The sequence below is a fragment of the Pelophylax lessonae genome, assembly GCF_965119305.1.
Source record: "Pelophylax lessonae genome assembly, chromosome: 5".
NCBI classification, from domain to species: domain Eukaryota; kingdom Metazoa; phylum Chordata; class Amphibia; order Anura; family Ranidae; genus Pelophylax; species Pelophylax lessonae.
In genome coordinates, this window is record NC_138772.1 from 279,941,769 (window position 1) to 281,095,201 (window position 1,153,433).

General features: G+C 40.6%; 1 protein-coding gene across 1 annotated transcript; it reads right to left on the reverse strand.

The window, feature by feature from the left end:
* Nucleotides 1-7,499: 7,499 nt before the first annotated feature.
* Nucleotides 7,500-880,793, reverse strand: GABBR2 (gamma-aminobutyric acid type B receptor subunit 2). The gene is made up of 19 exons (XM_082257550.1): nt 879,654-880,793; nt 676,551-676,688; nt 501,674-501,844; nt 438,284-438,385; nt 431,232-431,297; nt 401,323-401,511; nt 397,809-398,045; nt 318,702-318,762; nt 265,058-265,138; nt 260,284-260,434; nt 251,721-251,853; nt 225,301-225,408; nt 211,186-211,308; nt 77,388-77,498; nt 55,224-55,448; nt 46,087-46,269; nt 25,074-25,203; nt 14,029-14,146; nt 7,500-9,625 (listed from the first exon to the last, which is right to left on the reverse strand). The coding sequence occupies exons 1-19, from the start codon at nt 880,086-880,088 to the stop codon at nt 9,460-9,462; spliced, it is 2,928 nt and encodes a 975-aa protein (XP_082113676.1). The 5' UTR covers nt 880,089-880,793; the 3' UTR covers nt 7,500-9,459.
* Between the last annotated feature and the right edge of the window lie 272,640 nt (nt 880,794-1,153,433).

Genomic DNA, 1,153,433 nt, shown 5'->3' on the forward strand with positions numbered 1-1,153,433 from the left:
AGAAAAGTCTAAACGAGCCTTAGAACAGCAAGTAGAAGAGATGAAGATTCCGTTGCAGGAACTGGAAGAGGAATTCCAGGCAACAGAGGATCTGTCCCAAAGAGGGGATAGTGTGCCTGATGCAGTTTTTAAAAGGATCAGTGTTTTGGGGTCTGTCCTGAGTGAGCCTCAGAAATGTGATGACACGTGGCTTGAATCACCCCTTTGGAATAAACCGTTCCTTCAAAAACTTCAAGCATTGGAAAATGTATCATTAGAACTTCAGCAAATAAAGGAGTTGTGTAAGAAATGTGATGATTTCTCAGTTCAGGCTGAAAACCTAGTGGAGAAAACTAAAGCGGAGAAAACTAAAGCAAGTGATATAAATCTGGGAGGAAAAAGCAAACGCCACCTAGTGGAGAAAACTAAGGCTGTTGGTGAAAACGTGAAGCAAATGAATTTCAAGTGCCTTTCAGAGAATATTTCTAAAATGAAACTGGTAAAAGACGGGTGGCAGAAGTTTGATCGTGATCTTGAGATGCATTCCATGTGGAATTCAGATAGAGAAAAAGAACTAGGTGACCTTGAGCGGTCAAATAGTTCAGCAGAAAGTGCATTGAAGAAACCTGTAAAAGAATGTGTTGCAGTTCCATGCTTCTTCACTGATGCAGAGAGGAGGTCTATAATGGATACCACCCAGATCGCTGGGTTCAACTGTGTTGTTGCCTTTGACCCCTATGTTGGTGGAAGGAAAGTTGATGATGTTCTGGTTGGCTTCTTCTGTGAAGAGTTTGGCAAGAAATATAAACTCAATATCAAATCAAATAGTAGGCCTTTACTGCGACTCGCTCAGGAGGGCGAAAAGTTTAAGAAGTTGATGAGTGCAAATGCTTCAGATCTGCCTATGAATATGAAATGTTTGAATGATATTGATATCTCTGGGAAAAGGAACAGGGGTCACTTTGAAGAAATGTGTGACAGCCTGTTGTCTCAATTGGAAAATCCTCTGCACAGCATCTTAGAGCAAGCAAAGCTCAAGAAGGAAGATCATTCCCTTTTACAACAAAAAGTCAATGATTGTGTACAGCTGTATGGAGAGGCAACTCAAGTCACAGAGGGATGTCAAGAGTCCCTACTTGGAACAAAGCTTAGTGAAGCAAAGGTTCTCAAAGTTTTGTGGAAAACATTTATGGATTGCAGAGAGAGGCGTCTTAAGAATGTTGAAGACATTAAGACTAGCCCAATTGAGTTGCCTATGGATCACGGTCCTCCATGGTGGATTGGACAGACGGTTATGAGGGACAAGCTGTCTGACATTTATGAGAAAGCTGTCAATGAAGATGACAGAAACGAGAAGGAGCAAAATGATGCCAAAAATGCAGTTGAAGAATGTGTATATGAGATGAGAGACAAACTGTGTGGCATTTATGAGAAATCTGTCAATGAAGATGACAAAACAGTTTCATCCGGAAGCTTGAGGATAATAGGAGGCTTATCAGTGAGTCAGCAGTGCCTGACACATGCGTGCCTGGAAATATGTGTCCCAACCCTAGGGTTGAAACAAGAGGGGGGGGTATGTAACAGGAAGTCAGCTAAATCTGGGAATGTAGTCACAGGAAGGAGATACATTCCCACCTGCTTTGAAAGTTCACTGATACTATAGGGTGTTGGCTGCAGAGAGAGCCAGCAGGAAGTTGAAAACCATTCAGCTGTTCAGAATGAGGAGATCAAGGACTCTATAATTTGTCCAGAGAAAATCTATTGACTGCTGCCTCCAGAAGCTGCATCCTGAAGCCATGTGGGCTGGGAGCAGGAGGACAGTCAGCGTGTGCCTCCCGACAGGATGTGTGGGCCTGGGAGAAGACCCCCCGGAGTGATGTGTGCCCGGGACGGTAACCAAGAGTGAAGACGTCTCAAAGGTGAGAAGACGAAGTGTTGTTGATGTGAAAGAAAACAAAGGGACATGTTCAATGGACAATGTTTGTGCTGTGTGAAAAGCAAACAAATGGACATTTGAGTGTCTGCTGTAGGATCAGCAGTGTCGGCCCAACAGTAGGTTGGGAAGACTTCTTAGGTAGGTTCCAGCGTGAGAAGGTAGCCGCCCACAGAGGCAAGGATTTATTTTGTTTTATTTTATTTTGATGTTTTTGCTGCATGCACTTGTTTGAAGAATAAACCTGTTGTTTGCAAGCACTTTTGGGCTATTTCTCTGTGAAAACGCACCCCCCAAGGAGTCATCTACACCCGCCACCGAGCTAATCCCTCACAGTACAGTCTGGAGGAAAGAGGGGAAAATGGAAGCAGGATTTAAACCTTTAAATACATCAAGGGCATGAATAAGGTTCAGGAAGGCAGTTTTTTAAATATGAAACCAAAATTAAGAACACAGGGACATGACCTCAAACTAACTGGAGGAAAGTTCAAAACAAATATTAGAAAGTATTATTTTACTGAAACTTTCAGCAGAGATATTTAGACAGTCAACAGTAAATGGCTTCAAACATGCTTGGTACAAACACAGATCTATAGTCAGACAATAAAGTTAAAAAGAAGAACAAAGAGAAAAAAAAAAAATCAAGAAATGGGTAGACTCGATGGACTTTTCTGCCGCCACTTTTTATGTTTTTTTTCATTGTTGTGTTTCATTGGACTGCTGTGGAGAGCTCTATTAACTACGTTTAGCTTGGCTTAGCTGCATTTGCAGGTATATTTAATAAAGAGGGATTGGGCTCAGGGAGCAGGAAGCTGTCATCCTTTATCATCTGTTCAATTGATTGGTCCCTCAAATTTGGCAGCCACCCTAAGCTCTTCACCCAATATGATTGTAAACGTTGTTATAATTGAGTAATGATGGTGTTAACCATTTCCGGCCCGCGCTATAGCCGAAGTACGGCTACAGCGCGGACTCGGATTTCCGGGAGGCTGTCTTTAAACGGCCTCCCAGTAACCGGCTCCCCGCGCGCTCCCGCGAGCGCGCATCAGGGAAAATCTGTGTCGGCCGTGTCCCCTGGACACAGCCAATCACAGATCGTGGTGAATGGCCTATCACAGTGGCCATTTACCACGTGATCGGACCGTGCAATGAGAGATGATCTCATATGTAAACATATGAGATCATCTCTTATCGCCAGCTCTCCTTCCTCACACGGAGACTGCAGTGTGAGGAAGAGGAGAGCAGATCACCGGTAAGGGAACACAAAGGAATGTAATCAGGGCACTGATCACCAGTGCCCTGATTACAGAAGAGGGGAAAAAAATGCCACAACTGCCCACAGTGCCTGCCATCAGTGCCCACAGTCAGTGCCCATAGTGCTGCCAGTCAGTGCCCATCAGTGCCTGCTCATCTAGGCACTGATGGGCACTGACTAGCAGCACTATGGGCACTGATGGTGCTGCCCATCAGTGCCACCCGTCAGTATCCATCAGTGCCACCCATCAGTGTCCATCAGTGCCACTCATCAGTGCCCATCAGTGCTGCCTCTCAGTGCCCATCAGTGCCACCTCTCAGTGCCCATCAGTGCCGCCCGTCAGTGCCGCCTCTCAGTGCCCAGCAGTGCCACCTCTCAGTGCCCAGCAGTGCGACCTATCAGTGCTCATCAGTGCCACCTATCAGTGCTCATCAGTGCGGCATATTAGTACCTCCTCATCAGTGCCCATAAGTGCCACCTCATCAGTGCCCATCAGTGCAGCCTATCAGTGCCCATCAGTGCCGCCTCATCAGCGCACATCAGTGAAGGAGAAAATTTTATTTTTTTTCAAAATTTTCTGTATTTTTTCTTTTTTTTTGTAAGAAATAAAAAAGGCAGAGGTAATTAAATACCACCAAAAGAAAGTTTGTGTGAAAAAAATGATAAAAATTTCATATGGGTACAGTGTAGCATGACAGCGCAATTGTCATTCAAAGTGTGAGAGCGCTGAAAGCTGAAAATTGGCCTGGGCAGGAAGGAAGTATAAGTGCCCAGTAGGCAAGCGGTTAAACTAGGTTGAGAAGGTCCTTATCTCACACAGGAATATTGTTGCGCATTGAACTTGTTGTTGCTCAAGGGAAAGTCATTGACCACGTGTGCATTATCTCTGCCTGTTAGCTTAGTTTCAAGAAACATAGTTGCAGGTCCTGGTACATCCAAGAATATGCAATTTGGATACTTACAAGGCAAGTTGTCGGTTTCGGGTTGTAGATTACATTAGAATGCAGATACCAATATCAACATTGTGGCCAAAGTCTACATACACACACACACACACACACTTACACACCTGGTACTATCTCTGTTTATTTGTCTCAGGGTTTTATTAAGAAAAAAAATATAACACATTGAAAATAAATGAATGCATTCATTGAGACAAAAATAGAGCCGTAAAAATAAGTCAAAATCCACCACTATTTGTTTTGTGAACATAGAGTGTGCCTATAGTTGGCATCATTGAACAGAGCTCAAATAGCAAAGAGTTTATATAAATGTTTTTTTTCAAAGGCTTGCTAGTTTGAGCATTAGTTATGTTACATGTGCTTGCAATAAAGTTACAAATGTTATAGCATTCAAATATTTCTTGTACAGTGAATGCTCTTTTTAAAGGACCAGTAAACTTAAAATACAAGTCTATCACAAGATATTCAAGATATTATGAATGTCACAGAAATTCAGGTAGGCATACATGAAAATAAATTTAAGTGTCTAACATTATAACTTTTTCTCCATTGTTATACAGGTCCCTCTCAAAAAATTAGCATATTGTGATAAAGTTCATTATTTTCTGTAATGTACTGATAAACATTAGACTTTCATATATTTTAGATTCATTACACACAACTGAAGTAGTGCAAGTCTTTTATTGTTTTAATATTGATGATTTTGGCATACAGCTCATGAAAAACCAAAATTCCTATCTCAAAAAATTAGCATATTTCATCCGACCAATAAAAAAAAAAAGTGTTTTTAATACAAAAAAAGTCAACCTTCAAATAATTATGTTCAGTTATGCACTCAATACTTGGTCGGTAATCCTTTTGCAGAAATGACTGCTTCAATGCGGCGTGGCATGGAAGCAATCAGCCTGTGGCACTGCTGAGGTGTTATGGTGGCCCAGGATGCTTCGATAGCGGCCTTGAGCTCATCCAGAGTGTTGGGTCTTGCATCTCTCAACTTTCTCTTCACAACATCCCACAGATTCTCTATGGGAATCAGGTCAGGAGAGTTGGCAGGCCAATTGAGCACAGTAATAATACCATGGTCAGTAAACCATTTACCAGTGGTTTTGGCACTGTGAGCAGGTGCCAGGTCGTGCTGAAAAATGAAATCTTCATCTCCATAAAGCTTTTCAGCAGATGGAAGCATGAAGTGCTCCAAAATCTCCTGATAGCTAGCTGCATTGACCCTGCCCTTGATAAAACACAGTGGACCAACACCAGCAACTGACATGGCACCCCAGACCATCACTGGCTGTGGGTACTTGACACTGGACTTCAGGCATTTTGGCATTTCCCTCACCCCAGTCTTCCTCCAGACTCTGGCACCTTGATTTCCGAATGACATGCAAAATTTGTTTTCATCCGAAAAAAGTACTTTGGACCACTGAGCAACAGTCCAGTGCTGCTTCTCTGTAGCCCAAGTCAGGCACTTCTGCCGCTGTTTCTGATTCAAAAGTGGCTTGACCTGGGGAATGCGGCACCTGTAGCCCATTTCCTGCACACGCCTGTGGCTCTAGATGTTTCTACTCCAGTCTCAGTCCACTGCTTCCGCAGGTCCCCCAAGGTCTGGAATCGGTCCTTCTCCACAATCTTCCTCAGGGTCCGGTCACCTCTTCTCGTTGTGAAGCGTTTTCTGCCACACTTTTTCCTTCCCACAGACTTCCCACTGAGGTGCCTTGATACAGCACTCTGGGAACAGCCTATTCGTTCAGAAATTTCTTTCTGTGTCTTACCCTCTTGCTTGAGGGTGTCAATGATGGCCTTCTGGACAGCAGTCAGGTCGGCAGTCTTACCCATGATTGCGGTTTTGAGTAATGAACCAGGCTGGGAGTTTTTAAAAGCCTCAGGAATCTTTTGCAGGTGTTTAGAGTTAATTAGTTGATTCAGATGATTAGGTTAATAGCTCGTTTAGAGAACCTTTTCATGATATGCTAATTTTATGAGATAGGAATTTTGGTTTTTCATGAGCTGTATGCCAAAATCATCAATATTAAAACAATAAAAGGCTTGCACTACTTCAGTTGTGTGTAATGAATCTAAAATATATGAAAGTCTAATGTTTATCAGTACATTACAGAAAATAATGAACTTTATCACAATATGCTAATTTTTTGAGAGGGACCTGTAAATTAGTCATTATTCTTGTCTTAGCAGGGACATTATTCTTTAATGAGCAGTGTTTCCCAAACCAATCCTCAGAAAACATGGTGGTCCTGGAAAACATGGTGGTCCTTGAGGACTATAAACTGGGAAAACTGTTTTGTGGGAATGCTGAGTAGGAAGATAGCCATGTGTATAAAGATTTCTCCCACAAATCACCTCTCTCTCAAATGCATATTATTTTGATATTTTCTTTAAACTTTTACTTACCTTGGAAAATAGGACAATCTGTTTCCTATAAAGGATTTTGTAATTTACGTTTACCGGCTCTTTAAAATGTTACTATTATGCTATGCTTGACTATATTTGCAACAGTTTTAAAATACCAGTTAAATCAAAATCATCATGAATATTAGTTTAACTGATAAATGTTTGGACAGACTTGATGCCCATTTGTTGTAGGTGACACTTGAAAAGTTCTAGTTACAATGACCCAGTCTACATTACATATAGAACAAACGCAGTTATATTGGGAATTTTATCATTATTGCTGTAAGGACTGGTGAATTTTTCAAGACTGTACATAAGATGGCATAACTGTGCTGGGGAAAAAAAAAAACAACACCATTCTGAAGAAGATTTTTTTCTTTTTTTTTATCAAACAAGTAAAACTACAGATCTGAATACAGTTAAATGGCTGTTAATACATATAAATGAGTATCAAGACACTTAAACCATTTACTGAATGTCTATCTAAAACAATTCTCAGCACTGATATTAAAGTTACATTTTGGTATTTGTGAATTCTGTTGTATTTGATGATCTGATTATTGTGATGTGGGTAACAAAACACTGGTGAGTTTGACTTGTATTTGGGCATCTTCCAGAAAACATAAAATGTTCAATGTTCAAACATACTATATAGGAAGGACATTTTAAATAACATGGTGCGAATAGCACAAGAATGTTGAGTCCCACAGGCCTTAGACAATCGAATCAATGTCTAAAAACACAAGAATGGCTTGTTGCAGCTGGTAAAACTTCCCAATGTAGCAGTGTGAGCGAGTACAGGAAAAGTTTACGTTGCCTCTCTAAAGATTTCTACCTCAACCCCAAAGTTTATCCAGGCAATTGAAGACCGCTATTTACATGGACACTGGGCAGTGAGGTACAACTGGCAACCTAAATTGATATTTAATATCTAATCTTAATATTTCACATCTTAAAAAGTTTGTTCCACCCAAAAGCAAGGCTTTGGCTTTAGGAAGCTGTCCAGCGGCTGGGTCAGCCCCTGGTTTTTCATATGTGTTTTTTACTCAAGCACTGAGATCTTGCCCCGCTTCTCGTTCAGTTTCACACAAACGAATAGATGAATTAGTCTCACTGATACCCTTAAATAACTTCAGTATTCCAAGTGCAATTTTTTTTTCTGTTCAGAATTAGAGTACTGAGTACTTAAGAGTCTAGTGACCAGATAAGTCTGAGTGAGCAATAATATTACCTGGTTAATTCAGGCAGAACCTCCTATTATAGGGAACATAAAAGCTAGGACAACCATATGAAAATAACTTTGTTCAAAAACCTGCAATGCCGATCCAACATGGATTACTGAATCGAGATATGGATAGTGCTGGGATATGGATTTCCTGAAGCACAAACAGGGCCATCCTAGAAAAAAACAGGGAAGTGGGAGCTCTAACTAAGGATCACAGTATATATGTGCTATTCAACCATCATGTTAAAAAAAGTCTTCTATATTTATCTCACTGATATGAGATTTGAGATGCGAGATGTAAACTAACTTAAGACATTGATGCCTTATATAAATTTACTGATTAAGAAAACTGACATCCAAAGAGGATATGGTATCTTGTAGATATTTTACACAATGCGAATTTGATGTCTATTCCAATTTAACTGGATCCAGTATATATACATATAATGCAGTACAAATTTGTAATTTGCTATAATTCTGCCAGACATGTATCAAGACTTGTATTTCAGAAAATGGAGCGTTTTTCCATATAGCTCTTTGAAAATGACACAAAATACTTAGGGAATTGGCTGACTTCACAGATAAAGAAAACTTTAACACCATCCCGGCGCAACAGATGTTGTTAATAATGACTGGCATCAGTGTAAACCTGAATCCACTGCAACATTGGTTTTATTGTACTTTTTCTGTGGCACTGTATGAAACAAATCAAACACAAATTGTGACAAACCATCCATCTTGTGACATATAAGCTATTTACTAGGTCTCAAGCCTGCAAGTCACTCAGTTCTGTGCATTACAAAAAATACGGAAACCTTGATAAAACATAGTCCCAAATGGCGAGCGTAGGAACTGGGCCGTTCCTAAATTCTTTGAAGTGCTGTGCTGCAAATTGTTCTGGCTCAGTACAGTAAAACCTTGGTTTCCTACTGACTCCATACTGCTTCCATCAATATTGGATACCATTGTAAAAACAGCTTAGTTCAGTTACAGAGACAAAACCTTGGTAATACTGCATGTCTCGCTTTCACCTGAGGGATCATTTGTGAGTATGCTCTCAAATTTGATTTCCACTGTGTATTGTCTGCGATATGAAACATAAGCAGGGCTTATAATGGAATGCATTCAGCATTTCAGCAGAATTGTGCAAACCCGTGTATGTTTCTCTGCAAATATTTCCTAGCTGTGCTGTCTTCATTTTTTTTTTTTTTTTTGTCTTTTTTTTCATTACTATTATTTTTTTTTTTTCATTTTTACATGTATATAAAGTGTACTAACCAAAGTTCATAGCAGCCATATTCGTAGCATTGTGAGTTGGATTTAAAAAGTTTTCTGAATTTTTTTTTTTTTATTTTTTATCATTTTCCTCCTTTGTGCAAGATTGAGAACTCTATACTCTTGTTCTTTTGCTCATAGAGTTTTGGGAAGAATTTCTTTTATCTGAGTCCTCTGAGTAAAGAAACAAAAACTCCACAAATAAGGCTCCAGGTATGACTCTGTGCATCTCTCTAACGCTTTCTCTTCTAGCCCACGCTGGTTGAAATTGGCCTCCCAGGATTAGATCCATATAATTCCTCTGTCTCCATGTATTAAGAGCAAATGTTATAAGTGTAGCAAAGGTTCTATATCAGAATGTGCAGTTGAGTCTCTCTTGAGAAATTACAGGAATAGTCTAGGAAGCCTGTTTCATCCATTCCTACAGGCCAGAGACCATAACTTGGAAGGAAGGCTGCACATGTCTGTGCCGAGGGCTGGCACTAGGGCTTACACACGGACTGGCACAGCTTGCATCCACGCCACCTATTGATGGCAAGTAGGCATGGTGGAGGATGGGTAGTTGTAATGATAGCCGCCGCTGTATACTGTTAAGAAATAAAAGAAAAAGTTAACATTTTTATGGTCATTTTGAAAATAGGGTACATAAGTATTTCATCTATATATTCTTTATGCCCTTCTCACGAAATCTAGTAGTGTGCTCTAAAAGTGGTATTTCATAAAACTGGAGGTGTGTGGAAAATGTATTGTAATCACAGAAAAAATACACAATCTGTGCATAATATTCTATATCATGTTTTTTAAAACATTTGTAAGTTCTTAAAGAGGGACTAAACTCTGACAGGTGTGCCAAAAAAAAAAAAAAGACAGGCAAAAGACTAATCATCAGTATTGCTCATGTTTTTTCTGCGGGCTATTTTTTTTCCCTATTACTGATTTACAATCAGTTGGTAATAGGGATGAGATCTGGGTTTGTGACTAACATGGTTTTGAGGCGAACACAACCTATTCAAGGTTTGCAGACTGCAAGATTTCACTGCCATAGCAACCAGCTAACTATAATTTCCAACCTTTAAATTTAGGTTTGAAGGCTTACAAAGATAATAAATGATGTGTTTGTATAACCCAACCATAAAAAGATTTGGTTCTCAGCAGCCATATTGACAATTTGCTTTTTTATGGTAGAGAAAGCTTTAGAAGTGCTGCTGATAAAATTACACATAGGGTCAGGTTAGTGTAGGGCTTGGCACTAGTCACTTAAAGTAGATTTGCACCTTTTGCATTCAGCAATGTCTTGTAAATAGCAAATGTCATGTATTTTGGGGGAATTAGGGGGTGGAGGAGGGAAGGGCTTTTACACCTTAGTGTTGCAGATCTCCTGCATTTTTACAGTACAGCCCGTCTCTGCCTAGATGCAGTCACAACAGGCTTTCATTTCAATGACCACAGCAATGGAATATATCTATGAAATGTGCATCAACACAAAAGCTTACAGTTTCCTTTGGGAGAGCACGTGACAATATGATTTACAAGCAGGAGATTGTGGGAAATAGAGGAAGAGTGTTGTCTACCCATAACACAAAGTGCCCAAGAGTGTTGTCTACCCATAACACAAAGTGCCCAAGAGTGTTGTCTACCCATAACACAAAGTGCCCAAACAAGGAGTTTTTTTTAGTATTAAAGCCTGTATATACAAAAGTATATTCCTCGCGCCAGTGGAAGAACACTATAATTAGGGTAATATGTATAAATTGTAAATAGATGTTAAAAGAGACTAAAATCAATGATTAGCAGCTGCTGTATAAAAGGAGGTAGGTAAAATATCTAAGGTCTTAGTTAAGACCAAAATACAGCGCTTGCTTGTGACTATAAATACCTGTAGGGTTTACCCGATTGTTATTATTTTGTATGATACCAGCACATAATTTCTAAAATTGCTATATAAACGAATCATAAATATTAGTGCAAATATAGTGATACACAAACCAAAGTGTATAATTAATGAATATTACTTGGCTGATAAAAATTGGTAAATTATAAATGCATATAAAAAATATCTCAAAAATATATAAAAGTGACTCTGTGCTCAAAAACATATATAGTAAATACCGTGTCCTTAATAAATATAATGATATAAAGTGAGGAAAAATAGGGCATACCTGACAGGGGCTCTAACTCTTCAAATCTCTATTCAAAACAAAAAATAAAGAAAGGCCTTAGAGTCGGTTCACACTGGGGCGGCACGTGGGCGACTTGTGCATTCCCATGCACCACGACTTCGGAGCGACTTGCATGGACTTCACATAAAGGAAGTCTATGCAAGTCGCTCCGAGGTCGCCCCGAAGTAGTACAGGACCCTTTTTATAAGTTGGAGCGACTTGTGTCGCTCCTATTAGAACGGGTCCTGTAGCAGTCAATGGACTGCGAGGGAGCACGACTTGTCAGGCTGACAAGTTGCCTGACAAGTCGCGCTAGTGTGAATCGAGGCTTAGTGCAGTTACACTTTTTTGTACGACTCCCTGCCAGTCCTATACTGACCTCTCCGCAGTCTAGCACTTTGCATTCTTTGGAGGGCAGAAGTGTATACATTCTACATAGGATCACATGGAAATTACAGATTGCACATGAATGCCCAGTACAAATGTTTTTTTACAAATGTAGCAAGGTTTCCAGAGTACCGGTACTCTCTCCAGCCCATGTGAGCTGTGACCCTGAGTGTGACAACTGAAGTAGCGACAACTCCGGGAAGGTTTGTTTGTGGTTTTTATTTGGTTTAAAGGGGATGGGAGAAGGGAATGAGTGGGATACTCCTTGAGGCTTGAACTAATTACATGTGGGACTTTACTCCTGAAAAATGCACGTTGCTGCTTCCTTGACGCCAGCCGGTGCCAGCCAACGCTCTCAAACACTGTAAATATACTGTAAAGCACCTGACACTGTTGTGCTGTGGAAGTCACTGAATACTGTCCCCCCCCCCCCCCCCCCCCGCTTTGACTAGCTTGAGGTAGTATGAAGTAGAACTCTGTATAGCTGTACTTGCAACTGACACACTCTGTACAATTCAGGGTCCAACCACAGGTGCCCCCTTTCACTTGAACTCTTCAGGGTCCACTGACTATATACCCCCTCTGTAGCTTCAGGGTCCTCAACCTAGGTACCCCCTTTCCAACTAGCTGGCACTGTATCCTAGAACCTCTTCTGGAGTGGTCCCCTCTAACCTCAGGCAGACCCCCAGGAGAAAATCCTCAGTACTCACGACCTGTGTAGGCTTTCCTGGGACTGGACCCCTCTCTCTCTCTCCGCTGGCTCTCAGCACACCGGATCCCCTCAGCTCACTCAGCACGCTCTGGACACTATGACAACACCCCGAGACATCCACCTTCCTCAGATAGGAGGAGAGACAGCCGCACCCTCCTTCCTGGGACTCTGCTCCCGCCAAAGACATTGTGTCATGTGCCACCCCCAAACTCCCACTCCCAGAATCCATTGCGGCAGAAACGGCCTTCTGGGGTAGTTACAAGCCTGAATGGGCCCCTGATTGGGTTTCCTTCACTGTCCAATGAGAAGCTTCTCACATGGCCAGTGAGGAGACTCCCCTCACAGCAGACACACTTGGTAGCCATGCCAACCTACCTCACAAAAGAATACATGGCTCTGCTGTTAGGCAGACAAAGCCCACTATATTTTACCTAGCACCTACCCGTAGGGTACTACACAAGTGTCTGTGTGGCCTCTTTATAACCCCACTGGACTGGGGATAGATGAGTAAAAGTCTAGACATACACAATAGGATTTCTCTTGTTAGGCCCCGTGGTGTCACGTATGTGGGTGTTGACTTGCTGATATAAGCATAGGCATGATCCTACCTAAAAATGATTGCGTTCCCCAAGGTTCAAGACTAAGAGAAAGCTAACAGGTACTCATTGACACAGAAGTGGAGAGGTGTCCATAGTGCAGAAGAGGTGGTACCAGACTATAGCCAACTGAGCAGGAGAGAACTGTAGCAGATTGGTAAGGACTGTAGAAAACTGGTAGTGACTGCAACAGGCTGGTGAAAACTGAAACAGACTGGTAGAAACTGTAGCAAACTGGTAGCAACTGTAGCAGGCTTGTGAAGACTGAAGCAGACTGGTAGAGACTGCAGCAGATGGACAGGGCCTAAAGCAGACTGGCAAAGACTGTAGCAAACTGGTAAAGACTTTGGCAGACTGGGGGAGCTTGGGTGCCTTGAGGGCTGTCAGGCTCAGTGTTTGAGAAGGGACAGTGTCTCCAGCTCAAGAATAAATAGACTTGCTGGGCACATGGCAAGTCATGTGATTTACCCCATGACATGCGCAACACATTACGCATAATGTAAACGCGTCTATGACTGTGAAAATTGAAGGACACCAGGACTTAAGCGTAGAACGTAAGGGGTTGTGACAAATAGGCAGAACGAGAGAAATCAATAGATTCCCATATCCCACACTTCTCCATCGACCCCACAAAACAGGGTCGATGGAGAAATCTCCTCTGACAGCAATTGTTTTCTAAAAGCTGCTGCACCCATGGTTGTCCCAATACCTAAACAGTGTCTGCATCACACTGGCTACAGTCACTGCTCAGCTGAGAATTTTTTGCCTGACTCCTTCAATTTTTACATCGAAATTTGTCAAGCCAGTTGCTGCCAAAAGAGCCACCCTTGGCAGGAACTGGCTGATTCACAGGGATCTGCTGAAATTTAAACCATGTATGGTCAGCATAAGACTGGAATGAGGGCTGGAGGATGGAGGGTGGAGCTACATAGTAAATGTTGTAAATGCACTTTAAAAATGCTAGTAAGTTGAAACTTTTAGGTGCATTTCTGTAACCCACAATTTGTATTTTAATATATTTTAAAATGTGATTTTCTTCTGTAACCCACAATTTGTATTTTAATATATTTTAAAATGTGATTTTCTCCCATTCTTTGTATCTCCCAATTTTTAAGAATAGTAGATACAATACTTACTGTTCTGGTGAATTAATATCTTCTATGGAATCTTTGTTAGTTCTGGATGATTCTATAGTGTTCCACTGTGAGGGAGTATTTTGATCAAGATGATTTTTTAAAACAACCTTTTCACCATCTGTAAAAAAAAAAAAAATGTTTTTTTTTTTAGGTTATACATATGAATAGCATATTTCTATTCTTTTATTTTCCCTACACTGTTGCAGCACACCACTAGAGATCACAACCTTTTTTGTGATCTCATTGTGACAGAAAATTACAACAGCAGCAAGCTAAATGTTAAAAAAAAACATAAAACAAAAAAGTTTCAATAAACATCTATACAACGTCATCCCTACTTAATACAGAGTTTACCCTAAAAATGTCTAATGAACCTTTTCCTTCCCATTTATTTAAATCGTTTTGATGAAAAAAAAAAAAAAGACATTATCTTATTGAAAATGTACTTTTCTTTTTTATGTTTTATGGTAAAACTTTGATCTAAAACGATGCTTTAGAACAGCCTTTCTCAATCAGGTTGTCGCTGCGTTCTGGTTAAGAAAGGCTGTCACATTCGACCAAGGTTCCGCTTTGCTGAACGCACATCGGCATAGCAGGACCTCAGTCGGGATACTAAAGTGTAGAGAAGTGGAAAGATATTTGCCTCCCCCTACAGGGCAATAACTGGTATGAGTGCGAGGCTGTGTGTAGGACCACACTCCCTGCACTTGGCCAGCACCTCCTACAGCCTTGTGGACTGTAAGAGCAGAACAGTCCTACTCTGGGGATCTGAAGTGAGGGTTGGCTTTAGCAGACAGAGTGGGGTACAAATGCGTTTAAGGTGTGGAGGTGAGCAAGGAGGAAAGTTTGGGGGTACAGAGGTGAGCAGCAAAAAGGATTTTGGGGTACAGAGGTGAGCAGATAGGGGGGTTTGGGGAACAGAGGTGAGCAGAGAGGGGGGTTTGGGGTACAGAGGTTAGCCGTCTGAGAGTTTTATGTACAAAGGTGAGCAGAAAGGGAGTTTGGGGTACAGAGGTGATTAGACAGGGGGTTTGGGGTATAGAGGTGATCAAAGGGGGTTTGGGGTAAAGGGATGAGCAGAGACTGGGTACAGGGGTGAGCAGAGAGGAGGTGTGGGGAACGGGTGAGCAGACAGAGAGTTTGGGATACAGAGGTGAGTGGAGAGGGGGGTTTGGGGGACAGAAGTAAGCAAAGAGGGGGTTGGGGGGAACAGAGGTGAGAAGAGAGGGGGATCTGAAGGTGAGCAGAGAGGGGGTTCAGGATATGGAGGTAAGCAGAGAAAGGAGGCTTGGGTGTGAAGGTGACATCCCAAAGTGGAGGTTCACATCTATGCTGTTACGTGTAGGGCACTTCATTCATTTCAATGGGCTTCCCTACCTGCAGAAAAATAGGGAAAGAATTTATTGACCCTTTTCTTTTTAAATCGCACTGCAGCTAAAATGCACTGCATTTGCCAATGTGTGGGAGTGTGATTAGTAATTAATGACATCCCTGTGCTTCTGTTCAAAAACAGCGCATTTGTCTGCATGTCGGGAATGGGTACAAAATTCCCTGGCACTCAGTACTGTGAACCAAGCTCAACCAACCAAAGCTAGGGTGCCTCAAGATTGAAAATACTTTCAAGGGTGCCCTGACCGGAAAAATGTTGAGAAAAACACTGCTTTAGAAGACAATGAAATCGTAGGAAATCCTTGCCTTTTCCCTTGCATCATGAGAACTGATCTGGTATACGTGAACAATGTATTGTTACTGCAGTTGCTCAGTTCAAATTTATCATAGAAATCTTTTGTATTTTTGCCTAACTAAAAATTTGAACTACTAATATGTGTTTAAGCTCATTTTGCCACAAATATATTTATTGTAGGCTTTGTTCGGTTATAGTGCATTTCCACATTTTAATATTTTACTTATACTGTAATATTCAACATAAACAGCAACCTTTGAACTCCTTTGAAACGTGTTTAATTTAAATGACATAAGAATCTGAATAAAAATAAATATAGACTTTATATGTCTTTAAAAAACAAAACCTGCAAAATCATGGACCAATACCTCAATTGCAAATCAGTTTACTGAATTTTAAAAATACTTACAAAGGTCAGAAATAATAAGCGGGCAGAGCTAGCACATGACGTCATCATGCAGCTTGCTGAGCGGCTGTGTTGTTTTAATGCTTATTATTTCTGACTTTTGTGTGTATTTTTAAAAATCAATAGACTGATTTGCAATTGAGGTATTGGGCCATGGTTTTGCAGATTTGTTTTTATAGAAATATGAAGTCTATATTTAATTTTATTCAGATACCTTTGTCATGTGAGTGACTGGAGCCAAACCCAGGTGAAGATGTGTTTGATTCTGGAGGTCCAGGGGAGAGAGCCATAAACTGTGTACTAGACTGTTGCTGTGATTCCATGAGGACTGCTATCTGCTGTACCAACCTCTTATAATTTGGAGGTTGTAAATTTGGTAAGAGGCTCTTTTTGGGGGTGATGGTAGCACAGCGGTGGAATTTGAGTGGAATTTAGTTAAGAACCTATGAACTTTGATGGACATTTTACTATTTATTTAAATGAAAAGCACATGTGTAATATCACTTCATGTATAATATATGAATTGTTTGCACATAAGCACTTTGTATAGCCATTTTTGTATGAGATTTATGAATGAACTGTGAAAAGGTTGCGCATGAGCACTTCATATTTTTAAAGGGAAAGTACAGCTTTTGGTACACACTGCTTAAAACCTGACTGAGAGCATTTACACTCACCGGCCACTTTATTATTATTAGGTACACCTTGCTAGTATCAGATTGGACCCTCTTTTGCCATTAGAACTACCTTAATTTATTGTGGCATAGATTCAACAAGGTGTTGGAAACATTCCTCAGATATTTTGGTCCATATTGACATGATTGCATCACACAGTTGCTGCAGATTTGTCAGCTGCACATCCATGATGCAAATCTCCCTTTCCATCACATCCCAAAGGTGCTCTATTGGATTGAGATCTGGTGACTGTGGAGGCCATTGGAGTACAGTAAACTCATTGTCATCTTTAAGAAACCAGTGGTGAGATGATTTGAGCTTTGTGACATGGTGCATTATCCTAAAGAAAGTAGCCATCAGAAGATGGGTACACTGTAGTTATGAAGGAATGGACATGGTTGGCAACAATACTCAGGTAAGCTGTGGCATTTAAACAATGCTCAATTGGTACTAAGGGACCCAAAGTGTGCTAACAAATTATCCCCCACACCATTAGACCACCACCACTAGCCTGGACCGTTGATACAAGGCAAGATGGATCCATGTTTCATGTTGTTTATGCCAAATTCTGACCCTACTATCTGAATGTCGCAGCTGAAAACGAGACCAGGCAATATTTTTTCAATCTTCTATTGTCCAATTTTGGTGAACCTGTGCAAAGTATAGCCTGTGTTTCCTGTTCTTAGCTGACAGGAGTGGCATCCGGTGTGGTCTTCTGCTGCTATAGCCCATCTGCTTCAGGGTTCGATGTGTTGTGCGTTCAGAGATGATATTCTGCATACCTTGGTTGTAACGAGTGGTTATTTGAGTTACTGTTGCTTTTCTATCATCTGGAACCAGTTTTCCCATTCTCCTCTGACCTAAACAAGGCATTTCCCTCCACACAACTACCGCTTACTGGATATTTTCTCTTTTTCCAGCCATTCTCTGTAAACTCTAGAGATAGTTATGCATGAATAAATCCCAGTAGATCATCAATTTTTGAAATATTCAGACCAGCCCATCTGACACCAACAACCATGCCATGTTAAAAGTCACTTAAGTTCCCTTTCTTCCTCATTCTGAAGCTCGGTTTGAACTTCAGCAAGTCGTTTTCACCACAACTAGATGCCTAAAGGCATTGAGTTTCTGTCATTTTATTGGCTGATTAGCAATTTGTGTTACCAAGCAAATGAACAGGTGTACCTAATAAAGTGGAAAAGAAAAAATAAGCGCGCTTCCCCTAAGAAATAGTGCATATGACAAATATGACAATTGTGGAAATCTGCTAAATATAAAAGATTAATCAACCACATTGGCAACCTCCTGATTCCCAATCTTTAGTATGAGACCCTGAGCTCTTAGTGAGTGTCTGTGCTGTGCATTTGCTGGATTTACATCATACCAGTGGTATCGGTTGTGGAATAAAGGAGAGGACTGACCTTCCTAACTGTCCTTCTGGAGACCATATGGAGACTACTTCGCAGGCAATACACTAAACACGTTTTTGCGTTCAACACATGTTATCTCTGGTAAGGAGCCATTCACTTTACTTTCTTCACGAGCACAAGGTGTTTATGGAGAGGAGGGGAAGATACACTGTGAGGAATTAGGCCATAGAGTCAACTTGACCGCCTTTCATTATCAGTTATCTGGTAAGGAGCCACCCACAGTGCATGTCCCTCCCCATCCCTGGGTGAAGATATAAGTGTTTTGGATCTTTTTCACTTGTCACGGAAAATCACAAATTGTGAAGAAATCAGTGGACTTGTGCCCTATGGACTGTCTTTCCTATATTTGTGTCTACATTGTGGAAAGTCATCTTGCCATTTGTTCCTTCCAATTGCATCCTTATTACACCAAAAGTGGTGTTGTTACACAATTTTCATCACACTGGATTTCTGTTTGTATGTGGTTGATTCATCTTTTATATTTAGCAGATTTCCACAATTGTCATATTTGTCATACACACTATTTCTTAGGGGGAGCGCGCTTATTTTTTCTTTTCCAATTTGCACTCTTTAGTTCTTAGAGTTTAAGTGCTGCCTCCCTATTCACTGGTTAGCGCACTCCTATATATACACTATTTACCTAATAAAGTGGCTGGTGAGTGCAAATCCCCACACCTTTCTTACTTACTTACTGAAAATAGCAGATTGTTTGCAGATTTTTCCTTACTTCCTGTCTTTTAAAACATTGTTATCAGGACAGGGTATCAAGGTAAATCGCACTAGCCTAGTCCTGGATAGCATACAAAACCCTACATGAGTTTTAAACCTTCCTCACCCTATACAAAACTAAAACAGAAAGTTTAGCTGGACGTACACTTTAAATTCATGATGGCTACAAGTACACTTGGAAACTAGTCCATACCTTAAAATTGAAAGAACTTGCAGTTAAAAGTACTTTGCATGTGATCAGGGTAGTATGTTATTGGGAAGGGAAATTCTGGCCAAAGCAATAGTTCACCAACCTTCCACCCCGAAACCAGCTGCATACACTTAGATTCCCTTTGCTTCCCCGACACCCACTTTACTGAGCCCTGGCTTTTAATTTTAAAAAGGTATGTGTAATAATAGGTTTTTGGCATGTCTAGTTAGGCAATGCAGTTAGCAATTATGATCAACAACACACCATAGATGAAAACAAGGGGGTTCATTTTTCTGCAGACAGGTTAGTTAAACAGATTATTTCTGATATACTGATGTAGCACCCTCCTAGATAGGTGCTAGGAAAAAAGCATTTGTTTTGCTCCATTCTGCCTATCCGGGGAGCCTGATCTGTTATGTCATGTGTCCAGGTGTGAATCACTTGGTCTGAGGGAGTGTCCCCACTGCATCCAATAGGTGAGCCTGTTGGACAGTGGAGGAAACCTAGCCAGTGACACATGGGGTTTTGTGTCAGTCCCAGTGGGAGGGCACCACCGCAGTGCAGCCCTAGGATTGACCATAAAAACTGGGGACACATGTGACAGGGCATCTTTGGTGGGAAGCAGAGTCCCAGGAGGAGGGTGACGGCTGTCGCTCCTTCTGCAGTCTGAGGAAAGTGGTCACAGGCAGTTGGCCTAATGAGCCAGGTGTGGAGCTGAGCCTTGAAGATCCTGGAGAAGCTGACAGCAGAGCTGCAGACAGAACTACCTGGGAAAAACAGTGTGAGTACCAAGGGGCTTGTCAAGGGGTCTGCCCAGGAAGGAGGACCACTCCAGTGAGGTCAGTGGACAGAAGGTCAGCTCACACAGATATTAGTAAAGGGGGTGCCAGGTAGAACCCTGAAGAGTGTAAAGGGGGTGTCAAGTAGAACCCTGCAGAGTAATCTACCAAGTAGCTCACTTGTTTAATACTTCACTTAGGTGGCAAGGTGAAGCAGCGGACTTTCCGCATTCAACATAGATAGAAGTCATCAAGGTTGTGCATAGTTTGCTAAGTTGGAGTATCCCACTCATCCCTTCTCCCATCCCATCATAAAATAAAAACAACAAAAACCAAATCCCCTGGACTGTTTACTGACTGAGCCAAAAACCTAAAGTCTTAAGGATTCACAAGTTGTTGCTATGAGTAACCCAGGGGGACCCGTTTTCAGCAGCTCCCAAGGGAGTAGTGCTACACTAATAAAAGCTGCTGCACTTTGGTCATCACCGCTACTATTCTATTTGAATAATCCAGTTAGTATTATAACAGCTAAAAGATAGCAATACAGAGAATTGCAACCAATTAGATTCCAGCTGTTATAAAAATGTAAGCCTGTTTCATTCTTCCTTGAAGCTAAATATGTTTACTGTAGGGTTTGATCAGACTTACTAAGCATATGTCAGTTAATTTTCATCAGGACTGATCCTCAGAAAATCAGGATTTCATCTGAGAACAGGATCCCAAACCATTAACTGATGTTCCATTATGCTATTTATATAAAGGAATTCCTCTTTATCTTTTGAGTCTGGGTATTTTCCAGTTCATATGCTATTTAACCACTAAATAGAGATGATTACAAGATGACCATTGAGATCATTGTTGACTATGTGTTACTTACAACTGAATATTTCATGTTGTTTTTCTTTGAAAACAGTAAATGGAGGAAATTAATGTGTGTGTGTGTGTCAATGGGTTTTCATGTGCACACACTACCTGCTAAATCCCAAATGTAGCAATATTATACTGTAAGGACAAAATTTAAAGAAGTTGCATGTACATTACTCATAGCATAACTTCCAATCGTAAAAGGACTATCCTTGATTTGGAACAAAGTCCCTCTGTCCTGCTCATTTATCCCTCATTTGGTCTGATCTATATAGTTATATATAAAATGCACTGTTTATCTTTCAAAATGTTTTTCACAGTGCTAAACCTTTCATCCGACTTCTAAATTGCTTTATTTGTAAATTCCAAAAGCCAATATAAAGAAATAGTTGTGGTAAAAAAAAGCACTTGTGAGTTTATACATTTTTTTGTATAATTCTCCTTTATGGAGGTGTGACAGAAACATAGAAACATAGAATGTGTCGGCAGATAAGAACCATTTGGCCCATCTAGTCTGCCCAATATATCTGAATCCTATGAATAGTCCCTGGCCCTATCTTATATGAAGGATAGCCTTATGCCTATCCCATGCATGCTTAAACTCCTTCACTGTATTTGCAGCTACCACTTCTGCAGGAAGGTTATTCCATGCATCCACTACTCTCTCAGTAAAGTAATACTTCCTCATATTACTTTTAAACGTTTTCCCCTCTAGTTTAAAACAGTGTCCTCTTGTGGTAGTTTTTCTTCTTTTAAATATGCTCTCCTCCTTTACCGAGTTGATTCCCTTTATGTATTTAAAAGTTTCTATCATATCCCCTCTGTCTCTTCTTTCTTCCAAGCTGTACATGTTAAGGTCCTTTAACCTTTCCTGGTAAGTTTTTTCCTGCAATCCATGTACTAGTTTAGTAGCTCTTCTCTGAACTCTCTCTAGAGTATCTATATCCTTCTGGAGATATGGCCTCCAGTACTGCGCACAATACTCCAAGTGAGGTCTCACCAGTGTTCTGTACAGCGGCATAAGCACTTCTCTCTTTCTACTGCTTATACCTCTCCCTATACATCCAAGCATTCTGCTGGCATTTCGTGCTGCTCTATTACATTGTCCTCCCACCTTTAAGTCTTCTGAAATAATTACTCCTAAATCCCTTTCCTCAGATACTGAGGTCAGGACTGTGTCAAATATTCTATATTCTGCCCTTGGGTTTTTACACCCCAGGTGCATTATCTTGCACTTATCCACATTAAATTTCAGTTGCCAGAGTTCTGACCATTCTTCTAGTTTTCCTAAATCCTTTTCCATTTGGCGTTTCCCTCCAGGAACATCAACCCTGTTACATATCTTTGTGTCATCAGCAAAAAGACAAACCTTACCATCGAGGCCTTTTGCAATATCACTTATGAAGATATTAAACAAAATTGGTCCCCGTACAGATCCCTGAGGTACCCCACTGGTTACATGACCTTGTTCTGAATGTTCTCCATTGACTACGACCCTCTGTTGTCTGTCACTCAGCCACTGCCTAATCCACTCAACAATATGGGAGTCCATGCTCAATGACTGTAGTTTATTGATAAGTCTTCTATGTGGGACAGTGTCAAAAGCCTTACTAAAATCTAGATATGCAATGTCTACTGCACCTCCACCGTCTATTATTTTAGTCACCCAGTCAAAAAAATCTATAAGATTTGTTTGACATGATCTCCCTGAAGTAAACCCATGTTGTTTTTCATCTTGCAATCCATGGGATTTAAGATGTTCCACAATTCTATCCTTTAATAGGGTTTCCATTAATTTGCCTACTATTGATGTCAGACTCACTGGTCTATAGTTGCTCGATTCCTCCCTACTACCTTTCTTGTGAATGGGCACGACATTTGCCAATTGACAGGGGGGTGTGTCCTATGCCTACATACTTGTGCTAATAGGTGTCTCTCATTCCAATCTCAAAAAGTGGGGAGGTATGTCTTAGGCTTCATTCACAGGCAAGTCAAAAAAGTTTGCTTGTCATGTGTTTTCTACACTGGTCAGGGTTGAAAAGAGGATGTGTCGAACTTCTCAGGTCCATAAACACATTTGCAATTCCTAGGCACCACACTCTGTGGTCTCTAAATTGTTAAAAAAAAAAAAAAAAAAAAAAAACAATCAGGATTTCTTTATTGAAGGATAAAATAATAGAACAGACAGAAAGAAAAACTGAAACAACCAACTTGTCATGGTAGTACATAAGCACACGTTTTACATCTGTTGCAATAACTAAATAAAATAAAGTAAATTAAAGAGAAACAAAAAATACCATCCAGCAATTTTTAGGACGGGAAACCTGCTCCACCACAATCCCAAAGAACCGGATATTATATTTACATCAATAGGAAGGGCTACATATCCTCTGGGGGGGTCCTGGAAAGGGAAGGGAGGGGTAGGCACATAGTGGAAGGAATGGAGGAAAGAAAAGAGGTGATATCCAATTCTAGGAGGCATTGCAACAGTAAAAGTATAGAAAGCCTGCTCTTCTGGGAAGTCCACGGCTGCCACACCTTTTCAAGCTCTCTCAGTTGTTGCATACAACATTTGGAGCATAAGCCTTCATTACCTTCCCAATTTTTTAATATGAACCCAATTAAGGTTTAAAAATTAAAATTTGGGTGCTGGAAACTGTCCTGCATCTGCTACCCCCATGGACTTAACTTTATGAATTTTATATGAGATTAATGGTAATGGGCCCAAAAGAGATCATTATTCAAAGAAATGGTCCAGTAAAAATTGACACATAACTAAATTCTATTCTTGCCTAACTGTAGTCTGGCAAATACACAAAAAAACTGTCTGAATTGTCTAAAATGTCTTAGGAAGATACAATTAGCTTTTTTGCCTTTTATAGTTAAAAAGGTTTCTTTGTTTTTTTTTTTATAGTGAAAACTAAGAATGATTTAGTGATGTTGTTCTCTGCCGTGAATTTGATATACATAACTTTACAAGAATCACTGGTGTGTAACAAACCTCTCAGTGTACGTGGATTTTTCTGGCAGGAAATAATGTGAATATCTCATACAGAATGAGAATGTTATTTTTAAAGTGTTTAGCTGTGACAGTGCACTGAATCCCCTCAGGCAAATTACCATTTGGCAGTACCTTCTCTCATTTTTGAGAAATTCTTAATGTTGTCAAACTATTATCTTTGGTTTCCCTTATCATCGCCTTGTCTGCAATTAACTATACATTACAGGTAAAAGTATGAAATCTTTTATTCAGGAGCTTATTATCTACAAATTTCCAACAGGTGGGAGGACAAAATAGGAGACTATCCCTGCTTGGCCGCAGATGTTCATACATATGAACACCGTCACCACACATTTTTTTTTGTGGATGCATAAAGCACTGATGAGCTTATTGAATTTTGAAAAAGAAGGAAGTAAGCAGGTAGATCCAGGTCAATTTCTAGCACTGGTAGACTAGGTGATTACCCACAGTTTCACCATCTTGAAGGGGTGCCAGAGTGCAATAGGCAATAGCAATCTTAACTTTTGGGCCTAGCAATATTGTGTGATTCTCTACAGATAAGAGAGAGATCTCAATGGATATTCTCAGAAGAACCAAAATGGATACTTCAGTGATTCTGCTCACCACTTTTTTTTGCTACCTTAAAGAGGCACTTTTAGCAAGCACAAGAAAAAAATTCTACCTAGCTCTTTCTACCATATGTTAAACAACACTTTAGGAGCAATGTAAACAGCAAATCTGAAATGTATATTTTGGTGTAGCAATGCCAATAGAAAAAAAAAAAAAAAAAGAAAATGCCCCCCATATTTCCTAAATGTTTATATTATGCAACTACCTTAGGAATAGGGATGCACCGATCCGATATTCGGATCGGATATCGGCGCCGATATGGGCATTATAGCTGGATCGGGGGATCGGTAACATTGACCAATCCACTGGCCCATCCGGTTTTTTCTTAGTAACGGCTCAGCCATCACTTGGTGCAGTAGTAGTATGGGATGGGAGCTGCTACTTCCTGTATAGTCCCGGCTCACAGGTGGAGTGATATCAGATGCACTCCGTCTGTGAATGGAGGAGGCGTACACATGAAGCAGCGGCTCTGTACTGCAGCTGCTTGCTTTGTGTGTAGCTCCGGATCGGTTCTGGTATCGGTGATTTCACAACCCCAGATATAGGTATGGGTCCAAAAAAGTCAGATCGGTGCATCCCTACTTAGGAATAGACCCACATAATTGTTTAACAAAGCATTGTCATCTTTTGCCAAGAGTTTGTTTCTGTATATCTTACCTTTGCTGTCTGTAAAGTTTCGTATACTGAGAATATCATTCAGATCCTGATAGTGGTTCTGCTTGATATAAGTTGTTTTCTCAGGTGTATCTTGAAGTTGCATTGTTACTTCCTCAAGGTCTTTGTCCAGCTAAAAAATAACAGAATAATATTTTATTTTTATTTTTACATATGCATATATATAATAGCACACAAAACATCACAAACAGTATCAGAAATAAATTGTAAGCAAGCAACTTTGCAAACCATTTAGCCACAAAACTTCATAGAAATGTTCTGTAAAGATGTCCGTGGGTGTTGCAACATCCACGGTCCAAAACTAAAGCCCAAAATCTAAATTCCGCAAGATAGAATGCTCCCTCGTTATGTAAATTACTTCCTAAGAATGATTTACCTAAGGATAAAAACATGCATAATATAATAGAATCCTAAAGTGCCATGATCCACACTGTTTTTATGTGGAAATCTGAAACCATATCTGTCCATGTAGTTATAAACTACAATAATCTAGTCAATAATCTAATAATATACAAAAAAAAATAAAAAAAATCAATGCAGTTAGAACAAGTAGACCATGTCTTACAAATTTGGCAGCCATCAGTTCCATAAATGGGGTCTCCTGGCTTGCAGCACTCCTTCATTTTGTAGTATATCATCTTGTTGCTGCTCTTCATCTTAAAGTAGAACTAGGGGCAAAGCTTTATTTTTCATTTTGGATAGAGCAAGGGAGGGTTATTACCCCTGTCAGATTTTTTTTCATGTGTTCTAATCCCTCTCCACATTCTCCAAAACTAAAAAAAAAAATGTTGCCTTTAGTTATACTTTAAGCCTTTTGGCTAAGATCAAGTGTAGTATCTGTTCTTATCAGTGATCTAGTGGAGATTCTGTGCTGTCATTCTAGCCTGACAAAGGTCAGAGTGTCTGGCTATGAATCTCTGATAGAGTGATGGGGGGCTCGGAAGGTTAGTCCTGACTGAGACAGAAATCGGGGTGCCCACAGGCAGTTGGGGCACGGGAGTAATCCCCACGGGAAAGCTGGAAGAGCTCATTACCTCTTGATTTGAGCAATCTAACTTGTCTGGCCTAGGGCTGGGAGAGCAGAAGGTCTGCGGTGCCTGTGCCCCCTGGAAGGGTTGCCCTAGGGGTGCTCTTAGTAACACTTGGGTGTGGGACCCCACTGTATGAAAAGGCACATGGTCAAAGTCACCAAATGCTTTTCATTCTGCACTGCGCCTTTTAGGGCTGGGCCTTTTGGCTAAGTCTGGGGGCAATTTTTGCCTACAAGGCCTCAGGGCCCAGCCAGTGCAAAATGACACTTTTTTATTTACTATTTATTTTTCTCCCACTGTTTGTCACTGCTTTTACTTTATTGTGTGTTTTTTTACTGGATGAAGGGTCTCAGTACCCTGACGTCTAGGGGGAGGATGTGTGGCCCTTCCTCCCCTGCCCCTGGGGGTCTCTCTTCAGGAGAGCTCCTTGACCACGTATTTGAGGGTCAGCCTTTCGGCTAGGCAGACTCTTGCAATCCTTAGTCCCTGTCAGGAGCCTTGCGCCCCAGGGGATCAGGGTAGAGGTCCTACTCTTTCGGGGGGGGGGGGGGGGGGGGGTTCGGGGGGTTTGACTAAAAGCACGCCTTTAAGTGCACTTTTTAGTGTGTTACATATTTACATTGTTAGTCAGGTTGAAAAAAGACATCTTGCTCAACCAATAACAAAACAAAAAAAAAAAAAACAGTAAAGACAACCCAATCATATAATCCCATATACACAATCCTATACCCGCAGTTGATCCAGAGGAAGGTGAGAAAACCCCAGCAAAGCATGATCCAATTTGCTACAGCAGGGGAAAAATTCCTTCCTGATCCCCCAAGAGGCAATCGGATATCCCCTGGATCAACTTTACCTATAAATATTAGTACCCATTTATAATATGTACACCCAGGAAAGAATCCAGGCCTTTTTTAAAGCAATCTAGTGAGCTAGCCAGAACCACCTCTAGAGGGAGTCTACTCCTCATTTTCACAGCTCTTACGGTGAAGAAAGATTTCCGTATTTGGAGACTAAATCTGTTTTCCTCTAGTTGTAAAGAGTGCCCCCTTGTCCTCTGTGTTGACCTTAAAGTAAATAACTCAACACCAAGTTCACTATATGGACCCCTTTTGTATTTATACATATTGATCATATCCCCCCCCCCCCTTAATCTCCTCTTCTCAAGGGAGAATAAATTCAGTTCCTCTAATATTTTCTCATAGCTGAGCTCCTCCATGACTCTTTTCAGTTTGGTTGCCCTTCACTGCACTTTCTCCAGTTCCCCGATATCCTTTTTAAGAACTGGTGCTCAAAACTGAACTGCATATTCCAGATGAGGTCCTACTAATGATTTGTACATCTGGAGTCCATGCCTCTGTTAATACAAGAAAGGACTTTGCTTGCTTTGGAAACCACAGCTTGCCATTGCATGCTATTATTAAGCTTATGATCTATCAGAACACCCAGATCCTTCTCCGCTATGGATTCCCCCCAGTCCTACTCCCCCTAGTATGTATGATGAATGCATATTCTTAGCCCCCAAGTGCATAACTTTACACTTATCAACATTAAACCTCATTTGACACATAGTTGACCAATGCATTGAGGTCTGCTTGTAAGTTGGAGACATCCTGTAACGTGCACATGCACGTTTTTTGCTCAAATACAGGTTTAGGCCTGTAAAAAAATTATATTTTGACTGTGATTACTGGAACTTTTCCATATCTCTTATAATCATTCCATTATTGTTCCATCATACCTTTTAATATGTCCCTCATTTTGCAAATGTTTTTATTTTATTATAAAAATAATGTAAATTGCTTGAATAAATGTTGGGCAACATACAGCTAAACTTAAATCTTAGCTGACAATGCTGATATGGAAGAATCTTTACTTTCAGGCTGTACCGAATATGTATGTTTTTGCGTTTTATTTTGCCCTAACACACACTTTAACAAATTCGTAGATAGCTTTAATCCTTCAGACTTCAAACAATTAAGTGACTATAACAGCGGTTATTTTAATGATCAAGGCATCACAAAGCAGCCTTGTCTACGACTTTTGAAAATGGACTAGCCACTGATCTGATTTGTTTATTTATAGTATACGTAATAAACCCAGACTTTAAATCTAGTAAAGCCATTAATGGTAGAATATCATCTATCTTTGAAGGTTGTCTTACAGGATTTAGACGACTGAATTTCATGAGCCACCTAAGGTGTAAAGCTGCTGTCAGTGTTGGTCTCCAGACAGTCTGTAGCTGCAAAGACACTACCTATGTGAAGAATGGCAAAGTGCAGGGTTCCGGAGGGAAATATTAGTACTGTAGCACACTGACTGTGCTTATGGTTCATAACATTATCTGGGAGTCTTCACGTCACTGTTCATCGTCTAGATTTCTCTCATCACCAATTTGCTCATTGATCTTTCAGCAGAGGACCTAATTCACAACAGAACATTAGTGCCTGAAGCAAGTTATTTATACATAGGTTAGACTTCTTGAACACATCAGGGAATGACAATGCTGTTGGGTTTTTTATTATGGTATTGGATATAGGAATGACACTTTTCTCTTTTGATTTAACAGCATTCTGATCTCTAAGGATAAATGACTAGTATCCATGCTTTTCTTTTCCTTTGTTTTTAATAAATGTTCGAGTTAGTCGAGGCTCTGCATGGTCAGAAGGGAAGTAACTGCAGGGGAGTTAAGAATGGAATGGATGAATGAATGGCCTCAATGTCATTTCTGGCTCAGGTGTCTCCTCGGAAAAAGTACAAAACACTACTTGCCATTTCAAAAGATAATAGTGTACCTGCCATTTCTACATCTAATGCTGGGGCCTCAGCTGGCAGCATTAAAAAAGATGATACTGTAATTGTTAAGGGGATTAGGCAACATCCTCTGGTAAGTACTAACTCTCAGTTTTGGTATTATTCCTTCATTTTAGCATTGGAAGAATAATGACAAACTTAGACAATGAGGAATGGCCTATCATTGTTTGTTTTATTTAAGGCATCTATACTAGTCAAACGAGAACATTTATGTTACTATGCTTCAGTTTTTCTATAAATATATATCCCATAAATCAATGCAGAGTATTCTGCATCATTGGTCATCAGTGGTTTCTATCAAACCAGGTTCTGCATGATTACCTCGCAGCTAACATGCCAGCTGGATCAACTGAGCATGTTTTATACAGAAGACTTTATTGGTAAAACTACTCAAAATTTAACAGCTGACACAAAATAACTGGGTCTGCGAATCTCAGGATTAAAAAAAAAAAAACGCTCTGTGAGTCATAATTGAATCTGGAATTAACTTTGCATATAAGGCTAACGTTAGCAAATGTATTTTCTAAGAGCTGACAGCATAAAATGTGAGTATTTGTAATGGTGCCTGTATATTGACAGTCCCCATGTTAGCAGTTTGTTAAGACTGATTTACACTTTTTTTTTTCCAGGGATTACACTTAATATTAATTAAACAAAATACTCTACTCTAGACTATTTATAGCCAGATTCCAGCTAGTAGAGCAAATCACTGTCCAACATATGACCACATTCACAGCAGGCTACTCAGGGGCCTTGGTGTGAAGTGTATATATAGATAACATTTTTATTTTAGTTTCAGATAAAGTTTTGAAGGATTACCACCCCTCTCTGATTTTTATTGGTGTTTGTGTCCCCACTGAGTACATGTATCCTCTCTATTTATCCTGGCAACCAATAATCCCAAAAAATAAAAGTTATGGGAAAACCAACATTTTACAGTTGTCCCCATAGCAAGAAGTGAAGGGCTAATATTCCAAAGGGGCAGTTATTCTGCTGAAAAATGCCCAAGAGAGGATTTACCCTCACTTTGTAGAGATTTCCTAACTTCCTTTTGAATTTTCTAGATAGGAAGTAAAGAAACAGTTCACCAACAAGAGACAGAAAAAAAAAATAAACAGACAGGTGATTTAAACCTTTCATACTCCATCCAAAACTTTAAAAAAACGTTTTGGTTATACATAAACTTTAAGGCTATATTGTCATTATGTGGCATCTATAAAATAGTGATATGTTTTGAAAATGTGTGTGCTCATTATCTCTAGAAATGGATCATTAGGAGCCTCTGCAAGATTAGACCAATACAAGAACAGAACAATGCAAGTAAAGCTCTAGATCCTGTACTGTGGCCCAGTGTTGTCTGCAGCTTAGGTCTCAAAAAGCCTTATGGTACCAAAACAAGCTTCACTTTTAGTAGTTCCACCAGTTGCGTGTGTTTGGGCAGCAGATCAGGAGTAGGTTAACACTCTCTTTTAACTCCTACCTGAACAATATTTTTTATATACAGTATTTAGTTATATTTGGTTAATAGTAAATATAACTATGAAATGAGTGGTATAAAGCAACCCAAAAACTATGTATTTTTTTTAAAGCAGGGAGCGCAGAACACTTTATAAATTTATAGCTTTGCTATGTTGAATAATATATACAATAAGGACTAGCACATAGCAGGGTGTTAGGCATGTAGTGCTCATTTCCCCCACTAGATGCCACTACCTGTCTTTAGTTCCTTAATTGCAATTGTTTTGCAAAAGAAGTACTTCCCTTCGGTCTTCTAGGGAGAAGTCAGGCATGGTTACCAGTGTCCTGTGTCATGGATTCCAGGCCCCATTTTGGGGGATCCAGTGTCAGATTGGGCACTAACTTCTCAAGAGATTTTGAGGACCATCTCAGACTCAGAGAGGCTTTACAAAGCCCCTTTTGGGTCACTATGGATCTCTGCAGTGTGTGAGTCGGTAAGGGAGAGGAACCTATAAAGTGAAAAGTAAATTCTGGTGCGCTAGATGATGAGATGTCACTTTCAAATGTGTGATAAACAATAACAGGCTAGATCAAAAAAGTACAAATGATCTACAATAAATACCACATAAATATGTGTATATAGTGCCTTACAAAAATTTCCCACAACAATAACATGTGCAAAATAAACCAAAATGTGCAAAAATTTTAGGTGAAAATATCTACAGTCCAAAAGAAACACAGATAACAAATGTCCGTGAAAATTCAAATGATAAGTGTAGATAAATCAGAAATGGTGCTTCAGGTGACGGCCAGATGACAGATCTAATTGTCTGATGTCCCATCTGTACAGGTTTGCTTCTTACCAGCAGATAAGTAATCAGGGCGTAAAGACAGCCACCTCAAGAGTAGACTCCTCGTGTTAGAAAGAGAGGTATATATGTGTCTTCCCACACCTCCTAAAGGAGGAGGGTGGACCTCTTACCAGATAACGAAAAATTTTGGGCCTGTATATATTCCCTATACGGGATTCTCTCCTTCCTCCTCTCTGGGTTGCCTCTGGGGTGAATGTGCTGATGACCTCCTATGGTTTTACGCTATTCAGGTTCCCAGTATTCAGGCGGGATATGGCGGTCAGACACAGAGGAGAGAAGACCAAGGAGGGGAGGAAGGAAGTGTGAGCCCGTATCTGACCACCGTATACCGCCTAAATACTCTGAACCTGAATAGCGTAAAACCATAGGAGATCATCAGCACATTCACCCCAGAGGCAACCCGGAGAGGAGGAAGGAGAGAATCCCACATAGGGAATATATACAGGCCCAAGATTTTTCGTTATCTGGTAAGAGGTCCACCCACCTCCTTTAGGAGGTGTGGGAAAACACATATATACCTCTCTTTCTAACACTATTTCTTGCTACCCCCATAAACGACCAACAAAGAACAACCTAAAAAAAATTCTCCTGCTCCTGACAATCTCAGCAATAGCACATATGTGTATATTATTTATAGGGATGGGCCGAGCAAACCCCCGTTCGGTTCGCACCAGAACTTTTGAACATTGCGAAAGTTCGGAAACGAATTACAAATCCCAATGAAGTCTATGGACAAAAACTGTAACAATTAAAAGTGCCCATTTTTAAGGCTTATATGCAAATATTTTGGCATACAATGGTTATGGGGGTCAGGGTACTGCCCTGGGGGACATATATCAATAAAAAAACGTTTCTAAAATGTTTAAATGAGCAGTGATTTACTGATGCTAAAAGTAAAAGCATCAACATGAGAAATAGAAATAAAAATAAAAAATTCCTTTCAATATAGTGCCTGGGGGTCACCTTAGTTTAACTGTAAAGTGGTACATTTGTACTGTGTATAGAAGCTGCTGCAAAAACAAACAGGTCAAACGAGTCTTTGGGTGTTTGTGGTGCCTTCACACCTTAAGCCTATAGAGGTACTCTTGATGAAAGCAAGAATTGGCCTTGCTGTCAAAAATGAAAATGATATGCACCTGTCTAACTGGTGCAGAAAAATTGGTCTTTGGGTGTCTGTGGTGCCTTCACACCGTAACCCTATAGAGGTACTCTTAATGAAAGCAAGAATCGGCCTTGCTGTCAATAATTGAAATGATATGCACCTGTCAAATAGGTGTGGAAAAATTGGTCTTTGGGTGGTAATTGTGCCCATGAAACCTACACCAAAAAAATAGTTCCAGATAAAATCAACACTCACAACACTAGGTAGCCTAGAAGTCTTGCAGAGATTCCACATCCCAAAAACACTTAATCAGTGACATCGGCATTAGGGGCTTCATAGCTGCTGATAATCCAGGACTGATTCATTTTGATAAATATCAGACGGTCCATGGAGTCTGTGGAAAGATGCATTCTATTATCAGTAACAAAACCTCCAGCAGCACTGAATGCCCGTTCGGAAAGCACGATGGATGCAGAGCAGCATGCTGGGCAAGTATCAAGTGGTCTATTCTCATGACCCAGTAACTCAGTGGATCGTCAACTGGAAAGCTCTCCATCTCTGATTTCACTTCTAGATAATCGTCAGCCATATGATGCCAATGCTGCCAATGGGATGTGGAAGCTGAAAATCCTGGGCGGCCAGGACTAAAAAAAATTGTTAAATGCATCAGTTATGCAGCCCTCTTCTCCACTGCTTCTCTCTTGACCAATAAAAGCCTCAAAACTAAATTTTACATGACACTGTAACCTACCAGAGTGGGGAAAAGCATTAGATATATTCCTTTTTAACATTTCCTCAAGAGGTTTCATCTTCTGCACCCTCTGTGGGGGCGGGAAGAGTACTGAGACTTTCCCCTTGTAACCGTGGTTAAGGAGGGTTGCCGAACAATAGTGATCCTTCTCCTTGATGCCACATTTTCTAGGGTCCTTTAGCAGGCTTTGAAGTATTAAGGGGAGCCCATGCATCACAATTTCGCAGAGGCAGGAGAAGCAGACTCTTCTGGGTCACTGAGGATTACAGTATCTGGAACTGCCTCCTCCCAGCCAAGAACTACTCCCAGGGGTTCTGGGGATGGAAAATCATCTGTTGAGGGTTGGCGTATGTCTTCCTCTGCTTAAATGCCCCCAGAACTGCCAGAATCCTCCTCCTCCCTCTCCTCTTGTGCATTCTGTGGTTTAGGAAGAATGGTGTCTGCATAAAGCAGGCCTTGAGAGGAAAGGAAGCCTTTCTCTTCCTCTCACTGCTCTGCCTTGAGTGCCCTGGGAACCTGCCATTGTGGTACAGCACATTCTTCAAATTTGCAGAAGGGGCAGGATTCACCAGACGGAAATTCAGAAGTTGTAAAGCCAGCAGCTTTGACAAGCTTTTTTTTCACATGCTGGGCATGTGGGTGGTAGTGACTGTATTTTTTTTTACTGCAGCAGATGGGGCAGAGAAATTTGTTGGCTATAGTCTACAGTTGGTGGTGTGCAGCTGGCAGATGTGCTTCAAGGATCTGGGACACTCTGCGCTATTCCATTATCCCTGTCAGTGGAGGCTGTTGAGAGGTCTTAAGGTATAGTGGGGGTAGACTGAGGTAAGAAGGAGGAAGAACAGAATTATGTCCCTTTTGTGTGGCTTTCAGGTGCTCTTGCCAACAGGCTGAGTGGTGGAAGATTAAATGCCTTGTCAAGCATATGGTACCCAAATGGCTGGTGTTTTTGCCATGCTTGATGTGCTTGAGACAAAGTTTGCAAATTGCAACAGTGCGATCGGCTGAACATGTGCTAAAAAACCCAATCCCACGCAGCCTGAAAAATTACCTGAAAAACAGATGGAGAAACAAGCAAAGCTAACACTGGAGCAGGTAAATGCCCAACTCCTAAATGCTTTACAATCAAGTAACACTGCATTAACAGGAAAAATGGATGAGATTAGAGCCGATATTGGGTTAATGAGAAAGGACATGCAAAAGATGCAGGACCGTATAGGAGAGGCTGAAACCAGAATATCTACTCTAGAGGATACAGTGGCACCAATATCTAATAAAGTGGCAATATATACGAAATACAAGTTTTTAATGTGCCAACAAAAAGTGGATGATTTAGAAAATCGAATATGGCGCAATAATATTCAAATTGACAGTTTGCCTGAAAGGGTGGAAGGTCAGGATCCAGGGGGATTTGTAGAAAAATGGTAAAAATTCTGTTTCCAGGTACTGAGTTTTCTGCAGCATTTGCAATCAAGCAAGCACATAGAGTACACCCCCTAAGTCTGGCACACCTCCTAGACCGCTTTTGGCAAGAATGCTAAATTGTAAAGATCGGGATCCAATACTTCACAAGGCAAGACAAAAGGGGACAATTGAATATGAAAATGTCAAAGAATCTATAGTCCCAGATTTTTTCCTTGGAACTACAAAAACAGAGGGCAACCTTTAGAGAGGATAAGCGAAGACCTTGGAAAAAATAAATTATATATTCAATGGCATACCCTGCCCGTCTGAGGGTAGTGGATAAAGAAAAGGTTATGTTTTTCATTACCCCCAGCCAGGCACAGGAGTGTCTTAGGACATATAGCAAGTAATGATCAAGCAATAGGAGGTTAGAGAAACAACAATTCTATGAAGAGAGAACTATCTTTCTGTGACTTTGGAGAGAAAAGGGAGGAGAGAAAGGAAGGAAAGCAAAACAACGTTTTTTTTTAGCACTACAAGACTGGAAGAGACTCTAGTACAAATTGATATATATTGCAAATGAGTGTGAATCTTTTTTTTTTTTCTTACTTTTTCTTTACGTTCCTTTTCTTTCTTTCTTTTCTCCTCTCTTCTCTGCTTTTCTCTATTTTTTCTCTCTCTTTTTTTCCACATATACATAATAACGGCGGGATCAGGTGGGGGGCGAGGGGAATGTGGGAGCACATTGCATTGCCTGCGTATAGGATTTAAATACGCTGGTAATGCCCCAATTTAGATAAGGGATGTATATTTTTTTTGGGGGGGATACAGTTTACACTAAATGAAAATGGATTAAGAGAAATGTACACAGGTTGCAGCCACAATATATTGATTCATAGAAAATTAAAAAGGGATGGACAGAACACCATTTGGATTAGAAAAGTAAATAAACATATAAAGAATGAGTGATCAATGCATTTTCCTATCATGCAATGTTAGAGGCCTAGGAACAGTAATAAAACGTTCACAAGTCTTTTCTACAATGAACAAGACACAGGCCAAAGTAGTACAGTATGTCTACAAGAAACCTATTTAACTAGGGATCATTTTGGGTATTTAAAGAGAACCTGGGTTCAATGGGAAGCTCACTCATTCCATACTTCATGTACTAATACATCGATCCATTCAAAAAGTGACTCAGAAGGGAGATATATATTTGTATATGCTAGATTATATGCTCTGCCATTCGTGATTATAGGTATATATAATCCTCTTCTGGCAAGTTTACAAATATAGAAAGAGGCAATTTCATTTATGGCCCAATACCCAGAAGCATTTGTTGTGTGCATGGGAGATTTCGACATAAATCCGACTCTGGACAGACATGGCATGTCTGCCAAGACCCGGATAATGGGGACAGGCACATTAAAACAATTTGTTGAAGAGATAGGGTTAATAGATGTCTGGAGGATTATAAAACCCATGTACAGGAACTTATTCCTGGTCTGCGAATAAAAGAGGGTATTTATCACGCAAAGATCTTCTTCTGGGTAATGACAAAGTTTTGTCATTAAATAATAGATTAGAATATTTAGCATGTGGGATTTTGGATCATTCACCACTGTTGTATTTAGGAATACAAGTTACCCTTCAACCCAAGGAATATATAGTAGCCAATGTGAACCCTTAATAGAACTTATTAAGAAAAAGCTAAAGATATGGGAGAAACTGCCACTATCAGTCATGGTAAGAATTGGCTAATTAAGATGATCCTTCTACCAAAATGCATATATGCATTCTTGCATTCCTCAGTTATTATTCCTAAGCTTTTGTTTCAAAAGCTGCATGCTCAGTTTACAAGATTAATTTGGGCCAAAGGTAGATGTAAACTAAGATTAACAAAATTGCAAAGGCCGTAGATGGATGCTGGAATGGCGCTCCCAGACATGTATTTGTACTATTTAGCAGGGCAACTAAAATATTTAAGAACATGGGTGACATCAGAACAAAGAGTAGGGGGTGGAGAGTCACCTATTGGGAATATTGCAGGCCTATTGGGAATATCGCAGGTGGAGGACCTAATGATCGGACTAGAAGCTAAGGCTAAATATCTACCCAGAGTGAAGATACCCATTGTGACATTAGATAGAGCAGTATGGAGAGAGGGTAAGAAACTAATGGGCTTTAGAAATATCCCCTCAGAGACCCCAATGTGGAACAATCCATTATTGAAGATATCCCCTGATAGTGAGTTTTGGAAAGCAAGAGGGGTACTTACATTAAGTCAGATATATGACCATGGGACTTCGCAAACATTTGATTACTTAAGACAACAATATGATCTACCCCATAAGTTTTTTGTTTTTTTAAATATCTGCAGTTACGATATATGGCACATGCTCAGTTTGGAAGACAAGATCCAAACATATCTAAGTATCCATTAATAGGAATATTACGATCACAGGGGTCGAAAGGTTTAATATCTAAACTTTATTCCCAGTTATTGAGGGCTAGGATATGTGGTGTTCCATTAAAGATAAGAGAAAAGTGGCGAGATGCTCTCCTGGATATGACAGAGGAGAACTGGAGTAAAATCTGTACCTCACACCTAAGAGCTTCCCCTGTCATTAATAATAAGCTGGTTCAGCTATATATTATACATCAAACATATCAAACACTGTATAAAATTGGACGAATGACCTAATTGGAATGTGTAAGGTGTCATTTTATACATCTGATGTGGTCATGCCCTGAAATTATTAATTACTGGAAACAAGTAATAGGAATTTTATCTAAACTTACTGGTAGAGAAGTACCCTACACAGTGGGATTAATGGAGGTGGAGGAGTGGTCGGAGTATAATAAAATTATGTTACAAGAAACATTATTCCTGGCATGTCAACAAATATCACTAAGATGGATGCAACCACTAGTACCCACTAAAAATCAATGGCTTAAAGTGGTTAATCATATAATACCCTATGAGAAAATCTTGTTTGAACACAGATGGGTACCTAAAAGTATTATAAAATATGGGATATTTGGCGTAATTCCCCTTTGAGAGAACAGGAATAATAAATTGAATATTTAGAAGAAAATGGAAATTAAGGATAAATGGGACTCAATTTGTGGGAAGTTAAAATAGTGTGGTAACTGTATTAAGTTAAAGCAAAAAAGTATATCAGCGCAAGCAAGTGAAGAAAAATTACAAAGCAGCTGGCACCAAGGTAAAATACAGAAACCTCAATAGTACAACAAGAATAAAAGTGCAGCGTGCAATTAATTGTCCTCTACAGTGTAGCTACATTGTTAGCCGAAACGCGCAGGCTAATACCGGATGATCTCTGTGAACACAATTCCAAGCAAGTTAGCCTGGAAAAACAGAGCTCTTCATCCAAAAAAGTCACCTCATTTCACCAGTGTCACGGAAATCCTTTTTGCGAACTTACCTTTCCTCTACGCACTTTGGGTCTATAACCCAACACTTATGCACCATTATAACTGCCAGTTATAATCCTTTTTGAATATAGGTTTCTTTTAATGACCAATAAATTATTCATTTCCTTATTTATACAACTGTGTATTTTTAACTTGCCCTGAAAGTCCCACACCTTTGGTTTGAGGCACCATCACACACCCCCCATAGATATATAGGGACGGAGGCAGACCAAACTAAGCTCTCCAGAGATCAATCCTACCCCCTTACTGCCTATAGTTTAACAGCAACCTCTTTTCTCCTCTACCCTTCACCCTTTTCACAGGCAACAACATGTGCCTCCATGCTGATATTTTAAAATAGGGGACTGTCAATTCACTTAACTAATGCTGATTGGCTGTTGCAAATAATTCACATGTGAAAGCAATGTGGCACAAATCATGGTGGCACTGGTTATGAACTATCCACATTGTCCCTAAACAAAGTGGCCCAATTTACCTGAGGACTTGCAAGTTGTTGACTGGTTTGCTTATAAATACTTTTTATCACTGGAATCATTTGCTCCTTTTTCTTCCACTAAAAATCTGCATAGCTGCTGTAACTATATCTATTACCATTGTTCATAAAGAGAGGTCATTTTCTCTGCCAAATTAATTGTCCTCTGCAGGGATACGTGTGCCTCAAAGTAATGTCATCTTACAAGGATCCCTCTCTACCATATAAAGATGTTGACTACATTTGCTTAAATCTAACTTATTTTCCCAACATCATCATACTTAATGCCTTATACACACGGGTGTATTAAAATATTCCTACCTAGACTGGATTATTCTGCCATTTAAGGGAGTAAAGCATTTAGAAGTATATGCACATACACTAATTCTATTGGCTAGAATGTTTTCTATCCTGGCCACTGGAATTAATTCACACGTGCGCTTACATACATTTATGCCCGTATGTGATTGCAGGCTTGGGGCATATTTTGTGACCCTGAACACTGACTAAAATATTGGCCTAAACACCACAATATGCCTGAACACATTGGCTGAAATAGAGCTGCATTCAAAATTATAAAAAAAATGCCTTTAAAAGTGTTTTTTTGTTTGCTCATGTGCATCAGACCTCAGGCTGCATGGGCATGGGTATATTGAAATACACCTATAAATGCTGGCTCTTTCTGCCATAAGCTGGCAGAAAAATCCAGTGTAAAAATGCTAATTTTGGCACATATCTACATAGGTTTATGAGCATTTAGACACATATGGCATTTATAACCATATATTAATTTTTTCTTGACACTATAATGGATTTAAGCACATACAGTATCTCAGAAAAAGTGAGTACATGCCTCACATTTTTTGTAAATATATTTTATTATACCTTTTCATGTGGCAACACTGAAGAAATGAAACTTTGCTACAATGTAAAGTAGTTAGTGTACAGCATGTATAACAGTGTAAGTTTACTGCCCCCTCAAAATAACTCAAAACACAGCCATGAATGTCTTAACAGCTGGCAACAAAAGTGAGTACACCCCTAAGTAAAAATGTGCAAATTGGGCCCAATTGTCATGTGACTCATTAGTGTTACAGGTGTGTTAAATTTGGTATTATCATTCTTACTCTCTCATACTGGTCACTGGAAGTTCAACATGGCACCTCAGGGCAAAGAACTCTCTGAGGATCTGAAAAAAAGAATTGTTGCTCTACATAAAGATGGCCTAGGCTAAAGGAAGATTGCCAAAACCCTAAAACTGAGCTGCAACACGGTGGCCAAGACCATACAGCGGTTTAACAGGACAGGTTCCACTCAGAACAGGCCTCGCCATGGTCGACCAAAGATGTTGAGTGCACGTGCTCAGCATCATATCCAAAGGTTGTCTTTGGGAAATAGCCGTATGAGTGCTGCCAGCATTGCTGCAGAGTTTGAAGGGTGGGGGGGTAAGCCTGCCAGTGCTCAGACCATACGCTGCACACTGCATCAAATTGATCCGCATGGCTGTCGTCCCAGAAGGAAGCCTCTTCTAAAGATGATACACAAGAAATCCAGCAAACCATTTGCTGAAGACAAGCAGACAAAGGACATGGATTACTGGAGCTATGTTCTGTGGTCTGATGAGACCAAGATACATGTATTTGGATTAGATGGTGTCAAGTGTGGGCTGGCAACCAGGTGAGGAGTACAAAGACAAGTGTGTGTGTCTTGCCTACAGTCAAGCATGTTGGTGGGAGTGCCATGGTCTGGTGCTGCATGAGTGCTACCAGCACTGGGGAGCTACAGTTCATTGAGGTAACCATGAATGCCAACATGTACTGTGACATACTAAAGCAGAGCATGATCCCCTCCATATGGAGAATGGGCCCCGGAGCAGTAGTCAAACATGATAACGACCCCAAACACCCCTCCAAGACTACCACTGCCTTGTTAAAGAAGCTGAGGGTAAAGGTGATGGACTAGCTAAGCATGTCTCCAGACCTAAACCCTTTTGAGCATCTGTGGGGAATCCTCAAATGTAACGTGGAGGAGTGCAAGGTTTCGAACATTCACCAGCTCCGTGATGTCGTTATGGAGGAGTGCAAGAGGACTCCAGTGGCAACCTGTGAAGCTCTGGTGATCTCCATGCCCAAGAGGGTTAAGGCAGTGCTGGAAATAGTGGTGGCCACACAAAATATTGACACTTTGGGCTCAATTTGGACATTTTCACTTAGGGGTGTACTCACTTTTGTTGCCAGCAGTTTAGACATTAATGACTGCGTGTTGAGTTATTTTGAGGGGACAGCAAACTTCCACTGTTATACAAGCTGTACATTCACTACTTTACATTGTAGCAAAGTGTAATTTCTTCAGTGTTGTCACATGAAAATATATAATAAAATATTTACAAAAATGTGAGGGGTGTACTCACTTTTTTGAGATACCGTACATGTGCTTTTGTATGCATTTACATGCTTATTTCTGTAAATTTTGCCTCCTTTTTGAATAGAAGTTTGGGACATTTTTTCTCTAAAATATGAATCTAAATATGAATCTGGACACATTGGCTAATACAGAGCTGCTTTCAGAGGCATAAAAAAAGAAAAATTCCTCCAAAATCAGTGTTTGTCTTCTTCATGTGTGCATGAGGCCTAAAAGTGAAAACACTCAATGCTGGTGATTTATAATTTATTTTTTTCCACAGCAAATGTTACTGATTCTCAGTGACAGACATTGCAGACATTGTTATTCATTCTTGTTATTTAGACTCCACAGATCGACTGTAACATTTCCAATTATAAGAAGCTGACTACAATGGTAACATTAATTCCCAAGCTTTGTTAAAATGTGTTTACGCGTTGTAAATTCTCTGAAGAACGAATTCATCAATGGCTGATGTTTTCCCCAAGCGAGTTAAAGAACGCTAGATGTTATGGTAGCCTATAGCGCACATTCATCAAACAGCAAGATATTTTAGACTCTGATTAATGAGCCCCACATAACACTGTGATCCAGTGTTATTTTTTTTTCCTTTTTTAGTGAATTCACCTTTCAGCCGTTTGATCCAGTCATGCAATTTTAACCCCTCAGAGGCCATTTCCTATACCTCAGAGAATTGCTGACATTTTTGGACTGGGGACATGTTGATCTAATTAGTAAACCCCAAAAATATATTTAAAACATTCACATATAATTGTTTTGCATGAAAATAAAAAAAAAAAAACATAATGTTTTTCATATAAGTTGGTTGAAAATAAAATATGGTTTGGAAATAAAATGAAACATTTGTACATGTATGTATGCACATAGATTTATTTCCATTGTTTTGCTAGATCCTTTTTCTTAATGTTGTTGGAGCCTGTATGCTGCTGTATCATATGGTCATCACTGAAGCTATGAGTAATGATAGGAACGGTATCCTGGCGTCATGCAATCAAGGAAATGCCTGCTGATGCCACCACTGTTTTTCTCTGTCAGCATAAAGGCACAGCATATCATCCCCTGTAATATAGCTATATTTGGATTTAAATGAATATTTCACTTGTAGTTAGTTATATTTATCATATATATAATTCTCTAACCGTAGAAAAGACTGTAGAAAGGAATATTTTGCTTTCCTAAAAAAAAATTAAAGGGTTTGTGCCAGGAAAAAAAAAAAGTATCTTTTTCCCGATTATCCAATCGCAAACAAGCAAAAATCCTATTTTTTAACCACCTAAATAGCAGCACTTTACACCCTCTTTCTTTCCAGACCATTTTTTTAGTTTTCAATGTGTGATAGCTTGACTGACAATTATTCTGTTATCTAACACTACTGTATTTCTAAATTCCAGCCTGCTGTTGGCCAATGTCACAGAACTTATCCAGGCTCTGGAAGGATCCCAACTTTAACCTCTTATACTGCGGGTGGCCCTCATGCGCAAAATCACGTCAAAAGAAACACCCCACAATTTTCCTGTGTTTAAAGGTAGGCCCCAAAAAGGCTTTGCTCTAAGATCTCTGTCCAGGCTAATTGGGGTAGATGCCGCCTTGCTGCCCTCACAAGACTAAGGAAGTCTGAAATTCTGGAAACAAGAAACAGACAGAGGGTGCGCCAGCATTATCCTTAATAAAATTATTTTTATTAAGGATAGGGCCGGTGAATATTATCACCGGCCTTGTGATTTTTTATCACAAATGAGTGCTTGATACAGGCATATCGCATAAAATGGCTGTAGTGTCCACGGTATCACATCATGGATAAAAATGTCCACAGAAAAAGGCTGACATGTTTCGAGGTCCTGCCTCTTCTTCTGAGCCCAGTACCTGTATGTGATTTTGTGCACTGGGTTTTGGGCGCACGCATCAGCAGCAGCCCACTCCCGCTGTAATTGAACACAGTGGGAGACAATCAGTGGGGCCTGCGGAGAGGCAGAACGATGGTCTGCCTATGTAAACAAGGCAGACCGCCGTTCTGTGAGAGGGGAAGATGGAGATCTTGTGTTTCTTCTAAGCAGGAACATGGATCTTTGCCTTCCCCCAGTCAAAGCATCCCCCACACAGTTAGAAAGCACTCCCTAGGAGCACATTTACCATTTGATCGCCCCTGATGTTAACCCCTTCCCTGCCAGTGTCATTAGTACAGTTACAGTGGATATTTTTAGCACTGATCACTGCATTAGTGTCACTGGTCTCCAAAAAAGTGTCAAAGGTCTCCTTTAGTTTGCGATTTGTTCGCTGCAATGTCGCAGTCCCGCTAAAAATAGCTGATCACCCCCATTACTAGTAAAAAATAAAACAAATTCCATAAAATATCACATAGTTTGTAGACACTATAACTTTGCACAAACCAATCACTATACTGTTTTACAAAAAACATGTAGCAGAATACATATTGACCTAAATTGATGAAGAAATTTAATTTTTTCTATTTTTTTATTGGGTATGTTTTATAGCATAATGTAAAAAATATTGTTTTTTTTTCCAAAATTGTCAGTCTTTTTTTTGTTTATAGCGCAAAAAAAAATAAAAAGCGCAGAGGCGATTAAATACCACCAAAAGAAAGCTCTATTTGTGGGAAAAAATGACATCAATTTTATTTGGGTACAATGTCTCACGACTGCGCAACTATCAGTTAAGGGTTACAGTGGGTTAACCACTTTACCACCAGAGGATTTTCCTGCTTAACGTCCAGGCCACTTTTTGCAACTTGGCACTGCGCAACTTTAACTGACAATTGCACGGTCATGCAACCCTGTACCCAAACTAAATTTATGTCCTTTTTTTCCCACAAACAGAGCTTCCTTTTGGTGGTATTTTTTCACCTCTGTGCTTTTAATTTTTTGCGATATTAATAAAAAAAAAGCAACAATTTTGCGAAAAAATTGACATTTTCTACTTTGACAGTTAAAAAATATCCAATATATTACATTTTTGTCATATATTTAGGCCAAAATGTATTTAGCTACATGTCTTTGACAAAAAAATTCTCAATGAGCGTATTTTTAACCGTTTTAAGACCGGAAGATTTTACCCCATTCCTGACCAGGGTATATTTTGCGATTCGGCACTGCGTTAATTTAACGGACAATTGCGCGGTCGTGTGACGCTGTACCCAAATTCAATTTATGTCCTTTTTTTCCCCACAAATAGAGCTTTTTTTTGGTGGTATTTGATCACATGTGCGATTTTTAATTTTTGAAAAAAAGAGCGACAATAAAAAAAAAACAATATTTGTTACATTCTAATATATCATTCCCAAAAAAAATTTAAAAATCAAAATTTTTTAACATTTTAGGCCAATTTGTTTTCTGCTACATATTTTTGATAAAAAAAAAATCACAATAAGCGTATTTTGATTGGTTTGCGCAAAAGTTATCGCGTTTACTATCTACGGGAAAGATTTGTCATTTTTATTGTTTATTTTTTTTTACTAGTAATGGCGGCGATCTGTGATTTTTTTTTGCGGGACTGCGACATTGTGGCGGACAGATCGGACCCCTAACTGACATTTTTGACACTTACTACAGGAATCAGTGCTATAAATATGCACTGTTACTGTAATAATGACACTGGCAGGGAAGGGGTTAACTTTATTGGTGATCAAGGAGTTAAATGTATGCCTCATGCTTACTGACGTGTATGGGACGAGGGGGTTGTGTGACACAGACACAGATGGCAGGTTCAACTATGCTGAATCCTGTAAGCTGTCCCTGTCTGTCACATAGGAGATCTGCTCGCTTTGTTTACAAAAGCGGGTGGATTTCCTCACTCGATCCCCGACGATCGGGGAAGAGCGGTGGTGATCAACGCCTCTCCTCCCCTGGCCCGACTCCCACTGTTTCTGAATACAGCGGGAGCGAGCCGCCGAGAGACGGAGAGTCTGGTGACATAGGTCTACGTCGCCGGACGATAATGAGCCACTTTGCCGCAGTACCAGCTCAGTGAGCGGTCGGCAAGTGGTTAAGGGTTACAGCGAACCTACCACCCTATTGCGCTTGTACCAACTGATTGTGATAACTATGCATTGCCGTTATTCATTTTCTACACTGTAAGTTTTCTACTTTTAATAAATATACTTATCCATGCGTTATTACACCATGTGGAGGCTTTCTTTTGTTTTCTGAGTACCTGGGTCCTGGGTCTTGGGGAAAGGACGCATATCTGAGTGAATTGGTCTACCAGAGGAGAAGGTTATCGGTGATGGTCGTTTTCTACGAGACCTTTAAACTATTGCTTGCATGAATCTGTCCCAAAGGCATAAAGAGTCCACATGTTCCAATAAGCGGAGTCTATTGTGGTGGCAGCTACACTGGTGAAGATTTACCTGCTCTCTCACTTGGAATTACACTTGGTGTATTTGGTGGACTTGGTGGACATACACCAGGAGATCAAAATTCCCACTCTTTGTACACTTTTTCTTCACTGAGTGAACTTTACAATTGCACCTTAATATAAGTTTTTAATTTGTTTTGGTGGAATATCAAATTTATACTGTTTTTGTGTGAGCTGTCTTCAAATTGTGGAGGTGGTCAATACTCATTGAGAGGTACAGTGACCCCCACATTGGATAGGACATTGATACTCAGCTCCTTGATGACTTTGCACATTATTATTTTTTTTGCACATTATGCACTAAGCACTTTTCTATTCTGTTTACTAACCTATCATCTTTAAATGTAAAAGGGTGACTTCCGATTCAGGAATAGTATACGTTTTTGTGCATTGTGAGATCTACGTATGCTTCCTATTATGCAATGATACATATCACATTCCTTTGATGTTTACACTATATGCACTCAGCACTTTTTCAAGTGGTTACACTTTAATTGTTATATAAGTGGGGGAATCTGACTTTATACATTTTGAGCGCGGCACATATAAGGATTATCTAAAGTAAGGCAGTGCCATATTGCAAAAAATGGCCTGGTCATGACGGGGGATAAACTTTGTGGGGCTGAAGAGGTTAAGGTCTGCATCCACCACGATGCCTGACCGGCAGCTGGCATGGCTTCTTAGTGCCCGTTGGTGTGTACAAGTAAAAGTTTGCTCTTTAAAGACATGGATAGCTCTAAGGCAGAAGGCAGACCCTCTCATCAGGATGAAGATCAACTGATAATGAACAGAAAGATTGGAACACCAAAAATATCAGCGGCCTAAATAGCATGTGGAAAATACCTCTGTGATTTTCATCCGTAAACGATGATTCTCTGATTGCAGTCCTTCTAGTCGGGAAGTACTGGCTTGATTAACGCTGGTGACTGATGTTGATGTCTTTGAATCTTCTTTTTTTTGATTCTGCGTGAACTGAAACCTCCTGTTCTGAGTTGCTGCATCAGGATTTGTCCGTAATGTAATTAACTGTGAAAATTAGATAATAATTTAGAACTCTGCTAACAGATAATGCTGAGGCATAATTCAATACATACAAGCCCTTGTTAAAAAGTAAGTGCTATATTATGCAAGTAATTTGGGTCAATTGCTGCAGCCTGCAGTGAGTGCATGGCTGGTGTTCTCGATGGACATAAGCAACATCAAATATTTATGCAAATAAACATTTAAATTATGCATTAATAAATCTAGCAGGTTATTTTTTTTTTTTTAAATAATGGCAGTAAAATATTGATTTTTTTGCTTTCTCCTTTGAGTAAGCCCAACATATGAACAATCATCTAGAAACATTAATATGGTTTATTTCTACTCACATTGATCTCCTATTAGAGCGTAATTTGATATCAGAAAACATACATAAAGGCTTTGAAAAAATAATAAAGCTGACAACCTATAATTGGGGTGATTTTCTAAAACTGAGCAGTGCAAAATCTGGCGCAGTTTTACATAAAAACCAATCAGCTTCCAGTTTTATTTATTTATTTTTCTGTCAAGGTTTGAAGTTAGAAACTGATGATTGGCTATGATGCACAGCTGCACAAGATTTTGTACTCTCCAGTTTTAGTAAATCAACCCCAATTTTTTTATATACAGTTTTAAACACAGAGTTTAAAGATACTTCTTCTGGCACCAGGAAAAAAATATCTGCTTTTTTAAACTGAAATAGAATAGAGATTTACATAAGCACAGCATTATAGCAATGTTTAGCAAGAGCAGATACAGTTGTTTTATTTTATAAAATCAAGGTCAAAATTGTATTATTTATTATGAAATTAGGTGCATTCTGAACATAATTTTAAGAATGCAAGAAGTATATTTAAAGTAGATTTAAAGTGCCTGCTTACATACTCCATCAAGATATAAACTGAAGGTGTATGCTTGCACCCTCTGTCAAAAAGTATGTTGAATTTACCTGCTTATGTCCTTTGTCAAGAACTATATTGAATGTGCCTGCTTGCATCCTATATCAAGAAATATATTGAATGTGCCTGCTTGCATCTTTTTAACAAGAAGTATATTGAAGGTACCTGCTTGCATCCTTTATTAGTAAGACGATTGAAGGTGCCAAGTTGCATTGTCTACCAAGAAGTAGATTAAAGGTGCCTGCTTGTATTCTCTAACAAGAACTACATTGAAGGTGCCTGTTTACATCCTCTATCATGATATAGAATGAAGGTGCCTGTTTACATCCTCTATCATGATATAGAATGAAGGTGCCTGTTTGCATCCTCTGTCAAGAAGTACGGTATATTGAAAGCACATGCTTTCATCCTTTATCAAGAAGTGAATGGAAGGTGCCTGCTTGCATCCTCTACCAAGAAGTAGATTGAAGGTGCCTGCTTGCATCCTCTACCAAGAAGTAGATTGAAGGTGCCTGCTTGCATCCTATATCAAGAAGTCGATTGAAGGTGCCTGCTTGTATCCTCTATCAAGAGCTAGATTAAAGGCTCCCGTTTGCATCCTATATCAAGAAATGTAGCGAAGTTATCTGTTAGCATCCTTTATTAAGAAGTATATTGAAGGTGCCTGCTTGCATCCTTTATCAGTAAGAAGACTGAAGGTGCCAACTTGCATCCTCTACCAAGAAGTAGATTGAAGGTGCTTGCTTGCATCCTCTACCAAGAAGTATATTGAATGTGCCTGCTTGCATTCTTTAACAAGAACTAGATTGAATGTCCCTGTTTACATCATCTATCATGAAGTGGAATGAAGGTGCCAGATTGCATCCTTTATCAAGAGAAGAAGATTAAAGGTGCCTACTTGCATCCCCCTATCAAGAAGTATATTGAAGGTGCCTGCTTGCATCCTTAATCAAGAAGAAGATTGAAGGAGCCTGCTTGCATCCTCTATCAAGTAATATATTCAAGGTGTCTGCTTGCATCCTATATCAAGAGGTATATAGAAGTTGCCTGCTTGCAACCTTTAGCAAGTAGTAGACTGAAGGTGTCTGCTTGCCCCCTTTGTCAAGAAGTACAGTATGTTGACGGTGCCTGCTTGCATCCTTTACTAAGAAGTGGATTGAAGATGCCTGCTTATATCCTCTATCAAGAAGTAGATTGAAGGTGGCTGCTTGTATCTCCTATCAAGATATTTATATATATGGAAGGTACCTGCTTAAATCCTTTATCAAGATTGAGAGTACCTGCTTGAATCCTCTCTCCTTAAAGCACCTGCTCGTCACTGAACTGCAGGCACAGTACTATGTAATGATTAACCATAGCTTCTTTGCTAAATTCCTAACCCATATCCTTTCCTTTTAGCCATTATGACCACATATTCTATTTGTCATCCATAAGAAGCAGGATAGCTGGAGGAGAAAGAAAAGCCTAACTAAAGCTGTTCACAGGCCATGTATTCATACATCTAAATGCACATACAGGCATAGATGCTTTAGAACATACACTAATTTATGCACAGATATATAAATATACTCACACATATTCTGTACCTTCACAGGGTTTTAAGAATAGGGTAGTAAAATAGCTAACTGGCTGGCATCCTAGGGGGCTGCAACTGCCTGGCTGTGCTTGGGTTCTGGTATTGATTCACACTAGAGACACTACTTTTTTTTTCTTTTTGGATAGATTAAGGGAGGGCTGTAACCCCTGTCAGTTTTTTTTTTTGTCTGTGTACCATTCTGGAGACTTCCCTTCATTTCCTGTCCCATAGCTAAAACTGGAAGTGAGAGGACATTGTTCTAAAATGAGGAAATCCCTAGTTGTTACTAGAACTAGTGTACCCACTGGAAGATTTCCCCTCTATTCCTGTTCTGGGGAGAACCCTAAAGCGAGGATTAGCTTTCACTTTTACTCTCAATGATAGCGGTAAACAGGACAAATATAGAGGCTGAATCACCCTAATGGGAGCACAGACAGAAATAAATACCTGATAAGTGTTCTAATCCCTCTCCTCCATATCCAAAACAAAAAAAATCTTTAGTTGTACTTCAGGCCTGTTTTGCTTCTGACATTTTTTTTTTATTATTTAGAAGAAATCTGATAATAAATATGTTTAAAATGTCTATTGATTAGGATAGATTTATGCTGCTTACTCTTGGTATATAATTGGCTAATTGGGACATTTTCACTTAGGGGTATACTCACTTTTGTTGCCAGTGGTTTAGACATTAATGGCTGTGTGTTGAATTATTTTGAGGGGACAGCAAATTTACACTGTTAAGCTGTACATTCACTACTTTACATAGTAAAGTATTACATAATACTTAAGGTATTAAAAAGTACAAAAATGTGAGAGGTGTGCTCACTTTTGTGAGATAATGTATACATATATACTGTATATACAGTATCTCACAAAAGTGAGTACACCCCTCACATTTTTGTAAATATTTTATTATACATTTTCATGTGACAACACTGAAGAAATGACACTTTGCTACAATAATTGAGTGTACAGCTTGTATAACAGTGTAAATTTGCTGTCCTCTCAAAATAACTCAACACACAGCCATTAATGTCTAAACTGCTGGCAACAAAAGTGAGTACACTCCTAAGTGAACATGTCCAAATTGAGCCCAATTAGCCATTTTCCCTCCCCGGTGTCATGTGACTCATTAGTGTTACAAGGTGTGAATGGGGAGCAGGTGTGTTAAATTTGGTGTTATCGCTCTCACCCTCTCATACTGATCACTGGAAGTTCAACATGGCACTACATGACAAAGAACTCTCTGCAGATCTGAAAAAAAAGAATTGTTGCTCTAAAGATGGCCTAGGCTATAAGAAGATTGCCAAGACCCTGAAACTGAGCTGCAGCATGGGGGCCAAGACCATACAGCATTTTAACAGGACAGGTTACACTCAGAACAGGCCTCGCCATGGTCCACCAAAGAAGTTGAGTGCACATGCTCAGTGTCATATCCAGAGGTTGTTTTTGGGAAATAGATGTATGAGTGCTGCCAGCATGGCTGCGGAGGTTGAAGGGGTGGGGGTGGGTCAACCTGTCAGTGCTCAGACCATACGCCAAACACTGCATAAAATTTATCTGCATGGCTGTCTTCCCAGAAGGAAGCCTCTTCTAAAGATGATGCACAAGAAAGCCCGCAAAGAGTTTGCTGAAGACAAGCAGACCAAGGACATGGATTACTGGAACCATGTCCTGTGGTCTGATGAGACCAAGATAAACTTATTTGGTTCAGATGGTGTCAAGCATGTGTGGCGGCAACTAGGAGAGGAGTATATATAAATATATATTGTGACAGTGTAAGGCCCTGTCACTGTGAAAATGACATCAGAAGTAACACAGGGTTTGCACGTATGAAGAGTCTGTGGCTCCAGATTATTGGTTTAGAGTGTATAAAACAGATCTTTTAGTTTTGCTGGGTTTTGGTATTGACTGCTTGGGTGTGATGTGGAGATAGACACGATCAGCAACATGGCAGATGCTGTAACAGCGACAATAACCCTGCACCCAGCGATGTGGCTCCCAGGGTGAGAGTTCCCCCAGCTCAGCCTAGGCCGCAGTGCCCTCCAAATAGCAACCTGCAGCTCTGAATCCATTTATCTGCTCACCCAGAATTCTTTGGTTTCCTAGTACTGGATATTGTAGTTTTAAACAGTATGAGGTCTATTTTAAATCTAGGTGACCAGACTACATGTCCCACAATCCTCTGCCATCAGTAAGTGGCTTCTCCTTTGCAGCCAGGAAGTGATAGGATTATATATATATATATATATATATATATATATATATATATATATATATATATATATATATTGCATTTATTGTCTTTTTTTGTGAATAGAGTTCAGCTTTGAATAGTCACTGTTGTTTAACAGTTTTAGTTTAGCAGTAAAATAAGAAATAGAGAAAATTAATTTTTGCTTATCGAAATGTAGGCGAACATTTTGCGAAGCTTGTGGGGATTATGGCCTAAAGAATGTATCAGAATTTGCCCCTGTTCAATATTACTGTAGTGTATAATATGCTTTTGGCTGGTGGTGCCACTTTCTTTAAATAGCCAGTCTGCAAACTCAGGGACACGGGTGGGGACATTTAAAATAATTGTGGCTCGTTAGTCAGGCGCCAGTACCATCCTAAGGCTCGCAGCTGTGCTAGTTCACAATGTAAATTAGTGGAAGATTGATTTGGTTTTATTAGATTAGTGCTGCCTAATGAATAGGGAGTGTTGCTAATTAATCTTTACTGTTGTGGGCAGTAGTCATTCTTCCTTATGATAAAATAAGGCCAATATAACGAAAAATAGAAAGGTAATCTTTACTAGCCCCTTAAGAAGTATAGGCAGACTCATGTGCAGAAACAGCTGGCTGGGACATGTGTGTGTTTGCACATTACGCTCACTCAGTTTATGAAGCTACTATTAACTACAAAATCACATGATAATCCTCTTGCAAAATGTGTAATCAGCAAACAGCCTTGTTCTGGGAGGATGCAGAGAGAAAATAACAGATAAGGAGCTGAGAGAGGAATGGACTTTTCAAAGGCTGATAAAACCAAGATGATGGAGTGTATGTGCCTGTGTGTGTGAGCATACACATTTACAGTGAATACACAAGTTAGAGCTTCTTGGATTGGGTTGTAAGTAGGCAATTTATCTTTCATCGTGTTGTTACTGTGTTATGTGAACTAACTGTTCATGTTATTTGATTAGTATTCAATTTAACATTATGATAGTTTCCTTGTTCAAGATACTGTGCATACCCAGCAGTAATGGATAAACTATAAAGGTACTGCACAGTATAAACCAGACCTGGCAAAGTTATAGATATTAAAATGTTGAAGGTCAGTAAACCAGATGCTGTGTGCTACATGTGTTGGCAGTACAGAATAAACCATACATTGTGACACGCCATTCTGTTTAAAGAAGATCTATCATTATAATTTTTTAAAGTTCTGTCCCCTGTGTGCCAAAGTACACATAGTACTTTGTCCCAGGTTTCTAAGTGCTCTCTAACCCTAATTATGAGGTTCGACCTGCCCCACTTTCTCTCTTGCCATGGCCGATCTGACAACAGCTACGAAGGAGATGGCTGATTCATAGCTGCAGCTTGTTTTGGCTAAGATAACTTTCCTGAGACAAGAAACGGCAACAGAAATGAAAAGGGATGGGGGACGTGTCAGCCCCTGCATTCCTTTGGCTGTTATTTCTCTTGGGAAAGTGCTCACATTCAAGACAAGCTTATTTTTAAATCAGATGTATCTTTTAAAGCTGGTTTCAGATTGGCTGCAGCAGGGAGGGTGGGCAGGTTGAACCTAACGACTAGGGTCAGATAGCACTTAGAAATTTTGGAAAAATCTTACAAGTTTCCTCAAAGGAACAAATAATACATTTCATGACATACTGTATTGTCGCAATGGAAGGACTTCTTCTGATCTGAGGAATATGTCCTAAACCTGGCTGACTCCTCCAACTGCTCTTCGGGGAACCCTTAGCGTAGACTTATTCTATATCAGTCGTCGCCTATATCATTTATTTTTCCATATATATGGACCAATTTTCTCTCCTGGTTTGATCAGAGGACACTTTTCTCCTCCCCTACTCCTCCTTTTCCCTAATCTTCCCTCTTTTTTTTTTTGGCTTATTTTAAAATGTATTAATATTAAAACAGTATCAATATCCTACTTAAAAGTTATTTTTCCTGGTTATACATTGTATCACCTTATCATTTATTGTGTAACCAGTTGTTTTAACATTACATTTTCTTTACGTAACATTACTTTATCTTTACATTATCATTACATTTTCCTATCTTCTTGTTCATACCATGGAATGTTTTTATTTTATTTTATTGCTCATATATTCATTTATATTTTCCTGTTATTAGTTGTAAGTGCTTTTTGTATGTTTTCCTTTCATTGTAATATTTCATAAAAAAAAAGCAAAAAAATAAATATGAGAAAAGTACTATATGTACATTGTAAATAAAAAAGGTTTAGGATAGCACAATCTTTACAAAAAAAGCAGCAGTGGAATAAGGTGATCATGACCAGGTGCAAAAATTATTTACGCAATGTACATATAGTATGGGAAAAACTGTAAAACAGTAAATTGATAGATCTTTTTTAAAGGGGCACCTCAAAAGGGGCTACCCATTCACCAGAAAATTGTCAAACAGTAAGAAACAGTTTTTAACAAGTCCTTTATTAAAAAATAAAAATAAAATAAATAGTGTACCTCAATGTAAATCCATCATCAATCACGATGCCCGCTGGACCGGAAAAAAATGAAAAATAAAAAATGCTTCCGCCTCGGGAGGCCTCCTGCCGTCTGCCCGATCTGCGCTTTGATGGCTCTTATATAGGCAAGAGGCAGTTTTAATTTTTCGGGTCCAGTGGGTGTCATGATTGACGAGGGACACTATTTTTTTATTTTTGAGGACTTGTCAAAAACGTTTCTGTGGTTTGTACTTTTTGACACTTTTTTGTTGAAAGGGTAGGGGACCTATGCACCCAATACCCATTCACATAGGGGGGCTGCTATCTGGGGCCCCCTTGTTAAAGGGGACTTCCATATTCTCATAAGCCCCCCACCCCCAGACCCCCACAACCACAGCCCAGGGTTGTCGGGAAGAGGCCTTTGTCCTCATCAACATGGGAACAAGGTGCTTTAGGGGACACCCCAAAGCACCCTCCCCATGTTGAAGGTAAGCGGTCAGGTTCAAGGAGGGGAGGTTCTTGCTTCCCCCCCCCCTTTCCTGGCTCGCCAGGCTGCAAGACTTTGGATTGGATTTTAGGGGGGGGGGGAGTGTTTTTTTCTTAATTTTGGCGTGAAGTTCCCCTTAAAATCTATACCAGACCCAAAAATCCTGGTATAGATTTTGGCCCTTTTTTAAAAAAATATTGCCATAGGGTTCCCCTTAACCACTTACATTTCCAGCTTTACATGCTCATTTGCGTCTATGGGAAATCTTGGTCAGCTTGACATGGCACTGCTCCCAAGCCATAAGTGACAGGGGCACCAAACCTGGGGAGCACTGAGAGGGGACCCAGGACTACAACATATCTAATGGGATCAGCCAGCTTGCTTAGATAATCAGTTATACCTGTAAATGATTATTTCAATGTAGTACATGCATTGAGAAGTGAAAAATTGTATTACTTCACTTTCAATTTAAGTACATTTTCTTTTTACATGCATGCTCTGGTCCCATTGTGTACTAAAAGTGGAGTATGCCTGTACACTACGTTGACTGCACTAGACTGACTGAACACACTATTCACTAACTACCTGCCTAATCTCCATTGTCACACACTATACACGGCTGCTGTGTAAGCAGCAGCCTTATACAGTGTGGGGCGTGGACTTAGCCACTGAGCCACTGAGCCATGATTGGCCAAAGACACTCTGCCTTTGGCCAATCATGGCTCTCACAGTACATTGTGCTGTGATTGGCCAAGGCATACAGGTCAGGTGCATGCTTTGGCCAATAATCAGCAATCAATGCACTGCAAGAGCGCAACGCATTATGGGGTGCTCATCAGCGGCGAACTTCCACCGAGCGCCCCGCTTGTTTGTGGGTTCAGAAATTACACGAACAGCTGATGTTCCAGTCAAACTTACGTTTGACTCAAACACACAGCCCATTCCATCCTTAAACTATTAATAAGCTTGCATTCTGGGAAATTAACAGTACTAACTAAAAAAAGCAGTTGGCTTGAAACAGCAATATATTGTTCAAATTGCTTACATATAGAATGATTAAATAATGAATATACTGATTGGTATATATATCTCTATTGCCTAGATTGTCCCTGTTTTTTCAGCTGCATAGATGATAAACTTAAGAGGTTAATACACTTTTGTATGAATGGGAGATGAGCACTGCTGATCTTTAGCATGTCTTGTTAAATCTAGGTCACAACACGTTGCACATTGAAGGCTGTGAGTATAAAACTGATCGCATGGCAGAATGAATTAGTGTATAAAAATAGACCTGTAAATAACTTACCTTTGGCACAAAAACTAGACAGAGCGTAATCGTACTGCAGAATATGATGACTAGAGCCACAATACAGAACTGGACGTTTGGCTGGTCTTTGGTGAGGAAGGAGACAGCAGCTCCTATAATACACATTATGCCCACGTTGTATACACTCATTCCAATATACTTGCTGTCATTCAGTGCTGGTATGCTTACATTTCGCGTCTCCCATGCCAAGAAGCAACCAAATAACTGGAGGGAATAAAACAGACAGAAATCAATAGTTGTGTGAACATTTGAAATACTTGGATTTGGTTATAATCATAATATGTCCCGTAATACGCTTTACCTCTGTGCCAAAGAACAAAAGCTGTCCATGATAAGGGGCTAGACCATTGCTTTAACCACTTGCCCACTGGCCACTTCCACCCCCTTCCTGACCAGGCCAATTTTCAGCTTTCACCACTGTCGCACTTTGAATGACAATTGCACGGTCATGCAAAACTGTACCCAAACAAAATTTGATCATTTATTTTTTTTCCACACAAATAGAGCTTTCTTTTGGTGGTATTAAATCAATGCTGTGGTTTTTTTTTGCTAATATAACGAATAAAGAAAATGTTTCAAACAGGTAATTTTCCTCCTTCACTCATGTGCGCTGATGAGGTAGCATTGATGGGCACTAATAAGCTGCACTGATGGGCACTGATAGGCTGCACTGATGGGCACCTATAGGTGGCTGTGGTGGGCACTGATATGTGGCACTGATGGGCACTGATAGGCTGCACTGATGGGCACTGATAGGTGGCCGTGATGAGCACTGATAGGTGGCTGTGATGGGCACTGATATGTGGCACTGATGGGCTGCACTGATATGTGACGATGATAAGAGGACACTAGTGGGCACTGATTGGCAGCAGTGGTGGGCACTAACTGGCAGCAGCAGTGGGCACAGATTGGCAACACTTTTGCAAAAGACGATTATCGGCTCTTTTCTCCTCTCCTCCACCCACAGACAGTGTGAGAAGCAGTGAAGAGAGTCAGTAACCAGCTTCTGTTGACATCCTTACTATATTATTATTATTATAATATGTATATACTGCATTTAGTTTGGTAACTCTGACCTAAAATATTTACCAGGGAACGTATATCAAAACTGAATATTGTCAGCTAGTAATACAGCAACTAAACTACACAATCTAACACTCATAGCAATTTACTGCATATTGTCTATAATTTAGAACTTGGCATACACATCCAGTACTTCTGTTTTGTGGATAAAAGTGATATTAAATCCAAAAGCAAACATTTATTATATTGCAGCTTACCAATTCTTTGATGTGATGGCTGCATTTGTTTTCTTTTTTAGGCTTTCATTCTTCTATTTTCACCTGATGATCAGGCCAGTAAGTCTGTTGTTTTTCAAAAGAACAAGCTGTCTTGCAGTTACAGGGATGAGACAAACCGTTTACTATTGGCAGGGGTGATTTCATGATAAGCTTTCATTTATTTTTTTATATAAAACCTTCGACCCAGAAGGTAAAAAAAATACTTTCTGTAACTACTAATAAAGTGTTAACTGGAGCTTTGCTTCAATTTGTTAGTGTATTTAAATCTACTAGTCCATCTAACAATCCCCCCCCCTGCCCCAGACTGTCAATGCTGCTGTCCAAATGTGTCCCATGCTCATTTATCCAGAGTGAAGGTACTATAAAAGAGGAAGTGTGTTACTGGCCGGATCACCAGGTGAAAGCAGAGGGGGAAAAGCCTAAATCATCTAATTATTGGTAAGATGCAAAATATTAAATTTTTTGTTCTGGGCTTGATACCACTTTAAATTGTAGTTGTAAGCAATATCATCCCAACCGACTTGCCTTAAGCGTCGGTTCACACTACGTCGATCCGATTTAGGGGGCGACCTGTGAAGTCGCGTGAACCGCGACTTCGGCATGACTTGCATGGACTTCATAAAATGAATGTCTATGCAGGTCGCTCCAAGTCGCCCCGAAGTAGTACAGGACGCTTTTTCTAAGTTGGAGCGACTTGTGTCACTCCTATTAGAACCGGTCCTGTACTACACTATGGGATGCGACGGTGCATGACTTGTCAGCCTGACAAGTCGGACTAGTGTGAATGGACACTAAAGGTGGCATTGAGGAAAATCGGTAACTACAGTTTAACTATGTTTTTGTTATCAGGGATCTCTGCCAGACAGCACAGCCAGGCCAATGACCTTTCCTTGGCTTCTGATCCACCCCAGCCTACTCAATGGAAAATCAAGTATATATATATATATATATATATATATATAGTTGTAAAAAAAACACCCCCATCACCTGGTATACATACCTGAATGCAAACAACTACATAGGATGCACACATGTATGTAAGCGGCAATTGCGCCACACATGTGAGGTACCGCCTCAAATGTTGGAGTGAGAGTAATAATTCATGGTCAGCTCTAAACTGATAACCTGCACAAACTCTTAAAATGCCACTTATGGACAATTTATATTACCATAGTTTTTTTGCCATTTCACGAGTGTGCACGGTTTTAAGGATATTTTGCAAAAAAATTATTGTGTTTGTATGTTTGTGTGCACTAAAACTCATTTTGGTGTATCTTTTCCCAAATATATGCCTTTGATAAACAGTTGTACAAATATCATGCAACACAAAAAAATGTGCAACTGCCATCATTTTATTCTTCAGGGCACTGACGGACGGGCTTCACTGATGGGCAGCATAGATGAGCAGGCACTGATGGGCACTGACTGGCAGCACTGTGGGCACTGACTGAGGGCACTGTGGGCACTGATTGAGGGCACTGTGGGCATTGGTTGGTCTATCTGATGGGTGACTTATGGGCACTGTTTTTACTTTACTGTAATCAGGGCACTGATTAACAGTGCTCTGATTACCTGTCATAGACTCTTCCCTTTGAGGAGGAGCCGCTGATCGGACTCTTACAGCATGATGCGAGGACCACACAGCCGATCACATGGGTAAAGAGCCACATCATTGGCTTTTTTCCAAGATCAGGGTCGCGCCGTGTCCTAGGAAAACTGCACGGCCACAATCGCCGCGCTGTGCACCCCCACGGGCGCACGAGAGCAGCAGTTCTGGGGCGCTGTCATATGACGTCCTCCCAGAACGAGAGCCTCAACACTCGGCTGTCATTTGATGGTGGGCGGGCGGCAAGTGGTTAATGCAGTTGTATATTTTCTTCAGTCCCGGTTCACGCTGGTGCAATACGGGAACCTTGCGAATCCACTGCGGGTTCCCGCATCGCCCCTGACTCGTAGGCAGTTCACACTGCTATATGCGCACTGCTGGGAGTGTCAAAACAAAGTTAATAACACGCCCATATTAGTTCACATATTGCAGTGTGAACTGTCAATTCGGACAGGAATCGGATCGCATAGGTGTGAACACCCATGCGATCTGATTCTGGTGGGGACCAAAAAAAGGGTCCTGCACGACTTTGGTTCGAATGTGATGCAAATTCAGCCATACAATCTGTATGGCTGAATTTGCATCGCACAGACATCACATGTGGTTTGCAGAGCAGTGCAGTGCGAATCACATGCAATGTCTGACATCGCTATAGTGTGAACCGACACTAAAAAATAATTTAAACTGTCTTAGTATTAGCATCCTGTTATCCCCTGCACAGCTGTACTCGAACAGGAAGGGCAGCTAATTATTCTCTGTTCAATGCAAGTACTGCCAGGGAGCACACTCACAGATATAAACAGCAGAGTGAGCAGAGTGGTCAATTTTGTGTAATACTTGTGGAGTTTTCCTAATCTTATACCCATTTTCTTAGTAAGTATTTGCTGTTAAAGCTTATGTGTGAAGAGGAGTATCCGATCCGTTTAAAATTGTGTGAGCAATGTATGTAAGTCTTTCTCCCACTTCAGCAGAAAGGTAAGATATTGTATGTGGTACTAGAAATCAACATTACAAAAGACCAAAAAAAATCATATAGAGACTTATATAATCATAGTTTTTCAAAAGTTAGATTTAAGGTAGGAACTCAGTTGTTTGCATCTAATAAAATCAAAGTCAGCCTCATAGGAGGTTTTGGTGGTTGCTTCATTCATTGGTTTATTGAGATTACAGAAATGGATGGGTTGCTTTCTGATTAGGATACAAATTTAAGGATCAGTCACACTGTGAGGGAATTGAGATGAGCCCAATACAAGTAGCACAGGACTTGGGGTTGGAGATAGCTTTGTGGTCTTAAAAAGAGTCTTGGTCATTGCAATAGTGGCCCTTATAAGCAGATGAGCCAATATGGAGTGATATCTGCCCATGGTAAGCCTTCAGTAAGGTAAACAGATAGCCAGTACACAGCACCTTATTCTTTTGTGTGCACCAGTCTAGCAATCTGGCTATATGGACTGCCTTGTGATATTTTACTGGGTCTGGGAACCCAATACCTCTTCTATGCTTCGGCAACATCAAGGTAGGTCCCTTTACTCTCCATAGATAAGAGAGGAATCTGGCCCTCAAGTCCTTTACGAAGCTTGATGGAAGCATGTGTGGGAGCCTTTGTAGTGGTAATATGCTCATCTTTAGGACGCTATTGAGTCCAAACCAGGTGAAAGCTTCTTTAACCTATTTATTGAGCCTTGATTTTATTGCTTTTCCTAAGGGGTTAAAATTTAGATCAAAAACTTTCTTAAGGTTTAAGGGTATATTTGTCCCTAAATACCTTTTCTTTTTTTGAAAATTTCTGTTTATTACTTTTTTGCAAGCAAACAAAAACAGACACACACAACACAATGCCACGCAGGGCAAGTACAGAAAAAACAAGCGACAACAGGTCACCCCCACCCACCAACCACCCCAGGCTCCACCCAGCAGGTCCATTATTCAAAAACAGAGCCCCTCAAGGGGGCCAGAAAACCCATCAAGGCCATGCCATCACATCAGCGGCAAGTCTACAATGCAGAGATATAATTCAAGCAAAGCGAACAGTAACCAACAACCTCAGTTCCTAATTATAAAAATGAGAATCAATTGAAAAAGTAGATAACGATAGTTCAGCAATAGCAGGGTATTAGGCAAGTGACATCAGCCATCATCAACACACACCCCCAGCCACCCCAATCCAAAATACAGTAGGACCCCTAAGACTGCTCAGTGGAGGTCGAGGCCAGAGAATCTATCCACAGCTTCCATACTTTGTCAAACTTGCAAGGACACCCCCTGCTGAGATACGTAGCCTTATAGAGCGGAGTCACCTTATTAACCAGACCCTTCTAAAAGAGGATGGTGAGGGCCAACAGGCTCTTCCAGTGTAGGAGCAGGGCTTTACAGGCATAAAAGAGAAGCAGGCTGACCAGCGTGCGGAGTGCCCTTGCAGGGGCCAAGCCATCTACCAACCCCAGGAGACAGACCTCAACAGAATTGGGAATCGGAATCTTTACCACCTCCGCAATGCAAGCCAGTACGGACGTCCAATAATCCCAGACCACCGGGCACCGCCAGAAGACATGGCTAAAATCTGCCGGAGAATGCGAGCATTGCCAGCACTCCGCAGAGGATGTCGGATAAATACGCACCAGTCTCGCCGGCGTATAATAGATCCTATGTAGGAACTTAAAATGGATCAGACGGTCCCTTGCGGACACCAAATGAGCGGAAGGGGAACTCCACATATCATCCCAATCATTGCCATCTAAGTCCGGTACCTCCTCCACCCATTGTTCACTACACCTGCGCACCGCTAACGGAGTGGTAACAAATAGCTCCTTATACAACTCCAAGAGGGGCTTCCGCATATCCGCAGCCTGCACAACAGTCTCCAGTGCAGATGTCTTGATCTCCACATGGGAAGAACCAAACTGTGCCAGAAAGGCATGACGGAGCTGAAGATAGCAGAATAGATAATGATCCGGTAGATTAAATCGTGCCTTCAGGGCATCAAAGGGGCAAAGTTCTCCACCGGAGGTAACATCACCCAGCGTCTTCACCCCCCTAGACGCCCAGAGAGCAGGATCAGGGATCGAGGCAAAAGGAGGAAACTTAGGATTCCACCACAGGGGGGAGGCCGGGGACACACCAGTCGCTCCAGGCTCCATCAGCGCCCGCATATGTTCCCAGGCTTTGATGATGGAGTGCATCGTACCCGTCAGCCTTTGAACCTCGATGTAAAAGAAGATGAAGGCTCTCATAGGAACCCAAAACAGCCGCCTCCAGCACCGCGGCAGAATCCCCATCGTCCCCCGCGAAGCCATTGAACGCACAACCACTCCCTGCCCAGCCAGAAAATATTTGTAACGGTCAGGTAAGGCAAGACCCCCTGACCCCAGGGCTCCTGTAACACTTGAATACCAATCCTTGGAGGGGAGCTACCCCAGATAAAAGATCCAATCAGGCCATGGACCTGGCGGAAAAACGAGCGGGGGACCCATACCGGGGAGTTCCTGAGAAAATACAGAAAGACAGGGAGAAGCTTCATCTTCACTAGATTAATGCGCCCCAAAACCGACAAGGGCAGGCCTATCCACACCTCCACCTTGCGCTTAAAGACATCCAGCAGGGGCAACAAATTAAGAGTAAGATAATCCGCCTTGCTAGCCGACACCCTGACTCCCAGGTAGGTGAACTCAGTAACCCATTTTAATGGCAATGAACAATCAGTAGCAGCAAGAGCACCCAGATCTATTGGTAACAAGGTAGATTTATCCCAATTAACCCTAAGGCCAGAGAACTTGGCAAAGGTATCTAAAATATTGAAAACCACACGCAGGGAGCTATTGGGGTCTTTCAGGAACAGCAGCATATCATCCGCATTAAGAGCCAGACATTCCTTAATGGAGCCGACCTCCAACGCGCCCACCTCGTAAGACGCGCGCAGCGCTATGGCCAAGGGTTCTATCATCAGAGAGAACAGGAAGGGCTAAAGAGGACAACCCTGCCTGGTCCCCCGACCCACTGCAAAAAAAGGGGACAGGGACGACCCAATTTTCAATGCCATGCGAGGGGTAGAATACAAGAGGGAGATCCACTTACAGAACTTAGGACCAAACCCCATGCGTCGCAACACCAGCCCCATATACAACCAGTCCACAGTATCAAAGGCCTTGGGTATGTCCAGTGACACCACCACTCTAGTGCCTGCAGAAGCGTGCGACACCTGCAAATGTGTAAACAGGTGGCGCAGGTTGGTGTCCGTGGACCTACCCGATATAAAGCCCATCTGGTCAATATCCAACAAAGAGGGCAAGACCACAGCCAGTCTAGTAGCCAAGACCTCCGTGAGGATCTTAAGATCCACATTAAGCAGAGCAATAGGGCGGTATGAGGAGCAGAGGGTGTGGTCCTTACCTGGCTTAGGAAGGAGAACAACGTATGCCTCCAGCATGGAGCCCGGCAGAGCCCCTTCATCAAAACAAGCAGCATAAAAGGCTTGAAGCCGGGGAGCTAGGGAGTCCGAGTACTGCCGATACCATTCCACCGGGAAGCCATTCGGGCCCGGTGATTTATTGGGGGGGAAGGAAAGGATGGCCTTCTCAATTACCTGCAGGGTGATATCATTATCCAACCAAGCACTATCATCACCCTCCAAGATTGGCACCGGCAGGTCAGACAGGAGGCTCTCCAGCTCCTCCAGGTCATAAGCAGGCAAGGGTGAATAGGTGTCCGCATAATAATCCATAAAGACCTGAGAGATCTCCCCAGAGTCTCTAACCAATTCCCCAGTACCGGACCTAATACAGGGGACACTTACCGAAGTCCTCTGATCTGCCACCAGATAAGCGAGCAGTTTACCATTTTTGTCCCCCTTCTCAAAAAGTGACTCCGCTCTATGTTTCAAGTTGACATGTGCAAATTCAGTATCCAGCAAGGCCAGGCCCCGACTCAGCCGAGTATTCTGCCTCCAACCTACGTACCTCCAACAGAACAGCCTCTCTAGCAGCATTAGCTTCTTTACGGGATGCCTTAATCTCTGAGATGTAGTGACCCCGCATGACAGCCTTAAAAGCATCCCACAGGACAACCCCAGCCGTGGAGGAGGCATTGTCCTCCCAATACGCGGGCATATGGGGCTCCACCAGTTGCACCACCTTCTCCGTCTGCAGCCATCCGGGTGACAGCGCCATTCACCCCTCCCCCCCCCAGCCACCATCCTCAAGGTCAGCAGCAGCGGGTTATGATTAGACAGCCCTCCCGCTAAGTAGGTGGCATCTTGTACCAACGGAAGACAAGATATGTTGGCAAAGGCCATATCTATCCTGGATGCCATCCTGTGCACCCCAGACCAGTAGGAGTAGCCCCTCACCCTGGGATTTTTCCAGCGCCACAACTCAGTAAGTTGAGCCGCGGAAGCCCAGGACAGCAATTCAGGGGCAGGCGGCCTCCTCGGGTTAGAAGTGTCCAGTCCACCATCCAGGATAGCATTAAAATCCCCGGCCAGCAGAAGGGGAAGGTGCATGTAAGGAGCCAGGATCACCAGGAGGTCCACGAGGAGCTGAGAGTGAAATGGCGGAGGCAGGTAGACACTCACCAGTACTATCGTTTGTTGATGCAAATCTAAAAGAACAATTGCGTACCGTCCTCCAGGATCCGTAATCACTTTCTGAACCGAACAGGGTGCACTCTTACCAAGCAAAATAGATACCCCATACGCATACGTGGAATTAAAGATCCGTTGGATCCACAGCCGCTTTAAAGCGAGCACTTGCCCCCATCCAAATAAGTCTCCTGGAGGAGGATAACATGAGGTTGAACAGTTTTAATATAATTAAATACCGCTGTTCGCTTCACCTTATCATTAAGACCCCGCACATTCCAGGACATAATCTTAATCAACCCAGCCATAGAACGGTGGGGCATATAGAATGGATGAGCTGGAAGACCAGGAACAGCCCGAAGAACCGTCCCGATCTCCCAGGCCCAACCAAGCAGCGAGCAAAAACACATGCATGTAATCTAAAAAATTACCACTAGATGGAGCCTGGAGCCTAGGAAAAAAACACCCCTACTGTAATACCCAAAACCTGAAAAATAATAAACAGAACATGGTATTCAGCCTGATCCCAAAACGCAAAACAGTATTCAAAGGCATGGCTGCGTCATAGAACTGCAGCCGCCAATACCCACGTCCACAAAAGACAGCCCTAAAAGCTCCAAGCTCAGTCCAAGTTCACCTCCAGCTAGGAGGAAAAGTGCAACAACACCCCCCAAAAAAAGGGGGAAGAAAAATCAAGAATCAAAAATATGAATTAAAAAAAAAAAAAAAAAGTACTTAGAAGGGCAAGTTCAATGCCGTGTAGAAAACAGAGCTCCCATGTACTGAAGTCCACACCACGGCCCCATGAAAAGAGGCAGAAGGGGCACAACGCAGGATCCAGGGCAACCCAGGCAAATCCAGGCCATAGCGGAGGGTGAAGTAAAGAAAATACCCCCCTGTAACAAGATAATTGCCAAGGAAGTCACCAGGCAGGAACAGGAGCCAGGGGGCACAACAGGACACCTCACAACAGACCGTAGACCTCAATCATCCAGAGAACAAGCACAGGAGGAAAGGTCAAATAGATTCAAACCAGTCCACAGCCTCCCCCGCTGAATTGAAGAAAAGAACGGATCCCTTATAATCCACACGTAGGCGGCTCGGGTACATCATACCATATTTCAGGCCTTTAGCCTGCAGGCCTTTACGCACTTCAGTATACGACCTGTGTTTCTTCTGCGTCTCAACTGAAAAATCGGGAAACAACATAATCTTGCTGTTCTCAAACTGCAACTCCTCCCTTTTCCGGGCTTCAGAGAGAATACAGTCTCTGTCGCGAAAGTTCAGAAAGCGGACCAGAAACGGACGTGGGGGAGCCCCCGGCGGGTGAGCTCCGGTGGGCACCCTGTGGGCCCTCTCCACCACATACGTAGGAGGGGGGGCAGGCAGGTTGAGCAGATCACAAAATTATTTTTCAGCAAACTGTGTAGGATTGGATCCCTCTGCTTTCTCCGGCAATCCCACCACCCTGACATTGTTGCGGCGTTGCCAATTTTCAGCATCCCCCATCTTATCCGCCATAGCATTCACCTGGGCCTGCATAGCAATAAGTTGTGCTGAATGAGACGCAGTAACATCCTCCACCTCAGAAATGCAACTCTCAGTTTACGTCAGGCGCCCCCTTATCTTATCCAAATCATGCCGGATCAGGGTACATTCTGAAGCCAGGTTGTCTATCCTGAGCATCTTACAACCATCAATGGCAGCCAATATAGGGGCTGTGATATCCCCCCCTCCAGGAAACCCCCCAGCCTGCCCAGCAGTCCCCAGCAATGGTCCCGAGGTACCTGGCTCTGCTATCTGCTCCATAGGTGGGGTCCCAGCCACTGCAGACATCTTCCCCGACTGTGAGAAGGCCCGGGCGGCTGGAGAGGCTGAGGGAGAAGAGGAAGCCTGTGTAGGCAAGATGGTGGCGGCCGCACTCACGCCTCGTGGCTGAGCAGTCCTTTGCGGCCGCGGGGTAGGCACAGAAACCCCCGATTTTTTCGATGGCATCCATTCCCCACTAGTGCCCGAGGTGGATCAGGGCAAAACCGCCGCGATTCGGTGGCCAGGGACCGCGGATGGAGCTGTACAATGCAGGATGTTGTGGAGCTCTGCTAGGACACGTCCAGCGCCGTCTACATCCCGGCCACGCCCCCGTCCCTAAATATCTAATGTGTTCGTCAGACCATTTGTATGTAAAAGACTGTTTGACATTTTAGGAGGGAGCGGCCATATTGTTCATTGCTTCTGATTTATATATATTTATCTTGAAATTGGATAGTAGGTTATATCTTTTGAACTCCTTTAGGAGTGTTGGAATTGAAACGGTTGGGGAGGTAAGAAAAAAAATAAGATCATCTGCTAATGCAGCTACTTTGTGGGGACCGGAGGGGGTCAAGAGACCAGAAATATCCCACTGGGCTTTCACAATACGTAGAAAGAGTTCTAGAGAGATTATAACAATCAAGGAAGAGAGAAGGCATTCTTGATGTGTGCTGTCATGAATAGAAAAGGAAGCAGACACAGATTCATCGATTTTTCACTGATGCTGTAGGATTAGAATATAAGGCCCCTAAACCACTGTCGTATATTGTCAACTAGGTCTATATAGGCTCGAGTAGCATGAATGAAGTCCCAGCTAACTCTATTGAAAGCTTTTTCTGCATCCGTAGATACTAGAATGAATTCATCTTTGGGGATTACAGTAAAAAGTGCCTGTAAATTATCCCTAGTAAATGAATAAAATAGATGTTTTAATACATGTTCCACAATGCACAAAATTAAATGGGCCCTCAAGGAAAAATCGCATGGTAAAAAATTCAGTAGCTTCAGGTGAAGAGGCAGCTGTAATACATGAAGATCTTAACTTTTCATGTAAAACTTGAGCTTGGCTCGGCCCTCTCCCAAGGCTCTGTCTTGGTTCTATTTTAATTAATAGCATATGAACACAGATGGTTCAATCCTCAAACTAGTATGTTAAATTCAACACATTAGGCTTAATTCACAAAGCTTTAGCACAAGGATAAGGATCTATTTTTTTAACAATGAGACCATACTTCTCAAATCTCAGTGGACTCAACTGAAAATTACTGTCATTTTTTTTTTTTTAAATGAAGGATCCTTATCTTTGTGTTAGCTTTTCAAATTAAGCCTACATGTGTTGACAACATGCTCACCAAGAGCAGAGTGGGAAACAGTCCAGATCTCATAATTAAGAATGGAAAAAACAGCACATGGGATCCTCTTCTCTGTGGATAAATTAATTTGTGTATAAAGCCTTTTTATTTTACATTTATTAAAATAATTAAGGCATAAAGCACCAGGCAAGAAGTGTTTCAGAAAGAAACCCTTACTCTGCAGCTAAAGCTGAACAACTGACACAAAGCACAGGCAAAATCTTTTTTTCAACACTGTATAAACACTAATACAATTAATAACTAACAAGCATATTTATGTCTGGAGAGTGCAGCAGCTGCATACAACAAAAATCAACATACTACTGTATATTACAATTAAATAACCAGTGTAAAAGATGCAAATTCACTGCCATCTGATTGTATAAAACATGGTCTAACCTGATTACCATAGGTATAAAACTGAAGTGGCAAACAGTTTAATGCAAAGCTGAAATACATTATTGAGAGCTGTTTAACCTGCCAGAGAGTTTGTATCACTGTCTATTAACCACTTTACCGCTGCTCACTGAGCTGCTACTGCGGCAAAGTGGCTCGATAACGTCTGATGACGTATACCTACGTCGCCAGACATTCCCCTCTCTCGGCGGCGCGCGGGTGCCGCCAGAGGCTCGCTCCCGCTGTATTCAGTCACAGCGGGAGTCGGGCCAGGGGAGAAGCGGCGGTGATCACCGCTGCTCTTCCCCGATCATCCAGGAATCGAGTGTGGAGATCCGCCCGCTTGTGTAAACAAAGCGCCTGGATCTCCTAAGTGACAGGCAGGGTCAGATTGCAGGATTCAGCATAGCTCAACCTGCGATCTGTCCCTGTGTCACTCAGTCACCTCCCCCCACACACGTTAGTAAACACCAGGCATACATTAACCCCTTGATCACCAAAAAAAAATTAACCCCTTCCCTGCCAGTGTCATTTTTACAGTAACAGTGCATGTGTATAGCACTAATTACTGTAGTAATGTCACTGGTACCCAGTGTCAAAAATGTCAGTCAAGGGTCCGATCTGTCCACCGCAATGTCGCAGTCCCGCAAAAAAAAAAAAAAAAAAAAAATCGCAGATCGCCGCCATTACTCGTTAAAAAAAAAAACACCAAAAATGACAGAAATCTTTCCCTTAGTTAGTAAACGCAATAACTTTTGCGCAAACCAATCAAAATACACTTATTGCGATTTTTTTTACCAAAAATATGTAGCAGAAAACAAATTGGCCTAAAATGATAAAAAATTTAGATTTTTACATTTTTTTGGGGGGGGGGGGGAATTTCATATAAAAAAATGTGAAAAATATTGTTATTTTTTCAAATTTGTCGCTCTTTTTTTGTTTATATCGCAAAAAGTAAAAATCGCACAGGTGATCAAATAACACCAAAAGAAAGCTCTGTTTGTGGGGGAAAAAAGACGTAAATTTCGTTTGGGTATGGCTTTGCATGACTGCGCAATTGTCAGTTAAATTCGCACAGTGCCGAATCGCAAAAAGTGGCCCAGACGTAAGACAGCAAAATCCTCCGGTGGTAAAGTGGTTAATTCCTCAGATTTACAAAGACAGCACAGCCAGCCTGGAGACTTGAGTCTTCTCTACTGCAGTTGAGTGATACAACTAGGTCTTTTTCCTGGTCCCAGCCTATGAAAGAGCAGCAAAATAGAAACAGCAGACTCTAGAGCTCATCTCAAGAGTCTGTTCCATTTGCTCTCCTCCTATTAGCATGTCTCTTGTTAGCATATGAGCACAACTGACTGGCTCCAAGTGCTGCTTCTCCCGTTCCTAGTCTGTACAGGAGGTCATAAGAGGCTAATAAGAAGCCAAAATTCAAGTACTCACACTAGTGAACACATGCTTGCATGAAATAGTGTTTTTGGTGTTTGGTGTGAATATTCAATTTGTAGTTAAAGACATACACAATAGTTTTGGATCTCAACATTTTAACTTCATTAGATGAGAAAAAACCTAACTGATCCATTAAACAAAACCATTGAACTTAACTTTATAAACTGATAGAGGGACTCAATAACCTATACATTATTTTGAAGCCCTACTCAATTGACTCAATAACCTATACATTATTTTGAAGCCCTACTCAATTGACTCAATAACCTATACATTATTTTGAAGCCCTACTCAATTGACTCAATAACCTATACATTATTTTGAAGTCCTACTCAATTTCCACCTCTGCATTTTTTTTTTTATTTGTTGCAATTACTTAAATAATAAATGTTCCATGCATTTTATATATGATGCTAATATTCTCTATAGAGAAAGCACTTGCAGAAAATCATAGGTGTGAACTGAGCCTATTTTAACAAGTATAGAACCTGAGAATGCAGGTGAAAGATATAAAAAAAAGACCATATCTATTATATGGGAAAGTGACCATGGCTAAAGGTCATGACAAATACATTTTACCAAAGGTTCTGACTATCCAATAACTTTGGTTTGGCAAATTGACTGTTAGCTGATATTGCAGAGAAAATAAATGATTCTTGGAAAAATAATATGTGGTAACAGTTGCAGGAAAGGGTTAGCCTGACTTACCAATAGCACTGATTATTCAAAGCTCAAATATAATACAGTTTATGAGATTTTATATAGCAAAATTGTATGATCTGTTGAAATATGATGTGGCAGACATTGCAATGTGACATGGCTATCCAATTTCTTAACGATCTCTATTTAATATAAAAATGTAGTCTGCTTATAATGCACAATTTCATTGAGCTATACAATAGCTGGTAGTAGGTAACATGAATAATCCTCTGCTTGCAGAACAGTTACAGTAATTGATATTATTATGACTTAACATAGTTACTTTTTTTTGCACTAATGTTTTTTGGAATCCTTTTGGATGCACCCATCCTATCTTTTTACTTGTAAAATCTTGTGAAAAAAAGCATTTTGCAAGTTTATTTTTTTCTATAAATTCTTTTTTCATTAGAAAAAAATATGAAGAAATACAAATATACTCTATCATATAGTAATAACCTATTTGCATGACTAGGTATTAATTTGCATTGCAAAGTTTGTCACACTCCATATATATATTCGCAGTGGCAATGTTTTGTACATACTGTAGTTACGAATTAGTTTGCACTGTATGTCCAAATTCATAGTCAAAATTTTCACTATGGTATATTTATTTTCTATTTTTAATCTTAGACTTTTCATTTTTTTTAGTTAACATAAACTTTTGTTCCAAGTTGGAGATTTTAAAACTGAATGATACTTTCAAATGCCCTTTCTAGTTTACCTTAAAATAAAACTGGGGAAAAAGATTACTTTGGGGAAAAAATGCCATAATGGTCTACCTGCAAAAGAAGAGTAATTATTTACTGTACCTCTCCAGTTGTAAATGCTGACAAATTCTGCTCCATTCAAGAGAAATGTTATGAAAAGATTCATAACTTCCTCCTACTAACCCTTATGTCATTACTGTGTCCTCTAGCGTCAGGCATTGCATTAAGTCAGGAGGATACAGTTTGTGAAGCCCCCAGTGTGACACTGCCCACAATGGGGCCTACAGCAACACTGAGATCCCTCCTCCTGGCAATTGAAGTTTGCAGAGGCCTATGGTAATGTCAGATGAAGTAAACATTCTTTTGTTGGACCAAAGAAGTAGGCGTTTTACCTGTATTTTTTACAGTGCTATTGTAAATGGGGGATTATGAGGTAGAGGTGAAAGAAGGGACCATTCTTAGTAATGTGGGTAAAAGTTAAAAGTACATCATTCTAATACATTTATATTTCCCCAAGGTATCTAAAGGTCTCTAAAAAGAATGCAAGTACGAAAAGATACTTTTTGATCCAAAAAGAAATGCATTAAACACCTACCTTCTTGTAGTGAGCTAACAATGTTGCAACTGATGTATTCAAATTCCATGTGATAGAAAAATAGGGGAAGAAGCAGCCAGCAACTAATGAAGTGGTGTGAATATTGACACTTGGTCGAAGCAGGGGAGAGCTAAGGCAAGACTGACAACACTGCTAGTGATTTCAGTGCAGCAATGGTGGTGTAGCCTACTACAGAATCTGACTCCGTTTCTAACAGTTACCGTAACTAAATGTTTTTAAAGCCCAACTTTGGGTTGAGTGACGCTGGGTAAAGAGTCTTTTTTTTAGGGGACTCAAGGGGGACATGTAAAGGGAAATTAGTATAGCTCAGAGTTGGGCTTTAAAGAGTCAAAACACAAGGAAATGCGCATGTAGGAGTATTACACAGATTCCATTCGAGGTCTAAGCTCAGTAGTAGCTATGTTGTGAAAAAGAACTATTGAGGAATGGCCTGGTTTTTGTTTCAAGCTAGAGCAGATACAGGAACCTGCAGAAAAGGTGAACTTATATGCTGTGTGGCATAGCAAAGAAGACATTGGAACCTCCGTATGTTATCTTTTGAATGTACATCTTTATCTGTGGATGGCTTTTGTGGTACCCTGCAACTATCTTATGTGTTTGCTTGTTTGTTACCTCCATGTTATATACTGTAAGTTCTTTAAATGTTTCTTAAAGCAGTCTGCCTGTATAGCTACTGTCTCATTTCTAAAAAAATATTAATGAAGAATGGAATTTTGGTGAGCAGCTGAAGTTATCCCCTCAGCCAGTGTTATAATATACATAATAGAAACTGTAATGTTATCAGCAGGGTTCCTCTGGGGGACACCGAATAGTTTTGTTCCAAAACCATTATCATTGGGGTCTCTTTTTCTGAAATGGTAATTCTTCTTCTAGAAGATAATAAGGTAACTGGAGCTATTCAGAAGCACACTGTGCTGCTGAGTCTCTATGACTAAAATCAAGTGACTTTTTATTTGATATAATTGTTGCAGTTCTGAAAAAAAATCCTTTTCACACAAATACCCTGAAACTGTAAGGTGTTTCCATTTTAGCAGAAGGAATCAATTGCCAGATGAAGGTTATCTCACATAATATTGCTGAATTGAGCAGATTTTCAGTGGCCTGAAATTTTAGCAGCAGTTTGGAATCTTTATTAAGGAACCCGATTCTGGGTAAGGTGAGAGATGGAACCATGCAAAGCAGACTGCTTAGGAAACATAATTTACCATTTCCCATGCATGAGCCTGTGGGATTTCAACCATGAGCTCTAGCAATCCTATGGTAAACTCCATGAATCGAATAACTATAAAAAAAAGAAATTAAACAGTATGTCCAGCCAAAAAAAAATGTGCCTTTTTTTAATAGAGTGGGGAGGGGTTAGCTCCACTGTCGGTTTTTAACTCTTATCTGGGAAGATTTATTCTCATTTTCTGTCCTGTTTGCATGGGTTTACCAGATGAGAAATGTGAAGATCTTCCCCACAGCAACACAGTCAAAAATTAAAATTGATTTTACAATTTTATATGTAACTGGGACTTTTATAAGCACTAATTAACAGAAATAATATTTTACCAAATAAAATCACAAATTATTAAAATTTGTAATATGGCCAATTGAGCAGCATTGTTGTAATCCAACATCAACGATTTGCAATTCAATATACTGTGCCTACATAGGTACAGAATCTCTTGCTTCAAAGTAGCCAAGCCTATCTGGAGAGAACAAATGTGTTTCACACTTGTCTTATTCAGGGGTGTATATGGCATATTATATAATATAAGGACTGCAGATGACATTGACCATGTAGATTAAATCATGTGAACGGATGCCTTCATGTGATCCACATTGGAACACACCAATGCATTTTATATGACCTGGATACCTCTAGAACACTGAGGGACTGGAGACATATATTTTGAATCCAACCAGTGGCATTATCAATAACCCTTGTGACGATCTTCCTGGGTCCAGGGATTTTGTGTGTTCCAATGTGGAATATATGAAAGCGTCTGTTTACATCTTTCATTCTGCATGTCCAATGTCATCTGTGGTCCTTATATCATATAATATCTCATATACAGTATTCTCCTGAAGAAGGCAAGTGTTTGAAACACATTGGGTCTATCCATATGAGCTTGGCTACTTTGAAGCAAGAAATTATGTACCCATGTAAAGCAACCCCAGTTCCAACAAAGTTGGAACGCTGGGTAAAATCTACATAAAAACAGGATGCAATGATTTGTTAATTTCATAAACCTATATTTTTTTTCACAATAGAAAATATATCAAATGTTTAAACTGAGAAAATGTACCACTTTGAGGAAAAAATAGAGTAATTTTAAAACTGATGGCAGCAACATGTCTCAAAAAAGTTGGGACAGGGCAACAAAAAAGCTGGCGTAGTGAATGGTACTAACAAGGAAGAGCTAGAAGAATATTTTTCAACTTATTAGGTTAATTTGCAACAGGTCAGTAAGATGATTGGGTATAAAAAGAACATCTTAGAGAGTCAGGGTGTCTCAGAAGTAAAGATTGGTAGAGGATCACCAATCTGTAAAAAGCTGCAAATCAAAATTGTTAAACAATATTAGAATAATGCTTCTCAATGTAAAATTTCAAAGACTTTAAATATATTGTCATTAAGGATGGGCTGAATACCCCCTGTTTGGTTCGCACCAGAACATCTCGAACAGGGAATAGGTTCTAGCGAACATGCAAACTCTAATAAAGTCGATGAGACACGAACATGGAAAAATCAAAAGTTCTCATAATAAAGGCTGTAATGTAAGGTATCTCCATTAAAAGTGTATGGGGACCCGGGTACTGCCCTGGGAGACATGTATCAATCCAAAAAAATGTTTTTAAAAAAAAGTTTTTAAAGGAGCAGTCATTTTATTGATGCTTAAAGTGAAACAATAAAAATGAAAAACTCCTCTAAATATTGTGCCTGGGGGGTCCCTTTAATGTGCCTGTAATGTGTTGCATCTGTACGGTGTATAGAGCCTGCTGCAGCAATACTGACATTTCTAAAGGAAAAAATGTCATTTAAACTTGCTCGCGGCTGTAATATATTGCCAGGTCCTGGCAATACAGATAAAAAAAAATGAAAAAATGTCGCAGGGTTCTCCCCCCAGTCCATAGTAGGCCCTTTGGGTCTGGTATGGATTTTAAGGGGAACCCCCGGCCAAAATAAAAAAAATGGCGTGTGGTTCCCCAAAAATCCATTCCAGACAGGAAAAGGGGGGGATGAGCGATTGCCCCCCCTCCTTAAACATACCAGGTCACATGCCCTCAACATAGGGGGGTGGGTGCTTTGGGGCAGGGGGGCTGTGGTTTTAGGGGTCTGTGGGTGGGGGGTTACCAGGATCTGGAAGCCCCCTAGATTCTGGCCCCCAGATCCCGGCCCCCCCATGTGAATGAAAAATGTAAAAGAGTAAAAACCAGAGGAAACAGTTTTTGACAAGTCTTTTATTAAAAAGAAAAAGAAAATAGTGTCCCTTGATGTAAATCCATCGTCAATCACGACGCCCGCCGATCCGACAAATAGAAAAATTGCAAATAACGCTTCACCTCCTAAGAGGCCACCCGCCTCATTCCCGATTTTAATTTTTTTCTATTTTACGGGTCTGGTGGGCGTTGTGATTGACGATGGATTTACATTGTGGGACACAAACATTTTTTTTTTCTTTTTAATAAAGGACTTGTTAAAAATGTTTCTTTGGTTTTTACTTTTTTACACAGTTCAAAAGCCTGCATCTCTGATATTATTGGGGTGCATTAGTGCGTATAGAATAGGCAGCTTGCACATCTGGAAAGGCACAATCAATGCTGAAAGATTTATCCAGGTTTTAGAGTAGTATTTGATGTATTTTTCAGGGAAGGCCTAGCATAGTTCAGCAGAACAATGCTAAACCAATTACAGTTTCTATGACAATAGTATGGTAACAGAGTTCATGTGTTTAATTGGCCTGCTTGCAGTCCAGACCTTTCACCAGCTGAAAATATTTGGTGCATATTGAAACAAAAGCGTTTACAAATTAGGCCCCTGAATTTTATATCAGGCATACATGGGATAATATTCCTCTCCAAAAACTCAAGCAACTGGTCTGCTCAGTTCCCAGATGTTTACAGAGGGTTGTTAAAAGAAGTGGGGGATGCGACGCCATTGTAAAAATGGCCCATCCCAACTTTTGTGAGACATGTTATTGCCATCAGTTTCAAAATCACCTTTATTTTATTTTCATAAAACTGTACATTTTCTCAGTTTAAACATTTGATATGTTTTCTATTTTTTATTGGGAATAAAATGTGGGTTTATGAGATTTGCAAATCATTGCAATCAGTTTTTATGTAGATATTACACAGCGTTGGAATTTGGGCAACGAAATATTGACATTATGAATATATTTTAGTTAGAGTTTGATTAATGTGGGTATGCAATATGTCTTCTGATATGCCCATTTTTTTTTTTTTTTAAGAAAGATGGGAACTGTTTGATCTGATTTGAAGCTGTCAAGGGTAATATACTAATTATTACTACTGTATATTAGAAGGCTTGACAATATACTACTGTATATTAGAAGGCTTGACAATAGGCTTTCAGAGTTTTCTTTCAGATGATTCAGGGCCAGGTTAGTTTATCTAAAGAATGGAACCAACTCCAGACATCCACTTCAAAAGATCTCCTTGTTCAGATATTTTTTTAAGTGCATAAATCTTTTTTTGCAATGCGATAAATAGTATTGTCATGTGAGGTGCACTGATCTCTACTGTACTGTGCATTAAAGTGTTATTCACAATGAATGGCACTGCAGTGCACTGTTGTTGGCCATACACATTGATACATGTTGAGTTACTGCTTGTTTAAATATGTTTGGCCACACAAAGTCTATGTACCCTCAATGAAAAACGCATGTAACAATCAGTGGAATCAGATATATAGGCAGCTGTAATATATGCAGATCTTGACTTTTCCTGTAAAACCTATAGCTTTGATTGGCTACTTCCCAAAAGTCTACAGTCTTTGCTTTATTATAGGAAAAAGCATATGAACACAGATGGCTCAATTCCCAAACTAGCATGGTAAATTCCAATAATAGGCTCAATTTACAATGTCTTAACATTAAGATATGGGACTTTTTTTAGGCATGTGATTGTAATTTTCAAATCTTGCTTGGCCTTTTGTATTTTGGCCCCAGCAAGAGTGTAAATAATTTAATAACACCTTTATATCTTTGGTGGGATAGTCATAGTGAAATGGTAACACCCTCTATTTGTCTTTTCGTACTTAGACTGCAGATGCTAAAGCAACTAACATGTAAATAGAAAAGAAGGCAAGTCTACTTCTGGTCACTACAGCAGAATGAGGAAGGACAGAGAGAGAGGGTGCCAGAACCATCACACTTTATGGACAACACATGTGCCATTACACTTCAAGGCAGATACAGATGAAACATCTATTTGCTGCTGGGAAGGGGATATTGGTACAAATACTGCTAAGCGCCAGTCCCAATTTAGCCAGTAAGAATGAGTGGTTCTCTTTCCAGCCAATTGAGGTATCTTGGTAAAAGGGGAACTGTGTCAGAATGTCAGTGCTCACAAAAAACAATGAAAGCGAAATTCAACAACAAATATATGGCAGTTGGGGTGAATTGGAGTATCTTTAAAAAAAAAACAAACCAACAATTATTTTTATTAAACAAATTATCTTTTTCTAAATGTCATATAATATTGTTTTTAGGTTCATAATACTAGGGCCAATGGTTTGGTGAGTCTTTTTTTTTTTTGCTATGAGTATGTTACTGTAAGAAATATATGAACTGTAATGACTTTTGGTAAACCATTCATACTTTTGTTCTGTTTTAGGTTTTAAGTTTAGGTGTGGTAAACTATATTAGGTTGTTGTGGTTTATATGAAGCAAAAAGTGTTTCTTGGTTACTAGTGTTGGAGGCAGAATAAGCCTCGGTTCACACTAGGGCGACCTGTGAGGCGACCTGGTCGCCTCACAGGTCGCCGCAGGTCGCCTCCCATAGTGAAGCTGCGGACCCGTTCTAATAGGAGCGACACAAGTCGCTCCGACCTAGAAAAAGGGTCCGGAGCTTCTTTGGGGCGACCAGGAGGCGACCGCCATAGACTTCAATGTTATGAAGTCCATGGCGGCCGCTCCGAGGTCGCGGCGCGCTGCTCGGACCGCGACCTCGGAGGTCGCCCCGGGAAGTAGCGTCGCGGTAGTGTGAACCGGCGCTTAGTATATTGTACAGTTATTGTATTAATATTTTTGAAAAAATGTAGCTGAGCTCAGTTATGTGTAGGAACGCTCCTTGAGAAGAAATATCATTCACATCACAAATGTAGGAGTTAGGGAATTGTGTTTAACTGTGTCGATGACTGCATCTTGGCTCTCTTAATGTATCTATCACTATATCGTTTCATGCCAGTTCTACATATGTGATTTACATATACCACTAATAACTGAGGACTGTGTAATTGTAAAGATGTTTTTGCATGCTTTTGCCATGAAGCTGTATGCCATATAAACTGCCCTGCATTTGGTTAAATCTCTTTTTCTCATTCGGTAGGTGGGTTCAGCAATGAAAAAGTGATGAGTAGCTGGTTAATATTTTGCTGACTTTTGAGTGATTGCAGTAATTAACACCACTTACCATAAGAAGGCCTTTGTAGGCATAAACAATTCCAAGCCAGATTGTCATGTGAGTATTCTCACAGTGCTCCAAAAATGGAAGAATTGCAATGTCTCTCCCAGCAGGATCCGGCTGAAAAGATGAGAGAACAGAAAAAATCAGTCATAAACAACTCAGTTTAGATCATTGTACATACCCTGTATTATTCTATTTTATTATCCAAATTAGGTTCAGAGGAGGGTTTAAAAAAATAAATAGGCCCTCTTAGTTGTTGTTCGGCTTAGGCACATGGTCATATGGATCTTTCGACCTATCTCCCCCATTATGTTTTTTGTTCCACCAAAATAAACAAGGGATTTCAAGATTTAAAAAAAAATTGTGCCACATAGAATACTCAGTTTAAAAGCTAATGACACCTTTTTTTCCAGCTCCCAGCATTCCAGTTACCTATGTACCAGTATACCATTAATGTACCTCTGTTGCTGAAAAAAAAAACTCTCTTTAAATTTTTGGAACAAGGCCTTACCTTAGCTTCTGGTTTGCTCCATAGAGAGTTCATGGCTTCCTGGTATGTAGATTTGGGATGTAAAAACCAGTAAGACACAGAAAGTAGTCCACCAGCTGACCTCATTAGTACACACACCCTGCACCCATCATTTATATTTCCTCCAAGAGTGCACTTACCTGCCTTGTCAATGTAGGCTGCAGCAGCTGCTATGTTTGCACAGCATGCTCACATCCCTCCAGATGGGCCCAGGCTGCATGCTAAACTCTCTAGGGTTGCATGGACACCCCTGATGTGATGCAAGGGCCTGCCTGATTGGATACAGAGTGAATGGATAGACAGGTGGGTCCTCCCATTCCATATTTTTCTAAATCTAAAGGTAAATTGTACAGAGATTGTACAATCATATTATATAGTGTATGGCCACCTTTATACACCTAAAATTAACTTGTCGCGCTTTCAGTGCCATTAACTGTTAATGGCACCCCAAACATGGAACAACGCGCATTTGCCACATGAAAAAATGAGCATCAAAAGCAGCATAACACACAGTAAAAAACTAGCAAACCGCTACACGCCAAAATGTCCCATGAGCTACTTTGATGGATGTACAGCAGCCCATTGAAATAAAAAAAAGCCAAAAAACGCACGGTCCCACTACTTTAGGTGTGAATGGGGTCTAAAGTGAAATTGGTGTGCTTACACAAGAACAGTGAGGCTCCATTCACAACTGCGTGTTTCTGAACAAAAAATGTGCACTTTGTCTGCAAATGAACTGTGCTGCAAATGAACATTGTGCTTGCGTTATCATTAAATTTTAATGGCATTTTTTTAATGGAGGTAAAGAAACGCACCACGCTCCACTCAAAAAAGAGTTCTGGAGCTTCTTTAATGCGTAAGTCATGCATAGGGCAGCCCAATAAAGAGAATTGGCTGCCCTATACGTGATGATTAGAAAAGCTCCACATCACCCCCCCCCCCCCCCCCACAGAGATGTGAATGGAGCCTGACAGCTGAGTGTCTCCATCCACTCCCTCCTATGTCCATGTATAAAGGTTGCCATACACTATACAATCTGATTGCACAATCTCTGTACAACTTCCATATTTGTCAAAACTATGGAATAGGAGGACCCACCCATCTATCCATTCACTCTGTATCCAATTAGGAAGGCCCTTGCACTACATAAGGGGTGTTCATAGAATTTAGCATGCAGCCCGGGCAAACAAAGCAGCTGTGAGGAATGCTATAGATGCCGCACAAACATAGTTAATGGGTGTTGGGTGCTAATAAGGTCAGCTAGTGAACTGCTTCCTATGTCTTACTGGTTTTTACGTTGCTAATCTACAAACCCGGAAGTCAGGAACTTTCTATGGAACACACCAGGGCTAAGGTAAGGGCCTTGTCGTAAAAATAAAAAATAAAAAACATTTAATTTTTCTGCAACCGAGGTACACTTATGGTATATTGGTACATAGAGGAGCTGGAATTTGGAGAAAAAAAAGTAAAAACTGCTTTTAATGCAATGATGGATTTGCTGTGCACACTGCTGTTGGGCTGAAATGAAGAAAAAAAAAAACATCAAGGAGAATTAAAACACTGTTTGATGATTACCATTTTTCTGATTTCTCTGTTCTCCTTTAACAAGTTGCAGAGCATCCGCCGCAGTTTCACTGTGGCAAATTGGTTTGGCTGCGCGATCCGACATAAATGTACGTCGGTCGTGCGCTGGGCTAGGGGACATGAGCGTGCACCCGCCGTCTCCTCCATGTGCTAATTTGTGCTGATTGGGTTCAGAACTGATCAGTCATCGGGTCCAGGCCAATGATTTTTAGCCTGGACATGGTGATCGGTTCTGACCAATTGCAGAGCGTCCTGTGCCTGTGTAATGTAAATGTGAAATGTGTAATGTGAATCTTCTCTCCTGGTGCCTTTTTCGGTTCCAGCGTGAGAGAAGAGAGCATCAACTGTGAGTACACAAGCACTACACTGACACCAGTACACATAGACAAAGATTTAACCCCCTGATCACCCCCAGTTAACCCCTTTATTGCCATGTCACAGTGTCACTATTATAGTGTACAGATCTTTTTTCTTATGACTTTATTAGTGTCACAGGTGACATCAGTTAGCAATAATGTTAGTTAACATCAATCCAGGACAGTGTCAGGTTGCCCGCTGCATATTTAGTAATACATTTGAACCCTTTGATTGCCAGTGACACACACACACTAAACACCTCCATTACTAGTATAGTGTCTGAACGAATCAATATCTTTGTTCAGATCAGAACTATATTATCATCCCCAATAGTTTAGTATAGTGTTCCCAAAATGCAGCGTTAGCAGGATCAGCCCCGACACCTGCCAGAACCCGCATTTAGCCCCCCCCCCTCCAATTCTCCAAGAAGTGTAGTATCAGCAGATTACTGTCACTTCCAATACACAGCACACTAAACCGCAGCGTTAGTAGAGTCAGGTCTGATCTCTACTAGCACTAGCAGTTAAATGTTTTGGTAGTGGTTCAAACAGTCCTTGACAACTAGGTGCTTTTTTACCTGTGAGTCACACTAGGTACCTATAAATTTATTGGCTAAAATGTCCAAACAGAGGTACACTAGTGAAGATCAAGCTCAGTATTCAAGCCTGTAGAGAGCAGCGGCACCCTGACAGATAGCTCTAATGACAGAGTAGTGGTCCCTGCTGAGGTGCAACAATTGAAGGGTTCTCGTATGCAGCAGAGTGTTAATACTAGTGCCGCTCAACCTTTTGGTGAACTGGCAAGCACAAGTGGCCTAGTACATCCTGGTCGTAGTCAAACCAGCACTGCAGTAACACTTGGTGACGTGGCAAGTCCCATAAGCGCAGTTCAAGCTGGTGCAGTGGCTAGCACAAGTAGTGTCCTGCAGCCACCAATAATTCGAAGACAGCCCTGTAGAGCCCATGGTGTCCTTCCTGATATGCTTGCAAATCCTGATTGGAAGTCCACCACTTCTGCAGTGTCCGTACTTCCCCCATTCACTGGTCAACCCGAAATTCAGGTGGAAACAGCTGATTTTTCTAGCCTTGGTTTTTATGAGCTGTTTTTCACGGAAGATCTGTACAGATCTATTGTGGACTAAAGCAATTTATATGCCGATCAATTAATCACCGCAAATCCAAATTTGACCCTTGCCAGAGAATTTGCATAGAAACGTATCAATGTTTCCAAATTTAAAAGCTTTCTGGGCCTATCCCTTATTATGGGCATTACTTAAAAGAGGGAGTTCCAGTCATATAGTGGTCCACTGACCCAATTCATCATATGTCTATGTTCTCTGCTGCCATGGCCAGGACTAGATATGAGCAAATATTGCGGGTCATGCACTTCATTGAAAATTAACTCTGCTGTCCTCGGGGTGACCCTGTATATGACCGGCTCCACAAAATTTGCCCCCTTGTAAATCACTTCAAAATCACTCCAAATTGCAAAGGCGACTGCTGTTGTTGAGAAGCCCCTCTGTGTCCACAAATACAACCTTAACATGGGAGGGGTGGACTTCAACAACCAGATGATGACGCCGTGCTTAATTGCCCGTAAGGCAAGACACTGGTACAAGAAAGTGTATGCATACTTATTCCAAATGACTCTGGTGAACACCTATGTGCTATATAAAGCGTCAGGAAGAAGTGGATCCTTCCTTTTTCATTGTTAACCATAGATTGCTTTGCAGATACCACCATTCTACTGTACTGTATGCTATTATAAGGTAATGTTTTATTGTTGCTGTGTTTTTCATTGTTAACCATAGTTTTATTTGCAGATACCACCATTCTACTGTTTTACTGCACTGTATACTATTATATTGTAATGTTTTATTGTTACTGTGTTTTATTGTTAACCATTGTTTGCTCTGCATGTACGCACAATCAGCTGCAGCACTGATTGGTTTATTCTGACTGCAACAGCGTTTGCTCTCAGCATTTGCGAAAATCAATGATTGCAGCACTGTAGGAGGTGATTTCACCACTGCAGTTAAAAAAAAGAGCATATATGGTGAAGCATAGGGGATGGGGTGGACACAGAGGGCAAATCACCCTATGCTTTGCCATATATATATATTTTTTAACACTTTTCTTGGCAGAGATTTCTTCATCCACATCGATCGATGTGAATGGAGGAATCTGCTATGTTCTTTTTTTTCCTTCAGCCACAAATTACCCCTTTTAGGAAAGTAGACACCCCAAGGTATTTGCTAAGAGGCATTGTGAGCATTTGTTTTGGAAAATGAAGAAAGAAAAGGATTTTTTTTTTTTTCAAATTTCAAAACTTTGTGGCAAAAAGTAAGATCTGCAAAATACTCAACATGCCTCTCAGGAAATTCTTTGGGGTGTCTACTTTTTTAAAAGGGGTGATTTTGGGGGGGGGGGGGGTTGTACTGCCCTGCCATTTTAGTACTTCAAGAAATGAGATAGGCAGTCAGAAAGTAAAAGCTGCATAAATTCAAGTATATACACCATAGTTTGTAGAAGGTATAACTTTTGTGCAAACCAATAAATATACTCTTATTGAGATTTTTTGTTATCAACGACATGTAGCTAAATACATTTTGGCATAAATGAATAGAAAAAATTGAGTTTATTAGATATTTGTTATAAGAAAAGGTAAAAAATGTAATTTTTTCTCAAAATTGTTCAGTCTTTTTTCGTTTATATTACAAAAAATAAAAACCGCAGAGATTATCAAATATCACCAAAATAAAGCTCTATTTGTGGGAAAAAAAGACATAAATTTAGTTTGGGTACAACATTGCATGATTGTGCAATTACCAGTTAAAGTCACACAGTGCCAAATTGCAAAAAATGGCATGGTCATTAAGGGGGTAAAACCTTCCGGTCCAGAGATGGTTAATCATGAAAGCATCAAGACCTCAGAGGTTTTATACATATCTAGGTAGACTTTAGAAGGCATTAAATAAAACTGCATGTTTAAACATACACACATATGGGTAAACATTACTAAGTACACTTACTAATAATATCAATTAAACCAAAGCACTTCATCCCTAACTAGTAAGTTTCTATTTTTAATAGTGCTTTTGTTAATTGCATCCTGATTCTCATGAATACAACATACACTTATAAAATCATAGCACCTGCTATTTTAAAGCTGCTTCTGTCTTGTATATAAGCAATATAAACTAAATGCACTGCAAAAGTGTCAGATACAAACTACAGGCATATCATACATTTCCAGAGGATTTATAAGATAGCAAGCATTTCATTTCTGACAAGCTAATTCCAGTTACTTCTTGCTAATCTCTTTAGTGCTTAAGGGTCTGGCATCACACTTAAATGTTCTTCTGATCCTCAAGCCCTGAAAGGGCTTACACTTCCATTATACATGTCTATATTATGAATACTAGCAAACGTGTGCCCATGTGGGCACTAGACAGATCAAGGGGTGAACAAAATAGCTTTCAAAAAATTTGATAAACTGTATAAGTAAGGGAAATTAGCAAATGCATCACACAGTGCATATTTGAGTAGGGTGGCTAATTTAATGTACAACTCAGTGTATGTCAAAGTAGGATAGATTGATTATACTATATACAATGTAGTTTATATTGAAGCAGGGTAGCCTATATAGCGTAAATCATAGCGTATATCAGACCTTGTGAGATTCTTTAACATACAGCACACTGCATATTATAGTTTTATAATTTGTAAAAATAATTGTATAAAGAACAGCAGGGTCGTTTATATAAGCATAGTGTATATCAGAGCAAGGTAGATTTTATAATTTGGTACATGTAAATGCCTTTAAATCGGCCATCTATTTCAAAATGAATAAAAAAAACAGGAAGGGATGAGATTTCTCTCCAATAAGAACACACACAAAATCAAAATGCATTTTTAGTAGAATGAAGAAAGGTTAGAATTTTTGAAAATATTTTTGTTGCTGCTTGCGCCTTCCTGTCCTAGTGACAACTATACTCCCATTTCTTGTAAGAGTGTCATAGGGACAAGAAGTGAAGAGAAATCTCCCTAATGAGGTCAGCAACATAGGCACGACTGAAACTCAAATTCCTTCCCACACTATACAAACTCCTATCCCCCCCCCCCCCAACCCCCAAAAAGAAACATATTGACTAGAAAGTAGGGTTTAAAATGGAAGAAAACCTTAATCTGCATAGTGTTTTTCATAAAAACATATTAGTGACCACTTTATCACAATGCTCTTTGTTAAGATCCAGCAGCAGTTTTCAAAAAAGGCAAAAAGAAACAAAGAAAGGGCGCACCGACCTAACGCATTATCCTCAATAATAGGCTTTATTTATGCAACATATAAAATGGCTACTCACAAACACAGGTGTAAAATGATCATAACAAGCTCAGTTGCTCCAGTGTCAGGAATAGTCCATATGAAAGTCCATAATCCGATAAGATGATGGCTGACGCGTTTCGAGGCTCAGCCTCTTCCTCAGTGGCTCTGAGGAAGAGGCTGAGCCTTGAAACGCGTCAGCCGTCATCTTATCGGATTATGGACTTTCATATGGACTATACCTGACACTGGAGCAACTGAGCTTGTTATGATCATTTTACACCTGTGTTTGTGAGTAGCCATTTTATATGTTGGATAAATAAAGCCTATTATTGAGGATAATGCGCTAGGTCGGTGCACCCTTTCTTTGTTTCTTTTTGCCTTTAGTACCGTTGGACTACCCCAGTCCTTTTTGGGCAGCAAGACCTAGCCATCCAAGATGCCAGCTGTAAGTCCCGTGGGGAGTGTGGTCGGGGAGCTTGGATTCTGAGCGCAGGAGAAGGGTGGTATCACCTTATTGTTTTGCAGTTTTCAAAAAAGACAGGGGCTCTGGCTAGGTATCTGCTCTTGAGTTCCTGGAGGTGTATAGCTGCTGTGTTTATTATAAAAGGTTATAAGGTTAGTGAGAATTTCCAAAACTCCCATTTGGAAAGAAAGAGAGTCAGGAAGATTTGCTTTTGAAGTATCCAGTGCACTTAGGAAGCTTTCCCAGATCACCAAGCTTTATATAAAACACTAAACTAACCTTTTAAGAATACACCTTGGCATTTTTATAGAACAATGAACAGACTACAACAGTCATGGCCAAACCAGGTATTGTCATATTTCAAAACGCACAACAAACAGGTACGCAGGTTGAAGTCCAGACGTAATGACTACACGCTTGTTCCAAGCTTGTTCCAATTCTGCTGAATACATACCGGGGACATGGATACCTCTGTTCATCATTCAGACATTTGTGTATTGCACAAAAGCCACCACAGCTTTTAAAAATGCACTAGGTTTTCTAAGAACTTCAGTCACTAGAATATATTCAGTCTCACCTATTGTATACTACTTACATTTTCTCAGAGAGAGGATTGCACAGGTAGAATAAGATAACAAGAAACTAAGTCCACTCTAACAGCAGGGGTGATAAATCCCACTGAACCCAGTATGAGTTAAAATAAACAGAATATCTCACATTAGCAAACTTGCTATTTTCTGGATAGATTTAGCAGTCCACTGATGGAGTTTGCTTTTGGTCAGATGCAGCTGTTATGCATGGGCTTTTTGAACCAGATAATTGACTTGGGGAAAGTATTGTTTTGGACTACTGCCCCTCAACGGCATGAACTGTAAGTTCTGGTAAGCTTGGGAAGACCTAAGAAAAAAAATCAAGCAGTCAGTCACATTTCCATTTAGCCAGGCTTGTAAAGTGACCAGTAGCTCTTCGGTACTGTGCTTTATAAACACTTCCAAATTCCATTTTGAACTAACTTAAAAGTAAGCCATTCTACAAAAAGAACGAACAGATCTTTAGGAATACACGAAACATTGGGGTTTATTAGGGTAGAACAAAGACTTGTAGACAGCACTGTTTTAGCCAACTGGGTAATATATACACTGAACAAAATTATAAACGCAACACTTTTTCTATGTATACAAAAGGCCTATTTCTCTCAAATATTGTTCACAAATCTGTCTAAATCTGTGTTAGTGAGCACTTCTCCTTTGCCGTGATAATCTATCCTGGTGTGGCATATCAAGATGCTGATTAGACAGCATGATTATTGCATAGGTGTGCCTTAGGCTGGCCACAATAAAAGGTCACACTAAAATGTGCAGTTTTATCACAAAACACAATGCCACGGATGTTTTAGGTTTTGAGGGAGCGTGCAATTGGAATTCTGACTGCAGGAATGTCCTTCAGAGGTGTTGCCCGTGAATTGAATGTTTATTTCTCTACCATAATCGGTCTCCTAAGGGGTTTCAGAGAATTTGGCAGTACATCCAACCGGCCTAACAACCACAGACCACGTGTAACCACACCAGCCCTGGACCTCCACATCCAGCATCTTCACCTTCAAGATAGTCTGAGACCAGCCACCCAGACAACTGCTGCAAAAATCGGTTCGAATAACCAAATAATATTTGCACAAACTGTCAGAAACTATCTCAGGGAAGCTCATCTTCATGCTCGTCATCCTCATCGGGGTCAGGACCTGACTGAAGTTTGTCGTCATAACCGAATTGATTGGGCAAATGCTCACATTCAATGGCGTCTGGCACTTTGGAAAGTTGCTCTCTTCATGGATGAATCCTGGTTTTCTTGGATCTTTGAGTTCAATTCATGAAAAATGGGCAAAAACAAGTGTTGCATTTATAATTGTGTTCAGTATACATGGTAGTTCTGGTCTGCACATTGCTACATACTCTATGTTAAACATGAGCCCAGTAGCCTTAATTATTATGGGTTAATGAGATGGGAACTATTAACATTTTTATTGCCATTATTTGGGCAGCAACCCTAAACACCCTGACTGAATATAATTATAATCAGCTATACCCCTTGTGTAATAAAACACACTATCATAAGGAGCATAACTAGGATAAGAAAATTACCTTATTATTTGTCTCTAGTGTGAAAAATATGATAATAGGATGATAACTATAGCAGGTTTAATAAGATTGCACCTTACAAATTGTGTCTTGAGTTGCACTGAATATTGATGTAAGAATATTGCACACCATAACAATCATCTAGAGATAAAATGATTGCCTTTTGTAATGTAATTGTTGTAGGGAAGGATGTAATATTGTTTCATGAGCAGTTTTAGCTAATTCTCAAGGTGTGGGGGAAAAAGTAACCTGTCCTAATAGTTTTCTGAGAACTATTAATTACCTAGGTATTACATTTTCCAGAATGCAATTTAAAGGGAACCTGTGCTCATGAAAGCTGCCATTGCTAACATCTCCTTCTGAAAATATTAGCTGTTTAACTGCCATGTTGATCTAATTGTTTATATACATTACTATCCGATTCAATGACCTGGAAATTGTATGCAAATAAAGAGTTATGATTTTTCCAACTGCAATCTACAATGGCACTGAAAACCCACTTATTTCTCCTGATCCTTACCACTGAACTCCAGGATCAGGAAATATTGTAAATGTTGTACAATACTTTAATATTGGTGTTCTTTGTGTAATTCTTCTAGATCTGTGCAGTAATCCAGTGTGAAACTTTGCCTCTGTGTAAGACACTTCCTGTAGTAAAGACCAGTCGCTGCTGCTCAACTTGTGCAGGGTGATTGGATTTATATTATTTGTGGCTATAAAGGAATGTATTTAAAATGAATATTTTTGGGATTGAAATTTAGTATTATTTTCTGCATTTTTCCTTGGCCCATTCAGATAGGGGAGGGGGGTCAAAGGGGTCCTACACCCCCCCCCCACAAGCATCTATCCACAGTAAGCTAGTGTGGCCTTTTAGCTGTGGGAGTCTCACAACCACACACCATGCTGATCATAGGACAGTGCAGAGGGGGGAGGGAAAAACGTATTCACTGCTTGGACAGTCTGATTTGGCCCTGGACACTGGCAAAGAGAAAGTGTGAAAAGGGTAATTTGAGAAAGAAGAAGTATCCTATCTCATGGTGTCCTTAGAGGACACCCCATGCCTACATTTTTCTTATTATCTTATTGCTCCAAACGGAACATAGTTATTTTTTGATGATTATTTTTTTATTTAATTCTCCCTCCGGGCCACAGTTTGATCCCTTTTGAGGTGTCCTGGAGGAGACCATGACCTTGCTCCCTCTTTCCTTTACCCCAATTGAACTCCACCTTTGCAATATAGTTCTATACTTCAAACTTGATAGATATGTTTTGTTCCTGTTTGGACCCTGTGCTATGCAATTTTCATGAATTTTGGAAATTACTTCCATATCCTTATCTGTTTATTATATGCTCCTAAACGAATAAAATATTTTGAACGAGAAAGAAGAAGTAATTGATTGGACTCATGGAAATGCTGGTGGGAGCCGCTGGGACTGGGGAGCAAGCAATCTGCAGAGCAGGAGAGGTTGTGTGGGAAAAGAAAACCCCGGAGGACACTGCAGCAGAGAGTGCTGTTTATAAAACAGAGTGAGGCATGAGGAGTGTAAGCCAGAGAGAGCAGCTGTGCACGGAAAACACAAAGCACATGGAAACGCAAGAAGCAGAGCCTGGGGACACACAGAGGCAAAGCAGTACACAGCTGCAGTACACAGTCCACACACCCCAATTAGCCAGCAGCCTGCAGCTCAGCCCAAAATATAAAGAAGAGTCCCTCCTTTGAAAAACCTGACAGACCTCTTTAGAAACCAGACATTAAAGCCAAAATCCATGTGTACTGTGCCTTTAAATAACTGAGTCAAGCAGGCCCAAACAAATTTTCTGCTTTACTAACAGATGTGCCTGCTGGGAGCTCTGTATAAACTATATGTAGCATCAACCACATACACTATACAGTACTGTGTTCTGGCAGCAGGACAGCGACTTCCCATCCCGTTCCCAGAACAGAATTGAGTTGGGCTGAGTGCTGTTTAGCCAATCACAGGAAGCCATGTATTTTATCGACAAGTACAACAAATCTTCTAATTGGCTGAGGTGGGTGGATGAGGTCACAATCTCCACCTCAGCCAATCAGATAAAGCCTTTTATCCATTGATAAAATACAAGGCTTTCTGTGAATGGTTCAGCAGCGCTCAGCCCAAGTTGACTTTGCTCTGGCAGCAGACAGGAAGTCTCTGTCCCGCTGCTGGAACACAGTGCGGTAAATTGTACACAGCTGATGCTACATACAGTTTATACAGCACTGACAGCGAGTGCATCTATTAGTAATGGATTTGTTTGTTTGGACCTGCTTGACGTAAACAAAAGTCGTCATCATAAACATGGGGTTGGGCTTTCACCTCCATGCAGCCTACAGGATTGGCCTTCAGCAGATGGGCTGCTGAGCTAGAAGACCATGTGGATGCCAGGTTTGAGAGGGAGGTCCAGAGCATTGCTGGCTATCTCTCATCTGGTTAGGGCAGAGTATGTGAGATTGATTGCTGTCAGGAGGACATCCGCAGCATCAGTGTGGTGAGAGGCCTTGGGCCTCCTTTATTTGTTTTAGACTTTGCTGTCACAGGGGTTTTCTGCTGCCAGTAGAGTTCTGCCAATGACATACACTTGACCCCTTCACTATTTATGCTATATTGTACACTAGATGCTGGTTACTCAGTGGTAACTGTTAATTAAATTCTTCATTAAAGTAGGCAGTGTGTTGAAAAGCATATCATGTAATGGTAGAGTTGTATTTTTATTTTACAAGGGCTGAGGTTTGTACATGTCTGATAGACTCTTACTTGTAGCACAATAATTAAAGCATACTGTATGTTTTGGGTAAAAGGATTGTGGCATATCTTACTGTGGGCACAGTGAGTAGGTTCAAGTTTTAAGCCCCTCTCACGCAATTATGCCCCACCCTAAATTTGTCACAGTGTTCCAGGCGTGCTGCCTAATTATTCTCCTCTGGGTGAACCTCCTAAGGAAAAATAAACTATGTACAGCCCTGGGTCCACTGTTTGTCCTTGTCTGCCTTTGATTCTTTTTAACTCTTGTCCATCTCTCTTTGCTGCAAGCATTCCAGTTCACATACTTTTTTTCTGATTCCTGATCCTAGCACCCTAGCTTACCTGCAAATGGTAAGGGTTAAATATGCAGTAAGTCCTGAGATCTGTTGTAAATTTGTCTGGATTTGATCCTGTGATATCAATTTCTTTCTCTTATTTTCTTCTCATTATGTTGTTTGTACTTGTTCTGTGCTAGTCCATTTTATGTTTGTGTGGTCATTTTGTGTATGCATCTTTTCCTCACCTCTACCTGCAATCTTATACAGCACTGTGCGAATGTTTTAGGTAGGTGTAAATATATACTGTAGAGTAAGAATGCTTTCAAAAATATATATTTTAATTGTTTATTTGTTTTTCATAAATTTACAAAATGCTAAGTAAGCAAGCAGAAGAAAATTCTAAAACAAATCAATATTTGGTACGACTACCCTTTGGCTTCAAACCAGCATCATTTCTTCTAGGTACACTTGCATAAAGTTTTTAAAAGAACTCGGCAGGTAGGTTGTTCCAAACATCTTGGAGAACTAACCACATACTGTATCTTATGTTGATGTAGGCTGCCCTGAATCCTTCTGTCTCTTCATGTAATCCAAGACAGACTTGATGATGTTGAGATCAGGGTTCTGTTGGGGCCAAACCATCACTTCCAGAACTCCTTGTTCTTCTTTATGCTGAAGATAGTTCTTAATGACATTGACTGTATGTTTGCGGTCATTGTCCTGCTGCAGAATACATTTGGGGTCAATCAAACAGCCTCCCTGATGGTATGGCATAATGGATATGTATCTGCCTGTATTTCACAGCATTGAGGACACCATTGGTCGGGCAACATTGAGGACCACAGACGCAGTGGTCAGCCAAGAAAACTTAATGCAGCAGATGAACAACACATCATGCCTTCCCTTTGATATCAGAAGATGCCCAGCAATGCCATCTGCACGGAACTGGTGGAAAACCAGTGGGAACTAGGCTAAGCGACTCAACTATGCATGAAAACATAGGTACTGGGGCGCAGAAAAATGGCAGCAGGCGCTTTGGACTAATGAGTCAAAATTTAAAATATATAAATTCTGTTCACCAAAAGGCTGGAGAGCGGTACAATAATGAGTGTCTGCAGGCAACAGTGACACATAGTTGAAGTTCCTTTCAAATTAGGGGTTGCACATCCACAGATGATCTGGGGTTAGTTCTCCAAGATGTTTGGAACAACCTACCCGCCAAGTTCCTTCAAAAACTGTGTGCAAGTGTATCTAGAAGAATTGATGCTGTTTTGATGGCATAGGGTGGTAAAACCAAATATTGATTCAATTTTTAATTTCTCTTCTGTTCATTTAGATTCAATTTTATTATTTTAAAAAACAAACTATTACCACTTCTATTTCTGAAAGCATTCTTAATTTACAGCATTTTTTCGCACCTGCCTAAAACTTTTGCACAGTACTACAGAGTTAGTTAGACCTTCTAACTTTTTAAAATCTAGCCAGTGGTGGCTGGTGCATTGGGGGCGCCGGGGCGCCGCCCCCCCTATCCATGCGCCCGACCCCCTAATCTACATGCGGGGCGCCGGACGCATGGAGTTTCATGGGTTTTTTTTTTTAATCACCTGATTAGAGCCAGAGGCTCTAATAGGCTTCAGAAAAGGGTGGACAGGTAGTTATATAAATGGCAGATTCTCCATCTGAGCAAACAGATTGCAAAAGGACATTGTAGAGCTGCATAAATATCTTGAAAACAAAGAAAGCCTTGAGTCTAAAAGTGAAATGGGTTTAAATAAAGTTTGTGCGTTCACTTTAAAACACAACAGTGAATGAGCGCAATTACAACTTTGCAAAAGAAAATATTTGGGCAAAAGCTAATGCTTCTGTATAGACCAGTAAATACTGTACATTATTAGAAAGTCCACATGGGGTATAAATGTATAAACAAACATTAGAATGCAGACAGCGAACAGCAATGACATAATATGTCTTAACACATACCATCTTTTGATGCAATACAGGAATAATCACAAATACATGGACAAAGGTGGCTATACAGTCACAAAAAATGAAGTCCAAAATCTATGTTTCTAGGTATAGTATCTCTTTCTCCAAAAAGACATGTAGCATGTCATTGCCTCCTACCCTAAATACACTGCAGACTCCCATTTGTCATAACTGTGTACCTGTGACACCACGATGTGTCACTTCCAGTGCAACAGGGATTTCAGCTGGTGCCAATCTTGTGAGAAGGCAGATTGTGCACTAGAGCTGCCAACCCCATCTATGTGGATTGGCAAAGATGCACCAGACAGTTAACAGAAGTGCAGTAGTCATCTTCAGCATGGGAATCCCATTTGGGAGGCAGCAGTGAACACCATGGGGGGGTGGGGGGGGGGGGTGGTTTGGATGGTGCCACTAAAAGGGAGTAAAAATATACTTTGGCACAAACTAAATTTAGTAACAGAGTTAAACAGAGTTAAACCACTATACAAGCTGACAGAGGTTCTGTTCTATCCTTTGCACACTCAATCTAAAAGTTATGGGCCATACACACTATAAGATTTTCTGAAGACTTTTTCCTTTAGACTTACCAAAACCATATAGTATGAGGTCAAACCTAAACACTTTCAATTTGTATGCAATCTGGCAGGCCCTTGCACTACATAGAAAAGGTAAATCTGAAGGAAATCTACCAACAAAAGTTAGATAGTGTGTATCCAGCTTTAAAACTTAACTCCAGTGTTACCGTCAGTCTTGCACAGTTGTACAGGTGCCACTCCTGTGCTGAAATAGCTTCCTCTGATTTCACTACACAGTGGGGTTCATTTACTAAAACTGGAGAATGCAAATTCTAGCACACCTATCCCTGGTAGCCAATCAGTTTCAAAATTAAGCTTGTTCAATTAAGCTATGACAAAAAAAAAAAAAAAAAGCTGGATTGGTTTCTATGCAGAGCTGCACCCAATTTGCACTCTCCAGTTGTAGTAAATCAACCCCAATGGGAGCCTCATTTCCTGGCAAAGGACATCCAGCCTGTACAGCATCCTGCAGGCTCCTTCCACCACATAGAGAATTACAAAGACCTAGTGTTGTCAATCAGGGGTCTAAAATAGGGTGTGTAATAAAATGGAAAGAATTGGTGTAACATTTTCATTAGAGTGTTGATGATATAGGAACCAGGAAGGCAAAATATAGGCAGATTAAAATTCAAGGGATATTAAAGGCTAAACAATATTGCACAGAATTGCCCTCTTCTGGAAGTCCCCTGTCGGCACTGACCACTTCTCTCTGCTTAAGTGCCTCCTTAGCAAGCTGTGTGCTATGGGGATACCCATTTGTGCATGCTCCCAAGCCGTAGGAGCCTATCTTACTGCCCTCAGTGTCTGTGAGACCAGAAAGTGAGAGGAGGAGTGCTGCAGCCAAGACAGAGCTGGAGCAGTGAGAGGTGCCAGATGAGTGTTGGGGGGCACAGTTAGGCCCCTTTCACACGGGTGCACCGCCCGATGGAGTTTGTTCTGCTCAGCGGGGGATCAATCCGCTGATCCCCACTGAGCAGGCGGATGACATCTCCGCTCTGTGTGCAGAGGCGGAGCTGTCAGATCCCTGCTGTCCTCTATGGGGAGATCGGATGAGAACGGACCGCCTGTCCGTTCTCATCTGATCCCATCCGATCCGATCCTCCAGATGGATGGAAAATAGGGTTTCCATCCGTCCAGATTTCACGGACAGGATCGGATCAGATAGCAGTGGGTGTCAGCGGAGATGTCTCCGCTGACACCTGCTGCCCCATAGGGATGCATGGAGCATCCGATCAGGTCCGCCTGAAAAACTGACAGGCAAATCGGATAAGATCGCCTGTATTGAAAGGGTGTGAGTGGAGTTTTTTTTTTTTTTTTTTTTTTACTTAATTGCAGGGAATGCATTAAGGTAAAAACACTTTTAGCTTAAAAAAATATTAGTTGGAATATGACTTTAGGGCCAAATCTTGGAAAACAATTATAATTAGGGTTGCCACCTTATCTCTTGAAAACACACATGAATTACATAGGACCGTGGCGGATTACAGTGATAATTATATTCACTGTGCCTTACCTGCAGAGAACTAGCTTCAGGGCCCGTGTAATTCATATGTATTTGCTTTCAAAGGGATGAGGTGACAGCCTTAATTGCGTGCACACTTTACATATCTGTTTCAAATTTAAAACAGACTTCAGTGTTTTGATCTTGGAAATTAAACACAGAGGCATCTCAGATCTATCCAGGCCATACTGTGATCTATCCAACCATGCTCCAACCCAATTTTCCCAGTGGTAAATTGAGGCTGGCCTAGCAACCTAGAGATCTCCAGTACTTCTGTTAATTTAGCATAAAAAGCATGCACTAAAAGTTAAGAGCCAGAGAAAATGCACAGGGAAAAAAATCAGTGGCAAATGCTTGGGCAGACCCAAGGAAACAGGCACTCACGGGAGGCCTGCCTATGAACTGTAACAATTACTTCAAGCTAATAATGGTTGCTCACAGTGATCAGCTGGGGAAATAACCAGATTAACTTCAAAGCACTTTCCGTAAATAAAGTATTGCGTAGGAAGCCTCACTACTGCAATTGGTCTCTCTGCTCCACAGAAGTAATAATTAAAAAAGAATCACCATATATTCAAAAATAAAAAAAACATTTTTTTTTATATTCTTTGTAACATTAAACTGTTCTGTTTCCATTTCAGTCTTCTTCATCGTCAATTAATCAGCCTAGGGGAACTAGCGCTTAGTAGTTACAATTGCAACGCACCACTAGGTTTTTCAATGACTCAGTCTCTCAGTTATTTATTTTTTTTTCTCCTACATCCCTGTGTCTTTTTTCAATACATACAAAAATACATTTGATTAACATAGGTCATATGACCCTCAGTCTTCTTTTATGTATTTTTATTTATGGTAGTCTTTTACATTTTTCTTTTTTTTTACATTGTTATATAAATCTCTTTATGGCCCTGTAAATGGCATTAATGAGGAAACATTTAACTTCTACTAGAAAGGCCTAGATCGTAGAACATTTTGCTAGTTAATAGTCTGCTGCATTCATCGTCCTTATAGGCTGCTATAAATATTATTATGTGATTAGCGATGCAAACTCCTGCAGATGCTGTGTACACCTGCAGGAGACGAATGCTGAATTAATTCTTGGGGAGGCTATGGAGACTGTGATGAATTCACAAGGGGAGTTAATGAGCCCACTTCATTGCAACTCTGTTCAAAGCACAGCACAAACACTCTGTGGGGGATAATAAGACAATCATAGCCCTGGAGACGTACAGGTTTATTAAATAAGGAAGTGCAAAAAGCAAAGTGAAGTGCAAGGTGTAATAATCTATTACAACCAATCAGATTTCACTGAAGTGAAAAAGGTAAAGAATTTGCCATGGGTTGCTGCCCTTTGCTGAATAAGCCTGATTGTGGTCACAATATTATATATATATATATATATATATATATATATATATATATATATATATATGTATGTATAGACAAAATGTTTAGGTTTTAACACTAGGCATGCAATGGCATAGCGGAGGAAAGCACTGATCAGGAAGTGGACACAGCACTTTTAATGCCACAGTATCAGTTATTTCCAGGGCTTTTTTTTCAGCGGGAATGCAGGGGTACCTCCAGCACTGAATGTATGTAATTGCAAAGGGTGCTGGGGGGTGCTGCATGGTTTATTGATGCTGTCTACTAGAGGATCTATTGTTGCTGGCTACAGAGTAATCTGTTGTTGCTGCTGCAAGAAACATCAAAGAATAAAAATTATGTTGTAGAAGATAAACTATGTGACCATGATAGAAAGGATATCCAGAGGGTGGGCTTCATTGCCTCTGGATTTTTCATACCAGTTTGTAGGTAGAAAATGGGTAGCTGCTTGTATAGTTACTCTTAATTAATTTATTATTAGACATAGATTTAAACATGTTAGGGGTGGAGGCAAGGGGTTCCCTTACCTATCCCCTGAGAAAAAAAACCCTGGTTATTTCTTCGGTAAAATTGTGATTAATGTGGTTAAGGTAATGATGAAACTGTAGTGGCAGACTGGAGATTGGTTCTGATTCAGGGTGATAGGTGAGAAACATCAAAGAATAAAAATTATGTTGTACAAACCCAATTCCAAAAAAGTTGGGACACTGTAAAAATTGTGAGTAAAAAAGGAATAGACTAATTTACAAGTCTCATAAACTTATATTTTATTCACAATATAATATAGATAACATATCAAATGTTGAAAGTGAGACATTTTGAAATGTCATGCCAAATATTGGCTCATTTTGGATTTCATGAGAGCTACACATTCCAAAAAAGTTGGGACAGGTAGCAATAAGAGGCCGGAAAAGTTAAATGTACATATAAGGAACAGCTGGAGGACCAATTTGCAACTTATTAGGTCAATTGGCAACATGATTGGGTATAAAAAGAGCCTCTCAGAGTGGCAGTGTCTCTCAGAAGTCAAGATGGGCAGAGGATCACCAGTTCCCCCAATGCTGCGGCGAAAAATAATGGAGCAATTTCAGAAAGGAGTTTCTCATAGAAAAATTGCAAAGAGTTTGAAGTTATCATCATCTACAGTGCATAATATCATCCAAAGATGAGAATCTGGAACAATCTCTGTGCGTAAAGGTCAAGGCCGGAAAACCATACTGGATGCCTGTGATCTTCGGGCCCTTAAGCCCCGTACACACGTATGGATCGTCGTCATACAAACGTCGGCGGATGAAAGATCTGCCGATTGTACGTGTGTTAGTATGGTGCCTCCGACAGCTGTCTGCGCACAATCCGCGGACAAGAGTCTTTCTTGCAAACATGAAAATTTTTGTCTGCGGACACCAGAACGGACGATTGTTCGCCTGTCAGTACAGAAATCAGCCGACAGACCGCAGATTTGCAAGACTGGGCATGCTCAGAAAATAAAAAACACAGGGAAAGTTAACCATTACATGACATCACTTCTGCAGTCAGCTGAAGTCTGCGGACAAAATTCTTGTGCTGTCCTTGTGCTGTCTTTGCACTTTTCAACAGACACCGACATCCCGGGGAGAAAAGACGAACGTTTGTATGACGACGATCCGTACGTGTGTACGGGGCTTTAGATGGCACTGCATCACATACAGGAATGCTACTGTAATGGAAATCACAACATGGGCTCAGGAATACTTCCAGAAAACATTGTCGGTGAACACAATCCACCGTGCCATTCGCTGTTGCCGGCTAAAACTCTATAGGCCAAAAAAGAAGCCATATCTAAACAAGATTTAGAAGCGCAGGCATTTTCTCTGGACCAAGGCTCATTTAAAATGGTCTGTGGCAAAGTTGAAAACTGTTCTTTGGTCAGACGAATCAAAATTTGAATTTCTTTTTGGAAAACTGGGACGCCATGTCATTCGAACTAAAGAGGACAAGGACAACCCAAGTTGTTATCATCACTTAGTTCAGAAGCCTGCATCTCTGATGGTATGGGGTTGCATGAGTGCGTGTGGCATGGGCAGCTTACACATCTGAAAAGGTACCATCAATGCTGGAAGGTATATCCAAGTTCTAGAACAACATTTGCTCCCATCCAGATGTCGTCTCTTTCAGGGAAGACCTTGCATTTTCCAACATGACAATGCCAGACAACATACTGCATCAATTACAACATCATGGCTGCGTGGAAGAAGGATCCAGGTACTGAAATGGCCAGCCTGCAGTCCAGATCTTTCACTCATAGAAAACATTTGGCGCATCATAAAGAGGAAGATGCGATAAAGAAGACCTAAGACAGTTGAGCAACTAAAAACCTGTATTAGACAAGAATGGGACAACATTCCTATTCCTAAACTTGGGCAGCTTGTCTCCTCAGTCCCCAGACGTTTGCAGACTGTTGACTGTTATAAAAAGAAGAGGGGATGCCACACAGTGGTAAACGTGGCCTTGTCCCAACTTTTTTGAGATGTGTTGATGCCATGAAATTTAAAATCAATTTATTTTTCCCTTATAATTGCACATTTTCTCAGTTTAAACGTTTGAAGTGTCATCTATGTTGTATTCTGAATAAAATACTGAAACTTAAAACTTCCACATCATTATATTCAGTTTTTATTCACAATTTGTACAGTGTCCCAACTTTTTTGGAATCGGGTTTGTAGAAGATAAACTATATGACCATAAAAGAAACGATATCCAGAGGGCGGGCTTCCTTGCCCATGGACTTTTCATACCAGTCTGTAGGTAGAAAAAGGGTAGCTGCAGTTGTGCAGCTAATTTATTATTAAACATAGATTTAAACATGTTAGGTTTGTGCTTTGTGTTTTAGATTTAGTCAGTTACCCCTTCCACTGTGTACCTCCCAAGCTGTTTCTAAATTGATTGACCCATTTGCTTTTTTCTCCTTTTGCTCATTACAAATTGTGTTGCTCTGATGCCATTGATCCTAGGCCTCTTTCACACGGAGCGGACTGTATTGCGATCCGCTCCGGCACTTTTTTTCTTTTTTACGGACACGGATGACACTTGTGTCATCCGGTCCGTATGTCTGCATATCATCCCATCCGTTTGCGGATGATATACGGACATAATGTATGTCTATGGGGATTGCGGATGTCAGCGGATGACACCGCTGACATCCGATTTTGCGTCCTTTCTGTTTTTTAAACGGAAGAAAAATAGGGTTCTGTTCCCTTCCAAAAAACGGAACAGAACTGAAAGGACGCAAATCGGATGTCAGTGGATGGTCACCTGCTGACATCCGCAATCCTATTGACATGCATTATGTCCGTATGTCACCTGCAATCAAATGGGGTGATATATGGACATACGGAACGCCCTGTGAAAGAGGCCTTAGGCTCTTGCTTTCACAGTGTCATTCTTACCAATGGGGTTGTTTGAAAATATTTGGACTAGCAAATTTTCTCCAAATTGCAGACAACATATACCTAATGCAACCTTTGTAAGCAAATGTATGTTTGTTTACATACAGATATGAGAACACCTTTTACTACATACCATCACACTCTTAAATGATCACAAGCAAAGTCACGTTAGCCCAGTTCCTACTTACAAAAACAAACAGCACTTCGTCTTTATCTACTACCAATGATGTCTATTAGTTTTCTGGCATGATTCTCTGATGTCCTTTTCAGTGACTATAAAACAGGATGGCTAAGCAGTAGAAACCCCAAGATGAAATAAAAAAAAACTTGTCAGCTAAAATGCTAATTTTTCTCATATTCACATTGGCATGGGTATTCTCTTAATTTTCCTTTTCCTACTACCCTATGTGGATTAGTCAATAATCACTGAGCTGACAGGAAAACAAAAGGTGTAGGTGATGCACTCACTGTCCTATCAGCTGGTTCTAGTCTTGGTAGAAAAGTCTTGGTAGAAGACTCGAGCACTGAGCCCCAATGGAGGCCCCCAAACTGCCGCCAATACCTCTACCATGCTCTATTTTGCAGGCACATATCTTCAATTATGTGTTGTACTCCTAGATATGGAAGTAGTAAATATGACCTTGGGAATTTCAACTCTTTGATCTTGTCTGAAATTTGTGAAAGCCACACTGAATATGCACCACAGTGACAGAAACCATTAACAATGTTATGAACGGCAAAGTCAAGATTCAAGACCAAATGCATGTGCTTCTTCAGATCCTCCTTTTAGGGTAACAACAAAAACGCAGCCATTCACTGCATGTTCTCCTCCATAAAATATATGTATGGTGAAGTACTACAATAGCATGATGCATTTTACAATATTAGAAGCCTCATGAGGATATTTATACAAACTCCCTGCTTGGATTACTTGGCAGAATGTTGCTGCCATTCCTAAAAAAATCTAGAGTCTATAAAAGGCCTTCAGGCTACAGGAGTCTTCTTCCATCCTGCAATGCTAAAATTGCTCTTCTGATCCTGCAAACATAGAATTGTTTCTAATTTATAAAGGTAAATGCAACATTCCTACATGAGGATATTATACCCTGCATATGCCAAAGCACCTCTGTGCTGTTCCGAGCCCAGCCACTGACAGTTGATCTGGGAGACAAGTGGCTTGCTAAGATCCTTCTAAAAGGAGAGCAGCATGGTTATCTATATATTAGAGAATATTCCTACATTATACAGAAAGGCCCCCATGAGCCAGGGTTCACACTACTGTGGGTGTCAATACAAAGTAAATGACACCCCCAGATCGGTTCACAGATCGCAGTGCATGGGCTCCTGCACCTTTTTAGTGCGCAACCAATGTGAGTTCAGCCATACAACTGTATTCCTGAATTTGCATTGCACAGACATTGAATGTGATCTGCACAGCAATGCGGTGCAAATCACATGTGATGTCTGTGTTTGCAATAGTGTGAACCCAGGCTGAAGGAGGAGGATGAGAAAGTCAAAATTAGAAGTATTTTCAGAATCTGAGAAAAAGTAGACAATTTTGCTATTTCTCTGTTGTTGCCATTTATTGGCCATTTATTGGACTCCTCTAACATGGGCCTCAGTACAAAAGCTCAGTATCACTAAATGTATAAGAAAAGCCAAGGCACAATCAATTACCTATTAAGTATTTTTTTTAAAGAGGTTGTAAACCCATACAACTTTTTTTTTGGAACCTGTAAGAGAAACACATAATGAGCTAGTATGCATCGCATACTAGCTCATTATGAAATACTTACTTTAGAACGAGCCCCCGCCGTGCCGCCCGCTCCCCTGTATGACGGACGACATGTCCAGTCGCCCGTCTTCCGGGATCGCGGCATCCGGCCATCTGATTTGCCGGAGCCGCGGTGACGTCACTCCCACGCACGCGCGTGGGAGCCGACAGTCACGGCACGGGGCTCTGAAGAAACGGCACCAGCGGCCGTTTCCTTCAGAGCGCATGCGCCAGTGACGTCACTGGCTGCATGTAAGGTAAATATCTCCTAAACGGTGCATGTTTAGAAGATATTTACAGTACCTATAGGTAAGCCTTATCATAGGCTTACCTATAGGTAAAAGTGTCAGAGGAGGGTTTACTTCCTCTTTAAGTCTATCAGACCATCATACAAACATTAAAGAGCCCTAAGGGACTTTTCTTCTGACCCCTCTCTCATAAAGGTGCCAGTGGTGACCAATGCATGAAGATGAAGGTTATAAAGAATTTCAGAGTAAATAGAAGCTCACGGAAACTGTCAGATAAAGGCTGGCAGGGTAAAGTTAACATTAATACAAATAAACTAATCCTGGCTAAGTGAACATTATCACCTACTTTTCCCTGATAAAAAAAATAAATCTACCATCACTACAGCTAGTGCATTGAAGAAACTTTTACTCTGTAATATTCTATTTTAGACACAGTGGGGTTGATTTAGTAAAACTGGAGAGTGCAAAATCTGGTGCAATTTTCCATAGAAACCAAATCAGCTTCCAGGTTTTTTTGGTTTGTCAAAGCCCCCCCCCCCCCCCTTACATTTTAAAGCACTGAGTAAACTGTTGGCGCTATATAAATCCTGTACAATATTAATAATAATTATACAAGCCAAAGTTAGAAAATGAATTGCTACCATGCACAGCTGCACCAGATTTTGCACTCCCCAGTATTAGTAAAACAACCCCATTGTAGGCTTGCCACATACATTCAAAAAAGGAATGGAGTTCAATGGAACTCAATAAGGAGCATGTTTCTCTTATTTTCTGGAAACCTCATCCTTTCTCCTTTATAACCCTATATAAGGCCATATTGAAAATATATGTGAATCACGGTGGATATTGTCCTCCACAAACTAGACACCAAGGTAAAGCTTGAGCCTTTACAGGATTTGGCTATTCATTTCTGCATGTAAGTCATGTTTGAATATATGATAGACTGACAAAAATTTGCTGTATAGTAGTAGAAATACTTCTGGAATTTGGGATGCCTCTGCTCATTTGTCTTAATGATCTTTTAGTTTGTTACTGTAATGTAAGCTTCTTTTCAATTATTTTTCCACATTGCAGGAAATGGCCATGGTCAAAGATTTTGAGCATATAAGCATTTGATGCAGTAGTGTTAAAAACCGTGCCATGAGCTATAACGCCAATTCCTTGTAGCTTTAATTTATATATAATTATATATAATATATTCTCACAAACTCTGGAGAATTGACCAGGGAGAATGTAAGAATACAGATAGAGAGAACAATGTCAGGAGACCTGTTTGTTGAAGGAGGGAGTCATAACACAATCTTCATTTCTCCTGTGGCTGTTTAGGCCTGTCTTTTTTTTTCTTCTTTTTTTGCCGCTATGCAATAAATGCCAACATACTGTAGTTTCACGTTGCATACACTATATTATTGGGATATTGTCTGCCTTTACATGCACATAGCATCCCAGTCTGAGTCTGCAGGGTTCAATATTGAGTTGGCTCATCCTTTGCAGCTAGAACGGGTTCAACTCTTCTGGGAAGGCTGTCCACAAGGTTTAGGAGTGTGTCTATAGGAATGTTTGACCATTCTCCCAGAAGCGCATTTGTAAGGTCAGGCACTGATGTTGGAGAGAAGGCCTGGCTTGGAGTTTGCGTTCTAATTTATCCCAAATGTGTTGAGATCAGGACTCTGTGCAGGCCAGTCAAGTTGCTCCACCTCATACTCACTCATCCATGTCTTTATGGACCTTGTTTGTGCAATAGTGCGCAGTCATGTTGGAACAGGAAGGGGCCATCCCCAAACTGTTCACACAAAGTTGGGAGCACGAAAATGTCCAAAATGTCTTGGTATGCTGAGGCCCTAAGAGTTCTGTTCACTGGAACTAAGGAGCCAAGCCCAACCCTGAAAAACAACCCCACACCATAATCCCTGCTCCACCAAATGATTTGGACCGGTGCACAAAGCAAGGTCCATAAAGACATGGATGAGCAAGTTTGGGGTGGAGAAACTTAACTGGTCTGCACAGAGTTTTGACCGCAACCCGATAGAACACCTTTAGGGTGAATTAGAGTGGAGATTGAGGGCCAGACCTTCTAATCCAACATCAGTGCCTGAGCTCACAAATGCGCTTCTGGAAAAATGGTCAAACATTCCCATAGAAACACTCCTAAACCTTGTGAACAGCCTTCCCAGAAGAGTTGAGTTGTTATTGCTGCAAAAGGTTGGCCTACAGACTAAGACTGGGATTGGGATGCCAATAAAGTTCATGTGCGTGTAAAGGCAGGTGTTCCAATACTTTTACAATATAGTGTATATAAAACATATACTGTATATATATATATATATATATATATATATATATACAGATACACTGCACATCCACAAAGTCTTTGTAATATGATTATCATTTTTTTTTATTTTAGTCCACACATGTTGCTGTAGGCTGTTGCAAGACCCATTCAACTGACCAATTGAGAGGGGCAAAAAATAAAAACCAAAAAAACTGTTTGCACTAACAATTTTTTTAGCATACACCCTTCTACCTAAGACTTCCAATGGTAGATGAATGTCTTCTTTATTTAAAGTAAACTGGTCATAACAGAAGTATGAGAACCATTGTGAACTCCTTCTGGAAGTGCTAGCTTACTGACTGTCATGCTGATTCACTAGGTTTGATGCTTTTTCACTCTGTATGTAAGTCAAGAAAAGAAAAGTCATAATTCTTTATTTGCATGCCTCTTCCAGGTCAATGATTCAAATTTCATCAAGGAATATGATCAGCCAGGAAACTAGCATTTTCACAAACAGAGCTCAGCAGTGATAGACTCAAGCTTTCCCTTTGTAACAGGTTTCTTTCAAGGAAAAATAGAGACAAGCAAAGCAAATCATTAATACAGAATCAGCACAGCCCAGTGAAGAAAATTAAATTTTGCATATACTGTAAATGCCTTGAGTTAATTAGGTGTCATTAGCACAGTTTAAAACAGAATGAGCTCAATTCAAAAGTATACACACGCACATATACTGATCTCTGTTTTCAGTGCCATTTTTACATCTCTTTGGACTTAACTGAAAATAACTGTCACTTAAAAAAAAAAAACAGGTATTCTTATTTTGCTGTTTGCTCTGTTAATAACCCCTAATTCCTGCTTTGGTATATGATATACATGGTAAGATTTAAAACCAGGAATGATAAAGTATGGCGGGTTAGTGAGAAATGACCCCACACCCTGCCATTGTTTTTTCTAGTTCAAAAATATATATTTTCTGAGATATATTTAAACTCTAAATCATGACTGCAACAGATTCATGGAATTTATAAGCACAGTTGACAAAGTGGTGCAATTTAATTTAATAACCAACCATATTACATACATATACATACATCTCTAATAACCAGAGGACGCCATTCATGGGGAAACACGTCAACGTGAAGTCATTACGTGCCGGCGAGTTGGCTGACACCGTTGCTGGATTGTTTTACCATTGTTGCCTGTTTTTATCTGCTGTAGGTGGAATTCCTTTTTTAATAAAGTTGACTTGACTGTATTGTGCTATGAGGTCTCTCCCTGTTTGTACCTTTCATATGCCTATGCAGAGAGCGGCATTCCTAAAGGGTTTGTCTATGCATTCCATTGATGAAGCTGTACTATCAGAGGTCTTTGGCAAGGAGAGTGTCAATCTTGGAGATGTAGATGGAGATTGTGTGATTCTGATCTCTGTGATTCTAGGTCATTTCCATTTGGTAAGAAGCCCCTTATTCTCCAAAGAACACCTTTGAGCACTGGAGCATCTTGTAACCATCGACTGTATATGGATTTGTACTTTACTATATATTTGTATGGCTGTTTTTAACTTTAAATTGAGAATCAGTGTACATAGCATTCAATTTGGATATTTTTTTTTCACATTTGCACATTTTTTAGCATTGGACATTATTTCTTTCTTTGTGTGTGTGATTTAAAGTGTCAGCACATATTTATTGTTCTTTATATTTGCTAATTTGCCCTTATTCATGAATTTGTTATTTTATGCTTTTGATACTTAAAGGGACAGTGTACTTTTTAATTTTAGTATGGTTATACTTGATACTTGATACTTGAGTTGCAGCAGTACACATAATTTCCTTTTGCGTAAACGCAAGAATTTATTTCACTTATTTGTAACCATATTACATACTGGAAAAATGACATATAAAAGCAAAGGGTAGTGCGCTATTCAGATGTGTGATAAAGCTAAAAAAAATTTTTATGATAAACCAAGAAGTGTAATAAATTAAAAAACAATATGATACACCTCCACAATATAAATATATATATAGATGAAAAGCAAGTAAAAATCAAATGCTGAATAATTATAAAGCACAAATATATAAAATATTCCCAAATGTTTTATTTTTTTTTTATATTTGTGTTATATATTTTTAAATATTTGTGCTTTGGACACCTGCCTTTACACGCACATGAACTTTAATGGTATCTCAATGCAATTTAGCCCATTGACATACACTATATTACCAAAAGTATTGGGATGCTGTCTTAAAACGCACATGAACTTTATTGGCCCACCCTTTGCAGCTATGACAGCTTCAACTCTTCTGAGAAGGCTGTCCACAAGGTTTAGGAGTGTGTCTATGGGAATGTTTGACCATTTTTCCAGAAGCATATTTGTGAGGTCAGGCACTGATGTGGACGAGAAGACCCGGCTCTCATAGTTCATCCCAAAGGTGTTCTATCGGGTTGAGGTCTGGACTATGTGCAGGCCAATTAAGTTCCTCCACCCCAAACTCGCTCATTCATGTCTTTATGGACCTTGCTTTGTGCACTGGTCCAAATCATTTGGTGGAGGGCGATTATGGTGTGGGGTTGTTTTTCAGGGGCTGGCCCCTTAGTTCCAGTGAACAGAACTCTTAAGGCGCCCACATACCAAGACATTTTGGACAATTTCATGCTCCCAACTTTGTGGGAACAGTTTGGGGATGGCCCCTTCCTGTTCCAACATGACTGCACACCAGTGCACAAAAAAAGTCCATAAAGACATGGATGAGCGAGGGTGGGGTGGAGAACATGACTGGCCTGCACAAAGTCCTGACCTCTACCCAATAGAACACCTTTGGGATGAATTAGAATGCAGAGTGGGAGCCAGGCCTTCTCTCCAACATTAGTGCCTGACCTCACAAATGCGCTTCTGGAAGAATGGTCAAACATTCCCATAGACACACTCTTAAACCTTGCGGACAGCCTTCCCAGAAGAGTTGAAAGCTGTTATCGCTGCAAAGGGTGGACCAACTCAATATTAAACCCTACGGATTAGGACTGGGATGCCATTAAAGTTCATTTGCGTTTTAAGACAGCATCCCAATACTTTTTGTAATATAGTGTATGTCAATGGGCTAAATTGCATTGTAGCTGCAGGGAGGATGGGGAGGAGAGAAAGATGCAGGAATAAGGAGGTGCAGCAAAGGTAATACATAAGAAAAGAAAAAACATAGTAAAGGGGGAAAAGCTTGAGGGGAAACAGAGGGGCAACACGAAGATGAACTTGGAAGGGGAGCAGTACAGGGTAACCATAACACAAAGTGAAGTAGTAGAGAGAGGGTGTTTGCAGCTGATGTCTGTTTCAAGGTGGGAAACAGCTGGGATCTTTTCTGGTAAATACCTTGTATCCATTGGGGCCTCAGATGAACAATGATATATTGTTACAAGGCACTTTGTGTTTGGATATTTTCGGGGAGTGCCACCTTTAAGGGGAGTGGATCTCACGAGGTGTAGTGACAAGACCGGTGTGTCTAATCACTCACATCTGTTGTACGAGGATTAGATTGGTTGAATTCCTTCAAATAACATCACTCATGAATGGGACTTTATCTTGGATGCCTTTGGAAGCTCACAGTGTTTTATACACTGGATGAGCACTGCTAATGCTGTAATGACTGTATAGGATTTAAAGCAAAAGTTTATAATTAGTAGAGAGAGGGTGCTGGAAATAGAAATTATATTCAGTCCAAGGGTAACGCTGAAGGTGGAAAGGAGAAGCAGTAATGGAGGACGGATCCTGGAGGGGAAGGATTGGGCAGAAGGGGTGTAGATGCTGGAGAGTTGAGAGAGTAAAGGAGTAGTACAGGGGGACACAGAGGCAAGAGGAGAGTTGTAGTATAGGGAAGACACAGGAAGAAGAGGTAAACTGCAACAAAAAAGGGACCCTAGGGGGATAGGAAAGCTGATGGAGAAGGGAAGCAGGAAAGGCTGTAAGGCTAGCAGAAAAAAGTGTCAAGGGGTGTGTTTCACATCACCACCCCACCCATCCCTCCTATGCTTAAAGTGGTTGTAAAGGCTGAAGGTATTTATGCATGATTCTGTGTGCTGCTCCCCCTAATGCTCACCTGAGTCCCCTCTTGATCCAGTGTAGGGTATGGGAGCCTTGGCTGTCCTGGGTCTCTCTCTCCTCATTGCCTGAGACACAACATTGGAAACCATTGGCTCTTACTGCTGTCAATCACAGCCAGGGAGCCAATGAGGAGAGAGTGGAGGTAGAGCAAGCCTGAGCTTTATGTGTCTTATAGACGCATAGAGCATGGCTCTGCAGCGAGCATGCGCCAGTGCCCCCATAGCAAACGGCTTGCTATTATGGGCACTGGGGAAGAGCCAAGAACACCCACATAGGATCCCAGAAAAAGAGGATCGGGGGTGCTCTGTGCAAAACCATTGCACAAAGCAGGAAAGTATGACGTGTTTGTTATCTAAAAAAGCAAAAAAAAGAAAAAACATACCTTTAATATCACTTTAAACAGTCACACATTGCTAGCAATATTAAAGCGGAGTTCCACCCTAAATTTATACTTACCTCCATCTTCTCGCTCCGGGTCACCTGAAAAACAAATGGATAATCACAATTTTTTTTACTTACCTCGTATAGAAGAAAATATACTTACCTTACTTCCTTCTTCCTCCCCTCGGCGGCCACGGCGATTCGTCACTTCCTGGCTTTGCAATGATTCCTAGGAGCTGAACGTCATCACTCCCAGGAATCAATGCGCCTGCACTGGCCCCGCCGTCACTTCCGGTGCGCGCGCGTCATTCCCTTCTAAACAGCTTCTGGGCATGCCCAGAAGCTGTGGTGGGATGACGCGCGCGCACCGGAAGTGACGGCGGAGCCGGGACAGTGCATCGTGGGACCGAAGAAGACAGAAGAGGATGCAGAAGAGGATCGCGCTGGCTTCAAACTGCCCACACCTGAGATGGCAGCGCTGGACAATACATTTTCAAGGTGAGTATTTCTCCTAAAAGGTAAGTGCAATCCGGGAAAGATCAGAAGCTAGCCATTGTGGAATGTACTAGCTCTGACTGTCCCGGGGGTATTTTTATTAAAAAATGTATTCCCAGGGTGGAACTCCGCTTTAATATAGATTTGAATTATTATTCGGCAAGTTCAAAGAGAAGAGGTTAAAAAATAATAACTTCACTGAGGCTAGTTTAAATGACTCCCATAGCCCACAAATGGAGTATTTCATTGGTTCAGGGCCACAAGGAGAAAAGGCAAACTAAGTCCACCTACAGTGATTTTCCAGTGTCTGCTTTTCTAAATCTTTAAAATATTTGATGTAATGAAAACGTAATGAAAAAAGAAAATGAAACATAAAATATAAAAAAGGTCACAAGGCACTTTGTGAGTCTATAATATGCTTGATCATTGCTTTCGGTAAGGTCCACTTATGGAAAAAATCTGTGCTGGAAGGCTGTATTGTGCTAGATTTACATTAAATTCACAGGTTTTTCATTGCTGGAAATCATTATACTGGTCTTCAAGGTTTGTACTTTAAAAGATAAATCCTAATAATATTTGTAATAGCAGCTTTAGGCAAAAAAAGAACAGCTCCATTTTAAAACCTTAAAAACCATACTAAATGTGTTCAGATATAATAAAACATGAAACCTTACATTTTGATCAGTTTAATATTAATGAATAAATTCAGCACACTACATGATCATATGGAATCAGCTTGTTAGCACATGATGGCTGCAGAAGCATACTGTCTCTGATGTAACATGCCATCTGGAGTTTTAACTTCTATTCATTCATTTATTCAGGGTTTTTTGTGTTTTTCTACCTACAAAATATTAAAATATTTTATATTTTTAAATTTTGAGACATTAAATGTCTATCAAAATTGACAGCAAATTTACATCACGTCAGCTATTATGTATTTGGTATTTTTTTAATCACTATTTTTATTATTATGATTATTAATAACAGTAGCAGTAGTAATAGCAAAAGTGTTTTTGACCAGTTGTTTCCCAAGCCTGTTCTGACACTTCTCACATAAATGTAAAAATCTGTGTTTTTTGGTAGAAGATGACTTAGAATGTCCACACAATATATATCTTTTCAAGCAGAGGCCCTAGAGAATAAAATAGTGAGCGTTGCCATTTCTATGTCACCTGGTATTTGCGCTGTGTTTTTTTTCAAATGCATTTTTTTTTGGAACAAATACACTTTAATTAATTTTAATGGACAAAAACACAATTTACTGAAATAGGCAATGTTAATTCCTCCTGTGGCTGTTTATGCCATTTTTTTTGCCACTGTGCAATATTAAAAATAATAATTGTAAAATTTACATTAAATTCACAGGTTTTTCATTGCTGGAAATCATCATACTGGTCTTCAAGGTTTGTACTTTAAAAGGTAAATCCTTATAATAGTTGTAATTGCAGCTTAAGGCAAAAAAAGAACAGGAATGTTCCATGTGCATTTTCTGCACGGCTTTGAAAAGGAACTGCCTTTTTCATCTGCTGCGAGTGCCAATACATTGTTAACAGCACTTCAAACGCAAATTGCAAATGCAGTGCATTTGCTGGCATCAGAACGCATAGTACTGCAGTAGCATGTACTTGGCATGGCACATTTTTTCAAAAGAAGTACATGGACTACTTTTTTGTGCATTCCGGTGCAATTTTCAGCCCATTTACATGAACGGGCTGCAAAATCGCACTGCAGGGGAATGTGCAGGAATCACACAGGGAGATTGTGTTCCTGTGTGATTCTGGTGTCAACCAGCCCTAAAACACAGATTCAGTGCCACAAAAACACTTTTTCCCCTAAAAAGTAGACAATAAGGCACAGGTAAATAGCCATTCATATAGCATTTTTGTTACTAAACAGAGTGCTTAGAATTCCCCTTACTGTAAAGAACATTTGAACATTTGATAATTAGTTTGCCATTAACAAATGTGTTTGTCTTTAAAATCATAATTAGTAATGCACAGAAATGCTTACAATTAAAAAGAGTAAGTTTCATCCACTAAATATCAGATATACAAACACAGTTGGATGACAAAAATTTCTACAATCGATGAAGACATAATGGGGTGGATTTACTAAAACTGGAGGGTGCAAAATCTGATGCAGTTCTGCATAGGAACCAATCAGCCTCCAGGTTTTATTGTCAAAGTTTAATTAAACAAGCTGAAGTTAGAAGCTGATTGGCTACCATGCACAGCCACACCAGATTCTGTACTTTACAGTTTTAGTTAATAAACCCCAATGTTTGAACTTTTTAACCACTTTATGACCACCTGCCGCAGATCTATTGCAGCGGCTGGTCGTACATTTTCTTGCAGCAGGCTGGCTCATACAGGCAAGGTTCCGTACATGTACGGCGCTCGCCTGGGAGGAGCTGTGAGGGAGGGGAGAGGACAGAGGAGAGACAGGAAAGCTGCAGATGACGGAGGCACGTAAACTGACCACGGTGTCAGGGCTCAGCAGCCAAGATAAACCGTGGTCAGTTTACAGGGGGGAGGGCAAAAACTGTCAGGATCAGCCAGGTATTTACAGCTTCCAGAGGGACAGGTTAGACAACACAAGCACTGTGCTGTTTTATCTGCTATAAGGGAACAGGATATCTTTTTTTAGGGTTGCAAACCCTTTACATTTTACACAGACATATACAAATGTGCAGGTTTTATGTCAATAGGTGATTTTTTAAATTATTTATTCTCTTACTCGTTTTCTTTATAAATATTTTATTGATTTAAAAAAAAATTTTTTTATAAACACAGACAAACATATTACATGTTAAAAAGAAGGAGACCACGATCTGATCTACCATTGTGCATCCAGTAGCAATTTTCAATCATGCGATATTCCGTTTTATACCAGTATTACAAAAAAATATATATAATTTATTCTGATCTTTTACTGACTTTTGTCACTTCCATCTCCAGGCCGGGGGCAGAGCCCCCCAAACAGCATCCACCGGGTCATCATCGCAAAAGGGCACCTGAGAAGAATCCTCAGGCCACACCATCTTCCGGAGGCATCTGACGAGGACGAAGGGAATGCTCATTGTGGTCAATCCACGAGGAAGCTTCCGACGGATCCTCAAAGAAATGATGTTGACCCCCAGCAATAATACGGAGCTTCGCAGGATACAGCATGGCATAAGAGGCATGTAGTTTCTGCAGACGCTGTTTGACCGCGAAGAATTTCGCCCTGCTCCTCTGCACTTCAGCGGAGAAATCCGGGTAAAACGAGACCCTCACCCCATTGTACTGTATATCCCGCCGCTCTCTCGCCAGTCTCAGGATAGTCTCTTTGTCTCTATAATTAAGCAAGCGGGCAAGCATGGTCCTCGGCGGGCGGCCCGGTTGCAGGGGACGAGGGGGAACCCTGTGGGCCCTCTCAACGGCATAAAGAGGGGAGAATGCATCCCCACCAAAGGTTTCCTTGAGCCAAGAGTCCACAAAGTCCGTGGGGTCTCTCCCCTCCACTTTCTCAGGCAGACCCACAATGCGGACATTGTTCCGCCGAAGGCGGTTCTCAACATCCTCAGCCCGCTGTTCTAGGGCCCTGGTCATGCCAGCAGTATGGCGGGACTCCCTGGTCAGGGGGGGTAGCTGGTCCTCCAAGTCACTCACTCTCCCCTCCACAGCCGTGGTGCGCTCCCTGACCTTCTGGAGGTCTTGCCGAAGAAGGGACACCGCTTCTGTCAGGCCCCCAAATTGCTTTTTGAGGTGGTCTACATTGTTGTTGCATCTGTTTACTGCCCGCAGGATATCTGCAAGGGTGGGCTGCTCCTCCACTTCCCCGTCACCCTGCTCCATCTCCTCCTCACCCTCAACAGCACAGTCTTCCACTCCAGGGCCACCCACACCCGGGCTGACAGGGCCAGAAGCACCCGCACTGGTACTGGCATCTGGGGGTCTCCCTTTCCCCACCGAGCCAGGGGACTTCTGTGCATAGTAGCGCATATCGCGCTGCGGCTCTTTGGGTGGGTGTTTCGGGGGCTTGGTGGACTTACTGGAGGTGGCGGGCTTCTCGGATCCTCTCGTCCGCTGCGGCAGGCCGTGCGCGGCGCCATCTTGGGGCCCAGACATCCCGGAGTTCTCCCGCAATTTGCGGCGGAGCATCGCCCGAAGGCCAGCCGGAGGGAGCACAGGTGTGTGCCCGACGGTACAAGGATGTTGTCGGTACCCGGTGAGCAGCTTTGGAGACCGGGGAAAGGATTGGTGTTCGGATCAGAGCGGGAGCTCAGTGAGATGCGTCCTCTCACATGCCGTTCCTGGCCACGCCCCGACTTTTGTCACTAAACCCATAACTTATTTGTTTTTACATATCTACAACATACTATAGATATCAAAATTATTTCTGGGGCTGCTGAAGGCATGACATTTTTTAAATGTTCCTCCAGAGCAGAAAGTTTGCTGCTGTAGATATTCCACAGGTTTAGACAGGAAATGACAAAACCAGGTGCATACTTGAAATGTGGGCTTCCAGGACAAAGTCCCAGCCAAACGACTGACTGAAACATTTAAAACCAGCTTGAAGTTTTCCTTCACAGAGCTCAATTTAGGCATCTACTGCAATTGTAGAACCAGCCTAATCATGTATATGGTTGCAAACAATTGCGGTTATGTTTATTTGGTTAACAAAACACAGGGTTTTAGAACAAAACTTATGATTTTGTACAAAGTACACCTAAGAAGGTACGATTGTTTGCTATAATATGAAGATATACACTTGGTGTTACCACATATCTAAGATGATCCATCTAGAATATGTCTTTGCAGTCAGGAATATATATTATATCAGAAAAAAAGCAAAAATTAAAAATAGACACTACCCCCTAGAAAAAGAAAACACGGGCTGCTTTTACTAATTGTCTAATCAGCAAAAGCATAATGTAAGTGAAAATACAACTGGTCAATAGGGGCATTGTTTTTACTTTTTAAATACTTTCTTTATTTATATGATTTTAGAAGAAGACACAAGATTCAAATATAAAAACAATGGACTGAGAATAATGGTTTGAACCATCATAAATTACACTGCCGGTGTTTAAGGATTACCCAGCATACTATGTGCTTGTGCAATGCAAGTGTTTATGTTAAATACAAGTGACGATTCTGTCCATTTTGGAATGATTATCCCTCATACAGAAGCTATTCTTCTTTTTCTGTTTTCTTCTAAAATGGGATGTGTTCTTTCCTTAGTAACTTTAAGAAATTAAAAAGAGAACTGGTATTTAGTGTTAACTTAGCAGAAACAGAGACTGAAAATGCACACAACTTGTCGTGAGAAAAGTAATAAAAAGAAAAGTAAAGTATTTAGGCAAGGGAAGGGAGGGCAGTGGGAAAGGAATGCAAGATGTTTGATCAGTAGTTAAGCTGGCCATACATTAGCATATTTTCAAATGAACGTTTATGCGAAAATTCATAGTACATTAGATCAGTGTTTCTCAACCTTTTTGGTCAAGGTACCCTTTGAAATTATGAAACCCCATTCTAAAATGTGGAAAATGAAACCAACAGTTTTACATAACATAGCAACATCCACACCCAGGATACCCATTTCTACAGGTTACGTATTCTTTCAGAGCAAATACACACCTTTGCACACTGGTTCTGACTAATACTCACATGTTTCTTTTCTCCCTCAGTTTCTCTCCACTAATGTGATGCCAGTGCTGAGGGAGAGGGGCAGGGGAGGAGTAAACAAGGATGCTGTGCAGGTATTTGACGCCCTTTTTTTTATCTGATGACATCATTGGTTGTTAGGACACTGGCGGCTGGAAGGTTGTAATAATGCGCAATGAAAACCTGTAGCTTTGTGTAAGTAAAAAGCAGGCTTGATTCACCCACTGGCTTGTATACAATTTTGGGGCAGATTTTAGGCTTTTGCCAAGGGACCCCTAAAGAAACCTGAAGGGGCACCCTGGTTGAAAAAGGCTGCGTTAGATGACTCGATGAACGTCATTTGAAAGTACTGCAAAAAAGTTTGCTTTTAACATTTGCTTTTTAAATTAAATAGACTTTCCTGATTGAAAACGTAATCACTGGTAAAAATGTGTACATTTGAGAAAAATATTCCAACCTACTCCATTAAACTTTCTGTCACTACAGTGGAAAGCAAACATTGATTTGATCCCAGTAATGATTAGAAAACTGAACAAACATTCCTAAAACAAAAATGTATGAATAAAATTCTCCTGTATGCCCATCTTTAGGCTTTGTTCACACTAGTGCGATTTCAGATGCGACCTGCATGCAAGATGCGAGTTGCACAGAATTGCATGGCAAGGAAAATCACATTGTTTTCAATGGTGCTAGTTGACATCAATGTGACTCAGCATGGAGTGATTTTGGAAAAGGTTAATGTACTACTTTAGTAGAATTTCAGTGAGATTTTGGCTTCATAGATTATGCAAACCTTATCAAAGTTGATTTCAAGTACAGTGCCTTGAAAAGGTATTCACCCCCTTGACTTTTTACCTATTTTGTTACATTACAGCCTTAAGTTCAATGTTTTGTTAATCTGAATTTTATGTGATGGATCAGAACAAAATAGTCTAAGTTGGGGAAGTGAAATGAGAAAAATCTATACATAATATATATATACATTTTTTAGAAATAGAAAACAGAAAATTGGCATGTGTTTATGTATTCACCCCCTTTGTTATGAAGCCCATAAAAAGCTCTGGTGCAACCAATTACCTTCAGAAGTCACATAATTAGAGAAATGATGTCCACCTGTGCGCAATCTAAGTGTCACACGATCTGTCACACCTTTTTTGAAAGGCCACAGAGGCTGCCACATCTAAGCAAGAGGCACCACTAACCAAACACTGCCATGAAGACCAAGGAACTCTCCAAACAAGTAAGGGATAACATTGTTAAGAAGTACAAGTCAGGGTTAGGTTATAAAAAAGTATCCAAATCTTTGATGATCCCTGTGACGAGACCAATCTCGCCACATTGCATTGGGGGAGCCTGGTTGCCCGCCTGCTGCCTTTGGACTATGGACCAGACTTTAAAAGACTTATTTTCCCTACAGAAAAAGGCTTATTCGTGCCTTTTCTGTCGGGGTGTTCGGTAGATTTTATCTACCGAACAAACTAACGATTACATGACCACCTGGAAGCTAAACCTAATTATATCTTCCATTGTCTCCAGGATAGAGGTCGCTGTGAAAACTAGTTCTAGCTGCAGAGAGAGGGGGGGGATTGTTTCCAGCAGCCCCCTCCTGAGGAATGTCTACTGATTACCTGAGTGCTTTTGTCTAGAGTGGGGATGCTTTGCTTCTGTGAGTCTGTAATGTGATACATGTCTGTTTGTGTTACAGTCTTCCATTTGGTCCCCTAGGGGAGTGTCCACCAGGTGGGAGACCTGCATAAATACGGGGGCAGGTAGCCCTCAATAAAGAGACCACTGCTTGACCTTCCACGCGGAGCTTTGTCTCGTTCTTGGGGGGATTCACTGTATGCTGTTGGAGACTGATTGCTAGGAGTGTAAGCTGATGTATGCTTCTCCTGTTCGTCTGCTAGCAGCTATTCGTGAGGTTCCAGGTTGGAGTACTATTTTGTATCCAGTTCGGGAGTTTGGTGTTCTGCAGTAGCTGTGCCTGTCTCTCAGAAAGGGGCATATCGCCTAAACGGATTTTAACCCCTTGTCTGCTGAAACGGTCCGTTACAATTGGTGGCAAGCGACGGGATCGATCCTACAGCCAGAAGGACAGCTACAGGGGACACCATTGCTCTGGATTTTACAATTGAGGGCAACGCATGTCCCAGTACAGCGACCCTGACAGCACCAGCATGGAACCAGCAGTGGAGTTCGATGAGGGTGCCATGGATGACCGAGATGCAGTCCGTAAAGGCATATGGTACCAGGCACTGGGCATTGTGGAGTACCAGCAGGGTAAGAGACTCCCCAAGGAAGACCAGCGGTTGCAGAAGCGAGTAGCCCTGCAGATGCCCTTCCTGGGGGAGCAGCCCCGGGAGGAATGGGTAAAAGAATTAGAGCTCCGGGTATGGCAGGAGATGTGGCTGGAGGATGCCTACCAGGCGCTGTGGTGGTATGTTGCACAATACCTGCCCTGGACAGCCGAGCATGACAAGCCAGAGGGAGAGGAGTTTGATGGTCCTGGCTTGTTATGGGAGTCTTTTTCAGAGCTGGAATTTGGGAGCCCTACACAAGCCCGGTTCAGTGATCTCTTGGAGTGGAGGGAGAGCAGGTATGACTGGGACGACACTCACGAAATTGAGCAAGACCTGGTCCACCTGGTGACCCGGGAGATGGAGCTAGAACAGGGCTACCAGCTGCTGTTCCAATACTATGAGAAGGGTCAGCAGGAGAGCAGCAGGACAGACCCAGAGCCAGACCCATTCAGAGGGGACAAGATGGTAAAGTTTTACTGGGAAGAACCCCAGGTGGCCGGTAGAGATGGGACCGAGGTCTCTCCACCGGTCCTGCAGGGAATTGGGAGCCCAGTCTCCATTCCCCAGCGGCAGTGTAAAGTTCAGGGAGAGGAGAGCAGAGTCCTCCCTCCCCAGCAGCTGGCTGAGTTACAGGGGGCAGAGGTAGTTGTGCCTGCCCCCCAGCAGCAGAGTGATATGCCAGGAAGGCAGTGGGAAGTCCAGGGAGAGGAGAGCAGTGTCCTCCCTCCCCAGCGGCAGCGTGATTTTTGGGAATTGGGAGCCCAGTCTCCATTCCCCAGCGGCAGTGTGATGTGCCAGGAATTGGGAGCCCAGTCTCTAGTCCCCAGCGGCAGAGTATCCAGCAGGGAATAGAGAGCCCAGTCTCCTTTCCCCAGCAGCAGAACCCTGTATTGGGAGGAGAAACAGTCGGTCTCCCTCCGCAAAGACTGGAAGTATGTATGGGAGAGGAGATTGTTACCACCTCTCCCCAGCAGCGGATCATTAATGGGCAGAATGTTCTATCGGGAGAGGAGCTTGTTACCCCCTCTCCCCAGCGGAAGCTTAATGTACCAGGGGGAGACTGTAAGCCCCCCACCGGTGCAGATGGGACCATGGTCTCTGCACTTACCACACAGGGGGTAGGGATGGTCGGTCCTACCCCCCCACGACAGAGCTGTGTATCCAAGGGAGAGACAGTCAGTCTCCAGCCACCAGGCTCCAACCAGACTACTCCGGTGGTAGTGCTGGCACCAGGACAGAGTACCGCTGGTCTCTGCCCACTCAGCAACCCACCAAGGCAGCCTACCAGTCCCCTACACAGCCGTGGTGAGGCACCTGGACATGGACAAGCTTCTCCTGTACCCAGGTGTAGTTACCATTTATTGTGGGTGGGCTGTACTGTTTTTTCTGCTTTATGGGTGGGCTGCTGGACTAACAAGGGCACTGACCGGCAGGAGGTCAGGTACCCTGTTAGTCTTTTTGGAAAGGGGGAGAGATGTGACGAGACCAATCTCGCCACATTGCATTGGAGGAGCCTGGTTGCCCGCCTGCTGCCTTTGGACTATGGACCAGACTTTAAAAGACTTATTTTCCCTACAGAAAGGCTTATTCGTGCCTTTTCTGTCGGGGTGTTCGGTAGATTTTATCTACCGAACAAACTAACGATTACATGACCACCTGGAAGCTAAACCTAATTATATCTTCCATTGTCTCCAGGATAGAGGTCGCTGTGAAAACTAGTTCTAGCTGCAGAGAGAGGGGGGGATTGTTTCCAGCAGCCCCCTCCTGAGGAATGTCTACTGATTACCTGAGTGCTTTTGTCTAGAGTGGGGATGCTTTGCTTCTGTGAGTCTGTAATGTGATACATGTCTGTTTGTGTTACAGTCTTCCATTTGGTCCCCTAGGGGAGTGTGGACCAGGTGGGAGACCTGCATAAATACGGGGGCAGGTAGCCCTCAATAAAGAGACCACTGCTTGACCTTCCACACGGAGCTTTGTCTCGTTCTTGGGGGGATTCACTGTATGCTGTTGGAGACTGATTGCTAGGAGTGTAAGCTGATGTATGCTTCTCCTGTTCGTCTGCTAGCAGCTATTAGTGAGGTTCCAGGTTGGAGTGCTATTTTGTATCCAGTTCGGGAGTTTGGTGTTCTGCAGTAGCTGTGCCTGTCTCTCAGAAAGGGGCATATCGCCTAAACGGATTTTAACCCCTTGTCTGCTGAAACGGTCCGTTACAATCCCCGGGAGCACTATCAAATCTATCATAACCAAATGCAAAGAACATGGCACAACAGCAAACCTACCAAGAGACGGCCGCCCACCAAAACTCATGGACCGGGCAAGGAGGGCATTAATCAGAGGCAGCACAGAGGCCTAAGGTAACCCTGGAGGAGCTGCAGAGTTCCACAGCAGAGACTGGAGTATCTGTACATAGGACGACAATAAGTCATACACTCCATAGGGTTGGGCTTTATGGCAGAGTGGCCAGAACAAAGCTATTACTTTCAGCAAAAAACGAAATGGCACATTTTGAGTTTGCGAAAAGGCATGTGGGAGACTCCCAAAATGTATGGAGGAAGGTGCTCTGGTCTGATGAGACTAAAATTGAACTTTTCGGCCATCAAAGAAAACGCTATGTCTGGCGCAAACCCAACACATCACATCACCCAAAGAACACCATCCCCACAGTGAAACATGGTGGTGGCAGCATCATGCTGTGGGAATGTTTTTCAGCAGCCGAGACTGGGAAACTGGTCAGAGTTGAGGGAAAGATGAATGGTGCTAAATACAGGGATATTCTTGAGCAAAACCTGTACCACTCTGTGTGTGATTTGAGGCTAGGGTGGAGGTTCACCTTCCAGCAGGACAATGACCCCAAACACACTGCTAAAGCAACACTTGAGTGATTTAAGGGGAAACATGTACATGTGTTGGAATAGCCTAGTCAAAGCCCAGACCTCAATTCAATAGAAAATCTGTGGTCAGACTTAAAGATTGCTAATCACAAGCACAAACCATCCAACTTGAAGGAGCTGGAGCAGTTTTGCAAGGAGGAATGGGCAAAAATCCCAGTGGTAAGATGTGGCAAGCTCATAGAGACTTATCGAAAGCGACTTGGAGCTGTGATTGCCGCAAAAGGTGGCTCTACAAAGTATTGACTTTTAAAGGGTGCATAGTTATGTTTTATGTTATTTTGTCCTATTTGTTGTTTGCTTCACAATCAAAAAAAAAAAAAAAGATCTTCAAAGTTGTGGGCATGTTCTGTAAATTAGATGATGCAAATCCTCAAACTATCCATGTTAATTCCAGGTTGTGAGGCAACAAAACACGAAAAATGCCAAGGGGTGAATACTTTTGGAAGGCACTGTAGCACTAAATAATCGCATTGAAAGCCGGATCAAAATCGTATCGCAGCAGTGTGAGCTTAACCTTAGCTGTACTTCATGCCAGCAGGGCCATACCTTTCAAAAGATGTCATAGGTAGCTTTTAAGTTTTATATTAATGTTTTTTCCTCCCCCAGCTTTTAGGTATCGACCATAGGTCCGTTAAAGTCTAAGTTTAAAAACTAAAATGTATCACTGCGCAGTGAAAAATGAAATGAATTATAAATAGAGGCAGCCACACCTCACAAAATAGATGATGGGTATAACAATGTGCAGTGCTCTGTTGTAAAATGAACCATTCACATGAATATGTATCAAATCAATAATAAAAAATCATATGTGTGACACAACAATTATGTGCAACAGTCCCAAAGAAACAAAACCCACTTTTGTGTTAAATGTGAATAAGTGGCAGCAAAGTCCAAAATCCATCAAAACAGAATTTTTGTTTCTTTCTTCTTCAAAAAAGCAACCTTCATTTTATAAATATTAACAACCTCTACATGTGTGTGATAACTAAGCGCTTACCCTAATTTATTGACCTCTTAGGTTATAGTAGGTCATAAAGTACATTGCATGCTAGGGGTTGCAGTAACTTCTAATAATCCACTTTACTGGAAGGTCTCTTGTGTCACTCTTCCTCCAGGTCAAAGAACGCTCCAGTACACCTCATAACACTTTCTCAGGGAATTAAGCTGTATAAACTCATGAACACAAAAAGCAGATCATCTAATGCTCTCTGTCTTCACAGTATTTATTAAATAGAAAAGATTGCACTCACATATACTGTAAGTTGAGAAAAAACGCTTCCAAATCAACAATGTAGATAACTGGCATCCACCAGTTCGATAGTCAATGCCTGACTGAATGTGCCAGTTACGCCCCCAGCATGAAAATGTCAATAGGGCCACCTGCTTTACGCATTACGTCCTGATGGACTTTCTCAGAAGAAGAATGGAGGAGGCAAACCTTTCATTCATCCGTCAACTCGCTATTCATAAATTATTTTTCATTCATAGAAGCTATAGTACAGCTTTGAATGAAGGCGGGGGCAGAAAGGGCAGACATAGTTGGCATTCTTGAAGAGTGCCTGTGACAGGTCTTGTGGCCCTATTAACTCCTGCAGCACAGGAAGATTATTGCTGCAGGAGTGGATGGAGTTCAGAGGACTTTAATTTCCAGAGGACTGGATTTAAACTGAAGCAGCAGCTATCTCAATTTGATAGTAAGTACTGTCCTTTGTGCTGATATAAAAAAATGACTAAACTTAGGCTTTAAAATGGCCATTTTAAATCAAGCCATACCTTTATAATAAGTGGGAAGGCACAATAGTGGACACTGTAAAACGTGAACAAGTACACTCATACATGCTCATTTTTACAGATATAGTTTATTTTAAAAAAAATGTAGTATAGTTAAAGTGGTTGTAAAGCCTACATTTTTTTTACCTTAATGCATTTTTGCATTAAGGTAAAAAATGTTTAGGTGTCAGCATCCCCCCTCACCCCCCCCTTTACTTACCTGAGCCCTCATTGATCCAGCATTGTGCACGTCTGCAGCTCTTCTCATCCCTCACTTCCAGGTCTCGCTAGCTTTGCTAGGGCACCAGGAGCCATTCGCTCCCAGTATTATCAAGCACAGCCAGTGACGAGGGAGCGGGGGTGGGGCCAAGTCCCGCTGTCTGTGTCAATGATGGGTGCCCCATGGGAGCACTGGATGGGGGGGGCATGAGTGCAAGCGGGGGAACGGAAAAGAAGAGGTTCGCGGGTGATCTGTGCAATTTCATTGCACAGAGCAGGCAAGTATGGACATGTTTGGTATGTATTTATTTCTTTTTTTAATTTACCTCAACAATCACTTTAAAGCTTCCCTTTAATTGGAAAACTTCTCAGTCTGTTTCCATGAACTGTAAACTTAATAACTTAAACACTATTAAATAATCATCAGAATTTAGGCAGCTAAACAGTCTCAGTATTCAGTTAAACTCTTTATCACAAAGTTACAATGGGCATGGCTATTTGCCATGATGATTGCTATTTTTAGCCCTGTTACTGTTATCTTGCTTTCATTGCCTATCATTGGTAAAAATAATGATTGTTATGGGAAATAATGATCATTTAGTTTTAGTGAATTGAGCTTTTTATTAGTTTAGAGCTTTCTATTCTAGAATTTTAATTTTCTAGTATAATTATTATAAAATAATAAAAGTAAAATTGAGGCAACATTGGATAAAATTGAGCACTACATTAATCTTCTTTTGTTTACATTAAATAACCAATGTGAAACATTCAAGTTGACGGTATATGGAAGGCTACAGCTGGCATTTAATGGGTCTTAAATGGCAGAAGGAATGGGCAGATGGTTGGAAATATGCCGATGTTGTTTAGGAAAAAAGAGGGTACTTGTTGTTAAGGAATTACATGACTACCTTGTTTTAAAAGGAAAAGAAAAAAAAAACATAATTATTTCTTCATTGATTCATTAGGCAGAAAGGTTAATTAGGTGTTCTGGCCGCTACAGAATGAATTCTTAAGCCAGTCTTTTTTTTATTTTACAGTTCTTTTTTTTTCAGTTTTACTCTTATTTCTCTAGTACCGTTACAAATCAGCTAAAACATTTTTATGTTTAGGTGTATAGTATATGCCTATATGTTCCCTTCAAGGTTTTTTCACAGCAGCAGAAGCCAACAACATCAAAGGTTGCTGTATAGTCTAGGACAGTGATGGCAAACCTTGGCACCCCAAATGTTTTAGAACTACATTTCCCATGATGCTCATGCAGTGTAGTTGAGCATCATGGGAAATGTGCCATCACAGGTCTGGTCTAGGATATACAATAAACATTCTCACTTTCTATTGCTAGGACTTTTAGATATTCCTCTTCTCTCTACAGCTGCAGACCTGAATTTTCTGTACTTTATTCCAAAAAAAGGGTTTTACACCTTTGGGTCTGAAAAAGGAAATCCAAACCACTTGATGAGTGACTATGACCACACTTCATCAGGCTCATTATAAGCCCATTGCTTAATACAGTTCTGTAGTTTCTATGCCATATGTAACTGCTCAGCCTTTTCTTGCGAAGTACAGAGCTGTAGCAGTGGGCCTCTTGACTCACCATGCTAAGATGCAAGCACAGGCCCTTTGAATCCTGCTCCCCTAATCCCCCGAGTTCTAACAAGCATCTAGGCTCCTTGACATTCCTATGTATTATGAGTTTTTATTTTTTCCCACTATCTGCAGCTCAGAGAAACTGCTCCTGATGAAGCAGAGGTGGTTGGGCATGTGATCTGCAGCTAGGTATATGGTCCTTCATTATTATTCTTGGTATGGTTGGTGACAGCCAGGCAGGAACCCAATAGCATGCAAGTTCTACAGGTGGCCCAGCCACTGCAAAGACCACTTCTATAATTGCTTCAAGTATTACGCTTCAAGTGGTATTGCCCTGTGCCTCCAGCTTCCCACCTGTGACACCAGCCTTGGGGCTCCTCCAGCTGCTTGCCTGTGCTTCTAGACCAGAGAATCCCCAAGCTGTTTGCCACTGCACCCAGATTTATTCTAGAGCAAGAAGTTGTTTCTGTAATGTTGCAGTGAAAGTAATGTTTCTATAGTATATGTGGCTATAGTGCCTAAGTTCACCTTTTAAAAAATAATAAATGCTCATCTTTTTACAGGTAAAGAAAAATGTGCATTTATTTATTTATTTATTTATTTATTAGGAGCCTGTAAAGCATTGCACCCGCGACCCCTGGATCGTGTTTCTGTACTATATAAGCACCTTTTGCCATTTTGACCCTGTGTGCAATGTTAACCCTACTCTGCACTTTAGTGAAATTCAAGTTAAATCTACATACTGTCTGATCTTTTTGACAACGACCCTACTTGTCATTATTTCAGCATTGAGAATCCACTGAAAGTGAACATTTTCCAATGACAAAACTGTGCAGTCCTACAAGAAAGCTTAAAGCTGTTGAGTCTAGAGTATAGGTGGCACAATCCCCATCAGCCACAGCTGCTCATCAAGTGGAGAGGATTTTGTACTGGATAGCTAAAACTGTAAAACCCCTTAAATCCTGATGTAATATACCTATTAAATTACCATACTCCACAGGAACTGTAAATGTTCCAAGTTTTAAAGGAGTAACTTTATACTTGATTGTCGAGTGTGGGGTATGTTATAGATAGATAGATATACGTTATTGTCATTGTATACATCCAACAAAATTTATCAGGATACTCTTTACAACAGCAAAAAAACACTTCTCAACAAAATAACACATAGATACTCCTAACACATGACCACCTATCTGTTTAGATAAAAAAATATATATAAAATGCTATTTAAAAAGTAAAATTCCACATAAAATTCCTAAAACGCTGTACTTGGTGGGGTTAAGCTATACTTTAAGCGATTAGTGTGCATTTTAAGTGTCCTATATCTTTTCCCTTATGGTAATGGGACAAACACACTATAACCTGGATGGGTTGGATTATTACTAATAGCTGCCTTTTTAATCGGCTGGCATATGCTGTGTCCAAATTTGGTTGCTCTGTTCCTATGATCCTCTGTGCTGTTTTCACCACACGAGACAGGCACTGGCATACCACACTACAGAGCAATGGAGAAGAATACTCTCAATGGTACAATGATAGAAATTGACCAGAAGCACTAGAGGCAATCCAGCCTGCCTCAGTTTTCGAATGAAAAGGAATCTCTGCTGTGATTTTTTCAATAGAACAAAAGTATTTTGAGACCATGAAAACTCCCTTGTAATATGCACTCCCAAAAATGTAATATTGTCCACCCCTAATATATCTCTTATACATATTTACGCAGTGGTTCTTTCCGCATACTGAGGGGACACAGTATTGACGTATGGGCCAGTGGGATAAATTACTCTGCCCAGCAGGGGACAGGCTTCTTGGCAAACCCATATCTTTTAAATAGTAGCGGCTGTCTGAGCTCTGCAAGAGAATGAACACTGACACACAACCTGCCATGTCAAGTATTAAAGGAGTTGTAAAGGCAGAAGGTTTTTTATCTTAATGCATTCTATGCATTAAGATAAAAAGCCTTTGGTGTGTATCAGATGCCCCAGCACCCCCTAATACTTGAGCCCCATCTCCAGCAATGTCCACAGTTCCCTCCGCTGTCCGGGACTCTCCCTCCGATTGGCTGAGACACAGCAGCGGCACCATTGGCTCCCATAGCAGTCACTCAAAGTCAGTTAGCCAATCAGGAGAGGGAGCAGGGCCGAATGGCAGCTCAGTGTCTGAATGGACACATGGAGCTGCAGCTCAGCTTAGTTGCTTGTTGTGGGGGCATTCGATAGGAGGTAGGGGCAAGAAGCACCGAAGGGGGACCCGATAGAGGAAGATTCTGGCTGCCCTGTGCAAAACCACTGCACAGGGCAGGTAAGTATAAAATGTTTGTTATTTAAAAAAGAAAAAAAACGAGACTTTACAATCTCTTTAACTACCTCCACCCAGGCCAAGTTTGACATTTTCCACAAAAAGTATTTGCAAAAAATACTTATAATTCCATACATTATGTATTTTTTGAAGCAGAGGCCTTAGAGAATAAAGCAGAGGACTTAGAATGGTGGGTGTTGCAAATTTTTATGTTACACAGTATTTGCACAGTGGTTTTTAAAGCATATTTTTTGGAAAAAATACACTTAAATGAATTTTAGTGCACGCAAAAACAATATAAGACCATTATTTTGGTAAAATATAAAAAATGATGCTATGCCAAGTAAATAGATACCTAACATGTAACATGTCACACTTTAAAATTGCGTATACCCGTAGAAAGGTGCCAAACTTCAGTACTTCAAAATCTCCATAGGTTACACTTTAAAGGCCTTCACAGGTTACCAATGTAGAGTTACACAGGATGTCTGGTGCTAGAATTGTTGTTCTTGCTCTGATATTCATGGCGATACCTTACATTGTGTCCTGTGAATACCTTTGCACCCAAGCAGGGGAGGGGGGTGGGGGATAGTTGGAGCCCTTACATTTTTTAATTATATTATTTATTTATTTTATAATTTTTACACTGTCTCTTTAATTCTTTTTTTTAAATAATATCCCTTGTGATAGCATGGGCAGTGATAGGTACTCTTTACTGAGGGATCTATTAGACCCTAAGTCTCTCCTCTGCCCTTAAATGCATCTGGTCAAACTGAGATTGATTTGATCAGATTCTTTCACAAGCCAGTAATGGCTTGTTTATATCCTGGTGAAACTAGAAGTGACAAAATCCTTGCCATTTTTCTGTTTCTTATACCATAGAGATCACTGGGATGTTCTGATCTTTGGTCATCTCTATGATAGGCTGGCGGAAATACTGGCTTCAGTCCCAGCTTACTGGGGAAATGGGAGAGCCTAAAAAGGCACTGGAAGGCGGGGGGGGGGGGTGTCACCCTCTCTGCCACATATAAAAGCAATCCAGAGGCTATTTAGCTACTAGGATTGCTTTTACATAAAAAGGGTTATCTGAAACAAAAGATACCCGGATGATACCTTTGGTGTGCCACTCAAAGTCCAGGATGTCATATGACGCCCTATGAGTAGAAAATGGTTAAAGTAACTCTACCACTAAAGGCAGCAAAATGACAAACAGCAAAATGACAAACCTGTAAAAAGCAGAGACACTAGGTTTACCTTTCTGGTGGCCTGTGTCTTTAACCATTGCTGTTCCCAGGTGACTAAGAGTGGGATGGGTTGTATACCTGTTTTTCCCACCGCACACAGTGGTTCCTCCTACATGGTCATACATCCTGTAGTGATGTACAAACTGGTGAAAGGAACCACTGCATGTGGTGGGGCGTAAAAAGTATTTACACACTAAAGGCCCGTACACACGTACCGATCGTCGGCATACAAACGTCGGTGGACGAAGGATCTGCCGATTGTACGCGTGTTAGTATGGTGCCTCCGACAGATGTCTGCGCACAATCCGCGGACAAAAGTCTTTCGTGCAAACATGAAAATATTTGTATGCCGACACCAGAACGGACGATTGTTCGCCTGTCAGTACACAATTCGGCCGACAGACCGCAGATTTGCAAGACTGGGCATGCTCAGAAAATAGAAAACACAGGGAAAGTTAACCATTACATGACATCACTTCTGCAGTCGGCGGACAAAATTCTTGTGCTGTCCTTGTGCTGTCTTTGCACTTTTCAGCAGACACCGACATCCCGGGGAGAAAAGAGGAACATTTGTAAGCCGACCATCGGTACGTGTGTACGGGGCTTTACTGAATACATGAAGTTGCCAGCAAGCAGCATCGCCGCTAGGGATCTTGCATCTAATCAGATTGCAGGTGCATTTGCAGGTCTGAATGCACCATAAGGCATATAATCTCAACGTTTGCAGGATCTTGGAAATACAGTAAAACCTTGGTTTGAGAGTAACTTGGTTTAAGAGCGCTTTGCAAGACAAGCAAAATTTTCAAATAAATTTTGACTTGGTTTACAAGCGATGTCTTGATATACAAGTAGCTTCAAGTCACAGCTGAGTATAAAAGAGAAGAGAGGCGCCTCTAAGTGTAGCAATATGGTTAAATTTAATGAAGGTACAGCATTTAGCAACTCACATGGTTGATGATTGGAACAGGCACATCTAAGGATGCAGGCATCCAGGCTAAAGCTGTCCACATAGACCATCCTCCGCACCGACATCTACGTCATCCCTTCCATGCTGCCCCTCGCTTTTAGATCCCTTTACTGCAGGGTGGTCTTCCCGGTCAGGATTACAGACTGGCAGCCGGCGGTGCAGAAGATAGTCCATGTGGACAGCTTTACCCCGGATGCCTGCATACTTAGATGTGCCTGTTTTATTCATCAATCATGTGAGTTGCTAAATGTTGTACCTTCATTAAATGGAACCATATTGCTACACTTAGAGGCGCCTCTCTTCTCTTTGATACTCTGTAGCTCCTACTGGATTTTGCTTCTTATCCCCTTGTGGAAGCGGCTATTTGTGGATGGACATTTTATGGTTATATAACCTATCGCAATGCTATAATCTTTTTATATGGACTATAAACTGAAGGACTTATAAATAAATGGTTGTGGAACGAATCATCTGAGTTTCCATTATTTCTTATGGGGAAATTTGCTTTGATATAAGAGTGCTTTGGATTACAAGCATGCTTCCGGAACGAATTATGCTCGCAATCCAAGGTTTTACTGTACTTCAAAGCCATAGATATTGTAAATGACTGGATAAGAGTATATCTTTTATCTTTAGAGAATTTTGATCTAAGCTTTTTCTCTTAAAAGAAAAGTTATATGACATATATAACTGAAGCCTAAGCCCTTTTGTAATTCAACATGATTAAAGATTACCTTTGCATTTGAGTCAGCTGCAGACAGAATTTTTTAAAACTGTTAACAATGAAAATGCTGCCTCGAAGAAATCAGGCAGGCTGAGGATATTCTGTATATGGAGCATACAATGCCCCCAGAAATCAAGTTTCCTGCTTATGTCACTCACAACTTTTGAGAGAAGTTTGTGCTGTACAAGTTACATTTCAGGCGTCATCTGATACAATCTCCTTCACTGCTAAAAGCATGCAGATTCTGTAGATACTCTTATTACAACATACGTTTACACCAAGAGCTAAAATGAAGACAGATCTCCTCATTTACAAATTTATTTGGGAAAGGACATGATGAAACAAACAGCAGTTTTTTCACAACAGAGAAAGATCTGAAACTACAAAAAGAAAAAAAAAAACTTTGCTAAAATCCATGCAATTTGTAGTTTTCCTGGAAGTGGTTGTTTTTGTTATTCTCAACGGAACTGGAGTTTCTGAATAGGCCCTGTTCACATTAACCCTTAGCGGGAAAGAGATTTTGACATTGTGATTCCCTTGGTAGCGGGAACGAGATTTTGACATTGTGATTCCCTTGAATGGGCTGCCCTATGTGCGTTTGGCATTGGTATAATCTGTCCACCATGGAGCACATTTTATTGCACTAGTCAGAGAGCAAGACACACAGTACTGTGTTGGAGTTGTGTTGGGCAACTAAATTGTGACTATCTCAAAATATTCAACAGAGGTAACTGACTAATCCCTTGAAAATGAAAGCTTTTTTTTTTTGGTTTTATGGTGCCCATGGAAATCATCTTATTTGTATGATCATGAAATCTTATAGACATTATTATCTTAAACGTTAGTCAAGAAATCTTATAGACATTATCACTGCAGTTTAGTAAGATCTCTTTAGGCTGGCCATACATGGATCGAAATTTGGCCAGTTCAGCAGGGATTGGCTGAGATTCGATCCATGTATGGGCAGGCTGATTGCGCCCAAGTTGATCCATCGATGGGCTTGGGTTCAACCAGCCTGTTGAATTTTTACATGTGAAAACCCCCGTTGGTTATAGCCACTAGCAATGATCACTGTTCTGCCAGTCTAGAATGCTCCCTGTGCCCCCACCGTCAAATCACAATGACGCTGCAGGAAGCATTCTCCCATCAACACTGACTGTGTTGATTGGGGAATCAAACAATTTTCTTTCCTTCCACCCATGGTGGAAGGAAATATAATTGAGTACTTGATGGGCTGCTTTAGGGCTGTCTAAACAAAACCCCTATTGTTTGAATACAGATAAAAAAAAAAGCAGTGCTTTGCAACTTTCAAAGTACAAAGAAAGGGTGGAGAAGCAATGCTGGTGCTGGTGTGTGTCCCAGCAGCCTTGCTGATGGTGGCTGAGGGTCACCACAGTTATGAAAAGGATGGTGCCCAGAAATGGGCTTTTACATAGCACATCAAATCTGTGTTTGCATAAAATATCTAAACATGGGCAGCTGTACTTCTTATTTTTTAAATTCCACTATACATGATTTGTTTTTGACTACAGTTCCAACTACTTCAATTTAAACACTGAGCCGAAACAAAAGCTGTGGGAAACAGTTGAAAATATCACTCAAAAGTCCTTGCTGTGCAATATACAGATATAAGCTAAATAGCACATTGTGAAATCAGCACAGAAGGAAAAGTGACTACAGACACAACTCTATACAACAACTCAAATCTGGAAGTTCAAAATGTATTAAGAATATATGAAATACAAAATTTTTAAGAAAAAGAACACACCCGTCCCTAGCCCTTAAAATTGGAACAAAGCTGTTCCCCAACAATGGACACCTTCCCTTACACCCTGATTACTGACCACTAGGGATGGGCTCAGGAGTGTTTAGATTGTAGTCCCAACCCACCTGAGCAATCGTGCCAGGAAGCCGTCACTGCACACCGCCAATCATGAGCAGCCTAGTCAGGGAGTGTGTATGTGCAGCTGTGGGCCGGGAAATTCCTCACTGCCTATGATTGGCGGTGTGCAGTGACAGCTTCCTCAGGGGATTGCACAAGGGAGTTGGGACTAGGATACAAACACGCCTAAACCCATCCCCACTGATTACTTGCTCTAAATAGCACATTTGTCTTAGCTTGGCTACTTAGAGTATACCTTCCAGGAGCCTTTAAAAAAAAAAAAATGAAAAATAGTAATTATTATTCTCATTACTCTCAATATTATTCTCATGCTAATTAATATTTCCATTTATAGTGTTATTACTACTATTAGTCATAAAAAGCAGCATGCTGAACATGTACACTCCATGTACCTTAATCACTTTGTATCTAGCACAACATGATATTAAAATGTGTCTGTATTATATGCTAGATTTGCTTGTTTGGTGGATCTCTCTATAAACATCGCCAAAAAGCTTTGAGACCGAGAATTTAATTTGTGTATTTATACATCATTAACTTTATGGTTCTAATCCGTAATGCACCATGTTAATACCTTTATAATTCCCACGGCTTGTATCAGCTTGTTTCAGTCTTAAGGCTGCCTTTGTACAAGTATTACTCTTTGAAGTATATTGAACACATAGGGCCTTCAGAGAAGTTTTTTTTTTTTGCCACCTGCTCAGATAAAGACCTTACTGAGTATGCTTTAAAAGTATCTCAGTACAAAGAAAAAGAAAATATAGAAAAAAGGGAAGAATGAAGCACACTATTCTAAAATTAGGAAATATAAACTCATATAATATATATTACTAATCTCATGTTTCTTGAAAGTCTATCCAGAGGTGCTTACTGTAAGCATCATTAGATACAATAGGAGTAACTTGCATTTATTTTCAGACAAGATTTTGTTAGCACTTATCACTCAAAGAAATATCGTCATATGAACGCATACACACAGCGGTGTTTATTTTTTGAATAGGGTATTCTCAGGAATATCCAAACCTGTGATATACATTGTATGGAAATCTACTGACTTCAGGCTGAGTCATATCACTCACCCCTACTCATCCGTTTTTCCCCACAATGCTCTGATCTATAGCAAGAGCTAGATTGGACTGTTTTTTCAAGTAAATCTGTGATGAGAGAAAAATATAAGGTGCTGCTACAGAGTTAGTAATAAAGTGAATTTGTGATTTTTCATTTTTTTTTCAAGCTGACCGCAAATTTCTCCAGATATACTGTATATTCATATGTATTTGCATTAGTAGATTGTGTCTTGAAGGATGTTTATTGTTCTATTTTTTACTTTGCTTTATTGTTTTTTATATAATTTAGAAAAAGTTCACAGAAATAAATTATGAAACTAAACGTTCTTCTGCCACTCCCATGGAGTGCTAATGCAAATGTATAGACAAACATTGCGGATATATATTGGAAACCTATGACATGCTCGCCACCCAAGACATCAAGCTGCCCTGTATGATGGCAGCATGACATCTGGGAAACATTTGATTTGCCAGATAGGCATAAGCTGGTGCAAAATGCCTCAACAAATATAGTCAACACCTCCTTAACAGAGACCAATTCTGCGATGGCACATTGTTCCGGCTAGAATAGCCTGGTAGTGCCACCCCCTCTGCTTCAGATTTTGTGGCCAGGGGGGCTTGGTCTACAATGTGTGGTAGACATGCCCAAAGGTCAAAAGATTTTGGATCCGCATGTATAACTTTATGTGCTCTCTTACCAGTGTTAACCTCATTTAATCCCCAGGCACTATTGAGCTGTTCAGTAGAGGGAGCCTTTGAAACCCATAAGACGATTGATAACATTTATATTCATAGTGGCACATATCACAATTGCTACATCTTGGAATTCTTCAGTGGTTCAGTTTGAACTAATAAAGACAAAGCTGTTTTGGATCATGATCAACTAATGCCTTTCTGCGTTCCTAACTGAATAACTGCCGTTTATCGAAAACACAAGGGATCCTTGGATCCAAAATCTGAACCAATACCAGTTGAACTAGAAACATCTTCCCCACACCTGGAGTGGACACTTGACTCTACCTCTGCTTTCTTTCCTCTCCTTCTTTCACTACTAAGACTTCTTAGATCCCTGTTTACTTGGGGAATCTCCTTGACCTACATGTAGCTGTTCAAGACTTCGCATTATCTATGGCAAACTCTCTGATGTCCTACTGAGTTTTAAATAGCATAATTTTGGAGATATTAGACCGCTTGGGTCAGCTAGTTAAGTCGGGGGAGACCTCGTTAATGGCGGTCTATGCAGTACGCGGGATTCTTAATATTTTTGTTTATTGTTGTGTTCTGCTTGCTCTATTGTACTTTTTTATCTATTTCATATGTGCCTTATTTGTTCATAGAAAACCTAATAAATACATTGCAAACAAAAAATATGAATAGCATTTTAAATTAAATATATTTATGCCTGTTCATCTGTTTATATAGGTTATATTTAGGAGACATAAAAGAGGTACCAGCACTAAGATACACTATATTACCAAAAGTATTGGGAAGCCTGCCTTTACATGCACGAACTTTAATGGCATCCCAGTCTGTAGGGTTCAATATTGAGTTAGCCCACCCTTTTTAGCTATAACAGCTTCAATTCTTCTGGTAAGGCTGTCCACAAGGTTTATGAGTGTGTCTATGGGAATGTTTGACCATTCTTCCAGAAGCACATTTGTGATATCAGGCACTGAAGTGGACGAGAAGGCCTGGCCCGCAGTCTCCACTCCAATTCATCCCAATGGTATTCTTTCGGGTTGAGGTCATGTTTTTATGGACCTTGCTTTGTGCACTGGTCCAAATTATTTGGTGGAGGGGGGTTTATGGTGTGGGGTTGTTTTTCAGAGGTGTGGCTTCACCCCTTAGTTCCGGTGAAGGGAACTCTTACGGTGTCAGCATACCATGACATTTTGGACAATTTCATGCTTCCAACTTTGTGGGAATAGTTTGGGGATGACCCCTTCCTTTTCCAACATGACTGCGTACTATTGCACAAACAAGGTCCATAAAGACATGGATTAGTGAATTTGGGGTGGAGGAACTTGTCTGGCCTGCACTTCAACCCAATAGAACACCTTTGGACTGAATTAGAACAGAGACTGCGAGTCAGGCCTTCTCATTCAACATCAATGCCTGATCCCACAAATGCGCTTCAGGAAGAATAGTCAAAATTCCCATAGACACATTACTAAACCTTGTGGACAGCCTTCCCAGAAGAGTTGAAAATGTTATAGCTGCAAAAGATGGGCCACTCAATATTGAGCCCTACGGACTAAGACTGGGATGCCATTAAAGTTCATGTGCATGTAAAAAATTATAGATAAAGCCTTTGCACAATCAATCATCACTAAATATACTAGTGACACATAAACAACTACTTGAACCCTTGGGATGTCCCATTGTATCAGGGGTTACCAGACTCACATCTAGAGCCAGTCAGGTTGTAGATGATCATCTTCACCCTCACGTTGAAAGCTTGGCCTCATATCTAAAAGATACGATCCATCTTTTGACTATGCTGGATGGGATGAGTTTTGACGCACATACCATTCTAGCATCAATAGATGCTCAATGTCTCTATTCATGTATCCCTTGTGACAGAGGGGTGAAGGGTATAGAGAACACTACTATGCATACAATGCTTTCCTTGTGGAGGTTCTGGAATTTCAACGGGGGGTGGGGGGGTGGTAGTGGTTGATCTTTGGGTGTGATGAGTCATCTGGTCTGGATACCTCTGCCACGTATCTATGTGGCAGAGTTACATAGACGATATACTGAGTTTTTGAGCTGGATCTCGAGATCTCCTTTTAAAATTTGTGAATCTTCTCAACATTAATGAGTGGAACTTAAAGTTCACTCTCAATATGGATGAGAATGTGTTTCCTTTTCTGGATTTGACTATCAATATAGATCATGATGGAACTATCTCCACTTACCTCTTCAGAAAGCCCACGACTGGCAATTATTTGCTTCATGCCGAAAGCGCACATCCTAAGCATGTAATTAGAGGCATTTCCATGGGACAGTATATGCATTTACATAGAAATTGCTCTAACTTTGAAGACTTTGAAATAAAAGCCCAGCTCCTGAGAGATAGATTTCTCAAACATTGCTATTTTAAAAAAAGTACTTAAACAAGCATACCACAAAAGATGGGCCAACTCAATATTGAGCCCTACGGACTAAGACTGGGATGCCATTAAAGTTCATGTGCGTGTAAAAAATTATAGATAAAGCCTTTGCACAATCAATCATCACTAAATATACTAGTGACACATAAACAACTACTTGAACCCTTGGGATGTCCCATTGTATCAGGGGTTACCAGATTCACATCTAGAGCCAGTCAGGTTGTAGATGATCATCTTCACCCTCACGTTGAATGCTTGGCTTCATATCTAAAAGATACGATCCATCTTTTGACTATGCTGGATGGGATGAGTTTTGACGCACATACCATTCTAGCATCAATAGATGCTCAATGTCTCTATTCATGTATCCCCTGTGACAGAGGGGTGAAGGGTATAGAGAACACTACTATGCATACAATGCTTTCCTTGTGGAGGTTCTGGAATTTATACTGACTCATAATATTTTCACGTTCAACGGGGGGGGGGGGGTGGTAGTGGTTGATCTTTGGGTGTGATGAGTCATATGGTCTGGATACCTCTGCCACGTATCTATGTGGCAGAGTTACATAGACGATATACTGAGTTTTTGAGCTGGATCTCGAGATCTCCTTTTAAAATTTGTGAATCTTCTCAACATTAATGAGTGGAACTTAAAGTTCACTCTCAATATGGATGAGAATGTGTTTCCTTTTCTGGATTTGACTATCAATATAGATCATGATGGAACTATCTCCACTTACCTCTTCAGAAAGCCCACGACTGGCAATTATTTGCTTCATGCCGAAAGCGCACATCCTAAGCATGTAATTAGAGGCATTTCCATGGGACAGTATATGCATTTACATAGAAATTGCTCTAACTTTGAAGACTTTGAAATAAAAGCCCAGCTCCTGAGAGATAGATTTCTCAAACATTGCTATTTTAAAAAAAGTACTTAAACAAGCATATCACAAAGCAAAAAAGAGCCCACGGGAATTATTATTATTTTAAGGGGAGAGAATACAAGAAAATATCAATACACAACCGATTTGACAGTTGAATGACCAGAGTGAGGAGGTTAGAAAAATTATGCAAAGACACTGGCATTTACTAACGGAGGATAACATTATTAAACATGTTGTTGATGACCGCCCACATCTGAAATTTAGAAGTGGAACGTTTAAATCTGGTGATTGCGCCTACTGTAAGGGTTCCAAAGAGTTATGTCAACATGACCAGCTAGATAATAGACATAGCACCCACATCCTGATTTTAGAAAAGTTCAAAAGTAGAATGCACATATGGGACTTTTTAGGCGCACAAGCGCATTGTACAAAATACTTTTTTCATAAAAACAATGATATTTATTTTTTTCTTCTTTTTGTTTTTGCTTGTTTTCCCATTTTTATTTTTATGTATGTTATATACTAATTAAATATGAGTGTATTGTACTGAATCTTTTTTTGTTTTTCATTATTGATCCTGGCTTTTGCTCTAATAGTGGAAAATCCATCACGCTCTCCTTTGAAGAAGCCGAATACGGCGAAATATGTGGGAAATACAAGGGTGTTGGATTAAATACTATTCACATTCAATATATACTTTACTACAAATACTATACACATTCAAGTAATGAAACCAAATGTTTGTACAAATGTTTTTACATTTCAATTCAACTATGTCTAAATAAATATTATTGATTTTATGAAAAAAGTATTTTGTACAATGTGTGCACCAAAAAAGTCCCGTATCTCCATTCTAATTTTGAACTGACACCATAGGGATAGTGTATGTGTTAACATGTGGATGTAATGCATTTAATGTCAGCAAGACACGTAAAAACTGTGGCAATGCATTGCATTAAAGATCATGTGGCAGACAAAAGAGAGTCCAACTTGGAAAGCCCAATAAGTAGACATTTTGCTGACAAACATGTATACAACCTAGACTCTCTGCAATTCCGAGCTTTGGCAAGAATACACCCCCACCCTCATGGGGGTGATTTTAACCAACAAATTCTGCAAACAGAGGCCAGGTGGATACATACGCTAGGGGCCAATGTTTCCCCTGGCTTGAATGATTCTTTGAGTTTTACACCTTTTCTAACAGAGACATGATGACATTTACATCTTCATGGTCATGCAGTGTGAGGTGATATTTTTAAATAGGGGTTATACCAGTATATGACCAATATCTCCAGCACTAAGGTATGTCATTAAGACCCTTTAAGAATATAAGCCCCTTCCTTTTCTTTTTTTTTTTCTTTTTAGCTTGGTTCGCATTAGGTTGTGTCCCTGTTGTAGTTACGTAGTTAAAAGTGTGCAAAAATAAAAAAACAATTTTGTGCCCTGTAGCTCTCTTGTTGTATGGCTTTGTAGTCACCTTTTCCTGTTGTGTTTATTTTTTTAAATAGGGTGTCAACATTTTTACTTCCCGTTTGTGGCGCCATCTTGTGATCATGTGGGTATGCTACAGGGGTTGTGGCAGTGTCGTGACCTCACATCCGAATGGTGGCCGTCTTCGGAAGAGGAGGGAATTTGCTGTCATGTGCAGGACTGCTGTCCTCCTCCCGGAGCAGACATGTTTGTTTGGGTTCTGCTGGTATTTTGAGACGGGGAGGGACATTTGCTGCATTTGCAGCGAGTGCCTGCTTGTTTAGGATTTGGTGGGTGGGTCCTTCAGGAGGCCCAGAGACTATTTAGGGGGGGGGGGGTTGTGTTTAGTTGTGTTTAGTCTGTCTCTTCATCTTTGGCTTGTGTGGACATAATCTCTGTATTTGAAAATGGTGAGGTAAGCACTTTCAAATATATTTACAGCTTTTGGCAGTTTAGGCAGTGGCTCTTGGGGCTTTTTTACTTTTGTTTTACTTTTCTTTATATTTTAGAGCTTAGTTGATTTGACTTTCTGACTTGGAGGGAAGTGAGTGTGCATCATTTTATACTGTGGCTAATATCTATGAGCCCTTTTCACACACAATCATCAGCTCTACTTTTGAAAACCCCTGAGAATTTAACCAATACAGAGGAATTTGGATATTTTCATATATATATGCCCTACATTTAAGTGTTTACCACCACTCAGCAATAGTGAGTACTTTATTTGGAACCAATTTAGCCTGTGGTTTGGGTATATTTAAAGCTTTTTATGCTTTATCATTTTTGTTTTTTGAATCATATAGAGTTGCTAAGATGGCCTGACTCCCTCCAAGTTTGGTCGTTCTTGCCTTCCCACAACCTGAGATGATCTGAATTCTCTCCTCTTGTTTTTTGATTGTTTTCTGTATATATATATATATATATATATATATATATATATATATATATATATATATACAGTATATATATATATATATTTTTTTTTTTTCTTCCAAAGTTGTACAATGTAATGCCTAGGCATATAATGTATATTGATATATGTTTTATTTTTAGATATATTAATTTTATATTGAATTAACTGTCACAAGCATATTTATCAATATCAAGAAGCGGCATGTTACCACAAAACATGCAATTCATACTATTGCACTGGACAGTAATTCTTCCTTTTCCTGTATGGTTTCATATGTGGATCTAATTATACAGTATGTTTTAAAGATTTTTTTTAATTGCTGTACAATAATAATTATGTTTTTTTTCCCCAATGTAATTATGTGTTTTTATATATATATATAGTTTTGTGTGTGTGTGTGTGTGTAGTTGGACAATCACGTAAATACTAGCAGGCCACCCTTAGAACACCCACCTTGTTTCTTTTCATATTACTTTTCCAAAGGTGTGCCTGAGCACACCCTAAAAACTCGGTTCAGTGCCGATTCCCCCAACTGCCCAGACTTCCTCAGGTGTTACGCCCCCCCCCCCACCGCAGTGCTGCTGGCTTTCCTCCTCTCCCCCTGACTGCCACTGGGGATGTTTCAGGACAGAGAATGGGGTAAGGGGCTAATCAATATGTCATTTACCAGCCCTTTCTTTTCTAAATGAACACAGTGAACACACTCACTAACTGTGTTTACTGTGCTTTAGTTTATGAATAAACAGCACAGAGCACTCCCCATTCATTCACTGTCCAATGCAGTTGAGGCTGCAGAGAAAGGCATGTGTTTGAGCTTTGGGCTTTGGAGTGCTCACCTTAATGCAATAACTTGCACACACCTTTGGAAGAATCATTTTTCTGTGCCTTCCTGACTATTGACAATATTGTTGTTGTCCTGCTGAAACTGTATTCTGTTAATATTAACCACCTCTGCGCTCGCCCGCTATTGGCTCTAGAAGGAGTGACAGGCGAGCGACGTAGACCTACGTCACTCTGCCTGGCCGGGGCTGACTGCCGCAGTAAATATACTGTGCGCAGTCGGCAAGTGGTTAAATTATGTATTTGGTTAGTTTTGGACTCGGGGGTCTCCTAGTCTCCATAAATCCTATTGCAGGTTTTATTAGCTTAGGTTTTATCACTCAGATTTTCCTTATTGTCATATGCTATTCTTAGCTGTGCTGTGATCTTTTTTCATGGTTTATATATATTCTAAAGAGGCTTTCATGTCCTTTCTCTATCTTTTTTGTTTCAAACAGTGCTGGCATATAAACACTAGAGATGTCAGACCTTTTAGTACCATAAAGCTCCCTGTGCTATTCCATGGTATTGCATTTATTTCTGAACACCTTATCTTGTAGATAAAATGTTTGATTCCTAGTAAAAGGCAAGGACAATTCAAAATATACACGTATTATATTTCCACACTAGATTTTTTTTGTCAAGGTATTCATGACAATGTTTTTGTTTAAAGACTTATTTGGAAGTTGAAAACAGTTTTGACTGTATAAGAGAAAAGTTTAAAGCTGCATAGCTGAAGATGGTGTTGTGGTGTGGGGTAATGTTCAGGTATTTAACTTAGATTTAAAGAACAGTTATTCTTAAAAAAATGTAGCCTTTTCAGTAGCTGAACCTAGGAAGGACAGGGGGGGAGGGCACCCAGGGTGCAAATTTTGACAGTAATAGGCATGTAAGTGCCCCTTGACTTACTATATGGCTCCTTTAACTCCTTTTCCTACAATCCCCTAAACTCCCACAAACCCCTGGACTCCCTGACATTTCTAGGGAATATAAATGTACCAGTTTCCCATCCTCTGGTGTTGAGATCAACCATGCAAGATGAGGGAAAAGTGGTTTGGCGTGTGATTTTCTTCCAAGTGTATGGTCCTGTCTGCATCTCCAGCCACTGGCCTGTGATACCATCTCTGGGACTCCTCCAGCTGTTTGCCTGAGTTGGCAACCCAGAGATCTCTCCAGCTGTTTATCTTTATACCCAGAACTCCCCTGTTTCAGAGGCTTAGTATGAGTAACTGCTGTTTACTAAAACATTGGTCATACTCTACTGGCCTAGTGTCCTTATTGAGTCACAAAGACATTGCACTTATGATCTCTGGTTTGTACAGCTTGATAATTGGTTTAACATTGTTCTGTGCTGTATGTATACCCATTTGCCATTTTGACCCTGATTGCACTGTTAATCTTACTCTATACCAGTTTGGTAAAGATCAAGTTAAAGCTACCCTCTGTCTGATCATTTGACTGATGCAATTTACCTTTTACACTTGGTTTCATTAACAGAATCAACAATGTCAGACAATGGTAAAGTTCAATTTAAAGCTACCCTCCATGTAATATTTTAGCCAATTGCTTTTCCTGTTATAGGACTACACATTCAAGCAATTATATCTCTTGTCAGCAGTATTCACAACCAAGGTTCCACCTGCCTAATACTAAGGGTTTTGGTGGAGGCAGCAAATGTGTGGATCAGTTGTATTAACTGATACAATCCCCCTACCAAGAACTCTGTTGCTGAAACCTAGATGCAAGGAGCCAAAATAGTGTTTTTTTTTAAATGCAACTGGGATGCAACAATCTGAAGCCTTAGTGGAGGAATCATCCCTTGTGCTACTTTTAGCATCAGGGGACTTTAGCTAATGCTGGAGTACTGCTAGACTGAGGACACCTCCACCATAGACCTTGTTTTAGTCTTTTCTTTTAAACACCGTAAACATGAATGCGTTTTAAACGGTTCACTGTGATTAGCAATGTTTATCAAAAATTGGTCTATAATAGTGTATCATCCTTTGACAGCTTGTGTGATAAATTGTTGCAGTGAATGTGAACTTTGCGAGAAATTAGAGTGCTGAGCATTGACTCTTTCTTTAGGAGTTATTATAGCTTAGCAATATTTTTTTAAATATATAAGGTACATACTGAATAATGTGCCTGGCCTTTCTTTGTTTTTTTTTTACACATACTCTTCTCAAATCCAGTGCACTTAATGGCACTAACAGCATAAACAGACGAGACCACAGAAGTCATGTTTTTCGTGCCTTTTCTCTAGAGGTAGATATAAGTACAGCTTTCCCACATTATAAAATGGGGCTTAGGTGCACATGCACAGTAAAACAGGACCTGGCAGGAAGATGGATCAATGCCTTCCCCTACTAAAAGCACCTCCCACACTCTTAGAAAACACTGGCTAGGCACACAGTTAACCTTTTGTTTTACTAACAACACTGTCATTGTCAATACACCCCTCCTATTCTTGTGTAAAAACTGAGGAGAAGAAAGCATTTAGTACAGTTGCCTTCTCTGTGTCATCTGTAACCATCCCCCCTTCAAAGTTTTTTATGTGGGCAATGTGCTCTGATTTTGCTTTTTTACTGTTATTATATCTAAAGAATTCCTTGGGATTTGTTTTACTCCCCTCTACTTTGTGTCTCTTGTAGTCTTTTTTTAGCCGCCCTGGTTTTATTCTTACACTTCTTATTGCATTCCTGTAGTGTCGGAATGCTGACAATGCCCCCTCCGCTTTATATTTTTTATAGGTAATTTTTTCTCTCTAATAGGAATTTTTACATTACGGTTTTGCCACCAAGGTTTAACCTTCGTTCTTCTCTATTTATTTCCCAATGGAATGCACTGTGTGATGCCTTTGTTTAATATGTTCCTAATACATTCCAATTGTCCCCTCAGTGTTCAATGTTTCTAGGATTAGGTCCCATATGATGTCTTGTAGTATTGAGTACACTTCAGAAAAGTTGTCTCTTTTGAAATTTAGAGTTCTGGTGCTACCCTCATGCATCCTTTTTCTATGATTTATGTTAAATATGATCATCCTGTGATCACTAGATTCCATGTTGTCCTGTACTGCCACATCTGAGATCAGACTTGGTTCATTTGTAATTATTAAATATAGCAATGCATTCTTCCTAGTTGGAGAATCCACCAATTGAGACATGAAGTTGTCCTGCAAGACATTCAGCATTGATCACTGTATTAGTGTCACTGGTCCCCAAAAAGTGTCAGTGTCCTGAATGTCCACTGCAATATTGTAGTTCTGCTATAAGTTGCTGATCACTGCCTTTACTAGTAAAAAAAAAATAATATATATATATCCCATACATATTGGCCTAAATTAAAGAATAAATTTGATTTAATTTTTTTTTTTAATTGGATATGTTTTATAGCAGAAAGTAAAAAGAAAATATTTTTTTTTCAAAATTGTCGTTTTTTTGCTTATAGCGCAAAAAATAAAAACTGCTGTGGTGATCAAATACCACCAAAAGAAAGCTCTATTTGTGGGGAAAAAGGACATTAGTTTTATTTTGGTACAGCGTTGCATGACCACGCAATTGTCAGTTAAATTAATGCAATGATGAATCCCAAAAAATGGCCTTCCTTCTAGTGGCAGAATCTCTGGGGGAGATTTACTAAAACTGAAGCACTTAGGCAGGCTATTCAACCACTGCAACATCAACAATGAAGGCCCCTTGACCCCATCATATAAGGAAAGGGAGCCTTGACTGCTGGATGCTTGGCAGCTATGTGGGCATTGTGATAAACGGGGAGTTTAGGGGGATTCAATGGGATTGGCCACTAAGACACAAGGTGATGGGATGGAGCCTGAACTCTAGAAAAGGGGCTACGCAAGGGCACGTCCCACCTCTCTGAGGAGATTCTGACGTCACAAAGTTGCAAACAGCTTTGTTGACGGTTTTACCTTGCCAGCCATGGATATTCCTTTATGGGCCATGCCCTCAAGTTTAAGTCTGGGATCAGTTTAATGCCTGTCTCGCACTGATGGTGGAGACAGGCCTATTAGACTATCTGTGTTTGTTATGATACTCACGGTATAGACCATGACTGGCATCGTTATGTGGTAATTTAATATTGTTACAGTTGATAAGTTCAATAAAGCTGTGGCCTTGCCCTAATTCCAACGTAAACGAGTCTGTGCGTCTTTTCTGGGGGGCAAGATCTTGTGTTCGTAATAACTGGTCAGAATGGGCCTAAGCTTATCAGCAGTGAAGACAGTGCTGACACAGGAATCCCTTCTGCTGAGCAATTGTCTGCTCCCGGTGGGGGAGGGCAGGGGAAGCCATCCCTGCCTGGAGAAGACAGTGATTATTGCTTGTGGCTAAAGCAGCCACTAGCGATAATTGCAAGGGAATACAGCATGCTGGTTGTACCCAAGTTGATTGATCAATCAACAATATTCAGCCTGCCCATTAACGGTTTGAATCTTGGCCTTATCCTGCTAAGGTTTTAACTTTTTCACACTTTATCTAAAGCTAAGGAAAAAAAGTTTTGGCTTTAGAGACTAAAGAGAAAAATACACATAAGCATGCAGTTTTTGCATCCAAGAGAAGAGAGTTTTTATTCAGCAGGCAAAATATTTGCTAATGTTCATCCACCACCTACCATTAATGCTAGCGTGACACTCTCAAACACACATTTTTATTGAGCATGGCAACACTTCCAAATAATGTGCATTATTTATTTAGTTTTTTTTTTTTTTTTTATACTACCAAGGTTTTTCAATATTATTTTTGACTTCTAAGTCCTAATAGCTTCCTTCTAATAACAATGGCTAACAAAATATTTTTAAGCCATTTAGATTCTCCTTTTCATGATTTAGCGGATGATGAACATATTGTATGTTAAACGATTCAAATAAGAGAAAAGAAATGTCATTGTAGTCTTTTCCCTTGTATATAAAGTGTTTCACTATTTATAGTTGAAGCTAACAATGGCTTTTCACTACAATGCAATCTCATTCTTGGACGGAATCCCTCCTGCGTGCCTTCTGAATAATGGAAAACAGAGAGAGAGATGAATTCTGCCAGGATTTCAGAAATTGTTATATCACTAAATAATTAAATACTCTGACAAAACAGTGCCGGAGACCACATAGTATTATAGGAATGGCAAGTAGGGCACCCCATCTAGAAGCATCTATTAGGATTGCCTTAACTAATGAAGTTCTCCCTTGGAAATTCTATTTTTTGCTTTCATGCTGGGTTTTAACCTTTAAGTTCTCACCCTTTTGGATCTGCAGGGCTCATTCAATAACCTACTCTTCACAATGTATGCTCACGATCACAAATCTAAATGAGGTGATATCAAAAAGGCATTGAATGGTTTTGATTTAAAAATACGCTTTTTCCAGGTATTTTTCTATAGTTCTAAAACTGCTACGTTTGGATTACTATTTCTACACAGTAATTTTTAGAGTTGTTTGATGAATGCCATTTTATATAGCCCTCGGTTTGGAATTTTTTCTTATTAGCGACACAGCTTCCATCTTTTCACTAAAGAGTATAAAGACAGCAATGTTAGCTTATCCCATTTATGACATGTCTATGAGTACTTCAAATCAGATTCCAATCAGCAGTCATCTTATATTCTTTTATTTGCTGCAAACTGTTCATATATGTGGTGAGGAATAAAGTGTATGTAGGTGGGGCCCAGGGCTGGGACACCCAATATGAGAGAGATTACACCCATGGTCCTTGAAGTTGTATATAATCTGGTATATTGTATTTAGGATAGCAAGGTTAAATTCAGACTGTTCTTTAGGCACTAATACTCAGGTAACAGAATAGAAGTAATATACACTTGGTTCCCACTAGTGCGGGCCGTGTGTTCTGCATTTGCTCAGGCATGGTAGCCCATCCATTTGAATAGGCTGCTGTGCCATGTGAAATGCACAAAAAAGGTGCATGCAAGTTTTTTTTAAACGCAACAGCAGGGAAACCGCATGGTCTTTTTGACCATGTGGTTTCCCTGTGGTTCCCACACCTGCAATTGCACTGCGGGCTGAGATGCGTGGAGGTGCCATTCAGAATGAATGCTCTCTCCAGATCAATGCGATTTGGCTGCAGGTGGTTGCGAGTGCACGAATTAAAGCGATTCCTGCACCTGCAACTGGAGCGCACAGTGCGGGCTAGTGTGAACCTAGCCTAACACAGCTTCAAGTATGGAAGACAGTAATGGCACAGTATTACAGAGTAGTTGGCCTCTTGTATTATAGGGTGGCTTCTGCAGAGGGGTGGTGAATTGCAGTATGCTATAACACCACTCTAGGCGTGGTACTGAAGGAAAACTCACTGCACTTGTCTGATAAGGAACATCCACTGTGATCAAGAGATGTTCCTGCACTGACCCTACCCAATCAGGAACCTCTCCTTGCATTCCATTGCTCTCCCTGACAAACAGGGTCTCTGTCCCCCACCTAATCACACACTCAAAGCATGCTCACAGGCATCATATTTTATAGAGTCCCACACCAAGTTGGCTGCCAGAGGTCATGAGAAGGTGCAACGTCCAATCAGACAGCTGCAACCTCTGTAACAGCTACGGAGTCTATAAAAGAACAATTTTCCATTTAAGACTCTGCTCCATCTAAACAGTGCTACCTACTGCATGAAGGCCAAATTGCAGCTACCTACATGTATGTAAGTGTATCTAAACAATATTCTAATATGCTGCAGCTTATCTATCCTTAGATGCGGTGGCTGCATTCAATTTCTTTTTATGAGGCTATTTTCCTTTTATTTTACCTGGCGATTCTGGCAGTAACACACTTCCAGTTCTAGGATGACAACACTTACACAACAGAAATAAGGCAGCAATGTATTATTACCTGGTGAGATAAATGAAGAGGGTGGAGGCGGGTTAGGTAATTGTTCTGTATTGTACTTGTACTTTGATACAAGTTATAACATTTTCTAATGTACATTATTTACCAAAAATGAGATTGGTAAACTTCTGCATGGGAACATCTCTCCTGCATGATATTTTACTCTCCTTTAGGCAGTATTAGGTGAGTCAGGGGATGGAGAACTTTGAGCAACAGGATGTGATCTGTAGCAGTGAGAAGTTTGCATTGCTAAATGAGTTCAGTAAAGGTTGAAGGGAAGACTGATGTGGAACATTGGTATTTAGACGGAATAACCTAAAATGGACACCATATCGCAACCTTCACTCTGGAAGTCAATGCAACTCATCCTATTAAGCAATGTAGTTACAAATGCAGCCATTTTTTGCAAATACATTTTGCTATGACTAAAGGTTTGTGAATTCCTGACCATGAGACCTATATAAGCTTATTGCCATCCTTTTCCAAACTCAGGGGCCTTAAAGTTGAGCCACCCCCACCTCCCTTTGCACCAGTAATTGCCTCCACCTCTCTGGGAATCTGAGAAGGCCTACCACAAGATTTTGGAGTGTATGTATTGGAAATGATTCACCATGAAACTTTTCCCAAGAAATAATTTAAAAAGGTGCTAATCCAAACTTAGTAATTTTCCAAATCACTATCACAGACACAAAAATACACTTGCTCAATTACTTATAAAGAGAATCTCAAGCTGTTCTTAAACAACCAGATAACCTAATTTATAATAACCCAAACAATTTGAGAAAAAAGCTACAACCATGGTTCCAAAGAGACATGCAAGAATGCATACAAACAAAAGATGGAAAACATCAGTAGTCAGGGAGGTTGATATGCCAAAGACAAATAGGATGTTTACTTTGCAAATACATTTTTCCCTAACCCAGAGGTAAAAGTTTACTTTGCAAATTATTTTCCCATACCCAGAGGTAAAGCTCTGATGACCTCTATCGTCCTCTTTTTTTTTCCTTGCACGTGATTGGGTATTTCTTGCAAAGTGAAATCTTTCCCTATTTGCTAAACTAGGGGGAAATTCCCTTGTAGCCAATACCATTCTGTTACTAAAATTTGATTATTATATCACAGCACATGTAGTGGGTGTAAAATACTAGAAATAGGGGTTATAATGAATTACACTTGCCTTAAAAATAATGCATTTTTTGGGTAACTGCTGGACCACAAAAAATCCCACGGACAGTAGCCATGTAGGTAATAGACAATAGGGGTGAACTTTAGGTTCAGACTGAATGCACGTTCAGTCCAAATTTTACATGTATGGACTCATGTACCCCTTACTCATTTACAGAGCGGAAGGACAGATATATTTTGGGCCTCTAGATTTCTGGCTTGCCGAGCTTTATGCTCAGATGGGGATCTGATAGGAATTTGATGGGGGGGGGGACATAATTTTTCCCTTGGCATCAATTCTATACCCTCACCAAGTCTAATTTCTATAAGGAATCCCACACCATTTGTTTTTGGGCTGAGTCCCCCAAACACTTATATACCAGACCCTCATCTAGGATAAGGGTCTGGTATAGATAAAGGGAATCTCTGGTCACTTATTCAGCAACAAAAATAAGCAGTGGGAAACTATAATTTACTAGCCATTGATTTGGGACAACATCATATGGCATCATCCCGCTGAACGGGCTATGATCCAGCACGATCTGTCACCTGCTGCATCCTCCAGACACAGTGGATAACTGATCACTACAACAGCCTGCTGCCAGTGTCATGTGATCACTGTGACCAATCACAGCAGAACACATGTGCAAACAATTCACAAACTGAGAGTAAGTGAGTCAGCGCTCCCTAACATTAGATGAGATTTATACGTGATTAAATGGAAATAAAAAAGAAAGTAAAAATATGCAGACTGATAAGAACAGAGAAAAATGATAATTAAATAATATTATGGTGTTTTTAGTCCATATAGTCCATAAATAGCTGAGAACCACAGGATAACAAGGCCAATGGGAAAAAAGGCAGGTGGTGACTGGACAGAACACTCACAAGACAGCAGCTCATTGTTGAGGTATGGGATTCTCTCAATAGCGCTGGTTCACACATCTCCGAGGCAGCCATGGCTAGTGTTTGGAAAATGATCCTATGCGTCTTTGGCTCCGAATCAGGTGCAAGTTCAGGCAGAAATCCAGACCTGATTTGCACCTGAATGCTGTGACCCACAGCTGCAGTAAGTGTGAACCTAACCTCAAGAAAGTTTCAGCAGTATATATATTTATATACATACATATAGGAAGAACAACCTTGCTGCTCAGCAGTTTCGTTTTTAACCAGGCATGACCATGGTGCACCAGCCCACCCTGTCCCATGTTGAAGTATGGAGACCCTGGCATAGGCATGCTTCTTATTCTGAAACACCACTGCCTCACAAATAGAGCAAGTCTGACAAAAAAGCCACAACTACCAATTAAATTAAAGTCTGCTTTACAATGTACTGTAATAAAAGATGTGTTCAGCATAGGTAGATAGCTCATGCCTGTCAAGTAAACATCCAAGTTACAGATACTACTAGTATCTGCATGTCTTAGTTAGTCAGTTGATTCCCCCTCAGTATTCACGTGCCTCCAAAGATGCCTCTGTGTCATGGGGTCGCCTCGCCTTGACACAGAAGCATCTCTGGAGGCACGTGAATACTGAGGGGGGGGGAATCAACTGACTGATCAAGACATGCAGATACTAGTAGTATCTGTAACTTGGATGTTTACTTGACAGGCATGAGCCCAAAGGTTGCCACTACACTGTACAGGATTCAGGAAACCTTTGCCAGGACGAGTTTAGGTGGTGACATCGAGTGCAGGGTTTAAGGGAGACCATTATTTTCCCTGTGCCTCATTTGACCACCTGTAATTAGTAGTCGGATTTATCTGGTAAACAGTTTGTGTTTACACTACGGGTGTGGAGTTGGATTACCCCTTTTCAATGCTATTATCTTTTACACTTCCTATCATACAGGATCTTGGAAAAGGGACTGAATTTTTCTCTTTTCTCAGATTCAGACATTTATTTTAATTGTTCTGCTCTACATTTTTATGTGTTTGAATATCAATTTTTAGCGCTGCACCATTGTATATGATATTTACCTGGGAGTTTTTGTATTCTGACTTTCAGTGCTGGCTGCTATTTTTTGACTCTAGCGCAGAATTTTTGTATTTATTTTTTTGTTTATAGATAGATAGCTATGTAGTACAAGGTTCAAGAAATATTCCTTCATTATCCCCCTCTGATTTCTGATTATAGCACAGTTACAGTGTTTGTTGGATAGCATTAGACACTTATCTGTTCATTTTTACAGTTGCATGAAATTTCTCTTCAATTAGGGATCCTCTACTGCTTATACAATTTAAGTACAGTATATCTCTAGCCATTTTTTTTTTTTCTTTTTTGGTACAATAGGGAATAGTCAGAACTCATGACAGGTTTTCTTCTGCTCAGTGTCCTGCGGAGACACATTTACTTCATTTCCTGTCCTTAAGCCACAAAAGTAAGAGAAAATCTCCTTAAGGTACGGGGAAGTCCTATTTCAGGCAGTTTACTAAAATAGGTGTTATTATTGTAAAATTGACAACTGACAAATTTTGGATTTTCTATTACATTCTGTCCAGAAGACAATGGCCATCAAGGTGATTCTCCCCTTCGGGAACACAGAGATCAAAAAAGACCTGAATGAAGACTTAACCCTTCCCCACCCTATTAAAATGGTAGTAAACAACTTTGTCACTTTTACCTACAGGTAAGCTCACAGGTATATGCAGGGGGTGTGCCACCTCCATGCAGCATAGATTCCTCCTGCTGTCAAGGCCCATGGCATTTACCTGCCGCTTCCTTTTCTTTTCTGTACCAATCACCCACTGTGTTAATTCATAACTGAAGCCTAGTAAACTGTGTTTACTAGGCGTCAGTTTGTAAATGAAAAGGAAGCCGCTCAGTACAGAGCACTTCCCATTTATTCGCTGTCCAGTACAGCTGCTCCTGCAAAGAAAGAGGCTGTGGAATCTCTGTTCTCAGCCCCTTACTCTGTCACAAAAGTGAGACATCAGGGGTCTGTTTAGACCCGTGATATTTCACCAAAGCTCCAAGTGGGGCTCCTGAAAGAATTATAAATAAAAAATACTGTTAAAAAAAAACAAAAAAAAAAAAAAAACTACTGACACTGCCCAATGTCACCAGTCTCTGCCCTACTAACACTATCTGCTCTACTGATACTGTCCATGTTTTAAAACATTTTTAAAATGGTTGTTTACATTTATAAGCGTGTGCCTGTCCATATATATATATATATATATATATATATATATATATATATATATATATATATGCGCACATGCATGTGTGTTTGAGATATGGGCTGTACACCCTAAAGCAATAGGCTGCACACACCAATTGGAGAAAAGCTTATAATAAAGCTTACCCGTAGGTAAAATGAATATCTCTTAAATGTGCACCATTTAGGTGATATTCGCATGTTTTGCAGCCGGTGATATCACTGGTACCTGCGCACTGCACTCTGAATGCATGGTATACTCGAGTGTGCCGTCCATTGAGAGTGATGTGCCCTGGCTCTCATATACATGCGCAAGAGTGACACCATCACAAACTCGGCCATTCAAGTGGCTGAAGCCCACAAACCCAGAAAGAAGACTAGGCAAAAATGGAAGCCCTGGCAGCAATGACAGTGCCCTGCTGGAGAGCTGCATTTAGGTGTGCATACTAGCACATTATGACATTTCCATGCAGGGAAACCAGATTTTTTTCTATTTTTTGCTTTAAAAAAAAAATGTGGCTAGCAATACACATCAAGTGTGCATATAAATGCAAATGTTCATATTTTGGAAGGTCTCCATCTCTAATATTTTATGTGCCTTCATGTGTTTTGAGATATATTTTAGATACAAAATAGGTAAAAGATTTTGGATAACACTAAAATCCAAAAAATCACCTGCGCTAAAATAAACAATATCATAGTCAACAGCTGCTGACACTATAATCCTGGTCAAGGAACATCAAAATATTAACACACAAATGCAGCATTTAAGAAATCCTAAAAAGTCCAATATGCAAATGAAAAGCAATGTTCCAAAAAAAGAGTCCATAAAGATGCAAAAATGCATTAAGGAGAAGTGGTGAGAAGAATCCGCCACCGGAGGAAAGAGTTCACACTGACCCTTACCCCAAAAGATGGACTACTTGTCCAAGAATAGTCAATAAAGCTCAGGCATATCTCACTCCAACTCTCCACTGCTGTGGCATCAAAGATTCTTGATGCCATAGCAGTGGAGAGTCCGAGTGAGATATGCCTATGTTTTATTGACTACTCTTGCACAAGTAGTCCATCTTTTGGGGTAAGAGTCAGTGTGACCTCTTTCCTCCGGTGGGGGATTCTACTCAATGCATTTTTGCACATTTATGGACTCTTTTTTGCAACATTGCTTTTATTTGCATATTGGACTTTTTAAGAGGTCTTAAGCGCTGCATTTGCGTGTTAATAAAAGATTTTGGATAATTACAGAATAGAAGGTATATTTTGTTAGGAATACAGATTTGTTAGGTACTTTTAGTTAGGGATCGACCGATTATCGGCAAAGCCGATATATCGAGGGCCGATATGCACTTTCCCCGATTTTTCTGAAATGGCCCCAGAGGTTACAGATATTGCCGATATTTCGGGAAAGTGCTTGTACCGGAGTGATGCCTGCAGCTAGAGACATCACCTCGGTACCGGCGTCCATAGCCAACGGTTGGCTGTCTTGTAATGGCAACCGATGCGGCTGTCATTACAAGAAGCGGGAAGGGGCATCCCTCCCCTCCCGCCACCTTCCGCCGCTCGCCTGGGTCTCGCGTCCCACCGGGAGACCGGGGCAACCAGCCTGCACAGCTGCCAAAGAACCGATCAAAGCCGCATTCAGCTCTGATTGGGTCTCCATGCAAAAACCCAGAAGCGTGACATCACGCCAGCGCCAGATTAAAAAAAATGACAGCATTCAAAACAGCCAAACTTGGCGTTTTCAATGCTTTTAAGTGCAGAGGAGGGGTTTGGGGTCTTTTAGTTCCCCAGATCCCTCCACAAGAGTACCTGTCAAGAAAAAAAATTTAAACATTTTTTTTAATGTACAAAAATATTGGTGCATATTGGCCGATACCTATATGTATTGGGCAAAATACCGGTATCGGCAATAAAAACCCGATATCAGTCGATCACTACTTTTAATATGCATTAAAACAACATTACAATGCATAAATTACTGCCCTTTTTTTTTTTTAAAGAAAATCCTAACCATCTAAAACCAGCTAATGCTTCATTTTCATCCATCTTCAAAGAAAAAAAAAAATAAATTAAATCTATTAAAAAGAACCACAGCTTGGAGCGATTATGAAAAATATGCTGTTCCCACAGAGGGCTAGGTGTCATACAGTAAAGCTGCTGATACACTTGAAAATGTGTCTACCGTGTGCTAATGATATCACTGAGAACAGATGCACGGCTGGTCAAATGAGAGGGAACAGGAGAATTTGTACCATGCATGCAACATCTGCGATTTCTTTCTAGTGAGAGAAGTAACAGTTGTGACTGATAAAGGATTTTCATCAGAAAAGTACAATCGTCATGCCAATCTAGAAAATGCAGAGAGGGGGATGGAATAAAGCCGCCAGGGAAGTTTCTGAGATGAAATATGTTCTATTTTTTTTTCTCTCCCTTCCAGATAGTTACTGTACCTTCAGCTACTCGGAGTGCATGGAAATACACCAGAGGAATTAGCATCTAACAGTGCCTTTTGGTGCTGTTTCCTGCTGCAGTTTAATTAAACAAAATATTTGCTTTAAGAATTATGCAGTCAGAAAAGACGGTGGAAGAAACAGATTACGAGATGAAGCCAGGAATGCAGTGACTTTACTTCAAATGTAATTTATGCAATGTTCCAGTATTTTATTCATTTCCAAAGCATTACAGCAAATCACTTTGAATATAGTAAAAGGATTTCTTATTTGACTTTGATTAAAGTAATGAAGACTAGAGGTTTAATTAATATATAAAACAATGCATGCATAGATTTATTGCACACAATGAGCATTGTTTAAGACTGACACAGACTTAAGCACTTATAAATAAAATTATTTGTGCAGTTCTAGTCCATAATACAGTAACTGCTTTCACTTGATGAAAGAAGCACTAATATTGTACTGCACAATGTTAAAAGCATATTGTTTCACCACTGGATGGCGTTAGTTGGCAAAGAAAGTGCATTGTTCGGAGGACCTGCTTTGTTTGCTAAACATCCATCATTGTCTTAGTTCCTTAGTGACACCTCTGTCACTTCACGCTAAAGTGTGAAACAATTATTCAAACACTTAAAAGAATTCAACAGTAAACCACACCAGCATTTTCTTGAAAGAGATAAGTGTAAATGCTTATCGCAGATGTTTGATGTGAGATCCTAATGATAATGAACTGTCCAATGTATTCTGCCATTAGTAACATTTTATAGCTATAGGGTAACAGATATGACAAAGTGTCAATCATGTGCCCCAGTCACACTGTTCATCACAGCTTTTCTCATTATACACCTCTTTTTAAACATCAACAATACCACGAGCCTCTGCATTATCAATGAATTAATCAATCAACCAATATATGACCACATGGCAAATATTTCTCTAAGTTAAAATAGATGGTAAATATTTCTAATTTAATTACATTCTCAACTTTTCAATTTTGTTTACCCACTTGCCCACCACCCACCCCCCGCTCAGCTGCGCGATACGCCGCACCTGAACGGCGCTCCACAGGAGCGATCCTGGAGGCCCCCATTCACCAGCGAGGAAGCTGATTCACGGGGCCCGGCGTCCGCGATTGCCACCAGGCACCTGTAATCGCCCCCTGTGGAGACCGGGGGTCTGCTGTTGTAAACACAGCAGACCGTTGTTCTCACAAGAATCAATGCAGAGGGCCTGTGTTCCTCCTATTTAGGATCACAGGTCTCTGTGTTGATTCTACAAGCCCACCCCTCTCACAGTTAGAAAACAACCCCTAGGCATACATTTAACCCTTTGATCCTCCCTGGGTTAATCCCTTCCCTGCCAGTGTCATTAGCACAGTAACAGTGCATATTTTTAGCACTGATTACTGTAGTAATGTCACTGGTCCCTCCAAAAGTGTCAGTTAGGGGTCTGATCTGTCTGCCGCAATGTCGCAGTCCCGCTAAAAATTGCTGATCACCGTCATTACTAGTAAAAAAAAAATGAAAAAAAAAAATGTAATAAATCTTTCCCCTAATTTGTAGATGCAATAACTTCTGCGCAAACGCTTATTGTGATTTTTTGTTTTACCAAAAATATGTAGCAGAATGAATGATAAAATATTTAGATTTTTACATTTTTTTTTTTTTATTGGGAATGTTGTATAGCAGAAACTGAAAAATGTTTTTTTTTTTTTTTTCAGAATTGTCACTCTTTTTTTGTTTATAGCGCAAAAAATAAAAATCGCACGGGTGATCAAGTACCACCAAAAGAAAGCTCTATTTGTGGGAAAAAAAGATATCAATTTTATTTAGGTACAGCATCACATGATGCTGGTCATTAAGGGGGAAAATCTTCAGATCCAGAAGTGGTTAAAGTGTTCCCTGGGTAAGCAAATATTGTCTAACTACAAGAGGCATGTTTAATTTCACTTTAATTTGGGTTTCATTTTTATATTTCTTCCAGATCTGTGCAGCAATCCAGTGTGAAACTTTTCCTCTCTGCATGAGTTTCCTGTGATAAAGACATATCACTGCTGCTCTTTCTTCTTGTGCAGAGTAACTGGTCTTGTACCCGCCCCTTCCTGTAGTTTTCTGTAGGAAGCTTGCAGTGGGAGGGCCTGCTGGGTCTCTTAACCTTCCTAGCAGTATTCCCGAGCATGGCTCGGGGTTACATTTCAGAGCCAAAACGGTAACCCCGAGCCACACTCGGGGTACCGCCAGAAGCATCGCTGGATCCTGTAAAAGAGGTTTCTTACCTTGTCACCGGGATCCAGCGATGTGTCCGGCGGTGTCTAGCGGCGGTTCTTAATCCCGATCTTCTCCGCGCCGCGGCTTCCGTCTCCTGCGACGTGACATTTGCAGGGGGGTGGAACCGGTGGCAAATTCAAATGTAAAAACACACCAAACACACTGATACCATTCAAAATAAAAAAAAAAATCACATTAGATTGCCCCCCAGTGCAGTACTTTTTATGTAAATATATATATGTGTATATATATATATAATATATATAATAAATGTATACAGTTGGTTTGGGCTGCTCATTCACAAGAATTACATGCAAAATAATGGTACCGCTTTCAGCACCTAAAATCCAAAAGAATCATACCACCAGAAGAGTTCTTCTCTTGCACAGTTTATGTGCACCGTAGTGAAGTTGTCACTTATATTTTACAAGATTATATATGGACTTGCAAATGCGTTTGGTACTCAGGGTGTAAAAATTTATCCTTTGAGGCTGTAGTGGAATACATATAAACTGGAAGGTTTTGTGCTTAGAGTTCAGCTTTAAGGCTCCAGGAATTATTTGTATTGCTTACTTACATTTGTCCAACTTGGCACAATTTAAAGTGAGGCTCAAGCTTACACCCAACCAGTAGAGTTGGGCTAATGGATCAGCTCGAGCATCAGTTCAGAAAGAACATTGGCTGTTCGCCTCATTCAGGAAACACCTGAATTCTGGTGTTCGGTGGGTGTTTGCCCCCCCCCCCCAAATGCGCTGCACAGTGCATTTTGCGCACTGATGGGGCAAAGCTTCCTCATCAGGGCACAGTATAAGCTGGTTGTTAAGGAGTCATCAGCTGTCAATGGGCTTCCCCACTGACAGCTAAAGAAAAAAAAAGAAAAATTGCTGGGAAAAAAAAAAAGTAAAAAAAAATATGGCTTGATACCCTCCTAGCCCATACCAGGACCTTTGGGTCTGGTATGGATTTTAAGCGGAACCCCCATGCCAAATTTTAAAAATAAATGGCATGGGATCCCCCCCAAAATCAATACCAGACCCTTATCTGGGCATGCAGCCTAGAAGGTCAGGAAAGGGGGAGACAAGCGTGCGCCCCCCCCCCGTTTTGAACCATACTAGGCCACATGCCCTCAACATGGGTGCTTTGGGGTGGGAGTTGTTTTTGACAGGAGCCCCCCCTGCCACAAAGCACCCACCTCCCTATGTTGAGAGCATGTGGCCTGGTATAGTTCAGGAGGGCTCTCCCCCCCCCCCCACGCTTTTCCTGACCTGTCGGGCTGCTTGCTCGGAAAAGGGTCTGGTATAAATTTTTGGGGGAACCGCACAAATCCCCACTCCCCCAGGGGAGTACCCAGACCCCTTTACCCTTTTTATGGTCAATTACTTGCATATCAGCCTTAAAAATGGGCACTTTTTCGCTGTTCGCCTTCCTTAGACTTCAATGGGATTCGCCTTTCGGGCTGGAACTTTCCCCCTATTTCAGAGTTCTGCTGTGAACGAAACGGCAGACATGGGAGTAAGTCACACATGTGCAAGTCACAAACAATTTTCAAGTCTTAACCTTCAAGTCTCAAGCAAGTCCCAAGTTACTGTGGCGAAAAGCAAGCAAGTCAAGTCGAGTCCCTGCTAGAAGTCAGGCAAGTCAAGTCATTTATTTTGGTCAAGCCACAAATCAAGTCAAAATACTGATCTACCCCAATTTTCACCTTTAAATCAGTTAAAAGTCAGTGGTCAGGAAAGGTTTTGTTTTATTTTCATCAATAACAAAACTGCTTAGTGCTTTTTTCTTGGCATATTAAAGAAAAACTTTGAATGCCCAAACAGCTCAAAATCCTCCGTCCAGTCATGTTTCAACACCACAGTCACTAAAAACATGTTAAGTATTTCCATTGTTAAACAGCCATTGTCCTTAAAATCAGAACACACTGAGGTGTTTTAAGTGACTGTGGTGACAGAAACATAACAGGCACATTAATTTTGCTTTAACACATCTTGAGAAAATGCAAATATTTAATAACTTAACAAAGTAAAGTCATTTCGAGTCATATGCCTCAAGTCAAAGTCAAGTCTCAAGTCAAGTTGAGTCTTTTATTAATTTTAGTCAAGCAAGTCTCAAGTCCTCAAACTGGTGACTTAAGTCTGACTTAAGTCAAGTCATGTGACTCGAGTCCCCCACCTCTGCGAAACGGGGGTGTTCCGTCCCTCTCTACTAACCAGCATGGTTCGGAAGGGGATCAGACATTTATAAGGCTAGATAAATGTAAGCTGGCAATCCACATTAAGTATGCAATACTCATACCTGATGGATTGCTGGGGAAGCTGGAAATTACTGTAGCTGTTGATGTTCAGGTTTCAAGCAAGTGTCTGCCCCACTGCACACTAAGTACAAGGGGGCACTTGCCCTGCACTGCCTCCATTCATAGACACCTTGTGTGTTTTTCAATGAACACATAATGTTCCCTGATTAAATAAAGTGAGGAAGATTATTGGTGATGTCATGATCTTCACCTCGTGCAATCAGAGAACACCTTGAATGGTGGGTGTGCCGAGTGAGCAACTTCCTATGGTAAGTGTGTAGTGGGGCAGGTGCCCATAGAGAAATGGAGCGGGACCCAGAAGATTGTGGCTATCAGAATACTGCAGTGTTTTCCAGCTTCCCTAGTGGTCCATCGTATATGTGTAATGCAATTTTAAATGGTGCCAAGTAGGACCAATGTACGTATGCAATACAAATAAGTTCATCTTTACTCATTGTAATGGCACTCAGTAAATAGGTTTAAATATGTTTTCAACAGCATCAAGTATGAGGGTGTAATGGAGCTGCTGCTGCAGTAACTGAACCTAATATCAGATGACCCCCAGCCTCGGGAGATGACCCCACAGGACTCCCAGTCACCTTATATTACCCATGGGCTCCCTCTGAAAGGCCTCACTCAGTGGGTGATGAAGTGGAATAGATTCAGCTGTAATATATTCCCAGTCAGTGTACCATGACTGCAATGTCCAGTAAAGGGATCCCCTGGACACTTTTAGTGAGGGAAGACTGAGTAGTAGGTGAACACCCAGTGAATGTCCAAGAGGTCCCACCTAGTGGTCCTTGAAAAGATTTTGCTCTGGAACTTCTTGCAAGAGTTCTCCTGGGTGACAGAGCTCAGGAATTTTGTGGCCCTCCCCCATCGCCTGGGGGGCCACACTTACATCCCTGGCTGGGGTGGCTCAGCTGTACTAGTTCCAAATGCTCTCCATCACTCTTATTGTGGGCTTCCATACAAGATGAACTTGGGCCCTACTGCTAACCTAATGGAACCCAGGCCTAATAAGAAAGGGATGGCCGTATCCATCTATCATTGGCTCTGCAGATCTGCCTAAGCCTCTCACCTTGTGATTTTCAGACTGATAACTAGGAAAATGGGGACTGAGGAAATGTTTCCTCATGCCTGCAGCAGACTAATGACAACATCTCAGGCTTGAAGCTCAGCAGCTGCTTTTTCATGGTAAAAGAACTTTTAGAAAACCTATGCTTTTGCCAAACATACAGCAAAGTATATTTTAGTGTAAACTAACAAACAGACCACCTTCAAATACAGACACATGTTCAGAGAAAACTGCCAAAACCATATTACCTTTAATGTAAAGTATATGGCTCTTTTGAAAGCTTATATTATATGCAGAATCAGAGGTATTTGACCTAGATCTGTAAAAATTGTATATAGACCCTATTTAGGGGAGACAGCCTGAATTTTTTTTTTTTTATCTCTGCCATCCCTCTGTCAGAACATAATAGAACAGCAGGGGAGATTGCTGTACTAACATCGGATAGTTAGTACAGCGGCTCCTCCTGAGCTGTCGGGTCTTTTTTGTTCAGCCCTGCTGGGTTAGACATAAAAACTACTAGTGTGCACTAGGCTTTAGCCTTATACTGACTAGCCTGTAATGGAAAGATGTTTATATTAATCTAATCTAAGGGTGCTACGGTCCGGTCACATTATCTCTCTAGTGGCTTGCTTCTCAGAAGAGGAGAAAGCAGAAACAACATCTTCAAAAACTGGGCAGTGATGTCACCAACAGGCTTACTATGGGGCATCTGTTGCCCTTTGCCCCTCCTCTCCCCTGAAGCTGGCACTAGGAGCCAATCATGTGACCGAACTGCAGCACCCTTAGAATAGGTTAGCACTGACATCTTTCCCTTACATGGTAGTTAGTAAAGAACTTAGAATGGGAACGTGAGCAGGTTTAAGCTTAGTTAGGTTTTGACCAGACTTCCACTTTAAATTCTTTAACCTAAAGAGCTTTTTCACAATTAGAGGGGTTAGCTTTGCACCATATTAGGTATATGCTTAACACATACTGTATCAAAATGGGTTTTCATTTTGTAAGATATTTGAATAGATATTTTTTGGAAATAGAGAAAAACTAGCATTTCCAGTGATTTTTTTTTCTTTTTTGCCATTGTAGGAATCATATAAATAGAGCAGCCCTAGATATTTACAACAATATCCTCAACAAAGGATTCTGGTTTCTAGGATACTACATAAGTGTGACTTTTATCTGAGTTAGTAGTAAAGTCCAAAGTCAAAGTTTTGCCTTTCATTTTAGGAGAGCTTTCTTCTCTTTAAATGTTACACTGTGATGTGTGTGAAAATAATTTTTAATACTAGACAAAGCTGTGTTAGAGAAAATGGAATTGAAGAGACTGCCTATGTTTGCTCTTACTGAATGATCTTGCAAAGGCTCTTCCCTTTGACATGATCCTTCCCTAAATGCATCTCAGCAAAAACAGATCACTTAAAAAAAAAATATATATATATTACTTGTTTTTATCAGCAAAAAATAGATAACCATTGAAGTGATCTGGTGCTGTAGAGGGTGTTTGGAAAGAGCTGGACAAGCTATGCACTAATCAAAGAAGAATTCCAGGTGACTTGACATCATAGAATTCCCCCAGTAATCACAATGTGCTGGACCCCGGCTTGATCGCTGGTGGTTCCAAACACAATATTGGCACTTAAGCCCCGTACACACGCGTCGATAATTGGCCGTGAATTTTCGGCCAACGTCCGATCGGCCGATTTTCGGCTTGTTAGTATGATGCTTCCGACAACCGACTCCGGCTTTTCGTCCAAAAAAATCTGGTGTGCAGGCTATAAAATTTTTGTTGGCCGTCAACACAACTGCCGATTTTCCGTCAGTCAGTCAGTACAGATTTCGGCAGACAAAAATCTGATGAGCAAAACTGGGCATGCTCAGAGAAGAAAAAACACGCGGAAAGTAAACCAGCACATGACATCACTTCTGAAGTAGATTTTTGTTGGCCGAGAAAATTTGTGTGCAGTCTAGGCACATTCCAACCAACAAAACACCACTCTGGACAAAAGTCGGACGATCGGTCGGCTGATAATCGTTGCGTATGTACGAGGCATTACTGCAATCATTGAAAGAAGCCACTGTTTTTTGATTAGGCCAATGTGGAATAAAGCGAAACCAGCTTTTTTTGGTGGCAGAAATGAATTGGTTAACACATTTATGTAAGCAGGCAAACATACAACAAAATACATTTTCTGTCTCTATTGTGTATTTTGCATTAAAAGGTGCTGGAACAATTTCTGCAAGCTGGGAAGTCACTACAAAAGAGGCCTAGGTAAGCACATCATTGAAATTTGGCATTGAAATTTGATTTGACTTTGATTATGCACACTGAATACATAAACATGCCCAGTATTGCAGTCTGTTTGTATTTGTAAAGGGATTAGGGCCCACTGTTAGCACAAACCAGCCCTTCATCAGTATAGTATAATACTAAAGGCAACTTGTGTCTGATATGTGGAGAAAACTTCCCTTTTAAGCCTTTCAATAATGTTGATTTGAAAATGTCAGGAGCTATACAAGAAACTCTTCTGCAATCAAGTACGATACATGTGGTGGTTGCAAATAGCAATAGATAATTTCCACTCAAAGCAAAGAGGAAGTAGGGACACCCTCAAAATGTGTCAGTGTTTGCTACAATATTATTATTTTTTTTTGTGGATGTCATTTTTGGACTACAGCCTTTGGTTGGAGATTCTTCTGTAGCAATGTTAGTGAGTCTATTTGTCTATTCCTTTTTCAATAAATGGTGCCAGAGGTAATGCACTAGGCTGTTGTACCGTTCTTGCTATGTATTATGCAATTTCAGGAGTTATATGAAATTCATCTGACCAATTAGTGAGAGTGTAAAAAAAAGTCAATATTACTACAGAAACAGCAACCATACAGGTTTTCTTAGCATTGTAGACTACCTAAACAGGAACAAAATTGTATATGAGCACCACAAACCGAAAAAGCTTTTTGATTCATTATTATTATTAAAAGCAACCCCACCTATCCTTCCATGTCTCCATGCTTTATTTTGTTTATAATTAACTTATACCCAGACACAAAAAGATTCCAAGCTGTCTGTGACCAACCAAATTGATCTTTCTAACAGTATGCGTTTGTAGCCAAGTTGGGACTACTGTGTATATACATATGTTATATATATATGAGTATATATATATCTGAGTCACCGTCCTGAAACTATCAGAGTGCTCCTTTAAGAATTCATAAGAAGGATCGGCTTTCCCTGGAAATGGACGAATTAGATTGTGGGAGATATAGTCTGGTGAGAAAGGTGAATTGTTATATGGATGGCAAGCGGAACTATACTCCCAGGGAGCTATGGGACTCGTGGATGATCATAGGAGAGTGGATATACTTCGGGGCGGGGCCGAGCGTGCACTCTCTTGCTTCTAGGACTCGTGGAGGACGGATCAAGGGGAAAGAGGTGATGGAGGAGACAGTTGGTGATGGAGGCTTGAGAATGCGGCCTGGAGAGATCGGAGCCCGTCCTCAGCGGTGCGGATGCTGGTGGTCACAGGGAGGTGGCTGATTCAGATGAACTGAGAGGGGAGCGGGTAACACTGAGCTGATTAACCAGAATCGTGAGAGTCGAGCATTCGAGTGACGCAGCGTCGTGAGGAGAAGTCCTGCCTGGGACCAGATAGTCACATGGGGACGCTGCTGCTGTGCAAGAGTGCCTGGTGACACCGGAAATCACAAGTATAACCCTGCATCCATAATATACTGACAGCAGTTAAGATCTTATAGACACCACTACACCTGGATTACAAATATCACATAGAAGAGTGGTAAAGAGCTTCAACTGCCGGCAAAGATTCTGCAAGGCCTTGCTAGAGCAGGAACTTTACTTTTCACAATTCTTAAAGGGGATTCCCTGACAATATGATAGAATCTCATTAGTTAAACACCAGATAACTCTAGGTCTGATTTTAGTAGAAGTGAGGTTTATGGTTATTACATTTAATCATAGTCCTGACAGTTAAAGCTGATAATCACTTCAGTTACTCTCACTTATTTGATATATTACCTTGTAAGTTAAGCATTTATTCTCCTGCAGTGTCAGTGTTTTAAGCCCCTTTTTCATTATATGGGGTTTGGTGGAGTGACACTGCCATATCCATTATTGCAGCATTCTATCTGTTCTTATCCAGTTGTTTGATATACCTTTTTATCCCAGTAAACCGTCAAACTGGTATTTTATTGTGTCAGTGTATTCTTGAAGAATCTTCCAGAAAATTTCTGAACCTATAGTGCCTAGCAGGTTGGACGCTTCTCAGGGTCAGGTGAGTGCAGAGGATCTCCCACTAACCAGCAGCCCCTAAGGGGGTCGTGCTACATGTTAAAAACAGGGGTTTAGTTACACACATCTGAAAATGGGGTGCCTTGTCTGGGGTCTGTGGCTTACGCCAGTATTTGCAGATGCATGCAACTAAACCCCTGTTTTTAATGCATACTGTTAGACAGGTCAATTTGGTTGGTCGCAGACTGGTCGGTAAGGAGAGCTTGGAATCTTTTTGTGTCTTGTTACATGTGTTGCCCTTTCATTGCTCCTTACTGCAGAGACCAGTTACAGGTGTGGGCAGTAACCATTTGTTTGTGCAATTAATTTATACCCCCCTAAGTATTTCTAGCTGCCACCACCTTGAGATTATTTATGTAGCATTTACTTCCTGGAATCCATCTGCCCTCACTGTGATGACATCCTTGAAAACCTTTTGCATGTGCAGTACAATATACATGGGCTGCAGATACTATTTCATAAGGTCAGGCATGCAGGCAAGTGGGTGTGCTTAGCTGAGAAAGTCCCTCCTGCCCCCTCCAAATAAAAGAAAAAAAATGCCCACGAAGACTCCTGGGATGGATGACATCACTTTGGTCTGGGCAAGAAACCAAGAAGCAACTGAGCAAAAGTTTAAAAGAAGTGAATATATTATACATTCCTATCTATTTACTAAGGGTAGCATTATAAGGATTGAAAATTGTCAATGTTGATTAAGAGAACTTACTTCCATTTTAATGTGACCACTCCAGCTGTATCACATGCTCAGTTTTCTTCTATTTTGGTTAAGCTCTATATGAGAAATAAGATTAGATCCATTGCTGTCCTCAGGGTCCCTCATTATGTGTTTTTTCTTCTAGTGCTCTTATGACATATGATTTGTGTCTTGTAAATGTTGAAAAATCTCTCTTTCACCCAGTGTACAGTAGGGCAATGGTAAATGTCCTACAAATTAAGGACTGGATGAAATACCAACAAAGCAGCTGGAAAAGGTATGTTGGTTGCTCTGCAGACATTATTAAAAAATAAGCAAATATTTATAAAGCCTTAGTAATTCACTAAGTACTATTTATAAATACACTTGGCAATTCAAGAACCCAAAAATGGCAGAATTCATTATGTCACATGCTACTCTTTTGGACTTCTGTTTCAGATTTAAGGCTATATGTCTTCCCCATAAATGCAGACTTTTAAGCATGTTGGTATTAGCTGGTTCTGTATTGCATGCTTTTACGTCTCTTTGTACTTATTATCTCTATTTTGTCACTGCCTCCCTGTTGGTTAATAGCAGATTTCATATTTTAGCCAGTTAAATGCTAAAATAGGTGTCTCAAAGCTTAAAATGTACTCAACACATAATGTACACATAATTCTCCAAGGAAGATACTGAAAAACAATGACGTGGAAACAGTTTTCTGACAAATAATTATTTGAGAAAATGGTTCATTATGCAAAAATAGTGAACTGTTTTTAGGCCACGAGCTGCAATATTAATGCTGCTTTAATTGTAACTTAATGATTTCAAAATGTAGAATGTGAAATGTTGTTAAGGTATCATTTTATGGCCATAAATACATTCTGAACTGCTCCCTGCTCAGCACAATTTAACATAGCTGCAATGTAATCTCTAACTCCCACATCTTGACTATTTGATACATTTTAAGAATACTATCTGAATAAAAATGCAGAACATTGCAGATTAAGCCAATCACTCTTCTCCCGCCAGCACTGACAGTGCTTAACAGCATTTAGAACTCATGAAATGCTATCAAAATATGCAACAAACTTTAGAAAACACCATCAAGCACAGACAGTAAATTATATCAAATGATTATATATTTAAAAGGAAAAATGGTAACCACTGTTCTGGGTAAAAGGCTCCCATAAATGTAAAGCAAATGAAAATGCATGTTGTTGCTTTATAATTGAGTATTAAAAATAATAAAAGCTATAACAAACATCATACACAATCTAACACTAATTGGAATGGTGATATTTACAAGTATCTGTATTGCATACTAATCACCACCAAGGATAATATTTAAGCAGCAGTTAACCAAATTCATTAACACTAAATGAAGTTGTCTATTTAAAAAAATGACAATATCTCTATCATGTGCAGATCTTTATCAGTTAGCCAAATGTGTTTTTAAGACTTGGCATAGAATAAAAAAAATGTCACAGTGACAGCTTTTGTATTTCAGCAAGGGCTAGGCCACCTTGGTCTCTAGGGGCTCCTGTCTTCAAGTTTCATTTGAAATCACTTGGGAAATTCTGGAACTTATTGCTCTAATCATTTCTCCTGACAAAGCCACAATACAGCTATTGGCTTACAATTAGTTACTTTGGAGCAGCAATAAATGAAGAGTGTCTGGTATGAGTGGGAATGCATGGGCTTGAACTCAGATGAAAATGTACATACACACCTCTATTTAGGTAGTCTGTATTTTGTAACTAATAACATTGAATGTATAGTATAGCACAGATCAGAGTAAACTTTTAATTCATGACTGGTTATGGTGATCATAGGACATGGTCAGCGTTTTATTTTTAGCATGATTTTTGGTAATCTAAATAATTGCTGCAGCATACTAGATCCCCCCCCCCCCCCCCCAGTGTTTTATTGCATTAAATTATCAACAATTAAAGTGATCATCTTGCCACCTAACTGTAATTAAAAAAGGATGCATGAAAAACAAGGGGAGATTGAAAATGAGAATAATCTGCCAACAGTGTTGATGAGTAGTTGAAAATGAATGACCTTGGATCAAAAGTAAGGCACATGTTTATTCCAGATGGCATCAGTGTCTTCACAAAATCATATACCATGTGCAGCCTTGGAATTGCTGAGTTCACACATTGGTCATTTATTAACATATGAAGATATATTCTTTAAGCTGAAGTTTAATGTGCTTTTTTTTTCTTCCCTGCCCCCCCCCCCCCCCCCATCAACATGCTAATATAACTTTAAAATAAAACATTTCTAATTTCTTTAGATAGCCTTTTTAATCCCTGTAACATCATTACTGGGTCTATGGGCTTCTCTGTGTAATGCAGGCTATATAGCTTAATGAAAATATCACAGCACCCTGCCTCAGTATATATATCTCAAGAGCCCTCAGTACTGATGCAAGCAGTGAGCAGGTTTTTGTGGGAGTTTTGCAAATATCAAAATGCTTTGATGGGTGGATGTCAGTCTTTGAGGAGTGGGCATTCCTAGACAAGCTGCATTTGCATGCAGACTGCCCTAGAAAATGGCCACATGTGAGATAAGCCTCTAAGACTGAAAGAACTGAAATCCTGTGTAGCCAGGAACTGGGCTACAGCAACATCGAGAAGGAGAAATTGCCTTTTATTCTCCTCTCCTTCTACTGAGACAATGGAGAAGGATAAATTGCCTGAGTGTTATGCTTCACCATTCTACTCCAGTAAGTGGGGAGAGCTGAAGCCAAGCAAGCCCAAAGACTTCTATGCAGAGCACTAAGAATCCTGGGGGTTGTAGTTTGAGATGGCAGCCATATAGTGGGATGAATAAATCTCTTACACTTAACCAGCAAAAGATACAGCACTACTACCTCCCCTGGTATCCTCCACGGCTGAAGTTAATGGTGCTCAGGTGCAGATTGCTAAGAGCCGCCAACACATTTAGTACATTAAAAGAGCTGGCACCATGGTAATAACAGCCTTAATCAGCCTTAACAGGCTTTTCTCCTGTACTAGATTCCATACACTACAGATCCCAATAGCACCGTTGGCGCAGGGAGACCAGAGCATCTATCCTGGTGAGAGGGCTATTCACCCATTGGTGATACTGCTAGCGAGGACAGAGCCACTAAAAGCAGGACACTAAGTGCACTTAAGTTGTACTGTACCCATACTGCACTCTATACTGCACTTATTCCAACCCTAGACTTCACCTATACAAACCCTAAACCGCGGTATACTGATCCTTTACTGCATCTGAATCACATCTACCTAGCATCTGTGCCAGGACTATACCATACCTACACTGTTCCTATACTGTATGCAGGTTAACTGGGACTATCGATAAGTGCACCAACACTCTTAAAGGGCCCCAGTGATAGCTGATAGAAGAACATCTCAAAGGACTGCCCATCCCGTAATAATAATTCTGCAAGCCCCCTTTGTTCCCCTGCTACTTCTGTTACTAACCTTATTTTCTTGTGGACAGTGCATACCCAGTTGGTATAGGACTAGCATCACTTCCATAAACGTGCTCTGGCATTATAGTTTCAGCACTCGGTATAGTAAACTTTACTACTGCTCACTGCTGCACTTGAGGTGTCCTTGCCATGGTTTATGCTGATCTGGATACGAAATGTCATCTTCTGCCAAGCCTCTACCATTAATTACTATGTATGTTAAATTGTGTTATTACCATTGTTAGTATGTGTCAATGTCAAATAAAAAAGATATATCTCACATCATACATGGGAAATGCATTACATTTCCTCATGTTTTATTCTATTAAAGATCCTGCAAGTACAAAAAATATACCTGTAGATTTGCTAGAAATGCACTCAGCTCCTAAGTCCTGTTGTGGGCAGCTAACAAAGTATTTTTGTGTACTGAGTGGTGTCAGCAATGCCAAGTTTCCTTTTGCTAAACTACTCACCCACCCAGTCTTCTCTACATAAAGGCTAATCATTATTTAGCACAACAGCTGTGAATTTATGATAATAATAATAATACTAGTATGCATGCACTAGTCAAACATTACTGCATCAACTTGCATCAACCTGCATTGAAGTGTGCAAAATATGCATGTAAACTGCTTTTAGAGCCCTTACCATCCAGCAATCTTTTTGACCATGCCAAATGGGAAAATCTAGCTGGTTAGTAAGCACAAATCTTCCTAAAGACACTTAGATAAAAAGCATTTCTCTCTCTCTCTCTCTATTATATATATATATATATATATATATATATATATATATATATTTTTTTTTTTATCAAGCATTAAACGAATGGAATATATTGTTCACAAGGCTATTCTGGCTAGGGGTAGTGTTCCATTACACTTAACACATACCTCAGAGAGCTATTCTCACAGTAATTTGATCTAGGCTAATTAACAGACAACCAGAGAAACACTGAACATAGTTCCTACTTGTGTTCCTTGACAACCACTCGTCATATATGCTAAGCTAGTGTTAGCTTTGCAAGACGCATACTCCCCAGGTTGGGCCTATGCAGATTAATAATACTAATCATCCTGTTGTTTTAAAATGAGAATGATGAGATGAGAATTTTTATCTGTAGATAAGATTTTTTTTTTCATCTGTATTGGTGATTTAAGTGATTATTTAAAATGTAATGAGAAATTAACTTGTGATGAAACATGAAGGTACTATATGCACTTTAATTTTAAACTTACGTTTTTTTGGACATTCTTTTAAAATATGTTGTGGATTGATCAGACCTGATATTCCCCTTTACCATTTGGTCAATAGATTACAGTGAGGTAGCACCATGAGACTCATCTGTGCTTCATGGGCATGTATCAGCAGAGAGCCAACTGAAGTTTCCCAATCTCTGACTTTTGCCATAGCAAAGAATCAACCATACAATACAACTGTATCTTTCTGGCATGGGTCACTTGATGGCAAGCTCTTGAAAACCAGTACAACTATTTTAGTCATAAACACTGTAGGATATTTATTGTCACCTGTATTGGTGATAAGTGAGCACAAAGTTAATCCATACTCAATAAATAGAATATGTTTTTAATTTCAGGTGTGAATATTGTCTATGTATAATGTAGCCAAAAATGGTCAAATCACACTGGTAAGAACATTTATTATTGATGTCTCCCTTACTCTAATTTAAAAAATGTAAACTTCTTGGAATTGATATTATTGATTTTGAGGGTTGAGAATTGTGGTGACATACTCCTTCTAGTGCAACACAGTACCCTAAACGTGCTTAGCTACTGTCTGATTCCAGATTGGTAGCCTCCCAAAATATCTGCATTTCCCCAGAAAAAGGGCATGCTCCCTGTCTTTCCCACAATTCACGGCTTGGTGTTTGAGTGATCTATTGCCAGGCCAAGCACTATCATTTTAGGAGTGAAGCTGGGAGGGCTTTTGTAGCAATATGAAAGTAATGATTTTCAGAAAATGTGTTTTTTTATATCTGGTCCACAATAATGCACACTAAATGTATTACGTATACTAAGAGGTTTCCTGCTATGCAGCTCTCGCAGTCACTTGACATCATTTGATCCTCTGACTGTGCTAAAAAATCTGTCTGTGTTGTCTTACAGCCACAAACCAAACTTTAAAGGGTAACTCTACTTTCATGGGGAAAAAAAAATAGCAAATAAAGAAAAAAGATATAGCGTATACAATTGCGACACAAGTCAAATTGTATTTGAATGTTATTAAAAATTACCCTCTTCTTTTCAGTCTGCAGCTTCTGTAATTTTCTGAAAATACAATGCAATATGGCTACCTGGAGCTGTTCTGTACACAGAATGTGTACTGACCACACCCCAGAAACATAATTTCTTGCTTGTGTGATTGGCTCACTGATTTTCCCAGAAGTCTGCTTAAGATACAATTCAGGTTTTAGGCATCCCCTGCAATAAAAATGTCATATTCCGTGAGATACTTCCAATAGGAACACGTCTAAAGGAGATTTAGGCCCAGCAGATTTCCTCATTAGTGCTCTGCAGCTGCCCAGCTTCCTGATAACTATGAAACCACTCCTATCAGACCCACTCAGCACAGAGGCACAGAGAAACAAACAATGATTTCTTCAGAATAACAAAAGGTAGGACCAATCCTTATATCCTTGCAAGGTACATAGAAGGGAATTTTTTTTTTTCCTCAACAAAAGTGGAGTTACGCTTTAACTCTTAAGTTATTGAAAATAAATTGAATATAATCTGCTGCTGCAAGTCAGTACTGACATTTATTTCATACACTTTATTATAAGTCGCCTATCATTGTAAGAAGAAACTGATGCTATGATGACAAATGACAATTTTAAATCTTGCAATCAAACATGAACCGAGAGCTACTATAATAATGTATCCTTATGCATATGTGGTCCTTTCCTTACAACGTTACATAACACATCCCCTGGTTACAAACAGAACCTAAATGTCACTTAGAAAATTAAATATGCAAAGCCTTGGCATGGGTAAAAGCCTTTGATGCAGGTGGAATAGCTGAAGTTCACAGCTGGGATCTCACATCATGTCAGCTTTCACATGAAGTTCTGAGGCTTTGAGATTAATAGGCACATAGAAGAGTCTCATTTCCTATTCAACGACAGCTTTTGCATTAGACAAGGGGATACAAGAATGGAAAACAAAGAGTGGAAGATAGATATAATGTCCAGGAAGAATTAGATTCTCACATGAAATTGTGAATATTTTCCTGTGCCAGTGCCCACAGTCTCTTATCTGCATTCTGCAGCATCCTCTAATGAGATATTTCAAGTTCATTGCTGTTACTTGAAATATTTAACATCCCTCTTAAGGTGCATTTGCACTTCAAAGGAATGACTCACAGTAGCCATTCTATGGTGCTGCGGCAAGCAGAGGGGGGAAATATCACTCTACACTCCTACAACATGCATGGACAGAACAAGCTTCAGTGAACTGTACATAATTCCTGCATATACGGTATCTGCTGCAATGCTGTTAAGCATCAAAACCGGACAATGCTCCAACCAGGGGGTATATAGAATTATGACTCTACATGAAAAGCTTAGGTGTCAGTTTAGCCAGGGAGTAAAGGCATCTTAGAATGAGAATAAACAGGAAATAATGTACATTTTATGCATTGTCAGCTGTGATTTTTAGAAAACTGGCTGCCAGTCAGCACTGACACTTGCAATTCCTCTTATACTGCACAATAGTGTTGGCTGAAGTTTCTTTAGGGCAATGGTTACCATCCTCAGTCTTAAAGTACCCTACAGGTCATGTTTTCAGGATTCCCTTCACCTTGCACAGGTAGTTTAAATAAATTACATATTACATAGTAGTTGATGTTGAATAAAGACAACACTCCATCCAGTTCAACCTGTGTAGGTGTGTGTGGACGAGTTCATTTCCCATACCCTTGAATGTTTTGATCTTGGAGATGTATGTCCAAGAGTCTTTTAAAAGTAGCCATACTCTCCGCAGTTACCACCATTTGTGGAAGAGAGTTCCACAATCTTGTTGACCTTACTGTAAAAAAACCCCTTGCGTAGCCTGAGGTTAAACCGCTTCTCCTCTAGTCGCATTATATGGCCTCGTGTCCTCTTACATTCCTTGCTACTGAATACTTTTTTTCTATGGTGAGATCACCGTTGAGGTATTTGTAAATCGCTATCATGTCCCCTCTCAGGCGTCTCTTCTCTAGGGAGAATAAATCAGGCGCTTGTAAATGCTCCTCATAATTGAGGTCCTCCAATCCCCTAACTAATAATAAGATCATCTAAAACAGCGCTATCAGGCATTGCTTTTTTTACTAACACTATTGGATGAATTTGGATATTTTGTATATATTGTGGATTTGAGCACTAGTGCACTTTATTATTTACATTACAATTGTGATAATTTTTATGCCTGATAGCACTGTTTTAGATTATCTTATTATTTTTTTCTTGGTTTTTACCTAAGTGAGCAGCAGCTGCAGGAGACACTAATTTTATATATTTTTTTTTATTTAGCGCGGGTTTTAACACATATATTATTACACGTTTCCAATCCCCTAACTAGCTTAGTTGCCCTTCTTTGGACTCTTTCCAGTTCCAACACATCCTTTCTGAGGATTGGTGACCAGGACTGGAGTACTCAAGATGTCAATTGATTTCTATTTATGATAGCTATTTTATCTAAGAGAAATTTACAAAACATGGCCTGTTTTGGGTACTTGAGGACTAAAAGTGAAAACCACAGCTATAGGACATTATGGGGCATTTTCAGCCTAAATTTGTAAAAGGAATAAGAGAAACTTAATGTTTATGAATCCTGGAGAAACCCCACTGCTTTCTACAATTGTTAAAACTGTCTGCACTTTGAGTGTTGTGTTAATTTCATGATTAGGAACAGTATAAAATACTTCTTAATTAGGATGAGTCAGTTATTTCGAATCAACAAGCAACATTACTGGTTTAGATCTGGTAGTGAGAATCAGCACTGCAAGATCAGTAAACCAAAGAAACTTTTATATCTGAACTGCTAACTGTGAGAAAATGTAGTTGACTTGCATTTCATATTTCATGGGGTTTGAAGTGACTGTATAAATTATCAGTCCTTACATAATAATCCAACATGCATAATATTAATCCACAAGTTTTCTGTGTCAATCAGGCTCCGTTCTAAATGAAGTCATCATCATTTGGTTTATTAAGGGATTAAGCTAATATAAGTAAATTGTTAAAGAGGTTACATTTCAGAATATAACCAGTTATTACTGTTATAGTTAAACTTCAAAAATTGAAAGTGTATTTAAACCCAAGAGCAAAAATATAATATATTGCAGTTTACCAGTCTTTAGATGTGTGGCTGCAATTTTTTTTGATGAGTAGTGGGATATAAACTGATAGTCTGGACGCCAGTAGTTTGGCATAAATTTTAATATCAGAGTTCAATAGGGAAATGGGCCTGAAGTTGGCCGGTGAGGTGGGGTCTTTACCCGATTTGGGAAGCGTGACTACGTAGGCTACAAGCATATCTTGTGGGAAGGCAGGGGTGGCAGCAGCTCGGTTGAACACGTGGGATAGGTGAGGCGACAAGCACTTGGAAAACATTTTGTAGTATTCATTCTGCAGCCCGTCGGGGCCTGGAGATTTGCTATTGGGAAGAGACGCTATGACCTTGTCTATTTCTGGGGCAGTGAATGATAGGGGAGTTCAAATCCTGTAGCTGTGATGCCGAAAGCATTGGCAATTCCAGCTTATCTAGAAATGTACGGATTTGTCCTTCACTCCTTTGAATGGTGTCTTTGTCAGTTTTCAGGTTGTACAGATTGCCGCAATTACATTGGTCCGCAATGTCTTGGGGGTTGATAAACTTATGTTTGGAGGTGGGGTGAATGAGGTAGGTAATTTTGGTCTTCGTTCTAGCGGCTTTTAACCGGTTGGCCAGGTACTTACCAGCAAGGTTAGCGTTGGCATAAGAACGAAGTTTCAGCCGCCTGAGGTGCATATCATATCTCTGCAGCAGCAGGGTCCGCAGATCCTGCAATTTCTGCAAAGCGTTCGACAGCACCAAAGATCATGTATTTCAGTTAAGAGAGAAGTAAGATGACTGTCATAGCGTCTCTTCTGTCTAGCACCCTGTTGGATTAGGACTCCTCTAATAAACGCCTTGTGCGTCTGCCAAAGTAGGAAATCATCAGAGGTAGTTGGAGCATTAAGTTAAAAAAAATCAGTCAGGCGATCCTGAATAGGCTTAGAACATAGCGGGTCAAGGAGAAGCCTGGTATTACAGCGCCAGACAGGGCGTGGGGTTGAGCCTCTGCCTCCCGCAATCGTTATAGAAACTTCTGCATGGTCCGACCAAGTGATGTCATATATGTGGGATTGCAATATGGGTTGTAGAAACCACTTGTCAGAGAGAAACATGTCCAGACGTGAGTATGAACGGTGTTTAGGGGAAAAGTACGTATAGTCTCTCTCATTAGAATGTTGACGCCGCCATATGTCATATAAGTCTTCTCTGACAAGTAGCGTGTTCAAAAGTGTCCCCTTCTGGGGATAGGCTGTGAAGAATCAAGGGCCGGCTTCACTACTAAATTGAAGTCTCTGCATAGCAGTGTATGACCATATTTAAGTAGGCTGATTTTGTGGAGGACTTTCCTGAAGAAAGCATGGTTGATGTACATTCGGGGCATACAGTGCCACTAGGGTATATGGTTGGGAGTTCATGTCACAGGTCAGGATGATATAGCACCCGTTGGGGTCAGTGGTGGAATTATATAAAAGGAAATTAACAGTGTCCCGCACAGCAATGAGGACTCCTTTTGTTTTAGATTCTTAGCAAGAGAGTAACACATGGGGGAACTGAGGGTGGGAAAATGAAGGTATTTGGGAGGAAACAAAGTGCATTTCCTGAACACAGAGCACATCTGCCTTATGCTGCATAGCCCACATAGAGTGTCTCTTAGCGGGGTGATTTAACCCTTGGCGTTAATGGATAAACATGTAACAGACATGGGTGTTTATGGCAGGTGTTTCATGTGAATAAACATGGCAGCTTACGTATACCATGGTAGGTTCGGTGTTGGAGGATGAGGAGGGGACTTGCCATTAATGAAATCCAGGCAGTTGGACTTTGCAGCCCGACGGCTGGTAGGTAATATGCAAACGGCATCGGTTCACTTGGACCTGCAGAAGAGTACCTGAAAAATAAACTGAAGCAACAAAGCAAGGGAAGGAGAGAAAAAAAAGGAGGGGAAAAAGGAAGTAAAAAGAGGAACCGCAGGCGGTTCCAGGGACATTAGGAATGCCCTTATGGTCAAGGGGTATGGTGGGAATCCCACTAAGGATCCGCCAGGACCCGAGCAGAGGTCGAAGGTTGAAGGTTGAGAGCTGTTGCAGCCTTCTTTGCCTGTGAGGACCATTACCTAGTCACCGTCTGCCATTCAGGTGATGTGAGGCGCTGTGGATGGTGATGGGAAGACGGAGGAGGTGAATCGGGTATAATGCCCCATTGAAGTAGCCAAGAGATCCCTTCATCCAGGTCTGAAACCAGCACAGAGGTTCCATTGTAGGAGATGGAAAGTGTCGTGGGGTACCTCCACTTATGCGGTATTTGCTGATTTCGCAGGGCCTTCGTTATCGTGGCCAGGTTCCTTCTACACTGGAGCGTGTGCCTGGAGAGGTCAGGTAGTATTTGAATCGATGCGTAGGCCGGTGGACGTTGGTCCTGTTTACAAAACTGCTCCATCAGTAATTCTTTGGTCTTGTAATAGTGGATTCGTAAGAGCACATCCCTTGGAATATCATCAGCCAGGAAGGAGGGTTTGGGGATCTTATAAATCCTATCCACAGTAAGCTACAGATCCATTAATGTGGGTATAATAGCAAGAAACAGGTCCTTGGCATACTGGGGAAGCTGTTGCAGGGTGACACTTTCAGGGAGTCCTCTGAGCTTCAGATTATTTCTGCGGGATCTATCTTCTAAATCCGCAAGTTTATCTTTAATCCACATAATATCTTCGGTGTGGGCAGTATGGGCATCTACCAGGGTGTTATAGGAGCTAGAAGAGTCACCCATGGCTCCCTCTACCTGATCCACTCTATCCCCCAGGGCCTGCTCTTCCTTGCAGCATTGTGTGACTGAGAAGAATAGGTTCCTTTGCAGTGACTCCCTGAGGGACATTAGCATGTCTTTCAAGACAATATCCGACACTGGGTGACCAGTCGTGGGAAAGTCCGCTATGGGATCAGGGGATGGCGCTGTGGCTGTCTGGGTGGACAGAGCCTCACTCACCTCCATGTCATTAGTCCACCTGCCTTCTTCATCAGTGCCTGTGCGGGGCCTTGACTTCACAGGGCTTCTTGTGGAGGGAGTTGATGTCCCAGAGGAAGATCTGCTGCCCGGGATGGACGTGGATACCATTGCAGGGTTGGATGGATCTATGGCTGTGTAGGCCGCATGCCTACCCGCTGTTTGCAGGCCGCCGCCATGTTGGGAGCAATGCTGTGGAGCCGGGGGGAAGAAGCCAGTCAGCTTACGAGGCTGAACCGGTGGCTCCTTCCTCCATCACGGCATGCTGGAGTGCGGGAGGCTCCAGTCTCGTGGAGGGAGGATGTCACGGATTGCTGCAGGCACCGGGATGTGTGTTGAGTCCTGGCTTAGGCGGCCATCACGGAGCTCAGTCGCCACACCCCCTGCTGCATTTTTTTTTAAGGCTTCACCCTTTATTTTCAAACAGTGATCCTGCCTGTAGCTGCCCTGGCGTGACAATGAACACTCACTATACTGTATTGATGGAGGAACAACGTTGGCACCTAAGCACAGAACTTAATAATACACCCCCCCTTCCTCTTCTCCATAACATAAGGGGAAGGTTTTTACTACGGAGATAGCTAAAAACATTATTATCACTAAGCCTAGTACACACGGGCTGAATGTTGGGCGGCATCGGCCGGTTCAATAGAAACCAGCTGGCGTTCGGCCCATGTGTACTGCGGCCAGTTCAGCCAACTTGCTTCTGTCAATAGGGCACGACCAAAAAAAGTATGCCGATTGGCTCCCAATCAGCACTCTCAGCCAATGTCTGAGAGCGCTGACCAGAGTGTTCTGGCGGGGGGGCTGTCCCCCTGTCAGAACACAATAGCACAGCAGGGGAGATCGCTGTAATAACATCAGATAGTTAATACAGCAGCTCCTCCTGAGCTCTCAGTTTGCAGCATGGGCAAAGAGCACAGTAAATTGTTAGCTAACACAATTCCTGGCAGAATCAAGATCAACATTAAAGCGGAGTTCCGGGCACAAAAACGATATTTTTTTTTTGTGCCCCTCCGCTAGGTAGACCTCACCTGAAAGGGAATGGGATAGTTATTTTTTATTTTTTATTTACTCACCTTGTAATTGAAGATCGAAGATACTCACCTCAGAGTACTTCCTCCCTCGGAGCCGCGGCTCACCCCATCACTTCCTGTCTCGCTATGATTCCTGGGAGCTGAACATCATAGCTCCCAGGAATCAATGCGACGGCACCGGCCCCGCTCGTCATTTCCGGGCGACGCCGCATTCCCCTGCTAAACAGCTTCTGGGCATGTCCAGAAGCTGTTTAGGAATGCGGCGCTGCGCCGGAAGTGACGAGAGGGGCCGGTGCGGCGCATTCTGGGACAAGAAGACGTGGAAGAAGACACAGAAGAGGACCGCGCCGTCTTCAGCTGCCCACAAGAGAGATGGAAACGCTGTGGAAGAAATTTTATAAGTAAGTATTTCTTCTAAAAGGTAAGTGCGAACCGGGACAGATCAGAGGCTAGCCATTGTGGAATGTGCTAGCCCTGACTGTCCCGGGGGTATGTTTAGTAAAAAATGACTTCTGTGCCCGGAACTCCGCTTTAAGATCAAGATTGCTTTTAGTGGTATATTTAACAGAAAAAACAGCAATAATAGGTACCTCTGACTATGCTCAACCTTTTCGTCCATCTCCATCATTTAAAGAAGCCATAGTATAGCTTCTTTAAATAAAAGGTGATGGGCAGATGATTGAAAGGTGCACACCTTTTATTCCTAGATCACCTGTGGAAAGAATGAGCTTAGTAGTTCACTCTAGAGCCCTCATTTCCGTTAACAACCATTACACCGGAAGATAACAGGGGTGGAGGGTTGTAATGGATTGGGGGACAAAGATTTCAAAGAATCCAGAAGCACAAGGAACACAGCAAATTCATAGTAAGTCAAGTCCCTTGTGCTGATTTTTTTTCTAAATCTAGGCCTAATGCTTGATGTAAACAATTTCACAAGTAGATGAAGACATATTGTCCATGTTTATGTTTGACTGAATACTATGTATGAATTTAAACACAAATGTATCTACTCTTGCTCTGTTCAAGTGATCTAGCCTTATTTATCAATGCTTTTTATATGTTAAAAAAAAAACATTTATGATTAAAAAAAAAAAAGCCATATTGTTTAACTGCAACCGCTCATGTTTCAGTTTTTGCCCTCAAATTGATTTTTTCTAGTGCAGTAAACTGATTGGTTACTATGGGTATTACAGATAGTTCACATTTAGGACACTTTTATAAATAGGATAAGACCCAGTATGAAAAGGAGACATGCAACAGAAAGCAAAAAGGCCAAATAACATGGGGCTCTGTAACCGAAAGTGTTCAGAAAGTAACCAATAGAAACCAAGCAGAAAATAAGCTTTTGACACCTAAGAATGGTCATAAAAATTTTGGGTCCAGACATACTGGCATAGCTTGGTGATACAGAAGATAGGAAGAAGCTTCCATGCCCATCATTGTCAGAAAATATTTGCCTGTCTATGGCCAGACTTATTGTGGCCAGTAGGCCGCAAAAGAATGTAATTTTTAGTTGGTTGCTAGTTACTACATACAATTTCTACTTGCTTTTTTGGTATGCAATCTTGGTATTAGTACAAGATTATCATTTTTCCAAATAGTAAAAGGCTGGAAACATACTGGATATTTTTATCGTAAGAACAGATAGAGGATGTCGCCTTGTGCTCATTCTATTTGTGCCCGTAGTTCTCTTGTCACAAAGTATACATCATTTGCAATATTATCTTGTTACAATGACATGTACAGGTCTAGAGGTGACAGGCTATAACTCTCCTGAGCAATCAAACCCTGGAGAAAGATATAGCTTTCAATCCCTTAACCTTTTCTAGCTGGTGGTCCCTAAAGAGTACTTGCTATTTATCCCTCAATCCATGCCATGTATATTAAGCTCTAGAGGCACTTTACTTATGTCCTGGCGCCCTTGCCCTAAACTGACTTACACAGCAGTGACTTTTAACATGCCACATATCCCTTTACCTCCTATTCCCTGTTATCAAGAAATCTATATATCCTATACGTTGTGATGTACCAAAGTGAGTTGTACAATTCATGCATACAGTATGTATTTTTTAACCACTTTAGCCCCAGCCCTATTTCGGACACTTTTTGTTCACAAGTTAAAACCAGTATTTTTTCCTAGAAAACTACTTAGAACCCCCAAACATTATATATATTTTTTTAGCAAAGACTCTGGAGAATAAAATGTCGGTCATTGCAAAATTTTTTGTCACGCGGTATTTGCGCAGCGGTCTTTAAAACGCCATTTTTTTGGAAAAAATTTGAAAAATCACATTTCACTGCATTTAAAAAATACTAAACAGTAAAGTTAGCCCATTTTTTTTGTATATTGTGAAAGATGATGTCACGCCGAGTAAATAGATACCAAACATGTTACGGTTTAAAATTGCGCCCCCCCGTGGGATGGCGACAAACTACGGTCAATAGAGATCTCAATCTGCGACGCTTTAAATTTATTTAACGGTTACCAGTTTAGAGTTAGTGTGTAGCTCTTTTTTTTTAATTATTGCCCACGCTCTGGCGATCGCGGCGATACCTCACATGTGTGGTTTGAACAGCGATTTCATTTGCGGCTCGACTTGCGTATACGTTTTTTTTTGTGCGCGAGCTAACGGTGACGGGGACGGCTAAATTTTTTTTTTTTTCCTATTTATTTTTTCTTTTTTTTTAAACTTTATTACAGGTTTTTAAAAAAAAAAAAAAATCTGATCACTTTTATTGCTGTCACAAGCAATGTAAACATCCCTGGTGACAGCAATATGTCATGACAGGTACACTTTATGGAGGGATCGAGGGTCTAAAAGACCCTAGACCCCTCCACTACACTTCCCTGTATGCAAAACGCCGAAAACGGCATTTTTGCATACAGCCGTTTTTCAAATCTGCCGCCTTTTGCAGCACAGTAACCCGGAAGTGACGTCATGGACGCCGCCTCCGGGTTACGTCATCGGAGACCCGATCGATGCCGTTTCCGGCATTCATCGGGACTCCATCCAGCCGGCGGACGTGCCGGCTGGGTGCTCGGGGCTCCCGGTGGGACGGTAGCCCCGAGCAAAGCCGCGGAAGGCGGCGGGAGGGGGGGGACGTCCCCTCCCGCCCCCCCGGGTAACGATCGAGCGGCTCCCGAGCCGCATCGATCGTTACCGACGGAAAGCCGACCGTCGGCTTCAAACAACGGTACCGGGATGATGCCTCTAGCTAGAGGCATCATCCCGGTATAACCCCGCAAAGTCTGCTGACGTAGAGGTTACGTGACTGGTAGTAAAGTGGTTAAGGTAAACAAATATTTGTCTTTAAAGGACAAGGAAAAAGCATCCGTGTCTCAAGTTGATTCCATATAGCTCCTGAAGATACATCTCAACATAACAAAAAATAAATAAACAATAATAGAAAGGGTTACTTGAGAATGTAACTTAACCACTTAAGGTCCTCCCTATAGCAGTTTTACTGCTACAGGGCGGCACCTGTGCGCCGGATCACGTATACATATGTGATCTGGCTCTTCCGGGTAGGGGGGGCACATGCGCACCGCCGCTGGCTTGCTTATGCTGTGATTACATACAGTGGAAGCCGATCGGCAGGTACACATTACCCTATGTCCTCCTGCACCCCGGGATCATTAGGCAGAGAGACAGAACTGCGACCTGCCTATGTAAACAAGGCAGATCACCATTCTAACAGGGCGGAAGGGATGGGATTTCTGTCCATGCTGGGGATAAATCCCATTTCTTCCCTTAGTAAAAGCACCTCCCACAGTATAGTTAAACACTGGCTAGGCACACAGTTAACGCTCTGATCGCCCCTGATGTTCCCAGCCAGTGTCATTAGTATAGTGACAGTGAATATTTGTTAGCACTGCTCACTGTATTAGTATCACTGGTCCCCAAAAAGTGCCAAAAGTGTCAGTTAGTGTCAGGATGTCCATCACAATATCGAAGTTCTGCTAAAAGTGGCTGATTGCCACCATTACTAGTAAAAAAATAAATAAAAATATCCCATAGTTTGTAGATGCTTTAACTTTTGTACAAACCAATCAATTTACGCTTATTGGGATTTTTTTTTTTTTACCAAAAATATGTAGCAGAATACATATTGGCCTAAATTTATGAAGAAATTAGATTTTTTCAATTTTGTATCAGATGTGTTTTATAGCAGAAAGTAAAAGCGGTCAAGTGGTAAATGTCTCACAGTGAAGTACCACTAGCTTCATGTAGCTGCATTGTGCCAAGTTCACAAAGACATTGAATTTTAAAGGCACCTTTAACACATACTAATTTTCCTAAACCATTAATACACATTTCAGATGCATTGTACACGCAGTCCAGTTGCATCAAACAACGTTCCTCAAACAGACTCAAACAGTTACCACAGTTTTAGAGTTTTCTGGTAAAGTGTATAAAGAAACATGAAACAAGTCTGGAATGTTAACAGTAACTTACCTTTATCAAGTCTCGTAGGTGTTAATAAAGTCATGTGTCCAGTGAGTATGGTTTAAGTGGAGGTAGAACAAAAATTGTCTGTGGGCTTGAATTTGGAAGGCTAGACCATTGAAAGCATAGTGCATCCTCAAAGCAGTTGCACATTTCATAATCTGTCTTAGTGAATGACACAAAGATTTAAGAAGCTAAGAACTGGGGTCTACATGCTTAAAATCATTTAGAAGAACCGCATCTACCAGGGTTGTTAACCTCCACAACTTATTTTATTAACACAAATTAGAAAAATGACTTTTACTGACAACCTCAAATATTACGGAAACCTAAATTACAAACTAAAGCAAGGAAAAGGTGAGCAGTATTGACAGCAGGTGAAAGTTAACAGTTTCTATAGCAAGTAGACTGTCTTGCTTTATATTTAAAAACTCAGTTATCATGGTTAAAATTGAGCTAAACAGGCAAGTCTTAATGTTTAACTACAGGGGTGAAGCAAAATCCTAATGGACAATGCACTTTTTCATCATGTTCAGTACAGGAGACTACTAACAGGATGTGAGAGACTTACAGTAGGTCTCATTCACATGGCTGCTGACAAAATGAGCGTAACCATGGTGGGGCTCACAGGTGTGTGTGATCAACCAAAGCCAAGAAGCCTGTAAATATCAAAGATAAGCAAGCAGGAACCATGGCTGTTCACATGTAAACAGACATCCAAGGTGTTATATGCAGTTAGGCAGAGATGAGTAGCTCTAGCCACAGGCAATTCGTACCCTGTGCCCTTTGTCCTTAAATTATTATTATTATTATTATAATACAGGATTTATATAGCACCAACACTTTGCACAGCGCTTTACAATATGAGGGAAGACAATACAGTTACAATACAATTCAATACAGGAGGAATTGGATGGCCCTGCTCATTAAAGCTTACAATCTAGAAAGGAGGGTCAAGTGAAACAAAAGTCAATAACTGTGGGGGATGAGCTGATGGAGAAAATTGAAGTATAGTTGTTAGGTGTGGGTAAGATAGGCTTCTCTGAAGAGTAGGGTTTTCAGGGATCATCTAAAAGCAAATAGAGTAGGAGATAATCGGACAGATTGGGGTAAGGAGTTCCATAGGATTGGAGAGGCCTGGAGGCGAGCATGGGAGGAGGTGACGAGGGAGCTAGAGAGCAGGAGGTTTTGAGAGGAACGAAGAGAGCGATTAGGTTGGTATTTTGAGACTAGGCTAGTGATGTAGCTGGGTGCTAAACTGTGGATGACTTTGTAAGATGTTAGTACTTTGAATTTAATTCGTTGGGTGGGCAAAAGCCAGTGGAGGGCTTGACAGAGAGGAGTAGCGGACACTGAGTGATTGGTAAGGTGAATGAGTCTGGCAGCAGCATTCATGATGGATCAAAGGGGGGATAGCCTATGTAGAGGTAAGCCAATGAAAAGAGAATTACAGTAGTCGAGGCGCGAGATGACCAGGGAGTGAACTAGGAGCTTTGTTGTGTCATTGGTTAGAAAGTAGCATATTTTGGAGATGTTACGGAGGTTGAGGCAGAAAGATTTGGACAGTGCTTGGATGTGGGGCTTGAAGGAGAGTTCAGAGTCCAGGACAATACCTAGGACCTTGGCATGCGGGGATGGTCAGAGAGTTGACGCCCCTGATGACGTCAAGCGTATGACGAAACCGGTCGGGTGAGTCAGACGTGATGCTACCAAACCCCCAACAGCCGGCTTCCACAATCTGCCATGCTTCAGGAGATGTTTGCTCTCTTCTAAACGTTGGCCCATTGCTTTTTTACGCTTGTGATACTCATCTGAAATGTGAGTTTGATATTTTTTAATTAAATAAACGGATTGTATTTTATGGAATTACGCTATGTCCCTGTCATCAATTTCTTTATACATGTTATATGGATACCTGATCTGAATTGTCTGGTGAGGCGACACCCTGTGGCCGTTCCTGGCATTACCATCTAAAAAGCTTATATAGGTCTACACATTAATTTGGGTGACCCATTTGATCTGGTAAGCTGCCAATCTATTTACATTCTGTGGTGACCTGCACACTGGTGTCTTTCATCTTCAACATTTCTTGTGGATGTGATGTGACAACTACACTACTCACTGGGACTTGTGGCTCCTTGAATCTTTCATCCAATATATTTCATAATACTATTGAGGATTTTGTTTGGACACAGTTCCTCCTTTTTTTCCATTCTTCATTGCATGGACTTTTTTTGTTATACACATATTGGACACTATATATGACCTAATGAATTTTTCACTATATATTCACATATATTTTGATTGTTGCAATTGCATTTATTAACTTATAATGTTCTTTTTGCACCAATGTCACGGTTTGTGATACCTTATTCACATTTAAATGCTTACTTGTTTAGCGCAGCACATATTACTATTCGATACCATATGGGAGTTTTTTCTATGATTCCTATGTGCTGCTGCTTATTTTTGATTTATAAGTAGAATATCATTTACTAGCGTGGAATTTTTACATACTTACCATTGTCTGATATTAACAGAGAGATCGGGGGAAAGGGGCACGTGGTGGAATAAATATTATAAGTTTGGTTGTGGATGGATTGAGTTTGAGGAAGTGGTATGACATCTAGACTGATATATCTGATAGTAAATTCGTGATACGTGAGGAGACTGAGGGAGCGAGCTGAGGGGTGGATAAATAGATTTGGGTATCGTTAGCGTAGAGATGGTATTGAAAGCCGTGGGAGGCTATCAGCTGACCCAGGTGTACGTTTAGTAAACTGAGAAGTTTTCTCTCAGTTCACTTCTCGGCAATTCTCAGAGAAAAATTATCAACTCTGGCACCCAGTTTAGGTGGTCGAGAACTTCAATTCCCAAAGGGTGATCAGAGGAGAATTTTTTTCTCTGAAAACGGCCGTGATCCCTGTATAACTGGGTGGACTGCCTGTAATCTCACGAGATTTTGTGAGATTACAGTGCCGCCAAGTTTTAAAAGTGAAACCAAAGTTTAAAAGCACTCGTAATGACATGTTCTGACACATGAAAACTTACTGAATTTCTATCGATCTATACACACACACACACACATACACACATATACAGTATACATACAGTGTATATACATATGTACATACAGTATATATATATACACCAGTACATACAGTATATATATATATATATATATATATATATATATATATATATATATATATATACACACCAGTACATACAGTGTATATATATATATATATATATATATATATATATATATATATACCAGTACATACCGTATATATATGTATATATAGTATATGTATATATATATATATATATATATATATATATATATATATATATATATATATATATATATATATATACATACACCTATACATACATACCATATATACATATATATATTTTATTTTTTTTATTTTGAACCCCCTGGTGCTGATATATAGGAAGAAAGAAGTCTTCTTCCTCTGATCACACAGCTTCTCCCCCTGATTCTCCACCTCTGAGCTGGAGAATCTGGAATGGAGATATTTCAGAATAACGGCTGTGTGATCTTCAGATCTCACTTTTGTAAACTGGCCGTTTGTGACAGAAACGGTCATGTACTGTGATGAGAAGAGAAGAACATGTTCTCTGCTCCTCATCTCAGCAAACTAAACGGTAACTCATCAGAGATCAGTCGTGATCCTCAGGATCACGGCTTTTCTCTGCATATTAAAAGTACACCCCAGAGAGAAGGTGTAGATTGAAAATAGGAGAGGTCCAAGAACAGAACCTTGGGGGACCCCAACAGAGAAAGGAAGAGGAGAGGAGGAAATAGAATTGTAAGTAACGCTAAAGGTGCGGTTGGATAAGTAGGAAGAGAACCAGTGAAGAGTACACCTCAGATGTCTGTTTACATTTGCTCAAACATGGTGCTTTTCAGCCTGTCATTGATTTGTGTGGGCTGAGTATGAAATCTGTGATCCTTTCTATGGCGGTGTGATCATTCTGGTTAGTGTATTGCCCAAAGAAGCGAGGTGAATGAGGCCTTAGAGGTTACTGATGTATTGGAAGCGACTAGTAAAGACCATGGATGTATTACTTCTAGAGGCTAGTGGTGGAAAAAAAATCACCAAAAGCTCCAATTTTTGGGCCCTGAATTTCATTACTGGCCAAATACAAGCACATATTTATGGTGTATAAACAGATGTAGATTAAGAGCAGCCTTAAGTCGGGCTGAATATCGGGCAGTATCTTTTGGTTCAATAGAAACCGTCTGAGATTTGGCCTGTGTGTGTAGCAGCCGGTCCAGCTTCTGTTGAAGGTGCATGACTGAAAAACGTCTGTCAATTGGCATTTAATCAGCTCTTTCAGCCAATGGCTGATAGCTCTGACTGGCCTGTTCTGGTGGGGTGTGGGGGGGGGGGGTCGGGGGGGGGGGTCGGGGGGGGGGTCGCCCCCCTGTCAGAACACAATAGCTCAGCCGGGAGATCGCTGTACTAACTTCGGATAGTTAGTAAAGGCACTCCTCCAGAGCTCTTCTGGGTTGAATGAAAAAAACTGATAGTGTGTACCAGGCTATATCATCTTAAACAGTTGTGTGAAACTCCAAAATATGTGTAGTTAGCTATAACACAGGAATGCTACAAAAATCTTGTGGGTCGACTGGTATAAAAAAAAAAAAAATACAAGGAGGTTTCTATTTTTTTTTGGCTGTTAAATGTGTAATTTCTTAGCCCCCTCTTTAAGGCCCTCCATAAATGCCTGTTAGTTCTGCCAGCTAATAAGAACAGTGATCACACTATGGTTCAATGAGTAATATTAGTAGAAGTGTCGGTGTGTCTTAGCTCTTTCAAGTGCAGGAACCTACGTTAATTAAGCACATGTAATCTAAACAACGTTTGCAGAATATGGTGCAATATATATCAAAATCATTAGCTTATAAAAAAAAAAAAAACAGTTGCCCTTCATGCGAAACATTTCTTTTTTTACCGCACTAGCTAAGTAGGCTAGGCCTAATAATATGTATACTACTGGGCGAATTTACTAAAGGCAAATAGACTGTGCACTGCACTCTGCAAAGGCACATCCCCATCCCCTCCTCTTTTCTTGCCTATTCACAAAAAGTGATGTATTTCCAACACTGGCCACCAGAGACAAGAATGAGCATGCAGCCATGGTGGGGATCAGCCCCACAATACAAACCAATGACAGGCTGAAAAGGAGATGGCTTGTACCAAGGTATGAATTTTACAGTAAGCAGCAGCCATCCAAATGTACTACATATAGTATTAGGACTAACTTACTTAGCCAGTGAACTTTTTGCTGGAGTTCAGCCTAAAACATGAAATGTATTTGACTATTATTTACTGTCTGCTCCCTTTTATGCATATTATATAATATTTCAATTAGGTAGTGACAATATGATGGAAACCTATGCTTGGATTAGCAGGAAAAGTAAAACATTTTGTATTGGAGATGTCAGAGCCAGATGGAGAAAGTCTGAGCTGTGCACCAGTGGGAAAATGCCCATTGAGTATAGCATTCAGACAAGTGCCATTGACCTTCACGTGCACCAGTGGGAAAATGCCCATTGAGCATGGCATTCAGACAAGTGCCATTGACCTTCACGTGCACCAGTGGGAAAATGCCCATTGAGCATGGCATTCAGACAAGTGCCATTGACCTTCACGTGCACCAGTGGGAAAATACCCATTGAGCATAGCATTCAGACAAGTGCCATTGACCTTCACGGGCACCAGTGGGAAAATACCCATTGAGCATGGCATTCAGACAAGTGCCATTGACCTTCACGTGCACCAGTGGGAAAATACCCATTGAGCATGGCATTCAGACAAGTGCCATTGACCTTCATGTGCACCAGTGGGAAAATGCCCATTGAGCATGGCATTCAGACAAGTGCCACTGACCTTCATGTGCACCAGTGGGAAAATGCCCATTGAGCATAGCATTCAGACAAGTGCCATTGACCTTCACGTGCACCAGTGGGAAAATGCCCATTGAGCATGGCATTCAGACAAATTCCTCATTGGTGTGTTCACATCACACGAGATACACCCTTGTTTTGCCAACTCCGGAACAGCACATGCACATTGTGCATTTACTACCTGATGGGGTATTTTTACTGACACTTTCTCTTATCCATGGACAGTTATAGAAAGAAAAAAGTCTTTTTTTTCCTTTTTTTTTTTTTACATAAACTGCCCATAATAACATGGACAGATGACGACACTACTCTCTAAATAAGCATAGTTGTTGGTTTTGTTGTCCTTCATGATGCATGATGAAGGAGCAAGCATGCTCCGAACGCGTGCATTCTCCTGCTGTAACCGGACGTGACGACATTGAATGGGGCGGAGGCGCCAAAGATCCAGGAAGTGCTGGAAACCACCGACACAGCCGGGGACCTGAGGCTGCACACCTACACGCCATGTCCACAGAGCGAATGGAAACCATTATGTCCTGGTGCATTTCTACAATCGCCCTGTGAGCCACAAATACGGTGTGTCCAATAAATCGCTTTAACCACACTCAGATGGCGCTGCTCTCTTTCCCCATCCTTATCTGCCTACAGAGTTTCTTCTAGCTCTCCTTAGAGCTGGCGGCTATCCCAGCAGTGCGGTTATCCTCGTATATCTTTTTATTCATGGACTTCCTAAATGACTACTCTTTGTGTAGGGCATTGACACTTACACATTGTATTGTGCAGTCTGGTTTGCTCACTGAGCGCTGATCATTGCCATTGTTTTTGCTTTATAGTGATACTGTAAAAATACAGGTAAAGTATAAAGAAATATATATTCATATGAATTGACTTTTGGTCTCATTAGCATACAGGATAAGAAGAGCTATTCCTTCTCATCCACGTTACTGTAAGTCAGAATAAATGTGATCTGTATATCCATATTGTCATAATGATTTGACATAATAAGTCTCAATTCTGGTACAGTTGCCTTTTTACTGCTCTCTGTTTATGCTGTTTTTCAGATTTAAGAACTTTACTTTTGTGGGAAAAAAATAGCTTATGTCAGTCATGAGAAAGTACAGAATGTGACGTCAGGGTTGTAAAGTCGAGCATCTCTATGAACTGCAGACTACTGAACTGAACAGTAAATTAGAAATATATCACAATACAAAATACCAGACAGTAAGGGTCCTTTCACATGAATGATCCGATCAGATCCGCCTGTCAGTTTTTCAGGCAGACCTGATCGGATCCTCCATGCATCCCTATGGGGCAGCGGATGTCAGCGGAGACATCTCCACTGACACCCGCTGCTATCCGATTCCGATCCTGTCTGTGAAATCTGGACAGATGGAAACCCAATTTTCCATCCGTCCAGCGGATGGGATCGGATGGGATCAGATGAGAACGGACAGGCGGTCCGTTCTTATCCGATTCCCCCATAGAGGTCAGCAGGGATCTGACAGCTCCATCTCCACACACAGAGCGGAGACGGAGCTGTCACCTGCCTGCTCAGCGGGGATCGGCAGACCGTTCCCCGCTGAGCAGAGAAAGGACCGCGCCGGACAGCAGAAAGTGTGACCCTAAAAGTGGATTATATATCTAGTAATGTTATGTAACACTTTGGCTATTTAGATTTCGCTGATACATAACTGTACAAAGTTTATGTTAGTATACATTGTTAAATATATATTATGCCTATTTTATTATTGTACCTATTTAGTTCTAAAACTTCAGCTTTTTACATTTTGATATATATCAAGATGAAAATGTTCTCTTATTCCATCCAATCACAGCTGGGCAAAGTTTCACTTGTGCAATTGGATGCCATCCCCTGGATTAAAAGACAATTCAGTTTTTCATGAGCTTGTGCCTGATGTCAGATCATTTTTCTCTCTGCATCATGCTCTGCACTGCTAAATATAGTCAGTGATGCCACTCATAAGCTGGTCATACATGGACCGAAATTCCACTGGTTCAGCAGGGACCTGCTGAATTTTGATCCATGACTGGGCTAGCTGTTTGTATACAAGTTGATCTATTCACCGACTTATGTCCACCCAGTCTGTCAGATTTTTCCTAAACAAGACGGCGACACGTATCATTGTGTTCTGCCGGCGGGTAAGTCTTCCTGCTGGCAGAATATAATAGTTGAGCAGGAGGTATTCCCCCATCCACATCATATGTGTGGATGGGGGAATTGGCTCATTTTATTTTCTTCTACCCACTGGCTGAATGAAAAAAATAAAAAGGAATCATGTATGACTTGCCTTACCAGTTTTAACAAATGTACTTGTGCAGAAAATAATGCGCAGACAGTGCTCACATTTTGCATTTCTTTTTTTACATCAACTTTTACCACTTGCTGACCAGGCCTATTCCAGAACGTTTTGTTTAAAAGTTTACATTAATATTTTTTGCTAGAAAATTACTCCAAACATTATATATATATTTTTTTGCCCTAGAGAATAAAATTGTGATTGTTGCAATATTTTATGTCATACTGTATTTGTGCAGCGGTCTTATAAATGCAATTTAAAGTTAGCCCAGTTTTTCGTATAACGTGAAAAGATGATGTTACGCTGAGTAAATAGATACCTAACATGTCATGCACACACTCATGGAATGCCGACAAACTATGATACCTAAAAATCTCCATAGGCGACACTTTAAAAATTTGTATGGGTTACCTGTTTAGAGTTACAGAGGAGGCCTGGTGCTAGAATTATTGCTCACGCTCTAATGATACCGGTAATATCTCACATGTGTGGTTTGAACACTGTTCACATATGTGGGCGCGACTTACTTATGTCTTCGCTTCTGCAAGCGAGCATGGAGGGATAATACTATATATATATATATATATATAAAGTGAGTACACCCCTCACATTTTTGTAAAAATTTAATTATTTTGTGTGGCCACCATTATTTTCCAGCACTGCCTTAACCCTCCTGGGCATGGAGTTCACCAGAGCTTCACAGGTTGCCACTGGAGTCCTCTTCCACTCCTCCATGATGACATCATGGAGCTGGTGGTTGTTAGAGACCTTGCGCTCCTCTACCTTCATTTTGAGGATGTCCCACAGGTGCTCAATAGGGTTTAGGTCTTGAGAAATGCTTGGCCAGTCCATCGCCTTTACCCTCAGCTTCTTTAGCAAAGCAGTGGTCATCTTGTAGGTGTGTTTGGGGTCGTTATCATTGTGGAATACTGCCGTGCGGCTCAGTCTCCGAAGGGAGGGGGATCATGCTCTTCTTCAGTATGTCACAGTACATGTTGGCATTCATGGTTCCCTCAATGAACTGTGGCTCCCCAGAGTCGGCAGCACTCATGCAGCCCCAGACCATGACACTCCCACCACCATGCTTGACTGTAGGCAAAACACACTTATCTTTGTGCTCCTCACCTGGTTGCCGCCACACACGCTTGACACCATCTGAACCAAATAAGTTTATCTTGGTCTCATCAGACCACAGGACATGGTCCCAGTAATCCATGTCCTTAGTCTGCTTGTCTTCAGCAAACTGTTTGCGGGCTTTCTTGTGCATCATCTTTAAAAAAAGGCTTACTTCTGGGACGACAGCCATGTGGACCAATTTGATGCAGTGTGCGGCGTATGGTCTGAGCACTGACAGGCTGACCCCCCCCACCCCTTTAACTTCTGCAGCAATGCTGGCAGCACTTATATGTCTATTTCCCAAAGGCAACCTCTGGGTATGATGCTAAGCATGTGCACTCAACTTCTTTGGTCGACCATGGCGTCTGTTGTGAGTGGATCCTGTCCTTTTAAACCACTGTATGTCTTGGCCACCGTGCTGCAGCTCAGTTTCAGGGTCTTGGCAATCTTCTCATATCCTAGGCCATCTTTATGTAGAGCAACAATTCTTTTTTTTTCAGATCCTCAGAGAGTTCTTTGCCATGAGGTGCCATGTTGAACTTCCAGTGACCAGTATGAGAGAGTGAGAGCAATAACTCCAAATTTAATACACCTGCTCCCCATTCACACTTGAGACCTTTAATGTATCACATGACACCGAGGAGGGAAAATGGCTAATTGGGCCCAATTTGGACATTTTCACATAGGGGCGTGCTTACTTTTGTTGCCAATGGTTTAGACATTAACCTCCCTGGCGGTATGATTCTTTCCAATTTTAGGTGCTGAAAGCGGTACAATTATTTTGCTAGTAATTCTTAAGAATGAGCAGCCCAAACCAGCTATTTACATATGATTTTTTTTTTTACTGTGCATTCTTCTTTATAACATCTCGGGTATGATAAAGTTTGAAACACAAAATCAAAAATTATAATATAATAAATGACTATAAATATGTTAAAGTATGTACACACATTATATATACATATATATATATATATTTATATATATATATATATATATATATATATATATATATATATATATATACATATATATATATACATACATATATACATATATATATATATATATATATATATATATATATATATATATATATATATATATAGTAAAACTGCAGGAAAGGGCACTGGGGGGCAAACTAATATCATTTTATTTTATTTTGCAATGAAATCAGTTTGTTAGGTGTTTTTTAACTTTTCAAATTTGCCGCCGGTTCCACCCCCCTGCGAGCGTCACGTCGCAGGAGACGGAAGTCGGGGCTCACAAGCATCGGGCGGAAGATCCGGCTGCCGTATGCCGAAGGGACACATCTTTGGATCCCGGTGACAAGGTAAGTAACCTCTTCCAGGATCCAGCGATGCTCCCTGGTGGTACCCCGAGTGTGGCTCGGGGTTACCGCTTATGGCAGTGAAATCCCACCTCGAGCCACACTCGGGAATACCGCCAGGGAGGTTAATGGCTGTGTGTTGAGTTATTTTGAGGGGACAGCAAATTTACACTGTTATATAAGCTGTAAACTCACTACTTTACATTTTAGCAAAGTATAAATTCTTCAGTGTTGTCACATGAAAAGATATAATATAATATTTACAAAAATGTGAGAGGTGTACTCACTTTTGAGAGATACTGTATATATTTATCTATCTATTTATCTATGGTGACAACAAGCATCAAACAGTAGGGCTTTAAGGGACATACTTATTTACTTATTTTTAAGGATCAAAATCAAATGCCTTTTTTGTCTCTGTCCTTGAGACAATTTTTTCACAAGCTTCTAGTCTAGGGTACTCTTCAGTCTCCAAATGAAATCTTTGCATTCATATTTATGTATGTATTTGTTTTATTGACCTTTGTCAGTTTTTATAATTGCATATAAATAAAATTTGGCGTTAGCCTTTTAAACTTTATTACCTTGTCTGTAACTGCCTCAAAGTTCCGGAGGTGTGTTTCATTTGCATGTATATGAAACAACTGTATTTGGTTTCTATTGGGACGTTGGCAGCTCTTTAGATACTCCACATGACTTTTTCTTCTTTTCTTCCTGTTCCAACAAGACTGTGCACCAGTGCACAAAGCAAGGTCCATAAAGACATGGATGAGCGAGTTTGGGTTGGAGAAACTTGACTGCCCTGCACAGAATCCTGACCTCAACCCGATAGAACATCTTTGGGATTAATTAGAGTGGAGACTACGAGCCAGGCTTTTTCGTCCACATCAGTGCCTGACCTCACAAATGTGCTTCTGGAAAAATGGTAAAACATTCCCATAAACCTATTCCTAAACTATGTGGACAGCCTTCCCAGATGAGTTGAAGCTGTTATAGCTGCAAAGGGTAGATGAACTCTACAACTAAGACTGGGATGCCATTAAAGTTTGTGTGCGTGTAAAGGCAGGCGCCCAAATACTTTTGGTAATATAGTGTATATATATATATATATATATATATATAATATAATATACACATACACACACTGTATATACATAATGATGCTTAAAGACTGGCAAAATGCAAAGCCTACCCGATAGGACCTGCTTCATTCAAATTAACAGAAGGCAATGCAGGACAAATGCAGCTTCTGAACTGTCACGTACACTGCTAGAATGAAAGGGAATTTGCTGACCTACATTTGATGTGAATTTGAAATGTTAAATGCAAGGAAATAAGGTCCATGAACACAAGCCTTTTCACGGGCTGTCTGGTGAGGCTAAGTCCCTCCATCGGATACTATGATTCTTGTCTAGCATGAACTTTCTCTCCACCTCCCTGAAGTGAGGTCCTTGTAGCCATTTTAACAAGCCCAAGCACAGCCATGCATCACATTCTGAAAATGCTAGATGCCTGGCTTGCCATGTTGCTCTTGTTGCTTCTTTATTCAATAAAACACTTTAACCTAGAACAAGCGTCTAGGCTGACGCTTTTCTGACGTTTCTAACTTCCCTGGCTACATTCTTGTTTCAGGTCACTGACTAATATAGTCAAGCCAAAGGATCTACATCAAAGCCATGCAGTGAGGTTTGTCAGATATCCAGAGTTGTATAAAGTACTCGAAACCCATACTTGAGTAAAAGTACAAGTGCTCGATCAAAAAGTGACTTGAGTAGAAGTGGAAGTGCTCGATCAAAAAGTGACTTGAGTAGAAGTACTAAAGTATTCAACATTTTTTGTACTTAAGTATTGCAAGTAGTTTTTTTTTAAATTTTGCTACTCAAGTACTGAAAGTAAAAGTACCAGTAGTTTTGAAAAAAAAAAATTGCTACTCAAGTACTGAAAGTATAAGTACAAGTACTGTGTTATGTAGTTATTAAAGAAAGAAGTCAAAAGTTTGAACATCTTATTGTCTTTTATTATTTCAAATGCAGCTTTTATTTATGCATACAGTAGCATTTACTTTTGTATGCGCTGATAATACACATGTTTTGACCTTCATGAAACCTGTCATCTACTGTTCTGGCAGTGGTAATTTTTATAATAGTAACGAGTAACTATGCAGCACAAAAAAATATATTGGAGTAGAAGTATTGAAATCATTGAACAAATGTAGTGAAGTAAAAGTGGAAGTAGGAGAAAAAAATTCTACTCTAGGAAAGTACAGATACCGCCTTTCGGTACTTAAGTACAGTAGTGAAGTAGTTCTACTTAGTTACTATACATCTCTGCAGATATCAGAATCGCAGGCATAGATATTTATCTCATGACAGGCTCTCTTTGTGTGCCATTGGTTTTGGAAAAGCGTTTAACAAAAAAAAATATCTGAAAACACAATATTTTGCTACTACAGCTGAGATTATATAGGAGTTACATTGTAACAACAACTGCTGTATTGTTTTGCAAGCAAGCTATAAAAAAAGCTTTCAGTGCCAGCCTCTTAAAACATCAAGTGCAGTCTTCTCAAAGTGTTAACATCAATGCTGCTTTATTGATACAATGAGATTACAGATGTTCATGCAGGCATCTCAAGGTATTGTTAAAGCGCTAACCACCACTTCCATCTCTTTTAACTCTAAATACCAATATTGTTCACCTAAAAAAGGCTCCATTCTATATCCCTAGCAGTTTTCAGTTACATTTCTCCCAGTGAATAAACCGCCTATTGTGTTTTCCACGTAAGTCAGAATGAGAAAGACGTCAGCACATGATGCACATTATTTGAACCAATGTATTTTTAACATTCTTTTGAATCTTGAACTCCTTTCATCTCTTCAGTAAGCAGGAGCATCCACCTACACAGTGAACTGGGACACAGATGGGAATTTGTTTTAAATATGTTAAAAATATAAGCGCTTAAATTCTGGATATTTTTCTCAGAACAGTGTTACTGGTAACAATTATTTCCAAAAGCCCAATTTTTAGCATGCTGTTTATTCTATAGAAATAGGTTAACATTTTTTTAATCAAGGTATTTCCCAATCTACACCTAATATTTCCAGAAATATGTTATATTTGTGTAGCGTCTATTTTAAAGATTACCTACATATATGAAAATTATATATTACCATATCTCATTACTACAGTAAAAAAGGCCATCAAAAAAATTCTCAGTTCCTAGCAGAAAATACTCTTTGCTGCCATAGATAAAGAACTCATAATTACCAACAATTTTTTCTCTCCTAATGCCACAGTAATCATTACAATTCAGTAAAACAGTGCTTAATGTCTAATGTAAGTTATTGACTGTCAATTTCACCACAGGTATAATGCCACAGTATCCAAAGCCTTAAAGGAAACCTGTACCCAAACGTTAAACAGAGCAACACCATTGCTATAGAGCAAACACTACACATGCTCCTAAAATGATAGCTATTCAATCTAAAAAAGTAGCCTTCATTAAAAACGTAATCTTCAAGGTATGAGTTGCACATCGATATTACCTCAACCATTTCCTATAATGCAATGTTAGGTGACCCTGCAACCTATTGATAAGCCTAACTGGGGTACCTCCAAAGATAAGGAGAAAAAAGAAAAAAAGAGACAGAGGCCGAGGGAGAGTTCCTTATGGTGTAGTAGTTTGACAGATAATTGGATGAAATATATGATGAGAAGGTAAATTGTACTCACATCTGTGAGGTTACTGAGCTCCCTAATGGGGAATCAGACAACGGGGAGTAAAAGCTTGCAGGGAATTTGACTGTCCCTGAGCAGAGTAAGGTCTCTCTCGATTCTCGGTGAGGTGATCTGGATGATTCTACACTATGCGGTCTCAGGATTCCGGTGTGTTCACTGTGAAGGTTTATGAGCCCCAAAAGGTGGAAAAGTGGTGTCGGCAAAGGTGCCTGAATGTGAAGGAGAAGCTGAGAAATGGATTCTTCATTGATTTAACCTGCTCTATAGGAGTGACCTTCAATTTGGTGTCAGATTTATCATGATGTGAGGCATAATAACTGGACACTCCATGTTTCATTAACCCTTGTTTGATGTTTCTTCTGTGTTGACCAATTCTTTCTCTGAGTTTTTGGGTAGTTCTACCCACACACTGTAGTCCACATTGACATTCTAATAGATAGATAACATAATCAGTGTCACAGGTCAGCAAAACACATTTTTATGATTCATGTGGAAGTTTAGAGAGTTACTTACATAGTGTATATTATTATTATTATTATTATTATTATTATTATTATTATTATTATTGATCCTCTTCATTTACATATTGAACATAGTTTGTCAGACTATTATCCTGACTTTCATGTGAACCTATGGAGTATTATTGATGTTTGAGCACTTGAATTTGATAACCACTGTAAAAGATAACATCTATACAAATGCACACATATATATATATATATATATATATTTTTTTTTTTACATACCTCATTTTAGCTACATGTATATTTTTTGTTTTTACTTGCAAAAGTTTTTTATTTTGTAAGACATATGTAGAATAATAACATACAATCTCAGGAAATATTGCATAAGAAAGGTATACAATGTGTCATATACAGAGCCCACTCGGGAAGGGACTTTGTAATGATAACAATGGCAACAATGCAATACGAGATAGGCATGGTTACTAAAACAGTATTACTAAAACGTTCGAGGATCAGACCAGAATCCCAGCCCGCAAGCAAAGCACAGAAAAATATAACCGTGGACCTCCATGTAAGTTACAAACGCCCTCTGTAAACCAGGAAGGGGAACCCCCCCCCCTGAATCTTATGAACTGGGGTTGCATATAATCACCCTCTGAAGATATAGGTCCTGAGAGAGGTAGATACCCTATAAGCCACAAGAAAGGAGGAAGTATGGAATATCCGAAAGGAAGGAAAGGAAAAGAAGGAAAGAACACAAGAAGAGAAAGGGGATAGGAGAAAGGATGGAGATGCTGGAGTGGATGCAAGAAGGGATCGGGTGGAGAAAATACAAAACACAGACAATTAGGATGAGGGAGGTGAGATGTACAGACGCCAGGGTTCCCATACTGCTTCAAATTCCGCTTGCTTGTCACGAAAGATGCTGACCATCTTCTCCTGGGTCATGATCCAAGAGATTTTGCGTTTGGTCGCCCCCATTGAGACCGAGGGGGACTTCCAAGCCCGAGCCAAGGTAAGCTTCCCCCCCAACAACATGAAATGCATGAGCTTCAAACTGGTTCTGGGCCCTTTTACACCAGAGCCAAGAAGCAGTGCTACTTCCGGGGTCCTGGGAGCCGGAAGCCCAGTAACTTTGCGGATCAGACTAAACAATTTATTCCAAAAACTACGGATACGCGGGCATTCCCACCAAATATGGAGAAAGGAACCCTGATGTCCGCACTCGCGAAAGCAAAGAGGATCAGTCCCCGGGTACATTCTGGCTAGACGGGTGGGAACAAGGTACCAACGCGTAATAATCTTAACATTAGCTTCAACTAGAGACATATTCAAGATACCTTTAAAAGCCCTCCGGAAAATGGAGTTCCAGGTGTCCGGTTCCCACGATAGCTCCAGATCCCTTTCCCAGGAAAGGGCGTAACCGGGCTTGTCAGGTGAGTCGATCAAAGCCCTGTAAATCAACGAAATACCTCCCCTCTGGACTTGAGCTTGTGCACACCAGCATTCATATGAAGTGGCCCGGGGTTCAACATCTGAACCTGCGACCATAGATGATAGGAAATGTCTAATCTGGTGCAACCTAAATTTTTCTGAGGAAGGCATATCAAGCTTACTCGTACAGTGTGCGACTGACAAGGGGCCCTGAGGTGAGAGGAAGTGTCCTATCCTGAATAGTCCCTTGTTGGTCCACCATCGAAAAGCCCTTATGTTTAGTCCCGGAACAAAGTCCGGATTGTTAAAAATATGTGTCAGGGGTTTGTGAGCCGAGATAAGTGTAGGATGTGTATATAGTCTATCGCACAGCGCTAATGAGTGAGAGAGGGAAGGTGCCAATACAGGAGGTCTCCTACTTGGAGGAGCCCAAACCAAGTAATCTATGGTGTGATTAGGGACCGATTGTCGTTCCATATCAACCCAATCCGGTCTGCCCCCCATAGCATATACCACCGAGAATTGTGCCAGTTGGGCTGCCTGGTAGTATCTCCAAAGCAGGGGGACCCCTAGGCCCCCCTGTAAGCGGCTTCTGAAGAGGACCCTCCGCGGGAGTCGGGGACCTCTGGTGCCCCAAATAAACTGAACCATCTTGGATTGAAGACTCTGCAATTTCCCTTTAGTTACCTGTATCGGGAGTGATCTAAAAAGGTACAATATCCTGGGGAGAAGGTTCATTTTAACAGAATGAACTCTTCCCAACCAGGAAATGTTCCCTCTGGCCCAAAGTTCCATATCTGTAGACAATTTAGCGAACAGAGGCGGGTAGTTGGCTTGGTACAAAGAGGAGATGGAGGCGGTCAAATTGACCCCCAGGTACGGGATAGAGGTGGTGGCCCAGGAGAACGGAAAATTTTCCCGGAGGGTCTGCAACATTGATTGCGGGAGACTGACGTTCAAGGCTATTGACTTAGAGAGATTTACCTGGAGGCCTGAGATTTTCCCAAACTCATTTAACAGTCGGAGAAGATTGGGACTAGTAATGAGCGGTCTCGAGAGGAAAAGAAGAAGGTCATCAGCGAACAATGCGCACTTGTGTTCTCTACCCCCGCACGAAATCCCTTTAATATCAGGATGGCTTCTGATTGCTATAGCCAGCGTTTCGATGGCCACCGCAAAAATGAGGGGGGACAGTGGACAGCCCTGTCTGGTCCCCCTGTGTATCGGAAACGTGTCCGAATAGTGGCCCTGCAGTTTCACGTGCGCAATAGGAGAAGAGTAGAGGGCTCTTAAGGCGTTTAGGAAAGAGGGGCCAAAACCCCACCTGCTCAAGACATCAAACACATACGGCCATTCAACCGTGTCAAAGGCCTTCTGGAGGTCCAAGGAAAGGAGGAAACCCTGTTGGGGTCTCCCTCCATCCCAGGGGGCCCCCAGAAGAGAAATGATGTCCACAGCCCTTCGGATCTGGTCAGGTCCCTGCCTCCCCGGCATGAACCCCACCTGATCTTTGTGAATATAGCGGCCTATAAAATCCGCCAACCTATTGGCCAATATTTTCGTCATAATTTTTAAATCGTTATTAATCAGTGAGATTGGTCTATAATTTTTAACGTCAGAAGTATCCTTGCCCGGCTTCGGGATAACCGAAATGTATGCGGTATTGGCCGAAGCCTCTAATTGCTGTCCCTGCCTAAGGGAATTAAAAAAACGCGCCAAATGCGGGGCAAGCACTGGACCAAACGCTTTATAATAACCCGAGGAAAACCCATCAGGCCCGGGGGCCGAACCTTTTTTCAAATGCTTAATTACCTCTAAGATTTCTAGCTCCGAGATGGGGGATTCCATGGATTTCATATGAGCCTCGGAAATACTAGGTAATGCCAGGCCATCCAGGAAGGCCGTCCTGCCCTGGATGGTCGCTCCCTCACTAGGAGTGTACAACTGAGAGTAGAATTTGTAAAAAGCGGTCATAATTTTTTGTGGGTTCTGAGTCATGGATCCATCCGAAGTCTTAATTTTGGGAAAAGCATAGGATCTGGGCCTGGGGGAAAGTTTAGCAGCTAGCCGGGGTCCTATTTTGTCGGTTTGGTAATAGAACTGTGCAGAGGACCAACGTAAACTTTTCTCTGCCCGGGTGGTAAGAGCCATGTTCAGGGCCAGACGACCCGCTTCCAAACACTGTCGCGACGCTAGAGTTGGTTTTTTCTTATGTGCCCTAGACACTTCCCGGAATTCCTTCTCCAGTTTAGCTATATCAATTTGATTTTCCCGCTTAAGTTTCGCCGCCAGCTGGATAAGCTTACCCCGCATGACAGCCTTATGAGCAGCCCACACGGTTTCTGGTGAGACCCCGCTTTGAGCGTTCAAATGAAAGTATTCAGTAATGTCATTTTCCAGCATATTGCAGAGAGAGGGATTACTGAGCAAAGATTCGTTCAGACGCCACCTGCGCACCCCATCCCGTGATCTAGGGGACAGGAGGTCCAAGATGACCACGGAGTGATCCGAAAGAGGTGATTCCCTAATATTCGCTTTAACGGCCAGAGGGACCGCAGCCGATGACAAGAAAATGTGGTCAATCCTGGCAAATGTGCCATGAGGGGCAGAGAAATGTGTGTATTCCCTGGAGGAAGGGTTGAGTTCCCGCCATATGTCTATCAGACCCAGTGAGTTAAGTTGCTTAGCGATGGTGAGACCACGTTTGGGTGGCCCCAAGACCCTAGGGCGCCTAGGGCTGGACTTGTCCAACAGCTTATCAAAAGACGTGTTGGAGTCACCCCCAACTATCAAGGTACCCGTTAAATACGGTTCAAGCTTCGCCCACATTCTGGTGAAAAACCTAGCCTGTCCCTGATTGGGGGCATAGTAGGACACAAACGTGTAGGAAATCCCCTCCATTGTCCCTGACACCAGAATGTATCTCCCTTCCGGGTCTCTAACTTCTGATGTGGGGGAGAAGCCCAAGTGTTTAGAAAAGAAAATGCCAACCCCTTTTGTCTTATTAGCTGCGTTAGCCAGGAAGAACTGTGGAAATTTGGAGTGTATGAATTTAGGCAAATAAGTATCAGGGAAGTGGGTTTCCTGGAGCAGGAGCACTTCAAATTTTTGGGAGTGTGCATGTTGAAAATATTTCCGTCTCTTAACTGGGGAATTCATCCCCTGAACATTGTGCGATGCAATTTTTAGAGGAGCCAGAGATGGTTTACTAACCGCCATAAATCCAGAGAGGAGCTATAACGCCAATGAAGGACCCACCTGAAGTTCTGAGGAGTTCGGGAAGTCGGAGGAATCGGAGAACCATCACAGCAGTCCACCCACCGTCTGAAGAGGAGACAGAGTCCACTCCAGCATCTGAAGAGAAAGCAGACAGATAAGAGAGAGAAAGGCAAAGAAGAAGAGAAAGAGACGGGGAAGAGGAAGACCAACCCAGAGGCCCCTGAGGCATGTAAGCCAGGGGAGCCCCCTCCCCCCCCAGGTCCGGGCCAGGCCCGCCTAGGCCCAGACCATGAGACAAGCAAAAGTTACCTGTCCGCGAAAGTTGCAGACAGACGTCTGACGCCGCCCAGGGCATATTACACTGGACGGGGTCAGAGGGAGGCGCAAAGCTCGCGCCCCAGACCTACCCGGCCCCAACCCAAATGCTATGATAACGAACATAAACTTAAATACAACATTGTGGTGAGAACCAGGGCCAACCATCCAACCCAAACCCCCCACCCTCCAAACATGTATGTCATTCCGGATGATGAATCAAGGAGTGATGAATCCCTCTACTTCCTCTGGGAGGTGGTGGAAGGACCCGGGCAGAGGCTATACCAACCCAACGTGCGTCAGCCAACAAAACCATGCGACCCCCTAGGTCGTCCACCAACCCCCCAAAGCAAAAATGTGACTCCCACCGCAAGGATGAGGTATGGGGGATATCAAGCAAGAAAAGAGCCGTACAGCAAGATTTCAATGTACGGCCAACCTGTAAAAAAAAAAAAAAATAGCAACAGATAGCAAGAATTTAACCAACTTAACACACCCGGCCTGATCCCAGGCCTGAAATTAACCGGGAACAGAGTTCAAAAAAGAGTCCAAGGAGTCCCCTATCTGAGAAAAAAAAAAAAAAAAATGAAAACATTTCTCAGAGAGAGGAGGTGGAAGAAAAATTTGGAACACAAAAAAAAGGGGCTGGAAAGCAGTTCAGGTGACATGCGAGTCCTTGGATCGCTTAGATTGCTTCTTCACCCACGCCTGGGCAATGGGGCTGGCTGGAGAAGGCCTTTTGGATGGGCCAGCTGGAGCCGGGGATGTAGAACGTGAAAGTTCCAGTGAGATGATGCCCAATTGTAGAAGGAGTTTTTCGCCTTCCTGAAAGCTAGAGAAACCAAGTGTCTTACTCTTGTAGGCGAAAGAAAGACGAAATGGGAACGACCACCAGTACTTGATTGCCTTTTGGGTTAAAGCATGTAGAAGCGGTTTAAGAGAACGCCTTTTCTGGATCGTCAGGGGCGATAAGTCCGCGAATATTTGGACCGGGTGTCCTTGAATTTCCAGACGATCAGAGGACCTGGCCAGTCGCATGACTTCTTCCTTCACTTTATAAAAGTGTGGCTTTACCACAATGTCCCTGGGGAGATTATCCTTCCGGGGTGCTTGAAGGGCCCTGTGTGCCCTGTCTAACTCCAGCCTATGTGCTGGGATGTTGGGAATCAGGGAGGCAATAAATCCTTGAACAGCGTCATGGACATCCTGAACTGCTTCAGGCAATCCTCTAATGCGAAAGTTGTAACGCCGTGAGCGATTTTCAAGGTCATCAATTTTGGAAATGGCGGTTTCCAGGCGATCTGTTAGATCCTGAATGCGGTCAGTGTTTTGGTTCGTCCTGGAGACTGTTTGGTCCATCTTGGACTCCATGATTTCAATTCTGGAACCCAGGTTTTGTAGGTCTGCTTGAATGGTGTGTGTGATTTGGCTTGCTGTCTGCGCTAAGCCATCAGACAGCATCTTAGAGAAGGCCGACATCATAGCATGAAAGTCCAAAGAGTGAGCAGGGGGAGTAAGCTCAGAGAGGTTGGATACTGAGGGGCTGCACTGTAGGCCTCGGACTGGGGTGTGGAGTAAATCCCCTAGGGTGTGCCTGATGAGCGACTCTGTGGAGGTAGGGGATGGGACCGCGATGATGCTGGTACTCACTGCGCCTTCCGGGAGTGCATGGGGGGTTGGGAGACCCCCTCCGTCGCTGTCCTCCATCCCCTCCGTCCCGGGATCTTGATCCTCCGGCGCGGGCGGCGCCATCTTGTGTAGGCCTGGAGCCTCCGCTCCGAAGCCCGGGTTGCGGGAGAGATCCCTGCGGACCGTCCCCGAGGCCATAGAACTGATCCTTGGTGTGCCCGAGTTGGATGGTGGGGTCCTGTGTCGGCTGCGCTGCTCAATGTGGCTGTATGGGGCCGGATGGTCTGGGGCGAGACGGAGCCTCGGAGCTAAGCGGCCATCTCCGCTGCTCCGCGCATGCGCACTGAGAAGATATCACTTATATGTTTCATCGACTGTAATTCATTAATTTGGAATGCAATTTAGAAGCATAGGTAAGTCTGTGAGGACGTTATGATCTCTCAGGGTGAAGCTTGTCAGAATTTCTGCTTGCTCAGAAATGATATTGAATGAGATCAGGAAGGCAAATTGTAAAGGTGGATTGAGGAGAGAGGGATCCACTGTTTAGGATAGATTGTAGCTGAGGCAGAAAGCAGGATAGGCTGGGCTTGAGCAAGTGAAGGATGGCAAAAAGTGAAGAATTCAGTGCCTACCCAGTCCACCGTGATATATGGATCGTCCCTTTAGGAAAAGTCCTGGATGCAGTGTCTGCTAGGCCTCAAACCTGTCTGCCTCCCTGCAGCGTGTATTTCGGACCAAAAAGCAGGATGAAGGTTCCAGGGAGGATCAGATTAGCTGTGGGTACACCGACTCTCCACCCAGGTGATCCTGGGAGCCGGATGGCTGCAGATTGCTATTTTTTGTTTTTATGCACCATCTTGTGAAAGTGTAGGGCCACAAAACGCATTGACAGTGTTTTATACTATTCTGTCTGTCTGCAATAAATATCAAATCAATGAAGATTCCATTTCTCCGCTTCTCCTTCACATTCGGAAGCCTCTGCTGACACCACTTTCCTATCTTTTAGGGCTCATAAACCTCATACTATTAATAGGCCTGTGCACTCTCATATGGGGATAGGAATGTGCACCTAGCAGAATGCAAAAACTGAAGTAAAAAAACAGCCATAGATGTGGGGAAAGGGAGGAGTTCTGCAGACAGGAGGAGAGTTGTGCCATTTAAGTTGGGTCAGGTATTTTTTGGTGTTAAAAACAGGTTTAGTTTTGCTTAATACATTCTTATTACAGGTTCACTTCAAATACTCCTCCATGTAATTAAACAATCTGCAGCATATCCCTGTTGCCATGTGTTTGAGGTTCTTGATTCTGTAGTAATTACTACTGTCAGGTGAACTAAGTATAAGGAAGTGGGTTGGAAATATCCCTGGCACAAATGCAGTAGTTCTCCCAAGCTTTTATCTGCTGTAGGTGACCCATATTTTATGTTCTCACCTTTGTGCTTTCCTATGCTTTTTCATCACAGCAAGTTCTTCTCAAATACAGCATATAATGGGCTATGCCACCTTCCACAGCGTAGCGTGGATACTATTGTGAATTCAACTGTGTACTAAAAGAAGTCTGATCCCGAATTAGCATGTATTTTCCTTAGTCAAAGCTTGGAAACAGTTTCCAGCACAAGAGTTTGAGGCACAGGGTGAATTGGCGCTCTAACATTGATGTTTTCAGGGCAATTTTTGTGTTATAATAGGTGTGATAATACAGTATTTACTGTGATAACTTTTAGTTACATGTTTGAGGTTATATAAAGCCATCCTAGGGGGGCTCAGGTTTAAAGTAAAGTGTGTGTAGATCAAAGAGAACCAGAACTGTGCTCAAAAAAAAGGGAAGCAAAGAACAAATGACTGGTTACCTATTGCCTGTAGGCTTCCTGTAGTTGAGGTGGACATCTTGGTAGGGGAACAAGACTTTGTTTCCTCTTTTCAGAGCTAGCCCCCCCCCATGGCTAATCTTCAGGAAGCAGCCAGAGAGGTGCAGAAAGCGCAGATCCGCAGATCTGGTTCTGAATCTCCAAAGGCTAGCAGTCAGAGACAACAATGCCTTATATCTCACATTGCAGATTCACAGCTATTAACATGCAGTAACATACTGTAATGGCACTTTTCCACTGCAAGTACCGGCTAGTACCGGCTCGGCTCTACTCGGCCCTGCTTGGCCCGGTTTGCTTTTCCACTGCGGTACCGCATGGTATAGTGTCGGAACGGTTCGGTACGGTGCGGTATAGGTTTGCTTTTCCATTAAAGTAGTACTAAAGTTAAGTGGGTGGGATATCAACAGGGTGGGTGTGATTCTCTGACCAATTAGTGGCTAGGAGTGACTGCATGCAAAGGATTGTGGGATATGGTACCAGTTTGGTACCTGTTGGAACCACAATCGAGCAGGTACTGTTTTTTCAGAGCCGTACCGTTCGGTTCCATGCAGTGGAAAAGCAAACCTATACCGTACCGTACCGTACCGAACCGTTCCGACCCTATACCATGCGGTACCGCAGTGGAAAAGCACAAAAGCGTGCCGAACTGGTACAGTTCCATGCAGTGAAAAAGCGCCATAAGTGTCCAGGTACAGTTACATGCCAAGAACTACAGAGTGCTTTCACCATTGACAGGGTTTCCGTCTTCACCCACTCTTCCTTCTGGATTCGCAGGCTCCGGGTGTTTAAATGGCCGAGCCCAGATGACATCACATTCATACGCATGGGAGTCAAGAGTGTGGCACAGCATTCTGGATTGATGGCACATTCGGTGTCCCCCCACTTCAGAGCACAGTGCACATGTGCCAGTGACTTTAGCAGCTGAAGAAATTGTAAATATCTCCTAAACGGTGCATGTTTAGGAGACATTCATTGTACCTACAGGTAAGCTTTTTTTTAAGCTGACTTGTAGGTACAAGCAACCAAGCAGTGTTTACTAGCTCTATAAGGGCTTAGTTAGTTTAAGGGTCAAGGATTGATGTTAAGAATACAGTATATTGAAAAAATTACATGAAGCTTTTGCAAATGAGAAATTAATTTCCTCTGTGATAATCCAGTATTTTGGGCGCTAAAAGTTCCTGCTCTCAAAATTACTATGCCTAAAGGATAATGTATTCAACTATGTAACTATAATGCCAAAAAATAATATACTGTCTTTCACTACGTGTTATAAAGAAAGATCTCTAAGAATAAAGGGGTAAACTTGGCAGTAACAGAGATGCACGGTCACATTAAATAAACCTACACATCAAGGCCCTGTTCACACCTGAGCGTATTTTAGCTTGTAAAATGCTCATCTCTGAAGTCTCAAAACATCCAACAAGCAAAATCCTATTCATTTCAATGACCCCTGTTCACATTTGAGTGTTTTGTAGCCTGAAGCTCAAAAAAGTACATTTTGGCAGATTACAAGCATTTTTGTTAAATGTCAATGCCTGCCTCCAAACACTTGCAAAAAATGCCTGAAAAAAGCCAGAAAAAACGTCTGAAAAAAGCCCAAAAAAATGCCTGAAAACGATATGCTCAAGTGTGAATGGAGCCCAATATTTAATTTATGTGTACTGATTACTACTGAAAATTCAAAACTGAATTTACATTGTTTTATGCTAATCACACAATTTTCAGACAATTTCAAACACTTTAAATTGCTAAAAAGGACCAACAACAACACATTTCCCACAGTTTCTAACAAAATAGTTGCCTTGACCTATTTGTGTGTTTGTGATTTATAGGTCAGTTGACTTAGCTGACTTTAATGCAATATTTTAGCCAAAAAGGGCGCAGCATGTACTGATAGACTAGAGAAACCCTGTAAAGCTCAGTTGAATGAAAATATGTAGTCTACACCAAGCATTCCACAACATGCCAACTATTTTAGCTACTATGAGACTTAACAGGTTGTCAGGATGGGCCCAGTCCTGTTAACCAGGCAATTTTAAGTATTATTTATAATATGATGTGTTAAGCATAGTTACTAAGCAACTTGAGTATCAGCTTTCAGGACAGGTTTAAAGCTTATTGGTAGCTGAGAAGTACTGTACCAGTTCCTAATAAGAACACATTGATACATAAGAATGTTTCAGAAGTAAATATCTTGTCTAGCCCAGTACATGACACAAAACCACATTCACCTTTATCTGACTGATGGTGAGAAAGAGTTTTTATACAGAACATTAGAAATAGGGTTGAGGTTTGGGTATGCTGCTATAATTGGTTTCTTTGTTTAAGGTTAGTGAACTTGGAGAAATAATGCAAAAATGTATAGTAATCACAATGCATTGCCTAGCCTTTTAACTTACTTCAGCTAAAAAGTTTTAGTGGTTGGGTGTACATCTGCTTTACCAATTACACTTGCGTTCAATCTGTGCAGGAGCTATGTTTTATTTGCAGCACCTCACTGCATCTTTTGAAAGAAAAAAGGTAACAACACTGAAACCATAACACCCTCACCCTAGGTGCACTGCAACTCCCTGCTTTATCCCCATACACCAATTTTCCCCAAAACATCAGAACTATAGCACTTAGGCATGGTTTTCTAAAACTGGCTAGCACCAGAACACTGCATAACTGTGACCAAGTAGAATAGGCTAAAATGTGGAAACACAAACAAGGCAGGTGTTTTGGCACCACTAGAAATGTAATTGTATCATTAGAGCCAAGGCAGGGGGTGGGGAAATGGGCACACTGCTTTCATGTGGAAAGCAGGATGCCACATGGTGAGCTGTGCCCTTATCATATGGTCCTGACCCCTTCACTCTGTAGGTTATCCACCCCTGACCCCATGAATCTATAGGCTACTCACCCCTGTCTCCATCACTTTGTATTACCAGTCCCACCCCTCCCCGTTTCCTAGTTGTTACCAATTTACTAAATGCACATCTCGCCCTTTTACCTTGCCACAAGTATCAGTTTATCATAGATTGGGCTGTTACAAAAAAGGAGTTAGTTACAGGTATAGGTAGTGTTCTGAATAAGTACAGGAATTGGGGGAGGAGGACCATACTGGAAGCTGACAGGCGGCCTGACCAAGAAAGTTCAACTTTAGCTACATCCTGAAGTTTTAAACGTAGTTTGTCTAGAAATGGGATATAGCTAGCTTTGAACAATTCTCCAACTTTTGGTGTTAGTGTAATACCTAAGTAGTTTATCCCTGTATCACTCCATGTGTAAGGAAATGATGCATCAAGTTTCTGCTTCATGGGTGGAGGGATGTCTAGCCCTAGGACTCCATCACTTTGTAGGTTACCCACTCTTGATCTCTCCATTCTGTAGGTTAGCCACTCCTGACATCTTCACTCTGTAGGTTACCTATTCTTGATCTCTTTACTCTGTATATTTCTCACTTCTGACCCTTGCACTCTGTAGGTGGGTATGTGTCTGGGTGTGCACATCGGGGTTGGGTAATAGGATTGGGCACACACATTACAAAGGAGGGGTCCAGTTAGGCATCTTCACCCTCAACACTGGATTACCTTGACCTGGCATCTTGTATCATCTCAGAGACACTTAAAAGAGAAGTATAGGTTTGAGGTATTTTTGATATTAATACTTACCTAGATGGATGCAGCATCGCTCCAATGCTGCATCTGTCCCCTGGCACTTCTACAATGAGAACCGAGCGATCGAACACCGCTGACCCCTTGGTTCTCACAGCTCCCTGAGCTGTCAGTCAGCAGCTCTCTGCTTTGCTCCCTCCTCTCTCATTGGAGTGCTGAGCTGCAGAGGGGCGGGGAGCAGCCGGCTCAGGCTCTCAGTGTGATTGTCGCGATGTCACGATGACGCGATGCCTGGACCGACTTCTGTGACGTCAACAGTTCAGCCCGCTTTCTGCCTAAAACAAGATCTCCTATCTATGATCGATAGGAGAAGCACAGCTGAACGAGCTGTGGCTGTACTTCTCCTTTAAGAAAAAATTGACCAGAAGCAGGACAGTTTTGTGAGCAGACTGAATAAGGAAATTCTTAGACACAAGGCAGATATTTTAGTGTGGTAAAACAAATAAAAATATCATACTGTCCCAGAGACATTTCTGAAAAAATTCTAAAACAGCAAAAGTCAGCGATTGTGCTCAAAATATTTCACCATCTGCTCAAAGCCAATTTGTGGGGCTATGATGGGGTAGAAGAAGATAAGGAAGAAAATACAAGCAGCACTTATAGACAACTGGGAGAAAGAAAAAGATAACGGCTTTGTCAGGTACTTCAGTACCTCTGGCACCAGAAATGGCTATATAACTTGACCACTTTGAGATGAAAAAGGCAGACATGCTCTGACTCTGGATAGTGTGGCCCAAACACCATATTCTCCTGCAGAACGTGCACATCCCCCCTCTCATTTACCTTTCAGTTTTGGCTAGTTTGGCTTTTTTTTTTTTAGTAAAGGGGACTGCCTAAATTTAATAGCAGCTATGGCACAGTAGGCGATAACTATGTGGTGCACACTACTTTACTGCACAAGTATGTAGTGATATGCAGGAAATAAAGGGCAGTTTAACAAAAATCCTAGCAAAAGAAAAACATATACCTCCCGCCATAAAACCTTGAAAGATAACCGACCCCCCCCCCCCAAAAAAAAAAAAAATAATAACATATTTTCAATAAGTATAAAATAAAAGAGAAAATTCCAATAAAACAAAAAATAGAGGTGGGATTGCTGTATGTCCTTCCCTTCTGTCTGCAGGAAGGGCAGGCAGCCTATGGCCATAGCTTTCCCATTTGCAGCTATACCTCTTTTGCTCGGCTTATATTGAAAAAAAAATATGTATTATGGTTTCTGAGTGTTTAAGAGGAGAAAAATTATGTTGGCAAAATATGGAGGCAAAATATTACTGACATGCCTGGCCTGAAAAAAATAAAAATAAAAAACTAATAAAAACAAAAGTAAAGTATGTTAAGTTGTGTCTGGGAATCTGCCACTCTGGGTTTTTTTATAGTGGGAGATGCAGCACAAACAGCTTGCACCAAGTGGAGGTCAAGCAGCTGTATTAGGGTGGTTATGGTGTAGCTCCAGATGGCAGCTGATGTCTGCTGCCATCTAGACCTACACTGTTCAGCCACTGTGCAATATTTTTGGCTAATTTCTCCCAAATAATACACTCTAATGTAGATTTCAAGATAAAACCTACCCCATCTCTCCCTTTTATTTTCTGGCCTAACCGAACTGCCTTTATACTATCTAGTCACTGTAGAATATTTGTGGCTATTGTCTCTTAGATAATTACATTTTTATTGTAAGATAAAATGTGCTTTTTCTCTTTCTATTTTCTGTCTATGCAAGTGTGCACAGATCATCCTGATGCTAGCTAAACAAGACAATGCCGTTTGGTACTGAGCAGAAAGAAGCTCACAAACTATAATTATAAATTGTTGTGCCACTGGTCAGTTTGTTCAAAGTTGGGGGCTTTAATCTAATTTTGTAAGAGTAAACTTTACTTTAGTTTTTAGATCTGTTGTACCTTCTACTTGCACCATCTTCTGTACTGCTTAGTAAAAAAAAATTAGGTGTCACAGCCAAAGCTATCTAAAAATATCTTATTTCCTAAGTTGAATTTAATTTGATTGGGCTGCTGCTGTATTTAATTCAAGCTAAATTTAAAAGGTAAATTTAATTTTACAACAAAAATATGTGATGCCAGAATACGATGTCACATGCACTGCCCATAAAAATTTTACTGTTCTGTAACACCACATACAGTTTAAAGGTGTCTCCCAAGCATTCAATGTATTAAATAATGTGTCCACAGTTTAAAGGATTTGTGTTTTTCCATGTTGCCCTCAAAGTACATACTGACTCTCTCTCTGCTGTGCAATACTTTTTTTAAATGTTTTTACTTTGTTAAATGGCCCTCCTGGTAGTGTTCAGCTTCCCATGTTCTTTTTTTTTTTACAATAGCTTGCCTAATAGCCTGGAAAATGGGCAAAATTTTAATTCAGAATCCAGAATAAAGTCACCCATAGACTTCAATGAATTTAGCAGCTAAGTCTGTGTTTTCAAGCAGCTTTTGATTAACCCCTTCCTCCTACCAACAGAACGTGGTCAGATTCACTCATCCTTATTTAGCAATAATTAACCAAGTAATCAGAGGAACATTAGAGCATAGGCTATAGATTCATATTTAAGCCTGGTTCGTGCAACAATATTTATGTAGCATCATCATATTTCAGGCTTCAAAGCTAAATAAATCAGTGTACATGGCATTCCATTACTTTTCAACAGAAACTAAGATATGAGTGGTTCCTGGCAAGGTTGGTTAATGTGAATTTTCTGGCTCCATGTCAGCCTAACTTCCAGGAACAGCCTTAAATTACTCCATTAGAGAGATGTTCAATCCGGAACTAAGGAGACAAAGGCAGGGAATGGGATATCATTATTGAAACCTCTGTAGAATTGATTGAGTAGACGGAGAAAGCTGTTGTATTATATACATACATTTGAGCTGAATAAAATTTGCAGGCAATCAATGCAATTCAATGTGAAATGGCGTATTTCAGCTTCCGCAGTTCATTGCAGGTGCGAGGAGCTGTGAAACAGTTAAATCACAGCTTCTTAACACTACGTAAAGGTATGAAAGCATCGGGGCTAGGCTTAATCTACAATGACATTCTCCATCAACAAACATTTTATTTCTGCAGCCGGCACATTTTACTTATTAATACTTCATAATCTCACTGATCAGGCCCTACTCCATGATCATCATATGACGTAAACCACTGCAGTGCCAAGACCTTCTATCTGGAACACATTATACTGGATGCCAGAAGGAAGATCTGCACCATCTGATGTTCTGATGATAGCACAGAAAGGGCTTTTTGTGTACTCTAAAGTAAATGATAAAAAAAGATACCTAAGCATCTTCAGGAATGATCGCAGCTTTCAAACGACATTTTTTCCTGCAGCCATGTGGAAGCTTTTTCTAGTGTTCATCTACGTAAGGTCTTACCAAGCATGTCTAGTGTACTAATGGGTCCTGGAAATCTATTATTCATTGCCATAGCATCTATTATAAACTCAGAGCAAAAAGTCTCTTGTGTTTAGAGTTCCTTGCTCCACTTTGAAATTCTGAAATGCCGTTTAAAGAAACAGAGACAGTTGATGCTAATTAGAAGACACAAAAAGTAATCATAGAAAAAAACGAAAAATAATAAAAACAGTGGGGCTTCAGCTTTAGGCAGTAAGCAAGCAAAGTCCATTTTTCAGCATCAGGTAAGGTGGTCTTGATTACTTTTTTATTAAGAAAGGGCTGCAGAAAAAATAAACACACACTCACACGTTTACAAACCCACAAACTCAGGTCGAACTGGATAGACTGTATTCAACCTTACCAACAATGCAACTATGTATGTACTTTAGCTATAAAATATCTTCTTGTGCAGGGGGTATGTCCTGCACAACTTCACACTGGTAAGACAGGTGTCTGCTAGCTTCATTGTTCGACTGCTACCTGCACAGTTAGATACCCGATAGTCATACTTCCAAGTCTTGTAACCTCACGCAATGCACCCACTAATTCACTGCCAAACTCCAGAGCACTCAAAACACAGAAATCTCGATTCCTGCCCAAGGCAATTTTTTTTTTAGAATGTTTTAGCACATAAACTGCACATGTTCCATGTGTACATGGCACATGGCATTTAGAAGTGCACAATTTAGCCCTTACGCACCTCAAATCGATCACTTGATTCTGCAATTATTGACTAACAATGAAATAAGATGAATGTTTAATTCGCTGGAAAAAAACATGTAGTAATTAAGTTGCTATTCATGATTGAAATAAACAGCCCTGTTGTATCCATGCAATACAAAGGGAACATACTATTTACCAAAAAATATCTACTGTTTAGGCTGTATAAAGAACAATACAATATATACTGTTGTTTGGACAGAAACTTTTGAAGTAACTCTCTAAACCAGTGTTTCTCAACCTTTGGGAAGCAAAGCACCCCATTCTAAAATGTAAAAACTATTCTAATAGTTTTACATAATGAAGCAACATCCACACAAGTAGGACACCCAATGGTGGATTTATTTATACTCTTCTGTCCTAGGACTTGCAGGCAGCCCAGATTAGCATTGTGTGTACAGACTCGCCCACACAGTCAAGTTTGACAGGTACGTAGGGATGGGTGCACAGAAACAAGCACAGTGCCTGTGCATCCAGGGTTGTGCAGCTGTACCTGCCAAATGCTGAAGAGTCTGTACAGACGATGCATGTCTATGCACTAATATATGCTGCCTGCATGCAGCCCAGTGGTAGGGTAGAAAAGTAAACAAAGGTCTCCACACACTGTACAGGGCTTAGTGCCCATGTGCCTCATAGAGGTCTACCAAAATTACTACTTGCAAACATGTCTTCAGAGCTGACTTTACAGTATATTGTAAATATGATTAACTGTAATCATATAGCTAGATGGTTAAACTTGTGTATAGAAGCAACTTACCTCAAGGTTATATTCTTCAACTGTCCTTTTCAAAGGATCCACTATTTGCCAACAAATCAAGATGCATAAGTCAATTAACAGCATCCCACCAACTATCACCAGCAGCTTCTGATCTTTGATAATCTGGAAAATAATGAAAATTAAAATGTTTCATTTTGAGAAAGTATATATAGTTAAAGTGTTTTTTACATACCCTAACATTAAACTTTTTTTATTTGTTATTTTTTTTTTATTTTTTATTTGTTCCCTTTTGGTCTGTTAAATACCCTGTTCTGTTATACCTGTTCATTGAGTGCAAACAATACCTGTTGATTTTACTAGAAATATTGTGAGCCGAAAACTCTCTGTGTTCTCTGTGTGTGTGTAGGCATATGGGAGTTGAGGAGAGGTTTGACAGCAGTTTTGTCATTTTAAAGTGGAAAGCATGCTATATTTCTAGGACATGCTTAAAGAATAACTATCACCAGAAGAAAAAAAAAATAGCTTGTTACACCCTGCAGGGGTCCTTGTGCTAATAGCACTTGTTTCTAATAAAATAAAGCATTGCACATTAAACAAAATACCGTACATTTTTATTTTTTGTAACTTCAGGCTGTAGCTCCACTCCTGAAGCTTAAAATATGGGCGTTCCCATGGGGGGAATTACAGCCATTAATTACTGAGATCCACCCTTCTCCATTCTGCCATGCTATGCCTCCTCATTTCTCTGTTTAGTGTACACAGAGTCTGGCCCCACTGTCAATTCAGGGCACAGAGAGTGGAAATTATCAATTTTATTATTTTTTTTAATCGGATTTCATTTGAAGAAAGGTGATTTTACACTTTTGTAAACAACGTAGAAACAACCTGCTACGGAGGGAAGAAAGGAAAGTCGTAAGAGATACAGAAAGGAGTGGTCACATCGGAGGTCAGAAGCTGACAGTGTCCACATCAATCTTTAGGTACACAGAGGTAAACAGTGCCTAGATATATTAAAGTACATCCAGATACAGAAATGTTAAACAAACTAAAAGGCTCCTAGAAACTAGGGATGATCGAACGGTTCGGGTCGACCATCGGTTCGACCCAAACATTGAGTGTTTGAAAGAGTGGTCACCTCGGAGGTCAGAAGCTGACAGTGTCCACATCAATCTTTAGGTACACAGAGGTAAACAGTGCCTAGATATATTAAAGTACATCCAGATACAGAAATGTTAAACAAACTAAAAGGCTCCTAGAAACTAGGGATGATCGAAAGGTTCGGGTCGACCATCGGTTCGACCCAAACATTGAGTGTTTGAAATTCGGCCGAATTCCGAACTTTTTGCGGAAAAAGTTCGGAATTCGGCAACCAGAACCGACCAAAATGCAATGGGACAGGAACTGGGCTTTAAAAGCCTGTGATTGGACCAGAAACATCAGTAAAAGCCAATTCAGGGGGCAGGAGGATGCTAGGAATGTGATTGGAGTGACTAGGGGGTCCAGAGGCCAATCAGTAGTGAATACGCCCCCCAGTATATAACATAGCCCCGCCAAATCTCTAGCACTGTAATACAGGGGCTGTGGAAGAGAGTGGAAACAGTTCTGTTACTCCTGCTGCAAAAGTGTCAATTAGCAATTATTAGTGTGAGGAAAGGGATATCTAGTGTAGTTAGGGTACTATATACCACTATAGTTAGATTCAATAATCTAGTTTCTGTAGGGAAAGTGTTAAGTGTCAGGGTGACCGTAGTGTAGTTTAGGGTGAACTGACTCTGACTGCTATGCCAGGGTGACCAAACTCTTCCATGTCAGGGTGACCGCCAGAGAAAAAAGATTGTTTGTCTTAGAATTGCAGTAGAGCATACAATACTTACATTTATATATTATACAGCCAATATATTGAATATAATAATACATAAATCTACAACTAAATACATATATACATATATATACTCTACCTGATATAACATAGTAAATGAAAAAATATTATTATAAATAAAAACAATAAGAGAAAGAAACGAAAAAGAAAGAAAGTGAGTTGCTGCTTATCTTTTACTTCTATTTACTTTTATTAAAGCAGTCTGCACCCAGAGCGCTTTTCCTGTTTTTGTTTTTCATGTTGCTCCAGGGTTTCCTCCTTCATCTCTGACCAAAAGCTGCCAGGTACAGCAGGACTGTTTTTATCATATCCTTCATGATTGCCCCCATAAGACTTTTTTAAACAAGAGACTCCCCTAGTGGACTTTCTTAGCGCTTATATAGTTGTGTTTTTTTACCAGGGCTTCGCAGGTTGCCACTGGAATCCTCTTCCACTCCTCCATGACGGCATCATGGAACTGGTGGATGTGAGAGACCTTGCGCTCCTCCACCTTCCGTTTGAGGATGCCCCAAAGATGCTCAATAGGGTTTAGGTCTGGAGACATGCTTGGCAGTCCGTCACTTTTACCCTCAGCTTCTTTAGAAAGGCAGTGTTCATCTTGGAGATCATGTTGGTATACTGCCCTACGGCCAAGTGTGCAAAGGGAGGAGATCATGCTCTGCTTCAGTATGGTGTCCTCAATTAACTTTAGCTCCCCAAAGCTGGCAGCATTCATGCAGCCCCAGACCATGACACTCCCACCACCATGTTTGACTGTAGGCAAGACACACTTGTCTTTGTACTCCTCACCTGGTTGCCGCCACACATGCCTGACACCATCTGAACCAAATAAGTTTATCATGGTCTCATCAGACCACAGGACATGGTTCCAGTAATCCATGTGATTAGTCTGCTTGTCTTCAGCAAACTGTTTGCGGGCTTTCTTGTGCATCATCTTTAGAAAAGGCTTCCTTCTGGGATGACAGTCATGCAGACCAATTTGATGCAGTGTGCGGTGTATGATCCGAGCACTGACGGGCTGACCCCCCACCCCTTCAACCTCTGCCGGAATGCTTGCAGCCCTTATACGTCTATTTCCCTAAAACAACCTCTGGATATAAGGCTGAGCACCCTCACTCAACGTCTTTGGACAACTATGGCGAGGCCTGTTCTGAGTGAAACCTGTCCTGTTAAACTGCTGTGTCTTGGCCACTGTGCTGCAGCTCAGTTTCAGGGTCTTGACAATCATCTTATAGCCTAGGCCATCTTTATGTAGAGCAACAATTCTTTTTCCAGATCCTCAGAGAGTTCTTTGCCATGAGGTGCCATGTTGAACTTCCAGTGACCAGTATAAGAGAGTATAAAACCAAATTTAACCCACCTGCTTACCATTTACACCTGAGACCTTGTAACACCGATGAGTCACATGACACCGGGGAGGGAAATGGCCAATTGGGCCCAATTTGGACACTTAGGGGTTTGCTCACTTTTGTTGCCAGCAGTTTAGACATTAATGGTTGTTTGTTGAGTTATTTTGAGGGGACAGCAAATTTGCACTGTTATACAAGCTGTACACTCACTACTTTACATTGTAGCAAATTGTACTTTCTTCAATGTTGTCACATGAAAAGATTTAAAAAAATATTTACAAAATTGTGAGGGGTGTACTCACTTTTGTGAGATACTGTATCTCGTTTTTATGGCTACACTCATGAGTAAGAAACTGATATAATCTAGATCCTGGGTTAGAAGATATATATATATATATATATATCATGGAAAGCATCTTACAATCTGTAGTCTTCCACCAGAGAAAAGATATATATTCACTCTTAAATGGTGAAATTTTACAGCTCCCACTCTCCCAATCATATACAGTACACTGCTCAAAAAAATTAAAGGAACACTTTTTAATCAGAGTATAGCTTTAGGTAAATTAAACTCCTGGGATATTGATCTGGTCAGTTAAGTAGCAGAGGGGGTTGTTAATCAGTTTCAGCTGCTTTGGTGTTAATGAAATTAACAACAAGTGAACTAGATGGGCAACAATGAGGCGACTTCCAAAACAGGAATGGTTTTACAGGTGGAGGGAACTAAAGACATTTTTTCCTACTCACCTTTTCTGACTGTTTTTACTAGTTTTGCATTTGGCTGGGGTCAGTGTCCCTACTGGAAGCATGAGGCGATACCTGGACCCTATAGAGGTTGTATAGACAGTCCAACTCCTCCAGGATGGTACATCAATATGTGCAATTACCAGCAGGTTTTCTCTGTCTCCTAGCACACTCTCAAGAGCATGGAGGAGATTCCAGGAGACAGGCAATTACTATAGGAGAGCTGGACAGGGCCGTAAGAGGTCCTTAACTCATCAGCAGGATCCTTATCTGCTCCTTTGTGCAAGGAGGAACAGGATGAGCACTGCCAGAGCGCTACGAAATGACCTCAAGCAGGCTATCAATGTGAATGTCTCTGACCAAACAATCAGAAACAGACTTCATGAGAGTGGCCTGAGAGCCTGACGTCCTCTAGTGGACCCTGTGCTCACTGCCCAGCACTGTGGAGCTCAATAGGCATTTGTCATTGAACACCAAAATTAGCAGGTCTGCCATTGGCACCCCGTGCTTTGCACAGATGAGAGCAGGTTCACCCTGAGCACATGTGAAAGGGTCTGGAGAAGCCATGGAGAACGTTATGCTGCCTGTGACATCATCAGCATGACCAGTTTGGTAGTGGGTCAGTGATGGTCTGGGGATGCACAGACCTCTACAGGTTAGACATTTGCACCCTGACTGGCATTAGGTATCGGGATGAAATCCTTGGACCCATTGTCAGACCCTATGCTGGTGCAGTGGGTCCTGGGTTCCTCCTGGTGCATGACCTCATGTGGCGAGAGTATCCCGCCAGTTCCTGGAGGATGAAGGAATTGGTACCATCGAATGGCCCCCATGCTCGTCTGACCTAAATCCAATAGAAAACTACTGGGACATTATGTTTTGGTCCATCTGTAGCCACACGGTTGCACCTCAGTTTTCTCAGGAGCTCAGTGATGCCCTGGTCCAGATCCATTGTCTCATTCGGAGCATGCTCTGATGTTCTCATTGGAATGATCCAATGTTTACCTAAATGACTAATGATGATAAATAGAATCCACCTGTGTGTAATCAAGTCTCAATATTAATGCACCTGCACTGTAATAGTCTCAGAGGTCCGTTTAAAGCGCAGAGAACATCATGAAGAACAAGGAACACACCAGGCAGGTCCGAGATACAGTTGTGGAGAAGTTTAAAGCCGGATTTGGATACAAAAAGATTTCCCAAGCTTTAAACATCCCAAGGAGCACTGTGCAAGCGATAATATTGAAATGGAAAGGGTATCAGACCACTGCAAATCTACAAAGGCCTGGCCGTCCCTCTAAACTTTCAGCTCATACAAGGAGAAGACTGATCAGACATGCAGCAAAGAGGCCCATGATCACTCTGGATGAACTGCAGAGATCTACAGCTGAGGTTGGATACTCTATCCATAGGACAACAATCAGTCGTATATTGCACAAATCTGGCCTTTATGGAAGAGTGGCAAGAATTAAGCCATTTCTTTAAGATAACCAAAAAAAATTGTCATTTAAAGTTTGCCACAAGCCACCTGGGAGACACACCAAACATGTGGAAGAAGGTGCTCTGGTCAGATGAAACCAAAATCGAACTTTTTGGCACCAATGCAAAACGTTATGTTTGGCGTAAAAGCAACACAGCTCATCACCTTGAACACACCATCCCCACTGTCAAACATGGTGGTGGCAGCATCATGGTTTGGGCCTGCTTTTCTTCAGCAGGGACAGGGAAGATGGGTAAAATTGATGGGAAGATGGATGGAGCCAAATACAGGACCATTCTGGAAGAAAACCTGATGGAGTCTACAGAAGACCTGAGACTGGGACGGAGATTTGTCTTCCAACAAGACAATGATCCAAAACATAAAGCAAAATCTAAAATGCAATGGTTCACAAATAAACATATCCAGGTGTTAGAATGGCCAAGTCAAAGTCCAGACCTGAATCCAATCGAGAATCTGTGGAAAGAACTGAAAACTGCTGTTCACAAACGCTCTCCATCCAACCTCACTGAGCTCGAGCTGTTTTGCAAGGAGGAATGGGCAAAAATTTTAGTCTCTCGACGTGCAAAACTGATAGAGACATACCCCAATCGACTTACAGCAGTAATCGCAGCAAAAGGTGGCGCTACAAAGTATTAACTTAAGGGGGCTGAATAATTTTGCACGCCCAATTTTTCAGTTTTTGTTTTGTTAAAAAAGTTTGAAATATCCAATAAATTTCGTTCCATTTCATGATATTGTCCCACTTGTTGATTGTTCACAAAAAATTACAGTTTTATATCTTTATGTTTGAAGCCTGAAATGTGGCAAAAGGGCGAAAAGTTCAAGGGGGGCGAATACTTTTGCAAGGCACTGTATATGCACAGTAGGGCTGCTGAATATAATCGCTGAATCGATGCATCGCGATGCGACCCTTTGCGATTCTGCATCGATTCGGGGTGATTGAAAAATCGATTACTAATGACGTCAGTTCCGGGGGCGGGGACAGAAGTGACATGGCGGCGCTGGGCCGCTGGCCGGGCTTGTGGAACACAGAGCTCCTCCGTGATAGATCTGCTGCTCGGGTCCTTTCGTGCGCCAGAGGGCGCCATCACACGGAGACTGCTACTGGATAGCGTCTCATATAGCGGGATAGAGTGGGAGGGGAAGTCCTGGCAGAGTCCTGGCACAGTGTCGGAGTACAGCGTGAGACATGAGCACCACCAGGCAGGTGAGCTGGTGGCAGTGGGAGGACAGAGCCGTCTGTATATACATAGAGCTGTGGGCACGGTGCTGATAGTCTCACTGATTATCTATGGGAGAGCGGGGCTGCTCTGTCTGTGCAGTGAACTTGAACTTGTTGGCGCTCAGCATTGAATTGGCCCTAAGTAATGATTGTAGAAGACAGGATGCTGAGTACTGTGCATTATTATAGATATGAGTCTTATGGCAATAATAATCATGTTAGGTTGTGCGCTATGACTTGTGTATGGAGTGATATAGAAGAGTCCGGATATCAGACCATTGAGTAGTGACACTGGAAATATGTAGTGCTGTGTAGACATGTCTATGGGGAGCTCCCCCAGCATGTAGACCCCCCCTGCTCTAAGGGGGGGTCTGTGGAAGGGGGATCCTGGCATGCTCCAAGGGGGCTCTATTGGTAGGGGACCCTGGCCTGCTCTAAAGGGGAATGGGATCTATGGGGGGACCTGCCTGCGCTAAAGGTGGGGCCTGCACTAAATTGGGATCTATGGGGGACCTGCCCTGGCCTGCACTAAAGGGGATCTATGGGGGACCTGCCCTTCCCTGCACTAAAGGGGGATCTACGGGAGACCTGCCCTTCCCTGCACTAAAGGGGCATCTACGGGAGACCTGCCCTTGCCTGCACTAAAGGGGGATCTACGGGAGACCTGCCTGCACTAAAGGGGATCTATTCCATAGATCCCCCTTTAGAGCAGGGTCCCCATAGATCCCCCTTTAGAGCAGGGTCCCCATAGATCCCCCTTTAGAGCTCAGTTCCCTTGGATCCCCTTTAGGGCAGGCCCAGGCTCCCCATAGATCCTCCTTTAGAGCAGGGTCCCCATAGATCCCCCTTTAGAGAAGGGTCCCCATAGATCCCCCTTTAGAGCAGGGTCCCCATAGATCCCCTTTAGAGCATGGTCTCCATGATCCCCCTTTAGAGCAGGGTCCCCATAGATCCCCCTTTAGAGAAGGGTCCCCATAGATCCCCCTTTAGAGAAGGGTCCCCATAGATCCCCCTTTAGAAAAGGGTCCCCATAGTAATCGTGATGCATCGTGATGCATCGCGGAATCGAATCGTATCGAATCGCGACCCTAATAATCGTAATCGCATCGAATCGTGAGGTAAGTGAAGATGCGCAGCCCTAATGCACAGGAACATTTGTGTATTCTATTTTTTGGTTTAAATTATTAAAATTTTAGAAATAATTTTCTGTTAGGAATATTAGATTTGACTTACATTTTTTGTATGACTTATGGCAATCAAAATTTACTGTATTATGTACTAAGCTAACTTTTTAAGATACTTAAGTTCATCAACAGGAAGTCAGTATTATTTTACATCAACCCCAGCAATGATTGACTGTGTCTTAAATTTAGATTAAAGGTCAGTGTTCCAAGGGCTATGCCACTGCTTTCAGAAATGTGTTCTAGATTTGTAACAAAGTTCAGGATGCTCTGAAGTCCAAATGACTCTGGGGCACTGCCTAAAGATCAGATGACATTGTTTTACACAATAAGAAAACATTTGAAAATAATAAGTCATTTAAACTATTATAGGCATATGTTCCATAATGGTGATATATGTTTACTGTTAACAAAACTATATGTGAGCTTGAATTTATTTCAGACAAATTGTGGACTTTGTCAGGATTCGATCGTATGCCTGGTAGGCAGAATGTAAAAAATAAAATGGAAATATTATTATGCTCCATGCATAACAATGTTGGTATTCATCATGTCTGTAGAACCTTCCTATACTCACACATACTAGCGACTTCCACAAAATGAACTAGTGCCACAAGAGGGGTGGTAGCTCTTGCATCATCCAGCCTTACAAGTTTGGAAGTGGATGCATCCCGAGCTTATATATATATATATATATATATATATATATATATATAGCAGCTTCGCTTAGGTACAGCTGATTATCACAGATTCTTTTATTCCCAGATCAGTACAAAGGAAGTCTGGTACACAGTAACAGTCACTCTTTCTGGCTCAGTAAAGAGTCTAAGAGTGTATTTTTGATGCTTTATTGCTAAATGAACTTGGACAAAACTGGGCAGCTCCAGACCCAAGACTATTAATGCACTCTTCCCAGCCACCTTCCAGGCACCCTTCCCCAGGGATTGGCACTTTGCTTTTTCAGCACACTAAATTCTAGAGTTCTCCAGAAAGAGGTGGAAACATTAAACCTGCAACCAGTGAAGCCCAGAACAGCTATATATACAGTATCTCACAAAAGTGAGTACACCCCTCACATTTTCGTAAATATTTTATTTTCCCTTTTCATGTGACAACACTGAAGAAATGACACTTTGCTACAATGTAAAGTAGGGAGTGTACAGCTTGTATAACAGTGTAAATTTGCTGTCCCCTAAAAATAACTCAACACACAGCCAATAATGTCTAAGCCGCTAGCAACAAAAGTGAGTACACCCCCAAGTCAAAATGTATAAAGTGGGCCCAATTAGCCATTTTCCCTCCCCGGTGTCATTTGACTTATTGGTGTTACAAGGTCTCAGGTGTGAATGGGGAGAAGGTGTGGTAAATTTGGTGTTATCGCTCTCACTGTCCTATACTGGTCACTGGAAGTTCAACATGGCACCTTACGGCAAAGAACTCTCTGAGGATCTGAAAAAAAGAATTGTTGTTCTACATGAAGATGGCCTAGGCTATTAGAAGATTACCGAGACCCTGAAACTGAGCTGCAGCACGGTGGCCAAGACCATACAGCGGTTTAACAGGACAGGTTCCACTCAGAACAGACCTTGCCATGGTCGACCAAAGAAGCTGAGTTCATGTGCTCAGCGTCATATCCAGAAGTTGTCTTTGGGAAATAGACGTATGAGTGCATTGCTGCAGAGGTTTAAGGGGTGGGGGACAGCCTGTCAGCGCTCAGACCATACGCCACACACTGCATCAAATTGGTCTGCATGGCTGTCATCCCAGAAGGAAGCCTCTTCTAAAGATGATGCACAAGAAAGCCCACAAACAGTTTGCTGAAGACAAGCAGACAAAGGACATGGATTACTGGAACTATGTCCTGTGGTCTGAAGAGACCAAGATAAACGTATTTGGTTCAGATGATGTCAAGCGTATGTGGCGGCATCCAGGTGAGGCGTACAAAGACAAGTGTGTCTTTCCTACAGTGAAGCATGGTGGTGAGAGTATCATGGTCTGGGGCTGCATGAGTGCTGCCAGCACTGGGGAGCTACAGTTCAAGGAGGTACCAATGGATGCCAACATGTACTGTGACATACTGAAGCAGAGTATGATCCCCTCCCTTTGGAGACTAGGCTGCCGGGCAGTATTCCAACATGATAATGACCCCAAACACATCTACAAGAAGACCACTGCCTTGCTAAAGAAGCTGAGGGTAAAGGTGATGGACTGACCAAGCATGTCTCCAGACCTAAACCCTATTGAGCATCTGTGGGGCAGCCTCAAACGCAAGGTCTCTAACATCCACCAGCACTGTGATGCCATCATGGAGGAGTGGTAGAGGACTCCAGTGGCAACCTGTGAAGCTCTGGTGAACTCCATGCCCAAGAGGGTTAAGACAGTGCTGGAAAATAATGGTGGCCACACAAAATATTGACACTTTGGGCCCAATTTGGACATTTTGACTTGGGGGTGTACTCACTTTTGTTGCTAGCGGTTTAGACAATAATGGCTGTGTGTTGAGTTATTTTGAGGGGACAACAAATATGCACTGTTATACAAGCTGTACACTTACTACTTTACATTGTAGCAAAGTGTCATTTTTTCAGTGTTGTCACATGAAAAGTTATAATAAAATATTTACAAAAATGTGAGGGGTGTACTCACTTTTGTAAGATACTGTATATGTATAAATATATATTTTACAACTATGTTACAACTAGGGATGGGCCAAACAACCCCCTATTCAGTTTGCAGCAAAACTCCCGAACAAGGGAAATGTTCTAACTCGAAAGGCGAACCCTATTGAAGTTTATGGGAGCCGAACAGGAAAAATCAAGTGTCCATTTTTAAGGGTTATATGCAAGTAATTGGCCATAAAAGGGGTCTGGGGGTCCGGGTACTGCCCTTTTCAGGAGCAGTGATTTTTTATTAATTATGCTTAAAGTGCAACAATAAAAATGAAAATGTCAATGGGCGGGGGGCTCTGCCCCATCCCCCACCCCAAAGCACCTTGTCCCTATGTTGACGTGAATGGGTATCGGGTACACCATTCACCAAAAAAATGTTAAAAAGTAATAACCACAAGAAACAGTTTTTGACAAGCCCTTAATTAAAAAATAAAAAAATAGTGGCCCTCGATGTAAATCCATCTTCAATCACGCCGCCCGCCGGACCTGAAAAATAGAAGAAAAAAAAACACCCCGCCTCTTGGGAGGCCTTCCTCCGTATGCCCGCTCTGCACTTTGGCATTTCTTATATAGGCAAGGGGTAGAGCCACCCGGCTACGTCACCCAGTGGCACCGTCCCCTTCTGACGTCACATTCGCCTATCCCTAATTACAACTATGAAAATCAAACTGCAAGTATCTGTAACATCTCCACTCTTCCTTAATTCTACTCAAAGGAAGCACCAGACTCTCTACAATATACAACTACAATCACCGTAGGGTTCCATGCACACTACCTTAAAAAAACTCCAGTGCTCTTGGCAGAAAACCTTTAATTTGGAGTGTTTTTTGGACTAGCGTTTAGCAGTGCTGAAGAGCATTTAGAAATTATTTTCTGCCTGAAAACCACTTTTCAAGGTTGAGTTTAAAATGTGCCTATAAATATCCTAATGTGCATGGACACATTGGATAACATTAATAGATAAAGGGGTTGGTTTACTAAAAACAAATAGGCTGTTCATTTTGCAAGGCAAATTTTCCTAATGGCCAGGACATTTTTCCAATTGTTTGCAACGAAATAAAAAATGTATTTTTATTTGTACACGATTAGATAATGGGTGTCAGCAGATATTTATCTCATTCACTAAACTGAGGGTAAATTTCTTTGCAAAGTGCAACATCCTATTGCCTTGGGTAAATTAACCCAATACCTGATTAATCTAGTTTTTCTGTGTTGCTGAATGTTGAAAACTGTACACTGTCAGATGAAGAGCTATCTGACAATCCTAGCAATCAATCAAATTCAGTTTTGCAGTACACCCTCCAGCTATTATTTAGCAGTGCAGGTTAATTTCGGATTGGTTACTGTAAGCTGGTTGAACAAGCATTCTTCACATTTTATACTGGGGAAAACTGCATTATTTAACATACAGGCTCTAAATAATAGTACCACTATGACTTTTTAAAGATAAGTTCACCTTTGGGAACATGTTCCACCCATTTTTAAGGTGGAACGTGTAACATGTTCTCACTTTTGCAGCCTCTCCCCGATTCCCCATTCTAATTTTGACAGCGGGCCAGGGATCTTCTCCCTGCACCCACTGTCATAATTTGAAAAGAATGTGGGCTTCTCCCACATGGCCCTGTCATTCATTCACAGAGTTCTGTGAATGAATGAACTACAAGTACTGACAACCTTTATGGCTGATGGCTTGTAGTTCTCAATGAACTACAAGGGCACTGGTGAGCTCTGTAGGTAGTTCATTGATGCTTCCTGTCATTCAGTAGCTGCCTACCCTTACGAGGTAAAGGGCAAACAGCTACACTTACAGTCAGCGGGAGCCTAAGATTGCACGGCAATTCTTTGTAGGCTCGAATAAAAAAAAAAAAATCAAAAATGCACATTTTTTTTTACCTGCAAACAGATATGGATGTATTATTATATATATTTCTTTAAAGGTAAACTTATTCTTTAAATGAAATGTTGACCTAGTAACAACTTGAACCATGTTATTCACTAATTCTCACAGCATGCTTATTAAGATAATTTCAGTGTTTTCCTTACTACAGACTGGAAAATTTTGATTTAAAGATTTTTATTGCTCTCTGGTAGCCATTGGGAAAATGTCTAGTTATTTCTCATTTTGACACTCATTACCAATATGGGAAGTGAGAGAAAGGGTGACACAGCCAGCAATAATATTTAGGCTTTAACCCCTTTCCACGCAATTCAAATCTAAATAGAAGTTCTGTCCGGAGTTGGGCTTTCAATTTAATAAAAACTCAGTTGGACATATGGTATGTCATGTCCTGTTTGCAGTACACAGTGCAGAGCCACATTGCATGACATTGCTTGGAAATTGTAGCCACATGTGTCTACCTAAAAAGTTGCCAAAGTGCTTTGATTGCCCATGCTGGAACACTATGTAATGCCTAACAAGACATCCCATGTATTGTTTTTTAATGGTTGATATTAAAAATATCCCAAATATCGGAAGATGTATCTGCTGTTCTTCAGAACTATAGTCATAGCCCACAATAGCGCTATACCGGTTCCTTAACAACCAATGATGTAGGTCAATAATGTTGTTATGTGCCAGTACTTCTCTATACTGTATTGTATGGTTTTATATCTGTATGATTTATAACCTTAAGGCAAAGTTCAGCTTTTTTTTTTTCTTCTAAATTCCAGCTCCACTATGTATAAATATAGCATTAATGTACCTCTTTTGCAAAAATAAAACAGCTTTCTATTAATTCTGCACAGGCTTATCTCACTCTCTCTTCATAGCTGCTTAAACATACTGCTCGATTACTTCTCCCTTATGCCTCGTATACACGCACCGATTGTTGGCCGACCGATCGGCCGTCTTTTGACCAGTGTTGTTGTGTTGGTTGAAATGTGCTCTAGACTGCACACGAATTTTCTCGGCCAACAAAAACCAACTTCAGAAGTGATGTCATGTGCTGGTTAACTTTCCGTGTGTTTTTTCTTCTCTGAGCATGCCCAGTCTTGCTCATCTGATTTTTGTCTGCCGAAATCTGTACTGACTGACGAACAATCGGCCGTTCTGTTGACGGCCAACAAAAATTTTATAGCATGCACACCAGATTTTGTTCGGCCGAAAAGTCGCAGTCGGTTGTCGGAAGCATCATACTAACAAGTCGACAATCGGCCGATCGGACGTTGGCCGAAAATTCACGCCCAACAATCATTGCGTGTGTACGAGGCTTTACTTCCTGGCCAGACTTTAGGTCATGACACAGGAAGGAATTGATCTCAGTAGCACACACCCTGCATCATCCACCCTCAGTTAGTCAACTCCTTCCTGTGTCATGACCTCAAGTCTGACCAGGAAATAAGGCAGAAGTAATCAAGCACTGTGTTTAACCAGCTATGAAGAGAGTGAGGTAAGCCTGTGTAGAAATAATAGAAACCTGTTTTATTTTTGCAAAATAATTACATTAATGCTATATTGGTACATATGGGAGCTAGAATTCATTAAAAAAAAAAAGGTGAAGAGAGGTGAAATTAGCCTTAAACAATTGGGAAAAAAATAAATTTGCCATTGTATTGTACAAAATGTAAATAAAAAATAGTGGAAAGAAAATTATTCCAAACAAAACCTACCTTTTTCTTCATTTTTACGTTCTTAAAAATGGCATGAACTCTCCATGTTTTTGCAAACATTGCCCCAAAAGCTGTTGTGTAGCCCACTGTTAGGATCCATGTTCTGACCTTTAAAGAAGAAAAAAAAAGTAATAATATATATAACTTAAGGGAAAACAGTATAGAAAATTCTAGCATGACTAATGTTGTGAGATATTATTTTTCTCTGTATCATGTAATATTTAATCTTTTTATAAGCAGCAAATCCAGTGTGAAGGGCATCCCATTTCATTATGCCAAGAATAATTACTAAATAATGAAGATTACTAAAACATGCAATATTAGGTTCATAAGACAGAAAACATTTTAAATGATTGTGTAATACAGTATATACTGCTAAAGTTTAAATCTTGATCCATACCTAGAATTAGTAGGAAGGCAAAAAGCATAGGATAGATACTATACCACAAGGCATTGAAAGAAACAGTATGCTGTCTACAATAGATTAGTGACATAAAGCAGACTCTTGCCCTTTTATTGCTTGTTTCTAGTAAAGCAACATATTTTGTATTCTGCGGTGTTGAATGTGTATCTTCACTCTGTGTAGTATGTGACTGCCATAGTATCTCAAATGTATGGGAATGGAACTTTGCAAAATTCAAAGCAAATGCATTGTTCTCTTAGCAGCCTAGCTCACCCTGCTTCACCTTCCAGTAGTGACTTGACAGCTTTTCAGCCAGCCCAATCCCCAAAGTAAACACAGAGCAGCAGCACTGTCAGGGGTAGCTGAGCTGCTGAGACAACTTTTAAAAATAATATAATAGTTTAAAATGTGCAGGTTTTTTTTTTTTTTTTAGAGAATAGTGTCCCTTTACCCGATCAATAGATTTAAATCCAGTTTATCTGGCAGTTCTTTGTTAACAAAGTATTATTATGGTGTAATTCTGTGCAGCTAATTCTGTGATTTACACATACAGTATCTGACACCTCACAGCCAGACAGGTGACACAGCTATTCCCCATTTTAGCAATGCAACTTTCCCTGACTTTCTGGCCTGCTCATTGGACAACGAATCAGCATTAAAACTCCACATAGCAGGGCGGTGATCCAGAAACCTGCAAAATTGTACAAGGACATATTTAAATAGTAACTCCACTTTTGTGGGAAAAAATATTAGAAATAAAAAAATATAATAATAATATAGCATGTACAACTGCGAAACATATTGCGTCATATAATTCAGGTAATGTGAGGCGCTGTTATTTATATATATATATGTTTTGTAAAAAAAAGTCCTACAATTTAGGGCTATCTACAGCGCTTGCTAATATTCAAAATATGTATATAATGGGTGGGTATTCAAAATAAATATAATAATTATAATAAATATCAAAGCAGCAAATAGAAATGTGCAAAATATTGTGCAAATAGTGTAAAGTGAATAAAGTGATCCAAATAATTTATGTGCGAACCAATCAATATTGTATAAATAAATATTGTGACATAAATAAATAAATCAATACTGTGACATAAAAATACACGTAACAATAGGAATACAATTATAAGTTCATCACGTGATAATAAAAACAGCAAGTGACAATAAATAGTTCCAATTGGGTTTTCTTCAGTGCAAAAAGTTCTTCCAGATGGGTTAATATGTGAAGGTGCTCAGTGATAATTTTTCTTACTGAGCACCTTCACTTATCAACCCATCTGGAAGAACTTTTTGCACTGAAGAAAACCCAATTGGAACTATTTATTTTCACTTGCTGTTTTTATTATCATGTGATGAACTTATAATAGTATTCCTATTGTTACGTGTATTTTTATGTCACAATATTGATTTATTTATATATATGTCACACTATTTATTTATATAATATTGATTAGTTCGCATATAAATTATTTGGATCACTTTATTCACTTTACACTATTTGCACAATATTTTGCACATTGCTATTTGCTGCTTTGATATTTATTATAATTATTATATTTATTTTGAATACCCACCCATTATATATATATTTTGAATATTAGCAAGCGCTGTAGATAGCCCTAAATTGTAGGACTATTTTTTACAAAACCTCTTTTTACTACTGCTGCTGCTTTGCTTATTACTCTTATAAATTTTTACCACTATATAATTTTATTTTATTATATTAACATTATATTCTAAACACTAGACGCGGGGAGTATACTTACTCCTTTAAGTGTTACTTTCTTGCCACATTTCAGGCTTCAAACATCTATATTAATAAAATGCAAGTGTCCCTGCTTCCGTCCCTGTGTCCGTGGAAATGCGCTACTGCGCATGTGCCGCACGAACAGCCATTGGGACGCAGAGAACACCGGCCGGCGCTGGGTGGGCGTGTATACGAGTGGATCCCCGCCCACCTTTCAACATCCGCCTCAGTATTGGCTGTGGAAGGAAACCATACCTAGGTGGCGGAGAAGACCGCGGCTCCGGTATGGAGAAGACCGCGGCTTCTGTCTCATAATGCCTCCTGTGGAAAGATCCATCTGACAGGGTGTCCCTGTATTGAGAAGACCACAGCTCCTGTCACAATGAAAATTCCATCTGACAGGGGCTCCGTCATGGGTCAGGGGAAGAGGCAGGTGCCGGGGGATCTGGATAGAGCCGCTAGAGGCCATGACCAGCCACACACACAATCCGCACACTGACCGACTGACCGAACTCACTAACAGCTCCGAGTCCGGGCAAAGAGCAGCAAGACTACAACTACGGAGAGCGGCCGGAGACAAATAATCTCCGCCTGAGGAAACCACCGCCATCTACTGGCCAACTGTGAGTATTACAACTGGGAATTCACCTCACAGGGCTGAGGACAGAAATCACCTCATCATATATTGTGATATCCTACATACACCCCAGTATTATCACCTCATCATATACTATACACCCCAGTATCATCAGGATATCTGATGAGGTGCAGCAAACTCTCTTCCAGAAGTTATCTCTGAATGATCCAATGTTGAGCTAAATGACTAATGATGATAAATAGAATCCACCTGTGTGTAATCAAGTCTCTGAATAAATGCACCTGCACTGTGATAGTCTCAGAGGTTCACTTAAAGCGCAGAGAGCATCATGAAGAACAAGGAACACACCAGGCAGGTCCGAGATACTAATGTGGAGAAGTTTAAAGCCGGATTTGAATACAAAAAGATTTCCCAAGCTTTAAACATCCCAAGGAGCACTGTGGAAGCGATAATATTGAAATGGAAGAAGTATCAGACTACTGCAAATCTACGAAGACCTGGCTGTCCCTCTAAACTTTCAGCTCATACAAGGAGAAGACTGATCAGAGATGCACCCAAGAGGCCCATGATCACTCTGAATGAACTGCAGAGATCTACAGCTGAGGTGGGATACTCTGTCCATAGGACAACAATCAGTCGTATACTGCACAAATCTGGCCTTTATGGAAGAGTGGCAAGAAGAAAGCCATTTCTTAAAGATATCCATAAAAAGTGTTGTTTAAAGTTTGCCACAAGCCACCTGGGAGACACACCAAACATGTGGAAGAAGGTGCTCTGGTCAGATGAAACTAAAATCAAACTTTTTGGCAACAATGCAAAATGTTATGTTTGGCGTAAAAGCAACACAGCTCATCACCCTGAACACACCATCCCCACTGTCAAACATGGTGGTGGCAGCATCATGGTTTGGGCCTGCTTTTCTTCAGCAGGGACAGGGAAGATGGTTAAAATTGATGGAAAGATGGATGGAGCCAAATACAGGACCATTCTGGAAGAAAACCTGATGGAGTCTGCAAACGACCTGAGACTGGGACGGAGATTTGTCTTCCAACAAGACAATGATCCAAAACATAAAGCAAAATCTACAATGGAATGGTTCACAAATAAACATATCCAGGTGTTAGACTGGCCAAGTCAAAGTCCAGACCTGAATCCAATCGAGAATCTGTGGAAAGAACTGAAAACTGCTGTTCACAAACGCTCTCCATCCAACCTCACTGAGCTCGAGCTGTTTTGCAAGGAGGAATGGGCAAAAATTTCAGTCTCTCGATGTGCAAAACTGATAGAGACATACCCCAATCCACTTACAGCTGTAATCGCAGCAAAAGGTGGCGCTACAAAGTATTAACTTAAGGGGGCTGAATAATTTTGCACGCCCAAATTTTTTTGAAATATCCAATAAATTTTGTTCCACTTCATGATTGTGTCCCAGTTGTTGTTGATTCTTCACAAAAAATTACAGTTTTATATCTTTATGTTTGAAGCCTGAAATGTTGCAAAAGGTTGAAAAGTTCAAGGGGGCTGAATACTTTCGCAATGTACTGTATATATATATATATATGTATATATAATGCAATATCTTACTATGTGCTCCCCGCTAAAATGTCCACATGAATAGCAACACAAAAAAATAATATAACCTATGCAGCAACAACCTAATAAAACGTGCTGAAATATGGAAAATCACAAATAAATTATCCAAGAAAAACAAGTGATATCAGGCATAGGAGTCCAATACTTGTGGTCTCAGTGATGAGGTCACTAACAAAAACAAAGTGTATATATATGTGAAATGCTGACATGAATGAGAAAAATAAATGAATCAAACAAAAAGGAAAAAAAAAACCAAGATAAATCACAAAAGCATGTTAAAGAAAAAAAGTCACTAAAAGTCACAAAAAAAAATTGTGACAGTTTCTGTGATCTTTAATTGTGCTTTTGCAATATGTGTGCTTTTCTTCAAAAACTTCAGTGCTCCGCCACGTGCAGATTTAAAAGGCACTCACAAGAGCCCCCATACATGCCTTTTGGTAAATATAACATATGTAGAATTTTAAAGCTCTTCTGTAATTATCATGTAATTCTGTGCAGCCAATTCTGTGATTCACACATATCTGACACACCTCACAGTCAGACAGGTGACACAGCTATTTTCCATTTTAGCAATGCAGCTTTCCCTGTCTTTCCGGCCTGCTCATTGCACAATGAATCAATATTAAAACTCCACATAGCAGGGAGGTGATCCAGAAACCAGCAAAACTGTATAAGGACACATTTAAATAGTAACTCTTTTGTGCGAAAAAATATTGCAAATAAAAAAAAAAAATAATATAACATATAGATTTACAACACATATTGCGTCATATTGTAATTTGACATTATTAAAATCTAAGTTTTCTTATCAATTTGTAGTGCTGTCATTTTCTGAAAATGCAATACAATATGGCAACCTGGAGTCATTCTGTACACAGGTTGTTGTACGGAATGTGGGGAAAACAATTATTTGATACCCTGCAGATTTTATAAGTTTGCCCACTTACACAGTAATTAAAGGTCTATAATTTTTATCATATTTTAAATGACAGAGACAGAATGTTAATCAAAAACCAAAACACATGATACAAATGTTATAAATTGAGTTGCAGTTCAGTGAGTAAAAAAGGTATTTGATCCCCAAGCAAAACATAAGAGCACTTGGTGGAGAAACCCTTGTTGATGATAAGCACAGGTAAGATATTTCTTGTAGTTGGTTACCAAGTTTTTAAAGAATTTTGGTCCATTTTTCTTTATAGATCTTCTCTAAATCTTTAGGGTTTCTTGGCTGTCGCTTGGCAACTTGAAGTTTCAGCTCCCTCCATAAATTTTCTATAGGATAAAGGTCTGGAGACTGGCCAGGCTACTCCATGACCTTAATGTTCTTCTTCTTGCGCCACTACTTTGTTGCCTTGGCGGTATTTTTTGGGTCATTGTCATGCTGGAAGACCCATCCATGACCCATCTTCAGTGTTCTGGCTAAGGGAAGAAGGTTCTCATCCAAGAATTTACAATACATAGCCCCATCCATTAGACCCTTAATGCAGAAAAGTCAGCCTGTACCTTTAGAAGAGAAACAGCCCCACAGCATAATGTTTCCACCTCCGTGCTTAAATGTATGGATGATGTTCTTAGGGTTATAGTCAGCATTTCCCTTCCTCCAAACATAGCGAGTCGAGTTAATGCCAAAGAGCTAAATTTTGGTCTCATCTGACCACAGTACTTTCTCCAAAGCCTTCTCTGAATCATTTAGATGTTCATTGGCAAACTTCAGACGTGCCTGTACATGTACCTTCTTGAGAAGATTTCAATCCATGGCAGCGTATTGTGTTCCCAATTGCCTTAAGAACATTTACAAGCTCCTCCCATGTAGTTCTGGGCTGATTCCTCACTTTTCTCATTATCATTTTTATCACATAAGGTGAAATCTTGCATGAAACTCCAGGCCGAGGGCGATTGATGGTTATTTTGTATTTCTTCTTCCATTTGAAAATAATCACTCCAACATTTGTCTCCCCCTCACCAAGCTTCTTGCTGATGGTCTTGTAGCTCTTTCCAGCCTTGTGCAGGTCTACAATATTGTCCCTGACATCCTTTGACAGGTCTTTGGTCTTGCCCATGATGGTAGGTTTGAATGGAAGAAAGAGATTCTGTAGACAGGTGTCTTTTATACACATAATGAGTTCTCATTGGGAGCACCTTCTTAACCACTTGCCAACCGCCGCAAGTACATATACTGCGGCGGTCAGCCCCTCACAGGAAAAGTGACGTATGGGTACGTCACTAGCCTGTGAGGCTTTGGGGAGCGAGCGCGCGCCACTGGAGGCGCTCTCCTACTCGGTCACGGACCCCCCTGTGACAGCGGGAGAAAGGCAGGCGGCTGATGTAAACAAGCCGCCTGTCATTCTCCCCTGTGTAAGAACAGTGATCATACGGTTCTACTATGTAGGACCATTGATCACTGTTCCTACACCTCAAGCCACAGCCAATCACAGTAAGAATCACGCCCCTAGGGACACACATAACCCCTCCCTCTCAAAAAAAAGTTAACCCCTTCACTGCCAGTGTCATTTTACAGTAACAGTGCATATGTATAGCACTGATTACTGTAGTAATGTCACTGGTAACCCCAAAAGTGTCAAAAATGTCAGTCAAGGGTCCGATCTGTCTGCCGCAATGTTGCAGTCCCGCAAAGAAAAAAATCGCAGATCGCCGGCATTACGCGTTAAAAAAAACAGCAACAAAAATGACAAAAATCTTTCCCTTAGTTAGTAAACACAATAACTTTTGCGCAAACCAATCAAAATATGCTTTTTGCATTTTTTTTTTTACCAAAAATGTGTAGCATAAGCATAAAACAAATTGGCCTAAATTGTTAAAAAATTTTGATTTTTAAATTTTTTTGGGGGGAATTTCATATAAAAAAAATGTGAAAAATATTGTTATTTTTGCAAAATTGACGCTCTTTTTTTGTTTATAGCACATGATCAAAAAATCGCACAGGTGATCAAATACCACCAAAAGAAAGCTCTGTTTGTGGGAAAAAAGGACTTCAAATTCGTTTAGGTACAGCGTCGCACAACCGCGCAATTGTCCATTAAATTCACGCAGTGCCGAATCGCAGGGCTTAAGTGGTTAAATTGATAGGACTAATCTGTGTACCACATGAGCACACACTGTAGCCAGTCTGTGTTAGCCAGAAAAATTGTTGGATGGTAGGGGATCAAATACTTATTTTACTCACTGAACTGCTACTCAATTTATAACATTTGTATCATTTGTATCATCTGGATTTTTGCTTGATATTCTGTCTCTATCATTTAAAATACACCTATGATAACAAGTGGGCAAACTTATAAAATCTGAAGGGGATCAAATAGCTATTTTTTCCACTGTAAGTTGTACTTGTTTATCTGCAGCCATTTCTCCTCTACAGCCTTCTAGAACACAGAATTTACACTCTTAGCAGGAGGGGGTGGGAATATAAATTCACATATTGCACAGCTAGGACATAAGAACTCTAAACCTTATTGGAAATATGGGACACATCCCCTTCCTCACACTACAGTGGAACAAGCGGAGCTGTGGCTGTCAATCACATGCTGTGTGCTGGAGCTTTATTCTTACGCCACTTTTTTTTTTTCATTGTGTTGGGGAAAAGCTGTCAGGAATGACAGATAACAGAAGAACAAGGCAGTCTAGATAAATCACACTCTTTTGTTCAGATTTCATGTCTGAGGTTTATAGCCACTTTAAAGTTTGACTTTAAGCATAGCCTAGTATAAAATTATTTAATGTCATTGCTATTACTGCTATTATCAAATGTTCCTGTTTACTAATGACATTTAAAAAGGTTTGTGAAAGAGACTTACAGGATCGAATAGCAGCGGGTATCACATCCCCTGCTCCATAGGGGTGCACGCAGCGTCCGATCAGTTGGACCTGATCAGAAAGCCCGTGTGAAAGGGGCCTTGGGATCAAGAAAAAGACTTCAGAGCCAGTTTCTAACAGCTTAGAAACACCTGGTGTTCTGGTGTTTTTTTTTTTTTTTACATTGGAGAACTAGCAGATTTGTTTTCATAAAAAAATCCAGTGCCTGTTTTGTTTATTTTGAAAACATATTTAGTCACAAAGAGTATAGCTAGAGAGGTGAATGGGGCTTGGTTTAAAGTGCTTCTACTGCTTGCGCAGAAAGTGTAAATACTTTAAGGCGCTTTTCCACTGCATGGAACCGTACCGGTTCGGCACGCTTTTGTGCTTTTCCACTGCGGTACCGCATGGTATAGGGTCGGAACGGTTCGGTACGGTACGGTATAGGTTTGCTTTTCCACTGCATGGAACCGAACGGTACGGTACGGCTCTGAAAAAACAGTACCTACTCGATTGTGGTTCCAACAGGTACCAAACTGGTACCATATCCCACAATCCTTTGCATGCAGTCACTACTAGCCACTGATTGGTCAGAGAATCACACCCACCCCGTTGTTATCCCACCCACTTAACTTTAGTACTACTTTAGTGGAAAAGCAAACCTATACCGTACCGTACCGAACCGTTCCGACACTATACCATGCGGTACCGCAGTGGAAAAGCAAACCGGGCCGAGTAGAGCCGAGCCGGTACTAGCCGGTACTTGCAGTGGAAAAGTGCCATTAGTGTGCATGATTTGGGTGCAAGATCACTTTAGGCTTTTAGGTTTCATTCATATTTACATGATTTAGAGTCTGTCTCAGTGAGAGCTTATTTTATCTGCTGTCTGCTGCAAATGAACTGAAAAAAATACACTTTGTTTTTATTATATTATATGCCAAACACGTCAAGCGCATTTGCATTGCCAAAAAATGTTCTTACGGCCAACATCAATAACACTTTGGCTGCTGGAGTCCTCCAGCTAGAAAGTACTCTGACCATCTGGTATTAATCATGAATAACAATCTTGTTGTTACCAATTCAATATAAAACTCAGTGTCAATTGGCATTTAGATTTCCTTTCCTTGCAACTCAAGGAACCATTTCCCTCTACTTGTTTTGTTACTTTTACTATAAAAACAAGGTTGGACTTGCAATGTTAAACACAGGATTGGTCTTGCTTGTTTAGCCCTTGGTATACATCCATCAACATATACAGTATATAGACCCCCCCCAACCAATTCCCAAATAGGTTTTAACTTTTCCTGGACAGAACAATAACAGATTTCACTTACAGCATTATTGTAAAGCACATTTATGTAAATCCTAGCCATGAATTTCTCTTATTTCCTCTGATCTGATTAATTAGGTTTTTTTCTTGTATCTGTTTTAAAAGTGTGCCAAAATACCTGTTGATCCTGCCAGAAATCTTGTGAATTGTATAGAAATGGGGTTCAGGTTTTCTCGCTAACATGGGTTCAAGGAGAATACTGCAGGTTCCCTCCCCTCTACCAAATGGCACCCACCATGCTGGTCCCCGACCTAATAATGGGCAAGCAGAGTCCTGAATACATGGCGTGGAAAATGGAAATTGTTGGTGGGATTTTATAGGCACCGAGAAAAATAATATAACCATTCAAAATATGAAAGGTTTTTTGTACAGCAAATAAAAAACAGGTAAAGGCTTAAGATAATATATCCCTTTCAATCACATATGTGAGTACAGAATATCCCAAGAATCACATAAATTATGCTGGATGGGGGGTGTTCCCCAATAGTACTCCAACGCATTTCAACATTCGTTGTCTTCTTCAGGGGTTAATACAAAAGGAGCAGAATAATAATGATAACAAGGGCAAACCCATATATATATGGCACTTCCAATATCCAAAGGAGATCAAACACACCAGAGGGGTAGGAGATTTGACGGGACATACTGCCAGGTACACAGGTAGACTAAAGCTCAAGTGGGACCAAAAGGTTCTCTCACTGTACACAGGGTGTCAGAAACTCCCCTCTAAGTGTTTCAAAATAATATTCAAATGAGGAATATATATAGTGGAATGGTTCCAGACAAATCTGTGAGCCCAGAGCTGAATGTAGTACATCTCAGAGAGGGGGGACTGGAAAATCATAAAGAGATATTATGTTCCTATTGTGCTATCTCTATACTCTATGCTTTGTCTAACAAATATACTTCTCACCTATATTGTACAGTGAGTACTACTGGTAGGTTTTTCTTTATGAAACCTTTTAATAAACAGTTTGTAAATAACATTTTCTTTATACAAACTATTGCAAAGGTATTTGCAAATCAAATGCAGATTTTTTTCCCAATTCTGCACTTTTTGATACTGAAAACATTTACGAACAGAAAGACCAAAATCAAAAAAGAGTTCAAATATTAATAGTTAGAAATATCAATTTAAAAAAAAGTTAGCATAAAAATAATAGTTATGAGGGGAAGGTCATAAGCTGTTAAAAAGGAGCAAACTCATCTTTTATATTTCAGCAAAAAATGGGAAGGGGATAGGAGAAGAAGGTTTGGCTAATAATTCTGCGTAAAATTTTTGAAATATATATATATATAATGTTTGGTTTAATTTCCTGGCAAACGTTGCTGTATAAGAATTATTGGAAAGGAGGAATTTGGCTTTCAACCATCTCAGAGCTTTATCTGTTATTCAGTCTTCTTTTTTGTAGTTAGAGAGAGAAGTGTCTTATCTTGACTGTGATACTGTAATTTCTATAGGTTATCTAACTCCTGGGTAATGCTAAATTAGAAAAAAAAAAAATGTTTTGTTTTTTTTCCGAGATACTCTTTAAAGTGTATCTAGCCCCTAAAACAAAAAATGTAATATATTGCAGATTTCCTTTTTTTTTTGGTGTGGCAGCTGCATTAGTTTTCTTTACTACTATTTTTTTCCCTGTGTTTTCACCTGGTGATCTTGGCAGTAACACATTTTCTGTCCGACAATGGTTTCACACATTACTGTATCTATAGAGGAACAACAATATCATCCTAAGATAAGAACACAGAACACTTTCCCCTTTCCTCTTCGACATAGCACAAGAGGTGTATTTTATTTTTTTAGAGAAACTACAATAAAATACAATTACTGTCTGGATGCTATAGATTATTTCTCTTTGCTTTATCAGTAATGGTAACATTGGTAATGTACTGAACGTACAAACCAATTTTTGCAAATGTAGAGAGAATGCAACTGTCAGATTTATTCCATATTCCTTATGGGGAATAAGATATAAGAAAGATAAGATGCTTGAAAATTAATTTCCTTAAGTGAAAATGGTTTTCTAAAAATCGTTATTTATTTTTAAAAACACAATATTATTAAATTTAAAGAAGGTCAGTCTGAGATAGAAAAAAGCCTGTTTCATGGAAGGTAAAAGATGGTCTTTGACAGATGGAAGTAGGAGTTCTGGCAATAGCATCCTATTCACAGATAAACTTGCTAATGCTTGGATTAAATGCACTGTCTATAATTCCTATTTTTCTGCAGTGTTTATTAAAGGAAGTGTTTTTAAAGTACAGACAAGATTAATAAACAAAAACTTTTGGACCATACACATTACTGGCTTTGTATTTTTTTCTAGTTTGCTGTGTTTTCTTGATCTTTCCTTTTGCTAGTAATGTATGTTCAGAGGAGCTACATAATATTAAAACTGTACATTATTTTATGTAAATTGTACAGATCTTAAACACACTGGTTATTGTTTTTGGTGAGAAAAATGGGACAAAGGCTCATCACAAGAAGGTTCTTCTGGTTGCAGTTTGGCCATGTTTCCAGGTTGGATTTCTGTTTATAATCTAATTCAGTCTTCTTTTTTCTAATTAGAGAGAAAAGTGTCTTGAGTGTGATACTGTAATTTCTATAGGTTATCTAACTAATGGGTAACGCTAAATTAGAAAAAAAAAAATGTTTTTTTTTTTTTTTTCGAGATACTCTTTAAAGTGTGTTTGTGTTTTTGTGTCTTTAGTGTTTTTTTTTAATTATTATAAGGGTATGTTGTTCCTGCACTATCGTGGATTCTCTCCCAACCCCCCTAATGCTGCATCACAGAGACTGACACTATAAAACAGTTACAGATATAGGTTTTAGGGGGGGTTGTGATGCGCTTCGGGGTGTTTTGAATATAAATAAAGTGACAACGTTACGTAACGCGTAGGAACCCGGAACCCGGAAGTGACGTGCGGTACAGGACAGAGCTCCCACGGCGGTTATCGGATACTGGCATAAGGAATTTTAAATGTAAGTCTGCTATTTTTTATTCAATAAAATACTGAAATACTGCACAATGATGGCCCCATCACTTTAATGAGCCCTAAGGAGGTGACACACATCTAAGAGATCGCATTCAAGGGAAGGCACTAAAAGGTCCCCATAGACACCACAATATCGGGAAGGAGCAAACGGATCCCTGGGAGGAGATTGTGGTTTCCAGACACCACGCTGGAATAAAGGAGGAAGAGGAACAACCATCAACCCAGGCTTAATAATACAGGTGAGAATATAGCACACCTAGAAGTGGAATCACTGAACAAGGTGGAGGAAAAGAAATTGCACGATCCAATCACCGTTATTTATTATTTTATCTGTATATCAAGCTATCTGGTACAACCAGATAATATTTGGAACTGTTTTGGTGCACTATTCGGATTGGACACTCATTGCTACATGTATTTGCTGGTTGCACATATGTGATATATAATTTTTTTACCGCTGAAGTTTATATTTATATTCATTTAATTTTATTTATATTGGCACTGGATGCACAGAGCACTTTTATATTTTATACAAGAAGCACGTATAAGAAGCACTAATTCACCTTTTGGTAATAATATTATTTGAATGGGATATTTACACAAGCACTTTATATTTATATGAACCAAGGACGTATTTATGAATTCTGGAATGAAACATATGAAATAGGAATATAAAAAATATTTTACATAGATAATTGATTATTAGGTGAAAAGCACTTTATATATATTCAAAACACCCCGAAGCGCATCACAACCCCCCTAAAACCCTTTTTGAGTTATTACCCCTGACTTGTTCCGCCAAAGAAAAAACAAAAACAAAAAAAACCCCCAAAAAAACAAATTCCCTGCCTGCTTTTTAACTGCATTGCAATCGGAAGAAAGGTAGCTAAAAGTGAACCTTTCTGATCCGACTACAGCATTCCCCTGTACTGCTCACTTCTTTTTCTATTGTATTTTCCTATACTGTTCCTCCTGCTTGCCTTCAGAATTCTTGCTTCCTCAAGGGTTTGAGGGATGCAGCTAAGGATGATTTCTAAAAAAGGAAATTACATTTTTAATAATAAAAAAAATCAAATAAACAATATGCTATGCATATAATAAGAAATACTGCAGTGCAACTTGAAATAACTTACAGGAAATCTGGGACAGAAAACTGTGATAGTGTATTTTACTCATATTATGTATAGGTGATTGTTAAGGAGAGGAACTCCATCCTGGGGTTGCACCAGCTAATAGGATGTCCTCCACTTTTTGCATGTGCTTTTTGGGGAATATTTCCCCAAATTAATCTTTTTAATTAATTTATAAGAAAAGGCTATTTTTTTATGCAAATGTATGGGTGAATTTTAGAATGAAGGTCTCAACGCTTCTTAAAGTCCAGTTTCCTCTTTCAAAAGTTTTTCTGATTTTTTTGTAGGGTAATTAATTGGTATTTATTTATTAATTTTTTACTGGAGCCTGCAGAGCATTGTACCCACAATCAGTAGATCACAGGCGCAATGTCTTCTAGCTTTGTGGCTATATCCCTGTATGGGCTTTTTGTTACAAAGCTAGAGGAAGTATGAATGAAGAACTAGCATGTTGAATAGCGTGCTCGCAGCCCATTCAAACTACAAGTACATCTGCCATGGTACTTGTAATTTTTTTCATTCACAGATCTTGGTTTTCAAAAGTGACAGCGGGTGCGGGGAGAAGATCCCCCGCCAGCTGTAACAGAGAGGGTAGCTCTGATGGCAGGAGGCAGGTTCATAGGAGCATTTTAAATGTTACACCTAAATATGGGTGCAGTATGTAACATGCTCCTATTGGTTAACTTATCCTTTAATCCATTTTGGTAGATTGTGTCCAATTTGATACTCACTGAGGTTTATTTATTTATTTAGTAAGTATATATTTTTTCCTTTTTTCCTGAAAATTGGACATTTGATAGTGAGCAGAGGTTGACTGGGCTAATATAACTTTTTGCGCTCTGAGAAAATCTAGCTAACTTAGTGGCCTTCTGCTTAAATGACCTGACCTTGATTCAGTGTTAAAAAATTATGCTGTGGGCCTTGGCGAAAGAAAGGAAGCTTCATGTTACTACAAAAAGGGATTTTTAGGAAGGAATACATGTTTAATTAAGATAGAAGATGCTAAGAAATGTTACCATATTGGCAATTGCAGTGGTTTCATTGTGAGTATCTATATTAATTTATAAAGTGTGATCTTTGGGGATTATTTAGCTTAAATGAGTGAGAAAAGTCCATATCAGTTCTGCCATTTAAGGCCTTTTTGGCCCACTTTTATGAAACAAAAACAAACAGTCCATCCAAGATTCCCTTGCAGGGGTTTTAAATTTACACAGCAACAATGTTAAGGAAAAATACCAAGCCACCTGGCTCTCTGGTCAGCACTGCTGCCCAGGCTTTGACCTCGGTCTTCTTGACCATGTAACAGTGTCTCTGTTCGGTACACACTTTATACCTCTACTGGCACTCTCTTTCACAGCTTCCTTGCTGCTCCAGCCCACAGACCCCCCCTTATCTGCTCTGTCAGACTTCACCATGCAGACATGCATGCTTCTCCCTTGCACACCTGGACTCCTCAGGAGGGTGGAGCCCAGAACCCTGGCCCTAATGGCCCGTACACACGCACCGATTGTCGGCCGTAAATGTTCGGCCAACGTCCGATCGGCCGATTGTCGGCTTGTTAGTATGATGCTTTCGACAACCGACTGCAACTTTTCGGCGGAACAAAATCTGGTGTGCAGGCTATAAAATTTTTGTTGGCCAACAAAGAACGGCCGATTGTTCGTCAGTCAGTACAGATATCGGCCGACAAAAGCCAGATGAGCAAGACTGGGCATGCTCAGAGAAGAAAAAACACACAGAAAGTAGACCAGAACATGACATCACTTCTGCAGTTGGTTGTTGTTGGCCGACAAAATTTGTGTGCAGTCTAGAGCACATTTCAACCAACAAAACAACACTGGACAAAAGACTGCCGATCGGTCGGCCAACAATCGGTACGCGTGTACGGGGCTTAAGGCTCTATTCACATCTGAGCGTATCGTTTTCAGGTGTTTTTTTTCGGGTGTTTTTCCGGCATTTTTTCAGGCGTTTTTTTACAAGAATTTGGAGGCAGGCATTGACATCTAACAAAAACGCTTGTAATCTGGCAAAAAAAGAAGCTCATGTACTTTTTTGAGCTTCAGGCGTTTTGCTTCAGACAAAAAAAACACTCATATGTGAAAAAGGACCATTGAAATGAATAGGATTTTGCTTGTTGAGCATTTTGGGACTTCAGAGATGAGCGTTTTATGAGCTGAAGGTGTGAACAGGGCCTCACTCTACTATTAGCCCAAAATCCACCTGCACAATCAATGTCCTGGCTATTCCTAAATCCTGGTCCCAAGATTGGAGATTTTCTCTCACCCAGATCGATATGAAAAATCTCCAGGCTCCAGGTCTGCAACTGAATTTTACCAACCACAGAGGAAACTGACAAAACAGATTCCTCAAAAATAAAACAATCCTGGAGCCCTTCAACCTGTCTGGGTGAAAATCCTGGGTGACGTACCCCATCATAGCTAACTGCACTGTCACATAAAGTATGTCTTGACATGCACAATGTTTAGAAAAGACAAATGAAGACTTATAAATAGGTAGAGATATACATAAAGATTATTTATAAATCAAGGGATATCTCACCAACAGTTTTCTTTTTTTCCTCCCTATGTATATTTTAATTGATACTGTGTAATATCTGGTCATTCCTTTCATACTACAATACACCAATACATGGAATGTCCTACAAGGTCTTAAATCCCAAACTACACATAGGGAGCTACTCCACAATTGCACATAGAAATAAAACACACACCACCCTATGGATTAGAGCTCAACAATGTCCCAAAATAGCAATTATACCGATAACATCATGCTAAACCACAATTCTTATATACCTTATAAATGAAGAGAGCAGTGCGTATGATTCAATCCTTACGTGTAAGTCATCATCTTTAATTGCATATAAATTTAAAACATGGTTGGTAAATGTTCACACAAAACATTCACACTCCACAACATATATAGTTAAAAACACATGCCCGCCATTGGCTCCCCCTTAGCCCCAGATTATGAAGAACAATTTCTATCTTTTATAGGATTTTGATACTTATTATCAATGAGTATCAAAATCCTATAATCACTCATAATATGAAGTAAAAATCCTTTCTCAGATAACACTTCGCTAGGGGTGAAAGGGGCAAAGTTCCTATATTGTCTCATGTCCCAAAAAGCTCTAATAATCCTTCAATATTCCTGTCCCCATAAATGATAAAATTGCAATTAGTCAACCTAAACTCGAACAAATGAAGGGGAAAAAAATGTGTTAGATTGACACCTCCAATTGAAAGCAAGAGAGAGATGAAGAAGCAGTATATTGTCTCCTGTTTCTGTTACTGTGAGCCTGTTACACCACTGGGGGGTCTCTGTTATAATCATTTAAAAATAAAAAATAAAATAAAAGAGACAACTTATACACCTTAGAGATCCAGATAAAGGACACAGCTGAATATCTCATCAAACACCAAAACATAACCAACATTCCACAGTTAAAGCGTACCTGTGGTCAAGATATAATCATTATATTCATTTCCATATCAATTTTTAATTATTTCTAGCCTAGTACTATCGTTCTAAATGATTATTCTGATGATCCGGAAGTTTAAAAACGTACTTTGTAAAAAATCCCACACATTTACACATTGAATTCAGTGACACATATTAATTGTGCCCAATGAATATGCACTGTTGGGTGTCACAAATTTCACATAGTCTTCCTTCTGTACTAAAAAGGAGCCGAGAGGAAGAGTTTCAGGAGGTGGAGTTAGTACAGGAATCACAGCAAGGTACCATGGGATATGTAGTAGAGATCGACCGAATATCGGCAAAGCCGATATATCGAGGGCCAATCTGCACTTTCACCGATACATCAGAATCTGCCACCAAGGTGGCCGATATTGCTGATATTTCGGGAAAGCGCTTGTACCGGAGTGATGCCTGCAGCTAGAGGCATCACCCCGGTACCGGCTTCCATAGCCGACGATCGGCTGTCTTGTAATGAGAAACCGTTCGGCTGTCATTTCAAGAAGCGGGAGGGGATGTCCCCCTCTCCCGCCACCTTCCGCGGCTCGACCGGGTCTCCTGCACGTCTGCCGAAGCGAAGACCCGATCAAAGCTGCATTCAGCTCTAATTGGGTCTCCGTGTAAAAACCCGAAAGTGATGTCATGATGTCACTTCCGGGTACTCAGCGCTAAATTTAAAAAAAATTACAGCATTCAAAACACTTGATGTTTTGAATGCTTTTAAGTGCAGAGGAGGGGTCTGTTAGACCCCCCAGATCCCTCCACAAAAGTACCTGTAAAAAAAAAAAAAAAAAAATTAAATGTACAAAAATATCGGCCAATATTGGCCGATACTGATATGCGATGGCCAAAATATCGGTATCGGTATTGGCAATAAAAAAAACAATATTGGTTTATCACCAATATATAGTCCCTCCAAATCAAAACGAAACAGCAGGGGAGATGATATAAAGAATGCAGGGAATCCGGGAACTTGTTGAGATGACCAGCAAACAGGCAGAACCCCCAACATGAAAGGACATTTTTCAAGTGATCTTATATTGGATTGTCAAAAATAAAACATTTTTTTATTGCTAGTGCTGATATTAAAATGCTAACGCTGATATTATAAATTACTAGACATTAAGCCTGTTCAATTAACAGGCGCTAGAACATATGTGGTCAGAGTCCCCTTTAATAGTGTGGTCAGTGTCCCCTTTGATAGTGTGGTCAGAGTCCCCTTTATTAATGTGGTCAAAGTCCCCTTTAATAGTGTGGTCAGAGTCCCCTTTTAATAGTGTGGTCAGTGTCCCCTTTGATAGTGTGGTCAGAGTCCCCTTTATTAATGTGGTCAGAGTCCCCTTTAATAGTGTGGTCAGAGTCCCCTTTAATAATGTGGTCAGAGTCCCCTTTAATAGTGTGGTCAGAGTCCCCTTTAATAGTGTGGTCAGAGTCCCCTTTAAATAGTGTGGTCAGAGTCCCCTTTAAATAGTGTGGTCAGAGTCCCCTTTAATAGTGTGGTCAGAGTCCCCTTTTAATAGTGTGGTCAGAGTGACAGAATTCATCACCGTAATGTGAAAAGGCAGTTGTTATGGGCTGGCAGCAGTGACTGCCAGCTATTCATTCAGATGTGGCTGGGGGTTGTCACCCACAGTTTGGGAAGTCCTGCCCTAACTATTTAAAGTAGGGTGGGGCTAAGTCTCTGCACTTCCAACGGCTGTCTGTGGGGCAGTAGCGTAATCCCACGGACACAGGGAATCTGGACGCAGAGACACTTGCATTTTATTAATATAGATATGTAACTAGAGATTGCTTTTAGGAACTACCCGGTATTATTTTTTTGTTATTATTTATTTATGAGCTTTTTGTGTATTATTTGAGCTTACAGTATATCTCACATATACATTTTTGTACAGTATGTTACAAAAGTGAGTACACTCCTCACATTTCTGTAAATATTTTACTATATCTTTTAATGTGACAACACTGAAGAAATGACACTTTGCTACAATGTAAAGTAATGAGTGTACAGCTTGTATAACAGTGTAAATTTGCTGTCCCCTCGAAATAACAACACACAGCCATTAATGTCTAAACCGCTGGCAACAAAAGTGAGTCAATCAACCTTCACCAAACATTCACTGCAAGTAAATATTCCTACTATGTATGTTTTAAAAGACAGCGATTGATTCACCTGTAATGAATGTTTGGAAAATGTCATATTTACTGCATTCTAAATACACTATATTACCAAAAGTATTGGGACTCCTGCCTTTACACCAAATTAAGTTCAATGACATCCCAGTCCCCGGGTTCAATATTGAGTTGGCCCACCCTTTGCAGCTATAACGGCTTCAACTCTTCTGGGAAGGCTGTCCACAAGGTTTAGGAGTGTGTCTATGGAATGTTTGACCATTTTTCCAGAAGCACATTTGTGAGGTTAGGCACTGATGTTGGAGGAGAAGGCCTGGCTCCCAATCTGCGCTCTAATTCATCCCAAAGGTATTCTGTTGGGTTGAGGTCAGGACTCTGTACAGGCCAGTCAAGTTCTCCCACCCCAAACTTGCCCAATTCAATATTGAACTCTAAGACTAAGACTGGGAAGCCATTAAAATGTATGTGAGTGTAAAGGGAGGCATCCCAATACTTTTGGTATTATAGTGTATATCCTAATTGTTTTCCTCTTAAAAAAACACATTACAGATCTACAAAATCTACTTTAAAGCTGAACTCCAAGCTGCATTGCATACTTACTATACATTGGCCCAGTTTGGTACAATGTAAGTCTGCCTATCTCATGTAATGGGCCAAAGGGGAAGCTGAAATCACTGTAGAAGTCTGCGCTATTTCAGTGTTAGCCATGATCCGCTCAGGTTGCAAGTATCTTACCCTCTGCACACTGACCACAGAGGGTCACTCACTCATTTTTTCAATGAATAAGGCAGTCTCTGTTTGGATTAGGTGGGGAGGAGGGGTGTTGACATCGCAATCCAGGATTCTTTGAAGATCAGTTTAATAATAATTGCAGACTAATCTGCAGCAGAAAAGGAAGCCAATCTGCTGATCGATTCATATCGTAAGCTATATAAAATGCTGTATTAAATCTCAGAAGGGCTACTAAATGCAGTTTTTAAAAGAGTTTAGGGATTAAATTGCTAAGCGAAGAACTGCTAGTGCAATGCTAAAATTACATTACAAAATTGTTGTTAAAATTATTGTTAATAATATTAATAAACAGTTTTAAGGCTCTGTTTGAAACTTTTAATTGTTTTGGAGTACTGAGTAGGATTGTATAGGAATTCCTAAAATGTGAGCATGTGAAGAGGTGATCATAGGATATAAAGGAAAAAAGTAAAGTGGTGCCATCTGCAAATTATTAAAGAAATATACTATTGTGACAGATTGAGAGATCTTGACAGTCATATGTTATAACTAAATTGTCTGTGTAGTTGGCAGCCATTGGAAGAACTACAAGAGAGGGACAGCATTTGAGGAGAAAAATAAGATGAGTCTAGCTGCAGATTTCATGTTGGATTGTGGAAGGGTGCCAGCCTGTCAGTTTGTAGACCAAAGAGAACGGCAATCCAAGCCAAGATACGGTGAAGACATGCAGTAACATTTAAGTCATGGCATGTGTGAGGAAGTGATGGATGCAAAAAAGGTTATGATATGACAGGTGGTAGTTATGATAGTTTTGTTGCACTTGGCTGATGCATTGACTGTTTGAGTTAGCCTTTTACGACACAGGTTTCATAGAAGGTATGTAGCAGCACCGATGTAATTGCCTTGAATCCAGACTCATGAGAAACAGCTTATCTCATATTGACCCACCACCCAAGGAGGTTTCCCATCCTGCTAAATGACAAATCCTGAAGGGTTGCTGCAATGGAAACAACAGCACCTTATTTTTTGTCACTGACATCTCTTGGAATCCATGGCTGTTTGACATTTCCTTTTGTATTTGTTAATGTACCTGGGTGAGTTTCCTCCCCGTTGATGGGTGGCCGTTTGTGGCCTTTTTCCCTATAATATCAACATGTGGTTAATGTGGAATTTTGCTGTGTAACTTATGACAGATGTTTCAGCAGCATGTTTGATGGGCAGTATTTTTGGTATTTTTATCTGTGACTCTAACTCTGGCAATGATGATTGTGACAATGATGACCATACTATGTGACAGTTTCCTTTATGACTCTAACAGCCATTGTATAACATTTTCCCATTGGCTTTGATAGTTCTGTGTGGCATGTCATGATTTTCTTTTTGTTTTGCCTGTGACACTCATGGACTTCTGTGGTGTCCCTTTCTAATTTTGAAGGGTGCTCAGTGTGATATTTTGTACTGTGACACTGAATCTGATCATTTTCTTTCCTGCAGGGTCAGTTGACATTTGAAAGCAGGGAAAAAAGAAAGTTTTGCAAAGCTGACTTTTCGGGAATTAGACCCTGCATTTTAAAAGCAGAAAAGGTCTGACATTGGGAAGTTATCATCTATATAGTGAACACATGGGGTAACAAAACAGCAATACACCTACTCAACTGAGACAAAATAAAAAAAACAGAAATGCTTTAAATGCACTGCACTCTTTTGGGTGCCTTCATAAAGTAACCCTGTTACTATTAAAAAAAATGCATAAACACAATAATGATGTACTATCTGGTAGATAGGACCACATTGCACCCTGGAGAGACGCACTAGATGTTTTTGATGCAGAAATTAAGTTTGGAGTCACTGGAAGCATTTTGTTTTACAGGCTATTTCTTTTTATTTATTTTTAAGCTAAAGAAAGAATATACAAGTGTAGCAGTTTTTCCAGGCATTGAGCCTGATGTGGGTCTGCCAGGGTTACCGTTAACACCAACAGCACATTCAAGCTTGTTGCCCAAGTGTGAATACTGAGACAATGACCAGTCTGGCATCTTTGGTTTTTAGTTTTATTTTAGGAACTTGAATGGGAGAAGGGAATGAGTGGGATACTCCTCTGGCTCAACTAGGTACAAGAATGTACTCTCCCTCTCCTAGGCAGACCCCAGGGGCAGTTTGCAGTACTCACGACTCAGAATGCTTTCCTGAAACTCGTCCCCAACAGCTTCGCTGGTCCTCAGCGCACTGGATCCCTCTCTGCAGCTCAGCTCAGCCCCGTATCCCCTCAGGCAAGCCATCTGGGATACCCGATTCCTCTTGACAGGAGGAGAGACAGCCGTCACCTCCCTCCTGTGACTCTGCTTCCCACCAAAGACGCTGCGTCATGTGCTCTCCTCAGACTTATACCCTCTCCCAGAATGCTGTGCGGCATAATCTGCCCTCCTGGGATAGATACAAGCCCTGGTGTGCCATTGGCCGGGTTTCCTCCACTCCCTCACTGGGTTACAGTGGGGAGACTCCCCGGTCTCAGCAGTCACACCTGGGAACTATGACAACCTCACTGAATAATCTGGCCCTGCTGTTAAGCAGGCAAGGCCTCCCTTATAATTTACCTAGCACCTACCTTTTAAGGTTCTACACAAGGAATATACATACACTAAAGGACACTTTACAGACAAAAAAATGTGTTGCTCATTTAAGGATAGTGGACATAGCTATACAAATAATGTTTTTCTGTCCACATAGCAAACTATCTATCTAGAGTTCATGGAAGGTAGAACATGTACAATCTAATTATGATGCCATACGGGGAGCGGGGTCTCTGGATGACGTCACCGGGAGGCCACGGCATAATCACCGGAGACATCATCGGAGGAGGAGGACCGGTGGAAGAAGAAGACCAGAAGGGAGAAGAGCAGAGGAAGAAGAGTGGAGGAAGAAGACCAGAGGGGAGAAGACCAGAGGGGAGAAGACCAGAGCAGAGAAGACCAGAGGGGAGAAGACCAGATGAAGATTTTTAATAAACTTCTCAAAACGTTTCCTGTCATTATTTACATAAACTGCCTTTTATGGGGTGAATGGGTAGGGGTACAATGTACCCCATACCCATTCACATAGGGAGGGGGTCCGGGATCTGGGGGCCCCCTTGTTAAAGGGGGCTTCCAGATTACGATAAGCCCCCTGCCTGCAGACCCCCACAACCACCTCCCAGGGTTGTCGGGAAGAGGCCCTTGTCCTCATCAACATGGGGGCAGGGTGCTTTGAGGTGAGGGGTGCAGAGCTCACTCACTCATCCCCTCCCCTTTCTTGGCCTGCCGGGCTGCATGCTCGAATAAGGGTCTGGTATGGTGCAATGTCATCAGTGCAGTCTCATCAGTGCAGACATTCAGTACAGTCTCATCAGTGCAATGTCATCAGAGCAGTCTTGTCAGTACAGTGAGAAGGACCTACCTGGTCCTCGCCATGCCAGCCGAGCACCTTTCACCATCCGCAGGCTCAGCAAGCAGTGCTGCCTGGTTCAGTGATTGGCCAGGCTGCCTTTCCAGGTGCTCTTGCATCCGCCATACCCCAACCGCGCCCCACCACTCTGTCACGTCCCGATGTCTGTGACAGAGGCAGATTTTTAGGACTTTGCCCAGGACATTCTCAAACTGGGACATTGGTCTGATTTCTGGGCAAACCAGGACTGTTGGCAACTATGAGTGTAGGTAAACGCATGACACAGGAAGCGGCATTGCTAAATCAGGATATATATGTTTCACCTGTCTGCCTTTGCAATATTGTAAGAAATGTTATTTACACAACTGGCTACACAGAACTCAAAATCCTCCAAAATCATTTACATGGGAAATTACACCTGTAGTCCACGAATGGGTTGTGTCTATAAGCTGTATTCTGGGCTGGTCACCTGCACCCACATGGCTGTCAAATTGGGACAGACAATTATGTCCATTTAGCCGCTGCCTTCCCATAAGCATGAATGGGCTGCCCACATACAGCACCCAGTGACTTTAGCTGCCTAAAGACATGACTCATTGGTGAACTATGGGTGTAAGGGCCTATGTGAATGAGGCGTGAAAGTACAACTAAAGCTTCCTGTATGACAGTCTAAGCAAATACAAAATTCAGTTACTATTCATGCACAAGCCTCATAAAGTAAACAAAAAAAACACCTTTGTTTGCTTTCCATGACTGAGCCAAATCTACCTGCATCTGTCCTTTTTGCATGTCCCCCTCCCAAATACAGTGGGAGGGTTACAGCAACAGAGGCAGTGCTGTCAATCCAGAAAGCAGTGGACAGGACTAGGTGGGGCCAGATGTTGACTGACAAGCTATAGGTTTATAAATCGGCAGTGACAAAACTTTAAACCATACCCCTGCAACAATTTTTCATCACACTTTAGTGAACACAAGCACTCACATCAATCCTACACGTGAGTGGCAAATCTGCTTTGAATTCAGGAGCAATTCAGCATTGCCAAAACGTCAATACGTATCTGTAGGACTTTGCAGGGGAACTATAATAAAAGTGTAAGTGCATAGTGCAAGTGTTTATCACATTGAGCACAAAAAAATAAATAAATAAATAAACCCAGTTACCCAATTACCAGGTAAACTATTTGGTAAAGTTATTACCCCAGCTACAATTTTTAATGTTGCTGGCTCCTGCTCTCTTAGTACTGCTTTCCTAAACTTCTGATCTTCACAGAAAAAAAGAGTTGTCAGTAGTGAAGTCTCCAGTCAGTTTGTTAGCTTGAAGAAGGGAGAGGAGTGTCTTGCCATACTAGTCTACAGTGCTGTTTGTTTTGTTTGATACACATAGTATAGAGAGGCATAATTCTAGTCTCTGACTGCAAGGATGACTCCATAGGATGCAGTAATGGAAAGGAGGTGTAACTAAAAACCGTTGGGACCCTGGTGCAAGAAATCATGAAGGCCCCCCCCTTCTATCCAAGCCCTGGGCTTCCAGTTCTGGGAGGACGTCCATGGACATCTTCCCAGAACCCTGCCTCCCGTGTGCCCCCTGGGGCACACATACAGCGCACTCTGTGACTGCCGTGTCCTTTGAAAACAGCTGATCACAGATCATGGTGAAGGGCCAGTCACAGCGGCCCTTTACCATGTGATCAGCTGATCACATATAAACAGACTTGCCGGTTATCAGCAGTCCTTTCCTCCCACGCTGTGTCTGTGTAAGGAAAGGAGAGCTGTTAACCAGCAAGACTGTCAATACTGTACATTGTTTACACTGATAATCAGGGCACTGATCATCAGTACCCTGATGATCAGTGCCCATTGGTGCTGCCTATCAGTGCTCATCAATGCTGCCTATCAATGCTCATCAATACTGCCTATCAGTGCCGCCTATTAGTGCTCATCAATACCCCTATCAGTGCTCATCAATGCCCATCAGTGTCACCTATAGCTATCAGTGCCTCCTAAGCAGGACTCTGTGCTGAGAATGTCTCCCTCATACAGCCCAGAGCCTACACTGAAATGTCCCCCTCCCTCCCACAGATGGGAGAGGAGAGAGCAGATCTGCTCCTTCTCCTCCCACCACTCTTCTTCTATGTGTGCACTGCAGGAATTGTAAAGACCAGCAGATGAATGAACAAATTCAGCTGCTTAGCTTCCCAGTTCCCAGGGTACACACAGGAGTAAAGGGTCAGGAGGAGAAAGACCAGATCGGTTCTCTCCTCTCCCATCCATTTGAGGGAGGAGGGAGGGTGAACTGTCAGTGTAGGCTCTGGGCTGTATGAGAGATATGCTCTCAGCTTAGAGCCCTGCTCAGAGCCCCGCACATGCGACCTTTGTGACTCTGCTAGTTCAACCACTGGGAGCCACTCTAAAATAGGAAACCTGGGGCAGATGTCATGGCACAAGCCTAAACAGGAACATAGGCAAGGAATAAAAGAGAAAGAGTCTGCATATTCAATAAGTGATGAAATTAGCTTCTAAAAGTGCTTAAACACTGAAGGTTAATATCACTTTAGGCAATGCAGTACATATTTCTTTACTATTCTAGAATTATTCTTTGAAGTACATGGAAATATTTCCTTAATATTTGTTTATCTGTTCTAACATCTAGTACTTACACAATTTGTAGATTTATTATGCAATTATTCTTTACACAAATTACATACATTATAACACAGATATAGTTCATATTTTGGCTTTTGTTACTTTAAAGAGAAAATTCACATATTTCTTTTACTTTAAAATTATCCTCTAGAAGACTGAGATGTAACAGTAGCTCATTTAGCATTTAAACCTTGGGTCTGTTTTTTCAGGTTCATAAACGCTTAACTAGGTAAAAATGTTTGTTCAACTACACTAGAAAGAATGCCAAGCATCATTATCACAACACACTATATGATTCACAGTACTATAGGGCCCCTACTGACACCACAATTTCATAACGGTGAAAAAGGTATAAAAACTGCAGCCAGAGAATTACTTACAGTGCATAAAGTCTCAAATGTTTTTGCTGATACAAATGATCCATCAAGGCCAAACAGAAATATAGATGCATAGGAAAGCATTCCTCCAAGGATAATAAGGTTATTCATATAAGGACTAGACATCTTTATTAACCTGCCAAAACAAAGACGCAGACAGACAATTTACGGTACGGAAAAGTGCTCAGCTAACATAATCGGCAAATTATGCTGTTTTTATTTGCTTTTAATTGTGTTCGACTGTTGGTATAAATCAAAAGACTTCATATCTTATATCCCAAAATTTGATCAAACTCAACATAACACACTATTAACAGATTTGTGTTCCTTTGTCCAGTATGACCTGAATTAAAAATACAAGTTGGTGTTACCTTGTTAGAGAAACTAATACCAATTGCAAATATCATTTTTTCATCATTTTAACATTTTTCTGACAACTGAAGCAATCCAACTGTTACAGCAGTTTACCCTGCACACAAGTTTTCATAAGCATCCCCCCAAGAAAGAAGAATATTGATAAGTGAAGGTATTTTAATAGTGGAAAATCTGGCAAATACTTAATAAAATACATTTTAATCCAGTTTTTTATTCACTAAACTACTTATTAAGTAATTAATATACAGCAAGTATAAATATATAAATATGTCTTTTTAGTAGATGTGATTTCTTTTATAGCAGCACTTAAGACTTTTAGAGGGGGAGCAGCACTGAGCCCATTCACAGTACTGCCAATATAGGAGCTTGCCGCTTATAGCAGGGAAGAGCACAAGAATGATATTATCAATAAAAAGCTGTTTTTTCACAGTTGATTTACCAGACTGAGATGAGATGTGACTAACGAAGCAGAACTTTAGCAGGTACCTTTCCTATAGTCATTCATTGTATTGAATTGCAACAGCAACAAATCTTACCATCTACATTCTGTAATGATTTCTAACTAACTTCAGGATTTTGGCTAAAGCTGGTTACAGTATCATGCAACAATAAATATGGTGGGGACATAGGCAATGCACTGAGTAACATGGCCAGCTACTTTTGTAACATATCCACACTAAGAGTTCAGGCGATAAATGGGAGACAAATGGATGGCAGAAATTTTCTGATGTGCTATATAATCACCCGCAGCTATAAGAAAACAAAAACGCCAGAGATAGTGATAAGCAAATTCAATCAAAAAAATCTCCTCAAAGTCCAGAGCTGGGGGATGCAAATGTTCAAAATGAACCTGGAGCCTGTTATCCCAAAGTTGTCAATAATGGTGACTGTATATACCAATAGTACCTACGCTACACAGCTTCTCTACAATGACAGCTGCTGTGCAAAAACACATTTAGTGTGCTGTTAAGCAATTAAATTTCAGTACACAGCACTCAATAATGTTATCCCCTAGAATTACCACATTTAAAAAACCCAGGGTCAGAGCCTGTATTGGCCACTAAGGTTCCAGCATTAGATTGTTCTCCTTCTTAGTCACAGACCTGGAAAAGGTATGGAGCTCAAAGTCAGAGAAAAGTACCAAAGCCAAAGCATCAACGTGACAACCAGGTAACAAGTGCTCTTCAAAGGGCAAGTCCACTATATCAGAAAGGCTATATTTCCCTCAAGACAAGTTTCCTTTAAAACGCAAGTTGGGAGATCTTAGTGGAAGGATAAGTGCTAACTTGGAAAAAAGTTGAGGCACAAGGTTAATTTTGGATTTGAGATTTAGAGTCCTCACATAAGGAGGGATATGAGGTTATAGACAAGCACTTCCATAACAAAGTGCCTGCACTAAATCAGTATTGTTAGATGCTTATACTTTGCAGCACCTCACAGATCATAGGAGCAAATATGTGAATCAAGCATTCTGACATCACTGGCGGTATACTTGTTATAGGTCAGAGTATCAGAAAGTATAAAACCCATAACTGCTAGGTAACTAATATGTTCTTAAGTAATTGGAAATGTTAACCTATTTACTGTACAGTATTTCACAAAAGTGAGTACATCCCTCACATTTTTGTAAATATATTATCATATCTTTTCATGTGACAACATTGAAGAAATGACACTTTGCTACAATGTAAAGTAGTGAGTGTACAGCTTGTTTAACAGTACAAATTTGCTGTCCCCTCAAAATAACTCAACACACAGCCATTAATGTCTAAACCACTTGCAACAAAAGTGAGTACCGTATATACTCAAGTATAAGCCGACCCGAGTATAAGCCGAGGCCCCTACTTTTAGCACAAAAAGATGGGAAAAATCATTGACTCGAGTATAAGCCTAGGGTGAGAATGCAGGGCGGCGGGCATGGTACAGGAGAATGCAGGGTACGTGCATGGTGCAGGAGAATGCAGGGTACTGGCATGGTACAGGAGAATGCAGGGTACTGGCATGGTGCAGGAGAATGCAGGGTACTGGCATGGTGCAGGAGAATGCAGGGTACTGTCATGGTGCAGGAGAATGCAGGGTACTGGCATGGTGCAGGAGAATGCAGGGTACTGGCATGGTGCAGGAGAATGTAGGGTACTTGCATGGTACAGGAGAATGCAGGGTACTGGCATGGTGCAGAAGAATGCAGGGTACTGGCATGGTACAGGAGAATGCAGGGTACTGTCATGGTGCAGGAGAATGCAGAGTACTGGCATGGTGCAGGAGAATGCAGGGTACTGGCATGGTGCAGGAGAATGCAGGGTACTGGCATGGTGCAGGAGAATGCAGGGTACTGGCATGGTACAAGAGGATCCAGGGTTGTGGGCATACTACAGGAGATGCAGTGCTGTGGGCATGGTACAGGTGGACCATGCCCGCAGCACTGCATCCCTTGTAGTGTGCCCGTAGCCCTGCATAATGGCAGGTAGTGAAGCTGTTTCACTTACCTGTTCCAGAGGCGCCTTCATTTTAAAAATGGCGCCGCCCGGCGCCGACACGCGCCGCCACCGCTCGTATAATTTCGGCTATTCCCGGCCTCTCCCGAGCGGCGGCGGCGCGTGCGCGGTGACATGTATGTGACGGGCGGCGCCATTTTTAAAGCTTAAGCCCGTCGGAGCGGACTTTTTTTTCCTTGACTCGAGTATAAGCAGAGGGGGACGTTTTCAGCACAAAAAAATGTGCTGAAAAACTCGGCTTATACTCGAGTATATACGGTATTAAGTGAAAATGTCCAAATTGGGCCCAATTAGCCATTTTACCTCCCTGGTGTCATGTGACGCGTTAGTGTTACAAGGTCTCAGGTGTGAATGGGGAGCAGGTTTGTTAAATGTGGTGTTATCGCTCTCACTCTCTCATACTGGTCACTGGAAGTTCAACATGGCACCTCATGACAAAGAACTTTCTGAGGATCTGAAAAAAAGAATTGTTGCTCTACATAAAGATGGCCTAAGCTATAAGAAGATTGGCAAGACCCTGAAACTGAGCTGCAGCACGTTAGCCAAGACCATACAGCATTCAAAAATCATATAAACTTCCTCTCATCGGCCTGTGTTCATAAGTGTGTGGGGTCCTATGGGATGACCAGACCAAGGTCTATTCCATATGCACCCCCTCTTCACAATAATACTGTTAAGTGTCCGTTGACAAAGAACCATGTATACCAAAAAATAGAGGAGAGACAGAGTTCTCCTCAAAAGAGGTCAACTATGGACACAAAGTATTGAAAAAATTGTATAAACTTTATTGAAATTGCACAATTCACCCACGTGACTCACAGTAAAGATCACATCTTACATGAAAACCACATATAATTAAAATACAACAGGTTGCTGCAGCAAACAGGTGTGTGGGATTATAGAAAACAAAAAGATGATTAGGAATGGCTTGGATAGGGAAGAAAAACCATCCACTGAAAAAAAACATATATCCCATTCTATATTGCATACAGGAATTCCCTATAGTTGAAAAAGGACCCTGGATCCTTCATGCAAAAGTCGATCAGCCCAGAGTTGTAAGGTAGAGTAACAGTCTCTGTAGAATTTGCATATATCTTAGGGCTGTCAGACAGAAATATCCCAAAAACAAGCAGTTCAGAGAATTGAAAGATTTTTGCAGTCCTATGTAATGGAGGCTGTGTTAGGTAGTGGATATAAACAGCTCAGTGTCTTTATATGCAGGAAATAGCGGAACAATACCTCCTAGATGGACTTGTGATGTTTCATCCGGTACCGCTTGTTGAGGAGTCTGGGTTGTCCTGTTTGCGGGTAGAAGTGTAGGCTGCCCAGCCTGGTGTGTCCTCGCTGCCTTCCGCGCTTCCACGAGCGTATAGGGGAGGGGGCGAGTTAGAAGCAAGCCTTCACTCCGGCGTAAACCTCGGCTTGCAGTTACCGCTGGCTAACAGGCATGCTCCTACTGTGAACCCTGATAGGTGCTGTCGGAATGACGCGTTTCACCAGCCAATCCGCGCTGGTTTTGTCAGAGCTATATGTATCCAGGGTCCTTTTTCAACTATAGGGAATTCATGTATGCAATATAGAAAGGGATATATGGTTTTCTTTCAGTGGAGGGGTTTTCTTCCCTATCCAAGCCATTCCTAATTATCTTTTTGTTTTCTATAATCCCACACACCTGTTTGCTGCAGCAACCGTTGTATTTTAATTATATGTGGTTTTTAGGTAAGATGTGATCTTTACTGTGAGTCACGTGGGTGAATTGTGCAATTTCAATAAAGTTTATACAATTTTTTCAATACTTTGTGTCCATAGTTGAACTCTTTTGAGGTGAACTCTGTCTCTCTTCTATTTTTTAAGACCATACAGCAGTTTACCAGGACAGGTTCCACTCAGAACAGGCCTCGCCATGGTCGACCAAAGAAGTTGATTGCATGTGCTCAGCATCATATCCAGAGGTTGTCTTTGGGAAATAGACGTATGAGTGCTGCCAGCATTACTTCAGAGGTTGAAGGGGTGGGGGGTCAGCATGTCAGTGCTCAGACCGCCACACACTACATCAAATTGGTCTGCATGGCTGTCGTCCCAGAAGGAAGCCTCTTCTAAAGATGATGCACAAGAAATGCATGGATTACTAGAACCATGTCCTGTGGTCTGATGAGACCAAGATAAACCTATTTGGTTCAGATGGTGTCAAGCATGTGTGGCGGCAACCAGGTGAGGAGTACAAGGAGGTGAGGAGTACAAAGACAAGTGTGTCTTGCCCACAGTTAAGCTTGGTGGTGGGAGTGTTATGGTCTGGGTCTGCATGAGTGCTGCCGACACTGGGGAGCTACAGTTTGAGAGAACCATGAATGCCAACATGTACTGTGACATACCGAAGCAGAGCATGATCCCCTCCCTTCGGAGACTGGGCAGCATGGCAGTATTCCACAATGATAACGACCCCAAACACACCTCCGAGATGACCACTGCCTTGCTTAAGAAACTGAGGGTAAAGGTGATGGACTGGCCAAGCATGTCTCCAGACCTAAACCCTATTAAGCATCTGTGGGCCATCCTCAAACAGAAGGTGGAGGAGCGCAAGGTCTCAAACATCCACCAGCTCCATGATGTCATCATAGAGGAGTGGAAGAGCACTCAAGTGGCAACCTCTGAAGCTCTGGTGAACTCCATGCCCAAGAGGGTTAAGGTAGTGCTGGAAAATAATGGTGGCCACACAAGATATTGACACTTTGGGCCCAATTTGGATATTTTGAGTTAGGGGTGTACTCACTTTTGTTGCCAGTGGTTTAGACATTAATGGTTGTGTGTTGAGTTATTTTGAGGGGACAGCAAATTTACACTATTATACAAGCTGTACACTCACTACTTTACATTGTAGAAAAGTGTAATTTCTTCAGTGTTGTCACATGAAAAGATATAATAAAATATTTACAAAAAAGTGAGGGTGTACTCACTTTTGTGAGATACTGTAGCTACAGTTTCCTGTGGTGATACTGTGTTTCAAATAGAAATATTAAATACAACTGAACAGTAGGCACAAAATAGTGTCCAATCATACCTCTGTTAAAACAGAAAGCCTTCTGCTATAGTTGCGGCAACTTCTAGGGCATAGGCAAGTCATGCCCAACAAGCATGGCATGAATTTACCAGTTCTTTTAGCAGGCTGTAAATTGAGTGCCAGCAGTTTTTGCATCTTCAAATCAGCTTCAGTTCTAAAACCACCAGCTGTCACTGACAACCATGGTCCCACATCAAGCCCAGGGGTGCAATCACTCATCTCCTGGTTCTCTGATTCTGCTACAGGGTGCTGTAGTGAGAACTGGAAACAGAATGCTTCCACATTGTGTTTACATATGAAGTGATGTGTCATCAGATCACTTTCTTCCAGTTCCCGAGTACGGGCAAAGCTAATGTTCTCTCTATTGCTCTTTGATTACAGCAAGCTCTCCCATTGCAAAAAAAAAAAAAAAATAGATAGAAAAAGGTAAAAAAAAAAAAAAAGAAATAAATTAAATCAATTAAAAACAGTCAGTTAGATACTCCAGATGACATTGGCTTTCACTGCATAAGCTTAAAAAAACACTTGCGTAAGTGAACACAATGTCCTGTGAAAACTAGTCACTGCTGTGCTAATTTCAGTTCACACAAACTAAGCTTGATCTTTATATTAATGTTACATTTTGGTTTTACACAAACATATTATATTTACCTGGGTGGTTCACAGTAAAATGTACTACTTAAAGCAAACATACTTTTATCTCACATTGCTGTAACATAAGGGCAATTGTATCACCCAATATATATTTGGATATGCATGCACAGGCACATGCATGTGTAAAATTCTTTTTCATCCTCTTTTAGCTGCCAGTAAAGATGGGCAATTTGTTTTGATCCAAATTTTAAGTATTCAGAAATTCAGATGTAGCCTAATCTCTGAATGAAATAGTAACAAATTTAGTTGAAATTTGTTAAAATGTGTTTTGATTATTACTTTTCTAACACATTCCAAATTTTCAGAATGATTAGAATTCGGACTGGTCGAAAAATAATCGACTGATTCCAATTCTGTGTGAAGAATCGCTGGTTGTTAAGCAGCAGGCCGAGAAGTTCGCCGCTGCTTCACAAACAACCGATTACTCATCAGATGTCAACGAGCTTCCCCCCTTAAAGCTGAAAGGTAAACAAAACAATGCCAGCAACAGAAAACTCCAGAAAAAAAAAACAGGGCGGGTTCCCACCTAATCCATACCAGGCCTTTCGGGGCTGGTATGGATTCTAACGGGAACCCCATACCAAAATTTAAAAACAGCACGGCATAGGCCCCCCTTTATTCATACCAGACCCTTTTTCAAGCACGCAGCCCAGGAGAGCAGGCCACATGCCCTCAACATGGGGGTTGCTTTCGGCCGGGGGGCTCTCCCCACCCCCAAAGCACCTTGTCCCCATGTTAATGGGGACAAGAGTCTCTTCCCCACAACCCTGGGCTGTGGTTGTGGGCTCTGGGGGTTGGGGGATTATTGGAATCTGGAAGCTCCTTCAACAAAGGGGACCCAGATCCTGGCTTTCCCCTATGTGAATGAGTATGGAGTACATAGTACCCCTACATATTCACTAAAAAAGTGAATAAAGACAGTATACAATTTTTTTGACAATCCCTTTTATTAAAAATAAAATACAATGTCCCCGATGTAGATCCATTATCAATCACGCCGCCTGCTGCCATCACCGGACCTGAAAAAGAAATAAAAAAAAGCCGGCCTCGTCGAACACTCTCCGCCGACTGCCTGCTCCTCTGTCTGACATTTCTTAAATAGCTAAGGGGTGGGGACACCCGATTATGTCAGCAGGGGACCTGGCCACTTGTGATGTCATCGGCCCAGCATGTAAAGTCATCAGCCCACCCCCCATGTTCCTGCCCCAAAGCACCCCCCCCCCCCAAAGTTAAGGGCATGTGACCGGGCTGCATGCTCTGATGCTCTGATAAGTATCTGTTATGAATTTTTGAGGGGTCCCCGCACTGTGTTTTTTTTTTACATTTTGGCACAGGGCCTGGCATGGAGCAGGGGGGGGCATGCTGTTTTTTTTTTTTTAATTTTCTATTGCCAGCATTGTTTCGTTTACATTTCAGCTGACAGTGGGGAAGCCTGATGACAGCAGATGATTCATCGGTTGTTAAGGACATGGCAGTCAGCTTTCCAGCCCGCTCCTTACCAACCAGCTATTCTTCACACAGAATTCAAATTGGTCGACCATTTTTCAACCAATCCAAATTCGAATCGTTCCACAAATTTGCAATTTGTTAGAAAATGAATAAACAAAACAAAATTTAACGAAAACATGAAATTTAACGTGAAATTCTGAAACAAATCAACGAAACAAAATTAGTTATATAACAAATCTATATTAAAGAAAAAAAAACAAATTTTTTCCATTCTGCACATGTCTAGTTGCCAGTGTTGCAAATTACATGTATATGCTTTTATATGTTTGCGTATTTGCTCATATGGGCATACATTTCTGCACTCAAACGTGAAATCTCCTATATTTTTTTTTTACGGCTCTGAATGCATTGCTGCATTACAGATCTTTATGCAGCTGAACACAGATATAAAAATGTAAAACTATCAGGCTACAAATGCTGTGTGTTTTTCACCAGTGTGCAAGGACTGAAAAAAGTAAATATAAATTGTACTTACTTATGATTCTTATTTTTGATGTTAAAAAATAAAAATGTGCTTGCCATGATCATTCCAATTATCGTCAGGGCTGATAGAATGCTGTAAAGTGGCAGGTGGATTTGACGTCGCTGCATCCGGATAAACGTTTGATCTTTTGGAGGCTCCACACCTAAATGTATCACAAGTTTTGTCTTAGATATATGCATGCATCTCAGTAAAGGAAAAAAAAAAAAAAAACATTTTAAAGCAAATTTATTAGCGTTTGCCTATCTGATAAATATGCGGTTTATCTGAACTCTCAGTCTATCCCAAACGTCTTTCTCACATTTCCATATTTCGCTGCTTCTACTACAGATAAGAGGCTCCTGATTTCTGTGCATTACCCATCCCTCCTTTTCACATTATTTTTGATTAAAGCCAAACTCCAGCCACAAATGTTTACTTTTTATTACTGTGTGCAAGGGTTAGAGCGGGGATAGTCAACTTTCTTGATGTAGTGAGCCTCAAACACGTCCCTAAATATCACCAAAATGAATTTTCTGCTGTAGAAAGCTGTTCAGTGAATGTATTTCCAGAGAAAACTGCTAGTGGTGAGCTAAACATACCTGAGGTTTGTTCAAAGCAGGTTTGGGGAACATAAAGTCTGGATGCTGAATCTGATTCCCACTGAAGTCAATGTAAGTCAAATGTTAAAAAAACAGCAATGTCCACTTTCTAATTTAGGCTAATAGATAACGGATTGTCCAGAAAATAGCATGGAGGGTTGGACACTGTCCTGGGGAACATGTACCAATGCACAACACTTTTTTTTTTTTTTTTTCATTAGGTAGGGAACATCAATTTTAGTAGTGCTTAAAGTGAAAAATTAAAACTGCTAAACTCCATAAAATACCATGCCTGGGGATGTCCTTACCCCTTCTGTGAAATTGGCACATCTGAGCGATGAATATAACCTACTACTGAATCTTACCAAGAAAAAAGTACTGTATGTTTAAATTGCTGGTAAAATGACAATTCCCAGCTGCTTATTTCTGTTTGTAAACAAAGTGGCTGGGGATGCCAAAAATCTATACCAAACCCTTATCATACATGAGGGTCTGGTATAGATGGTAATGGGATACCTCATGGGTTTCCACCATAATTCTTTACAGTACCTTTAGGTCTGGTATGAATTTTAAGGGGGGCCCCCACACAGAAAGAAATAAAAGGAAAACAATTGTGACCCCTAATTTCTATACCAATCTCTTGTAGTCTGGTATGGATTTAAAAGGGGTACTCCCCTGGCATACCACCTTGCCCCCATGTTGACAAGGACAAAGGCCTCTTCCCCACAACCCTGGTCTGATGGTTGTGGGGGTCTGTGGGTGAGTGGGTTTCTCAGAATCTGGAAGCCCCTTTAATCAATAAGGGGCACCCTGATACTAGCTTCGCCCCTATGTGAATGAGTAAGGAGTACATAGTACCCCTACTCATTCACAAAAAATATAAAGAAATGTAAATAAAAAACAGACAGCCCTTTAAAAAAAAAAAAAAAAATGGTTTACATCCATCATCAATTATGTCATCCAGCAAAGTAGATTTTCATCACTCACAATGCCAAATTTCCACTTACACAGTGAAATAAAAAAAAAAAAAATGCAGCCCGCTGACACGTCTTTTCCTGTCACTTACTGTTGAATGACAGGTCAGACAGATGATAACTGTTTTAAACAAAGGGCAAAGACATTGGATCCCATAAACAGACGTAAATAGTTGGGAACAAATGTGTGGCGCTGTGGAACTTTTATTCTTTCAGTAGGTTGGCAGGCATCGGTCATCGCAATTTATGTGGATATGCATCGCTGGGCTATGTGATTGATATTGTACATCATGGGATAAATAGTATCTCTGCTTTTTTAAAAAAAACTTTTTTTTTTCCATTTTTTTTTAATTGATTAGTAATGTTTACTTGTTCCCCTTCTTCCAGGTTGCATGCTCTGATAACAGACTGGTAGAGATCCTTTTGTGGGGGGGGGGGTCTCATGTTTTATTTTTCTTGATTTGTTTGCATGGGGTTCTCCCTTGAAATCCATACTAGAACCCAGAGGTCTGGGATAGAATTTGTGGGGAACCTCATGGTGTTGTTTTGAATGGGGTCTCACTTAAAATGCACACCAGACCTAAAAAGCCCAATATGAAGTAGGGGGGAACATCCCAACTTTTTTTTTCTTTTAAGTATCCAGGCTCACCTGCTTACATGGCCAGGAATTCCCAGCCATGTAAGTGAATGGAGCCAGTAATGGAGCTGGTAATGTCACTGGTTATTTGTCTGCACTTCTCCTAGGGATCAAAGTAGTGCAGTCCATTCTGCACTCCTGTGACCCGTTTTCAGCAGACAGCGGCCTGAAGCCGGCTGTCGGCTGCCATCACAGAACCGGTTCAAGTTTAGGAAAGATTGGGACTATATTACAAGGATCTGCCCACATGGCTGGACTGGCATCCAGCTCAGCCTCTCAGCAAGCCACTGAGGGGCTGAGCCGGCCACCCCGTGCCCCTTCACATCCCAATGCTCCAGTGAGCTGGGGGGCGGGGGGGGGCGTGGCAGAGCAGACAGCAGTGGCTGACAGTCACCAGCTCTCTGCTCAGGGTGCTCTGAGAACTGAGCGATCGGTGGTGTTTAAGTCTTAGAGTTGGCGGGGGACAGATGCAACATTGGACCAATGCTGCATCCACCTAGGTAAGTATGATTACAGAAAAAAACAAATTCCTATACATTTTTGTAAAGGACTCAATGGTGCCTGTACTCGCCAGTGTCTTTAAACAATCATTACCAGCAGAAAACTGTGTGGTATAATAGCTGGCATATTACCACTATTTTGCATGCTCCTGTCAAGCAGGTAAAGATTTTACCATACATACGCTAGTACAGCCTCTTCACATTTCCTTCCACATTTGTGCTCCCTAAAGCCCCCTTTAGAAAATTACATGTAGCACATTTGATATTTCCCTTATGCCTCGTTTCCACTGAGTGGTACGGTACGGTTCGGTTCAGTACGGTACGGAACGGTACACCTTGCGTTTCCACTGCCAATAGTACCATTTCATGATAGGCGTGGTGTAGCAGGAAAGCTGTGATAGACGATTCTCTGTCAACCAATCAAAGTTCTGTAGAGTGTAGCTCCACCCTGTTGGTACGGTACTAATGTGCTTGGTACCCCAACGAAAGGGTCCCAAAAAAGCGGTACGGTACAGTTCGGAATTAGGGTACCATTCACAATGGAAGCGGCATAAATAGCGTACCGTACCGAACCGAACCGTACCAGAAAGCTCAGTGGAAACGAGCCATTGGTGAGATTGGTTATAAAAAATCATTGAGGGAAAGGAGGCACAAAAACATAAAATGGCAAAAAGGTTTGGACAGCACAGAAAAAAATAAGAGTGTAAAATATATAACAAACAACTTAACAACAAGAAGCCACTCAAAAAGTTTGGAGGTATGCTAATATCTTTGTGGGCCCTAAGCGCTACAAAATAAGTACTAAAGGGCTTTGGCACAAGAAGATTATAAACTGTGGCAGGTTGTTATTGCTAGGTAAGAAGACTCTTCAAGCTGCAGTTGTCACAGCGAGAGAAGACTTTCAAAAGCTAGAAAGGTTTTATTGTTTATTCACAACAAGCCAAAGCATCTCAGGGGATTTGCACTCCTTTCATCAGGATTATGTAGAAATGGTCATCATTTTTTGTTTAAAACTGGTTGTGATTTTACAAAGAGTAGATGCTTCTGAAGAACTTGCTGTCAATTCAAAAAACATAAATGCAGGAAGTAAGCTGTGCTCTACCGAGGACTTGTATTACTTGTCTATTACCAAATTAGGGAAATATATCTGGTGGAGATAGGAACATTAGTGACATTTTTAGTAGATTTAGGAAGAAAGAGTTAGAACATCTGTCACGAATATATTGCTGTCTGTTTCCCCTATTCCAGTGATGGCGAACCTTGGCACCCCAGATGTTTTGGAACTACATTTCCCATGATGCTCAACTACACTGCAGACTACAGGAGCATCATGGGAAATGTAGTTCCAAAACATCTGGGGTGCCAAGGTTCGCCATCACTGCGCCTATTCTCTTCCTTTGTCCCCTGCCTTGGTGGCAGATGTGTCAATGGAGAATCAGGCGACAACTAAAACCTGACAGTGGCTTTTACATTTCCGCAACACTATTCATTCATGCTTAGGCATTCTATTGGGCTACATTAAATGCGTATAACAGTATGCATCAGTGTGCATTGCCTTAAGGCAACCCATATGAATCTGATGCCAATTCACCAGATAAAAAAGCACATTTGACCCTTTTTTGGCAATGCAGCCCCCACAACACAAACATTGTGACACACTGTGGCATGTTTTGTGTTGCACCCCACCATACTATGCCTTGGTATGCCATTAAAATTGAATGGCACCATGAATGGCACTGCACACAAAGCAAGAAAGCAAATGTAAATGTGCCTTTAGTGAAGTTAGCCTTTTTAAGCAGTAAAACTGATTTCAGTTGATGTGCAAAATATTCAGATAACATAATATGAAGAAGGAAATGATTGCACACAGTATAGTGTAAAAATTAATATAATTTTTTTTTCAGTTATTTCCGCTATATACTGAATAAGGGTTGTGACATTTGTCTGGCATTCTTTATAAACATTTGTGCTTCTATGCAGTTAAGTGTGCCTGTCTTGTGCCATCTCTCCTGACATACAATATTGTGATGCATGTGGTTTCGGAAGTCAAGCACATTTTACTGTGTATAGGTATACCTTGAAACCTGATGGTGTCATTGATGAGTTCCAGACTGTCAGCTACGGCATTGTATTCGCCCACCTTCACTTCTTTCCCATCTGCGGAAAGACAAAGGAAAGGAAGTAATAGGTTACATTAGTTACTCTTCTCATACGTTTGTTCTGTAAGGTTGCTAAGGATTAACATATAATTTACTAGGTTTAAAATAGATACTTAAGCATGAGATTCTCAAAACATAAAAAGATAGTAAAAAAAAACACAGAAATGTTCTTCCCTTGTAATAATGTAGCAGGAATCCTCTTTTTAGTGCAGATAACCACTTAAAGTGGAAGTAAACCCCCCTCCTATCGTTTTCAGCCAAGGAAGCTGCCATCTTGGCCTCTGTTTAATCTTCAACTGCCATGATGCTGCACATGTGATCGGTTGTGACATAATCCTTTGGATGGTTTGACAGTTTGGTTGAGAACACATGCAAATGGGACAGTTAGCATTTGTAATTGTTTTTTGATACTTTTAAATTGATGGGTTTATTTCCGCTTTAATGCCTAAAGTAAATCTGTCACAAGAGAAATATGGGGCTTCCATTGCTGGCTGCCTTCTGAAAAAGGCTGGCTATTACACTGTCCTACTGGCTTTGATGTTTTGAGCCAATGAGCTAAAACAAGTATGCAGATCTGAAGAGGAAGGACTTCGTACTTCTTATCACTTGCTTCACTTGGTTCACCACAAAGCAGTGAAGCCAGAGAAGGTTAACATGGCATCCAGACAACTAGCACAGGGATCTCCAAACTACGGCCCTCCAACTGTTGAGGAACTACACATCCCATGAGGCATTGTAAAACTCTGACATTCACAGACATGAATAGGCATGATGGGAATTGTAGTTCCTGAACAACTGGAGGGCCATAGTTTGGAGACCCCTGAACTAGCATCTTGGAAAGGTTGGCAAAGGCAGCATCCATGTTTTACTCATGAATGGTTTCCTTTAAAGCAACACTTACCTTATCTCAATTGGTATATTCCACAACAACTATGCTCTACCACCCTTCCACTCTGCTACCATTCCAATTCTAGAATAATATTTGTTTGGAGTCATTCAACCCATTCACTTTGAGCACAGGCTCTCATGATACAGACTGTGGGGGTGTTTTACAATGGTATTTGGCTCTCTGTAAAATAATGCCCACCGCGCCACATGTGACAACCCAGAAGACACCAGGTAAAAGATATTTATGAACGCAATTAAAAAAAACCCATATGTGGTAGGGAGCGTGAGGGCATTGAAAATGAAACTGGGTTTCTGTTTTACCTAATGTCAACATGTAACTATTACCCAAAACTCTACTAAGAAAGCACCACAACATTTCTGCTGCCCATATGATAAAAATACATACAGCTGTAAGTATTGGAAACAAAGAAGGCGCGTGGGCCTAGTGCATTATCCTCTAAACATGTTTTATTAAATTATATAAAATGGAGGTGAATGTACTCACAAACCAATGCTTGCATCATAGCTTAGACATAATATAATTTGCTTAAGTCATGCATAGTTACATACATAGTTACATAATAGTTGAAGTTGAATAAAGACAATAGTCCATCCAGTTCAACCTGTGTAGGTGTGTGTGAACGTATTCATTTCCCATGTTTTGATCTTGGAGATGTATGTCCAAGAGACTTTTAAAAGTGGCCATACTCTCCACAGTTACTACCATTTGTGGAAGCGAGTTCCACAATCTTATTGCCCTTACTGTAAAAAACCCTTTGCATAGCCTGAGGTTAAATCGCTTCTTCTCTAATCGCATTGAATGGGCTTGTGCCCTCTTGCACTCCTTGCGACTGAATCGTTTTTTTCTATGCTAAGATCACCGTTGAGGAATTTGTAAATCGCTATCATGTCCCCTCTCAGGCGTCTCTTCCCTAGGGAGAATAAATCGAGCACTTGTAGATGCTCCTCATAATTAAGGCCCTCCAATCCCCTAATTAGCTTTGTTGCCCTTCTTTGGACTCTTTCCAGTTCCAGCACATCCTTTCGGAGGATTGGCGACCAAAACTGGACAGAATACTCCAGGTGTGGCCAGACCAGAGTTTTATAAGGTGGAAGGATTTTAGATTTATCTATGGAATATATCCCCTTCTTTATGCATGCTAATATTCTGCTGGCTTTGGCAGCTGCAGCTTGACATTGCATGCTATTGCTTAGTCTATCTTCTACTAAGACTCCCAGATCTTTTTCCATTATTGATTCCCCCAGAGGTTCCCCCCCAACGCGTATTTTGCGTTTATGTTTTTAGTCTCCAAGTTCAATACCTTACACTTCTCCACGTTAAACCTCATTTGCCACGTAGTTGCACACTCTGTTATTTTGTTCAGGTCATTCTGTAAGATTTCTGAATCATGATGTGAAGTTATTGTCCATATACGTAAATTCACAATGTTTGTAGATACATCAGCTAACACGTTTCGAGGTTACCCTCTTCTTCAGAGCCTGACAAGAAAAGGACACCCTCTGGACTGACTGCCTAGAGCACTTCCACCACATGAGCAGGTGTCCAAAGTGCTCTAGGCAGTCAGTCCAGGGGGTGTCCTTCTCTTATCAGGCTCTGAAGAAGAGGGTAACCTCTAAACCCATTAGCCGATGTGTCTACAAGCATTGTGAATTTACGTATATGGACTTAAGCAGATGATGTTATGTCTAAGCTATGATGCATGCATTGGTTTGTGAGGACATTCACCTCCATTTTATACCATTTATTAAAACATGTTTTGAGAATAATGCGCTAGGCCCCCACACCTTCTTTGTTTCCTATACTTACAGTCATATCGGATGTCCCCAGTCTTTTATGGGCAGCGAGGAGCACATTATCCACATGCAGTAATATGTCAAGATAGGAGTTTGACATCACGTTGAGACTTATCCTGCAGCGCAGGAGAGTAAATATAGCGACATTTACACAAATGTACATACAACTCTGCATAACGTGTTACCAAATTATAATAAAGGGCCAGTCCACCCATAACTGATATTTACATTTTTTGCTATCTGTTGGACATTTAAACTAGCTGACAGACTACACTTACTGTATACTTAAAGGGGTATTTAACCCCAAACCAAAAAGTAATTTTTCCTTCGATGTGGTGACGGCATTAGTTTGGCCAGAAACACACCTCCTCCTCCTGTATTAGAGTGCCCCCACTCTGGATGAAGGAGCACAGAGGCACCTTTGGACAGCAGCATTGTCAGTCTGGTGGGAGGGGAGTGTTAGATGTACCAGCAGTTTTAGATTCGCTAAAAAATTGAAGCCCAACTCCAGCTCACACTGCAGTTACAGCAAACAATTTTGTTCCTTTTAGGATAACAATTTCAAAGGGAAAAAAAAATTATCATTGTAAGAATCCCTGTCAGTGGTAAATGGTTTGTCTCAATTTACTGATACATTTGTAGGACAGCTTGTTCAGTTGAAAAACAACAGATCACCAGGATAAAAAAACAAAAAAAACAGAAATCCTAAAAAAAAAAACAAAGACAGAAATCCTACAAAAGAAAACTAATGCAACCATCACATCTAAGAATTGGTAAGCTGCAATATAATAAATGGTTACTTATAGGTTTGATACCGCTTTAAAAAAATCTCACTTTTGGATGGATTGACTTGTATTCCCTTTAGTGGAACAAGCACACAGCTACTGAAGTCTGAACAACCATCTTTCTGCATTCTTGTTTTAATAAATGACTCACTAGGTAAGGAAATCAAGATTAAAGCACCAAGTAAGAACTTTCAATGCCCAGATACAGCTTTGTTCCAAAATCAATTAAAAAAGAGATGACATCAAGCCAACACAGTTTGGAGGCCAAACAATACCCTCTTCATCAGTGTTTTGAGATGAATTGATATTGTGTGCTGGACTGCAAACCGCACTTGTAGTGGATGTAAGGTTTATAACCGGATCAGTGATTAAACAGTTTTTTAGAAGATATCACTTCATTTTTTCCCCTAATTTCATGTAGGTGATGGCAGGATGACAACCTCAGAACTCTTTGTTATATTGCAGCCATTTGCTAAAATCATTTAAGTTCATTCTTCTTCCTCATGAATGTACACATAGCACCCCATACTGACAGAAAAACACAGAAGTGTTGACATTGTTGCAGATTTATTAAAAAAGAAAAACTGAAATATCACATGGTCCTAAGTATTCAGACCCTTTGCTCAGTATTTAGTAGAAGACCCCTTTTGATCTAATACAGCCAGGAGTCTTTTTGGGAAAGATGCAACAAGTCTTTCACACCTGGATTTGGGGATCCTCTGCCATTCCACCTTGCAGATCCTCTCCAGTTCTGTCAGGTTGGATGGTAAACGTTGGTGGACAGCCATTTTTAGGTCTCTCCAGAGATGCTCAATTGGGTTTAAGTCAGGGCTCTGGCTGGGCCATTCAAGAACAGTCACGGAGTTGTTGTGAAGCCACTCCTTCGTTATTTTAGCTGTGTGCTTAGGGTCATTGTCTTGTTGGAAGGTAAACCTTTGGCCCAGTCTGAGGTCCAGAGCACTCTGGAGAAGGTTTTTGTCGAGGATATCCCTGTACTTGGCCGCATTCATCTTTCCCTCGATTGCAACCAGTCGTCCTGTCCCTGCAGCTGAAAAACACCCCCACAGCATGATGATGCCACCACCATGCTTCACTGTTGGGACTGTATTGGACAGGTGATGAGCAGTGCCTGGTTTTCTCCACACATACCGCTTAGAATTAAGGCCAAAAAATTCTATTTTGGTCTCATCAGACCAGAGAATCTTATTTCTCACCATCTTGGAGTCCTTCAGGTGTTTTTTTTAGCAAACTCCATGCGGGCTTTCATGTGTCTTACACTTAGGAGAGGCTTGCGTCGGGCCACTCTGCCATAAAGCCCCGACTGGTGGAGGGCTGCAGTGATGGTTGACTTTCTACAACTTTCTCCCATCTCCTGACTGCATCTCTGGAGCTCAGCCACAGTGATCTTTGGGTTCTTCTTTACCTCTCTCACCAAGGCTCTTCTCCCCCGATAGCTCAGTTTGGCCGGACGGCCAGCTCTAGGAAAGGTTCTGGTCGTCCCAAACGTCTTCCATTTGAGGATTATGGAGGCCACTGTGCTCTTAGGAACCTTAAGTTCAGCAGAAATCTTTTTGTAACCTTGGCCAGATCTGTGCCTTGCCACAATTCTGTCTCTGAGCTCTTCAGGCAGTTCCTTTGACCTCATGATTCTCATTTGCTCTGACATGCATTGTGATCTGGAAGGTCTTATATAGACAGGTGTGTGGCTTTCCTAATCAAGTCCAATCAGTATAATCAAACACAGCTGGACTCAAATGAAGGTGTAGAACCATCTCAAGGATGATCAGAAGAAATGGAAAGCACCTGAGTTAAATATATGAGTGTCACAGCAAAGGGTCTGAATACTTAGGACCATGTGATATTTCAGTTTTTCTTTTTTAATAAATCTGCAACAATGTCAACAATTCTGTGTTTTTCTGTCAGTATGGGGTGCTATGTGTACATTCATGAGGAAGAAGAATGAACTTAAATGATTTTAGCAAATGGCTGCAATATAACAAAGAGTGAAAAATTTAAGGGGGTCTGAATACTTTCCGTACCCACTGTATATATATATATATATATATATATATATATATATATATATATATATATATATATATATATATATATATAAATACAGTATATATTTTTATTTATATATCCTCTTGCTGACTGCATAACTTACATACTGTATATAGCGGCAGAGCTGTTCTTCTGCTTCATACCTAGTACCCGATCCATGCTCCCAGGCAGCGAGTGTGCGTGCACCCATCGGCCTGGCGGTGCAGTGATTTGGCACAGCACCGATCAGTCACCTGGTCCAGGCCAATGATTTTTGGCCTGGACTTGCTGATCGTCTTTACTGAATCAGAGATCAGTCTGTGCCTGTGTCTACAAAACACAGACACAGGAATTGGTGTGACCTTCTCTCCTGGAGACCTTTTCTGTTCCAGAGAGAGAAGAGATCGGTCATCGTGAGTAAAGCAGCACACATACATAGTAAAACACTTCTGCTATTTTTAACCCCTTGATCATCCCTAGGTAAACCTTTCACTGCCTTGTCACCAGTGTCATTAATAGTGTACAGATTTTTCACTGATTACTGTATTGGTGTCACAGGGGACTTCAGATAGTGTTAGCGCCATTTAGCGCCCCTCCTAGATTGCGCCAGATTGCCTGCTATACTATCACCATCACATTTAACCCTTTGATTGCCAGCAACCCTACTATAGACACACTATAACTGCCATTACTAGTATCGTGTCTGAACGGATCAGTATCTTTGATAAGATCAGAATTATACTAGTCTCCCTAATAGGATAGTGTCCCCAAAAATGCAGTGTTAGCAGGAACAGCCCTGACACCTGCCAGCACTTGCATTTAGCCCCTCCGCCCCCCCCAAAAATTACAGTGTCAGATCACTGTCACGTTTGATACATACAAAACCTCAGCGCAGCTGACCTTTTACACCCCAGCACTGCAGTATCACTTGGTGATCTGGAGAGTCCCATAAGTGCAGTCCAAGCTGGTGCTGTGGCTAGCACTAGTAGTGTCCCAGAGCCACTCTGAATTTGAACAAAGGTCTATAGAGACAATAGTGTCCGTCCAGATTCAGCAACACATGTTATCCCCCCATTCACTGCACAACCTGGAATTCAAGTGAAAACAGCAAATATAACAACTCCCCTTAATATTTTTGTAGCTGTTTTTCACAGAAGAGCTGTATAATTTGATTGTGGACCAAAACAATTTATATGCTGATCAGTACATCACTGCTAACCCAAATTTGTACCTTGCCAGACAATTTGCATGGAAACCTATCATGGTTTCCGAGTTTAAACTTTTTGTGAGCCTGACCCTCAACATGGGTATTACAAAATTATAAAAAAGAATGAATTGCGCTCATGTTTGTCCACAGACCCGATTCATCATATGCCAGTGTTCTCTGCTGCAATGGCCAGACATAGATATGGGAATATCATGTGGTTCATGCATTTCAATGACAATACACTGAATATGATCAGCTCCACAAATATTGGCCCCTCATAAATCACCTTTCTCAGAAATTCCCAGATGTGTATACAACCCAACAAAACATCTGCATTGATGAGTCCCTCGTTCATTTTTCTGGCCGCTGTGCATTCAAGCAGTATCTCCCAAGCAAACGTCCCAGATCTGAGGCCAAAATGTATCTGTGAGAGGGCAACAAGCTATATATATGCCTTTAAGATTTATGAGGGAAAAGATAGTAAAATGAAGCCCCTTGGATGCCCAGACTACATGGGGAGCAGTGGCAAGATAGCATGGGACTTGGTGTTACCCTTTTTCTACATGGGTTACCACTTGCACGTGAACAACTACTATACAAGAGTATTACTTTTTAGACCTATTTGGTTGTGGAATTGGCTGCTGTGGTACCGTACAACCTAATCATAAGGAATTTCCCCCAGAGTCATGTGAACATCGACTTAGACAGCAGGAGAAAGCCTGCTTGCAGAATAATGAATTGCTCATATTGAAGAGGAAGAACAAACGGGATGTTTTCTTCCTGTCGACTTTTCATGCAGACACGACGGTCCAAATTTACATGGTGTTGTTTGGTATTGTTGCCAAGCCCCACGACTTTAACCTTATTATGGGAGAGGTGGACTTCAATCCCCAGATAATGAAGCCGTACTTAGTTTCCCGAAAAGCGAGACATTGATACAAAAAAGTGTCTGTATATTTATTTCAATTGGCTCTGTACAACGCTTTTGTGCATTACAAAGCAACAGAAAAAGTGTATTCTTCCTAAAATTTCAGGAAGCTATCATCATGGCCCTTTTGTATACAGAAGGTACTGTGGCTCAAACCCCAAATCCAGATGCAGTGAGCTGACTGCATTTTCCAGGCATGCCCGGGCCTTCAAAACTGTGATAGGTAGTGAGGAAACAACTTTAAGAAATATACCCTTTGAAAGCCTGAAGGTAGTCATTGGATTTTGGGGGCCTGTAAGTGGCTAGGCTGCCAAAAAGTCTCTCACATGTGGTATCCCCATACTCAGAAGAAGCGGCAGAATGTGTTTTGGGGTGTAATTCCACAAATACCCATGGCATGTATGAGAAATATGTATCTCGTTAAAGTGACAACTTTGTGAAGAAAAGAAAAATTTTTTAAGAACTTGGCATTTCTGGGTCTCCAAAAGCATTATAGGTAGTCACAAAATTAAGTGAAGGAATTCTGCTCTTTGAAAGCAGAAAGTGGTCATTCTTTTTTGGCCTCTTTAAATGGCAAGGCTTCCAAAAAATCTCTCACATGTGGTATCCCTCATAGAAGTAGCAGAATGTGTTTTGGGGTATAATTCCACATATACCCATGGCATGTGTGAAAAATATCTCATTAAGTGACAACTTGGTGTAAAAAATAAATGGAATATTCCAAAAGTTTGTGGCAAAAAAAGAAATCTTCCATGCACTCAACATGCCTCTCAGCAAATAACTCGGGGTATCTGCTTTCTTAAAAATGGGTCATTTGGGGGCATTTGTACTATCCTGGCATTTGTGGGCCTCCAAAACTGTGATAGGTAGTGAGGAAGTGACATAAGGAAATAACAGCCTTTAAAAGCCTGAAGATGGTCACTGTTTTTCAACCCCCATACACAGCTAGGCCCCCAAAAATTCTCACACATGTGGTATCCTCATACTTAGGAGAAGTAGCAAAATGTGTTTTGGAGTGTAATTTTAGCACCTCATGAAATGTGATAATTATTTATAAAGTAAAAGCTAAATTCCAGTAAATATACCATAGTTTGTAGACGCTATGACTTTCAAACACGCCAATTAACCACTTAAGGACCGAAAGGTTTTACCCCCTTAATGACCAGGCATTTTTTTAATACGGCGCTGCGTTACTTTAACTGACAATTGCATGGTCACTCGACGTTGTACCCAAATAAAATTGATGACCTTTTTTCCCACAAATAGAGCTTTCTTTTGGTAGTATTTGATCACCTCTGTACATTTTTTTTTGCTCTATAAACATAAACACAAAATTTTTTACTTTCTGCTATAAAATAATCCCAATAAAAAAAAAAAATTAAAAATCTAATTTTTTCATCATTTTAGGCCAATTTGTATTCTGCTTCATATTTTTGGTAAAAAAAATCCCAATAAGCGATTATTGATTGGTTTGCTCAAAAGTTATAGCGTCTACAAACTAGGAGAAAGATTTATGTAATTTCTATTTATTTATTTATGTTTTTACTAGTAATTTTAACTAGTAAGCGATTTTTAGCAGGACTGCGAAATTGCGGCTGACAGATCGGAAACCTAACTGACATTTTTTACACTTTTGGGGGGACCAGTGACATTACCACAGTAATCAGTGCTAAAAACATGCACTGTTACTAATGACACTGCAAGGAAAGGGTTTAACACCAGGGGCAATCAAAGGGTTAAATGTGTCCCTAGGGCGTGCTTTCTAACTGTGGGGGGTGGGTGGTGGGCTTGCTACATGAACAAAGAGACACGTGTTCCTAAATAGGAGGAACACAGGATCCCTGTGTTCATAACTGACAGAAAAGCGATCTGCTGTGTTTACAATGGCAAACCGCCATTCTGTCTCCACAGGGAACAGAACCGCTGGATCTGCTGATTGGCTCCCCCTGTAGCCAATCCATGCGCCCCCCCACTAGCGGTCCTACTAAACAACGTACAGTTATGTTGTTTTGTGCGACAGAGCCGGCTTTCCGCAGTGTGTACTACTGGCGGTTCGCAAACGGTTAAACTGTATTGTATATTTTTATTATTATTTTACATTATTATTTGTTATTTTACAGTTTTCTATGAGCCCCATGTGGGGCTTTGGTAAATATCAGGGGTCTAAAAAGACCCTGTATGTCTCACAATTGAGACAGAGAAAGGGATTGAGGACAGAGATTCCACAGTCCCTTTTTTCTGCAGTGCAGGCAGCAGGGGGATCCTGCACCGAATGGGGTGATTAGGGCATGCCTTGGCATACCTGGCACACCCCATGTGCAAACCTGTGACTCCAGTGACTTTATTTATTATCTTCAGTTTTAAAATATACTAAGCTTAAACAGTTCATCAATGATATAGTTTTCTTTTGCTACTGCTATCTTCAGTGTGATGGGTTACTTTCATTAAGTCTAGTAACCTTCTTTAAAAAAGGTGTGTATCAACCTTTAAATGTTTCAGTGGTGGAATGGGAAGAGGGATCTTGCAATTGTACTTTTCAGCTTCTATGTTCTGAGGGATACCTCCAGTGTTTAAAGAGCACAAGATTTCTTCTCTGCTTAAAGCCCTACCTATATAGTATGTTATTATGGAAAATAGGAGGGTAAGCGAGACCTCAAACTCCCCAATTAAAGAGGTACTCTCTAAGGGAAAGGGGGATGGGAATAGCAAATATACTGGATTTTTGGGTACCGATAGCTTGATTAATTAATATATCTCAAATAACTTTGTTAAAAAGTATATTGTGATCCTGCTCTTCCCCCTGGGATTTTTGCGCTCTATAGTGACCATAGGTAAGGTTGATTCTCCCCCTATACATAATATATAGACCTTCCCTTGCTTGGTCATATATCTTTGATAATGATGTCAACTTATTATCTTTCATTCTCCAGACTGTAATAGAAGTTTATTGTTATATTCTCCTGGAGAAGCGGCGTAGCCCGTGAAACATGTAGAGAACATTGTGGAGATACTCCGGCTATTCTTCACATATCGAGTCATTTTTAGCAGATAATTATTGTGTCAGTTGTATGTGATGTATGTCATTATGTTGTAAAATTATCAATTGTTTTTGCTTTTTTACATTCAATAAAGCTATACCTTTTTAAAAAGTTACTTGAGATATATTAATTAATCAAGCTATCGGTACCCAAAAATCCAGTATATTTGCTATTCCCATCCCCCTTTCCCTTAGTGAGTACCTCTTTAATTGGGGAGTTTGAGGTCTCACTTACCCTCCTATTTTTCATATTGACACTTTTCTGGAAGTTGGTACGATTATTCTGTATACTACTATAGGCATCCAATACTATACAGTATGTTGTTTTATTGTGAGTAAATTTACTCATTAGTGCATATTTTTCCTGAAAATTGTTCTGAAATTGTAGTACTCTCTATAATTTTTTTTTTTTTTAGAATTTTCTAACCATCCTGTATTCGGAGTTGGAAGGCATTTTAATGGTGCCCTTGATACTTGTTCCTTTGAGATTTGAAAAATTCATTATGAAGTTCATATCTTGTTTACAACGAGCATTGTTAAGTATATGTACTCTGCAGTCTAGCAACTACTACGCAATATGCTCTGTCCATAGAGTTTGTTATACAGTGTTATGTCTTATTTTCTATGATGACTGTAAATACATCCATATGCAAATGACGACAAATATCCACAAAAGAAGGACACACGCAAATATGTTTCTAGGTGGCATGATTACAGTAGTTACATGATGACATGATTACTGCAGTTATAAGATTACAGTAGTTTTGACAAACTTTTGACAGTAGTCTGACAACCCCTTAGAAGTTGTGACAGCAAAAAGCATTGTCTTCTGTGAGACAATGCATGCAGCTGGATTAATTTCCTAAATGACAGTTGTGCGTTTTTTTTTCATCTTATGTAGGTGTATGTCATATTTAACCATTAAAGATTACCTGCCTTTTAATACTAATTGTACATGTTTATTCCTATCAACAATTACTACATAGTTTTGATATAAGATGATTTCCTGTCATTTTTTAAAAAAGAGATTAACAACTTCATATCACTAGTTCCATAAATACACATGCTCTGAAGGGTTTTGGCTTCTATTATCTTCTAGATTTGCAAAAATAAAACCTGGAGACTCTAAACAAGAAGCCATACAGGATCTCACAAAAGTGAGTACACCCCTCACATTTTTGTAAATATATTATTATATCTTTTCATGTGACAACACTGGAGAAATTATACTACAATGTAAAGTAGTGAGTGTACAGCTTGTATAACAGTGTATATTTGCTGTCCCCTCAAAATAACTCAACACACAGCCATTAATGTCTATACCAATGGCAACAAAAGTGAGTAAACTCCTAAGTGAAAATGTCCAAATTGGACCCAATTAGCCATTTTACCTCCCCGATGTCTCGTAACTTGTTAGTGTTACAAGGTCTCAGGTGTGAATGGGGAGCAGGTGCGTTAAATTTGGTGTTATCGCTCTCACTCTCTCATACTGGTCGCTGTAAGTTCAACATGGCACCTCATGACAAAGAACTCTCTGAGGATCTGAAAAGAAGAATTGTTGCTCTACATAAAGATGGCCTAGGCTATAAAAAGATTGCCAAAACCTTGAAACTGAGCTGCAACACGATGGCCAAGACAATACAGCAGTTTAACAGGACAGGTCCCACTCAGAACAGGCCTCGCCATGGTCGACCAAAGAAGTTGAGTGCATTTGCTCAGCATCATATCCAGAGGTTGTCTTTGGGAAATAAACGTATGAGTGCTGCCATCATTGCTGCAGAGGTTGAAGGGATTGGGGGTCAGCCTGTCAGTGCTCAGACCATACGCCACACACTGCATCAAATTGGTCTGCATGGCCGTCGTCCCAGAAGGAAGCCTCTTCTAAAGATGATGCACAAAAAAGGCATGGATTACTGGAACCATGTCCCGTGGTCTGATAAGACCAAGATAAACCTATTTGGTACAGATGGTGTCAAGCATGTGTGGTGGCTACCAGGTGAGGAGTACAAAGACAAGTGTGTCTTGCCCACAGTTAAGCATGGTGGTGGGAGTGTTATGGTCTGGGGCTGCATGAGTGCTGCCGACACTGGGGAGCTACAGTTCATTGAGGGAACCATGAATGCCAACATGTACTGTGACATACTGAAGCAGAGCATGATCCCCCCCCCCCTTCGGAGACTGGGCCTCAGGGCAGTATTCAAACATGATAATGACCACAAACACACCTCCAAGACGACCACTACCTTGCTAAAGAAGCTGATGGTAAAGGTGATGGACTGGCCAAGCATTTCTCCAGACCTAAATCCTATTGAGCATCTGTGGGGCATCCTCAAACGGAAGGTGGAGGAGCGTAAGGTCTCTAACATCCACCAGCTCCATGCTGTCACCATGGGGGACTAGAAGAGGACTCCAGTGGCAACCTCTGAAGCTCTGGTGAACTCCATGCCCAAAAGGGTTAAGGCAGTGCTGGAAAATAATGGTGGCCACACAAGATATTGACACTTTGGGACAAATTTGGATATTTTGAGTTAGGGGTGTACTCACTTTTGTTGCCAGCGGTTTAGACATTAATGGTAGAGATGTCGCGAACATAAAATTTTTCGTTCTCGAGCGGCGAATGCGAACTTCCGCAAATGTTCGCGAACGGGCGAAGCGGGCGAACCTCCATAGACTTCAATGGGCAGGTGAATTTTAAAACCCACAGGGACTCTTTCTGGCCACAATAGTGATGGAGAAGTTGTTTCAAGGGGATTAACACCTGGACTGTGGCATGCGGGAGGGGGATCAATGGCAAAACTCCCATGGAAAATTACGTAGTTGACGCAGAGTCGGGTTTTAATCCATAAAGGGCATAAATCACCTAACATTCCTAAATTGTTTGCAATAACATGCTTTAAAACATCCAGTGTGTGAATACGATCAGGTATGATGTTGTATCGATCAGGTAGTGTAAGGGTTATGCCCGCTTCTCAGTGACAGACCAAACTCCCCGTTTAATGCACCGCAAACAACCGCAAACAGTCCATTTGCAGTGGGCACAGTACAGTCTGTGGGCCTGACACTCACTGGCAGGCAACTGCAATTATATTACAGAGAAAAAATTAAATGACTTTTTTTATCTGCAAGGTGCTGTGCCACCCTATATGAGTGGTGGGCAGTGGGCACAGTACAGTCTTTGGGCCTGACACTCACTGGCAGGCAACTGCAATTATATTACAGAGGAAAAATTAAATATATAAATATCATTACTTGTACTAAATTAATAGAGGATGTTGTAATCCACTGCGCTTTAGGAAATACAGGTAACACAAACCTGACAGAATAACACAAATTGCTGCTACTTAAATGAGTAAATATAATAAAAAATAAAATTCATCCAGAAAAAAACAGGAACTGGCTTTTTCATTCGAATTTCAGTAGAGCAGGGATGGGGATAACCTCTTACCAAATAAATAGGATAACATATACCAAAATATATGAATCAGATGTGATAAATATAAGCATAAAATCATAAATACATAAAAGCATGAAATCACATCAATAGGAGTCCATAAAGTCCATAGGTATAAAGTGCATAGAGCAATGAAAGTGCACACATGAAGGATCGCAGGTGCAACTTATGGAGACCACCCTTGCTTGCCACCACCACACAGTGCTGGGAGAAGTATCTGAAATTCAGACTCACCAGATGCCTATGCCTAACCACTCTCATGGACTAGCCAACAACAGCATATAGTAAAATCAGATTTCCTCCAGATCTCTGATTTGTGCTGCAAATACTCCTCTGGAAGATTTCCCGGTAAATTTATAGTGAGTCTGAATTTTTCATCAAAAAATGCCTCCTGTGCGAGTTTGCTGCGGATGCGCTGCGAATTCAGCCATACAAAGTGTATGGCTGAACTCGCATCCACACAGGAGATCGCATGTAATGAAGGAGCAGTGCGCTCCGAATTACATGCGATCAGCGCATCCGCACAAATGTGAACCGGCTCAAAATGACTTTTTTATCTGCAGGGTACTGTGCCACCCAATATGAGTGGTGTGTACACAGTACAGTCTGTATATACAGTGCCTTGCGAAAGTATTCGGCCCCCTTGAACTTTGCGACCTTTTGCCACATTTCAGGCTTCAAACATAAAGATATAAAACTGTAATATTTTGTGAAGAATCAACAACAAGTGGGACACGATCATGAAGTGGAACGAAATTTATTGGATATTTCAAACTTTGTTAACAAATAAAAAACTGAAAAATTGGGCGTGCAAAATTATTCAGCCCCTTTACTTTCAATGCAGCAAACTCTCTCCAGAAGTTCAGTGAGGATCTCTGAATGATCCAATGTTGACCTAAATGACTAATGATGATAAATAAAATTCCCCTTTGTGTAATCAAGTCTCCGTATAAATGCACCTGCACTGTGATAGTCTCAGAGGTCAGTTTAAAGCGCAGAAAGCATCATGAAGAACAAGGAACACACCATGCAGGTCCGAGATACTGTTGTGGAGAAGTTTAAAGCCGGATTTGAATACAAAAAGATTTCCCAAGATTTAAACATCCCAAGGAGCACTGTGCAAGCGATAATTTTGAAATGGAAGGAGTATCAGAATACTGCAAATCTACAAAGACCTGGCCGTCCCTCTAAACTTTCAGCTCATACAAGGAGAAGACTGATCAGAGATGCAGCCAAGAGGCCCATGATCACTCTGGATGAACTGCAGAGATCTACAGCTGAGGTGGGAGACTCTGTCCATAGCACAAATCTGGCCTTTATGGAAGAGTGGCAAGAAGAAAGCCATTTCTTAAAGATATCCATAAAATGTGTTGTTTAAAGTTTGCCACAAGCCACCTGGGAGACACACCAAACATGTGGAAGAAGGTGCTCTGGTCAGATGAAACCAAAATCAAACTTTTTGGCAACAATGCAAAACGTTATGTTTGGCGTAAAAGCAACACAGCTCATCACCGTGAACACACCACCCCCACTGTCAAACATGGTGGTGGCAGCATCATGGTTTGGGCCTGCTTTTCTTCAGCAGGGACAGGGAAGATGGTTAATATTGATGGGAAGATGGATGGAGCCAAATACAGGACCATTCTGGAAGAAAACCTGATGGAGTCTGCAAAAGACCTGAGACTGGGACGGAGATTTGTCTTCCAACAAGACAATGATCCAAAACATAAAGCAAAATCTACAATGGAATGGTTCAAAAATAAACATATCCAGGTGTTAGAATGGCCAAGTCAAAGTCCAGACCTGAATCCAATCGAGAATCTGTGGAAAGAACTGAAAACTGCTGTTCACAAATGCTCTCCATCCAACCTCACTGAGCTCGAGCTGCTTTGCAAGAAGGAATGGGCAAAAATTTCAGTCTCTCGATGTGCAAAACTGATAGAGACATACCCCAAGCGACTTACAGCTGTAATCGCAGTAAAAGGTGGCGCTACAAAGTATTAACTTAAGGGGGCTGAATAATTTTGCCCGCCCAATTTTTCAGTGTTTTCTATGTTAAAAAAGTTTGAAATATCCAATAAATTTCGTTCCACTTCATGATCGTGTCTCACTTGTTGTTTATTCTTCACAAAAAATTACAGTTTTATATCTTTATGATTGAAGCCTGAAATGTGGCAAAAGGTTGCAAAGTTCAAGGGGGCCGAATACTTTCGCAAGGCACTGTATATAGAAAAAAATAAATAAAAGCAGACTGATATACCAGCCCTAAAAAGGGCTTTTTGGGGGTGCTGTCAGGATGCTGTCCTTACAGCAGGATTGGACACAGAACACTGGCCTAGCTAATGATTTCCCTAGTAATTCAGCAGCAGCAGCAGCAGCACTCTCCCTGCTCCAAACTAACTCTGCAGCTTCAGAATGAATCTAAGATGGATGCTGCCCTTGCTTTTTTATAGGAGGTGGGAGGGTCTGGGAGGGAGGGTAAGCTGATTGACTGGAATGTGTCTGCTGACTGTGAGGTACAGGGTCAAAGTTTGCTCAATGATGATGTATAGGGGGCGGACCAAACATCTCATATGTTCGCCCGCCGCGGCGAACGCGAACAAGCGATGTTCGCCGGAAACTGTTCGCCGGCGAATAGTTCGGGACATCTCTAATTAATGGTTGTGTGTTGAGTTATTTTTAGGGGACAGCAAATTTACACTCTTATACAAGCTGTACACTCACTACTTTACATTGTAGCAAAGTGTCATTTCTTCAGTGTTGTCACATAAAAAAAAAGATATAATAAAATATTTACAAAAATGTGAGGGGTGTACTCACATTTGTGAGATACTGTAAATGAAAAATGAAATAATATGGCCACTATGGCCTATTGAAATCTGCACATTACTTTTTGCCTTATGGAATACGCATAAAATATAACAAGAAATAATTTTCACATTCTTCTTTGATTTGTAGAATAATATTATTCTTAGTGTGCAGTGAATAATACACCAATTAAACCAATCTAAATTTACAATGAATACTGCCAAATAAAATCTCTATTTTCTGGTATAATGGTGCTCCAGAACCTTGTTGCCTATTGTAAAATAACTGACCAAAATCTCAAATTCCCGTTCTAATATTAGTGCCCCAAATGTCTAGTTTACAATGCTGCACAATATTCTTTTATCACACTGTAAAACGAATGCGCAGTATCCCTAGTTATGGTGGTAATAAAGGTGACACCTATTTCTTGCTTTACTCAAAGCAAAAAAAGTGTATATAAACCAAAGAGCAAAAAATATATCTGATGCAGCTTATTGGTCCATAGATTTAGTAGCCGCATTTGCTTTCCTTTTTTAGGATTTTTTTTGCCTGGCAATCCAGCCAGTAACACACTTCCTATCTTAGGGTGGCTGTGCTCACTCTTCCACTGTATCTGTCTATGTAGGTTATCGATAGCCTTCCCTTGTACAGCAGCATGTGGAGAGGGTAGTGATAGGTGTAAGGGTAGAATGAGATAAACTTTACATAAGTGGCAAACAAATGAAAGTCTAATTCCATTTACCACTTTTTTTTCCCTAAAAATCTTCCTTGTCAAATCTGTTTATTGTTTTGAATAAAATAAAGGAGAATACTCTGAATTGAGATCAATCTTAAAGGATTGTGGTACATATTCAAAGGGTAACAAACAAATTACTTCAATTGGAAAGAAAAAAATAAAAAATTAAATGCAATATCGCACTATATAAGCATCAAATAGACCATCAAAGCCAAATGTCAAAAATGTCATATAATAGAAAAGAAAGAGAAAGGTAGATTGTTGACTGTCGGTCTAGTTTAAAAACACGGCGATTAACCATGAAGGACCGAGCCTATTTCTGACACATGTTGTTAGTTAAGTTAAAATCAGTATTTTTTGCTATAAAATTACTTAGAACCCCCTATATATATCTATATATATATATATATATATATATCTATATATATATATATATATAATTTTTTTTTTTTTAGCAAAGACTTTGGAAAATAAAATGGCAGTCGTTGCAATAATTTTGTCACGCGGTATTTGTGCAGCAGTCTTTGAAATCGCAATTTTTTAAAAAAAAAAATACATTTCACTGAAAAAACGAAACAGTAAAGTTAGCGCAATTTTTTTGTATATTGTGAAAGATGATGTCATGGCGAGTAAATAGATACCTAACATGTTATTGTTTAAAGTCGCGCACACTCGTGGAATGGCGACAAACTATGGTACCTAATAATCTCCATAGGCGATGCTTTAAAAATGTTTAATGGTTACCAGACAGAGGAGGTCTTTTCTAGAATTATTGCTCTCACTCTAACGATCCTGGTGATACTTCACGTGTGATTTGAACACCGTTTTGATTTGCGGACGCGACCTACGTATGCGTTTTCTTTTGTGCGGGAGCTCGCGGGGACTGGGGCACTTAAAAAAAAAAAAAAAATCCTGTTTATTTTTTTTTTTTGTATTTTTAAAACTGATCACTTTTATTGCTGTCACAAGCAATGTAAACATCCCCTGTGACAGTAATAGGCAGTAACAGGTATTCTTTATGGAGGGATCGGGGGGTTTAAACGAACACAGACCCCTCCACTGCACGTCAAAGTATTCAAAATGCTGAAATTGCCATTTTTAAATACTGACAGTTTTTTTTAAATCGGCGCCATTGGCAGCTGAGTAATCCGGAAGTGACGTTGTGACGTAGCTTCCGCATTACATGATCAGAGACCCGATCAAAGCCAAATCAAGTTTTGTTTGGGACTCCAACCAGCCGGCGGACATGCTGGCTGGTTGCTTGGGTCTCCCGTCCCACTGGAGCGCTGAAGGCGGCGGGAGGGGGGGATGTCTTCTCCAGCTTGCTGAGATAGCAGGCATCATCATGGTACAACCACTTATTCAAGCCAATTTGTGGGAAGTGGTTAATAAAGTACTTTTCAATAGGTCTGGAAAACAACACTGTGAGTACCACATAAGAACTGATAAAAGGGAAAGGGTTATGAAAAAGGAGTAAGAGAATAGAAGAAGTAAAGGGAACAAAAACAGCAGTGAGTAAAGGGTAAATTTGATTGAGGTATTTTGGCTTCAACTGAATGAAGGGTGATGAAAGGGTCCATTTAACATTTTTTAAGCAGTTGCAGCAATAGCTTTTCTTTCTTTTGGGATGAAGGTTTTCCATAAATGAATAAAATCTAACCATTGTAGGCACCCCTGTCAGTATTAAATGATTTGCCTCAACCCTCAAACTGCAACTTTTGTTGGACAGCTTGATCTGGTAAAGGAAGCTGAAAAAATATTAGATCTACTGGCAGGATCAGCCAGTTTCTCAAATATATTTCTCAAATTGTCAGTATTTCTCAAAACTATAAATTGTGGCTGAAGGAAAGTGCCACTAGCTGGTTCTGAAGAAGCTTGCGATCACGTCAAGTGGGCGAAACGCATTGATTACAGCATCCACAAAACAGAGTCTTGGGCTTGCAGACCAATGGCTGGGAATTTGTGTCAACTGTCTAATGCAGACATGAGAAGTGACCGGGATCTATCTCAATGAGCTGAAATCACAAGCATGGCAGATGCTAGCAATCCCTCTACATCGAGAATGATAAGTATCCTGATTATGTCATTTCACTGAGCAGTTGTATTGAAGTGTGTAGTGACCGGGTGGAGATGGACAATCAGCATGACTATAATTACTGACATTAAGCTGTATGTTAAACAAGTCATGAATAATATTTGCTGAAAGTTGTTGCACACTAATCCCAATATCTTTTGGGACTGGATTGACTTTCCGAGAGCATTAAAGATTTCATTCAGTCTCAAGGTGTATGGACACCGTTTGATACAAGGAAACTTTCAAACCAATCCTGCAAAGGATAACTGCCAGTGCGCCTGCTCTGTTAAGCTGGGTGATACTCCCTTCCCCTACTGGGGGGTTAGGAATCTTTATCCCACACTGTTGTATGTTGGAAAATAAACAATCCTATGTGGTGGATTTTGTCAATGAATATCGCTGCATGACTGTGTATGTTACACTACAGCCGGACAGCCTGGACATGATATGCCGTGTAATCAGCTGTTCAGATAATAGGGAGGTCCAGCTAAGCAAACACTTGTAGCGATTGGCAAAATTATTAATTTGTCTCATTGCAGGGGTGCTTTCTCCTATTAATTAAAAAGTGTTAAACTCAGGTCATGGGCCGTATGGCTCTGGAGAGAACCCAGCTGCCTGAGACATTTGATTATGTTGCCATTGTGGTCTGCTTTTTCCATCTGGAATTTGTTTTAATGTATGACAACGTTGTCAGTTTCAGATGTTGTGTGTTGGGTGGTGAAAACCTATGAAACATACAGTATATTTTTCAATATAACTGTTGATGTCTCTAATAAAGTTCAATTTTTAATTAAGTCAAACTATTGAGATTGCCTAAAGTATCTTCTTGTTGCTGAGTCCTTTCCCAGGCACTCTCTTTTTTCATGTATCACTTCAGAGAATACTTTTCAGGCCTGGCTTAAAAGGCTTTTGCAAACTGCTCTAGCCTCTATCACCATAAGAGACAGGATAATTACAGCCAACTCTCTTGGGTGCAGAGCTATCACACCCTGTCCTCCAGTCCTGTCCAGGGCCCCTGCACTAGGTAACAAACAAACAGGTATGGCACAAACTAGAGAAGTGGCCTGTCATCAAAAACAAATGTGGAGAAACCACAGGTGCCCTTCTAAGTGCAGCGGTAAGCAATTTAACCTTCCTAGCGGTATTCCCGAGCATGGCTCGGGGTTACATTTCAGAGCCAAAAGTGGTAACCCCGAGCCACACTCGGGGTACCGCTAGGAAGATCGCTGGATCCTGGTAGAGGTTTTACTTACCTTGTCACCGGGATCAAGCGATGTATGCGGGCGGTATGCGGCGGCAGGGCTTCCTCCCGATCCTCTGTGAGCCCCGGCTTTCGTGTCCTGCGACGTGACGTCCGCAGGGGGGTGGAACTGGCGGCAAATTCAAAAAGTATATGCACAAACACACTGATACACTGTAATCCTATTTAATTACATTGCCAAAATAAAATAAATTGACCTTTGATTGCCCCCAGTGCTTTCTCCATTGCACTTCCTGCATTTTTCTTGTACCTTGTGTCTGGATACTGCAGAGCGACCATGGCACCAAACAAGTGCGCCGCAACCTCAAAAGCGGCATATGACCTGGTGGGCGACGGCGACAGCGACAGCGATACTGAATTGCTTGCAGAGTGGAGTGACAGCGATTCGTGGGGAAGTTCATCATCGGACGCAGAAAGCAATTTCAGCGATGATGCTGTGACTGTGCCGAGCGATGTGCGGACTTGGTGCATGATCAACTGCGGTACGGAGCACGTAGCCCCCCCCCCCCAAGGTTCCCGTTTACTGGAGCAACTGGTATCAAAGTGGATGTTGAGGATGACAACCCCTTGGCATACCTGCAACTTTTTTTGACCGATGAGGTTATAGAAAAAATTGTTGTGGAAACCAATCGGTACCAGGAGCAACAAGCCGCAGCGCCTCAGCGGTTTTCAAGGAGCAGGATGTGGGAACCTGTGACCAAAGCGGACATCAGGAAATTCCTGGGCCTAATTATTTATTATTATTAATTCTGCAGGGAGTGGTGGGGAAACCCCTGCAGAAGTGGTATTGGACCACCAACAATTATTGGCCACTCCTTTTTATGGCACAGTTATGTTGGAGTACAAATTTTCGCTCATTATGAAGTATTTGCACTTTACCAATAATGACGAATTTGATGAAACTTCTCATCTAGCTCCGAAGCTCAAAAAATCTGGGACATTTATCAACTAATTTTGAAAAATTTCCAGGAGTCCTATGTCCCAGAAAGAGACATTTGTATAGACGAAAGTCTAATGGCCTATAAAGGGAGACTCAGCTGGATACAATATATTGCATCCAAGAGAGCACCCTTCGGCTTAAAATCATTTATGCTGTGTAAATCCAGCTGTGGATATATTTGGAATTCGGTCCTATACACCGGGAGAGGAACCAAGTTCAACGAAAGGTTCAGCAGCTATGGAATGGCAACCGCTTCAGTTCTGACGCTGATTGAGCCTCTGCTGAATCAGGGGTACTGTGTCACCACAGACAATTTCTATACATCCCCAGAACTGTTTGAGTTCCTCCTACAACACAAGACAGATGCGTATGGAACCGTCAGAGCTAACCGGCGTGACATGGCCCCCAGCTTTGCCAACAAAAAGCTCAAGCCCGGAGAATTAGTTGCCTGGCAGAAAGGAAAAATGTTGGCACTGAGATGGCGTGACAAAAAAGATGTCTGCCTGATGAGTACCATCCACAACACCTCTACTGTCATGGTGCATACAAAAGGGGGAAAAGATGTTCTGAAACCGCAACTGGTCCTGGATTATAACAGCACCATGGGAGGTGTGGACAGAGCTGACCAGGCCATGACTTTCTATCCGGAAATGCGGAAACAACAGAAAAAATATTATAAAAAAATATTCAGGCACCTCCTGGAACAATGTTTGTGGAACGCATTCATTCTCCTAAAAAAGAAAAGTGACAGGCCTGTGGTTCATGCAGACTTTGTGTGGAAAATTGCTGAGCTCATATTTCTCAGGCACCAAACACCAACAGTAAGTAGATCCGGACGCCGTGCTGCTGGTGTTGTGAACCCCGAATGCCTGACCGGTCGTCACTTCATGGACCACATTCCACCGACGGAGAAGAAGTCTGCACCCACAAGGATGTGTGTGGTTTGCTGTTCCAAGCGTGACAACACTGGACGGAAAATCAGAAAGGAAACGCGGTACTACTGTCCTGACTGTGACGTTGGACTTTGCGCTGTACCCCGTTTCAAAATTTTCCACACCCGGGATGTTTATTAAAGCAATATGACCACTAATATTGCATCCTTTTTGGGAAAAAAAAAATATTGCATCCTTGTTTGACAAAAAAAAAATGTCAGTGTTTTTGATTACGTTATTTACTATAATTTATTGAATAAAAAGTGTTATTTTTTGGGGAAAAAAAAGTGGTATTATTATATTATTATTTTATAGCTATTTATTATATTATAATTTAGGATTTTGTGTTTCAAAATTTATCATACCCGGGATGTTATAAAGAAGAACGCACAGTAAAAAGAAATCATATATAAATAGTTGGTTTGGGCTGCTCATTCTTAAGAATTACATGCAAAATAATGGTACTGCTTTCAGCACCTAAAATACGAAATAATCATACCGCCAGGGAGGTTAATACATTAAAAGAACACTTTCCTACTCACAAGAGTAGTGTGAGAACAATCATGGGATAATAAGGTGGTCCTGGGCATCGGCATCAGGGGGGGTCCCTCTGGGTGCGGTCGCAGCTGTAGCTGGAGGTAGGGGGCCACCTGTTAGCTGACAAGAGGCTTCCGTGGTTCTCACTTTGCAGAGGCTCATCGGTCCGTGGGCCATAACGTCACTTCCTGGATGCCAGACTGCAGACTAACAGCGACGCATTGCGGAGAATTCTCTCCTTCTACAGGCCTCCTGTCATCACACAGATGACCCCTACCTCCAGCTACAGCTGTGACTGCACCCAGAGGGACCCCCCTGATGCCGATGCCCAGTACCACCTTATTATCCCATGATTGTTCTCACACTACTACTATGTGAGTAAGAAAGTGTTCTTTTAATGTATTAAATGGTTTATTGCTACACTTAGAAGGGCGCTTCTCCCCTTTGCCCCTGCACTAGGTGACTACATATGAACAATGTAGGGTATCTGGCTCCCATGCCTCGACTGCACTATGGCTCCTCCCAACCTGGCTTATATATGGGCATTGACTCATGACTTCACTACAGAAAGGCTGTAGTGAAAGGGACCTAGCACCTGATTAAAATGTTCTCTGTCACCACACACTATTATGTGACAGAGCGACCTAGTGGCAGTCTAGCTAACTGGATCATGGAGTAGTATCTCCCTAAACACATCCCATGCCTCCTCTGTCCCCTTGATTAGATCCACGGGACATGCTTGTTGGAATGAATGGGGCCCGTGTGATATTTAGCTTAGTCTAGCTGTGGTTTGTTTTTTTCTGTTTGTGTGTTTTTAATATTAGTCTTTGGTGTCCACAAGTGGGATATTCATTAGGCTGCATTCACATGTCAGCGTACTGATTGCGGGCAGAATCGCTGCGATTCTGCCCGCGATCCGGAAATCATTGCAAATCGCGGGACACATGTGCGTTGCCCGTGATTTGCAATAGCACCCCAAACGCTGTGCGATGTTGCCGCGATTTCCGCCTGCCGAATCGCGGTAACATCGCGCAAAAAAAATTGCGGGACGCATTACGCTCCAAAGAAGCTCTTGTACTTTTTTGGGCGTAATGCGTCCCGCGATTTTTTTTTTTGCAAGCAGGGCCCTCTGATTCCTAATGTATTAAAGTGTAATGTACTTATACTGTCTACCCTCAAGTTGTTAAGCGCTGCGTAAACTGTTGGTGCTATATAAATCCTATATAATGTTAATAATAATAATAACATATACTGCGCCCAGGTTTAAAATCCAGTTTCTGGAGGCTGCATATATATGTTACTACATTGTAACATATAATGGATAGCATGCTGATAATGTAAAACATTCTAGAAGTGTGTTTATTTTTCTAATGGTAAGAAAATGGTTCCTTGAAACTTTATAATGGACCTGCTGATAATGTTACCTTAACTACCTCCCACCTGGGCCATAGTACATATACGGCCGGGCGGGAGTCTCGTCCTTCTGAATGGACGTTCCGGAACGTCCTTCAGAAGGAGAGAGATCGCGCCGCCGCGGGCACGCGCAGCGGCGCGATCTCGATGTGCCTGTGTCCCTCGGACACAGAGCAACATCATTCGGCAGGAGGGACCTGTGATTGGCCCTCCTGATCACATGACGGCTGTGTCCAATCACATTTTTTATTTACCTGCTCTGTTCAATGGTTTTGCACAGAGCAACCCTGATCCTCCGTTTCTGGGGTCTTCTCTGGTGCTCCTGGCTCCTCTAGGCTTTGCGTATCCCCCCCTAGCAAGCAGCTTGCTGGGGGGAGGTACTCGGTACATGTCTTGTCACTCCCATGTCTATTGACACACACAGAGTGGCTCCAGCCCTGTCCCCCGGGGGGGTACTCGGTACTCGTGCTGGCTCACTCCCATGTCTATTGACACAAACGGAGTGGCTCCAGCCCTGTCCCCCGGGGGGGGGGGGTACTCGGTACTCGTGCTGGCTCACTCCCATGTCTATTGACACACACAGTGTGGCTCCATCCCTGTCCCCTGCTCCCTCATCGCTGGATTTTTCTTGACAGCAGCAGGAGCGAGTGGCTCCCACTGCTCTCACTGAGTATAGTGAGAAGGGAGAAAGAGGGCAATGCTGGACCGAGATTGGGCTCAGGCGAGTAATTAGGGGGGCAGAGAGGGGGGGGCTGTACCCAAAGGTTTTAATGCTGAGAATCCATTAAGGTAAAAAACCTTTAGCCTTTACAACCACTTTAAACGTAATGCAATATTAAACCGGATAACGTGTTTCCTTTTCAAATACCGGTAATGTTCTTTAATGGTAAAGACACAGATGCAATTTACTATAGGTTGTGGGGAAGTCAATGAAAAAAAAAACTAAATGTCGTTAGATTTTCCTTCCACAAACTGCATGTAAATCTACATTTTTATTATTTTTAGGAAGAATTATTATGAAGTGTACATCTCTTAAAATGTAACAATTATATTTGCAAATAGACAGGCTAGCAAAGGATATTTTTTATAGGATAAAATGGGGAAATAATGTAAACATGCTGGTAATAATGGAGTTATTAACTCAATTTGTGCACCAGTGACTAACATAATGTGTAGAGCTATTTGTGAAAACAACATTGATCCATCAAATTGTCACCAGTATGCCAATGTTCCAAATAAACTTTTATTGAGTAATAGAAGTTTAATTTACAAGGAACTCATCTACCATGCATAGCTGTGAAGGTAAGATCCTTCTCTTCTCTGCTATGTTCTCAGAAGTGTTCTTGCCCTGTCATCTGGCATGTGATGTCACTTCCAACGCCAGAGAATTCATGGGAGTGCCAACAAAAGCAAGGAGGAATTTACTTGTACAATTTTGCTTGGCTCTGAGATGATATTGTCTCTTTTAACATAACACATCACATTGGGACTGGGCAAAATAATAAATATTACCAATCTTCTAACAAAATATGGTTGGATGTGGCCCGTGAGGCACCTCCATCCTCATTCATTATACACAAGAAAACATAAATTGACCGTGGAACTTTATATGAGGCGCAGCGCACTCACTTGTAAATTCAACAAATTAAAGATTTATTGGTAAATACAATTTCAACAAATCAAAAGTGACATAGTGCCATATAGTCAAACAGATTGGTCAATATATACATATTAATTCCGTAGCCAGGTACAGCATTACAAAGATCAATCAATAATAGGTGTAAACTTGCATTTATGTAACCTCAATTTTCTATTCTTGGAATATGCCCATATACTATATGAATGTTTACACAAGTACTGATGTATAACTGAATACAGTCGCACACAGGCATTCGTGTCTTTGAGCGACTGGCTGTACACAGCACCTAGGAATCCATGGTGGGGGAAATACTAACTGTAACACCAAGGGAGTATTTTTTTAAGTTACTTTAACAGCTAAGTTGGTAAATCTCTGAATTTAGAAATGACAGGGCCTTCTGTAAGCCAATGCCAGTGTGGGGCCCGGATACATTTTATAGCTGCGCTAACCTAATATTATTCTGCAACAAAAAGTGCACGTGCAAACGTGTAAACAATGCTCTAAGATGATAGAATAATAAGTAATAAATATAAAATGTGCTGACAATAAATATGTAACCTTTGTGAACCAATACTGTTCAATTGCTAACAATAAATATGTAAACTTTGTGAACCAATAGTGTTCAATTGTGATATATCATCCACTAAAGTGCATATAAAACCTGTAAAAATTTTTTCAATTTACGTGCAGTCCAAGAATAAATATTCATAAAAAAATTACACAATAATAGTCCGTGAAATAAATCAACTTTAAAGTGCAAAATCGTGCTCAAAAAAAGTTTCTGAAGTGCTGGATGGGATCGTGCGTGACGGTGATTCTTGGGATTCTACCACTCTGTGCCAAAATGGGGTAAGGTAGCACACTTACCAGATGGTGTGGATTCCAATGGCGTACGCCAAATGGAATCTATAACGCTTTATATCGCTGCTCCTGTATATAGATGCGGGGATGGACGTTCTCCTTACGGATGGGGATGGGCACTCAGCATGAAAGAAAGAAGATATATGCTCCTCATAGTGTAAAAAGGTTTATCCTTTTATTGAACTTTCATAAAACTCCATAAAATGCACATCAATCTTCATAAACAATGTCCATAAAAATTCCCATAAGAACCCCCGATCAAAAACTGCAGCTGATGCTTTAAAAACTCCCAGGTGATAAAAACACTCAGAAAAACGTAGGTGACACAGCAAAAACAAAAAACAATCCTTGCCCCAAGACGTCACACTCTGACGAAACGCGTCAATTTGGCACGCACATTGCCTCGCTTTGAGCCAGCAGCTGGACCGCACGCCGAGACTCCCACTTCCGGGTTCGGCGAGGAGAGCGGAGAGAGCCAGTGTCCTATGGTCTACTTAGCCGCAAGGCAACATAGGGGCTCAATAGCGGCTTATTTGCACAGTGACCCCAACACCTTTGGGGCAAGGATTGTTTTTTGTTTTTGCTGTGTCACCTACGTTTTTCTGAGTGTTTTTATCACCTGGGAGTTTTTAAAGCATCAGCTGCAGTTTTTGATCGGGGGTTCTTATGGGAATTTTTATGGACATTGTTTATGAAGATTGATGTGCATTTTATGGAGTTTTATGAAAGTTCAATAAAAGGATAAACCTTTTTACACTATGAGGAGCATATATCTTCTTTCTTTCATGCTGAGTGCCCATCCCCATCCGTAAGGAGAACGTCCATCCCCGCATCTATATACAGGAGCAGCGATATAAAGCGTTATAGATTCCATTTGGCGTACGCCATTGGAATCCACACCATCTGGTAAGTGTGCTATCTTACCCCATTTTGGCACAGAGTGGTAGAATCTCAAGAATCACCGTCACGCACGATCCCATCCAGCACTTCAGAGACTTTTTTTGAGCACGATTTTGCACTTTAAAGTTGATTTATTTCACGGACTATTATTGTGTAATTTTTTTATGAATATTTATTCTTGGACTGCACGTAAATTGAAAATTTTTTTACAGGTTTTATATGCACTTTAGTGGATGATATATCACAATTGAACACTATTGGTTCACAAAGTTTACATATTTATTGTTAGCAATTGAACAGTATTGGTTCACAAAGGTTACATATTTATTGTCAGCACATTTTATATTTATTACTTATTATTCTATCATCTTAGAGCATTGTTTACATGTTTACACGTGCACTTTTTGTTGCAGAATAATATTAGGTTAGCGCAGTAAATACACATATTCATTTCCATGAGATCACTTTCTATTAGCTAGTGACTTTGATTACTTGCTGCTTCCTTACATTTACATATCAAGTATATATATTATTATTCACCTAGGCGCGAGTATAACCATCCCCACATTTTATAGCTGTAGGTCAGTGGTTGTCAACTTAGAAGATATATGGGGCCTCAATTGCAGGCCCTAATGTCACCAAAGGGCCGCATATAATATTTATTATATGTAACGATGCACAAGACTGTTGAAGACTTAGAGTCGGTTTACACTGAGGCGACACGACTCCTTACTACTTCGGAGGCGACTTGTGCATTACCATGCACCACTACTTTGGAGCGACTTGCAGGGACTTCACATAATGGAAGTCTATGCAAGTCACTCCAAGGTCGCCCCGAAGTAGTACAGGACCGTTTTTGTAAGTCGGAGATACTTGAGTCGCTCCTATTAGAACGGGTCCTGTAGCGGTCAATGGACCGTGAGGGAGCGTGACTTGTCAGGCTGACAAGTCGCCTGACAAGTCGCGCTAGTGTGAACCGACTCTTAAAGTGGTTCTAAAGGCAGAACGTTTTTCATCCTAATGCATTCTATGCAGTAAGATAAAAAAACCTGTGTGCATTCCCCCCCAGCCCCCCTAATACTTACCTAAACCCATCATGATCCATTAATGTTGCACAAGAGGCTCGGCTGTCCAGGACTCTCCCTCCTCATTGGCTGAGACAGCAGCGGGCGCCATTGGCTCAATCAAAGTCAGTGATAACAATGAGGAGAGAGGGGGGCGCAGCTCCATATCTGAATGGCACACAGAGCAGCGGCCAGAAGCTCCAGGAGGATCTGGGCTGCTCTGTGCAAAACCATTACACAGAGCATGTAAATGTAACATGTTTGTTATTTTTACACAAAAAAAAAAAAGAGACTTTAGTATCACTTTAAGCCTAGTACACATAGGCCGAATGTCAGATAGCATCCACCGGTTCATTAGAAATCAGCCGACATTTGGCCCATGTGTACTGGAGTCAGGCCGGCTTCTGTCGAAGGGACATGGCCAAAAAAGGTCTGCCGATCGGCTCCTGATCAGCGCTCTCAGGCAATGGCTGTGAATGCTGACCGGAGAGTTCTGGCGGGGCGTCCCCCTGTCAAAACACAATAGAACAGCAGCAGAAAAATGCTGTACTAACATTGGATAGTTAGTACAGTGGCTCCTTCTAGTCTTGTTAATAAAGAATGCTCATATATATGTATGTATATATATATATATATATATATATATATATATATATATATATATATATATATAAATATATATATATATATGATTCAATATCAGGGGACACATGGCAAGTCCCCATTGGGACATTTCCAAAATCTCCAGGTGTGTGGAGAATGTTGAAGGAACTTATAAGCATGGTGTATGTCTATCATATGAAGGTAATGTTACATGTTGAGGAACATTTTTTTAAACATATTGGCTGTTTTTTTTTTTTTCCAGTGAAATAGTCACTAGGGTCTTTCAGGTGGGGTAATAAAGATTTATGCACCTTGAACAAAGCATAGAAAGTGGGAAGTGGTAGTATCCACTTAAGGCCACTTTCACAATATCGGACCAGCTGTCAGTTTTTCAGGCACTCCCGATTGGACCACCAATTTTCTCTATGGGGCTGCGGAAGTCAATGGACATGTGTCCACTGACACCGGCTGGTGTGACATCTGTCTAGCAGATTAGATGACAATCAGATGGAAACAGACATGCAGTCCTTTTCCATCCGATTGCCCCATAGAGGAGAGCGGGTTGTGTCCTTGTCCGCTCTGCTATGCATCAGCCATCCACCTGCTCAGCAGGGATCAGCGGAGAGATCCCCTGCAGAGCAGGCAGATTCAACTTGAACGGATCCGCCCCATGTGCATGGGTCCTTAAAGGCTAAGTTTACCTTTCCAGGCAAAATTTCACTTTTCATAATAAATAAAAGACTTTTCTAATATCTTTTCTGCCCATGCCATCCCAATGTGCTTACCTTTCACTTACCTAGTCTATGGCAGCCTTCAATCTAAACCCCTCTGTTCACAATTTAAAAAAATGCATTATGAGCACTAACTTCCTGTAGTATCATGTGACCATCCAGAAAATGTCATATTCCATTATGCACTGCCTTACTGTGTCACGGAATAGGGCGTGTCTACCTCTCTAGACCACACCTCCCTCAATACTATACTGTAATCTTTTGTATTTCCATCCACTTTCCTACTTCTTCCTTGTAGGTGACCATACATTGTATCTGATTGTACACTCTCCTTTAGATCTACCACCAATTATGTAGTGCAAGGGCCTGCCTGATTTGATACAAATTGAATAGATTGTTCAGTTGGGTCTTCCCATTCCTTAGTTATGGTAAATCTAAAGGAAATACAAAGATTTTTTACAGATTGCCTAGTGTATTGGCAGCCTTATACAAGTGCATAGGAGGGAGTGGGTGGAGACACTCATCTGTCATTGTTCTTGTGTAAATACACTGCTTTCACTTTCAGGCCCCATGCACACCTATAATAAATGTTTTCTGGCACATTTTTTCCATGACATGCATGGGCTGCTCTATGAGCACAAATTGCAATAGCTTATGGGGCATTTTGTCATGTTGTGGTTTGCATGTCATTTGTCATGCATTTTTGCATGTGGCTTCCACGTTTGGGGTGCCGTTGACAATTAATGGCACCTAAAGTGTGACTGTATAAAGGTGGCTATAAAATATACAATCTGACTGTACAATCTCTGTACAATCTCTTTTAAATTTATCAAAACTATATAATAGGAGGACACACTTATCTATCCAATCACTCTGTATACAATGAGGCAGGCCATTGCACGATATAATTGATGACAGATCTGTGAGTTTTATGGACTTCCAGGGACACACTTCTCCTGTTTTCAATACTACAGCTCTGCTCCACACAGGCTGTCACGTGGCCACTCAGCTCCTGCACATGCTACCAAATGAATAATTTATGAATAGAGAAGGTAAGTTACAAATGACCGATCAACAGCGTAAAACACTGGTTATGTATTGAAAGAGAACAATGCTTACTGACAATGATTGAATTAGAGAAGCATTAAACTACAGAGGTGAGCGGGAACAATCTCCTGGAGTTGGAGGACAGGTGCAGGGTAGGTGTTAATGAGGTCAGCTGCTGAAGTACTTCCTCTTAAACCAACAGTTTTCACATCCTATAGGATGTATATCAGCAAATCATGGATTTTTTTTTTCAATAAAAGAAGAAAGCAAAGGCTGAGGTAAGGCCTGTCATAGAAGCTTTCTTTACTTTTTTTTTTTGGAACATAAGGAAGCGGAAACGAAACAAAAAGATGGACTTAGCCTTTATGGAAAGCAGCAGTATCTTTAACTGTATTTCTTTTTAACTGCAAAGGCAAGTAGCCTAGGTTCACACATTTGCAGTGCAATCGCACTGTGCTTGCGATCCACCGTGGGTGTCAATACGTTAACGACACCCCAAATGCATCCTACACACTGTGCCGTTTGCCTGCACCGGATTGCATGTTAAAAAACAATGTGTTGCAGTGCAACTCCAGAAACCACTGCACAGAGCAGGTAAGTATGACTGGTTGGTTATTTTTTTTTTTTTTACATAAAAATGGTTCCTTTAAAATTACTTTAAAGTTAGTGTTCTGTTCTTTCATACCAATTTAAGATGTTTTATTATATTATATAAATAGTTTTGTCATTATCAATTTAGCAACAATAAATAAACATATGGCCTTAATATTGTTAATTACAATGAAATTAGATCATAACTGCAGGAAGTTACCCATGTATTAAGCCTTATGGGATAAACGTATAATTTCTGCTTTTGACTATCACTTTGGTATTTATAAACACCTACCAACAAATTACCTATAAGCATTATATTTATATACAATTAGTTTATGCAAGTAGTGAATAATTGAATTATATGAAAAATTAAAACCTACAGTATATAACATTGCTTTTTACTTCAATCCACATGCTTAAGAATGCATCACTGAGCATGTTTTCTATTTTTTTGGCACCATTATAATGCTTGAGGCTTTGATGTCAGTTTGAGAGTGTGTCACAATGGTATAATGTAAAACAGATTATTTTCGTAGGTATTGAGTTATGTTACAATAGATAAAACATCAGAGATGAGCGAACTTCGTAAAATTTGTAGTGCCAGAGATTTACTCGATCTGCTTCATTGGGTTTCATTCTGCTGATCTAGTGGCATTTTTTTCCACAGGTGATTTTTACTATTTTTTACAAAACGCAGTACTCCTATCCCCCCCCCCCACAAGCTCTACCAGTCTAGCTGAACATATATATACTGTATATATGCAACCACCCTTACAGAGAGAGGATTGAAAGTATGCTGAACCAAGTTCACCTGGTTATTCCAATATAGTTACATAGTTACATAGTTAGTCTGGCTAAAAAAAAGACACAAGTCCATCTAGTTCAACCAAACCCATACTAGATCTCCTTTTGATTAAGAAAAAGACAATTAGGGGGCATGGCCTGGACCTGGACTAAGATGGATGCTTAGCTTACCAGCACCTCGAGGTTCCTCTGCCTGTCTACTGATGAGCCGACGACCATTTGGCATTTACCTTTGAGAAAATCATATGTGATGAAACGCGTCAGTATTGCCTCAGACAGCTAGGACCATGCAAAAGACTGCCTGCTTTGTTTGTCTTGTACATGCTGCCTAAGTTCCTGGTCGTTTGTAAGTGTACCCCTTTTTGTTTTTTAATACATTTTAAAGCGGTTTTACACTATGTTTGCTCTGTTTTGGATTATTCCCTACATGTCACTTGGGGAATGAGTTTATTTCCATCTTGCTACACTCATCCGGTGATTGCAAACTTAAACAAATGGAACTTCAGCATCTAGTGGAAGATCCATCTGTTACTGTATGAGCCCATCTGACCCATTTCTCGTATGATATTTTTGCTATTTTGGGTCCACCTTTTCGGGTGAGCGCATATTAGCATTTCTTCCTCTGTCGGTGTTGGGATTTGGTGTTCATTCAGATTGCATACACCTATCTTGGAAATCTCCACGCATTTCACCTGGGACTCTTATATATGCACTTTTATTATGTCTATTAATTTTCTACTTGAATGATTATTTTTATACATCACCTGTATAGTGCTGCACGTTTGTTTTTTTTATTGATTTGTTTATTTCAACTTATGTCAGTTGAGTGTGTCAGCTGCTTTGTTTGTTTTGGGTTAGCGCAGTATATCACATTTCCTATTTTATAAGGTTACCCAAACTAGCTCCAATATTCTAGACTTCTTTCATGAAAATTACACACTGGACACATCCCTTTTAGTCCAATGGGAAGCCCATAAATGTGTGGTCAGAGGTAAATTGCTGGCCATGGCAGTGGAGAGAAAATGTGACACATAAGTCTCACTTACCTCTCTACTGAAAAAAATTAGGATCCTGGATACTAACGATAAACAGTCACAAGCCAATCAGATATATAAGGAACTCCTCCAAACACGTTCAATGCTCCTAGATGAATTAGGTCACAAGGTAAAACGAAAATTCAAACTATCCCAGAAGCTTATGAACGAGGTAACAAAAGTGGCAAGCTCCTAGCCAGAGCCTTACCAGCCCAAAACGCAGCTAACATGATCCACCTTATTCGCTCTTCTCAAGGCCAGGTCTTAGAATCTACCACTGATACAGCAAATCAATTTGAACGCTATTATTCATCACTCTATAAGCTACTTACACCCGCATCCCCCCCAGATGACCCAAGGCCACGTTCCATTGCCATACATGACTTTCTACAATGTTACTGCTCTGAAACCCATTACTAAATCCGTTGCAAACAATCTCGATGGGTTTTTCAGCCTAGACTAATTCAAACTAGCGGTTAAACAACTTAAAGCAGGGAAAAGCCCAGGACCTGATGGGTTCCCAGCACGATATTATAATAAATTCCTAGATTACTTCTTTCCTGGGTGTACATACAGTGGGGATCGAAAGTTTGGGCACCCCAGGTAAAAATTTGTATTAATGTGCATAAAAAAGCCAAGGAAAGATGGAGAAATCTCCAAAAGGCATCAAATTATAGATTAGACATTCTTATAATATGTCAACAAAAGTTAGATTTTATTTCCATCATTTACACTTTCAAAATAACAGAAAACAAAAAAATGGTGTCTGCAAAAGTTTGGACACCCTGCAGAGTTAATATCTTGTACTGTAACGCTTTTTGTAGCCAGCCAAGAGTCTTTCAATTCTTGTTTGAGGTATCTTTGCCCATTCTTCCTTACAAAAGTCTTCCAGTTCTTTGAGATTTCTGGGCTGTCTGTATCCATAGATTTTCAATTATGTTGAGGTCAGGAGATTGTGAAGGCCATGGCAAAACCTTCAGTTTACGCCTCTTGATGTAATCCCCCGTGGATTTCGAAGTATGTTTAGGATCATTATCCATTTGTAGAAGCCATCCTCTCTTTAAATTCAGATTTTTCACAGATGGCATCAAGTTACCATCCAAAATTTGCTGAAATTTTATTGAATCCATTTTTCCTTCTACTCGTGAGATGTTCCCCGTGCCACTGGCTGCAATACAACCCCAAAGTATGATTGATCCACCCCCCATGCTTAACAGTTGGACAGAGGTTCTTTTCATTAAATTCTGTGCCCCTTCTTCTCCAAACGTACCTTTGCTCATTCCGTCCAAAAAGTTCAATTTTAACCTCATCGGTCCACAGAACTTGTTTCCAAAATGCATCAGGCTTGTCTATATGTTCATTTGCAAAGTTCAAACTCTGATTTTTGTGGTGAGGACGTAGAAGAGGTTTTCTTCCAATGACTCTTCCATGAAGACCATATTTGTACAAGTATCTCTTTATAGTGGAATAGTGTACCACAACTCCAGTGTCTGCCAGATCTTTCTGGAGGGATCGTGCAGTCAAACATGGGTTTTGAATTGTTTTTCTCACAATCCTGTGAGCTGTTCTGTCTGATATTTTTCTTGGTCTTCCAGATCTTGCTTTAACTTCCACTGTTCCTGATGACTGCCATTTCCTAATTACATTCCGAACAGAGGATATTGACATCTGAAAACGCTTTGCTATCTTCTTATAGCCTTCTCCAGCTTTGTGAGCGTCAACTATTTTCAGTTTCAGTTTTCTAGACAACTGCTTAGAAGATCCCATGGTGTTGATTGTTGGGGCAAGGTCAGATGAGTCTGGGCATTTAAAACCTTTGAGATTGACATCACCTGGTCTTACCAGACGATGATTGAGAACAATCCATGACACTGGCAGGTCTCAGCCTTGCTAGGGGGCAGTGCATGCTATAAATTCTGAAGGGTGCCCAAACTTTTGCAGACACCATTTTTTTGTTTTCTGTAATTTTGAAAGTGTCAATGATGGAAATAAAATCTAACTTTTGTTGACATATTATAAGAATGTTGAATCTGTAATTTGATGCCTTTTGGAGATTTTTCCATCTTTCCTTGGCTTCTTTATGGACATTAATACAAATTTTTACCTGGGGTGCCCAAACTTTCGATCCCCACTGTAATATAAATGGATACTAATATTTATAGGTAAAGTTGATCCTGGGAATATCTGATTGCCTCTCTGGGGATCAGGAAGGAATTTTTCCCCTCCTGTAGCAGTACATTCAACACTATCTATACTGCTACCCCCTCGATGCATGGTCTCTTAGAAGCTCATATTTTGGTTCTACCTAAAAATGGAAAAGATCCAACATCTATATCAAATTACCTGCCAATATCCTTGTTAATTGTTGATATAAAACTTTTCGCAAAAATACTGGCCAATTGTCTGCTTACATTATTGCACTCCCTAGTTGATAAAGACCAAGTTGGGTTCATTCCAGGAAGGGAAGCCTGCAACAACACCATTAAAGCACTAAACCTCCATCATTTGCTGACTACTTCAAAACCACAGGGATTCTTCTATCTCTAGATGCTGAGAAGGAGTTTGATAGGCTGGCCTGGGACTATACGGCAGCAGTTTTACGCACGATAGGCATTCCGAATTGCCTTTTTCACTTCGTTATGTCCTTATATATCAACCCAATGGCTCAAGTTTGAGTCAATGGATGCCTCTTCTATACACAGTGGCACAAGGCAGAGATGCCCCCTATCACTCCTGCTATTTGTGATACCTTGGAACTGTTTCTGCATCGTCTCCGAGCAAACTGTGATAATAAAGGCCTAATGCTAGCAGAATGTTCTTTTAAATTAGCACCTTTCGCTGATGATATTTTAATGTTCCTCACAGAATCCCACACTACACTCCCTGCATTATTGAAGAATTTTGAACTATACAGTATCATAACCTTTATAACAAAATTAATTTTAGCAAGACATAGGCCCTTAATATCACTTTACCTGCCTCTGATGTCATGAGATCCCAAGACAATTTCCCATTCCTATGGCATTCAGAAGCCATTGCTTACTTAGCTATCCAATTACCCAATCGCCTTTCTGATCTCTATTCAAAACATGTCCTTCCTGTTCTACGTACCATAACAGAAGATCTTCACAGATGGGATAAACCCTTGTTTTTTTGGTTTAGTCAGGCGGCCATCTTAAAGAAAATAAACTTTGCACATCCTTCTTATGACAACACAAATGCCCCAGAATCGCATAGGACCAACTAATTCTCCCCAAACAAAAAGGTGGGATAAACCTTCCTGACCTGCAAAATTACTATCGGGCATGTCCCCTGTCTTGAATTGTAGATTGGAATCTCCACTGTCAGGTCAAAGATTGAGTATCCCTTCAAAATCTCTTTTTCGTCTCTTGCACTAGAATCTACCCCCTGGCTGTTGCCACACCATCCAATGGACCATCCACTCATCGGCCTCACACTTACCTGCTTTAAAGGAGTCAAGATGAAACATGGTATATCTACAACAGTGGGACCCCTAATATTCATTCGCTTTAATCTTGAATTTCTACCCGAAATGCACAATCAATTCCTTTTTGGTGTGAATCCTAGCCCCTTTCTGAGTGCTCATACCTTCCTTAGAAATAGTAGACTCATTGACAGAACCAAACTCCTTACACAATGGCAAAATACCCCTCTACCGATGTGGACCTACTTACAGCTGAACCATTTTATTCGACCCTTGGTTGTGCAAACATCATCACATGTCCTCTTACTCTCTTATAAAAGCCTCTGTTCCAAGTCTGAACCGCAACAGCACGTTATTTCTATGGTTCATGCTATGCTCTTTGCTGACAGATCTCCCAATATCGGAAGAGCATGTATAGCTTGGGAAAGAGACTAAATTTGTTATAAAATGGTATCAAGATGGTACAGAAGACGCTATTGATTACACAAAATTAACCCAAATATCCAAAATTGTTGCTAGTGGTGTCAAGAGGCAGATGTCACACTCCTACAAATATGGTGGGAATGCTCCCAGCTTCAACCCTTCTCGTCTGAGGTACATTCTGTTATCACCCCCCAATTTCTCACAAAAATTACCATGAATCACTTACAATGAACATGGTAAATGATTGATTGGAGGTACATCTCACTCCCCCTCCATTAAGGAATGGCTCATGCACTTACAGAACATTGCTAATATGGAAGAACTCTTTAGCCTAGCTAAAGATTCCCCTACTAAATTTGCTTCTACCTTGGCTTGTTGGCTTCACTTTCAAACCACCGATCAATATAAAGAAGTAGTAAGCTCTACCACTTGAACCATCACTAAGTAAGATCCCTTTTTTCAATAATCAATACGTGCTATGATAAATTTCCAATATGACTTTTGAATGACAAAGGCTTACATTCTTCTGAAGAGAATTGGGAGACCCCGCGCCAACCCCCTCCCGCCCACCTAACCTGTCCCTGCACCACCACCTCCCCTCCTTTTTTTTCTCATTCCTGGATATACCCACTAAGCTGCCCTACATACCCCTTTACTAGGAGGGCTTCATTGGCAATAGTATTAAAACTTGTTTTTAACACACACTCTGTTCTCTCACTACACCCTCCTTCTTTCAGACAAATGTGCTCTTCAACCCTTTCACTACTCCCTCCCCCTATGTTTTTTTTTCTCTTTTTCTCTCTACTGGACACTTCAAATATTGGGGACCACCCAGTACTGGGGACCACCCAGAACTCCTGTTTCTCAAAACCACTCAAACATTTTGGAAAAAGTGGCAAATGATGTGTTTTAACTAGTGTTGTCACAGGTAATGTTTTGACCTAGCTCTACCTTTTGTTACACATCCACAAACAATTTTGTTTTTACTTGCAGAAATCACACAGTATTTATCAAGTATTACACGTGCCTTTTTAATGAATGTACTCAATGTACTAACAACTTATGCTAACGCTTTTTTTTTTTTTTTTCACACGTGTTTAGAGTGATGAAAGACTAAACAACCATAGAAAAAGATTAGAACAGCCATTACAGTTAGTGACAACAGCCCATCACTGAATTATATTTATTATAAAATTATAAGATTCTAACTTAGTAATTTTCACTACCTCATATGGATAAATGAAAACATTTGTCTTGTGCACACTGACTCAGTATTGACTCAGCAGCACATAGTTTGGTGCTTAACTGATAAACAGCGATTACCAAATTTTAAATTTAAATTTCAAATCACTAACTCAAGAAAAAAAAAAATTGCATACTAGGTTCCTTAAGAATCCATGATGTTTGAATATATTTAAGATGGATTCTGAAAATGAATTGACAGGAGTGACTTGGTTTGATGTAATGCCGACTCTCAAGATGAATTATGCATGAAAATCAAGTTAATATTTATTTTGAACTCATTTCTGCTGTCACTAATTTTACAAACCATTTTGCCAAAGCAAAGGGAGAAAAATTATGTAAAAAAAATAAAAAAAAAAACCTACAGAAAAGTATATATGGCATAAAAACTCAAACAAAAACAAACAGTTTGTTTGTTTATGTTAGAATTTCATACTTTCTCTGTCAGGTTTAACTGAAAATGATGTTACTCTGACTGGTATTATATAAGTCAGCCAATGAACTGTAAGATTCAGAGCACAGCCATTTAAGCATAAATAATTCATCGGGAAAAGAGGAAGCTCATTTTTCATCCATTTAGCAATGTTTGTTAACTATTACAATGTTGCAGACTTAATGATGACAAATCTGCAATCACTATATTTATTTAACCTTTATATAAACATTTAATTATGGAAAAATGAAAATATTTAAAATAATGTATCTAAAAAAGACTACATTTTAATCTATGTTAAGAAAAAACCCATACAACTAAGGCTCCTATTTTATTAACATACTATTTGATCATTAACGTAAACACTGTTTGTAAAAAGTAGTAGCAGCAATAGCATACAATAACTACGTAATATAATAAAATAGTGTTGTCTTATGCCATAAGCATACGGGTGCATAACTGGTTCTAAAAAGATGCTGCTTAGTGCCAACTGCACAGCTTAACTTATGGCAACACCCACTTACCTATTGGGTGAATTTAGGCTGTTATGCATGTGCAATGCAAGTCAATGATGCAACATAGCTACGTATGCCCTCTGAATGGCATGGCACCTACACTGTTTTTTGCAGGAGCATAACATTTACAAAACTAAACTTGTCAGTACTCAATATTAGGTAATGACACATGTTTTATAAAGCAATACAGTAAAATGTATTTAGTTAATCTCCTTTCAAGAATATACAGTATCTCACAAAATTGAGTACACCCTTCACATTTTTGTAAATATTTTATTATACAGTGGGTACGGAAAGTATTCAGACCCCCTTAAATTTTTCACTCTTTGTTATATTGCAGCCATTTGCTAAAATCATTTAAGTTCATTCTTCTTCCTCATGAATGTACACATAGCTCCCCATACTGACAGAAAAACACAGAATTGTTGACATTGTTGCAGATTTAATAAAAAAGAAAAACTGAAATATCACATGGTCCTAAGTATTCAGACCCTTTGCTGTGACACTCATATATTTAACTCAGGTGCTTTCCATTTCTTCTGATCATCCTTGAGATGGTTCTACACCTTCATTTGAGTCCAGCTGTGTTTGATTATACTGATTGGACTTGATTAGGAAAGCCACACACCTGTCTATATAAGACCTTCCAGATCACAATGCATGTCAGAGCAAATGAGAATCATGAGGTCAAAGGAACTGCCTGAAGAGCTCAGAGACAGAATTGTGGCAAGGCACAGATCTGGCCAAGGTTACAAAAATATTTCTGCTGCACTTAAGGTTCCTAAGAGCACAGTGGCCTCCATAATCCTCAAATGGAAGACGTTTGGGATGACCAGAACCCTTCCTAGAGCTGGCCGTCCGGCCAAACTGAGCTATCGGGGGAGAAGAGCCTTGGTGAGAGAGGTAAAGAAGAACCCAAAGATCACTGTGGCTGAGCTGCAGAGATGCAGTCAGGAGATGGGAGAAAGTTGTAGAAAGTCAACCATCACTGCAGCCCTCCACCAGTCGGGGCTTTATGGCAGAGTGGCCCGACGGAAGCCTCTCCTCAGTGTAAGACACATGAAAGCCCACATGGAGTTTGCTAAAAAACACCTGAAGGACTCCAAGATGGTGAGAAATAAGATTCTCTGGTCTGATGAGACCAAAATAAAACTTTTTGGCCTTAATTCTAAGCGGTATGTGTGGAGAAAACCAGGCACTGCTCATCACCTGTCCAATACAGTCCCAACAGTGAAGCATGGTGGTGGCAGCATCATGCTGTGGGGGTGTTTTTCAGCTGCAGGGACAGGACGACTGGTTGCAATCAAGGGAAAGATGAATGCAGCCAAGTACAGGGATATCCTGGACAAAAACCTTCTCCAGAGTGCTCTGGACCTCAGACTGGGCCGAAGGTTTACCTTCCAACAAGACAATGACCCTAAGCACACAGCTAAAATAACGAAGGAGTGGCTTCACAACAACTCCGTGACTGTTCTTGAATGGCCCAGCCAGAGCCCTGACTTAAACCCAATTGAGCATCTCTGGAGAGACCTAAAAATGGCTGTCCACCAACGTTTACCATCCAACCTGACAGAACTGGAGAGGATCTGCAAGGAGGAATGGCAGAGGATCCCCAAATCCAGGTGTGAAAGACTTTTTGCATCTTTCCCAAAAAGACTCCTGGCTGTATTAGATCAAAAGGGGGCTTTTACTAAATACTGAGCAAAGGGTCTGAATACTTAGGACCATGTGATATTTCAGTTTTTCTTTTTTAATAAATCTGCAACAATGTCAACAATTCTGTGTTTTTCTGTCAGTATGGGGTGCTATGTGTACATTCACGAGGAAGAAGAATGAACTTAAATGATTTTAGCAAATGGCTGCAATATAACAAAGAGTGAAAAATTTAAGGGGGTCTGAATACTTTCCGTACCCACTGTATCTTTTCATGTGACAACACTGAAGAAATTTGCTACTGGGTTTTTTAAACCCAGTTCCGGCTCATTACAGAAATAGCAGAGTAAAGATACCTAGTTATAGACTAAATATTTTAACATTATTGAATATCTTGTCATATTGTACAGGAAATCTCATTCTGAACAGCGGAACATTCTATGCAGACACCGGAAGTCCTTTTACAATTCCAGACTTAGGCTCGGTTCACACTATTGCGATGCGGGAAGGCTGCGAATTCGCAGCCTGTTCCCGCATCGCACACGCACCCCCGGCAGTTCACACTGCCATATGCGATCCGCTGGGGGTGTCAATGTAATCTTAACGACACCCCCAGTTTGATCGCATATCGCAGTGCGATCGTGCAGTTCGCACAGGATCGGATCGCACAAGTGTGAACCGCTGTGCGATCCGATCCTGATGCGGCAGCAAAAATGCCTCCTGTGCGTCTTTGCTGCGGGTGCGGTGCGAATTTAGCCATACAAACTGTATGGCTAAACTCGCACCGCACAGCTGATCGCATGTCATGTCGGAGCAGTGCGCTCCGACATGACATGCGAACCCGGCACACGCAGAAGTGTGAACCGGCTCTTAAGGACGGAAGTGACGATGTGAGCCATCTTCTATCTCAGTCGATGCCCGTATTGGGAGGAAACACGTCAGGGAGGAGTGCCGCATCGTCAGACTCATCGCCGCGGTCTGCGCTGCAGGCAGCCACGGACTATTACAAACCTCTTGGAAGTGATCTTTTGTGCCTCAGACAGAATACCTCTTGTAAGTGTACTCTTTTTATCTAATAAAAATTGGTGTGAGGATAATGCACCATTAGTTGATTTTTGTCCTGCATGTTAAACTGCGAGGATCTGTATCAACAATAAAACTGCCAGAAGTGACTGGTCCAGTTTCATACCAGGAGGAGAGGGGGAAATTTACTTTCAGCCGAGTAATATCACAAGCCCTCACAGCTTATTGTTCTGGTAAGAGGCCTACCCTCCCCCTCCCTGAGAAGGAAGGTGTGGGAAGATATTCTCCTTCCCCTCTCCCCAGCATGAGAGTTTTCATCTTGGATCTGGTCATTCACACGCCCTTTTACTTATCACTCTGTTAAGGGAGCCAGTTTATAATTGGTGGTGGGACACTTAGCCCATCCAGTTGTTGTGGAATTTTCACTTGGAGTTACACTGATTGTGTTTGGTTGTACCACTGACTTTATTTGGACTTTGCACCTTTTGCACAGTTGGACTTTTTGTTCATGATTTGGCACAATTATTTATGATATCAGTTGTTTAATCAGATTAGTCACTATATTGTGTTTTGCACTGATGGATATAGTATCCCATTGAGGCGACATATCCTTTATTTAACACCGTACATATGACTGTTTTGATTTTTTCTCTGTCATTTGTTTCATTAGAGCAATATTTGTTTAGCGCATCTGCTTTTATTATTTCAAACTACAGTTTTTGTAGCTGATTACTTTAAATTTTTACACATCTGACTGAAGTACCTCTTTTAACCTTTCTATATTTCTGAGACTGATTTACTTTGCTTGATCAAAGAGCTGATCTTATCTTTATGATGCCAGTCTACCTTATGGCCTGTCTTAATATGAAAAGTTTCCTGTCTCAACCTTGTATCTTTTATAAGCGTCTAATGGATTATTTGTAAAACACTCCCTTACCCCAACTCTCTATAAATTTAGATTAGCTTATGGGAAGGCAGAGACAAGGGGAGGCACAGGGAGACATCTCTGCCTAAGTATATCTCTGCTCAAGTACAGAGCACTTAACCACTTAAGCCCCGGAAGATTTTACCCCCTTCCTGACCAGGGTTTTTTTTGCGATTTTTTACTGCGTGACGGACAATTGCACGGTCGTGCGACGCTGTACCTAAACGAATTTCACGTCCTTTTTTTCCCACAAACAGAGCTTTCTTTTGGTGGTATTTGATCACCTGTGCGATATTTTGATCATGCGCTATAAACAAAAAAAGAGCGTAATTTTTGCAAAAATAACAATATTTTTCACTTTTTTTTATATGATATTCCCCCCCAAAAAAATGTAAAAATCAAAATTTTTTAACATTTTCGGCCAAATTGTTTTATGCTACATATGTTTGGTAAAAAAAATCGCAAAAAGCTTATTTTGATTGGTTTGCGCAAAAGTTATCGCAAGGGAAAGATTTTTGTCATTTTTGGTGTTTTTTTTTTTTAACGAGTAATGGCGACGATCTGCGATTTTTTTGCAGTACTGCGACATTGCAGCGGACAGATCGGACCCTTGACTGACATTTTTGACACTTTTGGGGGTACCAGTGACATTACTGCAGTAATCAGTGCTATACATATGCACTGTTACTGCAAAAATGACACTGGCAGGGAAGGGGTTAACTGTATTGGACAGGGAGAGATTAAGTGTGTCCTAGGGGCGTGATTCTAACTGTAGTGGGACATGGCTACTAGTGTAAAAACAGAGATCAACGGTTCTACATAGTAGAACCGTCTGATCTCCATTTTTACACAGGGGAGAATGACAGGCGGCTTGTTTACATAAGCCGCTCTGCCTTTCTCCCGCTGTACCGACGATCATAGTGTGAATGCAATTTACTAAAATCACAGCTACATCATATGCCAAAATCTTTGTAAATTATGTTAAACTGCATACCTACGAGGAATCATATTACCCTCTGCCATCCTTATTCCTAGTTCACAATAAATGTAATGACAGCCTGCTTCTATGTACTGACATTTTTATACAGTATCTCACAAAAGTGAGTACACCCTTCCCCTTTTTTTTAATATTTTATTATATCTTTTCATGTGACAACACTTAAGAAATTACACTTTGCTACAATGTAAAATAGTGAGTGTACAGCTTGTATAACAGTGTAAATTTGCTGTCCCCTCAAAATAACTCAACACACAGCCATTAATGTCTAAGCCGCTGGCAGCAAAAATGAGTACACCCCCAAGTGAAAATATCCAAATTGGGCCCAATTAGCCGTTTTCCCTCCCCGGTGTCATGTGACACGTTAGTGTTACCAGGTCTCAGGTGTGAATAGGGAGCAGGTGTGTTAAATTTGGTGTTATTGCTCTCACTCTCTCATACTGGTCACTGGAAGCTCAATGAGGCACCTCATGGCAAAGAACTCTCTGAGGATCTGAAAAAAAGAATTGTAGCTCTACATAAAGATGACCTAGGCTATAAGAAGATTGCTAAAACCCTGAAACTGAGCTGCAGCACAGAGCCCAAGACCATACAGCGGTTTCACAGGACAGGTTCCACACAGAACAGGCCTTGCCATGGTCGACCAAAGAAGTTGAGTGCACGTGCTCAGCGTCATGTTCAGAGGTTGTCTTTGGGAAATAGACATATGAGTGCTGCTAGCATTGCTGCAGAGGTTGTAGGGGTGGTGGGTCAACCTGTCAGTGCTCAGAGCATACGCCGTACACTGCATCAAATTGGTCTGCATGGCTGTCGTCCCAGAAAGAAGCCTCTTCTAAAGATGATGCACAAGAAAGCCCGCAAACAGTTTGCTGAAGACAAGAAGACTAAGGACATGGATTACTGGAACCATGTCCTGTGGTCTGATGAGACCAAGATAAACTTATTTGGTTCAGACGGTGTCAAGCGTGTGTGGTGGCAACCAGGTGAGGAGTACAAAGACAAATGTGTCTTGCCTACAGTCAAGCATGGTGGCGGGAGTGTCATGGTCTGGGGCTGCATGAGTGCTGTCGGCACTGGGGAGCTAAAGTTCAGTGAGGGAATCATGAATGCAAACGTGTACTGTGACATACTGAAGCAGAGCATGATCCCCCTCCCTTCAGAGACTGGGCCGCAGGGCAGTATTCCAACATGATAATGACCCCAAACATACCACCTAGATGACCACTGCCTTGTTAAAGAAGCTGTGGGTTAAGGTGATGGACTGGCCAAGCATGTCTCCAGACCTAAACCCTATTGAGAATCTGTGGGGCATCCTCAAATGGAAGGTGGAGGAGCGCAAGGTCTCTAACATCCACCAGCTCCGTGATGTCATCATGGAGGAGTGGAAGAGGACTCCAGTGGCAACCTGTGAACCTCTGTTGAACTCCATGCGCTAGAGGATTAAGACAGTGCTGGAAAATAATGGTTGCCACACAAAATATTGACAATTTGGGCCCAATTTGGACATTTTCACTTAGGGGTGTACTCACTTTTGTTGCTAACATTTTAGACATTAATGGCAGTGTGTTGAGTTATTTTGAGGGGACAGCAAATTTACACTGTTTAGCCCCGTACACACGTAGCTATCGTCTTTTGTCCAGGGCTGTCCTGTCGGTTGAAAACTGCAAAAGACTGCACACGAATTTTGTCGGCCAACAACAGCCGACTGCAGAAGTGATGTCATGTGATGGTTAACTTTTCGTGTGTTTTTTCTTTTCTGAGCATGCCCAGTCTTGCAAATCTGCTGATTGTCGGCCGAATTCTGTACTGACTGGCGAACAATCGGCCGTTCTGGTGACGGCCAACAAATATTTTAAAGTCTGCACAACAGATTCTGTTCGGCCGAAAATGCGCTGTCGGCTGTCAGAAGCATCATACTAACAAGCCTACAATCGGCCGATCGGTCGGCGGCCGAATATTTGCGGCCGACAATCGGTACGTGTAATAAAATATTTACAAAAATATGAGGGGTGTACTCACTTTTGTGAGATACTGTATAATGGTGTGCCCACATGCTTAACCCCTGCAGACTGGATGCATCAGGCAGCAATGCTGCTTTTTATGTCATGGATGATGCTAGGGATGATGGAGAAGCACACCAATGTCACAACAAATGCATGCATGCCAGCAATCAGGTGTAAATGGCATTGCTGCAAGTAGCCGAAGCTACAGCGTATCTGGTTCTAGCCAAATCAAATACTTGGAATCCCACTCCAATGCTATTTGTAAACCCTAGACAAAAGAGAGTACCCCTGTTCAAGAACATTTTAGTGTTGATGCACATCACTAACTATTCTCCAGTATTAATGATTACAGTCAACTAGTCCCTCATGTTAGCTGGCACGCATGGCAATAATATCCTGAAGTAAGAATGCACAGAACCTGAAAAGCCCCAAGAATCAACAGACCCAACCTACCTCCCAGTGTGTGTTTAGCTAAAAATGTAATTTTTGTATATCATGATGAAATGTTTAGGCTGCAGAGAAGAGGGACTAGAGTGATAGTTGACTGTGCTCTTTCTTTAGTAGCATTGTATACAAAATTTTGATACTCGTCTTTCTTGGCACTGTGATACAATACTCCTCAGACATTCTGACGGATGTAAGTAGTATCAGAGAGTAGAAATATGACATTGACAACATTTACTTCTACCTATTATTTGCTTGTATTCCTACTGCTTTTCTTTTTTTTTAATGATTTATTTATCAATATTTTAATTATTACAAAATTAAAAAAAAAACTTGAATAGTACACAATCCACACTTCTCTATAATTTCCTACTGCTTCTATACCTATTCTACTTTTTCAGAATCATTCCCAGTCAGACCATTTGGATTCTACAGTTTTTGTTTCTGGAAATAACAGTTCCCAAAAGCTTCCTTCCACTTAAAGCGGCGTTCCACCCAAAAGTGGAAATTCCACTCATTTGCTTCCTCCCCCCTTCTGGTGCCACATTTTGCACCTTTCAGGGGGGTGGGGGGAATGGGTACCAGTTTTTGACAGGTACCTTTCCTCACTTCCGTGAGACAGCGCCGCAGTGCTGTCCCTCTGAAGTTTGGCCCCCTCCTTCTTCCCCCGCCGCCGAGCCAATCCAAATGCACAGCGTGCTTCCGTATGCGCAGTAGAGACCCGCCCGTGAAGCCGCAAGGCTTCACTGCTGGATTTCCTTGCTGGCAATGGCAGCGGCAGCACCCGACAGCCGATGTAAACATTGGCTGCGGTGCCGACATTACTGGACTCCAGGACAGGTAAGTTTCCTAATATTAAAAAACAGCAGCTACAGTATGTGTAGCTGCTGACTTTTAATTTTTGAAGTGGGAGGCTGGAACACTGCTTTAAGTAAAAAATTTGCTCATAAACAGTGAATTACTACTACAGATATTCTTTTTTTAACCATTGATGTAAAACCTCCATTTTCCGCTTTTAAGTGTGTGGATACAATAGCACCAGTTTAGTTCGATCCCAGTGTTTTATAACATTTTACTGTTCAAAATTAATTTTCAACGTTTCATACTGCCAATACCCAATGCATCGTTTTGTTCTGACAAAGGGTTTAACAAATATTTGGATTTTATTTAAAGGTGCTTGTCTACAAGTTAATACTATGCTTTTAGTATCAGTCACTTTGTAAATGCCACTAAGTAGGTTTTAGCTCTTTTCTTTGTGCGTTACAGTCCTGCCTTCTCTAGCCACTCTATACTTTCAAGACCCATTTTGCGAATTCTGTTGTATAGGGGACAGTTCTTCTTTTTGTGCCTTAGAGTCTTTCCTTTTTTCACTGTTAGTGTGATTTTTTTTGCATTAAATTTTCTAGAAAGGTGTCAGCTCCTTGAAATCCAGGAACCTGATTTGATCACAGCTTATCCTTCCTGCACTATGTAATATGCATTGATTAATGTATTTATTGATTGGACCCATGGCTATGCCAGTTTACAGTAGCAAAGTCAAAAAATACAATATAACCAATTATTATATCACAGTTTCCGGAGGTCAGTAACATCCCTTTACCAACATTTTCACACTGCATTCACACACTAAGTGTTGACACTTTTGGTGACTTTGAAATAGACCGCTGAATGTTTAACAAGGGGACCTCTAGACCTTATATATGAAAACTTGAAATAAAAGGAATAGCTGCGCCACCAAAGTCAATCCCAGTTGTCATGTTTTTTCAGAATAGCAATTGCAAGTTAGAAAATAAAATGCTTGCAAAAATTCCATACACACTAAATATTTGTTTGGTGGAGTGATCTCTGATTTAACATGTACTCTCATAAACTATTTTTAAGGCACATTTATAATTCCTGGTGTTCATACTGACTTTTACATATAAGCAACAGAATTAAAAAACTATTTCTTAAACCAAAAATAGACTTATCATTAACACCTTTTAAGATGTTTCCAAAACTCAGTTTAATATGAATCTTAGTTCATCAAAAGTAATTCTTACATAGTAGGTTATTGAGTTACATATTTTGCTTTCCTTTACTATATATAAAATAACTTTATTAAACAAAGCAGTATTGAATTAAATTCCCAAGGTCTTTTATTTCTATTGTGACTCTGGGATTGTACTGAGTGAAAACAATTGATCTCAAACGCTTGAGAATTTTACAAAGCGATACAACATTCCAGGAATAAAGAACTTATTGCTGGAACAGAGGATAACACATTGATTTAAAGGTTTTCTTTTCTGTTGCAAAATAAATTCTTCCAGATATACTTATTTGGTCAGTATTGGTGCACAAGGTATAATACATGGTGCACAAACAACTTGCAATTTATTTATTTTTATCAAACTAGTAAGTGAACTTTTATGGATTTCTCAATAAAAATGACATGGATTTTGAATGTGGAAAAAACTTGTTACATGAACTGTGGCTGACCCCTTCCTGTTCACCTCAGCCTTTTATTGGATAGTGAAATCACCCATTATGTTTTTTTTTTTTTTTTAACTTATATTTTAGGTGAGAATGCATTTAATAATGTTTGGCTGAAGAAAGAATTGAAAATGACAATATACACTTCTTAAAAAATGGCTTGAAAGTAAACTAGTAGAACAGGGTCTACAAAGCAGCCACAGTAAGCACCAGGATGAACAGTGGTCGGTTAAAAATTGATAAATAGAGATGGAAAGGGGGAGGCCATAATTACCAGGTTTTCACTGACTTTTACAATTAAGTGGAGAACACAGAATTAATTGGAGGGTCATTAATTAGCAATCTAGTTTGATATCACTGGATATATTGAAAACACTGCATTATAAACTGTTGGGTACCCATGATTCTTTGCTTAAGGAGGCCTTCACCCAGTCCATGTGAAAAACATAGGATAGTTTAGCTATAAACAAAAAAATAGTAGGGAGTTCCAGATAGATCCATTTATGTAGGATGGTTTTCCATGCTGCAAGAGATAGAATAGTGAAGAGTTGTTTGCAGCCTTTTGAGATCCTAGTACCTGGGATATCAATTAGGCCAAAAAGTGCCCATTCAAATGTTAAAGATAGGTAGTTTACTAAATGCGTGGTGGTATAACGCACCACATTTAATCCTGGAGCATGACCAGAAAGAATAGAGCAAATCTGGATCTGGGTGACTACACTTCGGGGAAAAAGATGAGGAGCTTATGCCCGCAATGTGTGAGTGATGTGGAGATATGTAAGAATGGTGGAAGAATGGCATCATTTTGCAGGACATTGTAGCTTTAGTCGTGCCCCAAGACAAATGCAATGTTTTTAGAAAAGTATCAGTAGATAGCTGGGGGAAATCCTTTGGTCTATTTGTTAAGGCCAGTTGTTGTGGCAGTGTAGTCCAGCGATTGCTGTAAAAAATATATAGGATAAACACAGCTTTATTTGGGGTAGGATGTTCTAAGAGCGAAGAGCATATCCAATGAGTTCTCCCAGTTTCTTTGAGAGAATATTTTGATAATGGGGGTACGGTAGGATTTCACCTTTAGAAGTAGAAATGGATTGTTGAATCAGTGGGGGGATTTCTCTAGTGCTACAATAGAAGGATAACATTTCCAGTTACCAACAATTATCAAAAATTTGATATAGCTATCTATATCGAAATGGACAAAGGCAGGCATTCACACAGTAGACCAACTTTATCACCAGGACATTCTGAAGAGTTTCTCTACTCTACAGACTGATTTTAACCTTCACAAAATGGCTATATACACGTATAACAGAATAACCAGTTTTCTTTCCAAACACCCACCTCCTAAACTCAACTTACCTAACCATATATGGCACTTTCTACTATCCCCACAACCGAATGCTAAAGGTATATCCTTATTTTATAACTTTTTTCAACACAAGATACGTTTTTCAAAACTCCTCCCATGATCAAATGGGAGAGAGAACTTCAAACTTCCTTCTCCGAAACTCAATGGCAATTAGCAATCTGTTGCATTTATAATGCATCCCACTGTGTTAACCATTGGGAACAATCTCAAAAACTCCTCACTAGGTGGTACTTAACACCACATCGTCTATCGGAATTCTATAAAACACACAGCCCACTATGCTGGCAGGACTATGGCCAGAAAGGCAACTTATTGCACATATTCTGGTCATGTAAAAGCATAACCAGTTTCTGGAGGAAGATTTTTGAAGTTGTTTCAGAAACTACTGGCAAATACTTGCCCCTGACCTGGCTCTAGCAATTTTACACTTAGGCCTTGAACGCATACACCCCAGCATGAGAACAGTGACAATCCATATATTAGTGGCTGCCAAAACGGTACTTGCAAAGCATTGAAAACATGCCTCCTCGTCCAACTACTCAGAAGTACTAAATCTCATTAATACACAATTCTCCCATGAGAAAAAGTATTCGTACTCCACTTCATTAAGCATACAATTTTACAAACGCTGGAAACCCTGGGCAGACAGCAAATACTATGCCAAAGTCTTATGATACTCCATAACCCGCTACCTCTAAGAATAAATCTTTGCTCAATTAATATTCTACCCCAATGCTTGTTTTCTGCTTGTTTTACACTTGTGACATGTTGATTGCATAATAATTCTGTTTGAACCATTGTAAAACTCCCTGGATATGCTTTAAACTTGTTGTATATGTACCTGCTCTGTATGTTGATGTCATATGCTCCAACTGTTACTCTTGTGTTTAATCTTGTTATGTTTTTAAAACCAATAAAAATGTATTGAAACAAAAAACAAATTTGATATAGCGCAGGCCTCCATAGTGTCAGGGAGGACTAGCTTGTTCCATAAGAGAAGAAAGGGAGATGCATGGCTATTTAGCATGCAGCACATGCATTTTTTATGCAAAGGAGACAGTTTGCAGACCACTCTGAAGGTAGAAGTTTTTTATGTATATGAAGAACATATAGTAAATTACTTTGGGGGGCCATGTTTTGCTCAAGTTTAGTATCAGTATACCTCGAGGTGCCATGAATCCAATCCCTCACATATCTAGGTAAAGATGCTAGGTTATACAATTCCAGGTCAGGAAAATTGAGGCCTATTTCTCCCTACACAGATTTGTCATCCTTCCCTAACCAGATCCAACACACACTAACAACATGGATGCTGCAAGCCCACCTTTTATATTGAGGGGGTTGGCTTGTCCATTATTCTATAGTATTGTTTCTATACTTATGGGTTCAGATACAAAGTTTTGGCCATTATTTTGAGAACTTCATCCCTTATACCAAACAGTAGGTTAAGTTAATGCACGAATGTGATTTACATTTTAATGGAAAACATTGTTTTTAGGCAACTATCTGTAAAGCTTTACAGTTCTTCACATGTTTATAGGCAGTTACTTTTCACTGACTATGGCAATTGGTAAATGCAAGTCTCATAGATTTTAGTTAAGCATTATGCAACAGTGATAAAGTATTTGCTTCATCTGCAATGTAATAGTCTCAGCACATCTATGCAAACTGGTTTTAATGATTAAAAAGCCGCTAGCAATATTCACTGTCTTCTCCTGATGGGGAATGCTTCCACTGCCCAGCCGCCCCCACCCCCCCAGATGGGCGTAGACAATTGCTGATTCCCCTGTCAACTCTGACTGGGTTGATGGGGGAATCTTGCAAAGAGAGTGATCTACCTCACTTTGGAGATATGTATTTATCAATTTCTGTATTTCAAGGACAGAAAGTAAAGATGAATCTCCCCAAAAGGATGCAAACCAGAAAAAAAAAAAGATCCAACAGGTTTTATCCCTTGTTTACTATATCCAAAACTGTAAAACACATTTTGGCTATACATTCACTTTAACGTTAACAACATATTTGTAAAGCACATCCAAAAGAGCTATTTTGCAAGAATATCCATACTTTTACCAGCAATGTGCCTATAACCCAGTGGTATGTTTAATATAAAAAAATAACCTATAATACAAAATCTAATAAATACCCATGTCTACAACAATACATAAATGTTATATATACATCTTATTTCAGTTAATAATCTCCTTATCCAACACCAAACATTTAGATACCTGCTTCTGGTATCATATGTCGATGTAAAATGTATTTTGATTTAATCAGGCATATGGTCTTATTCAATAGAGCAGTGCAAAGTGCAGAAACCCAGTACCATAACTGATTAGATTTCAGATTATTTTGTTCAGATCAGTGAGGTTTCTAAATAGTTTTTATGGATTACTATACTATGCACATTACACGTTGTCTTACTAATTATGCTTGATAGAGAAGGATCTCTCAATAACAAGACAAGTATATTATTCCTTACCTTGAAACTGTGTAAATTTGATGGTCCCCATTCTTTCTCCATTTCTGAACACAACTTGCCCCTGAAAGGAAATATTTATAATATTTAGAAAAGTTTTCATTTGGTTTTAAAATTGTTAGGTTTTATGTGTTTTTTTTTTTTAAACTCCTTTGGTCTCTTAAAAAGAAGTGCAATGTAATTATTGGCCGATAAGTACTGTTGAAACACAAATGTTTACTTGCAACCAAACAATTGAGTACTGTATGTGATATGGTTTTATTTGCAATAACAGTTATTTGTCCGGGCAAGCTTTTGAAAGATCCACTCTCTTTTTCAGCCCAAAGCAATAGTTTGCGGTGTCATTTCTGTAACATTGTATTTGTGCTGAAAGATAACAGTTATTTCCATGAACCAAAAAAAAATAAAAAAATTCTAGTTTATTTTGTTGTCCATGAATTAATTTGAAGAGTAGCACCAGCTGTTGTATGCAAAATCAGCACAAAAGAAGTCGGAATTTGTTGTTATTTTCCAACTCCATTTTTTTTTTTTGTCTCACCAATAGACTACTAAGGTCCTCTAATGAAAAACCTGCACTCAATCTGCCACTCATACAATAAATGACTGTGCCAAAATTGTCTGTATGCAATCCCCCAGTCTTGCTCACAGCTTAACCACTTGCCGACCGCCACAAGTATATATACTGCGGCGGTCAGCCCCGTGCAGGCAAAGTGACGTACCGGTATGTCACTAGCCTGTGAGCCAATAGGGGGCGAGCGCGCACCGCCGGAGGCGCGCTACTGCCCCCGCTCGTTCACGGACACCTCCGCGCGAGTGACCGGCGGACCCGATGTCTCGCGATCGTCAGTTACAGAGGGAGAAAGGCAGGCGGCTAATGTAAACAAAGTCGCCTGTCATTCTCCCTTGTGTAACAGCAGAGATAAAACGGTCCTTCTATGTAGGACCGTAGATCTCTGCTGTTACATGAACAGCCACATCCCTGCACAGTTAGAAACACGCCCCTAGGGACACACGTAACCCCTCCTTCTCCAATAAAGTTAATCCTTTCCCTGCCAGTGTCATTTTTACAGTAACAGTGCATATGTATAGCACTGATTACTGTAGTAATGTCACTGGTACCCCCAAAAGTGTCAAAAAATTCAGTCAAGGGTCCGATCTGTCCACCGCAATGTTGCAGTCCCGCAAAAGAAATTGCCATTACTCGTTAAAAAAAAACAACAAAAATAACAAAAATCTTTCCTTTAGTTAGTAAACGCAATAACTTTTGTGCAAACCAATCAAAATACGCTTATTGCATTTTTTTTTACCAAACATATGTAGCAGAAAACAAATTGGCCAAAAATGTTAAAAAATTTTGATTTTTACATTTTTTGGGAATTTCATATAAAAAAATGTGAAAAATATTGTTATTTTTTCAAAATTTACACTCTTTTTTTGTTTATAGCGCATGATCAAAAAATCGCACAGGTGATCAAATACCACCAAAAGAAAGCTCTGTTTGTGGGAAAAAAAGGACGTCAAATTAGTTTAGGTACAGCATCGCACGACTGCGCAATTGTCCGTTAAAGTCACACAGTGCCGAATCGCAAAATAGGGCCTGGTCAGGAAGGGGGTAAAATCTTCCGGGGCTTAAGTGGTTAACATTCACATATACGTGTTATGTGTTACTGATTGACAGTATGATTGAAACATATAATCCCACCAAACATCAACATTACTGCAAAATTTCTTAAAACTTGATTTTTAACATAAAATAGGTGGTTTCATGCTTAAAAAACATTTTGGTATACTTGTTCTTTAATTCCACTTTGTTTGAAAGTGAAATTAGAAAAATGGCAGTACTTTAAAGCTGCTTGTGTTCAAGAGAAAGCTTTGGAAACCCTGATCTCTCTGTACACTGGACAAATCCTTCAGATAAATCAAGGCACTCCCTGTTGCTTTAGGATAATGGAGAGGTAATCTTCACATGGCCATTGCCCCTTTAAGTGTTCTTTTATTAAGATGAGAAAGGGTCCTTGCTACCCATTTGCTTCTTCACAATGAATGGAATTTGATGTTTGTTTTTTACCAGATCACATTTATTCTACACAGTAAAAACAAGTTTTATCAAAGGAACTGCTTCATCAATAAACACAAGGCCGTTGCATAAACACAGAGGCTGTTCAATGAATCAAGGAACAAAACAATTAAAACAAATAAAAAAATAATAATTTTATGTCCTCTTCCTTTTTTTTTCCACTGACTCTAGTGCATTTCTTCTATAGGCAAAATTTTACTGAAATGTGAACAACTTTTATAAATCTTGGTAAAGCAATATTGTTCAGTTTGGCGCATTCTTAATCAATATCATTACAATTATTTTTTCACTGTGACTTGAAAGTCAAAAGACACATGTGTAGAGTTAAGTACTTTACTTCTGTGTAACACTTTGTAAAAAAAGCAGAGAACAACAGTTGTATACAGAAGAAAAGTAGAAAAGGCCCCACTGCATGTGTGGAAATGAGGACCAAATATTGCAGTGGGCCTAATACTGTGGGACTTTAAAGGGCATGGGATTGCCTATAGTGAGCACAAATGAAGGAAAATTTCAAAACTTTATTGATTTATCAAAAATCCTTAAAATGACAACAAACTAACTGTCAGGTTATATTACAAACTGTGAACATATTGCGTAAGGACATCCTATACATGGTTCAACGTCTTTGTTTCGCAATTGAATAAATGGCAGCTTCTTCAGGATACAACTGTACATGTATGTGGACTTTATGGGCACATCATGAGAAAGATAACCATACAAAATATAAAAATAAATAAAATATATTTATTTTAAAATTTTGTATGGTTATCTTTCTAATGATGTGATCATAAAGTTCACATACATGTACAGTTGTCGTATACAACTGTTGATCTTTATTTTGTTATTTTGGATTATGGCACACTCTTGATAGCTCTTTTCATTTTTTTGCAAAAAAAAGTGCTAACACAACACAGTCAATATATTTTTCTGGTAGCAACAACAATAAACAAATTCATCTAAGAGCCGGTTCACACTGAGGCGATCCGACTTTGGGGGGCGACCTGTGAAGTCGCGTGCACCGCTGTGCACCGTGACTTCGGCGCGACTTGCAGGGACTTCACATAATGGATATCTACGCAAGTCGCTCCCAGGTCACCCCAAAGTAGTACAGGACCCTTTTTCTAAGTCGGAGCGACTTGTGTAGCTCCTATTAGAATGGGTCCTGTACTACTCAATGGACCGCGACCGACCACGACTTGTCAGGCTGACAAGTCGCCTGACAAGTCGCGCTAGTCTGAATGGGCTCTAATTGTGCGTATGTTTTTTCTTTTACATAACAACTTGCATAGGAGATTGAGTGTCTGATTTAAAAGGTACGCCTTTTCCTCTGGGATGCAAAAGGGTGCTACAGCCTGTTTTATAGACTTGACATGGAGAGCTTGTAAAGTCATTGTTCAATTCCAATTTTTTTTTTCCACATTATATAGAGTAGAACAGGGTGGATAACCTTGGTTTCTACCCTGAGATACACTCCTTAATTCATTCACCAAGACAATTTTTTTTTTTTTTTGGGGTGGAGGGATTGGAGGAAGGGAGGGAAAAAGAAAGGGGAAGTGAAAAGAAAAATAGTTGAAGGGAAACATACAACACCAAAATGTCATGGTTTTGTGTAAATTGATGTTTTGTTTTTTAATGTCATATTTTTATTTGTTATGTAGATAAAGAAATGTAATAAAAATATATATATATAAAAAAAAACTATTCCAAGCAACACACACCTGCATTTACTAAAATCCATCTTCCTTTACAGCTGAAGCTTACATCCTCTTATCTCTAACATTGTTTTAATTAATGCATTATACATATGCTTGAATATTTAGATTTAGAAAAATTATTTAGCAATACTTTATATATTACAAATCTTATCCTATATAAAACAAGTGAAATCTGCCTCCAGTCAACTGAGATTCCACCCCAGCACACCAGTTGTTCTTTCCTGTATCCTCCAGCACACATACCTCACTTTCCAGTATCCATGCCATTAGTGAGATGACCACTTCAGTACACAGAGCTATTCTTTCTAAATCCTACATTGTATAAAAACAAAAGGGCACCAGAGGCTCCTTTCCCCCAAATTTGTTTTAGGTCAGTTTCACACATTCGTAGTCATTAATTCAAAAGGTTGCCTCAAAACCCATGAAATTAAAGTGATTGTAAATGATCACCTTGTAAAATAACCCATTCAGTTTCAAATAGAACTGAAGGGCAAAACATTTGTGTATAGAAACATTTTATTTTACTTTTACTAAAATGATTACCTTTATTTTCCCTTTTTTCTAAGTGACCACATTCCCTCTGTTGCCAGCTGCATAAGAGCTGGGGGAGGAGAAGCAGTAGTACACTGATCTTCCCAGTAAATGGCTGTGAAAAGGGGGGCGGGGGGGGTATGTCAGGACAAGTCAGATCATTGGAGGAGAACAGGAGAGTTCCCAGCACAGCTAAATAACTGACCACGATGTGCTCTCCTGCTTAGTGTGGTCAGTTTTTAATAGGAAAGTAGAGGGACTGGGAGGAACACCAGGGATTTCATACAAAGGAAGCAATACAAAGGGAACAGGATACGTTTCCCTACAAGTACATGGTACAGCAGGCACATATCAGGAATTTGAAATGTTGAGGTAACAAACACTTTATGATACATGTTCTTTTTTTGTAACGCATCACAACAAAAAGTATGGTAGTTTGTTACTGCCTGTTGTGGTGCACTGCAATGTATGTCCATTGGGAAGCATCTTTTGGTTTCCAATAAGAATATTTACAACCACAGCACACCAATGTGAAAAACAGTGGCGTACAAAGACAAGGGGGGGGGGCGGGGGATGTGTTTCGCACTGGGTGCCATATTGCTGGGAGTGCTTGGTCCACTCAACATTCTTATTTTGTGTGGCACAACACTGCACTGCAGGACTATGCAAAACAAAAAAAAATAAAAAATCCTGGAATAAGAGGGTGGTGGTGTCTCTGCACCGAGGGTTCTGTACTGCGGGGTGACTTTCCTGAGGGGTCTGTACTAGGGGGGCTACTGTCCTGAGGGGTCTGCACTGGGGGGGGGGCTGACTGTCTTGAGGGGTCTGTACTAGGGAAGGGTCTGTATTTAGGGATCTGTGCTAAGGGGGTGGGGTGTCTGTACTCAGTGGTCTTTACTGGTGTGCTGTGTGGAGAGTCTGTACTGAGGGGTCTGCACTGGATAAAGGTGTCTGTACTCAAGGGTCTGTGCTGGACTGGTGTAATGGGGGGGGGGGGTCCTTACTGGAGGGGGCGTCTATACTGCGGTGGGAGGGCTGGGGGATTTCAGGATGTTAGAGGAGCTCTATACTGCGAGAGATACAGGCTTGGGGAGGTAAAAGCACTGTAGCATATCTGCGCATGCATGATATTTGGTTCGTTGTGGTGGGTTGAATCAGCTTATTTAGATATATGGGCTGCCTTAACACAATGCACGTTAATTTTTTACAGGCTGCACCACATTAACACATCACAGAATCTGAACCATGAACTTTGGTGAACAAAGAAAAAATGCGGGTTATTTTAGAGGAGATTTTTTAAAAGAGATTTTTGAAAAAAGTGCAATGTCTTTAAGTGGTATATTTATAACGTAGTGAATGTGTAGTTACCAAACACTCATTGAAGGTCAATCATTCACTGTAATTTGAAACATATGAACCGGAAAGATTCAACTGCAGTGAATTTTTGCTGAATGACACATTTGCTGCTTTATAAATATACTCTTGAATGGTTCCTGTCAATTTCATAAAGCTCACTGGCTCAATCCATTACTCTCTGCTGGTGATAAACACAGCGAGGTGCTACCTGTTATCATTTTGTCATCTTAGGCCTTGTTCACATGGGTGTACTACAGGGTACACCCGTATGTGGGTCGTGTTTGCCTGTGCTAGGATGCACAGGTGTTCCGTCCATCCCCAAGCAGGCATGCAGGCAGTCTCATTCATGGAAATTTGGGACACAGCGGCTGCATGGACACAGCCACTGCTTCCAATTTTACAGCTGTGTGGGTACGGGTGCACAGAACAAAACATACACTGTCTGCGATTGGGGCCAAGCACCCATATGAATGTCACACTGAGAGCAAATATTGGGCTAACATGGATGTAAGCTATACAATGGCCATGTGAACAAGGTCTTAGTTTAGCAGTTTTGACAATAAAGAGGAAAAAAAAATTATTAACCACTTGCCCATTTTTTGCGATATGACACTCCATTACTTTAACTGACAATTGCATGGTCCTGCAATGCTGTACCCAAATACAGATTATTTCAATTTTTTCCCACAAATAGAGCTTTGTTTTGGTTGTATTTGATCGCCACTATGTGTTTTTTATTTTTTGCATCCTTTTTATTTTTTGCACTATAAACAAAAAAAAATATGTTTTACTTTATGCTCTAAAACATTAAATTAACTGTATCCTGACCGCCCGCCGCAGTTTTACTGTGGCAGGCTGGCTCTCCTGCGCGAACCGACGTAGCTCTACGTCAGTCATGCGCAGGGTGCTGGGGGGCAAACGCTAGCCAGTGGGGATTCCGATCCACAGGACTGGCAGCCGCGATTGCCAACAGGCACCCGCGATCGCTCTCCGCTGAGAGAGAAGGACAGTCAACTATTGTAAACACAGCTGACCGTTCTTTTCTCTGAAATGATCATAGCATGCCTGTAATCCTGCTATATAGGATCACAGGTCTCTATGATCATTTCACAAGCCCATCCCCCATACAGTTAGTAAACACTCCCCTAGGCTCACAATGAACCCTTTGATCACCCCTAGGTTAACCCCTTCCCTGGCAATGTCATTATTACAGTAACATATTTTTAGCACTGATTACTGTAGTAATGTCACTGGTTCCCTCAAAAGTGTCAAAAATGTCAGTTAGGGGTTCGATCTGTCCGCAATGTCGAAGTCCCGCTAAAAATTGCAGATTGCCGCCATTACTAATAAAAAAAAAAACATTAAAATGACATAAATCTTTCCCCTAGTTTGTAGACGTGATAACTTTTCAGCAAATCAATCAAACTACGCTTATTGCTATTTTCTTTTTTTACCAAAAATATGTAGCAGAATACAAATTGGCCTAAAAGGATGGAAAAATTAGATTTTTACATTTTTCTTTTTTGGGAATGTTATATATCAGAATGTGAAAAATATAGTTTTTTTTTTTTCCAGTAATGTCGCTCTTTTCTTTGGGGCAAAATGTCATTTGTTTACACAGGCAGATCTCAGTTCTGTGTATATTCCCGACGATCGGCGGGTGCCAGAAGACATCACAGCAGATGTGGCCCGCCGGCAGCGTACACACGGCCACTGCAGGCGGAAGTGCAGAATCACATATACAGGTGCATGTCATAAAATTAGAATATCATCAAAAAATTAGGTTTTAGGTTAAGTTTAGGTCATAAGAGTTTGCTGGCCAATCAAGCACAGTGATACAGTGATTATTAAACCAGTTATTGATACTTTTGGCAGTGTGGGCAGGTGCCAAGTCCTGTTGAAAAATTAAATCAGCATCTCCATAAAGCTGGTCAGCAGAGGGAAGCATTAAGTGCTCTAGAATTTCCATGGTAGAGGGTTGAGCTGACTATGGACTTGATAAAACATGATGGACCAACACCAACAGATGACATGGCTCTCCAAATCATCACTGACTGTGAAAACTTCACACTGGACCTCATGCAACTTGGATTCCATGCCTCTCCACTCTTCCTCCAGACTCTGGGACCTTGATTTCCACATGAAATGCAAAATTTTCCACATTCCGTGATGATACTGATTTAATTTTCCAGCAGGACTTGGCACCTGCCCACACTGCCAAAAGTACTGTAGTAGTGTTTGTTTGGCCAGCAAACTCGCCTGGCCTAAACCCCAAGAAGAAGATGAGAGACACCAGATCCAACAATGCAGTTGAGCTTAAAGCGGAGTTCCAGCCATTTACTCACCTGTCCAACGGTCCAGCGATGCGGCCGCTGGAAGCCTCGATCCTCTCCCTCGGCGCCGGCATCACTGCTGTGGGCACCCGGCTGTTACAGTTTGCGGCTTCACAGCCGGGTACCCACTGCGCATGCGCGAGTCGCGATGCGCGCCGTGATTGGCCGGCAATCTTCTGGGACCTCTGACGTGTCCCAGAAGATTGCAGGGAGGGAGGGGGAGAGGAGAACTTCCGCTCAGGGCGCCGCGGCGCTCCGAGCGGAAGTGGGAGCGGTACCTGTCAAAACTAGGTACCCGCTCCCCCCCCCAAAAAATTACATGCCAAATGTGGCATGTCGGGGGGTCAGGACTCCCTAAAGCGGAAGTTCCACTTTTGGGTGGAACTCCGCTTTAAAGTCACTATCAAAGAAACCTGGGCTTCCATAACACCTCAGTACACGAATATACTTTTCAGTAAGCCAACATTTCTGTATTAAAAATCTATATTCTAATTCTAATATTCTAAATTTGTGAGATACTGAATTTTGGGTTTTCACTAGCTGTAAGCCATAATCATCAAAATGAAAAGAAAAATGGTTGAAAAATATATCACTATGTGTAACTCATCTACAGTATATAAAATATATGAGTTTCCCTTTTTGAATTGAGTTACTGAAATAAATTAACTTCTTGATGATATTCCAACTTTATGAGATGCACCTTTACAGTCATACCAGCTGTATCTGTGTTTTTAAAAGAGCATATTTTCTATTATTTGATGGCTTGATTTTTTCACAGCCTGTTCACATACATTTCACTGCTAAGAGGCTGTATGTGGATTTTCTCAGGGCTTGTTTCCTAATGGTTGCTGGTTGCAAAACATTTTTTAGAGTGTTTTTTTTTTGTGTGTAAAAACAGTGTAAGTCCCCTTTCACACATGCTTTCTGATCAGGCGGATCTGATCGGATGGTCCATGCACCTCTATGGAGCAGCAGATGTCAGCGGTGACATCTCTGCTGACACCCGCTGCCATCCGATGACGATCCTGTCTGTGAAATCCGACAGGCGCTCCATTTTTATCCGATCTCCGATAGAGGAGAGCGGGGATCTAACAGGTCTGTCTCTGCACACAGAGCCCAGAGGGACCTGTCGTCCGCCTGCTCAGCGGGGTTCGGCAGTTCAATCCCCCCAGAGCAAAACGGAGTCCGCAGAAAGCAGGGCAGAAAGCCCGTGTGAAAGTACCCTAATACTCCTGGGCTTTGTACAACAGCACAGAGGCTTGTTTTTCCTTTGGGATGAAGAATGTGAAAGCATGATTGTGAGAGATTGCGGGAGAGGGGTAGAGCATTGCCACCCCATAACATTAAGTGCATCAAACAAGGACCTTTATATCACCAATCTTATCTTATTTTTATCAAATTTAAATTTAGCCGGGGACACCGGGCAGTTGTTGCTGACAGTCTGTTGAAGATCTTTTTGCATTGTTTAAAAAGAAATAAGTGCAACAACAGTATGCACTTAGAGCACCTCACATGATATCATTCCCAGAATCCCAGCAACAAAATAAAAGGCATTCACTGGTTAGGCCTGATATCCCTGAATAAACTGTCCTGCTGCTAGTCAATTGTACACTGCTATATCCTGTGTTTTTTTTGCCATGATATTCTTTTTTGCCAGCAGGTAAATGGAAATAGTTAAGTATGACTTAAAACAACAATACATGAATTTATATAACTATTCAAAAAATATTCATAATCCGGCAAGTAATTCTGTAGCTGCTTAACCACTTGCCGACTGCCGTGCATATACTGCGGCGGTCAGCCCCTCACAGGCAAAGTGACGTACCGGTACGTCACTAGCCTGTAAGGCTCTGGGGAGCGAGCGCGCGCCGCCTGAGGCGCACTCCCACTCCCGCGCGGTCACGGACCCCCCCGCGCGTGTGAGAGGCGGACCCGATGTCCGCCACTCACTCACGATCGTCCGTGACAGCGGGAGAAAGGCAGGCGGCTGATGTAAACAAGCCGCCTGTCATTCTCCCCTGTGTAGGAACAGTGATCATACGGTTCTACTATGTAGGACCATTGATCATTGTTCCTACACCTCAAGCCACAGCCAATCACAGTTAGAATCACGCCCCTAGGGACACACACAGCCCCTCCCTCTAAAAAAAGTTAACCCCTTCACTACCAGTGTCATTTTACAGTAACAGTGCATATGTATAGCACTGATTACTGCAGTAATGTCACTGGTAACCCCAAAAGTGTCAAAAATGTCAGTCAAGGGTCCGATCTGTCCGCCTCAATGTCGCAGTACTGCAAAAAAAATCGCAGATCGCCGTCATTACGCGTTAAAAAAAAAACAACAAAAAGGACAAAAATCTTTCCCTTTGTTAGTAAACGCGATAACTTTTGCGCAAACCAATCAAAATACGCTTTTTGCGATTTTTTTTTTACCAAACATATGTAGCATAAAACAAATTGGCCGAAAATGTTAAAAAATTTTGATTTTTACATTTTTTTGGGGAATTTCATATAAAAAAATGGGAAAAATATTGTTATTTTTGCAAAATTGACGCTCTTTTTTTGTTTATAGCGCATGATCAAAAAATCGCACGGGTGATCAAATACCACCAAAAGAAAGCTCTGTTTGTGGGAAAAAAAGGACGTCAAATTCGATTAGTTACAGCGTCGAACGACCACGCAATTGTCCGTTAAAGTCACGCAGTGCCGAATCGCAAAATACCCCCTGGTCAGGAAGGGGGTAAAATCTTCCGGGGCTTAAGTGGTTAAACAAATTCAGACCTTACATAATCAGCTACATAAACAGGCAAAATATTTATTTTCTTTAGTTTTCCACAACAAAAATGTAATTCTGGTAAAGGATTAATTTTTTTATAAGCAAAGTCAGCTGGTGCATTCTGATTAACCTCTTTATCAGGCAAGGTGGTAATGTCTGCTTTGGCAATCAGAAAATTTTTCATGATCTTTATTCTGTTTGCTGTCCATGCAAATACCACAACAAAGTAAGCTGGATAGAAAACATTTTGCTTTGGCATCCACTTCAGTACTCTTTAGATCTGGAGCTCCCATTGGTTTGAGTGAGATTTATTACCAATGTAAAGCCTTAACAAGGTCATTCTAAAGATATACACATCCGCAGCAGCAGAAAAAGACCTTTAATTCAGGAGTTATTGTGATCATTCGTTTTTCACCTACAGCCTTGATATCTTGGCCCCCTGTGTACTTGAACAGGGCAGGGATGGCCTTATGTGGGAAAAAAATAAAAAGATAATAAAATGGTAATTTGCAAATATGGTAAAAAAAATACATGAAAAATAGTAGTAGAAGGTGGGAACATGGCTGGGTCTTGACCAGTGTTTGGCTCTCAGCACTAACAAAGCTCAGTTTCTGCATTTTCTATGTTGCTTAAAAAGACTGTTGGCCACTAACACATTTAAATAAGATCTACAGCAGTAGAGCAGATCTGCTACTTATAGTTCTATTAACATGTGGTTGCTATTTCTTTACTACAGCATACTTTTCCAGGACTGAGAAGTATAGACATCCTTGAAACTCATTAGTTGGTTTCTATAGCACCTTCTAGACAGCAACTCCCACCCTCAATCTCACTATCAAGCTAGCTATTTAGCTTATAGCAATACCTGCTGCCTTGGTGTTGGGTTCATTACCTAGCACCAGGCTATGCTATCTCCTGAATTTTTGTTTCTCTGTTTACTGACTTCAGTTTTTATCTGACAATGCTTGTTTACTGCTTGCCCTGACCTTTTGCCTTTTTCCTGATATTGTCTTTTGACTGTGTACCATGCTCTTTTGCTTCACCAGAGCATTCCTTGTGGGGTGCTCTGGTGAAGTTCTGGTGTGTGTGCTTAGACTCTATGCCTGATTAACTTTAAGTCTCCCACCACATCCAATGTGCAGATATCACAGAGGGTCCAACATCTATTGTATTTTGTTTTGTGACAATCAGTTCTCTGTGCACTTCAGAAACACTTTGGTTTCAATTATTTCTCTTTCCAAGGTATTTTTTTCCTCCAGATATGGGGAACAACGATGAGAGCCTTGTTTGCTCCCTGTTACGCCAATCTTACCCTTAGCTGGTTGGAAGACTCTCATATCTGGAGAAACAATCCATTTATTGCCCATATTATCCTTTACGGACCATATATTGACGATATTATCATCATCTGGGACGGCCCCCCTTTATCAGTTGTACCTTTTGTTCAATATTGTAATGACAATACCATCGGTCTGTTCTTTACTCATGTTTGTGATCCATCTACTTTGGTTTTCCTTGACCCTGAACTAGGCTATACCAATGAGCAAATTATTTCCAAGATGCATTTCAAACCCACCTGGGGCAATTTTTATCTTCATTCCCATAGTTTCCATCACCTGAGGTGGCTTAACAACATTCCTAAAGGATAGTTTAGTCGTCTTCGGAGGAACTGTACACATGATCAGGATTATTTTTCCCAAGGTCAGATCCTCAAAGACAGATTTCAGGAAAAAGGTTTCAACCCCAGCTTAGTTGAACAATCCTTTAAAACATGAGCCACTAGCCAAATTAGGGCCACTAAAACTGAGACTACCTCGGGGGCGAATATCAAATTTATAACCCGGTATCACTCCCGTTTCAAACAGATGGGGAAGGTGATTGCATGACATTCTTTTTGAAGGTCGGTTCTCCCAAACAGACCTAAATTTGTCTATAGAAGGGCTCCCAATGTGAAAAACAAAATTGTCCCTAGCAAATCACCATCCAGCAATAAGTCCTCCTCCCATCCTTTGGCTACCTTCTTCAATATAGTAGGGATGTTTCAATGTAAAAAAACTAAAATGCAAGATGTACAATTTTGTGGACCACCACAAAAAGAGTTTTACTGATAACAAAGGAAAAACATATTCAATCAGTTCCCTATTTTCCTGTTCCACAGATTTTGCCTATGTGTCCCTGGGGTCTCCTCTATGTAGGCAGGACAATTCGTACAGTCTGGGTACTTTTGGCGAACACAGGAGACTCATTGAGGAAGGCAGCACTGATCATAGTGTTCCCCGCCATTTTAAATACACTCATGATGGCCTTCGAGTTTAGGTTTTAGGAACAAATCCCCCCTGTGACTCTGTGGCAGAGAGGTTTCATACCCTCTGCCGCAGAGAAACCTTTTGGATTTATCACCTCAATACTCTGTCGCCAGGAAGCCTCCATTTGGAACTTGAGGTGCATACTATTTTGTAGTGAGTATCCAGTCTCCTCTCTGTTCTTATACATTTTTCAGTTTTGGTAAATTATCTGAGCTTCTGTTACCTTTGCTACATACCATTCTGTCTCTTTCAATTAGAAATGCATAACAGTTGTGTGTATGTGTGTATGTGTGTGTATGTGTGTGTATATATATATATATATATATATATATATATATATATATATATATATATATATATATATTATTTATTTCATTTAGTTAATTCATTTGAATTTTTTTTTCATATTTTTGTCTTATATATATCTTTATTACCAATATATATCCATTTTTAATCATATATGAATATATCTCTAGTAATATTATTGGTAATATTGTAATGTAATACTTGATCATTATATTTACAGTGCAGCTATTTTATTTTATTTTCTTGTTTTACTCCCAGTTTCCAGTAGTAACATTGAATTCCCTGATACTGGCAGTCTGGAAGCCAAGGGTTAATGGCTCAGCTATGTCTTCTGTGATTTTCTCTCCCCTCCCACTTTCCTCCCCTTCCCACCCTTCTAGCTCTATGCAGCAGCTCAGCTTTCTCCCTCATTCCCCTCCCATGTCCCTCCCCTTCCTGCTATTTTGGCTTTATAAATCCTTCACAAGAAGAGGCTAAGTCCTTGCAAATGCGTCATGCACACCCCCTCTCCCGACATCCACCAGGAATGTTGACAGCTGTCATCCTCATGTGTAGCCTAGAATGCTGCTGCTAATATCCATACTTTGAGCTGGCTGACTTCCTGTCATCCTCCATCTCTGTTTTGCTCAGTGATGCCTACAACCTCACACTGATTGCAGCTGCTTGGTTCCAGGTGTTCCCTATCCATGCTGTTTCATGCTAACCTCTATGTAAGTGTGCTTTTTTTTAAAAAAAAAGTGTTTTTTATTTGATACTGACCTCAGCGCCCTTCTATTGGTTTTCTTGCACTTCAGAAACATTCTGTTTAAACCAATACTGACCTTGCTCTCTCTACTCTCACCTACAAGGTGGTATTTTATGTAGCTATCATGTCTGCCAGTCCAGTCTCATTTTTTTTGTACAAGCCAATGGGCTCAGACAGTTTAATTGTACAACATATTTACCTGACTCTTGCACGTAGCAGTTTCCACCACAGCTGACCTTTCAGTCCTTTAATTGACTTCTTGACAGCAATTAAATCATCTACATTTTGATTTTTATTGATCCAATGTACAATATATATATTTTTTTTAATTTAATACTGAATAAATACTTTAATGAATTCACTAAGACAAAACTCTTCATTGATCTCATTAACAACTCTGTAGTAAGCGTTAATCATTATTTCCTGTTCTCTTTCATCAGATCCCCTGAACAAGACTTCTGACTCCTTTAAAAACATCAGTATTCACCTTGTTCATTATGCTATCAATACCCTCCACATGGTCAGAAGAGCCCAGCAATGCAGTTGAGGCCAGATCAAATAACTCTTTTACATCCGAGAAGCATGTGTGGTCAATGACAATTTTGCCTAATTTCTTAACTTTCTCAAATGGACAAGGTGGTGTTAAGACTGAAGACTTTAATTTTTTTAACTAAGTTGCACTGCTGTCCCTGCCAATGTTTGCTTCAACAGGACAGGGATGGCCCTACAATGAAAAATTAAAAAATAAACTTAAAATAAAATAAAAGTAAATGAAACCAAATATGGAATAGGTTTTCTCCCTGCAGCTAGTGACAATGATCTAGCCACAATTAGACATCAGGCAATCCTTAAAAACGCCCTGCACCTCCACAAACACAACAGCTAATTGACAGCCTCAGATGTGCATGCTTTCTTATGAGACTGTGTGCTGTGATGTGCAATGTGTGGCATCAGATCCCTGCTGCCTGGAAGCAGAGAAATATTATCTAAACTTTGTTCTTGGAAAGCTGAGGAGGAGAGAAAGCTTAACATAAACAGGCGCAGCTTAAGTAGAAGGATCTAAAGTAATAATCTCTGTCAATTTCTTTTCTTTTTTTACCATTGTTGTCCCATTGGGGACATTTCTCTTCACTTTTTGTTCTATACCCAAACCAGGAAGTGAGAGGAAATCCCTCCAAAGTGAGGAAACCGAGGTGTGTCACCAGGGTCACCAGAAATATTGTGTCCCTACTGAAAGATTTTCCCTGTTTTGGTGTTCTGATGTCAACCCCAAATTTGGGATTTTCTTTTACTTTCACTTTTGGGGATAATGGTAAACAGGACAAATAGAGAGGGTGAATCTCCCTAACGGGGACACGGGCAGCAATTAAAACTGACAGGTGTTCAGATGTTCGGGTGTTCTTCACTCTATCCAAAACTAAAAAAAGGTTTTGTCTTTAGGTAAACTATAAGTCATCACTGTGGGGTTGATTTACTAAAACTGGAGAGTGCAAAATCAGGTACAGCTCTGCATAGAAACCAATCCGCTTCCAGGTTTTTTATGTTAAGGCTTAATAGAACAAGCGGCAGTTAGAAGCTGAACTGGCTACTATGCACAGCTGCACAAGATTTTGCACTCCCCAGTTTTAGTAAATGAACCCCTGTGTATCACCTTAAGGCTACTCAATTCAGGAGGCTTATGTGAGGGATTTTTTTTAACATTTTAAACCATACTTTGTGCAGGAATATACAATTCTGAATTCTAAAATACAAAGGTGTAGTATCCAACCAGATGTCAGTTTACTATAGAGTAGCAAAGAAAATATTTGAGGTCTAAACTTACATTCTCACCTTTTTAGAAAAACTTTTTTGGAAAATATAATTTTTTTGAATATTAGGGGGGAAAATCCACAAATTGTTAATTATAGCGTTATCATGCTGTAGATATGAGGTTTTCCTGGCTATGGCTAGGACAATGTCTTAGCTTTGATATTTCAGCAACTTCAGGACTGTTGAGATCTGAAAAGCTGATGACATAGCATTAGAGTGACATACGTGTTTTGCTTCTGTACTCAGCAAACCAGGATGTTCTCTGGGTACAGAAAGTGTTTTAATCAATTGCAGGACAGTAGTAATTGGACATGCCTGGGAATTATTGCCGTCTACCGTACGTTAAACTCTTGCTTTGCTCCTGTTACCTACTGTATGCTATTTCGTGAAAGTCTTGTCAGATACAGATATTTGTTTACCAGTGTTGCTTGACAGGTGCAGATGGTGTCCATGTTAATTGATTTATCAAGCTGATTTTCTTTAGCTTTAGCAAGTGCTAATTAAGCCTCCACCATAGACATTTGGCTACCAGAGAGGCAAGTGGATGGTAACATGCCTGAGTGCAGCTTTTTGAGCAGACTGCAAAAAGATGATTATTTATTTAATTATGGTCTCACAAACTTCAAGCAGTAGATATCTGCTCTCCTATAGCATATGACTGTCCCACCCCTCTCCCATGCCACCTGGTGTGAGTAGGCCCTCAGGGAGAGCAGCACTGCATCATAAGTAATAAAGTGATATAGATAGTACTTCTATGGTGACAATAATTTGCTGATGCCAAAACAGAATAGAAGAAAAGATGGCAGAAAGTAACAGAAAGGCAAATACTTTTCTCCCACCCCCACTAGGCAGCGGGGATGCCAAAGCATGGGGCCGGTGGCACCGATTACCGCCAGGCACCCGCAATCACTCCCTGCTGAGAGAGAAGAATGGTCAACTGTTGTAAACACAGCTGATCGTTCTTCTCTTTAAAATGATCACAGAGTGCCTGTGATCCTTCTATATAGGATCACAGGTCTTTATGGTCATTTCACAAGCCCCTCCCCCCACAGTTAGTAAACATGCCCCTAGGCTTACATTTAACCCTTTGATCACCCACTAGGTTAACCCCTTCCCTGCCAGTGTCATTATTACAGTAACAGTGCATATTTTTAGCACTGATTACTGTAGTAATGTCACTGGTCCCCCCCAAAAGTGTCAAAAAGGTCAGCTGGGGGTCAGATCTGTCTGCCGCAAGGTCACAGTCCCGCTGAAAATCGCTAATCACCGACATTGCTAGTAAAAAATTAAATAAATAAATAAAAAAATGACATAAATATTTCCCTTAGTTTGTAGATGTGATAACTTTTGCGCAAACCAATCAAAATACACTTATTGTGATTTTTATTTTACCAAAAATATATAGCAGAATACAAATTGGCCTAAAAGGATGAACAAATTAGATTTTACATTTTTTTTTTTGGGGGGGGGGGGGGGGGAATGTTATATAGCAGAATGTGAAAAATATTGTTTTTCTTTTCAGAATTGTCGCTCTTTTTTTGTTTATAGCGCAAAAAATAAAAATCGCAGAGGTGATCAAATACCACCAAAAGAAAGCTCTATTTGTGGGGAAAAAAGTACATCAGTTTTATTTTGGTACAGCATCACATGACCAAGCAATTTTTACATTAAAATAACACAGTGCCGAATCACAAAAAAATGGCCTGGTCATTAAGGGGGCAGAACCTTATGGTCCAGAACTGGTTAAAGGGTAACTCCACTTTCATGGGGAAAAAAATAGAAAATAAAGAAAAAACAATATAGTGTATACAATTGCGACACAAATCATATTGTAATTGAATGTTATTAAAAATAACCTTTCCTTTTCTATCTGCTGCGGTTGTAATTTTCTGAAAACGCAATGCAATATGGCTGCCTGGGGCTGTCCTGTACACAGAATGTGTACTGACCACACCCCAGAAACATCATTGCTTGTGTGATTGGCTCACCAATTTTCCCAGAAGTCTGCCTTAGATACAAGTCAGATTTCTGGCATGCCCTGCAACAAAAATCTCATTTTTGGTGAGATACTCCAATAGGAACATGTCTAAAGGGATGCAGACCCAGAAGCTTCCATCATTAGAGCTCTGCAGCTGCCACATCTGATAAATAATTATGAAACCACTCCCATTTGATCCACTTGGTATAGAGGAACAAACAGGGATTTCTTCAGAATGACAAAAGGTAGGAATCTGCAACAAAGTTTGTTACAATCCTTGTAATGTACATAGATCACCAAGATGGGAATGTTTTTTTTCTCAACAAAAGTATTTGCTTAGCAATAGTATAAATCATTTTAAGCATATATATTAATTCAAAAATTAAGCATAAAGTATTTAATCATATATATATATATATATATATATATATATATGTGTATATATATATATATATATATATATATATATAATATTCCATGAATTATTTTACACAAGCAACAGAGGTTCATTCATTTGCTGATGCCAAAACAGAACGAAGGAAATGACAGCAGAAAGTAACACGAAGGCAAATACCTTCTTTAAAGTACAATAGGAGTATTAGAATACTAACAGTATAAATCATTTTAACCTCCTTGGCGGTATTCCCGAGTGTGGCTCGGGGTGGGATTTCAGTGCCATTAGCGGTAGCCCCGAGCCACACTCGGGGTGCCGCCAGGGAGCATCGCTGGATCCTAGTAGAGCATACTTACCTTGTCCCTGGGATCCCGCAATGTGTCACTGCAGCATACGGCGGCCGGATCTTCCACCCGATGCTGTGAGCCCCGACTTCCGTCTCCTGCGACGTGACGCTCGCAGGGGGTGGAACCGGCGGCAAATTTGAAAAGTAAAACACACAAATACAATGATATATTGTAATCCTATTTGATTACATTACAAAATAAAATAAATTGACATTAGTTTGCCCCCCAGTGCCCTTTCCTACAGTTTTACTGTACTTACAAAATAATTGTACCGCTTTCAGCACCTAAAATCGGAAACAATCATACCGCCAGGGAGGTTAAGCACATATAACAATTTAAAATTTAAAGGGGAGCGCTTGTTTGCTTCCCCCCCTCCGCTGACACATTTGGCACCTTTAAGAGGGAAGGGGGAGTGGGTACCTGTTTTTAAAAGGCAGCCGTCCCTACTTCTGGGTGATATCCCGCAACGAGGTTCCCCCGAAAGCTTGCCCCCCCATCCTTTGCGCATTCACTGTAGGGAACCAACTGTGAAGCCGCGAGGCTTCACTGCCGGTTTCCCTTGCAAGAAATGGCAGCGGCAGCACCCAAGAGCTAATTAAAAAATCAGCTGGGGTGCCGGCATCACAGGATCCCTGGACAGGTAAGTGTCCTAATATTAAAAGTCAGCAGCTACAGTATTTGTGGATGCTGACCTCTAATGTTTTGGTGGGGGGCTGGAGCTCCACTTTAAGCACATATAATATGTATTAAGCATGCACATAATATTCCATGTATTCATTTACACAAGCAAAATGGTATTTTCCCAAACTATGCTCAGAATGATCTTTTCTAAACAGTAGATTTATTTGTTCTTTGATCAATGCTTTGTTAAATTATGGGGTGTATAGTACAATAACAGTTGTTAAGCATGCCACCCACGTTAGTTGTGACATATTTTTAGCAATGATTTTAAATGAAAGACTCCAAAGGCATGAGTGCACATTAATTTTAATTGAACTAATATATTGGTGTTTCCTTCACTTTAGTATTTTACAACAGTCAGTTGAACAAAAGTGTCGTTATATAGTCAAGGATCCCAGTTGAACAAAAAATTCACTATACATAAACAATAATGGCTAAGTGAGGAAGACAGATGTCAGCACTGCTAGCGATCAAGAAGGCTGCATTTTTTTACTTTTGCAGTCTATATCTGCAAATATGATTCATTGATCATAACCCACTGACAGACTTCTATTCATTTACATATTGAATCTTGTAAACCAACCGGTCCTAATTTACGTATCAGACATCTTTGAGGAGCAGAGATGAGTGATGGAATTTCAATAAATTTCACCTCCAATTGACTCCAAAAAAACTCACTGAAAATGATCCAAAAGAGAATGTCTCTTTCCTAAAGGGGTTAGTGAAATTATGATATTTCCTGTTACATATTGCATTTCCTGAAATGTCCTCATATATGGCAAAAGTAGATCATGCCTGCATACAATATATGAAAATGAACACTTAGAGTCTTCATTGGGAAACTGTGATAGGGTGAAAGTAGGAGCCCGAGATAGAACATTGTTACCCTATTGATGCCTGAACAAGAACCTTAATATCAGGATCACTAAGTACCATTTTAATGAAAGCTGCAGATTTAAAAACATTTAAAAATACTTTTGTAATAGCATTAATATAATAAAGCCTATGTGAGATTATAGTGATTGGGGCTGTGCACACTTTAAAGTAAAATAAAGGGGAAAACTATAAACTATTAACTATTACAACTGAACAGGGCAATTAAAATATATGTATTTTTTTGATATTATTGTAATATTGATTAGTTATTTGAGTATTTTTCTTCTTTTTTCTCAGGTTTTTTTTTTTTAATGTATTGTGTTTGTTGTAATAAGTGCAAGAAAAACTGTATTTATGTCTTTATCGTTGTGACATTACATATAATGCTTTGCAGCTCCTGAAGAAGCCAATTGGTGAAACATGTTGAGTGATGAGAATTTGTCAACAACATGAGATTCTGTATACAATATTCTTTGTTTAATTTTAACATTTGTTGTATTCATACATTTATTATGCTGACGTATAATAAAAAAGTATGTTTTTATGATATATGTGTTATGGCACTTTTAAAGTCCCCTTCCTTTCTATTTCAAAATGGGTCAATGGAGCATTAGCCTTGCAGTGCACAAGTAGAAGGCTTTACTGCTCGTTTTACCAAGGGGTAGTGGAATAAGCAGCTATACTTGCCATATTCATTCTTACTGCAATGTGCATATAATATAATAGTTTCTGTATAGCATAGTAGCTCACAGAAAATGTAAAAAAAAAAAAAAAAACTGTGAAATGGCAACAAATCAATTTTGTAGAAATTTGTTTTCTTTGAGTAGAGTAGACGAAGAATAAAACCTCTGTCACTTATTATTTATATCTGATTTCCAGTTGCAGATTTACTATCACTTTCTGTTCCATTTGGTGCCATTTTAGTTCCATTTTGGTTCCAGCAAATGGAATGCTCTTTTGTTTCTATGGAAACCCCAACTAGGGAAATTGCCTGACATAATATGCTAGCCACACACCAGTCAAAAAATCTTCGAAAAACTAACACATCTTCTTGAGAGCAAAAAATATTGCCATCATGTAATGACTGAATTTCGAACAATAAATCGTTCAATAGACATAAATGAATCAGTGTCTCATTCATTTTTTACTTCTGAGTCACATATGCACTGTACCAACAGTTCAATTTTTAATGGGCGAGAAACACATTAACTTTTAAATTTATCATCTGTTCCGCAGAAACTTTTCTTTCTATTTTTTCTGCTCAAAATCTTCACAACCAAATTTTGAATTGTGCCCATTAACTAGACGAAAAACATATGAACTGTCCACATTTTCAAATTATTTTTCTTCTAGTGTATGGGCTCTATTACTCAATGCTACACGCCTGTTGGTTGTTTATTACCTTTTAGGTACCGGCTAACAACCAAATTTATCCATCGCATGTTACTGGATTAAATATCGCCGCTAGCTTTGGCAAACTATTTTCTGACACAATAGGGTTGATTTGCTAAAGGCAAAAAGGCTGTTCACGTTGCAAGAGGATTTTTACCAGAGCTTAGTAAATGAGTTGACACTCTACTGACTTCCATCATCTGATAATTTGAAAAGTGTAACTACCATATTCAGTAAGCTCAGGGGCAATTCCTTTGCAAAGTGCAATGTTCCTTGCAAAGTGAACAGTCATTTTGCCTTTATTAAATCCACTCTGAATGCTCAAAACCATTGATACTGCTCTTTACTGTTAAGCACTCCAACATTCTCATAATGTATAAAGAAATCTGGTACTGCAGTGGGCTGCATATCCATTTAAGTAATCTTCATACAGCCAGAATACCTTGTATAAATTAAATATTGCTATACTTCTTCACTGTAACATGGTAATGTTGCTACTACTGAAGGCAAATAGATTGCAATTTTAATAAATGCATAACAAATGAACACAAAACTACATTTAAACATAATTATAGCACATAACTTTGATTTCATATGCTCCATTTTTACATCACTAAACAGGGTTTGACAATAGGGAAAGCCTGAATTACTAAGCAATTTTCAGAAATTCTCAAGTGGTTATTTTTCTCTTTTATAGCTTGGTTTTTATTACAGGTTTTGAAAACATGCAATGGGAATTAGTCCTCCTTATAATTACTTTGACATCTAACAAATTCATAACTGTGCTTTATGGCACAGCTCCCAAATTGAAAATGCATTCATAAAATTTAAGTCATTTGCTACAGGTCTTTTGTAGCACAAAACAGCTGTTGATGTACAGCAGAACTTGACAAATATAAAGAGCCAAGTAGCCAAAGTGCCTGCAAACTTCAATATGTTTTAAGGCTTGGAACCTTCTTTATGTGAGTAGAAACACATGGAACTTGGAAATTGCCTATGGACTCCATGATTTAACTAACTATGCTTTTAGAAGCAAAAAATGTGTCTGGTGTCTATTTGGTGGCTCATGGAAAATTACCCATGCCACGTCCTAAAATCGTGAGTGTTCCCTAATGTATTTTTGCATTTAAAGGGTTTGTAACCCTATACCATTGCCTTGCTGCCAGCTCTTCTGACATCAGCTGGGCGTCACTTGACTGCCAAGCTGGCCACTCGGCTCCTCCTGCTGTAGCCCTGGATTGTGTTATCAGAGCAGCCGGAAGTCGAGTGACAGGCCTAAAGACACTTCTCAAAAAGGTATTTGGAGGCATTGTTTCTTACAAGAAGTTATACAATGCAGGATGGGAGCTTAAGAGAGAGGAGCTGGCAGTGATATTTGACTGGTTTATTATCAGCAGCAAGGGGGGGCAGAGACAGAGACACAGACACCCGGAGCTGACAGGCTGGGAGGGGAGGGAACAGAGCAGAGAGGAGAGCTACGGATGACGGAGGCATGCAGGCTGACCATGGTGGTCAGGGCTCATTAGCTATGATTATCATGGTCAGCACATAGAGGGAGATACAGGTAGTGGCAGGATCAGCCAGGTTTTTTACAGTTTCCAGAGGGGCAGGTTAGACAGCACAAGCACTGTGCTGTTTAACCTGCTAAAAGGAAACAGAATCTCTATTTTTCTGTTGTATATTTTTTATGCACAAGGTTTTTTTGTATGCTATATTATACTCTAGGGGAATTTTACATTTAGTCCGCGACCTACTATCATTTTAACAGGAAAAATCTCTTCATCCAATTGTTATATTGTATACAACTTTTTTAATGTAGACTAATAAAACTGTTCATTTTTTATACATATGTGCCTATACAGTCCATGATTTTCGGGAGTTTTCAATTAACTCTACTTTTAGTTGTGCATTCATTTGTCCACTCTTAAATTAAAAATTGTAATAGTATAGTCTCATTATATATTGTAACTGGCCAACAAGTATCACATATTAGGACAATGCGGACAAACCACAGAAGGTTTATTAATTTGTGTATTTAGAGACCCTGATAAGCAACTGTACAATTTAAGGCCATCTGGCTGCAAACAGCCAGATAGAGGTGCTGACTGGCAAAAGGGCACATCCATTTGTGTGTCCACAGAAAGAAAGTTGAATTACTGCAGATTAATATTCCCTAGAATGTTATTGATCAAAGCTGACAGCAATTCTCTACCAGATTACGCCGCTCCTATGATGAATTTTACCCAAGATCTGAGCTTAGTCATGACTTGGGTTTACCATCAGCCTAAATCAATGAGGAGTTAGCAAACACTAACATAGGGTAATGTAGCTTGCTTTCTGTGGAATATGTTTTTAGAGATTTTCATGTCCTAGGCTCACAAATAATTTTGTACAGGCTCCACCCAATATATTTGTGCAATGAAATTATGTTTAATGTAGGACAGCCAAAACCTCTAGGTTTATACATTTTCCTATGATCAGCGTCTCCATGATAGGAACAAGGGGCACATTTCCCCAATGGAATGCAGATAGCAGTAAAACCTGATTTTAGAACTTTCCCACCCATCTAAAAGAAATGCTTTTTTGCCACCTATCACAAATTTCTAATTGGTATGATTTAAAATAAGTTGGTCACAGATCTGTTGGCTTATTTTATTAAGATACTCTTTATACTATAACAGTTTTATGCTGTATACCAATAGCAATCAGTATCAGCATAGCTATCAAATGTATCTGCAGTGTGACTACCTTCAACTGATCTAAACTATGCAACTTTATAGATTTTGGTTAAAGAAGATATGGCTTCTTCTACTTGTCATGGGCAAAGTACGTTGACTGCAAACTTGGTCTGATTGTGTTAATTATATTAAAAATGCTTCTACTGAAAAAAATGCATCTTTCCACGTGCAGACGCCATTTGCAATAAGAAGTGGCCAAGTCAAAGACTACTATATAGCAAAACATTAAAATATACCAAATAAAAAGACAAAAATTTTGTTTACATTATTGAAAGAGAATAGATATAGGAGAATGTAAAAAAAAATACCTACATATTGTAAATGTTGCATGAATCATTTATTTTTACTTTTGCTTGATTAAAAAAAAAAAATCTTTGGCTTTGATACCTCCTTTGTGAGAGTCTATGCATGGTCTGGCGAACACACAGATCTGCATTATTAAGGAATCATTATGCTCACTTAATCCTTGCTTCCCCTTTCCTAATTGCCACATTTAACAAAGAAATGCAATTACTAGGTATTTTTAGATGTTTAATTTTTACAACCTGTTTTTCTTTTTTTTGGGTTAAAAATGGAACAGCCAACTAAGCATATAGGATCTTAAGTTTTGTAGTTATACACAGATTCCTTTGCAATTCTTTCTTCAAGAATTGATGTAGCTTTGAAAGTGTATAATCAAGGCACAGTTGTTTTACGAAGTTAAATTAGTGAAGTATTGTTCTAAGACAAGATGTACTGCACACTTCACAATTTGAGTAAAATAAGGCATGAATGACCACATATGGTTAGCACATACTTGAAGAAGTCTGCTAAGCACTGTTTGTATGTAAACTGACCACAAAATAGTACCTTAAGCCTCGTACACATGCAACGATTGTTGGCCATGAATTTTCGGCCAACGTCCAATCGGCCGATTGTCGGCTTGCTAGTATAATGCTTCCGACAACCGACAGCGACTTTTCAGCCGAACAAAATCTGGTGTGCATGCTATAAAATTTTTGTTGGCCGTCAACAGAACGGCCGATTGTTCGTCAGTCAGTACAGATTTCGGCAGACAAAAATCAGATGAGCAAGACTGGGCATGCTCAGAGAAGAAAAAACACACGGAAAGTTAACCAGCACATGACATCACTTCTGAAGTTGGTTTTTGTTGGCAGATAAAATTTGTGTGCAGTCTAGAGCACATTTCAACCAACACAAGACAAAAGACGGCCGATCGGTCGGCCGATAATCGGTGCGTGTGTACGAGGCATTAGTGCTATTTTATAAAAACCTATTTTCTCGTGTAGTAAAAGCAGACAGTTTATTGGGGTTCACATGCATCTACACCATATGGCAAAAGTTTTGAAGGCACCCTCCAAATTATTGAGTTCAGTTGTTTCAAATGAAGGGCACTGTTAATGCTACTGTATACAGTACAAATACTTTTTTAAAAAATTGTGTGTTTTCAAACTTCAAACAGTTTTGCGAATGTAAATTTTTTTGTTCTAGCATGGCTGTGCCCCCATGCACAATGATATGTCCATAAAGATATGATTTGATAAGTTTGGAGGAGCTCATGTACGCAGCATGCCTGGATTCTTCATTTAAAGCCCTAATGCTAGTGTAGTTACCTCCAAGTTAGAACATAAAAGCTGGCACACAGTGACTTTTGTGTGGACTATTTTAGTAAAGGAATGCCCTACTTTACGTGCATGTTATGTTTAGTTATGTCAACAGTATATCTGTTTGTGCTAGATGCTGGAGGTTAACAACTTCTGGATCAGAAGGTTTTACCCCCTTAATGACCAGGCCGTTTTTTGCGATACGACACTGCGTTATGTTATCTGACAATTGTGCGGTCGTGCGGCGCTGTACCCAAATAAAATTGATGTCCTTTTTTTTCCGCATGAATAGAGCTTTTTTTTGGTGGAATTTGATCACCTCTGCGGATTTTAGTTGTTGTGCTTTAAACAAATCCCAATAAGTGTATATTGATTGGTTTGCACAAAAGTTATCGGGTCTACAAACTAGGGGATAGATTTATGTCATTTTTATTTTTTATTTTTTTTTTTACTAGTAATTGTGGCGATCAGTGATTGTTTAGAGTGACTGTGACATTGCAGCGGACAGACCTGACCCCTAACTGACATTTTTTTTTTCATTTTTGGTGGAATACAGGAGCTCTGCATTGATTCCTGAGAGAACAATGGTCTGCTGTGTTTACAACAGGGAGTGATCGTGGGGGCCCAGTGACCCCTGAGTCAGCTTCTCCTCTGGCACGTGCCACCAGGATCGCTCCCGCGTACAGGTACGGCGATTCGCGCAGCCGAGCCAGGCTGCTGTAGTATATCTGCGGCGGACGGTCGGCAAGTGGTTAACCCACTGGTTAAATTAAAAAAAACTATGACCAGCCTATGATGATTAACTTTATCCTAAAGCGCCCAGACTGACAGATAAGGAGAAACAAAGAGTGTTCAAAAAAGAAACTGTTCATGTAGACTAAATAGTGATTTTATTTATTAATAATAATAATAACAATAATAATAATAAATGATTGGTAAAGATGTATCCACTGTGAAAATGTTCAATTTGTCATGTTTAATCTACCATTCTGTCAAACTTACTAAAAACAGGCATAATTATTTTTTACAATGTGATATTGTTTCCATTTTCCCCCAGAGTAAAAGTACATTTTTCCCCTGACACCAATCAGTCAAATGATATGCACGGTGCTCTGCCATGTGTAGGAATGTTGAGTGATGCTATATACCAGGCAGTTAGAGTGATCTGACTCCTCTCTTCCAGTCTGCTGAACACACAGGAATTCCTAATCATGCAACAGCTAATGCAAATAATTGCCAACTCAAATTAGATCACATTTTATTTTCCATTTTGTAAATTGATTGAGGGAGTTGCTTAATTCGCTGCAATGCTGATAACAGCCCCAACAATGATCTGACAACATTTTATACAGGTACATTTAACAGCTAGCCAGAAAGTTGTTGTACATCCGTTGACATTTTGTTAATAAATATACTTACATTTGTATTGCCAGAAATGTGCTAATTGACTTGCTAAGAATAACACAGGTGTCTGATTATTACATTTTACATTAAAATTAGACTAATTCTTCCACACCTTTACCAACATTCTTTCTTTCAAGCAACCATTTCTGTTATACTGCAACTATACTGCAACTATTTAAAGTGTAATTAGCATTTGGTTTTTAATTTAGGATAAAGTATGCAAGGCTTAGATCAGTGGCTGGCAGCCCCTGGCATGCATACCAGATGCGGCACGCAGCATATGATGGTATGCAAGGGAAGCTTGGGATACCCACCTCCCAAACATCCCCAAAACTAACCATCGGTTGCGGTTGGCTACACAGGGATGAAATCCTCAGATCAGACAGGCTAGATCTAGGTGCAGGAATTGGGACTAGTCTGAGGCATGAAGGGGCAGGAATTAGGCTGATCTGAGGTGTATAGGTGCAGGAATTGGGGTCATCTGAGGTGGAAAGGTGCAAGAATTTGGGCTGACCTGAAGCATAAAGATGCAGGAATTGGGGTTGATCTGAGGTGTGAAGATGCAGGAATTGGGGTTGATCTGAGGCGTGAAAGTGCAGGAATCAGGGTGGATCTGTGGTGTGAAGGCGCAGGAATTGGGGCTAATGTGAGGTGTGACGGTGAAGGAATTGGGACTGCATTGAGGTGTGAAGGTGAAGGAATTGGGCTGATCTGAAGTGTGAAGATCCAGGAATTGGGGCTGATCTGAGGTGTGAAGGTGAAGGAATTGGGGCTGATCTGAGGTGTGAAGGTGAAGGAATTGGGGTGATCTGAGGTGTGATAGTGCAGGAATTGGGGCTGATCTGAGGTGTGAAGGTGCAGGAATTGGGGCTGATCTGAGGTGTGAAGGTGAAGGAATTGGGGTGATCTGAGGTGTGATAGTGCAGGAATTGGGGCTGATCTAAGGTGTGAAGGTGAAGGAATTGGGGCTGATCTGAGGTGTGAAGGTGCAGGAATTGGGGCTGATCTGAGGTGTGAAGGTGCAGGAATTGGGGCTGATCTGAGGTGTGAAGGTGAAGGAATTGGGGTGATCTGAGGTGTGATAGTGCAGGAATTGGGGCTGATGCTGATCTAAGGTGTGAAGGTGAAGGAATTGGGGCTGATCTGAGGTGTGATAGTGCAGGAATTGGGGCTGATCTGAGGTGTGAAGGTGCAGGAATTGGGGCTGATCTGAGGTGTGAAGGTGAAGGAATTGGGGTGAACTGAGGTGTGATAGTGCAGGAATTGGGGCTGATCTGAGGTGTGAAGGTGAAGGAATTGGGGCTGATCTGAGGTGTGAAGGTGAAGGAATTGGGCTGATCTGAAGTGTGAAGATCCAGGAATTGGGGCTGATCTGAGGTGTGAAGGTGAAGGAATTGGGGCTGATCTGAGGTGTGAAGGTGAAGGAATTGGGGTGATCTGAGGTGTGATAGTGCAGGAATTGGGGCTGATCTAAGATGTGAAGGTGAAGGAATTGGGGCTGATCTGAGGTGTGAAGGTGCAGGAATTGGGGCTGATCTGAGGTGTGAAGGTGAAGGAATTGGGGTGATCTGAGGTGTGAAGATAAAGGGATGGGGGCTGATTTGGAGGGATTTGGCTGAAAGAAGCTTGGCATTATTTCTTATTATTATTAAAGTTGTTTACAGCATTTATTTTATAAAGATTCCTTCTGTGATTGAGAATGTCAAGTACACATTTTCTTTTATGTAGCTGGCACTCTCAATTTCTTTCAAAAAAAATTTTGACAAAAGGTTGACTACTCCTGGTTCAGATTCTCTGTCAGAGTTTCATTGCTGTTGGTAGGGCTGAATTTCATCATTGGAGCCAGAAGGCACGTGGGTTTTGGTGCCCTATGGGTTCATTTACACAAGTATGTTAACCACTTAAGGACAGCCCACCGTACACATACGGTGGGAGGGCAGCCCTTAAGCGCAAAATCATGTATATGTACGTTATTTTGCTTTAAGGCTCTAGGTGTTAGTTACAGCGGGATTAATTACAGCGGGAGCCAGTCCGTGTGACCGGTGACCACGATTGCCGCCGGCCTCTCGCGATTGTCAAGGAGACTGACAGAATGGCCATTTGCCTATGTAAACAAGGCAGACGGCTGTTCTGTCAGACAGGAAGGGAGAGATTGTTTGTTACTAGTAATCAAGAACACAGATCTCTCTCTTACTGATCTCTCATTTATACAGTAACAGTGCATTGTTTTAGCACTGACTGCTGTATTGGTGATACTGGTCCTCAGTTGTCCGCTCTGTCCACCGCAATGTTGCAGTCCCACTAAAAATCGCTGATTGCCGCCATTACTAATAAAAAAAAAAAAAAAAAAAAATAAGAAGACCAATTAATGTTTGCTTTTTGGGATTTTTTTAACAAAAATATGTAACAGAATACAAATTGACCTAAACTGATAAAGAAATTAGATTTTTAATTTTTTTTTTATTGGGAATGTTTTATAGCAGAAAGTAAAAAATATAGTTTTTTTTAAAAATTGTCCGTCTTTTTTTGTTTATAGCGCAAAAAATAAAAACCGTAGAAGTCATCAAATACCATCAAGAGAAAGCTCTATTTGTTAGAAAAAAAGGACATCAATTTTATTTGGATACAGTGTTGCACGACTGTGCAATTGTCAGTTAAAGCAACGCAGTGCCGTATCGCAAAAAATGGCCAGGTCATTAAGGGGATAAAACCTCCGGGGCTAAAGTGGTTAATGTATGTATACAGTTTTGTCATTGTTTTAACTGGTAGTAATATGTGTGCAGGGTGTTGACTGACAAAGTTCAAATTCAAGTTTTTTGTCAATGGACATGCATTATAGGGGCTTTTTATGGGAGTGGTAGAGTATGTGAACACATGACAATGTACCTAAGAAAACATTAGGGATGGGTGAACGGTTCGGCCCGAGCATGAGTTCGGGCCAAACATTTGCCTGTTTGGCCATTCGCTAAACACCCGAATTTGCAGGGTGTTCGCCCCTGTTCTTTTGATTTTTTAAATTTCTTTTTATTGTTCCTCCCCTCACCCCCCCCCCCATTCTATTGGCATTAGGGCTATATATTCTCCCCTCTCTGGAGGGGAGGGACAGCCTGAAGAAATAGGTAGAGCCTCAGAAACAACGTTGTGGCCCGCCCTCTCCACTGTTGCTGTTCCTTCGCCAGTATTCATGGAGGATCCGGAGTCTGGGGGTGACGCCATTTCCGGCACCCAGCCCCCTGCTGCCTATGCTTCTGCGGAAGGCGCAGCAGCCAATTTTAGGACATCTTCCTGCTGCGCAGCTGGCACTTTTTGTGTAGCAGTGCTTGTACCTGTGCTGGTACCAACGGCCCTTGTGTCACCCTCCAGCCCACACCATCATCTGGACATTTCCTTGGTCACCCTGGGTCACTAATAGATACAGGGTTACTTACACATAGGAGGGGCCTAGGGAGCTGAGACAGGAATTTCCCAACCTCTCTAAGGTAAGCTGTGTTTCACAGGCCCCCAAACCAAAGTGACTCCCGTCACAGACACGTATTCACGTATAACCAACTTGTTTACTCTCTCTCCTTTATTACCATTTAAAGATTCCACTTCCATCCTGACCGTACCGTATAAGCCAACATGGCCTTTATACATGTTATCCTAAAATTAAGAAAGACCAAAGCGATTGTGCCAATTATAGGCCCATATCATTGATTATTGTAAAAATCATGACTAAAATATTAGGAACCAGACTTAAATCCTTCCTGTCAGGCTACATCTACCATATTCATTTTAGCAATTGAGCCTAAAGATACGTAATGACCCTGATATCAATGGAATCCCATGCAGAGACCATGAGCCCAAATGTACATTATTTGCCAATGATATTTTACTGTTATTATCCTCCCTCATTATCACCTTCCCCAATCTGTTGGTTACCCTATAGCAACTCTCAAATATCTCAGGCCTTCAGGTAAACCACTCTAAATCACAGCTAATTAATATATCTCTAGATAGTCAGACTGTGGCAAACGTGACGAGAAACTTTGAGTTCAAATGGCAGGATCCCTACCATACTTGGGCATTTAGCTAACCCTGTCTCTACATACTTCATACCAAAAAAATACCTCCCATTATAAAGAAAATTATCAGCTGATCTGGATAAATGGCATTTTGAGCCCCCTTCTTGGTTTGGCAGGTTGTACTCCATTAAATTAATGGTTTACCTAGAATACAATATCATAGGCATGCGCACAGGGTGTTGTCAGTGTGCCTGGGCACACCCTAATTACCTAGTGCACATTAGCATTATCGCTCTGTGTGCAGGTGGGGAGATGAGAAATATCTCACTCTTACCAGCTCAGCCATAAGAGAAGTGCTTAAGCAGGGAGATGAATGCACCGGGGCTATATATATTTAGACACACACTTGCATGTGTGTTTGAGATTTGGGGTGCACACCCTAATGCAATAGGCTGCGCACACCTATGTACAATATTATTTTAGGATGCTTCCACTAAACACCTCCGATCTCATATTATTTCAAAAGAAAATATTAAAATATATATGGGGCAATAAAAGACTTAGGGTTAATAAGCATACATTCTTTTCCCCCAAGCTTAGTGCTGGTTTGAGGTCCCTGATCTATTCAAATATTTTCAGGCTGTACAATTGGCCAAACTGGTAAGATTCCACACTCAAAAAACCTTAATGCCTTGGATGTCAGTAGAATCTCTCTCTACTGCTCTGAAACTCATTAGCCACCAAATGTGGCTGTCTTTTAGAGATAGACCAATTATTCTTTGCCCCACCCTTTCATTTTCTTTTAGTCCGTGGAACAGACTAAATGCATCCTATAACCTAAAATCCAGATACAGCCTCTTGACTCCATTTTTTAATAATCCATCTTTCACCCCAGGTCCTACCCACATACTAATTTAGTGGCAGATTAATAAGGTACTACTGCAAATTGCTGACCTTTGTAAAGGAGACAAGATTGCCTCACTTCAATATCTACAAGAAAAACTTTCGCTATTCGCAGATGACCCACCCTTTATTAACTATTTGCAACACAAGGGTGATATATTTAGCCTCACAGCCTATGAAGCTCTGTGTAGGTCACATGATAACAACTTGGGTTATATCTCAGCAATCTACTCAATACCTATGTCAAAAACTTTCAAACTAAAGTATGTGCTTAAATGGGAATGTGATCTCAATATGGAAATGCAATTGGCCTAATGGCACAAGCTAGCAAGCCAGGCTTCCAGATCGTACATTAACACTTCTATAATTGAGGCCAGCTATAAAGTCCTTCTTAGATGGTATATGGTCCTATCAAAATTAGCCTCTTATGTCCCTGGAGCTTCATCATTATGCTTTAGAGGATGTGGGAAAGAAGGCTCATACCTCCCTATCTGGTAGACATGTCCATAAGTGAGACGATTTTAGATAAGTGTATACAATTTCACATATTTCCTGACTGTGACAAATCTCAAAAAGACCCAACAACAGGCTTTATTGGGCCATCTTATATAAGAGCCTCTGAGGCATGTAAGATGGCTGATCGCCTTCACATTTATAGCTACACAAATCGCTATAGCCAGCTCTTACAAGTCTTCTAATATCCTGTTTGATTTGGTTAAGGCCAAATTATCCTGGATAATTATTGAAAAACTCTCTGCCATCTTGAATGACAAACCTAAGTGGTTTGAGAAAACCTGGGACCCATGGATCAAATATCTCTCAGGAACTGCCTAACGCAGTAGCGGAGCGTGGGGTTGGTTGCCCCGGGTGCAAAATTTAGAGTGCAGCGTCCCATCTGTGGTGGGTCCCAAGGCCATCTTCAACACAGGGCAAAAGGGGCAGCTGCCTTGGACCCAGTTATTACTGTGGGGCCCAAAGCAGCTGCTCCTTGAGACCCTTGTTGTCATTGAGAGTCCAGGTTCAGTGGCGGCAATAGCAACAGCAAACAGCGGTGTCCTCGGGGTGCTGGAATCTATCCCCACACAGCGAGTGGGCGGTCCACGCAGACCGAGGCCGCAGGACAGTTGAACAGTGATGGCAACTAGGATGGAGAGCCCGGGAGGAAGGCAAGCTCCATTTCCTTTCTGACCCCCGAAGAAGCTAGCAGTAGCGAGCGCTGCATCCCTAGTGCCTCCCAGAGCCTGAAATCCTCCAGCGTCCTTTCTGCTCCTCATACCAACAGGCCCAAAGAACAGGCTGGCTGGGAGCTGAGGATGGGCGGAAGGCACAGGCTGCCAGGGAGACGCTGTAAGGAGCTGATCATACACAGACATACTCGCAGACAGAGACTGGGACAGGAACAGAGGGGTGGAGGAGGGAAAGGGCTAGGGGTCTTACTCTCATCTCCTCCTTCTCTCTCTTTCTCTCTCTCAGCCCCCCCACTATCTCTCACTTCTATCTCTCTCAGATTTTCACCCCCCCTCTCTCACCCCATCTATCTCATCCCCTCTTTCTCAGCCCCCCTCTCTCTCTCACCCCCTCCCTCTCTCTGGCCTCCCTGCCTCTTACTCCACTCTCTCTCAAACCCCCCCCCCCTTTTCTCTCATCTCTCTTCCTCTCTCTCACCCCTCTCTCTTACCCCTCTCTCTCACTCCCCCTCACTCCCACACCCTCTCTCTCTCTCTCTCTCACCTTCCTCTCTTTCTCACCCCTCCCTCTCTCTCACCCCCCTCTCTGTAACCCCCATCCCTCACCCGCTTACTCTCACTCAGCCCCTTTCTGACTCTCAACCCCCTCCCTCTCTCACCCCATGTCTTTCTTTCCTGTGAACTTGACTGGTTAACTCCTGGAGGGGGTGAAAGGGATAATTTGTGCAGTAAGAAGGGGTATTTGCCACTGGTCACTGATGCATTAGTGACAGTTATTAAATACCTTTGTGCTGCATTAGTGGCACCAGTGTCAGTGTTAATTAACCCCCTTTATGAAGGGGTTAAAAACATGTCCAGTGGCCACTAATGCGGCAATGAGGAGGGATTAAAATACAATTTCCAGTTTAAACCTAACTAGCCTTAAAAATTCTTCCATACCCCCTCCTAACGCCTATGCTGGCTAACCTGTGTAGAAAAGATGTATACAACTATTTTCAGGCTGCTCAAGTCCAGTCACATTATCCCCTGTGTGAGCCAGTAGTGTATGCAGTGGAGAGGAGGGAGGGCCATCAACAGAAAGGACATAGGAACCTATGAATGATATCACTGCTCAAGGCTTTACTGGCCATTGTCAAACGCTCAGTCCTCTCCCTTGCAGCTATCGCTGACTGACACAGGGAATCGTGGATCATGTGACCAGACTGAAGAGAGCTGAGAATAAGTAAGTCCACAAGTTAGGGGGCGCAAATTGCTTGCCTTGTCCCGGGCGCTGACAGCCCACCCTACTCCCCTGGCCTAATGTCCCCATGAAACACCTATGGTATCTATAGGGCGTCATAGTTGGACAGTTCTTTTCTTTTTCCTTCTACTTCTTTCTTCTCTCCTCCTTCTCAGCAAGGCATATATTTATCTACAATAAAATCTACTTGGCCATCTTATAGGTAGCCCAGAAAAGAATGTGTATCCCAAGACCCATCTTTCTAAATTGTTAATTGTGTTACCTTTCTGAAAACAATACCTCCTAAATTGTAAACACTGGATGGAGGCACCTCTGATCCCAGCCCTGCACCTCTTTGACCCAAGAGGGTGGTATGGGAGTAGGGAATGCCTCCTCATCTTGATAATGCCAGCTGTTTGTTAGATTTTGTATAACAGAACAATATACAGTACTTAGTACTTATAATTTCATACACATCTATGTTCTATTTTTTATAGATCCACTACTTTGTTTATATGAGAGTTTCAAATTCCACTTTCTAAAAATAATTTAAATAATAAATAATAAATGAAATAAAATAAAAAAATATTGGAAAGGAAAAAATGACTTGATCTATTCCACTTTAAATATGGGGAGCTTAAGTTGGCTTTGGGAGGGAGAATCTTGTTGGATCAAGTTTTGCGTGAATGTTTTTGTATCTTACATTTTTGAGATGGCAACTTCCATTGTTTATCACAGAAACTAGGCCACTCACGTTGCAATAGGCAATTCTGTACACTGTGTAGCTTGTTTGCATCTAGTAAAGTCCATGTTTTTAATATGTGTACAATAAATTTAGCTATATGGATAAAAACGTGGAAAAAATTGGGACAAATTGTTTCCTCTAAGCAATTGAAAATTCCTATGGGCTTTGCATTTTAAACTATGTAAACAACCATGAAGTTCAAAGACTAGCAATGTTTGTTGACCCATTAAAACTGAAAACACAGCACATATAACTTAAAATTTTATCAACACGAATCTGCAAATTACTTTAATTGGAATTAAACTCTGAAAATGTTACACATCCTATAGCAATATCATCCACAAGGGATTTTGTACCAAGACTCATTATCTGTGCTAATTACTTTGTCAGTTAGCTTACCATATTTGCTTGTACAAAAAAGATAAATTCTGTAATAGGGAGGAGTCGCAATTATAGAAGGTAGATTTCTAACTCAGAATATAATTACAGCACTTTCAAACCAATAACATAAAATGTGCTCTTCAATTAGTATACAATGGTTTAAAACAGTTTTTTTTTTTTTTAATTAAAAAAATGTCATGGAGGTGTAATGTGAATACACTGACGTAGAAAGAGCTAGCGGAAAGAATTTGGGAACATTATTAGAAACCTGACCACTAACACTGAGATAAACACTGAGATAAAAGGAGCAGAGTAGGTTTATGAATCATTTATGTCTGTAGACTCCCACTGTAAATACTACACATTACTGGGTATGTTTTTTTTGTGTCTCTGCTGGAGAGATTTTAGATTACTTCTTGTCCCAGTGACACAACATGAAGTGTAGGGAAGTCCCCCCAAAAGAGACATAGGCATCAATAAAGTAGCTAAGGGTTCCAACCCTTTCTCAAGCTATCCATAGCTATTTTTTTTAAAATAACAACTGTCAGGAATCTGTCCCCAGGGAAATAGCTTATTGGGGAATGGACTAGGTTTTAGAGACACATATTTTGTAAAATGATTTTTAAAACCCAATACGTTTATTATAATGTATACAGGAAAAAAAACATAGGACACCAAAAAGTCTATTTGTAAAGGATTACACTGGAAAAGGGATATTATATATATTAGTCAATCACACACAGAGCAGGCACTTTATAAAAAAAAAAATATTTTTGTAGATGCTTCCACATACTTATCTGCAGAAACCATCCTCTATGTCCCCCTTGAAACTTTATATTATAATTAAGGCACATTTCTCTGCAAAATAAACCCAACTCTTAACCTTCCTCCCACCCTCTTCTTACCTACTTGGCTCTTAATAAAGAAACAAATACTTTATGAAGCTATTTTTATGGCCACTTGACTGTGCTGTTGATGTCCCTTGCTTCCAGGAGTGGATCCAGCTTTGTAGTAGGCCAGTCATAAACTCCAGTCTTCAGGATCCTGTGAGAACCCCACCACTGAACAGCCAATATGAAGTGTCCATGTCACCTAGGCAATGATATGAACACCTAAAGAAGATAGAAGAGTTGGGACCTAGCCTATCATATTTAGAGGGAAAGATGGGGAGGGAGAGGTATGCCCAGAGTTCAGTATTAAGGGTTTGACTTTTCTTGACTTCAAGGTCAACACTATGCACCTACTATATCACGGTCCAATAAGAGAACCTAAACTGACTGCTAAGGGCAGTTAAGAACTTGGTAATAAAAATGAGTCCAATTTAGAGGGGTGCAACCAGAGGCATTTCCTGGATAGCAAGAGGTAACAACAACTTGTGGTGCCTGTACTAAGTTAATACCTCTTTTTTTACACCACTAATTAGCATAGCAATTATTTTAATTTTCATAGTATTTATATATTTTTCATTTAAATTGGATGTTTTTATCTTAGCTTCTGTTTGATCATGAACAAAAGTTTCCCTTTTTTATCAGTTTTTCTTACAAATGGATGCTTTATATAATGCTTTTTAACCACTTCCTTACCGAGTCATGTAAAATGACGTCGGCAAAGTGGTTGTCTAGATCCGGGCCGCCGTCATATGACGTCGGCCCGCTCTAGCTGCTACTGCGCGCCCCCGGCGGCGCGCAGCGGCGCGATCAGGGATGAGGCTCGTCCCTCGGACATAGCCCATCACTGATCAAGGTAAACAGCCAATACAAATTGGCTGTTTACCACGTGATCGGCTGTGTCAATCACAGCCGATCACATGAGCGGCTCCAGCACGAGCCGCTCGTTCTCTCTGCAATGCGCGCCCCCGGGGGCGCGCAGAGCAGCGATCGGGGACGAGGCTCGTCCCTCGGACAGAGTCGATCCCCGATCTAGGTAAAGAGCCAATGAAATTGGCTCTTTACCACGTGACCGGCTGTGTCCAATCACAGCCGGTCACAAATGTCAACAGAGAACACGGTAACTAGCTGTCACCGTGTTCTCCTCCTCACACACTGATCCTGTGTGAGGAGGAGATTGTGGTAACAGCTAGTTACCAACTACAGTGCACCCCAACCACACTGATTGCCCCCCCCCCCCAATAAAGAGCACCTGTCACTAGCCCATCAAAGTACCCGAGTACCTGTCATCAGGTACTCAGATGACAGGTACTCGGGTACTCTGATGGGCTGGTGACAGGTATTCGGGTACTCTGATGACAGGTACTCGGGTACTCTGATGACGGATACTCTGATGACACGTACTCGGGTACTCTGACGGGTACTCGGGTACTCTGATGACGGGTACTCGGGTACTCTGATGACAGGTACTCGGGTACTCTGATGACAGGTACTCGAGTACTCTGATGACGGGTACTCGGGTACTCTGATGACGGGTACTCGGGTACTCTGACAGGTACTCGGGTACTCTGATGACAGGTACTCGGGTACTCTGATGACGGGTACTCGGGTACTCTGATGACAGGTACTCGGGTACTCTGATGACAGGTACTCGGGTACTTTGAGTACCTGTCAACGGAGTACCCGTCATCAGAGTACCTGAGTACCTGTCACCTACCCATCAGAGTACCCGAGTACCTTCCACCTGCTCATCAGAGTACCTGACGCCTGAAGTACCCAAGTACTTGCCGCCTGCTCATCAGTACCCATCACTACTCATCAGTACTCATCAGTACTCATCAGTACCTATCACGTATCAGTACTGATCATCAGTACCCATCAGTACAGTATCACCTATCACCTATCAGTCAGTGAGTACTACTCATCAGTACCTATCACCTGCCTGTCACCTGCCCATCAGAGTACCCGAGTACCTGTCACCTGCCTATCGGAGTACCCGAGTACCTGCCACCTGCTCATCAGTACCAGAGTACCTGTCACCTGCCCAACAAAGTACCCGAGTACCTGTCACCCTTCATACAGCCACCATGTCCAAGTCCAAAAAGGTTTATATACGTCGTCCGTTTAAACCTAAATACCGGTGTTATGGTAGCAGATAGCTGCCATAACCCTGGTATTTTTTTAAACGGTGGACGGTTGGCTTTCCGATAAGGGTGGTCCCAGCGGCGGATTCGCCGTGGGATCACCCTTCCGGGATGGCGGAAGAGGCGCCCCCTCCCGACGCGTTCCGGTCCTTTTCCCCGCTTACCGGACCCGCTGGCAGCGGGGAAAACGATCCGGTCCTGAATCCTCACAGACAGGATGTCGAGTGAGGGCAAGCTTGCCCTTTACTTGACTCTATGGTCTTGGAGGACCGGAGCTACGGAAAATGTTGTTGCCTAGCAACCGGTTTAAAGGTCCTTTTTTTTTTTTTTTTCATTTTATATTATAATTATTATTTATTTTTTTTTTTTCTATCTTTTAGTGTACTTGTGAGATCTGAGGACTTTTTGACCCCAGATCTCACAAAAAAGAGGTCCTGTCGTGCCTATTTCTATTACGAGGAATATTTACATTTCTTTTAATAGAAATAAAAATGATCAATTTTTTTTTTTTTTTTAAACGGTGTAAAAATAAAAAATAATAAATAAAATAAATAGTAAAAAAAAAAAAAAAAAAAATTAAAGCGCCCTGTCCCCGTTAGCTCGCGCGCAGAAGCGAATGCATACAGAAACCCCGCCCACATATGTAAACGGTGTTCAAATCACACATGTGAGGTATCGCCGCGATCGTTAGAGCAAGGGGAATAATTTGAGCCCTAGACCTCCTCTGTAACTCAAAGATGGCAACCTGTAGAAATTTTTAAATTGTCGCCTATGGGGATTTTTAAGTACCAAAGTTTGTCACCATTCCGTGAGCGTGCGCAATTTTGAAACATGACATGTTGGGTATCTATTTACTCGGCGTAACATTATCTTTCACATTATGGAAAAAAATTGGGCTAACTTTACTGGTTTCTTATTTTTTAATTAAAAAAAGTGAATTTTTTCCAAAAAAATTGCGTTTGGAAGACCGCTACGCAAATACGGTGTGATAAAAAATAGTGCAATAATCTCCATTTTATTCTCTAGGGTCTCTGCTAAAAAAAAATATATAATGTTTGGGGGTTCTAAGCAGTTTTCTAGCAAAACAACTGATTTTAGCTTGTAAACACCAAATGTCAAAAATAGGCCTAGGCAAGTGGCTAGGATGCATGATGATGCTCCTTGGATGTTCGGCCCCTCTATATGGCTAGGCTGTGAAAAAGTCTCACACATGTGGTATTGCCATACTCAGGAGGAGTGGCAGAATGTATTTTGGGGTGTCATTTTTGCTGTGTACATGCTATGTGTTAGGAATATCCTATAAATTGACAACTTTGTGTAAAAAAAAAAAAGTTTTCATTTTTTTCCCACGTTTTCCAAAAACTTGTGGAAAAAAATGATATGTTCAAACGACCCATAATGCCTCATAGAATATACGTTGGAGTGTTTGCTTTCCAAAATGGGGTCATTTTGTGGACTTTTCCATTGTATTGGTGCTCTAGGGCCTTGAAAAGTGTGATAGGTAGTAAGAAAGTTTTATGTGTATTTATGCTCCTAGAACGCCTGAATGTGCTTCTTGGACGTGGAGTCTCTTTTTGTGGCCAGGCTGTGTAAAAGTCTCACACATGTGGTATCGCCATACTCGGAAGGAGTAGCAGAATGTATTTTTGGGTGTAATTTTTGCTGTGTACATGCTATGTGTTAGAAATAGCTTATAAATTGACAACTTTGTGGGAAAAAAAAGAAAAAAAAAATTTTTTCTTCATTTTCCCAAGAATTGTGGGAAAAAATTACAACTTCAAAAAACTCACCATGCCTCTTACTAAATACCTTGGACTGTCTACTTTACAAAAAGGGGTCATTTGGGGGGTATTTGTACTGTCCTGACATTTCAGGGCCTCAAGAAAGGAGATAGGCAGTCAGTACATCTGGTGTGATCAATTTTCAGTAATTGGTACCATAGCTTCTAGACTCAATAACTTTCACACAGACTAAATAATATACACTAATTTGGGTTAATTTTACCAGAGACATGTAGCAGTATACATTTTGGCCCAAATGTATGAAGAAAAATTTATTTTTCGCAAAATTTCATAATTGAAACTAAAAAAAAGTGTTTTTTTTTCAAAATTTTTGCTCTTTTTTTGCATATATCACGAAAAAAAAAAACCCCAGTTGTGATCAAATACCACCAAAAGAAAGCTCTATTTGTGTGAAAAAAATGATAAAAATTTTGTTTGGTTATAGTGTAGCATGACTGAGCAATTGTCATTCAAAGTGTGAGAGTGCTGAAAGCTGAAAATTGGTCTGGGCAGGAAGGGTGTCTAACTGCTCTGTATGGAAGCGGTTAACCTTGTCTTAATTAATATTTACTGCCTTTGTATTTAGAAATAGTTTTGGGACTTGATCATTGTTTTTTTGTAATGCATATGCTCACACACAACACAAATGCGTACATGACTCCCACCACAGTGAGAGCAGTCACCGACAGCTCCTGGTCTCTAGTTTTGGAGATGTTGGGGTGGGCTTCAAGTCATGGGAAAGCCAATCACAATCCATCCCATCCCATCCCTCCACCTTAAGACCCAGTTAAAGGGCTGCAGAGGGCAGTGGAAAGGGTTTAATAAATGCATTGTTTGCCCTTTACCTTCAAACTTTTTAATTACTCTCTATACTGGAACTTTTCTAAAGTTCACACTACCACTTGTGTAAGCAACAAGAAAATGTAATTGTTTTGAGCAGCTTTAAAGTTTGGTTGATGTTGACACAAGTGATACTATGGCCTGCATTTTAACAGCTGAAATTACTACTATTTGGTACTGTATATTCGTTCAATATCAGTATATAATAATACATTTAGAATACAAGAGATGAATATGAGACTACAGCTGGGATTTTTATTGAGGCTGATATATCCCTGAAAGATTTTATTTGGGTTCCACCACATTACAACCTATCTAAGTAAGGACATACTTGTCATCCTTGAAGTATATAACAACTGCCCTCCTCTTTTCCAGTTGCTTTAAGGATTGCTCTTAGGCAGGGCTAATTTTTTCTGATGACCTAAAAGTTTGGGCAGTCAAGTAAACTTCACAATCCTTCCGTAAGGCGTAATTAAATATAAATAAAAATATTTTATTCTCTCTTTTAGCTATGTCCTATGGACCACATTAAGTCCTCTATATTTCTTCCACTACTAAGGGTTTGAGATTTCCTTAAAAGTTCCTCCAACTATTCATGTATTTGCAGGCCCCAGACACCTGTTATGAAATTCAAATTTTCTTCCTGCACCCATGATTTCACACTTTTTTTGGGATGCCTATACCCCTTCACCTATTTGTTATGCTCTATGGGGGGAGGGGGGGCATGTCCAACCCTTAGCTCCCATACTGCCTTTTTTCTGCACCATCAACAGGCCTCCTTGACATGCCCCTGATTTCATCTGAACAACTTTGCTATCGTTCTTCTAAACCAACACATGATCTATTTAATTTATGGGATGTTCCTTTCAGAAACTTATCCTGTGAGACATTATTAGCTGAAGGGGATAGAGAATTAAATTGTTCTTTCTTTGATTCTAATCTTCTCAAATGTTTCAACCTCATGCATAAACTTTCAATGGCATCCTTGGCACAAGAAAGAAGCTTCAAGTTTCTGACCTGATTGTATAAATCCTCTACACACTACAAAAAAACAGATCCCCTTACACACTACATAGAAAGCTACCTTCCATTCTTCCTGCCTGCTGGAGGTGTAGGGAAGATAACGCTAACTTATATCATATATGGTGGGACTGTTCTCATATCCAACCTTTTTGGATAAATGTATTTAAAATGTATTGCCAACTAACCTCCTGTGACATTCTACAATCCCCCCCCCCCAAAAAAAAAAAAATTGCCCTCCCTCCTCGCATTAGGAAAGGTCTCTTCTGTTTCTTTGTATTGTTGGCATGTGCGGTTATATTGCATAGTTGGAAATCAGTGACAAGCCCCGCTTTTTTCATATTATGCATATTGGGGACTAGACAGCCCAGTTGCAAATTAATTTGACTCCTGGTGTCGATGGCTGTTAAATATAGTTTCCAACAGTTTTAAATCATATCTACAGCATAAATCTAGCCAGTTCTGATATTTGGCATTGTGGTAGCCAGTTGACTGCAAGCCCGGAGTCCAGTGTACCCCCCCCCTTCTTATTCCTTTCTCTTCTCATGTCTCTCTTTTTATCTCCTTACTTGACTCATCTCCTAGTGAGTTGTCCAAACACTGGGATTTTCCTTACAGCTCAGCAGATTGAAATTTTTTATTACATAGTATTAACTTATTATTATAGTTAATGATGAGTTTTTTTTCCTCTTGATGCAGCATTTGTTATTTATTACTATAATAGTCCCTGGTATATGTTATGCTTGGAATGTATATCCTAACTCTGTACTGGTTATATCTCCTGTGTGTGTATGTTAAAAAAAAATACTTGAAAAAGTAAAAAAATATATACATTTTTGTTTGTATTTGCTAATATTTAATTAAAGCAAACTTACAAAAGCTGGTTAAAAAAAGTGACTATTAAAAATAAATAAAAGTATTAACAAATGAGATCTACTAAACACATTGATAAAAAGATCACAAGAAGAGCGCCTCTAAGTGCAATAGTTTTAATGGATACAAAGCGAACAATAGCACACTCGCATTGGTAAAATAAGAAGCTCATCAAATGGGACAGGGCCCGGTGGTGATCGTGGCGCGGTGTGGCCGGGGTCCGAGACTGCAAAGCCGAGATGTCAGCGGCAGACAGGGAGGGTGCCGGAATTTGATGTCTTCCGGGTAGGCTGCGTCTGGAACCAGCTTGAACCGCAGCATCAAGGCGCGTGATGCCACTGAAGGGCGTAAGAGGAATACAACGCGTTTCAGAGCATGCGCGATGGCCAAAGAGGGCATGCGCGCTCCTTTTTCAAGTGTACGGACATTTTTTGCAATTCGACACTGCGTTACTTTGACAGATAATTGCGTCATTGTGCGACACTGTACCCAAATAAAATTGATGTCTTTTTTCCCCACAAATAGAGCTTTCTTTTGGTGGCATTTGATCACTTCTGTGATTTTTATTTTTTGCGCTATAAACAAAAAGAGAGCAACAATTCTGAAAAAATATATATATTTTACTTTCTGCTATATAACATTCCCCATAAAAAAAAAATTAAAATCAAATTTTTCCTAATTTTAGGTCAATTTGTATTTTGCTACATATTTTTGGTAAAAAAAATCCCAATAAGCGCATATTGATTGGTTTGCGCAAAAGTTATCGCGTCTACAAACTAAGGGAAAGATTGATGTCATTTTTATTTATTTTTTTTTTACTAGTAATGGCGACGATCAGCGATTTTTAGCGGGACTGCGACATTGTGGCGGACAGATCGGACAACTGACATTTTTGACACTTTTGGGAGGGCAAGTGACATTACTACAGTAATTCGAGATAAAAATATGCACTGTTACTGTACTAATGACACTGGCAGGGAAGACGGAAGAGGTTAACACCAGGGGCTATCAAAGGGTTAAATGTGTCCCGAGGGGGTGCTTTCTAACTGTTTCCTAAATAAGAGGAACACAGGATCCCTGTGTTCATAAATGGCAGAACAGCGGTCTGCTGTGTCTACAATGGCAGATCGCCGTTCTGTCTCCACGGGGAGTGACCGCGGGTGCCCGTGACAGTCACAACCATTGGACCCGCTGATTGGCTCTCCCTGTACCCAATCGGCCGTGCAAATGCCTCTGGCAGCATGTGCGTGCCCCACTAGCGGTCCCGGGAAACGACAACAGTTACCTAGTTTCCCAGGACAGAGCCGACCTGCCGCAATATATGTACTGCTGGCGGTCGGTAAGTGATTAATGTGACTTACTTCTTGACCTAATCTAATAAAGTCAGTTACACTTGTGAAGTATGCCCATCCCGATAAGGTATTATATTAGTACTCTAAAATACACCTAAAGTAAAGCTAAAACATTTTTCTTCATTTTAGATGAAATAGAATTTGTAAAATCCTTTATCAGGTTTTTTTTTTTGCTATCTATATCCCATTCAAAGATTTCCCTTCCTGAATGTACAACCTGAAGTTCAAGAAATACTCTCCAATATGCACAGTCGTCCTCAGCACAAAATTGCCCCCATTGAAGGATTTCCCCTCTATGTCCTGCTCTGTTGACAGATTAAAAATGTGGATTTTCCTTCACCTTCTGTATTAAAGACCTCCAGGACAAACAGAGAAGATGATCCTGTCTGTCAGAAACACAGATAGCAATAAAACCCTAACACAATTACTAACTCTAACAACAACCAGATGAAGGGGAGTCCACTTACTTGACCTGTCAAAGTCATGTGACTGGCCTCTCTACCAATAATGAAGTTAATTTGGCTGATTTGTTGATGGGCAAAAAAAAATTTTTCTTGTTAGCGTAGATATGGAGCAGGCTCTCCTGAGGCGATATCTATCAAGAAGGGGATCTATTGTGCTGTTGGATGCCGGTACCTGATAATCGGGGGAATGTACACCAAATATTTGACTTGTTTGGGCTGCATGGTCTTTGGAACCCTACAGTCTTAACTGATCTGCAACACTCAACCATACTTCCAAAAAAGAGTACCTATATCTGAAGGTGTGGAGAGATAAGTGCCCCAATATGTGTCTTGGTACTTAACACCACCCCCCCCCCCCAGTTTTCTGGAGGATATTCTAACAGCTTAGTGTCTCCTATCAGTGGTATATATTTTCCATTTGCTATCTGATATAGTAACCTCTGCCACCTAGTGAAACCGACGCCTGCCCAGGGATGCATGTTTTGCCGTGCCGGTGACCACACTGGAATTCTGGTCTTCTTGGCGCCCTGAGGAAGCCCCATTGTGAAACGTGTCAGCTTACCAGGACCGCTAGACTGCATTTCCATTATGACCACAATCACCAATGTGGTATTCTGTATGATTACTCCCAATTGGAGTTCTTGATCAAGTTTTATTATGTATTTGTTCAATTTTTAATTGTGATTCAATAAATATGTATTTTTTATGACATTTTGTGTCCTATTTCTAGACATTCCTTCTATATTTGGCCCATTTAAAGTCCCACTTTCTCTTTCACATGATTTTTTTTTAGCGTACATATGTGTGTCTACCATCACTGAAAAATATGACCTGCTCCTCCTCAGGTACAGACCTTAAAGTGGACCCTTTCTCCAAAAATTACCTAAATTTAGCTAGGTAAATCCTCCCCTCTTTCTTTTTATTTACCATTTTATATGTTAGCTTCAGCCTTTCCCCTGTCTTAATTCTTGCCTAAGGAAGAGTGATATGAACCCCACTCTTCATGACTCCTTGGATTTGCAAATCAGACCTGGTGCCCAGTCATCATGGGGGCAGACTGCCTGAACCAGGAAGAGACAGCTGGCTCCTGACATAGGAAGGAAAGAAGGCAGTACAGGACCTGACTTACTGCAATAGAGCAGCAGATCACCGCAGGTCAATGATAAATTCACTGGTCCTGTTCTATTCTAGAGTCTACCGCAGCACAAAAGGTGCAAAAACATATATATTACAGTGCCAGACGTTCTTTTTTCCAGAGTATAATTGCACTACTTAAAATCTTTTGTATATCTAAATACTAAAGCTGGCCATAAGCTAGTAGATTCTCAAATGAAGGTTTGTTTAAACATATAAATAAAAAGGTATATGAAAATTCCTAGTACATTTGATGACTTGAGGAATGTCTTTGGAAAACCTCAACTTCAAAATGTCATTTGCTTTTAACATTCGATTTTGGAACAAATGGACTTTACAGAATGAAAACCAAATACACTGTTAGAAATTTGTTTGTTCAAAAAAAAAAAGTGTATTCTGCTCCTTTGAATTCTACAGTATAACACAATTTAACTGACCACTATTTCCTTTTTGACTTTATCTAAAGGTTAACCTTCCTAGCGGTATTCCCGAGCGTGACTCGGGGTTAGATTTTAGAGCCAAAAGCGGTAACCCCGAGCCACACTCGGGGTAGCGCTAGGAAGATCGCAGGATCCTGGTAGAGGTTTTACTTACCTTTTCTCCGGGATCCAGCGAAGTATGCGGGCGGTATGCGGCGGCGGAGCTTCCTTCCGATCGTCTGCGAGCCCCGTCTTCCGTCTCCGGCGACGTGACGTCCACCGGGGGGTGGAACCGGTGGCAAATTCAAATGTAAAACACACCAAACACACTGATACCATTCAAAATAAAAAAAATTCACATTACATTGCCCCCCAGTGCCCTTTCCTGCAGTTTTACTGTACTTTTTATGCAAATATATGTATATATATATATATATATATATATATATATATACATATATATACATATATACACACACCTATATATATATATATATATATATATATACGTAATTCTTGTGAATGAGCAGCCCAAACCAACTGTATACATTATATATATATATATATATATATAATATATGTATACATAATATACATACATGTATATATATATATACATATATATATATATATATATATATATATATATATATTATATATATAATAAATGTATAAAGTTGGTTTGGGCTGCTCATTCACAAGAATTACATGCAAAAAAATGGTACCGCTTTCAGCACCTAAAATCCAAAAGAATCATACCGCCAGGGAGGTTAATTCAATTTCCTTTTATTTCTTCCACGACTGGCGTGCAGAAAGCACTCAGTGACGCTATGTAGGCAACACAAATTTGTTTATTTATAAATACGTTACACTGCTACTTATTAATCATGCTTAAATTGACAGACTGCTATAAATGTTGATTTGCACATAGATACTCAGTATTGTAGTTAAATAGAGGCATACTTGTCTGTTTAATTTTCAGCATTCATGCAGAATCCAGCCGGGTAAAACCTTTTAACTTAAACGTCTTCTCAGCACTGGATCAATGCAATACTGCCATCATTTCTCCTTGCCATCTGCTCACAATTAGTTAATCTGAGAGCTGATTACCAGTCAAAAGCAGAATCTGGAATCTACTTGATACGTGACAGAGAATGTGTTTAATGAGCAGTTACTGAGTCATTTACAAAGTGGAGAATGTCACAGAATGCTGCACTAAGCATGAGGTATTCTCAAAGTTGGCTCACCAAGCGCTGCAAAGCAAAATATGTTTGGTGCAGATTTGATGTTATTGAAGGAGTTTCAAATGCTTATTTCTGCAAATGTGGCAGCACGACCATGTCTATTTTTGAGGTGGCCAAATCCATAAAGCACTGAAAAATGAAAGGTGAATTCTTCAAGACAGAAATATGGTCAAGAGCTATAATTTTTATCCTTGTTTTTTAATAAGTCACTGAATTATTATACACTGAATAGTCACTTGTATAAGGGTAGCAAAACAAGTGGCAGCGCAAGAGGTGGAAAAACAACATTTAAAACAAGTCTGCAAGGAAGGTTGTACAGTATATCGTTGTCCTATAAATTACATTTCATAAATCATTGGGAAGGTAAACTAGTTCTTAAACCCCCACCTTGAGCTCTGTGCCCTCCCCCCCAACCCCAAGTCCCCTTAAAGCCCTTAAGACAGTAGCTTATATATTTTTTGACCTACCTTTTTGTTTTGGGATTATTTACTAAAACTAGTGCATGCAAACTCTGGTGCAACTATGCATAGAAACCAATCAGGTTTTATTGTCAAAGCTTAATTGAGCAAGCTGATTAACTAACTTGCACAGCTGCACCAGATTCCGAGTATAGTTTTAGTAAATCAACCCAATTGTGTCTTCTTCCCTGGTCCTCTCCTCATATTAGGTGGTTCTTGATGGTGCATATGTATCAATACAAGTGTGAGTGTAGAGTGTTCTGCAAGGGACCATGTAGCCCCTGCATTCATAGTTTGACCCCTAATTTTTCTGGTTTGCTGAGTGTTATTTAACCCAGAATACAGAGTACATCCAGTAGCAAAGAAGAGATACTGTAGGCGGATAGATCTGGATTAAAGATGAGCATCGCAGCTAGAGCTGCTTTTTTTTCTCCACCACTTCTTATAGTATGATTATGGCATATAACACTTCACTATGAATGTAAAATACAAGAGGTGCCATGGGTACACTTTTCAAAGAAAACAATATTGCGATGAAGGTCCTAAATTTGTTGACAATGGGAATACTGGAAACCTCCACTGTATTATTGTTAAGATTGAATAGGTACCCTTTAAAGAAATATGTTACAATTGAGTTGAGATGCCTCTATATTCAGTGGTGCCATGAAAGGGGTGTGGGAGATGCGGCGCGCACCCAAGGGACACCTGCCAGTGGGGTGAAACCAGGGGTGGACTGAATATTTGGGCCTTCGGCTAGTAGGGGGCATGTCGCCCATGAGAGACTTATTGCCGGATCTAGGGGGGGGGGGTGCTGCAGATCTCAGTAACCATCCCCCCTTCCACACCACCCTAGCCACCATACTCTATCTCTCAAGACACAGCATAATGTGGAAGGGGCCGGGTGCCAGTAGCATCGCTAGTGCCTGGCATCCAGGTACTGCCGTGCTGCGATCTCCGGCACCCATATCATCTCTTCCCATTTGTCACACAGGTTAAATAGAGCCAGGGAAGTGTCACCCAGGCTCCTCTCTACAATGGCCAGTGAAGTACATGGTGGTGGGCAGAAGTGAAGGAAAGTGAATCTAAAAGGAGAGTGGCAAGGATATACAGTGCCTTGCGAAAGTATTCGGCCCCCTTGAACTTTGCGAACTTTTGCCACATTTCAGGCTTCAAACATAAAGATATAAAACTGTAATTTTTGGTGAAGAATCAACAACAAGTGGGGCACAATCATGAAGTTGAACGAAATTTATTGGATATTTCAAACTTTGTTAACAAATAAAAAACTGAAAAATTGGGCGTGCAAATTATTCAGCCCCTTTACTTTCAGTGCAGCAAACTCTCTCCAGAAGTTCAGTGAGGATCTCTGAATGATCCAATGTTAAACTAAATGACTAATGATGATAAAAAGAATCCACCTGTGTGTAATCAAGTCTCCTTATAAAAGCACCTGCACTGCAGAGAGCATCATGAAGAACAAGGAACACACCAGGCAGGTCCGAGATACTGTTGTGGGGAAGTTTAAGGCCGGATTTGGATACAAAAAGATTTCCCATGCTTTGAACATCCCAAGGAGCACTGTGCAAGCGATAATATTGAAATGGAAGGAGTATCAGACCACTGCAAATCTACGAAGACCTGGCCGTCCCTCTAAACTTTCAGCTCATACAAGGAGAAGACTGATCAGAGATGCAGCCAAGAGGCCCATGATCACTCTGGATGAACTGCAGAGATCTACAGCTGAGGTGGGAGACTCTGTCCATAGGACAACAATCAGTCGTATACTGCACAAATCTGGCCTTTTTGGAAGAGTGGCAAGAAGAGAGCCATTTCTTAAAGATATCCATAAAAAGTGTTGTTTAAAGTTTGCCACAAGCCACCTGAGAGACACACCAAACATGTGGAAGAAGGTGCTTTGGTCAGATGAAACCAAAATCAAACTTTTTGGCAACAATGCAAAACTTTATGTTTGGGGTAAAAGAACACAGCTCATCACCCTGAACACACCATCCCCACTGTCAAACATGGTGGTGGCAGCATCATGGTTTGGGCCTGCTTTTCTTCAGCAGGGACAGGGAAGATGGTTAAAATGTATGGGAAGATGGATGGAGCCAAATACAGGACCATTCTGGAAGAAAACCTGATGGAGTCTGCAAAAGACCTGAGACTGGGACGGAGATTTGTCTTTCAACAAGACAATGATCCAAAACATTAAGCAAAATCTACAATGGAATTGTTTACAAATAAAAATATCCAGGTGTTAGAATGGCCAAGTCAAAGTCCAGACCTGAATCCAATTGAGAATATGTGGAAAGAACTGAAAACTGCTGTTCACAAACCCTCTCCATCCAACCTCACTGAGCTCGAGCTGTTTTGCGAGGAGGAATGGGCAAAAATGTCAGTCTCTTGATGTGCAAAACTGATAGAGACATACCCCAAGCGACTTACAGCTGTAATCGCAGCAAAAGGTGTCGCTACAAAGTATTAACTTAAGGGGGCTGAATAATTTTGCACGCCCAATTTTTCAGTTTTTTATTTGTTAAAAAAGTTTGAAATATCCAATAAATTTCCTTCCACTTCATGATTGTGTCCCACTTGTTGTTGGTTCTTCACAAAAAATTACAGTTTTATATCTTTATGTTTGAAGCCTGAAATGTGGCAAAAGGTTGCAAAGTTCCAGGGGGCCGAATACTTTCGCAAGGCACTGTAGGTAAAAGGAGGTGTTCAGGCTGGACAGTATGCATTTATAGAGAATGATCACAGATTGTGAGAGAAGTTTTTCTCTCTCTCTCTTCTCTTTCTCTCTCAACCCTCTCTCTCTCTCTCACCCCCTCTCTCTCATTTCCCCTCCTTCACCCCCACCACCTCTCTCTTTTACCCCTCTCTTTCTAACTCTCCCTTTCTCTTACCCCCTCTCTCTCTCAACCCATCCTCTCACAATCCCCACTAGTTCTCTCTTACTCCCCTCTCTCTCTAACCCCCTTTCTCATTCTTATTGGGGGCATTGTGACACTATGTTTTGCCGCACTAGGTGACACCATCCCTAGTGATGCCACTGTCTATATGGAACCTACTTTTCCAGTGTAGTGTTTGTGTGATAGATTACAGGACTCAGTGTCTACTGATACAAGACTGTCATCTGCTGTTCTGGTCTGCTGAGGAGGGGCTTGGCACTTGGAAGTGGCCCAGTGTGGTGACCCAGGTGATGCATGTGGAGACTAGATGTAAAGGTAAGCAGTGCTCACCATGTAAGATTGATTTGGCACTAAAAAACAGATTTATCCAGGAACCCTAGGGGAGTTGCTAAGTATCAGGGAAGGGTAATCATGGCAACATACATCTGTATAAGCTGGTTATGGAACATGTTCCTTGGTGTCAAATAGCTCAGAAACTGTGTTGGACATGTTGTACCACAACCCCTATCACATTGTTTAATGTAGTTTAACAGGCTAAATAAGTTAGGTGCAGCACATTTTCTTTGATAAGTACCAAGCCAGAAATTAAATGGTCACAACTGTGTATATTGGTTAGAAACATCTTAGGGGAAAGTGCTATTTACATTTGATTACTAGTATGGACTTTGTACTGCTTTTCCTATTCCATTTTACAATTCTGTGGTGTGTAGTTTCTTTTATTTAGATACTATTTTATGGTGCTTGCAAGGAAAGACTAAAAATGCAAGGTCATTACACAAAGTCATTCATAGAAGAATGTTCTATGATTAAGCTCTTTGGAGTTAAATGCATCAGGGAGGAGCTCAAGTGGGTTGTCATGTATATGCATGTACTGTCTATGTAGCAGAATAGCATTTGTTGCAGGATTGTACTGACAACAGTTCCCATTCTTTCTTTAAATGCTATGTATAAAGTCGCATGCCTGGTACCACTTGTGTAGTTGTTCCATGTATCCCCAAATATTATATTACAAAGGACTCCAGAACAGTGATGATTAAAGTAACACAAAAAGAAAATATTTAAGTAAGTATTCCTAACCCAAAAAGCACATTCTAATGCACTTAGCTTCTTATAAATCTCTAAATTTCTTTTTTTATGCTGCTGTGATCTGACTTCCTGTTAGAGGGTGGCTACATTTGTTTGCTCACTCACCGCATTGACTAGGGACTATGGACTATGGGAATTGTAGAGTGTTCATAGATCAGTGCAAGTGACCGCAACTATCTTACACTGTTCCAAGCGACTAGAAGTGAGGTGGGAAATAGAAGGACATTACAAGGAGGCAGAAAAACACAATAAAAACAATTTAATGAAACAAAAATATAACAGCGCCAGTTAGTCCCGGTTCACACTGAGGCGACCTGTGAGGCGACCTGGTCGCCTCACAGGTCGCCGTAGGTCACCTCCCATAGGGAAGCTGCGGACCCGTTTTAATAGGAGCGACACAAGTCGCTCCGACTTAGAAAAAGGGTCCGGAGCTTCTTTGGGGCGACCCGGAGGCGACCGCCATAGACTTCAATGTTATGAAGTCCGTGGCGGCCGCTCCGAGGTCGCCGCGCGCTGCTCGCACCGCGACCTCGGAGGTCGCCTCCCGAAGTCGGATCGCCCCTATGTGAACGGGGCCTTATGGATGTGTATAGATTATGTTTGGAGAAAAAGGGTATTGTTTTATTTCACTTTAACAAAATAGAAACCTCCTTTCGAGAAATTGCCTGTCCAAATAAACATTCAGTTTAGAAGTGTAAAGTGTGACTTATAGAAAATCCTCTTTATATACATTGCAAGGATCTCAACAAACTTTTTTGTTTACCGGGGCTTGGCTAACACATCATGCCTGTTCTTTTACTTCAATCAAATAATAGATTCTAGTGCTGTCATTTACCACTGTGTTTACGCTCACATGTGTGACTCTATAGTCACATGGGCAGCTCAAATGCGATAGGGAGGAAATGCTCAGCATAGAAATTGACTAAAAATGGAGCATGTGCAGAGCTGCCAATACTGCTCTGCAAAATCCTTAGCTGAATTGAGGACATGAACAGAAGTTGGCGATAGAGAGCAGCAGGATTAACCAGGTTTTTTGCAGAATACAGAAAGCGAATCTCATAGTGACTGAGTGAGTATGAGCAACAAGTAATACAGAATTGATTAATAGTTTTTTATTATGTGGGTTTAGTGACACTTTACCAATACATTACAAAATGACTTGTGTAGCCATTAGATAGCACAAAATAAATATTCCTAAACTGGCAAAACATCACAGGTAGGACAAGTATGTTCTTCAGCAATGCCCACTCTGGAGAATGATGCCTACCAATAATAAATGCATTATAGTAGCAACTACATTTACCAAATATATAAAGTCCTTGTATATTTACTGAAAAAGATTTCCTCTATAATCCTCCAAATGCTCAAACACATGAGCCCGCAAGTTCTCTAGAGTAGATTAAGGCCTATACTTGGCACCCATTTAGACATTCTAACAATCAGCATTATCTTAGAAGTCTGTGTAAAAGTGTGTGCAATATATGATTGATCTAAGTTTTCAAATAAAGTTATTTCAATATCAGTTGTTTTTTTTCTAAGCATTCAATACAAAATCTTTCCACTGAATTTGTGAAATCAAACTAAACATGAAAGCAATTGGACAGGTGTATATTACAGATGGGATGTGTGGTTATGGTCGTACAGGATGTGTGCAAACTTTTGCAGTTCAACAAATGGACAAATTAAATAGGTTGTTCACCCACCTGGAAAAGTAAACCTCTGGCTGCAACTGGAAGTCATTCAATGTATGGCAATAGTATTACTAACACTAAATGAAAACTTTCTGCTGTGTGGGATACAAACATTCTTGGTTACTAGGACTCAAACAGCCACCTGGCTCCAAGCAACAAATGATGTGGGTCAGAATAGCCAATGATGATCTTGAAAAAAAAAAAAAGATGTGAGTTTCCCCCATGATTCAGACCAGAACCATATCTTAGATAAAAAAAAATGGCAAAGGGATAGCCTTCTAAATACATAACAGATACATTGGGTCAAGTATAAAATTTTAGGGGGAACCTCATGCAAAAAAACAAGAAAAATAACAATGTGGATCCCCTTTAAAATTTGTCCAAAAAGTCCTTTCTTAACCACCTACAACCCGGGCCATTGTAGATATACGGCCGGGCGGGAGTCTCGTCCTTCTGAATGGACGTTCCGGAACGTCCTTCAGAAGGAGAGAGATCGCGCCGCAATCTCGATGTGCCTGTGTCCCTAGGACACAGAGCAACAAGACTAGGCAGGAGGGCCCTGGGATTGGCCCTCCTGATCACATGACGGCTGTGTCCAATCACAGCCATCATGTTATGTCAATACAGCCGTTGTAACGGCTTTGATCTCTTCTCCTCCTGACAGATCCTGTCAGTGAGGAGAAGAGGAGAGGATCGATTCTGCAGCCAGGGTGATCAGTGAGTATTTATAATTACTCACTGATCACAGGGGGGGTCTGTGCTGGTAATCAGATGATTGATTACCAGTGCAGCCCTGGGGGGAGGGGGTGCCACTAGAGCCAACAGGGATGCCCACCCATGACCACCAGGGATGCCCACCATGGCCACCAGGGATGGCAAACAGGGCTCAGAGAGCCTGCCAGTGGTGCCCCCCTATCAGTGCTGCCCACCAATGCCATCTATCAGTGCTGCCCACCAGTGCCCGTTATTGCCATCTATCAGTGCCGCCCACCAGTGCCCATTATTGCCCACCAGTCCTGCCTATCAGTGCCCATCAGTGCCCCTCATCAGTGCCAATCAGTCCTGCCCATCAGTGCCACCTATCAGTGCCCATCAGTGCCGCCTATCAGTGCCCATCAGTGCCGCCGATCAGTCCCCATCAGTGCTGCCTATCAGTGCCCATCAGTGCTGCCTATCAGTGCCCACCAATGCTGCATATCAGTGCTATCTATCAGTGCCACATATCAGTGCCCATCAGTGCTGCATATCAGTGCTTCCTATCAGTGCCCATCAGTGCTGCATATCAGTGCCACCCCATCAGTGCCACCCCATCAGTGCCACCCCATCAGTGTCTCCTCATCAGTGCCTGTCAGTGCGGCGTCATCAGTGCTCATCAGTGCAGGAAAAAAAGTATCTATTTACAAAATGTTATAACCTAAACAAAAAAACTTTTTTTTTTTTTCAAACTTTTCTGTCTTTTTTTATTTGTGCACCAAAAAAGAAAAAACCTGGCGGTGATCAAATACCACCAAAAGAAAGCTCTATTTGTGGGGAAAAAATGACACAAATTTGGTTTAGGTACAGTGTTGCATGACCGCGCAATTGTCATTCAAAATGCAACAGCGCTAAAAGCTGAAAATTGGTCTGGGAAGGAAGGGGGTTTAAGTGCCCAGTATTGAGGTGGTTAAAAAACAAAGAAGTCCCACAATGTGAATTAATGGTCAATCACGTTATCACTGACATTACAGGTATACTTCGTCCTTTGTTTACATTCAGCAGGCGGAATGGGAGCCATCAGTTAAGGTGAAAAGTCTATTGGGAGCCAATGTGTTGATGTTTTTCATTTGTCTGGTTGGTGGGCACCTGCCATTTCAATTGACATAGATCTATGTCGCTGAATGATGTAATTGATGATTAATGTACATTGTGGGACTTTGTCATTGGTGTTGTTTTATTTTTCAAAGGACTTTTTGTTAGGTATGCGTGTGTTTATTTACTTTTCATTTTTTTTTTGTGAATGAGTAAATGCCTTATTCATTCACGTGGGGGGCCTCCAACATGGGGACAAGGTGCTTTGGCAGGGGGGTCCCCCTGACAAGGTACTTTCCCAATGTTGAGAGGTGTAGCCTGGTATACTTCAAAAGGGGTCCTGGCCAGCCAGGATTCATGCTTTGAAAAGAATAAAAAACCTTTAGCGCAAACAGAAAGTGAATGTGTAGCACAAATGTATCAAAATGTAATTGTCTGGGGAAATGTCATTAAAAAATTCCACTGTATAAATGGCTGCAGCATTTCTTTAATGAGGGTATTGGAAGCCTCTGTAAACTGTGAATAGAAGATAGAAAAGAAGGCACAGACATCTAAGTGTATCTATTTAATTATTTAAAAGCATACATATGAATAAAAGATTGCACTCACAAGATTTGAGAGATTTTCATGCGGATCATAATCTTTCTTAGGAAGCCAGTGGCTTTACACATGGGTCCAGAGGGAAGACAGTTCCAAATCACTGCTGTGCCAGGCAGAGTCACCGGTGACAGTGTTAGTGGGGGCTGTGCTGGATGGCTCAGCCTATAAACGGGTGTTCACCAGGAGCAGGTGAATAAGCTGAAGGTCTTGACCGAGTGTGCTGTGGACAGAGGGGACTATAGCCTGGAAGCCAGGGACCCCTGGAAGCCAGAGAGGGCTGTAGCCTGGATGTGAGCGAGGCTGGAATGCAAGCTGACATGGAGACTGGGGCCGGAAGACATCAGGACGCAATGACGTCATAAAGTGGGTGGCAATATGTTTTGGAGCAATCTCGCTCCTTCATCAAACCTCGTCAAAGAGCGAGTAAATCAGAGCTTGATTTATGGAGTGCAATAAGAAAAAAGGGGAGTGGTTAAGTGACAAAAGAGATCATCATTAAAGTAGAACTCCACACTAAAATGTTATACTGGATGAACAAAAAAAATCATCAGCATAAATCATGTTAACTAATGGAGGAAATTGATACTATAAAAATAACAATCAAAATAAAAAATATAATTAAAAAAGAAAGAAAGGAGAAAATTAAAAGAGAATGATAAAAATAGTTTAAAATATTTTAAAATAGATTCATAGTTAAATAATAGAGGTGGTCTCTATTAAAGGGGAATTGTACACTACGATTCAATTGTTAGAAGTTCATAAGGAGACAAAAAAATAAATAAATGATAAGATAAAAATAAACTCAGAGAGTAAAAATAAACATAAAAAACATATTGGAATAAATTAAAATGAACAATGAATGACCAATATGGAGAATGTAAGTAGTGTGAAGAAAATTGCATAGTGTGTATGCATATACACACAATTTTACAGGTGTGTATATTCTAACAACCATCTGCACTAGTGTTCACACACCCACATGCGTGCAAAAAGGATATAAATGTAAAGGGGTATTATTTTGGGCACAGATATATTAGATATATTAGAAGGCACCTTTATATAATGCGCTGTTATTAATGAATCTCTTATTTTTAGGGTGAGTATGTAGTTGTTCTGAGGTTGATCTGGATGTGCAATACTGGTGTAGAAAAATGTATTCAAAACCAATTTCCTAAAATGTGATTATGTGCCCAATAAATATGCTGAATATATGTCTGTGTGTGTTCAAAATAATATGTATATCATATGCTTACAGTGGCCCAATATTTGGGAAAAATTCAATAAATAAATCCAGATAATAAATTAGCTATGGTAGAAACTATGCACTGGATGATTATGTCCACCACATAAATGGCTCAAGGTTGGCCCCTATATAACAACAATTGTGCAATTTCATTCTCAAATCAACAAACAAATAAAAAAATATAATAAATGGATAATATATAGCAATATTTGTGCAAAAATAAGTGCCTATGGTTCGTGCTAGAAATTGTTTTAAATAAATGGTGAGCAATTATGACAATATATTTGTGCTAAATGGTGATTTTCAGTCTGTGCAATACTCTAGCAACCCAAAAAATATATATGGTAAATCTTCAATTCGGGTGCTCCACCTCGTGCTCTTTGTGATTTTTGTGGTAATCAATCCTGCTTAACAGATCGTATCAGGTCACACAGACCTATAAAGCCTTTGATCCGTATTCTATTAGGATGGATCAATCCTCCACCAATCTCCTCCTCATCAATACTCCTCTGGCTAATAATCTCAATGGGACTGGATCTTGCCACAGGGGTACCTCCTACACCTCACTCCACCTTATCTCCGAGTCATGCGATGTTGGTCTCAGGCAGATATATATATATATATATATATATATATAGAGAGAGAGAGAGAGAGAGACAATAGGAAGCCAAATATAGTGTAAAAACGTATTATTAAATAAATAGAATCAAATAAAATTGGCTGCTTACATTTTAGTATGCCCCCCTGGCACACGGTAAAAGCGCTTTTTGCTAGTCAAGGGTGATGGTAATGTAGTTTGTGTACCCCTCTGCACTTGTCTGTGAGGATCTGTCCAGCCCTTGTAGAGTGGCAGCGGTCGGCGTGCGTTCCAAATGATATGCGGAAATGACGTTGCTGGCTCTCAGTGTTTCCGGGTATGTAGACCACAATGCATTTCGCTATGAAGCGTCATCAGGAAGTCTTCAGACTTCAGTCTTATTAGTCACTTGACAGAGACTATACTTGCGCACATTATTTATCATTGGCTGTCTTTGCGAATATCCTATATCACCTTTCATACTTACCTACATCGTTGCATATTTTATTCCTGAGTATTTTATTATATTTTATTTAACTATTTATTTATATTATTCATCCTGTCGCACACCTAGTTTTCATTAAAGCGGAGTTCCAGCCTGAAAAATAAAATTTAGATAAAAATACCCCCCAGTCAGGGCTAGTGCATTTCAGCAATGATAGCCTCTGAACTGTCCCCGGGTTTACTTACCTTGAAAATTTCTTGTCCAGCGCTGCCATCTCAGGTGTGGGCAGCTGAAGCCTGTGTGTCCTCTTCTGCGTCCTCTTCAGTCCCAGAATGCCCTGCACCGGCCCCACTCGTCAGTTCTGGCGCAGGCGCGTCATCCCTGCACAGCTTCTGGGCATGCCTAGAAGCTGTTTAGCAGGGAATGATGCGCCTGCGACGGAACTGACGAGCGGGGCCGGTGCAGTCGCATTGATTCCTGGGAGCGATGACGTTCAGCTCCCAGGAGTCAACGCAAGAAGGAAGTGACGGCGGCGGCCGTGTCCGCAGAGGGAGGAAGAGGAAGTAAGGTAAGTATATTTTCTTTAAAAACAAGGTAAGTGAATAAAAAAAAGTTTAATTATCAAATTCTTTTACAGGTAATTTAGAGCAAGCGGACAGAAAAAAAAAGATTTTCAGGGTGGAACTCCGCTTTAATTACTATTAAGGATTTGTTGGATCTCACCTGCTATTTTATTAATTTGCCACACCTTGTATTTCTAACAACGTATTTCTTTATCGAATATATACGCAACACCTGTCATATTCACCACTGTCTCATTAGTATTGACGTATCACATATTTATCACTTGGTATTTTATCTCTTCGTTATCACTGAGTTTTAGCAAAAAAAATTTTTTATTTATTATTTGAAGAATAGCGGAACACCCTTGCTTTATTTATCATTGATTTACTTGGCATAGAAATTTTCCATTTTGGTGTATGCAGCAATTCAATACTTTTCATCATCGTAGCGCATGGGTACTCTCCCCCTACTGTTTAATATTAATGACAACACCATAGAAGCATCTAAAATTATGGGGACCCCATACGACCACAATAATACATCCCTGGGTAATCTAGCACAGTCTACTATTAACCCAGGGACCCTTGTGGACCCTCTAGTCCACACTGATCTTCATCCAAATCTCACTTTAGCTCACCCAGTCCCTTCAGATTCAGATAATCAGACTACAATAGTTTTATCTGCCAATGTACCTTCCTTTATGGAAGACCCCCCCCCCCCCACTTCAGAATTCAATTCTCCTGTGATCTCATCTTTTAGTCCAGTAACCTCTGACAAGAGCAGTTCCTCTTTGTCCAATTCCATCAGCCCCAAAGAGAATTTAGATATTTTAGGTAGTTCCCCTCTCCTGACTCTCAGAAAGAAAAAAGGTACTAGAAGAGGAAGGAGAGGTGGAAGGAAAAAGAATAAGAAAGGACTTAACCATAGTATACAATAAAAATATTAAATTTATCCACCCATTTCCTTTCTACAGAGGATCAACTTTTGTTATAGAAAGGCCTAAATTTTGCCCCTACTTCTCATCTGAATTTATATACTTTATTTAAAGACCTTAATAAATGTATTTGAAATCTGACTGTTAAAAAAATGTATGACACGAAACCACAAAATAGTACTAACATTCCAGATCCTGAATCCCCCCCAGTCCCCATAGATATTTCATTTGATTCAGCAGAAATGGAAATGCTCGAAATCCTTAAAGAGTTATTATGGAAGAACAATCATGTGGACCCAGAGATCTTTAGTGATCACACATTCCCCATTTAACCCCAAATCCACATTCTACTCCACCCATACTAAAGGTGCTTTTTTAGACACCTTCTATACTATGCTGATCTCACCAAAATGTGTGCTAAAAGATTAAACAGTTTCTCCAATTTGTCCCCATTGGAAGTTACAGCCCTTAGATCCCTAAAAGAAAATCCAGAAATCATTATCAAACCAGCAGATAAGGGAAGGGGCTTGGTTCTACTTGACATATCAGATTATATCCAAGAGGCACTAAGACTCCTTTCTGATTCTCACACATATCGCATATTTAAGAAGGACCCCACTGATCTTTGCTGTTAATGAATTGAAGATCCATATTGAAGAAGCCCAAATCACACAATAGATTATTAGAAAAGAAACTGCCATATTTATATTATTTGCCCAACATACATAAGGACCCTGTTCATTCACCTGGCCTACCCATCGTTGCCTCTGTGGAGAGCGTCACCAATGGTCTCTCACAATATATAGATAATTTTTTACAACCCCTGGTAAAAAGAACTCCCATCCTATATCAGAGATTCAGGTCACCTTATTGAAATCCTAAAAATTATACATGGGAATCGAATTACAGCTGGCTCTCATTGGACGTTACTTCTTTATACACCTCCATTGCTCACCATATGGGCCTACAAGCCGTGCAGTATTTTCTCGTTCACAAGTCAGACCTAAATCACAGACAGATCTAGTTAATCGTTCAGGCCACCCAGTACTGCCTTGAACACAATTGTTTTGGGTTCAATGAGCAATACTACCTTCAGATCAATGGCACCACGTAGGGAGCCTTGTTTGCCTCTAGCTATGCCAAACTAACAATGGGGTCATGGGAGTTACACTATATTGATCAACATAACCCTTTTGCACAGCATATAGTTTATTATAGCAGATATATTGAGGACATCGTCATAATTTGGGATGGCCAGCCCACAAGTGTTCTGGAATTTGTTAAACATTGTAACAACAATTCATTTGGGCTATCCTTTACTCATGTCCATGATTCTGATACTTTAATTTTCTTGATCTGGTTCTAGGGTCCCAAGAACATGAGATTATCACAAAAAATAATATCAAGTAAACTTCCGGTAATTCTTACGTCTATTCCAGCAGTTGTCAGCATCTGAGATGGAAATACAAAATACCTAAAAGTCAGTTTCATAAACTTTGTAGGAACTTTAGATAAAGACTACTTGGAACAGAGTAGAATTCTCTCCCAAAAAATTATTGAAAAAGGGTATGCTCCTGATCACACTGAAAATACCCTTTTGCTTTTAAAAATCCAATGCCGAAAACCAACAGTTTGTCATCTAAAGAAGATCCCAATATAATTGCCATTACAACTGGATGGAGAGAATCTTCAAAAAACATTGGGGAATACTCCTAAAAGATCCCATTCTAAAACACGTTCTACCGACCCAACCAAAATTTACCAATCGAAAAGCACGTAACATCATTAGCCAAATCGCCCCAAGTAAAGTGAACGCTAATATAAAATCGGGCCCCAGGATGGGAGGTTTCTTCTCAAACCTGGTGGGCATGTACAAATACCACAAGAAAAAATGCTTAACCTGTGTCTATGTTCCTAATGGCCTCAAGTCTTTTAAGGTTATTGATAAAAATTATCCCATAAATAGCTTCTTCACGTACTCCCCAGATTTTGTCATTTATGCCCTCAGGGTCCCTGAGGCCTGCTCTATATAGGCAGGACCATGAGGACCCTGAGGACTAGATTTGGTGAACATAGGAGAGCCATAGAACAAGGGTAAAAAGAGAGAAATAAAACATAGTGTACCCAAACACTTTAGAGAAGTATGTGCCAAGTAGATAAAAGTATGGATTGTAGACCAAATCCCTAATACTCTTCAGATAGCAGAAAGGTACCAAAAACTATGTGAACAAGAGACTGGATTTTCTCTTTAAACACTTTAGTTCCCATGGGGCTTAATGAGGAAATAGAAACTCGTATGGCTATATAAAGCCCAGGTTACAGCATCATGTTTAAAAACTTCCTTTCCTCTCACCCTCTATTTAAAGGTACCTTCTAATATATCTTCACCCAAAATAATACCCCTTTACATTTATATCCTTTATGCACACATGTGGGTGTGTGCCCATTAGTGCAGGTGGTTTTGAGAATATACACACCTCAATTTCCTCCATTAGTTAATATGATTTATGCTGATGATTTTTTGGTTCATCCAGTATAAAATTTTAGTGTGACGTCCTCATTTAATGATGATGATCTCTTTTGTCACTTAACCACTCTCCTTTCTTCCTATTGCACTGCATAAATCTAGCTCCGGTTCCCTTGCCCTTCCTACCGGTTTGATGAAGGAGCAAGACTGCTCCGAAACATGTTGCCACCCGCTTTGTGATATCATTGCGTCCCAACGTCTTCCGGTTCCAGTCTCCATGATGGCTTGCGTTCCAGCCCGGCTCACGCCATGGCTACAGCCCTCCCTCGCCTCCAGCGCTCCCTGGCTTCCAGGCTATAATTCCCTCTATCCGCAGCCTGCTCGGTCAAGACCTTCAGCTCATTCACCTGCTCCTGGTGGACACCCGTTTACAGGCTGAGCCATCCAGCTCAGCTTCATTGATACTGTCACCGGTGACTCTGCCTGGTGCAGCATTGATTTGGAACTGTCCTATCCATCCCCCTGGACCCGTGTCTAAAGCCACTGGCTTCCTAAGAAGGATTATGATTTGCATGGAAATCTCTCAAATCTTGTGAGTGCAATCTTTTATTCATATATATATTTAAAAAAAAAAAGAAATAGATACACTTAGATGTCTGTGCCTTCTTTTTTATCTTCTAGAGTCTGCGGGGGGGGGGGGGGGGGGGGGTAACCCATGCCATTTTTTTCATGAGGTCCTCCTTAAAATCAACATGTAAAATCAACCCCCCCATCTAGGATAACAGTTTAGTATGGGTATGGAGGGAAATCCCGACAGCTTAATTTATATAAAATAAAAATGTTGCAATAGTGAACAAAGTAGAATTGACCACCTGAAAGAATAGAAAAACATTTGGTATAAATAGAAAAAGTCCACAAAAGCCCAAGTGAATTAATCCAAAAACATGATCAGTGATAATTCAAAAGTGCAGCACAAAATTTGTTGTTGTAGTGTTCTATATCCAAACATCCACCCAGTGATCAAACACATCCACCCAGTGATCAAACACAAGGCCTACCAGAGGGAATTGAGCATCCACTATAGATATGTCAACTCAGGCATATGGTATGACGATATCTTCTAGCTCTCAATTGGTAGCAGATTACCATAGGCAGTTTTTAAGTACACCCTGGCAAACAGCTTGACCTTGCTGCAGAGAAACTTAGGAATAAGTGCATAGAATGGTGAAGGGATACCACATCAAAGGAGCACTGTATGACACTTTGGACCCTCAAGTTCATGATTAAAAGCTGGTTTATATGCATTTTCTGGTGAGTGTTCTGACACATCATGTTGTTATAGTTGATCTTTGGAACCTATTAACCGCTTGCCGACCGCCCGCCGCAGTTATACGGCGGCAGTCTGGCGCTCCCAGGCAAAGTGCCGTACATGTATGGCGCTAGCCTGGGAGGAGCTAGGGGGCGATCACGCGCCGCTGGAGGCACGCTCCTGCCCCCACTCATCGGCCGGGGAGTCATTGTGTGTGACCGGTGGCTCCGATTGCTGCAGGCCACTCGCAATCTCCCGCTGCAGTGGGAGAAGGACAAACGGCTGATGTAAACACAGCCCTCTGTCATTCTCACTAAAGTAATCACAGAGGCTATGCGATCCTACTATGTAGGATCGCATGTCTCTGTGATTACATCACAAGCCACACCCCTCCATAGTTAGAATCACGCCCCTAGGGACGCACTTAATCCCTTGATCACCAGTAAAGTTAACCCGTTCCCTGCCAGTGTCATTTTTACAGCATATTTATAGCACTGATTACTGTAGTAATGTCACTGGTACTCCCAAAAGTGTCAAAAATGTCAGTCAGGGGTCCGATCTGTCCACCACAATGTCGCAGTCCCGCAAAAAAAAATTGCAGATCTCCGCCATTACTAGTTAAATAAAAACAATAAAAATGACATAAATCTTTTCCGTAGTTAGTAAACGCAATAACTTTTGCGCAAAAAAAAATTTGAAAAATATTGTTGTTTTCAAAATTGTTGCTCTTTTTTTGTTTATAGTGCAAAAAATTTAAATCGCACCGGTGATAAAATACCACCAAAAGAAAGCTCTGTTTGTGGGAAAAAAAGGACATCAATTTTGTTTGGGTATAGCGTCGCACGACCGCGCTATTGTCCGTTAAAGTCACACAGTGCCGAATCGCAAACTAGGGCCTGGTCTTTGAGCAGCCAAATCTTCCGTGGCTAAAGTGGTTAAGGACTTTTTGCCTATTTGGATTGATTACACTTGGGAATATAGCTATTTACTCAGCACATGGACAGTCACTAAATACTGTGAAGAGCTGCACTTTTTCTGTTTTTTTTTTCGTAGGCAAATCTCAAACATGTTATTTAATTAAATTGTATGTTTTTAATATTGCTCTTTAAACCTAAATAATATAGTGTTTACCCACCAAACTTTATTATATTTTTAAATGTTTGCATTGGTACATTTGAATCCCTGGGCAGTGCCCAGCTCCTGAACACCTTTTTTTGACAATACATTTTCTGTTAGCCTTGAAAATAAAGTAATTTTAGTGATTCACTTCCAATTGATTTCCATGGGGTTTGCATAAAAGGATAGGTTCACTTTTTAAAAAATATAAATAAATGCACAACTTTTTGTGGATTAAAACAAGTGCATTTGTTTAATTTTGTAGGAGCCTATGGGTAAGCATTGCACCTGCAGTCAGTAGATTGTGGGTGTCATACAGGACTCCTACAGACTGTCAGTGTAAGCTGTCTGCCCATACATCATGCACGCAGGCAGTTTTAGACTGAAAGGAAGAATCAATGAACTACCAGAGCACTCAACAGCGCCATGGTAGTTCATTGAGAACTACAAGCTGACAGCTGCAAAGGCTGACCATAATTGTAGTTTACACATTCACAGAACTCTGTGAATGAATGATGTGGCCAGACGGGCTACAGTAAAATGCTACATGTTACACGATAAATATGGGTGTAACATGTAACATGTTATGAAAGGTAAACTTATCCTTTAAAGTTTGCAATTTTTTGATTTTTGGAAGTGTTCTGTGAACTCTTTCTCAATTCAAACCAAAGCAGATTTGCACATCACCAATGCATAGAACAGTTGATTAATTACAAAATTATGATTTTAGTTTTCTGTTTATTTTTTCCAATAAGCTTTTTACGGTGAATTCATATGTAAAGCTTGTGTTGTACTGAAATATCCTATTAAACATCTGTTTGATTGAGAAAACTACATGGAATTATTTTTGCCTGAAAAATCAATGCATATATGCCTGGCATAATTCAATGAAGCAAAACAGGCAGAAATGATGCCAACAGCATAATCTATAAAATGAAACAGCATAGTGTACCCCCTCTTATGTATATATATATATATATATATATATATATATATATATATATATATATATATATATATATATATATATATATATGGGATGATGATTTATAGCTGTGTGTTATAATGTTGAAATACTCAAGGAATAGAGTGCATATCACAGAGGTGTTTGATATGTTTGCCTGCTTTTCTATACATTTAAAAATACATGTTACTGAAATTTACATTTCTTATGTAAATATGAAACCAGCAGAACATATTTTCTTTGCAAGTTATGTTATGTTGTGTTTTATGTAAATAGTATATTATTCCTCCCATTATGTTCCTCCTTTAGGCCCAGTTCACACTACTGCGACCTGAAAGTTGCACGTCTTATGGTGCAACTTTGCCAGGCAACTTCCTGGTGATTTGCTGGAGACTTGATGCAACTTAGCCACTTGCCGACCGCCACACGACTATTTACTGCGGCGGTCAGCCCCTCACAGACAAAGCGACGTAGGGCTACGTCGCTAGCCTGTGAGGCTCTAGGGAGCGAGCGCGCGCCGCCGGAGGCGCGCTCCCGCTCGGTCACGAACCCCCCGCACATTTGCCCGGTGGACCAGATGTCCGCCGGGCACTCGCGATCGGTCACGAACCCCCGCACGTTTGCCCGGTGGACCAGATGTCCGCCGGGCACTCGCGATCGTCCGTTACACCGGAAGAAAGGCAGGCGGCTAATGTAAACAAAGCCGCCTGTCATTCTTCCCTGTGTAAGAATGGAGATCACGTGGTTCTGTAGGACCGTGGATCACTGTTCTTACACATCAAGCCACATCCAATCACAGTAAGAAACACGCCCCTAGGGACACACTTAACCCCTCCCTCTCAATTAAAGTTAACCCCTTCACTGCCAGTGTCATTTTTACAGTAACAGTGCATATGTATAGCACTGATTACTGTAGTAATGTCACTGGTAACCCCAAAGTGTCAAAAATTTCAGTCAAGGGTCCGATCTGTCCGCCGCAATGTCGCAGTCCCGCAAAAAAAATCGCAGATCGCCGCCATTACTCGTTAAAAAAAAAAACAACAAAAATTACAAAAATCTTTCCCGTAGTTAGTAAACGCAATAACTTTCACACAAACCAATCAAAATATGCTTTTTGCGATTTTTTTTTATCAAACATATGTAGCATTAAACAAATCGGCCTAAAATGTTAAAAAATTTGGATTTTTACATTTTTTTTTTTGGGGGGGGGGGGGGAATTTCATATAAAAAAATGTGAAAAATATTGTTATTTTTGCAAAATTGATGCTTTTTTTTGTTTATAGCGCATGATCAAAAAATCGCACAGGTGATCAAATACCACCAAAATAAATCTCTGTTTGTGGGGAAAAAAAGGACATCAAATTCCTTTAGGTACAGCATTGCATGACCGCGCAATTGTCCGTTAAACTCACACAGTGCCGAATCGCAAATTAGGCCCTGGTCAGGAAGGGGGTAAAATCTTCCGGGGCTTAAGTGGTTAAGTACTACTTTGATGCAACTTTGAAGCGAGAGGAGTCTACAGTGCAGGGAATGCCTGTGTAATCTTCCTGTATTGTCGGATCCAAATTACATCAATATAAATGAGGATCCCACTTGGAGGCGACTTCCATTAAAGTCTATGGGCACAAGGTAGATAGAAATCATCTTGAAGTAGTACAAGAACCTTTTCTAAAGTCGGAGTGACTTCAGTAGTGCTAATTAAGACAGCTCTCATTGACTAACATGGGATTTCACATGTAATGTGACATGGCGTTTCACAATTAGGATCCCAAGTCGCAGCAGTGTGAACTTGTTTATTTATCTATTTCCATTACCTATTTTGCTATATACAGGCTTATGTTTTTACATTGTAAGTATGCAATTGCAACCTAACTGGATGGAGTCTGTAAATTAGCCCCACTTGTTTTGAATTTTTTTTTGAATTAGTATGGATTAGGTAGCCACACAGCTTCTTAGGTTTTGCATATGAAAGAGTTACACATTTTCCTCTTTCACAAAAATTTAAACTGCAATTGGAGCACCTCTCTAAGGAAGTAAACTAGTTTAGGACTAAAAGTGTGTCTGGCCAAGAAGAAGAGCAGTGATGTATGAAAAAACTGATCCAACGAACAACATTAGACTTGACAACTCTGGAGCTACTCCAGGCAAGGCAAGTTAGTATGAGAGATTTGAACAACTTAGGTGCAGAATGAAAAATCTGCAATTATCTATTTCCAAACACAAAACCATTATATTGAGTTTATCATACAATCAAACAAGAAAGGTTAATATTAATTAATTTAACATAAATATATATTTATAAATATAATATTTTTTAATGGTTTTAATTTTTTCTATTGCCAAACACAGAACTGTTATTTTGAGTTGATCATACAATCAAAAAAAAAAAAAAAAAAAAAAAGGCTAAAAAACAATCTATTTAACATAAAAAATATACTTACAAATATAATTAAAATTTTTTAAATACAGTGCCTTGCGAAAGTATTCGGCCCCCTTGAACTTTGCAACCTTTTGCCACATTTCAGGCTTCAAACATAAAGATATAAAACTGTAATTTTTTTGTGAAGAATCAACAAGTGTTACACAATCATGAAGTGGAATGAAATTTATTGGATATTTCAAACTTTCAAAATAAAAAACTGAAAAATTGGGCGTGCAAAATTATTCAGCCCCTTTACTTTCAGTGCAGCAAACTCTCTCCAGAAGTTCAGTGAGGATCTCTGAATGATTCAATGTTGACCTAAATGACTAATGATGATAAATAGAATCCACCTGCGTGTAATCAAGTCTCCGTATAAATGCACCTGCACTGTGATTGTCTCAGAGGTCCGTTTTAAGCGCAGAGAGCATCATGAAGAACAAGGAACACACCAGGCAGGTCCGAGATACTGTTGTGGAGCAGTTTAAAGCAGGATTTGGATACAAAAAGATTTCCCAAGCTTTAAACATCCCAAGGAGCACTGTGCAAGTTCAAGGGGCCGAATACTTTCGCAAGGCACTGTATATGTGTTTTTTGGTAAAAAAAAAAAAAAACTTTTTGCAATAACAAATAAATTGCTATACATATATCTAAAAGGTATTCAGCACCCTGCCCTAGTCTGGCTAAATTACATTTTTGGCTATGTGGAGCAGCATTCTTTTTTCTATGTGTGGCCAGTTTTCCTTAAGCTTGGTGGTTATTCTTCTCTGGAAGAAGATTACAGAAATAGAGTAGGAAGGACAGCCATTGAGATATAAATATTTATCTGATCTCAGTCGATCCCTGAGAGGGGGCACCCAGAAGGCTGGGGAGAAGATGCTGCTTTGGGAGGCTTGTTTAGAGAGCCTTTTGCTGGATCTACTGCACCTAGGAGGCAGTTGGTGTACTGAAGAGCTGTTGCTAGGCCTCGTGTGCTTGCATGTTCTTGGCTCTGAGAGCCAAGAAGAACTTGGATTGAAAGACATTTGATGGAGGGCACTACCTCATGGAGCTGGGCTGGTGAAACACCTCTTCATCACTACAGAGTGTTTCATGGAAGCTGGTTGGCGACAGGTGTCCTTAGACATTATATATAGAACCTTTGTTAAGGACTCAAGCGTGCATGTGCTTTGGGAGTTAATGCCACAATTTGCTGTAAGGACTGGGACTGCTCATACAGAGTCTAAGAATAGCTGGCTATCCCCTCTACCTCCATTAAAATATGCTGTGAAAGGATTTTTGCTTGTGAATCTGTACTCCTGTTCATGTTCGCAGTTTTGGAGTATCCTGCACGGTCATCCCTCTCTCCTGTTCTAATACTGTAATACATCTACAAAATGACATGTCCCAGACTGAGCTTGTGTTTGTTGGTGTGCTTGTAACTGGTATCTGGGCCTGGCAGCCTCTGAACATGTAAGTGAGACTCTTTCAATCTCAGATTGACCCTTCTGTGGGTAAGTGCTGCATATATATATATATATATATATATATATATATATATATATACAGTATCTCAAAAAAGTGAGTACACCCCTCACATTTTTGTAAATATTTTATTATATCTTTTCATGTGACAACATTGGAGAAATGACACTTTGCTACAATTTAAAGTAGTGAGTGTACAGATTGTATAACAGTGTAAATTTACCGTCCCCTCAAAATAACTAAACACACAGCCATTCATTTCTAAACCGCTGGCAACAAAAGTGAGTACACCCCTAAGTGGAAATGTGCAAATTGGGCCCAATTAGCCATTTTCCCTCCCTAGTGTCACGTGACTCATTAGTGTTACAAGGTCTCAGGGTGTGAATGGGGAGCAGGGGTGTTTAATTTAGTGTTATCACTCTCACTCATACTGGTCACTGGAAGTTCTACATGACACCTCATGGCAAAGAACTCTCTAAAAATCTGTAAAAAATAATTGTTGCTCTACATAAAGATGGCCTAGGCTATAAGAAGATTGCCAAGACCCTGAAACTGAGCTGCAGCACGTTGCCCAAGACCAGACAGCGGTTAAACAGGACAGGTTCCACTCAGAACAGGCCTCGCTATGGTGGACCAAAGAGGTTGAGTGCACGTGCTCAGCGTCATATCCAAAGGTTTTCTTTGGTAAACAGACGTATGAGTGCTGCCAGCATTGCTGCAGACTTTGAAGGGGTGGTGGGTCAGCCTGTCAGTGCTCAGACCATACACCACACACTGGATCAAATTGGTCTGCATGGCTGTCATCCCAGAAGGAAGCCTCTTCTAAAGATGATGCACAAGAAAGTCAGCTAACAGTTTGCTGAAGACAAGCAGACTGAGGGCATGGATTACTGGAACAATGTCCTGTGGTCTGATAAGACCAAGATAAACTTATTTGGCTAAGATGTTGTCAAGCGTGTGTGGTGGCAACCAGGTGAGGAGTACAAAGACAAGTGTGTCTTGCCTACAGTCAAGCATGGTGGGGGTAGTGTCATGGTCTGGGGCTGCATGAGTGCTGCCAGCACTGGGGAGTTACAGTTCATTGAGGGAACCATGAATGCCAACACGTACTGTGACATACTGAAACACAGCATGATCCCCCCCTGTCATAGACTGGGCCGCAGGGCAGTATACCAACATGATATCGACCCCAAACACACCTCCAAGATGACCACTGCCTTGGTAAAGAAGCTGAGGGTAAAGGTGATTGGCTGGCCAACCATATCTCCAGACCTAAACCCTATTGAGCATCTGTAGGGCATCCTCAAACAGAAGGTGGAGGAGTGCAAGGTCTCTAACATCTACCAGCTCCGTGATATCATCATGGAGGAGTGGAAGAGGACTCCTGAGGTAACCTGTGAAGCTTTGGTGAACTCTGCGTCTAAGAGGGTTAAGGCAGTGCTGGAAAATAATGGTGACCACACAAAATATTGACACTTTGGGCCCAATTTGGACTTTTTCAATTAGGACATTAATGGCTGTGTGTTGAGTTATTTTGAGGGGACAGCAGATTTACACTGTTATACAAGCTGCACACTCACTACTTTACATTGTAGCAAAGTGTAATTTCTTCAGTGTTGTCATAAAGGTATAATAAAATATTTACAAAAAATTTGAGGGGTTTACTCACCTTTGTGAGATACTGTATATATATATATGTGTGTGTGTGTGTGTGTGTGTGTGTGTGTGTGTGTGAGTGTGTCAGTTTATTACTGGCAACTTGTAAAATTACAAATGTCTGTTTTACACAATATTTTCTTATTTGCTTATAGGATCTTCATAAGCAAAAAGATGACAAAGGAGCTAATAAACAAATTCCTGCTAAAAAAAAAAAAATAAATAAATAAAAAAATATATTTTTGAAGGACAAGAAGCTGCAAAGTGGCTGTCAAATAAATTAATGTCAAAATTAGCAAAGAGTCTCTTTATACTAGAGTCAGGTCTGCCACAAGGCACACATAAAATTGAAGTGCATGGAACATTTCCGAAAGGAAAATCTCCCTGAGGAATGTTATAGATTCATCTCATTAAAGTGACTCCCTTGGCAGTCTGACTGTTACATCTATAGTGATACAATTCTTATGTTTTAGTTACATAGAAATAAGCAGTGGAAGGTGATGTCCTGCCTAAAGTATCTGTGCTATTATGTATAATTTGCAATTTAATTGTAATGCATCAAATACAACTTTGCAATTCAGAAAATACATTTCAGTCACCTGCTCAATGGCCCTGATGAAGCAAAATCGTTTTTCTTCATTCTTATTCAGCTAAAACTGATTAATCTCTATGGAATATTCTAACAATATTTATTCAACATTTTAAAGTGTCCATAAAGGTGCAGATTGCTAAGCAGATCATGCATAATTTTTCAATGTTTGTGCTTTAAATAGGCAACACTACAGAATAGATCACCAAACGTTTTATTTTTTAATCTTGAGTGTAATGGGAAAAGGTGAAATTGGGGCATGTGCAGAGGCAGCTGAGGCGGTAATGTCTGGCTGAAGCTTCGCTCCTTGAAAATAGAGCTTGGCACTCTAATCTGCGCATTAGGGGCATCCCTGAATCTGTCACTGACTTACAAGCCACTATGTTGGCACTTTTTCAAGAATTACAGCCCACTATTCCAGGTGACTGACTGGAAATGGTCAGAGTTCACCATGCACTTACACCCAAAAAAACAGAGGGTCCGCCTTGCGACATTATTGCTAAGTTCCACTATTATCGCACTAAGGAACAACTCATGTCTGCAGCAAGGGGAAAAAATGTTCTGAACTTTCAAGGTCATACTTATCAAATCTTCGCAGACATCTCCCCATTTACCATTAACAGGCGAAGAGCCCTGAAACTGCAGCTTCTAAAACTGCAGCAACACCATATTCCTTATCAATGGGTTTCCCCTTTTCCATTGGCTTCACTTTCCAAGGTACTAAATATGTATGCTGCACAGCTGAAGACCTACAGTCCACGCTTCATGATCTACAGTTAATCGAATCACCGCCTGTCAGTGGTAACTCTCATTGCAGATCATCTTCGAATTCCCCACAGAATCATCCCAGAAAGAATGAGAAGAAAGGCAAACAAACTCCAAACAAGCGCGAACACTTCATCTCTCCTACACCTGATCCAGCAGACTCAATGGACTGAGTTAGTTCAATCTATCTTGTGGCTATGCCCTCTTGATAGTGCTCCTACTTGTTCCCACTTCTTGCATAAATGCTTGTAATTTTTCAGTAACCCTTTGTTTGCAGGATCCTTTTTCTCTTTTTTTCCCCACTATTTTTTATAGTGAATATGCAACACTTTTTGTTTTACATCATTCGCTGATACTAGCATTTACTTCTTTAAGCCCACATTTTTGCTTACATTTTTAAATTTTTTCAAGCTATTTGTTATACCTCAGGTCAATAAACCCCATGCCCCACTATCCTTTCTCCAATTTTACTAATATTATTTTTGTATAGGCCCTTAGACCTCCATTAACCTATTAGGCCTTCTTAGGGATCCAGAGGTGATATATCAAGGTCTATGGGCATAGTTTGGGCGTTTTCTTTTGCTTTGCCCTCATAGCTTATCATTGGTATTGTTTATCATGGTTCAGTTATCTGTCTCTGCCAGGGTTGCTCCGTGTGCTCCCACTGGTTACCCTCAGGAGTTTGTGTTTTAAACGGAACTCCTGATGTTGGCCTCCTTTTCCTTAGTGGGGGACCATTGTTCCTCCACTAACGGACATTTTATGTTTTTCTTCTTTTCTTCTTTTTTCTTTGTAAATTTATATATGTCTTTATTTTACTATATGCTTTTATTATCACATTTTGTTCTTTTCTCCTTTCTGCTCCTTCTTTTTTTCCTCCCTTCTCTTTTGCTCCAATCTTTGACCTCGGGAATAAAACGTTTACCTTTTGGACTTGTTATAAATGTACATTTTAATGTCATAATGTTTACTAATACAAAATGGCTCCGCTGACTATTTTATCCCGGAATGTGCAGGGATTAAATAATCTGCATAAACGTACCAAAGCTTTCCATACCTTTGCCTCCTTGAAATCCGACATTCTGTGCCTTCAGGAAACCCACTTCTCAATTCATTCTACTCCCAAATTTTTCAACTCTAAAAGATCCTGAAGGTTGGTACCTGATCTTAACTGGGCACCTTCTAGACACTGCTGTCACCATTGTCTCTTATTATGCTCCCAATAAGAACCCTTTACCCTTCCTATCACACCTTTTACAAATAATAGACTCCCATAAAATAGGTACACTTCTTTTGGCTGGCCAAAACCAGGTAATTTCACCTTTTCTAGATAAGGCACCACCTGCTCCTTCATGCCCTTCAAGAAGACTATCTTTGTCCAGTTTACTTTCTCAATATAGCCTTGTTGACTCTTGGAGATAATCCAATCCAACTAAAAAGAATTTCACACACTTTTTTCATCCTCACAACTCCTTTTCGCGTATTGATCGTATTTTTCTTTCCATTGGCATGCTCCCAGAACTTCTCTCTTCTAACATTATCCCCATCCCTTGGACTGATCATAGTGCGGTTTGCACCACTCTTGCTTCCACCATCCCTAAAGCTCATGACCCTACTTGGTATTTGAATGACATATTACTTAAGAATCCGACTCATCGCTTCAAAATAGCTAATGCCTTGTCAGACTATTTAACTAATAAGTCCCTACCTGAAACCTCACCCTTAACCCTATGGGAAGCACATAAACTGGTACTAAGAGGTATTTGTATGCGACAGATGTCGCGTTTGAAAAAAGAACGTAAAACCCTTAGCGATAAATTGGAATCTACTTTTAACAAATGCTATCTTGCTTTCCAATGTGACCCCACACCTGCCCGCAAACATGATCTGGATAACGCTAGGCTTGAATTTGATTTATTTCTTACTGAAACGGCTGACAAAACAATTAGTAGAGCTAGACACCACTTCTATCTTAATCTAATAAGCCCGATACCCTTTTGGCACGCATGCTAAATAAATCTCACAATCCCTCTAAACATATCAAACTTAAGATAGCGGACAATTCCTATTCTAGCAATCCTGTTAAAATTCTAGCTAACTTTAGATCTCATCTTGCTGCCCTTTATAACTCCAGAGGTTCTATCGATCTTGACCGAGCAAATTCCTTTTTCTCTGACCTAAATCTTCCTAACATCCCTTCTCCACAACTAGTTTTTTTTAGATTCTCCCATTTCACAAGATGAAATATTAGCAGTTATCAAATCGTTGAAACCTAATAAAAGATCGGGTCCAGATCAGTTTTCTACATTATATTACCAAACGTTTTCCTCTACTTTGACTCCTCTTTTGGTTAATGCTTTCAATTCCCTTCTATATGGTGCATCCTTTAGAGGGGAATCTCTCACAGCCTCCATATGCATGATACCCAAACCTCATAATGACGACTCTACCTGGTCTAACTACTGTCCTATATCCCTCTTAAATTTGGATATTAAAATCTTGGCAAAAATTCTAGCCTTAAGATTAAATAATATTATCGGAAAACTAATTCACAGAGACCAAGTAGGTTTTATTCCTGGCTGTCAAGCAGGTGATAATATTTGTCGGGCGTTTCCCACATTGCTAGAAAGAGACACATCCCCACTTGTTTCCTATCTTTAGACATTAAAAAAGTTTTTGACTCGGTCTCCTGATCTTACATGGATTTTGCCCTATGCAAATGGGGTTTTTGGCCCTCATTTTTTAACAAGGGTGGCCGCCTTAATCAATGAACCTAGAGCATACATAAAATACGCTGGATACAAATCTGAACTTTTTCCTGTGAAAAGGGGTACACGACAAGGTTGTCCCTTGTGGCCCCTACTTTTTGCCCTATTAATTGAACCACTCGCCCAACAAATCAGACTAAACCAGTCTATCAAACGGATCGAATTGGGGGGCCATCACCACAAACTATGTTTGTTTGCGGATGATGTTCTTCTATTTCTCTCTTCCTCTCATATCTCTGCACCCAACCTGATTCATACTTTGCACGAATTTAGTAATATTTCAGGCCTACATGTGAACCTTCATAAGTCTACAGCATTGAATATTTCCTTATCTACAGAAGAACTCCACTTGACCCAGTCCACATTACCCTTTTCCTGGTCCTCACACCACCTTCCTTATCTTGGAATCAAACTTACAGCTGACATATCTAGTTTGTTCTCGGCCAACTACCCCCCCCCTTGCTGAAAAAGATGAATGATCTCTTTAAATATTGGACATCTCTTCCCCTCTCCTGGTTTGGAAGGATTGCAGTTATTAAAATGTCGATACTTCCTAAATTTCTGTATCTTTTCAGAGTCCTTCCAATACCAATACCAGCTCATTTTCTATGTATTTTACAAGAGAAAACTTTGAATTTCACTTGGGGTGGCACTAGACCGAGGATTGCTAGTAAGACTTTATTCCTTCTGAAAATTCGAGGTGGTTTAGGGTTCCCTAACTTTAATACCTACTATATAGCTGCTCAGATTGCACCGGTCACCAAATACCACGCAACACAGGAAATACCATTGCGGGTTGCTATTGAATCTACTGAAATTGATCCTCTCTCAATCTCCAATCTTATATGGCTAAAACCCAAATCTCGTTCACCTATTTGCAACCCTATTATTAAACACACACTTTCAATCTGGGACAGAATTAAAACACTATACAGCCACCAATCAACACAAAACCCTTTGCTCTCCTTTCTTAGAAATACTTCCTTCTACCCAGCCTGGGTATCGCCATCATCCTTCCGTAACTGGGTCACATCTGGACTAACTAGACTTTGCAATTTGGTTTCTGCATCCGATTTCATATCTTTTCCAGATTTAAGTGCTTCCACTTCTCTCCCTTCCTCTGAACTTTTTTGATTTTTACAAATTAAAAACTGTTTTTCCCCGCTTCCATCTGGAACTGGCCCTCTGAATCAGCTTTCACCATTTGAACAAGTTTGCTATAAAGAACCCCACGTTAAGGGCCTTATTTCGCAACTATACTTGCAACTTCTTGTTAAACCTGAAGAAGGACCCCCTGATTATGTAGTAAAATGGGAATCTGATCTGGGTCGCCCTTTGAATAACACAGAATGGTCGGATATATGGTCTTATGCAAAATCATCCTCCACCAAAATTAATGCGTTAGAGGCTTCTTATAAAGTATTCATGCGTTGGTATTTGGTACCCTCCAGAATGGCTACATTTGCACCACAAGTCTCAGCACTCTGTTTTCGCGGCTGTTCGGAGGTTGGTACCCACTTTCACACCTGGTGGCTTTGCCCGATTGTTTCCTCTTTTTGGGGAGAAGTCTTTTGACTGGCCTCTAAGCTGTTTGATATGCCACTACTGCCAGACCCAAAGATTGCACTTTTAAATGCAAAACCAGACATTCTTACACGCACTCAGTTTAAACTCCTTATGCAACTCTTAACAGCCGCTAAACAGACTATTGCCAAAGCATGGAAATCCTCTTCCTTAAAATTTTGTGAAACTAAACAACGAGTGAACATTTTGATGATACATGCCAAGATGTCGGCCTTGGATAATGGCACTTTGAATAAATTCGACATTCTTTGGAAACCTTGGATTTCCAAGATGCTTCCCCCAGACTTCAATGAAGCTGTTTTACTTTCTCGGTAACATTCCTACTCATCCTATTATATTGTTTCCTTCTGCCTTGCCTTATTCCTGATAATTGTTCCCACTTCTTTTCTCTATCATCCACTCTTTTTCCTTTCTGGCATTCTTGCCTTCTGTTTTCTTCTGCTTCCCTCTATTTCATTTTATTTTTTTATTATTATTTGGTTTATAGTAATCTTTCGATATAACAATTCACTTTCTCTACTAGATTTGAGTCCTCGTTTATTTTGAATAATGTGATGACTATGTGCCATGCTATATTAGGCTGTTCTTCATATGTTCTATGAGATACTTTTATTAGTCAAGATATGTAACTTTTTCGAAGATCCTTTATTTGTGGAAGGTTCCCACTACTTGTTCTCCTTCTGGGTCACAGCTTGAACCCATTAGGGGTGACCCATAGGGAGGACATGGTCACGCTATTCCTATTATTGCAACCCCATTGACTTCCACTTCTACATTATTTATTATACTTATTAACTGTTCATTATCGCTCATTGACTCTCTCTATATCTTGTATACCATTTGCCCACTCTATATTTGGACTCCATCTTCTTTACATTTTTGTTGTATCCGTTTTACACTTCTGTTGTATCTACTGTATGTACATAACTCTAATAAAATACTTTGAATGAGAAGCACTGTTTGTACTGCTTGTGCATCCTAATAGGAGAATTTGGTGTAATAAAATAAGTCCTTTGCACCCAATACTCCACCCTCCTGGTGATATCAAGGAGATGATATCATTGGATGTAGCTGACAGTTCCAAGTTTATTCTGCATTTCTAGTATACATAAATCTTATAGAAATGGAAGTGTATATAATACCATAAAGGTGTAGCACTGTGGATGTTTTTCATACTGCTGGAGTCAAGCTGATTGCTCTGTGGATTGCATAAATTGGCTGGCCATCTAACTCCGGTAAGCCCCCCTCTTGTTGCACTAAGACGGTGTGTGAAATTTTTAAAAGGCTTTTGGGGATCCACTTCTGTCCTCCTTTGAAGTATTCAGAGAAGATCGCTGTCATCTTTGCTCTTCATTGGGACTTGTATGCATGAAATATCTTTTTATACACATTTTATTTAAATACATTGTTTTTATATATATTTGGTTTGGATTTGTGCAATTTCAATGTGGTCACTTTAACAGCGATATAAATGTTTAGTATTTTTGCACTTGCATTATCCAGTTGAATAGTATTTTTTAGCACTGCACTTTTGTATATCATGTGTAGATGAATATAAACAGGGATTTTCTTTTCACATGATTGGATAATTAAAGTTTATTTTCACACATTTTATTGTGTAAACATTCTCCAATCCTTTAGTAAATCAACCTCAAACTCATGAATTTATAACTACAGAATTACTTTTGTTATGCTCAGGAAACAACAAGACCACAGTAAAAGGATTAATGTTTATATACTTACAGTTACGCCAAAGAAATTTGTTTCATTCATTGCATCAAGGAAGATTTTCCCAAGCTTGTGATTTGTATAGTTGAAGTCTTGAATGCTCAGATGCTTGTTGGTAGCATTAAGGTATTCCATTGCTCGGTGAAGTGTTTTTGCTATTACCCATATTCCATCATAGGCATAACCATGAAATTTGCTGGGTTCCACATCTGATCGCTTTTCATTGTATTCTTTTTCATATTGCTGAGGGGTCTAAAATGCATAAACAAATCTCATAAGCATTCAATCCTTTTTTGTGTAATACAAAATGTTTATTTTTCTAAATGTCCATTAAAAAAAAAAACAAACATTGTTTTAAAAAAAAAAAAGGTTTTCACTTAAGAAAGTAACATAACTTCAGGTCCTACAGTAGTACTTAAGGCAAAATCAAAAATGTTTTCTGCAGTAATTTGCCATAATATGTGATCTGATCCACATCCAAGTCACACCAATAGAAAAACACACCTGTGCTTAAGCTGGTAACACACAACTGTTCTAATTTCTCATATCTTTATTATCATACCCATTAAACATTCACAGTCCTGGAGGATAAAGTAAGTAAACCCATATACTAATTAATTAATTGAAAGACAATCAGCATCAGTAGTTTGGACATCTGGTGTCCAATTAATGAAATTAGTTTGAAATTGTGGTTTAGAGTGACACTCGAACATTTTAAGAATTTTAAGATTGCTGTTCAGAACAAACATCAGCATCAGTATCATAGCTATGCCTCACAAAAATGAGCTCTCTGAAGGCATATGGTCAAGAATATTTAATCTTCTGGTAAGGTAGGACTGGTAAGGGATACAAAGCAATCTCAGAGTGTTTAGTCATCCATCAATCGACAATTAGACAAACTGTCTATAAATGGACGCTGTTTATTGTGGCTACTCTTCCCAGAAGTGGGCACCCAGTCACAATGAATCTCAAGGCACAGTGCAAAAGAACCCACAAGTAACAGGTAAAGGCTTTAAGACATCACTGGAAGTGGCAAACATGCCTTTTCATGAGTCTACTATACATAGGTCTTTGAACAGGCAAGATGTCCATGGTAGAACACCATAGGGGAAGCTGCTGCTCTCCAAAAAAAACATTACTGAATGTCCGAAGTTTGCCAAAGTGCACCTTTGTAAACTGCAACGCTACTGAAAAAATGTTCTGTGGACTGATGAAACTAAAGTCAAATTGTTTGGGAAGAATTCTCAGTACTATGTATGGCACAAAAAGGGCACATCCTGCCAATATCAAAACATCCCAATGATTAAGTATTAGTGTGTTCAATAAAGACATGAGAAATTAGAATCGTTTGAGTTTTATAAGCTTTAGCACATTGGGAGGTATTTACTAAAACTTCAGAGTGCAAAATCTGGTGCAGCTCTTGCATAGTAACCAATCAGCTTCCAAATGTTATCATCAAAGCTTAATTGAACAAGCTGAAATTAGAAGTTTTACTAAATAAACCACATTAAGTTTGTCTATTGTTGTGACTTAGATGAGGGTCAGATCATATTTTATGGCAAATTACTGTAGAAAACTAGTTAATACCAAGGGGTTCTCATACTTTTTTTTTTTTTTGGGTTCTCATACTTTTTCTTGCCACTGTATATGATGCAATCTGTCAGTAGATTTAATAAATCCGTTTTTTTGTTTTTTTGTTTTTTCAATCTACCCTGTAACTTATTTTTTTCCTGGTGATACTGCTTTTGTTTTGCAACTTCCTTCTTTCCTTGCAACAGAAAAAGTAGTAGTTAGAGGGTTGAGACAAATCATTTAACACAGACATGGGTGCTTACAGGGGTCAGCTTTTATCCATGTATATAAAAACTTTATCTCAAAAGGAGAATGAAAAGCTGTTGCTGTAACTGATTAAAACGTGTTAGCTGGAGTTAGCCTTTTGTTTGTTAGTCACTTATGTAAAGTCCCTCTAAATCTGCTAGCCAATGTGACAATGCCCTCTACACAGAGCTGCTGTCCAAAGATGTCTTCCTGTTGCTTCTCTTAGACAGGACATGCATTACTGGCCAGGTCACCAGATGAAAAAAAAGAAATGCGATCTATAAAATTTAATTGGGTTTAGATACACTTTAATGTAATTCTTTCACAAGACTGAAAAATTTAAATTAAGTGCATGGGAAAATTACACATAAGCAGTGGTTGCTTTTAGCGTCAAAATGGTTTGTATATAAAAACATACAAGCAGCTGAGCTACTGTATATTGATATGCTGTATATATCTCAAAGTTTCAGTAGTGCAGTATTTGTCAGGGTCTGGATCTGAACCTGTGACCTCTGCAGTGTCTGGCTGTAATGCTTCTTGCTGTGCCACCTACGATGCTGGACAACCTTGTGTTATCTTATTATTTTGCCAGTTTGTTGTGACCTCTCCAACCAATATCTTGCTCCTTTGTGTACCTGCAGCCGTCCTTATTACTACCACTCGTTATTGACTTTGGCTTTTTCATCGACTGTGCTTATCTCTGATCTCATCCAGCTACTACTTGTTACTGACCCTTAGCTTGTTAACTGACTACGAGTCTGCTTGTACCTTATCTGTCTTATCCCCTACCTTACTCCCACTTGCTCTCCTCCTGCTGAGGCAAATCTGAGACAATTCACGACCTAGCATTAGCACACAGCAAAATCCATCTCCACAATCATGAGCTCTGGTGAAGACCCGCCAATATTTAGACCCCGCGCCTCGGCTTAGCTTGCATCATCCACTAGCGGATCTGTTTGTGGATTAATCTAGCTGACTAGACTTCTCGTGAATCTTTTAACTGCTGCAGTCACTGATCTCCGAGCCTGAACCCAAACTGTGATAGTATTGCATCATGTTAGCCATTGAGCAACACATAAAGTTTGAGGTTTCAGTGATACACTTTATTAAATAACAGGGTATTAAAGATGCAAACTTCCAAGATAAGTTAGATCCCTTCTTCAGGCTTCATACAATTCTAGGGGTTTAAGTTATCCAAAAATTTTGCATTTTTAATTGTTAATGTTTCCTGTAAAACCTGAAGTTCCACACCTTTCTGCTGCCAGAACCTCCCAATTGGTCTTGGAGGTTCAAATTAGGTAAAGTAAAAAGGAATGGGACCAAACTTAAAATTTGCATTAAATTGGTTATAATTTAGTTGTCCTGACTGTTTGGCCATGTAGTTGTGAAAAACCCGGAAGTTGGACAAAATGTAACCTATTAAAATGATCAGCTGCACATTAATAATGCCTTTTACATGCTATTACTCTTACAATAAGTCCATTTTATTTATGAAATACCCTTATAGCGTGTACTCTTTAGTTACATTTTCTGATGCTGTGACAACTACCATGACTAATATTATGTTGAAGCTATGGTGTTTAATAGATTCACATTTAAAATGAAAATGTTTATTCTTGCCAATGTGTGTCTTCATCTGCTCTCAATTTAGGTTCATCTATATAATTCATAACACAAAAAAATCTCATTTGGAACTGTGTAATTTGCTTACCCGTCCTGATATTGTTTTTATTTGCTTTGTGCTAAGAGGTTCAAAATCCACTCCGATGTATCCTTCCATTGCGGTGAGCAGGTTTTTACTTAAACAGGTGGAAGTATTGGCCTGTTGCCACCATAGTGCTTGATACCAACCAGGAATGATCCACTGATATTTGCTGCCAAACATCTCTTCATCATAAGCCTAAAAAAAAAAAAAAAAAAAAATGAATTACATGATAACTATTGAAGCATAGTCAGTGATTTATTCTCCATGGTTGCAGCATGTGCCAGACACACAGGCCTTAAGGGGGTTGGGGCCCACTGTGTTCTCACACACTGCGCAACAACAAGTGTGGGGATTAAAATACATAACAGTATTCTGTGTCTGTTCTGCAGCAGTGCCTATTATTTGTAGCTGCAGCAGTATAAAGACCATTTATTCTGTGACTACATATGCAAGAAAAGGGAGAGGGTGCTGAAGTAATACTAGGGGTGGGTGCTAACAGAACGTTGCGGGCAAGTGCCGATGTAAGTGCGATGGAAGCCACATATGTAGCTGAAATGGTGACTATGCTGCAATTGGCAAGCTTACCAACTGCATTTATAACTATAACAACATTATATATATATATATATATATATATATATATACACACACACACTATATTACCAAAAGTATTGGGACGCCTGCTTTTACACACACATGAACTTTAATGGCATCCCAGTCTTTGTCCGTAGGGTTCAATATTGAGTTGGCTTACCCTTTGTAGCTATAACAGCTTCAACTCTTCTGGGAAGGCTGTACACAAGGTTTAGGAGTGTGTCTATGGGAATGTTTGACCATTCTTCCAGAAGCTCATTTGTGAGGTCAGGCACTGATGTTTGATGAGAAGGCCTGGATCACAGTCTCCACTCTAATTCATCCCAAAGGTGTTCTTTCAGGTTGAGGTCAGGGCTCTGTGCAGGCCAGTCAAGTTCCTTCACCCCAAAATCGCTCAACAAAGTCTCTATGGACCTTGCTTTGTGCACTGGTGCGTGGTTATGTTGGAACAGGAAGGGGCCATCTCCAAACTGTTCCCACAATGTTGGGAGCAGGAAAATTGTCCAAAATGTCTTGGAATACTTACACCCTAAGAGTCCCCTTTACTGGAACTAAGGAGCCAAATGATTTATGCACAGAGTCCTGACCTCAACCTGATAGAAGACCTGTGGGATTAATTAGAGAGGAGACTGCGAGCCAGATCTTCTTGTCCAACATCAGTGCCTGACCTCACAAATATGCTTCTAAAAGAATGGTCAAACATTCCCATAGACACACTCCAAAACATTGTGGACAGCCTTCCCAGAACAGTTGAAGCTGTTATAGCTGTAAAGGGTGGGCCAACTCAATATTGAACCCTATGGACTAAGACTGGGATGCCATTAAAGTTCATATGCATGAAGGCGGGTGTCACAATAACTTTTGACAATATAGTGTATATGTTTATATATATATTTTTGAGTTTTTGGATGTATAATGTTTGTAATAAATCTTTATGATTTATTGTGATTGTGGTATTGTAGTAGCACCTTACTTTTTTCAGGTTTTATTTTTAAAGTGGTCACATCCACTTAAAGGGGCAGCTGCTCACTTATGAGATTTTCCACATTGCTGGCACCATATTATCACATTGTTGTTTTATCTGCCAGCCTTCAAGTGCACCAGCTAGTACCCATCGTCTAATTGGGAAAAATGTGAGCAGAGCATTGACTGACTGAGGTTACTACAGGACGAGACTGTCGAAATTGCCATAAACAATGTTTCATCTGATGACAGACATATTGCTTCCATTAAAGAGCAGGAGTCAAAAGCCTATGATCTGGTGCTGGAGGGAGCTACTGTACACTAGGTGAAAAATTAACAGAGGGAGGGAGAAGGAAAAAAACATTTTCATATGAGAACTGAGCTGCACAGCATCCACATGTGTCGCCTCTTATTGTCCAGGAGGGGGTTACTAGAGATACAATGGACAGTAAGGCCCCTTTAACACTTGTGCAACTTGTCCTGCGATTTGGGACTGCAAAGTCACATGACAAGTCTTACTCCATGATTTCCAATGAGTACCATTCATATCTGTACGACTTCAAGTCGCAACAACTTCAAAGTAGCCCCTGCACTACTTTGGGCTGATTTTAATGCGTTTTGAGGTCCATAGACATAGGCATTGCTTCAAGTCCAGTTAAAACCATGGTAAAACTGTGGCAAAAAATGTGGTAAAATCATGCGACTTTTAGGTCGCATACCTGTGAAAGGGTCCTTAGAGGCATCTTCTATACTCTGTTGTGTGCAGATCAGCAGTCAGCATCTGCCAGGAACTGGACATCTTCACATGCAACTGTACCTCCTACCCTAAGCCCACCTGCAGCCCCTACAGGTGCCCCAATGTCTAATGGAGGGGGCACACTTTGGCCTCTCCATCCCCACTTTCTATGTACTGCACTTTATTTTCCCATTCTAAACCAACTTATTCTGCCCACTGTGCTTTACATTCCCTAGTCAACACTGCCTTATTGTATACTAGGTAAGCCATCTCAAACTCCAAATACACATGCTCCTTTAAACCTTGGCCAATATTTAGCACAGTAAAAATCACCGCCCCCCCCCCCCCCTTTTCCCCTTTTCTTTTTTTTTTTTTCTTTTTTTCTTTTTGGGCAACGGTGCCCACATCATTATTTTGCATACAGACCCACTGTTTTCAGAAAATGCCCCTGAGCATAGTATAGAGTTTATATGAGTTTAGTCCACATTTAAGGTTTATACAAATGTAAAAACAGTCTACTGAATTGAGAGAGCAACACTAGAACCATTCGGGCATTTATGCATGTTTAAAAGTTTAATCACCAGCTTTGTTTCTTTACCTTATGTGAGAGAAAGACATCTTGCAATTTACAGCAAATACAAAAAGCCTTGATCAATCAAGATTTCTTTTTCTTAAGTGCAGTAAATAATGGAAACCAATAAATTGCATCTTGTACTGATCAAAACACATTTTCAGTTATAAAACAAATCAAATGCATTGTGCTTCTTTATAAATGTACACCATACATTTCTTTAGTAAAACGGCATATAGTACACACAGGACAGTCTAGGACAGACTGTCACACAGGTAACACTGCGTGACTAAATGATTGTCACACAAAGTAGATTGTAACTGATCAGGGAAGCCACAGTGATAGCAACTGCCTATCCTCCTGATAAGGTCTGGGCAGGCAGGCAGAAGGTACATCTGGCATCTGGTGGATAACACAGTGATACCGTGATAGTTCACTTTTGTGACATGATCTGGAGGGGGAGGGGAGCGCTGGCTGTTAAATACTACTACACTATAATACCAAAAGTATTGGGAAGCCTGTCTTTACACGCACATTAACTTTAATGGCATCACAGTCTTAGTCCGTAGAGTTCAATATGGAGTTGGCCCACCCTTTGCAGCTATAACAGCTTCAACTCTTCCAGGAAGGCTGTCCACAGGGTTTAGGAGTGTGTCTATTGGAATGTTTGACCATTCTTCCATAAGCGCATTTGTGAGGTCAGGCACTGATGTTGGGCGGAAGACCTGGCTTGCAGTCTGCGCTATAATTAATCCCAAAGGTGTTCTGTCAGGTTGAGGTCAGGACTCTGTGCAGGCCAGTTAAGTTCCTTCACCCCAAACTTGCTCATCCATGTCTTTATGGACCTTGCTTTGTGCACTGGTGCACAGTAGTGATGAGCCAAACACCCCCCTGTTTGGTTCGCACTGAACATCTTGAACAGGGGAAATGTTCTAGTGAACATGCGAACCCCATTAACCACTTAAGCCCCGGAAGATTTTACCCCCTTCCTGACCAGGGCCTATTTTGCGATTTGGCACTGCGTGACTTTAACGGACAATTGCGCGGTCGTGCGACGCTGTACATAAACAAATTTGACGTCCTTTTTCCCCATAAACAGAGCTTTCTTTTGGTGGTATTTGATCACCTGTGTGATTTTTTGATCATGCGCTATAAACAAAAAAAGAGCGTCAATTTTGCAAAAATAACAATATTTTTCACATTTTTTTTATATGAAATTCCCCAAAAAAATGTAAAAATCAAAATTTTTTAACATTTTAGGCCAATTTGTTTTCTGCTACATATTTTTGGTAAAAAAAATCGCAATAAGCGTATTTTGATTGGTTTGCGCAAAAGTTATTGCATTTACTAACTAAGGGAAGGATTTTTGTCATTTTTGTTTTTTTTTTAACGCGTAATGGCGGCAATCTGCGATTCTTTTTGCAGGACTGCGACATTGGGGTGGACAGATCGGACCCTTGACTGACATTTTTGACACTTTTGGGGTTACCAGTGACATTACTACACTAATCAGTGCTATACATATGCACTGTTACTGTAAAATTACACTGGTAGTGAAGGGGTTAACTTTTTTTGAGAGGGAGGGGTGGTGTATGTCCCTAGGGGCGTGATTCTAACTGTGAATGGCTGTGGCTTGAGCTGTAAGAACAGTGATCAACGGTCCTACATAGTAGAACCATATGATCACCATTCTTACACAGGGGAGAATGACAGGCGGCTTGTTTACATTAGCCGCCTGCCTTTCTCCCGGTGTCACGGACGATCGCGAGTGCCCGGCGGACATCGGGTCCGCCAGGCACACGCGCGGGAGGGTCCGTGACCGAGCGGGAGCACGCATTCGGTGGCGCACACTCGCTCCCCAGAGCCTCACAGGCTAGCGACATAGACCTACGTCGCTTTGCCTGTGAGGGGCTGACTGCCGTAGTAAATATACTGTGAGCAGTTGGCAAGTGATTAAGGTCTATGGGACACAAACATGAAAAATCAAAAGTCCTAATTTTAAAGCTTTAAATGCAAGTTATTGGCCCAAAAAAGTGTATGGTGACCCAGGTACTGCTCTGGGGGACATGAATCAATGCAAAAATAATTTTTTAAAACGTTCGCTTTAACAAGAGCAGTGATTTTAATAATGCTTAAAGTGAAACAATAAAAATGAAAAATTAAATATCGTGCCTGGGGGGGCCTTAATGTGTCTGTAAAGTGGTGCATTTGTGCGATGTTTCTAGCCTGCTGCAGCAATACTGACATTTCTAAAGGTTTGTCTAGGAAGTAATAGAGAAGTTTTTTTTTTATACAATAAGCTGGACGTTGAGGCGGAACGGCTTGGAGTGAGCATATTGGGCAGCTGAAGATCGTTACTGCATTGGGAGATCGATGTACTGTGAACATCAGTGATTACATGCCCGCAAGAGAGGAGAGAGGTCGGAAGCCCATTTCAAAGGAAAGCAATCGGCTTGTTTGGATTACACACATGTGCAGATAGTGTGTGTGGGAGGTAGGCGGCCACTACACACCTGTTTGTTGGAGATTGGATCGATATCCAGATTATTGATGTTATATTTTACGATTGGTTGATCCTTTGAAGATTTATTTCATTCATCTTTGATTGTATATTGGACACTGTGGGATTTTCTCAGACACTTATATTTTTATACACAACTTTTTATATGAATTGTTTTATGAAATATTTTTAGGAATTTTTTCATCACATATCAGTCATCAACGATTATATTGATCATCGCCCTTTTTCATCGATTGCATTGATTATGTGATTGCATTATATATATATATTTCCTTGGGATTGACACACTATTTACTTTATTTATGCACAGTCTTTTCAGAGTCATCCACTGAAGATCTTTTGTGTATAGGCTCGCTTTTACAGTTTTATATTGAGGATTGATTTTACTTCGAAATTTTTGCATCAGGTTTAATCACATAGAGCACTATCCACAGTGGTGGACATCGTTATTGTCACAGAGTGTATCACATTTATTTATGATTTGAATTAGCGCCGATTTTCTACACCATACACGTATCAATTCACGGTGGGGACACCGATTTAGATTGGCAGCTTTTTCTATATTTTTTATTTTTCACATTTTTTTATTTTTTATTTTATTTATTTGATATTTTGTAATTGATTTACTCCTATCAAACCCCTCTGGGTAGCGCATTGATCCTCTTATTTAATTTACTGGTAATGTAGTTTATTTTCACAAGTGTGCTTGAGCCACTTCAACTGCCACCTTTTTAGAGGTTGTAAACCTCCCCAAATTTTTTTTAAAAAGATAAAAACCTCACATGGCGTCCATCTATACCCGGTCTTCCATCCGGGTTTGCATCCTGCGGCCATCTGATTGGCCAGAGCCGCAATGACGTCACTCCGGCGCATGCGCGCGGGAGCCACTGTTCATGGCACAGGGCTCTGAAGGAACGGCACTGGCGGCCGTTAATTTAGAGCGCATGTGTCAGTGACGTCATTGGCTGCATGAAAAGTAAATATCTCCTAAACGGTGCATGTTTAGGAGATGTTTACAGTATTTATAGGTAAGCCTTATCATAGGCTTACCTATAGGTACAAGTTACAGAGGAAGCTTGACTTCCTATTTAATGCTATCTGTGATCTGACCTCATAAATAGCTCAATCACAAACATTGAAAAGGCACATTTGCCATACATGTGCATTTTCTGCAGAGTGGTTTATAAACCACACTTCAGAAAATTGCATCCACTAACCTGTCCATTATTTTACAATGGTTCAGTATTAACCGCCTTAGCGGTATCCCCGAGCGTGACTCGGGGTAGGAATTTTCTGCTATTAGCGGTATCCCCGAGTCACGCTCGGGGTCAATGGGCAGAGCGTGCAGACAGCGCAGCGGAGCTTCTCTTACCATATCCTGGCGATCCAGCGATGAGCTCTCATTGCTGTGACCGCCAGTGAGATCTCCGCCGCTCGTCTGTCGGTAGGAGGACTTCCTAGTTCCGTTCCCTGCAGCAGCAATGCTGCATGGGAGCGGAACTAGGGAGGGAAAGTCAAAAAAAAAAAAAAAAAACGCTGCACAAAACACATAACACATTTTATATTATATATATGCATATATATATATGCATATATATATATATATATATATATATGCATATATATATATGCATATATATGCATATATATATATATATATGCATATATATATATATATATATATATATATATATATATATATATATATATATGCATATATATATATATATATGCATATGTATATATGTATATATATATATATGTGTATATATATATATATATATATATATATATATATATATATATATATATATACCTATATACACACACACATATATATATATATATATAAAATTATATTATTGATTCGATTATAATTCATGCGTTATATATATATATATATATATATATACACACACACACATATATATATATATATATATATACACACATATATATAATATATAACGCATGAATTATAATCTAATCAATAATATAATTTTATTATATATATTATATATTAAATAATAAAATAATATTATTGATTCGATTATAATTCACTTGTTTGTGTTTCAAATTTATCACATCTGGGATGTCTACTAGACTCTTGTTTTGGTCAGGTTTAAGTCAGTAATTACTAAGAATTGTAGGCCTATAATACATAACGCCAAATTTCCATGAAAAGAATTGTACCGCTTTTGGAACAGAATTCCTGACAGAATCATACCGCCAGGGAGGTTAAGGTGCTTAAAGTGGAACTACACTTCATCTGAGCACCACAAAACAAAAATGCTATCTAATTTCAAATATTCAAAATATTAAAAAGTCATTCAAAGTCATCCATCTATGTCTTCGTGCTATATTTTGCTGGGAAACCACTTTTAAAAACACCTCCTAGCATTCCTGGCCATGGCCATCCTGTCCTGTGGAGGGTAGATGATTTATGAAGCATTTACTTCTTTAAATCTATCTGCCCTTAGCTCAGGCATGCATGCAGGATGATGTGCTTAGCTGAAAAAAACATCTTTCCCTCCTGAAGACTCCTGCGATGTATGACATCATTTGCTTAGGCCTGGAAACCTGGAAGTAACTGAAGAAATCTAAATGCAAGCTTAAAACAAGTGAATACCATACACTTTCCTATCTATTTACTAATGCTAGCAGCAAAAGGATTTAAAATAGTTACAGACAGTATCTCAAAAAAGTGAGTACACCCCTCATCATGTAAATATTTTATTATATCTTTTCATGTGACAACACTGAAGAAAGTACACTTTGCTACAATGTAAAGTAGTGAGTGTACAGCTTGTATAACAGTGTAAATTTGCTGTCACCTCAAAATAACTCAACACACATCCATTAATGTCTAAACTGCTGGCAACAAAAGTGAGTACACCCCTAAATGAAAATGTTCAAATTTGGCCCAAAGTGTCAATATTTTGTGTGGCCACCATTATTTTTTAGCACTGCCTTAACCCTCTTTAGCATGGAGTTCACAAGAGCTTCACAGGTTGCCACTGGTGTTCTCTTCCACTCCTCCATGACGACATCACGGAGCTGGTGGATGTTAGAGACCTTGCGCTCCTCCACCTTCCGTTTGAGGAGGCCCCACAAATGCTCATTAGGGTTTAGGTGTGGAGACATGCTTGGCCAGTCCATGACCTTTACCCTCAGCTTCTTTAGCAAGGTCATCTTGGAGCTGTGTTTGAGGTCGTTATCATGTTAGAATACTGCCCTGTGGCCCAGTCTCTGAAGGGAGGGGATCATGCTCTGCTTCAGTATGTCACAGTACATGTTGGCTTTCATGGTTACCTCAATGAACTGTAGCTCCCTAGTGCCGGCAGCATCCATGCAGCCCCAGACCATGACACTACCATCACCATGCTTGACTGTAGGCAAGACCTTGTCTTTGTACTCCTCACCTGGTTGCCGCCACGCACGCTTGACACCATCTGAACCAAATAAGTTTATCTTGGTCTCATCAGACCACAGGACATGGTTCCAGTAATCCATGTCCTTAGTCTGCTTGTCTTCAGCAAACTGTTTGCCGGCTTTCTTGTGCATCATCTTTAGAAGAGGCTTTCTTCTGGGACGACAGCCATGCAGACCAATTTGATGCAGTGTGCGGCATATGGTCTGAGCACTGACAGGCTGACCCCTACCCCCCTCTTCAACCTCTGCTGCAATGCTGGCAGCACTCATATGTTTATTTCCAAAAGACAACCTCTGGATATGACGCTGAGCATGTGCACTCAACCTCTTTGGTCGACCATGGCGAGGCCTGTTCTGAGTGGAACCTGTCCTGTTAAACCACTGTATGGTCTTGACCACCCTGCTTCAGCTCAGCTTCTGGGTCTTGGCAATCTTCTTATAGCCTAGGCCATATTTATGTAGAGCAACAATTCTTTTTTTCAGATCCTCAGAGAGTTTTTTGCCATGAGGTGCCATGTTGAACTTCCAGCGACCAGTATGAGAGAATGAGAATGATAACACCAAATTTAACACACCTACCCCCAATTCAAGACATTATAACACTAAGGAGTCACGTGACACTGGGGAGGGAAAATGGCTAATTGGGTCCAATTTGGACATTGTCACTTAGGGGTGTACTCACTTTTGTTGCCAGCGGTTTAGACATTAATGGCTGTGTGTTGAGTTATTTTGAGGGGACAGCACATTTACACTGTTATACAAGCTGCACACTCACTACTTTACATTGTAGCAAAGTGTCATTTCTTCAGTGTTGTCACATGAAAAGATAGAATAAAATATTTACAAAAACGTGAGGGGTGTACTCACTTCTGTGAGATACTGTTTGCAGATTGAGAGAGTAAAGTTCTGCTTTTTTCATTTTGTTTGTAGAATTACAAGCATCTGCCTTGTCTGTGAATATTTTACCAGATAATGCCTAAATCAGTCAACGCGGAATAACCCCTGCACATAAAAACAACTAAAACATGGGGACACAACTTATCACTCAAATGTCCAGAATTTTAAATAAATAAAACATGGCATGTGGAAAATATAGATAGGGAGGGTATCAGCAGATTTGAGTTACTGAGTTAATGAGATTACACTTTTGTCATAGGCAATTCTCAGCTACACATTCCTTTCACGGAGATAGTCAGAACTGCTCTGGGACTCCCACCACCCTGATGAAAAAAGGTCATGGCCTTCAAAACGCGTTGGATTTTCGGTGGGAGCATGTGCAAAGGTAACATTTACATTTGGTTATCTGTCTTTGGGTGTCGGCTTCAGGCAGGAGTATACAGTATACTGGATGTGTATCTCTTTAAATGCTTGCTTGATTTAGGTATTATTGGTAAAATATTCACAGAAGTGACGTAAACTTGCTGGCTGTGGGGATATCCAACGTGTGGAGACATTGTTTGCATTGGGATTTGAACAGCTTGAGGAACACTGCATTAGGCATACAGGTTTAATTTTAAGTGCTGACAGGGATGACCCGAAGCTCTGAGGACAATAAATTGACACTTAAAAGATAGCTTAACCACTTAAGGGCCAGAAGGTTTTACCCCCTTTATGACCAGGCCATTTTTTGCTATACGGCACTGCGTTACTTTAACTGACAATTGTCGTGTGGCGCTGAACCCAAATAAAATGAATGTCCTTTTTTCCTACAAATAGAGCTTTCTTTTGGTGTTATTTGATCACCTCTGCGGTTTTTATTTTTTGCGCTATAAACAAAAAAAGAGCGACAATTATGAAAAAAAAAAAACTGTATTTTTTACTTTCTGCTATAAAACATTCCCAAAAAAAATGTAAAAAGTCAATTTTTCTCATCAATTTAAACCAATATGTATTCTGCCACATATTTTTGGTAAAAAAAATCCCAATAAGTATATATTGATTGGTTTGCGCAAAAGTTATTGCGTCTACAAACTAGTTGATAGATTTATGTAATTTTTATTTCTTTACTTATTTATTTATTTTTTACTAGTAATGGTGGTGATCTGATCAGCAATTTTTAGTGAGACCGCGACATTGCATTGGTGAGATCAGACACCTAACTGAAATTTTTGACACTTTTGAGGGGACCAGTGACATTATTACAGTAATCAGTGCTAAAAATATGCACTGTTACTGTACTAATGACAGTGACAGGGAAGGGGTTAACACCAGGGGTGATCAAAGGGTTAAGTGTGCTCCTAGGGGGTTCTTTCTAACTGTGTTGAGGTTATACTCACTGTATGAACACAGAGACCTGTGTTCCTACATAGGAGGAACACAGGATCCCTTTGTTCATCACTGACAGAACAGCAGTCTGCCTTGTTCATATCGGCAGACCACTGTTCTGTCTCCATAGGGAGCAATCGCATCCACCAGACCCGATGATTGGCTCCCCCTCTGGTCAATCGGCGTGTGTGTGTGCCTCCGGGAGCGTGCAACCCCCCCCCCCCAATATCTGTTACACAAAGCGAAGTACAGGTAAGTCGCAGAGCCGAACTGCCGCAGTAAAACAACGGCGGCTGGTCGGCAAGTGGTTAAAGTAGTTGTAAAAGCTGAATGTTTGCATGAAGATAACAAACCTTCTGGGTGATGCTCCCTTCACCAGCCCCCCCCCCCCCAATACTCACCTAAGCTTCCTCTCAATCCAGTGATGTGCACGAAAGCCTTAGCTGTTCCGGGACTCCCTTTCCTCAAAGGCTGTGGCAGCAGTGGGAGCCAATTACAGCCAGTGAGCCAATGAGGAGAGAGCGGGGTGGAGCCACAGCTCTATGTGTCTTATGGCTGCATAGAGCAGGGCTCGGGAACAAGCATGCACCAGTGCCCAATAGCAAGCAGCTTGCTAATGGAGGCACTAGTCAAGGGAAAGGAGCTGAGGACGCTGGTGGGGGACCCAAGAAGAAGAGGATCGGGGCTCCTTTGTGCAAAACCATTACACAGAGCAGGTAAGTATAACATGTTATTTTTTTTGTTTTTTTAAATGCCAAACCTTTAATACCACTTAAACAATTTATATTTAATGCACAACCTGCAAAGGAGATCTGTGGCTAACAACAACAAGTAGTGAAGTCTACCTAATGATACAGTACTGGGTTACTAAACTTAAAAACTGACACTTAAAGCCCAATTTCAGTTTGGCCATTGTACAGGATGCCAGGGATAGGAACTGAATGAGAAATACATTACTCCACTATTTGGGATATTGCCCTTTATTCTTATAGCTCTGATCAGTAGCTAGAGACAGGGAAGCAGCAGCACTGGGGTGGGGGATCCACTGATTAGAGCTATTCACCTCAAATGTGAACTCCCCCCAATGCCACTGCTGCTCCTCTTTTTCAAAAAGCCACCACCCGCTCTTCTTTTCCTTTTTACTGTACCCCCCCAACACCGATCAACCCCCCCCCCCCTTCAGCTTCTCTCCTCTGCCACTCTTTCCAGGTTAAGGTGCTGCGGGGGTATAGAGGGGATCAAAATATGCCCCCACCGCTCTGACCCCCTCACAATGGCCCCCGCCTCACTGATCTATCGCTGCTGGTCGGCATTGTCTCCTTCCCCTCTCACCACCTGCAGCTGCAGCTCCAGCACTCAGCTCTGGGAAGCTGTCCGGATGGAGAGCAGAGGTGGGGGTTGAGATTGAGAGGGGGGGGCTTGGTAAACATGTTTTTCTCAGCCCCCCAAGGGCATACACTTTAGTACGCCCATGTGGACGATGCTTTATTAGCAATTTTGCATAAATGTTGTAAGTTATAAAAATAATATTGATTTCAATATTGATTTTAGGGTATTTTTTGTGAAATTAGTGATTTAATGAACATTTGCATAATTATTGTGGGGCCAAAAAATCTTTAGCTGTAGGGGGTCTTTTCAAATTCTGAAAGCTGTAAGTGAAAAATATTAACCTCTGGATTTTTAGAGCAAATTGTTTTTATTTACAGTTTGCGTACCTTCTGTTTTCACCATTATATAAAAAAGAGAAATTTCAAATTTGCAGATATTTGGTAATTATTACCTCAATACAGTGTTTGCTTTTTTTTATTTAGTAGGAATTTAGCAGAAAAATGTTGCCACATATCTATCCACTAATAATGATTTGAATGTATTTTTAATGAAAATAGAGATTTGATGAACTTTTGCAGGACCTAAAAAAATCCGTAGCACCTTAATTTTATTCTATTGTCAATGTGCTTTCATAAAAAATATGGTTTGGTTTTTAGAAAAATGTGGATATTTACATTTTTGTGTACGTTAAATTTTCACCATTTTGCAAAAAGGCGCAATTCAAAGTGTACAAATATTTGTAATTTATTAACTCAGCGTAGGGTAAGCTTTTATATTTAGTAGGAATTTAGCAGGAATTTTGCAAAACTCGCTGTGTTTTTATCTGCTTATAATTATTTGTGTATTTTTAGCAAAAATATTATTTTGATAAGAATTTTGCGCATATATCGTGGGGCCTGAAAAATCAGTAGCACTCTCTTTTTATTCTACTACTGTCATGTGCTTTCAGAAAATATATGGTTTTGGGGTCTTTTGCAAACTCTGAAAGCTGTAAGTGAAAAATTAAAACCTCCAGATTTTTAGAGAATTTTGGATATTTACATTTTTATGTACATTCGATTTTCACTATTTTTCAATAAGGCACAATTTAAAATTTACAGATGTTTGTTATTTATTAACCACTTCTGGACCAAGCTTTTTTCTGTCACTTGTTGTTTACAAGTTAAATCAGGTTTTTTTGCTAGAAAATTAATTAGAACCCCCAAACATTATATATATATATATATATATATATATTTAGCAGAATATATATTTAGAGAATAAAATGCAGATCGTTTCAAAATTTTTTTTATCACACTGTATTTGAGCAGCGGTCTTACAAACACAATTTTTAATTAACCACTTAAGCCCCGGAAGATTTTACCCCCTTCCTGACCAGGGGGTATTTTGCGATTCGGCACTGCGTGACCTTAACGGACAATTGCGCGGTCGTGCGGTACCTAAACGAATTTGGCGTCCTTTCTATCCCACAAACAGAGCTTTCTTTTGGTGGTATTTGATCACCTGTGCGATTTTTTGATCATGCGCTATAAACAAAAAAAGAGCGTACATTTTGCAAAAATAGCAATATTTTTCACTTTTTTTTATATGAAATTCCCCCCCCAAAAAAATGTAAAAATCAAAATTTTTTAACATTTTCGGCCAATTTGTTTTATGCTACCTATGTTTGGTAAAAAAAATCGCAAAAAGCGTATTTTGATTGGTTTGCGTAAAAGTTATAGCGTTTACTAACAAAGGGAAAGATTTTTGTCATTTTTGTTGTTTTTTTTTTTAACGCGTAATGGCGGTGATCTGCGATTTTTTTGCGGTACTGCGACATTGCGGCGGACAGATCGGACCCTTGACTGACATTTTTGACACTTTTGGGGTTACCAGTGACATTACTGCAGTAATCAGTGCTATATATATGCACTGTTACTGCAAAAATACACTGGTAGTGAAGGGGTTAACTTTATTTGAGAGGGAGGGACTGTGTGTGTCCCTAGGGGTGTGCTTTCTACTGTGATTGGCTGTGGCTTGAGCTGTAAGGACACTGATCAACGGATCTACATAGTAGATCCGTGTGATCAGTGTCTTTACACCGAGGAGAATGACAGGCAGCTTGTTTACACAAGCTGCCTGACTTTCTCCCTCTCCCCCGCCGATCGCAGAGTGGCCGGCGGACATCGGGTCCGCCGGTCACACGCGCGGGGGGGTCCGTGACCACGCAGGAGCGGGAGCGCGCCTCCGGGGGCGCGCGCTCGCTCCCTAGACCCTCACAAGCAAGCGACGTAGCCCTACGTCACTTTGCCTGTGAGGGGCTGACCGCCGACGTAGATAGTCGTGCGGCGGTCGGCAAGTGGTTAAAACATAAGAAAACAGTAAAGTTAGCCCAATTTTTTTTTATAATGTGAAAGATAATGTTACGCTGAGTAAATAGATACCCAACATGTCATGCTTCAAAATTGCGCACATTCGTGGAATGGCGACAAACATTGGTACTTAAAAATCTCCATAGGCGACACTTTAAAAATGTCTACAGGTTACCAGTTTAGAGTTAAAGAGGAGGTATACGGCTCAAATTATTGCTTAAACTCTAATGATTGTGGAGATACCTCACATGTGTGGTTTAAACATCGTTTATATATGTGGACGCGACTTGCGCATGCGTTCGCTTCTGCACGCGAACTAATGGGGACTGGGCACTTTAATTTTTTTCCTCTTTAATGTGAGTTTTGGGGTCAAAAAGACCTCAGATCTCACATCTACATTAAAAAAGAAAATAAATAAATATTTTTTTTTTCATGATGAAAAAAATGGGCTCTTTAAATCCGTTGCTAGGAAGCGACGTACGACATCGCTCTGGTCCTCCAAGGCCAAGGAGTTGAGTGAGGGCCATCCTGCCCTCACTTGACTTCCTGCTTGAGGGGGACAGTGGACTGGATTGTTTCCCCCGCTACTGATGGGACCGGTAAGCGGGGAAAACGACCGGGAAGTGGGGGGGTGGAGCTCCTCTCCTGCCCCCCATAAGGTTGATCCTGCAGTGAATCTGCTGCTGGGACCACCTTTATGTTACAGCAGACCGCCCGCCATTTAAATAAATACTGGGGTTATGGCAGCTATCTGCTTCTATAACCCCAGTATTTAATGTTAAAGTACCAACGTAAATACAGTGGTAAGTGGTTAAATCAATATAGGTTAAGCTTTTATATTTAGAAGGAATTTAGCAGGAATTTTGTAACATTTTCATAAAATGTGATGTGTTTATCTGCTAAAAATGACTTTAGTGAATTTTTAGGAAAAATATTGATTTGATAAACATTTTCACAAATATCACAAGGCCCTAAAGATCAGCAGCACCTTTTCTTTATTATACAGGTCATGCCTTTTCACAAAATATATGTTTTTTGGGGTCTTTTACAAACTCTGAAAGCTGTAAGTGAAAAATTAAAAACTTTAAAATTTTTAGAGAAATTTAGATATATATATATATATATATATATATATATATATATATATACATTTTTGCATACAATCGATTTTCACCTTTTTGCAAAAAAGCACAATTTAAAATTTACAATATGTGTTATTTATTAACTTAATATAGGCTAAGTTTTATATTTAGTAGAAACTTAGAAGGACATTTGTAAAATGTGCTGTGTTTTTATCTGCTAATAATGATTTTAGTGTATTTTTACTGAGAATATTGTTTTGATAAACATTTGTCCAAATATTGTGGGGTCTTAAAAGTCAGTAGTACTGTCTTTTTATTCTACTGGTCATGTGCTTTCAGAAAATATATGGTTTTGGGGGGTCTTTTACAAACTCTAAAAGCTGTAAGGGAAAAACAAATAGGCATTGGCAAAAATTGTAAAAATAGTCCGCCCAGCTGAGTTTAAAAGTGGAGCACAAGGCCTGGCAGTGAAAGGGTTAAAGTGGAGCTAAAGCTTGATTATGATGCACTGTGAGCAGGTAGGCATTTTACTGCAGAAGAGAAATGCAATCCCTCTTGGGGGAGGCAAGCCACATGCAGCTACTTATAGTGGCACACGGAGAAGTAAAGGGCTGAGAACACTGGCAGGGGACCCCAGAAGAGGAGGTTGGGTGTTGCTCTGTGCAAGTATAACATGTTTATTATTTTAGTAGAAAAAAAATAGTTTACTAGCCATATAAGGCTTCATGTACCCGGGACGTTTGAAAACCTCTCCTGAACACTGGAACTTGACTGCTAGTAACATTTTGGAAGCATTTTTACATTTTAAAATGGTCAGAAATGTATCCCCATTGAAAACATCTAAAAACGAAATGCTTATAAACGCGAGTTACCGTGTTTAGACGCCTTTGCTTGCTGTTACAAGCATTTGGCATTTCAAATGCCAATAAACTTCCGTCTGAATACAATTTATGGCTTCCCAAAAAACAGCTCGCGGGCTGTTAACATGATCAGTGAGTTGTAGCTATTTAAACAAATTAAAGAATAAATAATAAGATCCAGCTTTCAAATTTGAAAAATGTGCTTGTTTTTGTTGCCTAATATTCAATTATTTGCAAACAATACATTGGCATTATCATTCAATGGCAAACAATATTTTTGCATTGATGTTCAGAGGCTAAAAATACTTAACTGTACTGTGTGTATCAGTGAAAAAATAATGCTTCTCACATTGGCATCAGTGAGAAAAAAACGTTCCAAATGTTCGTGTCAGTGGGAAAAAAATGTCTCTCACATTGGTATCACTGAGAAAATAATGGCTGTTGCTTTGGCATAAGTGGAAGTAGTGCCAGTTGCTGTCATTGACAAAAATGTAAATGGGATATTCACAACTCCCATAGACACACCAATGTAAACTATACCCACCGACACAAATATAAACTACTTCTACTGACACCAATTTAAACTACTTCCACAAATGGCAATCTAAAAAAAAAAACTTCAACTGACACCAATGTGAGCTACCCTGACTGACAACAATGTAAATTGCTCACGCTGACATCAACATAAGGTGTCTACTACTAAGGGTGTCAGTTGTAATATTATGCTTTTAGTTTTAATTCAAAAATAATGGCCCAAAATTACTATTGTGTTACTTAAGAGGATCAAGAGCATCTTCTTTCCTATGATGCTGTGCAGGTCTGCTCCCCTTTCCAGTGTCCCAATGGACTTGATGCCTTAAACTGTCTGGCAGATGACATAGCACTGGGCAGTTTTACAAAGCAGGCAGACAGGAAAAGTCCAGGGCAGTTGCTGTGGAGTCAAGGACTGCTGTGCAGTCCCTGAAATGATTCTGTCCCTGACAGCCCATCCACATTCCTCCTCATGGGCACATAGACTTTTGCTTCACCTGCTCTTCCATCTCAACTGGTAGAACCCCTGGGGACCTCTCACAGAACCCTATGGGTTCTGAGGAACCCCAACTGACAAACCCCACTCTGTGAAAACCTATCCATATCTGTGGTACATGCACGTATTTTGTCACAATCAAATGCATGGTCTGCGATTACAAGCAAAAAAAAAAAAAAAAAAAAAATATATATATATATATATATATATATATATATATATATATATATTTTTTTTTAATTGGAAACATTATGGAAAGAACACAGTATGTTTGGATGTTTGGGTGGTAAAGGCATTGTGGAAGCTTTGATATGTGGGACTACTTCTTTTAGAAAATGTTTCTATTTACAGAATAAATTGAAACCTGGTAAAGGTCAAAGCAGTAAGTCTTTTAGTCTCCCTTTGTCCAGAAATGGCTGATAGCATAGAACAATACTGTGCACTCAGCTGCATATAAAAGGATGCATTGTCAGGTCACTCACGCAAAACACCCTGCAATAAAGTAAAGTTTCAGCAGGCAATAAGAGGGCCAGCATGTGAAGAATCACCTCAAAACCATGGAAGAAAAGGACTGTTTTTTTTTTCCACTGCATCAAAATAAACTTAGAACCAAAATAAATTTAGAACCAAGAATTGCACGCAGAATGCTGTAAAGTAACCTAAGAGCAAGATCTTTGACAGAAAAAGTTTTTTATGTTATTCCTCATCAGGGTTAAATCTCAAGTATCTTGAATTGTATTATAGCGGTTATAAACCCATTTTTTTTTCCCTAGCGGGTTTAGAGCTACTTCGATTTACAAAAAAAACTCAAACTTTTTAAGATTGCTGTTCATAAAAAGCATCAGCTCCGTGAATCATGCCTCACAAAAGAGGAGCTCTCTGAAGGCATACAATGAAGAGTAGTTGATCTGCATAGGACTGGAAAGGGATATAAGAGATATAAAGCAATCTCAGAGTGTTTAGGCATCTATCAGTCAACAGTTAGACAAATTGTCTATACATGGAGATAGTTTAGTACTGTAGCTACTCCTCCTAAAAGTGGGCACCCTGCCAAGATAACTCCCAAGGCACAACGCAGAATCCCCAATGAGGTAAAGAACCCACAAGTAACAGGTAAAGGCTTGAAGACCTCACTGGAACTGACAAACGTCCCTGTTCATGAGCCTACCTTACATAAGTCTTTAAAATGGCTGGATATCCATGGCAGAACATCACAGAGGAAGCCGCTGCTCTCCAATAAAAAAAAAAAAAATGCTGCACATTTGAAGCTTTCTGAAAAGAACCTTGGTAAATGGCAATACTACTGGGAAAATGTTTTGTGGACTGATGAAACAAATGTTGGATTGTAGACATACAAAAGCTATGAGTCTGTTGCTGGGTGCCACCAGTTTGGATCTTGGATGTGATGTCAGCAGTCCCAGGCAGACCTAGAGCTGTCACTCAACTGACACTTTATAGTATTCCCTTCTCTCCTCCTTCTCTCATCAGCTACCTAAAAGTAGGTAGGCAAGGGGAGGGGTGAAAGGGCTTAGCCAACACAGACAGTATTTAGACACTGCGAGGGCTAGGAACAGGAACTTGGTACAACTTTCTCGGAGGTCCAGTGGGTATAGGCCATCCAACATAATTTAAGGTTTACAAAATGCTTACATTTGTGGGAACTATCCCTAAAAATCCATCATAGATGGTACTTAACCCCTGCCCAGACATGGGTAATGCATGCACTCTTTACAGCCAGGCTTCTGATCTTGAGGAAATGGAGAGGTAACTTAGTCCCCAATGTTTCTGAAGTAAAACAGCAGCGCCTAACTTAACTGTGTTATCAAATGGGCAAGCAGAAACAATTTCATGCAACGTGGGACATCTGGATAGCCCATCAGGGCCTTATTCAGGGAGATACACTGCCACCTGGAATTAACTAAGCAACTATCTATACATGCAGTAACTATCCTATTGGATAGTTACTGCATGTTCCCAAAGACAGAGGTCAGCTGAGTACCTGAATATACTGAATGCCAGGTTATTCTATCAATGGATTTTTTCTTTCCTGATGGCACGGGCATATTCCAAGATTACATTGTCAGGATTCATCTGGCTCAAATTGTGAAAGAGTGGTTCAGGGAGCATGAGACATCATTTTCACACATGGATTGGCCACTACAGAGTCCAGAACTTAACCCCATTGAGAATTTTTGGGATGTGCTGGAGAAGGCTTTGCGCAGTGGTCCGACTCTCCCATCATCAATACAAGATCTTGGTGAAAAATGAATGCAACACTGGATGGAAATAAATCTTGTGTCATGGCAGAAGCCGAAAAAAAAAACCATCACAAATGTCAGACGCCCTTTAGCATTGATTACGGCATGCATTCACTGTGGCATTGTTTTGTTAAGCTTCTGCCATGTCACTAGGCTGCTCTCCTGATTTGGACTACAAACATGTCTTCCCCTCTGTATCTCCATTACATGGGAGGAAGGGGAATAAGTAGTGTATAGAAGATAGCTTGGAAGGAAGAAAATGTTGTTTGGTATTACAGTCCAACCCACAGGAAGTTACAAGGACACTGAATTTCTGGCAAGATCAACAGGTGTATTCTGTAGTAGCTGAAAATGTTCCTGCCTGGAAAAAGAAAACTAGGGCACCACACCTAAGGACTGGTAAGCAGCAATATATACAATTTTTGCTTATAGTTATTGATATCCTTTAACCTAATGTGTCTTTTCATTTGATGTACAAGGGAAATTTAAAAAAAAAAATGCTGTAAGGAGGAAGCCTGCTCAAAATATATCAAATTATATATTTTTCTGTATTTTCATACAGAGTAAAAGGAACACTTCATTAATGGCATTTTAATAACAGAGGAAATTATAACCTTGGTCAGTTTTTAAACTGTTCACTACTAATGAAAGGCTAATAACTGTCACGAATAGAGACGGTTGACAATATTTGTATCACTTAACTGAATATTACTACAGATTTGTGCATAAAGACCTTTCCTGTAGCATAATCTTATAGTAATTGCTATATTTAAAATGGTTGTACAGTATTTACCAAATATTTTCCATCATACTATGTAATTTTTCTATGATTATGCTGTAATTAATTCAAGATGCTTTTAGTGTCAGGTGGGAATTTTAGGATCTCTGCAGCATGTTTGTCTTGTTGCCAACTAGATGTGCATAATCAAAGGTACATATAAAAAGAATAGAACTGCTGCAAGCCAAGACCAATGCAAGTTGGATCTTTGATCATATAAATGTCATTTTTTTCCCCACATGATAAGTAATTTGTTATACAGTGTGTAGACCCCAGTGGTACAGGCTTACACTCAAACTGTGAATAAACATTCCCCAGAAGAATCGCAATCAGAATACAAATTGAATATTTTCATGCAAGTGAAAATGGGTTCATAAGCTATTCTATAGGTGTGAAATGCTTTGGAATCAAAAGAAAGGAAATGTACATTATAAAGATCAGGTTTTTTTTTGTTGCATGTAGCCATTCAATTGAATGTAGACTTTTGTGAAAGAAAGAAAGAAAGAAAGAAAGAAAGAAAGAAAGAAAGAAAGAAAGAAAGAAAGAAAGAAAGAAAGAAAGAAAGAAAGAAAGAAAGAAAGAAAGAAAGAAAGAAAGAAAGAAAGAAAGAAAGAAAGAAAGAAAGAAAGAAAGAAAGAAAGAAAGAAAGAAAGAAAGAAAGAAAGAAAGAAAGAAAGAAAGAAAGAAAGAAAGAAAGAAAGAAAGAAAGAAAGAGAGTCTATCTGTAAAGACTAAGGTAAAACTTTTAGTTCAAAATATTGGGATTCAAAGGTTTATTCACTTTAAAGTGGCCCTGTACTTTGCTCAATGTCAGCAAAGTATCAGATTTACTTTAGCAGCAGGCTGGGTAAGCATGCAGTACTTACCTTTACCAACAAACCCCACCCCCACCTCAGGGATCTGCCACTACTTTAAGAATAACTTTTAGTCCATATAGAATGTTTTTCAATAACTTTATCAATGTTTACTGTTCAATAACTTTTTTTCAATGTTTAATTGGCTAGTTATACTCATACCAAACCTAATGATTTACATGCTATTTTCTATACATATGCTGACCCCTGAAGATGGGTACTATTCAGGAGCTGGAGTCAGCTATTGTCAGTTTTCCACATAGTAAAGCACCAGGGGGAGATGTGATGCACTTTAAAGTAAAGATTTTGGCTAAAGCCCTATCCAATAGATTTTCTGCCAGAATCCAAAATCTCATACACTTAGATCAAACAGGGTTCGTGCTGAATAAATCCACAGTGGTTATTTTTCTTAGGCCCTATTGACTCTTGGTATAACACTGTGAGGTGGAGATGTCAATGGGCAGTGTTGTCTAGGTTTGAATTCAGTCCACATTTTGGCAAATGTGTACAACTCTTACTGAAGGACCATTGCTCCAGGTCAGTCCATGCTATCACCCCACACACCTGCCGAGAGGGTGTTCACCCAGCTTGCGGAAGCACGATTCTCAATGAGGGGGCACATCGGGAAACTACCCTGACACCTCCTGAGAGGATACGAGCATGCACCTCATCACCACATATACAGGTTGGCGAGAGAGGGTGACCTATGTTAAAAAAAACCTTTATATACACTGTAGGCTTTTTAACATTGTACGTCTATTGGATTCTGATATGGGATGTCTGAGCCAGATTTTCCATTTTGCTGTGCTCGGATGTCTCTAAAGAGCAGCCATGGTGTTGAGCTAATTGCTGACAGCTGCTAGGATGATAAATAAGTTTGTTCAGTAACTGGCAAGATGAAGTTTTGAATAAGCACTAACGCACAAAACATGTCGACCTTGCTCTTGTTCTTCCACTACGTGTGATTCTGCCTGTTGAAATTTTATCACATCAATAAAGGTGTTCTGGTGAAATGCGGTCATCCAGGATCTCTATTTTTTAGTTTACAACCCTTACATACAAATCTTTTTGGTGGGATTAGCATGAATGACTCCTCACCTCTTTGCTTACATAGGGCCCAAGACAGAGGTTTCTCCTGTCACCTTATATTTTTGCTTTAGCCAATAAGCCTCTGGCATCTCTAGTTTGCCAGTCCTCTGATGTGGTGAACTGGTTCAGTGACCTAAAGAGGAGAAGAAAGTGTTCTTGTATCCCTATCATATTCTTCTTTTTCTGGCAGACATCCAATCCTCCCTCACATACACTTTTTATACCATCAGAGTTCAATGTACTTTTGGGGATAATCATACATTTGGAAAAATCCAGGTTCCTGCCACTGACCCTATTTTTGAAGATAACCAAGTATCCCAAGATCCAGCCAAAGTGATCTTTTTAAATCTCTTGTTTTCTTTACCTAGATATAAAATATAATGTACAGTGTGGTGCAAGCAGCCTCTCCCAGGAGACCGAAGGACTAATCCCATCAACATTATTTGGATGCCCCAGTTTCCGCTATCTTCCTAATTACTCATGCTGGATTCCTTTTAAAATTTTGAATCAAATTACCATAATAGTGTTTTTAGGGAAATGATCTGGAAAGAAAAACCTCCCAGACTGAAGTTAGAGATACTAAAGTGTCCAAACAATATGGGGTGATTAACCACCCCCAGTCCTTGGCTTTATTTTATTGCATCCCAACTCCAGTACATTGCAGGTTGGGAGGTTGGAATAGATGATATATACACCCCAAATCTTATAATTCTTTTCTGTACCTGTTTAAATCATGTACATTTACCGGACACTATGGCATATGTGAAGACCTCCCTCATGCCCCCAATACTCCCTTTTGGCAAGAGTTGGGAATCCGCTAAACAGATTTTGGATATTAAAAGTCATACTAACTATTTGTGTTCAAGCCCTAAGGCTTTCAAAGCTGGAAGACAACAGGTATTTTAATTATGTTGTAATTATATAAGGAAATAATATTTTTCTTCTCACAACAAATGCAAGATATTTTCTTTCCACATAAAAACATTTTTGTAAAAAAACCTGCTCTGTCATGCTCTGTAGTCATAGCCCTGTTTTTTATGGTCAGGACAAAAGGTGTAAGCTCATGTATATATTCCTATTTACTGAATATGCTTTTATTTATGTTCCCCCTGAAAATTATACAAGGAGGTATGATTCTGATTTGGAACATAGATCTTATGAAGATTGGGATAATGTAATGCAGGAATTGATAAGTGTCCCTTTTTGCTTCCCATAGGTTAACTCAGCTGTTCATTTTGCACAGAGTTAATTTAACACCAGAATTTCTGCATACAAATAGCCTGAAGGAAGACCCTTGCTGTAAGGGATCCCTGTTACACCTGCTTTGGAAATGTCCAAATTAGTTCATTATTGAGACTATATAATCTAATTGATAAATCAGGTTTTTACTTCTACTTTCACCAACACCTCATAAATATTTTCTGGGAATTTTTGATTTCTCTTCTTTTGATGCCCACATTTCTCTGGATCTTTTGGAGCATTATTTATGGCTCAAAGGATGGTTGTTCTTTAATGGGTGTCTAAAAGCCCTCTTACTATTAAAGAATGGAAATTGGAACTAGACAGATCTGTTTGCTTTTGAGAATGTTACATATCAAATTAGAGGATCTATTCATAAACAATATTATGTAATTTATGTAATCATTGGTTAGAATGTAGGTCTCACCCCCCCCCCCCCCATTTCACATTTCCCCATGCTGTTCCTTAACCCCTGACTCTTAGTGCTGAGTTAATTTAACACCAGAATTTCTGCATACAAATAGCCTGAAGGAAGACCCTTGCTGTAAGGGATCCCTGTTACACCTGCTTTGGAAATGTCCAAATTAGTTCATTATTGAGACTATATAATCTAATTGATAAATCAGGTTTTTACTTCTACTTTCACCAACACCTCTTATAAATATTTTCTGGGAATTTTTGATTTCTCTTCTTTTGATGCCCACATTTCTCTGGATCTTTTGGAGCATTATTTATGGCTCAAAGGATGGTTGTTCTTTAATGGGTGTCTAAAAGTCCTCTTACTATTAAAGAATGGAAATTGGAACTAGACAGATCTGTTTGCTTTTGAGAATGTTACATATCAAATTAGAGGATCTATTCATAAACAATATTATGTAATTTATGTAATCATTGGTTAGAATGTAGGTCTCACCCCCCCCCCCCCATTTCACATTTCCCCATGCTGTTCCTTAACCCCTGACCCTTAGTGCTGTGTTAGAAGATTAAGATAGTCAAAAAAGTAAGCAACATCTCTAACCTGCTGGGCTTCCTATCTAGCTGCCTTCATGGGAATCCTAAGTTTAGGTATGCTAGTCAAATTTACAGCAGTGAATAAATGTGGGACTGGTTATACTGTGTTGTTACCTGCAAACTATCTGTTTATGTTTGTCTACATATAATGTAAATTGAAAATTCAATAAAAAATATCTGCTCTAAAAAGTAATTTCTGGCAAGAATTCCAGACAACCCACCACCAGTAACAAATACATAACAATTATGTTCTAAAATAATAAATATTTTCTTTTTATTGAGATGTATTATTTTTTTTGTCTTTTTACTTTTTGTTCTTGTGATATGTATTGTTCTGATATTCCTGTTCATTATTCTGAAAACCAAATAAAAATTAATTCAAGTCTAAAATAATAAATAACCTTTGCACTTTTCTCATGCTTACTGCATGGTGTAAAATGGCAAAAAAGTAAGCAGACAGCTTTGTCAGTCCATTACCATGCTGATGGATGCACATCTATGCCCAGAAGCTGCCTTGCCTTATTGGTGAATAAATATTACAGATAAGAGAGACATTTAAAATTTGTGTAAATTTGAAGCCAAAACTCGTTGTGATTTTGCTAGTGGTTTCAATGATACATCTAAGTGTAAGCATAGAGGTGTCATGTCTAAAATGATTCATGTATTCATTAGTGAAAAAACAATATTGCAGAATCTATGACATCGGTGATATGGTGGAACAATCAACACAGTGTACAGTGAACAGATAAATAAGTCCACTGGACCCCTTACCAGTTCACTCGGGAATCTCTAGGTTGTATCATAACAAGACAGTAGAGTTCCTTAGTGTTAAGGATTATGACAGTGGGTAGATAATCCTTCCCCATTATTATTCTGCACACTCGGCCACCAAAAAAAGAGGGATGACTAATGGGTCCCTGGAGGTCAGCAGGCCAGATTCCAGGAGTCCAAGCCATGACACCCATTCATCATAAGTGCTTAAACTGCGTATACACAAAGGTCAAGTTATGGCTCTCCAGGTACACATTTGAGTACTTCAACTCTCATTTAATATATGAGGTGCCCTTATTTTCTTTAAGAGAAGTATAATGCCCAGCAATAGAGAGTTCATCTTCCTCCTAGTTATTGGTCTTCTTCTCATTTACCATGTTAACCTCCCTGGCGGTATGATTATGTCTGGAAGTTTATACCAAAAGCGGTACAATTTTTTGCATGGAAATTTGGTGTTATGTATTATAGGCCTACAATTCTTAGTAATTACTGACTTAAACCTGACCAAAACAAGACTCTAGTAGACATCCCAGATGTGATAAACTTTGAAACACAAAATCATGAATTATAATCTCATAAATAATGTAATTTTATTCAATAATGTAGTAAATAAGGAAATTTATCAAAGAAAGAAAATTCAATACACATCCTGCGTGTGATAAATTTTGAAACAAGGAACTACACAAAGTCCAACGTCACAATCAGGACAATGGAACCTGGTTTCCTTTCGGACTTTCTTTCCATTGCTATCGCGTTTTGAGCAGCAAACTACACACATCCTGGTCGGTGCTGCCTTTTTTGCAGTTGGCGGGATATAGTCTGCAAAGTGACAGCCGGTCAGACATTCTGGGTTGACCACGTCAACAGCGCGACGTCCAGGTCTATTTACAACTCCTGATGGTGTCTGGTGCTTTACAAAAATCTGCACAGCCACCTTACAGACAAACTCGGAATGAGCAAGAGGCTTGTCACTGTTGGCTTTGTGCAGGATGTAAGCGTTCCAAAGACATTGTTCCAGAAGATGTCTGAATATTTTTTTATAATATTTTTTTTGCTGTTTTCGCATAGCGGGATAGAAGGTCATGGCCTGATCGGCTCTGTCGACACCTCCCATTGTTTTGTTATAGTCTATCACGACCTGCGGTTTCAGCACATCTGTCCCACATTTTGTGTGGACCATGGCAGTGGAGGTATTGTGCACAGTACTCATGAGACACATGTCCTTCATGTCTCGCCATCGCATTGCCATCATCTTACCCTTCTGCCAGGCAACCATTTCTCCGGTTTTTAGTTTTTTTTTGGCAAACAAAGATGGCATGTCTCGTCGGTTAGGCCTAACGGTAACATATGCGTTGGTTCTATTTTGTAGCAAAACATCATATAGTTCCGGGGACGTATAGAAGTTGTCCGTGGTCACACAATATCCCTGGTTCAGCAATGGCTCCCGAAGTGTAAGGACGGATGATATGGACATCCCATAGCCGCTGTACCTGGGGTTGAATTTAGTGCCTTTGCCGGTGTAAATTACCGAATTCCATATGTACCCCGTGGATGACTCGCAGAGCATATATGATTTGATGCCAAACCGCGCTCTTTTGGATGCAATGTACTGAATCCAGCTTAGGCGCCCCTTGTAGGCCATCAAACTCTCATCCACGCTGACGTCCCTTTCTGGCACGTAGGTCCGCTGGAAATTGGCCATAATAATTTGCCATACCTCCCAGATTTTTTTCAGTTTGGGCGCAGGATGCTTGGCCTCATCAAACTCCTCATTGTTTGTGAAGTGGAAATACTTCATAATCAGGGATAAGCGATACTCAGACATCACGGTGCCAAAAAACGGAGTGGCCAGTAACCTGTTGGTGGTCCAGTACCATTTCTGGAACGGTTTTCCCACCAACCCCTGAAGAAAGAGGAGTCCCAGAAACAGCCACATGTCCTCTTTCGTCACCGGTTCCCACTTTCTGCTTCTGGAAAACCTGGCATGCAGCATAGCGGATTGCTGCTCTTGGTAGCGATTCGTCTCCGTGACAATTATTTCAATTACCTCCTCAGTGAGGAATAATTGCAGGTATGCCAGAGGGTTGTCACGCTCGCCATCTACCTTCATCCCAGGTGATCCGGTGAACGGGAATCTTGGGGGCGCTACCTGGTCCGCATCACAATCAATAGCGTACCAAGTGCGCACATCGCTCAGGTCAGGTGCAGGGTCATCGCCGTTGACACTTGCCAGATCCGTGTCAGTGTCAGTGTCAGATGACAAATCACCCCATGACTCGCTATCGCTCACTTCCGCGAGCACCTCCGGGTCGCTGTCGCTGCCGCTGTCACTCAGCTGGTCCAAAAGCGCTTTAGACTGCCGCTTTTTTGATGCCATAATATATATTTTTTTTTGGGCACAAATCACAAGTATAATGTCAGAAGGGGCACTGTACTGTCAGATCTGAGGTAATCTGTGGTGATACAGTGTAATCCTCTCAGATTACATTGTATCACCTCTTTTATTTATTTTTACTTTTCAAAATTCCCGCCCAGTTCCGCTCCCGTGCGCCGCCTCTGCTCGCAGGGAACAGAACCAGGAAGTCAGACGCCGGTCACCCGGCGATCGGAGCGAAGGACATCGCTGGATCGCCGGGACAAGGTAAGTGCATTACTCGGGGAGCTAAGGGGGCTCCGCTGGCACTCTGCAATACTACCCCGAGCGTGACTCTGGGTTACTGCTCCTGAAAGAAAAAATTAACCCCGAGTCACGCTCGGGATCACCGCCAGGGAGGTTAAACTGCATTACTGCAGCTTCTGTTGCTCACAGTACCCAGACCTCTTCTAATATAGACAGGTAATTTCCTATATTCTCTTGCACTAATGATAAAGAGGGAGGGACAAGAGTTAAATACAACCGGTCTTCTGCTATGCACAACAACAACTGCAAGTGTGTTCTTCTCCTTTTCCTCTCACTACAACAGCCAGACATTATTTAATGAATGTTTAGACAGAACAGAAAATGGTCAAGTAATATGACTGTCTGCTAAATGTTTGCCTGGTTAAACACACTATAATATGCAATATTTTAAATGTATGTAAGAAGTGATCTGAGCAAGATTCAACAGGTAGAATTTGGTTGTTTTTTTGGGAAAAAGAACTGGTGAAGTAATTCAGATAAAAAAAAAACTGATAGAGCAAGTTTTTATGAAGTGATTATATTTGGACTATAGATAATGGTCTTACAGTATATTCAGTATTGTCTTTTTTAAGGCTGACTAATACATGCATACATTTGATTTATTACTATGCACGTGTTGACCATTTAGCTTTAGTAATAGACTTTTTTTATTACTCTCCTAAGCTTCCATGCAGCAGTCTGTGGTGACTCCTAGATGGCAATGATCAGCCAATTCTGAGAAAACTGAAGGTATAAAACTACTAAGTTGGCACAATGATGTTAGGATCACACAATATTTGAAATAATCACTAACTTTGATTAAGTAATGCACTCAAAAAGTTTAAAACTGTACATTTTCAAATGAATTACATGATCATTGTCAACGTTTTCATAATATAGGTATTGAAATAGTGAATTGTTTGTCTAATTGAGATGGTATGCAATTAATCTTTGCTAAATTAACTTTCTTTCTATGTTCTACTTTTGAGCTTTTTCCCCTCTCTTAGTTGACCCAGAGCAAAAAACCCACTTTGGCTTTCTACTACAATAGTCATGGTTTATGGGAAATCTACTGTCTTCCAAAACCAATATCAGCTTGAGTTTCTCAGTCAACCATGCCATGCTAACAAAGAGACTTTATTTAGAAAATATTTACATTATATGAATTCAATAATCAAATAGGAGAATTACCCATTTTTTTCAAATGCAGTATAAAAGTACCTACATACCATTAAACTTTAGCTGCCATGTGGTCATCAAACTGCCCGATAATTATCTATTCATAATTGCCCAATGAGCTTTTTCTACTTTACTTGGCCTAGAGCAAAAACCCTCTTTGGCTTTCTACTATGAAAGTCATGGTTTATGGGAAACCTACTGCCTACCAAAATTGATATCAGCTTGAGTTTCTCAGTCAGACATGCCATACTATAAAAGAGCCTTTATTTAGAAAATATTTACATTATTTTAATTAATTAATTAATTGGGAGGCTATCCTTTTAATATACAGAATCAGTATACTTACACAACAGAAGACTTTAGCTGCCATATGTTCATCAAACTGCCCAATTATTATCCGTACATCATTGCCCTGTGAAGACAAGTATAATTGGTGTGGTTAAAAAAAACACAATTTACATTATTGATATGAAATAAAATGCAAAATGTAAAATGTAGCTACTTACTGTAAATAATGAAAATTAAAAAATAGGACAGGGATAAGACTTTGAACAGTTTAAAGGCAGTTTGAGTGCTTATTTTCTTTTTTTACTTTCTGTGGTTTTATAGGCTTGTATTAATATATTTGTAGGCCCTTGTCCACCAATTACTTTGTTTTATTCTAAAAACACATAGATGCTTTTTTTTTTGTTTAACCGCTTCCATACAGAGCAGTTAGACTTCCTGCCCAGACCAATTTTCAGCTTTCAGCACTCTCACACTTTGAATGACAATTGCTCAGTCATGCTACACTGTAACCAAACAAAATTTTTATCATTTTTTTCACACAAATAGAGCTTTCTTTTGGTGGTATTTGATCACAACTGGGTTTTTTTTTTTCGTGATATATGCAAAAAAAGAGCAAAAATTTTGAAAAAAAAAAACACTTTTTTTTAGTTTCAATTATAAAATTTTGCAAAAAATTAATTTTTCTTCATACATTTGGGCCAAAATGTATACTGCTACATGTCTCTGGTAAAATTAACCCAAATTAGTGTATATTATTTAGTCTGTGTGAAAGTTATTGAGTCTAGAAGCTATGGTACCAATTACTGAAAATTGATCCCACATGATCCCATGTGTGAGACTTTTACACAGCCTGGCCACAAAAAGTGACTCCACGTCCAAGAAGCACCTTCAGGCGTTCTAGGAGCATAAATACACATAAAACTATCTTACTACCTATCACACTTTTCAAGGCCCTAGAGCACCAATACAATGGAAAAGTCCACAAAATGACCCCATTTTGGAAAGCAAACACTCCAACGTATATTCTATGAGGCATTATGGGTCGTTTGAACATATCATTTTTTTTTCCACAGGTTTTTGGAAAATGTGGGAAAAAAATGAAAACTTTTTTTTTTTTACACAAAGTTGTCAATTTATAGGATATTCCTAACACATAGCATGTACACAGCAAAAATGACACCCCAAAATACATTCTGCTACTTCTCTTGAGTATGGCAATACCACATGTGTGAGACTTTTTCACAGCCTAGCCATATAGAGGGGCCTAACATCCAAGGAGCATCATCATGCATCCTAGCCACTTGCCTAGGCCTATTTTTGACATTTGGTGTTTACAAGCTAAAATCAGTTGTATTGCTAGAAAACTGCTTAGAACCCCCAAACATTATATATTTTTTTTTAGCAGAGACCCTAGAGAATAAAATGGAGATTATTGCAATATTTTTTATTACACCGTATTTGCGCAGCGGTCTTCCAAACGCAATTTTTTGGGAAAAAATTCACTTTTTTTAATTAAAAAATAAGAAACCAGTAAAGTTAGCCCAATTTTTTTCCATAATGTGAAAGATAATGTTATGCCGAGTAAATAGATACCCAACATGTCATGTTTCAAAATTACGCACGCTCACGGAATGGCGACAAACTTTGGTACTTAAAAATCCCCATAGGCGACAATTTAAAAATTTCTACAGGTTGCCATCTTTGAGTTACAGAGGAGGTCTAGGGCTAATTATTCCCCTTGCTCTAACGATCGCGGCGATACCTCACATGTGTGGTTTGAACACCGTTTACATATGTGGGCGGGGTTTCTGTATGCGTTCGCTTCTGCACGCAAGCTTACGGGGACATGGCGCTTTAATTTTTTTTTTTTTTACTATTTATTTTATTTATTATTTTTTATTTTTAAACCTGTCAACAGCCCATCAGAGTACCCGAGTACCTGTCATCTGAGTACCTGATGGCCTGATGGGCTGGTGACAGGTACTCGGGTACTTTGATGGGCTAGTGACAGGTGCTCTTTATTGGGGGGGGGGGCAATCAGTGTGGTTGGGGTGCACTGTAATCGGTAACTAGCTGTTACCACACTCACACAGGATCAGTGTGTGAGGAGGAGAACACAGTGACAGCTAGTTACCGTGTTCTCTGTTGACATTTGTGACCGGCTGTGATTGACACAGCCGATCATGTGGTAAACAGCCAATTTCTATTGGCTGTTTACCTTGATCAGGGATGGGCTATGTCCGAGGGACGAGCCTCATCCCTGATCGCGCCGCTGCGCGCCGCCGGGGGCGCGCACTGGCTGCTAGAACGGGCCGACGTCATATGACGGCGGCCCGGATCTGTACAACCACTTTGCCAACGTCATATTACATGACTCGGTATGGAAGTGGTTAAAGACAGTTGTGTCGTTTTTTATGCTGATAATGGTGTAGAATGGCCCAATACTATTGTCATTATATACATTTTGTATTGACTTATTACTATGGATTAAGGCTATAGCCAAATGTTAAAGGGTAAGGGTATGGTCAGGGTTTGGAGATGAAATGTTGGGGTATATTTTAGGGATAAGGTTAAGCGTTTGTGGAGGGGAGAGTTAAAGAAAATTTGAATGTATTTAACCACTTACTACCCGCCCGCCTTCAATTGACGGCGGAGTGGTGTAGCTATTATCCTGGAACGCCGTCATATGATGGCGCACCAGAACAGCCTCTCTCGTGCACCCCCGGGGGCGAGCAGAGCAGCAATCGTGACTGTGCCGCGTTGCTAGGACACGGCGCGATCCCGATCCCTGGAAAGTGTCAATGACATGACTCTTTACCCATGTGATCGGCTGTGTCCAATCACAGCCGGTCACATGTAAATGAGGAAGTGCCGTTATTCGGCTCTCCTCGGCTCACACTGTCAGTGTGTGAGGCGAGGAGAGCCCATCAGCGGCTCCTCCTCATAGGGGACACAGGGAAATGTAATCAGGGCACATTTCACCAGTGCCGTGATTACACAAGAGTGAAATAAAGTGCCATAACTGCCCACAATCAGGGCCCACAGTGCCCGCCATCAGTGCCCACCATCAGTGCCCACAGTGCTGCCAGTCAGTGCCCATCAGTGCTTTCTCATCTAGGCACTGATGGGCACTGACTGGCAGCACTATGGGCACTGAGTGTGGGCACTGATGGTGCTGCCCATCAGTGTCTATCAGTGCCGCCCATCAGTGCTCATCAGTGCCACCCGTCAGTGTCCATCTGTGCCATCCGTCAGTGTCCATCAGTCCTGCCTGTCAGTGCCCATCAGTGCCGCCTCTCAGTGCCCATCAGTGCCACCTATAAGTGCCCATCAGTGCCACCTATGCGTGCTCATCAGTGCCAGCTATCAGTGCTCATCAGTGCGGCATATTAGTACCTCCTCATCAGTGCCACCTCATCAGTGCCCATACGTGCCACCTCATCAGTTCCCATAAGTGCCACCTCATCAGTGCCCATCAGTGCAGCCTATCAGTGCCCATCAGTGCTGCCTCATCAGCGCACATCAGTGAAGGAGAAAAAACATTTTTTTCAAAATTTTCTGTCTTTTTTCTTTTTTTTTGTAAGAAATAAAAAACCCAAAGGTGAATAAATACCACCAAAAGAAAGCTTAATTTGTGTGAAAAAAAAATTATAACAAATTTCATATGGGCACAGTCTAGCATGGCCGTGCAATTGTCATTCAAAGTGTGAGAGCGCTGAAAGCTGAAAATTGGCCTGGGCAGGAAGGGGGTGAAAGTGCACTGTAGTTAAATATAGACGTTGCTATTGCTGCCCTCCTTTTGGAAAATGTTGGTTACCTGCCTGTCTGACCCACAAGTATGAAAAAGTAATTCTGCAACATGGGTGAAGGTGAAGTCAGAACTCAGAAAGTACTAAAGCTAATGGATCAGCATGAAAGACATCCTCCATATTTCTCTTTAAGTTTCCTTTTAATGTGACAACCTAAAGTTGAGCTAAAGGTTAGGGGTGAAGGGCATAGGGAAACTTTTTTATACTTATTTTTGGTGCCTTAACCACCACAAGAAGAATTAAAGCGGTAGTATCCCGCTTTTTGACACTTTTACCTACAGGTAAGCCTATAATAAGGCTTACCTGTAGGTACAATTAATATCTCCTAAACCGGCACGGACCTTCAGCTTTCCTTGACGGGAGCTTGCCGGAAAATCACTCCCGCGCGCATGCGCGGGAGTGATGTCATCGCGGCTCCGGCCAATCACAGCGCCGGAGCCGCCGAACCCGGAAGAGACACCGAGGGATCATGGCAGCGCCCGCAGCGATGTCCGGGGGTCCGTGTCGGGGCTTCGTTCTAAGGTAAGTAATACATAATGAGCTAGTATGTGATGCATACTAGCTCATTATGCCTTTGTCTTGCAGGTTTTTTTTTTTTGCTTTTTTTTTGGTTTTCGGGTTTACAACCGCTTTAACTGGCACTGAGCCCTCTGTAACAAAGGAGACACCTATTTTTCTCCATATGCTTTTGCTATGAGGAAGACAAGCTCTTTACCAGGGGAACTATTTTTTTTATTCATTCAGTGCCAAAAGCAGGAAGTTGATCTGCACCCACTTAGTATTAACAAGGCAGAAAAAGCAAAAGTACCTGCATTTCCTGCAATTAGACGATGATCCATTATCAATTTAGAGAGTTGAAGATAAACATTAGTAATTGGTGGTGATGAGATATTCATTCATAAGATAGTTACTTTAAATGGTACAAATGGCTATGTGGAAAGATTTTTTAAATATATCCTACCTCTGTGTATTTGTACTTTATTTTTTTCTATGAATTATACATTTTAAGGCCTAAAAACAAGCACATCATGTCCTTATGCTTATTGTCTTGACTAATGATGGCTTTATAATTGCCATGCAAACAGAAGGCAGAGAAACTAAAAGGCTTTGAAGACAAGGTAAGATACTATCATCAAAATACATTCGTGAGAGCTGAATAAATATTTGAAAGCATTTTATAATTGTGTACCACTGTCCTCGACTGACGTTTTCTTAGCTTTTATGAAGCTCTGTGGCTTTAATGATGACTTATTCCACATTTTTTCAAGCTTGATAAAATTGCTGTAATATTTTTAGAAGGTAAACATTTCTTAGAGTGTAATGAGTTTTAGTTATCCTTGTTTGGATATAATACTCAATCTGCTTCTTACTCCCTGTAAATGGCTGCTTCTGTTTGCATCACAACCTGCCCTCACTGTGTGTTGGTTATGAGAGCATCCATTCTCATTACTTTCTGTGTAGGGAGGGAAACATACAGGATAATAGAAAAAAACTGAAACATTCTAGAAAAAAATGCTGCTTTAGGTTTCCTGTAGGGCTATCAACTAGTAATGAGCTTAAGTTTGGGACAAACTCATGGGAAACTATCACATCATAGCAGGCCACAGGCCCAATCAGCTTCTGCAGGAAAATTTCTACCATGAAGCCACACAAAGGGGAATGGATGCAGGTGACATCATTGGTTGAATATGACCACATTGCCATATTTGGAAAATGTCATTCACCAAATATGGCCATTTCACTGACATCCATTCCCTCTTGGTATGTGTGACTGCGTGGTTGAAAATTCCTTGGCTGCAGCTTATTGGCCCAGTGACCTGATATGATGTGACAGCTTCTACATGTATAGGCAGAAATGGGTTCAAACCAAACCTTAGCTCATCACTCCAATCTAAAAATCTAAATTTCATTTGAAACCAATCGGGAACAACTCTGTGTTACACATTCGTTGGTATATCAAAATAATTTGTGATATTTAAAGAAAACCTTTACATCCCCAAATAACATAAACATAATAATACCTTGTTCAGCCAGACAATTGAAATGAACTACCTTATATTTAGCAGACTAAACAGAGCAAATACATATATGCAAACACTGACGTTTTGTAAAAAGTCAATGGTTCAGCCCTCATCCGCACCTCCGTTCAATGCCATTAGCTAATGATCTCAGCATAGAATTAAAAAAACCAAGAGGGTCACAGGAAACGCAGAGGTGTATTTAAAGTGGTTGTAGGGGCAGAAGGTTTTTTATCTTTTTTTTTTTAAATCTTTTTATTTGGTTTTCAAGAAAAGTAAACAAGGCATACATGAACAAAAGTATAAAGATGGTAATGATGCATAAGAAGAACATCAATGCATTTGTACAAACAGGTATGGTATATGGCCAATGATATGACCAACAAATAGAAGTTATCACGATAGCCAAAATTTCTGTAGCGATCACTCTTAGAACACAATTATCTAAAATGCATAGCTGCCCGGGGGGGGGGGGGGGGGCAAAGGTCCCAAGTTCTGCACCAGTGGGTTTATTGGTAAAAATACCACTGGAAGGAGGGCGCCCCATAAAGAGAGCATACTGCGTCCTCCTACTGAGATGCGGCCCCCACCCCGCCCGAACCTAACCCAGCACAACGCTAACTTTTAGCAGAATCTAGCGGAAACCATGCTTCTGTATATAATCGTTCCAAGGTTTTTTATCTTAATGCATTCTATGCATTTGGATAAAAAGCCTTCTGTGTGCAGCAGCCCCCCCTTACACTTACCTGAGGTCCATCTAGATCCAGCGATGTTGAAGGAGTGTCTCGGCTGCCCAGGACTCCCCTATACACATTATCCACTTTAAAGTATGTGTTAACCAAACAATGAACTTCTCTTATTGTGTTACCTTTTGATCTGTTAAATGTACCCATCAAAATGTTTTGCTATGTAAGTGTGATCCATGCAAAAAAAAAAAAAAAAAAAAGAAGAAGATAATCCTACCATATTATCAATGCCGTCATTGGCACTCTGCAGTGTTATCTAATGCAATATCATCAGAAAGTAGGTTAGGACCACAGAACATTTCCCCCAATAAAGAGGAGAGCTGTGAGATGTTCTATAGAACTAAGGTAAAACTCTTCCTTCACCTACATAATACAGTAAGTGACAGTTGTAATTCTAAGACAGGAAGTATAATATGAGGTGACAATAAAGTAAAAACCGAAATCGAATGCAGCCACCACATCCAAGGACTGGTAAGCTGCACCACATATTATATTTTCATTCTTGGGTATATAATACGTTAAGCATTTTGTACATACCTTAAGCTTTTTTACACTAATGCATGGATCATTGGAGAAACTTTCAGTGTCTGCAATTTGGATATCTGCAGCTTCCAGTTCACCGGTTAAATCATTTCTCACCTGCCAGGAAATAGAAAGAAAGGGTAAATGGAAAAATTGGTCACTGTTTAGGAGAGAGCAGATGGACTGCATTGCATTATCTTGAGAAAGTACACAGATACAGTATGATTAATGTCTCCATTTTCTTTTTTACAGGATCCTAAAACAATTCATCGAGATCATCATAGGAAGCAGAATTATTAGCATAATAAAATGAGGCTGCTGAGAAAAAAAAAAAAAAACGTTGGATCTCCGTAATGTACATGATTGATTTTTATATTTTGCCAGATTCTCGTCCAGCAACCTGTTAAAATTTATGGGAGCAATTTATTAATGGTAATTACAAAATGTATGCACAATGTCACTAATCGTTAGAAAATCACGGGTGGCCTTCAATTAATCTTTTGGCACGTGGCCAATATCATCAAGTGCTTTGTAACAGGATTCAAAAGAGGTCATCCTGTACATGGTGGCGTGGGCTGCTTTTCTGAGGACATTACCATTTAAATGACTTTTAAAATACTGTTTAAAGTGTAATGAAGTTGGGCAGTTATCCGCCTATTAACATTATGGATATGCAGATGAAATAGTAATAATAACAGCATTAGGCATTAGGTAATAAGTACATTTTAACAATGATTGGAGAGAACAACACAAATGAACTCATAGCATTAAAAACTGGGGGGGGGGGGGTAATAAAAAAAAAAAAAATATATATATATATATATATATATATATATATATATATACAGTATCTCAAAAAAGTGAGTACACCCCTCACATTTTTGTAAATATTTTAATATACCTTTTCATGTGAGAACCCTGTAGAAATGACACTTTGCTACAATGTAAAGTAGTGAATCCACAGCTTGTATAACAGTGTACATTTTTCGTCTCCTTAAAATAACTCAACACACAGCCATCAAAGTCTAAACCACTGGCAACAAATGTAAGTATACCCCTAAGTGAAAATTGGGCCTAGTTAGACATTTTTCCCTCCCCAGTGTCATGTGACTCATTAGGTCTCAGGTGTGAATGGGGAGAAGGTGTGTTAAATTTGGCTGTATCGCTCTCACTCTCTCATACTGGTCACTGGAAGTTCAACATGGTACCTCATGGCAAAGAACTCTCTGAGAATCTGAAAAAAAGAATTGTTGCTCTACATAAAGATGGCCTAGGCTATAAGAAGATTGGCAAGCCCCTGAAACTGACCTGCAGCATGGGGCTAAGACCATACAGCTGTTTAACAGGACATGTTCCACTCAGAACAAGCCTTGCCATGGTCGACAAAAGAAGTTGAGTGCACGTGCTCAGCATCATATCCAGAGGTTGTCTTTGGGAAATAGACGTATGAGTGCTGCCAGCATTGCTGCAGAGATGGAAGGTATGGGGGGGGTCAGCCTGTCAGTGCGAAGACCATACGCCGCACACTGCATCAAATTGGTCTGCATGGCTGTCATCCCAGAAGGAAGCCTTTTTCAAAGATGATGCACAAGAAATCTTGAAAACAGTTTACTGAGGACAAGCAGACTAAGGACATGGTTTACTGGAACCATGTCCTGTGGTCTGATGAGACCAAGATAAACCTATTTGGTTCAAATGGAGTCAAGCGTGTGTGGCGGCAACCAGGTGAGGAGTACAAAGACAAGTGTGTCTTGCCTACAGTCAAGCATGGTGATGGGAGTGTCATGGTCTGGGGCTGCATGAGTGCTGCCGGGCACTGGGGAGCTACAGTTCATTGAGGGAACCATGAGGAAACCATGAATGCCAACAAGTAATGTGAAATATTGAAGTAATACTGAAGTAGAGCATGATCCCCTCCCTTCAGAGACTGGGCCGCAGGGCAGTATTCCAACAGGATAATGACCCCAAACACACCTCCAAAATGACCACTGCCTTGCTAAAGAAGCTGAGGGTAAAGGTGATGGACTGGCCAAGTATGTCTCCAGACCTAAACCCTATTGAGTATCTGTGGGGCATCCTCAAATGGATGGTGGAGGAGCGCAAGATCTCTAACATCCACCAGCTCTGTGATGTCGTCATGGAGGAGTGGAAGAGGACTCCAGTGGCAACCTGTGAAGCTCTGGTGAACTCCATGCCCAAGAGGGTTAAGGCTAATGGTGGCAACACAAGATATTGACACTTTGGGCCCAATTTGGACTTTTTCACTTAGGGGTGTACTCTTTTTTGTTTCCAGTGGTTTAGACAATAAACACTTTAAGACCAGAAGGATTTGCCCCCCTAATGACCAGGCCACTTTTTTCAACTTGGCACTGCGTGACTTTAACTGACAATTGCGTGGTTATGCAATGCTGTGCCAAAACAAAATTTATGTCCCTTTTTTCCCCACAAATAAAGCTTTCTTTTGGTGGTATTTGATCACCTGTGTAATTTTTTTTGCACCATAAACAAAAAAAGAGTGACGATTCTGAAAAAATAAATAAATAAAAAAAACAATATTTTTCACATTCTGCTATATGACATTCCCCCCCCCAAAAAAATTAAAAAATCAAAGTTTTATAACATTTTAGGTCAATTTGTTTTCTGCTACATATTTTTGGTAAAAAAAAAAGTCACAATAAGTGTATTTTGATTGGTTTGCGCAAAAGTCTACTAACTACGGCAAAGATTTATGTCATTTTTATTGTTTTTTGTTTTTTTTACAAGTAATGGCAGCGATCTGTGATTTTTTGCGGGACTGTGACATTACAGCGGACAGATCGGACCCCTGACTGACATTTTTAACACCTTGGGGGGACCAGTGACATTACTACAGTAATCAGTGCTAAAAATATGCACTGTTACTGTAATAATGACACTGGCAGGGAAGGGGTTAAAATTGTGGGTGATCAAGGGGTAAATGTGAGCCTAGGGGAGTGATTCTAACTTTTGGGGGGGGCGTGGCTCGTGACATGACCATAGAGACCTGTGTTCCTATATACAAGGATCACATGGGCTCTATGATCATTCCAGGGAGAAGAACGGTCAGCTGTGTTTACAACAGCCGACCGTCCTTCTCTCTCAGCGGGGAATGATCGTGGGTGTCAGGCGGCAATCAAAGCCACCTGCCCGCTGCATCGGCTTCCCCACTGACAGGAGAATATATAATATTATAACTGCGGCGGGCGGGCGTAAAGTGGTTAATGGCTGCGTATTGTGTTATTTTGAGGGGACAACAAATTTACAATGTTATACAAGCTGTACACTCACTACTTTACATTGTAGCAAAGTGTCATTTCTTCAGTGTTGTCACATTAAAAGATCTAATAAAATATTTACAAAAATGTGAGGGGTGTACTCACTTTTTTGCATAGCGTATATAAAACCTGTGATTGTTTAAAGAGGAGCCTGCAATATTTAGCTATATGTAAAACTTAACAGACACTTATATTCTGAGATAGATATTTAGTCAGATAGACATTGTGCTAGCCACCCCCATTTTCCAAAATAATACCTTCAATTTCCTGTAGTAGCAGATGACGAGCGTAAATATAAATGTACAGTCTAAAAAGCCACTGTCCATGCACAACCGTCCTAACAGTACAAGTCTGTGTGATGACATTTGCAATGAGGTGTGTGGCCATTACTTACCTATGCCTGCATAAAACATTACACTGTCAAACCATAGCCACACACATTCTCGTTGCTGCACGATTGGCAATAGCTAGAAAATGGAAATCTGTGCAACCCTGACTCTCCAAGAACTGATTACAATTTTAGACGGTCACTTTGCATTGGAATATCTCATCTCCAAAGCCAAATTAACCACCGAAAAATTCTTGACAAATTGAGATCCCTGGATCAAGGATCCACGGAGCAAGAAACTGAACGGATTTAATCTCTTAATCAATTTGTCAGGATCACAGTTTGATCGAGTTTACAAGTTTCTAGAGTTGATCGTTTCTAGATATTTCTAGATATTTCCTCACGGAGCTGGGGCCGTGGTCAGTGGTGGAAATGAACCGCGTTATCCTCCAGACACAGTTTGTACCCAGTGGGGTGTCCGGGTCATGGGTGGGTCAGATTCACTGCTGGGCTATGGATGCCTCTGCACATTATAAAAACTTGGTCTAATATTGCAATGTTTTTTCAATATACTGCACCTAATTTTCTTCTTTCTGTACTGTTTAATTTTCTGAAAATTTTCAATAAAACACATTTGTTTAAAAGAAAATTATACTGGAGGGGCAGAAAGTTGATTTTCAGTAAAGGAAAGAATAATTTTAAGACCTTCCCATGAAAAAAAAATGAAATATGCCAAAGGAAATGTATAAAAAGTAAAGACGGCTTTATCAATAAGGAGTGTATTACAAAGAAAAACCTGTCCAAAGGTTTGAAGCTAGTAATATCTAGAAATGTTTATGTTTGAATTACTTTTTTTTCTGAAATATGGCACTGGTAGCCCTGATTCTAAATTGTAGCTAATTGAACTTTTGCTCCAAATTTGTATCAAAAGAACACAATACAGATGACTGTCGTGTAAAATTACCCATAAGCACCTTTTTTATTTTAATGAAAGATGATAAAGTAATGCTATTCCACTCTGTTTGGGAATAAATAAATTCTGTTGTTTGATTACTCTAGGTTCTTTTAGATGTAGGCAGATTGTAAGATTTACATTTTTGCTTCCGGTGATCATGACATTGGTTACCCATGGTGAGGGTATAACGACCGGACTAACAACTATCTTTCTCTATGCTTTGAAAATGTTTGCTTACATTTTTCTATAGCCAAAGTGGTCATTGTGAATGTTATTTTCTGCAAAACAACCAATTCAAAAATGATAAGGTATTTTTATGTGCATTCATTTTTTATTTTTTATTTTAGGAACCATTGTGCTTACCAATTAACTAAAAAATTTGTAGCTGCAAAGCAGGGTTCCATGGAAACTCTAGGGTTTCTCTAGAGCATGGGCCTTCAAACTATGGCCCTCCAGTTGTTCAGGAACTACAATTCCCATCATGCCTAGTCATGTCTGTGAATGTCAGAGTTTTACAATGCCTCATGGGATGTGTAGTTCCGCAACAGCTGGAGGGCCGTAGTTTGAGGATCCCTGCTCTAGAGGTTACTAAGTAGATGTTATTTGATCTCCCACCTGATAATGACTGCTTAGTTATGGCACCAATGTCACACAAAAGGAACCTCTAATCTTACACCTTTGATCATTAATATAAAGGGGCCCTTCTCTCACAAACCATCCAATCTAATGTGTCCCTTCTCCCACTTACCATCAATATAAAAGGACCATTCTCCCATGAACCCCCAACCTAAGGGAGACACTTCTTCTGTTGACTAGTAACTGAAAAGGTTCTTTCTAACATTGCCCATTAATGGAAAGTGATATTACAATTTGCACATCTTGTGATTTTTTTCTGCCCTTTATGGTTATCTGTTTTATATCAGAATTACTAATGAAAATAACTTTGTTGCATATGGCAGGGGCATAGTAAATATGATTTGTTGTGGGTGGCAAATAAGGTTTTTCACATTCCTAATTTGTTTTCTTTTATCATAATATCTACAACTTAGGCTGGGTTCACACATGTCTGGCTGCGATTTGCAGTCTGGTGCAGTTTTGTTCAACAGTTCAGGTGCAATTCAGGTTCAAAATTTTACTTGAATTCATACCTAGACCCAAAAATGCACAGGTCCCTTTGGAGAAATAGACCACAGCCACCCCATATATATGTGAACCGGCTCCATTGAGCATCAGATCCGCATATATGTGAACCGAGCCTTACTGATCATACTAATGTACTGTAAACTGTAGATCAGGGATCCTCAAACTACAACCTTCCAGCTGTTGCGGAACTACACTTCCCATGAGGCATTGTAAAACATTCACAGACATGACTAGACATGATGGGAATTGTAGTTCCCGAACAACTGGAGGGCCATAGTTTGAAGACCCCTGCTGTAGATAATAATTTTTTGCAGTGGTTCTTCTGGGAGCTGGAATTATTTCAAGGGTTCTTCCAAGGTTGATCTAGTCAAATGTATAGAATGAACGTATTGACATTCTCTGGTTGTTACTTTTCCATACAAGGCATGATGTAGCACGATCCTGCGTTGTAAGAGGGTGTATTAAATGTGACGTTTCTTAACGGATTTATACCATAGTACTTCTAGTCGTCAAACACCTTATTCAATTCATTGTTCCATTACTTCCCACTGTCCCTCATTTAAAGGGCATGTCACTTTTTTAGAACGAAGTCCCCCAGTCCCTCTGTCCATTTTTCCTGCTTAGTTGTCCTTTTTTTGGTCTGATATTAACAGTATATACCTATGTATTTGTGAAGTGACCAAAGTAGTTTTACTGCGCTTTGCCTTTCATCCAACTTCTAAATATTGCATTTGTTAGTACACCATGTACCTAACTGCAACCAAAGACTGTTTCTAGCAATTTAATATAAACTTACCAGCCACTTTATTAGGTACACCTGTTCTATTGCTTGGTAACACAAATTGCTAATCAGCCAATCACATGGCAGCAACTCAATGCATTTAGGCATCTAGATGTGTGAAGACAACTTGCTGAAGTTCAAACCAAGAATCAGAATCGGAATAAAGTAGATTTAAAACGGAGTTCCGGGCACAAAATCGACCTAATCGATTTTGTGTCCATCCGCTTGCTCTTCTTCACCTGAAAAGGAATTGGATAGTTAGGATTATTTTTCTTTTTTTTACTCACCTTGTATTTGTAGAAAGAAATACTCACCTATTTTCCACTTCCTCCCTCTGTGGCCACAGCCCGCGCTGTCACTTCCGGTTTGCAATGATTCCTGGGAGCTGAACATCATCGCTCCCAGGAATCAATGCGACGGCACTGGCCCCGCTCGTCACTTCCGGTTCAATTCCCTGCTAAACAGCTTCTGGGCATGCCCAGAAGCTGTGGAGGGTTGACACGCCGCACCGGAAGTGACGAGAGGGGCCGGTGAAGGCGCATTCTGGGAGAAGAAGACGCGGAAGAGGACGCAGAAGAGGATCGCGCTGGCTTCAGCTGCCAACAACAGAGATGGCAACGCTGGAGAAGAAATTTTAAAAGTGAGTATTTCTTCTTGCAGGTAAGTGCGAACCGGGACAGATCAGAGGCCTGCCATTGTGGAATGTACTAGCCCTGACTGTCCCGGGGGTATGTTCATTGAAAAAATGTTTTTGTGCCCGGAACTCCGCTTTAAGTGACTTTGAATGTGGCATGGTTATTGATGCCAGATGGGCTGGTCTGAGTATTTAAAAAATTGCTGATCCACTGGGATTTTCATGCACAACTATCTCTAGGGTTTACAGAGAATGGCCCGAAAAAGATAAAATATCCAGTGAGCAGCAGTTGTGTAGACGAAAATGCCTTGTTAATGTCTAAGGTTAGAGGAGAATGGGTAGACTGGTTCAAGATGATAGAAAGGCAACAGTATCTCAAATAATCACTTGTTAAAACCAAGGTATGGAGAATACCATCTCTGAATGCACAACACATTGAATCTTGAAGCAGGTGGGCTACAGCAGCAGAAGACCACACCGGGTGCCACTCCTGTTAGCTAAGAACAGGAAACTGAAGCTACAATTTGCACAGGCTCACCAAAATTGGACAATAGAGGATTGGAAAAATGTTGCCTGGTCTGATTGGTCTCAATTTTAGCTGTGACATTTAGATAATTGTGTCAGGATTTGGCACAAACAACATGAAAGCATGGATCCATTCTGCCTTGTATTACCGGTTCAGGCTGGTGGTAGTGGTGTAAGGCCGTGGAGGGTATTTTCTTGATACACTTTGGGCCTCTTAGTACCAATTTAGCATTGTTTAAACACCATGGCCTACCTGACTAATGTTGCTGACCATGTCCATCCCTTTATGACTACAGTGTACCCATTTTCAAAAGGCTACATCCAGCAGGATAATGCACCATGTCACAAATCTCAAATCATGTCAAACTGGTTTCTTGGACATGACAATGAGTTCACTGTACTCCAATGGCCTCCACAGTCACCAGCTCTCAATCCAATAGAGCAAATTTGGGATGTGGAACGGGAGATTTGCACCTTGTCAATATAGAGCAAAATCTCTGAGTAACGTTTACAACACCTTGTTGAATCTATGCCATAAATAATTAAGGCAGTTCTAAAGGCAAAAGAGGGTACAACCCGGTACTAGCAAGGTGTACCTTTTGAAGTGGCTGGTTAGTGTACGTTTGTTAGTGGAATTGGGGTTTACCTTCATTTTTGGAGACAAGGTGAAAAGTCTGAAATGAAAGTTCAATATATCAAATGCAAACAGCAACAGCATGCACATCTTTGCTTAAATACTGAAAAACCAATGCTTAGTTTATGTAATTAATTTAGTAATGCAAGAAAAAAAAAAAAAACTGCTAGGACTCCTTCATATTTTGAATTGTAGTAGGGCAGCATTTCATGTTTTTCATGTTTGTTAGCTGATACTAAGATCAACTTCATCCTACATGCCCAGTGTGTCCAATACGTTACCCAAAAAACTGACAAAAAATACAAATTAAAAAATAAAATTTTCTATTCTTTTACAGTAGAAAGCAATGTCCATAAAAGTATCATGCCAAATAGACTGGGAAAGAGCACCATGACTTTTCCACAGATTGGATTTCAAGGGATACTAATACAAAATATGGGGGCTGCCACTGCTGATCTCTTTCTGAAAGCATTTTTTCTGCTAGATAGTAAGCTCCAACGAGCAGGGCCCTCTGATTCCTCCTGTATATAATTGTATTGTAATTGTATTGCCTGCCCTCATGTTGTAAAGCCCTGTGTAAACTGTTGGCACTATAGAAACCCTGTATAATAATTTTAGTTGACTTGCTGTCTCTTGATCATGTAACTTCTGAGTAGCTGGTTGTTATCAAACAAGCAGCAAGCTAGAACTTCTGATCTGCATACATTTGACATATTTTTCAAGCTTGCATATCTCATACGGGTATCATTTATGAATTTTTCTTTTCTGCACACCAATGGAGTATGTGTAATCACTATAACTTGCAAAAACATTCACAGCAGATTTAGTTGTTTCAGGCCCACCGGGTGGCACTGTTAGGTCAACATAGAAAAACTTAAAATCAATAAAAAGTGTGTGTTAAAAACTTTAACTGCACCTGTTGATTTAGAGCAAATTAAATACTGTGAAGAACACAGGCATAGAGACCATGCATTACACCTTTTTTTTTTCCAGTTATGAAAGTTTACCACTTGACCTTCAGAAGGTTTGACTCACTTCATGACCAGAGCATTTTTTGCTATTCAGCACTGTGCTACTTTGACTGGCAATTGTGCGGTCATGCAACACTGTATGCACATGTAATTTGTATCATTTTTTTTCACACAAATAGAGCTTTCTTTTGGTGGCATTGATCACCGCTGGGTTTTTTATTTTTTATTATATAAAAAAAAAAGACCAAACATTTTGAAAAAAATATATATATATATATTTTCTACCTTCATAAAACATATCCAATAATAAAAATAAAAAAATTTAATTTCTTCATAAATTTATGCTAAAATATATTCTGCTACTTGCTACTTAAAAAAATCCCAATACGTGTATAATAATTAGTTTATTCAAAAGTTATAGCTTCTACAAACTATGGTATATATACTGGAATTAATGCAGCTATAGACGTTATACTGTAACGGTGGTGATCAACGACTTAAAGCGGGACTGTGATAGGGAGGTGATAAATCTGGCACTATCTGGGAGAGTCACTAGCTGACAGTAACATCGCTAGTGACAGTAATACAGTGATCAGTGATAATACTATACTCTGGCATGGTACTGACACTGGTTTGGAAGGGGTTAACATCTAGAGGCAATCAAGGGGTTAATTGTTTGCCTAATAAGTGTAATCCATCCTGTTTTAACGTTCTGATCTGGCTGTTTTTTCTCTCTGCTTTTCAGGGAGAGGTAACAGCCAGATCGCATTTCTTACGCACACAATGTTCTGTATGTTTGTAAATACAGAACTCTTTGTGTGATTGGGAACATCCGATCAGCTAATCTAAGCCAAAATCATTGGCTGAAATCTGCTGCCAAACTCATGCTGTGTCCACGTGCACGCCTTGAGCCCGAAAGACAGGAGACGACATACAGGTACATTGTCCGGCCTGCCTGTGCTGCCCATGCAGAGTAAATCTACTGTGGGGGGACAGCAAATAGGTAAGACTCTGTTTATGATCATGCATTGTAACATGTAAGTTATGATGCATCAAAAGAATATTAGTTGGCATCCCGTTGTTTTCAATAGATCTGGGTCACATATACTGTATACGTTTTGTTGTATCATGTAAAATAGCTGAAGTATATTTTTCTTTTCATCATTGTGCATTGAGTGGCCCACTGAATTCAATAGGAATTAATCAATTAATAAAAAAAAGCACAGCCCAGCTTGACATTGCTGAGACTGTGATCTACTAGAACCCCCAGATCCTTTTCCATCCTGGATTCCCCCAATGGTAGTTAATCACCCTATTATTTTTTCTAGGTCTTCCTGTAAGGTTTCCACATCTTTCTGTGAAGTTATTGCCCTAGTTAGCTTTGTATCATCAGCAAACACTGAGATTGAACTATTTATACCAACCTCTATATCATTTATGCATAGATTAAACAGAATTCATCCCAAGACAGATCCTTGGGGGACATTATCCACCACACCAAACAATTCTGAGTACTCTCTATTTACCACCACCCTTTGATCGTGTCCCTATAACCAGTTTTGTAAAGTAAACATTTATGAGGAACTGTATCAAATGCTTTTGCAAAATCCAGATACACAACATCCACAGGTCTTCCTTTATCTAGATGCCAGCTCACTTCCTCGTAGAATGTTAACAGATTGGTCTGGTAAGAACAATTTTATATAAATAAATCCATGCTGATTACTACTAATCATACTTTTTATAAGCAAATTCTTGGATATAGTCCATTATCATCCCCTCCAATGAATTACAAACTATTCATGTTAGACTTTCCAGGTCTATATCTCAGCCCTTTTTGAAATATTGGTACCAGGTGGGCTTTTCCCTAATCACCTGGTACCATTCCAGTCAGTAAGCCGTTCATAAAAATTAGGAACAATGGTCTGGCTATAACCTGACTTAGTTCTTTAAGGACTCTCAGGTGTAAGCCATCGGGTCCTGGTGATTTATTTTTGTTAAGTTCTTCAAGTCAATTTTTGACACTAGCTTCTGTTAGGCACAAGGGTACATTATGTGATGTGTTAAAGTGATTGTAAACGATCACCTTGTAAAACAGCCAATTCAGTTTTTAGATAGAAATGAAAGGCAAAACATTTTTTGTATAGATATATAAAAAAAAACAATATAAATAAATGTTTCACTTTTTTATAAGTGATCACATTTCCTCTGTTCTCAGTTGCATAAGAGCTGGGGGAGGAGAAGTAGCAACACACTGAGCTTCCCACTAAATAGCTGTGCTGCAGGGGCATGTCAGGACAAGTCTGATGATTAGAGAAGAGTATAGTGAGTTCCCACCATAGCTAGAGAACTGACAAGAGTGTCCTCTCCTGCTTAGTGTGGTCAGTTTTGAATAGGAAAGCAGAGGGACTGGTAGGAACATCAGTGATTTCACACAAAGGAAGCAATACAAAGAGAGTACATGACAGAGCAGGCACATATCAGGAATATGAAGTGTTGGGGTAGCAAGCGCTTTAACAATACAGCCTTGGTTATTTTACCCCCCCCCACCTTTCCTTTGTAAAAACTGAGGAGAAGGATGCATTTAGTACAGATGTCTTCTCTTTGTCTTTTGTAACCAACTTCCCCTGATCATTCCCTATGGGACCAATATGCTCTAATCTTGCATTCTTACTGTTAATATATTTAAATAATGTTTTGGGATTTTTTTCACTCTCCTCCACAATGTGTCTTTTGTGGTCTATTTTAGCTGTCCTGATTGTGTTCTTACACTTCTTGCTGCAATTCTTGTAGTGTTGGAATGCTGACAATGACCCCTCAGCCTTATATTTTTTGAAGGCCATTTTTTTTCTCATTTATATGCATTTTTACATTATAGTTTAACCACCCAGGTTTAATCTTAGCTCTTTTATATTTGTTGCCCATTGCAATACATTTGCCAATACCTTTATTTAATATGTTTTTAAAGCACTCCCATTTTCCCTCAGTGTTCATTGTTCCTAGGATTTTATCACATTTCATATCTTGTAGTATGGAGTGCAGTATAGAGAGGTTGGCTCTTTTCAAATTCAGTGTACTTTTATTACCCTTGCGCTTCCTTTTCCTGTGATTTATACTGAATTTAATTACCTTGTGATTGCTGTTTCCTAAGTTGCCCCATATTTCCACATCTGCGGTCAGGTTTGTGTTATTTGTAATTGATAGATCTAGTAATGCATTATGTCTTGTTGGTGCATTCACCAACTGACCCATGAAATTGTCCTGCAATACAATTAAGAAATGGCGAGCCTTAGGTGAGTGAGCAGTTCCTTCTGCCCAGTTGATATCTGGAAAAAATATAAATCCCCCATTATAATAACATTGTCCTACCTAGTCACCATTCTTAAACCACACCCCGGACGACGTCACATATGACGAAACCGGTAGGGCGGTACCGGACACCATGTTGACCACGCCCCTCGGAAAGGCCGGCTTGCTTTGTACAGCTGCGGAACGCCGCGGTTTTATGTTTTTTCACCTGTATTCGTCTATAGACTTGTAAGTGCATTTTTAATAAATGTTTTAATCTACCAAACTGGATTACGTTATGGTCTTTCTTAATCTTCCTTCCCATGTGTACGATATCACACACTGTTGGAGCTGCATATGAGTCCACTGCTGCACCTCTTGCATTTGGAGTCAAGGTTGATTATTGGTCTATGGATCTAAGCCCTTATCCTTGTGTATGTGGAGGCAAGATTGAATGCTGATTTCCCATAAAGCTTCTTGTGGCCTATCCATTAATTTGGGGGCCCATATATTCTGGTAAGCAGCCATCTTTCATCACCGCTCACGGGTGTTTTTCCCTCCTGCCTCACCATCTATTGGGATTCCACCTTTGGATAACAGCTCTTCACTTATTATCCACTCTGGGACTTATGTTTTTGGACTTTATCACTTATATATATTTTTAATAAGATATATTTTTTAATAGCACGTTTATTTATGTGGCATTCACAACGCACAATTTTTGCTTTGTTTATTAGCGCTACACTATTTGGTTTATAATACTCCTATATGCTTGCTAGTCTTTCTTTTGTGTATCTTTAGCAATGGCACATGTTTTTTTTATCAATCTGTCCCAGTATTGCCACACCAGTGTAGCTGGAATTAGTGTTCCTGATTGGTACCACACCAGACCAAGTGCAGCAAGCAACATTTTTTGTGATCACTACCACACCAATTCCAGGATCACCACATCAATGTAAGCTAGCAACAGTGTTTCTGATTGCCGCTACACAAGTCCCACTGATATTAAACCATTGCAAATGCTTTGTAAAGTCTTTCTGATCACATTGCTCTTATACAAGTTAAGGCTTGTGTGAAACAGGCCTGTAGATGACACAGAAGCATAAAACTGGCCAGCAGCAACACATTTCTAATGAGGGAAAATTCACTGAAAACAATTAAGAGATTTTTAATAACCAACGTTAGACCCATATTTATTAGGGACAAAGGGCACAGTCTGGGTTTTATCACAAGAATTAAGATACTGCAAAGGATACAGCAATGTAAACTGACTAGCACCAGGACAGTTTTAAGTAAGGATAGTAGGCCTAGTTGGTGTTAGCAGCTAAAAATGACCTAAAAAATAAATGAACAACAGAAGCCCCCCGTACCCAATAATAAGAATCTCTATTTATTGCCAGCTTTCTTCTGCCAAAAAAATACATTGAGGTCTCACATGAACCCTAAATGCAGAAAACAATTACGAAGGTATCCTGATGTTAGCCCTTGGAGCTAAGAGGAAGAGAACAATTTAAAAATGAGCATTAATAGAAATTTTCCAAAGAATGTACTTTTGTAGGTTTTGCTTAAAATGTTGCATTCAACTGCCATTTTTATGTCTGTCATTAAAGTACCCATGGCATGGATTACAAATAACAAGTTTGGATTATTATTTTCCGAGACTGATTTTAGCTCTAGCTTTTCATTTGATCAGCTGTGATTGGTTATGATGCTAGGATTCCACGTTTCTGCTTTCTTTTTGCTTTTTACCTTGACCTCCTGCCTGATTTTTTGAAAATAGATGTATGATATGTGCCCTGACATGTAGACTTTCCAGACCATAACTTCACCTTTAGGAACTCTAGGACCAGTCAGGCCAATCCAGGGATCACACTGAAGAATACATCTTAGAGCAAATTCCTTTTACACCATCTGGAGCTATAGGCTGAGCATTTCTAGTATTTGCACCCTAGTGAAAATCTTCTCCAATCTACTGACGGCACTGAAGATCTACTCAGATTTGTAACAAATAAGTTGATCTTTTATTGCAGCAACAATTACAGTACAATTACATTTATGGATCTATTTATAAATGCATTAGGCCAAGATTTACACAACTTTCGCCCAAGATTCACAATTTTTTCCAATTGTATTTTAAATGGGAAAATGTGTGAATCCTGGGTGAAAGTTGAATAAAAAACTTGTTTCTATACTGTATATAGTTTTTAATTGTACATGTACATGGGGTGGACATAGTTTTTATTACAATTATGTTTGTGTACAATATTAATTAATATAGAATATGTAACTTTAAACTTCTATATTAATTTATTGACTATAGCCAGCAACACTGATTTTATGGGAAAAAACCTACAGGCTGGTTGTCCACAAGTTGAATGATAGATTGAATTGTGTACAACCAGCTAGCGCATACATGGATCGAAATTTGGCCAGTCCCTGCTGAAATGGACAAATTTTTGATCCATGTATGGCCGACTTTATATATATATATATATATTATGTGAGAGGACTATCTCGGTGGCGGGTGTGGATGACCCCTTGGGGGGGTGCGTTTACACAGGGAGATAGCCGAGAAGTGGTTGCAAACAACAGTTTGGTTTATTCTTGCAATTTACTTCACACAAGTGCAAGCCTCAAAAACATCAAAATAAAAATAAAACACAAAATAAATCCTTGCCACTGTGGGTGGCTACCTTCTCACATACAGGAACCTACCTACGGAGTCTGTCTCCAACCTACTGTTGGGCAAACTTTGCTGATCCTACAGCAGACACTCAATAGTCCATGTTTTTTCTTCATACAACAAATGTCCATTGAACATGTCCCTTTTCCTCTTCACATTGAACATGTCCCTTTGCTTTTCTCTTCACATAGAACACATTCCTTTGCTTGTCTCTTCACATAGCAAACAGTTAATTTATTTCTTTTCACATAGAAATAGTCCAGACCTCACCTTGAGTAGTCTTCACACTTTTTACCCTCCTCAGCGCACATCGCTCCAGGAGGTCTTCTCCCATGCTCACACAGCATCGGGAGGCACACATCTGACTGTCCTCCTCTACCCACACGGCGTCAGGAGGCAGAAATCCTTCTCCCATGCCCACACGGCGTCGGGAGGCACACATCTGTCTGTCCTCCTCTCCCCAGCTCACACAGCGTCAGGAGGCAGCAGTCCTTAGACTTCCTTTGGACAAATTATAGATGCCTTAACTTCCTCATTCTGAACAGCTGAAGGCCTTTCAACTTCTTTACACCTTCCTGGCTACCTTTTCAGCCGACACCCTATAGTAATTGGTGAATTTCTTAAACCAGGTGGAAATGTATCTCCTGTCTGTGACTACATCCACAGATTTACCTGACTTCCTGTCACAATATATATATATATATATATATATATATATATATATATATACACACATTTCGCCTTTCATTTTTATTTTAACTGAACTAATTGTTTACATACAGTTTACTTTAAGTCACTGGGAGGAGTGGAGTTGCATCTGTTCCCAGGAGATAGTTGTAACCTGCCAGTTCCTTGTAAGCATTTCTGTCTGATTCAATTTGTATTTGCGGTTGTGATTTGCACCAAGGCTTTATGCAGATCAGCTACCTAATGAATTTAGATTTTTGGGGAAATCTCCATGGTGTTGTTTTGTGATGTTATGAGAATTTACAAACCCCTTACAAGCTGTATAGACAAGAGGGTGACCTCTTTTTTCACAGCAAAGTTAAATTAGAAACAGAAACATAGCTTTACAAATACTATATTGTATGGGCAGTAATATAGAAAACTGGATTGTAGCAAAATCAATATATGCACTATTTTCATAAATGCAATAATAGTATTATAACTTTGCTCAAAGTAGCGGTGCGCTTTAAGCTATACAGCCCTACAATAACTAAAAATAATTTCTGTTTGGTTTTGATAGATTGCTTCCTGCTATCAATTTTGATCACAAAAAAAAAAGCCTGCACATAAAGTGTTTTTCTTGCTCAAAACAGTAATTTGGGCATATTATATTATTCATGCATGTAAGGAAACCTGCAAACTAACTAATTTCTATGGGCCGGGCATATAGGGATTGATTTATTAAAGGGAAATTGACTGTGCACTATGCAAGTGCACTTGCTCCAGAGCATATTAAATGAGCAGAAGCTCTCCTGAGTTCCATCATCGAATCATGTACAAGCAAAAATGCAGGTTTAAAGAGGTTGTAAACCCAGTTTTTTTTCACCCTGAAAGAGAAACACATGATGAGCTAGTATGCATTGCATACTAGCTCATTATGAAATACTTACCTTAGAACGAGCCCCCGCCATGCCGCTCGCTTACCTCTATGACGGTCGACATGTTCAGTCGCCCATCTTCCGGGATCGCTTCATCCGGCCATCTGATTGGCTGGAGCCGCGGTGACGTCACTCCCAAGCACACGCGCGGGAGCCGACGGTCACGGCACGGGGCTCTGAAGGACCGGCACTGGCTGAATGTAAGGTAAATATCTCCTAAACGGTACATGTTTAGGAGATATTTACAGTACCTATAGGTAAGCCTTATCATAGGCTTACCTATAGGTACAACTTGCAGAGGAGGGTTTGCAAAGTGCACAGTCTATTTGCATTTAGTAAATCCGCCCCATAGAGCCTTTTTGGATTCATTACACTTGAGACCTTTAACTGATCATTACCATGTTATGTAATGTAACGTTAGGTGTGTTCTTCTGTATACACACATGTACAGTCTATTTTGATATTGCTTCCATCATATTCTAGGACTACCTAATGTAATTACTAATGTTGCTCCTGATTAGTAGAAAGACAGTGAGCTGAATTAAAAAGTTAGCAATTCACAGGGATGGCTTAAAGTGATTACATTTGAAGAGGATTGCCTGATAATCAGTCTGTTGGCAGTGTAAAGGACTGATATGCATCTGTCAGGCTCTACAACCTTACTCTGTTTCTTCAGTGTTTAACCTATTTAAAAAGGTTAGCGCTTTGTAAAGTAAAAATGAAAGATGAATAATGACACTTGACCAGATATGTAAATGGTAAATAATGTATTATGTAAATGTTGTTGCTACAGTAGGTTTATGAATTCTCCCTAAAGTTTTGGAGCGCTTTATATGACATATTGTTTAAACATGTAAAAAAACAAGTTACAACTTGCCCTTTTGCTTGCTTCATTTTACAGCCTTTTCACATGCCTAGAATACAGATTAATATAAACAGACTGGCGAACATATTACTGCAGCAAATATCAATATTTATTGCATGCAGCAAGTTAACTTCCTGTAAAAGACTATAGTATTTAAGCTATATGCAAGCATTTAGCAATTACCACTCGCTGACAGCTTACTGTATATATACAGTGGCAAAGTGGCTCCTACAGGCAAAACAACGTATCAGTACATTGCTTGCTTGGTGGCGGCTAGGGGGCGAGCATGCGCCGCCAGCGGCACACTCCCGCCCCCAGTCGTCAGCGGGGAAGCCGATGCGTGTGTCAGGCGGCTCCGATTGCCGCCTGACACCCGCAATCGCTCCCCGCTGAGAGAGAAGGATGGTCGGCTGCCTGGGATGATTGCAGAGCTAATGTGATCCTTCTATATAGAATCACATGTCTCTATGGTCATCTCATAAGCCACGCCCCCCCACAGTTAGAATCACTCCCCTAGGGTCACATTTAAACCCTTGATCACCAACAGGGTTAACCCCTTCCTTGCCAGTGTCGTTATTACAGTAACAGTGCATATTTTTAGCACTCATTACTGTAGTAATGTCACTGGTACCCCTAAAAGTGTCAAAATTTGTCAGATAGGGGTCCAATCTGTCTGCCGCAATGTCGCAGTCCCGCAAAAAAAGGCAGATCACTGCCATTACTAGTATAAAAAAAAAAAAACAATAAAAATTACATAAATCTTTCCCGTAGTTAGTAGACGCGATAACTTTTGCACAAACCAATCTAAATACCCTTATTGCGATTTTTTTACCAAAAATATGTAGCAGGAAACAAATTGGCCTAAAATGTTAAAAAATGTTGAGTTTTAAATCTTTTTTTTTTTTTTTGAGAATGTCATATAGCAGAATGTGAAAAATATTGATTTTTTTTTTTTTTCAAAATTGTTGCTTATTTTTGTTTATAGCCCAAAAAAAAAAAAAAATTGCACAGGTGATCAAATACCACCAAAAGAAAGCTCTATTTGTAGGGAAAAAAGGACATCAATTTTATTTGGGTACAGCGTCGCATGACTGCGCAATTGTCCATTAAAGTAACGCAGTGCCGAATCGCAAAATAGGGCCTGGTCAGGAAGGGGGCAAATCCTTCCGGTCTTAAAGTGGTTAAGGAGGCTTAGAAAGGACACATAGGATCCCTTTTGGGATGTCCTGGAGCAGATTATGACCTTGCTCCCTCTTTCCTTTACCTCGATTGAACTCCGCCTTTGCAATATAGTTCTATACTTCAAACTTGATAGATATGTTTTGTTCCTGTTAGGACCCTATGCTATGCAACTTTCATGTATTTGGAAAATGACTTCCATATTCTTATCTATTTATTATATGCTCTTAAACTAATAAAATATTTTGAACGTTAAAAATTACACATAGGGGTTGACGCCCCACTGGGCATTTTCTGAAGCTGACATTTGTGCGTCTGACGTCACATCCAGCTTCCGGTGGTTGGAACAAGTTTTTATTTAACTACTATTTGTCCGGTAAGTGGGGACACAAGAGGGGAGCACAGAGAGAAGCACAAAGATCTTCAATTGTTTCACAGTTTGAGCACTTTTGGAATATCTACCCCACCATATAATCATTGCAAACTACCAGGACTGTTTTCACTTTGAACTTTCTATATATATATAGTCATTGCAGACTATAAGGACTTTTTTTTTCTACTTGACACTTTATGTATATTTATTTGGCACTTTATGTATGTGAATTATTTATTTATTTATTGCTTTTTTGCACATTAAGAAACTACACAAGTTTTACGTTGATACAATTTTGAGGATTTATACACACAAACTATATATAGGATTGGCACATATAATAATTTAAGCATACAGTTGCGGTATTCAGAGATTATTTACCGTATTTAATAATTTAGGCCTACAGTTACAGTATTCGGAAATGATCTATTTATTATCAGTAGGCACTGAGCACTTTTTAAATTTTATACAAGGGAGCAGCGCTGATACACATATTATATATTATAAACAAAGGATCACCTTTTTTTTTATCAGCAGCAGCCCACACTTGTAATATATTAACCACGTTAATTTTGAAGATAGGTAATCATTTTTCACATTGTGGAAACACAGTAAATATTCCTGGTTCATTTGCATTTTTAGATTTTGCAAATTATACCCAATCACAAGCAAGGAAAAAAAAAAAAAACAGCATTTTGATTGAGCATGTGATTGAATGATGGAAGTCAGCAGAGCTTCTGCTCATTTACTAAGCGCTTGAGCAACTGCTCTTGCAGTGTGCAACTGCACTTTGCAAAGTGCACACTCTATTTGCCTTTAGTAAATCAACTCCATAATAACCATTCCTTCTTATACTTAAACTTGAAAACAAGTGTTTCCATGCTGGATAATGGATGAATTCTTGTAATATGTGGACACTGGTATCCCTACTTCCAAGCTATTATAGCTCTTCTTGTACTGATCGAGCAAAGTGATACATTGATGCCCCCTTTGGGATTTACTCAGAAAGAATTGCAGGGACTAGGCCATCAGACAAGGCTTCTTGCTGTCAATGCTTGAAATGTTGATACCACTCAAGGGGTTATTGGAATGGCCACTAAAAACCACACCATTAGTGTCATGTCCCATAGAGGAAGTCAGTTTATAAGACCTTTCCCTTGTTACAAGAATTCTTTCTGTATATGGAGGAGCACTCACTGATTTGCCTGCCAATTTGCTGGAGGGTTCATAAGACTAAATCTGAGCGAAAGAGAAAAACATCTGTGCTGTATAGAATCATGTAGTTAGTGACCATTTTTTCAAAGTAGCTTTGCAAATTCCCTCCACTTCTCCATAGAAATAGTAAGTAAAGACTGTCTGGAAAACGATGGGCCATGACTCCAAAGAGTTGATCAGGAAATGATTTTGTTTTATTTGCCATTTATTTCTTATTGTATAATGTTCAGTAGTGTCATGCAGTAATACGTTTGAAAGAAATAGTTCCTCATGTATTATTGTCATAGATATCACTAGAAGATTCCCATAGTAGTAATTTTAGCTGGCTTCGAATTTGCAAATATGATTTCAAAAAGCAACTGGCATGTCAGTCCTATGTAAAGAATGTATAGTCATTTTGTAAATACATGTATTATTATTAGGTATGGTAAAGACTGAGGGCCAGTTCACACCAAAATGCATCACATTCAAAACGCAATGCCTTTGAGATCTCCCGCAGATGCCAATACATTGTTGGTAGTACACCAAATGCAGATCACAAACCCAGTGCATTTGCGGGAACCAGATTACATGCTACCAAAGTACCATGCGCTTTGGTGTGGTGCATTTTTCAGACGCAGTGAATGCACTACTTTTTGTGTGATTTTAGCCCATTCAAATGAATGAGTTGAAAATTGCACTGCAGGGAGATGCACAGGAATTGAAGAGGACGTGCACCTCATTCCTATGCGATCCTAGGGTGAACCAGCCTTCAAACATTTTTACATTTATTTTAATTTTTATTTCATGTAAATACAAAATATTTCAAAATAATAGTTTTGTTTGGGAACAGCAAAAGTATTGTGGTGAATTACTGCACATTTGCAGTAGATTAAAGTTTTCGATAGATAGATAGATAGATAGATAGATAGATAGATAGATAGATAGATAGATAGATAGATAGATAGATAGATAGATAGATAGATAGATAGATAGATAGATAGATAGATAGATAGATAGATAGATAGATAGATAGATAGATAGATAGATAGATAGATAGATAGATAGATAGATAGATAGATAGATAGATAAAAAGATTTTGTCCCTCAGGAAGCCGAACCTGAGCATTTACAGAAATTTGATAGAGAGATAGAGGAGTGAGTGCATGTGGAAATCAGTGCTAAATTTCCAAAATACAAAGAAAAAAAGACAAATACAGTATTTTTTTAGGAGAAAAAAATTATGGCAATGTGTATGATGCACAATGCTTTAACAAAATGTGTGCCACCTGGTTAGGGTTTACATCTACTTAAAAAATATATTTATTACATCAACAAAGGAAGTCATATATATGTCCTTAAAAATATCAAAAATATATTTACTTAAGCTAATTATTCTAAGAGTTATTGATTAAATCAATACATACTGAAACCGCTATACATGGTCTGGTCATCTAAGACCTCTGGTCATAAAGAAGTTAGTATGCCCCTTAGTCCAAATGCTGTCATTCTACGGAAAGGTTCTTCCCAGTATCTTTGTCTCTTTAGGTTAGTAAATTATATGTTAGAGACAGAGCTGATTGTCTGAGCTCTGAGGCTAATGACATACTGAATTATTCTGCCAGTCATATGCTTATTTGTCAATTTTGAAATTCAGTAAGGCTTGCAAAGTTTTTATCAAATTAATAAATAGGTTTAAGTCATTAACATCACTAAAGTAAGAATAGGTATTTAGGGAAACTTTTGTTTGTGCATAGAAATACAACAGCTCATTGTTAATACCGGATTCTATACTATATCTCTTACTCCAGGCATACACTGAACAGTGGTTCAATGTACCAGCTTTTGGTATTGTAACATTATGTAAAAAGAGCTTAGTGACTATAGTAAAATTTCATGTTGCAAACAATATATAATCTGCAAAGAAAGGAAAAAAACATTATTGCTTGCGCATACTGCAATTGGATGATAAATGTCAGCAGAGTTTTGCCACATTCACCAAGTTCTAGGAAGAGCTGAGAGATTCATCATATACACGAATACAAGACGTAGAGGTTAAGGAGTCTATAGGGCATCACTGCAGTATGGTAGCGAAAAGCAGCAGAAGAGGCAGAGGAGCGTGTGTACTGAAAATCAGAACCATTGTATTTATACGCTTAAGGTGGAGTGAGGTGAAGTAGCTGTGTGTGTAAAGAGGGGATATGAGGCAAGGGGGGTGAAAGACGGGTAAGAAAATAGGGGAAGAGAAGTGGGAAGGGAGCATGGAAGAAGAAGAAGCCAGGAGGGGGCGAATGTAAAGGGAAGGGGGGTGACGGGTAGCGGTGAAAAAGAGAGGCTACAAGTAACCCGTGCGGGTGACCCTGTCCCCAGTCAGGTGGTGCCCGATGGGGGGGAGGCGCTCAGAGTCTGTCCCTCGTCTGAAAGAATAAACATGTTCCAACATGCCCATGTTTTAGAGTATTGCTCTCGTCTACATTGCGCGGAGAGTACCAGGTCTTCCAGGTCATGAATTCATTTCACTCTGCGCAACCAGAGGGAGATCGTCGGGGGGTTGTACTTTTCCAGCAGAGGCTAATACAGGACTTAGCCGCATCTGTGAGATGTCGGAGCGCAGATCGTTTGTAGCGCTTCGGAGCCATCCCAGAGCATTGTAGTAGAAAGAATGCTGGGTCATTTGGGATAATATACTCGGTCATTAGTTGGGAAATCCTGCGTACTTCAGTCCAGAAAGCCCGGACAGCTCCAAAAAATGTGGGACAAGGTGCCCACATCCTGTTGGCAGCGCCAGCATCTGTCAGATGCCTCTGGGAAAATATGACGGAGTCTAACCGGGGAGTAATACCAATGGGTAAGAATCTTGTAATCAGATTCCTGGATGCGGATGCATATAGAAGATTAAAGGGAGAACCGGAGGATGTTACGTCTCTGGGGTTCAGAAAATGTCTTGTGGAGTTCTCCCTCCCACTTAAGGATTCCCGGGAGAACAAAATCCTCAGGGGGGAGCGAGAGGAGGGCATACAGTTGGGAAAGAGCATGAGGCATGTGGCCCTGGGTGGTCAGAAAAATCTCGAAGTCAGCAACAACTTTAATTGCTGTTCAGTTGATTCACTTACAGTTTTCAAATTTGTCTTTTAGTTTCAGTTAGGTTTAACAACAAAAAAACTTATGGACAGTATAAAGGGAATATCTCTACCCCCAAACATAAAAGCCCACATAACCATTAAATAAAAACCCCCTAAAACAAAAGCCTACTATCAAAACCTGGATCAGAACCCAGGACCTCTGCTGCATCTGGCAACAGCTTTTCGTGCTAAGCTATCTGAGATGCAGGACAGCTCCCTACCTGATCCCTTGGACAAACTTACTTTCTATTTTGTTTCTTGTAAACCTTAAACTTCTTGCTCCTCCCTTGAAATTCCAATTCAAGCCATGCCTTTGCGCTTTTTATTTGCCAGATTTTTGTGCCCTTCTCCAGCCAATGTCTTGATCTTTAAACTCCTGTTGCCATCCTCATTATTTTTTGGCTTGTTCCCCGACTATGTTTCCCCTTGATCCCAACCTGCAACCACCATTTACCGACGACTGGCTTGTTTACCAACTATGCTTCTGATTGATCTCTATCTGCTACATCTGCTACTGCACCCTGACTTTCTTACCTCCTGGTGGGGTGATCCTGAGGGCTGCGACCTCGGGCTAGCATGCAGCAAATCTCCTCTGCAATCTCAGCAGCTCTGGTGAAGACCGGTTTGTGCTTAGACCATGCATCATGGCTGAGCCCACATCACCCGCCAGGGGAATCTGCTGGTGTATTTATCCCACCAGTTTTTGTCTGAGCCTTTCCATTGCTATAGCCACTTACCTCCAAGCCTGACCCCTAAACATTACACCTATTTTTTTTTTTTAAATAGAAGGCTGGCAGCAAATAAAAGCATGTTAAAGCAGTTATGACCCCCCCCCCCCCAAAAAAAAAATTGTAAAATATTGGAGCTTACCAGTCCTTAGATGTGGTAACTGCATTCATTTTCCTTTTGTTTTTTTTTTTTGTTTTTGTTTTTTTTTTAGCTTTTTTCCTTTATTTCACCTTGTGATCCAGCCAGTACCCCACTTCCTTCCTGTCTTATGTTTTCTGCAGTCTGGATAAAGTAGCAAAGCAGACACCTTCAGACACCAGCATTGTCACTCTGGGGGGGAAGGGTAGTGTTGGACTAGCAGATTTAGATGGACTTGGCTAAAAAAGTTCATCTAAACTCGAGCAAACACTTTATATGCAATTACAGCAAAATGTTTTTTTGCTTTTCGGATAAAAGTTTTACATACAGTGCCTTGAAAAGGTATTCCACATTTTTTCATGTTACAACCATAAAACGTAAATGTATTTTGTTTGGATTTTATGTGATAGACCAATACACAGTGGCACATAATTGTGAAGTGGAAGGAAAATGATAAATGGTTTTAAATTTTTTTTTAAAAATGAATATAAATATCTGAAAAGTGTGGTGTGCATTTGTATTCAGCCCCCCGAGTCAATACTTTATAGAACCACCTTTCGCTGCAATTACAGCTGCAAGTCTTTTTGGGTATGTCTCTACCAGCTTTGCATATCTAGAGAGTGAATTTTGTATCCATTCTTCTTTTTTTTTTCATTAGCTTAAGCTCTGTCACATTGGATGGAGAACATCTGTGAACAGCCATTTTCAAGTCTTGCCACAGATTACCAATTTTAACTTAGGTCTGGACTTTGACTGGGCCATTCTAACACATGAATATGCTTTGATCCAAACCATTCCATTGTAGCTCTGGCTGTGTGTTTAGGGTCTTTTTGCTGCTGGAAGGTGAACCGCTGCCTCAGTTTTAAGTCTTTTGTAGACTTTAACAGGTTTTCTTCTAAGATTGCCCTGTATTTGGCTCCATCCATCTTCCCATCAACTCTGACCAGCTTCCCCATCCCTGCTGAAGAAAAGCATCCCCACAACATGATTCTGCCCCCACCATGTTTCACAGTGGGATGGTGTGTTCAGGGTGATGTGCACTGTTAGTTTTCCGCCACACGTAACTTTTTGCTTTTAGGTCAAAAAGTTAAATTTAGGTCTCATCTGACCAGAGCACATGTTTCTTCCATATGTTTGCTGTGTCCCCCACATGGCTTCTTACAAACTGAAAACGGGACTTCTTCTGGCTTTCTTTCCACAATGTCTTTCTTCTTGCCTCTCTTCCATAAAGGCCAGATTTGTGGAGTGCATGACTAATAGTTATCCAATAGTTGTCTAATAGTTGTGGACAGATTCTCCCACCTGAGCTGTGGATCTCTGCAGCTCCTCCAGAGTTTCCATGGGCCTCTTCACTGCTTCTCTGAATAATGCTCTGATTGCCTGGCCTGTCAGTTTAGTTGGACAGCCACGTCTTGGTAGGTTTGCAGCTGTGCCATATTCTTTCCATTTTCGGATGATAGATTGAACAGTGCTCTGTGAGATGTTCAAAGCTTGGGATATTTTTTTTTAAAACCTAACCCTCTTTTAAACTTCTCCACAACTCTATCACTGACCTGTCTGGTGTGTTCTTTGGCCTTCATGATGCTGTTTTTTCCCTACAGTTCTCTAAGAAACCTCTGAGAACTTCACAGAACAGCTGTATTTATACTGAGATTAAATTACACACAGGTGAACTCTATTGAATTAGGTGATTTCTGAAGGCATTTGGTTCCACTAGGTTTTAGTTAGGGGTATCAAAGTAAAGGTGGCTGAATACAAATGCACACCACAGTTTTCAGATATTTATTGTAAAACATTTTTAAAATTATTCATCATTTTCCTTCCACCTCATAATTATGTTCCACTTTGTGTTGGTCTATCACATAAAATCCCAATAAAATACATTTATGTTTTCGGTTGTAACATAACAAAATGTGGAACATTTCAAGTGGTATGAATATTTTTTCAGGACACTCTAAATGAATAAAAGATGACCATTTGCAGTACCCCTATTAGTGTTAAATGGTTTGTCTCAACCATGTAACTGCGACTTTGTCTAAACAGTTTGGTCTGTTATAGTAAGTTGAAAAAAAAATTACTGACAGGACCAGCTGAAAATAAAGGGAAAAGGCCTAGAAAGAAACACAAATGCAGCTACCACTTCCAAGAAATAGTAAAGCGCAGTTTAATAAAAAATTTGTTTTTGGTTTAATACCCCTTTAACTTAAAGGCCCATCCAACATAAAATAAACTCCAAAATAAATGAAACAAAATAGATAAGTTTGCTATGGACTTAACAGTAGCTAAAGGTAACTGCTCAAATCAACCACACATTGGCAGCAAATAGGTTCATTACTAAAAGAGCTAGCAATCAGAATTAAAGTACAGTTTCCTAACTGACACTTATCTGTTCCAATGCCGTTTGTCAGGTTAAAAAAATAGATTTTTCCTACAACTTACCTGTAAAATTCTTTCCTTGGAGTACATCATGGGACACAGAGCAGGCCATAATAATGACTACCTGGGGTTATACGCCACCTATAGGTGAATGGACACTAGAAAACCAATAGACAGGAAGTTGCCCCTATATAACCCCTCCCACACAGGAAGAACCTCAGTTTTTGTAGCAAGCAATGAAGATCCCAGAAAGAGGGGAGGGACCTCTGTGTCCCGTGATGTACTCCAAGAAAAGGATTTCAAAGGTAAGTTTTAGGAAAAATCCAATTCTCTTTATCATACATCATGGAACACAGGGCAAGCCATAATAATGACTATCTGGGATGTCCTAAAACAATGCCCTTGAGGGGAGGGAACAAAGTATTTCCAAGACTGCCTCAGACAAAAAAAGGATCTATACTGCTGCTTGTAGCACGCTATATCCAAATTGAGCCCCCTCTCGAGCTCTAACATCCACCTGGTAGAACCAAATGAATGTACAGTATGTACTGAAGACCAAGTAGCAGCCTTGCAAATCTGAGCCATAGACACTTGATGATGCACTGCCCATAAAGCACTTACCCTCTTTAACCTAAAGGGTGGGACCTTAACCTTTAAACCTTACGCCTGAACAATGACCTAGTGAATCCATTTAGAAATAGTCGAACTTGTCCCTGCCTGGCCTCTTTTAGGCCCTTCTGGCAGGATAAAAAAGCATCAGTGCTCCGAATTAGTGCTGACATTTTCAAATATACCTTGATTGCCCATACTACAGCGAGAGAATGTAATCATTTTTCTTCTATGGTCTGAGGATTCAGAAAAAAGGAAAGCAGAGTGATATCCTGGTTTAGATGAAAACTGGAAACCACTTTGGACAAAAAGGCTGGATGGGGGCGCAAGATAACTTTGTCCTGGTGCAGGACCAAAAATGGCTCCTTGCAAGAAAGGGCCGCTAATTCTGACACCCTTCTAGCTGAGGTTACGGTGACCAAAAAAAAGCCAATTTCCTTACCAAAAGAACTAAGGGAATATGCCTGATAGGCTCATATGATTGCTTCTGTAACACAGAGAACACAAGATTTAGGTCCCAGGGGCATAAGGGTGGCTTGACCGGCGAAACCATGTGAATCAAACCTTGCAGAAATGCTCCCACTAACAAGTGTGTCGCTATCGGTCTCTGAAAGAAAATTGATAAGGCAGACATCTGCTCCTTGATAGTTCCTAATGACAGCTTCAAATCCATTCCTAATTGCAGAAAGGCAAGAATTCTTCCAATAACATACTTGTGAGGATGCCATCTTTTGGACTCACACCAAGAGATGTAAGATTTCCAGACTATAGTAGATTTTTCTAGAGATGGGCTTCATAGCATTTATCAATGTAGCTAGACCTGGGCCCAAAATCCCTCAATCAAGATTCTGGTCTCAATAGCCAGACCGTCACATTCAGAGACCATAAAGCAGGATGGAAAGTAGGTCTGGACAGCATGGAAGTGGCTCCCCTACTGCCAATTTTACAATCTCTGCGTTCCAAGGTCTCCTGGGCCAGGCGGGAGCCACCAGGATCACCGGTCTTCCCTCCACCTGTATTCTGCCCAGCAGCCATGGCAGAAGTTGTACTGGAGGAAAGGCATAGATCAGGGAGAACTGACACCTAGTTATCACTACTAACTTATCTGTTCCGATAGCAACTGGATCCCTGGTTCTGGATACAAGCTTGTTGTTGAACCTGGAAAAATTCTCCCAGGTGAATTTGCACAAGATTTGCATTGATCATGGATCTTGTACTTGCAGGATTTGTTTTAAACCCATTGTAGCTGTGAACCCGAACCCAATCCCTGGTTATACCAGCTACCTCTGATTTTTTCTGCTTTCTGCTCAGATCACTTTCCTGAGAGCTTCACCCCTGCTATTGGTATTGCTTCAGTGTCTGTCTCATCTGTTAGTTGTCTGTCATCTCTGGTCACATAGAGGGTCTTGTTCCATATTTCTATACTAATCCAGTCACTTTAAAATGCATTCTAAATGAAGGGCATTTTACCAGAATAACAGTGTGGTCTTGGCTGGATTGGTTGGGATGTGTGACCTTATAATATGTTAAATAATTGATGTCTTAATTTCTGTGTCAGTACTTTTATTTAGCTTGACGTTCATTTTAATCTCTATTCAAGCAGACATTTCTGTTAACATTTCCATAATTTTTGCATGTACTTGGTAACTTTGTACCTTGCTGCTCAGCAAAACCTCATCACTTTCCATTATAGGAATCTCTCGGGAAACACGTAAGGACAAGTTAGACTATTGAACTCCCATGGGCATTTTTTTTTACACTTAGATAATATGCGGTTCTAACACTGCATAATGGACTTTTTAGTACACAAAATAGATTCACAATGCAAGAGGGTCTGAACACTGGATGGTTCAAGCTTACATCTGTTAACCCTCTAATCAAGGCAAATTGCAATTAATTCACATTATGTGCTTTTGGAAAAACGTTTTAATTTTCCACAGGCATTCTCTAGAGACATACTTGTACAGTAATACATTTTTTTCTTTTGTTATATGAAGGGCCAGATTTGAAGGAAAATCTCATTCCTTTAATCAAGCTATTTCTCACCTCACTCAATGATTGCACAATGAATATAAAGGCACTGGATTATGCTGAAAGGGCAAAAGGAACCAGGGTGAAATGCATACCTGTTGACTACTTGACTGTATAGAGTAAAGATACTGTATACTTTCTATTGAAGAAAGCAGAGGCACACTTATCATGAATTTTATACTTTTAAAAGAGAGGCTCATCAAATTTACCAGCTCATCCTTTTAATTACTGACACATCTGGATTATATGTGGATTATTGGGTTCTGTGACTGATTACATTTGACTAAAGCACCGACTAAATTGAAAAAAAAAAAAAACATAAAACCTGTACAAAATATATGGCATCTGAGTTACTAGCATACATTGTGTTATTAACCACTTTACGTCCAGCCGCCGCAGATGTACTGCAGCAGGCTGGTTCTCCCAGGCAAAGTCCCGTACATGTATGGCGCTCGCCTGGGAGGAGCTAGGGGGCTATCGAGCGCCGCCAGTGACGCGATCCCACTCCCGTTTGTCAGCTGGGGAGCCAGTGCGTGTTCGGCCACTCGCAATCTCCCCCCGCTGACAGAGAAGGACGGACGGCTGATGTAAACACAGCCATCTGTCCTTCTCCCTGAGATGATCACAGAGACCATGCGATCCTGCTATATAGGATTGCATGTCTCTATGGTCATCTCACAAGCCCAACCCCCCCCCCCCCCCCCACAGTTAGAATCACTCCCCTAGGCTTACATTTAACCCATTGATCACCCATAGTATTAACCCCTTCCCTGCCAATGGCATTATTACAGTAACAGTGCATATTTTTAGCACTGATTAGTGTAGTAATGTCACTGGTACCCCCAAAAGTGTCAAAAATGTCAGTTAGGGGTCTGATCTGTCCGCCGCATTGTCGCAGTTCCGCAACACATCGCAGATCGCCGCCATCACTAGTAAAAAAAACAATAAAAATGACATAAATCTTTCCCATAGTTTGTAAACGCAATAACTTTTGTGCAAACAAAACAAAATATGCTTATTGCGATTTTTTTTACCAAAAATATGTAGCAGAAAACAAATTAGCCTAAAATGTTAAAAAATGTTGATTTTTACATTTTTTTTTTTTGGGAATGTTATATAGCAGAAAGTGAAAAATATTTCTTTTTTTTTTTTTTTCAAAATTGTCGCTCTTTTTTTGTTTATAGCGCAATCAAATACCACAAAAGAAAGCTTTATTTGTGGGGAAAAAAAGGACATCAATTTCGATTGGGTACATCATCGCACGACCGCGCAATTTTCCGTTAAAATCACGCAGTGCCGAATCGCAAAATAAGGCCTGGTCATTAAGCAGCAAAATCTCCTGGTCTTAAAGTGGCAGAAAACACCCAAATACACAAATGAAATATCCTGTATATGAGTCATTTTACCTGTTCAGTTCAGTGGTCACAGAAATTGTAGTAACACCATGCCAGTCTGAACCGTGGTTTTAAGGCTTGCCAGTTCACTTTTATTAAACAAACTTAAAGAAAAGATTGAAACAGAACATTTTCAAACCCATGCAGGGGATATTTACAAACAAAACAGATAACAGAAATTGATGAGCCGCTTGGCTCCCTCTTCAGCTACACCACTGTTCTTTTCACTGATCCCTCAGACTGCCTTACCCAGTTCTCCTCCACTATCAGCCTTCTAGGTACAGCACCCTGGCCTCTTGATAGGGTTTTCACTCATTCCTCTGAAACTTACAGACTCCCTCAGTCCCCTGGATTTGTCTTGTTGCCTCAGCTCTTTCAGTCCTCCAGACTCGCTTAGCTGCCCCGACTCTCTCAGCCCTGTGGATAAGGAATCTCTCCCCTAACATCATGGAGTGCTGTCTCCTGAGTAGAACACCTCTGTCTCCTAACAGGAACACTAACCTGTTTCCAAATGGGAGCCCTACACTATGGGCAGGTCCTTTCTTGTAATGAGTTTGAACCCACAGCCTGCAGGTCTACAATAGGATCTAGACACAGGATTAAAGACTCTTTGAAGCCTTCTGGCTTCACTCTGGCTATACTCTGGCTTAGCAGTGTCACACCTGCCAAAAGTTTTTTTGTCCATCCAGCTATAAGATTTACAGAGTAATATTCTGCCACAGTATGTCTGAATATTACAGGAACATGAGAATCAGCAGACTGAGGAGCTCACCTCTTTGTCAATTTGCTCTCTGCTTCTATAAGCATGTTTCTTGTGACAACTGCAGCACAACTGACCTGCTTCTTGTGCTCTTTCCCTCTCTTTTGCAGTCTAAACTCAGCTGCATAAGGGGTTGGAAGATGATAATAGGTCAGATTCAGGTATTTACACTGCCTGTATTTAAAAATAAATACATAAAAATAACTGTAATAATGTATTTGTAAAGAAAAAGTTGCATTCATTTGTGTCTTTTATATTTGCTGAATTAGCTTTAAATATTACAGTGACATGAATAAATACATTATATTTAAAATGCATAAACTGTAGTTTATTCAACAACAGTTTGTATAATTTTTTTTTTTTTCAAATAAAGATGTATTGATTATAACTAATGGAATTTATTATTGAAATGATTAACAACACAACAGTGCCAGGGTAAGATGGTGGACCATTGTATGTTTTATTAAAAATGCAATGACTGCCAAGTAGAGTGCTGAATTTGTTTTAACTTTTTTACAATTAATTTAAAATAAGCAAAGCTTGTGTGTCATACCTTCCAGACAACACAGTAGGCATGCCAGCATGCATTAGTGCATAGTACATTCTATTGTGCTTTCAACACCCCTTCTCAAAAGCATGTCCTTTGCTATATGATGTTCCTCTGAAGAAACCTATGACATTCCTTTAACAATGGCTTGGTGAGTGCATCCACAGTCATCTCTTCTGATGGGCAATACTGAATGTTGATAACACCTTGCTCAAGTTGGCAAATCCATTCTTGACATGAATGTGCTCCTGCAAATTACTCGGCTTCAGTTGAAGATAGTGTGACAGTCCCTTGCTTTTGGCTAGAAAAACTTATGGTTCCTTCCTTTGTAGATCTGCATCTATGCAGTCTCCGACCCAATCAGCATCCACATACCCAATTCGTTTTGGATTTAATGCTGTTGGTAGCCATAGTTTCATTCAAATTGATATCTTTAAGTACTGTATTACCCTTTTAACTGCATTCTGGTTGTGCTGACAGGGTGCTGAAACATTTATAGAGCGTATGCTCACTACTGCAGCTATGTCTGGGTTTGCTACATTGGCAATGTACAGCAGTTTTCCAATAGGTCTGCAGTACATGTCATTCAGTGTTGGATAGCAAGTTTCCTGCTTCATTGCTCTTTTGGTAGTCTGGTTCCATTAGTTTTTTTACTTCTTTTACATCTTGCCTGTGGAACTGTTCCAAGATTTCGGCAAATGGATGAGAAAATAACTTCCATCTTCTTACCTCTCTATTTGAATCCCAAGACGGTGGCTGATGTTCCCTAGCTCCTTAAGTCCAAAGCTCTGTTTCAGCTTGCAAACTATCTGATTGTAATCCCCTTCTTGTTAAAACAGGTTATAATATCATCAACGTAAATTAGGATGTATACCCATCTGTCTTCCTAATATGTGGAATAGAGAGAGCTTGGCTTTGCTTCTTGAGAATCCCTTTCTAGTGAGTACTTTCTCATTTCCTTGCAGATTGCTTAAGGCCATAAATGCTCTTTTGAAGTTAACAAACAAGGTTGTGTCTTTGCTCAAGCCCTGGTTGTTTCTCCATGTAGAGATATTCCTTGCTGTCTCTATATAGGAAAGGGGTTCTGATGTCTACAGTAGGTGCTTCACTCACATGCCTTTCCTGTTCTGAAGTGCTAAAAAGCACTCTGATGGTGGAATATTTTACCAGAAGATCGAATGTTTCATCGCAATCTTCTCCAAATTTCTGGAAGTATCCCTTGGCAACTAATCTGTCCTTAATTTTGTGGATATTTCCTTCAGCATTGAGCATTGAAAAATATATGTGCTCCCTAAAGTTTTGCAGTTAGGGGGTAGTTCTGTAAGTGTCAAGGTTTTGTTCTCCTGAAGCAATTTTATTTTTTCTTCCGCTGCCCTTCTCCATTTATTTGCTTTGCTTTTTGGTAATTTTTCTATGTCCTCCCAGAATGTAGATTCAGGTATATTATGTATCTAAGCAGCATATGAGAGCTTGCAGGGTAGTATCTCCTTTCTCGCCCTAGTGGATTTTCTGATTTCAGGCTGTTCAGCAAGATCTAATAGGGAACCTAACTTATCTATTGAGAGTCCTACCTCTTGTTCTGACTCCTGTGCAGCCTCATTTTGATCAGCTTGTAGTGTTCTGTATAGTGTCTTGGTCCATTGAGGCATGAGGCATTGATGAGGCATTGATATCTTGAGAAATGTAGAATTCAGCTTTACTTGCATAGGAGAACAGCATACATGTGTGAGAACCGCATTACAAGAGAGAGCACATGAAAAAACGTCCTTCATGGGTAGAATATACAAGTATATATAAACACACAGATGCTAGTATACCACTTCAGTGCCAGCTATAGTTCAGAGTGCATAGTACATGCTGTTACACTTTCAATACTGGGGATAGCAACGGCATGTTCCTGTTAACCTCTGACCTTTGAGTTAAGAATGGGCACCCTTTTTTAGGGCCCTGTTCAAAGCACCCTCAATGCTATTGAGAGCTGTCCCTGGGGATACCAGCCTGAATGCCTCATTAGTAGGCCTGGTGTCATCCTAGGAAGTAGAGGAAAACACTTTTAAATAATACAGTGAATGTGGCAAGTGAACGTTAACCTGTCAAATGTGTTATATAACATTTGAGAGTATCTTTCTACTAGTAAATTGTTTTAACAAATGTATCCTAAAATGTTGCAGAATACTCCAGAGATAGCTCACAACATTTTTTAAAACCTAATCCTTTTGATAAAGTTTGCTAACCTCCAAAACACCTTTAAATTGCCACTTGGTGACCATGCTACTGCTGAATGATGGCTACAGTGCTTCCAGTTCTGGCAGGGTGTCTATTGACATCCTCCCAGAACCCTGCCCTCCTACACACCCTCCGGGCATGCTTTGGGCATGCTCTGCGATCACTATGTCCTTCAGACACAGCTGATCACAGATCAAGGTAAAAGGCCAATCACATTTAATCAAATGCTGGTTATCGTCATTTCCTTTACTCAGCGCTGTCACTGTCTGAGGAAAGGAAAGCTAAAAACATGTGATCCTGTGACAAGACACACTTACACTGATAATCAGGGCACTGAACATCAGTGCCCTGATTTTCAGTGCAGCCCCATCAGAATCCCTCAGTGCAGCATATGAATGCCCACCAGTGCACCATATCAGTGTCCATCAGTGCAGCAAATTAATGCACATCAATGCAGCATACAGTATCAGTGCCCATCAGTGCAGCTTGTCAGTGCCCATCAGTGCCGCCTCATCAGTGCCCATCAGTGCAGCTTGTCAGTGCCCATCAGTACCACTGCATCTGGACTCATCAGTGCTGTGGCATCAGTACCCATCAGTGCAGCTTTTCAGTGCCCATCAGTGCAGCCTCATCAGTGCCCATCAGTGCAGCCTCATTAGTGCCTATCAGTGTAGCCTTATCACTGCCCATTAGTGCAGCTTGTCAGTGCCCATCAGTGCCACTGCATCTGGACCCATCAGTGCTGTGGCATCAGTACCCATCAGTGCAGCTATATAGTGCCCATAAGTGCAGCCTCATCAGTGCAGTCTCATCAGTGCCTATCAGTGTAGCCTCATCAGTGCCCATCAGTGCAGCCTATCCATGCCCATCAGTGCAGCCTATCCGTGCCCATCAGTGCAGCCTCATCAGTGGTCATCAGTGCAGCCTCATCAGCGCATATCAGTGAAGAAGAAAAATTACATGTTTACAAACACAGTGAACACAGCGGGGATTAAATACCACCAAAAGAAAGCTCTATCTATCCCCGAAAAATTATACAAATTTCAGATGGGTACAGTGTTGCATGACTGCACAATTGTCATTCAAAGTGTAACAACACTAAAAGCTGAAAATTGGCCTGGGCAGGGAAGGGGTGAAAGTGCCCAGTAAGGAAGTGGTTAAATTCTACTATTTCATTTTAGTGATGACTCTAAAAGTTTCTGTGTCTTTAAAAATGTAAAAGGGTTATTGTATTTAACTCAACTTCATCTTAAAATGTGGCATATTTCTTACATTTTCCTGTGACATAATTATTTTTCTGGATTAAAATATGAATTAAATCTCAGATTTAGAAAAATAGCTTCCTAATCTCTGGCTCATGACTTAGAACTTAGGTACCATAGCCTATGGGTTGAAGCCTCAATTGAGGTGCTATAATGGATGATTAGGATTTAAATGAGTTCTACTGAAGTTTACTCAGAAAACCATTTAAAAATTCTACGAACATATAACAATTGATTATATGGAGTACCAGAAAATAGTAGAATGGAACTTGGGGCCACAACATAGTGGAGCAATACGACAACTTGCATCATGTCTTTCTATGATGTTAATTAAGTGCTTTTTGTTTTATAATTACAATCAAAAATTACCAAAGCAAAATGCATATAAATAGCTGAAAAATATTTTAGTAGACGCAGTTATTTTATTTAAATGAGATCAGTGGTACATTAAATTCTTGGGGTTCAATGGGGGGACAGAAGAGAGAAAAGAAATGTCTCCAGATACAGAAAGTTCTACTGAGTCTACAACTCATAAAAGCAACAAAATCTGAAAAACTGCCTACTTCTAATAAATTAAAGCAATGGCCTCCCATTTAAAAAATGTGCCACGGCACCTAAATTAAAGTGCATCTGCCCTTGACGTTTTCTCTTTGGCTGGCCATACTCTAGTTTTCTAATGAACGCTTGTACAAACACTTGTATGGACATTCTCATCAGTACATTAAATGACATGATGACTGTCTTTCGAAAGTACATTACAAAAAAAAAAAAATTTCTTTTACCATTTTAATTTTGAGATGAATGGACTTTTCCCAATGAAAATCACACTCACTGTTCGAAATGTATTTGTTTGATAAAAAAGGTGCATCCTGCTACCTTCCAATTCTCTCATCACTGCAGTTAAAAATTAACATCAGGGTCAAACTAATGGACCGAAAATTTAAAAATCAAAAAAATGTTCTTGAAATTGAATTTTTTAAAATTAATTTCTACCAGTGTATGGTCAGTTTCTGTGCTGCTGCAAGACCCCAAAAATACCTGTTGAGCTTACCAGTGAATGTCATGTCTTATCTCATCAAATTTAGCAGTTATACACTGCATCTTGTTTTATGAAGGATCTAATGCATAAAAGATCTAATCTACAAATATCCAGTACCTTCGCTTAAAGGGATTGTAAAGTCAGAAGGTTTTTTTTTATCTTAATGCATTCTATGGGGGGTGGGGGATGGGTATTTAGGGTAAAATCTTATCTCATTAACTCCAGGAGAAAGCTCAGGATCAGTTTCAGAAATTGGTGGAACAGGACCTCATCAGATTGGATTCACATATAGCCACTAGAGGGCAGATCGTTAATGATAATCTTGATGCTGGAAAAGTGAGGATTCCTCTATTGTGATGTGCAGGATACAGGGCCCTTATAGTATGGGACCAGACGTTTATCTGATGACCTCACCTATAAGAAATTAAAAGGGAATCCCACTGCTGAATTTAAAACAATATTGACAGCACTAGTCCATAAAGGAGTTAGAGTATTTTTTGCAAATATGGGGAGGAGGTGCTCATCCCACAGGCACCAGTGGTTCCAGTTACTTATCTTACCTAGACCCATAAGGGGTTAAATCCCCTTATGGGCAAGTTATGTAAACACAGGCACAGGAAATTATGCAATCTCCTCTCCTGGAGCTTTTTTCAGTTCCAGGGAGCGAGGAGAGAACATCAACAGTGAGTACACAAGGACTACACTGACACACCATAGTTGCCAACATTTGAAAAATATTTCCAGGGACACTTTGCAGCACAGCTATCAATTACTTACCACACCCACTTCCCTGAATCTCCGCCCACTCCACATAATTAATCTCCGCTTTCTTATCATCAGATTATAGGGTCTACTCAATAAAGAGAGAATTACAGGAAATTGCAAAGGAGATTTCAAACTTAAGGCCAAAGTAGCAGAGTTGTAATAATTCTCCCATTCAGCTGTACTACTTCTGCCTAAAGTTTAAAATTCTCATCACAATTCCCTGCAATTCTAAAGTGTCAAATGTGCTCAGGTGTGACCAAACAAAAAATGGAATATGGAAATATAAGTTATGAGCGGACACCTGGATGTTAGTGTTCGGTGGGTCCGGCCGAACTTGAAAAAAAAGTCCGGGTCCGTGACCCGGACTTTTTCCGAACTTGACCCGGACACCGAACCCCATTGAAGTCAATGGGGACCCAAACTTTCAGGCACTAAAATGGCTCTAAAAAACCAATGGAAAGGGCTAGAGTGCTGCAAATGGCAGCAAAATGTAGTTAAGATCATGGCAAGTGCTCTTAAAAAAAATTCCCCTTTAAATTTGTAATTTTTAAATAGCAGATTAGAACATCACTGTGTAGTAAAATATAGCTGAACGCTGCACACAACAGACTGATAAAAATATTTTTTTCTCCCTCCTCCTCCTCAGTGGGCTCAAGTGAGGGCAAAAAGATCGTTCACTGCACCACCCCCCACACAGCAAAATTGATGTAGATCGCTAACGGATGATTGTTCTGTCCTGTGTCTCCTAATCTCTCCCTGCCTACTCCCTCCAGCCTGTCCCTAAAATGCTTTTCTATCTTTCCCTGCCTACACTCCGACCTGTCCCTGTCTTTTCCAACAGCCACAATGTTTTTTTCCCTGTCTCTGTCCCTAATCAGCAGCAGCCAGCACCATTGTGTGTGCTCTCTCCCTACACTAGAACAGACTGATGCGCACCGCGCTGTGTCTCTAGCTTATAAAGACCTGGGTCACATGCTTTAGCTGGCCAATCACAGCCATGCCATTAGTAGGCATGGCTGTGATGGGTTCTATGGCACACCAGTTAAACGCTTGTTGATAGGCTGTTGAAACCGCGCCATTAAAACCGCGCCATTACATACAAAACAGGAAATAAAATTACCGAACACGGATTTTAAACCCGAATATACAGTAAAGTTTTCGGGTCCGTGTCCGGGTAACAAAAATCCAATTATCCGCTACGGACCCGAATAATACAGTCCGTGTTCGCTCAACCCTAAATATAAATAAAGTGCAAAGTGTAAATAAGTACATTAAGTAAGTGCAAAGTGTAAATAATTACATTGCCGGGACAATGTAAATTACCCGGGACAGGCTCCCATTTCCCGGGACTGTCCCAGCAAAAAGGGGACAGTTGGCAAGTATGTAACACCAGTACATAGGCACATATTTCCCCCCTGATCATCCCCCCCAGCTAACCCTTTCACTCCCTGTCACAGTATCACTATTTACAGTGTATAGATATTTTACTGATCACTGCTTTAGTGTCACTGAAGACTAGTTAGTGTGAGCAGCAGTTAGTGGTAGTTAGCATCAGTCCCAGATAGGTTTAGGGTACCTGCCATATATTCCTTTATAATTTTTTTACCCCCTAATCACCCCCCAGTTAACCCATCCCATCCTGTCACAGTGTCATTATTACAGTGTACAGATCTCTTTTCTGATCACTGTATTAGTGTCACGGGTGACTTCAGTTAGCATTAGCTAGCATCAATCCAGGATAGCATCAGAGTGCCCACCAAATATTCAGTAAATAATTTTAGCCCTTTGATTGTCAGTAACACACACACATACTAAACACCTCTATTATTAGTATAGTGTCTGAACGGATCAATGTCTTTGATCAGATCAGAACTATACTAGCGTCCCCAATAGTATAGTATGGTGTTCCCAAAATGCACCATTAGCAGGATCAGCCCCAACACCTGCCAGCACCTGCGTTTAGCCCCTCCGCCCAGCCCCCAAGAAGTGCAGTATCAGTAGATCACTGTCACTTTTGATACTCAGCACACAAAAACACTAGCGCTAGTAGTTAAATTTTTTGGTAGTGGTTCAAACAGTCCTTGACACCAGGTTCTTTTTTACCTTTGAATCTTACTTGTTACCTATAAATTTATTGGCCAAAATGTACACCAATGAAGACGCCTACATGATGCGGAGCATGACAGATGAGAGTGATGGGGAAGCCTCACTGTCAGAATTAGGATCAGTATTCAAACCTGTAGAGAGCAGCGGCACCCTGACAGATAGCTCTGAGGATGGAGTAGTAGTCCCTGCTAATGTCAGGCGTACCTGACCCTGTTCCCAGGTTGCTGAAGTGCAACAATAGCAATGGTTCTTGTATACAGCAGAGTGTCAGTACTAGTGCCGCTCAGCCTTCTGGTGAACTGGCAAGCAACAGCGGCCTAGTACATCCTGATCGTAGACAAACCAGCATGCAGTAACACTCGCAGTGATGTGGCAAGTCCCATAAGTGCAGTTCAAGCTGGTGCAGTGGCTAGCACAAGTGTTCCGCAGCCATTAAGAATTCAAAGACAAGCCCATCAAGCCCATAGTGTTCTTTTTGATGCGCTTGCAAATCCTGATTGGTAGTCCACTACTTCTGCAGCGCCCGTACTTCCCCCATTCACTGGCCAACCCAGAATTCAGTTGGAAATAGCCGATTTAACTCCCCTTGGTTTTAATGAACTGTTTTTTCTGAAGATCTGTACAGATCTATTGTGGACCAAAGCGATTTATATGCCGATCAATTTATCACCGCAAACCCAAATCTGACCCTTGCCAGAGAATTTGCATGGAAAGGTATCACTGTTTCCAAATTTATAACCTTTCTGGGCCTATTCCTCATCATGGGCATTATTAAAAAGAGTGAGTTGTGGTCATATTGGTCCACTGACCCAATTCATCATATGCCTCTGTTTTCTGCTGCTATGGCCAGAACTAGATATGAGCAAATCTTGCGATTCAGGCATTCCAATGACAATGAACTCTGTTGTCCTTGGGATGACCCTGGATATGACCGGCTCCACAAAATTCGGCCCCTCGTAAATCACTTCAACCAAAAATTTGAAGCCTTGTACTGTACATGCCCCAACAAGCTGTCTGCGTTGATGAGTCCCTGATTACATTTTCTGGCTGCCTTGTTTTCAAACAGTTTCTCCCCAGAAAGCGTGCCTGATATGGGGTCAAGATGTATAAGCTCTGTAACATGGCAACAGGCTATACATGTAGTTTCTGGATTAAGGAGGTAAAAAATAGCAGTGTGGAGTTTCCCCACTGCCCAGACTACAGCAGCAGCAAGATTGTTTGGGACTTGGTGTCACTCTTATTCGGAAAGGGGTACCATTTATATGTGGACAATTATCACACAAGGGTGCCACTTTTTAGTCACCTTTTTGATTCTGGAATTGGCAAATGTGGCACCATGCACTCTAATCGCCAGGGCTTCCCCCAAAGGCTTGTAGATGCCCGACTTAGACGGGGGAGAGAGCCTGCTTGAAGTGTAATAAATTGCTTGCAGTGAAGTGGAAGGACACATGGAATGTTTTTGTTCTGTCTTTCATTCATGCAGATACGACAGTTTAAATTACAATGGCAACTGGTGCTGTTGAGAAGCCCCTCTGTGTCCACGACTACAACCTTAACATAGGAGGGGTGGACCTCAACAACCAGATAATGGCACCATACTTAATTGCCCATAAGACCAGGCGCTGGTACAAAAAAGTATATGTATACTTCTTCCAATTGGCTCTGTTGAACGCTTATGTACTATACAAAGCATCAGGAAGAAGTGGATCCTTCCTAAAATTCAAGGAAGAGATCATCACAGCCCTTCTGTATCCAGAAGGTGCTGTGGCCCAAATTCCCAATCCAGATGCAGTGAGCCATCTGCATGTGAGGCATTTTTCAGATATCCTCCCTGGTACCTCTACCCAAAGGTCACCCCACAGAAGATGTTGTATCCATAGAAAATACAGATATAGGCATGACACCTGTTTTTTGGTCCCTTCTTTCCTGGCCAACCTGGTCTCTGCATCGGGGGAATGTTTCTGTAGCACCGGAGTATTAGTATGGGGTACAGCGCGACACAGTCACATAGGGTCTCGAAAGACTTTGAATAGCTATTGCATTTTGAGAGACCCTAGACTGGAACGTTTAAAGTATAGTTACAAAAAAAGTGTAAAAAAAAAAAAAGGCAAAAATAATTTTCTGTTCTTACTGTACTTTATAATATCTTGCTATACTATAACGTTTTATTGTTACTGTTTTTCATTGTTAACCATAGTTTGCTTTGCAGATACCGCCATTCTACTGTTTTACTGTACAGGGCTCAAACCTGGAACCTCTTCTGTGTCTGGCATTGATTCTTCTCGCTGAGCTATCTGGGATGCTGGAAAGCTCCCTGCCTGATCTATTGGACAATCCTACCTGATCGATTGGACAACCCTGCCTTGTGTCTTGATTGCTTTTGAACCTTGAACTCCTTGCTACTCCCATGAATTTCCTATATAAGCCTTGCCTCTGCACTTCCTGTCTCCAGATTATTGTGGTCTGATCCTGCATACTACTTGAGCTACTTCTATTGCTGTTTGGAAAACGAGTTTGGCTTGTGACCCCGACTATGAAACTCTCCTCCTGCATTGACCTTGGCTTGTGACCCCAATTACGAAACTCTCTCCTGCACCGAACTTGGCTTGTGATCCCAACACGGATCATTGGTCTAGCAATTCAGACTTTCCTATCTCTCGCAGACCTGAGAACTGTCAAGATAGCACAAACCCCCCCCAAATGACCCCTTTTCGGAAAGTAGACACCCCAAGGTATTTTCTTAGAGGCATAGTGAGTATTTTGCACAAACCATTTTAGCACTTCAAGAAATGAGATAGCAGTCTGAAAGCAAAAACTGTGTAAATTTCAGTATATACACCATCGTTTGTAGAAGCTAAACCAAAAAATATTGAGATTTTTTTTTATCAAAGGCATGTAGCTAAATACATTTTGGCCTAAATGTATGACAACAATTTCGTTTATTGGATATTTGTTATAAGAAAGTAGAAAATGTCATTTTTTTCTCAAAATTTTTGGCCTTTTTTCATTTACTGTATATCACAAAAAATAAATCCCAGTAGTGATCAAATATCAAAGATGTTGATGCCATCTGGGGAGCATGCAGAGTGCCCCACTAAATTCTTCTAAAAGCGCATTTTGACATCTCATATAAGAGTCACACTTTCTTTAGTAGTCTTCAGTCTTTGTCCATGAAGGGCATGTGGTGATTTACGTAATATTCATAAGGTTATGAAAAGGATCACTATGCAATCATTATTTGCTGCAATTCTCATTGTGTGTAAATTGTGGACTACATTTCACTTTGTGGGACTTTTGTTGCTTTATTATCATTTATATTACTTTCTATTTTTTGTATAAAGCGCTGCACTTATGTATGAGCATATTTAATATATAGTGTTTTCTATATTTATGTGCTGGCTGCTTCTTTCACTTGTTTATTATATTAAGGTTTTGTCAATAGCTCAATGGTTTAATGTACACACACAAACACACACACACACATGTGTGCATCCATAGACACACACAGCATGGCTCATCCCTCCTGCTCCCTCCTTAGAGGACTTGACTGACAGGAGCAGGAGGCAATGGCTTCTGCTGCTCTCAGCAAAGCCAATGAGAACAGACAGAGGCAAAACAAGACCGGACACAACACTGGATCAATGGAGGAGTCAGGTACGTGATAGGGAGGGGGAGGGGGAGGATGGAACAGACAGTAGAAGGTTCCATGAATTAGGGTATAATTAAAATGAATTAGGGTAAGAAAAACCTTTAGAGTTTAGAACCTCTTAAAATAAATATTTAAAAGGTATTGCACTGTCCTTTAACCACTTTTGGTTAATTTGCTCCCTTCCTGACCAGGCCCTATTTTGCGATTCGGCACTGTGTTATTTTAACAGACAATTGTGCGGTCGTGCGATTTTTATTTTTTGTGCTATAAACAAAAAAAGAGCGACAATTTAGAAAAAAAAACAATATTTTTCACATTCTGCTATACGACATTCCCAAAAAAAAAAAAAATTAAAAAATCAAAATTTTTAAAATTTTAGGCCAATTTGTTTTCTGCTACATTTTTTTGGTAAAAAAAAATCGCAATAAGCTTATTTTGATTGGTTTGCGCAAAAGTTATTGCGACTACTAACTATGGGAAAGATTTATGTAGTTTTTATTGTTTTTTTTTTTTTACTAGTAATGGCGGCGATCTGCGATTTTTTGCGGGACTGCGACATTTCAGCGGTCAGATTGGACCCCTAGCAGACATTTTTGACACTTTTGGGGGGACCAGTGACATTACTACAGTAATCAGTGCTAAAAATATGCACTGTTACTGTAATAATGCCATTGGCAGGGAAGGGGTTAACCCTATGGGTAATCAAGGGGTTAAATGTAAGCCTGGGGGAGTGATTTTAACCGTGGGGGGTGTGGCTTCAGCGTTGACCATAGAGACATGTGATCCTATATAGAAGGATCACATGAGCTCTGTGATCATCCCACGGAGAAGAACGGTCAGCTGTGTTTACAACAGCCGACCATCCTTCTCTCTCAGCAGGGAACAATCGTGGGTGTCAGGTGGCATCGGCTTCCACACTGAAGAGCGGGGTCGGGAGCGCGCCGCTGACGGCGTGCGCTTGCCCCTAGACTCCCAAGAGCGAGCGCCATACATGTACGGCATTTTGCCTGGAAGCGGCTGCCTGCCGCAGTACATCTGCGGCGGGCGGTCGTCAAATGGTTAAAAATCAAGTTCCCAGTACATTCAATAAAGTGAAGAAATATTGTATTTCATTTAAAGGATTAGCATTGCATTTATAGGAATTGGGGGTATTGATGTCACATTAAGCCTCATTTAGGTTGTATTTTTGGGTAATTTTGGCAAAACAATTAAAAGTTTTTTGAAAGCGATAAGGAATGATGCATTAAGTAATTTACTTCATATTCAAATCAAAGTAATTCTCCTGTGACTGTGCGTAAATGGTCACACCATTTAAATAATACTGATTTCTATTTTTAACTATATTTTCAGTTGCTTTTTCTAGAGCTAAAGCAACATGTAAGCACCGATTAGTAAATCTCTTTGTCATTCAGAGGAGTCCCTAATCCCACCAGATGCTGATCATACGAGAGTCCTAATGAGAACTGGTCATGGCAGATGGTTTGCACACTCAGACATTTTCAAACAATACACAAATACACTAGAAGTTTACTGTTATTTTGACAATTCATATTGTATTTCATACTGATATGAATGATGGTAAGAAAAGCTTAACTACTCCTAAGCTCCACAAATCCCCTTTCTCTCTAAAATGAAGCTATGTGCTGTCAAGAAGACAAGAGTTTAATCTGAAGTTCCCCAGTTGGAAAAGTGGATAACTTTACAGATGTGGGATCTAGAGAAGAGAAGAGAAGACTAATCAGCATGAATCAAAATTCTTTCTAGACTGGAAACACATTGATCAGTCATTAATCTTTTTTTTTTTTTATGTGCTGCATAGTTACTCGTTACAATTCTAAAAATTACCACTGCCAGAACAGTAGATGGCAGGGTTCATGAAGCTCAAAACATGTGTATTATCAGCGCATACAAAATAAAAGCTACTGTATGTATCAATAAAAGCTGCATTTGAAATAATAAAAAAACAATATGATGTTCAAACTTTTGACTTCTTTCTTTAATAACTACATAACACAGTACTTGTACTTTTACCTTTAGTACTTGAGTAGCAATTTTTTTTTCAAAACTACTGGTACTTTTACTTTCAGTACTTGAGTAGCAAAATTAAAAAAAAAAAACTACTTGCAATACTTAAGTACAAAAAATGTTGAATACTTTAGTACTTCTACTCAAATCACTTTTTGATCGAGCACTTCAACTTCTACTCAAGTCACTTTTTGATCGAGCACTTGTACTTTTACTCAAGTATGGGTTTCGAGTACTTTATACAACTCTGCACATCACAAACATGGAGTAACAAAATGTTTTAGTAAAATCTTTACTTGGACAAGTAGCAACAAATAAAGTTTAACTAAAGGCAAAACTTTTTTTGGATAGAGTGGAGAGGGTTTAGAAGACCTGTCCGTTTTTTTTGCTGCCTGTGCTCCCTTTAGGAAGATTATATCTTTTGAGTGACCTCCAAAGTCCCACCCCAAGGGGAATCCTCAAATATGCATCCCTTTAGGAAGATTCACCCTCTCTATTTTTCTTGTTTAGCATTATCATCAAAAGTGAAAGAAAAAGAGAATCCCAAATTTTGTGTTGATATCAGAACACTTATAGAGGGGAAATCTTCCAAAGGATACACTAGTTTTGGTGACACACCAAGATTGCCTCAATTTGAAGGAATGTCCTCTTATTTCCTATTTTGGCTATAGGAAAGGAAGTAAAGGAAAATCTCCCCAATCGGGCACAGCTGGCAAACAAAAAAAAACTGATGGGGTTTTCACGCTCATCACGTGTAAGCAACAGAGCTAAAATGCACTCACTGGCATTAAAGCTTCCAGAGGAAAGCAGCAACATGCGTGTTTGTGTCAACAGGATCCTTCACACATGGTCAACCAGCTCCATTCTCACAATGGGGACATCCCACAGTACCGCTTCTAACCACTGGGGACAGTTAGAAGGTTTACCCGATACCGTCTGGGGGAAAAAGCACTCACCACATGGAGCCACAAGTAGGGGACCACAAATAGTGTAGTATATTTATTAAAATGTATTGATTTCACATAAAAAAACTAAAGGCTTCATCCACATGCCAGTAAAATGATTGTCATGACAAATAAAACAGTGCACTTACAAAGAGAGATGGCAGTTCTAAGCATGGAAGTGACGGTGAGACGTCAGTGTGTATCTCCTGTCCCAGCACAATTCATGCAAATGCACATCTTCAAAAGACGCTGCTTTCCTCTGGCACCTTTAATGTTGGTGAGTGCATTTTAGCTCTGTTGGTCACATGTGGTAGAGAGGATTTCCATTAGCTGGTGGAAGACACTTTCTTTGTGGGGATATTTATCACACTGTCAGGGACCCGCTGGCCATACTGCAGTTGAAGTTCCGAGGCAAAGCAGATGCAGGTGCCTGTATTGTGGTGCACAGGCACATGTGCATTCTCCACTGACACTCATGCCAAATGGCCTATATCAGTGAATCAGCTGCACTAGTAGGTTGCGGTTTGATCTGCCGCTGGTACCCATGTTCCTGTTCCTGTGTTTGACTCCTGTGATTGACCTGGCTTATCCCGACCACTTATCCTGAGCTTGGCTTGCCTCTAGACTCCGCTTACCTCTTGCTCATCTGTCTGATCTTGTGTTGCCAACCCCTGCCTGTATCCTGACCATTCTCTGCCTGTCGTTTATGTCTGTGTTTGACTATCCATTGCTGACCTGGCTTGTCTAACCCTGTATCCAGTTATCTCATCTGTCCTGCTCTGCATACTGCCTGGTTACGCTGGTCCTCCACCTGCCATGCGCTGCCAGTCCTTCTGCAACCAACTGCCTTCTACCCAACCTGGGGTGTGCTGTTCTTGCTGCCATCTGCTGCTCCAGCTATCCGGCTCAACTCTGGTGAGGCACCTCTGCAACCGGTAGAAGGTCTTACAGGCACTCGTACCTCACCTCACACTCACAACCACTGACGCAACATCAGTGGCCCCCGAGCCGGGGTTGTACGAGAGGTCTCCCTCTACATGTCAGGCTCTGCCCCAAGGTCCGTGACTCACATATTTTGGAATCTTTTGCATCAGACTTTATCTACACTGATTTATTTCTTTGGTTATTATTTTTGGATATTGTGGATGCTTTTTGCCCACAATGAATAATGTCTTAATAGCACATGCTTTAAGCTTGTAAAACTATATTCGGAGGCACTGCATTATTTTCTTTGTTGTATTCTTAGAAATGTTATGTTTTTTTTTTTTTTTGGGGGGGGGGGGGTTGCTAGTAGTAACAATATATAATGGAAACATTTTCCATTGCCAGTATTTTGTTTTAATGTAGTGAAATGAAAAATAACTAAGGAGGAAAGGGAGAGGAAGGAGTTAATTAGATAGCGTTAATTAGAGACAGTTAGCAATAATAAAGGGTATGGAAGCCACTTCCTTACTTTGATCACAAGCTAGAAAGCTGTCATGAAGTGACTTTCAGGCACTGGCACCAAAGGAGAAGCCAGGGAAAGAATTTCTAGAGTGAAATAAGCAGCCCATAGATGTATCCGTTTTTTTTTCCTTCAACCAATCTATTTGAAAAAAAAAACTGACTTGATTCCCCCATCCACACACTCGATATGGATGGGGAAATTCCTCCGGTAAGCAATTGTATTCTGACAACAAGGGAGACTTCCCCGCCATCAAAATACACTGACTAGCATTGCTGGATATAGCACATAGCACTGAATGAATGGAAGAAATCTGACAGAGTGGTTTTATAGAAGTCAATTGGTATATCGACTTTTGTACAACCTCCCTGCCCATTCATGTATTGAAATATCGATCCATGTATGGCCAGCTTTAAGCAAAAGGTTTGGTGTAGCAAAAAAATATGTATATGTATATATATGTATGTATATACATGTGTATGTATATATTAGCTCTACAATGATGTATTTATTTTTGCGTTTTAAGAAGCATTGGTGCTGTAAAATGGTGCTGTGGGCCTCAGTGGAAAAAGTATGGATTTCAAAGGTTTCGCTACACATATGAAGGCATCGACTGTTAAACTGACAGTAAGTTTCGGCCATAGGCATGCACCTGGCAGGGTAGAAATGTAAGACATACTAAATACATATTAGTCCCTAAAGTTATATTAACCACTTGAGCCCCGGAAGATTTTACCCCCTTCCTGACCAGGGGGTATTTTGCGATTCGGCACTGCGTGACTTTACCGGACAATTGCGCGGTCGCGCGATGCTGTACCTAAACGAATTTGACGTCCTTTTTTTCCCACAAACAGAGCTTTCTTTTGGTGGTATTTGATTACCTGTGCGATTTTTTGATCATGCGCTATAAACAAAAAAAGAGCGACAATTTTGCAAAAATAACAATATTTTTCACATATTTTTATATGAAATTCCCCCCCAAAAAAATGTAAAAATCAAAATTCTTTAACATTTTGGCCAATTTGTTTTATGCTACATATGTTTGGAAAAAAAAAATCGCAAAAAGCGTATTTTGATTGGTTTGCTCAAAAGTTATCGCGTTTACTAACAAAGGGAAAGATTTTTGTCATTTTTGTTGTTTTTTTTCTTTAACGAGTAATGGCGGCGATCTGCGATTTTTTTTGTGGGACTGCGACATTGGGGCGGACAGATCGGACCCTTGACTGACATTTTTGACACTTTTGGGGTTACCAGTGACATTTCTACAGTAATCAGTGCTATACATATGCACTGTTACTGTAAAATTACACTGGTAGTGAAGGGGTTAACTTTTTTTGAGAGGGAGGGGTGGTGTGTGTCCCTAGGGGCGTGATTCTAACTGTGATTGGCTGTGGCTTGAGCTGTAGGAACAGTGATCAGCGGTCCTACATAGTAGAACCGTATGATCACTGTTTCTACACAGGGGAGAATGACAGGCGGCTTGTTTAATCTAGCCGCCTGCCTTTCTCCCTCTCCACCGACGATCGCCGAGTGACCAGCGGACATTGGGTCCGCCGGTCACACGCGCGAGGGGGTCTGTGACCACGCGGCGCGCTCACTCCCCAGAGCCTCACAGGCTAGTGACGTACCCATACGTCACTTTGCCTGTGAGGGGCTGACCGCCGCAGTATATGTACTTGCGGCGGTCGGCAAGTGGTTAAACTCAAAAGAAAATATTTATTATATTACAGTTTAACAATTCTTAGATGTAATGGCTGCATTCATATTATTTAGGCTTTCTTTCTTCTATTTTCATCTAATGGTCTAGCCAGTAAGTCTGTTGTTTTTCAACAGAAAAACCTGCCCTGCAGATGAAGCACTGTCAGGGGTGCTTAAAATGGTCATCTTTTATTCATTTTTATAAAACCTTAATCTCAAAAGGAACAAATTGATTGCTGTAACTGTTTAAAAGGTGTTAACCCTATCTACTAGTACATCTAATGTTACCTTCCTGCCAGACTGACAATGCTGCTATCCAATGATGTCTCTGTTTCTCCCTCATCCAGAGTGGAGGCACTCTGATACCAAAAGCGTGTTACTGGCCAGATCACCAGGTGAAAACAGGGGGGAAAAAGTTAAAAACAAAAAACAAAAACAAATGCAGCCACTACATCTACAGATTGGTAAATTGCAATATATTAAATAAGTTTTTGGGTTAATTGCCATAATATTAATAATAATGGTAATGATTATATTAATACTAATAATAATAATGTTAATAATAATAATTTTAATAATAATAATTATTAATGTTAATAAAATTATGATAACATTCCTATTATTGTTAATAATAATGTTAATAATAATTGTTATTACTGTTAATATATATTATTAATGTTAATATTATTATTTATTTTTACCTATTAACATTTTTTTAATTCCAGATAATGGAAAAAAAAAAACATTTACTGGCAGCATCTTTTCCTTAATACCTTACTAAAAGAACGTATACTGGTAGAGGTTACAGGAAACTGTGGTTAAAGAGTCAATTTGACAGGGTGCATTGGGTGCTTGAGAAACCACATTATCCTCATCAAGATTACAGGGATAAATTTTTCAGAAGTTGTGGTTTGACTTAACATGTGTTGATCATGTCAATTAGCAGACACAGGGCCTAGGGTAAGCAATATATTTGCTATACGTAACACAGAACTTTACAATCTTAAAGACCAAATGTTTGTAAGTACATGTGAGTTTTTTTGTTTTTTTTTTTGGCGTATATTGCTTAGTTCAATATTGCTTGTTTAAAAAAAAAAAATCAAAGTTGATTTTTGCCTCGGTAAGATGGGTTGGCCTTAAGTTTTTGAGAAAGACTTTCAGCTTTCCACTCTGACACCCTGTTGTTACATTGTAAAGTATTGCAGCAATCTGTACATAAGCTGTGAAATATGTGTATAGAGGTTACTAATTTATCTATGGACCTATACACTAATTCAACATCTGGAAGCAGAATGCAACCTGCACCCAAACCCTAAGCCCCCATTCACACTGGGGCGACGCTACCTCGGAGCGGCCGCCACGGACTTCGTAACATTGAAGTCTATGGCGGTCGCCTCCTGGTCGCCCCAAAGAAGCTCCGGACCCTTTTTCTGAGTCGGAGCGACTTGTGTCGCTCCTATCAGAACAGGTCCGCAGCTTCCCTATGGGAGGCGACCTGCGGCGACCTGTGAGGCGACCAGGTCGCCTCACAGGTCGCCCCAGTGTGAACGGGGGCTAACACTCTCGAGCATCACAGTGGAATATAATAGAAACAAATAATAAAAAATGTACACATAAAATGTTTTTTTTTTTCAGAAGTTCTCAATCCATTAGAAAGTCATTTTTTTTTTTTAAGCTGAACTCAAGGCAGATATAAATGACACCCGTTACATACATCCAACTTACATATGACTCATACTTACAAACAGAGAGAGACAACAGGAAGTGAGGAGAAATCTCACCCAGTAAGGGAAATTCATTCCTATAAGAGTTATGAGAAAAATGTGTCTCCACTGAAGCTTTATCACCAAACCTTGTTTCCACAACAGCCCCACATTTTCAAAATTCAATTGTCATAGGGACAAAATGTAAAGTGAAATCTTCTGAACAGGGTCACAGACAGCAAAACAAATATTACATTGGTGGTAACCCTTCTCTTTGCTATCCAAAAAATGTAAAAATATTATTTTGGCTGGAGTTACACTTAAAAGATTTACCTGTTCCAACTTACATACAAATTCAACCTAAGAACAAACCTACAAAACCTATCTTGTTTGTAACCTGGGGACTGCCTGTTCATTGTTTTAACCACTTTAGTAAATAATTAAAGCAGAGTTCCACCCTGGGAAAGCTTTTTTTAATAAAAATACCCCCGGGACAGTCAGGGCTAGTGCATTCCACAATGGATAGCCTCTGATCTGTCCCGGGTTGCACTTACCTTTTAGAAGAAATACTTACCTTGAAAAAGTATTGTCCAGCGCTGCCATCTCAGGTGAGGGCAGCTTGAAGCCAGAGCGATCCTCTTCTGCGTCCTCTTCCGTCTTCTTCGGTCCCACGATGCACTGCACCGGCCCCGCGTCACTTCTGGTGCCGCAGCGTCATCCCTGCACAAGGTATGACGGCGCCTGCACCGGAACTGACGTCGGGGCCGGTGCAGGCGCATTGATTCCTGGGAGCGATGACGTTCAGCTCCCAGGAATCATTGCAAGCCAGGAAGTGACGACTCGCCGTGGCCGCCGAGGGGAGGAAGAGGAAGTAAGGTAAGTATATTATCTTCTAAACCAGGTAAGTAAAAAAAAAAAAAAATTGCAATTATCCATTTGTTTTTCAGGTGACCCCGGGCATGAAGATGGAGGCAAGTTTAATTTTAGGGTGGAACTCCGCTTTAAAATCTGTCTTCCCACCAAATACATCAAAATAAGACTGTCACACATTGCTTCCCACTAAGAGATGCTTGCTCTTTAAAGTGAAAAATAAAATCAAAAATCACATAAGAAATGCGATCTAAAACATATAAATTACAAATGATAAACATATGAGGCAGCGCTAAAGAATTGAACTCAATAGTGTGAAAACACACAAAAATAAGGTAATATAAGGTAATATAATGACATCAAACTTATTAGGTGTAAAAAGAAATCACACTAAATATATAAATAGTGTCCATAAGAGCCAACACACAAGGGCTGAAAAGGAAAAATATATGTGAAACAAGAAAGTCCAAAGGAAACAAATTGTCCATGATTTACTTGCTCCACCAGTGTCCCCACAATCACAATTTGTAGTGCTTCCTGTGGATCATCATATAGTAGGCTCAAATGCGCGTGTTACATCTCCTTATAAATGGAAACTCTAAAGCACCAAACGTGATCCAGTCAGGGTAGGTTCATCAGCAGGATGAAAAATAAAAGGCATATAAGCCCATAGTGTAACCCATAAAAAACATTTATTCAAAAAACAACAAGTAAAACTTGCAAAGGGAATCACACTAAGCAAATCCTTGGGCAATAGGTTTAAAAAACCTGCATTTAGCAATAAAAACATATACAACTGCTTTTCCAAAAAGTAGCAGGCTGTGTGGCTGCACTGGACTCTCCCACCGATCAGCAAGCGTGCGTAAAGACGAAGTGTCGTAGGTAAACATTTTTTTACCTTTTATTGCTTTTCCTGCATAAAGGTAAAAAATGTTTAGATACAGTATGTGTATCGCCCCCTCACTCCCCCCCCCCCCCCTTTTGTACTTACCTGCTTCCTGAAGCAATCCAGCACTGTGTCTGAGAGCAGAAACGCCTGCTGCTGTTAGTCAAATCCTGTGACCAGGGAGTGGGGGGGACCCTCAATGTCTGTGTCTAGACGTAGGCAGCACACCTCAGAATGGAGCCCACAGGTGTGCCACAATGGAAACTGAGAAGAGAAGGAGCCAGAAGTGCCAGTGGGATCCCCAGAAGAGAATTAGGACCGCTCTTTGTAATACAACTGCACAGAGCAGTTAAGTATAACATGTTTATTATTTTAAAAAAAATGAATTTACAAATGCTTTAAGCTGCATAGTTAAAGCACAATTTCACCCAAAAGTGGAACTTCCAATTATCTGTCTCCTCCCCCCTTCTTCGGTGCCATTTGGCACCTTTTTGGGGGGGGGGGGGAGGAGCAGGTACTTGTTTTTTGACAGGTACCCTGTCCCCACTTCTGTCAGACTTCGCCGTGGCGAGGTACGTCAGAATTTCGGCCCCCTCCTTTGCCCTCCTCCTTCCCCTGCTGTCAGGTCAGTAAGAGAGCCCAGCGCACTTCGCGCATGCGCAGTAAGGACCTAGCCGGGAAGCCACAAGGCTTCACTGCAGAGTTCCTTTACCGGTAGGGATGGACTTCATGTTCGACTTGAACATCAGCTGTTCATGTGTTTGCTGAACACACGAACAAACGGGGCGCTCGGTGTGAAGTTTGCCTGCCGATGAGCGCCCAATAATGCACTACGCTGGTGCAGTGAATAAATTACTGATGATTGCCCAAATCATGCACATGACCTATATGCTTTGGCCAATCACAGCACAGTGTCCTGTCAGAGCCATGATTGGCCAAAGGCAGGCTGCCTTTAGCCAATTATGGCCCAGGGGCTAAGTCCATGCTCCACACTATATAAGGCTGCTGCTTAGGGGTTAAGGCAGGTAGTTAGTGATAGTGTGTTGAGTTTGTTTAGTGCAGTTAGTGTAGTGAACAGGCATTCCCCACTTTTATAATGTATAGATATGTTGTAGTCCTGGGTCCCCTTTCAGTGCTCCCCAAGTTTTGTGTCCCTGTCATTTATTGTTTGTGAGCATTGTCATGCCAAGCTGACCAAGATATCCCATAGACGCCAATGTTGAACACAGGTAGCAGTACCATGTCAAGCGGACTGAGATTTCCCATAGACGCCAATGTTAAAGACAGGGAGCAGTGCCATGTCAAGCTGACTGAGATTTCCCAAAAACGCCAATGTGCACTGAAAGCTGAAAATTAGTCTAAGCAGGAAGGGGGTGAAAGTACCCTGTATGTAGGGGGTTAAGGGTAACCCTATGACAGAATAAAAAAAAAAAAAAAATGTGTCGCCCATTTGGGTCTGGTACAGATTTTAAGGGGAACTTCACGCCAAAATTAAAAAAATAAATGGCGTGGGGGTCCCCCCCAAAATCCATACCGGACCCTTCACCGAGTAAGCAGTCTTGCTGGCCAGGATGGGGGGGGACGAGCGAAGCCCCCCCCTCCTGAACCATACCAGGCCGCTTGCCCTCAACGTGAGTAAGGTGCTTTGGGGTGCCCCCCAAAGCACCTTGTCCCCATGTTGATGTGGACAAGAGCTTCTTCTGGACAACCCTGGGCCCCCAGATCCCGCCCCCCCCCCCCTTGTGAATGGAAATCGGGTACATCGTACCCCTACCCATTCACCAAAAAAGTGTACAAAAAAAAAATAAACACAAAAGCCAGTTTTTGACAAGTCCTTTATTAAAAAATAAAAAAGCAGTGTCCCCTGATGTAAATCCATCGTCAATCCCGTCGCCCGCCACACCCGAAAAATAGGAAAAAAAATGCTTCCGCCTCTTTACGCGCTTTCCGGCTAATGAGCTGTTTGAGCCATGACAGCTCTTTTATAGGAAAGAGCGGGGACACCCCGCCCCCCTTCTGTCATCATGAGTGCCCCATATTGCACTGCGCTTGTGCAGTGAATAAATTACTGACGTGACGTCAGAAGGGGCAGTGCCACTGGTTGATGTAACCGGGTGAGCTGTCATGGCTCAAACAGCTCATTCCGATAAGCCCCCCACCCGCAGACCCCGACAACCACAGCCCAGGGTTGTCCGGCACCCCAAAGCACCCTTTTACTGCATGTAAAAAGTTTTTTACCCTAATGCAGAGAATGCATTAACTACTTCAGCCCCGGAAAGTTTTACCCCTTTAATGACCAGGGCATTTTTTGCGATTCGGCACTGCATTGCAAAGCAGGAACACAGGATCAATTTCTTCCCCTAGTAAAAGCACCTTCCTTGCAGTACACAAGCACTGGCTAAGCACACAGTTAACAAGATGATCACCCCTGATGTTAACCCCTTCCACGCCAGTGTCATTAGTACCGTGACCGTGCATATTTTTAGCACTGTTTCCTGTATTAGCGTCACTGGTCCCCAAAAAGTGTCAAAATTGTCAGGTAGTGTCCGATGTGTCTGCCGTAATATTGCAGTCCTGCTATAAGTTTCTGATTGCCGCCATTACTAGTAAAAATAAATACAAAAATAAAAATTCCATAAATATATCATCATAGTTTGTAGACACTATCACTTTTGTGAAAACCAATTAATACACCCTTATTGGGATATTTTTTTTACCAAAAATATTTAGCAGAATACTTATTGGCATAAATTGATGAAGAAATTAGATTTTTCAAGTTTTATTTTTTTATTAGACATGTTTTATAGCATATTAAAAAAGAATAGCGCACACATGCAAAAGAAATTACTACCAAATTTGAAGACAATCTTCAAATTTGGTAGTAATTTCTTTTGCATGTGTGCGCTATTCTTTTTTAATATACATGTCTTTTGGTTCATAGCTGCACCAGCTTTAGAAATACATGGGTATACTCCCCCAAATTTTTTGCTTGTTTATTATGTTTTATAGCAGAAAGTAAAGTAATTCACTTGCCTGGGAGGAACTAGGGGGCGAGCCCGCGCCACCGCGGCACGCTCCCGCCCCCGTTTGTCAGTGGGGAAGCTGGCGTATGTGTCAGGCGGCTACGATTGCTGCCTGACACTCTCGATCTCTCCCCGCTGACAGAGAAGGACAGACGGTTGATGTAAACACAGCCATCCGTCCTTCTGCCTGCAATGATCACAGAGACCTTGAGATCCTGCTATATAGGATCGCATGTCTTTGTGATCATTTCTCAAGCCCAACCCCCCCACAGTTAGAATCACTCCCCTAGGCTTACACTTAACCCCTTGATCACCAACAGGTTTAACCCCTTCCCTGCCAGTGTCATTATTACAGTAACAGTGCATATTTTTAGCACTGATTACTGTAGTAATGTCACTGATACCCCCAAAATTGTCAAAAATGTCAGTTAGGGGTCCAATATGTCCACCGCAATGTCGCAGTCCCACAAAAAATCGCAGATCGCCGCCATTACTAGTAAAAAGAAAAACAATATAAATTACATAAATCTTTTCCGTAGTTAGTAAACACGATAACTTTTGCGCAAACCAATCAAAATACGCTTATTGCAATTTTTTTTTACCAAAAATATGTAGCAGAAAACAAATTGGCCTAAAATGTTAAAACATTTTGATTTTTTAATTTTTTTTGGGACTGTTATATAGCAGAATGTGAAAAATATTGTTTTTTTTTTTTTGTTTATAGCGCAAAAAATAAACATCGCACAGGTAATTAACCACGCTAGCGGTATCCCCGTGACTCGGGGTAGGAATTTCCTGCTATTATCGGTATCCCCGAGTCACGCTCGGGGTGAATGTGCAGACAGCGCAGCGGAGTGTCTTACCTTATCCTGGCGATCCAGCGATGAGCTCTCATTGCTGTGACCGCCAGCCGAGATCTCTGCCGCTCGTCTGTCGGTAGGAGGACTTCCTAGTTCCGTTCACTGCAGCAGCAATGCTGCATGGGAGCGGAACTAGGGAGGGAAATTAAAAAAAAACGTTGCACAAAACACATTTTATATATCTATATATATGCATATATATATATATATATATATATATATATATATATATATATGCATATATATATATATATATGCATATATATACAGTGGGTACGGAAAGTATTCAGACCCCCTTACATTTTTCACTCTTTGTTATATTGCAGCCATTTGCTAAAATAATTTAGGTTCATTCTTCTTCCTCATGAATGTACACATAGCACCCCATACTGACAGAAAAACACAGAATTGTTGACATGAAATTGTTACAGATTTATTAAAAAAGAAAAACTGAAATATCACATGGTCCTAAGTATTCAGACCCTTTGCTCAGTATTTAGTAGAAGCCCCCTTTTGATCTAATACAGCCAGGAGTCTTTTTGGGAAAGATGCAACAAGTCTTTCACACCTGGATTTGGGGATCCTCTGCCATTCCTCCTTGCAGATCCTCTCCAGTTCTGTCAGGTTGGATGGTAAACGTTGGTGGACAGCCATTTTTAGGTCTCTCCAGAGATGCTCAATTGGGTTTAAGTCAGGGCTCTGGCTGGGCCATTAAAGAACAGTCACGGAGTTGTTGTGAAGCCACTCCTTCGTTATTTTAGCTGTGTGCTTAGGGTCATTGTCTTGTTGGAAGGTAAACCTTCGGCCCAGTCTGAGGTCCAGAGCACTCTGGAGAAGGTTTTTGTCCAGGATATCCCTGTACTTGGCCGCATTCATCTTTCCCTCGATTGCAACCAGTCGTCCTGTCCCTGCAGCTGAAAAACACCCCCACAGCATGATGCTGCCACCACCATGCTTCACTGTTGGGACTGTATTGGACAGGTGATGAGCAGTGCCTGGTTTTCTCCACACATATCGCTTAGAATTAAGGCCAAAAAGTTCTATTTTGGTCTCATCAGACCAGAGAATCTTATTTCTCACCATCTTGGAGTCCTTCAGGTGTTTTTTAGCAAACTCAATGCGGGCTTTCATGTGTCTTACACTGAGGAGAGGCTTCCGTCGGGCCACTCTGCCATAAAGCCCCAACTGGTGGAGGGCTGCAGTGATGGTTGACTTTCTACAACTTTCTCCCATCTCCTGACTGCATCTCTGGAGCTCAGCCACAGTGATCTTTGGGTTCTTCTTTACCTCTCTCACCAAGGCTCTTCTCCCCCGATAGCTCAGTTTGGCCGGACGGCCAGCTCTAGGAAGGGTTCTGGTCGTCCCAAACGTCTTCCATTTGAGGATTATGGAGGCCACTGTGCTCTTAGGAACCTTAAGTGCAGCAGAAATCTTTTTGTAACCTTGGCCAGATCTGTGCCTTGCCACAATTCTGTCTCTGAGCTCTTCAGGCAGTTCCTTTGACCTCATGATTCTCATTTGCTCTGACATGCATTGTGATCTGGAAGGTCTTATATAGACAGGTGTGTGGCTTTCCTAATCAAGTCCAATCAGTATAATCAAACACAGCTGGACTCAAATGAAGGTGTAGAACCATCTCAAGGATGATCAGAAGAAATGGAAAGCACCTGAGTTAAATATATGAGTGTCACACCAAAGGGTCTGAATACTTAGGACCATGTGATATTTCAGTTTTTCTTTTTTAATAAATCTGCAACAATGTCAACAATTCTGTGTTTTTCTGTCAGTATCGGGTGCTATGTGTACATTCCTGAGGAAGAAGAATGAACTTAAATGATTTTAGCAAATGGCTGCAATATAACAAAGAGTGAAAAATTTAAGGGGGTCTGAATACTTTCCGTACCCACTGTATATGCATATATACATATATATATATGCATATATATATAGACCCCCTTAAATTTTTATTATTTATTATTTACTTATATTATTGATTCGATTATAATTCATGCGTTTATATATAAAACGCATGAATTATAATCAAATCAATAATATAATTTTATATATATATATATATATATATATATATATATATATATATATATATACACACACACACATATATATATATATATAATATATAACGCATGAATTATAATCTAATCAATAATAATTTTATTATATATATTATATATATTCTATAATAAAATTATATTATTGATTCGATTATAATTCATGCGTTTGTGTTTCAAATTGATCACATCTGGGATGTCTACTAGACTCTTGTTTTGGTCAGGTTTAAGTCAGTAATTACTAAGAATTGTAGGCCTATAATACATAACGCCAAATTTCCATGAAAAGAATTGTACCGCTTTTGGTACAGAATTCCTGACAGAATCATACCGCCAGGGAGTTTAAATACCACCAAAAGAAAGCTCTATTTGTGGGGAAAAAAAGGATGTCAATTTTATTTGGGTACAGCGCCGCACGACTGTGCAGTTGTCAGTTAAAGTAACGCAGTGCCAAATCGCAAAATCATTAAATTGCCTGGTCATTAAGGGGGAAAATCCTTCCGGTCTGAAAGTGGTTAATAAACATGCATTCAGAAACTGCAAGAGCCAGGCTGCAGTTGTATTCAGAGAGGCTGTAATCAGTTTATAGTTGATGCAAATAAGAAAAGCGCTACAGAAAGCAGCTGAAATCCAGGTTTTCATGTGGATGTATCAAAACAAACCAGGGGCCACTACACTGAAAGGATATACTTTCCAGCACACTGCACTTTTTTCATCAAGAAGAGGATTTGCCATGTTATGGCTTCCAATCTACTAGGAAAACAGTTTGGAGGACCTCTTTGACCACAAGCGTTTTTGACCCCTGACAAGGGTCCATCCATTCTGGTGAGTGGGGTTTCTGAAGGGGATCAAGTCACCTGGCACCAGTGATTATCCTAGGAGCACTTCAGCACTTACACAGGAGCACTTTTAATATTATATTTTTTAGCACTATCAACACTTTATTTATAGTTGTATTTTAGGTTATACCTCGCACTTTGTGCACATGAAATTTGAATTATTTTAATTTTTTGGACTCTATCATGAATTTGGTTATTTCAGGCACTTTATATACTTGCAAGCACTGTGTTTTTCTGTTTTAGTGGTTAACAAATATGTTATACTTACCTGCTCTGTGCAATGGTTTTGCACAAGGCAGCCCCAAACCTCCTCTTCTAGGGTCTCCTGCCAGTGCGCTCTGCTCCTCCTATTCTTCAAGTGCCCCCATAGCAAGCCACTTGTTCTGGGGGCACTAGTGTGGGCTCGATCCTGAGTCGAGCTGTGTGTTTCTGTAGACACACAGCACAGCTCGGCCATACCCCCCAACTATCTCCTCACGTGATTTGACTGACATCAGCCAATGGCTCCTGCTGCACTCAGCACAGCCTGTTAGAGCACAGAGAGGAGGAGAGAAGAACTGAAGCTGTGCACTGTGCTCAATTGATACAGGACTCAGGTAAGAATTTAAGAGGGAGCTGGGGGGGGGGGGTACTGTTATTGGAGTTTTTTTTTTTTTACTCTAATGAAGAGAATGCATTAGAGTAAAAAACCTTTTGCTCTTTACATCTACTTTAAATCCAAAAACGTAAATGTATTATACTGCATCTTACCAATTTCTGTTACTCTTCTAACCAGAATGGAGATGCACTAAGACTTTAAGGGGGTTATTTACTAAAGCTAGAGAGTGTATGTTTTGGTGCAACTGTGCAAAGAAACCAATCAGCTTCCAGGTTTTATTGGCAAAGCCTAATTGAACAAGCTGAAGTTAGAAGCTGACTGGCTACCATGCACAGCTGCACCAGATATGAGTGCATTCGTTTTAGTAAATCTCCCCAAAGTGTTTTACTAAAAAAAAAAACAACATAGTCACTATATTTAAGATTTGGTAAGTTGCAATGTATTACCTTTTTCTTTTGGATTTCATACTGCTTTAAAACCTCCAAAAACTACCCTGATTTTGCCTTCCTAAATTACTTTAATGTACAGTATATAGCCAAAAATGGCAAAACTTTGCTAAAATCTAATTTTATTTTTATTGAAATTTCCTTATATAGATCAGGGGTGGGGAACCTTTTTTTTGCCAAGGGCCATTTGGATTTTTGTAACATCATTCAGGGGCCGTACAAAATGTATGCATAAATGTAATAGGCATTGCTATGCAGCAAAAAACGCTGTAAAAAATTGCGTGACTTTGAGGTCACAAAAGTGTGAAAGGGGCCTTCAGTAATCAAGGTATAGTGTGCCCCCTTTCAATGCAGAGTGACCACAGCGTGCCCCCTTTCAATGCAGACTGACCACAGCTTGCCCCCTTTCAATGCAGACAGACCACAGTGTGCCCCCTTTCAATGCAGACTGACCACAGCGTGCCCCCTTTCAATGCAGAGTGACCACAGCGTGCCCCCTTTCAATGCAGACTGACCACAGCGTGCCCCCTTTCAATGCAGGCGGACCACAGCGTGCCCCCTTTCAATGCAGACTGACCACAGCGTGCCCCCTTTCAATACAGACTGACCACAGCGTGCCCCCTTTCAATGCAGACTGACCACAGCGTGCCCCATTTTAATGCAGACTGACCACAGCGTGCTGCCTTTTAATGCAGACTGACCACTGCATGCCCCCTTTCAATGCAGACTGACCACTGCGTGCCCCCTTTCAATGCAGACTGACCACAGCATGCCCCCGTTTAATGCAGACTGACCACAGCGTGCCCCCATTCAATGCAGACTGACCACAGTGTGCCCTCTTTCAATGCAGACTGACCACTGCGTGCCCCCTTTCAATGCAGACTGACCACAGCGTGCCCCCTTTTAATGCAGACTGACCACAGCTTGCCCCCTTTCAATGCAGACAGACCACAGTGTGCCCCCTTTCAATGCAGACTGACCACAGCGTGCCCCCTTTCAATGCAGAGTGACCACAGCGTGCCCCCTTTCAATGCAGACTGACCACAGCGTGCCCCCTTTCAATGCAGGCGGACCACAGCGTGCCCCCTTTCAATGCAGACTGACCACAGCGTGCCCCCTTTCAATACAGACTGACCACAGCGTGCCCCCTTTCAATGCAGACTGACCACAGCGTGCCCCATTTTAATGCAGACTGACCACAGCGTGCTGCCTTTTAATGCAGACTGACCACTGCATGCCCCCTTTCAATGCAGACTGACCACTGCGTGCCCCCTTTCAATGCAGACTGACCACAGCATGCCCCCGTTTAATGCAGACTGACCACAGCGTGCCCCCATTCAATGCAGACTGACCACAGTGTGCCCTCTTTCAATGCAGACTGACCACTGCGTGCCCCCTTTCAATGCAGACTGACCACAGCGTGCCCCCTTTTAATGCAGACTTACCACTGCGTGCCCCCTTTCAATGCAGACTGACCACAGCGTGCCCCCTTTCAATGCAGACTGACCACAGCATGCCTCCTTTCAATGCAGACTGACCACAGCATGCCCCCTTTCAATGCAGACTGACCACAGCGTGCCCCCATCAATGCAGACTGACCACAGCGTGCCCCCTTTCAATGCAGACTGACCACAGTAGGCCCCCTTTCAATGCAGACTGACCACAGCGTACCCCCATTCAATGCAGACTGACCACAGTATGCCCCCTTTCAATGCAGACTGACCACTGTGTGCCCTTCTTTCAATGCAGACTGATCACTGTGTTCCCCCTTTCAATGCAGACTGACCACAGTGTGCCCCCTTTCAATGCAGAGTGACCACAGCGTGCCCCCATCAATGCAGACTGACCACAGCATGCCCCCTTTCAATGCAGACTGACCATAGCGTGCCCCCTTTCAATGCACACTATGACCAGGCAGTGGGGAAAGTGAGTAGAATTCGAGGATGTATCACTAGAGGGATCACCAAAAGGAGGAAGGAGGTTCTGATTCCCCTATATAGATCTTTAGTCAGACCTCATTTAGAATACTGTGTCCAGTTCTGGAGACCTCAATTACAAAAATATATTGATAAAATAGAACAAGTCCAGAGACGGGTAACAAAAATGAAAGGTTTTGGGGATAAAACATATCGAGAGTGACTTCAGGAAGTTAATATTTCTGGAGGAAAGAGGTGAAAGGGGAGACATGATTGAAACCTTTAAATACATCAAGGGGGAGTATAAGGTTTTTTTTTTTTATATGAAACCAAAATCAAGAACACAGGGACATGACCTCAAACTAAAGTTCAAAACTAATCTTAGAAAGCATTATTTTACTGAAAGGGTAGTTGATGCTTGGAATAAACTTCCAGCAGGGGTAGTGAGACAGTCAACAGTAAAAGGCTTCAAACATGCTTGGGACAAACCTTGATCTATACTCAGACAAAAAAATTAAGGAAAAATAAAAACCAAAACAAAAAAACAAAAGCCACAAAAAAAAAATGAAAAAAAGGGATAGACTCGAAAGACTACTCTGTCTTTTTCTGACGTCACTTTTTTATGTTTCTATAAACTTGTTGGTGGCACAGTTTCTTCCATAGCTTGAGCAGCTTGCTTAATCCACTGCACTTACTCAGAAGATGTTGAGGTCAGACAGCCTGGCAAATAGCATTCTTAGCGATGACAGATTCTGTATTTATCTCAATGAGGGCTCCCCTTGATAAAAGTACTGTTTTCTGCTGTTTAAAACATGCAAATATATAATAATATAACATATATAATAATATATTTATTATAAATAAAGGTTTTGGTGTTACCTCTGAAAACCGTTGAATGTCTTGAGTTAATGTCCCCACCCTTTGCCATTTGAAATGTTTGAGGAATTTCACTATTGCTGGATTGACTGCGTTGTCTGAAGGAACGGTCCGGAAAAAGTAGGGATATTTTTTCTTGTCTGCTAACACTGGAGTTGTGGCTGCAAATGATAACTGAAAAAAAAAGAAATCAAATGAAAATATTAGAGATAAATATTATAATTTTAACAAGATAAATCAATGAATAAATACATATGTATGTCTTCGAAACGTTAAAGCTAAACTCTAGGCATTAATAGACAACGTAGCATCAAATAAATTGTATGTAAACCCTCACCTTTTAAAAACAACCCATTCAAGTTAAAATAGAAATGAAAGGCAAAACATTTCTGTAAACATATTTTTTATTTTTTGTGATCACATACCCTCTATTCTCAGCTACATAAGGAGCCCAGAGAGCTGAGGGAGTTGAAACAGCAGTACACTGGTCTTCCTTGTGAATAGCTGTGCAATGGGGGGGGGTGTCAGCACAAGTCTGTTCATTGAAGGAGAACAGGCTGAGTTCTAGAAAACTAACTACGTTGGGATTGATGTGCTCTCATGCCTAGTGTGGTTAGTTTTTTACCTGCATTTGACTCATCTAACTCTTGCAGACCCTGTACACATAGGCTTAGACAGGAGAAGATAGAAGCAGCCAATCAGGTGTGCTACAGTGCAAGAAGTATGTTGATAAGAGGAGAGAACAGAGTGACTGAGAGATGAGCTTATAAGAATACTTCACAGGTTGGGTAGAAGACTTGTATGGCTTCATTCATGCTTTCACTGCTACATTTACAGTAGCTTTTCTTTTTTTTTCTGCAGTTCTCTGGAAAGCATAAACAACCTTTATGTTTCCAATATCAATGTTCTCCGCATAAAGAACTTCCTGCTTTAAAGCAGGTTTAGCTGTGTTTACATGCATTTACGTCAGTGTAGATGTATTTGGAGTTTCTGGGTGCACATAAGTCTAGTTTTTTGTAAACTCTGAAACTGAACAGCCCTAAATATAGTTAAACTGCCAGGAGTTCATTTATTAAAGAAAAATTGGCTGTAAGGAAAGTGGCACTTTGCAAGGGAATTTTCCCTGGGCTTGGTGAATAATGTTAAGGTCTGGTGACTTCCATCATCTGATCATATTCAAGCAAAAATACTGTTTTTTTTATTTTCCTTGCACATGATTGGATACTCTTTGCAAAGTGAAACTTCACCACATTCACTAAGCTCTGGAAAGAAATCCCTTGCAAAGTTGACAGCCTATTTCCCTTTAGAAAATCAACTCTCCAGTCTGAATGATGCCATTGAGAAATCATAACCTGGACTTACATGCATTTAGAAATGTGCTGTAAATGCAAAAGAAAACCCACAGGTTTGACACTGCCAGTGTGAAGGAGGCCTATTTATAAGTGTACAGGAGCAGTGGGGCCTAACTGTAGGGGGGTGAAACATGTCAGAGGAGTAAAGCCAGTTCAGGCTGAAGCTTTAACCTTTCCTCTCTATATAGGGCTACAGTATATATATGACTCTATATATGGGCTCTGATGTCCCTTGTTTCCACCTCCTATTTTCTGATCTGATTCAGCTAGCCTTGTTGAACATCAGCACCCACTGCAGGGGGAGGTTTTGCAGTGCTTTGAGCAGCACTAAATGTTTGTGTATATACAGTAGATAGCAGAAAAGACACAAAAGATTGTCTCCCTTGTGAAGCAATTCTGTCACTGGTGACATTTCACCTATGTCAAAAAGTTCCGAAATATTTTATTGAGGCACTCCCCCATTCCTCAGATCAGCAAAATGTTTTTACTTCCTTCGAAAAATGATTTTCAGCAGCATTTGAAGCAGCTAGAGATAATGATGGTTAACCGCTTGCCGACCGCCCTATAGCAGATTTACTGCTACAGGGTGGCCGTTCTGTGCAGAATCTTGTGTGTGTATATATACAGGTCCCTCTCAAAAAATTTGCATATTGTGATAAAGTTCATTATTTTCTGTAATGTACTGATAAACATTAGACTTTCATATATTTTAGATTCATTACACACAACTGAAGTAGTGCAAGCCTTTTATTGTTTTAATATTGATGATTTTGGCATACAGCTCATGAATAACCAAAATTCCTATCTCAAAAAATTAGCATATCATGAAAAGGTTCTCTAAACGAGCTATTAACCTAATCATCTGAATCAACTAATTAACTCTAAACACCTGCAAAAGATTCCTGAGGCTTTTAAAAACTCCCAGCCTGGTTCATTACTCAAAACCGCAATCATGGGTAAGACTGCCGACCTGACTGCTGTCAAGAAGGCCATCATTGACACCCTCAAGCAAGAGGGTAAGACACAGAAATACATTTCTGAATGAATAGGCTGTTCCCAGAGTGCTGTATCAAGGCACCTCAGTGGAAGTCTGTGGGAAGGAAAAAGTGTGGCAGAAAACGCTGCACAACGAGAAGAGGTGACCGGACCCTGAGGAAGATTGTGGAGAAGGACCGATTCCAGACCTTGGGGGACCTGCGGAAGCAGTGGACTGAGTCTGGAGTAGAAACATCTAGAGCCAACGTGTACAGGCGTGTGCAGGAAATGGGCTACAGGCGCCGCATTCCCCAGGTCAAGCCACTTTTGAACCAGAAACAGTGTCAGAAGCGCCTGACCTGGGCTACAGAGAAGCAGCACTGGACTGTTGCTCAGTGGTCCAAAGTACTTTTTTCGGATGAAAGCAAATTTTGAATGTCATTCGGAAATCAAGGTGCCAGAGTCTGGAGGAAGACTGAGGAGAGGGAAATGCCAAAATGCCTGAAGTCCAGTGTCAAGTACCCACAGTCAGTGATGGTCTGGGGTGCCATGTCAGCTGCTGGTGTTGGTCCACTGTGTTTTATCAAGGGCAGGGTCAATGCAGCTAGCTATCAGGAGATTTTGGAGCACTTCATGCTTCCATCTGCTGAAAAGCTTTATGGAGATGAAGATTTCATTTTTCAGCACGACCTGGCACCTGCTCACAGTGCCAAAACCACTGGTAAATGGTTTACTGACCATGGTATTACTGTGCTCAATTGGCTTGCCAACTCTCCTGACCTGAACCCCATAGAGAATCTGTGGGATGTTGTGAAGAGGAAGTTGAGAGACGCAAGACCCAACACTCTGGATGAGCTCAAGGCCGCTATCGAAGCATCCTGGGCCTCCATAACACCTCAGCAGTGCCACAGGCTGATTGCCTCCATGCCACGCCGCATTGAAGCAGTCATTTCTGCAAAAGGATTCCCGACCAAGTATTGAGTGCCTAACTGAACATAATTATTTGAAGGTTGACTTTTTTTGTATTAAAAACACTTTTTTTTTATTGGTCGGATGAAATATGCTAATTTTTTGAGATAGGAATTTTGGGTTTTCACGAGCTGTATGCCAAAATCATCAATATTAAAACAATAAAAGGCTTGCACTACTTCAGTTGTGTGTAATGAATCTAAAATATATGAAAGTCTAATGTTTATCAGTACATTACAGAAAATAATGAACTTTATCACAATATGCTAATTTTTTGAGAGGGACCTGTATATATGATTCTGCACTTTCAGATAGGGGGGCTTGCGAACCGCCAGCACACCACATCTGCTGTGATTAGTCTAATTAGTCTAGATTAGCTAATGGATGTCTGCCGACACCCGCTGATGGGCGAGGCCCAACCCAATTAATATACGCTCGTTGGAATTTTTTTTTACCAAAAATATGTAGCAGAATACATAATGGCCTAAATTTATGAAGAAATTCAGTTCTTTGATTTTTCTTTTGGATAGGTTTTATAGAAAAAGCTTAAAAATATATATATTTTTTTTTTTCAAAACTGTCATTCTTTTTTTGTTTATAGTGCAAAAAAATAAATAAATAAAATACCACCAAAAGAAAACTCTATTTGTGTTGCATGACCGCTCAATTGTTAGTAATAGTAACGTAGTGCCGTATCACAAAAAAATGGCCTGGTCATGAAGGAGGTTTAAATCAATTGGTTAAAGTGACGTTATTTTGTTGTTGGCCAAGTATCACTGACTACAGAATTAATCATTTAACAAGGTCTTAAGGTTTAAAGGGCATGTCTAGAGGATATATACATAATCTTCAATGATGATGTACTTATAGTCCACTAAGACTCTCTCAGTGAGCAGAATGACGGCAGTTGGGCTTATTATAGTCAGGGCGGTCACACTTTTAGTAACAGTGGGTAGAATAAAATAAGATTTTCTAGCTAATAAACCTAATAGAAAAAAAATTAAATGGCGGGCAAGTTTGCTTTCGAGTTTATCCACCAGTTCCAAGGAAATATACTGATTACCATTGTTGAATATGGGGTCCATTTTGATCAAATCACACAATATGCATAGGGTACAATGATCATGAACATGATTAGAAAGCCTGTCTCATGTTGGTTTAGACTAGGCCAAAATGAGATGTGAACCACTGGCTTCCATTCCAACCCTACATACCAAAGCAGCCCCAGTAAAGCAGAGCTCCACCCACAATCGCTCCCCGCTGAGAGAGAAGGACGGTCAGCCGTTGTAAGCACAGCTAATGATTCGATGATTCTTCTCTATGGAATGATAACAGAGCGCCTGTGATACTTCTATAGGATCACAGGTCTCTATGATAATTTCACAAGCCCATCCCCCATACAGTTAGAAAACACTCCCCGAGGCTCATAAATAAAACATTGATCACCCCTAGGCTAACCCCTTCCCTGCCAGTGTCATTATTAGAGTAACAGTGCATATTTTTAGTACTGAATACTGTAGTAATGTCACTGGTCCCCCCCCCCCCCCAGCCAAAGTGTAAAAAATGTCAGTTAGGGGTCTGATCGGTCTGCCACAATGTCGCTGCCCCGCTAAAAATTGCAGATCGCCGCCATTACTAGTAAAAAATATAAATAAATAAAAATGACATAAATCTTTCCCCTAGTTTGTAGACGCGATAACTTTTTTACCAAAAATATGTTGCAGAATACAAATTGGCCTAAAAGGATTAACATTTTTTTTTTTTTTTGGGGGGGGGGATTTTATATAGCAGAATGTGAAAAATATTGTGTTTTTTCAGAATTGTCGCTCTTTTTTTGTTTGTAGCGCAAAAAATAAAAAATTGCAAAGGTGATAAATTACCACCAAAAGAAAGCTCTATTTATGGGAAAAGAAGGACATCAATGTTATTTCTGTACAGTGTCACACAGTACTGAATCTCAAAAAAATGGCCTGGTCATTAATGGGGCAAATCCTTCTGGTCCAGTACTGGTTAAGTAAGGCTGGATTCACACATATACTAACTGAATGTGGGTTTCCCTGCATCCAATTCACATGACAAGAGAGTGTGACTGGCTCTCAATGGAGCTGGTTCACATACCTTAGTGGTGGCCACAGTTCACATTTAAAAAGGGTCCTTTGCGTCTTTGGTTCTGATTCAGATGCAAATTCAGGCATTAATTTGGACCTGATTGGCACCTGAATCGGTGACCAGGGACGCACCAAACCTTATGCTGTGAACGCGGCCCCGGCACATGTGAAAGAAGCCTAACTCTCCCCCAGTATGTCCGCCAGTTTAATTTATTAACTATTAATCATGTACCCTAGAAAATTTAGGCCATCTCGTTGCAGCGAAGCAATATTTTAGGGGTAAGTACTGATGAGAAAAGGTAATAAAAGGGAGTATTGCAGCAAGTATTGCATTTTTCATTTTAAGTACTGGTGGGAAAGGTTAAAAAAAAAAAAAAAGGAAGCTGGGCTTTAGACATGCAGAAAAATTTGTAAAAACAAATAAAATGTTTTTATAACACTATACTGCAAATACAGCCTTATTAAAGCAAAACTTAACTATAGTTTATACTTTACTATCTAATTTAAATTTACTGCTCCTTTCCCCCTTTAACAAAGAAACTGAAAAAAAAAACATTTTTACAGGGGGATTCTTTATTTTTGCAATTGTAATCACTAGGTTGACCACCACTGTTTTAAACGGTAAGTCTGTAGAACAGCTAGCTAGTTTAATATATTACGGAATTAAACATATCCTGTAGAGAGTAAAAAAATATATTAACTCAGTAGACTCTTTTAAAATTTATAGAATCAGTATGAAAAAAGCAATACATCGATGTACACCTGGGAGCAATATATTTGTTTAACTATTTAAAGAAAAGGCATTTTATTTTAATGAAACTCATCTTTTAATTAAACATTGCTGGTACTTGATTTTTTTCTACTGTGAAAATATACATATATGTATGTTAAATATATAAAGCATTTACTGCAAACATGCTTGATATATTTCTAATATAGGATCATCATTTACTTACAACAACAAAAGCCTTAATAACTTGATGATGATATAAGTAAGCCATATTAACAGCATAAATCAGTGCTGCAAATTCACCAAGACATTTTATGGACCTATAAAGCCTGCCTTTTCATAAGATATGGCCCCTTATTTATGTTCACATTTAACTGCAGAATATGGAAAAAAATATCCTTTGGTCACAGTATCCAATAGCTGTACAGTTTTTAAATAGATGCCTCTACCAGTACCAAATAGGCAGAGTAGGCATCAGCCTATGGGCCCTACACTGTTTAAGTGCCCCATAATGAAGGATTAAAATAATATTAAACTTAAAAAAATTACAATGAGGCTGTCAACTCAAAAAATAAATAAACTCAAAGTAATAAACTTTACATTAACCATCTCAATACTGGTCCCTTTCCCTCCCTTCCCCTTCCTGCCCAGGCAAATTTTCAGCTTTCAGTGCTGTCAAAATTTGAATAACAATTACTTAGTCCTGCAACACTGTACCCATATGAAATTCATTAGAATTTTTGAGACAAATAGAGATTTCTTTTGTTGGTATTTAATCACTACTGGGTTTTTTATTTTTTTTGCGCTATAAACAAAAAAAAAAACATTTTGAAAAAAATTCTTAGTTTCTATTATATAATTTAGCAGAAAAGTAATTTTGCTCCATAACTTTTGACCAACATTTTTACTGCTATATTTATTTGGTAAAAATAACCCAAATCAGTGCATGTAATTTGGTCTGTGTGAAAGGTATAGAGTCTACAAACTATGGTGCCAATTATTAAAAATTGATCACACCATCTAATTTCTTGAGGCCCTAACATGCTAGGACAGTACAAATATCACCCAAATAATCCCTTTTTGGAAAGTAGACAGTCCAAGCCACATAAAGAGACCCAACATCCAAGAAGCACCTTTAGGCATTGTCCACTTTAAGACCAGACCTTCTTCTCACACTTTCTATTTAAAAGTAAAAATCTGTATTTTTGGTGGTAAATTACTTGGAACCCCCTAACATTATATATTTTTTTAGTGGGCCTTAAAGAATAAAATGGTGGGTTTTGCAATTTTTTTATTTGCGCAGTAGTTTTTCTAATGCAATTTTTCACACTAAAGCAAAAATACACTTTAATGAATCTTAATGCACACAAACATAAAATAATACCATTTTTTTTAAATATAAAATATGATGTTGTGCCAAGTAAATAGATATCAAACATGTCTAGCATTGATATTGTGCGCTTGTAAAATGGTGCCACACGTAGGTATTTAAAAATCTCCATAGGCGCCGCTTTACAAGCCTTTACGGGTTACCAGTTTAAAGTTACAGAGGAGGTCTGGTGATATAGCTATTGTTTTCACTCTGACATTCGTGGCAATATCTAACATGTGTGGTGCGATCGTCATTTTGGTATGTGTATGGGACCAACACGTACTTTCACCTGTGCACACACTCGTGGGGGAATAAGAGGTGCTTTAAATGTATTTATGTATGTGTTTTAATTTTTCACTGTTTCTTTAAAAAAACAATTTTAATGACTTTTATTGCTGTCACAAGGAATATAAACATCACTTGTGACAGCAATAGGCATTGGCAGGTACTCTTTCTGGTTGGAATTGGGGTCTATTAGACCCCAGATGTCTCCTCTGCCCTAAAAGTATTTGATCACACCAAGATCGGTGTGTACACTGTTACAGATATTGATGGGACACTTGTACACTGATAGATGTTTTTGTGCACTTGTACACTGTGACAGATGTTTTGGTGGCCTTGTACATTGTGACAGATGTTGATGGGACACTGGTGCACTGACAGATGTTTTTGTGCACTTGTACACTGTAACAGATGTTTTTGTGCACTTGTGCACTGTGACAGATGTTGATTGGACACTGGTACACTGACAGATGTTTTTGTGCACTTGTACACTGTGACAGATGTTGATCGTCCACCAGCGGATACCGACAGCTGTTGATGGTCCACTAGGGAAACTGACATATGTTGATGCTGCAGTGAGACACTGACAGATGTTGATGTTACAATGGAACACAATTGCAGATGTTTTTTTGCACTGGTACACTGTTACAGATATTTATGTGAAACTGGTACCCTGTAACAGATGTTGATCGGACACTAGTACACTGTGACAGATGTTTTGTGCACAGATACAGATGTTGATGAGACACTTAGACATGGACAAATGGTGATTTGTGTACTGTGTAGGATGGCTACGCTGACTGTGATCTGTGTGTAGCTGATGTTTTTACTGTTCAGCTGTGTGTAGCTGAACAGTAAAAACATCAGCTACACACAGATTTGACGGGCTGCAGCATCCCCCTCCTCTCCCTCGCACTGAGCTCTAACTGAGCTCAGCGGGAATAGCCGCTACAAAGACACATGTTTACATTATGTTATGGCTGTGATTGGACACAGCCATCATGTGATCGTTTGGGCCAATCACAGCAAACATGTCCCGATCTGTGATGCGCTGTGTCCAAGGGACACAGCCTTCACAGAATCTTGCCGCTGCGTGGCCCTGGTTCTGACAGGACTAATGAATACATCCGGTGAGAACAGTAAAAGCTCCCATCCAGCCATTTATATACAGTGGCCAGGTGGGAAATGGGTAAAGACTCTATAGAAAAAATACTGTATTAATGTAAGGTATCCAATATTAACTTAAGGTATATAAACCATATACATCAGGCTCACATTACAGTTTGTAACAACATGTATAGTTATTGTAGCAACAAACTTTTGCCTGTAGCATTATTTTGTTTGTTGTGTTTTTGGAGTAAGAAAAAAGAAAAGAAAAAGAAAACAAATGCAGCTACCACATTTAATGACCTGTAAGCTGTAATATATTACATTTTTTGTTTTTAGATATTCTTTAAGGATGATCAGTATCCTAAAGAAAAACATGAACCACTTTAAACTACGAGAAGCCACAGCCAAAATGGAAATTGCCAAATATTCACAGAGATGAGTGATTACTCTTCAGCTTAGGTAATCATTACCTTACTTGCTTGTTTTTAAACTGCAATACTCTTATGAAATCAGTAAACTTAGTAAAGCACATTAGCATTTTTCCTATTAAGTAATCTTAGCTTGACTGTGCTCTCTAAATAGTCAGCTCTGTTTTTCAAAACACTTCTGAAAGAAAAATCAATTGCATTTTCACCAATGTATACAAAGAGCATGTTATGTTTGCCTACTGAAATAACAGTAATATCCTTCTATATTGGAGCAGAATACTAATAGAATTAAGGCACATGCATTATTCAAGAAGAGTTATTTGTAAAGTTATTAAACACAGAATTTTCTGAAGTCTATTTACAGAATACCAACCATTTTTGAATTGTATTATTGCATTATAAAAATTAAACTGACAAACAAATGAAATATTGTTGAAAGTTTTAGGAGTTAAAGCAGTAGTAAACTGCTGCAGAATGAAAAAAAAACAATCTGTAAGACAATGGCATAATGTGCCAGTATCCGTCGCATACTAGCACATAAAGAAATACTTGCCTTAAAACAAAGCCTGTCGAGACTATTGGGTGTAATTAACTAATAGAATAGAAATAATTTTAAAAGCCATGTATATTTCATATTATGCATAAGAGATTCTGAATGGCATGGCTTCCATCTTGTTTTTAAGGTCAAACAAAGTTCATATATACTTGTTAAACAAAATGTCTCTTACAGGCTTACAATAGAGTCTTATACTTTCAGCAGACATTTCTATTTTCTTTTATCGTAAATAAGAGGCCTTTTTGACATCTCTATCTATAACAGATGTTAAGGGGATGGTAGTGCCAGTCTGTCTATAAGTATTTAACAATGGACAATACCCCAGTATATTCTAGCAGACATTTAAAGATGAACCATATAAGTTTTTATAGATACATTATCATATGTGAGAAGATATTAGCCATAATTATATCATTATATTATGTAAGGCATATACATATATATATTTAGGAATGTTGTATCACATTTTGGGTTTATATTCTCATAGTAGTATCTTACGTAGACTTAAAACTAAAGTGAATACTAATTACTTCATTTTAGGGTATGTGGTAGGAGTGTTTATATAAGCATTGTTTTAGAATAGACTAAGTAATAGATCTTACAATTCTAGACGCTATTAAACGAAAATGTGCTGCGCTAGAAAATAGTGAATAATAAAATCACCAAAAAATACAAAAATTATATAATACAGAAAATATATATATCACTCTGTATGTGTGTCGGGATAAGGTAACCTGAAATTAATCAGTATTCCTTAAAAAAGTGAATTTCACCAATGTATATCAATAATCACATAAATCATAAATCATCCAGTGTAAAATATAATAGAGTGAAAAAATTAGGATAATAATTAAATTAAATCCCAATAAGGTCCATGCAAAAATTAGGAGAAAATCCAAGAAGGTGTGCCACAGGATCCCAAAGAGTGCATCCACGCAGTTCCTTGTAAGAATATAATAGACACCAACGTGTAAATCACCCAGGGAAAATCAGATGGCTGCTTACCAGAACGAGTAGGTCTCTCAAGCTAATGAGTAGACCACAGAAAGCTTAAGTGTAATGCCAAGGATGGCCACAGGATGTCTCCTTTAAATTCTCAATGGCAATGTCCACATAGTGGGAAACAAATTATGACAGGGACATAGTGTAACTCCGTATACAAGGCATTTATTAAAAAGTAAAAAGCAGATAAAACCACTCACATTTGCGATGTGAATTCAAGGCATCTAAAGGTTACAGGTACGCTGGAAACGAACGAACATCTCCCTCGCTGTTAGTATCTAGGTAGCCGGCTTGTTGGGGGCGTGGTCTCGTCACGTCTGGGTCACCCGACCGGTTTCGCTATAGGTTAGCGTCATCAGGGGTGTGACCATCAGACGTGACTCCACGCCTATATACCCCATATTCATAAGGCGGGCGGGGCCGCGCATGTCTCCAGGATATCTGTAAGGGAGGGCGGAAGTGAGCACCCTGGATGGCTTCTTGTGAGGGCGGAAATACATCACATGAAGGAGGGCGGAAGTAGAAGCCCTCAGCATTATATGAGTGAGAGCAAGAATGATGTCAGTGATAATGAAAAGAGGAAGAAAGACTTTTCAGCGTCTCCAGGACTATTTTATCCACTGCAGTTTATTTATTACAATGGATAGATATCGACCAGGTTACCAATTAATATTCATATGTTTATGGGATAACATAAATAATAATGTGACTAAATTAATAGTATATAAAAAATAGTGAAAAAATGTGTAGGAAGTAAATTGTGCACAACGCCATCTAGTGGATAAAAATAATTATGCAAACTAGTGAATCTTATAAGAAAAATTAATTCTGAGAGAAAACAAACGAGGTGCTTAGTCCCGATCTCATACAGATACAAATGGTATCAAAGATATAATTTGGAATTATAGCCTGGAGATGTTCGTTCCTTACATCAATCATATTATCAGTAATGTATTCCGTGATATCACCACATATTATTATCACATAAAATCAATAAAAGATTAATAAAAAATTTTTTTATTAAAAAAACAAATAAAAACAAAGGAAAATAAGAAGGTCATATTAGCTATTATTAATAAAACTGTTTACGTCCCATTCAACATTTAAGCCGAATGGCACGTAAGACTTGAGACAATAAATCCATCGTGTTTCGGCCCTTGAAATTTCTCTCTTGGCATTGGAGCCTCTCCAATGAGGAGTATACTTGTCAATTGCTGTGAAAAAGGTATGTTTAGGGTTCTTATGATGGCATAAGCTATAATGTTTGGACACATTGTGTCCAGGGAAACCCTTTCTTATATTACCAACGTGTTCGCCAAGGCGAACCTGCAGGGCCCTGGTGGTACGGCCAACATACTGTTTCCCACATTTACATTGTAGCATGTATACAACATTTTTTGTGCTGCAGGTAATAAAGGAATTGATTGAGTATTCCCTTCCTGTCTGTGTGGAAAGAAACTTTTCAATCTTTCTTCCTTTAAAGCTATTTATAGCGCAGATGTTACATCTGCGGCACGGATAGTATCCTTTTAATTCAGCAAAGAAAGTGGGTTTTCTTGGGATTTCTATTACATTCTGGGCTATTTGATGTCTCAAGGATGGGACACCTCTGTAGACTACCACAGGTTGATCTGGTAAGGTTGGACCCAGAATGCGATCGTTTTTTAGCACAGGCCAATGTCTTTTAAGGATTTTTTTGATGAGGTAATGTTGGGTTGAAAAAGTGGTTAGAAATATGTCTTTGAATTTGTTCTGTTCCAAGACATCACGCCTCTTGGGAACCAATAGGGTGTTTCTATCCATATTAATTACCTCACTAAGGGTGTTATCAAGGGATTGTTCATCATAACCTCTATCAATGAATTTATTTCTTAAATCTGAGGCCTGTCTTATGAAATCCCTGTGGTGTGTACAGTTACGTTTTAAACGTAAAAATTGACTTTTAGGTACACCCGTAAGCCAAGCCTGGTGGTGACAGCTATCTTTGGGAATAAAACTATTTCTGTCCGTTTTTTTGAAGTGAGTCCTTGTGACCAAGGAGTTGTTAGATACTTCTAGATTGAGGTCTAGAAAGGTGATACTTGTAGAACTGCTATTATGTTCCAGCTTAATGCCTCTATCGTTAAGATTAAGGCCCAACATAAAACTGTCTAAGGAGGCGGAGTCGCCATCCCATAGGAGGAGGACGTCGTCGATGTACCTCCTCCACAGAACAAGTTGAGGGGGACGGTTACCAAAAACGACGTCCTCCTCCCATTTTGCCATAAACAGATTTGCAAGGCTGGGCGCAAACTTCGCGCCCATGGCGACTCCGCGATCCTGTAAATAATATGTGCGGTTGAACCAAAAAAAATTGTGTGTCATGGCAAACTCGAGTAATTGGAGCACAAAATTTCTTTGCTCTATTGGTATTGTACCATCCATCTCTAGAAAGTATTTGGCTGCCTCTAAACCATGGTGATGGGATATGATCGTATAGAGCGAATTCACGTCCGCTGTTGCCATTATGTATCCATCCCTCCAGGTCAAATCTTGCACCAGGTTTAGGACATGGGTGGTATCCTTTAAATAGGATGGCATCTTGGTAACCAGTGGCTGAAGAAATTCATCGATATATTTCCCGATACGGGAACATAGAGAATCTATGCCACTTATAATAGGGCGTCCTGGAGGTCTTAAAGGGTTTTTGTGTACTTTTGGTAAAAAGTAAATAACCGCTAGTCTTGGAGCTAAAGGGATGAGGAAAGTTTTTTCTTTCTTGTTAAGAATGCCTGTGTTATAGGCTCTATCGATAATGCCTTGGAGTTCTTTCTTATATTTGAATGTGGGATTATTTTTTAGAATTTTGTATGTGTCCCTGTCATCTAGAATCTTTTTCATTTCTGAAATATAGTCTTCTTTGTCCATAACAACCACCCCCCCGCCTTTATCAGCGGGACGGATGACAATGTTTTTGTCGTTACAAAGTTGTTGTAACCCTACTTGTAATGCGTCATTGGTTGGGGGTTTCTTAATACGTATTTTCTCAACATCTTTAATTACTAGGTCTCTGAAGACCTGGACCGAAGAGGAGGATCCTCCGGGGGGGTTGAAAAGTGAAGCGTTAGCTAGTGAAGTATGGATGTATCCATTATTGTTGTTGTTTAAGGTCGAACGGGTGGGATTTGTGATGAGGTATCTTTTGATATTCATTTTTCTTACATATTTTTGAACATCTATAAAGGTATTAAACTTGTTTAGAGTCTTCGGAGGTGCGAATTTTAGGCCTTTGTTGAGAACCAGTTTCTCTTCCTCCGAAAATACCTTTTTAGATAGATTAAAGATGCCTATATCCGTTATACCCGTCTTCTTTTTCGACCTGGTGCGCCTCCCCCCTCTGGTCCCTCTCTTTGTTCTGGATCTCTTTGGTAGGAATAATTTTCCCTGTGAAAATCCATAGGGTGTTGTTCTCTATTTTGATTGGAATTATATGTTTGAAAGGGAGGTCCTGAAGGTTGTGAAGGTCTCCTCGGTGAATAAAACGCTTCTGGGCGTGGTTCCCTATTACGGTACCAACCCTGATTGGGTGTATATTTCAGAAATGAAAAAGATTCTAGATGACAGGGACACATACAAAATTCTAAAAAATAATCCCACATTCAAATATAAGAGAGAACTCCAAGGCATTATCGATAGAGCCTATAACACAGGCATTCTTAACAAGAAAGAAAAAACTTTCCTCATCCCTTTAGCTCCAAGACTAGCGGTTATTTACTTTTTACCAAAAGTACACAAAAACCCTTTAAGACCTCCAGGACGCCCTATTATAAGTGGCATAGATTCTCTATGTTCCCGTATCGGGAAATATATCGATGAATTTCTTCAGCCACTGGTTACCAAGATGCCATCCTATTTAAAGGATACCACCCATGTCCTAAACCTGGTGCAAGATTTGACCTGGAGGGATGGATACATAATGGCAACAGCGGACGTGAATTCGCTCTATACGATCATATCCCATCACCATGGTTTAGAGGCAGCCAAATACTTTCTAGAGATGGATGGTACAATACCAATAGAGCAAAGAAATTTTGTGCTCCAATTACTCGAGTTTGCCATGACACACAATTTTTTTTGGTTCAACCACACATATTATTTACAGGATCGCGGAGTCGCCATGGGCGCGAAATTTGCGCCCAGCCTTGCAAATCTGTTTATGGCAAAATGGGAGGAGGACGTCGTTTTTGGTAACCGTCCCCCTCAACTTGTTCTGTGGAGGAGGTACATCGACGACGTCCTCCTCCTATGGGATGGCGACTCCGCCTCCTTAGACAGTTTTATGTTGGGCCTTAATCTTAACGATAGAGGCATTAAGCTGGAACATAATAGCAGTTCTACAAGTATCACCTTTCTAGACCTCAATCTAGAAGTATCTAACAACTCCTTGGTCACAAGGACTCACTTCAAAAAAACGGACAGAAATAGTTTTATTCCCAAAGATAGCTGTCACCACCAGGCTTGGCTTACGGGTGTACCTAAAAGTCAATTTTTACGTTTAAAACGTAACTGTACACACCACAGGGATTTCATAAGACAGGCCTCAGATTTAAGAAATAAATTCATTGATAGAGGTTATGATGAACAATCCCTTGATAACACCTTTAGTGAGGTAATTAATATGGATAGAAACACCCTATTGGTTCCCAAGAGGCGTGATGTCTTGGAACAGAACAAATTCAAAGACATATTTCTAACCACTTTTTCAACCCAACATTACCTCATCAAAAAAATCCTTAAAAGACATTGGCCTGTGCTAAAAAACGATCGCATTCTGGGTCCAACCTTACCAGATCAACCTGTGGTAGTCTACAGAGGTGTCCCATCCTTGAGACATCAAATAGCCCAGAATGTAATAGAAATCCCAAGAAAACCCACTTTCTTTGCTGAATTAAAAGGATACTATCCGTGCCGCAGATGTAACATCTGCGCTATAAATAGCTTTAAAGGAAGAAAGATTGAAAAGTTTCTTTCCACACAGACAGGAAGGGAATACTCAATCAATTCCTTTATTACCTGCAGCACAAAAAATGTTGTATACATGCTACAATGTAAATGTGGGAAACAGTATGTTGGCCGTACCACCAGGGCCCTGCAGGTTCGCCTTGGCGAACACGTTGGTAATATAAGAAAGGGTTTCCCTGGACACAATGTGTCCAAACATTATAGCTTATGCCATCATAAGAACCCTAAACATACCTTTTTCACAGCAATTGACAAGTATACTCCTCATTGGAGAGGCTCCAATGCCAAGAGAGAAATTTCAAGGGCCGAAACACGATGGATTTATTGTCTCAAGTCTTACGTGCCATTCGGCTTAAATGTTGAATGGGACGTAAACAGTTTTATTAATAATAGCTAATATGACCTTCTTATTTTCCTTTGTTTTTATTTGTTTTTTTAATAAAAAAAATTTTTATTAATCTTTTATTGATTTTATGTGATAATAATATGTGGTGATATCACGGAATACATTACTGATAATATGATTGATGTAAGGAACGAACATCTCCAGGCTATAATTCCAAATTATATCTTTGATACCATTTGTATCTGTATGAGATCGGGACTAAGCACCTCGTTTGTTTTCTCTCAGAATTAATTTTTCTTATAAGATTCACTAGTTTGCATAATTATTTTTATCCACTAGATGGCGTTGTGCACAATTTACTTCCTACACATTTTTTCACTATTTTTTATATACTATTAATTTAGTCACATTATTATTTATGTTATCCCATAAACATATGAATATTAATTGGTAACCTGGTCGATATCTATCCATTGTAATAAATAAACTGCAGTGGATAAAATAGTCCTGGAGACGCTGAAAAGTCTTTCTTCCTCTTTTCATTATCACTGACATCATTCTTGCTCTCACTCATATAATGCTGAGGGCTTCTACTTCCGCCCTCCTTCATGTGATGTATTTCCGCCCTCACAAGAAGCCATCCAGGGTGCTCACTTCCGCCCTCCCTTACAGATATCCTGGAGACATGCGCGGCCCCGCCCGCCTTATGAATATGGGGTATATAGGCGTGGAGTCACGTCTGATGGTCACACCCCTGATGACGCTAACCTATAGCGAAACCGGTCGGGTGACCCAGACGTGACGAGACCACGCCCCCAACAAGCCGGCTACCTAGATACTAACAGCGAGGGAGATGTTCGTTCGTTTCCAGCGTACCTGTAACCTTTAGATGCCTTGAATTCACATCGCAAATGTGAGTGGTTTTATCTGCTTTTTACTTTTTAATAAATGCCTTGTATACGGAGTTACACTATGTCCCTGTCATAATTTGTTTCCCACTATGTGGACATCGCCATTGAGAATTTAAAGGAGACATCCTGTGGCCATCCTTGGCATTACACTTAAGCTTTCTGTGGTCTACTCATTAGCTTGAGAGACCTACTCGTTCTGGTAAGCAGCCATCTGATTTTCCCTGGGTGATTTACACGTTGGTGTCTATTATATTCTTACAAGGAACTGCGTGGATGCACTCTTTGGGATCCTGTGGCACACCTTCTTGGATTTTCTCCTAATTTTTGCATGGACCTTATTGGGATTTAATTTAATTATTATCCTAATTTTTTCACTCTATTATATTTTACACTGGATGATTTATGATTTATGTGATTATTGATATACATTGGTGAAATTCACTTTTTTAAGGAATACTGATTAATTTCAGGTTACCTTATCCCGACACACATACAGAGTGATATATATATTTTCTGTATTATATAATTTTTGTATTTTTTGGTGATTTTATTATTCACTATTTTCTAGCGCAGCACATTTTCGTTTAATTTCTACTATGGGTTTTTTCTGTGATTCCTTTGTGCAGCAGCTCACCCTACAATACTAATTTTTTATATAATTATATTAGCGCAGAAATATCCACTTTTATAATTCTAGACGCTATGCCTGACAGTCTTTGGCATGGTCAAATAAGTAATGGCTTCTCACTAGCCGACAGGTCAGAGGTCATTAGATAAGAAGGATGGGTAATTGTTTCAAATTATGTTAAATACAAAATCTAATGAACGGTACGATACTGCCCTCTGGAGACAAAATACCAGGTGCAGTCTTGAGATAATTTTAGATATTCCCATATAAAAATATTATATTGTGTTAAATAATATAATTATTGAAATGGCATTACTTGCCAAGGTGAATGATGGAGATACAGATGGACATTTATGTATGTACTGGGAGTCTGGACAAAGTTTTATGTTGTGTTATATGATTAATCTTACATATAGAGAAATCATCCTTATTTTATTATACCAAGTATTGGGTTAATTATCAAAAGAGGTGTGTCTCTGACCTCACCAGTTTAGGTATAGAATATCCCATCCAATAGGGATAATGTTTCATCCCTCTGGGTTTAACTTATGGTAATTTTTATAGCTCTTTGTTCTTATCATATAAAAGACCAACCCAGATGAGAGAGAGGACACACATATTACACTGCCCATCAGACAATACACTTACATCACACACACTATTATATTCCTCAATAGACTCATCCAGACATACTCCATATTGTCCACATCATTCATCTGAAACTTGAAGGGAAGCCACAATCTTAAGAAAGGCGTCCATCGTAGGACTCTGGTAACGCCCATTTGAAGCTAGCGGCCATCTTAAGTGTGGTAATTATGCCTTGCTATGTTATTTGATTTTATTCAACAATTGTTTATTCCTTCCTTATATGTTTTATATTGCATATTTAAGGGTAATGAGATTACAATCCCAGCCGTATAAACCATGGTAGATTTTTCTCTAAAAAGCTGATTTTTGTTTTTATACATTTTTATTAATATAAGATTCAGTGCATTATTTGCAATTTTAAGTCTTCCGTTTTGCATGGCTTATTCTCATTTCATCTGCAGTGGAATGACTTTTGGGCTATGCATTGCGCAGACCATTGTAGTCTGATTATATAGAACATTAATTTATGGCTTATACTATACCTGGGAAGAAATGGTAATCTTGCTTTCGTTTTGCTTTCACTTTGTTTTACTTTCACTTTCATTATTGAGCTAAACATCACATTGCATTGATTGTTTGAAGTTAGTATTTTTTTTCTGTAGAGTTATCTTTTTGTGTCATTTCTTGTTTGATCATATATTGTGTTTACATGTCTTGAGAATAAATATTTTTATATATATTCCACACTGTAGACTGTACTCACTAAGATTGGTATATGCTTTTAAAAAGAAATTAATAAATTAAAAGAATTCTCGACATTGATTTATGGCAATAGGTGAAGACTCTCCTTTTTTCACAGATCTTTGCTTATTAACCATAGACACTGCTATATTCGGAGCAGTATAAATATTCTGAAGTACGAGCGCAAGATATTTATTATTAAATATTCTTACAAGCCCTTCCAATGGCGCCCAGTCACCGCTGAGAGGGCTGACACCTTCACAGTGCTCTCACTGTGGAGTCTCTTTAAAGGTAGAGTTAAGCTGGATACACACTATCCAACTTTTGTGGTTAGATTTCCTTCAGATTTACCTTTTCTATGTAGTGCAAGGGCCTGCCAGATTGCATACAAATTGAAAGTGTTTAGGTTTGACCTCATATTATATGGTTTTGGTAAGTCTAAAGGAAAAAGTCTTCAGAAAATCTTTTAGTGTGTATGGCCCATTAGGGTCTGCAGATATCAGGGTGCCTTGCCGGGGCCTGCAGCTTACGCATGTATTTGCAAATGTGTGCAACTAAACCCCTGTTTTTAGCGCATACTGTTAGACAGGTTAATTCCGTTGGTCGCAGGCTGGTTGGTAAGTTGTGACTGGAAACTCCTTGGCTTTTCTGACATGACATCTTCCCCTGGCCTTTCTTCCGAGTTTGAGGGCTCCGGTGCTGTGAGTGGCTGGAGTCTCAATGATGTCACTCCTGCACATGTGCGTGGGAGCCCTCTGTCTCGGCAAGAAGCTCTAATGGTTTGGCACGGTATGCCCGATCTTCAGAGTGCATGCGCCAGTGACATCAGTGGCTGCATGCAGAGTGAATATCTCCTAAACACTGTACGTTTTAGGAGATATTAATTTTACCTACAGGTAAGCCTTATTATAGGCTTACCTGTAGGTAAAAATAACAAAGCGGGCTTTCCTACCGCATTAAAGTACAACATCTATCCACATCATATTATGATGCAAACGGTTCCATTAAAATCAATTAGGTAAAGCCATGGAAAAAGAAAATACTTACATGCATTTAATGGAAATAACAAATCATTTTAACCACTTTAAGACCGGAGGATTTTCCTGCCTGATGACCAGGCCACTTTTTTCAACTTGGCACTGCGTGACTTCAACTGACAATTGCATGGTCATGCAATGCTATACCCAAACGAAATTTACATCCTTTTTTTCCCCACAAACAAAGCTTTCTTTTGGTGGTATTTGATCACCTCTGCACTTTTTATTTTTTTGCGATATTGATAAAAAAATAGCGAAAACTTTGCAAAAAATTTACATTTTCTACTTTGACAGTTAAAAAAGATCCAATATATTCAATTTTGTCATATATTTAGGCCAAAATGTATTTAGCTACATGTCTTTGACAAAAAAATTCTCATTGAGCGTATTTTTAACCACTTTAAGACCGGAAGATTTTACCCCTACCTGACCAGGCCATATTTTGCGATTCGGCACTGCATTACTTTAACGGACAATTGCGTGGTCATGCGACGCTGTACCCAAATCCTTTTTTTTCCCCACAAATAGAGCTTTCTTTTTGTGGTATTTGATCACCTGTGTGATTTTTTAATTATTGAAAAAAAGAGCATAAATTTTGAAAAAAAACAAAAAACAATATCTTTCACATTCTGATATATAACATTCCCCCAAAAAATTTACAAATCAAAATTTTTTAACATTTTAGGCCAATTTGTTTTCTGCTACATATTTTTGGTAAAACAAAATTGCAATAAGATTATTTTGATTAGTTTGCGCAAAAGTTACTAACTATGGGGATCTGCGATTTTTTGTGGGACTGTGACATTGCGGTGGACAGATCGGAACCCTAACTGACATTTTTGACACTTTTGGGGGGACCAGTGATATTACTACAGTAATCAGTGCTATACATATGCACTGTTACTGTAATAATGACACTGGCAGGGATGGGGTTAACACTGTTGGTGATCAAGGGGTTAAATGTGTGCCTCATGCTTACTGACGTGTGTGTGTGGGGGGGTTCTGTGACACAGACAGAGATCGCAGGTCCAGCTATGCTGAATCCTGTGATCTCTCCCTTTCTGTCACAGAGAAGATCCGCCCACTTTGATTACACAAGCTGGCAGATTTTCTCACACTTTCCCTGATGATCGGGGGAAGAGAGACGGTGATCGCCTTCTCTCCTCCTCTGGCCCAACTCCCGCTGTGTCTAAACAGACACAGGGAGGAATCCAGCAATGTAGGTCTACGTCACTGGACCCAAGGCTACCACTGTGCTGCAGTAGCAGCAATGTGAGCAGTCCAGAAGTGGTTAAAGGGGTTGTAAAGGCAGAAGGTTTTTTATAAAATGCCTTCTGTGTGTAGCGGCCTCCCCTGCACCCCTAATACTTACCTGAACCTTATCTCTGTCCAGCGATGTCCATGAGTCCCTCGATCATCCGGGACTCTCCCTCCTGATTGGCTGAGACACAACAGCGGCACCACTGGCTCCCGCGGCTGTCAGTCAAAGTCAGTCAGCCAATTGGGAGAGAGAGGGGATGGGGCCGAACAGCAGCTGGACAGACAGAGCAGCAGCTCGGCTTGGAGGCCCCAATAGCAAGCTGATTGCTGTGGGGGCACTCGACTGAAGGGAGAAGCCAGGAGCTGCAAAGAGGGACCCGAGAAGAGGAGGATCCAGGATGCTCTGTGCAAATCCACTGCACAGAGGAGGTAAGTATAACATGTTTGTTATTTAAAAAAAAAAAAACAGACTTTACAATTACTTTGAGTTTAAAATTAAAAATATCTGAATTTGTTTTTTTTTTGTTTTTTTTTTCGTTTTTACTTATATAATAGTATATACAACATTCTCATCTTCAAATCTCCAAAGACAATGGCAGTGCCTTAAAAATATATTGCAAGTTGCTGTTTGCAGTATTTTCTGAATCTGGCAAACTGGAAAAAATAAAAAAATAAATGTGGCACTCTTGATCCATAACAGTTTTCTAAGATCACAATTTAACTAACTTGTTACTAGTTTATCCAAATCTAGAAAAGGCAATTCCAACAAATGAATCGAACTGTGGAACCTTTCTGAGTGATGTGCTTATGATGTGCTTATGATGTGCTTATGATGTGCTTATGTTTCATGTCTAAAATAGTTAACACAACTCTTAGATATATCAGAGGTGTTTTGAAACCTAGTGCGGTGGTTTGATGAAACAAACATTGAACTCTTTGACTACAGTCACCAAAGGTACGTTTGTAGAATAAAAGAAGATTGATTTGATTAAAAGACCACCTTACCTACTGTTAAGCATCAGGGTGCATCTAGTATGCCTTGGGGCTGTGTTTAGGCCAATGACACAGAAAATATTGTCCAGTTAAAGTAGAAAAATATATTCTCCAAATCAACAAATCCTGGAAGCCAATGGCCAAAATATAAGGTTCATTGCACATGGGGCTATATTGTTGCAATGGGTCAATCTCAGCATTTTAGTGCATCCAGAAAGGACACGTGCAGCTTTCAGTCCTGCTGCAGACAGCTTGTCAAAGTCTACAGTATAGCAGTCTGCAGCTAGATGGGACTAAACGCTGTACTTAGGGGTTCTCGTGATTAAAGTGTTGGAGATGGACACTGCACCTGTCCCTCCCAGGTGCATTTAAACAGTTTGAGGGATGCACTGCACCTAGACGATTCTGTATGCAAGGGGCCTAAAGCTGAAGTCTAGTATAAAAATAAACAATAAAAAATGAGCAAACAGCACCATTCTAATAATGTCTTTGTAATGGAGTATAACCCAGGTCCTATTGTCTGCTGGTTAGTGTAATAAAACTCCCCACAGCAATGCTGTACCAGTGTTGCAAGGATGAGAGACTGCATGTCAGGGAAGATGCATGCCTGTGCGCAGACGAATGGTACCTGTAAGCCCTGTGCCATTTAGTGGGTGCGCGTGCGCGTATTGACAACAGGCGGGCTATTTAAACTGCACTACTGCCTTGTGTAAGTGCTGGTTAATATATGGATAGCTGCGCTAAGTATAAATATATATGTGTATACAATTTATAAAATTTAAATACATCAAACAGCAGCTACACTAAACATATACTGAAGATATGTGGACAAGATAAAAGTAATAATAGTATGTAGTGCTAAAACTTATGTTAAAAAGCCTAAAAATAGTCCATATAAAAGAATTTCCAGATATCCCGGTGAGGAAATGCACAGCAACCAACACTGCAGGACAAGTGAAGAAGATCCGCCACCAAATAGAGTGCCAAAATACGCTTACCAGATGACAATGATAAACAGGCATTCAAATTGTAACATGGCAAACTGCATAACACTGTCACAGGATCTTCATCCCAATCCACTTCTCAGGGGGAATCTCAGAGATATAGTGCCAATATCTCATCAAGTCGGGAACCGCTCATAGAGAAGAAATGATAACCCTCATAGTGTAGTATGTAACCATTAAACTTTAATTAAACATAGGAATACAACTCACATTGTGTAGGAGATATCGAGCATGAAAAATGCTGATCGGCGCGGTTCCAGATCCAACCGTCTTCAGGGGCGTATGACGAAACGCATTGGGCCGCTCCCGATTGAACGCCTGGACACGCATGCGCAGTAGAGGACAAACGCGGCCATCTTGTCGGTTGGATCTGGAACCGCGCCGATCTGCATTTTTCATGCTCGATATCTCCTACACAATGTGAGTTGTATTCCTATGTTTAATACCTTTAACTATTACTTAAGTTTAGGTCTCAGGTTTTATTTGCTGTGCTCCTGTGGAGATTCACCATATCTATTTGTCATGTTATGACCATTATCATTGAAAATGAATGTAAAAGAAAATCACAAATTTTAGGTTGTACCCTGAACAGTAATAGAGAAAAAATCCCCCAAGACACTCGTTCTGATGACCCTGATGACAAAACCAAGGATTCTCTCACTTTGGAGGGATTTCAATTCACTTTCTGTTTTGGCTATGAAACTATGGAAACTTTCTCAATGGGACACAAATGGCAGAAAAACCTGACAAGGGTTATAACCCTTCTTTACACTATCAAAAATGAAAAAAAGTTGCCTTTAGTTCCACTATAAAAGAATCGGAAACTGAAATTCGGTTAAATATTACAACAAAACTAAGGGGTTGATGTACTAAAAGATTAGAGAAAGTTAATTTAATAAATAAAATCGGAGATAACTAAAGCTGAGAGGTCAATCTGTAATCCTTTAGTAAAACAACCTACTTTTTTTCCAAACCAAAATCCAATATATCCCTCATATGCATTGAGGTATAGTCAGTGTACAGCATATAATCCAAAAAGGAAAAAAAAAAAGGATGTTCCAGGGTGTATTCCGCTATCCCTTAAACTATCCCACAATGGCTTCTAAACAATCGGTATCCAAAACACAAAAGAAAGGAAAGAGCAAGCTAGCGCAATAAACCTTTATTGAGTAAACAAACACACTAACATTGCATCCTGAAAAACTGTCTTCCACAACCGCTAAAGACACAGCAGCCCATCCCTGGTATAGCTTTTCCTGAGCGCCCAGCAGGAAACACTGATGTGCCATGTAAGATCCAGCTGTCACTGTTGGACTCAGTGGGAAACTATCACCAACCACCATCCATGCTTACAGATGATCCGATGAGAGATGGAAACCCAGAGAGAGCAAGACACATGGAAAACACCGGCCCCACTACCACCTGATCCAACTGCCGTTAAGTGGCAAGCGCTGAGATCAGAAAGGGAAGGCAGCCGGGATAGTCTCTATATGGTAACAAGAATCAGCGGAGTAAAGTGGATCAATTTGCCTGATCACAAAACCTGTTTTGAAGGTATAGCCTCCTTTTTCAAATGTCTAGTGTGTATAAATGTAGTGTTTACTCATTAGTAGGGTCTGTATGCCTGAGGGGTGGGAAGGATTGGCTGATAACCTGACCACTATGATTGGCAGTCACAGAGGTCACATGATCAGGAACCAGTCCTGCTGGTCCCAACCATTAGTACAGACCAAGAGCTGTCCTTGACAGCTAGGTAACTGTGTTGGGAGTATGTCCTCAGCACAGAAAGCTCTGTCACCCATGGACGTATAAGAGTAGTGTGTGGGTGTAAAAGCCAACGCTCTTTGCTGGCACACATATGTATTTTATGGACGATAAAAATACAAAACCTGGGGGTAGATTTCAACCATTCAAAACATTCAACATAACCTTAAAATATTTTTGGATTAGACATATTCTTTAGGAAAGAATGGGAGAAATCCCAAAACAAAACATACACAATTACCTTTGCCAAAGGGGAAGTGTTTTTTTACTGTGGTGACATTACTCTTGCAGTATACCACATTTGTATTTTTACTGTGGTGACAATACCCTTGCAATATACCACATTTGTGTTTTTCTAATATGTGAAATTCAGCAACACTATATACCGTATATTGTCAAAATGATTGGGACCCCTGCCTTTACACGCACATAAACTTTAATGGCAACCCAGTCTTAGTCCGTAGTGTTCAATATTGAGTTGGCCCACCCTTTGCAGCTATAACAGCTTTAACTCTTCCGGGAAGGCTGTCCACAAGGTTTATGAGTGTGTCTATGGGAATGTTTGACCATTCTTCCAGAAGTGCATTTGTGAGTTCAGGCACTGATTTTTGGATGGGGAGGCCTGGTTTGCAGTCTCCGCTCTAATTCATCTCAAAGGTATTCTATCGAGTTGAGGTCAGGACTCTATGAAGGCCAGTTCCTCCATCCCAAACTTGCTCATCCATGCCTTTATGGACCTTGCTTTGTGCACTGGTGCGCAGTCATGTTCGAACAGGAAGGGGCCATCCCCAAACTGTTCCCACTTAGTTGGGGGCAGGTAAATTGTTCAAAAGACAATTGTTCAAAATGTCTTGGTATGCTGATGCCTTAAGAGTTCCCTTCACTGGAACTAAGGGGCCAAGCCCAACCCCTGAAAAACAACCCAACACCATAATCCCCCATCTACCACATGATTTGTATCAGTGGACAAAGCAAGGTCCATAAAGACATGGATGAGCTAGTCTGAGATGGAGAAACTTGACTGGCTTGCACCTCAACCCGATAGAACACCTTTAGGATGAATTAGAGCGGAGAATGCAAGCCAGGCCTTCTCGTCCAACATCAAGTGCCTGACCTCACAAATGTGCTTCTGGAAGAATGGTCAAACATTCCCACAGACACACTCCTAAACCTTGTGGACAGCCTTCCCAGAAGGGTTTGAAGCTGCTGCAAAGAGTGGGCCAACTCAATATTTATGCTAATAAAGTCAAAAGTGTCACAGGATAACACAACATAACATTTACAATGCATTAACACTTAAAAATCCATCAGTATAAATCAATATATATCAATTTAATAATGATCTAAGGCTTTATATTCCAAGCAGTAAATTAAAATGATTCATTACACCAATAATTTTCATGAAATAGGCTGGATACATCCCAAAAAGTACAGGTTTTGACAGCAGGATATTAACCGTAATACATCAAGTTAATAAGAACATGGCACTGAAGGTTCTAATAAGTCTCAATGCCAAAATCTCACTTGACAGATTGAACTAGGCTTTAATTTGTCTTTTATTTAATGTTCTGAACTCTGATAACAAGTTCTTACGGCTTTAAAGCACATTTGCCCAACAGAAACATGTTTGAATAATTTCTGATAAATTATAGATACAATGTCGTTTTATCAGCAAATATCCTCTTTTTTTTACCTTACAAGCCCTAAGCAGCAAGAAAGTTCAAAACTATGCAATGGCCACCTGTAAAATATATATTTCTGTTTGGGGGAAAGGGCAATCAAAAAAAAAAACAGTTACCAAGAGACTAGATTAGCTAAAGAGTATTATAACACAACATCATTTACCAGAAATCAACGAACTAAAGATTGGAGGGGCTATGTGAGCCCTAACATCTGGTTGAAAATGGTCTCTGGGGTATTTATCAAAGATGTGATATCTTATGCATAACATATGTTACTGGCCACTAATTGCCACACCAAGCAGCATTTGGATATGTGAAAACGTCACAGACGTCATAGTTCAGAGTTTCTGCAAATTGTTTCTTTTTATTATCCCAATTTTTTTTCTTAAGTACAAAAGCATGCAGTACAAAAGTCATTTTTTTGGTTCAGTTTATGTGCATTTCTTTATTTTCTAAAAATGTTGGGAACTATGCAGCTACAAAGATTGGCTCTCATGGGAGGACCCTTGGTGAAGTTTCTTATGGAGCATAAACTTGAAATCCAGACAAGGGCAGGTAGATATGGATTATGAGTCATACCTTGCAGCCTATTGAAAGTAACCTAAGGGGCAATATTGGATTTCTGACAACTTCTATTTATTTGTAAGATGAAAGGAGTTGTCATGCATAGTTCAGCTCAGCACTGTGTTAAATAGTATATATACATTTTTTGCAATTTATGGACACTGATGTCTGCTGTACGATTTTGCTGCACTTGCTGAGAATGACAGACAGCTTCATTCACCATATATACAAACATTTGGAAGCTAGCAAACACAATCCAAGCAGCAAAACAATTGGTTAGAATGTGAAAATATAGTTCCATACAGTAGCAGACAAATTTAACAAAGGTCCCCTGTGTGGAAATGATATTTGGGCCCCAGTTAAACGGAATTCGAATATGTATTATCCAGCACATAGGAAAAAAAAAGATTATAATGCCCCAGCAGCTGGAAAGACACCTCATTCCCCTGGATAGATTGATCAATTAAACCAAAAGATCAGCACAGAATTCTAAACAACAGGACTGCTCTGTAATTCAATTTTCTTTAAAGATAATCTTAATGTCCATGTTCTCGTTAAATGATGAAACAATCTATAGTTTCAATTACATGTGAATACTTATTTTATCATCAATCTTGTGGCCCCAAAAAAGTTGAACTTTCATCAGATATTCAGACCCTAGTGCAGTGATGGCGAACCTTGGCACCCCAGATATTTTGGAACTACATTTCCCATGATGCACAACAACACTGCAGAATGCATGAGCATCATGGGAAATGCAATTCCCTAAACATGTGGGGCGCCAACATTCGCCATCACTGCCCTGGTGTATCAGTGGGTCAGATCAAGGTAGATGTAATTACAAATGCAATCCCCAGGTGTCTCCCTCTTTCTTCCAAGGTACTCCACAGATATTTCTCTGTCTCTTTGGCCCTTCAAAAAGTTTCATACAAAAAACATCATATCCATAGTGTAGTATTTTTTGTCAACCAAATTGTTAAATTAAATTATGCTTAAATCAATTTGTAAATCTGTAGATACAGTGTCCCAAACACAATAGAATATGTGCATGTGCAAATAAGCAATCTCTTCAACCAAATTAATTCATGAATTATTTATATCATGGAACCCCATGCAGGTGGACCCTCACCATAATGTATGACCCTTGGATCTCACATGGACTATCAAGGCTTGGTATGTTAAGACACAGGTGCCCCTTGCTACTGTCTGCACTCCTGATCACTTGCTCCCAGGTTCCAAAGGGCACCTGGAATCACTGCCCATGTTTTTAATGGACATTATCTTATAGGAAATGTACTTGTGGCGCAGTCCTGTTGTTTAGAAATAGAGCGCTGGTCTTTTGGTTTAAATTACTATTATAACGGCAAGGAGCATAGATTATATACAGTAACTGCTGCAAAAAATATTAATCTTTAATAAAGTGTTCATTTTATGCAGCCAATCTACAGCAAAATTATATTTATGTATAAAATTTACATTTTTTAAAAGAAAATTATCATAAGATAAAAATAGCAGTTGGAGCTCTTGGTGAATTGACCCTAGTATGTTACGCAATCATACATGCACTGCAACAGCACACTACACTGTATTATGCCATTATCGCAAATTATTTAAATCGCACTGTAATAGCAAATTTCATCAACCACCAACTGCACATCATATCATCCAGCAAAAATGTAGATTACAATAGCACATTATATCATATCACCATGAAGGAATATAAACACCAATAGCACATTATATCACTATACACAATCATAGCCTGTAATAACACATTTTATTATCCAGTAAAACCTTAGTATGCTGGAGATATTATTAAAAAAAAAAAACCCATATTCAGCAACCACCACACCCCATAATGTGGGCTCTCCTCATATCTATCCACCGTCACGATCCTACGTAGGAAATGCATTTAAATTCATGTAGCAAGTTTAGAACCCTCCCCCAATAAAGCCTCCCCACCCCAAGCACACTGTATTTCAATGTAGAATCCCCTGTAACATTGAGTATTTACACAGACCAATAATGTAAACGGGCTTTGCCACTGACCACCACTGTAACACATGCATTTACACTGACCACCAATGTAATGGGAGCATTTCCACTAACTATCAATGGGGCAGGGGCATTTACAATGTCCACCCATGACCACAATTTAACCACTTGCCGACCGCTCACTCGAGCTCTACTGCGGCAAAGTGGTTAGTTCCCGTCCAGCGACGTAGACCTATGTCACTGGACTCCTCCCCTTGTGGGCGGCGCACGCGTGCTGGAGGCTCGCTCCCGCTGTATTCAGTCACAGCGGGAGTCGGGCCAGGGGAGGAGCGGCGGTGATCGCTTGTGTAAACAAAGCGGGCGGATCTCCTAAGTGACAGACAGTGACAGATTGCAGGGTTCAGCATAGCTGAACCTGCAATCTGTCCCTGTGTCACTCAGTCACCTCCGCCCACACACGTTAGTAAGCACCAGGCATACATTAACCCCTCCCTCTCCAATAAAATTAACCCCTTCCCTGCCAGTGTCATTTTTACAGTAACAGTGCATATTTATAGCACTGATTACTGTAGTAATGTCACTGGTACCCCCAAAAGTGTCAAAAATGTCAGTCAAGGGTCCGATCTGTCCGCCGCAATGTCGCAGTCCCGCAAAAAAAATCGCAGATCTCCGCCATTACTCGTTAAAAAAAAAACACCAAAAATGACAGAAATCTTTCCCTTAGTTAGTAAACGCAATAACTTTTGCGCAAACCAATCAAAATACGCTTATTGTGATTTTTTTTACCAAACCTAGGTAGCAGAAAACAAATTGGCCAAAAATTTAAAAAAAATTAGATTTTTACATTTTTTGGTGGGGAATTTCATATAAAAAAATGTGAAAAATATTGTTAGTTTTTCAAAATTTATGCTCTTTTTTTGTTTATAGCGCAAAAAGTAAAAATCGCACAGGTGATCAAATACCACCAAAAGAAAGCTCTATTTGTGAGAAAAAAAGGACATAAATTTTGTTTGGGTACGGCATTGTACGGCCGCGCAATTGTCAGTTAAATTTGCACAGTGCCGAAAAGTGGCCTGGACGTAAGACAGCAAAATCCTCCGGTGGTAAAGTGGTTAATGATGATCAATGTAATTATCTTCATTACATTGATGGTTAGTGTAAATTCCTCCATGACATTAGTGTACATTCCCATTTACATTGGTGGTCAGTGTAAAATCTACTATTCCATTGGCGGTCAGTATATCTTGATGGTGTGTGTAAAAGCTTTTGTTAAGTTCATGGTCAGTGTAATCCTATGTTACATTGGTAAATTTTATTGGTGAATTTCCCTATTACAGGTGCATCTCATAAAATTAGAATATCAGCAAAAAGGTCATTTATTTCAGTAATTCAATTCAAAAAGTGAAACTCAAATATCTGATATTCAGTGGATGAATCACACACTGAGTGATATATTTCAAGCATTTCTTTCTTTTATTATTGATGATTATGGCTTACAGCTAGTGAAAACCCAAAATTCAGTATCTCAGAAAATTTGAATATTACATAAAACAAAAAAAAAGGATTTGTAATACAGAAATGTTGGCTTACTGAAAAGTATGTCCATGTACAGTATATTATGCACTCAATACTTGGACAGGGCTCCTTTTGCATGAAATACTGCATCAATGCGGCATGGCATGAAGGCGATCAGCCTGTGGCACTGATGAGGGGGTATGGAAGCCCATGTCTCTTTGATAGTGGCCTTCAGCTCGTCTACATTGTTGGGTCTGGTGTCTCTCATCATTCTCTTAACAATACCTCACAGATTATCTATGGGGTTTAGGTCAGGCAAGTTTGCTGGCCAATCAAGTACAGTACTACCATGATTATTAAAGCAGGTATTGGTACTTTTGGCAGTGTGGGTGGGTGAAAAAAATGAAACCAGCATCTCCTTAAAGCTGGTCAGCAGATGGAAGCATTAAGTGCTCTAGAATTTCCTGGCTGCGCTGGCTTTTGACTTTATAAAACACAGTGAACCAACACCAGCAGATGACATGGCTCCCCAAATCATCACTGTCTGTGGAGACTTCACACTGGACCTCATGCAACTTGTATTCTGTGCCTCTCCACTCTACCTCCAGACTCTGGGATCTTGATTTCCAAATTAAATGCAAATGTTTCCACAGTATGTGATGATTTTCAATCTCAACAAAGTATGAGCCCATAAATTAAAATGAGGATAAGCAAATTCATTAAAACTGTATTGAAACCGCAGCAGGCTACATGTTCCACTGCTAGTTTTCAATAGGTCACAGAGCAATGTACAAGGCAAACTATAGTTTAGTTTTTTAATGAAGAGTGGGGTAGTCTATGTGTGTACTTTGACTCCACCCATGGGAAACATCTTTTTGAACTGAACACATTTGATTTGCCTTACATTGGGTACTACATTTGTGGCTATACGTTTCAGTTTTTCTCGAAGCCTAGTTCAACAAGACTGGACAAAGACCAGGTCAGCATGACTGAGAAAACCTAGTTTAACATGACCTGGGAAAGTTCAGTTGGATAAAAAATCTAGTCTGCCAACATTTTAATGCAAAAATCTACTGCAGAAATAATGCATCTTCATAATTTTTTAACACAAAGTGGTAGTTATTATAGAACATAAAATAAAGCATAGAGTCAAAAGCAGCAAAGCAATTCTGAAAGAAGCTGCAACTTTTCTCTAATCTACCCATTTAGTTGAGGCTTTACATGCTAGTACAATCTTCTCAACAAAAGATTATCATTGCAAATATTTTTTTTATAAATATAGACCTTCCCTTACTAAACTGCTTATGCTAAATATACTGTATATATTTAAGAAAACCAATAAACTCACCAATAGAAACACGTTTTTTTTTTTTTTTTATTTGCTTGCCGCAAGTCCTTCCTGCCTGGTCTTTGAATCCTGTACTGACTCTTTTAAAAATACTGTTCTAGTTGCTAAAAAAAAAGAAAAAAAAATTACTGTCATTAGTGGCCTGGTTTCTACAGCCTTGTTATGCACCAGCCCACCGATCATGTCATGCCAGATCTGGCGCAAGTGTCATACAAGATAAGGGGCAGCTTGCTACGGTGCATGTGTCATACAGTATGTGACCCGATGCGGTTTGGTATTGAACAACATCCCATGAATAAGAATTTATATGAATTTACCCAGGAAATCACTGGCTGTATACACTGCAGGAATACGTCAAAGTCCCTGTATCCACAAAATATGCCTCATTATTGTGCCACAAGTAAAATCTAAAAGACAAACATAAGCTTTGCTGCAAATTATAATAAAAACAATGAAACTCTTTTTCATTATCATTACTTATGCTTCTCTGTTCAGAATATACATAGAGAGCTAACAATTTGTCTGATCCTACTTTATAGAAGAAATTCATTAAATTATTGGGAACCACTATGCAACCAGCAACTGTTGAAACAACAAACACCTAGGTAAGGAGTATATACTGTAATATACAACATAGCAAATACAGTGTAGTGGTCAGTGGTTATGACAGGGGTCATGACCCCATAGCAAAAAAAAAAAAAAAATGCAGCAATCAGGACTTTGTAACCCACAACATAACTTATAGAGTGCAGTAGTCAGGACTATATGAATTACGACATAGCACATACAGTGCAGCAGTCATAGTTCAAGTATCAGAACTATGTAATTGCACACCACAACTTTCATATTTTAAAAGGTCAGGATTAGGGAGCCCCTGTTGAGTTACACTGGTGGTCAGCACTCAGTGTGCCCTTTTACATTGGTGGTCAATGCTAAGCATGCAAGCTTACATTTGTAATCAGTGTCTGTCAGTGCTTGGCATGCTCTATTACATTGGTGGCCAGTGCTTAGCGCATACCTTTACTTTGGGGATCAGTGTTCATTGTGTCCTCTTACATTGATGGTTAGTGCTCAGTGAGTTCTGTGAAATGTACTGGTCAGTCTTCAATGTGCTTTTCGATGTTCCCCCTTACACTGTTTTTCAAGGCTCTGTGTGCCTCTTATGTTGGTGATCAGGTGTCCCTTTATATTATTGGTCAGTGTGCCTCCTTGAAGTGATGGTCAGTGCTCAAGGCATGCCCCTTAAAACTGGTGGTCATTGCTCAGTGTGCCCCCTTATGTTGCTGGTCAGTGTGTCCCTTTATATTGGCAGTCGATGTAACCCCTTACATTGGTGGTCAAGTTCTCACCCTGGTTTCTTTTCACAAGAGAGTTACATTTGTAGGGTAAATGAGGGTAATAAACTGCACTTTTTTGCCATAATTCAATATAATCAGAGGATTGCTGTAACCTAAAATATCAGAATACGAGATATGTAAAAAAGAGAAAAAAATTCCCTTATGCATCACAAAAGTAAATTAAATTGATGTAAATAAGTTTTTCAAAGTTCAAAGATCTAATGATAGACAGGTGGTGTGAATGATCCTCTCTAATTCATTGTGTGTCACAACCACCACCACCACCGCAAAAACTGGCCTCTTACCAAATGTATAACCTCCAGATTATAAGAGGTTAAACAGCAGATTATCACTCCTTATGGAATCACAGCATTAGGTCTAAATAACTCTCCTCTTGGCAGCTCTCTCTCTAGTATCTCAGCCATCCAGCAAGCCAACACTAAGATCTGGTTCAAGTCCCTCAAAGAGAACATACCACAATAACCATGACCCAACATCGCAAATAAAAAGTATTTATTATACTTATAGGTACTCACAAGCTCAATTTATATCAGCATTTAAATCAGCACTGCCACCCAGCTAGCGGCATGTGCGATGATGTCATCTACTAGCTCCACCCAATGCATTTTCTGGCAACCCACAGCTTCAGAGATCAGGCCTTGTCCTCCTGGTTCAAGTCTTGGACAGTAGCACCATCCTCAGGAAGAACACAGGTCTGCAGAGGTAACTCACAACCAATATGACAGGGGCAGCAGTGCTGGCAGTGCAGTGTTTGCAATAAAAAAACAATACACAGTATACAGTATGTATAAAGTCTAATCTCTTGTGCCCAACACATGCTAAGTATTAGGTATAAAAGACTCAGTTGGTCCTAGTGCCAGCCACATTGCAGTATAAATGTAAATAAACACTAGCTCTTGAAGCTGCCAGTGTCAGGCTTGACCATCTTACCTGCACACTGGCTTTCAATGAGCTGGCCACACCCCAGTAGTAAGGTCCATATGTATATGGCAGAAATGGCAGCCAATTAAATTTCCCTTCTTCCAGCTGTAGGTGAAGTGGGCCAACTGCAAAGCTCTGGTCACATGGGTAGGTGGTGATCGCGTGACCCTGCAGAGGTGGTTAATCCCACTTTACTGGCTAGAAAACGATGGAGCACAGTCCAAACACAAGAGCAAAGCAATAAGGCCTTATGTCCTATGACTTTAGTTCACACCAGCGTGCTGCAATGGTCCTGCATTCATTTAGATGTGATGTAATGCATTACAACTTGCTGAGGTGCAAAAAGGAATAAAAAAAGTCAGCACTAAAGTGCATGTTAACAACACGCAGTATACAGCAGCACATGCAGAATACTCACCAACATGGACATGTTGTGCACACATTAAAGGCTGAGTTTAATATTATTATATTAAAATAAATTGCAGTAAACAAATGTGCATTTATTATTTTTTTCACAACAGCCTACAGAACATTGCTCCCCTGATCTGTGGATTGTGGGTGCAATGTCAGGCTCCTGCAGACACTGCCTACAGCTTTGTGCCTGTACCTCTGTATGGGCTGTCAGTTTTGAGCTGTAGGAAGTAAGAATGGACTACGAATGCATGGATCAGCATACTCACAGTCCATTGAAACTAGTGCATCTGCTGCGGCAGCAGGTTGCTGTGAATGAAAGACACGGTTGTGAGGGGTGCTGTCATGGGGGGTGGGGGGTGAGGGAAAATATGTTACACCCTAATTACGGATGTATCATGTAATTTGTTTTGAAAGGTGTTACCGTATACACATTATATAACTGCTGTCTATCTGTAATTTAGGTACAAATGTTATTCTGCGGCCATTTGGGCATGTCGGGGGCCTGCAATTACCAGAGTGATTATCACTATTCTAAATCATATATGGGGAATTTAGACATTTTAGGTTGCTTGTTATTTAGTTGCTTGTTATTTAGTTGTTTTAAAGGTAATTCAGATGAGCACAGGTACAGGTACAGGTACAGGTACATCTTATTTAGAATCTTCTGAAATTGTCACGTTACATTTACATATTTATTTCTGAAATTTATTAAGAAAAGCAAAATTATGCACAATATATGTCTTGATTCTCGGTTTACTTGATTATTTAACGTCATGATAAAATACTTTCAAAAGTCAAATATGCTTTACAATGACCGGCAAGTGTATATGAAACCAATATTAACTGTGTGCAAATGCATCCAAGATAAACAGTCCCTGTGAGGCCAATTTGCATTTGTTTTTCTAAGACTGAAAAAATATTAATAATAATTAATCCTTTCTGTAATTTGCAGGCTGCAGCAGAAATGATCATTATGTATTAGACTTTGTGGGGTTTTGTGCATGCAGAAAAGGCTGGGTTGTTATTTGAAAATAACACGTGAAACTTAGTGGTATTAAACATGTGTTGTTGTAGGGGAATCATTGCCATACTATGCAAGTATAGGTCACATACTTGCACATTATGGCACACCTCACATCCTACTGTGCTGTCCTGAGGGATGCCTGGATCGACTTTTCCATAACATCCTCACACCTTTTTATAGAAGTGCAGCTTTAGGATTAGGAGCCCTTCATGTTTCTACCTAGAGCAGGGGTAGGGAACCTTTAAGATGTGGAGATCTACCTGAACAACATGAAAGGTATCAAAGATCACCAAGGTTTGGCACCCTTTTTGTTTTTTTAACTAACAGACCTAACTAAATAGTAGGTGAAACTTTAAAAAATATAATAAAACAAATGTCACTGTAAAAATATAAACTTAGCCTATCCTTAAAGTGAACACTGCAAGTAGGGCAGTGGATGGTGCATGGACAGTGTCAGTTGGGCAGTGGATGGTGTCAGTAATGCAGTAGATGATGTCAGTAAGGCAGTGGAGAGTGTCAGTAGAGTAGTGGATGGTGTCAGTAGGGCAGTGGATGGTGTCAGTAAGGCAGTGGACAGTGTCAGGCAGTAGAGCAGTGGATGGTGTCATTAGGGCAGAGGGTGGTGTCAGTAGGGCAGTGGGTGGTGTCAGTCAGTAGAGCAGTGGACAGTGTCAGGCAGTAGAGCAGTGGATGGTGTCATTAGGGCAGAGGGTGGTGTCAGTAGGGCAGTGGGTGGTGTCAGTCAGTAGAGCAGTGGACAGTGTCAGTAGGGCAATAGACAGCGTCAGTAGAGCAGTGGATGGTGTCAGTACAGCAGAGAATGGTGTCAGTAGGGCAGTGGATGGTGTCAGTCAGTAGAGCAGTGGACAGTGTCAGTAGGTCAATAGACAGTGTCAGTAGAATAGGCTTAAATAGGCTTCCTGTACCGGTATTGGTTTTGTCACCTGTGTTGTGTGTTTTCACTAATAAAATACCTTTAAAAAAAAAAATGTTAAATAGGCAGGTGACAAGTTAACATTTCTGTTTGTAACATAAGGTAGATTTTTTATTACTTTTATTCTAGTGATGCCTTTAGAAAAAACAAATGGGATTGTGTTTGTCATTGCAACACAAAAGCAACTGAAAGCAATAAAAAAATAATAATTTTAAAAATTCTAACCCTTCTCTACTCTACTAAAAATATATTTCTGTCTGTGCCATTAGGGATATTTCCTATGACTTCCTTTGAGATGGAATCTCCCAATAGAGACACAGATGGCAGTAAAAACCTGCCAGGTTCTTATTTATTGTTCTATGAAAAGCTTGTTCCCACTGGAGCGTGGTGCCATGGGCTCCAAGTGGGTTTTCTGCACTGGTATTAAAAATGCACTGGGTGTGCAATCTGCTGTGGCTGTCAATATAATCCAAAAGATACCCCAAATGCATATTGCAAACCCAGAGTGTTTACCTGCCCCAAATTGCATTGGTACAGCAGTACCATGCGATCCAGTGCAGTGCGTTTTTTAAAAGTAGTGCACGTACTACTTTTGGTGCGATCCAGTGTGATTTCAGCCCATTCAAATGATTAGACTAAAAATTGCACCGCATCACATAGAAATGCGGTGCATTCCTATTCAGCTGTGAGCTGGCTCTAAAACAAAATAAAACATTTTTCCTGGAGTTAGGCTTTAGATTTGCTAGAAAAAACAGTTAATAACTGCCATTATTATTATTATTTTGAAATACTATAAAATCAAAGTTATCCCTCCCAGTATTCCTTAGTTCAGTGGCACATCCTAGAATCTGGATATGGCAAAAACAAACATAATTTTCCTTGACTTTTTACACAGTGCTTTTACCAGTACATTGCCAGCTACAAGACTAGTAACATACTGGTACGTCGTCGATTGTTTCCTGGGTTTGTGGGCATGCATGTGCATTCCCCATGCTGACTTGTGCTGTGATTGGCTACAGCCCAGGTTTGTCAGCAATTTTTGGCTAATGATTTTGGCAGTGAGCCTGCTGTAACCAATCACTGAATGCCTGCTCCTCTTTTTCTAAGAGTGCCCCCCAGCAAGCCAGCTGCTATGGAGTCACACTTGTGAGAGTGCTACCGAGCCAGACTGCGTGCCTTATTAGACATACACAGCTCCACACCGCCCATGGCTCCTACCTAACAGGATTTGGATGCAGGAAGGGAGGAGAACTGAGCTGCCAGTGGGGACAGTGCTGGATTGAGAGAGTTGTCAGATAAAACTTTTTTGGAATGAGAATTTCAAAAAGAATGAACTGCTGTCATATTGGTCCACAGACCCAGTTCATCATATGCCCATGTTCTCTGCTGCAATGAACAGACAGAGGTATGGGACAATAATCTGTTTTATGCGTTTCTGTCATCCCAGAGATGACCCTGACTATGATTGGCTCAACAAAATTCGGCCCCTCATAAATTGCCTATCCCAGAAATTTGCAGATGTGTATACATTTTACTGGCAGGCTTGCAATTAAGCAATATCTTCAAAGCAAGCAAACCAGATATGAGGTCAAACTACATAAGCTCTGTGCAAGGGCCAGATACTCTACATACCACATTAGAATTTATGAGTGAAAAGATAGTCAACTGGAGCCACCTGGATGCCCAAACTACATAGGAAGCAGTGGTGTGCTAGTGTTGGACTTGTTGTCACTGTTGTTCAACAAGGAGTACCATTTGTACATAGACAACTTTTATGTGAGCATGTCAATTTTTAGACATTTGTTCAATAAATAAATTGGATCATGCAATCTAATCACAGGGGCTTCTCTTTGAGTGGATTTTTGAGTGGAAAAATGTCACCAGACTTAAAGCAGAAGTATCGTCGCTTTTTTACCTTTTACCTACAGGTAAGCCTATAATAAGGCTTACCTGTAGGTAAAATTAATATCCTTGCAGGTTTAGGAGATATTCGCTCTGCATGCAGCCACTGAAACCAGTGGCAAATTCGCTCTGAAGGTCCGGAGGTGACTCCCGCGTGCATGCGCGGGAGTGACGTCATCACGTCTCCGGTCACTCACAGCGCCGGAGCCGCCTAACCCAGAAGAGACGCAGAGGGAACATGACAGCTCCCTCAGCTGTGTCTGGGCGACCTTGTCAGGGCTTTGTTTTAATGTAAGTATTTCATAATGAGCTAGTATGCAATGCATACTAGCTCATTATGCCTTTGTCCTGCAGGGTTTTTATTTTATTTATTTTTTTCGGTGAGGATACAACCGCTTTAAAGCAGTTTTTCATTCACAGGGATCCACCACTGTCATCATCCGGCTGATTTCTTCACCGGTCTGCAGTCTCCGGTATATTAACTGTGGGCAGCTGGCTGTGACTGCTTGAGGTTTCACAGCCGGCTGCTCACTGCGCATATGCGAGCCACTTTGTGCTATGTGGATGGTCACACAACCTTCTGGGTGGGGGAGGAGAACTTCCACTCGGCTTGGCTGTCATGTACAGCTGCACCGGATTTTCACTTTCTAATTTTAGTAATTTAACCAAGTTGTGTGTCAAAAAGTATCCCACCCTGCCTTCTGCCTTGGGAGATGGCCCCATAGAGGTAAATGAGGTTAAAAAGGGGGATCCTTGGGATTCTTAAAGCAGACATTTAGTATTTTTTTCATCTTTCATCTATTAAATCTTCTTCCCTTGTTGTTTTATCTTTGGATACTAAAACACTTTTTTTTCTGGCAGTAAATGCCTTATACAGTCCACTTCCTCTTTCTTGTCTGGCAATTTGCCTAGGCTAATGCCATCATGCACAGCTCTCTCTCTCACTCTCCCGAGAGTTTGCCAGCGGGGGGGCAGGAGAATGGAGGAGGGATGAGTCACAGTAGAGCCAAGGGGAGCTCCAGAGCTGGGGGGGGGGGCTGGATGAGGACGGAGATAACAGGAGACTGCAGAGATTATATGTATTCATTGAGAGAGGAGAAATGTGCAGGCAAGCAGTGGTGTGAGTGTGTCTGTCTGCCTGTATTTGTGTGTGTGTGTGTGTGTCTGTGTGTCTGTGTGCCTGTGTGTGCCTGTGTCTGTGTAAATGTAGGAAGTGAACAGGCAGTAGCTTCAGTTGCCCACAGTTAAAATGGCTGAAGCCAAACTTAGTGGAGGGAGATTTCTGCAGCATATTTGGCAAGTAGAGAATCACAGTATATATAAACGAATATACAAAAAACAAGCTGCGCTGAGTGAAAACATACATATAACAGTATAATCATAAAGTGAACCTGAATCAAATAAATGAATGCAAAATTATATATATAATAATATATATAAATATAAAATGTGTAATAAATACAAATATTATAAAGAGAGTCCAATGAATCCCAATCCGTGAAGAAAAAGAATGCTAAATATGGTAACACCATGCTGTGCTGTATCCACCACCAGTGAGAATAACTTCCTTACCAGATAAATGGTAAATCAAGCCTGTAATTTGCAAGACAGGGTGACCACCAAGGAGACATCCAGAAAAAATCCTATTGACCTCAAGTACAGATGTTGGACAGGGACTAATAGCCAATTAAACTTCAGAGGACACTCAGAGAACTGCCCTCAGAGACTCTCATATATCGTCACCATGAAAAAGAAATACAGATGCTCCATAGCGTAAAACCATAGGATTTATTTAAGTATTAAAAGTATATTACCTTGAAAACGTCATTTCTGACGAAACGTACGTCGGGTCGCGGTGTGCTGACGTCATCCCTGCGTTCCAGAAAGTGAGGATGGGCGGAAGAGCCGACCGGCCGGCGGCTTATCTGTATTTGTGCTTTACTCTGCATTTTTTGAATCCCATCTCGATCCAGCAATGTTGCATGAGTACTTTGGCCGTATGGGACTCTCCCTCTGGATTGGCTGAGATACAGCAGCGGTGCCATTGGCTCCCGCTACTGTAAATAAAAGTCAGTTAGCCAATCAGGAGAGAGAGGGGCCAAGACACACAGAGCTGTGGCTTGCTGTGGGGGCGCTTGACAGAAGGGAGAGGCCAGGAGCGTCAGCGGGGGGGACCCGAGAAGAGGAATTGCACAGGGAAGGTAAGTATAACATGTTTGTTATTTTTAAAGAAATAAAAAAACAAGACTTTAATATAACTTTAAGAACACTGTTAACAGAAAGTGTAAGGTTGGCTTCTTGTCAGTCTTTTTCGTGAAAATGAGACGAGATGAATGCCACTTAACTAAAATTTTACCTCTGGCATCTTGATGCAAATGGCTTTAAAGAGTTCTGCTATACACAATATAAGAGATTTGTGGACTTTCTTTTCATGTGTTTGAATATTTTATGGAAACAATCCTAAGAGTGAGCTTGAAAAATATTTTTGACTGCAATTTGTAAGAGTTGGAAACTTTCAGAAAATCATCAAGTATGTTTTGTGCAACAATTTAGAAAAGTTAATATGTTTTGGAAATTCAAAGGCCAGTTGATGGCTGCATTGTCTTTCTGCAAAGTAGAAATATTTATGTCAGAGATGTGTGGTAGTTATGCTAATGCCATTAGAAGTAATGGATCTTTATAGCCCTGTTAATGTACCACTTAAAAAAAAAGAAAAAAAAAAAAGTTAAGCATTAGGGGCAATAGTGTTTTTAAACATCTGACATGGGTAAAACCAATCTGTGAGTGTTATATAGACAAGCATTAGGTGCAGGGTTAGTTTACCTGAAAAAACAAGATTCTGTTTTACAGGTAAAATCTTCCCTTGCTGGTTGTTATGTAGTCTATTACTTGCTTTTCTCAGCTTCCTATTGATCCTATCATATTCTGTAGCTAGTAGGGAAACAAAATGGGCAGTGGATTACAAAACAAACATTTTTTCATGTAATGCAGCACCAAGCTTTCCAGAAAAAGAAGGGTATACACGCTGAATGAAAAAAACTCAGGGATTCTGCCATCAACACAAGCAATGTTAATTCAGGAATCTCAACACAATAACAATAACCAGCGCTCAGGGAGCAAAACAGACTGCACAATATCATGTGTGAGTGTTGATGCACTACATACAGATTAGTCCTTTAGGAAGTCCATGGGGAGGAAAATATGTTGAGGGATAAATGCACTGCTGGGATGGCCGCCAGCTCTGGAGAAAGCTAGAAGGAACTCTGTAGGCAGATAAGGATAGAGAAAGGGAGCAGCGCCATCTGAGTGTGGTAAAAACGATTTATTGATACACAGAGTAATAGTGACTCACTGACTCACTTAGTGATTCACTAAGAAGTAATGTTGTTCATCCGCTCTGTGTACATGGAGTGGAGTGGCGTGTAGATGTGCAGCTTCAGGTCCCCGGCTGTGTTGGTGGGTTTCGGCACTTCCTGGATCTCCAGAGCTTCTGTCTACCCATAGACTTGGTCTTGTGCAGCATTTAAGCTCAGTCCAGTCTAGCCCCTAGCTATGCCTTATAAAGGAGCATGCATGCTCCAAACGCATGCATTCCCCTGCTCTAACCGGACGCGACGACATCGAGTGAGACGGAAGCTCTGGAGATCCAGGAAGTGCCGGAACCCACCGACACAGCCAAGTACCTGATTCTGCACACCTACACACCACTCTACATCCACAGAGCGGATGAACAACATTACTTCTTGGTGAATCTCTACAATCCTCCTGTGAGTCACTATTACTGTGTGTACCAATAAATCGTTTTTACCACACTCAGATGGCGCTGATCTCTTTCTCTATCCTTATCTGAATACAGGAATATCTCCATCTGTGGTCTTGTATTCTGACAGTGGGGACTTCCCCCATTAGAATGCCCAGATCAGCTGCTACCCAGCTTAAGTCACATGCCTAAAATGCAAACTAACTATGCATGTAGATACTGGGAGGTGCTTGCATGATCATGCACTTGACTAAGGCCAGAATGACTGCAGGCTTTCTTTAAAGTAAGTCTTCAAAAAATAAAAAAAACTCAGAAAGAGGTCTCCCTGCAAAGAAAATAACTTATACTTCTCTGTAGTGCTGCCCTCACTGCTGATCTTTGCAGAAGATCAGCATTCTACATTTCAGATGTTGCCAGATGCCTGCCAACACTGCAGATCCTCCTGCCAGCTTCTGCAGGACATAGAACAGGACACAGTAGTGATATAGGGGCCAGTAAAAGGAATTATAGTGGGAGACCCATCATCTTACACTCCAGGAAGTGTCATCTGCTGAAGATTCTTTAGCAAGTTTAGCCTTTCAAAAAAGCAAAGATTGGTGGCATGACCAATAGGACAGGTAAGAAGTATTTTAATCTAGTGATAGAGTTGCTTGAAGGGATATAATGCACTACAAAGAGTGTAAATCTCTATACTGCCAGCGAGGAGAGAGGGCAATGATAAGCAGAGGGATTGTTCACTATAGGCTTAGATACATGTGGTAAAGAGCTTACAACAGTAGAAAAAGAAGAATGAAAAAAATGGTTTGTATCAAGTGTAGTTCTGTTATATGAATACTAACAGAAATGAAATACCTTAAATGCATCTAAAGAGGAGGATGTAAGCTGTACCAGGTTGTGTCATTTTTAGCACTATTTTCTTGCCTCTTTTGTATTTTTAGTGTGTTTAAATGACTGTTAGTATTAAAATTCTTGGAAATATCAATTGTAATATACGGCTTCCACTTAAGTTTAAATAATTGATCAAAAATATTCCAGTATAACCACAAGAGGCACTTTCAAAGACATTAAGTTGAAACAGCATGCTTTTTTTTCCAATATTTTCTCCTACATGGTCAATATGAAGATTCACTTTGAATGTTTAAGATATTTTGAGTACAGCACTAGAATAATAAAAAGGAAACCATTAATTGCCAATAGTGTAATATAATTTAATAAAACAGTGTAGAAAAAAAGAGAAGAGGGACAAAACATATACAACATGAAATATTAAGACAGGAGCTGGCATGTAGAGGATGAACTATACTGAACAAAATTCAGTAGGGGCACAGCACTGAAAGGCAAGAGGGTATAGAAAACTTACGGTGAAAACACAAAATCAGTAATAAATAAGCCATAAAAACAGATGCTTACTAATGTTTATGTTTACTTTTGGATGTGCTGTTTGCAAATCTAATGATCTCCATCTGATACTAACCTACTATAATTGCAAATGCTTGCTTGTGACAAGGAAGCTTCTGTGCGGGTGCTCAGGACCATGTTATTGCATAGTCTTGCAATCTTGCATAGCAGACCATATGTCCAAAACAAAAAGTATACTGCAGCGACAGGGTAGGCTGACATTAAACCAGGTTGGATTCAAGCTAGAGTGTAGGATCAAAATAACAATGGGTGCTGGTCACTTTTTGTCTTTTCCACGTTTTTTTTTTCTCCAACCTCACAAGGAGAGAGGGTTAGTGCTTCTGATACACCCAGCAACACATTTTCGAGACTCAACCCCACTTCTGCTGTCACAATGCATAAAGAAAATACAATCCACTGGTTATTGCAAACAATAAAGCCAATCTGGCAATCACCAGCATCAGTGTCTTCAGAGTTCCATGGGAATACCATGATCCTCCAAGGGTCAAGCTCATTCTCCCTCCAGCAGGACTTTTTCCCTGGCTCTCCTTTTGGATGCTGTATTCTCCTTGACCAGGTAGAAAACAACTACACACATTTCCACAGGACAAAGCCCAGGGAGAAAGACCCCTTACAACGCCACTCCCCACATATGTATATCATCCCCAGCATGCACTACTGGAAATAAACCTCCTAGTGGTTAGCCAGGGGGAACATAAATATTCATGACCCAGCATTACCTCAGCTCCCTGTCTATTGCCTAAGCTACACCAACTAGTAGCATCCAAGAACAGCAGCAACACTGAACTTGCAGGGAAGCCAAGTGAAATAATACAAATTGGCCTGGGCAAATTTCCACCCAGCAGAACTAAGTTTAACTATTCATCTGTGCTTATGCAGTGTAGCTACATATATATCTGGAACTGGAAGTTCAACATGGCACCTCATGACAAAGAACTCTCTAAGGATCTGAAAAAAAAATAATTGTTGCTCTACATAAAGATGGCCTAGGCTATAAGAAGTTTGCTAAGACCCTGAAACTGAGCTAGAGCATGGTGGCCAAGATCATACAGCGGTTTAACAGGACAGGTTCCACTCAGCATCATATCCAGAGGTTGTCTTTAGGAACTAGACGTATGAGTGCAACCAGCATTGCTGCAGAGGTTGAAGGGGTGGGGGGTCAGCCTGTCAGTGCTCAGACCATACATCGCACACTGCATCAAATTGGTCTGCATGGCTGTCGTCCCAGAAGGAAGCCTCTTCTAAAGATGGTGCACAAGAAAGCCTGCAAACAGTTTACTAAAGACAAGCAGACTAAGGACATGGATTACTGGAACCAAGTTCTGTGGTCTGATGAGACCAAGATAAAATTATTTGGTTCAGATCATGTCAAGTGTGTGTGGCAGCAACTAGGGGAGGAGTACAAAGACAAGTGTGTCTTGCCTACAGTCAAGCATGGTGATGGGAGTGTCATGGTCTGGGGCTGTATGAGTGCTGCCGGCACTGGGGAGCTACAGTTTATTGGGAGAACCATGAATGCCAACATGTACTGTGACATACTGAAGCAGAGCATGATCCCCTCCCTTTGGAGACTGTATTACAACATGATAATATCCCCAAACTCACCTCCAGGATGACCACTGCCTTGCTAAAGAAGTTGAGGGTAAAGGTGATCAACATGGAGGAGTGGAAGTGAACTCCAGTGGCAACCTGTGAAGCTCTGATGAACTCCTGCCCAAGAAGGTTAAGGCAAAGCTGGAAAATAATGGTGGCCACACAAAATATTGACACTTTGGGCCCAACTTGGACATTTGCATTTTGGGGTGTACTCACATTTGTTGTCATCGGTTTAGACATTAATGGCTGTGTGTTGAGTTATTTTGAGGGGACGGCAAATGTACACTGTTACACAAGCTGTACATTCACTACATTTATGTCTATTGATGGGCTTTATTACATCTGCCTTTTGGTAAGCGCATAGCGTGGTTTTTACCTTTGTCACGGATTGAGGAGAAGTCACATTATTGCGGTGGATGAATTTCAATTTCTGCACTTTGCACATTCTATTTGGACTTTCTTTACTTCCTTTATGAACACTATGATATTTTAACCCGGATGTTGTGTCAAAGATATTTGCAACAATTGTTCACTGTTTCATTTATGTATATGTTTTGATCACTTATTCTTCAAGTTAGTGCAGCTTTTTCTTTATATTTTCTATTTGGTGTATTCCCACTTCAGCTGCAGCTTTATTTATATATATTTTTCACTGTTCAGCACAAGCTTATTATTTCAGAATGTGTCTAGCGCAGTTATTATTTTATTTTACTTTACATTGTAGCAAAGTGCAATTTCCTCAGTGTTGTCACATGAAAATATATTATAAAATATTTACAAAAATGTGAGATACTGTGTATATACTGTATATATATATATATATATATACACACATACAGGGCCAGGGCAAGGGATGGCAGGAAGGGAAGCTATCCCAGGTGCAGTGTTAAGGTGGAGGTGTAGCATCATGATTTGCCATAATTCACTCCCAGACACTGCTATTCTGAACTGATCAGGTTTAGCCCTAGATTGTGCCCAACATGCCATGGCACCTTGTAGAGCAGTAACAGGGTGCTGAACACTCTCTGAATTCTGTTCATTGAGTACTAGAATGAGGCTGCACTACTGCCAGTGGAAGTATAGCCAAGGCCTGAATGTATGACATCATCAGGCAGAGGGAGTGGGGCAGATTAAGAGGAAGAAAAATAAACACTGCTAGTCCAAGCTTTCATTTACAGAGCAGTTGAGACCCCCATCAACATTCCCTGGCACTGCCATTGATACTAATGCTAGGTGCTATTATTGAACCTTCATCTTTAATCTTTAATAACTTATTCCGTGAAATAACTACGTTTCAACTAGATCTGGGTCTTATTTGAGTCTACTCAAAACAGAAAAAGATCCACCCCGGGCCAAAATGTATAGTCACTTTATGGGGGATTGCATGCAGTGGCCATTCCGAGTCTCAGCCCTATTGGATCCTACCAGCTAAGTATTATGTATATAAAAATAGCTTCCTTGAAACAGCCAACTTGAATATGCCTCTACAGTCTGGTTTCAAAGATTTACTTGCTGTGCTAGAACCTCATTACTCCGATACATCTTGAGTTAAGGAAATGAACAAATGGTATTGATATGCAATACATTCAGTGTATTCCCAACCCTTTTTTGGCCTTGATGTGTTTTACAAGATTTATTTTTTATTAAAGATGGATGTTTTATTATTATATGGAAGTGCTGATCACATCTGTTTTGTTAATGAGTTCAATTATTGAAGTATACCTAATTCTTCTTTAGCATGTCTAAATGTTAAGTTCAACAACTGCTGTGGTTTATTTTCTTAGACATAAATTGACTATTCTGTCTGATCTATATCCCGCCCATAAATATTGCTCTCTCATCACTTGCAAAACGTGTCAAAAATAACTTGGTATTACATCTGCTGGCTGAAGTTTGGAATGCCAAATAATAATTTTTACTTGAGGGAACAAATATACCTACAGTTTTATTCATGACCATGATGTAAACAATATTACTAAATATGGTCTTCAACACATTATGTGTTATCTTAAGAACACTGTCAACAGAACATGTAGGGTCGGCTCCTTGTCAGTCATTCTCATGAGAAAGCCATTTGATTGTCTTTAGTAGGCACTATATAACCATAGCCTTCAAGTTATAATGTGAACACAACCTCAGGAGAATGCAGTTAAAAAAAAAAAAACTTTCTGTGAGGAGTATAAGCTCTGACTCTTGAGCTCGACTAAGTCTCCTCGGGATTCCAAGGCACTCCTCCCCCCAACTCCTTTCCCCTTTTACTCTTTATCTGATATGTGTAATCTATTATTAAATGGTAAAATATACAGGTTATCTCTTACATTGTATCACTGAATAGCAAACACATTATGAGTGTAAATGTGAAGTTCTATCCAATTATTTTCCTACTTTTGGATTCTGTTCTATCAACACATTTCTTTCAAGTTGATATTTCACTAGACTTAACAGCATGTGTTTTGAGTTTTCCCTTTAAAAAACGTCTTTGAAACCCCAATAGGGCTATTTTTACTTGTAGTATTGGCTGTGTGGCACTTAATGATTGCAGTTCAGGAAACAGTCTTCACCATGCTCCATGCTGGATCTACAGATCCAGAAATGTGTAGCCAATGGAAAATCTACCCACTAGTTTCCAGAATACTTTCAAACAACCATAGTAAAACTTGAGACCCATGTGTATTAATATAATCACAGTGAGACTCTTGATAGAATTGTAATATTCTACAGAAGTATCTTGAGGGATAAGCTTTGATCTTCCTTCCATGTATAGTTTTTTTTATACACCTTTTTATCTGTGGCTTCCTCCTGTTCTTTTTACTACCTTTTGTCCTTTTCCTAATACATAGCTTTTCTCACTGTCCTCTTTACTCAATTGTTCAATTGTATTTTCTTTGTTCCTGTGCTTATAACAAACACAGATTGAGGATAACAATTTTATTTATAACATCAGTATTTTGTAATAATCTGTTTCATTCAATATTTTACTTCAAAGTCACACATCTATCTCCACTCTACATCTTAGTCACTGTAATTCTACTCATTTTAGAGGTGCTACAGTACATATTTAATTGTATCCAATTGTTATATCTTCTATTAGATACTGTAATTTTTTCTGTTATTAAAAAATAAAAATAAAAATAACTTTTAGATATTGTCCTTGTTCCAAAAGTAGACCTCATCTTAAAAAAGATTTGTTACGTTAGAAAAACATATAGAAATGATAAGTATGCCTTATAAATGTATTTTTTTCTTGAATTCCTTCTGAAAATAGCAATGCACTTCCTTTGCCTAGTTACTCCTGTGCCCAAAGACTCATAAATGTTAGATGTAAGGCATTGTGCCTCTAAACTGAAGTCTCACAAACTTTGGTGATGCCACTACTGTTCTGTTCACTATTCTCCTTGTTAAAGAGGAAGCTGTACCTTAAGGCAGTGGTCCTCAACTCCGGTCCTCAGGGCCCACTAACAGGCCAGATTTTAAGTATTACCTTGGGGAGATGCAGACTAGAATACTGCAATCACTGAGCAGCAAATTATATCACCTGGGATGTATTTCAGTTATCTTGCAAATCTGGCCTGTTAGTGAGCCCTGTAGGCCAGGGTTGAGGACCACTGCCTTAAGGGACCTGCAGACAAGCATATTCTTCTTCTGTTTGTCATTCTGTGGATTTGTGCTTTCTGAACCACTGCTGCTGCCATTCCTTGTATATTCCACCATCAGTCATGAGGTTAGCGGCCACCAGTGGGGCAAAGCCCTGATGGTGTGCAAAGATGGCTACCTCTACACAGGCACAAAGTGAATTTATCAAATGCTGCCTTATGCATTGACATACATTCCTAGATTCAGTCTGTCTAGATAATATGATCATCTGCTAACTTGGAACTATCCACAGACAGCTTAATTATTTAATGAGCCACAGAAGTTGAATTCATGGCAATTGAACTGCAGTCAGGTGCAGTGCATTAAATGTTTTTACATTCTTTTGAAGTGTAAAAAGGCAATGACTTCTCTAAGCCCTGTCTCTGTAAAGGACTAACACTGACAGAGGGAACATGGAAGAAACTAGGAGGTTCTATCTAAGACTGAACTGCCTAGGACTAAACAGGAGGGAGAACAGAGGAAAATACCAAATTACACCAGTAAACAAGTCACCACTGTATGTCAGCATACATCAAGCAATAGTAACCCAATATAGTTTATTATCACAACAAAAACCTTACAGGGGACAGAGCACAAAATGCAGAACAAGGTATGGTAGGTCAGTAAAGGAGAAAAGATCAGATGCAGTAAGCCCACAGGCGATACTGATAACTATTCCTTTGTCCTCTGCTTGCCATTGTTATAGAATTAAATACGTTAATTACTATTATTAATAAAGGTTTTATACAGTGTCACCACCCTTCACAGCATTACAGAAAGTGAGAATAGAAAGAAAAGGGGGTTCATGACCCCCTTTTTCTATATGGGACAGTGACAGGCAGCTAGCTATGACAGGAATTAGTTTGGCGGGCTTGTAGAAGATATTGAGTTACTAGGGGGATAAATAAAATTCTAGTCAGTAATTGGTTGAAATGAGCCCCTATCATAATCAGTTTTACAGGTAGCTGGGAAGATTGTGCAAGATACCTGTTTTTTCCAGTCAGCTTCCCGCCTTCTGTGCCTCATCTCAGCCCTATTTAAGGGGGCTCATGAGCAGCGGGACCCTCAGACCACCTCAGAAGCCTGGAGCGAGCGGTTCCCGTGTCGTCCGAATCTTCATCCGAGATGAGCCTCCTCCGCCAATTAATCGAAAGAGCTGGTGAAGAAGGAGGGGATGAGTGGGTTAGACGCTGCCTGGCTTTGCCTGCTTTATGCCATTCTGAGCCTGTGAACCCGGTACCTGTTCCGCCGCCGAGCATGGAGCCTGTCGCCGGACCGAGCTGGAGAGAGGAAGCCGTGACCCCTGCGAGAGGAAGTGCGCAAGCGGTGACCCCGGCGGGAGGAAGTTTACAGTCGCTGACCCCGGCGAGAGGAAGATCGTCATCGGCGCAGGGATTGGACGCGGAGGACCGGATGACGACGGAGGTGCGCAGGCGCAGTGTATCCGGACCATCCGCTGAAGACTCCGGGACCGCGAAGAGGAGAAGACTGCCGCGCCGAAGGTTCTCACCGCCAGCTGGAGACCGGAATGCTCCGAGACGCCAGAGGAGGTCCTCTTCACGGGCACGGGAAGCCGGCCAGGACGTCCCCCCCGCTGCAGGCAGGCTGGCCCGTTCCAGGGCAGCTTCTTCACATCAGTCACCAACACCGGAGCGTCCGCACGGGAGTGGAGCCAGTCGAGCTGCAGGTGAGAGTGTTAACCCTGTGAGCGCTGCTGTTTTAGATAGGTCCTTTTCTGCCACTGCAGTGGCTACTTCCAGTGAGCCTTCCCTAATGGCCGGTTTAGAAGGGAGCAGTATTTTGCCTACTCAGCCCCCCTCTGGGGATATTGCCCTTATTCTGCAAAAATTCCTGTCAGATTTTAAAAATTTGATAAGTCCCACTACTACAGCTGTAGTGCAACCGGTGTCCTCCTCTATTACAGATGTCTGGGCGCCATCTAGCGGCCAATCTGCTAATTGCCTTCCTGTTAGTAGCATTGCTTCAGGGTCATTGTCTGACACTAATATTTTACAGGATTCCAATGTGGGGCTAACCTCTGTGGCACTGCCATCTGAGTCCCCTTCTTTTTTATTAGCCAAATCTCAAAATCTGCCCGAGGTGTGCCTTAAAGGAGCTATGGCTTGTGAATTATCCCCCTTAGGATTTCACTTGTCTGATGCTGTCAAAGAAAAAATTTGGAATGGCAATTTTGTAGACATTCTATCTCTGTTGCCATCAGCCAGAGAGTTTGTGTCTAAAAGTGACAAGAAGGAGGATGAGGAGAGGAAACGTCCAGTCACTAAGAATTTTAATAACTGGTTGCAGTCATTCTTCATATATGCTGCAGTATTGTGTGAGAGATTTCCGGCTAAAAGTACGGGCCTCTTTCAGCACCTTGATATCGTCCTAGAGGCGTATAAAAATTTTGGTGGCACAGCGTGGTATTCCTACGATGTGGCCTTTCGCCAAAAGCTGGCTGTTCAGCCAAATTTGAAATGGGGGGTCAAGGATGTGAGTCTTTGGCTGGATTTGTTTCTCCCTCAGAGGCCTATTTTTAACCGGCAGTGCTTTCCTGGACAACAACCTCAGCCAGCCACTCCCACTTTTCGCAAAGGAGTGTGCTTCAATTATAATGAGACGCAGTGTCGATGGCCTGGGACCTGCAAATATAGGCACGAATGCGCCTTTTGTGCAGGATCCCATCCCATCCACAAATGTTTTAAAAAAATACAGGGAGCCCAGAACCCTGGAAATTTTCCGAAAAGCCTCAACGCCGGTGAACCTACCCGCAATGCTACCTTGGTTGCAACGGTACCCCGACAGGGTGAGGGCCACCCTAATATCTGAGGGCTTTAGTGATGGTTTTGTTTTGCCCAGGTTTTCAGGACAGGGCTGTTGCTTGGTACCAAATTTGAAGTCTGTTCAATATTTGGAAGATATTGTTGTTGAAAAAATCAATAAAGAATTAGAAGCAGGACGGTTTGCTGGCCCTTTTGTTTACCCTCCTTTTACTAATTTCAGAATTTCCCCTCTGGGAATTGTGCAGAAGAAAGAGCCAAACACTTATAGGCTTATTCATCACTTATCGTTTCCCGCTGACGGGTCTTTAAACGATGAAATAAGCGAGGATCTGGCTTCTGTGCAGTACTCCACTTTTGATGATGCCCTTGTGATTTTGAGACGTTTAGGCAAAGGTGCGCTTATGGCAAAGAAGGACATTAAATCCGCCTTTCGCTTGTTGCCAGTTCATCCAATGGCTTTCAACTCCTTAGGTTTTTATTTTATGGGTTTTTTCTTTTTTTGATAGGTGTCTCCCCATGGGCTGCTCGCTATCCTGCTTTTATTTCGAATGTTTTTCTTCATTTTTAGAGTGGGTAATTTCTTCCATGTCCAATTCTTCTAACATAGTCCATTATTTGGATGATTTTTTATTTTTAGGCCCTGCAGGATCTTCAGATTGCTTGCATTTATTGTATTTTTTCCTGGATATGTGCAAGCAATTTGGCATTCCACTAGCCCACGAAAAAACTGAATGGCCATCTACGTTCGTTCAGTTTCTGGGCATTACAATCGATTCTGATTTAATGGAATTCAGGCTACCAATGGAGAAAGTGGTTAAGCTAGAGCATTGCCTTTTAGCGATGATTCGCAAAAAGAAAGTTTGCTTGAAAGAGGTTCAGTCTCTTTTGGGTTTACTCGCTTTTGCGTCTAGGGTTATACCCCTTGGCAAGTTATTTGCAAGAAAGCTCTATTCCGCAATTGCTGGTCTTAAAACTCCCACAGCTCATGTTAGATTATCAGCTGACACCAAGGAGGATATGCTGGTATGGATTCAGTTCCTGATACATTTTAATGGTAAGTCTATATGGCAAATGGATTTTATTCTGGATAAGGATTTTTTATTATTCACCGACTCAGCAGGCTCTGTGGGCTTTGCCGCAATATGGGGCAATCACTGGTGTGCTGATTCATGGTGCCATAGGTGGGTGTCCTTAGGTTACACCAGGAATAGCGTGCTCCTGGAGCTTTTTCCCATCATTGTAGCTTTGGAGATTTGGGGTCATCAATTTCAGAACAGGCGTTTGATGGTGAGGACGGATAATAAAGGTGTGTTATTCGCTATAAATTGTCTCTCCTCTAAGTCCCCGCCGGTGCTGAAGTTATTAAGATATCTGGTTTCTAAATGCTTGTTTTTAAACATTTGGATTAAAGCTACTTTTATAGCGGGCAAGGATAACACATTGGCGGATTCATTGTCTCGCCGACAGATGGATCGTTTTTACCAGCTGTTACCTACCGCGGATCCAACGAGTCATCATTACCCGGCCCGCCTTTGGGATATTGTTTAAATTTGGTCTCAGACAATATTGCTAATTCTTTGGCCCCGGCGACCATGGCAGGATATCGGTCAGCATGGTCCATGTGGTTATCTTACTTAAATGACATTGGGGAATGCCAAGACGTTTTTTCTGAACACTTATTATTAATTTTTCTAAACAAGCTTTTTGAACAACGTTACTCATGGTCCCACGTTAATAAAATTCTGGCTGGGATATCTTTCTTTGTTAAGCTGCATAATTTCCCCTCCTGTTTGTCCTTTTTTTCAATAAGGCAGGCTATGAAGGGTTACCGTAAAAATACCTGGCAGTGGGATTCCAGGCAACCTATTACACCAGAAATTTTAGAGCAATTATGTGAAGCTGCTGCAAAGGTATGTTTCTCTTCTTATGAGTCTGCTCTTTTTCAAGCTGCTTTCTCCCTCATGTATTTTGGTGCCCTAAGGGTTTCAGAGTTAACCACGGATGTGAAGTATGGGAAAACCGGTCTGCTGATGTCTGATGTTTTATTTTATGACACCTCCATGAGTATTCTGCTACGATTTTCAAAGACTGATCAGTTGGGGGTGGGTAAATGGATTCACCTGAATGTTTACAAAGATTCATGTATTTGCCCCATTTTCCTGATGAAACGTTTTTTGTCTGTACGGTGCCATAGTCCTGACCCAATTTTTGTTCACCAATCTGGGAAACCTTTGACAAAGTTCCAGTTTATAGCTGTGTTAAATAAGTGTTTAAGTTTCTTGAAGCATGATCATTTGAAGTTGTCATCTCATTCCTTCCGGATTGGGGCAGCAACAGAGGCTGCAAGACTAGGAGTTAATGCTGAATGGCTGAAAAATATTGGTAGATGGCGTTCTAATGCCTACCTGTCATATGTCCGCCCTAATTTTGTGTTTTAATGCTTTCAGGACGCAGGGTCTCAGTGTGGATTGTGGGCCACTCGTTCATCCACTGGGCCCGGGCGAGAGCTAAGAGAAGAGTGTATACAGAGAACATCGGCTTGGATCCTCGTCTTTTTCAGGTTCTTTGGTTCAGCAAGAGGGGCATGAAATGGTCCGAATTAATATTTGAGGTCTGTAGGTTAATGCAGCTCCTTTCCCCTCCAGATGTTCTCATCGTCCATCTGGGGGGAAATGATGTGGGCAAGGTAAGGACACTTGATTTGATTTTTAGGATTAGGGACGACTTTGCTTTTTTACAATCTTTTGCCCCTCACACAGCCTTTGTTTTTTCGGAAATCGTTCCGAGGCTGTTATGGTTCAAGCACCCACATTTAAAGCCTTTAGAGAAAGTTAGAAGGAGAATTAATAGAGCTCTGGAAAAAATGTTGGGCGGTATGGGAATCACATCATTCAGGCACTTGGAGCTGGAAGGTGGGATTCCCGGACTTTATAGAAAGGATGACACGCATTTATCAGATCTGGGACTAGACATTCTGAATGCTGATTTAGGCACTTGTGCTGAGAGGGCCGCGCTGTGGGGTGGTGACAGGCGGGTTTGATGCCGCCTGTCTATTGGATATTTTTTATTGAATATTTTATTATTATAAACCTGGATTGTAGTGTCGGGTTTATTATTTATGAGTTGAAAGTTTGATGAATTTTAATGTTATTTAAATAAATAATAAACGGCCGCGGCCTTTCTTAATCCAACATTTGGTGTGGGTGTCATCCTTTTTTATATAGGATAAGTTTTATTTTAAAGTAAGAAAGTCCTGTCTACTGTCCCATAGAAAGAAAAGGGGGTTCATGACCCCCTTTTTCTATATGGGACAGTGACAGGCAGCTAGCTATGACAGGAATTAGTTTGGCGGGCTTGTAGAAGATATTGAGTTACTAGGGGGATAAATAAAATTCTAGTCAGTGATTGGTTGAAATGAGCCCCTATCATAATCAGTTTTACAGGTAGCTGGGAAGATTGTGCAAGATACCTGTTTTTTCCAGTCAGCTTCCCGCCTTCTGTGCCTCATCTCACCCCTTTTTAAGGGGGCTCATGAGCAGCGGGACCCTCAGACCACCTCAGAGGCCTGGAGCGAGCGGTTCCCCTCCCCCCCTCGCCTGTTTTTTGTTTTGTCGCGGCCAGTTTTATTATTTTGGGTCACCTTTGTAAGCTGCAAAGGGGGACGATAATTTTAAGTATATGATTGATTTGTTATGGATATTTTTTATTGAATATTTTATTATTATAAACCTGGATTGTAGTGTCGGGTTTATTATTTATGAGTTGAAAGTTTGATGAATTTTAATGTTATTTAAATAAATAATAAACGGCCGCGGCCTTTCTTAATCCAACATTTGGTGTGGGTGTCATCCTTTTTTGTATAGTAATAAAAAGTTTTATTTTAAAGTAAGAAAGTCCTGTCTACTGTCCCATATAGAGGAGCTATAGAAAAACATTATAGAAAGCATAGCCTAAGTAGCTCGGATTTGCATCCAAACACTCCTGTACTGCACCAGTTCACCCCATTCACTTGTGTTTGTAATCTGATGATCTTGGAACACGCCCACTAGTGATGCTAAAACACCTTCACTGTTAATTTTTTTTAATGAAAAGCCTGATGTAAATAAAAAATACCAATACTTAGAAGTTTTTTCAAAGCTACCAAACAAATGAATTACTGCATGGGAAGTATCATTGTATTTGGTGATGCAGGAAGAGAAAAAGAACGTTATAAAGCAAAGCCACAACAAAGCACCTTCTTCCAATTTAATTTTAATAGAAAGGAGGCCTTTTATGTCACTTACTAGAAATTCAAGCTACAGAATGCTTGTATTTATTCCCAAAGATACAGGCAGGAAGACTGTTTGTTAGCAGCTTCAACTCTATAACACATAATATTGCTAAGCATTTGCCTACAAATGTGTCAAGTTAACATTACGGTACACTACATTTGGATCTCTAAAGAACAAGGTCCATAGAATGAAGCTAGAGGCAGAGGGGAAAATGGTGTCCTAACAATCCCCTCTCATAGTTATATTGACTGCAGAGGCTAATGATGCTTAACTGTCAAACAGATCTACAGCCATCTACTGAGCAGATGTAACAGAGAGCTTTTTGGCCTTATGATCTATTGATTGATTGGGAGGTAGACTGTGATCATCAATGAGATAGTACTGAAGTAACAAATGAAAGATGGGGTTCTTTCCACAGATCAAAAAACAAAGGGAAAAACAGCCTAGCACACTATCCTCAATATTGGCTTTATTAATTTAAAAAAGTGTCTACTCACACACAGTTATTATTACATATCCAATCCGAACATCAGGAACAATTTGTGTCTGTACCCACTATCCTTAACGGATGATGGTGGACGGGTTTCGAGGCTTAGCCCCTTCTTCAGAGCCAGTAGGCCATGTCTAGACCACTAGCTTATATAGCAAATATCCCATGCCTCCTATGTAGGGCCTTAAACAACTCCTCCCCCATGGGTGTAGTTTCAATTATATTAACCCATACAGTCCAAACCAATGCAACCAACCTCCAAACCTTCCATAGGGAACTATGAATTCATAAATGTCATGAAATATAAAACAATCAGATACACAAGTGGTAAAAACACAATAATTGATTACAATTTTTGTAATCACATATCCAGATTTATCCAGGGAGGTGCTGCAAGAGGAATTAGAGATGTGTATCATCTTGGAACCATCCTACACTTGTAACCCTTATTGATGGTGTCGATCAGGGAGTAATTGTACTTGCAAACATGTAAAATCCAATATAATAAATGATTAATGTATAATTACAGGTAGAGGGAGGGTCTTCTAACTGCCCTCAGGAGCCCCATTCTTGTGCTGGGTTCCCGAGTATTACTGGAACTTGATTATCTTTCCACAGATCCCCTGCAATGAAGCAATAATACACCACCAGAAGTATCAATAAAATCTCTTCCAAAGGTAAAAAACTCTTTTAGATTTTCAGGGGGAGTCATAATTTTATAGTTTTTTCCAGTCCTCATAGTGGAATGTTTTAAATACCATGTGGATTTGGAAGACATTTACAAAATCCAAAGTGGATATTAAGGGATCTTGTGAACACAAAAAAGCCGCACACTGTGGAGCTATAAGAGACTTTAATAATGATGAACCTATAATAAAAAGAGTCTCAGGATCTAGATTACAGGTGTCAGTTCATTCTGGAATGATCAAGAAATCACGTCTAGAAGCAATGGAGCAGTATAGTCTGCGGTCACTTATTACAGCAGTATGTGTTTATTTTAAAAGATGTGTTGCACCACGTAGCAGAAAAACAACTATGCCCAAAGTGAGGCAAGGCCTTGTGTACTCACAAACCCAAGCAGCTGATGCTGAAGAGGGTCACAGGCAGTTAGAGGTAACCAAGGCACTGAAGGTGGGCACTGTAATGAGACCAGAGACTGGTTGATCTATGAAGTGTTTCAGAAGCAGGAGCAGCAGCTGGAAGATTTTTCCTCTAGGCTGAATGGTGGAAGAAAGGGAATGGACTACACACAACATCCACATAGTGGATGAAGTCAGTGCTCAGCTCCCTCAGCCTCGGCCATTACGGCTGTAAGATAACAATGGTGGAAATGTTAAAATGGCACCCAACAGTACCAACTGTGGGGTACTGTAGTTTTCAGAGCTTCAGTCTGTCAGGTCTTACTTACCAAGTGAGTCCTCAGAGGTTGGGTCGTACCAGAGGCTGTGCCATAGCTCTAGACCTGTAGAGCACTGTGCTACTAACAAACACAGTACCTATAGGTCTGCAAAAAAGCACAAAAATGCAGAGCTTAGTGCCCAAAAGTCACATTCCAGAGTAGACTCATCATGTTAGAGGCCTACTCACTACATAAATCTTCAGAAATTTGGTCACACCAGAGGCTATGACATGCCTCTGGATATAGAGAGCACTCTTGGGTTTACTGACACAGTACACAAAGGTCTGGAAAGTGCCACAATGCTCAGCCCAGTGACTAAAGGGCACATTCGCTATCTTCTAATCCTGCCTGCTCATGGGAGGGTCTCCAAGTCTATTGCTGAGGATACCCTGATTCAGATACAGTAGCTGCTATGTAAAGACTAGCTCTAGCAGCATTTCTTGAAGTCTTGATCAAAGTCAGTGAAGAAAAAATACCTAAAACCATACACTAGCGGTCAAAGTTTTTTTGGTTTAATTTAATTTTAAACAGTTCAAGTCCAGTGAATAGCCTGAAATAGTATAAAGGTAAATTGACTTTGTTAATAAACCCTCTTAAGCAATATTTGGACAGTACAGTACTGCAGGAAGTAATACACTATATAGTGAGTACAGTTTCCCACACCTCTAAAGGTACTTGGAAACTGGAAGAAACTCTGACAGGAGGAGGTCTGGCAGATCAAGAGCCACAACAGAATCAAAAAACAAGTTTCTGAGAGTCAACAGCTTGTATGACAGGAGGCTTACAGGACAACAGCTTTAAGCTCAATTTAACACTGATTGAAGTAAGCAAGTCTCAGTTTCAAATGTGAAGAGAAGACTTCGAGCTGCAGGTTTGACACATTGATTGGCTGTAGGAAAGCTACTGTCAAGATAGCAAACTAATAAAAGGAGGCTTGCCTGGGCCATGCAGCACAACCAGTAGATTACAGAAGACTGGAAGAAGGTCTTATGGACTGCTGAATCAAAATTTGAGATCTTCAGTTCATCACACAGGGTTTTTGTACTGAATAGGTGAAAGGATCCCAAGGAGGTTCCTTGATATGTGACTCCAACTCATAGGCGTGCGCACAGGGTGTGCCGGGTGTGTTCTCTGCATGTGGTTGCACAATTCCTATAGTTATATTCTGGTAATCTCCTGCATACTGACAATCATTTTTTCAGTTCATGTTTAAAAAGTTTACAGATATATATTTGAGTCATTCCTCTTAAAACATATTTTACAGCTACAGGTATACATCTAAGATAGAAACAACCACTTTTTATATATGTCTTAATAACTCAGTGACAAGGTTTAGTCACCAGAAATCTGGCTCTGTCCCACAGCTAATATAATTTCACCTATTCTACTACAATAACAAGAGTCTCCTTGCAAACACTGCACTCTATAAAGTAAAAAAGGTTACATAGTTACATAGTAGGTGAGGTTGAATAAAGACAATAGTCCATCCAGTTCAACCTGTGTAGGCGTGTGTGACTATAATCATCTAACATAGCCTTTAATCTCCTGATCCTTGAGATGCAAGTCTAAGAGTCTTTTGAAAGTCACCATACTACCCGCAGAAACCACCTCTTGTGGGAGACAATTCCACAATCTTGTAGCCCTAACAGTAAAGAACCCCCCACGTTGCCTGAGGTTAAAACGCTTCTCCTCTAATCGCATTGTATGTCCTCGAGTCCTCATGCAATTCCTTCGAATTAACAGCTTTTTTTCTAAGCTGAGATCCCCATTAAGATATTTATAAATTGCTATCATGTCCCCTCTCAGACGTCTCTTCTCCAGGGAGAATACATCAAGCGATTGCAGACGCTCCTCATAATCAAGGTCCTCCAATCCCCTAATTAGTTTAGTTGCCCTTCTCTGGACATTCTCCAGCTCCAACACATCCCTCCTGAGGACTGGCGACCATAACTGGACAGAATACTCCAGATGCGGTCGGACCAGAGTTTTATAAAGTGGAAGGATTATAGTCTTATCTCTGGAATACATCCCTTTCTTTATGCATGCTAATATTCTGTTGGCTTTGGAAGCTGCCGCTTGACATTGCATGCTGTTGCCTAATCCAGTGGTTCCCAACTCCGGTCCTCGGGACCCACCAACAGGCCAGAATTTAAGTATTACCTTGGGGAGATGCAGACTACAATACTGCAATCACTGAACAGCAAATGAGATCACCTGTGATGTTATTTAGTTATCTTACAAACCTGGCCTGTTGGTGGGTCCCGAGGACCGGAGTTGGGAACCACTGGCCTAATCTATCATCAACCAAGACTCCCAGATCTTTCTCCATTTTTGATTCCCCCAAGGGTTCCCCTCCTAACGTGTATTGTGTCTTTATGTTTTTAGTCCCCAAGTGCAAAACCTTACACTTCTCCACGTTAAACCTCATTTGCCATGTCGTTGCCCACTCCGTAATTTTGTCCAGGTCATTCTGTAGGATATCTGCTTCATGCTGTGCAGTTATTGCCCTGGCTAATTTTGTGTCATCTGCAAAAACTGATAACGAACTACTGATCCCGTCCTCAATGCTGTTTATGAATAAATTGAACAAGGTCGGTCCCAAGACTGAGCCTTGGGGGACCCCGCTTACCACCTCAGACCAGTCTGAGTATGCGCTGTTTATTACCACCCTTTGGACACGGCCTTTTAGCCAGTTCCGTATCCAAGAGCAAACCCTGCTGTCGATACCTGCAGATATTATTTTATAAATTAAGCGCTTGTGGGGAACTGTATCAAACACCTTAGCGAAATCCAAGTACACCACATCCACTGGTCTGCCCCTATCTAGCTCACAGCTCACCTCCTCGTAGAATGCTAAGAGATTGGTTTGACAAGAATGCCCATTTTTAAACCCGTGCTGCTTACTACTGATGATGTTGTTGTCTTTAGCATATTCTACGATATAGTCCCTTATCATCCCCTCCAAAAGTTTACAAATTATTGATGTCAAGCTGACAGGCCTATAATTTCCTGGGATATGCCTCTGGCCCTTTTTGAATATCGGAATCACGTTAGCCTTCCTCCAATCCCCTGGTACATCTCCTGTCCTAATACTGTCAGCAAAGATCAGGAACAGTGGTCTAGATATAACCATACTGAGTTCCTTGAGCACTCTCGGATGTACGCCATCCGGGCCTGGTGATTTGTTTGTGTTAAGTTTATCCAGTCTTTCCCTGATTTCACCCTCTTTTAGCCATAGAGGCAAGTCCTGTGTATTACTACTAACCAAACAGTCGTGGTCAGTGTACCCCTTCTTTTCCTGCGTAAAGACTGACGAGAAAAAAGCATTCAGCACGGTTGCTTTTTCAGTGTCCTCTGTAACCATCCTCCCATCATTGTTAATTATGTGTGCAATATGCTCTGCCCTAGTTTTTTTGCTGTTGATATATTTAAAGAATTTCTTTGGGTTTTTTTTACTATCCTCCGCTATTTGTCTCTCAAAGTTGATTTTAGCCATCTTGATTTCGTGTTTACACTTATTATTTGCCTCCTTGTATTGCTGGAAGGCCAATACTGTGCCCTCTGATTTATATTTCTTGAAGGCCAATTTTTTTCCCCTAATAAGTTTTTTAACGCTACGGTTTAGCCAGCCAGGTTTGGCTTTGTCTCTTCTAAATTTATTCCCCATAGGAATGCACTGCAAGATGCCTTTGCTTAATATGTTCCTAAAGCATTCCCATTTTTCCTCTGTGGTCAGTGATCCCAGGGTTTGGTCCCAGTTTACCCTTTCCATCAATGAGTACAATTTTGGAAAGTTTGCCCGTCTGAAGTTTAGGGTTCTTATGTTCCCCACTTGCCTTTTTATATTGTTATTTATACTAAATGTGATCATCCTGTGATCGCTAGAGCCCAGGTTGTCCTGGACTCCTACCTCCGAGATTATGTCTGGGTCATTAGTGATCAATAGATCCAGGATTGCGTTTTCTCTGGTAGGGGAATCCACCAATTGTGACATGTAGTTGTCCTGTAAGGTTTCCGTGAATAGACGGGCCTTATGTGAGTGTGCAGTCCCCTCTTCCCAGTCAATGTCGGGATAATTGAAGTCCCCCAATACGATGACTGATCCCAGTTTTGCCACTTTACCCATTAGTGCTAAAAATTCCTGCTCTACCTCCTCCCCTTGGTTAGGTGGCCTATAGCAAACCCCCACAATTACTTTCCCCTTTTCTCCTTCCCTAAGGAGTTCTACCCACACAGATTCTAAATCCATGCTCATCCCATCCGTAATGTCACTCCTTTCTAGCACCTTTATATTGTTCTTGACATAGAGACATACCCCTCCCCCTCTTTTTCCTACCCTGTCCTTCCGGTACACCGAATACCCTTGGATATTGGCCAGCCAGTCATGTGAGGGGTCGAACCAAGTTTCTGTTATTCCCACAAGGTCTATGTCCTCCTCATGTACTAACATTTCCAATTCTTCCATTTTATTAGCTAGGCTCCTGGCATTAGCATATACCCCTCTTAGTTTTACGGAAGTTAAACGTGATTGGCGGTTATGTTTATTTCTGTTTGGTCTGCGGTTTTCCCGCACAGACCTGCCAATTGACGTTGTCGACCTACTGTCGCTGCTGACACTACAGCTGCCTTCAGTCCTCTGCTCCCTCCTGACTGATTCTACTTCTGAGCCCTCCCCCCCATCTCCTAGTTTAAAATCTCCTCCAACTTGGTGGCCATCTTTCTCCCCAAAAGAGCAGTACCGCCGCCATTAAGGTGCAGCCCATCCTTACTAAAGAGCCGGTAGCCGACTGAGAAGTCAGCCCAGTTCTCCAGGAACCCAAACCCCTCCTTCCTACACCAATTCCTCAGCCACTTGTTAACTTCCCTAATCTCCTTCTGCCTCTCCTGTGTGGCTCGAGGTACAGGCAGTATTTCAGAGAAAACCACCTTGGAGGTCCTTTTCCTCAATCTATTACCTAAGTCCCTGAAATCGTTCTTAAGGATCCTCCACCTACCTTTAACTTTGTCATTAGTGCCCACATGCACCATGACCGCTGGGTCATCCCCAGCCCCCCACATCAATCTGTCTGCCAGATCTGCGATGTGCCGAACTCGGGCGCCCGGTAAACAACAAACTGTTCGGTTCACAAGATCTTTTTTACAGATTGCCCTCTCTGTCCTCTTGATAATTGAGTCCCCAACTACCACAACCTTTCTAACCTTTCCTGAGTTACGGCCCCCCTAAGTAATTAAATGAATAAATAATAATAAATAAATGATTGATTGAGGACACCAATAAACTATTGTAAAGCCTGCAGCAGGTAGGTGAAGGTGGGAACTCCAGTGTTGAAATCTGACAATGAAAGTTTCAGTGAACTAAAGGAAGCTGATTCATAGTTAGCCTACCAGTATCTACTCAAAGTTGTATGTTCAATTTTGGATAGATTTGTCTTTTGGGTCCTTCTCACACAGCTGTTCCATTGAAATCCCCCTGTCCATTTTTCAGGTGATCGGATCAGAAGCTCAATGTTAGTCTATGGAAAGGCAAATGTATACAGATTTCCTTTACATCTGATTACTTCTAAGTCTGTCTAGGTCTCATAGGCGTGCCCAAGCGTTTGCCAGTTGTGTCTAAGCAAACCATAATGCTGGGGTTTGCAACCCCTTTAATCGTGATCTACTCGTTGATTGCGGGCAAGTGACAGGTAAACCGCGATCCTTCCTTGCTGACCCCTAGTACATGAGCAGGAGAAGAAGCAGGGTCCAAAAATTTTGTGAAACTGATCTGTTTTTTCTTCCTGTGGCAGCTGAAAGAAGGCTTATCCTCCTCTTCCTCTTGCCAACATTCAGTTTCAACAGAAGGAAAATACAGGGGATCAGAACCAAAATATGCCAATCCTCCTGTCCCTGTTCCTCTTCTTTCTGCTGCCCGGGTCTCCACTGTGTACTCCCTTGCTCCCCCTCCCCCCATTGTTTCAGGATGGAGAGCGGGATAGAGGCTGGTATATATATGTCACACATGCATGTGTGTTAGAGTTTTGAGGTGCACACCCTAATGCAATCGGCTGCGCACACCTATGCTCCAACTGTCAAACAGGGAGGAGGAAACATGATAGTCTTGGGCTCTTTTGCTGGATCCAAGGTTGTCAACTTGCACAGAGTGAGTGGCACCCTGAACCAAAACTACTACCACAGCATTTGCAGCACCATGCAATACCCTCTGGAATATGTCTAGTTGGTCCGGTGTTCATCTTACAGAAAGATAATGGCCCATACCTCCAGGCTGTCAGAACTACCTTAGAAGATGAAAAAGACAGTAGGATTCAAATATTGGAATGGCTAGCACAGTCTCCAGATTTAAACTCCATCAAGCTGGTTTGAGATGATCTGGACAGAAGGCAACCTACAGTATAGAGACAATATATTTGTGGGAACTTCTGCAACAGTGTTAGGAAGAACTTTCCAAACACTATTTTATTTCCATTGTAGAAAGAATGCCACACATTTGTTTAACTGTTATATCTGCAAAAAGTGGCTACTTTGATGCGTCAAAAATTTAGATTACATTTTGTTAAAGAAAATGATTCCATGATTTAATTTTTATGTCCAATTGCTTATTTGGTATATGCTATATTTTTAGAGTACATTGAGACATTAATCTGCGTACATTTCTAAAACTTTTCACTAGTTGTGCAGCTAAACCCTATTTTAGCAGAGCTGACGAAAAGGCATCTTACCTTCGGGGACACTAGCAAAAAAAACAAGGTATGAGGTTTGAGGTGGGGTTATGCATGGCTGGCTTAAAATATTTTGTTGTCAGTGTCTCAAACAAAATGTCTACGGATTGTCTAGTAATTCCTGTGTTACTCCTCCTTAAAGTGAACATGTGGCCAGTTTTCTTTACATTTTACTGTGGAGCAATCTATTCTCAAAGTTTACACCAGAAGCACGGGCATCATTGTCTAAACCAGCCAATTAACCTCTAATCTGTGATCTTTGAGGATGAATTGCTCCACTGTGCCTGCAACTACAGAGGTCAGTGAGGGCTTGCCTAAAAGCTATTTCCCTGCTTGTTAGGAAATGGTATGTATTATATATAAACTAGCCACATATTTGCTAAAAGGAGGTGACACTCTTTTGAGAACAATGCGGTGCACATCTTGGACAGAGAGGAGAACTGGTTTACAAGAGGCATGGAAGAGGACATCTACATCAAATTGGAACAGCCATACCCAAAGATGGATGCTGTTTAAAACCCTGTAAATTGACAAACTAGCTTCACATATGTAACTCTTATAACTTATACCTAACCCAGACTCAGTGGCACCATAGTGATTGGATCTGTATTATGTGAGTTAGAAAATTGTATTTTAAATGTTTTGCACTGCCTTTCATTGTCTTGAACAATCATCATCTGCCTTAACACCATGCTGGGGTATAATCCCAGCTGTCATCTTAACTGAAAAAGCCTCTTGGATGAGTGGTGAAAGGTCTTTACCATTACAAAACAGTTACAGTTAATTATGACTAACCAATAACAGTTACAGCAATGCCTTTTACCACTCTGCTGCCTTTAATTGTTTTAAAATATTAGGAGTGTGAAAAAGAAGTGTGACAGTGGTTTACATAGGTAACAGGAAAGACCTCCGTCCTTGGGGTCCAGTTATCTGTAGTAACCCTTGTTCCTACACATTAGCATTCTTGTTAGGTATGAAGAAGACACAAAAGTACATTTCCTGAATTAAAATGCATAGCACTTTAGCACATTCTTAACTTATCAAATAAACCTGGAAAGGCGTTTTAAATTCACTAACTTTTAATGCCTTTTTCTTTTGGCTTTTTATTTTTTCTGGGATGTCTGAAGCATATACAGCATGTGCCATCATATGGCTGTGTAAATAAATAATTTTAAATCATGTTTATTTTGTTATGTTGTTTTAATAATAGAGTTTCAGTTTCAGATATTCTGTTAAACATCTTGTAAACCCAAATCAAGTAATCTCTTAATCTCTTTTGTTCTACAGAGAATACATAATCTCTTTAAACCCTTTTAAAACACATTCTGATGCAAAGAGTAAAACACTAAGATACATCACTTGCCTTTATCATAAAATAAAATAGATTTTTTTGCAGGCATGGTTTTTAATTATAATCGAAACAGACAAAATGAGTTTTCAGATCATCCTACATTTTTTCCAAGTAATTCTTTTCTAATTTTTCTAACTATTGGTATAATATAATTATAGTGGTCTTCCACAGTTAGAGATAACTTCAAGTCATATGCTTTAACCAGTCAGAGCTAAGATATTTATTTTTGGGGCAAATGCATCAAATGTGAATTTGCAAATTCAAGTACATTTCACAATAGTTCATTTTCCATGGACACAATGATAATATTAACTGATCAGAAGGCAGCAGAAAAAAAAAAAATCTTAAATCAGTGGGGACCTCCCAGGCAGCTCTTTGTAACTGACAAGTCCAAGGACAAAATATTTAAACAGAATTGCACTCACATGTGATGTGTAAAAAAAGAAACAATATAGCACATAAAAAAAAAAGAGTATACATAAGTGACCAGATGACGTGGGGTAAACCATAAATACTGTAGATCGAACAAAAGTTAAGGGCCAGAATGAGAGAACATGTATATATGCACTACTATAAGTAGTGCAGTGCCGAATAGCAAAATAAAAAAAGCCCTGGTCAGGAAGGGAGTAAAACCTTTCAGAGGTCAAAAGGTTAATCTAGGAACATAATAAAATAAACACAGTGGCCTCTGATCATTATGTTAGTATTAATGAATAAAAAGATTGCACATTTTTCAGTTAACTAGTTATTGTCAAGTTTATGGGTTAATGAATCCAGGAAAACTCTTTATTTTTCTTTTTTTGGTGTTGTTTCAAACTGGTATGAGTTTTTTTTTTTTTTACATAACTCTTTTTATGTTGGCTTGAAAATGAAATGGCCCAGTGTACCAAAGTAGTAATCTGAATTTGCAATTAACTAATCTCATACGCAATATGGAAGATCCCAGCATCACTGGTCGGGTGGTTTGAAGAGAATTATTTTTCCCCACTTCTTGGACTAATTACTCTATGCTAAAATCCATACACGCTCGTATTAGCTTAGTATGGCACTCATGTGCTTGTTGCTCTCTAAATATGGTGCTACCCATAAGACTAATGTGCCGGGATGGAATAACTAGGGATGATCAAACGGTTCAGGTCGACCATCGGTTCGACCCGAACATTGACTGTTCGAGGTTCGGCCGAATTCCGAACTTTTTGCTGAAAAAGTTTGGAATTCGGCAACCAGAACCGACCAAAATGCAATGGGACAGGAAATGGGCTTTAAAAGCCCGTGATTGGACCAGAACCATCAGTAAAAGCCAATTGAGGGGGCATGAGAATGCCAGGAATGTGATTGGAGTGACTAGGGGGTCCAGAGGCCAATCATTAGTGAATACGCCCCCCAGTATATAAGATAGCCCCGCCAAATTCCTAGCATTGTAATACAGGGACGTGGAAGAGAGTGGAAGAAGTTCTGTTACTTCTGCTTCAAAGTGTCATTTAGCAATTATTAGTGTGAGGAAAGGGATATCTAGTGTAGTTAGGGTACTATTTTCCACTATAGTTAGATTTAATAATCTAGTTTCTGTAGGGAAAGTGTTAAGTGTAAGGGGACCGTAGTGTAGTGTAGGGTTAACTGACTCTGACTGCTATGGCAGGGTGACAAAACCCTTCCATGTCAGGGTGACCGCTATAGAGAAAAGATCGTTTCTCTTAGAACACTTATAGAACAGCGATATGGCTTCGCCCCTGTCACCCTGCTTTTTGCTGCAGGCGTTTATAGGGCTTTTTTGAGAACAGGTTTGGAGTCAGGCATGACATCTGAACTTCTGTGTAGGGGTATATATATACACACACACATGTATGTATATATACACATACACATATATAGGTGTGAAAGTAGCAGAACATTATGCTCGCGCTAATGAAATAATTAACAGGCATATGTCTCCGCTCCTATCACACCTATATGTGTGTATGTGTATAAATACATATAAGTGTGTGTGTATATATACCCCTATACAGAAGTTCAGATGTTTTGCCTGCCTCCAAAGACCCCCAAAAAATGCCCAAAAAAACGGCTGCTGCAAAAACACACCTGGGCGTTTTTGTAGCTAGCGTTTTTTGGGCATTTTTTGGGCATCTTTGGAGTCAGGCATGACATCTGAACTTCTGTGTAGGGGTATATATACACACATACATGTATGTATATATGCACATACACATATATAGGTGTGAAAGTAGCAGAACACTATGCTTGCGCTAATGAAATAATTAACAGGCATATGTCTCCGCTCCTATCACACCTATATGTGTGTATGTGTATAAATACATATAAGTGTGTGTGTATATATACCCCTATACAGAAGTTCAGATGTTTTGCATGCCTCCAAAGACCCCAAAAAAATGCCCAAAAAAACGCCTGCTGCAAAAACACACCTGGGCGTTTTTGTAGCTGGTGTTTTTTTGGGCATTTTTTTGGGGTATTTGGAGGCAGGCAAAACATCAGAACTTCTGTATAGGGGTATATATACACACACGCTTATATGTATTTATACATATAGGTGTTATAGCAGAGAAGCCATATGGGTGTTAATTATTTCATTAGCGCAAGCATAGTGTTACATACATGTGTGTGTGTGTATATATACCCATACACAGAAGTTCTGATGTTATGCCTGCCTCCAAAGAGGCCCAAAAAATGCCCAAAAAAACACCAGCTACAAAAACGCCCAGGTATGTTTTTGCAGCAGGCGTTTTTCTTGGGCATTTTTTTGGGGTCTTTGGAGGCAGGCAAAACATCTGAACTTCTGTATAGGGGTATATATACACACACACTTATATGTATTTATACACATACACACATATAGGTGTTATAGCAGAGCAGCCATATGGGTGTTAATTATTTCATTAGCGCAAGCATAGTGTTCTGCTACTTTCACACCTATATATGTGTATGTGTATATATACATACATGTCTGTGTGTATACATACCCATCCACAGAAGTTCTGATGTTATGCCTGCCTCCAAAGACACCCAAAAAATGCCCAAAAATCGCCAGCTACAAAAACGCCCAGGTGTGTTTTTGCAGCAGGCGTTTTTTTTGGGGCATTTTTTTGGGGTCTTTGGAGGCAGGCAAAACTTCTGAACTTCTGTATAGGGGTATATATACACACACGCTTATATGTATTTATACACATACACACATATAGGTGTTATAGCAGAGAAGCCATATGGGTGTTAATTATTTAATTAGCGCAAGCATAGTGTTCTGCTACTTTCACACCTATATATGTGTATGTGTATATATACATACATGTGTGTGTGTATATATACCCCTACACAGAAGTTCTGATGTTATGCCTGCCTCCAAAGACCCCCAAAAAATGCCCAAAAAAACGCTTGCTACAAACCCGGCAAGGTGTGAAAATAGCGGAGCCATATCCCTGTTCTATATTAATTCTAAGACAAACAATCTTTTTTTTTCTGGTTCTGGACATGCTACAGAGCTGAAACTTCACAGGTACACTTTTTAGACCCCCCAGACACTAAATCCAAAGAAATCTCATTTTTTTTCAATAATTTTTTCAATAATTGGCTCTCTATCAAAAATGACAATTTTTAAGAACTTTTTTTTGTGTGATTAATAGTCCCTGGGGCATGACCCAGAACCCTATGCACTTTTTAGGGGCATTTATTGGGTTTTAGGGCTTCAAAATGGTGTTTTTTTATTCCAGAAGTTTGGGTCCCATTGATTTCAATGGGGTTCTGGAATCCGAACAGAACTTTCAGGAAATTCGGGTGTTCTAGTCGAACCGAACTTTTCAAAAGTTCGATCATCCCTAGGAATAACTCAGGGGAGAATGTAACTGTACATTATTTCTGATTCTGACGAAACTAAATTCAATTTATTGGCAGGAAAGTATATTTTTAAACATTGTGAAAAAATAAAGGTGCGCTGATAAACGTGCGTAAAGCTGCTACCAAGATATATATGTGATATAAATGTAAAGAAAGGTTGGTGCGCTAAACTTAAATTCCACAAATATATAAACAATGCATACAAATGTAAATATGGTGAAACAATCAAAAGTCCATTCTCTTGTGACAACGTGCAAATGAATAAACTTTGAAGTGACTTGAAACGAATTGTGATTCCTGTAACTCGATAAATTGTGTATGACCACCACGTGAAACGATCCCCACCACCGACAAGCTGTTCTTCTTACCAGATAGACAGATATATACGTGAGTTGATTAATAATACAGCTACTCACTCCCCATGCAGCTTCACCCAAGGTGTGTGTGTAAGCCGCTTACCAGATATCAATATGGTTGAGCATGGGAATACAATCTCATCTCTTCAGAATCGAGGCTGTCTGTTGGTGTGGCGATCCCAATACAAAGTATAGTGTCTCCTTGTGACCGTCCAGCGATACACACTGCTCTCCACACTGTCACACTTCCCTCCACAGAGAGGTCTCTGACCTCTCTGTGGAGGGAAGTGTGACAGTGTGGAGAGCAGTGTGTATCGCTGGACGGTCACAAGGAGACACTATACTTTGTATTGGGATCGCCACACCAACAGACAGCCTCGATTCTGAAGAGATGAGATTGTATTCCCATGCTCATCCATATTGATATCTGGTAAGCGGCTTACACACACACCTTGGGTGAAGCTGCATGGGGAGTGAGTAGCTGTATTATTAATCAACTCACGTATATATCTGTCTATCTGGTAAGAAGAACAGCTTGTCGGTGGTGGGGATCGTTTCACGTGGTGGTCATACACAATTTATCGAGTTACAGGAATCACAATTCGTTTCAAGTCACTTCAAAGTTTATTCATTTGCACGTTGTCACAAGAGAATGGACTTTTGATTGTTTCACCATATTTACATTTGTATGCATTGTTTATATATTTGTGGAATTTAAGTTTAGCGCACCAACCTTTCTTTACATATTTTTAAACATTATTCATTACTATTTGTTGTTTTGTCAGAACAATATAAGCTAAAAGTTTCATATCCAGATAATAGACTTTCCCCTAATTCAGGACCCCTGAACCCCTCTTTTTAAGTACAATGTTCCTTAAAAAAATGCTGTCTAAGATCCAGTACTGTAAGTTGCAAATGATGGACATTAATTATCAATGGGTTTAAAGGAGGACCTCTTCAAAACTATTAATTTGCATGACTATTATAATATTATATAAACTATTTAAAAAGCAATATGCATATCAAGGGACAACTGATGCAGTATGATTTTCCCAATTGACCTGCATCCACCATGTCTAATGCTCTAAGAAATAATTCTCCCCAGATGTCATGAAATAGCCACTTTAATGCTTCACACTCCATTTCTTCAGCCAGGTGCCTTTTATTTTGGTGGTCATGGTAGAGAACAAGACTACCTTGTTGTAATTTATAATCTTTCCCCTCTAATTTTCTAAAATTTTGGTTTCTTGGCTTGACTGAAACATGACATGCTACAATGCCTTTTCAATTTCTTCCTTAGTCACACTTCTATTGAGCAGAGATGAACATAGAAATGAGCTATGGCCCAGTACTCTGCACAAGTTATACTTTTGTGGTAAAGTCAGAATAAACAGCAGATTTGCTAAAGTTTACATTCTTAAATGGTTGGTTTACATCACATAATTCTGTATCAGATGATCAATAGCAGTAGATGAAATTAGATTAAAAAGGCAGCAATGTTTAAAACATACCATAGAGTTCTGAAAAAAAATAAATGAATGCGTAAAGCAAAATAGTGTCTATAAAACGTATGGAAGTCAATGAGACACCCATAATTGGGCATAGGACTGTGGGAAACATGATATTATTTTTACTTCCATTTTTTTTTTTTTAATCAACTGACAAAGGGCCAGATGTATGAAAATGATTGGTCTCCCAATCTGAATTTTTTAATTAAAGGCTAGTACACACTATAAGAAAAATCGGGCGAACATTTTTGTCCAAAGAATTTTCGTACAATTTTTGTATAGTGTGTACAGAACTTTCAACAGCCGATTCTGAATTTTCGTATGAAAATTCTCGAAGGGACAAACTCCAAAATTTGTCTCATATGGGAAAAAACTAACGATTTTCGTTTAATGTGTACTGTTTTTATACGATTTTTGTACAAGAAAAATCTGAAATGAAAGCCGGTGCATGATCAGAAACAATAAACAACTAAAAAAAAAGCCTTTGTCGTACCAGAATTTTCGTACGAATTTTAGCTCATCAGTTTCGATTTGCTGTAAAGCAACGAGGACAATCAAGACATTAGTTCGCCCGATTTTCTTATAGTGCGTACCCCACTTTAGAAAGCCTAATATGACAAACAAATGTGTTTGAAGTTTGAAGTAAATTTGCTGCACATTAATGTTAGCCTTTAATAAACCTGCTGAAATAAAAGTGTAAACAAGCTCCGCCTGCTTTTGCCTTTCCAGGGTTCTTTTAAGAACTGTTCTTACTTGCTGCCGATATGAATAAAAGATCAAACACCTGCTACAAAAGGCTGATCAACCTCAATATATCCAGTATGACTGCTGTATCTTACAATTAAGCACAGCCTGCGAATGAATGAAAATGCTAATTTAACACACAGCTATTCCAGTTAGTAAGGATTAGTAAAATTATCTAAATGAACACATAGAAAGCGATCAATATTTTTTTTTAAAATCAACCACAAACTGCGTGAACAGCCAGTGAAGTCTTACACTTTGCATAGTCTGTAAGTTGAATGTTTGTCTTTTTCATAGTTGCGTTTTTTATAATGAGAAGAGAGCTTTCACTCTTGGACAACCCTTCTCATTGAAAGACTACATTGATACTTGAATTTCTATAATAAATCCTAAATGTACTTACTATATATAGATTTTGGGGCAGAGGGGGCAATAGGACACAACATGTGATGGTCTCTATTTCTCTTAGCCATGGTAATACAGCATCATTCCCCAACAAATCTAATTAGTGGACATACTTTTCTAGTGCATGTTTATATATGGCACTGCAGAGAATGCGCATGTGGAGGCAGTGCACCCTTTAAATGTCTGATAAACCTGTCATTAGACAGTGTAGATCACAGACAAAATGCACAAGGCCAAAACACTGCTCCCACTGAACACCAATGAATGGCTAGAGTCTCAGGGAGCCCATGATTGGCTGTAAAGTTAATTGGAGGTCTGACAGTGTTTGTAGACCTTCAGATTGGCAACCAACTTTTTGATTGCTTCTTGTTTGGGCATGTGCACCAGCAAGTGTCTGGCCCGTCATCTAGTTGACATTGAGGCTCCCCACACTGGAATCTGTTTTAGGATATATTATTTGAGATCCCCTATCCCCCTCTGCTTGAGATCGGTCTGTTTGGGGTGACTCCCCTGGCGTTCGGTACATGTGGCCCATGTGGACAGACTCCTATCATTATTCGCTCTGGTTTTAGCAATACCACAAGGTGCAACATTTGGAGACCTGATGAAAGGGGAGTTTGATTTGCCTCCAAAACACATTGGAAGTTCTGTGTTTTCCTACTGGGAACTATCTTTTTCTATAAAAATGGTCTGCTGAGCGCAAACAGGAGATCATCTGGTTATTGGATACATCTATATTGCCACCGGGATTTCTGTATGCTGGTGTCATTTTCTTCTTTGTGATTCATCCCTGACCATTGAAGCGAGTTTTGACCAACCTGCATAAGGGGGTCACTGGCATTTTGGTATGCCTCCTATGTGGACTTTCTCAAGGTTGTCCAGGCTGCTCCTGGATTTCTTTTCCAGCACACATGGAACTGTTTATGGGACTTTTTATTTACTTTTGATTCGCCTTCTTCTTCATTATTTGGAGGTGCACTTGTTAACACATATCACGGTATGTTTATTTTTAATATTGTTGTTACATAGTCAGTTATCACATTTCACATGAACATCACAAGAACATTGTTGATATATGCGCCGCACTTTTTTGATTATGAAATATGATGTACCTGGTATCATAGGTATTAGTGTTCAGCAGCTTTAATAGTTAAGAATCACTAGCGCAGATTTAATTTTTCTTTTAAACAAATGGTGGGCATGCTGAGCAGCAATGGATTACACTGACCAATAAAAGGACACACAGAACAATGCGAGGGCATATTGACCACAAAGAGGGCACACTCATCATTGGGAAGAAACCTTAGAACCAGCCATAGTAGTCCTACCGTAAATTTTAACTGGAAGCCTCCGAAAGTTGTAAATAACTTTTCCTAACCTCAGAAGTTGACGTCCTACTGGTGAAGGTGTGAGCCTTCTTTCTCTGGGGTAAGAGAATACGCTTACCCCCTGTGATATCTTTGATGTACTTCAATTTTAAAAGGGTAAACTCATCCTGGAGATCTGATAAAGTGTGCACACTAAGCTGTTCATTCACTGTAAGGCCATTGGTAAAAGGTCTAAATGACTGTAGACTAAGGCATCCATTAGGATGGGACTAGATTATCAGGCCAATAATTCTGTCCAGACAGCAATGGTATGGTGGACTGCTATGAAAGCAATCACAGGCTGCATAGTGAGGTCCTCTCGAGAAAAGAGGGCCTCTATCCTTTCGCCTTCCTAGTCCTGGAAGACAGCATTATCCTCCATGGGGGCTGTGAGGGTCTTATTAAGACAATAAATGGAAGGATCCACTTCAGAAACTACACACTTCCTCAGGAAACTTTCCTCATTAAGAGTTTATTGAGTGAAGTGTTTTGAAGAAGCCCGCATCTTCTCTGTATAAAGCAAGTCGAGTGGAACGGGAACATTTTAGCTGGTTTCAGCAATTTAAGGGATACCTTGCTGGAAACCTTGGGATGAGCAGACTGGTCTATTGCTAAGCAGGAGTATACAGCATTAATAAGGGTATAAATGGTATCTTTAAGTTTAAATGTAATCTATGTCATGGGTGTGTCATCTTGATCTTGTTCGTCAGAAGAGGATCATTCTAAACTACTACCGTCTCCTTAGGTAACATGTCTAAGTCAAGAGTAATATCTGAAGGGGCATGGGTGTGACTCCTGCTATCAATTGCCTCTATAAGGCCTAAAAGAAAAAGAAAAAAAAAGAAAGTAAAAGATTGTGTGGCAGATGGGCTAGCAGATTGGCCATAGGAAGGAAGAGAGTCAAACTGGGGTTAACCATCATAACAAAGAATATTAGGGTCCTGTGTGGATAGAATCCTCATTGGAGCTACAGTATATGCTGAGCCTGAGCAAACAAGGGCATCTGACCCTTTTTCTTTTGCACTTGTGATCTCACCTGCTGTAAAATAGTGTCCCCAAAACATATGGCCTCAGCTGTTGTGAAAACAGAGGGGGAATCTTTCTATGACAAGCACTTTGGGCTGCAGTGAACCCAGCTACTACTGAGTCATGCCAATGGGAGCTGTTTCCTGTCTGGGGGCATGCCCAGAAAGAGTAAGAGGCTGGGTGCACATTCTTAGTAACCCACTTGATAACAAAGAGGAGCAGGTGCAGTGAATGCTAGTTCACAAGGTCACATAGGTGCACTAAGGTGCAATAGGGGGCAGTATTCACAGATGTATTAGTGTCAATACTGGTGCACATTGGGCTGGAAAAAATGGTGCCAGGCTTAAATTAAACCACTGCTTTTGGAAAGGTGGTACCCCCATACCCCAAAGGGTTCTTTGAAGCATATCAGGACCCTGGGCATAAATGTTTATAGGGCCTCTGTCCTCTATACACACTGCTAAAGATTTTATGCAGGCAGGATTAGAGGGAGTCGGAACCCATCCTAACGTTGTCCATTCGTGCTGGCCATTCCCCTGCAGGGATCTTCAAGACAGTGCTCTCCCACTGGCACTACATGTCAAGTTAACATTACTACAAGTAGTGTTGTACTACACGTAAAGGGGAGCACCCACAACAGAATCCAGTGTACTCTGCAACATTACAGGCTGGCTGTGCTTCTTCCATCTAACGGCGTCTGGATACGGACCCCAAAGACATAGCCAGGAAGTTAACCAATCGAGAAGCTCTAGAAAGAGCCACAGTGGCTATGGTACAGCCAAAAAAAATTATAGAAGAATCATCAGAAAGAGAGAAAACCTCAAAAATAAAAAGATAAGCTTCTTTTAGTAGAGACAAGAGGTCCATCACTTAAGGTCACTAGCAAAACACCCAGGATAGCTGTAAGTGTGGGTGTTATGTAAAGAGATATCTCTGCAAATTTCTCTTTTTTTCCAGTGTCTTATTCCCTGAAAGTAGCTCCACGTAACCTATAATAATGACTTAAGATCCCATGTCACATATATTTTTGTTTTGAAGTTACCAGCCCTGAATAGGCAAGCTTACTGGCTTGTATCAATACAGTCCAATGCCTCATAAGGAATAACAACCAATAGGCAAAACTACAGGTATATAATTAAGACAAGCACTATTTGGAGTCGACACATTCATTTGCAGGTAACCTTTAAATGTTTACTGTTCCACAGGACATACCTATTGAACTAAATTTTTTAACATAAGTGTGGTATTACCGAACATGTATATGCTCTCATCCAAAGCACATTATCAGGATGCTAGGGATGATAGATAGATTTCTTGATTTATTACAATTTTTTGGTGTTATTAATAAACTTGTACTGAATTTCTACAGCCCCCCCTGAGAAAATGTCATTTCGTGCTGTGGTAGCAATTGTCTATAAGAGATATATTGCTTCATAAATTATATGATGGTACAAAAATCTTATTTTAATTAGTAATTTAGTCAGCAGAGCAAGGATGTGTGCTACATTTGCATTATTAACCTGTTCAATTTTTCACCATCAAAGCAACAGCAGGAATTTTGTATAAAAGTCTTCCTGCTGAAAATGCATTAAGAGAGCCTAAGATCCATCAAAAACAACAAATGTGATGTTTTAAATTATTTCATCACTGTAACATTATTTCATAACAATTAGTTGTTATCACAATGGGAGATTGATTACTATTGTGGCTGGTATTCATGAGTGCTTTCTGGAAAAAGAAACAATAAGGTATGATTTTAAGAAAAGTGCTATACAGCTTTGCAGGGTTTTTGTACTTTAGTTGAGGTTACTCAAAATCATTGTTTATTTCAAGTGAACCTGTGCCCAGACGATGTACATAACATTTTTTTTTTTAAACAAGCCCTCATTCACCTCTGCAGCTAAAAGCGTTGTGGAGAAATATATCATCAGAATCCAAACATGAGGCCCTGAAAAACCACAACTGCTTTCCCCTTTAGCTTGTTTGGAGAGCAGAATCTTGGAAGCCTGCCAGACTTCTTATGTAATACATTGATCTTTGAGCTTTGAAGATAAATTACAATATATTTTACATTACATGCAGTTAGAGAGGTCAGAGGTGGCCTGTTTAAAAGTTATTTTACTGCTTGTTAAGAATATGTAAAATGTTCATAGTATTGGCACAGGTGCACTTGGAACAATTCTGGGTATCTAACCTGAAATGTTGTGAATTTTATAGCATACCATATCACTGAGACAATCCACAAAGTAAATTTTGCTGTCTTTCCTGTCTCTGGCATTTTTGCACTTCTTAGGCCAAAGAACCTGGGCACAAGTATAAATGCCTCTGAGCATTTAGTACCTGCATGTGTTTAGCTAAGCCCTGCTATCAACCTATTACTTTTGATTCCAGAGAGCCATCTGTGGAAAAGCAGAATGAAAATCTAGAAACTATTCTTGATGCTTTCCTTCTCAAATCTGGTCTGCAAATATTTGACTTGTACATTAAAACCTCATCTAGGGTATGCCTGCTTTGAGCAGTCTGTGACCTCCAGTCATTTCAGGAATGCAGTTTAGAAATCACTGTTTGTCTGCTGGCAATGAAAACAATTAGACAATTTTATAAAGCTGGCAATACACTAGTAGATTTTTGAAGGAATGTTCATACGGACATTTATCACAATAGTATCCTCTGCCCCCCCCTTTACATCACTCCTCCCACAGTAGTATCCTCTGCCCCCCTTTACACCACTTTACATCACCCCCCCCTACAGTAGTGTCCTGTGCCCCCATCACATGACCCCCTACAGTAAGGATGTACTCTGCCCCAACACAGTAGTGTTCTCTTGCCCTCTGCCCCCACACAGTAGTGTATTTTGCCCCTCTCCCCCCATACAGTACTGTAGTGTCCTCTGTCCCCCCATAGCAGTTTCCTCTGCACCCTTCACATCACCCCCCCCTACTGTAGTGTCCTCTGCCCCCTATAGCTGTGTGCCATGCCCCCAAAAGTGTCCTGAGCCTCTCAAACTCCAAAAGCAGTGTTCTCTGCCCCCCTCAAAGCAGTGTCCTCTGTCTACTTCAAACCCCCTCATTGTAGTGTACACTGCCCCCATAGCAGTGTTCTCTGCCTCCTCCCCCCCACAGTAGTGTCCTGCTCCCCCCTCCAAAGTATCCTGTGCCCCTCTGCCCCCAAAAAGTAGTGTGCTCTGCCCCCTTCAAATCGGTGTCCTCTGTCCCCTTCACATCTCCCCCCCCCCACTGTAGTATTCCCTGCCCTTCTTCTGCCCCCCCCCCCTCAAAAGCAGTGCCTTCTGTCCCCTTCACATCATCCTCCCTCCCCACACACAAACAAACAGCACTGTGTAAGTAGCACTCAGGGGGTAGAAATGTACTGGGTGGAGGAGAGAAGTGGGAACTGTCGGAGTTACCCTTTCATATTAGCAAGCTGGTGATTGGTTGCTAGGACTGCCTTGCATCCTAGAAATAAATCAATGCTAGGTAACTCAAAAGGTTAGTTGAGGCAGCTCCTGCTCCCATCCTCTGTCCAGTACTGTTCTGCCTCCCACTCTCCATTCTGCAGTGAAAGTGAGAACAGCGAATGCTGGGGGGAAACAAGGCCGTGTTCAAGATCTACCCCTTGGCTGCCCACGCTCAATGGGAAGACCACAATCGACAGCTTGCTGGCCCCTGCTATAGACTATCATAAAGACCATGCTGTGCTGCCAATTGTCTGTCAATTGAGTCAGAGAGACATTGCAAAAAGTCCAAGTGTGTGAAGTTTTCATTACCTGTTTTTAATTTTTTTGCAGTGCATGCATGCTGTTGTAGCACCTACATATCAGAGCATTGCGTAAAAGGGTAAGTAAAAAAAAAAAGGCCTTAGTAAAGGTTATGCTTCATACTATTGTATTGCACATGCATGGATCTTTGTGCACATGCACAGATGTGCACAAACCAGCTGGAATAAGAGGTTATCATATGCTGGTGTTCCTGATGAAAATTCTGTTTCAAATATGTGTATATATGTGTATGTATGTTTTTAGACTTGTTTCTTTCCTTGGTGCATTTTCAGGTAACATGTTGACATATGCATGCCTTTATCAGAATACAGCACACAAAAGTAGCATTGTTTGGATAACTGCAAAACACGATAAACTAGTACTTCACCATCAGTGTATGACTATGTAAAATCATGCTGGCCTGTGGGCCTGCAATGCAAACATGCATAGGGATTTATTCCTACTTTTTCTCATTTGCTTTAGTAAATCAGCTCCTTGTGCACCATCATTGTCACTGCTAGACAATTGCCAATTGCAACATTTTACCAATGAACCAAACCGGTGCACAATACTAAATCAGTTATATTAAGAAAAAGCCAGCTTAGGTTGCATGGTATAATATTTATAAAGAGGAAGATTATGTGAAGCTCTCTCAAATCTTTAAAAAATAATTCCCAGAATGCCACTGGGAGATGGCAGCATGTCACACTTATTTTTAAATGCAGTAACAGAAAGCAAATGTCATGGATTATTAATTGTTTGAGCCAATCTGTTTCTGTGAAGCAGTGCCTGCTGGGATGACACTGCTGCTTTTGCTTTTTTACATTCCATTTCCAAGGAGATAAGGAAATATTAGCTGCTAATAGGTTAACCTTGTTGAATTATAAATACCATCCTTCAAAAGCATTTTTTTTCCCTTTTAGATCTGTACTACAATAGAAGAAGTAATAAATGATTTGACAATGGCCGATAGTTTAAATGGTGATTATTTAACCAATATTCTCTTAAATGTACTACAAAGTGAAGTTTTGATTAATAAATGCATTATAAATAGGTCTGAAATGGCACTTTTCTCAAATGTCCATCGTACAAAGCTGTACAGACAAGTGAATGATAAAATATTCCAGTTACCTGAGTAGCTCCCAAGAAACAGGGACTTTTTTTTTATTTTTTTATAGCACCCATGCTTAACCCGTTCCAGTTAAAGAACCATTTTGGGATTAGAAGCATATATACGTGTGGCAAGAGAGCCATGAGCATGTAAACCCAAACTGACATTTTGGCACTGGCCATGTTCTTCGGGGGGGGGGGGGGGGGGGAGGTAGTGAGTTATATTTTAGGAGATATCCATGGGATATGGATGGATATGTCATATCTAATGGTGATATCCATAGAGTATGGATGGATATGTCACATCTAATGGTGAAAGTAGAATATGTGAGTTTGTAAACAGTACTGAGGGTCTTTTATCTTTCCCACCCTTTACTGGGTCTCCTTATCATTTAAAAATCCTGACAGATCAATTAGAGCAAACAAAGCTTTTAGACTCGGTTCACATTACCGCGACTTGTCAGGCGACTTGTCAGCCTGACAAGTCGCGCTCCCTCGCGGTCCATTGACCGCTACAGGACCCGTTCTAATAGGAGCAACACAAGTCGCCCAGACTTAGAAAAAGGGTCCTGTACTATTTTGGGGCGACCTTGGAGCGACTTGCATAGACTTCCATTATGTGAAGTCCCTGCAAGTCGCTCCAAAGTCGTGTTGCATGGTAATGCACAAGTCGCCCCCGAAGTAGTAAGGAGTCGTGTCGCCCCAGTGTGAACCGACTCTAAGTAGGGCCGCATTTTTATTTTTTTTATTTAAAAATATAAAAAAGGTCAGCAAAAAGGAAGGGAGATGGGCTAAAATTACCTGAAATTCACACCTCTGTCAGGCTCCATTCACAAAAAGGCGTTTTGGATTGCAGACAGAATTTCCACAATGCTGTCCGTGATCCCGAATCATTGCAAATCGTGGGGCGCCCGTGACTTGTAATGGCACCCCAAATGCGGCGGGATTTTGCAGCAATTGTCGCCAGATGAATCGGGGTAAAATTGTGCAAACAGAATCTGTCACCCAAAAAGTACAAGAACTTCTTCTGGGTGGCAGGCAATCCACAATCCTGTTTGTGTGATTTTACCGCGATTCGTTGGGCGACAATTGCGGCAAAATCTCGCCACGTTTGGGGTGCCATGGCAAGTCACAGGAATCGCATGGGTGTCCTGCGATTTCCAATGATTCGGGATCACAGGCAGAATTGCAGCATTTCTGCTTGTGATCCGAGACGCCTATAGTAATGTAAAAGAAGTTTTGTGTACAGAAAAACTGTTACATAAAGATCTTCATTTCAAGCAGAACTTTCAGATCTTTAATTGACATTGAAATCTAGGTAGATTTCATTTGTTTATAATTTTGTTTTTAATATGCATGATTTTCACAAATTAAAACTTCACTGCTGTACATTTTATACATAAAACAATGAGTCATGCTACTAAATAATTATATATAGCAGTAGTTGTAGCATTTACTTTGCATAATATTTCCCTTCTGAACTTTACAAAGAGACAACCTTATATAAGTCAGCAGATCTTAAGTAAAAGCTGCTTCAACATGAACTGTGAATTACCTGCACAGCATTTTAAAGCACAGTGACCATTTATGGAAAAATGTATACTTCAGGGTTTAAGTGGTTGTAACAATTTTTTTTTAAATTAAAATAATAAACATGTTACATGAAATGTTACCTCCTCTTCTTAGATTGCCTGTTAGCGCTTTCTGCTCCTGCTCTTCTGCGTCTGCCCCCATAGAAAACACTTGCTGTAGGGGAAGAAGTGTGGGCCTGCTCTCAAACTGGGCTATGCATGTCCATAGACATACACAGCGCTGCTCGGCCCTGACCCCTGCTCTCTACTCACAGGATTTGATGGACAGACATTGACTTCAGCTGCCTCAGCAAAAGCTGTGACAGCGGGGAGAGGGGAGAGAGCCTCTACAGATGGGCACAGTGCTGGATCTAATGGGGAGTGACGTAAGTATTGAGGGGAGTGAGGGGGCAATACTGCTACTGGGACATTATTTACATTAACGCAGGGATGCATTAGGGTGAAAAAAATGTCTTGACTTAAAGCGGAGTTCCGGCCACAAAAAACAAATTTCAATGAACATACCCCCGGGACAGTCAGGGCTAGTACATTCCACAATGGCTAGCCTCTGATCTGTCCCGGTTCGCACTTACCTGCAAGAAGAAATACTTACTTTTAAAATTTCTTCTCCAGCGTTGCCATCTCTGTTGTGGGCAGCTGAAGCCAGCGCGATCCTCTTCTGCTCCCTCTTCCGTGTCTTCTTCTCCCAGAATGCGCCTGCACCAGCCCCTCTCGTCACTTCCGGTGCGGCGCCGCATTCCTCCACAGCTTCTGGGCATGCCCAGAAGCTGTTTAGCAGGGAATGCGGTGTCGCACCGGAAGTGACGAGCGGGGCTGGTGCCGTCGCATTGATTCCTGGGAGCCATGACGTTCAGCTCCCAGGTATCATTGCAAACCGGAAGTGACGGCATGGGCCGCGGCCGCCGAGAGAGGAAGTGGAAGAAAGGTGAGTATTTCTTTCTACAATAACAAGGTAAGTAAAAAAAAAATCCTAACTATCCAATTCCTTTTCAGGTGAAGAAAAGCAAGCGGATGGCCACAAAATCGATGATGTCGATTTTGTGGCTGGAAATCCGCTTTAAGAGCCACTTTCAGAATAATGTAAGGATAGAAGTATGGGATCTGCCAATGAGTACTTGTCCAAGTCTGGGTTCACACCTAATACCGATGTGGGTCACAGCAGGGATCTGGTGCATCCCTGTTTTCTGTTTCAGGGATGAATCAGGCCTGATTTTTTGCCTGAATTCAGGGCCTGAAACGAAGCCAAAGACACACAGGACCCCTGTGCAATGCCCTCCGTGGCCGCCCGAAGATGTGTGAACCGGCTCCATTGAGAGCCAGTCAAAATCTCCTATCATGCGAATTGGATGTGGGGAAATCCGCATCCAATTTGCATAAGGCTCCTTTTACATGGGCTTTTCGATCAGGTCCACCTGTCAGTTTTTCAGGCAGACCTGATCGGATGCTCCATGTACCTCTATGGAGCAGCGGATGTTAGCGGTGACATCTCCGCTGACACCCACTGCTCTCCGATCCAATCCTGTCTGTGAAATCCAGAAGCATGGAAACCTTATTTTCCATCTGTCTGGAGGATCAGATCAGATAAAAATGGGCAGGTGGTCCTTTTTCATTCGATTTTCCCTCAAGGAGAGCGGGGATCTGACAGCTGCATCTCTGCAAAGTAAGCGGAGATGGAGATGTCATCCGCCTGCTCAGTGGGGATCAGTGGATCGATCCCCACTGTGCAAATATGGAGTCTGCCGGGTGGAAAGCCCGTGTGACAGGACCCCAAGTGTGAATCCAGCCTGAAGGTGCAGAGTCTACAGCTGTCAGTCTATTCCTTCATTACCTAGGGAATCACTGACCTGAAACAAAAATGCTGGACAGGAGTTTAGACTTCCCAGGCTTCACTGGTTGCATACTTTTTACAGATCAGCGACATTCTAGGCAATAGAGGTAATAACAGGTTGACCAAACCCTGGAGCCTGCATTTATAAAGCTGAATACCAGTCAAAAAGCTAAATACACAGATAAAAAACATATACAGTATTACTGTCTATCCAGTTCTAAACTTTACACAGCACTGTCTTGCAGAGATGGAGACCTGATTTTTCTCTGACACCTCCTCCTCAAGTCTGTGACTAAATAGTGAAAGGAATATAATATTCTTTGTTAATACATAAACTGATTGGTGTTTTGTGCTGCTTCTCATTCTCCAGTTCTGCGCTCTGTTAAATGGGGGATTGTAGGGGGCTGATACCAAGTCAAATTTAGGTATGTACACTGTTTGTGTTTAAAAAATATGCACTAAAGATTTATCAAAGAGTTAATAATACATACACCGTGGCCTTAATTTGAGCCTTTAATACAGGAACTGCCTGAAATTTAGCTTTCAAACAAAGTACTTTTGAATTTATTTACAACACATTATATTTAAAGCAAAGCTCCAACCACAAGGGGAAGCTCTGCTTTAAGCCTTCCTTCCCCCTCCTACCCCACATTTGGCATGTGATTTTTTTTTGGGGGGTGGGTACCTAGTTTTGAAAGGTAGGTACCCGCTCCCACTTCTTGTCGGATTGCCTAGGCAAGTTCTCCTCTCCCCCTCCCTCCTGCAAGCTTCTGGGACACGTCACAGGTCCCAGAAGATTGCCCAACCATTAGGGATTTGCAGCGTGACTGGTGCATGCACAGTGCACACCCAGCTGTGTTGCCTAAAGCTGTCACAGCCAGGTGCCCAGAGGCGCCGGTGAGAGGAGAAGGAGAGAATCAAGGGTTTGGGTGGTCACATCACTTGATCGTGGGACAGGTGAGTGTGTGTTCATTAAAAGTCAGCAGTTACCCTTTTTGTAGCTGTTGACATTTAATACAAAAAAGATTGGAACTCCGCTTTAAGGTCAAAATGGCTGCTGAAATGGTCGTGGCTAAAATCGCTGAATAAGGTGTTATCTGTTGTCAACTGACTCAGCCAGCCAGTTAAGTTAAAAATGACTTATTTTGCAGTACCTGATTGTAAGGTCTGCACAGTGCCTAGATAAGGTTTTCTGACACCCAATGAGAAGATGTCAAAGTGTGCCAACTCTCCATCCAACCCCCTAAACGTTTTACTTTGGTTTTACAAAAATGATCACAAAATGAAATGTTCATATACAAATTTTTATATACAAATAAAACAAAAGGGATGCAAATGATGGAATTAATAAAATTAAGGTTAACCAAAATTTTAACTAGAAATTGTAGGGTCAGAAAACTAATTATAAAAACTACAGATTTTATTCTGTGATTTTCTGGTAGAAAACCAATTTTTTAAATTTGATACTACAAACACAAAATAACGTAAATAGCTCCTGATAAGGAGCAGGTGGATGTTGGACATTAATAATCCACTCATTATGCAATGTCTTGGCTTCCTGGCAGGCACAGAAACATCCATGACTAAATCATGTATGAGTGCACAGATCTCTATTTTCAGCCAAAAATCACACTCTTCTGAACTCTTTTTTTTTTTTTTTTCTCCATAAATCTGAACTTTTTATATAAGGCTGCATGGAGATGTCTCCAACAGGCATGCCAATTATGTGTAATGAGTGAGATTGTGAATAGTGTTGAGCGAACACGGACTGTATTATTCGTGTTCGTACCGAATAATTGGATTTTTTGTACCCGAACACGGACACGGACACTTTACTGTATGTTCGGGTAAAAATCCGTGTTCGGTCGTTTTATTTCCGGGTTTTGCATGCTTTGGCGCTCTTTTCATGGCGGGCTTTCAACAGCCAATCAACAATCGTTTAACTGGTGTGCCTTAAGCCATCCCAGCCATGCCTGCAAATGTCTCAGTAGCTGTGATTGGCCGTCTGAAGCATGTGACCAAGTCTTTATAAGTTCGAGGCAGCCGCAGCGGCGTCATTATGCTGCTTAGATTCAGGGACAGAGCACACATCAACGTGCTGGCTGCTGATTAGGGAAAGATAGGCAGGAAAAAACCATTTGTGTCCGGATAGAATTGAGGGACAGGTCGGAGTGTTTAGGCAGGGCGAGTTGTAGGCATTTTAGGGATAGAGTCTGCTGAATTATATAGGGTCAGTGTCTTCTACAAACTACAATCGATATTGCTGTGTGGGGGGTGGGGTCTGCACTCAATCCTGATCTACGATCTCTTCTCAATCCTGTTAGGGACAGAGTCTGCTGAATTTTAGGGAAACTGTGTTCTACAAACTACAATCGATATTGCTGTGTGGTGTGGGATTGGAGATAGGCAGGTGTCAGTGATCCACATCCATTTTTCTGTGTGTGAGCTGCAGTGAACACAATCTTTTTGGGCTGCAGTGAACACAATCTTTTTGGGCTGCAGTGAACACAATCTTTTTGGACTGCAGTGAACACAATCTTTTTGGGCTGCAGTGAACACAATCTTTTTGGGCTGCAGTGAACAAAATCTTTTTGGGGTGCAGTGAACAAAATCTTTTTGGGGTGCAGTGAACACAATCCTTTTGGGGTGCAGTGAACAAAATCTTTTTGGGGTGCAGTGAACACAATCCTTTTTGGTGTGCAGTGAACACAATCTTTGTGGGGTGCAGTGAACAAAATCCTTTGTGGGGTGCAGTGAACACAATCTTTTTGGGGTGCAGTGAACAAAATCCTTTTTGGGGTGCAGTGAACAACATCCTTTTTGGGGTGCAGTGAACACAATCTTTTTGGGGTGCAGTGAACAAAATCCTTTGTGGGGTGCAGTGAACACAATCTTTTTGGGGTGCAGTGAACACAATCTTTTTGGGGTGGAGTGAACAACATCCTTTTTGGGGTGCAGTGAACAACATCCTTTTTGGGGTGCAGTGAACAAAATCATTTTTGGGGTGCAGTGAACACAATCTTTTTGGGGTGCAGTGAACACAATCTTTGTGGGGTGCAGTGAACACAATCTTTTTGGGGTGGAGTGAACAACATCCTTTTTGGGGTGCAGTGAACAACATCCTTTTTGGGGTGCAGTGAACACAATCTTTTTGGGGTGCAGTGAACACAATCTTTGTGGGGTACAGTGAACAGAATCTTTGTGGGGTGCAGTGAACACAATCTTTGGGGGGTACAGTGAACACAATCTTTGTGAGGTGCAGTGAACACAATCTTTGTGGGGTGCAGTGAACACAATCATTGTGGGGTGCAGTGAACTCAATCTTTGTGGGGTACAGTGAACACAATCTCATACTGAAGGTTTGAGGGTGCTGCCTGTTCCATACTCCCCCTACTCCTCATCTAGCCTTTTAGGGGTACAAACAATAGTAATTGGGGCCTAGTGTGGTTGTGTACGTGTGATATACATACACTTTTTTGGGATCATATTTTCTATTCCGCTATTTAATCAAAAACCTTTGGGGATCAGTTAAATTGGGGGATAGTCTGTGTTGGTACGTGTGAGAGAGATCCACCTTTCCAAGTTGTTGGGGTTCATCTCATACTTCTGAAGGTTTGAGGGTGCTGCCTGTTCCATACTCCCCCTACTCCTAGCCTTTTAGGGGTACAAACAATAGTAATTGGGGCCTAGTGTGGTTGTGTACGTGTGATATACATACACTTTTTTGGGATCATATTTTCTATTCCGCTATTTAATCAAAAACCTCTGGGGATCAGTTAAATTGGGGGATAGTCTGTGTTGGTACGTGTGAGAGAGATCCACCTTTCCAAGTTGTTGGGGTTCATCTCATACTTCTGAAGGTTTGAGGGTGCTGCCTGTTCCATACTCCCCCTACTCCTAGCCTTTTAGGGGTACAAACAATAGTAATTGGGGCCTAGTGTGGTTGTGTACGTGTGATATACATACACTTTTTTGGGATCATATTTTCTATTCCGCTATTTAATCAAAAACCTTTGGGGATCAGTTAAATTGGGGGATAGTCTGTGTTGGTACGTGTGAGAGAGATCCACCTTTCCAAGTTGTTGGGGTTCATCTCATACTTCTGAAGGTTTGAGGGTGCTGCCTGTTCCATACTCCCCCTACTCCTCATCTAGCCTTTTAGGGGTACAAACAATAGTAATTGGGGCCTAGTGTGGTTGTGTACGTGTGATATACATACACTTTTTTGGGATCATATTTTCTATTCCGCTATTTAATCAAAAACCTTTGGGGATCAGTTAAATTGGGGGATAGTCTCTGTTGGTACGTGTGAGAGAGATCCACCTTTCCAAGTTGTTGAGGTTCATCTCATACTTCTGAAGGTTTGAGGGTGCTGCCTGTTCCATACTCCCCCTACTCCTAGCCTTTTAGGGGTACAAACAATAGTAATTGGGGCCTAGTGTGGTTGTGTACGTGTGATATACATACACTTTTTTGGGATCATATTTTCTATTCCGCTATTTAATCAAAAACCTCTGGGGATCAGTTAAATTGGGGGATAGTCTGTGTTGGTACGTGTGAGAGAGATCCACCTTTCCAAGTTGTTGGGGTTCATCTGATACTTCTGAAGGTTTGAGGGTGCTGCCTGTTCCATACTCCCCCTACTCCTAGCCTTTTAGGGGTACAAACAATAGTAATTGGGGCCTAGTGTGGTTGTGTACGTGTGATATACATACACTTTTTTGGGATCATATTTTCTATTCCGCTATTTAATCAAAAACCTTTGGGGATCAGTTAAATTGGGGGATAGTCTGTGTTGGTACGTGTGAGAGAGATCCACCTTTCCAAGTTGTTGGGGTTCATCTCATACTTCTGAAGGTTTGAGGGTGCTGCCTGTTCCATACCCCCCCTACTCCTCATCTAGCCTTTTAGGGGTACAAACAATAGTAATTGGGGCCTAGTGTGGTTGTGTACGTGCGAGATACATACACTTTTTTTGATCATATTTCCTATTCCGCTATTCAATAAAAACCTTTGAGGATCAATTGAATTGCGGGATAGTCTGTGTCGGTACGTGTGAGAGAGATCCACCTTTCCAAGTTGTTGGGGTTCATCTCATACTTCTGAAGGTTTGAGGGTGCTGCCTGTTCCATACCCCCCCTACTCCTCATCTAGCCTTTTAGGGGTACAAACAATAGTAATTGGGGCCTAGTGTGGTTGTGTACGTGCGAGATACATACACTTTTTTTGATCATATTTCCTATTCCGCTATTCAATAAAAACCTTTGAGGATCAATTGAATTGCGGGATAGTCTGTGTCGGTAGGTGTGGGAGAGATCCACCTTTCCAAGTTGTTGGGGTTCATCTCATACTTCTGAAGGTTTGAGGGTGCTGCCTGTTCCATACTCCCCCTACTCCTCATCTAGCCTTTTAGGGGTACAAACAATAGTAATTGGGGCCCAGTGTGGTTGTGTACGTGTGATATACATACACTTTTTTTGGATCATATTTTCTATTCCGCTATTTAATTTAACTGGGCCTCCATGCGAGACCTGTGTGCCTTGTTGCGCTGTTTTGAGTACTCCACCAACATGGCCAGTGGCAATGACGCCGTTCTCAGCTTAACTATCCCACTTCCATGCCTCCTTGAAAAAACAATTCGGGCGATGATGGAAGAGGATGTGGCACAGGATGAGGAGGAGGAGGAGGATGAAGAGGTAACATTTCCAAGGCTTTCAGGGCAGTCATTCGCAAGGGGCTCCGAGGGTGGGTTCCTGCACACGCAAACGCCAGGGACGCAATTGTCCAGCAGGGGCACAGTTCTGGAGGATGAGGAGGATGAGGAGGAGGAGGAGCTGGAGGAGGAGATGGAACCATGTTCACAGCAGGGTGGCACCCAGGCCAGCTCATGGCCATCACTGGTGCGTGGCTGGGGGGATACAGAGGACACGGACGATACACCTCCCACAGAGGACAGCCTTTCGTTGCCTCTGGGCAGCCTGGCACACATGAGCGATTACATGCTGCAGTGTCTCCACAACGACCGCCGAGTTGCCCACATTCTAACTTGTGCTGATTACTGGGTGGCCACGCTGCTGGATCCCCGTTACAAGGACAACGTACCGTCCTTAATTCACTCACTGGAGCGCGATCGCAAGATGCGCGAGTACAAGCGCACGCTGGTAGACGCCATGCTGCTGGCATTCCCATCTGACAGCGGGGCCACAGTGGAAGCACAAGGCAGAGGAGGAGGAGGAGGAGGTCGCCAACGCAACCAGGGCACCGCCAGCACCTCAGAAGGCAGGGTTAGCATGGCCGAAATGTGGAAAAGCTTTGTCAGCACGCCACAACAAACAGCAGCACCAGCAGCTCAGATGGAACGTCTTAGCAGGAGGCAGCATTTTACCAACATGGTGGAGCAGTATGTGTGCACACGCCTACATGTAGTGAATGACGGGTCTGCCCCCTTCAACTTCTGGGTCTCCAAATTGGGCACATGGCTTGAGCTTGCCCTTTACGCCTTGGAGGTGCTGGCGTGCCCTGCAGCCAGTGTATTATCTGAACGGGTATTTAGCACGGCTGGGGGCGTTATAACAGACAAGCGCAGCCGCCTGTCCAGAGACAATGTGGACAAGCTCACGTTCATTAAAATGAACCAGGCATGGATCCCACGGGACTTTTCCGTACCTTATGCAGAATAGCAATGGATACCGACCTTACCCACCCATTGTTCCATTTTTGCTCTTTCTCACTCTTTTGGGGTGTACCCTCATTTAAAATTTTTGAAAAGAAGCAGTGTTGGCTACCTCGTCCTCCTCCTCAGGGCCAGATTAATGTAGGGGCTATTGGAGCTGCAGCTCCAGGCCCCTACCTTTTATATAGGCCCCGGGTTGGCCATATTCACTGTTACCGCTCTTCTGTCACTTGTAAACACAGAAGTCTGGCTTCTATGCTCGCTTCCCCAGGCAGCACCCTCAGAACCTCCCCACACAGCGTGAAGGCCGGACAAGGAGGGACAGTTGGCGATGCATGGATGTGTTTATGGGCTTCAGAGACAGCATCCCATGTTGAATTAGGCATGCATGGCTGCACCCTTCCTCCTCTGGGTGCATGGCAAGGCACGGCCCTTAAGGCCCTTCAAAATCCTCAGCACCAAGCCCATGATGCTGTTAATCCGGCCCTGGTCCTCCTCCACCGCCGCTTCCACCTACACCGCCCATAGGTGTGCGCAGCCTATTGCATTAAGGTGTGCACCCCAAAGTTGAAATACACATGCATGTGTTTGCCAGCAGGGAGAGTAATGTATCGGGGCCATGTACCTGTAGGCAAGGAGAAATAGAGCAGAGCAGGTCCCAGGGAGATCTTTCCCATCTCCTCACTGGCAATGCTATGTGCCCTAGGTGATTAGGGTGTGCCCAGGGACACCCAGCACACCCTGTGCGCACGCCTATGTCACCGCTAGGCTTGTGACGGTATCAGATTTTCATGCTGCGATTAATTGATTAAGGTTTTGCCACGGTATACGGTATTATCACGGTATTCTATTATTAAATTTAAATTATTAAATTTCCACCTCACTTCAATTTCATTGCTGAATTTAGGGGCTTTGGTTCACTTATGCACATTATTATATAGTCAGTCAGTACAGACTCTGTGAACCAGGCCTAAAATAGGTCATCAAGCAGTGTCTGGCCTAACTGGTGATAACTGGTTCTGGCGCTCGGCTCCGATCCGATGGCCTGGTCATTAAGAGGGCAAATCCTTGTGGTCAAGAAGTGGTTAAACCTGAAGGAGGTGTTGTTTATAAATTACTTTACTATTGCTTTAGGCCTGGTTCACATGTATGCGGGTTGGTGGTTCACATTTGCACAGGCATAGCAGCCCATTGATTTGAATGGGCTGCTATGCCCTCATTTTCCGCAGAAAAAAGGTGCATGCAGCATTTTTTTAAAATTCAGTGGCCTTGAAATCCATCCTGCTTTTGCACCATGCGACTAACCTGCAGTTCCTGCTCTGGCAAGCTTTCTGCATTTTTTGTATACGTGGGCACGGCATTTAAAAATAAACAGTTTGCGTGTGCAGCAACGGCAGGTAAGTCGCATGGTGCAAAAGAAGGATGGATTTCATGGCCACTGCATTTTTTTAAATTCTGCATGCACCTTTTTTCAGCTGAAAACGCAGGCATAGCAGCTCAAGCCCATTCACATCAATGGGCTGCTATGCCTGTGCAAATGTGGGCCCCCAACCCGCATACATGTGAACCAGGCCTAAAGCAATAGTAAAGTCATTAATTGGTTAAACCTGCAGGAGGACCGGTGTTTTTATCTATTAATGACTTTACTATTGCTTTAGGCCTGGTTCACATGTATGCGGGTTGGGGGCCCACATTTGCACAGGCATAGCAGCCCATTGATGTGAATGGGCTTGAGCTGCTATGCCTGCGTTTTCAGCTGAAAAAAGGTGCATGCAGAATTTAAAAAAATGCAGTGGCCATGAAATCCATCCTTCTTTTGCACCATGCGACTTACCTGCCGTTGCTGCACACGCAAACTGTTTATTTTTAAATGCCGTGCCCACGTATACAAAAAATGCAGAAAGCTTGCCAGAGCAGGAACTGCAGGTTAGTCGCATGGTGCAAAAGCAGGATGGATTTCAAGGCCACTGAATTTAAAAAAAATGCTGCATGCACCTTTTTTCTGCGGAAAATGAGGGCATAGCAGCCCGTTCAAATCAATGGGCTGCTATGCCTGTGCAAATGTGGGCCGCCAACCCGCATACATGTGAACCGCCAACCCGCATACATGTGAACCACCAACCCGCATACATGTGAACCAGGCCTAAAGCAATAGTAAAGTCATTAATAGATAAAAACACCGGTCCTCCTGCAGGTTTAACCACTTCTGGATCGCAAGGATTTGCCCCTTTAAAGACCAGGCCATCGGATCAGAGCGCCAGGACCAGTCATCACCAGGTAGGCCAGACACTGCTTGATGGCTATATAATAATGTAATGTGGGCTGCTAGGCGTGTGTGTGTGTATATATATATTTATTAGAGCTGCACGATTCTGGCCAAAATGAGAATCACGATTTTTTAGCTTGGAATAAAGATCACGATTCTCTCACGATTCTCTGTGTAACAAAAAAAAAAAAAATTGGGATAACTTTACTGTTACGTTTTTTTTTTTTTTTTTTTATTCATTAAAGTCTAATCATTGCGTTTGAAAGACTGCTGCGCAAATACAGTGTGACATAAAATATTACAACAATCGCCATTTTATTCTGTAGGGTCTCTGCTAAAAAAATATATAAAATGTTTGGGGGTTCTAAGTACTTTTCTAGCAAAAAAAAAACTGATTTTAACTTGCAAGCAGCAAGTGTCAGAAAAAGATCCAGTCTTTAAGAGGTTAAACTTCCTTTCTCCCTGGCAGAGGGAAGGAAAAGATACAAATGTAATCATTTTTGTTTATAGTTAGGAGACTTAATGCTGAAAGGTGTTAGCTGAGTGAGTGAATGAGTCATCCAGCTCACTGAAATGTATCAATTCACAAGTCAGGCAGACTTGACAGAGAAACTCGGTATTTTAAAAATGCCACAATAACAATACCGTGGCTATCGAATTACCGAAAACCGGCATATGTCTAGTCACCGCCAACCGAAAACCGGCATATGTCTAGTCACCGCCACATCCACCACCACCTCAACCTCCCTCCTACTCCATATGGGCCTCGTCCTTCAGAGATGAAGAAGAACATTGTTTTATTTTTCTGTTTTTTTTTGTTGTTTTAAGTTATTTCCCTATCCACATTTGTTTGCAGAGCACTTGCCATGCTCTTAATTACGTTTTGCTGCCATTTGCAGCACTCTAGCCCTTTCCTTTGGTGTTTTAGAGCCATTTTAGTGCCTTAAAGTTCGGGTCCCCATTGACTTCAATGGGGTTCGGTGTCCGGGAAAAGTTCGGTAAAAGTCCGGGACACGGACCCGGACTTTTTTTTAAAGTTCGGCCGAACCCGTCGAACACGGACATCTAGGTGTTCGCTCAACCCTAATTGTGAAGTGTAACTGTAATCTACTAATTCCCTGTGAGATACCTAGTTAGCCTTATTACGGCAAAATTGGGATATGATAGCTAGCCTGTGGACATCTGTAGTCACCTCTGTGCAAGTGCCACAATTTAAAAAAACAATTATCCAGAAGTTGGATATCATGATTGCCATCTCATTTTATTAGTGAAAATAATTGTACCTACAGTCTTCCTAACCTATTTTTTATACCAACTGATAACATCTTTAGAGCATGATCAAGCAAGATATGGTAATCCATGTGTTCAGACATCAATGTTATGTCAATGACAACTAATGATTGATGTTATCACACACCTACATTTGATTGTCAGTCATTTGGTTTACATTGAAAGGTACAGTTCTTCTCTTGAGCCTCAGAACAATGTAAAACTCACCAGGTCCTAGACATATGGCACACAGTTTAGCAGTTAACAATTTAGGTTGAAAATGTAGACTAGACTTCCTCAAGAAGGGTTCTAGCCAGCTCAATAGATTATTTAAAAAAAACTAGACACATTCCTAAGGAAATAATTTTCCCAAAGCATTTTATTGGAATTTACAAAGAAAAAATAATTCGGTACAACAATGGAGTATATAAGCAAGAATAGAACAATTTCCAAATAAAATAAAATGAGAGGGATAACAATGGCTGACATCTTTGTGTGAAGTAGACTAAGCGCTAACATTTGCGTGAAACGCGTCTACCCCTTTGTCCCCTGCTCCATCTGTCAACCACATCATATGAAGCCTCAATAAAAGGATTTTTGAAAGTGCAGCCATCCTGAATTATTTCCTTATGATTTACAGCATGCAAGCTGGGCTAGCACCTAAATAGTGTGTATGTGGGGATTAACTAGAGACTCGCTCACCTGGAGCAGCTTTTTTTGTTTCATTGTAGATACATTCCTAAATGTACAAAATATATCTGGATACTCATTTTAAAGGTAATAATGCCAGGGGTAGTTGATCCAGGGAATAACCAATTGCCGCATGGGGATCAGGAAGGACTTTTTTTTCCCCTCACAGAAGTGATTTTGATCATGCTTTGTTTTTTTTTGTTTTTTGTTTTTTTCCTTCCTCTAGTATAGTATATATAGAGTATGGGATAAATGGATTTTTGTAAAATCTTACCGTAAAATCCTTTTCTCTTAAGCTCATTGACAGACGCAGTCCTCTTTGATTAATATCAAGTTGGGTTATACTGCCCTCTACAGGAGTAGGACACTAGGCAGAAGAAAACGTTCTGGCCACACCTTAGGGGCAGTCCCAGAGGGTATATCCTCTCTCTCTCTGCTACAGGATGTCAGTTATGTCACAAAGCAGTGTCAGAGAATTTAACCCAACCCAACTCAAAATAGAGGGGCGGGTACTGCGTCTGTCAATGAGCTTAGGAGAAAAGGATTTTACGGTAAGATTTTACAAAAATCCATTTTTCTCTGTCGCTCATTGACAGACGCAGTCCTCTTTGATTAATATCAAATTGGGACGTCCCAAAGCAGTGCCACAAATGAGGGGTGGGATAACGGAAATCAAAATCCAATCTAGAAGGCCCAACCGGTGCCGACTAGAAGTCTTAAAGGCTCATCAGACAAAAGGATGAGACTCAACTGAAAACCCAACAGAAAAAACCCTCGAGGTAGACCAATGGTCTCCTCAAATTGCGGCCTGCAGAACCTTGCGGCCAAAAGAGGCATCCGCCGATGCCAACACATCAACTTTATAAAATTTTGTAAAGGTATGAACCGACGACCAGGTAGCCGCCTTGCAAACCTGGACCACTGACGCCTGATGGCGGAAGGCCCAGGAAGCACTAAGCGCCCAAATGGAGTGCGCCTTAACAGGGAACGGAGGATTCCGACCCTTAATAGAATAAGCCTGTACCACCGTCTGTCTGATCCATCTGGAGATAGTCGCGGCAGATGCAGGCAACCCCTTTTTGGGGCCATCTGTGATCACAAAAAGTGAATCCGTTTTACGAAACGAGTCCGTGGTTTTCAGGTATACCCTGATTGCCCGAACCACATCCAAGGAATGTAACGCAAACTCTCGAGGATGACTGGGCTTAGGACACAGGGAAGGTAGCACAATATCTTCATTCAGATGAAACTCTGAAACCACTTTAGGAAGGAAGGATGGATACGGACGAAGAACCACCTTATCCCTATGAACCACCAGATATGGGGAACGACAGGATAATGCGGCCAGTTCTGACACCCTGCGTGCAGAAGTGATGGCCACCAAGAAGGCCACCTTCTGGGATAACGTAAGCAACTCAAAATCCAGCCCATCGCCCATAATTGCTTGAAGATCTCACAGGAACAACTGGAGACAAAAGCTGCCTAAAAAAAATGTATCTAAAAAAATCTTGCCAGGACCAAAGATCCCAGCAAGGAACTTAGGTCCTTACTCCTAACTAGACAGAAAAAACTGACATCCTGTAGCAGAGAGAGAGAGGATATACCCTCTTGGACTGCCCCTAAGGTGTGGCCAGAACATTTTCTTCTGCCTAGTGTCCTACTCCTGTAGAGGGCAGTATAACCCAATTTGATATTAATCAAAGAGGACTGCGTCTGTCAATGAGCGACAGAGAAATGGAGATTTTCTATTTGTGTGTGTGCGTGTGTGTCTGTTTTTTAGTGGTTAAATTAGATGGACTTGTGTCTTTTTTAACCTGAGTAACTATGTAACTGTGTAACTAAAATGTAAAACTAGTTTAACATTGAGGATCAAAACTAGTTGAACATCGAGGATTCTCAAAACTACACATTTGTTTTATGTTCTTAATGTTCTTCAGTCCCTAACTGAAGATAAAGATCTCCATTTTAAGCAGAACTTTCAGATCTGGAATTGACATTGAAATCTAGGTAGATTTAATTTGTTTATGATTTTGTCTTTAATATGCATGATTTTCACAAATTAAAACTTCACTGCTGTACGTTTAATACATAAAACAATGAGTCATGCTACTAAATATTATTATATAGCAGTAGTTGTAGCATTTACTTTGCATAATATTTCCCTTCTATTTTTGACAAAGAAAAACCTTATATAAGTCAGCAGATCTTAAGTAAAAGCTGCTTCAACATGAACTGTATATTACATGCAGAGCAATGTATAATACAGTTACAAAATTTAAACCTTAGGGTTAAAGTGGTTGCAACAAATCATTTTTTTTAATTAAAATAACAAATATTTTATACTTACTTGCTCTGTTAAATGGTAATGCACAAAGCAGCCCCAAAAGTCCTCTTCTGGGGTCAGCGCTTTCTGCTCACTGGTGTCAATTATGATTCAGGTTGACCTTAGAGCAAATTGATGGTACTGTATATCCAGCCTTCAATACTAATATTATCACACTATATATATCTTAATTTTTATCACAAAAATAGGGACAGCTAAATATTATTTCACAGACACAGTACAGTGCATGTCAAATGAACCAAAAATATTGAATTCCAGCATAATACCATCTGGAAAAGGGAAAATCCACCATGCTTATCATTAATCATTTATTTTTCAAAGTAATATAACTTTTACTGATCAAATGATTAGCCTGGGATTTCAGTTAGAAGAACCTAATGTGTTGTACATAGTGTACACTTAGCAGATCTGCTTCAGATGGGATAAACAGCAAGGCACTGCCACATTTTTCTTGTTTCCCTGACAACCAACATGAAAGCTTGAGCTCAACATGAGCATTTCCATATTTCCTTCACAATTCTTATCAACAGATTAGGTAAATTTAGGAAAATGAAATGAGGATATCACAGATGTCTTTAACCATGCAATATTTTAGGGGCTTGAAGACGATTAATTGCAAAACAATTTTGGCTTAATGTTTATCTAGAACCTAATAATAAATACAATGCATTTTGCGCTCAGGTATACACACATTCACACACATGAACACATAAATACACATACACAGGTTTGACACCATCACTACAGCATATACATATACTACAGCAAAAAAATGCTTTGCCATGCAAATGGCACATGGTGAATTATGACATTTGCTAGTAGTGGATGCAGATTGGATGTTTGGGACGGATGGTGTTTCTTGGAATATTTTGTGAATCCATAAGATAGTGTTGAATATTAGAGTGCATAAAGGGTCTTCAGAGAGGCTACAAAGATTAAAACTAATAGGGTATACAGCCATTAGAAAGTCGATATTCTAGTTACCTTGTCTCGCTTATAGCTATTGCACAAGATGGCTTTGGTTTGCTACTTGTTCCTGACACAGGTAAAGTTGCCCTTTGGGTTGGGTATCAACTCTGGCCCACTGCCTGAAGTTGGACCAATATGTGCTTCAGGTACTAGCTTGCCCTGCTGCATGTGTCATGTCAGAGAGGGCCTTCACTGCAGCAGGATGAATTGTGACTGAGTAGCTGCAATTTAATAGCCTAAGGGTGAGGAATGCATTTTTGGGTGTACACTGTTTTACAATATGCATTAAGTATTGGGTGTCAAAGCTGGATCAGTGAGTGGAGGTGACCCAAGGAGAACTAATGAGTTATGAGTAAGCGACTAACAATGTTGTGAAACGCGTCAACCGGACACGTCTGTTTTGTACACTGTCTGTCTACTTTATTTTCAGGAATAAAGAAACCTTTGATTTCATCATATTACCCTGAGTGCGGTCTCACATTTGGATTTCTCACCCAAGGAGAACTAGCCTGTCCTTCTGCACATATAATTTCATAGAGGGCCTTCACCACAGTGGGGTTATATGTGACCGAGTAACTGCATTTATTTAAAATAGGTTAAGTGTGTTTTTTTTTGGAGGGAGGTTCAAAGTATGTGAAATGCTGAGACAATGAAGGAAACTGTTAAACAGACTATCAGCAACAGCTGCCTGATCAGACTGATGATCTAATTATCACAAAGTAATATATATATATATATATATATATATATATATATATATATCTATACAGTATCTCACAAAAGTGAGTACACCCCTCACATTTTTGTAAATATTTTATTATATCTTTTCATGTGACAACATTGAAGAAAGTACAATTTGCTACAATGTAAAGTAGTGAGTGTACAGCTTGTATACCAGTGTAAATTTGCTGTCCCCTCAAAATAACTCAACACACAGCCATTAATGTCGAAACCGCTGTCAACAAAAGTGAGTACACCCCTAGGTCAAAATGTCCAAATTGGGCCCACATTGTCAATATTTTGTGTGGCCACCATTGTTTTCCAGCACTGCCTTAACCCTCTTGGGCATGGAGTTCATCAGAGCTTCACAGGTTGCCACTGGAGTCCTCTTCCACCCCTCCATGACGACATCACAGAGCTGGTGGATGTTGGACACCTTGCGCCCCTCCACCTTCCATTTGAGGATGCCACACAGATGCTTAATAGGGTTTAGATCTGGAGACATGCTTGGCCAGTCCATCACCCTCAGCTTCTTTAGCAAGGCAGTGGTCGACTTGGAGGTGTGTTTGGGGTCGTAATTAGGTTGAAATACTGCCCTGGGGCCCAGTCTCCAAAGGGAGGGGATCATGCTCTGCTTCAGTATGTCACAGTACATGTTGGCAGTCATGGTTTCCTCAATGAACTGTAGCTTACCAGTGCCCACAACACTCAAGCAGGCCCAGACCATGACACTCCCTCCGCCATGCTTGACTGTAGGCAACCAACTAAGTTTATCTTGGCCTCATCAGACCACAGGACTTGGTTCCAGTAATCCATGTCCTTAGTCTGATTGTCTTCAGCAAACTGTGGGCTTTCTTGTATATCATCTTTAGAAGAGGCTTCCTTCTGGGACGACAGCCATGCAGACCAATTTGATGCAGTGTGCATTGTATGGTCTGTGCACTGACAGGCCAGCTTCATTAGCTTGCCATTTTCACAAATCATGAACAACTTGGGTTCAGTTCAGGTCAGCCTGAAACTGAAGCTCAACCCTAGCCAAGAAACATTTTCAGTGGAGAAGATGATTTTAACTGACCAAGAAAAATATAATTTATCCTAATGTCTATCGCTGATACATTTACCTATTATAATATTCCTGGATTTGTGTATCCAAAATGCCTAGCAAACAAACAGAAAAACATCTGTGGCAGATTATCTCAGATTTATCATGGAGAATGCAGTATCCCTCCCAATGAATTGGTGATGACATCCCAATATGCATGGTACTAACATATTATTAACATTTATGATTATTGCCATTGTTTTACTGTACTGATGATATTCACTCTATTACCATAACGGTATTATGATTTTACTCATTCATTTTTTAGTGTTGCTATATGTATATTTTTATTTTTGCCTTTTTTTTAGTGCTGTTTCTTCATGTTTGTTTTCTATAGGCACTGCTGATGTTCTTCTCTAAGCTATGCTAAGATCATGGATTTTATTAGGGGTACTAAAACCTATTAAACTAATTACAATTGTTTTTGTCTTTATTTATACAATCTTATTTTACTGACATATTTTATGGCATTGTAGAATATTTGAAGTTCAGCACTAGATTAGTTATGAATGGTCTGATTTTTAATACCATCTATTCCAATAGAAGTTCATGATATATAGGTGTATACAAATGTGATTATCAATAAGAATCATGTTTTTTTATTCTTTAACTGATTTTTTTGCTATTGATACTTTAGTGAGTTTAGAACCAGATCTGATTTCACATGGGAACATAGTGATTTCACTGTGAAAGGATTATCTTGAGCAAGTAGCATATATTCAAGGGATGTATTGATTCACTAAGGGATTTGCTTTTAATTATTTTTATGGGCCAGGACATCGTGTACTATAATCACGGATCAGTTTATTCATGCTGGATTAGCAAATTTGAAGTGTAATTATATATTTGAATATTTGGGTTTGTGCAGTATTTTTAGGGTTGATCTTTATCCTTCTTAAGTACCATATCAAACCTATGACCCTGGATATCACCCCAGTAGTTTATTGTGGTGGACCAAGTTCATGTAAGAGACTCCGATAACATAATATGTCCCTGAAGGCAAATTTAAAAGTGCTAAAAAACAAAAAATGAAATATAAGGATATAGGAGGAAACAACCCTTGGTGCTTATACAGAAAAAGACAGGTATACCAGGTGAGATTCGTCAGTCTAAGCTGAGGGATGCTCTTTTAAAACTCTGTATATATATATATATATATATATATATATATATATATATATTGCAAAGCTCTTAAAATGGTCCAGCAATACAATGTTTAATGCTTTCCCTTTTGTATGACATGTGACTGTGACAGAAAGAATGACTCAGAATAGGGGAGAGAGAGAGAAGATAATGTTTCTTTGTTCTATTATTATTCATATCTGCTTGATATGTGTCCAGAGAAATGTTAAGTCCCAACTCAATTTTAAAGTGGTTCTAAAGCCTTAAGGTTTTTCACCTTAATGCATGCTAAGCATTAAGGTGAAAAACCTTCTCTGCTGCAGCTGCTCCCCAGACCCCCCCCTCTGTTTTCCTTACCTGAGCCCGATCTGATCCAGTTATGTGCACAAGCACAGCAGCTCCCACCATCTCTATGCTCATTGGACAGTTTGATAGCAGCGGGAGCAATTGGCTCCCGCTGTTGTCAATCAAAACTGGCTCCACATGAGTGGAGGGGGAGCAGCTTTCCCTGGGGGCACCCGATGAAAGGGAAAGGCCTGAAGTGCCAACGAGGACCCCAGAAGAAAAAGATCAGGGGTGCTCTGTGCAAAACCATTGCACAGAGCAGGTAAGTATGGGCATGTTTGTTATTTTTTTTTCTAAAAAGCTTTATAACCACCTTAAGTTTTATGTTTGCTCTGGTTTAATCAATATAAAAAGATAATTTGACCTTTAATCCCAGAAAGTAAACAGAAAATGTAAGCTTCATACCTGTTTCCTATTACAATTTTACATTAATATCAAAGAGGAGAAAGTAATAGATATAAAAAAAAAATCTTTGCAAAAAAGAATTAATTTAATTTTCACTGGCAGTTGAGTAAGAAGGTGTGCGAAAGTATATTTATCTTTTTCTAATATTTTCCCTTTTATCACTGTACACATCTTTGTTTTTTTCATAGTGGGTAGTGGAGCCAACAACAAATTCAGGCAGATCAGCAGCAATAAACTTTCCCTTCAATGGGTGAACTCTAATCACTGCTAGAGTATCACATGCACATGCCCTAGGTATCCTCTATGTTCTCCAGGTCCAGCAACACCCAGTCAGCATTAGTGATGTCGCGAACCTAAAATTCGCCGTTCGCGAACGGCGAACGCGAACATCGGCAAATGTTCGCGAACCGGGCGAACCGCCATAGACTGCAATAGGCAGGCGAATTTTAAAACACACAGGGACTCTTTCTGGCCACAATAGTGATGGAAAAGTTGTTTCAAGGGGACTAACACCTGGACTGTGGCATGCCGGAGAGGGATCACGCAAAAAAAAGTTCTTAAAAATTATAATTTTTTGATAGAGAGCCAATTATTGGAAAAATTAAAAAAAAATAAAAATAAAAAATTTCTTTGGATTTAGCATCTGGGGGGTCTAAAAAGTGTACCTGTGAAGTTTCAGCTCTGTAGCATGTCCAGAACCCCTAAAAAACAGCATTTGTCTTATATTTTCAGGAATATGGCTTCTCTGCGGCTGGCTTTTTCTCTTGCAGGCATTTATCGGGCATTTTTTTAGGCAGGCATGTCATTTTTTGTATTTAGTGTCTGGGGGGTCTAAAAAGTGTACCTGGCAAGTTTCAGCTCTGTAGCATGTCCAGAACCCCTAAAAAACAGCATTTTTCTTATATTTTCAGGAATATGGCTTCTCTGCGGCTGGCTTTTTCTCTTGCAGGCATTTAGCGGGCATTTTTTTAGGCAGGCATGTAATTTTTTGTATTTAGTGTCTGGGGGGTCTAAAAAGTGTACCTGTCAAGTTTCAGCTCTGTAGCATGTCCAGAACCCCTAAAAAACAGCATTTTTATTATATTTTCAGTAATACGGCTTCTCTGCGGCTGGCTTTTTCTCTTGCAGGCATTTATCGGGCATTTTTTTAGGCAGGCATGTCATTTTTTGTATTTAGTGTCTGGGGGGTCTAAAAAGTGTACCTGTCAAGTTTCAGCTCTGTAGCATGTCCAGAACCCCTAAAAAACAGCATTTTTCTTATATTTTCAGGAATATGGCTTCTCTGCGGCTGGCTTTTTCTCTTGCAGGCATTTATCGGGCATTTTTTTAGGCAGGCATGTCATTTTTTGTATTTAGTGTCTGGGGGGTCTAAAAAGTGTACCTGTCAAGTTTCAGCTCTGTAGCATGTCCAGAACCCCTAAAAAACAGCATTTTTCTTATATTTTCAGGAATACGGCTTCTCTGCGGCTGGCTTTTTCTCTTGCAGGCATTTATCGGGCATTTTTTTAGGCAGGCATGTCATTTTTTGTATTTAGTGTCTGGGGGGTCTAAAAAGTGTACCTGTCAAGTTTCAGCTCTGTAGCATGTCCAGAACCCCTAAAAAACAGCATTTTTCTTATATTTTCAGGAATACGGCTTCTCTGCGGCTGGCTTTTTCTCTTGCAGGCATTTATCGGGCATTTTTTTAGGCAGGCATGTCATTTTTTGTATTCAGTGTCTGGGGGGTCTAAAAAGTGTACCTGTCAAGTTTCAGCTCTGTAGCATGTCCAGAACCCCTAAAAAACAGCATTTTTCTTATATTTTCAGGAATACGGCTTCTCTGCGGCTGGCTTTTTCTCTTGCAGGCATATATATCAGTGGTGGGTGGGCAGTGGCACAGTACACTCTCTGTGGACCTGACAGCAGTCACTGGCACCCAGGCAACTGCAATTTAAAAAATATATATATATTTTTTTACTTTGCAAGCTGCTGTGCCACTTTATATATCAGTGGTGGGTGGGCAGTGGCACAGTACACTCTCTGTGGACCTGACAGCAGTCACTGGCACCCAGGCAACTGCAATTTAAAAAAATATATATTTTTTTTTACTTTGCAAGCTGCTGTGCCACCTTATATATCAGTGGTGGGTGGGCAGTGGCACAGTACACTCTCTGTGGACCTGACAGCAGTCACTGGCACCCAGGCAACTGCAATTTTAAAAAATATATATTTTATTTTACTTTGCAAGCTGCTGTGCCACCTTATATATCAGTGGTGGGTGGGCAGTGGCACAGTACACTCTCTGTGGACCTGACAGCAGTCACTGGCACCCAGGCAACTGCAATTTTAAAAAATATATTTTATTTTACTTTGCAAGCTGCTGTGCCACCTTATATATCAGTGGTGGGTGGGCAGTGGCACAGTACACTCTCTGTGGACCTGACAGCAGTCACTGGCACCCAGGCAACTGCAATTAAAAAATATATATATTTTTTTTTACTTTGCAAGCTGCTGTGCCACCTTATATATCAGTGGTGGGTGGGCACACAGTGGCACTGCAGTGGGCACAGTACACTCTGTGGACCTGACAGTAACTGGCAGCCCAGGCAACTGCAATAATAAAAAATATTTTTTTTTTTCAATTTATTGCAACAAGATGCTGTGCCACCGTATATATATCAGTGGTGGGCAGTGCACTGCAGTGGGTACAGTGCACTCTGTGGACCTGACACAGCACTCACTGCAATTATGACAGAGGAAAAAAAAAATATTTTTTAAAATGCAAGGTACTGTGCCTGTGCCACCCGAAATGAGTGTGGTGTACAGTCTGTGGTAGGTCTGTGGCCTCTCACACACAGCGGGCAGGCAACTGCAGTGTACAATAGATATATATAGATATATATATAAAGAAAAAACTCTATTACCTTACCAGCCCTTAAAAGGGCTTTTGGGGACACTATATATATATATATATGTATATATATAAATAAAAAAAATCCTCAATTACCAGCCCTTAAAAGGGCTTTTGGGGACACTAGATAGATATAGATATATATATATATATATATAAGAAGAAACAACTCAATTACCAGCCCTTAAAAGGGCTTTTGGGGACGCTAGGTATATATATATATATATATATATATATATATATATATAAAAAAAAAAAACACAAATACCAGCCCTTAGAAGGGCTTTTTGGGGTGCTGATATTACAGCAGTAGTGGACCAAGAACACTGACTAACTGTCCCTAGCTTAACAGCAGCAGCAGCAGCAGCAGCTCTCTCCCTACTCTCACTACACACACTGCTTCAGAATGATCTAAGATGGATGCTGCCCTTGCTTATTTATAGGAGGTGGGAGGGTGTGGGAGGGAGGTATGCTGATTGGCTGAAAATGTGTCTGCTGACTGTAAAGTTCAGGGTCAAAGTTTGCCTCAATGATGTCTTATGGGGGGCGGACCGAACATCGCATATGTTCGCCGGCAGCGGCGAATGCGAACATGCTAAGTTCGCCGGGAACTGTTCGCCGGCGAACAGTTCTATACATCTCTAGTCAGCATTCATTCAGCACTAGATGGAGGGATTTCCTCCCAACAGTACTTGCATTATTCAAGTGCTGATGCATTCAGCAGAGTTAGAGCCAGTAGGGGAATGGAATAAAGCCTCTCCTCTTTCAGAAAAGTAACAATTTACATGAATGATCTATTTAGCTCCCATTAAATAGATGTAAGGGGGGTACTTCAACACTGACCAGCAGTGTAAGCGGTCACAACATTGACCACCAATGTATGGGAACACTACACTGTCCACCTTAGTAAGAGTCACTGCACCGATCACCAATGTATGGGAGCATACTGTATTTCCACTGAACACCAATGTAAAGGGGCACTGCAATGATCACCAATATATGGGGATATTTTTTCACTGAACACCAATCTAAGTGGGCACTACAATAATCATCAATGTTAAGGGACAACTTTCAACTGACCAAAGGGGGACACTTCTCCAAGTATTTACCTTGACCACATTGCATGGTGCATATAACATACATTCTTCTGACCATTTTTCTCTGTAAAATGTGCTATATGTTACATATTGCTAACCACTAAACCCTTCAAGCTATGCTGTTTGTTATATATTCGAGCTAAAGTGTTAATTGCTACAGTAGTTGCTGATTGCTGAGTAGTTCTCAACCATTTGACAAAACCCTCCTTAAAGCTGGGTTCACACTATTTGCGAAGAGGCTCGCAGCAAGGGCCCGGTGTGTCCCTGTTCACCATTTCAGGGGTGAAACAGGTCCAAATTTTTGCCTGAATCCCGACCTGAAACTGAGCCAAAGATGCGCAGGACCCTTCTGCAGTGCGCTCCGCGGCGTCCCTGGAGATGCGTGAACCAGCTCCATTGAGAGCTGGTATCACTTTCCTGCCTTTACCCGCATTAAATTCACATAAGTGTGAACACAGCCTTAAGGTAGGCTGAGACAAATGTTAACCCACCTGACCTTGGAACCCCATGGTGTAAAGGCATCTGTGTTGTGGGATTATCTAGATTATCTAGCTACTATAAATTGTCATTCACATATCACCTTTCAGGGAATTGACACTCTTTGAAGATACTGGCTGGTATCCCACCTATAAACACCATCTTTAAAAGTTTTGAATGGAAAATTAAAATTCAACAGATCATCCACGAACATCACTGAGTGGATTAAAAGCCTACTTCAAACCTACCAATTCCAACCCTCCTTGCAGACATCTGAGGTTGCATCAGCCATCCATTGCACATTGAACCCAAGCAGGATAGGATTTCAGGATTACCTAAGGCTTATATCTGGGTCTCTTCTGGTTATAAGACACCTGAGGTCGCATCAGCCATCCATCTCACAGTGATTTCATGCAGGACAGGATTTCAGGATTGCTCAAGGCTTATTTCAAGGTTCCTCTGGTAAGAGTTTAGATACCTTCTGTGTGCTTAGTGCCAGCCTGAGTGATTTGGAATCTGCATGATCTTTGGAGCAGGGATATCCCTATACGCCCTTACATTTTCACATTCTGGTAAGGAGTTAAGCTGGTGGTGGGACGCTGTACCTATTTATCACGTGGCTTGCACCGTCTCCAGTTATTGTGTGATTACAGCTAGAATTTGGACTTACTTTTCTATTGGGAGTGTTTTATCACTTCTTTTTTGGACACTTTTGTTTGATATCACTGGACTCTATCTATTGATTTGCACCTGTTGATTATTATTTTTTGTGACAAATATGTTATGATTTGTTTTCATCATTATCACTGATCATTACTTTTACGTTTTATCATTTACACACTTTTGGGATAGCGCACCTGATTTACACCCCTTTTTTTTAACCCTCTGCATATGCATTCTGTGTGCAGAAAAGTACATGTAACGGAAAGGGTTAATTTTTATTGTTTTGATATGTATGTGTGTCAGTGAGACCGTTGCTTATGGCACAGTAATCAAGGCATATTTTGTGGGTACATGGACTGCATATGTGTATAGTGTACACAAGGAGTGGACTTTGTTTAGCCATGCCCCGTTAATCTACATTTATTGTTTAGTGCAATTTGGACACACAGTGTTTTCTCAAGACACAGCTTTTCCCTCTTTGGTGTGACCAAGGATGTCCCAGCTCTTTCACAATCATAGCAAAACCCATGGATTGAACACTTACATAAAAGTTTTTTTTATCTTGTAAAACTAGGTTTGTGGAAACTTAAAATCTCTTCATTTCATAGAGCAAACCCTTTACAGCAGAGCTGAGGAGTGAGAGTAAAAACTGCAAGAATTATAGCCCATTTGTTAATGTCCTAACAAAAAGCACATTGACAGGAAGAGATTGCAGAGTGACAGAGTGATGAGCTTGTGACTGTGCTGTTTCTCCATTTCCCTGTCCAGTAAATGGGCTAATATGGCTCCAGGAGACCTGTACTCAGGGCGTTTCAAAATTCTGATAATGGAACTGAGGACATCTAGAGGCAGAAACAGTACTCCAAGGGAAATTTCTGGAAAAAAATTGAATATTCTCCCAAATGCTAGTTTTCATATTTTATCTTTTAATGGTATATTCTGATTTATTTATTTATTTATTTGGATAGAGTTTTGCTCTAAGGATACATTCTAGTCAAACTGAAAATGGAAAAGTGAAATGTATCCAGGAAGCACAGCTTGGCTGATCGACACTTTAGTTTTTCTTCAATTTTGTAGCTGTGGTCACTACTACCGCATTCCGTTTTGTTGGTAACTTGGTAGGAATGGCAGAGATGTAGTCCTAGACCCATCCATTTCAAGCTCATTGGTGTCTCTTGCAAAAAGAAAGCCTGGTAGCCTGGTGTGAAATGAATGACAGTACTAAGACATAGCCTCTGAACATAAATAACATGCTTTGGAAACTTGAATGAATTTGGTGATACAGTGGAGATAGAGGTAACTACACAGAACAGGCTTTAAAAAAGCGCATCCCTAGTAACCCTGTAAGGTGCTCTCTGATTTCTTGCTGCACTTAATTAGGACACGTTCAGATTAAAGGGGAGCTCCAATCTCCCCCCCAAAAATGTTATGTCAGCAGCTACAAATACCTGTCCAGAGAGCCAGCGCTGTCCTCACCCGAGTCAATTTTTAATGGGCTTTGGGTCCCAGCATTGGCATCTTATCTAAGGGAAAATGGCAACTTCACAGCCAGCTTCCCATTATTGCACTTTGTGAATCAGTCTTCCGGGACCTGTGATGTGTCTCAGGGGGCTGCAAGCGAAGAGGTTGTGTGAACTTCCACTCTAGGCAATCTGGACGGAAGTGGGAGCAGGTACCTGTCAACACCAGATACTGGCTCCACCAGCCCCCCCCCCCCCCCCAAAAAAAAGTGTCAATTTCTAAAGAGGAGGTAGGAGAAAAGGCAAACAAGCAGAGGGTCCCCTTTGGAAAATGTAAAGTTCTGCTCTAAAGTGCATTAATAGGACTTTTTATTTTTTAAAGACAGTTGCAATGTCTTGGATAGCATTAGTATTCTACTGATTGGATCCACTTGTTTCCTAGAATTGAAGTTTAAATCTATTTCTACTCTGTTGAAGGTGTCTTCAGTCAGACACTTCCAATTCCCAAAACACTGTGAATGTTATCAGATAATTATTTCTCTGTTATATATAAAGTCATTCTCAGAAACAGAGGGATTGCACACGTTAAGGTGAAATAGAAGCAGTAAAGCTTGTAGTTCAAAGAATATCTATCAAATGACAGCCACTGGCAGTAACAGAATAATCTCTCTTAGTACCCAGTGTAAAAATGCCAAAATATAACTCCTATTTGGATTTGACCAGTTCTTGTTATATATTTTTTCCGCAATATACCTCTTCACAGTTCATTGTATTACCAGTGAGTCAGCATCTTATACTTTCAAGTTACACATGAATATGACTTAAAATGCATAAAATAAGTTATTGTACACCTTTTCTATAAAATATAATAAAAGTATATAACATAATAAAAGGGGAAACATGTTGTCAGTGTATGGAACAATGGTATGCTGTAAGAAACAGAGTGACAGTCTGCATTGCTCTGTATCAGTGGTTGTCAACTTATGAACTAAAGAGGGCCTCAAATGTAGCCCTGGACTTCACCAAAGGGTCACACATATTGTTTAATATACACTATATTACTATTATGAGACCCTAATCAATGTTCCCACTACAGACTACTGAGGTCCGAGGGCCGCACATCATATGCCAACGGGCCACGGTTGGGCACCAAGGCTATATATAGTTACTGTAAATGGGTTTCAATATTCTTCCTCATTATAAGTATTTACTAGATTGGTTTCCTTCAAACGCACAGCAGAGAACATAGATCAATATACTGTTAGTGAAAGCTGTTGACAGGTATAAAGTGCAGGCAGCTAACAGCAGCTTCCGGTATCCTATCCAGTATACCAGAATTAAGAACTGTTCTGGTCAGACAAAGTTCCAATGCCTTCTCAAAGTGTTAAAGTTTGCCGGCTCCCTGGTACTTTCTACAAATTCTTACTAGCCAGTGAGGCATCCCACTTTAGTGATGGGCCACTACTAATACCTGGGAATGGGGTTAAACTGCAAGCTCCTGCATTACTCACATGTATCAGAGCTTTGCCCAGTTAGAATGGCAAGGCAGAGGTTACTGAAATTTGCTGCAGAATACCTCTAAAAGATGCAAGTGATAAAGCCTTTTTTAAACAGAAAATACCGTACTGATATACATGGAAATGTATCTGTATTAAGAAAGCCCACTACTGCCACAACAGCAATCCAAAATGACAAAAGGCAAACAATTTGGTTCAATTTAAAATATAAACTCTTCCAGATATCAGGAAAAGCTAGCATGAGAGGGCATAGCATACTCTTGAGTGTATAATACAAAGGTAAGCTAAACTTTGCGCATAGTGAGAGAAACAACAATGTTAGGGAACATTCGTCTATCACTCTCAACACACACTGCTGTTACCAATATGTTATGTAATATCAACATAACTGTTTAGGTGTTTACCTCCAATGTATGATACTACTACACTCAATTTATATAACCCCTAAAAACCATAGGAAATGGTCTATTCTGTGTCTGTTGATTTACTACTAAACATTCCTCCCTGTGTGGATTGGTCAGCCATCATGGAACAAAGCAGTGTTATGAACACACTCCTTTGATCACAGAATATACATCTGTAAGTAACAACCAAGTGTGCTACATGGTTGCTTGTTCCATCAGATGTGGAAAATTATTTTTAAAGTATAAAATGTAGAAATGTTATATTGGCTTTTGGCATCCTGGTAATCAGGGCAAACAGGAGAATATCTATTACAGCTGTATCCAGGTAATAAATGGGACTGCTGACATAACTATGTAAAAGGGATTATAGAAGGATGCTTATTTTAATTTTCTCAGTTTCTTCCACTGAATATAAAATGAAAATGTAAACGTTGATATGTGTCACATAAGCCATATCTCTCCTTGAAAAATCAGTACAACTTCAATTGTGTTCAAATACAGCTGAATCTGAACACTGCATATTGGTACAATTTGCCCGGTCCACGAAGATGTGAAAAGGTTATCAAAGAAGAAATCTCACCCTGAAAAAAAAATCTTTATTCTGTCCACAGGGGTATCAGGTGCATGTAGCACCTTCTCCAAAGTTTATAGTTGCTTTGGATCCAAAGCTAGCGTGGTTGACAGCAAGACTACCCCTTCCAACCACTGTCTGACCATGCTAGGAGACAAATAACTAATTGGCATTGATTGACAAGCACGAATTTGGTAGCACCAAAATAGGAATGCTCACAAATTGGGCTTCAAACAGGGAAGGAGCTCAAAGACAGTTAAAATAAAAATTAAGATACAAATTCTGTTTTCTATAGAATCATCCAGCTTTTATAATGATAACCAAGTATTAAAAATGAATTTATAGCCCAGAAGGTACGGTTTTATTAAGACTTTTTCCTTAACGGGTATACTTTCCATATATTCTATATATTAACATACCTGGCCTAACAGTATACATAAGTACATAATGCAGCCTCGCTCTCGTATAAAGAATATTTTAAATTAAATAATGAAAAGCTTTACCCACTAGAAACTCTAGGCCTTCTTCTTTCACATTCCCCTTGAGTCCCAGAGCATTTTTTTTGTTTTGGTGAACATCCTTGTAGTTATGTTATGTTACACAAGTTACATAGTCGGTAAGGTTAAATAAAGACACAGGTCCATCCAGCCTAACCTATCTGTGTGTGCAGATGTCTGAATGTGTGTATGTGTGCCCCCTGTATATTGTGTTCACTTAGAAAATATCTTTGAGGTTATCTACACTTACCTCTAACTAAGCAAGGAAGTTCTATATTTCCACTGCTCCAACAGTAGCAGAGCCCATTGCACAATTTAAAATTCAACTGCTTCTCATCCAACCTCATGTCACGACTTCACATCTATTTCAGAGATAATTGATTAAACAGTTTTCTGACACTAGAATCATCTTTGATAAATTTGTTATTGGGATCATATCCCCTCTTAGCCACTTCACCTCTGGAAGGTTTTCCCCCCCTTCATGACCAGGCCATTTTTTGCGATCCAGCACTGCGTTACTTTAACTGACAATTGTGCAGTCATGCAATGCTATACCCAAATAAAATGTATGTCCTTTTTCTCCCACAAATAGAGCTTTCTTTTGATCACCTCTGTGTTTTTGTTTTTTTTTTTCTGCCAGAAACAAAGAATGACCAACAATTAAATAAAAAAAAAAATAAAAAAAATATATATTTTTTACTTTCTGCCCTAAAAAAAAAATAAAATGTCTTCATCAGTTTAGGCCAGTATGTTTTTTTGCTACTTATTTTTAGTAAAAGAAAATCCCAATAAGTGTACATTAGTTGGTTTGTGCAAAAGTTATTGTATGTACACACTAGGAGATATTGTTATTTATTTCTTTTACATTTTTTTTTTTACTAGTATTACCGCAATCAGCAACTTATTGCAGGACTGCGATGTTGTGGCCGACAAATTGGACACCGACACTTTTTGACACTTTTTTGGGGACCAGTGACATTACTACAGTGCTCAGTGCTTAAAATATCCACTGTCACTGTACTAATGACACTGGCAGAGAAAGGGTTTATACCAGGGGCAAGTATTAGTGTAGTGCAGGGGTGTCCAAACTATGGCCCTCCAGCTGTTCAGGAACTACAATTCCCATCATGCCTAGTTATGTCTGTGAATGTCAGAGATTTACAATGCCCCATGGGACGTGTAGTTCCGCAACAGCTGGAGGGCCATAGTTTGGACACCCCTGGTGTAGTGGGTGGGGGGGGGTTGCTTTTACTAGTGGAAGACATGAATTGGTGTTTCTGCCTTACAAAAACACAGGAACCATGCCTTCTGTACTGACAGAATGACAATCTGCCTTGTTTATATAGACATACAGATTTTATTTTCCTACGACAACCCAGGACACATATCGATTGGTATTGTCATTTTATAGACAATCTGATCTTCATATGGAGTGGTCCAGTTCATGAGATTAAGCATTTTGTACATTATCTTAATGCCAACCATTTGAACCTGGAGTTTACATGTAACAATGATTCTGATAGTATTGACTATCTAGATATCACTTTGACAGGATGTGTAGAGGAGGGTGCAGTGTACACAAAGATCGATCTTTAGGAAACAATGTGCTGGCATCTCACTCCTACTGGCTTCAAGCTGTCATCCTGTACATACGGTTTGAATGCTGGCAGTGGGAGAATTTGTGAGAGCCAGGAGGAATTGTTCCTCATGGGATGATTTCATGATGGGAATGTGACATTGCTTCAAATAGGTTGAGTGCGCGGGGTATAGTGAAGGTCTTATAAATAGAGGCAGGAGTTTGGCTAAGGAACGAGATTGTGATACTCTGATCAGTAAAACATCTGCTTCTAGAACAAATAAACGGTGCCCAGAAAAGAGGGGGAGAAGTGCATTTTGTAACTACTTATTCTCGACAATGTGATCAAGTGGTAAATATTGTTAAAAATTGCATTCCTATCCTGTATGCTGATAAGAAACTTTATGACATTTTACAAAAAGGATGTCAATTTTCAAGCAGGAAGGCTCCAACTTTAGGTACCATGCTTTTTACCTCTCTTTTTCGTTTCCACAGCCCTCATTCCTCCAATTCATGGTTGGGACCTGTGGGATCCTATCCCTGCGGTTTTGCCACATGTAAGCAATTAAAAAGACAAAAAAAGTAAAAAAATGCAAAAGACTCAAAAAAGGTAAAAGATCCTTTTCCACAGGGAAATCCCATCCACTTAAAAATTATACAAACTGCAATTCCAAGATGGTTGTTTATATAATAGAATTCAGTAGTTGTAGAATGCAGTATGTGGGGTTTACCATTCATAACTTACGTGTGAGAATATCAGAATATATATCGAAACATTTTAGAATGGTGCATAGAGGAAACCTTGATTCTTTTTCCTTCTTTGGTTTGGAACAGGTTAAAAGACCTATCAGAGGGGGAGGTACACACTGCATTTTACTACAGCGTGAAGTGTGGTGGATACACAAGCTTAATATGAGAATTCCAAGCAGAATGAATAGCAGAATGAACATTACCCTGTTTTTGAAGTGATCAGTTTAGTTTAGTCTCAGCATATATGTGGTTAATGTTGTCCAGCTTCCACAGTGTGTATATTTCCCTTTTTCTCAGTTTTTTCTGGCTTCTCTTCTACCCCTGGTGTTTCCAATTGATTTTAATTAAGATTGTACTGCCTCTGGTCACCAGGGGTTGTGTGCCTCTATATAAATTTGATTTTATTACATTTTTTTGAATGCTATGAGGAAGGCTTAGGCCGAAATGCGTTAACATTTCAAAGATGTTGTAATTGCTTCAGTGCAAAATAAAATTGCAAAAGAAGAAGCGATTGTGTGCCGGTTTTTGATTTCTGTTGATTCATGTTGGACGGGCTAGCCAGAGCACTGACACCTGCATCCTTTTATTGTGGTAGAGCTTGGGTGAGTCCTTATACTGCATTCTGTCATTGTACCGAACGATTGGCGGGTCCCAGCGGACACCAGGTCCACGTGACCAGCTGATCAGCTCCTTCTGTGTAAAAAACAGCAGAAGTGAGCCTGCAACGACGCGCACTCGTGCCCAAAACCCAAAAGTACAAAATAACATATATACACGTGAGTTTGCACAGTGCGGGCACCCTGTAGCAGTAAATCTGTTATGGGGCAAGTGGGCAAGTGATTAAGCATCTCTTCTCCAGGAAGGATGACATTACTTTTTGTAATTTCAAACTATATGTTATTTTTGAATGAATATTGATTGATTTTTTATATTTTCACAGAACCTAAGAAGTGGAATATTTGGGACCCATGAAATGAATGGTGACAAATCGGTAAGTTTCCCCCTTGCCAAAGCCATTTTGGACTTTTTATACCATTAAGTTAAAGTGAACAAAGCAGCTGTGTAGGGTGGTAAGGGTAATTTTATACGTGAAACATATTTAGAGGAATTGTTTTGTACTAAATGTATATGTCTATATAAAAAGAAGCTACATTGGGCGTAATACGTCATTTATTGTATGTAATAATGATGGAATTTTGACAGTATTGTATATATCATTGTATACCCTAAGGCACCCTAAGGCACCTTTAAAGTCCCAGGTTTGAGGAATTTTGTGTAATTTATTTAAGTTTAATTTTGTAATGTGCTTAGGTTTTTACTTTTTTTCCTATTTTTTCACATAATCACAGAAAACATGTATTTTTGAAGTTTAAATTACAGAATCTGTTGTTTTGTCTAGCTAGAATCCACATTTTCAAAGAACCAGAAAAGCCTCATGTTGTGTGCAGTACAGTACTTGGTGTAAGAAATAACACCATGCCCAAAGATAATGGTTTGTGTTAGAATATAATATCACTAATGAAATATACATACTAATTTCCCCTACCATTCATGTACTTTGATGTTCTTGAGCCAACGCTATACTCCCCCCCGCCCCTTGAGAGCCCCTACCACTTATGCCAGTAGAACATTCCTTCTAGACCTGGCTGTAAAACATGTGCATCCAAGAGCTTTCAACCCAAATTGAATGGGCCCCCAGTGATGTTCCTCTGCCTAATAAAGCAGAATTTGCACATATCATCAGTTTCCCATCAGTTTACTGTATGTAATATTCACTGCATTGCTCCAATACATTCATTCTACTTTTTCAAAAGGGAATACTCTTCCATGATTGATTAGGGTTATCATGCATAGGAATGAGTGAACCGGGCAAAGCTTTGGTAAGCACCCAGCAGGAAGTGTACAAACCCTAAAAAAAATGGCACCAAACTTCAGTAAAGTTTATGGAAGCCAAATATTTTTTGCTATTTTTTCTGGCCCCTTTTTTAAGGTTAATTTGCAAGCTTTTATTAAAAAAAGGGTTAGCTGCTTGGAAAAAAAAAAGAAAAGGAGGTAGTTGGTCACTACCATAGGGAACATGTTACAATGCACTTTTTTTTTTCCTAGCATGGAGATGGTCTTTTAATTCTGCTTAAAGTGCAACATTAAAAATATACAAATCCTTTAAATAACATACTTGAGCAATGCCTTAAAGCAACAACATGAAGTTATGGAGTGGTATGATTTAACCCTTTAAAAGTGATTGACTTGTGTGACAGGAAGTCAGGTAAATCTGGGAATGTAGTCACTGAGAGGAGACACATTCCCACCTGCTTTGAAAAGTTCACTGATACTATAGGGTGTTGGCTGCAAAAAGAGCCAGCAGGAAGTTGAAAACCATTCAGCTGTTCAGAATGAGGAGATCAAGGCCTCTATAATTTGTCCAGAGAAAATCTATTGAGTGCTGCCTCCTGTCGCCGTGTAGGCTGGGAGAGGAGGACAGACATACGTGTACCTCCCGACGCCGTGTGGGCATGGGAGAAGGACTGCTGCCGCCTGTCGCCGTGTGGGCTGGGAGAGGGGGACAGTCGGATGTGTGCCTCCCGACAAGCTGGTGAGCATGGGAGAAGACCCCCTACAGCGATGTGAAGCTAAGGAGGGTAACCACGAGTGAAGACGTCTCAAAGGTGAGAAGACAAAGTGTTCCATGTGAAGAGTGTGAAGAGTAAAGGGACCTGTTAAATGAACTGTGTTCAATGTGAAGAATCTGAAGAGTAAAGGATCCTGTTATAAATGAACATGTGTTGATGTGAAAGAAACAAAGGGACATGTTCAATGGACAATGTTTGTGCTGTGTGAAAAGCAAACAAATGGACATTTGAGTGTCTGCTGTAGGATCAGCAGTGTCGGCCCAACAGTAGGTTGGAAAGACTTCTTAGGTAGGTTCCAGCGTGAGAAGGTAGCCGCCCACAGAGGCAAGGATTTATTTTGTATTTTATTTTATTTTGGCTGTTTTGACGCTTGCAATTGTGTGAAGTAAATTGCATGAATAAATCAGTCTTGTTTTCAACCTCTGCTCGGCTATCTCTCTGTGAAAACGCACCCCCAAAGGGGTCATCCACACCCGCCACCGAGCTAATCCCTTACATATGGTGGAGGTATGCAGTGGGCATAAGCAGAGATCCCTGCAAAGAAGTGCAAATGTTTGATGAACTTTATCTGGTGCATGAGATTGCACAATCTATGTGTGCAGGAGAGAAGATCCTGACAGAAAAAAAAAAAGTGTTTTAAAGAGACAGCGGTCTCAAAATTATTTGATGAACTTTGTTGTGTCTGGGGCAAGTGACTGCACAAACTGTGTGCGCAGGAAAAGAGATCTTGCAAGAGAGAGAAAAACTACATGTGTTAAAGAGACAGTGGTCTGAAAATTTTTTGCTGGACTGTGAAAAATTTGTTTGTGGAGTTATTGAAGATGGGGCGTTCAAAACGCCTGAAGAATGCAAAGATAGATGAAATGAGAGACCGGATTCTATGGATGGAGGGGATGTTACCGTCTGAACCAGCCCCATCCATGCCTAAAGAGAGTCTACTAAAGAGGAAGGTTGTTGTCCCTAGCAACACTGATGAAACTGCTATGGAGACGCAGTGTGCTCAGATGAAAAGTAAGCTCAAAATGGAGGAGATGTTGAAACAACTGATTATATCAAATACAGCTCAACAGCAGGCAAATGCAGCTCAACAGCAGGCAAATGCGGATTTTCAGCGGAGCTTTGCAGCTCAACAAAAGGCTCATCAAGAGAGCATGGCAGGCTGGAAACAGAGACGCCAGCAGCCAATGGAGGCCATCGGTTTGGAGGAAACCGAGTATGTGTGCAGGGCTGAGTTGGATGCCTTGCAACGGAAAATGGAAGAAAAGGAACAAGCCTTGGAATTGCTTAAAATGGAGCATAGAAACTTGCAGGAAATGAATGAACTACTCAAGTCTCATGTGTTACAGTGGGAAGAATCCACTGCTCTTCTTTTGGTCGAGTTGCAAAAACGCAGAGAGACTATAATGGAGAAAGATACCATCCTCATGGAAAAGGAAAGTGAAATTCAGACTTTGCAGAAGCAAAGTATGGCTGATATGTTGGAGTTGCGTAATCAGCTGGAAAAAAGTCTTCAGTCTTTGGGAGCTACAAAAATAGACCTGCAGGAGTCGCAGGAACAGAATGTCGCTCTGAAAACGACATTGTCTCTCAGCGACAACGAGAAAAGTGAAAGAGAGGCTAAATTACTGAGTACTGTGTATGAGCTCACTACTTTGAGCAATGTGGTAGATGAATGGCGTGCGGACTGTGAAAGTTGGAAAGGGGAAGCCCAACGTGTCCAGCAGCAGTTAAAGGAGAAAGAAGCCTGTGTGGCAGAATTACAGTCTCATTCCCAGAAACTAGCCAATGAGGTGAAGGCTCTTATGCAGGGAAAAGGAGATTGTGAACATAAGAGGGAAAAAGTAGAGGCACAGCTTCTGGAATCGCAAGTCAAGGTGTCAGAAGGTGACCGATTGTGTGCTAAGCTGTCAGAGAAGGCAAACCGACTGCAGGTTGAGTTGGACAATGTTACAAATCAGCTTTCTCAAGCAGACAGAAAATCTAGAGAAATTGCGGAAGATTTTTCTATCTTGGAATCGCAGCTGCAAGACACGCAGGAACTCTTACAGGAAGAGAGGTGTCAAAGGCTGAGTTTTAGCACAAAGCTCAAACAAATGGAAGATGAGAAAAATGGCTTCCTGGAACAATTAAAAGAGGAGGCGGAAGCAAAGAAAAACCTATCAGAGCAAGTCGCAACATTGCAAGCTCAGATAGCGGATATGAAAAAACGCATGGAAGAAAGCGTTGGTTCATTACAGTGTGTTGAAGATGTGAAAAAGAAGTTTGATCAGATGCTTGGTGAAGAGAAGACTGTGTCTGCAAAATATGCAGAAGAACGCGCACGTGCAGAAACGGAGGTGCGTGATAACGAGAGCAAAGCCCTGTTCTTGGCTCGCTCTTTGGAGGAAGCTCTAGAGTGTAAGGCTGAACTAGAAAGTGTTAACAAACAGCTGCGTACAGAAATGGAAGAATTGGTCAGCTCCAAGGATGATGTTGTGAAAAGCGTTCAGGAGCTAGAAAAGTCTAAGCGAGCCTTAGAACAGCAAGTAGAAGAGATGAATATTCCGTTGCAGGAACTGGAAGAGGAATTCCAGGCAACAGAGGATCTGTCCCAAAGAGGGGATAGTGTGCCTGATGCAGTTTTTAAAAGGATCAGTGTTTTGGGGTCTGTCCTGAGTGAGCCTCAGAAATGTGATGACACGTGGCTTGAATCACCCCTTTGGAATAAACCGTTCCTTCAAAAACTTCAAGCATTGGAAAATGTATCATTAGAGCTTCAGCAAACAAAAGAGTTGTGTAAGAAATGTGATGATTTCTCAGTTCAGGCTGAAAACCTAGTGGAGAAAACTAAAGCGGAGAAAACTAAAGCAAGTGATATAAATCTGGGAGAAAAAAGCAAACGCCACCTAGTGGAGAAAACTAAGGCTGTTGGTGAAAACGTGAAGCAAATGAATAAGTGCCTTTCAGGGAGTGTTTCCAAAATGGAACTGGTGAAAGACGGGTGGCAGAAGTTTGATCGTGATCTTGAGATACATTCCATGTGGAATTCAGATAGAGAAAAGGAACTAGGTGACCTTGAGCGGTCAAATAGTTCAGCAGAAAGTGCATTGAAGAAACCTGTAAAAGAATGTGTTGCAGTTCCATGCTTCTTCACTGATGCAGAGAGGAGGTCTATAATGGATACCACCCAGATCGCTGGGTTCAACTGTGTTGTTGCCTTTAACCCCTATGTTGGTGGAAGGAAAGTTGATGATGTTCTGGTTGGCTACTTCTGTGAAGAGTTTGGCAAGAAATATAAACTGAATATCAAATCAAATAGTAGGCCTTTACTGCGACTCGCTCAGGAGGGCGAAAAGTTTAAGAAGTTGATGAGTGCAAATGCTTCAGATCTGCCTATGAATATGAAATGTTTGAATGATATTGATATCTCTGGGAAAAGGAACAGGGGTCACTTTGAAGAAATGTGTGACAGCCTGTTGTCTCAATTGGAAAATCCTCTGCACAGCATCTTAGAGCAAGCAAAGCTCAAGAAGGAAGATCATTCCCTTTTACAACAAAAAGTCAATGATTGTGTACAGCTGTATGGAGAGGCAACTCAAGTCACAGAGGGATGTCAAGAGTCCCTACTTGGAACAAAGCTTAGTGAAGCAAAGGTTCTCAAAGTTTTGTGGAAAACATTTATGGATTGCAGAGAGAGGCGTCTTAAGAATGTTGAAGACCTTAAGACTAGCCCAATTGAGTTGCCTATGGATCACGGTCCTCCATGGTGGATTGGACAGACGGTTATGAGGGACAAGCTGTCTGACATTTATGAGAAAGCTGTCAATGAAGATGACAGAAACGAGAAGGAGCAAAATTATGCCAAAAATGCAGTTGAAGAATGTGTATATGAGATGAGAGACAAACTGTGTGGCATTTATGAGAAATCTGTCAGTGAAGATGACAGAAACAGTTTCATCCGGAAGCTTGAGGATAATAGGAGGCTTATCAGTGAGTCAGCAGTGCCTGACACATGCGTGCCTGGAAATATGTGTCCCAACCCTAGGGTTGAAACAAGAGGGGGGGGTATGTGACAGGAAGTCAGGTAAATCTGGGAATGTAGTCACTGAGAGGAGACACATTCCCACCTGCTTTGAAAAGTTCACTGATACTATAGGGTGTTGGCTGCAAAAAGAGCCAGCAGGAAGTTGAAAACCATTCAGCTGTTCAGAATGAGGAGATCAAGGCCTCTATAATTTGTCCAGAGAAAATCTATTGAGTGCTGCCTCCTGTCGCCGTGTAGGCTGGGAGAGGAGGACAGACATACGTGTACCTCCCGACGCCGTGTGGGCATGGGAGAAGGACTGCTGCCGCCTGTCGCCGTGTGGGCTGGGAGAGGGGGACAGTCGGATGTGTGCCTCCCGACAAGCTGGTGAGCATGGGAGAAGACCCCCTACAGCGATGTGAAGCTAAGGAGGGTAACCACGAGTGAAGACGTCTCAAAGGTGAGAAGACAAAGTGTTCCATGTGAAGAGTGTGAAGAGTAAAGGGACCTGTTAAATGAACTGTGTTCAATGTGAAGAATCTGAAGAGTAAAGGATCCTGTTATAAATGAACATGTGTTGATGTGAAAGAAACAAAGGGACATGTTCAATGGACAATGTTTGTGCTGTGTGAAAAGCAAACAAATGGACATTTGAGTGTCTGCTGTAGGATCAGCAGTGTCGGCCCAACAGTAGGTTGGAAAGACTTCTTAGGTAGGTTCCAGCGTGAGAAGGTAGCCGCCCACAGAGGCAAGGATTTATTTTGTATTTTATTTTATTTTGGCTGTTTTGACGCTTGCAATTGTGTGAAGTAAATTGCATGAATAAATCAGTCTTGTTTTCAACCTCTGCTCGGCTATCTCTCTGTGAAAACGCACCCCCAAAGGGGTCATCCACACCCGCCACCGAGCTAATCCCTTACACTTGTTTAAAAAACAGCAGCTGATGCACTTGGCATTCTTCCTTGAATGCCAGAGGACCTTGTCCTGGCACTGGCTAAAAACCCTGGTAAATTGTATCTATGTTAGCAATTTAATAGGGTAATAAATACTGTATAGAAGTATACAGTAGACATATAGCCCTTAGATAATTTTGAAAAAAATAACTCACCCATGTCTATTTGTAATATGTTCTGCTATTTATATTTGGTCAGTTGTTCTCGTTCAGGCTTCTTTTTAAAAAGTAATTGCACCTAGTTCAACTGAGAGTAGTTCACCTGACAGAAATGCATGGTAAATGCATGTGGCGTACTTCATGTTTATATTAACTATTTTTTTTTTGCCTTGGGTATAATAGGATAAAAGCCAGCTTCTCTGTTTTAAGAGGTTAGTGGGTGCATTTTATTTACATATTAAATGATCTACATGAAAATGCTCACAGCCAAAACATAATATTAAAGATTTTTGTTCAAATGACCTTAGGAAAAGCTAATTCATTCTTAAAGGTAATTAGGGTAATTAGGGTGGTTTTAAAGACATGTTTTCCTTTTTTTTTAATGGCCATTAAAAAAAATAAAGTTTTACAACCTTCTCTTCTCTCTTTCTGATAAATATAAAATATTGTATATGAATATTGTGCATTTTATCCAGCCAGTGGTGGAGTATTGTGTTCTGTAAACATATTTATTGTACTATATATATTTTACAGCTGGTTGAAAAAAAGTCCATTGACTATAGTGGCCTGGGAATCCAGCTAGTAAAACAAGTATAATGCAGCAGCAACAAGCTGTAGTCTTAAATGGCTTCTAATGCTTTGTATTTGCCAATAGCTCAGCTCGAAAAAGGTTTTGTTTTGCACCAATTGCAACCAACATTGTGAAGAACTTGCCCAATCCTAAATGTTGTTTAGCTGGAAACCTGTAAGCTGGCCCATTGTCTATGGTGCAGTACTCTATAAAACAGATGGTGGCGGTCTTTTGTGAACTGCCTCTGCTCGAGGATATGCTGCTACATTGGTGTTTGACCAATGTGTCCTTAAAAGGATAAAGGACTCCTGAGTCTGTTTGGCTAAAAGTGTGGATTGCTTCCTGGGTGCACTTTTCCAGTCCAGATTGTGGATTTTTTTTGTTCTTAACAGTCCTAACTACGAGAACTTTGCCTGCACTAACCGGACACGTGACTCTGGGTTCTGTTCTCTGTTCCTGTTTTTGAGCATAATTAATGCTTCTGCTACACCTCTTGTTGTTTCAGCTAAGCGGTTGGCCTAATCCTTAGCTTGATCATCTATTTGTTAACTGTGTGACAGGGTCTTCCTCTCGAAACTTTTTAAGAATGGTGCCAAAATCCTAAAGCCTAGTACACATGATATTAGTGAACGAATGATCGTCCTTTCTTTTTTTTTTTAATGCTGGTCTCCAAACGAATAGGTTACTAAAGTACAAAAATTCTTGTACGACAGACAGAATAAAAAGTGATGTAATATATTTGTATCGTATTTCTGGATGAAAACCGTACTGATTAAGCAAAAATCGTACAATCTGGTAAAGTATGAGAAAAAATTTTGTGTTTGTCCCTTTGGATAATTTTGGACGAAAATTGTGTACTAACGATCAGATTATCGCACTATCGCTTTAAAAGCTGTATTTTCTGTATGATATTCTGATCATGTTTACAGGCCTTAAAGTGCTGGTAAAGGCACAAGGTTTTTTTTATCTTAATGCATTCTATTCGATTCTAGTCTTCGTAATTAACTGAGCCCATCTCTATCCAGCGATGCTGCAGGAGAGACTCGTCTGCCCGGGACTCTCCTTCCTCATTGGCTGAGACAGCAATGGAGCTCCATTGGCTCCCGCTGCTGTAAATCAAAGTCAATGAGCCAATGAGGAGAGAGAGAGCGGGTCCGGAGAGCTCCGTGTCTGAATAGACACACAGAGCTGCAACTCTGCTTGAATGCCCCATAGCAAGCTGCTTGCTGTAGGGGCACTCAACAGCAGGGAGGGGCCAGGAGTGTCCCGAAAAGGATTAGAGAAGAGAAGGATCTGGGCAGCTCTGTGCAAAACCAACTGCACAGAGCAGGTAAGTATAACATAAGATTTTAGTATCACTTAAAGGGTAGCTAATAATGTTTTCAGCAAATTAAACTTCCCCAGAAGATGGTTTCTTCTGTTAAAAAGCCCAAGAGTAGGGACTTTTTGAAGCTAAACTAATAACCAACATACAAGTGAATTTTCTATTAATTAGTCATTTGTGCAAAGTTTCTAAGTTTTAAAATATTTTTCTACTAGTTTTTTTTTGGCCAGCATTAACCCCAAATGCTAAATTCTCATAGACATTCCTTACTTCAATAAGGATTTCATGGTTGACCAGGAGCCTTTAACCACTTAAGGACCGCCCCACGCAGATATACTACTAATTCACTTATTGGGAATTGTTTTACCAAAAATATGTAGCAGAATACATATTGGCCTAAATTGATGAATAAATTAAATTTTTAACATTTTTACATTGGGTATGTTTTATAGCATAAAGTAAAATATATATATATATATATATATATATATATATATATATATATATATTTCAAAACATTTGGCCTTTTTTTGTTTATGGCGCAAAAAAAAAGCATCTTGAAAAATGACCTAAAATGCATGCTAAAATGTTTTCATACAAATCTCCAGGAATGTACTGCATGTTATATTTTGGTCCGAGAAACAATATCCTAAACTATGAACATATCAGATTAAAATCTATTTTGACCTTTGTGAAAAAAAAGAAAAAGATCTGTTAAAGTGTTAATGCAGAGCTATCACAAACCAATGTGTACAGTAGAATTTCTAGTTTGCTCAGTAGTTTGAAATACAGTACTCAATATCACACTTTGGTAACAAATCTCTCCAAATAAAGTCTTACAAAGGTCACTAGGCCTCCCCATAGTGCATAGTGCTCAAACTTTTCCTCCTTTAGTCTATGCTATTGACTGTGCGCTAAAATCATTCATCCATTATGTATGCAAACCAATATGTCAGGCAAATTGCTCTGGCGTGAGCTTGCCCTTTGTAAAGCTTGATTCTGGACAGGGAAAATATTAAAAGATCTGGCTTTGCAAGAAAAAGTAAACAAAGGAAAATGTCCTTTGGCTATTACTAACCACTTCTGGACCGGAAGGTTTTCCCCCTTAATGACCAGGCCCTTTTTTGCGATACGGCAATGCGTTACTTTAACTGACAATTGCACGATCGTGCGACGCTGTACCCTAATAAATTGATGTTCTTTTTTTCCACAAATAGAGCTTTATTTTGGTGGTATTTGATCACCTCTGCGATTTTTATTTTTTTTGTGCTATAAACAAAAAAGAGGGACAATGCTGAAAAAAAAAACAATATTTTTTACTTTCTGCTATAAAACATTCCCTCCCAAAATTTAAAAATAAAATGTTTTCATCATTTTAGGCCAATTTGTATTCTGCTACATATTTTTGGTAAAAAAAATCCCAATAAGTGTATATTAATTGGTTTGCACAAAAGTTATTGCATCTAAAAACTAGGGAAAAGATTTTGTCATTTTTATAAATATTTTTTTTTTTTTACTAATAATGGCGGCGATCAGCAATTTATAGCGGCACTGCCACATTGCGGCGGTCGGATCGGACACCTAACTGACATTTTTGACACTTTTGGGGGGATCAGTGACATTACTACAGTAATCAGTGCTAAAAGCATGCACTGTCACTGTACTAATGACACTGGCAAGGAAGGGGTTAACACCAGGGGCAATCAAAGGGTTAAATATGTCCCTAGGGGGTGCTTTCTAACAGTGGGGGATGTATTTACTGCATGAACACACAGAGCTGTGTTCTTGAATAAGAGGAACACAGGATTCCTGTGTTCATTATGGACAGAACAGCAGTCGGCCGTGTTTACAACAGTAGAGCACTGTTCTGTCTCTTCGGAGAGCGAACGCGGATGCCCGGTGGCGATCACGGCCACCGGACCGACTGATTGTCTCCCCCTGTGGTAAATTGGGGCGCGCGTGCCCCCACTTGGGGTCCCGCGCTGCGACCTGCAGTTACATTGCGCTACAGAGCCGACCTGCTACAATATATGTACTGCTGGCGGTCGGCAAGTGGTTAACACACAGCACAATTTTCACCATTTTACATAAAGCCTGTTCAATATTATATTAAGGAGAATTCTAAAAAACATAATAAAAAAAAAACTTCTAAGGAGTTCTAGTTAAAATAAAAATAAAAAATCAAGAAAATGAAAATTAAAAAGGGACCAGTTCAACCCAAAGTGATATTTTTTATACAGGTGGAGCTGGTAGACGCTACTTCTGCCTTTATATACATCTGGGATATCCCACCAGTGACATCTGTTTGATATAATTCCCAGCAATGCTTCTGTCCACTGGAAGTTTCAGATATTTCTGCCCACTTTTGTGTTTTCTAGTGTCTCCTGCTTTATACTCCATATGTGGCAATCCGTGGAGAAGTGCATGGGTGCCATGGAGGTATGTGCAGAAGTGTAGGTTGGCACAGAAGTGATCAGGTGCAGTGACAATCAGTAAAATGTGAAAGTGCAGTAGTGGGTAGGTGTACAAGTAAAGTGGCACTCAGTGAAGTGTGTATGTATGTGTGCAGTGTTTGCCAGTGGATGTTGTGTAGATTGTGTGCAGAAATGTTAGTGTTTGCTTGCTTGCTGGTTTCAGGATACTGGGTACAACGTCACACCAGTGCCAATTCAATAAAGTCAGTGTTGGGCAGATCAGTCCTGTATCGACTGTTGATGTTTATCCATCAACAACTCTGTGTTCTTGGTTGTATGGTGATGGCTAAAGCCCTGTAAACACGAGAAGAAATTTGGCCGGGAATTTTCGTCCGACAACCGATCTGCCGATTTTCGGCTTGTTAGTATGGTGCTTCCGACAACCGACTCCGACTTTTCGGCCGAAAAAATCCTGGTGTGCAGGCTATATAATTTTTGTTGACCATCAAAACACGTCCGATTTTCGTCTTATTAGTACAGATTTCGATGGGGAAAAATCTTATGAGCAAGACCAGGCATGCTCAGAGATGAAAGAACACATAGAAAGCAATCCAACACATGACATCACTTCTTAAGTAAAATTCTGTCGTACGGAAAATTCTTGTGCAGTCTAGAGCACATTCCAACCAACAAAGACCACTCTGGACAAAAGACGACCGGTCGGCGGAAATTCGTTGCGTGTGTACGAGGCTTAAAGCTATTAATGGATAAATAAGAACTCATATGTCCACTGAGCTTTGTGGCCAAGAACCACCACTCCCAATAGCATTCTGCATAGATCGAAGAACTAGGAAGGAGAAGCAAGCTTTCCCTTATGATGCACTGAACCCCATGTTCAGTTAACAAAGGCGTTAAGGCATACACATACAGAATATATAAACTGCGGTAAAGAGGAGCAATCAATAAATGTCACTTTTCATTGACTGGAAAAAATGAAACAAATAATGTAACTGATTGCTAGGATCACTAGTTCTACTTCAGTATAGGCTCCGTTACTCCCGTTTTATTCTTCAGCCCCATAGACAGGTCTAAGGGATTCTGGATTGTCAGGATTTGACTTCATTTTGTGAAGGAACAGTTATACAGTGCATGTAAATCACACACATTTAACGTGCGTACTCTATGTTGGGTGAAGAAATATTTAGCTTAGATACAGTCAAAAATGTAATATTGTTTCACAAGTATATAAATATGTGCATTTGACCAATGAACTATTTGACCTCCATGAGGTTTACAACCTAGGACTGTAGTTCATAACCAGGCCATTTTTGGGGATACGGCATTGCGTAACTTTAACTGACAATTGTGCAGCCGTGCAACACTGTACCAAAATAAATTAAAAAAATAAATAAAATAAAATACATTTGTTGTCCTTTTTTCCCCACAAATAGAGCTTTCTTTTGGTGGTATTTGATCACCTCTGTGGTTTTTATTTTTTGTGCTATAAACAAAACAAAAAAAAAAAAAACAGTTTCGAAAAAAAGAAACAATAATTTTTACTTTCTGCTATAAACATACCCAATAAAAATAAATTTAAAAAATCACACTTCTATGGAAAAAAAAAAAAATAAAAATTACACTTACTAATTTAGGCCACTATGTATTCTGGTTAAAACAAATCCCAATAAGCGTATATTGGTTGGTTTGCACAAAAGATATAGCATCTACAAACTATGGAATAATTATTTTTTCCTAGTAATGGCCGCAATCAACGACTTATAGTGGGATTGCGATATTGCGGCGAACAAATCGGACACCTAATTGACACTTTTTGGGGACCAGTTATACTAATACAGCGATCAGTGCTTTTAACAAAAAAAGGCCGACAATTTTGAAAAAAACAATATTTTTTACTTTCTGCTATAAAACACATCCAATAAAAAAAATGGAAAAAAAAATGAATTTCTTCTTTAATTTATGTCAATATGTACAGTATTCTGCTACATATTTTTTGGTAAAAAAAAAAAAAAAATCCCAAAAAGCATATATTAATTGATTTGCGCAAAAGTTATGGCATCTACAAGCTATGGGATACTGTATGGAACTTTTACTTTAAGCAGTAATGGTGGCGCTCAATGACTTATAGCAGGACTGATTTATGTAATTTTTATTATTTTTTTTTAATTAGTAATGGCGGCGATCTGCGATTTTTTTGCGGGACTGTGACATTGCAGCGGACAGATCGGACCCCTAACTGACATTTTTGACACTTTTGGGGGTACCAGTGACATTACTACAGTAATCAGTGCTATAAATATGCACTGTTACTGTAAAAATTACACTGGCAGGGAAGGGGTTAACTTTACTGGTGATCAAGGGGTTAAGTGTGTCCCTAGGGGCGTGATTCTAACTGTCAGGGGGTGTTTCCATAAGACACGGAGCACTTTTTATCACGGTTTATTTATGCACATTTTCACCTTATATGCATTCATGGAATTTTATAATGTTGTATTTAGTATCCATGTATTATATCTTTAGGCAAGTGCTAAAGGTAGCCCATCTATGAGAGGCTAATTATTTTTTCATAGAACAGTACAACTTACTATTTTATAGTTGTATTTTAAAGATTAATAAACCTAACATTAAAAGGTTCAATTTATTAGTCTATTCTATTAACATATAGTTTGCATATGCAATCACGCAATTTATATTTCGTTATTCATGTACCTCCAATGTATTTTATGGTCAAGCAAAAACACAAAAATATGGCCTTGCACCTTCGAAGATTTTCATTTTGATAATTACTCTAAAGTCAAGGTAATTTATACTAGATCCTAAAGTTTTAAAAAATGCTATAATTTCACATAATACCGTCGTGAAAGCAAAATATGTTTTCTTAACCTAAGATAACATTAGCATCAGATGGATAAACATCTATGTCTTCACCATTCGTATGCAGCACTGTTCAATATAATTAACCTTTATACACTGTCAAACATTAATGGAAATGCTGTAACTAGGAAATGTGTATCCATTTGTAGAATAAGTGAAGTCTATTATCTCTTACATCAGCTAAATGCAAATACAAGGTGCCACAAAAAGTTAATTGCTAGATTCAGTGTTTCACCGTTTTAAAGAGCAAATTAAGCAAATAAAAAAGACTGGGGGGGGGGGGGGGGAGAGAACTAGTCAACAATGTTGCTGGTGGTCTTCCTCGGGCTGATTTTTCACACTTTATTATACCTTGTTCTACACAGGTGTCTCTGAATAGACAGCCATTGTGGTCGAGGTAGAGCTTGTTTTTTCCCTCACTGCCTCTAGCTTGAAGATCCATGAGCAGACATCTACACTGAGGGACATCTCCGCTGCCTCCCCACAGGAGGGGCTATAATCCTAACAATTGGATCGGCACCCCATAGTGATCAGATTTGGCATCCCTAGGAGCGGTGACTCCACGACACAAAGGAGACATTTATATTATCAGTTCCGGCTGGAACAATTCTACAGTTAATGCAAGTCTGCAGCCCCCTCTTAGGAATACTATTTGATGCCCCCCTGTTCCTGTCTACTACTCCAATTGAATCCCCTGAAGAAGCTACATAGTGAAACGTGTAGCGATTCCTTGGGCATCTTTGTTTACCAGAACCGTTGCTTGTCCAGGCACAGGAGGTCGACCATTCTATTTGGTCTTCTGATATAGACCTCGCCATTTGTCGGACCACCTATGGGTCCTTTTTGGTTTAGGAGCATGTTGTTGCACTTCAGTGCATACTCATCATTGTGATGGTTTTTATGAAAAATCAGTAAATTTTGTATGTATTTACACCACTAAAGATTGTACGTTTTCTGTGAGATTAACTAGTGAATGCCTATAAAGCCCCACCATTTTTTGGGGGTTAGTATTCTTTTCTCCTTCTACTTCTGTTCATTCAATGTATGGGATGAGGCACAACGACATTTGGGATCATGTCTCAATTTTTGCCTATACATCCATGAGCAGAATTAACCACTTGACCTCTGGAAGATTTACCCCCCTTCATGACCAGGCCACTTTTTGTGATACAGCACTGTGTTACTTTATCTGACAATTGCGCAGTCATGCAATGTTGTACTCAAAATGTATGTCATTTTTTTCCCCACAAATAGAGCTTTCTTTTGGTGGTATTTGAGCACCACTGCATTTTTATTTTTTGTTCTATAGAAGAAAAAAAAAAAAAAGACAGTTTTGAAAAACAAAATATATATATATTTTCTACTTTCTGCTATAATACATATCCAATAAAAATGTTTAAAAAATCAAATTCCTTTATACATTTAGGCTAACATGTATTCTGGTACAGGTTTTTGGTTAATAAAATCCCAATAAGAGTATATTGATTGGTTTACACGAACGTTATAGCATCTACAAATTATGATATATATTTATTTTTAAAATGTTATACTATTAATGGCGGTGATGGTGATCAGTGACTTATAGTGGGGACTTCAATATTGCGGTGGTCAATCGGACACTAACTGACAGTTTTGACAGTTTGCGGAAACCAGTGACACTAATACAACGATCAGTGCTAAAAATATGCGCTGTCACTGTACTAACGACACTGGCTGAGAAGGGGTTAAACATCTAGGATGATCAAAGGGTTAATTGTGTGCCTAGCCAGTTTTTTTTGTGTACTGTATATGCTGCTTTTACTAGGAGAAGAGATGGATTTTAGTCCCTGCTTTGCAGGAACACAAAAACCATTCCTTCCTCACGTCAGAACTGAACTCTGCCTTGTTTACCTATGCTAAGCTCCATTCTGAGTCTCTTCCTGATGATTAATGAGGGCCAGTGGACATCAAGCAGAAGCGGTCTACTGGTGGCGCATGTGTGCTCCCTGAAGGCAGAAGTGAAGTCAAGTGAAGTGAAGTCACGTATATACAGTATATGTGATCCAGTGCAGAGCTGCCTTCCTGTAGCAGTAGGGTGGTCATCAAGTGGTAATAACTTCACCAGATCTTCCTTCAAATCTCCTAAGACTAGCGGTCTGTGTTAGCAATGCCTTAGATCTGCAGATATACAGCCATGAGGCTTTAGGCACAAGAGTGCTTAGGCTAACATTTCTAGACTCCCCTATAACATAGAAAACCTTCACTTTTGGCACAAGTAGGGAAAAGCCAGACCCTTTGTCAACTTGTTACTGTTTTTTGAATCCCTATTGCAGGTTTTGCCTCAGTTCAGGTCTCCTAAAACCATGGTCTATAACAAAACCTGAAGGAAAAACTTCTTAAGGGAGCTCTGGCTATCAGTAAGGCATGGGCCATTAGGGGCATACAATGTAAAATTCCAGGAAGCCCAGGTACTGCATACAACCGCCTATAGACATGAATGCCTGTGTGCTGCTGTATATGTCTGTACTCACATTCTGTATACACAGGACAAGGATTTTTGGTGCCCTAGGCAAAATAAAAATTGCCGCCCCCCCCCATATGCTCGGTAATGTGCGGCACAATGCGCATGAGTACACATACACTTCCATAAGCCTAAAATGTTTTACTATTGCATTAAACTTCAATCTGTTACAGTCAGGCCATGTAGTGTAGTACACTACACATACACTTTCATAATGTTAATGTCAAACTACCATCATGTTATGGAAGTGTATGTGTATGTATGGAAACGTTTTAGGCCCCAACACTTAGTAATAAAACATTTTACTATTGCATTAAACTTCAGTCTGTTAAAGTCAGACCATGTAACTGGGTGTGTTTGGCAGACTGGCAGTTTTAATTTAAACTTGTGCCGCCACTGCTTTCTCCCTCCCAGTGCTCCCACCCCCCACCCCAAGTTGCTGAAGGGGTTAAAACCCCTTAAGTGAGGGACTTACCTCACTCGGCGGAGTCAGTGATGGGTCAGGGTTTCCCGCTCTCCTTTGTTGCATATACGCATTAGGTCTCCCCCACCGGCCGACGTCGTCAGCAGGGGAAACCTAATGTGCATGTGCGGCACCACCTCAATGCTTTCCTGTGAAGATTTTGCCATTTCAGTGAAGCCCTCAGCCCCCTGTCTCAGCTCACAAAAGCTCCCAGGTGAGTGGCGGCACAGCACAACATGAGTGGCGCCATCCGCACCCGCCGGTCCATACTGATTCCGGGACCAGGTGCAGCAGGCAGGATGCTGGCACCCCCTGCTGAGTTGCGCCATATACCCATGTAAAGTACATGGATGTGTTTCCTGAACACAGACTTTCTGTATTAGTGAATATATTGGCATGCTCTACTTGGGTTTGCATGAGTGCTGATGTATATCTTCGTACAGCCGCGCACACCACTTCATGTCTATAGGCAGCTGCATGCAGCACCTGGGCTTCCCTGGTACAGGAAGTCAGAATTTTAAATTCTACACCCATAATAAATCCATGTGCAAAGGGCCTAAAACCTGACAGGGATTCTAAACTTTCCCCATATTTTATTAACCATAGATGTCGTTTAAAGTGGAATTAAAATTTCACAAAAGAATCATTTTGTAGAGCATTGTAAATAAAACAGGATTGCATTATTTTTCTGACAAAATTCAGTTCCCCTTACTTTCTTACTTTGTACATGTTTCTCTGTCTCCGCCCATTGTGTGAACCTCCTGTATGCTCAACCCAGCAACAGCTTACATCACGGTGACCACAGCAGAATTAGGAACTGGGCATTTGCCATTGCTGCATGTAGTGTCATTTAGAAGTGAAAGGAGAGGGTTACAAAACTGCTGCTGAGCTGTGTTGTCTTGCTAGGACAGGTAACACTTGTAGATACACTTTGCTGTTATGATTTAGCTGAAAGCAGGACATATTAATACAAATTAATGCATTTTTTTGTACCAGGTGGAAATAGGCCAGAGATACAAGTTTGGACTAAAGTTATGCCACTTTGCAGGCAGGTTTTTGGCATCTCCAAGCATGTTATTTGAAGGAATTGTGATTTCTTAATGTTTCAATTTAAGCATTATTAAAATTGCCTTTATTTGACAATTCCTTGCCTATTAGCCTTGAAAGTGTCCAGAACTGATTTTACAGGTTTGAATTCTATTCACTTCAATGGGGTTTTAATTACCATTCAAACTTAGGAGCAGTTTGGCAAAAGTCCCGTGCATCGAACCCAGGTATGTACCCATATTTTAGACAATACAGGAGCATGTTCAATAGCATATTTACTTTAGGTCTTTTAGTTTGGTTACAGTTTAACTAACAATTTTTCTTTTTGTTCAAACAGTGCAGCATCTTCCTCCACATTTTGGGGAGACTCAACAATGCCATTACAAAGGCAAGCATGATCTGAGGTATTTGACTGTCAGAAGCCAAGCAGACGGGAACATGCTCTATTGAGATTTGCTGGATGGAAGTGGAAGGAGCTTAGGTGTGGCATAGGCAAGGTAGGTGGATCATAGGTGGAAGTGGACGGGGCGTCATGGGGCAATTATGGGGGGAGTGGGCGAAGCCTTGGCAGGACTTCTCTGATGATTGAGATCCTTGGGCTTTTCATGGATGAAAGAGCAACTCCACCAATTATGTAATGATGGAACGTTGTATTCTGTACAGAGCAAAACACAACAGGGGACAATGGAGGCATTTAGAGAAAGAGGAAGCAGAGTTGTCTCCTTATTACAGGAAATGAACATGAGAGCTTTCAGATGCAGGGGGAAAAAGTAAATATAGGAATATCCTTACTGCTATTTAAAAAACAACCAATGAGATATTTAACCAGATTTACATCACATATTGATTTTTTTATTTTGACCATAGTTCTTCTTTAAGCAGGAATCATTCTTAATATGTCAGTTAGCTGAGTTCCAGATCCATATTCCACAAATACTTTGCCTTCTGTGGCCAGAAGTAAGGGATATAAGAAGTCTTGGAACCATGCTGTACTTTTACCCTCACCATTGACAGTTATGACACTCTAAGGCAGGGGCCTTCAAACTATGGCCCTCCAGTTGTTCAGGAACTACAATTCCCATCATGCCTAGTCATGTCTGTGAATGTCAGCATTTTACAATGCCTCATGGGACGTGTAGTTCCGCAACAGCTGGAGGGCCATAGTTTGAAGATCCCTGCTCTAAGGGGTACCAACAAGCAAGTTTACACACTTGTTCTTCCACAAGTATATGATTATAACAAGAATGTGAATCCAATATGCAGTATATTTTTTACTGAAAGCACTTGGTATGTTATATATCCCATTTGGTTACAAAAAAAAGGGCTTAGCACAGATCTTCTTTGGGTTAAAAAACTCACAGCAGTACTGGTAGCACCTTTTAAGCTAAACAATTAGTTACCTTGGCAGTAACAAAAAACTGTCCTTTCCTTTTCAGAATATATGCATAAAGCGTAGGTGATTCTTACCTGTTTTCTAAGCCTTAAGATTTTGTTTGGAACAATGATGAATCCTTGTACTGCATTTTTCACACACAACAAACTTGCAAAGGCTTATGCTTTCTTCATCTCTACCACTGACTGATTGCCATTTTTTTTTTTATCAAGGTACACAAAAACATCCTACTATTCTATTCATTAGGAGTCACAGTTTGAAAACCTCTCTTTCAGCAGATGATACCATTCATTGTAAAAGACAATGGTCTGCTTATTTTATTTACTGTGCTCTCAATTGCTTCCTTAAAAAATAATCATTTTGCTTTTGCTATACTTTATCTTTCAAAATTACATCTCCCATCAATATAATCTATTGCCTTTGCTTCCTTAGAAATATCAATTGGAGATAACTTGTATACATTTTATTATAAAAACGTAATAAACTTTACTGTATATTTAGAAAATGTTGTAATTTCAAATTAAAGTTTAAATAAACTTAAACTTAAAGAAGTTGTTTTGTTAAGATATTCCATCTCCCATTGATACATTCGGAGTGCTTTCCTGCTGCTTTGTTTGTCTGAGGCTGCCCGTTGGTAAAATCTGTAAATCCTGGGTTTGTGGGATCATGTTGTCCTCCCTATTCTCCCTATAATCCAGTTTATAACAGCAAATCAGAACACTGTCATACAGGGCAAAGTCATTATTGCTTTGAAAATTTAGTCTGAAGAAGGATGGGTTATCAAAGAGAACCCCGTAACTTCCCTGAAGGCTGATCTAAAGCTAAATATTGACTTTAGGCCTGAAAATTATTGTTGACTTCCCTGATTTAAAAGCCAGCTAAAGTTCTAAATACTGTATATACTTGATTATCTAGGTGGGAGCCCTCTATTGTTACTGGTAGCTGTCTTCACTTTCTCTTCTGCATTTTGGGATGGGATTGAGCGTGAAAAAAGATGCTAAGTGATTGCTGTGGCGGAAATTTGTGTAGATATCTGCTGGCTGGGAGTAAGCTCAAACAGGTTAGAATCTCAAACCTGTTCAATTGATTTGGTAATCTCTAATGTGTGTGTTTGTGTCTGTGTGTGTGTGTGAACACTTTGTATTTGTTTGCATGAATTATGCTGTTAGAGAGTCACAAGGTTTTTAGATTTCTTGAGAAAAAGTATTTTTTTAAGTGATATTAAAAACATTAACATAATGGGGTCTATTATTAAATGGATTCACCCAGGATTTACACATTTTTCTAACTGGATTCAATTGGAAAATAAACATTTTTACTCACATTATTGCTTTTGTATTTTGGTATCTTAAATATCACATGAGTGCTGCTGTCTGTTCTTTCTGAGTTTTTTTTCTGATTTTTAAATTTAATTTCACAGTCACAGCGAACACGTAAGTGCACGTTTCTCAGATATTTAATTGGAAAACCGTGTCAATCCTGTGCATGTGGTAATATAGCCCGATGCATTTAAGAGTTAAGAGGGGAAAATACATGTTTTGTTATTTTGTATTTTTCTCCCCACAATTTTTACACTTACTTATACAGTTCTTTCAAGTGAGTGAGTTTCATTTAGGTGTTAGCTTTTATCCTGATACAAATAAGTGAAAAGATAGTATTACACAGTCTAGCAGAGTTCTTGCTACCAAAACAAGTATTGAGTCCTTCTTCCTAAAGATAACAGCCTGGGCCCCAGGCATGCAAGGTGCTATCATCATGGCTGGAGAGTATGTGGACATCCTTATTAGGGATCGACCGATTATCAGCAAAGCCGATATATCGAGGGCGGATATGCACTTTCCCCGATATATCAGAATCAGCCCCGGAGTTTACTAATATTGCCGATATTTCGGAAAGTGCTTGTACCGGAGTGATGCCTGCAGCTAGAGGCATCACACCGGTACCGGCGTCCATAGCTGACGGTTAGCTGTCTTGTAATGAGAGACCCGGGCAACCAGCCTGCACGCATTCGGCTCTGATCGGGTCTCCATGCAAAAACCCGGAAGTGATGTCATGAGTGACATCACTTCCGGGTACTGTCTGGTGCCAGATTCCAAAAAATTACAGCATTCAAAACAGCCAAACTTGGCGTTTGGAGTGCTTTTAGGAGCAGAGGAGGGGTTTGGGGTCTTTTAGACCCCCAGATCCCTCCACAAAAGTACCTGTCAAAAAAAAATAATTGTTTTAAATGTACAAAAATATCGGCTAACATCGACTAATATCGGCCAATACCGATATGCATTGGCCAAAATATTGGTATCGGCAATGAAAAACTGATATTGGTCGATCACTAATCCTTATATCAACTCATATGCCCTTCAACAAGAAAACCAATGTGAAATGAGCTTATTATTTGCAATCTGGTAAGTTACAAGAAAACGTGGAATCAATAGGAGCTTTGGACAATCAGAAGACCCTTTAATAGTTTATTCAAGACAGTGTAGAGTGCTCTTTTCTCTGGGCCATGGGTGAATGTTAAAGAAGAGATCAGATGCCAGTGGTGATAGCCTCTTCCAGATTGCCAAACAGTGCTTATAAAATACCAAGCACTAATATTGTAATAAGTTTTTGCAAGCTGGTATCAAAATAATTTGGGGTTGTTTACCTCTAAAGGAATATGAGACTTCATGCTTAATGTGCTAAATATGTGGACCTGGGAGGTAGAAGGGGGTCATTTTAATGGCACCAGTCAGCATGACCATGTGACCGCATTGGCCTATACGAATGCCTCCTTTCTTCTGGGAAAGAATCCTGGAGGAAAGAAGGCTCAAAAGAGATTCTGTGTTGTGTGTATAGTGAAGTTTTCAAGTGTGGGGCCCATTACGCTGGCTGGTGTGGATAGTGGGAGATAGCATTTACAGTAGCTACATGCAGCAGGGGCTAAGGAAGTATAGATGGTGTTGTGTGTTAGGCCTGTTTCACACAGGCTTCAGTTTGTATAAGAGCAGTGTGAACAGTAAGCTTTGCAAAAGTATTTGAATAGTCCAGCAAACTTTGTTGAAGCTTTTAAAGTGCCAATGAACTGCAGTTTGTAAATGTCGAACACAGATTCTAATAGGAGTGCTTGTTACCACTTTAAACAAACTCCTAGCAGGCTTCAGTATTACAAACTCAATTCCAAAAAAGTTGGGACACTGTACAAATTGCGAGTAAAAAGGAATAGACTAATATACAAATCTCATAAACTTATATTTTATTCACAATATCATATAGATAACATATCAAATGTTGAAAGTGAGACATTTTGAAATGTCATGCCAAATATTGGCTCATTTTGGATTTCATGAGAGCTACACATTCCAAACAAGTTGGGACAGGTAGCAATAAGGCCGGAAAAGTTAAATGTACATATAAGGAACAGCTGGAGAACCAATTTGCAACTTATTAGGTCAATTAGTAACATGATTGGGTATAAAAAGAGTGGCAGTGTCTCTCAGAAGTCAAGATGGGCAGAGGATCACCAATTCCCCCAATGCTGCAGCGAAAAATAGTGGCGCAATATCAGAAAGGGTTTTCACAGAGAAAAATTGAAAAGAGTTTGAAGTTATCATCTACAGTGCATAAAATCATCCAAAGATTCAGAGAATCTGGAACAATCTCTGTGCGTAAGGGTCAAGGCCGAAAAACCATATTGGATGCTCGTGATCTTCGGGCCCTTAGACGGCACTGCATCACATACAGGAATGCTACTGTAATGGAAATCACACCATGGGCTCAGGAATACTTCCAGAAAACATTGTCGGTGAACACAATCCACCGTGCCATTCGCCATTGCCAGCTAAGACTCTATAGGCCAAAGAAGAAGCCAAATCTAAACATGATCCAGAAGCGCAGGCGTTTTCTCTGGGACAAGGCTCATTTAAAATGGACTGTGGCAAAGTGGAAAACTGTTCTGTGGTCAGACGATTCAAAATTTGAAGTTCTTTTTGGAAAACTGGGACGCCATGTCACTCGGACTAAAGAGGACAAGGACAACCCAAGTTGTTCTCAGCACTCAGTTCAGAAGCCTGCATCTCTGATGGTATGGGGTTGCATGAGTGCGTGTGGCATGGGCAGCTTACACATCTGGAAAGGCACCATCAATGCTGAAAGGTATATCCAAATTCTAGAACAACATATGCTTCCATTCAGACGTTGTTTCTTGCAGGGAAGACCTTGCATTTTTCAACATTACAATGCCAGACCACCTACTGCATCAATTACAACATCATGGCTGCGTAGAAGAAGGATCCGGGTACTGAAATGTCCTGCCTGCAGTCCAGATCTTTCACCCATAGAAACATTTGGCACATCATCATTAGGAAGATGCAACAAAGAAGTTGCCGACCGCCCTAAAGCAGCTTAACTGCTATATATATGTGATTCTGCACTTCCTGGTAGAAGGCGCAGGACGCACTGCTTCTGCTATGATTAGTCACAGCAGAAGCCGATCAGCGATTGATTGGCAAGGAGACACACTGGATGGAGCTCAGCATATGTAAACAATACAGAGTTCCGTACTGTCAGCGGGGTTGTGCTGGACTTTATTTCCCTGCAAAGCAGGGGGAAAAAAAAGTGCAACACGTCCCTTAGTGAAAGCAGCAATAAAAGGGAGGAGGGAGAGAATAACAATAAAAAAGAAAAACAGAAAGAGAAAAAAAAAAGGAAGAAGAAAAAAAATATCCAGGGGGGCAGGAGAGGAAGGAGAAGGGAAAGAAACAAATTAGTAAATAAAGCTATCAAAGTTTTAAAAAAAGAATTAAAGGAGTTGTAAGGTCAGAATGTTTTTTGTCTTAATGCCTCATATGCATTAAGATAAAAAAATCTTCTGTGTGCAGCAGCCACCCTTCAGCAACCCCTAGCACTTAACTAAGCCCCATCTTCCTCCAGTGATCTCCACGAGTTCCTCGGCCATCCAGGACTCTCCTTCTGATTGGCTGAGACACAGCAGTGTTGCTAATGACTATTGGCTCCCACTGATGTCAATCAAAGCCAGTTAGCCAAACAAGAGAGAGAGGGGCGGGGCATACACAGGGCTCCGTGTCTGAATGGACACAAGGAGCTGTGACTCAGCTTGGGTGCACACATGGCAAGCTGCTTGCTGTGGGGGCACTCAACAGGAGAGCAGGGCCAGGAGCACTGAAGAGGGACCCAAGAAGAGGAGGATCTGGGCTGCTCTGTGCAAAACCAACTGCACAGAGGAGAAAAGTATAACATGAGAAAAAAAAACGAGACTTTACAATCACTTTAATGTTAACTGGCAGGCCATACTCTGACTCGCTTTACTCAGGAGTCTGAGATTATTTGATAGTATAACATAGTAGTCTTGGATTCAAACCAATTTGCCCATATCTTAAAATATTTTCAGCCCCTTATTCCTACATGTTTATTCTTCCATTAAACAGAGCTCATTGACCCTTCGTAGCCATTTGGAAATAGTAGGTATAGATCGCTTTCCCTAGTATAATGGGATCAAAGATTTGCTTGCATTTAATAAATGTGGAGTCATAGTCATCCTATATTGAACAATTGCTTCCTTCGTATATAGTAAAATAGGAATGTCAGTGTTTTGGTCTAATTACTTTCCTCTGTATCAAAGAGAATAACTTCACCACTTCCTCCCCAAACGGTCAGATCTTAGGGAAAGACCACCATATATGCCTATGTGTTGCTCGATCTCTACATCTCTCTAGCACAGGGGTGAATTTGGCATGAATATATTAAGAATAGTTCATATTCCCATCGCACACCTTCCTGGATATAGGCACATCATCACATGCCTGACGAAGGGGTCCTGGGTGACTTCAAAACATTGCACCTATCCTGATGTGATCCTTTTGCAATAAAAAGTTTCTTCGGATTGCTGTGCAAGATCCTTGGTGTGCTGGCGAATATGTATGTTTTTTGACGTGAACATTGCATGTAATTTTATAATGCCATCGGGTAAGAGGTTTAAAATTTGCCTCCACCTTTCTGCACGAATTGGCAGACATATAAGAGAGTTGTATAGCCTTATTTCTTTGCTCATAGAGCATTACACTTATCCATCTTTAGGACATTTGATTTATTTGTGTTCCATGTTGCTGCATTGCATGCATCCTATTGGCTTAAAGCTACTGAGTTAAATCTTTATACTTAAACATACTGAAGAAAGACAATAAATAAGTTTAGCTATGATCTTCAAAACATTGAGCTACACTCATTCATACCAGAAAAATAATACTCAGACTTGTATAAAGTACTCGAAATTTCTACTTGAGTAAAAGTACAAGTGCTCGATCAAAAAGTGACTTGAGTAGAAGTGGAAGTGCTCGCAGAAAAAGTTACTTAAGTAGAAGTACTAAAGTATTCAACATTTTTTTTACTTAAGTATTGCAAGTAGTTTTTTCAAAAAATTTGCTACTTAAGTACTAAAAGTAAAAAGTACCAGTAGTTTTGAAAAAAAAATTCTACTCAAGTACTGAAAGTAGAAGTACAAGTACTGTGTTATGTAGTTATTAAAGAAAGAAGTCAAAAGTTTGAACATCATATTGTTTTTTATTATTTCAAATGATTTATTCAAATGATTAACCTGTGTTTGTTAGTAGTTTCTTGATGCACTTTAAGCGCTGTAGCACCATTTATTTGTTTGTTTCATATTTTCTTTTTATTGGAAAGATTTGGTATAGCAGCTTTTATTATACACAGCCTTTATTTTCGTATGCGCTGATTTACAAATGACATTATACACATTTTTTTGAGCTTTATGCAACCTGCCATCTACTGTTCTGGCAGTGGTAATTTTTTTAAAAGTAACGAGTAACTATGCAGCACAAAAAAAAAATACTTGAGTAGAAGTATCGAAATCATCAAAAAAATGTAGTGAAGTAAAAGTAGAAGTAGGAGAAAAAATATCTACTTTAGGAAAGTACAGATACCGCATTCCGGTACTTAAGTACAGTACTTAAGTAGTTCTACTTCGTTACTATACATCTCTGATAATACTGACTAATAAACTAGCTAACTTGGTAAATTTGGCTTAAATTGCTCATAACAGTGGAACAGTTCTATATTGTCTGCATTGCATGTTCCTTAAAATGTTTTGTTGACTCACTGAGTAAAGAACATTGCTTTTTGTGCATTTTATGTGAAAATCAATGGAGGATAATGTATCAGCTGCACTATGAACTGAAGAAGCAGTTTGCTTTTTAAGGCTGCAGATTCAATTTCAAAGTCAAAACAAAGAATAGAGTGGCACATACATTATATTGTATTGCTTCCTGTTTTTATCCTGAACTGCTCCAAGGCTTTTGCTTATGTTAGAATATGACAGCCAAACCCAGGTACAGTGACTTCACCTGAAACATATGGTAGCCTATTAAACAATGAATTCGTCATAACTGAATGAAAAATGTATGAATGTGAGTTATTTATAGTGTCAAATACAAGATGAAAGAAAATATTCGTGCATGTAATGCTGAAGGAAGTGAAAAAGAATCCTAGGGTACCATTAAAGGACCTGCAGAGATCTCTGAAAATGTCCAAGGTCTTTATTTATGTGTCCACTATAAGAAAAACATTGGAAAAAACGGTGTAGATGAAAGGATAAAAAAACCATTGCTCCCCAAAAAACACACTACTGTACATCTCAAATTTTCAAAAGACGGTGTGCATGTTGGGAGGCACCTCACAATATTATCAAAACTTAAATCAGCATTAATCACTTGAAGCCCCACCCCTTCCTGCCCAGGCCAATTTTCAGCTTTCAGTGCTGTCACACTTTGAATGACAATTTGCGCTGTCATGCTACACTGTACCCACAAATGGAGCTTTTTTTTGGTGGTATTTAATCACCACTGGGTTTTTTACTTTTTTTTCTGAATAAACAAAAAAAGGCCAAAACATTTGGGGTACAAAATTTTTTTCATAGTTTAATACATTTTGCAAACAGATAATTTTTCTCCTTTACTGATGTGCGCTGATGAGGCTGCACTGATGGGCACTGATGAGGTGGCACTAAAGGGCTGTACTGATAGGCGGCACTGATGGGCACTGATAGGCAGCACAGATAGGCACTAGTAGGCACTAGTAGGTGGCATTGATGGACACTGATAGGCAGCACGGATGCACACTAATAGGTGGCACTGAAGGGCACTGATAGGCAGCACTGATGGGCAGTGATAGCCAGCACCAATGGGCATTAGTAGGTGGCACTGATAGGCACTGGTAGGTGGCACTGATGGGCAGAAATCGGCAGCACTGATATGTGACTCTGATGAGGGGGCACTGAATAGCGGGACTGATGGGAACTGACTGGCAGCACAGATGAGTACTGATTTGCAGCACTGGTGGGCACTGATTGGCAGCGCTGGTGGCCAGTGATAAGCAGCACTGGTGACCACTGATAGGCAGCACTGGTGAGCACTGTTGGGACTGCACTGATAATCAGGACACTGATAATCAGGGCCCTGATTATCAGTGTAGATGTCCCTTTTACACAAGCCAGTTATCGTCTCTCCTCTTCTCTCCAATAGCCGTCTTGTGCTTACATCGCGATTAGCTGATTGGACACAGTAATGTAAACATGTCAAAAATAAAAGTATTGGACAATGATCCAAAACTAAGACCAAAGACTGTAGGTGTCTGGCTATCTACAGCCATACCTCCCAACTTTCTGAAATGGGAATGAGCGACATCTATTAGAAAAAGTATGTAGGCATAGGACACATCCCCTACCATGCTCCCCTTATATGAGAATTGTACAAAAAAGATGATTTGCCTAAACCTGCCATGGCAATTCTGAATCTTCAAATTGACACTATCCCAACTCCTTTCTGTGCAATAATACATATCCTTATAGCAGCAAGGATTATCATTGCCAGACACTGGAAAGCAAATCATGCCCCAAACACTTCAGAAATTTTACTTTAGTAAAATTGAACTTCTTATTTGAACGGGCTCTCGCTTTCAAAACAGGTCGAGGAGCGTCCTTTGAGGTGGAGTGGAGACCATGGACTGAATGGTGCCGCCTGTCTCAAACAGACTCTAAGACCTAAACCTAAATCCTTTGTATTCTGCTAATACAAAGGATGAAAACGCTTTACTTATTATTGGCTCATTTAATTTCTTGTTTTCTTATTCTCTCGTTTCCCTGTTTCTGATTTCAGACTGACACACAACTATCTGCTTAAACCGCACATACCAATCTGTTGTTTCAATGTCTCTAACATATGCCTGTATACACAAGTTTGTTTCACATTTCTACAATTATGCCCTGCATGGCAATCCTATAAAGATACTTTGCCTTTCAGGATTTGATCATCTCCCTGTAATATTTTCTTTATTATGCTTTATTATTATGCTTTATTTTTACGTTTTACTACTATATGTTTTTCCTTTTGTTTAATTGCTTCTACAATTGTACAATTGAATTCTATAAATTCTACATTGATTGGACATTATCATACGAACAAGTCTCATACTCATGTACCATGTTATCTGAAAGAAAATCAATAAACATCTATTGATAAAAAAAAAGATGATTGGTTAAACCCACAAGTATTTTTTTACCACTACTATTCCTTTTTATTGGCTTCTGGAATTTACAAATGCAGCAATTTAGAAATTGGATGAAAGGCTTAGCACTGTAAAACACTTTATGATAGATAAGTAGTGCATTTTATATACAACTATATAGATCAGACAAAAATGAGGGTCAAATGAGGAGAAAAGAGGGACTGTCGGTCTCTCAAAATCAGGGACAGTTGAGAGCTATGCCTACAGCCATTAAAAATTTAATTTCTAGTCAGACTTGCACAAATGTATACTTCCTCTTTTTTACTTTTTTCCTAAAATCTACTTTAACTGTTTGATCACTATATAAATCTGTGTAAATCACATGTACTGTATAGGATTTGAATGTACATTGTTTGGTAATATACTAATACCCAATGCTCAGATGGAGTAGGATTCAAATATGAATTAGGGCTTGTGCAGTGGCAGCTCCTTCAGTCCGCGCTGCTCGTGGGGGCAGCGGCCGGCGGGAAGAAGGTAAGCAGCCTCGTGTGTGTGACTGGATAGCAGAGGGGATGGGGCAGTTGCATATAGAGGAATTCATCTTTCCGTATTCCTCCTGCTGCCGCTGAATGGCTGATTCTCCTCTCCCTCCTGCAGGCATTCAGCGACTGCAGGAGGAATATGGAAAGTTTAATTCATTTATATGCAGCTGTCCCATCCCCCTTAACACCAGCTCTTAACACCCCCAGTGCTCTTAACAGCCCCCTGCTCTTAACATCCCCCCCAGTGCTCTTAACACCCCCCTGCTCTTAACCCCCCAGTGCCCTTGGCCCTCCAGTGCTCCTTAGCCCCCCCAGTGCTCCTTAGCCCCCCATGCTTTTTAGCCCCCCCCAGTGCTCTTTAGCCCCCCCAGTGCTCTTTAGCCCCCCCCAGTGCTCTTCAGCTCCCCAGAGTGCTATTCATCTCCCCCTATGCTCTCTGGCTCCCCCAGTGCTCTCCACCCCCCCTGTGCTCCCTGGCTCCCCCCTCAGTGATTTCCAGTTCCCCCCTCCCCCGTGCTCTCCATCCCCCTGGTTTTCCCTGTCCCCCCAGTGCTCTCCACCCCCTGCGCCTTCCAACCCACCTGCAATGCTTTTCAAACCCCTCTTAATTCTCTCCAGTCCCCCCATCCCCCCGCACCCTTCAGTTCCTCCAGTGCTCTCTGCTTGCCCTGTGCTCTCTGGCCCCACTAGTGCTCTTCTATTTTCTATCATGTCTGCAGTCTCTGACCTTCTTTTGTATCATGTCCTCAGTCTCTGACCGTGTCTTGTATCATGTCCTCAGTCTCTGGCCGTCTCTTGTATCATGTCCTCAGTCTCTGACCATCTCTTGTATCATGTCCTAAGTCTCTGACCATCTCTTTTATCATGTCCTCAGTCTCTGACCATCTCCTGTATCATGTCCTCAGTCTCTGACCATCTCCTGTATTATGTATGTCCTCAGTCCCTGACCATCTCCTGTACGTTGTCTGCAGTCTCTGACCCTCTCTAATATCCCGTCCGTAGTCTCTGACCATCTCTTGTATCATGTCCTCAGTCTCTGATTTCTCCTGTATCATGTCCTCAGTCTCTGACCATCTCCTGTATGTTGTCTGCAGTCTCTGACCATCTCTAATATCCCTTCCGTCTCTGACCATCTCTAATATCCCTTCCGTCTCTGACCATCTCTTAGTCTCTGATTTCTCTTATATTAGGTCCGTAGTCTCTGACCATCTCTTGTATCATGTCCTCAGTCTCTAACCATCTCTTGTATCATGTCCTCAGTCTCTGACCATCTCTTGTATCATGTCCTCAGTCTCTGACCATCTCTTGTATCATGTCCTCAGTCTCTAACCATCTCTTGTATCATGTCCTCAATCTCTGATTTCTCTTGTATTAGGTCCGTAGTCTCTGACCATCTCCTATATCATGTCTGCAGTCTCTGACTATCTCCTGTACCATGTCCGCAGTCTCTGACCATCCCCTTTAGCATGTCTCCAATCTCTTACTTAAACACATTGATAATAGCATTCGCTATCTGTTTATGCCGAAGGTAGGATTGTGCAGGGGAGGCAGAGAGTGCAAACGGGGGAACTGTGATTAGAGAGACAGGGAAGGCAGACTGCAAAGGGCACTGTGAAGGGGGGGCTGTGAAATTTGTGCAATAAATATTCTTGGAAACATTACAAATTTTTTTGGGTGTTTTTACATTTTAAAGTTGGGGAAGTGCCAGATATAGCATCTGCCCCGGTGCCAAATGCTCTAGGTACGCCACTGATAGGCAGATTGCCATTCTGTCATTCTGCTGATCGATTTGGCAGGTCCCGGAGGCCATCGCAGCCGCCAGGCCCAATGATTGGCTCCTGCTGTGTCCAATCACAGTGGGAGCTGTGCTCTGGCAGCGCACACCCCCGAGATCCCATGCACAAAATCACGTACATGTACGTGATTTTGCGCAGCCAGGCCGCCCTGTCACAGTATATATGTGGCAGGCGGTCCAGAAGTGGTTCATTGTTAATGGAACCCTTAGGCCTGCGCACAGGGTGTGTAGGGTGTGCCTGAGCACACCCTAATTACCTTGTGTTCATTAGCATTACCACTCTATGTGCAGGCGGGGAAATTGGAAAGATCTCCCTCTTATTAGATCTACCATAATATTAGCATATGCACACTTCTCTTTCACTGTGCTGGCAGGAAGATCAATGTACTGGGCCATATATATCTTGTCACACACACACATGCATGTGTGTTTGAGCTTTGGGAAATGCAAAAGGCTGCGTACACCTAAGCTATACATCTGGCAAATGTAGCATGTTTTCGACCTAGAAACCACATGGTACCACAGTACCATGTGGTTTGCTGCGGTGTGATTTGCAAAAGTAGTGTTTGCGTTTAAATGAATGGGCTGCCAACGCAGAATGTGAGGGATCACGTGTGTGCAGATGCACCCATTCTAGTGTGAATCAGTCCTTATAAGCAGGGGCTGACTGGCAACTTTCAGCCCAGGGGGCAAGTACAAACCAGAGGCCCATGGTACAGCAACTCGACCCACCTCCCCGTCTCCCTCTTTCCGGCCTCCTCCTAACCCCGTTTCTAGGCTAAAGCTCCGCTCCAGTTACTCTCTACTCGCTGGCCGAATCCGGGTTCCTGACCTTGCCAGCAGGGGGCAGTTGGAGGGAGCTGCGACAGCTCGGTTGGGGCTGCCTGGGGGAGGGGAGTCTCCAGTGGGGCATGGAACCGGCCTCTGCTCAGACACAGTTTACACCATCCATGCTGGGGGGGGGGCCTGGGCTCTCTCCTTGTAGTCATCCCGCACTCAGTAGGTCAGCAGTGGGTACTTTTTACTTCTCTTTACCAGGAATCCTTTAGGCATGTCTGTAGCAGAAGCTGTGCAGCCTTTTTACAGGGCATCAGAGCGGCCCGGGTGCAATTGCCCCACTGCTCTCTGGCCCAGTCCTCCCCTGCTTATAAGCCAGTTGTTTTCTTTAACCACTTTCCGACCGCCCCATGCAGATTTACTGTGGCAGGGCAGCTCGGCTGCGCATAATCGCGTAAATCTACGTTAATATATGCATGCAGTCTTGGCAGCGTGGGACACAGCGGTAGGCAGACTGCGGGAGGAGAGGCGGTGATCGCCACCAGCCTTCCGCGATCTTCACAGAAACTGACAGAAGACCCACCTGCTTATGTAAACAAAGCAGGCGGGTCTTCTGTCACACAGGCAGAGAGAGATCAGGAGTTAGCTGAAACCCCCAATCTCTCTGTGCTTGTCACAGAGCCCCCCCACAGTCAAGTCCAAAAAGGCATACATTTAACCGTTTGATCACCCCCAGTGTTAACCCCTTCCCTACCAGTGTTATTTATACAGTAACAGTGCATATTATTTAGCACTGATTACTGTATTAATGTCACTGGTCCCCAAAAAGTGTCAAAAATATCAGTTAGGGGTCCGAACTGTCCGCCACAATGTCGCAGTCCCACTGAAGATCGCTGATTGCCGCCATAACTAATAAAAACAAACAAAAAAAAGTCCAAAAATCTATCCCGTAGTTTGTAAAAGCTGTAACTTTTGCACAGACCAATTAAAATACGCTTTTTGGGATTTCTTTTTTTTTTTTTTATAAAAAATTTGTAGCAGAAAACAAATTGGCCTAAACTGATAAAAAAAATTGATTTTTTATATTTTTTTGGGAATGTTCTATAGCAGAAAGTAAAAAATATTGTGTTTTTTTTTTTTTTTAAATTGTCCCTCTTTTTTTGTTTATAGCGCAAAATCTAAAAACCGCAGAGGTGATAAAATACCACCAAAAGAAAGCTCTATTTGTTGGGAAAAGAAGGACATCAATTGTATTTGGGTACAGCATCGAACAACCACGCAATTTTTTGTTAAAGTAGCGCAGTACAGAATCGCAAAAAATGGCCTGGTCATTAAGGGGGTAAAACCTGAAGTGGTTAAGTTAGCTATGCAGAATTAGTGCTCATTCAGCTGTGGACAGTCCAGCATAATCTACAATAAAAGTGATTGAGACAAATATGTTGCAAATTTATACTTTCCCGGGTGCTACAACAATATCCCACACAACACAACAACTAACGAAACTCCAAGAATAAAATATGTCATAAATTCCTAAGCAATATATGTTTGTGGTACATCATTTGAAAGCAAAAGGAATGCTATTAATAATGAAATACATTTCAGATATTTAATTTAAAAAAATGTGTTCTCTATTAAATTAAGATTCTCCCATAAAATCAATAAATCTGTATAAAAACAGAAAATATTGCTTTTGTTGGTTTGTTTCATAAAAGAAAATGTGAATTAAATTTTGACCACAAATGTGACTTTTGAATCTTTTGACCTTAATCTGAACTGCTATGTATTTTTTTCTGTCGTAAGATATCAGCCTTTAACCTGTTTCAACTTCCATCATCACTGTAACAGTATGTAAGCCAGGTTGCCATGCCAATGAAAGGTGCACTCTTTGTCCTGCTGTCAGTCATCATAGCAGTAACAGCTGAAATACATAATTTGGTGCTGCAGGCAAAGGCAGTGTGATCTTTCATGTTGACATAGTAACAAGCATCTTGCATGTGTTGAAATTGTGGTGGCCAATGTGACCAGCATATTTTTAGTGCGAGGGTTTTTTCTCCTCAGGTCACCCACAGTAATATTTCAAAATAAAAATGCATGTGCATATTTGGTAGTAATGACATTCTTTAACCACTTAAGCCCCGGAAGATTTTACCCCCTTCCTGACCAGGGCCTATTTTGCGATTCGGCACTGCGTGACTTTAACGGACAATTGCGCGGTTGTGCGACGCTGTACCCAAATTAAATTGACGTCCTTTTATTCGCACAAACAGAGCTTTCTTTTGGTGGTATTTGATCATCTGTGCGATTTTTTGATCATGCGCTATAAACAAAAAAAGAGCGACAATTTTTCAAAAATAACAATATTTTTTCACATTTTTTTATATGAAATTCCCCCCCAAAAAATGTAAAAATCTAAATTTTTTAACATTTTAGGCCAATTTGTTTTCTGCTACATATGTTTGGTAAAAAAAATTGCAAAAAGCGTATTTTGTTTGGTTTGAGCAAAAGTTATTGCGTTTACTAACTAAGGGAAAGATTTTTGTCATTTTTATTGTTTTTTTTTTTTCGAACAAGTAATGGTGGCGATCTGCGGGACTGCGACATTGCGGCGCACAGATCGGACCCTTGACTGACATTTTTGACACTTTTGGGGGTACCAGTGACATTACAAAGTAATCAGTGCTATACATATGCACTGTTACTGTAAAAATGACACTGGGAGGGAAGGGGTTAACTTTATTGGAGAGGGAGGGGTTAAGTGTGTCCCTAGGGGCATGCTTCTAACTGTGATTGGATGTGGCTGTGTGTGTACTAGCAGAGATCAACGGTCCTACATAGCAGGACCGTTAGATCTCTGCTGTTACACAGGGGAGAAAGACAGGCGGCTTTGTTTACAGTAGCCGCCTGCCTTTCTCCTGCTGTATCTGACGATCGCGAGTGACCAGCGGACATCGGGTCCGCCGTTCACACGCGCCGACTGCTTAGGGAACGAGCGGGGGCGGGAGCGCTCCTCCGACGGCGCGCGCTCGCCCCCTATTGGCTCACAGGCTAGTGACATACCGGTACGTCACTTTGCCTGTGAGGGGCTGACCGCCGCCGTATATAGTCGGGCGGCAGTCAGCAAGTGGTTAAAAAATTTTAAAAAAATAAGCCTGTACTAATGAAGCAAAGGTAATGTAATTTTCTATATTGTGGGATATCACAATATTTAGTACAACATTGTAATGCAACTGATGTATCAAAAAATAAAATTGCAAACAGAAATGATGTACAGTGCATCCAGCACTTCATTTTTTCTACATTTTATGTTTATACAGCCCTATTCCAAAATTGATTAAATTCATTATATTTGTTTGAAATCTTTGTAAATATATTAAAAATAAAAAAGGAAAAAATCCCATGTATATAATATTCACAGCCTTTGCCATGACACTCAAAATTGAGCTCAGGTGCATCCTGTTTCCACTGATCATCCTTGAGATATTTCCTCAACTTGATTAGAGTCCACCTGTGGTAAATTCAGTTGATTGGACATGATTGGACATGATTTGGAAAGCCACACACCTGTCTATATAAGGTCCCACAGTTAACAGCACAAACCAAGCCATGAAGTCCAAGGAATTGTCTGCAGACCTCTGAGACAGGATTGTATGGAGGCACAGATCTGGGGAAGGGTACAGAAACCTTTCTACAGCATTGAAGGTCACAATGAGCACTGTGGCCTCTATCATCCATAAATGAAAGAAATTTGGAACCACCAGAACTCTTCCTAGAGCAGGCCACCCGGCCAAACTGAGCGATCCAAGGGCCTTAGTCAGGGAGGTGACCAAGAACCCGATGGTCACTCTGACAGAGCTCTAGCATTTCTCTGTGGAGAGAGGAGAACCTTCCAGAAGAACAACCATCTCTGCAGCACTCCACCAATCAGGCCTGTATGGTAGACTGGCTATATGGAACTGTTTTGTCAATGATTGCTATGGGTTACTCCACACTGCTGACATCAGCAATTTTTTGTTATGATGGATAAATTGTTACCATTTAGGAATTATTCTTTACAATTAGAGGCTCCAGGGGGGCACTTGGGTGGGCTTTAGCACCTCACCATTTCAGTTCACAGAGAGCAAGGGATTTCTGTAAGGGTAAATGCACATGGATGTTTGTAGGTACAAGGGAGCTCTATCGTTAAAACTTCTAGCATTTCCCCACACTCAGGGAGCCACATGTAGTGCATACAGATGGCCACAGAAGTGCATGGTTGTACACGCTTGTACTCATGTAAACGCTGGTGCTCTTTTGTATCATTGTTTACCCGCATACTTGAAATATACATATTTCCAAATGCTATACTGAATGTAACATAGTCTGACTAATACATTTAACTGCGCATTTCAAATGTATTTATTATTAAACCCTATTATATTGTGACATTAAAAAATAACTCCACTTTCGTGGGGAAAAAAAAATAGCAAACAAAGAAAAAACAATATAGCGTATACAATTGCGACACAAGTTCTATTGTAATTGAATGTTATTAAAAATTACCTTTTCTTTTTAATCTGCAGCTATTGTAATTTTCTGAAAATGCAATGCAATATGGCTACCGTGAGCTGTTCTATAAACAGAATGTGTACTGACCACACCCCAGAAACATCATTTCCTGCTTGTGTGATTGGCTAAACAATTTTCCCAGAAGTCTGCCTAAGATACAAGTCAGATTTCTGGCATCCCCTGCAACAAAAATGTCATTTTTTGGTGAGATATTCCCAATAAGAACACATCTAAAGGGATGCAGGCCCAGCAGCTTTCCTCATTAGAGCCCTGCAGCTGCCACAGCTGGTTGATAATTATGAAACCACTCCCATTAGACCCACTAAGCATAGAGGGACAAACAATGATTTCTTCACAAAAGCTAGGAATCTACAGGAATCACCCAGAGGGGAATGTTTTTTTCTCAACGAAAGTGGAGTTATGCTTTAACCTGTATACTGTAAAACTGGGGGAAAAAATTAAATCTCAATAAATCGTTTGTAAAACAAATGTGTTTATTACATGTTTATTGTCTCAACAGTTGTTGGTTGTCAGTGGTCCCCAGATGACAACTACGTTAATGAAGCTCTTCTTTAAGGTAAGCTTATACAAAGTTTTAGCTCTCTGTGTAAACTCTGTGTGCAGAATTGCATGCATAGTGGAAGTCTAATTTAAAAAAATAAATACATAAATAAATGAATAAAAGATCCTTCTATCTTGAGGTTTTTATTTGTGAGAGTGTAATTAAGGTATATTTTGTGGGTAGAATAATTACGGAAAACATGTACTGCATGCACAGCAAATAGGCTTAGCTTCTATTTCACCATGCTTCTATAGACCACTCTGACAGGTCTGCACAATATGGGTATGCGCAACACAGGGCCAGGACAAGGGGTGGGCAGGAGGGTCAGTTGCCCTGGGCGCAATGGTTTATTGCGGGGATGGGAGGGCTCCTTGACCCTAACCCTATGGGAAGGGGGGGCTTAGTTTGGCATCCTTGCCCTGGGCACTGGATGACCTTGTCCCGGCACTGGCGCAACATTTGTTCTAGACTGCAATGTTTTTCCTCCCACCTTATGGTTTCTTACTATACAGTATAACAATATACTGTATATATTTTTACATACATGGCTAATATATAACTATATATTTTTTGAAATTCTGACTAAACATTTCTCATTACAGTCTGTCTGCATTTATTATAACATGGAATTCAGAAATTAGAATGTAGCTTCCGATTTATACCTTCAGCCCTGGAGCCACCCTTGCAGCAGAAAAAAAAATGGAGTGCTACATCTTTAATTACTTTAAAATAAATCTGCTCTTGCAGTGAACAATTCTTTGTTAAGATTAAATGGCGCAAATATCTCTCACATTATTCAAGCAATCTAGTTCCTCCATTAGGAAACTGCCTCAAGGGAATTGAAGGATTAACAGAAATAATTCAGATGCAGGTATAGAACTGTTAGACAAGAAAAAATATAATTAACTTTTTATGATTTCATAGTTTGCAAAAAAAAAATAAGAGTTGTGAAAATTACTTGAATTGTATTCCATTTTAAGAAGAAATGCATTTAACAAACTGACTGCATTAATCATATTGTGCCCATACGTATTTTTTATTCTTTGATATATTATTGTCATTATATACAGCTATTAAGGTTCGGGGAAGATATCTATGTCCTAAAATGTCTACAAAGTTGTACCTTACTTGTCCATGTAGGGCAAAGGAACAGGTTCACATACAATACCAGCACAACTCTTGCATATACTTAAAGTGGTTGCAAACCCCTGGGTATGGTTTGTACCTATAGGTAAGCCTATAATAAGGCTTACCTATAGGTACTGTAAATATCTCCTAAACTTGCACCGTTTAGGAGATATTTACATTGCATGCAGCCGATGACATCATTGGTGCATGTGCTCTGAAGGAACGGCCGCCTGTGCCGTTTCTTCAGAGCCCTGTGCCGTGACTGGCGGCTCTGGGATGAATGCACGGGAGTGACGTCACGCGGCTCCGGCCAGTCACAGAGCCGGAGTCCGCAGACCCGGAAGGAAGACGGGCAAAGATGGATGCGGCCTCCAACGGGGGCGACGCAGTATGCAATGCATACTAGCACATTATGTATTTGCTTTGCCGGTAAACAAAAATATTTATTTTCCCCAAGACTTTACTTCCTCTTTAAACTCCCCTCTCACTCTCAGCCATATGGAGTGAAAAGAAATACTTAGCACTTCTGGGTAAAAGGAGTATGTGACACTATCCTCTTCTTTAAACAATGCAGCCCTGAGTGCCTATAGTGTAAGGAGAGGCCCCAGTGTTGCCCCTTGGGTTCCTTAGTCTGTGTAAGCTCTATCACAATGACTTGGAGTTTACACAAGGTTTCTTCTCTTCCCTTCTATAGGTCAACAGGAAGGTAGGGAATGGAAGGTAAGAATAAGCTGCTTGGGTGGGCTCCCGATCGAGCGATATTCATGAGAGTGGCTGCTCTCCTGGGTGTCTACCTCCTCAATGGAGACACAGCAACAGAAGTCATTGGCTCCCACTGCTTTCAATCACAACCAGTAAGGAGGGGGCAGGGGCGGGGCCGAACCCCATTCTGTGTGTCTTATGGACACACAGTGTCGGCTCGGGAGTGAGCACACACGAGTGCCCCAATAGCAAGTGGCTTGCTATGGAGGCATTCGGCAAGGGGGAAGACCCGAAAAGAGGAGGATTGAGGCTGCTTTGTGCAAAACCGTTGCACAGAGCAGGTAAGTATGACATGTTTGTTATTTTTTTCTTAAAAAACAAAAAAAAAAAGCCTTTAATATCAATTTAAAGATTCAATTAGATCAGAATTAGGATTCTTTAACCACTTGCCGACCGGGCCATAGCCGAATGATGGCTGCAGTGCAGTCAGCCTTTTCTGGGAGGGTGCATAGGGACGTCCTCCCAGAATCACGCTTCCCATGCACCCCCTGGGGCGCACACACAAAGTGTCCATGATCCTCGGGTTCTCCGGACCTGGCACATAACGGATCGGGGTAAAGGGCCAATGACGGTGGCCCTTAATCACGTGATCGCTGTCCAATGATGGAGCAATCATTTGTCAACAAACCAGCGCATGTCTGGCTCAGCTCTCTCCTCGCACGCTGTACACATCGATTGGTACAGCATGTGAGGAGAGGAGGGAGACCACAGCAGTGCTCACCCGTGCCTAACTAATGCCCATCTGTGCTTCATTCATGCCTATCTGTGCCTCATCGTGACTCATTAATGTTCATTTATGCCTCATTCATGCCCCTATGTGCCTCATCCATGGCCATCTGTGCATCATTCATGCCAAACTATGCCTCATTTATGCCCATGTGTGCCTCATCCGTGCCTCTTTCCTGCCCATCTGTGCCTTATCTGTGAATCATTCATGCCCATCTGTGCCTCATTCATGCCCACCTGTGCCTCATTCATGCCCACTGGTGTCTTATCTGTGCATCATGCATGCCCATCTGGGCCTCAATCATACCCATCTGTGCCTCATTCATGCTCATCCATGCCACATTCATGCCTCATCTATGCACATCCATGCCACATTAGTACTCATCCGTGCCTCATCCATGCCACATCAGTGCTCATTCATGCCAAATCAGTCCTCACCTGTGCCACATCCATGCTACATCAGTGCTCATCCATGCTACATCAGTGCTCATCTCTGACACATCCATGAAACATCAGTGCTCATCCATGCTACATCCATGCCACATCAGTGCTACTCCATGCCACATCAGCACTCATCTCTGCCACATCAGTGTTCATCTGTGCCACATCAGTGCTAATCCATGCCACATCAGTGCTAATCCATGCCACATCAGTGCTCATCCGTGCCACATCAGTCCTCATCCATGCCACATCAGTGCTAATCCATGCCACATCAGTGCCACTACAGTGCTTATCAGTATAATAGGTAGTCAGGAAATCTGTAATTCTATGTCCCTAGAGCACCTAACGGTGCTCCCTGCATGTTGGGCCTCTGTATGTGGCTAAGCTGTGTAAAACTGTCACATATGTGGTATCGCCATACTCAGGAGGAGTAGCAGAATGTGTTTTGGAGTTTAATATTTGGTATGTATTTGCTATGTGTTAGAAATATCTTGTAAATGGACAACTTTGTGTAAAAAACAAAAAATGCATTTTCATTTTCTTTCCACGCTTTTTCCAAAAATTGTGGAAAAAAATGAAATGTTCAAAAGACTCATAATGCCTCCTAGATTATGTGTTGGGGTGTTTGCTTTCCAAAATTGGGTCATTTTGTGGGCTTTTCCATTGTTCTGTTGCTCCAGGGCCTTCAAAAGTGTAATAGGTTGATAGGAAATTATATGTGTACATGCTCCTAGAATGCCTGGAGATGCTACTTAGATGTTGGGCCTCTGTATGTGGCCAGGCTGTGTAAAAGTCTCACATATGTGGCATTGCCATACTCAGGGGGAGTAGCAGAATGTATTTTGGGGTGTAGTTGCAAGTATACCTATACAGTGTGTGAGAAATAACACAATATGACAATTTTGTGGAAAAAAATAATTTTGCAAAGAATTGTGGGAAAAATGTAAAATAAAAAAAAAAACAACCCACCATGCCTCTTACTAAATAACTTGGATTGTCTGCTTTCCAACAAAGGGGTCATTTGGGGGGTGTTTGTACTTTCCTGGCATGTTAGTGTCTCAAGAAATGAGATAGGCCAGCAATACATCAGGTGTGATCAATTTTCAATGATTGGCACCATAGCTTGTAGACTCTATAACCTTTACAAAGACCAAATAATTTATATGTATTTGGGTTATTTTTACCAAACATATGTAGCAGGATAACTTTTGGCCAACATTTATGAAGAAAAATAACTAATTTGCAAAATGTTATAACCGAAACAAAGAAAAATGAATTTTTTTTTTTTACAAAATTTTCAGTCATTTTTCATTTATAGCGCAAAAAAATAAAAAAAGCTCAGTGATGATTAAATACCACCAAAAGAAAGCTCTATTTGTGTGAAAAAATTACAAAAAAAACATATGGGTACAGTGTTACATGACTGAGTATTGTCATATAAAAAATGAATGCACTGAAAGCTGAAAATTGGCCCGGTTAGGAAGGGGGTATGTGGGCATGCCATTGGGCAAGTGGTTAAATTATGTATTTGTCAAACCATTGTTAATTCCATTGATTTTGGAAAAGCTTTTCATCAATTTATGCAAAGACTTCTTGTGCTTTATGTATCCAAAGACTTGAGATGATTGTTGTCCAATCTGGTTACATTTCTACAGTTCGAGAGGTAATTATCATGTATCATGAAAGATATTCCTGGCTGATCACTCTTAGTCAAAGTAGCAAATGGCTAAGTAGAATTATTTCAGCTGATTTGCTATTGTTTCCTTCTAATAAAGTCAGAAAGAGATACGTTTTCTATACTCTCCTCTTCCAAAGACAAAAACAAGCACATATGTTGCAAAAAATATGCAGTACACCAAACTTCAGAAAAGAACAAGAAAATAAATACCTTCTACAATCAGTGACCAATTAATTAAGTGGCAAAAGTTGGCTTTGCCACGCATTGGCCATTGATTGCTTATCAAATTATATATAATAGTTATAAAACCTGTTGATTTTATTCATTTTACAATATTGATTCCTACATAAGATCTACCTGTTTGTTCTCCCTCATTAACTGTCAACACATTCACTTCAGATTCAATGGTATGCAAATAAGGAATGTACCTGTAAAAAAATCCCCATTGTGTGCATAATGAATTATCGCTAATACAGTGTATCCTGATTTACAGTTCACCAAGACACCTACGTCCAGCAGATTAGCGTGACAATGAAATCCCGATTTGCCTGTGTATGAAACTTCTAATTTGAAACTAAATGGGAATATTTGTGAATGTCTTAACCACTTTACCAGCGGAGGATTTTGCTGTCTTACGCCTGGGCCACTTTTTACGATTTGGCACTGTGCAACTTTAACTGACAATTGCGCGGTCATGCGACACCGTACCCAAATGAAATTGACGTCCTTTTTTTTCCCACAAACAGAGCTTTCTTTTGGTGGTATTTGATCACCTGTGCGATTTTTACTTTTTGCGCTATAAACAAACCTGGGACCCCCCCACAAGCCATTTTCACCTTCCTTACCACTGGCTGACCCCAATAGAGAAAAAAAACTTGTCATTTCAGGAATCTGATAAGGAAACCGACACTTGAAAAATTCTTGCTATTGAAACATCACCAGGTAACTTACCAGCTGGATCTATTTTAATTTAATTTATTTCCACCCTTTTACCCCTTATCTGCCCACTATGTGTAACATATATGCCATATCTCTGGTTCCCAGATGCACCTCTCAAACCTAGAGAAGAGAACCAAAACATGGATTAACTCATTCTATTTAGGGACAATACTCTGCTAATTTCTGAGAATCAGCAATACGACTCCTGGTCAGGAAATCCTCACGCAACAAATAAATTAAGGTATGAGTATTAAACACTCTCCCTGGTAGAATATTGTACGAGCCAACCCCAATATATAATAGGATACACATATATGTATATATATGTATATATAATATATATTTTTCAGTTGACTCTACCAACCTACAACACCCCCTACCCCGTGACCTTCAACACAACAGGTACATCCTCTTAACCAGAAGTGTCAATACTTTTATTACAAGGTACCTCTCCTCTTACTTCCACACCTATCCTAAGAGCAGTTTAGTCATCCCTTTTAATACATCTTCAAATAATTAGATTCTCCTACATATACGTTTACACAGAGACACGTGCAGCCTCCTTTCAGGCATCCTCGCTGGGGCCACATTGGTGAAGATCCACACCCTCAGGGACCTAGGGGTGCATACTTCGGCACTAAGCACAGCGGAACCCCTCTTTTCTCTTACTTTTACCAGTAGTGACTCTCTTGTCACATTCCAAGCAACCTACAGGTATGAAACTTTTATATCCAGATTTCTTCTACAGGTATAACATCTAATACTTGAAATATACTGAAACTGACATAATTTGTTATGCAATTAATTTATACAATATCTACCATGTTATGCAGGAAATCACAAAACCTCCCCACTTCCCAGACCCCTGAAGAAAGGCCTGCGTGCCTGAAACGCGTCGGGTGGGAGGATTTCCTTCAAGAAACCAACATATACCTTTGAGTATATGCACCATTATTTCTTTCAACCATATATAGATCATTTGTGTTACCACATTATTTGTGTTCTCTGTATCATTTATGTAATATCTCAGATCCATTGAGATCTATTTTAAACTTGTTAATAATAAAAATATTTTTACTTTTATACATCTGTGGAAGTGTGCTTGCCGTTAAAGTCCCACACCCTAGGGGGACCCTCCATTTTTTTGTCTATTCAGTCCAGGGATGTTGGCAAACCACTTCCAAGTTTTCACATAGCTGGGGTATATCTCTTTGAACCTTTAGTTCAGGGTAGCAAATACCCACCCCCCGCCCTCCTTACCCTAGCTATTTGAAACACTTACTTGACTATTTTTTCATAAATTCCCTCCTATGTTATCCCAATTGTAGAACAATTTGGATATTTCCTTTTCCAACCGGAACCCCCAAAAAGTTTCAGTATACCTCACAACTGTCATACAACACAATCCAACCCACTTGTGGGATCCAACCACCCGCAATATGTTTAAGGAACATGGCTTCGCCAAACTCCTGACATCTTACAGGGAACAAAGCAAAAAAGGAGCAAAGGAATCCGAGATGATTTCATTATTCACTCAACTTAGAAAATTAGTTGAAAAAAAGTTAACACAGGCACTCCATATTGATAGCTTTGAACAATACATTCTAGAGAACATCAATCCGTTAGGCTTACGCATCCAAATTTTTCCCACTCTCGACAACCTTGACGAGACATTTAAAAGGAAATGGGAACTTAATTTACAGCAATGTACCAAAACTATGATGCAACTACTCACTGAGGAACACCGTAGCCGTATTCTTTCCTTAGAAGCAGACATCAATAACATTTATGAAAAACTTACCCCATTCCAACAATTCGCTAACTATAAGGATCAAGAGGAAAACATAAAACTCCACTTGGACCGTATAGTGAAAGAAACCATTATCACCAAGGAGAAAAAATTCTGGAGAGACAAAACAGCTTTTGCTGAACAAAAAGCCTACAGATGGCAGAAAACAACATCTCAAACACGTAATATTAGGGATAGAAAATATTTCCACGGTTCAGATTCTTCTATTAATTCCTCTATTTCTTCATCCTCACAGCAGTCGTACGGAAACAGAAAGCAAAAAACGAAGAGGACCCCTCAAGACAATGAGGATCAACTAGTCAAGAAACACATCACCGAATCGCACGTTCCTTCACAATCACTCGCACGCGCACCCACAGGAACGCCCTCCGCACGCAATACAGGTACCCTACGCAATGGCACTATAAGACCAGTCACAGCACCCATTTTTAAAACCACGAGCACCATAGCACCTCCCATCACACCCTCCAATGAACCAGAAGGACCACCTTCCACACTTTCCCCAGCACAATCACATCAAACATGACACACACCCATTTTGGAACATATGACCAACCCCATGAATATCATCAATCTCTCTGACTATCCTCTAACTGAAGACCAATCAAACCTGCTTACTAAGGGCTTAAGTTTCTGCCCTGACTCTGACACTGATAATTTCGAGGTAATAAAAGACCTCCAAATTTTCGCCAGGAAATTATTATTAAAAAGTTTCCACACAAAACCTAAAGTAAAAATACCAGCAGAAAATGCAGCCCTAGACACACTGATCTCATTACTAGAGGAACAAGAAGGTCTAGACCTGATCGACAAGATCGACTTGGAATCTCTTCTAAACACACATGTTGACTCACCATCAACCAGTATAACCAATACAACAACACTTAAAAAGAAATCGGACAAGTTCCCGGCCCCCTCCCTCAACCCTAACCTCAATGCTTTCCTAACTATGACCACCCAAGATATAAAAAAACTCAAAACATCTAAATCAGGCTCTAATTTCTCACCTTCAGAGAAAGAAGCATTAGACACCTTATTGCAACAATCTGAACTCACCATAAAGCCCTCCGACAAAGGGGGTAACATTGTGATTATGCACAATACACAATATACATCAATGTGCAATAAAATCCTATCCAATACCGATTGGTACAGACCCATCACCAAATCCACTATTGATAAATATTATCAGGAATTCTACCTATTAGTAGACACAGCATATTATCATAACATCATAGACAAACAATGTTGGGAATACATACGCACAAGCCATCCTGTAATTCCCACTTTTTACAGCCTACCTAAGGTACATAAAAACCCAGAAAACCCACCAGGGAGACCCATTATATCAGGCAGAGGCAGCATCTCCGAAAATCTAAGCAAACTCGTTGATGAGAAATTAAGACCGTACGTGGAAGACCTTACATCTTATGTAAAAGATACTATCCACCTACTTCAAATAATCGAAGGCCTGGTCATACCCCCGGACGCCCTACTAGTAGCAGTGGATGTTGAAGCCCTATACAGTTCCATACCACATGTTCAGGGATTAGCCGCCATCCGACGTGTCCTTCAACAAACTAATCCCATACCCACTCCATTCAATGACTTTCTTATTCAAGCTTTAGAATACATTCTGACTCACAATGCCTTCTCGTTCAACGGTTCCCATTTCCTCCAGGTACAAGGCGTGGCAATGGGGACAGGCATGTGCCCCATCCTACGCCAACCTATACCTGGGGGAATGGGAGCGTTCATTCCTATTAGACCCCACACTGGCTTCTTTCACGGATCACATTTTGTCCTGGTACAGATACATAGATGACGTGTTCATCATATGGACCGGACCCCAGAGCTTATTACACGAGTGCGTAACACGCATGAACAAGAACAACTTTAATCTATCATTCACCATGACATGTCACCAACAGACAATAAATTTTCTTGACGTAACCATAGAAAAAAACACAGATGGCCTACTTACTAGCTCAATATACCGGAAACCCACTGCTGGGAACACCATTTTGCATGCCACCAGCTCACACCCAGCCCCCCTTCTCAAATCTATTCCCTACAGTCAGTACCTTAGAATTCGCCGCAACTGCTCAAAGAATGAAACATTCCAAATTGAAGCTAACAAACTAAGAGAGAGACTCCGTAAACGGGGATACTCCAACACATGTTTAAAAAGAGCCTTCAAACGTGCCGCTGAAAAAAACAGAGCAGATCTACTATTCCCTAAATTACCTAAGAAAGCAACAACAAAGAAAACAGACACCATCCGAATCATCACCAAATACACTAAACAGCACGCCACAGTCAAGAAAATTATTAACAAATACTGGCATCTCCTGACAATCGATCCCACCCTCAACCAACACATACAACAATATCCAGCAATTACTTTTAGAAAAACAAAATCTTTGAAGGACATGCTAGTCCACAGCGAATACACAGGTGAACCCAGACGAGACCCCTGCAAAAGACCAGGAACCTTCCGTTGTGGTGGATGCCCATATTGCCAATATATGTGTGTAACCCCCAACATTGTTCTACCTAACGGTAAAAAATACCAACCACGCCACTACGCCAATTGCAAAACCACCGGGGTAGTATATTTACTACTATGCCCATGCGGTGGGTACTATGTAGGCAAAACCAAACTTGAGTTCCATAACAGAGCTTACCGACATATTATAAGCATGAAGACGGCAAACCCTGACCTTCCCCTAGGCAGACATGTAAGAGACTTCCACCACGGCCACTTCCCGGCTATTCAATTCATAATTCTAGATAGAATACACCCAAACAAAAGAGGGGATGACTGGAACAAAATACTCCTACAACGTGAAACACGTTGGATAGTAGAACTCAATGCCACCTCGCCCCCGGGCCTCAATGACTCTCTCAGCTTCCGACCCTTTTTGGAAGGGTTCTCCTCTGGAGGCTGGGAAAAATAATCCCATTCACTCCACATGCCATTTTTTTTTTCCCCCCTTTTTATATTTCTCTCTGTGTGCACTAATGTAATGCATCTCAATATGAATTTCTCAAATGGATTGTCTATTGCTCTGTTTTCACCAATCAGATCTGATGTTCCCAGACCACTAGAGGTTCCTGTTCCCAGGTTTTACATCATAATTCTCTTCTTTATTTATTTCATTATTCATACTTATGTACCACATAATATAGACATAGGCGGGCACGCAATGTGTAAATAACTTTATATACACGGACTATTGTAGATGTATTATGTCTATTTCAATACTCTGGATAAATATCTTTCTAATACTATTCAACCAGTAACAAGCTATTTTTAAACATACATTTTTCATATATACGGATATAATGTTTATTTATTAATTTTGAAACAATACTATATCTCATTTGTAGTGTCTAATATATCATGTCTGTATTATGGATAAATGTCTTCAACAAATCAAAGCATTTTTCACCAATTATCCTATCCCACCCCATCTTCCATCTATTTCCTAGTCATCTTTCTCCACACACTTTGCTCCTCTTCTTTTTCCAAAAGGGAATCCTATGTGCTGTAGCCGACCCCGCCCCCTTTCTTTTTTCCATCCCCTGGGGCTGATCTTTTCCTTGTGGCCCCACCCGGCGCACCCGGGGGGAGACGTGACTGTGTTACGGGCCCCCCCGCTCCTTGGCCCCTCCTGCGGATGACGGCCGAATCTACTGGCCCCGCCCGCAGCTCAGGGACCAATCACTGCGTCGGCGCCGTTGAAACGCAGGCCGCACTTCCGCATCCGGGGGCGTGTCCTGCGTTCCATCGGCGGTGGATGCCATTGGCTGCACAGATGACGCCGGAGCGTGCTCGCGGCTCGCACTGCGCATGCTCCGGCGTCCTTCATGGGCATTTAAACGGCGGTGGATGCCAGACACAGCATCCGCCGCCGATGACTGCATACGTGACCTGCGATATACAAGGTAATCACCTGGGACCCCCCCACAAGCCATTTTCACCTTCCTTACCACTGGCTGACCCCAATAGAGAAAAAAACTTGTCATTTCAGGAATCTGATAAGGAAACAGACACTTGAAAAATTCTTGCTATTGAAACATCACCAGGTAACTTACCAGCTGGATCTATTTTAATTTAATTTATTTCCACCCTTTTACCCCTTATCTGCCCACTATGTGTAACATATATGCCATATCTCTGGTTCCCAGATGCACCTCTCAAACCTAGAGAAGAGAACCAAAACATGGATTAACTCATTCTATTTAGGGACAATACTCTGCTAATTTCTGAGAATCAGCAATACGACTCCTGGTCAGGAAATCCTCACGCAACAAATAAATTAAGGTATGAGTATTAAACACTCTCCCTGGTAGAATACTGTACGAGCCAACCCCAATATATAATAGGATACACATATATGTATATATATGTATATATAATATATATTTTTCAGTTGACTCTACCAACCTACAACACCCCCTACCCCGTGACCTTCAACACAACAGGTACATCCTCTTAACCAGAAGTGTCAATACTTTTATTACAAGGTACCTCTCCTCTTACTTCCACACCTATCCTAAGAGCAGTTTAGTCATCCCTTTTAATACATCTTCAAATAATTAGATTCTCCTACATATACGTTTACACAGAGACACGTGCAGCCTCCTTTCAGGCATCCTCGCTGGGGCCACATTGGTGAAGATCCACACCCTCAGGGACCTAGGGGTGCATACTTCGGCACTAAGCACAGCGGAACCCCTCTTTTCTCTTACTTTTACCAGTAGTGACTCTCTTGTCACATTCCAAGCAACCTACAGGTATGAAACTTTTATATCCAGATTTCTTCTACAGGTATAACATCTAATACTTGAAATATACTGAAACTGACATAATTTGTTATGCAATTAATTTATACAATATCTACCATGTTATGCAGGAAATCACAAAACCTCCCCACTTCCCAGACCCCTGAAGAAAGGCCTGCGTGCCTGAAACGCGTCGGGTGGGAGGATTTCCTTCAAGAAACCAACATATACCTTTGAGTATATGCACCATTATTTCTTTCAACCATATATAGATCATTTGTGTTACCACATTATTTGTGTTCTCTGTATCATTTATGTAATATCTCAGATCCATTGAGATCTATTTTAAACTTGTTAATAATAAAAATATTTTTACTTTTATACATCTGTGGAAGTGTGCTTGCCGTTAAAGTCCCACACCCTAGGGGAACCCTCCATTTTTTTGTCTAAACAAAAAAAGAGCGTAAATTTTGAAAAAATAACAATATTTTTCACATTTTTTTATATCAAATTCCCCCCCAAAAAATGTAAAAATCAAAATTTTTTAAAATTTTTGGCCGATTTGTTTTCTGCTACCTATGTTTGGTAAAAAAAATCGCAATAAGCATATTTTGATTGGTTTGCGCAAAAGTTATTGCGTTTACTATCTAAGGGAAAGATTTATGTCATTTTTGGTGTTTTTTTTTAACAAGTAATGGCGGCGATCTGCGATTTTTTTTTGCGGGACTGCGACACATCGGTGGACAGATCGGACCCCTGACTGACATTTTTTACACTTTTGGGGGTACCAGTGACATTACTGCAGTAATCAGTGCTATAAATATGCACTGTTACTGTAAAAATGACATTGGCAGTGAAGGGGTTAATTTTATTGGAGAGGGAGGGGTTAATGTATGCCTGGTGCTTACTGACGTGTGTGGGGGGAGGTGACTATGTGACTCAAGGACAGATCGAGGGTTCAGCTATGCTGAACCCTGCAATCTGACCCTGCCTGTCACTTCGGAGATGTAAACACAAGCGGGCGGATCTCCACACTCGATTCCCCGACGATCGGGGAAGAGCAGCGGCGATCGCCGCTGCTCCTCCCCTGGCCCGACTCCCGCTGTGACTGAATACAGCGGGAGCGAGCCTCCGGCGGCACGTGCGCGCCGCCTAGAAGGGGGAGGGTCTGCCGAAGTAGGTCTACATCGTCAGACCTACAAGAGTCACTTTGCCGCAGTACAGCTCTAGTGAGCAGTCGGCAAGTGGTTAAAATGTATGGCCTACTTCCACTGTATAAATCTTGACCATCCAGACTATAAAAAAAAACTTCAACAGCTTTCACCCCGCAATAAAATTTAAACTAAGCTATTAACAAACTAAGATCAGAGACAGAAAAAAAAGGGAAACATTCTTCTACAAGAATACAATACACTAGTTCACAAATCTCACAAATAATTCTACCCAAACATAAAAAAAACCTAATTATGCAATAGGAAATAACTGGGTCTGTTCAAGTATCAAAGAGACTGTCACTTAATGCATCGTGAGAAGGATATGGTAAAACAAAGATACAGCCTATTAACAAATTATGCTCAAATGGAGAAAGCAAATAGCAGCTTTAGAATTAACCTTCTGCATTGTTAAGATACTCAAAAACAGAACATTGGGTATCATTTCCAACCACTTAGAGGTCCTATAGAAAATACACAGAACAAACAAAGCTTTTCCTTTGTAAAGATACCGGTAATGTTCCCTGAAAAAAAACTCTTGGGATCCTGCAGATGCCCAATCAAAATCATTTTGAAACACTGTCTACGAAGAAAATGTGAAAAGCCTGTACACATATGTAGATTACTATCAACACACCAATGCCAGAAATTATAGACAATACAAAGTTCCTCTCAAATCCTTAATTTGGCAAACCCAATCATGTATGCGAATTGCTACCATAGGAGAAATTGGACAAACCCTGCTTTAGTGAAATACATTATGCAAACTCAATATTATCCCTAAAGCGTATTTTAACACCTTTGTTGAGAAAAAAAAGTACATTGTTATGATTTTAACAAACTTTGTTGCCTATTCCTGTTCTTTGTTATTCTGAGGAAATAGCTGTGTGTCCATATGGACAGTGAATGCACTTGCAGGGTTATAACCAAAAATAATGACAGGGTCCGAATCCCTTTAGATGTGATTTTCGTTTTGGAGTATCTCACCAAAAATGACATTTTTGTTGCAGTGGATGCCCAAAATCTGACTTGTACCTTAGTGCAGACTTCTGGGAAAACCAGTAAGCCAAGCAGGAAATGACATTTCTGGTACACGTTCCATACACCATCTGTCCACAGAACGCCTCCAGATTGTGATATTGTAAGGGTGCTTAACCAGCAGAACCCTCTGATGTGGCCTGTGACCTCTTGCTCTAGAATGAAGATCATGACATGCTTACTCGCCATAACAGAGCATCAGATTGGATGGAGCTGGTGCTGGAGAAAGCAAGTGGATGAGGAGGGAGCAGAAGCTGCCTAAGCCAATGCTTCCTCTAAAGCGCCAGCTCCTGTGCCAAGTGAAGTGCATTTGGTATCACTCTACCTGGGACAGGAACCTTTCGAACAGCCAGCAATGCCAGCAGAAACTGAAAGATAATAGGTCAGTTTATTAAACATCACAGTTTAGCAATGGGCATATTCTGTATTAAAGATCATAGGTTTGCAATGGGCATATATGAGCATTTTTTTTAAATTAGGTTGTTTGGCTGCTTTCACACTGATCTGCAGATGCAGTGCAGTTCATCTGAGGCTTTCCTGGGGGGTAGCTGAACTGAGACACAGACTTCTATTATATCCTGCGGGTTTGGTACGCTTTCAGAAAGTGCATCACACCTGCAAGATATAATAGAAGTCTATGGCAAAGCGCAGCTAACCTGCTGCAAAGCCGCAGGTGCACTGTGCTGCACCCACAGTGTGGGTAAACCGCAGCACATCACTGTGAAAGCAGCCTCAGGCCCCTTTCACACAATCAGTCTGATAGGGCTCATCTATCAATTTTCTTTCTTTCTGTGACTGTGATTAAACAGTGGGTAAATATCCAACGGGGACTGATCCCATGAAAATGATCATCCTGATTGTTGTTTAAAGTCTTCATTATGCTATTCAAAATAAAAAATGTGAAATTCTGAACAATTTCATTTAATTGTGGCCCACGACCGGTTGACAAATCACTTAAGTGGCCAGTGGCCCTCCCTCTTCGAAAGGTTGAGCACCCCTTACATACTGCAATTCATACTGTAATGCATTTTACAGAAAATGGCAGTGCTGCAGATTACAAGGGAAAGGTAATTTTTTTTATAACACTCAATTACAATGACTTGTGTAGCAATCGTGCTAGTTATTTTTTTATTTGCTATTTTTTCCCTGCGAAAGTGGAGTTGCCCTTTAACTAAACAAAGTTTAGTTTAGTTTTCTGCTGCATATATCTTAACATAAATTGTTTTGGAGTTTTGGTGCATTACAGAACTTCAAATCCTGAGGTTATAGAACAGTGATGTAAATGAATACAGAAATTCACAACTCAAGACTGTGATCTAAACAAAATTCATGATGCTAGTTTAGGAATTGTTGCCTCTGCCCAGCATGTCTTTTTTGTTTCAAGCTCAATATCAAAGTTGTGTTAAAATGTTAAAAGCTTTCTGCAACACCAGTCCTTAAATAGATTATTATCAACTTAAGCAATTTCATGCATTTTGCTGCATTTTCCAGCAATGGTAATATTCATGAACACAGGAACATTGTTTTAAATCTGGACATTCACACCAATCTCCAGTAGTGAGCACCACTGAAATAGAGCCTTCATGCTGCATTTCTGGTACGCTAATTTTGATATGTACAATAATGGTAATTGGTGCCGATGTATGACAATGGGTATTAAAGCAATAATATTAACATGTATAAAGGGCAGAAAACCTGACATAAGATATGCTCCTCCAGTGTGTGGCATGTCCTCAGCATACCTATACGACTTTGGTTGGCACCTCAAGCTTGCCATGTCAAGTGATAAGCTATCCACATTGCAAATGCCATTTGTGAACCTGAATCTGGACATCGTCAAAAATAAAACAATGACACCGATTTCCATTAAGAATAATAAAGAGGAACTACAGAATCTTAGCAATTCTTTAGAGGCAGCTAATAAGGTTGTCCTACAACTGAAATAACGGAAGACAATTAAAGCATTGCACCTAAATAAATCATGAATATTTGGTAGATATAAACCGATTGGTATAACCGATATAAACCGATTGGTGTGAAATGTGCCATGAATTCTTATCTCCAATGCTGTCATTCATGTTGGTGGTTTGTACATCCTAAACTTTATAATAGGTAATCTTACTAACGTGTGTTGGAAATAGGAATGAGCTTTGGGGTCAGGTTGACCATAAATTTTACCTAAACCCAGCCTGCTTACAGTTCGCCAAATGGGTAAACAAAACTTTCAGATTTGGCCAGTTTTCTCAGCCACCCAAAACTCTGGCTGAAGCAGCCAAAACAAATGAAATAACTAAATGACTGCTTCCCACGGTTTTGTTTCAAAGTGTAAATAAGCCGATGGGGAATCTTAAATGGTGTCATTGACCAAACCTGGTTATGTACCATATTTGGTCAACAACATCATCCAGCATCCCCAGTTTGTTGACACTAGGCAGTTGGAAGAGGACTGTCACTTGCAACGGGAGTAGCAACAGGGCAGCATGGTTAAGGTGGTGGGTCATCAAGGCTTCGCTCATCCTGATTGATGCTAGATCTACATTGCAGGATGACCTATTTGACATTGGACTTACATTGTGTGACTTTTGTTTTCTACTTTTTCATTTTTTTTTTGTGAATTACTCATTCATGTAGTGGGAAGGGCTGAATATCTAGGGGCTCCTTATTTTAAAGGGGGATTTCAAATTTTTATAAGCCCCCCCCCCCAGACCCCCACATCCACTGGGCCATAGATGTGGGGATAAGGTCCTTGTCTGTATTACCTTGCAGAAAAAGTGCCTTGCTTTGAAAGAGACGCTTTGCCCTACCCCCAGCAAGGTACCCTCACAATCTTGAGAACATGAAAGAAAATGAGGGATGGCTCTCAGATATGCATAATACTAGTGAATAACCCCAATGCAGACTTGGATGGGCAGTCTCATAAAGATTTATTGAATGTATCCAATGGTAAAAACAATATAATGGGTTAATAAGGAACAGTCCTACCACTCCTTGAAGCCTCTGTGCCTTCTCACTGATTGTATACAGAGATCCCTTGACAAAGCTACAATCGTAGCGAAACATGTCGTTGTGGTGATCGGGAGGCTCCACAGAAGTGAACACATCCAGTCCTCCGCTCTTCTCGGCTTCCGGGTGACTCCTCGGCCGGCTATCAATGGACTTCCGGTCCCCCGTGGTGACGTCATCAGCGTGCGCCTCCCGGTGCTCACGGCAGGCACCGAGGGAGCTCAACGCAGAGGCTCTGGTCTGAGAACGCGGCCGCATACCAGACCGTCTGAGCCCTCCTGTTTGCGACCCAATCCGTTTCTCCATCTGCCAGCCGGTCCTTTACAGCAGTCACCAGGTCCCTAAGAACATGCCAGGGATCTCTGTATACAATCAGTGAGAAGGCACAGAGGCTTCAAGGAGTGGTAGGACTGTTCCTTATTAACCCATTATATTGTTTTTACCATTGGATACATTCAATAAATCTTTATGAGACTGCCCATCCAAGTCTGCATTGGGGTTATTCACTAGTATTATGCATATCTGAGCGCCATCCCTCATTTTCTTTCAAGTTTACTCATATGCTGTCCTGTGTTTGGGATCGGGCGAACAGTGTTGCTACATATATATATATATATATATATATATATATATATATATATATATATATATATATATAATTTTTCCATATGCTTTTGTGCATTCTCTGTGAAGGGACATTTCAGGACTTTCCAATCCTGGAGTAGCGCCAGAACTTTTGCTTGGAATCTTGAGAACATGTCACCTGGGATCCCTGGCTGGGTTTTTACATCCAGCAGCTGTCTGTGGAGCTGTTATTTGTGGCAAAAGAAGATGACTGTCCTGCTGGTAGGTCATTTTTTTTATTATTACTTTTTCTATGGTGTCAATTTGGAGTAACAAGGGTACTCTATGCCCCTTACCTATTCATGTGGAAGGGGGTGGATGTCTAGAGCCCACCTTTTTCTAAAGGGGGCTTCTAGATTCCGGTAAGTACCCCTAAAGATCCTCATGGCACAGCACAGCTACCCATGTCCTTTTTAATAAAACCTTGCAAGCTGACCTTTAAAATGGGCAGAAAAAAATACAATATTTAGCTGTAAGCTACATGGGGTTCAGGGTTTAGCGTATATCCCTCTGGGCTCAGCCAATGTCCTTTCAAATGAACTTTGCTTGGTTCACTTATCACTAATTCTAAAGATAACACCATTTGTATTACCATGTTGTTTTTCATAATAATGTGTAGATTTCATATTCTGTATCATGCCTCAAAAGGAAACCTATCATATTTGAAAGCTATCTTTTCAGTCAACTGAGATATCTAGCAAACTTTAACATTTTAACTTCAGAATTTCTGTTATGTGTACATCACTGAATATTCAACAGTTCTTGTGTCCCCATCCAAGCCAGTGGATCCATGAAAGATATCTAAGCAATAAATAAAATATGGTACAAAACGGAGATATTAAGACTGTATATCAAGAGACAGTGGAAGGTTCCTAAGTCTCCTGTCAGGATCTTGCAGAATCTGAAAAATGAATGGGGGGAATTACCAAAACACCCTGCACCATTCTAATGGTATAAGAAAGTGACAGTTAGGCGTAGTACACACCTATGCAGTTTGCTTTTGATCAGTTTCTACAGTACTTTTTGCATCTTTGATTAACTTTTTTGCACATTTTGTGATGTGTTTTGCATTTTTTATGCATTTTTGGAGCAATTTGTTGTTGGGTGGATAAAAAAAGGCAAAATTCAAACTGCGGCAGAATCACGTCAAAAACGCATTACATGCTTTTCTGCAGCTTCTCCATTGAAGTCTATTGAACCAAAAACGTACAAGTTTGCTGTTGGTAAAGTCTCTGACCATTTCCAAAAATGTAGCGGCTAAAAAAAGCATAGATGTGAATGAGTCCCATAGGAAACCATGTTAATTGGACTGTAGTGCGTTTCTGCATAAAGCATTAAATAATGCATAGGTGTGAATCGAGCCAAATAAAGTATGCCACAATAACAAACCAGATAGACCTACCTATCAGGTCTATCTGTATCCTCCGTGCCATTTTCTATTTTAGAATGAAATATAAACCATTGTAGGTTGTTTGTCTAATTGGCAAAGGGATTGTAGCAGTTTTCAATATAAAATACTGCCACAGATCCCCTTTAGATTGGGCCCGACATATCAAATTTGAAGTATCTGCTGGAAGTCTTCCTGCACTGAATGAGCCTAATATCATAAGAATCCAAATAAACATTTCAAATAAATGTGCACTGATTTGTGATAAGTGTTGGAACTGCATATTATACAGCATTTAGCCATAAATATATTAGACACAATTTTACCACATTTTCACATACTATATTTAATTAATACCAATTTTCCTCAGCTTTAGGAATGCCCAAACTTTATAAAGTAAATGCATTAATAAAATTTCTATTCTGCCTGAATGCAAGTACCTGTTCTCACTTTATGTCAAAAGGCATTTATATGTTTAGAAGTTAAGCCTGGAAGGCTGAAAGCCCGTTGGCATAGCTAAAGGCAAACTTCTAACTTGCAGAGTAAAATGTAATGTAATGTTTGAGTATACATTACGAAAGGCTTTTAAGTAGTACATACATTATACATTAGATGCCACCATTCACTATGTTGTAGAATAGCATTTCATTAAAGAGGACAATTCTGTCCATTACATGAAAACAAACAGATGTAGATCAGGAGTGTATAAAAAGATATCTCCACTAGTATTAAAAAAGTGGGTTTACCTATTACTTGAATCTAAAAGCATACAGAATCTCACAAAATGAGTACACCCCTCACATTTTTGTAAATATTTTATTATATCTTTTCATGTGACAACACTGAAGAAATTACACTTTGCTAAAATGTAAAGTAGTGAGTGTACAGCTTGTATAACAGTGTAAATTTGCTGTCCCCTCGAAATTACTCAACACGCAGCCATTAATATCTAAACCTCTGGCAACAAAAGTGAGTACACCCCTAAGTCAAAATGTCCAAATTGGGCCCAAAGTGTGAATATTTTGTGTGGCCATCATTATTTTCCAGCACTGCCCTAACCTTCTTGGGCATGGAGTTCACCAGAGCTTCACAGGTTGCCACTGGAGTCCTCTTCCACTCCTTCACGACAACATCATGGAGATGATGGATGTTAGAGACCTTGTGCTCTTCCACCCCCGACCCCCCCACCTCTTCAACCTTTGCAGCAATGCTGGCAGCTCTCATACATCTATTTCCCAAAGACAACCTCTGGATATGACGCTGAGCATGTGCACTCAACTTCTTTCGTCGACCATGGCGAGGCCTATTCTGAGTGGATCCTGTCCTGTTAAACCACTGTATGGTCTTGGCCACCGTGCCGCAGCTCAGTTTCCGGGTCTTGGCTTTCTTCTTATAGCCTAGGCCTTCTTTATGTAGAGCAACAATTCTTTTTTTTTCAGATCCTCGGAGAGTTCTTTGCCATGAGGTGCCATGTTGAACTTCCGGTCACCAGTGTGAGAGAGTGAGAGCGATAACACCAAATTTAACACACCTGCTCCCCATTCACACCATGGCTGTGTGTTGAGTTATTTTGAGGGGATGGCAAATTTACACTGTTAGCCCCCGTTCACACTAAGGCAACCTGTGAGGCGACCTGGTCGCCTCACAGGTCGCCGTAGGTCGCCTTCCATAGGGAAGCTGTGGACCCGTTCTAATAGGAGCGACACAAGTCGCTCCGACTAAGAAAAAGGGTCCGGAGCTTCTTTGGGGCGACCCGGAGGCGACCGCCATAGACTTCAATGTTATGAAGTCCGTGGCGGCCGCTCCGAGGTCACGGCGCGCTGCTCGCACCGCGACCTCGGAGGTCGCCACCCGAAGTCGGATCGCCCCTATGTGAACGGGGCCTTATACAAACTATACACTCACTACTTTAAATTGTAGCAAAGTGTAATTTCTTCAGTGTTGTCACATGAAAAGACATAATAAAATATTTACAAAAATGTGAGGAGTGTACTCACTTTTGTGAGATACTGTAATTTCATCCAATATTGTTTTAGGAGTAAGAAATGTAATTTGCACAGAGAACAATAACAAATACTGTCCGATGTCTAAATAAGTAGTCACTTTTTTTTTGTCTATGTCTCTATAGGAAAGGTTTATCATCATACCCTGTCCTTTCTCAGCTTGTCCAAAACAAAATAAAGGTTTTTGATGCTGTTCGGCTTTAAAATGGAATGTCACCAGTTGCTTTTACTTCAGACCAGTAAACCAAAACAAAACAGAAAATAAAAGCTGGCTTATGTGAAAAGGGCTAAAGTATTTTACAATTTAACCGAAAAAAGGATTTAGGGCTGGTTGACACCAGATGCAGTCCAGTGAGTTTTTATTCTGCAGCAAAAAAGGCATGAACAATGTTTATCAAGGATTTCAATCGCTCTGGTTTACACTAGTGCAGTGCAGTCAACAAAAGTAAATTTTTCTATATGGGGCAAATCTGTAATGCAGTAAAATGCATTAAAAATTCACTGGAATGCATCAAAAACACATTAAATACACAATGGAACACATATGTCCTTAGTTAAGAAGAAGAAAAAGGTTAAAAACATACAGAAACACATCAAAAACACGTAAAAAATGCACTGGAATGCATCGAAAATGGGCACGCAGAAACACATCTGGAACACAAAATTGTAGTGTGAACCGAGAACGTGAAATAAATCATAGAAAAAATAAGGCCCAAATTAAAGCAGGTCTTGTATCTCTGTTTTATTTAAACACAGAAGAGTTTGTTCTGGGAAGTGTAAACAAAGGCTATACTTCTGAAATCAATTTTTGGGGTATAAAAAAAAAAAAAAAACAGAGACTTTACAATCACTTTAAGGTAACAAAATCACAAAATAAACAAGCCCATAGTGAAAATGAAAAATTATTCTAGTCCAGAGGGGGTATAAAGGTACACAAGCTGCAGTGGTTAACAAAATACCTGAAATAAGTACTGGGTATGATGTCACAAAAAAAAATATTCAATCAATCAATTTTCTTTACTTTTTTTAAAAAATTATGCCATATTAGGCCTTCTGTTCTGTCTCTTGTCGGCCTATCCATCTTTCAGCTGCATTACAATAAATAGCTAAATACTGACTGAATGAATATACATTGTTTGGGGAAATTTTTAGGCTTTTTTATTTAAATCAAACCTGTCATCATTTCTAAATGTTTAAAGCAATTCCATCATCTTCTCAAATTTCAGAGATAAGCCCACTTGCTTTCCGGCAAAAAGATTGCTTCTATTGGACAGTGGAACAGCGGGTGGTACTTCTATTGGACAGTGGAACAGCGGGTGGTACAAGGGCAGAATAAGCTCCATCATTTGGGATGGATCTCTTAACAACTTCATGCATAATTTTATAAAATACAGCTGTAAGAGTTCATCAGCTGCAAACACACTCTAGCAAAAGCAGGGTAACAACAAACAAGGTAACCCAAAACAACCAACCATATTTCAACATTTTGTAGTTTAAATTCAGTCAACTAAAGCCTGTAGGTCACTGAACATCATATTTGGTCTTTTTTATTTTTACATAAGCAAAATGTCTGCTCACTTGAAGTCTATTTTTGTTATAGACAAGTTTCCCATTTAATATAACCATCATGGTAAAAATGACGTCCTTGTAACTTTTCATAAAGTAAATGACCGGGATCTTACCTGAACCAAGTTCCATCCTTTTAGAGATTCGGCAATTATAGAGGTTACTGAGGGGCAAACTCCACCAAAAACCATCAAATGATTAGGTCCATACTTGATAGCATCATAAAATGATTTTAGTCCCCTTGCGTTGTCACACTAAGGAAAAAAACACAAGAAAGAAATAAAAAAATCTGATAATGCAAGTCTCTGATAGCCCAGTTTTAGTATGCTAGCTGTAAAACATGCAATGTACTACAGTCATAGACATTTTTCATTTTGTGTTTGCCTCTGCATAGATATCCCATATTGCAACCTACTTTTTCCCATGACATTAACCTAACAAAATAAGGTATTGTTTGCTTTCAACCACCCTCAAAACACAGAAAATTAAAGGGTCAGTGATGTACTGTACATACATTTGTGTATGATGTTGTGTTTAATATTGTTTATACAAAAAAGCTTTTTCATTGTATTTTGTCCTCAGGATTTTCTGGAGGAGTGTCGGAACCCTCTCGCATGCTTTTCAGGAATGTGGCTGGTTTTTCCGAGCTTACGCGCAGTCAGGCCATGACACCATGCATGTAAAATCACCATGATTTTTTGTGGTGACATTGCACCAAATCCCACCTGCTTTTATGAGCGACATGGCATCACTCATTCTTCTTATTCCCAGTACCCATATGCAGAAAACAAGTAAACCCCTGGTGCAGCTGGTACAACACTAGTGAAACCGGTCAGGCAACTTGTTATTCGAGGTCCCCCCTACTGTATGGCCTATTTTACAGCCTGCATCAATAGAGAACATGGACTGATAAGTATATCTTTACAATGTATTTGTTCCATGGCACTATTTACCTGTTGATTGACATATGGATATTACTGCTGTGGCAGGTGGATTGTGCAATAAAAATATGAAGAAAGCCCTTGGTGGGTGGCCACATCATTCACCCAGTTCTTCTGTATATGTGCTTGGGTGCACTATATATCTAAAACACGAATATGAACAAAACCCTTGGCTGGAATCAACATCGTTCACCCACTGATGCCTTTTGTACTGTATGTGCTTGCTTATGAAGCTTCTGTTTATATAATGGGCCTTGCCAGGTGGATTTGCTTGGAGTAGACGTTGGAGAGATCTTTTTGAATTATATTTAGGCCCTGGTGATTCAGAGAAGATCCTGTATGCAGCACATTTATTACCATACAGCATATACAGTATTTGTTTTAAGAAATGTATAGCTGTGGGAGACTTTGCTTTATGGTGTTATGTGCTAACCATACGAAATGTTTCATGGACACTCCCCAAAAACATGATGTAAGATGCATATGACCGGTGCCACTGTTGTTAATTGCTCTTCAGGTCCTGATGTGGATGTTTAACCATCCTAATAAAAATTGTAACTATAATTTATGGTGCTTCTTATACAACACTTCTTATACAACACTGGTGAATATTAACACCTTGTATAATATATATATATATATATATATATATATATATATATATATATATATATATAGGGGTCATGATTTATTTTGAACCTTGGCCAAGATTTTTAATATTTGGTTTCTCTTTTGTTTTGTAATAAAGTATATTTTTTGTACATAGGTATTGAAACATTGGACTTTGGAGTATGTTTTTCTTGCATAACAGTTGAGGAGAGTAGAGTCCTAACCGGATTTTTATTATAAGATGGTTGATTAAAAAAAAGTATGCCCTATGCATCTGTTTTACATTTCAACATACTTGAAACAGACAAACATTGGATATTCTTTAAAGGCAGTGCAGATAAAGGTTACAAATGCCACATAAAACTGACATGTTTTTTTTTTCATTGTCATAATCAGAAATGAGCTTAGGGTTCAGGACAACAATGAATTTGACCCAAACTCTAGCTGTTGAATTTTTTTTTTGCATGCGGTTCCCTCAGAAAAAACACACCAGATTGTCATCATTGGTAAAGGATGGATATGCATTTTGGCAGGACCCAAGTTGTTTTTTTTTTTTTGCTTTGTTGCGTGGGGTCCCTCTTAAAATCCATATCAGACACTTATTATGGTCTGAAAAAGATGTTGAGGGGAATATCACAGCAACTTTATTTACATACAGAACAAAGCTAATTAGGAACTGTTATTTTATAGTTAATAGTCTTATTTCTAAGGCCAGCCATACACAGAACAAATGTCTTTCCTTCTTTCCTCCAACACAGACAGTGTTGATGCGGAAATCCCTCCATTGTCTTCTCCCAGTGGGGGGCGAGGTCGGGAGTAGCAGGGTGCCCCTACCCGGAAAAGACAGTGATCATCGCTAGCGGCTATAGCAGCCACTACCAATAATCACAACAGCAGAAAGCAGGCTGGTTGTACCCAAGTTGATTAATTGATCAACTTGGTGCATTCAGCCTGCCCATTTACGGTACAAATCCCAGCCGGTTCAGCAGGAACTGTGTATGGCTGGCCTCACTCAATGTTACTTTAGCTGGAGTACATCCTGCAGGTGCACCATCTTACATGCAGGTTTAAGGCATTTCCCAACCATGTTATTAAAAAAAAAAAAAAAAAGTATATTAATGTTGTTCTTCAAGCCTTCTAAAAAGACCTACTCCCAATTAAATGGTATTTAAAAAATATATTTTTATTTGTACATGTAACTGATGGTGGCAAACAAACAAGAGGCAGCTTTCCCTAATTATCCACTATGTATATTTTACTATTTTTGGTTAACCACTTCCCGCCCGCCCTATTACAAAATGACGGCGGGAATGTGGTTGTGTTATCCTGACCGGACGTCATATGATGGCGGCAGGATAACACAGCTCTGGGCACCCCCCGGGGGCACGCAGAGCGGCGATCGGTGATGCGAGGTGTCAGTCTGACACCCTGCATCTCCGATCTCGGTAAAGAGCCTATGACGGAGGCTCTTTACCATGTGATCAGCCGTGTCCAATCACGGCTGGTCACATAGTAAATAGGAACAGCCGTTGATCGGCTTTCCTTAGTTCATGCCTGACAGGGATGCCCACTATGGCCACCAGGGATGGCAATCAGGGCTCAGGGAGCCCCCCATTGCCCTCCCCATCAGTGATGCCCACCAGTGTCCTCCCTATCAGTGCTGCCCACAAGTGCCCATCATTGCCATCCTTTAGTGTCGCCCACCAGTGCCCATTATTGCCCACCAGTGCCGCCCATCAGTGCCCACCAGTGCCGCCTATCAGTGCCCATTAGTGCCAGTCAGTGCCACCTATCAGTGCCCATCAGTGCCACCTATTAGTGTCCATCAATGCCGCCTATCAGTGCCCAGCAGTGCCGCCTATCAGTGCCCACCAATGCTGCATATCTGTGCTACCTATCAGTGCCGCATATCAGTGCCTATCAGTGCCGCCTATCAGTGCCACCCCATCAGTGCCACCCCATCAGTGCCACCCCATCAGTGCCTGTCAGTGCAGTCTCATCAGTGCTCATCAGTGCAGGAAAAAACTTATTTATTTACAAAATTGTATAACATAAACAAAAAAAACTTTTTTTTTTTTCAAACTTTTCGGTCTTTTTTTATTTGTTTAGCAAAAAGTAAAAATCGCACAGGTGATCAAATAACACCAAAAGAAAGCTCTATTTGTGGGGGGAAAATTACATAAATTTGGTGTAGGTACAGTGTTGCAAGACCGCGCAATTGTCATTCAAATTGCAACAGCGCTAAAAGGGGAAAATTGGCCTGGGCAGGAAGGGAGGGAAGTGCCCTGTATTAAAGTGGTTAAAGTCAGCTCATGCAAGCTCATAAAGAGGTGACCCTAGCAGAGGTATATAGCTTAGGGCATTAAGCATTGTGTTCCTATAGGCTCAAATGATAGAAACATAGCTCTGCTTTCAAACATAGGTGACCAGACTGCATTTATAAAATATATACTATTTATATAGCAAAATAGATTTTATTACACAATTTGGTTCTAAAAGGATTTGGATGGTCAGCTGAAATTCACGATTTACATATTTAAGCATGTAAATGTTGAAACTTATTTTGATTTTATTGAAACTAGACTGTGGAATTATACAGAATATTTTGTAAAAAAGAACAAAAGGCTGCCTGCACAGTTTGTGAAGCTGCCATTGGGAATTATAGCTGAAGGCTGAATATCTATTTTATTGTCTTTTGTTAGAGCCACTTTCAAACAAATTAGCATTAGGTAATAATTTAATCTTAACACTTTGTCTTGCCTGCCACCTATATTGCATTTGTCACATAAAGTAATTAGTAATAACAACAGTAATATGAACAGATGACAGCTAAAATAGCCCATTAAGCTTACTTTTTATTGAAACAGATGAAAGCCAGTAGAAGATATATTAAACTATCTGAACACTTTACTCTTGAAATATAATTTATTGAATAAGAGAAAAAAGTAGCATATTTGTACTTATCATAAAATCTTTTTCTTGAAGTCCATTGAGGGGGACACAGGAATGTGGCAAGTTCTAGACAGTTGGGTTATGCTGCTGCCTTCAGGAGGTTGGGAGACTGGCAAACAAAAAACATTAAGCCAGCCCTGTATAACCCCTCCTTCGACTCTCATTCCTCAGCTTTGTGAACAAGCAGAACCTAAGGCCAACAACACAGATGGGTAGGCCATATGTTCTGTAATGGACATCAAGGAAAAGATTTAATGGTAAAAAAAATCTTATTTTCTTTATTGTCCATTGAGGGACACAGAATGAGCTTTGCTGATAACAAAGATATAGGTCTGTCAAATAGGGGGGTGCATTGGATTTCTGCAATGAGACCACTGCTTCCACGCAGAGTGCAAGGGTCCCACTCTGCAGCCACTGGCGGGAGCTATGATTTTATACTTAGACTCTGGTTGTTTTAAAAAAGAAAACAAACTGTAAGACAATGAACACCTCTTGTTTTGATGCATCTGGAATGTATTTAGCTAATTTAAATTGAACATTTAAATTGGATTTAAATAGACACAGCCATGCAGAAAACTAAATTCAGTTTTCAACTACAAGTATTATATTTTTTCAAGCTTGTTGAAAAATGTATATTTTTCCTTCTTCAGCTTTTATTGTTTCTGAGTTTGACTATCAGGGGGCCAGAGATTACCCTATGGTTTGACAGATACTGCCTGTGAACAGAGATGTATAGTAACTAAGTAGAACTACTTCACTACTGTACTTAAGTACCGAAAGGCGGTATCTGTACTTTCCTAGAGTATAATTTTTTTCTCCTACTTCCACTTTTACTTCACTACATTTTTTTCAATGATTTCAATACTTCTACTCCGATATTTTTTTTTTTGTGCTGCATAGTTACTCGTTACAATTATAAAAATTACCACTGCCAGAACAGTAGATGGCAGGTTTCATGAAGCTCAAAACATGTGTATTATCAGCGCATACGAAAATAAATGCTACTGTATGTATAAATAAAAGCTGCATTTGAAATAATAAAAAACAATATGATGTTCAAACTTTTGACTTCTTTCTTTAATAACTACATAACACAGTACTTGTACTTTTACTTTCAGTACTTGAGTAGCAATTTTTTTTTCAAAACTACTGGTACTTTTACTTTTAGTACTTGAGTAGCAAATTTTTTTAAAAAACTACTTGCAATACTTAAGTACAAAAAATGTTGAATACTTTAGTACTTCTACTCAAGTCACTTTTTGATCGAGCACTTCCACTTCTACTCAAGTCACTTTTTGATCGAGCACTTGTACTTTTACTCAAGTATTGGTTTCGAGTACTTTATACAACTCTGCCTGTGAACTACCTGAACTCAAACTCTGCAGAATCAGAAGATTCAACACATTGTTAGTTAAAGCACAAGTAAAGCCTACTGTATGAGAGTCTAAAGACACACCAAATCCAGTTAGTATGTGATGCTCAGGCCTAAAAAGTAAGCTTTCTTTACCTGCCCTAACTGATTCAAATCTTTCTAAATTTGTGTCCTACTGTGTAGAGTAAGCATGCACAGCCTATGAAAGTGAAGCATTCATAGCTAGCTTTGTCATACCATTACAGGAGAGCTGCATTAGGTCGACTTCACTGGCAGAGTCAACAGGTATTTTTTTTTTCTCTTCCCTCTCTAGCTTTAGAGCCGGTTCACATAGGAGCGACCCGACTTGCCGGGGCGACAGCATGCACCGCGACCTCGGAGCGGCATGCACACACTTCATATCACTGAAGTCAATGCAGGTCGCTCCAGGTCGCCCCAAAGTAGTACAGGACCCTTTTTCTAAGTCGGAGCAACTTGTGTTGCTCCTATTAGAACGGGTCCTGTGCTAATCTATGGCAGGCGACCCACGGCGACTTGTCAGGCGACCAGGTCGCCTGACAAGTCGCCCCAGTGTGAACCGGCTCTTAATTAAAGAGAGGCACAACATTATATTATTCGGTGGTGGGTGTATTGCTGAATTTTTTTGTATAAACTACTACAATAGGATAAATATATCCCTGAATCACGGTACACAGGGTTTTTTTGGGTTTTTTTTTGCGGGTGTCCTCTTTACCCCTCCAGTTTTAATAATGAGAGGCACGCTATAATTAGGTGATGGGCCTTACTGTTGAATTTTTCATGTAAATGACTACACTAGGATAAATATATCCCTGAATCACGGTATATGTTCTTTTTTTTTCTCTTCTTCTCCTCTCCTGTTCTGCCTCTTTTGCCTCTTCCCTCTTTGCTTTAGGGAAGGGGGAAGGGGGAAGGGGAGGGAGGAATATTCACAGTAATTGAAGTATTGGTATTGGTATTGAACTTATCATCAGAATTAAGCACGATTCCACTATACATATATGTTTTATATGTATTGGGAGGGGGAGGGTTTTTTTTTTTTTCTGGATTATGTGCAGTGTTGGTGAATAATTACATGGAATGGAATGTTGGTATTAATTTAGTATTTGGACTTGTTAAGTTATATATTTATAAAATTTTACACATGAGGAGGAGTGACGGGATGGGGTGGGTTTTTTTTGGGCGGAAGGGGGGGTTTTGGTCGCCTGGACGGATCATTCGAAGGGGATTATATGTTAAATGGTTGTGTATTGTAAAGTGTATTGTTTGTGTATAAACTGTATTGTTGTGGAAAAAAAATAATAAAATGTTTTAATTGGAAAAAAAATCAGGTATTTGTGAAACTTTGCAGACACACTTATAATTAAGTGCTGCAGGAATTTTTTGTTTGAATTAAAGACCATATTTCTACATGTAGTTGACAGGCTAGCAACTTTTAACCTTTAGATGAGAGCTAACTGCCTGAAACTTAGTAATTTCAGTTCTTATATTTCTGTCCAATATGCAATAAATGCAATGCTACTTATCACTGCTGCTTAAGTAATGAATGAAAAGGTTGCATCAGAAGCATGATCACTGTGGCCAGGCACTGTCAACCTTGTTTAGGCAGAAGGGAATCAAATACTGCATTTCTGCTAGTCTTTAAATATGATAATGGAGCTGCATGTGAACCAGCCAAGTCTAGGGAAGGCCAAACACATATCAGTGGGAGCAGGTAAGGTTATTAGAGATGCTAACATTCCATTCTAAACAATGATATTCCCATTGCCAATCTTCTGAATGTTTCAATGTATATCATTAAGATATAAAGAGTTAAAATGAAGTCTAAAACGAGCAAACAAAAAGTTTCATCAATCTAAGCATTTTCTATTTCCTAAGCAGTGCTTAGTGACCCGATCCATGAAAGTCAATGAAATTGACAAAAGTCTGTATCCTTTTGCATTTATTATTAAACAAGTGCTGTGTTTGAACTAGATCAAGATCACATAGGATATGATATGAATGGGACATTTAGTACTCTTTATACTGTTTTGTAGAGGATGCCCTGTATTCTGAGTGAAAGATTCTGCTCATTTCATGTCAAGACAATTAATACCCCTAGGACACAGACAAAGATGAAGACAGACAGCTCTAAATTCCCTTTATTCCTTCTAGGTTACCTGCTGACTTTTATTTTGCCATGCATATAACTAGATTAGACACTAAGAAAAAATATTGTGCATAAAGAATACAGTCATTAATTGGAATATCAATTAGTATTACATGGTTCAGCAATGTAATATAAACATAAAAAATTGAAATAACAGAAGCAAAATACTTCAGTTTAATAAAGTTTTACAGATATAATGTATGTAGAAAAATGTCACAGAATGCAGCACTGCCCCAGGCAAACGTAATCAGATTTAGATTTTTCCATTATATTGGTGTGGGGATCTGCTGTCCTCTACTGTGTGAATTTGTGAATTGTGATGTCTACCTTTACACGCACATGAACTTTAATGGCATCCCAGTCTTAGTCCGTAGGGTTCAATATTCAGTTGGCCCACCCTTTGCAGCTATAACAGCTTTAACTCTTCTGGGAAGTCTGTCCACAAGGTTTAGGATTGTGTCTATGGGAATGTTTGACCATTCTTCCAGAAGCGCCTTTGTGAGGTCAGTGTTGGAGAGAAGGCCTGGCTGGCAGTCTGTGCTCTAATTCATCTCAAAGGTGTTCTGTCGGGTGCAGGCCAGTCAAGTTCCTCCACCCCTAACTTGCTCATCCATGTCTTTATGGACCTTGCTTTGTGCACTGGGGGGCAGTCATGTGGGGACAGAAAGGAGCCAACCGCAAACTGTTCCCACAAAGTTAGGAGAATGAAACTATCCAAAATGTCTTGGTATGCTGATGCCTTAAGAGTTCCATTCACTATAAATAAGGGGCCAAGCCCAACCCCTGAAAAACAACCCCATACCATAATCCCCCTCCATCAAATGATTTGGACCATTGCACAAAGCAAGGTCCATAAAAACATGGATGAGCAAGTTTGGGGTGGAGGAACTTGACTGGCCTGCACAGAGTCTTGACCTCACCTGGATAGAACACCTTTGGAATGTATTAGAGCGGAGACTGCAAGCCAGGCCTTCTCTTCAACATTAGTGCCTGACCTCACAAATGCGCTACTGGAAGAATGGTCAAACATTCCCATAGAAACAATTCTAAAACTTATGGACAGCCTTTTCTCAAGAGTTGAAGCTGTTATAGCTGCAAAGGGTGGGCCAACTCAATATTGAACCCTACGGACTAAGATTGGGATGCCATGAAATTTCATGTGCATGTAAAGGCCGGCGTCCCAATACTTTTGGTAACATAGTGTATATTATGTATGCACTTCCTTCCCCTGGTTGTTGGCTTTGGAAATAGAAGAAGTAAGCCTAGAGACAGAAAGTCTTAGCCCCATGTCCTGACCATACTGCTTAGACATGGTTCACACTAGTGCAATTTCAGATGCTACTTTTAGTTACACAGAATTACATGATAATGGAAATCACAATGTTTGGTGCCTGTTGACATCAATGTGACTCGGCACAGAGTGATTATGGAAAAAGTTCCTGTTCTACTTTGGTGCAATTACAGCATGATTTTGGCTCCATAGAATATGCAAACCCCATCCAAGCACCATCCAAGTAGCATGCAAGTACCATCCAAGTAGCACTACATAATTACACTGAAAGTCAGATGAAAATCAGATTGCACCAGTAGTGTCAACTTAGCCTAAATCCTGGACCAGAACTGACTATTATACACTACTAGGAAGGGACTAAAGCACAGAATAGATTGACTAACTCTGAGTTCCAGTGCCGTTTACCCTCAGGGATGTGGCATGCAGCAAGAGTGAAAGTCCCCCTCCTCCTATGAAAACAGATTTATATACAAGGGACAGGATGATGTTGCTACGACAGAAAATCTAGAATGTTTTGAAAATTCTTTGACATATAGAGACTGAATCTTCCTCAGGGGCCCCTGCAACTGGATTTTGCTGCAACATTCATCTGGATGTATCTCTATCAATAAAATATACCCTGGTATATGTTCACAATTCCACCTCGACTATCGGCCCTTTGCTGATAATTTTCTTAAAAGCACTGCATTTTTAGTTTGGCTGCATGTGGGAATGCATGCAATTTATACATACTCCTGCACCCACACAATTGGTGGAAAAATGTTGCCTTTTTTTTTAATTACAGTAATTATGTTGGAAATGTTCTTTATTAAGCCATGCAAAACTATGTTAACTTGTGATATATTCATTCCAGGATAGCATTGTCCAAATATTTTACCATAAGGAAATTTTTTTATAGTGAATGCACATTTTCTTAATAAATCTGCTTTTTTGACCTGCAAGGGCCATCATGCCAACACACATGATGGCTTACTGGTGCACGTTTTCTAACTTAATTAAATGATTTACACCAGCTTGTTCTTGGGGTCATGACCCTCTTATAGACACAGAACCCAAACCCCATGATATTAGATGTGATATTTTGCGCCTATGGGTACCATAACACTTTACAGCCACTGGACACACCTCAGCTATTTCTTAAAATACTTAATCGTGTATGGAGACCATCACAATTATCCATTTTTTTTAACAGGCAAGTTCATTTTAACTGTATGTAAACATGCATCATTTTGCAAACACTGTTTGACTGCACAATGCAAGTTTGTATGTACAGGTAAAGGAAGTACATGATTAAGGCCAGATGGCTGAAACGCGTTGGCTTTTTATTTGACTGTTGTTCATATGCTAAAATAAACACGCTTTTAACCAATGTCCATAGCACCAGCCTTTCTCCTTTTTTGTGAAGGGAGTACATACCAGCGTGTAACAGGTGACTATAAACTGAGGAAAGTACACACAGCCTAATCAGAGAGACAAGCCAGAACAAAAGCAAAAAAACCTTAGGTATTGGTTAGGCATATACAATGAAAACTCAGTGAAGGTATAATCATGTAAATACTGGCATGTATCTTTCCAAAACCTTTTACTTTGTTTTTTTAAAATGTGCATTTAAACTAAAAAAACGTGAAAAAAACAGCCAAACAAAAATTGTCCCGACCCTGTCAGGGTGCTCTCAGGTTACAGGTTTAGTGTACAGGTTTTTGATGTCCACTAAGATACTGTGTAAGGATAATGGCTAAGCCCACAATTGGCACCAACAACTTAGTCACCAACACCGAGTCACACAAGCATTGAACTTTGCTGATGAGAGCTGTAACTTCATAAGCTGTAGCTGAATCATAAAGGAATCCAATTATAATTTGAGCCAACAACGTTAGAGGCATATAAATCTTCACATTATCTTTAAGAAGATCATTTTAAACTAAATGAATTTGTTAAACTGCTGTAACTTCAAGAATATGCAAAGCTAGTGCAATTTTTAATTTCTAGATAAAAAATGTTTAATTCTTTAACTATTAAGCAAGGTTCAATGTCCAGTGCCAGATAAACCCATTGGTATGCTATGAACCGCTGAGCATTGCAAGACCTAATGCAAATTCCATATGTTTAATTAAATTATGTGTTCATTTTTTATGAAGCACAAGTACAGTAGATATCACCAATTTTCAAGCAATATACAAAACACTGAATTTCGTGAACTTGGAAACAGACAACTGACTGTCAGTTTATATACTCTGGACAAACAAGAACATTTCCTTTTGAAACTGAAAACAGGGACCTAATCCAGATGGAGGGTCTAAATTTTGTAAGTGCATTTATTCAGGGTGCAAAATTTACCTTCTGGATCGTTCTAATTTACATTTTGGCATTTACCTTTTAGATCTAGCAAAATATTAAATATTTTATACCTTAGCAGGTAAAGCTCTAGGCTATGTTCCACTTTATTTATTTATTTATTTTTTATACAAAGCAGTGTTATGGGCTTTACTTCAAATATCCTATGTTATAAACAGACTTAAAGTCCAATTATCTGAGGACAGTCCCTGCTTGCAGGAGGCTGTTCCTTCTCTTAAAGTGTCTCCATATATTCTTGGATATAGCCAGTGTTCCTGATTCCCTGTCTGGCCGCTCATGTAAAGTTTGGATGCCACTCAGACAGGGATGGGATTTTTACTAATGCTCAAACTCTCCTCCTGCTCAGAAGAGGAGAGGGTAGAAAATGATGAAATGTGATTGGTTTCCCCCTTAGACCCATGTGAACCAGAACAGGGGAGAAAGTAGCCCCCCATAACCCAGGAATGTACTGTGGGGGGGGTGTGGGGGGAGGCGGGTGCAAGCTCTATGACAAGGACAGTTCAAGGGCCACTAGTGGGGGCAAGAATATGGCTTAACTGAGACTGGGGTCCTGTGTGTACTACCGCCTCCTCTGTACCGCCTGTTCTTCACTATTAACTGTCCCCTCTGTACTGCCTGTCCTCACTATCAACTGCCCTTTCGATACTGCTCTTCCATACCAATAAATGCCCCCTACTTTACTGCCTGTCCCCTACATCAGCTGCCACTTTCTTTTCTGCCTATGCCCACTATCAACTGCCTCCCTTTCTACTGCTTGTCTCTACCATCAACTGCCTCCCTTTGTACTGCCTGTCCCCACTTCATGTGCTCCCTCTACACTGTAACAACAAACAAACACAAGGGCGCACCGGCCTAGTGCATTATCATTTAGATGGTTTATTTAAAAAATAGGATTAAAAATACTCACAAACGAGTTCTTGTTAAAAGCATGTCACAAAAGGAACGCAGTCCTCAGTAAAGGTATCCGAGGATGAGTAGTCCCTTCGATTCTTGAAGGCTAACGCGTTTCCTTCAAGAATCTAAGGGACTACTCATCCTCGGATACCTTTACTGAGGACTGCGTTCCTTTTGTGACATGCTTTTAACAAGAACTCGTTTGTGAGTATTTTTAATCCTATTTTTTAAATAAACCATCTAAATGATAATGCACAAGGCCGGTGCGCCCTTGTGTTTGTTTGTTGTTAGTGTTTCCAGACTTCCCTGGTCATGTAAGGGGCAGCAAGGCCGTAGCATTTTTCCTGGGTTGACGTGTCCACAGCTACAGAAATACTCTTAATACCTTAATAAGGTGGATTAAAGTTTACACCACTCCGAGCGCAGGTCACGGGTGCTTTGCACCAAAAAAGCTCCCTCTATACTGCCTGTCTCCACCTTCACCTGCCCCTCCACCCTTGTACTCTTTGCTTTTACCCTTACTCTGCTGCCAATGCAAGGGCATTTTTTCCTCATATTGATACCATTCATAGAATTGCTTTCTTCTCCACCGTTAGCAGTATTTTGTGGGTACAAAGACTGTGGCATATGTGTGCATTGTTTACAGCAAATAGACTCTTGCGCTAATTACCTACCATCTGCAGAACTTTTTTTCTGAATGTTATCCCAGGATGCCCCAGGTCTTTTATAATATTAGGTATGCTCATATTTTCTCCCACTGTCTTGACTTTTTAGTTGTTAAGTTAGGATGATTTCCTGTATGGGTATTGTTAAAATTTACATATAGTTGATTATGTTTTATAATTGACTGAATTAGGGGAATGTGATTTTGTGTGATTTCATGTTGAAAATCTGGTTACCTTATCAATAGTGGGAGCAAATGGCCTGCGCTGCACTTTTTCTTCAGATGGTCCAATGTGAGCAAAATCATAGGTACAGGGAGTACTTAAAATTTTTGTATAAAGTAATATAATTACTTATATAATTATTTAAATAAAGAAGTATAAAGATAATAAAAAAATCAGTTTATAAACTTGTAAAAATAAAAACAATTGGTAACATATGGTTTATTTGTGTTGAAAAAAAAATGTTTTCCTTTCCCTTATGCACATATTAGACATCTGTGGATTACATGCGAATAACAGAAAGCCTTGAAGAAGTGGGGTGTATGTATATACCACGAAACATGTCAGCATTTCTTTGCATGATTAGAAGATTTACCATGTGTTGATGTCATTGTATGTGTGATATGTTTTTGGCTCTATATGGCCCGGTTGTTTGACTGTCTATTATATATAAATAATAAATAAATGCTTTTTATATTTTTTTTAACAAATTATATTTATGGGAGTTACCATTTAAAAGCCTAATTGTCCTCTTCCATCAAGGACAGTGTTAGTGTCTATTAAGTAGAGGAATGCTGAACCCCTTTTAGCTTTTGTAATGTTGTCTGTTTCCCTGTTGCAGATTTTTCCTCATTTCCTTTCTAGTAAAATGTTGTCTACAGAATAGAAAGTAAGGATAGCAGGAAAACCCAACAAGAGCTTCCGTTCCTTCTCCTCTCTATCCAAAACTATAAAAAAAAAATTGGCCATAGAAGCACCATAACCAAACCCCTTATTACTGAAATTTTTACCTAAAGTGTGTATTTAAATTGAGGGAAAGATTGTAATAGACACCTTTTTTACCAGTGCGTGTCGACCTAATTGGGAGATGATTCACAAATCTTAAAATTCTCAGAATGGGAAAAGCTTTGTGTTTTGAGTGAAATGAAAACAATGTTGCCATTACAAGAAGAAGGCAGCAGCTATATTTATTTCCTTAGTAGAGTACTATAGAGATGCAGCTGTGTATATATTAAACCATTCATTATTCTCCGCAATAGTCTGAAATCTGATTTTTCTAGTTCTTTCAGCTCAATGAAATCATTTACTAAAGACTGTTACTACTATTGATCGTTTTGCATTGTTATTTTCTGCATTGAATTTCATTAATGAAACTTTCTGGCTAAAGAACTGATTGGATGCTTTATTTAACTGAGTTACATTTTAGAATTTGAAATACGTTAGATTTCTAGCACTTCAGAGTAAATATGTATGATTTATGCACATATTTTTTTGTCCAAAAAAACACTTGGAAAACCACATACTGATATCGCAAAATACATAAGGCGCCATTATAATAGTTTTCAATTGCATCTAAAATACTTTAGGTCTGCTCCACAAAGCAGCTAGTTGTTAAGACTCTCTGTAGGCTGGTGAAAGCACAAAAACTATATATACTAAACTGCAATAGAAAATAGACTTCCTATAGTACAAAAAAGATAGGGTCCAGGTCAGAACCAATACTTACCAATATATCAGCCTCTTATCCACATCCTATTCTTGCCAATTGATAGATAATATATTTAAAGGACAAGTACATAAATGCGGCGAAAATTAAAATTCTATGCAGTGTCCAAAGTGTGAGGCAACAGAAAATCAGCAACAACCATTGATCAACAAAACTTTGCAAAATGAGCTCAATAAATAAATTTTCCATCCTTTACACATACAACTAGGGGGGCTTTGGGGGGGGGGGGGGCTGGTGAGCAAGGAAAATCTTAAACTCACTGGAAGGATTATATTCCCTCAATTCTTTCTACTGTTTGCATGTACATGTTTTCCATTTAAATAGGGAGCCATGAAAATATTATCCATAAAGAATACCCAATGGGAATATGTAAAACACCTTTATATGATATACATAATTAAAGCATTTGTTACCCTAAAAAAATAAAAAAATCTGATTCTGTTCCCTTAAAGCATGTTATATAGCACAGTGCTGGTGCTGTGTAATTTGGTCCCCTGTATCACCTAAAAAACCTGTCTGATCCTGCCAATTTCTGCCCTCTCTTCTGTAAACTGACCATGGTATATCATGGCTGCTGATCCCTGACACCGTGGTCAGTTTACAGGTTTCCATCAGCTGCAGCTCTACACTGTCCTCTCTGTCCTCCTCTCCCCCTCCGATGCCTCTCTGTCTGCTCGTATCAGTGCCCGCCCCCTCCCCTCCTGCTGCTCTCATATCTAATATAAAATTACCCCATCCACTCTGTAATATAATACTAAATGATCCTGTGCCTGTTATATAAAAAATATGCCGATCGGTACCTACAGTATATCAGAGGGGCTACCAGCGATCATGTGACCGCTAGGCTCTCTCTCCCCTTCTCCCCAGCTGATGTCAGCTGCAGTGCTCGGTCCAACCTGCTGGAGCTGTCAGTTGGGTAGAGGAGAAAGCTGAGGAGTCAGCTGAGCACTGGGAGCCGCTCTGATTTAGATACATATTTTTTATATAACACAGGCACAGGGACACTTATTGTTATATTACAGAGGAGATTAGTTGATTTTATATCAGTGGCTTAACAACCACTTTAAGTAAAAATGTTGTTAAAAAAATAAGTGCTACAAAAATACTAAAGTAGAATCAAAAATTAAATAGTGCAAGGATTAAAAAAACATTTAATGGACACATCCCACAAAAATGGGTAGAATACATCACTTGAAGTGATTGTAAACAATCAGCATTTTTGTATAGATATAAAAAAAAAAAAAACATTATAAATACCTTTTTTCCCATTTTTATAAGTGATCACATTCCCTCTGTTCTTAGCTGCATAAGAGCTGGGGGGAGGGAAGCAGCAGAACACTGAGCTTCCCAGTGAATGGCTGTGCAGCAGGGGTGTGTCAGGACAAGTTTGATCATTGGAGGAGAGCACACTGAGCTCCTAGCACAGCTAGAGAACTGACCACGTGTGTTCTCCTGCCTAGTGTGGTCAGTTTTTAATAGGAAAACAGAGGGACTGGCAGGAACACCAGGGATTTCACACGAAGAAAGAAATACAAAGAGAACAGGATACTTTCTCTTACTAGTACATAGTACAGCAGGCACATATCAGGAATTAAAGTTTTGGGGTAACAAACGCTTTAAAGCAAAACTCTAGCAAAAAAAAATCTTAGCTCATATTAAAAATTTGAAAAACATAAAATATATATTTTGCACATTCAAAACACCTTTAACCACTTGCCCACCACCAGCAGCATACTGTATATACTGCGGCAGGTCGGACCTGTTACGCAAAACAACGTAACCGTATGTCGCTTTGCAGGACCGCGAGTGGGGGCGTGCGTGCCCATTCACCACAGGGGGAGCCAATCAGTGGGTCCGGGTTGCCGCCAGGCACCCGTGATCACTCCCCGTGGAGACAGAACGGTGGTCTGCCGTTGTAAACATGGCGGACCGCTGTTCTGTCAGTTATGAACACAGGGATCCTGTGTTCCTCTTATTCAGGAACACAGGTTTCTGTGTTCATTCAGTAAATACACCCCCCACAGTTAGAAAGCACCCCCTAGGGACACATTCAACCCTTTGATCAGTTAGGTGTCTGATCTGTCTGCCACAATGTTGTAGTCCCGCTAAAAACCACTGATCGCCGCCCTTACTAATAAAAATAAATAAATAAAAATTACATAAATCTTTCCCATCCACATCGCACGACTGCGCAATCGTTAGTTAAAGTAACGCAGTGCCGTATCGCAAAAAAATGGCCTGGTCATTAAGGGGGTAAAACCTTCTGGTCCAGATGTGGTTAATATACAACTGCACACACAGTAATGTTTTCACAATTAGATGTCTTTAGTCTTTCAGAGTGCAAAACATCAACATCATTCTGCTTCTAAACTATGATTGGACTGTGAAGGAAAAGCAGCGTAGTGATTTGTTCATCTCTCTGTTACTCTGATTCTTTTCCCTATCAGCATGTCCCTTGTCAGCACATAAACTGATTATCTCCTTCCTCAGCTTTGCTGATTATACTTTTCCCATTCTAAGCTATGCTATACAGAGTCTGAAAGGGGCTTATTCTAGTAATTTCATTGCCTGCATTTAAATGAAGGTTTTATACATATATATTATATATTATTATTAATACAGTACCTACTGTATAATATAGAACTGCAATAATTTGTCTTTTATATCTTCCTGGGGTTCTGCTTTTAATGTTTAAAGAACAAAACAAGGTGTGAATTTTTTACATAATTACATTGGTTCTACACATACACCATACCTGTGGAATCCCTGTAGAAGCTGAAAATCCCTGTCATAGGCACAGATACTTCAGTGATCTCCACTAGCATCAGGGTCCCATGCCGAGTGGCTGCCCTGCTACATTATGAACATAGAAGATCGCATACTTGAATACTTTAAATACAATGTGTTCTTTGATTGGATGAGATGGAGAAGAGGGCGGTGACATCATCCAATGACAGAGAATGCTTTGTGTTCATTGAGAAAATCCAAAGCATTTCACCAAGATGCTCCAGCAGTCACATAGACTCTGGCGTTTTCAAGTACAATGCAGGATGCAGGGGGGCCACTCATAAGCTGGAGAGCCAGGAAAGAGATAGGGCTCCATTAACCACTTAAGCCCCAGCCCTATTTCGGACACTTTTTGTCTACAAGTTATAATCAGTATTTTTTCCTAGAAAACTACTTAGAACCCTCAAACATTATATATATATATATTTTTAGCAAAGAGTCTGGAGAATAAAATGTCGGTCATTGCAATATTTTTTGTCACGCGGTATTTGCGCAGCGGTCTTTAAAACGCCATTTTTTTGGAAAGTTTTTGAAAAATCACATTTCACTGCATTTAAAAAATACTAAACAGTAAAGTTAGCCCATTTTTTTTGTATATTGTGAAAGATGATGTCACGCCGAGTAAATAGATACCCAACATGTTACGGTTTGAGATCTCAATAGGCGACGCTTTAAATTTTTTTAACGGTTACCAGTTTAGAGTTAGAGTGTAGCTCTTTTTTTTAAAATTATTTCTCACGCTCTGGCGATTGCGGCGATACCTCACATGTGTGGTTTGAACAGCAATTTCATTCGCGGCTCGACTTTTTTTTAGCTAACGGTGACGGGGGCGGCTAAAATTTTATATTTTTTTTCCTATTTATTTATTTATTTATTTTTTACTTTATTACAGGTTTTAAAAAAAAAAAAGAATCAGATCACTTTTATTGCTGTCACAAGCAATGTAAACATCCCTTGTGACACCGATATGCAGTGACAGGTACTCTTTATGGAGGGATCGGGGGTCTAAAAGACCCCTCCACTACACTTTCATGTATGCAAAACGACGAAAATGCCATTTTTGCATACGGCCGTTTTTTAAATCTGCCACCTTTTGCAGCAGAGTAACCCGGAAGTGACGTCATGGACGTGCCTCCAGGTTACATCATCGGAGGCCCGATCGAAGCCGTTTACGGCTTTGATCGGGACTCCATCCAGCCGGTGGACGCGCCGGCTGGGTGCTCGGGGGTCCCGGTGGGACAGGAGCCCTGAGCAAAGTCGCGGAAGGCGGCGGGAGGGGGGGATGTCCCCTCCCACTCACCCGGATAACGATCGAGCATCGGTCATTACCGACGGAAAGCCGACCGTTGGCTGTTAACCATGGTACCAGGATGGTGCCTCTAGCTAGAGGCATCATCCCGGTATACCCCCGCAAAGTCTGCCGACATAGATCTACGTCAGTTTGCGGTAAGTGGTTAAGTGTATCATTTTTGGGCATTTTTCTGGCATTTTTTGCAGGTGTTTGAAGGCAGGCATTGACATCCTACCAAAAACGCTTGTAATCTGCCAAAAGTAGAAGCTCATGTACTTTTTTTTTTTTTTTAATAATGTTTTTTATTTGAGAAAAAAAAAACAGTATACAGAAAAATGAACAGTCGAGGTTTAACGTATACAGGTAAGACATTGTATCAAGTAAGCAGTTATGTGGTCAATAATGAGGGGGGGGGGAGGAGGGAAGGAAGGCAAAAAGGAGGGGAGGAGGGAAAAGGGATCCATCAGGAGGGAGGGGGAGAGGAATGTTCTGACAATAGCCAAATCAGGAACAGTCAAGTAGCATTCAAATAAATCAAATATAATCAAATACCTTCAAGTATCAGTCAATTAGCAATCAAGTAACAGTGGCATAATAGAAAACTGAGGGAAGTGAGTCAAGTGACTCTCTAACACCGGCCAACATTTCAACTATAGGCAGTAAGGCTAAGGCTGCACTAAGCAGTGGGTTTACCCCTTGTATTACGTCAGAAGACTGTGCTGTAAAAAGGAAGTGAGAGGAGGGGCCGAGAGGGCAGAGGAGAGGAGCAGCACCCCCGCAGCCCCAGTGGGAACATAATCACCACAGGAGCACCACTCCCGTTCCCTCCCACCCACACCCCAAACTAAACATCAACAGGAATATTTCCAGTGCTGCCAGGCAGTCTTAAATTTTGGATATGACAAGGCGTTGAACGCCAGGGATCTCTCCATGACATAGTTGACGTTTACGGTCTTAACCACCTCTGAAAAACTAGGAATATCAAGGGACCTCCAGCGGCGTAAGATCAGCACCCTGGAGGCTATAAGAATGTGCAGGACCATTTGTCTGTATTGGATCGGGTATTCGTCTAGACCCAAATTCAGCAGAGCCAGTTCTTTTTTTGGGGGACCTAGGATACCTGTACATTCCGCTATACACCTGAACACACGATTCCAATAACTAGTTAGAGAGGGACAATCCCATAGTATATGTGCAAGCGTACCCCTGTGGCCACAGTTCCTCCAACAGGTGTCAGGGATTGTCGAGAATATTTTCGCTAATCTGACAGGGGTATGGTACCACCGATTCGTGATTTTCAACATCATTTCCCAGTGTGATGTACAATGGGAGTAAAGGTAGGTCGAGGAGAGGGCGTGGGCCCACTGCACTGGGGAGAATTGAAGGTCTAGTTTCCTTTCCCAGTACTGCATGGACCGAGATTTGAGAGGCTCTGGTGTGGGTAGAAGCAAGTCGTAGAATAGTGATATTCCCTTAGCGGTTTTCTTGGGGGAGTGATAGTAGGTCCAGGCCTCGAGGGGAACATGTCTGACGTGAAAGGAAGCTGCGAATGCGGAGTAGGTTGAGGAAATGGGCAGGTGGGATTTGAAATTTACGCATCAGAACTGGCGGAGATAGCAGAGTATCTCCGTCATAAAGGTGTGAGATGTCTGAGACGCCCAACGTCTGGAATATGGAAGTTGGCAGTGAAGGGAGGTGGGCAGCTAAAAAACTCAGTGGAAGGGAGGAAGAGCGATGTGGAGCAGCCTCGCATTGTCCCTCCCAGGCGACCCCCAGCCTCCTCCAGGCCATCAGAGAAACTCGGAGGGTCGGGGGTAGGTCAGGAAGAAACCAGGGAACCCAGAGGTCCCCCAGGAGAAACAACCGAAGGTCCTTGGTCGATGACATGTGACGTTCCATAGAAGCCCATACTATCTCGCCTTCTTGGGAAAACCATGCCCTCAGCTGTTCCAGCCTAGTGGACCAGTAGTAGGCATGTAGGTCTGGTAGTTTAGCACCCCCAAAACTTTAGGTAGTGAAAGAATAGAGGTGGAGACTCTAGCCCGCTTGCCGCACCAGATAAACTCGCGCAACTCTCGGGAGTGCATCTAAGTACTTTTTTGGAAAAGGGACTGGCAAAGCCCTAAACACATAAAGCACTTGTGGCAAGATTGACATCTTATATGCTGCCATCCTGCCGCACCACGATAATTCGACTTTAGATATATTAGTCATCGTTTGGTGGAGTTTTTTGATGAGAGGGTCTAGATTGGATGGAAGCAATTTAGAAACGCAAGGGGTAATATGAAGCCCTAAGTATAGAATACTCACGTCAGTCCAGGGGTAAGGGTAAAGGGATTGCAAGCGGGAAGCAGTCTGTTGGTGAATACCTAAATTGAGAGCTAGGGATTTGGTTGTATTGACTTTGTGATAGGAAATCGCCCCAAATGCCAGCAGTAAGCGGTGTACTGCCGGGAGTGAGCGGAGTGGATTGGTCAGGATAACAACTATGTCATCCGCAAATAGGTTGACTTTATGTACGGCTTCGCCCAGTCTAAAACCTTCTACCGCATCATCAGACCGAATGGCCTCCGCCAGGGGTTCGATCATCAAATTGAAGATCGCCGGCGATAGAGGACAGCCCTGGCGGGTCCCATTGGTGATGGCGAATGGGGAGGAGGTAGTGCCAGAAGTGAGGACTTGGGCTGAGGGACAGGAGTAAAGCGCCAACACGGCCGAGAGTATACCCCCGGAGAAGCCAAACCTCTCTAGGACCATTCTCATGTATAGCCAGTTTACCCTATCGAACGCCTTCTCTGCGTCCAGCGTTAGGAGCAGAGTAGGCGTTCGGGTCTTATTTGCCAAATGGACCAAATTGACAATACGCCTAGTGGCGTCGGATGTCTGCCTGCCCGGCATAAAGCCCAATTGATCATTTTTAATAAGTCTCGGGAGAATGGGCTGTAGACATGCTGCTAGGGCTTTGGCATATATCTTGACATCACTGTTTAGAAGCGAGATGGGCCTGTAGTTAGCTGGGAAACTGGGGTCTTTACCCGGTTTAGGAATCGTTGTGATATAAGCACCAAGCATGTCATGCGGGAGTGCAGATTTCTGCCCGGCTTTGTTAAACACGTCGGCAAGGAAGGGGCTTAGGGTCTCATTATGTAATTTGTAATACTCATTACACAGACCATCGGGGCCTGGGGATTTGCCTATTGGAAGGGAGCGTATCACTTTAGAGATTTCTGCGGCGGAAAAAGGAGAGGAGAGGGATTCTACTTGGGTGTCAGTGAGTGAGGGGAGGGACAGTCTGTCTAGAAAGGCTTTAATAGCGTCAGGAGTAGGTTGAACAGTGGATGGGTCTTTTGCCAAATTATAAAGTGAACCATAAAAATGTGCAAATTCATTTGCGATGTCCTTCGGGTGTGAGAGTTTGGCGTTTGTCAGGTGATGCGTTAGGTGGGAGATGCGGGCCGAAGCCCGCCTCTGTTTGATCCTAGACGCTAGGAATTTACCCGCTCTGTTAGCATGGGCGTAGCATCTAAGATTCAGTGTCTTAAGGTGGCGTTCATAGCGCTCTAATAGATGGGACTTAAGGGCTTCTCTTTTTTGGGACAGGGCATTAGCCATAGGGAGAGAGGGATTGCTCTTGTGGGCATTTCCCAGTGTATTAATGTCAGTGAGGAGAGTGTTCAGTTTTTGGTTAAAAGCCTTGCGGGTTCTGGCTGTCTGCTGGATACATATTCCTCTTATGAACGCCTTGTGCGCCCCCCATAATGACCATGGGTCAGATACCGAGGAGGCGTTAAATTGAAAGAATTCTTTCAGGCGCTCCGCAATCACCTTCCCCGTGGTTGAGTCCTGAAGCACTCTGGCGTCGCAGCGCCATATGGACGTCCGTTCCCTGGGCCCGCTCTCCTCCATCACCATCTCCACAGCCGCATGGTCAGACCAGGTTATATTTCTGATGGATGAGGAGGAGATCTTGCCCAGTAAAGGGAGGTCAGTCAGAAGCAGATCAATACGGGAATAAGAGCGATGTCTGGAGGAGTAGTGGGAGTAGTCTCTCTCCGATCCATGCTGACACCTCCAGACATCGTAGAGTTGTTCCTTGTGAAGTAAGGATTGCAGAGAAGGATGTCGACCCCGAGCGGGCACAGAGGTGTCAAGCCCCGGGTCGACAACCACATTAAAATCCCCAAACAGTACCAAGTTACCATAAATGTCCACTGAGACCTTCTGAAGCAACCTATGAACAAAACGAATTTGGTGACAGTTCGGAGCATAGACTGCCACCAAGGTCATCGGCAACCCATTGAATTCTCCCTTGAGGATCAGGAAACGACCATCTGGATCACAAGTCTCCTCCTTTAGAGAGAAGGCGACTGTGTTTCTGAACGCTATTAACACACCACGTTTTTTCTCGGGTGCGCTGGAGAAAAAAAGGTTGGGAAAACTCTTATGTGAAAATTTCGGTTGATGGGAAGCTTTGAAATGAGTCTCCTGAATGGACGCAATGTCCGCTTGGCTGTTGCACAATTCAGTCCATAAGGAATACCGTTTTGCCGGGTGGTTCAAACCATTCACATTTAGTGAGAAGAATTTTATCGTCATGGTGGGTCCACAAGGAGAGGTTGAAAAAACTGGTCGGTAGCAACAAGCAACTGGGAGTCCCAGGCGGGGTCCGAGACAATGGACTGTTTTATGCCACAAAAGTACAATCGAGATATCCTCAGGTCAGAACAGGGGGAGACAGGGAAAGGAAGTTCAACTTGTGCGCTGGGCACTGAACAAAGCACATAAAACATAAAAAAAGTTCAAAGGCAAGCATCTCTTGCAACAGGGAAAAAGGGGCCATATGTGTAGAAGAAAAAACACATCTTAGGCCTGGGACCATGGTGTGGGCTGTGAGGAGGCACACTCACCGCTCTTAGGCCTCTGTCTGGAGTTAGATCGCTTTCGCGATGCGATTTGCCATTCTCCCAAAACAGGTGGAAGTGGGGATGTGGAGGAGGCAGCAGGTATAGATGCAGTATCTGGGACGATCCCCCATCGCCTCAGTAGCGCCATCCCTTCTTCCAGAGTAGAAATCGTGACGGTGGAGCCATTATGAGTGATACACAGGAGTGCTGGGTGCTTCCACTTGTGTGGTATGTGATGGTTTCTGAGTGCCTTCGTGATAGTGGCCAGATTTCTCCGCTTTTGCAGGGTGTGTCTGGATAAATCAGGGAGTATCTGAACCTGGGGGAATTCCCCCGGCATAGTGTGGAGCTGTCTCGCCGCAAGAAGGATACGGTCCTTAGCCTGGAAGAAGTGTACCCGTAGAAGCACATCGCGGGGGAGATCTTGGGCAATGAATCCTGGCTTCGGGATCCTATGGATCCTATCGATGGTGAGGTCGGAGGCAGATAGGGATGGCACTAGAGCTGCAAAGAGATCCTTCGCTACTTTCTCCAGGTGTTGGGACTGGACAGATTCCGGTATCCCCCTGAGCTTTAGGTTGTTTCGTCGCGACCTATCTTCAAGGTCTGCGACTTTATCCTTAAGCCAGGCTAGTTCTTCAGCATGATTATTGTGGGCTGCGACCAAAGTATTTAGGGATAGAGTACATTTCTCCATGGACGTCTCCACGACATCCACCCTTCCCCCAAGCTGTCGGACCTCTTGACGAGTTTGCGTTAGGCCCTGCACCATATCAGCGTGCAGGGAGGACCACAATGAATGCATCATATCCTTCATGAGCGTGGCTGATATGGGGTGGTCTCCCACAGGGAAGGCTGCAAAGGGATCAGCTACAGGTGGGGCCTGCGCTCGTGAGGGGCCAGGAGGTGCCGTACAGTCCATTTGTGCGGGCGGGACGGGGGAGGGGGGGGATGGACCCCTTCGCTGTTTCTGTTTCGCTGGGCTCCGCTCGGAGGGCGATGGGGGGGTGGAGGAGCCCGAGGAATTCCCGCTGTCGGGGTTAGCCACTTGCCTGAGCAGTGTTGAGGAGCCTCCCTTGCCGTCCGCGCCGTGCTGTCTGGAGCGATGCTGCTGACCGGCGCCATTTTGGTGGAGTCCGGCCGCAGTGGAGATAAGGAATCCGTCCATTCTAGTGAGTTGCTGACTCCCTTTTTTCCCCTTAGCCATCTGGGGGTACAGCGGGAGACCGAGTGGAGTAATCAGCGGCTTGTGTGCCTCTTAAAAGTCCGTTGTGGGCTGATATCCCGGGTGGCCGAGCGGAGCTCCGGAATCAAGCGTCCATCCGCCGCGCCGTACGCCACGCCCCTCTCCAGCTCATGTACTTTTTTTTAGCTTCAGGCATTTTGCTTCAGGAGACAAAGCACTCATATGTGAACAGGGGCCATTGGAATTTATGAGATTTTGCTGTGGGGGGAGCAAAGGATGAGATAAGTAAAAGTTCTTTTTTACCTGTACCCTAGGTATTAATGAACATTTCAACCCATTGCAGGAAAGATTTGAGAGAAAGATATTCATGGCTATAGCAGTAGCTACTACAAAAAACTCATTAATTCCATTGAAGTCAAGTAGGCCAGTATTTGTTTAGCTCAAAAAAGCTATGAAAACACAAGACAATGCAATTTAAAGCAGTTGTAAACTGCTGGATGTTTTTTTCTTCCCTTACCTGCAATGTCATAATGTGCTAGTATGCATCGCTTTTTCCATCTTCACCCGTCTTGCTTCCAGATTCACAGACTTCAGCTCTGTGACTGGCCAGAGCCACGATGACGTCACTCCCGCACATGCAACTGGCAGCCGCTGTTCATCACACAGGGCCCTGAAGAAACACCACGGGTGGCCACTCCTTCAGAGCGCATGCGTGAACATGCAGCCAGTGATGTCACTGGCTGCATGTACAGTAAATATCTCCTAAACGGTGAAAGTTTTGGAGATATTTACACTACCTATAGGTAAGCCTTATTATAGGCTTACCTATAGGTACAACTTAGTGATAGAAAATTACTTCTTTTTTAAAGGGATTATTAAATATATTAGAACCTCACAATGCACAACATCAGGAAATGAACAGTGTCATAAGCAATCAACACATACTGGACTTTAAAAGTAGGATCAAAGTATATTTTTGAAGTGAACAGTTTTATTCTTTATGTTTTAATTTACATGTTAAATCCATTGTGTCCTTTTGCCTTTGTGTATAGAAATCAATCATCTGTGATGTAAATGAATACAAAAAGCTTTTTGCCGATTGTTGGGCTCCCAGCAGAATTAATCAGAGATTTATGTATTTTCAGTAAGCAACTTAGAAGGAGTCAAATTAGATTATGTTGTATGGGGAAGACATAGAGGCATAGAGGCATATGCATACTGTATCAACATTTGTATATGACTACAAACTATTCCTATATTATAGAAACGATGACCCCAAATATATTAGTTAGCTCATGTAAAACAGCTATACGTAACATTCCAAAATGTCTATTTAGGATATCAGGGGATTAGAAACTCCTAAAGTCTTTTTTTTTTTTTTTTATTATATGTATAATGTTTTTCTACAAAAATAAATGTCCAAACCTATCTAGCAGTACAAATAAGGCACAGTATAGTATATGTTAAGGTGTCACTACACCAACATCATAAAAAAAAAAAAAAACTATCAATACATGGTGTATTACATGCTGTTCAGACTCACTCAATCACTATGAGATTCATTTTCTGTATTCTGGAAAAAACCTGGTTGATCCTACTGCTCTCTATCTCCACCTTCTGGTCATGTCCCCAATTCAGCTAGGGATTTTGCAGCTGTTGAGGCAAGTCTGCACATACTCAGTTTAGAGTGAGCTTCCAAATAAGATGAACTAGTTTTCACATTGAACACCCAATCTTGTGCAGGGATAATATATCAAAATATAATTTTAGCTGGGATGTAATTGGTTGATTGAAGTTAATACAACTTCATCTTATTTACTAAACTAACTCAGTAAAATTTCACTTTGCAAAGTGAAGTGTCTCTGTTTCATTAGTATATCAACCCCAATGTATTCAGGTCATTGTTAAGCCTCGTACACACGATCAGATTATCGTACAAATTTTCTATAGTTTTTTGTTGCATGCTAATCTCATATGGAAAGTGAAGAGGTTACTTTCATACGAAAATTCCCGTATGACAGAATTCAACTTCAGAAGTAATGTCATGTGTTGAATTGTTTTGTGTGTATTCTTTAGTTTCCGAGCATGCCTAGTCTTGCTCTTATGACTTTTTTTGGAGGAAAACTGTACTAATTAAACAAAAATCGGACGTTGTATGCACGTACCATAAAAATGTTATAGCCTGCACATCCAGTTTTTGTCATCCGAAAATTCATAATCGGCTGTCGAAAGCACTATACTAACGATCCGAAAATCGGCAGATTGTTCATTTGATGAAATTTTACTTCCGATTTTCTTATCATGTGTAAGGGCCTTTAGCCTTTCTCCAGTCAAATCACGATTGAAAATGTTAAACACACACACACACGTTGTATTATTACTATATAATTCATCTTTAGTTGGGGGTAAGAGTTAATGTTTCTTAAAGTATAAGAAAACCCAGTAATTAAAATTTCATATAAACTTTAACATGTTAATGTCATATGAGATCAATTATCAATATTTTTAATCATAGAGCTTTTATTAAAATCACACTTGGTGATCATGCCATGAAGGTCCTTATTTATGCTTGTTTGATTATAGGGTGACATTGATCTGTCTCCCACTAGTGCACCCGCATTGTCACTATGTCACATGGCTTTTGATGGAGACTACAAATTCACCACATTTCACCACAAATTATACAGGCATGATCCACTGTCGTCACTATTCAGAAATCTGCAGAAAAATACCTTGCAGCCATCTCTGGTGTGAATGTTAGTCATATATGATGCATAATGCTTTGTCAAATTTTTGTTTATGTCAAATAGCCTTTGAATTTCCATACATTCTTTGGCAATCGAAAACCTGCAGGAAGCAAGTCACATGCAGGTCAGAAGGAGGTCAACTGTAAGTCAACTACACCTATCAATGAATTCTGAAAGTACTTCTAAAGGCAGGGTTTTTTTTACCTTAATGCATTCTCTACACTAAGGTAAAAAAAACCTTCTGCGTGCAGCCCCCCACCCCCCTTATACTTACCCGAGCCTGATCTTGATTAAAGGAATTGTAAAGTCAGGAAGGTATTTTATCTTAATGCATTCTATGCATTAAGCTAAAAAGCCTTCTGTGTGTGGTAGCACCCCCAGCACCCCTAATACTTATCTGTGCCCCCTCTCTATCCAGCAATGTCCATGAGTTCCTTAGGCTGTCCTGGAACTCTCCCTCCTGATTGGCTGAAATACAGCCGCAGCTGAGAGAGGGGGCTGGGCCAAACAGCAGCTCTGTGTCTGAATGGACACACATAGCTGCAGCTTGGCTTGGGTGCCCCCATAGAAAGCTGCTTGCTGTGGGGGCACTCGATAGGTGGGAGGGGCAAAGAGCAGGAAGGAGGGACCCTCCGTGTGCAGCAGTCCCCCTAATAATTAACTGAGCCCATCTCTATTCAGTGATGCTGCAGGAGAGTCTCTGCTGCCTGGGACTCTCCCTCCTGGCTGAGACAGCAGTGGAGCCCCATTGGCTCCCGCTGCTGTAATTCAAAGTCAGCGAGCCAATGAGGAGAGTGGGAGCGGGTTCTAACCGCAGCTTCATGTGTGAATGGACACAAGGAGCTGCGACTTGGATTGAGTGCCCCCATAGCAAGCTGCTTGCTGTAGGGGCACTCAACAGAAGGGAGGGGCCAGGAGTGCCGAAAAGGAACTTGAGAAGAGGAGGATCCAAGCTGCTCTGTGCAAAACCAACTGCACAAAGCAGGTAAGTATAACATGTTTGTTATTTTTCATTTAAAAAAAAAAAAACTAGACTTTACCATCACTTTAAGCAATGTGCATGGGAGCAGAGGCTCTCTCGGCTCTCTCCCTCCTCATTGGCTCAGAGACAGCTCCTGCTGCTGTTAATCACAGCCAGTGAGGAGGGAGCACGGAATGAGGCCGAGCCATGATTTGTGTGTCATTGGACACACAGAGATGGCTTGGGAGCAAGCACTCACAAATGCCCACATCACAAGTCGCTTGCTATGGGGCAATCGGTGGGGCAGAGGAGCCAGGGGCAGTGGCAAGGGACTCAACAAGTGAAGGATCAAGGCTGTTCTGTCCAAATCATTGCACAGACACATAAGAATAACCACTGGCACAAAAATAATTCATTCACATCCACTACCTAATGGCCCTATAATTTATTTATCTTTAAACATTTTCGTGCTGTGTTATTCTGTCTCTTTGTAATTTTCTCTGTAAGTACTTAAACCTCTTATATATAGAACTAGCAGTGCATGTTAGTTGTGGTCATGTACATGGGTCTATGCACCAAATTCGTTGGTCCATAATCTCTAGTTCGCCTTGGAAGCAAGCAAGGGAGGGTGGCTACATTCCTGCATACAGTGGGACCATAGAGAACAAACTTAGGAAGTCAGATCACAGCAGCAAAAAACAAAAGGAATTTGGAGATTTAGGGGAGACTAAAAGCAATAAAAGATTTCCTTTGAGGTAAGAATAAATATTTAAAGTACCTATTAACAGTACCTACAGGCAGAGTTGCTGTTAGAAATCACGGGGCCTACAGCCTACCTGGCAGCCCCCCCCTCCCCCTCTGAATTTATTAAGTCAATATGTTCACTAAACATACACTAAAATCAATATTAGTAGACACAAACATAACAGAGAACCTGTGTGAATTACCTCTTTTATAATAGTTTTTTACATTTTAAAAAACAAAATGTATATTTTTTTTAATGTTAACCAGTTGGCGACCGCCTACAGTATATTTACTGCGACAGTCTGGCTCCTAAAGGCAAAGCGAAGTAGGTCTACGTCGCTCACCTGAAGGCAGCTAGGGGGCGTCGTGCCCGATCGTCAGCGGGGAAGCCACTGCGGGTGTCAGGCAGCTCTGATTGCCGTCTGACACCCGCGATCACTCCCTGCTGAGAGAGAAGGACGGTTGGCTGTTGTAAACACAGCTGACCGTTCTTCTCCCTGAAATGATCATAGAGCTCATGTGATCCTTCTATATAGGATCGCATGTCTCTGTGATCATTTTACAAGTCCAACCCCCATACAGTTAGAATCACTCCCCTAGGGTCACATTTAACCCCTTGATCACCCACTGTGTTAACCCCTTCCCTGCCATTATTACAGTAATATTTAGCACTTTAGCACTAATTACTGTAGTAATGTCACTGGTACCCCCAAAAGTGTCAACAATGTCAATTAGGGGTCCGATCTGTCTGCCACAATATCGCAGTCCTGCAAAAAATTGCCGCCATCACTAGTAAAAAAAAAAAACAATAAAATGACATAAATCTTTCCAGTAGTTAGTAGATGCAATAACTTTTGCGCAAACCAATCAAAATACACTTATTGCAATTTTTTTTACCAAAAATATGTAGCAGAAAACAAATTGGCCTAAAATGTTAAAAAATTTTGGTTTTTAAATTTTTTTTTGGGAATGTTATACAGCAGAATGTGAAAAATATTGTTTTTTTTTTTTTCAAAATTGTCGCTCTTCTTAAATAAAAAAAATCGCACAGGTGATCAAATACCACCAAAAGAAAGCTCTATTTGTGGGAAAAAAAAGGACATACATTTTGTTTGGGTACAGCATCGCACGACCGCGCAATTGTCCGTTAAAATAACGCAGTGCCGAAACGCAAAATAGGGCCTGGTCATTAAGGGGGCAAATCCTTCTGGTCCAGAAGTGGTTTGACATTTTTACAGTTATCTGCAACAAAAATGTAATTTTTGGTGAGGTACACGTCTAAAGGGATGCAGGCCCAGCAGCTTCCCTCATTAGAGCCCTGCAGCTGCCTCACCTGATAGATAATTATGAAACCACTCCCATTTGACCCATTCAGCACAGAGGAACAAACAATGAGTGATTCAGAATAACAAAAGGTAGGAATCTGCAACAAAGTTTGTTAAAATCCTTGTAATGTACATAGATCACCCAGAGAGGGATGTTTTTTTCTCAACAAATGTGGAGTTACGCTTTAAACCTGCAGGATTTGCACTGAACCCACAGTAATGTTGTACCTAAAACTTATACTTATCACTGGCTTGTAAAAATCCTTGCCAATGTAGGAATCTCCAGGGAGCTGTGGAATTACCATAGTACACCTTGATCATCTTGATCATGCGTTATGAAAATCCACATAGAGATCATATATAGACACAGCAGCATTTTATTATTTGGCTCAAATCAAAAGCCGGCATCAATGAATAGTGCATGTGATAAAATATTGCAGCAGATCACAAAAAAATTAATTTTCCTAGGGAAAGTTGAGCGTTACAGTACATTTTTGAATATTTGTCTTTTACATGTATTATTTGTAACTCAAAAAATAAAGTAAGAATTTAATACACATTAGTTTTACTTACATGTATTTTTTTTTCCACTGCTTAATTTGCAAATCATGTGAACCTCTTGAAAATCAAAGTGCTTAAGAATGTGGTGAAATACGCTCATGAAAGCTTTCATTTTATGCAAAGCCAGATAAAAGATTGGAACATATCCTGTTTTACATAATATTGAGAGAATAATAAATCAAAAAAATAGAGGCTGCAACAGCAAGGAAAGAACCTTAATCAAATCATAGTAAAAAAGATAACCACATAAATTGCCTACTAAAAAATGCAAGCTAGGAGATATTTGGAGCCCAAGTATATGAATACTATTTACAACATAATGAATGCACTTTTGGGGTCAATCACTTATAAAATAAATTTGTAGAATAGACAGATTACACTTAATAGCCATCAGCTCACAGTTTTAGCACATTTAGTCAAATTAGGAAGAAACACTTAGTTCTCTAAAATAAAATGATCATTATTTGCCATATCAGCAATCATTTTCAGTAATGACAGCCAAACAGAGCTGAAAATAACAGTCACATGGCTTTAACTAATGATCATAATGGCAATTAACACATAACTTCGTGAAATGAGCCTTTGTCATTACATCAAAAAGATGGCTGGTTAGCTATTGCAGAAAAAGCAGTTTTATGCTATGGAAAATACAGACTGCAAATCCTCAGCTGCAGCTCAAGATCAAATCTGTAAGCCAGGAGGGTTGGAAGTGGAGAATGTATGAAGGAATTCACAAAGTCGGTGGTACTTTTTTATTTGATATTTTTTTGGTCTGTTAAATATATCCTTGAAAGAGTTTTCTTATCTGTTCAGTAAGTGCAAAAAAAGAAAATACCTGTTGAACGTGTCAGAAATTTTGAGCTGTCCAAGTATAATTATTCCGTATTGAGGCCAGCAGATAATAAAGGCATTTGCATGGTAGATAAAATACTAATTCATGAGATAAAATGCTGATGTATTAGAAACACTGACTTTCAGTAGTTGCATATCTCATGCGCATATTACCAATTATACTCCTGCAAAGTATTTATGTTTTGAGCTGAACATTTTGATGAGAGAATGAGGAGTAAGTAATATAATGAATGCAGTTAAAATAAATTGTACATATTACTGAATTGGCCTAATCGCTAGTTTGGGAATAGGATGACTGGAGGTGAATCAGTGAGCTTAGCTCACAGAGACTTATGCCCTAATAAGCCTGGTAAGCACTGATGCTGGAATTTCCTTTGTGGTTTCCCAACCCTTTAAGCCATAATGGTAATCCTTTAATCATAATTTCATTACTTTATCTAAGTCATTTAACACATGTGCCAGATATGTCTGCATTGTGTATATCCACAAGTCCCATCTATGACTTGGTCTAATGAGTTGAGTTAAAATATGATACAACATAACATCCAATAATAAACTGATGTGGAAAATTGGCAAATGTTACAAACAGGGTGAACACATATGATACAAATGATTGATTTAAAAAGTATCCCGAAAAGCTTGCAATTAATATATGAATAATACTGATGCTAGAGTACAGTATGCACCATGCCTTCTAGGATGGTGCACCATGACTTCTAGGATATAGTCTTTCTTTGTCTATTGCCTGAACTTATATTTGCCAACCTAAGAAAATGTTACATCCCTAGAATGTTGAAGAAAAAATACAGACACAACCACAAATGCACTTTCATGGGGATTATAATTTTATTTTTTATTACATCTGTTTAAAATTCTTTTTCAGGTTCAGAAATTTTATTGAGAGAAACAAAGTTTACATGGTAATGAGATAAAAGTTAGTCTTCCCTCTCTCCTACGTTGAATTGCGTATAGTTTACATGTACTACTCTACTTGTATTAATATGTTCCGTTATAACATTAATGTTGGCCTACAACTCCAACAGCTGTTTTCCTACTGGTGTACCACCACTGTTTTTTTTGCTTTTCTTCATTCGACTTTTACCTGCTTAAATACCTTATAAATATTATGAAATAAAAAAAAGTGGGGGAGAGGAAGAGCGGTAAGGGCGGGAGAAGAAGCAGAAGGTAAGTTAGATTTTGTGCCAGTAGTTAATGTCTAACAGTGGGGTACCCCAGGTGGTGCTTTTCTGGGACAGCGCAGAAAATTGAGAGTTTAAAGGTCCTGGGAATAGGAGGAAATGGGGAGGGGTGGCAGTTACCAGATGCTGCTAGGTATCAGGGATAATGAGGTGTATACTGATGTCATGTCCGTTTTACCCAAATCGGTGGGACAGTGCTTTTGAGGGAGAATCACTAGTGCGGAGGGCTAGCTTGAGGAGGATAGAGAAGGGAGAAAATAAGGGGAAGAGAGGAAGAGAGGTTAGGGCGGGAGAAGAAACAGAAGGTATAGGTAGACACCGGGGGGGATTAGGGAGCCATTACATAAACTGACGAAAGTTGAAATTAAGGCCATTTGGAGGGAGGGCTGAAGCCATTTAGGGGGAAAGCAGGGAGTTATCAAAATCAGGTGGAAGGTAATGATCAACCCAGGGTTTCCACAAACATCCATGCTTTTTGACCCTGTCAAGAAGGACCTCTTTAACCTTGCCATGTATGCATGCCCTATGTTAAAATATATTTTTATGTCATATTTGCTTCAACACATTTTTAATATGAGAACCCTCTGCCCTCATATTTTATCATCTGATTATTTTCCATAACTGATTAGAAACTGCTTACAAAAGAACTAAAATGTATGTTTTTTTTTCTGAACCTAGAGGAAAGTCTGTAAATATAGCATCACACCCTATTGAAGTCTAATGGAGGGGAATCTTGTAACTGGGCTTTACCACTTGGGCATAAGTACCAATGCAAAAAAAAAATAACATTCAGCATTTAGCTTCTATTGCAGCTTTATTTAGAATTGCACATATAATTTAAATAGCATGAGTGTGGGAGGTCCTAAAGCTGCATGTGAAGCTACAGAACTGTATGATGTAACCGTTCAAAAGTGCCATTAAAAAGTCCCCTTAAAATTCATACCAGACATTATCTAAGCATTCGATTTAAATGGCCAGGAAACAGAGGACAGTAAGGGTTAACTACCACCTTCCTGAACAAAATCAGGCCACATGCCTTTAAAAATTGGAAGGGCACCTTGCAAGTTGGGTGATAACCCCCCATTCTGCAAGACACCCCCATATTGGACAAAGGAGAAAGGGCTTATCCCCACATTTTGTCCCCAAGAGGATGTGGAGCTTCTCCCATCTTAATAAGGTGTCCTCGAATATCCTCCCCCAGAGAAATAAGTATTGGGTACATTAGTACACTTTATTTCTAATTCCCAACAAAAACTCAAAAGAAAAATGACAGATTTGTTTGTCTGTTTGTTGAGCTGTTTTTTATTTGTGGCAACATCACCGGGGTGTTGGGTCACCATTGCTGGTACTGTGATTGGTTAGGCTGCAGTAATCTAAATTGACAGATGGGAATCCTGGATAATGTCTTTGACCAACTTGTTCTATGAAGTCATCCAGGACATCATTTGCAGCCCACTCTTTGCAAGGTTTCCTCCCAATGTTGAAAGGGATTTAGCCTGGTATGGTTCCAGAAGCAGGAGCCACATGCTCACTGTCCTCCTATTCCTGGTTGCAATGCCTGGATAAGGCCAGGTATGAATTTTATACAATGTCCCAAAATGTAAATTCACTGTCAGTCATGACATCCAGTGTTGTAGATCCAGCATTAATTACAATGACCTGCCACCTGACAGTGTTGCCCTGCTGCCACAATGACCCTTCCACCCAGCAATATTGCCCTGCTGCACTACTGCCAAACAAATGACAGATCCCAAGTTGGCTGTTGTTTGTAAACAAAGCAGCTGGGCATCCTGGGTGATGCCTTTGTCCAGAAGGATGATGTTTACCCTCTTTTTGCTTTTTACAATATTTTTTAACCCTAGGCCTCTTTCACACGGAGCGGACTGTATTGCGATCCGCTCCAGCACTTTTTTTTTTTTTTTACGGACACGGATGACACTTGTGTCATCCGGTCCGTATGTCCACATATCATCCCATCCATTTGCGGATGATATACGGACATAATGTAAGTCTATGGGATTGCGGATGTTAGCGGATGACACCGCTGACATCCGATTTTGCGTCCTTTCCGTTTTCTAAACGGAAGAAAAATAGGGTTCTGTTCCGTTCCAAAAAAACGGAAGAGAACCGAAAGGACGCAAATTGGATGTCAGCGGATGGTCATCCACTGACATCCGCAATCTCATTGACATGCATTATGTCCGTATATCACCTGCAAACGGATGGGGTGATATACGGACATACGTAACGCCCGTGTGAAAGAGGCCTTATTTAGTTTGCAAAACATGTTGCCACCTGTTTTTACTTTCATGATGAGGAAAAACTGAACTGGCTCTCAAACATTTGTCTGCCACTCTATTCACCCTAATAAACTAACTCCTGTGAATCTGGGATCTTTCTCTTAACATTCCTTGAATCTTACACTAGCAATAGACGATGCAAAATAAATTTGCATGAGTCCCCCATTACGACAGACAGTGCTGACAGGGCAATCCCCCCTTCTGAGCCGTTATCTGCCCCAGGAGGGGGTTGGGGGCGAGGGGGAGACAAGCTGCCCCAGCCAGGAGAAGACAGTATTTCTTGCTAGCGGCTATAGCAATTGAGCTTAGTACATTCACCCTGCCCACACACGGTTCGAATCTCGACTAGTTCGAACCATCTATGGACGACCTTAGAAAGCAACATCTTAACCTAATTATCAACAGATCTAAACACCTTCCATAATTCTTATTCATGGTCCACCAACATATGTTTACCAACTTAGGTAGGTTATTATAATTTTTTTTTATTCACCGCAATACATATACTTATTAGTTATCCTATCGGTGAATTAGTGGATAAATAAAACGTCAGATCCTATCCTATCAATATATAATATGTAATAGGATAATGGGTAAACAAAACGCCAGTTCTTTAGAACTAACATTCCCAATGTGTTTGTAATAGAAACAAATACTCATCACAGACTGCAACGTTAGTGAAAATCTGTTTTAAAAATCTAACCTGTCAACATGCTTCATGGCAGCAGGCACACATACAGCAGATGAGACATAATTATGTGAATCACTGTAATGTTAAATAATATTGTGGTGAAAAGATGGTTAGGAAAAGACAGGGAATGAATCACTGATTTAACACTATACAGTAGATTGACTTAAGGGGAGCAGAATCATAGGTGATGATTCAATGTGAACCGAATGTCACTGTCCTCTGTGGGTTTTCAGAGAGTCATCAACGTCAGATGCACTTCTTAATCTACACTGTATTTCAATTAGAGAACACAATTCCATATTTACCTATATAATGCAAGCACATTGCCATTGTTGGACAGGAGTACCTGGGTTCCACCACAGAAAATTATTACAAAGGCTCACCCTGAATTAATTCATTATAAAAATCACAGCCAAACATAGGTGTATCCTGATGTTCATGGACATAGACATACAGTAGATAAAAGGAATACTAATTACTAGTAGCTTATTTATAATGTTAATTCACACTATTGTGTTGTGGTATCCCACATTGCATGCATTGGTATAATGCAGTTCCATTCATTCTACTTAACATTCCCCCACATCTTTCTGACAGATATGCTTTGTGGTGCAGCGTGCTGCCAGAAAAAGTATATGCACCTTTTTTGATGTTGATCCATCGATCAGCTTGGGTACAACCAACATGTTGGATTTTTAGGATGCGATTATTGTTAGCGGCTTTGTTCTTCTCCCAGCAGGGACTGCTACCTGCGCCCCCCCTTACTGGGAGAACACAATAGGAAGAGGAATTACCCCATCAACACTAAAGCCCCATACAAACGGGTCGAATGCTGGTTGACATTAGAACACAACAGCTCAGCAGGGGAGATTGCTGTACTAATGTCAGATTGTTAGTACAGTGGCTCCGACTGGAGCTGACAGGTTTTTTTTTCCATTCAACCCACTGGGTTGAATGGAAAAAGCCAATAGTGTGTACCAGGCTTACCTCTATTGATGGGGAATTAAGTGATTGAAATAATTTCGTACCATCTATGGCCTGCCTTAAGCACACTTTCTATACAATTGTGTGAAAGTGAGATAAACTCACCTCCAGACTGAAATAATAGAGTTGATTTACTAGAGGATTAAAAGGATTTTCTCCCAGAAAAATCATTGTTCACTTAGCTTAGTTAATAATGTGATTTGTGTTACCTTTAAATACCAAAATATGTGCAAGTGAAAAGAAAAAGAAAAACACGAAATTTCTGCTTACACATGATTGGATGATTTAATAGGTACAGCTTCATTTTTCACTAAGTTAGGTGAACATCATCAACATTTTGCAAAAGGAGTATACACTTTACAATATAAGGCTTGTAATGTTTCACAATTACAAATGGGTTGCAATAGCAGACTCAACTTTGTTTGAAGTGAATTGCAGAATGTTATACTGTAGGTACATGTCAACAGTCTTAAAATACCCTAATAAATGAAAGCCCTTCTACAATATACAGCGGAAAGACATGTCCATAAATAATCCAGGTAAATATATTATATGTGGAATGAGAAGATGTATCATAAGCTAGCATGATCAAGCACACAAAGACAAAGAAGCACATTCAAAAGCATACATAGATGCACATACAGTACATACGGTACATACAGACACATACATATACATATATAGACACATACATATGTGCACAGATTTTCACTTGCCTAGGGGCTCTGCAGACTCCCAGATGGGCTTAACACTGTCCCCATACCTCCTTCCTGAGAACTGCCACTTGTGAGTTGACAATCTTTGACTCAGGCAGAGGGGTAGGAGAAGGATGAATTTAAGGCGATATTGACAAGCTACAAAAAGGCTTACCAAATAACCTGCATTATATGGCCCACCAAAAGATCCCATTGGCCTTCTTCAGAGGCAGGCTTAAGTCATCCAGCAGGCAAAATATTTAAATAAATTGAAAATTTTTAATGTTTCAAACATTTTTTTAAATTGTTACTCCCCTCTAAAAAGTATTTTAGTATTTTTTTTTGCATTGGTACATGTCACCAATAGCAGTATCCAGCTCCTTATCCTTTTTGTTTGACAATCCCTTGTCTATCAACCCTAAAAATGGTCAGAATGATTTTACAGATTTGGCTCCTATTGTTATTTTTTGATAAATGTTCAGAACCTTGGCACAGTTTAACAAACCTCCTATAAACCAAACCCAGGTACATTTGGCTCATCCCTACTGCTTGGTGATGATTGAATCTTTCCAGATTTGATTTGCCAAAGGTTAGGTGAATCTTCAAAAATTCATGTTCTAAATGTGACAAATTTAAACTAAAGTGTCTGCTTGTAAAAAAGAGAAAAGCCAGAATCCTCAGGATCACGGCTGCTCTCTCGTGTGTACAGATTTATGTAGCTGAGATGAGGAGCAGAGAACATGTTCTCTGCTTCTCATCACAGCACATAACTGTTCTGTCACAAACGGCCAGTTTATAAAAGTGAGATCTCAATATATCTCACTGGCCGTTTCTGTGAAATATCTCTATCCCAGATTCTCCAGCTCAGAGGTGGAGAATTTTGGAGAGGAGCTGGGGAAAATAAAGGAAGAAGACTTCCTTCTTTCTGTATATGAGCATCAGTATATATATATATATATATATATACAGTATATATATATATATATATATATATATATTTATATATATATGTATATACAGTATATATATATATATATATATATATACAAACAGATAATTAAGAGAAGGAAAGTGTCCATATGCGTCCTATGCATTCTCTCTCTCTATTTATATATATACTGTATATATATATATAAATATATATATATATATATATATATATATATATATATATATATATATATACGCTATAATACCAAAAGTATTGGGACACCTGCCTCTACACACACATTAACATTAATGGCATCCCAGTCTTTGTCTGTAGGGTTCAATATTGAGTTGGCCCACCCTTTGCAGCTATACTAGCTTCAACTCTTCTGGGAAGGCTCTCCACGAGGTTAAGGAGTGTGTCTATGGGAATGTTTGACCATTCTTCCAGAAGTGCATTTGTGAGGTCAAGCACTGATGTTAGAGAGAGGTCTGCGCTCTAATTCATCCCAAAGGTGTTATATCAGGTTGAGGTCAGGACTCTGTGCAGGCTAGTCAAGTTCCTCCACCCTAAACTCACTCATCCATGTTTTTATGGACCTTGCCTTGTGCACTGGTCCAAATTATTTGGTGGAAGGGAGATTAGATTATGATATGAGGTTATTTTTCAGGGGTTGGACTTGGCCTCTTAGTTCCAGTGAAGGGAACTCTTAAGGCATCATTATACCAAGACATTTTGGACAATTTCATGCTCCCAACTTTGTGGGAACAGTTTAGGGTTGACCCTTCCTGTTACAACATGACCAGTGCACAAAGCAAGGTACATAAAGACATAGAAGAGCGAGTTTGGGGAAGAGGAACTTGACTAGCCTGCACAGAGTCCTGACCTCAACCCAACAGAACACCTTTGGAATGAATTGAGTGCAGACTGCAAACCAGGCCTTCTCTCCAACATCAATGCCTGACCTCACAAATGTGCTTCTGGAAGAATGGTCAAGAATTCCCATAGACACAGCCTTTCCAAAAGAGTTGAAGCTGTTATAGCTGCAAAGGGTGGGCCAACTCAATTTTGAACCCTATGGATTAAGATTGGGATGCCATTAAATTTATTGTTCTTGTAAAGGCAGGCATCCCAATACTTTTGGTAATTGAACCGTCCAACTCTATCAGACTCTTATTAAGATTTGGTGACTGCAGATAATACAGCAGTGCAATACTGGCTAGCAAAATAAAAGGACAGCAAGTGACCGCCGGCCTCAAATCGCCCCCAAAATATAATGATAGACAAAAAAGCTCACAATAAAAAGAAGAAAAAAGCAGCAAAGGGCTTATTCACATTGGTGCTCAGCCATACAGAATGTGAAAAGCGGTTTGTTTATTTTTCTGTCCTAGCACAAATTAATTTGATTGTCCAATAGGCAGAATAATCTGAATTAATGTATTGGGCCCTAATAAACCTATTTTCCTCATGCAGTTTGTCAGTTTTCCCTATGTTTTCCCTACAACAACTTCAAATTTACTAACACTATGGTTACTCTGGGGCCTACCTTTTTTGTCAAAGGATGCTGGCTTATCAAAAAAAAAAAAAACCCTTTTTGGTCCCTCTTAGCCTGCTGGCCATTGTTCTAAGGCCATGCAGTGCCTTATAGTTTTAGAAAAAAATCCCCTGGGGAAACTTGTACAATAATTCACTGGGACTTTAAAAGTTGAACCTACAAAATGTTTCTAAAGTCCATGGCACTGGTAAACCCAAATCTCAACTCTAATTCTCATTATTATGACCCAGCAAGTCTGATTTTTAGTTAAGAGTTTTAAAAGAAATATGCAGAAACACAGAAATATGAAAACAAATATATAGTCAAACAACAATACCTGAAAAGACAATACATGATTAAGGCAAACAGCAACGTGTGAAGTGTAGGAAGTGTAGAAACCATTCTTTCACCCATGTTACAACAGTACTATGAAATATAATGCATTGCAAAGAAATACTGAAGTTTGCATTATTAGTATTGCTCTTTACCCTTACATGAACATGCTTGATGATTTGGTCTACTTCCTCTTTACAATAATACAGAAACCAGGACAGGCTGCTATCTATGATATGAATACGAATAAAGTATGAAGTGTGAAAGGGCTGAACTATGTCACAATGTAGAGAGAATCTGGTGACACCCAGGGTTCTCACCTATGCAGGTTGAGGGGCTTAGGTATGTATGTCTTATTAAGAAAAATTTCTAGAATTTGTAGCTCTTGTTCCCATATTTGTTGAAAAGTTTTCTACATAGGGTAAAGTACATTTTTAAGGTGGTTATGAATGCCACTGAAGGTAGTTAGGTATTGGAGTTAGATTGTTTTATCTATACAATGAATACAGTTGTAAAAAATGCTTTTCAGTACAGTGTTGCAATAGGAAAATTCTGCAGTACATACTTTTGTACCACAGTGACCTTCACCCATTGTTACTGCTATGAGATTTAGTACAGTCAAGTAATCATTTGACTAATGAAAACTATTCATCAGTCTCCTCTATGACAGAGGCTTATTCACTCACAGATTAAACAAAGGTCTGCTTGGTATAATAAAGAAGGTAATGGGCCACCTGAGCATTTTCCAATAATCCATAATTTCTTTGTTGATCCCAAGCTTATGCATATGCTGAGATTTAGAACTCACTTACATTTATATAACTTTTAGTGAACCTAATATGCACACAAGGGGTATTATATATTGATTTGTAGCTCTGGTATTTTTTTAATAACTACTTCTTTAACTTTACTGCTCTTATAGGGTAGAAAGCAAAGATGAACATTCATGTTTAAAAAAATGTAAGAAATAAAAGTGTCCGCTTTGTTAAAGCACTAAGTTAGATTCTAGCTGCAATTTTTGGGCATCCAAGTTAAAAAGACAAAGCCAATATACAGTAAACATATATGAGAATGTATGGGTGGTGCATAAAGATGTGTATAAATATACACTATATTGTCAAAAGTATTGGGATGCCTGCCTTTACACGCACATGAACTTTAATGGCATCCCAGTCTTAGTCCATAGGGTTCAACCTTGGACAGCCTTCCCAGAAGAGTTGAAGCTGTTATAGCTGCAAAGGGTGGGCCAACTCAATATTAAACCCTACAGATTAAGACTTAATGTGCATGAAGGCAGGCATTCAGATACTTTTGACAATATAGTGTATATACTGTATATCACTAATGTTTTCAAATGATTCATACCTAGTTTTAGATCAAATTAATAAAATATTCTCTTAATCCCATACATGAGTTTGTGTAATTTTATGGCACTTTAAGAGCCGGTTCACACTACTCCGACTTGTCAGGCGACTTGGTCGTCTGACAAGTAGCTCCCAATGCTGTGCAATGGAACCGTTCTAATCAGAGCGACTCAAGTCGCACTATTTTTTGGCGATGTCGGAGCGACTTGCATTGACTTCTATTATGAGAAGTCGTTTGCAAGCCGCAATGAAGTCGCGCTGCACAGGCGACTTCAAAGTGACCCAAAGTCGGAGCGACTTTGAGTCTGATTAGTGTGAACTAGCTCTAAAAGTCCCAATCGATTAATTGTTTGAAACATATTAAGAATTAGGAGACCACAGACAATACAGAAGAAAACAATTAATCAGCGTTTTACTACGAGATTTACAGTGGAAATCTAAAAAAGTGCTGACAGGAGGCTTTCTTTTGACTGAAGAGATTGTGTTTTCTCTTCTGTTACAGGTGCTTCTATTTGCCCAACAGCATCTTCTGTTAGTGTACACTAAAGCTGGCCATAGATTATGTGATTTTCTTTCCTGCAACCATGGGTTGCAGGAAAGAAAATCACTATTGGGTCCTCCAGGTGGGTGGGTGCAGGGAACCTTCCCTACCGGTAGAACACAATGATTATTGCTGGCAGCTATAGCCACTTTCAATAATCGCATGCTAGAAATCTGACAAGCTGGTTGTATCCAAGTCAATCAAAGGATCTTGGGGCACAATCAGCCTGCCCATAGAGGGATCAATTTTCAGCCTGTCCCTGCTGTTCCAGCTGAGATTCAAATCAACTTTGACTGGCTTAAGCCATACATGCAGACCTCAGTGTACAGTCATGGCATGATTGTGTGTTGGGACAAAGTAACTCCAAACCTGTAAGAAGTCCAGGAGAAGATGAAAGTACTGGCAATGAAGGCCAGCACTAATATAACAGCACTAGAAGATGTAGCTTTCCTAGGTAAGTCTTACATACTATGCAAATATGTTGGTAGACATTTTTGGGAGCACACAATTTTGATATCAGTCTGCTGGAATACTTTCTCTTTAAGGAACAGCAGCTGACACAAGAGTGTAAAATTGGCCAGCAGCAGGACAATTTTAATGAGCAAGGCTAGGCCCCAAATGTACTAGAGACAAAGAGCACAGGTAGGACTTTTACTACAAGAATTAAAAGAACAAAGACTGCCAAGCACTGTGAAACTGGCCAGCAGCAGAACAGTTTAAATCATGGATAATAGGCCTAATCATTGTATGCCTAACTTTTATATTTACTATGTGGGTGGGGTGACGGGTTGCACTGAATATGAGTGAAATTGTAAGGTGATCTTGCTTTTAGTTTTGGGTGACAAATTATCTTAAATAAACTTCAAAATTAAAGTAAAGACATACTGTAATAGTCCATAATAATAAAAACAAAAAAGGTAACACAGAGACTCATTGCCCAAAGAGTGACCAAATAAAAGTAATATACAGTTTCTTATTTAACCTTAATGTTTCTTTATGCAGTTTGTCAGCTTTCCCTATACTTTCCCTACAGCAGCTTCCGATACATTCACACTATAGCTGCTCCATCACCCCCTTTTATAGTGATGGGGCTGGCACATAACAACTCCCCATTACTGTTCCTTCTAAGCCAGCTGACCTAAGACCGAAGGTAATTGCTCTGTGATGATTCTGTAAAATAATATAGTAGGCTGATTTTTCAAAGAATTTGTGGGAATGCTGTTGTAAAAAAAAAAAAAAAGGACAGCACTGTTTAATGGCAGCTACAGCAGAGTTTCCTAACCAGTAGTGTACATATTTCTAGAATTATTTCCAAAAGGATTAATAAAACACTACATAAGCCACATTTTAAGCAGCACTGATAAATAAAACAATTTAGGGTAGCTATAACTGCATTTAAGAAAATGTTTGAGAAACACTGTCTGCAAACAAAAAATAAGCAATGATTTTGTTAGATACTATAAAAGAAAAGCTTTAAGTGGTGTCCACCCTTACTGCGACCCAATAACACAGTGTTAGTTACATGCTTTCACTTCTATTTCTTTTTTGCTGTTTCTAAAACTCCTGCCAATAAAGCATGCCATACCTTGAACTGATTCATATAGAGATCTTACTATAAGCAGCAGATGGGTAGATGGGGCTAATGCAAAATAATAATAATAGTAATATTTTATAGTAGTAGTAGTAGTAGTACCCTGTTTCCCTGAAAATAAGCCCTACCCCGAAAATAAGACCTAGCGTTATTTTCGGGAATGTCTGCAATATAAGCCCTACCCCAAAAATAAGCCCTAGTTAAAGTTGTTGTAAAAACATGTAATCTATTTTGTAAAAAGGTTATATAATGTACAGTGTGCCTCCTTTTTGTAACTTTATTGTGGCAAATACCTTATTTATCGCGCTGCTGGGCGCTCACGTGACCTGCCGGAGATCTTCTCCTCTCCTCCCAGCTGAGGTCAGCTGCCTCTCCCTCTTCAGTGCTCGGAGTGGGGAAGAAGAGCTTCGCCGGGTCACGTGAGCACCCAGCAGTGCGGTAAATAAGGTTTTCGCCACAATAAAGTTACAAAAGGAGACACACTGCACATTATATAATCTTTTTACAAAACCGATACATAATTTTACGATACGTTAACCATGGTTTATTTTTGGGATTACAGAATGTCATAATGCTTACTCCTGAGCTGATAGGGGGAGAGAGGGAGAGAACACAGAGGACACAGGAACTTTTTTAAAAACATTTTATTGTTTTATTCCAGGTGTTTTAGAACATAGAGAGGGGTAAATAAATAAATAAGACATCCCCTGAAAATAAGCCCTAGTGTGTTTTTTGTAGCCAAAATTATTATAAGACCCGGTCTTATTTTCGGGGAAACACGGTAGTAGTAGTAGTAATAGTATCAGTGGTAGTATTAGTAGTTTGAAAATGAGTGGGATCATTGCATTTTAATGATATTTAATAAAACGTATACATTAACTTGAAGAATAAAACATATCCTACTAGGGTTATCCAAAACCTGTTTAACCTTTGATTTCTGAAGCATTTGTTTTCGTCTTGGAGATATATTAGTTCCTCGCCCTATAATTTTGGACATTTGTTGTTTACCCTAAAATTGTACATATTATACTTTTTTCAGCACATGTATGGCTCTGGATAAGTATATTTCTATGTCTTATGTTTTTTAGTTGCTTCTAATAGGGGGAAATTAGAAAACTACATTTTACTGTATATTTTCTCAGTGCCACTTTTACATAATATTGCCACTGGATAAGTACCCCAAAATATAATTGACAAAGTCTTTTAACACAAATGATATCACAAGAAAACAATTATTATTGGTAATCGACTAAAACTTTGATTTGAATGACTTTGAACTTTGATGATGTCAGATGTGGGCTGACGAAATGACATTGGATGGTGTTCTTGGGATATGCTACTTCCTGTCAGCTGGAACACAGGTGGATCGCAAACTGGCATTTCTAACATTATACATGCTGATTGTTGTTCTTCTCGGATGTAAGTGCAATATTATTGTTTTTTGAAATAAAGGATTTTAATTACTACTATGAGAACCCTCTTTCCTCTCCCATTTCACTCTAATATGGTATCATTGGAGTTTTAGCATAACTTCATCTACTAATAAATGGATGTCAAAAGAAAAATACACTGACCAAGATCAGTGAGTCAGCGCTCAGTCACAGCATGATGAAAGCAAATACACTAGCAAGCAAATCAAAAGTGGAGACTGGATGAATTAAAACATAAAAGGAAAAAGCACAAATATAAAACCTCTTCCGTGGACCATGGATCTTTACTGTGTGATGTCCATTGAGCAAAGTACAACAAAACCAGCAGCAAATTCTGTCTGATGAGAACAGTCTTGATTATCCAAAAGGCAGGAATGATATTGGGACCGGCAGCTCCAAGAAAGGTTGGGATCCCTCCAGACAAGCAGAAAGGAAAAAAAGCAAGGGCCCCAGTTTAAAAGGAGTAAATGAAAGATGATAACTTTATTATAGCAACTTACATGGGGAAGTATGTAAGTTGCTAAAATAAAGTTATCACCTTTCATTTACTCATTTTGATCTGGCGCCCTTGCTTTTTTTCTTTCTAATAAATGGATGTCAGCAGTGATTTGGCTTCTATTTGGTGACTTTACTTGTGATTCCTTGGGATTGTCCCCTTATGTGCATCTTGACTCCCTGTAATAGGGGACAACTGAGTCTTGTGAGTGTGTAATGTGTCTGCATGCTGGTGGAGAGGAGACTATTCTATACTCACTATATACGTTATTCACACTTGGGACTTATTTTGGATTTACTATGGACTGTATATTATATATTCACTTTTCATAATTTTGCAGTTATTTATATGTACTTGTGTGTTCACAGTGGGGATGTTTAATTATTGATTTATACACTAATGGGAGCACAGTTATCTTGATTTTACATAAACTGGGCGATGTACCTGTTGCTAGTGTAGTGGAGGAACTATTTACTTGCCATGCTTAGATGCAGGCTCAGGCCCAATAAACACCCTTTTAATGAATTTCCCATAGCTCCTTGGGTTTCTAGACATGCCAAGGGATAGCATGTTTCTCTGCTTCCCTCCCGCAGTAACTACGAGAGGCCTCACCTGATGAGGCAGTTGTAGCTAGGCAGGCTATATGCAGACAGGTGAGAAGCCATCTATTGTCAGAATCAGCTTGTGATTAGCTGGGCCAGAGCATAATAGCACACAGCTTCTCCAAAATACCCAGTTACTTTGGGGAGCCCCTCCCTGATTACTACCAGAGTATTGAAATTTTAGTGGGGTGACCCTTTGTTCTTGTGCCTTGGATGCCTCAGCATTTTGCTTGTGTTACCAGAGCTACCCTGACCGAGAAGCAGAGGTGGGGGACTCAAGTCCCATTTTAGCCAAGCAAGTCTCAAGTCCTCAAACTGGTGACTTGAGTCAGACGTAAGTCACCAGTTTGAGGACTTGAGACTTGCTTGGCTAAAATGAATAAAAGACTTGACTTGACTTTGACTTGGTATTCATGACTTGAGACTTGACTTTGACTTGAGACATATGACTTGAAATTACTTTACTTTTTTTAAGTTATTAAATATTTGCGTTTTCTCAAGATATGTTAAAGCAAAATGAATGTGCCTGTTATGTTTCTAACACCATCGTCACTGTGTTCTGATTTTTAGGACACTGGCTGTTTAACAATTGAAATACTTAACATGCTTTTAGTGACTGTGGTGTTGAAACATGACCGGACGAAGGATTTTGAGCTGTTTGGGCATTCAAAGTGTTTCTTTAATATGCCAAGAAAAAAGCACCAAGCAGTTTTGTTAATGTTGAAAATAAAATAAAACCTTTCCTGACCACTGACTTTTAACTGATTTAAAGGTGAAAATTGGGGTAGATCAGTATTTTGGCTTGATTTGTGACTTGACCAAAATAAATGACTTGACTTGACTTGCTTGACTTCTAGCAGGGACTCGACTTGACTTGCTTGCTTTTCGCCACAGTAACTTGGGACTTGCTTGAGACTTGAAGGTTAAGACTTGAGACTTGCTTGTGACTTGCACATGTGTGACTTACTCCCATGTCTGCCGAGAAGTGAGCTGTTTATGAGGATGATCATAAGTAACTGTTCGTGGTTTGAACTATAGTCGTGATTTTTAGCCAAACTCTCTCTCTTGCTATACAGTCTTATATGAATTATGCTATGCAGCCACATTTTACCCTGACTGAGGCACAGAGACATTGTTGTGCCATGTTTGTGCAGTTTTCATTATCTTTGTATTATTCTGCAGTGTATGCATGCTCTTTGCCATTCTGACCCTGTTTTCCATTATTGATTCTACGTTGCACTTCTTTTGTAAACTGCAAGTCCCAGTTTCTCCCTCTCTGATCAGTCAGCCGATTACCAATCCTGTTCTATTTAGCTTAAGGTGAAGTTGGTATTAAAAAAACAAACACTCTATTACATGGCGTAGTAAAACAATGAATTTGGCAATTTTAAGTGTATTGCTATTATATAAAATTGCTCAAATTTCAGAATGTTATGCAGACGAATAGACCTTCAAACAGGTGCATCATTAACACATTTTATGCTACAAGCTTGAAGACAAAGCTAAACGATCTGGGTATCTGGCAACTGATGGCAAATGGGTCATAATAATTAATGATTTGATACAGTAACTGCATTCACACATTGCACCTAAAACATCATAAAAGGGTCCTAAAAGGATTTTACCTTAATGCATTCTCTGTATCAATGTAAAAAAAAACCTTTCAATCCAGCCTTCATCCTTAAACACATAGAGTCCATTCTCAATACAGTGCTGTGTCATTCTGCTGTAGATCTTCTCTTTTCTCCCTCTGTTCACTGGAGCCTCTGAGAGCAGTGAAAGCTATTGCCTACTTTTGCTTTCAGTCAAATCCAATAAGGAAGGAGCTGGGGGTGAGGTTGAGCTGCACTGTGTGTGTGTCTATGGACTCATACAGCCAAGCTCAGGAGCGTGCTCGCATGGTTGCCCCCTCAGCGCACCACTTGCGGAGGAGGCATTTAGAGAAGCAGAGCATCAACTGGAACCCCAGAAGAGGAGGTATGGGGCTGCTTTATACATTGCTAGGTAAAACATCTATTTTATATTTAAAAAAAAAAAAAAACAGAGACTTTGAAATCAACTAATTATCCAGTACATAGTAATCTTATCATTTGTACTAGAGTACATTTGTAGTTAACAAAATCACTTAAATTTACATAAACACTACCTTTAAAAAAGTTCATAAACAAATGTATGAACGATCAGCGGGTGCTGGTGGACATCAGGTCCAAGGGACCTGCTGATCAGCTCACAGCGGGAGTGAGCCCCCGTCACCGATACCCTGAAGGGCAGGATCAAGTGATACTGAACTACTATAGGGTGGTTGGCAGGTGGTTATAGACTTTTGTCAAGTCTTTTTAACCTACAGTTCAGTTCATAAACTGATCTACACTTAACGCAGCAATAACTCTATCCAGCAAGGCAAATGGACTATTATGAAAGTTATTGTTTAAAGAAGCGATTTTCAAATTTTCTGCCATGAGCATTAAGATCTGTGAAGTCTGCGCATAATTGCACAATTTATTGGGCACAATTGTCCTGATTCCTGCATTGTGTGGTTTTTCACACATTGCACATGGTGGCTCTTAGGTCAGGATTGATAGGATTTAGCATTTACATCTTACAGGAGAAGAAGCAAGTAGAAAGAGCAGAAAAACAAATTACAATTACTCCAAAAAAAAAAAAAGCCATTGCCATTTCCATTCCTAGCTTATGTTCCCCAATCGAGAACTGAAGACTAATGAATTGTAGATTTGTGCTCAGCTGTGATTTCCTAATTCCATTTTAAAATTTTCATTATAATGCATCCAAAACATCACAAAGAGTAGCCTGCCAAAAAATAGCTATGGCACAAGAAGGTGTATGTGCATGATTGATACGACTGTGCCATTTTTGTTGCATTCTAACTTAATTCATTTTCTGTTTAATCAGTACGGTTGTCTTTCAAAAATACAATACAAATACGCTACAACATATTACATCACTTCCAAATTTTTATACTGTCATACCATAATTTCTGTAACTTTAGTAAACTGTTAATTTTCGATATGAGATTAGGATGCAAAAAGAAATCCGTCCGATAATCTCATCATGTGTACCAGGCATACCTTTACAGTCCCATTGTGAGCAAACTCTAATGTGAGCTGCAAACAAAAAGAGGTTTGGGACTTTATATGAGGCATCGCCTAATCAAGGCTAGATGCCTCCATCCCTGGTCATCAATGACAAATGGGGGAGGGGAATGTAGGTTAAAAGTACATAGGACAATCAGCATGTATGTATAACATATGGTAAAAACAGGTAAAGTGTGGACGAATCCTACCGGGGGCCTCCCCCCTCCCCCTCGCCTCTGACGCGGGGACATGGGTGGGTCTGCCCGATGTGCTTTGGCGTCACGCATCACGTGCCTTTACATGTGACGTCATCTCTGTGGCGCCACAGCGTCGGCACGTTTGGTTTACATCTGCACTACTTAACAGGGAGAGATCTTGGCGCCGCAGTCCGGGTTGGCTGCTGCCACTCGTGGTGTGGTGTCCTCTTCCCTCCTCATGAGTGCTGACGCACATTTGGGTACTATTTGAGGACATCTCCTTCGTTTTTTACCACTATCTTTTCCCTTCTCTTTTTCCTTGGCTGTTTTGTTTCTTCATCTTTCCTGGGTTAATACTGACCCTCTGTCTGGAGTGCTGATAACATACACTCTCACAAGAAAAAAAAATCTCTAACAATACACACTAAAGTGAGCATGTGCAGCCTGACTCCAAGGGCTCTGTCTTATCCGGACCTGTATGGGGACAATGCAAGAAGAGGAGGATCTGTGCATACAGGATCAAACAGCCTTTTTACACAATGCAGAGGATTAACCCCTTTCACAGTGAGTATAAGAAGCATGCATACTGCATATACCGACTTATTTTACTGTTGTGGGTTTAGTAAAACTTTAAACAAAGTCCTACTCAAAGTACGTAAACAAAGTAGGTTTTATAGTAGTCAACAAATTTATATTTAAAAGTGATATTATAGCCCTAGGTTCTGAATCTACAAATTCTGTTTCGTTTTTTAAAGTCCAACTATGTGCTTACACACTGTATAAGAGAAGTGTATAAAGGGCCTCTGATGTCAGTGTATGCAATGAGGGAGGCAAGGATTCTGCACAGTTGGAGAGAAATGGGATAAACTGCTGCTGGGATAGTGAATTGGTATTGGGAAGAGGCCACTGGCATATCCCTAATATGTGCAGTGCATGCAGTGCATGTGTCCCAAAGGAAATGGGCCCAGTGTGCATTCACTGGGCCCATTCACATGGGGTAGTAATGTACTGTCGGGCGGTCATTCAGTTTCTAACAGTTACAACCACTTACAGGGTGCCCCAGTGTGGTATATAGAAGCAGCACTGTGCTGGTTAATGGAATGCTCTCTGGGTTCCAACACCCAGCACTAGAAGAAGCCTCTGCCAGAACTGACAACTCTGTAACTCTGTGCTGCGAGGCATCCTATTGGACATCTCAAACGCAGTCATGAGAGCTGAAAAAAGAGAAAAAATATATATATATATATATACTGTATATATATATATATATATATATATATATATACACTGTATTTTCTGGCGTATAAGACTTCTTTTGAACCTCAAAAAAATCCCCCAATAATGGGGGGTCGTCTTATACGCCGAGTATAATATCTCCAAGGTAACCTAAGTATAAGTATTACTGGTAGATGAAAATTAGGGGGGTCCTCTTATACGCCCAGTCGTCTTATACGCCAGAAAATACGGTATATATATATATATATATATATATATATATATAGTATATTTATACATGTCTGCTAGGCTCAAGTTTTATTTAATCTATGCCCCGTTAAGACTCTCCCACTTTTGGCACAATCTGGTCACACCAACTATATGGCACGTTTGGCACTTTAATACAGGCCATTTTTCAACTTTCAACACTGTCACACTTTGAATGACAATTACTCAGTCATGGAACACTGTACCCAAATGAATTTGATATACCATACCATATTTTCCGGCGTATAAGACGACTGGACGTATAAGATGACCCCCCTATTACATGATCTACCGGTAATACTTATACTTAGGTTACCTTGGAGATATTATACTCGGCGTATAAGACGACCTCCCATTTTTGGGGGATTTTTTTGAGGTTCAAAAGTAGTCTTATACGCCAGAAAATACAGTAATTTTTAAAGACAGATAGAGCTCTATTTTAGTGTTATTAAATCACCACAAAGAACAAGAACACACCAAAAAACGAAACAAATCATTGTATATTATTTAGAGCCTTTTCACATTGCCGCGACTTGTCAGGGGACTTGTCAGCCTGACAAGTTGCGCTCCCTCGCGGCCCATTGACTGCTACAGGACCCGTTCTAATAGGAGCGACACAAGTCGCTCCGACTTAGAAAAAGGGTCCTGTACTACTTCGGAGCAACCTCGGAGCGACTTGAGTAGACTTCCATTATGTGAAGTCCCTGCAAGTCGCTCCGAAGTCATGGTGCATTGTAATGCACAAGTCGCCCCAGTGTGAACCGACTCTTAGTCTGTGTGAAAGTTACAGCGTCTACAAACAGTTTATATTTAAAAATCGATCAATCCTTATATACCAACTCTCTATTTCATTTCTTAACCACTTGCCGACTGCCTAACGCTGATCTACGTCGGCAGTCAGCCCCTCACAGGCAAAGTGACGTAGGGCTACGTCACTAGCTTGTGAGGGTCTAGGGAGCGAGCGCGCGCCCCCGGAGGCGCGCTCCCGCGTGGTCACGGACCCCCCCGCGCGTGTGACCAGCGGACCCGATGTCCGCCGGTCACTCGGCGATCGGCGGGGGAGAGGGAGAATGTCAGGCAGCTTGTGTAAACAAGCTGCCTGTCATTCTCCTCGCTGTAAAGACACTGATAAAACGGATCTAGTATGTAGATCCGTTGATCAGTGTCCTTACAGCTCAACCCACAGCCAATCACAGTAGAAAGCACGCCCCTAGGGATACACACAGCCCCTCCCTTCCAAATAAAGTTAACCCCTTCACAACCAGTGTATTTTTACAGTAACAGTGCATATGTATAGCACTGATTACTGTAGAAATGTCACTGGTAACCCCAAAAGTGTCACAAATGTCAGTTAAGGGTCCGATCTGTCCGCCCCAATGTCGCAGTACCGCAAAACAAATCGCAGATCGCCGCCATTACGCGTTAAAAAAAAAACCAACAAAAATGACAAAAATCTTTCCCTTTGTTAGTAAACGCGATAACTTTTGCGCAAACCAATCAAAATACGCTTTTTGCGATTTTTTTTTACCAAACATATGTAGCATAAAACAAATTGGCCGAAAATTTTAAAAAATTTTGATTTTTACTTTTTTTTTTGGGGGAATTTCATATAAAAAAATGTGAAAAATATTGTTATTTTTGCAAAATTGACGCTCTTTTTTTGTTTATAGCGCGTGATCAAAAAATCGCACAGGTGATCAAATACCACCAAAAGAAAGCTCTGTTTGTGGGAAAAAAAGGACGTCAAATTTGTTTAGGTACAGCGTCGCACGACCGCGCAATTGTCTGTTAAAGTCACGCAGTGCCGAATCGCAAAATACCCCCTGGTCAGGAAGGGGGTAAAATCTTCCGGGGCTTAAGTGGTTAAAGCACTAAAATGCCAAGGCAAATACCCCCAAAATTACTCCTTTTTCAGAAATTAGATAGTTCAAGATATTTAGTAAGAGGCACAATGAGTTTTGTATTTTTTTGTCAAATTTTTTTTGGAAAATAAGGAAGTGAAATAAACTGTGTTTTTTTGTTTTTCACAAAGTTGTTATTTTAACAAGTTGTTTCTCACACACAGCATATGCATACAATCGCATTTCAAAACATATTTTGCTACTCCTCCGGATTATGCAGATATCCAATGTGTGAAACTTTTAAACAGTATACCTTTGGACTTTCAAGGAGCATGAGATACACGTCTAACTTCCAAATTACCTATCATATTTCTTAAGTCTATGAAGTACAAATACAGGTGAAACACCCACAACATGACCATGTTTTGGAAAGAAAACACCCACAGGTATTTTCTGAAAGGCACAGTGAATCTTTTGAAAATGTAATTTTCATGCAGGGAAGAAAATTATTTTTTTTACACAAAGTTGTCAGTTAATAAGGTTTTATTAACAGACAGGATAGGCATACTTAGAATTACACCCCTAAACACATTCTGCTACTCCCAGGTATGCAGACATCACATGATTAGGACTTTTTCACAGCCTAGCCAAACAGACAGGAGCACCTCTGGGCTTTCTCGGGACATAAATCACACATCTAATTTCCTGACTACCTTTCACATTTTGGAGGCCCTGGAGCACAAGAACAGTGGAAACTACCACAAAATCAACACATTTTGGAAATAAAACACCCTAAGGTTTCTCCTAAGAGGCAAAGTGAGTCTTTTGAAGAATTAATTTTTGTCACAGGTTTTTAGAATACAGGAAAGAAATTACATTTTTTTTGTTACACAAAGTTGTCAATTAATAAAATATTATTAACACACAGCATGGGTATACTTAGAATTACACCCCTAAACACACTCTGCTACTCTTCTTAAGTATGATGATATGCAGGAAAGAGAATAAAATGAATTTATTTACCCAAAATTGTTAGTTAGTAAGATATTATTAAAATACAGCATGGGCATACTTATAATTACACCCCAAAAACACTCTGCAACTCTTTTTAACCACTTAAGCCCCGGAAGATTTTACCCCCTTCCTGACCAGGGCCTATTTTGCGATTCGGCACTGTGTTGCTTTAACGGACAATTGCGCGGTCATGCGATGCTGTACCTAAACTAATTTCACGTCCTTTTTTTCCCACAAACAGAGCTTTCCTTTGGTGGTATTTGATCACCTGTGCGATTTTTTGATCATGCGCTATAAACAAAAAAATAGCGTCAATTTTGCAAAAATAACAATATTTTTCACATTTTTTTATATGAAATTCCCCAAAAAAATGTAAAAATCTAAATTTTTTAACATTTTTGGCCAATTTGTTTTCTGCTACATATTTTTGATAAAAAAATCGCAAAAAGCGTATTTTGATTGGTTTGCGCAAAAGTTATTGCGTTTACTAACTAAGGGAAAGATTTTTGTCATTTTTATTGTTTTTTTCTTTTTAACGAGTAATGGCGGTTTTTTTTGTGGGACTTCAACATTGCGGCGGACAGATCGGACCCTTGACTGACATTTTTGACACTTTTGGGGGTACCAGTGACATTACTACAGTAATCAGTGCTATACATATGCACTGTTACTGTAAAAATGACACTGGAAGGGAAGGGGTTAACTTTATTGGAGAGGGAGGGGTTAAGTGTGTCCCTAGGGGCATGTTTCTAACTGTGATTGGATGTGGCTAATTGTGTAAGAACAGAGATCAACGGTCCTACATAGTAGAACCGTGTGATCTCCATTCTTACACAGGGGAGAATGACAGGCGGCTGTGTTTACATTAGCCGCCTGCCTTTCTCACGCTCTAACGGACGATCACGAGTGCCCGGCGGACATCAGGTCCGCCGGGCACACGCACGGGGGGTCCGTGAGCGAGCGAGAGCGCGCCTCCGGCGGTGCGCGCTCGCTCCCCAGAGCCTCACAGGCTAGCGATGTAGACCTACGTCGCTCTGCCTGTGAGGGGCTGACTGCCAATATAGATCTACGGTAGGCAGTCGGCAAGTGGTTAAACGAGTTGTAAAGTCAGAAGGTTTTTTTGCATTCTATTTATTAAGATAAAAAAAACCTTCTGTGTCCAGCAGCCCCCCCCCCCCCCAGCAACCCCTAAAACTTACCTGAGCCCCATCTCTGTCCAGAAATGTCTATGAGTCCCTTGGCCATCCAGGACTCTCTCTCCTGATTGGCTGAGACACAGCCGTGGCGCCATTGGCTTCTGTGGCTGTCAATCAAAGTCAGTTAGCCAATCAGGAGAGGGAGCGGGGCCAAACCGCAGCTCTGTGTCTCAATAGAGCAATTGCACAAAGCAGGTAAGTAATATGTTTTTTATTTTATAAAAAAAACACTTTAGAATCACTTTAAGAGTGAGGATATGTGTGAGATTTTTTCAAGGCCTAGCCCTAGCCACATAGAGAGGCCCAAAAATTCAGGGAGCACACATTTCCTGACTACCAAGTGCATTTTTGGAAGCCCTGGAGCACCAGGACTGTAGAAACACTCATAAAATGACCGCATTATGAAAACACTACAAGTTATCTTCTAAGAGGAATAATTAATCTTTTAAAGGCTTAGTTTTCTTTTGCCACCAAAATGCATATTGAAAATGAAAATGTATTCTTTTGCACAAAATTGTCAATTAATAAGATATTTTTAACACACAGCATAGACATACTTAGAATTACACCCCCAAACACATTCCGTTACTTCTCTAAAGTATAGAGATACCACATGTGCGAGATTATTTTCTGCAGCCTGGCCACATAGAGAGGCCCAAAAATTCATGGAGCACCTTCAGGCTTTGTAGGGGCATAAATTACGCATCTAATTTCCTGAATTGTGGTGATCAGAGACACTGTGGCTGACTGCTATATTAGGACAGTAAAACCTTGCAGTTGAGTCATGGTTAGCTGTAAAGGGAGCAGCCAAGGGTGTACACATGCCATATATAAAAATGTAACAGAAGGGGGGATAAATACAGAAATAATTACTCTACCATGCCTTCACTATATAAGTGTAAATTAACCTAACCAAACACATGCAGTACATTCAAAAAATGTCTCACAAAGAGTGTGGTAAAAAAGGGGTTATATGGTTGGTTTACCAAATAGGCAGAGAGATAAATTGGATACACTCTGTAAATTTAATTATCATATTAAAAAATGTGCAAATACAAAAAATGCATGTGCTTTTTGCACTAATCAATACAAGAAGTTGTGACCTAAAACATAGAAGACAAGACTAGACAAACATGTACACAAATATTACAACAACCGGCTGGTGTGGGTTAATGTCCTTGTATTGATTAGTGCCAAAAGCACATGCATTTATTTGTATTTGCACATTTTTTAATATGATAATTAAATTCACAGAATTTATCCAGTTCATCTCTCTGCCTATTTGGTAAACCAACCATGTCACCCCTTTTTTCCCCACACTCTTTGTGGGACATTTTTTGAATGTACACATGCCATGCCTGCAATGCTGTGCTTCACAACTGTGGGAGGAATTATACTCTTTTCCTGTGGACATAACACCCACTGATCGTGACCCATTCAATTTAACGGAATGCTTGCGCAGGGTCCCAGGGGTTAAAGCTGGGGGTGAGAAGGTGATACAATGCCTCCTCCTTGCCTGTCAAATGCTCTCTGGAATGTGATCCAACATGGTCTTTGGAGAGCAACTTACATGTGAAAAAGGCCTTATGGTGAAACAAGGTCTGGTGTGGGTGGTGATTAGGGACACTGACTGGCTTCACTATTAGAGATAATTCACATGTGAGGTTAAGGGGGAGTAAACCTGGCAGATGAGTTGCAACTTTACTGCCCACCAACTCTTATCCCCAGGGCTGCTGTTAGAAATCGCGGGGCCCCGTAAAGACTACATGGCAGGCCCCCCCCAAGAAAATATTAAAGATATATTTAGCTAAAATTACAACAAAATCACTATTATCAGACACAAATATAACATAACTTGCATCATTCCTGCTAAATCTAAAAAAAAAACCATGTTAAATAAAAAAGAAGATGAGATGAGAAAAATATACAGGCTGTGCAGTTGGAGCTCAATGATCAGAGAGACAGAGAGAGAGAAACAAAGTTACAATTTACAAATAAACTCCTGAGCAGAGATAAGTGCTGGGAAGGGGGGCCCACACAAGGGAGGGGGATTAGAGAGGGACAACTGTCTCTTTCTCAACAGATAAAAGCTGATAGCAGGGAGAGAGACAGATCAGATTCAGGTGCTGGAGGAAGATTTCTGTATTTGTTGTCCATCACTAATCCCCCTCTCTGTGTGGGCCCCCCGTGTGCTCGGGCCCCCTACAAGAGGGCTGGTTGTCCCCCCTATCAGTGGCCCTGCTTATCCCCTTTATCTATAGAGGCAGCAGCCGAGGATGTACACATGCCACTACTGCGGCGCTTTGCAACTGCTACAGGAATTGTACCCCCTGTCACTTTCAACGAGTGTAGTGCCTTCCAACTGTGACTCATTCAAGTTAATAGGGGCATTTATGCAGGATCCAAGGGGTTAAAACAGGCAGTAAGGAGCCAATACAATGCCTCCCCACCACCTGTCAAATGCTCTCTGAAGATCCAAACACATATCACTCTTCAGAGAGCACCTCACATTTGAACAAGCCTTATAGTGACACTGGAATTGTTGTTGTGGTGATTGGGGACACTGTCACTGGTTGCACTGGTATGGTGACTTTGTACTGCTGTGGCAGTGATCAGAGACAATGAATGGCTGCACTAATATACAGTGATATTAGAGCAGTCAGCCATTATATACATGAGCACCGCCACATGTCGGTAACAATCCATGCAATCCATACATACAAAGAAACCAAAACAAATAAGTTCAGAAATGAAGTTATGTGTAATAAAATGGAATGACACAGGGAAAAAGTATTGAACATGCTAACTGAAATGTATTTACTACTTCATACAAAATCCTTCATTTGTAATGACAGCTTCAAGACGCCTCCTGAATTGAGAAACTAGTCGCATGCATTGCTCAGGTGTGATTTTGACTCATTCTTCCACACAGTCTTCTGCAGCCTTTTTTTACAATTGTGATTGCTGTGATTGGTCACGGTGATTACATTGTAAAAGGCCAATGAAATCCGAGGGACACAGAGATCACAGAGCCTGCCGCAGCATATTCCAGGAGCCTATACTAGAAAGTGCAAAACTTGGAAAAATTATGATAAGTGTTAAAATGTACACACCAAATACATTTTACTGGGTAGGTAAAATGGGTTTAATCTGATTGGATGCAGATAAAGGGCATAACCTCTTGCTGAGTAATGCAAAACACTGCCAGGCTGTAGCATGCTGTTGGAGTGAGAAACTTGTTGCTAAGAAATGTACAATTCTTCTGGGAAAAAGTAAAGTGCTATTGCTGCTTAATAAAATCCTTCTGGTTGGACTTTACTATTGGGTTTTTAATCTACACAATTCAGTGTTCATAATTCATTCATAATTTTCTGCTTTCAAATTTGATCCTGCATACAGTAAGTACCAGACCTATGACATAGATTTGTAATAAGGAATACATATCCCGGGGGCACTTCTTTTATTTATTTTTTTTGGTGGCCCGTACAGGAAACAAACCGGGGGCACTTCTAATCGGATTGGGTAGTACTTCTGCTTCATATAATAGATTATAATGGATTAGATTAATAATGGAAAATATTTTAACACAAGTAAGAGATACTGGTAATAAATGTTAAAAAAAGGTTTGGGGTGCACCCGCGCTATAGATAGCAACACAAATACTGAACCAACAGTTTCAAATTCAGAGTGTGGGGATCAGATGGTTATGCTGCCTCCAACTTACCACAAGGGTAAAGAAATGTAGGGGTTAGGAGGTGTTGGTATGGGGCGCTACCACCTTGCACAGCGAATTTCTTCATTGTATGTGATCCAAAGATGAAAGTGCACAGTGCTTATTGGTGAGCAGATATTGTGCAAATTAAAATTATTTTATTGTTAAAATCTTAAATGTGCAATATAGTGCAAATATAAAAATATAAAAAGACGGTAATTATCGTGTATCGATTGGATTGTACCGTATATGTATCACTCATCGGATGTAAACAATCATATATAAGTGACCAGTGCAAAAAAAGTGCTAAGTGCAATTGAGTGATTTAAACAATAAATGCTTTATTGTGGTCTCCTTTTAAAGAGGAAACTGACATCCGTGGTGAATATTACAAACACTATGCAGTGTAAAGTGAGAGAATAAAACGCCTGTTGCGCGTGTTGAGAGTGAGGAGTGCTAATACCGTGGGTAAAGCACTTCTTTATATTTTTCACATGTTCCCTTATCCTTACAAACAATGGACGAGTGGTTCGAGACACACCAAACAAGCTGACGGTGAACTTCCTAACAGTGAGTCGATACTTATTTTTCCCTCAATGTTGTACTATACTACGCAATGGAAGCTCTCTTGGTCTTTTGTACACTGACTCCCTAGATGCAAGTGCAACTACATGTACGGAACAACCAGCTCTTACAGGCATCAGGAGAAGGGAGACACAGTATACTCGAGTGAGAAGGGAGAGGACATTGGTAAGTGCTTTACCCACGGTATTAGCACTCCTCACTCTCAACACGCGCAACAGGCGTTTTATTCTCTCACTTTACACTGCATAGTGTTTGTAATATTCACCACGGATGTCAGTTTCCTCTTTAAAAGGAGACCACAATAAAGCATTTATTGTTTAAATCACTCAATTGCACTTAGCACTTTTTTGCACTGGTCACTTATATATGATTGTTTACATCCGATGAGTGATACATATACGGTACAATCCAATCGATACACGATAATTACCGTCTTTTTATATTTTTATATTTCCACTATATTGCACATTTAAGATTTTAACAATAAAATAATTTTAATTTGCACAATATCTGCTCACCAATAAGCACTGTGCACTTTCATCTTTGGATCACATACAACGAAGAAATTCGCTGTGCAAGGTGGTAGCGCCCCATACCAACACCTCCTAACCCCTACTGGTAATAAATGTACCTTTGTCACGTGCTACTTGAGATTTCTTTGGTAATGGTTGGCTCTTAAAGAGGAAACCACACCTTCATATAGTTGAAACTATTTAAGAACATTCCTTTCATAATGGAAAAAAAAATAGGCTGCCATTTCTCATCCTTCTTTCTAAAAGTGCTGGTTGTCTGGCTGTCAAGCTTATTCTCTGGATTCAGCAGTTTCATCACCCTGAACTGAATAAAAAGACAAGGAATTCTGAAATGTCCCTAATTTTTACTTGCTGCACGCTTGTTTCGGACCTTAAGGCTGGTACGCACGGGCTGAATATTGGCCAGTATTGACCAGTTTAACAGAAACTGGCTGATATTCAGCCCATGTGTACAGCAGCCTGTCCGACAGAAGCCAGCAGAATGTAGCATTTTCGTATAATAATGGGAATACTGTAAATGCAGCAAACCTTTATGACAAATATATTTTAAGAATTATTCCTACTAAACAGCAAATCTCTCTTCTGTACCAAAAAGTCAAAACTGAAATCCTTCATTACACAATTGTAAAAGAAGCATAATTCCTCTACTCCTTTATCATTCATTTATAAAACTGCCATAGTTCATTTTCTTTGATCCAGAAGAAGCTCATGACATTATGGTAAAAAATTACACTGCTCTTAAAACATGCCAGTGTGTTATTACCATCTGCTCATTAAGAGCTGCAGCACTATGTGTGGCTAAAAAATAACATAGATTGGTCTTTATGGAACAGAAATATTTTTCTGAATTATAAAGCTGCGTAAGACTCTCTAAAAAATATATAAAAATAGAAATAATATATAAGTGATTAGAATGATTTACAAAGAGAAATTTATTTAAAACCTTAAAAAGTATATATGGCAGAAATCTGTTGTTTTTGTTTTACTTACTATACAAATGCTAAGAAAATAAGCAGCTGATCTAGGGTTAAAGTCCCATTCTGGTGAAAAAAAATGTTCAAATATAATACCCACCCATCTTTAACCCATACTACTAGGCATTTTTATCCCTTACCTAGTGAAGCTAGGTATACCCACCTAAGTCCCCCCTTTAGGTGCAGGGAATACAAATCCAGAGGGGCAATGTGTCCCTGATTCCCGGACCCAGTTCGTCTCCCTGTGATTATTATTATTATTATTATTCGGGATTTCTATAGTGCCAGCAGTTTACGCAGCGCTTTACAATGTTAGAGGGAGACAATACAGTTACAATACAATAAAATACAAGAGAATTTAGTGGGCCCTGCTCAGAAGAGCTTACAATCTAATGGGACATTAGTCTTCTTCTGGATTTAGAGAGGACCCCAATAGACATCCAATTGGAAGTGTCCACATCATGGAGGAACTGGTAAGGACACTCAAATGAGGAATAAAGCAAGAATTAAACAAAAGTGGATCAGATTTGGGGTTGCAGTGTCATGTGGCAGTCGTTTAAGGTAGGTATAAAAGGGCTTTTAGAAAGAGATTTTTTTTTTTTTTTTGATCCAATGATCAGATAAAGGAGTATGAGCAGAGTGAAAATTAGATGGCTTTAAAATGGTTCTAAATCCAAGACATTTTTACCTTAATGCATTCCCTGCAGTAAGATAAAAAATGTCCTAGTAGCAGTATCGCCCCCTTACAAGAACCAGAGCTGTGCCCATCTGTAGCTACTCTTTGCGGTCTTTGCGGAGGCAGCAGGAGCCATTGCATTCTGTTGCTGTCAATCAAATTCTGTGAGCAGACAGTTGGGGGTGCCGCCAAGCTGCATTGTGTGTGTCTATAGATGCACACAGCCCACCTCAGGAGTGAGTCTGCACATCTGCCCATACACAGCAAGTGTCTTGATTAGGAGGCAGACACTGAAGAGGAGGAACCAAGAGGGCTAGCGTGGGACCACAAAAGAGGAGGCTAAGGGGAAATAAAAAGCCTTTAACCACTTTACGACCGCCCGCCGCAGTTATACTGCAGCAGGCAGCCGCTCCTGCGCAAACCGCCGTAGGTATACGTCGGTCACTCGCAGGGAGCTAGGGCCCCACAAAAGTGTAAAAAATGTCAGTCAGGGGTCCGATCTGTCTGCCGCAATGTCACAGTCCCACAAAAAATCACAGATCACCGCAATTACTAGTAAAAAAAACAAAAAAAATGACATACATCTTTTCCGTAGTTACTAGACGCGATAACTTTAGCGCAAACTGATCAAAATACCCTTATTGCGGGGTTTGTTTACCAAAATATGTAGCAGAAAACAAATTGGCCTAAGATGAGAAAAAATTTTGATTCTAAATTGTTTTTTTTGGGAATGTTATATAGCAGGGTGTGAAATATATTGTTTTTTTTTTTTTTTTCAAAATTGTCGCTCTTTTTTTGTTTATAGCGCAAAAAATAAAAATCGCATAGGTGATCAAATACCACCTAAAGAAAGCTCTATTTGTGGGAAACAAGGACATCAATTTTATTTAGGTACAGCATCGCAAGTCCGCGCAATTGTTTGTTAAAGTAACGCAGTGCCGAATCGCAAAATATGGCCTGGTCATTAAGGGGGCAAATCCTTCCGGTCCAGAAGTGGTTAAAATCACTTTACGCATTGCAAACTGAGTACATTGCACCATGTGTGACTTATGATTTATAGGTAAGAAAGTGAACAACTGCTCCACTGGAAAGTCAGAGGCCTAATAGTGAACTTGTAAATTGATCCAAAGCACCACTTACTACTTTACTAAAAGGAGAGTACAGAATGTGCCCTCCCCTAGAGAAAGCCTGTGGTCCTGACAGGATCCTGTAAGGACCCAGTGTTTGATATCTCAGGGGGTTATGTAGTGAGAATCGGTGAGCAGTGCTTATGCACTATAAATGTGACAAATATAATTCATCTGCAAAATGTTTATATAAAGGTTGTGCATTCATGTGTCATTGGCTTTAGGGAAGAATGAGCAGGCATCTCAGGTCCAGAATCTTGGTCCAGAAACAAAGTGCAGAAATAAAGAAATAAAGAAACAAGCCTCTTGGGTAATTATGGATATGTAAATCTGCCTGGTTCATGCCAAGCCATGATTGGCTGGAAATTTGTGATTGAATCCAATTCACCCACGTGAACTACTTACCAGTTCACTTCCAATTTATAGAGTGGCAAGGGATGCTCCCAAACAGGATGCCAGTAATCCCCTGGACATACAGTACTTAGTGATATCATGCTCTAATAAGGAAGTTCTATAGTACCTTATTTGAAAGAGATCCAATATGGAAACATGCTATTTTCTTATTAGGTTGCTGATGTTTTAGAAGATGGCGATTCCCATAGAATAAGCTTTAGTGGCCTTAAATGTAGGTTTTCTGCTGGAGGCTACCAAGGGGATCAGAAGCCCGTGCTCTACATTTATTTGGTGGCTGTTGCCAGTCGGTATCACAATGAACAATTTAACTACTACATCTCATAAAACATGTGCCTTATAAAGCAAACCCTATTATTCAATTTTAAATCAAAGATGACCAGCGCTATGGAGTATGTAAGATAAATAATGGAAATAAATAGGTGTAAGCTGCCACCAACCAACCCCTGGGGTACAAGGGTTAAAATTAGATAAAATTAAGATAGGTTGGTAAAGGTGCTACCTGTAGGAAATAACTAAAATAGATACTGTGTGTGTAAAATCACTGAATACGTACACAAATTAAATTCAATGTTGATATAAAGTGCGAAAGTGCCAGTAAACTGAAATAATCAGGGGTGTAATTACAACAAATGCCCCATAAAGTGCTCAGTGTAACGGAAGTGTGCAATAGGCAATAATAACAAAGGTGCGCAAGATGTAATAAATATTTATTGTAGGTTATATTTATATATAGTGCAGGTGATAAATAAAATATATAGTGCAAAAATCTTATATAAACTGTATGAAATGCTGCAAAGAATAAATATTGGGTATATATATTTTTCTTGATTTGATCCAAAATATAGTGAGCAAATGTGAATAAAGGAAAGCAAGAGGTTCTTTCCTAAAAAATTTTAAAAACAGTGTCCAGGATAACAAAAAAAAATGTTTCACAAGAGTGTTTACACCTGTGTCAACCACTAGGTGTCACACTACCAATGAAACCTTTATGTTGGAGACAGGCTGGCAAATCCGGGTGTCCCCTCCGCTTCTGATGAGCAGATGCTCTAGGCAAAAGGTATGATCTGTATGCTCAAGCAGAAAGAGAACCCCATAAGAAAATGTGCAAGGCAGTAAAACAAAGAGTAGCATACACTCACTCAGTAGGCTGATCAGGATCAGCCATTCCACGTCTCAGGCTCTGAAACCGCAAGTGACGTATGACGTTAGACTCCACCCTACGTGTTTCGTCATAGGACGTCCTATGACACAGGTGTAAACACTCTTGTGGAACATTTTTGTTTTTATCCTGGACACTGTTTTTAACACTTTTTAGGAACGAACCTCTTGCTTTCCTTTATTCACCTTTGCTCACTGTATTTTGTATCAAATCAAGAAAAATATATATACACAATATTTATTCTTTGCAGCATTTCATACGGTTTCTATAAGATTTTTGCACTATATATTTTATTTATCACCTGCACTATATATAAAATATAACCTTCAATAAATATTTATCACATCTTGCGCACCTTTGTTATTATTGCCTATTGCACACTTCCGTTACACTGAGCACTTTTTGGGGCGTTTGTGGTAATTACACCCCTGATTATTTCAGTTTACTGGCACTTTCGCACTTTATATCAATATTGAATTCAATTTGTGTACGTATTCAGTGATTTTACACACACAGTATCTATTTTAGTTATTTCCTACAGGTAGCGTCTTTACCAACCTATCTTCATTTTATCTATTATTCAATTATTCACCAGTTAACTGGTGGAATGAATTTTCCATTACTTGATAAACTCTAGTGGCAAACACCACACCATAGGTTCAGTAATTACTTCATGCACCATTCACAGCTTGAGGAAGGTCGGGTGTCTAAAGCTTTTTACCCACTAATTAAATGATGACATTAAATTAATCATAATGCCTCCTGATAATAAGGGGGTTATAACTTGACTTCTCAAATTCTGACTGAAGTCCTGGAAGAAATGCAGGATAGCATGAGATCAGTGGATGTCATGAAGTCAAGTAAAAATATGGCCTTCTTTAATGAAATGTCTGTTTTGTTTAGAAATAGTGCATTCCCAGTGAGATCTGGGTTTATGTAGACTGAGTTACTTATCTCTGTTGACTGACATCCAAACACATAAAAATTGCATGTGTATATGACCTTTAATATTTATTGGCACGTGACAAGACCACCTTAGGTTCTACTTGAGGCATTAGTCACAATGGAAGAAATAACAAACCTCCACACATCAGAAATTCCATTTTATTGCTGTAAAAGCTCCAAACTATGTCTTTTTTTTTTTTTATATTAGTCACAGTTGACACAAAGACCTCACTTTTTTATTTATTATCATCATGTTTAAACTTAAATTATGTAAGAGGTAGCACTAAATATATATTTTATATACATTTTGTGCTGTATTTTCAAGAAAGAATATCAGTAATACAATTTGAATGCAAAATAAAAATGTGCAAACTTCTGAAATAGAAAGTCTTTGAGGTCTCACTAGCTTGGACAGCCAGACTTACAATTGGAAAATCATAATAATAACCCTAATAACGCCAATTCATTACTATTTGTTACATCGGCTTTTTTGCTGTTGTAACCCTGTAATTAAATGTCTTTTTGGAATACACTGACCATTTTAATCTTTCACTCCCTATTTTATATATAGTGGATTTTATAGCATGCAAATTTCTACTAAGCACAATGCAAGAAACGCTTTGATGTCAGTAATTTTAATGTGACTAAAGTAGATAAGTCCTCATAGCTCCTTGCCTTTCTGTTCCTTTTTAACTGCTTTTCTTATACAATTTCACTCCCTATCTGACCTATTTCTAGGATTAGAAAAATAATAAGTTTCAAGAAGGAACAATGTCATCTTATTTGCAATTAAACTCACAAAATGTTTGTAATCTCAACAACTGTGTCAACTCTAGGACATGTTCCGTATTAAAAAAATGAAGTTTCCATGACCGCAAGGCAAATATGACACATCTGTACTTTCCATACTTTTGTTGATTTAGTACATGCAAAATAAAAGTTAATATGTTCATTAAAAAGAGGAAATAAACACTAGATTTGCCCTTACATAGTAAGGAATTCATTACTTGATCACAACAGATAAGTCTGTTTTAAAACACTGTCTTCTAGAGGTGTATTCACCTTCACTAGGGTTGAAACTAACATTAGGCATTTTACAGCCCTGGTAAAGAACTGGGGTGGTAGGGGAAAAGATGATACCATTTTATTCTCATGTTTTATAATTAATATGTTTTCTTTCTTCAACAATGAAATAGTATGTGCTAAGCAGATGGACAGTACTTTGTGGTAGACTGGTTGTGTGTCTATTCTCTCCTGTAGGATAAAGTCAATCAAACAAATTGGGGGAAAAAGCTATCGTGTGCAGTAACTCCCAGCAGTATCCTATTAAAACTCAGTGGCCTTAGTTGAAATAACTAAGATACTAAAAGTAAAGCCGGCCATAGACAGTTAAGATCTCGAATAGTTCAGCCGGGTAAGATCTGAATCATGTATGGGCAGGCTAAATGTACAACCAGCATGTTAGATTTTTAGGATGTGATTATTGCCAGTGGCTATAGCCCCTAGCAATAATCACTGTCTTCTCCCGGCAGGGACAGCTTTCCGCGGCTCCCCACTGGGAGAACACAATAGCTCTGCCAGAGGGATTTAGCGTTGATGGGGCAACCAAGTGAATTTGTGAAGAAAATTGTATCAACTATGGTCTGCCTTACTTCCTGTTTACGTCACCCAAAACGGTAAAAGAAGGAAAATAAAACTGGTAGCTATAATAAAACAAATTACATTTATCATTTTTTCTCAAGCTTTGTAAAGAAAAGCATGAAACCTATACTTAAAGTGAGCCTATTGTGAAACTATGAACATTCAAGTATTCACATATTCCTAACAAGCAGTAAATGCACTTTAAAAAAAGCCATAAAACTGACTCCTGTTGCTGTAGACATTGTGAAACTGTGGCATTATCCTATAAGCTCAGAACAGAGAAAATAAAGTCAGTTTTAGTCAATCGATTTGGCCTAATTGGCCTCCTAGAGAATTTGCTCAGGAATTAAATTATGGTATGCCAAGCTACTCAAACACAAACTTCAGTGCCTCTGTTGAGAACATTGAAGAATGCATTACTCCACAGTGCCTGCAGGTTCAGTGATCAGTGAGGGCTTGTTTTGAAGCCTATTTCATGCTTATTATAAGTATCTAAATATATTAAAGTGGTTGTAAACCCTTACATATACCCAGTGAAGTGCTTGGCTTCAGGTGATACAAAGAGATTAAACAAATCCTCCTACATACATTGTACTTGGTTATTTGCAGCTATTTGTCCTGTACATTCATGTAAAACTCAGTGCTCAGAGATGAAAATTATTTTTCACAGGCTCACAAATAGGCATGGAGTTGCAGTTACACACTGTACAAGACTCAGAGAGCTGATTGGATGGATGGGACACCCCATCCTCCCCTTCACACAGCACACAAGAACAGAGCTGAGGCTGTCAATCAGATAGAGCTCCCTCCCTTGTCACAATTTTTCTCCTGGTCTCTCTCTTGTCAGAAGTGACTCATGCCAATAACAGAGAAACTAGACAGCAGAGATCATGTACACTTAGTTCATTGGGGAGAAGCAAGTAAACACGAAAGAAGTGTGTGCTTTGTTCAGGTTTCATGTCTGAGGTATACATCCAATTTATTCTCCCTATCCTGTCCACTGTTTCATTTAATTCTTTTTACATATTGGTATACATGTATCCAATCTGACTTATGTTTTAAAGTATCAGCAGTGGCCTCATGCAAGAAAGCATCAGTATCAGAACAGTCTGAATCTGACTGGTGGAGGTGGAGCAATACTTAAAACTCCTTACTCTACACTGATACATGAGGCTGATGTAATAAGCAATTGTTGTAATGCAAATCATAAGTACCTTTAGTGCCGGTTCACACATATGCGATGTCAGACAACGCACTGTTCTGCAAATCACATGCGATGTGGGTTGCAAATTCAGCCATACAGATTGTATATCTGAATTTGCATCGCATTCAGACCAAAGTCACACAGGACCCTTTTTTTGGTCCGTACCCGAAACGGATCGCATGGGTGTTCACACCTTTGCGATCTGACTCATGTCCAAATTGACAGTTCGCACTGCGATACGCGAACTGATCTGGGGGTGTCGTTAACTTTGTATTGACACCCCCAGCGATTTGTGTATGGCAGTGTGAACTGCCTGCAAGTTGAGTGCAATGCGGGATCCCACAGTGCATTCACAGGGCTCTTAGCACCTAATTTTTTGCGTTGAAATAAATAAATAAATGAAGGCAAGGGGGATTTCCTCCTACAAAAATACCAGGCTGGTATCCCTTGACCATTAGCAAAAGGGCAGATAGCAGATCAAAAACTCAAAGAAGATGAGGAAGATGGTTTGAACATTAAAAAAAAGGGAATACCTGTTCTAAGGTGCCAGTGTACAATATTGACAAGCAACACTGATAGCTAACCTTGTTGCCTAGAAGGGAGTGCTAGCGGGTTGGGTTTATGAACAAATCACTGAGCAACATACTCATTTATTTGTCTCACAAAGAAACTTTGTTATAAATATTGCCAGGGTTGCTTGGATAAGCACCATCATCCTTTAAATCAATAGTAACCAGGAACAATTTTTATATGAATGTGAAAACATTTTTATACAAATGTAAGACTTTAAAGGTGCATAATAGTGCATTACATATACCATACTGTTAAAATTCATCAATTTGTTAAAAACGAAATACATTTCTGTCTAGAAGGACAGGGAATCTGTGGATATGACTGTGGCCTGACAACTGGTGGGTGTTTGAGCTTTTATGATTGAAGGGATATAGGTGTCTCCTCAATGGGAGTCCTTGTTATTGGAGGATGATGCGAGTATCATGGATAATTTTATTTTATCATTAGGCTGTGGAGAATCTATTTGAGCTTGGTGCCAACTAGCTTTTGTGCCCATTTTGTGTATCAATTTACCTTTTTGCAGCTAGGAATGTTAGTGTTATGATATCTGGTTTACAATATCTCTGTTTTACTTGTATTCTTAATGGGGTACAGCTAATATTGTAAGAAGGATGTATGTGCATAGGATGTCTTTGTTTGAGACCTCTAGTGGTAATTCCAAATATATAATTAGTACCTAATGGATTTAATATTTGGCCCTTGTTTAATACTTTGTGGATTCTTAGGCGTATAAGTATTTGGCAATCAAAGAGACTGTTTCCTTTCGGAAATCCGGAGGACCATTCTCTGGAATTAGGAAGGAATACATTTGTATTGAGTCCGTTTATTTCTTGGAAGAAAAATGGATGAGTTTCTGGTGGCATGCCTCAGTTGGTATGTCATTTTGATTGTTTGTAGACACTATTATAGTCTCAATTTATAGTTAAATATGGATTTTTTTTTCAAAGTTTGTCCTCCTTCCAGGGGGAAGTTAGGTGTAGGTGGTCCCCAGGCTCCTGATTCCATTTTTGTATATACATTTGTTGAATAAAAGGTCTTGGATATTATGTAAAAATATCCTACATATTATTTGTGGTATATTTGAATGTATATTGATTGTTATTTATAGTTTTCACAGCACCTTAAGAAGTGGGGTTGGAGACCAACGAAACACGTCATGATTTATCACAATATCTTCCCCTCCCCCCACCCGACCAGGCTCTTCTTTACACCAAGAAGCTATGTTAGGTCAAGCAAAAGGGATACAGTGAAAACATTTCTGTAGGATCTTTATGCATCATTAACATGTATTATATGTCTGCATACACAACTGCTAAGCATAATTTGTCCTATGTTTTAATGAGCTTTTAATAAACAGATGCATTTTAACAGTATGGTATGTGCTCTGCACTATTAAGCTCTATAAAGTTCCACGTTTGTATAAACATTTTTCTGGTAATTGTCTCACAAAGAGTTAAAAACACCTCCTTTCCTACTATTTTAAATGTATATAAAAATGTCCAACAACATCTTCCATCTTCTTTAATCTAAGTCTTTTACCATGATGCCTCTTCATACCTAATACCAATTAAAGTGAATAACAGGGAACTGAGTCTTCACTTAGCTTCTGAGTGAGGAGCCCTACCAAAGAATAGTTTTGTTTAAATTTTTATTTAAGCTTTTATAAAAAGTAGGTACATAACAAAGAGGCAGAAACAAAATGTTATGCCAATAGATTGAACATAAAATATAAGTCTATAGATACAAAAAACATTGCCAATTTTACAAAAAAACAGGGCCATGAGAAAAACAGAAATTGACAAAATATGAGTTACACAGCAATGGGTATCATCCTTAACCACTTGCCGCGCGACTATTTACGTCGGCAGTCAGCCCCTCACAGGCAGAGTAACGTAGGGCTACGTCGCTAGCCTGTGAGGGTTTTGGGAGCGAGCGCGCACCGCCGGAGGCACGCTCCCGCTCCTGTGTGGTCACGGACCCCCCCGCGCGTGTGCCCGGCGGACCCGATGTCCGCCGGGCACTCACGATCATCCGTGACAGCGGGAGAAAGGCAGGCGGCTAGTGTAAACAAAGCCGCCTGTCAGTTCTCCCTGTGTAAGAATGATGATCAAACGGTTCTACTATGTAGGACCGTTGATCACTGTTCTTACACATCAAGCCACAGCCAATCACAGTTAGAAGCACGCCCCTAGGACACACTTAACTCCTCCCTCTCCAATACAGTTAACTCCTTCACTGTCAGTGTCATTTTTACAGTAACAGTGCATATATATAGCACTGATTACTGTAGTAATGTCACTGGTAACCCCAAAAGGGTCAAAAATGTCAGTCAAGGGTCCGATCTGTCCGCCCTAATGTCGCAGTCCCGCAAAAAAAACGCAGATCGCTGCCATTACTCGCTAAAAAAAAAAACAACAAAAATGACAAAAATCTTTCCCTTTGTTAGTAAACGCAATAACTTTTGCGCAAACCAATCAAAATACGCTTTTTGCAATTTTTTTTACCAAACATATGGTAAAAAAAAAAATTGGCCTAAAATGTTAAAAAAAATTTGATTTTTACATTTTTGTTTTTGGGAATTTCATATAAAAAAATGTGAAAAATATTGTTATTTTTGCAAAATTGACGCTCTTTTTTTCGTTTATAGCGCATGATCAAAAAATCGCACAGGTGATCAAATACCACCAAAAGAAAGCTCTGTTTATGGGTAAAAAAAGCACGCCAAATTAGTTTAGGTACAGCATCGCACGACCGCGCAATTGTCCGTTAAATTCACGCAGTGCCGAATTGCAAAATAGGCCCTGGTCAGGAAGGGGGTAAAATCTTCCGGGGGGTTAAGTGGTTAACCAGCAAAACAACATAACCCATTGGCCATATAGAAGAGGAAAACAATAAAGTCAAAGACTCTCCTCGGATGCGACTAGGGGCAAAACAAGAAGAGCCTTACATTGCAATAAAATGGAAAATTAAGGAACAAGGTAGATCAAACACTTCCTCCTTCCCATACACTGAAGCTACAATTTCTTCGTTAAGGGCAGTTTCCTCAATCTTACGTGACCATATTGGGTAACAGGACAGTTTTAAAGACAGGTTAGTCTAGAGAGGACCCCACGGCATCAGGTTTCATACAATATTATGCTGAGCAATGGTTCAAGATACCATGGGAAGAAACCTATTTAGAGTCTCCTAAAACTGAAATCTGGCTAGGGTCAGGGGAGTGCTGATAGAAGGAGCACATGCCTATTGTTGGTTTACTCCAGTTGGGGATATATATGAAGAGATATGGTAAAGGAACTAAAAATTAGACAAAATAAGACCTTGGTGTAATAAATTTAGACAAATCAAATGTTTACCAAGGTATTAGTGTCTGCTATTGTTTAGCCCTTTTTATGACAAGTTAAACTGGACTCAAGGATCCCTATAACAGTTCTTCAAGCAAGACAAACAGTATTGCTTTGAAAGTGGTTCCTTTTTATTGGATTGCAATTCCAATAGTGAAAGGTATGTGGACTTGTTTTATCATGGCAGGTGGCCACTCTTACTACCTTCTTGCCAAAAGGTACTTAAACTGACCCCTGATGTGCCAGATTGATGTCATTTGGATGGGACTATAATTTTACGTAACAAATATAATTAAAAAAATATAGAGTCAGCGGTAACCCTATGTTAAATATAGCGCTGAACTGCCCTACTTACTGTTAAATGCACCCAAGGATCAAATACTAAAAGGAGTGGAATATATGCTCTTTTACCCTAAGGGAAGCATAATGTTGTTTTGAAATGTTGAGAGTACCAATCATATAATAATAATAATAATAATAATAATAATAATAATAATAATAATAATACGAAGAAGAAGAAGAATCATTGTAATAATAATAATCAAAATAATCCCTTATGATATAATGCATACAATCTACTTTCACATTGCTATTGGGAAAATCTGCCTCCTCTGGGTCCTTCCCCAGCCAGATCCCAACTCCAGCACATAGATTGGTCTTTCTCTAGTGAACTCTCACCTCCAGCACACATACCGGGCTCTTCCTGGTATCCTTCTTCTAGCACACTTAATCCCTGTCCTCAGTCTGCAATCACATATTTCTATCACTCAAATCACATATTAAGCACTGTCCCTGCCCTCCCTATATACATTTCTCACTGAGTCCAGACACACAATCTCAAAGTTCAGCAGAAATTGAGCAGCAGTCTGTGCCGCTTTTCCCTCTGCAAAAATGTCTTTCTGCAGAGTCTAGGATTGTGTTTATGAGAGGTAAGGCACACATTAGTCTTTCCTCTATACCTGTCCCCAACACACACTAACATCACTCTCCAGTGTCTATAACAGCAGTAAGATGCCTTTCTAATACCCTCTGCACTCTTCTCCTGATTATACTGCCCAATATTATGCCTCCTGCTCTCCCTGGGTAGCAGATAAGGGGGTCACACCGGTCCTCCTGTATTGGGCCTGGGCCCCATTAGTTCAACAAGGGGCCCGGGCAGCTGACAAGCATCTCTCTCCCTCTGACTTTCTGCTACATTTGCAGCCGATCCACAGCCTCCTGTCATTCTCTCGCAGCATCACTCAGTGCTCTGATGTTAGCTCTGCTTCCCTGCATTACCTTCTATTTACCTTGGTAAATAGAAGTTTGTTTTTCATTTCCCTCCCCATCTCCTTAAAGATTATTGTCCTACTCACTCTCCTTGTCATATATCGCCCCTCATCCCACGCTCCAATCTTTCTATCTTCTCAGTCCCATTGATCCGTTCCTCCAACTGCCCAGTCTGTATATACTTTTTTTGCGTTCCCCCAGCTCTACTCTATAGATGTCTTTTATCTTATTTTATCCAGCCGGTCTCATTGTTTATGTAGCTGGGCTTCCCACTCCTTTCTCCTAGTCTGCTTTCCTCTCTGGTTCACTACTGCAAATCTCTCATTACCCTATCCAATGCAACATTACTTCTCCCCCTCTACACTGTCAACACCCAATACAGACTCAGTTCTCTCTACAAATCAATGTATCACTGCTCAACTACTTCTATTTAACCATTTACTAATTGATCTGGTTAATGTATCTCATTTTCTATTACCTATAGCTTAGATCTAGCATCATTATAGGATTCCTGATTGAGTCTCAGTGCTAGTCGAATTCATTGCATAACTCCGAGTCAGTCCCATTCCCTTACCTTTTAAACCTTTAATCATTTTACTATTTTTATATTTTGAACTCTTTTCATAATTTATTTAATAGTGGATATTTCGTAATCAGTAAACAGCGGGGAGGTCATTCTACCAGGATCCAACTCCCTCCTCCCACAGCTCTGATCCCCCTGTGTCCCCCTCCGCAGTAGCATCTTCTTCTCCTCTCCTTCCCGCTGGCTGTCAGCTGCTGCGGGCATACAGGGGGATTGTTTTAGGATAGGGGGATGGGGGAGGGAGGTTGGTAAATATCATATTTACCAACCCTTCCTTTCCTCTTTCCTCAATTAACATAGTGAGTAATCGGTACCAATCACCTACTGTGTTCATTTATAACTGAAGCACAGTAAACTGTGTTTACTATGCTTCAATTTGTGAATGAACAGAGATCCTCTCTACAGAACACTTGCTGTTCATTCATCTATCCAACCTGCAGCTTTTAATCTGACAGTTGTGCAGATGTGGGTGAGAGGCCCCAAATGCCCACGGTTCATGTTTGGGGCTGTACACCTGTACCCACACACCTTTCAAATTAGGACCTGAAGATGTGTTTATATAGCTGTTGTATCCCTATAGTGTAACATAGGCTGCCTGCACATAGCTCTAGGTGACCCAAGTCACATAAAAAATCCACTGATCAACACATGGCCCATGTAAATGAGCCCCAAGACCTCATTAACACGTAGAGCTTTATTTATTACGTCAATACAGTTTTATATTTTATATTTAGAAGACATCTCATGAATTCATGATTTTAGTATATTTTAGCAAAATATTGCTTTGATATTTCCTATGGGGGGGGGGGGGAGGCTGTCAGGTAGGCTGTATGGGGCCCCGCAATCAGCAGCCCTGTGCACTCCTCTACTGCACATACTGCCTGCAATCAGGCTCCCCAAACTCGTCTCTTGCACATAGTGTTTGCTCTCATACCCTTTGTACTCCTATACTCCTCGGTCATACCATCTGCACCTCGCTCCTGCATATATTGTCTATTGTCTACTTTTCACACTAATTCCTTTTCTGCACATATAGTCCACTTGCCATATACCGTTTACATAATTCTCCTGCATTTCCTGCTTCTTGAAAAACTTCTTTAGCATTGTCTGTTATATTTCTAAAACCAACCTTTCCCATAGAATGTCACACTCTAGCTAATAATATTAACAACAATATTCATATTAGCATCATCTCTATATTTCTATGTATGGGGTGCCATAGTAGAAAAATCATATAAAAAAAAAAAAACTTTCACTCTGCATAATTGCAAAGATAAAGTAGTCACTTCATGCATGCACTAAAGTTATGGTCACACGATAAGTTTTTAAATGATGACAAGAATACACCATGGCTACATCATTTATGCTGAAACAGCCATTTGTAGTCGCCATCAGAAGCCTGTATGCCAGGATAACAGGATGACAATGCAACAGGGTGATAGGGACAAAACATTGTTACCCTATAGCAGATAATGAAAAAAGGTCTGGTGCTGCCAGTGACACACCTCCATCCCTATAAACATATACAACAGAAGAGAAAAAAACTCCAAATTGTAGAACAATTCTCCTGCGCTTGAGTGAAATTTGATGGAGGGAAGAGGGATACTAAATTACTACTGTTTCATTTTTTTTTTATTCATGAAAGTGTATTTCTTTCCAAAAAATTGCATTTGAATGACCGCTGCGCAAATACTGTGAAATAAAATATTGCAACAATCGCCATTTTATTCTCTAGGGTCAGATCACCATGCATGAATGTAAAAAGAGAACAAAAACCTCCTCTTGGTGTAGTATATAAAAGTACCTTACTGCTTATGAGGAACATGGCCATCTTGCTGGCTTGAAACTTTCATAGGCTATTAAGGATATGCTTTAATTGATCTTCTAGTTTGTGAGTATTTTGGAATTTTCCTAATAAATACTGAAGTACTTACTGTATATATTCTACACCATGAGGTGGTTTTTGTTCTCCGTTTGACACACATGCATGGTGGTCTGACCTTGGGAGGGATGATGCTAGAAGGGAGCCTGATGAACAAATGAGTGTTGTTAGACTGCTTATAATTTGGTGGTCTATGTTTGAGGGTAAGAGGCCCAGTGTGCTGTGGTCTTGGTGGAGGATCTTTTCACTGCCTTGGATTTATATGGACACTTTTGAAGGACTTTTCTGTAATTAGAAAGAGATGCATTTTTATTTCTATATTCTGTTATATTCCTTGAAACATTTAAATGATAATAGCGTTCCTTCATTTTTATATTTTTTAAAAGTTTTTTTTAACTTTGGCTGTGAGACACATAGATTTTATTTTTAGCCTTTTAAACTTATTGCACATGGGAATATATTTTGCAATGTGTTCACATACAATAGTTTTGAAAAATTTCCATATCTGTTCTGTGTTCATCCATGCCAATATTCCCTCCCAGTCTAAGCCTTGGTGAGCAGTCCCCAGCCTTGGAAAATTTGCTCTGTTAAAGTTTTTATCTTTCCAGTGTGTGCTTGTTATTTACAGGTGAGTATTTTGAGTGCCCCCACAGCAAGCAGCTTGCTATGGTGGCACCTGAGCCGAGCTGCAGCTCTGTATGTCCATTCAGACACAGAGCTGCCATTTGGCCATGTCCCCTCACTCTCCTGATTGGCTAACTGTCTTTTATTGACAGCCATGGGAGCCAAAGGAGCCGCTGCTGTGTCTCAGCCAATCAGGAGGGAGAGTCCAGTATGGCAGAGGGACTCATGGACATCGCTGAACAGAAATGGGACTCAGGTAAGTATTGGGGGTGATGGGGAGGCTGCTACACAAAGAAAGCTTTTTATCTTAATGCATAGAATGCATTAAGATAAAATAAAACCTTCTGCCTTTACAACTCCTTTAAGGTAAAATACCTTTTACCTTTAGAACCACTTCAAGCCAGAGCTGCCAAGTGGCATTGAGCCAGCTCTGTCAATCAGCCAGAGCTCAAGGAACCCCTAGCAACATCTGAAGAAACCTTAGGTTTCCATGGAACCCCGTTTGAGAGTGGCTATGGTAAAGCCTATATCAGATTTTACTGATTGTGTTTGCATATGGTATGCTTAACAAATTGTTGTGCTCAAACTAATTAGTTGTATTAAAGTATTTTTTTTTTTTTGAACACAGAAAAAGTAGACATGCATCACGACTTTGTATTACAAACAGTATTTTTTCAGGGCAAACTCACTATATGTATTGAAGAATTTTGTTCGAAGCGCAGCTACACAAAATCTATGTTATTTTCTCTGCGTATATTGGCTTAATTACTGCTTATTGTGATACTAAAGTCATTTTTCATTTAAATCTGGAAAAAATCCAAATCTACTAACAATGAAACTAGTTCTCATTCCATCTGTAGTATTTCTATTTGCAGATTCCAAAAAAATGTTGACTAACTATTTCGCTACTAGCTTGGCATAAATCAGCTTTACTTTTTTCCAAATAACCGGCAATTATCTACACCATAATGTGGGAAATACGGGAGTCACGACTGAGTATGGCTTTGTGAAATAACTACTTGTAAATGTAGGTAATAAAAGAGAAGACCTCACAAATGAAGAATGTGCTTTTTAAAGTTATTACAACTGCGTTTACATATTTAAAATCAAACATTTTGTCATTTGTTTTACTTATTTATGCTTTCATAATCTTATTCAAGTACACAGTATAGTGTATATGCAGTAACATAATGTTATGAGATACACATTTATTTCTACAAGACATTTTTCATGATGAAAAGTCATTTTCATGGCTGTCATTTCATGTATAATCCTTTTACTTCCCCTCCCGATTGCCTTGAGTACTCATCTGGCCAACACTGATCAAAGCTGAATGGATATTTTCTCATTTAATCAAGTTAATATGGCTTTCTGTTAAAGAATCATTTTACAGATTGTTATCTTGAGTTTGTCTCATTGTAACCATGGATGGGCCCTGGACTTGTGATGTTACCATCTGTTAATGTCTGTCAACACATCAGTGTCAATGTCCTTTTCAGTATGTCCAGGTCAATATTAATCCTTTAGATATAATAATCTAAAACACACTTGCAGATAACTCCCTATAGGGGTTCTGTTGCACCTCGGGTTTTGTCTCCCTGTTCATTCTTTTGGACTCCGAACTATTAGGACACAAGAACAGTCAGCTAAAAATTATTATTATTTTTTTTTTAAATCTCCCTTGCAAAAGAAAGTCAAAGTAGATGTAAACCCTAATTGAATGACACATGCTGTTTGTCAGATCTCTGTGAATCATACTTTTATTTCACCTGTATCTCAGTTCCAATGATCTTTTGCAGTCTCTTTAAAATCACTTCCTTTCTACAAGTATGGACTGCAGCAAGTGCATTTCTGAGGTTGAGTGTACTGATGGTGACAAAACAGTGGACCTTGCCTGTGTAATATGCATTGAAACAGCCACTTGCAGTCCCTCTTGTAATCCCATTGGACAGCATAGGCATGCACACGGGGTGTGCTGGATGTGCTTAGGCACATCCTAATCACCCCATGAGCTTTAGCATTATCACCACTGGCAGAGCTTTAGGGGGCAGCCCTGCTCATGTTCCAAGGGGCCCATTAATTCTGTCTGTCATATTTGATTTTGTGGGGGGGGGGGTGCAATTACAAGAACCAATCCCCAATATGGCTCCCCTTGCAGTAGCTGAAAGCCAACTTTCTAATTCCCTCCCATGACTTTCAGCTGGTACAATGAGAGCCATACAGGGGATCAATTTTTGCAATCTCCCTCCCCCATTGCACCATTCACTCCCTTCTGTGCAATCGGAACCCCCTCTGCTGCTCGGGCACACGTGTGTGATCTACACCCTAATGCAATAGGCTGTGCACACCTATGTTTGATAGAATGACATTGCAGAAGCATAACTGGAAGACAGGGACAGATTATAGCAGGTAGTGTCTGAAAGGCTATAATGGCAGAATCGCCATAGTTTAGTAAAATCTCCTGATTGAGAAATATTGAAAACACTTTTTAAAGTACATTAATAAGTTAAAGCCTATGACGGATTTTATGGGTTTATGTATGTGTCCAAACAACCAGCAAGGTCAAATGCAATTGAATATTTCCCCATACACTGCCTATAATACTGTTGGCATGAACAACAAATAATTAATTTCCACAAGTAAACTGCACTGTGGGACTTCCCATTCTAACCTATACAATTTGAATGCAAGTCTATCAGCGGCAGAATAAAATACAATTTAGTCCACTTTAAGGTGACATTTTGGACCAGCATCAGTGTTTTCTCTAACCAGAAGCTACCCCTGATATATTTACATCAAAAGAGCTGTTTTATACTTTCAAATTGGAAGTCCCATGGTTCAGATTGCAAGCTAAATCAGCAAGGACAAGGACCATTTAGACTATATGACCAGCAAAAAGTACTGCACATTAATATAATGCAAACAGAAGCTTTTACCACAAAGGAAACTGTTTTGCTGTTTGTTTATAACACTGAGACAGAGCAGAAATATTTCTGTTATTATTGGTTTATTAGATAGCCAGGTGCTTGACTAAGAATGGAGAGTGAGAGAAACACTGGCTGCAGCTGCTCTTGGGAGTGCTGAGTACAGATAGAGTCACCTGGGTTCAAAGCAGAGAGTGGACTTATTGCTATGTGTGAACAGATGGTAAGCAGCAATATCACTGGGACTGGTGAGCAGCAATATCACTGGGACTGGTGAGCCACAATATCACTGGAACTGCTGATCTGCCTTCCAGGGGACAATGCAATATATATTCTAGCCATTCTTCTAGACTGCACCCTAGACTAGTTATAGTATTATTGTTCATATTACAGTTAATGCTTGTATGCACTGTTTATTGTTGATTTTGCTGATTCATGAGTTAATCCCAGTAGGCTACCTTTATGCAACATGAAAAATAACAAATGGTAATGCACTTTGCTTGCAAAAGTATGAACCCAGGCTAAAATATTTTTTTTCGAGTATATTTGGAGCATATTTACTTTCAAATTAAATTTTCACGTTGCACGGTGAATTTTCACTTATGTTAGCGTTTACATAGTGACAAAGTTAGTCAGGTTGAAAAAAGACACAAGTCTATGTAGCTCAACCAATAAAAAACAAAAAAAAAACAAAACAGAAAACACAACCATACAATCCCATATACACAATCCTATACCCACAGTTGATCCAGAGGAAAGCGAAAAAACCCCAGCAAAGCATGATCCAATTTGCTACAGCAAAATCCTTCCTGATCCCTTGAGAGGCAATCGAATATTCCCTTGATCAACTTTTCCCTATAAATAATAGTACCTAGTTATAATATGTACATTTAGGAAAGAATCCAGGCCCTTTTTTAAAGCAATCTACTGAGCTGGCTAGAACCACCCCTGTAGGGAGTCTGTTCCACATTTTCACAGTTCTTACTATGAAGAAACGTTTCTGTATTTGGAGACAACATCTCTTTTCCTCTAGATGTAAAGAGTGCCCCCATGTCCTGTATTATGTGAATAACTCAACACCAAGTTCACTATATGGACCCCCTATATATTTATACATGTTGATCGTACCCCCCCTCTTAATCTCCTCTTCTCAAGATAGAATAAATGCAGTTCCTCTAATATTTTCTCATAGCTGAGCTCCTCCATGCCTCTTATCAGTTTGGTTGCCCTTCTCTGCACTTCTCTAGTTCCCCAATATCCTTTTTGCGAACCGGTGCCCAAAACTAAACTGCATATTCCAGATGAGGTCTTACTAATGATTTGTACAGGGGCAAAATGATATCTCTCTCTCTCTCTGGAGTCCATGCCTCTCTTAATACAAGAAATGCAGCTTGACATTGCATGCTATTATTAAGCTTATGATCTACCAGAACATCCAAATCCTTCTCCACAATGGATTCCCTCAGTTGTACTCCCCCTAATATGTATGATAAATGTATATTCTTATCCCCCAAATGCATAACTTTTTTCATTCATCAACATTAAACCTCATTTGCCACATAGTTGCCCAATGAAACAGTGTATTGAGGTCAGCTTGTAAGTTGGAGGCATCCTGTAAGGACGTTACTCCACTGCATAGCTTGGTGTCATCTGCAAAGACTGAAATGGTACTTTTAATCCCAGACCCTATATCATTTATAAAGATATTAAAAAGTAAGGGTCCCAACACTGAACCTTGGGGTACACCACTGATAACCTTAGACCATTCAGAGTAAGAATCATTAACCACTACTTTCTGAATTCTATCTTTTAGCCATTTACAAACTGATCTTTCCAAGCCTGTAGACTTTACCTTGAAGTGAAAAAAATCACTTTGCAAAGAATACTCAATCATGTGCATAGAAAATTTAAGAAAAACAGGATTTTGATGCTTGAAGTCGGCACAAAGTCACTTCATTCAATAATCTTTCAAAGTAAACTTTGGTAAATCAGCCCCACTATCTTAGGAATTTATAATAAATGTCTAACTGCATGCACTTATTATTTACATTAAGCCAGACTTCAAAAGAAGAAACCGGCAATAACATCCTCCAGATCTCATAAGTATGAGATCTTCTAATGTTACTGCTTTCTGTGTGAGAGCATAGATTCCTTTTCAGTTTTTTTTCCCAGTGACAACCAAGGCAGTGCGCTTTGTTGACCTTGCATTATTTACTTTTTGAAATACATTCTCTACATATGCTTTTGGAGAAGACACTAGAGACTTTTGACAGCTAATGTGACCATTATTTTCTTTCTACTAAACCAATATCCCCAGCACCCTAACTGCAGATTGTAAATAAAATGTCTATTCTTGAATAAAAGCCTCTTAGATCCCAGTTCACAAGATGCTTTGAAATGTATAATGACCTGTGAACAGTTACATCATGCTGGAAAATCAAGATGGCTGAAGATACCAAACCCAGAAAAAAACTTGGGGAAAAGCCGACATCGGTGGGGGGCTTGCAGACATTGCAACACTGGAGGCTAGGGGAGCATTGCCGTCTTTAGTTTCTCATTTAAAGTTGTTTCAAGGTTAAGGGGACAAGGAGAAATACATTCATCCCTATTAGTTTTCAGCAGCAAAAAATAACAACTCAAAACCTTGTTAACTGTATGTGTATATATCTTTGGCATACATGACTTTCTTTTCATTCTTTTATGAGTGCCTTTATAGTTTCTACCCAATATATTCTCCACCATCATCCCTGACATTTCATTAGAATTCATTATATCACCGGCCTTAAGGCTCTCATAAATATGAGATTATTTCAAGGAATGCATGGCAATTTTGTATTTATCTTATTAGCTCAAGAGCTAAATGGTAAAAAACACAAACAAGTGAATGAGTCAGATCAATGACTCATTCCCCTCATAGATTGTTCTACATATGGATAGCAGAAGAGATCCACAAGTGACCACTCTCAAGGGAGTCGACTATTACCTCTCTTAAGATATGGCTGGTGCTAAAGGTCACTTTCATTTATATGCATTAATATGCAATCTCAAGGAATACAAACGAGCGCACTACTAGAGATGAACAAAATATAATTTTCTCAACATTTTAGTGACATTCAGAAAATTTTGATGAAGTTGGAAATGCGAGTCAATGGGGAGGAGAAATTAAGATGTTTTTTGTTTTTTAAGGGGTAAAATCGCCTTTAAATGGCTACACAGGATTGCAGAAGTTCCTAGAAATTACTCCGGAGCTGTTTTTCTGTCAAAGAAAATCCCCTTAATAGTGAAAAAATATAGTCTATCTTGATTTCAGCAATAGTTCCATGTAACGATTGCATAACATGTGTACAAACTAAAACCTAACCCTTGGGTAGTTCTGTTGATACACAGTTGGCTAAAGGATATAATGTGGTTGTAAATTGGGTTTATTCAGAACAGAGACCAGTCACTAAGGATGTACCATAAGGCTTTGTATTAGGTCCAGTTCAATTTAATCTGTTTGTAAGTGATATACGGGAAGGTTTGGTGGGTAAGGCACTGTGAAGTGAGACAAGGTTAATATTCTAAGAGGTGTTTGTAACATGGAACATGATTTGACAATGCTGGAAGATTGGGCAAAGCAGTGGATTATGTAGTTCAATGTTTCCAAATGCAACTAATACAAAAGTACAAAATAAGGTTATACCTATGGCCAGCTTAAGATTCTGCAGTCTTTTTAAATTAGGTTTAAATGGTTGTAAGGATATCACAAGGCAAAAGAGGACAGTTTAAATAGCCTTAGGCCCCCTTCACAGGAGCGCCTCCACTTGGCAGACTCTGCTTGCTCAGAGGAGAATTGCTCCACTAATCCCTGCTGAGCAGGCGGATGACAAGTCAATTTTTGCTCCCTATGCAGAGTTGAGACTGACACAGTCCCAATCTCTCTCCTATGTGGAGATCGGGTGAAAATGGACCACCTGTCCTTTTTCTCCCAATCATATCCAATCTGCCAGATGAATGAAAAATAGGACTACCATCCGTCTGGATTTTGTGGACCGAATCAGATAGATGTCAGCGGACATGTCACTGCTAACATCCGCCGCTTCATAGGAGTGAATGGAGGGTCCAATCAGGTCCGCCTGAAAAACTGATAGGTGGACCTGATCGGACAGCCGAGTGAAAGATGCCTAAATAAACCAATGAGAAAAAAAGCTAGGAAGATTTTCATTCTAGATGCCAAATAAGTCACTCCTAATTGAGAACATATCTTCCTCGTGCAGTAGATTTCTGGCAGTTTTAGTTGTTTGTGAGTTCGTACAACATACAGACACAAAGTATATATTGAAATGGCGCCTCCTAGTGATGAAAATGATCTAAATGTCCATAGAGACAGCAGCCATCAATTTTGGTAAGTGCCAAATCAAGATGAATATATTAATTTTTAGGCACTGTATAATGGTATAGTGATGTGTTAATCACAAAGTGCTAAGTGCTAAATGAAAAAAATATAAAATGTGTACAATGGTGCAAATAAAATATCAAAATAATCATCAATAAAAAATGTACAAATCAATTAATAAAAGACCATATCAATATACAAATCTTCAAATCTTCACCACAAGTGCCAAGTGTCAAGTAATCTTCTTATAAAGTGCTTGTCCTTGGTGCTCCTCCACCCATTAATAAAAGGGGCCACTCACCAATAGGCTAAGGGCCTCCAGGACCCAACTCGCTTATCTATATACTCAGTTGAGATAACCTCCGTTGCAATGCGACCAAATCAATGGATTGCCCCCTTGGGCTGATTATGGGAAGGTATGGTACTTGTTCCAAATTGGTATTAAAGATGACAATAGTCCCCAAAAAATATAAAAAGTGAATAATTGCGCAATACCGTTTAAATTTGAACTGTTTTATCCTGATTTTAAAAATTGGGGTAAAGTAAATAAACTAAAAAGGGACGATTTACTTAAAGACAAACCCAGAATATCAAGAAGGAAATGGCTTTCATAACGGATTTCAATGTACAATATAAAAGTGTAGAAAGAAGTATGAAAAAATATTGGCTGATACTATTGAGAGATCATACACTAAAAGGTATACTTCCCAGTAAACTCACTTTTATTTATAAACAAGCACCAGGCCTTAGAAATCTCATAGCCAAAAATGCTATAAACACCCAAAGAAAGGAACCACATTTTACATACCTACATGTACACACCTACATAGAGATGGGTTATTTGGATGTGGGAAATGTAAAGGATGCAACACAAAACTAGATAAGAGAAGGAAAGTTGAAACTTTTACAGCTACTGATGTAAGAGAATATAAAATATGGAAGTTTATTACCTGCAGCACACATTATGTTACATATTTTTTGATATGCCCATGTGGTTTAAGATATGTTGGAAGAACTGCTGCGAGATGTTTGTATAAATGAATAAATGAACATGTTTACAATATAAAACGGGGATATAAAAATCTGAGCATATCTAGACACTTTAGGACTACACACAATAGGGACCCATCTAAATTGAGGTTTTATGGGATAAATCGAGTGCAACCATACTAGCGAGGAAACGATATGCACAAAGAAATATCTAAAAATGAAACCCAGTGGATATACCAGCTCAACTCCCTTAGTCCCACAGGCTTAAATATAGATATAGATCTGAATTGTTTTAAATGATTTTTAGATTTTGTATATAAGGGAGGATCTACATCACCATCTATGGACATATTATTACCTTTGGTGGAGATATAGATCCAAACAATAAAATACAAATCCAATATAGACTCCATTACTTAAAGCACCATACTGTTTGGAACAGGTGTCTCTATATTCAGCATAATGTAGGACTGGTCCCCAATTTAGTCCATTCCATTGCTATCATCCACCCAAATGCAATACTCCTTTTGCCCACTAGATGTATAGGTAAATATTGAGAGCAATATATTATCTGACCCATTTTTCAGGTTAAAAATCTAGGTGTAGACCCTCAAACATGAGGGGACATTTATATTACTATCTCATTTTACAAGGTTTTATTGGGGTTTTTACATATATTTTTGGTATACATTGTAATATTAAATTTATAGATTGTAACGGACAACAGATGGCGGATGGTGACCAACAGGAAGTGCTATTAGATATTAAATTGCAACAGCACAATACAGAAGCTATTTTTTTTATCCATTTGGATTGGCTTAGAATAGTCTAGAAACGATTTATCGTTAAGTAGCCAAATACATCCCATATTCATCAACCAATTGGAGTTCAGTAGGGGGTTCATAGAGACTGGGAAAATGGCCACTGAACAACTTCTTGATGAGGCTATTTGCAAAATGCCGGTCGGTTACAGCGTCACATACGCTTTGGTGGAACGCACGCTGGGACTGAGCTGTATTAGTGGGTGCCGCTTTTTGGCACGTGTACATGTGAGTACAATCAATATTTTTTCATCCATTTTAAACTTAATAAACGGTATTGCGCAATTTTTATATTTTTTGGGGATTATTGTCATCTCTAATACCGATTGTGGAACAAGTACCATGCCTTCCCATTATCAGCCCAAAGGGGCAATCCAGTGATCTGGTCATATTGCAATGGAGGTTATCTCAACTGAGTATATAGATAAGTGAGTTGGGTCCTGGAGGCCCTTAGCCTTTTGGTGAGTTGCCCTTTTTATTAATGGGTGCAGGAGCACCAAGCATAAGCACTTTATAGGAAGATTACTGAGCACTTGGAACTTTTGGTGATTTGAAGATTTGGATATAGATATGGACTTTTATTAATTGCTTTTTACATTTTTTATTGATGAATTTTTTGATATTTTGATTGCACCATTGTACATATTTTATATTTATTTCATTTAGCACTTAGCACTTTGTGATTCACACATCACTATACCATTATGCAGCACCTCAAAATAATTTATTCATACAGACACAAACATTTAAAATATGTTTAAAAATGTAATTAGTATATTATATAACTCTCATACTGGTAGCTTGTTTTTATTTGTTCATCGACGGGGTTAACTGGACACTGATTCGTGTATTCATTTATCCAGAAAATATGTTTCAATGTGAATGCTCTTTAAAAATGCATAAAGTAAATAATTCATTTCTCCATTCACCTTAATTAGCATCAAAATTATTTGGCATAATTAGTTTTAGAAGCCGTGCCTACTTTTGCATGGATGGGCAATATTCATCCAGTTAAAACAGATTCAGATTTCATCAGTATGGACAAAAAATGTTGTATAAAACTGCAGAAAAACATAAATAAAAGACAACACTGATGTAAACAGTTACAATATATGTGGAATATTTTTTTAAACTAGTTCAAAAATGTGTTTTTTTAATTTTTTTATTTTACAATTATAAAAATATAAAATATATTTGTTTTGAAACACTTTCTAACATGCAAGGTAAAGGATTAGTTTGTTGCTACAAAAGCTCTGCTAACCTTACAGAAATACCTTTTCCCCAACATGTCAGGATTTAAGTTTTTTTGTTGTAACTTTCTTTTATGAATGTTATTGTATATACATAGCCTATACGCTATTATTACAACTAGACATACTGCAGTTCACTGGGATGTTTCCTTAGCATTTTTACTGAGTTTTCACAGCAAAGATCATCAAGACATAGGTATGTGTCCATGCGTACATGTGTCTTTAAAAAGGTGAAAAGGTGTATTGTAATATACATCATGATTCATGAAATAACCCAGAAAAATACAATGACAAGCAGTAACTTACACAGTAAGTGTTATCCGCCCATCAAACCATCAAGACTGTGGACCCACTAGGCAAGGAAGGAGAGGACAACACCACATGCAATGTAGCTGGCAGCAGATCATGTGGCGACCACCCAATCTGTATGAAATACAGAAAGGCATTACAATGCTCCTCTTATAAAGCAGGGCATCTTACAAAGAGGGCATTGTAATGCCTTTCTGTATTTCATACAAATTGGGTGGTTGCCACACCCACCAGGCAAGGCAAAAGTGGACAACACTGCATGCAAATGAGCCATCAGGAGATTGTGTGGCAACGACCCAATCTGCATGAAATACAGAAAGGCATTACAATGCCCCTCTTATAAAGCAGGGCATCTTACAAAGATGTAATTTTAATACCTTTCTGTATTTTGTGCATTTTGGGTGGTTGCGAAACGATCTTCTGCAGACTACGTTGCATGTGGTGTTGTCCTCTCCTCCCTTGCCTGGTGGGTCCACATGTTGGAGAGTCTTGATGGTTTGATGGGCGGATCACAATTACTGTGTAAGTTACTACTTGTCATTATTGTATTTTTCTGAGTTATTTCATGACTCATGATGTATAATACAATACACTTTTACTAATTATCATTGTATCTTTCTGAGTCATTGTTTGAACCATGACATACGATATAATGCATTTTTTCTTATCTTCCCTGATAAAGAAAGTGTTATAGTTATTTTTCGAAGTTTTATGTTTTTATCATTTATTTTTTGCCAGTTGAAAGACTCACTGTGAAAATTACATCTTTTACTGTAGACTACAACTGGGTGTGCCACAAATGTTAAGTGCCAGGCATATGATCTAGATACTTTTATGGAAATGCTGTATATTCTGTAAAGTCATGTGGTGGATATTTTACCATGTATAAAGATGTTGATTTTGTACCTTTTTTTAAAATAAATTGGTCCATGTGTGTGTACCTTTTTGGTTGGCGACAAAGTCCCATTAGAGGTTCTTGTCTTTTAACATATTACTTTGCTAAATGAACATTCGTTTTGTTGAGGGAACAGTCATTGATCCTTTGGTAACTCAACCTCATCACATAAACAGAACATTCATATCACTCCCACTTTGGTGAAAATAGTACTACAAGGAAAAAGTGTTTGTGACTATGCTGCTCCAACCTAATTCACACTTAAAGAGTATGTTAAGCCAAAAACCTTTTTTTTTCTGGTTTGCAGAGTAAAGTTTTGGAACTCCTGTTAGATTTTTACTGCTATCCAGATCTCCATTAGAGAGATTTCCTCGTACTACCTGACCAGCCAACAATAGTTTTCCTAGACAGGAAATTATGGAAAATCTGCAACAACAATGCAGACAGAAATATAAATCTGATATGGGTCCTAGCCTTCCTCTACTTTATAAGGAAGATTTTTATTATTGCATGTGATGCTGTTGGAGCATTCACCTTACTTCCTGTCTGGTAAAAAAATTGTCACCAGGACAGAAAATTATGGGAAATTAAAAAAACAGAGCTCTGGGGAGCAGTAAAAATCTGACAGGAGTTCTAATCCATCTATACTCCATTCATATATCAGAAAAACATTTTTTGGCTTAACATACATTATAATACTCTCATTTTGGGCTCCATTTACAAAGCAGTATCTACCACTTTAAGTAATGCGGCAAAATATTGCTCAACATTTTTCAGTAATTTTTTGGGCATTCACCAAACAACACTCCTAAATTACCGCATACTGTATTTTGCTTAGCTTTGCAATAATTATCACATGAAAGTGCGGTAATTTACTGCAGGTGTGTGGTAATTTACCGCAGACCGCAGGTGTCATCATATCTTCTTTTCCAGTGCACAATTCTCAAGGCCCTGGCAGAATTAAGTGATGGTGGAGGAGAGCTCAGCAGCATTTCGAAACGCGTTGGATTAATGCTCTCCTTCACCTAGGGTTGCACCCCGGTGTGGGAGAGATATTATTTATCCCTTGCTTTCTTGCACAGTTTCACCATTTTTGTTTATTTCCATTCTTGTATGGCTTAGATATATGTCACATGTTTTTGTGATCCATGGCCTGCCGTGGTTTTCCACAATTGGCCAGGGAACCTGCTGTATTCATGTATTCATGACATGATATATTGTTTTTTAACCAATAAATTATCATATTTTATTTATTTTGTTTTTTTCATATGTTATTGCCTTAAACCCCCCCCCCCCCCTTTTTCTCAGAGGAGATCAACACTGCATAGTGTTAGTTTTTAGCATCGAATTTTTGGGATGATGGCAATTTGAGGCACCAATCACCAGGAATCAAATTTCTGTACTGACAAAGAGGATTACCTCTGATTCTCTAAATTAGTATAATTTGCATCAACCATGCAAATGTCTAAATAGTCAAATAGTAAAAGTTTTAGCCACATCTGGTTCAGTTTTCCAACTATGCAGAGAGTGAGTTAAGCTATAGACATGGCAGGAAACGTTATGTCTATGCCTGCAATATATGCCAGCCAACTGACCATTCTCAGGAGAATAATCAATTAGATAAGCTTATAAACCTTGTCTGATTAACAAAAATCTCCAGAGAGATGTGGCTTTGAAAGCATTTGGCCATTCTATTCCCCTCTGCTTTCTATTGACAAAGTATGCCCAGCCAAGCTGAGAGCATATAGTTAGTTATATCATACTCTCTAGAGAGTTGAGTTTAATATATTTTAGACTGTGGCAGTTTGCCTCCGAATGCATGTTTATTTTATTGCATATGTTATTTTATAAATTTTCCTAGCCTTTTGGTGCTATAACATGGGCAGTGTGCATTCGGATCAGCAGAGGATCCTTGTACAAGTCCCCTGATGAATCAAAGCCAATGTTCAGACCCATGTTAACCACTTGCGGACTGCCTACAATGTACTGTGTACCTGTACGTCGCTCCCTGCTTTCAGGTTTATTGCACATGCATGGGTGCCCCTCCGTCAACACTCACTGTGATTGTACACAGCAGGAGTCTATCAGCAAGTCCCAGCCAATGATTCATGGCCAGGACCTGGGGATTGGCTGTGTGAAATCACAGCCCAAAACCCTGGGTTGGCAATCAACACAGAGCTCTGTAAAGAGGGAATAATCATTGCATTTATTATCTTTGCAACGCTGACATAGGAAACAAAGAGATCTGTAGTAAAAAGTAGCACACATTACACATTTTACATATTGTAAGACACACATTTTTTCCCCTAGATCACCTTAGATGTTAACACCTTCCCAGCTAGTGTCATTAGTACAAAGACAGTGTATAGTGTTGTCAGGGATCTCGTACAGCGGCACTCATTGTCGTGCAACAGACTATTTAAACTGAGCGTTTGCCTGGCCTCAGTGCTAAATTGTCTTCAGCTCTGGTTCCTGTGTTCAAGGTTCTTGAAAGTCTGCAAACCTTGTTCCTCATTCGTCCACATCTGACACCTCTCTTGGATCACCCGTGCCTGTTATGTCTGCAGTATGCTTGTGTTGCAGACCTCGGTCTGGATTTCTGAGTAGCCTGACTTGGTAGCTCGCTGCCAGCATGTTACTGACTTCTTCCTGTTTTGAACCTTGAACTTGATCCTGACTCTGCACCCATCTGCCTGGCTGCTGCTGAACAAGGTGTGTGACTAGACTAGACCCCCCTACCACTGGAAAGACTCCTGTGTTTCCAAGCTTCTGCTCACTACAACAGCTTCCTGACACCTGGGCCCTTCCACTGCCCTAGCAGTCCCAGTACCCACTATCAGGTGTGCTTGGACAGGAATTGCACAAGAGGCCACCCTCTTCATCTCCGGCTCCACCGTCAGGTAAGTGACAAGTATTAGCACTGATCACTATATTAGGATCACTGGTGATGTCAGTAGCAGTTAGTCAGTCACTATCGCAGTCTCATTATTAAGTTTCTGATCACCACCATTAGAAGTATACAAAAAAAATTCCAGTAAATATACCATATTTTGTAGTCTCTAAAATCTTCACGCAAACCAATCAATATACTCTTATTGGGATTATCAAAGGCATGTCGCAGAATACATATTGGCCAAAATTTATGAAGAAATTCAATTTTTTGTTTTAATTTTATTCTATATGTTTTATAGAAAAAAGTAGAAAATTGGGTTTTTTTGAAAATTTTCATTTTTTTTTAGTTTTATCGCAAAAAATAAAAAACCCAATGGTGATCAAATACCACAAAAAGAAAGCTCTATTTGTGCGAAAAAAAATGGCCTGGTCATAAATTAGGTAAAATAAGCTTGAGTAGGTAAATCTATTGGCAAGCATATGTAAACAAACATGCATTGTTTACTTCCTTTTCATTTTTTTCTGACCTAGACACACATTTGTTTACACAAATCTGTTTACACCCACCTGCTCATAGGCTAGCAATGAGCATTGATTCAGATCCACCTGAAAAACAGGTGAATTTGATCGGCCAAAGTATTCATAGTTAGTTACTGTTAATAAATGGATAAAAGAGAAGTATTAAAATATATGTTAAATACAGTATATGCAAATGTACCTAAAAAATAGTTAATATATAAATTAAAAATATAAAAAAAAACATGTAAAATGTAAGTATGCAACTAAAACATATGTAACATGAAGGACATACAGTACGGTCTTCCTAAAATCTAATTTTAGGTATTAATATGATAGTGGAAGTAGTAATCCTACCTCCAATAAGCTTAAAGGAACAAAAATAGTTGATCCTAGCTTTAAACTGTATTTGTTAATGAGTCTAAATAAGCTCCAGTTGTCATTATATTAATACCATCTCACATGCTGAGAATGTTTTATTATTCAGGTTCAGACAGAGCTGTTGTTTAGATTTAGGAAATGTTTTTCTTAATGGGAATTTTAGATACATTTTAGAAGCACACTATTTTCTCACGTCCTGTCTTTTCAATTAGATACATGCCTTTCAGGTGCATCAAAACCAAAGGTGTGCAAGCTTTGGAAGATTTATCCCCTTCATAACCAGGTCATTTTTTGTTATTTAGCACTGCCATAATTTAACTAGTTTATTCTTGGTCATGCAATGCTGAACCTGAACAAACATTTTGACACAAATAGAGCTTTCTTTTGTTAGTATCTGATTACCATTGGGTTTTTTTATATTATTTTTTTTGGGATATAAATAAAAAAAGACTGAACATTTTGAAAAAAAAAAAAAAAACACACAATATTTTTTTTCTGCTATAAAACATTTCCAATACAAAAACATATCCAATAAAAAACAAAAAATCCAATTTCTTCATTCATTTTGGCTAAAATGTATTCTGCTACATGTCAATGGTAAAAAAAAAAAAAAAATCCCAAAGAGTGTATATTGATTGGTTTGCATGAAAGGTATATAGTCTACAAATTATGGTATATATGTATATTGGAGTTTTATTTAACTTTTTATATTACTAATGGCGGTGATCTTATAATGGGACTGCAATAGTGTGGTGGGCAATCTGACACTAACTAATGTTGGAAGGGAACTAACTGACACTGACATCACCAGTAACACTAACACAGTGATATGTAATAATATTATACACTGTCACTGTACTAAGGACACTGGCTGGGAAGGGGTTAACATCTATGGCAATCATGGGATTAAACGTGTGCCTAACAATGTGTAATGTGTGCTGCTTTTTATTAGATATCTTTTTGTTTCTTATCCCAGTTTTGCAGGGATAAGATATCTTTTTGTTTCTTATCCCTGTTTTTCAGGGATAAGAAACAGAGAGATCGTACCCTCTGTACAGAGCCCTGTTTTAATTGTCAGCACAGGGCTCTGGGCTGTGATTGAACACAGCCGATCAGCAGGCCCTGGCCGTGAATTATTTGCCAGGATCTGCTGACAGACTCCCGCTGTGTACAATCACAGTGGTTGTGGGCAGGGAGGCGCGCACACGTGCCCTTAACCCAGAAACAGGCAGCGACGTACGTGTACGTCGCTTTGCCATCACAGGCCACCTGTCTTCAGTACATTGCAAGTGGGAGGTCCATAACTGGTTAAAAGCAGTGACAAATAAAGTAAAGAAGTCTCTCCTCTAACAGCATTCTGTAGAGAAGGACCCTAGGGCTCTCAAAATATCATGAACTTTTCTGATTAAAGAGCCACAAATCTAACTCAGCAGAGGGAGAATCAGACCTCTGAGGAGGCCACTGCTTCCAGAGAACATGCTGGGGACAGGCAATGCTTCTTAAGCTGTGGCTGCTTTCTACAGAAAACACATTTTAAAGACATTTTATAACATACCAGGAATGTATTTATATCATTCAAACTGAAAAGCTTATTCCCCTGCTAGCATGCTGCAAAAAAAGGACATGCAGAAGCAGACGTCTCTGCAGAGGTCTGATTCACCCTACTGAGTCAGACTTATACAATACATTTGTAATTAGCAAAGCTTATGCTCCCTGCTCTAAATCAGAATCAGCAGGGGGTAAAATGTGTTTTAACAGATATTGGTCAGGATTCCCAAAAATCAATTGGGGGGGTATTCCCTTGATGAACGTCTTGACAATACTGCACAGGAGAACAGAAGAATGCCTGCACATAGTAAGTTAAATAAGAGGTTGTAGGCTGGGGGACTCTATTTAAGTAGTCATAGTGGGGGAGATTTACAAAAACTGAAGCACTGGATGGTAGCCAATCCGCTTCTAACTTCACCTTGTTCAATTAAACTTGAATTGAAACTAAATTGTTTCTATGAAGACCTGCACAAGACTTTGCACTCTCCAGTCTTCAGACACTTGTTGTTTACAAGTTGAAGTCATTTTTTTTTTCTAGAAAATTACTTAGAACCCCCAAATATTTTATATATATATATATATATTTTTTTTATATATATATATATATATATATATATATATATATATTTATATATATATATATATATATATATATTTTTTTTTTTTTTAACAGAGACCCTTGGGAATAAAATAGAGATCCTTGCAATTTGCGCAGCGGCCTTAAAAACACAATTTTTTTTTTAAAAAATACACTTTTTTAAAATAAAATATAAGAAAACAGTAAAGTTAGTCAAATTTTTTTTCTATAATGTGAAAGATAATGTTACGCCGAGTAAATAGATATCCAACATGTCATGCTTATAAATTGCACACGTGCTCATGGAATGGCGACGAACATTGGTACTTAAAAATCTCCATAGGTGAGGCTTAAAACATTTTTACAGGTTTCCAGTTTAGTGTTACAGAGGAGGTCTAGGGCTAGAATTATTGTTTTCGCTCTAACAATCGCAGCGATAGCCCACACGTGTGGTTTAAACACTGTTTACTTATGTGGGCGCGACTTGCGTATGCGTTCGCTTCTGCACGCAAGCTCAGAGGGACAGGGCACTTTAAATTTTTTTTTCTTATATATTTTACCTTTTTTTTTTTTTTTTTATTTTACTGTCCCTTTAAAACATTTTTTTTGATCAGCGGGGAAAACGAGAGGGAAGCAGCGGGAGGGGGACACCTCTCCCGCCGCCCATGAAAGTGATTCCGCTGTGAACCTGCCGCTAGGACCACTTTTATGTGAAAGAAGACCGCCAGCCCTATAGGAAAATCCCAGGGTATGGCAGCAGAACACCAGTATTTAATGTCAAAGTAGCAATGTAAAATTGCAGCGGGTTGTCCGGAAGTGGTTAAATCAACTCCAGTGATTTCCTTTAGGCAATACTAATAAAAAGTAACTTAAACAGAGAAATTCTAAAACTAAAAAAGGCAAAGAAATGTTAATAGATAAAATTTAATTTAATGTGTAAAAAATAAAAGGAAATTTCAAGAACGTGTTCTATTACAGAAAATCAGGGACAATAGACATGTAGCATACACCCAAAAGGAATAACAAAGGAGTTTGTTATATGCACTTCTTCCATCCTGGCAAAGAAGAAGCTGCACTGAATCCTCACTCTGGTGCACAGAGGCTACAATAAGGGCCCATTAACACTTATGTGCTGTGGTCACACACTGTAAAATGTGTTACAGAGCATTACCGCAGGGCATAGTAACAAGTGGGTTGCATTGTGATGCTTTGTAGTGCTATTTGTTTTGAATAACTCCTCAAAAAATATTATAGTTGCAATGAACCCACACTGCCGTGCAACACAATGTGCTAATTGTTCAACTTCCAGTTCTCCATTGCTGTAACTCTTTATGGACAGCTTGAAAAGCTTTAATGAGAGGTAAAAACTAAATTTTATAATAACTGCAAAAGTGGTATTAAACTCAAAATCAAACATTTATTATATGGCAGCTTACCGTTCGTTAGATGTGATGGCTGCATTTGTTTTCTTTGCTCTTTTTTTCCTTTATTTTTACCTGGTGATCTGGCCAGTAAGGGTCCATTCACACTAGCGCGACTTGTCAGGCGACCAAGTCGCCTGACAAGTCGCGGTCGGTCGCTCCTTTGCCATTGATTAGCACAGGACCCATTCTAATAGGAGTGACACAAGTCGCTCCGACTTAGAAAAAGGGTCCTGTACTACTTTGGGGCGTCTTGGAGGCGACTTGCATTGACTTTAATTATATGAAGTCCGTGCAAGTCGCGACTTCACAGGTTGCCCCACAAAGTCGTGTCGCGCCAGTCTGAATGGGCTGTAAGTCTGTTGTTTTTCAACAGAACAAGCTCTACTGTAAATACAGGGCCACTGATGGGGGGGACCACCAGTCCTCCTGTAGGGGGCCCGGGCACACAGGGGGGCCCCAACAGCATGGGGAATCGGTGCGGTTGAGCAGGGAGGCAAGTATAGAAGGAGGCTCTGTGTCTCTCTCTGCAGCAGCTGAAAGACAGTTTCTCCCCCTCCTGCCAGCTTTGAGCTGCTGCGGGGAGAGACACAGACACAGGGCATAGTTTCTGTATTTGCTTCTCCCACACCAATCATCCTCCCTGTTCTGCCCTCTCCCCGGGTTCACTGTGCCCCCCCCCCCCCCTCCACACACACACACACACACAGCGCTGCAGGCTTCTCTGCCCTGTAAAACAAAAACAAAATTGTAAAAAAAAATAAAAAACATTGTAATAAATTTAATCAAAAATGTAAAATAAAAGAATTGTAAACATTTTCAACATTTAAAAAATATATATAATTTTTTTTTAAAATGTAAAAAACAATTAAATAGGGCAAATTCACACAGGTTCTCTGTTATGTTTTTTTGTCTGCTAATAATGGTTTAAGTGTACTTTTATTGAAAATATTGTCTTAAAATATTGGGCGAGGTGGGGGGGGGGGCTGCCAGGTCGGCTGTACGGGGCCCCGTGATTTCTAACAGCAGCCCTGTGTAAATATATCAGTTAAGAGTGAGGAGAAAAACCAATTAATACGGAAAGGGGTGCTAATAATGATTAGCTTTCTTTTTATTTATGTAAAAACCTTTATCCCAAATAGAAAAAAAAAACTGTTGCTGTAACTTCTTGTGGAGTTTGGCTTCAAGTTGTTACTGTATCTAAATCTGCTAGTACATCTAACACTCCCCTGGCTCCATATAAAAAATGCTGCTGTCTGCTATGTCCCTGTGCTACTTCATCCAGAGTGGAGGCACTCACTCACCATGTAAAACATATCCAAAAAAGTAAAAACAAAAAACAAAAAAAAGGATTGCAGCTATTGCATCTAAGAATTGCTAAGCTGCAATATATTACATTTTTGGTTTTGGGTTTAATACCGCTTGATTTTCATTATTCAACCACACCTAGGTAAAAAAAAAAAAATAGCAAGACCCTACACGCAAGATAAACAATGGCAATTTTTTTTTTGTTCTTGTTTCCTTTGTAGCACACTGTATACCAAGTATTCCAGGTGATTTTTTAACCGGTTGCCGACCGTCACACGACTATATACTGCAGCAGTCAGCCCCGGCCAGGCAGAGTGACGTATGGGTACGTCACTCGCATGTCACTGACTTGTGAGCCAATTTACAGTTAGAAACACGCCCCTAGGACACACCTCCCTCTCCAATACAGTTAACCCCTTCCCTGCCAGTGTCATTTTTGCAGTAACAGTGCATATGTATAGCACTGATTACTGCAGTAATGTCACTGGTAACCCCAAAAGTGTCAAAAATGTCAGTCAAGGGTCCGATCTGTCCGCCGCAATGTCGCAGTACCGCAAAAAAAATCGCAGATCGCCGCCATTGCGCATTAAAAAAAAACACCAAAAATGACAAAAATCTTTCCCTTTGTTAGTAAACGCGATAACTTTTGCGCAAACCAATCAAAATACGCTTTTTGCGATTTTTTTTACCAAACATATGTAGCATAAAACAAATTGGCCAAAAATGTTAAAAAATTTTGATTTTTACATTTTTTGGGGGGGGGAATTTCATATAAAAAAATGTGAAAAATATTGTTATTTTTGCAAAATTGACGCTCTTTTTTTGTTTATAGCGCATGATCAAAAAATCGCACAGGTGATCAAATACCACCAAAAGAAAGCTCTGTTTGTGGGAAAAAAAGGAAGGTACAGCGTCGCACGACCGCGCAATTGTCCGTTAAAGTCACGCAGTAAAAAATCGCAAAAAAACCCCTGGTCTTTAAGCAGCCAAATCCTCCGGGGCTTAAGTGGTTAAACAATTCTTACTTGAGTTTTTTTTTTTTTTGTCTATAAAGTCATATCATTCACTTATATGTGCACTGTTGATGTTTCTTCTTTTAAAGTTCCAATCGTAAAAATGTTTACACTAATTTTAATTCATTACTAATTATAATCAACAAACTGAAATAGGCAGCATCCACAAAAAAAAAAATAAAAAAAAAAAAAGCTTCTGGTCCTACTTGCTCTGAGAAAAAGTGTCAACATGATAGTTTGTCATTACTCAACTGAGTGGAATCAGCTAGAGCTAGCTGTGCATTGTGCAGTGACGCGCAATCATTCCCCTGTGATGTGCTGTAACGTTCTCTTGTAAAAAAGCAACAGAATATATGAAGAATTTACCCATTATATAAATCAGCAGCATAAATTTGTCCATAGACTGTGTTTTCCCTACCTCCGAATATGTACCATATGAAATAGAAAAATACAGCCTTTACATTCTATTCAATCATTTTAATATTGGTCATTAGTTTTGTACTTATTATGTGTTGTAAGCATCCTTCACATTCTAAATCTCGTCTGTAAATTGGTAAACATCCATAATATTTAGTGAAATAAAAGAGAACATGGTACATTGGGTGCTCATAATTTATTAGTTATTGGCACTGGTTTCATATTGTCAGCTGTAAGCTGCAAGTAGGTATGTCATTACTGTTATAACAAGTTAAAGTGATGCTAAACTCTGGATCAAAGAAGATCTATTCAAGTAATCATTTTTAACTCAAAAAGTAGCTTTTATTGCTCCCAGCCTCCTCCAAATCTTTAAATTCTTTTTTTTTTTTTTTTTTATGCTGTGATTCGACTTCCTGTTAGAGGGTGGTTACGTTTGTTCTTCATGGTTCCACTGTATGTAGACACACAGCCACCCTCTCCAGGTCACTCCCAAGATGGACTATGGACTAGGGCAGTGATGGCGAACCTTGGCGGCACCCCAGATGTTTTGGAACTTCATTTCCCATGATGTTCGACTACACTGCAGAGTGCTTGAGCATCATGGCAAATGTAGTTCCAAAACACCTGGGGTGCCAAGGTTCACCGTCACTGGACTAGGGGATCTGTAGTGTACATACAGCAATACACATGAATATATTAGGCCATCTGGTGGAAAAACTAAGAGAGTGCCCACATCCCTAAAGTATAACAATAACAACAACAACAACAAAAAACAAGTAAGTTCCCTCTGAATGTATGTAAGTGTAGCAATTTGTATATGGAAATAAATCTTTTAAACGGGGAGCACTAGTCTTTGTCCTCTATCTTCCCTATATCTATAGCGGGAGAGATCCAGAGCACACAGTGCTCGTTCTGGCTAGTTCTGACCTGCTGGTGAAACAGGGGAGGTAAGTGGCCATCCATTTATTAGTGAAGGAGAGCACAAGCACTGGAATACTTGCAAGAGCACTAGCATTTTTTTTGATGTGCACATGTTTTGCCTATTTGCACATGCTATTTTTGCACATTTTTGGGACATTTTAATTATTTAATGTTATTACTTAATGTGTTTAATATATTATTTTTCAATGTATTGCACCATTGATATGCACAGTTGTACACATATTTGACTGGTATTTTCATTTTACATTTATTTAAGTGGCGCAGCACTGTACCGTAAGTTGTTTGATATTTGTATAAAGCATATTTGATGTTGGCAGCCGCTTACACATTTTTAATTTTATTTTCAGCGTATTATTTTCAGATATTGATTTGAGTCATTTATTTAGATTGTGGTTGCACTGATTTTGTTCATTTTTCATTGTATTTAATATACGTTGTGACTGGTAAAACACTGTGAAAAATTTATATTTTGGCTTTTTATCATGTCACTTTACAAAAATTGAACATAAAGAATGTATATAAAAATAAAACATTAAACCTGGCGATACATATAAGAAACATAGCCTACCAGCTCAGTATCCTTTCTTCCAAGGGTTTCTTCACTGCATCTCATTCCCCTTTGTTGTACTCTATTGACCCAGAAACCTGCCTGCTTGTAATGCTGGAACATTCACTAATGGTCCATGCTGTCACAAATAGATCATCTGATGTAAGCAAAATGTCAGTATTAGGAAGTTTTCTCACAGGAATCAGGTAGATTCATCCCTGCCTTGCAGTGGAATGTGACCAGTGATACAGAAAGCAGGAAGAGAGGTGGTTACATAAAACAAGCTTGAGGAAGTACATTTCTACTACAGGGGTGTCAAAATCAATTTTATCGCAGGCCACATCAGCATTAAGGCTGCCCTCAAAGGGCCAGTTGTATCTGTAAGACTATATAAATTTACTCAGGGCTTTTCTTCTCACAGAATAGGTGCACAAACTCAACCAATCCTCCCTGCCAAACTGCATTAAATGGTGGGTGTGGCCAAATTGAACAGTGGGAGGATCTTAAAGGGGTAATAAATGCCAGGATTGTGCTATGAGTGGAGTTCAGAGATGCACTATGTACAGAGTGCAGGGTCCAGGGATGTAATATGTACAGAGTGCAGTTTCAAGGGTGTCCTATGCACAGCGTGCAGAGTTCAGGGGTGTTCAATGTACAGAATGCAGAGTTCAGGAGTGTGCTGTGTACAGAGTGCATGGCTAGGGAGTGCACTACATTCACAGTGCACAGTTTAGGGGTGTGCTCTGCACAGTCTACAGAGTACAGCTCTCTTACACAGGCTGTCCACATCTCACTTTTACCCCTCCTCGGCTTGACCTCTGCACCCCCCCATCCCCCACCACTGCATACATCTTCCTCCACAGCCCCAATATCTCACCCTCCTACACCCAGAAGCCTTGTGGGTTTACAAGTGACAGTGGTGACAGGAAAGTGGAGAGAGAGAGCCAGAGGTGGCACAACTCTGTTCCGTCATATTCTGACTAGAAAAGCTCTGAGTGTGAGAGACACATGAAATGGCCAGGCTGGCCAGATTTGGCCTGCTTCTTGTGTTTGACACATGTGTTCTACTACCCATCTACTGTTCCCACAAGAAATTCTATGAAAACTGAAAGCTGGGGATTACACATGGTTGCACTTGAAAGCATCATTAGGCCACTATTTCCCTAGTAGCCTAAAACTGCTCCACAAAAAGAAATAGAATATAGATCAACTCAAGAAGATATACAGGTGCATCTAAAAATATTTGAATATCATCAAAAAGTCTACATTATTAAACTTTTTCACAATACTTGAATTTTCTGAGATACGGAATTTTGGGTTTTCACTAGCTGTAAGCCATAATCATCAAAAATTAAAGAAAGAAATGCTTGGAATATATCACTGCGTGTGTAATAAATCTATATAATAATGTATTTAACTTTTTAAATTAAATTACTACAATAAATTAACTTTTTGATGATATTCAAATTTTTGAAATGCCCCTATGTATCTGAGTTCCAAAGTCTAACTTCCTGTTGCTGCCAGTATAAAACCTCTTATTTATTTTTTAATATAATTTAGTTTGCACCTTTTAAAAAGACCTGTAGAGTGTTTGGATTCCTCAGCCACAGTCTTAGCATGGCTGCATGGTGAAGCATACTTAGGTTTAAGTATTCTAACTTATGTTCAGATGATTCCAGCTTACATCCCTCCCACTCCCTGCTAGACATGTGTGGTTCGTTTCATTCCGAATTAATATTCAGACACATTTTTTGTTATTTGGAGATTTGGATATATTCGAATACCCGAAATCCAGTATAAACAAAGTTGCTCCGAATAACAAAACGAAATTTGTCCGAATTTCAGAAATCCAAATTAAATTTGAACTGCATTATTTGAATTAGATTCAAACTTTACATCGGATTCTAGTCGAATTTGAACTGTAAACATATTTCTGAAATCAAAGACTGTGTGTGTTATTGGAGTACCATTTTGAAATAATGCTGTTTTTGTTAAGCCTAAGATGATTTCAAGAGTCATTGATCATCAATCATTTGAAGAAGAGTTTTCTTTTGTATATTCACTTTGAAACATTTGAATAAAAAAAATAATAATTTTAAAGTTTTTGATTCGACGATTCAAAAAGTATGAATTCGAAGAAAAAAATCTGTAACTTTGAAGAAAATTGGAAAAAGACATGCAACGAATTCCGAATAAGAATTCCAAATACAAATCCCGAATACGAATTCCGAATACAAATCCTGAATACAAATTGACCGAATCAACCAAATTTAACAAAACGAAATAACTAGATTAACAAATTTAAACTAAACAAACTTTTTTGTCATACACATGTCTACTCCCAGTCTGTCACTCTAATTTGTGCCTGACGAGCAGAGTTGGGGGCAGTGACTGACAGGTTAGCAGAGACCGAGAGCTGACTGATCAGTGATCACTTTATCACTCAGCTCTTAGTCTTAGAGGCAGCATGGGACAGCTGCAGTGTCACACAGATGCTAAAAAATTTCAGGATTTTTCCAACTTTGTTGGCTCCATGTTTGCTTCAAATCTATAGCATAGGTCTACTGTTTATCTTGCTCTGTCCAAGCAGAATCTACATTCCCAGAAATCATGCAGTCATTTTTTAAGTAGTCTTTTGGCACAGTATGGTACAGGATGTCACAAAGCAGGTATACAAGCTCAGTTATTTCCATCTGGAAGCTCTGTGAATAATCATCACAGCAGCCCAAAAAGCAATGACTGGTCAAATTGCTGAAACCCATGGCAACCAATGAGATTTAATTTTACCAAAATAAGTTAGGAAAAATATTGATTGTTTTAGTTGCAACAGCAAGATACGATAAATCCAACATTTAGGCGGTAAGGTTAAGGGTTGGTTAAAGTGGAATTCTGGGCTGAACCATAACTACTCTTAAAACTGTGCCCTCCTCCCTCCTAACACCTATGCTTACTAACCTGTCTAAGAAAGATTTATATTTTTTATTTCTTTTCAGTCTTCTCTGGTCCAACTATATGATCACCCCTGTGTCTGTCAACAGCACTGCAGGGGAGAGGAGAGAGCTTTCTGACAATAGCTAGTAAAGTTTGAAGTGGGGATGTCAACCATAGGCTTACTATCGCTCATACTTTGTTGGATCTCCCTCCTCTCCTCTGTAGCCATGTTGGCCGACACAGGGAAGTGGGATAACATGACCAGAGCCTTCTGAAAAAAGGTTAGTAGACTGCTATTTCTTAGTAAGGTTAGGTTAGGTTGGTAAGCATAGGTGTTAGGAGGGGAGAGTATAGTGTTAGGAGTATTTAAGGTTAAACCTGGAACTATACTTTAAGGCTAGGATTAGGATTAAGGGTTGTGGTTAGTGTTATGTTTTATGCTTAAAACTAAAGTCTGGTCGATACTATCACTGGGTTGAAGGATAAAAAACCTGACAGCTCAGGTCAGAGCCATTGTATTAGCAGTCTGATGTTTCCACTACTGAGATATTGCATTCCGACAGGGCAGGGGGATGTCCCCCCCCAACAAAACTCTCTGGTCAGCGCTCTCAGCCATAGGTTAAGATTGCTGATCAGGAGCCGGTCAGCTGCTGGTTTTCCAGCATGCTCCACCGACAGAAGCTAGCCAGACGGCTGGCTTCCATCGGACGTTCTACCATGCACACGGGCTGAATGTGGCCGGGTTTTTGTGTGTACTAGGCTTAATGATTACATTTCATTGTCATTGGCATCACGATGTCACTAGTAGCAGGGGACAGCTTGTCCAATCTAGGGCTTTTAGAAATCCCAGATTGAAAGAACTAGATGGCAGCGTCACAGTGGAAATCCAGGGCAGTGCAGGAACAGAAATCTGAGCCCCTTGCTGACACTGGGTCAGTGGGAGCCACTCCAGACTAACTCAGATGGATGCATTAGCACCGGCTGGAGACAAAGAAGCCCCTAAATAGCCACAAAACCAGAACCAACAAGACACAGGTATCAGATGGCAGAAGCACAGAGTAACAGAAGAGCCCTGCCAGGGAAATACATCATACAAGTAGAAGATTTAAAGTTAAATCTTTATTTACCCAATGATTAGGTTGCCAAAAGCCTTGCACCAAACACTACCAGGTTCTGACAATGACAACTAATGTTTCAGTAGCATTTTCCCCTATCTTCACTGTCCTTTTAGGAAATGTACTTTTTAAAGCACTATAAAAGTATTCATTTAATCCATAAATCCATTGGGGTTGTTAGTTAAGTTACCCTGACCTATTATATTCTTGACTTTACTAATATGCCTAAGAATAACTGCAGTTTCATAAGAATATATATATATATATTCGCACACACATATACACAGTGTATATACTGTATATATATATATATATATATATATATATATATATATATACTTGTATTTTTTTCAGCAGTCTTCAAAATAATTGTGATGTGCTATGCTACCATTACTGAAGAGAAGTCCTATGCCTAATAATACTACCCGCAGCCTCCTGGCTCTGTGCACATCCAGCTGTGCTCTGAAAGATCTGCTGCTGAGAAGAGATCAGCCGCTAGTGGTGACCAGGAACAGCTTGTTTATAGCAAAAATATAAAGTACAGTTAAATTTTAAAATAATTAACTGAAATAATAAAAACAAATCATTATGGTTCCTAGTTTACAACAAAACAGAAAAACGTGTATGTTCCTGTTAAACTGTATACCCCAAAAACAGCTTACTGTGTGAAAAATTAATTAGCTGAAGTAGGAAAATCCTTGAAGATATAAGTTCTAACAAAAATGCAAAGCTATCAGGTAAAGTATAATACCCTAAAACAAACTTTAGTTTTACACATTAAATAATATCGTATATAAATGTTTGCTTTTTAGATGTAAATCAGTTCACTACATACCATCCTGTTTCCATATATATCTTTTAGGTTCTGTAATATATGTGTTTTACTGGGAGCCATCATTTTTTTCTTCTTCTTCGTTCATTGCTTCAATTGACTTGGTTACCAAAGCAACCTGGCTTTGTTTATGGTATAGCAGTATGAGTGAGATAACATGTTTCTTAGCAACTAGGCAAAAACGGGGATTGCTGAAATATTCCAGTGTATTTCTAATTGTACCACAGCAAGAAGGATTCTGACGTGCATGAAGGATTTCATAAAATTCTGAAACATGCAAATGAAAATAAAAAAATAAACACACTAAGAGGAAATGTAAAGAATTTATGTATAATAAAGCATGGGATGTTCACTGCAGATGAAGACAGCTGTACTGCCTGAGAATTGCTTGCAGCCATTTTAAGCACATATGGCTGTGCAATATAAATAGCAGCACTAAAAATGTTGGATGGCATGGAATACCAAATCTACAAGTTGCTACTCTCAGCTGTGTTCAATTTAGGAATGAGCAAATCATATTAAAAATAAGGTGAATCTGTGAATTGAAGAATTTCACATTTTTTTAAATTCTAAATATACTTAGGAAGGTTTGTGCAGACTGCAAAGAATCAGAATTCATGACTGATGCTTTTCTGAATTCCTGGACAGTGTAATTGTTTTCGCATTAGACACATCTAAATTATTCAGGAGACTCAAAATGTAATCGGTACTCCTAATTCTATCATTCTCAGTTAAAATGTCACATATAATGTGTTTAACTACTGCACCAGTAGTTATACTTGTGTGTATCCAGGTAGGGCTTTTAACATTTGGCAAGGACTCTCACAAGAAAATCCAAGTATGCTGTGTTCCAGAACATTTTACCATTTTAGATGCACTAAAGTGGGCTTTATTGGGCTGCCCAATCTCTTTTGCTAATTGGACCAATTGCTGAGCTAATCCTTGCTTTAGAATATGTAGAAGGTTGCAAGATGGGGATGCTGGAGAAGAGGATATTCTTTCCCTCAACACCTTTGAATACTTGGTGGATTCCCAGAGGTCCTTCTAGAGTAACTGCTCCAAACAAATAAGGTGAAAGACACACCTTTCTCCTGCGCTCAGAAAACGAGGCTCCCCGACTGCTCTTCCCACAAGGCTTTGCAAAAGGCGTCTCAGATGGCTATGGTCTTGCTGCCCTAAAGGACTGGGGCAGTCCAACAGTACTGCAAACAAAAAACACAAAAAGGGCGCATCGACCTAGCGCATTATCCTCAACAATGGTTTTATTGTTGTAACATAAAAAATGGCTACTCACAAACACCGATGAAATCAATCATATCGGACTCAGAAACTTGAGTGTCAAAAGTAGTAAATACGAAAGTCCATTGTCCTATTAGGATGACGGCTGATGCGTTTCGAGGCCTACGCCTCTTCCTCAGAGTCCGATATGATTGATTTCATCTGTGTTTGTGAGTAGCCATTTTTTATGTTACAACAATAAAAACAATAATTAGAGAATAATGCGCTAGGTCGATGCGCCCTTTTTGTGTTTTTTGTTTGCAGTCCTTCTAGAGTACTAATACTTATTGAAGATGTTGGCCATGATTCAGAATTCCAAGTGAATTGGTCTATGTCTAATATCTTCCCCACTAAAACTTTGGCCAGATCTCTATATCCCCTTTATGCCTTTTAAAAGTGATCTCGTTTTTTATATTTGAGGACTGTTGTGTTTGAGGACTTTTGTTTATGGATCACCCATAAATACATGTACAAGTTATATAGTATTTGATATTTTAGATCCCTCCCACAGCTTCAATAGGACTTGGAACTGCACAATGTGTTTTAACCACTTAAGCCCCGGAAGATTTTACCCCCATTCCGACCAGGGGGTATTTTGCGATTCGGCACTGCGTGAATTTAACGGACAATTGCGCGGTCGTGCGACGCTGTACCTAAACGAATTTGGCGTCCTTTTTTTCCCACAAACAGAGCTTTCTTTTGGTGGTATTTGATCACCTGTGCGATTTTTTGATCACGCGCTATAAACATAAAAAGAGCGTCAATTTTGCAAAAATAGCAATATTTTTCACATTTTTTATATGAAATTCCCCAAAAAAAAAATTTAAAAATCAAAATTTTTTTACTTTTTCTGCCAATTTGTTTTATGCTACCTATGTTTGGTAAAAAAAAATCGCAAAAAGCGTATTTTGATTGGTTTGCGCAAAAGTTATTGCGTTTACTAACAAAGGGAAAGATTTCTGTCATTTTTGTTGTTTTTTTTTTTAACGTGTAATGGCGGCGATCTGCGATTTTTTTTGCGGTACTGCGACATTGGGGCGGACAGATCGGACCCTTGACTGACATTTTTGACACTTTTGGGGTTACCAGTGACATTTCTACAGTAATCAGTGCTATATATATGCACTGTTACTGTAAAAATACACTGGTAGTGAAGGGGTTAACTTTATTTGGGAGGGAGGGGCTGTGTGTATCCCTAGGGGCGTGCTTTCTACTGTGATTGGCTGGGGCTTGAGCTGTATGGACACTGATCAACGGATCTACATACTAGATCCGAGTGATCAGTATCCTAACAGCAAGGAGAATGACAGGTGGCTTGTTTACACAAGCTGCCTGACATTCTCCCTCTTCCCCGCCGATCGCCGAGTGACCGGCGGACATCGGGTCCGCCGGTCACACGCGCGGGGGGGTCCGTGACCACGCGGGAGCGGGAGCGCGCCTCCAGGGGCGCGCGCTCGCTCCCTAGACCCTCACAAGCTAGTGACGTAGCCCTACGTCACTTTGCCTGTGAGGGGCTGACTGCCGACGTAGATCGGCGTTAGGCAGTCGGCAAGTGGTTAAGCCAAAACCTTTTTTTTTTTTTTTTTAGATAGGGTAGGAAAGTAATAGCACCTATGTCAGATTTTTATTACTGGGGAATTGTGCTCTCTATATTTTGCTAGAGACTATTTTAGTGGGTACTGCAAGCAGTGGGAAAATCCAAACTTTAAGTCTTTACTAGAACAGGAATATATTGTTTTAGCAAGTGCTTTCTGATGTGAGGTCAAACAAAGGAACCAGTGAAAGCTCCAGAAAACACCAGGAGATTGTCAGTTTCTCTTCTGATGAGTACTGGGAAAGGTGAGTACTCACTTTTTTTTAGGGATAAGTTCAAAGCTTAGTCTCAACACAATTTCAAATTACACTTTGGCTGTTTGGTCATTTGTCTGAATGCCAGACTTTTTACCTGTTCGGCGGGAGATTAATTTTAATCTACTTGCAGTATTTCTACTGCTATGACAACTTCCTGCCAACGGTTGCTAAGGAAATGACAGTTGCCTGAACTCAGGCATCCTTGGCAACAAGTGACGTCAGCCAGCCCCATTCATATAGTTGCCAGGATTCCCCAAACATGAAAACAAAGGGGCAAGGATAACGTTGTCATCTTTCCCCAAACATGATCATATTTGAGCAGTGACGGTGGCCAAATCTTGTCATATATTGGTCAACGGTATTACCTTGTAGACCCTGCATCTCTGTTTACATTTAACAACAGGGCCCAGGGTATGCCATTGTTCATAAACAGTCACCAGGATCTGTTGTGTTCATTGGTCGACACAATGTTTTTTTTTTTTGGCTTGGATCTACCTCACTGAATGATGCGAGTGATCGTAAGACTTTTTTGGATTCTTTATTATTTAGTCAAAAACTGTGTCTGTTTTTATTTGCACATTATATTTTTTGTGTGAATTAGTACCCCTTTCTCATTCCCATAGGAGGGTGGTATCTGGGGGTCCCCTGTCTGCAGACCCCCACAACGACTGGCTCAGGGTTGTGGTGAAGAAGACCTTGTATTCTTCAGATGTATGTCCCCATGTGTATATGGGGACAAGGTGCCTTGCCAGAATGCCCCCCTAGAAAGGTACCCCTACATACTGAGGGCATGTGATTTGGTATATTTCAGAAAGGGGGCCAAACGTTCACCCCTCCTTTCCTGGCCTGCCAGGCTGTGTACTTGGACAAGGGCCTGGGGTGTATTTTTTAATTGGGACCCCACATCTTTCTTTCTTTTTTGTATGGGATTCTCCATGACATCTATCCCAGGCACTTATTAAAGCAAGGGTCTAACATTCAATTTTATTGGAAACCTTACATCTTTTTTTTGTGGGGTTCTCCATTATCATAAACAATTTTTTTTTATAATAAACATTGCATAGTATTGCTTTGCTAACAAGTTTTAATGAGATTCAAAGTTGTGTATAGCACAGGTTCCTAAGTCATAATCATCAAGATACTTGCATTGTTTTCTATCCAGGCAAAATTCTAACTAAAATTCTAACTGAAACACATTTTGCAGAAACTACTATGTGTCATGCTATTTTAATAATGTGTGCTGCTCACAGTCTAGAACATTACTTCTTAACTGAAAAGTATCATGAACATAAACTACAGATGTAATATTAACAAGGGCCGTAGAGATAATATTTATATCACATTTTAAACTTTTGTTTATGTATAATATTTGATGGTATCCTGGTGGCTTGGCTCTTTTGGATTCTGATGCAATTACTAGTGAATCTTTAGTTAGGAAGATAATTGCTACTTTCTCTGACACAATATGTTTTGTTTTTTGACTCCTGACGAATTGTGCCTCTCTTCGGATTCCCTATAACAACTTGGGTACCTCTCATGACATTTTTTTTATTCCAGTTTTTGTTCCAGTTCATAACAATCATTTGTTAGCATGGTCAATTTGGAGCAGGACTTTATTTCTTTGTAGACAGGCGCCTAATTTATTTAAATGGTTTCTGCATGTGAGTGCTATTTTGTTATGGTGTGCACTGGAACTATAAATATCTGGCTGTGGCATAGTGTTGCTTAGTCATGCCTTGCCGTGTGTGTGTGGGTGTGTGTGTATGTGTGTATGAGCCTTTTTTACTGTAGCTTTATATAGAGGGCATTTCAGTCTCTCTTCAGAGGGGGTCTTCCTTCAGAGTCTGTCTTCAAAGTCAGTTCTAAATCCAGTGTGAGTAGTGCTCCTGAGAGGACCAGTGGAGATGTAAATTCCTGTTCTTTGTTCTTATCCTTTCAATGAGCCCATTCATGCGAGCCAGGAACTATGGACTTTTCTTTTACAAAAGACTTATTGCTGGGGGCATTCTCCAATTCCAGGTATGGACAGTATTGATTCTCTTTATTAAACCTATGCTCTTCTATGCACTGCTAGAGGTAGACAACTAATGTAACACACAGCCAGTGAACAGCCCAAATTCTACCAATTTATCTGTAAATCAGTGTTCACGTGAGTGAAGTAAAATGTGAATTTTATGTGAAGAACCTGACCCTTGCAATAACCCAAAGATAAAAGTTGTTAGTGCCTTTTACCAGTCTAAGTGTAACCTTGGTGTATTGAAGAACCTTACTTTGGAAGGCAAACCATACAACCCTTTGGGTTGAGTGGCCTTGGGCTGTGATAGAAAGGTTGTACTGTCTAACTTTTAGGGACAAGTACACCTAAATATATGTACACTTTATTCTTCAAGATTGGGCATGCTTTCCAGTAATGGCAGTGAATCTGAGGTGGAAGCGAGTGATGGTAACAGGGGATGGTGGCCCTGTTAGGTGGGAGGACAGGTGCGCTTTGTGTCCTTCACCTCATGGCTGGATATCTATGCTGGGATCTGGGAGTCCAGAACTTGCATCATGTACAAAGGGGTGGCTTCCTGTAACATGTGAAAAAGAGCAAAATGGTTCCAGTACACAAGCAGTTACATAATGCAGGTGTCAGAAGTACAATATAAGAAACTGGTGCGGGTACGGGAAATGTTCTGGACTCTGTCCTGTAATAGTTATTTACTGAGAAAGAGGATGGGCAGATTACAGTACCTATTGGTTCCAGGAGCAAGGAGGCTAAGCACCTGGGAACTGAAGTGTGAAGAATAAACTAGATGGCTGTTGGTTTCTAACCCCCTCCCCCCCAGGGGCAAACTCTCAGTTTCAAGAAGGTACCACCAACATCCTTGTTAGTGGACACTAGTATGATTCAGAAAGGGTGAAAAACACTTACATAGTTACATAGTTAGTCAGGTTGAAAAAAAGACTCAAGTCTATCCAGTTCAACCAAAAAAAAAAAACAGTATTGAAAACCCAACCATACAATCCCATATAAACAATCCTATACCCGCTGTTGATCCAGAGGAAGGCAGAAATAAACCCCAGAAAAGCATGATCCAATTTGTTACAGCAGGGGAAAAAAATTCCCTCCTGATTCCCCAAGAGGCAATTGGATATTCCCTGGATCAACTTTACCTAAAAAAAAATGTTAGTACCCATTTATATTATTTATATGGAATAAACCACTGCTTATTTATATGGAATAAACCACTGCTAGTTTAATTTTTGCTGTGTATTGTTGGGGAGATTTTCCTTTACTTCCTGTTATGGAGATGTAACACAAAACTTGTGGGAAACTTAACAAAGCGAGGGCAATTCCCCTTTTTTGCAGGTGTACAAATCCCATCTTGGTCAGATGACAACAGTAAAATGCTGGAATTCCCATTCCTTTCAGTCTTGGTTATAAAGGTCACTATGGCAAATAGAGGGCGAAGCTTCCCAGTGGTTTTACTGCTATATACTCAAGCACGTTGCACTTTATACATATTAACACGCTATTGTAATAAGCTCTACTAGGAGTGGCATTTGCAATCCAATTATCTTTGGATACATGGTGGTGTTGCCTTTCAACCTTATCCAGTATGGCGCGGATCCTATTACCACAGTTCTCGGAAAAAACTACCTTAGTGACCCTGGATTTAGCAATACCACATGCTGTTTGTACTGTATTTTTATATACACCGCTGCATCTGCTCCTGTGGAAGTGGTTTTTCACCATGAAGCGCGTAGAGCTTTACAAGATGCAGCCATGTTTTTACTTTATCTTAGTTTATTTACAATTTTTTATACCATACATCTCCTGCCATTATCAACTACTTTGTTATATGTAATATCACCATTAATGTTCTACCTATTGGTATACTGGTTATTGGACTGTGCTGCTGTGGTATTTTGTGTACACATATGAATTGTCCTCTATCCATGTACATATATATATATATATATATATATATATATATATATATATATATATATATATATATATATAAATATATATGTATATGCAATTGCCATTACAAATGTATTTAAGTAATGTGCTGTTTTTGTGGCAATAAATATGTCAAGATGTAATTTCTGTTCATTTACTTGTCATTTGCCTCGTATAGGTCCCAAATATCCCCTCCTTCGTGGTCGAAAACAGGGATGGAGGTAGATGTTTTACTCGTACTTCATTTAAAGTCCCACTAACCTTTTTCCTTACATGAAGAATTAACTAGATGGCTGTTGGTTTCTGAACCCCCCCCCTCCCCTCCCCTCTGAGGTGTGAACTCTCAGTTTCAAGTAGGTACCGCCCACATCCTTGTTAGTGGACACTAGTATGATAGGAAAGGGTGAAAAACACTGCCAGTTTATTTTTTGCTGTGTATTGTTGGGGAGATTTTCCTTTACTTCCTGTCATGGAGATGTAACACAAAATGTGTGCGAAACTTAACAAAGAAAGGGCAATTTCCCTTTTTTGCAAGTGTTCCAATCCCCTCTTGTGCAGATGACAACTGTAAAATGCTGGAATTCCCATTCCTTTCAGTCTTGGTGATAAAGGTCACTAGGAAAAATAGAGGGCGAAGCTTCCCAGCGGGTTTACAGAAAGCAATACAATACAATCTTTACAGGGTTGTAATCTTCCCCTATACAAAATATAAAAAAATATAAATGTTTTGTTTGTACATACACTTTAGATCCTAACTGCAGCCAATATTTTTTTTGGATGAGATGGGAGAGAGTTTAAATTTCTTGCCAGGTTATTTCTGTCTGAATTCTCATTAGGGAGATTTGCCTTTCTTTTAGGTAACTGTGATTCCTATACTAAAAATAAAGGGTGCAGATATCACAGAACAGAAGGGTAAAGAACGTCTAACCCTCCCCACTTTAATGACATATGAACTTGATGATTTTGTGTCCCCATTGGAAAAAAAAATCCTTTAATTTCCTGTCTTGAAATAAAGTGAGGGAAAATACATCCAAAAGGAACAAAATCTACAATGGAACAAAATCTGACAAAAGTTCTAACCCCTCTCTGCTCTGTCCACTTAAAAAAAAATTAAATAACTGGATGAAGTTGGACTTTGACTAGGCAACATTGAGCATTGAGATATCCACAATGTGTTTCCCATGATGCTCAACTACACTGCATGAGCATTATTGCATGAGCATCATGGGAAATGTAGTTCCAAAACATCTGGGGTGCCAAGGTTCGCCATCACTGCCCTATACTAAGGAACCCTAATTTAGAAGCTGTGCTTACTTTTCCAATAATACCAATAAACATTTACCCTTATTGAGCAAATTGAGATGTTTTGTCTAGTTTTTAAAATGTATAAAGAGTTTATAATACAGTGAATAGCTCCTGAGTCAATGCCATCAAGTCTATATTGTGAATCTTTACAGGCACACTTCATATCTAATGCAGCTCAAGTGTGAAAATGGATTCAGAATCAAGCATTCTGTATCACCTTATATGTGATCTATCTTAGTATTATGAACTAGTAATAGTGGTAAGAGATTGTCAGAGTTTCGTGTGACAAACCTCCGCCGGTGGTATTTTCATTGATATGATTTCTTGGGTACCGTAACTGCTTGAACTTGATCCCTATGTAATGTGCAGGTTTGGAAAATGCATTAATTGATGCAAAATCTATGTTCTCATTCCACAAAGCTTGGAGCTCAGATAATTCAGTACTTCTTGCAGTCTCTTGCAAACTGCTAAGTGTTAGATTAGGCTTTCCAAGCTGTCATCTTAGTTCCTGGGAGCTACATTTCTAAATAACCTAATCTCTATTTCCACCGATAGTTATGCCATAATCATAAGACTGCTAGACATTTTAAATGGGCGTGCAATTAGCATTTTTTCCACCACTTCTTGTGCAATATAAAGGAACATATTTCTTCAGCTCAAAGTCCCCACTCAGTCTGCTTCTAGCTGTACTCCTATCTCAAACTTCACTCCTTCTCTCCAATCTTAATCTTTAATTCCTCTCAGGGATTCAAACATTTCATGAAGTTCAGTTCCCACCAGATGTAAGAGAAGCTGATCATGTTTTACAGACCTTAATATGCTCACCCCAGCTTTTGCAAAACAGAAAGTAAAGTCTATTTTCCCTACTTGACCCAGCATTGTGAAAGACCGGCAGACCATTGAAACATTCAAGTGCAAGTAGAAGTGGAGATTTTCCCTATTCCTGTAGTGTATTACAAAAGTATTTAAACCATAGTCATCAAGGTATTTCAGATAGGTAAGACTCTAAGGGGTTGATTTACCAAAACTGGAGAGGGCAAAATCTGGTGCAGCTATGCATGGTAACCAATCAGGTTCTAACTACAGCTTGTTCAATTAAGCTTTGAGAAAATACCCTGGAAGCTGATTGATTTCTATGCAGAGCTGCACCAGATTTTGCAATCCCCAGTTTTAGTAAATAAACCACTAAGGTTCCATGCACACGGACACTTAGCGACCATATTCAGGTAAGCGTCAATGCCATCTGAATAAGTGTTTACCTCTACATGTGCATATGGTGTTTCTTCCCTAACACAGCACTTTTCCATTTGAGAAGAAGTACCATACATGCATGCAAGAGTAAACAGTGATGCAGAAGCCATCAGTGTTTACCAGATTAATAAAAACAGAATGGTGTAGCGCTAGATTATGAATGACAATCACCTATACTGAATCAAAGTATGATGTTAACATGTACAGTCCAAAAAATGAACACTAAAAAAGTCCACAAAGGAAGATATTGGCTGAAACAGATTCCCAGGAAAGGAAAAGCTCCAAACAAATGAAGAAAGGTGAAGACCAGGTGTGCCCGGGAGTAGAAATGAATCCACCAGACAATATAGTGAGAGATGGCTCCTTACCAAATAGCTCTTGCCACTAGAGTATAGGTGGCTGAACGCTCATACGAAAGAGAGATCCTCCAATATAGTGGAATGGCCAGGCAGGTGCATAGGTCACTCTCTCCGGGGACAACCAATCATAAGTCACAGGGGTGTCCAGTGTATAACCATGGAAATAAAAGGGGAAACACTCCCATAGTGCATTACCAATGTATAACTTTAATAAATAAAAAGGGATGCACTCACATGTAAAAACTTTGTATGTCAGCGGAACAAACAATGACATGCAGCCGCAGCGTTCCTGCAGAACATTCCTCCTCGGATCATGGGTCACCCGGCAGTATGGTGGAGAGCTAGCGCTGATGATCCATATAAACACCAGTGACCAGTACAAACTCTCGCGCCGTCAGGACAAGCCAGGCCTGTTTCAGGTGTTAGCTGCTTCTCCTAAAGCGTAGTGTTTTTTCTGTTTTTATATATTTCTGTTCGTTTACCAGATTACGGCTACATACATGTATTCATTGGTTTTGGCGGCCTTACATGGCACCTGTGGCTCCCTTTGTGACAGAAAGCGCTGGTGATTTTACACTTTGGCCCCCCAAAGCTGCTAAGTGTCCAGAAGGGCCTAAACTACAATTTGTACAATTTGGAAAGGTGCAATCGTGCAAAGGTGACAAATTGTGCTGCTCACAGTTGAAGTTGTTAACCAAAAAATACCATATTATTATTTTTTTTATGCTATTGAATGGATTTCCTAAACCACATTTTGAAACAGGTATAACAAATGTCAGCTTCTGTATGTGAATGTGAGATTATTGCAACATACTTTTATACAGATTTGGAAACTGATATACTGGAAGCAGTGAATTTTATGACTAAACAAGCAACATATGTTTACCTGCAGTGCTGCACTGAACAGACATCTGTCCACTCACAAAAAGGTCACCGCACATTATCTTGTAGTTGTTTTTGAATATCCTGCATTAAATTAGGCACATTTTGTTTGTTATAGTTTGATTTGCATGAATGAACCAATGTTATTAAAATGTTACATGTATTTCAACATAACTTTTTATATTTCCCTAGGAGGTCATTTTAGGAAACTACTGAATGTGTTTAAAATTCAGCATTTAAAGACATTGTCATTATTATGCTTTTACTCCTAAAGAGGCTGTAAAGCTATTTTCTTTTTAAAAAACAAACATATTATACTTACTTTGCTCTGTGCAATGGATTTGCACAGAGTGGCCCCACTCTGGGATCCCCCGTTAGCACTCTTGATTGCTCGTCTTCTTCGTTCACCCCAAAGGAAGCCGCTTTCTATGGTGAGCACATGTGTGGACTCGCTCCCGAGGCAGGCTGTGTGCACCTATAAACACACACAGCGTAGAGCGCTCCCTCCCTGCTTTCTGCAGAGGTGACATCACACTCTCTACTTTTTCCAATCAGAGTGACATCACACTCTCTACTTTTTCCAATCAGAGAATGCTTTGTCATTGAATGGTGCCTGTGCCAAGAGGGTAATCTCCTGTGTTCACAATGCATCAGGGCAGACACTTGGCACAAAACCTGGAAGCTACTGGATATCACCGTAGTAGCTATCTACTACAGTGTTTTCTAGCTTCTAGAGGGATCCCACAGGTGTTATACATGCATAGTTAAATTCAGGGGTTGACAAATTTTCTTTGAATCTAGGAGTCAGCTAAAAAAGTTAGGAGCCTGTTTTTTAAATCAGCTGCCCGACGCCCAGAAAAAAAAAAGAAAGCAAGAAAGAAATAAAAGGGAAAGAAATGGAAAGAAGAGAAAAAAAAAAGAGAGGAAAAAGAGGAGAGGAAGGTAGAGAAGGGGAGATGGGGGGGGGGGAGGTTAGGGCAAGGGGGGAGAGGGGGGAGGGGTGAGAGAGAGAAAAGTAAAGAGAGGGGAGGGGGAGAGAGGGAGGGAGATAGAGGGTGGGAGAGAGTGAAAGTCTCAGGCAGATGTGTATATGTACAGTGAGGTCCCTTCAGCTCTATGGTGTGTACAGAGGAATCCTCCAGAAGTGTGGCACTCTCCTACCTCCACCTTCCTCACATACCCCTAGAAAATGGCCTGTTCAGCTCCCCCACACATGTGTCTATTGGGGGGGGGGCTCCCACACCTGGCCAAATAAAGGTAAACTGTGCCCCCAAACTAATTGTAGGTGGTGCCCTTCCCTTAGCCACGGCAGGATGGGCTCAGTCTGCATTCCCACCTCCCCCAGGGCTGAGGAAGCAGTGACACACAGGAAGGCTAGAGCAGTGGGATGGGGAGCGGCTGACACATGCAATTCTGTGCAGAGCCCAGACCTGGTGCACCATTTCCCCGCCTCACACACAGCTCAGCCGCGGACCCGACACTCTTACCTGATGTCAGATAGATGTGTGCCAGGAGACCGCAACAAGGAGGGCTGACAGTGGAAGAAGTCAAGCAGTTCGTCCTATGGATGTGCTGAAATTGGAGAAGAGGCAGCCGGTTCTGATTGGTCAGCGCCGTCCATGTGACGGTGCTGACCAATAAAAATGCCTCTTGTCGGTACACAGAGAATTATGGATAGGAGCCACAGGGTTTTCAAATCTCTGCATCAGCGAAGCGGCGTCCCGATGCCTGACAGCAGGTGGCTGAAATCCTAGGTGCCCGGATTCACTTTCTAGTCGCCAATGCGACCTGGTGCCCGGGAACTATTGAGCCCTGGTTAAATAGGTTCTTTAGAGGGGTATGTCTCTGTGCTGGTATTTAGGGTGGGATTTGCCTCTGTGCGGATAGTAAATTAGGCGTGTGTCTTTATGCTGGTAATAAAGTAGAGGTGTGTTTCAGCGCTGTTAGTCAAAGAGGGGTGCTTCTGTGCTGTACTGAGGGAGGGGTGTGTCTCTGTGCCAGTAGTTAGGGAGGTGTGTTTCCCATCTGGTAGTGAGGGAGGGAAGTGTCTCTGTGATGCTATGGAGGGAGGGGTGTGATTCTGTTCTGGAAGTGAGGGAGGGGTGTGTGCCTTTATGCCAGTAGTAAGGGAGGGGTGTTTCCCATCTGGTAGTGAGGGTGTGGTGTGTCTCTGCATTGTTATTGAGGGGGGTGCCCATTGAGGGGAGGGGTGGTGCCCAGATAGTAAGGAATTGTGCTGCAAGTTTGATGACTTGCTAAGCTATTGCTAGACTCGCCAGGCTTTACAAGTTTTTTGCACAATTGCAGCAAGTCTGCATTGCGTGACTCCAGATCAACTTTCTTTGCAAATATTCTGCAAGTCTGCTGCAAGTTTTGGTTCAGTTATGTTGTGCAATAGTCATCACACCACAGGGGTTGCTGTGGCTGAATTTTCATGCTGTAGACTTGCAGAGCTCTTGCTGTAGACTCACCACTGCCATCCCAATTTGTACTCTTGCTAGAGATATATTATAAATAGGCTTTAATATTACTCCCAAAAAAAGACATCATCAGACAAGCTTGGACCCAGGGACTTATGGATCCAAGTCCTCCTGGACCTGTCCCATGCTAACCTCCAGAGGAGGGCTCTCCTCTGTCCACTTGTGGTCAACCTCTAGATTACTGAGTTGCTTATAGATGGGGCTTTTCCTTTCATCTAATTGTCAGAAATAATTAATTTACTGTATTTTAGGGTCCCCGGTGGATTTCCCAGGCCTATTTTCTTTCTTTAGGGTGAATTCCTTATCAGTTCTGAACTGCAGCTACTGCAATAGCTACTAGGGGGGGGGGGGGATGCCCCACATCCAAGAATCCTCCCTGCCAGACCTTTCTGAGTGGTGTAATAAAATCAAAAATGTTGGCTGCGCCTATCCGTGTGCAATCCAATTAAAGTTTTTAAGCCAAAACCTTACTTTCAAACTACAAAACTGCTATCAATATTCAGTGACAAACTTTCTTGTGCACAATAAACTAAAATAAAACAAACGTGACAGTCCCAAATGACTATAGTTTAATTAGTAGTGCTTTTCTTCTTTCAAATATTTTTCACTTTAAATGTGCTTCTCATATCCCAAAATTTTTCCACCTTCACCCTTGTGGATTTCAGGTAATACAGTTGTGCAGTGACTCCCACCACCTTTCACCACTGCGCTCACCACCAGTTTAGACCTTGTGCACAAGAAAGTTTGTCACTGAATATTGATAGCAGTTTTGTGGTTTGAAAGTAAGGTTTTGGCTACAAAACATTAATTGTATTGTAAACGGATTGGCACAGCCAGCATTTTTTATTTGATTTTGTTTGCAGTTGTGGGAACTCAATTATTTGGTTGCAGCCATTAGACACAAGTTAGAAATGAGAGACCCATTAGGTTAGAGAACACGGGATAATACACACCTGTTTTACTTTCCGAGTGGTGGTCACAGCAGCACAATATACCTCCCATGAGATCTAATGATTCATCTCCTGGGCATTGTGCCCTGTGCCCTGTGAGCCATCCATACCCTCCCTTTTTGTTTGCCCACTCTAGCTAGATAGATTAATTCACCTTGGGCTCTGGCTTTCAATAACCAACATTTCACCTTATATACACTGTCTTCTCTGATACTTATAACTGGCTAGACAGAGGAGAGGAAAGGAGAGGGACGGACACACATTGTACCTCATGGGACTTTGTGTTAATTTTCTGCTCCCAGGGTTCTTTGAGCAGATGTTCTTAGATAGACTTGGTGGACATCTTTCACTATGGTAGGGAAGGTTATTTGAGTTCTCTGGGACACTGGAGCAAAATATTGGCAAGGATCTTTAAGGATTTGCCTGTATTTAATACCCTCAATGTGTATACTATTATTTGCCCCATCACTGAATTGGGTGTAAAAAGGGATTAAAAAGGAAAAAGAAAAGAAGATTTGATTTTTTTTTTTTTTTACTTTTTCCCCTGTGTATTTCTTTAGAGTGTATATTATTACCACACCTTTGTGACATGAACTGTGCTGTGTTGCTCCAAAAGCTGTCATGTGAAGCTGTACTGCAGTTTTGGCATGTGTAGCCTGATCAGACTGCACCTATATGGATTCTATATACATTGCTTTAATGGATGCCTATGTATTTGTGGACTGAATTATTCTCATCGTATTCAATGTATCTGCTGTGGGCGCACTGGCTTGTCTGTGGTCTCACTCTCCAACTTCTGATATATCTCGCATTTGGATTGTATCTATAGGACCGTATATTGGGAAACAATTGCAATCACCTCTCAAGTCTAAGAGGGCCTGCACTACCCATATACCCCTGACAGGTGGGCAAGTGTGGCAGCAGTTATAGACCAGAGGAACATAGCCCTCTCTCTGCAATAATTTGATCCAAATCATGGTTTATTGCCAACTTACCTTCTATGTGGACCTGCTGTTATACATGACAGATTCCCACTGTCAATGAATGTTAAGGATGCCCATTGGTGCATACATTGCTGAGTCCCTAACGGCCAGTGACATTATCGTCCCCATTCACTTGCATGGCTGGTAATCTCCTAATCTTACTGCCTGACATATCTTGTCCAGCCATTGGTATTCTATTACATCAAAAGACTGTGGCGTAACTTATTTTCTTTTTTTATTATTATTATCAATCCGGTGATTTCTCCCCTCCCCCCAAACATAATTTCAAAATTATATAGGTTTTGCTCTCTATCTAACTTACAAATCAATTTTCAAAAAAATTCAAAGCAATAAATTTACCCCCACATCACTCCATAATTGTGGGACAACTTCTCATTTAAATAGTTTCCATGCTCTTATAAATACCTAGGGCATCATGATCCCTCAGGCCTTTCCTCCATTTTCGTGACCAATTTCCTGTTGATTTTGCACAAAATTACGGTGGACCTCATCTGTTGGCACTGAGGACTTTTTTTCTTGGTTTGGCAGATGCAGCATACTAAAAATGAATATTCTTCCTTAGCTTTTATACTCTTAACAGGCTCTCACTGTATGTACCCCAACTCCATTGTTGAAAATATTAAATATAACCTTTCTACGATTCCTATAGATCCAAAAACCTCTGTGGTTTACACACTCTGTACCGTTATTGAACAAGACTCATGGCAGAATTGCCTGCCTGATGTCTTTCATTACCACGCAGCCTGTTATATGAATGAAATGATAGGCTGGTGCCAACAAAGCTTCCTTAGTTATGGTAGAACAAGCAATGTCCAGCATTCCCCCATGTACCCTTCCACGATGATCCCAAAACATCCTATCTGACCATAAATGTCACCACATCATTGGCATGACTTGTGTCCTCTGCCACTAACGTTTGCCACTAATCTTTAACCTTGATGTTCCCAGTCTTCCTTATCTTGGGCAATCCTACCCTCCCTCCAGGAGACCAGTATCTGAGATTTTTAAGACCTGCTTCACTCCTGATTTTACAGAACCTGCCATTTTCCTCCAATTCCTAATGACCCTGTATGCAGAAGTTGGCAACAAACCCCAGACTAGAACAATGCTGCCAGAAGCTGCATACCCGACTTGTGGAGGATCTTGTGTTTTCTTATAGGGGTACACACGACAAGTTCCTGGAAAACGTGGTTCTACTGAATAGAATGTTATATAGGGAGGCCCCTGGTCTGCTTTTCATTCCTAAGTATAACTTTGTACCCAGTCCTGGCTTTTGCTGCTTTCTGTTACATTCCTCACAAACTCTCTATGCTTATATTGCCTTCTAGCACTCCTCGGTCCTCATATCACAGGTATCCCATCCCACCCAACTCCCTCCCTCATATCCACTCTAAAACCCATACAACAGGATGTGAGTTCTTCAACAATTCTCAGCTATACTATGACCTAAATAAGAAGTTTTATGGTAACTCGAAATGTACAGTATTTGGTTAAAGATATAGACACCACATGTGAGTTTTTTTTTTTAAATATATATACATTCTGTGTATATGTAATTTTCACTTAAATAAAGAATATATGAAAAAAAAAAAAAAGAGAGCAAATCTTCACTTTTTAAGTTCAGGTCAAGCATACTAGAAACAATACCCAGCACAGTGTAAATTACTCACATTGCACGTAAAATAAGCATTTTAACACAATATATTATGTATAAAAAAGCTTGCCACAGTTTCTAAACACTACATATAAAACATTGCCTGTTGCCATTCAGTTATTTACTCGTCTTAAATTCAAGATCATTAAAATTCAAACCTGCTATAGATCCAAATGCTTTTAATGATCCTAGAAGCAAACGAGGGACATTAGGTGAATATACATGACTATTAACAAATTCACTGTTGTTCATGAATAGCCTCTCTAATTGAATCTGATATGTACCACACCATAGGAAATATAAAAAAAAAAACCTTTTTAGATGCTTTGTTAAACATTTGCTTTGATATGCTACTTACAATGAAGTAAAAGCATAATAATTATACTTTTTTTTACTGATCTACAAACACCTTATTTTGTTTAATTACAACAGTGAAAGAAATAGTACAAACAGCATGAGATGAAAGCAAATATAGTACCGGATGGAATCAACTATGTCATTGAAAGTCAACCATAGCTAAATCAAAACCCTTTAATTTTCTTCAGGCAGTCCATTAGGTGACTTTACATGTGTGCAGATAGGTGACACTTAAACTGTTTAACTGTGGCACAATAGCTTAAAAAAAAAAACATTTATGAAAAGAGACCTGTAATTCATATCTATTATCTTTGTCCTTTCCTGAATATGACATTCTATATTTGGGGAGGACACTAAGCTAGACATATCATAGAGCAAACCAGAGAAAGGTCAGGCAATATAAAAGAAGGGGCTGCTCATGACAATCCCCTTTCTTTTATAATTGGTGTTAGCGACAGCCACTCTGGCTCCAGTTGAACACACTAATCACTGAAATCCCAGTGCAGTTGTAAATATAATCATAGGAGTTGGAGCACTACCATATGTGAATTTGTGTAGAAGATAAAAGAATACAATGTTGTACTGCCAATGTGCAAAGCAGGTATAGTAGATCTTTATCTTTCTTTCCAGGAAAACACGTCTTCTTTGCCATTTGTTTTTAGGACCTCTTTTTTAGTTATATATGGACATAATAATATGTGCACACAAATTGGGATTTTTTTTCATCTAGACTTGATAAACAGGTAATTAAGGTATATGATGAAAAAATGTAGGAGCCAATACTGCCTTCTAAGACTTTCATAGAGCTGTGAAGTGGTTAAATGATGAAAAGTATTAAATGCATTTTAGCTGTATGGAAGCAAATTTAGACTGTTGCCATAGTTACCAGTGCTACGAAACCTGTGATAGCAGGTTAGGCTTGCTGTTAGACTATCACGATACAGTATTTGAAATATTACATTCAAAAGAGGAATTTCCAGCTTTGCCTAATACTGCTTAATTAGAAAATCTGTATTTGGGGTTCAGACTCACAATCTAATTTTCTACAGTAAAATACATTAAAATACTCGTAAATGAATCAATCCTTTTGGCTACAAATAATCTAAAATAGATTCAAAATGCAGACTTAGTGGTGGGTTGAGGGTATCTAGCTTTCCTTTCTTTATCATACCTTCCCAATCAGTTAGAACAATTTTTGAGCATCTAGTGATCTTTCACTAAGCCAATGCCAAAATGTATTTTAAATATCTGATTAATCATGCCCTCTGTTAGATAGCCTTTTAGTTTTGTATTAGAGATTCATTTTCCACAGTTATTCTCTCAGTAAGCTTAGGTAGTGTAAGTATGGTAATAACGCTCGATTAGGGCAACACACTGCTAATCAATAGCAATTTCACCCTTCCTGTGTGCTCCTACTGCTGGCTTCTAGTTGCCCTACAGTAATGGGAAGTACTGTAGAGCATGATGCACTACATTTGAGCCATCCACAGCCCCAGCAATGCACAGAACTTAGAGAGCAAGGCAGTCCAAAGTCCAGCTGCAACACTTAGTTCACAAATCTAAAACACCAGGATAAGGATCCTTATTGTGAATGCTTTCTTTTTTGCTGATTCCCATTATCTTACATGCATATATTGTTTTTATGATGTTACAATAAAGAATGAAAGTGTACATATGTCAAGCCATTTTTTAAAAGCATACCCAAAACCACCTCCCCAAAGCTGCATCTGGTAATGTCCATAGGCCATCTGAGCACCAGTTCACGTAGTCCGTCTCTGCTCTAATATGAAGATATAGAAGGATGGGGGTCACATTTCATAGTTAGCTTTTTTTTTATATACTTTATTCTAATAATGATAATGTAACTAAATACATATAGTCTTCATACTCCCAAACATGTAACCCCAATGGACTTGCTCACAAGAATAGAGTAGGTATATAGTCTATACTTGTGAGCAAACCCATTGGGGGAAAGCACATGGGTGTTTTTTTCAGGTGGAGAATATACAGTATGTATACAGTCATTTTATCATTAACAGAAAAAAGTATAAAAAAAATAGCTAACTATGGAGTAGGACTCTTGTATCTTCATTTTTTTGTAGGCTTGGATAGAGTAGGGAAAGAATGAAACCCCTGTTGGATTTCCACTGCTATTCAGTGCTCTGTTAGAAAGATTATCCCTTACTTATTCTCACAACGATAACAGTTTCACTCGACAGTAAACATCTGCAACAGTGACAAAGACAGCAATGAAGAGCAGAAAGGGGTTCCAGCGGTCCCCTACTCCAAAAAAATAAATGTTATTTCTGTCTGTGTTTCTAAAGTAGACCCTGTTAGCAGTAAAAGCTCAGCAGGGACACGAATCATGCCTCACTCTATCCAATACTAGAAAAATGTACCCTCATGGTTTTCGCATTTTCACTTAAAACAAGATCACAGAAAAAAAAACTCTTTTATATTTATTAAATTCATGCTGACATTGTAGAGTAAACAGCAGAAGAAAATTACTGAACTTGGGTTCTTCTTTTATATCCTCTATTGCAGAAATTTTACTACATGGTGATGTGTTTACAGTGTGAATTTCCAATAATGTGCCAATACACTCCCAGGAGGCACGTCACCAATACAACTCGGCGTAAGTCTAAATGATGTTTAGGTTTAAATAATATCTCCTAGGCAGTGCACATGAGAAATTATACATTATTTTAACAGTGTTAAAGTAAGACTGTTACAAACTTGCGCAATGTAAACTAAAAATATGCCTCCAGTAAACATAGGTAACATATGTAAAAACTATCAGTATATCCAAAGATAATGTTGGGTGAACGATTTGGCCCGAGCATGAGTTTGGGCTGAACATTAGCTGTTCACCCATTTGGCGAACATCCGAATCATCGAGGCATTCAACCGTTTGTTCTGCCGGCCGAATGCCCCACAATGCACTGCGCCACCGTACAATGCATTGGAAATCCAGATTGGCTAAAGCAATGAAAGCTTTGCCCAATCAGGGCACATAGCACTGTCAGAGCCATGATTGGACACTGTCAAGATCACTCTCTCCAATCATGGTTCATTGTTTTTAGTCCCACAACACACTATCAAAAAATCATTCCCATAGCAGCCATGTCCAGTGTGATATTGATGTGGAGAGAGAGATAGAACAGGGCTCTGTTCATTGCTACAAGCAGGTTAGCGTGCTATAGTGTGCTATTGTGATTCTATTGTGAGTTTGAAGTATCAGTTTAGTGTGAAAATATTGATATAGTGCAGCGTGAGTGTAGTGCTAACCGTTCATTTTTACTTTAGTGTCAGTTTAGTGTGTTAGTGCACGTTTACTGCAGTATTTTGAAGTGCGTTAGTGCACTTTTACCGCAGTATATTGAAGTGTGTCAGGGCATGTTTAGGGCAGTATTTTGAAGTGCATCAGTGCAGTTTTACTGCAGTATATTGTAGTGTGTCAGTGTAGTGTGTCTGTGTAATGAGTACTGAGTTAAATTGCACCAAACACCACATTTCATTGATTAAAGTGCATCCATGTAAACATTTCCCCATCTCTATAACATTTAGTTAATAAGCCCACATCCAGAGCTGAAGTGGTTAAAACGCTGTACATTTATAGCCAAGAACAAACATTTAATATAGTGCAACTTGCCAGTCCTAAGATATGGTGGCTGCGTATGTTTTCTTTTTTCATACTGTACATTTCATGCGTTAGAAATTCTTTAGAAAACCTCAGCACAGTGGATGTGCTTTGTCACCCTAGTACCGGGAACTGTGCTACTGGCAAAACCACTAGATGAAAATAAAGTTAAAAATAGCTTGGGAAAAAAAACGAAATCAGCCCTGTGAAGGTAAGGATGGCTAAGCAGTAATATATTACATTTGTGTTCTAGGGTTTAAATGCACATTGTATTTGATGTAAAAATTCAGTTTTCTGTTAAACTAGAGTCACTGTGTAAGTGTTAACCAGTAGAATTGTTTGAATAATAAATATCTGACTATGCAGACCTAAAGCCCAATTCCTGGTACTCTTTCCTCTGTTCATAGGTGTGGTCCTTCTTCAGGTGACCACGTCAACACTTCCTATTGGCTGTCTAGCAGTATTTTCAGGATCCAGACAAGAAGTGATGTCAGCATGATGGGATGGTCAGAGGTGAGTACATTTACAGCACTAGATTAATGGTCCCTCATAACCAGAGATGGAGACCCAGATGGTGGACTTGCTTCACATGGTAAAAGTTTAGGATGAGTTAGAGGGAGGTTGGAGGGAGGGGTTGAAAGGGTATTAATATCTTCCCAGGGTTGAGCTTTAACAATTAAAAGTTTTTAGTAATTAAAAATGTTTTATTTAAAGTGGTTCTAAAGGCTAAAGATTTTTTACCTTAATGCATTCTCTGCATTAAGTTAAAAAACCTTTCAGGTGCAGCTTCCCCCGTAGCCTCCCCAAGTACTTACCCGGGCCCCAACTGGGCCTAGTGCTATACACGAGGAAGTTGGCACTGCTCTGTCTCTCTCTCTCCCCGCTGGATTCTTTGAGAGCAGTGGAAGCCATTAGTTCCCACTACTGTCAATTAAATCCAGTGATGAGGGCGCGGGTGGGGAGGCCAAGCACCAATATGTCTGGTAATAGATCCACACAGTATGGCTTGGGGGTACTTAAAGGAGGGAGGATCCAGGAATGCTGGTGGGGACCCAAGAAGAGGAGGATCATAGCTACTCTGTGCAAAACCATTGTACAAAGAAGGAAAGTGTGATATGTTTTTGAGCCTTTATTATCACTTTAATGTACTTACTGTAGCTTGTTAGGAAGACATCCTATATAGTGAAAAAGGGTGAATATATTGCGCTTAAACACTTAAAACACAACCAAAAAAGTGCTTGTGTGCATAAACATATAAATAAATAAATATATATATACTAGTGAATAAATATATATGAATAAATAAATAAATAAATATGTTGTGAAAAAGTCCTTAGTGAAATAAATCAACAGTCCTTAAAGTGCCCAGTGCAATACGGATCTCTCAGCAATGACTGAAAATCACTTTAGCTTCAAGTGAGGGACCTCCACCATAGGGACTTTCTCCACCCAGTGCTCAGGGTAAATACTTCTTACCGAAGCTGGTGGACCCCTTAATTATAGGGGGTCTAAAACAGCATATATGGTCCACAAATGCCTCCAAGCTATCCTTCAGGTCCCTTAATATGGCTCAGCTCGCACAAGGAACTCCAAGTATTTCCAGGGTGGTATGGGGAGAAAGATAAGGAAACTCCGATAGTGTAGTATGTTCTAATAATGGGGTTTATTAATAGAAATGCACTTACTCAAACATCATATACAGAATGCCTTCATGGGGTAAATGCAGCATGGGTTCGGTGTCCGCAGGAACAGAGGAGCGTCCCGTACACCGAACCCATGCTGCATTTACCCCATGAAGGCATTCTGTATATGATGTTTGAGTAAGTGCATTTCAATTAATAAACACCATTATTAGAACATACTACACTATCGGAGTTTCCTTATCTTTCTCCCCATACCACCCTGGAAATACTTGGAGTTCCTTGTGCGAGCTGAGCCATATTAAGGGACCTGAAGGATAGCTTGGAGGCATTTGTGGACCATATATGCTGTTTTAGACCCCCTATAATTAAGGGGTCCACCAGCTTCGGTAAGAAGTATTTACCCTGAGCACTGGGTGGAGAAAGTCCCTATGGTGGAGGTCCCTCACTTGAAGCTAAAGTGATTTTCAGTCATTGCTGAGAGATCCGTATTGCACTGGGCACTTTAAGGACTGTTGATTTATTTCACTAAGGACTTTTTCACAACATATTTATTTATTTATTTATTCATATATATTTATTCACTAGTATATATATATATTTATTTATTTATATGTTTATGCACACAAGCACTTTTTTGGTTGTGTTTTAAGTGTTTAAGCGCAATATATTCACCCTTTTTCACTATTTATGCGTATACACGTTTTTATTGCAGCTTGCACTATGGAAGCAATTCCTCACATATAATCAACATTTGACTAATAATTTACTATCGAATATCACCATTTGCGCAGTTTCTTTTGGGTTACCAATTCGTTATTTATAGGAAGACATCCTGCCTTAGACACAAGAAACAACCAATTTGTTCATAAAGGAAAATAAGAATACACATAATTGTCCACCCAGAGCAAAGTGACAATATCTCTGCAAAAGGCACCCAGGACCTCCTATGATAACTGCATTCCCCTGCTGCTCATTTCACCTCTGCAACTGTCCTTTGGGGTATGTAGGGGTATGTAACCTTTTGCCCTGTGACAGTGCTTGGGTCTAGCAAACAATTGCTAGGCCTCTAAACTCAAGCATTACTTGAGGTAGTACTCATGTAAGTGTGTATTCATTACAATGCAGGCTATGAAGGAGGAAGAATGTGCAAATGACTGCTGGTAAGGGATGTGTCCCTTTAAATGTGTTTTTTGGCCCATGAGAAATATATTTTCTCAGATTTCTATTCATTTTTTAGGGCTGAAATACTTTGTAGTTACATTCCTTTTAACCCTACAGCATAAAGTCCACTGCAATCTAAAATAAAATTCCACTGCATTAAACTCCATAAGCAACAAACCTTCCACTGATTAAATGTTATAATCAGGTCTGTGTGCATGAAATCTATATACATTTTAGATAATGGCTCCAATTACTGTATTTAGGAGAATTTGGTACTATTATATGCAAGCTTTTTGTTTTTCATTTCTCATGTTACTTTGCCCTTATAGATGTAATATAAATATAAATCAATAAGTATTTGCATATATAATTTTATATCCTGATGCCAAAGCGGGAAAAAAATGTTTTAATAAACCTAAAAGCTTAAAACATGCCATATATTTAGTATTGTGATTATATTATACAAACTTTTGGAGGTTACCTTACTATGCAAGTAAAAAAAATCATGTTGTTTTGTCATCTCGGGCTCCAAACACAAATTGGTCATAATTTTAAGCACTGTGTTTGGCTTTGGTGTATAATAGCACTGATGCATAATTTTACATTGTGTCACTTTCTTTGTTATGCACATGGACAATGATGCAGCTGCCAGGCACATTCCTCTTGTGAATGTTAGCTACGAATGTTCATGAATGTTAATTGTGTACTTCATTTACTGCAACATGTTTTGTGACATCACTCATTTGTCCAGATATTTCAGCTTTATAAACATGACTATTTTATTAACCAATAAAGGATTAGTCCACAAAAAAATGAGTTCTCATTTTACGGTGAAAGCCAGTGGCCTCAATAGCACTGAAACTTGCCAGAAAAAACAATTGAAGATCTCCGCGTTGAAATGTCATCTACTGCATATCAAAAATCCCACAGGATACATTTAACATCATTGCTCCGATTTAGGCTGAACAGGTTAAAAGACATCTTATTTAGTGATAAGCTGAGCATACCTGGGTTTCTTTTGGGGCAGATTTGGCAAACATGACTACAGTTCGGGTGCTGAATCTGAACCTGAATCTGAACCTCATTTAACTTGGCTCTATTATGCGAAACAACGTACCTGTAAGTCATTTCATGTAATAGACAGTGGTAGCATGTGCTGCCGAAGGCACGCACATGTGCCGATTGGCCAGAGCGGGAGTCAATTAGCGGGTCCAGAAGATGCGATGCCTGCCAGCCACCCGCAATCGCTCCCCATAGAGACATGTAATCAAGGCAGACCGTCGTTCTGTCACAAATGAACACAGGGATCCTGTGTTCCTCCTATTTAGGAACACAGGTCTCTGTGTTCATGTATTGAGTAAACCCCCCCCCCCCCACAGATAGAAAGCACTCCCTGGGAGCACACTTAAACCCTTTGATTGCCCCTGGTGTTATCCCCTTCCCTGTCAGTGTCATTAGTACAGTAACAGTGCATATTTTTAGCACTGATTACTGTAGTTTTGTCACTGGTCTCCTCAAAAGTGTCAAAAGTGTCAGTTAGGTGTCCGATCTGTCCAGCGCAATGTCACAGTCCCACTAAAAATCACTGCCATTACTAGTAAAAAATAAATAAATAAAGATGACATAAATCTTTCCCCTAGTATGTAGATGCTATAGCTTTTGTGCAAACCAATCAGTAGACACTTATTGGGATTTTGTTTTACCTAAATTATTTAATTATTTTTATTTTTTTAATGGATATGTTTTATAGCAGAAAGTAAAAAAGTATTGTTTTTCTTTTCAGAATTGTGGATTTTTTTGTTTATAGCGCAAAAAATAAAAGCTGCAGAGATGATGAAATACCACAAAAAGAAAGCTCTATTTGTGGGAAAAAAGGGACATCAATTTTATTTGGGTACAGGGTCGCACGACCGCGCAATTGTCAGTTAAAGTAACGCAGTGTCGTATTACAAAAAATGGCCTGGTCATTAAGGGGGTAAAACCTTCCGGTCCTTAAGTGGTTAATCACTGGGAGTTGAAAGTTAAAAAATAAAAATTGACATTTTCAAAGGCAGTTTACTAGGGGTTGTCAAATAAATGGTATATGGGGTTTGGGAACTGCCCTGGGGGGGCATGTATTTGGGTGGGCAAAATTTAAAATTAATTTTGGTGGGGAGCAGTGATTTTAGTAATGCTTAAAGTGAAACATTATAAAAGCAGAAATGCATTAACTAATATGGAACATTAAATAACAAGGATGAAATACAGTTGTTTAGTTACAGAAACAGCAGAAAACCTATTAAATGGACCCCATAAAGAAATACATTCAAAAGCATAATTTGAAACTGCTGGTCCCTGGAAGAACTCAATCATATTCTGTGTGTTCTTAGAATAACTTATGAAGCCCCTGATTGCAATTTTTTTTATAACTTGTGTAGGAATATTTCCAGGCCTGGGGCCTGAGGTGGGTTTGCCATCAGTACCGGTAACACTTCCAACACATTTAAGTTGTGAACCTAGGTGTGAGAACTGAGACAATGACCATTCCGGCATCTTTGGTTTGTTTTGTTTTATCGTATTTAGGGGATGGGAGAAGGGAATGAGTGGGATACTCCTCTGGCTCTTCTAGGCTTAACTGGGACTTTGTACAAAAAATGCTAACTAACGCTGTCTTGGTGCCAGCTGAATGCCGACCAGCGCTTCCTGACGCTTCAAATGCTGCTTGACTGAATTAGTGCTGGAACCTTGACTTTAACTTGTTTGTTAGCTCAGAAGCTCCAGGACTGTAGAACACTTGACTCCTGATACTCGATTTAGCTCAAAAGTCACTGAACAGCTCCCTCCAAACCTTCACTGGCTGAGGTAGCTCCTTGTCACTACTTGTGCTGCTGAACTCTCAACTCTGTACACTGCACACTGTACACAGACTCTTCAGGGCCCAAACTGCAGGTACCCCCTCTAATACTTCAGGGTCCTCTGACTAGGTACCCCCTCTAATATTTCAGGGTCCTCTGACTAGGTACCCCCCTTAACAGTTAGCTGACTCCTGGATCCCTAGAACCTTCTCTGGAGTGGTCCCCTCTGACACTAGGCAGACCACCAGGGGCAATCCACAGTACTCACAACCTTTGTAGGCTTTCCTGGAACTGGACCCCTCTCTCTCTGCTGGTTCTCGGCACACTGGATCCCCTCTGCAGCTAAGTTCCGCACTCTTTGGATTCCCAGGCAGCCACTCTGGACTCCCGCTTCCTCTGACAGGAGGAGAGACAGCCGTACTCTCCCTCCAGGGACTCTGCTTCCCACCAAAGACGCTGCATCATGCGTTCCTTCAGAACTTATACCCACTCCCAGAATCCTCTGCGGCAGAATCTGCCTTCTGGGGTAGATACAGGCCTAAGGGTGTCTCTGATTGGGTTTCCTCCACTGTCCAATGAGAATCCTCTCATGGAGCCAGTGGGGAGACTCCCCTTTCAGCAGACACACCTGGGAGACATGACAGCCAGCTGAAATCATGGCCATGCTGTTAGGCAGCCAAGGCCCACTATACTTTTAACTAGCACCTACCTGTAGGGTGCTACACTTGGGGTAAAAAGTTACCCTTTTTAATCCCTAAGAGAATAAAAAGTAAGAACATAGCTGGTAAATAAAAACAGGAGTCATCATTGTGCTTATGAGGGCTTAGACCTGGTGAAATCTAGCCACGGACCAAGCAAGGTAGAATACAATAATGTATGTTACTTCTATCAATATATTTTTGTATTTCTTTGCAATGCATTACCTCTGTCCATCTGATGCCACTTCTCCTCTGATTTGGCCTAGGCAGCACACACAATGCTGAAATATTTCCTATTCTGTCACTTTTTACAACCCTCTCCTGACTCTGTCCTGTTTGCCTTGATGTCACATGCAGCACAGCTCAGTTGTGTGGCTAGAGTGTAAAACAGATCAGCTTTATGTGTAAGAACTTTGGAAAGAGATTAATCACTTCAGCCCCGGAAGGTTTTACCCCCGCCATTTTTTGTGATACGGCACTGCGTTGCTTTAACTGACAATTGCGTGGTTGTGCGACATTGTATCCAAATTTAAAATTTATGTACTTTTTTTCCCCCACAAATATAGCTTTCTTTTGATGGCCTTTGATCACCTCTACGGTTTTCATTTTTTGCGCTATAAACAAAAAAAGACCGTCAATATTGAAAAGAAAATAAAAGAATATTTTTTACGTTCTGCTATAAAACATTCCCAATAAAAAAAATTTAAAAATCAAATGTATTTATCATTTTAGGCCAATTTGTATTCTGCTACAGATTTTTGGGGAAAAAAACCCCCAAAAAGTGTATATTAATTGGTTTGCGCAAAAGGTATAGCGTTTACAAACTATGGGATAGATTTATGGACTAATTTTTTTATTGTTTTTATTAGTAATGACAAAGATCAGAGATTATTTGCGGGACTGCAACATTGCGGTGGACAAATCTGACATGGGTAAGTGACAGTTTTTTTGGGACCAGTGACACCAATACAGTGATCAGTGCTAAATAATATGTACTGATACTGTATAAATGACACTGGCAGGGAAGGGGTTAACATCAGGGGCGACCAAGGGGTTAAGTGTGCTCCTAAGGAATGTTTTCTAACTGTGGGGGGAATGGACTGACTCCAGTAAGAGAAAGATCTGTGTTCCTGATTACTACTAGGAACACACGATCTCTACCTTTCTGTCTGACAGAACACCTGTCTGCCTTGTTTACATAGGAAGACGGCCGTTCTGTCAGTCTCCTTGACAATCGCAGTAGGTCATCTGCGATCGCGGCTGCCGGTCCTGTGGACTGTCTTCCGCTGTGTGTAATCACAGCGGGAGCACGGCTCCAGTGGCGTGCGTGCGCCTCCTAGGGCCTTAAAGCGAAATCACATACATATACGTGATTTTGCACTTAAGGGCCGCCCTGCCACAGTATACAGTATGTACGGTGGGCTGTCCTTAAGTGGAACCAAGATAAATTGTGTAGGTTACTTGGTTGGTGAACAATGTATTATCTTGAAGTGGTGAAGTCAAGGTAAACAAAAAAGGGAAGGATTCTAGCAATGTTGAAAGAGAAGGAGACCTAAAAATAAAATTTGTTCATTGATATCAGTAAATCAAGGTAGTTAGTAGGGCACTGTAAATTTTGTTAACCACTTGCCGACCGCCCGCCGCAGAGACAGGTACGGTGATCCACTGGAGCGATTCTGGGGGCGCGCACACCCCCATTATCCAGCGGGGAAGCTGACTCACGAGGCCGGCGGCCGCGATTGCCACCGGGTACCTGCGATCGCTCCCCGTAAAGAGAGAATGGCGGTCTGCTGTTGTAAACACAGCAGATCATTGTTCTCTCAGGAATCAGCACAGAGCACCAGTGATCCTCCTCTGTGTTGATTCCATAAGCCCTCACATTTAGAAAACACCCCCTAGGCTCACATTTAACCCTTTGATCGCCTTTTTAACCCTTCCCTTTTAGTGTCATTAGTACAGTAACAGTGCATATTTTTTAGCACGGATTACTATAGTAATGTCACTGGTCCCCCCATAAGTGTAAACAATGTCAGTTAGGGGTCCGATCTGTCCGCGGCAATGTCGCAGTGCCGCTAAAAATCGTTGACCACCACCATTACTAGTAAAAAAAATAAATAAATAAAAATGACATAAAGCTTTCCCCTAGTTTATAGACACGATAACTTTTGCACAAACGAATCAAAATACGCTTATTGGGATTTTTTTAAACCAAAATATGTAGCAGAATACAAATTGGCCTAAAATGATGAAAAAATTAGATTTTTACTTTTTTTTTTTGTTTGGGGGGAATATATAGCAGAAAGTGAAAAATATTGTTTTTTTTTTTCAGAATTGTCGCTCTTTTTTGTTTATAGCGCAAAAAAAAAAAATTGCACAGGTGATCAAATACCACCAAGCTCTATTTGTGGTACATCAATTTTATTTGGGTACAGCATCGTACGACTGCACAATTGTCCGTTAAAGTAACGCAGTGCCAAATCGCAAAAAATGGCCTGGTCATTAAAGTGGTAAAACCTTCCGGTCCTTAAGTGGTTAAGAAGAAGAGCTTTAGAACATATCAGGGATATAAACTTAATAAAGATAAACCAATCCCACATCATCTGTGGGGAAAACATGAGGATGAAGCTTGGCCTTAGAAAATAACATTTAGAGGCTGCTTCACTAAAGGCAAAAAAGGCTGTTCACTTTTCAAGGGGATTTTGAATGAAGTGGAGCTCTGCTGAATTCCATAATCCAATCATTTGCGAGCAAAATACATTTTTTTTTTTCCTTGCATGTGATTCCGTATTCAATGTCAAAATATATTTTGCCTCAAAAAGTAAATAGCTGGCCTGAATAGGTTAAATAAAGGCTTTACATTTCTTCCCTTGGTTTAATCAATGGTGATTTCATATATTTTTTAAATTTTTCTCATAAATGTAATTGATGTAAAAGTTTAAATTAAACATTAAAAGAAAAAAAAATAGCTAAAGAAACAAGGTGAGTAAAAAAAAAAAATTCAATATTGACATTTAATATTTTTTTTTTAGAAAATGATATATTATGAGGAAACATTCCAGCTAATAATGGTTGAAAAAGATGTCACTGGCTACATATATCAAAGGATATTCTGGCACTTTTATCATAACAATGTGGAGAGAAATCCTATTAGGGGCTATATGGGTGTAAATATATATAAAGAAAAATGGAAACAAATATTTATATATTTTATAAAGGTTGCATCTTTGTGACTGATATGCAACCACTAATCTTTGTGACTGGCATGCAACTACTAATGTATATTACATCTATTGTATTTGTAGCACTGAGTAAGTATTACACAATTCTAAAATACATTATACTGCTAAACCAGGGACTCTGGTTTTGCTAATAAACCCCCTTTCCATGAAGACCATTGATTATTGCTCTCATGTCAGTTGATGTGTATAAGTTGCGTATCCTAATGACTGCCTTCTATACCTATTTATGACCATTGGACACATATGCCTTATTTTTATGTCTGTACGCATGTTGACATTTGGGTGCTACTTTACTTTTTTTCTATATATGTTTATTTTATTTTTTTATACTGTCTATGGATGTACAATATCTGTTGATATTATGATATATATTACTTGCAATTCCTACCTGCCCTTTATTGTTTGTACTTTATTTTGCACTAATCTTTTTATTGGACATTGTTATCAGTTGTACCAAAATGTTGGTATTTTTTGGGAACATTTAATAAAAGATAGTAATATATATATATATATACATATATATACAGTGCCTTGAGAAAGTATTCGGCCCCCTTGAACTTTGCCACCTTTTGCCACATTTCAGGCTTCAAACATAAAGATATAAAACTGTAATTTTTTGTGAAGAATCAACAACAAGTGGGACACAATCATGAAGTGGAAAGCAATTTATTGGATATTTCAAACTCTTTTAACAAATAAAAAACTGAAAAATTAGGCGTGCAAAATTATTCAGCCCCTTTACTTTCAGTGCAGCAAACTCTCTCCAGAAGTTCAGTGAGGATCTCTGAATGATCCAATGTTGACCTAAATGAATAATGATGATAAATAGAATCCACCTATGTGTGTAATCAAGTCTCCGTATAAATGCACCTGCACTGTGATAGTCTCAGAGGTCCGTTTAAAGTGCAGAGAGCATCATGAAGAACAAGGAACACACCAGGTAGGTCCGAAATACTGTTGTGGAGAAGTTTAGGATTTGGATTTGGATTTGGATACAAAAAGATTTCCCAAGCTTTAAACATCCCAAGAAGCACTGTGCAAGCGATAATATTGAAATGGAAGGAGTATCAGACCACTGCAAATCTACGAAGACCTGGCAGTCCCTCTAAAATTTCAGCTCATACAAGGAGAAGAGTGATCAGAGATGCAGCCAAGAGGCCCATGATCACTCTGGATGAACTACAGAGATCTACAGCTGAGGTGGGAGACTCTGTCCATAGGACAACAATCAGTCGTATACTGCACAAATCTGGCCTTTATGGAAGAGTGGCAAGAAGAAAGCCATTTCTTAAAGATATCCATAAAAAGTGTCGTTTAAAGTTTGCCACAAGCCACCTGGGAGACACACCAAACATGTGGAAGAAGGTGCTCTAGTCAGATGAAACCAAAATCAAACTTTGTGGCAACAATGCAAAACGTTATGTTTGTATTAAAAGCAACACAGCTCATCACCCTGAACACACCATCCCCACTGTCAAACATGGTGGTGGCAGCATCATGGTTTGGGCCTGCTTTTATTTAGCAGGGACAGGAAGGATGGTTCAAATTGATGGGAAGATGGATGGAGCCAAATACAGGACCATTCTGGAAGAAAACCTAAAGGAGTCTGCAAATGACCTGAGACTGGGACAGAGATTTGTCTTCCAACAAGACAATGATCCAAAACATAAAGCAAAATCTACAATGGAATGGTTCACAAATAAACATATCCAGGTGTTAGAATGGCCAAGTCAAAGTCCAGTCCAGACCTGAATCCAATCGAGAATCTGTGGAAAGAACTGAAAACTGCTGTTCACAAACGCTCTCCATCCAACCTCACTGAGCTCGAACTGTTTTGCAAGGAGGAATGGGCAAAAATTTCAGTCTCTCGATGTGCAAAACTGATAGAGACATACCCCAAGCGACTTACAGCTGTAATCGCAGCAAAAGGTGGCACTACAAAGTATTAACTTAAGGGGGCTGAATAATTTGCACGCCCAATTTTTCAGTTTTTTATTTGTTAAAAAAGTTTGAAATATCCAATAAATTTCGTTCCACTTCATGATTGTGTCCCACTTGTTGTTGATTCTTCAAAACAAATTACAGTTTTATATCTTTATGTTTGAAGCCTGAAATGTAGCAAAAGTTTGAAAAGTTCAAGGGGACCTTCGCAAGGCACTGTATATACAGTGGGTACGGAAAGTATTCAGACCCCCTTAAATTTTTCACTCTTTGTTATATTGCAGCCATTCTTCTTCCTCATGAATGTACACATAGCACCCCATACTGACAGAAAAACACAGAATTGTTGACATTGTTGCAGATTTATTAAAAAAGAAAAACTGAAATATCACATGGTCCTAAGTATTCAGACCCTTTGCTCAGTATTTAGTAGAAGCCCCCTTTTGATCTAATACAGCCAGGAGTCTTTTTGGGAAAGATGCAACAAGTCTTTCACACCTGGATTTGGGGATCCTCTGCCATTCCTTGCAGATCCTCTCCAGTTCTGTCAGGTTGGATGGTAAACGTTGGTGGACAGCCATTTTTAGGTCTCTTCAGAGATGCTCAATTGGGTTTAAGTCAGGGCTCTGGCTGGGCCATTCAAGAACAGTCACGGAGTTGTTGTGAAGCCACTCCTTCATTATTTTAGCTGTGTGCTTAGGGTCATTGTCTTGTTGGAAGGTAAACCTTCGGCCCAGTCTGAGGTCCATAGCACTCTGGAGAAGATTTTTGTCCAGGATATCCCTGTACTTGGCCGCATCCATCTTTCCCTCGATTGCAACCAGTCGTCCTGTCCCTGCAGCTGAAAAACACCCCCACAGCATGATGCTGCCACCACCATGCTTCACTGTTGGGACTGTATTGGACAGGTGATGAGCAGTGCCTGGTTTTCTCCACAGATACCGCTTAGAATTAAGGCCAAAAAGTTCTATTTTGGTCTCATCAGACCAGAGAATCTTATTTCTCACCATGTTGGAGTCCTTCAGGTGTTTTTTTAGCAAACTCCATTGCGGGCTTTCATGTGTCTTACACTGAGGAGAGGCTTCCGTCGGGCCACTCTGCCATAAAGCCCCGACTGGTGGAGGGCTGCAGTGATGGTTGACTTTCTACAACTTTCTCCCATCTCCTGACTGCATCTCTGGAGCTCAGCCACAGTGATCTTTGGGTTGTTCTTTACCTCTCTCACCAAGGCTCTTCTCCCCCGATAGCTCAGTTTGGCCGGACGGCCAGCCCTAGGAAGGGTTCTGGTCATCCCAAGCGTCTTCCATTTGAGGATTATGGAGGCCACTGTGCTCTTAGGAACCTTAAGTGAAGCAGAAATCTTTTTGTAACCTTGGCCAGATCTGTGCCTTGCCACAATTCTGTCTCTGAGCTCTTCAGGCAGTTCCTTTGACCTCATGATTCTCATTTGCTCTGACATGCATTGTGATCTGGAAGGTCTTATATAGACAGGTGTGTGGCTTTGCTAATCAAGTCCAATCAGTATAATCAAACACAGCTGGACTCAAATGAAGGTGTAGAACCATCTCAAGGATGATCAGAAGAAATGGAAAGCACCTGAGTTAAATATATGAGTGTCACAGCAAAGGGTCTGAATACTTAGGACCATGTGATATTTCAGTTTTTCTTTTTTAATAAATCTCCAACAATGTCAACAATTCTGTGTTTTTCTGTCAGTATGGGGTGCTATGTGTACATTCATGAGGAAGAAGAATGAACTTAAATGATTTTAGCAAATGGCTGCAATATAACAAAGAGTGAAAAATTTAAGGGGGTCTGAATACTTTCCGTACCCACTGTATGTATATATATATATATATATATATATATATATATATATATATATATTAATAAACCCAAAAACATATATTGCAACTATACAGTTCTGAGACCCTATTCACACCTAAATAATTTAAAGCACAATTGGAAGCTTCATCAGAAGAACTTCAATGCTCAACATGGTGATTATATTTAATGGTACCTGTTAACTGATTGCATTGTTACTCAACAAAGTACATGAACTTTTTGCGGGACAGAGTTATGCATTTTTCCCCCAATAGGCTTTAATGGGAGTGTCTGAAAAATGAATGAAGAATGCCTGAAATACATGCAAAAAAGCTATAAAAAAATACTTTTACAAGTGCTCCAAAAAAGCCCCAAAAAAATAACCAAACGTGCATAGTTTCACATGATTGGAGCCTTAGTTGTGATGGCTGCATTCGTTTTATTCTTTTCAGGCTAAGAACATGCAGATATAGAAACATAACTGTTATCTTGCCAGAATCTCATTGTCCTTGTAAGGGCCTGTGTGCTGAACTGATATATCAAACAATCTTATCAGTTTTCACAGCTACAGTGTACTACAAAAGAATGCCTCTGTATGTAGTGAAGGAGGGGTTAGATGTCAAGATCAGAATAGAAGGCTAGTGACATTATGGATTTAAAGTAGAACGAGAAGGTTTAGCCACCCTAGGGCAGGAAGTGTGTTACAAAAAGGATCATCAGGTGAAAATAAAGCAAAAAAGCCTTAAAAAAAAGAAAACCAATGCACACACCACATCTCAGTATTGATTAGCTGATATATATTACATTTTTGGTTTCAGGTTTAGATATGCTTTAAAGGACCTTTCCCAGATAGAGATTAAAACATCAAGGGAACTAGAAAATTGCACTGCTTGAAAGCAAAGCTGATAGTTATGAGCTCTTTAAAGATCAAGGAAATTTGTTTATCTGACAGGTAGGGAATGGCACATAACATTACACACCCATGCATCTGGCATAGTGGTATACTAATCTTGTGAACTTTATCTGTGAACAAATTTTTATAATAAGATAGGTTGTGAAACTGAAAAAATGTGGATGTAAAAGTGACAAACAAAACATTGGGCACCTCTATCAACATGCTCTTATTGGCATTCCTGATGTAGGCTTATATTGGTATGTTAAGTGCCTGGGAGTTTGTTTAATGTTGTCAAATATTTGTCACTTAACATTTGATATACAAAAGATGATACTGCTAATTAGGGAACACAGCAATTTAAAGAGATGTACTGTATGTATGTATGTACTGTATGTAGTGTGTGTGTGTATGTATATGGTTGTCAGTAAAGTATTTAGTTTCTGATTCATGGATGAATGGTGCATAAAGTGTAAGCCTAGCTGTACTGCAGTTGTCATTTAATTATTTTTCCAATTTAAATGATGCTTGTTAGTAGCTATATGGAAAATATAATAGATTTGGGTCAATTACTATTTTACTTTTTTAGATTATAAATTTTTTAAACTGCTGTCTTGTTTCATATTATCTGTAAATAAAATCTTTTAAAGCTATTTTCTTCTTTTTATACTATCTCTCTGTAAATTAATTCCTTCAGGGGTCATACAAATACCTTTAATCTAAAAAAAAGCTGCCAAAAAAAACGATAAAGATGTTGGGGTAAAATAAGGTATAAGCTACCTTACATTACCCAATTTCCACTCAAAAAAGGTGAAAAGCAATATTATTCTAAACAATGTAAATAACAACAACCCCACCCATAACCTTTTTTTAAAAAGGTAAAATAAAAATGTTTTGCAAAAGCAAGATTGTATATCCCAAAGCTATCTAGTGTTAGATTTGCCTTCTACTATTTACAGATTCTGATGGTTCTAGGAAAATAAAACTCATAGATATGTTATGAGGTGTGGGAAATTCCCACACTCCATATTATACAGTCAGGTCCAAAAATATTGGGACATCGACACAATTCTATTCTTTTTGGCTCTATACATGAGCACAATGGATTTGAAATGAAACAAACAAGATGTGCTTTGAATGCAGACTTTCTAAATTCCTAAAGGCATTAAAAATAAGTAATGAAATGAAATGACGAGGACCCTAATGAAAGGGCAAGCATATTTTCCCTCGAGAGTTCTTATTCAAGAAATACTATTTCTGCTGCTTCTGGATCACCACAAAGTGTTTCTTCTCCAGCAGCATCTTCAAGTAAGGAAGTGTTGCAAACCACTAACTCCCAAAAATACACAATACTCTGATTTAAAGATAAAATGGCACCTGAAAATCAGGGGAACATTGATCAAGCTCTTGCAAGAGCAATTTATGCTTCTGCATATTGTCCGGAAGCTTTTACATTATTATGAGTATTGTATACGTATAGTTCAAATGTTCTTAACATATGCATTTCTTCATATTCAATTTGTAATATAAACTAAGATTTTTAAAAAGCAAGTTTAGTTTATTTACTGAAAAAGCTGTACTTTCATTTTAAGCATACTACTTTTATATACACTGCATTTCAGCTTCCCAGTGTAACGCAATGACTTTCAATTTGTAAAACTACTTCAAACTGAATTATTTTTAAATGTTTTCAAAATTTCCATCTTTTCTGGGGAAAAAAAACAGGAAAAAAATGAAAAAAATATTTCTTTCCCATGCCTTTAACATTTCCAGATCTTTTACATCTTTACATAGAATCAAATGAAAGACTGCAGTGATAAAAAAAAAAAAGTACCAGCATGTGGCAAACCTCCATTGTCCCAGGACGGGAATCAGGAAGAACCAGCTTTGATAACTTTGTCAGATACAGAAAGCGGCCTCTATGGGACACAAGGAAGCAACCAGTGGCTGTCTGCATTGATGCCACATGTAAAGGGGGTGTGGTAATGCATTTGGGGTGGAGTCTCCTATCACAAGCCAGCCCAATGTTCTAAAATGAGTTCAATAAATAGGGCGGGGGGGGGCTAATAAATGAGTGGGATGACAAGGCACAGTCAGCGTAGAATCAGTAAATAACCACATGAAACATTCAAAAACCATGGCATAGGTATAATGGTACAAATAAACAGGAGATGTTAGCAACATATAAATATAAAACAATGTACTTTTCTTTGACTTTTCATACATTTACATTATTTGTAAAACGTGTAAATCCTGTTTAAATACAATCTAAATAAATCTTAAATTAATTAATAAACAAATGTCTAAACCTAGCTAAGAAGATGGTGTAAAGACACAGGAGAAAAAAAATGCATAAAAAATTATTATATATAAAAAATAATAGTAATTATAAGTAGTGAAGAAAAAAAGATATGGGTACTTGTAAACCAGATGGATCAAAAGGGTAAAATGCATAGTCATGCATTAGGGTACATAAGTGAAAATCAGGAGCATTAATTAAATAATAAATAAAAGATAGTATAAATGATATGAAGGACACTGGGTGCTCATAAAAATTGTTCACTTAATATATAAAAGATTAGAAATGGACTGAGTGGGTGGATGGATCAGCGTATGCTTATGGAAAAACAAAGGAGAACTGAAAAATGAGTAGCTTAGATTACAGTGTAGTGCTCTAATTCTTTCTTCAAACCTTTAGGCAATAAAGTATTAATAGTATATAGCCAGTATGTTTCTCTTTCACGTAATACGCTAAAACTCTGCTTGGTAAAATGGCTTTGGATGGCCTCTATGATCCACACTTTTAAATCTTTGGTACTCTGGGTGTGCTTTTCTTTTAAATGTCGTCGTACACTGTAATCACTGTCCCCCTGCTCAATAGACCTTCCATGGTCATCAAACCTGGCTCACAGTGGTCTGATGGTACCGTCAACGCAAAGAAGGCTGCAGGGGGACGTTAGACAGTAAACCACGTAACTGGTAGAACAATTGTGGAACTGTTGAATATGGAAGGTCTTGCTATTACGACTAAACTCTTTTTGGCCATGGATGATAAAAAGGCATGTCAGGCATAACTTTTTCTTACATCCATACATTTCCAACAAGTTTTCGAACAAGTTTAACTTCCAGTTTCTTTTAAGTAAATTATTGTTTTGTGGGCAGAAGGGGTGGCAATAGTGGGTCCCACTTAAGAATGGGTCAATGCTTGATAAAGATCCTTTCAATGGGTTTGTACTTAGTATGGAATTGGGTAATGAAAGGAATTTGGCTTTTACTTTCAACTCTTTTATTTTTATTGTTAATGTCTTTAATGCAAAACTGATATGCTCCCCAAACTCATTTTCGGAATAGCCTTTTCAGAAAACTTAAATGGCAGACCCTCACTTTGCATAATGTAGCCTTTTCTTCTTGTGCAGCTTCTAACTAGCTACAACCCAAAGGGGGTGGTGGCAGCTGGCAGCACAGATGTAGGAGTTCCCAGATTTCAGTTTGAAGTGGTTTATATGCACTCTGTAATTCTTTTATTGATTAATAGAAAATAGAAAAATTTGATCAACTGAAGGTGTAGGAATACTTATGGATCTCTTAATGATAGTTTTTGAAAGTTTGATAACAGGGGTCCTCAGTTGTATAGAAACAGGAGGTTAACAGTCCAGTTAATCCAAATCTAACAAGTTCATTAAGAATTAGTAATAGCAAGGCTACTCATTCATCGCTGACTTCCATTTCCAAATTCAATTATAATAAAAAAGTTACTTCTACTCAGGGATTGTCAGAAAAATAGTGAAGGAGATACAGACTTTATAGGCACTAATAGCAGCTTGTAATAAAAAACTTTTTATTGATTGACATTTAAAACCAGGGAAAAATTCCGGAATAAAGAAATAACAAAAACAAAGCACAATACATAGAAAATTGCCTTAGTAGATGTATAACACAGGCACTAATACATATGGTGATGATACACAATAATTGACATATCACATAGTAATGGATAGCAGAGAAATGTATACGTCACATCCTGTAGGTCTCATAGACGGTAACAGATGCGTGGCTACTGTCGTCCCTGAGTTCCATTCATGCGACGTTGAAACGGTAAACAATTCATGCAGCCAGAATGCCCATGCCCTACATGTTTCGCTTGAATGATCAAGCTTCCTCTGGAGCTACTGGTACATAGCGTTCCATATAAAGCCACGTATAAATTCAAAGCAGGCCTGAGCCAGTATGCCCATCCGGGGGATATGCTTGTTTGAATGGCTCCATTTTTGATGCCTCTGTTAGAGTTACCTTCCTTCTGGCATATCTAATTTCTTATACATCTGGCTAATTGCCATTTGCGGCAATCCAGTTATACTTCTCTGAGTCCTTAGAGACAGATTCATCTGCTCTTGGTACCCCTGGTATCTTTTGCCAACTCATTCCAACAAGCTCCTCCGTCATAATTTATTTTATTTACCCTTTCTACATACTGGCTCGGGCCTGCTTTGAATTTATACACGGCTTTATATGGAACGCTATGTACCAGTAGCTCCAGAGGAAGCTTGATCATTCAAGCGAAACATGTAGGGCATGGGCATTTTGGCTGCATGAATTTTTACCGTTTCAATGTTGCATGAGTGGAACTCAGGGACGGCAGTAGCCACGCTTCTGTTACTGTCTATGAGACCTACAGGGTGTGACATATACATTTCTCTGCTATCCATTACTATATGATATGTTAATTATTGTGTATCATCACCGTATGTATTAGTGCCTGTGTTATACATCTACTGTACTAAGGCAATTTTCTATGTATTGTGCTTTGTTTTTGTTATTTCTTTATTCTGGAATTTTTCCCTGGTTTTAAATGTCAATCAATAAAAAGTTTTTTTATTACAAGCTGCTACTAGTGCCTGTAAAGTCCGTATCTCCTTCACTATTTTTCTGACACTCGAATTAGGATGTGGCACTCTTTTCTTTATTGCTGCGCCCAATTTTCACTGCTAATTGGTTGCGCATTTTCAACTCATTCAAGCTACTCAGGGATTGGCTATCCTCTGGACAAATTAACCTGGATAAAATCTCCCACATCTTTGACCAGCACAAAAAAAAAAAAAGAAAAACTTATGTGTACGTATCAGTTCTTGGTGGACTTGCTCTTACAACTAAGGCATTATGGTGAAAAAATTAATATCTACCAGCTTCCAAAAAGCTACCAGATTCCAAAAGACTCAAATGCATCTATAGATCCTATAAACACAAATTAAAGCATGTGCTGAATGCACATAGGAGGGCACAGAAAATAACTGTTTGATGTTTCCTGATAGACAGCCCTTATAATCAGCTGCTACAGTCATCTATGAACATTTGGGTATGTTACATATGGATTATTCAACTGCATGGAAGTTTGTGATTACCTGCAGACTTTAAACAAGTTTGTGGCATATTAAATAGAGATAGAGATTTCTCCCAAAACACGTCAAGAATTGCACACAGTAAAAGTGCTTCTATGAATAGGAGTCTTGATAAAGAAGAAAACTGTAATATAATCTTGTTTGTTTGAAGGTAGAGAGATTTTTCTTTTATTTAACCTACATAATAAAGGCATCTATTACAAACCACCTGGCTGTTCTCATTCATCAATATTCCTTTTAATAAAATATTTTTTACTGTGCGCACCCCATATTCTTTTTGTGTCAAAGCATCTACTTACAGTGTTACCCAGCAGGACCCTGCCATCAAGAGCTAGGGTTCTTTGGAATGGAGAAATGGCCTGCCTGATGGTGCCCTTGTTTCTTATGTGAGTGACCGCTGACAATAACGATCACGTTAATTGTCTGTAAAGGGTCATTTTTCCAAATGACCACTAATGTAAGAAGCATCCCTCCCACTGCCCCAAACTACGGGAATGCTACACATACCACCATAAAAGTGGGCATTCTTCCTACTGACAATCAGCGTAACAAAGCATTTTTTTCACTGACCACCAGTTTAAGGGGGCCTTACTGTCATTGACCACTGTTTTGGTATGGTTAATTTGCTGTGAGCTGCAGATATATATATTATTTTGAGCTGGAGTTCCCTGAGAGCCAAACACTATTCTAAGGTTCCTCCAAGGTAAAGGGGGTGAGAAAGGCTGATCTAGAGTGTGACCCTCCTCTAGAAAAAAGGTCTGCATGGAGATGTATTCTTGGAAAACTCCAGTACAGGTTAATTACTCTTTTTGTCTCAAGCAACCTCACAAGTACAACCTATACGTACAGTAAGTATTCTTATCTACAGTATCTTTCACTGAGTCAAGCCACTGTTATCACTATACTATAAGAAGTCTCTCCTTTGGTTTCTCTTCCCTTGTTTTCCTGGTTTTCGAGTTTCTATAGACCTTGTGTTGTATTATGCAGGAATTCTTGCTAACAATTTCAGAATGTTTTAGGTAAGAACATACTGGTTTCTAAATGCATTTTGAAGAGCACTTAAGGATAAGTAATTTAGTCAGTCTTTTAGTCTTTTAATGCATGCAGTTTTTTACTCAGTTGCCTAAATGCAAAATATGCAATTTGTGATCACATTGTTATTCACATATTGTTGAACTGTGAGAACTACTACAGTACAATAAAAATGTGTTTGTTATAGAGTTAGGTAATGTACATACTATACACAGTACATTAGAAATTGTCCTGTTTTCCTTAATAAATAAACAAAAGTTTGTGAATTAAAAAATAATGAGAAAACAGGTTCATGTTTTTTAGGTCAGATCTGGAAAGGAACTCATGTCTCGACTCCCCATCCTCTCTATTTGTGTAAATAGGAATATTCAGCTCAGGCAAAAGTTTCATTTATGACCCTTATGACCATTTATGACCCAGGATTCCCTATAAAAACATAGTGTGGGTGGTAAAATGTCACTAACTTGCTTTGTGGTACCAAGAGCAGCTGTTTCATCTGTGTGCTAGGTGTGCAAAATGTGAAAAAAAAAAACTCTCAATGTGCAAGCTTTGTGTTTGCTTTAGGGCATATAGATAAGTGTAATTCATGATTATAGAAAATATTCCAACCAATTTGTGAAAATGTATCTGAAGCAGAGCTTGATTTATCACTAGGCTTTATAGACTGTGGTTTAGAGTGCAATGGCGAGGGGAAATCTGTTTCTCACGGCTAATACATTCAGTTCACAGAGCCTAATGGCAGAAAAACCTTTTGTCCCCTTACTCCCTTCCTTATCCTGCACTTCGCAGGACAATGCCCCAACATACATACCTAGCACCAGTCCATAATTTCTCCACTCCCAGCTTCCAATATGTCACCACCTATACATTGACATTAACTATTTTTATCCCTTTTACATTATCTATTGTATCTATACTTTACTATTTCTTCCACTTTACTAAACAACCCATATTTTCTTTTAAAATAGCTGACACATTAAGATTGGAATTCATTTTCAGATCCTATTTCTTTTTCTTCGTATGAGATATTTCTATAACCCAGTAAAAGTAGCTTACGTCAATAAAAAGTGAAATAGAAATAAAAAGAAAAAACAATACGCATGAACAGTACTTGTATGTGTGAAGAAGATTCTTCCTTTTTCAGACACTTCATCTTTTTTACTCATGGGAGCTGTGTGAGTGGTTATAAATGGGAAAGTGCTGTAATATATCTCTCCAGTTAAAACTTCATTAATTTTGTATTCACTTCCATCCAGAATGCACTTTCCCAGCTGCATAACTTTGACTAGTGTGATCAAGGCTTAATGCGGTACAAAATCTAAAAGAGAAAATCTAAAGCAGATATATATACATAAGTGCCTATTTACTTGTTATGTGTGCCATCATGTAGAACACATTTATTTATATTATTCATGATTCAAAGGCTTAGGCAAACAGGCTAGCATTTAAATATATTCCCACTTAGGCTAGGATACGTTAACCCATGGCTCAATAATTTGCCTGTGAAAACAAGATAATTTGAAAGTATAGACAATTTAGATTAAAAAATCAATTTATCCATTAACAAGTCATTTTTGAGGGTGTAGTCCTCAAAATCAAATGATGTAACAAATTATCCATTAACAGCTCTGCTTTTGAGTGGTTGCAGAGATGAGTTAAGATCTAAAACCAGGCTCCCTCAAAGATTTTACTAATATACCTGCAGTCTGGTTGCACAGCAGGAGTATCCATTGCAGTCTGCACATCTCCCTACAATAAGGATGATTGAATAATACTGGTAAAAGATAAGGAGCAGAAAATTAATTTTAAACTTTAATTTAAATAGGACTTTGGATGCAATCCAATTTCATCAGCAACACCACCAATTTGGTGTTCATTTCCTTTTTCTATACATACATACTGTCTGGGGTTTTTTTCTCAGAAAATAGGTGCAGGAACTTAACCACGACCCCCCCCCCCCACCCCCAAAACCCCCCTCAAACCCCACACACACCCTTCAAACTGCATCCAGTACTGGGTGTGGTCAAATTTCACTAAGAGAGGAAGAGTCTTAAAGGGGCATTAAATACCAGGAGTGCATTCCGTACAGAGTGCAGAGTTCAGGAGTGCACTGTATACAGAGTGCACAGTTAAGCCTTCTTCCACAGCTGCTTACCTCTGCATCCCCATCCACATCTCACCTTCACTCCTCTTCAGCTTTGATTTCTTCATGCAACCCCCCCTCCACTGCCTCCATCTTCTCCCCCCCCCACCTTAAAAGTTCCACCATCTTTCACATGTCTTACTATTGTTGCTGTATTAAGCTGAAGCGCCCAGCCAGCTCTAGTACCTCTCCACACACTATAGGTGGCTCCGCCTTTTTCACTTGCAGGGAGATCATCCAGTGGGGGTGTGGTCATCCACACTTCACCCTGGGCACCTACATGTCCCTATCTGGTCTTAGTGGGAGCCGCTCAGGAGATCAGATCTGTAGGGGTTGTTGGGAGACAAGCTATCACTTGTAAACACAAAAGCCGGAGTTCTAAGTTTACAAGTGGTAGTGCTGAGCAGAAAGCAGAGGACCTGAGCCAGAGGTGGTGGAGCTGAGTTCCACCAAGGTCCAGCTGAAAAAAAGCCCTGCATACTGTATATATTGGCATTGCTATTCAGGTGTATTCAGGATTAAACAAGTAAGTTTGAAATAAATTCCTGTTTATTTAGCAACATATACAATTTCTTCACTATAAAAAAGGTATTTCCATCAGTACAAGTTCACAGACAGATCTCTGGCAAACACACTTGGTCAGCCCAACCCAGATAGGCTTGGCCACATATGATGCCTTCCTAAGATGCTGCTTTCACAGCTGTGTCTGAACCCCCAGCACTGGCTTGCATGCACTGAACATCTGACTGTGTGCAGGTTCTTTCCCGTGTGGAACATACCCATCTGTCCTCAGCTGGATCCCCATTCTCCCAGGCTCCCTTTCCTTTTTGACTGATAGATAATTGGTATTCATTATAGACCAGTGTTTATTCCCAAAATTAAGTACCCGATTTAAGAATGGATGAAGTTGAGAAATAAAGGGTATCCTGCAGCCAACTGTCTTAATTTTTTTGTTATCTAAATTTTGTTGTTCCATACTGACCACATTTATGGGATAACCCCGTTGCTGAAGTCTATCCTCTTTCTCATCCAGTCTCACTTCATGTATCTCATGTATCTCGATACACGTGTCAATTAACATGTTATTATATAAAAACTTTGTTTATGCAGATTTTTTACCATCAGATAGATTTACAGTTGTAATTAAGATTATTATTTTTCTTGTTTGTCTCTTGATAACAGGTGCGTTGCCGATATTATCCCTCATGATGTGTGGAGAACTTATTATACCTGCTTGTTTTTCGTTTCACGAACATGTTGGTGATATGTTTATAATTTTTAGTATTAATTGATTGATTAGTTAAACTGGTTTCAGGTTTTCTAATTTATATATATATATATATATATATATATATATACACGTCATGTTTTGAATTATCACATTTGCATATATTTGGTTTGAAGAAGGGTGCTATCTTTTCAGCACAAAACTGTTCAATGTATACTTGAATACTTTGGATATGATGTAATTTTATATTCGGATTAAAATTACCTTTTTGTGAAGCAATCCCCTCTCCCTCTCTCTCTCTCTCTCTCTCTCTCTCTATATATATATATATATATATACACACACACACACACACACACACACTGCTCAAAAAAATTAAAGGAACACTTTGAAAACACATCTGATCTCGATGGGGAAAAATATCATGCTGGATATCTATACTGATATGGACTGGGTAATGTGTTAGGAATGAAAGGTAACCACACTGTTTGATGGAAACTGAAATTATCAACCTACACAGGGCTGAATTCAAAGACAGTACAAAAGTCAAAGTGAAAAAATTATGCAGCAGGCTAGTCCATTTTGCTGAAATTTCATTGCAGCAACTCAAAATGGTACTCAGTAGTTCATATGGCCCCCACATGCTTGTATGCATGCCTGACAACATTGGGGCACGCTCCCAATGAGATGACAGATGGTGTCCTAGGGTGTTTCCTCCCAGATATGGCCCAGGACATCACTGAGCTCCTGAACAGACTGAGGTGCATCCTGGTGGCATTGAATGGACCAAAACATAATGTCCCAGAAGTGTCCTATTAGAATTAGGTTAGGTAAGCATGGGGCCCATTCAATGGTACCAATTCCTTCATCCTCCTGGAACTGGCTGCATACCCTTGCCACATGAGGCCTTGCATTGTCGTGCACCAGTATGAACCCAGGACCCACTGCACCAGAGTAGGGTCTGACAATGGGTCCAAGGATTTCATCCCAATACTAGTACTAATCTAGCCTATAGAGGTCTGTGCTTCCCTCCATGTATATGCCTCCCCAGACCATTACTGATCCACTACCAAACCGGTCATGCTGAACAATGCTGCAGGCAGCATAACATTCTCCAAGGCTTCTCCAGACCCTTTCACGTCTGTCACATGTGCTCAAGGTGAACCTGCTCTCATAAGTGAAAATAGCAAACACAAAAAGGGCGCACCGACCTAGCGCATTATCCTCAATATTGGCTTTATGGTTAAAAAATAAAAATGGCTACTCACAAACACAGGTGAAAATCAATCATATCGAACTCAAGAACTTGAGTATCAGGAGTAGTCCATGCGAATGTCCATTGTCCTATTAGGATGAGGGCTGACGCATTTCGAGGCATACACCTCTTCTTTTTTTTGTGTTTTCTATTTGCAGTACTGTTGGACTGCCCCAGTCCTTTAGGGCAGCAAGACCATAGCCATCCAAGACGCCATTTGTAAAGTCCCGTGGGAAGAGCAGTTGGGGAGACTTGTTGTCTGAGCGCAGGAGAAAGGTGGTTAATTCACCTTATTTTGTTTGAACCTGCTCTCATCTGTGAAAAGCACAGGGCACCAGTGGTGGACCAATTCTGGTGTTTAATGGAAAATGCCAATCGAGCTCCACAGTGCCAGGCACTCGAGGACTTTTGGCCCTCAGGCCACCCTTATGAAGTCTGTTTCTGATTATTTCGTCAGAGACATTCACACCAGTGGCCTACTAGTAGGGCTCTGGCAGTGCTCATCCTGTTCCTCCTTGCACAAAGGTGCAGATACCAGTCCTGCTGATGGGTAAAGGACCTTCTACAGCCCTGTCCAGCTCTCCTAAAGTAACTGCCTGTCTCCTGGAATCTCCTCCATGCTCTTGACACTGTGCTGAGAGATACAGCAAACCTCCTGGCAATGGTATGAATTGGTGTGCCATCCTAGAGGAGTTGGACTGCCTGTGCAACCTCTATAGGGTCCAGGTATTGCCTCATGCTACCAGTAGTGACACTAACCCTAGCCAAAATGCAAAACTAGTGAAAAACAGTCAGAAAAGATTAGTAGGGGGAAAAAAATGGCAATGGCCTCCACCTGTAATACCATGTTTTGGAGGTCATCTCATTGTTGACCATCTAGTGCACCCATTGTTAATTTAATTAACACCAAAGCATGTGAAACTGATTAACAACCCCCTCTGCTACTTAACTGACCAGATCAATATCCCAGGAGTTTAACTGACTTGATACTATACTCTGTTTAAAAAGTGTTCCTTTCATTTTAGCAGTGTCTATATGCAGTATCTCATAAAAGCCCCATTTGTGATTTATCTCACTATTCTTTTTAAATATTATTATTCTTTTGAAGAAGTTTATTGAAATTATAGGTAATTGCATTGTAAACATATTTTAAAAGCAGTGTGTGTGTGTGTATACACACACACACACACACACAAACACACACACTGCTTTTAAAATATGTTTACAATGCATTTACTTATAATTTCAATAAACTTCTTAAAAAAAAATACTAATATTTGAAAAGAATAGTGAGGTAAATTACAAATTGGTTTGGTCCATTAGCACTATCATTACCACACACATTGATCCGGGAAGGAAGGGTGGCAATACTGAAGAATTAGAGAAAAGAGATACCTAATTTATAAATTTTGTTTTATGGCATGTAACAACATCACACTACTGGAATCATTAGCAATTTGATCCTGGAGCTTAGAATGAAAAAGATACAATTTTAGTATAGATATTTGTTTGTCTGCATGAGACTATAAGTCTTGGACTAGATAGATTTAAGGCAGTGCAGCAGCAAAGCATAATGGACACCTCAATAGACAAGAGAGACTAACAATTAAGATTTCTTAAAATGTTTTTCAAAGATTACTTTAGCATGCCATTATAAAGAATATTAGACTCCTAATCTTGACAGGCAGGGATTGTGACATTAACCACTTGCCGACCGCTGCAAGTACATATACTGTGGCGGTCAGCCCCTCACAGGCAGAGTGACGTATATATACGTCACTAGCCTGTGAGGCTCTGGGGAGCGAGCACGCGCCGCCGCCGGCGCTCCCGCGCGGTCACGTACCCCCCCCGCGCGTGTGACCGGCGGACCCGATGGGGGAGAGGGAGAAAGGCAGGCGGATAGTGTAAACAAGCCGCCTGTCATTCTCCCCTGTGTAGAAACAATGATCATACGGTTCTACTATGTAGGACCGTTGATCATTGTTCCTACAGCTCAAGCCACAGCCAATCACAGTTAGAATCACGCCCCTAGGGACACACACAGCCCCTCCCTCTCAAATAAAGTTAACCCCTTCACTGCCAGTGTAATTTTACAGTAACAGTGCATATGTATAGCACTGATTACTGTAGAAATGTCACTGGTAAACCCAAAAGTGTCAAAAATGTCAGTCAAGGGTCCGATCTGTCCGCCGCAATGTCGCAGTACCGCAAAAAAAAATCGCAGATCGCCGCCATTAAGCGTTAAAAAAACAACAAAAATTACAAAAATCTTTCCCTTTGTTAGTAAACGCGATAACTTTTGCGCAAACCAATTAAAATACGCTTTTTGCGATTTTTTTTACCAAACATATGTAGCATAAAACAAATTGGCCGAAAATGTTAATATGGGGAATTTCATATACAAAAATGTGAAAAATATTGTTATTTTTGCAAAATTGACGCTCTTTTTTTGTTTATAGCGCATGATCAAAAATTCGCACAGGTGATCAAATACCACCAAAAGAAAGCTCTGTTTGTGGGAAAAAAAGGAAGCCAAATTCGTTTAGGTACAGCGTTGCACGACCGCGCAATTGTCCGTTAAAGTCACACAGTGCCGAATTGCAAAATACCCCCTGGTCTTTCAGCAGCCAAATCCTACGGGGCTTAAGTGGTTAAGGGCCCTTTCACACTGGGTGGATCTGTTTGACGGAATCTGCTAGCTCGGGGGGGTCGATCCGCTGATCCCCGCTGAGCAGGAGGATGAAAGGTCCATCTCCGCTCACTGTGCTGGGATGGACCTGTCAGAGTCCTGCTGCCCTCTATGGGGAGATTGGATAAAAACAGACCACCTGTCCATTTTCATCTGATTCCATTTGATTCGATCCTCCAGACGGATGGAAAATAGGGTCACCATCTGTCTGGATTTGGCAGACAGGATCAGATCAGATAGCAGGGGGTGTCAGTGGACATGTTACCACTGACATCTACTGCTCCATAGGGGTGAATGGAGGGTCCGATCAGGTCCACCTTAAAAAACTGACAGGCGGATCTGATCGGAAAGCCATGTGAAAGGACCCTAAAGTGGTTTTAAAGCCTTAAGGTTCTTCGCCATAATGCATTAAGGTGAAAAACCTTCTGTGCTGCAAAATCCCATCCCAGCTCCCCCCTATACCTACCTTAGCTTGATCCGATCCAGCAATGTGCACAAGAGCAGCAACTTTTGACACTGTCCCCCTCCTTCTTGTGCAGATTTATAGCAGCGGGAGCCATTTGTTTCCACTGCTGTCCATCAAAAGCTGTGTCAAGCCGCCCACTCTGTATCAATAGATGCAGACAGGGCAGCTTGGGAGCGAGCAGGCAAGGGTGCCCCCATAGAAAGCGGCTTTCCATGGGGGAACTTTCCAAAGAGGGGGAGCCTGGAGAGCCTGTGGGGGACTTCAGAGATTGGGATGCTCTATACCAGTGGTTCTCAACTCCTGTCCCCAGGACCCACTAACATGCCATGTTTGCAAGATAACTGAAAAACATCACAGGTGATATTATTTGCTGCTCAGTGGTTGCAGTATTCTAGTCTGAATCCTCTAAAGGTAATACTTAAAATCTGGCCTGTTAGTGGTTCCTGAGGACAGGAGTTGAGAACCACTGCTCTATATAAACCATTGCACAAGGCAGGTAAGTATGACATGTTTGTTATTTTAATAAAAAAAAAGAGTAAGCTTTAATGTCGCATTAAAGGTAATAATAATAATAAAAAAAAAACACTTTTCCACAAGCACAACTCACTTTCAAACTTTGAGGTTGTTAATGAAAGACCCATTTTAGTTTTTTCACTTTTTTCTATCATTTAACTTCATCAGCATTTTTTCTGATTTGACTAGCTCTTGTGTGCTACCTCTTCTGGGTGCAAACAGATATCTCAAGAGAGAAGATGCAATGATCTTTTAACCACTTGCCGACTGCTCACAGTAATTCTACTGCGGCAGTGTGGCTCTCCTGGTTCCAGCGACGTAGGCCTACGTTGCTGGAGTCATTGTGATTCTGGCGGCACGCATTTAGACACAGCGGGAGTCATGCTGGGGGAGGAGATTACCGCCTCCCTCCCCCGATCATCGTGGAAACGGTGAGAAGACCCGCCTGCTTATGTAAACAAAGCAGGCGGATCTTCTCAGTGACAGACAGGAGGAGATCACAGGATTCAGCATAGCTGAATCTGCGATCTCTGTCTCTGTCACAGAACCCCCACCCCCCCACACATGTCAGTAAGCATGAGGCATACATTTAACCCCTTGATCACCAACAGTGTTAACCCCTTCCCTGCCAGTGTCATTATTACAGTAACAGTGCATATTGTTAGCACTGATTAATGTAGTAATGTCACTGCCCCCCAAAAGTGTCAAAAATGTCAGTTAGGGGTCCGATCTGCTGCAGCAATGTCGCAGTCCTGCAAAAAATTGCAGATCGCCGCCATTACTAGTAAATATAAAAAAACAATAAAAATGACATAAATCTTTCCCGTAGTTAGTAAACGCGATAACTTGTGTGCAAATCAATCAAAATATGCTTATTGAAAATTTTTTACTATTTTTTTTACTATATTTTTTTACAAAAATATGTAGCAGAAAATAAATTGGCCTAAAATGTTAAAAATTTAGATTTTAAAATTTTTTTGGGGGGAATGTTATATAGCAGAATGTGAAAAATATTGTTTTTTTTTTTTTTTCAAAATTGACGCTATTGTTTTGTTTATAGCACAAAAAATAAAAATCGCATAGGTGATCAAATACCACCAAAAGAAAGCTTTATTTGTGGGAAAAAAGGACGTAAATTTTATTTGGGTACAGCATCGTACAACTGTGCAATTGTCCATTAAATTAATGCAGTGCCGAATCGCAAAACAGGGCCTGGTCAGGAAGGGGGTAGAATGTTCCTGTCTTAAAGTGGTTAAAATCCTTTGATCACGTTCCCTCACTTTCATTTTTATGTCACCTATACACAGGAGTTGATTTATTAAAGGCAACTAGGCTGTTCACTTTGAAACTATTTTTCCTTTAGCTATGTGAATGAGGTTATTATTCATATTCATAAGAAACCAATGTTATTATTTTCAGTTTAGGCATATGGAGAAGGAAAGGGACACTGCATAAACATCTGGGTGTTGATTTCCCACTTATTAGTGGGAAAACAATAATGATCAGACAAGGTTTTCTAATCAGCACCAGAAGGTGGTGTCTGCAGGTGGCTGAAAAAAGCCAGATCATGGGGTTTTTATCCAATGTCTATGGGCATTATAACACTGCCAGCAAATGTACATTCTGGACCAAAGGAAGTATAAGACTTGTAAGTGTAAGTATTATAACTGAACATATCAAGAGCTTATGAATAAATGTGCAAAATTCAATACAATAATATATTTTCTCTTTTAACTGTTTTGGTCTTTTGTTTATATTACATATGTTTGTTAATAAGTCTGAGCAAAAATATGCAAGGTTAGAATATACAGTATAAATTAAACTAATGGCAAAAAATCTGAATGCATTTGCATGCAAGTATACACTGTTTTTGTTTAAAATCTGTTAAATACCAGCACACGTTTGGCCAGCTTGTTTATCATGAATTTAAGATATCCTTTCTAAATTAGGACTAATTTGAAGGTCACAAATTTAGGAAAGTCAGTGTAATTTCATTGCCTTTTCAATGAATGGCTTTAGCACACTTTTCCATTTAAAGGAACTGAATTACAAAGCCGTAGACACCAAGATTGTAAGCCATGCTTTGCTTGTCAAGAGTTAATTATAGCCCTCTGAAACCCCCATATTACCTTCTCTAATATTAGAATAGAAGTCTAGCTTAAAATACAGAAGAAAAAATATACTTGCTGGGGATTTTAAAGAACTGCATTCCAATGCTTTAAGAGGAATTGGAATGCAGATGCATTGATCTGGCAAATGGGAAAATAACAAATGCCAAAAATGAAGATATAAATTATAAATAGTATATAGATGTAATATAAATAAATAAATACATGTTTTATGTGCTAGAATAGTACCTAAAAAATACTCACTATAATATATGACAGTGAACTATATCATGTTAAAATTACAATACAAGCATCAGTGGGCCTGAAATGATAAATATTGATATTACATTAGGTTAAGATTATTACTATCATAACTAAAGGGTCCTTTCACATGGGCTTTCCATCCGGTGGACTCCGTTTTGATCAGCGGGGGCCGATCCCCGCTGAGCAGGCAGATGACTGATCCGTCTCTGCTCACCGTGCAGAGACGGAGCTGTCAGATCCCCACTCTCCTCAATGGGAGATTGGATGAAAACGGACCGCCTGTCCGTTTTTATCCGATCCGATCCTCCAGACGGATGGAAAATAGGGTTACCATCAGTGGCGGCCGGTTCGTTAGGGGCGCAGGGGCGCCACCCCCCTCATCCATGCGTCCGGCCCCCTAATCTGCATGCAGGGGCGCCGGACGCATGGAGTTCAATGGGGTTTTTTTTTTTGCATCACCTGATTAGAGCCAGAGGCTCTAATCGGGTGATGCAAAGGGTGGAGCCGGGGCGCAGAGCAGTGTGTCCCGAGCCCACCCATTGTGTAACAATAGCGAATGAAAATTCGCTATTGTAACACCGATCCTCCTCCTGGCCAATCAGGAAGTGCGTCCGATACGCGCTTCCTGATTGGCCGCAAGGCAAACCCCAGGCCGAGGAGGAGGCAGGAGCGGAAGGACTGGAGAAGACGCGCCGCCGGGACCAAGGAGAAGCCGCCATTCGGGGGACTGAGGAGAAGCCAATCGCCGCCGCTGCTGCTCCAGGTAAGTAAGGGGGCACGCACGCTGATCTCTGCATTGGGGGAATGTATGCTGGTCACTACATTGGGGGCACCCACGCTGATCTCTGCATTGGGGGCATGTACGCTGGTCACTACATTGGGGGCACGCACGCTGATCTCTGCATTGGGGGCATGTACGCTGGTCACTGCATTGGGGGCATGTATGCTGGTCACTACATTGGGGGCATGTATGCTGGTCACTACATTGGGGGCATGTATGCTGGTCACTGCATTGGGGACATGTATGCTGGTCACTACATTGGGGGCATGTATGCTGATCACTACATTGGGGGCATGTATGCTGGTCACTACATTGGGGGCATGTACGCTGGTCACTGCATTGGGGGCATGTATGCTGGTCCCTACATTGGGGGCATGTATGCTGGTCACTGCATTGGGGGCATGTATGCTGGTCACTACATTGGGGGCATGTATGCTGGTCACTACATTGGGGGCATGTATGCTGGTCACTGCATTGGGGGCATGTATGCTGGTAACTGCATTGGGGACATGTACACTGGTCACTGCATTGGGGGCATGTATGCTGGTCACTACATTGGGGGCATGTATGCTGGTCACTACATTGGGGGCATGTATGCTGGTCACTGCATTGGGGGCATGTATTCTGGTCACTAACTTGGGGGCATGTATGCTAGTCACTACATTGGGGGCATGTATGCTGGTCACTATATTGGGGGCATGTATGCTGGTCACTATATTGGGGGCATGTATGCTGGTCACTGCATTGGGGGCATGTATGCTGGCCACTGCATTGGGGGAATGTACGCTGGTCACTGCATTGGGGGCATGTACGCTGATCTCTCCATTGGCGGGAATGGTATGCTGGTCACTGCATTGAAGGGGGCATGTATGATGGTCTCTGCATTGGGGGCATGTACGCTGGTCTCTGCATTGAAGGGGGCATGTACGCTGGTCACTGAATTGAAGGGGGCATGTACACTGGTCACTGCATTGAAAGGGGGCACGCTGGTCACTGTGCATTGAAAGGGGGCACGCTGGTCACTGTGCATTGAAAGGGGGCACGCTGGTCACTGTGCATTAATAGGGGGCACGCTGGTCACTGTGCATTGAAAGGGGGCACGCTGGTCTCTCTGCATTGAAAGTACAGCATTTTTTGCTGCAAAGCAATGCCTATTACATTTTTTTGTTTGCGCCCCCCCAAAAATTTTGAGCACCAGCCGCCACTGGTTACCATCCATCTGCATTTCACAAACAGGATTGAATCGGATAGCAGTGGGTGTTAGTGGACATGTTATCGGTGACATCCGCTGCTCCATAGAGTTGCATGGAGCATCCGATCAGGTCTGCCTGAAAAACTTTTTTATATGTTTTTCAGGCGGACCTTATCAGAAAACCCATGTGAAAGGGCCCTAAAGAATATTTACTGCTCATTGCTTTTTATTCGTTCAATTTTTGGAAACCCAGTAATTTAATCTTTATTAATCTTGTAAATAGATTATTTTGGCTTTTGTCATAAAGTTCTTCCAACAGTCTGCAATGTTTGTTGGCACTTATGTTTTATAAAATGATTTTACTAAAGTAAGATTGCAAAGAACAAAACATCATATGATTATATGATTGTATCAACTATTAAAGCAGAATTAAACCCAGTATACTGGCACGTGGAAACACAATCACATTATTCAACAAGTTCATCAGATTAAAATAAGCACTCTATGCAGCTTTATCAATATATTTAGTGTTTTGTTTTTTTTAGCTGGTTGTTTTATCCCCCCCCCCCCTTCCCACTTTAACGGCACCAAAAATGTGCCTTTCTTTTCCCTAAATTCTGCTTCCACCCTGCATAGACAGCATAGTAAACACATGCATGCGCAGAGCAAAAAAGGCAAGCCCCATTTCTAAATCAAGTTGTCATGGTGCTGAGACATAGGTATCAATGTCACAGCACATCCCCATAGCAATTAGAAGTCAGCAGAGTAATACAGAGTAATACTGTATATGCAGAAGTGAAAACTGACTGCCGCATATATCCAACCCCAGTGACATTTTTGGTCATATGGGATTTCAGGAGCTCAAGATAGACTCGCGAGATGAGCACCTGTGCTGGAAAGTGAATAGAACACCAAAACACCAGAGGCAGATCATGCTATGGGCAAATGTGCTGTGATTGTGTGATAATTTGCGCATGCACAAATAATGTAAGCAGGGAATATAAAGAGCAATTTTTCATAAACAACAAGGCTATATTTGCAGATGCGTGAAAGTTTCTATGGGAGAAAGAAATGTAAAAAGTACTCGCCACATCTACATACTTATAAGCATATACATTGTGAACTAACTGGACCTCAAGTGGAATTTAACTCAACATACAAGTAGGCAAAATGGATCCGGCCCATCCTCTACCTCTGCATATAGTACCCATCCCCTACCACCTAAGTTTAATATTAACAACAGAAATAGTGGCTCCCCTAAAAGCCCACAATCCTACCTTCCTACACCTCTACCTGCTAGCCCAGCCAAGACAAAATTCAGGATAGATGGCTCTGGATGCAGCCCAGCAGGTAGCCCTCTCACAGGTTCAGGAGAAGATACAAGGGAACATCCTGATTCTATTGAAGAGTTTCCTACCATGAATCAGCCTGTTATGGACACTGTACTTAAAGATATGCTGTTATCTTGTGGAGCTCACACCAGGCTGACATGATGTTTTGTATGCACAAATTCAATAGTAGTGGAAATCTAGAGTGGATCACATTGAATTCAAAATGGGGGAATTTGCATCCACCAATTATTATTTTTTTTTCCAAATCTTTTTATTAGTTTTTAAACAAGTAGAACAGTAGAACAGTATGAGAATACACACAAAGAAACAATGTAATTTTTCAGGTTGTTCATGCGTTTACATATTGAAAACAGTCAACTCACATGAATAGGCAATTGAGAAGTGTCATCATTACGATTCCCGATATGGACGTATCAAGAGAAAAAAGAAGAAAAGAGGAAAAAAAAGGGAGGGGGGGGAACAAAGGAATAAAAAGGAATACAGAATATTACATACAATACCATTGTAGACACATATCCGACTTTCCCCGCGACACCCAACTGGGAGCCCTTTTATGTCCCCAGGGGAGCCGGCCACCGCCGCCACCGGCCGCCAAGCCATAGATATGTTTTGCTCTATGTCCTCTGGTTTATAAATAATTCCCAAGTGCTCCACCTAGATTCACATCCACCAATTATTGACCTTGTAGATACCCATGAAGGTAAAGAGGATGGGATGGAATGGTTTAGAGCAAAAAATGATAGCTATGGAGGACAGATCAAGGAGGAATAATATGAAGATTAGAGGGATTCCTGAATCTGTCCAGCAGAATAATCTGCGTGTCTATGCTGTTAAATTTTTCAAAGAAATCCTGCCTGATCTCACTGAGATGGTTGTTATTATAAAGCAAATAACACCCCCACTCTGCCCCCAACTGTCTGCACTTGTATGATTCTGTATCCAATTACAATGTAGACTTTTACAGAATTGTTTTACGTACAGGATAGTGTTTATTTTGTGGACCCCAGCATCTGTTTTCTTTGAGCCTGCATTCTGATTTGGACACAGGACTCAATGTTTTAGCAACTAGAGCAATGTAATATCTGCTACCTTACCTCATACCACTTACAGTGTGTGCAGACCACGAGTGGTCCATGTCCCCAACCATTGGGAATCACTATATTATCTTAGCTGTCATTATTTCCCTGTTATGAGGCACAATTAACAGTCATGTATACAATAGATGCTTCGCAATTTGCTAAATGAAGTGATGTCTATTGTGCTTTTTGTAGTTAATAGGATGGTTGATGTTTTTTCCATGAATGATCAGATTTGACATATTTTTTGTAAATATTGTAATGTTTTTAAAAAAAAGCACATCTAAAGTCAAACATTTACTTTAGATACACTCTTCTAAGCTGCTGCAAACGATGATTTGAAAGTCTGATATATTTATACTGTATATATATATATATATATATTTATATATATGTTTTTTTAAGCACATTTTAAATATAATTTGATTCTTACGGCCATTTACATACACCTTCAAAGGGATTTTCTGCATTCATGATCATGGCACAAGGAGTCCTGCCAAGTGCCTGTTGTGGGAGTAAGTGCCAAGCCCCTGTAGTTTACTACATATGCTTTCTTAGCAAAGTGGTGGTTTTTACGCCACATTAGACTTGGATTAGACTAGGATGTGAAGAAAATTCTGACTATAGCATCTGCATTGGTTGATAGTACAAACCCATTTACTTAAACAGATCCTTGGGGTGACATAAGCGACATAGTGATAAGTAGCCTCATTTTACTTACAAATATATACGTATATGTGTACATACACACAGGCATATACTTAAAAAATATGTTTTTCAACTAGGTTGTACAGTTTAGAGGTTACATTAAAGGTGGAAAGAGTTCTGAAATTATTTATCTTTGTCTCATTCCTTTACATCGCAGAAACCTGACATTTTAACCGGGGTGTGTAGACTTTTTATATCCATTGTTTTTTTCAAGCTATCTATATATAGATATATGTCTCCAGACCTTAACCCTATTGAGCATCTGTGGGGCATCCTCAAATGGAAGGTGGAGGAGCGCAAGGTCTCTAACATCCATCAGCACCGTGATATTGTCATTGAGGAGTAGAAGAGGACTCCAGTGGCAACCTGTGAAGCTCTGGTGAACTCCATGCCCAAGACGGTTCAGGCAATGCTGGAAAATAATGGAAAATAATGGTGGCCACAGAAAATATTGACACTTTGGGCCCAATTTGTATTCTCCTAGGGGTGTACTCACTTTTTGGCCAGTGATTTAGACATTATAACACTGTTATACAAGCTGTAAACTCACTACTTTACATTGTAGCAAAGTGTCATTTCTTCAGTGTTGTCACATGAAAAGATATATTAAAATATTTACAAAAATGTAAGGGGTGTACTCACTTTTGTGAGATACTTTATACATATATATATATATATATATATATATATATATATATATATATATATATATATATATATATACACACGCTTCTCAAAAAGATTAAAGTAACACTTTGAAAACACATCAGATCTCATGGGGGGGATATAATTTCGGGTATCTTTATTGATATAGACTGGGTAATGTGTTAGGGACAAAAGGATGCCACATCGTTTAATAGAAATGAAAATTAACAACCTACAGAGGGCTGAATTCAAAGACACCTTTGAAAATCAAAGTGAAAAAAATTTGCTGCAATTTCATTGCAGCGACTTAAAATGATACTCATTATTTTGTATAGCTCCCACGTGCTTGTATGCATGCCTGACAACGTCGGGGCATGCTCCTTTTGAGATGATGGATGGTGGCCTGAGGTTTTTCCTCCCAGATCTGGACCAGGGCATCACTGAGCTCCTGAACAGACTGAGGTGCAACCTGGTGGCATCAGATGGACCAAAACATAATGTCCCAGAAGTGTTCTATTGGATTTAGGTCAGACCAGAGTGGGGGCCATTCAATGCTATCAATTCCTTCATCCTCCAGGAACTGGTTGCATACTCTCGCCACATGAGACCGGGCATTGTCGTGCACCAGAGGGAACCCAGGACCCACTGCATCAGGTAAGGGTCTGACAATGGGTCCAAAGATTTCATCCCAATACCTAATGGCAGGTATCCCAATACCTAAAGGCAGGCTACATGCTCAGAGCTATGGCTCCTTTTACAGGCTTGTAGCTCCAAGCGTGTAGCCTGCCTGCCTGTCCGACTATCTTTTCCATCTGGTGATGTCATTTTCAACTGCATTCCACGCTGGTTTCCTGGTGGCCACAGGACAATCAGGGGAGCTGCATCTGAACATCACAGCCCCATGGATAGCGAGATACTCCAAGGACGGATAGGAATGGCCTTCTTCCCTCTCCCCACTTTAATAAGCCTGTTTCATGCTTACATCCTGTATGTGCATTTTAACCTGTGTGCAATAAATACTTTTAACCTCTACACTTATCTGGCAACTCCCTGTTCTCTCTCTTCTTAATAATTCTGCATACCTGTGCACCCACACAGGCTGCAGACATCTAGCAAGTCCCGTACACAGAACTGAAAGCTCAGTCTGCAGCCCTACAAACAAACCATTTCACCCTCCTCCAGGGTGTTATCAAAAACGTATATTCGCCTTTGATAACGCCCTGGAGGAGGACGAAACGCGTCAACGCAATTTCCGGTCCTACGCTTGCCAATGCGTCGCGTCCGGTCATGGTGGAACGCACGCCGGGACCAAGCACTATCCCGAGCGAGCACCGCAGCCCGGGAGTTACATAGAAGCCGCACATATATATTTTTTACAAAGCCTGCTTTTCCAGAAAAATGTGAGTGTTCTATTATTTGCTTTATTAAATAAAACCATTTAAACAGTATTACGCTATTGTGAGCCTTCCTTCCCCATGGTTCCATATCATGCTGATGCACTTTTTGGTAGAATTGTTCCTCATCAGTCCTAAGGATATCCATCAAGTTCCATAACGGACTTAAGCGTGTTTGACCCTTATGCAATATTGCCCAGGGGTCCATTTAGTCTGGTAAGTGGAACATCCAAAGGGGATGAATCTTCACATAACTGCACTTGTTGGCACGGATTTGCACAGTTATTTGCAAACCTTCCTAGCACTCAAGCACTTTTTGGACATTTTCACTGGCCACTTGCTGAAACATTTTTTCTGGATTTCATTTGGGACTACTAATATCTATCTATTATTTATTATCAATATTATTGTTGCACTAATTCATGTAATACAAGCATCTATCTATCATCTATTATCTATATTATTTTTGCATTTATGTACTTGATATTTAACGTGTTTGCACATTTAATAGCACTTTTTTTGTATGCACCTTAGGGGTGAATGTTATTTTTATATTTTACTCAGTTTAGCACATACTACAACCTTTTTTTGCGCTGTGTACTAGCACTTTCATCTTGTACTTAATACTGCAGGTCCCTGCACAGTATACGTTATGTTGTACATTATTTGTATGTATTTATATTCCCTATCTTGTACATTATACCCTTGACTCCTTAAGTTAAGTTACATAGTTTGTGAGGTTGAAAAAAGACATCAGTCCATCCAGTTCAACCTATGATGTGTGTGTGTTTTCTGTTAACAGTACATTGTATACCACTTTATGTTGTGGTCTTTAAAGTGCCCATCTAATCGTTTTTTTAAACTAACAATGTTCCCTGCTGATACCACTGCTTGTGGAAGAGAAATCCACATCCTTACTGCTCTGACAGTAAAGAACCCCTTACGTATTTTAAGGTTAAACCATTTTTCCTGTATTTTTAGTGAGTGGCCACGTGTCTTATTGTATTCCCTTTCTCTGAAAGGTTTGTTCCTTATGCTAGGGTCATCCCCAGTACAGTATTTGTACATTGATATCATATCCCCTCTCAAGCGTCTCTTCTCCACAGAGAATAAGTTCAATGCTTGTAGTCTTTCCTCATAGCTAATGTCCTCCATTCCCCTAATTATTTTTGTTGCCCTTCTCTGGACTCTCTCCAGTTCCAGCACATCCTTTCTGAGGACCGGTGCCCAGAACTGGACAGAATACTCCAGATGTGGCCAGACCAGAGTCTTGTAGAGTGGGAGAATAATCTCTTTATTTCTGGAGTGAATCCCCTTTTTTATACATGCCAGTATTTTGTTGGCTTTGCTTGCAGCGGCTTGGCATTACATGCCACTGCCAAGCCTGTTGTCCACTAGTACCCCCAGGTCCATTTCCATCTTAGATTCACCCAGAGACCCCCCCCCCCCCCCCTAGTGAGTAGCTTGCTTTCGTGTTTCTGACGCCCAAGTGCATTACTTTACATTTTTCAACATTAAACCTCATCTGCCATGTAGTTGCCCACCCCATTATTTTGTTCAGGTCTGCTTGTAAGGTTTCCACATCCTGCATAGAAGATATTGGCATGCTTAGTTTAGTATCATCCGCAAATACCGAGATTGTGCTGGATATCCCCTCCTCTAGATTGTTTATGAATAAATTAAACAGGATTGGCACCAGGACAGAACCTTGGGGGACCCCACTTTCCACACCCACCCAATCCAAGTACTCCCCATTTATCACCACCCTCTGGACTCTCCCTTGGAGCCAGTTCTTTATCCAGGTACTCATCCTATGGTCCATACCTTTGTACCTTAGTTTGTACAGTAAGCATTTGTGGGGGACTGTGTCAAATGCCTTTGCAAAGTCCAGATAAACCACATCCACAGGCCTTCCTTTGTCTAGATGGCAACTCACTTCATCGTAGAAGGTTAATAGATTGGTCTGGCAAGAACGATTTTTCATAAAACCATGCTGATTACCACTAATAATACAGTTTTTATTAGTAAAGTCTTGTATATAGTGTATATTACACTTCTGATGCCTGAACTGCATTCACTATGTTGTACACTGTATTTTCTATATTGTACAATATTACGCTCCTGTCTCTTGCAGTGTAGTTGCTATGTTGAATGTTATACTCCTGAACCCAGCTATGTACATTTAATCTCTGACACCTACACTCTATACACTACATTATACATTACATACCCCAACGCCTGCACTGTATACATAATGTAGTACATTATACTACTACATTATAATAATGACTCATTCACGGTATGTTGAGGTATACATTATATTTAAATGGTTCTAAATTTTTAAGTTTTTTTACCTTAATGCACTCAACGCATTAACGTAAAAAAACTTCTGGGTGCAGCTCCCCCCTGCAGCCCCTCTAATACTTATCTGAGCCCCATCTTGATCCAGAGATGTGCATGGGAGCAGTGGCCCTCCTGGGACTCTCTTGCCTCATTGGTTCACGCAACAGTAGGAGACATAGGCTCTTGCTGCTGTCACACACATCCAGTGAGCTAATGAGGAGAGAGAGGGCAGCCGGGCTGAGCTACAATCTGTGTGTTAATGGAGACACAGAGTGCAATTTGGGAGCGAGCCTGCTCAAGTGTTCCTATAGCAAAAGGCTTGGTATTGGGAGCACTCAGCAGGACAGAGGAGCCTTGACCACCGGCGGGGGACCCAAAAAGAAGGAGATCGGGGCTGTTCTGTGCAAAACCATTGCACAGAGCAGGTAAGTATAGCATGTTTATTATTTTTTTATTCTTTCAAATTGCTTTTGAATTACAATATACCAAAAAGAAAGTGGGAGAGAAAATTGCTATTGCAGCTCAATACTGAGAGGTCTTCAACCCAGTAAAATGTGACCAAAAGTAGAAAAGCAAAGAGTGTGGATGTTCATGGATGACCACTCAGTATATCTGTTTCAACAAATGACATGTATAATTTAAAAAAATCACATCTTCAATCCTTTAGAATGACTTTAAACTGGGTGACAGAGTCCTAACTAGTTTTATTATACATGCGTTTTGCCACCCATAAAAACCTTTAACCCATCAGCAGCCATAAGAGGTATTGCAGTAATCAGCAGAAAGGTCAGTGTCAAATTATGTTTTCTAAATATTTTATGACTAGTGTGTATAAAATGTTTTTTTTTCACTATATTCTCTGCAAGAGCTGTAGGGCTGCTGCACTCTGGGGGCCTGGTCACACCGTATTCATTGAGTTGCTCAAGCCCACTTTCTCCAGTGCAGATCCAATGCACAGACAATACAATTTGTCTTGAGCCCTATGAGTTCAGCTCACACTACTGCAATGCAACAGTGTGCCCCAAAAAAAAAAAAGCAGGACAATTAAAAGTACTACTTTTTTTAGTGTAGTATGCTGTATTGAGACCTGCTGAAGAATAATAAACATCACTTTCTTACATTCAAATAAAGTTGAAAAGAAAAAGAAAAATTGAACAGTACAATGCATTATTTATGATGTATCAACACAGCTCCCTTCACAGTGACATCATCAACAAGCCCAAAATAGACTGTACAGACTAAAAATGTAATCCTACACAGAGTTGCACTAATAGTATGATTCAACTCAATACACCAAACAAAAGGTGATTTGATAAAAGTACAAGGGTGATGATATAATAAATATTCTTTGTCAGTGTCAGCACCATCCACCACTTTGAAGTGTGTGATCCTTTAAATACTGCCACCACCATAGACAAAGTACTTGCTTACCAGCTCACACAGACCTCCTATTACAGAAAATCAGTGACGCTTGTGGCTATATGTAAAGATATACCTATAGGGGGCATAGCCCTCGCGCCAATGGATATGATGCCTATATATTAATAACTCAAGTTAGGCGTATATGCAGCAACTGAGGGTTAAGATATAGTATGAATGGAATTGACTCTTAATAAAGAAGCCAACCTCGCTTGTGGCTACAAATCAAGCCAGGGCCTTTAGTTAACATCTGAGGATCCTCTTACGACATGCAAACCAACCATCTAGGAGGCGTTGTCAAATGTAATCGCCAAAATATAAAAGGCTCACCATAGCATAAAATCCTTAAGACTTTATTACAAATACTCAAATTATTGCAGTTACGTCAAGGAAAGTAAATCATTGCAAGATAGCAGCAACTCATCCTTCCAGGGACTTGAGGACCGCGATGACATCAGCACGTCGCTCCACCCCAGACTAAAATTGTAGCTAGCTTAACTAATACATAAGTCAATTTACTAATGAACAGTACATTCTTTGCCATGTGTCTGTTCTTATTATTTCTGGATGCAGACTTTTAAAATTAAATTATACAATAGATAAATTATATTCCTCTTGTGGGTTCACACCCATTTTAAATAAATGCCCCACCTCTAATTAATGTACACCTTCAACCTACAACGGCTTGCTGGAAGCATAGCAAAAAACGGTGCTTCTAGAATTTTTTTTTGGAATGCTGGCATCTATGGTATAGACATGTTATTATATCTTTTCACACCACCTAACAATCAGAACTAAAATGAAATCCAATTGTTGGCACATTAACTTATGACTAATAGAAGAATATCTCATTTATCAAAGATTACGCAGCATTATAATATCTCTATCAGCTAGACTCAAATCAGATTCTCTCCTCCATCTATATAGTCAGTTAGAAACTGAATTAGGGCTCTCACTTCCAAGGGGCATGTAAACATCAAAAATGAAGGCCATTGCACCTCCCAATTTATTTGTAAATGTCCTCCATGACACAACACATACTCTGCATAAGTGAAGTCTTAAACATGTCATTTCATTTTATAGTTCATTAATTGTTAAAACTGCATCATGACTTATCTTTAAAGGGAATGCATGAATACTGTACCACCATCAACAAATCAATCAGCCAAGGTTGACTAATCAACCGTATACCTCTGAGCAAATATAAAACATGCATGTCAAATGGCACTTTGTTGCATGCATGTATAAAAAAACTTGAATCGCATTATACCTATCAAATCATATTCATATCCAATGTATAAAGAAATGTGTTGTATAAATGAAAATTATATGTTCATTTTATAAAGAATTTAATAGAAATTGAAAACATATATCTACTTTTCTGAGCAGAAATAAGCTCACAAAGTGTGCATCTCAGATGATTATATTTTCTCCATTAAACAGGAAATTAAATCAAGCATCCAAAAGTGTTCACACTCTAAAAACATATACAAAATCTGCAGTTACATTTTCCTAAAGATTGCATTCATAGTTGAGCTATGCCCTGAAGCTTTGCATTGGTTGTCTCTGTTAAGGCCTGCAAAGAGCTGAGCTATTATTATGCTAAGTTAGTAATAAACACTACTTTTCACCCTTCAGTAAACCTACAGCATTGAAGAATATGTTCACTTGAGCAGAAATTCTGAGAAATATTTAGAACTGTACCTTATTAAAAAATGATTGCATGTAACAAAACGATGTTCTGAATAATTGCATATTTACTGTACCTGTGTATCTGTAAAGGTTAACTGCAGTTCATAATCCTTTAGGATGCTGGGATGGCTGATTAGGTGTTCCAAGGCTAACTGGATGGCAGGCAGGACACCTGCGGTAAGATTTGCTGGGCCCATGAAGCGAGTAATAGGCAGGAGCCCAAGAATTGATAAACCTACAGGATTTAATTCACTGGAGAACGGTACCATAAATAGTAAATATATTCCAAAAAACCCCCTCTCCTTCTTCCAAGTCACCATGTTTTAAACTGAGTCTGTCGCCCTCCTTCCCTGGAATGTTCATTACGACAGCCTTGGAAGTTGGAGCTGTCTGTCAACATCGTCTTCTGTGTGTGTCTGAGAAAGGGATGACTGTTATTAAGGGATAAAGAGCTCTCAGAGCTCACCGGAGCTGGCAACTCTGCAGTGGATAGTAAACCTGTTCAACAAATCCGTGGCTATAGATAAACACAGTGACAGAAGTGCTGTCAATGAACACCTTGCTGTTTCAGAGAGTCTGTTAATGTGGGGCTGCACAATGGCTGAAGACTTCCTATATTGGCTGTTTTATTAAAGTGAGAATAATAATCTTTGCTGAAAGCAAATTAAATCCCACATAAATCCATTACAGTCAATAATTAAAGTTAAACAACAGAAAACATACCTGAAATATACCTGCTTTATGATGCAATATGTATGAGGCCTAAATTGTTGATAACGCTAGCATAGTTTCATAGTGCTAAACATAAAAATTCCAGGTGCTAAGCATAAAAATATTTCTAAGTGGTAAGCAGAAAATAAATTATAAGCTATATTTGCAATTGGTCTGGTCATACATAGTTCTGAATTTCACTATAATTACCTTATGCAATTGGTCTGGTCATAAGGCAAATATAGTAAATTCAGTACTATGTATGCCTTTGCAAGATAAAAAAAAATATATATATATATATATATATATATATATATATATATATATATATATATATATATATAATATCTCACAAAAGTGAGTACACCCCTTACATTTTTATAAATATTTTAATATATCTTTTTATGTGACAACACTGAAGAAATGACACTTTGCTGCAGTATGTAAAGTAGTCAGTTTACAGCTTGTATAACAGTGTAAATTTGCTGTCCCTTTAAAATAACTCAACACACAGCCATTAATGTCTAAACCGCTGGCCAAAAAGTGAGTACACCCCTAGAAGAATATGTCCAAATTGGGCCCAAAGTGTCAATATTTTCTGTGGCCGTCATTACTTTCCAGCATTGCCTTAACCCTCTTGGGCACGGAGTTTACCAAAGCTTCACAGGTTGCCACTGGAGTCCTCTTCCACTCTTCCATGACGACATCATGGAGCTGTTGGGTGTTAGAGACCTTGCGCTCCTCCACCTTCCATTTAAAGGATGCCCCACAGATGCTCAACAGGGGGTTTAGGTCTGGAGACATATATCATATATATCATATATATATCATATAACATAACATATCAACAAAGGAATGGCTATCTATATATATATATATATATATATATATATATATATATATATATATATATATATATATATACACATATATATATATATATATATATATATATATATATATATATATATATATATATATATATATATATATAGTATATACACATACATACATATTTCCTGGTCAATGAAATCACTGTCATTACATCAGGAATAACAGAAGAAGCAAACACTAGCTTTGAAGAGAGCCCTAGTTAAAGATGTTTATCTTTTTTATCATCTCTCTACTAGCTCTAATAGAGATTGGCTGAGCGACCCCACCTGTCCAGTTCCTGCCAGAACTCTCGAACATCTCAAATTCTAAGCCGAATAAGGAACCCTATTTAAGCCTATGGGACTGTACTGGAAAAATCAAAAGTGCCCATTTTGATGGCTTAGATGCAAGTTATTGGGCGTAGAAAGGGTATGGGTCCCCGGTATTGCCGTGGGGGACATGTATTAATGAAGAAAAAATTTGAAAAAAAAAACAATTTTTAAATGAGCAGTGATTTACTGATGCTTGAAGTTCAACAATAAAAATGAAAAATTCCTTTAAATATAGTGCCTGGGGGGGTCACCTCAGTCTGCCTGTAAAGTGGCGCATCTGTACCTAAAATAGATTTAGGCTATTTTTCAGCCATTGATTTTTTGATTGCACTACCCTCTTATGACTATAGCTGTATGTGGCTATATACAGTAATATATAAGTATAATTCTTTCTTCTACAACCTAAAAATCTTTCTGTTTACACGCCATTCTTTCATCCACTCGGATGTAAGCTCTGTAGGTCATCAACACGCTCTTGTCTCTGTCTACCTTACCATACACAGTCCTTCACTTCCTTCTGTAAAGAAAGTACAATAAAATCTGACTCTATAGTAAATCTGTATTGTCTTTTTTGAAAATAGATATTAATTAGAAGAAGTTCCCAAATGGCTATTCTGTGTTTACTGTCCTGGATGCGCATACATTCTTTTTAAAGAAAATATGGCTTGTGTTTGAATCTTAAACTCCATTGTACATAACATTAATGCCTCCTGTGGACAGCACTAATGACTCTAATTAGGAATTCCTAAATGCCTGCTGTGCAAACAAAAATCTAAACATTTGTAAAAACAAATGAATTCCTTTATCTTGTTTGTTATGTTGCAATTCTTAGTCTCTACTAAAGAGTTACATAAAAATATAAAACTGAAGATATTTAAAGTAGATACCAATATTATAAAATAGCAAAATGATAACGGATGTACCGTATTTTCCAGCGTATAAGACGACTGGGCGTATAAGACGACCCCCCTAAATTTCAAGTTAAAACAAAGGTTTTGGGCTATACTCACCGTATAAGACTAACCCCCTTCCGAAGCAAGGCAGCACCATTGAAAAACATCAGATTTCTCATAGATCTCCAAGTTACCCCAAGTACTGTAATACATGTAATCTCTCATAATATCTCCAAGGTACCCTAAGTATAAGTATTACCAGTAAATGTAATCTCAAGACGCTGGCTGTGTGGGAATCCTGTACCAGTAACCGTATGTACTGTAGCTTCGGCTACATACAGTATACCGCGCTGAGCCAATCACAGTGAGCGATGTATTCTATTATTGAATGCAAAGCCTGCTCGGATTGGCAGAGTCAGAGAGGCGGGATGATGTTACTCCGCCAATCCGAGCAGGCTTTGCATTCAATAATACAATACATCGCTTTCCCCGATTGGCTCAGCGCGGTACACTGTATGTAGCCGAAGCTACAGTACATATGGTATACCGGTACAGGATTCCCACACAGCCAGCGTCTTGAGAGATTACATCTACCGGTAATACTTATATAGTTAGGTTACCTTGGAGATATTATACTCGGCGTATAAGACGACCCCCCATTTTTAGGGGATTTTTTTGAGGTTTAAAAGTAGTCTTATATGCCAGAAAATACAGTACATGCATAACAGAAGGCATTAAGTGCACTCTAAATCTGACAACTCAGAAGAGCAGAAACAAAAAGGTGATCAAAAGGGAATATTACTGTTTAAATCAATGTTATCAGATACATAACTGTACTTAAAGAGCATCATATATATATATATTATATATATATATATATATATATATCATATCTATCTATCTATCTATCTATCTATCTATCTATCTATCTATCTATCTATCTATCTATATAGATAGATAGATATTTATATATAATTTCTAATGTACAGTACCAAATCCTTTTGACAATTTCCATTTATGCTAACGTATTAGTGCCAAAATTAGTGCTGTAATAGCTTGTCTGTATTATTGTGATTAGCTGTTAGTGTCAAAGCAATTCAGCCAATATAACTTGGAATACAAATCACTTTTATGAAATATGGATATTTATGCAGATTTATAACAAGCTGGTTCAGTTATACAAGGGCATTTTAACAAGATTTTGATTTATTTATTTTCTGTTCATATCTACAACAGAGCATGCTAAAATATGTTGTTTATCTTTTTTAATATGATTTGTAGTAAAAGTATGTATTGTTCTTCTTTATAATAAATAAATTCTTCTAAGATGCTTTAGAAGGCATAATAAATACAATACCAGTTCATTAACACATAGTTACAGTTATTAGCATGTAGCATATAGTATACCATATTTTCTGTAGTTAAAGAAAAAATTGTTGTTGAATCCCTCAGTGGAACAAGTGTATATTGCACTTGGCCCCATTCTGATCTTTAGCCATGTTATGCAATGAAAGTACATACAGTATTTACATCTGTTTTTTCTTGTTGTCAGCTTCACCCCAGGCTGAATCCCAATTTATGGGAATTCCCATGGGGGAGTTACAAACAGCACCGTAGCCACCATCACCACTTCATTCTCATAGAGCTGGATATTGTGTCCAACTGTGCATGCCATGTGTGCCCCTCCCCTTCTGCCAGCCATCAGGCAGCCACAAATTGTAACGCTCCTGCGTTTTCTGAAACAAGATGGATTTGCAGCTGCAGAAAAACTCCACTCAGCAGTCATGTAGAGATACGTTGAAATACCAATTCCAACTCCCAAGACTCATCACTGTGGTCTGTCTGATTCAGCATACAAATATACACACTCAATAAGATGTTCCTGGAGTGATAGATGTATATAGCAGTATAGTGGTGATGAGCTGAAGAGACAGGTATGAACAGTGACAATAGGTGAACAGCACTTGAGAGAAATGTTCATGAGAGTATAGATGGTAACAGGTAGGATGCAGATAGGTTAGCAATCATGTATGGTAGTAGGTGGTAGGACAGCAGATGACATACAGGAGAGACTAACCCAGTGCAAGGATAGATGTTAGTAGGCTCAAGAGCTAGCAATCTAAACAACAGTGCAGATGATAGTTACAGTCCTTAATATGCAGAGCTAGATAGTGTAAGCTTAGTAGGAAGGTTATGGAGGATTCCCCTGCGGGGTACTTATTACTAATAGCAAGCAGTAGTAGAGAGGTTCGGTATGAGCGAGTGATCCGGTAGCGGGATACAGGGATCAGCAGCGAGGTTCCGACAGCGAGGTACGCTTGTAAGCATATGAGCTTCAAGGCAGGTTGAACGAACATGTGAGTGAGAACGCCGGCGGTTGAAATAGCGGCGCTCAGTGATGACAGCATCGGTCTTAAAGGTGTATGCGCACCTACCAGAAGAGAATGGTGGGACGCATACACTGAATTGGAAAGTGGAATAAGGGTACCAGAGGTACCAGAACATTACAGTACCCCCCCCCCCTTAAGGCCGGCTCCGGAAGGCCTCTAGAACTGGTTTTTCCGGGTATTTCGTGTGAAAATTGCGAATCAGCCTAGGGGCATGTATATCAGAGGTATCCAGCCAGGTGTCGTCTTGGGGCCCATAGTTCTTCCATCGTACTAGATATTGGAGTCTTCTTCTGTGGATACGAGAATCCAGAATCTCCTTTATCTCATATTCTTCTCCGCCTTCAACTTGTACAGGAGGTGGAGGTGGGATGGTAGGCCTTATTCCTTGGTCAGGAACATGGGGCTTCAGTAGCGACACGTGGAAGATGGGATGTATCTTGAGGTCTGTTGGTAATGTGAGCTGTACTGCAGCTTTTCCAATAAGTTTCCTGATTGGGAAGGGTCCCAAGAATAGAGGCCCAAGCTTTTTGCTAGGGATCTTTAATCTTAAGTTTTTTGTTGATAGCCAAACAAGGTCCCCAAGAGCATACTGAGGAGAAGGTCTTCTACGAAGGTCATAGTACTTTTTTTGTTGACTATGAGCGTGTGAGATGGTAGTATTAAGTAAACCCAGAGAGTCTTTTATTTGGGTAAGATAGTCTGAGGCTACTGGGTTACTTGATGGAAGGATGCGTGGTGGAAGAATAGTGGGATGAAACCCATAGTTCAAGTAGAACGGACTCTGTTTGGTCGTACTGTGGGTTGCGTTGTTGTAGGCAAATTCTGCCAGAGGGAGGAGATCCACCCAATCATCCTGTAGGTATGATGTATAGCAACGTAAATATTGCTCGATGCACTGGTTGACTCTTTCAGTCTGTCCGTTGGTCTGAGGATGGTAGGGAGAAGTGAGCTTTCGCTCAATTCGTAGTATGTGGCATAGTTCTTGCCAAAACTTGGAGATGAATTGTGATCCACGGTCAGACAAAAGAGTTTTTGGAATACCATGTAACAAAGACATGTTTCATCAGTAGTTCCGCTGTTTGTTTGGACGAAGGTAGTCAGCGAATAGCAACGAAATGTGCCATCTTTGTCAGATGGTCCACTGACACTAAAATGGTATTAAATCCTTTGGAAGGTGGTAGTTCTACTATAAAGTCCAAGGACACAACTTCCCATGGAGTCTGGGGTATTGGTAGACTGCATAGTAGACCGGATGGTTTTGTAGTGTCAATTTTGGACCTGGCACAGACGTTGCATGAAGAGACAAATTTTTGTATAGATGTCTTCATATCAGGCCACCAAAACTGCCTGGTAAGCAAATTAAGGGTCTTTGTCATACCCATATGTCCTGCCATAGGCACATCATGTGACAATTCCAAGATCTTGGTGCGCATAGTAGGGGGTATGTAGAGTTTGTCGTTGTAGTAGAGGAAGCCTTCTGCATCAGCACTTAGTTGTGGTGGAGGTGAATCCAAACTTATACTGTGCAGATGAACTTCCTATAGAAGTTTGAAAATCCAAGGAATCGCTGTAGTGCTTTGCGGTTGGTTGGTATAGGCCAATCCTGAATACAGGATATCTTACTCATATCCATCTTGATTCCTGTTTTGGATATGATGTATCCTAGGAATAATACTTCTTCTTTATGAAATAAGCATTTTTTTAGTTTCACGTATAGATTGTGTGTGAGTAATCTGGATAACACAAGTCTTACATGTTTTATATGTTCAGACAAGGATCGTGAATAAATAAGTATATTGTCCAGATATACCACAACACAGACATTAAGTAAGTCTCTAAAGATATCGTTTATGAATCGTTGGAAGGCTGCGGGAGCGTTACATAGCCCAAATGGCATTACAAGATATTCAAACAATCCGTATCTGGTTCTGAATGCTGTCTTCCACTCATCTCCATCACGGATTCGGATTAGATTGTATGCCCCTTTCAGGTCCAATTTTGAAAAGTAGGTAGTTCCACGCACTTGTTCAATGAGTTCAGGGATAAGCGGCAAAGGATAGCGATCTTTTACTGTAATGGCGTTCAATTGCCTATAGTCGATAATAGGCCTGAGACTTGAGTCTTTATTGCGGACAAAAAAAAGTCCTGCAGCTGTGGAAGAAGTGGAAGGTCTAATAAAACCTTTTGTCAAATTCTCATCCAAGTATTCCTTGAGATGGGAAAGTTCATCCTGTGAAAGAGGATAAACATGACCAAAAGGCAATTTAGAATTTGGGAGTAGATCAATAGTGCAATCATAATCCCTATGGGGAGGCAGTACTTGAGCATTTTTCTCAAGAAAAACTTCAGACAGATCCTGATAGCATAGTGGTGCAATCTCATCTGACACCACAGACAGGATCTTTCCATAAGACGGGAGGTTACACGTACTCTCGCAATAGTAAGAGAGGAAGGTTAGGGTCTGTTTCTTCCAATCTATGGTTGGTTGATGTGTGTGTAACCAGGGAAGTCCCAAAACAATGGGAAAGTGGGGCGAAGACAATAGGTCGAAGGTAGTGGTCTCCGTATGAGACTCGTTAGTGGTGACTAGGAGTGCTTGTGTCTGATTAGTGATTGGGCCAGAAGATAACGGAATGCCGTTAATAAGACTCACAGAGACAGGCTTAGGTTTTGAAATAATAGGTACTTTATTTAAAGTAGCAAAACGTATATCTATATAATTTCCGCAAGATCCTGTGTCGATCATGGCCTTAGTGGTAATCCTAGTCTGGTCCCACTGCAATGTCAAACGAACAAGAAGATAAGGGTTAGTAAATGAAGTTGTCAATCCCCCTAGGAGGACATGTGAACACTCACCCTCTTTTTTGCGGACAAGGGGACAGACGCTTATCATGTGATCCGGGGATGCGCAGTACAAGCAAAGATTACTGGATCGTCTCCTGGCTCTTTCAGTAGTTGATAAAGGTGGGCGTATGGTTCCTACCTCAATAGGAGTAGGGTCAACGGCCGAAATCAGAGAAGGACTGGACATTGGCATTCCCATTTTTTCAGCCTTTCTTTCTCGCAGCCTCCTGTCTATGTTGATACTGAGTTGTATCAAAGCATCCAGGGTGTCCGGTAAATCCGCTCGGGCGAGCTCGTCTTTAACGGCTTCTGATAGGCCGAGTCTAAATTGAGTTCTCAGAGATGCATCATTCCACCCTGAATCAAGGGTCCATCTTTTGAACTCTGCTACAAAGTCTTCTACAGGTCTCCTACCTTGTTTCAAGGACCTCAATTGAATATCGGCAGTACTCTGCCTATTGGGGTCATCATGTAGACTAGCGAGTTCCGCTAGGAATAAAGCATAGGAGTTGAGAAGCTGATCATTTTTCTCAAAGAGAGAGTCTGCCCAGGCCCGTGGATCACCCGTTAGGTATGAAATAATAGTACAGACTTTGATATGATCAGTAAGGTAGGTACGAGGTTTTAGCAAGAAAAGTAACTGACAGGCGTTTTTGAATTCACTAAATTTTTTGCGATCGCCTGTAAACACTAGAGGAGGATTTATTTTGGGTTCAGGGGGCTGAGCAGCGGCAAGTTGTGATAGACGGGTTACCTGCTGCTTCAGAGCCTGATTGTCTTCTTTTAATTCAGTAAGAGCGTGTATTAACGCAGTCACTTGTTGTTTTAATTGTGTCACTTGAGTGGGTAAATCTGCTGAATCCATTTTAGGTTCGTTCAATCTGTAACGCTCCTGCGTTTTCTGAAACAAGATGGATTTGCAGCTGCAGAAAAACTCCACTCAGCAGTCATGTAGAGATACGTTGAAATACCAATTCCAACTCCCAAGACTCATCACTGTGGTCTGTCTGATTCAGCATACAAATATACACACTCAATAAGATGTTCCTGGAGTGATAGATGTATATAGCAGTATAGTGGTGATGAGCTGAAGAGACAGGTAGGAACAGTGACAGTAGGTGAACAGCACTTGAGAGAAATGTTCATGAGAGTATAGATGGTAACAGGTAGGATGCAGATAGGTTAGCAATCATGTATGGTAGTAGGTGGTAGGACAGCAGATGACATACAGGAGAGACTAACCCAGTGCAAGGATAGATGTTAGTAGGCTCAAGAGCTAGCAATCTAAACAACAGTGCAGATGATAGTTACAGTCCTTAATATGCAGAGCTAGATAGTGTAAGCTTAGTAGGAAGGTTATGGAGGATTCCCCTGCGGGGTACTTACCACTAATAGCAAGCAGTAGTAGAGAGGTTCGGTATGAGCGAGTGATCCGGTAGCGGGATACAGGGATCAGCAGCGAGGTTCCGACAGCGAGGTACGCTTGTAAGCATATGAGCTTCAAGGCAGGTTGAACGAACATGTGAGTGAGAACGCCGGCGGTTGAAATAGCCGCTCTGCGGCGCTCAGTGATGACAGCATCGGTCTTAAAGGTGTATGCGCACCTACCAGAAGAGAATGGTGGGACGCATACACTGAATTGGAAAGTGGAATAAGGGTACCAGAGGTACCAGAACATTACACAAATCAGGCAGCTGTCACCTAGAAGTAGTTTTGGTGAGGTTCTGGTAGCATTCTGAAATCTGAGTGAATTCTGTTTCACAGTGCGGTTGAATTACTAAAATTGGAGAGTGCAGAATCTGGTGCAGCTCTGCATGGCAGCCAATAAGCTTCACATTTCAGCTTGTTCAGTTAAGATTTGGAAAAAAAAAACTGGAAGCTGATTGGTTTCTATGCAAGGCTGCACCAGATTTTGCACTCTCCAGTTTTAGTAAATTAACCCCATTATATTTTTAGGACAGGGATAACACATGACACTCTGGAACAGAGTCGGGCTGGTATTTTCTTCTCCAACAAAAGCACTCTGACCCACCCATTTGCTTTTCTAATGGAGATAGGCTAGAGTAGCTATAGGCTTATGTTGCTGTGAATAACAGTGTGTTGGAGATGAGTCATTGTCAAACACAAGTCAACTATTACTCTTGTCTCTCTATCAAAAATAGCAGATTCTACAGGCTCTGCAGTGATGCCACCCTTCTAATGGCCTAAAAGTATCTCCTATTGTCTATCTATGTATACATATTTAACCACTTGACCTCCTGAAGGTTTACTCCCTTCATGACCAGGCCCTATTTTGCAATACGGTACTGCGTTGCTTTAACTGACAATTGCAAGGTCATGCAATGCTGTAACAAAATTTATGTCATTTTTTTCCCTCACAAATAGAGCTTTCTTTTGGTGGTATCTGATCACCACTGTGGTTTTTATTTTTTGTGTTATAAACAAAAATTGAAAAAATAAAATTTCTTCATGAATTTAGGTCAATATGTATTCTGCTACATATTTTTGGTGAAAAAAAAATCCCATTAAGTGCAAATCGATTGGTTTGTGCAAATGTTCTAGCATCTACAAACTATGGTATATATACAGTGAGGGAAAAAAAGTATTTGAACCCCTGCTAATTTTGTACAATTGCCCAAAGAAATTATCAGTCTATAATTTTAACGGTAGATTTATTTTAACAGTGAGAGACAGAATAACAACGAAAATATCCAGAAAAACGCATTTCAAAAAAGTTATAAATTAATTTGCATTTTAATGAGTGAAATAAATATATGATCCCCTATCAATAAACAAGATTTCTGGCTCCCAGGTGTCTTCTATACAGGTAACAAGCTGAGATTAGGAGCACTCTCTTAAAGAGCCGCTCTGCTGCAGTATATCTGCTGTAGGGCAGTCCCTAAGTGGTTGAATTAAAGGAGAAACTTTTACTTAATTGTAATGGCTGTCCCAGCTGAAGAATTTCTATTTCTGGCAATGGTTCTACTGAATCAAAAGGATATAAAATCTAAATCAAAATCTAACTTATTTAAAAAAGTAAACATAGAGTATATTTTAGGTGCATTAAGAAAAGAGGAAATGTAGGTATTTGTTATGAAAGGGCTGTAGATAGGGATGAGCTTTGGGTTAAGCATGAGCCTGACCAAATTCCAGCCTGTTTGCATTTTAGTGAACGACCAAACAAATTGAATGTATTTGGCCAGTTAACTGCCAGCAACTTCGGGTGAGGTTTTAGGATGTTTGAGGTTGAAGGAATCAGGCCTTTTTTGGTTCAGAGAGAAGGGGGTGCACGCTCAATGCCCTACCTTTTCTGGCCACTAATGCTTTAAGGGGGAAACCCATGCCCCTTTAAAAATGGTGTGGAGTTCCTTAAAATACTAAACCCTTATCAGGCATGCAGTCTGGATATTAGGTTATTTAAAGGATTAAAACATCTGATTTAAATTATATGTGTGTTTTTAATGACTTTTTTTTTTCCAATGCTACATTTTAAGTCACATTAAAGGATCCTCTACTCACAGAACAGTATTTAAACTTTCTTTTTCTTTTTTTTTTTTTTTTATTGGTACATGTCTCCCACGGCAGTGCCTTGCTATTCATGCCCTGTTTTTAACCAAAAGCTTAAAACAAGTGTTTAATTCAACTAGACTTCAGTGGGATTCAGCATTATTTCCAGGGCTAACATCTTGCTAGGTGTTCTGAATGTCCTCTGAATTGAACTTTGCCTGCTTTACTATATATATATATATATATATATATATATATATATATATATATATATTTCTACGTGTATATGTATATATATATATATATATATATATATATATATATATATATATAATTTATTTATTTTTTACTATTAGCACACATTGTTCATACTTGGCTTATGCAGTGTATTGGCAGTCTGTATGGCAAAAGTGGCAACAGCTGAGTTTTGCATTACCTTCATTGACCAAATTCGCTGGTGTTTATGACAGGTTGCATATGTGTCTTTTTTTTTTTTTTGTCTGATTGAATATGTGCATACCTACCATTCTGCACATTTGCATAGTCCTGCAAAATTTCTAAATAGTTGATTTATTGATTAATCATAATTGTTTAAATACCCCTAAACAGAGAATGTGCTAAATGTCTACAGTAAATAGAAAACATAGAAATGTTGTCAAAGAAGTGCCACATGCATTAAAGTGACATTTTATTAACATACATTGAGGCAGTTTAATTGCTTGTGAAAATTTATGCTGAAAAGCTAATTTTTACAGGGTGCAAATCTGTGTACATTTCTAGGTTAAGTACATAAACCATTAGCTATAAATCATGTCACTTTTTTAAAACGCTCTTAACACTTCTTGCTAAGAGTTGCCAAAAGCATTTGAAGCTATTCTTTACTTGTAAGAAACATGTATGTGTTATAAATAAAATTTATGTTACCAAGATGCACAGTTTATATCTTTAAGTGATCTGTGGAATAACGGCATGCTCTTAAAGTGAACATGTACTCTATTTTAAGTTTTTAAAAAGCAAAGCCTTGCTCCTTGCTAAACCACTGTTGTACTGCTGTACGTATAAAAACAGCAAAGTGGTGGATGGTTATTTGTCCAATGCCGTTTATAAATGGCACCCAATAAAGTACCATTGAGTGACCCTTTAGCCTATTAAGTCCAATCAATGGGGCTGTCCTCAGACAGCTGCATTCTTTGGCACTGTGTACAGAACTGATCTGAGGGTCTCTGTACCTTCAAATTGCCGTGATTAGGCACAGAGTGACCAATCACCACAATTCTTTGATATACACAATAAGGGGAATTTACTAAGACTGGAGCAGGCAGAATTTGAAAAAGCTGTGCATGGCAACTAATCAGCTTCCAGCTCTCATTTTCAAGGCTTAATTAACCATTTGCCTCTAAAGCCTATTCTGACACTTCTCTGTAAATAAATATCATTTTCTTACTTGAAAAGTACTTAAAACTCCAAAATATTAAATATATATATATATATATATATATATATATATATATATATATATATTTTTTTTTTTTTTTCTATTTCTTTTAAGCAGAAGCCCTAAAATGGTGGGTGTTGCATATTTTTTTATGTCACATGATATTTTCACAGTTGTATTTCAAAATCATGTTTTTTGGCAAAAATCCATTTACCCACTTCTGGACCGAAAGGATTTCCCCCCTAATGACCAGGCCATTTTTTGCAATTGGGCGCTGTGTTACTTTAACAGACAATTGCGCGGTCATGCAACACTGTACCCAAATAAAATTGATGTCCTGTTTTTTCCCACAAATAGAGCTTTCTTTTGGTGGTGTTTGATTACCTGTGCGTTTTTTTTTATGCGCTATAAAAAAAAAGAGCGACATTTCTGGGAAAAAAAAAAAAACAATATTTTTCACATTCTGCTATATAACATTCCCAAAAAAAAAAAATAATAAATAAAATAAAAATGTTTTCATTTTTATAGGCCAATTTGTATTCTGCTACATATTTTTGGTAAAAAAAAAAAAATTGCAATAAGCATATTTCGATTGGTTTGTTCAAAAGTTATCGCGTCTACAAACAAGAAGAAACATTTATGTCATTTTTATTTATTTATTTATTTATTTTAACTAGTAATGGCAGCGATCTGCGATTTTTAGCTGGACTGTGACATTGCGGCAGACAGATCAGACCCCTAACTGACATTTTTGACACTTTTGGGGGGACCAGTGACATTACTACAGTAATCAGTGCTAAAAATATGCACTGTTACTGTAATAATGACATTGGCAGGGAAGGGGTTAACCTAGGGGTGATCAAAGGGTTAAGTGTGAGCCTAGGGGAGTGTTTTCTAACTGTATGGGGGTGAGTTTGCGAAATGACCACAGAGACCTGTGATCCTATAAAGAAGGATCACAGGCGCTCTGTGATCATTTCAGAGAGAAGGACGGTCAGCTGTGTTTACAACAGCTGACCAGTGTTCTCTCTCAGCGTGGAGCGATCGTGGGTGCCCAGAGGCAATCACTGGCACCCACCGCATGGATCAGCATCCCTGCTGCCTAGTGGGTTTGGGAGCTCACCCCCAGCACCATGCGCACGACTGACGTAGGGCTACATCGGTTAGCGCAGGAGAGGCAAGCAGCCTGCCGCAGTAAATGTGGGGCGGGCTGTCTTAATGTGGTTAATGAGTTTTAATACACAAAAACATAATATAATATCCAATTTTTGAGTGAGTTGAATGATACCAAACAGGTCATGCTTCACAATTGGAACATCGCCAAACTATGGTACCTAAAAATCTCTATAGGCACGCTTTAAGAGCCTTTACACGTTATCAGTTTACAAGAGGTCTGGTTCTAGAAATATTGCTCTTGCTATAATGTTTATGGCAAAGTGTGGTGCGAACAACCTTAAAGCGGAGTTACGGGAACAAAATCAATCTTTTTTTTTGTGCCCGTCCGCTTGTTCTCCTTCACCTGAAACAGAATTGGATAGTTAGGTTTTTTTTTTTGTACTCACCTTGCAATTGTAGATCGAATATACTCAGCTATTCTTCACTTCCTCCCTCTGCGCCGCGGCTCCGCTGTCACTTCCTGGCTTGCACTGATTCCTGGGAGCTGAACGTCATCGCTCCCAGGAATCAATGCGACGGTACCGGCCCCGCTCGTCACTTCCGGGCGACGCCGCATTCCCTGCTAAACAGCTTCTGGGCATGCCGCACCGGAAGTGACGAGAGGGGCCGTTGCAGGCGCATTCTGGGAGAAGAAAACGCGGAAGAAGACGCAGAAGAGGTTCGCGCCGGCTTCAGCTGCCCACAAGAGAGATGGCAACGCTGTGGAAGAAATTTTATAATTGAGTATTTCTTCTTGCAGGTAAGTGCGAACCGGGACAGATCAGAGGCTAGCCATTGTGGAATGTACTAGCCCTGACTGTCCCGGGGGTATGTTCACTGAAAAAAAATTTCTGTGCCCGGAACTCCGCTTTAACATGTGCAATGGAAATAATAACCGCGCTAATGGAAATTGTGAAAAGCTGCAACTTCAAGTGTGACCACACCCCAGTGAACCAAATTATAAAACAAGTCGCTCTAACATTAACATTAACATTAACCTTAACATGTGCGTGCATGACCTACGTATGTGTTTGCAGTTGTGCGCGAGCATGGGGGAGGGCTTAACATTTTTCCTAAATTGTATTGTTTATTTTATGTAAAAAAATGTTTTACACAGTTTCCTTTTTTCAAATATATTTTTAAACAACTTTATTGCTCTCACAAGGGATGAACACCCATTCTGAGAGCATGGGCCATGACAGGTCCTCTTTATGAAAAGATGTGGGGTCTGTCCATAATGAGAATCGCTGGCCAAAAAAAAAAATGACGCCAGTTGCTGCAGGCATCTTTCCAGTATAACCACTGCAGCCCAAGGATATGCAGGTACATCCTTGCATGGCAAGTGGTTAAACAAGTTGAAGTTAGAAGCTGATTGGTTGTCATGCACAGCTGCCCCAGATTCTATCTGCTCCAGTTTTTATAAAATTCCCCTCAAATAGATACTAATCAATGAATGATCCATTCATCAGTTCATGAGCAGTGTGCACAAACATTGCATCAGCAGATGCAAATAAAGTTTAACCCTTCCTTCCCCTCCTTTTCCACACATCTGATCTGTATATTAATCCTTCATTCCTCTTAACGTGCACATATGAATATGTGCATACAGGGCCGCTGTTAGAAATCATGGGGCCCCATACAGCCTACCTGACAGGGCCTCCCCCTGCCCATCGCCTGCCGCAGTGCCCTGCCAATCATAAGTGGTTGAGGTATTCCCTGCTCCACAGCCATGTGTATAAATGATAAGTGTATATGTACGGCTGTGGGGCGGGAAACATGCCTCAATCACTTATGATTGGCAGTGTGCAGTGACAGCTTCCTGGCACAATAGCTCTGGCATGTTCAGATTAGGATCCAAACACACCTGAGTTTTTAAGGCGGACCCAATCAGACCCTCCATTGTCATTTTAGGTCTGGAGATAATGTAAAAACTCCAAAACGCATATTTTCTGAAAGCAGAAAGACACTCTTGAGAATTAAATAGTGGTAGTTCTAATTATTTTTGATTGCACCCAATATCAGTGCAACATTTATGAAACTCAAATTTATTTTAAAAAATACAATAAAGTTAATTAAATGGCATATATATATATATGGTATAAAAGCAATTTATTGCCAAATTATTTTGGTAAAATGTAATAAATCAGGTTGTGCGGAGTATATAGATACCCAACATGTCAAGCTTTAAAATACCTTGAGTATACATGTAACTTTCTCTTGTGTATATACAGTTTCTTTGTTGTTCCTAATACTGTATAATACACCAAGCATGTACCATGTCAGTATGTATAATTAATGCTATCCCGATACCAGTAAATCACTTCTATTCTGTTGAGAATTATTGCTCTCACTCCGGCATGCGCAGTGTTATGTAACATGTCTAGTGCAATGGACAATTTTTTGCAAAGGCACCCTTGACGCATGCATTTATGTTTGTATGTGAGGGGGGCTCAGGAAGTTTTGTTGAGGAATTTTAGGTACGTGTGTATAACTTTATTTGTTTTAATTTTTTTTATGTTTTTAACATTTTTTTTTTCTAAACTTTTTTTTTTTTCATCACATAGGGGACAAAAAGTCCCCTATATGATGCATTTTTTGGTGACAGGTTCTCTTTTATGAGGCATCAGAGGTCTAAAGATCCCTGACGCTGATGTCTCACCTGCACTCCAATAAAGCTAATGGAGTACAGATCACCCTCCACTGGGTTATTCCCTAGCCATTCTGTGGACAGTGACAGTTTTACCATCCCCTAATAATCATTCCTCTTTATGAAGCAAAGGCACTGCTTCCCTAGTACGGCTGCAGGGTGTTTTACACAACACTCCACCACTACTGCTGCACAAAGGGAGCAGTGCCTTTGCAGCATGAGGGGGGGGAGTGGTTGGAGGATGGTAAAACTGTGGCTCAGCTGCATTTTTATTTTTAACTGCCCCCCACCCCTCATGGGCGAGGTGTGCGTGCATGTACATGGCTATCCAGAAACACATCAAGAAGCACCACCTAGCGTGGAGTACACCTGACCATTGGTGTAACCCCCTGTGGGCAGTTGGACATAGTCAGTGTAAGAGATAGGGTTACAGCGCAATGGAGCAATGAGTGAACTTTAAATTCTGCTACAAATTAGGGACAATGGCGACGGAGATGCAAGAAATGTTGGTGCAAGTGTATGGGATGGAAGCAGAGATGTATAGTAACTAAGTAGAACTACTTCACTACTGTACTTAAGTACCGAAAGGCGGTATCTGTACTTTCCTAGAGTAGTTTTTTTTTCTCCTACTTCCACTTTTACTTCACTACATTTTTTTCAATGATTTCAATACTTCTACTCCGATATTTTTTTTTTGTGCTGCATAGTTACTCGTTACAATTATAAAAATTACCACAGCCAGAACAGTAGATGGCAGGTTTCATGAAGCTCAAAACATGTGTATTATCAGCGCATACGAAAATAAAAGCTACTGTATGTATAAATAAAAGCTGCATTTGAAATAATAAAAAACAATATGATGTTCAAACTTTTGACTTCTTTCTTTAATAACTACATAACACAGTACTTGTACTTTTACTTTCAGTACTTGAGTAGCAATTTTTTTTTCAAAACTACTTGTACTTTTACTTTCAGTACTTGAGTAGCAATATTTTTAAAAAAACTACTTGCAATACTTAAGTACAAAAAATGTTGAATACTTTAGTACTTCTACTCAAGTCACTTTTTGATTGAGCACTTCCACTTCTACTCAAGTCACTTTTTGATTGAGCACTTCCACTTCTACTCAAGTCACTTTTTGATCGAGCACTTGTACTTTTACTCAAGTATGGGTTTCGAGTACTTTATACAACTCTGGATGGAAGCCATGAGCAGAAAATATGTTTACGACTGGTTCAAGCGCTTTCACAATGGGAAGGAAATGACTGAGGATGAGCCACGTTCAGGTCACCATCTTCCCCGCGACCCAAAAAGAGTCCCCTGCAAAAGTCCAAGGTCAAGAAATCATGAAAGGTGCATGTTTGCAGACGTGGCGGCAATCCAAGAATGTGTGACAGTGGTTCTGTGATTGATTCCTAAAGAGGCCTTTGCTTGTCTCCAGAAGCTTTATGAACATTGCCAAAAAATGTTGGGAAGGATGGCAATTATTTTGAAGGCTAATAAATGTAATTTGTGTGTATTATATGCTTTTTTTTGTTCTCTGATACCGTTCGCCAAACTTTTTAGACACACCTCATACATGTGCTTTTTTTAAAAACAATTATATGTGATAATAGGTGCAAAATAATGATAATGTACAGAAACATTTAGCAACCAATGTAATAGTTAAAATTATTGAAAATTCTTGTTTTTTTAATAACAAACATGTTATACTTACCCAGGGATTTTTTTCTCAGAAAATAGGTGCAGGAACTCAACCACTACCACATTGGAGGTGACTCCGACTCTCTCGCTTGCAGGGAGATTATCCAGTGAGGGTGAAGGCACCTGCATCCCCCTTGTCCTCATCCTGCACTCAGTAAGAGCCACTCAGAAGATCGTATTTTTGGGAGCCATTGGGAGACAAGCTGTCACTTGTAAACCCAGAAACTGGACTGTGATAGTGGTGAGTAGGGAGCAGAGGGCCTGAGCCAGAGGTGGTGGAACTGAGTTCCACCAAGTTCCAGCTGAAAAAAAGCCCTGTACTTACCTGCTCTGTGCTGTTACTTTTCCACAGAGTGGCCTAAATCCTCCTCTTCTCGGATCCCCCTTCTGTGCTCCTGGCCACTCCATCCTTTTGAGTGCCCCCACAGCAAGAAGCTTGCTTTGGGGGCTCCTGAGCCGAGTCACAGCTCCCTGTGTCCATTCAGACACAGAGCCATGATCTGGCCCCACCCCCCTCTCTCCTGATTGGCTGACTGACTTTGATTAACAGTAGCCGGAGCCAATTGCGCCGAACTGCTGTCTCAGCCAATGAGAGGAGTCCAGGGCAGCTGAGACACTCCTGCAACATCACTGGATAGAGAGGGGGCTCAGGTAAGTATTAGAGGGGCTGAGAGGGGCTGCAGCACACAGGTTTTTTATCTTAATGCATAGAATGCATTAAGATAACAAAAAACCTTCTGCCTTTACAATCCCTTTAACTAAAGTCATATTAGTATATATTAATTGTAATAGGTTATAAGAGGCTATGCACTTTACTCTTTATCATCTTCAGTAAACCTGAGAAAAAAAAGAGTAGAATACTGTACATAATATAAATGGATGCATGTTTCCATTCTCAAAATGTCTACTGCTTTCCTTTTCATAAATGTTCTCCCTTACAAGATGACATCTTTTTTTTTTTTTTATTTGCTTTTATTATTATGCTGGCTGATAGCACAACCAGAGGTTACCCTGATTCAGGGCACTTCTCCTGCAGAATGGGTGCAGCGCAGCATACCCGCATGCAAGCTAGCTGTGCATTGCCATGAGCTTATTTTATTTTGGATTTTGGTGCTCTTTCAGAAAATGCACCCAAACACCTTCATGCAGGACTTTTGGTGCACTTTCAGAAAGCACACAAAAACTAGAGGACATAATAGAGGTCTATGGAAAAGCACACAAAAATCGTGAGTACATTGTGCTGCACCCGCACTGTGGAAGAAAAGCACCAGATCAGTGTGAAAGGGGCCTATGTCTTTTGTGCATGTATTCACAGCAAGTGTTTTTGTATATACAGTATCTGTGGACTTACCTAAAAATCAGAAAACAGTAATACTTGTACCCATTTTTAACTGTTTATGCATCAAAATGCACTAGCTAGGGGTAAAAAAAAACAAAAAAAACGATTGAATCACTTGCCAACCACCCGCCGCATGGGCTCAGCTGCACGGATGGACATATGGGTACATTAGTTCGCAGGAACGCTCCTGGGGGGTGAGCATGCGCCCCCATTAGGCAGCGGGGATGCTGATCCAAAGGGCTGGCGGCCGCGATTGCCACCGGGCACCCGCGTTTACTCCCCACTGAGAGAGAACGATGGTCAGACGTTATAAACACAGCTGACCGTGGTTCTCTCTGAAATGATCACAGAGCGCCTGTGATCCTCCTATTTAGGATCACAGGCCTCTATGGTCATTTCACAAGTCCCTCCCCTATACAGTTAGAAAACACTCCCCTAGGCTTAAACTTAATCCTTTGATCACCCCTGGGTTAACCCCTTCCCTGCCAGTGTCATTATTACAGTAATAGTGCATATTTTTAGCACTGATTACTGTAGTAATGTCACTGGTCCCCCCAAAAGTGGCAAAAATGTCAGTTAGGGGTCCGATCTGTCCGCCGCATTGTCGCAGTCCCGCTAAAAATTGCAGATCACCGCCATTACTAGTAAAAAATAAATAAATAAATAAAAATGACACAAATTTTTCCCCTAGTTTGTAGACGTGATAACTTTTGCGCAAACCAATTAAAATACGTTTATTGTGATTTTTTCTTACCAAAAATATGTATATGAATACAAATTTGCCTAAAAGGATGAAAAAATTTGATTTTCAATTTGTTTTTGGGAATGTTATATAGCAGAAATTGAAAAATATTGTTTATTTTTTCAGACTTGTCGCTCTTTTTTTGTTTATAGCGCAAAAAATAAAAATTGCAGAGGTAATTAAATACCACCAAAAGAAAGCTCTATTTGTGGAAAAAAAAAGAACATCGATTTTATTTAGGTAAAGCGTCGCACGACTGCAAAATTGTCCGTTAAGGTAACGCAGTGCCGAATCGCAAAAAATGGCCTGGTCATTAAGGGACAAATCCTTCCGGTCCAGAAGTGGTTAATTAAAGTTAACTGCCACGGAGCACAGGGTCCAAGTATTTACTCTTAATTCAGCGTTATGAATTTCACTGAAATCTTGTGAGAATTCCACACTGTCTTACACCAAATACTTCAATTACCCATTTGAAAATATTTAACGCAGTGCGACCAAAATACGTTCTATAGAATAATAAAAGTAGTTAGTGAATGCACAAAATATATATTTTTTTTTTACCAAGAAGAATGTAGAAGGAAGCCATCTTTTGCCAGTAACATATGAAAAGACGCCTTCCATTAAACATAGACATTGTGTTGGGGGGACAGCACCATAATATGATCTTGCCAGTTCTTACAATGATGGCTCCTGCCAAAGGCCTGCTAAAGCAGGTACATGTATGGTTTATCATTGGTTACCATAATTATGATATGCAATGATTTTAGTCAATAAGAAGCAATCATAAAACGATAAGCACGCTTGCATTCTAGAACAATTACTGTATATAAAAGCATACATACACCTATGGATATCTTACAAACCTGCACACGCTACTAAAATATTTTGATACTAGCAATGTTCTATATTGCTATGTATAATTTATAGTGTGATGCGCATTCGGTCAACCTAAATACATTGCTTTTATTCTATGTAAATTATATAAAATCTTTGTTTAAAAAAATGTTTTTTTTTTTTGTGTAGAAATGATCATACCAATGCCAAAATGTAGGCAACTGTTAATAATTAATAATGTTACAGTATCCTAGTGCGCATTATTAGTGAAATATTGAGCATAAGTTAAATACTAATGGAAAGATATTGATTACCTAACAGAATATACTATAACATAGTGAAGGTCATATGAATAACTTAAATCTGTTATTTGCTTATGCAGTTTAATCCACTATTTGCTTAGGCAGTTTTTATTTGAACTGCAAATTTGATTTACTGCCAAACTGTAGTTTTGGGAAGATAGAATAAATTAGTTATTTTAATTGCTTTAACAATGGCTGATAATTCACAAAAGCACTTAACATAGTTGCATTACATAAGTCATATTTAATAGAATGTTTTTTTTCTTTATGTGTGAAAGTATACCTATTATATCGTATTTTGGTACACAACTATACAACTAATTAAAATGTTTTGCAATAAAGTATTCTTTTTTACTTACTATATACAAAGCTAAAAAAAAAAAATAAATAAATAAAAGGTTTGTGAGTTACAATCAATCTAAAAATTATACTTTCAGAAATACTCTGAATTTCTTAGACCAAAAATAGCATGTTTAAAAATATAAATGGACAGCAAAGTGTTTAGTCATTGGCCCCTGCTGTTGTCAATCAAAGTCAGTGAGCCAATGAGGAGAGAGACAGGGGCAGGGCTGAGCCACAGCTCCATGCCTGAATGGGCACACAGAGCAGCGGCTTGGCTTGGGTGCCCCCCTGCTTGCTGAGGAGGCACTCGGCAGGAGGGAGGGGATCTGGGCTGGTCTGTGCAAAACCACTGCACAGAGCAGATAAGTATAACATGTTTGGTATTTTTTGTTCACCTCCAGTCACCTAATTGCCCCCTCATGTGTATTTGATGTTTCATTTTAATTTCTTTCTTTTTTTTTTTTACATGAACTAGAGCTAGGGAAGGAGCACAATGCATAATATTTTTTATTTAGCTAATTATAAATTGAATTCTACTTGACTTAATATTTCATTTTTTATTTTAAATACTGGAGCCCCAACATCTTTCAATTTAGACTCCCAGAACATTGTTTTCATTTCAGATTAGTGTAGAATTCACATTTATTCATTTTTTTATTTATATATACATATCAATATATCACATATTCAGAGAATATTCTAAAACACGAAAAGAGATAAGGCTTTTTAATCTGCAGCAGATTAGCATACATACAGTATCTCACAAAAGTTAGTACACCCCTCACATTTTTGTAAATAATTTAATATATCTTTTCATTTGACAACACTGAAGACATGACACGTTGCTACAATGTAAATTAGTGAGTGTACAGCTTGTATAACAGTGTAAATTTGCTGTCCCCTCAAAATAACTCAACACACAGCCATTAATGTCTAAACCGCTGGCAACAAAAGTGAGTACAACCCTATGTGAAAATGTCTAAATTGGGCCCAATTAGCCATTTTCCCTCCCCGGTGTCATGTGACTCGTTAGTGTTACAAGGTATCTGGTGTGAATGGGGAGCAGGTGCGTTAAATTTGGTGTTATCACTCTCATACTAGTCATTGGAAGTTCAACATGGCACCTCATGGCAAAGAACTCCCTGAGAATCTGAAAAAAGAATTGTTGCTCTACATAAAAATGGTCTAGGCCATAAGAAGATTGCCAAGACCCTGAAACTGAGCTGAAGCACGGTGGCCAAGACCATACAGTGGTGAAACAGGACAGGTTCCACTCAGAACAGGCCTCGCCATGGTCGACCAAAGAAGTTGAGTGCATGTGCTCAGCATCATATCCAGGGGTTGTCTTTGGGAAATAGACGTATGAGTGCTGCCAGCATTGCTGCAGAGGTTGAAGAGGTGGGGGGTCAGCCTGTCAGTGCTGAGACCACACTGCATCAAATTGGTCTGCATGGCTGAAATCTCAGAAGGAATCCTTTGCTAAAGATGATGCACAAGAAAGCCCCCAAACAGTTTGCTGAAGATAAGCAGACTAAGGACATGGACCACTGGAACCATGTCCTGTTGTCTGATGAGACCAAGATAAACTTATTTGGTTTAGATGGTGTAAAGCGTGCCAGTTGAGGAGTACAAAGACAAGTGTGTCTTGCCTACAGTCAAGCATGGTGGTTAGGTGGGTGTCATGGTCTGGGACTCCATGAGTGCTGGACTGGTCAAGCATGTCTCCACACCTAAACCCTATTGAGCATCTGTGGGGCATCCTTAAATGGAATATGGAGGAGTGCAAGGTCCCTAACATCCACCAGCTCTGTGATGTCCTCATGGAGGAGTGGAAGAGAAATCCATTCTTAACCTGTGAGGCTCTGGGAAACTCCATGCCCAAGAGGGTTAAGGCAGTGCTGGAAAATAATGGTGGCCACGCTAACTATTGACACTTTGGGCCCAATTTGGACATTTCCACTTAGGGGTGTACTCACTTTTGTTGCCAGCGGTTTAGACATTAATGGCTGTGTGTTGAGTTATTTTGAGGGGACAGCAAATTTACACTGTTATATAAGCTGTACACTCACTACTTTACATTGTGGCAAAGTGTCATTTCTTCAGTGTTGTTACATGAAAAGATATAATAAAATATTTAAAAAAATGTAAAGGGGTGTACTCACTTTTGTGAGATACTGTATGTTAGGAAGAAAAATATACTGTATTTGCCAGCAATTTCACCCAAAACAGATTTTACATAATATGTGCAGCCTGAGATATTTATTAAAAAAAATACAATCAACAAGGCTTTTTGACTGCTGAGAAAACACATGACATTTTTAATATACCAGACTGGTAAAGCTTAAAGCCTGAGTTCTCCTTTTATTTTAGGAGAACTTTTTGTAATCTAAAAATTACGTTGTGTCCCATTCAGGAAAAACAAATCTATTTGTGTAATTCAGTAGTGTAGCATTAGGATACGATTGAGTCATTATTGTGTGGACAAGAATTAGTGAGACGATATCTTTTTTCCAGGCTCGTGAGAGCAAAAATTCTGAATGACATTGCACATGCTTGCATGAGAGTCTGTAAATGTTATAAAAGCATAGGCATTATTACAGGGAGATATTTTAAATTTGTCTTTTAAATTGCTGCATAGGAAAGCGTAGCAGGGCTGAGTTAGCTCTGCCCAGCTCCAAGATGGCCTCTGGGACTTATGAAAGTTCCCAGTGACATCAGAGTCTACATCATGGGAATTCCCTCTGTAGCAACAGTGAGGAAGCCTGGAGTTAAGATTGTTCTGCACTGCATTCTTAAAAAGCACTCTGTAGGGGGGCATTAAGCATGGAAACCGATCAATACAGAGAGTGAGTAAATTGATAAATTAACTGTCTTTTGATATAAAATCACGATAATCAAATGCAATTTTTAATTACATTATTTTTTTTTGTAGAATAATTGACTACAAAATGTACAGCACAAATATTTTGTCTTTGTCATCACTCCAACATCCCATTGCTAAATTTGCTCATAACTAAATGAAATGTACTTTTCCTGGATTTCTATTCTCTTCAAGCAAAAATAACTTCTGTGTGCATTTTAACCTATGAACACTGTACAACATATGAATAATTGGTTTTAAAAAGTCATTCAGTAACTTTCATCTGATTTTGGACTTCTTAGATGCGTTCTTTAAATAGGTCAGCATCACATATGATCAACCCATCTGAAAAACAACGTCCTTGCCAATTTTTCTGTTGTCACAACTCGTTGCCCTAGAACTGTCTCCTGAATACACACTACATCAGGTGAATACATTAATTCAGTTTACTCATCATGAGATCATAAATAGTAACCCTTAAAGCAAGTAACTGAGTATTCACTCCTCATTTGCCTCATCTGCTTCTATGTCCAGATGACCGAACTCAACTCAGCCAATCCATCATTAATTTATAAATGATTTTTATATTTTTATTAAAATAATATATTCATATTATAATCATATATAAATATTTTTTTTCCAAAAAATATTTATTCTCCACTTGAAGGTACCTTAACAACATAAGAAACTTTTACATATGCCATAGTTAGAATGAAAACTCCCTGCTATCAATACTACCTTGAACTCCATACTTTGTGTCAGTGCTTTATAACAAAAGCAAAGTCATTTCCTAGAATCCCACCCTTCAGTTACTATAATGAATACCTCAATATGAAGATTTATCTCTCTCAATTTTAACCTTGTAGATTCACACTTAAAAAAAAGACCATATGGGAAGCAAAAAAGATTCTTGAAATGTTGGTATTTATTTTCAACTAGACTGAACAAAATTATAAACACAGGACTTTTTGCCCCCATTTTTCATGAGCTGAACTCAAAGATCTAAGACTTTATGTACACAAAAGGCCTATTTCTCTCAAATATTGTTCACAGATCTGTCTAAATCTGTGTTAGCGAGCACTTCTACTTTGCGGAGATAATCCATTCACCTCACAGGTGTGGCATATCAAGATGCTGATTAGGCAGCATGATTATTGTACAGTTATGCATTAGGCTGGCCACAATAAAGGCCACTCTAAAATGTGCAGTTTTACTATATTGGGGGGTCCGGGGGTCTGAAAACCAGTCATTATTTGAGGTGATCACCATTTGCCTCACGCAGTGCAACACATCTCCTTCGCATAGAGTTGATCAGGTTGTTGACTGTGGCCTGTTGAATGTTGATCCACTCCTCTTCAATAGCTGTACAAAGCTGCTGGATATTGGCAGGACCTGGAACATGCTGTCCTATACGCCGATCCAGAGCATCCCAAACATGCTTAATGGGTGACATGTCTGGTGAGTATGATGGCCTTGCAGGAACTGGGATGTTTTCAGATTCCAGGAATTGTGTACAGATCCTTGTAACATGGGGTCGTGCATTATCATGCTGCAACATGAGATGATGGTCATGGATGAATGGCACAACAATGGGCCTCTGGATCTCGTCACGGTACATTCAAAATGCCATCAATAAAATGCACCCGTGTTCATTGTCCATAACATATGCTTGCCCATACCATAACCCCACTGCCACCATGGGCCGCTCGATCCACAACATTGACATCAACAAACCACTCATCCACACGACGACATACACGTTGTCTGCCCTCTGCCCTGTACAGTGAAAACCGGGATTCATCTGTGAACAGAACACCTCTCCAAAGTGCCAGACGCCATCGAATGTGAGCATTTGCCCACTCAAGTTGGTTACCACAATGAACTGCAGTCAGGTCGAGACCCAGATGAGGAGGACGAGCATGCAGATGAGCTTCCCTGAGATGGTTTCTGACATTTTGTGCAGAAGCTCTTTGGTTATGCAAACAAATTGTTGCAGCAGCTGTCTGGGTGGCTGGTCTCAGACAATCTTGGAGGTGAAGATGCTGGGTGTGGAGGTCCTGGGCTGGTGTGGTTACACATGATCTGCTGCTGTGGGGCAGGTTGGATGTACTGCCAAATTCTCTGAAACGCCTTTGGAGATGGCTTTTGGTAGAGAAATGAACATTAAATTCACCAGCAACAGCTCTGGTGGGCATTCCTGCAGTCAGCATGCCAATTGCACGCTCCCTCAAAACTTGCAACATCTGTGCCATTCTGCTGTGTAAAGAAATCTGCACATTTTAGAATGGCCTTTTATTGTGGTCAGCCTAGGGCACACATGCTGTCTAATCAGCATCTTGATATGCCACACCTGTGAGGTGGATGGATTTAATTCGGCAAAGGAGAAGTGCTCACTAATACAGATTTAGACAGATTTGGGAACAATAGTTAAGAGAAATAGGCCTTAGATCTTTGAGTTCAGCTCATGAAAAATGGGGGCAAAAACGAAATTGTTGCATTTATAATTTTGTTCACTTACAGTATATTTAAAGTAATCATTTTTAAAAATAGTACCGTATCTCTGTGTTCATGTTTTAACTTTGGAGGAATGGGTAAGGATGAGTTTAACTGTTTACTAAAAGCAAGAGTGGCAGCAATACAATGTTTTTGCCAGTACCATATTCTTCAAGTATGTTGTAACTTTTAAATCAGCCAATTAGATTCATTAATTTTTATTTTGGACCCTTTCTATGTTTGCATCATAAAAATAGACAAAATGATGATTTGATGAATTTCAGCCAACATTTAGGAAAAAAGACCCACTAAACGCCAATAAGAAAGACTGTAAGACAAGGCAAATATTCATAAAAAGTAGTGGTATGAGAGACAACCAGCATATATTGATGGAACTAAAAATATATTTTTGCACCCCTGTCCTATAAAGATTTCCATCCCTTAACTCCCCCACAATAAAGTTTAGAGTGGTATGTAAACTCATTTCACTTATCTTTCACTTCATGCATCTCTGTTTTTCAAAACTTTAATAAATAAGCTAGTAATGTGATTCTAATTTCAAAAATGTTCATGAAATCATGAAAAAGTATGAACAATATTAATAAGTTGGGGTGCTGGAAAGAAAATTATTTCTTCTTGGTTGAAATGATGCCTAACTTGCCAAGTTTAAATCAAGCAGTCCTGCTCTGGTATCAGGACTACACACCAGATTCACTTAGAGAGTCTGTACCTGATAATACTGGCCAGTGCAACCCTACTTTCTATGGAATTTGACACAGAACAATAATGTATATATTTTAAATTTTAAATACTGTATCTATAGGTACCTATAGATATATATGTTTTTAAATAATTTTGGATTACATACTGTAAATCTTCTTGACAGAAAGTGTGGCCGCATGTGCATGGCTATTTTGGCAGTGGGCTTGGTTTACCATCAAATGGGGATAGCTAAAAAGCATTCCTGGAAGTTGTTTAAATGAATGGTGTCCTTGAAGAGCAATTTCAGGCAACACATAAAAACCATCCAGTGAACTACTAATGTTATCCATTAAGCATAGCATGTGTGCTAAAGTATCAAAGTTTACTCGATTTAGGTGTATTCCTCTACAAAATAAGAACATACTGATCAATAGAGGGTCAGTGGGAGAGTGGGAGAGAACAGTTCTTCCTTGCAAGAGAAAATCACATGCAATTCTATCATAGATCAATGGTTTAGAGGCTGGAGTGACAAATTTTAGAAATATGATTGTATACCTGAAAATACTACTAAAACTACACATTATCTTAAGGTTTAGGGATCAAAAAACCTAAAATACAAGAAGTCTAATAGGCCTAGATTACAGGACAAGCCATTGGTACTCTGTTTCAGGTTAGCAAGACTATAAAATGATCAAATCTTTGCAGTGGTATGATGGTTTTCATAACCAATGTGCATAAAGTGTCCACTTTGTGACTATAGCGGTATCTTCCTTTACTTATGCCTGCGGTACACGTCCTATTTCTCTCTTTGTGTTCCTCTGTGTGACTAAGGTAATGGAACCAACATAAAACAACCATCAGAATCTGAATACAAATGCAAAAGAAAGCAAACTAAAGTACAGTCATCCAGTAAAGGATACTTTTCCTTCAGTTAACCAACAATATCTGAAATATGGAGAAGAGACATTGTCCAAAACACTAATGCTGGTGCCTAAATAAAGACATGGGATGAAATAAAAAGGCAATTTCTGCAGTTACTGTATATATGTAAAAAAACATATATATGTCAAAAAACTGATTCTTGGACACTTGCAATAGAAATAAGAAATGTTATATTTTGATTGACTAAGTAATCTCATTGATGATCATATTCACTGCAGCCCTTTTCCAATTGGATAATAGAGAACAAAAGCTACACAGTGTTTACCAAATGTTGTTTTCCATTTTGAAATCAGTTAATGTGAGGTTACTCCTGCCTTTACTTTTTTATAATTTATCGCAATCAAGATTGTGTTCTAGTATTGGACCTTTAATGTAAATGAGTTGTGAAAGAAATGAATTATAATATAGTTCATGTATATAGTATAGTATCAAAATAGTATTATAATATAGTTCATGTATATAGTATAGTATCAAAATAGTATTATAATATAGTTCATGTATATAGTATAGTATCAAAATAGTATTATAATATAGTTCATGTATATAGTATAGTATCAAAATAGTATTATAATATAGTTCATGTATATAGTATACAGTATAGTATTAAAGTATTATACTATAGTTCATGTATATAGTATAATATCAAAATAGTATTATAATATAGTTCATGTATATAGTATAGTATCAAAATAGTATCATAATATAGTTCATGAGCATAGATTATGGAAAATCTTAACACCTAAAGAAACTTTTTGATCCTGCAGTTAAAGACTGAACTGGGAATAAGACCTAGCATTTCAGAAAATGGTGTAATATAAATCCAATCCTACTTTGGCAAACTTTTTTTTTTTGACTTGCTATAAGTGGCTTATTATATTTTATTTCAAATCGTTTTTATTAAGAATTATACAAAAAAACAGAAATACTGAAACAGAGTCCACCATAGAACAGTGATTATAGCATTTGAAAACAATCTTGTGGATATAGTTATCATAGCCATATGATAGGGATGTTGTACTATACAGACACTGTCTACTTGTTTGATACATAAATGCATGTGAAGGAATGGGTTTAGCCCCCCTACCCAGGCACCCCACTGGGAACAAACTTTTAACATTGTCTCTCTTTACATATTATTTTCAAATAATAATGCTAATAAACAAAATAGCATCTATTTGTAATACAATTATATTTGTTTTTATTTGAAAATTACCTTTTTGTTTGTAAATGTATTGTTCTAAAGTAGAGTCCCTACATTTTTTTCAGTGTAGGTTAGAAAAGCATGAAACCTAAGAAGTTGCCATGGTTAAAAAAAAACTTTTCTTTCTCTTGCTCCAGTTTTTATAAACCAAATTCAGCAGGCCTCAAAGTGCATGCTATTTGTTTGCCCATTTGGTCCTCTTTTTGTCTTGAGGACAATTGTCACTGAAACAGAAAGTGACCGGAAATTCTAAATTGTGCAGTTGTCACCAGAGAAAGGAGGGAGGGTAAATCGTCCTAGCATAAATGATCTGGTGACAACCATCTAAAATAGGAATTCTCTTCACTTTAGGGAGATTCTCTCTTATTTCCTGTTGTCTATACAACAGGAAGTGAAGCAAAATCTTGTTAGTAGGGTACAAACAAACAGAAAAAAATCCTTGATATGAGTTTTAGAGCCTTCACACTCCAACCAAAGGAATAAAAGGTATACAGACACTTTAATTATCACTGCCCGAGATAGGAACCCACTGAAACAGTGTGTGTTACACTATAGAACCAATCAGATCAAAACCTTAATTCCTTAGCTGTCATTTTTTCATATTTGAATCTAAATGGCTGCTAGTAGGCAATACAGATTTTTAGGTCTTCATCAAATGCTTTTCTAGTAAAGGCCTAAGGAGTTACAATGCAAGCTGTAGATGTGAAACTTAGTATTATTCTATGGAGCACTTTCCAAACTATGCAAGACTAAATAATAGCAAAAAAAAAAAATCAACACCGTAATGCTTTTACTGATTGCAACTTTAATTGCTAGCTTGAATCAGAGTAAAATGCTCCTTAAATTGGAGGAATTCCATCTCAGCACATGCTTATGTTGTACATAATTGTCAGGGAAACTCAGCATGCCACCATATATCAAGCTATATAATATTATATGAGCTTTAGTAGTTAGAACCCTAGGATTTTTAATAAACAAAAATGCCAATTTCATTAAAGCCATCTACATTACAAGTTAAAACATTACAGCAGATGAAAAGACAATAAGAGGAAAATCTAAAAAAAAGTGTTATGAATAAAACAAATCAATTTTTTTTTTCAATGAATGTGCAGATACTGTATATATGGTGGTATGTGCTGGAGTAACCAAAAACTATTGCAAGTGTCGCATAATTATTTTCCATTCATTAAGCTAAAAAGAGGACGACATTTATACTGTTTGACTTTTTTTATATATAAACCACAAAGGTATAGGTGTAGTCCAACAGAAACAAGCTAAATATTTAAGAGGTTTCCTTGGAAATGGTATTAAGCATCTCCATAAGAAATGACTGCCATCTTCAGGCACTTGCACAATCAACAGGGTCATCCCAAGCATGTTTAGTAGAACGAGACAAGAATCTATTCAGCCTATTTACATATTCTGAGCTTGCAGATTTTCAGCTATTATGTACTACTATCTTTTTTTTTTTTTTTGACCTCCTTACATGCGTCATAGCGGATTAACTAGACTGCTCAATCAATACCCCTAGAAATATTATATGACACATTTAGATAAGTGTTGCTCAGCCTTAGCAATGGAGATTGCTATTTACTAGCTATATACACCTAGAAGAAATCATTTGCTGTAAGAATACTGCAATGGCCAATTTGAATCATGGTTAGCTTTCCTATTCTATTTTGAGCATGAAACCTACGTAATAGTTCCATACACCAAGTAAAGGTATCAGATACCTGAACCTACTAACGACTGAAATAAGAGACATTTTAGGGGGGTAACCTATGTAATAAATCCATATACCGAGTAGGTATAGGGGGGTAACCTACATAATAATTCCATATAACAAGTAGGTATAGGGGGTAACCTACGTAATAATTCCATATACCAAGTAGGTATAGGGGGTAACCTACGTAATAATTCCATATACCAAGTAAAGGTATCAGATACCTGAACCTACTAATGACTGAAATAAGAGACATTTTAGGGGGGTAACCTAAGTAATAATTCCATATACCAAGTAGGTATAGGGGGTAACCTACGTAATAATTCCATATACCAAGTAAAAGGTATCAGATACCTGAACCTACTAACGACTGAAATAAGAGACATTTTAGGGGGGTAACCTACGTAATAATTCCATATACCAAGTAGGTATAGGGGGGTAACCTACGTAATAATTCCATATACCAAGTAGATATAGGGGGGTCACCTACGTAATAATTCCATATACCAAGTAAAGGTATCAGATACCTGAACCTACTAACGACTGAAATAAGAGACATTTTAGGGGGGTAACCTACGTAATAATTCCATATACCAAGAAGATATAGGGGGGTAACCTACGTAATAATTCCATATACCAAGTAGATATAGGGGGGTCACCTATGTAATAATTCCATATACCAAGTAAAGGTATCAGATACCTGAACCTACTAACGACTGAAAGAAGAGACATTTTAAATGCATCTGTTGCTCAACCAGCTGAACCATATTTATTGCAAGAGTCATCGGGACTGAAAATACTGAACCTATAAGGTAGGTTTAATTGCATCGGTGTAAAAAGAAAGAAAAATGCTAACAAACATGCGTGCAATTATCTTCAGAAAAAAAAAAAAGAAGGTAGGCATGCACCTATGCAGCATAATGGTGCTGGAAGCACATACTGAAAAGCTGAGCTGCATTTCTGCATTCTCTTCATCATCCCATTGACTCCCACTCAAGAAATTGTGCCTTGTTGCTATGTTATGGGGGAAAAAAATAATAAATCACACACAGCACCATCAAACTGTGTCAATGACAGCTACAGTCAAATATAAAGACAAGCTAGCTTATTCCCATGAAGGCAAACTCCTATCATGGTGAGATTCTGGGGTCACATACCTTTACACCCACTAACATCAGAAATGATCAAATCATTAGCTGATCATTATTGCATTAGATACAAAAAAAAATAAAAAATCTGAACGGTACATGAAAGTAGGTAGGTGAACCTCTTACCGCTGTGTCATAGAGCTTCAAGTCCAGGACGTAGGGATGCAGCAAGGATTCATTGCGGATCTGATCAATAGCCAAAAGCACGGCGGGCAGGATCCCCCTGCCGATATTCCCTTTTGCCACCGTTTCGCTGAGAGGCATCAAGCCCATGATAGACAAGGACGTGCTGTTAGTAGGCTGTTCCACCGTGGTTCCGCTCGATCCAGCCACCAAGCCCGGTCCTAATCCCAAGCCTAGCACCAGGAGCAAGCATTGCGGAGGCAGCAGCGGCATCGGTATGGCAGGTTTATGGAAGCCTCCAGCCAGAGCGGTGACAGCAGCACCACGGAGAGCGGCTCCTGCAGCTTCAGCACCAGCGGCGGCGGTGGCGGCTCTTGCAGCTTCAGCACCACGGACAGCGCAGGCTGATCTCCAGTACCTCCTGGGGGACAGAGCCATTCTAGAGGATGACTGCAGGGGAGATGGAGCAGGTCCGCCCTCTACTCTCTTCTCATGTCAGGGATAGGAAGCTCCGGGCTCCCCGAACATAGGACAAAAAACAACACACACACCTTAGCCAGAGCTGGAAAAGATAGTCCCCCCTTTTTTTGGAAGAGATGATGCTGAATATCATTTAGATCCTTTGCATTCCATAGGCGAGCGCTTAGAGACACGTATAGGGACATTAAAGTAAACCATAGCAGGTATCCAAAGTGTCCCCTTCCCAGAGACCTCTTCTTCTCTTTCCTATTTGTTTTCCTTCGAGGATCAGGGTCTCCCCCCCACCCCACCACCCTCCCTTCATACACACACCCCTGACAATCCTGCTGTCAGTGGCACCTCCTCCTTCACAGCTCCCGAATGGAACACCGCCACCACCAGTGCAAGAACCATAGGTATGATGAGGAGGAGGTGTGCAGCACGCCTGGCTATCTAACAGGCACAGGGTGACAACCCTACATCCACACCTCCAGCCTTCTCTGCTCTGTGCCACCAAGTCATCTCAGATCAAAGGGCTCTGCAGACTCACTAGGTGTGCTGGAGGGGAAAAAGGCTGCATTGCCCTGAAGCAGGGACAATCAGCTTCTCTCATGTGTATCCCAGAGGGATGGAGGATCACTAATTCCTTCCCAGACTGTGCCAGCAAGTGCTGATGCTGTTGTACTGGGGGACTGTTGTCACGCATTGGTTTTGCAGGCGTTACATCAAGCAAGGCATCCCTGGCATGACTTTGGATGTGCACCTTGCTTCCTCATCATCAGCTGAGCTCCCAGGTACACCATGCTTCATAACCCCTTCCTTAGGTTAAGCATTTCTGGACTGGAAGAATTTACCCCCCTTAATGTGATTCGGCACTATGTTACTTTAACAGACAATGTGAATGTACAATGTATATGTAAAAGCACTGCGTAAATTGACAGCGCTATATAAGTACCTTATACTGCGCGGTCGTTCGACGCTGTACCCAAATAAAATCGATGCCCTTTTTTCCCCACAAATAGAGATTTCTTTTGGTGGTACTTGATGACCTCTGCAGTTTTTATTTATTGTGCTATAATTAAAAAAAAGAGTGACAATTCTGAAAAAAAAAAAAAAAAAAACAATATTTTTCCCTTTCTGCTATATAACACTCCCCCAAAAAAAAGTAAAAATCTAATTTTTTCATCCTTATAGGCCAATTTGTATTCTGCTACATATTTTTGGTAAAAAAAAATCCCAATAGGTGTATATTGATTGGTTTTCACAAAAGTTATCGTGTCTATAAACTAGGGGAAAGATTTGTGTCATTTTTATTTATTTATTTATTGTTTTTACTAGTAATGGCAGCAATATGCGATCTTTTGCGGGACTGCGACATTGCGGTGGACAGATCGGACCCCTAACTGACATGTTTGACACTTTTGGGGGGACCATAAAAATATGCACTGTTACTGTAATAATGACACTGGCAGGGAAGAGGTTAACCCAGTGGTGATCAAAGGGTGAGCCTAGGGGAGTGTTTTCTAAATGTATGGGGGATGGGCTTGTGAAATGACCATGGAAACCTGTGACCCTATAGAAGGATATAGAAGGATCACAGACACTCTGTTTACAACAGCTGACCATCCTTCTGTCTCAGCGGGGAGCGATCGCGGGTGCCCGGCGGCAATCTCAGCCACCAGCCCCGTGGATTGGCATCCCCGCTGACTAGTGGTGGCGGGGAGCAGCTGCCGGCTTCACGGGCTCGCCCCCCAGCACCATGCGCACAATTGATGTAGGGCTAGGTCGTTTTGTATGGCTGAGCCAGTCTGCTGCAGTATATCTGCGGCGGGCGGTCGGCAAACGTTTAAAGGGTAGCTCCACTTTCATGGGGAAAAAAAACAGCAAATAAAGAAAAAACAATATAGCGTATACAATTGCGTCACAAATCATTTTGTGATTGAATGTTATTAAAAATTACCTTTTCAATCTGCAGCTGTTGTAATGTTCTGAAAATGCAATGTAATATGGCTACCTGGAGCTGTTCTGACCACACCCCAGAAACATAATTTCCTGCTTGTGTGATTGGCTCACCTTTTTTTCCCAGAAGTTTGCCTAAGACACAAATTAGATTTCTGGCATCCCCTGCAACAAAAATGTAATTTTTAGTGAGATACTCCCAATAGAAACACATGTAAAGAGATGCAGGCCCAGCAGATTTCCTCATTAGAGCCCTGCAGCTGCCACAGCTGATAGATAATTATGAAAAAAGGAAAACAGAATATCCGCGCTCAGTAAATTAATGTAGCCAATAGGCTGCCAGCACCAATGGATATGATTGTAATCCCGACAGGTGATAATAAAAAAAATGGGGTGCAGCGCCACAAACAGATGATGATCAGTCAATTGTCCAATAATTACAATATAAGTGATAATAAATCCACTAAGCAAAGTAATAATTACAGAAACCACTCCACCACAGTGCTCTAGATGAATAAGCAGCTTACCGGAAATAATTGACCCTCAAATTATAGAGTGGTCAAATATGGCATGTATGCACAAATTCCTCCTTATGTCAGCAGAAATGGGAACAGTAATCCGCCAGGTCCTCCCTCTCAGTTATGATCAGAGTTTTCTAAGATCGGCAGCAGTATAAACAGTGATCCGCCTGGTTCTCCCTTTATCACATCGGCAGAGCGATCTGATACCTCAAATGGAAGTGCAAACCTCCAAAAAGGGGAAAAAAGCTCCAATTGTTTATTGAAAAAAACATAATAAACTCACATATTGGTAGATGAGACCGAGCATAGGTAAAGCAAGATGGCCGAGGCGTTATGAAACCACTCCCATTAGACCCACTCAGCACAGAGGCACAAATAGTGATTTCTTCAGAATAACAAAAGGTTGGAATCTGCAACAAAGTTTGTTAAAATCCCTGCAATGTTCAGAGATCACCCAGAGGGGAATATATTTTTCTCAACAAAAGTGGAGTTACTCTTTAAAGCCTAATGCTGGCCATACACTATACGAAAAATCGTTCAAACAAATTTTTGAAAAACAAACACTCGGCCATGAGAGCAGACGATCGTGCCATCATGTAATGACCACATTTTGATTGCTAAATCGTTCAATGGACATAAATGAATCAGTTTTTCGTTCATTTTGCCACATATGCCTAGTGCAAACAGTTTGGGACGAGAAACACATTAACCTTTCGAATTACCGTTCTTTCAGCAGAATTTTCCAAACTGTTCCTTTGATTTTTCAGCTCTGAAAAGTTCAAACCGATTTTCTATTTGTGCCCAATACCTGGACAAAAAACGAACGAACGGACCAAATGACAGATTTTCAAATGATTTTTCGGCTAGTGTATGGCCAGCATTACTCCACAGATTTAGGCATCATGCACACGATACTCCTGTTTAAGCATCTACTTTTTTCGGACATTTTTTTTGTATGTATTTGCGCATACTCGCGTTCTTGTTCCATGTATATGGACATTTGCACACATTAGGCGTAAATTACTGAACAAAAAATGCTGATTTTTTTTATTATTTTGTTTTTATTGAAGAATACACGGTGCTCACTTACCCACATGTGTGCATAGGCACATTACAATTAATAGGCTGTATTTAAGTGTGCAAGAGGCCTTGAAGCGATAATGTCCCCTGAGCACATTAAAAAAAAAAAACCCTGCAAGACAATGGAATAATGTGCTAGTATGCATCGCTAAGGGAGCTGCTATGTTCCCTCGGCGTCTCTTCCGGGTTCGGCAGCTCCGACGCTGTAAGTGGCCGGAGCCGCAATGACGTCACTCCTGCGCATGCGCGTGGGAGTTCACTTTTCTGGCAAAGAGCCGACAAGGAGCTCTGAAGGTCCGCCGGGCCTTCAGAGCGCATGCGCCGCTGGTGTCAGCGGCTGCATGCAGGCACATATCTCCTAAACCATGCAGGTTTAGGAGATATTAATTTTACCTACAGGTAAGCCTTATAATAGTCTACTACCACTTTAAAAAAGACAAAAAAATTGCTCTGCAGTAGGTCTCCCAACACTGCAAGAGTTAAAGTGACACTCAACTCTAGATTAGCCACTTCAGTTCCGGAAAGTTTACCCCAGATCCTGACCAGTCCATTTTTTTGTGCTACTGCACTGCGTTACTTTAACTGACAATTGCGTAGTCATGTGACGCTGTACCCAAATAGAATGTATGTCTCTTTTTTTCCACAAATAGAGCTTTCTTTTGGTGGTATTTAATCACCTCTGCGATTTTTATTTTTTGATCTATAAACAAAAAATGACCGTCGATTTTGAAAAAAAAAAAAAAATATATATATATATATATATATATATATATATATTTATATATATTTATATAAATATATATATATATATATATATATATATATATATATATATATATATATATATATATATTTTAACCTTGTGCTATAAAACACATCCAATAAAAAAATGTAAAAAAAAAATCAAATTTCTTCATCAACTTAGGCCAATATGTATTCTTCAACATATTTTTTGGTAAAAAAAAAAAATCCCACTAAGCATATATTGATTGGTTTGTGCAAAAGTTGTAGCGTCTACAAACTATGTGAGAGATTTTTGGAATTTTTATTTATCTTTATTTTTTTTCTACTAGTAATGGACGGCGATCAGCGACTTATAGAGGAACAGCGATACTGCGGTGAACAAATCAGACACCTGATGCTTTTGACACTTTTTGGGGAGCAGTGATACTAATACAGTGATCAGTGCTAAAAAATATACATTATCACTGTACTAATGACACTGGCAGGAAAGGCGTTAACATCAGGGGCGATCCAAGGTTTAAATGTGTCCCTAGGGAGAGCTTACTAACTGGGGGGTGCTTATACTGTGGGAAGGCAGAGAGTGTTCCTGCTTAGCCAAAACACAGGATCACAGCCTTCCCTTGTCACAGAACGGCAATCTGCTTTGTTTACATAGGCAGATCACCATTCTGCCTGTGTCCTGAACAATTGGCGGGTCCCAGCAGGCATTGCGTCTGACAGACCCACTAATTGGCTCCTGCTGTGTCCAATCACAGCAGGAGTGGATGCCCGGCGGCGTGCATGTGCACCCCAGACCCGGAAGTGCAGAATCACTTACGGGTAAGTGATTCTGGCCAGAGTGGCCACCCTTCCACAGTAAATATACGTGGGGTGGTTGGCATCTGGTTAAAAAAAAAATTTACATTCTATGTAAGTAGAAGTAAGTAGAAGAAAAGCATAATTATACACTTACTGGCCACTTCATTAGGTACACCTGTTAAATTGCTTGGTAACACATATCGCTAATCAGCCAATCACATGGCAGATGTGGTGAAGATGACTTGGTGAAGTTCAAACCAAGAATCAGAATGGCGAAGAAAGGGGATTTAACTACTTGCCATCTGGGCCAATTCTGACACTTCGCTCCTACATGTAAAATCTACTTTTTTCTTGCTAGCAAATTACTTAGAATACCCAACCATTATATATATATTTTTTAATCAGAGGCCCAATTGAATAAAATTGTGGGTGTTGCAATTTTTTATGTCACACGGTATTTGCGCAGCGGTTTTTCAAACGCAATTTTTTTTGGAAAAAAACCTTCATGAATAAAAAATAAAACAAAACACTAAAGTTAGCCCAATTTTTTTTTTGTGTAATGTGAAAGATGACATTACGCTGGGTTAATAGATACCTAACATGTTAAAATTGTGTCTGCCTGTGGAATGGCGGCAAAATACGGTGCCTAAAGTTCTCCATAGGTAATGCTTTAAACGCTTTACTGGTTACCAGTTTGGAGCTGCACAGGATGTCCAGTGACGTTTGTGACAATACCTCACATGCGTGGTGTGATCACCGTTTACATATGCGTGCGGCAGTAGCGTATGCGTTCGCATTAGCACGGTGGAACAGGGGTGCTTTAAAAAAAAATTATTTTATTATTTAAAAAATTGCATCCATAAACTCAACGCGTTTCATGACTCTTTGTTCACGCTTCAGGAATAGATGCATGCATACTATAAATCAGCTAAGAATAGATATGACAATATTTCCAGAAGTTGACTGCCAGGGGGGACTCTCACCCGGGAACTGTGGAAGTATGACTCAGGGAAAACCCAAGGGGACAAAACTAAGAAGCAGATTCAATGTGGGTTGGCAATCCATGATGGAACCCAGAAAAAATGCATAGATCAAGAGCTATGGGCCAAAATGTTGCTTCTCAGTATCCTCATGGAATCCTCGCTGAGTTCCACAGCTCCCGAATGAGACTCCCCTGGCAGTCACCTTTTGGATACTTTGTCATATTTATTCTTTGCTGATTTATACTATACATGCATTTACTCCTGAAGAATGAACAAAGAGTCACGAAATGCATTGAGTTTATGGATGCAATTTTTGTTTTAATCATGTATTGCCAGTTGGATTGTATATGGTCAACATTATATTTAATTATGTATGAAATGCAATAATAATCATGGGATGAATTAGAACTGAGACTTCGAGCCAGGCCTTCTCGTCCACATCAATGCCTGACCTCACAAATGCGCTTCTGGAAGAATGGTCAAACATTCCCATAAGAAACACTCCTAAACCTTGTGGGCAGCCTTCCCAGATGAGTTGAAGCTGTTAAAGCTGCAAAGGGAGGGCCAACTTAATATTGAACCCTACGGACTAAGACTGGGATGAAATTAAAGTTCATGTGTGTGTAAAGGCAGGGGTCCCAATACTTTTGGTAATATAGTGTATCATTTATCATTTGAGATACCCAACACAAATGGGCTTTTTGCAGGTCAGTAATTCATTAGGTTGTGAGGGAAGAATACGATTGCAGTCCCAGAGTACAAATATTTCAAAATAAAAAATGCCTATGTGGAACACAAGATGGTGCTGGGCTGGACATGACGTCACTATAGAGGGCGTGCTTGTGTGCTGAGGTCTGAAGAAGAAGAAGTTGCTTAGTATCGTGTTACCGCCCATCTACACATCAGCATGCCCTCTAAAGTGACGCCACTTCCACCCTGGTGCCATCTTGCATTCCACCCTGGTTACAGTGGCAATCAGAGGCTTCCTGCTTCCATATAGTGACACAGACAGTGCCTAAGGCTGCTACAACACCCAGATGTCTCGGAGAGGCCCTGAAACTGATGAGTCCTAAATACTGAGCCTGTATTACTCATCTATCATGTGAGTTGCCATTTGTCTTGCCTTTATTAAACCATTGATTTTGATACTACACTTAGTCTGATGCCCCTCTGTTCCTGTTATTGTTTACAATTGTCATATGATCTGCTGTGATTTGTCACAGCGATCACATGATACTAGAAGCAAGCCGGTAGAATGATCAGCCATCGGCTGTGTCCGGAAGATGAAGAAAGGTTCCCAGCCTTCAATTTGCAATAGCCCAGGCGGGAAGGTGATAACCTACCAGTATGTCTTTGGAGTTTGGGAGGAAACCAAAATACACAGAGAAAACCCACGCAGGCACAGGAAAAACAGAAGATACTTCTTACAGTTCATATATGATGAAACTGAAGGTAGTTAAAGTGGAGTTCCACCCAAATGTGGAGCTTCCACTCATTTGCTTCCCCTCCAGTGCCACATTTGGCACCTTTCAGGGGGGAGGGGGGAACGGGTACCTGTTTTTGACAGGTACCGTTCCCCACTTCCGGAAAATGGCGCCGCAGCAAAGTTTGGCCCCTTCCTTCAACCCCCCACCGCCGAGCCAATCTGAATGAGCAGCGTGCTTCACGCATGCACAAGAAGGGACCCGCCTGTGAAGCCGCAAGGCTTCAATGCCGGGTTCCCTTACCGGTAGTGGCGGCGGCAGCACCCAACAGCCGATGGAAACATCGGCTGCGGTGCTGATATCGCTGGACTCCAGGACAGGTAATATTAAAATTCAGCAGCTACAGTATGTGTAGCTGCTGACTTTTATTTTTTGGAGGGGGGGGCAGAACGCCACTTTAAGATAAACTGTATGTTGGTGTACAGAAACAGGCAGAGTGCCTGTCTCTGTATGCTGTGTCCCAGCAGGCATGTTTGCCACTGCTACATCCTCCTCTCTCCACCTGTCAGTGATTGTTAAAGATACTGTAGGCTTCACATTTGACAGCCTCCTAGAAACCAATGACAGGGACAGTGGATGAAGCCTGATGGGTAAGCTGAGACATTAGTTCCCCATCTGGTCTGCTCTCTCCTTGTGATTGAACCTGATGGGGTTATAGTGTCTCCTTATTCTCATCAGGCTCTGCCCACCAAACTACAAAATTCTCAGCTGCTGCACTGTCTGTGTGACAGGGGCAGTGGCAGGAGGGATCTCTCCTTCACTGTGGATAGAATGTACGAATGGACGCCCTGTTATTAATGCACGTTCGCGTTCAGTGCTTACCATAAATCCATATACTTGTTAACAAAAGGTATATGAATCTGTCCTTGAACTGCTATTGTGACGGTACTAACCGTCACTATGAGTGAAAGACAGATAATTAATGGTTTGGATTGCTTCAAGTGGGACATTTGTTAACTATATCTTCCATATCATCTAGAAATATGGAGATTTAATACCACCTTACACAGTGAATTCAATGTGCTTGTCTGTGAGAGAGACACACAGACTGTCATTGGCAAACTTCCCTATTGTTTGTGTATTGGGAGGGAATGTGGATTGTGCCTGTCTCATTGTTAAATGTTAATGACCTCACATTGTTCTCTCTGCCTTAAGATAAGCTTATTATGGGCTATATTTGTTTATGTGGATTGGCTGCTAAGGGGAAGAGGGAATTTTTGCACAGTGTATATCTTTGTGTACACTGTATAGGAGTGTAAAACGAGTGAATGTCAGGGCCTGTTTTTAACAAGGTCCACCGAGGCGGTAACCTTGTGGGGGAAAACTGAATAAAAGTCTGTTTCTTGTTCAATAAAATTGAGTTATACTTCACCCTCAATCTAGAGGCCTGTCTCCTATTGGAGGAATATGCTACAAGGGATTGCTATGTCCTTCATACTCCCTTGGATAATCACTTAGCTCTTGTAAGAGCTGGTTCTTGTTCCTGCTGCACTCTCTGGGGAAAGAGAGGTTTACCCACTGGAACCTGGAGCCTTGTTGTAGGTCCAGGGTGGGTAGGAGACGGCGAGACCCTAACCAAGCTGCGGCGGTTCGTGGGGTCTGAAGTGGTTACGGTGTCTGGTGGAGTGCTTGGAGCCCTCGGTAAGCACTAGGAGCATCCGTCAACGGAGGTGCCCGGTTGGGGTGCCGGTTAATCCGTTACAGTTATTTGTTGTGCAAAGGCACAATAGGATTCTAAAGAGTGTTGTAGACATCCTTTATTAACTCCCTAATTACATATTACTGTAGGTCATGTATTGTAATGTAATACAACCATATTTAGTGAAGTTTGCAGCTTACATTTAACTTCAGGCATAAACCATTACAAAAAAGCATAGCCCATAAACAGTTGCAAGTAAATAGCAAGAACAATCCAGGATCAACACAGCAATGTCTTTCAGATAAACACAAGAAATGCCTTGCATGTAAATTGTGCCTTTGGGTCCTTTCACACGGGCGGTCCGTATGTCTGTTTTTCATCCCATTTTTTTGCGGATGAAAAACTGACATAATGCATGTCAATGGAATTGCGGATGTCAGCGGATGACCGTCCCCTGACATCCAATTTGCGTCCTTTCCTATCAGTTCCGTTTTTTGGAACGGAAGAGAACCCTATTTTTCTTCCGTTAAAAAAAACGGAACGGTTGCAAAAACGGATGTCAGCGGTGTCATCCGCGGACATCCGCAATCCCATTGACATACATTATCTCCGTTTATCATCCACAAACGGATGGGATGATAAACGGACATATGGACCATATGCACAAGTGTCATCCGTGTCCGTAAAAAAAAAAAGTGCAGAAGCGGATCACAAAATGGTCCGCCCCATGTGAAAGGACCCTTTGCAATGTATTAGGGTCCTTTCACACGGGGCGGACCGTTTTTTGATCCGCTCCAGCACTTTTTTTTTTTTACGGACACGGATGACACTTTTGTCATCCAGTCCATATGTCCGTCTATCATCCCATCCGTTTGCGGATGATAAACGGAGATAATGTATGTCAATGGGATTGCGGATGTCAGCGGATGACACCGCTGACATCCGTTTTTTCGTCCGTTCCGTTTTTTTAAACGGAAGAAAAATAGGGTTCTGTTCCGTTCCAAAAAACGGAACTGATAGGAAAGGACGCAAATCGGATGTCAGCGGACGGTCATCCGCTGACATCCGCAATCCCATTGACATGCATTATGTCCGGTTTTCATCCGCAAAAAAATGGGATGATAAAACGGACATACGGACCGTGTGAAAGGACCCTAAGTTACATTTTTCTGCAAGTGGAGAACTTTGTCACAGGCTTGATTTATCCTTGTAGGTCTTCTAGAAGAATGTCCAGAATTCCTTGGTACAGAATCTCTCAGATGTCATACTGACACACAGCAACAGAAGTGCTTTTTTTCAAACTCCACATGTGTTCAAAAAACTTACAAAGAAAATAAGGGACTGCTCCTTTTAAAGAATGGTCAGTGCTGATCTTCGCACTGATGCTGCAGTGCCACCCTGTTACGCTGCACTGTAGTTTGTAAGCCATCTGCTGGTGAGGAGAAATAGGAAAGAACAGTTCTGTGCAGGACTGAGGTAAGATGAGTATAACATTACACAAGCACAAAATGAATACATTGTTTTGTGGAGGTTCTCTTTTGTTCTAACTGAGGGAAAAGTAGTAAGGTTTCAACATTACCAATTATGTAACAAATAACTGTGTTTGCGATTAGGAACGGGCTCAACATTCCTGGGCTTGGTTTGCAGGAGGTTCCCTGGATTGATCCAAACTCTACTGAATCAGTTCTGAAAGTTTTCTTGGGTAATAGGAAATAGGAAATGGATTTTCAAACAAGGGGCATTAGGGCTGGCCACTGCCTTGGGGACATATACTATTGCATTTTTTTAAAATATAATTTTGCAGGTTGCAGCTCTCTTAATAATGCTTAAAGGCTAACTCCACTTTAGTGGGGAAAAATCAGCAAATAAAGAAAAAACAATATAGCGTATACAATTGTGACACTGATCGAAATGACCTTTCCTTTTCAATCTGCAGCTGTTGTAATTTTCTGAAAATGCAATGCAATATGGCTACCTGGAGCTGTTCTGTACACAGAATGTGTACTGACCACACCCCAGAAACATAATTTCCTGCTTGTGTGATTGGCTCACCAATTCTTCCAGAAGTCTGCCTAAGATACAAGTCAGATTTCTGGCATCCCCTGCAACAAAAATGTCATGTTTGGTGAGATACTCCAATAGGAACACATCTAAAGGGATGCAGGCCCAGCAGCTTTCCTCATTAGAGCCCTGCAGCTGCCACAGATGGTAGATTATTATGAAACCACTCCCATTTGACCCACTCAGCACAGAAGCACAGAGGAACAAACAATGATTTCTTCAGAATACCAAAAGGGTAGGAATCTGCAACAAAGTTTGTTAAAATCCCTGCAATGTACAGAGATCACCCAGAGGGGAATGTATTTTTCTCAACAAAAGGGGAGTTACGCTTTACAGTGAAACATTAAAAATGCCTAAACAGTAAATAAACACACCTCACACTTTGACAAGTCCTTAAAAAAAAAAAAAAAAAAAAAAAGAACATGTTTCATGTGTATTTATCAGCGTATAACACACACTTTTATTTCTGAAAATGGAGGAAAAAGCAACAGTGCATGTTAAACGCTGATATAAAAAAAGGCCAGGAAGCAGCGCCGAGAGGTAGAAGGGGGCGGGCCGGTCCAAGGAGAAGGAATGACAAGCTGTCATCGGAAGTCCCGCCTCCTATGCTGAGCCGTGTGACGTCTATCATAGGCTCCGGGACTTCCGATGACTGTGATAGCTCGTCCTCCCTTCTCCTCGGCCCGGCCCACCCAATTCTACCTTTCGGCGCTGCTTTCTAGCCTTTTTTAAAAATGGATTTAGATAGTGTCACTGGTGCTGGCGAGGCTGCATTTAAGGACACTGCGCTGGCGAGGCTGCATTTAAGGACACTGTCCTGGTGAGGCTGCATTTATGGGCACTGCGCTGGCGAGGCTGCATTTAAGGACACTGCGCTGGTGAGGCTGCATTTATGGGCACTGCGCTGGCGAGACTGCATTGGTGGACACTGCGCTGGCAAGGCTGCATTGATAGACACTGCATGACGAGGCTGCATTGATGGACACTACGCTGGCGAGGCTGCATTGATGGACACTGCGCTGGCGAGGCTGCATTGATGGACACTGCGCTGATGAGGCTGCATTCATGGGCACTGCGCTGATGAGGCTGTATTCGTGGGCACTGGTGAGACTGCATTTAAATTAAAAAAAAATTTCTGAGTTCAAAGCTGTTTATTTTAAATTTCAGATTTTTTCCTGAAATTTCTCTATTAAAATTGAGGTGCGTGATATACGCCGGTGCGTGTTATACGCCGATACGTGTTATACGCCGATAAATACGGTAAATCCATAGTTAATCTCATTGTCCAGCAATGCAGATCCTCGTAAATCATAATGAATGATGTCCGCCAACCCACTGACACATCTGAACCCAATGACTGATCACACTGAATAACAGCTCCTAGGCTAACAGATGAATTGTAAACAAAGGGTGAGGATGGTGGCTGTTGTCATTGACCCTCAACTTTTCAATTTTGATGCTAAAAAATCTACAAGAAAAAAAAACAGGAAAATAAAGGTTAAAAACTAGGTAACTAAAATTTTACCTACCACTTTTAGGGCTAAAAAATAATTAAACTTTTGGTTTCTTAGAAGGAATCACAGCTCATCAAAGATGACAAGGACCACTTACTTATCGTGAAGGGGTTTATCTATAAACAAAGAGTTACTCTTGACAGCTTATATTTGCATAATGAGGAACAGGTCTGTTTATTTGACACATACTTATCTCTGATAGAACAACATAGAAAGGGAATCCTACTGTTGGACGGTGACTGTATCCTTGCCCTTGATCCATGCTGAACGTTTTAAAGGGGACTTCACATATTTCGTACTCAAAACTTTGCATGCTCCCCCATGATCACCAACTTGTATATAGTTGAAGGGCCCTGAATCCCCGCAAACGGGACTATAGCTTTTTCCCGCATAACCATTAGACGTGCTCATAGATTCATTATCTGTTAATTTCAGAGTTTTCTCGCTTGTCTTTCCGATGCCATAATTGTTTTTTTTTTTTGCAATTTCAGACCACACCCTGGCTTTTTGTACACTCGATCTTAGCGGACATCAGACATGCATTTGGCACTGGAAATTGAATGAGACCCATGTGCCAGACCCGACATATTAGAATCAGATAGCTCATTACATTGACACCTTTCTGTCCTTCAACAACACAGATGAAGCCACTGCTTTTTGCTTATGGGAGACTCATAAATGATTGCTTTGCAGCACCTTTATAAAATTAGGGTCCCACCGAAAGAAACTTTTCACCTCCCAAACAGACTCTCCTTGCTTGCAGTAGCTAATTTTCTTGAACAAAAGCATAAGAATTCCCAAGCACAACAGGTTTCTTGTTTGTGCTGAAGTGCTGGACTGACTGAATCAGTCACTGGTCTTGGGTGGGTGATTGTGTTGGTGAGTAAGGAGATATTCCTCCTGTACCTCATGCCCAATGGTGGATTTTGGTGGTGAACCCTCTTAGAGCTTGGGCTGCTGCCTTTCTGATATGGCCTTAAGGTAATTTCCACATGCAGACTTAGAATAATAGGAAAGAAGGCATGCTTGATATCCAAAAGAATGCAAGTTCGATGACTAATTAAGAGGTGTTTTTTTGCTGTCCCTTGAACCTCAGCTGTCACTTTGTCAGTTTTACCTCCATAACTTTGCAAATACTGTGTATAACCAGCGTGGCAATCATTCCCATTTCATAGCGTGTAGCAACAGCCCTGAACAAAGAAGAGCCCTTTTATACCAAAATGCATTGGCTTGAAATACTTGTCCCTATTCTCAATAAACGCCTCTTTATTTACCATCAAACTTGAATTCCTTTGGACAATGGGTGCGCCTTCTTTCCTATTTTTTCAAGCACAAGACACTTACAGGATAAATTCACTCAAGCCCAGTAAGATGCTAGCCATTACTCTCAGGACCACTAGAGCCCAAAGCCATATTTTTCAAATTAAAATGAGCAGTGATCGCCTAGTCAAATTATCACAAAAGATAGCCCAAGCTTTTAAAGAATATTACTTCACCCAATACATTCTAGACAACCAACATATCTCTCCTTCACAGGGAAATAAACATACACACATAGAGGCAATATGTACAGGCCTTAGGAATGCCCACATGCTATCATCAAGTTAGATTCCCCAATCAAGGGGAAAGAGTTTCTGGGAGCAATGTTTTAATGAAGGCCAGCAAGGCCCCTGGAGCTGATGGTTATACCTTTGCCTACTATAGAACTTTCTCAGACAAACTGGCCTCCAGATTTGTGGCAGCTTTTAACTCCCTCAGGGATAAGCAAACACTATCAGATAACAAGCTGCAGGCCCACATAACCAGTATCACGAAGGAGAGCAGAAACCCTGCGATTTGTTCCAGCTATCGACCAATATCCCTGCTAAATGTTTATCTAAAAATCTTTAGAACTATCCTTGCCTCTTAGCTGATACAGCATATCCCATTCCTGGTCCATTCAGACCAGGTGGGTTTCACTCCAAAAAGTGAAGGTAAGGATAACACCCAACGAGTGCCTAATGCCATACAGTATTCTATGACATGCTACATGTCCTTGGTGCTTTAGTCCACAGATGTGGAGAAAGCATTTGATAGGGTTGACTGGATACTTCTAATGGCCACTTTGGAACCCATAGTCTTAGGCAAAGGGATGAGACAATGGTTAGCGAAGCTTTACTCCACCCCCTCAGCTAGAGATGGGGTTAATGAAGCCATATCTGATACATTCCCCATAAGGAATGGTGACGCAACAGGGGACCCCTCTGTCACCTATTTTTTTTCATACTCAATCTAGAACCCTTCTTAAGAACAATTAGAACTCGGCCTGACATTATGAGTATTGTGATGAGGGAGATGGAACATAAACTGGCCGCAGATGACATAATCTTTTTTGTTACCTCGCCTTTAATCTCATTTCCATCTCTTATGCAGGAAATACAAAGATATGGATTGCTCTTGAATTTTAAAATTAACTATTTGAAGTCAAAGGCTATGGGGATAGACCTTGACTAGGCAACACAATGGCAGGTAGAGTCCCAGTCAAACTTCAAGTGGGCAGATTCTCATATTCCCTATCTGGAAATGAATGTGCTTCGAAACTTGCAAAAAGTTTGTGAATTTAACTTCTCCTTCTTTATCTACAACGCTGGGATAGATACATTTTCACATGGTTCAGAAGCACTAACATTATTAAAATGAACGTGACGCCACAGCTTCTTTACTTATTTCAAGCCCTACCGATTAGACTCCCTTGTGGCTTCTTAAATGACCTGCTTTCCAGATATCTGAGATTTATCTGGGCGGGTAAATCTAGATTAATCCTAGCCCTGCCCAAAGCAAAGGGGGGAATTTCTTTTTCCAGACCCGATAAAATATCAATAGGCTACCCATTTAGCCCAAGTGATAGACTAGTGTACCACCTGAGACAAAAAAAACATGGGTACACTTGGAACAAGCGACTATTGACCTCCCTTTAGCAAGTCTCCCATGGCTTCTCAATAAAGCCAAGCAACATCCCCTTACTGGGGCAACAATTAGGACTACCAAATCCATCTTTTGAACTTCCACCCTTTCACAACATCCCAGTCTATTAACCCCTATTCTGGGGACACCTGATTTTTGACCAGGTATCAGTGACCTGCAATTTAGGGCACTCGCCCAGCAGGACATATTCTGATTACTACATTTTTCTTGAAAACATCAGCTTATGACACACTGGGAGATCACTTTCACTTTCTTGCATGCATTGGACTTTCGTCAATGCGCCCAGCTAAGTGACTTCCTCTGCTCCTTACCAAAGGAATATTACACTGTGAGAGAGCCAACCTCATTTGAACAGACCTGTCTCGCAGGGGAACTCATACGACATTCCTTGTCACACCTGTATGCCTCCTTATCGGCGCTTGGGACCCCACATAAACTTCCTTTCTTGCAACAATGGGAGACATACATGTTTCTCAAGCAAAGAAAGAAAGAATTGTACTCATTGCACATAAGGCCTCAATAGTGAGTAGATGTCAAGGGAGAGGTTATAAGTTTCTTACCAGATGCTACAGAACACCGGTTACATAGTTACATAGTTACATAGTTAGTGAGGTTGAAAAAAGACATCAGTCCATCCAGTTCAACCTATGATGTGTGTGTGTGTCCGCTTTTAACCGTACATTGTATACCCCTGTATGTTGTGGTTTTTAAGGTGTCCATCTAATAGTTTTTTAAACTATCAATGCTCCCTGCTGATACGACTGCTTGTGGAAGAGAATTCCACATCCTTACCGCTCTTACAGAGAAGAACCCCTTACGCACTTTAAGGTTAAACCGCCTTTCCTCTAGTTTTAGTGAGTGGCCACGTGTCTTATTGTATCTCCTTTCTCTGAATAGTTTGTTCCTTATGCTAGGGTCACCAGTACAGTATTTGTACATTGATATCATATCCCCCCTCAATCGTCTCTTCTCCAGAGAGAATAAGTTCAGTGCTTGTAGTCTTTCCTCATAGCTGATGTCCTCCATTCCCCTAATTATTTTTGTTGCCCTTCTCTGGACTTTCTCCAGTTACAGCACATCCTTCCTGAGGACCGGTGCCCAGAACTGGACAGCATACTCCAGATGTGGCCGGACAAGAGTCTTGTAGACTCTTGTGGTCAGGGGCGTAACTATAGGGGTCGCAAAGGTCGCTTTCGCATCCTGGCTCCGTGCTGCAGGGGGCCCGTGCTGCTCCTCTGTCATGTTTGTCTACACCTGTGCCTGAGCTGGAGTCAGGGGGCGGAGCTGGGAGGTGGTCCTATGTACGGATGACTGTTTGTTACTTGTCAACAACGTGGATACAACTAGCACCAGGGTGTATAGGCAGGGAGGCATATAGGAGAACCAATCAGATTATCTCCTCAACTTTCCTCCTGGCTCCTGCAGGACTTTCAGTGACTCAGTTATACTATATGCTGCCCCACCTCCTATCCAGCCTGGTGCTAGCTGTATCCACAATGTGACAAGCAGTCATTCGTACCTAGGACCGCCTCCCAGCTTCGCCCTCCTTATTCTGGCTTCAGCTTCTTTCCTCAAGGCTGTTCCTGCCGCTGGGCATGGTAAGAGAAATGCTCCCTGTCCAGAGGCCGCTCCCGCTTGGTAAGACACAATCACAATCCAGGTGTCCTACTAACTGTGGCTCCGCTTCCCCCATACTGACCCCTCCCGTTATGCTGTCCCCTCATACTGCCCCCTCTCTTTATGCTGTCCCCCCATACTGCCCTCCACTGCCCCCTTCCCATCATGCTGTCCCCCTCATACTGCCCTTCACTGCCCCCCTCCCATCATGCTGTCCCCCATACTGTCCTCCACTGCCCCCCCTCCCATCATGCTATCCCCCCATACTGCCCTCCACTGCCCTCCGTCCATCATGCTGTTGCCCCATACTGCCATACTGTTAAAGGGATATGAAAAACCATCTCTCACTGAAAGGTGCCCCCTGTGCTCCCTCATCCAGATTGAGGTACTCTAATACAGAAGGTGTTACTCTGTGTGGCAGGTTTGGTGGGAGGATGGCGGTGGTGAACGGGGAGCTACAAAATGCACCTTCGCCTTTGTAGACGAAAATCCTTGCACTGGCCCTGTATCCAGGTTACTTGTTTCCTGTGTGTTCCCTGGTCCCCCCTCCCCGTTGCACTGCCAGGATCCCCCCTCTCCTCTCCCTCTAATATCTCAGCAAAAGTCCCCCAATGGGGCTCCCAAAAAATTGTGAAAACAATAAAAAACAATAAAAAATAAAATTGTAAAATAAAATGGTAAAAAATAATAAAAAAAAAACAAATAACAAAAATGAAAAATTTCTGACCCTAACCACTGCCCTAGTGACCATGTCCACTGCCCCACTGACCATGTCCACTGTCCTACTGACCATGTCTACTGTCATACTGACCACGTCCACTGCCACACTGACCACGTCCACTGCCAAACTGACCCTGTCCACTGCCATACTGACACCATTGGTGGAACTATCAGGATTGCAAAGGTCACAATTGCGACTGTACCCTGGCCACCCACCACCATGGTGGGTCCTAAGAATGCAGGGAGGGGGTCCACTGCACAACATGTGAAAGGGATCTGCTGCAGGACCGTAAAGGTTCCTGGGACCAGTGGGAAGGGCACTGGGCCCAGAGAGAAGGGCCGAGGCCGGAGGTTGGGGGCCCCTCCTGGTTTCTTGCATCAGGGCCCTGATACTACGCCTCTGCCGGTGGTACTACACCAAATGTTTCTCTGGGTACCTAGCACTTGTTGGCGCTGTCAGGAGTCTGAGGGTACTCGCCTTCAAATTTTTGGGGAATATCCTAGGCTTAAAGACTTTTGGGACATGATCGAACAAACAATAAAAGTTCCTATAGGCTTGACTCTAGGGAAGAATCCTGTGGCTTTCTTCTTGCTTACTTGTGGGTTGTTATTGTTACTTCTTTTTCCTATGTCTAACGAAAGCAGACACAAACTTTGTATAAATTATCAAGGTAAACAAGAAAGAGGGAAAGCACCTCTAAATGGAATATGATTTGGAATATTTTATTACAACTCCATTTCACTCCATTTCCACGTCATACCACACTTGAAGGGGCTTTTCCCCTTTCTTGTTCACAGCTTCTAAGACCTGTATACCGACACTTAGCGCTCAGATCCCCTACTAGATTTCATTGGCTTGCTAGAATCCAGGATATCATACTGATGGAAGACCTCACTATGACAATGAAAGAACAGAGTGAGAAATATTGGATCTGGACCCTTATTATTTTTACAAGGATCAGTCCCATCTAGCATCACAACAACAACTTCCAGATTCCTAAACACTATCTAATTTTTTTGCGAGTCCTGTTGGGTTGCCAGACAGAAAGTGGGATTCTACTGTATATCTCTTTCCACTTCCCCCCTCTTTTTTTCTTTCTGTTCTCTCTTTCACTTTTTTGTCCCTCTTAGGTACTCCCTTAGCCTACCTATGTCGCAATCTCTTTATGTAAAATAAAAAAAATTCAGGGATTGGCAATGTTATGGGGACATAGGAACGCAACCCATTGTGTATACTTTTTTGCTGTTTTTTGGTCAGTATGTGCTCATGAATGATATGAGGACATGGTGCCATGAATGTATCATTATGATGTCTTTCTACACTTTGCTTTGCTTTCAATGACACAATTCCGATTTCTGATTCATGATTTTAGAACCCCCCCTTTTATTTGCACATCCCTATTTAACAGTAACTGCAACAGCAACACTTTTTTTCTTTTTATAGTACAGTAGGGGGAGACTATGATCTTCCCTTATGCTAATAATATATATACTTATTTATCTTTATCTTTAAATCTTTTTTTAATTTCAAGTAGTAATAGGCCTGAACTGACCAGTGGCAGCAAGAACTAACCTAAAAACTATAGGACGGTTTACTCTTAAAATAAATAAATAAAAAAAACCTCAACTGTATACAAATTGATTGAACAGTCTAATGCCTCGTACACACGTTCAGATAATCGTACGACTTATCGTTTGCATTTTGTTGCATGATACTAGTATCGAATTCAACAATGCGTACTTAGCGTATGATTTTTTTCGTACGATTCTGGAAAAGCTTCCTGGTTGCGTAGCTACGTATCAGATAGTGCAAAACAAAAACAATGGCAGCCAGGCTTTTTCTGGGTAATTTTTGTGTTTCTGATCATGCGTGGCCTTTGTCTATCGATTTTTATCAGACACATACTGTACTGAGTAAATGATTGTCGTTCACTAGGCTATCATACGACAAAAGTTTTCCTGTTTGTCCCTTCGGATTTTGTTGGTCGAACTGTCGTGATCGGCTGTCGAAAGCTGTGTACTAACAATCAGATTATCGTGCGATCAGGTCGAAAGCGATTTTTTTGTACGGTTATCTGAACGTGTGTACGAGGCATAATAGTATAGTTTTGAAGCTTCACAATACCACATTGTATTGCCATAATAGTTTAATTCTACAGTCCTTTAAGCCTTGTTCTCCCCTTTTAACTTCAAGAAGTTAGACCATTTTTGCTATTTTTCACTTTTTTTAATTATAAATATACACTAAAATCATGTAGTGTGCACACAAACACAACATAACTTAATGAATAAACTTTAATAAATAACAAATATTTATACATTTTAAATTGTTCCTTCTTGTGAAATGGTGAAAATTAAATTGAAATGAGAAAAGTAATCTAAAAATCTGAAGGTCCTCTTCACTCCTAAGCATTATGGTAATCTGGATCTGCATTGTCACGTGTGTGCTGCATTGTGTGTTGTGGAAAAATGATGCAGGCATACATTTTATTGCAGCAAAGCACAATACAACGTGAAGAAGCTTGCAGACATGCATATTGTTTATTAAATGTAATTTTAAAAAGTAAGAAAAAGCATTTTGATGTTTTGTAACAATGCACTGTGGCACATGTGCACAATGCAAAACATTGTGTGGAATACCCTGCAAATGTGGGTGTTTGGCGAACGGTCGAACAGGAAAATGTTCGGCCTGAGCATGAGTTGCCCATCCTTACTCTGGAGGACATAACATATAAACAATAAACATATTATAATACACATATATATGTGAATGAACTTTATCACCACATGTTGATTAACCAAGTCACATTCAGTATACCTACAAACTATATCCAGCCAACTTAAACCAAAGTGCAATTCCATTGGGCAGATGTCTGGTGAGCCTTGACATGCAGAGAAAAGGAGTGAGAGCTAAGACCCCACCAAGGATATCTTTATAGAGACTGGCCAATTTTGATTCTATATGTCAACAAATAAGGCAATTATACAACATTCAAAATAATAGTTTCAAATATAATCCATCTATTCCTATACACAGAGTCCTCCCTACCATCACATAATAATATAATCAGAATCAAGCCTTGTCAGGGATATGTATTAGTGGGTGTCTTAGTAAAAAAGCTTTACCATTAGATGGAATCAGGATCTCCAATTTGCAATGGAAAAAAAAGACATATCTTATGTCAATTAAGCCCATTGCCTCCTCCTAAATGATCCTAACACCAGTCCAAGTATAAAGAATAAATAATTAAGACAAATGTCCCCCCAACATATATTGATCCTATCTGTCAAGGGCATCTGGATCAAAAATACAATACACATATGGTTACCACATCACATCGTAATAGATTATGACTAATCATTGCCACTTGTATGTCCCAGAAAAAAATCTATAAAAGGATATTTGTAAGGGCACTACTCCCCCCAACATCCATTAACTTGAAGCAAATGAAGAGAGAGGTATTAAACTGGTTCTAAAGCCTTAGGGATTACATTTGATGCATTAAAGTGATATTAAAGTTTCAAATGTTTTTTTTTTAATTTAAAAGAAAAACAAATGTCATACTTACCTGCTTTGTGTAATGGTTTTGCACAGAGCGACCCTGATCCTCCTCTTCTCATGTCCCCTGCTGATGCTTCATGCTCCTTCTCCTTCAGAGGGGAGAAAAGGCTGTTGCAGGATGCACAGCGCTGGACAAAGATCGGGCTGAGGTGAGTATTTAGGGGGGCTGTGCGGGAAGCTGCACTTAAAAAGTTTTTTACCCTAATGCATATAATAAATTAGGGTAAAAAAACCTTTTATCTTTACAACTAGCGATGATCGAATGGTTCGGGTCGACCATCGGTTGGACCCGAACATTGACTGTTCGAAATTCGGCCGAATTCCGAACTTTTTGCTGAAAAAGTTCGGAATTTGGCAACCAGAACCGACCAAAATGCAATGGGACAGGAACTGGGCTTTAAAAGCCCGTGATTGGACCAGAACCATCAGTAAAAGCCAATTGAGGGGGCAGGAGAATGCTAGGAATGTGATTGGAGTGACTAGGGGGTCCAGAGGCCAATCAGTAGTGAATACTCCCCCCAGTATATAAGATAGCCCCGCCAAATCTCTAGCATTGTAATACAGGGACGTGGAAGAGAGTGGAAGCAGTTCTGTTACTTCTGCTTCAAAGTGTCATTTAGCAATTTTTAGTGTGAGGAAAGGGATATCTAGTGTAGTTAGGGTACTATTTTCCTCTATAGTTAGATTTAATAATCTAGTTTCTGTAGGGAAGGTGTTAAGTGCCAGGGGACCGTAGTGTAGTGTAGGGTTAACTGACTCTGACTGCTATGGCAGGGTGACAAAACCCTTCCATGTCAGGGTGACCGCTATAGAGAAACGATCGTTTCTCTTAGAACACTTACAGAACAGGATGGTGGCTTCACCCCTGTCACCCTTTTTATTGTTGCAGGCATTTATAGGGCTATTTTGAGGACATGTTTGGAGTCAGGCATGACATCAGAACTTCTGTGTAGGGGTATATACACACACACACATGTATGTATATATACACATACACATATATAGGTGTGAAAATAGCAGAACCCTATGCTTGCGCTAATGAAATAATTAACAGGCATATGGCTTCTCTGCTATAACACCTATATGTGTGTATGTGTATAAATACATATAAGTGTGTGTGTATATATACCCCTATACAGAAGTTCAGATGTTATGCCTGCCTCCAAAGACCCCCAAAAAATGCCCAAAAAAAACGCCTGCTGCAAAAACACACCTGGGCGTTTTTGTAGCTGGGTTTTTTTGGGCATTTTTGGGCGTCTTTGGAGGCAGGCATAACATCAGAACTTCTGTGTAGGGGTATATATACACACACACATGTATGTATATATACACATACACATATATAGGTGTGAAAGTAGCAGAACCATATGCTTGCGCTAATGAAATAATTAACAGGCATATGGCTTCTCTGCTATAACACCTATATATGTGTATGTGTATGAGATATGCATCTGCACACTGTGGGAGGGAGAAAAAGAAATAATACCTTCTCAGAAATAATAGTAGTAAGAGGAAGTATAACCTGAAACATAGGCGATTGCACGCCTAGCACATCTTTATAGGGGCCCTAGCCTTGCACTCAAATCTGGGCAAAGAAAAATCAAGTGTTAGGGGACCCCTACTTATAACCCCCACCCCCCATATTTTCCACTGTGATGGTACTGATTTAATAACATGTGGAAGAGAGGAGGAAGGGCCAACTAAGTGTAGTATTAAAAGGTCATCATTTTTGGCACAAGATTAAAAAGATTTACATGAAGTAAGAGAATATTATGCTCATCATTGTATTATTAAGTCCTGGGTATCCTCGCTGTCCTGCAGGCTCCACCAACGGTCCGGGCTGGGAAGATGTGAGCAGGACGGCGAGGATAGCCATGACTGAACAGTACTATGATGAGCATGAATTTCTCTTACTTCCTGTAAGTCTTTTTTAATCTTGTGCAATAAATGATGACCTTTAATACTACATTAGTTGGCACCTCTCCCCCTCTCTGCTTTCCACATGTTTTCCACATGTTTTACAGAGTCCCTGGACACACTTTGAGGATGGCTGCCTCCTTTTAGGTTTTTTTTTACTTATTTGCCTTGATAGCAGACTCTTATTAACTCAATTTTAGCAGTTTGACTTATTTAGAGACATACACCATTTGGAGCGCCAGTTCCCCACTTTGTATATTTACATCAATAACAAACATTATTTATCTTTTTACAAACATCCATAAAAATTATGATCTACATATACTGTATATTCATATTATTTAGAATATCCAAATACATGTTAGGCCATCCATATTCATTTAGTCAGGTTTATTATGGTTTTATGTGATGTAAATAAAGTGTAAACCTTTTTTAACATACCTGTAATTGGAGGTACCAAAAAAAATCCCATTGATGCTGTGATTCTAAATGTTAATTAACACATTTGAGGATTCTGGACTGGACAATAAACTATTTGCTATTGGAGTCTGATAATGTTTTTCTGAAAATCCCAAATCACCCCCATATTTATTGTCTTAATGTCAACTTGGTAAATTTGCTGGCATTCCAGCTGCTCCCACTCCAGCTTATAAAATCAGCCCCCTAACCTAGGTTTATTACCTGTCCTACAACACAAAGGTAGGTACCCAGCCACCATATTTAGCCCAGGATGCCATTCAGGCTCTCCACAAGCATATGGAATTTAATGTATCTATGTCGCCGAACTACACTGTCAGCTATAGCCTACACGTGACCATTTGATTCAGTAAGCACAGCCATTGGGAAGGTCAGACAGCAGCACAAGCTAAGCATAGAAACCTACTGTCATAGGCTGTTTGCCCTTTACCAAAAAAAGACCACCAAAAAAATAACAGGCAAGACTAAATGGAAAGGTAGAGGTACTGCCACATGGGGGTAGTAGGTGGTGGATTTTCATATTGTGACCTCTTCCTCCTCCTCTTCTCCATTTACCTTTTCCTCCTCCACCTTCTTCTCCACCTCTTCTCTCTACTTCTTACCTTCCTCCTTCACCTTATCCTCCACCACCTACTATATGACCATGGAGGGAGTCCTCCTAAATCATACCTTGATAGGAACTGGTGAAAGCAGCCCCTTCCTTAGGTTCCTGGTCTTGACTTCCCCTCAATAACATGTTCATAGAAACATTGCTCTGCTTTAGTCCTCATTGGATTTTTCTTGTAAGTCTTTCTCCAGGGATATGAGGAGAAGAGCAGGCACCAGCTACAATTATACAAGTGACAGGAGCAGACTGTAAAGAGGCTGCAGGACACCAGAAACATTAAGATGTAACAAAGGTAAAAAAGGTATAAACCCTTTCCTCCCCCCACCCCCTAATTCTCTAAGATAAACAACATTTTACCTTAAAAAGTAAGTTTGAGTTACATATGAGTCTGCCTAAAAACACTGCTTCTCCCTTCTGTCTACTTATTAGGGATGAGCTAAAGGTTTAGTCCGAACACAATTTCAGACCAAACTTTAGCTGTTCAGGCTTTGGAGCAGTGACGTCATTGACCATATATTGACATATCCATACGTGTCTTAGTGGAAGTCGTTTTTTTGTTCATCGGTTATTGGTCATCAGGCATTGTGATGGATGTGGATCTGCATCGCTGAATGGCAATATTGGTGGTGGATTTACAATTAAGGAGTTATTGGAAGATTTTAATTCATTTAATAAAGGACTCTTCAAACCTTTTGGTTTCTTTATTTCAAGGTTGCAACAACTTTTTTGTAACTATGTATTTGATCCTCATCCACATATGGATTGTTAAAGAGGGCTTCCAGATTCCTCTAAGCTCCCCACCCACAGACCCCTACAACCACTGGCCAAGGTTGTGGGGAAGAGGCATGTAACCTCATTGACATGGAGACAAGTTGTTTTGCCTCCACCTCCTGTTGAGGGCATGTGGCCTGGCATGGTTTGTGAGGGGGGCTGCATCCCCCCTTTCCAGGCCAGTTGGACTGCATGCTTGGATTAAGGGTCTGCTATAATATATTTAAGGGCCTACATGGATTTTTTTTTTTTTTTTGTGTGAGGTCCCCCCTAATATCTGTATCAGACCTGAAGGAACTGGAATGCGTTTTGAGGCGGACTCTACACTAGCATGTACTATACCAAAAGTAACGTTTAAAAAAAAAACTGTTAAAATGATTCCTTCAGAGGTCCCCCAAAATACATAGCAGACCATTAGAGGGGGTCTGTGTGCTGTTTTTTTAAATATAGTAAAAAAACAAAACAGAGAAGCTTTTAATGACATGTCATTTGCCAGCAATTTTAAACACATTTTCCCTTAGTTAATGTCAATGCTGCTACGGCACTTTTTGTACATCAAAAGATGTGCCCCTTCACAGGCAGGGTTAGGGCAACCTCAGACATGCTGTTTAAATAAACTAGTAATTTTTTAATGTTTAAGTATTTAAAAATCACTGCACTTGGGCAAATTAATATATTTTTTTGCATTGGTACATCTTCCCCAGGGAAATGTCCATTTGCCCATACTATTTTTCTTTTATCCTCTTGCCTATTAGCCCAGAAAATGTTTAATTTGACAGATACAGCTCCCCTTGATCTCAGTAGGCTTTTGGTTTGGCATTAATACTTCTTTGACATGCTAAACCTAGGTCAGTTCGGCTCATCACTACTACTTTTGCTGTATATTGTTTGTAAAAGAGATGTGTATAAATGCGATAAATATTAATCTGCTCAACTTTGGCCACATAATGCCGAATAGCCGCGTTCAGAGTTAGATCGTTTTTACAGCTGAAAAACTCCTCTTAAAACCCACTAGTTCTTTTTTTTTTCCACCTAGAAAAACTCCCCTGCCAAAAACTGCTGATAACAGCCTATGTGGACACATAGGATAGCATGCGGGGGAGTTTACTGGCTGCAGAAAAAGCCTGAAGCCAAATACAGCAGCTGTAAAAACGTCCAATGTGCATGAGGCCTTAGGGTCCTTTCACACGGTCACTTTCAGCGGACTCCGTGCTGCTCAGCGGGGGATCGATACACTGATCCCCGCTGAGCAGGGAGGTGACAGCTCTCTCTCTACTCTGTGTGTGGAGAGGGAGGTGTCAGAGCCCCGCTGCTCTCTATGGGGAATCGGATGAGAGCGGACCGCCTGTCCGCTCTCATCCTATCCCATCCCATGCCCTGGACGGATGGAAAATAGGATTCACGGACAGGATCGGATGCGGATGACAGCTGGTGTCAGCGGACATGTCTCCGCTGACATCCGCTGCCCCATAGGGATGCATGGAGGATCCGATCAGATCCGCCTAAAAAACTAACAGGCGGATCTGATCGGATCGTTGGTGTGAAAGGACCCTAATGGGCCATACACACTATAAGATTTTTTGAAGACTTTTTACTTTAGACTTACCAACACGATATATTATATGAGTTCAAACCTAAACACTTTCAATTTGTATGCAATCTGTCAGGCCCTTGCACTACATAGAAAAGGTAAATCTGAAGGAAATCTAACCACAAAAGTTGGATAGTGTGTATGGGTTCACATTGGTGCGATGGAAGATATTGGATGTAAAGGCCCATACACGCGTACCGATCGTCGGCAGACAAGCGTCGGCCAACGAACGATCTGCCGATTGTACGCTTGTTAGTATGATGCCTCCGACAGCCGTCAGCGCACATTCTGCCGACAAGAATCTGTCATGCAAGCATTAAAATTTTTGTATGCCGACACCAGAACGGCCGATTGTTCGCCAGTCAGTACAGAATTCGGCCGACACACAGCTACAAATCCCAACACGCATGATCAAACCAAATGAGGTTCCGGAAGAATTTTCTCTAGTAAACTCAACATTTTATCCAGAAAGAACTTTCGGCTCGCGGCAGTCCAAAAAATATGTGAAATGCGGAGCACATGCTCATCTTGATAAATGTGAGAAGAAGGAAGATGCTGCTCATAATGCCATACTTTTCTAATAAAAAGGCATGTGTTCTGTTATGATGAAGATAATGTTTGTCTATTCTATCTGTTCTATCAAATTTTATAATTAAATAATTTTAACTCTTCACCATTATTTTTGTATTTTCACACCAAAGATCTAACTATTGATATGACCCTTTATTCTTTTATGAATTAATGTATAAAACATATTTTTCAGGTTATGCACAATATTAAACATGTTAACAAATTCAGATAGGCCATTTTTTATTTTCAATTTTCTTTATTTTTTGGATCTCAGAAAAAAACAAAAGAAAATATTAATACTCTCCGTATTTAAAAAATAAACATAAAAAAGGTCCATTTGGACTAAATTAAATTAGAAAATGACAAACAGGGGTAAAATAAATAATAGGGGGTTACAAAAATTATAACTGCTGATAACTATAATCAGGCTGCCATGAGGGCAGGTTTGGATCCTGCTGGCCATATTGCCACTGGCCATGTGGCATTTGGCGAGGTGGTGGGTGTTGTGGAGGTGGAGGTGGAGGGTATGGGTGCTCCTCGCATGCGTGGCTGTGCTCAGTAAGGACGCCGTTTTCCGCCTTTTGCAGCACATCGAGAATAATTTTTCGGGCATACTGACACTGCCTGAGGTCCACCTGCCCTAAAATTTTGCCCGTCATATTCCCGAAGGACTCATTTGCCTCCGGTTTCCTACGTAGGGCTATGGTGGCCTCATGTATGAATTCGTCGGTGATATCATCGACGTGCTTCCTCTTTTGCCTCCGTTTGGCAGGAGGAGGTGGTGCTGGAAAGAGTTCCAAGGGCTCCGCAGGCTCCCCAGGCTCCTGGCTGCAACCTGGCTCCTCCTCAGTGACACTTCCCTGTTGATGAAATGAACAATTGATTAGAATGTTATAGTGTATATAAAAATGCATGTTTGTTATATTATTGTGAACAAATAGCAGACTTTACATACAGTGGCGTATCTAGGGTCTCCAGTGCCCTTGTTGAGGAGCTGTATTTGGCAACAACCCCCCCCCCCCCCCCCCAAGATCAATGTAAAAATGTAACCCCCCCAAAAAAATCTAAAAGGGCATTAAATGTTTCTCATTTGTCCCTTGTTTGCCCAGTGTAGAGCTCTCTAGTGGGCAATCATTGTCTCAGGTGTGAAAAACAAGAAAGAGAGGGGTGAGAGATAGAGAGAGGGAGAGAAAGAGGGGGTGTGAGAGAGAGAGGAGGGGGGTTGCAGAGAGAGAGGGGCCTGAACTTGCAGAGGGCTTGATGTAGGGCATTGAGGGTGAAGCGTTGCAGGAAAACAGGAATAAGGAAGCCACCTGCCTTGCTGACCCAGAGTGAGAGACCAGAGACATGGAAGCAAGGATGGATGTATCATTTGCAGGAGCTGTTAGTTTGTTAGTTTTGTTTTAAAAAAGGTTGAGCCAGAGGAATGCTGAGGCTCCAGCAGTGTTTGTTAGGACTGGAGGTGTGCTGGGGATGCAGCAGTGTTTGGAAGACCAGAGGTGTGCTGGGGATGCAGCAGTGTTTGTAAGACCGGAGGTGTGCTGGGGATACAGTGAGAGGCAGTCTCAGTCTCCTGGTCTTTTGGCTCAGCTGCTCTCAATGTTTTACACCTGCATGAAGCAGCTCTCAATGTTTTACACCTGCATGAATCCGCCTGCAAACTGGGGGTTCTGGGGTGTGCAGGCTGAGTGGATTGTTAAAAAAATCACTAAAACAATGCCAATGTTTTTGCGACCCACCCCCCTTGGCCTGCACCCCTGGCGGTTGCCTGTCATGCCAACCCCTTGCTATGCCAGTTTACATAAAGGGTCAATTATGGTTTAGCTTATAATTTTGTTACATGATTACATTTTTAGCAGACAATATATAGTGAAATGCCATACCTGAGTCAAATTGCCCTCTAGGATATCTTCATCCTGGCTTGGATCTACAGACACTGAGCCCTCTGCCGAAGTCGAAGGCAGCGTGGAAATTGATGGCCTTGATTCCAATGTGTCTGCCAGGAACCTGAGGTTATCAAAATACCACAGCCGTGGTACAGGGACATCTTCTGCAGCTGCTCCTGACCTTGTGGCCTCCTCAATTTTTTTAACCTCCCGCCTGTAGGCACTGCGAATGCTGTTAATTTTTTTGCGGATATACTCGGCATTTGCCGCAGGACAGGCGGGCTTGTAGAAGGCCACTAAATGTTCAATGGCCTGTTTTTTTAGGTGCTTGTTTTTGTATTCAGCCGACTTTACTTTCCACAAACAGGGCAGTTGCCTGAATTCATCAATGAAGCTGATGAGGAAATTATGGCTGGTGAAATTGTCCACCATTTTGCAGGACAGTATATGCCTGCAAGACACAACACAACACAAAACATATTAAAATAGCATGTATTTTGGGACATAATAAAGATATTCCTAATAAAAGCTGTATAGGGCCCAAAACACACACTTTCTAATAAAATAGTCGTACCTTTGTTTGTGGGGAAAAGTCGTGATTCGCCATTCGATCGTGGTCCAACCATCGATATGTCCGCTAGCGAATCGTCGGCCGAAAGATCTGGCGTCCTTTAAATACAGCGCATGCGTCAACTCCTCCTCCAGTGGCGGGCTTGTGCAGGGGTGTGTACGTGCCGAAGATCAGGCCTACATGCAACACTCACACACCTGAGGCAGTGGAATAATCGTTTTTTAATTAAGAACCATGTCTCAACGATCTGAGAGCTCAATTAGTGTGGGCAGAAGTGATTGGGCCACCAGAAAATCAAGGGCTACACCCATGACCAAGGGGGAAATGGTGGAGATGGTCTCCATTTTAGAAAAAATGGATTACGATGGAAAGTTGGCAAATTACGAGCGGCCCAATGCCAGGAAAGATGGCATCATGGATAAGGTGGTGGCCTGTTTGCAAAAAAAAATTTGGTGTGGAGCGATCGAAAGATCAGATTAGGAAACGATGGTCCGACCTGAAACACCGTGAGCAGGATCAGCTTTCCCAAATCCATCGGATTCTGAAAAAAAGTAAGTTTTATTTATTTATTTTTTTTTTTAAACATGCAATATGTTTTTATAATTTTGTGTATGTTGTATTAACATGTCTAGATTATAATGTCTATGTAAAAAGTTAGATTACTCATTTTAGTTGTCATGTCGTGATTTGATCGATCTATTGTTGATGTTTTAGTATATGACATTAAAAGTCAGGAAGCCATAGTTAAAAATATATGTATTGTGTTGCAACGAACGTTCTTTCCTGCACGAATCTTCTCTGCAAACATTCCTATTAATCACAGATTATTATTCAAACCTTTAAATAGGAGAAAAAAGAAAACTCAGTGCCAAACAATGGGAAAGGAGGAGGAGAGGTTTGGCAGCTCCATCTGCAGTTGTAAGAGAAGATGAGGACATGGGCCCAGATGGTGGCACAGATTCTACTAAAGGTAATTGGTTCCTATGCACTGTCAAACATTAATGTACCATATTTTTCGTAGATAACCATGTACATGTCTTCATATTTGTTACTAAAAGAGCTATCAAGCAGGGCACCATGTCCTAACAAATGTACCTTTTGTGACTTTTATGATATGGCAACTTTTTTGTATTATGTAGATGAAGACATTATTCCTGAGGTTATTCTGGTGGAGCCAACAAGTGACCAGACACCAGAGCACCAAGAAGGTTGGTAGGCACAGATTTTTGTGTAGTGGGATCATAGAAATATGTGTATTTGCAATGATTGTTTAACCTTATATTCTTGTATTCCCTTACAAATTTACATTGCAGATGTTGCGTCATGCGAGGATGTGGCATCCCCAGCCAGGTCAGAACCAACATCTCCTGGCAACTTGCCAAGCAGCGTGGAAGCCACATCTGAAAATGTGGAGGATCCAGGACCAAGTGTCAGAGAGCCAATTGTGTGCCCACGTATGTTTTTTCATAATGATTTTTATCAGTGTTATTTTTAGCCTTCAATTGTCAACACTAGTTCCCTATGGGAGCCTCTTTATTTGAATGGAAGTCGCACCGTAAGTCGGATCAGGATGCTCTGACTTGCGGGGCCACTTGCGCTGTGAAGATTTTTGAGGGGGAACTACACAGAAAAATTGAATAACCCACCGTGGGTGTCCCCCCCCAAGTTCCCAAGCAGGCCTTTTGTGTGTGGTATTGAGTTTGAGGGTAGGCCCACAACAAAAAGACAGCGTGGGTTACCCCCAAAACCCATACCAGACCCTTATCCAAGCATGCAGCTTGTCAGGCCAGGAAAGAGAATGAGCAAGCGGACCAAACACCCCCTGGACCACAGCAGGACACATGCCCTCAACATGGGGGGGTTTTGTTGCTTTGGGCCAGGGGGGCTCTGCACCACACACCCAAAAACACCTTGCTCCCATGTAGAGGAGGACAAGGGCCTCATCCCCACAACCCTGTCTGGTGGTTTTGGGGGGTCATGCGGCCAGGGGGTTCCTAGGACTTTGGAAGCAACCTTTAACAAAGGGTGGCCCCCAGATCCCAGACCCCAATCACTATGTGAATGGGTATGGGGTACATAGTACCCCTACACATTAACCACATAAATGGAAGTGTATGTGAATAACGACAGGAGACGTTAATGAAATGTTCTTAAATATCTTCATCCGGTCTTCTCCACTCTGCTCTTTGGATCTTCTCCTCTCTACTCTTCTGCTGTCCAATATTCTGCTCTTATGTTGTCTGCTCTTTTGCCCTAGGCTCTTCTTCTTCCTCCTGTCCTCCACCGATGCTGTTGCCGTGCATTCTGCCCTTCTCTGGTCTCTGCAGCTTAATATATATACATTATGACCATGCCCTCACAATGACGTCATCATGCGTTCACACCCCTAATGAATATATAGTAAGCTCAGGAGACCGGCAGAATCATCAGCAACAGGATCAGAGGAGGACAGGAGGAAGAAGAAGAGCCTAGGGCAAAAGAGCATAAGAACAGGGTAGGTATTAACTCGAGAGTAATTTAATATAACCTGGACACCAAATGTTTCTCTATTATGACCTCATGTAGGTGATTCACATTGACTCAGTTGTATATTTTTTTACAGATCATGATTTACCTACTTGCACTTTAGCAAAATTAACACATGAGGCTCTCCAATGTTGCTCAGACCTCGAGCAAATCAAGGAAACAGCAACGGCATTGCAATCCAAAATGCGCGATTTTGTGGACATGATTGCCAAATTTTAAAAATTCTTTACTACGTTTTTTATGTTTTTATTGGTTCCTTTTATTACAAATGTTTTGTAATATTTTATGATATCTTGATGACACTCAGTTGTTAAGAGTGTACCCACGTTTGGGAAAATCACTTGAAAACACCCTAACCCTAACCCTAACCCTGTGAATGTTTCTTACCAAAAAATTTTTACATTCAACAATGTGTGTTCCATTCTTTATTTGACTTTCGTTGGGGGGACCAGGTCTAAAGCTGTGTAAAGAAGCATTAAATGTATGATGGCTATCCTATTCCCATATTTACATGTTAATGAAAGCATTTTGGACACTGCCATATGCGAGTTGCTGGAGGTGTCAATGAAATGTTAAAGATCCCAACAGTTTAAACGCATATCACAGTGCGATCGGACATTTCATACAGGATCGGATCATACAAGTGGGAACGACTGTGCGATCCTATCCTGATGCAGCTGAATAAATGCATCATGTGCGACTTTTGTGCGAGTGCAGTGCGAATTGAGACATACACTTTGAATGGCTACATTCGCACTGAACACGCACACAAGTCGCACATGACCCTTTATTTCTGATGTATCAGGATTGGATGGCACAGTGCTTCACACTTGTGTAATACAATCCTGTGGAAAAAGTTAGTGGCAGGTCACCCTTATGCGATGCAGGAAGGATGCAAAGTCGCAGACTTCCCGCATCGCATAAGTGTGACTCAACACTCAAGGTACTAGCAGTCCCAGGATTCAATATGGCATTGATATTGCCAGTAGAAATCAGTGTAGGGAGATCAGTGTAATCTATAGTGTATTGCTTGTTCGTTGCTCTAGTTCACTTTCCATTACCTATATATATAACACTTTGAGATGAACAATGATCAAGTTTCACATAACACTGACATATCCTAACACTGGTGGGCAGTGAGAAGGATGTCATAAATGAACACAACATAACAGGTGTAGGTACGTTGTTAATACCCTAATGTATTATATTAAATATATACTATGGGCAACTTCTGGACAATGACCACCAATGTAAGGTGACATTAGATGAACCTTGGGTGTGACCTAGTTCTCAATGTGACAGGGTTTGTGGAAATTTTGTGGGGTGCAGAAGGCCCTTGTATTTACACCACTGGCTCAAAAATAACACATGGCCATCATCACTTTGGATCAGCTAGTGAGAGACTACAGTAAAGAAACACACTGATGAATGTATTAACCCTTCCAAAGTCACACATATATAACACATGATTTACCCAAAAAATTATGTTTGCCATATGTGCCCAAATGATTAGAATCCACAATACAGAATCATAGCAATTTTTGTTTAATGTGTTCAAAAATCATAGATCTATGACATTTATCTTGTTAGGAAATTATTTATGAAGTTTATTGGTTGTGTGACAGTGATTGCTGCCAGGACACAGCTCCTCTCCCCAAGAAATAGTCCAGATATTCCTGGCAGATCTGACGGGCCCTGTGTGATATAAAACAAGGGCTTATTCAGCGCTATAATCCATAAAATAGAAAACACTGAGCAGCTGAACACCGGTATTGGTCAATACTAATAAATCCAAAACAGGTAATAAAGGTAAAAAATGGTGCAGCGCTAAAATGTTAAAACCAATGAACGGTAGCAATGTCCATAATCTGGGAATGTTCATATGTCCAAAGCCAAGCTTGAGGTAAAGGTGACCCGTGTAGAAAGGTAGAAAAAACACCAAACATGCGTGATTCCACCACCACAATTAATGCCAGCCTCTCACCTCCATACATTGACCACAAAGGCCGTTGCGCTTTTAACATAGACTCTGGTGAACTTCTCCTGTCCCAGTCTTAAATCATGGAAACCACAGCGCCTCAGCAGATCGGCATAAAGATTCCACATGAAAATATAACAAGGACATCTAGTGCTCTCCGTTTTAAAATTGGTACATTTATTCAAAGTAAAAGCTGATTACTCACAAACATAGCACTATTCCTAGTGCATGTGGAACAGCATGTAAACATCTGATCGGTAAGCTCGAACATGCGGTCCTCTCAGAGCGTCGCGGGTGACGTCACGGCTCCTCCCCCCGTACGCGTTGCGTCAATGGGTGTGACTTCTTCAGCAGGGGTACGGAGAGGGCGGCACCCGCACGCCTTAAATAGATGATGCCTAGCAACCGGACGCTAATCCCCAAAGCGGAAGTGACATATCGCCAATCTCCATTTTTGATATGGGAAAGCTCCTGACTTCCGGGAGGCGCTGAATAGCATAACATAGACCAATAATAGGAGCGCTCATAACACGGAACTGAGCCACTCAGCCACTGGGCCCTGTGTGATGCCAATCCTGACCGTCCAACTTGCATTGACGTCATGGACTCCACTTGGTCAGGAGGTTGGGCCTCTCCACTTGTACCTGGCATAGCAGGGTCAGTATCCAGTTGCTGAAATACATAATTGTGTACATTCCTGCGTAGGAAGTTGTGCAAAATGCAGCAACACAAGACCACATTATCCACTTTGTACAGTGCCAGGTGTATGGACGTCAGGAATATCCGGAATCGGTTGGCCATTATCCCGAAGGCATTCTCCACAACTCTGCGAGCTCTGGACAACCGGTAGTTGTAAATCAGGTTCCTCTGAGGGTAGGGCTTCATGAGATGCTCCCCAAGCGCAAAAGCATCATCTGCGATAAAAACAAAGCTCATACCCTCAACAGTTTGCTCCCTGGATGGCAGGTTCAGAGTGCCGTTATGAAGACGACGAGTGAACTCCGTCTGCTCAATAACTCCCCCATCCGAATTGCGGCCATTTTTGCCAATATCCAAATAAATAAACTCATAGTTTGCATTAACTATGGCTAGCATGACTATACTAAAAAAACCTTTATAATTATAATAAAATGTTCCGGAATTCGGAGGGGGGACAATGCGGACGTGCTTCCCATCAATAGCACCCCCACAATTGGGAAAATTCCACTTCTCCAGAAATTGAGCAGCAATCTCCAGCCATTGCTCTGCGTTTGAAGGGAACTGTGGGGAAAAAAAAAAAAAATTAGTGCTTGAGCACATCACATTATTAATTACACACACAGTTGTCTGTTAAATGCTTATGCAACTTGTTAAAAATATAAACAACAGGAAGGCAAACGTTTTGATTTGGGGATGTAACATTTACATACATTTATTTTCAACCTCCTATTGTTCTTATATTGTAAAGGGCCATACACACTATAAGATTCTCTGAAGAATTTTTCGTGCAGATTTACCTTTTCTATGTAGTGCAAGTGCCTGCCAGATTGCATAGGATTTGAAAGTGTTTGTTTGACCTCATATTATTTGGTTTTGGTAAATCGGAAGGATAAATTGTTCTGACAATCTTATAGTGTGTATGGCCCATTATACTCACCAGCTAGAGCTGAAATTTACAAACTACGGCCCTCCAGCTGTTGCAGAACTACACATCCCATGAGGCCTTGTAATTCTATGACATTCACAGACATGACTAGGCATGATGGAAATTGTAGTTCCTGAACAACTGGAGGGCCATAGTTTGAAGACCTCTGAGCTTGAGCTTTGGTATATGCTGACTTTGAGATTTAGCATGTGGGTGGGGGGATGGGTAAGTAAAACTGGGCATTTATACATCAATAAGGGCTTGTGGTCAGTGAAGGTTTTAACATCATTACATAAACATACACAATCATAGGTGGGAATGGATGGACTGATGTATTTTAGATAAATCATAAACTAGGTAATAAAACATTGGCCAAGGAATAATTGTTTGAGAGAAAGCAATAAAATGACACAGATTCAAAATACTGTTAACAGGCAATGTGTTTAGGGACACATAGGAGAGAATGGTGGGGTGATTAGTGGGTAATTTTACAAATGGTTAAGATAATCTACATCTTTACTACTATGTGCATGCGGACAGAGGGTAGTTTACAAATAATGGCCCGTGTCAATTGCTGTACATCCAAAAACCTAATAATTCGGGTGAAACGACTAATACATGTAATGTAATGTAAAAAATAAAACATACCTTGATATAGTCCTTCTGCAAGACCTTGATGATGGCAGAGCAGGTCTCAGGGATGATGACTCCAAGTGCTTGGGGGGAGATGCCTGTGGTGAACTTCAGATCCTGCAGGCTTCTCCCTGTTGCAAGATACCTCAAAGTCGCAATTAACCTTTGCTCAGGAGTAATTGCAAGCCGCATACAAGTATCCTGCTTCAGAATATAGGGGGACACCAGGGCAAAAAGACGGTAAAAGATGGGATCCGTCATCCTCAAATAATTCCTGAAGTCATCAGGATTATTTTCCTGGAGCTCCCTCAGCAAGGACATATGAGAAAATTGATCACGGTTAAGCAACCAATTTTTCGTCCAGGAGGTCCGCTTCTTCTTCCTATTGCTCGTACGTCGTCTCAGAGCCAAAACTCCAACACTAACGACAGCAACGGTCGAATTCACGTTGCCATAATAAATTCTCGAACGATGTCTCGGAAAATAGCGAAATGTCGTCAACCAAACAAATGCTACCGAAATCAGCGCGAGATGCCCAGAAGGGTCACGGCCAAACACTCACTTCCTCTTTTGTAGCGGCGAACGTGCGTGGAACGTAGTGACGTCATTTTCTGTCGGCAGACAAAAGTCCTGGCCAAGTTTTGAGCACTTTTCAACAGACAAATAACAAACACGCCAGCCGCGAACATTTGACGGCCGTTCTGTCGGCCGACGATCGGTACGTGTGTACGGGGCTTTATTCTCACTGCACTGCTGTGCAAATCACATGTGAATGATGCGATGTCTGTGCAATGCAAATTTAGCCATACAGTTAGCCATACAAACTTGTGCAGAACCCTTTTTTTGGTCACATCTATGGGATCCGATTCCTGTCGGATTTGACAGTTTGTACTGCGATATGCGAACCGATCTGGGGGTGTCATTAACTTTGTATTGACACTTCCAGTGGTTCGCCTATGGCAGTGTGAACTGCCTGCGAGTTGGCTGCAATGCGGGAACCCGCAGTGGATTCGCAGGGTTTCCTGCATTGCACAATTGTGAACCGACCCTTATAATGAAGGGTTTGGCTTATTCTAAAGCCCATTATTGACCGTTCTAAGCCAGCTGTCTTTCAAAGACCAGGTGGTGGATAATGGTTACATAGAATTTGGACTGCATAAATCCCTGCAGATTCATTGTTAACTCTTGGTAGCAGCAAATCTGAACTTCAAACCTACTGAAAAATGAGTTACCCTCACATGTTGAAGGGTTGTCAGCAGGATAGAGAGTATGGATAAAGTTCTCTGACAAAGCACCAAGTGACAGGAACTATACTGCAGAGGTTCTAACCCTTCCTCACTCTGTTATAAATTAAGAAAATTGTTTTGTCTGGAAATACACTGTAACCCACATAAAATACTGTGCCATCATCACATATACTCCTTATCATTCAACATTTTTAACAAATGAGTGAGGCAAATTATACAGTCTTGCATTTCTCTTTTATTTATTATTATTTCTTTATTTTTCAAGGATATATAGGAACAAAACGGGTCAAACTGACATCAAACAAATAAAAGTTTTAAGTACATTGCATACTTATTCATAAGAATAAACAATGCATCTTTATACAAGGAAATATGATGGTATTTAGAGCAGAATCACTATTTTAGAAAATAGTAGGCAAAGGTCCAGTAAGTTGAAAATAAAACGAATAGTTCAATAAGTTTCTAAATCTGTATTTTAGGCTGGTCCCACATAATAAGCAGTAACTAGGAGTAGGATTGAAAAGGATTGAGAAACAAAAAATAAATAAAAAATAAGTGGTTGGTTGGTGGGTTGGTGGTTGGTTGGGTTGGTTGGTTGGTTGGTTGGTTGGTTGGTTGATTGGTTGGTTGGGGGGAAAAGTAATCTTCCCTCTGCGGAAATTCCTTTTTTTTTTTTTTTTTCAGTCTAGTTTTGCATTTCTATTCCAAGTTTGAAAAAGGAGAAATTAAATAAAACATATCTGGTAGCTGTCAATGACTGTGGGTTCAACTCCAATTGAGGTCTGGATGAGAGAGTATCTCCCCTTAGGACCACTAGCCCAACACATATTTTTTGTATTGTCCTTAGGGCCCCCCCAACATAGGTCTCCATTGGTCCTATAGCCAATAGTTTTAGAATTAGCAGCAATGGAAAACTGAACATAATATGCTGTTAATCAGTAAATGAAGCATAGTGATGTTTGTGGGAAGGTGGGCTACTGTGGTGTGCACAGTTTAAAATGAGGTTGGCAGGCATATTGTGTATGATGTGTTTGAGAAAATACACATTTCTCATTGCTCCCCTAATACAGCATAACTAAACAACTCCTAAACAGTGCACATAGAAGAAATCTGCATTATTCGGTTTGCCGGTAGGAGGAGCAAGAAATCCTGCACATCCAAAGGGATGCTGAAGATTCCTTCCTTCATATAAAACAAGCTTTGCTGCTTTGCGTTGTGCTCAGACAATTGGGAGGGGCTGAAACAGCTGGTTGGGAGAACAGTTATCTCTTAACGCCTAGGACACCAGCGTATTTGTAGTCTGTCTTTTTGGTTCAGTTTGGTTCAGGAGAATTGGTTCATGGAGGCAATTTAACTTCAGCACAAATATATATTAAATACTCTACATTTAATATAATGTCTAAAATGCTATATATGCATTTCATGCATACATCATGCAATACATCACTATTCTCCAGTGCCATGTTGTGTATTATTTATTTATTTTTTTACAATAGTTGAGAAGGACCAGGTGTAGCACATGACATGTAGGCTTTCCCCGCATTTATGCAATGAATGAATTTATTTGTCATCATTAGATCTGCTCTTAATGCTCATGCACAGTCACCTAGTTCAGTCATTCAGGCAGGAAGTCAATTTCTTATCTACTTATGTTTGCATAAAACAGAATTTTGTTTGTTTTCATTAAACACTGATATAGTTGATTTGATACTTATCTAAAATCTTTGATCCCCAAAAGAGCTAAAGGCGTGAATTAAAACCATCTACCTTTTTTTTTTTTTTAATATTTCTTACTTTTCTATTTCCCAAGGTAGCAATTTGCATGGTGGAGATGTGCATTTACAGCTATGCATGTGCATAGAGATATGCTTTATTGTTATGCTATGCAACACTATCAGGCATTAAGACCTCGTTCCCATTGGAGCGATTTGTCATGCGATTTGACAGGTCGCGGCCTATTGCCAGCAATGGCACCATTCCAATCAGTGCTAATCGGTTTTAATTCCTGCGCTACTTTTGCTGATTTTGAATGTGACTTCAATAGACATCTGTGCATGAAGGCCCACAGATTTCTTTCAACTGGCGCCTGAAATCGCTCTGAATGGCTACTTTGAAATCGTGCAACTTCAAATGAAGTCACACGATTTCAAAGTAGCATCAATGTAAACCAGGGCTAACATGGCTTGCCTTCATGAGTTGACATGCATTTAGAGTGGAGTCATAGAATTCAATGTAAACCAGGGCTAAAATGGCTTGCCTTCATAAGTTGACATGTATTTAGAGTGGAGTCATAGAATTCAATGTAAACCAGGGCCAACATGGCTTGCCTTAATGAGTTGACATGCATTTAGAGTGGAGTCATAGAATTCAATGTAAACCAGGGCCAACATGGCTTGCCTTCATGAGTTGACATGCATTTAGAGTGGAGTCATAGAATTCAATGTAAACCAGGGCTAACATGGCTTGCCTTCATGAGTTGACATACATTTAGAGTAGAGTCATAGAATTCAATGTAAACCAGGGCTAACATGGCTTGCCTTCATGAGTTGACATGCATTTAGAGTAGAGTCATAGAATTCAATGTAAACCAGGGCTAACATGGCTTGCCTTCATGAGTTGACATGCATTTAGAGTAGAGTCATAGAATTCAATGTAAACCAGGGCTAAAATGGCTTGCCTTCATGAGTTGACATGCATTTAGAGTGGAGTCATAGAATTCAATGTAAACCAGGTCTAACATGGCTTGCCTTCATGAGTTGACATGCATTTAGAGTAGAGTCATAGAATTCAATGTAAACCAGGGCTAAAATGGCTTCCCTTCATGAGTTGACATGCATTTAGAGTGGAGTCATAGAATTCAATGTAAACCAGGGCTAACATGGCTTGCCTTCATGAGTTGACATGCATTTAGAGTGGAGTCATAGAATTCAATGTAAACCAGGTCTAACATGGCTTGCCTTCATGAGTTGACATAGAATTTAGAGGGGAGTCAAGGTATCAGAATGCACTGCGGTATGGTGGCCCATTAACGTTGCATGGGCTACCAACATACCACAACAGGTTTTTTTTTTTAATGCTCATACACTTTTTTTTTTTCTTGGTGCACAACCATGCACAGATTATTCACTCACAGGTCTGTTGCGGTGTGCATTGGAGTGCCATTCAAAATTAATGGCTCCACAATATATTTCACTACACTTTTTCTTGCCCATCCATACTGCCCTGCAGCCCAAACTGCTGCTACCCACCATCATGTGGTGAGGGGTTGTGATGTGCGATTTATTATCAGACACCTCCCCTTTTTTTTTTTTTTTGTATACACTTTATATGAATTGTACATGGTAACTCCTCATTCACATCACTGTACAGCATGGTGCACTGTGCTTGGTGTGCAAAAAATGAGGGACCATGCACAGTGGTGAGATATTATGCAAGCAATAATAATCTAAACTAGAATTGAATGCAACACTGCATTCTGGCATAAACATGACAAACCAAAAGCTTTTATTTTCTGTCTCATTGCAGTTTTCTGTGTTTTTTCACAATTAAAAGTGCAGGTAACTGCACATAGTGTGAATGCACCCTTAGTGCAATGTAAAAATGTAATTCCAGCCTAATTAAAGTACATTTTGAGAGGAATATTGAAGCTGTTATTGCTAACGCCTCATTCTAAAAATGCTAGATGCCTGACTGTCTTGTTGCCCTTTTGGCATTAAAGTGTTACTAAATCTACAACTGTAAAATCTGTCTGTATATGCAGTAAACATGGAAGACAAAAACAAGGAGGAAGGCGCCTCTAAGTGTAGGGTGAAACCGTTTAATTTCACACAATAAGAGAACACTTACACGATAATTTGTGAAGAACAAGCATATAGGGACATCACAGGGGTACGTTCCATAGGCTCCTTGTTGGCTCCCTTTCCCTAAAGGTGGTTCAGTAGTGTGGGAAGATAGAAGGAGAGGCATGGACCACTGAGGAAGAAAGGGAAAGGGAGCCAACAAGGAGCCTACGGAACGTACCCCTGTGATGTCCCTATATGCTTGTTCTTCACGAATGATCGTGTAAGTGTTCTCTTATTGTGTGTCATTAAACGTTTTCACACTGCACTTAGAGGCGCCTTCCTCCTTTATTTTTTCTTCCATGTGTACCTTTTGGAGCGTGCTTCTGCTCTTTGGAAGAGCAGCCCTAGGGACAGCAAAGAAACCGCTCATCCACCCAGGAGACCAACACTGAGTGTTGTAAGACAGATCGCTCCCACAGAAGCGCCCTACGGTCCTTCTACGGAACCTAAAGGGTTAATCCTCCGAATTGTGTAAAATGGCTGTTTGATCCTATCTTCTCTGATCCTCCCCTCCTTCCACAGTCCCCAAACCATCTCCTGATAGAACAGAGGCTAGGGGACAAGCTTGACATGCTCAGTTTGGTGTGTATTGCTAGAGAGTTTTTTTTCTTTTCTTGGGAGAGTGCATGTGATCAGCACAGGGCCAATTAGTATGATTCAGACAGAGGGTCAGGGGTCCTGCAGCCTTACAGGACAGTCAGAGCAGAATGAAATCTCCTCCTACAAGCTTTAACAAGTGCTCTGCCAGGGTCTAGAAATTTTGATTTTTGACGATTTTGACCCAGAATTCTCAACCAGGCGGGTTGAGGGGCTCCAGGTAGTTTCCTCATTGTTTTTTAAAGTCCATTTTGGGACCTGAAGCCTAGAGATTTCAAAGTAATCCGGGTGTGAGGAAATCTCCAATCCTGGGTCCAGGTATCCAAAACAGCCAGCATAATTGGTCAGGTGTGTGTTGGGCTTTTAGTAATGGTTTTGGGCTCCACCCCAGCAGACTAGCATAGACTGGCCCAGAAGCCAGGAGGGCTCCACGTGGTAGTCAGTGCAGCAAAAGGCTTCTAGCTGTGTGCACCAAGTTGGTCAGAGAACAGTCTGTAGGAGACAGACAAGGGTCTGACGTGTAAGGCCAGAGCGGCAGTGCTGCAAGTACAAGCCAGAAGGGCTGAATGTTGATTATGTTGAAGGAGAAGAAATGCTGAAAACCCCTGCGAGGGAAACCTATGTTTGTCTTTACTCAACTTACATTTAATAAGAATAGGCAAGAGATGCTCTTAAAAAGCGAGTGGAGATGTCCTTAAACGCTCTACCTTTGATGCTAGTTTTCACATCAGACACTGATAGAAGTCACAAGACTGCTCTAACTGGTGATGAAAAAAGTTATTTAGCAGTTTATATGTAGCACCCTACAGGTAGGTGCTAGTAGAAAAAAGAAAACAGGCGCCACTGTAGTTAGCCAGAAAGTTTATTGCACAAAATACATACTGACTTACATAAAAGTAAGCTCCAATCCGTATCGCAGCGTCTCCAGCGCACGATCCGGCCGTCCACCGGTCCGGAGGTGATGTCACAGGAAGCTGGTCGGAGACTGGGTAACCCGGAAGCCGCAAATGGAACGCAGACTCCCGGAAATGACGCAACGCGTTTCGGAGCATGCGCACTCGGCTCCTTCCTCAGGCGTAAGTGACTGCCACCTGGTGCCAGGTTTAAATACAGCAGTCCACGATCAATTAACATTACAATCAACACAAGGGGCGGCGCAATACTCTGCAGACCAGCTATAAAGCCAACACTTCTGGAGAGTCCGTACAACACTTTTAAATAATATAGTGGATTTCATACTGGGGCTTATCCATATACAAACAGCTTTAAACATACAATATACATTACAAGTATTATTACGTCCTCTACTATAGATGTATTGAAACATGACTTTCACACGATATGCTAAAAATTAAAAATTAAAAGTAAATTTTGTATACACATATGTCCCTCTGTATTGGGGTACACCAGAAAAAAAGGGGGGGCTACCTTATAAATAAGAAGAAGATCGTTTATAAGGTAGCCCCCCCCTTTTTTTCTGGTGTACCCCAATACAGAGGGACATATGTGTATACAAAATTTACTTTTAATTTTTAATTTTTAGCATATCGTGTGAAAGTCATGTTTCAGTATTGATGTGTTGATTGTAATGTTAATTGATCGTGGACTGCTGTATTTAAACCTGGCACCAGGTGGCAGTCACTTACGCCTGAGGAAGGAGCCGAGTGCGCATGCTCCGAAACGCGTTGCGTCATTTCCGGGAGTCTGCGTTCCATTTGCGGCTTCCGGGTTACCCAGTCTCCGACCAGCTTCCTGTGACATCACCTCCGGACCGGTGGACGGCCGGATCGTGCGCTGGAGACGCTGCGATACGGATTGGAGCTTACTTTTATGTAAGTCAGTATGTATTTTGTGCAATAAACTTTCTGGCTAACTACAGTGGCGCCTGTTTTCTTTTTTCTACTTGTGCCAGCGGATTCCTCGGAGTTTCCTAGTCAGTGCTGCCTCGTACTTTGCCATTCAGGACAGTCCCCAACAAGAATTTGGAGCATCCCCTGCGCCCCTTCTACAGCGGTGGACTCCTTCCCTCTTGCCTGGTCAGAAGCGCCCAACAACCACTTTCTCTCTACAGGTAGGTGCTAGGTAAAGTATAGTGGGCCTTGGCTGCCTAACAGCAAGGCCATAATTTCAGCTGGTGTCTCCCAGGTGTGTCTGCTGAGAGGGGAGTCTCCCCACTGGCTCCATGAGAGGATTCTCATTGGACAGTGGAGGAAACCCAATCAGAGACACACTCAGGCCTGTATCTACCCCAGAAGGCAGAGTCCCTGGAGGGAGAGCATGGCTGTCTCTCCTCCTGTCAGAGGAAGCGGGTGTCCCGGGTGGAAGCCTGGGAATCCAAAGAGTTTGGAGCTAATCTGCAGAAGGGATCTGGTGTGCCAAGAACCAGCAGAAAGAAAGAGAGGTCCAGTTCCAGGAAAGCCTACAAAGGTCATGAGTACTGTGGACTGCCCCTGGGGGTCTGCCTAGAGTCAGGGGTGACCACTCCAGAGAAGGTTCTAGGGATCCAGGAGTCAGCTAACTGTAAAAGGGGGTGCCTAGTCAGAGGACCCTTAAGTATTAGAGGGGGTACCAAATCCTGAAGAGTGTACAGTGTGAAGTGTACAAAGTTGAGAGTTGCATCCGCACAAGTAGTGACAAGAAGCTACCTCAGCCAGTGAAGGGTTAGAGGGAGCTGTTCAGTGACTTTTGAGCTACACCAAGAATCAGGAGTCAAGAGTTCTACAGTCCTGAAGCTTCTGAGCTAACAATCCAGGTTAAAGTCGAGGTTTCAGCACTAATTCAGTCAAGCAGCATTTGAAGCGTGAGGAAGCGCTGGTTGGCATTCAGCTGGCACCAAGACAGCGTTAGTGAGCATTTTTTGTAGAAAGTCCCAGTTAAGCCTAGAAGAGCCAGAGGAGTATCCCACTCATTCCCTTCTCCCATCCCCTAAATACAATAAAACCAAACAAACCAAAGATGCCGGAATGGTCATTGTCTCAGTTCTCACACCTGGGTTCACAACTTAAATGTGTTGGAAGTGTTACCGGTACTTATGGCAGACCAACCTCAGGCCCCAGGCCTGAAACATATATTTACTAAAACTATTGCATTTCCATGTTCTGTGTACTGTGGGAGACCAGATATAGTGAATACAGGGTCCTGGGTTTAGTAACATTTTAATGCTTTGAATCACTGACACATAATAAATGTACAGATAAGTACTTCCAACTTGTTCTCTATACGTACAATTCAAATCAATAACTCAGAAAGTTTTGATGCCAAAGGAACAACATAACATCAAGGTAGTTATGGGGAGTCAGCAATGGTAGCCCCAGCATTCTCTCAGGAAGGGTTCACTTTAACCACTTCAGCTCCAGGAGGTTTTACCCCCTTCCTGACCTGGCCATTTTTTGCGATTCTGCACTGCGTTACTTTAACAATTGCGCGGTCATGCAACGCTGTACCCAAATACAATTGATGTCCTTTTTTTCCCCACAAATAGAGCTTTCTTTTAGTGGTATTTGATCACCTCTGCGTTTGTTTTTGTTTTTTTTTTTTTGCTATAAACAAAAAAAGACCGACAGTTTTGAAAAAAAAAAAACAAAAAAAAAAACAACACAATATTTTATACTTTCTGCTATAAAACACATCCAATAAAAAAAAAAAAATGCATCATTTTAGGCCAATTTGTATTCTGCCACATATTTTTGGTAATAAAAAAATCCCATTAAGTGTATATTGATTGGTTTGCACAAAATATATCACATCTACAAACTAGGGAATAGGTTTATGTCATTGTTATGTATTATTTTATTTTACTAGTAATGGTGGCGATCAGCGATTTTTAGCAGGACTGTGACATTGTGGAGGACAGATCGAACACTTAACTGACATTTTTGACACTTTTGGGGGGGACCAGTGGCATTACTACAGTAATCAGTGCTAAAAATATGCACCGCTACTGTACTGACACTGGCAGGGAAGGGGTTAACACCAGGGGCAATCAAAGGGTTAAGTGTGTCCCAGGGGGCGCTTTTCTAACTGTGTGGGGGTTGTATTCACTGAATGAACACTGAGACCTGTAAATAAGAGTAACACAGAATCCCTGTGTTGATTACTGACAGAACAGTGGTCTGCCGTGTTTACAATGGCAGACAGCCATTTTGTCTACACGGGGAGTGATCGCAGGTGCCCGATGGCAATCACGGCTGCCAGACCTGCTGATTGGCTCCCCCTGTGGCCAGGAGGCACGTGCCCCCACTAGCGGTCCCACGAATCGACGTACGGTTACGTCGTTTTGTGGGACAGAGCCAACCTGCCAAAGTATATGTACTGCTGGCGGTCGGAAAGTGGTTAAATAGGGTCTTGGGGCTCATTCACATAGCTACTGTTGCCTTTACAGTGCGAATCTTCATTTTTTTTAACCATTTGCCTACTGGGCAATTTTACCCCCTTTCTGCCCAGGCCAATATGCAGTTTTCGGCGCCATTACACCTTGAATGAGAATTGGGTGGTCAGGCAACACTGTACCCATATGAAATTCTTAGATTTTTTTCACACAAATAAGGCTTTTTTCTGGTGATATTTAATCACTATTTTTTTTTTGCTAATCAAACCAAAAACAACCGAAAATTTTGAAAAAAACAAACAAACAAACATTTTTTATAGTGTGTTATAAAATTTTGCAAATGGGTAATTTTTCTCCTTCACTGATGTGCGCTGATGAGGCTGCACTAATGGGCACTGATAGGCAGCACTGATAGGTGATACTGATAAGGGGGCTCTGATGGGCACTGATTGGCAGCACTGGTGGGCACTGCTGGGACTGCACTGATAATCATAACACTAATAATTCAATGCCCTAAATGTCAGTGTAGATGTCCCTTTAACACTAGGCAGTTATAGGCTCTCCTCTTCCCTCCTCATGCTGTCTGCATGAGTAAAGAAATGTCGATAAGTGGTTTGTGTTTACATTGGGATCAGCTATCATTGGACACAGCTGATCATGTAAGTGATAAAGATCCACTATAATTGGCCCTTTACCCTGATCTGTGTACAGCTGAGCCCGAAGGACTGGTCCCCAAACTTTTCCCACAAAGTTGGGAGCATGAAATTGTTCAAAATGTCATGGTATGCTGACGCATTAAGAGGTCCTTTCACTGGGACTAAGGGACCAAGCCAAACCCCACACCATAATCTCCCCTCCACCAAATTATTTGGACCAGTGCACAAAGCAAGATCCATAAAAACATGGATGAGCAAGTTTGGGGTGGAGGAACTTGATTGGCCTGCACAAAGTCCTGACCTCAACCTGATAGAACAGCTTTGGGATGGCAGAGACTGTGAGTCAGGCCTTGTCCAACATCAGTGTCTGACCTCAAAAATGCGCTTCTGGAAGAATGATCAAATATTCCCATAGACACATTCCTAAACCTTGTGGACAGCCTTCCTAGAAGAGTTGAAGCTGTTATAGCTGCAAAGGGTCGGCCAACTCAATATTGAACCCTACAGACTAAGACTGGGATGCCATTAAAGTTCATGTACGTGAAAACCTAGGTATCCCAGTACTTTTGACAATATAGTGTTATGTATAAGCTGTGGATGAGATCAAACACATTAACCTCCCTGGCGATAATCCTAAGTGTGGCTTGGGGTTATATTTCAGTACCAAAAGCGTAAACCCAGAGCCACACTCAGGGTTATACTGTAGTATCCCTGTAGTGACACTCACCTTGCCCCCCTGATGTTCTCCCGCTGTGTCCTCCGGCCGATGCCGGCATCCGTCTTCCCTTCCCTGCAAGCACCAGTGACGCAGGGGGGCAGAACCGGGCAAGAAATTCCAAAAAGGAAACAAAACATGACATGATACATTGTCATACATTGTAATCTGTTAGGATTACATTACTGTGTGAAACCATTTCACCTTAGTTTTGTCCCTAGTGCTTTGTCCAGTGCCCTGCTTGCACTTTTACTGTTCTTTCTGCTGGAAACTTGAGAACGTCCATGGCATCCAAAAAGCGTCCCTTTAGGTCAAAAGCGGTTTTAGACCAGCTAGAAAACAGCGATAGTGAATTAGAATTACTTGCAGAATTGAGCGATAGTGATTTGTGGGGAAAAAGACACTGAAAGTGACGACAGCGACAATTCTGCGACTGAGCGAACTTGGTGCTCTATTGACTGTGGTACGGATCAGGCAGCACCCCCAAGATTCCCATTTACTGGAGCATCTGGTATGAAAGCGGACATTGAATACGACAACCCCTTAGCATACTTACAGTACAATTATTTCTGACTGATGAGGTTATTGAAAAAATAGTTACTGAGATAAACTGGTACAAAGAGCAACAATTAGCTACTCTGCATCGGAAGTTTCCAAGAAGCAGAAAGTGGGAACCAGTAACCAAAGATGACATTTGGAAATTTCTGGGCCTAATAATTCTTCAGGGAGTGGTGGGGAAACACCTGCAGAAGTGGCATTGGACAACTAATACATTACTTGCCACTCCATTATTTGGCACGGTCATGTCAGAATTAGTATTGAGCGAACACGGACTGTATTATTCGTGTTTGTACCGAATAATTGGATTTTTTGTACCCGAACACGGACACGGACACTTTACTGTATGTTCGGGTAAAAATCCGTGTTCGGTCGTTTTATTTCCGGGTTTTGCATGCTTTGGCGCTCTTTTCATGGCGGGCTTTCAACAGCCAATCAACAATCGTTTAACTGGTGTGCCTTAAACCATCCCAGCCATGCCTGCAAATGTCTCAGTAGCTGTGATTGGCCGTCTGAAGCATGTGACCAAGTCTTTATAAGTTCCAGGCAGCCGCAGCGTCTTCATTCTGCTGCTTAGATCAGGGACAGAGCACACATCAACGTGCTGGCTGCTGATTAGGGAAAGACAGGCAGGAAAAAACCATTTGTGTCCGGATAGAATTGAGGGACAGGTCGGAGTGTTTAGGCAGGGCGAGTTGTAGGCATTTTAGGGATAGAGTCTGCTGAATTATAGGGTCAGTGTCTTCTACAAAGTACAATCGATATTGCTGTGTGGGGGGTGGGGTGACTCTGCACTCAATCCTGATCTACGATCTCTTCTCAATCCTGTTAGGGAGAGGCTGCTGCTGCTGAATTTTAGGGAAACTGTGTTCTACAAACTACAATCGATATTGCTGTGTGGTGTGGGATAGGAGATAGGCAGGTGTCAGTGATCCACATCCATTTTTCTGTGTGTGAGCTGCAGTGAACACAATCTTTTTGGGCTGCAGTGAACACAATCTTTTTGGGGTGCAGTGAACAACGTCCTTTTTGGGGTGCAGTGAACAAAATCTTTTTGGGGTGCAGTGAACAAAATCCTTTTTGGGGTGCAGTGAACAACATCCTTTTTGGGGTGCAGTGAACACAATCTTTTTGGGGTGCAGTGAACAAAATCCTTTGTGGGGTGCAGTGAACACAATCTTTGTGGGGTGCAGTGAACACAATCTTTTTGGGGTGCAGTGAACAACATCCTTTTTGGGGTGCAGTGAACACAATCTTTGTGGGGTGCAGTGAACACAATCTTTTTGGGGTGCAGTGAACAAAATCCTTTTTGGGGTGCAGTGAACACAATCTTTGTGGGATGCAGAGAACACAATCTTTTTGGGGTGGAGTGAACAAAATCCTTTTTGGGGTGCAGTGAACAACATCCTTTTTGGGGTGCAGTGAACAAAATCCTTTTTGGGGTGCAGTGAACACAATCTTTTTGGGGTGCAGTGAACAAAATCCTTTGTGGGGTGCAGTGAACACAATCTTTGTGGGGTGCAGTGAACACAATCTTTTTGGGGTGCAGTGAACAAAATCCTTTTTGGGGTGCAGTGAACAACATCATTTTTGGGGTGCAGTGAACAAAATCCTTTTTGGGGTGCAGTGAACACAATCTTTTTGGGGTGCAGTGAACAAAATCCTTTGTGGGGTGCAGTGAACACAATCTTTGTGGGGTACAGTGAACAGAATCTTTGTGGGGTGCAGTGAACACAATCTTTTTGGGGTGCAGTGAACAAAATCCTTTTTGGGGTGCAGTGAACAACATCCTTTTTGGGGTGCAGTGAACAAAATCCTTTTTGGGGTGCAGTGAACACAATCTTTTTGGGGTGCAGTGAACAAAATCCTTTGTGGGGTGCAGTGAACACAATCTTTGTGGGGTACAGTGAACAGAATCTTTGTGGGGTGCAGTGAACACAATCTTTTTGGGGTGGAGTGAACAAAATCCTTTTTGGGGTGCAGTGAACAACATCCTTTTTGGGGTGCAGTGAACAACATCCTTTTTGGGGTGCAGTGAACACAATCTTTTTGGGGTGCAGTGAACAAAATCCTTTGTGGGGTGCAGTGAACACAATCTTTTTGGGGTGCAGTGAACAAAATCCTTTTTGGGGTGCAGTGAACAACATCCTTTTTGGGGTGCAGTGAACAAAATCCTTTTTGGGGTGCAGTGAACACAATCTTTTTGGGGTGCAGTGAACAAAATCCTTTGTGGGGTGCAGTGAACACAATCTTTGTGGGGTACAGTGAACAGAATCTTTGTGGGGTGCAGTGAACACAATCTTTGGGGGGTACAGTGAACACAATCTTTTTGGGGTGCAGTGAACAAAATCCTTTGTGGGGTGCAGTGAACACAATCTTTGGGGGGTACAGTGAACACAATCTTTTTGGGGTGCAGTGAACAAAATACTTTGTGGGGTGCAGTGAACACAATCTGTGTGGGGTGCAGTGAACACAATCTTTTTGGGGTGCAGTGAACAAAATCCTTTTTGGGGTGCAGTGAACAACATCCTTTTTGGGGTGCAGTGAACACAATCTTTTTGGGGTGCAGTGAACAAAATCCTTTGTGGGGTGCAGTGAACACAATCTTTGTGGGGTACAGTGAACAGAATCTTTGTGGGGTGCAGTGAACACAATCTTTGGGGGGTACAGTGAACACAATCTTTTTGGGGTGCAGTGAACAAAATCCTTTGTGGGGTGCAGTGAACACAATCTTTGGGGGGTACAGTGAACACAATCTTTTTGGGGTGCAGTGAACAAAATACTTTGTGGGGTGCAGTGAACACAATCTTTGTGGGGTGCAGTGAACACAATCTTTTTGGGGTGCAGTGAACAAAATCCTTTTTGGGGTGCAGTGAACAACATCCTTTTTGGGGTGCAGTGAACACAATCTTTTGGGGTGCAGTGAACAAAATCCTTTGTGGGGTGCAGTGAACACAATCTTTGTGGGGTACAGTGAACAGAATCTTTGTGGGGTGCAGTGAACACAATCTTTGGGGGGTACAGTGAACACAATCTTTTTGGGGTGCAGTGAACAAAATCCTTTGTGGGGTGCAGTGAACACAATCTTTGGGGGGTACAGTGAACACAATCTTTTTGGGGTGCAGTGAACAAAATCCTTTGTGGGGTGCAGTGAACACAATCTTTGTGGGGTGCAGTGAACACAATCTTTTTGGGGTGCAGTGAACAACATCCTTTTTGGGGTGCAGTGAACACAATCTTTTTGGGGTGCAGTGAACAAAATCCTTTGTGGGGTGCAGTGAACACAATCTTTGTGGGGTACAGTGAACAGAATCTTTGTGGGGTGCAGTGAACACAATCTTTGGGGGGTACAGTGAACACAATCTTTTTGGGGTGCAGTGAACAAAATCCTCTGTGGGGTGCAGTGAACACAATCTTTGGGGGGTACAGTGAACACAATCTTTTTGGGGTGCAGTGAACAAAATCCTTTGTGGGGTGCAGTGAACACAATCTTTGTGGGGTGCAGTGAACACAATCTTTTTGGGGTGCAGTGAACAAAATCCTTTTTGGGGTGCAGTGAACAACATCCTTTTTGGGGTGCAGTGAACACAATCTTTTTGGGGTGCAGTGAACAAAATCCTTTGTGGGGTGCAGTGAACACAATCTTTGTGGGGTACAGGGAACAGAATCTTTGTGGGGTGCAGTGAACACAATCTTTGGGGGGTACAGTGAACACAATCTTTTTGGGGTGCAGTGAACAAAATCCTTTTAGGGTGCAGTGAACACAATCTTTGTGGGGTGCAGTGAACAAAATCCTTTTTGAGGTGTAGTGAACACAATCTTTGTGGGGTGCAGTGAACACAATCTTTGTGGGGTACAGTGAACACAATCTCATACTTCTGAAGATTTGAGGGTGCTGCCTGTTCCATACTCCTCCTCCTACTGCTCAACCATCCTTTTAGGGGTACAAACAATAGTAATTGGGGCCTAGTGTGGTGGTGTACGTGTGAGATACATACACTTTCTTTTTGATCATATTTTCTATTCCGCTATTCAATTAAAACCTTTGGGGATCAATTAAATTGCGTGATAGTCGGTGTCGGTACGTGTGAGATCCACCTTTCCAAGTTTTTTGGGTTCATCTCATACTTCTGAAGATTTGAGGGTGCTGCCTGTTCCATACTCCTCCTCCTACTGCTCAACCATCCTTTTAGGGGTACAAACAATAGTAATTGGGGCCTAGTGTGGTGGTGTACGTGTGAGATACATACACTTTCTTTTTGATCATATTTTCTATTCCGCTATTCAATTAAATCCTTTGGGGATCAATTAAATTGCGTGATAGTCTGTGTCGGTACGTGTGAGATCCACCTTTCCAAGTTTTTGGGGTTCATCTCATACTTCTGAAGATTTGAGGGTGCTGCCTGTTCCATACTCCTCCTCCTACTGCTCAACCATCCTTTTAGGGGTACAAACAATAGTAATTGGGGCCTAGTGTGGTGGTGTACGTGTGAGATACATACACTTTCTTTTTGATCATATTTTCTATTCCGCTATTCAATTAAAACCTTTGGGGATCAATTAAATTGCGTGATAGTCTGTGTCGGTACGTGTGAGATCCACCTTTCCAAGTTTTTGGGGTTCATCTCATACTTCTGAAGATTTGAGGGTGCTGCCTGTTCCATACTCCTCCTCCTACTGCTCAACCATCCTTTTAGGGGTACAAACAATAGTAATTGGGGCCTAGTGTGGTGGTGTACATGCGAGATACATACACTTTTTTTGATCATATTTCCTATTCCGCTATTCAATAAAAACCTTTGAGGATCAATTGAATTGCGGGATAGTCTGTGTCGGGTACGTGTGAGATCCACCTTTCCAAGTTTTTGAGGTTCATCTCATACTTCTGAAGATTTGAGGGTGCTGTCTGTTCCATACTCCTCCTACTCCTCATCCATCCTTTTAGGGGTAGAAACAATAGTAATTGGGGCCTAGTGTGGTTTTGTACGTGCGAGATACATACACTTTTTTGGATCATATTTCCTATTCCGCTATTCAATAAAAACCTTTCTAGGGCAAGATCTTAAATTACAGAAATATGAGGAGACCGTCAAATAAGGGCCGTGGCCTGGGTCGTGGTGCTGCTGGTAGAGCTCCTGTTGCAAGGAGAGGACGTGGTCGATCTGTGCCAGCTACACGCACAAGTGAAACACCTTCCTCAAGTGTGAGTAGGTGACAGAACCTGCATCAGTATTTGGTAGGGCATCATACGCCCCTAGAAGTGATGAGGCCAGAACAAGTGGAGGCGATAGTAGATTGGTTTGCTGCTGACAGTGCCTCCAGTTCCTTCACATTGTCTCCCACCCAGTCTACTGCAGAAAGGTCACAGTTGGCACCTGCAGCCGATGTCCAACCGTCTTTCACCTCACCCCCTTGCAAATCAGGCAAGAAGTCTGAGCCCCAAGCCATACAGCAGTCTCTTCTTCTTTTTGATGACTCTGTCAGCAGGGTTTCCCAGGGCCATCCACCTAGCCCTGCCCCAGAAGTGGAAGAGATTGAGTGCAGCGATGCCCAACCACTTATTTCTCAAGATGAGTACATGCAAGAATCATCGCAGCACGTCTCCAATGATGACGAAACGCAGGTGCCAACTGCTGCGGCGTTCAGCATTGTGGAGACCGACAAGGAGGGCAGGGGTGAAGACTGGGTGGAAGATGATGTGGAGGACGATGAGGTCCTCGACCCCACATGGAATGAACGTCATGCAGGTGACCTGAGTAGTTTGGAAGAAGAGGCGGTGGTCGCACAGAGCCACCAGCACAGCAGAAGAGGGAGCAGGGTGCAGAAGCGGAGCGGCCGTGCCCTAGACACTACGCCCGCTACTGCCCAACGCAGCAAGGGAACGAGCGCACCAAAGTCAGCTCAAAGGAGTTCTCTAGCGTGGAAGTTCTTTAGAAAATGTGCTGATGACAGGACACGAGTGGTTTGCACCCTGTGCAATCAGAGCTTGAAGCGAGGCATAAACCTTCTCAACCTGAGCACAACCTGCATGATCAGGCATCTAAGTGAAAAGCACGAGCTGCAGTGGAGTACACACCTTCAAAACCAAGAAACGTCTCTGGCTCATCCTGCTTCCTCTTCTGCTGCAGTCTCGGCCGCTCCAGCCACATCTGTAGTGATACCGGCACCTGCCACCCCGCAAACAGACGATCTGTCAGCAACACCACCACCTGGGTCACCAACAACCATCTCCACAATGTCCCGTGGAAGCGTTCAGCTTTCCATCTCCCAAACACTTGAGAGGAAGAGGAAGTACCCCCCTACCCACCCGCGATCCCTGGCCCTGAATGCGAGCATTTCAAAATTATTGGCCTTTGAAATGCTGTCATTCCGTCTGGTGGAGACGCACAGTTTTAAAAACCTTATGTCGGTGGCTGTCCCATAGTACGTCGTGCCCAGCCGCCACTACTTTTCCAGGCAAGCCATCCCTTCCCTGCACAACCAAGTGGGGGAAAAAATCAGGTGTGCACTGCGCAACGCCATCTGTGCCAAGGTCCACCTAACTACCGATACGTGGACCAGTAAGCACGGTCAGGGGCGTTATATCTCCCTAACGGCACACTGGGTAAATGCAGTGGCGGATGGGCCTGAGGCGGATAGCAATTTGGCGCATGTCCTTCCACCACAGAGGATTGCAGGGCGCTTCAGTTTGCCTCCTGTTCCTAACTCCTCCTACTCCGCTTCCTCATCCTCTACCGCCTCCTCATCCGGACAGCGTAACACCTTCACCACCAACTTCAGCACGGCCAGGGGTAAACGACAGCAGGCAGTTTTACAACTTGCCTGTTTGGGGGACAAACCACACACCGCGCAGGAGTTGTGGAGGAGCATGGAACAGCAGACAAATGAGTGGTTGCTGCCAGCGAGCCTCAAGCCCGGCCTGGTGGTGTGCGATAACGGGCGAAATCTCATATCAGCTCTGGGCCTAGCCGGTTTGACGCACATCCCTTGCCTGGCGCATGTGCTGAATTTGGTGGTGCAGAGGTTCCTTAAAAACTACCCCGATATGTCAGAGCTGCTGCAGAAAGTGCGGGCCGTTTGTGCGCACTTTCGGCGTTCTCACCCTGCTGCTGCTCGCCTGGCAGCGCTGCAGCGTAACTTCGGCCTTCCCGATCACCGCCTCATATGTGACGTGCCCACAAGGTGGAACTCCACCTTGCACATGCTGGAAAGACTGTGCGAGCAGCAGCAGGCCATAGTGGAGTTTCAGCTGCAGCACGCACGCGTGAGTCGCTCTGCGGAACAGCACCACTTCACCACCAATAACTGGGCCTCCATGCGAGACCTGTGTGCCTTGTTGCGCTGTTTTGAGTACTCCACCAACATGGCCAATGGCAATGACGCCGTTCTCAGCTTAACTATCCCACTTCTATGCCTCCTTGAAAAAACTATTCAGGCGATGATGGAAGAGGATGTGGCACAGGATGAGGAGGAGGAGGAGGATGAAGAGGTAACATTTCCAAGGCTTTCAGGGCAGTCATTCGCAAGGGGCTCCGAGGGTGGGTTCCTGCACACACAAACGCCAGGGACACAATTGTCCAGCAGGGGCACAGTTCTGGAGGATGAGGAGGATGAGGAGGAGCTGGAGGAGGAGATGGAACCATGTTCACAGCAGGGTGGCACCCAGGCCAGCTCATGGCCATCACTGGTGCGTGGCTGGGGGGATACAGAGGACACGGACGATACACCTCCCACAGAGGACAGCCTTTCGTTGCCTCTGGGCAGCCTGGCACACATGAGCGATTACATGCTGCAGTGTCTCCACAACGACCGCCGAGTTGCCCACATTCTAACTTGTGCTGATTACTGGGTGGCCACGCTGCTGGATCCCCGTTACAAGGACAACGTACCGTCCTTAATTCACTCACTGGAGCGCGATCGCAAGATGCGCGAGTACAAGCACACGCTGGTAGACGCCATGCTGCTGGCATTCCCATCTGACAGCGGGGCCGCAGTGGAAGCACAAGGCAGTGGAGGAGGAGGAGGAGGAGGAGGAGGAGGAGGAGGTCGCCAACGCAACCAGGGCACCGCCAGCACCTCAGAAGGCAGGGTTAGCATGGCCGAAATGTGGAAAAGCTTTGTCAGCACGCCACAATAAACAGCAGCACCAGCAGCTCAGATGGAACGTCTTAGCAGGAGGCAGCATTTTACCAACATGGTGGAGCAGTATGTGTGCACACGCCTACATGTAGTGAATGAGGGGTCTGCCCCCTTCAACTTCTGGGTCTCCAAATTGGGCACATGGCCTGAGCTTGCCCTTTACGCCTTGGAGGTGCTGGCGTGCCCTGCAGCCAGTGTATTATCTGAACGGGTATTTAGCACGGCTGGGGGCGTTATAACAGACAAGCGCAGCCGCCTGTCCAGAGACAATGTGGACAAGCTCACGTTCATTAAAATGAACCAGGCATGGATCCCACGGGACTTTTCCGTACCTTGTGCAGAATAGCAATGGATACCGACCTTACCCACCCATTGTTCCATTTTTGCTCTTTCTCACTCTTTTGGGGTGTACCCTCATTTAAAATTTGTGAAAAGAAGCAGTGTTGGCTACCTCGTCCTCCTCCTCAGGGCCAGATTAACGTAGGGGCTATTGGAGCTGCAGCTCCAGGCCCCTACCTTTTATATAGGCCCCGGGTTGGCCATATTCACTGTTACCGCTCTTCTGTCACTTGTAAACACAGAAGTCTGGCTTCTATGCTCGCTTCCCCAGGCAGCACCCTCAGAACCTCCCCACACAGCGCGAAGGCCGGACAAGGAGGGACAGTTGCCGATGCATGGATGTGTTTATGGGCTTCAGAGACAGCATCCCATGTTGAATTAGGCATGCATGGCTGCACCCTTCCTCCTCTGGGTGCATGGCAAGGCACGGCCCTTAAGGCCCTTCAAAATCCTCAGCACCAAGCCCATGATGCTCTTAATCCGGCCCTGGTCCTCCTCCACCGCCGCTTCCACCTACACCGCCCATAGGTGTGCGCAGCCTATTGCATTAAGGTGTGCACCCCAAAGTTGAAATACACATGCATGTGTTTGCCAGCAGGGAGAGTAATGTATCGGGGCCATGTACCTGTAGGCAAAGAGAAATAGAGCAGAGCAGGTCCGAGGGAGATCTTTCCCATCTCCTCACTGGCAATGCTATGTGCCCTAGGTGATTAGGGTGTGCCCAGGCACACCCGGCACACCCTGTGCGCATGCCTATGTCACCGCCACATCCACCACCACCTCAACCTCCCTCCTACTCCATATGGGCCTCTTCCTTCAGAGATGAAGAAGAACATTGTTTTATTTTTCTGTTTTTTTTTGTTGTTTTAAGTTATTTCCCTATCCACATTTGTTTGCAGAGCACTTGCCATGCTCTTAATTACGTTTTGCTGCCATTTGCAGCACTCTAGCCCTTTCCTTTGGTGTTTTAGAGCCATTTTAGTGCCTTAAAGTTCGGGTCCCCATTGACTTCAATGGGGTTCGGTGTCCGGGAAAAGTTCGGTAAAAGTCCGGGACACGGACCCGGACTTTTTTTTAAAATTCGGCCGAACCCGTCGAACACGGACATCTAGGTGTCCGCTCAACCCTAGTCAGAATACAGATTTTCCCTGAAAATGTGTAAATATTTACACTTGGAAAACAACAAAGAATTTGATGAAACTACTCATCCTGCACAAAAACTAAAGAAAATTTGGGAAGTATCTCAAATGATTCTAAAGATTTTCCAAGGGAGCTATGTGCCAGAAAGAGATATCATCATAGATAAAAGTCTAATGGCCTACAAGGGAAGGCTCAGCTGGGTACAATACATTGCATCAAAGAGAGCCTGATTTGGTGTAAAATCCTACATGCTATGCGAATCGTCAACTGACTACATTTAAAATTCAGTGATATACACTGGAAAAGGAACAACATTCAATCCAAAATACAGCAACTATGGAATAACAACATCTTCCGTTCTTTCACTCTTTGAGTCATTGCTAAATCAGGGCTATTGTGTAACAACCAACAACTTTTATACGTCTCCTGAACTTTATGAGTTTCTTCTGCAAAAAAAAAAAAAAAAAACAGATGCCTATGGAACTGTTAGGGCTAACTAGCGCGACATGCTGCCAATGTTTGGCAATAAGAAGCTGAAGACTGGAGAAATTGTTGCCTGGCAGAAAGGCAAAATGATGGCACTGCAATGGCATGACAAGAAAGATGTGTGTCTAATGAGTACAGTTCATAATACCTTCACTGGTATGGTGCGCACAAAAGGTGGAAAAGAAATCATGAACCATGGGAGGTGTCAACAGAGTCGACCAAGCAATAACATTCAACCCAGAAATGAGGAAACAGCAAAAGAAGTACTACAACAAGATCTTCAGACATCTTCTTGAGCAATGCTTGTGAAATTCCTACATTCTGCTTAAAAAAAGAGTGACAAGCCTGTGATCCATTCAGACTTCATATGGAAAGTTGCCAAACTTAACTTTGTGATCCACCAAACACCATCAATGGCTGTAAAATAGAGCTGGACGTCGTGCTGTTGATGTTGTCAACCCGAAATGCTTGACTGGTCATCACTTCATGGACAATATCCCACCAACCGAGAAAAAGTCAGTACCTAAAAGGATGTGCGTGGTTTGTTGCTCGAAGCGAGATGACAGTAGAAAGAAAATCAGAAAGGAAACCAGGTTCCATTGTCCCAATTGTGACGTCGGACTTTGTGCGGTCCCACGTTTCAAAATTTTTCATACCCGAGATGTTTACTAAACCAAAATGCAGTGTCTAGTATTACAGTGATTAGTAATATTGCACCCTTGTTTGGTCAAATTTCAGTGTTTTTGGTCTGATTACATTATTGCATTAAATGTATTATTATTATTATATTATAATTTATGATTTTGTGTTTCAAACTTTATCATACCCGGGATGTCTACTAGACACTTGTTTGGACAGATTTAAGTGATTTATTCCTAAGAATTACAGGCCTACAATATAAAACAACAAATTTCCATGCAAAACAATGTACCGCTTTGTAAGGTGTAGTGAGGTGGGTGGCGCTGCCTAAAAATATAATGGTCTAGTTATATAAGAATATTAATAGGGTATCTAACACCACGATAAATATGATAAAAATAAAACATAGCAATAAATCATAAACAATGTGAAAAATTCAAAATGTGCAATAGAGTGATGGTGTTAGTGATAATATAGCACAATAAATTATAGATATAGAAATAATTGTATAAATATAAAGTGCTTTAGTGAGCAATAAGTGACTGGTTTGGGTAATACATTTCCAGACCAGCAAATGGTTAAATAGAGAATAGGGAGTGTATAAAAAATGGCTTGAGTGGGCAACAATAAATACAGGGTGATACAGTGTAAGAGTCGGTTCACAGTAGCGCGACTTGCCAGCCTGACAAGTCGCGCTCCCTCGCGGTCCATTGACCGCTACAGGACCTGTTCTAATAGGAGCGACACAAGTCGCTCCGACTTAGAAAAAGGGTCCTGTACTACTTCGGGGCGATCTCGGAGCGACTTGCATAGACTTCCATTATGTGAAGTCCCTGCAAGTCGCTCCGAAGTCGTGGTGCATGGTAATGCACAAGTCGCCCCCGAAGTAGTAAGGAGTCGTGTCGCCTCAGTGTGAACCGGCTCTTAGATATATCCAAAGAGTCCGTTAGTGATAACGAATAAATTAACCACTTAAGCCCCGGAGGATTTGGCTGCTAAACGACCAGAGGGTATTTTGCGATTCGGCACTGCGTGACTTTAACGGACAATTGCGCGGTCGTGCGACGCTGTACCTAAACGAATTTGGCGTCCTTTTTTTCCCACAAACAGAGCTTTCTTTTGGTGGTATTTGATCACCTGTGCGATTTTTTGATCACGCGCTATAAACAAAAAAAGAGCGTCAATTTTGCAAAAATAGCAATATTTTTCCCTTTTTTTTATATGAAATTCCCCCAAAAAAAATGTAAAAATCAAAATTTTTTAATATTTTCGGCCAATTTGTTTTATGCTACCTATGTTTGGTAAAAAAAATCGCAAAAAGCGTATTTTGATTGGTTTGCGCAAAAGTTATTGCGTTTACTAACAAAGGGAAAGATTTTTGTCATTTTTGTTGTTTTTTTTTTAACGCGTAATGGCGGCGATCTGCGATTTTTTTTGCGGTACTGCGACATTGCGGTGGAAAGATCGGACCCTTGACTGACATTTTTGACACTTTTGGGGTTACCAGTGACATTTCTACAGTAATCAGTGCTATATATATGCACTGTTACTGTAAAAATACACTGGTAGTGAAGGGGTTAACTTTATTTGAGAGGGAGGGGCTGTGTGTGTCCCTAGGGGCGTGATTCTAACTGTGATTGGCTGTGGCTTCAACTGTATGCAGAGTGATCAATGGATCTACATAGTAGATCCATGTGATCAGCTCTCATACAGAGAGGAGAATGACAGGCAGCTTGTTTACACAAGCTGCCTGACTTTCTCCCTCTCCCCCGCCGATCGCAGAGTGGCCGGCGGCGATCGGGTCCGCCGGTCACACGCGCGGGGGGGTCCGTGACCACGCGGGAGCGGGAGCGCGCCTCCGGTGGCGCGCGCTCGCTCCCTAAACCCTCACAGGCGAGCGACGTAGACCTACGTCACTTTGCCTGTGAGGGGCTGACCGCCGCCGTAGATAGTCGTGCGGCGGTCGGCAAGTGGTTAATAAAATAAAAATAAAATATAAAAAAATATATATAAATACTACAGGTGGTAGAGTGAAAGCTATCAGAAAATGTGGCAATATACACCAATAGTGTGGAGACTATAATGTTTAATAAATAGAAATAGATAATGAAAAGTCCATAAAGTGATTAATTTGTGGATCAAAATGCTTCAAACTATTTTTGATGGGTCATATTCAAGGTGATCCAGGTGCTGGGTGCCGGGTGAGGAAACATTGCTCCCCTTCAATATATCCCGCACTCACCAGAGCTCGGCACCCCTGCAGGGGTAACCAGCGCGTTGTAAACGAATTGTCAGGCAATTCCTGCGTGCCAGTCTCATCAAAGGTTTTTCCTGGATCCTCTCACTCATACATGCAATGTATTCAGCAACTTGGTACAGCCTCATATATGGTTCCCATCCATCATAGGTATATGTAATTCCAAGGTCATATACAAGAAGAAGACCTCATATAGTGATGTACCGTTTAAAATTCGTACTTTCTTTAGATAAAATATAGTACTCACATAAAAATTGCAGGTAAACAAGCATGGATTAGGGACCGCAAAACCCTCGTTAGCAGTTACTTGGGTAGAGGGAATACTTTGTTAACAACACTCTGGTTACCCCTGCAGGGGTGCCGAGCTCTGGTGAGTGCGGGATATATTGAAGGGGAGCAATGTTTCCTCACCTGGCACCAGCACCTGGATCACCTTGAATATCAAAAATAGTTTGAAGCATTTTGATCCACAAATTAATCACTTTATGGACTTTTCATTATCTATTTCTATTTATTGAAAATCATAGTCTACACATTATTGGTGTATATTGCCACATTTTCTGATAGCTTTCACTCTACCACCTGTAGTATTTATATATTTTTTTTATATTTTATTTTTATTTTATTAATTTATTCGTTATAACTAACTGACTTTTTGGATATATTTAACACTGTATCACCCTGTATTTATTGTTGCCCACTCAAGCCATTTTTTATACACTACCTATTCTCTATTTAACCATTTACTGGTCTGGAAATGTATTACACAAACCAGTCACATATTGCTCACTAAAGCACTTTATATTTATACAATTATTTATATATCTATAATTGATTGTGCTATATTATCACTAACACCATCACTCTATTGCACTTTATTAATTTTTCACATTGTTTATGATTTATTGCTGTGTTTTATTTTCATCATATTTATCGTGGTGTTAGATACCCTATTAATATTCTTATATAACTAGACCATTATATTTTTAGGCAGCGCCACCCACCAGGGAGGATAAAGGGTTATGTCTATTCCTGAATACGTATGTTTTTTATTTTTTCTGCCTAATGACACTTTATTAGTCATCAACCTGGTATGTAGGGTTGAAGTGACACCAATAAAGGTTGTTTTTTTATCTTAAAGTGGGGATCGAAAGTTTGGGCACCCCAGGTAAAAATTTGTATTAATGTGCATAAAGAAGCCAAGGAAAGATGGAAAAATCTCTAAAAGGCATCACATTACAGATTAGACATTCTTATAATATGTCAACAAAAGTTAGATTTTATTTCCATCATTTACACTTTCAAAATAACAGAAAACAAAAAAATGGCATCTGCAAAAGTTTGGGCACCCTGCAGAGTTAATATCTTGTACTGCCCTCTTTGGCAAGTATCACAGCTTTTAAACATTTTTTGTAGCCAGCCAAGAGTCTTTCAATTATTGTTTGAGGTATCTTTGCCCATTCTTCCTTACAAAAGTCTTCCAGTTCTTTGAGATTTCTGGGCTGTCTGTCACGCACTGCTCTTTTAAGGTCTATCCATAGATTTTCAATTATGTTGAGGTCAGGAGATTGTGAAGGCCATGGCAAAACCTTCAGTTTACGCCTCTTGATGTAATCCTCCGTGGATTTTGAGGTGTGTTTAGGATCATTATCCATTTGTAGAAGCCATCCTCTCTTTAACTTCACTTTTTCACAGATGGCATCAAGTTACCATCCAAAATTTGCTAAAATTTTATTGAATCAATTTTTCCTTCTACTCGTGAGATGTTCCCTGTGCCACTGGCTGCAATACAACCCCAAAGCATGATTGATCCACCTCCATGCTTAACAGTTGGACAGAGGTTCTTTTCATTAAATTCTGTGCCCCTTCTTTTCCAAACGTACCTTTGCTCATTCCAGCCAAAAAGTTAAATTTTAACCTCATCGGTCCACAGAACTTGTATCCAAAATGCATCAGGCTTGTCTATATGTTCATTTGCAAAGTTCAAACGCAGATTTTTGTGGTGAGGACGTAGAAGAGGTTTTCTTCTGATGACTCTTCCATGAAGACCATATTTGTACAAGTATCTCTTTATAGTGGAATAGTGTACCACAACTCCAGTGTCTGCCAGATCTTTCTGGAGGGATCGTGCAGTCAAATTTGGGTTTTGAATTGTTTTTCTCACAATCCTGCGAGCTGTTCTGTCTGATATTTTTCTTGGTCTTCCTGATCTTGCTTTAACTTCCACTGTTCCTTATGACTGCCATTTCTTAATTACATTCTGAACAGAGGATATTGACATCTGACAACGCTTTGCTATCTTCTTATAGCCTTCTCCAGCTTTGTGAGCATCAACTATTTTCAGTTTCAGTTTTCTAGACAACTGCTTAGAAGATCCCATGGTGCTGATTGTTGGGGCAAGGTTGGATGAGTCTGGGCATTTAAAACCTTTGAGATTGACATCATCTGGTCTTCCCAGATGATGATTGAGAACAATCCATGACACTGGCAGGTCTCAGCCTTGCAAAGGGGGCAGTGCATAGAATAAATTCTGCAGGGTGCCCAAACTTTTGCAGACGCCATTTTTTTGTTTTCTGTAATCTTGAAAGTGTCAATGATGGAAATAAAATCTAACATTTGTTGACATATTATAAGAATGTCTAATCTGTAATTTGATGCCTTTTGGAGGTTTTTCCATCTTTCCTTGGCTTCTTTATGCACATTAATACAAATTTTTACCTGGGGTGCCCAAACTTTCGATCCCCACTGTATGTATGTAAACCTCTTCTTCCTTGAGAGACAACCCTCCAACAAACTCCTACAATACCTGTTTGGCTATCCTGATGGGAAGCTTTTATCTGTTCACATTTTTTTGGGATGATGTTCTTGTCGGCCCTTTGTGCAACCCTTGGCTAATTATTGATTTGTTACAGAACGTCATGAACGTAAAAAGTTATGGGGTTTTAAGACAGTTGTTAGAAACAAACTATGGTTTACTTTAAAAGTGTCAATGTACTCATTTTCTGTTTCTCAACCATTTTTTTTTTTAAACTTCAAGTATATATTAAATGATATCAACTTGTTTAAAACTGTTTCTTATTACCAGATTGTTGTTGCAAATAGACTATATTTGTAAAGTGTCATGGCCAGTGTACTAGTTTTGGTGTATCTCTACATATTTCTAAAACCACATATATACATTTAACTGTGTGTTGTGTATAATTATAGGATTACTAGACAATTGCTGCAAACCTTCTATAATGTGTTTTAACATTTACCCAATCCCTTCTGCTTGATGTTTTTCCCTAATGTGGAACTGGTATAATTACACTATTCTCTATGGTAATATGAATATACGGGCTTAACAATAGGCACCCTGTATTCTCACTGAAAATACAAAGCAAAAGAAGGGCGCACCAGCCTAGCGCATTATCCTCAGCAAGTTTATTTGGGGAAGAGGCACGGCCTCGAAACGCGTCAGCCCCCTGCTTCCAGTAAAGACGTTGATCCTCTGGTAGGAGGCAGGTGTATGGAATTGATGTGCCTGAACTTCATGTTTGTTTGTGAGTATTTGATTTTAAACAATTTTATCCAAATAAACTTGCTGAGGATAATGCGCTAGGCTGGTGCGCCCTTCTTTTGCTTTGTATTTTCAGTGTCTGGTCGACCACCCTGGTCGTAAGAGGCAGCAAAGCCTAGCCATCATGAATGCCTAATATCAGCACGAGTTCCAGGATTGAGACAGCCTGAGGACCAGGTTCCGAGCGCAGGAAAGGGGGTGCTGTTCAGCACTTATCTTTTTTGGAATATATACCCTGTATTCTCACACTTGTTTCATTGGCCCTGCTGACTTCATGCAACTTCTATGTTATTTAATGGTTGGGCTGCAAAAAAGTTAGAGATTCAAATAAAAGATTTAGAACCTATTGACTGACCACTGCTAATTACTTAATAGTGGTTGCATACATTTATTAAAAAGTTTCCGCATTATTTTAAACTTCCTAATAACATGTTGATCTTATATGACATGTGACGTGTTTACAGGGTTAAACTCAGTGATTATGATTTCTTTATATTTTTACTTTCAGACAGATAAAAAACATGTGCTGCTCAGCTTGGCAGTCCTTCTTTCATGTAGCAAGAAATCAGTAGGACTTTACTGCTTATTGTGTAAAAAAAATACTTTATTATTTCACTTTTACCTTTAACACCCAATCCTTGATGTCTTCTGCAATTGGTAGGTAGTAATTAGCTGTTCGTCCTTTTTCTTTTTTGCTTCCTTCCTTCCAATTCAAGTTTGCCAGAATGGCTGATAATCATGTCATAATTGATTTGTAGATTTTAGTCCTGATTTACTAAAGATATCATTTTTACCTCAATTTTTTTTTAGTAAAACAACAAAAAAAAAATGTATTTAAAAAAAAAAATGTTGCTTACAGTACATGCCTCTAAGTCTCCATTATTTTATTTATTTATTACAGGTACTTATGTATGGCACCCTGAATTTATGCAGCACTTTACATAAATATATTGTCCCTGCTCTAAAGGAGCTTGCAATCCAAGGACTTTAACTGACTTTCATACATATGTAACACTGCCCCCTAGGGAACTGCTGAGAATTACACTTCTTGGATTCCCCTGGGTTACCCATAGCAACAGTCTGCAGAAACCTATCTCTTTAAATACTTGGCTCAGACAATGAACAGTCCAGGGGAATTGTTTTTATTGGAACTTGGTGGGATACTCCAACTTGAACTATGCACAATTCCTGAGGACAACTGACTGTAGAATGAGGCAAGGCCGCTGCTTCACCTTGCCACTGAAGTGAAGATAAAGAATATGTACTCTCGTTTAGGTTACTCTTCAGGGTCTAACTTGGCACCCCCTTTCTCACTGATTGTGTGCACTGACTTTCTGCCCACTGACACCCTACTGGAGTGGTCCCCTTCCTAGGCAGACCCATGGCAAGCTCCCTGGTACTCACAGACACTGTTTTTCCCAAGGCCGCTCTGCTTCCAACTCCACTTGTCAGTTTCTGGACCTCTTGGCTCAGCACCACACTCTGACTCATTAGGCCGAATGCCTGTGACCACCTTCCATGCAGACAGGAGGAGAGATAGCCCTCACCCTCCTCCTGGGACCTGGCTTCCCACCCAAAGACACCCTGTCATATGTGCCCCTGGTTTTTATGATGTATCCCAGGATGCACCACTCTTGTGCCAACCCACTGGGACAGCCACAAAAGCCTGTGTGTCACTGGCTAGGTTTCCTCCACTGCCCAACATGCTCCCCTATTGGATACAGTGGGGACACTCCCTCAGCCCAGATAAATCACCCACTGGACACATGCAACAGGCATAGCTACAGATCAGGTTACCCTGTGAAGCAGGCAGAGCAAACTATTATTTTTCCTAGCACCTACCTAGGAGGGTGCTACACATACACATACTGGGGCCAATTTAGACAGAAGCCAATTAACCTACCAGCTTGGAGTGTGGAAGGAAATGGGAGTACCCAGATGAAACCCACACAGGCACAGGGAGAACATGCAAGGTGCAGGCATATATTGCCATGCTTGGGATTCATACCGATGACCCTAGCATCAGCGCTAACCACTTAGCCTATATTAATTTATTATTTATTTTAGTAGCAGAGTCATTTTAAAACTGAGATATTTCCTATACGCTCTGCTGGATATCTTAAAAGAGCAAAGGCTGGAAGAGTCCTATCTCTCTGGATAAGAAGAAGGAACTTCTGAGTGCAGGGACCCCTGAGAGCTGAACCATAGTGGAATGCTGGAGTTTTCATCACAATTAGTTGAGGAAAGTGGACGCTAACAAAAATAAGAAATTGCTCAAGGTGGGATACCGACACAGGTGTGAGGAGTGCAGATACCTTGGTTCAAACTGAAGGAGATTGACATCTGGTGGCCAATAGGGAATACTACATCTTAGCCAATACTCTAATACTACGCAGGTTTTTATAGAAGAAAATACTCTAATAAGCTCTGACGAGCAGGGCCCTCTACTTCCTCCTGTTTTGAATTGTATTGTAACTGTATTGTCTTCCCTCACATTGTAAAGCGCTGCGCAAACTGTTGGCGCTATATAAATCCTGTATAATAATAATAATAATAATAATGCTAAAATTGTTTTAAAAAAAATCATATTTTGCCAAAGTATAAGGAAATCTAGTAAATAAACACTGTATAGCACCCTGCAATTAAACAAAAAAGAACAAAAAAAAAAAAACAGTTTTGATCATTTAAAAAACAATATAGGCTTTTTTCAATAACATAATCAATTGTTTGCTTTGACAGCATATGTATCAAAACTGGAATCATGTGTTAGAATCATCAGCTTGGCTGCTGTGAAAAGTAGAAGTGAAGATCCATTTTTTCAGCTTATTTAGAATAATATAAGATACTTTCTGCTTGCTCTGGATTGCTGTGCTCCTGCTATAGTTTAATGTACCGTTCATCTCTAAAATATATGGCAACACATGGACATATGTAAATGATTGTTACTAAGCAGTGCACAAAACGTAGGTAACATAAGTTGAATCACTGCCTCCTTTTCCCCAGCACAGTTTCCACTTACTCAGTGTTCCTGGGAGGATTCCTTTATTGTGCTCAGTTGCCATAGTTGGCATTACCAACCTAGAAATCCTGGTGACTGTAAACAGATGAAACAAACTATGGCTTTGCTGTATCCCTAGAGAAAGGATAACATTCACAGTGAAGCAAAGTTCTGCTCCTATCAGATTTTAGTGCTTTTAACCATACATGCCCCTGATGTTGCCATTGTTCTAATTTTGGCACTGTAAAATGAATTACTTGTAAATATACATACATGTTTTCCAAAGCCCTTTCTTTTTTTTTTTTCTTTTTTTTTTTAATTAGAACAATGAGGTGCATGCTACAGGCTGTACGTGCTATTTTATATAAAGATCCCTTGTGGCCCTGGTTAGAGTTTATTTCAGCACTAATTACATTCAAATGATAAAAAGCAGAAAAGGCAAAACACAGGAAGGGAAGTATTATCACATATATTTTAATATAGTATGCAATTAAAATCCAATATTAGATGCATTCATTGTTCCACACAAAACAATAATTACATCATTTTGTTTGTGGTACAATCTTGCTTTTGTAAAGGTAAGCCAAAACTACTGCACACAAAGAATTAGAAGATGCTCATTGCAGTCATTCATCTGTGCACAACAAAAACAGAAGAGCAGTATTATTTGCATTGTGTATTTATATAGAATCCCTATAGATGTGCATGCTGCCACGGAGTTCTGCAGACTTTAGCTGTGCAGTCTGCTGTTTGGTTGCTTGAGCGTGCATATTTAAAGGGATGCTGGGCATGTGTTCTTTCATATGATGCTCAGGAGCAAAATCATTAACCACTTCAGCCCCGGAGGATTTGGCTGCTCAAAGACCAGGCCCTATTTTGCGATTCGGCACTGCGTAACTTTAACGGACAATTGCGCGGTCGTGCAACGCTGTACCCAAATGAAACTGACGTCCTTTTTTTCCCACAAACAGAAAAAAAATTTTTGGTGGTATTTGATCACCTGTGAGATTTTTAAAACCATTGTAGATTAAAACTCTTTTCACACATGAGACAGAAATAAAACAAGCAGAGACGCAACAGTCTTTATTCCTCAAAGCACAGTTTTTTTTCTTTCCCTACTACACATATGCCCTACCTGGGCATCACTTCAGTCAAAAATCTGTTTTTTTTTTTTTTTTTTTTTCTCACCCAGTTTTCCACTCAAGTTGTTAGGAGATTAACTTGTATAGATAGAAGTCAGATGCAGAAAACACGCCAGCATTACTTGCAAGTTGATTATACTCACGTTATTTTATATTTTACTTTGTTTGACAGTAGATTACTGTACTAGCTAATATTCTTGTTCCATGTTCTTCAAGTTTTCATTATTGAAAGTTACCAAATGTTGGATTTCAGCAGTTATAAAGCTGTATGTGATTTCTTTGATATTCAATAAAAATATTTTGGATGAAAAAAAAAAAAAAAAAGAGCGACAATTTTGAAAAAATAACAATATTTTTCAAATTTTTTGATAATTCTCAAAAAAAAAAGTAAAAATCAAAATTTTTTAACATTTTAGGCCAATTTGTTTTCTGCTACATATTTTTGGTAAAAAAAAATCGCAATAAGCGTATTTTGATTGGTTTTTGCAAAAGCTATTGCATTTACTAACTACAGGAAAAATTTATGCCATTTTTATTGTTTTTTTTTTAACTAGTAATTGCGGCAATCTGCGTTTTTTTTTTTTTTGCGGGACTGCGACATTGTGGCGGACAGATCGGACCCCCTGACTGACATTTTTGACACTTTTGGGAGTACCAGTGACATTACTACAGTAATCAGTGCTATAAATATGCACTGTTACTGTAAAAATGACACTGGCAGGGAAGAGGTTAACTCTACTGGTGATCAAGGGGTTTAGTGTGTCCCTAGGGGCATGATTCTAACTGTTGGGGGTTGTGGCTTGTGATGTAATCACAGAGACATACGATCCTACATAGCAGGATCGCATTGCCTCTGTGATTACTTCAGGGAGAATGACAGACGGCTGTTTTTACATCAGCCGTCTGTCTTGCTCCCACTCCTGAGGGATATCGCAAGTGGCCGGCGGACATTGGAGCTACCGGTCACATGCACTGGCTCCCCAGGGAAAGAGCGGGGGCGGGAGCGCACCCCCGGCGGCACACGCTCGCGCCTACAGGCTCGTGGGCAAGCAACGTAGTACTACATCACTTTGCCCAGGAGCGGCTGACTGCCGCAGTAAATCGCCGTGCGGCGGTCGGCAAGTGGTTAATGACAAAGAAAGCTAACAGCTATTAAATAAAAGACAACTACGTTCTGTATCAGGAGTAGTGGGGATTGATGATTGATTGAAGGCGCTTATACAGGAAATAAAGGTGGGCTAAAGATAGATGTTGCAGCTTCAAAGGTCTATAATGTGCCAATTCAATTTTGCAGCAAATGGTTTCAGCACAGGAGAGGACAAGCTACAAGTCTGGAAAAAAAAGTAAGGCCAGAGATCAGCTGTGCATTTTTGGATAATGTTAAGGTTTTTTTGTAGCAATGTCAAAGGAAATGGTCCATACGCCGCACATCATGAAGCAGACCCATGTGCATGAAGTGAGATGAATGGCAGCCTCATCCCAGACTCCAGCCAGGCCATGCCAACACATTTTACTCTGCCCCTTGGAGCTTAATCATGGGGAACATGATTCAATTTTTTTTTATTTTATTTATTTTTTTACCTTAAACAATATAATCACAATCAGATAAAGGTATTGGAAGAATACTCGGGTCTAGTACAGCAAGAAAACAAGCAATAAAAACATTCAATATTTGGAATAAAATTCCCACAAAAAAAAAAAACAGAGTGAGTCAAAGATACATAATATCACAAAAAAAGTCAATAAAAACAAAGTTCCAGTGAATACTCTAGGGTTCACATGTACTTCTCAGTGTGTCCTGGAGAGACATAGAGAGGGGGCATCTTGAAGAACATCTGGGTCAAAAAACAGTCATTGCTAAAGATGGAAAACACTAAGTTAACAGACCAGGTTGAACGTTCAGCTAAGAGCATGAATATAATATTCTATCAATGGAAGACAGTTATCGATATTGTTATTATTTTAATGCTGTCACAATCAATAATATTATGATTTTATTGCTGTCACAATTGTCTCCAGATAATTGTTGTGTCATTGGAGCAGGACGTAAAGGGAAAATCTCATCAACAGAAACACAGCAAATAATAATAGTAAAATATCTAACCCTTTCCCACTCTGGTAAAACAAACGAAAAGTGCCTGGAGCTTAACTTCAAAGGAAACCTCACAGGAGACATAACAGGTGTTGTCATTGTTAATCTTCTAAAAATTAGAATTGCTATATTTTATGTTGATCCCCTGCATTCAATGCGTTCTGAGACCCTGACCTGGAACAAATTTTCAGATTAGGGATAATGTTACACTTGCATACAAAAGAAAGAAAAGGAGGCACAAACACCTGGTGCATTACCCTTGGACACCTTTAAACTTTTATTAAAAAGCCAAAAACATACTTGCAGACAAGAAGAACATATTCGCATGGAATGAGTCCACTACAAGTGGAGGTAGTTGTCCCTATCGTTGGACTGCTGATGCGTTTCGGGAGACACGCTACCTTCCTCAGAGTTTCCCGAAATGCATCAGAAAGCTCTGAGGAAGGGAGCGTGTCTCCCGAAATGTGTCAGCGGTCCATCGATAGGGACAACTACCTCCACTTGCGTTGGACTCATTCCATGCGATAAATGTTCTTCTTGTCTGTGAGTATGTTTTTGGCTTTTTAATAAAAGTTTTAAGGTGTCCAAGGGTAATGCACCAGTTGTTGTTTGCGCCTCCTTTTCTTTCTTTTGTATGCACTTCTGATTGGAGTTCCCCGCCTGAGTAGAGCACCATGCCTGTTATTCCCATTGGAGTGAGCACTTAGGTGTAAAATTGTTTGGATATCATTGTTACACTTGCAATCAAGTCACAAGTCAGAATTTGCTTGCTGTCTATGTTCATCCCAGGGCCGTTGATAGGGGGGGACCACCAGTCCTCCTGTAGGGGGCCCGAGAACACAGGGGGGCCCCAACAGCAAGGGGAATCGGTGCGGTTGGGCAGAAGGACAAATACAGAAGGAAGCCCTGTGAAAAAATAATATTAAAACCCGCGCTAAATAAATTTGTGTAAATGCTACCTGCAGCTGATGTACACTTAGATAAGAACTAAGAAAACAATAGGCTGCAATATTAAAACAGCGCTACCAGGAAAATGAGAATTAATATAAATATAAAGTGCACTAAAGTCAATATAAAAGTGCATCAGTGCTGAAAGAAATTATTATTATATGCTCATAAACTCACACAGATACGTGCTAATAATGTGCCACATACATGGTTAAAAGTCCAGATAAATATATAATAAATATAAAGTGCCAAGATGTGCAAAAAAAAATTTTAAGATAAATAAGGTGCAGTCCAAAAAAAGGTGAATAGTCCACTTATAGATAAAGTGCTGACTATCGTGCTCCACACAAAAAAAGTGCCCAGTGCTTCCAACAAGCCCTCTTGGGTATCCACTCACCAGACTTAGGAGAGTCAAGAGCCTTATGTATGACAAGCAAACACCTCCAGATCAACCTCCAGCCTCAGAGATATGATGCTATAAAGCCTTGGTGTCCCCCAGGATAACAATGGGAATAAGCCTCCAGGAACCTTCAAATGCCTCCAAGATACCTTTGCACACAGGGTCTCAGAAATAAGAAGGGGAAGGAGCCTTCCCCTTCCCTCTCTGTTCTGCCTGCCTTTGACCCCTCCCCTTCTTCCTGTGTGTGCCCCCTTTCACTGTGCTGTCCCCCTCCCGCAGTGCTGCAGGCTTCCCTGTCCTGTAAAAAAATAACATATTTGAAAAAAAAAAAAATAAACATTAATAAATAATTAAAAAAAATTGTAAAATAATCGTTAAAATTGTTTACATTTTTTTAAAAAAAAAAGTTATACACTTAAAAAAATTAAAATACAATTAAAACAGGGCTAATTCACACAGGTTCTCTGTTATGTTTGTGTCTGCTAATAATGATTTTAGTGTATATTTAGTGAAAATGTTGTCTTGATAAATTCAGGGGGGGGGGAGGGGGCCTGCCAGGTAGGCAGTACAGGGCCCTGGGATTTCTAACAGCAGCCCTAGTTCCTCCCATGCCAAATTTGACAGTGAACCATTGGTGACTTGCTGCAGCAATCAAAAATGTCACTGATTTAAAAGTAATGAATGGCTTGCTCATTCAGCTGCCGAGGGGGTGAAACATGCAAGAATATGAATATTTCACTGTAAGTATGTGTTCCCAAAGAGAGTTCTTTCCAGTGACACAATCGATGGTCTGTCTCAAGTGTGACAGTAGCCTAATAGTTCTGACTGCTCTCCATTTTCAATTGTGATAGGCCTGTTTATCTAAGGTCATTAAGTAATTAGAAGAGAAAGTAGACTGAAGAACAATCTCTGGGATTCAGTGTTTGATCATTGACCTCTAGATAGAAGAGGTTACTAGCTACAGGAGACAGGGGGAAGGTTTAGATATCTCACATTGCAGAAATTAACCACTCACAAAGTGACTAAAATGGTCAAAATTGTGAAACATGTTTTTGGTTGGTGGTGCCTTTAATTGCTATGAGGAATTCACTATATCATTGACTCCTGGTAGATGAACAGCCATTACAGCCATGGGATATATTATTATATTATTATACAGGATTTATATAGCGCCAACAGTTTGCGCAGCGCTTTACAATGTGAAATATATATAATTATTTGTCAAAAGTTTAAAACTTTTCAACAAACTGTAATTTTAATGTACGCAAATGTTGGGTGAAGGATTTCCAGGAACTAAGTTGTACTTGTTTTTACTGCTAAAATATTTACATTTAAAAAAGTTTTTCTACAAACCAAGTCACTATTACAAAAATAATTTAAATTACTTTATCTTCAACATTATCTCAATTTCTATACCCCTTTTTAAAATTCTGTTTGTGTAGACAATTCTGTAATACCCTAACCTGAACATAGACCTGACTAGTTGTATTGTTTGCATTATTTAGTACGTGTTAGTAGGAAACTTTATTTCCCATTGCTGATGTACTGTGCAAAGGTTTTAGGCATAGAAGTGTTAATAGTTCATTTTTTTAAAAATTAAAATATTATAAATAGAAAGTAATCTATAAATCAATGAATAGAAGAGAAAATCAAATCAACATTTGATGTGACCACCCTTTGTCTTAAGAAAAGCACCAGTTCTTCAATTCTTCTAGGTACGCTTGCACACAGTTTTTGAAGGAATACAGCAGGTAGCTTGTTCCAAACATCTTGGAGAGCTAAACACAGATTTTCTGTCTCAATCTTTCTGTCTCTTCATGTAATCCCAGACAGACTCGGTGATGTTGAAATCGGGGCTCTGTGGGGGCTAAAACATAATTTCCAGGACTCCTTGTTCTTCTTAACACTGAATACAGTTCTTATTGACATTGGCTGTATGTTTGGGGTCATTGTCTTGCTGCAAAATACATTTTGGGTCAATCACATGCCTCCATGATGGTATGGCATGAAGGATACACATTTGCCTGTATATTTCAGCATTGCGGAAATCATTGATTCTGACCAAATTTCCAACTCTATTGGCAGAAATGTAGCCCCAGACTTGCAAGGAACCTCCACCTTGCTTCACTGTTGCCTGCAGACATGTATTTTTGCACCACTTTCCAAACTGCATCCTGCTACATCCAAATATTTAAATTTTTGACTAAGGAGTCCAAAGCACCTGCTGCCATTTTTATGCACTTCAGTTCCTTTGTTTGCATGCCTAATTGAGGTGCTTAGCCTTGTTTCCACATCCCATGCATGTAAAAGTAAGAGCAAATAAAAAAGTCTTTATTTACAGCATTTTTTACACCTGCCTAAAACTTTCACACAGTACTGTATGTATGGCATAACTATAGCTGTGTGGCTTGGAAGAGGGAGGAGGACCCTGGGGCAAAAAAAATCTGTGTGTATGTGAGGAAACACAGATCTAGTACTGTATCATTAACCAGTTGAGGACACTGGAAATACTATTTAACCCCAAAAAAACATAATCAAGGTACACGTGGTGTGTAGGATGTCTAATCCTTCAGGCATGTTTCCCCGTTCCAACTGCCATCAATTCTTGGCTCTGAAAATAAAACCAGAACCAGGAGGTGCCCTGTACATACAGCAGCTCTAGCAACCTAACAAATACAAGATTTTTTTTTAAGTAAAATCTGGCTATTTACCCTCTTATTAACCCTTATATTACCCTAAGCAACCCTAATTAACTCATTCCCCTTCTCCCTATTATCTGCCTAATATTCTTCTGCCTACTGACTACTAAACCACAATATTTAGTTTGTGTATGCTGGGGTGGTGAAAACAGTGGTGGCCTTAGAATTTACACCAAGATTTTATACTCTGAAAAAAGATCTGTTGATTTTTGGTGAGCTACTGAATACAGATGAGCTTGCTCGGGAATTTAGGATAAGTTAATTCTTTGCACTGCTGCTTTTCTAGCTACTTAAATCTACAGCACTGCTCCCTAGTAGGGATGATCGAACTTTTCAAAAGTTCGGTATGGCCAGAACATTCGAACTTCCCGAAAGTTCGGCCCGGATTTCAGAACCCCATTGAAATCAATGGGACCCGAACTTCGGTAATCAAAAAACACCATTTTGAAGCCCTAAAACCCAATAAATGCCCCTAAAAAGTGCCTAAGGTTCTGGGTCATGCCCCAGGGACTATTAATCAAACAAAAAAAGTTCTTAAAAATTGTCATTTTCGATAGAGAGCCAATTATTGAAAAAATTAAAAAAAAAAAAATTAAAAATTTCTTTGGATTTAGTGTCTGGGGGCTGGGGGGTCTAAAAAGTGTACCTGTGAAGTTTCAGCTCTGTAGCATGTCCAGAACCAGAAAAAAAAGATTGTTTGTATTAGGTCACTTATAGAACAGGGATATGGCTCCGCTATTTTCACACCTTGCCGGTTTTGTAGCAAGCGTTTTTTAGGCATTTTTTGGAGGACTTTGGAGGCAGGCAAAACATCTGAACTTCTGTATAGGGGTATATATACATACACCCATGTCTGTATTTATACACATACACATATATAGGTGTGAAAATAGCAGAAATCTATGCTTGCGCTAATTCACACTAATATAGCTTCTCTCCTATAACACCTATATATGTGTATGTGTATAAATACATATAAGTGTGTGTGTATATATAACCCTATACAGAAGTTCAGATGTTTTGCCTGCCTCCAAAGACCCCCAAAAAATGCCCAAAAAAACCGCCTGCAAGAACACACCTGGGCATTTTTTTTGGCGCAGGCATTTTTTTGGGGTCTTTGGAGGCAGGCAAAACATCCGAACTTGTATAGGGTTATATATACACACACACTTATATGTACTTTTACACATACACATATATAGGTGTGATAGGAGCGGAGACATATTGGTGTTCATTATTTCATTAGCGCAAGCATAGTGTTCTGCTACTTTCACACCTATATATGTGTATGTGTATATATACAGAGTGTATGTATATATATACCCCTACACAGAAGTTCAGATGTTTTGCCTGCCTTCAAAGACCCACAAAAAATGCCCAAAAAAAAAAGCCTGCAACAACACACCTGGGCATTTTTTTTTTGCCGCATGCATTTTTTTGGGCATTTTTTGTGGGTCTTTGGAGGCAGGCATAACATCTGAACTTCTGTGTAGGGGTATATATATATATATATACATACACCCATGTATGTTTATATACACATACACATATATAGGTGTGAAAATAGCAGAAATCTATGCTTGCGCTAATTCACACTAATATGGCTTCTCTCCTATAACACCTATATATGTGTATGTGTATAAATACATATATGTGTGTGTGTATATATAACCCTATACAGAAGTTCAGATGTTTTGCCTGCCTCCAAAGACCCCAAAAAAATGCCCGCGCCAAAAAAAATGCCCAGGTGTGTTCTTGCAGGCGTTTTTTTGGGCATTTTTTTGGGGTCTTTGGAGGCAGGCAAAACATCTGAACTTCTGTATAGGGTTATATATACACACACACTTATATGTATTTATACACATACACATATATAGGTGTAATAGGAAAGAAGCCATATTAGTGTGAATTAGCGCAAGCATAGATTTCTGCTATTTTCACACCTATATATGTGTATGTGTATATAAACATACATGGGTGTATGTATATATGCCCCTACACAGAAGTTCAGATGTTATGCCTGCCTCCAAAGACGCCCAAAAAATGCCCAAAAAAATGCCTGCGCCAAAAAAAAAGCCCAGGTGTGTTCTTGCAGGCGTTTTTTTGTGCATTTTTTGGGGGTCTTTGGAGGCAGGCAAAACATCTGAACTTCTGTATAGGGGTATATACACACACACTTGTATGTATTTATTCACATACACATATATAGGAGCGGAGACATATGCCTGTTAATTATTTAATTAGCTCAAGCATATGTTTCTGCTACTTTCACACCTATATATGTGTATGTGTATACGTATATACAGACATGGGTGTATGTATATATACACCTACACAGATGTTCAGATGTCATGCCTGACTCCAAACATCTCCTCAAAAAAGCCCAATAAACGCCTGCAGCAAAAAGCATGCTGACAGGCGAGAAGCCATATCAGTGCACTGAATGTGACCTAAGAGAAACTATCTTTTCTCTATAGTGGTCACCCTGATATGGAAGGGTTTTGTCACCCTGCCATAGCAGTCACAGTCAGTTAACCCTACACTACACTACGGTCCCCTTACACTTAACACTTTCCCTACAGAAACTAAATTATTAAAGCTAACTATAGTGGAAAATAGCACCCTAACTACACTAGATATCCCTTTCCTCACACTAAAAATTGCTAAATGACACTTTGTAGCAGAAGTAACAGAACTGCTTCCACTCTCTTCTATGTCCCTGTATAACAATGCTAGCAATTTGGCGGGGGCTATCTTATATACTGGGGGGCGTATTCACTAATGATTGGCCTATGGACCCCCTAGTCACTCCAATCACATTCCTAGCATTCTCCTGCCCCCTCAATTGGCTTTTACTGATGGTTCTGGTCCAATCACGGGCTTTTAAAGCCCATTTCCTGTACCATTGCATTTTGGTCGGTTCTGGTTGCCGAATTCCAAACTTTTTCAGCAAAAAGTTCGGAATTCGGCCGAACCTCGAACAGCCAATGTTCGGGTCGAACCGATGATGGACCCGAACCGTTCGATCATCCCTACTCCCTATTAGTGAACTGACTATGCTAACCCCTGTCCTGGAATTAGGTATGTTAATATCGAGTGTTAAGATCAACGACAGTCCCAGTTGACACTGCAAGGTCCCACAGAAAAAGAGGTCACAGGATGGAGATCCAATCTAAATTTTGCTATGAGGCCCTATAGACTGTAGTTACACCCTGGGTAAGAGAACATAAAGAGGCAGTTTGCTTACAAGCTATTATGTTGAGCTGTTATGGATACATATTTTTTTTCTCCCTTTTTTTATGTGATATTTTCAAATATTCATATGATAGCCTACATCTTGGCATAATAGAAAGAAGGCCATGTTATTCTACAAGACTAGAACCCCATCTACCATATTTTTCCTCTTTACAACTGAAGATAAAACTTTAAACCAGTTTGCATAGAGTAAGGGAGTATTATAACCCCTGACAGTTTTTCGCCCTCGGTGTCCCATTTGGGAGATTCCCCTTCACTTTCTATCAATTAACCAAAACAAGAAGAGAAAGGAAATCACTCCAAAATTAGGGAGATCCCTGCTAGTCGCTAGGGTCACAAGAACTAGTGTCCCCTTTATTCCTGTTCTAGTTTTGGGAAGCAGGTCTTTCAATGCGGTTTGAAAGGCAAAACATAACCAATACTTTATATAACATGATTAGAGGAAGCCTTACACCTGCACATAAAGTAATGCACCTGTAGGATGTACTCTTGCAAAAAGGACATTGAAAAAAAAAGAAAAACTCCACCACTAAATGAGAGTTTTTCCCTTGTCTGCTTGTGTTTATAAAGAAAGCAGCTATATGTGATCAATGAAATCAGAGAACATCCACCAGGCAGTATGTTGACATTCAACAGCCAGCCAAAAGCTTTCATCTGTGGCAGTGGAATCAGTGGAATAGCATAATTGTGGCCTGGGTCTTTGTCCCATTGCTTATCATGATTAACAATGGTTCTACATCGTTGAATGACATGTTTGACTAACATTGGATTTTGATTGTGGAACAATGTTTATTTTTTTTGCTTTTAAAAAGGATTCTTTCAACCATGTCTGTGTGTTTCCTTCCTTTCAATATTTTTGTGAATGAGTAAAAAGAGATGTCCACTTTCCTGGACACCCAGGCTGCATGCCTGGTTAAACATATAAAGGGTCTGGTTTAAACATTGAAGAAGACTCCACTCAAAAAGACAAGCAAAAAGAACAAGAGGTTTCCTTTCAAAATCTTTTCCAGACCCTTATCCAGGCCAGTAAAATGAGAGGCAGGCACTGCATTATCTTGCTTCCTGCAAGCCCTGCCTTTGGCCTGTCTCAGGATAACATTACCAGCTATTACCTCCCAGACCACTACCAGCCTCTGGACATTTGTAAGGATTCATGCAGCGATGCTGCTGTTCCTGCCTGATCAACCTCAATACATGCACCCTTTCTTTTAATTCCCTTAGTTATGGTGTCATCTGGCCAGGAAATTTAGAGCTGTGTACTAAGACCTGGGGGCAACCAAGTAGTGTTGGGCCTGCTTGCCTTAAAGGGTTATGGGCTGCTAAAGACAAAAAAAAAACACTTGCCAGCAATTGTTTATCACCTAGGCATAGAGTTAGCCTGCCATGCACGGTTTGAATTTCTGCTGAACCGGCCAAGATTTGAACCAATAATGAGCAGGCTAAATCGATCGATCAACTTAGGTACAACCAGCCTGGTGGGTTCGCTTGTAATTATCGCTAGTGCCTGCTATTGCTATTGTCTCCTCCCGGTGGGGACGGCTTCCCCCGCCCACCCCTGCCTACTTGCCAGGAGAATACAATGGGGTTGATTTACAAAAGGCAAATATACTGTGCACTGTAAGTGCACCTGCTCCAGAGCTAAGTAAATGAGGTAAAGCTTCACTTTGCAAAAAATACTCAATCACATGCAAGGAAAATACAAAAAAGCATTTGATTGGATGATAGAAATCAGCAGAGCTTCCCCTCATGTTAGAGCTTCCCTCCAGATCTACAATAGAGCAATTGCACTTGAAGTGCACTTCCAGTGCAATTCCGAGTGCAGTTGCAGTGCACAGTATAGATACCTTTAGTAAATTATCCTCCCTGTCTCGGTAGGAGGGATTCCCCTGTCAACACTATCTGTGTTGAAGGAGGAATCGTGCAGGAAAGAACTTCACACCGTCTATGGCCCACCTTAACCTCCCTGGCAGTATGATTCTTTTGGATTTTAGGTGCTGAAAGCGGTACCATTATTTTGCATGTAATTTTTGTGAATGAGCAGCCCAAACCAACTGTATACATTTATTATATATATTATATATTATATATTATATATTATATATATATGTATATATATACATATATTATATATATATATATATATATATATATATATATACACGTGTGTATATATATATATATATACATATATATATATATTTACATAAAAAGTACAGTAAAACTGCAGGAAAGGGCACTGGGGGGCAATGTAATGTAAATTTTTTTTATTTTGAATGGTATCAGTGTGTTTGGTGTGTTTTTACATTTGAATTTGCCGCCGGTTCCACCCCCCTGCGAACGTCACGTCGCAGGAGACGGAAGCCGGGGCTCGCAGACGATCGGGAGGAAGCTCCGCCGCCGCACACTGCCCGCATACTTCGCTGGATCCTGGAGAAAAGGTAAGTAAAACCTCTACCAGGATCCAGCGATCTTCCTAGCGCTACCCCGAGTGTGGCTCGGGGTTACCGCTTTTGGCTCTAAAATCTAACCCCGAGTCATGCTCGGGAATACCGCTAGGAAGGTTAAGCATCACAGGTGATCAGATATGAGAAGTTAAGTGGTAAATATTTTATGATGCTTTACAATAGTCTCCTGAAGGTTCTTTCTCTGTTATTCTAGAGAAAGCTATTAATTGTGCAATGTTAATATAATAAACCATGTGACAAACGAAGACAAAATAGTAAAAAAAGATGAAAAAAAAAAGATGTGACTCTTCAATGATGATTGCAAGTGTTAATTGATAGTAGTATTGGAAAAACCGTGAAAGTCAGCCACCACCGACATCAAGGGGGCTTACCAGAAAAGCTGCACCCAATTTGGCCTATCCCTAATGGGTCTACACAGACAGTGGTGTAACTACACCTGGTTAGGAAAAGAGAGCATGATTGTGGTAAATAGCATTACTTTCCACTAGACTTTCCACATCGCAGAATATTCCATCATCAATGGGGATGTCTCAATAGGAAATCCATAGATCACAGTGAACCATATACGGTATCTCACAAAAGTGAGTACACCCCTCACATTTTCGTAAATATTTTATTATAACTTTTCATGTGACAACCTTGAAGAAATGACACTTTGCTACAATATAAAGAAGTGAGTGTACAGCTTGTATAACAGTGTAAGTTTGCTGTCCCCTCAAAATAACTCAACACATAGCCAATAATGTCTAAACCGCTGGCAACAAAAGTGAGTACACCCCTAAGTAAAATGCCAAAATTTGGCTTGTGCAAATATTGGGCAAGTGTCAAAATTTTGTGTGGCCACTATTATTTTCCATCACTGCTTTAACCCTCTTGGAGTTAGGCATGGAGTTAGCCAGAGCTTCACAGGTTGCCACTGGAGTCCTCTTCCACTCCTCTATGACAACATCATGGAGCTGGTGGATGTTAGAGAACTTGCGCTCCTCCATCTTCTGTTTGAGGATGCCCAATAGGGTTTAGGTCTAGAGACATGCTTGGCCAGTCCATCACATTTACCCTCAGCTTCTTTAGCAAGGCAGTGGTTGCCTTGGTGGTGTGTTTGGGGTCGTTATGTTGGAAGACTGCCCTGCCACCCAGTCACAGCTCTGAAGGGAGGGGATCATGCTCTACTTCAGTACACAGTACATGTTGACATTCATGGTTCCCTCAATGAACTGTAGCTCCCCAGTGCCGACAGCACTAATGCAGCCCCAGACCATGACACTCCCACCACCATGCTTGACTTTAGGCAAGACACACTTGTCTTTGTACTCCTCACCTGGTTGCCGCTACACACACTTGACACCATCTGAACCAAATAAGTTTATCTTGGTCACATCAGACCACAGGACATTGTTCCAGTAATCCATGTCCTTAGTCTGCTTTTCTTCAGCAAACTGTTTGCGGGCTTTCTTTAGAAGAGGCTTCCTTCTGGGGTGACAGCAATGCAGACCTATTTGATGCAGTGTGTGGCATATGGTCTGAGCACTGACAGGCTGACCCCCCACCTCTTCAACCTCTGCAGCAATTCTGGCAGCACTCATGGGTCTATTTCCCAAAGACAACCTCTGGATATGACACTGAGCATGTGCACTCAACTTCTTTGGTCGACCAAGGCGAGGCCTGTTCTGAATGGAACCTGTCCTGTTAAACCGCTGTATGGTCTTGGCCACCATGCTGCAGCTCAGTTTCAGGGTCTTGGCAATCTTCGTATAGCCTAGGCCATCTTTATGTAGAGCAACAGTTCTTTTTTCATATTCTCAGTGAGTTCTTTGCCATAAGGTGCCATGTTGAGCTTCCAGCGACCAGTATGAAAGAGTGAGAGCAATAACACCAAATTTAACACACCTGCTCCCCATTCACACCTGCGACCTTGTAACACTAACGAGTCACATGACAACGGGGAGGGAAAATAGCTAATTGGGCCCAATTTGGACATTTTTATGTAGAGGTATACTCACTTTTGTTGCCAGCGGTTTAGACATTAATGGCTGTGTGTTGAGTTATTTTGAGGGGACAGCAAATTTACACTGTTAAACAAGCTGTACATCCAATACATTGTAGCAAAGTGTCATTTCTTCAGTGTTGTCACATGAAAAGATATAATAAAATGTTTACAAAAATATAGGGGGTGTACTCACTTTTGTGAGATACTGTAGATATCTTCTCGAGTAATACTCGATTATTAGGTTATTAGGTACCCAGAGAAAAAGATACAGACCTCCACATTGTGTAAAACTGAAAAGGAGTTGTTTTAATTATAGGATTAAGAGCACTTACAGTTAGGTAGATACAAGTAGACCTTTCAACAATACAGCATCCATAGATGGCATGGAACGCAATGGCACAAATGGAGCTGAACCCATGTCGGTGGTGGCTGACTTATTCACAGTTTTTCCAATACTACCATCAATTAACACTTGCAATCATCCTTGAAGATTCACATTTTTTTTTCATCTTTTTTTACTTATTATGGGCTTTTTATTTTGTCTTTGTTTGTCACATGGTTTATGATATTAAACATTGCACAATTAATTAATTTATTCATTTACTATGCACTTTCACTTAGAACATTAAATTGACGCTCACATTTATAGCGCTGCACTTTTTGCTTTTTATATTGTATACAGACTGTTGTGCTGGCTGCTCACACATTTAATTTATTAGGCTACTAGCTTGGTATATTTTTACACTCTAGTGAAAACGATTGTACTTTACCATATACCTTTGAGGCTGTGAGCATGTACAGTATGTGTGGTGTCATTAAAAAAACAGTCTTTTAACCCTTCAACAACTGGTCATTTACAATTGATTGTAAACATTGATACTTTTAAAAGCCTCCTTATGCTTTATGGTTGAAATACACTTGTTATATTGTGATTGTTTATATTATTTGTCTTTTAAATTTGTTATTTATTATTGTATTTTGTTTAGTTTGCTTAAAAAAGCTACCGTAGCTAGCAAACTTCCAATCAGGCAGTGTGTATAATTATTTTGGTAATCATTGATCAGTAGGCCTTTATCTAGTCTGTAATGCCATAGCCATAGAGGTAACAGCAATAATGGTTTTATATGTAACAGTATATTCTTGTGTAATATTAAGTAAATTGTTTTTCTTGCAGTATATAACTTACATTTGAACAAGTTTTGTATCTGAGTTGCTTGCAAGAAAGAACTGACCTTTCTTTTATTAAGCCCCGCTGTCTCCTTCAGTCACCCTATTAATATTTAATACCTCTATAAGGAAGTGGATCTATAATATACATTTCATAACTCTGTGACATTTTCTTTGTTGACATATATAATCTTTTTTAATCTGAGTACAGAACATGTAATATTAAAAAACATAATCCCAAATCATATTTAAAATATACAAACTGTAATACTAGTGCTTTATTTTAGGGACTTTTTGGCACATTATAGTAACACAGATATACTAATAATATCCTATATACTGTATATGTAAAAATAGTATTTTCTTTTTTTTTACTATACAAAGGTTTGTACAACAAATGATTTATGTCTAGTTAACTAAAAACAAATATAAGGCAAGCATCACTAATGTTACTTCTGGCTTGAATGCTTTAGTAAATGCTTTACTTGGACCGAGTGTCAGCAGTGGCAAAAGGTGACAAAAGAAAGCTTTATGTTCTTTTGCCCATAATGTATGCTGTTCCTCTAAAAAAAGAAAAAGTGAAGCAAGTGAGATTAAGCAAGGGTAATTAATGGTTCACTACTTTAATCTACAGAGGGCATGAAGGTTATGAAGGTAAAATTATTGTATAGGACTTTGGGAATCACATACAAAATGCTAATTATGTTGGATGATAAAACAAATATGTTAGACAAGTTAAAAAATTGTAAAACTCCCCATCGTAGAGGTTTTTTCCTAAATCTACAAACTCCTCACTGATGCTTCCCGTGACCTGTAGACCCTGTCAATGATACACTGGGAACAACTGTTACAATGCACCTACACCCCCAGCAATGGTATAATTCCCTCCAAGTACCATTAAAGACATCCCGTTTCATACTTTATTGGGAATAAGTCAAGAAAATATTCCATAACTGGTATCCTACCCCTTCTATACTCACACACATCTACCCCTCTACGACCAAATCATGCTGGAGAAACCGTGGAAACCATGGATCTGTTGGAGCTGCCCAATACTCACTCAATATTGCTCTTACTTATCTTTTCTTTTATATTGACCCCTTTCTGCCTTTCACCACAGATGGTTATTTTATTTCATGTATTTAAAGCTGCCCATCTAGCTATTTCTAGGAACTGTAAATCCCTACACCCCCCTTCTATTTCAGAAGTCATCTGGATCCTCAACAACAACTGTCGGATGGAGTATATGTACACTAAGGCTCAATTACAACTTTCAAAATTTCAAAAACTGTGGGAGCTCTGTCTCAAACACCCCAAATGCCTAAGCCTCACACAATTTACTCATATCCTGATGCCTCTATACTTCATCCAAACCCAATATGAACACCCACTCCTTGCATAATGCTTTTACCATACCTCTATGCTAGCTCATGGGTAGCGTTCCCCCTCCCTTTTTATATTCAGCACCTCCATCATCTGCTCAGAACTGTCCCTTTATGTTAAATCTGGATAGGGAATTTTGCGCTTCTGGACAAGGGATAAGGCTGCAGCCAACCCCAAAATATAGTCTGAGAGACTATATTGATCAAATGTGAGGTGTAGTGAGGTAGGTGGCGCTGCCTGAAGGTAAGTGGATAAGTGGGTATGAAATAAAGAGGGAGGGGGGGTTTCTCACACCCAAACAGTATAATAAATAGGATTAAAAAAACATGACATACATAATCAATAATAACACAATGCCAGTGCAATAAAATGTCAGTGTTGGTGATATAAAGAGAATAAATATAGAACAATAAGTGTCTGGTTAAAATAGGAAAAACCAGGACATAGAATATATAAAATATCAAATATGGAAAACGTAATAATAAAATATAAATAGGAATAGAAAGTGCCTCAGTGGATACATACAAATCCAAAGTGCTACAGTGTGATATATTGAAGTGGTCGATAAGTGATACTGTATAAAAAATAAATAAATAATATAAGTGGTAAGGTGAAACTGATATAAATAACGATATTATGGTGATAAAAAAGATGGCAATAAATAAATAATTCAGTCCATAAAGTGATGAATGGTGGATTAAAATGCTTCAATGATTCTGATGGGTGGTAATCGGGGTGATCCGGGTGCTGGGTGCCAGGTGAAGAAACAGTGCACCCCTCCAATATATCCCGCACTCACCAGAGTTAGTAACCCCTACAGGGGTAACAAGCCTTTAGCTATCACTGGATTTCCTCTGTCATGCAACTCCTGTGTGCTGGACTCATAGAAAAAATCACTGGATCGTCTCCCTTACATATACAATGTGTTTCAGCAAGATTGATACAGCCTCATATTCCCATCCATCATAGGTATGTAAGTATCCAAGATCATATGTAAGAAGAAGGCCTCATATAGTGATGTACCATTTAAAACAAATGCTTTATTTGAATAAAATAATGTACTCACATAAAGAAAGTGGTAAACGAGTATGCAAAAGGATTAGGTGCCACAAAACCCTCGTTAGCGGCTGCTTCCGGGATGCTATGCGCGTCAGCGGCTGAATCTCCGTGCCAGTGGGGCGGAAATTACGTAATCACGCACGACGCGTTTCGTCACCATTGATGTCATCAGGAGCGCCTGATGACGTATGATATATGATATGATGATATGTAATTAGGAGAATTTAAGAGGAGGACCATTATGTGGTGTGCAAGACAGTCTCTTCCTTCATGCTGTATTGGCCCATATGTGGATCTGGTAAAAAGATGAGCGTTCATTTCAGCTGGTGGTGGAGCACTATTGCATGTTTTACTGGAGCACAGAGGGGATCCAAGATATTCTTATGCACTGTGAAGTGGAGTATTTTTCTTTGTCTTTATGGAACTCTTTTTTTTTTTTTTAATTTATTCATTTTTTTGCATCTGATTTAGACTGTTTAAGATTTTTTTAATAAGAATTAATTTATACAGTACACTTGGCACATTTGATGTCAATTGTGTTTATTGATTGAAGATTGACACTAGTTCAAAATATTATCTGGGCAGTGCAATTTCTTGTTGTTTATTAATTTATAAAAATGGCAACACAAATCACTTTTTGGAATTTATATGGAAGGTGTACTTTAAAACTCCAGGAATTTTTATAATTTAGTCTTTCAATCAAGTTTTACATTTTTCTTTTCTGACTGAAAGAAGAAATGTTCAAAAGTTTTGATTGAAACTGTTGGTAAAATTGCATTTCAACCTACATTTTTCAGAAATATAATCTAGTGAATAATAACATAGGAAATATGGTGCTTTTCAGTTTATTTGAGGAACCGAAAACTGAAATTTATTGCAGGTACTGTTATATTACATTGTATTATTTATATTTAGATGTTTATTGTTTCTAGCATATAAAACTAGACATGAGTACTATATTATTCAGTGTATAATTTTGAATTTTCAAGAGTTTCTGTAAGAATTAATTATAGTATCATAGTGAAATGTTGCTTAGTGTTGAAAATGCAAAAGAAGAAGAAAGCAAAACATATTTATTGGGTAAAAATATAGGAAGGGCTACAAGGGGTTTCCCACTGCTGAAATTCCTATCTACATTGGGTATGTCAGAGAAAATGCTGAGAAATGTTTCATCAGGTGACTGTTGGCAATGTTAGGGATCCTTTCAACCCCTTATTAGTTCACTCATGGCGTGTATCCTGCTTACCCCTTGCTGATGGGTGGCTGTTCAATAATGCGGATCCTGCATTTATTGATTGGCTGAAAGAGCATGGGTTTATGTTATGTAAGTATTTTACTTTCTTATTAAGTAATTCCCTCTTCCTGGTATATTTTGACTAACTTGCACAGTGGAGATCCAGGAGACAAGAATGGTCTTATAAGTTGTCCATACATCTGATCAGTCTAGGTTAAGTTCCAGTTTAAGTAAATAAGTTCTCTCATCACTGTTCACTGTTTTCAGGTAACTTAATTTTTCGGAACAGTGATTTATGGCAGTCTTTGCTATTGCAAAGTACCTGTCAGAATTACTTGTCTCAGTGACTTTGACTCTAAAGCTGGCCCTAGATGGATCGAATCTCAGCTGGTTCAGCAGGGATCGATCCACTTCAGTAAAACCAGCCTGTTGATTTTTATTTTTTTTTATGCATTCACATCAGACAGCTATAGTCGCCAGCAGTGACCATTGTGTTCTGCTGAAAGGAATGGCTCCCCGCTGGCTGAATAATGCTGTGGGAAAGATTCCCCCATCAACACTGACTGTTTTGATAGGGAAATTGAGCTATTTTCTTTCCTTCCACAAGTGCTGGAAGGAAAGAAAATTGCATTATCTATGGACTGCTTAGGTGAGTTGATCCAGCAGATTATAAATACAGCAATATTTAGGTTTATCAAGGCTGCAGTTAGAATGGGAGAACACTTGGAAGTACAAGGATTGGTGCTAGAAGATTATAAGATCACAGATATTTTTTTGCTTTTCCTTTTAAATTTCAAAAATGTGTATGTCTAAAAATCTTTTAAAAATCATTTTTTTTTAAAATGATCTTCGTATCTTGATATGTTACCCTATGCATATCTTCCATGAGATACTGTATACTGTATGTATACACACACACACACACACACACACACACACACATATATATATATATATATATATAAATATTTTTTTTAGCATTTTATTGTTCAACAAAAAAGGACATGTTTTTTTATGCATTACTTTTTTGTGTACGCTAACCATTTTCTGAGTTAATTTACAGCCTTTACTGTTTTTTTGTGAAACAATTCCCTGGCCTAAGCTAGAACTTTCTATTCCAGCACACATATATAGACTGCATTTAATAAATTGAATCCTGTGTCATCCACATGGGCCCTGCAAAAAGGTTTTTACATTTTTCAGTAGAGGCAACTGAGGTATAAACTAATGTGATTTCCTTCATGAGTAGATCAAATACCTATATTAATGCTAAAAGGTTAAGAGGAAGATCAACCCCCAAATAGGGGGTATGTGCTATGCAGAGAAGGTTGAAGGAGGATTAGAAGTCTCAATAGCAGATTGATCACTGTCATTGATGCTGCAACATGGGGATGAGACTTAGGAGCTTATGTCTATCAGAAATGTCAGCACTGACCATGATGGTAAAGAAACATTCTGATGGGGGTGGAAAGTGTGACAATTGCAGCCTCAGACTCAGAACAGTTAGCATAAATTGAAAGCTTTGTGCTTGCATGTTTAAAGAATGACATGGAGCATCTAATAAGTATCCATGTTTTTAAGCTCTCAATATAAAGGAGATACTTTTTAATGCTTTGTATAGGGAAGTAAAAAGGGACTTTGTCACTATTAAAAAAAAAACAGGGTGCTCCCTGTAAAGAAAAAAATGACTACATACCTGTCTTTTCATCTCTGCCGCTGGATTATGATTTGAAAAGTTTAGCCTGCAGTAGAATCATACAGTTTTAACAAATTTCATTGAGATTTAGATTCCTGGTCACCCTCTGCACTCTGTGCTTCCACCTTCTGAACCCTCCATTACTACAGAACAAATGTTTCACCCATCAAATGGAGCTACATTATACATTGGGGGACCAGACAGTCAAGTCAGAAGTTACATAGTTACATGGTTAGTCAGGTTGAAAAAGTCTATCCGGTTCAAGAAATAGAAAAAAAAAATGTGAAAACCTCCATATGCAGAGCCCTATACCCACAATTAATCCAGATGAGGGACCAACAATCTATGTTGTTATTACATGTAAATATTTATAGCCAGCTATTTTGTGTGCGTTCCGGTATTAATCCAGCAATTTTTAAACAATCAATTAGCTGGCTAGAACATTTACATTTTTCCAGCTCTTATTGTAAAAAAAGACTTTCCGTATGCAGATCCTATGCTTCTTTTCCTCCAATCAAAGAAGTAGTCCCTTTTCCTTTGTAATAATCCTAAATGATATTACTTTGCACACAAATTGCTATATTGGCCATTTATGTGTTTATACCTGGTGATCATACCCCCTCACCCTTTTTAATCGCCTCTTCTCAAGGGAGAATAAATTCAGTTCAGCTAATCTTATCTCATAGCTGAGCTCCTCCATGATTCTTATCAGTTTGGTTGCCCTTCTCTGCACTTCCTCTTGTTCCCCAATATCCGTTTTGTGAACTGGTGCCCAAATCTGCAGTGCAAATTCTAGATAAGGTCTTACAAATGCTTTTTACAGAAGAAAAAAATGTCCTTTCTGGAGTCTACGTTAAAGAAAGTATGTTGCTTGCTTCGGAAATTGCAACTTGGCATTGCATCCTGTTATTGAATATACAACATGATCTACCAGAACACCCATATCCTTCTCAACCATAATGGAGAAACATTGAGGGGGAAAAAATGAGGTCCCCTCCAAAGATCACATAGAGCCTTATCTGAAAATGCAGCCTGAATAGGAAAGCAGAAGGGGATGAGCATACTTGTAACGAGACCCTTGCTCGCTCGCTTCCGCTCTCCCGACACTCCTCTGTTTCTAGTGAGTCAGCTTGCAGATCGCAACGTCTGATGGTTCGGTCAACCAAAGCTCCGGGATCCGAACTACAGCTATGTGCCGTTCGGAATCCATTAGAACAAACACCAAACAGGCTGTATGTAAGTTCAAACAGGAAGACAAAAGCAAAATTGTTAGACAGTCAGTCTCCTCATTGAACTTCCTGGAATGACCATATTAGGAGTTGTACTTCCTGGTCAGAGACCTCATGGCAAATGGGAACAAATCTCAATATTTCTACATGGAGACCTTGCTGACAAATATGAAGCAATCCAAACCATCACCCATCCGTCCTTAAATTCCAGTGACGGTGAACACCGTCACAATACTGTCACCTCTTATTGAGCCATTCCATGCCACAAGCCCTCAAAATGGAGGGATATTATGTTGTTGAGGACAAAGGCCTCTTCCCAACAACCCCATCCCAGTGGATGTGTGAGTCTGTGGACAGAGGACTTATCACAATCTGGAAGCCCTGTTTAAAAATAAGGGGCCCCTTATTATGTGAATAAGTTAGGGGTACATTTAGGTACACAAGGGATCAATACCATAAAGGATAATGCCGTATCCAGGATGTACTTGAAGCCAGGTACATGTATGCTTCAATCTGCAAAATTGTCCAAAGGGGACATTATTTATCAACTTGGGTTGATTGCTGCTACTAGCATGAAAGTTAGGAGTCACCCAATGTGGGTTTAAAATGAGTTTTGTAAATAATGTTAATTTCATCATCAAAGCTAAAGTCAAGATCACGAAAAATTAGGTTCCCTGCATCCTAAATGTTAGTGAATCCAATGTAAAGGGATTGTTCTGACGGTGGCTTATAAGTTCCTATAGTGTCTCATCAGGGCCATCTCAAATTATGAGTATATCATCAATATAATGGGTATACAGAGCCAGGTTTGCCCCCAAGGGATTGGTTTTCCAAATGTGCATTTTTTTCCAGTAATCCACAAACAAATTGGCATACCTTGGGTTCATACATGGCTCCAATGGTGGTTACTCTTATCGGTCTAAAGAAGTTACTTTTAAAGGTGATGGCTTTGTGTGTAAGGGTGAACACAATACAATTAAAAAAAAACCTCACTTGAATGTATTCAAATGTAGGCATTATTCCTGACAGTGGGGATCAGCCAGCATTTCCCTTAGAAGTGGGAAACCTGGTGCTGGAGACCAATGGAGAGAGAGAGGGTTTCCCTTGCGGCTAAGTTCCAGACCCCTCTGAGGGTGAAAACAGGAGAAGTCAGGCCCAAAGTAGCATGGGTCGCCTGCTGGACTGTGTGCAGGAGATTCCAGAGTACAGCTGGTGTGCTGGCATAGAATCAGCAGACAGGTGGTGCCTGTGAGGTGTTGCAGGACTGGGATAATGCTAAGACTGGAGCGTGGTCAGAAGGAAGCCTAGGTCAGGAGCCAGGTGAGTGTCAGAGAAGACGTAGTCAGGTGGATAGCCGAGATCAGGAGCCAGTTGGGTATCGGAGCGGACGTGGTCAGGTGGATAGTCGAGGTCGAACCCCGGAAGCAAGCAGGAGACAGGTCAAGGACAAGCCAGGTCGGTAACAGGAGACAAAGAAATGGGAATATTACAGAGATAACGCACTGGAGGAGCTGAAGATCAACTAGCAACTAAAATCATTGGCAGGCTTCCTTATAAAGGCCCAGGTGAAGTGCTGGTAGAGATGCTGGGTCTTAAGCCCTGTACACACGAGAAGAAATTCGGCCGGGAAATTTCGTCCGACGACCGATCTGCTGATTTTCGGCTTGTTAGTATGGTGCTTCCGACAATCGACTCCGACTTTTCAGCCAAAAAAATCCTGGTGTGCAGGCTATATCATTTTTGTCGACCGTCAAAAGTCGTCCGATTTTCGTCTCATTAGTACAGATTTAGATGGGGAAAAATCTTATGAGCAAGACTAGGCATGCTCAGAGATGAAAACACAAAGAAAGCAATCCAACACGTGACATCACTTCTGAAGTAGAATTCTGTTGTGCGGAAAAATTTGTGTGCAGTCTAGAGCACATTCCAACCAACAGACACCACTCTGGACAAAAGACGGACGACTGGTCGGCGGAAATTCGTTGAGTGTATATGAGGCTTTAGAGTTTTTCTTCTGCCAAAGTGCTGGTAGAGATGCTGGGTCCTAGAGCCCAGACAGTGTGTTTAGGTGAGCAAATTACAGATCCTCACTTGGCCTAGCACACATTTACAATTCCTCTCTTCATTTATTATGTATTTTGACTACACAGAGAGATCATGTTTACAGGGATGTTGATCCATCTATCCCTAGAGGAGTACTACATCCTTAAAATTATTGTTATCTGTTTGATACTGTGAGGATTTACTTAAAGTGGATGTAAACCTGATTCATGAAATTTGATCTAGGCACATATATCTGCAGTGTTTTCTTATCTCTCTCCAATACAGTCCTGTAGGTTCCTAAAGGGTTAAGTTATTTTCATTATTTGAGACCCTGCCCTGTGGATGGAGGAAAGGAGGGGCTTGAAATTAGCCATTTTTTGCACCAATAACATTTAAAGGTAAGTAGAACATTAGGTAAGTTAGCTCTAATGAAGAGGGTTTATTGTTGACATGTGTCTGCACACTCTCTTTGTGCAATATAGTATTGCATATTGGTTATCCAGGCTTTGAAGGCACCACAAGACCTTGTCTTATGATTCATTCGTGTCTGTGATTATACAGCTTTGTGAGTATATACAGTAAATCCTATTTATAAATAGTAAATGGTATCTGAGGCAATGCACTAGGCCGATGCATCCTTCTTGATGTTTTTTTGTGTTAAATCAAAGATTTCTCCATGCCTGAATAGTGCTGCAATGTCATGAATGGACCCTTGGCCCTGTATGAATTGGTCAACCAATCATCCCCTTAGCATTTAAGTTTCACAACTTCCAGTCAAACCAGTTTGCTATGCCCTAAAACACTTAAGCACTGATGTGGTAATTTTTTTATTTATAAAAAAACTTGTATATGGAGAGTGCATATAGAGGGTTATTTCAACATTTAGAAATATAACTCTTCATGCACTGTGCATGAAAACACAAGGCTAGAAAGGGGGGTAAGCACCAAAATGTCAGTCTCCCACTGGCAAGTGTGGGAGTCAGATACAGTGGGGGTTGAGGGGCTCTGTTTTAACACAGATAAGAATAATAGTACCATGTACAGTAAACCCCCGCTCCATCGCGGTTCAGTTTTTGCGGTCCCGGTATATTGCGTTTTTTTTTGTAATGTTATTTTACTAAATAAATCATTAATAATGAAATATTTGTGTGTTTTCCATAGCTCTTGCTATGTCTCTCAGCATCTTTTATGTGCTTAAATGAGTTTCTATTGTTTTAAAAGTGTGTTTAAAGACCTTAAAATGCTTTTACACGTACAGTGACAGTAAAAAAACATGCCTACAATGCATTTTAATAGGGTTTTTCTATTTCGCTGATTTTCACTTTTCGCGGCTGGGTCCGGAACGTAACCCCTGCAATGGAGGGGGGTTTACTGTATTGTGCCACTGCTTATATTAGAAAGAATACACTATAAGGAGAAATATATATACACACCAGGTAGTTATAAATCTTAACTTAATCTTAAAATTAGATTCTCATGGAATTCAATAGGGTTCAGAAATATGTTTGGCGTTTGTGGACTTCCACAACCTCCTGACCCTCCTGCAAACTAAACTTTGCTTAATTTGCTCATCCTTTTTTAACAACATGCAAACCTTTACTAAATGAGGATGAAGGTATACAGATCATTTTTCCATGTGATGTGCAATTTGAATTTGGGATGAAGCGTGTCGATCTTTTCACTCTGGGACAGGTCACCTAATACAATGTCCAGAAATAAGGCTTCTTGTACACCTATAGGACTTTTCTGTTTAAATAAATGACAGTGTATAAGTCATGGTGAATACCTGCCTATTATCGTTCAATTTACAGTATGTCAGTAAGCTTATAGTAAGAAATGTAAACTCAAAGCCTCATGATGCTTAGGTGATGTAATTATAAATAACAGTACAGAAAAATATGCGGCAGGAGTCCTGTGCAGTCAATCATAATTACTTTATTTAATCAGTAGGAAGTATTGAGGTGACAATGCTTCCTACTGCTTAAGTGAGATAATTATGAATGACAGTGCAGAAATTCAACCTATAATCTATATGCAGCTTTTATTTTTGACAAAACGATCCTATTGGTTTACTTATTCTATTTTACATTTCCATTTGTGCAATAGAGAGTGCAGAAAAGGTCTTCAAGTCCAATTCCAATCAAAAAAAAATTTTTTTTGTATTGGACAGTGTGGGAGAGACTTAAACTTTCTGTCATGTTTTAATTTCTGTCTATGACCCCTATTGGGGAGATTTTTTGTCTTTTTCAGGTCCTGTGATGCCTATGCCAGAAATGTGGTAGTCATTGGGAAAAGGAAAACATGGACAGCTTTTATTCTGCTAAAAATGTGTTTTTGGTTTTGGCAATAGGTTAAAATCATAGCTAAAATCCTACAAGGGTAAGGATCTTTGAAAACCAAAATCACTAACTTGGTGTGTCAGCTTTGTTAATGACCCCCCCCCCCCTTCGGATGATATTTCCTATGACTTACCGTACTGTTAGAATGAAAGGGGAAAGGTCCCCAATAGGGACACAAATAACAATAAAATCCTTACGGGTGTTCTGCCACTTTCCTGCAGTATCTTAAAAAAATGGATTTGAACCTTAAATACTTTACACTTTGGTGTAAATATTTATATACCGTATATATATATATATATATATATATATATATACAATATACACTATATAACCCAAAAGTATTGGTACACCTGCCTTTACACGCACATGAACTATAATGGCATCCCAGTCTTAGTCCATAGGGTTTATTACTGAGTTAGACCACCCTTTGTATCTATAACAGCTATAACTCTTCTAGGAGGGCTGTTAACAAGGTTTAGGAGTGCACTAAACCATCCCAAAGTGTTTTTATCAGGTTGAGGTCAGGACTCTGTGCAGGCCAGTCAAGTTCCCCCACCCCAATCTCGCTCATCCATGACTTTATGGACCTTGCTTTGTGCACTGGTCCAAATAATTGGTGGAGGGGGGATTATGGTGTGGGTGTTGTTTTTCAACAGTTGGGCTTGGCGCTTTAGTTTCATTGAAGGGAACTCTAAAACATCTGCATACCAAGACATTTTGGACAATTTCATTCTCCCAACTTTGTGGGAACAGTTTGGGGATGACCCCTTCCTTTTCCAACATGACTGCACACCAGTGCACAAACAAGGTCTATAAAGACATGAATGAGCGAGTTTTGGGTGGAGGAACTTGACTGGCTTGAACAGAGTCCTGACCTCAACCCGATATAACACCTTTGGGAATAATTAGAGTGGAGACTGCAAGCCAGGCCTTCTCGCACATATCAGTGCCTGACTTCACAAATGCGCTGCTGGAAGAATGGTCAAAAATTCCCAAAGACACACTTCTAAACCTTGTGGACAGGTTTTAAACTGTTAATTCTGCAAAGGGTGGACCAACTCAATATTGAACCCTACAGCTAAGACTGGGATGCCATTCAAATTCATGTGCGTGTAAAGGCAGATGTCCCAATACTTTTGATAATATAGTGTGTATACTGTATGTATGTATATATATATATATATATATATATATATATATATATATATATATACAGTATCTCACAAAAGTAAGTACACCCCTCACATTTTTGTAAATATTTTATTATATCTTTTCGTGTGACAACACCGAAGAAATTACACTTTGCTACAATGTAAACTAGTATTTGCTGTTCCCTTAAAATAACTCAACACACATCGATTAATGTCTAAACCGCTGGCAACAAAAGTGAGTACACCCCTAAGTGCAAATGTCCAAATTGGGCCTAAAGTGTCAATATTTTGTGTGGCCACCATTATTTTCCAGCACTGCCTTAACCCTCTTGGGCATGGAGTTCACCAGAGCTTCACAGGTTGCCACTGGAGTCCTCTTCTACTCCTCCATGACGACATCATGGAGCTGGTGGATGTTAGAGACCTTGCGCTCCTCCACCTTCCTTTGATGATGCCCCACAGATGCTCTATAGGGTTTAGGTCTGGAGACATGCTTGGCCAGTCTATCACATTTACCCTCAGCTTCTTTAGCAAGGCAGTGGTCCCCTTGGAGCTGTGTTTGGGGTCATTATCATGGTGGAATACTGCAATGTGGTCCAGTCTCTGAAGGGAGGGGATTATGCTCAGCTTCAGTATGTCACAGCACATGTTGGCATTCATGATTCCCTCAATGAACTTGAGCCCCCAGTGACGGCAGCACTCATGCAGCCCCAGACTATTACACTCCCACCACCATGCTTGACTGTAGGCAAGAAATGCTTGTCTCTGTACTCCTCACCTGGTTGCCACCACACACACTTGACTCCATCTGAACCAAATACATTTATATTGGTCTAATCAGACCACAGGACATGGTTCCAGTAACCCATGTCCTTAGTCTGCTTGTCTTCAGCAAACTGTTTGTAGGCTTTCTTGTGCATTATCTTTAGAAGCGGCTTCCTTCTGGGACGACAGCCATTCAGACCAATTTGATGCAGTGTGAGGCGTATGGTCTGAGCACTGATAGGCTGACCCCCCACCCCTTCAACCTCTGCAGCAATTCTGGTAGCACTCTTACATCTATTTCCCAAAGACAACCTCTGGATATGATGCCGAGAGCATGCACTCAACTTCTTTGGTCGACTATGGCGAGGCCTGTTCTGAGTGGAACCTGTCCTGTTAAACCGCTGTATGGTCTTGGCCACCGTACTGCTGCTCATTTTCAGGGTCTTGGCAATCTTCTTATAGCCTAGGCCATCTTTATGTAGAGCAACAATTCTTTTTTCGAATCCCCAGAGAGTTCTTAGCCATGAGGTGCCATGTTGAACTTCCAGTGACCAGTATGAGAGAGTGAGAACGATAACACCAAATTTAAACACACCTGCTCCCCATTCACACCTGAGACCTTGTAACACGAACGAGTCACATGACACCGGGGATGGAAAATGGCTAATTGGGCCCAATTTGGACATTTTACTTAGGGGTGTACTCACTTATGTTGCCAGCGGTTTAGACATTAATGGCTGTGTGTTGAGTTATTTTGAGGGGACAGCAAATTTACACTGTTATACAAGCTGTATACTCACTACTTTACATTGTAGCAAAGTGTAAATTCTTCAGTGTTGTCACATAAAAAGATATATTAGAATTTTTACAAAAATGTGAGGGGTGTACCCACTTTTGTGAGATACTGTGTATAAATATATGTATATTTAAAAATGCTGACACTACAGTATATTTTTTAAAAAATGCCCAGTGATATCATCTGGGGGATTATGATGCAAATCGAAAGAGTTGTGTGGTGGGTTGATTAAAAAGAATCATTTTGATTTCTAACATGCAGATCATTCACATGTGCCAACTTTGCATTCTGCCAGAAACCAAAGAGGGTCTCACCACCAGGCAATCCTATAGTTGCAGGATTGGGGTCTATATTGGTACTGTATTTATTGCTATTTATCTCGATAGGTTATTAATAATAATATAATAATATAATATACTTTGTTTTATATAGCGCCTTTGAAGGTAGCTTCTCAAAGCACTTTACAAGAAAAGCACAAGAAATACACAGGATAATAGAAAGGAAAAAAAGGGGGTGAGGTATAGCCTCATTAGTGCACTTTGACATACATGAAAGACACGGGTGATTTTTTCAAACAATTACAAGGAATCACAGACGATGTAACAGACATTCCACTGGTCACATGGGAAGTGTCCACTTTCTACACTTCGACTGATGAACTGGGGAGAATAAATACTTCAATTAATCTAATATGATCAAGTGATTTATATAAAGCTAAACAATTGCAATAGTTTCATTACATTTTTTAATTGTTTTTGTCCAAAAACTATTTGATTTTGCAGGGTGTTTTTTTATTTGCAGTGCAGAGGAATTGCAATGGGATCCAATGTCTACCTGTCATTTACAGGGGCATTCACGAACCAGTTTGAGACTTGATCTATGTATTCACAAGGCTCTGTTGTGTTTGGTGGGGCTTCATTGATGATGCCTTTGTAATTTACCAGAGCAACATTGGTTCACTATTTCCCTTTTATGTAGAATTAAATAGTTTTGCCTCATCAATCTAACGTAATCTTAACATGAATATGAATAACATTGCATTTATGGACACCATGGTGTATACAAATCTGGAGTACTACCAGTGTAGGGACAAGGCCATGTAACACCCAGGGCGAAGATTCCAAATGGTGCCCCCCCCCCCCCCCCAGATGCATGAGCATGCATGTTTTATTTCCTTAAAAAATGTGAACACTAATCTGCATGCTTACCCCCTAAGCATAAATTCCTTTTGAAATCCAAACTTCTCCCAGCATAAATCTTTACCCAGTTCAAATCCTCTCCCTCTCCAAATCCCCACCTCCTAGCATAAATACTCTCCCCTTCAAATTTCCTCTCTGACCACAAATCCCCCTTCCCAATCCACCTCTTCCAGCATCCCCCCCACCCCCCCACCCAATTTTCTAATCCTAGCACAAATCTTTCAAGTCATTCCTACTAGCTCAAATTCTACCCCCCCCCAATTCCCCTTTTCTAACACAAATTTCCCCTCCCAAATCACCCCTTCTAGCACAACCCCAAATCCCCCCCTTCTAGCACAAATCCTCTTCCCCCATCCTACTTCCCAGCACAAATCCTCTTAAATCACCCTTCCTAACACACCCTCCAAATCACCCCAGCACAAATTCTCTCCTCCTGCAAATTTCCCCTCCTAGAACAAACCTTACTCCCGCCACCCCAAAAAATGTCTCTCTAGCACAAATCTTTCCACATCTTTCCTTCCACCTTAAGTCCACCCTTATAGCACAAATCCCCCCAATCCCCCTTCCTAGAACAAATCATCCCCCTCAAATTACCCTTCCTAACACAAATCCCCTTCCCCTCAAAGTCCCCCATCACAAATAGTCCCCCTCAAAATCACCTCTTATAGCACAACCCCTTCCCCAATTAAAAAAACACCTGGCAGCATGAATCTCCCCTCCTAATTATGCCCCCCCCCCAATCTCCCTACAGCACAAATCCCCCCCCCCCCAAAATGTTTCCTCCTAGAGCACATTTAACCCCCCCCCCCCATTCCTCCTAACACAATTCCTCTCCCCCATCCTCCTAGCACAAATCCCCCACTTCCAACACAAATCCCCCCATATTACCCCTCCTAGCACATCCTCTACAACTACCCCAGCACAAATCCTCTCCCTTTACCCGAATTCCCCCTCATAGAACAGATCTTACCCCCCCCCCCCTTCACCCTTCAAATTCCTCCTTCCAGCATAAATCCTCTTCCCTAGACCTACCACCTAGCACACATTTCCCACTCTTCCCCTCTTCAAGCACAAATCCCCCCAGTCCCCTCTCCTAGTACATATTCCCCCACCTTCCCCCCAATCCCCTCCTCCTATCACTAATCCATGTCTTCCTCTCCCTCCTAGTACAAATACTCTCATCCCCAGCACAAATATTTGCTACTCGGTCCCCTCCCCCCCTCCATTCCAGTTGTGTCCCTAGTACGATTCCCCTCCCCCCGCGCACACACACACACACACACACACAGACCTCAGATAAAGCACTGTAGCATGTGTACACATCTTTGGGATGTTCTTACCCCCATGCTCCTCCTCATTTTGACAGCTCACAGTGAGGAGGAGCCTAGGGGAAGCTGCTTTGCACAGTTTTAACAGGCAGCAAGCAGGGAGAGGTGAGTGTTAAAAGCTGTCCTATTCCCTTCATCACACAATCCAGTTCGTGCAACAAAAAGGCTTGGTATTCTAAAAGAAAATTATCACATAATATTGGATGATTTTTCAGATTTTGTTGAATTCCAACAGATGCCGATTCAAGCTTTTAAAAGAAAATTGTAGCTTTCAAGATATAGTGGTGAAATTCGGATACTTCTCACCGCTAGCCCTGCAGAGACAGACATTTTTTGGTTCCTGAAGTGTTGCCCTGTCTTTATTCTACATATACAATGTAATGGCAGTTTTGAGGAACGACTACAAACATTAAACTTTTTTTCCCTGGGGAAGAGATGCTTAGGAGTTGATACTATCACAATATACAGGTACCTAAATGGTGGCTCTAGCATAAGGAGAAAACTATTCAGTCTTAGGTCTCTTAAGAAGACACATTGCCATTCAATAAAGTTGGACAAGAAGCAGTTCAACCCTAAATTGCATAAGGGGTCCTTTACTGTTAGAGAGGTAAGGATGTAGAACTCCCTTTCAGATAGTTGGTGGTGCCAACAGGGAGTGTGTTCCTTAGCAAATGTACAGGGATATGGGAAATGGTTGTGACATAAGCACACACACACACACACAATGAACTGGATGGACTGGTGTCTTTACTCAACCTTACCAATTATGTAACTACAGTATATGTAGCATGTGAAAAGGCTCAAACAGCTCCAGTTATCATTAATTGCAATATGACCATTATTTTAAGCAAAAGCAGAAAATGTAGCCCAAAAACAGTCACATGGCTGAAAATAATGATGGTTATGGCAAAAAAACACATTAATTTTAGCCTAATGAATTGAACCAAATATCATCTAAAAGATATCAATAAAACAGAACATCGGTTTAAGTATAATTACTTCATCAACATCATAATACCATACCTACTGAGTATGACTGAGATATATATATATATATATATATATATATATATATATATATATATATATATAATTTATTTCTTTATGAACCTAAAGAAACTCTGCCTTGCTGGACATGGTCTATAACTAGCTAAGACTTAAATTCACCTTTGACTTTTTGCTTCCTCTTGGGAAATATTGTTTGTGTGAATGTGGACCACTTTTAGGTAATTTTATTTTCTAATGCTTTATATTCTATTATGTCTGATATTGATTTAAGAAGTAATATGTATTATTTATCATAGTATGTAATGTACTAATGTAATACTTCAGGGAGAAGTTACATTTGCAAAATGTGTTCCAAAAATGATCATTATCTTTTCATACTAAGATGAAAATTTACTTTAATTAACTGAAGAAACAGAAAAGATCTGAAAATTACTATTGCATGCACATTGTAGCGAATGCCATCTGGATGCAAGCAAGGAATGAGATTTATAGTGTTTTTACAGACAATTACATAGAGTAGGCTGTCCAGCAAAATGATCTGTGCATGTGCTGCCTTCACACAATGCCCTCAGAGAAAATGTCTATCAAAATGACGTGTCTGGGGAACCGTGAAGCAAAGACTTTCCATCTGGGATTTATACAAATATTTGATTAAGACAAAAAAGGTATTATGTGGCAGCTATGAAAACAACAATACTGCTTGTCCATGAAAATATACAACTTGAAGGTCAACATAGGTCTTTTAGGTATTATTTGTGTTTTTATGAAAACGTTACATAGCTAGAGCTACCAGATCACCAGGCAAAAAACTGGAAATTCAACACATATACAAGAAATACATTTCTTGTGGATTTTAACACATGATTATCACATAATTACAGTGCTGCATCAATGCTGCCTATGTTATGTAAAGTAAGTTTGGAGTTAATAAATAACATTTTCTGAATATCAGAATATTGAATGCACTCTAATATGAAGCAAATTTATATGGTTTATATTTATAAACTCTCTCGTAAATATGGGTTATGTTCTGTGGCTCGTTATGCAAGGCGTGGTGTGAATAAGCTGAGATTGCCAACTGAGCTAAATATTCTGCCCCTGCGGCTCAAGCATAATTTGAAAACTCCATGGTCGGCCCATGGTTTTACCATGGTGCACGTACAACCAAACCAGTAGTCTTGTTTGAGTGCTACATGACAGGGAAAATAATAAGTATTTTAACCCACTGTTGGTAAGCACAAGAAAGACTTTCATCATTTCTCTGTACGTTTGAATCTTTCAAGTGTTGTTACTTTGAAACATTTTTTTAAGTGGGGTATGCTTAAATGTTTTACAGTACACACAATAACACACACACATACACACACACACCCACCCAGTTAACAACTATATTGCTCACAATGGCCAAAAACATAGGGACTAGAGGTGCTAAGGTACTAAGATGCTCAGGGATCATCACAGAAACCAGCCTAACAACTTTGTGAGTCTCCCCATTCTCCAGCCTTCCAGGACCACTTCAGTGTGGTGCTACATGCCAAAAGCTCTCCACCACAGTACAGTCTGTCCATCACAACTCCATTCTTCTATGCCTGCTTCTGCAAGCAGTGCAAGTGCTTAGTCTTCAATGGCTTAAGCATCTTCTCAGAGAGATAAAACAAGTTGAGAAGATATGTATACATTGTGTATGTTCAAAGCACTCTATACAAGGCAATTTTAACATTGAACTAACTCCCAAGTCTTTCTCCTGGGACCCCAGAGGTATTAGGGGGATGACTTAGCTACCTGTAAGGGGTAGGGTGAGGGGATGGTTATCACGTCCTCTATGTTTTCCTGCACGTTGGGCACCAAACAACAGTCACATGAGAGGCCGACCCTGAGGTGGGTTCTTCTGGGCTACGCTAGGCACCTAATACAGGTCACTCTCCTACACATGGGGTACCTTTACTTGAACAGATGACTGGTCTCTAATAAACTGTCTTGATGTATCATACACTACCATGGCCAATTGTGCATTTAGGAGGGAAACGCAGATCACTGCCACCTAACTCCCAGTAACGGTATGAAGTCCCGCCATGCACCTAGCATAACTCCATGCCTGCACATCACTTAACTCTTTCTCTTCCGTAACTGTGTACAGGTTGGGGACCTCTGCAGTGTTGATCTGCTCCTGTTGCTATGGAAGATGGACCTGCTTATGGAGAGAGCTGACAAAAACTCGTCCTGCTGGAAGCTGCCCCACGTGTCACATGTACATGCTTACGTTAGGCTGCTAGAGGAACATTGGTAACCACTGTATTAACTCTTGTACAATTATCTTCATACCTCAAATGTAACTGAGCTGAGTTGTAGACTATGTGTGCCGGTTACTTACATTACTCCCCTTTAGTAACTTCAGACCAGGCAAAGGAAAAATCTAAAAAGTTTACTTATATAATTTAGTATGATAACAGTCCAACATAAAGTGCAGTCTTTTCCTAAAATCCCATGTCCCTAACTCAGGCTTGTGGCTTCTCTAGTGTACCTGCATACTAAAGAGTCCAATCTTGGCAAAGTCCTTGGATTGTATCTTCAGGATGGACTGCAAGCAGTATTCATTTTGACACCAAATTTTGATTTAGTTTTAGTTATAATCTTTTGACTAAAATGCCATTTTAGTTTTAAGTGTATTTTAGTCGTCTAAATTGTTTTAGTTTTAGTCGTTTTTTAGTCGACTAAAATCTCCAGTACATTTTAGTTGTCTAAAATTGAATGGGATTAGTTAAATTTTAATGCATTATTTAAGCATTTCTTTAGAATTGCCAAACTCATTATATACTCCTGGAGTAGAAATCGAATTACATGTTATTATTTCTGGTATTAAGGATTGAACATGCACTACAGACACAGATTTAGTTGTGATATATAACGTCTTTATAAATAAAACCAAGTTTCATAAACAAATATATTGCTTTTTGACAAGCAAAAGTACAACTTGAACATATAAAAACCCAAAAAACTTTAAACTCTATTGACTGTATTACCATTGCACATATTACCTGAATATATTACCAACATTAAATATTTTTTTTTTCTTAACAAAAAAAGCCTTTTTCTTTATTTTCTTTTCTTTTAGCAGCTTAGTAGATGTCCCCTACATATTATTATGTGGTAGTGCAGTGTTAATTTTGAGGTCAAATTTAAATTTAATTTTAGTCATAGTTTTTTGACTAAAATGCCATTTTAGTTTTAGTTGCATTTTAATCATATTTTAGTCTTTCTCTCCACTCACAGGCATGTTCCCATGTGGGAAGTGACATATCTGCAAGCTGGTAGAGAGAATAGCTACCTTCACCGACCCTATGGTACCTCTATTTCCCCTTTTCAATTTAGTGGAATTTTAGAAATGTCTGTAAATTTATATATAAAAAAAAACTAAAATACCACATGTACCTAACGCTCAGAACCTTTACTCAGTACTTTGTTGAAGCACATTTGGCAGCAATTAAAGCATTTTTCGGCATGATGTGAGAAGCTTTTCACAGCTGCATTGGGTAATTGTCTGCCATAAGTCTTTGTAAATCCTCTCAAGCTCAGTCAGGTTGGATGGAGAACCGTCGGTGGACAGCCTCTTTCAGGTCTCTCCAGTGATGTTCAGTAGGGTTTCAAGCCAAGGCTCTAGCTGGGTAACTCATATTCACAGCCTTTGAGAATGCCCTGGAAGAGGGGTGAAGCACCTCAGATGACAGCTGTTGGTGATGTCATTTCCGGCGGGTGAGACATACGCTGATGCGCTACTTCCGGTCCAGCGCTCTGCTTGCAATTTTCTATGTGCATGTGAGTATATCTGATTTTGACTTAATTTTTTTTATAATAAATGGAATTACGCTATGTGGATTTCCTCTATTATCCCATATATACATGCATTATGAGATAAATCAACATTGGTATGGTACAGTGTTGTGGGACACAGCCACTGAGGGGGACTACAAGCTCCAGCACAACCAGGATTACTATTCAGCGCATATGATTCTTATTTAAACCTAAAAGCCCTTACTTTTTGGTGAGTGCGTAGGAGCACTGGAGAGGAGCACAATATTTGAACTATATTTAAAGGGATAGCACTTGTCACTGTTAGAAGACTGCATGGTCGTTTGTCACATTTCAATGAATGAAGAAGCACTAGGATATGGACTAATTTAAATAAATATAATGAAATATATACACACAGTGCTCAGCATAAATAAGTATACCCCTTTTGAATAGTAAGATTTAATCAATAATTCAATAACAAATTTGATAAAACGAAGTCTTATAGAACATTTGTTTATCTCATTACATGAAAGTAAGGTTACTAATATTACTTAGGTTACAAAATCTTCAGTTTTACTCAAATTAGCTGATGCAAAAATGAATACACCCCAAAAAAAAAAAAAAAAAAATACTACATCTAGTATTTTGTATGACCCCTATGATTTGTAAGGACAGCAGCAAGTCTTATAGGCATGGAATGAACAAGTTGGGGACATGTTGCAACATCTATCTTTTTCCATTCTTTAAGAGCGACCTCTTTTTGTGTGTTCAGAACAGGAGACATACTTGGCCACTGAATCACGTTTACCCTATTCTCATTCAGAAATGCAACAGTGGCCTTAGATGTGTGTTTTGAATCATTGTCATGTTGGAAAAGTGCATGACGTCCAAGGGCACGGAGTGATGGTAGCATCTTCTCTTTCAATACAGAGCAGTACATCTGTGAATTCATGATACCATCAATGAAATTCAGCTTCCCGAAACCAGTAGAACTCATGCAGCCCTACAGAACAGGGACGTGCAGTGAGGTCAGTGTCTGGTGAGGCACTGGCTAGTATCAGAGCCAGATACAGACAGGGTACATATTCACAAATTACATATTCTATTCTTATTATATAGGCGATTGCAGTTCAACTAGTTCTACTAGTTATACTCATTTAACAAAAATCTTTACAAACGCTGTCCCTTTAAGATGTTTTTCAGTCACCCTTTTTGTTGATGCTGGAAACAATATTACTAGCAAAGATGACATTAAGGATTGTAGAAAAAAAAAAACATGTCTTTTTATTTCCTGAAGCCAGAAATATAACAGTAATTTTCAGTAATAAACAAGTAAACAAAAAATGGTTCAGGGTTATTTACTAAAAGGTGAAATGTAGGCGAATAAAAAACAAACAGTAAAACAGTAAACCAGTCCAACTAAAAAAAAAAAAATATATATATATATATATATATATATATATATATATATATATATATGTATATATATATATATGATGTTTGGGGGTTCTGAGTCATTTTCTAGCAAAAAAAATGATGATTTACATGTAGGAGAGAAGTATCAGAATTGGCCCGGGTGGCAAGTGGTTAATTACCATAAGTAAGTATTATACAAATAATTATTATGTATATATTTTTAAGATAATTTACTATATTTTCAAAAACTTTACTCAAGCAGGTGGCTTAATCTACAAATTACTGAAGTTTGATGTTATAACTTCAAACCAGTAATTTCACAGTAAATAGATAAATATTAAATGATTATGTTAGAACATATAGCATAATAATATATTATTTTGCTTGATTAAAAAAGTACCTTTTTAGCAGCAGCTCTTAAAGTGGATTCCCACCGTGAAATTTTTTTTTTAGATAAAAATACCCCCGGGACAGTCAGGGCTAGTGCATCTAAGCAACGATAGCCTCTTGTCACGGAACCATGAACCAGACGTACAACAACAGATAAGTGAAAATAAGACAGCTTTATTGAAAAACAAGCTATAAAGCAAAAGTCCAAACGGATGGCGAAACCGATGCAGAGTCTTTGCGAAGCCAGGGGTCAGGAACCAGCAGGGTAGTCAGACGAAGCCAGGATCAGGAACCAACAGGGTAGTCAGACGAAGCCAGGATCAGGAACCAACAGGGTAGTCAGACGAAGCCAGGAACAGGAACCAGAAGTAGCAGCAGTCTTAGTAGCATGTGAACACAGGAGGACCAAGCAGGGAACTGAAGCCACAGACCTCCTATATATATGAGCTAGGCATCCAGCTCCTCCCAGTGGGAAGGAGGAGCCGCAGGGTGGGAGGCTACAAGAAACCCAGAAACCAAGATGGCCGCCAGCACATGTCAAACGAAGGAGAACAGCAAGAAGGTAAGACCATGACAGTACCTCCCCCTCAAGGGCCCCTCCTCCGCGGAGTAAAGAACGGTTTCTGAGGGAAGCGTGCGTGGAAGGCTCGGAGCAAGGCAGGAGCATGGACATCTGCGGAGGGAACCCAGGAACGCTCCTCTGGACCATAACCACGCCAATGAACCAAAAACTGCACCCGACCGCGGACCAGGCGTGAGTCCAGGATATTGCTCACCTCATACTCCTCACGATTGCCCACTCGGACCGGACGAGGCCGAGGAACCGAGGAAGTGAAACGATTACACACCAGAGGCTTCAACAGGGAGACATGAAACACGTTGGAGATCCGCATGCCAGGAGGAAGCGCAAGGGCATAGGCTACCGGGTTTACCCTGCGAAGCACTCGGAAGGGACCAACAAAGCGAGGCGCCAGCTTGGGAGTGGGCACTCGAAGGTTGAGGTTGCGGGTGGACAACCATACACGGTCTCCGGCCTGGTAGGAAGGAGCAGGCGCTCGTCTGCGATCAGCCTGGAGTCTCTGGCGCTGCGCAGAGACCTCAAGGGACTTCTGGATCTGTACCCAAGAAGCACGTAGGACGGAAAGGTGATCCTCCACAGCCGGAATATCCTGGGGAGAGAATACCTCCGGTAACACGGCAGGTTGGAACCCATAGTTGGCCATGAAGGGAGACGTCCCAGAGGAAGAGTTCACCGCCGTGTTCCTGGCAAACTCAGCCCAAGGCAGGAGGTCAACCCAATTGTCTTGGTGATCGGAGACATAGCAACGAAGGAATTGCTCCAAGGCCTGATTGGATCGTTCTGCGGCCCCATTGGACAGAGGGTGGTAGGCCGAGGAGAAGGAGAGATGAATCCCCAACTGGGAGCAAAAGGCGCGCCAGAACCTGGACACAAACTGACTCCCCCGATCCGACACAATCTCCTTGGGCAAACCGTGCAACCGGAAGACCTCCCTGGCAAAAATCGTGGCCAACTCCTGTGCAGAGGGTAACTTCTTGAGAGGAACACAGTGACACATTTTGGAAAACCGATCCACAATCATGAGAATGACCGTATGGCCTCGGGATGCAGGGAGGTCCACAATGAAATCCATCCCCAGGTGTGACCATGGGCGCTCCCCGGTGGCTAAGGGTTGCAGAAGGCCCAATGGAAGGTGCCGAGGGGACTTACTCTGGGCACAAACGGAGCATGCCGCTACATATGCGGCGATGTCGGAACGTAGGGAAGGCCACCAGAACAGACGTGAAACAGCCCAGGACAGCTGATTCTTTCCAGGATGCCCCGCGGTCTTGGAGTTATGGTAGGTTCGCAACAACCGAGTGCGCAACTCCTCAGGCACAAAACATCTGCCGTTGGGTCTCCCAGAGGGAGCACCAGATTGAGCCGCCAAAATCTGCTCACCCAGGGGAGAGGTCAGGCTGGTGCGAATGGCAGCCAGGATCTGATTCGGAGGTATGACCGAAGTCGGAATCGACTCCTCCCTGGACAGGTCGGAGTACTGCCGTGATAAGGCATCAGCCCTGATGTTCTTGGAACCGGGTAGGTAGGAGACCACGTAATTAAAACGTGACAAGAACAGAGCCCATCTGGCCTGACGTGGTGTCAATCTCTTGGCCTCAGAGAGGTAGGTCAGATTCTTGTGGTCTGTCAGGATGAGGACCGGAACCACCGAACCCTCGAGCAAGTGCCTCCATTCTTTAAGAGCCTGCACGATGGCCAATAATTCCCTGTCACCAATCTGGTAGTTGCACTCCGCGGAAGACAGTTTCCGGGAGTAAAACCCACAAGGAAGCAGAGGACCCTCTGGTGTTCTACGCTGAGACAGAAGGGCGCCTACTCCCGTCTCAGACGCGTCCACCTCGAGGACAAAGGGCAACCCAGGGTTGGGATGCGACAGAATCGGAGCCGACACAAAGGCGGACTTTAGAGCCTCAAAAGCTCGGATGGCCTCGGGCGGCCAGACCTGGGAATTACTGCCCTTCCTGGTCAGATCCGTGAGAGGCTTGGCTAGCATGGAAAAGTCCCTGATGAACTTCCGATAATAATTGGCGAAGCCCAAAAAGCGCTGCAGGGAGCGAAGACCACTGGGCTGGGGCCACTGTAAGACAGCCGAAACCTTCTCAGGATCCATGGAGAACCCCTCAGCGGAAATGATGTAACCTAAGAAGGTTACCTGGGATCGGTGAAATTCGCATTTCTCAAGCTTACCGAACAGCTTGTTCTCTCGTAACCGTTGCAACACTCGTTTGACATCCAGAATGTGGGTCTCCATGGACTCAGAATATACCAAGATGTCATCCAGGTAGACCACCACACACTGCTGCAACAGGTCACGGAAAACATCGTTGATGAATTCCTGAAAGACTGCGGGCGCATTGCACAGCCCAAAGGGCATAACCAAGGATTCATAATGACCGGTCCTGGTGTTAAACGCGGTCTTCCACTCATCGCCCGCCTTGATCCTTACGAGGTTATATGCCGCCCTCAGGTCGAGTTTGGTAAAGACCGTGGCCCCTTTAAGGCGATCGAACAGCTCGGAAATCAAGGGTATCGGGTAAGCGTTCTTGATCGTGATGCGATTGAGACCCCTGTAATCGATGCAAGGCCTCAACTCACCGCCCTTCTTTTTCACAAAGAAAAATCCAGCCCCTGCCGGGGACGAGGATTTGCGAATGTGTCCACGTGAAAGCGCCTCCCTCACGTACTCCTCCATGGCCTCATTCTCCGCTACCGACAGTGGATAGACTTTGCCACGAGGAGGAACGGCACCAGATTGTAACTCGATGGCACAATCGTATGGGCGGTGCGGAGGTAGGGCAACCGCGCGCACCTTATCGAATACATCCCGGTACTCCTCATATTCAGGGGGCAACAGAGAGTCCGAGGAAGTACACAGCAACTTGACAGGCCCATGGATGCAACTAGTCCCACACTGCGGTGACCACGAGAGGATCTCGGCCGATCTCCAATCGAAAATCGGATTATGCTTCTGGAGCCAGGGGTACCCCAAGACCACCGAGTAGTGTGGAGACGAAATAACCTGGAAGCAGACCGACTCTCTGTGGACGGCACCAATGGCTAACCCCACTGGAAGGGTCTCATGAGTCACGTGTGGCGGCAGAAGGGGTCTGCCGTCTATCGCCTCAAGAGCCAGAGGAGAACCTCGAGCCTGCAGAGGAATGGAATTGGCGGCAGCGAACACACTATCAATGAACAAACCACCAGCACCAGAGTCCACCAACGCCTGGGTCGTCACCGAGCCCCCGACCCAGGAAAGGACAACAGTGATCAGTGGTTTGTCAACACGGGAAACCGGGGACGAGGAGACTCCACCCAAGATCTGCCCCCGACAGGATCTCAGGTGCGAGCGTTTCCCTGGACGGTTCGGACATGCCAACCGAAAATGCCCACCGATCGCACAGTACATGCATCGGCCCTCGCGTCTCCGGAGTACCCTCTCCCCCTCGGACAGGCGAGCAAACCCCAGCTGCATGGGTTCACCCCCAGACAAGTCATCCCCAGGAGGCGTGGGAGGAGAGGGAGGCACGGGTGGGACAACAAAGGTAGGCGCCAATCTGTTAGGAGGCCTCCGCAGACTCTCCTTAAAGGAAGGTCTCTCCCTGAGTCTGGTGTCAATCAAAATCAGGAAAGAAATAAGAGACTCGAGCTCCACTGGTAGGTCCTTAGCTGCAACCTCATCCTTCAAGGCATCCGAGAGACCATGAGAGAAAGCAGCGACCAGAGCCTCATTATTCCAGCCCACCTCTGCTGCCAGGGTACGAAACTCAATGGCGTATTCAGCTACGGATCGTGAACCCTGTCTGATGGACATAAGGAGCTTCGCAGCAGAGGCAGCACGAGCCGGCACATCGAATACCTTCCGAAGAGAAGCAACAAAACCGGAAAACTCGGCAACCACCGGATTGTTGTTCTCCCATAAAGGGCTGGCCCAGGCCAAGGCCTTGTCCGAGAGCAGCGAGATTAAGAAGCCCACCTTTGATCTCTCAGTAGGAAAGGCATGTGGCAGCAACTCGAAATAAATGCCCACCTGGTTAAGGAAACCTCGGCACTGAGTTGGCTCTCCCCCAAAGCGCTGTGGAAGGGGGGCAGAGCCGGACATACCCCGAAACACCGCGGGCGCAACAACAGGGGTCGGGGTAGACTCTGGCGCAACAACCGGAGCGGCAGTAGGAGCGGACCCAGGAGCGACAACCGACCCATCGGCAACGGGAGCAAAATGAACCGTGCGTTCAAGCAGGGTTTGCAACGCCACGGCGAACTGACCCAACAGGTGATCCTGCTGATCAAGTCTGGCAACCAGCGTGGGTAGTGAGGATGGCCCTGTACCGTCAGAATTCGTGGCCTGTGGTACCGTGCGTTCAAGCAGGGTTTGCAACGCCACGGCGAACCGACCCAACAGGTGATCCTGCTGATGAAGTCTGGCAAACAGCGTGGGTAGCGAGGATGGCCCTGTACCGTCAGAATTCATGGCTTGGTCCTAATGTCACGGAACCATGAACCAGACGTACAACAACAGATAAGTGAAAATAAGACAGCTTTATTGAAAAACAAGCTATAAAGCAAAAGTCCAAACGGATGGCGAAACCGATGCAGAGTCTTTGCGAAGCCAGGGGTCAGGAACCAGCAGGGTAGTCAGACGAAGCCAGGATCAGGAACCAACAGGGTAGTCAGACGAAGCCAGGATCAGGAACCAACAGGGTAGTCAGACGAAGCCAGGAACAGGAACCAGAAGTAGCAGCAGTCTTAGTAGCATGTGAACACAGGAGGACCAAGCAGGGAACTGAAGCCACAGACCTCCTATATATATGAGCTAGGCATCCAGCTCCTCCCAGTGGGAAGGAGGAGCCGCAGGGTGGGAGGCTACAAGAAACCCAGAAACCAAGATGGCCGCCAGCACATGTCAAACAAAGGAGAACAGCAAGAAGGTAAGACCATGACACCTCTGAACTGTCCCCTGTTTCACTTACCTTTTAGAAGAAATACGGTACTTTTTTAGAAATACTTACCTTGAAAGTGTCTTGTCCAGCGCTGCCATCTCAGACGTGGGCAGCTGAAGGCAGAGCGTCCTCTTCGGTGTCCTCTTCGGTGACGTCGGAGTCCCAGAATGCCCTGCACCGGCCCTGCTCGTCACTTCCGGTACAGGCAGGTCATCCCTGCACAGCTGCCCAGAAGCTGTTCAGCAGGCAATAACGTGCCTGCACCAGAAGTGATGAGCAGGGCCGGTGCAGGCACATTGACTCCTGGGATCGATGACGTTCATCTCCCAGGAGTAAATGCAAGCAGGAAGTCACGTCGGCGGCCGTGTCCGCAAAGGGAGGAAGAGAAAAGAAGGTAAGTATATTTTCTTTAAAAACAAGGTAAGTAAATGAAAAAAAAAAATTGTAATTATCCAATTGTTTTTCAGGTAGAAAAAAGCAAGCGAAAAAAAGAAAAAAGCAAGCGGATGGTGAAAAGTACATTTTGAGGGTGGAACTCCGCTTTAACTATTTGAGAAAAGCATGGAATTATGGGTAAACCCTGTACCCATAAACCCATGTTTTTCCTTGTAGTTAAGAGGGCTGGGCTGGAAAGGAGCATTTGTCTTTGACACATGCTCCCTTCTATGACATTGCAGTGAGAGGAGAGCCTCCACTTCAGAATTTTTATTGAACAGCTTGGACCAATGGTGCTTTACCATTGGTCCAAGGCTCCAAGCGGTCCATTTAGCTCAGTGCCTCTGACAAGAAGTCAGAGACACTGTGATCTCATCCGCTCAGTCTGCTGAAAACAGCGTGTGCCAGCTTGTATTTAAACTGGCTGTGCTGTATGTAGCTTCTGACAGGCTGCGTAAGGAGCCCCATATCTCTAGAACTATGGGTGCTAGGAACTCCTGTTCACAGAAGGACACTGCCACCACCATGTTTCATTGTAGGCACCATGCATTTTTCTTGGTACTCCTCACCTTTGCAATGTTATACAGTTTTGAAGCATCAGTTCCAAAAACATTTATCTTGGTCTCATCTCTTCAGAGTACAGAGTACCAGTAGTCTTCTTTTTTAGCATGAGCCCTGGAAAATTCTAGGGGGGCTTTTTTGTGCATGGGCTTTAGGAGAGGCTTTCTTTGTGGATGACACCCATTCCTCTGCAGTGTATGCTGTATTGTGTCACAGGAAACAATAACCCCAGTTTGGCTCTCTTTAGCTAACTGCAGTGAGCTTGCATGGAGATTTCTCATTAGAAGACGCTCCTGTCGAGGTATTAACTTCCATGGAATGCCTGGATGTCTCTGTGAGATGATTGCAGTTCCATCTTTGTTAAATGTTTTTATCACTTTTGCTACAGTATTCTGACTGATAAGTAAAGCTTTGCTGATCTTCTTGTAGCCTTCACCTTTCTTGTGTAAAGAAATTTTATTCTAACAGCTTATGACATTTCTCTTCTATGGGGTGCCATTGCTGACAGCATGAAATGTGAAGGGGTTTTCTTTGTTAAGTAACACCTTTTATAATCAACTGTCTGCTGGACACCTGTTTAATTAATAATTGTATTCACCTGTAGTTGAATTCTCGTCAACTGTCAGAATACAAAGGCTCAGCGTGGAGGATTCCCTCATCCAGCTCGAATTAGGTCATTTTTTTCATTCAACCCTCTGGTTGAATAAAAAAAAAAATAATAATCTATGGACTGCCTAGCTCTGAAATTTAGTAGGGATAGCCTCTCCACCACGTTTGCTATGAAAGGGGTCAACCACAGCTGTTATACTGTCATGAAACTCACCCAAGTCAAATGTAAAATACCTTTTATTCACACCACAGTTGCATTGTTATCTGAATTCCCAGTCAAGATGCAAAAGTGATAAGCTATATTTTCTTAATCAAAAAGCTTCAGGACTGTAACATCAATGCCATACCACACCCAGCAAGCTCATTCACAAAAGCTGATTCTTTTTTTCCACACCAGCAGAAGTAAGTCAGTATTTAGATTTGCAAAAGTGCTGCATACAGGATATTGAATAATAAAACAAATGTCCTTATGGATTTCTCAAAAAAGAAATATAATTGCATCTGTTTTGTATTTCTTCTGGTTGCTCTTTCTTTAACACATTTGAAGATACTGTGAGCACTCTATATACAATCATCACATTTTAACATTAACCTCAGTTATATGATATACTGTTTTCAATGATCTCTTACAAGTCTATATATAAAATGTTCATTGGGTGGATGTGAAAAATAATCTCACAATCAGGATGAAGATTGCAGTACTTCTTCTTGTTCAAGTATTTTATTAAAAGTTAACAAGGTAACAGGTATATTACAGACTGTCACTGTGTATGAGCTAATCCAGATAGAAGGGTTCAAAAGTAGCACCAGGTCAGTAGGGATGCAACCCAAAGAAGACAATTGAACAAAGCCAGTCAGAGGTACAATATGACCTAAGGAGTATGAGTGTTGTCAAGGTAAACCACAGTTGCCCAGCTAAACTGTGCTGCTGCATGTTAGGTTTCTACAATTGTCCATATTTACTCACCTTATCCAAAAGAACTGCCTTAACCGTAGCATGTATCATGTCCAGAGTGACCCAATGCTTCTTTTATAGGACACTGAGATGGGGAGTTTTCCAGGCCTTTGCAATGTTTTGCTTTGCTGCGATAGTAACCTGCAGGAGAAGAATGACCTGAGGCTGGGTCACATCCAAGGATTTCTTATTAACTAGGGCCGTGGCTGGGTCTCCAGCTTGTCGCAGGGTTTCATTACCCTGCGACAAGCTGGAGATAATGTATGTAGCGCAGTCCTACTGGCACATGAGGCCAGTTTGAGACACATACGTGCTTGATTTATTTCTGTGGATATCAAAAAGGCCTTTAATATGGTCTCATGGCCATATCTACAGTTCGGCTTACACAGATGGGTTTCGGTACACATTTTCTATATTGGAATTCTTTACTATACGCTACTCCTAGGTTGTATCTAAAATTGAAGGCTATAAATCAGATCTCGTTCCAATTCAATAATGAATGAGACAGGGCTGCCCCCTATCCCCCCAGAACTTAGAGCAGGCCTTTCTCTTTCTCTTATCAGTAAATCCCACATCTGGGCGTCAAGCTGACAACTGACCCTGCTGCCTTGTACTCTTTAAACTACCCTCCAATGCTAGCACACCTCACTAGTCTTATGTCCTCTTGATCCACACCGCCCTAGGTGTGGATGGGACAGATTACCATGGTAAAAATATCCATCTTGCCTAAAATTGTATACCTTTTCGACGTCCTACCTATACCAGTGTTGTCTCATTTCCTCTAGGTTCTGCAGCTTCATACAATCACTTACATTTGAGGCACGGTCTTCATCTGTCCAAAAACCAACCTTTTATCCCCAATGCTTAAGGGCCACCTAAGGGTGTCAAAATTTACTAAGTACTACCAATTGGCGCATTTGGCCCAACTTCCAAAATAACGCTGTGAACAAAGTTACTCTGGGTTTCCCTAGAGTCCATGGATTGTGACTCTCTGTCAGTCGCTAGTTTGCTATGGCTACGACCTGGGGACTGTCGGTCTCTCCAGAATCCAGTTACCTGATACTCCAGTAACCCATTGAATGTTCTCCATTTGTTCCATAAACATCTTATGGATCCGTGCTCCCCAAAGGGCCGTTCAATGAAACTTGAGAGGTGGCTCTTTTCTCCAATCTTAATCTGCCAACATTATCGGCTTCCCAATGTGCAGCCATAAAGAAACCCATTACAGAGTTGGAGGTTCTTAATATGAACAAGTCCTTAAAAACAAAAAAAGCGGTCCAGCCCTGATGGCTTCACGGCCACCTATTATAAACCATTTGCTGACCCACTATCACCGCTGTGAGTTAGAGCTTTCAATTCCCAGATAGATGGACATTATTTTCAGACCGGACTCTTTGACAGCTTTCATCTCTTTGCTGCCTAAACCCCAATACGACAACACTTCCTGGACCAAGGATAGGCTCATCTTCCTTCTTAACCTTGACATCAAAATCAAGGCCAAGATTTGGTCTACTCAATTAAGCGTAGATATCAGCTCTTTGATCAATAATGATCAAGTGGGTTTTATGCCCCTTTGATAAGCTCAAGATAATGTCCATAGGGCAGTCCTACTGGCACATGAGGCCAGTTCGAGACATGTAGTATGAGAATATAGTGACCTCTGAATCTAGGAGGTGGCCAGTTAAGATCATGTAACAACTTTCAGGGTCTCTGTTCTTTGCCTGGAGAGCAAAAGGGGTAATGCGATGAAATGATACAAGAACTACGTTTGGTCTCCAAAGAAGACCTGGGAGAAAAAGATGCTAAAGAACTTGGGAGTATGGCATATGTCAGGTATTAAAATGGATCTCCTGCAGGCAGACCACATTGGCCTAGGCAGAAGCAAATAATTTGAAGGCCTTAACCCATTTGGGAGGGAAGTTCAGTCCCTGAACAATGAGAGTGAGCCTATTCAATGGAGCCATGGGGGAGGATGCATGTAAAGCTGATTGTAATTGGCACTTTGAAGTTGTATCTATTCCCTGGGGTAAGGAAGGGAAGAAAAGGGAAAAAGACCAAGGGGAATAGCAGAAGATTTGAAGAAAAAGTGGCACAGAAACAAAAAACATCATGAGCCAGAGGGCAAGACACACAGGGCTACTGAGGACAAGGGTGATGGAATCAGTGACCATCATCTGAAACCACAACAGCCATTGAACAAGATATCACCCAAATAAAATACAAAGGAACCAAGCCAAGGATAGACTTCTGGAACCTTGGAGCTGCCCTGCAATGCAGTTGGTCGGCAAGGCGAGGCGCATTGGGAATGGTGAAGGTAGGGAAAGCCGCTGCCGGGGTGCATGGGCACCTAAGGGAAAGGTGCAAAAGCCGAGGTCATGGTAGGCTTGAGGCCTCCCAAAGGGCTTTGCTTGGTGAGGTTCCCTATCTTACACGGAAAAACTTGTCATCTAACATGCAAACAAGTCATAAACATCGCCTCATTTGAGTCAGCAGCTAAGTAACCAGCAGGTGCAACATAAACAAATAATCATAAATCACAATCATAAATGTTAACATAAATGGGGATCTGAGAAGTAGGAAAGAAGGGGGGGGGGTGAAAGGAGGGGGAAAGGGGTGGAAGGGTGGGGAAAAGGGAACAGGAACAAAAATAGTCTGTTGTCCAACAACTACACCAGGCTCCAAAAACACATGACTCACCAGACAGCAGCAGTCTTGTATCACTAGATGTTTTTAAAATGTTTGTTTAATAAAAAGCAATTTTATGAAAATTTAGTGCCCGAAATCCTTGTCTCCCAACCTTTCCATATCCAACTACACCAGGTTGTACTGTTGATGTGGGCGCAAAAGCCTAAACTCTTGCAGCACCAATGTAACAAAGTCAGTAGCCCAGTGGCTACATCAGAAAGAAGGTGGAAAGCAGGGCCAACATGGGCTCTGGCGAGCTGCCCAGTACAAGGGAGGTACAGGGTGCTATGCAGTACTTCTTCTATTATGTGTGATTTGTACATTGTCAGCACCATCTACTGGCCATAATGCCTTATTTTTCCAGAAATACCTCAATCAGGAAAAAAAAAAGGTATTGGGGACACTAGATGTCGCTGACAATAAAGGCATCACATGTAGCACCCTCTAGTATGCTACTAGATTAGTGCAGGCAAATTTATATTATGACTCATAGTTAACTTGTGAGTCTGAAATTGGGTCAGGGTTTACTGCAGGTCAGGCTGGATTACTCACAGAGGCAAGTCTCTGGTACGTTCCCCTGGGTCTGTAAGTTTGTAGAAACTTGTTAAAGCTGGTGGACGGAGACCAGGAGGGCTGATCTGCATAATTAAGTGAACTTGCCTAATCCCTGGCAGGGTGTTTGAGTCAGCTCTTAAATATGGTGGAGCCATGCCAGCAGGAGAGCCGGATGAAAGATGGAATGCTGAGGAGACTGTCGGTGGCCTAGGTGGGGTCCCCTAGTTTTAGGGGGGCTTTGCCTCCAGGCTGGGTTTGGGCTGGCTTTGAAATATTCATTCAGCATTTTGGTTTGAATAGGATTCTTACCTGAGATCAGTGGAAGCAAGGAGGACATAGTGAGTTAATCAGCAAACCCAGGGATTCACAAGGTTCGAAGTACAGTGTTGTGCTTAACCCTTTATCCCTTGCCCTAAGAGGTCTTTGTATCAGCCAAGTGGGCTGGTAGTTGTGCAGCCGGGAGGGCTAGTAGTTGTGCAGCTGGGAAGGCTGGTAGTTTGTGCAGGTGGTGGAGCTGGGAGCAGCCCATCAAGATGAGAGGAAATACTCCTGCATGTAGCTTTTCAACATTTGGTGCTATTTTTCAAAGGGGCTGAGAGCTCCTGTCCATAAAGGACTTTGCCACTGATCCAAGAGACTGGTTGTTTCTAGCAAGGAGCGCAGTCTAGGATCTTTTCTTTGTGGATAGGAAGGAAGTTGTCCTCATCTGTTGTTCTTTAAGTCAAGTTAGGCATCCCATAATCCGTATACCTTATCTAAGTTGTTTTCTCCAATAAAACAACAAAAACATGCCAATAGACTTATTTTTTGTGTTTGGATACAAGTTCAAAATGCGTGTTGCTTGGCTGTGCAAGAATTTGGGAGCCAGTTACCAGCAGCCCTTGTGGGGGGGGGGGGGGTGCTACACACACATAGCAGTGGAAATAAAGCTATTTTAACCCCGGTTGTGCAAATGTGTTTGTCACATCTGCACAACAAGTGTTTCATACATGTAAACCTTAGTTTCAAATTTCTCTGTTAAATGCAACTGTATTTTTTAACCAGTTTTACAGGTAAGAAAGTCTATACCTGGGTTAAGAATACAACAAGTGTCTGGACACTTTATAATCACAAATTTACCAACTCGGTGGTGTTCTGATACTATTTCCTGTATCTGCATGTTACATGTACAGGTCCCTCTAAAAAAAATTAGCATATTGTGATAAAGTTCATTATTTTCTGTAATGTACTGATAAACATTAGACTTTCATATATTTTAGATTCATTACACACAACTGAAGTAGTGCAAGCCTTTTATTGTTTTAATATTGATGATTTTGGCATACAGCTCATGAAAAACCAAAATTCCTATCTCAAAAAAATTAGCATATTTCATCTGACCAATAAAAAAAAAAAAAGTGTTTTTAATACAAAAAAAGTCAACCTTCAAATAATTATGTTCAGTTATGCACTCAATACTTGGTCGGGAATCCTTTTGCAGAAATGACTGCTTCAATGCGGCATGGCATGGAGGCAATCAACCTGTGGCACAGCTGAGGTGTTATGGAGGCCCAGGATGCTTCGATAGTGGCCTTGAGCTCATCCAGAGTCTTGGGTCTTGTGTCTCTCAACATTCTCTTCACAACATCCCACAGATTCTCTATGGGGTTCAGGTCAGGAGAGTTGGCAAGCCAATTGAGCACAGTAATACCATGGTCAGTAAACCATTTACCAGTGGTTTTGGCACTGTGAGCAGGTGCCAGGTCGTGCTGAAAAATGAAATCTTCATCTCCATAAAGCTTTTCAGCAGATGGAAGCATGAAGTGCTCCAAAATCTCCTGATAGCTAGCTGCATTGACCCTGCCCTTGATAAAACACAGTGGACCAACACCAGCAGCTGACATGGCACCCCAGACCATCACTGACTGTGGGTACTTGACACTGGACTTCAGGCATTTTGGCATTTCCCTCTCCCCAGTCTTCCTCCAGACTCTGGCACCTTGATTTCCGAATGACATGCAAAATTTGCTTTCATCCGAAAAAAGTACTTTGGACAACTGAGCAACAGTCCAGTGGTGCTTCTCTGTAGCCCAGGTCAGGCGCTTCTGCCGCTGTTTCTGGTTCAAAAGTGGCTTGACCTGGGGAATGCGGCACCTGTAGCCCATTTCCTGCACACGCCTGTACAAGGTGGCTCTAGATGTTTCTACTCCAGACTCAGTCCACTGCTTCCGCAGGTCCCCCAAGGTCTGGAATCGGTCCTTCTCCACAATCTTCCTCAGGGTCCGGTCACCTCTTCTCGTTGTGCAGCGTTTTCTGCCACACTTTTTCCTTCCCACAGACTTCCCACTGAGGTGCCTTGATACAGCACTCTGGGAACAGCCTATTCGTTCAGAAATTTCTTTCTGTGTCTTACCCTCTTGCTTGAGGGTGTCAATGATGGCCTTCTGGACAGCAGTCAGGTCGGCAGTCTTACCCATGATTGTGGTTTTGAGTAATGAACCAGGCTGGGAGTTTTTAAAAGCCTCAGTAATCTTTTGCAGGTGTTTAGAGTTAATTAGTTGATTCAGATGATTAGGTTTAATAGCTCGTTTAGAGAACCTTTTCATGATATGCTAATTTTTTGAGATAGGAATTTTGGTTTTTCATATGCTGGATGCCAAAATCATCAATATTAAAACAATAAAAGGCTTGCACTACTTCAGTTGTGTGTAATGAATCTAAAATATATGAAAGTCTAATGTTTATCAGTACATTACAGAAAATAATGAACTTTATCACAATATGCTAATTTTTTTAGAGGGACCTGTACATCGTAATAAACTAATCATCTGTCATTGACACAGGCTGATAGTATAATTTGATTAATGTTTATTATTACTTTATAAGTTAAGTTAATGTAAGTAGTATCATTTTAATTTGGCGTTACGGATTTCATTGTCTTAACCCTATTGCTTGACTGTATACCTTGACTGGTATACTTATGACACAGTGATCTGAAAACCGATATGCGTTGCATTATTTCATCATGTGATCTGAATAGTAATGCAAAAAAATTACATTTGTAACTGTATCGGAAACAATGTTTATTGTTAAAGGCCGAGTCTGGGTTATTTTTTTATTTTTTACAAAAAGGTCCCCTAAGAAAACAGCTTAGGCTGCAATACAATGTCATAGGTCCACCCGCCGAAGAAGCATCACCACTGAGCCCTTTATTTACAGGGTAGAGATGCAGAAAACGGCACTGACATCATGATGTTAGCACCGCTTTATGCTTCGCTTATCGGGAACACTCACTACTGGAAAATAATGGAGGAGGAAGAGGACACAGCACATCATGTGACCAGCCTGGAAATATTTGGAAGAAAATAATATTTTTTTAAATAAAAGCAAAACTTACAGTGTGGGTCAGGAGGACTGAGCCTAGAGATAGGCTTTAAGTAATAATTAGGTCTGCAGATAAAGGAGACTTGGTAGTTATTTTACTAGTAGAGGTTTATTTTAAATAAGCATTAAGAATACTGAATGGTTAAAATGTATAACAAATGAATTCAGACTGTATTAATATTTTTACACCAAAGCCATTATTAGATGGTTAAAATGGGAAAGAACAACATTTAAAAAAGTTTAAATTACCATATTATTCTGTTTCACTCTGCAAACTCCTTTTTTATTTCCTTTTATTTTTCACTACTAGATACTGGAAGTAAATCTCATGTCACTCAAGGTTTCTCCTTGTACATCTCACCAATGGATGCACCCCCTGGCACCTTATGATTGATTTCCTAATCTTAAAGAAATATGTTCTTAGCCTGCTCATTTCCCAGATCGTGTTTTAACATACTGTACTATCTCATGAGTATGCTTCATTAGCATTACTTCATTTTGAAGATTCCACCTTATCAGTTTCTCTGTGACTCCATCAGTTTATACCATGATTCCAGAAATCCATGTTGCTGTCAGTCCCAACCACAAGTCTAACCTTACCTATTGCATGCTGATTTACATTTAACGCCCTGGTTACTTCACTATTTTGATATATTTTTTTTTCTGTTTCGAACCTCCCACCTATTAGGACCCTCATTTGAGAGTCCGGTTGGAGTATTTTTAATCTTCACCTTTACCCATCCGTTTATCTGTTTGTTAATGCTTACATACAATATTTTACAGTAATTAAAAAACTGGTTACTCCTGATTATTGACAAAGCTTTTCATATATCTTCTAAAAGACATGTTATATCTGAAATAGATTTTGGTTTCCAATGTACAGTATGCCATCTCATAAATACAGTTCTTCAAAAGTATTTGGTTCAAATACCGTCACATTTGAAAGATAAGTGAAATATTTTACAGCTAGGAAAGGAAATGCAAGATGCCTTGGTTTGACTCGATTGCCTATTGTGACTGGAACTAAGACAGAGGTGTTTATTTATGTTTAAAGGATAGATAGATAGATAGATAGATAGATAGATAGATAGATAGATAGATAGATAGATAGATAGATAGATAGATAGATAGATAGATAGATAGATAGATAGATAGATAGATAGATAGATAGATAGATAGATAATATTTCTATACAGTTTATTGTATACTCATTTGACATTTGACTATGACTCATTTTTCCTAAAAAGCATGTGAAAATTCCTTTTATTTACATTTTACCTAGCTTATAATACAACATATGTTAATATTATGTAGACTTCATAATATTCATTAACATTCACATTTAAAAACTATTATAAATCATATTGTAATTATAAACTTACCTCTCTTTCCCATCTGTTCAAGTGGTTGGAGAAAGTCAGCTTTTTAAAATAGGCAAAAAATATAGTAAATTAAATTTTGAAAGGGAAGCAACAATTTTAGAAAACCTTTTTATTTGTTTTGATAAAACAGCCTCTGACAATGTAACCACAAAAGAAAGTAATAAATAATTCTTCCTAATGAAAAAAAGGTTAATGATATTTGTAAAGGAAAACTATTTCAATGTCTCCTTTGTGGTAAAGTATAATGCTCAAACTTCTGGGACCAACTGGCTTAAAAAAAAAATAAAAAGTACATTATTCAGTCTCTGTGGTATATTGTGTATTGCTCACTTTCTTTGATTAGTAAAGAAATGTGCCAATATAATATTACATATAAGCATGGGTACCTATGTCCTGGTGTAATAGAGAACAAACGTAATTGAGGCATATATGGACTTTCATGGTACTGTACAGAGGCTTGACAAAAATGATTTGGTAAAAACAGTGAATTTTATTTAAAAACATGTTAAAATACATCCAACTCTAAGACACAGACACAGATCTTTGCGTTATTCTTATTTCACTCAATAGAAATGATACCCAGATGGGATAACCTTGGAGATATTTCTACTGTCAATTGTAGTAAATACCATCTGGATTTTTAGGGGCTGGACAGGGATATATCAAAATCAAAATCAGAATGGGGAACTTCTAGGGAAATACTCGTTTTGAAGGAACTTCTCTGATACTAGGTGTCTCTATTTCCAACTGTTGAAGGAATTGGCCTAATCATCCAGCTCCTTTTGTCACAGTGTTTTATGGGTTACATCTATTTGACAATAAAGGAATTACTGCTATTGCTTCCAATGCTGTATTTTGATTATACGTTTTGTTAATAGATAAGAGACTCTGTATATATCCCTCTTTTGAGGGATGGGATTCCCGCATTCGCCGGGAGAGACTATCTGCTCCGGGGTCCTTTGCGTGGCCTCATCTAGGGTAAGAATGCACATGGAATATCTCTACATGTTATATATACGCATTGTTTTTATATTTGAAATAAATTATGATTATTGTTTTTACAGTACTAGATGTTGATTACTGCTCTATATGACTGTGTTATAAGCTCCCGAAGAAGCGGTGGCTTCCCCGCGAAACAATTGACAGTAGATATATCTCCAAGGTCATCCCATCTGTGTTTTACTTCTATAGAGCAAAATAAGAATGAAGCAGAGATCTGTGTCTGTGTCTTGGATGTATTTTAACATGTTTATGAATAAAATTCACTGTTTTTACTAAACAATTTTTGTCAAGCATCTGTACGGTACAATGAAGTCCATATATGCCTCAATTACTTTTGTTCTCTTTCTTTGATTAGTAAATAAGCCTACTGTTAAAATTCAACCTAACTAATTAGGTACATATAAAATAGCTGACCAACCTATCAATTAATTTGTTTTATCCAATTACCAGTGTAAAACTATTAATTAGTAGCTTTTTTCACACATTTTTTACTGATCTTTTTAAGGAAATATTATGGAGTTTACTAGAGATAATGGACAAGTGTAGGGCTGACAGTAAAAGAAAAGACTTATTGATTGGTTGATTTATTTGTTTATTTTCTTCTTTTGGGAACATCAGCAATTGGTAGCACCGACAGGGAAGCCAACAGTAAAGAAGAAACTGATTTAGAGATTTACCAAAATTAGGTTGTATCTACAATATACACCAATGATTCTTGAAGTTAGCCTTTGGGTGAAAATACATTTTTGCATGGCTACACCCACTATCCTGAATTGAGGAATAATCATTTTATTTTTGGATGGACATGGGCCAAACACCCCCCAATTCGGTTTGCGGCAGAACTTTGGAACATCGCAAAAGTTGGGAACCAATTAACCGGTTGCCGACCGCCGCACGACTATATACTGCGGCGGTCAGCCCCGCCCAGGCAGAGTGACGTATCGGTACGTCACTTGCCTGTCACTTCCTTGTGAGCCAATAGCGGGCGAGTGCGCGCCCGGGGAGGCGCGCGCCCGCCGCGGCTCGTTCACAGGGAAGTTAGTGCGTGTTACCGGCGGACCCGATGTCCGCCGGTCACTCGCCGATTGTCGCTGATGTAAACAAGCCGCCTGTTATTCTCCCCTGTGTAGAAACAGTGATCAGACGGTTCTACTATGTAGGACCGTTGATCACTGTTCCTACATTAGTAGCCACAGCCAATCACAGTAGAAAGCACGCCCCTAGGGACACACTTAACCCCTCCCTCCCCAATAAAGTTAACCCCTTCCCTGCCAGTGTCATTTTGCAGTAACAGTGCATATGTATAGCACTGATTACTGCAGTAATGTCATTGGTAACCCCAAAAGTGTCAAAAATGTCAGTCAAGGGTCCGATCTGTCCGCCGCAATGTCGCAGTACCGCAAAAAAAATTGCAGATTGCCGCCATTACGCGTTAAAAAAAAAACACCAAAAATGACAGAAATCTTTCCCTTAGTTAGTAAACGCAATAACTTTTGTGCAAACCAATCAAAATACGCTTTTTGCGATTTTTGGCCAAAAATGTTAGAAAATTTTGATTTTTACATTTTTTTGGGGGGAATTTCATATAAAAAAATGTGAAAAATATTGTTATTTTTGCAAAATTTATGCTCTTTTTTTGTTTATAGCGCAAAAAGTAAAAATCGCACAGGTGATCAAATACCACCAAAAGAAAGCTCTGTTTGTGGGAAAAAAAGGACGTCAAATTCGTTTAGGTACAGCGTCGCACGACCGCGCAATTGTCCGTTAAAGTCACGCAGTAAAAAATCGCAAAAAACCCCCTGGTCGGAATGGGGGTAAAATCTTCCGGGGCTTAAGTGGTTAACAAACCCTATTGAAGTCTATGGGACCCGAAAAATCAAAAGTGCCCAATTTGAAGGCTTAAATGCAAGTAATTGGGCATATCAATGGAAAAAAAGTTTGTAGAAAACATACATTTTAACCACTTCCTGCAAACCAACTTAATGTAAACAAAAATAGGTTTGACTGCACTCCAGTGGCTGAAGAAAAAAGATTATTTATTAAGATTATAAATCCAACAAAACGAGACAATCGAACCACAAACAATTGATGCATTTCACGATTCAAGATCGCTTAATCATAAGTAAAATTAAATTAGGCGATCGTGAATCGTGAAACGCATCAACTGTTTGTGGCTCGATTGTCCTGTCTTGTTGGATTTATAATCTTAATAAAGGATGATTTTAACTTCATCCCTTGGAGTGCAATCAAACCTCTTTTCATTTACATTGAGTAGATCCAGACCACAGACTGGACTTGCACCTAGTATGTTGGTTTGAGGAAGTGGTTGTGCCGGGGGGATGCTTGCAGCTAGAGGCATCATCTCGGTACTGTTTTTTAGAGCCGGCGGTCGGCTTTCTAGTGATGACAGCAGATGTGGCCTAGCTTATCACAATGAGTGGAAGGGAACATCCCCCTCCCGCCACTTCGCCCAGGTCTCCCATCCCCAATCAAACAGCTGGCACATCCACAGGCCGGCTGGAGTACAGAACGAAGCTGTATTCAGCTTTAAATGAGTCTCTGATGTAGTAACCCAGAAACAACATCACAACGCCACTTCCAGTTTACTCTGCTGCCAATAACGCTAATTTAAAAAAAATGAAAGCAGATTTTGGTGTTTTGACAACTTTTGAGTGCAAAACAGGGAATTGGGGTCTTTTAGACCCCAGATCCCTTCATAAAGAGTATTTTTCACTACCAATTACTGTCACAAGGGATGTTTACATTCCTTGTGACAGCAATAAAACTGATCAGATTTTTTTTTAAAAAAGAGACAGTGAAAAAAATGAAAATTAAAATAAAACAAAATAGGAAAACATTTTTTTAACCACTTACTGCCTGCCCACCATCAAATGACGGCAGAGCAGTCTAGCTCTTGCTCTGGGATGCCGTCATATGATGGCGCACCAGAACGGTCTCTCTCACATGCCCAGTGCGGTGATCATGGCCACGCTGTGTTGCTAGGACATGGCGCGACCCCGATCTTGGTAAAGAGCCAATGACATGGACCTTTGCCCATGTGATCAGCTGTGTCCAATCACAGCCGGTCTCATGTAAATGAGGAAGTGCCGTTTATCAGCTCTCCTCGTCTCACACTGTCAGAGTGTGTGGCGAGGAGAGCTGATCAGTGGTTCCTCCTCAACGAGGAGACTAGAACAGGTAATCAGGGCACTGATCATCAGTGCCCTGATTACAGAAATGTGAAAAAACAGTGCCAATCAGTGCCCACCATCAGTGCTCATAGTGATTCCAGTCAGTGCCCATCAGTTTCTGCTCATCTGTGCTGCCCATTAGTGTCCATCAGTGCCTCCCGTCAGTTCTCATCAGTGCTGTCCATCAGTGCCGCCTGTCAGTTCCCATCAATGATGCCTTTCAGAGCACATCATTGCCACCTGTCAGTGCACATCAGTGCCACCTATCAGTGCTCATCATTGCCGCCTGTCAGTGCCACCTATCAGTGCCCATCAGTGTGACATATTAGTACCTCCTCATCAGTGCCACCTCATCTGTGCCCTTCAGTGCAGCCTATCAGTGCCCATCAATGCCCCTCATCAGCGCACATTAGTGAAGGAGAAAAATTACTTATTTTCAAAATTTACTCACAAAAAATAAGAAATACTTTTTTTTTCAAAATGTTGTCTTTTTTCTTTTTCTTTTTGTAAGAAATAAAAAACCCAGTGGTGATTAAATACCACCAAAAGAATTTGTGTGAAAAAAATTATAAAAATTTCATATGGGTACAGTGTAGCATAACCGCACAATTGTCATTCAAAGTGTGACAGCGCTGAAAGCTGAAAATTGGCCTGGGCAGGAAGGGGGTGAAAGTGCACTGTATTGAAGTGGTTAAAGCACCCCCATCCCGGCGTGCTAACGCATACTTTAAAAAGGCGAAAAAAAAAGAAATTTTCCCTGCAAGCCTTCTATATTTTGTAAACAACGGCTTGGGGAGCCAGTCTCTATGATGAGGCCACAATTGAGTTCACTCAGAACAAGATTAGAGATTTTTTTGGAATAAATTCTGGTGTCCCTTTCACAGACTTTGGATAGAAGAAAGAGGTGTGGAAAATTAGGCTTTGAGTATTGATAGTGCCTTCACACTATAACCCTATAGAGATACTCTTGATGAAAGCAAATGTTGTCCTTGCTGTTAAAAATTAAAATTATATACACTTCTCAATCAGGTGTGGTAAAATTGGTCTTTGGCTGTTGTGGTGCCTTCACACTGTAACCCTAAAGAGCCAATCTTGATGAAAGCAAGAATTGGCCTTGCAGTCAAAAATTGCAATGATATACACCTGTCAAACAGGTGTAGAAAAATTGGTCCCTGGGTGTTAATTGTGCCCATGAAACCTACACCAAAACATTTCATCCAGATAAAATCAAACACCCACAAAGCTAGGCAGCCTAGATAGTCTTTCAGAGATTCCATATTCAGAAAGCACTTAATCAGCGACATTGGCATCAGGGGCTTGATAGCTGCTGCTAATCCAGGACTGATTCATTTTAATAAATGTCAGCTGGGCCACGGAGTCTGTGGACAGACATGTCCTCTTATCTGTCACAAAATCTCTGGCAGCACTAAATGCTTGTTCAGGAAGCAGGCTGAATGCAGGTCAGCCCAACAGCTCAATTGCATTCTGGGCAAGTTTTGTCCAGTGGTCTATTCTCATGACCCAGTAACCCAGTGGATTGTCAACTGGAAAGCTCTACATGTCTGTTTTTGCCCCTAGATATGATACAGACACTGCCGATGGGATGTGGGAGCTGACAGCCCTGGCTGCCGAGGACTAAAAAAATGTTAAAATGCATCACTGATGTGGCCCCCTTCTCCTCCGCTCTTCTCTTGACCAACAGAAGCCTCAAAACTATGTTTTCCACAAGACTTTAACCTACCAGAGTCTAGAAAGGTATTACATAAACTCCTCAAGATTTCATCTACTGCTCCCTCTGTGGGAGCTCCAAGACTTTCCCCTTGTAACGGTGGTCAAGGAGGGTTGCCAATCAATAGTGATCCTTCTTTTTGATGGCACATATTCTTGAATCCTTTTGCAGGCTTTGAAGAAAAAGGGAGCCCTTATTCTATTCGGAGAAATGTCTTCCTCTGCTTTGATGCCTCCAAAACTGCCAGAATTCTCCTCCCTCTCCTCTTGTTTGTCACATCACAAGAATGGTGTCTGCATAAAGCTAGCCTTGAGAGGAAAGGATGTCCTCCTCTTCCTTCAGCTCCTCTGCCCCGAGTGCCCTGTCCATAATGCCTCACAGAGTCTTTTCCAACAGGAATACAACAGGGATTGTCATGGTTCACAATATTTGTTGCCTCCTCAAATGGTGACAGTACAGTGCATGCATCCTTTATCAGCAGCCATTGGCTTGGGGAAAAAAAGCCTGCCATTGTGCCATACGGAAACAGGTACTCATTGATGGCCCTCTGCTGCATATACAGCCACTGCAGCATTGCCAAAGTCAAGTTCTATCTGATGGGCATGTCACAAATCAGGTGGTTTATGGGCAGGTGGAATTCCCACTGTATTTCAGCCAACCGAGCACTGGCTGTGTATGAATGCCTGAAATGGATACAGACTCTTCTGACCTTCTTTAGCAAATCTTCCAACCCTGGGTACCTATTTAAGAAATGCTGCACCACCAAACTGAAGACATGCGCCAGGCATGACACATGTGTCACCTTTCCCTTTCTAAGGGAGGACAGGAGGCTTGTGCCATTATCGCACACCACCATTCCTGGCTCCAGCTGACATGGCGTGAACCACCTCTGGGCCCGCCCCTGCAGAGCTGAAAAAATCTTTCTTCCGGTTTTGCTCCTGTCCCCTACACATACAAGCTGAAGCACTGCATGGCACATTGAATAGCCCATTGAATGCTTAGAGGGTACTGGTGGTTCATAGGACAATTCAGCAGAGGAGGGAATGAAGGGGGAGGAGGAGGAGGGAATAGAGCAGACAAATCTTGCACCATGACCACTAGCTGTATGGAGACATGGTGGCACAATAAGCTGCAGCACTCAGCCCTGTCCTGCATCCTTCTGAGTTGCAAGCAGAGTTACCCAGTGTGCTGTGAATGAAATATTTAGTCCCTGACCATGCTTGCTGGACCATGTGTCAGCAGTAACGTGGACCTTGCAGCTGACTGCCTTGTCCAAGGATTCCATAACATTGCCTTCCATGTAATGGTACAGAGCTGGAATGTCCTTACATGCAAATAAATAGCGAATGGGAACCTGCCATTGTGGTACAGCACAATCTGCAAATTCATAGAAAGGGGGAAGAATCCGCCAGACAGAAAGACAGGCGTGGTAAAGACAGCAACTTTGAAAAGCTTGAATTTAAACGCTGGGCATGTGGGTGGCAGTGACTGTATTTTTTTTTTTGCTGCAGCAGATGGGGCAAAGAAGTTTGCTTGCTGCTCTCTACAGCTGGTGGTGTTCTACTAGCCAACATGCTGCAAGGATCTGTGACACCCATCACTATACCATCATCCCTGTCAGTGGAGGCTGCTGAGAGGTCATGAGGTATGGCGGGGTTACACAGGAAAGGTGAGGAGTGAGGAGGAGCAGAATTGCATCCCTTTTGTGTGGCTTTCAGGTGCTCTTGGCAATGAGCTGAGTGGTGGGAGGGTAAATGCTTTGTCGAGCATGTGATACCTAAATAGCTGGTGTTTTTGCCATGCTTGATCTGCTTGAGGCATAGTTGACAAATTGCAACAGTGCGATTGGCTGCGCATGTGCTAAAAAAGCCCATACAGCTGATATAACAGCTCCATAATCTGGTGGAATAGGGTGACTGCTCTCTACTTTTTCATGATGACTGCCTCATTGGGGTTGTTCCTCACCCTCACTTTCCTCCCCTGTTCTATTCAGCACCCAAGGCCCGTCAATGACCTTATCATCATCAGCCCCTCCATTCCTCATCATCAAACTTGGAAATACGCTGCGGCTAGGGGAAAATAACTGGCAATTTGTTGTTTACCAGTGTTCTCCCCTCTCTCTAACTCATGTTCCTCCCTTCCTCAACCTCAGAACCCAGATCTGAATCAAATAATGGCTGTGCATCGTCAAGGAGCAAGTGGCTGATGCTGTGTTTAAATAACTCAGCTGACTCTTTCATGCCAAATGCTGGGGCAGGAATAGCTGTGGACAAGAAGGCAGAATGAGCCACTCTGGCAGCAGCGGTGGACTGCACACTAGTCTTTGCTTGGGTGATGGAGGATGAGGAGGAAAAGGATGGTTTAGTAAGCCAGTCCAACACCTCCTCTGCATGTTGTGGCTGGATCGCACAGGCAACAACACTAAACAGAGGAAATGATGCACTGCCTAAAGAAGGACCACGTCAACCTTTGCCTGTAGATACATATGATGCTTGCCCCCTCACAGTGCCATGGAAACATTTGCCTCTTCTTGTTGCCCTCCCAGACATGTGGGAGGGGGGGGGCTTATTAACAAAATATAATAAAGGTGGAAAAATGTGTATGTACAGTAGATGCAATTTAATCGATGGAAAGTGGTGTTTGGCGTACTTTAACTTGAGTACTCACTACACAGACACACTCCAATGACACACTACAATTTACTGCAGTATAACTGCCCTGACGCACTGCAATATACTGCACTAAAATACACTAAGGTAAATGTGCATCAAAGCACTGAAATATACTGCATAAACATGCAATAACGCAATGCAATATACTGTAGTAAACATGCACTAACACTGAAATTTACTGCGCTGAAATATACTATGTTAAACCTTAACTAATACACTGCAATATACTGCACTGAAATATACTGCATTAAACAAGCCCTAATTTAACTGCAATATATTGCGGTAAATGTGCAATAACACACTGAAATAAACTTCATTAGACGTGCAGTAATGCACTGAAACATACTGCTTTAAATGTGCACCAACGCACTTCAATATACTGCATTAAACATGCACTAGTGCACTGCAACTATTGCATGTTTAATGCACTGCGGTAAAGGTGCAACAATGCACTGAAAAATACTGCAGTAAACGTGCAATGATGCACTAAAATATATTGCGGTAAACGTGCACTAGCGCACTGAAATATACTGCGTTAAACATCCACTAACACCCTGCAAAATACTGCAGTAAACATGTAATAATGCACTGAAATATACTGCCCTTAACATGCACTCACACACTGCAATACACTGCGGTAAATCTGCAATAATGCACTGAAATATACTGCGTTAATTGTGCACTAACGCACTGCAATTTTCTACGGTAAACATGCAATAACGCACTGAAATAGGCTGCATTAAATGTGCACTAATGCACTGCAATATACTGCAGTAAAAGTGCAACAACGCACTGAAATATACTGTGTTAAGTATGCACTAACACACTGCAATATACTGCGGTAAACGTGCACCAATGCACTGAAATATACCTCGTTAAATGTGCACTAATGTACTGCAATATACTGCATGTATAATGCACTGAAATACAATGTGCTAAATGTGCACCAACGCACTATAATATACTGCAGTAAACGTGCACCAATGCGCTGAAATATACTGCGTTAGACGTGCACTAACGAACTGCAATATACTGCGTTAAACTTGCAGTAACGCACTGAAATATACTGCAGGAAACCTGCCCTGACAAAATAAATGACACTAAAGAAAAAATGAACAGCTGCACTACACTCACACTGCACTATCACTAGATTCACACTAAAGTGACACTAAAGTAAAAATTAATGGTCACACTACAATCATGCTGCTCACTAGATTCACACTAAACTGATACTTTACACTCACAACAGAATCACAATAGCCCCCTATAGCACACTAACTTGCTTGTAATACTAAACAGATTCCTGTTCTATCTCTTTCCACGCCAATATCATAGCAAATGGCTGCTATGGGAAGAATATTTTTATAGTGTGGGGTGGGACTAAAAGAACAATAAGCCATTATTGGATAGAGTCATCGTGACAGTGTCCAATCATGGCTCTGAAAGTGTTATGTGTCCTGATTGGCTGAAGCATTGAAAGCTTTGTCCAAACAGGGCTTCCAATGCACTCTGTAGCAGCGGGTCAAACAAATAGTGGAATGCCCCGACAATTCGGATGGTCACCAAATGGTGAACAGCGAATATTCGGCCCCAACTCATGCTCGGGCATAACTGTTCACCCAACACTATTTTTTGGGATATGTAATAGAATTAGACATGGGAATGCCTTATTTTTAAAGAAACCTTTACTGTGATAACTGTGACACACACTGAGTAGGTGGAAGGCCTTCTAGTTTGTTTAGTTCCTCCGCACTCTAACCCCCTGGAATGTTTTTTCCTTGTTTGGTTCCAAAATCCTACCCTATGGCTGTGGCAAATTAAAAAAAAATTACCTTTGGTTTGCAGATAAGCAAGGGCTTGTGAATTGCTAGTATATACAGTAGACAAACAGGCATTGTATTCAACTTCAACAAAATACTACATTTAAAGACAGGCCTAAAATGAGAACTCAAGCAGCTGAAGCTTACTGTGAATTAGGCTCCAGTGAGGGAGGAAAGTAGAGGATGTTGTAGTAAACCACACATCATTTCTACCTCTTCATATATGCAGCGTGGTGCTGCACCAAAAAATGGCTCACAAACTATACCATCCAGGCTTTCTAAGTGCGTAAATGGTTGATTTCACTCTTTACTACCTATCACAGTTTTGGAGGCCATGAAATGTCAAGAGAGCACAACCCCCCCCCCCCCCCCAAATGACCCCTTTTCATAAAAAAGACACCCTAAGCAATTTCCTGAGAGGCGTTTTGAGTATTTTGCAGATCTCAAATATAGTGACAAAGTGTTGAAAATTGGAAAAATTGACAAAAACAAAAAACACCTTTTCCTTTTCTTTCTTCATTTTCCAAAACAAATTAGAGCTACAAAATACTCACCATGCCTCCTAGCACTCCTTGTGGTGTCTACTTTCGGGAAAAGGGGTCATTGGGGGGGGGGGGGTTTGTGCTATCTTGGCATTTCATGGTCTCCGAAACTGTGATAGGTAGTGATAAGTGAAATCAAAAATTTACGCAATTAGAAAACCTGAAGGAAGTGATTGGTTTTCAGGGTCCTGTGCGCTGTACTGTCACATTTCAGTAGATTCAGGAGAAATTGATTGATACTTTGAAGGAGGCTCAGGAATGTTGCAAGGAAGCTGCTGACAAATATTGCAGGTCACTTCCTACGTTTCATATGGGTGACAAAGTTTGTTTATCAACCCAAAATTTGAAGGTTCAGGTTTCATTTGCCTAATTGCGCTAAAAGTTTGTGGGACCCTTCCGAATCTCTGCTCAAATCAACTCAGTCACCTTTAGCTTAAAGCTTTCTGACAGTATGAAGGTTCACCCTGTTTTCAACATATTGCTACTCAAACCATTTAGAAAATCCTTTTTCTGGAAGAATTCTTCCACCTCCTTCACCTGTTGAGGTACAGGATGAGGAGAAATTTGTGGTGGAGAAACTTCTTGATTCCAGGATTTTTAGAAACAAACTACAATAACTGGTTCAATGGAAAAATTTGGGCCAGAAGAAATTTCTTAAGAGGCTGAGGAGAACATTCATGCACCTAGATTAACAAGGGACTTTTACCAGAGGTTTACTGCAAGCCTGGCCCTAAGCTGTCCAGGGGACATCCTGTGAGGAGGGGAGTACTGTCAGGCAGGTCTGCTGTTAGAAATCATATCGCCCCATACAGCCTACCTGGCAGGGCCCACCTGCCCCCGAATATATAAAGACAATATTTTCACTAAAAATACACTAAAATCATAATTAGCAGACACAAGCCTAACAGATAACCTGTTTGAATTAACCCTTTTTAATTTTTTACATTTAAAAAATATATATATAGAATTTATTTAAAACATGTTAAAAATGTTTACAATAATTTTGTTTTACAATTTTTTAAAATTAATTTACTACAATGTTTAATTGTTATTTTTTTTTTTTACAATTTGTTATTTTCTTTACAGGACATAGTTACATAGTTACATAGTTAGTGAGGTTGAAAAAAGACATCAGTCCATCCAGTTCAACCTATGATGTGTGTGTGTGTTTGCTTTTAACCGTACATTGTATACCCCTGTATGTTGTGGTCTTTAAGGTGTCCATCTAATAGTTTTTTGAAACTATCAATGCTCCCTGCTGATACGACTGCTTGTGGAAGAGAATTCCACATCCTTACCGCTCTTACAGTGAAGAACCCCTTACGCACTTTAAGGTTAAACCGCCTTTCCTCAAGTTTTAGTGAGTGGCCACGTGTCTTATTGTATCTCCTCTCTCTGAATAGTTTGTTCCTTATGCTAGGGTCGCCAGTACAGTATTTGTACATTGATATCATATCCCCCCTCAATCGTCTCTTCTCCAGAGAGAATAGGTTCAGTGCTTGTAGTCTTTCCTCATAGCTGATGTCCTCCATTGCCCTAATTATTTTTGTTGCCCTTCTCTGGACTTTCTCCAGTTCCAGCACATCCTTCCAGAGGACCGGTGCCCAGAACTGGACAGCATACTCCAGATGTGGCCGGACCATGGTCTTGTAGAGTGGAAGAATAATCTCTTTATTTCTGGAGTGAATCCCCTTTTTTATACAACCCAGTATTCTGTTGGCTTTGCTTGCGGCGGCTTGGCATTGCATGCCACTGCCAAGCCTGTTGTCTACCAGTACCCCCAGGTCCCTTTCCATCCTAGACTCACCCAGAGGTTCCCCCCCTAGTGAGTAGCTTGCTTTCTGGTTTCTGGCCCCCAAGTGCATTACTTTACATTTTTCAACATTAAATCTCATCTGCCATGTAGTTGCCCACCCCGTTATTTTGTTCAGGTCCGCTTGCAAGGTTTCCACATCCTGCATAGAAGATATTGGCAAGCCTAATTTAGTATCATCTGCAAATACTGAGATTGTACTAGATATCCCCTCCTCTAGATCATTTATGAATAAATTAAACAGGATTGGTCCCAGGACAGAACCCTGGGGGACCCCACTTTCCACACCCGCCCAGTCCGAGTACTCCCCATTAATCACCACCCTCTGTACTCTCCCCTGGAGCCAGTTCTCTATCCAGGTACTCACCTTATGGTCCATACCTACCTTCCTTAGTTTGTACAGTAAGCGTTTGTGGGGAACGGTGTCAAAGGCCTTTGCAAAGTCCAGATACACCACATCCACAGGCTTACCTTTATCTAGGTGGCAGCTCACTTCATCGTAGAAGGTTAGATTGGTTTGGCACGAATGATTTTTCATGAATCCATGCTGATTACTACTTATAATACCGTTTTCATTACTAAAGTCTTGTATGTGGTCCCTTATCATCCCCTCCAAAATTTTGCAGACTACTGATGTTAGGCTGACCGGCCTATAGTTACCCGGGATATATCTCGGCCCCTTTTTAAATATTGGTACCACGTTGGCTTTTTTCCAATCAGCTGGCACCATACCCGTCTGTAAACTATCCTTAAAGATCAAGAATAATGGTCTGGCAATCACCTGGCTGAGCTCATTAAGAACCCTCGGGTGCAAGCCATCCGGTCCCGGGGATTTATTTATGTTAAGTTTCTCTAGTTTAGCTCTAAGTCTATCCTCTGTTAGCCATGGCGGCACTTCCTGAGGTGTATTATTTAGTTCGGCCTTACAAGCTGGGTTCGTGTAGCCCCCCGATTCCTTTGTGAAGACTGAAGAAAATAAATGATTTAACACTTCCGCCTTTTCTCTGTCCTCTGTGGGCATTTTTCCTTTATCATCTTTTATGGGGCCAATGTGTTCTGGCCTCGCTTTCCTACTGTTTATATACTTAAAGAACTTCTTGGGGTTCTTTTTACTCTCCTCCGCTATATGTCTCTCGTGTTCTATTTTAGCCGCCCTGATTACGTCTTTACATTTCTTATTACACTCTTTGTAGTGCTTAAATGCTGCCAATGACCCCTCAGTCCTGTATTTTTTGAAGGCCTTTTCTTTAGCTCTAATATACATTTTTATGTTGGAGTTTAGCCACCCAGGGTTTAGTTTTTCTCTTTTAAATTTATTTCCCTGTGGAATGCACTGGCCAATCCCCTTGTTAAGTATGCTCTTGAAGCACTCCCATTTTTCCTTCATGTTCTTTGTTCCCAGGGTTCTATCCCATTTGATATTTTCTAGCAGCGAGCGCAGTTTAGGGAAATTGGCTCTTTTGAAATTCAGTGTCCTTATATTACCCTTGTGTTTCCTATTACTGTAATTAATACTGAAACCAATTGACCTATGGTCACTGTTCCCTAAGTTGTCCCGTATTTCTATATCCGTGAGCAGGTCTGTATTGTTGGTAATCAGTAGGTCAAGTACCGCATTGTTTCTTGTCGGTGCATTCACCATCTGACCCATGAAATTGTCCTGCAAAACATTTAGGAACTTCCAAGCCTTGGCTGAATGCGCAGTTACTTCTGCCCAGTCTATATCTGGATAATTAAAGTCCCCCATTATAATGACATTTCCCATCCTTGCTGCCAATCCTATCTGTAACATGAGGTCCGCCTCATCCTCCTCCCTCTGGTTGGGGGGCCTATAGGACAGGGAAGCCTGCAGTGCTGTTGGGGGGGGGGGCACACGGGGGGGGGTGGAACAGAAGCAGGTGAAACAGGGAGGGGGATCGGTGTCTGGAGAAGTAATTACAGGAACGATGCCCTGTGTCTGTGTCTCTCCCTGAAAAAGTTGAAAGCTGGCAGGAGGGGGAGAAACTGGCTTTCAGCTGCTGCTGAGAGCTGCACAAGGCTTCCTTCTGTAATTCCCCCTGCCTGACCACCCCAGTTCCCTGTGCTGTTGGGAACACCCTGTATGCCTGAGCCCCCTACAGGAGGACCCCCCTATCAGCGGCCCTACTGTCAGGGCCTGGAACTGAACCAGGGACCTCAGCTGTGTCTGGCAGTAACTCTTCTTGCTGAACCACGTGGAATGCTGGACAGCTTCCCGGACAAATCCTTGAATGCTCCTGCCTTGAACCTTGAACTCTTTGCTCTTTCCATGAACTTCCTGATCTAAGCCATGTCTCTGCACTGCCTGTTTACCAGTTTTTTGTGGTCCCTCCAGCCAATATCTCACCTGTAGTCCCTCTCGCCAATATCTTGCTGCCATTAGTATCTTTGCTACTACTCCTAACCAACTGTTGTCTTGTTCCTCGACTATGCTTCTACTTTATCCCAACCTGCAACCACTCATTACGAACCTTTGGCTTATTTACTGACTATGCTTCTGCTTATCCCTGCTTGCTACATCTGCTACTAGACCCAGGTTTGCTCACCTCTTGGCGGGGTGATCCTGAGAACCGTCACCTGGTACTAACACACAGCAAAACCTATCCAGCTTTAGGAACCCTGGTGAACACCGGTTAGTCCTAAACTCCTCAGGTGAGCCTGGGTCACCTGCCAGGGTGACCTGCTTGTATACCTATCTTGCTGGTCAGTGGGTGCCTCGCTACTGCTATAGCTACTGGTCTCTAAACCTGCCCCTTGATTGTGACACTATACTTGCTTTACCTACATTTTATTTAGGAAGACACATTCCAATTGCTTTTAGATCTGTTGACCCTGGCAGGCTAAAATTATAAAATGATGAGAACAAAAGTGTTGCTGCTAAAACTATCTGGTTTTGGTTTACCAAATTTTGAGTTTCACTAAAAGTGAGTGTTTGCAAATCAAACCTGGGTCAGTATAACTGGCAAAGATCACAGATAAGGGGAGATCATTAACAAACTTCTCTTTGTACATTCTGTTCTGTTAACCACTTGAGTCCAAATTGCCTTTTTAAAATGGCACAGGGACAGTAACTATTGGTCCAAGGGCCATTTTAATATGGCACCTAAACTCAGCGGTTCTCTCAGGTTCTGGGCAGTACATAACCAGTATTCAGCACTAAGTTTATAAGCTAAAAATATAAATTCTTGGGTTTCCATACAGCAGAGGGTCTTTTCAGTTTCAAGGGTAACAATGAAAACAAACAAATCCTTTGAATAACACGCTTCAAGGGTGCCTTACCGTAGAGTTACAGAATATTATGATTTTATGTAGCATTCTATAGAAAGACTGAAAGGGCTTTCTGGTGTAGAATAGATGATTATATTTATGAAAATAAAACAATATCACCCTCACATCTGGATACATGTTTATTAGCTTACGTGTCCACAGAGCAGGATGCCTGAATACACTAAAGTATGGCATTTACTGTCCAGCTGTTAGGTGTTAGTGGCTTCTCTAAAACCTTTTAGAACAGCTGCTGACCCTACAAAATTTTAATAGAAATCAAATCAGGACTTTGACTATAAACCTCTACTTCTTTTTTTTTTTTCTTTCTTTTTTTTTTTCCGAGCTATTCCTTAGTGGATTTGCTAGTATGCTTCTGATCATTATCATGTTGAAAGACTAATTTCTGGTTCAATTTCAACTTTTCAACAGGTGGTCTTACCTTACACTCTTATCAAGCACACTGTGATATGATGTAAAATGCATGTTTTACTTGATGTCTGTGAGATTACTAGGCCCTCAAGGATCAGAGCAACCTCAAACCATGGGATTTTCACCACCATTAGTCACAGTTAGTATGAGGTTCTCCTTATCAAATACAATCTTCAGTTTTTGGAAAACATGTCTGCTAACACTGCGGGACATTTTCTAAAACTGGAGCATGCAAAATCTGGTGCAGTTCTGCATAGAAACCAATCAGCTTCCAGGTTTCATTGTCAAAGCTTTATTGAACAAGCTGAAGTTAGAAGGTGATTGGCAACCATGCACAGCTGCACCAGATTCCAACTGCTCCAGTTTTAGTAAATATTCCCCACTGTGACTAAACAACTCTATCTTTGATTGATCAGTCTTCAGCACAAAGTTCCAGAATGCACATGTGTTCCCTGGGTTACAAACATCCAACTTACAAACGACTCCTTCTTAAAACAGAGGTAGACAACAGGAAATTAGAGGAAGTCTACCCCTAGGAAGGGAAATTCACTCCTGTAAGAGTTATCATGGGAAAAAGGTGTCTCCACTGAAGTATTATCACCAATCCTTGTTTCTTCAACAACCCAAAATTTCAAAAATTCAATTGTCATAGAGACAGAAAATGAGGTGAAATCTACTGAATAAGGACATAAACAGCAAAACAAATGTAACATGGGTGTTAACCCTTCCCTATGCTATCCAAAAAAATTACAAATAACTTTTTTGGCTGGAGCTACACTTACAAAATGTATTCAACTTAAGAACAAACCTACAGAACCTATCTTGTTTGTAACCTGGGGACTGCCTGTATATGGTTGAGGACAATCTTGCTCCAATGTTCTTTTTAGACAGCAAAAGTTTCCTTCTTAACACACATCTGAATCAAGAACACATAATAACCTGTTTAAATATGCTAAAAAGACAAGAATTTCCATGGGGTCTACCTACCTTTACACATGACTATACATAATATAATGATGAAGTCTGCAGAAAAGTATCATTTATAACTGCTACTAATTTGAATATTAAAGAAATGACATATTGTGTTGGTACTGAGATTTACAACCAGCATACAGAGCAAAGTGCTGCTCTGCATCCCCAGAAATACTCAACATGCACAGATACCGAGAAGTTGTACAAAGCATCCTGGATAATGGAAGTTGTACTATGCAGTGAACATACATAAAGAATACAAGTAGATACAGAGAATGGCATTGTGCATACACAATAGGTAATATGTTCATGTATTTTTAATAACCAATATTTTTAATGTTGTCAGAATGTTTTATTTACTTCATCAATTCTTTTGTGCACATAGTGCTGGTATCTGGGGATCACTGTATTTTAAAGGAGTCTTCTAGATTTTGATAAGTCTCCTTTATACATCCCACATCCACTGGGCCAAAGTTGTTGGGATGACCCATTTGTCCCTTTCAACTCTGTGACAAGGTGCCTTGCCTATTGGAACCCTCCCAGCAAGGTAATTTCCCAATGTTAGGGGAAATAGCCTGAAATATTCTGGATTAAGTACAAAGGTACAAGGACTGGATGAGAAATGGGAAACAATGAACATGATTTAGCCTGCAAAATGCACTATAAATCTCACAATTGGATAGCAGCTGCACAAACATTAGGTAAGGCACCTTAACATTTCCAATGCAGCATAACATGAATGACCCTGACTGATTGTATTGTCCAAAAACAGGGAGATATTACCTTTTAATTGATGGTGGAGGGTAGGGTTGGCCTTCTGGGTGAAAAAATGACATCTGGAAACCTGCCACTGTGTTAACACGCACTCTGCTAATTCACAGAAAGGGAAGACTACATTTTTACAATTTTGCCAAGCTGGCAAAGCTTTTACTCTAGTCTGGTCAAGGCTAAGGTCATTTGACTGACTGGTCAGATATGTGACTGAAAACTGCAGGGTGGGGCTAGGAGATTTTGAATTGTAAACCTGGCCATAGATGGATCTTTTTCCCCCATTAATCTAATTGGCTGAATGAAAGACTGAGACATTGTAGACTGATCAGTGGCTGTAGCCAAACAATCCCATTCAACAGAAATTGATTGTTAGATCAACTTCTTTTGAGCAGGAGCTGCCAAAGATAGATTGAAATTTTGGCTGGGCCCCGCTAAACTGGTGGAATATAAATCTAAAGTCTAAAGCCAGTTTAAGATTAAGCATGCTTGACATGGCTCCATTCTGACCCTCTTCCCTGCTTAATGTTCCATGAGCTGAAAAGGGAGGGACAATAACGAGGTCTGTGGGCCTATGGTTGACAACCGGTATCATTCATGTATTGCTTTCACTAAGCCCTGTGGTGAACAGTCATGTATCTTCTCATGCATGTAGCACTAGCACGAATGGTAGATTTACATTGCTTATTATGCTGTAGGCAGAGGTTGCAAACCAATAAGGTTCTGTCTACAACACATGTAAGAAAAAAGGCCCAGATTTCTAATCCCTACAGTGCACACCCGGGGATTGCTCTTCCACAACATCTTTAATAAATACACTGCTGAAGGTGTGCTTAAATATTTCAGCTGATTCCATAATGCCAGTTTTGGGGGCTCTAACAGCATAATCGCTAGTACCTAGTCATATTCCATCTTCTATAAAAAAGGACTTATTTTGCAAACTTCCACACAACACATTTAAATGTAGGGCATGTGTCCATTGTAAATTTATTTGTAGCAGCAAAGATGTTTTACTCCCAAATGTACAATGATCTGTAGCACCCTCTAGTGTGCAACTAGTGTAGGTAAATGTATTTTATTGACTCATGGTAGTTGTGTGAGATTACTCTAGGTCAGTCTGGAGGGCTCTACAGGGCAGGTCTCTGGTACCTCCTCCTGGTTCTGGATGCTTGGAGAAGCTTCTGGAAGTTAGTGGGCGGAGGTCAGGAGGTCCTGCTCTGCATACTTGAGGGAATCTGGCCAATCCCCAGGCAGAAGGCCCTGGCAGGGTGGCAGGATCAGCCCTTAAATATTGTGGTGCTTGCCCAGCAGAGAAGTTGGGTGTAAGATCGAGGGCTGAGGTTACTGTCGTGAGGCCTGGGAGAGGACCCTGGGGCTGGGGCTGGGGCGGAAAGGAAGAGAGGAAGCCTAAGAGAGGGATCTCCGCTACCTTTGGGTCTTGTGCAGAAGACATCCTAGCTGGCATGGGAGGTTCTGGACAGTAGGAGGCCTGAACAGAAGTCTTGCCCAGTGCAGCAGGAATCAAGGAACAGTGTGTGTACCTCAGCACACCCAGGGGCGTACAAGTGAAAGGACTGCCAAACATAGCATACATTCACAGGGACAGTGTTGAGCTAAATCCCAATACCTTGTCTTGGGGCATTCTTCAAAGCATACAGAACTTTGTGCTACTTCACTAAAGGGGACTGAGAGCTCCTTTTTCATAAAAAAAAACGTTGCCACTGATCCAAAGAAACTGCAATTATTCCTGAAGGAGTACAGTCCAGGATCTTCATTTTTGTTTACATAGAGAAGGAAGTTTTTCCTCATCTGTTTTTCTTCAAATCAGGTTGAGCATCCAATAATCCCTTTACCCTATCCATGTTGTTTCCCCCAATAAAACAACAAAAACAAGCTTATGGACTGATTTCTTGGATTATGCTCTATATCATGGCTATCATACATCACTACTTGTTATTAGGTCCACATTCAGTAGTCTGTTGTTTTGATGTCTTTGTTTTGTGTTTTCTTGCTTGATAGACACTCTACTTTCTGTGGTTTGAACATTGGCAATTATGGGTGACTGAATTTTCAGTTTGCACTTATTTCAGCATTACTTCATCAGCTGTGTCTGTTTGTTATCTGGTTGCTAGTCACTGCCCTTTTTTTTGGTAAGTGTCTACTTTATTGTTTGGTACTTTGGGGATATTGTAGATTTGTTTAAATACAAACCCATTCTTTCTTATGGTCTCTCTAACAGACTTGATGCTATGTGGATATTATTTTTTCTAACCCATACTCATGGTTGGTCCTATTGTGCGGGTATGCATAAGATATGCTGATTTGTGAGGTGCCAATTTAATTCTGAGAGTTTATCTAATGTGCCACTATGAAAAAAATATTTTCTTTTGTCATGGTAGGATATACATTTTTGCCACCTTGCCTTGACTCCAGCAGGTGCCCCCAGGGAATTACACCACGTGCCTCTGATGTGCTATACCTCCTGGCATTTGTGGCTGGACCTATATAGCTTGGTGAGATCACTAGCATATTAATCTATTTTTTTTCTCATGTTTATGTGGTATTGTGTACTGTGGACTTTTATGTTTACCTTCTAGCTCTCCTCACCTTCTGAAGAAACGGGGCACTCCCAGGAAATGCATAGAGAAAGATTGAGCAAGACTTCCTACCCATGGAAGACACCATTTCTCTTATAATATATCTGGTCATAAATATAGCTTATCACTTGATATTTTAGGTGTCTGTTATTCTGTAGGAGGTTTCGTAGGGAGGTGCATTTTATTGGCCTTGTTTTATATGAAATAATGTTTTTATCTATTTGATTACCATAAACTATGTGAATTTTATCTGTGAGTCTGGGTTGGCACCCTAAAAGTCCATATTGTTTCTTGCTTTCCTTGAATGATTTCACATGTCTGGATGCAAGTTGGAAATGCATGTTGCCTGGCTGTGCCGGAATAGGGGGAATCAAAATCCAGTGGCTCCTGTGGGGGTAACGCTACAGATACAACCTCATAAATATAAATTGTTGCACATTGGTGTTAGCTATCTACATGGTGACAAGAAGCTTGCTAGGAGAGTGAACCTGACAAGGTACCTGCCTAATATTGAGGGCATGTAACCTGGTATAATTCACAAGGAGGGTTGCATGCTTTCTGATCCTTCCTTTCTGCTCCTCCATTTGGCCAGCCAGGGTAAGGATTATGAAGGGGACCGTGTTTTTTTTTTTTTTTTTTTCTGGGTTACCCCTCAAAATCTTTACTAGACCTACATTTTGAGGAGGATTACAATCCTTTTTTTTGCATTAGTCGCCCCTCAAAATGTATACCAGACCCTTAAAGAGGCATTTAGCCTTAGTTGCCAAGAAAGGGGGCCAATTTATGCCCCCTCCTATCTTAACCATACCAGGTCATATGCACAGAAAAATCAAGTGAACCAAAAACATGGTATGGGGTCTTCCTCAAATTACATACCAGATCTATATCAAGGCATGCAACCTGGTGGCCAGAAAAGGGAGGGACAGTGAGTATGTTCCCCATCTTCTGAACTATACCAGGCTGCACGCCATCAGGGATGCCCCCCTGGCAGGACACCCTCTCTCCATGATGATTGGGGATAAGGGCCTGATCTCTCCATTTCCCTTGCAGTGGATTTGGGGGACTGTGGGGCAGGAAATTACTGCAATTTGGAATCTCTCCTTTCTAAGAAGGAGGACCATAGATATGTGCCCCGGCTTACATGAGTGAGTAGGGGATACATGATACTCTTTTTTATTCATTCACAAAAAGATTTGAAAAAGTAAATAAATACACAGACACCACTGAAAAAATCCTATATTAAAAAAAAAAAAAAAAAAAATTGTCTGTCGATATAACTATTATCGTGTCCAGTGATATAGATTCATCATCAACTATGATGAGCGGCAACCCGAAGACCCATGGAGACAGCAAGCCGCATCACAATATATTTATATAATATGTTGAAATATTAGAATCTTCATGTACAATAACCAGCAGTCTTTCTATACTCTTTAACCACTTTAGGACCGCTCACTGTGCTGCTACTGTGGCACAGCGGCTCCCCTGGGTCCAGCGACGTAGACCTAGTGGTTGCGGCAGTGCGCACGCGGAGCCGGAGGCTCGCTCCCGCTGTGTTTAGACACAGGGGGAGTCGGGTCGGAGGAGGAGAGGTGGCGATTGACACCTCTCTTCCCTGATTGTCGGTGAAGGTGTGAGAAGATCCGCCCGCTTGTGTAAACAAAGCAGACGGATCTTCTCTGTGACAGACAGGAAGAGATCACAGGATTCAGCATAGCTGAACCTGCAATCTCTGTCTATGTCACAGAACCCCTCCCCCCACACACGTCAGTAAGCATGAGGCATACATTTAACCCCTTGATCACCAACAGTGTTAACCCCTTCCCTGTGTCATTATTACAGTAACAGTGCATATTTATAGCACTGATTACTGTAGTAATGTCACTGGTCCCCCCAAAAGTGTCAAAAATGTCAGTTAGGGGTCCGATCTGTCCGCCGCAATGTCGCAGTCCTGCAAAAAATCGCAGATCGCCACAATTGCTAGTATAAAAAAAAAGAAAACAATAAAAATGACATAAATCTTTCCCATAGTTAGTAAATGCGATAACCTTTGCGCAAACCAATCAAAATACACTTATTGCGATTTTTTTTTACCAAAAATATGTAGCAGAAAACAAATTGGCCTAAAATGTTAAAAATTTTGATTTTTACATTTTATATTGGGAATGTTATATATCAGAATGCGAAAAATTGTTTTTTTTTTTTCAAAATTGTTGCTCTTTTTTCAAAAATTAATAATCGCACAGGTGATCAAATACCACCAAAAGAAATCTCTATTTGTGGGAAAAAAAAAAACTTAAATTTAATTTGGGTACAGCGTCGCACGACCGCGCAATTGTCCATTAAAGTAATGCAGTACCTGGTCAGGAAGGGGGTAAAATCTTCCAGTCTTAAAGAGGATAAAAATACTCTCATTGATAATTTTTTTGTCAAAGACATGTAGCTAAATACCTTTTGGTCTAAATATATGACAAAAATTTTTATATATTTTGGATATTTTTTAACAGTCAAATTAGAAAATGTCAATTTTTCCGCAACATTTTCGCTCTTTTTTTATTAATATCGCAAAAAATAAAAAGCACAGAGGTGATTAAATACCACCAAAAAAAAGCTCTGTTTGTGTTAAAAAAAAGGATGCACATTTTGTTTGGGTACAGCATTGCATGACTGCGCAATTGTCAGTTAAATTCGTGCAGTGCCAAGTTGAAAAAAGTGGCCTGGTCATTGAGCAGCAAAATCTTCCGGCGCTAAAGTGGTCAAACTGTTGAAGTAAAATAAAAACTGTGCAGTGGGATATGTAATTAAAAACATTTTTGTTTTCATACTTTAAAGAAAAATGTCAAAGGAAATGTTAAAATGTTCACTGATCTTTTAAACATGCTGGTGTACCATAAATGTAACACACAGGAGTGGCAACAGGGAGATCAATGTACTGAATGCTGGCATGACAGGGATGAAGATGAAAGACACTAGCCAATAAAACCTAGCCTTATACAATATTAAAAAGGATGTGGTCCGTAGCCCACAATTCCAAAGTTATATAGTACATTTGTGCTACCACTGCACAGCACTGTTCACAAAATATATACATAAGTATTATCATTGCCAGATGAATTGAATAAAGGCATGGAGTAAGCTAGCTGTGCTTTCTCACAATAACAATGTTGGATATCAATGGTCTACAGGAATCTACACCTAGTGATGCAGACAGACAAAATAGCTATCCTTAAGCACTAGAGAAGCCATAAAAGATGGGTCATGAAAAAGATTTTATGTGAATAAACACATTGATGATATACAGTAATGCCGAGTGAAGTGGAGAGTGGAGATTTGGTGCCACAGTGGAACACAAGAGAGGAAAGTACACCAAAGAATATTGCTCCCACAGATAGACCGGGAAACAAAACAGTAGTGACTCTACACATATCTCTTGTCCAGTGAACAAATGAGTCTGCAATGATGAAAGAAAAGTGAATATTTCATAACACTGTATTTAAATAGTATGAGTCTCCTCTCCATAAATGTGTGTTTTTGGTTTAATGAAAATGCTATGACGTTATATCATCAGTGGCTACCCAAAAACCTAAAGGAATCACCACATAAGAATCTTCTGCAGAGATACCAGTTGCAGAGGACGCAGCAGTGATATGGTCTTGGAACCATGTCCACTGGAGAACAACACCATGGTATGTTTGTGTGCAATAATTTGCAAGTATGTTGTATATAATTGCAAATTATACATAAAGCTCACCCCACCAATAATTTTACTTCCATTTTAATGTCCTTTTATTCTGCTCACTGAAAGGGGCTTTGGCTCTCATGTACAATAGGGTTCTTTGATGTCTTATTTTTTTTTTTTTAATACCACAACATTTAGTAGCATTACCATTACTAAAATACATTTCTCTGTCGCTCATTGACAGACGCAGTCCTCTTGATTAATATCAAATTGGGTTATACTGCCCTCTACAGGAGTAGGACACTAGGCAGAAGGAAAACGTTCTGGCCACACCTTAGGGACAGTCCCAGAGGGTTGATCCTCTCTCTCTCTGCTACAGGATGTTAGTTTTTTTCTGTCTAGTCGGGAGTAAGGACCTAAGTTCCTTGCTGGGATCTTTGGTCCTGGCAAGATTTTTTTAGAAAAATTTTTTTTAGGCAGCTTTTTTCTCCAGTTGTTCCTGTGAGATCTTCAAGCAATTATGCTGGAGCTGGGCGACGGGCTGGATGTTAAGATCCAGTGGTCACCCCAGTCAGCCTACGAGCGCGTGCAGGCCCTAGCTCTGCGCTGGGTCGGCCGCGACATAGTCCCACTGGACGGGGACTGGCTCTGCGAGTTAAACGTCTCGCCGGGACGCCGACGACCAGTTGGAAACTGAGTCGCGGCGTCCGTATTGGTCAACAGCCCCCCCACTTCGGTGGAGAGGGGTTCTGTTAGGAGGGGGTGCCCGCCAGTTCCGGTATGGTGAGTAGTATGTTCCCCCTCTCCCCTGTCGGGTTTTGGGAATAGACACGGGCCCCCCTGTGGATGGTCGGACCCTTTTGATCCTGGGTCCCTCCTCTATCCTATAGCATGTGTCACAGATCTCCCTCTTGAGTGTGATTTGGTGAATAAGAACCAGGAGGCTTGGTTTGGGAGCTGACTATCGGAAGTCACTGTATGAGTGGGCACTGTAAAGGGACCATGACTGAAGTCAGGGGCTGGCATTACTGTTTAGGATGGCCATGTAAGAGGGTGATATGATCCTACCTTATACATAAGGTTGCAGTTGCCTGGACTACCGCCATCCGCCGCTGCCATCCTCCCGCAGGCCGCCATCCTCCCGCAGGCCGCACAGGCCGATGCCTGCCTTCCGCAGGCCGCACGGTGCCATCTTTCCACAGGGGCCGCTGCCATCCTCCCGCAGGTCGCACGGGGCCGCCATCTTGGCGTAGCCTCGTGTCTCCGGCATGGGGGTGGCCATTTTGGAGATGACCAGCTACCTCCAGGAGTAGCAGGGGAAGCGCCGGAAGGCGTGTAAAGGGGCGGAGCCGCCTCCTTTACCTGGGAAAATGATCCAAAAGACTTCCTGTCTGTAAAGGACAGCACTGAGAGCAGTTTGGTAGAAGCTTCTGTGCATCAGGTGGTGAGCCCTTGGAGTCTCTCTCTCTGTGGGGGTCTGAAGCAGGTAACACTGAGGGGCGCTGTTGCGCTGGGGGATTACAAAAAAAAAAAGTTTTTTTCTTTGCAATTTTTTTTTGTTTGCTGGCAAGTGTCTTGGATTAATCATGGACCCTGCCACACATGTATCCCCACCTGATCCCCTCGAGGTGGCCGCAGGACCCTCCAGTGCCCCACTTATGATTGATGCATTATCAGCAGTTTTGGAGTCTTTGGTATCCCAGGTGAAGTTGGCCTGTCAGGGACGGGGGGCAAGAAAGCGACCCCCGCCTACCCCTATTTCATCTGACACTTCAGATACGGATTCTGAGCTTGTCACTGCAGCTGCAGGTCCCTCTTCTGGGGCTGCTGTCTCGGGTATGGTCTCCTCAGACAGTGAAGAGGACGTTTCTGCCTCCGCCATAGCACAAGAAGAAGCGTTGGTGGACGCACTAGTTGTGTCTGTCCGGGAAACCTTAAGTCTTGAGGTTACACCGGCAGAGGTAGCTGATACTGAAATTCCTTTTGGTACTAGCAAGCCTACCAAGATGGCGAAGGTTTTTCCCTTGACCAAATGTTTTGGTAATCTAATTAAAGAAGAATGGGTTAGTCCGAAACGAACACCTGCTATTTCCAAACGCATTGCTAGGCGCTATCCGTTTGAGGAATCCCTCCTTAAAGAATGGACGGTACCACCAGTGGTGGACTCACCGATTTCCAGACTAAATAAAGCCACTGTTATCCCGTTGGAGGACACTCCGTCCTTTAGGGATCCGGTGGATCGTAAAGTGGAAGCGGAATCCCGCTCCATTTTTTCCCTGATAGGGTCAACCTTTAGGCCAGTGGTTGTCATTGGTTTAGTTTCACAAACATTGACAGAATGGACCAAATTGTTACGCCGTGACCTAAAAGGGAGAAGTATCCCCCCGGCAGTATCCGATTTGATGGAGCAGATTATACAAGGACTACAGTTCATCTGTGATGCCGCCCTGGACGCCACTCCCTTGTTAGGGCGTGCATCGGTTTCAGCAGTGGTCCTCAGACGCGTGTTGTGGTTAAAGTGCTGGTCGGCGGATCAAGGTTCCAAAAAAGCTTTGGCTAATCTCCCTTTTCAAGGGGATCGCCTGTTTGGGGCCACCTTGGATGAGATTATAAAGGATCTCACTGGGGGCAAGAGCACTTTTTTTGCCACAGACCGCTACGGGTAAAGGACCTCGTAACAGACGAGGACCTTCCTTTTCCGCTCAAAAAAAGTTTGTTCGTTCCGCTGGGGCGGGCGATAAGGGGAAGCCCTCCAAAGCCCCTTCAGGGGGTTTCAAAGGGCGCTGGTCGGGTAAACAAAAGTCTGGCTCAGCCAAACCTGAAGATAAGACCAATACAGCCTGAAGGTGCGCCCCCACCCATCTCTGGGTTGGGGGGACGTCTTCACCGGTTTCCGGATCCATGGCTTTCCAGAATCCCGGACAAAGGGGTTCGCGAGGTCATACAGTTGGGATATAAGATCGAGTTTCGATCACTTCTACCGGTGCGATTCTTCCCTTCCAACATTCGACTATCCCCGGATCGCTTAAAAGCTTTGCGGGGGGCAGTAATGGACTTGATGCAACAAGGAGTAGTAGTTCCCGTTCCTTGAGCAGAACGTTTTCAGGGGTTCTATTCGAACCTATTCACAATACCCAGAAAGGAGGGCAAGGTGCGTCCAATTCTGGACTTAAGAGCACTCAATCATTTTGTCCGGGTACAAGAATTCAAGATGGAGTCCATCTGAACAGGGGTGGCCTCCCTGCATCAGGGGGATTTTCTGGCGTCTAGAGACAGCAAGGATGCCTAATTTCAGATCCCCATCTTCGCAGGACATCAGCGTTTTCTTCACTTTTCCCAAAGATCATTCCTAGTTCCCACCAGGAGATTGAACTATCTGGGCCTAACTTTGGAGACATCCTTGGCAAGGGTGTGTCTCCTTACGTAGAAGCTCCGGAAGATTCAGTGAACGATTCGGATGTTGCTGTCTGTCAACTGGCCTTCCCTTCGGACTTGCATGAGGATCCTGGGACTGATGGTGGCCTCCTTAGAGGCAGTACCGTATGCCCAGTCTCATACCCGAATTCTCCAAAAGGAGATTCTTTTCAAATGGAATCGGAATCCCGATTCTCTGGACAATCGGATCCGGTTGAGCGAGCGGACCAGGGAGTCTCTGGTCTGGTGGCTTCGGTCTCTGATGCTCAGCCAGGGGAAGTCATTTCTTCCGATAGAATCCAGGTTACCGATAAATGTATTGGAACTAAGAGCGATCAGACTTTGTCTGATTTACTGGACCGAGCAGCTCCAGGGCAGCCCGGTTCGGATCCAGTCGGACAATGCCACAGCCGTGGCTTATGTCATTTACCAAGGGGGCACTTAGAGTGTCCTGGCGGCCATCGAAGTGGCCAGCATTCTTTGTTGGGCGGAACGGTTTGTTCCGGCTCTCTCCGCGGTATTCCCTCCGGGGGTGGAAAATCGGCAGGCAGATTATCTCAGCCGTCAGATTCTGGATCAAGGGGAATGGCCTCTTCATCCAGAGGTATTTCACCAGCTGTGCCTTCATTGGGGCACCCCGGAGGTGGATCTGTTGGCAGCTCGGCTCAACAGGAAGGTGCGGAGGTTTGTAGCCCGCTCCAGAGATCCTCGAGCGGACGCAGCAGACGCGCTGGGGACAGTATCAGCTACTGTATGTCTTCCCTCCTCTCAAGTTGCTGCCCAAACTTCTTCGCAGGATAGAGGTGGAGGGAATTCCAGTTATCCTGGTAGCTCCGGACTGGCCTCGTCGACCCGGGTACGCCGACTTGGTCAGGCTGGTCGCGGACGCTCCTTGGAGACTTCCTCTCAGGGAGGATCTGCGGTCTCAGGGACCGATCTTCCATCCTGCTTTACAATCGCTGGCTTTAACGGCCTGGCTATTGAGACTCAGGTGCTGAAGGACAAGGGATTGTCAACTTCAGTTATTCCTACTTTAATTAAAGCAAGGAAAGCGACTTCCAGAAAAGTCTATCATCGCACATGGAAGTCTTATATTGCGTGGTGTGAATCCCTTGGATTTCCTCCACGTGCCTATTCGGTGACCCAAATCTTGGCTTTTCTGCAACAGGGGGTTGAGCAGAAGCTGGCCTTGATTACTGTCAAGGGTCAGGTTTCAGCGTTAGCAATTTTCTTTCAGAAACCTTTGGCTACCCATTCCTTGGTGCGGAATTTCATCCAGGGGGTGCGGCACCTGGCTCCGCCAGTGCGCGTGCCCTTACCGCCCTGGGATCTTAATTTGGTGTTGTCGGTTCTTCAGAAACCTCCCTTTGAAAATATCAGGGAGATTCCCTTGCTTACGTTATCCCAGAAGGTGGCCTTCTTGGTGGCCATTACTTCTGCACGCAGGGTGTCAGAACTGGCCACATTATCCTGTCTTTCCCCATATCTGGTGGTTCATAGGGATAAGGTGGTTCTTCGTCCGAATCCATCCTTCCTTCCTAAGGTGGTTTCAGAGTTTCATCTGAATGAAGATATTGTGCTACCTTCCTTGTGTCCTAAGCCCAGTCATCCTCGGCAGTTTGCGTTACATTCCTTGGATGTGGTTCGGGCAATCAGGGTATATTTGAAAACTACGGACTCGTTTCGTAAAACGGATTCACTTTTTGTGATCACGGATGGCCCCAAAAAGGGGTTGCCTACATCTACCGCGACTATCTCCAGATGGATCAGACAGACGGTGGTACAGGCTTATTCTATTAAGGGTCGGAATCCTCCGTTCCCTGTTAAGGCGCACTCCACTCGGGCGCTTAGTGCTTCCTGGGCCTTCCGCCATCAGGCGTCAGTGGTCCAGGTTTGCAAGGCGGCTACCTGTTTGTCGGTTCATACCTTTACAAAATTTTATAAAGTTGATGTGTTGGCATCGGCGGATGCCTCTTTTGGCCGCAAGGTTTTGCAGGCCGCAATTTGAGGAGACCGTTGGTCTACCTCAAGGGTTTTTTTCTGTTGGGTTTTCAGTTGAGTCTCATCCTTTGGTTTGATGAGCCTTTAAGACTTCTAGTCGGCACCGGTTGGGCCTTCTGGATTTAAATTTTGATTTCTGTTATCCCACCCCTCATTTGTGGCACTGCTTTGGGACGTCCCAATTTGATATTAATCAAGAGGACTGCGTCTGTCAATGAGCGACAGAGAAAAATGGATTTTTGTAAAATCTTACCGTAAAATCCTTTTCTCTTAAGCTCATTGACAGACGCAGTACCCGCCCCTCTACTTTTGAGTTGGGTTGGGTTCAATTCTCTGACACTGCTTTGTGACATAACTAACATCCTGTAGCAGAGAGAGAGAGGATATACCCTCTGGGACTGCCCCTAAGGTGTGGCCAGAACGTTTTCCTTCTGCCTAGTGTCCTACTCCTGTAGAGGGCAGTATAACCCAATTTGATATTAATCAAGAGGACTGCGTCTGTCAATGAGCTTAAGAGAAAAGGATTTTACGGTAAGATTTTACAAAAATCCATTTTTACAATGATATAATTTGCCATTATACACAATATATTTGCAGATTATGTCTGACATACCTCCTGTAAATATGCACCTCTATTTTTTTGATGGCAGCAATGTTCCTCATCTATCCTTTCCCATCTCTAATGTCCTTGTCTGGTTTTTTATCAGTTCAATGTAATTGCCATTTTGACTGAGGGACACATAATAACCCAACTAAAGCACATGTGCAGTACAGTTAGTTTATCCAGCTATCCGGTATATTCTGTGTCTGCAACATAAGTTGTGCGTGCAAGGCTCAGTAGGATTTTAGAACAAACATTGATGTAGAGTGTCCAAAGATGTTTTTGCAGATTATACATAAAGAATATTGTCTGAAAAAATAACAACTCCTTCAAAGCTTTCATAGGAGAAGTTTAGTTCTGCTTGAATTGGCAATTTTATTTGAATTGGACTATTTAGTAAAATATTGTCCTATTGTAACACTCCTAGAACATATTGTAGTAAATTGACAAAACTACCTCAGTGTTACTAAATTTAAGAATTTGTTGTTTCAGTGCTGTCTTATTTCTTTGCTGTCTTATTTTTCAAATATAAATTAAAAAAAAAAAAAAAAAAGCTATGTACATGTATTTGTTAGTTGTGTGTTTTTTTTTTTTTTGAAAGAATATTGAGAAAATAACAGCAGATGATATAAAAACAAGAGAAAATACCGCGCTAATGTCCAAATAAGCGGCCAGCGCAACACAGGACAGGTATAGATAAAGGTAATAGCAATATGTGCAGCGCTAATAAAAGATATCTTTACAATAACCATTATTAGATCCTTAAACCATGAATGGATTTCATATATAAATAGTCAAATGCTAAATCAATGTGAAAATCAGTTGTCGAAATAAACATGAAAACATTCCAATAAAAGTGATATAACAAAATAGTGACACAACACGTCACCATGAATGTGACATGACATTTAAGTGAAAAAGTGCAAAGAATTAAAGTCCATATCAGTAAAAAATAAATGTGTATAAAACTGATCTTCAAAATGTGCTCCAAAATGGGTACTGAATGTGAACCCACAGCCAAAAAATATTGTTGTGAAAAGAACCACCACTGACAAACAGAGAGGGCTACCAGAAGGAGTGGACCCAGTTTGGCATGCGCATCATGGGTCGACTCATGCGATATTGTCTGCACACCCAATAAGGCAAGGGGAAAATGATATGAGCATTCCTCACACCACTCTCCAAGCAACTCTCTTTTTCCTGGAATATTCCTTGTCCGCCCTCAGTAGAAGGATTCAGTAGAGGATGAGCAACAATACTCTCAGGCAGAGATATACTCTTCTCCAGCAAACACTCAGTGTATAAATCATCAAAAAAAGGAAACAAAAAGCCTCCACATAGTGTAAAACCATACAATGAAGGTATTTATAAAATAAAAATAAAAAAATATGTTGTGGAACTACACTTCCCATGATGCAAAACTCTTGCATGCCCAGACATGACAAGGCATGATGGGAATTGTAGTTCCTGAACAACTGGAGGACCATAGTTTGAAGACCCCCTGGTATACAGCATGGGTACACAATGGCACAGACAGAGGGTTGACTTCTGTCTGTGCCATTGATTACCCATTACTGTACATTTGAAAGCGCTTTTTTGACAACTGATATGTAAGTGTTCTGAACTTTTAATAAATACCTGATCTTCACGCCCCCTTCTGATGTCGGAAAGGGATGTCGTGGGATCAAATTTACCTTTCGGGCTCAAGCCCCTGGTCTTTTTCCTACCTAGCAATACCCCTGCTGAAAAGCAATTTAAACAGGCTCTGAGGAAGAGGCAAGGCCTCGAAACGTGTCAGCCCTCCGTCTACATGAGACATTGGACTTTTCCATTTGATGCTGTTCTTTGGAATTGATATGCTGATCTACCACGCATGTTTGTGAGTAGTTGATTTTAAATATTTGTCATTAAAAAGCTTACTGAGGATAATGCGCTAGGCAGGTGCGCCCTTTCTTTGTGTTTGTTTTACAGTGTTTTTGACCACCCCGGTCGTAGGGGGCAGCAAGGCTTAGACATACGGGATGCCAAGTGTGGGTTCCTAGATTGAAACAATGGTTTGGTGGTGAATTGGCGCAAGAAGAGGTCTCAAAAAAGTCTGGTCCTGGGGACCCGGGGGAGGGGGGGAAGAGAGAAGGGAAACACCAGGGGTGGGGGGACCCCCAACAGTTCAGGGGGTAGCTGTCCACTGTAGCGGCTGCCGGCGGAAGAGACAGAAGAGATCTCTGGGGGGAGACAAGAGGGAAGACAGCGCAGCGCCTTCTAAGTGCAGCAAGACATTTATTGAAGTATGTGCAGCAGTATTACACTCACATTTAGTCGGTAAATAAGATGCAGTTAGTCAAGTAATGTTGATCATCAGGAGCATCACTGGAGCGGGTCCTGGTGGTGGAGGCAGTGGATCCCAGTGAGAGCGGCAGGGGGGTTCCTCCGTGTGTACAGGGATGGCCTCGGTGCTGTCCGTGGGCTTCTCGTCAACTGGTGGAACGCTGGCACTCGTGGGTCCTGGGATCCTGACGTCACTCCTGGCGGTGATGCGGGATGCTACGGCGACGCGTTATCGGAGCATGTGCTCCTTCTTCAGGCCGTGGATGGACCATGTTTGGACAGGGCATTTATGCAGTGATAAGGACGGTGGCTCAGGGGAGGCAAAAAGCATGGCGTGAAAGTCTGCAATAGGTGGATATCGGTGTTTGGCCACTAGGTGGGGTGTGTGGGTACACAAACTGATGTGGTTAAATGCATGGGGAGGGGAATAATAGACCATGTGGGAAACTATAGTGTAATAGGACCGTAGTTGAAAACTGAAAAAGGGGGGGGTTTGTTTTGGGGGTTTTTTCACTGGGAGGGATGGAGATGACAAGGGAGGGGGGGGGGGGTTTGGGGGGATTATGTGTATAAGTGTCACAGATATGTGTTGCTGTATGTATGGTGCTATGGGATAAGAATAGGGTACATGGTTTGGGCACGGGGACATATTGGGGGGGGGGGGGAAGGACATGTTGGGTGTTGGGGGGGGTGGAGGAGGGGAAGATGTGATGGAAAAAAAAAAAAGCGGGATGAGGCATAGGGTGGCTGTGGGGGTTTTTTGTTCTTGTTTTAGAGTAGGTGGGGATCTTCCTATTGGATGATCCCCACCTAAAATCCACCATCCCCCCAAAGCCTAAGGTATCCTACCGAAAGGCCAGAAGCATCAAAACTCTTGTAGCACCGAGCAAACTAAAACAAGAACAAAAAACCCCCACAGCCACCCTATGCCTCATCCCGCTTGTTGGGATGTATCAATGCCGCAAAGCCCTTTGCCTCACCTGCAAGCACATACAACATGGACAAAAAGAATTCAACGTAAAAGGCAAAACATACATCATCAAACACTTCCACAACTGCTCATCCGAATACGTGATCTACTGCCTCACCTGCCCTTGTGGCCAGTTCTATGTAGGGAGAACCATCCGGACCCTAAGAAAGCAGTTTGGCGAACACAGCCGCCTAGTTGAGGCCGGAAAGGACAAACATAGTGTGCCCAGACATTTTGCCGAACACCATGAGAAATCGTCCACAGGTCTGCGTGTCTGGGTCATCGAGTCCATCCCCAACTCATTCCCACAAACGGAACGTTACAAGCGACTTTGTTGCAGAGAAACGTTCTGGATCTACACACTTGACACCCTCGCGCCTGGGGGCCTTAACGAGGAAATAGAAACCAACACCTTACTGTAATGCTTCTCCATGCACCCCACCCACCTTCTTTCCACACCCCCACTAAACCCCCCCCCCCGGATTAAACTGCCCGTGAAAACAAAAACCCCCCCAAACAGCTACAACCAAAACCATCCCCAGTTATTGATACATGCGTTTTTTTTTCCATCACATCTTCCCCTCCTCCACCCCCCCCCCAACACCCAACATGTCCTTCCCCTCCCCCCCCAATATGTCCCCGTGCCCAAACCATGTACCCTATTCTTATCCCATAGCACCATACATACAGCAACACATATCTGTGACACTTTTACACATAATCCCCCCCAAACCCCCCCTCCCTTGTCATCTCCATCCCTCCCAGTGAAAAAAAACCCCAAAACAAACCCCCCCCTTTTTCAGTTTTCAACTACGGTCCTATTACACTATAGTTTCCCACATGGTCTATTATTCCCCTCCCCATGCATTTAACCACATCAGTTTGTGTACCCACACACCCCACCTAGTGGCCAAACACCGATATTCCACCTATTGCAGACTTTCACGCCATGCTTTTTGCCTCCCCTGAGCCACCGTCCTTATCACTGCATAAATGCCCTGTCCAAACATGGTGCATTCACGGCCTGAAGAAGGAGCGCATGCTCCGATAACGCGTCGCCGTAGCATCTCGCATCACCGCCAGGAGTGACGTAAGGATCCCAGGACCCACGAGTGCCAGCGTTCCACCAGTTGACGAGGAGCCCACGGACACCACGAGGCCATCCTTGTACACACGGAGGAACCCCCCTGCCGCTCTCACTGGGATCCACTGCCTCCACCACCAGGACCCGCTCCAGTGATGCTCCTGATGATCAACATTACTTGACTAACTGCATCTTATTCACCGACTAAATGTGAGTGTAATACTGCTGCACATACTTCAATAAATGTCTTGCTGCACTTAGAAGGCGCTGCGCTGTCTTCCCTCTTGTCCTAGATTGAAACAGCCTGAGGACCTGGTTTTGAGCGCAGGAGCAGGGTGCTTAGCATCACTCCTTTTTTTTCTGAAAAGCAATATTTATCTATAATGTACTTTTTTTTAAAAATGTGGCATATAAACACCAACACAGCTCCAAGCAGGGAACAGCAGTTGCTGAAGTGTCATCTTCCTTTCCTTTTCCTGCTGTACTTTAAAATAAATTGATGAAGTGATAACAAGTAACAAACAGATCATTTAGGTTAATAATATCACATTTTTACTTAAATTTCTACTTTTAGACATACATGTGTATTTTAATATGATTACTAAAAGAAGATGCTCAAAGAACTCCAACATTTACCTGAACATTTCTTATTACCTCTGAAAGTCAAAACTGCAGCTCAAAATGATAGTAACGAGTTGACATTTATTACAAGAAGATCTGCTAACCTTGGTTACAAGTTTTAATTATATTACTTTGTCAGAGGCACAGCTTATGACAATCTGTAATAACAGCATAGAGAATGAAAATATGAGAGAGTCTCCACAATCCTCCCTGAGAAGGGTGCAATGCAAGGTTTTCTCCTCCTCTGCAAATACTAACTGTATTTGCCATTGTGGTTTTTAGTACTTAGCAAGGCTTTTGCATGTCATTCATGAACATACCTATTGTCATTGGAAATGGGGGTTTTGAAATTCCAAAGTGGAGCATGGTGTATGCTTGTCTTCACCTCATTGACCACCATGTTTTTTAAGACGTCTGCCTCTGTCAAGCATACACCTTACTTGGGAATAATGTCTCTAGTGTTGGCTACCACTAGAGATGATTGATTTAGTGGATTAGTCATTAGTCAGTGTTTACTATGCTTATAACAGTTTTAACCACTTCAGCTCCCCCCTTCATGATCAGGTGATTTCTTTGTGATACGGCACTGTGTTACTTTTACTGACAATTGTGCGGTTGTGCGACTTGTACCTAAATAAATAAATAAATTAGGTCCTTTTTCCCCCCACAAATAGAGCTTTCTTTTGGTGGTAGTTGATCACCTCTGTGGACTTTTTTTTTTTTTTTTGCGCTATACAAAAAAAAGACTGACAATTTTGAAAACAAAAAAACAAAAACAATGTTTTTTCCTTTCTGCTATCAAACAGAACTAATAAAAGAATGTAAAAAAACAAATTTCTTCATCAGTTTGGGACAATATATATTCTGCTACATGTTTTTGGTCAAATAAAATCCCAATAAGCGCATATTGATTGGGGTTTGCGCAAAAGGTATAACGTCTACAAACCATGGGATAGATTTATGGAATTTTTTATTTATTTTTTTGGTTTTGCTAGTAATGGCGGCGATAAGTGATTTGTAGCGGGACTGCGACATTGCGGCAGACAAATCAGACACTGAGTGACATTTTTTGGGGACCAGTGACAACAATACAGTGATCATTGCTAAAAAATATGCACTGTCACCAGTGTTGGGGGTAACTAGTTACAAAGTAACTGATTACAGTAACTACATTACTTTTTATGGTAACAAAGTAATGTAACTAGTTACAATACTAATATTGGTAACTACACTACTTTACTAGGCTATAGGAGGTAACTACACTACTTTACTAGGCTATAGGAGGTAACTATGCCAGAAAAGAAAATGAGCGCTATTCAGCACCTCACTCCTGCGCTCAGAACCCGGTCCTCAGGCTGCCTCAATCCCGGAACTCGTACTTACACTTGGCATCCAATATGGCTAGGCTTTGCTGCCCCTTACGACCGGGGCGGTCGACCAGACACTGTAGATATAAAACAAAGAAAAGGGCGCACCAGCCTAGCGCATTATCCTCAGTGAGGCTCTGAGGAAGAGGCACAGCCTCGAAACGCGTCAGACCTCTGCTTCTATGAGATATTGGACTCCTATAATGAGGCGGCTTTATGGAACTGATATGCTTGTTTTCTACGTATGTTTGTGAGTAGCCGATTTTTATCTTGATATTTTAAATAAACTCGCTGAGGATAATGCGCTAGGCTGGTGCGCCCTTTTCTTTGTTTTATATCTACAGTATAGGAGGTAACTACACTACTTTACTAGGCTATATGAACGTGCTTTCCTGCGTTACCCAAGCCGTGCGATACAATCGTTATTTCGAAGAATAGAGAGGGATGAAGTTTATGACTTTTTGTTGCACTTTATGTTTTATTCTGTTTTTTCACGTTTTGTTCTCATGTTTCCCAAAGCCTGTGTTTATACAATAAACTCTATGCAGAAAGAGTGTCATGTATCTTTTTCTACACGGTCGATTAAGAAAGAGGAAAGTAAAGTAATAAGTAGTAAAGTTACTTTTCAAATGCAGTAACTAGTAAAGTAATCTCGTTACAATTTACAGAAGTAACTAGTAACTAGAAACATTTTTTGTGCAACTACCCCAACACTGACTGTCACTGTACTAATGACACCTGCAGGGAAGGGATTACCATCAGGGGTGATTGGAGGCTTAAATGTGTCCCTAGAGAGTGCTTTCTAACTGTTTGGGGGGGGTGCTTGTGCTGTGGGAAGACAGTGTTCCTATCTTCCTTTGTCACAGAACGGCGATCTGCCTTGTTTACATAGGCACCGTTTTGCCTCTGTCGGGAACAATCGGCAGGTCCCACTGGACATCAGGTCTGCTGGCTACGTTGATTGGCTCCCGCCATGTACAATCACAGTGGACGTTGGTCACCAGCAGAGCACGTGCACACCACAAACCTGAAAGAGGTGATCACGTACAGGTACGTGATTTCGCCTGTAGGAGTCGCCACCCTGCAGTATATAAATGTGGGGCAGTTGACAAGTGGTTAAAGGCAATTTTTAAATTAAAATATCAACAACTTAAGGACCAGACCTATTTCTGACACTTGTTGTTTACAAGTTAAGATCAGTATTTTTTTTGCTAGAAAGATACTTAGAACCCCCAAACATTATATACTTTTTTTTTAGCAGAGACCCTAGAGAATAAAATGGAGATACTTGCAGATATTGCAATACTTTGTCACACCATATTTGCGCAGCGGTCTTACAAACGCAATGTTTTCGAAAAAACTACACTTTTTTTTATTAAAAAACAAGAAAACAGTAAAGTTAGCCCAATTTGTTTCTATAATATGAAAGAGAATGTTACGCCGAGTAAATAGATACCCAACATGTCATGCTTCAAAATTGTGCATGCTCTTGGAATGGCGACAAACATTGGTACTAAAACATCTCCATAAAAATTTCTACAGGTTACCAGTTTGGAGGAGGTCTAGGGCTGAAATTATTGCTCTCGCTCTAACGATCATGGCGATACCTAACATGTGTGGTTTGAACACCGTTTACATATGTGGGCACTACTTGCATATGCGTTCGCTTCTGCGCATGAGCTCGGAGGGACGGGCTGCTTTAAATTTTTTTTTTCTTATTTATCTTACCTTTTATTTTTACACTGTCCCTTTATGACGTTGCTCCAGTCCTCCAAGGCCATAGAGTCCTTTGACTTCCTGACTAAGACATGGACGAACTGGATTGTTTTCCCCGCTACCGACAGCTCCTGTATGTGGAGAAAACGACCTGAAAGCGGCAGGAGGGGGGGGGGGTGTTCGCCTCTCCGGCCATCCATAAAAGTGATCCCGCCGCTGGGACCACTTTTATGTGAAAGAGGAAGTGCCTGCCCTTTAGTGTATTGACGTAAAACTGCGGCGGGAGGTCCGAAAGTGGTTAAACATGTTATACTTCCCTGCTCTGTGCTATTGTATTGCACAGAGCAGCCCCTAACATCTTCTTATGGGGTCCCCCACTGGCAATCTTGGCTCCTCTTCTTCTGTGTTTTCCCCCCATCATAAATGCTTGCTAGACATGCAGGCTCAGTCCTGAACCAGGCTGTGTGAATCTTTTGACACACACAAAATGGCTTAGCCCCCTCCTCCCCCTAATCTCTGCTTTCAGGATTTGACTGACAGCAGAAGGAGCCAGTAGCTCCCACCACTGTCAGCCAAGCTAGTGAGAGTGCGGAAAGAGGAGAGAAGACTGGCAGATGGGCACAGCTCTGGATCGATTGGTTTGGCCGGGGGGGGGGGGGGGGGCAGAACATGGATCTTCTTCAGGAGTTAAAGACGAGACCATAATTCTTCTCAAATACTATTTCTCAAAAACAAGATAGAAGACATTATTATATTTTAGAACTGATATTTGTAAGTAATTCTATATCTCTGTAGATCAAATTCCTCTGTGGTGGAATAGTGAATAATTTATTCTAAAGCTTTGCTAAACTAGACATTTAAATTTACTGTAGAATGACTTGCTTCTACTAGTTTTTTAAAGAGCATATTCAATTACTAAAGGATATAAACCGTTGAATCCACTTTTGTGTTTTTCGTTTTATTCTCCTATGAAAAGCTTATCCATGTGTGATTATCCATCATTAAACAGTATATGTTTTTAGAAACTTTTTTTGATGGGGTAACATCTGTTAGAAGATGCTGTCATTAATTACCAAAACATTGTTGATTAGCTATAGGATTAAACATTTTTGGAAAAATGTATGATTTACTAAAATAGTTGTTATAAAAGAGAGCCACTATTGCATAAATTTTTTTTTTTTTAATTGAAGTACTTTTTAATGACTTACTCTTTCATCATGCTTTGCAACTCCTTAAAACCCATTGATGTTTGATCTCAATCGGTCACAACTTTAGAAGCTGAAGCTTTACTGTAATAAAAGGAAAATGTATAGATGTTTAAAAAAAAATTCTGTATACCGTATATACTCGAGTATAAGCCGACCCGAGTATAAGCCGAGACCCCTACTTTTACCACAAAAAGATGGGAAAAATCATTGACTCGAGTATAAGCCTAGGGTGAGAATGCAGGGCGGCGGGCATGGTACAGGAGAATTCAGGGTGACTGGCATGGTACAGGAGAATGCAGGGTACTGGCATGGTACAGGAGAATGCAGGGTGACTGGCATGGTGCAGGAGAATGCAGGGTACTGGCATGGTACAGGAGAATGCAGGGTGACTGGCATGGTGCAGGAGAATGCAGGGTACTGGCATGGTACAGGAGAATGCAGGGTGACTGGCATGGTGCAGGAGAATGCAGGGTACTGGCATGGTACAGGAGAATGCAGGGTGACTGGCATGGTGCAGGAGAATGCAGGGTACTGGCATGGTACAGGAGAATGCAGGGTGACTGGCATGGTGCAGGAGAATGCAGGGTACTGGCATTGTGCAGGAGAATACAGGGCGGCGGGCATGGTGCAGGAGAATGCAGGGTACTGGCATGGTGCAGGAGAATACAGGGCGGCGGGCATGGTGCAGGAGAATGCAGGGTACTGGCATGGTACAGGAGAATGCAGGGTGACTGGCATGGTGCAGGAGAATGCAGGGTGACTGGCATGATGCAGGAGAATGCAGGGCGGCGGGCATGGTGCAGGAGAATGCAGGGTACTGGCATGGTACAGGAGAATGCAGGGTGACTGGCATGGTGCAGGAGAATGCAGGGTGACTGGCATGGTGCAGGAGAATGCAGGGTACTGGCATGGTACAGGAGAATGCAGGGTGACTGGCATGGTGCAGGAGAATGCAGGGTGACTGGCATGATGCAGGAGAATGCAGGGCGGCGGGCATGGTGCAGGAGAATGCAGGGTACTGGCATGGTACAGGAGAATGCAGGGTGACTGGCATGGTGCAGGAGAATGCAGGGTACTGGCATTGTGCAGGAGAATACAGGGCGGCGGCCATGGTGCAGGAGAATGCAGGGTACTGGCATGGTGCAGGAGAATACAGGGCGGCGGGCATGGTGCAGGAGAATGCAGGGTACTGGCATGGTACAGGAGAATGCAGGGTGACTGGCATGGTGCAGGAGAATGCAGGGTGACTGGCATGATGCAGGAGAATGCAGGGCGGCGGGCATGGTGCAGGAGAATGCAGGGTACTGGCATGGTACAGGAGAATGGCATGGTACAGGAGAATGCAGGGTGACTGGCATGGTGCAGGAGAATGCAGGGTGACTGGCATGGTACAGGAGAATGCAGGGTGACTGGCATGGTGCAGGAGAATGCAGGGTACTGGCATGGTGCAGGAGAATGCAGGGTACTGGCATGGTGCAGGAGATTGCAGGGTACTGGCATGGTGCAGGAGATTGCAGGGTACTGGCATGGTGCAGGAGATTGCAGGGTACTGGCATGGTGCAGGAGAATGCAGGGCACTGGCATGGTGCAGGAGATTGCAGGGTACTGGCATGGTACAAGAGGATCTGGGGTTGTGGGCATACTACAGGAGATGCAGTGCTGTGGGCATGGTACATGTGGACCATGCCCGCAGCACTGAATCCCTCGTAGTGTGCCCGCAGCCCATGGCAGGTAGTGAAGCTGTTTCACTTACCTGTTCCAGAGGCGGCTTCATTTTAAAAATGGCGCCGCCCGGCGCCGACACGTCATTGCGCACGCGCCGCCGCCGCTCGTATACTTTCGGCTATTCCCGGCCTCTCCCGAGCGGCGCCGGGAATAGCCGAAATTACACGAGCGGCGGCGGCGCGTGCGCGGTGATATGTATGCGACGGGCGGCGCCATTTTTAAACCTTAAACCCGTCGGAGCGGACAGAATTTTTTTTTTTTTCCTTGACTCGAGTATAAGCCGAGGGGGACGTTTTCAGCACAAAAAAATGTGCTGAAAAACTCGGCTTATACTCGAGTATATACGGTACAATAATTAAACTAGAGTTTTAGGTGTAAATTATTTTATAGTGCACTTCAGGAGAGGACTTTTATCTACTACCTACTTTTTATCCCATTTTAAAAGGTATGCTCTATTGCCAAAGCTGTGTGATCTGTCATTTTGTTCCATGTTCTATTCACATTGCTTGAATTTCAGACATGTCAAAAAAAAAGCACAGAAGCCTCTAGAAGGGAAGAAATTGGGACTGGAAAATTGCATGACAAGCCGTACTCCATGATTTCCAATGAGTACCATTCATATATGTGCGACTTCAAGTCACAATGACTTCAAAGTAGTCCCTGCACTACTTTTGCCTGACTTTAATGCATTTTGAGGTCCATAGACCTCAATATTACACAGGCATTGCTTCAAATGCAGTCAAAACCGCTGCAAAAAATTGCAGCGAAATTGTGCGACTTTTGTGCCTTAAAGAGATTTTCAATAGTTCTTTTTTATTATACAAATATTGGTTTACATGTTATGATAAGAATCCATAAAGTATCAAAATACGCTTATCATGTTGTGATCTATGGTATAATTCTATAACAACATTAATCTTTTGTAAAATGACTATTTTCTCTAGAGAAGGAAAACAAAAAATAATATGTTGCCAATGTGAACAGTCAATGAAGGGTGTATCAGTACTGATATTAATGTTCTGGTAAAGTTATCTAATTTTTACAAAGGCATCTTACGTACAGTATCTCACAAAAGTGAGTACACCCCTCACATTTTTGTAAATATTTTATTATTTCTTTTCATGTGACAACACTAAAGAAATTACACTTTGCTACAATGTAAAGTAGTGAGTGTACAGCTTGTATAACAGTGTAAATTTGCTTTCCCCCCAAAACAACTCAACACACACCCATCAATGTCTAAAACGCTGGCAACAAAAGTGAATACACCCCTAAGTCAAAATGTCCAAATTGGGCCCAAAGTGTCAATATTTTGTGTGGCCACCATTAGTTTCCAGCATTGCCTTAACCCTCTTGGTCATGGAGTTCACCAGAGCTTCACAGGTTGCCACTGGAGTCCTCTTCCACTCCCCCATGACAACATCAGGGAGCTGGTAGATATTAGAGACCTTGCGCTCCTCCAACTTCCGTTTGAGGATGACCCACAGATTCTAAATAGGCTTTAGGTCTGGAGACATGCTTGGCCAGTCCATCAACTTTGCCCTCAACTTCTTTAGCAAGGCAATGGTCGTCTTGGAGCTGTAGTTTCAAGCAGTATATGGTGGTGCTGTAAGGAAGGCAAATGAGGCCGATAAGGGCTTGATTACAAACAGATAGATAACGGGTACATTTACATAAATGTCAATCATCTAAATTTTGTCAAAGTGTATTGATAAGGCTCATGGGGAAAGCTGTAAAGGACCAGAACAGGGAATCCCATATGGGGATCGGTGCATGATAAAATTTGGGTGGGAAAACTAGGTACAAGGTGTTAAATCATAACCTCACATACCTGAGTATATCCAAATAATGACTCCACGGTAAGAAACAGAGTCAAAGTAGATGACGAGGAAGGTGGAATATGGTGCCAGAGATGTCATATGAATGGTAATTGGAATTTAAGAGGCATAGTTCATATTAGTATAATTAGACCACCTAGAATGTTAATTGTGGGATAATTTATACCAACATTGTATTTGGTGGATTACTGTATTAACTCCTCTTTTGAGGCGAACTATTCATGTATGTATATGTCTCCCCTACTTTTAAAATTGTCAATCAATAAAAAGTGATATTTTTTTATTTTATCAACCCCACCACCATGCTTGACTGTAGGCAAGACACACTTGTGCTTGTACTCCTCACCTGGTTGCCACCAAACGTGCTTGACACAATCTGAACCAAATAAGTTTATCTTGGTCTCATCAGACCACAGGGCATGGTTGAAGTAATCCATGTCCTTAGTCTGCTTGTCTTCAGCAAACTGTTTTCAGGGCTTTCTTGTGCATCATCTTCAGAAGAGGCTTACTTCTGGGACGACAGCCATGCAGACCAATTTGATGCAGACAGCCAAAGACAACCTCTGGATATGACGCTAAACATGTGCACTCAACATCTTTGGTCGATCAGGGCGAGGCCTGTTCTGAGTGGAACCTGTCCTATTAAACTGCTGTATGGTCTTGGTCACCATGCTGGAGCTAAGTTTCAGGGTCTTGGCAATCTTCTTATAGCCTAGGCCATCTTTATGTAGAGCAACAGATCTTTTTTTCAGATCCTTAGAGAGTTATTTGCCATGAGGTGCCATGTTGAACTTCCAGTGACCAGTATGAGAGAGCGAAAACACCAAATTTACCACACCTGCTTCCCATTCACACCTGAGACATTGTAACACTAATTAGTCACATGACACCCAGGAGGGAAACTAACTAATTGGGCCCAATTTGGACATTTTCACTTAGGAGTGTACTCACTTTTGTTGCCAGCGGTTTAGACAATAATGGCTGTGTATTGAGTTATTTTGAGGGGACAGCAAATTTACACTGTTATACAAGCTGTACACTCACTACTTTACTTTGTAGCAAAGTGTAATTTCTTCAGTGTTGTCACATGAAAAGATATAATAAAATATTTACAAAAATGTGAGGGGTGTACTCACTTTTGTGAGATACTGTATACTGTATATCATATCCACCAATTAACAGCAGGATAAGAGTTATGACTGCATGTTTGTCAGCGGTGTACTAATGGGGGTGAGGGAATGTGAATTTCAAGGGTGCCACATATATGTAATGTCCATGTAAGTTTCATTTCTGTGTGTTGTCTGCTGCCCAAGACAGCACACTACACAAATTCACAGTGGATAGTCTGGCACTAGCCAAAGTAGTTGATCGGTAAACGGCTTTTATTGCTAAGCAACAGTAGCTGCAGCCTATGCAAATGTTTTTATGTGGGAAGTTGGGTGGGCAGGAGGAGCAGAGTGATTCAGCATAAGTGCATAGGGATGTCAGCTTGGAAAGGAGGCCCTGTACTAGGAGAGGGATGCATGAAGTGGAGGTCCTGAACTAGGAGAGGGGTGCATGGAACAGAGACCCTGGATAAGGATGGGATTCAAGGGGGAGGAGGCCCTTTATTAGGAAAGAGGTGAATGAAGCAGAGGCCCTTGATTAGCAGAAGGGTGTATGGAGAGGAGATCCTGGATTAGGAGAGAAGTGTGTGGCCCAGAGGCCATGGACAAGGAGAGGGGTGTGTGGAGAGAGGCTTGACTAGGAGTGGGGTGCATGAAGCAGGGGCCCTGGACTTGGAGAGGGGTCTGTGTAAAGGAGGTCCTGGACTAGGAGAAGTGTGAATGAAGTGGAGACCCTGGACTTGGTGAGAGGTGCATAGAGCAGAGGTCCTGGATTAGAAGAGGGGTGCCCTGTGGGGGCCCTGGACTAGGCAAGGGGAGCATGGAGGAGGCCCTGGCATAGGGGAGGGAATGCATGAAGTGGAAGCCCTGGAATAGGCAGAGGGGTTGTGTGAAGGAGACCCTGGACTAAGAAAGGGGGCATGGAGGCCCTTGACTAGAAGAAGCAGAGTGCAAAGGCCCTGGGCTAGAAAAGGAGGAGCATAAAAGTCCTGAACTAGAAAAGGGGGAGCTTGAAGGCCCAGAACTATAAGTTAAAGAGAGCATTGGGGCCCAGGACTAGGAAAGGGGGTGCCTGAACCTGAACTAAGAAAGGGGGTGCCTGGAGGACTTGGAAAACAAAAAGGGGAGTCTGGAGTCTCTTCTAGATTCAGGGAAAGAGCCTGGACTGAGGTAGAGCTTGGGCCATGCAGCACATGTAACATGTAGGCTCTGCAATGCCATGCAGCATAAAAAAACAAAGCAAAAACAAACAGACAGCTGTGGCAAACCCAGTGATTCTGCATCTCTTGATTCAGTGACAGCCAGACCTCAGTGTGGGAGGAAATCTCCTGCTCCATCGACCACTTTTCTTCCCTGCATCTTAATCTAAGCTTCCACTGTATATCATTTGGTGAGAGAGTGTAGGCAGGGGGTAAACAACACAGAGCTGTGAATAGTGACAGACGATCTTGCTGTTTTTTTATTCTCTGCATAGCAGGGAAAAAAACAGGAAGTTTGCTTAGTAAAAGCACCACATAACACACACAGTACACATTGATAGGCACACATTTAACACAATTCATCGCCCCTGGATGTTAACCCTTCCAAGCCAGTGTCATTAGTACAGTGACAGTGTATGGTATTAGCACTGATCACGTATTAGTGTCACTATTGATGTCAGTGTCAGTTAGTGTACCCCCAGCCAGTGTCAGCTAGTGTCAGATTGCCCCTATATAACAAACCACCAAAGGAAAAAAACACATACAAGGGCCACCAAATAAAAAATATATATTTAATGGACATATAATCATAAAAAGCTGTAGGCAAGTGTTGGGAACCCCTCCCCAGAAAAAAAAGTGTGTCAGATTGAGCACCATAGTATCATAGCCCCACTAGAAGTAACTGATCACCACCATTACTGGTATAAACAACAACAAAAAAAAAACAATTCTAGAATCTGTACGCTATCCAGACGCTATAACTTCAATGCAAACCAAATAATGTACACCTATTGGGATTTTTTTTTTTTTTTTTTTAACGAAGACATTTAGCAGAATACATTTTAGCCTAAATTTATTAAATGTGATGTTTTAAATGTTTTATTGGATGTGTTTTATCCAATAAACAAAATATTGCTTTTTTTTAATTTTCCATATGTTTTTGTTTATATCGCAAAAAATTAAAAAAAACTCAATGGTGATCAAATGCCACCAAAAGAAAGCTCTATTTGTGCGAAAACAATTACATACATTTCATTTGTGTACAGTTTTACTTGACCTCGCAACTGCCAGGTAAAGTAGCACAATGCCGAATAGCAAAAGTCATGATGTGGGTAAAATCTTCTAGAAGTAAAATGGTTAAAGTAAAATTCTGGCAAAAAAAAAAAAAATGTTGGGGCTAATAAGTTGTTTTGAAAAATGGAAAAAGATTTTATCTTTTCATTAGCATAAAAAAGTATAAGATCAGTGCATCCAAAAGATGAAGTGTAGGATATCAATATGCTTAGGTTTAGGACATGTTTATGGGAATGTTTGACCATTCTTCCAGAAGCGCATTTGTGAGGTCAGGCACTGAAGTTGGATGAGAAGGCCTGGCTCGCAGTCTCTAATTTATCCCAAAGGTAATCCATCGGGTTGAGGTCAGGGCTTTGTGCCAAACCCGTCATGTTCCTCCACCCCAAACTCGCTGATCCATGTCTTTATGGACCTCACTTTGTGCACTGGTGCGCAGTCATGTTGGAACAGGAAGGGGCCATCCCCAAACTGTTCCCACAAAGTTGGGAGCATAAAATTGTCCAAAATGTCTTGGTATGCCGACGCCTTAAGAGTTCCCTTCACTTGAACTGCTACATATTTTTTGTAAAAAAAAAATGCTAATAAGTGTATTTTGATTGGTTTGCGCAAAAGTTATAGCGTCTACAAACTATGGGAAACGTTTATGGACTTTTTTTATTTTTTGTTTATTGTTTTTACTAGTAATGGTGGCGATTAGCGATATTTCGCGGGACTGCGACATTGGGGTGGAAATGCACTGTTACTGTATAAATGACACTGGCAGGGAGAGGGTTAACACTAGGGGTGATCAAGGGGTTAAGTGTGCTCCTAGGGAGTGATTTCTAACTGTACTGGGACTGTGTCCAATTACAGTGTAAGCGGCGCTCCGGTGCCCCCAAAAACCCGTGCACAAAATCACCTACATATACATGTGATTTTGCTCACAGTATATATGCAGTGGGCGGTCCAGAAGTGGTTAAATATTCACCAGATGATTCCCCAGGTCCTAACAATGCAGATAAATGATTTGGATGGCAATTGCATTTACTGTGCATGCATCAGATGTTCACAGACATGAATGCATGAGATTGTGCCTGATCTACTTTGGGAATTTGACAGCTCTAACCTGAAAAAGCTCAGAGGTAAAAGCTAAAGAGTACCAGAACCAATAGGGGGAGAAATCCGGTGTGGTATAGCAACACCTGCAAGTACTGTAGAAGTATTCAGACAGTTCTATAGCCACCCAGATAGATCACTTTTACATAAAAGCACTGGGCCTGATAAAGAAAACTGAAAAAAGCTCACTTGTGCTACTGCAGCCATAAGCTTGTTTTAACCTTAAGGCCACTTTCATGCGGGGGCCTCTGCTATGCGGAATCTGCTTGCTCAGTGGGGGATCTCTTCGCTGATCGCCGCTGAGAAGGCAGGTGACAGGTCCGTGTCCACTCCGCTATGCAGAATAGACACGGACAAAGTTCCGCTCTACTCTATGGGCAATCGATTGGAAACTGAGCGGTGGATGTCAGCAGACAAATGTCCGCTGACATCTGCCGCCATCCCATCCAATCCTGTCCACCAAAAACAAACAGATGGTGGTCCTATTCTCAAACCGTCCAGTGGATCGGATGGCATTAGATGGAAACAGACAGGCTTATAAATACTAAATTTATTTTATCCACCACCTCCCTCCAATAGAAGATAATACTGGGTCTGATCATGAGATGCATGGCGGGTCAAGGTACCTGCCATGCATGTATGGGGCCGTGGCATGATAAAAAAAAAAAAAAAAGGTTTGGTATTCAAACAATAGGAGTAGTTTTTTATATAAGGGTCAAGATTGGTCAATTAAGTGACAAGCTAATTGGCTAAAACATACAGTCCAAGGATTGGACAGTTTTCAAACCTTTTAAAAAAAAAAAAAAAATGTTGCCTTTATAAACTGCATCAGCAACTGTCAAAAATCAGTTGCCGGGAGCGGAGCAAGAGAATTCGTGGAGTTATGGAGTCCCTTCTGCGTGACCTGCTGGAGAGGGCTCGAGGTGCCAACGGAGAAGAATGGGTGAGGAAGTGTCTATCCATTCCGGTTGATGCCTCTGTTGATGCTGGTCCTCCGCCATCGTTGTCTCCGGATTTTGACGTGTTTCCAGTTCCGGTTGACCCCGGGGTTGACGCCACTTTCGCTCGTCCGGCCTCGCGAATGGCAACGTCCGCCTCCGGTGACCTGTATGACGTATCCGGTGATCGTCATTCCCAGGCGACGACTTCCTCCGTGTATCCAGATAGGAGATCGCGGCGGAACGTGAAGAGACCTGGTAGATTCGGTCCGTCTTCGGTGTCCGCTGTCTCTACTAAGAAGAAAAGCAAGGTTAATAAAGGTACTTGTGGTACCCGTTTGTCGCCTGCCCCTCGGGGTAAAAATGTTGTTTTTTTACAGGATGGCCTTTCTTCTGCTGTGGACCAGTCGACCAGTGTGGCTATGCCCGGTTCGGTGTCGGTGGCGGTGTCCACGGCCTCTGCTAGTTCTGCTGCTGCAGGTTCTTCTGGCCAAGCTCCTGTTCAACTGCCATCAACTGTCAGTACTGCGGTCATTGGTGACGCAGTTGTTGCAGGTGAGCGCCCTGCTAATGTTCTGTTGTCTGAAATTTTTAATGTAATGTCTACATTATGTGCCAAGTTTTCTGATAATATTTCAGCGCCTGTAGTGTTGGACAATTCTACGGTAAGTCAATGTGTTATGGAACCGATTGTTCCTACATCTGTAAGTAATGTTTGGAGTGATAGTATGCTTTGTGCTGAGTCTACTTCTCCTCTGGGTGTTAGTGATCCTATGCATAATGCTAGGGAATCTACTTTGTCTACTCAATTGCAGCATGTTCCTGAAATTTCTTTAAAAGAAGCTTTGCCGTGTCCCATTTCTCCTTTGGGGTTTCACCTTAAGGACTCAGTTAAGGAGAAAATATTTAGAGGCGATTATGTGGACATCTTGTCTCTGCTTCCTGGCAACCATCTAAATTTGAAAGCAAAACGTCTACTGAGGATAGATCCAGGGTTGCTCCTAGGTCTTTTTCGAATTGGTTACAGGGATTCTGTATATATTCCTGTGTACTGGGTGAAAGAAAGCCTGAACTATGTACTGGTCTGTTCCAGCATTTAGACATAGTGTTGGAGGCTTACAGGAGTTTCCCTGGTTTTGGTTGGCTGAATTATGACGAATCATTTAGGCAAAAGCTTTCAGTCCATAAGTCTTTGCAATGGGGAGTTAAAGATGTGGGTTTATGGCTCAATTTGTTGTTGCCTCAAAATAATTCTTTTGTTTCAAAACCATCTACTTCTGTTCAACACCGGAAGGGAGTTTGTTTTGGATTTAATGACGGCCTATGTAAATGGCCTCATTCTTGTAGATTTAAGCACGAGTGCTCACACTGTGCTGGGGCCCACCCGGTTTCTAAGTGCTTTAAAAAGCAATCTTCGCTTAGTGGCCATTCAAACAGGGAGCAGATTTTTCTTAAAGGCGGAAACTACGGTGAGCTTGGAAAGAATGCTCCCGTGGCTACTAGCTTACCCAAACCGTAGATCCGCTAACATTTTGATTGATGGTTTTGGTTTTGGATTTCCGCTGCCTGCTTTTTCTGGCTCTGGTTGTGTGTTGCGTGATAATCTGCCTTCTGTGGCTATGCATCCTGAGGTGGTTAGGTTGAAAATTGCTAAGGAGGTTGCTGGGGGTAGGGTGGCTGGTCCTTTTTCTGCTCCTCCTTTCCCTAATTTTAGAATTTCGCCTTTGGGGGTCATAGCAAAGAAGGAACCAGGTGAATTTCGTCTGATACACCATCTATCGTTTCCTGTTGGGGAATCTTTGAATGACGAAATTGACGCTAATCTGTGTTCTGTTTCTTACGCTACATTCGATGACGCTTTGTCTAAGATTAGGAAAGCAGGTTGCTCTGCTTTGCTCGCTAAGGCTGACGTCAAATCGGCATTTAGATTATTGCCCATTCATCCTCAGGCATTCACTTCCCTAGGTTTTTGTTTTGATAATGAATTTTATTTTGATAAGTGTTTACCGATGGGATGTTCCATCTCTTGTTTTTACTTCGAATTGTTTTCAACTTTTCTGGAATGGGTGGTTGTTTGCAAGTCCAGTTATGACAACATATTACATTATTTGGACGATTTCTTATTTATTGGTAAGGCAGGTTCTTTTGATTGTATATCTACTCTTAGTATTTTTGAATCTATTTGCAGTGATTTTGGCATTCCGCTAGCAGCGGAAAAAACTGTGTATCCTACTTCTTGCCTGGAATTTTTGGGCATTCAAATTGATTCTGTGGAAATGGTTTTTCGTTTGCCCGATGCTAAAATTTCTAAACTTCGTTGGCTGTTGAATTTTGTTTTGAGTAGAGACAAAGTCAAATTGAAATTAGTTCAATCTCTTTTGGGATTGCTCAACTTTGCTTCTAGGGTCATGCCTATGGGCAGGGCATTTACTAAGAGATTGTATAGAGCTATCTTGGGTGTATCTTCTCCTGGCCACTTTATCGTTGTGTCACCTGAGATTAAGGCGGATTTGTTAATTTGGTTACGGTTTTTGGATTTATTTAATGGATTTACTGTTTGGCAGGAATGTTTCTGCACCTATGTCGCATTGGATTTGTTTGCTGATGCGTCTGGCGCACACGGTTATGGCGTTTATTGGAATGGCCATTGGTCTGCGGCCACTTGGCATCCTGTGTGGGTCTTTAAAGGTTTGACGAATTGCATTGTTCTGCTGGAATTGTTTCCGGTATTGGTTGCATTAGAGATTTGGGGCGTTGAGTTTTCTAATAGGCGTATACTGTTACATTCAGATAATAAAGGAGTTGTTTTCGCCATTAACTGCCTATCCTCCAAGTCTCCGCCAGTTGTTTCTCTTTTGAGGTATTTAGTGCTTTTGTGTTTAAAGTTTAATATTTGGTTGAAAGCTAAGTATATACCTGGCCATAGCAACATTATTGCTGACTCCCTCTCTCGCCAGCAGATGGACCGTTTTCGGTTGGAGGCTCCTGGTGCGGATCTAGTGGGCCTTTCTTGCCCTTCTCATCTATGGGAACTGGTCTGACTGATGTTTCTTCGGCGATTCGTTCATCTTTGGCTCCTTCAACTTGGAATTCATACCCTGCCGCATTGCGTTTATGGTCTTCTTTCTTTGCTGAACGAGGTGTACATGGTTTTTCTTTTTCAGAAGTGAATGTTTTATGCTTTTTGAATTATTTATTTGTTAAGAAATTTTCTTATTCTCATGTTGTTAAGACTTTGGCAGGGATTTCTTTTTTTGCAAAGTTACAAGGTGGGGATTCCTGTATGGAATTTTTCTCGGTTAAATTAGCATTGAAAGGTTATCGATAATCTCATGTTACACCTGACAGGAGATTTGCGGTTTCTCTTTCCTTGTTAAGTGATTTATGTATCGCTTGTTCTTCTGTTTGTTTTTCTAAGTATGAAGCAATTTTGTTGCAATGCGCGTTTTGTATGTGCTTTTTCGGTGCATTTCGCATTTCGGAATTGCTTTCATCGAAGAAAACTGCGTTTGATGGCTTACAATTTTCAGATGTGTCTGTTAATAGGGGTATTCTTCGGATTTTTCTTAGGCGCAGCAAAACTGATCAACTGGGTAAGGGTAGGTGGATTTCTTTAAGACGCTATGTGAATATTGATGTTTGCGCAGTCAATCTAGCCAAAAAATACTTGGCCATTAGGCCTCTTCCTTTTCTGCAATTTTTTATTCATTTGGATGGCACCCCGCTTACCATTTTTCAGTTCAATGCGATTTTTGAAGAAGTGTTTAGTCCATTTGAATTTGGGTCATCTGCCGATTTCAGCACACTCGTTCGGCATTGGCGCTGCTACCGCTGCTGCGAATTGTGGTATGTCTGATGATGCTATTAAGAATGTAGGTAGGTGGCGTTCGACCGCTTTTAGATCATATATTAGGCCTAATTCTTGTGTTTGATTGCAGGTCCTCGTAAGGTTATATGGATAATTGGTCATTCGTTTGTTTTTTGGGCCCACAAGCGGGCCGAAGGTAGGATTTATTCTACTAACTTGGGTTTTTCTTCATCTTCCACCTCGTTGTTTTGGTACGGTAGGCGTGGGATGCTATGGCAGGACGTATTTTCTGTTTTTTCCGAATTGTGTTTGTTATGGCCTACCCCAGATGTTGTTATTATTCATCTCGGCGGTAATGATTTGGGTTTTAGGAAGAGTGTAGATCTTTTATTGATTATTAAAGCTGGTTTTGTGAACTTTAAGTCTGTGTTTTCTTCCTGTACTTTTGTCTTCTCTGAAATTATACCGAGGTTGTGTTGGTATTCAGGGGAGCGATTCTTTCTGGAGAAGTCACGGATTAAAGTTAATAGGGCATTGTCTAAATTTATGCCTTCTGTGGGGGGTTTTTCTTTTAGACATATAGATCTGGAAGGTGGTTTGGAGGGATTCTATATTTGGGATAGGGTTCATTTATCAGATATTGCTAATGATATTTTTAATTTGGACTTGCAGTCATGTATAGAGGTGGCTTTGGGCCGTGTGGTGGTGCCATGCTCTTAAAGTGTGCATGGCTTGTGGGTTTGTGTTTTTAATAGTTTACAACTGGGTAGTTCGAGTTTTGTGACTGGACTACATTTTTATGTGAATGTACATGGTTAGTTCGAGCCTTGGGGCTGAGCTAAAATATTTTGGTTGTCATTTAAAATATTTAATAAATGGCCAAGGCCCATTATACCATTGCAAGTCCAAGTGTTAATTTTGTCTTATTTATTTATAGATAGTAATATAAGATGTTTGTTCTGTTATTCTGCCTGCGGCACCATGAGATGCATGGCGGGTCAAGATACCTGCCATGCATGTATGGGGCCGTGGCATGATAAAAAAAAAAAAAAAAGATTTGGTATTCAAACAATAGGAGTAGTTTTTTATATAAGGGTCAAGATTGGTCAATTAAGTGACAAGCTAATTGGCTAAAACATACAGTCCAAGGATTGGACAGTTTTCAAACCTTTTTAAAAAAAAAAAAAAATGTTGCCTATATAAACTGCTGCAGCAACTGTCAAAAATCAGTTGCCGGGAGCGGAGCAAGAGAATTCGTCCCTCCCTCCCTCCCTTATGTTTGTTTTCTTGCTCTGCCCAATGTATGGGTTTGTGTTTTTAATAGTTTACAACTGGGTAGTTCGAGTTTTGTGACTGGACTACATTTTTATGTGAATGTACATGGTTAGTTCGAGCCTTGGGGCTGAGCTAAAATATTTTGGTTGTCATTTAAAATATTTAATAAATGGCCAAGGCCCATTATACCATTGCAAGTCCAAGTGTTAATTTTGTCTTATTTATTTATAGATAGTAATATAAGATGTTTGTTCTGTTATTCTGCCTGCGGCACCAGGACAGCACGTGTGAAAAAAGCCTCAAGGCTAATTTCACCTTTTCAGCCAGAATTTCACTTTTCATAATAAATAGAAGAAGTAATGTACTTTTTTTGCACAAGCCACAATGTGCCCATCTCTCACTTATCTTTTGCACAGAATTTTCACATTTCTGTTTGAAATTTTAAAAAATGCTTTCCGCTTCCATCACTTCCTGTATGCGGATTATGTGACTATCCAGGAAGCTTCATTTCCCATCATGCAGTGCATTTTGCATTACAGAATTAAGTGTGCTTACCTGTCTGAACCCCATCTCTCTCATGAATATGCCACCTCATTAATATACATATACTGTACAATCCAATTTTACAATCTCCTTTAAATCTACTTTTAGCTATGTAGTGCAAGCACCTGACTGATTTGATACAAATTGAATAGCTTGTTCAGGTGGGTCCTCCTAATCCATAGTTTTGGAAAATCTAAAGGAAACTGAACAGAGATTGTGCAATCAGAATGCATAGTGCATGGCCATCTTCATACAAATACATAGGAGGCAGTGGATGGAGAAACTCAGCTGTCAGGCTGCATTCTTGAGTTCCCGCAGGCTTTTTTGAGTGTTTTGGAGCATTTCCCCTATGCATAGGGCAGCCAATTCACTTCAATGCTTCAACTCCGCTCCACATGAGCCTGTTACATGACTGCTCAGCTCTGCCAAATGAGAAAAAGGTACAGAGGGATCGAGTAAGAATGGTGTTTATTGGTTTTATGTGAATACAGAGGTGGGTGGGAGTAATCTTCTGGCAAATGCAGAGTGTGTGTTAATGAGGTCAACTCCTACCTGTTTCTTAATGGTTTTTCCAACCCAAGGGACGGAAGACAGACAGTAATGGAGGAGTTTATTATACAGCAAACTGCATGCTGAGGTAAAGCCTGTCCTAGGATATATAGAAAGCTTTCTTTTTTTTTGCAACAGAGGTACATTAATAGTACATTGGTACATAGAGAAGCTGGAATTAAAAAAATATAAAAAAAATTGATGTGTTATGCTTTATTTCTATTTAACCTTTGCTATTACTTAGGGAATTTGTCATGACAGAACTCCAGGCTGACTACATTTCATGCTGTTCCTTTCTATCTTGTGAAATGTCAAGGAGCCAACATTTTTCTGTCCCAATTGTCACCTGTTGCAACTGGGGATTACAAAGAACAGATCTCAAAAGAGTTTTAGGTATAAACACAAAATATGACACTGTAGCCTGATATAACCTTAAGCACAAAAATGCAGCTATAGCATTTTATTATATTTGTACAAAACTGTTTATAATAATATTCTTTTCCAGGTAGAAAAAGGTAGTTCTGTATGTAAAACACCTATATATCATCTCTGATTAATGATGAGTGGTTTAGTGTGCCCAAACTAAACCTTTTTTTTCTTTCCATAATAGTATAAATTCACATACAAAGATAATTTCATACAAATATAATAATCTCTTTTATTCCCCCCCCCCACCCCAATTATTACATTATTCACTTTTCTCAACCGGTCAGACATATGTGGTAAATCAGGTTTTATCCATTTTCGCGTTAAAGCTTTTCTAGCTTGATATAAGCATTTTAAGACTGCTATTTGCTTTGTCCCGCATATCGCTCTCTGCTCCACATACCCCAAAATACACAACACCAGGTCCATCTGTAAGTTTGTCCCAAATACTACATTTATTTTATCCACCACCTCCGTCCAATATCTATACAACTTGGGGAACCTGCACAACACATGTATGTAACCTCCAACAGCCATTTCCCATCTGGGGCAATATGCATCTGCTCTACCCCCAAATTAAAACAGTCTTTTGGGCGTAAAAAAAATTCAATGGATTATATAAAACTGCGTAAGCTTTTGGGTGGTCGTCGAGAGCGAAATTGTCTCTATTGAATTCACTATACCCTTCCATTGTTCATCTGTCAGTTTCCCCACATCCTCCTCCCATTTTGGCCAAATAGACAATTGAGAGTCTTTCTGCAGGACGCTTTCTTGTATGTTTCTGTATAATTCTGAAATCAACCCTTTCAGGGATGTGGTCTCTATCACTTTACTCATCAGCAGAATACTACTCCACTCCAAATCTCCATCCTTAAATTGAGTTGCTTTTGCATGCCTAAGTTGCAAATACTTATAAAAATCTTTATTTAGAAGTCCAAATACTTATTTTAGCTCTTGGAATGTCTTCATTATCCCTGTAATATAAATTTGCGACAACCTTATCACTACCTTCTGCTGCCAAGTGCTGAAATTCTCTAAGCTATCAAGTTCACTCAATGTTTCATTGTCCCATATAGGTGCATATATTATAAAGCCTGTATACCCAAATATTGATTTAGTTATATTCCATACTTTCCCCAAGAGTTTCACTGTCAAGCACTGTCCCCCTCTCCCACATATATCTGCCTCTAATGCCTCGATGAACTATGTATGAGGGGTGCAGGAAAGCAATGCCCGTGAGCATGATACAGGTGGTATTGTTGCCTACTTCCCAGCCCGCCATTTGTTGTAGCTGGGCTGCCAGAAAATAGCTCCATGGATGAGGAATGGCCAGACCCCCCCCCCCTATTTTTCAGAAGTTGTAATATCCCTAGGTGAATTCTAGCCTGTCTCTTCTTCCAGATCAACTTTCTAAAGAGCCCTTCCATTCTCTTGACCCACACTCAGGGAATCCATATCAGAGAGTTGTGCAAAATATACAGTAGTTGGGGCAGCCAGATCATTTTAATCAGACTACAACTACCCATCACTGATAAAGGAAGACGGCTCCATGACTCACATTTTATTTTAAATATTCTTATTAATGGTTTTCCAATATATACCTCCCAGGATCAACAGTTATGACTATTCCCAAATATTTAAATTTCTCCACTGTCTGTAAATGTATAGCACTCTCCGGCAACTCCCGTTCTAACCCGTCAACTGGGAGTAGAACAGATTTCTCCCAGTTGACGGAAAGCCCTGAAAACAACCCAAATTTCTTCACTATATCCATGACTGCAACCAGTTTGTGATCCATATCTTCTAGAAATATAAGGATATCATCCGCATACAGCAAGATCTTTTCTTCTTCTCTCCCTCTTCTAGACCCTTCTAAAGCTTTGACAGCATCGAGGGATAATATAGCTCTTGAACCCATCTTCTCCATTGGAATTTGTATATTTAAGAATATTCTCCTTATATTCAATTATGTCGATCTACCTGGAATTAATCCATACTGTTCAGGATGTATTATGGAGTGAATTACTTTGCTTAATCTATTAGCTAGTACTTTTTCCAAGATTTTAACATCTGTGCAAAGTAGGGATATATATGATGCAGGTTGGCAAAGATATTTTCCTTCTTTTGGTATCACTAGGATTGTGGCCTCTGTCATTGATGTAGGCAAACTTCCTTTCTCCCATGCATCATCCAAAACCTGTAATAATTCTTGTAACATTACATCTCCATACTCTCTATATATCTCATTTGGCAGTCCATCCGGCCCTGGTGTTTTTCCGGGGGGGGGGGGGGGGCAATTATTTTACTGCCTTTCACAGCTCATCAACCATAATAGGCTTTTCCAATAATGCCTATCTACCTCTGAAAGCTGTGGGATAGGCAGGTCCTGGATAAAGTTTGTAATTTCATTATTTCCCTCCTCTACCTTAGAGCTATACAGCTCTGTATAGTATTCTTTGAAGACATTTACTATCTCTGCTGGGCACATGGTCGCCCTTCCCAGAACTTGTTTTTACGAATATTGTGGTATCCATACCCACATTTTGAGTCCTCACTAAGAGGGCCAGCATGTGCCCATTTTTTTCCCTTTCCTCATAATGTGTCTGTTTAAAAAAAAAAAAAAAAAAACCTTCCTTCCTGAGGGATAATGTTTTGTGTAGCTGCTGTGCCTCCTTCCACTTGGCTAAGTTATCTAGTGATCTATCCTCTACATATATTTTTTCCATTTCTATCACTTTCCCCATTATTTCTAGCGCCCAGTCCATAGTAGCCTTCTTCCTTACTGATATTTGTTGAATAATCATACCCCTCAGGTAAGCTTTAAGAGTATCCCAAACTATACCATTCACTGCTGTTAATCTATTATATTCCAGAAACTCCCTAAGTAATTCTAATATATGATCTCTAGGGTTTATTAACTGTAGCCACAAAGTATTGACTTTCCACTCTCCCCTGTCCCCAGACTTTCCCAACTTCAACATCAGAACCAGAGGAGAGTGGTCCGACAATCCCCTGTCCCCATATCTTATATTTGTTATCAGGGGGCAAGAATATAATTTCCTATTGCCATATCAATTCTAGAAAGTCATGACTATGCACCAGAATAGCATGAATAAGCCTGAATCCAAACTAAAACTTGAACATATTCAACAACTGATCAGCCGCTGCTGCTTTGTAAGCTGGTTAGCAGGTCCATGTGAGGAGAGGTAGGGGTTAAATCAGAAACATTTCACCTCACAAAATAGTCAAAAATTCCCTTTGCAGAAAACAAGATATTTGTCTCATTTCATAAGTTACTGATAACTTGGCAAGGCTTATGTCAATAGGCCGATATTGACTTATAGAGTTAGCTTGACCTGAAAGCTACAGAATAGTGGATTTTAGACTCTGCCGTTTGCTAATTATTAATATTCAATATCATGCGATGTCCATGCATTTGCTTTATTGCCAACTCATACGCTGTAATGATATTATTGGTTAAGATACCTCTACCTATGTCTTTTGATTGCTGTGATTTGTTGAAAGCCTTTACATCTACTACGTCATTGCCTCTATAAAAGAGTAAGTGGCTTAAAATAAACTTCGGACTTAATGTGATAACTAACTGCGTGTTCGAGTGGTCACTTCAGGTTCCCAGCGCTGAATGAGGCCCTCTACTGGTCATCTAGGAAAACCCAATCTATACCTAACAGTTGGTGGCAGCGGACGGGAACAGAAAAACATCCAAGTGGTAAGTAACGTAGCTCTGTGTCTGTACTGACGCTTGCTTAACTTGCTTCTTGGCTCTGTTTAACTCTGATTTCTGCATTAAGTAGTTTAAACATATGTGTACTTTTTGGTAAAGTACTGAAAAAAAAAAAATTGGGATTTTGTCTCAGGCAGACAACGATTGATTCAATGTGAATTAAGTAACTCAAGCTTCCTTTTGGGCAAGGATTGGCTAAAAGGTCCTTTGGCAGGACATTAAGACATTGGGATATTGGATGACCAGTGAGGCTCTCAAACCTCTTTGCTTTTCTTCCTCTCGCTGCATATTGCATATAATAGAGTGTTAAGATCAACTGTATACCTGCATAACCTTGATTGCTAGCAGCTGTTTGTAAGGTGAGACTGACAGCTGTTAGCAGCACCACTCCACATTGTTTGTTTATTTACGTGATAAGATTGTGATATGGGCACTTCTCAGAGTAAGACTTATCCCCCTCCCAATCCCGGGGAGACATGTAAGGATTATGTGGCAAGGGTTTGTGGTACAGACTATGCTCGGGTTAACCCTTTTGTGGATAATCTAGCTGGATGGAGTTTAGCTATGGGTAGCATGTCCCCTTTTCCAAAAGATGGGGCAAATGATGAGTTCCATATGGACATGGTTAAGGGTCTTTGTCTAGGAGATAAGCAGGCTTTTCCATGGTATTCAGGTGACCCTCAGTGGGATAAAGAGTACATGAGCAAGGGAGGAGAGAATTGGCTAAAGGTGGCTCCTTCTTGGCGTAGGATTAGAGGAGAAAGTAATGCATCAGTAAACAAGAAGGACAGTGGTACGGAGGTAGAAGGTCAGGATAAAAAGGGAAAGAAAAGGGCAGCAAAAAGAAAAATGTATTGGTTTAAGATAAAGCGTGGGAAGAAGGTTGAAGAATTTCCTACCTTTACCCGTGAACAGTTACATGCTGTAGAAGCAAAGGTACGACGCCCACCCATAGTGTCTCCATTTGTCCCCCCTGCTCCCTGCAATCCTTGTCCACCTCCCTGTCCACCTCCCTCATATGCCCCCATATATCCCAATATCTCAATATCTTGCACGGGCCAGGGATGATGAGCTGATTCAAATCGGTGCCCTCACCCTGGGGAATCAAGCGCGTCCAGCCCCACAGCCACAACCACTAGCAATTCAGGCACAGGAACCTGCACCATCACAGAGTGTGATGAAAGAACCTGATGAGGTGAGTAGTGAGGATACTGTGATGATTGAAAAGGCTACGCTGTATAAATTGACAGAAAGCGTGGGAGCGACCTGGACCGAGGTAAGTGAGCCAGAGACTAGTGTTGAAGGTTCCAGAGCAGCAAAGACAAAGGCTATAGTGAAACTTCAAGGGTATACCAAGGTGAGTAAAGTGAAAAGCCGTCCTCAGAGCCCTGAGCTGGAAGCACAGGAAGCCATCCTCTTAGCAGCAAAGGGAGAGGGCCACTATCCTTTCTTAGTCATGGGTAATCAGTTCATTCTTAAACCATTGGACTTTGGAGAATTAAATGACATCATTGCAAAAGCGCCCAAACCTCAAACCAGCCCCACTGCTTGTATTAATTACTTAAAAAGAGCCTGCAAAGGAAGACAGTACACTCAGGAAGACATGAGGCTTATAATGGATGGCCTGATGGATTTTGAGGCGGGGACTGGTTGGAATTGGGAGTCCGTTAAGTCCATAAGCACCGTCCAGTCGCCAGCTACAGCAGCTGCTGATTATAAACTTAACTCTGAAGATGGGAGGAATGAGATGTGGAAGGAACTAGAGGCAGAAATGACACGGATATTTAGGAGTAGATCCTCTCTCCCCACGGCTGTGGCATGCAAACAAAAGAATAAGGAGGAGGTGGTAGATTTTCTTAGAAGGTTTTCAAAAGTGTGGAAGGAAGAAGCAGGTATGCCCACAGATGGAGAAATGGAAAGGGTGTTTGTACAGACATTTATTGGTTGCTTGAAGCCGGAGTATAGTCTCATGGTGAAACAATCAATTCCAGAGTGGCCAGATCTTGTTGCAAAGGATTTTGCTAAAAAGGTTATAGAGAGAGATGCTGCAGGTTGTTATGAGTTAAAAGGGTCTGTAACCCTCATGCACCACAATGGGTCGCTTAACAGCAACCCAATGCATGCCCAGCCACAGGATAATACTAGGAATAGTCAGAGGTGGGGAAGAGGAGGAAAAGGAAGATACCAAGGCTCAAGAGGAGGGGTTCAGCAGGGAGGAAGTAGACGCACTCATTGTTTCAACTGTGGCCAAGAAGGCCACTGGAAGAATCAATGTCCTCAGCCCCCAAACCAACCACAGCCATACACACAGCAACAAACATCTCAGCAACCACAGCAGGCCCAACAGGCACGAGGCCCCCCTTCTCAATCTTCTGTGCGTTTTCCCATTCAGTGGGGGCCACAACAACACCAGGCCTGAAGATGCCCGGAAGGTATTTCCCCAGCATTCACACTTCTCACTGACCATTATTCCAAAAACCCCCTTGTGTCACTCATGGTTGATGGAAAAATCTACGCGTTTATCATAGACTCAGGGGCCATGAACTCGACTTTTTCAGGGGATATGTACAGGGGTGAGATGAGACAGATTGCTGCAACTTCCATGGGAATAAATGGGATACTGACCAAAACTTACCAAACACCACCTCTCTCAGTTACAGACATGACAACAGGCCAGACACTCTTGCATCATTCATTCAAAGTCATTCTTTGCTGCCCAATGAATTTGTTAGGAAGAGATTTGATGGGGTTGCTGGAAATGTGTATTTCCATCGCCTGGAAGGAGGAGTTTCAATTGAATCACCTTTCTTCGCACTGTCAATAATGGTTCCTGGGACAGACATTTTCTTGGCCTCAAGCCAAGAGACTCTGACCCCTGGAAACAGTCATTCAGATGAGATCTCATCCATATTTCCGCCTGATCATCCTGTATGGGCCAAAAGCAGTCTGGATGTAGGACACATTCTATGCACCCCTTACAAAGCCAGACTGAAACCGGGAGCATCCCCTATATATCACAAACAGTACCCTTTGTCAAAAGAGAAGGTAGAGGGGATTGCCCCTGTGGTAAAACATTTCCTGGAGAAGGGGATATTGAAACCAGTCATATCTCCTTATAATACGCCAATCAATCCTGTGAAGAAGAGTGATGGATCTTATAGGTTTGTGATCCCCATTGCCCCAATTGTACCTGATGTGCCATCTCTTATCACCTCAATTCCTGCTGATGCAACATTTTTTTCTGTCATTGACTTGGCAAATGCATTTCATTCCTGTCCTGTGGATGAGGAAACACAATTACTACTAGCCTTCTCCTTTCTTGGGCGCCAACTAACCTGGGGGCGTCTTGCTCAAGGTTTCATTGACTCCCCAGTAATCTTTTCAATAGCGTTACAAGCTACGCTTCAGGGTTGGGCACCTTGCCATGGTTCCGTCCTCCTTCAGTACGTCGATGACTTACTGTTGACAAGTCCCACCAGGAGTACATGTGTAAAAGATTCAATTTCACTGCTTGAACACTTAGCTCAGACAGGTCACAAAGTGTCTAGAAAGAAATTGCAATGGTGCCAGGAAACTGTTGAATACTTGGGTTTTACTTTGTCTCATGGTGAACGAAAAATCAGTCACAAGAGAGCTGCGGTTCTCGTGGGTTTGGGGCGCCCACAGACTAAGAAAGACATGCTAAAATTCTTAGGAATGGCAAGTTATCTGAGACAATGGATAAGCCAGTGCGCTTATTATGACAATATCTTGAGACAAGCTACTCTGTCTGAAAACCCTGACTTTATCAAATGGTCTGATGAAATGGTTGATGCTTATGTGTATCTTAAAACTTCAATGGTTACAGCTCCTGGCTTGGGACTTCCTGATTATTGTAAAATGTTTCATCTGTTTGCGAGGGACAACTGTAAAATCATGGCTGGGGTCCTAACACAGGAGCATGGAGGCAAACTGAGGCCTGTTGCTTTTTTTTCTAAAGTAGTACCTGTTCCTGTCCAAGGAATGCCAGCATGTTTGAGAGCTTTGGCTGCTTGTGCCATGGCAGTAGAAATGGCTACGTCACTTACATTGGGTCATCCCATGACGTTACACACCACACATCAAATCATGTTCCTGGTGAAGAATTTGCACACACAGCACATATCTGCTCAACGGCTCAGTGAATATGAAGTTATCCTCCTCCTCCTCCCCCCCTTCCCTGACAATTGCATACAGCCCTCCCACCTCAGGTCCCGCCCCCATTCTAAATGCCATGTTGAGTTTACAAAAAGAAGGTGATGAGTTGCCTCCCCTGCATGATTGTATTGAAGTCATTCATCAGGATACCTCCCCGAGGGCAGACATGCTTTCTTCCCCTATGGAGGGGGTGCAGACTGTTTTTGTGGATGGCTCCTGTTCTCGCCCGAATGACAACACTTATCATGCAGGGTATGCTGTGGTACAGCTGCCTGACATAGTTCTGGAAGCTAAACCAATTCCTTATCAGTCTGCTCAAGCAGCAGAATTGATTGCATTGACACGGGCATGCCAGATTTTTGAGGGACAGGAAGTGAACATTTACACTGACTCCAAATATGCATTTTCAATAACACATGATCATGGATTAATTTGGAAGAGAAGAGGCTTTATAGCAGCAGATGGTAAGGCCATATCACACTCATCCCTGGTGGATGACTTGCTGTCATCTATTCAGCTCCCATCCAAAGTAGTTATCATTCATTGTAAAGCACACACTCATGGCACAGACTCAATTGCAAGAGGGAATGCTTTGGCAGACGCTACTGCAAAAGCAGCTGCCAGTGCTGGCCAAGCTTTTGTACAGCTCCCTCCTTTAGTTCCCCCATCCCTGCCTTGGGACCAAATACTTCAGGATCTCCAGGCCTTTGCAACCAAAGAGGACATGGACTTTTGGGTTTCACAAGGTTTGGAGCTGGACCCTGATACAGGGCTCATCTCCAAAGAGGGGAGACCTGGTATCCCACAGAGTAGTGCAGTTTTGTTAATTTCACAGTATCATGGTGTAGGACAAAGGGGATGGAAAGTCACAGCAGAACTGATAGCCAAAGATTTCTACATTTTGCACCTTCCCTCACTATGCAAGACATTTGTGGCCCGATGTATTGAATGCATTAGGAACAATCCTAACATTCCCAATAAGCCCTCACATGAACATCTACAATACCTACCTCACCTTTTACACATTTGCAGATCGACTTCACCCACATGCCCAAAGTAGGGAAAAGACAAGAGTTTCTTTTGGTCATCACAGACATGTTTTCGCGCTGGTTGGAATGCTTTGTGACGACCAGAGAGGACGCAAAAACTGTAGTTAAGGTTTTAACTCAGGAAGTGATCCCAAGATGGGGATGTCCGGTCCAGATAAACTCTGACAATGGAACGGCATTCGCATCTAAGATTTGTCAGGAGCTTGTGAGGCTACTGCAGATTGACTGGAAGTTTCACATTCCTTACCATCCACAGAGCTCAGGGATAGTGGAAAGAATGAATAGAACGATAAAGGACAAACTTAGGAAGGCCACAGGAGGTACTTACCACAAGTGGTAGAATTCACTGCTCGCTGTTCTGGCTGAGATCAGAATGACCCCCTCAAAGAGTACTGGTCTCTCCCCGTTTGAGATTTTAATGGGTAGACCATTTCCCACTCCCTGGACAAAGAAGCCCCTAGTGATAGAAAGAGGGGACCTGGAGCAAATACAGGAGGAGTATTGTAAAAATCTGAATGAGAAATTAAACAGTATCCATGGCAATGTGGCTCGCACTCTCCCTCTCTCTCAACAGGAACCAACCCATTCCTTGGTACCGGGTGATGCAGTGGTCGTTAAGCAGCTGAATCGGAATAAGAAGCAAGAGTTCCCCTTTGGACCGCCAACCACCGTGATTGCCATGACTCGGACTGCTGTGCTGACAGAACAAGCTAACACCTGGATCCACGCAAGTAGAGTGAAGAAGATTCCCCCCAGACCTGAGAAGCAAGACACAGGTAAAGGAGGTGAAGCAGGTGTTGTAAAACCTCGAAAAGAGAGTGAAGTAGGTGGTAAAGTCTCTGAAGAAGATGTCCTCAATTCTCTTACCCCAGAATTCTGGGAAGGCAACTTGCGGACTGTTTCTTCTAGTGCTGACAGTGTTCATGCCAACATGGATCATTACTAACTGTATATACCATCCAGAGGACTTGGGGGTGTTCCGCCTCGTTTGTGGAACTCCCAGCATGGACACCAGGAACAGAAGAGAAACTGCTTATAATGATGTAGAAATATTTAATGAAAGAATGGTATTGCTTAAGCTAAAGTATATGTACGCACAAAAATCAGGATATGATAAGTGTTGGATCTGTAGTAAGTTACACCCTGGTTCTGCTAGAATTCCTTTAATAGCTTCCCCTTTAAGAGCAGTTCCTTTCCTTAATGGTACCCCTCCCATGGTTTTGACAAATATCTCTGCAATCTATGATAATGACACTGTCTCTTTTCACATAGTCAGTAAAACTCACTCCCCAGACTGGTGTTTCAGATTAGGAAATGTACCCAATGAAGGATGAGGAACAAGAGGGGATTTGGTGAAGACCGTAGAAATAAGTGAAGACCGTAGAGTGAGTGTGGGTCTTCACTTATTTACTTGTGGGTAAATAACTACGTGTGGGTCTTCACTTATTTACTTTCACTTGGTTCCTTACAACCACTGATACTCGTACCATCTTCACAATTTTTTCTATGGGGTATCCTATATTGATCTTTTCACCATGTTCTCTATCTCTGGTTCTAGGAGTTTATCCATCTTCTCAATATTCTTTATTCTTATTACTCCATTACTTTGTGTAATGTAATGCACATTTCAGTGCAATATATATATATCTAATTTGACTATTGATACCTTATGAGATGACTTATTGAGACGCTTGTCATTCCTCTTACTACCCAGATTCTCTTACTGCAATGTTTGTGTTCGCCCTCGTGCGTGCCTGGTACTGCTCCCTCAGCTCCCGGGGCGGACGATATGGAGTTCCTTCCATGGCAAATTCCCTGAGGCTACAGCTTTTACTCCATTGTAAGCATTTTCATACAAAACTACATATTTTTAATTGGGTGTCCATACTATTAGACACATTGTGATTTCCATTATATTCTCCCCCTTATAGTTAATCCATTGCACCAGCTCCTGAGGAAGTGTTATACATACACGAAACGCGTCGAGCATACATGATGCAATTACTATGGAGTATCCACTACTTTGTTGAATGTTTTAGAATCTAATTTATACCTATTATGATATGTAACTGTTTGTGATATGCTATGTCTACTGGGATCCATTGTATGTCATTATTGCATTTATTATGTTACCATTGTGCATACAAAATAAATCAGATTACATGTGTACCCTTTCATGTTCTTTGCTTGGACGTGTATGCACACATACTCTCTTTTTTACATATAATTTTGATGGTCATCTCTAACCACACGCCTCATTTAAAGTCCCACCAAATCCCCTCTTGTTCCAATTGATATTAGGGATGGAGATACAATAATTTGTAACCTCATTTAAAGTCCCGACCTTTCTCCCTTTCCTCAATGAAGGAAGAGGAGTATGTAGTGAATCCAAGTTAAATTTCTCCCTAGACGCAAATATGACATCAGTATTTACCACTCAGGATGCAGAACTAAATAGAACCATGTATAGGCTCGTGATTGAGGATAATAACCCCACTTTGAAGAAGGTTATTGCTCTCCTAGCCTTAGCAGGATTTTCCACTTATGCACAAAGGGTCTTAAGCAGACGCCCTTACTCACTTGGGAATAGCACATATATTTGCTGTGGGAAAGTTTGTTACCCTTGGATCCCCATGAGAGCAAAAGGGTGGTGTTATTTGGCCCATGTAATACCTGTACTGGGGGTGTTGGGAGGAGAAGAAGGAAAACAGCAATATCACCTAGAAGCAGGCCCTCATCCCAAATATCCACTTAGACACAAGGAGAAGCGTGAGCTGTTTACACAGGCTGACAAAGTATGGTCATGGTTTCCCTCCTGGTCAGGCTGGGGAATGGAAATGATGAATAGGTTGAATAATTACTCAAGTATATTAGATGAGATGATTGAGAGAAACGCAGAAGACATTAAACTTTTAAGTGTGGAACAGAGAGCAATTAGGAAACAGCTAGAAGTCCAGAATCTAGCCATTGAGTCTATGAGTGCAGCATTGACAGGACTGTGTGAAATGACAGAAGACTATGAATGTTGTACATGGATATATAATACAAGTTTTGAAATTCCAGATTATTATGATGTAATTAGTAAGCATAGGAAAGAGGTCACCAGCCTCCAAGAGAAGGCCAGGAAAATAGCTGAGGAAGGTTCGAATCCTTCCAAGGGTTTGGGTAACATTGGAGATATTTTTGGAGGAATTTTTCAATGGTTTAAAAAGGCCGTTGCCCTGATATTGATGTGTTTACTCTTCCTTCTCTTTCTCTATCTAGTATGGAAATTTGTTGATTTTCTAATTAGCAGGAGACATCGCCCCGGGGTCTCAAAAGGAAATTACTTTGTAATTTTATTTGAAAGAGGGGATTGTGAAGAGAGGTAGGGGTTAAATTAGAAACATTTCACCTCACAAAATAGTCAAAAATTCTCTTTGCAGAAAACAAGATATTTGTCTCATTTCATAAGTTACTGATAACTTGGCAAGGCTTATGTCAATAGGCCGATATTGACTTATAGAGTTAGCTTGACCTGAAAGCTACAGAATAGTGGATTTTAGACTCTGCCGTTTGCTAATTATTAATATTCAATATCATGCGATGTCCATGCATTTGCTTTATTGCCAACTCATACGCTGTAATGATATTATTGGTTAAGATACCTCTACCTATGTCTTTTGATTACTGTGATTTGTTGAAAGCCTTTACATCTACTACGTCATTGCCTCTATAAAAGAGCAAGTGGCTTAAAATAAATTCGGACTTGATGTGATAACTAACTGTGTGTTCGAGTGGTCACTTCAGGTTCCCAGCGCTGAATGAGGCCCTCTACTGGTCATCTAGGAAAACCCAATCTATAGCCAACAGTCCAAAGTTTAACCCTTTTATGAGAATTCTGACCTCTGTCCAAACTCCTGAAACCTAACTCACAGACTTACAGAAAACAATTGAGTCAAATCTGTTGGAGACCCTGACATTTTCAACTGGCTGAGGGTGTAGTGAATTATAGGGGGATTCTGTTCCCTTCTTTGAGGTCAGTGCCCTAATACAAAGTTATTTTATTTATTAAGTTAAGAAGACTAGAAATTCCTTCTTATAGCAAATTTGTCAACGGGGATGGGGAACCTGATCCTATAATCCCATATATGTCATTCAGTCAATTAACCGCTTGCCTGCCCCCCACAGTATATTTACTGCGGCAGTCAGCCCCTCCTGGGCAAAGCCCAGGAGCCTGCAGGGGGCGAGCGGCGCCGCCGAAGGCACGCTCCCGCCCCCGTTCGTTCACGAGCCTCCCTGCACGAGTGACCGGCGGCTCCGATGTCCACCGGCTACTCGCGATTTCCCGCAGGAGAGGGAGAAAGGCAACACAGCTGTCTGTCATTCTCCCTGGTGTAACAGCAGAGATCATACGATCCTGCTATGTAGGATCGTATGTCTCTGTGGTTACACCACAAGCCACGCCCCTTTACAGTTATAATTACGCCCCTAGGGACACACTTAACCCCTTGATCACTAATAAAGTTAACCCCTTTCCTGCCAGTGTCATTTTTAAAGTAACAGTGCATATTTATAGCACTGATTACTGTAGTAATGTCACTGGTACCCCCAAAAGTGTCAAAAATGTTAGTCAGGGGTCCGATATGTCCGCCGCAATGTTGCAATCCCGCAAAAAAATGGCAGATCGCTGCCATTACTAGTTAAAAAAAAAACAATAAAAATGACATAAATCTTTTCCCTTAGTTTTAGTAAACGCAATAACTTTTGCGCAAACCAATCAAAATACGCTTATTGCGATTTTTTTTATCAAAAATATGTAGCAGAAAACAAATTGGCCTAAAATGTTAAAACATTTTGATTTTTACTTTTTTTTGGGGAATTTCATATAAAAAAATGTGAAAATATTGTTATTTTTTCAAAATTGTCGCTCTTTTTTTGTTTATAGCACAAAAAATAAAAATCGCACAGGTGATCAAATACCACCAAAAGAAAGCTCTGTTTGTGAGAAAAAAAGGACGTCAATTTCATTTGGGTACAGCGTTGTGCCGAATCGCAAAATAGGCCCTGGTCTTTGAGCAGGAAAATCCTCCGGGGTTTAAGTGGTTAAGGTTTGGTTGTCCATTGTTTTCTACTCACTTCTGAACGCAAAGTGCATCCAGTGAAGCACATTTCAACCTTTGCTCTGAAAGTCTTAAAAATATAGCACATATAGGCTAAAGGAGGCATGGTTTGAACTGTGGGATGGTTGCTTCAGACAAAAGCTCCATCCTTCATAGACACTCAGTAACACACAATAACAAATCTGAGCAATGTTTTGTCTCCCCAAGGACAGCGTTAGGTCCCTCAACATAGTGGCAATTCACCAGAGAAAACACTGAAGAGGGACCTTGCAAGCACATAGACTTCTTCTCTGCCCTCAGCTGCAGCAGATCTCCTCTTCCTTCATACTACCAAGACTTGATGAGCACTGGGAACTAGCTCTACAGGTTGCTGTCTTTCCCTACAACCTGTTTCAGGCCCAAGGGCCTTGTATGTATAAAATAGAATAAAAATGTAGTAGCGCCAAAACACTATAAAAATGTAAAACATTCACATAAAGTCCCAAAAGTCCATAAAGAGTGGAGGAGATAGTGTAGACCAGTTCACAAACTCCAACTGTGCAGAAATGGAAAGCCGACACCCAGACGTGGAATAACACCAGCTGCTTACCAGATAATATGTAATCATGAGCGATGGATAGGACACAAATACGGCATCAATCAAAGGATCAATCTCGCCTTATGGTCACATCAGCCCCATTCAAATAAACAGCCACAATGTTGGGGTAACGATATGGGTAAGGGTCAAACCACCAGATGGAGTATATGGTCACATCAACTCCGATTTACCAATTTTCCCAGAAGTCCACACTAAGATACAAGTCAGATTTCAGGAATCCTCTTAGGCTGGCATTGGATGGGAAGTCTGTACTTGCCTTAGGCTGGCATTGGATGGGAAATCTGTACTTGACTTAGGGGTTAGCAGGCAGGCAGAGTGGTTCTATGACAGCCCAGGTAAAAGGCAAGCTGAGTTCAGGGAATAGTCCAATATTTGGTCCAAGGTCATACACAGGGAAATCAAAACTAGCAGAGCAAGGAAGACAGACTTGTGATACATGTGTAATTCCCTATCAAGCCCCCCCCCCCCCCCCCGTCTGTCTTCCTTGCTCTGCTAGTTTTGATTTCCCTGTGTATGACCTTGGACCAAATATTGGACTATTCCCTGAACTCAGCTTGCCTTTTACCTGGGCTGTCATAGAACCACTCTGCCTGCCTGCTAACCCCTAAGTCAAGTACAGATTTCCCATCCAATGCCAGCCTAAGGCAAGTACAGACTTCCCATCCAATGCCAGCCTAAGAGGATTCCTGAAATCTGACTTGTATCTTAGTGTGGACTTCTGGGAAAATTGGTAAATCGGAGTTGATGTGACCATATACTCCATCTGGTGGTTTGACCCTTACCCATATCGTTACCCCAACATTGTGGCTGTTTATTTGAATGGGGCTGATGTGACCATAAGGCGAGATTGATCCTTTGATTGATGCCGTATTTGTGTCCTATCCATCGCTCATGATTACATATTATCTGGTAAGCAGCTGGTGTTATTCCACGTCTGGGTGTCGGCTTTCCATTTCTGCACAGTTGGAGTTTGTGAACTGGTCTACACTATCTCCTCCACTCTTTATGGACTTTTGGGACTTTATGTGAATGTTTTACATTTTTATAGTGTTTTGGCGCTACTACATTTTTATTCTATGCCTATTTTAGCCTGTAATCTGCTATTTAGTTGGCTGCCTACACTTATTGCTTTGTTTGGACTTCAATGTTCTTGATCTAGCTGTCTGAGCGCAGATTCTTCTACATTTTTTTTGTATGTATAAAAGCCATTACAGCATGTAATTCAGGGAATGTCTGAACTATTAGTTTAGTCAGCTAGATTTATCATTTAATCGATCGATAAACAACAGTGCTTCCAATACAAAAATAATTTGTAAAAATGAATTAAGTTCACTTAATTATTTTTAAAATTCTTTCCCGTCAGAAATTCTTTAACACAATAAAATTGTGAGTAAGTACGGACTGCATAGATATAGAAAGTGTGCAACCATTTAGCAGCAACAAAGGAGCAACAATGCTGTTAGAACTATGTGCTACATCCTAATTCATAGATCAACAAATTGGAAAAAGATAAGTGGACTTTATAGGCACAGATAAGAGCTTTAAATAAAAAACTTTTTTATTGATTGACAATTAAAAACAGGAACAAAGCAAAAACCCACATGGGGGAATAAATGCGCATAGACATACAATACATGGAAAATAGTGCCTAAGTGTAACTTGACATTATAGGCATCATTAAACATCAGTGGTATGGTGAATTATTACATATCACGAGGTAATTAGTCATAGAAAAATAATAATAATGTACATCTCATCCTGGAAGTCTCAAAGACGGTGCCAAAAAAGAGAGGCTACTAACGTCCCTGAGTTCAGTTCATGCGACCCTGGAGCGATGGATAATTCCTGTAGCCAGATGCCCTACATGTTTCGCTTGACAAATCAAGCTTCTTCTGGAGCTACTGATGTACAAAACTCTGTATAACAGAATAATCCAGTATTATTCACAAATCATATGTATGCAATTATCAACATTCTTGATGTATTGAAAAGAGATAACATTATTTCATTATAAATTGTTACATAGAATACACAAAATAGTTAGAAAAATTTGACATGAAACTATTGGCAGAGTCAATCAAAGGAAGTACAGTAAAACACAAAAGCAGGGTTTTTATTCCAGGGAGTGAACCCAACGAGAGGTACTGTACAATGTAACAGTCATGGAGGCGGATAGCATGAAGGGAGCGATGTGGGGACTAGAGCGACATATCTATTACATAATAAAAATATATACATACCTGTATAGAAACGTGTAACGATTCACAATGGACTAGCGCCCATAAATGGGGGCAACAGAAGGTTGCACCAATTACAGCCTCGAGTCTTTTTGAATATGATGCTACAAGCTTGGCACATCTTTTTTTGGGCAGTTTCTCCCATTCTTCTTTGCAGGACCTCTCAAGCTCCATCAGGTTGGATGGGTAGCGCCGGTGCACAGCCATTTTAAGATCACTTCAAATGTTCATTTGGGTTCAAGTCTAAACTCTGGCTGGGCCAATATAGGCTTTGAGGGGACCCAATGCAAAAAAACAAAAAACAAAATATTGTAAAAATCCTTTCCAGAGTCTTATCTGATCATGCAGTCTTCAACCTTGTGTGTGCCCCCATCATGAACCATACCAGGCTGCAAACCCTGAACATTGGTAGGGTACTTCCCCATGACAAAAGTGAATGTGTGAATCTGTGCAGAGGACATATTTACATTTTGGAGCCTCCTTTGAAACAAAAAAGGTAAATAGTAAATAAACACAGATACATCGTAGAAAAATACTTTATTAAAAAAAAGTCCCACAATGAAAATGTAAAGATCAGTTATGCCATCCAGCAATGTTGATTCAATGTTATTCACAATGAACAATGCTCTGCTGATCCTCTCCTACAATTCTCATGACAAATGCGAGTAACCAGGAAATGTCAACAGTGTGAGGAACCTCAGTGACCTTATTGAACAAATATGGTCATGACCCTATTTGGTCAATGACATCACCCAGGATCCCACTGACTTGTTTTATATAGGAGAAGCTTTGGGTTGTGGTCGTCCGTGAGTTTGATATGAACCCAGATTGTTCACTAGGGGTGTTGAAAATAATCGTTGCATCGATGCATCGCGATGCGGCCTTAAACGATTTAAATACGATGCTGAGGAAGGGCCGTATCGATGACATCCTCCCGGCTCCCCCCCCCACCTCTCCCAGGACAACACTCAAAAGTTAAAACAAATTAGTGTCAGTGACTCCGTTTCAGGAATTGATTACCTTATTATCGCCCGATCTTTTCATCGCCGTCAGTCTCGGCCATCAGTCACGTGCCCTCTGGCCGGCCTATCCCCTCCAGACTGACGGCCGAGACTGACGGTGATGAAAAGATCGGGAGATAATAAGGTAATCAGGCATCAGTTTACATTAACCCTTACTAGGAAGGGTCCCTGAAACGGAGTGACGGACAACTAATTTGTTTTAACTTTTGAGTGCACTGGCAGCCAGCAGGGCTTTCCTGTGAAGTGCAGGGGGGGGGGGCTGCTATATAATGTAAATTGGCTGTGTTATGTCAATGGGGGGGGCTGTATTATGTGAATGGGGGGCTGTCTAATGTTAATGGCTGTGTTATGTAAATGGGGCTGTGGGCAGTAAACGTGATGCATCGATAATCGTTCACATGATAATCGTAATTGAATCGAATCGTGAGACCAGTGAAGATGTGCAGCCCTATTGTTCACAGTGCATCTAAGAGATGAACAGATATGCCCATTTTGCACATCTGTACATGGAACCTCTGGCTACTGTAGCCAGAAGTTGTTCATTTCATGATGGCATCACTATTTCTACAAAGTGTCAGTTTCCTGACTCCCTGCTTGTTTAACATTGCAAATTCCACTAAATGCATAACTTCAAACTGCAGTAGCCAGAGGTGTGGGTCAGTGTACACACTGGCTGAATCTGCCCGTTTAGTTCACAAATTACAGAAAAAAATGAACAAGCTGAGTTTGCATTGAACACATGGTTGACTTGAAGTATTCCTGCTCACAACAAATTGGCTTTAAAGGCATCAACAAGAATATATTATAACAGCATTTTTATTGTTTAAAGACAAATACAATATTTTTCCAAAGGAACACTTTTAAAAAATATTTTGATGAGATGTATTTCTACAGATACTAATTAAACTCCAGTTTATGTACTACTCCATACCCCGCTGCCTCACTGTGCTGAGCATGCAGTGGGATGGAGATGACTGTTCTGCTAAGAGGACTATTTAATACACACATTCTTTGATGTGGATATCACTTTGGGACACTTTATTTTCTAAACTGTATGTCTGTTGGCCATTTTATAAAAAGTTAATTTAATATATTGATGTTCTGATGTGGATGCTACTCCAGTATGTCATTCTTCCTGTATGTTTAAACTACCTCTGAGAGCTTCACACTGATCTTATTAATGAGATCATTTAAGTCTTCATATTACCCAATGACATATTTATATAGCATCTACATTTGCTTGATATATTTCATGAGTGCTTTTGGTCCTGCATGTGGGCTTTGGATTGTTGGTCTTATGTTTAACTCCCCTGTCACTTGCCTAAGTGATTTTTTAGGCCGATAAATGCATTCAATCTTCTTCATCCCACCACTCAGTGCTAAATAAAGCTTATGTAGCATTCTACAAAGTGGGTGTGGCTGTATTGGATTTGGTCTTATTGGTAAGTACTGCATATGGCAAAGTGGTGGTGTACAGAGTAGTAATTAATATTAAATGAAAGTTCAGTTAATATCTGTAGAAATGCAACTCATCACAATCATTTTTAAATATGCCTTATAGAAGAATCTTTTATCTGTACATATTCAATAAAATATTTTTTATTTTTATTTTCCTGTATGTGGGTACCTTTAAAGTTTGACCCTTTTGTTGTGAGGGTATAGGTGATATTAGTTTAACAGCTTTGCTGATTTGAGCAAATTCTACAATATATTTGTAAAAAGTACAAATAATTAAAAAAAAAAAAAAATTGTAGATTTGCCACATGAAAGATGTTCTACACTCATTTTTGAAAATGTAAACTAAGAATTCTTACCTTAAACCTGTAAAGCAGGGTACCTGTGAAACAGAGTCAAATGGCCAGAAAAGTGATTGATGGGATATATGTTCCTCCACAGATTCTTAGATTTGCAATCTAAGGTAATACCAATAAAGACTTCATGGGAAAGAAAGATAGTTCTTTACCCTGTATTAGTAAAGTCAGTTCCCCGGGCTGTTTTTTTTTTTTTTAATCAGATAATTTTTATTGAAAACTTTTTTTGTCACAATCAATACAAAACAAAACCAGACAGAAACAAAAAGAAAGAACCGGCCCACAACTTGAGATAAGGCATCACATACGTACAGTAAACAATATTACCAGGGTACAGGGGGGAGGACAATCAACGGTATACCATGAGTCAACAAGGCAATCTGGGGCAGTAATGGCACAGAAGATATGTATACATCCAGTCACGGTGAGTACCAAACCCACCCTGCCCCACATATCCTGGTGGTGATGTCATCTCAAATGGTAAAGGATATAATAGGTGAATCCCAACAAAATAACCAGTGGAGTTGGACAGTTACATACTTCCCACAAAGACAGGTATCCACTACCCAATAATCAGTGATCAGTGCCCCCCTGTATGCCGCCCGGGTCCCAACAGCACGGTTTCCAATACATTATGTGGAGGAGACAACGCCACCCAGGAACCAGTTAGTGACCAAGTGAGTGGGAGCCAGACCAGGCACATCCAGCCACGGCCCCCATATGCGGTCAAATTTTAGAGCGTTCCCCCTGTGTTTGTAAGTGAGATGTTCCCTGTTCAGAAGCACCTTAACTTCCTCGATCCAGTCAGCATGAGACGGCGCTACAGCAGAAATCCACCGCCGCGCTCAACTTTCTGGCCAGAAAGAGAAGCCTGAGCACCCCAGCATGTACCTCAGGTTGATAGAGCTCTTCATCCAGCCAACCCAAAATACACAATTTCGGCTCCACAGGTAATGTCAGTTTCCATAGCGAGTTAATGGTCCTCACCACCACATGCCAGTACCGGTGCAACTTCGGGCACCACCACAGCATGTGCAGTAAGGTGCCAGTGTGGGCCGGACATCTAGGGCAGAGGGGAGTGTCTCTTCTCTGCCAGCTGTACAGCCGTTGAGGGGTCCTGTACGTCCGGTGGAGAAAAAACAGCTGCGTAAGCCTTTGCGAGGAGGACAGAGACACTTTAGGGACGTTCTCTAATATACCCGTCCATTCCTCTGATGAGATGGGACCCACATCCGCAGCCCAGGCGTCTCTACACTTAAAAGACATGGCTTTCGAAATGTGCTCCATAAAGGCCGAGTACAGGGACGAGATCTGCCCCTTCTTGATGCTAGTGGTCACCAGGTCAATGAGTATAACCGGGCGGCAGAGACCCCATGGGGAGATCCGCGACTGAGAGCTGATGGCATGGCGCAACTGCAAGTACTGAAAAAAAGGGAATTGGGCAACCCAAACTCAGCACGGAGAGATTGAAAATCTCTCAATTCGTCCCCTCGATACAACTGCGAAATGTATTTCACTCCGTAGTCGCCCCAGGTCAAGGAGTGCCGGAGCTTATCCAATTCGGGATAGTGAGCATTGTTCTGAATACGAGAGTATCTTGAGAAACCGCTGTATCCAAAGTGACTCCTGGCCCTGAGCCAGACCTTATCCAGTAACTTGAGAGTGGGACAGCCCGGGAAGAGCCCCAAGGAGCCCGCTTCCAGGGACTCAACCAGAGAGTCCCCTGCTAGGCGTGACGCCAGGACACGCCTGACAGGGTCAGAGTCTTCATCCTGCAGCCATCCCGTAAAGTGCTGCAATTGGGACGACAGAAAGTAGTAGTAGGGGTTCGGCACCGCCAATCCACCACTCTCCTTGGACTCCTGCAATGTCTCTAGCCGAATTCTGGGAGACAACTTCCTCCAAATAAGAGCACGGTATATCGTGTTGAACTTCTTAAAAATATGGATAGGGATCCACACTGGGGAATTGTGCAGCACGTACAGCAACTGCGGGTTCCAGATCATTTTGATCAGGTTACATCTGCCAACCACAGACAAAGGCAACTTAATCCAGCTAGCCATTTTATCCCTGAACTTATGCAGTAACAGCAGAACATTGAGCTTAATATAACGCCCCAGATCAGAATGGACAACCACCCCCAAATAGCGGAACTGGTCTACCACCAAGATCTGTGACACCTCAGGGGGCAGTGCAAGCTCAAGGGGGTCTAATGGGAGCAAAACAGACTTGTCCCAATTGATCTGAAAGCCAGAGAAGGATCAGAATCTGTGAATCAAGTGCATCAAGGCGACCAGGGAGCCCGAAGTGTCCCCCAATCCACAGATACTGCCACTCCACGCTATCAAAAGCTTTAGCAGCATCGAGTGACAGGATCGCTCTATGTCCACAATTATCCGGGGGCAATTGCATGTTGAGGTACAGTCTACGTATATTGGCAGCAGTGGAGCGGCCCGGTATAAACCCAGATTGATCCCCGTGAACCAATTTAGCAATCACCTTAGACAATCTGTTAGCCAGGACCTTAGCCAGCAGCTTCAGATCGGTGGGCAGCAGCGAAATTGGTCTGTAAGATTCAGGTCCAGTCGGATCCTTCCCTGGCTTCAAAATGACCACTACCACCGCGTCGTACATGGAGCGCGGGAGCTCCCCCAGCTCGAAAGCAGCCAGGAGGGCAGTAAGTAGCTCAGGAAGTAGGACTCCTCCAAAGGCCTTATACAGCTCAATGGGGATGCCATCAGTACCCGGCGCCTTGGAGTTGGGGAATGAAGCCATGGCAGCCTGGAGCTCCTCCAATTTAATGGGGGAGTCCAGCACAGCCCGGTCCCCTCCAGAGACCTGCGGCAAGTGAAGCCCCTGCAAAAATAGTCTGAGGTCCTCCGGGTCATAGGAGACCTTGGAGGAGTACAGATCCTCATAAAAAGCCCCGAATCCCTGTAAAATAGCAGCTGTATCAGACACCACCCAACCCGAAGGAAGAGCCAGTCGATGAATAATAGACGGGGGGTTTTGGGCCCTGGAAATTACAGCGAGCATGTGGCCCGTCTTCTCCCCCTCCTCAAAGTGTGCCTGAAACGTTTATGGTCCGCCTGCTGGTGCTGAACAGATCGGAAGAAACGCTGCGCGTCCAACCATCTGGCCTCCAAGTCAGGTGTGGGGGAGTGTAGGAACTCACGTTCAGCGCGGATCACAGCGTCGCTAGCATCCTGCTCCCAACGTCTGCTCCTAGACTTAATGGCTGACACCTCTCTAATACACAAGCCACGCAAAAAAGCTTTCATAGTATCCCACACTACACCCGGAGCTGCAGAGTGCCTGTTGTCGGTAAAAAAAAATTTTAATTGCTCTGAGAAGGAGGTCAGGTCAGGAAACAGTTGGAGCCAGAAGGGGTTCAATCACCAGTGCATCGGCAGCTTAGGGCCCGGAAATTTAAAGCAAACCCTTAGCGGGGAGTGATCAGAGAGACCCCTGGCAAGGTATTCAACCTCAGGTGCAAGGGACTGAAGCAAGTCAGAACCAAAGGCTATATCAATTTGGGACAACATGGAATGAGACAGGGAGTGGCAGGAAAACCCGGCTTCAAGGGGATGTTTACAGCGCCAAAGATCCACAAGACCCAGCTCACCCATGAACCTGGCAAAGGGAGTGGGCATTCTGGACCCTCCGGGGCAGAATTTTTTATGTAGATCCAGTGACGGGTCAAGGATATTGTTAAAATCTCCCAGCACCAGAATCGGGACCTGGGGGTGTTTACCAATGAACCGAGACAGGCACTCTAGCACCTCAAAAGAAAACGGAGGGGGAACATACATATTTGCAATAATACATTTAAAGACATCCCACATCCCAACCAGAAAAATAAATCTACCCTGTGAGTCTATCAGGGTGTCCAGAGATTCAAACTTCGCAGTAGCAGCGACTAAAATAGACACCCCCCAGGAATATTGACTATGAAAAGAATGGAATTGAACCGGAAACCTCCGCGAGCGGAGGCTCCCGACCGAGTCAGCAGTGAGGGGAGTTTCTTGTAGACACACCAAGGTGGGCCCATGGAGCGACAGGAAAGACATCACTGCTGTGCGTTTACGAGAGTCCCCTAGTCCCCGCACATTCCAGGAGAGCAGCGAACCTTCAATGGCAGCCATGTGGATAAATCAATGTTGATGGGGAGACCAACATCCCATTCATGAGATGGCAAATACGCGCAGTGGGCGTGATGGAGGAATTCACCAATAAAATGAGCTGAGAAAAAAACAAAAACAAAAAGAGACAAACCAGAACACAAAACAGTAGATGGCAGGCAGCAAACAAGGCCACGGCCATCCAAACCCTGCAGGGAACAGTTGTTGGCCCCAAAGGGGCATGGGGGTAGGTAGTGAGGGCCCGAACTCGGTCAAACTCAGAGACCTGTAAATGCGTGTCCACAGGTCCCAAAACGTGTGAGAACAATAGATCCATAGTGCCGCAGCCAGGTCTTGAAACAAACTGCAGGCAGCACTAAATCCAGCTAGGGAAAGAAAAAACAGCTAGGCTCCTGTTGAGGGGCATAGAAAGCCCACCCGCAATAGTAAGGAGATTCAGGGCAAGAAGATCATCTCTCCGCAGCAGCTCTCAGCTGACCCTCCTGTCGATCCAGCCAGTTAGTCGCCATGTTGGGGTTGTCAAAGAAGTGCACGGTACCATTAGCCACCACTCGCAGCTTGGCTGGGTAAAGCATAGAATACACCAGGGGGGCAAATGTTTCTTGATATCCAAGAATTTGGCACGTTGTCGTTGTAAGGCAGCAGAGAAGTCAGGGTATATGGAGACCCGCACACATTGTATTTCCATCCTAGGTTGCTGTCTAGCCAATCTCAGTATGACGTCTCTGTCCTTATAGTGCAATAGCTTTAGCAGGAAAGGGCGATCCGGGCCACCGGGTGGAGGGGCACGGAACGGCACTCTGTGCGCCCTCTCCACAGAGAAAAAGGGGGACAAATTGTCTTTACCAAAGGTATCGGTCAGCCATTGTTCAATAAATGTTACCGGGTCTTTCCCTTCCGCCTTCTCAGGGATGCCTACTAACCTCAGGTTACTACGGCGTAGGCGATTCTCAATATCCTCGAGTTTGTTCCAGGCCTCGGAGTCCCCCGCCGTGTTCCTCCGGACATCCTGGGCCAGAGGGCCAAGATCGTCTTCCACCGCACTAACTTGGCCCTCCAGCGCGGTGGCCCTCTCCCTGATTTTCTGCATGTCTTGCCGGATGTGCAGCAGCCCCTCCTTCATGCTCTTAACTTCTGCCGACAGGACCGTTATAGAGGCACCATAGGTATGATCCGCTGCCAGGACATTGTGCAGGGTAGGTTCTGAAGCGTCCCCGGCATCTGCGCCACTCGCCCCCCCCCCTGCTCTAGAGGGAAACTCACTGTGGTCCCCTGCGGTGTTGCGGCCTGGTGAGCGTGTGGCGGTGAAGGGGTCCGGGCGGGAGGCGAATGTCCGTACTGAGGGCTGCGGGCGGCAGTGGAGGCAGCGGTGGCTTTCTTGCGAGCAGCCGGATCATGGGTGAACTGCCCCAGCTTGGAGAGTGCCGAAGGCTGCTTGTCCTTCCCCGTCCTCTGAGGCAGCGGAGCGCCGCCATTTTGGGCCTGCTTGGCTGCATGCGCCCCGTCCTCCTTCTTCTTATTAGCCATGATGACTGGAGAGGTCCGGAGCCCTGGGATCGGTACCGGAGGTAGGCAGAGCCTGGAGCGAAGTAAGCGGGCAATTGTTGTGGAGATGGCGGGCAGCTATTCAGGATATTGTACAAAAGGATAGCGGAGCCGAGGTAACACACGTCTGCCTACATGAACGGTTCAGCCACGCCCCCCCCGGGCTGGTTTTACTGGGAGTCTGATAGAGCTCTGGGTGGGACAGACTCTCCATTCCATGGACCCCAGTTTGAGGTTTTCTTCTTAGGTGTTGTTTAAGGCAGCTGGACCTAGCTCTCAGACTGTGTGTGTCTCCATGTGAGTAGGCAACTAGGAGCATGGCTGCCTCTCCCTGAATTTGGATATAATTGTTTGCTTTATAAAGGACACTTACCTTAAACCAAGGACTTTTTCACACTAAAGACACAGTAAGGCTCTGTAGAGCAGAAGTTTACTTTCTTATGATTTGTGGCAAGAGGTCTTTTCCTTCTGTTTCTGAATATCCTTTGAGTTAAATATGACACTTGTGTTAAATGAACTGTGAGTTGGTCCCTACCTTGAGTCGGATCCTCTACACCTGAACATCCTCTACCCTTCTTTAAGTGTATTCCACCTTTGCAGCAAACATTTGAGAAACCACCACCACTATGGGGGAGATTTACTAATACTGGAGGGTGCAAAATCTGGTGAGGCCAAAAAGCTTCTAACTTCAGCTTCTTCAATTAAGTTTTGACAACAAAACCTGGAAGCTGATTGGTTTCTATGCACAGCTGCACCAAGTTTTGCACTCTCCAGTTTTAGTAACCCCCCCCCCCCCCATATGTTTATCTTTTCCCCTTCACAAAGCATACTTAAAAACAATTTAAAAAAATATTTCTTACTTCCTTGGTTGATTTTTTTTTCTGGCGAAGGATTATACACATTATATGGACAGCTTGTATTGTCATGAGTCATTTGCAATGGGCTTATTCGGGGACATTTTGGGAACATCTTTAACTCTTTGTTAGGACAGGCAGTGTGCACATTTAATTTCAAAATGATGATGAATATTTGCCAGCACAGTATAGACAAGGATAATTATGAAAAACATAACCCCCCCTGCAACCTTTTTACCACATTTTCTGAAAAAGTAAATGATTGTAAAGTTTATATTTATTTTATTCTTGCTTTTTTACAGTTCAACCGACTGTTATAAAACAGCTAACTTTACTATAGATAAAAAGTAAAAATTGCACTCTAAATTTTTTCTCATATAAAACTATTCACACTTAGAAGCCACATAGAGGGGCCTAAAATCTACAAAGACAATCCAAGGGCATGTGTTTTTCAACTAATTTTCCTGGCTACTGTTTACATGTTTGCAGGCCCTGGAGCACCAGGACAATGGAAACACCCACAAAATACCACATTTTGGAAAGCAAACAACCCAAGAATCATGGTGAATTTTTTGAAGATTTAATTTTTTTGCAAAACTTTTTTGTAAAATGCAGCATGAAAATGAAAATATATTTTTTAAAGAAAGTTTTAAATTTAATATATATTTATAACACACAGCAAAGGCAAATTTAAAATTGCACCCCAAAACATATTTTGCCATTCCTTTCAAGTGTGGCAATACCACATGTGTAAGACTTGTTGACAGCCTAACCACATATAGAGGCTTAAAGTCCAAGGAGCACCTTTAGAGGCATAAATTATGCATCTCATTTCCTGACAATTTTCCCAATTTTGGAAGCCCTGGAGCACCAGGATAATAGAAACTCCCACAAAATGACCACATTTTGGAGAGGAAACACACCAAGGTAAATATTAGGAGGCACAGTGAGTCTTTTTAAGGCTTAATTTCCTATTATTCAACTCTGACATTAACTATACTTTATTGAATTATTGGATGGTTGATGCACTTTGATCATTTAATGGTGTAAATATCTTCACAGCACCACTTTTAAAATTGGGGTAAGGACACTTTAATTTAAAATGTGTATTGATGTGGAAAAGTGCCTGTCTGCATTAGAAGGCTAATGTAAACAGGGCGTATTCATAAAAAAGATCATGCAATAATATGTGTCAATCAGTGTCTGTACTCCAAGTTACATCAGCCATGACACTCACATTGCGTGATAAAGCCACGCTCCACATAAAAAGTCAATGGCAGTACAATTGACACAAAGTCCACCGTGCATGAATAAAGTGAGTCTCTATTTGAGTGTCATCCAGAGAAAAACAGCTCTGATGAAATGAGTGATGACTGTCACCAACACCACCACAATTAAGTCCTGCTCCCTTTGAAATCAACACCCACCAGATCAAGGTAAGTATGAAGCATGAACAATAGATAACACTCTGGAGACTCTCCACAGGTAGGTCCTTCTCACTTCCGGGTATTTACATCTCATGCTATCACACTTGCTTTTTGCCATTCAGTGATCTTATGCTGTCTTCTTTTTCTTTCTCTCACAAAGCAAACTTCACATCAGTAGCTGTTTCAGGCATGGCTTCCTGAGTCCCATGCCAAGATGGATCCTAAGATGGCTGGTGATTACTGGTTGTAGTTTGCCTTCCCAAAACAATGTCGAGCTCAGTGTCCTGGCGCCACTGAGGTGTCAGATGATGGGTTGTCTCTGATGATGTGTGTGTATCCAGATGTGGTGTCCCCTGTGAGTGTGCTACTTCTTGTTTTATCTGGTTGCAAATAATACAGTCATAAAATACATCCAGAGGGTGGACCAGAAGGTGTAACTTTATTCCTATTGGTGAATCTGTTTAATTATCAAGCAATCGTTTACTCAAGCATTACCTCCCTTGGCCACCGGGTGGCACTTTATGGCAAGACTATATTGAGTTTAAAGCGGAGTTCCAGACAATTTTTTTTTTTTAACATAAAAATACCCCTAGAATAGTCATTGTTTGTGCATTTAAACAATGATATCCTCTAAACTGTCCCCTGTTTAGTGTCCCTGCAGAATTAATTACTTACCTTCTGAAGTTCTTGTCCAGCGCTGCCATCTGCGGTGTGGGCAGCTGAAGCCGCAGTGTCCCTCTTCCTGGATTTCACGACGCGAGTCCCAGAATGCTATACCCTCGTCACTTCCGGGGCAGGCGAGTCCTCCCATAGCAGGTTCCGCGTCATTGCGCATATCGCTGTTCTCCATCCATATGCAGAGAATGACGTGCCTGCACCGGAAGTGACGAGGGACACCGGTGCATTGACTCCTGGGATTTATGACACTCATCTCCCAGGAGTCAATGCAAAGCAGGAAATGACATCGGCGGCTGCGGCCGCATAAGTGGGAAGTGGGAGGAAGGGAAGATATTTTTCATTAAAAATAACGTAAGTGAACATAAACGCGTTTCGTAAGCACGCCGGCTTACGTCATCAGAGGCATCTTTTCTTAATAAACTTCTGTGGTTTAACGTACTTCGCTATCAAGCCCATTCTTGTCTTTCCCTGGTTATGTTGTTCGGAAGCCCATCTCCCGGGTTAACAAATTGGGATCTACAGTGGCTACGGGGAAAAGGTGCCTCCTTCTGATGCCTGGTGCTTGTGATCTTATCCGCGTGTTTGACCCCCTATAATAAGGGGTCCACAGCTTCTGGTAAGCGCATACATATTTTGGGTGTTCTGGGGGAGGTGTATAGTGCCATACAACAAGCTTATCCATTGGTTTTCAACATCCGGATATCTGCTGCTAATTTATGGACTGTTTCATGGACACTTCTATTTGATTGATTGTGCAATTTATATTTCACTATCACTATATATCTTTTTGCACAAGAATTTTGTTGATTTTACACTTTATCGATTAACACAGTGGTTTTGGTTTAGCGCAATCTTATATTTAGTAATAACTATATATGTTTTATCATTTTCTCACGTTTTTGTGCTGATTGCTGCTTCTAATCTGGGATCACTCCCCCACTGCTTTTTTGCTTTGTCACCATTCATTTTTTTGATATTTATTTGTTCCTCATGATTTTTCATCTGCGCAGGTTTAGGGTTTATCACCTTCTATATTTTCCAAAGGCCAGTGACAGTCAGTCCTGCAGGACAGGGCTGTGTTCCTGCTGTGGAAAAAGTACAGGAACGCCGTTCCCATGCGTTCCTGCAGGACTTGAGCCCTGTTTATACCCAAATTGTCACAGTACAGGGGTCCAAATACATGAGGTCGCCCAATAAAGAGGTCCATTTTAACAAATTCTATTCTTTCTGATATAATCTCCCTGAAGAATTCTCTGTTGCCCCTGAAGTTATTCAAAAAGGGAATGTCCGTGGGCTGGATGACTTTACCCAAATCTACTATAAAACTTTTTTTAAAAGAGCCTCTTTCCGAGGATAAATTCACTTTTGGGAACATGTTATATTTTTAATATTTTAGGGTTGCACATGTAACATGTTACTGATCCTGCAGCCGCTCACCGATCTATGCACTCTCTGTGACAGCAGTATGGGGAGAAGTTCCCCCTGTCACTTTTTGAAAACAGCGTGGCAGTGCAGGGCTCCACCCACATGGCCCCTTCATTCATACACAGAGTTCTTTGTATGAATGAGCTACAAATCCCGGCATTGTTTGCGGCTGTCGGCTTGTAGCTTTCAATGAACTGCCATAGTGCTGTAGAGCGCTGTGGTAGTTTAGTTATTCTTCCTGTCAGAATGGATTGGCTTCCTCGTATGAGGTATGAGAAAGTAGATACACTGAAAGGTTTCCAGAAGACCTGCATGGCACTAGTGATCTGCTGATCGCTGGTGCAAAGCATTACAGGCTCCTGCAACAAAAAATAATGTATGCACATTTTTAAACTTGCAAAAAAAAGTTTGCATTTTTTTTTTTTTAATGTGAACCTACCCTTTAAGGATATTACAAGACCATCCACCACCTAGGGATATAGTACGGACTCATATAACAGTAATAGCAAAAGAGGTTAAGGATCCGTCTCTTTGTACCAGTTACAGACTAATATATTTTCTAAACTCACATATACTGTAAAACTCTTTGAGAAAATCTTAGCTAAATGCATCCTTCTTTGTTTAAATCATATGATACACTATGAACAAGTTGGGTTGAAAGTGACATTTACTGACAGGACACCCAAAATTTACAAATAACACCACATTTTTTACTGATGAAAGTCATGAAATTTACAGACTGAGCCACATCAAAAAACTACATAAAAGGGCCATTTTAGGTACAAAACAGTGAAAATATCAATATTTAGGCTATAAACCTATACAGTACCTAGTACTATTAGCAATGTGTTTAAATTGTAAGAAAAGTCATATTTCTCCATTTCCATGAAGGTCAGGTAATACAACCCAAAAGTTTTGTCAGCTGCGTCCAGTTGGAGAAATTTTCCTTCAATTTCAGTCCAACACAGAAATTGAGGGGAAACCCCAGGTAGCCATGAGGCTCAATAGAGGTCCCCTCAATTTCTGTTTGGTATATGGTGGAATGGTAAACAGGGCAAATGGAGGGTGAATCTCCCCAGCTGGAGCACAGAGACATCATTAAAAACTGGCATAGCAGTTACTAAAGAGACATAATGTCAATGCATTGTTAAAATAACAATTTGTTAAAGGAGCTTGCAGCAGTTTTCAGTCGAACATGTCCCCATGTGAAGATTTCCCCTCACCACCCGTTCCAATGAAAATTGCTTCAACAGACCACCTTCCGCAGAGTGAATACACTAAGGTAAGGGGGGTTGCTGATATAAGGGGGAACGATTATATCAGTGCTCCCCCTTACCTTACTGTATTCACTCTTCCCTTACATCAGTGACCCCACTCAGACTAGTCTAGTGGCACTGTCACTGACCACCTCTCAGGTGCAATGCGCAGGACCTATATTTTCCTCTCCATAGTCACACATCTGACTCTCCCATGGCCCCCTCTCTAGCGACGCTCCTGCTCTTGACTCCTCCCCAGGTTCCTCCTCAGAGACTGAAGACAGGATACAAGAGATGGTCAGAGATTGCAGGCATGATACAAGAGATAGTCAGAGATTGTGGACAGGATAATGGAGATGTTTAAATACTGCAGACATGGTACAGATGATGGCTAGAGGCTACGGATATATTACAGATGATGGTTAGGGGCTGCAGATATACTACAGGAGATGATTAGAGGCTGCAGACAAGGTACAGATAATGGTTAGGGGCTGAGGAAATGGTACAGATGATGGTTAGAAGCTACGAGCATACAGATGATAAAATTCTAAGAGGAGACTGCTCTCTTTAGGGCTATGCTTAATGGTGCCAAACATGTGTAAATAAACATATAACTCATAAATATATTATTACAATAAAATAATAATTCAGTAAGTCCAATATTGTGCTCTGTGTCTTTAAATCCATCCATTAGTGGAGAAAAAAGTGCCACCCAAAAAAGGAAATCTGTATGGATAACAGTGCTTCTGCATTAGGATTGTTTGTATAAAATGTCCTCGCCATGGATGAAGATAGAAGAATCTCTCATGGTGTAGTATATCACAAAACATATTTGTTAAAAAGTTTCAAATGCACTTACACTCAAAAAGTAAAATCGAGCATTTCTAAGTATGTAAATGGAAACCGAAACTGCTGCTCTGCGCTGAAAATACCGGAAGTGCCGTGTCACAGAAGCTCCACCCACTGATTTTTGTCAGCTGCGTCTGATGTCATCAGAGGTCACATGTCCGGACACATCATTTCCCCTATATTTATACCTCACCCACAATTTTGCATTTTTTTAATCCAAGCAGAATCAAATCCATCCTCCATGTAAATTGAATCTAAACCGCTTAACTCATATCCATGATAATTCAATTTTCCCCTTGTTTATTTTATGAATATATGTACATGTAGATGAATTGTGAACTAATTTATTTAGGCCTCTAACTTTAAAATGAGGACATCTACTGGTTAAAAAATTGTGTATTAAAGTGGTCTGAATAAATAGATCAATTAGGTGATAAGGATTATTAATTCATATCATTTATAGGATAATTTGCGACTGAAGGTCATATTTAATAAATTATTTAATAAATCATATAGTGGTCTGAATTAATTATAGATATATTAAGTAATAATTAAAAAAATTAAAAAATTATGACAGCTAGTGGCCAAAAGTTTATACATCAAACACCTAATGGAATGGAAACTTCTAATAACTGAAAGTCATAATACAATCTATATAGTGTATTAAAAGCAGCTGATTGTCAAAATTGAATGGACATCTAGGGAAATTCAAACAATAAAAAAAAAACCTGATTGAATTAAGTGCAAAACTACATCCTAGAAATTCGATATAAAACAATTAAGATATATACTACAGATAATGGTTAGAGGCTGCAGACATGCTACAGGAGATGGTTAGAGGCTGCAGACATACTACAGGAGATGGTTAGAGGCTGCGCAAATATTACAAGAGATGATTAGAGGCTGCGGACATGGTACAAATGATGCTTAGAGGCTACGGACATACTACAGATTGATGATATAGTTAATATGTCAACACCACCAGTCACCATTCACCACTGCCTGGTGCCTGTGCCTGCCTTGCCCCCTCTCACCTCTGCAGCAGCATGTAGTTCTGACTCCTGAGTGGCAGTGGCAGTGGCAGGGGCACTGACAGTCCTCCGCTCCGAGACTCACTCCTTACGCCGGCACCCATGGGCGGCTCTCCTGCCTCACCTCCTGACTGTTGCATACTCATAAAAAAGCGGCAAGTGGTGCCATTATGTCACTGCGTGCCTGCCCAACACTCCCCCCCCCCACTCAAATTTAGCTGAGTCAGCAGAGCTTGCCCAATCCGACTTCGTGCATGCGCAGTTGGATAGTCGGTCAAAACGCCATATTTTTTAACGGAAATTGTTAAAATGTACACACTGTCTATACATTTACAGATGGTTGGCAACCCTGCTGGGCAGTTTTTGAACAGGCTGTGTCAACCCTCCCTCTCCAGACACTCTGCTGGCTATCTCCGTCCTGCTATTCAGCGAATCAGCATAAACGAATAGATACTACGCTAAAGACCATTTAAAAACTAAAATGTACAAATCTGTCTTTAATGAACTATTCTCTTTTGATGCCAATATTGGGAAATCCTGATTTTCCCTCTTGGACTACAGGATCCAAGCTTTCACCCCTTCCTCTTCAACCACATACTTAGACTCCATGACTTTATAGCTGAAGGGTGGTGGAAAGCAGTAACAGATATACAAAGGTTTTCCTAGGATGTTAGCATTTAAATCTTAATGCAAAGATTTGTCCCCACTCCAGCATGACCTCTCGACTGCCTACATGATACATGTCACTTCAGTGAAAGACCATTTTTTGTTCAAATGTAAAAGGGATGTTAAACCAACAATTCACAGATGAACAATGGACTATACTACATTTTGCACATAAATCCTCAGTCTCTACCAAATTTCAAGAATCTTGTGACAAGCTACTTACCAGAGGGTATAGGGTTCCTGCAAAAGTACATTGGGTATTCCCAGAAGCCAACCCCAACTGCTGCAGATATAGGGAAACAGAAGGTACTTTTTTTAAATCTTTCTGGCTTAAAATCTGCAAACTGATTTTTTTACTTACTGGCCTTTCTATAGGAGATAATCCTGCAGCTAGCTATTTACATATAGTCTGAAAAAACAAAAAGAATTCCCCTGGGGGCGGGACTTTGAAGGCAATAAACCATCAAATGAAGTGTACACGAAAGTAAAAATATGTATAAATATATTTAGAACAACTTACATAACAATAAGGGTGTGAAAAGGGCATACATCGATAAAAAACAATGAACAATACATGCGGCTGAATTGCATGACTGGAAATATAAAGCGCGAGAGCATAGAAGTTCCCAAATAAAGACTTGACGCATTTCGGGCAAAGCCTTTCTCGAAGGTCAATTGGGATATATCTCTAGATACAGAAAAGGAAACAAATTAGTTTGACATCGTGGTACAATCTATATTTTTACAGAGAAAAAAAATACATTGCATCTGTTAAAGCGGAGTTCCGGCCACAAAATCGACCTAATCGATTTTGGGGCCATCCGCTTGCTATTTGTTACCTGAAAAAACAAATAGGTAGTTACGATTTATTTATTTTTTTACTTACCTTATTATTGAAGAAAATATACTCACCTTTCCTTCCACTTCCTCCCTCTGCGGCCGTCACTTCCTGTCCCACAATGCGTCCTGGGAGCTCTTACTCATCACTCCCAGGATGCAATGGGCAGTGACGTAGGCGGCCGGCCACTCCTCTCATCGCGTTATTTGCAAACAGGAAATAACGCGATGATAGGCATCCCTATACTATGCCGATTGCATAGTACTGGGCATGCGCGAGATTTCACGCTGCATTCACCGCCCCCCTCCATCTCGAACCAGGAAGCAGGGCATCCATTTACACATAGCGGCTTCAGAGGAACCCGGACAAAGATGGCGGTGCTCAGGACACATTTTATAAAGAAAGATTTCATAATTGCCAATCGATTACTATACTGTAAAAAAACTGATTAGTTGATGTATGAAGGGGGGGGGTGATAGTTTGGGAAGTATTGATAAGAAAAAAACGATTCTGTGGCCGGAATTTTGCTTTAAGCAAAAAAAAAAAAAGTGTATTGTCTAAGCTAGAAATAGTGAGTAATACACAAATGATACGCACCGCTCATAAGAATTGCAGATGTATGAGGCCGCATATAGAGATTTGCTGCAATTCAAAAATGATGCAGCAATAAAATAGAGAGGCGCACAAAGCAGGGGAAGGCAAAGGGAGGAGGAGCAAAGCCAGCCAAAAATTGGTCAAAAGGATGTCGTATTGTATGTTATCTGAGAGTAACAATTTCTCAAAGGTTGACTTTCCGCGGCCTTTCCCACAAGGATCCCAAATACCAAAAAGAGTATCTGAATAAGAAAAAATTAGGAATATTTGGATGTAAGTGGGAACAATTGAACATGCAGTGGGATATAGGTGGGGGAGGGGAAGAAACTCAAAAAGGGGAGTAGGTATATTTATACCTGTGGTCCGTATGAAGGCTCCCATTTCCTCCAGGTACAGGGCGTTGCGATGGGGACTTGCTGTGCCCCATCGTATGCCAACCTGTACCTGGGGGGAATGGGAGCGTTCATTTTTGTCAGATGAACACTTGACTAATTTTACACACTATATACTATCCTGGCATCGGTATATAGATGATGTACTCATGGTATGGACAGGTACCAAAGAAGTACTTTTTGACTGCATCAAACACATGAATGCCAACTCGTACAATCAAAACTTTACCATGACATATAATATACATCACATTCATTTCCTGGATGTTACGATCGAGAAGGACAGTGAGGGCCATATTTCTACCACCCTTTTTCGCAAACCTACAGCAGCTAACACCATATTGCATGCCACAAGCTCCCATCCCACACCATTAATTAGGTCCATACCTTACGGTCTATACCTGCATCTTTGCAGAAACTGTTCTAATGAGTCTTCCTTCAGGGTTGAAGCTGACAACCTTAGAAGAAGACTCCTACAACGCGGCTATTCCCACTCATGCCTTAAAAAAGCATAACGCAGGGCAATTTTACCAAATAGACAAGATCTTATTTTCAAAACCAAAAAAGACTCTGATCTTATGATATCAACAGCCAATCAAACACATATCATCACCAAATATACTAAACAACATAAACAGATACACAAAATCATCAACAAATACTGGCATCTTCTTATCGTGGACCCCAATCTGAATTACTTTATTGCAGAGAAACCGCAGATCACTTATCGGAGGGCGCGGTCTCTTAAAGACCATCTCATTACCAGTGAATTTGTGGGAAAATTCAGATGTGATCAGTGTAAGAGACCTGGTACCTATAGATGTGGGGGATGCAATCTATGCCGATATATGAATACGAACAATAACATCATTTTACCGAACGGGAAACCATACAGACCCACAAACTATGCCAACTGTAGGACCATAGGGTTTGTCTATCTCCTCCTCTGCTCCTGTGGGTGCTTCTATGTTGGTAAGACTAAACAGGAGTTTATCAAACTAGCTCAACGTCATATTTCTAGTATGCGGACGTGCAATCCGATATGTCGGGATTATTGGGGGTGATTGATTAATATAATAATAGGTAAAAAAAATGGATTTAAAAAGCCATGTATATTCAGTCATATAAGATTCTGAACAGTTTAACTTCCATCTTGTTTTAAGGTGAAAGAGAGTTCATATGTACTTGTTAAACAAAATGTCTCTTACAATAGGGTCTTATAATTTCAGCAGACATTTCTATTTTCTTTTGTCATAAATAAGAGGCCTTTAGACATCTCTATCAGATAAGACATAATGTTAATGCCAGCCTGTCTGTAAGTCTTGTAACAATAGACAATGGCTCAGTGTTCTTCATCAGACATTTAAAATATAAATGTAAAAGATACATTATTATGTGTGAGAAGATATTAGCCATAATTATGTCATTATATTATATAAGGCATATACATATATAATTAGGAATGTTATATCACATTTTGGGTTTATATTCTTACAGTAGTAATCTTACTTAGAATACATTATTATTAAGTGTAAGAATATATGTATCTCGTTTTTAATTACCTAATTTCAGAGAAGTTTGTGTTTAAGTGTTCAAGGTGTTGTAAATTCTACAAACCAGACAAAATGTCTGACAGCCTATGGCATGGTCAAATAAGTAATGGCTTTTCACTAGCCAGAGGTCAATAAGGTCATCAGATAATAATGGTGTCTAATTATTATAAATACTGAATCTAATGAACGGTACTATACTGCCCTCTGTAGATGAAATACCAAATGCAGTTTTGAGATAATTCTGATATTCCCATATAGAAATATTATATTGTATTAAAAATATAGTTACTGAAATGGCATTACTTGCCAAGGTGAATGATGGAGATACAGATGGACATTTATGTATGTACTGGGAGTATGGACAAAGTTTTATGTTGTGTTTTGTGATTACTCTTACATATAGAGAAATCATCATTTAATTTTATTATCATACATTGGGTTAATTATCAGGAGAGGTGTGGCTCTGACCTCACCAGTTAAGGTATAGAATATCCCAACCAATGGGAATAATGTTTCATCCCTCTGGGTTTAACTTATGGTAATTTTTATAGCCCTTTGTTCATACCATATAAAAGACAACCCAGATGAGAGAGAGGACACACATTACATTACATTACTGACAACACACCTTACACTTACATCACACACGCTACTAGGTCCATCTATAGACTCATCCAGACATACTCCATGATCCATCATTCATCTGAAACTTTGAGGGACACCAAACGAAACTCCTCCCTCACTGGCATCCATCTTAGGACTTTGGTAATGACCATTTGAAGCTAGCTGCCATCTTAAGTGTGGTAAAGATGCCTTGCTATGTTTATTTGATTTTATTCAATATTTTTTATTTCCTTCCTTATATGTTTTATATTGCATATTTAAGGGTAATAAGATTACAATCCCAGCCGTATAAACCATGGTAGATTTTTCTCTAAAAAGATGATTTTTGTTTTTATACGTTTTTATTAATATCAGATTTAGCGCATTATTGCGATTTTAAGTCTTCCGTTTTGCATGGCTTATTCTCACTCATCTGCAGTGAAGTGACTTTCGGCTATGCATTGCGCAGACAATTGTGGTCTGTTTATATAGAACATTTATTTATGGTTTATGCTTTACCTGGAGAAATGGTAATCTTGCTTTCACTTTCACTTTGTTTCAGTTTCACTTTCATTATTGAGCTAAACATCACATTGCATTGATTGTTTGAAGTTAGTATTTATGTAGAGATATCTTTTTGTGTCACTTCCTGTTTGATCATACAGTGGGTACGGAAAGTATTCAGACCCCCTTAAATTTTTCACTCTTTGTTATATTGCAGCCATTTGCTAAAATCATTTAAGTTCATTTTTCTTCCTCATGAATGTACACATAGCACCCCATACTGACAGAAAAACACAGAATTGTTGACATTGTTGCAGATTTATTAAAAAAGAAAAACTGAAATATCACATGGTCCTAAGTATTCAGACCCTTTGCTCAGTATTTAGTAGAAGCCCCCTTTTGATCTAATACAGCCAGGAGTCTTTTTGGGAAAGATGCAACAAGTCTTTCACACCTGGATTTGGGGATCCTCTGCCATTCCTCCTTGCAGATCCTCTCCAGTTCTGTCAGGTTGGATGGTAAACATTGGTGGACAGCCATTTTTAGGTCTCTCCAGAGATGCTCAATTGGGTTTAAGTCAGGGCTCTGGCTGGACCATTCAAGAACAGTCACGGAGTTGTTGTGAAGCCACTCCTTCATTATTTTAGCTGTGTGCTTAGGGTCATTGTCTTGTTGGAAGGTAAACCTTCGGCCCAGTCTGAGGTCCAGAGCACTCTGGAGAAGGTTTTTGTCCAGGATACCCCTGTACTTGGCCGCATTCATCTTTCCCTCGATTGCAACCAGTCATCCTGTCCCTGCAGCTGAAAAACACCCCCACAGCATGATGCTGCCACCACCATGCTTCACTGTTGGGACTGTATTGGACAGGTGATGAGCAGTGCCTGGGTTTTCTCCACACATACCGCTTAGAATTAAGGCCAAAAAGTTCTATTTTGGTCTCATCAGACCAGAGAATCTTATTTCTCACCATCTTGGAGTCCTTCAGGTGTTTTTTAGCAAACTCCATGCGGGCTTTCATGTGTCTTACACTGAGGAGAGGCTTCCATTGGGCCACTCTGCCATAAAGCCCCGACTGGTGGAGGGCTGCAGTGATGGTTGACTTTCTACAACTTTCTCCCATCTCCTGACTGCATCTCTGGAGCTCAGCCACAGTGATCTTTGGGTTCTTCTTTACCTCTCTCACCAAGGCTCTTCTCCCCCGATAGCTCAGTTTGGCCGGACGGCCAGCTCTAGGAAGGGTTCTAGTCGTCCCAAACGTCTTCCATTTGAGGATTATGGAGGCCACTGTGCTCTTAGGAACCTTAAGTGCAGCAGAAATCTTTTTGTAACCTTGGCCAGATCTGTGCCTTGCCACAATTCTGTCTCTGAGCTCTTCAGGCAGTTCCTTTGACCTCATGATTCTCATTTGCTTTGACATGCATTGTGATCTGGAAGGTCTTATATAGACAGGTGTGTGGCTTTCCTAATCAAGTCCAATCAGTATAATCAAACACAGCTGGACTCAAATGAAGGTGTAGAACCATCTCAAGGATGATCAGAAGAAATGGAAAGCACCTGAGTTAAATATATGAGTGTCACAGCAAAGGGTCTGAATACTTAGGACCATGTGATATTTCAGTTTTTCTTTTTTAATAAATCTGCAACAATGTCAACAATTCTGTGTTTTTCTGTCAATATGGGGAGCTGTGTGTACATTCATGAGGAAGAAGAATGAAATTTAATGATTTTAGCAAACGGCTGCAATATAACAAAGAGTGAAAAATTTAAGGGGGTCTGAATACTTTCCGTACCCACTGTATATTGTGATTACATGTCTGGTGAATAAATATTTTTATATATATTCCATACTGTAGACTGTACTCACTAAGATTGGTATATGCTTTTAAAAAGAAATTAATCAATTAAAAAGAATTCATGACATATTGATTTGTGGCAATAGGTGAAGATTCTCCTTTCTCATAGATCTTTGCTTATTAACTATAAATAGCCACTGCTATATTCAGAGCAGTATAAATATTCTGACATAATGAAGTACAAGCACAGGATATTATTATTAAATATTCTTACATATAATGGAGGCACTGCTGAGATAATTATTGATTTCTTACATATGCCAATCATAATATTGATCATGTGACATAATCAATAACTTTGAAAAAAAAATTTTTTTTTTTTAATTTTTTTTTATTAATTGTGAATGTGATAGAAATACCTTAAAAATGTCTACAGCAGGTAATGTTCACGCTGCCAACTCTGGCAAGGTGTGAGTCCCTAGTGGTAATGCCACAACCCCAGTAGATTTGGCACAGATCATAAATGTGTGGAAACACCTCTCTGAGTCTGAAATGGTGGAATATGTAAATGCTGGTTAGAGTCATATATCAAAATCCTCAGAAGTCGGGGCCAATAATGGGCATCTGACATGGGTAGAGGAAAACCTGTATGTATGAACTCACCAATAAGCTTATCCAACACCAAAAGACATCAGGAAGCGTGATCACATACTTTTTGAGTCATGGCCAATCTTACTGTATTTCTGTGAGGAACTGCACCAGAAGGCTCAGCAAAAAGGAATTTAGTAAAGTTCCAATCTCCACTCTAAATATAGGAAGTGAGATTAGGAACCTCCTTGAGCAGGTGGAAGTAGCCTCTATTGGGACACATCAGTTAAGAGAATGTAGCGTGAAACTGCAAAATGAAGTAGAATTGTGGCAGAAGTTTTATCAAGAAAGCTGTAATGAAAGTAACCATTTGAAAGAGAAATGTAAATGATTAATGCAATAATTAGGAAGTTTTGAGCAAGGTAAAATGTTTTCTAGCAAAAGTTGCCGAGTAACCAGCAGAGGAAAAAAAAAAAAGAAATGTAACTGTTCAAGTCATGACTGGAACTCATCAGTAAATAAATAGGAGAGTTCCAAAAGGTCATGGTGTCCATGCAAAAGGGCAATGCTTAATTTAGTCCTGCATTATAAAAATATGATGTAATTAATCATAGACCCAGATGTAAAATAAGTCGCGCTGAGTGATGAAAAACAAACAAATCAATGTCCGACAATCAAATGTCCCAAATAAATGGTGAATAGTGATGTAAATAATATCGAGAATCTTGAACAGCCTCCAAGGTCTCTTAGGAAATGTGCTTACCAAACAAACAACCAAAAATCTGGGAGATTCGTATGCCGAGGTACATTCACATGCCAAGGAGATTATCTGGAGTTCATGCGCCAGGATCCTCAATGTGTATTGCCATATATTAAACAGAAAAGAAAAAATACTCCATAGCGTGATACCGTACAAAAAATGAATTGTGGTAATCAAATATTGTGTCAGAATAGATTCCACCACCTCATGTGTGAAAATCCAAAACCAACTGTGAAGCAGCTTACCAAAAAGTGAATGTAAACGTGTAAATATCCCAGTGATAGGGAAGGAAGAAAAAACAACACCAAACGTGGAGCCTCTTACCAGATAGAAACAAATATCAGCAGAATAAGGTTAAGGTCCAGATGCACCAAAAAGCCAGCAAGACACCCAAGAGCACGTCAAGCCTCTTACCAGACTGTAGATATTATGCACAATATAGTCACTTGCTGCACTTCCCCATCGTGTATAAGGTAGACTCAGGGACCCAATGACATCAACAGGTACGGTACTGTGGGATTCTCAGTGACCAGGGTACATCAGCATACCAACCCAAGTAAAAAGAGAAGCGCCAATAGTGTGAAATCTTCTAACTACTTTTATTAAATAAAGAAAGGCACTTACAAACATATAGTAAAAATCGCCAAAGGATGAGGAGCCGCCGGCCGGACGGCAAAGCGCATCCGCTCCTTCGATAGACTTCCGGGGATGACGTCAGCACGCCGTGACCTAACGGCGTTTCGTCCAAGAAGACGTTATCAAAGGTACGGACGGCGTACTGACGCCATCTCTTATACTAAGATCAATCAGATATCCGGAAATGAGTAAACAGTTCCGCCATTAAGCTGGAGACAAGAGATCGGATATCCGGAAGTGGGGAAAAAAATACAACTCCGCCATTGTACTGGAGGCAAAAGCTCAAACACAGTACTCTAATACACCGCATACTAGGGGGCGGCCCCGTCATATACAAGATCGCCGCATAATATGGGGATAGGTACTACTATTGGTGAATTTAGCAGAATGTTAATAAACATGCAAATCGAGCGAATTTGGCTGTCGGGGTCCCAGCGCCATCTAACGTCCAAATAGGGGAACGCTTTGCAAACGAACCAGCATTTGAATATTATGGAGACCCGAACTGCCAATCCGCATAATTAAATCATTGTAGCAAAATCTACTCAGATTCCTATCAGGGAATCAATATTAACCATCAAAATTATACCGCATAGTTAAATTATTAACAATATTGAAAGACATGTCAATGATGGAATAAACCAATCAAAAACCCTCTGCAGAAAATATTTAAAACCTTAGATTAAAAAGGTTAAGAAACTATCTAAAATTAAATTAACAATTAAATAAGTAAATGAATATTATTAGCGAGCTGCACAATAATATGCTTATCCGCAACATGCATGATGGTACCATGAATAGAAGGTAAACCTGACCGCATGAATAATGGTCACGTATGTTGATACCTCTAACAATTTAAAATGTAAATTTAAAAACTATCCAAAAACCTTAAAAAATTATTTCCTTAAATTAATAGAAGGAGGGGTTTTGATCAGTAATAAATATAATATTAACATTATCCAGGCAGATAAACATCATACAGTCCCAACTCAAAATACAAGCACCGACAAGGGTAAAGGCAATCCATGCCAAATTCCCGTGTATCAATGGAAAGAAAAAAAGGGAAGAAAAAGGAGGAAAGGAGGATAAACAGGTTGGTTTATTCCATCATTGACATGTCTTTCAATATTGTTAATAATTTAACTATGCGGTATAATTTTGATGGTTAATATTGATTCCCTGATAGGAATCTGAGTAGATTTTGCTACAATGATTTAATTATGCGGATTGGCAGTTCGGGTCTCCATAATATTCAAATGCTGGTTCGTTTGCAAAGCTTTCCCCTATTTGGATGTTAGATGGCGCTGGGACCCCGACAGCCAAATTCGCTCGATTTGCATATTTATTAACATTCTGCTAAATTCACCAATAGTAGTACCTATCCCCATATTATGCGGCGATCTTGTATATGACGGGGCCGCCCCCTAGTATGCGGTGTATTAGAGTACTGTGTTTGAGCTTTTGTCTCCAGTACAATGGCGGAGTTGTATTTTTTTCCCCACTTCCGGATATCCGATCTCTTGTCTCCAGCTTAATGGCGGAACTGTTTACTCATTTCCGGATATCTGATTGATCTTAGTATAAGGGATACTTGATAACGTCTTCTTGGACGAAACGCCGTTAGGTCACGGCGTGCTGACGTCATCCCCAGAAGTCTATCGAAGGAGCGGATGCGCTTTGCCGTCCGACCGGCGGCTCCTCATCCTTTGGCGATTTTTACTATATGTTTGTAAGTGCCTTTCTTTATTTAATAAAAGTAGTTAGAAGATTTCACACTATTGGCGCTTCTCTTTTTACTTGGGTTGGTATGCTGATGTACCCTGGTCACTGAGAATCCCACAGTACCGTACCTGTTGATGTCATTGGGTCCCTGAGTCTACCTTATACACGATGGGGAAGTGCAGCAAGTGACTATATTGTGCATAATATCTACAGTCTGGTAAGAGGCTTGACGTGCTCTTGGGTGTCTTGCTGGCTTTTTGGTGCATCTGGACCTTAACCTTATTCTGCTGATATTTGTTTCTATCTGGTAAGAGGCTCCACGTTTGGTGTTGTTTTTTCTTCCTTCCCTATCACTGGGATATTTACACGTTTACATTCACTTTTTAGTAAGCTGCTTCACAGTTGGTTTTGGATTTTCACACATGAGGTGGTGGAATCTATTCTGACACTATATTTGATTACCACAATTCATTTTTTGTACGGTATCACGCTATGGAGTATTTTTTCTTTTCTGTTTAATATATGGCAATACACATTGAGGATCCTGGCGCATGAACTCCAGATAATCTCCTTGGCATGTGAATGTACCTCGGCATACGAATCTCGCAGATTTTTATTGTTCGTTTGGTAAGCACATTTCCTAAGAGACCTTGGAGGCTGTTCAAGATTCTCGATATTATTTACATCACTATTCACCATTTATTTGGGACATTTGATTGTCGGACATTGATTTGTTTGTTTTTCATCACTCAGCGCGACTTATTTTACTAATATTATTTAAGGGTGTGGTCACACTTGAAGTCGCTGCTTCCTAATAATTTTTTTGTCACCTTTAGCGCGGTTATCACTCTGTTTTCTATAGACCCAGATGTGACTCCCAGTCTGATGGTTATGACCCAGACAAGTGGGGGAGTCAGGCAAAGAGTCCACGTCCTACCCCAGCCATATTACTAAAAATAGGAGGGCAGAAATTGGGCAGCCATGCATAACTAGGTATGAGTCATATCAGGTCACTGCAAAAAGACAAGCACCCCTAATAAGATACCATGCATCTCCAGAATTTAAAAGTGTTAAAAAGAGTACTGTCCTGATTTTTGTTAAGTAAGGGTCCTTAAACATTATTGATCATCTTGAGGCCTATAAAAACAGCTTTTCTGTGTTGTGCCTGCAGGATGTAATTTAAAATTAAATCCCTACATAAACCTTAACGCTGCTAGAGCTGTAATCTACAATTTAAAATGTACACAGCACCAAAGCCACATTGATTTTTTTATTTTTTTTGCTGTACTCAAAAGTGCCTAACACCCTTCAATGAAGGAGCCTGAGTACAACCACCTGGAATTTAAATCCCTGTGCTTTGAGGCATTGCCCATGTACATAAAAATAATAAGTTTGGCAAAGGAGCAAGATATGCCACCTAGACCCCAAAGGGGGACACCGGATACCTTAAGGAGGACACCGGACATCCCACCAATTAACAAGGGGGGACCCACAAATAAATAGGGATTCGCCCCATCCTAGGGTTCCCCAAAATCCTCGGGAAAATTGAGTGACATTAAGGCCCAGACCTCACGCCAGAACCGAGCAAGTGGTCCTGATAGGGATCTGTCCCATCTGTTTGAACCCGAGAGACATAGGCACCGCAGGAGGCGGAGACAATAATTTAATTCTGAAAAGGTTTTCAGCAGAATAGAAGCCAAATTGATCAGCTGATCACTTGGTTCACTCTGGGCGCTGCAGCCCAGAGTTAAAACAAGCCCTCTTTAGGAACAAATCCTGTGGCCAGCTAAAGGCCACAAAATCCTTAAATGCCCAAGTGGCAGGAATCAAAGGGATACACTGAATAGAGGCATAGGATCCAGAGGTTCTAACACCATTTTATCCCAGGTCACAGCATTGAGGATCCTGAAATCCCTGCCAGGGGGGATCTTGGTTGTTAGATACTAACTACCCTCCTATGTTTCAGTGGTCACTTCATCCCTCTGACTCAAACAGGTCGCTTAAAGCGGACACATTTTGAAAAATCGCCAATGACGGTGATACAAAGGAGGATCAAACCCTAATGACTTAATGCAGTCAAGAAGTTAAAGGTTGTATACGGTAACCAAGAAGGAATCCTCAATGCCAGGTAGTTTGTTGCCTACAATAAATTGCATTGATGCCCCATAGGGGGAGATATTATATATTTTTGTCCCCTAAGTAGTAGGTAAATTTTAAACAAAATATTGGATTATTGTATTAATAAGCCCCAGAAGTCAGTCGCCCCTAGGAAAGGTCGCATATATAGTCTCACTTTCCCTGGTGTCATATAAAAGGCTTATCATACGGTGGTCTAAAGGAGAACTCTGAGAAAGCTTAGGGTACCAACATCGCATTGAAATGTCAATTGATAAGAATGTATATTCATACTATATGTTTCATCTAATAGGAAGAGATTAACCTTCCATGCCAGGTCGTTGATTGGTACAGACGATGATGTTTGCCAAAAGCACAGCGATCGGATGGGTCATCTCTCCTTAGAGCCCAGCTCAAGACGGAACCCCTCATTGCATTGGGTCCTTCTTCAGGAATCATGCTGCTAGACGCCCAAAATTCTTGTTGACGGCGAGGAAGATTTGTTTCAACAGATCTTTGTGCATTTGATCCGAGGAAATCCATTGAGAGGAATAACACTACCTCCTGTTTTCAATTGAAGGAGAGGTGAGAATGGTGCGTTGCACATATGAGCAAACCTCAGTCTAGGTTTATGACACTCTAGGCCATGCTGAAACCATTCATTATCCAACCAACATCTAAGGTTGAACGTCCAAACAGATTTCTCTGATTCCTGATTGCCAACATTGTTTTACTGCGCTTTGACTGGTAGTTGCTAATGCCATTGCAGCAGTTAATTTCTGTCTCCATCCAGACTTTGCAAACTGGAGATGCAGATTTCGAGGAACATTTGAGTTTCTTTACCAGGAGATCGAGATTCAAAGAGACTAACAAGGAACAGTTTGTGACATAGCTAACACTAGCAAAGTCGCTACGAACTGACATTTTGATCTGATTTTTTTTTTCTCCATTTTTTTTTATTACCGCTTTACTAAAAGTTATGAACAATTCCCAATATGAACTATGCTCTTATAAAAAGGACAAGAAATTTTTTTTCTTTTGCCACTCCTTCTAAAAGCTTTCTTTCCAGATATGGCTAAGTTGCTCACTTGCCTACTGGGAAGAAAGGGGGGGGTATGTCGGGATTATTGGGGGTGATTGATTAATATAATGATAGGTAAAAAAAATGGATTTAAAAAGCCATGTATATAAGTCATATAAGATATAGGTCATATAAGATTCTGAACAGTTTAACTTCCATCTTGTTTTAAGGCGAAAGAGAGTTCATATGTACTTGTTAAACAAAATGTCTCTTACAATAGGGTCTTATAATTTCAGCAGACATTTCTATTTTCTTTTGTCATAAATAAGAGGCCTTTAGACATCTCTATCAGATAAGACATAATGTTAATGCCAGCCTGTCTGTAAGTCTAGTAACAATAGACAATGGCTCAGTGTTCTTCATCAGACATTTAAAATATAAATGTTAAAGATACATTATTATGTGTGAGAAGATATTAGCCATAATTATGTCATTATATTATGTAAGGCATATACATATATAATTAGGAATGTTATATCACATTTTGGGTTTATATTCTTACAGTAGTAATCTTACTTAGAATACATTATTATTAAGTGTAAGAACATATGTATCTCTTCACTAATTACCTCATTTCAGAGAAGTTTGTGTTTAAGTGTTCAATGTGTTGTAAATTCTACAAACCAGACGAAATGTCTGACAGCCTATGGCATGGTCAAATAAGTAATGGCTTTTCACTAGCCAGAGGTCAATAAGGTCATCAGATAATAATGGTGTCTAATTATTATAAATACTGAATCTAATGAAAGGTACGATACTGCCCTCTGTAGACGAAATACCAAATGCAGTTTTGAGATAATTCTGATATTCCCATATAGAAATATTTATATATATTGGGAGTATGGACAAAGTTTTATGTTGTGTTTTGTGATTACTCTTACATATAGAGAAATCATCATTTAATTTTAATATCATACATTGGGTTAATTATCAGGAGAGGTGTGGCTCTTACCTCACCAGTAAAGGTATAGAATATCCCAACCAATGGGAATAATGTTTCATCCCTCTGGGTTCAACTTATGGTAATTTTTATAGCCCTTTGTTCATACCATATAAAAGACAACCCAGATGAGAGATAGGACACACATTACATTACATTACTGACAACACACCTTACACTTACATCACACACGCTACTACGTCCATCTATAGACTCATCCAGACATACTCCATGATCCATCATTCATCTGAAACTTTGAGAGACGACAACAAAACTCCTCCCTCACTGGCATCCATCTTAGGACTCTGGTAACGACCATTTGAAGCTAGCTGCCATCTTAAGTGTGGTAAATATGCCTTGCTATGTTTATTTGATTTTATTAAATATTGTTTATTTCCTTCCTTATATGTTTTATATTGCATATTTAAGGGTAATAAGATTACAATCCCAGCCGTATAAACCATGGTAGATTTTTCTCTAAAAAGCTGATTTTTGTTTTTATACATTTTTATTAATATCAGATTTAGCTCATTATTGCGATTTTAAGTCTTCTGTTTTGCATGGCTTATTCTCACTCATCTGCAGTGAAGTGACTTTCGGCTATGCATTGCGCAGACAATTGTGGTCTGTTTATATAGAACATTTATTTATGGTTTATGCTTTACCTGGAGAAATGGTAATCTTGCTTTCACTTTCACTTTGTTTCAGTTTCACATTCATTATTGAGCTAAACATCACATTGCATTGATTGTTTGAAGTTAGTATTTATGTAGAGTTATCTTTTTGTGTCACTTCCTGTTTGATCATATATTGTGATTACATGCCTGGTGAATAAATATTTTTATATATATTCCATACTGTAGACTGTACTCGCTAAGATTGGTATATGCTTTTAAAAAGAAATTAATCAATTAAAAAGAATTCATGACATATTGATTTGTGGCAATAGGTGAAGATTCTCCTTTCTCATATATCTTTGCTTATTAACCATAAATAGACATTGCTATATTCAGAGCAGTATAATTAAATATTCTTACATATAAATTAAAAAAATATATATTTTTTTTCAAATCCCGACACCGCCATACCCATGACAGAATCTTTCCGTATATCCAATTCACTATTTTGGACAGGTTGCACCCCAGCAGCAGAGGAGGAGATTGGGACAAGACACTCCTTCAAAAGGAATCCAAGTGGATCGACTATCTACAGGCCACCATGCCCCCAGGCCTTAACGACAATATAAGTTTCAAACCATTCCTAGAAGGCTTCTCCTCAGGAAGTTGGGAACAATAAAAACTATTCAATAATACTTATATTTGGGATTTCTCTCCAACTTCATCTGCATTACATCTGCAACTGTGTTGGCACTTGTTGGAGTTGTTTTACTTTTATTTTTACATCTCCAGTTATCATTATTATTACTATTCCTAGATTAATTTTTATTCTCAGGAATCTCCTGGTCCCTTTTGAAGTCTTTTCGGATCTTGGGCGCATGCGCGGGCGTCCTTTTAACCTGCGTCGACGAGGCTGCTGGGTCTCGCCGAGCCGGGGAAGCTTGTGTCACTGTGTCAGCCAGCAGGTACGTCTCAAGACGTTTCTTTTCTTTATTGTATCCTTCCTTATTTGTCCCTATATTAAGCTCCTCACTTTTTGCTAATACTAGCACTCTGTTACATCTACTAGTTTCACCATCCTCCGCGGCTCCCTCTTACATATTGATGTTGGTGTTAGGTCACTACTCCTACAGGGAATGCTTCTGTGGTCACTTTTTATCCATTATTCTGATTTCATTTCATTCCACTTAAACTTTGGTCACTTGGTATTACCTGACATACCCCCCCACTCTCTTTATACCTGGTTTGGACTATTTTTTCATCCACACATGTGCTCTTGCTGGTGTTCTGACAATTTGATGTCACTCGCTTTTTCCTTTATAGCACGGTCTCCTTCCCCTCCCCCCCTTTTTTTTTTTTAATTAATATCCAGGAGACACCTTTACCTTTACTTCTGGCATTGTCCTATACATACAATTTTTGTCTTCATACCCCACCTTGTTTCATCCTTTTCCCGTTCCCCCACTACCACCCCCCCCCCTTCCTTCTCTGCTCATCCCCCATGTTGATACAAGAATTTATCTCCTATATATCCTACCAGGGGATTACCCCATTGTGACAATATACAGGTCTGTACTCCCCATGGAAATATTCTCTACTCTGACCATAACACAAGTACCCTGATTAGGAACTTCATACGGACCACAGGTATAAATATACGTACTCTCCTTTTTGAGTTTCTTCCCCTCCCCCACCTATATCCCACTGCATGTTCAATTGTTCCCACTTACATCCAAATATTTCTCATTTTTTCTTATTCAGATACTCTTTTTGCCATTTGGGATCCTTGTGGGAAAGGCCGCGGAAATTGTTACTCTCAGATAACATACAATACGACATCCTTTTGGCCAATTTTTGGCTGGCTTTGCTACTCCTTCCTTTGCCATCCCCTCTCTATTTTATTGCTGCATAATTTTTGAATTGCGGCAAATCTCTATATGCGGCCTCATACATCTGGAATTCTTATGAGCGGTGCGTATCACTTGTGTATTACTCACTATTTCTAACTTAGACAATAAACTTTTTTTTTTTTTTTTGCTTAACAGATGCAATGTATTTTTTTACTCTGTAACATTATAGATTGTACCATGATGTAAAACTAATTTGTTTCCTTATCTGTATCTAGAGATATATCCCAATTGACCTTCGAGAAAGGCTTTGCCCGAAACGCGTCAGATCTTTATTTGGGAACTTCTATACTCTCGCTCTTTATATTTCCAGTCATGTAATTCAGCCGCATGTATTTTTCATTGTTTTTTTATTGAATTATGTCCTTTTCACACCCTTATTGTTTTATAAGTTGTTCTAAATAAATGTATACATATTTTTACTTTCGTGTACACTTCATTTGATGGTTTATTGCCTTTAAAGTCCTGCCTCCAGGGGAATTATTTTTGTTTTTTCAGACTATATTAGGGATGTTGGCAATATCCATCTAGACACCACTGCCCGAGCATAATTTCATATTCGCTTTTTACATATAGGTTCTGTATCCATCCCTTTCAATTACTCTTCCCCAAGTTATCAAATGTGGGAGAGGGAATAGAAAATAAAGGAAAAAAGAAATGTGAGCATTATCAGAGAATAGTTAGCATGAACACAATCTTCCAATAAAGAATACCTAATAATAAAAAGGGTGGTTGTTATTTGAAGTAGCAGTTGACAAGATAAGACCACTACTGAGTTTTTATGACATTTATGTTATTGTTTACATGGCCTGTAGATGTTTTCGGAGGTGAAATTGTAGTCAGTATTACTGATTGTAAATACCTGATTGCTTATGTAATAAAGAATTAACATTTTTCTGACACATATCATATATGCCTCAAAGTAGATAATGCTATGGTAGTATGAAGAAATTCATGATTATAAAGAGAAAAATAGGTGCTAAATGGTTAATGAAATTTGTAATGGATATCGGTTATATTTTTTTTCTTTGAGCACATAACAAAAGTTATATTTTTAAATAAAGTGGCCATGAAATGAATACAATAAAGTCCAAACAACCAAATTCCTGTGAACATCTACTTTTCTTGCTGCCCGGGCTTCCAGAATGCTGCTCATTTCAGTAGCTGCTCCCGCAGAGCTCAGAAGTTCCTTGTGATGACCTCCATGTATTACATGACACAGTAATGATGTAGAGGTCAGCAAGAGGAATTCAATGACAGCTACTTTAACTGAGAAAAAGTATGTTGTTTCATTCATCTTAATGAAAACAGTTATACTTATTTCTACTTTTTTTTTTTATTAGCATTCAGGTGTGTTGATTTGTACAATTTTGTGCTTAGGCTGCACTCCAAGCAGACATTAAGACACCTATTAATGCAGGAACATGTTCATAAAATGTAACTAGTGAAAGTATCTTAAATTACCTTAAAGCTAAAGGCAAAAAGCAATATATTGGAGCTTGCCAGTCCTTAAATGTAGTGGTTGCATTTTATTTTCTGTTTTCAGTGCCTTGAAAAAATTTTAAGCCCGTTTATCATTTTCCTTCCACTTCAAAATTATGTGCCACTTTGTGTTGGTTTATCACATAAACTCCCAGTAAAATACATTTACATTTTAAGGTTGTAACATGACAAAATGTGGAAAAGTTCAAGGGGCATGAGTACTTTTTCAAAGCACTGTAGGTTTTGTTCTCCTTTACTTTCATCCAATGAACCAGGAAGTGACACTTCTTGTCTTAGGGTGTCCCCATCCTTGAGACACTTTTGGACAACAGCATGGAGATAGTAGTGTTTAATGCATTAGCAGGTTTTGATGGAATTAGCTACATTATAAAATAAATAACAACATCTTGGCATGAAACCTTTTATAGCATACGACAAATGTACAGCGTCATGATACAAGGTAAAAATAGCAGCATTGGACAGATCAGTCTGAAAATACACAAATACTGGAGTGTCATTGTAAAAGCAAATCGACGCTTCAATGAAAGTTAGGGAATCGGTAGGATCATAAATAATATATATATATATATATATATATATATATATATATATATATATATTAGGGATGCACCGAAATGAAAATTTTGGGCCGAAACCAAAAATGCAGGATGCCCTTGGCCGAAAACCGAAACCAAAACCGAAAATTACTTTTTCCCCCAAATGTTTTTTAAAATGGATAGAAGAGGGGCATACACCAAAAACAGGTAGTGACGTACACCTGTTGCTGCCACCCTGTCACAGTATATGTACTGTGATGGGTTGGCAAGAGGTTAATTTAATTGCCAATGGTATTTGTATTATGCAGCATGAGGGGGTTAATGTATTGTCACTGCTGGTCACTCATCTATTAGTGACCGACCAGTGGCAGGTAATTAACCCCTTTGTGCTGCATTAGTGCAACCAGTATCAGTGCAACCAGTGTTAATTAACACTGATACTGGTTGCACTAATGCAGCACAAAGGGGTTAATTACCTGCCACTGGTCGGTCACTAATAGATGAGTGACCAGCAGTGACAATACATTAATCCCTCATGCTTCATAATACAAATACCATTGGTAAGCTGCCTCAGCCCCCCCCCCATCTCCCCCCACTGCCTCAGCGTCCCCCTCCTCGGGTGTCCTTCATTCAAAAGTCCCGCCTCTGGCCGGTGGCACCGCCTCTCAATGACGTCCCTATTACGATCTGTGCATTATGAATGGACATACCAGGCGGGGGGGCGGGGCGAGCGGCAGCTATAGATAGAACTATGTGAATTATCCCTGTCAGCTCAGCAGGACTATGTGTGAATGAGAACAGAACTGACCTGACACCGGGCGGGGGGGCGGGCGGAGTGGCCTCTATTAGCTGTAACTATGTGAGAGCTTCACTTCCCTGTCAGCGGAGATACATGCCTGTCAGGGAAGTGAAGCTCTCACATAGTTACAGCTAATAGCGGCCGCTCCGCCCGCCCCCCCGCCCGGTGTCAGGTCAGTTCTGTTCTCATTCACACATAGTCGCGCTGAGCTGACAGGGATAATTCACATAGTTCTATATATAGCGGCCGCTCACCCCACCCCCCCCCCCCCCCCCGCCTGGTATGTCCATTCATTAATGCATAGATCGTAGTAGGGACGTCATTAAGAGGCGGACGGCCGGCCAGAGGCGGGACTTTTAAAACCTGCCCTGCGCTGCGCCCTCCTCCTTCCCCACGGCGGCCATATTTATTTTATTTTATGTTAACCCATTATCGGCCGAAATGAGATCATTTCCGGTGGCCAAAATTTCGGTGCATCCCTAATATATATATAATGGAATGGTGTTAGCAAGAGAGCACAAGAACTCCTATATACAGTTTTGTGGGCTAAAGTTTTTATATACAGTGTATGTATAAACATTGACCATTGTAAGCAACTGTTTCTAGTCATTAAAAATCAGGAGGGAGTAATGAGAACGGACAGGAAAAGATTAAGCAGCATAGGTAGCAGAGGACTAGTTAGTGTTGGAAATAAAAAATATATATATATATAGTTCATTAAAGGGGTAAGTAGAAAAGTAAAGGAGAAACAAAATCAGCATATATGGAGATTTAAGGAAACAGAAAGTGTAGCTGATAATTTATTGTATATAAATAGACAAAAGAAAGCCACACAGAATATTTGTGCTGCCAAAGCACAGCAAGAGGAGGAAATGGCTAAATCTATTAAGAAACAAGTTGCACTGACAAAAATAAGTTGGAGGATCATTTTGGTTTCAGTAATGAGGGTTCATTTTCAGGATTCCTAGAAACAAAGGTAGCAGAGGAATTTGCTCAGTTAAAGCTTATAATAGAACAACTCGCACTGATGGTATGCATCCCAAAGTTTTAAGAGAACTTCAAGATATAGTTTTTGGACCATTAACTGATCTTTTTAATCAATCATTTTTAATTTCTTCTAACAAGAGAAGTTCCTGATAACTGGTGGACAGCTAATAGTGTACCTATACACATAAAGGGTAGCAAAGTAGAAGCTGGCAAGTACAGGCCAGTGAGTTTAACATCTTTTGTAGTCAAGTTAATGGAGTCACTTTCAAAAAGAAGAATCACACAACTTGCTGGACTCAAAGCAGTATGGCTTTTCTAAGAGCAGATCATTTCAGACTATAACATGTTTTGACTATATGTCACTAATTGGAGCAGGGTAGTGCTGTGGACATATCCTATTTTGATTTCAGCAGAATGTTTGATATAGCTTTACATAATGATCTAATAAAAAATGTTGTACAAGCTAAGACTTAACCCTTGGGCGGTTCAGTGGCTATGCAGTTGGCTAAAGGATAGATACCAGAGCGGATGTAAATGAAATTTATTTGGAAGAGACCAGTCACTAATGGTGTACCACAGGGGTGCTTAACCTTTTGAAGAGCGTGGGCATTTTAAGTGAATTGGTAGCCGGTCATGGGCCACAATTAAAATAAATGGTTCACAATTTTACATATTTTGTTTTAAATAGCATAAAGAAAATTTGAATCAACAATCAGGATCGCCATATTCTGTGGGACAAATATTCCTTGGATGCTTACCCACTGTTTAATCACAATCACAAAAAGAAAGAGTGGATGTCACTGGTGTGAAAACTGACTGTCTACTTTTTAAAAGGATTCTATGTCTATTCAGTGTTGCACAAGGAAAATGTAGAGGGATCAGTTCCTGGTATATGGCACCTCCGCCACCCCTCCTGTCCAAATGTAAAATAGTGATGCCAAACCAGTGGTCGGGGGTGTGTGGTAAAAACATGTCTCAACTATGGGGTTTTGCAGTCCCCCCAAACTACAAATGAGCCCTTACTGTCCTGAGCCCCCTATAAGGGTGCTTTCACACTAAAGCGCGGGTGCAGCGCACTCCACCTGTGTTTTTCTTATGGGTTAGCTGCGCTTTTCCATAGACATCTGGTATACCTTTCAGATGTGGTGTACTTTCTGAAAGTGAACCAAAATTCCTGTATTCAAACCTGCAGGATATAATAGAAGCCTGTGGCTCAGTGCAGCTAGCCCTCAGGAAAGCCACAGGTGCACTGCGCTGCATGTGGTGTGGGTAAACCACAGTGCATCAGTGTGAAAGCAGCCTAATAGTTGTTAACCCTTTGATAGATGCTAATATGCCCATTGCTAGAAACTTTTATGCCCAGTGTATGTGTTGTTTAATAAACTGACATGAAGACCTCTTCTTTTCCTCTTGCAGCTGCTGCTGGCATTGCTCTCCAGACTGCTAGAAGTTATGAGAGGTGGAGTGCACTTGGTATCAGTCTGCCTGGGACAGGAGCTGGTGGTGCAGAGGAAGCATCAGCTTATGAGGCTCCTGCTTTCTTTGCTGTGTTCACTGCAATCCTTTGTCCTGGGATGGAAGGTTGGAAAGCCAAGATCACAATTGATGGGTTTTCCGACCCCATGCATGTGCTTCCCTGGTCTGTTTTTTACATTATTACATTACATTACTTTTCACTAATAATAATCATAATAGATTTGAGACTGTGGGCCACATCAGATGGCTCTATATGCCATGGGCTGTCCACCCCTGGTGTATCACAAGGCTCTGTACTAGGTCTTGTTCTATTTAACTTATTTTTAGGTGATATAACTAAAGGTTTAGTGGGTAAGGTATGTACGCACGTTTTTTGGTGATGACACAACGTTGTGCAATATTGTTGATATTTCTTGAGGTGTCTGTAATATGGAACATGATTTGGCATTGTTGGAAGATTGGCCAAAGCATTGGAAACTGCAGTTCAATGTTTCTAAATGTAAAATAATGCACCTAGAGAAAAATAATCCCTTGACAGAGTACAATTAATAGAGTCCTATACTGGAGGTACAGTGTTGGCCATCACTACAGAAGAAAAATATTTGCGAGTACTTTTTCCAGACAATTGCAAAATGAGCAAACAGTGTGGCCACACAGTGGTAAAAGTGAATAGAATTCTAGGATTCATCACTAGAGGAGGCACCAGCAGAAGGAAAGAGGTTCTGATTCCCATATACAAATCTTTAGTTAGATCTCATTTAGAATCCCATGTCCAGTTCAGGAGACCTCACTTGCAAAAATATTTTAAAAGGATAGGGCAAGTCCAGAGGTGGTGAAAGATCTAAAGGATAAAACATATCAGGGGAGAATTCAAGAACGTAAAGAATTTATAAACCCAACATTTCCTATTCCTGATATGTGCCTGCTGTACCATGTACTTGTATGAAAGAGTATCTTGTTCTTGTTCTCTTTGTATTGCTTTCTTTGTGTGAAATCACTGGTGTTCCTGTCAGTGCCTCACTTTCCCATTAAAACTGACCACACTAGGCATGAGAGCACAGCGTTATTCTCCAGCTGTGCTAAAAAATCAACCTGCCCTCCTCCAATTAACAGACTTCTGCTAACACACTCTCCCAGCCCAGTTTTCACTGGGAAGATTAGTGTACGGCCGTTTTTCCTACTCCAATGCAGCTGAGAACAGAGATTTTGCAATCACCTATTAAAAAATGGAAAAGTAAAGGTGTTTTATATCTATACACAAATGTTTTACCTTTTATTTCTATTTTAAACTGAATAGGTTGTTTTACAAGGTAAGTTTACAATCACTTTAAATATTGACAACTACACCACCACAGAGTGGTATTGTGGGTGTAGGACTGCTAATACCCGGTGCCAAATCCCATTGACTATAGTATATATAAATGGAAAATGAAATATGGACTTTCTAGGCACCATTGATAAAAAATCTATATATTTTTATTAGTAACAATTACATAAAACACGTGTATACATGATAAAATTGCAGTATAAACACCACACAAACATATCCAGCTCTGACCGCCAGGTAAGGGCCAGTAGAATAATAAACCCTAATCGTATCCTGCTACAGAGTTGGAATTCCGTGTATTAATGATAAAAGCTCAACATGTTTTGCGATAACCCGCTTCTCCAGGAGCTTTTATTCCTTTGCAGTTTCTATATGGATAGAAATATATCAATAAGTATTGTAGCAGGGTGCTGGTAAAACAGCTCCAAATGGCAGGATAATTGGTTAATGGGATCTATGTTCCTCCATGGATTCTTAGATTTTTCAATCTAAGGTAAAATCAGCAAAGACGTTATGGTAAAGAGTGCTAATTCTTTACCCTTTATTAGTAAAGTTTGATCCAGGGCTGGTTTTACTGGGAATCTGATAGTGCTCTGGGTGGGAGAGATTCCCAATTCTGTGGACCACAGTTTGTTGGTCTCTGGCTAGGCTTTGATTAAGGCAGCTGGACCTGGATCTCAGAGAGAGTGTGGATGTCTCCATTACAGGAAGCAAATTGGAGCATGGCTGTTTGTCTCTGAAAACTGGGATATTATCGTTTGTTCCAGAAAGGACACTTACCTTTGAACAAGGACTTTAAAAGGACTACAAACACAGTAAGGCTCAGTTGAGCGGAAGTTTACTTTTGTTTGTTTGGCCAGGAGCCAGTTTCTTTTGTTATGAACTTTGAGTGTGGATTAAACCTGACATATTCTAAAGAAACTGTGAGCGTGTCCCTGCCTTGAGTCTGATCCCCTACAATATATATATATATATATATATATATATATATATGTAACTTCACACTGTGTCTGAGATCCCAGGGCCAGAAACCAGCATGTCATATGGCAAAAACAGATGTGTGGACACACCAAGAAACTAAAAAGAGAAATAAAAACATGAAGCACAACCCCTACAGGATAGAGGGAAACATTTGCTGCGTGAAAGATATTTATAAGGCAGAGACCACCACCAATTGTAAGGTTGGATATAAATACCAAAAACAAATGCTGACCTACCCAGGTTGGTATACTCTGACATACAAGAACTGATAGCTTGTCAGAGTAAAAAGCAATTGTGATCGTCAAATTGTTTTACACTTGCAAAATTCAGGATATCATCTAGGAATAGGAAAGATATACACTGCTCAAAAAAAAGTAAGGAAAACTTTGAAAACACATCAGATCTCAATGGGGAAAAATATCATGCTAGATATCTATACTGATATGGACTGGGTAATGTGTTAGGAACGAAAGGATGCCACATCGTTTGATGGAAATTAAAATTATCAACCTACAGAGGGCTGAATTCAAAGACACCTCAAAAATCAAAGTGAAAAAAGATGCAGCAGGCTAGTCTATTTTGCTGAAATTTCATTGCAGCAATTCAGAATGGTCCTCAGTAGTTAGTATGGATCCAAAGATTTCATCCTGATAGCTAATGGCTATCAGGGTGCCATTGTCTAGCCTGACCAATATTGACCCACCACCAAACTGGTCATGCTGAACAATGTTACAGGCAGCATAACGTTCTCCATAGCTTCTCCAGACCCTTTCACGTTTGTCACATGCGCTCAGGGTGAACCTGCTCTCATTTGTTAAAAGCACAGGGCGCCAGATGCCAACCTGCCAATTCTGATGTTCAATGGCAAATGAGCTTCACGGTGCCGGGCAGTGAGCACAGGGCCTATTAGAGGAGGTTGGACCCTCAGGCCACCCTTATGATGTCTGTTTCTGATTGTTTGGTCAGAGACATTCACATCAGTGACCTGCTGCAGGTAATTTTGTATGCAGTGCTCATCCTGTTCCTCCTTGCACAAAGGAGCAGATACCGGTCCTGCTGATCAGTTAAGTATCTTCTTTGGCCCTATCCAGCTCTCCTAGAGTAACTGCCTGTCTCTTGGAATCTCCTCTATGCTCTTGGGACTGTAGTGGGAGACACAGCAAACCTTCTGGCAATGGCCCGTATTAATGTACCATCATGGAGAAGTTGGAATGCCTGTGCAACCTCTATAGGGTCCAGGTATCGCTTCATGCTACCAGTAGTGACACTGACCCTAGCCAAATGCAAAATTAGTGAAAAAAAGTGAGAAAAAACGAGTAGGGAAAAAAAATTTCAGTGGCCCCCCCACCTGTAAAACCATTCCTGTTTTGGAGGTTGTCTCCTTGTTGCCCATCTAGTGCTCCTGTTAATTTCATTAACACCAAAGCAGCTGAAACTGATTAACAACCCCCTCTGTTACTTAACTAACCAGATCAATATCCCAGGAGTTTAACTGACTTGATGTTATACTCTGATTAAAAAGTATTTCTTTAATATTTTTGAGCAGTGCATATAATATGGTATGAATATATATATATATATATATATATATATATATATATATATATATACAGTATCTCACAAAAGTGAGTACACCCCTCACATTTTTGTAAATATTTTATTATATCTTATCATGTGACAATACTGAAGAAATGACACCCCACTACAATGTAAAGTAGTGAGTGTACACCTTGTAACAGTGTAAATTTGCTGTCCCCTCAAAATAACTCAACACACAGCCATTAATGTCTAAACCAATGGCAACAAAAGTGAGTACACCCCTAAGGGAAGACATCCAAATTGGGCCCAAAGTGTAAATAATTTGTGTGGCCACCATTATTTTTCAGCACTGTCTTAACCCTCTTGGGCATGGAGTTCACTAGAGCTTCACAGGTTGCCACTGGAGTACTTTTCCACTCCCCCATGACGACATCATGGAGCTGGTGGATTTTACAGACCTTGCGCTTCTCCACCATCCATTTGAGGATGCCCCACAGATGATCAATAGGGTTTCAGTTAGCAGACATTCTTGGCCAGTCCATCACCTTTACCCTCAGCTTCTTTAGCAAGTCAGTGGTCGTCTTGGAGATGTGTTTGGAGTCGTTATCATGTTGGAATACTGCCCTGAAGCCCAGTCTCTGAAGGGAGAGGATCATGCTCTGCTTCAGTATGCCACATTACATGTTGGCATTCATGGTTCCTTCAATGAACTGTAGCTTCCGAGTGCCGGCAGCACTCATGCAGCCCCAGACCATGACACTCCCACCACCATGCTTGACTGTAGGCAAGACACACTTGTCTTTGTACTCTTCACCTGGTTGCTGCCACACACGCTTGACACCATCTGAACCAAATAAGTTTATCTTGGTCTCATCAGACCACAGGACATGGTTCCAGTAATTCATGTCCTTAGTCTGCTTGTCTTCAGAAAACTGGTTGCGGGCTTTCTTGTGCATCATCTTTAGAAGAGGCTTCCTTCTGGGACAACAGCCATGCAGACCAATTTGATGCAGTGTGCGGCATATGGTCTAAGCCATCTTTATGTAGAGTAAAGACATTTTTTTTTTTTCAGATCCTCAAAGAGTTCTTTGCCATGAGGTGTCATGTTGAACTTCCAGTGACCAGTATGAGAAAGTGAGAGCGATTACACCAAATTTAACACACCTGCTCCCCATTCACACCTGAGACCTTGTAACACTAAGGAGTCACATGACACCGGGAAGGGAAAATTACTAATTGGGCCCAATTTGGACATTTTGACTTAGGGGTGTACCAGCGGTTTAGACATTAATGGCTGTGTGTTGAATTATTTTGAGGGGATAGCAAATTTACATTATTATACAAGCTGTACACTTACTACTTTACATTGTAGCAAAATTTAATTTCTTCAGTGTTGTCACATGAAAAGATATAATAAAATATTTACAAAAATGTGAGGGGTGTACTCACTTTTGTGAGATACTGTAAATGCCCAATCATCCACATAAGTGGCAGTTCAGAAGGGTAGGATCGGGAGAGAAACAGAGGAAAGGGGGGGGGGAGAGGGGGGATATTGGGTAAAGATAAGAGGGTAGTGGCTAGGGTCTCACCTTTAACCAAAGAATAGTATTGTATTGGGTAGGTAAAATAACATAGCAGTTGGGGAACTACTGTAGCTCACAATAGCCAAGTATACTCAGAATACAGCAAAAAGCTCACCACTGGTTGTTGAGGGGATCCCAGGCAGAGTATCCTAAACCCAATTAGGCTGGAGTTCACCTAAACTAGTGATCTGTAGGACCAAAGTAGAGGAAAACAAAAAAGAGGGGGCATATTGCTAAGTATATATCTACCAAAAAGCCTGAGCTAAAATTGCCCTTTAACAGACCGCAGCAAATGTTGTATCACAAATGATCTAGACCTTATACAGCCCACAAAACATACCTTAGGCTAGATGGTAAGAGTAACTGGTGTTGGAGGCATCTGACACAGTATAAGGCCCACTGGGAGCCCTAGATGTGTGTCTCGATCAGGGCGTCGGCGCCACCCGACCCAGCCAGATGGATCTGCACATGCCCCGTAACCCCGCACACGTGTGTGGACAACCACGAGGATTGTTGCCACCTAGAGAGTAGGGAAAGGGCATAGAGTGATCCCCAGGTTGGTGCAACCAGGGGGGATCACTCCCTGGTGTTGCTTCCATTAACCGCGCCCCATTGACAGCCACCCTAAGGTACAGACAAACGAGCCGCACATCTAGTCCCAAAGCCCAGCATGCAGTCCAGCAATGGATACTCAGACACAGCTCAATGCAATTAACATACTAACATATCAGATAGTGTCAAACAGAATAAAACAGCATAGTGTGAATGAACGCACATATATTTAAAGAGACCTTGTTCAAATAAACCCTTAACAATAGAGTGTAAAAATATCATAACACTAGGCTTCACCAGTAAGGGAAGACATAATATACACATACGTATCCCTGTTTTCAGGACAAAGAAAAGCTTTAATCTATGACAGAATTGACACAAGGATCCTCTAAAGGGTCATAACAGGGCATAAAAGACAGGATGGAGCCATAAAAAGAACTTATATGCTTGTACTTAATGAATTCCAGATTGATAGGTGGCTTTAAGTCATTCTGACCAAAGGATTTCTTTTTGTAATATTGTCCTGTCCCAGTCACCTCCCCTGGGATTCTGGGGGATGACATTCAGGACCAGAAAGGTGCCCAGGGAGGTATTGAATTTATGGTATAGATTGAGATGTCTACTCACTGGAGTGAGAATTTTTCCATCTGCTGAATAATACACATGATCATTGAGTCTCTGCCTAAGTTGACGAATAGTCGTCCCAATATAAAAGGCCTCATACTTACACAATATTAAATAGACCACACCTTGGGTGCCACAGTTTGCCACAAACTTGGGATTAAAAATCTCCCCATTCGGGAGTACAAAATGTGGGCCCGTGAGGATCCACGGGCAGAACGTAAAATGTCAACACCTGTTTATCTCTTTTATTCGTGTCTGTGTTTGTCCTATCAGAACAGGGGGATAATGACTACTGGTCAGTCTATCCTAAAGTGATGTGGCACGTCTAAAGACGATTTCTGGATGATTATGGATATACTTTGTGAGAGTGGGATCATCATGTAGAAGGTGCCAATAATTGGACAAAATATTTCTTAGTTGTTGTTGTTGGGCAGAAAATTTGGTAATGAATTTTACAGTTGAAATATTTTCCTTACTATTCGATTTGTACAGGAGTGAGTTACAGGTTTGTTTAAGAGCTCTATTATAGGCCTTACAGGTGTGTGCAATTTCTTCTTAGTCTGATGTACTGGGCGTACAGGATACTTCGTATTAGTGCAACTGGGTGTGCACTATGAGCGCGCAGAATGATGTTACCCGCCGTTTCCTTGGAGTATAAACTTATGGCTAGACAATTCTCGGAATCTTTGAATTGAATATCTAAAGATCTAAGAATGTGATGTGTTGGGGTGGCTGTTTACAGTGAATTTCAGATTAAAGGTGTTATTATTAAGAATTTTCACAAATATTTAGAGGAGTTGGCTGGTCCCTGTCCATATAATGAATATAACCTCTATGTATAGTAGCGACACCAACACATGGTAAGTGTACTCCCGCAGAGCATCATTGGAAAAATTCTTGCGCTCGCATCCCCCCCCCCAGGTAAAATTGGCGTAGGCCGGTGCACAGCAAGTGCCCATAGCCACGCCTTGTACCTAAAGGTAATGGGAGCCCTTGAAAACAAACCAATTATGTGCAAGGATGTATAGAAGGAGCTTTAGTATGAATTCAATGATCGGCAACTGGGACCGATCCTGTTCCATGTGGAAGGTGCTCACCATTCCAACACCCCGCTTGTGAGGGATGCTCGAATACAATGCTTCGACATCCAAAGTCATAAGTAAGGCGCCTTAATGGTACAATTTTGAAGGAGGGAAAAATTTGGATCCTAAGACCAATCGGACATATGTTATCTTGTACATACTTCTGAGACTATTCAATATGCCAATACAGATTGGACTTCTTTTTAAGAAGGTGTCTAGTTTTTGCTATGTATTGGTTTAAACCACGATCATTCCTAGTGACAGTGTTAGAATTGATACAAATTTCATTCATAAATTCTGACCATGCTTTACCTACTAAGTCCATATTTTCATCACATTAGGCAGCAGGTCCAGTTGAAAATAACAAAAGCAGAAAAAGATAGAACCACTACTTAGAGGTAGTCGAGGAGTAGTGAATGATAAATTAATTGAATAAACCACCATTAATGGACAGCAAATAGGTGCTTCCACCCCAACGTGATGATAATTATTGACAATTACACCACCACGGAGTGGTACTGTGGGTGTATGAATGATAATAACCGGTGCCACATTCTATTGACTATAGTATATATAAATGGAAAAGGAAATATGGACTTTCTAGGCACCAATGATAAAAAATATATATTTTTATTAGTGACAATTACATAAAACACGTGTATACATTAGGGATTGACCGATTATCGGGGGCCGATATGCACTTTCCCCGATATATCGGTATCGGCCCGGAACTGGCCGATATTGCAGATATTTTTGTGATGTCCTTCTGCCTTCTTAGGCCACCTACCTCGCCTTGGAGTTGGGACTAGTCTCGTGGGAGTGTATCACAGCCATACACCCTCCCACAGCAGCCTGGTGCCAGCCAGCCCTTCACATCCACTGGCCCTGTACCAGCCAGCCACAGGCACTGTACTAGCAAGCCAGCCAGTCACCCACAGGCCCTGTACCAGCCAGTCAGCCACCCACAGGCCCTGTACTGCCAGCCACAGGCACTGTACCAGCCAGCCACCCACAGGCCCTGTACCAGTCAGCCACCTACAGCCCCTGTGCCAGCCACCCATCCACCACAGGGTGCCAGACAGCCAGCCACCCACAGGCCCTGTACCAGCCAGCCACAGGCACTGTACCAGCCAGCCGCCCACAGGCCCTGTACCAGCCAGTCACCCACAGCTCCTGTGCCTGCCACCCACCTACCATAGGGTGCAAGCCAGCCAGCCATCCACCACAGTGTGCCAGACAGCTAGCCACCCACCACAGGGTGCCAGCCATCCACCACAGGGTGCCAGCCATCCACCACAGGGTCTCAGACAGCCAGCCATCCACCACAGGGTCCCAGACAGCCAGCCATCCACCACAGGGTCCCAGACAGCCAGCCATCCACCACAGGGTGCCAGACAGCCAGCCATCCACCACAAGGTGCCAGACAGCCAGCCACCCACCACAGGGTGCCAGCAAGCCAGCTATTAAGCATTGAACAAAAATTAACATGTTCAGTACCAGTTTTGTGTAAAAAATTGTCTTTTATTTTTCAAAACTTTAACTGTACAAAATATCGGCCCATATCGGCCGATACCACTACGTTGTGACCAAAATATTGGTATCGGCCCTGAAAAAACCATATTGGTCTATCTCTAGTATACATGATAAAATTGCAATATAAACATCACAAAAACATATCCAGCTCTGACTGCCGGGTAAGGGCTGGTAGAATAACAAACCCTGATCGTATCCTGCTCCAGCTGTAGAGTTGGAATATCATTAACAAACAAATATTGCAGCACTAAAAAAATGTGATATTAAAATAACAAAGTGCAATACATATCATGTGCTAAATACAGTTGAAATTGATAAAACATCCATATGGTGTGAACATATGTAAAGTGCATATGATAATTAAAAATACGTAAACAATTATTTGTGAAGCAGTCTCTGTGTTTTAAGAAGAGACAACCAAAGTGCCGGAAAGTGAAGGAATCTCTTATATAGAATGCAGGAATCTCTTCCTATATAAAGTGTCTCCACCGTTATCAATATGTGTACCTCCACCCATAAATAAAACAAGCAGGGGGCTTACCAGACAAATAGGACCTAATAGAGCTTACACTCTTTAGGTCACATAGACGTATTAGTTTATATGGCAGTTACAATATCCACAATACCAGGATGGATTTGATCATTTCAGCGTCCACCGGGCATCTCATATCCCAACATATATGTTGATGAATGACTTCATATAGTGACCACACAAACCGGATGTATCATCCTCGTAAACTCAATAAAAAAGAAAACTCAACACAGTCTGTACCCGTGTGAAGGGAATTTTAATCTAAAATAGGAGCACTTACATATATCCAGAAAAAATGTGCTTGTATAATACATAAAATGTCCAGAACAAAGTCACAGCAACACTTATAGCAGACCGGACGCGGTGTTTCGTCTCATAAGACGTCCTCCCGGGTATCATGCTGTCAGTGTGGCTGTGTATAAATACCTTTTAAATGTGCCAAAATAATTAAAAAGTACCTGCTGGCTGTTAATACCATAAATGTAATTACCTTTATGGTATTACCTTTATGGTATTTACCTTTATGATATTTACCTTGGAATACCATGTATTAAGGATAAAAGCTCATGTTTTGCGATACCACGCTTCTTCAGGAGCTTCAAGGCTTATTTTACTTTGCATCATGTAGGGGATCAGATTCAATGCAGGTACAAGCTCACAGTTTCTTTAGAAAAAAACATTATATTTAATTTACAGGAAAATTTATATCAAGAGAAACAGGCTCCTTGCCATAAAACAAACAAAAGTAAACATCTGGTCTGCTGAGCCATACTGTGTCCATAGTCCTTGTTCTAAGGTAAGTGTCCTTTACAGAGCAAACATTTGTATCCAAGTTTCAGGGATAAGCAGCCATGCTCCCAGTTGCTTCCTTTCATGGAGACATCCACACTCTCACAGAGATCTAGGACCAGCGGTCTTAATCAAGACCTAGACAGAGACCAATAAAACTGTGGTCCACGGAATTCAGAATCTGTCCCACCCAGAGCTCTATCAGATTCCTAGTAAAACCAGACCTGGAACGGACTTTACTATTAACCACTTTAAGACCGGAAGATTTTAGCCCCTTCCTGACCAGGCCCTATTTTGCGATTCAGCACTGCATTATTTTAACGGACAATTGCGCAGTCATGCGACGCTGTACCCAAATGAAATTTACATCCTTTTTTTCCCCACAAATAGAGCTTTCTTTTGGTGGTATTTGATCCCCTGTGTGATTTTTATTTTTTGTGCTATAAACAAAAAAATGAGCGACAATTTTTTTAAAAAAAACAATATTTTTCACATTCTGCTATATAACATTCCCCAAAAAAAATTTAAAATCTAAATTGTTTAACGTTTTAGGCCAATTTGTTTTCTGCTACATATTTTTGGTAAAAAAAAAATCGCAATTAGCGTATTTTGATTGATTTGCGCAAAAGTTATCGTGTTTACTAACTACGGGAAAAATGTATGTAATTTTTATTGTTTTTGTTTTTTTTTTTTACTACTAATGGCGGCAATCTGCGAGTTTTTTTTTTTTTTTGTGGGACTGCAACATTGCGGCGGACAGATCGGACCCCTAACTGACATTTTTGAAACTTTTGGGGGAACCAGTGACTTTACTACAGTAATCAGTGCTAACAATATGCACTGTTACTGTAATAATGACACTGGCAGCGAAGGGTTTAACACTGTTGGTGATCAAGGGGTTATATGTATGCCTCATGCTTACTGACGTGTGTGTGTGTGTGGGGGAAGGGGGGGGTTCTGTGACAGAGACAAAGATCACAGGTTCAGGTATGCTGAATCCTGTGATCTCCTTCTGTCTGTTACTGAGAAGATCCGCCTGCTTTGTTTACATAAGCAGGCGGGTCTTCTCACCGTTTCCATGACGATCCGGGGAGGGAGGTGGCAATCGCCACCTCTCCTCCCCTGACCCGACTCTCGCTGTGTCTAAACACAGCAGGAATTACCCTCCGGTAGCGCGCGCGCGCCACCGGAATCACGCGAACTCCAGCGGCGTAGGTCTACGTCGCTGGACCCAGGGTAGCCGCACTGCTCGCAGTAGAATTACTGTGAGCAGTCGGCAAGTGGTTAAAGGGTAAAGAACTATCTCTCTTCACCATACTGTTACTTGCTTGTATTACCTTAGATTGCAAATCTAAGAATCCACGGAAGAACATTTGTTATTTTAACCTGTTTCACATACCACCCCCTCTGCTCAAACTCGGGGGATTGCGCACCTTGAGAAAACAAACTGTACACTCTGAGGGCATCAGCATTAGCTTGTTGGCTACCTGGTCTATGTTCTACTGTAAATTTGAAATTCTGTAGAGCCAAGAACCATCTGGTAACTTTTCGTTATTTTGGGCCACCTATTTGAGAGGAGCATGGTCAGTTAAGAGCCTAAACTGTCGCCCTAACAGATAGTATTTTAAACTCTCCAAAGCCCATTCAATGGCAGGACATTCCTGTTCTACAATAGCGTATCAATTTTCTACTTAGGAATGCTATGGGGTGTCCCTCCCCCATTCACCACTTGGGACAACACTGCATCTAATCCCACTTCTGGTGCATCTGTCTGCACTATAAATTCCTGTGTAAAATCTGGGGTAATTAAGACAGGGCTATTACACAGGGCTGTCTTTAGATCCTGCAAAGCTTTCTCAGCCTCTGGGGTCCAAGTTACCACTGAGGATTAGCCAACCTTGGTAAGATCTGTAAGGGGAGCTGCCAATGTGGCAATATTGGGGACAAACCTTCTATAATAGCCTATTTACCCCAAAAAGGCACTCATCTATTTTTTATTGAGGGGTCTTGGCCAACTTTGGATGGCATGTATTTTTGTGACCTGGGGTTTAATTCTCCCCCGACCAATAATGTACCCCAAATACCAGGCCTCCTAATCCCACAGCACACTTATTAGGATTAGCAATCAAACCCTCACCATGGGTGGCATTAATAACAGCCTGCAATTTCGGTAAGTGGTTCTCCCAGTTGGCACTAAAAATTACCACGTCATTTAAATAGGCAAATGCTTAGGCTTGGTGGGGTTTAAGGACACGATCCATCATCAGCTGAAAAGTGGCCGGTGCCCCATGTTGGCCAAATGGCATCCTCCTTTACTGCCAGTGCCTCTCAGCAGTAGAAAAAGCTGTCTTCTCTTTAGCATGATCCGTAAGTGGTATTTGCCAATACCCCTTTCATATAAACCAGGGTGGTGATATATCGAGCTTGTCCCAGACGCTCAATTAGCTCATCTACCCTGGGCATTGAATAAGCGTCAAATTTTGACACCTCATTTAGCTTTGGGAAATCATTACAAAATCAAATTCTGCCATCTGGCTTGGGAATAAGGACCCTTGGACTACACCACTCACTATGGGGTTCTTCTATCACCTCAAGATCCAACATCCTCCTTATTTCCCCTGAGACTACTTGGCGCAGCTTCTGGGATATGGTAGGGTTCTAAGTTAACTTTCACACCAGGCTCGGTCACAATATCATGCTTTATTGTTGAAGCTACCCCTGGAAGATCAGAAAAGAACTCCCTATTTCTTAGTAGAAATTCCTTGGTCTCTTGTTTTTGGCTTACTGACAGTGACTCAGTGATCTCTACCCCAGGCACAGTAGAAGGGCCTGCTGTAGTCATGGCCAAGGGCGCTTGATCATAAGAGATTCTCTGTCTTTCCAGGGCTTCAATAAATTGACATGGTAGATTTTGTAGGGCTTCCTTTTGCCAGGCTGGTGTTCTACAACCTCGTATGGCCCTTGCCATTTTGCCAGCAATTTCCACTGTAGGTACCAGCACAAGAACTCTGTCACTGGGGGTTAAAGTTTTGAATCTTGGCTGAACGGTTATAGTCTCTAAGTGGGATTTAACAATGGGCATGACTTTTTCAATCCGGTCTTGTATTTGAGCAATATGCTCCACTACGCTTTTGAGTGGGGTTACCTCTTGTTCCCAGGTCTCTTTTGCTTTATCCAATAGGCCCCTCGGATGTCGGCCATACAGCAACTCAAAAGGGGAAAAGCCGGTGGAGGCTTGTGGTACCTCCCATACAGCAAACATGAGGTAGGGCAAGAGGCAGCCCCAGTCCCTATCAACTACTGCTACCACTCACTTTACCATTCCTTTCAAGGTTTTGTTAAACCTTTCCACTAAACCATCCGTTTGTGGGTGGTACACAGAAGTGTGTAAGTGATTCATTTTAAGAAATGTACACAACACAATTCTTTAGTAACCTTTGACATGAAGGGAGTGCCTTGGTCAGTTAACAGCTCCCGGGGAATACCTACATGTGAAAATATAAAAGAAAACTCTATAGCAATATTCTTAGCTGAGAGGCTCCTCAACGGGATTGCCTCTGGGTACCGAGTAGCATAGTCCAAGACAACCAGGATATATTGGTGCCCCCTAGCGGACGTAACCAAGGGACCTATGATATCCATGGCAATCCTGTCAAAGGGCACCTCAATGATGGATAAGGGTACCAGTGAACTCCGGAAATGTGAGAGCGGAGCAGTGAGCTGACAAACTGGGCATGGCTCTCAATACAATCTGAAATCTTTGTGTAAGCTTAGCCAATAAAACCGTTGCAATACTCTCTCTTTAGTTTTATCCACACCCACCCAGATGTCCCCCTAGAACATGAGAATGTGTCAAATCTAGTACCATGCATCTATAAGGTTGAGGTACTAGCAACTGTTACAGTCTCTCTCCCTGTATCTCACCCACTCTCTAAAACAGGTAATTTTCGATAGAGAAATATGGGAATATAGCCTCCTCCCCTGGCTCTAGAGGTACACCATTTATCACTTTTACCTATTCCCTGGCTCTGGCTAAAGTGGGGTCCCTAAGCTGGGCTGTGCCAAAATGTTCCCGGGTGGTGGGCATATTTGTCTCCGGCAGGGGGTTCTCTGTGTCACCTGCAAGGACCTCCAGGGGAAAATTTGGAGACTTTCTTCTCATTCTGCTCCTTCAGCGGTTCTGGGCAGCAGGAGGAGTCAGATCCAGCTGAGGGCCTTTCTCCCTTGGCATTTTCCCATAAACCCCAGAAAAAAAGGGAAGTCTCGCCCAAGGACAGCGTTATACATTAGATTTAGGACCACTCCTACTTCAGGGTCACTGGTGCCACAGAGAGATTTGATAGACACAACGGCTGTGGGGTAGCACTTGGTATCTCCATGAATAAAAACAACCCCCATTAGCTGACGCTGCAACTTGTGGGTTCCCGAGACTGGCGTGCACTAGAGTGACTAGACTGCTGGAGTCAAGCAGGGCAGTCATCTGGCAACCGTCCACTTTAATAACACAAATCTGTTTCTCGGAGCTGTAGCAATAAAGGAGCTTTTCTGGGTCAATCTGCAATCCATAGGTTCCTGGGTTAGCAGGCAACTGGCAACCAGGTGTCCTAGTTCTTGGCAACACCAGCTCACTATAGGTCCCCGGTCCTCTCGGGTCTCCCTTTGGCTATTGGGCCTCTTCACGCCTTGCGCATCAGTGTCCTCAATCATATTTACCTCCTTTTTCTCCCACTTTAGGGCGGGAGCGCTTTTTTCCAGGTTGGTGGGCTTCTGTCTCTTGGAGAAGGATTTTTTGGGTGCTACACCCTGAAGAAAGTCCTCAGTACATAAGTACCGCTCAACAAGGTCCGCCAACTCATGGGCATCTTTAGGATCTGCTCTCCCAGCAAACCACTGTATAGGGATGGGAGGGGCTCTCACAAAGTGGTCCACTACCATGATCTGGGCTGGGGTGGTGACCTTCCATTGTAACCACATCTGTGTGAGGTGAACGAGGTCATGCATCTGGAACCTTGCAGGTTGGTCCACCTTGAATTGCCAAACATGGATGTGTGGGCCAGAAACTCTGTTTCAAGACTTTGGTATTTGCGGGTCTCAGCAGTGCTTAGATCAAAATAGGCCTTCTGGGGATCTCTGGTCAAAAGGGGGGCAAGGACCTCAGCCTACAGGTCCTGGGGAAGACCTTCTTGCTCTGCCACCCTCTCAAAAACTGAGAGGAAAGCCTCCACGTCATCCTCAGCCTTTTTTTTGTAGTGCAGCCAGCACTCGCATAGAGCCTTGTCAGTCAGGGACTGTATCTGACTCTGTATGACCATATGGGTAGCAGCAGCAAACAAACGGTTAGTTTCCTGCTGCTCGGTGCATGCTTACACCAGCTGTTTAATTAGTTCTTCTATTATCCGAAATCTTTACTGGCACCAGTAAGAGTGCTGGCTTTTTAAATAATGCTGCAGCAAAAGGTACAGTTTCTGGGTCTTGTGCCCGCTCCAAGCCACCAATTGTAGGGGATCAGACTCAACTCAGGGACACGCTCACAGTTTCTTTAGAAAAAACTTCATATTTAATCCACAGAGAAGTTCATAACAAAAGAAACAGACTCCTTGCCATAAAACAAACAAAAGTAAACTTCTGCTCTGCTGAGCTTTACTGTGTCCATAGTCCGATAAAGTCCTTGTTCTAAGGTAAGTGTCCTTTACAGAGCAAACATTTGTATCCAAGTTTCAGCCATGCTCCCAGTTGCTTCCTCACATGGAGACATCCACACTCTCACTGAGACCTAGGACCAGCTGCCTTTATCAATACCTAGACAGAGACCATTAAACTGTGGTCCACAGAATTGGGAATCGATCCAACCCAGAGCTCTATCAGACTCCCAGTAAAACCAGCCTCGGAACGGACTTTACTAATAAAGGGTAAAGAACTATCTCTCTTTACCATAAAGTCCTGCTGGTATTACCTTAGATTGCAAATCTAAGAATTCGCAGAGGAACATATATCCCATCAATCACTTTTGCTGCCATTTTTGCCTTTTTCACAGGATAGAAATATATTGATAAGTATATATAGCAAAACAAAACAAAACCTGTTTACAAAAATATTAGTGATAGAAGTGTGCGATACAGAATTGAGGTAAGAATGTAACTTCACACTGTGTCTGAGGTCCCTGGGGTCGGAAACCAGTATGTCATAGGGCAAAGACAGATGTGGGGACACACCAAGTAACTAAAAATAGAAAAGAAAATCAGCAGAATACCTTTAGTGTTTGTCATTATACCATCCCTTACCCAGCGGTCCGAGCTGGATATGTTTTTGTGATGTTTTTATGTAATTGTTACTAATAAAAATATATATTTTTTTATCATTAGTGCCTAGAAAGTCCATATTTCCTTTTCCATTTATATATAATATAGTCAATAAGATGTGGCACCGGTTATTACCAGCACCAGTCACTTTAAGTCTGGAGGAAAGAAGGAGAAGGGACATATAAATAAAGCCTTTAAATACATCAAAGGGATGAAAAAGGTTCAGGAGGGCAGTATTTTCAATATGAAGCCAAGATCAAGAACTGGGACGGGATCTCAAACTAGCAAGAGAAAAGTTGAAAACTAATCTTAGAAAGTATTATTTTAATGAAAGGGTAGTTGATGCTTGGAATAAACTTCCAGCAGAGGTAGTAAGTCAATCAACAGTAACTGAATTTTGTTTCAATACATCTTTATTGCATTATAAAAAAACAAGTGAACAAAGAGAAGATAGTATAACTGTGAGATAAGTCAAGCATCAGTATACAAAATAATCTTTTGCAAAGGAGCAATAATAATACACAAACCATGATGTTATGAAGTAAAAAGGGGAGAGGAAGGAAGGGGAGATAAGGATGGAGAAGGAGAAATAGATTAAACGATGAAGGAGGTACAAGAATTATGAAGGGGAGGCAGAAGTCAAGGGGGCAAGAGGTAAGTAAGTGATGTTTAGCAGGTGAATGTAGTAATATTTATAACATGTGTACAGAGAATATATGAGGTAAGAAGGGGGTAGTAATGTTAAACTTTAGTAGTATCTGCGGTAGTAGCAGTACATGAAGTGGTGGATGGTACTTGGTTTAACATGGTAAGCAAATAAGTAATTTTCTTGCATGGATCCATAAGACTAGGATAAAGATAGGGTGCAAGAAGAGTGGGATATCCAAGGAGACCACGAGGAAGTGAATTTGTCAAGAAGAAGATGGGCAAATGCAAACAAATTCAAGCAGGGCATGTTCTTTCAGAATGAGATCAGTGGTTTCAACATCAGTGGGTATCGTTTACTTCCAGTTTCTAGTTATAGTTATAGTGAGTCTGTCTGCAATAAATATGTGGCTTAGGATAACCTGCCATTCAGGAGACTAGGTGAGCCCATTTCGGGTCTGGGTTGAGTGAAAGTTTGGTGATGGAGGAGGTTAAGGCAAATACTAAGGGCCAGAAAGTCGCTCGTTTTGGGCAAAACTACCAAATGTGTGGGGCTGAGCCAGTGTGGCCACAATTTCTCCAAAATTGTGGAAAGTACCTGGGGTACATGCTTGTTCGCTTATTCGTGTGAGGTACCAGATGTGAAGAAGCTTTTGGGAGATATCCCAATGTGAGAGACATTTAAAGTGCTTGAGAGGCAGCCACGTAGCTTTGTGCCAATTGTTATAGTCAGCCAAAAACTGTAATGTACGTTCCCAGTATAGCATAGAAGGGATTTTCTGCATATAGGTGCCAGTAGTAAACAAATCCTAAAAAGATGACACTTCCAATTGGAGAGTTTAAGGGGTGTCCATCAGGGATAGGAATAGATCTGTTGTCAAATGGGGAAGCTCTTCTGAGGTGCATGCCTTACTTGGAGGAATTTAAAGACAAGGAAGATTGAAAGACTTTAATGAGTATCTGACGCTGAGCTCCTGGAAGGAAAGTAGTCCATTACTTGAGAAGAGTTGTGAAATGTTGTGGATGCCAGCTCGCTCCCAATCCGCTAGAGAGGTGCCTGGAATCAATGGTGCAAGGGATCTCAGGGGGAGGAGGTGAAGCGCTTGACCTAATGGGCCTTGACAGTAAGTGGATTTTAACATAGAAACACAGATCTTTACTAACATATAAATAAAGAAAAATGGGGAAGACTCAAGAAACTATCTTTTTGCTGATTCTTTCCATGTTTTTATGTTTCTAGGCTGGAATTCTACTTTTATTTTTTGTCTCAAACCTCTAACTGACATTTTTGCTGGACAGCTTGGTTTGTTAAAGACAAATGAAAAATAACAGAATTACTGACCAGATAACCATTTGGAAAAAAAGAAAAAATCTTAAAAAAAAGAAACCTTTTGCAGTCATCACAGAATTGGTTACTTGCAAAGTATTACATCTTTGTTTTGGGGGTTATCACCACTTTAATATTACTTCTACAATTCTCTGTGTAGCGACACTTAAATTAGGAAAGAAAAGACCTTTGCTAGAATCCATTATAGTTTCTCCTTCTTTGTCCAGTCAGTAAGATATGTTCCGAGCCCTACTCTGGTGCTGTAACTGCAGCAGAGATCCAGGGCCTTTAAATAGACTCTATGATTAGGCTCACTATCAAGTGAAACATGCTAGAGAGCAGAGGTTCACGTGGATCTGTCTGCACACAGAACGGATATACAGTATTAAACTTTTACAAACCTTTTACAATGGAGTGTAGTTTCCTTCTTTTCTTTGATGTGGTAGAACAGAGATCAGCCTCCTGTTGCAGCCTCTCACTTTGTGACTTTCTTTGAAGTTAAAATGTACAGTCTGATCCCTGTGAGCGAGGAGACTGAGCAATTGCTTTTTGCCACCCATAGCAGACTGATGACATAATTTCACCTAGGGAAAATTCACTTGGCTGGAGGTCAAGGACTGCTTTTTTTTATTGACAAAAGGTGCACTTCTTTTTAAAAAAAATTCTACTGTTTTTGTTCTATTATGACATGTCTTGAGCATGAACTCTTGTAAAGTCCCCTTTAAGTGGCCATCTTTAAAACTCAGCACGAAGAGGTGCTGAACTCATTTGCCTTTCCTCTGTGATAAAAATGGTCTCACAGAAGATGTAAATTATTGTTCTTTAACCACTTCCGGACTGCCCGACGCAGTTTTACGTCAGTATTTTGCCATTAAATACTGGGGTTATGGCAGCAGATAGCTGCCATAACCCCAGTATTTTTTTAAACTGCGGGTGGTTCACTTTAACATAAGGGTGGTCCCAGCAGTGGATTCGCCGCAGGATCACCCTAATGGGCGGCGTGAGAGGTGCCTTCCCCCCTCTCGCCACTTCTTGGTCATTTTCCTGGCTTACTGGACCTGCCAGTAGCGGGGAAAAAATTCCAGTCTGCTGTCCCCTCAGGCAGGAGGTCGAGTGAGGGCAACTTGCCCTCACTCGACTCTATGGTCTTGGAGGACCAGAGCGACATCTTACGTCGCTTCCTAGCAACCATTTTAAAGAGCCCATTTTTTTCAAGATGAAAAAAATGACTTTTTTTTCTTTTTTAGTGTAGATGTGAGATCTGAGATCTATTTGACCCAAGATCTCACATTAAAGAGGTCCTGTCATGCTTATTTCTATTACAAGGGATTTTTACATTCCTTGTTATAGGATTAAAAGTGATCAAAACATTTTAAAAAAAAAACTGCGTAAAAACAAAAAAATAAAAGAAAAAATAAATAGGAAAAAAAAATAAAGTGCCCTTTCACCGTTAGCGTGCACACAGAAGCGAACGCAAACGCAAGTCACACTCACATATGTAAACGGTATTTAAACCACACATGTAAGGTATTGCAGCGATCATTAGAGTGAGTGCAATAATGTGAGCCCTAGAGCTCCTCTGTAACTTTAAACTGGTAACCTGTAGACATTTTTAAAATGTCGCCTATGGGGACCTTTAAGTACCAATGTTTGTCGCCATTCCACAAGCATGTACAATTTTGAAGCATGACATGTTGGGTATCTATTTACTCAGCGTAACATTATCTTTCACATTATATAAAAAAAAATTGGGCTAGCATTACTGTTTTCATATTTTTTTTTATTCAAAATTGAATTTATTCCAAAAAAATTGTGTTTGTAAGACCACTGAGCAAATACAGTGTGATAAAAAATATTGCAACAATCTCCATTTTATTTTCTAGGCTCTCTGCTAAATATACATATATATATATAATGTTTGGGGGTTCCAAGTAATTTTATAGCAAAAAAAAATTGATTTTAACTTATAAACAGCAAGTGTCAGAAAAAGGCCCGGTCCAGAAGTGGTTAATATGAAAAGCCTAATATGCCTTAAAGTGTCACTAAATCATTACAAACAAATAGGCATCCCAGCCCTGCCCCTGTACACCGTTATACAACTTAGGTTTTAAAATCATCCAGTTATGTTAAATACCTTTAAATTAGCTTTCCTTTTCTACTTGGATATTCTTCCTATTGTGCATTTTCTGTATATTTACCAATATAAGAGTATGAATACCAACCATGTGCACCCCTATATTTATAAAACGTATAACTTATAAGTTATAACTACATTTCCATTAATCAACGCACCCTCATCCCTGTTGCGTATGAGTCAGCTTGGTAATGTATTCATGCCAGTATATGTTTGATCGTAAGAACTTGGGTGGTGTTGTGCAGTGAGCGGTGCTAAGCGGGACAGTGGATGGAAATTTTATTGGCTAATGATGTTCACTCTCATTCTATATGGGTGGTCTCATCTGTGTTTACGTGCCAGTCACAGTGGGACCGTGTTGAGTGAAAGTAGCCACCCTCAGAAAGAAAGTTAAATCACAGGAATTTTAGTGAAATTATGGCATTACAGCAATTAAAAGTTTTGAAGATACTGAACATTATACATTTTTTAGTTTGAGTTTAGTTACATTTTAAGTTTGGTGTACATTCCCCTGATCTCAAAAGACTTGCATTTTAAATAGGTACCATTATTTCTAAAATGGGTAATTGCAGAGTGAGGTTCAATTATTCCATGGGATCTAAAAGCAGTGCAATCAGTTCAAAGAAGATTGTTCTTATTTTTGTTTTGATTTATTTTTACATTGCCTGAAAATGTTTTGCTTCATTTATTCCATTGCTCTCATATTTCTCACACTCAAAGTAAATTAGCCCTTGCCACTTCAGAATCAAACTACTCCATGTTGAGTTGCAATTCAAGAAAACATTATTCTCCAATCAAAACCTATGGCTATATCAGCAAAACCAATTATAGTTTTTTCTGCATAATAATCACAATTAACAGTGATGCAGGAAGAACAGTGATGTATCACATGATAGTACTTTGATAGTAGCTACTTACAGTTTTAAATGTGTGTTTCAAAATAAATATAAACGCTAACCAGAGGGTATTTTATTTGATAATGCACTGGGAATTATACATAATCTCCTTTTTTTTTTGTTTTAAAAATACAATCTTCACCCTGTTTTATGTGCATTTCAGTGCTATTGACACCCCTTCCTCAAGGCCAGTTTATTGATAGTAACAATTGTGGGCCATAGCTGTGCAGTGGGTTTCAGTGCAATAATTGATAGTCTCCATTGTATAACAGGATGAAAGTTCAGGTGCACAACTGGGAGATATCTCTCCATGATAGAAAGTGACTGAACAATAACCTTCATGGCAGGATTGCTAATTATTATTTTATTGAGAACTACATATTAAAAAAAAATATATATATATATATTTTTGGAATTATTTTAACATAGTAAATCTTGTATGAGAATTTAGTGGTTATGTTTAGATCTACTTTAATTCACCATTAGAACATAGCAATATCTGGTTATACATAAACTACATGTGTGACACACTGTCCACCACCCATCTCCTGGCCTCAGTTGATGCCCAATCGGGAGGAAACGCGTCAGTGAGGAGGCGCCGCATCATCAGTCACATCGTTACACGGCGGTTTGCACTGCAGGCAGCCGCTGTCATCTGTGTCCCGCATAGGGTGATTGCAAGCGTGCATCTTTCATCATGAATGTAAGTGTGATTCTTTACATATAATAAATGGTAAATGATAATGCACCATTGGCGGTTCCTTTCTTTCCCCATTCATACTGAGGATAAGAACAGCGATAACCCACCAGAGATCCATCCATTACCATACCGTGTTGGAGGAGAGAAGTGTTTGTCGTTTCACAGCTCTACCCATATATTTATCTGGTAAGAGGCTTATCACTCCCACTCCACTTGGATGGTGTTGGGGTCACATCTTTCCAGCCTACTTTGGTGTTTGATCTCTGGAGAGGAACTACATATGTATATGCCCTAATTTTCATCTTTCTGGTAAGAAGCTACGCTGGTGGTGGGATACTGAACTTATTCACGTGATTTTCACCCTCTCAGCTCAACGGCTTCATCACAAGATATTTTTTCATTTGGACTACATTTGTGCATATTTTGGGATGGTTTTTCATCACGATACAAACCTGTAGTCACTTATTGGTGTTTTCACTGTTATTGCTGCAGACCTATTTTGTATCCAGGAATTTTTTATACACGTTATTAGCACATTTTGTTGGTTTATTCCAGACCTCTTTCCTATGTTATTAGCACATTTTTTTGGTTCATTTCAGACCCTTTTCTTATGTTTTCACACCACATAAGATCACATTTGAACTATCACTAATTGATTAGCGCACCTGATACACCCATCCCTCATTCACTTCACTATATAAAGCTCTAAGGTAGCAGCTTTTCATTACCTAATCAGCGCACTTTTAATTTTCCATTCAATGCCTGAACCATTAACTTAGTCAGCTAAAATAGATTGAAACACACTCGAGTGAGTAGCCATTTTTTATATGTTGTATAATAAAGCCTTATTGAGGATAATGCGATAGGTCGGTGCGCCCTTCTTTTTGTTTCTTTTTGCCTAGTACCGTTGGACTACCCCAGTCCTTTTTGGGCAGCAAGACTCTAGCCTTCCAAGATGCCTTATGTGAGTCCCATGGCAAGTGTGGCCGGGGAGCTTGGATTCTAAGCGCAGGAGAAAGGTGTTATCACCGTATTTTTTTGGAACAGTACCTCCAATACCAGAAGAGAGACAGAGAGCAGAGAGAGAGAGCAGCCGTATTCCTAGTGGTGGATTCATTTAATTGTCAAACACGTTTATTTAAGCATTACCTCCCTTGGCAACTGGGTGGCACCCTCAGATAAGAAATTACTACTTGATTGGGAACTCACTGGTGATTAACCCTGATATAATAAATTCATTCACAGCTACAATTATGTTGGTTTCTCTAAAATATGTGGAATGTCCTGGAGAGTCTGGGGCAGCAGCAATTAAATGGGACATTTTAAGATAGAGTTTCATATATAATAATTAAAATAATAGTTATACACATACAGAGCAAGGAAGAAAAAAAATAATTTGCATACTAAACTACTTATTGATTATAGATGCCCTATAACACACATTTGTTAGCAACAATGGTGATAAACAACCCGGATTAATATTCAGAAAACCTTTTTCAGGAAATGGGATATTGGGTCAGGATAAAATCTCTCATAGATACATTGTTTTCCGATTTAAGATCATATACTTATAAATATGTCTATGAACTGACTTATATTATATAAATTATTTGAGCTAGTGAAATTGTTAAAAACAGTTAATTTCTGTGAAAGGGGTCTCGTTCTGTGTGTGTCTTTTTCAAACCTGAGACAATGGCGAGTCCTCGAATAACCATGCTGTTAAATTGTTGTGTCCACAAATCTACCTGGTCCCACATACAAAGTGTGTCTTGACACTCCATATTTATGGGCCCTGGAAATCCTTGTAGTATTGGTCAGTTTCTCTATGGTTCCAGGTGTTGTGGGTATACCAGAAACCCATAATCCAGATTCTACAAGGGCCTTAAATTTAATGAACTGTCTACTCTTCTTCGTTTGAAGATTAAATTGTTCCAGTGTAGAACATCATAATGTCTTTATGGTGGGAAAGTCAAACTTAAATGAGGATATTGGTTTCTGCTTATTTGGAACCTGTTTTAGACAGTCAAAAAAATAAAATATATATATATATATATATATATTTTGTATAATTCATTTGTATATATATATGATATAAGTCATTTGTTTTGCTACCAAAACTGAACCCCTTTTTGTGCAAAGTCTACAGTCCTAAAGACCATCCTTGGAGGGAAAATAAAACTCCACATGCGCAAGTGGGATGAAGTCTGCTCACCTTTATTGCTTAACTAAACAAGGGAATCATTTGAAGCTGACATCTCAAGTTGTTCTTGGTGGCAATAAAAATTAAACTGGCCCTGGATCTTCTGCTAGAAGCTTCTCAGTCTATTGTCATTCAGTCTGGCATACATACTGTATATTATCATGTGTAATTATGGGAATAACACCATTTTCTTTGGCAGCATACATTTAAATAAAACCAGTTCAAACTGTCTTCAGAACATGGACCTATAAGAATATATAATACACACCCACATTAACCACTTGCCAACCAGGCCCTATAGAATAAATTGATGGGTTTTGCAATTTTTCATGTTACATGGTATTTGTACAACAGTTTTTCAAATGCAATATTTTTGTAAAAAATACACTTCAACCACTTCTGGACCGGAAGGATTTGCCCCACCTAACGACCAGACCATTTTTGCGATTCAGCACTGCGTTACTTTAACTGAAAATTGCACAGTCATGCGACGCTGTACCCAAATAAAATTGATGTCCTTTTTTTCCCACAAATAGAGTTTTCTTTTGGTGGTATTTGATCACCTCTGCAATTTTTATTTTTTGTGTTATAAACAAAAAAAGAGCGAAAATTCTGAAAAAAAAATATTTTTCACTTTATGCTATATAATATTCCCCCCCCCCCCCAAATCTAAAAATCTAAATTTTTTAACATTTTAGACCAATTTGTTTTCTGCTATATATTTTTGGTAAAAAAAAATCGCAATAAGCGTATTTTGATTCATTTGCGCAAAAGTTATCGTGTCTACTATCTACGGGAAAAATGTATGTCATTTTTATTGTTTTTTTTTTCCTTTACTAGTAATGGAGGTGATCTGCGATTTTTAGTGGGACGCGACATTGTGGCAGGCAATTAGGACCACTAACCCTAGGGGAGTGATTCTAACTGTGGGGGGGGGGGGCATGGCTTGTGAAATGATCACAGAGACCTGTGTTCCTACATAAAAGGATAACAGGCACTCTGTGATCATTCCAGAGGAATGTGTTTACAACAGCTGACCATTCTTCTCTCCCAGCAAGCAAAGATTGCGGGTGTCAGGCTGCAATCAGAGCCGCCTGCCCCGGTGCCAAGGAGGGGGCGGGAGAGCGCTGGTGGTGGCATGCACTCGCCGCCTAGCTGCAGGCAAGCGACTGACGTATACCTACGTCGGTTCACGCAGGAGGGGCTGCCTGCCACAGTATAACTGCGGCGGGCATTCCTTAAGTGGCCAATGAATTTTATTGCACACAAACACAATATAATACCCAATTTTTGGTTAAATGTAAAAGATCATGTTACGATCAGTGAATAGATATATAACATGTCATGCTTTAACCACTTCCCTACCGGCGCATTATAAAATGACACCGGCAGGAACACTCTGTCCCTCCGGGCGGGCGTCATATGACGTCCGCCCGTTCCCACTGTTCTCCCGCCCCCCCCCCCCCAGGGGTATGCAGCGCGGCGATCAGGGATGCGGCATGTCCCTCGGGAAACAGCCCATCCCCGATCAGTGTAAAGAGCCATTTAAAAAATGGCTCTTTACCATGTGACCAGCTGTGTCACATACACTGTCCTCGTGCACGCCGCTCGTGAAGCCCCCCCACCCACAGAACCTGACTACCACAGCCCAGGGTTGTCAGGAAGAGGCCCTTGTCCCATCAACATTGGGACAAGGTGCTTTGGGGTGGGGGGCACAGAGCCCCCCTGCCCCAAAGCACCCACCCCCCATGTTGAGGGCATATGGCCTGGTATGGTTCATGAGGGGGCCACTCACTCACCCCCCCCTCTTTTCCTGACCTGCCGGGTTGCATGCTTGGATAAGAGTCTGTTATGGATTTTAGGGGGGACCCCCACACATTTTTTTTTTAATTTTGGCATGGGGTTTCCCTTAAAGTTCATACCAGACCCGAAAGACCTGGTTTGGACTGGGGGTGGGGGTGGGAGGATGGGTATTCCGTTTTTTTTTGTTTTTTTTTTTTAATACATTTTTTTATAGCACGGGATTTTTTCTTTAGAAGTGTTATTTTTGCTGTAACATGTTCTGTATATGCTGCAAATGCACCACTTTACAGGCACATTAAGGAGACCCCAGGCACTATATTTAAAGGAATTTTTCATTTTCATTGTTGCACTTTGAGCATCATTAAAATCACTGCTCCTGAAAAAACGATTAAAAAAAAAATATATATATATATATATATTGATACCCCAGGGCAGTATCCAACTAACATATCGATTTTATGGCAAATTACTTGCATATAAGCCTTCAAATTGGTCAATTTAGACTTTTCCTGTTTGGCTCCCATTGACTTTAATGGGGTTCGCTGTTTGGGTTAGAGCATTTTCCCTGTTGGGTAGTTCTGCTGTGAACCGAACAGGGGGGTGTTCGGCCCATCCCTGCTAGTAAACAACAAATTAGCAGCCATGTTCTCCCAGCCACAGCGTATTAACAAATTGGCTCCAGTGATGATAAGGATGGTGGGGATGATGAAGAAGTCACTGAAGCAACTTGGGTGCTGCTGGATAGAGCAAATGAGGAAAGTGAGGGTGAGGCCCAAACCCAATGAGGCCGCCATTATGGAAGAGCAGAGAGCAGCCATTTGGGTACCACATGCTTGACAAGGCATTTAATATCCCACCACTCAGCCAGCTGGCAAGAGCACCTGAAAGCCACACAAAAGAGATGCAATTTTGCTCCTCCTTACTCCTCACCTTTCAGGTCTACCCCCGCTATATCTCATGAAAGCCCCACTTGGGAGTAGTACATGGCTGGGAGGAGGCAGTTTGAGATACTGTAATCCTCAGTGACCCCATGGACTCTGTTTCTCATGCCTCCACATAATTGTGGTGCATGGGCTCCCATCTTCAAAGCCTGTGAAAGGACCCAAGAATACGTGGCATCAAGGAGAAGGATCACTATTGGTTGGCAACCCTCCTTGACCACCGTTACAAGGGGAAAGTCCCAGAACTCATCCAGTCCTCACAGATGGAGCAGAGGATGGAATATCTTGAAGACACCTTAAAGAGGAGTTTATGTAATGCCTTTCCAGACTCTGCTAGGTTACAGTCTCTTGGATAGGCTAGTTTTAAGGCTCCTTTTGGTCAGGAGAAGAGCGGTGGAGAAGGGAGCCGCCTCAGTGATGCATTTTAATTTTTTTTTAGACCTTAGCACCCAGGGCTGACAGCCTCCACATCCCATCGGCATCATCTGCATCATATGGTGGGAGAGTATCTACGTGCGAAAAAAAACATGGAGAGCTTTCCAGTTAATGATCCACTGGATGACTGGGTCATGAAAATAGACCACTGGCCAGAACTTTTCCCAACATGCAATTGAGATGCTGGCTGTCCTGCACCCAGCATGCTTTCCAAACAAGCATTCATGGCTGCCAGAGGTTTTCTGACAGATAATAGAGTGTGTCTGTCCACAGACTCCGTTGATCGGCTGACATTTATCAAAAATAATCATTCATGGATTAGCAGCAGCTATTAAGGCCCTGATGCCAATGTTGCAGATTAAGTGTTTTTGGGATGTGGAATCTGTGCAAGACTGTCTAGGCTGCCTAGCTTTGTTGGTGTTGATTTTACTGTGAATACATTTTTTGGTAGAGGTTTCAAGAGGAAAATTAGCCAATTAACCCAAGGACCAATTTTTCCACACCAGTTTGACAGGTGTATATCATTTCAATTATAGCTTTCATCAAGAGTACCCCTATAAGGTTATGGTTACGGGTAACCAGGGCATGAAGGCACCACCAACACCCAAAGTCCAATATTTCGGCTCCTGTTTGACTGGGCATATCATTTAAATTTTAGACAGCAAGGGTAATTCTTGCTTTCATCAAGAGTACCTCTATAGGGTTACTGCCGCACCCAAGTCCCAATTTTTCTGCCCCTGTTACCTCTATCCAAACTACAAACCAAATCTATCCACAGACAACAGAATTTATCCAAAAAATCTTGATCAGAGAGCACTAAATTGTGACCTCATTCAGACTGGCACCCCAAGCTATTGTTTATAAAATAAAGAAAGATGTCATTTTTGCTGCAGCAGGATCTATACACAGTACATATGCACCACTTTACAGGCAGACTAAGAGGACACCCCCCCCAATCCCAGGCACTATATTTAAAGGAATTGTTTGCTATTATTTCACTTTAGGCATCAGCAAATCACTGCTCATTAAAAATGATGTTTTTTACAAACTTTTTTTTTCATTGATACATGTTCAATGCCTGGGCCCCCATACCATTTGTATGCCCAATAACTTGCATCTAAGCTCTCAAAATTAGTACTTTGATTCTTCCAGTTTTAGTCCCATAGACTTCAATGGGGTTCGATATTCGGCTCCAAACTTTCCCGATGTTTGAGTGTTCTGGCACGAACCGAATAGAGGGTTATTCACCCCATCTCTAATTAGAAGGTTATTTACATATATTAATTGAAGTTTCACATAAACGCATGTGATAGCATGTAGATTTACTTATCCCTATCTACTAGAGCAAATTCAATACCATATAGAACATTAAAGAAACAATTGGGCAAATTTATAAATGGTGTCATAGACAGCCTTTAAAATGTCTTCCTAAAGTGTTGGTGCTTGTGCCAGATTCATGTACTCATTACAAAGAGGTACATGAATTTTGGTAAGTACTGTAAAAAGAAAGAGGTTTGGGTGTTTGTCCAAAAAATAGATAATCATAGTGTCACGTTTAATGTATTTCGGGATTTGTTTTATATGTTTTCACATGTCTTGGGGGGATTCCTTGGATAATTTTCTAGGGGTCAGTCGGGTAGTAAAATTAATATTGTTGAGTTGTTAAGTTGTTTTGGACACTTATGGTTTGTTGAGATTTAATTTAAAGCTGCCTATTTTTTATGAACAGATGGAATGAAAAATAAGGGGAAATTGATCTTATATGTATTTTTCATATTTTCTTTCCAGAAAATGATGAAAATGCAGACAAGGTTCCTTTATTACAGCCCAACTATACTGTATACTCATTAGTGCAATATGCTACTTCAGTATGTAATATACAGTATACTATAGAATCCATCCACAAGATTATATACTGTACATAAATAGCCATGTTATAAATGCCTGTACTAAGCCAAATCCTGTTCCAGTGGCAAAAGATACTAAGGCAATATTACTGTGAATACAAATAGAGAGATAACAATGTAGCAAAGTTCAATCCATAGAAAAAAATATATATACCTAGAGCATAAAACAAGAGCATAAAACAAAGTCCTTGAAATAAAAAGCATGCCTTAATATTATGTAGTCTTCAGAAAGGGAATAATCACTTGTGGTGAGGTCCTCTAATACAGTTATTATTGGCAAATACTGGTGTCAAATAATAGTGCATAGGCACCAACTAAAGTATTATAGTTACTTGTACACAAGCTTTTTTTTTTTTTACCAGTGGGGCATATTGAGTGTCAGTTGTTTCTTGAGATAGTGCCCAGGTAAGGGCAACCAGCACAACCATCAGGGGGTCCCCCATATATTATATTTGCAACAGATGAAAATCTAAAGTCAACTTTTTTTTACTTGTCAGGTTGCATTAATTGACATATGCAGATTCATGCGTATGCCTTTAATCTGCAAATATAGATAGATTCAAAAATAACAGTTACATTATATCCCTCTGTCTCTTGGGTGAACAATGTTTACAAACAAAAGGTATGTGGAGGCCTGTGGGGGAACTTTAGAATTTATAATAAGAGGGCCCCGAATAACCCCCCCCCCCCCCCCCCAGGTGAATGAATACAGTGTATAAACACCTTGTTATGCATTCACAAAAAAGGACAAATAAATCACTTCCTTTATAAAAAAAAAAAAAACGGAACTGAATACATATAAGCAATGCACAATGCCCCCTCAATCAACATCAGTCATGTCATCCAGTGATGTAGATCCACGTCATGTATAATTAGTAATGCCCAATGATGTTGACCCACCAAAATCACAACATGCTACCACTTCAATGCTACCCTGCCACTACTCTCAGCCAAATGACAATTCTCCAGTGCTTCTTAAATTTAAACACAGCAGCAAGGGTCATGGGTGATGTCACTGAGAAAATATGGTCATTACGTCACCCAGGATCCCTGGCACTGTTGTTTACATGCCACTGCCAGCAGTGCCAGGGATTTCTCATGTCATTTAGCAGCAATATTGTTACCAGGAGAGGTTTGGATGAGTAAACTGCCAAATATCGCTAGTTTGCTTGCTAGTTTGCTTGCATGGGCAGGCTGGGATAGGGTAGAAAACATGTTCAACTCAAACCCATAGCTCATCCCTAGCTATAACAAGGAATGCTTCTTTCTTTGTGCCACTTGAGGAAATGGAGCTAAGCTTTAGTTCTTTATGCTTGGTCAATGGAAAACAGTGTATGCTTTCTTTTACAGTTTCCTTACCATGTGTAGCAGAATAGAGCAGTGATAGTAAATAAAAATTGATTTATTTTTATTGTGCGTGAGAATTGTGGGTATTTATGTATGTTCTACTGTTTTAATTTCCAGGAATTATTGAAGTCCATGTTGCTGTAATGGCTAAGACCGGCCATAGACAGTTCAAATCTTGGCCGGTTCAGCAGGAACCAGACGAAATTTGAACTGCGTGTGGGCAGGCTAAATGTACCAAGTTGATTGATCATTCAAATTGGGAAAAACAAGCCTGTGGATTCACTTGTGATTATCCCTATCTTCTTCTGTAGGCACTAGCAATAATCATTGTCTTCCACCACCTGCCCCCACCCCCATGCCAGGAGCAGACATTTGCTCCACAGGAGGGATTCCCCTATCAGCACAGTCTGTGTTGATGAGGGAATCGTGTGAATTTCTCCCCTGCAAGCCATGGTCTCAAGAAAGAAATTTGCACCGTCTATGGCCTGCCTAAATTGTCCTTTTTTATTGCCACAAAGACTTTGTTCTTCAAAGGCAAACAGATGTGGATGTCCCTTCCTTCATTAATTTTCTGATAAGCTGAGACCAAATAATTCTGAAGGAGGGAATCTGTATTACGAATTATGGAAATAAAGCCAAATATGTTTAACTCTAACATTATATTTACATTATGGTGCTTTTGGTTTTGTAAATGATGGTCATAGTCTGATTAAATAAAGTACCCTTTTATGTATAATCTCATCAAGACAATTCATCTTTTTTAAAGAACATAATCCCCTGTTTTCACAACACTAGACATTTTGTCATCTGTTTTGTGCATTGTTGTTATAGAATTGAGACATAATTAATCTACCTGCAACGCATAACCAACTATCATTAAACCAAAGTAGCTTAAGATATGTCTGGTGTTATCATTTTATGCCATAAAAATTGTTTTATGATACATAATTTTGCTAAAATGTTTTAATTCCTAGAAGTGCTGTTGAGGCCAATGCTAACATTTCCTCTAAGCACAAAGCACCGTACTATCTGCAAATGCACGTAAGCATGTTGTATATTTGTATTATAATCTTATCCAGAAGTCTACTTAGCCTAAAAGCTTTTACAAGAGTGAAAAATATTAATCTAACAAATCACAGTTGGCTAAATTTCCAGACATACTTTGGCAATCTTAAAATACAATAAATCCAGTTACTTTGACTCACATGAGCAGCATTTTGCTGTATGCATTTTGTAATTCTAAATAAAAACTGTTATTAGCTTGAAATCCAGTTAAGTAATGTCAGGATGATGGGCATCTATTTAATCTTATCCTGTATCTTATCTGGATCTAATTTATATGAAAGGTAATTTTTTTTATAATGATTAGATTTATCTTTTAATTGTTCTACCCGTGGTGTCATCCCTACTCTCTACTTTAATTGTTAGTTTGAACTGGAAGTAAAGGCATACAAATAAGCTAGTGATATGTGCTACTTCTAACCTCAGGTGGCCAGATCCCTTTTTATAATTCTCTATTTTTCTTTTATGCGTCACACATTTTTACCTAAAGCTTTGAATGTCTGTAAAATATCTCCCAAACCATTTTCTGAAAACATAGGCCACGTGGAAAAAAATTTGTGCTGCTACTGATTATTTTTCTAAAATGCATTAATATCAATATTAGCACACACAGACACAACATACCTTAAAAAGTTCCTACTAAAACTAAAAGATAAAAATGTATTGAGTTAATAAAAATACATTTTAAATTCTGTCTTCTTGTGAACAGGCAAAAATCGAAGGTATACAAAAACTGTAAATAAGGCTTCACACCTATGAATTGTGATAATGCCCAATTCACAGTGCTGTGGGTATGTGCTGTGTTTGTCTGTGTTAAAATAAAATGACGCAGGCATACATTTTATTGCAATGCAACTTTTGGCAACATGTTATAATTACATTAAAAGCTACTTCAGTTTCCGGCGCCTCATGTGAAGAAGCACGGAACGGCAGCCCTGGGAACAGCATAAAAATTTGGCTTCCCACAGCCCGCACACGCTACACGACCCAACCACTGCCACCATCCCTCCTGCGGGACCCCCTGGCCATTGATAAGTTCATCTTGCATGGCCCTGCAGCCATGAGCACAGCCACACGAACGGATCCCCCCCCCCCACCAGCCACACACGAGGCAAGTGTGGATGACGCGGCTCCACTTCACTGCATTTCTCACCCCACAGACCAAGTCATAGGCTTAGCACAAGCTGTTGCCACCCTTCTCTCACCTACAATCACTGAAGCTGTGGACAGAGCTATTGCAGCAGGAATCACCCAGCTAAGAAAAGAACTAGGTGAGCAATCTAAACGTTTATCCGAGCTGGAACGTTGCATGTCTGACCTGGAAGATGAAGTCCAGAATTCCTTCTCCTCTTACCAACAGGCAAAGCATACTCAGCAATATATACTTGACAAGCTAGATGATCTAGAAAGCTGTTCCAGATGGAACAATCTAAGAATCATAGGACTCCCTGAGATCTACAACGCCTATTCCCCGCATGACATCTGTTTCGCACGCATTCCATCTGCCCTGGGAATTGCCGCACCGTGCACAGTGGAACGGGCTCACCGCCTAGGCGCCCTATACAATGATAGGCACACTCCCAGACCAGTTATAGTCCGTTATTTGAATTATCTGCACAGAGTCAATATCCTGAAGTTTTTCTGAAATTCAAAATCTCTCCAAATCGACGGCCATAATATACTATTTTTCGTGGATTACTGATAAGTCTCGCACCGCAGGAAAGCTTTCCAGGCAATTTGTCAAGCACTTTATCAAAAGGTGGTGAAATTTACCTTTGCCTATCCAGCTACCCTTGTACTTCACAGACACCTCAGGAGATCCAAAAGACAAGGCTTGTCAATTCCTACAATCCTACCTCCATATCCCTATGGACACCACCGATGGAGCGGCTCAGGCTCTCTAATCCTTCAGGCCACTACAAATCCCGCTGACACCTCAACTCAGCTACTGAAACCCTACATTTACTGCTCAAGGTGAGTTATTTTTAACCTTAGTTTCTCTAAGTTGAGCACTGTTATTTACCAATACTGTTAACCATTATTCTTTTATATTCTCTCATCTACAGGTACTCTTAACTAGTAACACACAACCTTACCTGCGAGATGGGCATAAGGCCCCGCCTGATGACACTGCAGGGTCATCTCTAACTGCATCCCCCCGGGATATTTCCGAAGGGCAGCCCTCCTGATAGATGTGGGCGAGATCCTTCGATCCCAGGTAACGCTGTTCTTTGGTGTGAGTGTACCACATGTGGAAAAAGGCAAAGTCCAGGCTTCCTTGGGTATGTACCCTTTTTTTCTTCCCCCTCAGACCCTTGTTGGGTCGTTATCCCTCCTGGTTCCTTCTCTCTAAGATGCAAGCACCTTTTGTTAGGTTTTTTTTTTTTTACTTTCAAAAATTTTATTGAATAAAATGAAAGCAATACAAACTGTCAAATGCAACCATTAGCAATCAACAATGAAACAAAAGATCGATCTGAACAATGCATAACAACAATGAAATACACAGAAGAGCATTTACTGGCCAACTAAGAATGACGACCAAAGAAAAGGCCTATTACGTGTGCTAATAAACTGGAACCAGTAATGGAGAGACTTCCCCAGATCCCCCCGGGAGCCAAGCGGAATCTTGTGGGGAGGAGGGGTGAACATACAGCAAATCGGTGAGGGAAACCCCGGCCCCAAGCACCCAGGAGGGTTGCGACACATTTGGGGACCAGGCCTCTCACCAAGACATAACAGGGTTCTCAGCAGAAGAAACCCTGAGCAGGTACGGAGGCAGGTGCAATAGGAAAAGGCTCCACAAGGAGGAGTGGGGAAAGCCCCAATCCTAAAAGCAATAAATAAAAAAATAAACTAAAATACAAAAATCAGACGAAATGAGTAGAAAGATAGGGGTACGAGAGACAGAAGGACGAAGGGGCAAGTAAGCAGGACAAGGATGAAGGAAGGGAGGGAGAGTCACCGGGGGTACAGTAGGTGAGGTAGGGAAGTCAGGGAAGTCTACAAGGTTATATGCAGGTATTGAGCCCATGGATCCCAAACAGCTTCATACTTAGCTAATCGGTCCTGGAAGATTGCCACCATTTTTTCCTGGGCCATGATCCAAGAGATCTTCCGTTTAGCAGCGTTAAGGGAGACCGAAGGTTGTTTCCAGGACTTAGCCAAAGTGAGCTTCGCGCCCAGGAGCATAAAAAACAGTAGGGTGGACAAGCTTTTAGGATACGTCCGGAGGAAGGTGACATGAGGTGTTTGGGGGACCTGTAGGTTCGTGACTTGTCGAAGCAGGTGGAAAAATTTATTCCAAAAGGAACGGATTCTAGGGCATGTCCACCAAACGTGAATGAAGGACCCCTGGAGTTCACAACCCCTGAAACACAAGGGTGATGTGCCAGGGAACATAAGTGCCAGACGGGTCGGTACCAAATACCACCGAGTCAAAATTTTAACGTTTGCCTCAACGAGAGTCATGTTAATGACGCCTTTGAAGGATCTATGGAAAATACGGTGCCATTCGTCTAGCGAGTAAGCTGTCTGTAAATCACTTTCCCATTTGAGGGCATAAGCTGGCTTATCTAAGGGGTCCATCAGGGCTGCGTATATGGTTGATATGCCCCCCCTCAGCTCCGATGATTCAGAACACCACCGCTCGTAGGATGTCAATCTTGGAGGCACCTGTTTGTCTGACCACATTGCATGCAGAAAATGGGAAATTTGAAAAAAACGGAACTTTTCGGACGCCGGCATCTCAAGTTTGTTAATGCAATGGGAAAGGGAGAGTGGGCCGGAGGGCGATAGGAAATGTCCTATGCGGTACAGACCTTTGTTTGTCCACCAGTGAAATGCTTTGACGTCATGCCCGGGCAAGAATTGGGGATGATGGAATAAATGAGTTAACGGCCTCATGGGTGAGACCAGATTAGGGAGTCGATAGAGCTGTCTACATAGGCTGATAGAGTGCGATAGGGTGGGTGCTAAGATCGCAGGTTGGAGCCTAGGTGGGCACCAGGCGACATAGTCCAGTGTGTAAGTAGGTATAGCCTGCCTCTCAATGTGAATCCAGTCGGGTTTCGGACCGCGGGTATAGATCACAGAAAACTGGGCAAGCTGAGCTGCCTGATAATATTTCCACAGATTGGGCAAGGCCAATCCGCCTTGTGTCCTTTGTCGGAACAGTACAGAGCTTGAGCATCGGTAACCCTTCTTGCCCCAAACGAATTTCACTACACTGGATTGTAAGGCGTTCAGATTACTTTTACGAAGGGGGATGGGAAGGGAACGAAAGAAATACAGCAGCCTCGGTAGCAGGGTCATTTTGACCGAGTTTATCTTGCCCAGCCAGGAGAGGTTGTGAAAATCCCAGCATGACATGTCAGCCTTCAACTTTCTGAACAAAGGGGGATAATTAGTCTGGTACAAAGTGGCGATTGACCGGGTAAGGTGCACTCCCAAGTAAGGGAGCGAGGAATGACACCAGAGAAATGGAAAGGAAGGTTTTAGAGCCTCGAGAGTAGGTATGGGAACCGTGATGTTGAGAGCCCTGGATTTGGAGAAATTCACGGTGAGGCCAGAGGCAAGAGAGAACGTCTGGAGCAAGCGCAGGACGGAAGGGAGCGAAACCACAGGGGACGTCAGGAAGAGTAGGACATCATCTGCAAAAAGAGTGCATTTGTGCTCTGTCGGACCACAGCAAACGCCATGAATGTCTGGGTGGTTGCGGATCGCAATTGCCAGGGATTCTATGGCAATCGCAAATATAAGGGGTGATAGGGGGCAACCCTGTCGCGTGCCCCTCCTAATGGGGATAGAAGCAGAGTAGTGTCCCAGCAACCGGACCTGGGCAGAGGGTAGAGAATAGAGGGCTCGCAAGATATTGAGGAATTTGGTGCCAAAACCCCACCTCTGGAGGGTCTCAAAGAGATAAGGCCAAGAGAGGGAGTCAAACGCCTTATGTAAGTCGAGAGAAAGGAGTAAAGTATCTTGGGGAGGGCCACCATCCCATCTAGAGTTAGCCAAAGAGATAAGGTCTACAGCTCTCCTAATTTGGTCAGATCCCTGTCTCCCTGGGATAAAACCCGATTGGTCTTTGTGGACATATGTACTGATGAAGCTGGATAGCCTGTTAGCGAGGACCTTCGTCAATATTTTAAGGTCCACGTTAATGAGAGAGATAGGTCTGTAGTTCCTAACATCACTGTGGTCCTTGCCCGGTTTGGGGATGACCAAAAGGCTCCCCCTTTTGCAGCTCGTTGTAGAATCTACAGAGGTGAGGTGCTAAGTTAAGTCCGAAAGTTTTATAATAGAGCGAGGAGAATCCATCGGGCCCAGGGGTGGACCCCGCCTTCAAGTGCTTAATTACGGACAAGACTTCCGAATCGGAAATAGGGTCCTCCAAAATATCCCTATCCCTAAGCCCATCCAGGAAGGACTGCGTTTCCAGGGAGGGGGATCGGGATTGAAAATCGTATAGTTTGGAATAAAAGGAATGAAAGGATTGTAAAGCCTGCTGGGGATTTTGGGAGAGTGTGCCCTGAGACATTCTAATTTTGGGAATTGTGTGCGAACGCTGTCTGGGGGTCAATTTAACCGCGAGTCTGGGGCCAATTTTGTCGGTGGAAGCATAAAATTTTGCTCCCGACCAACGGAGTTGTTTCTCTGCCTCAGTCGTCAATGCATGATTCAATTGAAGTCTGGAATCCTCCAGGCGAGCTTTTGAAGTCGGGGTAGGGTTCCGTTTGTGGTCCTTACTAAGAGCGAGAAAGTCAGATTCCAGTTTAAGTAGATCCGCTCGCCTCTGACGCTTAAGGTTGGTGGAAAGTTGAATCAGCTTCCCCCGGATAACCGCCTTATGAGCAGCCCAGATAGTCTCGGGGGAGACTTCCGGGGTGACATTGGAAGAGAAGTACTCCTCAAGTGCTTTAGATATAATTGTGCAGTGAGTTGGATCGCTTAAGAGCGCCTCGTTAAGACGCCACCGAAACGTACCATCGAATACGGGAGAGCGGTTCAGCAATAAGACAACCATGGCATGGTCAGAGATAGGTGAGTCCTTAATGAAGGAAGTAAGCGTGTATGGGACCGCCCGCGTGGAAATAAAAATATGATCTATCCTTGATAGGAGGTTGTGTGGGACCGAGAAATGAGTGTAGTCTCTGGCGTGGGGATTATGTTCCCGCCAAATGTCCACCAACCCATCCGAGAAGAGCAGCCTAGCTATCCTGGTACTCAGCCTGGGAGGGCGGCAAAGAGAGGGGTTACCCGGGCGGGATTTGTCTAGACTTTGGTCCAAGGCTACATTAGAGTCCCCCCCCCATGATTAATGTGCCTTCTGCCTGGGGAATGATGTGGGTGGCCAAGTGGCGAAAAAACAGATCTTGACGTTTATTCGGGGCGTAATAAGATAGGAGAGAGTATTTTAATCCCCCCAGCAAGCCTATGAGCAATAAATATCTCCCCTCCTGATCCTCTACTTTCCGGGTAAGTTCAAAGTGAACATGGCGCCCAAAAAATATCGCAACTCCTCTGGTTTTATCTGTAGCATTGGCCAAATAAAATTGAGGGTATTTAGGGTGAACAAACAAAGGTCTGTAAGATGCTGGGAAGTGAGTCTCCTGAGTGAATGCAATGTCAATGTGGTGAGAGTGGTACAGATTGAAAAGCTTACGTCTCTTCCACGGGGAATTAATCCCTTGGACATTGTGAGAAGCAATCTTCCAAGGACGGGAGGCGGTATTCGGTGTCATCATCGATTCAGCAGTACAAGAGGAGCTGATGATGGAGCAAAGCAACGAGTCCAGAGCCGTTCA

Coding starts and splice junctions, on each gene's coding strand:
- GABBR2 (XM_082257550.1), bottom strand. CDS start 880,088: ATGGCTCTGTCCCCCAGGAGGTACTGGAGATCAGCCTGCGCTGTCCGT. Junction 251,854..260,283: donor ATCAAAAATAAGAATCATAA/GTAAGTACAATT, acceptor TTGTTTTGGCAG/GTTAATAAAGATGTCTAGTC. Junction 77,499..211,185: donor TTGAAGAATATAACCTTGAG/GTAAGTTGCTTC, acceptor TCATCTTTTCAG/CCGGATCCTGCTGGGAGAGA.